Here is a 946,008-nt window from a genome sequence, read left to right on the forward strand (position 1 = left end):
CCATCTCCTGCTCCCTCTCCCATTCCATTCACATCAAGATTCATTTTAGATTATCTTTATATACAGAAGATCGATTTAGTATATATTAAGTAAAGATTTAGTATATATTAAGTAAAGATTGCACCCACACAGAAACACAGAGTATAAAATACTGTTTCAGTACTAGTTATAGCATTACTTCACATTGAACAACACATTAAGGACAGATCCCACATGAGGAGTAAGTACACAGTGACTCCTGTTGTTGACTTAACAATTTGACACTCTTGTTTATGGCGTCAGTAATCTCCCTAGGCTCTAGTCATGAATTGCCAAGGCTATGGAAGCCTTTTGAGTTCGCTGACTTCGATCTTATTCTGACAGGGTCATAGTCAAAGTGGAAGTTCTCTCCTCCCTTCAGAGAAAGGTACCTCCTTCTTTGATGGCCCCATTCTTTCCACTGGGATCTCACTTGCAGAGATCTTTCATTTAGGTCTTTTTTTTTTTTTTCCTAGAGTGTCTTGACTTTCCATGCCGAAAATACTGTCATGGGCTCTTCAGCCAGATCCGAATGCCTTAAGGACTGATTCTGAGGCCAGAGTGCTATTTAGGACATCTGCCATTCTATGAGTCTGCTGTGTATCCCGCTTCCCATGATGGATCGTTCTCTCCCTTTTTGATTCTATCAGTTAGTATTAGCAGACACTAGTCTTGTTTGTGTGATCCCTTTGACTCTAAGACCTATCAGTGTGATCAGTTGTGAACTGAAGTTGATCACTTGGACTAGTGAGATGGCAATGGTACATGCCACCTTGATGGGATTGTATTGGAATCCCCGGCACGTTTCTAACTCCACCATTTGGGGCAAGTCCAATTGAGCATGTCCCAAATTGTACATCTCCTCCCTCTCTTATTCCCACTCTTATATTTAACAGGGATCACTTTTCAGTTAAAATTTAAACACCTAAGAATAATTGTGTGTTAATTACAGAGCTCAACCAATAGTACTAGAACAAAACAAAACAAAATACTAAAAGGGATAAAGTATTACATTGTACATCAACAGACACTCATGCTTTCATTCATTCATCCATTTTCTTGAGGACCTCTTCTGGCCCAGTCACCTGGGAAATGGAAGAGAACAATCCCACAAGGTTCCTGTCCTTGGGGAGCTTGTGTTCTTGTAGGAAGGCAATGAAAATAGAAAGAGGTCATTTTAGACCTTTGTAAGTTTTACTTCAGAGAAAATAAAACCAAGCAATGCAGATAGATAGTGGGGATTGTGGGCGGGCATGGGGAATTCCTCTCCTTGAGGTGCTCACATAGGACTCCTTTCAGAAAGTGACTTTGGAGATATGTACATGATGATAATGAGTTAGTCCTTGGAAGATCCAAACAAGAACATTCCTGGGGGGACTGAAGCAGCAAGTAGCAAAGACTCAAGATAAAAACTGTCCCAAGTGTCATTTTACATGTGTTTGTGTGACTTCAGATGTCTCATCAGGGTAGGGTCTGTGTCTATTTATGTTCATCCTGGTGTCTCCAGCATCTAAAGTGCCTGGGGTGGAATAATCACTCAATAAATGCTTGGAAGGTTAAAGAAGAAGAAGGAGAAGGAGAAGAGGAGGAGGAGGAGGAGGAGGAGGAGGAGGAGGAGGAGGAGGAGGAGGAGGAGGAGGAGGAAGGGGGAAGGAAAAGAAGAAAAAGAAAAAGAAAAAGAAAAAATACTATGTATGATAGTTTTAAAGGAGGGATAATCCAATTAATTGGGTCAATCAAAAACTTAATGGAGAATATGGAAGGAGGGGAAGGGTGTTGGCAGATGGCCATGCCCCCTCATCTACTGTCCAACTTTCTGTACTCCAGGGCAGGTCCAGAGGCTCCAAGTTCCCAGACCTGGTTACGTACCAGACATTTCCACTCGAATATTCTGCAGTCTGCACAAACTTAACATGATCCAAATCCAAATTAATCAAATTGAGAGGCTGTATAAAATGGCAGTTAAGAACACTGAAGCGGGGCCAGTGTTGTGGCACAGCAGGTAAAGCCACCGACTGCAGTGCCAGCATCCCATATAGGCGCCAGTTTGCATCCCGACTGCTCCACTAATGATCCAGCTCTCTGCTATAGCCTGGGAAAGCAGTAGAAGATGGCTCAAGTCCTTGGGCCTTTGCATCTGCATGGGAAACCTGGAAGAAGCTCCTGGCTCCTGGCTTCGGATGAGCCCAGCTCTGACCATTTGGAGAGTTGAACCAGCAGATAGAAGACCTGTGTGTGTGTGTGTGTGTGTGTGTGTGTGTGTGTTTGTGTCTGCCTCTGCCTCTGCCTCTCTGTAGCTCTGCCTTTCAAATAATAAGTAAATCCTTTTAAAAATATTTATTTATTTGAAAATCAGAGTTACACAGAGAGAGAAGGAGAGGCAGAGAGAGAGAGGTCTTCCTTCCGCTACTTCACTCCCTAGAAGGCTGCAATGGCCAGAGCTGCACTGATCTGAAGCCACGAGCCAGGAGCTTCTTCCGTGTCTCCCACACAGGTGCAGGGGCCCAAGGACTTGGGCCATCTTCTTCTGCTTTCTCAGGTTGTAGCAGAGAGCTGGATCAAAAGTGGAGCAACTGGGACTTGAACTAGTGCCCATATGGGATGCCGGCACTGCAGGCAGTGGCTTTACCTGCTATGCCACAGCTCCAGCCCCATAATAAGTCAGTCTTTAAAAAAATGAAATAAATGAAAGAACACTGAAGCAGGGGCCAGCGTTGTGGTGTAGTAGATAAAACTGCTGCTTGCAACGTGAGCATCCCATACTGGCACCGGTTCATGTCCCAGCTGCTCCACTTCCCATTTAGCTCCCTGCTAATGGCCTGAGAAAAGCAGTGGAAGATGGTTCAAGTGTTTGGGCCCTGTTACCCATGTGGGGGACCCTGAAAAAGCTCCAAGCTTTGGCCTGGTCCAGCCCTAACCACTGCAGCGATCTAGGGAGTGAGCCAGCAGATGGACGATCTCTCTCCGTCTCTCTCTCTCTGTTAACTCTGACTTTCAAACAAATATATCTTAAACTGAAACAAGGATGGGTGTTTGGCACAGTAGCTTGAATCATCACTTGGGATGCCAGCATCCCATACTAGAGTGCTGATTCAAGGCTATTCTGCTTCTGATCCAGCTTCCTGCTAATGCATTCCTGGAGGCAGCAGATAACAGCTCAAGTACTTGGGCCCTTGCTACCCAAGTGGAATGTTCAGGTGTTGTTCTGGGCTCCTAGCTTGGATTTGGCCCAGCCCAGGCCTGTAGCAGGCATTTGGGGAGTAAACCAGTGGTTGGAAGAGATGTCCTACCCTCCTCCATCTCTGTCACTTTGACTTTCAAGTAGATGAAAATGAATAAATAAACATAAAAAAGAACACTGATTCCGCAACTACTGGTCTGCAGCTGTTCTTATGGTAGCAGTTGTGGCATTCCACCGTGGGAAAGAAACTGTTATACAATTAAATACCTCTGTCTTAGCAAAACAGAAAGTGGGTATATGTGTGACACACATGAGATAAAAGATTTTAAAAATTTAAATTAAAAAAAAAAAAAAAACCCAACACTGAAGCCAAATCCTGGCTCTGCCTCTTACTTGGGAGCCTGCCAAGTTCTCTGCCTTAGGTTTCTCATCTGCAAAGTAATAGTACTCACCTCATAGCATTGTTTTTCTAAAAAAAAAAAAAGTATTTTTTTAAAAGATCATTTATTTTATTTCTTTTTTTTTTTTGACAGGCAGAGTTAGACAGTGAGAGAGAGAGAGACAGAGAGAAAGGTCTTCCTTCTGTTGGTTCACCCCCCAAATGGCTGCTACAGCTAGCGCGCTATGCCAATCCGAAGCCAGGAGCCAGGTGCTTCCTCCTGCGGGTGCAGGGGCCAAGCATCTGGGCCATTCTCCACTGCCTTCCCGGACCACAGCAGAGAGCTGGACTGGAAGAGGAGCAATCGGGACAGAATCTGGCGCCCCGACCGGGACTGGAACCTGGGGTGCCAGCGCCACAGGCAGAGGATTAGCCTAGTGAGCCACAGCGCCAGCCAAGATCATTTATTTTGAAAGTCACAGTTACAGAGAAAGAGAGAGAGAGAGATCTTCCACCTGCTGGTTCTCTCCCCAAATGGCCGCAAAAGCCAAGGCTGGGCCAGGCTAAAGCCAGGAGCCAGGAGATTCTTCCAGGTTTACTACATGGGTACAGGGGCCCAAGCACTTGGACCACCTTCTGCTGCTTTCCCAAGCCATTCGCAGGGAGCTGGACTGGAAGAGGAGCAGCTGGGACATGAATCAGTGCCCACATGAGATGTTGGCATTGCAGGCAGTGGCTTTACTCACTGTGCCGGCCCTTACTTACATTTTTTCATCAACAAATTAAAAATTGCATATATTTATTATGTACAACATGCTGTTTTGAAATATGTATTCATTATGGAATGGCTAAGTAGAGCTAATTAACATATGTAGTACCTCACATACTTGTTCTTGTTATGAGAACATTCAAATCTACAATCTTAACAATTTTGAGAATACAAAGCATTGCTATTGACTATAGTCACTGTATCCTACCACATATCTCTTGAACTTATTCCTTCTATCTAATCACAAGGTTTTTTATAAGGAGTAAATTCTTAGTACATTAAAGTCAAAACAGTGCTTTAAATAGCAAAGGCTCAATAAATATTAACTATTATAGCTATTTTCTTTACCACCCTTGACACTTTTCTTCCCATTTCCTTGGCTCTGACAATGATATAACTTGTCTGCCCCTCACCTAGTTCAGAATCTTGGAGTTCATCTTTGAGTCATCCCTTATCTCAGAGGGCAGAGCTGGGTTTGAATTCTGGCACTGCCATTTATTAGTTTTGTGACCTTGGGCAATTTACTTACATTCCCTGAGCTTCACGTTCCCTATCAGTAAAATTAAATGTTATAATTATCACTGTAGAGTTGTTTCAGTAATGTGGAGATAATATTTGTAGTTGGAAGGCCGGCGCCGCGGCTCACTAGGCTAATCCTCCGCCTGCGGCGCCGGCACACCGGGTTCTAGTCCTGGTTGGGGCGCCGGATTCTGTCCTGGTTGCCCCTCTTCCAGGCCAGCTCTCTGCTGTGGCCTGGGAGTGCAGTGGAGGATGGCCCAAGTACTTGGGCCCTGCACCCGCATGGGAGACCAGGAGAAGCACCTGGCTCCTGGCTTCGGATCAGTACGATGCGCTGGCCACAGCGCGCCAGCCGCAGCAACCATTGGAGGGTGAACAAACCCTCTCTCTCTCTCTCACTGTCCACTCGCCTGTCAAAAAAAAAAAAAAAAAAAAAAAAAAGAAAACTTGTAGTTGGATGGCTTGATGCTTTGCGCTAAAGAAATGGTAGTTGCTATTATCACCATCGTGTGTATCATTAGGAACCAACACTCATGCATTTTTCTCTTTAAATGCCCTTGACTCCATCCCATCTTTTTTTTTTTTTTAAGATTTATTTATTTGAAAGTCAGAGTTACACAGAGAGAGAAGGAGAGGCAGAGAGAGAGAGAGAGAGAGAGAGGGCTTCCATCCATCGGTTCACTCTGCAGAAGGCTGCAATGGCCAGAACTGCACTGATCTGAAGCCAGGAGTCAGGAGCTTCTTCCAGTCTCCCATGCCTGTGCAGTGGCCCAAGGAATTGGGCCATCTCCCATTGCTTTCCCAGGCCACAGCAGAGAGCTGGATCGGAAGTGGAGCAGCTGGGACTTGAACCGGCGCTCATATGGGATGCTGGCACTGCAAGCGATGGCTTTACCTGCATGGCCACAGCGCCAGCCCTCATCCCATCTTTTTCTATTGCTTTCCTACCATTCTAAACTAGGCCTGCCTCACCCTCCAGAGTTACTGCAGTGGCTTTCTCCCTAACTTTGCTGCCCTATTTTATATTCCACTTTCATTGATTCACTCAAGAAATATTAATTGAACAATTTCTTTTTTCAGAGCAGCTTCTCTTTCTCAGTGCTGGAGATATAACAGGGAGAAAAACATACAACTATTTGCCCCCAAGAAGCCTATCTTCTGATAAGAGGGACAAATAATAAACAAATGAACAGGGGCCGGCGCTGTGGCTTAGTGGGTGAAGCCACTGCCTGCAGTGCTGGCATCCCATATGGGCACTGGTTCAAGTCCCAGCTGCTTCACTTTTGATCCAGCTCTTTGCTATGGCCTGAGAGAGCAGTAGAAGATGGCCCAGGTACTTGGGTCCCTGCACCTGTGTGGGAGACCTGGAAGAAGCTCCTTGCCTCTGCCTTCAGGTCAGCCCAGCTCCTGCTGTTGAGGCCATTTGGGGAGTGAACCATCGGATGGAAGACCTCGCTCCCTCTCTGTGTCTGCCTCTGCTTCTCTGTAATTCTGCCTTTCAAATAAATAAATAAATCTTTTAAAAAACCACAAGTGAACAAATAAATATTTAATATATCAGGTGGTGGTAGTGTTATGAGGAAAATTAAAGCAAGAAAAAGGGATAGAGAGTTATGGGGATGGTGCTATTTAATAAAGGGTGGTCATGAAGGGCCTCCTGCTACAGTGAACATAGAAGCAGAGATCTGTAGCAAATAATATCACTTTTTTTTTGACAGGCAGAGTGGACAGTGAGAGAGAGAGAGACAGAGAGAAAGGTCTTCCTTTTGCCGTGGGTTCACCCTCCAATGGCCGCCGCAGCCGGCGTGCTGCGGCTGGCGCACCACGCCGATCCTATGGCAGGAGCCAGGTACTTATCCTGGTCTCCCATGGGGTGCAGGGCCCAAGTACTTGGGCCATCCTCCACTGCACTCCCTGGCGACAGCAGAGAGCTGGCCTGGAAGAGGGGCAAGCGGGACAGAATCCGGCACCCCGACCGGGACTAGAACCTGGTGTGCTGACGCCGCAAGGCGGAGGATTAGCCTAGTGAGCTGCGGCGCCGGCCAATAATATCACTTTTTAAGGCCATGTCTTGGCTGAAGTGCTGTCTCCTTCAGGATTCAGTATGAGTGCCCGTGTATAACTTTCTAGATCATCCTTAATTCTAGTCAATTATGGTTTTCTTCCCACTCCCACAATGCCCCTGCTTTTGCAGACATGCTCCATGTACTTAGGCATATACATCCTTAGATAGATTCACTCATCAAATAGCCACAACAGCCAGAGCTAGACCAGGCCAAAGACAGGAGCTATTAATTCCAACCTTATCTCACATATAGGTAGCGGGGGCCCAAGTGCTTGGACTATCTTCTCCTGTTTTCCCAGGCACATCAGCAGGAAGCTGGATAAGAAGCAGAGTAGCTGGGACTCAAATTGACACTCCAATATAGGATGCCAGTGTCACAAGCAGCAGCTTCACCCACTGCCCTAGGTTGTTAGTAGCTCTCATCTCTGATAGTATTTTTTTCAAAGATTCGTTTTATTTATTATTTGAAAGACAGAGTTACAGAGAGGCAGAGGCAGAGAGAGAGAGAGAAAGAGATATTCCATTCACCGGTTCACTCCTCAGATGGCTGCAACAGTTGGAACTGTGCTGATCATAAGCCAGGAGCCAAGAGTTTCTTCCGGATCTCCCATGCAGGTGCAGGGGCCCAAGCACTTGAGCCATCTTCTGCTTTCCCAGGCCATAGCAGAGAGCTGGATCAGAAGTGGAGCAGCCGGGACTCGAAGCGACACCAGTATGTAATACTGGCACTGCAGGTGGTGGCTTTACCCACTATGCCACAGTGCTGGCCCCCTTATTTTAATCTTCATAACATGGGGCCGGTGCTGTGGTGTAGCGGGTAAAGCTGCCGCCTGCGGCGCCGGCATCCCATATGGGCGCCGGTTCGAGTCCTGCCTGCTCCTCTTCCCATCTTGCTTTCTGCTGTGGCCTGGGAAAGCAGTGGAGGATGGCCCAAGTCCTTGGGCCCCTGCACCCGCGTGGAGACCTGGAAGAAGCTCCTGGCTCCTGGCTTCTGATCGGCGCAGCTGCAGCTGTTGCAACCAGATGGGGAGTGAACCAGAAAGCCTCGCTCTTGCTCTTGCTCTCTCTGCCTATCTGTGTAACTGACTTCCAAATAAATACATACATCTTAAAAAAAAAAAACTCACTCCTAAAACTTGAATTAAAAAAAAAATCTTCATAACAACCTTACAAATAAGTAATATTATCTCCATTTTACTTACTTATTTTGAAAGATTCATTTGTTTATTTGAAAGTAACAGAAAGGGAGAGACACAGAGAGATAGAGAGAGAAATCTTTCATCCACTGGTTCACTTCCCAGATGTTCACAACATCCAGGTCTGGGCCAGGCTGAAGCCAGGACCTAGGACCCCCAGCTAGGTCTCCCACATGGATGGCAGGGGCCCAACACATGGACCATTACCCTCCACCTTCCTACTTGCATTATCAGGAAGCTGGATTAGAAGCTGAGCAGCCAGACCTCAAGCAGGCACTCCAGTATAGGATTCTGTTGTTGCAAGTGGTGGCTTAATCCACTGCACCACAATGCCAGCTCCATCTCCACTTTGCAGATGAGAAAACTGAGGCACAAAGAAGTTGCACTGATTCCTTGAATGTAGCCCTTGAAATGGCTGACACCTGATTGTAGGCTCACTTTTTTTTTTTATAAATAATTTTTTAAAAATTTATTTGACAGGTAGAGTTATATATATATAGAGAGAGGACCTCCTTCCGTTGGTTCACTCCCCAAATGGCTGCCATGGCCGGCACTGGGCCGATCTGAAGCCAGGAGCCAGGTACCTCCTCCTGGTCTCCCAAGCGGGTTCAGAAGCCCAAGCACTTGGGCCATCCTTCATTGCCTTCCTGGGCCGCAGCAGAGAGCTGGACTGGAAGAGGAGCAACTGGGACTAGAACCCGGCGCCCATATGGGAGGATTAACCAAGTAAGCCACAGCGCCGGCCCCTCACTTTTTTTTTTGACAGGCAGAGTGGACAGTGAGAGAGAGAGACAGAGAGAAAGGTCTTCCTTTGCCGTTGGTTCACCCTCCAATGGCCGCTGCGGCTGGCGCACCGCGCTGATCCGAAGCCAGGAGCCAGGTGCTTCTCCTGGTCTCCCAAGCGGGTGCAGGGCCCAAGCACTTGGGCCATCCTCCACTGCACTCCCTGGCCACAGCAGAGAGCTGGACTGGAAGAGGAGCAACCAGGACAGAATCCAGTGCCCCGACTGGGACTAGAACGCGGGGTGCTGGCGCCGCTAGGCGGAGGATTAGCCTATTTAGCCTCATTGCTGGCCCACTTTTTAAAAATGTTAATTTTTGCCTCCTGGTTTAGCTCATAGGTTCCTTGAGGGAAGAGCCCTTGTCCTTTTCTCCTCATAGTTCCCTTGCTTCTCTCTTCCCAGCTTTCCCCAGAGCACTCTGTGCTGCACCTAACGAGTGCTTCTGCAGTTGGGTCTGTTGGATGGCTGGTCCATTGTTGTTATGGCCCACTTTTCTTGCTGGTGGTGCCATCTTGACTGCTCTTGATTTGGGTCCCAACGAGGGAGATCAAGGAGATCCTGGGTGAGGGAACTGGGCTTCCACCCCAAAGGGCAGTGATTCTGCTTGTCCACTAGAGGCCGCCTTAAGCCCAGTTTTAGAGAGCCAGCAATTCAGCCCACCCCACCTCAGGGGTCATCTCCAACCCCAAGTCTATCCTAGAACCCAAGGCCTCAGAGACAGTCTGCGGTTCTTCCCACAGATCATCAGAGTCTTATACCAGAGATGAGCTCCAGAGTGAAAACAGCTGGTGGCAGCAGGATAGCATGATGTCCCGGCTGGTTCCAGCCGTCTTTCAATTTGCCAGGTCTGCAAATGGACACTGAGTGCCTTACGAAGCACCAGCTGTGTACCACACAGAGTGTTAGAGTCTGGGGAACAATGCAGACTCTGTCCCTGCTCTCCCAGCTGTCAGGATATAATGAGGTAAGCACGCCTGAAATTGTTGCATTGTGTGATAGGCTGCTGATGTGATTTCTGTTCCAGGGCTGGCTCTTGGGTTTCTCTGCACTGTGGATATCGCATGGGAAAGCTACCTGCTTGAGGGAAAGGAGGCCGTCGTCAAAGAAAAAGAAAAGAAAGAAAGAAAAAGAGAACCTTGGCCAGCTTTTGGAAAGACACTGCAGAGCTCACTCCTCTACGGATGTGGAAGGATTCCCTGTGTCTTTGGGCATCTCTGAGGCGTCTGAGGTAGAGGTGGGCACTGGAGATGAGGAAGCGCCAGGCCAACCTGATGCTGTTTTGCTGTTTTCCTTTCTTTAAGCAGCCTGGGAAACAAGCAGATACTCCAGATTTTGGGGTGTGAGTCAGTCTGCTGGCTTTCTCACTGATTTCTCTTTGCCTCTTTCTTGTCTTAGTTCCTTTTTCTCAGATCGTCCGTCAATCAACATATTCACGAAATGAATATTGTGTGAATATGAGATGAAATGTGGTATTCAGGGCATTTTTTTTTTTTCACCCAGAAGCATGTGGTCAGGGAAGTTAGAGCAGCACTGGAGAGGTAAAACAGAGAGAAGAAAGAGATGGTTACAACAAAACTGGAGAGATAAGATAGAAGGAAGAAGACAGACTCCCACGCAATGCAGCATTTTTATGAGTGCAAGTTGGTTGTTGCAGTTGCTGCTGGGCCTGATGGGTCTGGAAAGACTGCCTTCCTGAGCAAGCTGGCTGGGGCCTTCCAGAAGCTGCCCTCAACAGGCCCAGCAGTGGGTTTCTTTGCAAGGAGTATTCTCAGAGGACAGATGGACAGGCCAAAGCCCCTCCGCACCTAGCTGTCATTCTGCTGTGCCTGGACAAGGGACTCAGAGGCCTCTGAGCTCAACATTCCTGAGAAGCAGCTTCTGAGTCAGAGCCCCAGAAAGAGCTGAGGCAGCTTCAGGCTGGAGTCTTGGCTCCGCTTTCCCCCTTTCTGTCCAAAAACAACTCCCTCCCTAGCTATTTGGATGTGACCAGAAACCCAAGCAGGGTTCTAGGGTAGGAGCCTGGCTCAGCCAAAGTCCATTAAATGGATTTGGCTACTGCACCCCACTTTCGGGCTATGGCTGTCAGGTAGAGGCATGTGCCCAGTGACACCTGCAGCAGGAAGTCCAAGGGCCAGGTGCCTATAAGTCATGGCCCCCAGTGTGGCAATTGTTGGGGTGTCTCTGGGGAGGGGGGTTCAGAATTAGGACTTGGCTTGAATTAAAGACAGCAGTGTTCCCCAGGCAATCTGCCAGTGCCTCCTCACTGCCTGGGCGTGGGGCCCAGGACATGCCAGGGCAATGCCAGGGAGCTGACTCAGGGGGCGGCACGAGGGGAACAGAAAAACCCTTCCCACCCACCAGCTAAGAGAGCAGACAAAGCTACCCTGAGGTCCCTGTGACGCCCTAGTCTGGTGGTGCCAGACCACCTAGAGGCTCTGTGTGCGAGTTCCCTCTTCAGACCCCAGATCCATGCCTCATAATGCCTGGGGCCATCAGCAGAAGGTCAGGGCTCCCTCTCATTCCTGGAGTTCCCCTGTCTCTGTGAAGCCCTCCAGGTGCACAGTTCTGGGTCCCCATACCTTCCACAATTGATTCAGGGCCTGCCATTGCCACTTTCTTATGACTGACAGTAAGCAAGTCACTTACCATGGTGACACCTAGACTCCCTTTATTTCAGGGAGATGGATAAAACCTGTGTGCCCTATAGAACTGCAGCAAGGATCAAAAGAGATAATGTCTATGATGGTACCTTGCAAACCATAAAGCACAGCTGTGGTAACAGATTATTGTTGTCATGATTATGCCTCAGACAAGAATTCCAGCCTTTGGCCCTGCACCTCAGAGTCTTCGAGTCTTTTTTTTTTTTTTTTTCTTTTCTTTTTTCATCTGACAAGTTGCTCTGAAGCAGTGCTGAAATCCTAACCCAGTCCTGAGCCAGGAGTCTTGACACAGGCTCATTTGCCTGGTGCAATGGTGCCAACCCAGGGAAGCAAGCCCCACTCCCCAGCTCTGTTAAACCGGTTCTTTCTCTTCTAATCAGACTCCTCCAGTCCAGTTTGCCTGCAGTGATGGCAAAGTAACTTAAAATAGCACAGGCTCTGCAAACACCGCTCAAGACTGGGCTTGGGGCATGAGGTGCTGCTGTTACCCGCGGGCCTGTCTGGGCATCACAGCCAGGCACAGTCCTCCACCCTCCACGGTCTGGCCTGTCTTTATGCAGCACCAGAATGACAGGGCCTGCTGTCAGCACTTTGGGTGGCTGAATTGGATGACTATTTAGAAAACTGGCTTGGCTCAGGGTGCCAGGGGAGGGGGCTTTCTGTTTTTCTCGGGGCTCTCATGCCTGCACTCTTGGGATTTCTCCTTGTACCAAGAGGTCAGGTGAGCTGGGCTAAGAGTAAGCAGCTGTTGTTGTGGCCCTGAGGAGGGCTGTGGACTGGGTAGCAGACAAGTCTGATTCTGTGGACCCTGCAGCCAGCAGGCCTTGGCTTGTCGCTATAGCTACAGAACCAGTTTGGTGTGTAGCTGCTAGGGTGCCTCTCTGTGGGCTGCTGGGCTTGTCTCAGCCCTCAGACTTCCCATGGGGCCTTCATATGACTTACCCTGGTGGGAGTGGTGGCTTCCAGGACAGATGCAAATGAGGAAGCTTGCAGCAGGGAGCCATGGGTAAGAATTGCTGTTCTAGCAGGAACATTCATCATTGCTGAGTCCTTCTTGAATTCCCTTTATTTTAAGCAGTCATTTCTATTTGGCATAAGTCTCCATCCTTAGAACTTTCTCATCCAGCTTTCAAACACTTTAGTTATGTGTTCCTTTCCTGAGTGCTTGCTGTAAGAAAGACAAAGTCTTAGTTTATGTCAGCATTCCAAATTGATGGTCTATTGGCCAAATACAGCCTTCAGATTTATTTTTGTTGATATCTACAATTTCAGTTGGGAAATTTTAATATTAAATAATCTAAATTTCATGGTGAGTGTTGTGATACAGCAGGTTAGGCTGCTGCTTGGGATGCCTGCATTTCGTATTGGAGTGTCAGCTCCAGTCCTGGCTTCTCTGCTTCTGATTCAACTCCTTGCTAAAACACTTGGGAAAGCAGTGGAAAATGGTCCAAGAACTTGGGCCCCTGCCACCATATGGAGTCCCAGGCTCCTGGCTTCAGCTTGGCTCAGCCCTGGTCATGATGACAATTTGGGGAATGAACCAGCAGGTGAAAGGTCTTTCTGTCTCTCCCTCTGTATATATATCTCTGTATTCCAAAGAAATAAAATAAATCTTATAAAAATAAGGTAAGTTATCTATTTTTTAAAGATTTATTTTATTTATTTGAAAAACAGAGTTACAGAGAGAGGCAGAGAGAGGCAGAGGGAGAGAGAAGGGTCTTCCATCTGATGGTTCACTCCCCAAATGGCTGCAACTGCTGGAGCTGTGCCGATCCAAGGCCAGGGGCCAGGAGCCAGGAGCTTCCTCTGGGTCTCCCACGTGGGTGCAGGGCCCCAAGGACCTGGGCCATCCTCTACTGCCTTCCCAGGTCACAGCAGAGAGCTGGATCAGAAGAGGAACAGCCAGGACCAGAACTGGCGCCCATATGGGATGTCGGCGCTTCAGGCCAGGGCTTCAATCTGCTGTGCCATGGTGCTGGCCCAAGGGTAAGTTATCAGATAGCAAGACAGCTTAGTACTCCTGGGTTACATCAGGGAAAATGCAGAATGCGCAGCTCATAGTTATTCTGCCTGGAAGGCAAAGGTATTAGAGTATTATCAACCAAACCCATCATCCTTGTCTGGGGGCTGATACGTTGTGGGGGAGGACAGGTAACCATGGTGGAAATTCCTGGGCAACTTCTGGCCTGCTGTGCAGTAGGGAAGAGTGAGCTACAGAGGCTGGAGGAAGCTGACATTGCTAGCATATGTTATGAGAAAGGATTTAGTACAACTGGCCTTCAGTTTCAAGTTGGCAGGAATTAGTGAGAGATGAGTAACAGATGTCCTTTTAGTCAAGGCAAGAGTTTTCTGGTTTTCCATAATCCTTACCTTTCCCTACTGTCCTACACTTAGCCTGTTTCTCTGTTGATATCACCTGTCAGTCTCTCAAGTGCTTGCTTTTGTGACCCCTGGCTTACGTCTATGTATAGGCTACTCCACTCTAGCCACGAACCCCGGTGTTTCTGTTTCCAATGGTTTATTTCCTGTTCAACTTTTCATCCTGCAGGGCAGTTATTTCAGAGATTCTAAAAGATGTTGACTGATTATTTCTGTTTCTCTAGCCCTGTAATCTGAGTTATTTAATTTCCTGAGTCGCAGACCGCCTGACCTCCATGCTATTAAATCCAGTGTGTCAGAGCATGTGAGATAGATCTTCGCTGGGAGGGCTAATGAGGGAAGGTGCTAAGTCGTCTTTGCAACATCTTCAGCCTGACTGGCTTTCAGTTCCCAAGAGGCACCTTGTTCCTTTCTGCTAGGTGTTAATTCCTCTGCCTAGAAAGTCCTTTCTCCCCTTAGGACAGACTAACTCACACTCATCCTGTGGACTCAGTTTAAAAGGTTCTAGTCCCAGCTGCCCTCTTCCAATCCAGCTCTCTGCTGCGGCCTGGGAAGGTAGTAGAAGATGGCCCAAGTCCCTGGGCCCCTGCACCTGCGTGGGAGACCAGGAAGAGGCACCTGGCTCCTGGCTTTGGATCGGCACAGCTCTGGCAGTTGCAGCCATCTGGGAAGTGAACCAAGGGAGGGAAGACTTTTCTCTCTGTCTCTCCCTCTCTCTGTAATTCTACCTCTCAAATAAATAAATAAAATCCTTTTTTTTTAAAAGAGTCACTTTCTCGGGGCTGGCGCTGTGGAGTAGTGGGCTAAGCCTCCGCCTGCAGCCCTGGCAGAAGCTCCTGGCTTCGGATCGGCCCAGCTCTGGCTGTTGTGGCCATTTCGGGAGTGAACCAGCGGATGGAAGACCTTTCTCTTTGTCTCTTCCTCTCACTGTCTGTAACTCTACCTCTCAAATAAATAAATAATAGAATCTTAAAAAAAAAAATCACCTGCTCCTCATCCACTCCTTCCATTTGCACATCATCGGGATGTCCCTCGGCTGTGCATCCTCACCATGTTCTGTATGCCTGCTTAACATATTCACGGTAACTGCATACATCTTGGTTTAATTTGCATTGACACTGGAACCCCCATTATGTATGTAGTTAGCTTAAGGAAATTCATTTATTTAAGGTCACATGCCAGCCTTAAAGCCTACCATGACATCCATTGCCCTAGGGTTATAACCAAAGGCTTCTGTGCTTCTATTGGCATAGATTCTGGTCATTTGAGAGGTTTTCAAGAATAATTTTACAATCTTCTTTTTTAATTTTTAAATATTTATTTGTTTATTTGAGAGGCAGAGTTACAGACAGAGGGACAAACAGAGAGAGAGAGGTCTTCCATCCACTGGTTCACTCCTCAAATGGCCATAATGTCTGGAGCTGGGCTGATTTGAAGCCAGGAGCCAAGAGCTTCTTCCAGGTTTTGCACATGGGTGCAGAAGCCCAAGCACTTGGACCATCTTCCATTGCTTTCCCAGGTCATTAGTAGGGAGCTGGATTGGATATGGAGCAGCCATTGAACTGGCTCCCATTTGGTGCCTCAGGCGGAGGCTTAACCTGCTACACCACTGCGCTAGCTCCCATTTTGCAATCTTTATCTTCTAAACTGATCTTAGAATCTACCACTACTGCCATAAGTACTCATAAATGCGGAAGTTGGATATCCACTGTGTCATGTATCTCTCCCTCTAGACTGAAGCTGCGTGGGAATAGGTCACGCACTTCCCTCTCTCCTGAGGGGGTCTTGGGGGATTCCCCAGGATCTAGCAAAGTTCTGGACACCTAAAAAATATTCAGCAAGACTTTTTTGGAGGCATGTGTGGATGATGAGTGGTGGGTGATGGATGATAGGTGGAGGAGTGGTAATCAGAAATCCATGAGGATCAACACTGTGCAGGACAGCCCCACACACAGGTTGTTACTTAATCTGACTAAACTGCCCACCAGTGTGGAAGAGGTGCATGAATGAAATGCAGTGGTGGAACTACGTTAGTTGATTTATCTCTGTAAAAGCCTATACTTTTGTAGGAGTCCTAGGACTTGTTAAATCCCACGCTCTACTTTCCCTGAAGCCAAGATCACTGGATGAGAGCCCTAATTGAGGCAGCATGGCCACCTCTGAGTCACGCACAGCACTGCTGTATCTCCTCAGGGCTCAGACGAGCACGCCTCCTGGCTTGCATTCCCAGCCCAAACCCAAACCACACCCAACCCCCTGCCATGATCCTGCTCCTGACACCTTCCCTGTCCTTGCCCAAAACTTTGACTCCAGTGCCAACCCTGATCTTTTTTATTTAAGATATATTTTATTTATTTGAAAGGTAGAGTTATAGAGAGAGGAGGAGAAAAAGAGAAAGAGAGAGAGAGAAAGAGAGGGGAGAGAGAGAGAGAGATCTTCCATCTGTTGGTTCACTCCCCAAATGGTCACAACACCCAGCATTGGGTCAGGCTGAAGCCAAGAGCCAGGAGCTTCTTCTGAGTTTCCCACATGAATGGCCATCTTCTATTTATTTTCCAGGCACGTTAGCAGAAACCTGGATCGTAAGTGAAACAGTGGGGACTTGAACTGCTGCTCAAATGGGATGCTGGCATTGCAGATGGAGGCTTAACTCACTGCACCACAGCACTGGCTCCAGCCAATGCTGATCTTGATCACAATTGCTTTTATAGCCCTGGTGACAATCCTAGACTTGATTTTTTAAAAAAGGGGTTTTATTTATTTATTTATTTGAAAGCCCAAGTGGCAGAGCGAAAGGGAGGGAAGGAGGAGGAGAAAGAGAGAGAGAGAAAGAGGGAGAGAGAGAGGGAGAGGTAACTTCCATCTGTTGTTTGGGCCAGGCTGAAGCCAGGAGACAGGAAATACATCCTGGTCTCACATGTGGATGTCAGGGGTCCAAACACTTGGGCCATCGTCTGCTGCCTTCATAGTTGCATCAGCAGGGAGCTGGATTGAAAGCAGAACAACCAGGACTCAAACAGGCACTCCAAAATGGAATGGCAGTAAGCTTAATTTCACTGTACCACAGTGCCAGCCCCAACCCCAGCCCTGATTCTCATCTTGATCCTAACCTTAGCCAAGGCATATCCTTACTTCTGTGTTTTGTTTTTGTTTTTGTTTTGACAGGCAGAGTTAGACAGTGAGAGAGAGAGGAATAGAGAGAAAGGTCTTCCTTCCGTTGGCTCACCCCCAAAATGGCTGCTACGGCTGGTGTGCTGCAGCCAGCGTGCCGTGCAGATCCGAAGCCAGGAGCCAGGTGCTTCCTCCTGGTCTCCCATGCGGGTGCAGGACCCAAGCACTTGGGCATCCTTCACTGACTTCCCAGGCCACAGCAGAGAGCTGGACTGGAAGAAGAGCAACCGGGACAGAATCTGGCGCCCCAACCAGGACTAGAACCCGGGGTGCCAGTGCCACAGGCGGAAGATTAGCCTATTGAGCCACGGTGCTGGCTCTCTATATCCTTATTTCTAATCCCAAGTATACTATACATTTGTGCTTTTTTAAAAAAAATTTTTTTGGTTATTTTTAAAGCTTTTGTACCTATTATTATGTTGGGCGTTTACAACTCTTTGTAATTTTCCTTATTTTACAAATAAGCAAACTGAAACTCAATGTGAAAAATAACCAAGGGCACACAGCTAGTAAATGGGCAGATTCAAGTCTTCTGGCTCTAAATTCAGTCTGAGTTGTTGATGCTCCTCATATAATATTCCTTGACTTTGTTAGCAAGTGCTTTTAAACAATCAAAGATCCGAGAGTACTAATAGTGGTAATATAGGATGAGCATCCCTAACATGGAAATCTGAAATCCAAAATGTTCTAAAATCCGAAAACTTTTGAGCACTACCATAATGCCACAAGTAGAAAATTCCACCCTAACCTTATGTGATGACTTTTAGTCAAAATTCAGGTGCATTAAAAATATTGCATAAAATTATCTTTAGCCTGGGTATATATGAAATAAATGAATTTTGAGTTTAAACTTGAGTTCCATCTGCAAGCTATCTCATGTATATTGCAAATGTTCCAAAATCCAAAAAAATTTCAAAATCTGAAATACTTTCGGTTCCAAGCATTTCATATAAGAGATATTCAACCTGTAATAGTAATAACCTTAATTTACTGGGTAATTTCTTTGTGGCAAATAGAGTATACTATCCATCTAATTTCCTAAACAATGCTATTTTACAGATGAGGAAACCATGGCTCACAGAAGTTAAGTAACTTTCCGAGGTCTCACAGCTTAGTAATAGAGTAGCCAGAACTTGAACCCGAGTCTCTTGAGCCCAAATTCACTTCAGCCTGTACAGAATAATGGGATAGAGGCACAAAGAAGCAGCTGGGAGCCTGGGTCTTCCCACCATATCTTTTGAGCCACAGTGCCGAATTCCAGTGTATGTGTTTGATCACTAAAATTGGGTCAAAAATGAGTCAAGCCTTGGTAGAATTGACTCACTGTGGTGTCTTTCCACTCTAAAATGAGACAGGAAACTTCAGAGAGCAACTGCGGACTGATGACCACGGAGTGGATAAAGGTCCTAGAAGCAGTCCACCACAAGCTCTGTGGGGGTTAAACACGGGAATCCACGTGCCTGCCACAGGAAGGGTCCAGACTACAGAGTCATGTTTGAAATCAGATCTGCCAATTCCATTTCTTTCTCTATACTTGGCCCTATCCCCTAACGGTGCTTCCTTTGGGTCAGCTTCTATATTTTCATGTCTGACCCTTAGACTTCATAGTTTTACCTGTGGTCAGGTTTCTTTGTCTCCACACTGGACTCCATCCCCAGCTCGTCTCACACCTCTGAATGTCTTTGTGGCTGCCCTTTCATGTCCTGTGTCTCTGAGTCTCATTCTCAAAGCCTGGTAGATCTCTATGTAGTTGGATTCTTTTTATTTTTGTGTTGTAATTTAGAAAAGTATTGTTAACTTTGGCTCTGTGTTGGAACTGCACTTTTAAAAAAATTGGTTTATTTGAAAGGCAAAGTGACACAGAGAGATCTTCTATCTGCTGGTTCACTCCCCAGATGGAAGCAATAGCTGGGGCTGGGCCAGACTGAAGCCAGAAACCAAGAACATCACTAGGTCTCCTGTGGAGTGGCAGACTTCAAGTACTTGAGTCATCAGTTGCTGCTTCCCATGTGCGTTAGCAGGGAGCTGGATCAGAAGAGAGGTAGCTGAGACTTGAAGCAGAACTCTAACATGGGATGTGGGTACCCCAAGTGCCAACTTAACCTGCTACACCACAACACCTGCCCCTGTAATTTTTTATGGAAAAGTAGTCATAACATAATTTCATTTTAAAAATCATTTTTAAGTGTGCAGTTCAGGGCTCTTCACACTGTTGCACAATCATCACTACTGTACATTTGCAGAAATTTTTCATTGTCTCAAAACAGAAGCTCTGCACTCAAAACTAGTAACTCCCATCTTCACCTATCTTGGTAATAACTATTCTACTCTATGACCCTGAACTTACCTATTCTAGGTGCCTCATGTGCAATAGTGGTTGTGCTGGCCGGCGCCGCGGCTCAATAGGCTAATCCTCCACCTAGCGGCGCCGGCACACCGTGTTCTAGTCCTGGTCGGGGCACCGGATTCTGTCCTGGTTGCCCCTCTTCCAGGCCAGCTCTCTGCTGTGGCCTGGGAGTGCAGTGGAGGATGGCCCAGGTGCTTGGGCCCTGCACCCCATGGGAGCCCAGGAAAAGCACTTGGCTCCTGCCTTCGGATCAGTGTGATGTGCTGGCCACAGCGCACCAGCCGTGGCGGCTATTGGAGGGTGAACCAACAGCAAAAGGAAGACCTTTCTCTCTGTCTCTCTCTCTCTCTCTCACTATCCACTCTTCCTGTCCAAAAAAAAAAAAAAAAATAGTGGTTGTGCTGCCACAGAGAAATGCCAGTTCTCAGAGGTGAGGGGCTAGTGAGGTTCCTAGGGATAGAAGCAAAGACTGGGATTATGGAATACTCAGATTTCTGGAGCATGAATTTTTAAAAAAGATTTACTTATTTATTTGGAAAGTAGACCAACAGAGAAATGGAAAGAAAGAGTGAGAAAGAGATCCTCCATCTGCTAATTTACTCCCCAAATGGCCTCAATGGCCAGGTATGTGCCAGGCTGAAGCCAGGAGCCAGGAATGCCATCTTGGTTTCCCACATGGGTGCCAGGGACCCAACTACTTGGGCCATCTTCTGCTGCCTTCCCAGGCACATTAGCATGAAGCTGGATTGGAAGTGGAGCAGCAAGAATGTGAACTAACACTCTGATATGGGATTCCAGCTTTGCAAACAGCAGCTTAATCTGTTGTGCCAGCCCAAACATGGATTTTTGAAATCCATGCATTTCAATCCACTCAGTTTTTTTCATAATAGACATTTTCTATGAAATTTTTCAAGATCCCTCATATGTATGGATTTCAAATTCTCTCTCTCTGTCTTTTTTTTTTCCACCAGGATAGGCATTTGGTACAGTGGTTAAGACCCCTCTTGAGACAGCTGCATCCCATATCAGAATACCTGGGTCCACTTCCTGGCTTTGGCTCCTGCTTCACCTCCCTGCTGAGTCTGCTGGCTCCCAGCTTTCATATAGCTGAGTCCCAGCTGTTGTATTTGTGGAGCAAAAGGGAGGGAAGCTCACTTGCTGTCTCTGTCACTGCCTCTCCAATAATAAATAAATTAATATAAAGGTTGAGGGGCAGCTCTGTGGTGCAGCGGGTTAAGCCACTGCTTCCAATACCTGCATCTTGTATTGGAATGCTGGTTCAAGGCTCTGTTGCCCTGCTTACAATCCAGCTTCCTGCTAATGCATTGTGGAGGAATCAGATGATGATTCAAACGCTTGGACCCCTGCCACTCAGGTGAGAGACCCAGATGGGGGTTCCAGGCTCATGGCTTTGACTTGGCTCACTCCTGTTGCAGGCATTTGGAAAGTATATCAGTGAGTGGATGATCTCTCTCTCTCACTGACATATACACACACACATACACACACACACTTACACAGTCACTCTTTCTAGGAGTTTAAAATAAATAAATAAACAAAAAATTTTTGGATTAATACAAACTTCTTTTAATTCCATTTTCCACAAATTTTTGAAGTATCCTTGTAAGTGGAATCATATAATATGTGAACTTTTTTTTTTTTAAAGATTTATCCACTTATTTGAAAGTCAGAGTTACACAGAGAGAGAGGAGAGGTAGAGAGAGAGAAAGGTCTTCCATCCGCTGGTTCACTCCCCAGTTGGCTGCAACGGCTGGAGCTGCGCTGATCCGAAGCCAGAAACCAGGAGCTTTTTCCTGGTCTCCACGCAGGTGCAGGGGCCCAAGGACTTGTGCCATCCTCCACTGCTTTCCCAGGCCATAGCAGAGAGCTGGACCAGAAGTGGAGCAGCCAGGACTAGAATCGGTGCCCATATGGGATGCCGGCGCTTCAGGCCAGGGCGTTAACCCACTGCGCCACAGTGCCGGCCCGAATATGTGAACTTTTGTACTTAGCTTATCTTACTTGACATATGGGTTTAAGGGTCACTCATGTAGCTTGTGTCAGAACTTCCCTTTCAATACGGAATAATAGCGGCCTGGTGCTGTGGCATAGTAGGCTATTCTGATGCCTGCGGGGCTGGCATCCTGGCTATTCTTCTGATCCAGCTCTCTGCTAGTGACCTGGGAAAGCAGTGGAAGATGGCCCAAGGGTTTGAGCCCCTGCACCAGCATAGGAGAGCCTGACGAAGCTCCCAGCTCCCGGCTTTGGATCAGCCCAGCTCCAGCTGTTGCAACCATTTGGGGAATGAACTAGCGGATGGAAGACCTCTCTTTCTGTCTCTCCCTTTATGTCTGTGACTCTGCTTCTCAAATAAATAAATAAATCTTAAAAAAAGATGGAATAATAGGAGCTGGCATTGTGACATATCGAGTAAAGCTGCTGCTTGTGACACCAGCATCCCACATGGCTGCTGGTTTGAGTTTTCCAATCCAGCTCCCCACTAACGTGCCTAGGAAAGCGGCGGAGGATGGCTCAAATCCTGGACCCCTGTATCCATGGGTGAGACCCGAAAGAAGCTCCTGGCTCCTGGATTCAGTCTGGCACAGCCCTAGCTAACGGCAGGAACCCAATTACTTGGGCCATCACCGCCGCCTGCCAGGGTCTGTGTTGGCAGGAAGCTGGTGTTAAGAGCCAGATCCAGGAATCAAATCCAAGCAATCAGATGTGGGATGTGAATATCTTAACTGCTAGGCTAAATGCCACTCCCTCTGCTTAACTTTTTGAGGGTGTCCCACACCTGGCTTCTACAATGGTTGCATGGCTCTATAGTCCCACCAGTAATGCATAAGAGTTCCAATTTCTCTATATCCTCATCAACAATTGTTATTTTTCTCTTGTTTGAATAGACATCTTAAGGGGTATAAGATCCCTTTGGAACACAGTGCTCCAGAAGTCTGATATTTCCAGACGCCCAAGGTCTGCTCCTCCCCTCAGAGATTCAATAGCCGCTTCCAGCTCTGAGAACTGGCATTTTCCCGTGGCAGCAAAACAAGCCCTGCACACGAGCAGCCACTGTGCTTCTTTCTCCCTTACTCTTTTGTCTCTCTTCCAGGTTCTGAAGAGCTGCCCATGTCTCTGCCTTTTCTTATGCAGAGTTCAACTAAGAAATAAGACAGATTCCAAGAAGACTATATGTTCAACGTCTTTAGACTCACAATCTTCGGAACTTCTTTTTCCACAAACTCTTCCACATTAGAGTCAACTATGTTGACTCTATGAGAACCAGCTTGGGCTTTGACCCGCCAATGACCTCAGGACTAGAACAGTATCCACAAAATCGGGCAAAATAGTTTGCTGGTCCCACCAGGACTCTGAGGGTGAGTGAGGGGGCATCTTGCATTCTTCTGGCTACTACCCCTAAGCTATGTGAATCAGGCCTCCCTTCAGCCCCTCCTTTGCCGAGGCTCCTATTCGGTGGCTTAGGTCTCCAAGACAGACTCTGGGTGTGGTGATTCACCTCCTGCGTGATCCTCATGACTCCTCAAGGGGAACTCGGAGACCTGGAATTTTGGTCAGAATTTTCTGTTCATATTCCCAGAACCCAGGATCTCTGGGGCAACATTTGTTTATATTGTTTAATACTTACATCCTCTCTATGGGCTGCTGATGTCCACAGCAGGGCACATGAAACCTGTCTCATAGGTCCACACCAAACCTGGGCCCCTTGGGCTGCATACATCCTGAATTTGATTCAGTCCACGCTTTGCTCCTCTGATTAAAGATACTTGGAGTAAATTCCTTTTTCTTTCAGCCTCTTCTATCTTCTGCAAAAGCAGGTGGAAAAAATGTCCTTGTATATTCCACAAAAGGGAAAACAGGCTCACGGAGGGAAGTGACTCAGCCAGGTTCACAGATGGTGTCAGCAACCAAGCTAAGAGAAGTGCTCCAGTTTATGACTCTAAAACCACAATCCGCACCAAGCATTCGCCTACTTCCTCGAGAGGAAGCTTCAACTCACGCTTGGAGATGTGGCCTTTGGACTTGACAGGTGCCATGGGGATTGGCTGGTTCTTACCAGTTGAATCCATGAAGCGGGTGAACTTCAAATACGGATTTCATGATAGAGACTTTTTCTTCTAATTAAAAAAATATATATTTATTTTTTCGAAAGGCAGAGTTATAGAAGGAGAGGGAGACACAGAGAGAGGGATCTTCACTCTCCAAATGGCTGCAACAGCTGGAGCTGGGCCGGGCTGAAGCCCATGTGGGTGAGAGGAACCCAAGTAGTTGAGCCATCATCTGCTACAGGTGTCCCAAGCAGTAGCTTAACCCACTGCACCACAATGACCACCCCTAAAATTTATTTATTTATTCAAAAAGCAGAGAGACATAAACGCAGAGAGAGACAGACATAGAGATACTCCATCCACTGGCTTACTCCCCAAATGCCTACAGCAGCTGGGGTTGGACCAAGCCAGAGCCAGGAGCTCAGAACTCAGCACAGATCTCCTACTTGTGTGGCGGGGACCGAACCACTTGAGCCATCATCACCTGCTGCTTTTAAGGGCGACATTAGCAGGAAGCTGGAATCCAAAATGGAGCCAAGACTTGTACCCAGGACCTCCAATATGGGATGCAGCATCCCAAAGGTATCTTTTTTTTAATGTTTAAAGCTTTTATTTAATAAATATAAATTTATTTATATTATAAATTTAATAAATATAAATAAATTTAATAAATATAAGTTTAATAAATAAATTTCATAAGTACAACTTTTGGATTATAGCGGTTCAACCCCCCATCCCTGCCCTCCCACCCCCAAACCATCCCATCTCCTACTCCCTCTCCCACCCCATTCTTCATTAAGACTCATTTTTAATTATCTTTATTTATAGAAGATCAACTCTATAGTAAGTAAAGATTTCAACAGTTTGCACCCACAAAGACACACAAAGTATGAAGTACTGTTTGAAGACTAGTTTTACCGTTAATTCTCGTAGTAGAACACATTAAGGACAGGGGTCCTACATGGGGAGCAAGTGCACACTGACTCCTGTCTTTGATTTAACAATTGACACTCTTATTTATGATGTCAGTGATCACCCGGGGCTCATGTCAGTGATTACCCGAGGCTCTTGTCATGAGATCCAAAGGATATCTTTTTTTTTAAAAAAAAAATTATTTATTTTTATTTGAAAGTCAGAGTTACACAGGGAGAGGAGAGACAGAGAGAGAGAGAGAGGTCTTCCATCCGATGGTTCACTCCCCAATTGGCCGCAACGGCCGGAACTGCGCCGATCCGAAGCCAGAAGCCAGGAGTCCCTTCCCGGCCTCCCATGTGGGTGCAGGGTCCCAAGGACCTGGTCCATCTTCTACTGCTTTCCCAGGCCACAGCAGAGAGCTGGATTGGTAGAGGAGCAGCCGGGACTAGAATCAGAACCCATATGGGATGCTGGCACTTCAGGCCAGGGCATTAACCCACTGCGCACAGCGCCGGCCACTCAAAGGGTATCTTTAACACTGCCAGACACCCCCAAGATTTCCTCCCTTTTAAGATTGAATAATAGCCCATTGTATATATTTATCACATTTTTTAACCATTCATCTGTCGATGCACTTTTATGAGTTGCTTACATCTCTAGGCTACTATGAGTAGTTCTGTTATGAATATGAGTAGGCAAATACTTCTTGGAGACCTTGCTTTCACTTCCTTTGCATACATACTCAGAAATGGGTAGCTGGATCACTTGGTTCCCCCAATTTTTTGAGGAATTTCCGTATAGTAGTTGTACCATTTATAATCCCACAAATGGTGCACAAGGGTTCCAATTTCTCCACATCCACCAATATTTATTATTTTCTGGTTTTGTAGTTTTAATAATAGCAATTTTGTTTAAGGCTTTTTAATTGTTTTATATGATACCCTTTCTCTTCCTAATCAGATTTCAAACTTCTTCAGGCAGGAATCTTGTTCTGTTCTTTTGTGCACCCTCAGAACCCAGCACAGTGCTAAACATACCTCAGGTATTTGCAAATACTTTTTGGCTGATTGAATGAATTAATCATTTTGAATTGAGATCAATTCTTTTATTTTTAGAACTTGGGTAGAATTTTCTTTACAAATAGAATACGCTTACTGCCACTATATAGACTGAGCAAGTCTTCAGAACATAACACAATGATCAGAGTCTGCATGAAGATAAAGTTCCTGTTACTTCCTCTTTGACTAAAAATACAAGTTTTGTAGTTATTCCAGAAGGTGCTGGGTCCACTGGTACTGGGGGTTGCTCTATCCAATCTGCAAAGGCACAATATCCTGGAAATCCAACTCTATTGAGGTGGAACCAGAAAACCCCAGTAATAAAACATACCATGACTACCACCACCACCATAATGAACAAAAACTGACCTTGAAAAGCTCATTAGAGAGCCAGTACAGGGACTTTGAGGAAATATCACAGATAGAATGATATACCTGTAAGCACAAGCATTCTCAACTCTGTTTTGTTCTAACATCCACTTAGTTTCCTCTAACTTTCTGGAGATCTTAAGAGAATCATTTCCTCATCCGCAGCTGTAACATTATTCTTTACAGTCTTTTAGTTTCTATACTAAAAGTCCCTCCATTTAGCCATCCGTTTGGCATTTTTAAAATGAAGCTATCACTAGGAATCTAAAAAAAGAACAAGTACAAAAGTACTGAAGCAATTAACTTTCTGAGACTAGCTTTAATAAAATCGCCTCGGGGTGGTTAAGTTGGCACAGGCCCTCAGGTGTACATCCCCTCCCTTGATTCATCCCAGTCTGGGGAACTCTGCTCAGAGTCTGCCCTGCAGTCTGGCTCTTTCCCACCTGTGTTCTCATCTGAACTACATCTCAGAGAGTGGGGTTGGAGTAGACGCACCAGCTCACAGAAAATTTGTGGTTTATTGTGGTATTTCCTGGTGCAAAAATAAACCAACACTCCCCAGACATGCATTGGCATACTGGAAAAAGGTGACTTTGGTCATGGGTGGGGGGAGGTTGGTGATAAGAATCCCCTAGGATGTATAATAAGAATCAGATTATTGGGCACTGTCTTGGAGCTAGTGAATCAGAATTTCTAAGGAAGGAATCTGAAAATCTTTAATTTTTAATTTTTAAGCCATGTGAGTCTTAAGTTTGGAAAATATAACACTAGCGAGTATTTCTTATTTCTGTTATCTGGGAAGAGACAACTGTAGTGGTTATCAACAAGACTTTGGAGGAAGAAATCTGGGTTTAACTGGCCACGTATTGGCTGTGTGACCTTGGGTAGGTTCTTTAACTCTTTAGAGTCCTGGTTTCCTAATCTATAAAGTAAGGATGGTATATCCCTCACTAATAATTAAATAAGATAATTCATACAGAACTGTTAGCCTGAGGTGCATTAAATAAAAACATGCTCAATAAATAGGTATGGTTATTATTTCTCCACAGAAAAACCCTAGGGTGTTTTCACCATATAAATATGGGTGAACAATGGTTATGAAAAAGGAAGACTGGCACAGATGATTCCAGGGATCCACACAGATACAAAAAACTCAGCCAAAAATCCAATGATCACTTCTCTGTCTAGACTCAGTAGGTACAACTGTGGCTGGCTGTATCAATCAAAAAGAGTTTTGTTTTTTTGTTTTTGTGTTTTTTTTTTTTTTCAAACTCTGGCTCAAGTTGGGTAGGCAGGAATGCAGACATGACAGCTGGGGCTCTCCAGGGATGTCACCATGGGTTAGAAATAGGAAGATTCCCAGCTAAAAGGACAAGCATCCCCAACTTCCTGACTAAATATGATATTGGCTCAGAGACAGTTCTCCAAACCCGGGATCAACTAGTTCTTGGTGTGAGTCCTAGCTCTACCGTTTACTTAGAGCGTGGCATTGGGGAAATTGCTAAAACCCTGTAAGTCTCTGTTTTCTCATCCATAAAGTGGTGTTGTTAATGGTACCTTTTTAAAATGGTGTCATTAAGATTTTAAAAGAAAATAAGGCCGGCACCGCGGCTCACTAGGCTGATCTTCGCCTTGCGGCGCCGGCACACCGGGTTCTAGTCCCGGTCGGGGCGCCGGATTCTGTCCCGGTTGCCCTTCTTCCAGGCCAGCTCTCTGCTGTGGCCTGGGAGTGCAGTGGAGGATGGCCCAAGTGCTTGGGCCCTGCACCCCATGGGAGACCAGGAGAAGCACCTCGCTCCTGCCTTTGGATCAGCGTGGTGCGCCGGCCGCAGCGCACCAGCAGTGGCGGCCATTGGAGGGTGAACCAATGGCAAAGGAAGACCTTTCTCTCTCACTGTCCACTCTGCCTGTCAAAAAAAAAAAAAAAAAAAAAAAAAGATTTTAAAAGTAAATAAATGTCATGCAAAGAAAAGTTGGTTATTGTTATGATGATCTTTGTATTAAAATATCCTCTTGGAGAAAACAGACATCTTTTTCTTTATTTCCTACCACACTTTCGACCTTCTATGTTCCTAGGGTAAACAAGGAGCCTCCTGGCTGGCAGAACACCCCCTTACTGTTGCTCCTACTACTCTGCACACGCGTCTACCTCCAAGAGCTCTTGCTGTGACCCTGTCCCTCTTTCCACAGACATCATGCATTTAGTCCTATGGTGCCTTCTAAAAGGAGAACATATTCTCCCAAAGACGTGGCTGCCCCCAAAACCTCTCCGCTGCTTAGAGAAAAGGAGCACCTTCTGCAGGGGAGATAGGAAGACAATGAGACTGGGAGTAGGCGTGGAGGGTGGTCAGGAAGGGAGGAACTGAGGGTTCAGAATAGGAGAGACGAGGATGGAAATGTGTCATGAGGTTCTTCAAAATCTGTAAATTCTGAATCTCATCATTTTCGGTGAATGAACTCAGATGATTCACTTCCCTTCATTAGACTCTATTTTCCCCCTCTGTGGCATGCAAGGGGAAGTGTTTGCACTTGTTTAAAAGCAGAAAGCATATAGAATCCAGCTTGGGAGAGCCATGAGCATATCATGTGGCCTATGGATGTTGTCATTGGTTTTCTTCTTCTTCTTCTTCTTCTTATTTTTTAAAGATTTATTTATTTATTTGAAAGTCAGAGTTACAGAGAGAGAGAAGGAGAGGCAGAGAGAGAGAGAGAGAGAGAGGTCTTCCATCCTCTGGTTCACTCCCCAATTGGCCATGATGACTGGAGCTGGACGATCCAAGGCCAGGAGCCAGGAGCTTCTTCTGGGTCTCCCACGCAGGTGCAGGAGCCCAAGCATTTGGCCATCCTCCACTGCTTTCCCAGGCCATAGCAGAGAGATGGATCAGAAGTGGAGCAGCCAATACTTGAACAGGTGCCCATATGGGATGCTGGCACCATAGGCAGCGGCTTTACCTACTGCACCACAGCACCGGCCCCTGATTTTCTTCTTAACAGGATACTTTAGTATTTCAGCTCCTAGCTGACCATATTTCCTTAAATGTCATTGACTTCTTGGGAATTTTCAGCAACTCCACCGTTTCTGGTTTCCCATGTGATCGTTTTGTTTGGGAGCGCCTCTTAGTTTCGAGGTAAGCATGTATTGCTATGCAGCATGACAACCTGAGCATGAAGCGTAAGTTCTAGGACCGGGGTCTGACTTTGGTTACTGGTAGGGGATTCAGAATCCAGAAAATCTGGAAAGTCATGACAAACCCTCCTTTAAGGGAAAAAATTCCTGACTTAGAAAATAACTGGGTTTGGGTTAGTAACAAAGAAAAATTTGGCGATGGTTCCAAACATCCATGCAGAGGTCCGAGCTGAATGGCCTGGGAGAGGCTGGGAACGGGGCCAGTGATGGTGGTGGTGGGGTCATAGGCCGAAGCTGGAGGGACCAACAGTTGATGACAGTTTAATCTCAGGGTCTAGCCCCCGGGCTCATTGCTTTCCATTAGTAAGCAAGCAAATATGTGGTTTCCCTCCACCCCTTTCCACAGGCCACTAGGGGCCCAGCAGCTCCAGCACCACCCCTATCATGTTACAGGGCCAGACGTGGCTTTCAATGCCTGCTGCTGCCAAGCCAACTTCATCCTTAACACTAAACATTCAGGGAGAAGGGGATCCTTAAACTCAAGGGAGCCATGTTATTGGCTTCAACGTCTCCTTTCCAGAACGTCCCAGGACTCTGTCTGTCTCATGAGTAATAGGGAAGGAGAAGGGTTTCAGGCCACACAGACATAGACACAAAGAAGAGGGGGAGGCAGTGGGAGTCAGGCCTGCGGGGGCGAGCAGCACATGCAGCTGTGTGTCCCAGCTGCCTAGTTGCTGGGAATTGCTGGCCAAGGACACGGCATCCCCATTTAATTGGAATCTTGGAATGGATTCTAGCATGACCTGGTCTTCGGGACCAATACAGCCAGAAGGGAGAGCAGGCACTCAGGATAGGAATTACAAGGTTTACAAGATTCATCCTTAAATTTCTCTACCATCTAGAACTGTGCTCGACACACAGTAGGTCCATGAAAAATGCTGAATGAATTAATGAAGGAATGAATGAACACTTTCACACACAGGGGTGATCTCATTTCAATCTGCAAAGTGAGGCACAGGCATGGCAGGTGTTGCTTCACTTTGCAGGCAGGAAAAGCGGAGTCCAAAGAGTTAAGTGACTTGCTTACATCATTCATCTTGGATGTGGAAGACTCAAGGCTAGAAACTATGGCCTTTCTATAGTATCATGTTGAACATTCTTAGTATAGCAACCCAGGAATACATCCTATGACTCAACGTGAACTTCCCTTTGGTTCCCACTGATCAGAAAATAGCCCTTCAGGGGCCCAGTTTCCTGGACACAACCTCAGGTCCAGATTCAGATAAGCTGCTCCTCCCTGCACACCTGGCATTTGCCTGCTCTTTTATGAGCAGCTTCTGGAAAGGGGTCCTAATTCACATCTAACTCAACCATTCTGGACCTCTGAGACACAAGGGCAGAGAGTTGGTGGCTTCCCTCTGAGAACCAGGAAACATGATATCATATACATCCAGTTCCTTATTTTATCACCCTCAATAGAAACTGCACATAGCCTAAACCACAATAAAAGCTCCTGGATTTTAGGCATGCAAATAACTTGTGATATAGAGAGGGCATTTTAGGAGCTCAGAGCCTAAGCCCAAGCAATGTTTCTGGAAAGAGGTCTCCAAAGCCAACAGGAAGGCTTCCCTGAGCTAAGACATCTTACATCACGTGGCCCTTCTCTTTATAGCATTCTCTCTCTTTATGGAGATGGTGAAGTATAGAGCATGGGAACAAGGATCAGAAGACCTGAGTTCTAGTGCTGGCTTTGCCGGTTAGCTATGTGTCTTCTCCTCCTTCATTTTCCTGATTTGCAAAACACAAACAATATTGTCCAGTCCATATCGTAAGGTCATTTAAAGTTTCAAGCTTAATATACAGAGCACAAAAAAGTAATGTATATGAGTGAAACTGAAATTTTGAGATTTGATTATTGTTTATAGCCCTTGTCTCTGCTGTTGAGGAACAGTGGTTGTTCTACTTACTATTTGTTGAACTGTTTATTTAGTGGAGGGTTAAGCTTGTGATTACAAACTAAGTTGAAAGTATGTCATTGTAAAAATTAAAAGAAAAATAAGAAAGGAAGGAGCAGGGAGGGTGGGAGTGAGGGAGGGTAGGGTGGGAAGTATCATTATGCTCTTAAATCTGTATATATAAAATACATGAAATTTGTTCCCTTTATATAAATAAAAAAGAGCAAAGAAATAAAAAGAGTAATGGTTTGCACCAAAGTGCCTTCAAACACAAGACAAGGAACAAACACAAAAAGGAGAAGCCATTACTACTTCTTATGACAAGAAAAAAAAATGACAGGGAGGAGGGAAGCCTTCAGGCTGCTTTAAAGCTCTCTGTTCCTACTCGTTTACCGACTCATTCACAGTAAAGAACCTAAATGAACCAGGCTTGTACCAAGCACCAAGGGAGAGACAAAGCTATAGAAGATGTGACCTTTGACCTCACAGAACTAAGAGTCTAGCAGGAACGCTGCACCATAAGATGGCCACGAAGATTTCAAAGAGTGCCAAAGATCATCAAGCAGAAAAGGAAGTTCTGTGAAAAGTTGGAGGCTCCAGGATTGTTCACCCAGGTGAACAGGGGCGAGAATGTGGGGCTGCATAACGGACTCTGGGCCTCTTTGTCCAGGAGGAAATGAGGTCATCCTACTCTCAAGAATCAGCATGACAGCCTGTAGCCAAGTAATCTGGAGTCATGAGAGCTGCAGGGGGCGGGGGGAGGCAACGTGAATCACAGCAGCCTGCTGGGGATTTCCTAATACCTGCCTGAAGAGTTTCGGGGTAAGTCCTCAGGCTGCAACATCTCTGTTTACATTTTGATCACATTTATTTACAATCAATGGGTTCTCAAATCTAAATACTACTGGCCACAGATTTTAGAGGAAGTAGCAAGACTGCTTCTGAGACCTAAAGTACTTTGGACTTAGTTGTCCCTTGGGAGGCTGGCAGCTCAAGGGGCACAGAAAAACTAAGAGGATGTTGGGTCACCTACCTCCCTAAAGCAGGATGGTTGATTTGCCCTTTGCCCATTCAGATTCCAGCATCGTGAGTCCTCTGGATGGGGTGGAGCAAAGGGCCCTTCCTCCTTCCAATCCTCCTAGCTCTTTTCCTGCCTTTCTTCTGCTGCTCTCACATGCACCCAGACTCAAGGTGCAGGTTTGCAAGGCAGCAAACTGCTATAAGCTTATGAAGGGAAAGGGACCAAGCCTCAGCCCCCTAGTGAATTCCAGAGACTCAGTCTCTTCCCTATGGAGCCAGTCCTGCTGGGTGGCATCGAAGTGACCACAGGCTCTAGTTTCTGACTCTAGGGACAAGAGATGGAGGGGTAACTACATCAGAGTCCCTGCTGTGCTCCTCCAACTGTGCTTGCGGTATGTGTGTGCGTGAGTGTGAGTGTGCACAAATGAGTGTGCTCAACCTCAGGCAGGAAGGGAGCATGGAGTCACACATGGTCAGTCTTTCTGGAGGTCAATTTCATTTCATAGATAGTTGCTTTTATCTTAATGGAAACAAGGGTTCATCAGGAAGTAGAATGCTAAATACACATGCATTTAAAAATATGTAATTATCTTTTTGGATGGGTGATACAAGGATGTGTCTTTAAAACTTTAAACTGGGGCCGGCGCCACAGTTCAATAGGCTAATCCGCTGCCTGCAGCGCCGGCACACCGGGTTCTAGTTCCGGTTGGGGCGCCGGGTACTAGTCCAGGTTGCTCCTCTTCCAGTCCAGCTCTCTGCTGTGGCCCAGGAGTGCAGTGGAGAATGGCCCAAGTGCTTGGGCCCTACACCCACATGGGAGACCAGGAGAAGCACCTGGCTCCTGGCTTCAGATCATCATGGTGCAACAGCCACAGCACACTGGCTGCAGCGGCCATTGCGGGGTGAACCAATGGAAAAGGATAGACCTTCCTCTCTGTCTCTCTCTCTCACTGTCCACTCTGCCTGTCAAAAAACAAACAAAAAAAACTTTAAACTGGGACCAGTGTTGAGATGTGGCATGTTAAGTCACCGCTTGTGACATACTGGCATCTCCTGCCTGAGTGCCAGCTTGAGTTCCAGCTGCTTCACCTCCAGTCTAGCTCCCTGCTAATGTGCCTGGGAAAGCAGCCAGAGATGGCCTAAGTACCTGGGACCCTGCTACCTATGTTGGAGACCTGGATGGAGCTGCAGGCTGCTGGCTTCAACCTGGCCAAGCCCTAGCCATTGTGGCCATTTGGAAAGTGAACCAACAGTCTGAAGATCTCTTTCTCTGTCTGTCACTCTGTTTTTAAACAAATAAAATAAATATTTTTTTTAAAGCCTAAAAGGGCATACAGTGAGAAATAAATACTTTTCCTATCTTGTTCTCTAGTCCTCTTCCTACCCCTCCATAGCTTCCTGCCTGCATTTTAATAAGGTTTTACCGTTCCACTGTTTTTATTAACCAACTTTATCTTTGCCCAAGCAAATAAACAAATTGTTCATTACAAGAACTTCCCCAAAACTCATCAGCACTTCTACAGGAAGCATCTATGGCTTGCATCCTAAGTCTTTGTTCCCACAGTCCTACAATATCATACTACTACCCTCAAGCTTTCGGAAGCCCCCACTTTCAAAGACTAACCATGAACCAAACTGCAAACTCCCAGTAAAATCTGACCTTGCCTCTCCCGCTCTGACATCACTGTAACTCCTTGACCGCCGGTAAGCAATCAGCTCAGCCTGTCTTATCCACTGGTTTTATTTGTAATATCCGGGGATCTGACAGCCCCTGTTGGCAGGAATCTTTGTGTTTGTGTTAGGAAGCGGATGTTATATGCATTTTTCACGCTGACAAAGAGACAGCTGCATACTATGCCCCTATACTGGGGGTCTGAATCATTGCCTAGGCAGGTGGGGGCCGAGGGTGGAAAGGTTGGGAAGAACTGATTGCAGGACTCCTGAGAAGGCTTCAGAGTTGGGAGGGTGTTTCCTGAGTTCCTTCTCCTCGCTGCAACTCAGCGCCCCCAGCCCCGGCGCGGGCTCAGGGCCAGGTGAACGGGAAGAGAGCGGAGAATTTATACGCCTTCGGACTCGCCTCTTCTCCTCCGCTGGGGATCGTGCTCTTTGTTAAAGTTTTCGGAAGCGCACGGGGTTCTAGTCGCAGCAGTCCGCAGGGAACAGCAGGAGAGGGCGGAGAGTGCAGCCTGCGCTCGGAGCGGGGGCGGGGCCCGGGCCTGGGCGGGTCCTCATATACAGCCGGCGTCCAGCGCCAGCAGCACAAGGCGGAATCTGGAGCGCCGGATCTGGGCTGAGCGTCCACCTACACCCGCAGCGCAGGTCCGCATCCTCCTGCCGCAGCCACTGGTGAGCAAGGGTGGTCCCAAGAGCGTCGGGCGGGATGCGCAGCGGTCCCGGCTCCCGGGCGCCTGCCTTTCCTCTACCTCGGGCTGCCGGGCTGCGCAGCGGCTGCCGGCAATCCCTGCTCCCGATCCCAAGCGTTCCCAAGCGGGTGCAGGTCTAGGATTCTCTGAGTCTGCAGTCCCCAGACAAGAGAGGTGGCTGGTCCTGGGGAACCTAGTCACCGAGGGCTCGGCCCGCAGGAACCTGGGGCTCCTCCCTGTGCTGCAGTAACCCGCACTGGCGGCCTTCTCGCTCTTCTGCTTCTTACCCTGACTTCTCCTTCCCTTGCAGAGCCGCTGTATAGGGCCCCAGCCTCGCCACCATGAGAGTCCTGCTGGTATGCCTGCTTCTCTGCGCCCTGGTCGTGAGCGACTCCGAAGTGAGTGACTTTCCTGATTTGTCTTGTGTCGCAAAAGGGGGTGTGCAGGACCCCGAATAGCGCCAGGGGAAGGGGAGATTCACTTAACAGCCTTGCCAGACTCCCCTGAGAGAATAGGAAAGGTGAGGCAGTGGGGGCTTTGAGAACTATGGGGGCTTGCACTTGTGGGCAAGGGTGGAAGAACCCCCAGGACTGCCCCAGTTTGAAGGCACCTACTATGTAAAGCTCACTTCATTCAACTCATTTTTCTCTACTGGAAACCCATGATTTTCCATGTGGAGGCTTGTTAGATATAAACAGGGTGAGGGGAGAGAGAGCTGGCCAGAAGAGTGGATTTGGGAATGGTGCCAGTTTATCCACTCCCTGGAGTCCCAGGAGCATGAGACCTTCGGTGACCTGCCCCTCTCCCCCCTCTCTTCCAGGGAAGCCATGAACTTCACGGAGTGTCTGATGCTTGTGAGTATCCACCCCTTGCACAACAATTGGCTGCACAGGCATCTTGGAAAAGCCTTAGAGGGCAGCCACTCCTTGTCCCTGCTGCAGAACTGCCTCCCCTCCTCTACCGTGCTCCAGCTCCTTGTTTACCCTACCTTTGTACTTTCCAGCAAACTGCGGCTGTCTGAATGGAGGAACATGTGTGACCTACAAGTACTTCTCCAACATTTGGCGATGTAACTGCCCAAAGAAATTCCAAGGAGAGCACTGTGAGATAGGTATGGGGATCCTGACTCTAACCTGGAAGAGGAGGCACAAGAGATTGCGGGACAACGAGAGATGGGTGGGATGCAAGCAAAGGCAGGAGTTAGGAGCTGCAGGTGGGGTGGGTGACATCTTCCTTGCAATGTGGTATATACAGCCAAACATAAACACATGCACAAAGAATCTCATGAAGCAGTGGCTGCACAAATGTGAGGTGGGGTGGAAGGAGAAGCTTTGCAGTGTCTTCTGCCCTATCTGAAAGCTTATTATCTCTAAAATGCCGGTTATGCATTTCCTCCTTTACTAACATTTCTTGTCCTCGGATCATTCTGTAGATACATTGAAAACCTGCTATCATGGGGATGGTCACTCTTATCGTGGAAAGGCCAACACTGACATCATGGATCGACCCTGCCTTGCCTGGAACTCTGCCAATGTTCTTACGAAAACATACCATGCCCACAGACCTGATGCCCTTCAGCTGGGCTTGGGGAAACACAATTACTGCAGGTGAGGAAGAGGATGGTAAGGACCTGGAGTCACCCTATGGCTTCACAAAAGCCCTCATTACCAACCCCTTCTCCTACCAGAGTGCTGGCCAGAACATGAGACAAGAGAGGTTTCTGGTTGAGTCATCCCTGGAGGGGAAGGGAGGATGCAGGGAGGACAGTGTGGGTTGGAATGACATCCCCTACCACTCCATGTTGCCAGGAACCCAGACCACCAGAGAAGACCCTGGTGCTATGTGCAGGTTGGCCTAAAGCAGCTCATCCAAGAGTGCAAGGTGCATGACTGCTCTTCAGGTGAGTTTCCCTGGCCTGTTCATCACAGTGGAGTGGAAGGGGACAAACTCACGTGTCCTCTTCTTCCATCACAGAATGAGTGATGAGGGAGGCCTGCCTGAGTGGGCTATTTTATCTTACCTGCCTCCCCAAGACATTTCTCTCTTTCTCCTTTAGGAAAAAAACCTGCCCTTCCTCCAGGAAAATTGGAGTTTCAGTGTGGCCAGAAGGCTCTGAGGCCCCGTTTTAAGATTATTGGGGGAGAATTCACCATCATTGAGAACCAGCCCTGGTTTGCAGCCATCTACAGGAGGCACCGGGGAGGCTCTGTCACTTATGTGTGTGGCGGCAGCCTCATCAGTCCTTGCTGGGTGGTCAGCGCCACACATTGCTTCATGTACGTCCCTCTCTAGTCTCTCAATCTTCCTCCTCCTGCACCCCAAACACATCCCTTTCTTCTTCCCAGCAAAGTACTCCACCTCAATTCTGTCTCACTGAAACATCTGTCTCCTGGCCTTGAGGACAAGTCATGCTTGGAGGCCACTATGATGGGGAGGAGGAGCTGACAGGGTTTCATGAAGTCAGATTGTCTGACAGGTCTTACCTCCCACAGTAATCACCAAAAGAAAGAGGACTACATTGTCTACTTGGGTCGGTCAAGGCTTAACTCCATGACACCTGGGGAGATGAAGTTTGAAGTGGAGCAACTCATCTTGCATGAGGGCTATAGCGCTGACACACTGGCTCATCACAACGATATTGGTGAGTGGAAAGCCCTCACCTGCCATGATGATGATGGCTGTGGAAAGAGGAGCTAAGGAGAGAACCAAGTGGGGGCTAAGGTTGTAGAGCAACTTGAAATCCCTGCTTCGTACAACATGAGGAATGGTGGGAAGTCAGAGAGAAATATATGAAGGCCCTGGTGCTCTTCCATAGAGACCCTGAATTTCTCTCAACTGGTGCCTCTTCTGAGTGGAAATGGCTATGGGTGAATATGGCTTGTGCTGGGAATGTCCTGTTCATGCAAATTAGAAGAAGATATTCCTACTGCTGTTAGATGAAGCCTTATATAGACGCAGAATTTGGACAGTAGAATCTTGGGTTGGATTTTAGCCCAGTTCCCTCAGCCAGGGTTTTTTTTTTTTTTTCCAGGAAACAACCTGTACAGCTGTGTGCAGTATTCCTGGCTACCCACACATTTGTCAGTAGCCGGACATAGTCCTTAGGGTATAGGAGGCTTCCAAGTGACAAGCTACCAGCACACCTCTCTCTGAACCCTAGCTGACTTAGGGGTAGACAAAGTCATTTCTTCAGTGTTTGGAGGGGGAAGATGGTGACCACCTGAATGGGTAGTGATCTTTTCCCTCTGCCTACCTCCCCCTCCTCCAGCCTTGCTGAAGATACTTTCCAACAATGGCCAATGTGCTCAGCCATCCCGGTCCATACAGACTATTTGCCTGCCCCCATGGAATGCTGATCCTAATTTTGGCACAAGCTGTGAGATCACCGGCTTTGGAAAAGAGAATTCCAGTAAGTGACATCTGGGGTTGACCGAGAGGGTCTTGGGGGAGCGTTGTGACCTAGAAGTGAGCTCTGAGTGATTACGTGAAGACTGTGGAAACATAGATGGAGAACTATGGAGGCAGAAGTTGGGTCCAAGGATGGAATGGGAAGTGTTTTATGGAATGACGGGCCACAAATGCAACCAGATGGGAGCTATAGGAAGAGTGAAGGCTCAGTTTGGGTGGGAGAAGACTAAGAGCTTTTCCTGACTGGGACACAACACAAACTCCCCCGTTTCCTCCATCCAGCCGACTACTTGTATCCGGAGCAGCTGAAAATGACTGTGGTGAAGCTGGTTTCCTACCAGGAGTGTCAGCAACCCCATTACTATGGCTCTGAAGTCACCACCAAAATGCTTTGTGCCGCTGACCCACAGTGGGAAACAGATTCCTGCCAGGTGAGTATTCCAAGCATCTATGTCAGCCCCAGAACTCCTGGGTCTGTCCCTGCAAGCTGTAGGGAGTCTCTGTCAAGCCAATACCCCAAGAGGATCAGGAACTCACGTCTTTGGCGATCTAAACCAATCTTTATGCATTTCCTAAACATTTGTCATGAGCCTGGATCTGTGCTAGGTACTTCAGATTACTGTGCAAGTGTCTTCCAAGATCTTAGAAAGAGGAAATAGTAGAAGACAATATAATTCAGAGCTCAGAACACAGTGTGGATTATAAAAGATAAGATGTTTAGGAGAGAGAGGTAAATGACAACCAGATGGTCAAGGAGGGGAGGCTTTGAAGAGAATATGACCTGATAGGGATTTGAGGAGGCAGAGGGAAGGAAGGAAGTTGGTTTGGTTGAAAAACAAAATGAGCACACATACGCCAGGGTGGGGAAAAAGTAGGGTCTGGGAGTGTGGATGGAATGGTTGTAGGTGACAGAGCTTTGAAAACTGAGCAGAGGGCCGGTGCCGCGGCTCACTAGGCTAATCCTCTGCCTGTGGCGCCAGCACACCAGGTTCTAGTCCTGGTTGGGGCGCCGCATTCTGTCCTGGTTGCCTTTCTTCCAGTCCAGCTCTCTGCTGTGGCCTGGGAGTACAGTGGAGGATGGCCCAGGTCCTCGGGCCCTGCACCTGCATGGGAGACCAGGAAAAGCACCTGGCTCCTGGCTTCAGATCAGCGTGGTGCGCTGGCCGCAGTGGCCATTGGGGGGGTGAACCAACAGAAAAGGAAGACCTTTCTCTCTGTCTCTCTCTCTCTCTCACTGTCCACTCTGCCTGTCCAAAAAAAAAATAATAATAATAATAATAATAAAGAAAAGAAAAGAAAAAAGAAAACTGAGCAGAGGATTTTAAACTTGTGGTAGCAATGGGAGTCACTAAGGACTTTGGCTCTATGAACTTCTCCCTCACTTCTCAAGCATGGTCAGATGATGGGATCTGAAGACAGCCTCCCCACACTTCTCTTAGGGCTCATGTTTTGTGTCTTTGGCTTTCCAGGGAGACTCAGGAGGGCCCCTGGTCTGCTCCGTTCAAGGCCGCATGACTCTGACTGGGATTGTGAGCTGGGGCCGTGGATGTGCCTTGAAGAATAAGCCAGGTGTCTATACAAGAGTCTCACGCTTCCTGCCCTGGATCCGTAGTCACATTGGGGAAGAGAATGGCCTGGCCCTCTGAAAACTTCCAGGGAGCCAAGGAGGAAATGGGCACCACCCACTTCCATACTGACCGTCCTTTTTGCAGTAGGATCATCTCCATCAGCCACAAGGAAGAGAATACGGGGATAGGCTCTGCAAAGATGGTTTTGCTTGTGCTGCCCAGCAGGGCAAGTGACAATAGCTTCAACCTCAGACATGTGTGCCTGGGTGCTGGCCACCCAGACCCCCCTGGCCAGGTTGGAAGGGTGGTCCTGATTCAGGATGGTAGTTTGTCTTTTTCTGGACTAAAGCTTCCTGGAGTTGAACAATGGCTTCTCCTGTGCATGGGTGCGATTGCTAGCTCCCTCAACAATGGTCATTCATGAGGCCCACTCTTGGGAAATGAGTAATTTCCCACTTAGGAAGTGTAACCGTTGAAGTCTCTTGAAGGAACTTGGCTGTTGGGGGAATAGCAGTCTGGGAAGCAGTGACACTAATAACTTAAGGGAAGGGCTCTGATACTCCATGAATGTATCTACAAATACTATGTATGTGTATATATTTGTGCCCTGATGCTTGGGCTATGAGTGTTAAGTGTGAGCAAGAGCTGGTGTGTTCCTGTGACAAAAAGTCTAGATATTTCCCTAAATTTTGTGGACTGTGACACCACAAAGAGGGTCTGTCTAGAGAGGCTGTGGGTCAACTCAGGTCTCTTGGGTCTCCCACATGATGCCTGTGAATGTATCATTCTGAGGCACAACCTGTGACCAGCACTAAATGTCATGATTTCATTTCACATAGTTTCTCTTTCTTGGCCAGTTACCCTCAAACCTAGTTCATCCAATCCTCACTGGGTGGGGTGAGGACCACTCCTGTACACTAAATATTTAATAATTATATTCTACTATTTTAATTTATATCTATTTTTGTAATTCTGAACAAAAACAATCAATAAAATCTGATTTTTTGAAGATTTTGGCTTCTCCTTGGTGCTTGTAGGGGAGGGGAGGAAGGGATGACATGTTCCTCAGAGTTCCTTATGGGACTACCTCTCTGCGCTTAATGGGGCTACAAGAAGTAGAAATTAGGAGAGTTGAAGGTAAGGGCTTTTATAGCATAGAAGGTACAAAAAGGTGCCCTAAGCCACGGTCCCATGGCAGGCTGAATTCTAGTTTCCAATTGCCTCCTTAGCCTGATGACTTTGGGCAGTGTACAACTTACACAATTGTGCACAACAGTCCTCTTAAGAATTAACTTTAGAGAGGCACCAAGATGGCAAAATAAGGAAGGAGTTTACTGCTCTAGTCTAGGGGAAGATAGTTAACAAAACAAAACAAAACAAAACAAAACAATGGAGAGACTGTAATCTCAGGGGAAGAGTTAGGGAGCAAACAGAAGAGGAAACTCCATGCAAATTACAGGGATACCATGGATCTATGTGGAGTGGAGGGCACATACAGTTCAGGACTCTAGCAGCTTTGGAGAGTGAGGTGAGACCAGACTGCAGCAGCCCAAGCGATAAAGCAGCAACAAAGCTGCAGGAAGAGCCTCACATGAGTCTGCCTTGGAGCCCTGGTGGGGACAGTATACCTGCCAACCTCAAGGAAAAAAAGGGCAGCATGTTTCTCTCTCCCTGGCCACCCAACACCTGGGGTCCTATAACTAGCTGAGAGCAGGAGGGTACCATTTTGGACATACGTAACAGCTGTGCCATCTTGTGTCCACGCCTCCAGCAACCAGCGGAGAGGAGATATCTGAGTCTGGCTACGAGCACCGACAGGGGTTTGGGTGCTCCTGGTTGGGAGAGGCTTGTGTGCTGGCACTGTGAATGCACTGTGGCTGTGTGTGAGGCTGCAGTGTGTGGCTGGGTCTTTGGGAAGTCACTGTGGGTGGCTCCACATGCTTGCGGCTCCCTGATTCCCTAGTGAGGGTCATTGCTGTGGGACCTGTGCTCACACCGAGGACTGCACAGATCCTTTGTGTGGTTCTTACGGCAGTGTGGACAAATATTGTACCCACCGGGGCTAGCATCCAGGCATTGATCTCCTTGTAGGAGAGGAGGTGAGTGGGAGACTGTGCCAACAGAGCTGAACAAACATCCCCTCTGATAAAAAAAAAAAAAAAAAAAAAAAGAGGAGGTTACCAAGCTCAATTTGGGAATCACCTTGGACACTCCCCTCACCCTGGAGCACTGAACAGAGCTCCCTGGCCACATCCAGCACACTCCTTAGGGTATTCACTAAAACAGCAGATACTCCACTAATCCACAAAGGCATAGTCCAGAGATAAAAGCCATCACAGGGAAAAAAACAAAATAAACTACAAATGCCTAAAAATAAATGCAGCAATTCAAGAAACAAGAACAAGGAAGACAACATGACGCCTCCAAAGGAACACAACAACACTTTAACACTCAAAGTAATCAGAAGCAAATCCACGAACTAAGGAAATATGTACATGACATCAAAGAAAATTTTTCTCATGAAATTGAGATTTTAATGAGAAATTAAAACAGAATATTGGAAATGAGGACTTTAATAGAACACATACAAATGTGGTGGAAAGCTTTAACAACAGACTCAGTGAGGCAGAAGAAAGAATATCCAAGTTAGAAGATCTCTGGAAATTCTACTGTCAGACCAAAAAAAAAAAAAAAAAGAAACTAGAAAACTGAAAAACAGTGTTGGAGATCTATGGGATACCATCAAATGACCCAACATAGAGGTCTTAGGAGTTCCTGAAAGCATGGAAAGAGAAAGTGGATTAAAAGGACTTCCTAGTGAAATAATTACAGAAAATTTCCTTAATTTGGAGAAAGGGATGTCCAAGCACAAGAAGCACATACAACTCCTAATAGACATGACCAATTGGAGATCAGAGGATCTACAGTTAGACTCACAGCTGACTTCTCATCAGAAACCCTACAGGCTAGGAGAGAATGGCGAGATATAGTCCAAGTCTTAAGAGAAAAAAACTGTCAACCCACAATACTGTACCCTGCAAAGCCCTCATTTATGAATTAAGCTGAAATAAAGACCTTTCATAACAAAGAGAAATTCAAGGAATTTGTCACCACTCATCCAGCCTTACAAAAGATGCTTAAGGGTGTGCTACATACAGAAACACAGAAACATGGTCATCACTATGAAAGAAAGTTAAGGCAGAAAATCTCCCATTAAAGGTACAAATGAAATCCAAAGTGAGCAATAGGAATATTCATGGAAAAATGGCAGGGCCCAGTCATTACTTATCAATAGTCATCTTGAATGTAAATGACCTCAACTCTCCAGTTAAAAGATACAGAATGGTTGAATGGAAAAACAAAACAAAACCAAACCCATCTATTACCTATTTGCTGCCTAAAAGAAACACATCTTACCGACAAAGATGCATGTAGACTGAAAGTGAAAAGATGGAAAAAGATATTCCATGCTAACAGAAACTAAAAAAGAGCTGGTATAGTCATTCTAATATCAGACAAAATAGACTTCAACACACAAACTGTTAAAAGAGACAAAGAAGGCCACTGTGCAATGATTAAGGGACCAATTCAACAGGAAAATACGACTATAGTAAATGTATATGCACCTAATTACAGGGCACCTAGCTATTTAAAATAAATGATCTAAGAGAGGCTTAGATTCCCACACAATAGTAATGGGGGACTTCAGTACCCCACTTTCAGCAATGGACAGATCAACCAGACAGGAAGCTGCAAGGAAATAACAGTTAATTGAAAATATAGGCAGGCGCCGCGGCTCACTAGGCTAATCCTCCACCTGCGGCACCAGCACCCCAGGTTCTAGTCCCGGTCGGGGTGCCAGATTCTGTCCTGGTTGCTCCTGTTCCAGTCCAGCTCTCTGCTGTGGCCAGGGAGTGCAGTGGAGGATGGCCCAAGTGCTTGGGCCCTGCACCCGCATGGGAGACCAGGAGGAAGTACCTGGATCCTGGCTTCAGATCAGTGCAGCTTGCCGGCCGTAGCGGCCATGTGGGGGGTGAACCAATGGAAGGAAGACCTTTCTCTCTGTCTCTCTCTTTCTCTCTCTCACTGTGTAATTCTGCCTGTCCAAAAAAAAAAAAAGACCGAATGGACCTAGTAGATACCTACAGAACTTTTCATCCTACAGTTGCAGAATACACATTCTTCTCACCAGCGCACTCATGGAACTTTCTCTAGGATAGACCACAGGGCAGGCCATAAAGCAAGTCTCAGCACATTCGAAGGAATCAAAATCATACCGTGCGTCTTCTCTGACCACAATGGAATGAAGCTGGAGATCAACAACTTGAGAGTCCCTAGAACATATGTAAACACATGGAGACTGAACATTATGCTCCTAAATGAACAGTGGGTAATAAGAGAAATCAAAAAACCCTGGGGCCGCGCGGCGGAATCCCAGGATGTCGCTGTGGCCATGAGTTTCCTTCAGACCCCACGAGGGCACAGAAGCAGGAACGGGCTTTGCTGCGCCTCCGAGTTCCCCGACACTTCTGGATGCTCTGCTGCAGAACCTGCACGACTCTGGAGAAAAAGAAGAAACAAAATAGAAGATCAGAAAGAAAAGGGAACACAAGAAAAAATATGGGAGTACTGTAGCATCCTTGGTAGTGGAGGAAGCTCCCCTACCCGGCTCGCTCCTAAGAAGCCAGAAGAATGCCTCTAGCTTTTTCAAGGAACTCAGAGAAGAGCTGCACTGTGCTCCTGCTGTCACCTTTCCAAATACACCCTCAGGACCCTGACCCTGACCCTGACCCTAACCCTAACACCCATGAAGAAAACAAGGGATCGAGTAGAAGTGGTAGGATTTCACAGCAGACTTAAAAAAAGAAAGCTGAAACAAGAACAAGAGGAGAACACAAAGGCCAAAACTGGTGTCCTTGAGAAAGCTGTGGATGTGCAAGAATTTAATCTAGAAAAGGCTCGTTTGGAAGTACACCGGTTTGGGATCACAGGTTATGGAAAAGGAACGGAAAGAGTCCTGGGTCAGGAACGGGCCATTATGCTGGGTGCTAAACCTTCCAAAAAGAGTTATGTGAATTACAAGCTTTTGCAGGAACAAATCAAAGAAAAACAGGCAGGCCAGCGCCGCAGCTCACTAGGCTAATCCTCCGCCTGCGGTGCCGGCACACCGGGTTCTAGTCCCAGTCGGGGCGCCGGATTCTGTCCCGGTTGCCCCTCTTCCAGGCCAGCTCTCTGCTGTGGCCCGGGAGTGCAGTGGAGGATGGCCCAAGTCCTTGGGCCCTGCACCCGCATGGGAGACCAGGAAAAGCACCTGGCTTCTGGCTTCAGATCAGCGCTATGCGCCGGCTGCAGTGCGCCGGCCGCGGCGGCCATTGGAGGGTGAACCAACGGCAAAAGGAAGACCTTTCTCTCTGTGTCTCTCTCTCTCACTGTTCACTCTGCCTGTCCAAAAAAAAAAAAAAAAAAAAAAAAGAGAGAGAGAAAAGAAAAAGAGGCAGCAAAAGAAGAAGAAAAGAAAATGCCCCAGGACACAGATATTTAAAAAAAAAAAAAGAGGAAAGGGCAAGAAGAAAGAAATTCAAAAAGAAGTTGGCTCCCAGTATTTTGTCAAGTGGATGGACTGGACAAGTTGGAAAATTCAAAAATGGAACATTGATTCTGAGCCCAAGTGATACCAAGAAAATAAATTCTTCAAGAGTAGCAAAAAGAGGGGCTGGCGCTGTGGTATAGTGGGTTAAAGCTCTGGCCTGAAGCACTGGCATCCCATATGGGCACCACTTTGAGTCCTGGCTGCTCCTCTTCTGATCCAGCTCTCTGCTATGGCCTGGGAAAGCAGTAGAAGATGGCCCAAGTCTTGGGCCCCTGCACCCACGTGGGAGACCCAGAAGAAGCTCCTGGCTTCTGGCTTTGGATCAGTGTAACTCCAGCCGTTGTGGCCATCTGGAGAGTGAACCAGTGGATGGAAGACCTCTCTCTCTCTGTCTCTATCTCTCTCTGAAACTCTGTCTTTCAAATAAATAAAATAAACCTTAAAAAAAAAAAGAGTAGCCATACAAAGTACTTTATTAGATAAAAAGAGGAATGGCAACTAGCCACTGTGCTGACCTGGATGGACTATTGCAAATCTTCTAGACTACTTTTACTTCATATTTCAAAGACTGCTTTCTCCTTCTAGGGGAAAAAATCAAACAGAACTAATATTTCTAGTTGCTGAAGTGTCTGTTTTAAGGCACTGAACAATTGGACCAAGTGCAGCAGCAGTGTGAAGTGAACCCACTGAAAAACATTTGAATGTTCTCCAGCAAGTTTCACTTTTGTTTCTTGTTCATTGAAGTTTGATACATGTGATTGTAATAAGATTTTTCATAATTTTACTGTTTTTAAAATATTAGTAATTGGGGCAGGCACCGTGGCACACTAGGTTAATCCTCCACCTGTGGCGCTGGCATCCCATATGGGCACCAGTTCTAGTCCTGGTTGCCCCTCTTCCAATCCAGCTCTCTGCTGTGGCCTGGGAAGGCAGTGGAGGATGGCCCAAGAGCTTGGGCCCTGCACCCACATGGGAGACCAGGAAGAAGCACCTAACTCCTGGCTTTGGGTCGGCACAGCTCCGGCCATTGTGGCCATTTGGGTCGTGAACCAATGGAAGTAGGACCTCTCTGTCTCTCTCTCACTGTCTGTAACTCTACCTGTCAAATAAATAAATAAATCTAAAAAAAGAAAATATTAGTAATTAACATCAAATTGCCTTATAACATTAAAAAAACTATTGAGGACCAGTTTTTTTCATACTATTTGTTGAAATCTTTACTTAGAATTAATCTTCTGTGTATAAAGTTAATTGAAAATAGATCTTAGTAAAAAATAAGAATGGGAATAAGAGAGGGAGGAGGAAGAAGGTTAGGAGTGGAGGTGGGAGTGTGGGAATAGTGGGAAGAATCACTATCACTGTGTTCCTACAGTTGTATTTATGAAATACATGAAGTTTGTATAACTTTAATAAAAGGTTTCTGAGGAAAAAAAAAGAATTAAGTCTACTACTTTTTCTTCTCTTTGCCCCCTTAAACTGACTTCAGTCAAGAACATTTGTATAAGTAAAAAGTGCTGATGCAAATCCCCAGCTTGAATCTGTTACATTTAGGGAACAGAAAACATCATTTCCCATCATGTGCATGTGGGGCTGGTGCTGAGTTATCTCAGAGTGTTAAGGGATCTCATGACTGGTAATTGCTATCCCAAAGATTGGAATATAAAGCTGGATAATGTCCTAAGGATGGCTAATGAAACACGAGAGATCTTTTAAAGCTGACACAAAATGTGTCTTATGAAAAAAATATGCATTTTTACTTTTTGAACTTTCTGAAGTGCCCTCCTATTTTGAATCAAACATCTGGTTTGATTTTGGAGAACAGATACAGAAAGTAGACTGGGAGATAGAGATGGCTGCCAAAGTATTGGAATTTCCCAGTTGTGTTAATGGGTTTTGGCAGTGTTTCTTAACGAGTCACCTGAGAACATTTTAAAAATATATACACACCTTTGCCCCACCTGTAGAGATTGTGATTCAGGTCAGGCCAGTGCCAGAGCTCATGATTTTGCGAAAGCTCCCCAGGTGATTCTGATATGCCCCACTGATCAAGAACATTTTAGGACAACTGGTTAGAATACACAAAGGGCGAGCTCTCTGCATGAACAGCCAGTTTTCTGAGTGGAGTTTGGGGTACGAGGACTCACGGGTGCTGTGTTCAGAGCCTCCCTAGACTGCGGATCCCTGGAGGGAAAAACTCCGGAGCGTTCAGATTTTGATCCTCATAATCCCGGGCATTGTTTTAAACCATGTACTGCAGCAATTCATGGCATGGGTTTGGGACTTGGGTGGCCTAGACTGGAATCTCATCTGTAACATCAGCTGTGTCAGTTGGGATAGATAGTAGCTTTTCTGTGCCTCAGTCTCCTCATCTGTAAAAAAGAGATAAAATCCAGCTCACAGGGTTGTTACAAGAATTCATGAAGAGCCAGAATTGTGGTGTAGCCAGTAAAGCTACCTGCAGTGTCAGCATCCCTTGTAGGTTTCGGCTGAGTCCCAGCTGCTCCACTTCTAACCCAGCTCTCTGCTAATGCACCCGGGAAAGCAGCAGAAGATGGCCCAAGTCCTTGGGCTCTTGCACCCATATGGGAAACCCGGAAGAAGCTCCTGGCTCCTGGCTTCAGTCTGGGCAAACCCTGGCCATTGTGCCATTTGGGGAGTAAACCAGTGGACAGGAGATCTCTCTCTCTCTCTCTCTCGTCTCTTTCTCTTTTTCTGTACCTTCCTCTCTCTCTCTCTAACTCTGCCTTTCCAATTAAACAAAAAATACATGAGTTCATAAGTCTCTGAGTATAATCCTAATACCAAATAATAGCAGATAATCAAGAACTATTATAGCAGAGTTAAGTAAATTCATGTAGAATCGAATGGGAAGCCCAGCATGTCTACCACACCAGAATTGCATTGTGTGTTTCGTGGGAGCGGAGACCTGTGAGGAGAGAAAAGGCTTGATCTGAAGCTAAGGGGCCCAGCCCACGCTGTGCTGCTGCTCAGCCTCTGCACTCCTCCGCCAGGGGCCAAGAAAGTTCTTGTTCAAACTTGAACCGCCCCAGCGTTAGGGCTCAGAGGCGCTGACAACAGGAAGTCTGAGCCCCACTGGCAGGGTTGAGCAAGAGGCGCTACCAGTCTTCAGACCATTTCCTAGCCACCACCCGACCCCTAGTCAGCTGCTGTCTCTTTCCTGACTCTGAGAGCTCACTCCAGGCTGGCAGGCATCAGCCACGTCTCCAGCGACTCTTTTCATGGCTCCAGACGGAGCACCGAGCTAAGTTCATCTTTTGTTGTCTGATTTGATCCTCACGACAGTCCTCTGAGGGAGGCACTATACCTTATTTAGCCTCGTTTTACAGAAGAGAACTTGCACAAGGCAATGCAGATGCAATGCAAAGAGCCAGAATATGAACCCAGGCAGCTGGCTCCAGACTCCACACGTCCAGCACTTGTCCTGTCAGCTCTCTCTATAGGGCCCCAAGTGGTGCAAGGAGAGCAGCCCTCCTTTCATGCTCTCTACTTCAGGAATGCTGCATTGTTTGGCAAAGTGTATCAGAATTTCCCCATTCATGGAGCTGGCGCCGTGGCTCACTTGGCTAATCCTCCGCCTGCGGCTCCGGCATTACATATGGGCGCCGGGTTCTAGTCCCAGTTGCTCCTCTTCTAGCCCAGCTCTCTGCTGTGGCCCAGGAGGACAGTGGAGGTTGGCCCAAGTGCTTGGGCCCTGCACCTGCAAGGGAGACTAGGAAGAAGCATCTGACTCCTGGCTTCAGATCGGTGGTGCCCATATGGGGAGTGAACCAATGGAAGGAAGACCTTTCTCTCTGTCTCTCTCACTGTCTATAACTTTACCTGTCAAATACAAAAATAAAAAAATAAAAAAAAATAAAAATTCAACATTCTCCTGGACAACGGTTGTTTTCTCTTAAAAGATTCCCAGGTCATGTGAGGGGATCATTTGAGCCATCAGCTTCAAAGTAAAACTTCACCCTTTCAAACTAACCTCAGCCTTTTTTGCTGAAATCTGGTTTCATTGAAGTGGTTTCCGTTTTCACCAGAACCCTTCCTTCTGAAATATTCTTCAGCCTATTCTATTACCAGAACTCAACTTGATTTCCATGTATGCCCTGTCTTTCCCAAACCAACACTCCCTGCATACACCTTTTCATGCTCACCCCCACGGATTGCATCCCCCTTCTTCCCCAACATCAAGTATTTGAGTCCTCCCATTGGATCACACACTGAGAGAGGAATTACTGAGGGGTTTTTAAAATAATAATGCTACTGAAGTAAAATTCACATGTCATACATTTTGCCCATCAAAAGTGCACAGCTTGGGGGCTGGTGTTGTGGTGTAAGGGGCTAAGCTGTCACCCGTAATGCCACAATCCCCTCTGGGTGCCGGTTCCAGACCCAGCTGCTCTACTTCCGATCCAGCTCCCTGCTAATGTGCCTGGGAAAAATCAGTAGAAAATGGCCCAAGTGCTTGGGCCCCTGCCACACATGTGGTTGAATAGGATGAAGCTCCTGGCTCCTGGCTTCTGCTTGGCTCAGCCTCAGCCACTGTGGCCATCTGAGGAGTGAACCAGCAGATGGAAAATATCTATTTCTCTGTCTCTCCTTCTCTTGGTAGCTCTGCCTTTCAAATAAATTAGTCTTAAACAAAAAAGAAAAGACAATGTACAACTTGATGATTTGTTAGTCTGTTCACAGAGTTGTACAATACGATGCTATTTTAGAACATTTTCATCATGTCACAAAGAAATCCCAAATTAGCAAACACTTTTTTTCTCCAAGAAAGTTTCACTTTCAACCCTAGGCAACTCCCTAATTTCTTTTGTGTCTATGCTTTAGTTAATTCTGGACATTTCATATAAATAGAATTAAATACTATATGATCCTTTGTGAATTGCCTTTTTTGCATAGCATGAAATTTTCAAATTTCATCCATGTTGTATTATGTGTCAATATGTTGTTGAGTTTTATTTTATTTTATTTTATTTTTTAATTTTTTGACAGGCAGAGTGGACAGTTAGAGAGAGAGGCAGAGAGAAAGGTCTTCCTTTGCCGTTGGTTCACCCTCCAATGGCCGCCGCGGCCGGCGCGCTGTGGCCGGCGCACCGCGCTGATCCGATGGCAGGAGCCAGGAGCCAGGTGCTTTTCCTGGTCTCCCATGGGGTGCAGGGCCCAAGCACCTGGGCCATCCTCCACTGCACTCCCTGGCCACAGCAGAGAGCTGGCCTGGAAGAGGGGCAACCGGGACAGAATCCGGTGCCCCGACCGGGACTAGAACCCTGTGTGCCGGCGCCGCTAGGCGGAGGATTAGCCTAGTGAGCTGTGGCGCCGGCCTGTTGTTGAGTTTTAAATAACAAATTGTGAGCTGGCATCCTATACCAAAGTGTCGTTTGGTCCCGGCTGTTCCACTTTCATTCCAGCTCTCTGCTAATGTGCCTGGGAAAGCTGAGGAAGACGGGCTGAGTGCTTGGGGCCCTGCCAGCTACATGGGAGATCCAGGTGGAGTTCTGGGTTCCTGGCTCTGACCTAGCCCAGCTGTAGCCAACTGGCCATTTGGGGAGTGGACCAGTGGGCAGTAGATTTCTCTCTCTCTCTGACTGTCAAATAAATAAAATACATCTTTGAAAAACAACAAATGGGGAGAAAAGATTGTCTAGGCCCTCTTCTGTCCTTGAAGTTACACTGAGAATCATTCAACAATATTTTTTATTTTATTAGAGTATACATACACCACATATTCTTTTAAATGCTGGTGATACAAGAATAAATGAGAAAGTACTAGTCTTCAAGGAGCTCATAACTTTGCAAAGCAAACAGAATCAAGACACCGATTCCAAGTGGAAAGTGCTATCAAAAAAGTAACATAAAACACATGAAACAAAGGCAGATGTTTGACCTTATGGCTAAGATTCCGTTTAAGACACCCACATCCTACAATGGAGTGCCTGGGTTTGATATCTCGCTCCAGCTCCTGACTCCAGCTTCCTGCTAATGCAGACTCTAGGAGGCAGCAGACGATGGCTCAGATGGGTAGGTCCTTGCCATCCATATGGGAGACCTGGACTGAGTTCTCAGCTCCTGTCTTCCACCTGGCCCAGGCCAGTTCAGGCATTGTGAGCATTTGGGGAGTGAACCAGCAAATGGGAAATCTATCTCTGTCTCTCTGTACCCTTATCTCTGTCTATCTCTCTGTCTCTCTGCCTTTATAAATAAATAAATAAATAAATAAATAACTGAAAAAGACCAACCAGAAGAGGCTGATATTGGAAAAGAAACCCTCAAAAACAGAAATGTTAACAGAAGCTGTGAATGTTATGAGAGAATGTTACTTTTATATTTATATAAAACTAGTTTTATAGTTATTTTTACAAATGGATAGAAATTTATAGTTACAGAGGGGAAAAACATTTTCTCGATTTTGAGAAACAGTACTTGCAGGCAGGAGGTGATATTTAAAATATTTATCCAGCAGGATTGCCCAGTATTAGCACTTCGACCAACTGACCAACCAATCAGCAGCTAGAGGAGGGAGGGGTCTCAGAGGGCCCTGCTGTGCCAAGCATCAGCCCTGTGGTTGCTGAGTTGTGGAGAGAGGCTGTATGTCAGGGGGTCACCTAGGGGGAATCATGGAACAGGCACTATTTAGTAGTTGAGTAGAACTGGTCCCCACAGCTGAGTATTAGCCCTATCCAAGGGTTCACATCAACTGGGAAATTAATCCATGTCTCTCATACGAGTGACAAGGAGCCAACTATTTGAGCTATCACTTGTGTCTCCCAGGGTGGGCATTAGCAGGAATCTGGGACAGGAAACAGAGTTCTAGGCACTCCAGCATAGATTGTGAGAGTTCCCAAGTAGCAATTTAACCAGTGTGCTAAATGCCCACTCCTTCTACTTGGTCTTGAATATTATACTCCTCAAACTATGATCCTAAACATTCCCTTCTTCCTACCCGAAACTTTCTCTGGGAAAATCTTCTGCATATTCAGGGCTAAACTGCCACCAATAGACAGAGGAATCACAAAGGTTTCTCTCCAGCCAGACTTGTCCTTTGAGCTCCAGTCCCTATTTTCCATAATCTACTCAACACCTCTACTGGTTGTCTCACACAGGGTACCTCAAAGTCAACCTGTCCCAAACTGGCCTTGTCTTCATGCCCCAACCTGGACTTCTTCCATCTCATTCTGTCTCAAATGGTGGTACCACATCTATTCGCTTATACAAGCATTCTAGGAATCACCCTGGCACTTCTTTCCATCCACCCCATCATCCTATCCATCACCAAATCCTGGAAATTTGCCTAATGTCCATATTTAAAGAAAAGACTTATTTATTTATTTGAAAAGCAGAATTACAGAGAGGAGAGACTGAGAGGATCTTTCATTCTCTGGTTCACTCCCCAAATGGCTGCAACAGCCAGAGCTGGGCCAGGCGGAAGCCAGGAGCCAGCCAGGAGCTCCCTCCGAGTCTCCCATGTGGGTGGCAGGGGCTCAGGGACTTGGATCATCTTTTGCTGCCCTCCCAGGTACATTAGCAGAGAGCTGGATTGTAAGTGGAACAGCTGGGGCTCAAACTGGGGTCCATATGCGATGCCAGCACGGCTGGCTGCACTTAACCCACTGTATCACAGCACCAGCCCTGCCTACTGTCTCTTGAAGTCGTCCATTTTTCCTTATCTTCACCATCACCCACCATTAGTTGTGTCCAAGCCACCATCAGCTCTAGCCTGGATCACTGCAATAGCTTCCCAATTGGTTTCCCAAATTGATTTTATCACTCCTTCCATTCCCTTCCACATGACTATCAATACATTCTGTTCACCTAAAATGAAGTAATCCTTTGAAAATGCAAATGTGCTTAATAAGTCCTATTGTTCTTTAATGTTGATCTGCAGGTCTGGGCAGGGTCTGGCCCCTACCGCCTATCTTAGCCCCACCTAGTACCAAACTTCCCTAATCTCACTCTACTCAGCCTCCCTTATATGTCAGTCCCTCTCGCACTATAGGATCTTTGCAGATAATATTTCTTCTGCTTAGGACTTTCTTCCTGACTTTATTCTACAGTTAAGTTCCTCCTCATGCCTTCAGAAATCTTTTCTGAGCTGCCCGTGTCCACAGAACATCCCACTTTTTTTTTTTTTTAACTTTTATTTAATGAATATAAATTTCCAAAGTACGGCTTATGGATTACAATGGCTTCCCCCCTGTATCGTCTCTCCCACCCGCATCCCTCCCCTTTCCCACTCCCTCTCCCCTTCCATTCACATCAAGATTCATTTTCGATTCTCTTTATATACAGAAGATCAGTTTAGCATACATTAAGTAAAGATTTCAACAGTTTGCTCCCACACAAACATAAAGTGAAAAATAATAGATGATTTTTTACATGCTGATGAAATCAGATCAGACCTATTGTCATGTTTAATCCCAGTGAGAGTCAAGTTGGGAATTGATAATTTCTTTCTTTCTTTTTTTTTTTTTTTTTACAGAAGATCAGTTTAGTATACATTAAGTAAAGATTTCAACAGTTTGCACCCCCATAGAAACACAAAGCGAAATATACTGTTTGAGTACTCATTATAGCATTAAGTCTCAATGTACAGCACATTAAGGGCAGAGATCCTACATGAGGAGTAAGTCCTGTTGTTGACTTTACAAATTGACACTCCTGTTTATGGCGTCAGTAATCTCCCTATGCACCAGTCATGAGTTTCCAAGGCTATGGAAGCCTTTTGAGTTCACCGACTCTTATCTTGTTTAGACAAGGTCATAGTCAAAGTGGAGATTCTCTCCTCCCTTCAGAGAAAGGTACCTCCTTCTTTGAAGACCTGTTCTTTCCACTGGGATCTCACTCACAGAGATCTTTCATTTAGGTTTTTTTTTTTTTCCCCAGAGTGTCTTGGCTTTCCATGCCTGAAATACTCTCATGGGCTTTTCAGCCAGATCCGCATGCCTTTAGGGCTGATTCTGAGGCCAGAGTGCTGTTTAGGACATCCACCATTCTATGAGTCTGCTGAGTATCTCGCTTCCCATGTTGGATCACTCTCCCCTTTATTTATTCTATCAGTTAGTATTAGCAGGTACTAGACTTGTTTATGTGCTTCCTTTGACTCTCAGTCCTTTCATTATGATCAATTGTGAACTGAAATTGATCACTTGGACTGGTGAGATGGCATTGGTACATGCTACCTTGATGGGATTAAATTGGAGTCCCCTGGTATGTTTCTAACTCTACCATTTGGGGCTTGAGCATGTCCCAGATTGTCATCCCACTATTTTATCTACAGTTTCATTGTACCATGTACCATCTCTTTGATGTGCTTTCCACAGTTGCAATTTTACCTTTGCTACATCATTATTTGATTAATGTTAATTTTTTCCCCCACCAAATCATAACCTTCATGAAGCCAGGGACTGTGTGCTTTTAATTTTTTTTTTCTTTTCAAGATTTTAATTTTAAAGGCAGAGCTTGAGAGAGAGAAAGAGTGAAAGAGAGAGAGAATTTCATCTACTGGTTCACTCTTCAAATGGCCACAATGATTTGGGTTGGGCCAGGCCAAAACCAGGAGCCGGGAACTCCAACTGGGTCTCCCACATGGGTGGCAAGGGCCCAAGCACTTGGGCAATCTTCCACTGATTTTCCAGATGCATTAGCAGGAAGCTGGTTTGCAAGTAGAATAGCCAGATCTCAAACAGGCACTAGGATATGGAATTATGGTGTTGCAATTGGAGGCTTAACCTGCTGTGTCACAAAACTGCGCCTGATCTTTTACTTTTGATCATTATTATATCCCCAGCACCTACCATGATGTATGGAATATGGCAGGCATTTAATACGTATTTATTGAATGAACTCATTTCAATATATTTCCTTCTGTCCTTTCCTCTATCTGCTACTTTCTTACATAGTTGTATTCACATTCCACATGTGTTTCTGTATCTTGTTATTTTCCTTTGACTTTTTAGTCTTAGTCTTTTTTAGTCCTTAGTCTTTTCCTACGGTATTAGAAATCTCTTCAAGCCTTAAATGTACAGTATAGTAAAGAACAACACACATCCAAACTGCCTTCCAGGATTAAGATATCATAGATAATGTGAAAGTTCTTTGTAAATATGTGCACACTTATAAGGAAATATTATTCGCATTTCAAAGGAAATGTTGGTCACATTCGTCTCTGGTGCCTTCCCTGTTCCTACCTTTATACTTCTTTACTTTGGGAAATTTTGTGGGTTTTTTTTTTTGTCGTTGTTGTTGCCCTTGTTCTGCTTGATCACCTTGTTAAGGTCTAAAATAACTCATTAACTTTAATGTCCCACTAGTCCAAGGTTGCATTTTTTAAAAGGCCTGCTAAAAGAGGGGTAGTCTTAGACTCCATTAGTGAGGTCCGGGAGCTGGAAAAAGACTTAAACGATTAATTGATTTACTGATTCAGCCTTCATTTATTCACTTAGCAAACACTCACTCAGGTCTGGTCAAGGGCCTGACATTGTGCAGTCTACTAGGTATGGAAATGAAAGCCCTAGTCCAACCTCAGTGAGCTAAAGGTCAAATGGGGCCAGAGTCAAGTACATGAACAGCATGCAACAAAAGCATCATGATGAGGAAGATGTGCAAGAAAGGCATGCGAGGTTAGGAGAGCCAGTTAGAGAAGTAACACTCTGAGCAGAGGAAACAGCATGGGCCGAGGTAAAGAGGAAGCAGGAAGTGTGGGGCGTGAAGGGGTGCCAAGGACACAATTGGTAGAAGCCTATGGGGGAGTTTAGTTCAGGATTTTCATGTCGGAAATCCAGGGAAGAGAGAAAGGTAGAAGGGGCCTCAGGTGGGAGAGTGAGTAGGTTGATTTGGGTGGTGTACAGTTTGATGTAGGAAGAGGTTAACGTACTTTCATTAGTTTCTTGTTGCTTCCGTAAAAAATTACTACAAACGTAATAGCTTCAAAGAACAACAAATGTCTTGTCTTACATTTCTCAAGGTCAGAAATCTAAAATGCGTCCTCTGGAGGCCCTAGGGGAGAATCTATTTCATTGCCTTTTCCAGCTTCCAGGGGCTGTCTGTGTTCCTTGGCTCAAGACCTCACATCACCCTGACCTTTGCTTCTGTCATCACATCTGCTCGCCCTCGGATCCTTCTGTTTCTGTCTTACGATGATCCCCTTACACAGTATGATTACATTGATTCTGCCCAGATAATCTAGGATAATCTCCTCATCGCAAGGTCCTTAACTTAATCACATTTGCTAAGTCTCTTTTACTATGTAAGCTGACACATTCACAGATTCCAGGGATTTTCCCTCTGTCCCTCAAAGACCCACATTTATGCTCTGGCACTGTGGCATAGCAGGTAAAGCTACTTCTTGCAATGCCAGCATCCCATATGGGTGCCAATTTGAGTCCCAGCTGCTCAACTTCTGACTAGCTCTCTGCTATGGCCTGGGAAAACAGTGGAAGATGGCCCAAGTCCTTGGGCCCCTGCACCCTTGTGGGAGACCCAGAAGAAGCTCCTGGCTCCTGGCTTTGGATCGACCCAGCTCCAGCCATTGAGGCCATCTGGGGAGTGAACCAGCAGATGGAAGACCTCTCTCTCTGCCTCTCCCTCTCTGTAACTCTACCTTTCAAATAAATAAATAAATCTTTATTAAAAAAAAAAAGATTCAATTTGCCTCACATGCAAAATATACTGACTTCATCCCAACATCCCCCCAATCCCAACCCTTTCATATCATCAACTGAAAATCTAAAATATTATATAAATCTGATATAATCTCAAAAGCTCCAAATTTGGGGCTGGTCCTGTGATGCTGCGGGTTAAGTCACCGTCTGCAGCACCAGCATTCTATATGGGCACTGGTGCAGGTCCCTGCTGCTCCACTTCTGATGCTCCCTGCTAATGCTCCTGGGAAAGCAGTAGAGGATGGCCCAAGTCCTTAAGCCCCTGCACCTACATGGGAGACCCAGAAGAAACTCCTAGCTTCCTCCTGGCTCAACCCTGGCTGTTGTGGTCATTTGGAGAGTGAACCAGTGGGTGGAAGATTCCCTCTCTCTCTCTCTCTCTCTCTGTCTCTCTTCTCTCTCTGTGTCACTCTGTCTTTCAAATAAATAAATAAATCTTTAAAAAAACCTCCAAATCTCATCACATAAATAATCTGAATAAGGTATGGGTGAGGTGCTGGGTATACTCCAGCCAGTGCCACAATTCCTTTCCATCTATGAACTTGTGACACTCTTCCAAAAATTTATCAGCTCCCAGAGATAGGCATAATGTAATAAAGAAATAATGAAAAAAGAAGGAGAAGAAGATGTCAACAGTCCCAAACAATGTGAAACTCCAGCTGAGCAAATTCCTTTGGGTTCAAGGTATGGGAAAAACCCTCCTAGGCTCAAGGTTCTGTTCTCCATGGCCTTACTCCTCCACCCTTGGAGTCACTTTTCCTTTTTTTTTTGGAGGGTAGTTCCTGTTTACAGGAGACTTTTTTTTTTTGGACAGGCAGAGTGGACAGTGAGAGAGAGACGGAGAGAATACAGGTGACTAATTTTAACAGCATTACTTCCTGCCTCTAGAATTTTGAGAGTCAAGAGTCTTTTTTTTTTTTTCTTTCATCCTCTCTCTGTTTTGGCTTTCTGTCTGAGCTGGTGGTGTTTCTGCTGGTATTATATTCTTAAGAACCTTACCAGTCACTCATATATCAAAGATGTTTACTCCATTATACAAGAGGTATCTCCGCAGATCTTTCTTGCATAATTCCTTCTCTGAGATGGTGGAGGGGACCCCCTTAGTCACAGCCCAATCTCTTCTAAGAAGCCTCTACGTGATTGAATACTCTGACTTTATGATTCTTTGGAAACAACAGCAAAACATTGTCCAGCACACCCCGCTCTTCCTCTCCAGAGTATTCTTTCCTGAAACCGGGGCTTCTAATTTTAGCATTTTTTCCAATATGGATAGACTGCAAAAATTCTCAAATCCCCAAATCCTGATTGTTTTTTGTTTAAAGTTTTTCTCCTAATTTATCTTGTTTTCTCTTAAATTTCACTTTAAATATCCAGAATAAAGTACATTGCAGCTTAACACTTTGTTTGGAAATCTCTTCAGCTAACTACTCAAGTTCATTGTTTACATTTTCTATTTTCCATATAGCTGTAGGACACATGCAGCTAAGGTATCTGACACAATATAACATGGATGTGCTCCTCCTGCAGTTTCCAATAAAATGTTCCTCACTTCCTTGCAAGCTCTCACAAGCAACCTCTTTAATGTCCACATTTCTACCAACATCTTGTTTATTGCTAAGACAATATAGATGTTCTCTACTTTCCTCTTCATTTCCTTTTTTTTAAAGATTTATTTATTTATTTGAAAGCTAGAGAGAGAAGAAGAGGCAGAGAGAGAGAGAGAGAGAGAGAGAATCTTCCATCTGCTGGCTAACTCCCCAGATGGCCTCAATGGCTGGAGCTGGGTCAATCCAAAGCCAGGAGCCAGGAGCTTCTTCCTGGTCTCCCACAAGGGTGCAGGGGCCCAAGGACTTGGGCCATCTTCTGCTGCTTTCCCAGGCCAGCACAGAGCTGGATTGGAAGTGGAGCAGCTGGAATTCGAACTGGCATCTATATGGGATTCTGGCACTGCAGGCACTGGCTTTACCCGCTAAGCCACAGTGCTGGCCCCTTCACTTCTTTTAATCCATCACTAGCAGGGTTTTCAATATACACAGTTCAAGACACTTTAGACTTCTTGCTATCATGTCCCTTAAAACTCTCTCCATCCATTGCCTACTGCCCAATTCTAAAGTCACTTGGTTTTTTAGGTATTTATTATTAGCACCATATTCTATTCTTGGTATCAAAATTCATAGTAATTTTCTATTGTTGATGTCATAAATGGCCACAAACTAATGGCTTGAGACAACACAAATGTATTATCTTATGGTTCTGGAGGTCGGAGTTCAAAACGGGCCAACAAGGTTGTAGGCTCTTGGCAGAACTTGTTCCTTGTCTTTTCCAGGTTCTGAGGCTGCCCACATTTCTCAGCTCATGAGCTGTGTCACTATGACCTCTGCTCATGCTAGTCCCTCTGTTTCCCTTTCATAAGGACCCTGGTGATTACATTGGATAACCCACAATAATCCCTTCATGTCAGGATCCTTAACGTAACCACATATTCAAAGTCTTTTTTTTTTTTTGTCATGCAAGGTGACATATTCATAGGTCCCAGGGGTTAGGATGTGGACATTCTTGGGAGGACATGATTCAGTCTATCATAATTATCATAGTTTAATGGGAGTGGAAACAGTTGCTGGAGGGACGGTGAAAGTCAAGCAGAAGTGGAAATCCCCTTCCAGGGTTGGGCTGGACACCTCTAGCCAGCTCCAGGAAACCCTTGGCAGGGCTAAAAGATTTGGTGAACTTCTGAGACTGCCTTGGGATCTATGCTCAGGCCCTGGACTTTCTCCCCTACTCAGAGAAGAGAAGGGAAATAGCATTGTTACTGCGCCTAGGATTGAGGGCTTTTAATCAAGACCTCTCAGGAGGGTTTGGATTTTCCTAATGGGGTACTCGAAGATACACACCAGGATGGAGGTTCTCTGTTAGTGGAAGTGGAGGGAGAAAAGGAAAAGGTGTTAGAGAAACAAAGGAGCCCTATATTCTTGATTCTCTACCCCTCAGTGTCATCCTTGGCTAGGTACTCTGAGACACACAGAGTAGTAGGTGGTCTTAGCATCCAGGGTCAGATTGGAGTGGTCCCTGAAACCCCCCAATACTTTATGTTCAGTGGCTAACCTCCTTCCTGGGCAGGCAGATGTGTCATGTTGGGCAGCACATACCTCTCTACCTAGCACCTGTGCGATGACTCAGAATCCCAGGTAAAGCCCAACCCAGTGGGAAATGACTAAGCACTGAAGTTCTCTTCCTCTTATTGAGGAGAGAGGAGGAAGCCTGAAGTGGAGCTTGACCCTCCCCCTTGATTTCTCAAGGCAGCGAGGGAGAAGGTGGGGCTTTGCAGGAGATAGTGATCATGGCATATTCCTTAGAGCATCCTGTCCCCTCAGCGTCTGCTTTTACTTTCTCTCTCTCATCTGAGAGTAGATATGCCGCAATCTATCAATTTTCCTCTTGCTGTTGCCCCTGAACCCTGCTGTTCCAGAAGAGTGAAAATTTGTTTCCTGTTCCATTGAATCTATGATGTTGATTTGGGAAGGCAGAATTTAGGCAAGGGAGAGGACTTTTGCTGACTACCCAAACTAGAGTCAAGATAATGGGGTGGTAGCACTTAGGAAAATCCAGTAGTTAGATGACAAAGACTTCATCTAAAATGCACAGTTGGACTATTTCTGGAAGGTTGCATGAGAATGTCTAACATATTGTCTTCAGGAAAGAGAAGCTGTGTGGATGGAGGATGGGGAAGAAGCTCTACTCTTCCAAATACCCTTTGATAACTGTTAAATTTTGTTCAATTTGTAAGTACTGACTCTTCAAATGAAAATAATAACATGTCGTTCCTGGGGAAGGAGGAGAAAAAGAGAATCCTAGCAAGACAAAAACAGGGCCAGCGTCGCGGCTCAATAGGCTAATCCTCCACCTAGCGGCGCCGGCAGACCAGTTCTAGTCCCGGTCGGGGCGCCAGATTCTGTCCCGGTTGCCCCTCTTCCAGTCCAGCTCTCTGCTGTTGCCCGGGAGTGCAGTGGAGGATGGCCCAAGTACTTGGGCCCTGCACCCAATGGGAGACCAGGAGAAGCACCTGGCTCCTGCCTTTGGATTGGGGCGGTGCGCAGGCCACAGTGCGCCAGCCGTGGCGGCCATTGGAGGGTGAACCAACGGCAAAAAGGAAGACCTTTCTCTCTGTCTCTCTCTCTCACTATCCACTCTGCCTGTCAAGAAAAAAGAAAAAAAAAAAAAAAACAGAATCCTTTCTATATTAGTGCTGCAGCAGTTCATAGTTAGTCATTGACCAGACAAACATTACACAGTCAGGCACCATGCTAGGTCTGGAGATCTGGCAATGCGCAAGACAGCATTTCTCACCACATGGAGATCTCCCAGTGGGGAAAGCAATTCAGACAGACAACCAGGAAATGACCACGTAGTGTCAGAGTGTGATGATGGGAAGTACAGACACCAGGGAACTGTGAAGGAGGCTCCTTTGCCCAGATCTGGGAGAGGAAAAGCCTTCCTGGACTCAGCAGTGTCCAAGCTGAGACCTGGAGGGTGCGTAGGAGTTTCTGGGGGAAGGGAAAGAGAGTTCCAGGCAGCAGGAGCCATATGACATATGCAAAGACTGCAGGGGCCATAAAAACCTTGGCGGCCTCCCTGGAATTGCAAGCAGTCTAGAGCGTGGAGTCTGGAGGGGGTATGTGGAAAAACAAAGCCATAGAGGTAAGGTCAGCTCATGAAGTGTTTTATAAGATAGTTTAAGAGCAGCTAGTGGTCACCTTAAATGTAGGTGTGGAGCCCTGGGTAGTTAATAATATTCCACATGTACTGGGACATTCTGTCATGCTGTAATTTTTTACATGAGTTAGCATATTTAATTTTCCTAATAAGCCCTTGAGATTTTCACTATTGCTCTTCTTTATTATATGAGTGAGTAAACTGCGACTCAGGTTACATTAGTAGAAAATGTACAGGGGCACATAGGAAATATAATAGATGTCTAGGTACAGCCAGCCCAGGGTACAGCTAGGGGACTCACTCAGATATGCATTCTCTCTGCCATGTGACCTTCTCATTTGAACAGAGCAGTGTTCTCAATGAGGTGATGATTTTGCCCATCGGGAGACATTTGGCAGTGTCTGAAAACATTTTTGGTTGTTATGCACGGGACAGCTACAAACAGCAAAGAATTATTTGACTCAAAACAGCATGTTGCCAAGGCTGTAGAGGTTAAGTTGTAGAGGGCAAGCACAGAGAGGTTGTCAAGGGGTGAACATCAGAATTTTGGAAGGGATATTTTTTAGAAGATGTATTTTTTATTTCTTGATGGCAGAATGACAGAGCAAGGGAGAGAGAGAGAGAGAGAGAGAGAGAGAGAGAGAGATCTTTCATCCACTGGTTCACTTTTCAAATGGCTACAATAGCCAGATCTGGGCCAGGTTGAAGCCAGGAACTCCATCCTGGTCTGCCAATAGGTGACAGGGGCCCAAGTACTTGGACCATTACCCCACTGCCTGTTCAGATGCATTAGCAGGAAGCTGGATTGGAAATGGAACAGCTTGGATTTTAGTCATCACTCCAATATAGGATACCCAATGTCCCAAGCAGCAGCTTAACCTGCTGCACCACAATGTCGATCCATTTTTTAAAGGTCTATACATCCCATTTTTTTTTTTAGATTTTATTTATTTATTTGAGAAGTGGAGTTACAGACAGTGAGAGGGAGAGACAGAAAGAAAGGTCTTCCTTCCATTAGTTCACTACCCAAATGGCTGCAACGGCTGGAGCTGCGTGGATCTGAAGCCAGGAGCCAGGTGCTTCTTCCTGGTCTCCCATGCAGGTGCAAAGGGCCAAGCACCTGGGCCATCTTCTACTGCTTTCCCAGGCCACAGCAAGGAGCTGGATTGGAGGAGGAGCAGCTGGGACTAGAACTGGCTCCCATATGAGATGCTGGCGCCTCAGGCAGAGGATCAATCTACTGGGCCACGGTGCTGGCTCCTGGTTCTTTTTTTTTTTTTTTTTTTGAAAGATTTATTTTATTTGAAAGTCAGAGTTACACAGAGAGAGGAGAGGCAGAGAGAGAGAGAGAGAGAGAGAGAGAGAGAGAGAGAGAGAGGTCTTCCATCCGCTGGTTCACTCCCCAGTTGGCAGCATTGGCCGGAGCTGCACCGATCCAAAGCCAGGAGCCAAGAGCTTCTTACGGATCTCCCACGCAGGTGCAGGGGTCTGAGGACTTGGCCCATCTTCTACTGCTTTCCCAGGCCATAGCAGAGAGATGGGTCTGAAGTGGAGCAGCTGGGAACTCGAACCAGTGCCCATATGGGCTGCTGGCACTGGAGGCGCTATGCCACAGCACTGGCCCCTATACATCCCATTCTTAGAGTAGCAACAGAGTTCACTTACCGCAAAGCTGGGGTGGACTCAACCCAGCCTTTTTCCAATGTGTTTCTGATGCTCTCAGTGATCAGCATTAAAAGCTCAGAGGAAATGAATGAATTATCCGAGTTACCTGAAGCTAACTCTGAAAGGTTTCCTGAGACCTAGAAGATCCAAGGATGTTAAGGAATAGTAGCCAAGATAATTATCTCCTGACAAGCATAGTCTGACATGTCAGTGTGCCCAGCTCTGATTCTGCTGAGACATGATACCCAAGCCCAACATTTTTGGTCAAAGCATACTTTTAAAGAATTTTAAAGTCCAATAACTAGAAGACCAGAGAATCAAGAAACATTTTTAAAACCTTCATTGCTTGAATTTGTTCTCCTCACAAGTATCTAAATACTACGCCATTGCATGGGTCAAGAAAGGACATTAAATGGATCCCAGTTGCCTATTACTGATTTCATATACTTGTCAGGAGTGCTCAATGAGCATTCTAATTGTCAAGTCCAGAATGGGTGCAGGAAGCACACAAAAGCTCTTTTTTTTTTTTTTTTTTTTTTTTTTTTTTTTTTTTTTTTTAAGATTTGTTTATTTGAAAGGCAGAATTACAGAGAGAGGTAGAGGCAGAGAGAGAGAGGTCTTCCATCCACTGGTTCACTCCCCAGATGGCTGCAACTGCTGGAGCTACACCGATCCGAAGCCAGGAACCAGGAGCTTCCTTCGGGTCTCCCACGTGGGTGCAGGGGCCCAAGGACTCAGGCCATCTTCTATTGCTTCCCCAGGCCATAGCAGAGAGCTGGGTCAGAAGAGGAGCAGCCAGGACTAGAACTGGTGCCCACATGGGATGCCGGCGCTGCAGGCCAGGGCATTAACCTGCTGCGCCACAGCGCCGGCCCCACAGAAGCTCTTGAGATGAAGCAAAAGATTGTTTAGACCCAGGGATTCTTTGCTGTTGGGTACTTGGACTCCTCAGTTCTTGAAATCCTGCAGAGCTCCCGATTCTCATCTTTAGCTCAATTTTTAACTGTTTGGCTCCTGGTGTGGTTTGGATGTCTGGTTTGATTCTCAATATGTGTGAGTTATAGTTGGGTGTTTCGGCAAGCCATGGCCCAGATGAGCCACAAAGGTCTCGCCTCACTCATTCCTCTTCCAGCTTCTCACCTTGTCCGTGGCCTTAGACCTGAGAATGGGACAAACTGACGCTTGCACCTGGGGTCTAGGAGCTCTGAGGAAGATCTACCCTTTCCTATATCTGCAGCCTCATTTTTGGAGAGTTAAATTCTTCTAAACATCCCATTTTCCAAGTGTCCACAGGGGAATTCTGGGATATATTAAGAGATAACAAGTGGTAAAAATGTTTTGTAGCCAAATAAATTGGAGGATGCGATGTAAGGTTAGTTTCTTGTATACCACAAAACTTTCCAGAACCTTTAATATACTACGAACAGGAGGTCGGTGCTTTGGCATAGCTGGTGTAAGCTGCCTCCTGCAGCACCTACATCCCATATGGGTGCCAGTTCGAGTCCCTGCTGCTCCACTTCCAATCCAGCTCTCTGCTATGGCCTGGGAAAACAGTAGAGGATGACTCAAGCCCTTGTGCCTGTGCACTCTTGTGGGAGATCTGGAAGAAGCTCCTGGCTCCTGGCTTCGGATTGGCACAGCACCAGCTGTTGTGGCCAATTGAGGAGTGAACCAACGGATGGAAGACCTCTCTCACTCTCTACCTCTCCTTCTCTCTCTGTGTAACTCTGACTTTCAAATAAATAAATAAATAAATAAATCTTTAAAATACACACACACACACACACACACACACACTATGGACAGGTTAAACACCCATTAAAGGAATTTCCAAAGTTCAAGATACAGTATCCCAAATCCTTGGAACTAGATGTATTCACAATTCAGAGTTTTTCAAATTCTAATAAGGTAACATGGTGAGCATGCTATTTATTCTATAGCATTCATCAGAATGGGGTGGGGGCCCTGGTAATCACTTACTTCTAGAACAAAACATGGATATTCACATTAAGTCAGTTAAATGGGGAATTTAAAGAGCTACACATCAGTTCAAGTCAGGTTTTATCTCTGAGTTATACAAAAACTTTTAGTTTTCAGGGTGCTTTGGACTTTCAATACTTTGTATACAAGATGGTAGACCTCAGAAACCCCTTTTTATGGATGCTTGAGGACACCCTGAGTAATTAGCTTATAATGAGATCTTCCAAGGATAGCAACACAGTTGGGTACTCTCACATTGGCCTTAGCATCTGCCATGAAGACTAGAGGAGATGAAGATTTTGACAGTTCAAGGAGAAAGAACAGGGAGAGAGCCTGGCGCACTGAGTGGAAACAGTGGATCTGTTTGGGGAGTTTCAGTGCTGAACCTCATGTGCACATGAGTGAATGAAAGGAACCCACAGAAAAGCAACATTGTGAAAATGTAAGTAATTGTCATTTTTTAACCGGTGTTCTGCATTTTAATCATTTCCTCTAAAAATTCTTTTTTCTGGGCCAGCATTGGTGCTCAGTGGGTTAAGCCACCACCTATGATGCTGGATCCCATATCAGAGCTCCAGTTTGAGTACTGGCTGCTCTGTTTCCAATCCAGATCCCTGCTAATGCACCTAGGAGAGCAGCAGAAGATGGCTCAAGTCCTTGGACCCCTGCAGCCACATGGGAGACCTGGATTGAGTTCCTGGCTCTTGGCTTCAGCCTGGCCCAGACTGACTGTCACAGCCATTTGGGGAGTGAACCAGTTGACTGAAGATCTTTGTCTCTGCCTCTCTCTCAAATAAATAATTTATTTGAAAAGCAGAGTGACAGAGAGGTAGAGGCAAAGAGAGAGAGAGAGGTCTTCCATCCGTTGGTTCATTCCCCAGATGGTCTCAATGGCTGGAGCTGCGCCGATCCAAAGCCAGGAGCCTGGAGCTTTTCCAGGTCTCCCATGCAGGTTCAAGGGCCCAAGGACTTGAGCCATCTTCTACTGCTTTCTCAGGCCATAGCACAGAGCTGGATCGGAAGTGGAATAGCCAGGACTAGAACTGGTGCCCAAATGGGTTGCTGGTGCCGCAGGCAGCGGCTTTATCCACTATGCTGCAGTGCTGGCCTCTAAAGTAAATCCTTTTAAAAAATATTTCTACCTTGTTGTTTTCTATGACGAGAAGTTGTTGATCTTGGTGTTACTGTGGAGGGAGAAAGGCTCAGGGCTGATGCTCACCAGGAGGGAATATGACTTCCTGTTGTTCTGGCCTTGGTCAAGAGTCGAGGGGGCCAAGAGCGGGGGTGGGGGTGCGGCACAGTGCATGCTTGTGACCAATGTCCCTTGGGTTAGCAAGAGGATGTCCAATTTCTGGAAGATTTCCAGGAAGACTTCCTGCTCTGACAAGAACAATACAAACACAGGAAAAGGCGCTGGGGCCTAAAGAGAGTGGATAATGAGCCAGTGAAGAGAATTTTTTGATGGATGCTAATTTTGGGGAGCAGCTGGGCAGCAGAGAAGCTTCCTTCTTACTGTCCAGTGTTATGCCTCAAGCCAGCCCAGGCTTCTCCTCTGTGGCGGCAGGTTAGGAGCTGCATGAAGGTGTCCAGTAACTTTTGTTCCACCCCTTATTCTCCACTCCACACTTCTCTCATGGTGACCCACACTGTGGGAGGAGGGGGTGAAGAACGGGCAGTGGATTAGGTAGTATTCATATTTATGTAGAGCCTCAACGATAAGCCTTAAGTGTGTGGGGTTACGCACATATCACAGAGCTGTACTCAGCCTCACTCAGTAGTATCAGCAGAAAACATATATTCCAAACTTAATATCACTACCATTCCTACATTTTGTATTATTTTCTCAAAGCGTGTGAAATGCTCCATAATGTTGCATTATACACACACAGATGTTTGTGTATGTGACTCTTTGTGTGTATGTGTGTAGGGGTGTCATAGCTTTAATTTGCTAACTATAAACATTTGAAATACACCAGAGTTATAGCAACTTTGTTTTGTTACTAAATATATATAAATATATATATACCCATATATATATGGAGCTGTAAAAAATGGAATCAGTTACATTTTTTAAAATAATTAAAGTGGAAGTAGCTTGGCTCTGTCTGCATTTCGGAGAACGGTAAGGAGAGGTCCAAGCTGGAGACTTAGAGTGCCTGTCCTAGATGGATGCTTGTACTGAGAGCTTCCAAACGATAGGATATTACACCAGCCCCTGGGCCCTGTAGGAGCCTCTCTCGCCAATTCTGGCTTCATCTGCATCACTCTGGCGGCCTCTGCTGGGCTGGTGGTGAAAGGCAACCGTGGGTGGAGTGGGACCCAGAACCCTGGCTGGGACAGGAGAAGCTAAGTGAGATGACCTTGTGGGCAGCATGGGGTCAGAAGGGACTCAAAGAAGACAAACTCCGTTTAGCCTCAAGGTTGATCATGCCAGGCCAGGGGCCTAAGAAGTTGTTGTGATAGTGGTGCTGAAGAGGTGAAGCAAGTTCAGGTCTGAGGCAAGCACACTGAGAGAATTGTTCCATAGCTGGAATTAATGACTCACTTTTGTCTCTTTGGCTTCCTCACTCCATATGGTGACCATAAAGGGCCTGGCCTCTCCAAGCTGGGAAGCCATCCTCCTGCGTGCAGCTGGCTGGGTCATGAACTCTCAGATTCAGAGAGAGGGAACAGGAATTCTTGCTAAGGCCTCCTGCCTAAAGCTGAGCTCTCTGATCCAGTTTTTACTAAAGAACCTTATTCTGAGGACATGAAGAAATCTTAATCAGCCATTTAATAAAAATCCTTCCTCGTTGTCCATGTGGCATTTATCCCTGGGGGGTATACATGGTTGGATTCAGGCCCCCAAGCCCTTCCCTGAGCATACTGGTGACCAAGTGGGTCCCAGGGAGCTTTCAAGGTTAAAAATAACCCATGAGAGCTCACAGCTTAGTGCAGCTGCTATGGCTGGTGCCTTGACCGAAGCTTGTATCAGGTTATTGGAAAAATAGACGCTTTTAGGTCTGGTGAAGGCTCACTTCAAATGGACAGAGGTTTTAGCCATCACGAGTAAATCAGTTTATGTTACACCTTGCTTTCCCCCCTTTCACTCTGATCCTCATCCATTATTGCAAATAGAAAAGCAGTTTCTTTTCATATGCCTGAAATGACTCTGTGAAGTTTTGGGCTCTTGGGTTGCCAGTGGTAGCAGTCTCCCAAGAGTTTGTGCTTTCTCTCATTTTGTGCGTTATCCAGAGCCTCTTAGGAAGAGCCGCAGAGTTAACCCCTCAGGTTCATGAGGAAGATTCAAATGGTCCTGAAACCTGACTTCCTCCATTCTTGGCAAGTTAGCCATGGTAGACTAACTGAAGATCCTTGCCATGGTTGTAGATTCAACCACAGGAGGATGGTTGGTTTTATCAACAGGCAGCAGAGAGGGAAAGCATATTTAACATTATTGAAAATGTAATACATTATTTTTTTTTTTTTTGATAGGCAGAGTGGACAGTGAGAGAGAGAGACAGAGAGAAAGGTCTTCCTTTTGCTGTTGGTTCACCCTCTGATGGCCGCCACGGCCGGCGCGCTGCGGCCGGCGCACTGCGCTGATCCAAAGCCAGGAGCCAGGTGCTTCTCCTGGTCTCCCATGGGGTGCAGGGCCCAAGCACTTGGGCCATCCTCCACTGCCTTCCCGGGCCACAGCAGAGAGCTGCCCTGGAAGAGGGGCAACTGGGATAGAATCCGGCGCCCTGACCAGGACTAGAACTTGGTGTGCCGGCGCCGCAGGTGGAAGATTAGCCTATTGAGCTGTGGCGCCGGCTAAAATGTAATACATTTTTAAAAACCCCTTTTTGAGTTCTTCCTAGGAATCAACTTTTCTATGATTTAGGAAGAAAGCAGATTTTTTTGAAAAATGAATTTTGGTCTTGCACCAGAAAAGCAGTAGAAAAATCATGGAAGGACATGTATTTGAACATTTTAAAGATTTTTATTTAATTAATGGGGGATGCAACTGGTGCAGCAGTTAAGTTACTGCTTGTGACACCTATATCCCACATTGTTTCCTCGCTACTCCACTTCTGCTCCAGATTACTGCTAATGTGCACTCTGCCAGGCAGCAGATCATTGCCCAAGCGCTTGGGTCCCTGACATCCACCTGAGAGACCTGGATGGAGTTCTGGACTCCTGACTTCAGCTTGGCTCAAGTCTGGCTGTTGTGGGCATCTGGGTAGTGAAACAACAGATGGAATATCTCTTTTCATGTCTGCCTCTCTGCCTTTCTCTGTCTCTCAAATAAAATGACAATACATTTAAATTTTTAAAAATTGATTAATTTGAAAGCTAAACACACACACAGAGAGAGAGAGAGAGAGAGAGAGGGAGGGAGATCTCATTTACTGGTTCACTCCTCAAATGCTTGTAACAGCCAGGGCTGGGCTAGACTGAAGCCAGGAGCCAGGAATTCTACCCAGACCTACAACATGGATGCTGGGACACATGTATACAAGCCATCATCACCTTCTGTCTCCCAGGGTGCACATAAGAAAGAAGCTAGAGTCAGGAATGGAGCCAGGACTCAAACCCAGGCACTTTGATATGGGATGCAGTTGTCTCAAGTGATATCTTAACCACTATGCCAAATGCCTACCCAAAACAACACACATGTAATGTATAGCTTAGTTGATTACTAAGGTAAAACCCCGCCCAGGTTAAGAAATTAAATTTTGCCAGCCTTTCAGAAAGCTCTCCATCTGTCCCATCCTACTCATAATTCCTCCTTCCTCTCACAAACTATCATTATTCTAAAATTTGCCATCATTAAGATGGATATTTTGGGGGACAGGCTGGACAAAGCCAAACCAGCTCCTTTTAACACATAGATTAGCAAAAAGGGGTATACTTTGTTTTAAATCAGGGAGGGTGACTGGAAGTCAAGAGATTTAGCAGGGGCTGGTGCTGTGGCATAGCAGGTAAAGCTGCCGCCTGTAGTGCCATACGAGTACTGGTTCAGGTCCCAGCTGCTCCACTTCTGATCCAGCTCTCTGCTGTAGCCTGGGAAAGCAGTAGAAGATGGCCCAAGTCCTTGGGGCCCCTGCACCTGCGTGGGAAGACCTGGAGGAGGCTCCTGGCTCCAGATCGGCGCAGCTCCAGCTACTGTGGCCAATTGGGGAGTGAATCAGCAGATGGAGGTCTTCTTTCTCTCCCTCTGCCTCTCCTTCTCTCTGTGTGTAACTCTGACTTTCAAATACATAAATAAATATTTTAAAAAAGAGATTTATCTGAAGATGGAAAGCTGATTCTCAGCAAGGGAATTATATTGATTCCCTGAGAGTGAGCTCTATATGGACCTCTCTTGAAGTAGAAGATATTTGTAATGGCTAAACCTACGCAGGATTAATATCTGGAATGTACAAGAAATTCCTGCAGATCAACAAGAAAAAGACCAGAAATCCAATGGAAAAGTGAGCAATGAATAAAATAAGAAACACAGAAGGGGAATCAGAATGGCTGGCAAGTGTGTGAAGGGATTGCTCAACCTTAGAAGCACTCTAAGCAATGCAAATTAAAAAGTGATATCACTTTGTGCCAATTAAACAAGTCAGATAATTTTTTGGCAAAATTAGACAAGTCAGATAACTCCTACCAAGTGTTAGCAAGGATGTGGGGAAAAGGGAACCATTGTTGGTGGGAATACAAACTTGTGAGGCATTCTGGAAACCATCTGACTCTATTTTACGAATTTATGTATGCATATACCCAATGAGACATCAGTATCATGTCCCTAAGGGAACATAAACAAACACATTTGTTGGAGGACTGTGTGGAAGTAACTTAAATGTTGATCACTAGAAAAATGGAGGAGTAAAATGTGTGAATGCACACTTTGCAGTGCCATGTAGCTGTCAGCCACAATGAACAAGAACATAACAATCTTAAAACTATGTGTCATCCAAAAGATGAAATCTGTCTCTCTCTCCCTTTCTGTCACTCTGCTTTAAATAAATAATTTTTTAAACAAAAAACATGGGGTGGGTGTTGTGGCACCATGAGTTAAGCTGAAGCTTGGGACACCTACATCTCATGTTGGATACCTGGTTTGAGTCCTGGCTACTCTGCGCTTATCCAGTTTCCTGCTAATGCACCTGGGATGCAGCACATCATGGCCCAATGATTAGAGTTATGTGGGAGACCAGTACAGAGCCCCAGCTTCGGACTTTGCCCTGGCCTAGCCCAGGATACTGTGGGCATTTGGGGAGTGAAGCAGTGAATGGAAGGTCTCTCTCTTATCTCTCCCTCTTTGTCACCCTGCCTTCCAAAAAAAAAAAAAAAATCTTTTTTGAAAAGAGTAGAAATGCTGTAAGACCAATGGTATAATACCATTTGGGTAGATCAAAGTCACATGTACCCACTAAAGAATGCTATGTATCTTTTAGGAATGCCTATATACCCAAGGATCTACATTAAACACATTATAGTGAGGGCCTCTTACAGGGTAAAGAGAAGGATGAGGCCGGCGCCGCAGCTCACTAGGCTAATCCTCTGCCTTGCGGCGCCGGCACACCGGGTTCTAGTCCCGGTCGGGGCGCCGGATTCTGTCCCAGTTGCCCCTCCCCTGTTCCAGGCCAGCTCTCTGCTGTGGCCAGGGAGTGCAGTGGAGGATGGCCCAGGAACTTGGGCCCTGCACCCCATGGGAGACCAGGATAAGTACCTGGCTCCTGCCATTGGATCAGCGTGGTGTGCCGGCCGCAGTGCGCCGGCTGCGGCGGCCATTGGAGGGTGAACCAACAGCAAAGGAAGACCTTTCTCTCGTCTCTCTCTCTCACTATCCACTCTGCCTGTCAAAAAATAATAATAATAAAAAAAAAGAGAGAGAGAAGGATGAACGAGTGAGGAACAAATAGGAAACAAAATAAGAAAAAAAACCACTCTGCCAATTCAGAATAACTGTACCATGACTTGAAAAGGTTTGCCCAACTCTCTGACCAGAGTGGGAGAAATATCCTCCAAAAGTCTCACATAAGTGGTCAATAATAAGCAGAATAGGAGTTTCCTCTCAATGACTGGAATAGCTGCTGGCTATGTAAAATTTGGACAGGGGTGGGTGTTGTGGTGCAGCAGGTTAAACTGCTGGTTGGGACACCCGCTTCCCATAGGACAGTGCTGACTCGAGTCCCAGCTACTCTGTGCTCTGAATCAGCTTTCAGCTGGTGCACCTGGGAGTCAGTGAATGACAGCTTAAGTACTTGGGTCCCTACCACCCACATGGGAGTCCTGGATGCCGTTACTGGCTCCTGCCTTCAGCCTGGCATAGTCCTGGTTGTAGCAGATATTTGAGGAGTGACCCAGAGGACTGAAGCTATCTCTCTGTATGTGTCATTCTGCCTTTCAAACAAAAAAGTGTTTTTTAAAAAGTTGGATACGTATTTCAAAGGAAGAACCATGAAGATAATTTTTTAAATCCTTCTAATATCTTATAGGCATTTCAAGGCAGCACTGGGATTGTGTGGGTAAAAAAAGCAGATAAAAGTCTAAGCATCCAGGGGACATGCCAGGGAAACCTTGATGCTGGAATACTGTGACAGGTATAGGCAGACACACTGAAGGAAAGCCAGAACATAGTGGACTTAGTCCAGTCTTGAGAAAGCTATCTTCAAGTGAATGGACTTCCTGGCTGGAATGACCCTATTAAGAGAGGGGACAGTGAATAGGACTTATTTATCCAAGGAGACTTCACATCTAAAGGTTCCCAAAGATAGTATAAGGAGAAGCATCTAAATGGTATTAAAGCCAGGAGACAGACAAAAGGCAGGAAGGTATTCCGACCCTGCATTATTGTTATATGCGGTGAGGAAAGAAAAAACAATTTTTTTTTTTTTGACAGGCAGAGTGGACAGTGAGAGAGAGAGAGACAGAGAGAAAGGTCTTCCTTTGCCGTTGGTTCACCCTCCAATGGCTGCCGCGGCCGGCGCGCTGCGGCCGGCGCACCGCGCTGATCCGATGGCAGGAGCCAGGAGCCAGGTGCTTTTCCTGGTTTCCCATGGGGTGCAGGGCCCAAGCACCTGGGCCATCCTCCACTGCACTCCCTGGCCACAGCAGAGGGCTGGCCTGGAAGAGGGGCAACCGGGACAGAATCCGGCACCCCAACCGGGACTAGAACCCGGTGTGCCGGCGCCGCTAGGCAGAGGATTAGCCTAGTGAGCCGCGGCGCCGGCCCAGAAAAAACAATTTAAGAAACAATTGAAATTTGTAAAAACTTTTCTAAATCAAAGATGGTATCTGGAACAGAAAAAGAACATGTAAGTAAAAAAAAAAAACTGTTAGAATCTGAATAATGTCTGTAATTTAGTTAATGGTACTCTTCCAATATTAACTGCTTAATTTTGATAAATGTACCAATGTACCACAGTAAGCAATGTGTTAATAAACTTTTTAAGGATTTATTGATTTGAAAGGCAGAGTGACAGAATGAGAAGAAAAGACACAGAGAGAAAGGAAGTGCAAGAACATCCATTTACTGGTTTACTCCCCAAAATGGCCATAATGGCCAGGTCTGGGCCAAGCCAAAGCTATGAGCCAGGAACTCCATCCTGCTCTTCCATGTAGATAGCAAGGACCCAAGTATCTGGGGCATGTTCTGCTGCCTTCCTAGGCACATTAGTACGAAGCTGTATCAGAAGTGAATCTGTGGGGACTTAAACATGTACTCTGACATGGGATTCCAGTGTCAAAAGAGACGTCTTAAATTGCTGCACCACCATGCTGGCCTCTAAAGTGTTAATATTAAGGCAAACTGAATGAAGCGAATGCAGGAATGCTGTACTATCTGTATAACTCTCTTGTCAATCCAAAATTATTCCAAAAGAAAAATAAAAAATGCAAAAGCTCCTGCCCTTAGGCATATAAAATGAATGCAAACAAATATATCAACCAGAAACATTGCACATAAGATATGTGTATATATGTGTTTATTTTAAAGTTTGGAAGAATTCACCCCAAAATGCTATTATCTTTAGGTCATATTATTACTAGGATGTGGAGCTATAAGTGACTGATTCTCTTCTTCATACTTTTCTGCATTGTTTGAATATTTTACAATAAAAATATGTAAAGTTTACAATTATGAGAAAAACCTCATCTGAGCTTGCCTGAAATAACAGTGTCACGCTGTGAAGACAGCCTCCCTGAGTCTCTTGTTCAGATTCTAACTCCTGCTGGGTCTCAAGCTCATCTTCTCCCAGGAGAAGGTCTGAGCGAATCTCCTGGAGATAAGCACCTTTTCTTTCCTTGTACAAGATCCTTAAGGCAATGAAACGTGTTGACCTGCAGATACTCAGGGGAAAGCTTGTGTGCATTACTGTTTGTCAGAGAGCTATGAGCATGTTTCATGTGTCTGTTACTGTGCATGCAGTCAGCTGTGTAGTGTAGACCATGCAAGGACTATCTTTTTTCCTTTCTTTAAGATCTTTAGTACTTTTTAATTACGAAAGTAACACATATGCATTGTAGCCAATTCAGAAAGCACAGTAATGTATGAACAAAAAAGCAAAAGTCCCCCATATATGGCTCATGGACTTTTAAAATAGACTTAAACATTTTTTAATAAAAAATTTTTGTGTTTACTAAAATCCAAAATAATTATTTTATATACTCTATTTTTATTTTATAATTTTAGAAATAAACTTTGCAATTATTTTTTGAGCAGTTTTATTTCTTTAGTTTTATTTATTCGAAAGAAGAGAGACAGAACAAGACAGAGAGAGACAACAGAGAGATTTCTATCTATTGTTTGATTCCCCAAATGTCCACAACAACCATGGCTGGGCCAGGCCTAAGCCAGGACCCTAAAATTCAATCCAAGTTTCCCAAGCCAGTGGCAGGGGCCCAAATACTTGAGCCATTATCTGCTGTTTCCCAGGGTGCTAGAAATAGAAGAATACCTGGGTCTCAAACCCTGACAATCCAATATGGAATGTGGATGTCTTAACTGCTAGGCCAAACAGATGCCCCTAGACTTTATTTTTTAGAGCAGTTTTAGATTTATGGAAAAACTGAATTCACAGATTAACATACCCTGTCTCTACATAGGCATAGCCTCCACTACTATCAATGTCCCAAATCAAAGAAGTACTTTTACCACAATTGGTGAACCTATATTGATACATAATTTTCACCCGTAGTGTACATAGTTTATATTCCAATTCACTTGGTGCTGTATTAATATATTCCATGGGTTTTGGTGAATGTGTAATGACATGTATCCACCTTTATAGTATTATATGGAGTCATTTAACTCCCCTAAAAATCCTCTGTGCTTTGTCTGTTCATCCTTCCCTTCGTATTTTCATATACTAAATGTATATTTATGTCATCCTTTTAAAAATATTCATTTGTGAGGGAACAGCGCTGTGGTGGAGTAGGTTAATCCTCCGCCTGCGGCACTGGCATCCCATATGGGCGCCAGCTGCTCCTCTTCCAATCTAGCTCTCTGCTACGGCCTGGGGAAGCAGAAGAAGATGGCCCAAGTGCTTGGGCCCTGCACCCGCATGGGAGACCAGGAAGAAGCACCTGGCTCCTGGCTTTGGATCAGCCCAGCTCCGGCCGTTGCGGCCATTTGGGGAGTGAACCAATGGATGGAATGGAAAAACTTACTCTCTGTCTCTTCCTCTCACTGTCTGTAACTCTACCTCTCAAGTAAATAAAATCTTAAAAAAAAAAAAATTCGTGTGTGTGTGTGAGAGAGAGAGAGAAAGAGAGAGGGAGGGAGAGAGAGATCCCATTCCTTATTCTCTTTTTTTTTTTTTTTTTTGACAGGCAGAGTGGACAGTGAGAGAGAGAGACAGAGAGAAAGGTCTTCCTTTGCCGTTGGTTCACCCTCCAATGGCCGCCGGGGCCGGCGTGCTGTGGCTGACGCACCGCGCTGATCCGAAGGCAGGAGCCGGGTGCTTCTCCTGGTCTCCCATGGGGTGCAAGGCCCAAGCACTTGGGCCATCCTCCACTGCACTCCCGGGCCACAGCAGAGAGCTTGCCTGGAAGAGGGGCAACCGGGACAGAATCCGGCGCCCCGACCAGGACTAGAACCCGGTGTGCCGGTGCCGCAAGGCGGAGGATTAGCCTAGTGAGCCACGGCGCCGGCCTCCATTCCTTATTCATTTCCCAAATGCCCTCAATGGCCAAGGATAGAGCTGGGCTGGAGCAGAAGCTAGGATCTGGGAATGCAGTCTGGGTCTCCCAGGTGGGTATAAGAACCTAAGTGATTGAACCATCACTAATGCCTCCCAGAGTTTGCATTAGCAGGAACCTGGAGTCAGGAGCCAGAGCCAGGAAACCAGCCCAGGTAACCCAAAATGGGAAATAAGCATCTTAACCAGTAGGCTAAATGACTGACCTTACATCATTCTTTTTTTTTTCTAAGATTATTTATTTATTTGAGAAGTAGAATTACAGAGAGAGAGAGAGAGAAAGGTCTTCCTTCTGTTGGTTCACTCCCCAGATGGCTGCAACAGCCGGAGCTGTGCCGATCTGAAACCAGGAGCCAGATGCTTCTTCCCCGTCTCCCATTTGGGTGCAGGGGCCCAAGGACTTGTGCCGTCTTCTACTGCTTTCCCAGTCCATAGCAGAGAGCTGGATTGGAAGAAGGGCAGCCAGGACTAGAACTGGAGCCCATATGGGATGCTGGCACCGCAGGCAGAGGATTAACCTATTTCGCCACAGCGCCAGCCCCACATCATTCTTTTTAAATGAGGTTTTAAGAATTCAAATAAGAATTTAAGACAAAGTTCCTAGTGAAAGACATTATCACTAAACAAATAATCATACAAATCAATATATTATTGTACATGTAGTAACTGCTTTGAAGCAAAAGTACAGGGTTGGCCGGCGCCGCGGCTCACTAGGCTAATCCTCCGCCTTGCAGCACCGGCACACCGGGTTCTAGTCCCATTCGGGGTGCTGGATTCTGTCCCGGTTACCCCTCTTCCAGGCCAGCTCTCTGCTGTGGCCAGGGAGTGCAGTGGAGGATGGCCCAGGTGCTTGGGCCCTGCACCCGCATGGGAGACCAGGAGAAGCACCTGGCTCCTGGCTTCGGATCAGCGCGGTGCGCCAGTCGCAGCAGCCATTGGGGGGTGAACCAACGGAAAAAGGAAGACCTTTCTCTTTGTCTCTCTCTCTCATTGTCCACTCTGCCTGTCAAAAAATAAAAAATAAATAAATAAAAAAGTACAGGGTTGTCAGAGAATGTAGATAAAATAAATTAAGTTATATGATAGGTTCAGTGATAGCTTCCATTAAGCTGAGAAAAGGATGAATAGGTGGGGCAGGCATCATGGCACAGTGGGTTAAACTGCCACATGTGACGCCAGCATCCTATATGAGCACCATTTCCAGTCCTGGCTACTCCACTCTGATCCAGCTCCCTGCTAATGCTACCAGGAAAGCAGCTGGGGAGTGAACCAGTGGATGGAAGAGCACTCTCTGTCTCTCTCTCTCTCTTTATGCCACTCTGCCTTTCAAATAAATACATTTTAAAAAAATTGGATGAATAGGAATAGTCAAGAAAATGGGGTTGGGGGGCAGTTGCTGGGGAATGACAGAGAGCCTTCCAGATAAAGGGAAGGGCAATGTGGAGGCCCTGAGGTGGAACAGAGTGTGTTGAGTTGGAGGAACATTGTGGCAGTGCAAGGGGAGAGAATCTGGGAAGCCAGGCTGAAGAAGAAGGCTGGGCCAGGCCATGCTCCAGCCACTGGGCTGCCCATTTACTGTCTCCTCAACAGTACTTGAAGAGACTTCTACTCTGCATCTTTGAGATCCTCAACATTCAGAGGCATTTTCTTCCCTCCACTTTTTATTACTGTATGAATATTCACTGATTTTTCAACAAAAGCCTTTTTGAGAAGTGTCTAACAGCTCATGTTGAGATAGTCAAATTCAAAAAGCACATAACATTTGCTTCACGATGTTAGCTAAATTCCCTAAATCCCTGTGCATCTTAGCATATTTCTATTTTGGGACTTAAAGTATGAGAGAAATTTCCTGTTTCTGCAGGATCAATTTGTTCATGTAAAGCAAGCTGTACTTGCTCTGTTCAGCTCACGTTCTTGGATGCTCCCTGTGAGGGCACTGGATCCTGCCTTGTTTTAGCCAATGAAATACAGGTCCAGGGGGGAGGGAGAAGTCTGGGCAGCTGGCCCATTAGGTTCATGCCTTCCAATTCTGAACTCAATGCTGTGGGTGCTGTCAAACACAGGCCTTCCAGTCTGTGTCTCCTCTGAGCTCCCATAGCTTCTTGGGATAAATTTGTCATTGCAAGCCCCATAGTCATCAAGTTTTTCTTATTGGCACTCAAGTATTTATTGAACAAATATATTGTATTACCACAGGGTTAGAAAACATCTAAATTATGTAACATCTTCAATGGAATACTACGCAACTGTGGGGAGCAATCCGGACTAGACTAAGTTACTCGAATTAGGACTTATTCTATGCATCTGCTCTCCCACAATATGGCGCTGGGAGAGAAGTAGGCAGCTTCCGCACAGCTGCCTCCAGTTCAACCAATTAACTGTAGGACTTGCTCCTGATTGGAGAGCAGCGTACTCAGCCGAGTTGGGATTGGCAGAGAAGGACTATAAAGGAGGAGAGAGACGGCATGCACCAGGAACATCTATGGGGAACATCTAAGGGAACCCGTGCAGCCCCCGAGAGACCCGGCCGGCGGTGTGCCGCTCCCCTGCGGAAGTGGGGAATGTGGCCAGGGGGAACTGCCCTTCCACGGAGGTGGAAGGGATAGTAGCCAACCCGGGAAGAACCAGCAGCAAACCCGGGGAGGGCCGAGCAGACGAAAGAACAGCGCAGGGTCCTGTGTTGCTCCTCCACGAAGAGGGGGAGCGACATAATGGTGCCGTGACTCGGATATGAAGCCTAGGCAGGGTTTAGTGTCGTTCCTCCATGAAGAGGGGGAGCGACATAATGGTGCCGTGACTCGGATATGAAGCCTAGGCAGGGTTTAGTGTCGTTCCTCCATGAAGAGGGGGAGCGACATAATGGTGCCGTGACTCGGATAGGAAACTTAGGACGGATATGAAACTTAGGAGGGAAGAAACGGGAAGAACTAGGGAAAATATCGGAGAGAGAAACTAGCAAACAGCCTAGGGAAAAGCCGGACGAAAAAGGAGCCGGAAGAAGCTATTGAAAGCCTAGGCATAGACTCGGATACGGACTACGGGGGGAAGCTGGGAGAAATCTCTAAGGTCGAAAGCGAAAGTGAAAGCTAGAACAAACAGACTCGGATGCAGACTGTGGGGAGAGGCCAGGAGAAATGAGGGAGGAGTATCGTTGGAAGAAAGCTTGGGGAAACATACCGGGTAGAGAAAAATGTTAGGGAAATTGAAGCCGCGGGGGGCAGGCCGAGGCGGAAACGAAAGCCACTTTGGGGTTCTCAAGTTAGCCCGGGAATAGGGGGCGAAAAGTTGAAACTAGAAGCTGAGACGCAAGCCAGATTGGGATCCGTCTGATTAGCCCGGGGAGCAAAGGACGGGAAGCCAAATCGTGAGGCGGAGACGTACGCTGGGTTGAATTCGCCAGACTAACCCGGGGAACTTAGATTGAATCCTAGTGGTGGAGACGCAAGCTACGCTGTGTTACTCGCGGAAGCCGCCGCGTGCAGAGAGAGCACGGGGCGTGAGTAGATAGGGAACGGGGCTGGCGTAGGCCGTGGTTCAGACGCGAAAGGGTTAAGCGTGGAGACCGCGGACCGCGCAAAGCCGGGAAGCCGCGCAGATGAGGCGCGGGCTGAAGCGGCTCAGAGCCGGCGAGGCGCGGAGAAGCAGCCTCGGGGCGGAGCCCGCTGGCGGGGCGAGGCGCCGGGAAGCTGTGCGGAGCCGTGAAGCTGCCGGCAGGGCGAGGCGCCGGGAAGCCGCGGGGATAAGAGAAAACAGAAGTTTAGAAATGGAATGAGAGCGGGAAGCTGCGGGGATAAGAGAAACAGAAGTTTAGAAGTAAAAGAGAAATAGGAATGTTGGCAGACAGAAGTAAAATGGGAGAAATAGAAATGCCCGGAGATAGAGAAATAGAGAAAAATAAGGCCTCCCCTCAACATGCCAATTAGGAGGCTTGGATTCGGTCTGCCTGATTTAAGGCGGTAAGCGCCAGCAAAGCTCGACCAGAGTATGAGCTGCAGGTCACCGAAGATAGGCACGAACCAACACTAATAAGTCTCCCCCACAATACGGCAATGAGAAGGCTTGGATTCGGTTTGCCTGATAGGTTTTGTAAACACCTGCAGGCAGTTCTAGCAGAGTAGAGCATGCGCTGCAGGGCACCGAACACAGGCACGCATCAGCGCCTAAAAACCTCCTCACAATGGCAAAGAGAGGACCCGGATTCGGTTTTCCTGATTGATAGGACTTGTAAGAGCCTGTGGCAACGCTAGCAAGTGGAGCAGAGTGTGTGCCGCGGGACACCGAAGACAGGCGCGTATCAACGCTAAAAAATAAAAAGAAAGGGGGATCTGTGGGGAGCAATCCGGACTAGACTAAGTTACTCGAATTAGGACTTATTCTATGCATCTGCTCTCCCACAATATGGCGCTGGGAGAGAAGTAGGCAGCTTCCGCACAGCTGCCTCCAGTTCAACCAATTAACTGTAGGACTTGCTCCTGATTGGAGAGCAGCGTACTCAGCCGAGTTGGGATTGGCAGAGAAGGACTATAAAGGAGGAGAGAGACGGCATGCACCAGGAACATCTATGGGGAACATCTAAGGGAACCCGTGCAGCCCCCGAGAGACCCGGCCGGCGGTGTGCCGCTCCCCTGCGGAAGTGGGGAATGTGGCCAGGGGGAACTGCCCTTCCACGGAGGTGGAAGGGATAGTAGCCAACCCGGGAAGAACCAGCAGCAAACCCGGGGAGGGCCGAGCAGACGAAAGAACAGCGCAGGGTCCTGTGTTGCTCCTCCACGAAGAGGGGGAGCGACAGCAACCATTAACAATAATGAGGTGGGTCTATATTTATTGATATAGAAAGATGTCCATGAGCTATTAACTGAAAAAAAGCAAGTTACAAAACACATATAGTACAGTATTATTTTTCATCTTAAAATCATATACACACATATCACATATCTATATGGGAGATGTCTACCTTTTTATTTACTCATTTCTGCATTGTCTGAATTTGTTACAGTGCACGTATGTTACTTTTATAATGAAAATAAATGAATGAATAAATAAGGGACTTTTTAGGACTCTCAGAGGAGTGAATGGAGAAGGAAATTCAATCTCTAAGTTTCATTCTCTGACCTATTTATCAAGTCTGATACTTGTTCTTTCTTTTTTAAGATTTATTTATTTATTTGAAAGTCAGAGTTACACACAGAGAGGAGAGACAGGGGGAGAGAAAGAGAGAGAGAGAGAGAGAAAGAGAGAGAGAGAGGTCTTCCATCCATTGGTTCACTCCTCAATTGGTCGCAATGGCTGGAGCTGCATCGATCTGAAGCCAGGAGCCAGGAGCTTCTTCCGGGTCTCCCACTCGGGTGCAGGGGCCCAAGGACTTGGGCCATCCTCTACTGCTTTCCAGGCCACAGCAGAGAGCTGGATGGAAGTGGAGCAGCTGGGTCTCAAATCAGCGCCTATATGGGATGCTGGCACTGCAGGTGGCTTTACCCCCTGCACCACAGTGCCAGCACCAATACTTGTTCTTTCAAGTATATTTGAATAATTTTTAAAAAAAGATTTATTTATCATTCGAAAGTCAGAGTTACACAGAGAGAGGAGAGGCAGAGTAAGAGAAAGAGAAAAAGAGGTCTTCCATCTACTGGTTCACTCCCCAATTGGCCGTAATGGCTGGAGCTGCGCTGATCCAAAGCCAGGAGCCAGGAGCTTCTTCCAGGTCTCCCACATGGTGTAGGGACCCAAGAACTTGGACCATCTTCTAGTGCTTTCCCAGGCCATAGCAGAGAGCTGCATTGGATGTGGAGCAGCCGTGACTTGAACCGACGCCCATATGGGATGCTGGCGCTTTAGGCCAGGGCGTTAACCTGCTGTGCCATGGAGCTGGCCCCTTGAATAATAATTTTAAAAGCCATTTCCAGGGTTAGCACTGTGGTGTAGTGGGTAAAGCTGCCACCTGCAACACTAACATCCCTTATGGGCACTGGTTCTAGTCCTGGCTGATCCACTTCCAATCCAGTACCTTGCTAAAGGCCCAGGAAAAGCAGCAAAAGATGGCCCAATATTCGGGGCCCTGTCACCCATGTGGGAGATATGGATGAAGATCCTGGCTCTTAGTTTTGTCCTGGCCCGATCCTGGCTGTTGCAGCCATTTGGGGAGTGAACCAGCAGATGGAAGATCTCTCTCTCTCTTAACTCTGACTTTCAAAACAAACAAACAAACAAATAAACAAACCCAAAACATTTCCAAATAATGTTCATAATATGAAAAAGAAAAAGGAGATTCAGAGAAATATGACTCCAGTTTTGGGAGAAACACGTGCCCCCTAAAATAAATCTTTAAAAAAAATTAGTCAAGAAAACTGAGTCAAGGGGCCAGCGCCATGGCTCACTAGGTTAATCCTCTGCCTGTGGCGCTGGCATCCCATATGGGTGCCAGGTTCTAGTCTCGGTTGCTCCTCTTCCAGTCCAGCTCTCTGCTGTGGCCCGGGAGGGCAGTGAAGGATGGCCCAAGTGCTTGGGCCCCTGCACCTGCATGGGAGACCAGGAGGAAGCACCTGGCTCCTGGCTTCGGATCTGCACAGCGCCAGCCGCAGCACTGGCCGTAGCGGCCATTTGGGGAGTGAACCATCGGAAGGAAGATCTTTCTCTCTGTCTCAAGGAAGATCTTTCTCTCTGTCCACGCTGCCTGTCAAAAAAAAAAAAAAAAGGAAGTTCCTGATTCTTGGCTTTGAATAGGCCCAGCTCTGGTCATCATGGGTATTTGGGGACTGAACCAGCAGGTGGAAGATTTCTGTCTCTGCCTGTCTCTCTTTCTCTGTAACTCTGCCTTTCAAATAGTTAAATGAATCTTAAAAAGAGAGAAGAGAGAGGAGCTTAAAAGAAAAGAAAAAGAATAAGATTGACCCCACAGCAGGCTGTGACCACACTGGCCACATCTTTGGAATACCTTTGTACTAGAAGCCACAAGAGAACTTCCTTCAAGAAATATTTTCCTGGGCTGGTGCTGTGGCTTAGCGGGCCACTGCTCCCACTGTGTGGGAGACCTGGAAGAAACTCCTGGCTCCTGGCTTCGGATCAGCCCAACTCTGGCCATTGCGATCATTTGGGAAGTGAGGCAGCGGATGGACAGCCTCTCTCTCTGCCTCTGCCTCTCTGTAACTCTGCCTTTCAAACAAATAAATATATCTTTAAAAAGAGAGAGGGAGAGGGAGAAGGAGTGGGAGAGAGAGAGAGAGAAAGATCTTTTCCTAGAAAATGGCATGGATATACCCAATCTTGAAGTTGGCAGGCAACTTTTAGAAGTGATGGATGAAGCAAGAATCCTGGTACCCAGCCATTCTGGAGAACCACTTAATCCTTGCATTTAGGATTAAGTGGTTAAGACCTCTTGTTCCTACCCAAGATAACCATGCATGTAGCAGGTGCTCAGGTCCAGTATTTTATGATGCTGCAAACACTTTGGAATCAGAAAGACCTGGTTCTCACACTTAGCTAATCACTAAAATGAAAATACTGATAATTCCACGTGCTGACAATGGCATGAAGCAGCCAGAACTCTTGTATAGAGATGTTGGAAATACAAAATGGCCCAATCACTTTGTAAAACTATTTGGCAGTACAGACAATCCCTGCCTTAAGATTTTTTTACTTCTATCCTAATGTACAAGTATACTCATATAACCACTCTGCTTTTAAGTTTTAGTATAAAATTTTAAAAATTACATGAGATATTCAATACTTCATTATAAAACAGACTTTATGTTCAGTGATTTTACCCAGCTGTATGAGAATGTAAGTGTTCCAAGCATGTTTAAGGCAGGCTAGGCTAAGCCATGATTTTGATAGGTATATTATATATATTTTTGATTTAGGATATTTTCAACTTAACAATGGGTATTGGGATGTAACCCCATCACATGTTGAGGAGTTATCTGTATTTAACAAAGCTAAACATACTTTAAGCTAAGAATAACACTATTCATGACAGTGCTATTAAAACCAGCCTAAAATAAGGGACTGATATTATGGCGCAGTGGGTTAAGCTGCTGTCTATAACACCAGCTTCCCATACACGCACCAGTTCCAGTCCTGGCTAATCCATTTCCAATCCAGCTCCTGGCTAGCGTACCTAGGAAAGCAGGAGAGGATGGCCCACATCCTTGGACCCCCACCACACACATGTGTGATCTGGATGGAGTTCCAGGCTCCTGGCTTTGGTCTGGCCAGCCTCGGCCTTTGTAGCCATTTGGATCTCTCTCCATCTTTCTCTCTGTCTCTCTCTGTGACTCTGCCTTTCAAATAAATAAGTAAATAAGATTTTTAAAAGATAAAAATAGCCTAAAACTGGAAAAAAATTGAAATATTCACCAACAAGAGTATGAATAAATACTGGAATAATAAATGGAATACTATTCAATAGTGAAAAGGAACAAACTATGGACAAACAACAATGTGGACTCCAGACACTAAATGGAATGAAAGAAGCCAGGCACAAGACTGTAATTCCATTCACAGAGAGTGCAAGAATGGCTAAGATTAATCCATGAGGACAGAAGTCAGAGTATTGCTTACCTTGAGGGTTGGGGATATGGGTATTTGCAGGAAAGGGACATGAAGGAACTTTGGGAAGTGAGGGCAATGTTTTAATCTTGATCTGGGTCACTGCCACCTAAATGTATACATATCAAGAATGCATAAACAGAGAGAAATGACAGTACAATAAACATGCAAAACAGTAAAATAAACAGAGAGAAAGGAAGAAAGTCAAACAAGTCCTGGTTCTGGTTCCTAGTTACACTGCTACGTTCCTTGGACAATTTGTTTAACATTTCTGTGCCTCTTTTCTTATCTAGAAAAGGAGGATAAATAGTACCTGTCAATGGCGTGGTTCTCAGGATCTAATGAGATAGTGCACAAAAACCTCTTGGCTGAAGAGCTTGAAAAATGCTAACAATTCTACACAAGTCATTCTTACTCTTGATGCCTTACCCATCGCCTCCTCTACCAGGAACTGACCCCTGAAGCCTCACCCTGAATAAATAATAGTTGCCGCCTCCAGGTTATGTCAGATGCCCAAGCAGAACTACCAGGCCTGCATCAGCAAGTGCTGACACACTCACAGACTCTAGGAGGCTTCAGTGACTAGAAGGGAGTTTCATAGAGTTCTGAACAGGAAGCAGCAGTAGCAGCTGATAATCTGTGACCTGAATATAGCTATCCATTATCTCACTGTGGTTTCTTGTTTCCCTGACAGAGGAAACACCCACGACTTTCTTGAAGTTATTCTAAACACTCAGTTCCTTGTTTGGCTCTGGCAGGATAATGTTACCCCTGGGTGCTCCTGTGCTTTGGGCTTTGGCTTCCCTGCCAGCCTGAGGCTCAGCTTAGCAGCCAGCTTGAGGGGCAACCGTCCCTTCCACTCAGGGGGCCATGACAGGAGTAAACCAGGAAAGAGGCCACCAGTATCTGCAGTCCTTAGAAGGGAAAAAAAAAAAAAAAAAAAAAAAAAAAAAAACAAAACAACTAAATACAACATCTAGTTTTTGTTCCTCTTTAAGAAACCAGTCAGGCAGAACTGATGCACTGGGAGGGATGGGTCACCAGTTTCTTTTCATCTCTAGTTTCCATCCTCAATTGCCCCTCTTTGGGTCTGTTCTCAGGGAGGCAAATCTATCTTTCTAGTGCATCCAACCTCCAGTTGAAGAGGAGAGTCCAGGCCCCAGACTCAGGTTTGAGCAGAAAAGTCCTGTACATTTTGGCTCTTGTACAACTCAGAGTCTAGGAGGCTCTCAGCCGCACTGTAAAGTAGGAAAATCTGCCTTTTTCTTCCCTTCCTCCCCCTATCCCTGCCGCTGTTTTCTACTAAAGCACTGATGATATCATATCACTTATCACTCAACTGGGGAATCGGTCACTCATTCTGCAAAGTTAAGAATTTTATGTGTTGAGATCGTAAAGCTTGAATCCAAGGACCATATCTCTAACTGACATCTGGGGAGTTGAGCTTGGCCAGGAAGGGGAAGGCCTTTGGACTCTCTCTGGCCCCCTGGTGGCCACCTCTTCTCTGATAGTGCTTGGAATGTAGATGACACAGCGTCAGTCTGGTGTACAAGATGGTTGTTTTTGTCTTTTTCTGAAGAGGAACAGGAAGGTGAAACCCTTGCAATTTCGTCAGAACAAACTAGGGAAGCTGTAAAAGCAAGTGGCTTCCAAGCCCACGACAAGATGTGTCAATGGGCTCTTGCGTGCCACAGAGATGGTGCTCAGAATAAGAAGGCCCCGAGGGGGTCAGAGGACTAAAGGGTCGCTTGTGGATTCTGAGGCACAGGAGAAACAACAGCCTTGCAGGCCTGAAATCAGCCTTCCTAGGCCCAGCTTTGTGGTATGCCGATCAAACCCTGAGCTGTCACTTACCCTGTCCTGAGCTCTCTTTCTTCAATTAAAATATTGCAGGCAGAAAGAGTGCATGCTCAGAGGTGGACTATGGTCCTCTCTTGGGGTAGGATTATGAAAAAACGTGGTTTCTTTCTTAATGCCTGTTATCAGTGAGGGTTTCATCAGAGAAGCAGAACTACTAGTATTGACAAAGAGTAAGAGGTTCATTAAAGGGGCTTGTGTTATGCAATTTTGGGAATGGTTAAACAACTTGTGTACAACTGTTGCTTCTGCTTCTGGGGTAGGACCTGAAGTCAGGGAGAACAGACAGTGGTGAAGTATGAGAGAGTAAGAACCAACTCCAAAGGACAAGAGGGGATGGATAAGGACGAAATGGAGCTTGCATCAGTCTCTCACTGCCTCTGGAAGCTCCTACTTCTTTTTTTTGACAGGCAGAGTTAGTGAGAGAGACAGAGACAGAGAGAAAGGTCTTCCTCCATTGGTTCACCCCCCAAATGACCGCAATGGCCGGAGCTGTGCCGACCTGGGTACTTCCTCCTGGTCTCCCATGTGGGTGCAGGGCCCAAGCACTTGGGCCATCCTCCACTGCCTTCCCGGGCCGCAGCAGAGAGCTAGACTGGAAGAGGAGCAACAGGGACAGAACCGGCGCTCCAACCAGGACTAGAACCCAGGGTGCTGGCACCGCAGGCGGGGGATTAGCCTATTGAGCCACGGTGCCAGCCAAAAAGCTCCTACTTTAATTATGCAAGTGACCTGAAGAAATTGCTGGATCTTTGTCATGAAGCTAAACACATACTTGGCTCAGGAGTTGCAAAAGCTAAAGGAGGAGATCTGGTGGCAGCTGAAGGATCTGTGGGCCCAACTACTGTCCCATGGTGACAAGGTGGGCCAGGCAATATGAAACACTGAGTGATTTACAACAGTGTTTGACCTACACCAACCCTGTGAGCATAGATGAAGCTGCTTCACTTCTGCCCTTCAAACTGTGTGCAGATTTTCTTGTGGCCAATGTTAACCCAGAACCATACAGGCAAAAGAATTCTGAAAAACAGTTCCAGTTTAGTTACTTTAACAAAGTGCAAAACCACCGTGACCCTTTTCTGTTTGGGAAACCCTCTTTAATTACCATGCATTACTTTAAATAACCAGAGGGAAAAATCCTTTCAAAAGTCCCTAGTTTGGGGCCAGCACTGTGGCATAGTGGGTAAAGCAGCCACCTGCAGTGCCGGCATCCCATAGGCACACTGGTTCGAGTCCCAGCTGCTCCATTTATGATCCAGCTCTCTGCTATGGCCTGGGAAAGCAGTGGAAGATGGCCCAAGTCTTTGGGCCCCTGCACCTGTGTAGGAGATGCAGAAAAAGTTCCTGGCTCTTGGCTTTGGATTGGTTCAGCTCTGGCCATTGCAAACATTTGGGAAGTGAACCAGCAGGTGAAAGACTTTCTCTCTCTCTCTCTCTCTCTCTCTCTCTGCCTCTGCCTCTCTGTAACTCTGACTTTCAAGGTAATAAATAAAATAAAAAAATTTTTTTTAAAAGTCACTAATTTCCCGGTTGGGGCACCGGATTCTGTCCCAGTTGCCCCTTTTCCAGGCCAGCTCTCTGCTGTGGCCAGGGAGTGCAGTGGAGGATGGCCCAAGTGCTTGGGCCCTGCACCCCATGGGAGACCAGGAGAAGTACCTGGCTCCTGCCATTGGATCAGCGCGGTGTGCCGGCCGCAGCGCGCTGGCAGTGGCGGCCATTGGAGGGTGAACCAACGGCAAAGGAAGACCTTTCTCTCTGTCTCTCTCTCTCTCACTGTCCACTCTGCCTGTCAAAAAAAAAGTCACTAATTTACTGAAATGGTTAGTAAATATATGAAATGGTACTCAATTCACCAATCAGTAGGAAAAAACATGAAAAGTACAGTAGGCTATCTCTACATATCCATTAAGCAAAAAAGACAGATAACACTAAGTGTTGGTGAGGGTATGTGGTAACTGGAACTTTTACATATTGCTGGGGAGAGTGTAAATTGATACAACCACTTTGGAAAACTGTTTGATGACATCCACCAAAGCTGAAAGATATATATATATATATATATATATATATGATAAACACATTTCTAGAAATGCTTATGTTCATATACATAAAGACATGTGCAAATAGCACTATTTATGACAGATTAAAAACTAGAAACAATTCAAATGTCCATCAATGATAAAATGGGTAAATTAATTAGTGAATTCACACAATGGAGTATTATAAAATCATGGGAATAAATAATCTATAACTGTACACAATAACATAAATGAATATCACAAACATAATGTTTTTTAAAGATTTATTTATTTATTTGAAATAGTTACACAGAGAGAGGAGAGGCAGAGAGAGAGAGAGAGGTCTTTGATCCGATGGTTCACTCCCCAATTGGCCACAATGGCCAGAGCTGTGCCGATCTGAAGCCAGGAGCCAGGAGCTTCCTCCTGGTCTCCCACGCGGGTGCAGGTGCCCAAGGACTTGGGCCATCCTCCACTGCTTTCCCAGGCCAAAGCAGAGAGCTGGATGGAAGTGGAGCAGCTGGGTCTCAAACTGACACCCATATGGGATGCTGACGCTTCAGGCCAGGGCATTAACCTGCTGCACCACAGTGCTGTCCCCTACAAATATGTTAAGCAGGAAAAGCCAGACACCAAAGAGTGTATACTTATGAGTCAATTTATGAAACAGAAAAATTATGAAAAAGGAAAAATTAACCTTGCTGTTTTTCCATAGATAGGAATCAATCGCACCTGGGAGATTTGTGACTAGAAGGGTTCAAGAGGGGACTTTTAGCATATTAGTAGCGATGATCTGTTCTTTCATTTAGGCATTGCTTACATGGGGGTGTTTGCCTTTTGAACATTTATAGATATTTATGTATACTTATTATCTGTGTGCTTTCCTATAAATGTGCTATACTTTAACAAAAGAATTAGAAAAGAGAAAAAAAAACTAGTAATGTGATTTCATACAGACAATTAGGTAACAACGAGCTGGTAGATTTCCTGCAGTTTCTATTTCTAGCCTTGCACCCTAACTCCACCAGTTCCATGCCAATCCAGTACACCCTCTTAGCCATGACGCACCAGAGTCTTCTCCAGCATGAAGAGTGAGCCACTATGAGCACGTGTACAGCGATCTGTACATGGAGATGCTATAACTTTCCCAGAGGACATCATGCACACTGAACCCTGTCTAAACTCCGCCTTACCAAGCTCTACCTCATATTCAGTCAGGGCACCTTCCCTATCACCCAATAAGGCGAAATCCCTAAACTGAGAGGCTCATTCTAGCTGGCCCTCTCATGAGAAGTATCTCTCCTCATAGGGTTGCCCGTACTCATCTCTGATGAATGCTCACTTTAAGTAAATCCTACTCCCATAATTGCCCTTAACTTACATCTCTGCTTTGAATTCTTATCTTATGAGGGGATGAGAGCCTGGAATAAGACAGCTGGGGAAAATAGTCCTGCAACACACCTGTTTTAGGGAATTAATAATGATTCATTACATACAAGTTGAGGACATCAAATACAATAATGTGCCTTATAGGGCTTGGGCAAAAAAATAAACCAAGGAATATATAGGCAGAGACAAAAGGAGAGAGAATACAATGTTTAACCTGGTTTGGTATCTTCTTTAAAAGTTGTGGAATGGGGCCGGTGCCGCAGCTCAATAGGCTAATCCTCTGCCTGCGGCGCCGGCACACTGGGTTCTAGTCCCAGTCGGGGTGCCGGATTCTGTCCCGGTTGCCCCTCTTCCAGGCCAGCTCTCTGCCTTGGCCCGGGAGTGCAGTGGAGGATGGCCCAAGTGCTTGGGCCCTGCACCCACGTGGGAGACCAGGAGAAGCACCTGGCTCCTGGCTTCGGATCAGTGCGGTGCGCCAGCAGCACCGTGCCAGCTGCGGCGGCCATTAGAGGGTGAACCAACGGCAAAGGAAGACCTTTCTCTCTGTCTCTCTCTCTCACTGTCCACTCTGCCTGTCAAAAAAAAAATCGTGGGAAATATGCATAACATTTACAATTTTGTGGTATCTTTTTTTTTTTAAGAGGAATTATGTATAGCAGGGCAAGTGCTTCTTAGTAGGAGGTAGATTGGAAACACGCACTGCCTTGATGTGACAGCCATGTACTCAGCTTGCTCAGGTAAAGTTTCATGAACAAGCAGGAAAATATCACTGTTCCTTGAAGTCAGTCCCTTCGTTTGGTATAGGTGATTCTCTAGTCCTGTGAAGCCAGGCTGGCCCAGATGACAAGCTCCTATGAGCTCTGGGAGTGCCATTCAATTCAGGTTCCACTGTAGTAACTCCATTTCCCATATACTCAGGTTGCACACACACAACCTTGCCTGTGGTCATCTCTGTCCCCAGAGCCTCTCTCCTCAGACAGGATTACAAATGCGGCAAAGACTTACAGTGGCAGTCCTGGGTCAGCAATGGTAGCATGAATTTTGCTGTCCAGGATGATGACATACCTGCATTTTCTAGGTTCACTGGGGCGGAGGGTTCTTATTTAGCTCCAACATCAGCACCAGCGCCATCCAGAGAAGAAAAGGAACCCACAGCTCTTAAATATCTACAAGAGAAAAGAGGCTATGAGTCACAGAATTTCTGACACCACCACTGGAGAGCATTTATTGAGTACCTACAGTGTGCTTGGCATGACACAGCCAGCAAGATAGTTGAGCCTCTTGCAGACCCAGTAGAGCAGGACTGAGCCAAGTGTGGGTTTCTTGAAGTGGAGCTTTTTTTTTTTTAAGATCATTTTTTAAAAATTGCATTAAATTAATCCGGTAAGTATGAATGGGAAAGCATTTATCAGTTGGTTTGGGCAATAAAAGCCTCTAGCATATTGCCCGTGTGTTTCTGCAAACTCGCTTTTGCTGCTGCCTGAGATGTCTCCTTCTCTGTCAATATCAGCTCCAAATCTTCCTTCTTGATTGTGACTTCTGCGAGTTCCTTCTCCTGCCTGTTCAGATTTCTGCTCCCAGATAGTCTGTCTCCAGTGATGGACCTGGTCATCTCCAAATTGGAGCCCTCGGGGCCAGAGTTGTGGTGTAGTGGGTAAAGCTGCTACCTGCGATGCTGGCATCCCATATGGGCGCTGGCTCATGTCCCAGCTGCTCCACTTCTGATCTAGCTCCCTGCTAATGCACCTGGGAAAACAGCAGAAGATGGCCCGAGTGTTTGAGCCCCTGCTACTCATGTGGGAGACCTGGAAGAAGTTCCTGGCTGTTGGAGCCTGGCCCATCCTTGGCTGTTGCAGCAGTTAGAAGATCTCTCTCTCTCTCTCTGTAACTCTGCCTTTCAAATAAATAAATATTTAAAAAAATAAATTGGAACCCTGGATCTCCTTCTCTTCTGCATAGTCAGTGACCAGCTCCAGGTCTGTAGTTCTACTATAAGGCTTTTGTGGCTTCTGGGGAGGCCACTCTGGGCCTTTGGTCTCAGTCTCCAACTCCAACTCCATGTCCCCTTGGGTGACCCTATGTATTCCACTGCCTCTAGAGCTTTTTTTTTTTTTTTTTTTTTTTTTTTAAGATTTGTTTGTTTATTTGAAAGCCAGAATTAGAGAGGCAGAGACACGGAGAGAAGTCTTCCATCCTCTGGTTCATTCCCCAAATGGCCGCAATGGCCGGAGCTGGGCTGATCCAAAGTTAGGAGCCTGGAGCTTCTTCCAGGTCTGCCACGTGGGTGTAGGGGTCCAAGCTCTTGGGCCATCCTCCATGGCTCTCCCAGGCATATTAGCAGGGAGCTGGATCAGAAGTGGAGCAGCCAGGACACAAACCGGCACCCATGTGGGATGCTGGCACTTCAGGCAGCAGCTTTACCTGCTATGCCACAGTGCCAGTCCCAGCTCTAGAGCCTTTTAAAGGGAAGAGCAATCTGGATAAACTACATTGCATGGCATGTTCCCTCTTTCCCAAAGCCCAGCCAATTGTAGATTTTTTAAAATCAGGATAAAATAAACATCACATGTATGTGTATAAAGAAAAGACTGGGGGATGGGTCTTCGGTGCCGTGGTTAGAACGCTACTCAGGACACCCACATCCCATGTTGGAGTGCCTGGACTTGAGTCCATTCTCTGCTTCTGCCTGATAATGCGCACGCTGGGAGGCAGCAGATAATGGCTCAAGTAGGAAATCCAAATTGAGTTCTGGGCTCCTGACTTCTGCTTGGCCCCACACCAGGTGTTCCAGGATTTGGGAACTGAAACACAGGATGGGAGATCTTCCTGTATTTGTCACCTTCTCTCTATCTCTGTGTATCTCTGCCTTTCAAGTAAATTAAAACAAAAGAAAAAAATCCAAAAAACAAAAAACAACCCAGAGAGATCTGGAAGAAAAATAATCTTTGCTAGTGGAATGAAGTTGATATTTCTCCACAGCCTTTATAGAGTGACCGTTTGTTTGTTTGCTTGTTTGTTTGTTTTTAAACAGGCAGGGTGGACAGTGAGAGAGAGAGAGACAGAGAGAAGGTCTTCCTTTTGCCGTTGGTTCACTCTCCAATGGCCGCCACAGCTGGCGTGCTGTGGCCGGTGCACCGTGCTGATCCAAAGCCAGGAGCCAGGTGCTTCCTCCTGGTCTCCCATGGGGTGCAGGGCCCAAGCACTTGGGCCATCCTCCACTGCACTCCCTGGCCACAGCAGAGAGCTGTCCTGGAAGAGGGGCAACCGGGACAGAATCCGGCGCCCCGACCGGGACTAGAACCCGGTGTGCCGGCGCCACAAGGCGGAGGATTAGCCTAGTGAGCCGCAGCGCCGGCCACCATTTGGGTTTAAATTGCAGGTTAGCCATGTAGCAGATATGTGAATTTGAGCAAGCTTATATCACCTATAAGAACTTTAATTTTCTAAACTGGTGCCCGTCTCTCTTACATTACCTATAAATGGGGATAAACTACCCACTTCATAGGAATATTGGAAAGTTTGAATAAAAGGATGCACATTAAGTGCTTTAGTACAGTATCTTATGTAAAGAACTCTCCAAATTGGAGCTGTTGCTGCAACATTTCTATATTGTTTGTTTTCCAGTGTACATATATTGCTTAAGAAATAAAAACAATAAAGTTTTTTTTTTTAATGAAACCAAAGGACAGCCCTGGCGGGAACAGAGCTTGTAGAGGGCACGTGGAGTGGAGCATTGGGGTGGGGTGGGGGGGTTGTGGGTTTTGAGCAGAAGTAGGGAGGTGCTTAGCATGGTGTTGAGGTCTGAAGTGGAGTGTTAGCCTTTTTGGCTTCCAGCTGAGGAGCTGTCTCTTCTTGCTCTGGGAACTGCCCCACCCCCTCAGAGCAATTACCACAACTGCTTTACTCTGGGGACAGATCTATTTCTCAGAGAATCCCGGGGCCTACTGACTACCAGAGAGTTTCTTACTATAAGCTGTGGCCAGGGTGACCCAAGCAGCTAGCTCAGCACAAGGTTCGTATGGTTTCATATCCTGTTCTGACGACACCCTGCATCGACGCTCACTGCTGAAGTTGACCCCTCTTTGGTCCCTGCTCTGGGAGTGTGTTTTACTTTCACTAAGACATTCAGCATCATGCTTGAATGAGCCATCAAGACAACTCTAGAAAAGGGTCCTGATGAGTGTCTGCCTCCCCCCCCCCTTTCCTGTGGTTGTTCTTTCTCCTTTAAGTGGCTGCTGGCTCTGGCTCTCCCTGCCTGGCTCAGCACACACTATGTGGGTTTTGCCTTTTGTCACACTGAGCATGCCTCCTCCAACCAAGGCTGGGGCACACATTCTCCCATATTTGGGAGTAAGCCGGAGACGCAGCAGCATGTGGGTTTCTGTTTAAAATTCCAAAGCCAGCGGGGCGTATATTATCCATTTCCTCAAATCCAACCTGCTGTAAAGCATGAGTCAGAGTCGGATACGCTTCTTCCCAGGGGAAGTTGTGTCAGTGGGTTAGTGAATGTAATTAAACAAGGATAATGTTCACTGGCATTAGCTGCAGATTAATGCAGAGGGAAACAAAATCTCCATCTTGAGTTTACAGTATTCCTGCCAAGATAACATGACTTCCCTAAGGTTCCCTGATCAGCAAAGGCAGCCAAACTTCATGCCGTTTGAGGCTCACGGGAAGCCCATTCAATCAACACTCTCCACATAAATGTTAGGACCTTTAAGGGTGAAGCATGTATATTTTGATTATCCTTAAGGTACAGTATTTTTGTGACGGGGAGATGAGATGTTAGCAAACATTAGTGAAGGTTATTTTATCTGACTTAATCCATCATCACCCAGGGCCAGGTGGTGGAGAGCAGACTCTGGGGGAAGCAGATCATGGCACAGACAGGACCTGAGAAGTATGATGGAAAGCATGGTCTTTTTATGCTTTGCATACCTGTGGGCATTTAGGAGGTCGCTTCTGGAAGCCAGGAAGCAACACCAAGCCCTAGTTCCAGAAATGCTAAGGGGGTAAGGGGACCAAGAGGAAAATTAGGAAACGAGGAATGGGTCCAGAGGGCACTGGAAATCCATGACTTCCACTTCAGCCTGGATAAGCCCTTTCTACATTCATGGAAATCATAAAATAGAATGCCAAGGCTCCTGGAGGTCATTTAGTCAACTTCTCTATACAGAAGGCAAAGTGAAGGTTAAGTGAAGCCCAGAGAGGGTAAGTGATTTACCCAAGTTCACACAGCAAGTTGGTGGCAGAGCTGAACCTTGACTTAAGGTCTCTGCATCTTTTTACCAAGTCACTCTTAGGTAGTTTCAGGAGTGACAGGAGTGGACACTCAGGTTGACCCCACTGGCCTACCCTGCAAAAATCTACTTAGTTCTTCTTTTTAAATACAAGTGTGGCCTCTACTCAAGGTGTTAGAAACAATGCTAGAACACATCTGAAAAAATATATGCTGCCACTCAAGCTAGCTTTGACACACACAATTTTAAAATGTTTCTTTTCTTTTCTTTTCTTTTCTTTTTTTTTTTTTTTTTTTTTTGACAGGCAGAGTGGACAGTGAGAGAGAGAGAGAGAGAGACAGAAAGAAAGGTCTTCCTTTGCCGTTGGTTCACCCTCCAATGGCCGCCGTGGCCAGTGCGCTGTGGCCGGCGCACCGCGCTGATCCAAAGGCAGGAGCCAGGTGCTTCTCCTGGTCTCCCATGGAGTGCAGGGCCCAAGTACTTGGGCCATCCTCCACTACACTCCCTGGCCACAGCAGAGAGCTGGCCTGGAAGAGGGGCAACCGGGACAGAATCTGGCGCCCCGACCGGGACTAGAACCCGGTGTGCCGGCGCCACTAGGTGGAGGATTAGCCTATTGAGCCGCGGTGCCGGCCAAAATGTTTATTTTCTTAATTCCACTCAAAATCGCTAAATTTCATACAACTGAGATTCAAAGCTGATTGTTGATTAGAATATCTTCTGGGGTTAAAGAGCAAGGGACTCAGGAATGTTGTTTTAGCTTTCTGGTAAAATATTTCCCCATCCCCACCACCTTCCACTTCCAAGCAAAGCAGAAATAGAGTTGATTTTTCAGTGTTTCTTTGTTTTATGTTTTCAAGTGCCTGTTCTGATGTAGGTCAAGGCATTTTGTTTTTCTTAAATGTGAGATGGTATTCTTTCTGCCCAAACACGATGGAAAAGACTCTTCCAAATAAGGAAGTTTTGCTGGAGTGCGTGTGGCCCAGACAGCAGTTGCTCGAGTCCTAACTTAGTCAAGTACAGTAGCTCCACTAAGCCAGAAAGCATTTAGGGACTCATTAGCACTTCTGCACAGCTGAACCATTGTGGGTAGGAGGGGGCTGTCAGCAAGTGCTTGTGACATCCAGAGACAAGAAAAAAAATTTACGGAGAAAACCAAGTTTGGCTTTGGCACACACGTCTACTCTCTCTATTCCCTCCTCCCGGCCGATTCTTACTAGGGTCCGCTCTCTTCAGGATAGAAAGAGGATGCTCTGATTCTTTGAAATCAAATATATTTGGGTTAAAATCCCAGCTCTCCACATGCAAACCATTAAATGACCTCCAGTAAATTACTTAATTTCTTCAGTCACCTACCTTCTTTCCTTCCCTCCCTCCTTCCTTCCTTCCTTCCCTCCTTCCTTCCTTCCTTTCCTTCCCTCCCTCCCTCCCTCTCTTCCTTCCTTTCTTTGCTTGCTTCCTCGCTCTCCCTCTCTCTCTCTCTCTTGATTTATTTGTGGAGCAGGTATTGTGGCATAGTGGGTAAAGCAGCCACTTGTGATGCTGGCATCCCACATGGACACCAGTTCAAGTCCAGGCTATTCCACTTCCAATCCAGCTCCCTGCTAACGCTCCTGGAAAAAGCACTGGAATACGGCCCAAGTATGTGGGCCCCTGCTATCGTTGTGGGAGACCTGGAAGGGACTCCTGGCTCCCGGTTTCAGCCTGGCCCCAGCAGTGGCTCTTGTGGCTATCTAGGGAGTGAACCAGTGGATAGAACATCTCTCTCTCTCTCTCTCTCTCTCTCTCTCTCTCTCTCTCACTAATTCTTTCAAATAAATAAATTGTCAAAAAAAAAAAAAAGGAATCAACTGATTTTTTTTTTTGACAGGCAGAGTGGACAGTGAGAGAGAGAGAGAGACAGAGAGAGACAGAGAGACAGAGAGAAAGGTCTTCCTTTGCCATTGGTTCACCCTCCAATGGCTGCTGCGGCTGGCGCACTGCGCTGATCCGAAGCCGGGAGCCAGGTGCTTCTCCTGGTCTTCCATGTGGGTGCAGGGCCCAAGGACTTGGGCCATTCTCCACTGCACTCCCGGGCCATAGCAGAGAACTGGCCTGGAAGAGGGGCAACTGGGACAGAATCTGGTGCCCCAACCAGGACTAGAACCCCGGGGTGCAGGCGCCGCAGGCCAGGCGGAGGATTAGCCTATTGAGCCACAGCGCCGGCCTAATCAACTGATTTAAAAAAAAAAGATTTATTTATTTATTTATGCATTTGAAAGACAGAGTTAGAAAGAGAGAGAGAGAGAGATCTTTCAGCCACTGGTTCACTCCCTAAATGGCTGCAATAGCCGGGGGGGGGGGGGGCAGGCCAAATCCAGGAGCCTGAAACTCCACCCAGGTCCTCTATGTGTGTGGCGGTGTTCCTCTGCTTTCCCAGGGGGCAGTAGCAGGAAGCTGGATCTACAACAGAGCAGCAGAGACTCACTCAAACTGGTGCTCATATAGGATGCTGGTATCCCAGGTGACAACTTAACTAACTTTGCCACAGTGCTGGTGCCGTGGGTTAAGCTGTCACTTGTGACAAGGGCATCCCATATCACAGTGCCAGTTTGAGTCCTGGCTGCTCTACTTCTGATCTAGTTTCCTGCTAATGCTCCTGAGAAGGCAGTAGAAGATAGCCAAGGCCCTTGCCACCCATGTAGGAGACCAGGATGGAGTTCCTGGCTCCTGGCTTTGGCGTGGCCCAATCGTGGCCATTTGTGGAGTGAATCAACTGATGGAAAGTTTCTCTCTGCCTCTCCCTCTCTCTCTCTGTCACTCTGCCTTTCAAATAAATACATAAATCTTAAAAAAAAAAAAAGTGGCTGTGCTAAGGTGTGACTCCAGTAAAAATTTAATAGTCCATATGAACTTCTAACTTCTGTGACCAAGATTGCTATTGTAAATAAAATGAAGAATTTTCTTTCTTCCTTTTTTTAAAAATGCTGTTGAATCCTGGAATTTTCTTGTGTATAGAAGGTACTATGGATTGAATGTCTTCTCCCGTAAAATTCATGTTGACTTCATGACCCTAACAGACCCCTAGTCTGTTAGTTTTTGGAAGTGGGGCTTTTGGGAGGTAACTGGGTCTATATGAGGTTATGTGGGTGGGGCTCTCATAATGAGATTATGAGAAATCTATAATGAGATTCTCATAATGAGAAAGACCATATCTCAATCCTTTCTCCTACCCCATGTGAAGATACAGTAAGAAGGTGGCCATCTGCAAGCCAGGAAGAAAGTCCTCACCAGGGCACCCCATCAACTAGCAACTTGATGTTGAACTTCCCAGCCTCTAGAACTATAAAAACCAAATTTTTGTTGTTTAAGCCACTCAAAATATGGTATTTTGTTATGCAGCCTAAGTTGAGACAGGACGACATATTCAATGCTCTTTGGTTTATACCACTATGCATTGCTTCATTTATTCCCAAGGCCTACTTAGTTTCCTAGGGTAAGAACAGGGAAATGCTATTCAAATGTTAGAAACTGGATAAACAGTCATTTTTATCCCTTCTAGAACAAAGAATGCTAATCATTTCCAAAACTGTTGAAAAACTTACACTCTGTGAGATTGCCTAATTCAAATCATAATATAATGACACTTCATTTAATGATAGGGACATGTTCTAAGAGTTGTATTGTTAGGAGATTTTGTAGTTGTACAAATATAATAGTATACTTAGATAAATCTAATGGTATGGCCTGCTATACATCTAGGCTACATATTATATATACAAAAGTATTTCAGAAAATCTGTGGAAGAGTGAGCAGTTAAGAAACCGCTGTTCCACATCACAGTGCTTGGGTTTGATTCCTGGCTCTTTATTCCAGTTTCCAACTAATGCAGACCTGGGGAGGCAGCAGTGATGGCTCAGGTAATTGGGTTCTTGCCACCTACACGTGACACCTGATTTGAGTACCTGGCTCCTGGCTTTGCTGGCCCAGTCACAGCCTTATGAGCACTGAGGGAGTGAACCAGTGATTGGAAGTTTAGTTTCTGCTTAAAACTGTAGAAACAGAATTAAACTAATTTTGGTATAAAAATTTTTGCAGGGCCAGCACTGTCACTCAGTGGGTTAAGTGACTGCCTGCAACACTGGCATCCCATATGGACACCAGTTCAAGTCCCAGCTGTTCCACTTCCAATCCAGCTTCCTATTAATGTGCTTGAGAAAGCAGCGGAAGTACTTGGGCCTCTGTACCCATGTGGAAGACCCATATGGAGTTCCAGACTCTTGGCTTCCACCTGGCCTACTCCTGGCTGTTCAGGCCATTTGGGGACTGAAACAGTGGACATATCTTTCTTTCTGTCCTTGCTCCCCCCCTCTCTCTGTAGCTGCCTTTCAAATAAATAAATACATTAAAAACAAAGTTTGCAATTCATGTATATGAGGGGTATTCAAAATCTTCATGGAACACACATATTATGGAAAACCTACACATGGATTTAAAAACTGTTTTGAGAAGAAGGAGGGAGAATGGGAGGCAGGCTCTTAGTATATATGAAATTTGTTCCCTTTATATCAATTTAAAAAGCAAAAAATTAAAAAAAATTTACACAAAACTTATCTTCTAATTCTACTTTCCACAAACTTTTTAAGCTTCCTTCAAATAGTCTGGATAGTCTGTCGCTCATCTTTACCATGATAAAACAACATGAGTTTAATTTAACCATAAGAGAAAATTATGCAATTAAGAGATGTAGCAAATATGAGATGCATGAGGCTTCTGACAACATAACGGTTACTGTTTTGCAGCACATCTTTTATAAATAGAGGGAATTCATTCTAGGCAATTAAATACTTAAAAACTAAAATAATGTGATAGAGTATAGTAAATTAACAACCAGTGACATAGTTATTTATTATCATTATCAAGTACTATGTACTATAAATAATTGTGTGTGTTATATTTTTATATGACAGTCAGTGCAGTATAGATTTGTTTATACTAGCATTACCACAAATGCATGAGTACGGGCCTGCACAGTGGGTTGGGACCCCAGTCTGCAGTGCTGGCATCCCATATGGGCGCTGATTTGAGTTCTAGCTGCTCCACTTCTGATCCAGTTCACTGCTATGGCCTGAGAAGGCAGTGGAAGATGGCTCAAGTCCTTGGACCTCTGCACCCACAGGGGAGACCCGGAGAAAGCTCCTGGCTCTTGGCTTCGATGGGCCCAGACCCGGCCATTGCGGCCATTTGGGAGTGAACCAGCGGATGGAAGACCTCTCTCTCTCTGCCTCTGCTTCTCTTTAACTCTGCCTTTCAAATGAATAAATAAAATCTTTTAAAAAAATGCACCAGTAAAGCATGGTGCTATGATGCTGCAATGGCTATGATGTCACTAGGCAACAGGAATTTTTTTTTCTCCATTATGATGTGACAGGACTGCTGTTGTATATTGTTGATGCAGATGTCATTGACTGAAATGTTATGTGGTACATGACCGTATAGAGAGAGTTTTTCACAGAAGTGTCCTACCTGAACAGAAAAAGCATGCTCCCAAGGCCATACTCAAATAGAACATAAATTAATTCCAGACCAAGTAGATATTATATGCAGCCCTGAAGTAAAATGGTTCAGACACTTTGGAAAACAGCCTGGCAGTTCCTCTAAAAGGTTAAATGTAGAGTTAGCTCATAACTCAGCAGTCCCACTCCTGAGTGTACACCCAACAGAAATAAAAGCATCCACACAAAAACTTGCACATGAACGTTCATAACAGCATTGTTTTCAATAATCAAAAAATACAAACAACCAAATGTCCATCAACTGAAAAATGGATAAACAAACTGACATCCACACAATGAATATGAATACTATTAAGCCACAAAAAGAAATGAAGTACCAATTACATGCTACAACCTGGATAAACTTAGAAAACATTATGCAAACTGAAAAAGTATGACACAAAGGCTACATATTATAAACACTATTTATATGAAATGTTCAGAATAGGCAAATTCACAGAGGCAGAAAATAGATTAGTGGTCTCTAGGAGTTGGGGAGAAAAAAGGAGTGATAGCTAATAGGTATTGGGTTTCTGTTTGGTATGATGAAAATATTCTGAAGTTGTGGTGATGGTTATAAAACTTTGCAAATATACTAAAAACCACTGAATTGTATACTTCATGTGTTTTTAATTTAATGGTTTTAAAGTTATTTTTATTTATTTGAAAAACAGAGAGACAGACACAGATTCTCTCTTCAGTGCTTCACTCCCCAAATGCCCACATGTGGGTGATGGGAACTCAGTCTGGGTCTCCCATGAGGGTGGTAGGGACTCAAGTATTTGAGCCTTCATCTGGTGCCTCCCAGAGTATGCGATCACAGGAAGCTGGAATCAGAAATGGCAACATGACTCGAATGGAGGTACTCTGATAGGGGATGTAAGATAAGCCTTAACTGCTGCACCAAACACCCACCCTGAATTGTATACTTTATGATGGTGAATTGTACAATAGATGAACTGTATGTCAATAAAGCTGTTAGACACACACGCACACACACACACACACAGTCATCAGCATGGCATTTATTACCCTGCAGGTATTTATAAGTTGGTTAATTAAAGGCTACAGGTTTCGGCCGGTGCCGTGGCTCACTAGGCTAATCCTCCGCCTAGCGGCGCCGGCACACCGGGTTCTAGTCCCGGTTGGGGCGCCGGATTCTGTCCCGGTTGCCCCTCTTCCAGGCCAGCCCTCTGCTGTGGCCAGGGAGTGCAGTGGAGGATGGCCCAAGTCCTTGGGCCCTGCACCCCTTGGGAGACCAGGAAAAGCACCTGGCTCCTGGCTCCTGCCACCGGATCAGCGCGGTGCGCCGGCCGCAGCGCGCCGGCCGCGGCGGCCATTGGAGGGTGAACCAATGGCAAAGGAAGACCTTTCTCTCTGTCTCTCTCTCACTGTCCACTCTGCCTGTCAAAAAAAAAAAAAAAAAAAAAAAAAAGGCTACAGGTTTCTTGAAAACCAGAAAATGTATCTTTTTTAGACTTTAGTGAGTGGTTACATGTATGGGTAAGCATAAGCCAAGGCAAGGGCCTCATAAGCTCATTATTCTGTACTCCTTTTCTTTTGACCAGAAAAATTAATAAAGCAAGAAATATTAGGCCAGAAGATAATTTCTAGAGTACACTTTGTCATTTATAGTAATCCCACTGTTTCTTAAAAATGTAATTTCTTTTTATGCTCTATAAATAGAGCAAGCCTTATTCAAGAGACATCATTATTTAAGATTGGAGTCATCCAAGAAATCATGTAATTACTAATTCCAGAGGTAATAAATTAAAATGGAATGCCAAATCAGCTTACAGAAATGAGACAGGATCTTTGGCAAGATGCTAATTAACAAGTTTCTTTAGGATACAATCAAAAAGACTTTAAAGGTCAAAAAGAAATTTAGCTAGACATGTTTAGCATAACAGATCTCAATCATCAATAGAAAAATAAAAGTAACTCTTTGTAGATTGGAAAATCGAATATTGTTAGTATCTGTCTTGAGATCGGTTTTGGTAAAAACAGTACCACCATTTCATGGATCTTTTTGCCCAGGAAATTCTCTCTCCTGATTTGTAAAGTGGAAAAGAATAACTAAAGTACTATTTAGATCTTAAATCAGCAATCTCTGTTTCCTCAGTTAATCTAAAACATAGACAGCGAGGAAGCAGGGTCAAACCATTATTTTTCAGCTTAGTGTATTGTTTGATAATATAAGAAAGCATTTAAATTAGGAAACATACTCAATTGAGGTTGACTTCACACATTTTAAAATTGTCTTTAAACAATTTTTGTTTTTAAAACTGCAAAAGTAGTCAGTGCCGTGGCTCACTTGGCTAATCCTTTGCCTGCGGCGCCAGCACCCCGGGTTCTGGTTCTGGCTGGGGCGCCAGATTCTGTCCCGGCTGCTCCTCTTCCAGTCTGGCTCTCTGCTGTGGCCCGGGAAGGCGGTGGAGGATAGCCCAGGTCCTTGGGCCCTGCACCCGCATGGGAGACCGGGAGAAAGCACCTGGCTCCTGGCTTTGGATCGGCGCAGTACGCCGGCTGTAGCAGCCATTTAGGGGTGAACCAATGGAAGGAAGACCTTTCTGTCTGTCTCTCTCTCACTGTCTAACTCTGCCTGTCAAAAAAATCAATTAATGGATACAGGTATTTACCCAAGAGAAATAAAAACATCTGACCACACAAAAACAGGTATCTGTTTGTTCATAGCAACATCATTAATAATAGCCAAAAGTGTAAACCATCTACATGCCCATGGACAGGTGACTGATAAACAAAATGTGATATATTCGATAATGGAGTATTATTTGACCATAAAAAGGAACAAAGCACTGATACATGCTGTAACATGGATAAATGTTGAAAATACTTTGCTAAGTGAAAGAATGTGGTAACAAAGGACCACTCTTATATGATTCCAGTCATATGAACTGCCCAGAATAGGCAAATCTATAAACAATGAAAATAAATTAGTTATACTTGGACTGGGGGTGGAAGTGGTAGAATGACTACAAATAGGTAGGATATTTTCTTTTTGGATGATGAAAACACTCCAAAATTGATTTAAGTGATGTTTGTAAACTTTGTAAACGTAATAAAAAATATGGGGCTGAAGCTGTGGTGTAGCAGGTAGAACCACCGCCTGCAGCGCCAGCATCCCATACAGGCACTGGTTCCAGTCCCAGCAGCTCCATTTCCAATCCAGCTCTCTGCTATGGCCTGGGAAAGCAGCAGAAGATGGCCCAAGTCCTTGGGCCCCTGCACCCACGTGGGAGACCCAGAAGAAGCTCCTGGCTCCTGGTTTCAGATCGGAGCAGCACCAGCCATTGCGGCCAACTGGGGAGTGAACCAGGGAATGGAAGACCTTTCTCTCTCTCTCTGCCTCTCCTTTTCTCTCTGTGTAATTCTGACTTTCAAATAAATAAATAAATCTTAAAAAAAACTATTAAGCTGCATACTTTAAATGTCTGGATTTTATAGTATATAAATTATACCTCAAAAAAGCCATTACAATTTCAATTCATGACATTGAAAGAACCAGATTTGATTATTTCACCCAATCCTTGAAATTTAAAGAATTAATAAAAATATACAAAAACATCTTCATAAACCAAGGTAGGTAATTTGCTGCCCAGCTATAACAAGGTTCTAATGAGGCAAGAGAGTAGGTTCTTTAAAAACTACAATAAACAACCACAAAGTTGCATACTGGCTATGCAGAAGGAAGAAAAGATAACTTATGCAAGAATCTACAGCATAGCTCTTAAAAAAAAAGCTTAATCTATTTTGCTTTGATCTCTGTTTGGCATTTAAAAAACAATTTGAGAGATAGAGAGTAAGACAGACAGACAGAGGCCTCATCTTCTGGTTCACCTCCAAATGCACACAGTGGCCAGGACTAGGCTGGGCCAGGAGCCAGGAACTCAATTCAGTTCCCCCATGTGGGTGGAAGAAACTCAACCTGCTGTCTCTCAGGGTGTTTCATAAGCGAAAGCTGGAATCGAGAGCAGAGGCAGGACTCAAAACACAAGTGTTCTGATATTTGAGAATCCTTGCTAGCATCTTAACCACTAGGCCAAACAGTTGTCCCTTTATTTGGCTTTTAAAGACTACTTATTTAACATTATTTTAAAATATGTCTCTGGCAAGGAAACAAATAAATTAGTTGTGATTGTATGGTAGCTAATTTCCAAAAGTGGCTCTGAACTTGTTATACAACTTGTATTTATATTCTGTACAATTCACTCCCACATAGATTCTTTTTTTTTAGAAAACTTTTATTTAATAAATATAAATTTCAAAAGTACAACTTTTGGATTATAGCAGTTTTTCCTCACATAACCACCCTCCCACCCGCAAACCATCCCATCTCCTACTCCCTCTTCCATCTCATTCTTCATTAAGATTCATTTTTAATCATCTTTATATACAGAAGATCAACTTAGTATATACTAAGTAAAGATCTCAACAGTTTGCACCCACACAGATACACAAAGTATAAAGTACTGTTTGAAGACTATTTTTTTAATTTTTATTTTTGACAGGCAGAGTGGACAGTGAGAGAGAGAGAGACAGAGAGAAAGGTCTTCCTTTTGCCATTGGTTCACCCTCCAATGGTTGCTGCGGCTGGCGCGCTGTGGCCAGCACATCGTGCTGATCCGAAGCCAGGAGCCAGGTGCTTCTCCTGGTCTCCCATGGGGTGCAGGGCCCAAGCACTTGGGCCATCCTCCACTGCATTCCCTGGCCACAGCAGAGAGCTGGCCTTGGAAGAGGGGCAACGGGGACAGAATCCGGCGTCCCGACCAGGACTAGAACCTGGTGTGCCGGCGCAGCTAGGTGGAGGATTAGCCTATTGAGCTGCGGCACCGGCCCTGGAAGCCTCTTAAGATCAGAAACTCTGACCTTATTTAGACAAGGCCATAATCAAAGTGGAAGTTCTCTCCTCTGAAGGGAGAAAAAAAAAAGATTTATTTTGCTTATTTGAAAGACAGTTACAGAGTGAGGTAAAGGTAGAGAGGTCTTCCATCCACTGGTTTACTCCCGCGATGGTTGCAATGGCTGGAACTGCACCGATTCGAAGCCAGGAGCTTCTTCCGGGTCTCCCACATGGGTGCAGGGGCCCAAGGACTTGGACCAGGCTCTACTGCTTTCCCAGGCCATAGCAGAGAGCTAGATTGGAAGTGGAGCAGCAGGGATGAGAACCGGCCCATATGGAATGCCGGTGCTTCAGGCCAGGGCTTTAACCCACTGTGCCACAGAGCTGGCCCTGGTACCTCCTTCTTTGATGGCCTGTTCTTTCCACTGGGATCTCACTCACAGAGATCTTTCATTTAGGTCATTTTTTGCCACAATTTCTTGGCTTTCCATGCCTGAGTTATTCTCATGGTCTTTTTAGCCAGATCCAAATGAATTTAAGGGCTGATTCTGAGGCCAGAGTGCTGTTTAGGGCATTTGCCATTCTATGAGTCTGCTGTGTATCCCCCTTCCCATGTTGGATCGTTCTCTCCTTTTTAATTCTATCAATTATTATTAGCAGATACTGGTCTTACTTACCACATAGATTCTTTTTTTTTTTTTTTTTTTGACAGGCAGAGTGGATAGTGAGAGAGAGACAGAGAGAAAGGTCTTCCTTTTGCCGTTGGTTCACCCTCCAATGGCCGCCGTGGCCGGTGCGCTGCGGCCGGCGCACTGCGTTGATCCGAAGGCAGGAGCCAGGTACTTCTCCTGGTCTCCCATGGGGTGCAGGGCCCAAGCACTTGGGCCATCCTCCACTGTACTCCCTGGCCACAGCAGAGAGCTGGCCTGGAACAGGGGAGGGGCAACCGGGACAGAATCCGGTGCCCCGATTGGGACTAGAATCGGTGTGCTGGCGCCGCAAGGCAGAGGATTAGCCTAGTGAGCCGCGGCGCCGGCCCCATATAGATTCTTAATTTACCCTGTGACTTACTTTTTTAAAAATATTTATTTATTTATTTGAAAGTCAGAGTTACACAGAGAGAGGAGAGGCAGAAAGAGAGAGAAAGAGAAAGAGAGAGAGGTCTTCCATCCACTGGTTCACTCCCCAGTTGGCCGCAATGGCTGGAGCTGTGTGGATCTGAATCCAAGAGCCAGGAGCTTCTTCCGGGTCTCCCGTGTGAGTGCAGGGTCCCAAGGACTTGGGCCATCTTCTACTGCTTTCCCAGGCCATAGCAGAGAGCTGGATCAGAAGTGGAGCAGCCGGGTCTCAAACCGGCGCCCATATGTGATGCCGGCATTGCAGGACAGGGTGTTAATCCATTGCCCCATAGCGCCGGCACTGAGACTTACATTTTTATTTATTGATAATTTTATTTAGAGTTTATATGTCAAATAAAACTTTAAAGCTAGGTGGTAGGTACCTGGAAGCTTGTATATTTTTTGCATGCTTGAACATTTCCCTATGTTACTATTATTTACTGTATTTTAAGGAACAGAAAGTTTAAATGTGTAGGTTCTAAACCTAAGCTTTAAGACTAACTAACAAATTTTGGCTTTTGTACTCTTTTTTAAAAATATATTAATTATATTTATTTGAAAAGTAGAGTTACAGAAAGAGGGTGAGACAGAGAGGTCTTCCATCCACTAATCTACTCCCCAGATAGCTGCAATGGCCCTGAGTGGGCCAGGCCAAAACCAGGAGCCAGGAGCTTCTTCTGGTTCTCCCACATGGGTGGCAGGGGGACAAGCACTTGGGCCATCCTTTGCTGCTTTCTCAGGCAGGGAGCTGGATTTGAAGTGGAGCAGCCAGGACTTGAACTGATGCCCATATGGGATGCTGGCATGAGCTTTACCTGATATGTCACAATGCCAATCCCTGTACTTTATTTTTTAAAGATATATATATGTATTTATATTTGATGTATATGTCATATATATGACATATATACACACACACATATATATATATATTTGAAAGGCAGACTAACAGTAAGAGAGAGAGAGAGAGAGAGAGAGAGAAAAGATCTTCCATTCACTGGTTCACTCCTCAAGTGGCCATAACAGCCAGGTCTGTGCCAAGCTGAAGCTAGGAGCCAGGAACTCCATCCTCATCTCCTACATGGATAGCAAGGACTCAAGCACTTGGGCTGTTGATATATTATTGGAGCAATGTAAATTTCCCAATTTCTTTCTTTCTTTCTTTCTTTCTTTCTTTCTTTCTTTCTTTCTTTCTTTCTTTCTTTCTTTCTTTCTTTCTTTCTTTCTTTCTTTCTTTCTTTCTTTCTTTTGACAGGCAGAGTGGACAGTGAGAGATAGAGAGAGAGAGACAGAGAGAAAGGTCTTCCTTTGCCGTTGGTTCACCCTCCAATGGCCGCCGCGGCCGGTGCGCTGCGGCCGGCGCACTGAGCTGATCCGAAGCCAGGAGCCAGGTGCTTCCTCCTGGACTCCCATGGGGTGCAGGGCCCAAGCACTTGGGCCATCCTCCACTGCACTCCCTGGCCACAGCAGAGAGTTGGCCTGGAAGAGGGGCAACCGGGACAGAATCCAGCGCCCCGACTGAGACTAGAACCCAGTGTGCTGGCACCGCAAGGCGGAGGATTAGCCTATTGAGCTGTGGCGCCGGCCCCCAATTTCAATTGTTGTATTTTTCTACTCAGGAAATGCAAATTGACATATTAAAAGGTAAGGTAGCACCATATCTATAATTTGTTTTCAAATGATTCAGAAATACTAATTAAATTATTTAAGCAGTCTATTGTATGGCTTTTTGTTTATTTGTTTTGTAAGTTTGAACTTACTTCCAAATTAAAAGTTTTTTTTTTTTTTTTTTTTTTTTTTTTTTTTTTTAACAGACAGAGTTAGACAGTGAGAGAGAGACAGAGAGAAAGGTCTTCCTCCATTGGTTCACCCTCCCAGTGGTCACTATGGCCAGTGCACTGAGCTGATCCGAAGCCAGGAGCCAGGTGCTTCTTCCTGGTCTCCCATGCGGGTGCAGGGCCCAAGCACTTGGCCATCCTCCACTGCCTTCCCGGGCCACAGCAGAGAGCTAGATTGGAAGAGGAGCAACCGGGATAGAATCTGGCTCCCCTACCAGGACTAGAACCCAGAGTGCTGGTGCTGCAGGTGGAGGATTAGCCAAGTGAGCCATGGCGCTGGCCCCAAATTAAAAGTTTTAAGAGTCCCGGCTGCTCTGCTTCTGACCCAGCTCCCTGCTAATGGGTTGGGACTTGAGCCTGCACTCTGATATGGGATGTTGGCATCCCAGCAGTGGCTTATCTTGCTGTGCTATGATGCCTATCCTGAATCATGACTTTGATAGTTTTGAGGAGCCCAGGTCAATTACATTTGAGAATGTCCTTCAATTTGGGAGATTTGTCTGATGTTTATCATTTCTGCATTTTTACAAGAATATCATAGAATTGAGGCTGTTCTGGTTTCAAAGCGGCATATGAGTAGGCACAGGTTGTTTATTTTCCATTAATAGTGTGTTAATTTTTTATCATTTAGTTAAAATGTTGTCTGACAGGTTCTCCACTATAATTAACAATTATTTATTATTTTTTAAAAGATTTATTTATTTATTTGAAAGGCAGAACCACAGAGAGAGAGAGAGAGAGAGAGATATCTTCCATCCACTTCCATTTCCATTTCACTCCCTAAATGGCTGCAAAGACTGGAGCTGGGCCAGGCAGAAGCCAGGAGCCAGGAACTTCCTCCTACATGGATGCAGGGGCCCAAGGACCTGGACCATCCTCCACTGCTTTCCCAAGAGTGTTAACAGGGAACTGGATCAGCAGTGCAGCAGCAGGGACATGAAACTGTACCCATATGGGATGCTGGCACTACAAGCCACAGCTTAACCTGCTGTGCCACAGTGCCAGACCCAATTAATAAGTATTTTATATTAAAAATTTTTGAATAAGATCATGTCAATACTTTGTTTCTCATCAAACTTTCACTAGTTTTAGCACCCATTAATGATTCTAATCTGAATAAATTATTATTCTGATGATTATCAAGTGAGAATTTTCTATCCTATCATTATTTCTAGATTAAGAGTTGGGATAGAGCTTACTTTTCTCCTCTGTTAATTCATTAATGTCAGTATGGACTCAGGATTCCTCTTTTATTAACTGTATTACAATCTGTGATTGCATTATTTATCTTGATACTCAGGCTGGTTACTGTGTCTCATAGAATGTGCTCATCATTGAGTACTTTTTTACTTTATTTTGTATTTTCCTATCAAAAATGTTCAGAACACATCTTGGGTTTTCCCTGATCCAGCCCTAGAGTCAGTCATTTCTTTAAGGAGTCCAGGTTCCTTTTAGTGAACAATAGTATTTAGAAACCAAGATTTAAATACATGTTGCTATCAAAATGTCACTGCTTTTAGGCCCTCAGTGGACATAGCTGGAACACATATATCTGTCTATCTAATCAGACTGTGATACTGATATCTCCAAATCCTACATACCAATACAGGATATATTCCAGACTTCCCATTTTCCAAAACACTGTCACAGTGCGAACTTATTTACTTATTTATTTTCTTAACCTGGACACGATGACCTCTACCTCTCACCGGACATCAATCAAAAGTTCGGCCACAGTGGAGGGGAGGAGAAAGAAGAAAGGTTGTTTCCCTCAATGTGTCAGAAACACAAATAATATATGTTCGCAAACATTTATGTATATTCACCTATTTGGACAAAATAGCTCATAGACCATTCATTCTTAAATAATGAAAGGTACAAGCAAGGGACCAGAGTTATCTTGCAGCAGGTTAAGCTGCAGCTTATGACACTGATATCCCATATCAAAGTGCTAGTTTAAGTCCTAGCCACTCCACTTCCAATCCAGCTTCCCACTAATGCACCTGGGAAGGAAGTGGAAGATGGCCTAAATACTTCGACCCCTGCCACACATGTGGGAGATTCGAATGGAGTTTATGGCTCTTGGCTTTGGCCAGACCTGGCTATTTCAGCCAATTAGTGAGTGAACTAGCAGGTAGAAGACCTCTGTGTCTTTCTTTCCCTCTCTCTCTGTCGCTCTGCCTTTTGGATTTTTTTTCCCAAAGTACACTTAAGTTTATTGAAATGCTCCATATGTTCTCATCAACTAAGATCTTAGCAAACTGCATTTCTCAGAAAGCAGAAGAAAGATGTGAAGTTGTGAGTTAGAACAATCTGTGTTTAATTCTTTTGTTTAAAACTAGTACAGCAAGCTTGAGTAAATGTCCCAATTTCTCTGAAATGCAGTTTCCTCTTTTGTAAAATGTGGATTAATGCCAGTCATTACTGTTTTGGGGATTAAATGAGATAATGTACTCATATGTGTAATGGATTATTTTGATAAAGACTAGACTTTGAGATTTTTAAATAGAATAAACTGTTTTTAAGTCACAAAGCAGTTCCTACCTACCAAGATGTAAAGATTTGGATACACACTGAGGGTTCTCCCTCTGTCTTGGGGTGAGATACCTATTTGTGTTCCTACCAATATATATACAAAATAGCCACTCATTATTCCCAGGAGGAAAAACTGAATACAGTTAATTAATCCAAAATTTTTAAAATTCTTATTTACTTGTTTTCACCTACTTGAAAAGCAGACCAACAGAGAAAGGGTCTGGGGGCGACAAGGTGGGAGATGTATTTTCCATCCACTGGTTCACTCCCCAAATGCCTGCAACAGTCAGAGGCAGGCCAGGCCAAAGTCAGGAGCCAGGAACTCAATCTAGGCCTTTCACATGGGTGGCAGGGGCCCAAGCATTTAAACCATCATCCACTGCATCCCGGGATGTAATAGCAGGAATCCGGATTGGAAGTGGAGTAGCCAGGCCTTGAACTGGCCCTCCAATATGGGATGTGGGCAGTCAAGCTGTGCCACAATGCCTACCCCCAAATAAATGTTTGATAATGTAAATTTGGAATAACTTTCAGCAACCTTGAAGGGGAGCCTGTTCTTTATGAATTGAGGCTGTGCTCTTCTATAAATGATTGCTTGTCTTGGGGAGTTGTGGAATTTCCCCCCCAGTTATTTATGAAGGAACCCTGAGGAATACAGGAAAGGCTACAGACATGAACTTCACTTCAGGTCAGAGGGAATCCGTATGCAGTGACTGCTCTGGGCTATTGTTGCCTTTCACATGGTGCTTATAAAGACTGAAAATGAACATCTTGATGCTGAATGTATTAGTCTGGGTCTTCCAAAAGACAAAATCAAGATGTATGTAACTGACTGCATATAATTTATTAGGGAACATGTCAGTGAGAAAAAATGGAAAGGAACCAAGAGAGGCTGGGACAGTCATTTTCCATGCTGTGGGTGAAAAAATCAGGACAATTATACTACAGAGGGAAAAGAATGAAGCAGATGTCTACAGGACCAATAGGTTCTAGAAGACACGGATCAGTGTTAGCACTTGATCATATCCTCATTCTTTTTTCTTCTTCTATCTCTTACCAGGCTGGTCTACAACACCTACCCTTAGATTCTGTGAGATATTCTCTCTGTGCAATATTTTTATTTACATCGCAGTTGTCCTTTGGTATCCAAGAGAGATTTGTTTCAGAACCTCACCACAGATACCACAACCCACAGATGTTCAAGGCCCTTAAATAAAATGGTGTAACATTTACATATAACATAAGTACATTGTCCTGTACACTCTAAATTATCCCCAGCTCTTTTATAATATCTATTTATTTATTTATTTATTTATTGACAGGCAGAGTGGACAGTGAGAGAGAGAGAGAGAGAAAGGTCTTCCTTTGCTCCTTTGCTGTTGGTTCACCCTCCAATGGCCGCCGCTGCCGGCACGCTGCGGCTGGTGCACCACGCTGATCAGATGGCAGGAGCCAGGTACTTATCCTGGTCTCCCATGGGGTGCAGGGCCCAAGGACTTGGGCCATCCTCCACTGCACTCCCGGGCCACAGCAGAGAGCTGGCCTGGAAGAGGGGCAACTGGGACAGAATCTGGCGCCCCGACCGGGACTAGAACCTGGTGTGCCGGCGCCGCAAGGTGGAGGATTACCCTAGTGAGCCGCGGCGCTGGCCAACTCATTTATAATATCTAATACAACATAAATGCCATATAAATAGTTGTATTTTGTTTTGTTTTGTTTTGTTTTTTTTTTTTTTTTTTTTTTTTTTTTTTTTTTTTTTTTTTTGACAGGCAGAGTGGACAGTGAGAGAGAGAGAGACAGAGAGAAAGGTCTTCCTTTGCCGTTGGTTCACCCTCCAATGGCCGCCGCGGCCGGCGCGCTGCGGCCGGCGCACCGCACTGAGCCGATGGCAGGAGCCAGGAGCCAGGTGCTTTTCCTGGTCTCCCATGGGGTGCAGGGCCCAAGCACCTGGGCCATCCTCCACTGCACTCCCTGGCCACAGCAGAGGGCTGGCCTGGAAGAGGGGCAACCGGGACAGAATCCGGCGCCCCGACCGGGACTAGAACCCGGTGTGCCGGCGCCGCTAGGCGGAGGATTAGCCTAGTGAGCCGCGGCGCCGGCCTAAATAGTTGTATTTTTAAAAAATTTATTTTGACAGATAGAGTTAGTGAGAGAGAGAGACAGAGAGAAAGGTCTTCTTTCCATTTGTTCACCCCCCAAATGGCCGCTACGGCTGGCACTACACTGATCTGAAGCTAGGAGCCAGGTGCTTCCTCCTGGTCCTCCATGCGGGTGCAGGGCCCAAGGACCTGGGCCAATCTCCACTGCCCTCCCAGGCCACAGCAGAGAGCTGGACTGGAAGAGGAGCAACTGGGACTAGAACCCGGTGCCCATATGGGATGCCGGCACTGCTGGCGGACGATTAACCAAGTGAGCCATGGCACCGGCCCCCAATAGTTGTATTTTTTAAAGTATTATTTATTTAAAAGAGAAAGAGAGATTTTCCTTTAGCTAGTTCACTCCTCACATGCCCACCACAGTTAGGGCTGGGCCAGGCCAAACATAGGAGCCAGGAAACTCAATTGACTTTCCCCATGGGTTGCAGGGACCCAAATACTTGAGTAATCACTTGCTGTCTTCCAAGGTGTGCATTAGCACAGGAGCGAAGGGAGGACTTGAATCCAGGCACTTCAATATGGGATGCAGGTGTCCCAAGTGGCATTTTCTTTTGAAATATTTATTTGAAAGGTAGAATTACAGAGAGAAACACACATACATACACACACACACACACAGAGAGAGAGAGAGAGAGAGAGATCTACCATCTGCTGGTTCACTTCCCAAATGGCCGCAATAGACATGGCCGTGGCAGTCTGAAGCCAGGAGCCAGTAGCTTCTTCCAGGTCTCTCACATGGGTACAGGGGCCCAGGGACTTTGGCTATCTTCCGTGATTTTCCCAGGCACATTAACAGGGAGCTGGATTGTAAGTGGTACAGCCAGGAACTGAACTGGCGCCCATGTGAAAAGCCAGCCCTGCAGGACTCGGCTTAACCTGCTACACCACAGCACTGCGCACCCCCTCTCCAGCAAGTGGCATTTTAACCACTGCACCAAATGCTCACTGCATGTATTTTTTTAATTTGTATTGCTTTCATTGCTGTATTGTTATTATTTTTTTTCTGAACAGTTGCCATCCTCAGTTGGCTGAATCTGTGGTTGTGGAACCAGCAGATACCAAGGGCTGACTGTAATTTGCTATCTGACTAAAACTACCCCATGTGGGATAGAACTGCTAACGGGAAAGCAATGCCCCGTTCCCAGACACAAGAGTGTGGGTAATCTTGGAGAGAACCAGTAGAGAACAGTAATGGCCCCTGCAGTGATAATCTCATGAAGGTCCCTGACAGAGGCCACAAGATGAAGAGGCCACAGCAGCAGGGTGTTTCAGACCTATCCCTGACCCCTCGAGAGACAGCCCCCTACTACTGGATGACACTAGGAGGTGACTTCTGGCAATCTGAGTATTTGTTTCAATACTTGTGCAAAATGGGTGAAACTGTGATGCTAAACTGGTGAGGTGCAAGCACTTGGGTTTCCCAGGTAAAATGAGTCCTTGACAACAGGCCTACAGTTGGTACTATTTATCACCTACTTTCTTTTCATTTTTAAAAAAGATTTATTTATTAATTGAAAGGCAGAGCTACAGAGAGACAGAGACACAAAAAGAGAAATCTTCCAACTGCTGGTTCACTCCCCAAATGGCTGCAATGGTCAAAGCTGGGCCAATCTGTAGCCAGGAACCAGGAGCTTCTTCTAGGTCTCCCAAATGGGTGCAGAGGCCCAAGCACTTGGGCCATATTCCACTGCTTCCCAGGCTCACTAGCAGAAAGCTAGACAGGAAGTGGAACGCTGGGACTCAAACCACACCCACATGGGATGCTGGTGCACCAGGTGGCAGCTTTACCCACTGTGCCACAGTGCTGGCTTCTTCTCACCTACTTTCAAAGATTTTGTTATTCTAGAAAATATCATGCGCCATGATCACTTTATTTATTTATTTTTTTTTTTTGACAGGCAGAGTGGACAGTGAGAGAGAGAGACAGAGAGAAAGGTCTTCCTCTGCCGTTGGTTCACCCTCCAATGGCCGCCGCGGCCGGCGCGCTGCGGCCGGCGCACCGCACTGAGCCGATGGCAGGAGCCAGGAGCCAGGTGCTTTTCCTGGTCTCCCATGGGGTGCAGGGCCCAAGCACCTGGGCCATCCTCCACTGCACTCCCTGGCCACAGCAGAGGGCTGGCCTGGAAGAGGGGCAACCGGGACAGAATCCGGCGCCCCGACCGGGACTAGAACCCGGTGTGCCGGCGCCGCTAGGCGGAGGATTAGCCTAGTGAGCCGCGGCGCCGGCCCGATCACTTTATTTATGAGTCTACTCCAATTTCTGGTGCAGTCACTCCTGAGCATATGCTAATACTCCTAAGTAATGCTTAGAAGAATAAATTTCATTTTAGGAATTTTTGCTATGTGGCTTTACATTCTTTCATTGACTTTCATAAAATATCAGATCAGGGGGTTATAAAGATTATAAATATTTCAGAAATGTAATTAAATAAAAATAAACCCTCTTTTTAAAAAAACAAAAGTTTGTATGAATCACATGCTGGAGTTAAACAAGAACCTGTTTGAGGGTCAGTGCTGTGGCATAGCCAGTAAAGCCACTGCCTGCAATGCCAGCATCCCATATGGGTGTGGGTTCCAGTCCCTGCTGCTCCATTTCCCATCTAGCTCTCTGAGATGGCCTGGGAAAGCAGTGGAAGATGGCCCAAGTCCTTGGGCCTCTGCACCCACATGGGAGACCCAGAGGAAACTCCTGGCTCTTGGCTTTGGATCAGCCCAGCCTCAGCCACTGCAGCCAATTGGGGAGTGAACCAATGGATGGCAGACCTCTCTCTCTCTGCCTTTGCCTCTCTGTAACTCTGCCTTTCAAATAAATAAATAAATCTTAGAAAAAAAGTTTATGGCCGGCGCCGCGGCTCATGAGGCTAATCTGCCTGCGGTGCCGGTACCCCGGGGTTCTAGTCCCGGTTGGGGCACCAGATTCTGTCCTCTTCCAGGCCAGCTCTCTGCTGTGGCCTGGGAGTGCAGTGGAGGATGGCCCAGGTGCTTGGGCCCTGCACCCGCATGGGGGACCAGGAGGAGATGCCTGGCTTCTGGCTTCGGACCAGCGCGGTGGTGAACCAGCGGAGGAAGGACCTTTCTCTCTGTCTCTCTCTCTCACTGTCTAACTCTGCCTGTCAAAAAAAGTTTACTTATTTGGAAGGCAGAACATCAAAGAGAGAGAGAGAGAGAGAGAGAGAGAGAGAGAGAAATCTTCCATCAGTTGGTTCAGTCCCAAATGACTACAACGGCCAGGGCTGTGCCCAAACCAAAGCCAGGAGCCAGGAACTCCATCTGGGTCTCCTACACGGGCCATCATCTATTGCCTTCACAGGCTAATTAGCAGAAAGCTGATCAGAAATAGAGTGGTTGGGACACCAACAGGCACTCTGATTTGGGATGCCAACATTGCATGTAGTGGCTTAATCTGCTGTGCCACAAGGCTGACCCTGTCTTTGATGAGAGAAATGAGTAGAAGCATGGTTGTGGTGGAAAAGGATTCTCAGGTGAAGCTTTTTGGGGCATATTTCTGCAAAAAAAAAAAAAAAATTGGCCAATTTTCCCAAAACTCTCTCCTAATCAGCATTTATCATTCTTTGGCCTTCTGAAAACACAAACAAAATGCCTTGAACATCCCCCAAAATTGTTATCATGGCACTTGCTCTTTTTTATTAAAGATTTATTTATTTATTTGAAAGTCAGAGTTACACAGAGAGAGAAGGAGATGGAGGGAGGGATGGAGGGAGGAGGGAGGGGGAGAGAGAGAGAGAGAGAGAGAGAGGGAGAGAGAGAGAATCTTTCATTTGCTGGTTCACTCCCCAATTGGCCTCAGTGGCCGGAGCTGTGCTGATCCAAAGATAGGAGCCAGGAGCTTCTTCCAGGTCTTCCATGCGGATGCAGGGGCCCAAGCACTCGGGCCATCTTCTACTGCTTTCCCATGCCATGGCAGAGAGCTGGATTGGAAGTGGAGCAGCCAGGACTTGAACTGGCGCCCATATGGGATGCCAGCACTGCTAGTGGTAGCTTTTACTCACTAAGCCACAGCGCTGGCCCCCTGGCATTTGCTCTTGATAGGTCTGCTTTGGCTTTGACTGGACCACCACCACCTGGTAGCCATTGCTTTGACTGTGCTTTGTCTTCAGAATCACATGAGGAACACTATGTTTCATTTGCTGTCACAGCTCTTGAAAAAAATGCTTCAGGCTCTTGATCCCACTTGTTTAAAATTTCCATTGAGATTTTTTTTTGCTTTTGTCTGCATTGATCTGGATGCAACAGTTTGGGCACACACAGAACAGAAAGTTTGCTCCACTTCAATTTTGCAGACAAAATTATGTAAGTTGAACCAGTTGAAATGTTTATGGTGTTGGCTGTTGTTTCTGCTGCTCATCGTTGGTCCTCTTTAGTGAGGGACTGAACAAGATTGTTTCCTCACAAATTGATGTGGATGGTCCTTCACTGTGGCTTCATCTTCGATGTTGTCTTGTTCTTTTTGAAAGTGAGTTCTCCACTTGTAAACATTATTTCTTTGGGTGACTATCCCCATAAACTTTCCACAAAGCATTGATGATTTCACTATTCTTCCACCTAAGCTTTGCAATAAATTTGATGTTTGCTCTTGCTTCAATTTTAGCAGAATTCTCTTTTAAAACTGATGTCTTACCCTTCTTATGGTATGTAACTAGATCCTGTTCAGATATATTTTCATAAGTACAAGATTATTTCAGTGCAAAAGCTCTGAAATCCATGCATTTGTTTTAATAATACCCATCCTCCATGGACATTTTTTAAGACCTTAATATTTGTGTTGCTTAAAGCAGGTTCTAGTGTTAAGCATAATTAGATTCAGGGACTCAAAAAATGAGTCAAGTATTTCCTTTTTTCCCCATGACTGCACCCTGCTTTAAAAAAAAAAAAACTGGTTTGTCATGTTTTTTTCCTACTCTAGATAGACTTCTGGGAAAATTGGCTCCAACTCTCCAACTTCACATCTTTCAAGCTTAGCAACTCCAGTAGAGAATTATTCTCTCTTTTAATGCACATATAGTAATTTCAGGAAAGGATTCTGATGGGCTGTTCTAAGGTTGCTTGTCTATTCTTGAATGGCTTCCTGTACTATGACTGGCTAATTCTGGGTCATATTTATTACACTTTGGTAATGGAGGGGGAGGTGTTTTGAGAAAAAAAAATTATTATAATTAAGAGCCCCGAACGGTCCTATCAAGTAGGAGAGGAATTCTCCAAATATGTATGTGTGCTTGTACATGTTAGCAGAAGCAGGACTACAAAGAAAAAAAAAACACCCAAGTATTAAATGCTATATTAACCAGAGGGAAAAGTAAAGCTCATCCTAGAATTTTCTACCTTTGGTCTTCTCTATGCCTCAATTTCTTGGGTTAATAACTACGATTTGCTTAAATTGATGAGTTTTTTGTTAGCACAAGTCACATTATAAAATTTGAACTTAGTGCTATATTTCTAGACCCACTAATAATTGTACAAATATTATATTTAAATATAAACCTCACTGGTAAATGAATACAAATATTTTAAGATAAGACCTCTGTCTATAGTCCATTTTGTGTTATAACAAAATACCTGAGTCTGAACACTTTGTATACAGAGTTCTATTTAGCTCACAGTTTTGGAGGTTGAAGGTTCAAAACTGGGTAACACCATCTCTGGTCAGCCTCTAAGAGGGTTTTCTGGCTGTGCAATAACATGGTGAATAACATTACATGCAGGAGCATGTATGAGAGAGACTACAAGACAAGAGAGGAAGAAAGAGAATAGGGAGGGGGCAGGCTAGTTCTTACTACTGGTTCACTCTCAGTGAACTAATCCACTCCTGGGAGAGCAGACCTACTCCTGTAGACCGGCATTAGTCTCTTCATGAGGTGATCACATCTAAATCATCTCCCATAAGTCCCCACCTCTTAAAGATCTCACTGCCTTTCAATACTGTCAGACTGATGACCAAGCTTCACATGAAATTTTTTTGGGAAGAAATGACATCCAAAACAATGTCACTCCTTTGAGGCAACAAACATGAAGAAGAAAAGCCCAGTCTGGTAGAGTTAAGATTTAAAACAGCTAGAAACCCTGAAGATGGGTCAGCCGTATTGAAGTCACTCGGTGTCAATCTCAAACTATTTTATGTGAGGAAAATAAGTTCTTGTTTAAATTGTCCCATATATTTTCCATGTACTGTAGCCTTCATTTGTTTGTACAGAAATTATTTTCCTTTTGTCTTAAAGACTTATTTTAATACTTCTCATAATGCATGTCTAACAGTGACAAAGTTTTTTAGTTTTATAAACAAGTTTTCATTTTGTTCTAATTTTTGAAAGGTATTTCCCTGGACACAGAATTCCAGTTTGGGGGCCGGCATTGTGGCGTAGTGGGTAAAGCCCCCTTCCTGCAGTGCCAGCATCCCATATCGATGCCTGTTTGAGTCCTGGCTGCTCCACTTTTCATCCAGCTCCCTGCTAATATGCCTGGTATAGCAGTGGAAGATGGTTCAAATCCTTGGGCCCCTGCAACCACAGGGGAGACCAGGAAGAAGCTCCTGGCTCCTAGATTTGGATCAGTCCAGCTCTGGCAGTTGCAGCAATGTGAGGAGTAAATCAACAGATGGAAGATCTCTCTATATTTCTGCCTCTACCTCTGCCTCTCTGTAACTCTGCCTTTCAAAAAATCTTAAAAAAGATTTATTTATTTATTTGAGAGGCAGAGTTACAGACAGTGAAAGGGAGAGACAGAGAGAAAGGTCTTCCATCCGTTGGTTCACTCCCTAAATGGACACAATAGTCAGAGCTGCGCCGATCTGAAGCCAGGAGCCAGGTGCTTCCTCCCGGTCTCCCACGTGAGTGCAGGGGCCCAAGGACTTGGGCAATGTTCTACTGCTTTCCCAAGCCATAGCAGAGATCTGGATTGGAAGAGGAGCAGCCGGGATTAGAACCGGCGCCCATATGGGATGCCGGCGCAATAAATAAATCTTTTTAAAAAAAGAATTCTAGTTTGACAGTTTTGTTTTGTCTTTTTCAATCAGCACTTTAAAGATACCACTCTACTGACTTCTGGCTTTTATTATTTCCAATAAGAATTCTGCTGTTACTGTTGTCTTCTTGGCTTCCATAATCACATGAACCAGTTCTCAAACTCTCTCTCTCTCTCTCTCTGTCTCTCTCTGTGTGTAGATGTATATATAGGGAAATATATATCTCCTATTGGCTCTCTTTCTCTGGAGAACCCTGACTAATACAAGTATGCCACCTGATACCCAGGTATCACAGGATTTTCTCATTCTGGTTATTGGGAATAATGAAATATTCCCAATCCCATCTGATCTCTATGAATTGTTCTACCTGTTTCTTTCAGATGGTTCTTTGCCAGCTATAGGTGGTTTTCTCAGATACACATTCTCATTGCCAGTGAATTGAGGACACAAAGGCAAATCTTTAAAATTCTCTTTCCTTTAAAATTTCTCCTTCTTTGACTTCCTAGTCAGCAATACTTCCTCAACTCAAGGAGACTAAACTCTTTGGCTCCTCCTATCTGTACTGGCAGTAAGCCAGGGAATATTGGAGATCTTGCTTCAGAAAGGCAGTAAGGGGAGGGAGTAGAAATTGATCTTTCAACTACTCTCCAAATGCCCCCAATGGCTGGGGCTGGGTCAGGCCAGGATCGTGAAACTCCATCCAGATCTTCCATGTGAGTGTAGGGGCTCAAGGGACAAGATGAACTGCTTTCATTAACTGCACATTAGCAGAGAGCTGGATTGGAAACAGAGCAGCTGAGACTTGCACTGGTGCCCATATGGGATGCTGACATTGCAGGTGGTCACTTAACCCACTGTGCTACAATGCCAGCCCCTGATCTTAGACATTTTCTGATCTATGTAACTACAAGCATTCTTGGTGGATATTTTTGCAATTATTTAGGTAACATATATATATATATATATATAAACTAACACATAATCTTTACTGTTTAACAAAACAAAGAACAAGGAGCTGGTATTGTGGTATAGTGGGTTAGGCTGCTGTCTGTGACACCGGAACCCTATATGGAAGCTGTTTTGAGACCTGGCTGCTCTACTTCTGATCCAGTTCCCAGATAATGTGCCTGGAAAAGCAGTGGAGGATGGCTCAACAGCTTGGGCCCCTGCACCCAGGTGGGAGACCCAAAAGAAGCTCCTGACTCCTGGCTTCAGCCCCAGCCATTGCGGCCATTTGGGGAGTGAATCAATGGATGGAAGATCTTTCTCTCTGTGTCTTTCCCTCTCTCTCTGTGACTCTGGATTTCTAATAAATAAAAAATAAATCTTAAAAAAAGCCACAAAGAATGAAACCATCTTAAATAGGGCTAGGGCTGTGGCACAGAGGCTTAAGTTGACACCTGCAATACCAGCATCCCATATGAGTGCCAGTTCAAGTCCTGGCTGCTTTACTTCCCATCCAGCTCCCTGCTAATGTGCCTGGGAAAGCAAAGGATGTGCCTGGGAAAGCAGAGGAAGATGGCCCAAGTGCTTGGGCCCCTGTCACTCACATGAGAGACACCTGGATGGAGTTCCATTCTCCTGACTTTGGCCTGGCCTGACTCTGGATATGTAACCACTTGGAAAGTGAACCAGTAGATGGACTTATCTCTCAGTCTCTGTCTCTGTAACTCTGCCTTTCATATAAATATAATAAATCTTTTAAAAAAACTTGAGTGCTATAAATACTAAAATAATCAGTAAAAGAGGAGGTGACCATCATCATCCCTATATTTGACATAATCAAAGTTGTAGCTAATATAATAAGAAAATAAAACATACAGAAACAAATGTTGGAAATTAAGTGGAAAAGTAAACTTAATTTTTCAGATTATATAACTACACAATAAGAAAAACCAAGAGACTTTACCAAAAACAAACATTTATAATTAATAAGAGACTGTATCTTGAGGTAAATTTTAAGACAGCTTTTTTTAAAAAAAAAAGATTTTTTAAATTTATTTGACAGGTAGAGTTACAGACAGTGAGAGAGGGAGAGAGAGAGAGAGACAGAGACAGAGACAGAGAGAAAGGTCTTCCTTCCATTGGTTCACTCCCTAAATGGCCGCAACTGCGCCAATCTGAAGCCAGGAGCCAGGTGCTTCTTCCTGGTCTCCCATGCAGGTGCAGGGGCCCAAGCACTTGGGCCATCCTCCACTGCACTCCCGGGCCACAGTAGAGAGCTGGACTGGAAGAGGAACAACCGGGACTAGAACTGGTGCCCATATGGGATGCTGGCGCTGCAGGCGGAGGATTAACCTAGTGCGCCATGGCGCCGGCCCCAAGACAGCTTTTATTTAAATCGGAAATTACTTTCTGGAAAGGATAATTTAAAAAGTCATTTCAAGTTAGATAGGATAAATAACTTTTGTTTATAGTAACTACTTAAATACTTCAAAATATGGGAACAGGGTTGTGGTATAGGGGGCAGAGCTGCCGCCTGTGACACTGTAATCCCATATGGGCACTGGTTCATGTCCTGGCTGCTCCACTTCCAATCCGGCTCCTGGCTAAGGGCCTGGGAAAAGCGATGAAAGATGGCCCAAGTGTTTGGGTCCTGCCACCCACATGGGAGACCTGCATGCAGTTCTGGCTCCTGAATTTGGCCTGGCCCAGCCATAGCCATTGTGGTCATCTGGGGAACGAACCAGCAGATGGAAGATCTTTCTGCTTCTCCCTCTTTCTCTGTAACTCTTTCAAATAAATAAATAAATCTTGAAAAAAACTTAAAAATACTGTTAGAAAGGATTTTGAATGTTCACAACACAAATAAATAATGTCTGAGGTGACAGACATGGCAACTACTCTGATTTGATCATTATACATTGTACACATGTATTGAAATATCACACTGTACCCATAAATATGTACCATTACTATATACCAACTAAGAATAAAAAAATTGAAAAGAAAAATGCATAGATGTATAACAAACTGTTTAAATAAGCCATTTCAGTTATCAATCTACAAATATCTAGAAATAAATTTAAGAAGACAGGTGAAAAAGTACTAAAATTTTATTAAAGGAAGAAAACTCAGAACCATTAAAATAATCATAAACGAGACCCACATTTAGAAACACAATTCCCAAATATTTCTGAGGAACGGGTTCTAATGGTTTTCTCTCAAAATCCACCAAAGCACAGTCTGAAAAGAATCAGTTAGTTAGTAAATTGTGCCTGGATTGCCTAGATTTTGCTTTGGTGCCCAACCTAGCGGTGTTCAATTTGGTATTATTAGCTGTTAGCACATTTGAATGATGCCTGTAATGGGTGAAAAAATGCTAAGTTGTCAGGTCTGTGCAGAGTCAGTCTGTGCGACACATACAGTTAACAGCTTTGTTGGAAATATTGTGGTCAAGACAGAAAATGAAGATAACAGTGAGGAATTCTTAAATAATCTAGGGTAAGAGGGAATGGGAGGTTGGTGGGTGTTTTGCTTTGTGGGGATGTTTTATTAAATGTATAAATTTCAGAATTTGTTTTAAATGAATTTCTTAAAATTCTGGCATTCCTGTTCCAGCCAATGAAATTTTCTTTATAGAGGCATAGAAATCCACATTATAGCAAGAATAGTTCTGATATAACAGAAGATAAAACCGCAGATGGGGGTGGAGAGACAACTGCATGTAGTATTTATGTATACACATATATCTATGTATATAATTGCCTGTCTTCTATTGGTTTCTCTGAACAACCCTGACTAATACCCTCAGAAACAGAAAAATGCTAAGGTGACGTGTGGAGTGAGTCCGAAATCAAAGTTTCACCGAAGACCTTTCTATCTTTCCCCCTACTCTTTCTCTCCCTCTCTCCCTTCCTCCCTCCAAGGTTTACCTTCAAGTTTAAGCCCCTCATCCTGTCTCAGAGCTCCAGGCATTACCATCATGAAAGTTAATTGCCTGCAGATGCTTCCCATTTTCACATCGTACCTTGAGAAGAAAAAGAAAATTTATTTTTGGAAACTTCCATACCTGGGAGTCATTTTTTCCCCATTGGATCAAACTGGGTCAGTTCCTCATTCCTCAGTCAATCACTATGACCAGGAAAATAGGCAGTATTGATTTGCTCATGCTTTCCAAGGACCACTCCTGGAGCTGTGTTCCTAATCTACATCAGGAAAGCAAAAACTCTTCGCTTAGCTCATCGGGAACACTTTGTCAATCGGTTACCCTAGCTGTAAGGGGAGCTTGGGAAATATAACACATTTAGCTGGGTTCTAGCAGGAGGAAGGGGAAATAAACTTGAGTTGGACAACTAGCAATTGTCCTTAGGTTTGGATAGGGACCAACTTCTCTGAGCATGTTTGCCTCCTTTTACAGATCCAAATGTATTTTCCAAATGTTCTCCTTACGAGTTGACACTGACTCTGCTCCATCAAGGAGTAGGGTGTTTATTTCCTCCTCTGGAATCCAGGTAGGCCTATGTAAGACTCAGGTAGAAGTGGTTCCTGTGGCTTATAAGGCTTTGATAGACAAGATGATGCAGCTTCTGTCTAGTTCTTGATCTCTTAAGAGATGCTCCTTTGGGGGCTGGCACTGTGGTATAGTAGGTAAAGCTGCCACCTGCAAAGCCAGCATACCCTACAGGCTCCGGTTCGGGTCCCAGCTGCTCTGCTTCTGATCCAGCTCTCTGCTATGGCCTGGGAAAGCAGTGGAAGATGGCCCAAGTCCTCGGGCCCCTGCACCCACGTGGGAGACCTGGAAGAAGCTCCTGGCTTCTGGCTTTGGATTGGCCCAGCTCCAGCTGTTGCGTGCATTTGGGGAATCAATCTGCTGATGATGGAAGACCTCTCTCTCTGCCTCTGCCTTTCTGTAACTCTCTGTCTTTCAAACAAATAAATGAATATTTTTTTAAAAAAAAGAAGAGATTTTGTTTTGGAGTTCTGAACCCCTTTTAGGAAGTTCAGTTACTCAGAAGCTGCCATGCTTCAGGAAACCATATGGAAGGACTGCACAGAAACACAGACCCCCGGAAGGCTCCGACAGTCAGTGCGCTGAGTCTTTCCCGTGCAGTATCAGACAACTGAGCGAAAAAGCTTTGGAAATGACTCTAGCTGCAGTTGCCATCTGACTACCATATCATTGAGACTTTAAGCTGGAAAATCTTGCAAGCCCTTTCAAATTCCTGATTACATAAAGTATGAGAGATATACAGCATAATTGCTTTGAGGTGATTTACATGCAGCAACAGATACCTAATATATTTCACCACAATACTGGATTATTTAGGTAAGGATGAAGGAGAATGCTTACTGGTAAGCAACTAACAGTTGTTTGCCCCTCTCATAATAATAAAATGTGTTAAAACTATACTTCAGGGGACAGCATTGTGGCATAGCAGGTTAAGCCGCAGTCTGTAACACCAACATCCTATTTGGGGACCTGTAGCAGGATTTGTGTACAAAGACAAGACACCAAGGTCTTTTAACAGGAAGTAGTCTTTCATTATGCCAACATAAGGCCCAGGTGGAATTTCTTATCCAAAATCCTGAGCCCTGAACAAAGAGAGGTATTTTCTTATATATGATTTTAGCCTATTTATTTCCCTTATATGGCTACATGTGTACATTTGATTGGATATTCTAATGTTACATGGAGATCACAGGATTTGATACAATATTGCATATGCATACATAGTACTGATGCTGTTTTTTTCCATACACATACTGGACCATAAGCTGCCTGGCAAGGGTTAGTACCACTGCTCAGTACTAGCAAGCAGAACCTGAAATGGTAACACATAAGCAGATAGTAACTTCAGTTGAAGCATTCATAGATAAGCAGTTAACAACCACATTTCATTCCCAGGACAGATGCCTCCCTTTTTCTTCTTCTGACCTTGGGAAGGCTTCTACCACAACTTTAATTATGTCAGTTAGAAACGAGTTTAATTAAAGACAAAGGCCTCTAACACACACCAGTTTGAGACCTGGCTAATGCTTCTGGGAAAGTAATAGAGGATGGCACAAGTGCTTAGATCCCTGCACCCACGTGGGAGACCTTTATGAAGCTCCTGGCTTTGGCTTGGCATAGCCCTGGCCATTGCTGCCATTGGGGGAATGAACCAGTGGATGGAAGATCTCTCCCTCCCTCAGTCTCTCTCTCTCTCTCTCTCTCTCTCTCTCTCTCTCTCTCTCTGTCTCTCCCTCTCTTTCTGCAACTCTGCCTTTCAAATAAATTTTAAAAATACATCTTTTAAAAAAAACTATAACTCAGTATCTATAAGAATAAAAACTCAAGGATGTTTCTAAAAGCATTGTTTACAACAGTGAAAAGTTGGAGACAACTTAAATGCCCAACAATAGGGAGATGGTTAAATTATGGTTCTTGCACATTTGGAATGTTATATAGCTATTAAAAATCATGTTTTTAAAGAGTATTCAGTATCATGGTATATAAATTGAAAACAAAAAATACTATAAAGGGATGAATTTCATGGTATGTAAATGATATCAATAGAAAATTTTATGAGAAAAAAATTGATCAAACACATAAAAATATATATGAACAGAAAAAGGCTGAAAGAGAATATATTAAAATATTAATAGTATTCATCTATAGCAACTGCAGTTTTACACAATTTTAATAGCCTTCTTTGCAGCTTTCTCCCACAATATAAAAGACTGACATGTGATAAAATGAATATAAAATTTGCAAAATGTGTAAAGTAGAAAATGACTTAAATTCACAATGAATTTGTAAAGATCAGCCAAGACAAGACAAGAGCCATATTCTTTTCAAAGTGATGAGGGAAGCGGTTGTGGTTTTGGGTGGGGTGGGAGGTGGTGTACAACTCAGCGTTTGGGGAGAGGAAGGAAGAGCTGCTAACCAAGCCACTAAGTGGTTCTGATGTGGGGATGTGTAGGGAAAGGGTTGGTAAAGAGGTCTAGATAGACAGAAGGTACAATGTGTTGAGCTGCAGAACACAATGTGTATGTGTCTGTGCATGTAAGTTATAGATTCAGTCACTTGGGTACAACGTGGATTGGAGTATGTCTGAGAAGTAAATTCTTAGACATATAACCAATACACAGCACCCCAAGAATCACTCAGGAGAAAAACGCAAAAACCTGGAGAGAAACTGAGTATCCCAACTAAAAGCACAAGACTTAGTTTTATACTCAGTTCTATCCTTGATTAAAATTTCCACAAGTTGTACTCACAACTGACAGTTGCCATCATGTCTCTATTTCCCAATCAGTACACTAAAGAAAGTGGTACTTCTTGTTTTCTACTGACCTCAGAAAGTGTTATGGACTTAAAAGCAGCAAAAGTTTTCCATGCTGTAGAGGAGTGTGTGATATCATTGCCACCATCAAAAACACTTCCCAAACTTTTTCTAACTTAGGAATATTAAATTTGTACATATCTTACAATGTTTCCTATCATTAGTGGTCTTCAAACTAATTATATGGTGAAGAATAACGTTGAACTAGCCGCAACAAGAGCAAACACCATGTAGTCCTTAGCCTCTGTGTAGGTTATAATCTTGTGGAGACTTACATTTTCATCTTTATCTTTGAGCTGCATGAACATTGACTTCAGTCTGACTAATTTAATCACTGACCTGGAACATGCACCCATCTCCAGGCTTACTCATTCTGGAACATCAGCCCTCTTGCTTGTTCAACCAAACATACTCTTCCTTTGAGGGCTCTGTTGATTCCTTTTCGCACACCCACGATGACCTCCTCCTTCTAAGTATCTGAGCAGCACATGGTCTTTATTACAACTTTGTGATTTAGTTTTATGATGGTTTCTTAGTCTAGTGCATGCTATGAATTTACCTCTCTCTTCATGGTAACATTTTTTTTTTTTTTTGACAGGCAGAGTGGACAGTGAGAGACAGAGAGAAAGGTCTTCCTTTTTGCTGTTGGTTCACCCTCCAATGGCCGCCGCGGCCGGCACGTTGTGGCCAGCGCACCGCGCTGATCCGATGGCAGGAGCCAGGAGCCAGGTGCTTTTCCTGGTCTCCCATGGGGTGCAGGGCCCAAGCACCTGGGCCATCCTTCACTGCACTCCCTGGCCACAGCAGAGGGCTGGCCTGGAAGAGGGGCAACCGGGACAGAATCCGGCGCCCCAACTGGGACTAGAACCCCGTGTGCCGGCGCCGCTAGGCGGAGGATTAGCCTTGTGAGCCGCGGCGCCGGCCTCTGATTTAGTTTTATGATGGTTTCTTAGTCTAGTGCATGCTATGAATTTACCTCTCTCTTCATGGTAACATTTTTTGAGTCCTTACTAGATGCTAAGTCCTTTATGTTTAATAAGATTGAACACAGGATTATCCTCATTTAGAGATGAAAAAAACTAAAGCTCTATAATTTGCCAAGCATCATTTTAGAACCATGTGGCAATGTGCCCAGCTGTAAATCTGGGGTTTTATAACTGAAGATGAAGAGCAGATAACAAATTCAAGGACATCTAGTTACATTTATCAGAGATAGGAGAGAAATGTAAAATAATCATGTAATTAAAGGACAATTGTGGTAAGTTGTATGAAGTAGAAGGGATATATACAAATAGTTTATGTCAGGATTTTATAGTGGGAAGTCACAGAGAAAGGACCTGAAGTGTGTCTTCAAGGTGCTTTAATGTTTAAGTGCTATAGTGTTTAGTAAAAAATTGCCACGATCTTAGTGGCTTATAACAATAATCATTTATTATCTCACAACTGTCTACATTGGAAGTCTTACATAGTTTGTCTAAGTTCTCTGTTCAGTTCCAGAGGTTGAAATCAAAATATTCCACTAGACTGAGTTTTCTGGAGGAACTGGGAAAAAAGCTGTTCCGAACACCATTCTTCTTGCTGGCAGAATTTAGTACCTAGTAGCTGTGGGACTAAGATCCTGGTTTTGCTGCTGGTGGTCTGCCAGGGGCCAGTCTCAGGTCCCAGAGGTTGCCTACATTTTCTCCTTCCTCATCTCCTTCTCCTTCTCCAAGATTTTTATTTTATTCATTTGAAAGGCAGAGTTACAGAGAGAAGGAGAGCTTTAATTAGATCATGTTAGTAAAATCTATTATTTTCACAGTACTGAGGATTATGCAGAGTGTGTGCACCAGGGAGGGAAAATCTTGGGAAAATATTTCTTTTCCACCTAAAGTGCTTTTGATGCTTGTCTAAATTTTACCTAAGGATTTAAACATGTTTTTCCCCAAAATAAATTTATTCTTAATTCCATTTTCATATGAGCTTTTTGAAGTATCCTTGTATTTCTTAAAAATTAAAAAAAAAAGGCTAACTTGAATGCTATCTGTATATTTCTAAATTATCCAAAAATAATTGATACAGGTAGTAGGTTCATGGTCCTGGTAGAAAAAAATCATATCACAGAATTTTAATGTTGTAACTGGATTTAAAATATGTATCTAATTTACTTGAAAGTCAGAGAGATACAGAGAGGGAGGGAGGGAGAGAGGGAGAGAGAGAGACCGTGACATTAAGCTCCCACCTCCCAGTTCACTCCCCAAATGCCTGCAATGGCTGGGGAGGCTCAGCCGGGGCAAACCTGAGTTAGGCACCCTATCTAGATCTCCCATGCAAGGACCCCGTTACTTGACACATCATCTGCTGCCTCCCAGGGTGTGTCTTAACAGGAAGCTAGAATCAGGAACACAGCTGGAACTTGAATTCAGGCACTCTGATATGGTATGCAGGCATCCCAGGAGATGTCTTAAGGACTAGGTCAAATGCTTGCCCCCACTGGATTTTAGAACCACAAAAGAGGGGTCAGTGCAGGTAAAGCCACTGCCTGCAGTGCTGGAACCCCATATGGGCACCAGTGCAAGTCCTGGATGCTCTACACAAGATCCAGTTCACTGCTAATGGGCCTGGGAAAGCAGCAGAAGATGTCCCAAGTGCTTTGGCCCCTGCACCCATGTGGGAGATCCTAATGAAGCTCCTGGCTCCTGGCTTCGGCTTGATCCAGCCCTGGCTATTGCAGCCATTTTGTGGAGTGAACCAGTGGATGGAAGGTCTCTCTCTCTCTCCTTTTCTCTCTGCCTCTGCCTGTCCTTCTCTGTAACTCTGACTTCCAAATAAATAAATAACTCTATTTAAGAAAAAAAAAACCATAAAATAAAGCAAGAAAATTTGACATTATTTCTTATTTATTTTTTATTTTGCCAATAAAAAACAGGTTTAATGTAATCATTCTTCATTCGAATGAACTACTATATGAGGTTTTGGTTTCCCTGTTTATTCTTGGTTAGCTGATCACTATTTTATGTCCAAGGATAATTTTTATTAGAGCCAAGAATTTTCATGTGAAAGTAATTACTTAAAATAAAATTAATTATATGGATATGTAAAAAAATAACATAATCACATGCAATCTAGTAAGAGACAGTATTTACTAGGAGACAGAATGAAAAATCCTAAATTGAGACAATACTTTTGGTTTAATCATTAAAAAATGATTAATATATTCAGATACTGTGATTAGAGAGAACATGTGAAATGTTGGCAATAATTTCTCCTACAGTTAAAACAAATGTGTTTTAAAGAGAAAGACAGAAAAAGCTAAGTTCCTAAAATGAAAATTATAAAATAAAGCATGGGTAGAGGACTTTATTAAAAATAATATCCCTTGCTTTCTTTAAAAATTGCATTTTTAATTTAAAAATTTATTTGAAAGATGAAGTAACAGAGAAAGGGAATAACAGAGAGAGAGAGAGAGATCTTCCATCTGCTAACTTACTCCTCAAATGCCTGCAATAGCTGGGGCCGGGCCAGGCTGAAGCCTTGAGCCAATAGCTTCATCCAGGTCTCCCATGTGAGCAGCAAGGACCCGAACACTTGGGTCATCTACAGCTGGGACGCCACAAAGGATGCCTGTGTCGCAGGCAGCTGCTTAACCTGTTGTGCCACAATGCCAGCCCTCCACAACAGTAATTTTTTAAAACAAAGATATGAAACAGACTTTATTTTTTAAAAAGTTTTTTTATTTATTTATTTGAAAGACAGAGTCACAGAAAGAGGTAGAGAGAGGGAGAGAGAGGTCTTCCATCCACTATTTCACTCCCCGACGGTCACAATGACCAGGGCAGGGCCAAGCCAAAGCCAGGAAACAGGAGTTTCTTCTGGGTCTCCCATATGGGTGCAGGAGTCCAAGCATTTGGGCCGTCTTCTACTGCTTTCCCATGTGTATTAGCAGGGAACCTGATCAGAAGTGGAGGCTTTAACCCACTGTGCCACAGCACCAGCCCCTGAAATAGACTTTAGGTTGAGATGCATGTTAATATTCTGAGCTCAGTGAACTACTAGAAATAAAACTAGGTCTTTTCCATTTAACTTGGGAAATAAGTATGTTTATATTTGAAATATGAACTAGCACTTTGTTTTCATTTATAATATAAAGTGTTTTAGGAAAAGTTTACTCAGTGTTCAAAATTAAATACAACTAAATTGTATTTAATTATACAATTATAATTAAATTATAAATTGCAATGTGAAGTCTACATCCTTCTGAATTTATACATGGAGTCAAATAAAAATGTGTATAAAATATTGAAAGTTTTAAAAAAAAGTTTTATTTTGGGACAGGTGCTGCGCGTAGTGGGTAAAGCCACTGTCTGCAGTGCCGGCATCCCATATAGGTGCTGGTTCAAGTCCACTTCCAATCCAACTCCACTTCGATCCAGCTCTCTGCTATAGCCTGAGAAAGCAGTAGTAGATGGTCCAAGTCCTTGGGCCTCTGTACCCATATAGGAGACTGGAAGAAGCTCCTGGCTCCTGGCTTCAGATGGGCCCAGCTACAGTCATTGCAGCCATTTGGGGAGTGAACCAGCAGATGGAAGATCATTCTCTCTCTCCATCTGCCTTTCACTCTCTGTAAACTGCGTTCCAAATAAATAAGTTAATTTTAAAAACTTTCTGTTTGTCACCTGTATTCCTTATATATAATCTTTATTTCTTATCATTTACATAGAAATAGTATCACAATCTGATAAGGAGGTCAGAAAAATACATTTTGTCTTCTAAAACTCATCAAATAAATTTATACTCAGTCTTCTTTAACATTATCTGAAGGATCAGATAAAAAATTTAATTATTTATTTGTTTATTTTTATTTATTTGAAATGCAGAAAGACACACAGAGAGCTAGAGAGAGGGGTAAAGAAATGGAAGACAGAGCTCTCCTATCCCTGGTTCACTCTCCAAATACTGCAACTACCAGTGCCGGGCTGGGCAGAAGCCAGGAGCCCAGAATTCAATCCAGGCTTCCCACATGGGTGGCAAATATTTGAGCTACCACCTGCTATTTCCAGGGTGCACATTTAGTAGGAAGCCAGAATTGAAAGTAAACCTAGAACTTGAACCCAGGCACTAAGCGGCATCTTAGCTGCTGTACCAAACCCTGGCCCCTATCCACAAGTCTTTTATTAGTATTTATTTATTTATTTATTTGAAAGGCAGAATTAGAGAGAGAGATCTTCCATCTGCTGATTCATTCCCTAAATGGCCACAGCAGTCAGGAGCCAGGAGCCTCATCCCGGTCTCCCACGTAGTTAGAAGGAGGGTCCAAAGACCTGGGCCATCCTCTGCCACTTTCCCAGGTACATTAACAGGGAGCTGCATCAAAAGTAGAGCAGCTGGGATCTGAACTGGCACCTATATAGGATGCTGGCATTGCAGGCTGCAGCTTAACCCATTACGCTACAACGCTGACTCCATAATCCACATGTTTTGAGGCTGATGAGCCAGTGCCACTGGAAGATGATTTTATTTCACTTTTCTTTTCACATGATGAAAACTGTTGCTGCCAGCCAAATAGCATCCCACTCAACATATCCTAAAAAGGAGTAGGAGTCAGAGCAGAAGTCTCTGTATGTACTCATCAGTTATCTTTGTGGTCACAAGAAAGATGGTATAAAGGAAACTAAGATTAGGCTTTTTTTTTTTTTTTTTGACAGGCAGAGTGGATAGTGAGAGAGAGAGACAGAGAGAAAGGTCTTCCTTTGCCGTTGGTTCACCCTCCAATGGCCGCCACGGCCGGCGCGCTGCGGCCGGCGCACCGCGCTGATCCAATGGCAGGAGCCAGGAGCCAGGTGCTTTTCCTGGTCTCCCATGGGGTGCAGGGCCCAAGCACCTGGGCCATCCTCCACTGCACTCCCTGGCCACAGCAGAGGGCTGGCCTGGAAGAGGGGCAACCGGGACAGAATCCGGCGCCCCGACCGGGACTAGAACCCGGTGTGCCGGCGCCGCTAGGCGGAGGATTAGCCTAGTGAGCCGCGGCGCCGGCCTAGGATTAGGCTTTGATATTGCCAGATGCTTGATACACTGGAATGTAAAGATAACTGACCTCAGTAGGATTATCCTGGACGAACAGGACATCTTCAGCTATTCATCACCTTCTGGTTTCCAATGTCCTTTTACCAACTGCTCAAAATTCATGATAATGGTATTACCTGCAACTCGAGGCCAGCCAATAGCTATCATGACTGTCCAGCCATCTTTGTAAAAGCTATTTTCCAAGTTCTGGTTTCTTTCTTCATTCCTGCAGTCAGGAGTTGAACACATAAGAATGAATAGTCTGGGGCCTGACGCTGTGGCGTAGTGGGAAAAGCCACTGCCTGCAGTGCTGACATCCCATATGGTGCTGGTTCAAGTTCCAGCTCCTCCCCTTCCGATCTAACTTTCTGCTATGGCCTGAGAGAGCAATGGAGGATAGCCCAAGGCCTTGGGCCCCTGCACCCACGTGTGAGACCCTGAAGAAGCTCCTAGCTTCGGATTGGCACAGCTTCGGGCCATTGAGGTCATCTGGGGAGTGAACCAGTGGATGGAAGACCTCTCTCTCTCTTTCTCTCTCTGCCTCTGCCTCTCTGTAACTCTGCCTTTCAAATAAATAAATAAATCTTTAAAAAAAGAAGAATGAATAGCTTTGGGAAACTAGGTCACAAAAAGTATTAGATTAAAGATGCCAGTAACAAAACTTATATTAGTGTGGTTTATAAGAAAACTCAAAGAAGCCTATTCAAGCAATATACAGGATAAAATTCTTCCACTAGGGTTGAACATTGTGGTACACCAAATTTAGCTGCCATGAGCAACATTTGCACCCCTTATCAGAGTCACAGTTCAAGTTCCAGCTTTTCTACTTTTTTTAAAAGATTTATTTATTTGAAAGTTAGAATTACAGCGAAACACACACACACACACACACACACACACATCTACAACTTCACTCCCCATCTTCCATCTACTATTTCACTCCCCAGATTACTACAATGGAACTAGGAGCCAGGAGTTTCACCTGGGTCTTCCATGTGAATGGCAGGGCCCCAGACACATGAGCCATTCTTTGCTGCTTTCCTAGGCCATTAGCTGGTAGGTGAATTGGAAGTAGAGTGGCTGGGACATGAACCAGTGACCATATGGGATGCTGGCATCACAGGTATGGCATCACCCACTAGGCCACAATGTTGGCCCCCAGCTACTCTGCTGCTGATCCAGCTTCTGGCTAAAATGCCTGAGATGCAGTAGATAATGGTCTAAATTCTTGGGTTCCTGCCACCCATATAGGAGACCTGGATTGAGTTCCTTGTTTGTGGCTTTGGCCTGGCCCAGCTCTGGCTCTTGTGGCCATTTGGGGAGTAAATGAGTAGACAGAAGATATCTCTGTGTGTGTGTGTGTGTGTGCATGCCCAGTCATGTGCATGTGACTCTATCACTCTACCATTCAAATAAATAAATATTAAAAAAAATTCCTTGGCCAAAGCAGTGGAATACAGCAGTAAACCAGCTTGGAATAAGATTTCTCCATGCCACTCTTGTTACTGCCAGATGATGCTTCAGTACCACCATGGATGCTAGATAGTGGGCAATGTAAAAAAAAAAAAAAAAAAAAAAAAGGAACACGATGTGCAGGAAAATGCCAGGGTCAGCTCATCTCAGAGAGTCAATGAGGGGGCCAGCAGTGCTATGGTGCAGCGGGTTAGTGCCTGAAGCGCTGGCATCCCATATGGGCACCGGTTCAAGACCTGGCTGCTCCACTTCTGATCCAGCTCTCTGCTATGGCCTGGGAAAGCAGTAGAAGATGGCCCAAGTCCTTGGGACCCTGCATTTGTGTGGGAGACCTGGAAGAAGCTCCTGGCTCCTGGCTTCAGATCAGCGCAGCTCCAGCCATTGCGGCCACCTGGGGAGTGAACCAGAGGATGGAAGACCTCTCTCTCTCTCTCTCTCTCTCTCTCTCTCTCTCTCTCTGCCTCTCCTCTCTCTGTGTAACTCTGACTTTCAAATAAATAAATCTTAAAAAAAAAAAAAAACAGAGAGTCAATGAGGACAATTGGTGGATGAAGTGTCACCACCCTGTCTTAATTTCTAATTTTAAAAGATTTATTTTATTTATTTAAAAGAGAGTAACAGAGATAGAGGAAGAGACAGGGAGAGATCTTTTGTCCACAGGTTTACTCCCTAAATGGTTGCAACAGCTAGGAGTGACCAGGCTAAAGCCAGGAGCTTGGAACTCATCTGAGTCTCCTACATGGTGGCAGAGGCCCAAGTACTTTGGACTCCTTCTGCTGATTTCCTAAGCACATTAGCAGGGAGCTGGATCAGAGAAGAAGAAGCCAGAAGTCCATTTGGCGCTTTCATATATGATGTTAGCATTGGAGGTGGCAGCCTAACCTGCTGCCTGCTGTGCTACAACACTGGGCCCCAGTTCGTTTTTTTTTTTTTTTTTTTTTTTTTTTTGACAGGCAGAGTGGACAGTGAGAGAGAGAGACAGAGAGAAAGGTCTTCCTTTGCCGTTGGTTCACCCTCCAATGGCCGCCGTGGTTGGCGCGCTGCGGCCGGCGCACCACGCTGATCCAATGGCAGGAGCCAGGTGCTTCTCCTGGTCTCCCATGGGGTGCAGGGCCCAAGCACTTGGGCCATCCATCCTCCACTGCACTCCCTGGCCACAGCAGAGAGCTGGCCTGGAAGAGGGGCAACCGGAACAGAATCCGGCACCCTGACCAGGACTAGAACCCGGTGTGCCGGCGCTGCAAGGTGGAAGATTAGCCTAGTGAGCCGCGGCGCCGGCCCTGGGCCCCAGTTCTTAACAATGTTATCTTGGAGCATGTATTATAGATGGAACATCTAATAGGACCATGCATGCATTAGGACTTGCAGTCTCAGTTTATATTCAGATCTGTCTTCTGCCACCTGCCTTTGCTGGGTTTTCAGCCGCTTGCTCCCCTGTCCTCTGGCCCCCTGACCCTGCCCAGCCTCCTCCATGCTGCCCTCCTCACTGATCACTGTTGCCTTCTGCCCTCCACACCTTGTTCAGGGTCCAATGTGTACTCCCTATGGTGTCTAGGGGTGAGGCATGGGGTTGGCCATTCCTGGTCAGGGCTAACAATACAACAGCATGCTTGATGGAGGACTTGGTGGGGGGTGGGGCAGGAAGCGTTTTACCTATTCTCAATCCAGTTATTGACTGAGACCAGTGGAAACTATAACACCTTTAGAGGTCACCCATCTACTGTGCAGGAGGCAGGCCTGTGGGAAGTGGAGAAGTCTAATGTGGCTTCCTTCCCCCTTGCTGGGGAACAGAGAGAGAGGAACCCTGGGAGCCAGTGGGTTTCATGGGCCTATAAGTTCCTGTAAGGGTCTACACTTAACAAAAAATATCCCCCTGCCCAGGGTGTATGACAATAACTAGCAAATAAAAAATACCATGATGGGGGCTGCTGGTGCTGTGGCATAGTAGGTAAAGCCTCTGCCTGCAGTGCCAAAATCCCATATGGGCATCAGTTCAAGTCCCAGCTGCTCCACTTCCAATCCAGCTCTGCTATAGCCTGGGAAACCAGTGGAAGATGTCCCAAGTCCTTGGGTCCCTGCACCTATGCGGGAGACCTGGAGGAGGCCCCTGACTCCTGGCTTCAGATCGGTGCAGTTCTGGCCATTGTGGCCAACTGAGGAGTGAACTAGTGGATGGAAGACCTCTCTCTCTCTCTCTGCCTCTCCTTCTCTCTCTGTGTAACTCTGACTTCCAAATAAATAAATAAATCTTAAAGAAAAAAATACCATGACAAGTTGAGAGAGACCAGCGAGGAAATAAAGAAGCTTTTACATTTTAGTATCTTTTCATTCTTTTCCTGCATTTTGAACAAGGGACACATATGTTCATTTTGCATTGGTCCCTACAAATTGAGTAGCTGATGCTCTGTGTAATCTTAGACAAACTTCAGAGTCTTGTTTTCCTCATCTGTAAAATAGATGATAAAATAGTTTTTGCTGCATACACCTTAATCTAAATAAGGGATTATCCCAGTGCCTAGAATTTAGAAAGTACCAAATAAATATTAGCTTACAATGGAGCAATACATAAGTCAAATGACAATAGACATAAAAGCACTAAGAAAAAGTGAAGATACTGTGAGAAGGAAAAGCCCAGCATCTGGCAACAGGCACATCAGAAATGAAATATATATTACTAGACAAAACTAGCTTTAAAACTGCACAGGAACACACATAGTTTAATCTCTTGGCAAAACATGGGCCCTTGGGAAATATTTTCAGTATATTTGAGGATCTTTTGCCTGGAAGCATTAATGAGAATGTTTACCTCAGAAAGGAGACGCTTGTGCAAAAGAGAACTTGAGGTGAAGAAGACACTAAAGATGTCCTGCACAAAGCACGCCATGAGAGAAGTGGTTGATTTGGTCTCACTTCCAAAATGTAAAATGTACATATTTTTGCATTTTCACTTCACTTATAGGCATCTGTCCTAGATAAGTACAACAGAGAAAAATACAATGATGTTCACAGAGATTTTTTTTTCAGGTTTGTCAATTTTGTTGATCTTTTCAAAGAGTCAACTTAAAATTTTTTATTTATTTGAAATGTAGAAAGATGGGGAGAGATGGTAGGGAGAGAAAGAGAGAGAGAGAATCTTACATCCTCTGGTTTGCTCCCAAATGCCCAAGATAACCCAGCTGGGCCAGGCAGAAGCCAGGAGCCCCTTATTCTACCTGGGTCTCCCATGTGGGTGAAAGGAACCCTAGGTACTTGAGCCATCACCTGCTGCCTTCAGGAATCAGGAACCAGATGCTCCTATAGCAGATGCCAGCTTCCAAGTGACGCCTAAATCACGTAACAAATGCCAGCTCCCAGAATTTTATTTATTTATTTATTTATTTATTTTGACAGAGTGGACAGTGAGAGAGAGAGACAGAGAGAAAGGTCTTCCTTTGCCGTTGGTTCACCCTCCCATGGCCGCCTCGGCCAGCGCACCACGCTGATCCGATGGCAGGAGCCAGGTGCTTCTCCTGGTCTCCCATGGAGTGCAGGGCCCAAGGACTTGGGCCATCCTCCACTGCACTCCCTGGCCACAGCAGAGAGCTGGCCTGGAAGAGGAGCAACCGGGACAGAATCCGGCGCCCCGACCGGGACTAGAACCCGGTGTGCCAGCGCTGCAAGGTGGAGGATTAGCCTAGTGAGCTGCGGCGCCGGCCCAGAATTATATTTTAACAGCAAAAAATAAAATGTAACCTAAGTCCATTAACTGGAAATGGGTCATATAAATTGCTTTATTTGGGCTGGCGCTGTGGCGTAGCAGGTGCTGGCATCCAATATGGGTGCCAATTTGAGTCCCCGCTGCTCTACTTCCTAACCAGCTCTCTGCTAACAGCCTAGGAAAGCAGCTGAAGGTGGCCCTAGTGCTTGTGCCCCTGCACCCACATGGGACACCTGAAAGAAGCTCCTGGCTCCTGGCACAGCTCTAACCGTTGCAGCCATCTGGGGAGTGAACCAGCGGATGGAAGACTTCTCTGTAAACTCTGCCTCTCAAATACATAAATAAATGTTTTAAAAAGATAAATTGCTTTATTCCATGACATGGAATACATCACAGTCATTAAAAAGGAGGTTGATTTATGTGCACCAACAAAGAAAGATAATCAAGGAATTACATAATTAAGGAGAAAAATACCTAGCTGCATGCAAATGTTTAATCTCATTGACTTACAAAATATACATGTAGGGTGCTATGGTGTAGCAGGTGACGCCGCCTCCTGCAGTGCTGGCATCCCATATGGGGGCCGGTTCCAGTCCCGGCTGCTCCTCTTCTGATCCAGCTCTCTGCTATGGCCGGGAAAGTAGTGGAAGATGGCCCAGGTGCTTGGGCCCCTTCACCCGCATGGGAGACCCGAAGGAAGCTCCTGGCTCCCGGCTTCGGATCAGCGCAGGTCCAGCGGTGGAAGACCTCCCCCTCCCCTTCCCCCTCCTCTCCCCCTTCCCCTGCCCTCCCCCTCCCCTCCCCTCTCCTCTCTGTGTAACTCTGAGTTTCAAATAAATAAATAAGAATAAAAAAAACCAAAATGTACAATGCATAAAGGTCTAGAAGGTTACACATGGGATGTTAGCAGTGAGTACGTGTGAGAGCAGTGGGTGGAGTCTGTATAAATCAATGGGAGACTCGCGTTTCTAGGCGCACTTCTGTTGTTGGAATCTCTTTAACCACAAACGTTTCCCTCTACCACTGAGAGAACATGGAAGGAGTATTTTCACAGTCTCGGGTGTAGGAAAAGTTGGGGAGGGGGCGGGGTGGACCTAGGGTCTCGGCTCTCCTCAGACTCTAGAGCCGCGGGAGGTGTGGAGATTCCGCCCAGCTGAGGTGATTCTGCAGAGGGGCGGAGCTCTGCAGATCCGAGGCGGGAGGCGGCCCGGGGAGGCGGGGCCATCCGACTCGAGCCGCACGCTCCGTTCCCACCATGCCCTTATAAGGAGCGCCCGGCGTTAGGGCTCGGGAATCCGGTCTCAATCCCTGAGGCGCAACCCCAATCCCAGGCCCCTCCCTAGGGAATGGGGGCGGGGCGGGGCCTTGGCGGCGCGGTGGCAAGGGCGGAGCTTCTCGAAGAGGGACCAATAGGAGTGGCGTCCCAGGTCTGAGAGGCGCTTCCATTGGGCGCGGCGACGTGAGGGGGCGGGGCGCCCGTGAGGCTGGTTACGCTGAGGGAAGCCCCGACTCCGTAGTCGCCGCTCCGAGTCAGTCTCTCCGCCGGTTGCCGGCCCCGCCGTTCCTAGTTCTCTGTTGCCCGCGGTTCGCCGCCCCGCTCACCGCCGAGATGCCGGTGTTTCACACACGCACGATCGAGAGCATCCTGGAGCCGGTGGCGCAGCAGATCTCGCACCTGGTGATCATGCACGAGGAGGGCGAGGTGGACGGCAAAGCCATCCCTGACCTCACCGCGCCCGTGGCCGCTGTACAGGCGGCCGTCAGCAACCTCGTCCGGGTGAGCGCACTGGGCCTGGGGCGGGAGCCGGGGCGGGAGCAGCCCCTGGGGTCCCGATCCGCCTTGCTGCACCCCTCAGGCAGCTCGCGCCAGACCCCGTGGGTTCCCATGCCTGTTCCGTGCTGCGTGACCTTGAACAATCCCCCGAGCTTCTCCTGGCCTCAGTTTCCTCATCCGTAAAATGGGGGCAATTGAAATAAAGCCTGCCTTGCGGGTTTGTTGTGAGGATTCGGCAAGATATTATTTGTAGGGCGCCTAACACAGCGTATGGTTCAAAAAATACTCGTTAGGACGTCTGACTGCCCCTGGCCCTCCGCTGGCTGTCCGCTTTCTCGGTTACTACCTTGCTCTGGGCTCCTTTTTAGGCCTCCCCATTCTGGCCTGGGGGTGGGGCGGCGGGCTTGCCTATGGATTCCCTTCCGTTCCTTCCAGGGCTTCTTATTTGAGCCACGTTGCTCTGTCCCTTCTAACACTTCTCTCCGCGTCTAGCCTCTCCTCCCCTCCTTGTTTTACTGCCCACTCGTCTCCCTGCCGCCGCCTCCTCCCTGCTCCCGGGCATTTGAACTGTTCACACCTCTGGCACTCTCACCTTTATGCAGTAATTCCTGATCGGGAACCGCATTTTCCCTCTCCCTTCACCCTGCGGCCTTTCGTTTTATTCCCTCCGGCGGCGATTTCCACCTGCGTTTACCTGCTGTCAAAGCGCTTCCTCCCACCGGGGGCCTTTCCAGACTCTGGGGCCCTCCTCCGCGGGCCCCTCCTCCTGGCAGGAAGCAAGATGGAGCTGCTGGGAGAGGCCTGTGGAATCTGGGATCTGCGGGCCCCCGCCGGAGAGAGAGGGGGCTGGGGCGTCCCCTCCCCAGCCGGCAACTTTGCTGGTGGTGGAGTGGATCTGCAGACCCCGGCGATCCACAGCTGTGACTAATAACCGAAGTGATTCCTGGAGGAGGTGGGGCCCGCTTCTGAAATGGGAAAAGAGGTGCTGCGACCAGTCTGCTAACACTCCCCTGCCTAATGTCACACTTAATGTCCCCGTGGGTGACTCAGGCTGCTGCTGCTTGTTAGCAGAAACTTTGGAGAAAGTTCGTGCTGCTCCCTCTTTGCACTGTGTCAATAGTGTGAGTTCGGTGGTTGGGAGGTTGGAGGCCACTGTGGGTCTGGGTGGGGCGGGGGTTAGTTATCTGATTAGAGCACTTGGGTGCACTTAGAGACACTTCAGCAACTGAAAGTCTTCCTGAGTCTTAAGGAGCTCCGGGACTGCCTTAAGCAGTTCAGGAGGCACCACTGTCTAACTACAAGTTTATTCTGCACAGATTCAGTAAGAGTCTACACAGTAAGAATACTGTGTTCGTTCAGAATGTCTAGTTCTACATAGTTCTTGTTCTTATTATAACCAATCTTAGTCTAAAGACTCCAGAGTACATTCTTATGTAGTGTTGTCTAACATGGCTGCATTCCAGGCCTCCATTTTTCAACAAATGGGAAACAATGTAAAGAGACAAGGTAATTGTGTCCCTCCATGTAGTACTTCAGGAAATGAAATCTTAAAACCACATGTTGCACTTGGAACAGAGCTAGTGTAGTCTAGGGGTTGATATCTGGTTAGGCTATTTAGAGAAAAGTTATTTATGAGCTTCCATGCCATGAATTAATAAGCATTGAATGCTGTATAGAGAGCATTGTAATAAATCAGTTGTTCTTTGCTCAGAGCATGCCTGAGAATCACCAGTGAGGCCTTTTAGAAATAAAGATGTCCAGCTTGCAGCCCAGACTGAGGAACTCCCCAGGGGGTACAGTCAAGGCCTTTGTATTTTTTTTTTTTAAGATTTATTTGTTCATTTGAAAATCAGATTTACAGAGAGAGGGAGAGACAAAAAGGAGAGAGAGAGATCTTCTGCCTGCTGGTTCACTCTCCAGATGGCTGCAATGGCCAGAGCTGGGCCTATCCGAAGCCAAGGGCCAGGAGCTTCATCTGAGTCTCCCATGTGAGTGTGGAGGCCCAAGCACTTGGGTTATCTTCCATTGCTTTCCCAGGTGCATCAGCAGGGAGCTGGATTGGAACTGGAGCAGCTGGGGTTTGAACAGGGGCCCATATGGGATGCTGGCCCTGCAGATGGTGGTGCAACCTACTCTGCTATAGTGCTGGCCCCATGATTTTTTTTTTTTTATTTTATTTTATAGATAGAAGAGACACACAAAGAGAAAGTGGGACAGAGACAGACAATGCATTCTATTGGATCATTCCCCAAATTGCCACAATGGTTAGTACTGGGCCAGGCTGAAGCCAGGAGCCTGGAACTCCATCCAGGTCTCCCACATGGGTAGCAGGGGCCCAAATACTAGGGCCATCTTCTGCTGATTTCCCGGGTGCATTAGCAGGGAGCTAGATTGGAAGTGGAGCAACCAAGACTTGAACCAGCACCATATGGGAGGCTGGCTTTGCAGAGATGGCAGCTTAATACCCTGTGCCATAATGCTGGCCCCTACCTTTTATATTTTTCAGAAGCTCTATAAGTGATTTTGATTTATACCTTTGGATAGGAAACTGTAATAGATATTGTAAGACATATACAAGAGAAATAAGGCTAGTAATAAGCTGAAAAAATACACAGTATTGCATATTTCCCAACACATAAAAGAAGGGATGCAAGATTAGTGGTAGATATGAATTAGCAGGGAGAAAGTGGGGAGAATTATGCTGATAGTTGTGACCAAAGGTGCTTGTGAATTACCTTTCCAGATTTCAGTGGGTAGATTGTCTTGATCACAGCTGGCGAGGCAAGTTGGACAGAGTGGAGAAACTGGTACATGACATAGGGAGTTTAAGATGAAGAAAGTAGGAGTGGGAGGGTAAGGATGGTGTGTGACGAAGACTGTGTGGATTGTTTTCTGGGGAAGGCCAGAGGACCTACCCGCTGCTATGGATTCTCAGTTTCAAGTGTGGCCTTTAAACATGTAGATCCTGTGTGTGACTCAAGTTCCAGCTAGATTGTGTCTGGAGAACAGGCCTTGTTTAGTATTTCTTTGTATGCACTCCAGTTCTTACTCTCAATGTTGTCACACAAGAATGGCTTGATAAATATTGTTGAAGGAAAGTAGGAAGTATGGGAATTGAGAGAAATTAGAAGATTTAAGATTGGTTGGTTATGAAGAAATGAAGATCCAGACTTTGGGTGTGGCAGAGAAAATGGAAAAGTAATTAAATTTAAGTTTTTAAAAAAATATTTATTTACTTATTTATTTTTATTTGACAGGCAGAGAGTTAGAGAGAAGGACAGAGAGAAAAGTCTTCTTTCTGTTGGTTCACCCCCCAAATGGCCGCTATGGCCGGCGCACCGCCTGATCCGAAGCCAGGAGCCAGGTGCTTCCTCCTGGGAATGCGGGTGCAGGGCCCAAGCACTTGGGTCATCCTCCACTGCCCTCCCGGGCCACAGCAGAGAGCTGGACTGGAAGAGGAGCAACCGGGACTAGAACTGGTGCCCATATGGGATGCCGGCACCTCAGGCAGAGGATTAACCAAGTGAGCCATGGTGCCGGCCCCTAATTTTAAGTATATCAAAAGAGATAATAGAACTTGTTAGTAGAAACATGATCATAAAATAATAAAACTGATTTTTGAACAAATATTCTGGAATTTATGTAATCTGTATGTCTCCTAAGTTACCTTAGGAGGTTATGTCTTAATTCCAGGGCTTCTCTTAGGGACTTTGTTTCAGATTTTGTACATATATATGCTAAACTAGTTTTACTTTGGTCAAGAAACTGTACATTTTAACTGAAGTGGGCCTTAGCTAACTACTAAAAGACTTGTGGATATTTCCAAAATTAAAATTTAATAGATAGAAATGAAATTATTGGTTGTTGAGCACGATCGTTCACTTATGAAACAGGTGGTTATTGGGACCCCTTTGAATGTCAAAGCAGTAAGTACAGCACTGGGCAGAATGAGGGTGATATTGAATTGAAACTCCTTGACTGGGCTGGCGCCGCGGCTCACTAGGCTAATCCTCCGCCTTGTGGCGCCGGCACACCGGGTTCTAGTCCCGGTCAGGGCGCCGGATTCTGTCCCGGTTGCCCCTCTTCCAGGCCAGCTCTCTGCTGTGGCCAGGGAGTGCAGGGGAGGATGGCCCAAGTCCTTGGGTCCTGCACCCCATGGGAGACCAGGATAAGTACCTGGCTCCTGCCTTTGGATCAGCGCGGTGCGCCAGCTGCAGTGCGCTGGCTGCGGCGGCCATTGGAGGGTGAACCAATGGCAAAGGAAGACCTTTCTCTCTCTCTCTCTCTCACTGTCCACTCTGCCTGTCAAAAAAAAAAAAAAAAAAAAAGGAAACTCCTTGACTGGCATTGAGGAAGTAAAGTACTTTGGGAATTCAGAAGATGAGATTACTTTTGATGGGAGCATCAGGAAAGCTTCATGAGGAAAATAACATTTGAACTCTTTAAGATGTGGTAAGGGACAGACATATGGTGCAACACCTTAAACGTTTGGGACAACTACATCCCACTTTGGAGTACTTGGATTTGAGTCCTGGCCCTGCACCAGATTCCAGCTCCTGCTAATGTGCACCCTGGTAGGCAGCAGCGGTGGCTCAAGTTGTTGGATTCCTGCCATCCATGTGGGAGACCCAGATGCAGTTTCTAACTCCTGGCTTCTGCCTGTCCAAACGCAGGTTATTGTGGACATTTGGGGAGTGAACCAGCAGATGGAAGATTTTTTGTGTGTGTCTTTCTGCCTGTTATAAAATAAAATAAAATAAAATAAAATAAAATAAAATAATGAAAGCTGTTTCTAAAAAAGAAAATAATAAAGATGTGGTAAGAAACTATGAAGGCAAAGGCATACAATTTTCAAGAATCTGAGCACCACGTTTTGACTTAGGGCATTATTAAGGGCCCTTTGGGAGGCAGGATTTATTTAAATTTGTATATTATATTTGTATTTTTTGTATTATATATTTTTATTTGTAATTTTGTGTATAGTTGCTATGCAAAATAGTCTGGTCACTTTATGCACATAGTACACAGGTTGAATATCCCTTATCTAAAATGTTTGGGTCCAGAAATGTTAGATTTTGGATTTTTTAAAAATTTTTTGAATATTTACATATACATATCTTGGCAAGGGGACCCAAGTCTAAACATGAAATAATTTATTTTCAGATACACATTATACACATAGCCTGAAGGTAATTTTAGATAGTATTTTTAGTGCATCTGTGTTTTGACTGCTACTCACTGCATGAGATCAGGTATGGAATTTTCCACTTGTAGTGTCATGTCAGTGTTTTTGGATTTTGAAACATTTCAGATTTTTGGGTTTTTGGATTAGGGACGGTCAACCTGTTTGAATACTGAGTCATCACTTTCACTTTGCAATTAGAGAGGGAGTAGGATGCAAATATTTATTTACATGTCCTTATTTTCTACTAAAGATCCCGAACAAGGCCATTTATGTATGTATTTACTTATTTTAATTGATTTATTTCAGAAGCAGAATGAACACTCTTTTCTGCTAGTTCATTCCCCAAATACCTAAGTGGCAGGAGCTTGGCAGGACTGAAGCTGGTAGCTTAGGACTCAATCCAGGTCTCCCATGTCAGTGGGAGGAACCCAACTATCTGAACTATCACTGTTGCCTCTCAGGGTCTGGTTTTTTTTTTTTTTTCTTTTTTAAAGATTTACTTATTTACTAGAGAGGGCAGAATTACAGAGAGAGAGAGGTAGAGACAGAGAAGGAGATCTTCCATCCACTGGTTCACTCCCCAAATGGCTGCTACTGCTGGAGCTGGGATGATCCAAAGCCAGGAGCTTCTTCCAGGTCTCCCACGTGGGTGCAGGGGCCCAAACATGTGGGCCGTCCTCCACTGCTTTCCCAGGCACATTAGCAGGGAGCTGGATTAGAAGTGGAGCAGCTAGGACTCAAACTGGTAGGCATATGGGATGCCAGCAGGCTCTGCAGGCAGAGGCTTAACCTACTGTGCCACAGTGCTGGCCCCCCTAGGGTTTGTATTAATAGCAAGCTGGGGTTAGGAGCAGAACCAGATACTGAACCCAGGTACTCCAACATAGGATACAGGTATCTTAACTGCTAGACTAAATTTCTGTCCCTTACTTTTTATTAATTTAATTTGGTTTAAATTTTATTTACTTATTTATTTGAGAGGCAGAGAAACAGAACAGAACTATTTTGGTAGCAGATTTATTGATAAAAATTTACGGTTTCAAGTGTACAACTCAATATTTTTGGTATAATGACAGTGCTATGCAGCCATCACTGCAATCTAATTTTAGGACTTTTTTAACCTCTCTAAAATAAACCACATAGCCATTAGTAGTCACTATTCTCTCTCCTCACCCACATCCCCAGCACTAGCAATGGCTGGGCTACTTTCTGTGGATTTGCCTTTTCTGAACATTGCATGTAATGGTATCTTGCAGTATGTGCCTCTTTGTGTCAGGCTTCTCTCACTTAGCATCAGGTTTTCAGGGTTCATTTGTGGTATAGCATGTATTAGAACTTCGTTCCCTTTTGTTACAGAATAATATTCCATTGTATGGAATAAAGCCATTTTAAACACACAGGGCGAGTCCATTGCAGTAATGAAACAAGGGAGAGGAGGTAGGAGGAGAAGTCTGGGAAAGGAAACAGAGGAGCAGTATAAGAAATTCTAAGAATCGTGGGATTCAAAAGATAGAAGTCTTTGCCCATCTGGTAGTATGATATAAATTTTTCTTTTCCGTTGAATTGAACCATAGAAATCTGTCAGTCTTTGATGTGACTGTTATAGTCATGTCAGTTTTATTAATGGGGCTTCAGATTCTTTGCCTTCTTCATTGTGTGTGAGGGTGTATTTTGTAACCACTTCTTGGGCTCATGCAATATTTATTTTGGAATGTTTTGTGGCCTTGACTTTTATGGGCCTTAACCATATATCATATGCTCTTGGGACCAGCTCTGGAACAATTAACAGCGTTGTCCTCATTTTAAACTGATAGATGGAATAGGGTACTTTGCTTTTAAAAAGAGATGAGTAATTAATTTTGTCATTTGTAATGATCAGAATTAACATCTGAAATTATTTTTGGTTTAATTAATTTTGTTTGTTATTGTACTTACTTTAGTCAAATAACACCATCAACAAAATAAATAATGTTTGAGTATTGAGCCTGTGAGTGTTTTTTCTTAATATTTTTCTTTATTTTTTAGTTTTAAAAATTAATAGGTGATTATTATATTAAGAAAATAATAAAAGTAGATAATAAGAACATTTGTATAATTCTTTCCTTTTTTTTTAAAAAATAAACTATTTATTTATTTGAAAGGCATAGTACAGAGGGAGAGGAAGTGACAGAACAGGGAGGTTATCCTTTTTCTGGTTCATGCTTCAAATGCCCACAACAGCCAGGATTGGGATAGACTGAAGCCGCAGAGCCAGGAACTCCATCTGGGTCTCCCACAAAGGAGGCAGAAACTCAAGTACTTGAGCTATCATCTGCTACCTTTCCTGTGTGCATTAGCAGGAAGCTGGATTGGAAGCAGATGCAAGACTTGATTCCAGGCACTATGATATGGAATGCTGGCGTCCTAAGTGGTGGTTTAATCTGCAGTACCAGAATGCTCACACCCATGTTTGTATAATTTAGTTCATAAAATACTCTCCCATTTATAATCTCATAGAAATCCTTGAATAGGTTTTGCTGTTGTCCCCATTTCCCAGATGAGCGCACTATTTGTAGTTCAGAGAAGTTAAGTAAGTTGCCCATAGTGGCATAACAAGTTAGCCTGGACTCAAACTCTGATTCTCTAGTTTTTTCTACTTCACCATTCTACATCCACTTAGAGAAAAGTTGTACAGTATCAGTGGAGGTTTCCACCTAGAATCACATGTACCAAGGATGCTGTTAGTCCTAGAGTTTCCATTCACTCTGGGCCTGGCAGCAGTATCTGTTTAGAACCTGGCTTTGGCATAGCCTGCAAGAAGGGTTTAAATGAGAAGACTGATGAGAAGGTAGGTGTTTTCATAGCCATACTCAATTTCATGGCATTTCTTTTTCTTTTTTTAAAGATTTATTTATTTGAAAGCCAGAGTTACACAGAGAGTGAAGTAGAGGCAGAGATAGAGGTGGGTCTTCCATCCGCTGACTCACTCCCCAGATGGCTGCAATGGCCGGAGCTGCACCGACCTGAAGCCAGGAGCCAGGAGCTTCTTCTGGGTCTCCCTCATGGGTGCAGGGGCCCAAGGACTTGGGCCATCTTCCACTGCTTTCCCAGGCCATAGCAGAGAGCTGGATTGGAAGAGGAGCAGCTAGGACTAGAACCGGTGCCTATATGTAATGCTGGTGCCTCAGGCCAGGGCTTTAACCCGCTGCGCCACAGTGCCAGTCCTGGCATTTCTTTTTCTGATAAATAAGAGTAGATACAGATCAGCATAAAAGTATTCATGCCTGCAAAACAAATAAAGCATTTTTGTACTATATATGACTGCTTAGCTTGAAGTCTTTTTAGAACTAAATAGTATTTAAACTAAATTTGTAGCTTCTTTGAGAAATCATGAAATTTCATTTGAAAAACTGACCCCAGATCAAAAGAGATCTAATAAGATGTGAAGTTTATGTCCATAATATTTAATATATATATTAAAGATTTATTTATTTGAAAGGCAGAGTTAGAGGGGGAGAGAAAGAGACAAAGAAGTCTTCCATCCATTGGTTCACTCCCCAAATGGCTGCAATGGCTGAGGCTGAGCCAGGCCAAAGCCACGAGCCAGGAGCTTCTTTTGGGTCTCCCACCTGGGTGCAGGGATCCAAGCACTTGGGCCATCTGCTGCTGCTGTCCCAGGTGCATTAACTGGGAGCTGGATCAAAAATGGAGTAGTTGGGACTTGAACTGGTATTGCAAGTGACGGCTTAACCTGCTTCGCCACAGTGTCAGCTCGAGTAACTCTTAAATATTTACTCATGTGACTGACAGAACAGAAGATGTTTGGAGATTGTATATGTTTCTGTAACTATGTTTTTAATTTCAGTGGAGTCCCGATTTGAATGTTTGTTTGTATCTACACAGTGGAAAGTTAGGCTTTTCTGAAGCTTTTTTTTTTTTTTTAAGATTTATTTATTTATTTGAGAGTTAGAGAGAGAGAGAATGAGAGAGACAGTGAGATCTGGGTCGATCCGAAGTCAGGAGCCAGGAGCTTCCTCCAGCTCTCCCATGTGGGTGCAGGGGCCCAAGCACATGGGCTAGCTTTTGCTGCTTTCTCATGCCAATAGCAGGTAGCTGAATCAGAAGTGGAGCAGCCAGGGCAGGAACTGGAGCCCATATGGGATGTTAGGGCCGCAGGTGGCAGCTTTACCTGCTACGCCAGCCCCCTAAAGCTGTTTTAAAAGTAGCAATGGTGTAATTCCAGATGGACAAAGTAAAAGGCCTTTTTTTTTTTTTTTTTTTTGACAGGCAGAATGGACAGTGAGAGAGACAGAGAGAAAGGTCTTCCTTTGCCGTTGGTTCACCCTCCAATGGCTGCCGCGGCCAGCGCGCTGTGGCCAGCGCACCGCGCTGATCTGAAGGCAGGAGCCAGGTGCTTCTCCTGGTCTCCCATGGGGTGCAGGGCCCAAGGACTTGGGCCATCCTCCACTGCACTCCCTGGCCACAGCAGAGAGCTGGCCTGGAAGAGGGGCAACCGGAACTAGAACCCGGTGTGCCGGCGCCGCTAGGCGGAGGATTAGCCTAGTGAGCCACGACGCCAGCTGTAAAAGGCCTTTGATGCCAACAACAGTTACAGTTCTGGAGGAAGGGCAACATATTAGAGTTATATAACGGTATAACAGCTTTAGAGTAACTGCTTTGATGAGGATAGATCTCATTTGGGTTTTAATATTTCTTGTGTGTGTGTGTGTGTGTATGTATGTGTGTATATGTATTTTAAAGAAGTAGGCTGATCAGTGGCATTATTGGTATAGTCATGAGCAAAGCTACCCTCCCAAAAGTAGCCTGGTCATTTATTATACTTATTTAATTATGGCCGTAGTTGTAAAATGCTTATGCTTTATTATATCGTAATTGAGGGTGTAATATTTTAAAAGCCTTCTGATAATTCCCTCTTTCTTTACTGCATCTCAAGAAGGGAGTGGAGTGGGAACATTCTCATTATCCGCAGTCCCCATTAGCATGTGTATTTTTTTTAAAGAATTATATTTATTTGAAAGTCAGAGTTACAGAGTCAGAGAGAGAGAGACATCTTCATTCCACTGATTCACTCCCTAGCTGGCCACAACAGCCTGGGCTGGGTTAGGCAGTGACTTGACCTGCTATACAACAATGCCAGTCCCCCAGCCTGCCTATGTTCTGTTAGGACACTCATTCAGTGTTGGTCTTCTTCACTGGGTTGTAGGTTCCTTAGAGGCAGGGACTGTGCCTGTTCTGGTCATAATGCGATATTAATTTTAAAATTGACTCAACATAATGCCCAACTTTTTTTTTTTTGCTATAAAATAGGAAAATTATTGTGCAACTAGTATTTCTTATCCACAGCTTTCAGACATCTGGCACAGCCAAATTTCAGCACTCTCATTGAATTTATAATCAGCTTTGACTGAAGCAAATAGAATATATACTGAGAGGGAGGAATGAATGGCTAAATGCCCATTGTTTGAGATAACAAAAGTGTTCAGGCTATTTTGGGTTGCGGTTTCTCCGTTTCAGAGTCATTTCAACTATGCAGGCCACTTACTAAATTCATAACGTGCGATTATGTTGTCTCCTATCTGAAAGTGGCATTTGGATTTTGCATTCTCTTTTCGGGAGTGTCTTTTAAAAATTTAGTGATTTAGACCAGGTGTTGATATATTGCTTGAGTGTAACTACTGGTTACAGTGTAGTCTCATACTGTGAGTCATGAATTCTTTGTTAAAGGATCTTTCTTTCCTTGACCATATGGCAAGAGATAAAGATATCTTAAAGTTGATCTGCAGCGTTTTTGCTTTCTGGCTTTTTTGGGCCCAGCCCTTTCATTAAATCCTATGTCCTGGTCATGACAGTGATATATATATATATATATTTTTTTTTACATAATAAAACAGCATTCTGACAGTATCAAAAGAAGTAGCAGTACTTCGTGAGCAAATATCAGAGATTAGTTGATTTTTCTCTAGAGGTTCCTTCCCTAGAAGAGTGCTCTGTGCTCAGGACTCTTGATTACAGCCGGTTGGTTCTTGTTGTTGTCAGGCAGGTGTGCTGCCCTTCCTACCCCTTTGCTCTCTTTTAAGTCACATTTTCTCTCTAGAGTATAAATTTAACTATGGAGATGCACTGTTTCCTATTCTTTTTGCCATTAAAACAAAAGCAAAATCAACCATCTGTAATTTCTTGCTCATAAATTTGCAAAGAAAAGTTAGGGAACTCAGACTCTTAAAACACTCCAGAACTTTTTCTGTGGTATGCTGTTTAGAGAGCTGGGCTCTAGCTAGCTAACTGCTGTTTCACTAAGTGTGGAATGAAAACTTCTAGTCTTGACATACTTGTTAAGAGATGGGGTGGAGCTGGTGTTGTGGCACGTGCAGTAAGCCGGCATCCCATATGAGTGCCATTTTAAGTCTTAGTTGCTCCTCTTCCAATCCAGCTCCCTGCTAATGCACCTGGGAAAGCAATGAGAGATGTCCCAAGTACTTGGGCTCCTGCCACTCATGTGCGAGACCCAGATGAAGCTCCTGGCGTTAGCCTGGCCTAGCTCCAGCTCCCTTTTGGAGTAAACCAGCAAGTGGAAGATCTCTCTCTCTCTCTCTCTGTCACTCCCCCCTCCCCCTTGAACTTTGCCTTTCAAATAAATAAATCTTAAAAAAAAAAGACTTGGAGTGAAATTCCCACTGATGAAATTTGTGTAAATATATGCATTGCACGCAAAGAAGTAGAGTAAATAACTTAGACGTTGTACTAAGTTGGTTACATATTTTTGGCTTTTAGCCTTCAAAAACTTCTAAGTCAGTTTTATTGGATTGGTAAGAGTATGTGTGTGTGTGTGTATGTATGTGTGTGCAGAGACTGAGAGATGGTAAATCTTAAACTAAAAATGGTTTACAAATATCGTTAAGTTGCAGAAAATGGAGTCTTGGCCCCTAGAGAATTTCCCACTGATAACATTTCTAGTTGAATGACTTTTAAGGCAAAAGTGGCTGAATTTCACTGCAGTTCTTAACCACAGCTGGCCACAATCCAAGTCAGAGTCATTCCTTCTTTTGAAATGAGCTTGAGTTATTCCCATGAGTAAGCTTTCTGTGAAGAAAGAGTAATGGCATGTTTGTTCGTGGAGTTGAGAGTTGAAGAACCTCTATTATGTAGTTTGCCTGTGTTTCTAACCTTCTTTCTGTCCCCACCCCATCCCTGGGAAACTGGCTCATTTTTATCTATCAGGAGGACAACATGTTTTTATTCATGCTGTTAAAGTAGATAAGAATATATGAATGAGCTACTAAATATATATAGAAGAAAAAAAATCTGGACCAACCACACTTAAATTTCTCTCTACCATTCTCCCCAGACGGCAAAATTATTTATCAAACTCTAGCAATGGGGGCAGGTGTTTGGCATACTTGTTAAGATGCTTTTTGGGCTGCCTACAGCCCATGTTGGAGTGCATGGGCTTGAGTCTGCTCCCAATTATGGCTTTCTGCTAATGCATCCTCCAGGAGGCAACAGGTGAACCAGAGGATAGGAGATCTCTGTCAGTCTCTCTGCCTTTCAGACAAATGACAACTAAAACAAAACTCTAGCTATGCACTATTATTTGTATGATTATTGCTTGTTTAACATTGTTTTCCTAAGGCCAAATGTTAGCTCTGCTGTGCTAGCATCTGAATTTTTAGCATTCTTCATGAGTTCGGCACTTAGTAGGGTCTTGAGAAATATTTGTTGGGTAATCAAATGGTAAGACCATGTGCTACTGCCCTACCAAAAAGTGTTTTAAGCTTCTTTGGAAGAGTATATGTTGTGCTTAGAGTGAATCTTGGTGAAATCTAAGTGCCAGTTTGGAAGGTAGCTGTAAATCATTGTTTAGCACAGGACATGGCATGCAATAGGACTGTTAAAAGGATAACTCCTTATACGGATTAAATTTAGTAAAGTTTATTTATGCACAACAAACAAAAAATTCCATGAATCTAGGAGCTCCTACAAACTAGAACAGGTTGTGAGAATTCTAGCCAACAATGTGATGGACAACATATAGAAAAATGAATGGTGAGAAACAGAAAGTAACGGGCTACAGCTTAGTCAATTAACTGGTCAATTGGTTACAGCTTAACTAGTTAATTATTTGCAGTCTGATCAGTTAACTGACTACAGGGCCTTCTGCAGCTAGCCACGCTCAGTTTCAGTGGTTATATTCTAAGTTGATTTGGTTTGTTGGGCCCAGTGCAGGTGCCTAGTCTAATTCAGTGGCCTCTTAGAAAATTATTTAATAGAGGCTAGTGCTGCGGCTCACTAGGCTAATCCTCCGCCTTGTGGCGCCGGCACACCGGGTTCTAGTCCTGGTCGGGGCGCTGGAGTCTGTCCCGGTTGCCCCTCTTCCAGGCCAGCTCTCTGCTGTGGCCAGGGAGTGCAGTGGAGGATGGCCCAAGTGCTTGGGCCCTGCACCCCATGGGAGACCAGGAAAAGCACCTGGCTCCTGGCTCCTGCCATTGGATCAGCATGGTGCGCCAGCCACAGCGCGCCAACCGCGGCGGCCATTGGAGGGTGAACCAACGGCAAAGGAAGACCTTTCTCTCTGTCTCTCTCTCTCACTGTCCACTCTGCCTGTCAAAAAAAAAATTATTTAATAGGATTATCCATGTTTCTTGAAAGAATGAATTCTGAGTACAGTGTCCTAGGATACACATGGGGATAATCTTGCCTAGTCCAACACAGGATTCTGCAGAATATGTAAAAGTAAAAGATAAATTAGGAATTCTCTGATATTTTTGATCTATTGCAACTGAAATGAAAAACTGACTTTGTCAAAATGCTCTTATTATAAATTCACAAACGCCAAAGTCAGACTTTAAATACATATATTAGTAAATCAGCATAGAAACATAACTAGATTCTTTGTAGGCAGAAGTGTGTAATGGTTGAGAGTTAAATTCCCTGGGGCAGGCTTTTATCTAGGGCTTAAGATAGAAGTTAAGGGGCCCTTGCTGTGGCATAGCGGGTTAAGCCACTGCCTGCCGTGCCAGCATCCCATATCAATGCCATTTCGAGACATGGCAGCTCCGCTTCCGATCCAGCTCTCTGCTATGGCCTGGGAAAGCAGTAGAAGATGGCCCAAGTCCTTGGGCCCCTGTGCCCATGTGGGAAACCCAGAAGAGGCTCCTGGCTTTGAATCAGTGCAGCTCCAGCCGTTGCGTCCAACTGGGGAGTGAACCAGCGGATGGAAGACCTTTCTCTTTCTCTGCCTTTCCTTCCCTCTATATGTAACTCTGACTTTCAAATAAATAAATAAATCTTAAAAAAAAAAAAAAAGATACAAGAAGCTGATGTGCCACATCAACTTACTTGGGTTAGATACTTGACTTTAGCTTCTTGATAATGTGACCCCTGGGAGACAAGGGTAATAACTCAAGTAATTGGCTTCCTGACACTCTTGTGAGAGACATGGATGGTGTCCTGATCTACAGGCCCGGCTGTTGACTGTTGGCTGTTGGGGGCATATTAGGAGTGAACAAGTAGATGGGAACTCTGTCAAAAAAGAAAGCAAAAAAAAAAAAAAAAAAAAAGATGAGAGATTTTTTCCTTATTGTAAACCCTCTGGTAGACTTAAAAAACAACTTAAACTCCTTAAATTCAAATCTCACCATTGTCACCTTTAAAGATAGATAACACTGGGAGGTTGGTTATTTAATCCCTTATTTTTCATGGTCTTCCTCTATAAAACACAGCTAAAGATAGTACCTGAGTCATAGTATTATTGTGTCGATCAAAATAGTTTATTATAATATTTGTAACTATTCATCCTTAAGAGCCCAGTGAGTGTTGGCTATTATCATTTGTATATTTCCCCATGATCTTTAAGTCACATTTTTAAATGTTAATCTAATGAAAAGGCAGTGTAGGTTTTAAAAATGTCTAAGCATTGCTTTAACTTTCACTCAACAAGGCAAAATGCCAATGAAAGCTTTCAGTAGAATTCCATATGTTGTGGAATATGCAGTTTTACCAACTGTGGGAAAATACCACTGACAGTTTTAGATGATTGAACCTTTTATTGTTAGCTTCTTATGATTAAAGACAAACATCTACATTTTTACTTTATTAGGTTTTAAGGAATTTTTTATTTTCATTTATTTGAAAGTTGAGGGTGGGGGTAGAGAGAAAAAGAAAGAGAAATTCTTATATTCACTGGTTCATTCCTCAAATGCATGTAACACAAATGGCTATGGCTGGACCAGGCCAATGTCAGGAGCCAGGAGCATTATTGAAGTCGCCCATGTGGATAGCAAGGATCCAAGTACCTGAGCTATCACCTGCTGTCTTCCAGGGTGTGCATTAGCAGGAAGCTGGAATGGAAAGCGGAGCCAGGACTCTAATCCAGGTACTCTGTACTGGATGTAGATGGGTGGGCGCAGGTGTTCTAAGCAGTATCCTAATTCTTATGCCAAATGCCTGCCTCCTAAGTTCTTAATTGGTATTTCTTTAGTTTGGAGCAATAGCGAGATGGTAAAAGTGTATCTTTTCTTCTACCCAATTTAGAAGCAAGGATTAGGGTTTAGAATTTGGGATTTTAGCCCAAGCATTCATTGTCCTATTTTCTGGAAAAAAAATTGTTTTCTAAAAAAAAAAAAAAAAAGAAAGAAAGAAAGAAAGAAAGAAATAGCCAGCCCAGTGAGTAAAATAACAAGATGAAATCAAGCTTACAGGTAGAGTTGGGAAGTATGATGCATTTGTGAAATAGCATTGATCATATTCTGGAACAGCCGGAATACTAGCAAATATCTGACCAAATCCTAGCCAAATACAGGACTAGCTTAACATCTCTTGCCTGAAAGGAAGAATAGAATCTCTTTCGATGTTCTCTAAATGTAGGCATAATAGAGTTGAAAATGAGATACAGGAGACCATAGTTTGGAAGTTATTGTATTATACTCATTATTTCTAGTCTTTCTAGACATTTTTCCTGTGCACATTTAACTTCAAATTTTTTTAAGTTTTTTAAAAAGATGTATTTATTTGAAAGATATAGTTTCACAGAGAGAGGAGAGGCAGAGAGAGAGATGTCTTCCATCCGCTGGTTCACTTCCCAATTGGCTGCAACGGCAGGAGCTGCGCTGAATCGGAGCCAGGAGCCTCCTCCAGGTCTCCCACGTGGGTACAGGGGCCCAAGGAGTTGGGCCATCTTGTACTGCCTTCCTAGGCCATAGCAGAGAGCTGGATCAGAAGTGGAGCAGCCAGGACTCGAACTGGTGCCCACATGGGATGCTGGCACTGCAGGCGGTGGTCCCACCTGCTATGACACAGCACCGGCCCCATATTTACTTATTTGAAAGTCAGAGTTACACAGAGAGAGGAGAGGCCACAAACCTCCCCCATCCCCGCCCCCCTTTTTAAAAAGATTTATTGATTTGCTTGAAACTTGGATTTACAGAGAGTATGAGAGTTTTTCATCCACTGGTTCACTCCCCAAATGACTGCAATGGCCAGGGTTGGGTCAGGTGGAAGCCAGTATCATGGATCTTCATTTGGGTCTCCCACATGGCTTCAGGGCCTAAGCATTTGAGCCATCTTCTACCACTTTCCAAGTAGATAAGCAGGGAGCTGAGTTCGAAGTGGAGCAGCTGGAACTTGAACTGGTGCCCATATAGTATGCTAGCATTGTGGGCAGTGGTTATACCTGCTGCACCACAACACTGGCCCCTTTAAGTAAATAAATCTGTTTTTGTTTTGTTTTTTTGTTTGTTTGTTTTTGTGTGTGTGTGTTTTTTTTTTTTTTTTTTTTTTGACAGGCAGAGTGGACAGTGAGAGAGAGAGACAGAGAGAAAGGTCTTCCTTTTGCCGTTGGTTCACCCTCCAATGGCCGCCGCGGCCGGCGCGCTGTGCTGATCCGATGGCAGGAGCCAGGAGCCAGGTGCTTTTCCTGGTCTCCCATGGGGTGCAGGGCCCAAGCACCTGGGCCATCCTCCACTGCACTCCCTGGCCACAGCAGAGAGCTGGCCTGGAAGAGGGGCAACTGGGACAGAATCCGGCGCCCCGACCGGGACTAGAACCCGGTGTGCCGGTGCCGCTAGGCGGAGGATTAGCCTAGTGAGCCGCGGCGCCGGCCTAATAAATCTGTTTTTTAAAGGTTGTTGAATATCCTATTTTATTTACTTTTAGATTTGTTTATTTGAGGTGCTGGTGTTGTGGCATAGGAGGCTAAGCCTATCCTGCTGCACTGGCATCCCATATAGGCACTGGTTCAAGTCCTGGGTGCTCCACTTCCAATCCAGCTTCCTGCTAATGGCCTGGGAAAGAAGTAGAAGATGGCCCAGTTGCTTAGGCCCTTTCACCTGTATGGGAAACCTGGAAGAAGCTCCTGGCTCCTGGCTTTGGATCAGCCAGCTCCAGCTGTTGTGGCCATTTGGGGAGTGAACCAACAGATGGAAGACCTCTCTGTCTCTCCCTTTCTCTGTCTGTGACTCTGTCTCTCATATAAATAAATAATAAATAAATTTTATCTATTAGAGAGGTAGAGAGAGCAAGCGAGTGAGTGAGCTTAATCTGCTATGCCAGAACACTGACCCAGGAATCTGATTTGAAAAAAATTTTTTTATTGTAAAATATGTATAACTTATAATTTACCATTTTAACCATTTAGAAGAGTACAAATCTGTGGTAGTTAGTATGTTCACTTAATTGTGCCGTTACCCCCACATACCTCCAGAACCTTCTCATTTTCTCTGCCCAAAATTCCTCGCTTCTCCTTCCCCCCATTTCCTCGCAACCACCATTTTGTTTTCTGTCTGTTTGAATGTGACTATTCTATGTATATTATATAAGTAGAGTTAGACAGTATTTGTCCTTTTGTGATTGGCCTATTTCACTTCGCATAGTGTTTTCAGGGTTCATTTGTGTTATAGCATGTGCCAGAATTTCCTTTTTTTAAGACTGAATTATATTTCACTGTCTGTATATACCACTTTTTGTTTATCCATTCATTAATTGATGGACATTTGGCTTGTGAATCATGCTACTATTTCATTATATATTTAATGCTGTAAGAGGCCTGGACTTTGTCCTTCGGTGTATAAGCTTTTGATGGACTTGGGCTGGAACTATGAAGTTCACATCTGATGCAAGGGAGCAAACATGTAATCAGAGGCTAAAGGCCTCTAAGCAGAATGTGGTAGAAAGTCAGGGAAGGAGCCGGCGCCGTGGCTCAATAGGCTAATCCTCCACCTTGCGGCGCCGGCACACCGGGTTCGAGTCCCGGTTGGGGCGCCGGATTCTGTCCCGGTTGCCCCTCTTCCAGGCCAGCTCTCTGCTATGGCCAGGGAGTGCAGTGGAGGATGGCCCAGGTGCTTGGGCCCTGCACCCCATGGGAGACCAGGAAAAGCACCTGGCTCCTGGCTCCTGCCAGGATCAGCGCGGTGCGCCGGCTGCAGCGGCGGCCATTGGAGGGTGAACCAACGGCAAAAAGGAAGACCTTTCTCTCTCTGTCTCTCTCTCTCACTGTCCACTCTGCCTGTCAAAAAAAAAAAAAAAAAGAAAGTCAGGGAAGGAAGTTCATTCTTCTTTAGAGAAGCAATATTTGAAGTACAAGGAAGTTTTCCAGCCAGGAAAAAAAATAAGAAAACCTCCTATGCAGATTGGGAACAAGATAAGAGAGTGTGAATGTGCAGTTAGGGAAAGGGAAGCTTTAGAATGAGAACATTATGCCGGCTTGTGAAGGGACTTGCATGTCATATAAACTTGTCAGAAGAAAAAAGGAAACACTTCAATTTTTGAATAATAATTAATTCCCCTGGCTCAAAACTTGAAAAGTGAATGGTAGATAGTGGAAAATCTGCATCTTACCCTTGAACGCCAGCTCCCTAGTTTCCCTCATCATGTTTTGGCTATGCTTCTAGAGAGAGTTTATGCATATTCAGGCACTATGTAATTCCCCGACTCTACAGACAGTGACCTATTACCATGTTCTCTTCCTTGATTTTTTCCCCCCTTAATATATTTTGATGAATATTTCTGATGAGTACATGCAGAGTTTCATCATCATTTGAAAGTTACATAATAGTTCCTTGGTAGATTTCCCCTGTAGTTGAGACTCCCATGCTTCTCTTTGGAGTACCTGGGTTCTGTATCTGGCTCTGCATATGAATGCAGCTTTCTGTTATTGCAGACCCTAGGAGGCAGTGGTGATGACCCAAGTGATTGGGTTCCTGCCCCCTACATGGGTGGTTTAGATTGAGTTCCAGTTTCCCTGCCTCAGCCTAACCTAGTCCCTGACTGTTTCAGGTATTTGGGTAGTGAAACAGTGATGAGAGGTTTCTGTATCTCTTTCTGTATCTGTCTCTAAAAATAAAGCTTCTTGATGTTTGTAGCATAATTTGTTGAACTAGACCCTTATGGAAGGAATTAAGGTTATTTTTGATCTGTTGCTGTTTCAGACAATACAGCAAAGAATGATACAGGTTTGTCATTTTATGAATGGACAAGTACATTTATAGAATAATTCTTAGAAGTAGAACATATTAAGCATTGGCTGTTAGGTAACAACTATGGGCTTTTTTCGCTTTGTAACACTTGTTTATTTGAAAGGCAGTGAGACAGAAAGGAAGGGAGAGGGAAAAAGAGACTCTTCCAGCTGCTGGTTTGTTCCCCAAGTGCCCACAACAGCTGAGTCTGGGCCAGGCTGAAGCCAGGAGCAATGAACTCCATCCTGGTACCTGACATGGGTGGAAGGGTCCCAGATGATTGGGACATCTGCTGCTGCCCTCCCAGGAGCATTTACAGGAAGCTGAATCAGAAGCAGAGCTTGCCAGAACTTGAACCTGCACTCTGATATGGGATGCCAGCATTGTAACTCACCAAGCCACACCTCTGACCCCCTGTGGAGGGGTTTTAAGCTGAGATATAAGGTTTTGGTAAGGTAATCACAATAGCGCTGTGGAAGACAGATTGGAGCACTGGTGAGGCACTGGAGTTGGAGCACATCCCTTCAAACAATAGATAATAAAGGCTGCCTTCAAGCCATGGGAGGAGTACAGATAGAAAAAGGAGACAGAGTCTAAAGACAGCCTCTTAATTTCCATTGGGTTTATGGTATTCTCAGTTAAAAACTTGAGTCAGGGAAACAAATGTGTTTTTAAAATTATTCTCAAGCAACATGTTGTTATTAACCCTGTGATACTGATGAGGAAACTAAAGCTCATAAAATTTGAGTAATTTGTCCAAGTCCAGAGCAAGTAATTGAACTTAGCTTAATTATGCAAATAGGTTTAATTTAAAATGCAGAGCAGAAAACCTACAATATTAATCCGATCTAAAATATCTCAACAGTGATTTTATTGAAGCTGTATATGAAACAATTCATACCCACCCCATTTTTTTTATCTCATGTGGAAGAAGGAAACGCTGAGTATAGTTGCTGGTAGCATGGATCTACTTAGAGAGAAGCTGAAAGAAACAAAGATCAAGTTGGAATGAGAGTTCACAAGCAGAGTTTGTAAGGGAAGGCTATACCTGCCTTAAACTCAGGTCTACCAGTGGTTTTTAATCACTCCAGTATGTATTCCACGATGGCACAGTTATCCATGCTGGTAAGGTGTTAAGCTAAAAACAGTAGGGTAATATATTTAGAACGACCCTATTCTGTGTTATGCTATATCAGAAGTGGTGAATGTCTGGCCTGTGGGTCATATAAGGCCTATGAAATCATTTGGATTGCCCTGCAACCACAGGCAGGACTCAAAATTCAGTATCTATTGCAGGCTAATATTTAAGTTGATAATTTGAATGGCCTGTGAATAATGTTAGATATATCCAAATAGCCCTTGGTGGACAACATATTCCCCACCTCTGTGCTGTTAAAGCATATGGAAGAATACATACCAAAATGGCATAGAATTGAATGGTGGGAGTTCAGGTTAAAATTTTTTTTCTCACCATAATTCAGGCCTTCCAATTAATAGTGAACATGTGCTACTTCTGAAATAAGATTTTTGGGGTCTTTGCACTCTATGCCTTACCTGGAGTTACCCTTCCTATCTTATTGTAATGGGCTCAGTGTGGATGCCATGACATGAGCAGTTCTTAAGCTGCTCAGTTAAAATTAATCTCTCCCTTTGCTGTGTTTTTGTTAAGCCTTCATTTTGGGGGCTGGTGCTGTGGTATAGTGGGTAAAACTGCCACCCACATCCCATATGGGTGCCAGTTCGAGTCCTGGCTGCTCCACATCTGATCTAGCTCCCTGTAATGGCCTGGGAAAGCAGGGGAGTGAATCAGCAGATAGAAGAACTCTCTCTCTCTCTAAAAACAAAACAAAACAAAACCCCACTTCATTATGTTTCTATCAGATACAGGCATGAATTTTAAATACATGTTCTATCCCTGTTTCTATCCCTCCTTCCTCCTATTCCCACAGAGCTTCCAAATTTGAGTTCTAGAAGGAATGTATTATTCTCATAGAGTGGGATTACTTTCACAGTACTTGGAGTTTGATGTTGATTTGGGTGAATTTGCAGCACTGCAGTTTTTTTTCCCCCTCTGTGAGAGCAAGAAAGAATTTATCAGATTCTGAGTCATAGTCAGCAGAGTGACTTTAAAACTCTGAGGGTGGGGCCGGCGCCTTGGCTCACTTGGCTAATCCTCCGCCTGCGGCGCCGGCATCCCTTATGGGCGCCGGGTTCTAGTCCTGACTGTTCCTCTTCCAGGCCAGCTCTCTGCTGTGGTCGGGGAAGGCAGTGGAGGATGGCCCAAGTGCTTGGGCCCTGCACCCGCATGGGAGACCAGAAGGAAGCACCTGGCTCCTGGCTTCGGATCGGCGCAGCGCACCGGCCGTAGCGGCCAATTTTGGGGGGGTGAACCAACGGAAGGAAGACCTTTCTCTCTGTCTGTCTCTCTCACTGTCTAACTCTGCCTGTCAAATAAGTTAAATCTGTACTAGACGAATTATTTTCCTAATTTGAGAAGCCTCTGGAGTAAAAGGAGCCATCAACGTCCTCTCTGAAACCGCCACATCTGTTGCATCTCTAAAATGAAGACACGAATGCTCCTTTTTACCTGATATCAGCAGAAGACTCTGCCTTTGAGCTGGAAGCTCCTTCTTGGGTTATTGGAAAGCTTCCATTAACAACAGGTTCCTCAGCTGGTCCTATGCTGTAATCAGTCATACACTGTACTGATGGCCCTGGGGAATGAGAATGTAAAAAATCTCATTTCTCCCTCTTGTCTGGAATTGACCTCTTTTATTTATGCTGAACAGATAAATACATATTTTCCCATTTTTTTCCAAGTCATATTCGTTGACCTTTCTTACCATATTTTTTCCCCTCCTTTTCCTTCCTCATAGCTATCGGTCTAGATTAGGCTAATTATAATCTTCCAATCTCTCCCTTCCGTTTGTGACTACCTAGTAAATCTTCCTTAAGTACAGCTCTGATTTTTTAAGATTTTATTTATTTATTTGACAGGCAGAACCACAGATAATGAGAGGGAGGGACAGAGAGAAAGGTCTTCCATCCACTGGTTCACTCCCCAAGTGGCACCAATGGCTGCAACTGAGCTGATCCAAAGCCAGGAGCCAGGAACCAGGAGCTTCTCGGAGGTCTCCTGCGTGGGTACAAGGGCCCAAGTGTTTGAGGCAGGTGAGGATTAATCTACCTTGGGTCAGTGCAGACCCCCCAGCTCTGATCTTAACATCCTGCTTGGAAACCTGCTGTGACTTCTCATTGTCTTCTAGATTAATCTAATTTCCTTATTCTAGCTCTTAAAGTCTATCACACCCTTAACTCCTTTCTGATCTTACTATTTCTTCTATGGTGAGCCGGAGTTAGCAAACTACAATCTATGTGTCAAGTTTTGTACATCCCAGGAGTTAAAAATAGTGTTCACATTTTTAAAAGGTATAAATAAAAGAGCACATGACACATAAAGTTACACAAAATTGAGATTTCACTGTCTGTAAAGAAAATTTTAATGGAACACAGCTGTACTCATTCATTTACTTATTTCCTATGGCTGTTTTCACATTGCAATGAAAGAGTAGAGACATTGTGACAGAGACCATATGGTCCATAAAGCCTAAAATATTTACTGTCTGGCCCTTTATAGAAAAAAATTTGCCAACCCCTAACTTAGAGTCAGAGATTTTTAGAGTTGGAAATAGACCTCAAAGATGTTCTAATCCACTGTCTGTTTAAGATTGAGAAAACAAATTCTCAAACATAATAGTGTATCTGAAGCATGGTCCTTTGAGAGTGGAAAAGCCAAAATCAGAATCTAGTGCCGATGCTACTCCACCATCATGTCCCGTCCACGAATTCTGGACTAGCCCACTGAAACCTCTTGATGATGCAAGAACAAACTCAGTTGTGCCTCACCTCTGCTGCTTTTTTTTTTTTTTTTTTAAGGTAGACATTTATTTGGAAGGCAGAATGACACTAAGTTGCCTTTGTCTGCCTGAAAACTATACTTGTGCTTTAAGCTCAGCTCAGATTCTGACTCCCCTGATTCTAACAACTGTATCTACTCTATCTCATGACCCCTAGCACTGCTAAGTTATGCTTCCTTTTGGGCACTCAGTGGTCATTGTTGTTGTCCTGATGCTGTTCCAGGCTGTAAGCTCCCTCATTGTGCATATGTGTATCATTTGTGCAGTGCCTTATACATAAAACTTTCAGGACATAATTTAAAAAATTTATTAATTTGAAAGTGCTTGGAACTAAGAGAGACCTTAAACATCTCTAGGTTATTTCTACTAGAAAAGAAAGATGGAATGGGAGAGGGAGCGGGAGATGGGAGGGTTGCGGGTGGGAGGCAAGTTATGGGGGGGAAAAAGCCACTGTAATCTAAAAGCTGTACTTTGGAAATTTATATTTATTAAATAAAAGTTAAGCCGGCGCTGCGGCTCACTAGGCTAATCCTCCGCCTTGTGGCGCCGGCACACCAGGTTCTAGTCCCGGTCGGGGTACCGGGTTCTGTCCCGGTTGCCCCTCTTCCAGGCCAGCTCTCTGCTGTGGCCAGGGAGTGCAGTGGAGGATGGCCCAAGTGCTTGGGCCCTGCACCCCATGGGAGACCAGGAGGAAGCACCTGGCTCCTGTCTTCGGATCAGCTCAGTGCGCCGGCCGCAGCGCACCGGCCGCGGCGGCCATTGGGGGGTGAACCAATAGCAAAAGGAAGACCTTTCTCTCTGTCTCTCTCTCTCTCATTGTCCACTCTGCCTGTCAAAAAAAAAAAAAAAAAAAAAAAAAAAGTTAAAAAAAAGATGAAAAAAGTGAAAAAGAAAGGAGCCCACGTTCTGGTGTAGTGGCTTAAGCAACCACCTGCAGCACTGGCATCCCATATGGGCACTGGTTCAATTCACAGCTGCTCCACTTCCTTTCCAGCTCCCTGCTAATGCCCCTGGGAAAGCAGTGGGAGATGGCCCCGATGCTTGGGACTCTGTATCCACATAGGAGAAAACGCTCCTGGCTCCTGGCTTCAGATTGGCTCAGCACTGGCCTGCGTGGCCATTTGGGGAGCGAACCAGTGGATAGAAGATCTCTCTGTCTCTTCCTCTTTCTCCGTAACTTTGCCTTTCAAATAAAATAAAAAAATCTTAAAAAAAAAAAAAAACAGTGGGCCGGCACTGTGGCACAGCAGGTTGACGCCCTGGACTGCAGTGTGGGAGATCTGGAAGACGCTCCTGGCTCCTGGCTTAGGATCGGCACAGTTCCGGCTGTTGTATCCAATTGGGGACTGAACCAGTGGATGGAAGCCCCCTCTTTCTCTCTCTGCCTCTCCTCTGTCTGTGTAACTCTGACTTTCAAATAAATAAATCATTAAGAAAAAAAACAGAAAGGGAAAATAAGCAACAATATTTTCAGTGGACTCAATTGTTTAGGAGAATTTAGCATATCTACTTAACAATTGATAAATATGTATGCTATGAGTAGAGAACTTGGATTTGTCCTGAGGATGATTATCTATTTGTGTGATGATGATTATTTAAGACTTTAGTATATATATTGATTGCTAGACTTATAGAAATCTTTTAAGAGAGGACTTCATATTTTAAAATAAATTTCAGTGGTCAAAATGTGCCATACTCTCTTGATCTCTGGGACTCTACTGTTATATCTTCTATTTAAACTCCCAGTTTGATATGGTTTCCATTTGTGAACCAAATATAGGTTTGTGTTGTTCTTTGATGAACCATTAAGGTTGAGCTTGATATTTAGTTAGGACTGAAGATAAAAGGATTGTAGTTGAGTCTTTAGTTACATATTTTTTCAAGCTATAATATTTTGGTTTTGGGGGTCCTTTTGTTTTTTTAAGTATTTATTTATTTGAAAGTGAGAATTACAGAGTGAGAGGGGGAGAAAGAGAGAGAGAGATCCTCTGTTTGTTCACTCCCCAGGTGGCTGCAATGGCCAGGGCTGAGCCAGGCCAAAGCCAGGAGCTTGGAGCTTAGTCTGGGTTTCCCATGAGGGTGGCAGGGACCCAGACACTTGAGCCATCTTTGGCTGCATTTCTCAGGTAGCTGGGTTGGAAGTGGAGCAGCCCAGGACTCAAATTGGTGCCTCTATGGGATGCCAGCATCATGGCTTTACCACATTATGCCACAACACCGGCCTCCGTCATTAGTTTTTACTTAAAACAACAACAAAGTAGCTAAATGAGTGGACTCTCATTATAGTGTAATTCTCTCACTTTTGACTTGTTCTGTTTCTTCATTTTGCCCAACTGAGAATAAGTTATCAGAGATGACAGAGCTGGAATTCTCTAATGACTTTTGCTTTGGCAGCTGTTCAACATCTAGGCTACCACATTATTATTTTGCATTGGTAAGCAAGTGAAACAAAGGAAATATATTTATTGTTCCTATAAAAGTCTCTGTTGTTTTACACTAAGTCAGTGTCTAATCTGTTAATGTTGTATGAAGAGTAGTGGTGAAATAAAATCTACGGAAGGCATAAACACAAATAGTATTGCTGGGGGTGACTTTTTTCAATCAGTACATCTTGACCAGTTTGGAACTGCAACAGCTGTTGTCTTATTTTACTTTGTAACAAGTTTAGAACTGAGATGGTACTCAACACATATGTGATCATACTAAATTGTGTTTGCAGTAGTTGAAAAGATAGAAACATTTGGGGCTGGTGCTGTGGCTCACTTGGTTAATCCTCCGCCTGTGGCGCTGGCATCCTGTATGGGCGCCGGGTTCTAGTCCCAGCTGCTCCTCTTCCACTCCAGCCCTCTGCTGTGGCCCGGGAGGGCAGTGGGGGGTGGCCCAAGTGTTTGGTCTCCTGCACCCGCATGGGAGACCAGGAGGAGGCTCCTGGCTCCTGGCTTCGGATAGGTGCAGCGCCAGCCGTGGAGGCCATTTGAGGGGTAAACCAACGGAAGGAAGACTTTTTTTTTTTTTTTTTTTTTTTGCCAGGCAGAGTTAGACAGTGAGAGAGACAGACAGAGTTATAGACAGTGAGAGAGACAGAGAGAAAGGTAGGAAGACCTTTCTGTCTCTCTCACTCTCTGTAACTCTGTCAAATAAATTAAAAAAAAAAAAATCTAGAAGGAAAGCTGTATAGTAAAACTCTGCAAGTGTATTTAGTACAAGTACACTATTTTAATTGGGAGCACTGTCATTTGTTAAATGGAAATTGTAAAACAGAATTTCCAGGTTCAACTGCCTGTAAGAAGTGTGTTTGTAGCTTGAGCAAAGAAACAGTAATTTTGCTTATAGCCCTAATTTAATGGATGAGAGTATTTATTATGGCCTGGAGTCACATTCTATTAGTGTATTGTTGAAATGACCTCCAATTAGCTTGCAGGATGGCTCCCAATGTTAGGAAACACTTTTAAAGACTTTTACCACAGGGCTACTATTTCAGCTTTTGAGCATACCTGTAATTAGGAAACAGAAAAAAAGCAATTTGTTGGTCAGTCCTGGTTTAATCTTAGAAGCTAGCTGTGGTCAGATTGACTTAGTTGATCACACCTAAGCAAATAGCAGTTAATAAACTAAAGCCCTGGTGAGCTTAACTGATCTGGACTGTGGAAACCCTACAGCTTCTGGGAAGAAAAAATTGGCCAATTGGACATTGGTTGGCCACAGTGCATCCTAATGGTTTTTATTTGTCTGATGTGAGCTTCACTTTTTTTATTAACTTTTGAAGATTTATTTATTTTTTATTTGAAAGGCAGAATTATGGAGCAACAGAGGCAGAGAGAAAGAGAAAGAGAGGTCTTCCATCTGCTGGTTCACTGCCCAAATGGCCCAACAGCCAGAGCTGTGCTGATCCGAAGTCAGGAGCCAGGAGCTTCTTCCAGGTCTCCCACATGGGTGCAGGGGCCCAAGGTTCTGAACCATCTTCCACTGCTTTCCCAGGCCATAGCAGACAGCTGGATCAAAGTGGAACAGCGGGGACTCGAACCAGTGCCCATAGAGGATGCTAGCACTTCAGGTGACGACTTTACCCACTGTCCACAGCTGGGCCCCTTTTTTTAAAAATTTTTTTTAAAAAGATTTATTTATTTATTTGAAAGGCATAGTTACGAGGTAGAGGGGAGGAGAGACCAAAAGAGAGGTCTTCCATCTGTTGGTTCACTTCTCAAATGTCCACAATGGCCAGAGCTGGGCTGATCTGAAGCCAGGAACCAGGAGCTTCTTCTGGGTCTCCCATGTAGTTGCAGGGGCCCAAGCATTTGGGCCATCTTCAGCTGCTTTCCGAGGCCATTAGCCCAGAGGTGGATCAGAAATGACGTAGCCATGACTTGATCAGTGCCCATATGGGATGTCCAGTGCCACAGACAGTGACTTTACCCACTATTCCAGTGGTGCCAGTCTCCCCACTTTAAGGTCTTTAATGAAGCATCTATTAATTTTAATTTTGCCAGTCTCCCCACTTTAAGGTCTTTAATGAAGCATCTATTAATTTTAATTTTGCCATTTTAGTTTTGCTCTTTGTTGAAGTATACAATGTTGTTAATGATTCTCACTGCTCCCCGAAAATATTGGGAGGGCCAACACCCTAATTACATTTTAATTATTATATATAATATTTATATATATTATATATAAATATATATTTTTAATATATATTAATTATATATAATATAATTAATATATATTAATATTATATATAATAATTAAATTATTATTTAATTACTGTTTAAGACACTGCTTGGGACACCAGTATCCCTTATCACAGTGAAAAATTTGGATTATACTGTCAAGTTCTTCATACTACAGTTCTCAATCTATGACCTTGAGGAAGCATATCTTGTGTTTGTTTGAGGGAGTTGAGGATGAAGTGGGTGGTGGGGAGAAGGTCCCTGTACTGATGACCTGTTCTATTGTTAATTTGGGAGATAAGTGTAAGTAGTTACAGTGTCTGTCAAAGAATCTTGAGGGAGAGAATGTAGAATTTGCACTTTGGAAGCCTCTTTATGAAATGTTCATAAACAGGGATCTGGTGAGCAAGGCGGTTCTGCTAACACCGATCTAGCCTCAGTAAATCCCTCAGTCTCATATCAGGGGAGAAAACAGCTGCTGCCAGGGCAACTTTTTTTAAACAGCTGCTGCCAGGGCAACCTTTTTTTTAAAGATTTATTTATTTATTTATTTGAAAGGCAGAGTTACAGAGGCAGAGAGAGAAAGAGGTCTTCCATCCCTTGGTTCACTCCCCAGACAGCTACAACAGCAGGAGCTGAGCCACTTCAAAGCCAGGAGCCAAGAGCTTCTTCCTCTGACTCTCCCACATGGGTGCAGGGGCCCAAGGACTTGGGCCATCTTCTACTGCTTTCTCAGGCTACAGCAGAGAGCTGCATCGGAAGTGGAGCAGCAAGGACTTGAACTGGTGCCCATATGGGATGTCGGCACTGCAGGCGGTGGCTTTACCTGCTATGCCACAGCGCCTACCCGAGGGCAACTTTATCTCTGAGGACACCATGTGACTGTGGCTGAGGTTGCTTCACATTAGAACTTGTCACTGATGTGGTTCATCTGTTGTTTAACCCATGTGATTTTGTTCTCATTGATGTTTATTTCAGTTTTTGGCAGTTGGTCAAAATTTAAACCTTTGAGCATTTAAGATGTACACTAATTTGAAAGCAGAGTGGTGGAGAGGGCAAGAGAGATATTTGATTCTCTGGTTCACTCCCTCAAAAAGATGCAATAGATGTTGCTGGTCCAGGCTGAAGTCAGGAGCCAGGAACTCCATTCCGGTTTCCCATGAGAGTGTCAGGAACTTTAGGACTTAGTCATCATCTGCTGCTTCCCAGACACATGAGTTAGGGAAATGGGTTATGGAGAAGCTAGAACTTGAACTGCACTCTGATATGGGATGCAGGCATTCCAAATGGAGGCTTAACCTAGTGTGTCACATTGCTAGCCATGGTAGTCTCTTACTACTTTATATAAACTTAGGACATAGAACATAGGTAATATATTTTATTTATTTATTTATTTTTTGACAGGCAGAGTGGATAGTGAGAGAGAGAAACATAGTGAAAGGTCTTCCTTTTTGCCATTGGTTCACCCTCCAATGGCCGCCACGGCTGGCGCGCTGCAGCTGGCTCACTGCGCTGATCCGTAGGCAGGAGCCAGGTGCTTCTCCTGGTCTCCCATGGGGTGCAGGGCCCAAGTACTTGGGCCATCCTCCACTGCCTTCCCTGGCCACAGCAGAGAGCTGGCCTGGAAGAGGGGCAACTGGGAAAGAATCCGGCGCCCTGACTGGGACTAGAACCTGGTGTGCCGGCGCCGCTAGGCAGAGGATTAGCCTATTGAGTCACAGTGCCAGCCTTATAGGTAATATATTTTAGAACTTAGCCTTTTTTTCCTTTCTGTTTATGAAGCAAATCATACTTAATTTTTGGAAAATTTAGGAAGTGAAAAAACGTTTAGAAGAAAATAAAAGTGATCTGAGATTCTACCTCTTCTGATATATCTCCTTTTAGTCATTTTTGTTCAGCGGGGATGTATGTATTGAGGGAAAGAGGATGTTTCATCATTAGTGAAATAACTGAAGTTAGGTAAAATTTCACCTAGTATTTGTGACATCAGGGAGCTTGCCTAATGCATCGTGCTAATTAAGAGTGAATCTTGTTTGTTAAATCAAGTGGCTCCATCTCAAATCCTGCAAGGTGCCACATCAGTAAAGAGTGTATCAGGCCAGGTATAGGACACTGGGAGAATGGTGGGGACTGTGGTAAACTGGTAAAGAAAGGCCCTGACTGGGGAAGCTTATTGTTATCCTGGGGAAATAGAGTCTGGTGTTATAAGATCTTCCTAATTTTTGAGAAAATCTGAAATCTTGATTTCTTTATCTTTTTTAAAAAATATTTATTGTGAAAGTCAGAGTTACAAAGAAAGAGGAAGAGACAGAGAGGAGGAGATCTTCATCTGCTGGTTCACTCTCCAGATGGCTACAACAGCTAGGGCTGGGCCAGGCTGAAGCCAAGAGCCAGGAGCTTCTTCTGGGTCTCCCACATGCTTGCAGGGGCTCTCGCACTTGAGCCATTTTCTGCTGCTTTCTCAGGCTGTTAGCAGGGAGTTGAATTGGAAGCAGAGCAGCCAGGATATAAACCAGTGCCATCTGGGATGCCGGCATCACTGTCGGCAGTTTTACCGATTATGCCACAATGCTGGCCTCAATTTCTTTTTTTTTTTTTCTTTAAAGATTGATTTGTTTGAATGCAGAGTGATAGAGAGAGAGATAGAGATAGAGAGAGAGATAGAGGAGAAATCTTCCATCCACTAGTTTACTCCCCCAGTGGCCACAACGGGCCAAAACCAGGATCCAAGAACTCCATCAGGGTCTCCCATGTGGGTGACAGAAGCACAGAGTAGCCCAAACTCAATGCATTTCCCTATGTTGGCATCTCAAGGAGCAACTTAACCCACTGCACCGCAAATGTCCACCTTTGATTTCTTGTTAATGTGAAATTTCCCATTTAAAAACATGTTATGTTGACCAAATGAAATAGATGTGTTGTATTTGACATATACACGGCCATTTTGTTACTCTGCACATAAGCACTTCTCAGTCTTCCTCATAGCTATCACAAGAAGAATATTTGTATTAAAATGTTTAGTGAAGGATTGGATAAGGAGTTTCTAAGAGTGGCTTCAGGAACCTTTTGCTGTATATAGACACAGTGCTTAGTATAGAAATGATAAACTCAGATGCAGGGGGCAGGTGATGACATAAATAAATGGGTTTCATGTTAAAATTGTGAGTGATATAGACAATATATTCCTCTTATGGGATGCTTGAATTCCAGTAGTTTTGTTTTGTTTTTTCCTTTCTGGAATATGGGTCCAGTGTATCCAGATCTTCTGCTATTTCAAGATATGTCAGAAAATAGAATCCTTGAGAAATGTCTTGATTTTTTTATTAAACTTTTTTTTAAAAGAGATTTATTTTATTTATTTGAAAGAATTACAGAGAGAGGTAGAGACAAGGAGAAAGAGAGAGGTCTTCCATCCACTGTTTCACTCCCTAAGTGGTCACAACAGCTGGAGCTGAGCCAACCAGAAGCCAGAAGCCAGGAGCTTCTTCCAGATCTCCCATGTAGGTGCAGGAGCCCAAGGACTTGGCATCTTCTGCTGCTTTCCCAGGCGCATTAGCAGGGAGCTGGATTGGAAGCAGAGCAGCTGAGACTTGAACAGGCGCCCGTATGGGATGCTGGCACTGCAGGCCAGGGCTTTAACCCACTATGCCACAGTGCTAGCCCAAAATTTCTTGATTTCTAAGAACAATCTGTGCATTGAACAAAAGCCACTGTAGTCTCAAATTCTTCACTAAGGTCACTGATTTGCAGCTCCTGGCCTAGATCACTTTTTCCTATGTCCTACAAGTGCTAGTTGGATGACAGGTTAAAAGGTGTTGTTAAGAAGTGAAGAATTCTTGGTCAAGTGAATTTGGGAAATGGTGAGTTAAAACTGAACACATTTCCTATGTGAAAGTGATCTTAGATTGCAAATATGGTGAGAATATGGAAAAACTAGAACCTTCATGTGTTGCTGGTGAGAATGTTAAATGATGCAACTTGTTTGGAAAATAGTCTGGCAGCACCTGAAATGGTTAAACATGGAGTGATCCAGCAATTTAAAACCCAGGTGTATAACCCAGAGAAATGAAAATGTATGTCCATACAACACTTTATATGCTGACATTCATAGTAGTATATTCATAATAGTCAAAAAGTACAAAATTTCCGGATGTCCATCAACTGATGAATGGATTAACAAATTGTGGTATAGCATACAATGAAATGTTATTTGGCAATAAAAGGAAATGAAGTAGTGAAACAAGAGAGGCCAGTCTCTAAAGATCATGTTTTGGGGTTGAGTGGTGCAGCATGTTAAGTTGCTGGTTGAGATGCCAGCACCCCATGTCTGAGTACTTGGGTTCGAGTCCTGGCTCTGCTCTCCATTCCAGCTTCCTGCTTTTGTGTGCCCTGGAAGGCAGCAGGTGATGGCTGAAGTGGTTGGGTCCCTGCCATCTACATGAGAGACCTAGATTGTGTTCTAGGCTCCTGCCTTTTTCACTAGTCCAGCCTTGGCTGTGAAGGGGAGTGAACCAGTGGATAGGGGATGTTTGTCTCTCTTCTTTTCAAACAAAAAATTTTTAAAAAGGTCACATATGTAATTCCATATATATCAGAAATCCAAAATAGGCAAATCTTTGGAGAGAGCAAGTAGATTTGTGGTTGTCTAAGGCTGAGTTATGGTGTGGCAGAGAGAGGGCCAATTGGAGGTGGTGGTGACTGTTCATGGTTACTGGGTTTCTCTTTGGAGTTATGCAAATGTTAGAAAGTTGGTTGTGGTGATAATCACACAACTCTGTGAATATACTGGAAACCATTGTTACCCTCTTTCTGGCAGTTGACTCCATTGACAGTTCTTGAAACTCCTTATTCATTTGACAATTGTACCATTGCCCCTGCCCTCATCTCAAATTTCCTTCTCATCTCTTTTATTTTTTTTTCTTCTCTCTCTTTTTTTAAGATTTAGTCATCTATTTGAAAGGCAGAGGCAGTGAGAGAGAGAGAGAGAGAGGAATTCCATCCACTTGTTCACTCCTCAAATGGCCACAAAGGACAGAGCTGTGCCAATCCAGAGCCAGGAGCCAGGTGCTTCTTCCGGATCGAAGGACTTGGGCCATCTTCCACTGCTTTCCCAGGCCATAGCAGAGAGCCGGATTGGAAGAGGAGCAGCCGGGACTTGAACCGGCACCCATATGCTATGCTGGCACTGTAGGCAGAGGCTTTACCTGCTATGCCGCAGCACTGGCCCCTCTCACCTCTTTTCACCACTTGCTTATCTGTTGTTGAGTATTGATTTCATTCATTGTTCTTGGCTTTTAGAACTACCTGATTGCTTCTTCCCAGCATTCTATTTCTCCAGCCCAGGTGAATGTGCTGAAGACCCATCTGTACACAATTGCTTATTGGATATCCGTAGCTGAACATCCCAGTATTAATAGTTTCTCTCCTAGATCTGACTTTCTTCCTGTTACCTACTGACCAAATCACTTGAACCAGAAACCTTGATGTCATCCTAGATTTCTATCTGACTTGCTACATGGAATGATGTCCTATAGATGCATCTCTTGCATCTGCCTTCTTAACTCTATCTGCAGTGCTGTTGCTTTAGTTGATTTTTAGTTTATCTTTCACTAAGATCCACTTGTCTTTCTGGTATTCTTCACCTTGGTCCATTCTTGCTGTTGAATTTTTCTGTTTAAAATGCAAACCTATCAATGTCTTTTGCTTAGAACCATTAAATAATTTACAAATTGCTTAGAGGATCAAGTCTAAGTCCATTGCACTGTGTCCAAGGCCCTCCGTAATGCGACCCTTTTCTGCTTCTTCAATTTCCTATCTGTTCTCCCCAAGCCTGTATTCGAGCTATGTGTATATATATGCTCCCTGTATTACCTTTGCTTTCACATACACTGATCCACCAACTAGAAGACCCTCTCTCTGTTAAAAAAAAAAAAAATCCCAAATTCCTTTATACCTAAGAATTCTTATTTTACTTTCCCAGAAATTGTCTCTATGAAACTTGTTGTACCTCACTGATGCAGAACTGAAACTTGGGATGTGACTATCAGAGCATGCATTAAACTGCGATACCATGATTTGTTTAAGCATTTGTTTTGTCTATGAAGGCTGAGGACTGAGTCTCACTTGTGTATTTGTATCACACAATAATGTACACAGTGCCTACCACTGAGGAAGTTTTCACTAAGTGCTTGAGTAAATGAATGAGTTGGAAATCAGAGTAGCTTAAAAAGTTCTAGGTTTGCTCACACCGTTCTCTGGCCATTTGTGAGTTATGTATGAATACATGGGATGTTGGTGAGGGAATGGATGGATCTCAAGTCCATCATCAGTATAGGGAAAAGATAAGAAACTCTGCTGATGCTGGGTCACATCATTATTATGATCCTTGTTGGCCTGGCCTTGGACACAGCTACCTATCAGAAATGGCTGTTCAGTTTAGTGGAGTGATTAGCCTAACAGTTATGCCATAAAACATTGATTTGAGCCCAAGTAAGTATAGGTAAATGGGTGCACATTCCCATGTGTGGTCACAATTGCTCCCATAGGTTGGTGTACTTACTATAAAGGCTTACATTTTTATCACATTTAGCCTTTTGTCTAAACACATTAAGAAATTTCTCTGCCCTCTTTTAGTGTAATGCCTATAGTTAACTATCATTTATACTGTACAAATCATTACACAAGTCCTTCCTACTGTGTTTTGTCTGACTTTTTTTTTTTTTTTTTAAACTTAGTCTAGCTAAAGAAGACATCTATATTAACATATTTTTGTCTAGGTAGTGACTTGAACCAGCCAAGCCTTTTCTTTTGTTTCTGGACAGAGACCAAATCTCTCTACATTGCTGAACATAATTGAGTAGATTGTGGTGAAAGGAGTAATAATAACAGCAGCAGAAGACAAAAGCCTTCTTACATAGAATTTTGAACTAAAGTCACATATTGAACAAAAGATATTTAAATTAGTTGTAGAACAAAATAAGAGCTCCTCAAAAGAAACAGAGCTTCCTGCCAAGTTCCCTGAAAATGCCCCTAGGCCTCTCACTCATTCACAACCATTATTTCAGTTTATCCTTCTGTGTCTAAGGATGTTGTATTTCTTATCTCATTCTCTTCCTACCACCTAGTAGACACATAGTTGGCACTTACTGTCTGTTTTCGAATTGAATGGAATCAGGACTCAAGAGTTAAAAGCTATTCTCTGGTGAAGAAAATTAAAGAGAAATAATTTTAGCAGTGAATAGAACCAACAAATCTCAGTTTCTCTCAGCAGTGGAGGCGGTTTTGGAAGTGATAAAATGTTTGCACTGTAAAGTTAGTTAAGTACTGATTTTGAAAACCTGCTCAGAACTTATATTATACCCACAACTAATTTGTTATCTTTGCTTATTTTTTTTAACAATCTAACTTATAGATTTTTTTTTCAGAGGGAATAAGATTTATTTCAAGGGCCAGAGCTGTGGCACAGCAGGTGCCTGCGGTGCTGGCACCTCATATGAGCTCCAGTTCGAGTCTTGGCTGCTCTGCTTCCAATCTAGCTCCCTGCTAATGTGTCTGGGGAAGCAATGGTGGATGGCCCAAGTCCTTAGGGCCCTGCCACCCAAATGGGAGACCCAGAAGAAGCTCCTCGCTCCTAGCTTCAGCCTGTCCCAGACCAGACCATTGCAGCCTTTTGGGGAGAGAACCAGTAGATAGAAGATCTCTCTCCTTCTCTCTTGCTAGTAACTCTGCCTTTCAAATAAATAAATAAAATCTTTTTAAAGAATTTATGTTAGGGGCCAGCGCTGTGGCACAGTGGGTTAAGCCTACGACTGTATCCCATTTGGGTGCCAGTTTGAGTCCCAGCTGCTCCACTTCTAATCCGGCTCCCTGCTAATATGCCTGGGAAAGCAGTGGAAGATGGCCCAACTACTTGGGCCTCTGCACCCACATGGGAGACCCAGAAGAAGCTTCTGGCTCCTGGATTCTGATTGGCCCAGCTCTGGCTGTTGTGGCCATTTGGGGAGCGAACCAGTGGAAGACCTCCATCTCTCTCTCTCTCTAACTCTGCTTCTCAAATAAATAAATCTTTTAAAAAATTTATTTTAAAAAATTCAGGCATCAATATTAGTTGGATGTTATAATCACTATATATATGTGTGTGTGTATATATATGTAAACAGGATGTGGGAGATTTTAAATATTGTGTTCATTAATCATTTTATACATTGTATTATTCCAAAAAGAATTTGAAATAGTAAATGAGGATCTAAGATAGGAAAAGATAAATTTAAATGTATAGTTCCTTTATCAGAAAGCTAAAAGGGAGTTTGGTCAACCTACAGTAGATAATTAAGGAAGTACCTAGAGAGATCACATAGTAGTGGAAGAAATATTTGAATAATCAGATGAGTTATTTGAAGTCCATAGCCATCTACTAGTGGAGCTAGACAGCAAGTCACCAAATTCTAACACATGTGCCATTAACATGTGTGTGGTAAAAAACATTTGGTTTAACAAGCCAAGTGTTATTGATGACCTGGTGTTGCACTGGTTTGAAGCATGCCGGTTAAGATGGCTACTGTTGGGCCTGGTGCTGTGGCATAGTAGGTTAAGCATCCTCCTGTGGTACTGGCATCACATATGGGCACCAGTTCAAGTCCTAGCTGCTCCACTTCCCATCTACCTCGCTGCTGACAGCCTGGGAATGCAGTAGAAAAGGGCTCAAGTGCTTGGGCCCCTGCACCCGTGTGGGAGACCCAGAAGAAGCTCCTGACTCTAGGTTCCTGGCTTCGGATTCAGCTCTGGCCATTGCAACCATTTGGGGGAGTGAAGCAGCAGATGGAAGAACCCTATCTCTGTAACTATGCTTTCAAGTAATAAATAAATCTTTTTTTTTTTTTTTTTAAAAAGGAAGAAGATTGCTACTGTTGTGTTTGTTTACAAGTCGTAGCCTCTGTTGAGGATCACATAGGTTCTCGTACTAAGCTGAGCTCCACTACCACTAATGCTTTTCCACAAGCCAAGAAGATTTTTGCTAGTTAGTAACAAGGAACATTTTGTGAATTAATCTCTTTCTTAATTGTTCTGCTTCTATTTGAAAAAGATGAGTGCTGCAGAAATTTTGTTTTGCTGATGTGAGGAGACAGGAGGAAAATGCATTTCCTGTCACCTTGGTTAAGGACTGGAAGCTTTGTGGTTTTCCTAGATAGGCTTTGACACAAGAAAGGCGATGCTGTTTTTGTTCCTTGTACATCTTTAGAAATTGGCTTCTTTGGAAGTTCCTGACATGATACTTCACTGAACTGGAAAGTTCGAGAACAGAGGAAGACAACCTCTGGGTCAGGATAACGTAATCTTTGTGTTCTTTTAGCATATACAGTCTTTGCCAGGCTGGCTGAACTTTCCTTGCTAGCCTCATTTCCTTTGCCAAAGTCACACCAGCCTGACTTTCTTGTCCAGTGAACCATGTGCTTATACACAACTGACTGCCTTTTCTCATCCTCTTCTTTCTGATTGGTCCATTCAATCCTTCTCTTCTCTGCCTGGCAACTTCTATTGTTCCAGGCCTCCATCCTTTCTTCTGTGAAGAGACCACATCACAAAGGCTTAAACGGAGGTTGATCCAGTAACTGTGTGAAGAATGAGTTGCAAAGGAGGGTCTGGAGGCAAGATGACTAGTGTTGGAGGTAATGAAGGTCGGGTGGATCTGAGTTGTCCAATATGGTGGCCACTAACCAATGTCTAAATTAAAATGAATCAAAGTAAAAATTAAGTTTTCAGTTGTACTAGCCACATTTCAAGTGCTTAATAACTTTGTGCAGTTAGCAGTTACTGTATTGGGCAGTCTAGATGAAATGAAACATTTCCATTATGACAGAAAGTTCTGCCACACAGCACTTCCAAAAATCAAGTCCCTAAATAAAAATGGCATTCATCCTATAGTCAGGTTGTATGTGTTGTTCCTTAACTGAGCCATTCTTTGTACCTAACCTGATTGTAGCTGAGTGTATTGCGAATAGTATACTCATTGCAAGTGTGGATGCAATTTAAAATAATAATCAGGTTTAATGTCTGTCACTTAAGTGCTTAAAAATAACTTTTAAAGATGCTTATTTTAATTTCATTTGAAAGGTGGAAAGAGAGACAGACACTCCCCTAAATGCATGCAATCGTTGGGGCTGAGTCAGGCTGAAGCCAGGAGCATTGGAATGCAGTCCTGGTCTCCTGCATGGGTAACAAGTGCTTGAGCCTGCATCTGCTGCTTCTTAGGGTGTGTGTTAACAGGAAGCTGCACTAGCAGCCGAGGAGCTGCAACTTGAACCTGGCAGTCCAGAATGGGATGTCTTAACTGCTGCATCAAATGCCTGCTCTCAAAATAACTTTTGAATAAGCAACTCTCAGATGTATTTATTATTTATATATGTTTCCCCACCTATTTCTGCCCTTAAAGAAAAGGCTTAATTAAATACATTTATTTATTTATTTATTTTCTTGACAGGCAGAGTGGACAGTGAGAGAGAGAGAGAGAAAGGTCTTCCTTTTTGCCGTTGGTTCACCCTCCAATGGCTGCTGTGGCTGGCGTGCTGTGGCCGGCGCACTGCGCTGATCCGAAGGCAGGAGCCAGGTGCTTCTCCTGGTCTCCCGTGGGGTGCAGGGCCCAAGTACTTGGGCCATCCTCCACTGCACTCCCGGGCCACAGCAGAGAGCTGGCCTGGAAGAGGGGCACCCAGGACAGAACCCGGTGCCCCGACCGGGACTAGAACCCGGTGTGCCGGTACTGCAGGCGGAGGATTAGCCTATTGAGCCGCGGCGCCGGCCTTAAATACATTTATTTTTATTAATTACCTCTGCTGGGGCCATAAAATTTGCTGTTTGCAAACTCTTTTAATGGTTTTGCCTTGTATAGTCTTGACCTTTTGAGGATAAACCCTTGCTGTATAACAGCCTTCTGTCGTTGCTGCCTTTGAAGAATTTCATTTAATTGACTGAGAAGTCATTTTTTATATTTCTTTACTTCAGCCTACTCATCATCTCCACCCCGCCTACTATGAGTAAGCCCTAATAATAGTTCTCCAAAAGTTATCATAATTTTGGTTTTTTCTCCATTTTAATTTTCACATCTTGTTTTTTTCTTTTTCCTAAAGATATATTTGGAAGTCAGTTACAGAGAGAGAAAGATCTTCCATTCTCTGCTTCACTCCCCAGATGGCTGCAATAGCTAAGGCTGGGCCAGCCCAAAGCCACGAGCTTCATCAGGATCTCTCTCCAATGTGGGTACAGGAGTCCAAGTACTTGGGCCATCTTCTGCTGCTTCTCAGGCATATTGGCAGGGAGAGGTGAAACAGCCAGGACTCAAACCAGCACCTATGTGGGATGCTGGATCTGCAGGCCTGAGCTTAACCCACTGTGCCACAGTGCTGGCCCCCTCACATCTTGTTTTAAGTCACTACCATCTTTCCCCTGGCTGACAGAAGTAGCATCCTAATCACTCTGTTTCCCACTTAATCCCCAAAGATTACTTCCCCACATAATAAGTAAAATGAACTTTTAAAAGGAAAATCAGATACTGTCAGTCTTGTTTACAACTTTTGCTTCTTATTGTGCTTAGAAAGTATTCCAGATGCCTCAGCCTGTCCTAAAAGGCTGCTTCTGAATTGGCCTTCGTCGTCTTAGCTAAACTCATCAGCACACCATGAACCACTCTTGCCTCCTTCAGGTTCCTTTAATAAACTTGGTCTTTCCTGCCTTTTTCTTGCTACTCTCTCTGGATTACTCTTTACCAGTCCCCACCCCCCCCGCCCCAAGATCTATTTATTGAAAAGTAGGAGACACAGAGAGATATATTTTTCTTCTGCTGTTTCACTCCTTAAATGGCTGCAATGGCTGAGTCAAAAGCCAGGAGCCAGGAGCTCATCCAGGTCTCCCGAGCACTTGGGCCATCTTCCACTGCTTTCCCAGGTGCATTAGCAGGGAGTTGGATCCCAAGTGGAGCAGCCAAGACACAAACCCATGCCCATATGAGATGTTAGCATCGCAGGCAGCGGTTTAATCCCCTGTGATATGTCAGCCTCTTTACCAGTTCTTGCATGAATAGTTCCTTCTTAGCCTCAAAGTCTCAACTATAGTGTTACTTCTTCAAAGAAGATTTCATTCTCCACTCCACAATAGGTTCCTTCTGCTTCCACTGTGTTCTCGTTCTAGTATCATCCCTATCATTGTGTGGATTTCTTTTTTTCTTTGAAAGACACACACACACACACATACACACACACAGAAAGAAAGAGAGAGAATCTTCCATTCTCTGGTTCAGTCCGAGTGCCTGCAATAGCCAGGGCTAGGCCAGGCTGAAACCAGGAGCCCAGAAGTCAATTGAGATCTCGAGGTGGCAGGGATCCACGTATGTGAACCTGAGGATCATTTGCTGCCTCTGAGGTATGCATTAGGCGGAATCTGAAATCATAAGTGGACCTGGGACTCCAAGCCAGGCGCTCTGATATGCGATGTGGACATCCCAAGCAATGGCTTAGATGCTGTGCCAAACTTTGGCCCCAGTATATGGAATTCTATTTTATATACTGTGTACTCTGTCTACCCTTGTAAGAATATAAGTTCCATGAGGGTAGGAAACAGCTTTATTTTCTGCTGTATCACCTGTACCTAAAACAGTACCTGGCACATGTAGTTGTGTTCAGTAAGTGTTTAATAACACTGAAGATCTGACTGCTTCCTAAAGCATATAAAAGGAACTCACCCTTTCTCTTCTTCCCTTCATTGCTATTTTCTACTAGAGGTCTTCTGAAACTTCATAGAAAATGCATGCCATGGAAAAAACTCCATGGTTTCAAAGATTTCTTTTTTTAAAGATTTATTTTATTTATTTGAAAGACAGAATTACAGAATGAGGCAGAAACAGAGAGGTCTTCCGTCTGCTGGTTCACTCCCCAGATGGCTGCAATGTCTGGACCTGCGCCGATCTGAAGCCAGGAGCCTGGAGCTTGTTCCGGGTCTCCCACATGGGTGCAGGGGCCCAAGAACTTGGGCCATCCTCCACTGCCCTCCCAGGCCATAGCAGAGAGCTGAATCAGAAGAGGAGCAGCCGGGACACAAACCGGCGCCCATATGGGATGCCAGTGCTTCAGGCCAGGGCTTTAACCCACTGCGCCACAGCGCCGGCCCCAAGATTTTTTTTGTTTTTAAGGTTTTATTTTAGGGGCCAGTGCTGTGGCGTAGCAGGTAAAGCCTCTATCTGCAGTGCCAGCATCACTTACGTGTGCCAATTTGAGACCTGGCCGCTCTACTTCTGATCCAGCTCTCTACTAATGGCCTGGGAAAGCAGCAGAAGATGGCCCACATGCTTGGGTCCCTGCATCTACATGGGAGAACTGAAAGAGGCTCCTGGCTCCTGGCTTTGGATTGGCCAGCTCTGGCCATTTTGGCCATTTGAGGAGTGAACCAGCAGATGGAAGACCTCTCTGTAAAGATTTATTTAATTGAAATGCAGAGTGAGAGAGAGAGAGAGGGAGAGAGAGATCTTATCCCATGGATACTTCAAGTAGTGGCTTTACCCACTGTGCCACAGCACCAGCCCTTTGAAGTTTTTTTGTACGAGAATAAACTGATCTTTTAATTCTATGAACTTTTTTTTAAAGTGACACTTTATATTTTACATTTGAAAAGTAGAGAGAGGAAGAGAGAGAGGGAAGTCTCCCATTTGCTATTTCATTCCCCAAATGCTTGCAACAGCTGGGGCTGCGCTAGGCTAAAGCCAGGACCTTGGAACTCAGTCCAGGTCTGCCGTGTGGGTGACAGAGACCCAAATACTTGAGCCATCACTTGCTGTCTCAGGGCACCCATTAGAGAAAGCTGGAATTGGTAGCAGAACTGGGATTTGACTCAGGCACTCAGATGTGGGGTGTCTTAAGCAGCATCCTAACTGCTGTGTCACATGCTTCTATGAACCTTTTTTTTTTTTTTAATATATTTATTTGTGACAGAGGGAGAGGGAGGGAGAGAGAGAGAGAAAGAAGTTGGTAGATAGGTATGTCTTATATCCTCTAGCTTACTCTCCAAATAGCAGCAACAGCCAGGGCTGGCCCAGGCCAAAGCCAGGAACTCCATCCTGGTTTCCCATATGGGTGATAGGGACTCAAACACTTGGGCCCTCTTATGCTGCCTTTGCAGGAGCATTAGTGGATCAGAAACAGAGCAACTGGGACTCGAACTGGCGCTGTGATATGGGATTGCAGTATTGCAAGTGGCAGCTTAACCCACTTTGCCAGTGATACTGGACCCATCCCTGAACTTTTTGACATACTCCCAAATATGAAAGGAATCTCAGCATGTTTTAAATGTGAGTATCCTATGCCCTTTACACCAGTGACTTTGTGGCTGAATTTCATCTTTCACTTCATGATATCATGGCCCACTGCTCTTTGAATGGTTGGTTTCAGTTGGGAAATATAGTGAACAATACATCTGGAAATACTCTGTCATGTTTTGATCTGAGAAACCCTAGAGAACCAGCTGCTGATTTGAAAGGCTTTTCTTATGATACAGACAGTCTATTGTCTACAAAAGCACTAAGTGTTGCACAGTGGGGTATCTGTGTTGCTTTTCCCAAGTTATTAACTTGAGAGAAAAAAAAAAAAAACTTGTATTCATTGACTTCTGTATGACTTTTTTCCTCTGAGAATAGTTTATTGTGTTATTTTCTTTAGCTTATTTACTGTACATTTATGATTTTTCTTAATAACTTTTAAATATAATTCAAAAGTTTTAAAATGATTCAACAGTAGGATTGAGGTACTTTATATTCTAGGTTTAACAGTTTCACAGATTTCTGCATTAAAATGTGGCTTATAATTTAACACTCCTAGGTATCTTTTTATTGATAAAATGGTTGGCTTTCAGCATTCACTATTGTATTAAAGTTTTCTTCTTGTGTGTGGATATGTAGCCTATCATCCAATATTGGAGTCCCTGAATTTGCTTCTCATCTCTGGCCTGATTCTGTCTTCCTGCTAGTGTAGACCCTAGAAGGCAGTGGTGATAATTCAAGTAATTGGGTTGCTACCACCCATATGGGAGACCTGGATTGAGTTCCCAGTGGCATAGTCCTGGCAGGTGTAGGCATTTGGGGAATGAATGAGTCAACAGGCTCTTTTTGTTGTTGTGTTGTTGTTTTTCTTCTTATTATTATTATTTATTTTAAAGTCAGAGTTACACAGAGAGAGAAAGAGAAGCAGAGGGAGAGAGAGAGGTCTTCAATCCACTGGTTCACTCCCCAATTGGCTGCAATGGCCAGAGCTGTGCCAATCTGAAGCCAGGAACCAGGAGTTTCTTCCGGGTCTCTCACGCAGGTACAGAGGCTCAAGGACTTGGCCCATCTTCTGCTGCTTTCCCAGGCCATAGCAGAGAGCTGGATTGGAAGTGGAGCAGCTAGGACTTGAACCTGCGCCCACATGGGATGCCGGCACTGTACCTGCTATGCCACATTGCTGGCCCCCAGTCTCTCTTTGTTTTCCTCTCTTTCTGCCTTTAAAATTAAATAAGTAAATTTTTAAAAAAGATTTATTTATTTTACTTGAAAGTCAGAGTTACACAGAGAGAGAAGGAGAGGCAGAGAGAGAGAGGGAGAGGTCTTCCATCTGCTGGTTCACTCCCCATTTAGCCACGACAGCCGGAGCTGTGCTGATCCAAAGCCAGGAGCAAGGAGCTTCTTCCTGCGCTTCAGGCCAGGGCTTTAACCCACTAAGCCACAGCACCGGCCCCCATTACACATAATTTATTACTGAGGTTTCTAGATTCGAAGGAAATTTCTCTATTTTTTAAAAAATTGTTACAATAACTACCATAATATGCTTCCACAACAACATACTTGGGTATCAATATGGAGTACAAACATAATGTTGTATTACCCCTTCTCCAACATAACTAATTTTTCAAAAATGTTCCTTTAGTTTTTTTTATAGTTGAAAAGCAGAGCAACAGAGAGAAACAGTGAGCAAGAGAGAGAAAGAGGGAGATAATTTCCAAGCAGGTTCACTCCCTAATCAATCCCCAAATGCCTATAACAGCCAGGACTGGACCAGGCTGAAGCCAGGAGCTAGGAACTCCATCAGGGACCCCCATGTGGGTGGCAGTTGTCCAAGTACTTGAACTATCATTCACTCCTTCCCAAGATGCCTTAGTGTGAAGCTGGATAGGAAGCAGAGTAGCCAAGACTCAAGCAGGCACTCCAATATAGGATACAGGAGTCCCAGACAAGAGCTTAACCTGCTATGCCACATGTCCACTCCCAGAATAACAAATATAAATGCAACATTGGGCACAGTTGAGAAAAAAAAAAAAGAGAAATTTATCACTGAGAATACATATGTGCAACTGCCAAATCTCTAAAGGGTGTCATGAAATTCATGAATCAAGTTTTGCAAACAAAAATGTCTATACAGAAAAAAATGGAAGCTACTGAAACTGGGGAAAATATTTGAAGCAATTATGATTCCAACACTAGAAACAAAGTAGAGAGATATGCAATTTCACTAGTAATCAAAAAATTGAAAACCAAAACAACATATTTCCCTAATTATAGAGTAACATAAAAAGAAATATTATATAATGCTGAATGCAACAGGGAACAGACAATTTTATACCCTGTGGGTAGCAATGTAAACTGGCATATTCTGTTTGGAAAACCATTTGCTAGTACATGTTAGGAGACATAAAAAAAGTCATACTTAGGAGTATATTGGAATATACCCTATAAGCAATCATATAAAATACAGCAAAAATATTCAAAAAGTATTCTGTATAATGTTATTAATAACAGCTAAAACACTTTTTAAATAATTTACCCACCAAAGAGGAAAATTTAAGTAAATTAAGATATAAGGGGCCAGCGCTACAGTGTAAAACCACCCCTGCAGTGCTGGGATCCCATATGGGTGCCAGTTCAAGTCCCAGCTACTCCTGTTCCGATCTAGCTCTCTGCTATGGCCTGGGAAAGCAGTAGAAGATGGCCCAAGAGCACCCACGTGGGAAATCAGGAAGAAGCTCCTGGCTCCTGGCTTTGGATTGGCTCAGCTCCTTCCATTGCAGCCATATGGGGAGTGAACCAGTGGATGGAAGACCCCTCTCTCTCTCTCTCTCTCTCTCTCTGCCTCTCTGTAGGTCTGCCTTTCAAATAAATAAATAAATCTTTAAAAAAATTACAAGAAAGATCTATATATTTACACTGAGTATTATTGGGCCATTGAAAAAATGGTTGTAAAGAAATAGCACATTGGGAAAATGCACATGACTTTATATTTCATTTCAAAGAAAGGCTATAAATAAAAATAATGATTACAGTAAACAAAAAATCCATGTGTATAAAGCAAAAACACTAAAAAGCAAAACAATATGCTAGTGATAATTATATAAACATTTGAGAAATTTTCTAAAGTTGCATCTGCATTTGCTACTTTTTAAATTTTTTGAAAGATGACTATATGATTTTTATCATATAAAAAGTAATATTCAGGGGCTGGCATTCCAGCACAGGAGGGTAACTACTGCCTGAAATGCCAGCATTCTATACCGGAGTACCCGTTTGTGTCTGACCTGCTCTGCTTCTGATCCAGCTCCCTGTTAACGCATGTGGGAAGGTAACAGGATATGTTCCAAGTAATCAAGTCCCTGACACCCATGTGGCTTTGTGACACTCTGACTTTGGTTTTGGCCTGGCCTAGCCACTGTTGTGGCCATTTGTAGAGTGAACCAGCACATGGAAGATTTCTCTGTGTAAGTGTCTCTCCTTCTTCCTGTCATTCTGCCAAAAAAATAAATGTTTAAAAAATAAAGTATTCCTCTGAACTATAAAGGTGCAATTATTTCCTACCTAATAATTTAAATAATTATCTGTCATGTTTCATAAATCTCCCAGATAATAATGGTCAACATTTTTTAAATTATCAAAATACTAAATAACACTAACTAGATTATGCATGTGTACATGTATGGATTATGTCACAAGTAGAACACACACTCACTTTCTTCCAAAGAATTCTTTTGAAAAACTAGGATTTTCTGTCATCAGATCATGCATTATAACACGCTTTCGAAGAACAAATCTTTTTTTAAAATTTTTATTTTGGGGCCGGCATTTGTGGCATAGTGGGTAAAGCCACCACCAGCAGTGCCGGCATCCCATATGGGCACTGGTTCTCTTCTTGGCTGCTCCTTCCCATCCAGCTCTCTGCTATGACCTGGGAAAGCGGTAGAATATGCCCCAAGTCCTTGGGCCCCTGCACCTATGTGGGAGACCCAGAAGAAGCTCCTGGCTCCTGGCTTCAATTGGCACAGCTACAGCCGTTGTGGCCATCTGAGGAGTGAGCCATCTGATGGAAGACCTCTCTCTCTGTCTCTACCTCTCTCTGTAACTCTTTCAAATAAATAAAATAAATCATTTTTAAAAATTGTGTAATGGTATTTTTTTGTATATTCATAAGCAATGGTTTTTAAAAGTCTAAAAATTTATATTTGAGTTGTGAATCTTTTCTTCTTCTAGGTTGGAAAAGAGACTGTTCAAACCACTGAGGATCAGATTTTGAAGAGAGATATGCCACCAGCATTTATTAAGTGAGTAATTAAATATTCTCTAGCTAAGCAGAATAATTTTCTTTTTATGAAGAAAAGTAACTAGTTCTAGGAATAATTTCTTTTAATATAAACTCACATTGAATCTGGGAAACATCACACTTAGTGAAATAAGCCAGTCCCAAAGGGACAAATACAATATGTTCTCTCTAATTTTTGACAACAGAGCACCTAAAAGGAAACCTGTAGAAGTGAAATTGATTTTTTATTATTTTCTTTTTCTACTTAATACCATTGGTCGAGCTCTTTACTTAACGTAGAATTATTCATAGGTGTATAAATCCAATTGAAAATAGATCCGAGTAGAAAATAAGAGTGAGGATAAGAGAGGGAAGAGCTGTATAGTTCGTCACATGTTCCCACAGACTTGCCTCTGAGGGTAAAGCTAAAACTTGCCATGGGACTCCAAATCTCATTAAGCTGGGTGGTACTAATGCCATCTGAAAAGCTAAAGTGATCATATTAAGTGTGTAATTGATCATATAGATAGGATTAAATGTCAAAGGGATCACGTAAATAAGACCAAGTGTCTGGTAATAACAAGATAGAATTAAAAAGGAGAGACTGTTCCAACACGGAAGCAGTCCACACAGCAGACTCATAGAATGACAAGCACCCTAAACAGCACCCTGACCTCAGAATCAGCCCTTAAAGCATTTGGATCTGGCTGAAAAGCCCGTGAGAGCATTTTAGGCATGGAAAGTCAAGACACTGGAAAAAATGATCTACATGAAGGATCTCTATGAGGCCCCAGTGGAAAGAAGGGGCCATCAAAGGATGTACTTTTCTCTGAAGGGAGGAGAGAACTTCCACTTTGCTTAAGGCCCTGTCTAAATACTGAGGGAATTTGTGGAGTCAAAAGGCTTCCATAACCTTGGCAGCTCATGTTAAGAGCCTTGGGTATTCACTGACATCATAAATAAGAGTGCCAATTGTTAAATCAACAGCAGGAGTCAGTGTGCACTTACCATGTAGGACCTCTGTCCTTAATATATTGTACTATGAGAATTAACTATAAAACTTGTTTTCAACCAGTGCTTCATACTTTGTGTGTCTGTGTGGGTGCAAATTGTGGAAATCTTCACTTAGTATAGTGTTGGTCATCTGTATATAAAGTTAGTTAATTAAAAATGAATCTTAATGAAGAATGTGATGGGAGAGGGAATAGGAGGTGGGACAGGACTGGGGAAAGCAGGTATGGGGGGAAGAACCACTATATTCCTAAAGCTGTACCTATGAAATTTGTATTAATTAAATAAAAGCCTTCCTAAAAATATATATAAAGCTCACATCTATAATTGAAATACCAACTTTTTGACTTTGAGTATTTTCCTACTATTGATGTTAGTCACTGAAGGTAGGTATTTTTGACATACTGATTTTTAGTAAAACCCTGATTTAAGATTGCATTCCAAAATGGGAACATTCTGACAATAGCATGAGTGAATTTGAATTATATACTAAATGCCTTTGCTTGGCAATAAGGGAATATCAGTAAATATGAACTTTAATAAATCTGTTACACATTATAGTAACATTTTAAATTTAAGCTATATTTACCTATGTCTCAGTACTCCTACAAATACTTTGCAGATATTTTGTTCCATCTTGTGTAAAACAAATAGAGATACTGATTAATTAAAGCTTCTTAAGTTCTTTTCATTTCTTTTTTGTTTGAGAGGCAGACAGACAGAAGACACCCTCATCCATTGGTTCCTTCCCCAAATGCCCAAAACAACCAGGGCTGGTTCAGGCTGAAGCCATTCTGGAGCCGGAAGCCAGGAACGTCATCCAAGCCTTCCACATAGGTGGTGACTCCCAGCTACTGGTGCAATCACCTGCTGCCTCCCAGAATTTGCATTAGTAGGAAGCTGGAACCAGGAGTGGAGAAGGGACTTTAATCCAGGCACTCTGATAAGTGCTGTGGTTGTCCCAACTGGATCTTAATTGCTATACCAAATGCCTGCCTTTCAGACTTTTTTTTTTTTTTTTTTTAATTTGAGGGGTAAACAGAGGTGATATGAGAGAGAGAGACAGAAACAGAAAGAGCAAGCTTTCATCTGTTGATTCACTTCTCAAATGCCTGCCGCTGCTGGGGCTGGGCCCAGTCTAAGGCAGGGGCTAGCAACCTAGTCCAGGTCTCCCACATGGGCAGGAACCCAACTACTGGAGTCAGGATCTGCTGCTTCTCAAGGCCTGTGTTAGCAGAAAGCTGGAATTGGGAGAGGAGCCAGGACTCAAACCCAGTCACCCCCTATGAGATGTGGGTAGCCCACCTGGCATCTTAGCCACCATGCCAAATGCCTGGCCCCGCCTTTATGTTCTTATGTTGTGTTTGGTGGTTTTGTTCTAAATGGCAATTGAACCCTAAGTGAAGGTAAAAGCTGATGTACAGGATCAAAAAAAGTAGAGAAATCAGTAAGATTAAGAAAACACTATTAAAAGGGCCAGGTATTTGGTGTAGAAAGTTAAGATATTGCCTTGGAATGCCCACATCCCATATAGGAGTACCTGGGTTCCAGTCCCAGCTCCATTCCTAATAACAGCTTCCTACTAATGTGCACCCTCACAGGCAGCAGGTAGCTCAAGAAGATGAATCTCTGTCACTCAAATGGGAGACCTGGATTGAGTTCTTAACTCCTGGCTTTGGTCTGGCCCAGCCCTGGCTTTTGTGGGAATTTGGGGAGTCAATAAGTGGGCGATAGATCACTGTATGTCTACTCTTTGTCTCTTGGCCTTTCAAATAAATAAAAATAAATACATAAAAAAGTAAAACAAAAAATTTTTTTTAAAGAAAAAAAAAAGGGCCAGTGCCGTGGCTCACTTGGTTAATCTTCTGCGCGGTGTGGCATCCCATATGGGCACTGGGTTCTAGTCCCGGTTGCTCCTCTTCCAGTCCAGCTCTCTGCTGTGGCCTGGGAGGGCAGTGGAGGATGGCCCAAGTGCTTGGGCCCCTGCACCCGCATGGGAGACCAGGAAGAAGCACCTGGCTCCTGGCTCCGGATTGATGTAGCTCCAGCAGTGGCGGCCATTTTGGGGGTGAACCAATGGAAGGAAGACATCTCTCTGTCTCTCCTCTCACTGTCTAACTCTGTCAAATAAATAAATAAAAAAAAAATTTAAAAAGAAAAAAAAAAGACTATTTAAAAAAGGGAAAGAGGGTCCCCCAAAGGATTCAAATAGGTACTTCAGAAAAGAGGAAAGCCAATAAACATGAAAATGTACTCTATCTTATTAGTCATCAGGGAAGTACAAATTATTCCATTGTCAATCCCTAAATTGAGAAATCTGATAATATCAGTGGTTGAAATGGACATGGAGTAACTAGAATGCTCTTATCTTACTGTTGGGAATGTAAATTGATACAGCTGTTTTGAAAAAAAGAGTTTGGCATTAGTAAAGAAGATTGGTAACTCACTCCCAGGAACATTCTCTAGAGGTGCTCAGCCACTTACACACTAGGATCCACATACAAAAACCTTTGTATTGGCATTTTTCATGATGATTTCACTGTTCTGTCTATAGCAGAATGGATAGAAGCAGTCATAATGTCGTTGTAAACTGGAATATTAAGCAGTAATAAAAAGGAATATGAATTTTTCACTTAAAAATGATGACTTCTATTTTACATTAATTTTACCTTAGTTTTTAAGAAGAGACTAATGAATCTCAAAAATAATTGAAGAATGAGCAAAAGATAGAGAGGGGCCGGTGTTGTGGTGCAATGTGTTAAGCTATCAGTTATAACAATCACAACCCATTTTGTAGTGCTGGTTTAAGTCCTGGCATCTCTGCTCCCAATCCATCTCCCTGCTATCGTGCCCAAGAAGGCAGCAGAAGATGGCTCAAATGCTTGGGCCTCTGCAACCCATGTGGGAGACCAAATGGAATTCTTATCTTCTGCTTTGACTTGGCACAGAGGTGGCTGATGAAATCATTTGGGGGATGAACTAGAACATGAAAAATCTCTTTTTCACTCTGTCTCTCTTACTTCCTCTCTCTCTGCAATTCTGACTCTCAAATAATAAAATTAAAAAAAAATTAATTAGGACTGTCGTCGCGGCTCAATAGGCTAATCCTCCGCCTCGCGGCGCTGGCACACCAGGTTCTAGTCCCAGTCAGGGCACCGGATTCTGTCCCGATTCCTCCTCTTCCAGTCCAGCTCTCTGCTGTGGCCCGGGAGTGCAGTGGAGGATGGCTCAAGTCCTTGGGCCCTGCACCCCATGGGAGACCAGGAGAAGCACCTGGCTCCAAGCTTTGGATCAGCGCGGTGCGCCAGCTGCAGTGGCCATTGTTGGGTGAGCCAACGGCAAAGGAAGACCTTTCTCTCTGTCTCTCTCTCTCTCTCTCTCACTGTCCACTGTGCCTGTCAAAAATAAAAATAATAAGGCCGGCGCCTGGCTCACTAGGCTAGTCCTCCGCCTTGCGGCACCAGCACACTGGGTTCTAGTCCTGGTCGGGGTGCCAGATTCTGTCCCGGTTGCCCCTCTTCCAGGCCAGCTCTCTGCTGTGGCCAGGGAGTGCAGTGGAGGATGGCCCAAGTGCTTGGGCCCTGCACCCAATGGGAGACCAGGATAAGTACCTGGCTCCTGCCTTTGGATAGGCGCGGTGCGCCGGCCGCAGCACGCCGGCTGCGGTGGCCATTGGAGGGTGAACCAACGGCAAAGGAAGACCTTTCTCTCTGTCTCTCTCTCTCACTGTCCACTCTGCCTGTCAATAATAATAATAATAATAATAAAATTAATTAATTAAAAATAGTCCATTTATGTAAATTTCAGAAGCATGCATGATAATCTGTTTTAAGGATGCCTATATATGTGGTAACAAGATAAAGATGGATAAGGGAATCATTATCACCAAAGTCAAGGACTTTATACTTAAGGAGAGCCAGGCATTGACTTCTAAAGTGGTAATAATAATATTCTATTTCTTGATGCAAGTATTGAGTTTCATGGTGGTTGTTTTATAATTGTTCATTGTATTATACATGTTTTTGTGAAGTTTTCTATATGTATGTTATACATCACGATTTTAAGTCAAGCTAAAAGTGTTCATTTATTTTTATCCTCCTTATGTTCTATTATTTTCTAAACAGATGCAAAAATTTTGTTCATATTGATGTCTTCTTATTTCTGACTTACTTGAATGAGAACTTCTGCAGAAACTATGTGTCTGTTATTTCTGTAAAATTTCTTCATGCATCAGGAAGTAAGGTCACGGAAGCATCTGGTTTTTTGTAAGATCTGTTTTGTGGGAGGATCTTTTTTGTCTTTCTTTCACTAGACCTGGTCACTTCCCAGGTTTCTTTCTCTCTCTCTCTCTCTCTCTACTTTATTTATATGCCATTTCACCAGTGTGATAATATTAAGAGGAATCCTCTATTATTAAATATATGTGTTATAATTAAACTTGTATTTACCTTACATTGAAAATACAACTCTATCTTCTACCAGATTACTCCTTGCTCCCTGGAAGGTACAGAGCATGTTGAGACATTGAGCCAAATATTTCACTATCAGGCAGGGAGTTAGACTAGATGACCCTACAAAAAGTTACTTTCAAGCTTCACGTGAATATAATTTCATTGGTAAATGGATTTTTTCAGGAAATTTGTTTTGGCTCATTCCCAGAGATGAACCCTTGAAGTAAGATACATGTTCTCACAAGCTTCCTTGTAGACTTAGAAAAAGTAAAGAGAAATATGCCCTAATTGTGATACAGTTTTCAAAATAGTAGGAAACTTTAAAACAAAACTTTATTCCCTCATTCTGGTAATTGGTGATTTAGAGGAAAGAAATAAGCATTTATCCTGCCTTTCCTATACAAGCTTTCTTTCTTTTTTAAAGATTTATTTACTTGGGGGCTGGTGCTGTGGCAAAGCGGGTAAAGCTGCTGCCTGCAGTGCTGGCATCCCATATGGGCACCGGTTCAGGACCTGGCTGTTCCACTTCCAATCCAGCTCAAAACTATGGCCTGGGAAAGCAGTGGAGGATAGCACAAGTCCTTGCACAAGTCCTGGCCCCTGCACCTGCATCGGGGAACTGGAGGAGGCTCCTGGCTCCTGGCTTCAGATCAGTGCAGCTCTGGCCATTGCGGTCAATTGGGGAGTGTGCCAGCTGATGGAAGACCTCTCTCTCTCTCTGCCTCTCCATCTCTCTGTGTAACTCTGACTTTCAAATAAATAATAAAACTTAAAAAAAGATTTATTTGAAAGAGTTACAAATATATATATATATATATATATATATATATATAGGGAGAGAGAGAGAGAGAGAGAGAGAGAGAGAGTGAGTCTTCATCCTCTGGTTTGGTCTCCAGATCACTGCAACAGCCAAGGCTGGGCCAAGCTGAAGCCAGAACCCAGGAGTTTCTACCAGGTCTCCTGTGTAGGTGGCACGGTCCCAAGTACTTGGACCATCATCCACCTAGCTCCCAGGCATGTAAGCAGGGAGTTGGATGGAAGTGGACCAGCTGGGACTTGCAATGGTGTCCTTTTGGGATTCTGGTGTCTCACATGGTAGCTTTACCCACTATGTCACAATGGTAGCCCCACAAGCTTTATTTCACAGTAGCATAATAGCTCTTTATTGAACCAAAATGAGTCCATCTGCCTACATATATAAGAAGGTCAAACAAAATACTGGGGCTGGTGTTGTGGAGCAACAGATTAAGCCTCTGCTTTCAGTGCTGGCCTCCCATGTTGGAGTACCAGTTCAAGTCCAGTCTGCTTCTGATCCAGTTCCCTGCTAATGCACCTGGGAAAGCAGTGGAAAATGGCCCAAGTGCTTGGGCTCTTGCCATTCACATGGGAGACCATGATGGAGTTCTGGGCTCCTGACTTGTGCTGGGTCTTAGTCCACCCGAACAAGGATGGACTGGGTCCGAAGAAAGGTAAGTGCGCCACTCGCCTGTTCCCCAGCCTCCCAATCCCGGAGACAGACACAGCGGGCAGTCAAGTCAAGCAAGCAAGAACTCCATTTATTGCACATGTAGCAAAGCCTTTTAAAGCACAAGACCGCAGGATTACTGGGACATGGCTTAAGGACCAACCAATTACTTAAAAGGTCATTTTATGGGGTGACTTTTTACAGGACCAGCCATATGTCTGTACACTCATCATCAGTTGTCACCTCCCCTGATGCTGCACGGCCAATTAGCTTTGGTGGTAAACGACTTTGGGCACCACCCACCTTACTTCCTTTGGGCGCCATCTTTGAATTGCCACGTGTGCCTAATTTCCTTTCAGCCACCATCTTTGAATTGCCTCCTGTGCCTAATTTCCCCACAACTTGGGCCTGGTATGGCCCTAGCTGTTGTGGCCATTTGGGAAGTGAATCAGCAGACAGAAGATCTCTCTCACTGTCTCTCCTTCTCGGTCTGTCTGCTTTTCAAATAAAATTATAAAAAAAGGTTAAAATATTCAAGTTATGGTCTTTGGTGACAGAAAGTATATTACAAGGTGACCATGTTAGGAGTCCAGAGCAATGCAAAAATCTGACTGCCCGGTTGGGTCTGGGGAAAGTTTTTATGGCTTAGATAGCAGACAGCCAGTATGGAGAAACGCTTGTGAGGCAAGTTCTTCTGATTGGAGAGGCTTGGAATCAGGCCAGCATCATGCTAGCCTAATAAAGCAGAAAGTGGAAAAAATACATGGTTAGATCCATTGTTAAAGCACAAGATAGGGTAATTTGCAGGAAAAGAATGGGGAAACATAACAAGTTTTTGAATTTGGAGGGGCAGGAGGAAACCTGATAAAGGGGTAGTCTGACATCAGCCCTAGTTGATGAGGGGAATTCTAACCAATAAATTTGAAAAGAATTACAGAATTAGAAAATCATTATTGTGTAGTTTTTAAAATAAAGTATTTAGAAATTTTTTAAAGATTTATTTATGTGAAAGAGTTACAGAGAGAAAGAAGGAGAGAGGGAGAGAATTTCATCCTCTGGTTCACTCCCCAAATGGCTGCAATGGCTGCAGCTGGGCTGATCGGTAGCCAAGGGACCTCTTCCGGGTTTCCCACATGGGTGCAGGGACCCAAGTGCTTGGCCATCTTCTGCTGCCTTCCCAGGCGTATTGGCAGGGAGCTGGATCAGAGGTGGAACAGCCAGAACTCAAACTGGTGAGTATGGAATGCCCCTGCTTTGGGGCTGCACCTTAACCCTCTGTGCCACAGCGCTGGCCCCTAGAAATGTTTAAAATTGATTTTCATTTTATTTGAAAAGAAGAGAGACAGATATCTCCCATCTGCTGGTTCACTCCCCACATGTGCACAAAAGTCAACACAGCTGAAGCCAGGAGCTGAGAACTCCATCTGTCTCCCTCTTGGGTGGTAGGGATCCAAGTACTTGAGCAATTTTCTGTTGCCCTCCAGGATACCCAATTACAGGAAGCTGGAACTGGAGAGTGGAGCTGGGACTTGAACCCTGATATTTGGATATGGGATCTGGGTGCCAAATGGGATCTGTGCCAAATGCCCCTCCTCCTGCATTGCTTTTATTGAAGCAATTGGTTTACATAAGGATAATCAATGGGTGAGACCATGCAGAGTTTTAAACCTTTATTGTACCATAGGGGAAAAAACTTTGGTCTCCATGGAAATCAGGAAAAAACATTAAGTTGTAACCAAGTGAAAAATTTGCTGCACTGTTGTTAAAAATCTATATAACTTAATAGGTACACTCAGAAATGTTAATTGAGAATAACCTATAGTACAAACAACAATGTGGGTAGGGTTGGCAAACAAATTTTGGGGCAAATAAATATTGTGCAATTATAGACGCGATGGTCCTTTGTGCATTTCTTTAGAATGCAAATGAAGTAGAAAATAGTCGATGCTATGACTTTGAGGAGGAGGGGTCAGAGAGGGAAACAGATGGAAGCAATTAATGACATCCTTGGAATTGTTGAGTAGGACATTCTTTTAGGCTGTTTGGTTGATGTTTTGATGTTTCCAGGGCATGAGTGATCTAAGCTTGAGCTTCCTTTGTAGTCAACTTTTGTAAGTATTTCTAAATAGTGACTGCTTAGGCACCATTAAAGAATAAAATAAGTTTAAAAATTTATTGTTAGATCAGTTTCTACTCCTATAGAGAGTTAGGGTATCAGGGCTAGTGATAGCAAAAGATTCTTGGCCTGTAGGTAGATTTATACTTAAGCTGTCTGGTGTATAAATATTTTTCAGGGAAGGATATAATATTTTCAGTATTGAGGGGTTCAAAATAAAATCATTGGACTTTTTTGTGTGCCTGGAAGTTAAGGGCATATTGGAAAATGGTTTTAATATTATTTAAAAATTATGTATGGGTAGAGCATCCCTAATCCAAAAATCTGAAATCTGAGAAAGCAATGAAATCTGAAACTTGTGGTCCCAAGCATTTTGGATAAGAGATACTCAACTTGTATGTGAATTGTAATTGCCTTTTTGTTTTGTTAAATTATTTATGTGTTTATTTATTGAGGGGGAAAGAGTGAGTGTGTGTCAGCACTCTCAACTGCCGGTTCACTTTCCAAATGCTTGGTAGGGACTGAACCAGGAACTCGCAATGCAATCCAGGTCTCCTACATGGGTGGCAGGAACCCAAGTACTTGTGCCCTCACCACTGCCTCCCAGGGTTTGCACTGGTGTGAAGCTGAAGTCAGGAGCAAGAGCTGGGAATCAAAACCAGGCACTTCAATGTTAGATGTGGCGGCATCACAACGGTAGGCTGAACACCTATTCCCAGTGACTTGTAATTGTTGATGAGGGCCTTTTCATTACTCAAGTAATTTCTTATTGTAAAATTTGAATCATTTTAATATAGAACAAGATTTACATTGCCATGGGAAGGCTTTCTCTGAGGTACAGCTAAGTTACCTGATCCCTAACTTCACTGGCAGATAGAATTCCTAATTTACTTCTTTTGCTCAAGATTGTAACAATAGCCTTATTCTTGCTCAAGAGATACAGAATTTCCTGATGATTGTCACAGAAGTCATCATAGAAACCGTGCCCTGATTGTTACAAACTTCAGGAATTCAGTGGCCATGCTGTTCTGTACAGATATTATTTAGACTCACCCTATAAGAAGTCATTTGTTAGAGCTGTCAGCAGTGAAGCCAGCCACTATATTCTATATTTGTATTTTCTATCATCATCATCAGTCATGAAACATCATCATCATCGATAGTTGCGGCCATAATTATTATTTATATATATAATTGATTAATGAGCTAGACTTGCTTATGAGTTAACTAAGTATTTATTGATTGTCCTGTGTCTAGCATGCTAAGTGCCGTATAGAAGTTCTTACCAGTGTATAATCAGTGATTACTTTTGAGATGTATTAAATATAATTTATTAAGAGTAATAGAATGCTAAAGTTTGCTACCACTTCAGAAAAGTAAATTGATCATATTCAAGGTCACATGCATATTACTATACTTGTTATTTCTGCTCACTATTTTTTCTCTCACTGAAGTAGAATATATTCACTTTCTTTTAAGTATGCATTCTATAGTAGGAGAAAAATTACTAGAATTACAGCCATTATGGCTAGATATTGCAAAATCCCAGGTACCCATATGGAAATATTTTGTTTTTCTGTGTATCATGGAGAAACAAAGGTAGAAAGTGGTGCTGCAGAGAAAACAGTTTTGTTTTTGTTTTTGTTTTTACTAGTTGTCACATCATTTCTTTTTATTTCCTTATTTCATTTTATTTGAAAGGCAGAGAGGCGGATCTTCCAACTACTAGTTTTCTCCTCAAATGCCTACAAAGCCGGGTCTGGGCCAGATTTAAGCCAGAAGCCTGGAACTTGATTCAGATCTCCCACGTTATAGGTGGAGGGACCTAAGTACTTGAACCATTACCTGTTGGCTTCCCAGGGTTTGCATTAGCAGAAAGATGCATCTGAAGTAGAGGCAGAACTCAAACCTATGTGCTCTGATAATGGGGTGCAAGCATCATAAATGGTATCTTTAAATGCTGTGCCAACCATCTCCCCTCATCCCCCCCAAAAAATATATATACTTATTTATTTTAATAAGTTTCAAAGTAAAGAGCTGTAAGAAGGTGGATTTTATAACTGAAATTCAAAAAAAGGGCTATCATTGTAGATAGGAATAGTAGAAAGAGACTTCATGTAGGAAGTGGGACTTGGGAAGACAGATACAGGGGATAGGAAAACACTCTGGGTCCAGTGAGTGGCATGAGTAAGTCTTGGGGGCCTGTGAGGAGAGGAGTGGTCATGGTGGGGTTGCCGGGGACTAAGCTTAGATACAGAGGTCAGTGCACGTGGTGAAGGTCCTTGAAAGCCAGGCAGAGGAATCTGGACAACAGATGAGTTTTGCCAATATTGTGCAGCAGGATGACAACATAAAAGTGGTTTCTCAGGAAGATTCATAGCCAGCTACAGAATGAATCATAGGTGGTAGTGCTGTAATGGTGAATCAGCTGTACGTCAAAGCAGCCGGATTCATTTTCCGTCACTCTGAGTTTGCTTCATGTTGATTTCCTTAAAGTTGAGAAATGTCTACAGCAAATATTTTATTTGCTTTGGGAAGATGGCCTTTGTAATATACTGTGGAATTTTCATTCTTATTTCTGCAATGGAGCATAAAGGAAAAAGAAAGGCAGTTCTTGGTCCTTGTACAAGGATTTTCAGTATCTGAAAATATCCAGAGTTGCCGCTTGTGAGGTGGTCTTGTGGTGTGAACTCCTTGGAAAGGGCCTGGTTGCACATGGTCTGTTGGCAGGCAAATGACAGCTCCATTTCAGACTGCAAAGTGCTGTCACTTTCGGCCTTAGTGCTGCTCTGAAGAGTGCGCTTGAAATCATGAAAACATGGATAGATTCACCAGCCTGAACTGTGTTGGAAACATTGTAATGTCTAGGTCTACTGAATAAAAAAATTTTCATAGAATACTGTGGGGAAGGACACACTTATTATATCATTGCAATTAATCATATTTCCTAGGGAATTACCTTGTTTTAATTTTTTTAAAGATTTACTTATTTATTTGAAAGGCAGAGTTAAAAAGAGAGTGAGAGAGGAAGAGGCGGAGACAGAGGGAGAGAGATCTTCCATCCTCTAGTTCACTCCCCAAATGGCCACAACAGCTAGAGCTGCGCTGATCCCAAGCCAGAAGCCAGGAGCTTCTGACAGGTCTCCCATGTGGGTGTAGGGGCCCAAGCACTTGGGCCATCATCTGCTGGTTTTTCAGGTGCATTAGCAGGGAGCAGGATTGGAAGTGGAGCAGCTGGGACCAAACTGGCACCCATAAGGGATGCCAGCGCCATAGGCGGCGACTTTACCCACTATTGCCACAGCACCAACCCCACCTTGTTTTAATTCTTAATTGTATTTGCTCAACACAATTATAGTATACAGTTGTATGATTCTTACCATAATTTATATTTATGTACAAAGAATAAATTTGAAGTTTTAATTCATACTTATACTTAATTAAAATCTCTTTTGACCTAAAGTAACAATGTCATATTTTTAGATCACCAGCTCCTAGATTTAGCTTTTTCTTTACTTCTGCTCAAAATAATTTATGATGAAATTTGTATTTTTAAACACACTTATGGATTAAAAGTGTCCAGATGTCTTTTTTTTTTTTTTTTTTTTTTTTTTGTTATTTAACCCTATCACTCAGTGCCCTTTGCTTGTCTGGGGCATGAGTTTAACTTGTTTTTGTGTGTGTGTGTGTGTGTGTGTGTGTCTGATCATTTCCATTGCTATTTTAAGAGAAGGTTTTTGTCTCTTAATGTGTATGTCCAGGTTTTTGTGAGATAATCATTCACATCTGCCATCTGCCTTGCTGCATTTTTGACCTAGAGCAAGTAATCAAACTTTAAATAGTTTACCTCTGAACTTGGCCCATCGAGTATGGTTGGCTGCTGCTGTTTTTCACAGACATTCTCAAACAAATTGATTTGTGATTTGTTTTTAGTCTTCTCAGTAGTGAACTCTGAGTCATTTTGGTTACTTTGCCCAAGAGTTCTAAACAGCTTGATGCAAGAATTGAGCCTTTGGTTTACTTTGTATAGCCTTAAGTGATTGAGAAATAAACAAGGGTTGGCAAAGCAGTTTAAGCTGCCTCTTTGGATACACATATCCCATACTGGAGTGTCGGTTGAGCCCTGGCACGTTTGCTTCAGATCTAGCTTCCTGCTAACACACTTGGGGGCAGCAGGTGGTGGCCTTAGTACTTGGGTTCCTGACATTTGCATGGGAAAGTATGGAGTTCCTGGATTCTGGCTTTGGCCTGACCCAGCCTGGGCTGCTGTGGACATTCAGGTAGTGAATCAGCAGATGGAACATCTTTCTCTCTCTTCTTCCCTATCACTCTTCTTTCCTTTCTTCCTTTCTTTCTTTTCTTTTGACAGGCAGAGTTAGAGAGAGACAGAGAGAAGGTCTTCCTTTTTCTGTTGGTTCACCCACCAAGTGGCTGCTACAGCCAGCGTGCTGCGCTGATCCGAAGCCAGGAGCCAGGTGCTTCTCCTGATCTCCCATGTGGGTGCAGGGCCCAAGGACCTGGGCCATCCTCCACTGCCTTCCTGGGCCACAGCAGAGAGCTGGACTGGAAGAGGAGCAACCGGGACTAGAACCCGGGGTGCCGGCGCTCAGGCGGAGGATTAGCCTAGTGAGACGCGGCACCGGCCTCACTCTTCCTTTCAAATAGATCTTTTTTTGGGAAAAGAAGTAAAAATTCAAACACGTAGCACTTAAGTTTCCTTGTCTATAGAGTTACCAAAATCATTTGATTAAATAACCTCAAGGGGCAAAGGGAAGTCCACATTTATTGAATACCTATTATTAGGCAAGGTACTAACATGTTTTTATTTTCCCATGTGATTCTGAGAACACAATTTCAAGGTATTTGATATGCTTTAATTCACTCAAGTTTGCTCAGCTAGTTCAGTGCAGGACAGATGTCTTGGTGGTCTCATGACTTCAAAGTCCATGTTCTTTCTACAGTCAGTCCTTCTAGAAAGTCATCCTTCATCCTCGAGATAATACTTTGTGCCACACTCTCAGAGGATAACAATTTACACATAATGAAGAGTAAAGATGTAATTTATAATGTAGGGCATTGTCTTACAACTCTTAAATTGTAAAGTAGTTAAAGCTATGATGTTTTAAAGTTAAAAGGAATCATGATTGCTTAATGAACTTCTATTTCATTATTTTATATATGAATTAAAGTTACTGGCTGCCCAGCTCCACATGACAAACAAACAAAAACAGTAAAAGCAATTAGATGCAGATAGTCCCTTGGTTATTACTCGACTTTTCCTATGTAAGTTTAATCCCAAATTAAGAAGTTTCATGCTTAAAATTTTTTTTCTGCAGCCTTTAAAACCTTTGTTGTTCTCTTTTTAGTAGAACTTTAATACTTTATTAAAATGACTCCTTTTTAAAATTCCTTCTTTGGGCCTGCTACTTTGAGTTATGCTATTTAATTCGTTTCTTTTTGCAGATGAGTAAGTGGAGACTCAGAGAAGCTCAGTGACTTGTTGAAAGTCACATAGGTTTGGCCGGCGCCACGGCTCACTTGGCTAATCCTCTGCATGTGGCGCCGGCACCCCGGGTTCTAGTCCCGGTTGGGGCACCGGATTCTGTCCCGGTTGCTCCTCTTCCAGTCCAACTCTCTGCTGTGGCCAGGGAGTGCAGTGGAGGATGGCCCAAGTGCTTGGGCCCTGCACCCCATGGGAGACCAGGAGGAAGCACCTGGCTCCTGGCTTTGGATCAGCGCAGCGCGCTGGCCGTAGCAGCCACTTGGTGGGGTGAGCCAACAGAAAAAGGAAGACTTTTCTCTCTATTTCTCTCTCTCTCACTGTCTAACTCTGCCTGTCAAAAAAAAAAAAAAAAAAAAGAAGAAGAAGAAGAAGAAAGACAGACACATAGGTGGGATTTCTAACCTGGAACTATCTGATTCCAAGGCTGTGCTTTTTCAGTGTGCAGAGATACATTTATATCCTTCTTTACAATAATCTCTTCTTAAAATCCAGTAGATGATGTGAGGTTTAAATGAGTGAAATAATATATGTGAAAGTACCTTAATGTAAAAGGGACATGTGGTGATTATTAGTGTTCTTCCCTAGCTAGTCAGTCTTTTCTTCCCCTCAATTCTTTTCTTCAAATAAACTCAGTTATTATTATTATTTTTAAGAGTCTAGGTCGGTGCCGTGGCTCACTAGGCTAATCCTCTGCCTTGCGGCGCCGGCACACCGGGTTCTAGTCCCGGTTGGGGCGCCGGATTCTGTACCGGTTGCCCCTCCTCCAGGCTAGCTCTCTGCTGTGGCCAGGGAGTGCAGTGGAGGATGGCCCAGGTGCTTGGGCCCTGCACCCCATGGGAGACCAGGATAAGTACCTGGCTCCTGGCTCCTGCCATCGGATCAGCGTGGTGCGCCGGCTGCAGTGCGCCGGCTGTGGCGGCCATTGAGGGTGAACCAACGGCAAAAGGAAGACCTTTCTCTCTGTCTCTATCTCTCTCTCACTGTCCACTCTGCCTGTCAAAAAAAAAAAAAAAAAAAAAAAAAGAGAGTTTTATTTATTTGAAAGACACAGAGTTACAGAGGGATCTTCTATCTGCTGGTTTACTTCCCAAATCACCACAGTGGCTGGGGCTGGTCCAGGCTGAAGCCAGGAGTCTGAAACTCCATCTGAGTCTCCCATGTGAGTGGCAGGGGCTCAAGGACTCAGGCCATTTTCTGTTTTCCCAGGCACCTTAGCCAGTAGCTGGATAGGAAGTGGAGCAGCTGTGACTTGAATCCATGCTTATATGGGATGCTGGCATTACAAGCAGAGGCTTCACCTGCTACACCACAACACCAGCAGGTTTTCTTCTATATTGCTCTTTCTGTATTTATTGAGATTATCACACATTTCATCCTTTACTCTGTTAAAATAATGTATGGACTACATGGCTGGCGCCGTGGATCACTAGGCTAATCCTCTGCCTTGCGGCGCCGGCACACCGGGTTCTAGTCCCGGTTGGGGCGCCGGATTCTGTCCTGGTTGCCCCTCTTCCAGTCCAGCTCTCTGCTGTGGCCAGGGAGTGCAGTGGAGGATGGCCCAGGTGCTTGGGCCCTGCACCTCATGGTAGACCAGGATAAGTACCTGGGTCATGCCATCGGATCAGCGTGGTGCGCTGGCCGTAGTACGCCGGCTGCGGTGGCCATTGGAGGGTGAACCAATGGCAAAAGGAAGACCTTTCTCTCTGTCTCTATCTCTCTCTCACTGTCCACTCTGCCTGTCAAAAAAAAAAAAAAAGGTCTACATGATTATAGATTTTTTGATAATGAACTATGCTTGCATTTCTAGGATAAACTCTACATGATTGTGATTTAAAAATATACAGTGCTGAATTCTGCTTGCTAATATTTTATTATTTTTAAAAAGTACACTAAAATGTTTAGTCATTTTTATTTGTTTGAAAGGTAAAATGACAGAGAAGGAAGGAGAGAGGAGAGAGAAGACAGTAAGATCTTCTGTTAATTGTTTCACTCCAAATGGCCTCAACAGTCTGGGCTGGACCATTTTGAAGCCAGAAGGCAGGAACTCCATGTGGGTCTCCCACATGGGTGGCAAGGACCCAAATACTTGAGCCCTCATGTGCTGCCTCCCAGATACATGAGCAAGGAAGCTGGATCAGAAGGTGGAAGTGGCAGTTGATCCCAAGCACTCTGATGTGGGATGCGGGCATGCCAAGCATAATACCCGCCTTTACTTGCTAATATTTTTAAAGGATTTTGTTTCTTTCTTTATGAAAGACCTAGATACATAATTTTCATTTCTTTTGTTCTTGTACAGTTTTGTTATCAAGGTTATTTTTGATTCATAACATAAGGTCTTTTCCCAGTCTTTGAAACAGCTTACATAAGATAAAGATTATCTTCTTTTGAAAATTGCATCTAAAACCCTGGGTCTTGTATCTTTTGGAGGAAGAGACTAGATTACTCATTCAATTTTTTTCTTTTTTTTTTCCAAAGATTTTTTTTTTTTATGTATTTGAAAGGCAGAGTTACAGAGAGAGAGAGAGAGAGATCTTTCCAATTTTAGTATATGTGCTGCCAAAGTGAGCAGAGAGAGAGAGAGAGATCTTATATCCACTGGTACACTCCTCAAATGGCTGCAATGATCAAGACTAGGCCAGGCTGAAGCCAAGAGCTAGGAACTTCCTCCAGATCTCCCACATGGATGCAGGGGCCCAAGCACTTGGGCCATCTTCCATTGGCTTCCCAGATGCATCAACAAGGAACTTGGTCAGAGGTGGAGCAGCAGGACTTGCATCGGTGCCCATATGAGATACTGACATTGCAGGTGGAGGCTTAACCTATACCACAATGCCGGCACCACATCTGATTCTTTTCTAAGAAATTATTCATTTCATCTAAACTCCCAGATTTATTAGTATAAAATTTTTGATTATTATTATTTTTCATCCCTATTGTATTTCTAGTTATATCACCTTTTTTGTTAAGTATTATTCGTTTTTGCCTTTTGTCAAATTTTTTCCACAAGGATATATTTCATTAGATTTTCCTATCCTATCAATTATTTACTTTATTATTTGAATATCTTATTTTCAGTATTTCAACTTCATGTGCAGTCTTTATTGTTCTTATTTAAATACATATAGGACTCACTTTTGCTCTGTGTCCTACTAAAAGTTAGGATATAGCTACATGTACTTTAGGAGTATATTTTAAAGTTTTCAGGATTCTTTTACTGTCTTTTTGTTATGGTATTTCTAATTTAATTGTATTTTCCCCAAAAGAAATGGTTAGTATAATATCAATTCTTAGAAATTTATGTTTGATATTCTGTTTTGATTAGGTATGGGATTTTATTTGTATCAATTGGTTTGACATATAAATCTTATTTATCAGTGATTTTTATAACCTTACTATTTTGTCTGAACTATCAGTGTATGAATGAAGTATTTTAGAGCCTATTCTGATGTACAGTGGTCAATTTTCCTCCTGACTTTCAGTTTTAGCTTTATGTATTTCAAATTAATATTGCTGGTTGTAAGTTTGCGATCCTTCTGGGTTTTAAATTCTGTTAATGATTTATTGTTTATTGCCCTTTTTTAGAACATCTATGTGTTGATTGATGTTAGCCTCCTATTGGCTTGTATTTCCAGACTTCTTTTTTTATTTGTTGGTTGGTTTAAAAATTTTATTTATTTATTTGAGAGGCAGAGTTACAGGCAGAGAGAGGGAGGGAGGGAGAGGTAGTACGGGGAGAGAGAAAGAGAGAAAAGTTTTCTACCTGCTGGTTCACTCCTCAAATGGCTGCAACAGCTGGAGCTGGGCTGAAATGAAGCCAGGAGCTTCTTCCGAGTCTCCCAAGCACCTGGGCCATCTTCTACTGCTTTTCCAGGCCATAGCAGAGAGCTGGATGGGAAGAGGAGCAGCCAGGACATATGGGGTATTGGCATCTCAGGTGGAGGCTTAGCCCACCATTTCACAGTGCCAGCCTCTCCACACTTTTTTTTTAATCCACATCTAGCTTTGGGCAGTTTTCTTAATACAAATACCCCCTTAGTAGTATATTCCACTTTATTTTGTCTTTTGGTGCCCACATCTCTAATCCATTCTTTGCATTCTGCTGTAACTGTGATTGTCAACTTTTATCAACATAAGAATCTTGAAATAATAATGGTGAGACTTAATTATTAATGAACTAAGTTATGTATAAAACAAAAAGATATGGTGAATTAAGTAATATTTTAAAACATTTAGTTGTATTAATAACAACCACAGTGACATATGTGAAAAGTATCCATATCTGTAGAACTCACTTATTTTTGTGCTCAATCTATGTCTGCCATCACCCTGGCACAAGATGGAGAAAGGACTGTAGGTAGCAGAGTTCTCGACTGGACTTTGTTGACTCGGAATCACTCCTCGTGGCGCTGATGGCAGAGTTGGAAAGAGGGTGAAGGAAGGAGGGAGGAAGAGGGCTAGACATTCAGGCTTTAACGGACTCAAAGGTAGTGACTCATACTCTGCCTTTCGGATGTGCTGCTTACCAGGACTTCAGGAGCATACACTTAGGATCCTCATGCTTCTGGCATGCTGCTTCCCTTTCCTTATCTCTTGACTCGGGCAGAATCCTGTTTTGTTTGAAGGGGAAGGCAAAACTGACTGTATACCCTCCTAATCTCATCTAAACTGAAAGAATTTAGTGAGCCTTTGGGCATTGTGTGTGTGTGTCAGCCTTGTTATCTCAGTGTGCATGTTCTAACAAAGAAGAGTTTGGTTTTGCCCTAAAAGGGTTTTGATTTGCTTTCGGTATGACTCATTGTGGCTTTTTTTTCCTCCTAAATCCCCACCCCCACCAGCTTTGGAATATAAATGACAAGTGAAAATTGTGTATATTTAATGTGTATCATTGTGTTGTCAGTTTTAGTTTTGGTTGTACACATGCAGTGTCCTGTTCTGTCGTGTTTGACCTTGATAAGAATGAGAAGGCCACTTTGCATTGTGTTGTACTCTCAGAGAGCTGGGACAGGGAAAGGAATACTTGGTGGATGAGGTCTGTAGTATCCTTGAGTCTAGAAGCACAGGGTAGGAACAGCATGTTTTAGTATTATCACACAGTGTGCACTGGATGAGTTGGTGCCGTGCACTTGCTACTTGAAGTAGATTAAAGCATGTCATTGTACTCTGTGTTCTCTACTCCCTTCTAAAAACTGTAACTGTGCTTGTGGCTGTCACTCAGGTTTCTGGATGACTAATGGCTGAGGATCCTTGACCTTTCTCAAAATGGCAACTCCAGGAGCAAATCATTTGAGCTATTACTGGCATAGCATAGACAGTCTTAAAGTAAAATCGGTGCCAACTGGGTAGTATATACAAGAAAATTTTATTTTGTGCATCTCCCTGTCTTATGATAAATTATTTATTTGCTGCATTTTTTATAATGTAGATGAGACAATATACCTTTTATCTACTCTTCATTCCCCAAATGCCCACAACTTCCAGGGCTGAGCTAGGCGGAGCCCAGAACTCAAACTGGTTCTCCCATATGGACTGGGGGGACCCAAGTACTTGAGCCATCACCTCCTGCCTCCCTAGGTTACTGTTAGCAGGAGACTGGAATCAGAAGTGGAGCTGGTACTCAAATTCTGGCACTCAGATGTGGAATGCAGGCATCTCAAAAAGCGTCTTAACTAGCCGGTGCTGCGGCTCACTAGGCTAATCCTCTGCCTTGCGGCGCCGGCACACTGGGTTCTAGTCCCGGTCAGGGCGCCGGATTCTGTCCCGGTTGCCCCTCTTCCAGGCCAGCTCTCTGCTGTGGCCAGGGAGTGCAGTCAGTGGAGGATGGCCCAAGTGCTTGGGCCCTGCACCCCATGGGAGACCAGGAGAAGTACCTGGCTCCTGCCATCAGATCAGCGCGATGCGCCGGCTACAGCGCGCCAGCCGTGGCGGCCATTGGAGGGTGAACCAACGGCAAAGGAAGACCTTTCTCTCTGTCTCTCTCTGTCCACTCTGCCTGTCAAAAAAAAAAAAAAAAAAAAAGCGTCTTAGCTGCTATGCCAGACCCCACTCCTTACTATTTTCTGTGTCAAATTTAAATACACTAAAGGATATGAGAAAGAAATGAATTGATTATTTCCTATTCAAGGGATACTAGAATAATTGGATTAATAGGTTGCTGATGCCTGAAATTTTATTGGAGCACATTTCCTCAGATTAACAATTTAGTTCTTAAATACCTTAGGAAGGGAGAAATTTTGAGACCTTAGCAGTGATTTTTCAATTACAGGCCTTTGAAGTGGTGCCTCTAAGAAGTGGGAAAGCAGAGAGAATTTGAGGGTCTGCTCCCAACCCCCAACCCCTGGTTTCTCACTCAAGTCTTATATTGTAAAGGGACTATTTATTTGAAATAAAGCCATATATATAGTCACAGGGAAAAAGAGGGAGTCTTAAAAGAAGATGTTTATCATGCAATTACAATGATAAATGTAAGCCCTTAAATATACCATCAGTTTTATTAATTTGGTTTGGCTAAATAATTAAACTAAATAATTAATCACTAAATATGGTGGCCTTCTCAAACTTGGAAGTGTTCTGGGCCTTTCTTGATCTCTGAGAGACCCAGCCCTTACGGGAATGGAAAGAAGGTCTCAACAAAGGTCAAGAAGAGAGCAGGAATTAGCACTGGCCGAATAAATATGCCAAGGGCCAGACTGGAAGCGGCCATGAGAGAGATGCTGGTTGCAGAGGCCACAATGAAGAAAGCCTCTCTGAAGCCAATTGTACTTCTAGCTCCCTTCATTCCTCTTGTTTTCTTTCAATTTTGTGGTTGTTGCCAGCGCTTTATATGATCAGGTTTGTTGTAGTCTGACTCACTTGCTGGCTCTCTGTAGCAGAGGTCCCAAGATATAAACACTTGTTTCCTTGAGTCTGCTCCAGGGTTACTTCAACTTCTATGAAACCAGATTTTCAGGTGTTCCACTCCATTGCACTTCAGTCTTTAGCAGACAGAATGCGTTTCTTTTACTTATTTATAACCTAAGTGGCTATAATATCTAAGATCGGGTTTTTGTTTGCTGCTATTTTTTATTTATTTTTATTTTTTTTTTTTATTTTTGGACAGGCAGAGTGGACAGTGAGAGAGAGAGACAGAGAGAAAGGTCTTCCTTTGCCGTTGGTTCACCCTCCAATGGCCGCAGCGGCCAGTGCGCTGCGACCGGTGCACCGCGCTGATCCGATGACAGGAGCCAGGTGCTTCTCCTGGTCTCCCATGGGGTGCAGGGCCCAAGCACTTGGGCCATCCTCCACTGCACTCCCTGGCCACAGCAGAGAGCTGGCCTGGAAGAGGGGCAACCGGGACAGAATCCGGAGCCCTGACCGGGACTAGAACCTGGTGTGCCGACACCGCTAGGTGGAGGGTTAGCCTAGTGAGCCACGGCGCCGGCTTTGTTTGCTGCTATTAAAGCAATGAATTTGTTATAAGATAAGTTGTCTCCACCGCTCCCCAACATGCGTGTATGTATGAGTTTAATTTGTTACAGGGCATTTGAGTTTTAAATTATGGGCCAGTATGTGTTTAAATAGACTCATCAAACTGTCTCCTTTATATTATTTTGTCTAACGTTTTTCTTTCCATGGCTAAACCAGTGAACTGGGGAATAGGATTTGTACAGAAGCCACCTGATACTATTTGCTTCTTCAGGGTATGCGTTACTTGTACTTTGTGGTGGCAGACTTCCCTTTTAGTCAAACTTGATCTGTTAAATAGGTATGTCATTTTCCACAAAAAGGACTGTGTGTGTGTGTGTGTGTGTGAGAGAGAGAGAGAGAGAGAGAGAGAGAGAGAGAGAAAGAGCATGCAAGCGAGAGAATGAACCATTGGGAAAAGAAGTCAAAGAGATGCTATGAAGACAGTCATCTTTGTAAATAGCGCCAAGCTTTTGAAAGCAGGAGAAATATAGTCTTTACCTTCTATGTCACAACTTTTTTTGACCTCTAAGGTAACAATGATATTCCCGGTTTTGCAACCACAGCATGTGCTGGACATACTTCTAAATACTAATTTGAGAGTAGGCCTTTGGTGCAACAGTTAAGATGCCGTTTGATATGTCTCTTTTGCTTATCAGAGGACCAGGGGTTCAGGTCCCTGCTCCACTTCTAATTCCAGCTTCCTACTAATGTGTACCTTGGGAGGCAGCAGATGATTGCTCACGTATCTGGCTCCCTGCCACTCACCATATGGGAGACTCAGATTGAATTCCTTGCTTCTGACTTCCTCTTGGCTCAACTCTGGCTGTTGCAGCTATCTGGGGAATGAACCAGTATGTAGAAGATCTCTTTCTTTCTCTCTCTCTTTATATATATATGTATATATATTAAAAAGGTATGTCATTTTCCACAAAAAGGACTGTGTGTGTGTGTGTGTGTGTGAGAGAGAGAGAGAGAGAGAGAAAGAGCATATATATATGTATATATATACATATATATATATATATATATATTTGAAATGTAGAGTTATAGACAGTGAGAGAGAGAGAGACAAAGAAAAAGGTCTTCCTTCAGTTGGTTCACTCCCCAAATGGCCACCACGGCTAGCGTGCTGTGCCAATCCGAAGCCAGGAGCCAGGTGCTTCCTCCTGGTCTCCCATGTGGGTGTAGGGGCCCAAGCACTTGGGCCATCCTCCACTGCACTCCTGTGCTACAGCAGAGAGCTGGACTAGAAGAGGGGCAACCAGGACTAGAACCCGGCACCCATATGGGATGCTGGTTCTGCAGGCAGAGGATTAGCCTAGTGAGCCATGGTGCTGGCCCCCTTTCTCTCTTTCAAATTAAAAAAAAAAAAAAAGCTGTTTGTATATATTTGTTTATATGTCTAGCTCCTTTTGCCAAGGTAGTAATTCCTTAAAGGCAGGGACTTTTTAAACAGTCTTCCTATTTTTAGGAATCACAGCATACACTAGGTGCTCAATATATTAGATGAATAAATATGTCAAAGAGTATTCAGCTAAAGGAATTCAGGAAGAGTAACTCACTTTTCCTGGGTATGGTGTGGTCTAAAAGAACTTTAAAAAAGGACTTTTGACAGTCTTTTTCTAATATCTGAATCTGTTTCCCCTTATTTTTCTGAAATAAAAAAATGCAACTGACATTTGTTTTTCAGTGAGTGGTAATGAAAATCACGTGGAACTGAGGAATTTGGGACTTTAAATTGTCTCAAATGATATCAGGTGGCCATTCTGGGAAGCATGATTTGGGCAATGAATGATCTTTTGAAAGCTTGAGAATTTTCCAATAATTTAGGTTGAACACAAAAGCAGAGATACTTTAACATGCACTAGTTGATTGATTTTAAACTAAATCAGCATTATTAGAATGTAGTCAAGATATGAAGTTGTTTAGGAAACAGATCTTATCCATAATGTTTTCTAAAATGCTTTAAAATTCAAATTCCTGCTATAAAGTAGAAGGTCACTTTAAGAAGTCAGGCAGCTTGAACATTTAAATAAAATTCCATTTTCCACAGACAAGACAGACTTCTTCCTGTTTCTGACTGCTGGTTAGTCATAGTGGGATTTGTTTGGCTTTTATGAATGTCATTAAATTTTAATGTACAGATCAGATGTCTTATTGTAGAAGAAAATAATGCAGTGTCTGTTCTGGCCCTGTCATTTTACCACACAAGGGAGACATTAGTGGAGAATCAATTTGGTTCTTGCAAACCTTTTCCATTTTATCTATTTTATTTTTTGTTTCCTTTCTCCATAATGGTTATTCCTGTCATTTGTTTTTTGTTCCCTCCCCTCCCCCGAATTTGAATAACTTATACAGTATCTGGGTCCTTGTGAATAGGTGTCTCATAAGAATTGCATTGTGTGATGCTTATGTTTGCTATAGTTTCATCAAGGTTTAAGTTCCCCAGGGCCAGTGTCATGGCATGGCTGATTAAGCTGCTGCCTGCAACACCAGGATCCCATAGTGGCTAGTTCGAGTCCTGGTTACTCCACTTCCAGTCCAGCTCCCTGGAAAAGCAGCAGAAGAGGGCCTAAGTGCTTGGGCTCATGAGTGAGATTTGGAAAAGTTCCCAGCTTTGGCTTGGTGCAGTGCTGACTTTTGTGGCCATCTGTGGAGTGAACCAATGGATGGAATCAATCTCTCTCTTTCTCTGTAACTCTTTCAAATAAAAATTAATTTAAAAATGTTTAAGTTCCCTGAAAATAAAAGTTTGAAACTCTTCAAAGTTGATGATTTCTATGAACCAAATGATTTCATTTTGTCTCTACTTGGTAAAAATTTATTCAACAGTTATTGAACATTTCTTATGTGTCAGGCATTGTACTCTATGAATACATTAATTAAAAAGATAGACAAAAATCCATGTCCTTGATGAACTTAATCTTTTTTTTTTTTTTTTAAGATGTGTTTATTTGAAAGGCAGAGTAAAGAGAAAGAGGGCTAGAGGGAGGGAGGGAGAGAGAGATCTTCCATCTACAGCTTCACTCCCCAGATGGTCAGAATAGACAAAGCAAGGAACCAGGAACTCACGTGGGTGGTAAGGGCCCAAATACTTGTTCCATCCACAATTGCTTTCTCAGGCACGACAGCAGGGAACTGAATTTGGAAGTGGAGTGGCTGGGACTTAAACTGGTACTCAGCTATGATATGCCAGCATCACAAGTAGCAACTTAACTTGCTATACCACAATGCTGGCCCCGAATTTACAGCTTTCAAAAGAGTTAGAGACAACTAAGAAGCTATGGCAAGTCCTGTGGGAACATGGACAATTCCCCTAGATTTGGGAGACAAGTGATGGGGTTTCCTCAGGAAGAGGCATTTAAAAGTGGAGTCAAAGAACAAGTGGGGGGCTAAGAAACAAAAAGGGTAGAAGACAAATTCTTTAAAGAAAGAAGCTATCTAAACACTTCTGAAGCAGGAGGTCAGTGGTCTTTCATGAGTAGTTGGCTATCTGTAAGGGACTTTTAGAAATATTTCTCTTGTACATTTTAAAATTTTCATTTACACATTTACAGTTATAAGTTTAGGGGCTGGTGATGTGACGTGGCAGGTAAAGCTGCCACATGCACACTGGCATCCCATATGGGTGTCAGATCGTGTCCTGGCTGCTCCACTTCAGTCCAGCTCACTGCTGGTGTCTGGGAGAACAGCAGAAGATGACCCAAGTGTTTGGGCCCCTGCCACCTGCTGGGAGACCTGGGTGAAGCTCCTGGCTCTTGGCTTCAGCCTTGCCTAACCCTGGCTATGGCAGCCATCTGAGGAGTGAACCAGTGGATGGAAGATCTCTTTATCTTTGTCTCTCCCTCCCTCTGTAACTGTGGCTTTCAAATAAATAAATATATCTTAAAAAAAACCCTAACATTGTTAGTTGTAAAGTATTATTTTCTTTCATTTATACAATGTACATGACTTTCATATATTTCTACACAAATTTCACTCATTTATTTTATGGAAAATACTTGCCATAATCATTGGCAAAGCCTGTTATTGTCTAGCTAAGTTAACCATATCAAGATTACGTTTTTGACTGCACTTAAAAAATTTTTTTTTGCCTTACATATTTATAAAGAAGTCTTATATATTTACTTACATGTTATTGTTTCTAAAGCTCTTCATTCTGTATAAATCTAGATTTTCATTTGGTATCATTTATTTGTATAATCTGTTGGTAAATATAAACAACCTTGATTTATATAATATAGATGGTATGTTTTTATTCATAGCACTTCTGATACCAGAAGTGTATATTTTTTCCACACCAACAATTTGTTTTCCAAGTCACTGATTCAGCTCCTGTCTGACACTGACTATCAACAGTTAGTATCAGGCTCCAAAGGTGTATGGGCTCAGTCCCACAAGACCACTCTCACTTCAGACCCCAGTCACACTGTTTGGATGCCTGGCGTGCCCACTTCTCTCCCTGACTTGATGAAGTCAGAAGTTCCTACATCCCTTGCCCTGTTTCACATTTGATAACTTCTAGAATGGCTCACAGAACTCAGGGAAACACTTTACTTCCATGTGCTGATTATAAACTTGTGAACAGTCAAGTGGAAGAGATGCACTGGGTAAAATATGATGGACTTGGGAGTCACAAAGAGTTGCATGCAGCTTCCTTGCCATTCATGCCCTTTCCAGGTATACTAACTCCCAGCACCCACATGTAGTCACCTACCTGGAAGCTCTCCAGTCCCCACTGTGTCAGGATTTTTAATGGAGGTTTCATTACAGGGGCATGATTGATTAAACCAGTGGCCACTGGTGGTTTACTTGCAGTCCTGATCCCCTCTCCTCTCTAGAGGTCTTTATTATGTTCTCTCTCTTTTCCTTTCTCCCTTCCTTTATCTTCCTCTACTTATAATTAAAAGTGTATTTAAAAATTTTCCAAAACTGCATTTTTAAAGAAATTATAATGAAAATTATTTAGAACTGAATAACAAGAATACTGCTAGGCCAATACTGTAGCACAGTGGATTAATCTGCTGTCAGCAGTGCTGGCGTCCCATTTGGATACTGGTTCAAGTCTCGGCTGCTCCACTTCCAATCCAGCTCCCTCCTGATGGGCCATCTTTCGCTGTTTTCCCAGGTACAAGTCCTTGGGCTTTGTACCCGTTTGGGAAACCCAGAGGAAGATCCTGACTCCTGGCTTTGGCCTGGCCCAGTCCTGGCCATTGCAGCCATTTGGGGAGTGAACCAGCAGATGGAAAATCTTTCTTTCTGTCTCTTCTCTCTCTGTAACTCTGCCTTTCAAATAAATAAATAAATAAATAAATAAATGTTAGAAAAAAAAATACTACCTATCAAGACTCATGGGTCTCATAAGCATGAAAACAAACAAACCTCAGACTCATTAGTGAAAAAAAAAAAGCAAATTTATCATTCACACTGACTTTATTGGCAAATTAAAAGTTCATATGTGAGGACCAATTATGAACAATACAATCATTTTTAGAAAATAGTAAATTTGAATATATGGAGTTTCTGTAACATTATTTCTACTGTTAGATATATGATGGAACTTCACAAAATTCATGGGAAAAGGAATTAAAAGATAAATTTAAAAAGTTTTTTAGTTTGAAAAAGTTACACAGAGAGAGGGAGAGACAAAGGGAGAGAGCATAGTCTTCCATCCACTGATTCACTCCTCAGATGGCCGCAACAGCAAGGGCTGGGCCAGGCAGAAGCCAAGAGCTTCATCCAGGTCTCCAATGTGGGTGCAGGAACCCAAGCACTTGGGCCATCTTCCATTGTTGCTTTTCCAGGCCATTAACAGGGAGCTGGAATGGAAGTGGAGTAGTTAGGACACAAACTGGTGCACATATGGGATACTGATGTCACAGGTGGCAGCTTTACCTACTACACCACAATGCTGGCTCTCAGAGATAAATTTGCTTTGGCACAGAAAATTTTTTTATAATACATATTTCATGTGAACCTTCTGAAGACCCTATGGATTATCTTTACTCTGTGCATATGCACCAGAAGCCAGGACAAGAAAATTTATTACAATATTGTTTGTGTTAGCAACAGTAATACCACAATAATCTATACCACCTCTAATGTTGTAATATTGAACAAAAGAATAGTTGCTGAAGCATGCATGACAGTGTGGTTCCACTTAAGTATAGGTCTCATACAGATATAACCAAACAATATGTTGCTTAGATATATATAACTTTAAGTGGTAAAATCATAAAGACAATCAAGGAAATAGTACAACATTCACAGTAATGATTACTTCTAGAGAGTAGGAATGAAGCTTTGATTAAAGTAGGATTCAAAAGTACTGAGTATTATTTCTGAAGCATTATGGTTGGCTACATAGTATTTGAATTAAAGTTCACACAATTTGTTATGTGTGTGATTTTTTTTTTTTTTTTTTTTTTTGACAGGCAGAGTTAGACAGTGAGAGAGAGAGAGAGAAAGGTCTTCCTTTTTTCCATTGGTTCACCCCCCAAATGGCTGCTATGGCTGGTGTGCTGCGCCGATCTGAAGCCAGAAGCCAGGCGCTTCGACCTGGTCTCCATGCGGATGCAAGGCCCAAGGCAGTGGGCCATCCTCCACTGCCTTCCCGGGCCACAGCAGAGAGCTGGACTGGAAGAGGAGCAACCGGGACAGAGTCCGGCACCCCGACCAGGACTAGAACCCTGGGTGCCGGTGTCGCAAGCGGAGGATTAGCCAAGTGAGCCGTGGCACTGGCCAGTGTGATTTTATTTTGTAATTTAAAAGATATGAAAATGGGGCAGGCAGTTGGTAGACTAGTTAAGATGCTGTTAAGATGCTGGTTGGGATTCCCTTATCGCCATATTGGAGTGCCTGGGTTTGAGTCTTGGCTTCAATCCTGCAATCCTGATTCCTCCTTCCTGGTAATAGACACTCTAGGAGGCAGCAGGTGACAGCTCAAGTATTTGGGGTCTCTGTTGCCCATGTTAAACACTTGGATTGGGTTCTTTGCTTTGGCTTCAACCCAGCCTTTTTTTTTTTTTTTTTTTTTGGAATGAACTAGCAGATGGGAGATTCTCTCTCTTTGTCTTGTTCATGTCTTGGTCTTTCAAATTATATGATTAAATACTATATTGAAAAGGGGAGAGTGATCCAACATGGGAAGTGAGATACTCAGCAGACTCATAGAATGGCAGATGTCCTAAATAACACTCTGGCCTCAGAATCAGCCCTAAAGGCATTCGGATCTGGCTGAAAAGCCCATGAGAGTATTTCAGGCATGGAAAGCCAAGACACTCTGGCAAAAGACCTCTGCGAGTGAGATCCCAGTGGAAAGAACAGGTCTTTAAAGAAGGAGGTACCTTTCTCTGAAGGGAGGAGAGAACCTCCACTTTGACTATGACCTTGTCTAAACAAGATAAGAATCGGAGAACTCAGAGGGCTTCCATAGCCTTGGAAACTCATGACTGGAGCATAGGGAGATTACTGATGCCATAGACAGGAGTGTCAATTGGTAAAGTCAACAACAGGAGTCACTGTGCACTTACTCCTCATGTAGGATCTCTGTCCTTAATGTGCTGTGTATTGAGATTTAATGCTATAACGAGTACCCAACCAATATATTTCACTTTGTGTTTCTATGGGGGTGCAAACTGTTGAAATCTTTACTTAATGTATACTAAACTGATCCTCTGTAAAAAAAAAAAAAAAAAAAAAAGAAATTATCAACTCCCAACTTGACTCTCACTGGGATTAAACATGACAATAGGTCTGATCTGATTTCATCATCATTTAAAAAAAAATCATCTATTATTTTTCACTTTATGTTTCTGTGTGGGAGCAAACTGTTGAAATCCTTACTTAATGTATACTAAGCTGATCTTCTGTATATTAAGATAATCGAAAATGAATCTTGATGTGAATGGAAGGGGAGAGGGAGTGGGAAAGGGGAGGGTAGTGGGTGGGAGGGACGGTATGTGGGGGAAGCCAATCGTACTTTGGAAATTTATATTCATTAAATAAAAGTTAAAAAAAATAAATAAAAAAATAAAATGCTTACAGAATTATTAAAAAAAATAAATACTATATTGAATAACAAGACAACTTTACAGAAGAGGAGAAAATATTTTCAAACTGTACTCTGATGGGATTTTATAATAGCCCTTATAACTCAACTAAAAGACAAAAGACCAACCTGAAGATGGGCAAAGGACTTGAATATACATTTCTGAAAAAAAAAATCCACATATATGTATATATAAATGGACAATCCTTGGTCATTAAAAAATGCAAATCAATGGAGCTGGTGCTGTGGCATAGCAGGTGAAGCTGCTGCTTGCAGTGCCAACATCTCATGTAGACACTGGTTTGAGTCCCGGCTGCTCCACTTCCAATCCAGCTCTCTGCTGTGGCCTGGGAAAGCGGTAGAAGGTGACCCAAGTCCTTGGGCCTCTGCACCCACGTGGGAGAACTGGAAGAAAGTCCTGGCTCCTGACTTCAGATCAGTGCAGCTCTGTCCACTGTGGCCAGCTGGGGAGTGAACCAGCAGATGGAAGATTTCTCTCTGCCTCTCTGTAACTCTGCCTTTCAAATAAATAAATAAATCTCTAAAAATGCAAATAAAAACCATGATGAGATACCTCATCATACTCACTAGATGTCTTTAATAATAATTTAAAAATCTGGGGCCGGTGCTGTGGCACAGTAGGTTAATCCCCTGCCTGCGTTGCTGGCATCGCATATGGGCACTGGTTCTAGTTCCAGCTGCTCTGCTTCCAGTCTAGCTCTCTGCTATGGCCTGGGAAAGCAGAAGAAGATGGCTCACATGCTTGGACCCCTGCACCCATGTGGAAGACCTGGAAGAAGCTCCTGGCTCCTGGCTTCAGAGTGGTTCAGCTCCAGCCATTGCAGCCATTTAGGGAGTGAACCAGCGGATGGAAGACCTTTCTCTCTGTCTCTCCCTCTCACTGTCTGTAACTCTACCTCTCAAATAAAGTCTTTTAAAAAAAGTTAAAACCCAAATAACAAATGTTAATGATGATGTAGAGACTTAGGATCCCTCATACATTGCTGTTGACAAAATATAAAATGCTGAAGTGGTAGAAAACAGTTCAGTTGGTTCTCAAAAAGTTAAAATAGCATTACCATATGAACCAACAATTCCCCTTTTAGGTATATACCCAAGAGAAAGGAAAACATATGTCCACATAGAAACTTAGATGTGAATGTTTATAGCAGCATTTTTTAAAAAAGATTTATTTATTTATTTGAAAGGCAGAGAGACAGAGGCAGAGAGAGAGAGAGAGAAGTTTTCCACCCGCTGGTTCACTCCCCAGATGGCCTCCTGCGCCTATCCAAAGCCAGGAGCTTCCTCCGGGTCTCCCACACGGGTGCAGGGGCCCAACGACTTACCTTCTACTGCTTTCCCATGCCATAGCAGAGAGCTTTATTGGAAGTGGAGCAGCTCGGACTATGCCGGCACTATAGGTGGTGGCTTCACCTGCTATGCCACAGCACCGATCCCAGCAGCACTTTTCATACTAGTCAAAATGTAGAAGCAACCTAGATATCCTTCAGTGCATGAATGGATAAAGGAAATTGTGGCTTTTACATACAGTGGAATATTATTCAGCTGTAAAAGGGAATGAAGTTCTGGTTGATATTGGCTTCTATTTGGGTGAACCTCAGAAACATTCTAAGTGAAAGAAACCAGGCAGCAAAGGTCTCATGATACTTGAATCCATTTGTATTGATATGGGAATCCCGGGAATACACTTACACAGAACAGGCAAATCCATAGAGTCAGAAAGTAGATTAGTGGTTGTCGTGGGTTGAGAGGAGGCGACATGGGGAGTGATTACTTTGAATACTGGGTGGTTTACTGAAATGAAGATGAATATGCTAAATTTTACTGAATTGTACACGCTGAAATAGTTATTTGTATGTTATGTGAGTTTTACTTTAATTGGAAAAAAGACATTAGGGGGCAGGTATTTGGCTCAGCAGTTGAGATACCACCCGGGATTCCCATATCCCTTCTTGGAGTGCCTGGTTAGAATCCCAGCTCTACTGCCTCTCATCAAGCTTCCTGCGAATGTGTACCCTGGGAGGCAGCAGGTGATGGCTCAAGTACTTGGGTCCCTACCACTCTTCTGGAAGACTCGGATTGAGTTCTGGGCTCCTGGCTTTAACTTGGTGCATTCCTGGCTATGGTGGGCATTTGGGGAGTGAACCAGTGACGAAAGATCTGTCATTCTGTCTCTGTGCTTTTTAAATAAAATGAAAATAAGTAAAAAAAAAAGTTAAGAAACTATATTAATAATCAGTTATGGTCTTTCACTGGTGAATATCCAAAACATTAGTTACACACTGAATGGTAAATAGGTGAGAACTGTTTTGGTACTCTCATCCTTGTTGTGGGAATGTAAAATAGTATAGCTTCTGCAGACTATAATATGGAAATATTTGTTAAAATTACACCTGTCCATACCTTGAGTCCGCATGCCAATTCTAGAATATATCCTATAGATACACAGGTTAAAATTATATTTATTAAAGGTGTTTTATTGCAGCAGGCTAATAAATTATGAATGATCATATCCCTGTATGAAAGTGAGGAGTCTCTTTATATACTTTAAATAAAATATGTTGAAGTGAAAAGAGCAGAATGCAGAATGTGTATAGAATGAAACTACTTGTGGGAAAAAGGGTAGAATGTGTTATAAAGACATTTATCTACAGAGGAAATACAAAATTGGAGGAAACTCCACATTGGTAACAAGTGTGATGGAATTTGCCTGGAAGATAGTGGAGGGAAGGCATTTTTTTTACTGTATGTCCATTTAGGTTTAAATGTGTGTATGTGGTGTAGCAGGTAAAGCTGCAGCCTGCAGTGTCGGCATCCCATCTGGGCACCAGTTCAAGTCCCGGCTGCTGCACTCATTTCCGATCCAACTCTCTGCTATGGCCTGGGAAAGCAGTGGAAGATGGTCCAAGTGCTTGGGCCCCTGCATTACTGTAGGAGACCTGGAAGAAATTCCTGGCTCCTGGCTTTGGATAGGTGAAGCTTCGGCTGTTGTGGGCATCTGGGGAGTGAGCCAGTGGATGAAAGACCTCTCTCTCTGCCTTTCCTTCTCTCTCGTGTAACTCTGACTTTCAAATAAATCAATAAATCTTAAAAAAATAAATAAAGTGTATATGTGTTTGTGCAACGTATCTGAATATACACAAATATAATTTAATATTAAACTAAAATTGTAATTTAACATTTAAAAAGAACAAAACACTCCATCCTTAAAAACTGACCAGTAATTTACATACATCTGCGAATGCATTTCCTGAGAGTTGGAATGGTGCTTTTTACATCTTTATTTGCATGCATATAGTTGTCTTGACTCAGTGATTTTATGTAGTTTTAATTCATTTTGGTTTAATTCTTTTATTAGCAGTTCAACACTGCCTTATACAAATTTTTGTATTATTTCATTTGATCATCAGAACAACTCTGAAGTAGGTTTTTATTTGCATGTGACATTTTCTATATGCAAATGAGAATGCTTAATATAAGCATTTAATTTTATGCAATTTATCCCTTATCTTTATACTCAGTGATAACATGATTGATATATTGAATATGAGATTAGAGGTTATCTGTTAGGTTCTTTCCAGCTCTGTATAGGTGAGTAATTGAATGAATGACTATATTTTGTAGCATAAGAGAGTCAGGGAGAATATTTGATTTATGTATTTTGGATTCCTCTTTTAAATGAAAACATCCTGTCATCCAAATCTTTGGAATATCTGGAAGTCTGTATTAAACTATGTTAATATTAAGCTATTAATAACTGGTTCAACAATGCCAGTAGCCTTTTAATTAACAGTGTAGTTTTATAGGGCTGTTTTCAAATAATCCAGTGATTTTGTTAAACAAATCCATTTAGCTATATGAATGAGAAATTTATGCATAACTTCATTTTTATCTTTGTGTTACCTTATTCCTTTGCTTTGTCTGATTATTAAATTTCATTTAATAGAATGCTTTGGCATTTTATGAAGAGATTTTCAATCCAAAAGTGCTGTAAAGGATTTCATTCTTTGTGCAGTGACTTTTTTTTTTTTTAAGATTTTTTTTTTTATTTGAAAGAGTTACAGAGAGAGGTAGAGACAGAGAAAGAGAGAGGTCTTCCATCCCCTGGTTCACTCCCCAAATGGCCACAACAGCCAGGAGCTAGGAGCTTCCTCTAGGTCTCCCACATGGTCGCAGGGGCCAAGGACTTGGGCCATCCTTCTGCTACGTTCCCAGGCACATTAGCAGGGAGCTAGATAAGAAGTGGAGCAGCTGGGCCTCCAACCAGCACCCATATGGGATACTGGCACTGCAGGTGGCAGTTTTACCCACCATGCCACAGTGCCAACCCTTGTGCAGTGTCTTTTAATGGCAGTACAAACAAGGTGGAGAAGAATAAGGAAGTAAAGGAGTAACAGAGATGTTGCAACCTACAATAAGACACCCAAGACAATTTCTAATCATTTTTTGTTGTTGTAAGGAAGTAACAAAGAACGAGGGCTTAATGCTTTGAATGAATGAATCAATGTGCTGTCTTTAATTGTAAAATTTAAAATCTGAAAACTTAGGTCCTGTTATCAGTTGGTCTTGATTATTTTCTATGTAAGAGAAATAGATGAATTTACATTTATGTTGCATTCATAGTCTTTGTATTTGCATATGATGGTCTTCTGCTTGGTTCTGCTGTGGAGTTAACCCATGCTCCTCCCCACAGAGTTGAGAATGCTTGCACCAAGCTCGTCCAGGCAGCTCAGATGCTTCAGTCAGATCCGTACTCGGTTCCTGCTCGAGATTATCTGATCGATGGGTCGAGGGGCATCCTTTCTGGCACATCAGACCTGCTTCTTACCTTCGACGAGGCTGAGGTAGGTGATGTGGGGCCCATGCAGATCTCTCCCAGACAAAAATCCCAGGCTCAAAGATAATAATGGAGGGTTGTTGTTTGGGATGATAAAATCTTGAACAGGTAGACGTGTGCCTTATCATGTTTTCTACTTAATGTCTGCTCACTTGACTGAATACTCCAAAATATATTTCCAGGTTCGTAAAATTATTAGAGTTTGCAAAGGAATTTTGGAATATCTCACAGTGGCAGAGGTGGTGGAGACTATGGAAGATTTGGTCACTTACACAAAGAATCTTGGGCCAGGTTAGTCATATCTAATTTTTATAATGACCTTTTTTTTTTTTTATTTGAATGTCCATATTGGATCAAGGGGAAATGGTGTCAACTTACATTTTGCAAAAGGTCAGTGGTGATGCCTTGGGCTTTCAGGTGTCTTCAGCCCTATGCTTCTACTGAGGAAATGGTACTGTCTCTGAAATCTGAATCTGCTTTTAACAAAATCTGGCTCTGTCTTATAAATTATATCAGAAATCGCAAATGGTGCTAGAGAATGTAGGGAATTTTTTTTTTTTTAAGATTCATTTATTTAATTTGAAAGTTAGAGCTACAGAGAGGCAGAGAGAGAGACAGTGAGGTCTTCCATTCACTGGTTCACTCCCCAGAAGGCCGCAAAGGCTGGGGCTGCACCAATCTGAAGCCAGGAGCCAGGTGCTTCCTCCAGGTCTCCCACGTGGGTACAGGGGCCCAAGGACTTGGGCCATCTTCCACTGCCCTCCCAGGCCACAGCAGAGAGCTGGATCAGAAGTGGAGCAGCTGGGACTTGAACCAGCACCCATATGGGATGCTGGCAACTCAGGCAGCAGCTCTACCTGCTATGTCACAGTGCCAGCCCCAGGAATATTTTTCTATTACTGTGATGCTGAAGACCGTTCTGACTCCTGACCTCTCCATTCCACATTACACAGCATTCCTTCACTGTCTGCCAGCTGGCCTGTAGCTCTTTATAACCTCTTAGATTGATAATTAGCCTGCCTACTATTGTGAGTTCATGCCCTAGCCCAAGTCTGCCTAATACCGTTGGACCCAGAAGAAGAGAAGATCTGTTGTGGTTAAATCACATTTTGAAAAGATTGTTTAGGGGGCCGGTGCTATGGCGCAGCAGGTTAAAGCCCTGGCCTGAAGCGCCAGCATCCCATATGGGTGCCGGTTCTAGTCCTGGCTGCTCCCCTTCCCATCCAGCTCTCTGCTATGGCCTGGGAAAGCAGCAGAAGATGGCCCAAGTCCTTGGGCCTCCGCACCCACATGGGAGACCTGGAAAAAGCTGCCGGCTCCTGGCTTCGGATCGGCGCAGCTCTGGCCATTGTGGCCATCTGGGGAGTGAACCAGTGGATGGAAGACCTCTCTCTCTGTCTCTACCTCTCTCTGTAACTCTGTCTTTCAGATAAATAAAATAAATCTTTATAAAAAAGATTGTTTAGGTTTCTGAATACTGAATATTCAAAATATACAAACAGATACCATTTTTGATGTTACAGACTTATAACATGAACTTGAGGGTCCTAAAGGTATGAGTAAAACCTTTAACAAGACATTGATGTTTTACTTTTTAACTTGATTGATTGGCTTTAAAATTATTTTGTTTTATGTGAAATATTGATTTTGAATCAACTTAAGAAATCCTAGGAGCAATTTGAAAATCAGGACTTTAGAAAATCACATAATGCCTTTGAATTATAACCAAAGTAAACAAAAAGTGCTAGCAGGCTGATTCCAAAACGGCAGATGCTTTCAAACACTGTCATCACTGTAATTATTTTTATAATATTTCTACTTGTTTCTAATTATAAAAATAGTACATGCTTATTTTGGACGAATTGGAAAGTACAAGAAAATATAAAGATGAAAACAAAACACATCATTATCATTCTTATAACTTTTTTCAGTCACTAGATTGAGTATTAAGCTCACATGAGATTATTATATATATTCATACATGGCCAGATATGAGTCATGAAATCTGTATGGATAGTAGCCTGTCAAAATATTGTTCCTACTTGTGAATTTACTTTTTACAAATAGTTATTCATTTTGATATTATTTTATATGTGTGGACATTTATGTCAAATATGAAAATTATATTTAAGGTTTGTTTACTTTAAGCTTGGTTTGGACTTTCACAGTAATTCATGATAGGTGGAGCCTGAGAAAGTCAGACCCTGGTTTGTTTTGCTGCTTACCCTGTACAATTTCTTCTTGTGGCCCAGGAATGACTAAGATGGCCAAGATGATTGATGAGAGACAGCAGGAGTTGACTCACCAGGAGCACCGAGTGATGTTGGTGAACTCAATGAACACGGTGAAAGAGTTGCTCCCAGTTCTCATTTCAGGTATTTCCTGCCTGTACTTTATTTAAGAGAAAAAAAATGCTAACATGTTCTAAAGTACATTTCTTTATGTTGTTTTGTTGCATATCCATCAGAATGATAGAAAAGAAATCTGATTGATTTTATAAGATGGCTACAGATGATTGGCTGAAAATCAGTATTCATCTACTCTAATGCTCTCCATCTCCTGTTCTTGGTTTGAAATTGCCCTTCCTGTGGCCTACTTCTGTTCTTGCAAAGCTCTAGCAGGCTGTTATGGGAACTAGGAAACAAAAACTTGTAAAGAGGTTGTTCATGGGAAATAAGATTTTGTAGCCAGCTGTTTTAGGTAGCAGAAGTTGTGGAGACTACAGTTTCTGATTCAGATAACTCAATAAAGTGTTAATTTTTATTTAGAATATTTTAACTATTTTATGGGAAGATACTCTTTCTTCAGTTCAGTTCTCCATATTCTCCCCCACCCCTCACCCCGCTTTCTTTCTTTTGGGGCTAGAAAGACCCTGCCAGATGTTAAGAGAAATTCTAGAAGGTAAACTTGACTTTGGATCTTCTGGGATTAGAGGCAGGCAAATGCTATGTTTGCAGTGTTATTGATGGTTTTTTGTCTTGTCCCAGTATGTTTGTAGTACATAGAGTGAGTGTTAGGGCCCAGAATGATAACTGATTACATTCATTCCCTAATCAGATTGTGGTAATGTTTTATATCTGGAATTTATAAATGAAAGTTGCTGATATTGGAGCTTTACTAGCAGATTTGCAGTGTTTTTCCTATATGTTCTTCTTAAGACCTTAGAAGCCCAAAACGTATGTTCTAATTGTGGAATATCTTATGGGAATGCTGTTAACAGCAAAATTAAGTTCCAGGCTTAGTTTCTGGTCTTTTGTTTGATTTACAGCTATGAAAATTTTTGTAACAACTAAAAACTCAAAAAACCAAGGAATAGAAGAAGCTTTGAAAAATCGCAATTTTACCGTAGAAAAGATGAGTGCTGAAATCAATGAGATCATTCGTGTGTTACAGCTCACTTCTTGGGATGAAGATGCCTGGGCCAGCAAAGTAAGTGTTATTGGAGGAGAAATAAGCAAAATCCTGAATTCTGCCCTCTTCAGACTTTTGTCACCCGTCTGACATTTTATCTTGTAATCGTGTGTAGCATAAGAGTACTCAGATAGTGTAAAAGTAGTTTCTCCATCACGTATCTTTTCCTTGGCTCACTTGCTATCTTTGCAAATTTACCTTGTTCCACAGTAGAACAAATAAATAGACATGTGGGGTGAGCATAGGTTGAAGGCTGAAGTGTGTGCCCTTTTCCTCGGGTTGGAATCTCACTGGTTGGGCTGGTGGAGGAATTCTGGTAGGTATACTCTTCTTGGGTGGGAGCCCTGCCTTTTATATGGGTGGTTGCTGCCAAGGGACGAAGATAGAGACAGACTATTCTTGTAACTTTGAGCTACTCTAACTGACCTTTGGTCCAGAGAAGACCCTTGGTATATCTAGATGTGTCCATTGGTCATTCCATTTTCCCTAAGAAAAGTTTAACTAGAACAAGAGTATTCACATTTGTAGTTAGTTCAGGCAGGTCCCTTTACCCTGTCTAGGGTCTCTTCTTGGGCTCCACAGGGGTTGGCTGATAGCTTTTAGAACCGATCAGCAGTAGTTTTGTGTTGCTGCTGCCCTGGTCTGCTTCTTCCTGAATAGCAACTGAGAACACAGCTTCCAGTTCTGGGAGAAGAGAGACACTTGGATTTATGCTTTCCTTGTGGGAGCTCAAGGTGCAGGTAGTAGTGAGGACAAACTGTCTCCACAACCTGGCATTCCCACCTATGGCCCAAAGATTGTCTTCAAGGCCACCCAGCAGGCTGCTAGCAGTAGAGCTAGATTTGTCCTGCAGGAACCTATTATATAGTGAGGTCGAAGTGGGACCTGAAGTCACCAGCCTTCTTTCTTAATGTCCAGAAAGCTACGATAACCATGCAGAATAAGTAGTCAACATACCGTAACTATGGATTTTCCCATTGATGTGAAATTCTCGAGCAGGTTCTATGACTATATTTTAAATCTGTATGGTAAAATAATTTTCAGTCTTTAATATTTGATTTAATTTTGCTTTTGCATACTTGACAACTTTTACTTCCCTTTTATGACTTCCTTATGCATCTTTTTTTTTGTTCTCTTGTTTGTTTTATTCTTTTTCTCACGTTTAGAAGGTAAGCTTTCTGTTGCCTCTTAGTTTCATTTTTTGCTTAAAAAGAGAAAAAGCATGTCTGTGAGGTTTTCTTGTGCTGTGTGCCATGCCTTATTCTGTGTGCCGGTGTGTAACACTGTGCTCGAATATACGTCAGAATGTGATTTAATATGGGGCTCTGGGCTGTGCTGGGCAGACTGACTCAGCTTATGTTGAGCTATTTTGGGGGAGGGACACAAAAGAAAAGATGTTGCTATAGGATATCAGACTTTCTCTGTTTGGTGGGTACTTTGATCTCTTTGAGCAGCCTCCTGAGAATGTTTTGGCCTAGTCATTCCCACTGACAGTTTTCCCAGGTAGCTGGATGACCCCTGGATTACCTGTAAACCAGCTCATGGGAAAGGAGACTTCAGTTAATGCCATTTCTGTTTGTTTCTCCCACCAGTATTCTTTGCAGGGTCTGAAATTTTGTTTTTGCAGATGTGTCTCTGAGGTTTTAAGCTGTAATGAAAATGGGCAAGAGAGCTTAGATGAAGACCCTTCATAATAATCCTAGCTTTCAAAATCAAATGGACAAAAGAAGTAAAGTGTATCTAAAGGTTTTCTAACTTCAGTCTGTTGCTCTGTGCATGTCCTGCTGTCTGAGCTGTGAACCAGCAGAGTTCTTTCTGACCTCATATTCCCCTAACCTAATGTCTTTACTTAGCTTTTAGCATATGAGAAAGCAATAAAGTGGAATGGGCATTTAACCTTAATTTTTCTGTATTTTTGGAGGGGAGAATTTATCCATGATTTAGTGAATAAGTGTTATTGAGCTTTATTTTGTGCAAGCACCATTAAGAGCTGTGGCAATTTCTTTCTTTTTTACTATGATATTTTGAATTTTTCAAAAGTAGGTTTCCACACTTGGGGAGATACACATGGGTCTAGATCTGGTCCTCACCATGTAAGTCTTGCAGCTGTCCAAGTTTTGTGCCTGGGAGGAAGCCAGATTGTTCAGATGCTGCAAAACTAACTTGATCAGAAATGAAAATAAATTAAATTATTTCAGCCAAAAGGAGCTCAAGTTCATAATGAAATCAGAGTGAACAAGAGATGTATTTTATTTTCACCTAAGTTTGCTGTTTTTGTGCAAATTACTTGTTTCAAAAATCAAAATGCTATACAGATGTATATGAAATGCTTCACAGACATATACAAAAAGATAGACATGATAAGTCTCAGTCGCAGCCCTGTCCCCATCCACTCCACCTCTCCTTACCTCATAGGAGTAATTGTTTTTATTAGTTATAACGATACTAAGGGAGAAAAATCTTACCTTGAAAATGGAAAGTGGTAATGAGGATTTTTGGCTGTTTTTCAGTTTAGCAGTATTAAGCATCTTTCATTGCTCAGCGGTATGCAGTGAATTAATCAGACCTTGTGTCTGGCTGTGACCATAATGCTCCCAATTCTATTTACTTCATATATTGTCTTTCACCTCCTCCTGCCCCTACCACTGCATAATTAACTTTGTCTTACCATACTTGTTTCATGCTTCCCCATTGGTGCAGTATTCTTCTGGAAAGTGATGGTTCCTCTAGAAAAGTGGGGGAAGAAAGTAAGTGGAAAAAATTCTTGGTAAAATTGTGTTTGCCAAATAAGTTCAGATTTTTAAGAGGCAATGCAGTAGCTGATGGTTTTCTCTTTTATGCCTACATTCAAATTGCAGATTTATAAATTTGCAAGTAAGTTTTACTTTAAACATTTCACTTCTTTTGAAAGGAAAAATTGTCCCCTTCTTAAATCAGCAGTCATCTTAGAATGATCATTTAAAGTCAAATTAATGTGTCTGGAATCCTAGGAATACATTATGAACCAAAAGAGTTTGATTTAACACCATGTTCAGTCTACCCATTGTATATGTAGTACTCCATACTTTTTCTTGTATTTATATTGTTTAGATTTTGATGCATGCTGAGAATTAAGAGGAAATAAGAGAAAACTTGAAGAACATTTCACTCTTAAGACTTTTGAACCCTGCATGGGCATTTCTGCAGCACTGTATCTTGAGTCATTAGAGACGATTATTCAACATTCCTATTGTGGGTCTCCTCTTGCTGTGGTCCTAGACTGGTAGTGGATAAAAGTAGTGACTGACTCAGATGTCTTGCCCAGACTATCACTTAGAATATCCTGTAATACCCTTTCTACAGATCACTGGGGGTATAACAGTTGATTTTTATTTGGTTTAAAAAAATGAGATTGCTTTTTATGAGTATTTGTTTTGTTTTAATAGCTACTGTAGAATGAAAGACTTACCTCTAGGAGTTTGGGAAAAATAGTTAAGTCAGGCATTTATTTTATGCCCTCTCTCAAATATGGAGAAAATCCTAAAATGTTAAACAGTTTGGTGTTTTCCTCGTGATCTGCACTATCTTCAGCTGGTGCATCTGATTATGTGCTCATAGGTGGTTTTTAGAGCTGGGGAAGGTGTTTTTAGAGCTCATTGAGGCCCCCAGAAGATAACTTGCTTTGACATCTCAGGACTAAGCAATGTTCCCTTTTCATTTAGATGTAGTCTGTAGGATTATATCTTACTGCCCAATCTGTTCTTACCAAAATGCATTTTGTTTCGAGCATTGATTTGGAGGCAGATGGAAATGTGGTCAGACATGGAATGAAGTGGGAAGGGAGGTGTTAGTAGAAGGTAGAGGAGGATCAGGCAGTGATGGAGAGGGCCCTTATTCCCAATATTTACATTTTTACAATTTTAGAATTCTGAGATTGTATAGGACTTCAGTTTTATTTATTTATTTATTTTTTGCCAGGCAGAGTTAGACAGTGAGAGAGAGACAGAGAGAGAGTTATAGACAGTGAGAGAGAGAGAGAGAGAAAGGTCTTCCTTCCATTGGTTCTCTCCCTTAATGGCTGCTACGGCCGGGGCCGGCACTGCGCCGATCCAAAGCCAGGAGCCGGGTGCTTCCTCCCAGTCTTCCACGCGGGTGCAGGGATCCAAGCACTTGGGCCATCCTCTTCTGCCCCCCCGGGCCACAGCAGAGAGCAGGACTGGAAGAGGGGCAACTGGGACTAATACTTGGCCCTCCAACCAAGACTAGAACCCGGGGTGCTGGCGCCGCAGGCAGAGGATTAGCCAAGTGAGCCATGGCCCCGGCCAGGACTTTAGTTTTCTAACTGTACGTCATCTTGCTTGCCTGAGGGAGGATCTCATGAGGATTATTGACAGGTATTCTTGAGGCCCAGCTGAATATTAAGTTTTAGGAGTATTTAATTTCCTAGGAAAGCATGTAAAAGGGGCTTCTGTTTTAGGATTTTCTTCCACCTTTTGGTATGTGAGGGAGAGTGCCAAGGCACTGCTGTAAAAGCTTACCAAGCATGAATTTTCTGGTAAAAGGGACCATAGTGGAAGGAAATCAGATAGGTCTCTGCCAGCTCTCTCCAAAGCTGCATGACTAGAGCTGATCTTTTTACACTCTGTTAAAACAAAACAAAAACTAACATCGATTGGTGGAGACTTTTTTCTTTTCCAAATTTGAGTATTAATGGAAAAGAGCACTCAGGTGGAAGTGTAGTATTTGCTTCTGTTTCAAACCCAGATTGTACTTGAGGTACATGCCACGTTTAACAAAATGCGTTGTGTTCATAGTGTGGTTGATCACTAAGGTTATCATTATCCTTACCCTTTATAAATATGTCTCCAAATTGACTTCTAGTCCTAGTTGTCTGGGGAATTTGTTTATATTGTATCCAGTGTTAGTATTGTTCTTATGCTGCTTATGACAGAATTCAGTTAATGCCACCATAAACCCACCCTTCAAAAGAAATAAGAAATTTGTAGGAGACTAAGGTATTTGTTCCCATAAGCACGTTTTTTATAGCTATGCCGTTAAAATATATTACTTTTAAATGGTTATTTATAACCTGGTGTGTCCCAGGAAGACTTTAAAGTAACCCTTTCAGTGACTGTTTTAAGTTTCCAAAATTATTTAAAATTCATGTATTAAACATTTTGGTAACTAATTGAAATTTCCAGTTTAAAAGTGCAGCTTCATTCCAAATTTGTCATTGATTCTTTTAGGAGGGAGTATCTTGCAGTTTTAACTCTTGGTGTTGCCAGGTTTCCCACTCAGGAGTAAATTACTCACTCCTCGAGAATCACATTCTCTCCTTGTATTGTGGTGGCCATTTGAGCTTTATTAGGGAGGGAAAAGAAATGATTTTTGAGGATGCTGAGTAAAGCACAACTACTTCTCCATTGTATTTCAAGTCATCTTGGCACATTGGAGAATAGATGTAGTTATTTATTATGTCAGTGAGGATTATGAATTTAATTTCTAGAGCTTATTTTCTGTGCATAACTAATCAGAGCCAAAATTGACAAGGCAGAGGTTCGCTTACTGTTGTAGAGGGGAGTAGCATCTTTGGTTAAAAAAAAAATTCTGAAGTTTCATCTAATACAAAATAATGAAGTTATGAAGTTTGAAGTCAACAAACCTGAGATCAAACTGGGTGTATAGGAATGATTCCCTGTTACTTAATTTGCAAATGAAATTACATATAAATTTGATATTTCAGTGAGGTAATTAGGGGGAGTGGTTAAAACAATTTAATGTGCAAGAAATGCTCCACTGAAGGTAGTTTTCTAACTAGCACCCTTTACTTCCAGAATAAGCACTGCAAATTTTTTTCACTTTGAATTTAGATTTTTGGAAGGTTATAAATACCTCACTGATTTTTCTCACTGAAAACAAAAAGTGTGTTAGGGAAATGGTTATTGATAGGTTTTAAATATTTTTACATTGATATAATTCCTCTTCAGGGTTTGCACATAACTTCCTAAGTAAGAGCTTGTGATTAAAAAAAAAAGCAATCTGTACCTAAACAGCTTGTGCCATGAAGGCTATCCATGTCTCAGAGGTCAGAAGTTTTCTGGGACTGATTTTAAAGACACTGATTTGGGCCTTACTAATTTGGAATTAAGCTAAATTTGACCTTTGCATTACTTTTGAAGGCAAGCCAAAGTTACAACATAACAACCTGTATCTCTCTGTGTGGGGAAAGAAGGAATCCTAAAGCTGGGCGTCCCATCACATGAATAGGAACTTTGGAGAGGCTGAGATCAAAGCCTGCCTACAAGCTGCCAGTACTGAAATTGTGCTAGTGCTGAGTCTTGTTTGAATTGGAAGTGGGTGCCCCCGTGTGGAAAACTGGTGGTGTAACACTTTTAAGAACACTGGCACTGCAGAATTGGACTTTGAGGAAAGTTAAGCGCATAAGACATTTGCTAGAGTTTCATAGGTTAACTCTGTGCTTTGATGTGCTGACTCTTTAAGAATCAATTCTCCGTAGCCAAAAGAAGTTAGGTTGTCTTTTAGGTGCTAAATAGAGATTTAGGAGATGGTCAGTCTGTCAATTTATTGCATGGGTATTTGTCATACTGCTCTTCGTATTCTTCCCTATTAAAAATGTATTAAAGTTTATGAATATTTTTGAAGCGATTAGTCTTTTGTTTCAGCTTCTCAGGCTGTGTCCTTGGAAATGTTTTGCTAATTTATGCTTGTCCTCATAAATCAAGGTTGTAAATGATAAATACTTGGTAATTTTATCCCATCTTCTTCCAGATCAGGGATACTAAGGGAACTACGAAGAAGGAGTGGCAGAGAAGGCTATAAAATCACGTTTTTCTTATATTATATTTAGTGGTTTATTTGTAGAATTAAAGCTAAAGTGCTAGATTAACATTTTCAGTTTTGTTTCCAACCAGTAATTCCAAGTTTTCAGATGAATTAAATACAGTGAAACATCATTGAGTATGTGTGTGTATTTCAAAATACGATGTGAAAGAACTGTGATCTGTGACAGCACATACTAATGAGGCTTCCAAAGCAGGGAGGGCTTTGGCAGGCTGTAGGAGTAGATGATTGTTGACTAGTGGAAAGGCTGATAATGGGGCATGTGACAACAGGGATTTTTCCTGCTGGAGACATTAAACGTCTTTTGGCTTGAGCAATTTTACCAATTTTCACAGTTTTAGCAATAGGGATGCCAGGAAAGAGAATAGAATTAACTGAAGACTTGCATGCAAGATGCTGCATTTTGTCAGAAATATAAGAATGGTGGTGTGATGAGATTATTTTTGAGGCTGTTGTAGGACTACCCTACTTATTGTATGTTAATGCTGTAACTACTTCTCTGTCTTACTTTGTATTGTGGAATCTCAATTTCTGCAAATAAAATAACTGAGATTTCTCTTCACAAGGACACTGAAGCCATGAAGAGAGCATTGGCCTCCATAGACTCCAAACTGAATCAGGCCAAGGGTTGGCTCCGTGACCCCAGTGCCTCCCCAGGTAATTCTCTGTTTCTGCTTTTCTTTCATTACAAATGAAAGGAAGAAATTTGGGGACATACTCCATTCTTTGACAGTTTTGCTAATTGAAAAATTACTGGGCCTTAAAAGGATGAAGGGCAATAGACTAAATCACCTCTTATCCTGGAGGAATAACCAAGCTAAGCGAGGCATTTGTTGCAAAATGATTGGCTCACCGCTGAATTGGAAAGATAATTATTTTGCTAAAAGCTCTTCTCTTTGAGTTTCCACTGGGCAGACTTTTATGTTTGTCAACAAAGTATTGAAGTAAGTAGATCAAATGATGGTGCCAAAAAGGATTGGAAAGCAAAATTGACTATATAAAGAGAAGACCCAAATAGTTTACTGAGATAGGCGTTGTAGATTTTCTTCTCTAATATTCAGTTTTAGATTAATATTTGAATGAATGTGAAAGGCCTAAGGGAGGTTGGAGGTGCTAAGTACCATTAAACTGTTAGAACCTGTTTTCATTACCTGTATTCTAACCACAAGCTGCTTAGTATCACCGAGTGGATATGGTTCCAAGTATTGTTTTTAGCAGTTCTGTGGTTGAAACCTCACCCAGTGGTTGTAAGGGCACTACTTAGATGTTAGCTGTTAGATGATTGCTGTCTATTCATTGTTTTGTCTTTTAAAATCATTCATCCCTTCATGAATGAAATGACTTGTAAAGTATCCCCTGTAAATGATTAATGTGTCTACACGTAGATATTGAATATCTGTTTATTTTAGGTGATGCTGGTGAGCAGGCCATCAGGCAGATCTTAGATGAAGCTGGAAAAGTTGGTGAACTCTGTGCAGGCAAGGAACGCAGGGAGATCCTGGGAACCTGCAAAATGCTAGGGCAGATGACTGATCAAGTGGCTGACCTCCGAGCCAGGTAAATTTCCTCTACTCTTACCAGACCAGCAGTGGGTAACTTAACTCTTGGCAGAGTAATTCAGAAAGCAAATCTTTCTCCTTTTTGTCTTTGGCTAGTAGATAACTTAGGTACTGTATTCTGTTAATTCTTTTGAGATTGACATGAATTTTGCTTCACAGAACTTCTAAAATATGGAAATGGCTGATAATAAAGTAGAAATGTATTTTGTCACTGAAATTGAAATAGAAATCTGTAAAATAAGGGGTAGTGATGAAGTCTGACATAGTTAGATATCTTTTATTAAGGGTAGATAGGAAGAAACAGAAAAAGTAAAAATCACTGAATTATTTTACGTGTCATTTAAAAAATAATTTAAATCGGTTATCTTCTAAGTAGGTAATTTCTGGACTCTTGCATTTTTATTTCATCATTATTCATTTGGTTTCATGATTTTTTTCCTTCCTTGTACCCTCTTCAAGTCTTGGATTTGAGAACTTTTTCTTCATAAACTAAATACACTTCATTTATTATTGAGAAAACTTAGTATAATATAGATTTATTTGGAATTCATCCATGTAGTTAAGGAAGTTCTAAATGATCCCCATTTTAATAGAATTTTATAGTGTGAACATTAAGAAAACTTAGTGTAGATGTTTAGTTTTGCTTTGATCATGTCATATATATATAGTTTTTTTTCTTTTTTTTCAAAGATTTATTAATTTGAAAGACAGAGTTACAGAGAGATGTAGAGCAATGGCAAGAGCTGAGCTGATCTGAAGCCAGGAGCCAGGCGCTTCCTCTGGGTCTCTCACATGGGTGTAAGGGCCCAAGGTTTTGGACCATCTTCTACATCCTTCTACTCCAGACCATTGTGGAGAGCTGGATCGGAAGTGGAGTAGCCAGGACGCGAACTGGGAGCCAGTGCTGCAGGCCAGGGCTTTAACCCACTGCACCACAGCACCGTCCCCACTCAAGAAATATCTTGAGATAACTGTGATACACAGGGTCTCCATCCAAACAGGCTCAGGAACACTCCGTAATGTGTTACACACTGTTATACCTGGTCCCAAAGCATTAACACAATCGACTTAGAACATGAATCCTAAAGGAGTGTTTCTTAACCTTTTTTGGACTTTTCTAATCTGATGAATGATTCATCTCTACCTCAAAAGATGTACATGAACATGCCCATACAATATTAGGAGTCATTTCCCGAGGACGTAATTTCACTGTGGCCCTGGAAGCTGCAGGGGCTGCAGATCGAGGCTCTGTCTTGCAGGGGAGCAGAAACTGTTTAAGTAAGTGTGATCCCATCGAGCTCAGTGAGCCTGCTCTGCTGAGAAGCGGTCTCCCCTGTCATGTGCAGAACAAGAACTCTCAGAAAAGACAAAAAGGAGTTTTGTTCCCATTTGGAAAAATGCCAGTGCAGTTTGACAACATTCTTGGCTCTTCTAATTTCTCATTTCTGGCCTTTTTTGTCTGTAGCCTTTTCACAATGTGGTGGCCAGTTTTCACTTGGAGTTCTCAAATACACAAGTATATGTGCTGAGAGAGGTGAATATGAACAAGAAAATGAGGTGCTTATTGTATGGCGTAGACCATTAATCTGTGCAGAGCACAGGCTAGAACAGTGATGAGTAGCTGTGGTCCTGCTTCATGTTGGAGCCAGCAATGGCCTTTCATGATGAAAGATTTCAATGCTACTTCTCTATTATCCTTTCTTAAATATACCCAATGGTTTAACATTTTAATGCCTAAAGCACAGTAACAGTAGCTGCATTGATACACACTGGTTGCTTTGGGTTTTTAGGTTGCAAGAAAATTTTTATTTTGAGTGAAAATACTACATAGCCTATAAATATTTTTACTTTTTCACAATTGGACTCTTACGAAAAATGATTGGGGCCGGCGCCGTGGTTCACTTGGTTAATCCTCTGCCTGTGGCGCTGGCATCCCATATGGGCGCCGGTTCTAGTCCCAGTTGCTCCTCTTCCAGTCCAGCTCTCTGCTGTGGCCCAGGAGTGCAGTGGAGGATGGCCCAAGTGCTGGGGCCCCTGCACCCGCATAGGAGACCAGGAGGAAGCACCTGGCTCCTGGCTTTGGATCGGCGCAGTGCTAGCCGCAGCAGCCATTTGGGGGGTGAACCAACGGAAAGATCTTTCAATCTCTGTCTCTCTCACTGTCTATAATTCTACCTGTCAAATAAAAAAAAAAAAAGAAAAAAGAAAAAGAAAAATGATTTATTTGAGCCCTCATCATGGATAAGCCACTGCCTTTGATGCTGGCATTCCATACAGACACCAATTTGAGTCTGACTACACTGCTTTCAATCCAGCTTCCTGCTAATGCACCTAGGAAAGCAGCAGACTATGGCTCAAGCAGAATAAAGCAGCCCTAGCGACTGTGGCCATTTGGAGAATGAACCAGCTGGTGGAAGACATATCTCTCTCTCTCTTTCTGTCAAATAAATAAATCTTTTTTAAAAAAGATTTTTTTATTTGAAAGGCAGAGTGACAGAGAAGAAGAGAGAGATCTCTTCCATCTGTTGTTTCACTGCCCAAGTGGCTACAATAGCCAGGTCTGGGCCGGGCTGAAGCCAGCATCCTGGAACTCCATCCTCGTCTCCCATGTGGATAGCAGGGACCCAAGCACTTGGGCATCTTCAGCTGCTTTCCCAGGTGCATTAGGAGAAAACTGGATTGGAAGCAGAGCACCCAGATATTGAACTAGCACTACGATATGAGATCCTGACACTGCAAGTGGTGGCTTGATTGCTATTCTTTTATCATATACAAGAAAGACTTCAAGTCCAAGTAAAGGGTATTTATATGCCTTTTATATATCTGGTGGTAAATTTATGGAGTTCATTACCATAAGTGTTGTAGTTACAAAACAGATGAATTTTAAAAAGAGGATTAGACTAATGAGTAACAGGTCCATACTATTACTAAGAGAAACTGAAGTGTTCTGGAGTTCATCCAAAAATTGGAAGATGAGATTAGGATGATTATCTGTGCCATTCTACCAAATAATAAATTTGTCACACTTATCATTGTGTTTCCCAGGTTGGGGGGGAGGATGAGAGATCTTACTTTCTGACATAGAAAGTCTCTTCCCTAAGGGAAACACATTTTCACAAACTCATATTTTTTTGTAGTAGTTGCATACCATTTCTGAGGGGAAGATAGTGCAGTTAGTTCTCTATGAACTTGATGGGAAAGAATGTGCTTCAATCACCATGGGCTATTTTTTCCTCTCAGAACTAACTAGTTTTGATTAAATGACTCTTTAAAAGGATTTATTTATTTATTTATTTATTTGAAAGAGTTACAGAGAGGCAGAGGCAGAGGCAGAGAGAGAGAGAGAAGTCTTCCATCTGCTGGTTCACTCCCCAAGTGGCCGCAACGGCTGGAGCTGTACTGATCTGAAGGCAGGAGCCAGGAGCTTTTTCTGGGTCTGCACATGGGTGCAGGGGCCCAAGCAGTTGGGTCGTCATCTGCTGCTTTCCTAGGCCATTAGTAGAGTGCTGGATTGGAAGTGGAGCAGCCTGGACTCAAACTGACACCCACATAGAATGCTGGCACCACAGGCGGGGACTTTATTTGCTATGCCAGGGTTCTGGCCCCTGATTGAATGATTCTTGAGGGTGGAAACTTAGATGTTTAAGATTGTTGTGGGGCCGGCACTGTGGCATAGTGGGTAAAGCAGCCACCTGTAGTGTCGGCATCCCATATGGGTGCCGGTTGGAGTCCCGACTGCTCCATTTCGATCCAGCTCTCTTCTATAGCCTGGAAAAGCAGTAGAAGATGACTTAAGTTCTTGGGCCCCTGCACCCGTGTGGGAGACCAGGAAAAAGCTCCATGCTTCTGGCTTTCAGATAGGCACAGCTCCGATCATTGCGGCCAGTTGCGGAATGAACCAGTGGATGGAAGACCTCTCTCTCTCTCTCTGTCTCTCCTTCTTTCTCTGTGTAACTCTTTCAAATAAAATAAATAAATCTTTTTAAAAAAGATTGTTATTAGGTTCATTCTAATAATTATAAAATATATTCTATTGATGTTTGAAACCACTCCATAAAATAATGAGGGCAGTAGTATTGTTACCTGTGTTCATCTTTTAAGTTAGAAAGCTGAAGCCCGAGGAGGTTAAGCTTTTTAAACAAAGTTCTACAGGTTCCAAGAGTCAGAATTTTATCACAGATCCACTTGATCCCAGTGTGGTGCACTTTCAATAACACTGTGTGCTGCCTCTTAAAACATTCTCAATGTATACATGTCCACCAAAAAAGCAATTTAATGGGCTGTGGATTCCTAAAGCACATATTACTATGGTAGCAAAAATCTCTGTAGTTAATAAAATCCCAAGCACATTTTCCCACTGAAGTTTAGTTTTGATTATATAATCACCAGCAGGGAGAAAAATAAGTATTATCAAAATTGGCTGGCTTAGTCTTTAAGGTGCTCATGCAGTTCCATAAAGTAATGTATATTTTTAAAGGCAAAAGACCGCGGTTGATTTCAGTGTCTTCCCTATTTTCTTGTGCTTTCCCAGATTTAATAGGGAAAAGGAAAAAGATGAGCATGTTAAGGAAATGACCTGTACTGTGCTTGCTTGTTGTTGGCAGTATTTTGTTTTATTTGTGAGGGTTCAATGATGGCATCTGTCTGTTTGAGTAGAGGACAAGGAGCCTCACCAGTAGCCATGCAGAAAGCCCAGCAAGTGTCTCAGGGCCTGGATGTGCTCACCGCAAAAGTGGAAAATGCAGCTCGCAAGCTGGAAGCCATGACAAACTCAAAGCAGAGCATTGCAAAGAAAGTTGATGCTGCCCAGGTAGCGATGACGGTTTTCAGGAGGGGTGGGAAGCAAAAGAGAAAGCGAAATGTTCCATAAATATCCTGTGTCTCTTCCCTTCCCCTTTAGACCACCTCTCATTATACGCTGTGGTGTGTATTGGGTGTTTCTAAGTGGTGGCTGACTGATTCCTATCAGTTGCCAATGTTAACAGACCCCCTATTGCCATAAGCTTGGACTAATGTTTATATTTTGAAATAAGATCTTAATTTTGGATACTTCATCTGTTAAAAAAAGTACTCTGAATACCAAGAAAATCCTAGTTCCTGATAGATTATTGTACATTAAAACTTTCTTGTCTCAGAATTCACAGCTCACAGAATTGGTCATTTGGTTAAATGGTTTAAGCTTTCTAGTAGTATTCTACTGTAAAATGATTTTAAATCAGATATTGTAAAGTCTATTTCAAAGAGTTAAAAATGTTTGTGATTAATTCAAAGATGACATGAAGCTCATGAAAATATTTTATTCTAATGGCTAGGGGAAATTGCTTTTAAAGAGGTGAGGGATTAATCTAATCTTTCCTGAGCTAAGAGCTTCTATGTTAAAAAAAAAAAAAAAGAATTAGCATTCTAGAAAGTGATTACAAGTTTGCCATGTGATACCTTTAGACTATTTCTGATGGTCTTAAGTTTAATAAAATGTAGCTGATGAGTAAACTGTAGTGTGTTTCTTCTCCATGTCTTTGTGTAGAATTGGCTTGCAGATCCAAATGGTGGGCCCGAAGGAGAAGAACAGATCAGAGGAGCGTTGGCTGAAGCTCGGAAAATAGCAGAATTGTGTGATGACCCTAAAGAGAGGGATGACATCCTGCGCTCCCTTGGAGAAATATCTGCTCTGACTTCTAAATTAGCAGATTTGCGAAGACAGTACGTATTTAATCCCTTAAATTGCCCTTTAATGTCTTTCTCTTGATAATCTCTCTCCCTCTTTCCTCCTCTCTTTCCCCCATCCTCTTCCCCTCTCTCCCTCTCCCTCTCATTTTTTCCCTCTGAGACCACACACAGTTAAATGCTCTACTACATTCTCATTGGGTATGTGGCATGGGTAGGTCAGATAAGACCTCTTTCTTGAGCCAGCATTATGGCATAACAGGTTAGGCCACTGGCAGCAATGCCAGCATCACATATGGATGTTGATTTCAGTCCTTGCTGCTCCACTACTGATCCAGCTCCCTGCTAATGCACCTGGGAAAGCAGCAGAAAATGGTCCAAGGCCCTGCGCCCCTGCACCCCTGTGGGGGACCCAGAAGAAACTCCTGACTTCTGGTTTTGTCTGGCTCAGCCCTGGCCATTGCAGCCATCTGGGGAGTAAACCAGCAGATGGAAGATCTCTCTCTCTCTCTCTCATCTCTCCTTTTCTCTCTGTAACTCTACCTTTCAAATAAATATGTTTTAAAAGATTAATTAATGAATTGATTGATTTGAAAAGTAGAGCAACAGAGAGAGAGGGAGGGACAAGGACATAGCCAGATCTTCTATCTGTCAGCCTACTCCCCAGATGTTCAGAACAGCCAGGGACAGGCCAAAATGGGGAGCCAGGAATTCTATCCAGGCCTCCCACATGGGTGACAAGGGACCCAGGCTCTTGGACCACCACCCAAGCACATTAGCAGCACACTGGATGGGAAGTGGAGTAGCGGCGACTTGAACTGGCACTCTAGTATGGGATGCTGATATCATAAGCAGTGGCTTAAGCTGCTTCATAGTGCTGCCCTCTGGAGATAGGTTTAAAGGTTTTTATTGTAATGTTCAAATTTATATTTAAAGCCTATTTATTTCAAAGAGAGAGAGAGAAATCTCCCATCTGCTAGTTCACTCCCCCAAATGCCTACAACATCAGGACTGAGCCAAGCCGAGGCCAAGAGCCAAGGACTCCATCTGGGTCTTTCACAGTGATGGCAAGGATCCATGTACTTGAACTGTCCTCTACTGCATCCAAGGTGGGGTGTTAGCAGGAAGCTGGACCAGAAGCAGAGGCACGACTTGATCTTAGGCAATCTGATATGAGATGCGGCAGTCCCAAGCAGCAACATAACCCTCTGTACCATGAAGCCTGCCCCTGTATTTTAAATTTCTAAGCAGATTTTCCCTGCTATATCAGGTTTATGATGTCTATTCCTCAGATTTGTGAGGGAAATAAATTTTGTGGCTAGCTATGAAAAAATTCCTGAATGTATATGGATTGGGGAAAGGCATAAGAAAGTACTTTATTTCTTCCAGAGCGAGTTATTTCTTCAGTAGCAAATATAAAAGATCCTTAAATTACAATTCTTGGGTGATTACTCCTGTAACAACATCCTCACCACAACTTCCTTTCTTAAAGACTTTTATCACAGCTACTTTGACAATAGGAGAGATGTTGCTTCTTCTCTCTCTTCAACATGCAACACATGTTGAATGAATGCTAAGGAGGGGTGTAACATTAAAAGTAAAACTTGCAGGCTGGTGTTGTGGCATAGCAGGTAAAGTTGCTGCCTGCGATGTCGGCATCCTGTGTGGGCACTGGTTCATGCCCCAGCTGCTCCACTTTCAATCCACCTCCCTACTGAAGGTCTGGGAAAAGCAGCAGAGGGTGACCCTAGGATTTGGGCCCCTGCCACCTACATGGGAGAGGTACATGAAACTTCTGGCTTCAACCTATCCCAGTGTTGGCCATTGTGGCCATCTAGGGAGTAAATCAGCAGATGGAAGATCTCTCTGTCTGTCTCTGTCTCTCCCTGTCTGTAATTCTGACTTTCAAAATAAATAAATAAATCTTAAAAAAAAAAAAAAAGCTGGGATGGATGTATGGCATAGCAGTTAAGTCACCATTTGTGTGCCTGCTTCCCATATCTGCATGCCTGGGTTTGAGTCTTTGCTCTACTTCTGCTTCTAGCTTCCTGCTGGTGTGGATTCTGGGAGGCAGAAGGTGTTTGCTAAAATACTTAGGACCTGGCCACCCACATGGGAGACCTGGATTGAATTCTCAGCTCCAGCTTTGGCCTGGCTTACCCCTGACTGTTGAGGGCATTTGGGGAGTGAACCAGTAGATGTCTATCTTTTTCTCTGTCTCTTTGACTTTGCAATGAATGAATAAATGAGTACATTAAATTTTTTTTTTTTGTAAAATTAAAAGTTACTTTCTTTTCTGTTTCAGTCTTTCAGCTGCATTTCCCATGGATAACCATAGTCAAGTATCTTGGGATACTCTTTTTTTCAAATGAAGCTTGAGTGTTTCATTTCCTGTTCTTTCGTGGGAGAATGCCTAATTTATAGAGGGGAATAGAATCCTTTGAAGTCTTATGTTGACTAAGAGGGCAGTGCTGGCTAAGAAAAACTCCTGCCTAGCATTGAATAAGCTTGATGGGAGCAGGGTGGATATACTTCTGGTAGGAAGTTGTGGTGATAGAGATGAACTCAGGTAACAGATCGGTCACTTGGAGATCACTATTTTTTTGCCACAAATCTTGAATCATTTAGGTGATTAATATGTATAGTTTGTAAACTTTAATATGCATATTAATATTAACTCACTAATATAATTTATTTACAGTCTCTTTAAATTTACAAAATACTCAAAGGTAGGTGTTTTATTTTCTCAGAAGTTTAAGTGCGTATACGTAGACGGCACTCCTTTATGTTTCTTACTGATGGTGATGGTGATGACAGCAGACTTTCGTGTGTGGTCACTTAGGTCATTATTACTGTAACACATATATGTAACATATATAACTTCATGGCAGCAGGAGTGGCCATGAACAGAATCATGATAAATGCCTTCTTTGTCCAGCTTTATAATGGAGAAAGTTATAGAAATCAACGATCATAAAAAGAGCTTTAGAGAGAGTAGCTGAATTAGTCATTCTGGCAGGTGAGCTAATATTTCATTTCTACAGATTGAAAGATGAGATTAGTCTGAAGTTTGCTTTTCCATAACTTAGTGGATTTGAGATATAAAACGAGTCAGATTCTTTATATTTTCCTAATGGTTAGAGCCTGAAGTCTTTGAGGGGAGGTTTTAGGGGCAGTGATCGTCCTTTGTGATACACTCTGTGGTTGTCTTTTTATTGCTGTTTTGATACTCTTGTTGAGGATCTTTGTTTGCAAGGAAATAGTTCAGATGAAAAGCGGAAATTTATAGAAGCAGCAAATGGTACCCAGCTGCTAGAACCAAGGCCAGGTCTCAGGGCAGGGAAGGCTCTGCCTCCACCTCTTGGTGGCTCTGTTGTGTCCTGCATGTCTATTTCACTGTTTGTATTGACGTTACTTGCCGGTTCTTCCTCTGGCTTTGACCTATCGTACATAGCCTAGGCTTAATAGGACTTTCTAGCCTAACATTGTGCCACTGGGTGACCACATTGTGTTTGAAGTACAGACTGAAGATCACCTGGGAAGGCTGTTAAAAATGTGCATCTACGGAGCCTGTCCCAGACAAACTCTTTTGTATTTAAAAATAAAGGTAACAGGTGACTTTCATTCACATTGGGCTTTGAGAATCCCCAGAAGTTAATTGAGTTCCTTGGCTGACTGTGGGTATGTTGTCTTTGAGTTAGATAATCACCCCATTCAATTCATTATGCCAAGAATTGGGGCTTTTGTGATACAAACATAAGGAAATACATTTAGTTGCTTAAGAGTGAGGGCTCTGAAGTCACAGTGCTGGATTTGAATCCTGCCTCCATCAAAATAAATAATGGAACCTTGGGTAAGTTGTCCAGTCTAGTGCCTCAGTTTTGTTTTTTTGAATAATACTGTATGTACTGTATGGGTTGTATACTGCTTCTGGTGGGGATTAGATAATATGAGTGCTTGCAGTAGTACCTGGCAGAATTAGTATTCAAAATGTAGTATGACTACTTCTTCTGCTGTAACTACTTCTCAACAGACATGATTGCAGAGGCCCACTTAGTTCCAGAGCAAACATCGTTTTCAGAGGTGCCAGGCTCAAGGTGCAGTTTCCCTACTAAGGATTGATTGAGCTCAGCTACAACTGAACTTGATTGAGCTAGTCTCACCTGAATTTATATCAAATATTTTAAGTAGGATAACACAATTTGAATTTAAATAACTAATTTCTTAAGAGCCAAGTAAATAAAGCACTCTTTTTGTATTTGTCTCATGTTTATTTTTAAATAACTGTTTAAAAAATTTTATTTAAGGTATACAAATTTCATGTATTTCATATATACAGATTCAGGAACATAGTGATACCTCCCACTCTACTCTCCCTCCTGCCCACACTCCTACCCTTTTTACTCCTCCCTCTCCTTTTTCCACTCTTAATTTTTAAAAAGATTATTTTCAGTTTACTTTATATTCATAAAATTAACCGTGTACTAAGAGTTCAACAAATGATATGAAGAACAATGCTCCTCAACAGTTGAGACAAGGGCTGTAAACAATACTCTTTTCAAGGTTAATCTCTAGCAATTTGTCATCTTTCGCATTTGATTAGTCATCTCAATGCAGTTAATATTTGTATGTTATAAAATGTGGTTTCTTGGGCCGGCGCTGCAGCTCACTAGGCTAATCCTCCGCCTTGCGGCGCCGGCACCCTGGGTTCTAGTCCCGGTCGGGGCGCCGGATTCTGTCCCGGTTGCCCCTCTTCCAGGCCAGCTCTCTGCTGTGGCCAGGGAGTGCAGTGGAGGATGGCCCAAGTGCTTGGGCCCTGCACCCCATGGGAGACCAGGAGAAGCACCTGGCTCCTGCCTTGGGATCAGCGCGCAGTGCGCCGGCCGCAGCACGCCAGCCGCAGAGGCCATTGGAGGGTGAACCAACGGCAAAAGGAAGACCTTTCTCTCTGTCTCTCTCTCTCTCTCTCTCACTGTCCACTCTGCCTGTCAAAAAAAAAAAAAAAAAAAAAGTGGTTTCTTCTCTCTAGGGGGAAAGGAGATTCTCCAGAGGCTCGTGCATTGGCCAAACAGGTAGCCACTGCTCTACAGAACCTGCAGACCAAAACCAACAGGGCTGTGGCCAATAGCAGACCTGCCAAAGCAGCCGTTCACCTTGAAGGCAAGATTGAGCAAGCACAGCGGTGGATTGATAATCCCACAGTGGATGACCGAGGAGTTGGTAAGGGCATCAGAGCACTTAACCTTCATTAAACTAGTCTCAGTGCAAATCTGCACGTTGTTCCTAGGTGTCCTGTAACATCGGTAATTAGATGCAGAAAGGGTTTTTCAACCACTGGTAAGTCAGTCACTTTTTTTGAGCATGATTCCATTTGCAAACATAGCCAATGAAACTCCTGCGATTTAATCAATAATTATTGAAGGATGATTTTGCTGAGGGGAAATGGAAAGGTCCTCATGTTGGAGTTGAAACTTTGATCTAATTGTGATCACTCCTATGTGTATTTCCATTCAATAGTAAAACACCCAGTTAAATATCAATTTTGAAAATGAAGGCACCTGATTGCCAAGGTTACTTCAGTTGTCAGGGTATCACACAGTCACCTAGAGAATTTATAACCCCAATTTGGATTATTTTGGAGACTTTTAGAATAGCTATGTAAGAACTTAGATCATTTTATGACAGAAAGCCTGTTGAAGCTGAAAAGTCTGTTTATTCCATTTGCTATTTTCGTTGGATAAAAAGGTCGGTTTTTAAATTCGTGATACTACAATGTTGGTGATGCACTAGGGAATTGGGTAGATGTGTAATTTACTGGTGGAGGAGCAGATTGAAACAAACTTTGTGAATAAAGCTATGAAAAAGTTTATACCTGTTAATTCTGCAATTTGACTTTCAGGGATATTTTTCTTTTTCTTTTTTTTTTTTCAAGATTTTATTTATTTATTTGAGAGGTAGAGTTACAGACAGTGAGAGAGAGAGGCAGAGAGAAAGGTCTTCCATCTGCCAGTTCACTCCCTAAATGGCTGCAACAGTCAGAGCTGAGCTGATCCGGAGTCAGGAGCCAGGAGCTTCTTCTAGGTCTCCCACATGGGTGCAGGGGCCTAAGCACTTGGGCCATAGCAGAGAACTGGATTGGAAGAGGAGCAGCGGGACTTGAATTAGCACCCATTATGGGATGCTGGGCCACAAGTGTTGGCTTAACCCACTACGTCACAGTGCCAGATCCCAGGAATATTTTTCTAATAAATAATTATAGATGTTTCTGAGGAGATAGATATAAGAATGTTTATGAACAGCACAAGTGTAAAGTAATTAAATTACACAGATTTTTACAGCATGATTTTTAAAGATAAAATGCTCATGTTAAATGGAAAGAATAAAGGAATAAAAAATATGGGGCTGGCGCTGTGTTGTAGTGGGTGAAGCCACCGCCTGCAGTACTGACATCCCATATGGTAGCCAGTTCGAGTTCTAGCTGCTCTCCTTCCTATCCAGCTCTCTGTTGTGGCCTGGGAAAGCAGTAGAAGATGACCCAAGTTCTTGGGCCCCTGCATCTGCCTTGGAGACCTGGAAGAAGCTCCTGGCTCCTGGCTTTGGATCGGTGAAGCTTCGGCTGTTGCGGCCAGTTAGGAAGTGAACTGGTGAATGGAGGACCCCCCCCCCCCAATCCCTCTTTCTGTCTGTCTCTCTCTCTCTCTTCCTCTATGTGTAACTCTGACTTTCAAATAAATAAATAATCTAAAAAATAAATACATTGTATATATAGGTATATGGAATGCATTAAAAAAGACTGGAAGGAGATATTCTGGTATATTAATCGCTAAGTGATGGGATTATGGGTGCTTTGTTCTTATTGATGCTTTTCTGTGTTTCCCTCATTTTTTTTTTTTTTTTAGGGAACCCACTCCATTTCCACCAAATGTTAACTTAGTAGAATGGCGCTGCAGTTGTTTGTCTGGGTCTCTGTGAGCCTCACTGTTTTCCTCTTGGTTCAGGCCAGGCTGCCATCCGAGGGCTTGTGGCTGAAGGGCATCGTCTGGCTAATGTCATGATGGGGCCTTATCGCCAAGACCTTCTTGCCAAGTGTGACCGAGTGGACCAACTAACGGCCCAGCTGGCTGACCTGGCTGCCAGAGGTGAAGGAGAGAGTCCTCAGGCGAGAGCACTTGCGTCTCAGCTCCAAGACTCCCTGAAGGTACAACTCAGGAGCACATATTATTATTATACTTCTAATGCCTGCCATTTCCTGGAATTAGGTAAAGTGAAGAGTGTGACCAACAATAGAAGGAAGTCTGAGCTTCTTGGAGAAAAGCACATTGAAGTATGGTAGTGACTGAAGTTGTGTTTGTGAAATCTCACTCAATTGAGAGCTCTTTCAGGATTTTTGCTTTACCCACATATCACATGTACTTTCGTTTGTTAATATTTTTATTAATATGCATTCCTTTTTCAAATCTAAAACTTTATAATTATCCTGACATTATGGGTTTGAAACGTTATTTGTATTTTTTCCTCATAGCCTTCAAAAGAAACACATTATTGTTAAAATAAAAGCAATTGTCTGCTAACACTTGAAAGCATTTCAAACTTCACCAGCCAGTATCTGCCACTCACCTTGCAAAACACTGGAGGTGATGGAGACTTCTTTGTATAAATCCAGAAAACCAAAATTAGACTGTGACTGCTATGCATAAAAGCTTTTTTGTGTGACTTTTAATCCTCTTCATTAAACCTATAGTAAGAGATCAATTACATACATAAATAACTGAGTTTTTCTAGAAGCTTCATTGAAAAGTATTCCCATTTGTGACCTCTTTCCTCATAAGACAATACATTGCTTAGAAATATGGCACTGCCTCACTAAACAATCTTTAAAACTTCTGTGGTCATTGCCAGGCCCTGACACGCGAGGGATGGTGAATAACTCTGTATCTTAAGTCCTTTGGTTCAACTCCATGGTTCTCAGTTATTTCATGGAAGACACCAAGAAAAGAAGTAGATTCTTGGGTTGGTAGATTAGCCTCCAGGAACAGATGGGTCATGGCTTACTCTTTCTACTAGGCAATAATCTCTTGAGGGCCAGAGTTCACTAGGTCTGTGCTAGCTCAGTTCTTTATTGGTAGTTGACAATGAATGTTCACCTGGCTAGTTGCTCACCTGGCTTAGTTCTTTGTTGGGAATTGACAATAAGTATTCAGTGAGTGAAAGACTAAATGAATTTGTCAGTGAAGTTAGGATATTACTAAATACGCTTCTGAGCTGTTTCTGGACATTTTCATTTTTAAATAATATTTTTAAGGATCTGAAAGCCCAGATGCAAGAGGCCATGACGCAGGAGGTGTCGGATGTTTTCAGCGATACCACAACTCCCATCAAGCTGTTGGCAGTGGCGGCTACAGCCCCTCCTGATGCCCCTAACAGAGAAGAGGTGAGTAGCTGAGGTCTTCCGTTCCTTTTGTTGGCTACATACACACACACACACACACACACACACACCCATACCCAAAGGTTTTTGGTTTTGTTTTGTTTTGTTTTTAAGGTAAAATGTGATTACAGTGTATAGCAGAAGCAATGCAAGGGGGAAAACCAAGAATTTCATTTTAGAATACCTTTAATTGCTAGCAATAGAAGAACTGACCTACCATTAAATGTACTTTTTTTCTTTTAAATACCTGTCTTTATTTTGCTTTTATTTGTGATTTGATTTAAATAAATAAAAAGGTTCACACAGGTTAATTCAAAGACAGGAGCATTTGCTGCCTGGCTGAGAAATAACATGCTCTCCCCGTGTGTGCTGATCGCAGCATGAGATAGCACCTGGTAACACCACGAGGGCCTTTCTCATCACTTCCTGAGCCAGTCTTGATCAGCACTTTGCTCCCCTAATGCTCCTTTGTATCACTTATGTACGCTGCACGCAGACACAGAAAAATACAGCATTTAGTACTAAGTCATTCCTGATGCTGTGCTGCAAACATGATGTGTTATGATCCTGCTCATAGGCCTGACCTGGGTGATAAGGGCCAGAGACTGAGAAGGCCCTGATTAAACTTGCTAATCTCTCACTAACTGGAAATGAAAACGAAGTCTGCCCTGGAGTACCAGGCAGGGCAATGAGCATTCTCTCAGGAACCTACCATTGGATATTAAAACAGACAAAGTTTATTTTCATCGCATAACAAGGAACATGAAAGTAGGTAGCTCTGGCATTGGTTCAGAAAATTCATACCATGAAAGTTGGTGTCAATGTGGTTTTCTTGGCCTTTCACTCATGGTGTGGAATAGCTGTTGCACCATCACAAATGATACTCAAGGTAGAAAGAAATGAGGCATAGGAGTACTCCAGTTACAAGTGTCCATTTTATTAGGGTACTTTATTCTCCATACAGAAGTCAGGATAATTCTCTGAGATCATTTGATGTCATTCTACTCTAACCCTTCCAGTGGGTGAAGCCAGAGTCCTTACAATGAACAGCAAGGCCAGTGATATGCTCGTAAATCAACTCTCCAGAAATATAAAAAACAAAAGCCCTGATTGTACTGTCAGTTGATTTTAGTGATGTAAATCCTTCCACCCCAACTGAAAGCAGATTTGGGAATATATGGGCACAACTGGTTTTTATAAGCTCATTATTATTGTTTGTTTATGTTTGAAAGGCAGAGTTACAGGATGAGAGCGAGAGCAAGAGCGAGAGAGAGAGAGAGAGAAAGAAAGATTGGCATCTTTTATGCAATGATTCTCTCCTCAAATGGCTGCAACAGCCAGGGTTAGGCCAGGCTGAAGCCAAGAGCCTAAGACTCCATCTGGATCTCCCATGTGGGTGCAGGGGCCCAAGGACTTGGGCTATCTTCTGTTGCTTTCCCAGGCCATTAGCAGGGAGCTGGATCAGAAGTGTAGCAGCTGGGACTCAAACTGGAGCTCATGGGATGCTGGTGTCACAGGTGGCTGCTTAACGGATTAACTCTCTGCGCCCCAACGCTGGCCCCCGTGCTTCTTTATCCATATTGACCTTCTTCATTTGTACGCTTAGTGATCCTTTTACTTGTTGCCATTTCTCATCCTGGGGTCTTTGTGCTTGTTCTCTGTTCTTTGGACAGATAACTGTGTATTACTCATTTATTTTTTTTTTCTTTTTAAGATTTATTTATTTACTTATTTGAAAGGCAGATTTATAGAGAGGTAGAAGCAGAAAGAGAGAGGTCTTCCATCTGCTAGTTCACTCCCCAAATAGCTTAATGGCTGAGCTGCGTCAATCCAAAGCCAGGAGCCAGGAGCTTCTTCCAGGTATCCCACGTGGGTGCGGGGGCCCAAGCACTTGGGCCATCTTCTACTGTTTTCCCAGGCCATAGCAGAGAGCTGGGTTGGAAGAGGAACAGCTAGAACTCAAATGAGATGTTGGCACTGCAGGCGGCTGCTTTACCTGCTACACCATAGCATGGCCCCTCATTTACTTTCTTGAGCTTGAGCTCTCTACTGACCACCTAAAATAGCAGCCCTACTCCCAGGGGCTTCTTTTCTTTTTTCTTTAAGAAGTATTTCTAGCATCTTAGGAAATATAACAGGGTTTCATAGACCTTCATAGTTTTTTTTTAAGATTTATTTTATTTATTTGAAAGGCACAGCCACAGAGAGAGAGAGAGAGAGAGAGAGAGGAGAGTCTTGCATCCACTGGTTCACTCCTTAAATGGCTGCAACAGCTGGGGCTGGGCCGGACTGAAGCCAGGAGCTTCTTCTGTGTCTCTGACATGGGTACAGGGGCCCAAGGACCTGGGCCATCTTCTTTTGCTTTTCCCAGGCACATTAGGAGGGAGCTGGATTGGAAAAGGAGTGGCCAGGACTTGAACCGGTACCCATATGGGATGCCAGCACTGCAGGCGGTTGCTTTATCCATTATACCACAATGCCAGCCTTCTCAGGGGTTTCTTAATCTGCATAGCCTACTTTCCTCCTTAACATTTATCCATGTTTGACGTATTTGCCTCATTTTTTATTTATCTGAAATTAGCATGAAAGCTCCCTGCAGCAGGGACTTTGTTTTGTCATTGCTCTATTGTTGCGTCACTACTTTATTCCCAGTTCCTAGACCAATTCCTTGCGTATCTGGCGCCAGAACTTATCCAGGAAACCTTTGGCTATGTACTATTGACTAGAACTATGTCACATGGCCACCCTGGTTACCAAGGAATCTTGGAAAACAAGTATGAGTATTTGGTTTTCTAGCCTTTATAGTATTGGCAGCAAATGAGATGGGGTTAAATCAGGCCCAAGATAATGTAGAACTAGTAGGTGGAGGTTTGTGTTACTCTGATTTGCAAATGATCTTCATTTTCTTTCTCCAGTGTAGAGTACAAGGCAGTTCAGCTCATGGTCCCCCTAGGTTGGGATGATGTGCCATTTTTTTGTTGTACGTGTCTCTGAGATTCAGGCTATCCAGCTCTCCAACTGTATGCTGGACCTCTCCTACAGATGCTTCGTAGATTCCCCAGCATGTGTTGTTCTTCTGTTTTCTCTTGGAAATTTGTGAGTTGCCAGTGGCTTTTCTCTTCCCCTCATCTTCTCATACCAGTAAATAATTAAAGCATACTAATTTGGTCTTACAGGTATTTCTTGAATCCTTTCCATTTTTCATGATTGTTGGCATGGCTCTAATTCTGGTCCTTGTCCCTGCTGTCTGTCTGTCTGCATAGTTCTGACTGGTCTTTGAATCTGTCATGTGGCCACTAATAAAAGAAAAATACAAGTCTGACCCTGATATTCTCCTACTTTTAGACCTTTCTTCTTAAAATTTTTTCAAAGATTTATTTATTTTAAAGACGGAGTTATATATAGAGGGGGAGGACAGACAGCCAGAGAGAGAAAATCTCCCAGTCTTTGATTCACTCCCCAATAACCACAACAACCAGGACTGGGCCAGACAGAAGCCAGGAGCCAGGAGCTTCTTCCAGGTCTCCCACATGTGTGCAAGAGCCCAAACACTTGGGCTATCCTCTGCTGTTTCCCAGGAACATTAGCAGGGAGCTGGATCAAAAGTGGAGCACCCAAGACTCAAGCAGGAGCCCACATGGGGTGCCAGCATCACAGGTGGCAGTTTTACCTGCTATGCTACAGTGCTGGGCCCCCACTTAGACCTTTTAGTGGGCCTTCCCTTTCACATAGGATAAAGCTAGAGCTTTGTGTTCTGACTGCTAATACTCTTTCTTTACCAGTTTCCTATAAATCCTGCCTCTCAGCTCATGCTCTGGCAATACTTAAATGCTGTAGTTTCCTGCGTACTCTTTGATTTCCATGCTTTAGTTCTTTCTTTCTCTCTGCCTTATTATTTTCCCTTTCTTTTTCAACTATTTCCTCTTTTTTTTTTTTTTTTTTTTTTTTTCGACAGGCAGAGTTAGACAGTGAGAGAGAGAGAGAGAGACAGAGAGAAACGTCTTCCTTCTGTTGGTTCACCCCCCAAGTGGCTGCTATGGCCTGAAGCCAGGAGCCAGGTGCTTCTCCTGGTCTCCCATGGGGTGCAGGGCCCAAGCACTTGGGCCATCCTCCACTGCCTGCCCGGGCCACAGCAGAGAGCTGGACTGGAAGAGGAGCAACCGGGACAGAATCTGGCACCCCAATCGGGACTAGAACCCGAGGTGCTGGCACCACAGGCAGAGAATTAGCCAAGTGAGCCGCGGCGCTGGCCCAACTATTTCCTCTTAACCGCTGTTCTATTCTATGTATTGTCCCTTGCTTCCTGTATGGGTGAAGTACCTTTCCATTTGTCCCTATAATATTAGCGTGTAGTGTAGTGACTGCACATGGTGTAGTATAGTATAAATGCCTGTTTGTGGGCCCTTTGCCTGCACTAGGTTGTGAGCTCCTTGAGATGCAGATACTCATGTCTCATTCAACTTTGTATCGTCAGCGCCTGCTGCAGCATTGCTCAGTAAACTTTTGTTGAATGACAAGAAAGGCATGTTAAATAATTAATCAGAGGGCGCAGCAGCCATCGTCTGGACTTGTGATATCGACCAAAATAGGAAATAACCTGTAGGTGCAGAGTGTAGGACACCTGTTAACCAAACAAGGACTGAAGCCAGGACAAGAGGGCGAGGAGATAAGGTATTTTAGGGAGTGGTTCTGAGCATTAAATGGCAGGAACTCAGGTAGCTGAATCCAAACATGTGGCCAACATAAGGGAGAGACTTGAGAGAATACACACAGAATTCTGGCAATGAGATTGGCACGTCTAAGAAACCTTAGGGACTGTCTGCATTTTTCAGCCCTGGTGTTCACGTACAGGCAAGTGGAAGCTTGGTAGGAGGCAAAAATGGGATGAATTTGCCAGGCAGTTCCTGATGTGGTCTGGGTATATTGTAAACGTGACCCAGTGCTGTTTGATATATATTACTTTTTCAAGTATCAATTCTAATGTTATCCAATAAATGATGGAAGAGCTTTTATCATTTTAAGTAAGTTAGATAGTCCCTTTAGTGGTGTGCAACTTTGCATAATAGCCATGTCTAACCAAAAGTTAACTCTTAAGATATGAGAGTTGAATGAATTTTAAGTACATGGTTTCATATTTGGAGTTAATAAAAGTCATTCAACCAGGGCCAGTGCTGTGGTGTGGTAGGTGAAGCCCCCACCTGTGCTAGCATCCCTTATGGGAGCCAGTTAGTGTCCTGGCTGCTCCATTTCTGATCCAACTCCCTCTAATGTGTCTGGGAAAGCAGTGGAAGATGGCCCAATTGCTTGGGCCCCTGCATCCACATGGGAGACCCTGATGAAGCTCCTGACTCCTGGCTTTGGATCAGTGCAGCTCCGGCTATTGCAGACATCTGGGGGAATGAACCAGCAGATGGAAGACCTCTCTCTCTGTCTGTAATTCTGCCTCTCAAGTAAATTAATTAATCTTAAAAGAAAAAAAGTCATTCATCCTTTCCCTGTGTCAGGCCTGAGGGTGGGTGCCAGTTAGCAGTTTTCTGTGGAGGTCAAGTGTGGCGTTTTTACAGCCTTAATGGCAATGGGATGTCTGAGGGATGCTGCTCTGAGGAGGCTAGAAACCAGTAGGACTCTCTGTGGCTATTCTGGGCACACCCGGCTACCTATGGTAGAGCCCTAAGTGGGTTTGTCTGTCTTGTTCAAACTGGAGGATTAAAGCCTTTGGGGTATGGAGATTGTTCAGCCTTCCCATTCTGTGGGCTCCGTGTTTCAGAGTATGCAACACTGTGTGTCCTGACTGCACTTAATAAGCATTGGGTGAACTGAAATTCAAGGCTGTGTGTCCACGTGATGCCATGGCTCAACCTCTGAGGAGACATGTCAAGTGCAGGTTTGGTATTTGACTGTGGTTTCATTCTTAGGGTTTGGTGTCATCTTTGAAATCTTTGAGCAGTTGCTGTGTCTGCTTAAAGAGAGGCATTTTCCTGAATGGTGCATTTTATTGAAGTAAGTTTTTTTTGATGTGTTTGTTTTCTCAAGGTATTTGATGAGAGAGCAGCTAACTTTGAAAACCATTCAGGGAGACTTGGAGCCACCGCAGAGAAGGCGGCTGCTGTTGGCACTGCTAATAAATCAACCGTGGAAGGCATTCAGGCATCGGTGAAGACGGCCCGAGAACTCACACCCCAGGTTCGTTTTTGCCCACTCTGGATTTTGATGCTGATTGTGTAATATTCAGTACAGAAAGGTAATTACAGAATAGTTTTGAACATTTTTGAACACTTTTATTCAGATGGCAGTAGTAAAACCCACAAACACCTGTAGCGTCAGCCTTCCTGATCTCTAGGGTTGTGATTATAGCACGTTCTGTGTTAGGCATTTTTGTGCTTGAATTTTTTTGAACAATGATCAAATATGGGTTTTGAAAGTAGAAAAAACTAGTAAAGCACCCTCTCATCACACTCATATAATTAGGAAAATATTTGGTTAATTTTGAGAAACTGGTTTAAGTTTCTATCTTTCTTTATTATCTCTTTGATTTAACAGAAAAATCAGTTGTTTCCATAATTTATTTTATTTTTTCTAGTTAAGTGTACAACCAAGATGTATAATTAATTATATAACCAAGGTGGCCGGCGCCGCGGCTCACTAGGCTAATCCTCCGCCTAGCGGCGCCGGCACACCGGGTTCTAGTCCCGGTCGGGGCGCCGAATTCTGTCCCGGTTGCCCCTCTTCCAGGCCAGCTCTCTGCTGTGGCCAGGGAGTGCAGTGGAGGATGGCCCAGGTGCTTGGGCCCTGCACCCCATGGGAGACCAGGAAAAGCACCTGGCTCCTGGCTCCTGCCATCGGATCAGCGCGGTGCGCCAGCCGCAGCGCGCCGGCCGCGGCGGCCATTGGAGGGTGAATCAACGGCAAAGGAAGACCTTTCTCTCTGTCTCTCTCTCTCACTGTCCACTCTGCCTGTCAAAAAAATAAATAAATAAATAAAATAAAAATAAATAACCAAGGTATAACTAGTAAGTTTGGGAATAAAAGATTTGAAGCAAAGCCAGTTGGACAGGAATTAAAGCTCTATTAAGTGATTGATTTTCTTAAAAATATCAGATCAGCATCATTTACTGTGATGCTTCTGTAGTTTTTCTTCTATTCAAATTATAGGAAAATCCATTTTTTCATTGATTTATTCAGAAGATATTTCTTTAGTACTTGTGGTAACACTAGGAAATGTGATAAGCTTTACAAATATGTGAGGCTGGCTTACGTGGGGACTTACGGGGAGAAATGGAGAAAATAAGCACATCTCTTAATCAACTTTTGCCTATGTGGCGTGTTAACAGATTAACACATTAGATTCTCTTGAAAAGAGGGTTTCATCCAAATTTAAAAAATTTTTTTTCATAAAATATGAACGTGTCTAACTTTCTTTAAATATATCCATAAAACATGGGACAATAAGCACGGATTTCAGTATGAAATGGAGATTCCTAAAAAAGAATCAGAAAACTACTTATGCCACCAACTATGGAAAGAATGAGGACTTTGGAGACATACTTGGGTTTGAATCCTCTGTGACCTTAAGGCTTAGTTTCCTTATCTGTAAAATGGGCCTAATTCATTTCTAACTGATTATTTTGAGGAGTAACAGTGCATTGTGGCCGGCGCCACTGCTCACTTGGCTAATCCTCCACCTGCGGTGCCGGCACCCTGGGTTCTAGTCCCAGTTGGGGCGCTGGATTCTGTCCCGGTTGCTCCTCTTCCAGGCCAGCTCTCTGCTGTGGCCCGGGAGTGCAGTGGAGGATGGCCCAAGTGCTTGGGCCCTGCACCCACATGGGAGACCAGGAGGAAGCGCCTGACTCCTGGCTTTGGATCAGCATAGCGCACTGGCCGTAGTGGCCATTTAGAGGGTGAACCAATGGAAAAGGAAGACCTTTCTCTCTCTCTCTCTCTCTCTCTCTCTCACTCTCACTCTCACTCTCTCTCACTGTCTAACTCTGTCAAAAAACAAACAAACAAAAAAAACAGTGCATTGTATATGGCCTGCATATTAATGGGTACTCAGTAAATGTCATTTCCTTCTTCCCCAAGTGCTGTTGCTAAATTTTTTTAAGGATTTATTTGAAAGGCAAAGTTACAGAGAGGCAGAGAGAGAGATCTTCCTTCTGCTGGTTCACTCCCCAAGTGGCCATAATGGCTGAAGCTGCACTGAGCTGAAGCCAGGAGCCTGGAACTTCTTCCAGATCTCCCACTGGGGTGCAGGGGCCCAAGAACTTGGGTCATCTTCCACTATTTTCCCAGGCACTGCAGGCAGCGGCTTTACCCACTATGCCACAGCACCAGTCCCCTGCTGTTGCTAATTAGCTGGGACTTCTTGAGCAAGTCATTTAGATTTTGTGAGTCTTGTTTTTTGCATCTACAAAGTGAAGATATTGCCTGTCCTGTGTCTCTCACAGGGCTGTTGTGAGGATTCAGTAAGATAATAAATGTGGGAGGGAAAAGATAATGGATGTGAAAGCATTTTATTAACTGTCAACATGTATTTTTATTAATATTATTCCTAAATGAGTTTTGAGTAGGTTTTCCGTTTCTTTGTTAAGGGTGCCTCTTTAGATGGAAGAGTTGACATCCAAGGTTACATATATGTCAGTTTTGTACATGTTCTTCTGAAGTCTCATGTGAACATACATTCACTTTGTCACTTTTTTACCCTCTTAAAATCAAACCTTTGAGTGGAGGCCCCATTCTGAGAAGCTGTAAGAGCAAACCGAATGTGTTCAGTCTGACAAAGGCGGTTTTAGGTTTTCTGGCGCCACCTGGAGGCAAAGAGGGAGAAGTGTCTCTGAAGGTTGTATTTTGGGTGTGAGGGGTACTCGGGTGTTTAAATGTTGCGTTGTCATTGCCAGGTTGTCTCAGCGGCTCGCATCTTACTTAGGAATCCTGGAAACCAAGCAGCTTATGAACATTTTGAGACCATGAAGAACCAGTGGATTGACAATGTGGAGAAGATGACAGGTAGAGTTTTGTGTGCAGTGCTTGTTGTCTAATCCGTGAGGAATGAGTTCTGAGAAACTTGAGCAGGACCGGTTAAGTTACTCAGCTGTAGTGGGATAAAGGATCAGTCATGTGCTCAGCAGTGAACTTGGCCCTGATTAGGGCTGCCGAGCAGCCGCGGCTTCTGATTCAAGCTTTGCAACTTTGTCGGAAGAGAGACTCTTTGAGCCTTTTATTTTAATGCTGCCCTCCCAGTGTGATGTTTATGGTTACAGTTCCTATTTCTCTTTGAATAGTGTCTTTGCCCAGTCTGAGCCAGAGTTTGGTTTCAGAGGCTGGGAGTCGGTGTCTTTGGATACAGTAAGTCTCCCTGTCATTTTCAGTCGGTTCACATTTCAAGGAACCACAATAGCTACCATTTAATACAACTTGTCTCAGAGTTCCCTCCGACTTTATCGACCATGCTGTTTTTTAAAAAGGGAGAAACCAGCCACCCGCGAACCTGTGCCCGTTCGACTGAAGTGGCACCTCTGAATCTTCTTCATTCTCTGTGCAGGGAGGGATAGGCAGGAAGGGACGAAGCGCGGAATGTAGGCTCTTCCCTGCCTGTGCAGGACCTGCTGTGACAGGGGCTGTAGCAGCCAGAAATGAAAGTGGAGCTCCTGAGGAGTCTGAAGAGGTAACGGAAACCAGAGCCGCCGGTTAGGGTTCTTGGAGTTCTGCGCGTGGCTCACCTTGGGCACCACAAGCTGCCAACAAGCAACAGATGGCCGGGGAGTGAGACGAGAAGGGAGGAAATGTTATTAACAGATAACATGGTGGCGATGCGGTGCCGGTGTCAGACGCAATCCTTGCTTACTCCTGATGCTGCTGCATTGCCGGCTGTCTGTAGATGCGAGAAGGCCAGTGCCCATGGTTGGTATAAATGCTGCAAGTCCGTTTGGCTTCTGGCTGTGTCCTCACTGAATTTTTATACTGTGGTGTTCCTGGAAGTTTTTGACTGCATAGAAAAAACTTGGAGCTGAAGGAGAAAATTCTGGGTGTTACACTTTCTCAGGAGAAACCGGAGTGGACAACAGTGTTTTGGAGGCTCTGTTCTTGTAAAACAGAAACCAAATTCCATTTCTGTTCTGACAGGGCTGGTCGACGAAGCCATTGATACCAAATCTCTGCTGGATGCTTCCGAAGAAGCTATTAAAAAAGACCTGGATAAGTGTAAGGTAGCCATGGCCAACATTCAGCCGCAGATGCTGGTCGCGGGGGCAACCAGCATTGCTCGTCGGGCCAACCGAATCCTGCTGGTGGCTAAGAGAGAGGTGGAGAACTCTGAGGATCCCAAGTTCCGTGAGGCTGTGAAAGCCGCCTCTGACGAACTGAGCAAAACCATCTCCCCAATGGTGATGGACGCAAAGGCTGTGGCTGGAAACATTTCTGACCCTGGTAAGCAACAACGCATGGTGTGGTTCACCTCAGCTAGGTTAACTCAGGGAAGATGGTGAGAGAATATGTACCCTACAGCCACCAAATACAAGGCCTGTGCACAAAAACTATAGATGCCTAGTCTGTAGTCTCTGCAGTGTTGATGGGCTTGTGGTCAGCTAGTGTCTTCTGGATCATCTTCTCTTTGCTTCTTTAATGTTGTCTGGCTAAATAGCTCCTGGCCCTCTTCAGTCTTTATTTTGGAATTTTCTAAAAAGGTGCATGGCAACCAGTTTATCACCCATTTAGGTTATATAACTGGCATAATGTCTTTTATGCTATTCTCCTCTCCTTTTTCTCTTTTCTTATTTGAGAGGCAGTGTCACACACACACACACACACACAGATGGAGTGAGAAAGAGAGAGCACTCCCATATGCTAGTTCACTTCCCGAATGCACACAAAGACTGAGACTGGACTAGGCCAAAGCTGGGAGCTGGGAACTCAATCCAGTTTTCCCATGTGGGCAGCAGGAACCCAGTTTCTTGAGATATCACCATTGCCTCCCAGGGTCTGTATTGGCAAGAAGTTAGAGTCAGGAGCCACAGGTGGGCAGGTATGGAACCCAGGTACTTTGATATGGGATGGCTGTCCTAACTGCTAGGCTAAAAACCTGCTTGTTTTGGGATTTTCTTTAAATGTGTTTTCTTTGCAAACTGTTTTCTATTTCCATCCATTCTGGAAGGCTTTAGTTGACTTCTGGATCTGTTAGATCCTGCATCAAATTATCTGGATTTTCTTCAGCAGTAATTTGATCAATTTTTCCATGCTCCTAAAGCAGATATTAATTGGGGCCACTCCTTTGATTGGAATCACCTGAAATCCTTCTGGTTCCGAGCATCCAGTGTTTCTAGCCATTTCTATGAGTAGAATCCAGTCAGTTTGAAAGAGTGCTTGTCCTATTTACCCCCAACCCAAGCAGAATCTAATATCCTCAGTCTGCCATCACTAATGACAAGCTTAGTTTCCTAATTCAAGTTTCTGATGCCTTGACTAGATTCCAGAATTCCAGGCGCCTGGACTTGGCCGCCACAGCCCACTGTAAGGGTTAACATGCTGAGTGGCGAGTAGAGCCAAGGAGCAGGGAGAGAGGACTGCGAGGGACTCTCCATCCAGCCTGAAACTGACATCTCCCAGGTGCTGAGTCAGGCACACTTCCCTCTTGACTACCTCATCATAAGAGCGGGGATGGGGGCTGCCTGAGCCCCAAATGGCCACACCCCAGAGTCTCCTGAAGACTTGTTAAGCAGTAGCGCCAAGAAAACACCCGAACACGACAGGAACAGTTGGCTTGTGACACGTCCTGCCCTGCGCAGGCCCTGCCTTGCTCCCCTCCAGTCACTCCCTGTGTTCACTGGCAGCCTCACGTGCAGCTCTTGTTACTGGAAACCAGCCCTGCTGCACAGACAGTACTTCAGGGCACTGGGCTGCTCAGCTGAAAAGGAGGGTGTCTTGTTTTTAGGGCTGCAAAAGAGCTTCCTGGACTCGGGATACCGGATCCTGGGAGCCGTGGCCAAGGTCAGAGAAGCCTTCCAACCTCAGGAGCCTGACTTCCCGCCTCCCCCACCAGATCTCGAACAGCTCCGTGTAAGTCAACTCAGAGGGGTGGGGAGAACGGGGCCGCATGGTGTTGGGGCAGGAGCCAGAGAAAGATGGCCTGTATTCTAGAGCCTCGGTCGTGAGGTGGCTTGGCTCAGCCTTTACTTGGAGCCTAGTGGGAGGTGGATACGGACTTTGCATCTCAGTCTCGAGGTTTCATAATATGCATGGGTCAGTCAGTGGCTGTGGCACTGGCTTGCTGTGATGGGCAGTGAGTGACTGGAGCGGAAGAGCTGGCTTTGGTAAGTGTGGATGTGGTGAGTGATTGGTGGTGAGTGTGGTAACAGAACCTGGACAGCTTGTGGGGAGGAGACTTGGAAGTGTCCCTGGCTGATAATGGCAAAACCGAAGTGGTGAGTCTCATCCAGGTTCTTGCCTTCACTTAGCTTGTATTCTTTTTCTTTTTCTTTTCCCATGAATTAGGAAGAAGTTATTTGCAGATACAAATCCTAGAAACAAAGTACTTGTATTTGTTATATTTTGGTATTTATTCCAACTAACAGTATCAGAAATCCCTTGACTTTAGAAACAGCATATCAAGACAACCATTTGATTTACTTTCTTTGATTACTTTTCTCATACTTCGTATCAGTAGATGTTGTTTCTTAAGCTGGTAGAGGACCTAATTAGGTCTCCTGCAGGGAGCCGAGCAACAGTGCTTCCCTGCAGCCGGCACTTCCTTTCATTCTCTCCGTCTGGGCTGGTGGTGGGTGGCAGGGCCAGGGCAGAGAGCTACTCCTGGGGCATGGTTTCTCCTGTGATCAACAGATTGATGACATTTAGAATGAGGATCCTGGAGGCCATTTGGCTTAGTTTCCCTTCATTGACAGATGAGGAACCTGAGCCTAGGTTACTTGCCTTAGCGGCTGCCCTTTGATAAAACTAGAACCAGAACCCAAACTTGTATCTTGTGTGGGGATCTTTTTTGGGACCCAGTCCTGGATCCTGGTAGCGCTGCGTGTGCCTCCCTGGGCTATGAGCAAAGCAGTAGCTGCTAGCTTTTGTGGAGAAAAAAATAATGCTGCTGTTGAGCTCGAAGCAGGTGGTTCTTGTTGGTTCAGTGTGGGTGGTCTCAGATGGAGCGAATGTGGGTGGCTTTTCTAGGGATGCTTTCCAGAGGGAGAATTCTCGGGAAGGGGGTTAGAATAGTTGCTACAGCTTTTCTGACAACCCACTTTCTCTCCTTCTTAGCTAACAGATGAGCTTGCTCCTCCTAAACCACCTCTGCCTGAGGGTGAGGTCCCCCCGCCCAGGCCCCCACCGCCAGAGGAGAAGGATGAAGAGTTCCCTGAGCAGAAAGCCGGGGAGGTGATTAACCAGCCAATGATGATGGCTGCCAGGCAGCTCCATGATGAAGCTCGCAAATGGTCCAGCAAGGTAAGGAATGCGGCCTTTCTTGTTGAGAAGGGTGTTTTGTCAGAAAGGATGAATGAAGAAGCAGGCACCCAGCTAGGAAGAGGAATCCATCTGGGGACCCCTCTCTTTGGTTCCTCTTCTTAGCTGTGGTCTGGTGAGTTGTTCCTCGTGCTTGATGCGTTCTTCTTCCAGCAGCACAGGTGGAAGCTCAGAGGCCTGTGGTTAGAAGAGGGGTTCTTTTTGTCCACTGGAATGTCACCTGCTATGACCTTGGACGTGTGGGATTCTTTAGTAATTGCTTATCTTTCTTGGATTGCTGGATGCTTTTAGATGTTCCATTGCTCATTATCAGAGCTCCAGATCTGAAACTGCCTTCCGTGGCCTCTGCTACTGCTAGATGAAATGTTTGCATTTTCCTCCTCTTTTTTTTGTTAGAAGCAGGTAGATTGCTGTCTTGGAAGCCGTGTGCTTGGTCATTCCTCAGAATCGTCCTACCTCTCAACTCAAGAGAGCTCCAGGCCACCTTTAAGTCTGCAAATGTCAGTATTAATGTGGTTATTGAAAACCTGGATGCAGCAGTAGTCATGCCCCATGAATAAGTTTTGCCTATTTTTCCCCTCAGTGGTAGCTTTTCTAGATGAGAACAGAGTATTATTGCTAACCTTACAATGAAATGTAGTTTCAGTTCTCTGCTGTTTCTAATGTGACCTTGGCTCTTTATTTCCATCATCTGTTTGCCATTATTCTGTTCACATCCTCAAGTGCTTTCAAACTCCTATATTGGATGTACTTCCCAAGGGACTTCCTGCACCTGCAGTCGACCTTGGATTTTTCTCAGGCCTGGAAATTGACCTTGGTTTTTAACTTTGTTTTCCTGAACTGTTAGCTGTGAGCTCAAGTTCTAAGAAAGAATACAGACCTTACTGGTGTTAGACTTGGCCTGTGTAATTATTTCAAATGGCAGCTTTCCAACTCTGGATCCATGTCGCAGAGTCCTACTGCATGTGGGAGTGGGTGAGGGTGACAGTGAAGGTTGGTTTTACTCAAAGATTTTAAAGGAAATATAAATTTTATTGCAGTAGATCCATATATAGAATATGCATAAATTATAAAGATAAGACTCAGAAGGAGCAAACAGCCTTGACCTACCTATTTGCTCTTCTCTGTTATTTGTGGCTAGAAGTCCTGAGGTCTTCTGTGGTTTGCAGCATTAGGGGTTTGCTACCTTTGAGCTTTGTGAAGTCAGGAGCTGCTTGAACTGTGTTTGTGTTACAGCAGTGGTAGGGGTGGTGGAGAATGTTTGTCTACCTGTCAGTCTGTCTGTCCCTGGGACTTTGGAACTCTGAAACCTAGCAGCAGTAAGTTGGCTTCTCCTCTAAGAAATGGGGATGAATCTTGGTTGAGACAGAGCTTAGGCAAAAGAATTTAGATGGTACCCAAACATCTTGTTGATCCTGAATCCTTTTTCACCCTTCAGAGACGGGCTTTCTGTGAAGGATAAGGGTTTCAGGAGTGATAGCAAGTTCCAATAAAATCTCATTCAAACTCCTACTTTCCCTGTGGTTACAAATATGTAATATAAAGAATCTGTGTTTGCCATTCTCCATCTAAATTGTCTTCATTAGGGCAATTTGCTTTCCACCGTAGCCTGTTTTCAGCATCCAATAGCTCTGTCTTCTTGTGTTCTTTTAAACATGTAACTGTGGTGCTGAATTCATGTGCCTCTCCCTAAGGTTCCTGTGGCAACCGTGTTAGGCTCCTCTGAGGACTTCTCTGAGCTTAGCCTCAGACAGTTGCCAAGTCCATGTGTTATCCTGTCTGTGAACTGGGTATGTCAGATTTGAGGGTGAGTGAGACTCTCTTTTGTAACAGAAGAGAGACTGAGGTTGTATCCAAGGAGAATCTTTCTGAGTTGCTATATGTAATAAGAGACTGTGGAAGCTCTGACTCTGCGGGGGGAGAGAGAGCTGGTCTGGCATGTGGTCCCCCCCCCCACCAGGAGGTAAGAGGCTGGGCAGGGTTTACTTGTGACTACTTCAGCTGGGTGATCGTCGGGCACCTGATGTAGCCTCTTCACCCGCCGTTGTGTTTGTTTTCCTGCCTCTTTCCTCGTTTGGTATTTGGCTCCTCCAGCACGTATTTTTAAATTCTGGGACTTTTAACTGCTGAAGGAAGTAATCTTTCTGGCAGCTGTAGAGCTGACCCAACTCTGTATCCCAGAAAGACCCTGCAATCCACATGATCCAGCACGGTGTTCACACTGTTCTAGTCCGAGCAGCTTACATGAGGCTGCAAGCGTTTGCCCTCTCAGGTCCTTTTAATTATGCACTACTGTGTGGTTGTTTGGCTCCTAAAAATGTCCTGGTGTAAGAATTACTCTTGTCAAGTTTCACATTGGTAGGAAGTTTATTGAAAAAGATGCTACTTGCTTTCTTGGTATAAATATTTTTCTGTAAACCCTTGCGGCCGGCTGAGCTCCTTTTGTCACAGGGTGACTTGGGCTGAGAGTTGTCCCCTTTATGGACCTTGACTCATCTGGCTCCTGGAGAATATGCCGTTTCTTCCCCTCCCTAGGCGAGCTTTGGTTACTAAACCAGCTGAAGCTGTTTCCCAAATCCTCCTGCTCTTACTAACACTATCCCTATTTCTCGTCCTTCCCGCCATCGACAAAGCCGGGTATCCGAGCCGCTGAGGTGGGTATTGGTGGTGTAGCCGAGGCAGATGCGGCTGATGCTGTTGGGTTCCCTGTCCCCTCTGACATGGAAGACGATTACGAACCTGAGCTGCTGTTAATGCCATCCAATCAGCCGGTCAACCAGCCCATTCTGGCCGCGGCTCAGTCCTTGCATCGGGAAGCTACCAAGTGGTCTAGTAAGGTACTGCTCAGCACCCCCGGTTGGGGGCTGCTCCAAATGCATCCGGCCATGTGCAGCCTTGACACATTGCATCACTCCTGATCTGTGCGGGTCCTGTGAGTCTGAGCAGGGCGGGCATCTGTCTGTCTGCACCTTGTTGTTAGGACTGTCCTCACCACTTTGACAGGTCTGCTAATGCCAGATTGTTTGGGGGAAGTCAGTTGGGGCACTTTTTGAATGGATTCCTTAGTGACATTGTGGCCATTGTTGGAACTTTAAACCCCTTGGGAATCCTTGGATTATCTCTGAATGACTTTAAGGCTGGTAACCGTTGTCAATCATTAAAGGTCACCTGGCCTGATCATTGAGCTTTGCCTGCTCCCTGATGCCCTCTCACTGATGGCTCAGGCAGAGTTGAGCAGGGTGAGAGGTAGCTTTAGATGACAAGGTCTCTGGGGAGAACTGCTTGTTGCCTTGCACTTGGCTGTATGGCAGATGCTGGCCTTGATGGGAGCCCACAGGGAAAGGGGCTTTACCTACTGCTTGTCGGAGTATGTCAGTGGGAGGAGGCAGGAATGGGACACAGAAAGCACTCAAGGCTGCAGGACAGGCCTTGAGGGCTGAAGCAAAGCTAGTCTGGGGAGTAGGAGGTGGGGATAATCACATTACTCCCTTTAAAACCCTTTAAAAGCGGCATGTTGCAAGAAAGGCTTTGAGGAATGATGGGTAATAACTAACTCTGGCACTATGCTGTCTTCTAACCATGGTCATGAAATCCTGGAATGATCCCAGGACTGCACTGAAAGAAGTGGACCCAGCGGGCCTTGTCTAACACACCCCTCATCTCCTGACTCACTTTTGTACCTGTGTTCTCTTGGGCCTCAGTTACTGCTTGGTACCCATGGAGGTGTCTCAGAGCGCCCTGCAGTGGCATGGTTTGTGTATGCCTCACTGCATTGGGTAGAAGTTGATAAGCATGAGGGGAAAAATGAGTAGGGCCTGGCCTCTTGCATATTTTGGACATTTTCTGGTTCCCTTAAGTTTGACATTTTTTCATCCTAAAAGATGAGCCTTTGGTGGCATAAAATATCTGTGTGCTTCTTTTATTATGACCCATGAGGGTTTTAGTGAGCCAAAATCCAAATCTCAGATAAAGTGCCATTCGTTAGAGTGGGGGTTCTAAATAAGGACTTTAATTTTTCTGATTCCTCGCTTGGCAACCTGTTGCCAGAAGTTCCTTTAACTGGAGGCCCTACTAAGCTGAAGGGACTGAAGAACTGATTCTTGATCTTCCTTGTGAGAAATTCAGGTGACATATTCTTTTATGCTGAGAAGATACACAGGAGGCATTAGCAGAGGGCTGGAGCAGTTTAGATCAGAAAAAAACTTTTTTTTCCTCTCAGGCTGAGACTAGTTCCTTGGGATTTTACATTCCGGTTAAGCAGTGAGTCCTGAGCTGCTACTTGCAACAAGAGTGCAGATGAAAAGGATGATGTCAGCATCCAGAAAGGCTCCTCTCTATTTTTCCCCTCTTGCCAGCTCTACTGCTTCCCTCCCTATAAAAATGACAATGGCTGTTTAACCAACCCCTTGGCCCGGTGTCCATGTTATTGACATGATTAACCCAGGGATGCTAAGTGCTTGTTCAGTGCCGTGCCCGGGACACCCATGTTGCCCTTTCAGACTAACACCCAGGTCTTTCTTTTTCCAGTCGGAAGTCTGTGTCTGTCCTCTCACTGTTTGCCGAGGCAGTGCCCTGGCTCACTCTGTTTCTCCACTGCTCTCCGTATCACTCACGAACCGTCCTTCTATTCCCTTCTCTCCCTTCCAGGGCGCTGCTAGACTGGCAGGCTCCCTCTTCTGTTTTTCCACTTCCTTCCTTGATTTGGCCAGAGCGTGGGCAGACCTCATGCTGTATCTCTGCTTTTCCCTAGGGCAATGACATCATTGCAGCAGCCAAACGCATGGCTCTGCTGATGGCCGAGATGTCTCGGCTTGTGAGAGGAGGCAGTGGTACCAAGCGGGCACTCATTCAGTGTGCCAAGGACATCGCCAAGGCCTCGGATGAGGTGACTCGGTTGGCCAAGGAGGTTGCCAAGCAGTGCACAGATAAGCGGATTAGAACCAACCTCTTACAGGTACTTGGGAAAAGAAAAGAGGCTATGTGTGTGTAGAAGGTGTGGGAGGAAGAAAAGCAGGAAAGAAAACTGTGTGAACAGTGGTGGAAAGAAATGGCAGAAAGGGGAAATACACTAACACACTTGTGTATTTGGGGAAGACAGACTCAGGAACATTTATATCCTAATCAAATGAAAAGAATTTGAATGCTCCCTTTTTTGGATAAAGGGGACCGTACTAACCTGAGGGATAAAAACAAGTGATTTTTGCTGCTCATTTACTAAGTGGCTTCTGTATGCCAGCCACTGAGAATCCAGAGGGTGGATGGCTTGCCCTTAAGGAGGTTCAGGTAAGCCCAACATGGAAACATTCCAAACGAAACTTTCTTTTTAGGTGTGTGAACGAATCCCAACTATAAGTACCCAGCTCAAAATCCTGTCCACAGTGAAGGCTACCATGCTGGGCCGGACCAACATCAGCGACGAGGAGTCTGAGCAGGTGCGTGTCTGCTGCTTTTGGTTTCTTGCCAGCGGTGTCTTTGCCTTTTTGCAGCAATTTCATTCAGCTTTGGGAAAATTTCACCTCTGAACCACGTACTCAGTACATGGGATGGACTCAGGCTCACGCTCTAGGGGCGACACTCTGTGCTGGAGAGATGCATTGGGAATTTGGAATTGGAAAAGCAGTTGATGTGTAACGTTTTCATTGTACAGATGGGAAACGGGTGTGGGGAGGTCAGGTGTCTCCAGCGACAGTGAGGACTCTGCTCAGTTCTCTTCCCCAGGGGGAGGTTCGGGCCTCTGTCCTCACTGTTGTTTTGGCTGGAGAGTGGTTAGTGCCACAGGATGAACAGTACGGGCTTTTCAGGTGCATGTGACCGGGCCTGTGCTGAGACTGAGAGGAAAGCTCCAAGCATGTGCTTCTCTTATATTTTTTTAGTTGGGAGGTTCTCTTAAGTGATGCTTCTTCCGTATACTTTGGCAGGCACTTTAAGTTTCTCCTCTCCTGCTCCTCCCTAGAATTGTGGCCTAGGTCTTTCAGAAAACTCTCCCTTGAGCACCCCTTCCTTTCCTTACTTCTCTCTAACAGACCCTACTCAGAGCCAGATTCTTAAGGCCACCTTAGTGTAGGTAGCACATCTGCTGCTAGACTGTCCAGGCAGGGTTCATCCAGCACACACAGGGCATATCTGAGGTGTTACAGGGCTTAAAAGAATAAGAGACACCATCCCTTTCTTTAGAGAACTCTGAAGTAGTTTGGGACTCCAACTGTTTCTGATCTACAGGCACTGTAGAGGGAAAAGGAGGCTACTCTTCTTGGTTCTACTGTTGCTGTTTCACTACCACAGTCCAACGCAAGTTTGGGCACAAGGCTCTTTCCCCATGGTATGATCTTTTTTGCTCAAAGGTAGAAAAAAATGGGGAAGGAAGAATCAGACTCAGAGATTTGGTCATGATCACATAGTTAATTAATTAACCAACAGAAATGTGTTTCAGGTATGTTCACTATGTTCCATTAAATAATCCAGTAGAGAAAAGGAAGAAATTGGGGCCTGTGCTGTGCTGCAGTGGGTCAAGCCACCGCCTGCAGTGCCAGCATCCATATGGGCTTCGGTTCATGTCCTGGCTGCTCCACTTCTGACCCGGCTCCCTGCTAATGTGCCTGGTAAAGCAGCAGGGGGTGGCCCAAGTGCTTGGGCTCTTGCCACGTACTTGAGAGATCCGACGAAGCTCTTGGCTCCTGGCTTTGACTGGGCCCAGCCTTGGCTATTGTGGCCATTTGGGGAGTAAACCAGAGGATGGAAGACCTCTCTCTCATTCTCTGCCTTTCAAATAACAAAAATATAAAAAAAAAAAAAAAAGAAGAAGAAGTTGGCAGTGTGGTAGAATGGAACGCTCACATGACTGTAAGTCACAGAGCCAGAGTCCTCATCCTGTCTCTACTGTGGGAGTGAGGCTGGGAAGTCTCCAAGCCTCTCTGGGCCCCAAGTCCTTTGGTTGGCCAAGTGAAAAGATCAACTGGTTGGAAGTTGTAGCCCATATGAACAATCCGAAATTACAGGCACACATGTCATGTGTGTGGACATTTTTTTTCTGGAGAGAATCCATAGGTTTCATTAAATCCTGAAAAGATCTACAATTCAAAAACAGTTAAGAACTCCTGGGGCTAAGTTCCTTGATTTTGAAGTCTGCGGACTTTCTATGCTGGATACCAATGTGATCCCAGCCCTGTAAGTTTGTGTTTAGAAGATAAACTTACTAAGATTTTCCTGGATTTATGAGGTATCTGTTTTCTTGACTGTTCATTTGTTTCTTTTCCCAATTATTAATATTTATGAAATACCTGTTATAAACACTGGCTTTAATAGTGAACAGTTGACAAAAATCTCTGCCCTGTGAAACTTGTAGTATAGAGATAGATAAACAAAAGTAACCAAACAATTTAGGTAAAATACAGTTCATCAGTTAGTGGTGATAGGTTCTATGGAGAGAAATTGGAAGATGAGGAACACTAGGATCTGGGAAGGTAGTTTGAGGTATAAAATAATCCGAGCAGGGGAGATCTCACCAAGTTAACAATTGAGTACAGATCTGAAGGAGGTGAGGGGGTAGCCATGGGATAACTGGGAGGATTAACCAGAGTTCTGAGGGAAGAACATGTTTGAAGACCAAGGAAGTATATGGTGCAGGCTTTTGGAAGGCACAGTACACAATCAGTGATGGTCCAGTTTTGGGTTCTTTTTGGTGACCCAAGCAAGTAAGGGGGATGCCGGGCTCATGTGGGATTAACTGCAGTCTACTCCAGGCTTAACCCTATTTTGGAGGCAGGGCCGAATCAGGGAGTAGAAATAACAGAGCTCCTCTTGCCTTGCAGGCCACAGAGATGCTGGTTCACAATGCTCAGAACCTCATGCAGTCTGTGAAGGAGACTGTGCGAGAAGCAGAAGCTGCTTCAATCAAAATTCGAACAGATGCTGGATTTACACTGCGCTGGGTTAGAAAGACTCCCTGGTACCAGTAGGCACCTAACTGGACATGCTTGGCACAGAAACCCCTACTAAATAGAAGGAAAATGATCAAGGCCCAGGAGCCACCCATAGTTGCTGGGGCTTGAATGCCACAACCTGGCCTGACATCAGAAAGGAATGGAGGCCTCTTCATATTAGAAACCATTTATACTTTTTTGTCATGGACACTTTGAGATGTGTCTCCATATAAAGCCTGTATTCTCAAAACACAGTTATATTCATGCACACTCTATCCCAGTAGGCATGGGTTTCTAGCCCATGGACTTCACCTAAGCTCAGAATCCAAGTGAACACTAGCCAGACACTTCTTCTGCCCTTATTCTTTAGGGGACATTTCCCTTTCTGTTTGCATTTTACTGGTCCTCATCCTCCCATCAGGCTCCCAAGACCCAGAGCCCAGGCAATTCAGTTAAGAAGGAAATCACTGTGCCTCCAAAAATGGTTTTGGGCTTTCCGTGTTGCTGCTGACCCTACCTGCCTTTCCTGGGCTGCACTACCTGGGTCTTTGTGGAAGTGAGCTTGCTGCTCGAGAAGGTAGCCTCTGAGGAGCCCCAGCCTAGGGGTCTGGACCCATCTCTTGCCCTTCCTCAAGCTAATCCTTCTAGACTCTCACACTATCCAAACCAAATTTTACTGTCAGGAGGTACTCACAGATCACGATTCCATGTTTACTGTGCCCCTGAGCTGTCTGTGCTATGGAAACTTCCTGTCCCATATCCTGCCTCGGCCTGCCAAGGTAGCCAATCCCACAAACACACTGTGTGCTGGTGCTCTCTGCTACTGGAGGGGCAGAGGAGCCAGGGTGTGGTCCTGCCCGGCCTCCCAGTGGGGTCACTCCCAGGCTCTCCATGCTTTGTCACTGCCTGCAGAGGTTTTTGTGCTGAGGCCTTATTCATTCTTAGCTCTCAGCCGTTCTTTCTGAGCTGAAGTGCTGCATTTAATTTTTAACCAAATCATGTCTCTTACCATGACTTTTGTAGTCTTCCCTCATACCTTTCATAAATAAGATTTTAAAGTTATATAGGTGTTTATTCATCTGTAATTTTAAAAGATTCTTTTTATCTTTTCGAAATTCAGTCCTAAGAATTAGTGCATTTAATGGAAAGGAATCTTGTCCGAAGGACACTGTGTACCTAAGGGAGAGTGCCTCTGAATTCAAGGGGAAATAACTCCTGTTATTCCTGCCTCCCTTCAACCAACTACAACCAAGCCCACGGCATCCTCTCCCAAGTATGACCGTTCTAGAGTATAATGGGTATAATATTTCATTATCACTGTAGTAAGTTTCCTGTTAGACAAAGTCAGAAAGAAGGCAACTTTTCCCTTTTCGCACTTAATCACTGCTGATTGAGCATTCCCTAGCACATGAAATGGTATTTCTTCCCAAAGCCAGAACCAGGTGAGCAAAGGAATAAGAACCCTTGCTTGAATGTCCCTCCTTCCCAGTCCCAATATGTGTTCCTAATGTGGAGAACTTGTCTTAAGTTGGTCCTGTACACTCAGGCTTTCTTATTTCCTTTTAACTGATGAAGATTATTTTCAAGGTCCTCAGCATATGCGTATAGTTGCTTTCTTATATAAATGCAATATTAATGCCTTTAAAGTATGACTCTATGCCAAAGATCACCTTTTGTTTTACTAAAGATTACTTAGAGGAAATAAGAAAAGTCATGTTTGCTCTCCAGGTTCCTCCAGTGTTTGGAGACACTGGGTTACACTTTATGCCAGATGTGCTTTTCTCTAATATCAGAGCTCAAGACACAGTGAAGCAAATTAAAAAAAAATTTTTGTCTGCAATGATCATTAGAGATGTTACCACTAAAAAAACCTACATTTATAAACTAGGATTTATTATATGCAAATATTTTCTGCCTCTTCTTTTGTTCTGTTAAAGACAATAAAATGCATTTATATAAACAATGCTTTAAAGGATGACTATGTCATTTTACCAAGAGCTTTAAGGGTCAAGTTTCTCTTCTGCAGAACAGCCAATGAAACTAATCCTCAAGATCTGATAACTAAAGATTTTTATTAAATACAAATGTTGTGTCAGAAGTAGGGATTGCAGTAGTGTATATATTTAACAAGGATTTGTGTGATAAAAGACTGTTTGGGATTATGTACTAGTGGTTGGTGCTGTGATGGAGGTCAACAGTGGACAGAAAGTGGCCAGATGACATGAATACTTTCTGATTAAAGCAGTCTGTCTTTATTTTAGAAGATTCTAGCTATTTGTTTGGAGACTATCAGTCAGTGTCCCCTAAAAAGCTGAGATTGTTAAGCATGCAGGAGTACCACACACTCATTTTTTTACACTCCAAAGCCTAGTATGGGATAGTAGGTTTGCCAGAGCCACTAGGCTTTGAGGCAGAGCTAGCTTTGGGGATACATCCCTTTTTCTTGCTTGAGGAAGCACCAAAATTGTAGGGGCACATTCTAGGAATAGAGTTGGGACATCAGTGTTTTTGTCTGATTTTCTGAGGCATTTTTTTAAAGGGTAAAGATCATGAAGGGATGCTATTTGATGCTGCTAACTTAGAATAGTTTCCAATCATACAGGGAGATTCCAGCCTGCTTGAGTTAAAGGAGAATGTCCAAGACTACTGAGTTAGCTCTGCAGTCTCTAAAACGGCCATCGTTTCTCTAGCCACCACTGTGCTCACTGTGCTGCCTTCCTGCTGCTCTATAGTTGTTTTTGGAAACCAGGTGTCTCTAAGGACAATGAGACCAGCATCTTCCAAAACTTATTTGCAGCACCACTTAATGAACCCATCAAATGAACTCTCTGAATAAAATGACTGCAACTACATCTACTTCATTTGTTCTTGGGATATACTCTAAAAAAGGAATATTCTGATTAGCTGGAATTCTATGCTTGAAAACTATTCTAATACTATTAAGTATTTATGGATCTTTGATATTGGTAGGACGTGGTAGTAGGGGAGGTTATCGCTCAGTCTTCAGCCAGAAGAGGCAAACTTAAAACTATGAGTGGCTGTTAGCATACTCTGGTTAGAAGAGGAGCATCTGCAAGTGGCCTTTGCAGCTGTACTCAAATCTTAGGTGAGGATTTGTAAGAAAATCTGATCATGTTTGGCCTTGCCCATCTGAGAATGTCTGATTAAAAAAAAAAAAAAAAAATCAAGTTCTTGCTTTGATTTTTTTTTATTGACAGTATAGCCAGAGCTAGAGAAAGCAGTTATTGGATTCTATAAATTTAATAAATAATTTAATTCTAAGAGGAAAACAGTGTACTTGGATGTCTTAACAGAAATTGCTAAAGGCAAGAAACTTGGCATACATTCTGCTTGGATTCAAGAGGAGACAGTACAGGAGGAACACTGGAATATTTTGAGGTAAGAAACCTGAAGAGTTAAGACATTACAGATGAAAGGATAGGGAGCTGGGCAACTGACTTGAGGTAAAGGGAGTTATATATTTGGTAACATGTGACTTTAGCTGCCCACCTGGGATTGGTTGCCAAAAGTAGCCTTTTTATTAGATAAAGAGCAGGCTGGATGCCCTGGACAGGTAAGGACGCACTGTATAGTGGACTCCCAATACCAGCACCAACCACTAGCCTTTGACACCATAAACAGGAATGAGGTCAAGGGCTATGCTTAGCATTTTAAATGGAAGAGCCAGACGCTGAGAAGAACAAGAGAATAAAACCACAAGGAGAAGGAAACTAGTAGCATTAGTAAGAACAAGCAGGAAACAAGAAGACCAAGTACTTTCAACTTTCAACCTTTCTCTACTTCTTTATATTTAATGAGGCAAAATAACTGGGCAGGATGACCAAGCCAAGGAAGTTGAGATTGACTTTCCAACCATGCTGATCAATATGATATTGTCAGGGTTACTGAGGATTTTGTTTCTGCCTCAATGTAATATACTTCCAGGTACTTTGTTAGTACAGTGTAGACACTGAAGTACTTCAGTAAGAATTATGACAGTAGTTGCAGGAAGCAATCTATGATTACAGGCTTGGTAAATACATACTGCAATAAGAGAGTTCCCCTAAAAGACAAGGGATGCAGGCAAATTCAGCCCCTTAAAAATAACAAAAAGGATAAAAAAAGATTAATAAAATTGAGGCAGGTTCATTTTCTTCCTTTTGCTGAACGGGGGCAGGAGGCAGACTACTTCGGTTTAAGGGGTATTGGATAAGCTTTATAAAACAGGAAGATGGCAAAGGTTTTGTTTAAGTTTCTCTTTACTTTAATTTGCTTAAAACTGCAAACACTTGTGCTTGCAACAACTTCCTAAAAGGAGAAGTAGTGTTCCCTTTTATTATCTTAATAAAGCATTTGCCCCATCATACAAATGATTTTTCCTGTGCTAACAGCTGAACCAGTGGCACAAAATTGAGATGATAGTTACTGCAGCAAGGTCCCTGTAAATCAAAATCTGAGCTTTACATAAAAATCTTATTTATAAAAAATACAATACCAAGTACAGTGAGGATGGAGCATGGAGCAGCAGTGCTCCCTGCCAGGGCCATGTGGAAGTGGCTTCTGCTACAGTGCTTGCTTAATGGCACAAGTGAAAAGCTGAATAAGGCAAACACTTGAAGAGGCAGTTTCTGTAAACGTCGGGGCGTGGGGGGAGTTTCCTCTGTTGGGACAGCTACTGATTTGGGATGGCTAAGATCTGAGGCTATGATATGTAGCTACACCTGACATGTCACGTTGCAGATTAAGACAGCTCCTCCTGGACTAGAAACCAGTTCACTTGTTTTAGGAGATAGGTTATCACTGTAGCCTTCTGCCTTTACTGTCACAATGTGCAGCATCCAGCTGATACCCCCTTCCCCTGTGGAAGAAATCACCTTCAAAATCTTCCCAAGTGAAAAGATAGAAAATAAGCTAAGTTATTAGAAAAGTCTCCTTAGCTTAAAGCTCCTTAAGAACCCTACATTGAGTACTAAGCAACTTTGTTAGTGGTGTGTAGCTCTACACAAATGCTTTAACTAGAATATGTATTCCCACCCACTTGGTATCTAACAGTAATAAATTGTAATGACACTTGGAAAAGAAACTGATCTTGATTACTTCTGGCCTCTTCTCATGTCCTCACTTGGAACTTTCCAGCTTTCGTGACATATTTGACTCCTTTAAATGGCTTATATTTCTCCCCATACATGTCCAAGCGATTTACTTTCAGGCCTGTGTCAAAAAGAATGAAAGGAATAAATTACTACATCTCAGTTATACGAACCAATACTATATAGATAAAATGTGTATTTAAGCAATGAGCCTATACAGTAACTCTGACCTGAAGCAGCGTCTACTCCATCCACTATCAGGAAATGTCCCACCTACATTCACAAATTATTGAACTGTGGGGTTATGGTTTTAGTTGATTGCCATGTAGGCAGGGAATTCTACTTTCTGTGACTATGACTGACTTCTTTTCTGGTGGGTGAACGAAGGCAGGGGTTAAGGGAACTTGAGCGAAATAAATGCTCTCCACAACTGATGCCAGGGAGGCTGGCCCTACAGCACAGCCTAAAAGGCAAACTGGAGCTGTTGCTTTTTCTATAGCAGGAAATGTTTGTTACTTTTTTAACTATCCAATAACTGGGCTCAGTGAAACTTAGTTACCCTTAAACAAAGTCAAACACTTTTACCTGAAATAGCAAGTTGCTGAATCTTGAACTGTATGTTGAGGCTGGGATTCTCTTCTGGCTTAGGTGCTCCTGACTGTAAATTTACCAATCCCTTAAGACTTGGGAGCTTTTGTGGAGTAATTTTTCCCACATCCCATGTTAGTACCTTAAAAAGAAATAAAAAACAAGCATGTGACTTGAACTTGTTTTCTATTTGCAAATGAGGAACTTAAGGTTCCAGATGTCAAATTCCTTGCTTAACGCTAATAAAAGGCAAGTTGGAAGTTGACAAATCCCATCTGATTTTAAATGTTCTTTTTATTATACCATCTTCACTGCTTCTCTCTGAGCCTGTTTCTTTTTCTGTAAAGGGAGAATCATCTAAGTTGGTATTTGAAAATTTTTAGCTGTAGAAGTTCAAGTGAAATCTTAAGCATGGAAGCTCGATGCAGAAGAGAAAGCGAAGCTGTTCTGTTTGAAGCTACACTGGAAGGGCACGAGATCCGGAGCCCCCCTTTCCCAGTCCCGCGTTGTTTCTGAGGAGCTTCTTTGAATTCCTGGGATGGAGTTAGATAATGTTTAACAGTTTATGACTTTTAATTAAAAAAAAAAAATGTCTTTGGGTACCGTGAGTGGGTTCAGCTGCTAATTCCAACACCAGCATCCCATATCAAAGTGCATCAAAGGATGGAAGCTCTGTGTCACTCTGCCTTTCAAATAAATACATAAATACATCTTTTTAAAGAATATGCCTTTTTGGGGCTGGCGCTGTGGCACAGTGGGTTAAGCCACTACCTGTGGTGCAGGCATCTGATATGGGCACCAGTTCAAGTCCTGGATGCTCCATTTTCAATCCAGCTTCCTGCTAATGCACCTGAGAAAGCAATGGAAGATAACCAAAGTATTTGGGGCCCTGTAACCATGTAAAAAACCTGGAGGAAGCTCCTGGCTCCTGCCTGGCCCAGCCCTTGGAATGAACCAGTGGGTGGAAGATCTATCTCTCCCTCTATGTAACTCTGAGTTTCAAATAAATAAATACATCTTTAAAAAGCCTTTTTATCAGGCAGTTCAATGACTATGCTGTAGTTGCTTCATAATCTTCCGCTATAGGCATGTGTAAATAGGCAGAACAATGTCTCCTGTGGAAGAATATGAAATGAAGAACTTTTAAAAGGGGGCTGGCTGGCATTGTGGCCTAATGGATTAAGCCACTGCTTTTAATGCTGGCATCCCATGTGGAGTGCTGGTTTGAGTCCTGGCTGCTCTGCTTCTGATCCAGCTTGCGTATTTAATGAGGCTGGCAAGGCAGCAGAAGACGATTCAAGTCCTTGGGTCCCTCAACCATTTTTGAGACCAGGATGGAGTTCCTGGCTCCTGGTTTTGGCAGGACCTTTTGAGAAGTGAACCAGCAGGTGGAAGATCTCTCTCTACCCCCTCTCTCTGCTGTTTTGCCTTTCAAATAAATAAGTAAATAAACCTTAAAAAAAAGGAACAAAATAATGGTTGGTTTCTACAGAAAGATCTAACAATAGATTATAGTATCTTCATATATCCACAAAACACTTAAAAAAGCCTTTACTGGGGCCAGCACTGTCGCGTAGCAGGTAAAGCTGCCACCTGCAGCGCTGGCATGCCATACAGACACTGGTTCAAATCCCAGCTGCTCCACTTCCAATTCAGCTCCCTGCTATGGCCTGGGAAAGCAGTACAAGATGGCCCAAGTCCTTGGGCCCCTGCACCTACGTGGGAGACCTGGAAGAAGCTCCTGGCTCCTGGCTTCAGACTGGCCCAGGCCTGGCCATGGCAGCCATCTGGAAAGTGAATCAGCGGATGGAAGACCTCTCTGCCTTTGCCTCTCTGTAATTCTGCCTTTCAAAATAAATAAATAAATTGTTTTAAAAAAGCCTTTACATTCTTATTAGTAGAGACAGTCTTTGGGTTATCACAGATGAGTAAAGGTACTTTGAAAGAAGATAGAGTCAGTTTCACGTCTCTGTTTATCTACTCAGGGGCAGACGTGGGATTCTCTCTACAGCCAGTGGCAGAAATACAGCCTAGTATGACCTTTGTTTGGTTTGGATAGGAACTTTAGTTTTAAACAAGGTGGTAAACCTCCCCTCTACTCTTTCCCCCAAATCACAAAAGAGATTTCAGGAAACACTTGCTCACTCTTGATCTGAAGTGGCTGTACCTTGGTGACTGGATCAAAGGTATAGCTGCCTTGTGTTGGTGTCAGGTTCATATTCAGCACAACTTTTGGCATGTGAACTGTCACTGTAATTCCTTCAACAGTTTTGCCCATATTCTGCTTTGGTCCAATCGTTACATCAAATCTGCCACAGGAACTGTTCTCCTTGAAGCTGATATTATGTTTCACATACACTGGTATTGCCACTAGACTAAAAGACACAAAAGCATATACATACACAATTAATGGTTAGGATACCTTCAGAGCTGCCCTGAAAATACCAGTCCAGAGTATTCTACCCTGCGTCTACTCCACAGTAGGGATCCATATTTCTGAAACTGCGTCTTTAGCATCTGCACAAAGGAAAGCTGGGTATAGCACATTCTGGTACCACTGTGGTCTAGGAAATCTATCATTTCTCAGCAGGAGGTATACAGATCAGAACCCAACTCTGAAGCCTAATAACAGTGTAAGCAATTGAGACAAATGGTTCTAGTTTTTAAAAAGATCCCACTGAAAGGTAATTTAGAATTTAATATAAATGATGAGAGCCAAGAAACATTTCTCTGCTTTTCAGTCCTGTCTTGATGATACCACCCAAATACCCTCAGATCCTTTCAAGGAAAAAAATAGCTATATAAGCTACGATGCTGAATTGTTCCTTTGAAACTCACGGCAGCAGAGAGTGACTTGAAGTGGGCATGTTGGGCAAGTCTGCAGAGCTAAAGGTAAGGCCTGTCTCCTTCTGTTGGCCAAATGTCTACAGACTTTGATAAAATTATGGTACCAGTTCCGGGTTCTGGTTATGCATAGTCCAAAATGCTTGTTCTCAGGCATAGGCTTTGCTATGGTCTTATTTACTGCTACTATGTACTCTTAGATTCAAGGTACAGATTATTTCAGGCATGTATTCTCATCAGTTCTCTTGGGGTATCTTTTTTTTTTTTTTTTTTTTTTTTTTGACAGGCAGAGTGGACAGTGAGAGAGAGAGACAGAGAGAAAGGTCTTCCTTTGCCGTTGGTTCACCTTCCAATGGCCACCGCAGTCAGTAAGCTGCGGCCGGCGCACCGCGCTGATGCGATGGCAGGAGCCAGGTACTTCTCCTGGTCTCCCATGGGGTGCAGGGCCCAAGCACTTGGGCCATCCTCCACTGCACTCCCTGGCCACAGCAGAGAGCTGGCCTGGAAGAGGGGTATCCGGGACAGAATCCGGCGCCCTGACTGGGACTAGAACCCGGTGTGCCAGTGCCGCAAGGCGGAGGATTAGCCTAGTGAGCCGCGGCGCCGGCCTCTCTTTGGGTATCTTGTTGAGTTGTGATTAAGTCAACCATGATGAACTCAAGTAGCCAAGTGTAGAATGAAACAAGGCAAAGTAGGTTCTATTCAGTACACTGATACATGATGGAAGATTCTGGCTGACACATCAACATACTTTTGTGAGCTGACACGGTAGGATATGAGTCGGAAATTTCCATCTGGAGGAATAAATGACAAAACTCTTTCAGATTCCCAGCGTTTGAACCGGATGCAGGGATGGAAGCTGACATCATCCAGAAGCCTGGGGTTCTGCCAGGAAAACACAAGACAGCCAGGTTCATAAAGTATACCAGCTATGGTAACTCTGTTCAGTATTATGAGATATTAGTATTTTTTCTAAAGATAAAGCAGTCATGAATGAAATAAACCAGGCACAGAAAGACAAATACCACATGTTCTCACTTATATGCAGAAGCTAAAGTCGATCTCACCAAAAATTACAGTGATTACCAGAGGTAGATGGAGTAAGGTGGTGGAGAACAGAGGGAGGCTGTTAAGATGGATCTCCTAATACAGTTAGAAGGAGTAAGTTCTGCAGTTCTAGCACAGTAGGCTGACTACAGCAATTTGTGATTTATGAAGAACTAGAAGAGAGGAATATGAAAGTTCCCAATAGCAAGAATGACAAACATTTAAGAAGATAGAAATGCTAATTATACTGATTTGATCATTATACACTGTTTATGTAAATGTATTATCACGCTGTAGCCCTTAACTATGTTATTATGTGTCAAAAAGATAAAAGTCATGTGAGCATTTATTAGTTATTATGACATCCACAGAACCTTAAACGTTTCACAATTTGCAAGTATTTTATATACATTATTTGAATTTCAATAACTACCAGGGAGCAAAGATGAATAATATTAGTTCCATTGCATAGGTAAAAAAACTGAGGTTCAGGACAAATTGGTAAAAGAGCACCATAACTCAATTCTTTTCATTGTTCTTTGCAGTGTGGTATGCTAAGTCCAAAATGATAAGACAAAGTCCAGTGCCCTTTCCTGTTAGTAAAGCAGATAATTATTCAGTGAAAACTAAAGTAGAGATTTGCCAGCTAACTTTTAAGTCACTTTTAGCACATCTAAGCAAAGACTTCTCAGCCTTTTCATAAAGGCCAGGCTCATCATGTAAACTACTGTCCTGAAAGCTGCTATGCTAGCAATACTTCTCAGATGATCCTTTACACTCTTAGATACAAACTTATCTAAAGTACTTATCACCTCATTTAATATTTAGTTGTAGTACTTATCGCTTCATTGAGTATTTCATATGTATGCTATTATGAGTTGGAAATTTCCACCTGGAGGAATAAATGTAGCCCTTTGCTGCAAACAAGAAAACAAAACTTACCATGAAAGATAGGGAGAGATCGGGCATTCCTGATAGCTTAATGCAAGCATCAATGACCCCCTGAATTTCTGCAAAGACTGTAGATCCTGAAGAAAGAAAAAGATTGATAGTATCAATGGAATCTGAGTCTTTAGCAGAGCTATCACTATATCTGGAGTAATGGAGCCACCCCCTGGGTGTCAGACTTGCTGAAGCTTTGCACCTCGATTAACAGGTCAGTGGACAGGGGATATATTACACCAGTTCAGAAAGCCTTTTCATTTAGTGCCATGGTCTGTAGCTAACTCTGGTTGGAATATGATAATGCTAATGAAAATCAAACCTATCTCCTTTAGAGAGTTCACCTTCTAAGACTACTGATATGAATTTAAATTGTTACAACAGACTTGAAAAATGAGGGAAATTTATTAGGAAATGCAGCAAACTACTTCCTAACTTTTAAGAAATAGGAGCCACTTGGGATAAGCATTGTGATGTAGTGGGTAACGCTGCCACCTGCAATGCCAGCACTCCATACGTGTGCCAGGTTGTGTTCTAGCTGCTCCACTTTCCATCTGGGTCCCTGCCACCCACATGGGTGACACGATGAAGCTCCCAGCTCCTGGATTTGAGCTGACACAGTCCTGCTGTTGCAGCTATCTACAGAGTGAACCACCCTCACCACCCTAACTCTGACTTACCAAATAAATAAATAAACATTTAAAAAAAGAAAAATAGAAGCTATGATCTATTTTTCTGTAGACAGAATGCTACAGTGGAAAGAGTAATCACTGAAGAAAAGATATTGGCTAGGGGCCGGTGCTGTGGCATAGCAGGTTAACGCCCTGGCCTGAAGAACTGGCATTCCATATGGGCGCTGGTTCGAGACCCGGCTGCTCCACTTCAAACCAACTCCGTGCTATGGCCTGGGAAGGCAGTAGATGGCCCAAGTCCTAGGACACCTGCACCTGCGTGCGAGAACTGGAAGAAGCTCCTGGCTTCGGATTGGCGCAGCTCTGGCCGTTGAGGCCAACTGGGGAGTGAACCAGTGGATGGAAAAATCTCTTTCTCTGTCTCCTCTCTCTGTGTAACTCTTTCAAATAAATAAACAAATCTGTAAAAAAAGAAAAGCAAAGCTGAAAGGAAGGATTCCTTTCCCTTTATCAATTACTATTAAAAAAAAGATATTGGCTAAAATTCACTAATTATCATCACATATCAAATACAACCTTTAGTGGATCACTCAACCTTTCTAAGGCTCTTCCTTTCTTTCTTATGGCTGCAACGGCTGAGACTAAGCCAGGCCGAAGCCAGAAGTCAGGAGCCAGGAGCTTCTTCAGCATCTCCTATGTGGGTGCAGGGACCCAAAAACTTGGGCCATCTCTGCCTTCCCAGGCCATCAGCAGGGAGCTGGATCAGAAATGGAGCAGGAACTCAAACTGGCGCCTATATGGGATGCCAGTGCTGCAGGCAGATGCTTAACATACTACATTGCAGTGCCAGCCCCAGCCTCAGTTTACATATAAAATGTGATGATGGGACTAGATTTTTAAAAATACTTTATAATTTTACTAATTTTTTGATAAACATTTAATACTTGCACATTTTATGGGTATTCTTTTTTCTTTCTTTCTTTTTTTTTAAGATTAATTTATTTATTTGAAGGCTGAGTTACAGAGAGGCAGAGAGAGGGGGAGAGGGAGAGAGAGAGAGAGGTCTTCCATCTGCTGGTTAACTCCCCAGATGGCTGCAACAGCCAGAGCTACACCAATCTGAAGCCAGGAGTCAGGAGTTTCTTCTGGGTCTTTCATGCAGGTGCAGGGACCCAAGGACTTGGGCCATCTTCTATTGCTTTGGGGTATACTTTCAACATATATACAGAGCCTGGATTGATTGAGCTAGGCAACTAAGCGTTTACTTCCTTTTTTTTTTTTTTTTTTTTTTTTTTTGACAGGCAGAGTGGACAGTGAGAGAGAGACAGAGAGAAAGGTCTTCCTTTTGCCGTTGGTTCACCCTCCAATGGCCGCTGCGGCCGGTGCGCTGCGGCCGGCGCACCGCGCTGATCCAATGGCAGGAGCCAGGTGCTTCTCCTGGTCTCCCATGGGGTGCAGGGCCCAAGCACTTGGGCCATCCTCCACTGCACTCCCTGGCCACAGCAGAGAGCTGGCCTGGAAGAGGGGCAACCGGGACAGAATCCGGCGCCCCGACCGGGACTAGAACCCGGTGTGCCGGCGCTGCAAGGCGGAGGATTAGCCTAGTGAGCTGCGGCGCCGGCCTCCTTTTCGTTTTGTTTGGTGCCTATCAGCTCTTCTTTTCCAGTTCTTCATATGGTATATAATACAATTTTGTGAACTACAGTCACCCTAGTTATATTATGAATATTTTTAATAATTAAATTTTATGATTGTGATAGAGTACCATCACCTGGTCTGGCTAAAAAATAGTCAGACACAGCCCTCTGCTAGTAGTACGGCATATAAAATAGTAGTAAAAGTATGGTATATGATAGATATGCAGTAAGTGTTACAAATAAATAACAAGCAAGAGAAGTATACAGAGTAATAATTAATCTGTAAGTAAGGCATGATGATTTCTAATTTACGAATGTTTGGCAGACTTCAACTAGTGGTTATGAAAATTATATGTAACCTCTGGGCAAAATAAACAGAGTTCTAAATCCTTAGAAAATAAATGCCTTTCTACTGAAATTACACTGCCAAAGGATTTTAATTTTCTTTTCAGCCTATGTCGGCTGAATTGTTTTTTCCCTAAATTGGACCTCATGCACAAATTACCTGATTTGTCTATAATTGCATCTATTTCTTCAACGACATCAAAATAGGCTTCGTTGTTTGTGTACTTTACCCCTGCCCGGCGCCATGGGATATTGGACAGCTGCCCAGTGGGAAGTGTGTCCCCAACATTACTACTGCCTGGGAAATGTAAAAGAAGAAAGCAAAGCTGATATATAAAATGGTTATCAGAAAAGCTATCATCAGAAAACAAAATTAAAAAAAAAAAAGAAGTAAGTGGCTTCTTCAAATGCTGTGTTTTTCTCACTGAAACTGTGATGGTCTCCAGAAATGTCAAAGATGTATCTATAACCAATATGATCAAACTTCTAAAAGACAGAAACAGGCCATGTGGTTCTCTGACAAACCAGGTTAAATTCATTTACTTATCTTTTGCTTTCTGTGTGTTAATAGAAACAATAACTAATTCCAGTGGCCCAACAACAGACTCTCATCCTGCTGCCACTGATGAAAAGAGGTTGTTTGTTTCAAAATCTTTTGCTGATAAAATGTCTCCACTGAGAATACAAAGTGATAAATAGGCCCTTTGGTATTCAGCTTAATTGTATACCAGATGCTGCCAAAAAGGCCTCAGTGGAGAAACTGGATGAAGAACATGCTCTGGCCTTTTCCCATTTTCAGGTCAGCACACTGATTTAGCTGCAATATGGTTAAACTTCAATATCTAATTGCATGGTAAATCACAAACACTTGTGTGATTGTCCAAAAAAACGTGCTTTGACTTACTTAACATTTTGGTTACTTTACACTTCTAATCCAAGTACATGCTTAACTGTCCTCTGGCCAAGAAGGGAGGGGCATAGTTCATAAAGTGGTTTAAAAAAAATCTATCTTCTTACGAACAAGGTACAATTACCATTATGTTTTTAAGCATTTTCCCATGTAGGTTGCATTTACTATTTTGTTCTATTTTGTTAATTTTGTTTTGAATGCACTTGTATTCATACTGTATATACAATTTTGCAATCCATTTATGATTGGTGTTCCTGCCTCCAACCTGTTGCTTTCCAGAAGAATTTTTGAAAGCCATAGCTTTCATCATGTTGTTTTCCTGCTTAAAATCTTCCATGTTTACAATAAAAGCTAAATATTTAGCCTAACATTCAAGGACTTTCTCAGCTGTTAAAATTACTTCCCTCACTACGCATCTGAAAAACAGCTCGGCTTCTATTAAAGGGGTTAATACAACTCAAGGTTTTCACTTCATGTGTATTTTTCCTCATACCTATGGAGAATGCTTTTTTTCTAACTCTACTGATTGTCCAGGGCCCTGCCTGAAGGCTACTTATTACAGTCCAGCAAGGATTACTTCATATACTGAACTATCCTCTTGGACTTTACAATATATTGCCCTATGGATACATGTTAAATTTTTACATTCTACATAGTAACATTTTTCTAATTAAAAATATGTTTATTTTGGAAGGTTGGAAATTATGAAGCAAAAATATATTCTGTATTTCCTTAGCTTGAGATAGTTACTGTCAGCATTTTAGATTTTTGTCTTTGAGAATGTCAATATATAATTAAGAGTAGCTTTTAATGGTCTTGAGCTGTTTTTTTAACCTGTTTAATAATTTTAGAATGAGTATTTCCAGTGTTACTACATTATCTGCAAAGTATGAAACTGTTTACTAAAATCTTAGTGTTACACAGGAGTTTAAATTTTAGGCACACAGTGGCTTCATAGAGTGACTTCTTTAACACTACCTAGGATAATTTATCCAATCCTCTTACTTAGTGCATACCAGTAACTAATTCTGGCCAAATCTTACTACTTTAATAATTTGTCAGATCATAAGTACCAATAAGTTGTTTATAAAATTGTAGCTGCTAGAGGAATATGTTTTCACCTTACCTGTAATAGAATTGACAACAGAACGTAGAATTGTTGGTGGCTTAATCAGTTCTTTCAAAATGTTAGATTCAGTAGCCAGTGGAAATCCATTGTCTAACATTTCTTCCAAGAGCTCATATACTATGACCACGTTATCCTTGATTGCAGCCTCTGAACACTCACCAAAATAGTCCTAACAAAATATATAGAATATTGCACAATGAAAAGCAGAAAGGAAGATTTGCTACATACTTTTTCTCAGAATAAACTTAAAGTGAAGTAACTTACTTTTTAACATGTTGAAAATCTGTAAGCAAGAGGGAAGAAACCCCTCTAGTCCTAGCACTACTCCTCAAAATTTTTGTAATTTATTATTTATTTCAGAGACAGACAGACACACATACACAGAGAGACAGAGTTCCCACGCACTAGTTCAATCCCCAAATGCCTACAATGTCCATGGCTGGGTCAAGGTTAAGTCAAGAGCCAAGAACTCAATCCAGGTTTCTCACATGGGTTTTAGGAACTCAATTATTAAGCCATCATTGCTGCCTCCCTGGGTCTGTATTATTGGGAAGCTGAAATCGGGAGATGGAAATTAAACTCTGATGTTGAATGAAGTGTAAACTGGCATGTTAAACTGCAAATGCCTGCTCCCTAAAGTGTTTTTGGAATGAACTTGATTCCTAATACATTATACCAAAAAGTACTGAAATGTTAAACTGGGGGCCTGTGCTGTGGCATAGCAGGTTAAGCCACAGTTACAGCTCCTGTTCGAGTTCTGGCTGCTTCACTTGCAATCCAGTTCCCTGCTGGATCTCCCTGGGCAGAGAGCAGGATTGGAAGTGTAGCAGCCAGGACTCGAACTGGTGCCACAGGCCGGGACCTTCACAGCACTGGCCCCATGAATAAATCTTAAACAAAAAAGAAAGAAAAAGAAAGAAATGTTAAACTGGCATGTAAGCAAGAAACTTCACTTGTCCTGGGCAGGTGTTAAGTGCTGGAGTAGGCTGCTTAGTGCTGCTTAGGAACGCTTGCATCCTGTACCACAGTGCTGGTTCCAGCTCTGCTCCTCCATTTCCAATCCAGCTTCCTAATACCGCATGCTAGGAGGCAGAGGATAATAGCAAGTGCTTCCCTTCCTTCTACGTGGGAGACCCAGATAGAGTTCCTGGCTCCTGCCTTCAGCCTGGCCCAGCTGTAACAGGCATTTGGGGAGTGAACCAGTGGATAGAAGAAGCATGCTCGCTCTCTCTGTTGCTCTGCCTTTCAAGTAGATGAAAAAAATAAGCATTGAAAAACAACACCACAAAAACTTCATTTGTCCTGATTAACTACTCCTAAGCACACATGGATAAGTTTTAAATTATTTGGTATACACAGCAAGACAAGAAAAAATATAGATTGTAAATACAGAAGAGTTCATAATCAACAAAAATCTTGGGAATATCCAGAGAATTTTATTTGGAGGGCCCTATTATTGCCTGATGACATAATTTTTAATATACCTAAAAAACAGCAAACAGAGTAGCCGTGTGTACGCTGTACACTCTATAGAAAAAGGTTTAAGAAGTGAGAAACAAAGAGTATACACTAAAAGCTGCAAATTAATCACAAGCCCCACTTCCAGCTAACTTGTGCAACTTAAATTAGAACGGTTTTATGCATAACCAACCTGGAAAGTGTCAGCAACTCGATGCAGGAACTCAATTACAAAGAGAGGTGGCACTTCAGTCTGTATGACAGACACAAAGAAGAGCTTGTCCCGGTAGATACTGATGAGGTAATGGTGAGGTGTTGAAATGACAGGTGGCACATTTTCAACATCAGCAGCTTTCTCCTGAGCTTCAAAGAAATAATCACAGACAGACTGGCTCACAACACTCTTCCAGTGCTTCTCCAGAAATATGTCACCGGAACAGTTAATGAGAAATAGACTGTGGATCATTTTTCTGTGGGGGGGAAAAAGGTTTAATTTTATTAAATGTCACAAAGTGCCCATGTATTACCCTGATACAAAACCTTACAAAGCAATATAAGAAACTACAGACTATTTTCATTTAAGAACACTGACAGAGTGGCTGGCACTGTGGTGTAGAGTTAAGCCACCGCATGCAACACTGCCATCTCAAGTGGGCGCTGGTTCATGTCCCAGCTGTTCCACTTCTGATCCAGCACCCTGCTGATGGCCTGGGAAAAGCAGCCGAAGATGGCCCAAGTGTGTGGGCCTCTGTCATTCACATGGGAGACTGACAAGAAGTTTTTGACCCCCGCAGCCATGGGAAGTGAATCAGTGGATAGAAGACCTTTCTCTCCTTCTCTCTGTAACTCTTCCTTTCAAATAAATAAATCTTTTATTTTTTAAGGAATATTGATACAAAAATCCTGACAAAAACACTAAAAAACTGAATCTGGTAACATATTAAAAAAGGGCTACATTCCCTCACCAAGTGATATTTATTTCAAGAGGGAAAAGTTGGTTCAAATAAGCAAATCAAAGTAACATGGAATATTAATACAAGTACCAAAACAAATAGTCATTTCAAAAATTAAAGAAAAAGCATTGACAAAATCTAAGACCTTTTCATGAAAACAAAACAAGTGCTTGAACCAGGAAGATAAACTTCCCTAACCTGATAAAGACATCCACGAGAATCTCACAACTAATATCACATTTAATAGTAAAAGAACAAATATAGGCCGGCGCCGCGGCTCACTAGGCTAATCCTCCGCCTTGCGGCGCCGGCACACCGGGTTCTAGTCCTGGTCGGGGCGCTGGATTCTGTCCCGGTTGCCCCTCTTCCAGGCCAGCTCTCTGCTGTGGCCCGGGAGTGCAGTGGAGGATGGCCCAAGGGCTTGGGCCCTGCACCCCATGGGAGACCAGGAAAAGTACCTGGCTCCTGCCATCGGATCAGCACGGTGCGCCGGCCGCAGTGCACTGGCTGCGGCGGCCATTGGAGGGTGAACCAACGGCAAAGGAAGACCTTTCTCTCTGTCTCTCTCTCACTGTCCACTCTGCCTGTCAAAAAAAAAAAAAAAAAAAAAAAAAAAGAACAAATATAGATTGTCCACTCTCACCATTTTTATTCAACATGGTTCTAGCCAGGGCAATTAAGTAAGAAAAAGAAAAAAAAAAGGCTCTCAAATTGAAAAGGAAAGAGCAAAACTGTATTTGCAGAATATACAATCTTTTATATAGAAAATCCTAAGGATTAGACACAAAAAACTAGTAGAGCTAAAAGATGAGTTCAGCAAGATTGCAGAATGACAATGAATCCAAAAAAACGAACTGTATTGCTATTCATTAGCTACAAATAGCATGAAAATAAAATTAAAGAAATAATTTCAGGGTCAGGCATTTAGTCTACCAGTTAAAATGCCCAAATGAGGGGGCTGGTGCTGTGGTGTAGCGGGTAAAGCTGCCGCCTGCAGTACCAGCATCCCATAAGAGCACCAGTTTGAGTCCCAGCTGCTCCACTTCTGATCCAGCTCCCTGCCAATGTGCCTGGGAAAGCAGCAGAAGGATGGCCCAAGTCCTTGCGCCCCTACATCCACATGGGAGACTCAGAAGGAACTCCTGGATCCTGGCTTCAGATGGGCTCGGTTCTGGTGCTGTGGCCATTTGGGGAGAGAACCAACAGAGAGCAGACCTCTCTCTCTTTTGTCTCTACCTCTCTCTGTAACTTTGTCTTTCAAATAAATAAATCTTTAAAAAAATGTATACAACTCTTAGAAAAAATGCATAAATCTTCATGACCCTGGATTAGCTATTTTTTTTTTTAAGATATGACACCAAAAGCACAAGCAAGAAAAAAATAGGTCACTTGGTCTTATCAAAATTATAAGTTTTATGCTTCAAAGGACATTGTGAAGAAAGTAAAGACAACCCACAGAATGAAAGAACTCATTTGAAACCATATAACTGGTAAGGGCATATTACCTATAGATAAAGAACTTTGATAACAACCGACAATTAAAAAATGGGCAAAGAATTTGAGGACATTCATCCAAAGAAAATATACATATGAATGGCCAGTCATTCATGAAATACAAATCAAAATTACAAGGAGGTAACATTTCACACACACTAGGCTAGCTGTAATAAAGGCAGAGAATAACAAGGGTTGGCAAAATGCAGAGAAATTAGAACCCAGGCACACAGCTGGTAGGAATGAGAAAATGGAAAAGTTTGAGTTCTTCAAAAAGTTGGAGTTATGTGACCGCGTGATTCTACTGCAAATGATACACATTTTGTACATGAATGTTCACATCAGCATGATTCATTAAAAGCCAAACCAAATGTCAATTAACTGATGAATGAAAAAACAAAATGTAAATATTAGCTATAAAAAGGAATTAAGTACTTAAATACACAGCATCGATGAACCATGAAAGAATCCAGACAAAAGGCCACCTAATATATGATTCTATTTGTATGAAATACCCAGAATAGGTATATCTGTAGAAACAAAGTAGATTAGTGGTTACAGGCAGAGAGTCTAGTCAAAGAGGCAGGAACAGGGAGTTACTGATAAAGGAGTTGGAATTTCTTCTTAAAGTGATAAAAATGTTCTGGAATTAGAGCTGATTGTGGCAAAACTATGTAAATATACTGAAAACTATTAAATAGTACACTTTAAAATGATGTCTTTTTAGTATGTGAATTATATCTCAATTTCAAAAAATGTACTCTTCATGTCTTGTGACACAATCTACTCCTAGGCAGATTCCAAAGACATGTGTACAAATGTGCAGCAAAAAACATGTATTAAAAATACATTTTTAACAGCAAGCACCTGCAACAACTCAAATGTTTATTCACACAATGGAAAAATTATAGCATTTTATAAAATATTATACAGCAATGAAAATGATTAATTGCCGCAGAAAACAAACATGGATATATCTTAGAAATAAGCCAGATACCAAATATGCATAGCAATATCCATACATATGATGTTCTAGAACAGGCAAAGCTAATCTGGGGCATCAGAATCTCCTGGTGTTCTTTATGGAGGAGCAGGAGTAGTGACGGACAGGGGCAGGAAGCTGGTCTTCTAAGGTGCTGGTAATGTTTACTCTTGATCTGAATGATGTTTACAAGTTGTGTTCACTTTGTGCTAATTTACTGGGCTTTACATTATCATTCATATGCTTTTCTGGATATTATGCTTCAAAAAAAAAAGCTTATTGTCAATATGGGAGACTGGAAACATGCATACCTAATTTTTGTCTTTTACATGGAAAAGCATCATTATCAAACATTTGGCTTAACATGGTGGGGGTGGTGTTGTGGCACAGTGGGTTAAGCCACCCCTTGCAATGCCAGCATCCCATATAAGCCCCAGTTCGAGTCCTGGCTGCTACACTTCCTTTCCAGCCCCCTGCTAATGAACCTGGGAAGGCAGCAGCAGATGACCCAAGTGCTTGGGCCCCTGCCTCCTACCCAGATGGAACGTCTTTGGTCTAGCCAGCCCTGGCTATTGCAGCCATTTGGGGAGTGAGCCAGAGGATGAAAGATCTTCCTCTCTGTCTCTGCCTTTCAAATTGAAATTAATTAATTAATTAATTCTTAATTAAAAAATAAAAGAGAATGAGGCCCACGCTGTGGTCTGATAGGTTAAGCCTTTACCTGTAATGCTGGCATCCCATATGGGCGCCAGTTCGAGTCCTGGCTACTCCACTTCCCATCTAGCTTTCTGCTGTTGCTTGGGAAAGCAGTAGAAGATGGCCCAAATCCTTGGGCCCCTGTACCTGTGTGGGAGACCTGGAAGAAACTCCTGGCTCCTGGCTTCAGATTGGCCCAGCTCCAGCTATTGTGGCCATTTGGGAAGTGAACCAGTGGATAGAAGACCTTTCACTATGTCTCTTCCTCTCTCTATCTGTAACTCTACATCTCAGATAAATATTTTTTTAAAAAAGAATTTAAAATCCATGAATACAGATTCTATGCAATAAGATAAATTTCAAAATTTATAAATTTTATATGTGGAAAAGAAGCCTTTTCAGAATTGACTCATTCAGCTCTGTTGACACATAAAACAATGACATCACACTGACCCATTCTTTTCAGAGGAAATCATTTATTTTATGAAAGCAGCTGACATTTAAAGACCATCTAGTAATGATTTCCTCTTCCCATTTGGTATGTGTTCAATAGTTACCAAGTAAATAACACCAATTTCTAAGGCATGTTTTAGTATTACTATATTAATGAAAAATGAATAGTTAATGATTTAGAGATCTTTTCATTAGAAACAAAAATGTTTCTTTTTTCAAGGCTATCTCTATAAGCAATCAACTTGATCTGGTAAACTGTGACACCTCAGGCTTAGGACCTGCTAAATTTTTCTACATTATCTAATCAGATGGTTTGCTTGGTAGACCTGCTTGGTGTCAGCCTTGTATTTCTATCTGGACTTTACTACAATTGCCCCTGAATACACAGACAGCTATATAGAATCTGTTGACTTTATAACCTCAACTGTTAAACTCTGAAAAAAATGGAACAGGAATATCCAATGATGAGATCTGAACTAAATTTTTATTTAATAATGTGTTTTATTTAATATGCCTTTTTCTTAGGACAAAATCTTTACGTGAAATATGAAGTGTGAACCAAGATTTGAGTGAAAGCCAGCTATGGAACATGACATCCTTTACAAAAATAAATCTTCCAGGCCCACTCAAATTGTTTTTTTTTTTTTTTTAAACAGATTTATTTATTTATTTATTGAGAAGTAGAGTTACAGACAGAGAGTAGAGATAGATAGAAAGGTCTTCCATCTGCTGGTTCATTCTCCAAATGGCTGCAATGGCCGGAGCTGGGCCAATCTGAAGCCAGGAGCCACTTCTGGGTGTCCCACGTGGGTGCAGGGGCCACCTTCTACTGCTTTCACAGGCCATAGCAGAGAGCCGGATCAGAAGTGGAGCAGCTGAGACATGAACTAGCATCCATAAGGGATGCCAACACCACAGGCAGCAGATTAGCACCGGCCCCTCAACGTGTTTTATACATTAAAGATAAATGAATTAAAAACATCTAAAATGTAAATACTTGCTGTGGGCCAGACTCTACATTGGGCACTTTACCTATGTTTTCATTTAATCTTCCCAATACTGTTAGAAACTGCTTTTATCTCTGTTTTATAGATAAGGCAAAACAGTCTCAGAAAAGGTAAGTCACTTACCTAAAATCACACTGTAAGTATCAGAGCTAGGAATGAAATCTAGGTCCAGATGAATCCTAAGCCACTGCTCATACCTGCTTCTTAGAGATGTATAAACGCATTATTATGCAGCACTATCCAACAAAGTTTTCTGCAATGATGGAAATATCCTTTAGTTGTGTTGTCCAATATGCGGTTCACTAGATACATGTGGCTACTTAGCATGTGAAACATGGCTAATGCAACTGATATACTTAAATATTAATTAAGTTAAAGTTTAAAAACTGGTAGTCAGTGCAGTGAATGTGCTGTTTTAACTTATGCTTCAACTCTTCCTCTTAAATCATATGCTTCTTGTTTACTTAGAAACCAAAATATGGTCTAGTTTTTATGCTGAGGAAGTTTAATCAATTATTTAGAGGAGTAATTATGATTAGAAGAGCTGACAACTATCACCCTACAGAAAGTATGTCGTTCACATGGACCTAAGTATTCACTGCCACAACATACCCTAAAAGACTTGCTAGTTCTTGAAGCAAGTCACTTTGGAGTTACTTTATTTTAGGGCCAGATCTCTATTCATCCTCTTAAGCTGGTAAATTCTTTCCAGGAAAGTTTCCATTAAAGTTGTTTTTACTGGCAGTAGTTCAGGTTTCAGAAGAATACAGTAAGTTAAACCAGCCTGCTGAATTTATTGTTGTTATCCTCAGTGCTGAGATAAAGGACAACACTTGCAGGCCTCAAAAGTACTTAGCTTTAAAACCCATCTGAACCTTCTCTAACAGGAAAAGGGGTTTTTTGGTTTGTTTGTTTTTTGACAGGCAGAGTGGACAGTGAGAGAGACAGAGAGTCTTCCTTTTGCCATTGGTTCACCCTCCAATGGCCACCACGGCTGGTGCACCGCGCTGAGCCGAAGCCAGGTGCTTATCCTGGTCTCCCATGGGGTGCAGGGCCCAAGCACTTGGGCCATCCTCCACTGCACTCCCGGGCCACAGCAGAGAGCTGGCCTGGAAGAGGGGCAATCGGGACAGAATCCGGCGCCCCGACCGGGACTAGAACCTGGTGTGCCGGTGCCGCTAGGTGGAGGATTAGCCTATTGAGCCGTGGCGCCGGCCCTAGGAAAAGGGTTTATTTCTCCTATGCATATTATCACGAAGGGCCTAATGCATATAACAATAATATATGTGGCAGCATAATCACTCCGTTCCTTAGCAACACATCATCCTTTTAATAGGTGGAATTACTTCTTTTATTATTTTAATAAGCTTCAGGGAAAGCTACACAGTCACTATCACCACAACCATCTTTGTGCTCCTGGTGACTTTTGAGTCATAAAACAGAATTCTTCCAGTGTATTCTCAAGAGAAAAACTGGGTTCAGAGGTCATTTCATCACATTTTTGACTGCTGCTAAAATACTCTATAAATCCCATGGATTAAATGCTGTACATCCTCCTGGTGTTTTACAAGCAATAAAATTACAATAGTCAAAATATAACTGGAACATAGTATCTAAAGGAGAAAATGTATTGATTCTCCATATTTAAAAAATAGAGGCAGCGAAGAGCCTATATCCAAAATGAGAGAATGACTCCAGAAAAGTATCTAGCTCCTCTGAACAATATTGTAATCACTTGTTCATTTCAATAAACAGCTCCAAATACATCTTATATACTAGGCAGTTCTGGATACAAGGTAGAGTGAAACAGTTCCCATAAGCACAGCATGTGGATTTCAGCAGATAAGATAAATGATAAATGTGTTAGAATTTCTTCTTCCTCTTTTTTTTTTTTTTTTTTTTTTTTCTGACAGGCAGAGTGGACAGTGAGAGACAGACAGAGAGAAAGGTCTTCCTTTTTGCTGTTGGTTCACCCTCCAATGGCCGCCACAGCCGGCAAGATCCGAAGGCAGGAGCCAGGTGCTTCTCCTGGTCTCCCATGCGGGTGCAGGGCCCAAGCACTTGGGCCATCCTCCACTGCACTCCCGGGCCTGGAAGAGGGGCAACCGGGACAGAATCCGGTGCCCCGACCGGGACTAGAACCCGGTGTGCCGGCGCTGCGAGGCGGAGGATTAGCCTATTGAGCCACAGTGCCGGCTCAGAATTTCTTGATAGGGGAAATATGGTGTGTTATGAGAATCTACAAGGCCTGGAGGTGAGAGCACACACACACAAGTCAGTATAAACTTAGCTACTCTGGCAGGTACAGGACAGTGGTGCAATGAGAGGTAAGAACAAGGTAGACAGTGATTCATAGGGCAATGCAACCCTCATTAAGGAGTTTGAGCCTTATTCTCATGCAGTGTAAACTCAGGCAATCTGACCTTCATGTTTGGAAAGATAACATTAATCACACTGAAGAAACGGGATAACTGGGCACTGAACATGGTTGCACTAGTTGAGACACAAATGATGGTCATGGCCTAGAGTAAGATGCTGACAATTGGGATAGAGTAAAATGAAAGGATAAACATTTGTTTTAAAATTTATTTTATTTACTTTGAAAGTCAGAGTGAACTAAATATTGTTAGATTCCACTTACCCACAGACTGCCAATCAAATCTCACCGCTAAAAAACTTTTTAAAAAAAATTTTTTTAAATTGAAATTGACAATTGTATTTATACATATGCAGAATGTGATGTTATAATTTATGAATAAAATGTGGAATGACTGAGTTAATTAACAAACCCAGAAAAATCTGATACCTCAGAATACTTTGTTTATCATCCATTAGTACATAAACTTATCTATGCTGTAATTGCAGGAACTCTATCTTGTTCCTCCTTATATCTGCAAGTGTCTAGTATACAAAATGTATTCAAAACTATTTGTTGAATGAGAATAAGAGGAATATAATGTTCTTTGTCTCACAAGACACAATTTTTTCTCACATGGAGATGCATTTTTAATACATAGAGGACACTGGTGATCTTGGTAAAAGGGGTTTTAGTGGTAGTTCAGTGGAAAACTGGAATAAAGGCATTGCAGTGTCCTGAGAAATAAATAGCAAATAGGAAAAAAGAGAGATGAATAAATTCTAAAGATACAGCTGTAAAGGGAATTGAAAAACAGGAAAATAAAGGGCTGTCACCGTGGTGCAGTGGGTTAAGCTGCCACCTGCAATGCTGACAACCTGTATGAGCACCAGTTCGAGTCCAGCCTGCTCCATTTCCAATCCAGTTCCCTGCTAATGTGCCTAGGAAAGCAGAAAAAGATGGTGAAGTACTTGGGCTTCTGCTATCCAGAAGCAGCCTCGTGGCTTTGGCCTGGCGCAGCCATGGTCATCGTGGTCATTTGGGGGAGTGAATCAGTAGATGGAAGCTAGCATTCTCTCTCTGCCTTTCAAGTAAATACATAAATCTTTCAGAAGAAAAGGAAGACAGGAAAAAAAATGGAGTAGATCCTGAAAGGTAAGAAGAATATTTCTCAAGGTTTAAAGGATGGTATGGACAGAGAGGGAAAAGCTGACGCAGGAGTGAGGGAATAAATGAAAGAAACGCCTTGAGGACACGGGAGAGGATGGCATTGGGAGTCAATGTGATTTAAAGAGAAGGGACCCTTTTAACTCTTCAAATAGAAGAGAAGAAAGTTTGTATTTGGTTTCAAGAAAATGATGACTTCTGTTTTCTCTGCATAATGCAATGGAAAGCCTCTTTTCCAAAAATACCATTTACGGGGCCAGTGCTGTGATATAGCAGGTAAAGCCACCGCCTGCAGTGCCGGCATCCCATATGGGCACCGGTTTGAGTCCCAGCTTTTCCACTTCTGATCCAGCTCTCTGCTGTGGCCTGGGAAAGCAACAGAAGATGGCCCGATTGCTTGGGCCCTGCACCCGTGTGGGAGACCCAGAGGAAGCACCTGGCTCCTGGCTTCAGATCGGCGCAGCTCTTGACAATTGTGGCCAATTGGAGAGTGAACCAGCGGATTGAGGGCCTCTCTCTGCCTCTCCTCTTTCTATGTAACTCTGACTTTCAAATAGATAAATAAATAAATCTTAAAGAAAAGAAAAAATAGAGAATTAAAAAAAATACCATTTGCTACTCATGAATTGAGATAAAACAGAGCTACTTAAAAATATCTAGTATATTGTTGAAAAGTCAGAAACACTGTAAAAATCACAAGGTTTATAAGAAAGGCTTGATAAGAAAAACGATCCTTATTGTAGAGAGCTCCCCTACTGATGATGTGTAAGTTTCAGGTAATTCTTCCTTTGCTCCACTTTTCCTATGGTCTGACTTGAAAACGTCTGGGGCTGGCACTGTGGTGTAGCCAGTAGATAAAGCCGCTGCCGGCAGTGCCGGCATCCCATATGGGCGCCGATTCGAGTCCTGGCTGCTCCACTTCCCATCCAGCTCTCTGCTATGGCCTGGGAAAGCAGAAGATGGCCCAGGTCCTTGGGACCCTGCACCCGCGTGGGAGACTTGGAGGAAGCTCCTGGCTTCGGATCGGTTCTGGCAGTTGTGGCCAATTGGGGAGTGAACCAACAGATGGAAGACCTTTCTCTATCTGTCTGTGTAACTTTGACTTTCAAATAAATAAATAAATCTGTAAAAAAAAAGTTCCTTTTCTTTCCAAAATTAATTCACCCACTGGTACCATATCATCCTCTTCCTTCTCATCCGGCATTTTCTCTTCTCTTTCTAGAACCCTTAATCTAGCACACTGATTATTTGCTTTCTACTCCCAAACACATGTCTTGTATTCGAAACAATCAAATTCAAACTTTTCATCTCACCACTCTGAGTAATCGGGCTTCATGCCCCAAATGATGAAGGATTAGTCTACACTGCATTATTAAAGCAGCTCTCTCAAACGGCCCAAAGATTCTCTAGCCTTCAACACTTTACTACTTACTCTTCGATTTCAGCTTCCTGCTTGGGCTCTTGCAGCATTTCATGTCTGATAACCTTCCTGAACACACCACAAAGGCTTCTTATCATACTCTACGGAATGTCATGGTTTTGTTTCTCACCCTGAAACTTAATTCCCAGTTTAGTTCTCAGAGGTCGCCCCTCCGCACACAAAATTAATCTCTGCTAATCTCCACCTAAAACATTCTTTCCAATTCGATAAATCCCACAACTCCACACAACCCCTTCTCCTTTTGTGATGGCTCCCAATTTTATACTGACATCACCTTCTTCATCAAATAGGCTGTAAATTCAGGTGCAAACGAATCTAAAGCCAACATGCCACATTGCCCACTTTTCCACAGTCACCTTTCTTCGGAACAACGGCAACATCCTCCTAGTATTCTCCACCCTCTAACAGGATGTCCGCTCAGGGCCATTAGGAGTTTTGTCATCCAAAAAGGAACCCTGGGGCTAATTCGAATAGTCAGAACTCCAGCTCCCTGAGGCAACAAGACCCTTTTCCCGTCCGGGAGCACGGAGAAGGACGCCTACAAGCAGGACCTTGTGCCTGGGAACACTGCCCTGCAGGTGCATCTTTCTCTTCCGGCCCAGCTGGCAGGAAAGCCCGGAAGGCCGGGAGCCGGAGAGAGGTGCGGCTCCAGGTCGCAGCAACAGAGACGCTCCTGGGGCCCAGAGCCTCAGCCATTCAGCCTACTACCCAGCTGTCCCCTGTCTGCAGACTCCCCAGTCTCCGCACTCACCCGGACACCCAGGCCAGTCAGTCTGATTCGGCGCCGGGTCCTCTCCGGACCAAAGCTGAGGCAGCAGAGAAAGCCGTGAGGACCCCGCAGTTGGAGTGCCCAGAAGATCGCCTGACTAACAGCTTCAAAGACTCAAACTCGGTCTCCCGAATTAGAAAGATTAAATAGCAAGATAGGCGTTAGGTGAGAGAAAAGAAATTTCTTAATGTTTGGGATTTAAGTCTGCTAGTTCATCTAGGATCTAGGAAAAGGGCGGGATTCCGCACCGTTTGGACTCAGGCGCTCATCTGCAGCCTAACTCAGTCTCGGGTCCCCTACAGTGGAGTGGGTGGGGCCATGAGGGGGCGGGGCAATACAGGGGTAGAGCCAATGGTGGTGGGTGAGAGAGTCATGGAATGGGCGGTGTTTCGGAGGGCGGGGTTTGGAGAAAAAAGGCGGTGATGCGTGGAGGGGGCGGGCTCAGAGGGCCGAGGGGGTGGGGCGGTCGGTGGAGCCCAAGTAGGGTGGGAGCGCGAAGATGGCAGCTGCTGAGGAAGAGCCAAAGCCCAAAAAACTGAAGGTGGAGGCGCCGCGAGCGCTGAGGTGAGCGCTGCCCGAAGTGGGGAGGAGGGTGACGGCGCCTTCAGCAAGCTAGGGCCCACGTGGGGTTGCGCAGCCCCGGCGTTCGGTGGTGTCCGGCTGCCTGCCTGCATGGGGCCAGCACGCCCGACCTGTCACTCAGGGAGCTGCTCGCGTGGCCGCGACCCCTCGCCCGTCCCCATCTAAGTTTACTTGACTGGTCGTCCGCTCCAGTGCAGCTCCGGTTCTGGCAGCTCTCCGCTAGTCAGGGCGGCCGGCGGTGGTTGGTGGTAGTGGGGGGAACTGAAGCCGATTGCAGGCACCACGTGCGTCCCGCGCTGCTGGACTGGTGCGACCCTGGAGGACCGGTCCGGAGCAGCGTCCGTAGGCAGCCACCTTCGCTTCCCAGAGGGAAAGCGGGGAGAAGGCCTGTGTCTGTCCAGCTCCGGGACAAACAGAATTCTTGGGAATTTTTTGACAAATGTCGAGGAAGGATGCCTTGACCTAAGGCATACGCACTTTGAAAACTGGCACCTTTGGAGACCTTCTGTCGGGGACCCATACCCCACCTGGGAGGCTTTGCAGGCCGAGTGGATGGGAAGGGCTGGTTTTCTTTTTTATTTGCATTTTTTTTGGCTGCAGTTTAGAATTTCTTTCCCCAACACCAGTCTCATGTATGATTGATGTTGCAACTTTAACTTACAAAAAGTCGTTTGTTAAAAACTGCCTTCCTAGCAAGTATAAAGTGCAGCGGCACAGTCTTTGATGATTTTGAAGTGTTCGTTGGAAGGCGGGGATTTTTTTAAATCTAAAAATAAACTTTCAAACTAATTTAAAGCTATTGAAACACTACTGATTATACAAATTCCATTTCTTCCAACTCTTCTTCGCTTCCAGAAGATTGATTTCATTCCTAATTGAAAACGTCATTTAGGGACATGGTAGTGTGTTCATACTGTTTTGAAAGGAGAGAGAGACTAAATCCCTGCCAGTGCTTCTTTTTTTTTTTTTTTTTTAAGATTTATTTATTTATTTGAAAGGCAGAGTTACAGAGAGGCTGAGGGGGAGAGAGAGAGAGAGAGAGAGAAATAAAGTAAGTCTTCCACACACTGGTCCACTCCCAAGATGACCGCAACGGTCGCAACCACGCAGATCCAAAGCCAGGAGCCAGGAGCTTCTTCCAGGTCTCTCACATGGGTGAGGGGCCCAAGGGCTTTAGCCATCTTCCACTACTTTCCTAGGCCACAGCAGAGAGCTGGATTGACAGTGGAGCATCCAGGACTCAAACCACTGCCCACATGGGATGCCGGCACTGCAGGCTTCACCTGCCATGCCACAGCGCCGGGCCTCCTGCCAGTGCTTTTAATGTATCCCCACTAACTTTGAAAGATTAATGTGCCTACCTTATACCAAGAGTATAAACAAAAATAATAATTCCGTATGTCTTTTTTTATTTAAACATTTTCAGACTAGGATGGCACTTCAACAAGTTTTGGAAAAATGGAATTAAAAGATAATTATCATTTTCTTGACCTTTTTGAAGTATCCTTGTATATGCAGATTAAAACAAGGACTTTTGAAACACACCTACCTGAGTTCAAGGTGTACGGTTTCCCTACTTGTCCCTTTATTATTTCCTTGAAAGTCTCCTTCACTGATTTTCCCCACCAAATTGGGAGACAGATGGAACTCTTCCCTACTGTCATGGAACTCTTAAGATCTTCCATTAATAAAATAAATCTTTATAGATGAGGCTGATCAATTTTCACAGTGCTTTCCTGTTACCTGTCCTGTTGGACAGCTCAAAGATTTAAGAAAGACAAGAATTACTCCTGTTTTACAGATGAGGATATTGAAGCCCAAATGAAACAATTAGTTAAGGAACAGAAATATAAACCCAGGGCATCTGAATACAAATTTATTATTTTACTGCATTGTAGGCATATAAAAGTATTTGCCTGCTTTTATACCACTACGCAATATAGGCTTTTCTTTGCTTATGCATCCTTAAACATGATGATAAATATTGTTTTATACTTACATATGTAGGTGCCAGGTACTGTTTAAACACTGTATATATTTTAACTGAACTCCATAACAACCCTATTAAGTTAATTACCTACATTTTACCAACAAGGAAACAGGCATATATCTATCTATTTCTGTTGCTATATCTATACGTTTTATATGTCGCTAGTGTCTATTTAAAACTCGTAAAATTCCTTAGCAGCTAATACAGTGCAACCTGTAGACAAGAAGTTAAGATATTAGACCCTTTGAGAATACTGAGACAGATAAAATTTTGAATGGAGACCTGTTGGGATTGGTTCTTTTATTATACTGTATTACTTTGGCTTTCCAGGTTGTAGCATGATACTTCCTTGAGTTACACTGAATTTTTGATAACTTGCTTTACAATTAAGGTATAATTACCAATTTTGGTTGATTGTTAAGGAGAATGGCTTATAAAGTCTAAGTGTAAATGTGTAGGGTCAGTCAGTGGGGAACAAAGATATTTTCAGATGTCAGAGAAAGAATTTAGGGCTCTGTGAGAATTCCAGTTAGCTCTAGGGCAGTATTTCTCAACCAGGGGAAATTCCCATCTCAGGGATATTTGGTAAAGTTTGGAGACGTTTTTGGTAGGGAGTGCTCCTGGATGCTGGTGTGTAGTTTAAGGATCCTGCTGAACATTCCACAATGCACAGTACATCCTCCTATAATAAAAAATTGGCCAAAATTGTCAGTAGTGTAGAGGCTGAGAAACTGCTCAAAGGAAGGCATCTGGCAGAGCTAGCCTCCCTTTCTCACACATCTGTTTTGTTTTTTGTTTTCTAGGCTAGGTTGGTATTCGGGATATAGTAGTTACTAAAGTTGCAGAGAAAGAATGAGGCTCTAATGTTTTCAGAAGGAGTTGAGGAAGGGAAGGAAATGTAATTGGATGCCAGACTTTAGAGCAGGTGCTTGCTCTATACTCACATATGCTATCTCAGTAATCCTCCCCGTGACCTGTGAGGTAGAAGTAATGACCCCTGTGTAACACAGGAGGTATTCAGACCTGAGAGAATCAAGAAACATCTTTGGGAACTGCTCCTAGATTAAGAGGTTCTGTGATGATTATATTTAGGACTACTTGGTTTTCTTTTCTTTGGCAATGTCAGCCAAGTTCATTTCTTCAGCGGTCACCTCTAAGGGGATACAGAGCCTTCCACAGCTTGTTGAGCACATGCCAAGTCTGCTGTTTCAGTCTGTCTTTCAAGTGCGTGCTATTTTAGGCATGCTGCTAAAAACTGCGTATGTATACACAAAGAGGTAGGACCCAGGTACTGTCCTTCTGTTAGCTAAGTAGGCTTTGGGAAAAAGACATCTGAGCATTCTGGAAGAAGACCCAAGTATGAAGTGGGTGTCTGTCTTTACAGAAAAATGTTTATTTTTTAGAGTCAGGGCTGGGGTAGCTACCTCTGCTGGGGAATTACGGGTGGCTTTGTGTGACTGAAGCACTGGATATAGGGATCCAGACTTTATATTGCACACTTTCACATGTGATTTTTCTATTTCTCTGTTAGCTCTTAGAACTCAGTTTCAACTCTCTGTTGAGTATCTTCTTGTGAATAACTAGTTGACTCTTTAGAGCCGTGTTTATCAAACTAAATTCATCTATTGTCCTAAATCTGCGCCATCTCTCGTGGTTCCTGCATCTGTTAATGGTATCAAAATGTAGACCGAGTTTTGCTTAGATTTTTTTTTTTTTTTTTTTTGACAGGCAGAGTGGACAGTGGGAGAGAGAGACAGAGAGAAAGGTCTTCCTTTGCCGTTGGTTCACCCTCCAATGGCCGCCGCGGCTGGCGCGCTGCGGCCGGCGCACCACGCCAGTCCGAAGGCAGGAGCCAGGTACTTCTCCTGGTCTCCCATGGGGTGCAGGGCCCAAGCACTTGGGCCATCCTCCACTGCACTCCCGGGCCACAGCAGAGAGCTGGCCTGGAAGAGGGGCAACCGGGACAGAATCCAGCGCCCCGACCGGGACTAGAACCCGGTGTGCCGGCGCCGCAGGGCGGAGGATTAGCCTAGTGAGCTGCGGCGCCGGCCTAGTTTTGCTTAGATTTTATAAAGGCTTCCAGACTAGTCGGTACATCAACAGTTTGAACTTTTGCTTATCTTCCTGAGGCATAGCTCCACTTACTCATTGTAGCAAATATAAGATGTTGATGTTAGGAAGAGTTGAATTCACAGGGCCCACATCAAAACTACTTAGACGTTATGGTTAGGGATTGTTCAGGGTCATGACTTTTAATAAAAAGGAAACAAATTGCAATTCTTCAGTACTGAGTTTTCCCCAAGTATTGCTTCCTAACCAATTTAATTCCTTCCCTCCATCTCCTTTCTCACTGCTAACCCTGTATTTTCAAATTACGTAGAAAACTCAGGGAGACAGTACCTTTGGTGACTAAGCAACAGCTTCAGTAATTCCTTCTTCTGAAACACATTTTTTTTCTCTCTTTCAGAAAACTTTCTGGAAGTTTATTTTATTTTTATAAACTGAGCACATTGTTCTGGAATGGTCTGCAGTTAGGATTACAAGAGGAACATGTTAGTATATGCAGACTAGAAGAGAAAAAGGATGATCATGTGTCCCTAGGGTGTTACACAGTACCTGGTCCTTAGGAGTTATCCAATTAATGTTTGTTTCATAGAGTGGAACTGGTATCTTTACTAGACCCCGTACATTTTTTTTTTTAAAGATTTATTTATTTTAAAGGCAGAGTTACAGAGAGACAGAGGCAGAGAGAGAGAAGTTCTTCATCTTCTGGTTCACTTTCCAGATGGCCGCAACAGCCTGAGCTGTGCCTATCTGAAGCCAGGAGCTTCTTCTCGGTCTCACATGTGAGTGCAGAGACCCAAGGACTTGGACCATCCTCTACTGCTTTCCCAGGCCATAGCAGAGAGCTGGATCAGAAGTGGAGCAGCCAGGACTGGCGCCCATATGGGATGCTGGCACAGCAGGTGGTGGCTTTACCCGCTAAGCCACAGCGCTGGCCCCAACCCTATACATTTAATAATGCAGCCTAAAATTGAATTTGCTTGTTTTGGGATGATAATGCATGCCTTTCACTTGCATTTATAAATTTAATTCTTTAAGATTAAGGCTTTTGGATATGATGGAAAGGAAAACAGAAGTTCCCTGAAGTGCTTTGCATGAATGTCTTTTTTTTTTTTTTAATATTTATTTATTTATTTGAAAGAGTTATACAGAGAGAGGATGAAAAGCAGGGAGATAGAGGTCTCCCATCTGCTGGCTCACTCCCCAATTTGCTGTCATGGATGGAACTGTGCCGTTCTGAAGCTAGGAGCCAGGAGCTTCTTCCAGGTCTCGCACGTGGGTGTAGGGGCCCAAGGAGTTGGGCCATCTTCCACTGCTTTCCCGGGCCATAGCAGAGAGCTGGATCGGAAGTGGAGCAGCCAGGACTTGAACCAACACCCATATGGGATGCCGGCACCACAGGCGGCGGCTTTACTCGCTATGCCACAGCACCGGCTCCTTGCACGAATGTCTTGATAAGATCCTTTTCTGGGCATTTTGTACCAGGGCAAAGTAGAAGTGGTAGAGGGAGAGTGAGCCAGAGGGCAAGCAAGGAAGTGCTTGAAACTCAATAATGTGGGAAGGACTCTGGGGAAAAGATGAGCATTAAAAACTATGTTTCTGATTTTAGGTATAGGCCTACACTGAATAACACTAAATAAAACATGAGGGTAATAAGCTTCTTTATAAACCCAGAAAATGGCTCCACTTTTAAAATTCTGTCTGTGTGCAAGATGTTTGCAGGTAAGTGGAAAAAAAGAGGGAAAATCAAAATTATAAAGAGCTGTTTGGTCAGGATGGAAGGCAGTAGAGCAGTGGTTAAGAGCCTGGTTACTAGAATCAGATACATGGTTTGACTCTTGGTCCTTATTAGCTGGTGATCTTTGGATGTTTGCCCACTTGCCCCATGGCTCTGCGTTCTCACCTATGAAATGTATGAGAAGTAATACTACCCACTTTTTTTTTTTAAGATTTATTTATTTATTTGAAAAGCAGTGTTACCGAGAGAGGCAGAGGCAGAGAGGAAAGAGGTCTTCCTTTCACTGGTTCACTCTCCAAATGGCTGCAATGCCTGGAGCTGGGCCGATCTGAAGCCAATAGCCAGGAGCTTCTTCCTGGTCTCCCACATGGGTGCAGGGGCCCATGGACTTGGGCCATCTTCTGTTGCTTTCCCAGGCCAAAGCAGAGAGCTGGATCAGAAGTGGAGCCTGCACCCATATGGGATGCCTGCACTTTAGACGGCAGCCTTATTCGATATGCCACAGCACCAGCCCCACTACCTTCTTCTTAAGACAGTTGAGAAGGATTTTATAAGAAAATTCATGTAAAACTAGCCTATAACAAGTCTTCAATAAATGTTAGCAATTATTATTATTGTAGGACTGTCTATCCTTCTTGGCTCACGACTCTGCTCCACATGCAACAATTACAAATTTAAAACAAAAGAGGAAGCGTGTAGATACACTCATAAACAAGGTACACATCTCTAGGAACTAGGAACAGAGAGGAAACATGCAGTTACACTCTAGATTCCGACACTGGGGGAAATAACTCTGCAGGGGAAATCTGTAGTGAGACACCCTGATGAGACCAGGAGCAGGGCTGGGTCTGAGTGAAGGAAGGCTGAACTCATCTGCTCCCAGCTGTTGCTTTAAAAAGCTGTGGACCTTAAGTGAACACACAGACACAGCCAGGCTGCCAGATGGCTTAGTGTCAGGAACTGTAATTTCCCCACTATCACCTAATACAAGGGCACCAAGCTTGGAGGTCATGGGCTGTGGAAGGGGGATGGCTTGCTTCAGAACCACTGGGAAAAGAGGGGGAGGGTCTGAGCTTGTGAAAATATGAGGAAGAGCATTACTTAGAATATAAACAAAGCCACTGGGAGATCAGTTCACTCACGTCTAATGGAAATACTAGGGCCATTTAAAAATGACTAAGTCATTTTAAAGATTTTTTAAAAAGGGTATGAGAAATAATGATCATCAAAAATGTTATTAATAAAAATAGGTAGATATGAAATAGATGGCTATTAAATAAAAAAGTTAGTGAAATTAAAACAAAACTAAAATAGGTTAAACTCTAGATTAGACATTTTTGAAGGGAAAATTAATGAATTGAAAGAAAGTAGAGAAATTCACTCAGCTGAATCACAGAGACATAAGGAGAAATTAAGACATATGAATATAAATCAAGAAGCACCAGTATTTCCAAAAAGAGGAAGATGAAGTCAAATTGGAAGAGTTGACAACGGAGAATTTTCCTGAAGTTAACGACAAGCAAAGTTCTCAGGTTGAAAGGGCCTTCCACCTTGTTAGATGGAAACAAAAATCCAAAGTGAAACAATAGCTATTAAAAAATTATTTTTAAAACATTTGAGAGGTGGAGAGAGAGATAAGAGATAAGAAACAGGGCTTCCTTCAAATGCCTGCAGTGGCTGGAGCAGGGATGAGCAAGTAGGTGGGGAGCAGTCCCGGTCAGCCAAGTCGGAAGTGGGAACTCAGTTATTTCAGCCGTCACTGCTAACTCCCAGGATCTACATTAGGAGGAATCTGGGATCAGGAGACAGAGCCAGGCTTTGCACCCAGGTACTCCACTGTTGGATGTGGGTGGCTTAACCACTAGGCTATGTGCCCACTCTAAACCTGTAGATTTTTATCCTAATTATATTGTCATATAAAGACTCTGGAAATTTAGACACCAACACTTTAATAATGTTTATAGGAGTGTGTCTTTCGCATTTGTTGTCATCTGGATTAGATTTTTCCTACAGTTTATTTCAGTGTAACAAGAAAAATTGCATTTCTCACCTCCAAGCCAAAATGTCATGAGCCCAGAGGAAGAGATTTAATATGTGTGTGTGTCAGTTTTGGGAGAACTCTAGTTCTACCTGGGTTTCATACCACTAATGAACCAAGTACTGTAGTAGAGGTGAGTTTTAGCCAGTTTTCAATGCCTGCCCATGTAGTGTTTGTGTGTGCAAGTGGTACTGATATACGTGGGCAGCCCAGGAGTATAGGCAGTGTTGAAGGGGAAGGATGGGAGGGTAGTGTGCTGAGGATGTAGATGGATGTTGAGGAGGGGTTGGTAATTAACTCCAGGACCTGAGGGAGGCAGGAGGTGGTGTTCCTTCAGCAAGAGAAGAATCCACTCTAGAATGTATAGAAAATATTGACTGAAACAAACAACCACCCTTCTCTCCCTCTCAGAAAACCAGCTTCGTTCTTTGTCACCTAGCTAAAGCCTATCTTCTCTGTAGAACTCCTCATCATCCAGCCTGGAAATTGCTCCTTTCCTGACTGTACTTTGAACTTTGCATTGTGCATGTTTTATCTTGTCTATTGCTATTCTAAGTCAGGAAATTTGTTGCGTAACTCTTTAGTGCCTCATAATTGATCACTTCATTGCAATATAACAAGCTTTACATTTTTGTTGGATTAGTGAATTTAAAGATACTTGAGTCTGTGTGCAGCATTCTGATATAAAATGGTTTTATAAATTCTTTTTTTTTTTTTTTTTTTTTTTGACAGGCAGAGTGGATAGTGAGAGAGAGAGACAGAGAGAAAGGTCTTCCTTTGCCATTGGTTCACCCTCCAATGGTCGCCACGGCTGGCACGCTGCGGCCGGTGCACCACGCTGATCCGAAGGCAGGAGCCAGGTGCTTCTCCTGGTCTCCCATGGGGTGCAGGGCCCAAGCACTTGGGCCATCCTCCACTGCACTCCCTGGCCACAGCAGAGAGCTGGCCTGGAAGAGGGGCAACCGGGACAGAATCTGGCGCCCCGACCGAGACTAGAACCCGGTGTGCCGGCGCCGCTAGGTGGAGGACTAGCCTAGTGAGCCGCGGTGCCGGCCCGGTTTTATAAATTCTTTTCTATTCATGAGAGTTGATAGAGAGAACCTTTAACTGAAAATACTTTTTGGTTCTTTGACTTTAATTTTTCTTATTACATGGAGTGAACCTGCATGCAAAATCAATTTGGATCACAGTAGAGGCAAGAAATGTACTCCTAGATGGCATTTCTGTCTTTTTGGTGACTGTAGTGAGCTTGACCATGATTAATCACTTTTCTTATATTTTTCCACAGGGAAAATTCCCCTAGAATAAATATATATCTCCTATATCAACAGTAATATTTTATTAAGGCCTTCTGATTAGTGTTTTCTTTTTTCATTAATTACTTTTGTTTTTAATCATTTTATTTAGTGGAAACATGTGGAGACATACACACACATACACGCACGCACACACACACCAACAAGAGATCTTTATCCAATGGTTCACTCTTCAAAAGTCCACAGTAGCCAGGACTGGACCAGGCTGAAGTAAGAAGCCAGGGACTCAACCTGGGTCTCACATGTCTGTGACAGGGACTCAAGTACTTGAACCATTACCTGTTCACACCTAAGTTATGCATTAGCAGAAAGTTGGAATTGGAAACAGAGCTGGGACTCAAACCTAGGCACTCCCATATTGGATGTGAGAGTCTTAACTGCTGCACTTTATCTTTTTTAATGTAGTAGAATAGCTTATTTGGTAGAAGAGTGGATTTTCTGAAAGAGTGAATATCCAAAGGTCTCAGACACTTCAGAATGCTGCATCTCTTTCCTCTGGATGAGCAAGTCCTTAATTATTAGGCTTTTGGCAATGTAATCAGAATCCTCAGACTCTGAAGATCAGCACTACTGTTCTATTTAACCAATAGATAATATACCACAAAATGGTGTTGTAAGAAGTTTGTCTCTCTTGACTTGTCCAAGAGGGGTGAGTTGAATGCAAAGGAATCAAATTCACATATCTCAGATTTTTTTCAGATTCCATTAAACTTTACATAGTAAGATAAACTTTTTTATTTTTGAGCTCAGAATTGAACTCTGAAAGACCATCTAAATAATTAAGCAAATTGAAATACAAGAATATTATCACTTTCATAATCATTTCACATATGTTGTCTTTAAGAGATTTGAACATTTTCTTGTTCTATAGCCTTGACTGAGGAAGTCTGTTCCCTCCTAAAATAGAGTGTTCCAAAATTCCAAAACTGTTTTTCCTCAACAGAGCTGAGATCTTAGTTATCACTCCTAGTTCTTCGTTTTGTTGAAAATTTAAGACATTAGGCTATAGATGTGATAGGCTTACATTCTTGGTTATGTCTGTTCTCATACATTTAGGATGAACTAATTATATTATATTTAAGCATGGAACAGCTTGTTAAGGCACTTTAAAATATGCTGACAAAATTCTACTTTGTGTTTGTTTTACTTAGCACTTTCTTAACCAAATGTGTAGAATTAGATTGTTTTAGATATTTAATAAACTATGGTTATTTTATTAAATTCAGTAAGTAGTACTAGATATTTAATATTAAAATAGTATTTTAGTTAAAACTCAAAGGGAAAGATTTATCTTTTTTGGTATGTGATATAGGTTATTTTCTACATGGCAGATTTGACTTCCTGGGTTGTATGCATCCCCCTTTTTAAAAATGCTAATGGTGGGGCCAGTGCTGTGGTGTAGCTGGTAAAGGGACCACCTGCAGAGCCGGCATCACATGGGTGCCAGTTCAAGACCTGGCTGCTGCATTTCTGATCCAGCTCCCTGCTAATGTACCTGGGAAAGCAGCAAAGGATGGCCTAGGTGCTTCAGCCCCTGTACCCACATATGAGAGTTGGAAGAAGTTCCTGGCTCCTGCCTTTGGACCCACCCAGCTCTGGCTGTTGTGCCCATTTGAGGAGTGAACCAGTGGAAGGAACTGTCTCTACCTCTCTCTCCGTAACTTTGCCTTTCAAATAAAATAAACAATTCTTAGGGGAAAAAAATACAAAGGGTGTTTTGTAGAGAATATATAAATTTCTAGACCTAGGCTCATGGGTCTTTATCTTTGTTTAGCTTTCCCTTCTTTTCTTTCTTTCTTTCTTTTTTTTTTAATACTTATATATTTATTTGAAAGGCAGAGTTATAGAGAGAGGAGAGAGAGGTCTTCCACCAGATGCTGGAAGGTTCACACCCCAAACAGCAGTGTTGGTTGGAGTTGAGCCAATCTGAAGCCAGGAACCAGGAGCTTCTTCCAGGTCTACCATGCAGATGCAGGGCTTCAAGGACTTGGGCCATCTCTGCTGTTTGCTCTGCAGGCAGCAGCTAAATCCACTATGCCATAGCGCCAGCCCCAGAAGTCCCTTCTTTAGCAGTAATTTTTCTCTGTTTCTTTCTTTCTTTCTTTTCTTTCTTTTTTCTTTTCTTTTTTTTGACAGGCAGAGTGGACAGTGAGAGAGAGACAGAGAGAAAGGTCTTCCTTTTGCCATTGGTTCACCCTCCAATGGCTGCCGCGGCCGGCGCACCACGCTGATCCAAAGCCAGGAGCCAGGTACTTCTCCTGGTCTCCCATGGGGTGCAGGGCCCAAGCACTTGGGCCATCCTCCACTGCACTCCCGAGCCACAGCAGAGAGCTGGCCTGGAAGAGGGGCAACCGGGACAGAATCCGGCGCCCCGACCGGGACTAGAACCCGGTGTGCCGGCGCTGCAAGGCAGAGGATTAGCCTAGTGAGCCGCGGCGCCGGCCTAATTTTTCTCTCTTTCTATAGTGTTTCTCTCCTTTGGTGCAAATAAGCAAAGAAGAATACATTTTTCCACCAGTGGGAAAAACACCACATTAGTGACATTTGACCTCAGTTCTTTTTGTGAAGCTTGAATAAACTGCATTCGTAAGAATCTGGTTAGTATCTTGTATTTATCAAGTCAGATCAAGAAGTCTTTAAATTTTTTCATGCTGGCCAAGATAGTGCTTCATAAAACAGGTTAAAGCAGGTTCTCTCAGTCTTGTCTCTGAGAAACTACTTTGGCATTTCCAAAGATGCTTGGGAATGTTAGGGGTCATAATTGTAGGAGCAGCATGTGGGAGGAGATGATTAGCATACAGATTACCAAAAAAGGTGGGAAATTTTCCTTCCTGGAGCTGGGATTTCCTACAAATCCCAGAGTAGGGTTGGAAAGCTGTAAATAGATCTCATTATCAGCCAGATGTCCTTTGAAATGGTTCTGGGCCGGCGCTATGGCGTATCCAGTAAAGCTGCTGTGTGCAGTGCTGGCATCCCATATGGGTGCCGGTTTGAGTCCCAGTTGCTCCACTTCCAATACAGCTCTCTGCTATGTCCTGGGAAAGCAATAGAAGATGGCCCAAGTCCTTGGGCCCCTGCACCTTCGTGGGACACACGGAAGCTCCTGGCTCCTGGCTTCGGATCAGTGCAGCTCTGGCCATTGTGGCCATCTGGGGAGTGAACCAGCAAATGGAAGACCTCTCTCTCTCTCTCTGTGGCCATCTGGGAAGTGAACCAGCAGATGGAAGACCTCTCTCTCTCTCCCTCTCTCTCTGCCTCTGCCTCTCTGTAACTCTGCCTTTAAAATAAATAAATAAATCTTAAAAAAAAGAGAGAGAGAAATGGTGGTTCATAGATTCTTGAGATGTCTATTTTGTCAGAGAGACAGAGATCTCCTATCTGCTGGTTCACTCCTGTATGTCTGCAACAGCTGAAGCTGGGACAGGCCAAAGCCAGAAGACCAGATCTCTATTTGGGTCTTCCAGGTGGGTGGCAGGGACCCAACTACTTGAGCCATCACTGCTGCCTTCCAGGGCGTGCATCTACAGGAAGCTGGAATTGGGAGCAGATCCAGGACTTAAATTTTGGTATTTGTTCCACTGCTCTCCCAGGCCATTAACAGGGAGTTGGGTTGGAAGTGGATCAGCCGGGACTCAAGCTGGCACTCATATGGGTTGCTGGTGCTGCAGGTGGAGACTTAGCCTACTATGCCACAGCGTGGCTCCCCGCAAATGGGTTCTTAACTACTGTAGCAAATGTCTATAACCCTTGTGATTTTTGAAAATTCTTTGAACATGTTTTAGACTCTTTGGATTGTTAGTGTTTAATGAGATACTTAAAATCTGAGTCTAATATTTATATTGTAAAGTTGAGAGAATTGAAACTCAAAGAGGTTAAACTGTATCAGTACCTACTTAAAACTATACAGTATCAATGTTCTTTGGAGTTTTTAATTTTTAAGGTTAAGAATAACATTTTTTTTTTAAATTTTTTGACAGGCAGAGTTAGTGAGAGAGAGAGATACTGAGAGAGAGTTATAGACAGTGAGAGAGAGACAGAGAGAAAGGTCTTCCTTCCATTGGTTCACTCCCCTAATGGCCGCTATGGCTGGCACTGCGCAGATCTGAAGACAGGAGCCGGGTGCTTCCTCCCGGTCTCCCATGCGCGTGCAGGGACCCAAGCACTTGGGCCATCCCCGCTGCCCTCCTGGGCCACAGCAGAGAGCTGGACTGGAAGAGGAGCAACCAGGACTAGTACCTGGCGCCCCAACCGGGACTAGAACCTGGGGTGCTGGTGCCACAGGCAGAGGATTAGCCTAGTGAGCCACGGTGCCGGCCAAGAATAATATATTTAAAGAAAACATCAGAGTCTTTTATTTTTTAAAAAAAGATTTATTCCTTTGAGAGGCAGAGTTACAGAGAGAGAGGAGGAGAGACACAAAGAGATCTTTTGGTTCATTCCTCAGATGGCTGCAATGGTTGGGGCTGGGCTAGGCCGAAGCCAGGAGCCAGGAGCTTCATCCCACATGGGTGGCAGGACCCCAAGTACTTGGTCTATCTTCCACTGCTTTCCCAGGTGCATTAGAAGTGGATCAGAAGTGAAGCAGCTGGGAGTTGAACTGGCATCCATATGGGATACAAGTGCTGCAGGTGACAACTTTTCCTTCTATGGGTCCCTAATTTTTAAAAATTGATTTTTACAAGGATGATGCCAGGTAACATGTCTTTAGCCAAGGAAATAGATTCTGAGAAGTTAAGAGTCCCTAAATAGTGAGTATTCAGGACTTCTGACTCATATTCTTGCTGTTTATATTATTCAATAACGATACAAATTGAGAAGTTGTCACAGTGATTTCTGTATGTTAGATAAGCACACTATTTAAAGAAATTCTGTGGGAAACTGTTTTGTAATCTTTTTTAGGCTTATTTTTATTTGAAGTTCTCTCATTCACACATAATGTAGTTTTTATCCCAGGAATAAATGTTCTCTTATGGGATATATTTAATGGTATGCTTTACAAATAGATTAACTTGTTGAACTTGGATTTTGAACAGGTTGTGTTTTCTAATTAAAACCTTGGGCAAACCAATTTTGCTTATGTTTAAAAGTTCCAGCTAAGAGAATGATTTTAAATAAGTTTTTGAAAAATGTGTAGTTTTCCTTGATGTTAACGATTTGAATCTTATGACTTCAGTGTTATTATTATAATATAGGCTAACCATTACTCTGTTGCAGATGAACAAACTCAGGTTTAGAATTTAATAATATGCCCAAGATCACACAATGTCAGAGAATTCAAACCTGAATCTATTTTAATATTTTTAGTGATTATCTGAATTTTTCTGGTACTGCATAAAAAACAACAGCAGTCAGTAATGATTTAAACAGGAATAAAAAAAAAAAACTCAGGCTCTTAGCTTCACTCCAATTTTAGTGTATGTGCTGCCAAAGCAAGCACAGACCCTTAGTTTCAAAAAGTATTCCAAGGGCCAGTGTGTGGCGCAGTGGGTCAAGCTGGTGCTTTTAATTTTGGATCACATAATAGAGTGTAGGTTCGAGTGCTGGATGTTCCACTTCTGATCCATTTGTCTGCTAATGGGCCTGGGAAAGCAACGGAAGGTGCCCCAATATTTGGGCCTCTGCCACCCAAATAGGAGACCCTGATGGAGTTCATGGCTTGTGGCTTTGGCCTGGCCCAGCCCTGGCGTTTTTAGCCATTTGGGGAATGAACCAGTGGATGGAAGATCTCTTTCTTTTCCTGCCTATGTTACTCTGTCTTTAAATATATGTATATATTTAATAGTTTATTCCTTTTTATTTTATTTATTTGAAAGGCAGAGTGATATAGAGTCAGGGAGAGCTAGTGAGAGAGATCTTCCATCTGCTGGTTTACTCACTAAATGACCGCAACAGCTGGGGCTGGACCAGGCTGAAGCCAGAAGCTTCATCCAGTTCTCCTACATGAGAGTAGAGACCCCAGTACTTGGACCATTTTCCACTGCTCTCCCAGGCGCATTAGCAGGGAGCTGGATTGGAAGTAGAGCAGCTGGAACTCGAACTGATGCCCATATGGGATGCCAGCATTGCAGGCAGCAGTTACCAACCCCAGTAAATCTTTTTAAATAAAGTGTTCTGTATTATACATGAAACAATTAGTGATAATCTTCTAAAAAGCAATTAGCCTTTTAATACTGTTAATAATTTTAAAGTCCTGTAAAAATGTTCTACCAGATCTGAGATGGTAGCGATGAGGTCTTTTTCATTAGAAATGACCCACAATGGGGCAGGTGTTTGGCCTAGTGGTTGAGACACCTCCTGTCCCATGTCAAAGCACTTGGATTTGATTCTGATCCTGGTAGGCAGTGGGTGAAGACTCAAGTAGCTGGGTCCCTGTCACCCAGGATTGACTTCATGGCTTTAACCCCAGCCCAGTCCCAGCCATTGTGGCATTTGGGAAGTGAAAAAACAAATGGCAGGGGATGGGGGGTGTCTGTCTTTGTCTCTCAAATAAATTAAAAGAAAGAAAAATGACCCAAAGTAACAATACAAAAATTAAAATAAAAACCTTTTTAAGGAAATGATGAAATGTTCAGTTAGCCTATTTTTAAAAGTAGGACCACAACATTTTATTAGATACAACTGATAATATTGAAGAACCTCACTTTCTTAATGTTTGATAAGCATAGGGAAAAGGAATTTAGAGGGAAATACAGCTATGAACTGGGAAGAGGGAGGAGAAACACAGAAGCCAGAAAAGGAGAAGTTTCAGTTCCTCTTAACTATTTCTGAGCTCTCGTGATCTTCAGTGTAGCTTTTCCTTCTGCTCTGAGGTATGTAAGTGAGTTTGGTGAGAAACTTCTGGTTATGAACTGTGATACCTGTTTTAGCATTGTGCAAGGAAAAAAGTATTGGATTAGTAATTAAAACACCTGAGTCCTGTTAAGGCTTCTGTATTTTATTTGCATCTGTATTGTGAATAGCATATGCTAACATGGTTTTCAAACTGGATTGTGAACTAATGTGAGTGTTAAACAAGTAGTAGTTTATAAAAGATAGAATAAAAAATATCAGGGCCAGCATTGTGGCTTAGCAGTTTAAGCCTCCTCCTGCTACACCGACATCTCATGTGGGTGCTGGTTCAAGACCCGGCTGCTCCACTTCCCATATAGTCCCCTGCTAATGTACCTGGGAAAGCAGTGGAAAATGGCCCAAGTGCTTGAGCCCCTGCACCCATGTGGGGTGAAGCTCTTGGCTTTGGCCTGGCCCAGCTTCAGCCCTTGCAGCCAGTTGGGAAGTAAACCAGCGGATGGAAGATCTCACTCTGTCTGTAACTTTTTCAAATAAATAAAAATAAATCTTTTTTAAAAATAAAAACAAATCAGTGGAATAGTCAATATTGGGAGGAAGCACACAGCTTAGAGTTTGACTCCCTATCTCCCACGGCAGAATACCTGGTTTCATGCCTGGTTCTCTTGGCTCTTGATTCCAGCTTCTTGCCAATGCAGAATCTGGGAAGCAGCTGATGTTGGCTCAAGAAGTTTGATCCTTGCCATCCATGTGGGAGACCTGGATTCTCCTGTTCTTGCCCAGCCCTGGCTTTTGATGACAGTTGGGGAGTGAGCTAGTGGATGGAAGCTCTATTTGTCCATCTCTGTCTTTGCATCTCAAAAATAGAAAAAATTTAAAGTAAATGTTGCTTTATGGAACATTGTTTTAGTTATGTATATATAGTGAATTGCAATGAAGTCTGTACTTTTTTTTTAACAGTGATTTTGGTTTTCTATCCCCTAGTTTAGTATCTTTTATTAAGTTTCATGATTTTGTGGGTAAGGAATTCATACATGGCTTGTTGATTGTTCTGTTTCCTGTGTGTTTTTTTCTTTTTCTTTTTTTTTTTTAGAGGCAGAGTTAGATAGTGAGAGAGAGTGAGACAGAGAGAAAGGTCTTCCCTCCATTGGTTCACCCCCCAAATGGCCGCTACAGCCGGTGCATGGCAGCTGTTGCACTGTGTCAATCCGAAGCCAGCTTCCTCCTGGTCTCCCATGTGGGTGCAGGGCCCAAGCACTTGGGACATCACCCACTGCCTTTCTGGGCCACAGCAGAGAGTTGGACTGGAAGAGGAGCAACTGGGACAGAATCCGGCGCCCCAACCGGGATTAGAACCCAGGGTGCCGGCGCCGCAGGTGGAGGATTAACCAAGTGAGCCGTGGCGCTGGCCTCCTGTGGTTTTGAATAGGATCACTTGGAGGCAGTTAGCAGATAACAGGTCTGGTCTGGAGGGTCCTCCTTGTCTATACTGACTTACCTCATGCCTTGATGAGGATAACTGGAAGTCTGGGCTCAGCTGGGCTTCTGTGCCTCTTGGGAAGTTTGAGAGACTCTCTTTGTGGTTTCTTCAGCTGGGAAATTACTTATGTGGTAGCTGACGGCCTCAGGACACCAGGACAGGAGCTGGCAGTCCTCCTAAATGCTAGCCTGAAGTCTGGCATAGGATCACTTCCACTGGATGTGATTGGTCAAAGCACCACCTGGCCAGCCCAGATTCAAGGGGACAGGACAGAGTCTTGTCTCCAAGAAATTGTAGACATTTTTTTAATTGGCCAAAATTAAGGTAACATAATTTTGGTAAAAGATGACTGAATTATCTATACAATTTTTAAATTCTGTTACTGTTCTTTGAAAGATGATTATTTTTAATAGTGTTTTCTCTACCATGTTGGGATATATATATATTATTATTTCAAAGTTCAGTTTAAATATTACTTTTCCAGGGACTACTGGGAGTTTTATTTGTTTGAGAGGCAGACACAAACACACAGAGAGATAGAGACAAAGAGAGAACTTTGATTTACTTTGCAAATGCCTGCAAGCACCTGAAATATACTTACTGTGACAGTACCCAATTACTTGAGCCATCACACTGTCTCTTAGGGTCTGCATCAGTCGGAACCTGGAGTCAGTAGCTGGAGCTGGGAATCAAGCCAGTTACTCCAGCATAAGACACAGGTGTCTTAACTGGCATTTTAACCCCTAGTCCAAACACCCATTCTGCGAGTTTTATGTTTTTAAAATAAATTCTTTAATATTTTAAAATATCTATGGTGTCTTGTTTGCTACCTGCCACTACCTTAAAAGTCTGTTTGGCATACAGAAGCAGCCACCTTCCTACAATGCCAAAGACTACATTTGGATTTAGTCCCTCTCTCCTTTCACATACAGTCTGTTTAAAGCTGTTGGAGCCCATGTTGTGGCACAGCTGGTGAAGCCTCTGACTGTGGTGTTGGCATCACAAATGAGCACCTATTGGAGTCCTGGCTGCTCCACTTCCTACCCAGCTCCCTGTTAATGAGACTGGGAAGGCAGCAGAGGATGGCCCAAGTGCTTGGGCCCTTGCCACCCATTTGGGAAACCTGGGTAAAGTTCCAGGTTTCTGGCTTCACTTGGGCCAATTTGGGGAGCAAACCAATGGATGGAAGATCTCTCTGTGTCTGTCTGTCTCTTTTTCTAACTATGCCTTTCAAATAAGTCAATCTTTGTGGTAAAAAAGGAAAATCTGAGGCTGTTAAATTTTTGCTGAGACCTCTATGAGAAATCTGCTTCTGAGCTGCACCCTTCTTCATCCCTTCCTTCAGTAAAGACAACAGAAAGGTTGAACAAAGAAAACTTTTAGATACCAGTTCTGTCATTTAGAAGGCAATCATGGGCCGGCGCCGTGGCTCAGTAGGCTAATTCTCCGCCTTGCGGCGCCAGCACATGGGGTTCTAGTCCCGGTCGGGGCGCCGGATTCTGTCCCGGTTGCCCCTCTTCCAGGCCAGCTCTCTGCTGTGGCCCGGGAGTGCAGTGGAGGATGGCCCAAGTGCTTGGGCCCTGCACCCCATGGGAGACCAGGAGAAGTACCTGGCTCCTGCCTCAGCACGCCAGCTGTGGCAGCGGCCATTGGAGGGTGAACCAACGGCAAAGGAAGACCTTTCTCTCTGTCTCTCTCTCTCACTGTCCACTCTGCCTGTCAAAAAAAAAAAAAAAAAAAAAAAAAAAGGAAGGCAATCATGTAGAGGTGATTTCTTGGTGCTGGTGCTGTGGCGCAGTGGGTTAAAGCCCTGACCTCAGCACTGGCATCCCATATGGTTGCGTGGTTTCGGGTCCCGGCTGTTCTACTTCTGAGCCGGCTCCCTGCTAATGTACCTGGGAAAGCAGTAGAAGATGGCCAAAGTCGTTGGGCCTCTGCACCCATGTGGGAGACCCAAAAGAAGCTCCTGGCTCCTGGCTTTAGATCAGCTCAGCTCTGGCCATTGCAGCCATCTTGGGGAGTGACCCAGTGGATGGAAGACCTCTTTCTCTCTCTCTACTTCTACCCTTCTACCTGTAACTCTGTCTTTCAAATAAATAAAAAAAAAGGAAGTGATTTCTTTGGGATAGATAAGTTTGAGACTGCATTAATTTTTACCAATATATGGAAAATGGTAAGCACTAGGAGTTAGGGTTTTACAGAGGAAACTTTTGTGAACATTGGTGGTCTCTACTTGTGAATCTTGAAAGATTTTGATATGAAATAATTTATAATTTTACTGAAGGCTAAATTTTACTTGCACAGCTGAATGACTGGAATAGAGGACTTAATAGTAAATTTTCTACTCTCTTTTTTTAAGACTTATTTATTTGAGAGGTAGAATTACAGACAATTAGAGGGAGAGGCAAAAGGAAAAGTCTTCCATCTGCTGGTTTGCTCTCCAAATAGTGCAATGGCCGGAGCTGGGCAGATCTGAAGCCAGGAGCCACAAGCTTCTTCTGGATCTCCCACACAGGTGCAGGGGCCCAAGGATTTGGGCCATCTTTGACTGTTTCCCCAGGCCATAGAAGAGAGATGGATTGGAAGAGAAGCAGCCAGGACAAGAACTGGTGCCCATATGGGTTGCCAGTGCCTCAGGTAGAGGATTAACATACTGCGCCACAGCACTGGCCCCCAAATTCTCTGCTTGTTATGTGCCCCTAAATTCTTGCAAAAGTGAAAAAAATGTTTATTTGTCAAAAATTACTCTTGATTGTGACAGCAAATTGTGGTTAAAATTTTGAAAGCTAGGTCTAAGGTGACATTTAGGAGTGTTTGGCTGTAGTTAAGAACAAATGGCCAATTGATTGGCTATTAATATTTAATCTATGCGTGAGCAGTTATGGATGTAAAAGAAGCAGCTTCTGAAAGTATTTCGTATGGTGCTCCATTTAATCCGAAGGCTGTGACTGGATCACTGCACCTTAAGTGTGAACTCTCAGAGTGTGAAATTTGAGTATTTATAAAAGTCTCAGACTTAACGTGAGAATGTCTTAGGCTTACGGCAGTGACACTCTGTTGTCTAGTTGTAATTAGCTCCCATTTTGGAGTCAGACTGCTGAGGTTTGTATTTCTGTTTTGTAAAATGTGGTTTTAGGCAAGCTATTTAACCTCTTTGAGTTTGAATTTCTTTATCTCTAAGATGATGATAATAAAATAACTCCTGTCATGGTTGTTGTAAATTCAAATTTCTAAGTTTTTTTTTTAAGATTTATTTATTTATTTGAAAGATGAGTTACAGAGAGAGAGAGAGAGAGAGAGGTCTTCCACCTGCTGGTTCACTCCCCAGTTGGCCGCAACAGCTGGAGCTGCTTCCGGATCTCCCACATGGGTGCAAGGGCTCAAGGACTTGGGCCATCTTCTACTGCTTTCCCAGGCCATAGGAGAGAGCTGGATTGGAAGTAGAGCAGCCGGGATTTGAACCGGCACCCATATGGGATGCTGGCATTGCAGGCGGCAGCTTTACCTGCTATACCATAGCCAGCCCCATGTAATAGTTCTTGAAATATATACAGTTAGCACGGTGCCTGGCACATTATGTCTCATGGTACTATATATAGGACACTTATGAAGACTTAAATGGAGCAATTGTTATACCACTTATGGCAACTGTGAAATAAATTTTATGTCATTGAAATATCTGGAGAATTGAAAACTTTGGATTTACCTTCACTTTAACTTATGTATACACCTATGGCTGCTAGTAGATGCCAAGATAGTAGAATTGCTCCCCTGCTAGGGCATTGTCCAAATGAAGCTGCATATAAAATTCTAGATGTTTATTTTCTATTCTAACAGAGGTAACAGTAGGCATTGCAGAGAAACAAGCAATAGAAAAAAACATTTGTTTTCCTAATCTTTTTTTTTTAATTTATTTATGGGGGCTAATGCTGTGGCATAGTGGGTTAAGGCCCTGCCTGCAGTGCTGGTATCTCATATGAACGCTGGCATCCCATATGAGTCCCAGCAGCTCCACTTCCAATCCAGCTCCCTGCTGGTGGCCTGGGAAAGCGGCAGAAGATGGCCCAAGTGCTTGGGTCCCTGCATTTAAGTCGGGGACCTGGATGAAGCTCCTGGGTACAGGCTTCAGATCCGCCCAGCTCCAACCGTTGTAGCCATTTGGGGAGTGAACCAGTGGATGGAAGGTCTGTCTCTTCCTCTGTCTGTAACTCTTTCAAATATACGAATAAATTTTTTTATGATTCTTTATTTATTTGAGAGGCAAAGTTACAGACAGAGGAAGAGTGAGAGCGAGAGAGAATGAGAGAGACAGAGGCTAGTCCAAAGCTAGGAGTCAGAAGTTTCTTCCAGATTTCCCACATAGGTGCAGGGGCTCCGTGTGCTTGGGCCATCCTCTGCTGCTTTCCCAGGCACATTAGCAGGAAGCTGGATCAGAAGTGGAGCAGCCGGGTCTCAAACTGATACCCATATGGGAATACAGGCAGCGGCTTTACTCACTGTGCCACAGTGTTGACCCGTTTTCCTAATACTGCTGTCTCCATCTCTGACCTCTTCGTCCCTGTCTTTCTCAGTAAAGAGTAGCACCATTTGCTGGTTTCTCAAGTCCCAAATCCAGAGAGTTACCTTTCTTATCCTTAGTACTTCAAACCTGTCCTTCATCAGGTCCTGCCAGTCTGTCTCTGTAATGTGTCCTGGATCCATCTACTTCTCTCCGTGTCCACCACTGTCTTTGTGGTTATGTGCCATCTGGATCACTATATTAATCTTCTAACTTTATCTCCCTATTTTTGTACTCCTAAGTCCATTCTCTACGCTTCAATCAGGGTGATTTTTTAAAAAACGAGATTATGTTATTCCTCTGTTAAAACTTGATTATCATGCCTTCCTGTCCTGCTCTTAATAAAATCAAAACTTAATAGCCTTATTATGTCAGAAATGATCTGTTTGCTCTGACCACTGCAGATTTGTACTTGCCCTTGACTTTTTACACTGGCCCGCTAGTTCTGATTTTATGGGTCTATTCTCACTGCAATCCTCTTTTCCTCCTGCCAGCTCTTTCTTGTCACTCAGTTATCTCGTGGTAGAGAGAGAACTTCCCTGTCCACGGCCATACCATCCTGAATGCACCCCGTCTCATCTGATCTCTGAAGCTAAGCAGGGTCAGGTCTGGTTAATACTTGAATGGAGAGAAAACTTCCCTGACTACTCAGTGTGAAGGAGCCCTTCATTTTGTTGATAAACTGATTTTAATTCTCTGCAAAGCACTTACGATAATTTGATGTTGTTCTTGTGACCTGTCTGTATCCCCTTAGGATGCAAGTTCAATGTAAGTTCTATAAGGGCAGCACATATTCTTGGTCTTTGTTGAATCTCTAGAACCTGGTATAGTAGAGTAGATGCTCAATACTTAACTGTTGAGTGATGAATGAATGAACCACCCCTAAAAACTTATCCTTTAGATATATGGTAAAACAATAAAAATAAGGAAATTTTTTTATATAGAAAATACATTTTGGGGCCAGTGCTGTAGCACAGTGGGTTAATGCCCTGGCTTGAAACGCCAGCATCCCATATGGGCACCTGTTCTAGTCCTGGCTGCTCTACTTCCTGTCCAGCTCTCTGCTATGGCCTGGAAAAGCAGTAGAAGATGGCCAAAGTCCTTGGGTCCCTCACCCATGTGGGAGACCCGGAAGAAGCTCCTAGCTCCTGGCTCCTGGCTTCGGATTGGCCCAGCTCCAGTCATTGCGGCCACTTGGGGAGTGAACCAGCAGATGGAAGACATCTCTCTCTCTGTCTCTCTCTCTGCCTCTCCTCTCTCTGTGTAACTGACTTTTTAAAAATATATTTTATAGTCTTACTAACAGCCCATTGAGAAGGAATCTTTTTTATTTTTATTTTATTTACTTTTCATTTTTTTAAAGATTTATTTATTTATTTATTTGACAGGTGGAGTTACAGACAGTGAGAGAGAGACAGAGAGGAAGGTCTTCCATCCGGTGGTTCACTCCCCAAATGGCCGCTATGGCTGGAACTACGCCGATCCGAAGCCAGGAGCCAGGTGCCTCTTCCTGGTCTCCCATGCGGGTGCAGGGCCCAAGCACTTGGGCCATCTTCCACTGCCTTCCCAGGCCACAGCAGAGAGCTGGACTGGAAGAGGAGCAACCAGGACTAGAACTGGCGCCCATATGGGAATGTCAGTGCTGCAGGCGGAGGATTAACCAAGTGTGCCATGGCGCCAGCCCTTTTTTAAAGGTTTATTTTATTTATCCAAGAAGGAGAGTAACGCAGAGAGGGAGAGATAGACCAAGAGAGATGGACCTTCCATCTGCTCTTTTGCTCCCCATATGCCTCCAACAGCCAGAGCTAGGCCAGACCTAAGGCAGAACTCTATCCTGGTCTTCCACGTGGGTGGCAAGGGCCCAGGCATTCACTGCCTTCCCAGATACACCAGCAGGAAGCTGAAGGTAAGCAGAGCAGCGGAGACCCAAAGGACAATTCTGGTTTGGGAATAGCTGTCTTTGTTTTTGTACATTTTTGTATTACTATTCCCTTTCTCTTATGAAGTGATAATGACATTCAAATGTAAAGCTTTAAGTAAATTCTGGGGCTTGTGCTTTGGCATAACAGCTTAAGCTGCTGCCTGCCAGGCCAGCATCCCAAATGGGCACTGGTTCAATGCCAGGCTGCTCCACTTCCAACTCCATTCCCTGCTAATGACGGGTAAAACAGCTGAGGTTGGCCTAGTGCTCAGGTTCTTGTACCCACGTGGGAGACCCAGATGAAATACCTGGTTACTGGTCTGGCCCAGCTCTGGCTATCGTGGCCATTTGTGGAATGAACCAGAGGATGCAAGATTATTCCACGTCTCCCTCTCTCTCTCTCTCTAACTCTGCCTTTCAAATAAAAAAAATCTTAAAGAAAAAAAAAAAAAACAAATAGGACACAATAGGAGATTTAAAAACACAGACTATGAAATGAGTATCTATAAGAAAAATGATTAAAAAAATAAGTTATTTGAGGCCGGCGCCGCGGCTCACTAGGATAATCCTCCGCCTAGCGGCCGGCACACCGGATTCTAGTCCCGGTCGGGGCGCCGGATTCTGTCCCGGTTGCCCCTCTTCCAGGCCAGCCCTCTGCTGTGGCCAGGGAGTGCAGTGGAGGATGGCCCAGGTGCTTGGGCCCTGCACCCCATGGGAGACCAGGAAAAGCACCTGGCTCCTGGCTCCTGCCATCGGATCAGCACGGTGCATCGGCCGCAGCGCGCCGGCCGCGGCGGCCATTGGAGGGTGAACCAACGGCAAAAGGAAGACCTTTCTCTCTGTCTCTCTCTCTCACTGTCCACTCTGCCTGTCAAAAAAAAAAAAAAAAAAAAAATAAGTTATTTGCAGCAGAAATAATTGGGAAAACACTTTTGTCCTGTGCATTGGAAGTTTTCTTTGACTTTCAGAGATTTGTATCTCACTGAAAATGAAGAAGTACTATGTGGGTGTGTGCTTGGGAGGGAATTTTGCTAAGAATTCTTACTAAATAAAGTTCAATCAATCAAATGTTATGTACTCTTCAAATTCTCTAGGGAAATAGATCGTCAGATTCCATTTAAAGGTTGTATTCTGTTAGAATATGTGATGTTAAATTGAATGTGACATAAAATCTACAGATAAAAGGAAATAATAGACTTATTATAATATCTTTTAGAGGAGAGAGTAAGGCATTTAGCTGTGTTCCTTTGAATAACTTTGTCCATAGTGAGAACTGACTAAAATTGATCAGCTCTTTAAAAATCAACCCACCTTGTATTGAGATACAAGTAGAGCTTTTTTCTTTGATTGTTTAATAAGAACTGAAAAGTTCCTGAGATGTCAGCTGTAGCAAATTCCTTTATGCTTCTGATAAGGACACTGATGGTCAAAGACTATGCAGTGATTGGTAGGTCCAGGATCAGAAATTCCCTCTCCATATTCCCAGGTTCCTGAATTTTATACTGTGGCACACTGCTTATTTTAGACTTTTTTTTTAAAGATTTATTTATTTATTTGAAAGTCAGAGTTAGACAGAGAGAGAGAGGCAGAGACAGAGAGGTCTTCCATCCAATGGTTCACTCCCCAATTGGCTGCATTTGAAGCCAGGAGCCAGGAGCTTCTGGGTCTCCCACGCAGGTGCAGGGGCCCAAGGACTTGTGCCATTTTCAACTGTTTTCCCAGGCCATAGCAGAGAGCTAGATAAGCAGAGCAGCCGGGACTAGAACCGGCACCCATAAGGGACGCTGGCGCTCCAGGCCTAGGGCGTTAACCCGCTGTAGCACAATGCCAGCCCCTAGACTCAAGTTTTAAGCAGTTCTATTTTTGCTATAGATAGATAGCTTTTAAAATATTATTTTAGGGGCTGGCATTGTGGTGTAGCAGGTTAAGCCTCCACCTGCAATGCTGGCAACCCATCTGGGAGCCAGTTCGAGTTCCAGCTGTACTACTTCCAATCCAGCTCCCTACTAATGGTCTGGGAAAGCAGTGAAAGATGTCCCAAGTGCTTGGGGCCCCTGTACCCATGTGGGAGATCCGGAAGAGGTGCTAGATTTCTGGCTTCAACATGGCCCAGTCCTGGCCCCTGTGGCAATTTCGGAAGTGAACAAGAAGATGGAAGGTCCCTGTCTCTCCCTTTCTCTGTAACTGACTTTCAAATAATTAAAATAATTTTTAAAAATTGTATTTTTTTATTTTAAAAAGTACAAAAACTGCTTTAGAGCTTTGCTGTATTTTTTTTTGAAGACAGTTGAAATCAAACATTCTTTTTGTTTTGGTTTTTTCATTTCTATCATGAGTATTTTCCTGCATCCTTAAGATGTCTGTGGAAATATTTTGTAATAACTCCACACTATTCTTCTGTAACTTATTTAATGGATGTCTTATATCTGGCTGTGTAGGATATTACAAAGTTTTGCTATTGTTAATAATGCTGATATGAATAACTTAAAATCTTGGTTCTCATTACACTTTTTCTTTATAGTTTCCTGAAAAATGGAATTACACATATTTCTAGAAAGCTTTTTGGCAATGTACTAATTTATCCTCCCACTGATAATGTATAAGAGTGCTTGTTTTATTGTATCTCTAACAGCAAACTGATTGTGTTTAAAGAACATTGTTATTATTTTGGGACTTGAAGCATTTGTTCAAAAGATTAGTAGGTGGTTCCACATCTTTGTTATGCCATACAAAGGTACTTAGCTTTGTGGGGTTAACTATCTATTTGCTTTTATTGTAGAGACTAACCTAAGATTATTAAAGTAGAATCACTTATTACTTTTACCAAGAGCAAACTATTCTGACCACTTTTCTTAACTATTTAAATTGTAAGAAGGTTGATGAAAGTGAAAGATTTCAGGCTATCAGGCCTTACAGAAAAGAATAGGGTTGAAATAAATTGCTTAGAAATTGATAAAAAGTAGTATGTACTCAATAGCTGTGTGTAGGTGTATACTCAGGCTAGGTTTGAGGGGGATAGGGAAAGATTAGAAAAACAGCACTGAAAGGCTGAGGAAGGGAAGCTGCTATAAATAAAAGGACTTCTGCCTGTACCTGGAAAATCTACCTTTACTTATGTCCCTACCTAACTGACTCTGAAAGAACAATGACACAAGAATTCTGTTTGTTACAATATTTTTGTGTTTATACCTGCTGAAATGAGTGATACCTGAATATATTTTAAGACGATAAATTTTTTGTAGGTAGTGTTGACTGGAAAAACATACAAAGTTCTGGCCGGCGCTGTGGCTCAACAGGCTAATCCTCCGCCTTGCGGCGCCGGCACACTGGGTTCTAGTCCCGGTCGGGGCGCCGGATTCTGTCCCGGTAGCCCCTCTTCCAGGCCAGCTCTCTGCTGTGGCCAGGGAGTGCAGTGGAGGATGGCCCAGGTGCTTGGGCCCTGCACCCCATGGGAGACCAGGAAAAGCACCTGGCTCCTGGCTTCAGATCAGCGCAATGCTCCAGCCGCAGCGCGCCGGCCGCGGCGGCCATTGGAGGGTGAACCAACGGCAAAGGAAGACCTTTCTCTCTGTCTCTCTCTCTCACTGTCCACTCTGCCTGTCAAAAAAAAAAAAAAAGAAAAAGAAAAACATACAAAGTTCTGAATAAGTCAAATGCATTTCCAAAATGAATTTTTTAAAATAATATCTTTATGGTGTGGCTTTGAGTATTTGAATATTGCAAACCCATATTTTCCCTTAATAACAAAATTTGGTATATTTGTTAAAAATTACTAAAGTTTCAAGTCTAGCTGTTTTGTTACAAAAATTAGGTCTTAAAAAGTTGTTTTCTTATTTATTTGAAAGGCAGAGTTACAGAGACAGAAGGAGAGACAGAGATCATCCGCTGGTTCTTTCCCCAAGTGGCTGCAATGGCCAGGGCTGGGCCAGGCCAAAGCCAGGAGCCAGGAGCTTCATCTGGGTCTCCCATTATGGGTGCAGGAATCCAAGTACTTTGGCCATCTTCTACTGCTTTCCCAGGCGCATTAGCAGGGAGCTGGATCGCAAGTGAGCAGCTGGGACTTGAACTGGCACCCATTTGGGATCCCGGCATGAAAGGTGGTGGCCTAACCCACTGTGCCACAGCGCCAGCCCAGTGCTGTTTTATTAAATGAATTATTTTATATAATATGAACATTGGTATAATTACAATTGTAAAAAGAATGTTTACAAGGATTGACTGATTTTCAGATTTCCAAATCACTCAACTGTTCATTTACACAGAAATGTCTTTTTATAAAGCCCAAAAGGACAGCACAAAAATAAATGTTTCTGTAACCCCTGTATTTTTGCTGATCAACAGTTTGTTAGAAAAGCAGCAGCAGGTTTGTTACCTAGGGTCTGAGACAGAAGAGTCAGAGGTGTCACGAATGTACCTGTAAGCAGGTTTATGCCTGAACATCAGCCAATTCTGGAAGTGGAATCTTAGGATGCTTGCTTTTAAGGTGTTGCTTGAAGGGCTTAGGGTCTGGCATTTGTGTTCTACAGGCACTGCAGGTATATATCAAGGTGGCCGTGGCAGCAGCCTTTTGGTCATGTCCTCGTTTCTTTCGCACAGCTTGCTTTTTGGCATTGTTTGCTGAGACCGAATCTTCTTCCCCATGAGCCAAATCCAGGACAGTCTTGAGAGACTGTGCAGTGCCAGAGGGCCAGGGCAAGGGCAGGTTGCAGAGTGGAGAGGGGGGAGCATTCCCAGCACCGCTTGGGCCTCCTCCACCCACCGCGAGGAAGGAGTCATTTGATTTTTCAAAGAGCCAAGTTCATGTTAGCGTTAATATCATGTTTCCCAGAGATGTAATTTTTACTAGTGTGGTGACAATAATAAAGCAGTAGTTAGGCTATGTGCTAAGAACTCTATTAGACACTTTACTAAACTAAATTTTAAACTTCATAATGCCTCGAGAAGCAAGTAATGGGTGAACTGAGAGACCGCCAGGTTAGAATCAGCTCAAGGTCACACAGCTAATAGGAAATCAAGCAGGAGCTCCAAACTAGATCTGCCTTGTTACCTTTACCTTCTTACTGCTCAGCCTGGTCCACAGAACAAAAGCAATAGGTGAGATTTAGGAATGTACAGAAATGCAAAATCTTAGCCACTAAGAAAATAGTTAAACTTACACTTTTAGCAAGATCCCCAAGAGATCCTTATGCATGTTGAGAAGCACCGCTACCCCATACTATGTTCAGTATTCAAAGCATTACATTGAAGTTTTGAAATCTTCAGGATTATTCTTAGTTTGGTTTTTAGTCCATGTGCATTATCTGTTAACATTTTCCACAAGAGGAGGAGGGAAACTCTTCAAATTACTGTCCAGCTGCTTTGGATCCTGTGTATAATCCAGAGGAACAACTGACTAATTCCACTTGTGGACATTCGGTCAAAGTCTAACCAAACCAAGGGAAGCTTTTAACAGCTTTTACTCATGGACTGAACACATCAGATTTACAGTCCACAGCTTCATTCTGGATGAGCATTTCCCAAATTAAAAGAACAATGCTAAAAATAGCATTTTCTAAGGAAACTTGAAATCTTCTGGAGTATCTGATGTTTTAGATGGTTAGCAAGGAAACAGATTTGTATAAACTGGCTTCCTTGCTAATTTCATTTTGTGAATGCTATTATTCTGTCACAAGGGCAATGACAGATGAGACTGCCTTAGACTGCAGAACAGCACTCAATGTCCTTTATATAATGGAAGACATAGTTTTAAATTCCCTGGTAGCCACATTAGAAAAATAAGAACTAGTTTAATCTTAATATATTTTATCTAACTCATATCAAAAATTTTATTTTAACATATAATATAAAATATTACTGATATATTTTTTGTGCTGTCTTGAAAAATCTGGTATGTAGTCTACACTGTCTTAATTTGGCTATTAACTTTTCAATGGTTAAGAAATGAAATGTAGTGCAAATGAAATTGTTTTAAAATATTTTCTATTGTTTTAAAATTTAAACAAAATAAAAATTCAGTCTCCAGTCCTATCAGCGACATTCAGTATCACATGATGTTGTGTTGTTTCTGATATAACTGATTACTGACCTGTGAAACTGATCCCCATCGTGTACGGTCAATAAAGAATGCCAATGGATATTGTAGTCTGTGAATGTGAATATCGTACAGAGAATAAAAGCATAAAAAGATTTTGATCATAAGACATTTACTGATTTCCCCTCCCTCATCTCCGGCACCCTTCCCACAGTTGGAATTAATTTACCTGCCACATTCGTGGTTCACCTTGAGTTGCTTTACCCTTTAGCCGCGCTAAATTTTAAGGTTAGAGTTAAGGTGCCCCCCTCTTTCCCCCTATATCCTTAGATGCTTGTTTTATATAAGCCTGCGTACTTTTCAGGAAAGTGGGGGTCATCTGTTAGGCATGGCTACTAGGATAGCCCGCGTGGGGCCCGTTTGGCCCAGAGGTGGTAAAACTTTATATGTACCTGAATCACCTGGGAATAGGCTAAAAGTATCCGTGTCCCGGCCTCACCCTTCTAGATTCTGACACTCTGAGGGTAAACCCCGGACGCGTCCACATTAAATGCGGTGTTCTGAGTGTTTCTGAAGTTAAAGAATGTTCGGGACCATCGCACTGCTGTCAGCAGATGACTCTGAGGCTGCGAACTGGAATTCATGACGTTCTGCTGCTGCCGCCGAGCGTTCGAGCTCCTCCGGGCTGGGGTTTCCTTCTGCACAAGGGTTTCGCAGGCTGTTAAACCCTTCCGCGGAGATGGGCAATGACAGCGTCCCCTCCCGAGGAGCTGTTAAAGAGACCTGAGCTTGCCGAGGTAGACGGTGGCCATGTGACTCCCAAACCAGTTGCCAGCGGCGCGGCCATTTTTGAGGCGGGCACCCAACCTCGTGCCCCGGGAGCCGGGAGCGGGGGCGAGGGCGGCTGTTACCAGGACTCAAGATGGCCACCGTGCCTGCTAGCCAGCCCGCTAGCCCGCGCGCCAGCGAGGCGGCACGAGACGCGCGGGCGGCTCGCCTCAGCCCGCCGCGCAGGGGGACGATCTGCAGCCCGCGGCCCGGGGCGGAGCGTCCGCCCTCCCTCCTGCCGCGGCCAATCAGTGCGCGGGGCCGGCTCGCCTGGGGCCGCCCGCGCGCGGGGTGTGTGAGGACGCGCTCGCGGTCGCTGAGTGCCTGAGCGGAGGAGCAGTTGCTGTGGTACCTGCTGCTGCCGGAGCGGACGCAGAGCATCGGACGCGGGCGAGGCGGCTTGGGGCTGGAAGGTGGAAGCATGACGTCCGTCAGGTAATGGGAGGGAGGCCGCTAAAGTGCTCTTCGGCTGGGCGTTAGCCTCCCGGCAGCCCGAGCACTGTCGCACGCTTCTCGTGGGTGGTCCGGAGCCTCCCTTTGCTGCCGGTCCCGCTCGTGTTGCGGGTTCTCCCCGCACTTTTCAGCTGGACATTTCTGCGTTCCTCAGAAGTTTTTGGGTCTGTGGCACCTGGCGGAGCTTTTTTTTTGTCGCCGCTTCGTCGAGGGGACCCTCGCCCGGATTGCAGGGTTTGAAGCTTTCTTGTGTGTATAGTAAATATCTCATGAGAAAATGTGGCCACCCCCTTCCCCCTCCCTGTGACCCAGGGCTGGAGGGAAGGTGACGTGCACAACGTGTGTCCATGCCTGCAGGGCATGCCTTTTGATGGAACTTCGCTGTTGGCCGGAGCCAACCTGCCAAGCTGGCCCTCCCCCCATTCAGGTAGATGGCCCCCAGTTGTGTGCCTAAAGGGCTTGCTTAAGACTGAATTAGTATTCTGGTTCTCGAAGGTACCGTGTGTTTACCTGCTTATCGGAGAGTCACAAGTGAAGTGAATTTTATAAGAGTCGCGCGCAACCAAAGGGATAAAACTGGAGACTCTCCCAGTTGCTCTTGCTGAGTTTTGAAGATCTTTTTTTGGTTCATGGCTTTAGGGTGATGGGCTTGTCCACTTCGCGCTGATGGCCTCTACTGATGGTTTGTTAGGCTAATTCAACAATTGATAAAAAGAAATTGCGCTGTTCACACAGTGTTGTGATCTAGTACATTTAAAGTAGACCTTGGCCTTCAGTGGTCCCAGCAAAAAAGAGATCTTAGCAAAGATGTGAAGAGAAATGAGTTAATCTTTGGTTTGTGAGCTTCCAGGGGTCCAAGTCCTGGCGATTTAACGGCTTCTCAGTGGTCATTCTGACTACCCCGTATTTAAGAGCAGCTTTAGAACCTAACTGGTCAGCTTAAATAAGGTAAAATGTAACTGCTGACTTGCACACAGTCTCTCTTAAATTGCATAATTCTGTATTGAGTGCTTGTGTCGCTTTGCAGAATGAGAAATTCAGGAACTGAAATGCAGAGACCACATGGAATGCTTTTACAGTAAATTGTATTGGGGTGTGTAAATCTAGCTTTTAAAGCTAACAGGGTTTAAGAGGAATTAGCATATGCTGTTGTACCAAGCACCAATTCCCTCTTTTTTCCATTCTCACTTCGATCCCTGCCATAGCAGACTGCTGCTAATTAGGTGTAGGTAGAATCTTTTCTGTATTGCAAATTAGCTCTTCATGTCACTTCAGTTTTAGTGGACTGTCATCTTCCTGGCTGTCCTTCCTAGAGGAATATCCACATCTGAAGCTTCGGCTTTCCAGCGAGTGACAGCAGGATGCATCTTTTAATGTAGAAATTGAATGCTTGTTGTTTTCGAAAGACATTTTTAAATTGACACCAACTTCGATGTATTTTGACACGGTAGTTAACTGATAATCACATTTACTTATGCTTATTTCCTTATATGCTGGTCTTCATTTTACTGTTTGTAGTCTTGAACTAGATGTTACCTCAGCTAAGTAATTACATTTTACACACAAGGGAACTGAGACCAAGAAAACTTTGTGGAAAGTCAGTGGCAAAGTTAGGAATTAAATCAAATTCTCCACGACCTAGTGCTGTGCATGATGCCTTTATAAAAACAATAAGCTGCTGAAATTTCCCGAAAAAGCCATTTCTGAGGACCAGAACTGTGAAGTACAATCACGCGATGATGGACTGCATATTCAATAGTGGTTCCATAAAATTATAATGGACCTGAAAAATTCCTATTGCCTAGAGGCGTGCTAGCCACCATCATGTCATAGTGCCACCCATCACTCAGCAAGTTTGTGATGATGCTGTGTGAACAAACCTACTGTGTTGCCATTTGTATAAAAGTAACCCATAAAATTAGGTACAATATATAATATGTGATAAGCCACTATGTTACTGGTTTATGTATTTTATTATATATATATATATGTACTGTTAATCATTATTTTAGAGGATATTCCTTTTACTTAGAAAAAATTATTACTGTAAAATAGTACACATATTAGGCTGGCAGCTGCCTTATCCACCTCCTGTTTACCACATGTCCTTTTGATTGTGTGAAGAGGCCATGTTGGGTGATTGACCTGTGCCCCTTAGGTTTGTGTAAGTACATTCTGTGATGTTCACACAGCTTCTGAATTACCCAATACACACTTCTCTTTTTTTTTTTTTAATTTTTTTTTGTTTTTTTTGAAAGGCAGAGTGGACAGTGAGAGAGAGAGACAGAGATAAAGGTCTTCCTTTGCCGTTGGTTCACCCACCAATGGCTGCTGCAGCCGGCGCACTGCAGCTGGCACACCGCGCTGATCCGAAGCCAGGAGCCAGGTACTTCTCCTGGTCTCCCATGGGGTGCAGGGCCCAAGTACTTGGGCCATCCTCCACTGCACTTCCTGGCCACAGCAGAGAGCTGGCCTGGAAGAGGAGCACCTGGGACAGAATCCGGCGCCCCGACCGGGACTAGAACCCGGTGTGCCGGCACCGCAAGGCGGAGGATTAGCCTAGTGAGCCATGGCGCCGGCCCCCAATACACACTTCTCTTAATGTATCCTAGTTATTAGTTGATATAAGATGTATTGTGAGGCGGCTATAGTAACTGTTGCACTCCTTGGTTTAGCCTTATAACTTGATAATGTAAGTTCAGGGATGGGCAGGAAGACTACCAAAGTGAAGAGGTTGTATATGGTGATGGTTTTGAATGAGTTGGTAATCCTACACATACCAGCCAGTTCTCAATGAGGTTATGTCATTCTTCAGTTTTTACAATTGTGACATTAAGTGTGTTCCTATTTTGTACTTAGTCTAGTAGATTCAAAGATTTTTTTTAACCCTTTTTACTGGTAAGAAGAATAATCACGAGTTATCAATCTACTTGATGTCTGATGTTCTTGTTTGTATACCACATTTCAAATAATTGTTGTAAATATTGTATGTGATATTTATTTGCTAAATGTTGTATCAATATGTGACTTTGCAGTGACTGTAAAAGAATACGGGATTGGAAATCAGTGAGGACCAGTGGTCATTATACCAGGGCCACGAGGGCCTCTCTCTGGGTTGTGGATCTTCAGTTTCTCTCTAGTGATCTGGACTTTTGTGTGTGTGTGTGTGTGTGTGTGTGTGAAATAAATCAGAGTATTGATTCTAATATATATCCTGTGGTGTGTTGGGTATGTTAAGAGTGCTTTTACATTTTAAGGCTTTTTATAAATGAACTATGTTTTTCTTGTTAAAAGCATTGAGTTCCCTAGACAGTGGGATCATCTGAAAATAAATGTTTAATCTTAATTAAAAAAAAAAAAGATTTGTTTTATTTATTTGAAAGGCTGAAGTTACACAGAGAGAGGGAGAGAGAAAGAGAGAGACATGTTCCATCTGGTGGCTGGTTTACTCCTTAAATGACTGCAGTGACCAGGGCTGGGCCAGGCTGAAGCCAAGAGCTTCATCCAGGTCTCCTATATGGATAACAGGGGCCCAAGTCCATAGGCCATCTTCTACGGCTTTTCCCAGGCCATTAGCAGGTAACTGGATTGGAAGTGGAGCAGTTGGGGATTCAAACCCATGCCCATAAGGGATGCTGATGTTGGAGGTGGATGCTTTACCTACTACACCCCAATGCTGACTCCTGAATCTTAAATCATTAAACAGAAAACAAACTTACCTATTTTTTCTCATTTTACAGTAGAAGCTAAAGCCCAAAGATACTATAACTTAAGTTCCCATAAATACTTTCATGTCTTGATCTAGAACCCAGATCTCTTAGGTATATTTGCTCAATGCCCTTTCTAGTGTAGCTTCAGCTGATTTTTTTTTTTTTTTTTTTTTTTTTTTTTTTTTTTTGACAGGCAGAGTGGACAGTGAGAGAGAGACAGAGAGAGAAAGGTCTTCCTTTGCCGTTGGTTCACCCTCCAATGGCCGCCGCTGCAGCCGGCGCACCGCGCTGATCCTGGCAGGAGCCAGGAGCCAGGTGCTTTTCCTGGTCTCCCATGGGGTGCAGGGCCCAAGCACCTGGGCCATCCTCCACTGCACTCCCTGGCCATAGCAGAGAGCTGGCCTGGAAGAGGGGCAACCGGGACAGAATCCGGCGCCCCAACCGGGACTAGAACCCGGTGTGCCGGCGCCGCAAGGTGGAGGATTAGCCTATTGAGCCACGGCGCCGGCCTTCAGCTGATTTTAAATACAAACTTTTTTTAAAAAAACTTCATTTCTTTGAAAAAAAGTTTGCCTAGGGACAGCAATTCTGCTCTCCTGCATCATTACTGATGAAGGGTCTAAATTTACAGCCTCTGAAACTGCTTATCCTTGGATAACAGCTTATATCCTTTGTTTTTTATATTTATATATCATTTCAGATGGGATTTTGGGAAATGATAGAACGTACTTGAATTAATGTTATTGTCATTTGTACTTGGCCTAATAGAGAAATTGATGGGACAGGAAAGTATAGGATATCAGGACTCAAATAGAATCTTAGAACATTTTACTTTTTTTCTGTTTTGTATATTATATCCAAAGTAAAGTTATATTTTCTATTTAGACTCTGGTGAGTGAGCCTAAGACAGAATTCAGGTCTTCTGACCACTACTTTATATACTTTTCACTGAGCAATACTATTTCAAAATACTGCTCTGAGTGTTGCTTTGTTTTCCTTACATTAATGTCCAGTCTACTTTTGGGCATCACTTTTAAGTTTGGGTTTGTGCCAGGGAAGACTGGGGAAATGAGTTGGGGGAGACAAGGAGTGTGTTTGCTGTAGAGCGTGAGAAGCCCTGTTCTTTGGTCTGTCCAGACAGGTCAAGTTTACTCAGACTATTCTGGGACTCTGGACATAACTGTACCCTACTTGATGATTCTGGAACCACTTCTGTGAGTTAGGCCTACACTGGAAAATTTATGTGGGCTGTGGGTGGGGTCCCAGTATATTTTTCTTCTAACACTCAAGACTTCTTGAGGTACATCCAGTAGACTGTGCCAAGCCTCTCAGATGGAGAACATTCATATGGAGACTAAAATCTGGCTAAGACTGAAACTATCTTTCTTTGTTGGCTTGGTTTCTTTAGAGTCTTTAAACAGAATTTTCAGACTCAATTCAAGACCTGTGTTTTTTATAAGAATTGTAAAATTCAGATTACTGCACAAACTTTTATGCTGTGGGATTTCTTGTGAGCCTCTAAAACAGTGAAATTGTTTCATTTAGGAAATATTTTAAAGCACCAAAATAGAAATCTTTCACTTATATGCAGTGCTGTCAGTTGCTAATGTTCATATTTATAAATAGGTCATCTTTGTTTGAAAAGAGCATACAAGGTTTTCTAACTCCAAATCTTTCCAGCCACAGTATTGCTACATTAAGCAGAACTGTCAGATAAAACCGGAAGGAACCAAAATGATTGTCTAGACTCTATGTTCACACTTCCCTGAAAAATTAACAACTGTGTCCCTTTACCTCTGCATACTTCCTTGGTTTTAAAATGGTATTTAGAAAACATTGTAATAAAGCAAAGGTATGGATTTTTATTTTTTAAATAGCAAAGCTACCATATAAATATGATGACCAGACTAGCATTGTGCTGTAGCGGGTAAAGCTACCACTTGCTATGGCAGCATCCCTTTTGGATGCCGGTTCATGTTCTGGCTTCTCTGTTTTTGACCCAGCTCCCTACTGAAGGCCTGGGAAAAGCAGCAGAAGATGGTTCAAATGCTTGGGCCCCGGCTTACCATCTGGGAGACCTGAAATGAGCTCCTGGTTCCTGGATTTGGCCTGGCCTAACCTTGGCCATTACAACCATCTGGGGAGTGAACCAGCAGATGGAACATTCTCTCTCTCTCTCTCTCTCTCTCGTCTCTCTCGTCTCTCTCGTCTCTCTCGTCTCTCTTTAACTTTGACTTTCAAATAATTAATAAATAAATCTTAAAAATAAAATAAGATGACTTTATGTCTCAGTTTGCCCAAGACAGTCCTGGATCATGTCTATTATCCTGGCATAATTATTAGCAACTTATGGTTTATTCTCAAAAGTGCCCATTTGGACAATGAATTATCTGGTTATATATTTATATAGTATAATTATATTGTTATGGTGAGTTTTTGTTATTGAAATGATATTTGAAATAGGATCATAAGACATGGAGCATTAGCTTATTTTGATTATTTTGGATGCTTTTTCATTGGTCAAACTTTTTTTTTTTTTAAGATTTATTTACTTATTTGAAAGAGTTGTAGTGAGAGAGAGGCAAAGAGAGAGAGAGAAAGGAAGGAATCTTCCATCCACTTGTTCATTCCCCAAATGGCTGCAAGGGGCAGAGCTGGGCCATTGCAAAACCAAGAGCCAGGAGCTTCTTCCCTGTCTCTCACGTAGATACAGGGGCCAAAGGACTTGGGCCATCTTAGGCTTCTTTCCCAGGCACATTAGCAAGGTGCTGGCTTGGAAACAGCAGTTGGGACTCGAACCGGTACCCATGTGGGATGCCAGTATTGCAGGTTGTGGTTTTACCTGCTATACCACAATGTCAGCTCCAAGACTTTTTTTTTTTTTTTTTTTTTTGACAGGCAGAGTTAGACAGAGAGACAGAGAGAAAGGTCTTCCTTTCATTGGTTCACCCCCAAAATGACTGCTACGTCCGGCGCGCTGTGCTGATCTGAAGCCAGGAGCCAGGTGCTTCTTCCTGGTCTTCCATGCGGTGCAGGGCCCAAGCACTTGGTCCATCCTCCACTGCCTTCCTGGGCCACAGCAGAGAGCTGGACTGGAAGAGGAGCAACCGGGACAGAATCCGGTGCCCCAACTGGGACTAGAACCCGGGGTGCCGGCGCCGCAGGTAGAGGATTAGCCAAGTGATCCGTGGCGCCCGCCCCAAGACTTTTTTTTAAAAAAAATATCTGACAGAGCACCCATCCATTGATTCACTCCCCTAAATGGTTGCAATATCTAGAGCTAGGCCCAGGCATGGCCAGGGCTAACGCCTGAAGCTGGAAACAAAACTCAGATATTCCACAAAGATGGCAGAAACCCAATTATTTGAGTTATCACTCCTGCTTCCCAGCACCTGCATTAGTCAGGAGCTGGAGCTGGGAATCAAACCCAGATGTAAGCATCTGAACTGCTAGGTTAAATGCTTACTGCAAGACATTTTTATTGTATTCGGGGAGATTTCTGAGTGCCTAAATGTAGTACATCAAACAAGAAAGCATATGTATGATATGAAGTTGGGAATCATTTATTTGTTGTTTACCTTTTGTCAGGTTCTGTCACCTTGCTGAACCTAGTTTACTCCTCTATTCAACAGATAAAATAGCAATACCTCCCCTACTATGGGTATTGTGAGGATTTAAAAGGATAAGGTATGCAAAAATGCCTGGCAAGGTGAAAATTGCCATGTCATTATGTCATACATGCATTCTTGAAAAATTGAATTGAAAATGAACAATGAATAATTATTTATTTATTGTTTCTTCTTTTTTTTTTTCCTCCTCATAAACCCTTGTGTAGAGGACTGACTTTCAATAGATCACAATGAGGGAGCTGCTCTGCTACGTACAAAACCCCGACCCAGAAGCAGGTCGTCTATGAATGGTTTAGCGCCAGGTTCCCTCCAGGTTCCCCACGAACGTGCAGTGCATTGATGGGCAAGAGGGCGGCCCCCTTTTAAAATGAACAATTTCATCTAGTTTAGGGGACCTTGCTGTTTATTGAAGTATTTACAGCTTTTTTGAAGAGTTGTATAAACCATACTTATGATTCTGATCTTTTCCTGGGCTAGCAATAAGGGGTATGCTACTTTATTTTGATCCTGGGTAGCAGCAGGAAATTGTAGCTCCTAGTCAGCTACATGATCAGGAGGGTAAACAACCAGTACTCTCTACTTGACTGTGTGGCTAGGCTAGCTTGTTGGGTAGATCAGGTTTGTTCAATGTGTTTTCATCTGGGTAGGGTAGGTATACTAAGTGAATTGGCAGGGAAATAAAAGTAGTTGGAAATTTATGATGGATTGAAGTTTTTATGAGGGGAGGGCTGAGATTTCAACATGTGTATACTGTAAAGGAAAGATTGAGTAGGAATTGAAACAATCCATAGCCATGCCACCTGAATGTGCCTGGTCTTGTCTGATCTTGGAAGCTAAGCACGGTCGGGCCTGGTTATTACTTGGATGGGAGGAACTGAGACAATAAATGATGCTTGGCAGAGGGAAGAGATCAGTGTCTTTGACTATGCAAGAAGGGGTGGGATCCAGAATTCAGATGGTAGGATTGACCTTATGTAGCCAAAAAGCTAGTCTGCTTGCTTTTTTAAAACATGAGAACCAAAATTCATGTACAGTGAAGTCAGACCTAGCTCACTGAATTTTGAATATATTTATTTATACACACACATACTTAGGTGAACAGTACCCAGATTGAGGTATAGAACATTTTCATCTCAGAAAGTTCTCTTTGCCTCTTTTTAGACAAGACTGGGCGTGTTCAGGGTGGTATGGCCGTAGACTCTTTGCCTCTTTTTAGTTAATACAACACCCCCTCGCACTCAGGAAACCACTTTCTGACTTCTATTACTATTGATTAGTTTTGTCTATTCTAGAACTTCCTTGTCAATGGAATTATATGGTAAAGACTGTTTATGTCAGGTTGCCTTTGTTCAATATTGTAATTTTGAGAGTCACTCATTGTGAAGTGCGTATCAGTGGTTTGTGCCCTTTGACTGCCGAGTAACATTCTGTTCATAAGTATGTAGTAATAGTTCTCTAATTGATGAACTTTGGGTTGTTTACAGTTTTTGGTTATCACGAGTAAAGCTGCTTTGAACATTTTTGTGTAAGTTTTGTGTGGACTTGGGCAGATATCTAGGAGTAGTATTATTCTGTCCTAGGGCAGATTTCTGTTTAACGTTAATCATTAAATTTTTCCAAAATGGAAAATTAAACATATGTTATGTTCCCACCAGTGGTGTTAGGAGAGTTCCAGTTTTTTGACATTGTTTAAAATGTTTAATGTTTTCTGTTTTGTCATTCTGGTGAACGTGTAGTTGCTTTTCATTTGATTTTAATTTCTGTATCCTGGATAGCTAATGAGGTGATTGTTGGCCATTTGTATTTTCTTTTAAGTGTTAGTTCAAGCCTTACCTATACAGGTGAATCCTGACTTAACAATGGTTTGACTGTTGACTTTACAGAATACATTCATTAGAAACCATGCATCAAATTTTCATCTTTTTCCAGACTAGCAGTAAGGGAAATAATACCTTATTTTCATCCTGAGCAGCAACAGGAGGCTGTAGCTCCCAGTCAGTCACATGATGAGGAGGGTAAACTCTGTTGAACTGTGTGGCTAAGCTGTCGTGTTGGGTAGGTTAGATGTACTCAGTGTATTTTCAGCATATGATATTTTCAATTTAATGGGTGTCCCTCTATTGTAAGATTGACGAACATCTGTATTTTGATTGGATTTTCATTTTGTCCCTGATTTGCAGGAGTTCTTTTTATATTCTGGAAACAGATTATTTGTCAGAAATGTCAGATTTTATATGCACACACAGAAACACACACAGAAGGTGTTTTCTTCTGGTCTGAATTTGCCTTTTTGTTTTCTTAACAAGGTCTTTTAAGAGCAGAAGTTTTAAATTTGGACAAGTTTAATTTTTTTAATTTTAGTGTTTTAATTTTTCAAGATTTATTTATTTGAAAGGCAGAGTTACAGAGAGAGAGGGAAGGAGAGAGAGATATTTTCCATGTGCTTGTTCGCTCCTCAGATGTCTGAGTGGCTGAGGCTTGTCCAGGCTGAAGCCAGGAGCCAGAAGTGTCTTCCAGATTCTTACATGGGTGACAGGGCCCCAAGCACTTGGGCCATCATCTCTTACTTTCCTAGGTGCATTAGCGGGGAGCTGGATCTGAAGTGGAGCAGCCAGGACGCAAACATCAGCATATTGGATGCTGATTTTGTTTGAAAGGCAAAGAGAGTAGGAGAGACAGAGACAGAGAGAAAGAGAGATGTCAGTCTTCCATCTGCTGTTGTTTACTACCCAGTGACTGTAACAGCCAGGCGGAAGCCAGGAGCCAGTAACTGCATCTGGGTCCCCCACATGGGTGGCAGGGGCCCCCAGATACTTGGGCCACTTTCTGTTGCTTTCCCAGGCACGTTAGCAAGGAGCTGGATTGAAAGCCGAGCATCTGGGACTCGGACCAGCGCTCCGACATGGGATGTTGGTGCTGCAACCTGCTGCACCATAATGCTGGCCCTGACATTTTATGGTTATTTCCTTTTGTGTCTTAAGAAATCTTACCTTACTCTTATGCCAGGCTTGTGAAACTGCCTTCTTAGGCTTTCTTCTAGAAGCTTTATTATTATTATTATTTTAATTACTGTATTTGAAAGGTTGAGCTCCAGAGAGAGGCAGAAAAAGAGAGAGAGATCTTCTATTTGCTGCCTCTTTCTCCAAACCGCCCCAGTGGCCACAGCAGCCAGGGCTGGGCCAGTCTGAAGCCAGGACTTTCTTCTGGGTGTCCTACATGGGTACAAGGGCCCAAGAACTTGGATCATCTTCCACTGCTTTCCAAGGCACATTACTGGGGGAAGCTTTATAATTTTACTTTTCACATTTAGGTCTGTGATTCATCTTAAACTAATTTTTTTGCTGTTAATGTGCAATTTTCTGAAAAGCGTTCTCAGTTAATTGACTAGTTAGGTGTGGTCTTTTACTGGACTCACTATTCTCCATTTATATATTTGTGTATCCTTAGGCCACACTGTCTTGATTATTGTAGTTTTGTAAGATTGATATTGTTACTTTAAATTTTTGGTAGGATTAAGTAGTGAAGTCATCTGGGCCTGGAATGTTTTGGGAGGGGAAGGGAAAGGATAGAAGGTTTTAAATTATGAATTTATTTTCTCCTACATGGATGGCAGGAATCCAAGTGCTTGGACCATCATCTGCTGCCTCTAAGACTCATTAATAGGAAGCTGGATTGGAAGCAAAGGCAGAACTTTATCCCAGGCACTCTGTTACTGGATAGAGGCATTCAAGCCGTGGTTTTGTTTTGTTTTGACAGGCAGAGTGGACAGTGAGAGAGAGAGAGACAGAGAGAAAGGTCTTCCTCTGCTGTTGGTTCACCTTCCAATGGCCGCCGCGGTTGGCGCACCGTGCTGATCTGAAGGCAGGAGCCAGGTGCTTCTCCTGGTCTCCCGTGGGGTGCAGGGCCCAAGCACTTGGGCCATCCTCCACTGCCTTCCTGGCCACAGCAGAGAGCTGGCCTGGAAGAGGGGCAACCGGGACAGAATCCGGTGCCCCAGCCAGGACTAGAACCCAGTGTGCTGGCGCTGCAGGTGGAGGATTAGCCTACTGAGCCGCGGCACTGGCCTCAAGCCGTGGTTTTAACCTGTTGAGCCTCCAAGGCCCATTTCCGCTGTCTTTTTATTTTCTTCTACTCTTTTGGATTTAATTTGTTCTCTTTTTTTTTTAAGTTAGAAGTTTTTTCATTGATTTTGAATCTCTCTTTTCTAATATGTGCAGTTCCTATGTAAAACATTTCCATCTATGTATTCCTTTAATTGTACCATAACTTGATATATTGTGTTTGGTTCACATTACTTTATAATTTCCATTGTAATTTATCCACGGGTCATTTAAAAGTTTATTGTTTAATTTCTTAATATTTGGGAGTGCTCTAGTTATTTTTAAAAATTGCTTTTCGAGCCGGCGCCCTGGCTCAATAGGCTAATCCTCCACCTTGCGGCGCCGGCACACCGGGTTCTAGTCCCGGTTGGGGCGCCGGATTCTGTCCCGGTTGCCCCTCTTCCAGGCCAGCTCTCTGCTATGGCCAGGGAGTGCAGTGGAGGATGGCCCAGGTGCTTGGGCCCTGCACCCCATGGGAGACCAGGAAAAGCACCTGGATCCTGGCTCCTGCCATCGGATCAGCGCGGTGCGCCGGCTGCAGCGGCGGCCATTGGAGGGTGAACCAACGGCAAAAGGAAGACCTTTCTCTCTCTGTCTCTCTCTCTCACTGTCCACTCTGCCTGTCAAAAAAAAAAAAAAAAAAAAAAAAAAAATTTAAAAAATTGCTTTTCAATTTCTTTATATTAACAGAATGTATTTCTTAAATATTATAAACAAATATGTATTACAGAAACAGGTAACACACTGCTTATGATTTCAGGCCTTTGGTACCTGCTGAGGTTAGTTTTCTGTCCTGGCCTATGGTCTGTTTTGGTGAATATTATTGTTGTAGGAAAGCTGGTGAGATGAGTCTGGGTTCATGTCCTGGTGACATTGACAATTTATAAGACTGGACACAATGTGAGGATAGAAGAAGCAAAGTTTTATTTAAGTAAGAAAAAGAGGAACTCTGAACAGACAGAGGGACTGCTAGAAAGACCAAGCTGCTGAGGTCTCTCAGTCTAGGGATATTTGTATGTTTTTATCACATCATCTCCAAAGAGCTAATGTAGCAGTTATGCATTAGCTATTGTGAAGGTGGGGACAGTCTAAATGGAGCCTTTTCTAAGTTATTTCTGTCGAAACCTAAATCTTGTTTGTTGGCAAATATGTTACAATGGACTTCCATCCTGGTGGTTTAGCCTGTATGTATGTTCAGGTAAGGAGTTGCAGGATGGAGCCAGTCTGGCCTGTTGTAGTCTCAGGGCTCCCTCATTGTTACGTGTTTTTGAAATCTTTTAATTGCTTTTATCAGTATTTTTGGGTTTTTGGTATAGATGTTTTGCATAGTTTTCATTAGATATGGTGTATTCTGTAGTTGTTTAGTCATCCATAAATATCAATTTTGTCACATTATTTTATTTAATTATTATGATTTTTCATTATTATTATTCACCATTTTAAACTGAACAGCTCAAGGTGAACATTTGGCGCAGCATTTAAGGTGCTGCTTGGGATGCCTCCATCCCATATTGGAGTGACTGGATCCAAGTCCTGCCTTTGCTTCTGGTTCCAGCTTCCTGCTAGTGTGCACCCTGAGAAGCAGCAGGTCATGGCTCAAGTAGTTGGTTCTCTGCCACCTATGTGGGAGACCTAAATTGAGCCCCCAGCTCCTGGCTTCAGCCTGGCCCAGCCCTGGTAGCCTGGTCATTTGGAGAGCGAACCAGTGGGTAGATCTCTTTCTATTTTTCTCTTACCCTCTGCCTTTGAAATATGATGCAGAAAACAAACAAAAAAACCTAAAAAAGAACTCTGTAGTTTTTCATATATTTATAAGGTTGCACAAATATCCACCACTATCATGTACTTTCAGAACATTTTCATTACTCAGGAACAAAACCTCATACTTGTCAGCTCTACTTTACCATTCCCCAGCCTGTCTCCTGACAACCACTAATTCACCTCCTATCTCTACAAATATGCCTCTTCTGGACATTTTATGATTGGAAGCATGTAATATTTGATCTTTTGTGTCAGGATTTTATTTCACTGAGTATAATGTTTTCAAAGTTCATGTTGTAGCATGTATCAGTGTTTTATTCCTTCTTGTTGACTGAATACTATTTCACTGAGTAGTTATACTACATTTTATTTATTCATGGATAATTGGATTATTTTCAGTTTTTGGCTGTTATAAGTAAAATTTGTGTGCAAGTTTTTGTATTGTCATATGTTTTCGTTTTTCCTAGGAGTTAAGGTGCTGGGGTCATATGGTAATGTTATGCTGATGTTTTTGAGCAACATCCATACTTTTCCCAAGTGACTGCATCATTTTACATCCCAACAGCAATGCATGAGGATTCCAGTTTCTCTGCATTCTTGCTAGTACTTGTTATTGTTGCCCAGTTTTTGCCTAGAGGCTCCCTGTGCTTGTTGGGACATACTCTTGACAGCCAGGCTTCTAGCTTCTCCATAGGCTTCTCTGTGCCTGTGAGCAGCTTCCTGACCAGAGGGATTGCTTAAGGTCTTCCGTCTTCAGATCTTTCTTGAGCTCTCCCATAGCCCTGAGCACATGTGCATGGCCATCCGACTAGATTCTGAGGAATAAACAGAACTTTTTAAAACCATCTATGGACATTTCAATCCCCCACTTTGCTTTCTTATATTTTTTTGGTTAGGTTGTTTGCTCCAGCTGCTTCAGGCAGCTGAGATGCTAAACAATTGCAGCTGGTTGTTTTTGACAAATACCCTTGGGGGAAAAGGCTGTTAGCACTGGGCAAGCTCTGAATCAGGTCAAATCACAGGAAGCCTTGGGAGTGGGTTTTTCAGGGAACTGCCAGTCAGCTGAAATAATCTCAGTTCTCTTGAAAATGGAGCTTTGAAAGAGCTCTAACCCTGTTCTTCCCTCCAGTGGCTGCTAGGCTTGTGATTCCAGTGTGTTTGAGGGCTGTTGCTTTTCCAGGCTACCCTTGAGCTGGGGAGCTGTGGAGGGGAGCAGGGCCAGTTAAAATGCTACAAAGTGTGCTTTTTAAATGCGTTTCAGCCTTTCTTAGTCTATTCATATTGGAAGTTTATTATGATTTATTTATATAAAGTGAGGAGTAAAATTTTATAACATAAAAATACCATTACAGCCTTGTTAACTTTAATAAACTATACATAAAAGATAATGATGCTTATAAGTGCATTTGTTAAACTATGTGTCAGGTCAGCTCTCTGCAGAGGGACTTCCCAGCATGACCTCATTCATCTGTGGGGACACAGAGCGATTCCTCTTTAGATGTACACATTCATCTAATTATCAAGCATGGTCAATCCTCTGCTTTTTTGATTTCTTCCTGCTGTATGAATATGTGTGTCAGTTCTTTGAGCAAACATTTATCTTCCTCATCCACCAGCCATTGAATGAGAACTCAAGCCATACTGATGATTGATTCCGCCCATTGTTTTGGGAGGGTTTCCTCGTGCCCCTGTTCTGTCATCATATCTGGAATCATGTGACTTTCTGTAGCCTCTCTTTTTCTTGCACATCTTGCTGAGGCAGGATTTTGAAAAACAGCCACAAACTTGTCTGTACCCAGAAGAATCCATTATCAAAAATAATATGCATGGGGACTGTGGCTGTCCAGCACTTGACAAGATATAAACCATCTTGTCTCCGATTCCCTGCTTTGAGCAACTCTCAGCTGGTTTTTTTTTTTTTTTTTTTTTTTTTTAATTATTTATTTGTGAAGCAGAGTTACAGACAGAGGCAGGGAGGGAGGGAGGGAGGTAGGGAGGTCTTCCCTCCTCTGATTTACTCCCCAAATGGCTGCAACAGCTGGAGCTGAGCTAAACAGAAGCCAGGAGCTTCTTCCGGGTCTCCCATGTGAGTGCAGGGGCCAGCACTTGGGCCATCTTTCACTGCTTTCCCAGGCTACTTGTAGGAAGCTGGATCAGAAGTGGAGCAGCTGGGACTCAAACTGGCGCACATTTGGGATGTTGGCATTGCAGGCAGAGGCTTAATGCCACAGTGCCAGCCCCTCTACTGTCTTTTTTGAGTAAGTGGTCCTCAGATTGTTGCAAGTCTTTGGTTACTATTTAGAGTTCTGGAAAAGTTCATTTTGATTTTTCTTTATGCTTTTTTTTTTTATGCCTTGTTCTTTATGCTTTTAAGAGAGGCATTTTGGAAGTCCATAATTTGCCTTCCCCAGTGATGTCACCATGATTTTTTTAGACACTTTTGTATCTATTTTTATATCCTTTTACCCCCTTTTGAAATATTTTATGGCTCACAAAACGTTGCGAAAATAGTACAGAGTTCCACATTATTTACTCAACTTCCCCTGATGATATAGGGTATTACCCAAAGCAGGAAGTTGGTACAATACTGGTAAGTTTACTATAGACCTTATTAGAATTTCATGAGTTTTTGTCCCTCTTTTTAATTTAGGTGGTGGTGATATATATACAAATTTATCATGTCCAGATTTGTGTAACTATTGCCACAATCAGGGTACCAAAACTGGTTATCTCAAACAAATATTACCCCTGTAGACATGCTCTCTTGCAAAAACTTCATCCCCTGACATCTACTGATCTGTCCTATATCACTGTAATTACATCACTTTGAGAGTGTTAGTAAATGGAATTACACAATATGTAACCCATGGATTTTTTTTTTTCTCCCATTCAGCACAGTGGCTTTGAAATCTACCCAAACTGTTATATCATAATCTGTTTCTTTTACTGCTGAATAGTTGTCTTTATTTGTGTGTACCAGTTTACGTGTTCACTTGGGTAATTTCTAGCTTTTTGCTATTAGAAATACTTTGTAACTTGTTATGAACATTTATATACATATTTCTGTGAATTTTTCATTTTTCTAGGAGAGATATCCAGTAGTGTGATTCCTTTTTTCCTTCTGTTTTACTAAAGGAGGAATGTTAAAATTAACTGATATTGTGGAATGAGGTATTATGATGGAATTATGTATTAAATGTATTAAATATATATGTATTAAAATAGTGAGAGACAAGGGTAAAGAGTTAAAGTATTTCAGTGATTTTAATATGCACATTTATTAGTATTTTAACATCTCTGAAATTGGTACACATCTTCCAACTGATTGTCCTGTACCACCATCTGAAATTGCAGTTATTTTATGGCCAGTGGCATCTGGTGAAAGATCAATATCTTTTTTTTAAAAGATTTATTTCATTTATTTGAAACAAAGAGTTACAGAGAGAGATAGAGACAGAGGGAGAAAGGTCTTCCACCCACTGGTTCGCTCCCCAGATGGCCGCAATGGCTGGAACTGCGCCAGTCTGAAGCCAGGAGCCAGAAGCTTCTTCCGGATCTCCCATGCAGGTGAAGGGGCCCAAGGATTTGGGCCATCTTTTGCTGCTATCCCAGGCCACAGCAGAGAGCTGGATTGGAAGAGGAGCAGCCGGGACTAGAACTGGTGCCCATATGGGATGCCGGCGTTTTAGGCCAGGGTTTTAATCCGCTGTGCCTCAGCACCGGCCCCGAAAGATTGGTATCTTTTATGTTGTGCTTTTGGATTTCATCCTACATTTAATTAGAATCTAGGTAGACTTTAAATAGAAAAATATGATAGATTTGTTTTAAATAATGTAATTCTCATAATACTGTATGGGGTTTATTATGAGCTAAAAGTTTTTTTTTAAGATTTATTTATTTGAAAGGCAGAGTTACAGAGAGAGGTAGAGACAGAGAGAGGTCTTCCATCTGCTGGTTCACTCCCAGATGGCTGCAATGGCCAGAGTTGTGCCATTCCAAAGCCAGGAGCCAGGAGCTTCTTCTGGGTCTCTCACGTGGGTGCAGGGGCCCAAGGATTTGGGCCATCTTCTACTGCTATCCGAGGCCATAGCAGAGAGCTGGATCAGAAGAGGAGCAGCCGGGACTAGAACCGGAGACCATACGGGATGCCAGCGCTTCAGGCCAGGGCTTTAACCCGCTGCGCTACAGTACTGGCTCCGAGCTAAAACAATTTTTAACAATGTGGTTCAGGCAAGAGCTGTAGAGGGCCTAGTGCCAATGGAGATAGTGTGGGAGTTCCTGTTACAAGAAGTGTTTGACAAAACCAAGAAAATATGGTTACTAGTAAGATGTTACTAGTTGATAGAGAAGAATCATATCTAAAGTTGAATTTCTGAATTTAAAGAGATGATTGACTTCTGTATATTAAGATAATCGAAAATGAATCTTGATGTGAATGGAAGGGGAGAGGGAGTGGGAAAGGGGAGGGTTGTGGGTGGGAGGGACGGTATGGGGGGGGAAGCCATTGTAACACATGAGTCGTACTTTGGAAATTTATATTCATTAAATAAAAGATTAAAAAAAAAAAGGAAAAAAAAAATAAAGAGATGATTGAAAGATGTAACAGTTAATGGCACTCATTATTAGTATTGATTCTGACACCACAGAATAAGTAAACATTTTTGTTGATCATAGGATCTAATAAACATTAAAACATTAGAGAAAGGCATTTGGTGTAATGGTTCACGGCTCTTAGTGTGCCCTCATTCCACATTGGAGTGCCTAAGTTTGGTCCCCAGCTCCATCTCCTGACTCCAGCTTCTTGCTGATGGCAAAACTTGCCAGGCAACAGTCATGACTCAAGTAGTTGGGTTCCTGTTACTAGGAAGGAAGATGTTCTATAACTGAGCATTCCTAGACAAAATCTTGGATTAATTGTATTTGACTGGTGTTTGTTACATGCACATCTTTGAAGTGATCACCAAGCCTAGAGAAATAATCTTGCAGATTGAGTTATGCTTTCGTATGGCTCCAGGGTTAAACCAATTAGATTCTTATTCTCCATGAACTGAGGTGATCAATTCGACCTAAGTATCTTACATGAGGACATTTGGGATGAGAGAATGAAGAAGACAAGGAACAGATGATAAGCACACAGTTCTAGTGTATTATGAAAATAGCTTCAAATGATCTTAACTGCATTGTAAATTATTTGGCAACAGTAAGCCAAACGTTATTAGCATCATTTATGTATTTTATTAACAATAATAAGGGAACAATTTACCAGTTACTCTTTCCCAGTCATATTTTTTTTTCTTTTAAAGATTTATTTTATTTACTGGAAAGGCAGAGTGATAGGGAGAAACAAAGAGGAAGAGATTTTCCATCTCCTGGTTCACTCCGCAAATGACACAGTGGTCAGGACTGGGCCAGCATAAGCCAGGAGCCAGTAACTCCATCTGGGTCTCCCAAAAGTGGCAGGTACTCAAGTACTTGGGCCTTCTTACACTGCTTTTCCAGGCACATTAGCAGGGAGTTGGATCTGAAGCAGAATAGCCAGGATTAGAACTGACACTCTGATATGGGATGCTTGCGTCTCAGGCAGCTTAAACTGCTGTACCACAAACAACTGTCCCACAGCACCAACCCCATCAATCATCATTCTTTTTTTTTTTTTTTAATAATTATTTATTTGAAAGTCAGTTACACAGAGAGAGAGGGAAAGAGGTCTTCCATCTGATGGTTCACTCCCCAGATGGCCGCAATGGCCGGAGCTGTGCTGATCAGAAGCCAGAAGCCAGGAGCTTCTTCCCTGTCTCCCACGTGGGTGCAGGGGCCCAAGGATTTGGGCCATCTTCCACTGCTTTCCCGGGCGATAGCAGAGAGCTGGATTGGTGTTGAACCGGCGCCCATATGGGATGCCAGCACTTCAGGCCAGGGCGTTAACCCACTGTGCCACAGCGCCGGCCCCAATCATCATTCTTTTGTTTAATAATTTTTTTTTAAATTTTATTTGAAAAAGAGAGAAGGGAAGAGAAAGATCTTTATCTGCAGGTTTACTCCTCGAACAGCCACAGCCACCCTTGTGGTTGGCTGGGCCAGGCCAAAGGGAGGAACTCCATCTGAGTCTCCCTCATGGGTGACAGGCACCCACATACTTGAGCCGTCTTCTGCTGGTCTCACAGATGCATCAGCAAGAAGCTGGATTGGAAGCGGAACAGCCATGACTTGAATCTATGCTCAAGTGGGATGCTGGTGTTGCAATGACCCAATGTACTGTTATACAACACCAGTCTCCAATCATTATTCTTAATTAAAAAATAAAAAAATCGGCCAGCGCCGCGGCTCACTAGGCTAATCCTCTGCCTGTGGCATCGGCAACCTGGGTTCTATTCTCGGTTGGGGCACCGGTTCTGTCCCAGTTGCTCCTCTTCCAGTCCAGCTCTCTGCTGTGGCCCGGGAAGGCAGTGGAGGATGGCCCAAGTGCTTAGGCCCTGCACCTGCATGGGAGACCAGGAGGAAGGACCTAGCTCCTGGCTTTGTATTGGTGCAGCACGCTGGCTGTCGCAGCCATGTGGGGGGTGAACCAATGGAAGGAAGACCTTTCTCTCTGTCTCTGTCTCTGTCTCTCTAACTCTGCCTGTCCAAAAAAAATCATTTTCCATTCTTAAAACAAGAAGCAGATTTCTGTTTTTTAGTGTAAATGTATTTTTGCCAATTTATGTTTAGGTAAAACATTTTTCTGGAAGATAAGCTTAGAAATATAATAATGCATTATTCTCATCTTTCTTCACACTTTTTTGTCCTTTGAATTGTTAGGCCCAGAGATCTTGCTTGGTTTCCTTAAATTTTGACTCTTAAAGAACTGAGGTAGACATGAATTATTCTCCCTCATGTTTTACTTTCATGTTTTAGTTCTTAGCTGTTAGGATTAAATTCTTTGGCTATGTATAATATTATCTTTATTAAATTATCATTATAGAATGCACAGTTTGTTGCCTGCAAGAGAGGTTCAAAAAAAGAGTGTCACAATTACATTCCTTAAAAATGAGAGGAGAGACTGGCACTGTGCCTTAGCTGGTAAAGTCACTGCCTGCAGTGCAGGCATCCCTTATGGGCACTGGTTCAAGTCCTGGCTGCTCCACTTCCTGTACAGCTCTCTGCTATGACCTGGGAAAGCAGTAGAAGATGGCCCAAGTCTTTGGGCCCCTGGACGCGTGTGGGAGAACCGGGAGAAGCTCCTGGCTTCAGATCAGTGCATCCCTGGCCGTTTTGGCCATGTGGGGAGTGAACCAGCAGATGGAAGACCTCTCTTGCTCTCTGCTTCTCCCTCTCTGTAACTCTGCCTTTCAAATAAATAAAAAAAAACTTTAAAAAAAAATTAAAAAACAAAAAAAAACAAGAGCGGACCAAATGAGAGCTGGCGCTGTAAGTGGCGGCTTTACTCGCCACACCACAGCGCTGGCCCCCAGAATACTTTTGTCACAAGGGAAGTATTCCATTTTTTTGATTCTGACAGTGATTATATGACAGTGTACATTGAACTGGATGTTAAAAAGGGTGAATGGACCAGCGCTGCGGCTCACTAGGCTAATCCTCCGCCTAGCGGCGCCGGCACACCGGGTTCTAGTTCCCGTCGGGGCGCCGGATTCTGTCCCGGTTGCCCCTCTTCCAGGCCAGCTCTCTGCTGTGGCCAGGGAGTGCAATGGAGGATGGCCCAGGTCCTTGGGCCCTGCACCCCATGGGAGACCAGGAAAAGTACCTGGCTCCTGCCATCACGCGGTACACCGGCCGCCGCGGCCATTGGAGGGTGAACCAACGGCAAAAGGAAGACCTTTCTCTCTGACTCTCTCTCTCTCTCTCTCTCTCACTGTCCACTCTGCCTATCAAAAAATTAAAAAAAAAGGGGGGGGGGTGAATGAACAGAGAAAATTAAGCATCCCAGGGACCGTTTCTCTATACTTTTTTTTTTTTAAATAACAAGTTCTAGGAGTTTTACTTGAATATGAATACATCACGTAGATTGGTCCCTAATGAAATGATCAAATTTTATTGCCTGTTGATTCTTCATTTTCCTGGCACTTGAGAAATTTCATTTTATGGGGCCAGTGCTGTGGCTTAGAAGGTTAAGCTGCGGCCGGCGCTGTGGTGTCCTGCAGCACTGGCATTCCATATGGGCACTGATTATAGTCCTGGATGCTCCTCTTCCAATCTGGCTCTCTGCTATGGCCTGGGATAGCAGTAGAAGATGGCCCAAGTGCTTGGGCCCTTGCACCCACATGGGAGACCCAGAAGAAGCTCCTGGCTCCTGGCTTCGGATCGGCCCTGCTTTGGCCATTGTGGCCTTCTGGGGAGTGAACCAGCGGGTGAAAGACCTTTCTTTCTCTGTCTCTACATCTCTCTGTAACTCTTTAAAATGAATAAAATAAATATTAAAAAAAAAAAAAAGGTTAAGCCTCCGCTTGCAATGTCAGCATCCCATATGGGTGCCAGTTCGAGTCCTCGTTGCTCCTCTTCCAATCCAGCGCCCTTCTAATGTGCCTGGGAAAACAGTGGAAGATGGCCAAGTACTTGAACCACTGTACCTATGTGGGAGGCCTGGATGAAGCTACTGACTCCTGTCTTCGTCTGGCCCATCCCTGGTTTTTGCAGCCATTTGGGTAGTGAATGGCAGGTGGAAGACCTCTCTTTCTCCTTTTCTCTCTGTGTCTCTTCCTTTCAACTAAATAAATAAATATTTTAAAAATTTATTTTTATGATATATTTTTATTTTGATTACAAATTCGAGTGTGAATAAATGCATTACGTTTTAACTTTTACTCTGCTTTCTTTAAGTAGAAAAAGGATGGATTGTCTCTTTACTGATTATTCAGCCATAGTTTCCCAACTTGTGGTATTAATAAGACACTGTAATTTTGTTTTCTAAAATCATTACAGGCTCTAATTGTAGGCTATATATCTCATCCTCCTATTGAAACCTAGGGCATTGTTTCCACTGATATTACTGATAATCTGTAAAACTAAAAGTGAGGGTGGTAACTGGTTTTGCAGCAGCTGGAAGGTATCTGCAGCAAACTGGAGAACAGTGGGAAATAACACAGAAGCAAGTCTTACTGAATAAACTGCTTGTCTCCCATTGAGACTGACCAAGCTATGGTCACTGATTGATTTCTTGCTGCCAGTCAGGCTTCTTTTTAAGGCATCACTTGTGGTAGGGTTCTTTCTTTTCCTTGAACTTGAGCCATACTGTGATCAGTTATGGAGAACAGACAGTGTTAACAAAGTCTGTTAAATGTAATTGAAAATTACAGCATTTCTGATACTGCAAGGCCTCTTCACAGCCATTCACTGTTCAGCGTAGGGTCCTTGTTTGGACTGTTGCAGGACTTGGTGTGTGTTCTCTAATTACTCTGAGTAGTTGACTATCTTACTAGCTAGAGAGAGTTAATTATCAGTCATGTTTATTGAATCAGTAGCTTTGTTTTAACAGTCTTTTTCTAAAAAAAGAACACTGAAATGAATTAGCTTTAATCATTAACTGTTGGCTATTATGAAAAAAATCACATGACCTGCTTTTGTTTTATTTTATTCTCTTTAAAAGTCATCAGATTTTTTTCTAAATGCCTTTGTACCTCCTTTATTGTTATTATTATTATTAAGATTTATTGATTGATTGATTTGAAAGGCAGAGTAACAGAGATAAATGGATAAGAAGAAAGAGATCTTTTATCTGCTAGTTCACTCCCCAGAATGGCCATGGTGGTTGGGGCTAGGCCAGGTGAAAAAGCCAGAAGCTAGGAACTCAAGTTAATCTCCTTCGTGGGTGGCAGGAGCCGTGTACTTGGGCCATCATCTGCTGCCTTCCCACTAATATTAGCAGGGAACGGCATTGGAAGTGGGGCAGTGGGGACTGAAACAGCTTAACCTGCTCACACATGCTAATTCAACTACCTGTAAACTGTTGTCCTTAATTTAATAGGAAATTAAAGGTTTAATTAAGCTAGTATGTTTGGTTTATTTTCAGAATGAAGGAAAGTTTATATTTGTGTACATTTTACATAACAGCTTACTTTCAGAAGTATTTCTAACTTGAGATTTTTTTTTTTTTTTTTTTAGTGAAAATATTCTCTTCGGAATGGGAAATCCTCTTCTTGATATCTCTGCTGTAGTGGACAAAAATTTCCTTGATAAGTGAGTATTAAACTCTTTCCATATACAATGTGAAATTTTATCTCTGAAGGAAAACTTATGAAAACCTAGCATTGAATTCACCATTTAACACCTTCAGTTTGAGGAAAACACAGGACATTCAAATGTTTTACCAGAAAGTATCATTATTAAGTAGTTTATCACAATTTTGCCAGGAAGAAACATACTTTTATTTTATCTGTTGTTATTTTCACATAAATTTCTTGTTTATAATTTAGAAGGAAGACGCATATTTGATTTCCCTAATGGTTGAACTCCCCAGTTTTTTTTTTTTTTTTTTTTTTTAAGATTTATTGTATTTATTTGAAAGAGCTACTTGGAGAGGGAGAGACAGAGAGCAATATCTTCCATCTGTTTGTGTTACTCCCTAGATGGCCTAAAGTCCAGGACTGAGCCAGGCCAAAGACATGCCAATTATACATCAAGAAAGCTATAATACACAAAACAGGGTAAAATCAGTTGAACATCTATGCATGGGTATAAAATTATATCTCCTTTGTTGGCTTGGCATGTGATGGTTTCCCAGAAATTTAAGTAATTCATGGTCATAACTTTTTAAGAAATCAAATGATATTTATAGGTTTGTCTTTTATTCTTTTTTTTTTTTTTTAATTTAACAGATAGAGTTAGAGAGACAGACAGAGAGAAAGGTCTTCCTTCCATTGGTTTAATCCCCAAATGGCTGCTATAGCTGGAGCTATGCCGATCTGAAGCCAGGAGCCAAGTGCCTCTTCCTGGTCTCCCATGTAGGTGCAGGGGCCCAAGCACTTGGGCCATCCACTGCTTTCCCGGGCCACAGCAGAGAGCTGGACTGGAAGAAGAGCAACCGGGTCTAGAACCCGGTGCCCACACGGGATGCCAGCGCTGCAGGCAGAGGATTAACCTAGTGAGCCACGGCTCCGGCCCCCAAATGATATTTAAAAATACAAATATTAAGTTAAAATTTCATTTATTTTTAAAAAGATTTATTTGATTATTTGAAAAGCATTGTGACAGACACAGAGGGATCGAGGGAACAAGGGAAACAGCTAGAGATATATTTTCCATCTGCTGGCTTACTCCCCAAATGGCCACTATAGCCAGGTCTGAGCAATGCCAAAGCTATGAGCCAGGAGTTCCCATCTGGATCTCCCATGTGGGTGGCAGGGGCCCAAGTGTTTGGGCCATTTTCCACAGCTTTTCTAGGCATAGTACAGGGAGCTGGAGTGGAAGCCAGAGTAACCAGGACTTCTACCAGCGCTCTGACCTGATTTGGCAGGCTCTTGTGACAAGTGGTGGCTTAAATTGCTGTGCCACAATGCTGGAGCCCAACATTTTCAATTTTATTACATAATAACTAGTGTTACTATTTTAGTGAACATTTCTCTAGACATCTGTTAAGCATATACAGAGAATTTTCAGAAAGTTTGAGGAAAATGTATATTATGGAAAAACTGCATGAAGTTCAAAATTATTTGAAACTAAAAGATTAATTCCATTTTCCATGGCTTTTTTAAGAACATTCATAAAACTTAGAGGTGTGTGTTTATAGGCTTATACTGTTTGTAATTTTTTTTTAAGATTTATTTATTTATTTGAGAGGTAGAGTTACAGACAGAAAGAGGGAGAGACAGAAAAAAAGGTCTTCCATCTGCTGGTTCACTCCCCAAATGGCTGCAATGGCCAGAACTGGGCTGATCTGAACCCAGGAGCCAAGAGCCAAGAGCTTCTTCCTTGTCTCCAACATGGGTGCAGGGGCCTAAGCACTTGGGCCGTCTTCCACTGCTTTCCTGGGCAATCAGCAGAAAGCTGGATGGGAAGTGGAACAGCTGGGACTCAAACTGGTGCTCACTAAGCAACAGCGCCAGCCCCTACTGTTTGTAATCTCAGGTAATTTGCTTTGTTTAAAATTCTGCTCAACACTGTTTTTAGTCTCTATTTTTAAAAATTCAGGCAGTATGGTCAGAATGATAATGACTTGGCAGCTGAGAATGACATTACTGAGAGCTCCACTAACTTCTCTTTCTTACTAGCAGCTGATGGTTTATTTTACTTTTGGGGGAGTGTTTTAATCTTTAACTTTGAGTTTGAAGTCAGTGCTTAGAGATAAAAAGCAAATGTTCAGACCCTAACCATAAAAGGTGGTTTTATGTTATAGTTATATCCCTGTCCATTTCTTCTACCGTACATTTGAGAGTGTTCCTTATGATTTTAATAGACTACATTTAGCTTATACTTTAGCCGTGTTTAGTATTTTACATTTGAACTGTGTAAATAAATTAATCAGGAATACTTTACTAGCTGTATACTGCTGTGATTTGACTAATGATGGCCATTCCAAAATTTATGTTGAGGGGCCGTCGCCATGGTGGCGCAGTAGGTTTATCCTCCATCTGTGGCGCCAGCATCCTATATGGGTGCTGGTTCTAGTCCCGGCTGCTCCACTTCCAATCCAGCTCTCTGGTATGGCCTGGTTAAGCAGTAGAAGATAACTCAAGTGCTTGGGCCCCTGGACCCACATGGGAGGCTGGGAAGAATCTTCTGGCTCCTTGCTTTGGATCTGTGCAGCTCCAGCTGTTGTGGCCATTTGGGGAGTGAACCAAAGGAAGGAAGACCTTTCTTTCTGTCTCTCCCTCTTACTGCCTGTAACCCTACCTCTCAAATAGATAAATAAATCAATCTTTTAAAAAAATTTATGTTGAATATTTTTTAAAAATTAAAAAAAAATTGATGAGCAAGTGTGCACTCTCCATGTGCCTATTCACTCTACAGTACCCACAGTGGCTGATGATTGGGGCTGAAGCTGGGGGCCTGTAACTTAATCAGGGTCTCTGACATGGGTGACAGAAGCTCAGTTGCTTGAGCCATTACTGCTGCTTGCTAAGGTCTGCATTAGCTGGAAGCTAGAGTCAGGAGCAGAGTGGGGAATCAAACCCAGGCACCTGTGATATGGGATGTCGGCATCTCTGAAAGGCAGAGTTGGAGAGAAAGAGAGAGAGGGAGAGAAATCTTTCATCTGCTGGTTTACTCCCCAAATGGCTGCAATGGCCAGGGCTGAGTCAGCCAGGAGCCAGAAGCCAGGAGTTTGTTCTGGGTCTCCCACGTGTGTGCAGGGGCCCAGGGACTTGGCTTTCTCAGGCGCATTAGCAGAGGACTAGGTCTGAAGTGGAGTTGCTGGAACTTGAATTGAAGCTGTACTCAGATGCCGGCACAGGCAGCAGTTTAATCCACTATGCTGCAACATAGGCCCCAGCTTAAGTGATTTTAATAAGGCTGAGTCTCAGGTTGACAGTTTGACAGCAGTCTCATGAGAGACCTTGAGCGAAAGTCACTTGACTAAGCCACTCCTGGATTCCTGATCCTTCTGAATTGATGTGAAATGACTGTGCGTTATTTTAAACTGCTGTGTTTTGGATGAATTTTTTACATAAGAGCACTAAAAATTAAAGCAAAGTGTTTTGTTTTTTTCCCCATTAGAACCTGTTTGGAAAGTTGGTATGCAGGTTTTTGTTGTCTTCATTGATGGGACTTAATTTTGCCTTGATTTGTTAAAAGCCTACTTTAGTTTTTTGGGTGGAGGTGACCCCTAAAATCAGTAACCTTTTCTGTGAATCTATTCATTTTTTAAAAAAGATTTTTGAAGAGTTAGGAGGAGGAGGATGAAAGAGAGAGAGAAAGAGAGAAAATCAGAGAATGAGAATATCTTCCATCTGTTGGTTCTCTCCCCAAATGGCTGCAGTGGCCAGGGCTGGGCCAGCACAAAGCCACGAGCTTCTTCCGGGTCTCCCACATGAGTGTGACTTGGTCCATCTTCTACTGCTTTCTCAGGTTAGGGATCAGAAGTGGAGCAGCTGGCTCTCAAACAAGTGCACGTATGGGATGCTGGCACTGCAGGCATAGGCTTAACCTGCTAACCCACAATGCTTGCCCCAAGTCTGTTCATTTTCTTCACAAAAAAGTCTTCCAGTTTCCTTTCTGAAATGTAAGCTGTGTTGCTTTCTTCTTAGAGTTGGGTAGTAAAAAGCACTAGAGGTATTATAGTTAAGTAGGCTATTTTATCTGTCCCTCCCTATCTCTTTTTTCTTAGTTCAGAACTGCTTCTGTTTGATTTCTGCAGAGAATAAATCTCTAATTAATTTTAAGAATTTTAAGAAGTGATAGTCATATGGTAGTTCTCCTTTTTTAATTCCGTACCTTTTTTACGTTCCCTGAGGTACTTGCTTATCTCCCTGCACTGAGACTTTGGGCTTCTTTCTGCTGGTGGACAAGGCTTGCAAATCACCTGTAGCTTCTTTCTGTTGCATGTGAGAGTTTAGTTTTCCATCAGCTCTGCTAAAGTTATTATTCCCCATCCACTTCCTTTTTCTAAAAATGTTTGGATACGTATTGACAATTGATGCTTACATTAGTTTTTTTTAATCCTATAGATGTGTACCTTTAAAGATAATTTTATTATCATTTTAGAGAAACCTTAGAAAGGAGAGTAGGTAGTTTTTTTATGTTTACATCAAAGTCAAAGGGTGTGAGTGTGTTTCACGGTTATTATGTATTATGGCAGGATAGATGTAACTACAGACTTGGACTGTTGAGGTAATTTGGACATAATTTAATCCTCTTTACTCATTTTACTCCAGAGGAAACAGGCATAGGGAAGTTAAATACTTTGCCCGTTGATGATAGTGACCAATACAGTCCTGAATCTAGTCCTAGAATTTGTACCTCTTGACCCTCATTTGTTCCTCTTCCACTATGCCATACTAACTGCCTTTATTTCTTAACTACATGTTTAAATCGCTGGTAGTTAAAACAGATTGTGCAAATGTTTATTACTAACTAGTACCAAACTTTTGAGATTCAAAGCAAGTAAACCTGGTTTCTTCCTTATAGAGCAATTTCTGGATAAAGAATTATCTTGAGCCGGCGCCGTGGCTCAATAGGCTAATCCTCCACCTTGCGGCGCCGGCACACCGGGTTCTAGTCCCGGTTGGGGCGCCGGATTCTGTCCCGGTTGCCCCTCTTCCAGGCCAGCTCTCTGCTATGGCCAGGGAGTGCAGTGGAGGATGGCCCAGGTGCTTGGGCCCTGCACCCCATGGGAGACCAGGAAAAGCACCTGGCTCCTGGCTCCTGCCAGGATCAGCGCGGTGCGCCGGCTGCAGCGGCGGCCATTGGAGGGTGAACCAACGGCAAAGGAAGACCTTTCTCTCTCTGTCTCTCTCTCTCACTGTCCACTCTGCCTGTCAAAAAAAAAAAAAAAAAAAGAATTATCTTGACTTTATTTCACATCTTCTGTTGATTAGTGGCCTCATTGTTAATTTTAAGTAATTTATGTGATAACCTTAACTTAAAATTTCTCAAGCAAGCCATATTTTTTATAAAACAGGTTTTTTAAAATTAGTGTTTATGATCTCCTTTGGGTTTCTTGGCTTTCATTGTCTTTTCTGTTGACTCATAATCTCTTGTGCAATATTGTTTACTAGATTTATAATTATATGCATAGAATAAGCTTTGCAAGTAGTATTTATAACATTTTATGGGGAGAGAAAATTAGGAAAAGTGTTTTGATAATTTTGGAAAATCGTTTATATACATAATAAACTATTGGTTTTAGGGAATTACATTGTAGTTTTGACTCCTAGCGTAGTGCTTTGGTACATGTTTGGTGGGTAACAGTAAATTATGCCTGCAGAAAACAATGTTTAAGGAAAATTTTCTTTTAAAGATTTGTTTTTTATGTATTTGAAAGCCAGAGTTAAACAGAGAGAAGGAGAGCAAGAGAGAGCGAGAGAGCTTCCATCCTCTGGCCCACTCCCCAAATTGCCCCAATGTCCAGGGCTGGGCCAAGCCAAAGCCAGGAGCCAGGAGCTTCTTCTGAGTCTCCCACATGGTTGCAGGGGCCCAAGTACCTGGGCCATCCTCCATTGCTCTCCCAGGTACATCAGCAGGGAACTAGATCAGAATTGGAGCAGTTGGCCTTAAATCAGCACCCATAGCAGATGTTGGTGTTGCAAATGGCACCTTAACCTGCTGTACCACAACACTGGCCCATAAGGAAAGATTTTTAAAAATAGAATTTTAAATGTTCAAAATTGCTAAGAAGTTGATGTTCTTTTTTCGCTTTTTAAAATATTTTTTAAAGATTTATTGATTGATTTGAAAGGCAGAGTAAAAGAGAGGCAGAGAGTGAGAGAGAAAGAGAAGAAGAGATGTTTCATCTGCTGGTTCACTTCCCAAATAGCCGCAACGGCCAGGACTAAGCCATGCTGAAGCCATGAGCCAGTAGATTCTTCCAGGTCTATCAAATGGGTGCAGATGGCACTTGGGCCGTCTTCTTGGACTTTCCCAGGCACATTAGCAGGGAGCTTGGTGCCTGGCCCTTGTTTTGCACTTCTATATATATTTTTCATGTGCTAAATTTTAGTTTTACACAACAGTTTTCTTCTAAAAAATAAGAGCCATCATATGCAAATGGCCTTTGCAAAGTAGAATGGTGATAAATGATTGAATCTGAAGATCATGGAAAATCAATATGAAAAAATTTTTAAAGGTTTATTTATTTATTTGAAAGAGTTACAGAGAGGCAGAAGCAGAGAGAGCAACAGAGGTCTTCCATCTGCTGGTTCACTCTTCAAATGGCTGTGATGGTCGGAGCTGGACCAATCTGAAGCCAGGAGCCAGGATCTTCTTCCTTGGTTGCTGGGGCCCAAGGACTTGGGCCATCTTCAACTGCTTTCACAGGCCATTGCAGGGAACTGGATGACATGGAGTAACTGGAACTGGCATCTAATGGGTTACTGGCACTGCAGGCAGCAGCTTTATCCACTGTGCCACAGGACAGCCCCTGAAAAACTTTTTAGGAACAAAGCAAGGGGCCACTGCTGTGGCATAGCAGGTTAAGCTGCAGCCTGCAGTGCTGGCATCCCATATGGGTGCTGGTTTGACTGCTGGTTGCTCCAGTTCAATCTAGCTCCCTGCTGATGGCCTGGGAAAGCAGTGATGGCCCAAGTCCCTGGGACCCTGCTACCCACATAGGAGACCCAGAGGAAGCACCAGGCTCCTGGCTTTGGCCTGGCCCAGCCTGTCATTGTGGCCATTTGGGGAGTGAACCAGCGGATTGAAGATCTCCCTCTGTGTCTCTCTCTAATTTTTTTTTTTTTTTTTTTTTTTTTTTTTTTTTTTTTTGACAGGCAGAGTGGACAGTGAGAGAGAGAGACAGAGAGAAAGGTCTTCCTTTGCCGTTGGTTCACCCTCCAATGGCCGCCGCGGCCGGCGCACTGCGGCCGGCGCACCGCGCTGATCCGAGGGCAGGAGCCAGGTACTTCTCCTGGTCTCCCATGGGGTGCAGGGCCCAAGGACCTGGGCCATCCTCCACTGCACTCCCTGGCCACAGCAGAGAGCTGGGCTGGAAGAGGGGAAACCGGGACAGAATCCGGCGCCCCGACTGGGACTAGAACCTGGTGTGCTGGCGCCGCAAGGCGGAGGATTAGCCTAGTGAGCCGCGGCGCCGGCCTATCTCTAATTCTTTAAAAAAAAAAAAAAAAAAGAGAAAAAAATGAGTGTATAAAAATTGTATGCAATTATTATCTGATAATTATTACCATTACTTGCTATTTATTGAGCATATCTGAGGTAACCTCAAAAAGTCCCTGAAAAATATAATGAAGAGTTTTTTGGTGCAAAAAAAATTGAAATCTACACTTATGAGGGTTTCTTCAAAGAGTTTGGAAGAAATGTGGCTTATGAAAAAACTATGGATTTCAATTTTTGTTTCTGCACTAAGATGAATTGTAAAACACCCTGTTCCATGAACTTTTTGAGGTATCCTCATATTAGGTATGTTTCAGTTCAGTTCTTGTGCCAACTTTATGATCTGAGAATCCTCATAAAGCATATCTTACAGTGTAAGAGATTTGTTCATGGCTGCCAGCTGCATTGGTAATAGTACAGAGATTTGAAAACTCGTTTGTTTTCATTGTGAAACCTATAATCCTTATTTTCTGCTATCAAAGTTTGAAAGTAGAAAACATTTGTATACCCAGGTTCATTTGACATAAATTATGGTAGACATATAAAGGTTGATAAACTTGATGAAATTCAATTTTCCTTCAATTATAGGTTTAGTGTAGGCAAAAAAAAAATTGTATTTAACTGGGTGCAAAAATTTTTACTGTTAAGTTTTAGTGTTAGAGCTGGCACCGTGGCTCACTAGGCTGATCCTTCGTCTGTGGTGCCAGCACCCCAGGTTCTAGTCCAGGTTGGGGTGCCAGATTCTGTCCCGGTTGCTCCTCTTCCAGTCCAGCACTCTGCTGTGGCCTGGGAAGGCAGTGGAGGATGGTCAAGTGCTTGGGCCGTGCACTCACGTGGGAGACCAGGAGGAAGCACCTGGCTCCTGGCTTTGGATTGGCGCAGCGCGCCGGCCGTAGTGGCCATTTGGGGGGTGAACCAACGGAAGGAAGACCTTTCTCTCTGTCTCTCTTTCTCTCTCTCACTAACTTTGCCTGTCCAAAAAAAAAAAAAAAAAGTTTTAGTGTTAGAGTGATCAAAGTGACTGAACAGTTTTCTTGTTTAAATTTTCAAAACTATACAGTTCTTGTATTGGGAAGTTGGTAGGTTGCCTATAGGTGACTTGTTTTTAGAATACAGCAAACATTGTCATGGTTTAGGAATATTAATTAGATATTCATGTTCTTAGATTTCCAAAAATTTCTTTTCTTCTAGAATATCCGTTTGTGTTTATTTGAGCTTTGTGAAGCTGGTTTTTCCCTGGAATATGAACAATGAATCTTTATCTAATTAAAAGAAAAGCAGAATTTTGTTAGTTGGTTTTGATGCACTCAGTTTGGCAAAATACACTAACTGAAAATTAGTAGTAACATTTGTGGCAGGAAGTAGGCTATTGAAAAGCATCTTTTCTAGCATACTGAAGAAATACAAGTGGGTGTGAGGAGGGAAGGAAATGTGGAACATATGAATACTTCCAGATGAGCAATGCTGTAATTATGGAGAGAAAAGGAAGAAGTCTGTTTTAATAGGCGTGGAGAAGGGAGGGAAGCAATGTGTAAGACAAGTTTCCCTGGTTTTTTCCTGACATTAGACAGATACCACAGAAGAAGAGTGGGGTAATTGAAAAAAAATTATAATTAGAAATGAAAATTCTCAGTTTTTTGATGGGAAGCTACAATAGTTGAGGAAACATGCTGTTCTGATAGATGTAAATCTTTAATAACGTTAGCACAAAAACCTTAGGTAAGTCTTAATTACTGTAAGTATAAATGAAATAGTTATTGTTTATTCTAAAAATGTTTAAAACCGCCAGGTGTTTGGTTCAGAAGCTAAGCTGCCTGTGGCTTGAGACAAATGCATCTCATTTTGGAGTGCCTAGGTTTAAGTCTTGGCTCTACTCTCTATTCCAGCTTCCTTTTGGTGGGCATCCTGGGAGGCAGCAGTTTTTGACTCAAATACTTGGCTCCCAGTCACTCATGTAGGAAACCTGGCTGGAGTTCTTGGTTCCTGGCTTTGGCCTGGTCCAGCTCTGGCTGTGGTGGGCATTTGGGAAATGATACAGGAGATGGAAGAGCTGTCTGTTTTCCTGTCTCTTTGCCTTTTCAATAAAATAAAATTTAAAAGTGCTTAAAGTAATAAGTTGCTCATAAATTTCCCTGATTAGTCATTGCTAATAATTATAAGTGAATTATCTGTATAAACAAAGATGAATTATTTCTATAAATGGGTGTATGTTAGATTTCGATTGTCAAATGGGGCTCCCTATGTAAGGTTAAAAACTTTAATGCTTTGCTTTAAAACACTGTGAAGTGTTCTGACACTTTCATAGCTAAATCTTTATTAAGCTATTTTGCTTAAAATACAATGGAATAGATTTGTGAACTTGTTCCCTTGCAAAAAGGCTGTAATAAGTATATGAGGCTACCTAATGGTGAAAAATTAAAGTTTAAAAGGTAATTATTATTGGTGCTGCAAAAACAGAAAGTTAATTGCAACAATCAAGCAATAACCAGACTTTCAAATGAGCAGCATATACTTAGAAAATTTGTAGACCACAGGCTCTTTACAGATACATGTGCAGTGAGTATTTTGAAGATCATAGAAGTGAAAATGCAGATGAAAAATAGAAGAAATATCTGCTAGAACAGGTGTTGTATAGCACTTGTGTTAAGCTGCTGCTTGGGATGCCTGCATTCCAGATCAGCATGCCTAGCATGGAGTCCTACTTCCAATTCCAAAGCACCTGGGAGGTGATGATGGCTTAGCCTTGGCTGTTGTGGGCATTTGGGAAATGAACCAGGTAATGAAAGAACATGTGTGCACACGTGCTCTTTAACTCTGTCTTCAGCCCTGTCACTCTGTCTTTCAAATACATAAATCTTGAAAGAAATCTGTGCTAATAATTCAGTTATGTATTCCTTCTGCTCCTTCATACATAGTACAAAGCTTGCGTCTTTTTCTGAAAATGGAAAGAATTTGATGAGCTCAGTGACCTTCTGAACCAGAGACATGTGCTGATACAGAGGTTCTCTAATGTTATCAAACTAATGAAATGGTGAACTGTTGTTGATTAGGGATTTAGACTTCCTATATTTACCAGTAAGTGAAATGTAGAGTAAGTAGTGCATCCTTTGCTTAAAGGATGGCACTTATTCTCACTTAAAAAAAAATAAAAGATATATAATTCATGCCTCTGTTGGATCCAGAAATTCTAGAACTTACTTGCTTTTTTATGTATTAAGGACTTGGAAAAAGCACTGTACTGTATAGACATGTACTTTTGAAGGTTTGGTGAACTTTGCAGAAGAAAATGGGTTTCAGTTAAAGCTGTAGACCATAATTATAGATTTGGAATTGGGTGCAACCAAGGCCTCTAAAGCTTAATTTGAAAGTGTTAGCAAGAAAATTGTAATTTTTTCATTCAGCCTTTACATTTGGTGGAAAATTCAGGCAAGTGGGTAAAACACACAACATGGCAGTAGTGAAAACTTAGACTAAAAATGTGTCATTTGTCTACACTGCCATTCCTTCTAGCTGATGAAATCCAACTCTGCTCTAGCATTAGAAGAATAAAAATCACACCTGTACCACAGTGACAATTTTAAATGCAACTTTACAAGTCTACATGGTATGTAAAGCATAGTAAGACTGCTATTGCCCTGCTAAGTACTTCCAGTCCTTATCTAGGTCCTATTGAAAAACTGGTGATCTCATTTTTATGAAAATTAATCAGGTTGTTTAAAAATTAAACATTTAAGAAGACATCAACATGTCTCAGATTCAAATCCTATCTATTTAAATGAGTTACATTTGCTTCCCATAAAAAGCTTATTTCACTCAAACTAGAGCAGTAAATATTCTATATTTAGGTTTCATCCTTGACCAACAATTCAAATGAAAAAGCCCAATATGATTAATAAAGAAAAGAGTGGGAATTAACACACCCTCTTAAACTTGTTTTACATTATGTTTGATGTTTAAAAAGTCTGAACGTTTGTAATTTGTAGTAGGAAAACATTGAGTGATGGACATCTGCCTACCCTAATGGCGAACAACTGCAGAAGGCTTCAATCACCTGTGTTTGGGGCAGAGCAGAGTGAGGACTGTCTTTAAAGCACCGAGCTCTCTTGATGAGAGGCTCAGAGGTACACTAGTCTGTATTATCCTAACATCCGTCAGGCCATCTAGGTTGCTGTTCTCTAAGCAAGGTCTTTATTTGTCAAGAAGCAAGGTCTTTATTTGTCAAGAAGTCTATGCTTGACCTCTAAATTTGCCCAATTTAATGGTGAGATACATAACCTTTGGGTTGCTCTGATGTTTGGTATATATTTGCTGGGTTCTGATCCACATCCTGAAGGCCACCATGACTTCTACATCCTAAACTAAGAACCTCTAGATCACTAAGAATTTCACCGAACTTGGCCATTCTCCTCCAGTAAAATTACCAAGCATTCCCCTAAGGGAGGCACCGGGAAAATAGCCATGTGGAGCTCCTGAGTGTCCTGGGAATTCTCCTGTCCTCAATCTGATTCCTACTCCTTTATTTTCCTTTTTTTTTTTTTTAAGATTTATTTATCTTTTTAAGAGGCTGAATTACAGACAGAGGGAGAGACAGAAAGGTCTTCCATCTCCTGGTTCACTTCCCAAATGGCTACAAGGGCTGGAACTGGGCTGATCTGAAGCCAGGAACTTCTTCTGTGTCTCCCACATGGGTGCAGGGTCCAAAGCACTTGGGCCAGGTTCCACTGGTTTCCCAGGCCGTAAGCACAGAGCTGGATTGGAAGAGGAGGAGCTGGGACACGAACTGGCACCCAAGTGGGATGCTGGCACTGAAGGCAGAGGCTTAACCGACTATGCCACAGCGCTGGCCCCTACCCATTCTTTTTCTTTGGTCTCTCATTCTTCATGTTTTCACTTATACTTCCAACATTCTGGAGTTCTCTGGTGCCTGAATTGAACTTTCAGCATTATATTAGAATCTTCATTATAATCTGTTTTACAGGCATGGCCAAGATCATGGCTTGCTTTTACCAGTGGCCCAGTAGCCTGTGTGTCTTCACTTGTTACTTGTAAGGCTGAGCTGAATCAAGATTTGTTTCTAGGGCCCTTTCACATCCTTGAATGACAGCATTTGGGTTTTGTGATTTGGTGGAGACACTGGCTCTCCCAGCATACAGTGTGGCTGAGTGGGGGTTCAGATTGATGCCATTTATGAACAAGATGTGGAGGTTACCCTGAGGCACCTGATGGTCCTGAAAATTCCTAGCTAAGAGCAATAAAAAATTCCCAGCTCCACCCAGAAGGGCAGATTACTTAATTTGTAGAACCTGTTGGATCACAAGAAACGCACCTAACTATAAGGAGGCTGCTGTTACAGGTATACCCCCTAGAGTTAGAGTCCGTGTTGCAGCAGTCAGCCCCTGGCTGGGCTGCTTGCTGTCTGCTCCCTTGCGGTTTGTTCTATAAGTCTGCTCTGACTATTTACCATAGTCACTATTTACCATAGTCAGAGGGCAAATCTATAGAACATGTACTTTTGTACTTTTGAAGATTTGGTGAACTTTGCAGAAGAAAATGGGTTTCAATTAAATCTCTAGACCATAATTATAGATTTGGAAGTGGGTGCAACCAAGGCTTCTAAAAGCTAATTTGAAAGTGCTAGCCTTGCCGGCCTTAATTGGTCACTTACCGCCCCATAAGAGAGTGGCTTTCTGTAATTCACTGTCACTTAGGGCTTCAGTGGCAACTGCTGTGTTATAATTTGCGTGATCCATTATCTTTTGGGTTATTTTCACATCTAATTCTACATTTCTACATTTCCGGAGCTATGGCAATCCGAAGCCAGGAGCCAAGTGCTTCCTCCTGGTCTCCCATGTGGGTGCAGGGGCCCCAAGCACTTGGGCTATCTTCCACTGCCTTCCCAGGCCACAGCAGAGAGCTGGACTGGAAGAGGAGCAGCCGGGACTAGAACCCAGTACCCATATGGGATGCTGGCACCACAGGCAGAGGATTAACCAAGTGAGCCACGGCACCAAGCCCCGAGTCATCACCTTCTGCCACCCAGGGTAAACATTATCAAGAAGCTGGAATGGAGAGTGGATCTGGGTTTTAAGCCTAGCCATTTCCTGTATGTAGTAGAGAATGAGATACAGATATTCCATGTCGGTTCCATTCCTTTTTTTTTTTTTTTTTTTAATATATATTTACTTTATTTTGAAGTCAGAGTTAGAGGCAGAAAGACGGAGAGAAGAAAGGGCTTCTTCCATCCTTTGATTCACTTCCCAGATGGCTGTAACTGCTAGGGCTGGGCCATACTGAAGCCGGGCGCCAGGAGCATGGGATCATTTTTAACAGTTTGTTTTAGCTCAACAGAAATTTTTATGGAGTACATGCTTTGTGGTCAGCATTTTGACAGATACTTGGAATACAATGTTAAAATAATTATTTTTTGCCTCAAGGCAGATAGTAATTTAATTGAGGAGACATTTGGGAAGAAATCACTTATTTACAGTGACTTGACAGAATGGAGATTGCGAGTTTGCTTGGAAGCTGCTTATGGCTGTGTGATCTTGTTGATGTTGCTTAATCTATGGAAGTTCCATTTCTTTGTGAATAAAATAGAATTATTAAGATTAAATGCGATAGTTTGTGTTTAGCATATGTGGGTTACTATTTGACTACAGAGGAGCTTGAACTGTCTCTTCCTTTCCTCTTTTGGACAATGGAGAACACTCGAGGGATTTAAACGGGACTGACATGGTATAATTCACATTTTAGCATTATGGAGTGCTGGTGCTGTGGTGGCGCAGTGTGTTAGGCTGCTGGCTGCAGTGCCAGCATCCCATGTGGTTGACCATTTGTGTCCTAGCTGCTCCACTTCCAATCCAGCTCCCTGTTAATGCACCTGGAAAAGCAGCACAGGCTGGCCCAAGTGCTTGGGTCCCTGCACCCATATGGGAAACCTGGAAGAAGCTCCTGTCTTCTGGTTTTGGCCTGGTCCATACATCTGGTCATTGCGGCCACTTGGGGAGTGAACCAGAGGATGGAAGATCCTGCTTCCTCCCTCATTCCTTCTCCCCTCTTCTTTATGTAATTCTGTCAAAGTTAATAAATCTTTAAAAAAAAAAAGTTATGGAAATCACTGTGTCTGCACTGCATTAGTAGAAGAGGCTAGAGTGGTAAACCTGCTGGAAGATTATGAGCTGATTATGGTAGTTGCAGTGGAAGGATTGGGGAAAGTACAGTAACACTGTTAACACTCTCATGATTAATTTAATGAAGATAGCAAAAGAGTTAGGGATAGCATTCCTAATTTTGCTTTTGGTGACTGAGTAGATGGCAGTATTTACATCTGAGCTATGAAGTACGAGAGGTAGACATAGTAGAGGGCCTAGAGAGGTTGAGTTTAGGTTTGTTACTTCTTGAAATGACTATGTGATGTCCAAGTGAGCATATTTAGGAGACAGTTTTACTTATGTTTTTAGTAGATAGAGAATTCATGACTAGAACAATTTATAGTAAGTATATTTAATTTTTCATTATTTGGCATACAAATGATAGTTTTGTTACCATTATATATTGATGATATTTAAGGCAACCACTAGATGAACCTTAGCAAGTGAGTTGTAAAGTTGGAATTTAGTGGATGGATGGATAAATAATAATTATGAAAAGAGACTTACAGGGGCCAGTGCTGTGGTGCAGCAGGTTAACGCCTTGACCTGAAGCGCCAGCAACCCATATGAGCACCAGTTTGAGACCCGGCTGCTCCACTTTCAATCTAGCTCTCTGCTATGGCTTGGGAAAGCAGTAGAGGATGGCCGAAGTCCTTGGGCCCCTGCACCCACATGGGAGACCCAGAAGAAGCTCCTGGCTTCGGATCAGCGCAGCTCTGTCTGTTGTGGCCAATTGGGAAATGAACCATCGGATAGAAGACCTCTCTCTCTCTTTCTCTCTGCCTTCCCTCTCTCTGTGTAACTCTGACTTTCAAATACATAAATAAATCTTAAAAAAAAAAAAAAGATTTAGAAGAAATGGTCAACTTAGCAGGAGAACCAAGACACAGTCTCACAAAATGTAGTGAGTTTATATGATGAGTGGTCAATTATAACAGATGCAACAAAGATGTCTAATAAAATAAGGCCTAGAAATTCCAGTGTATTGGACAATAAGATGCTAGTGGTTACTTAGGTAAATTGCAGTGGGGTTGTGGGAACAGAAGTGAAAATAAAAATGTGTTATGAATATGTGATAAGTCTGCTATAAGATAAGCCACTTTTATTGTTGCTATCCAAGAGCTAAGCAGTGACATCTTCCAAGTACCAAATTTTTACAACTTCTTTTAATGAAAATCAGTTCCTGGTCATTTTGAGTAATTACAAATTACTTTATAAAAATAAAAAGCATTTAAAGAAAAAATAGTATGAAGAATATATTCTATTTTATGAATTTAGATTTAAAACTTTTAATTCTTCAGCTTTGTCTAATTGAGTCTTAATTCTCATCTACTTTGCTAATGAGAATTAAAAATATTACTTTCTTAAACCTTGTAACTTTTTGCTATTATTTTTTTCTAACCCAGTGATTTATTCTTAATCTGTTTGTGTATAAGCCTCTTAAATTTGATTCCAGCTTCAATCTCAAACATTGTGCTGATTAACACTTCTGATCCCCATTATTTATTTTCTTATATATTTTAATCAACCTTTACTTTTTATTTATTTATTTTTAAAGATTTATTTATTTATTTTAAATGCAAAGTTTAGAGAGGTAGAAGCAGAGAGAGAGAGGTCTTCATCTGCTGATTCACTCCCCAGATGGCCGCAACGGCCGGAGCTGCGCCGATCTGAAGCCAGGAGCCAGGCGCTTCTTCCTGGTCTCCCACATCGGTGCAGGGGCCCAAGGACTTTTGCCATCTTCTACTGGAAGAGCTGGATTGGAAGTAGAGCAGCTGGGACTCAACTGCTACCCATACGGGATGCTGGTATTGCAGGTGGAGGCTTCACTTGCTGTGCCACAGTGCTGGCTCCAATTTTTAGCATAAGGTTTTAATTTATTTTATTTAAAAAGCAGAAGAGGAGGAGGAGGAGGATGTGGAAGAGGAGGAGAAGAGGAAGAGGAGGGAGGAGAGGAGGAGGCAGAGAAGAGAAGAAAGGAGGAGGAGGAGAGGAGAAGAGGAGGGGGAGAGGAGGAAGAGGAGGAGAGGAGAAAAGAGGAAGAAGAGGAAGACAGAAGAGGAGGAGGAGAGGAGAGGAGGAGGGGGAGAGAGGGAGGGAGAGAGAGAGAGTGAGTGAGTTTTCCCATCTTCTGGTTCATTTCCCAAATGCTCACAAAGCTAGGCACTAGGCTAGGCCTGAAGCCAGTAGCTGGAAACCCAGTCTGTTTCCAGTGTGGGTGGCTGGAACTTTATACTTTATTCATCACCTGCTGCCTCCCAGACTGCCTCTTCTGAATAGTAGCTGGAAGCTGGAATTAGGAGTGGAACTGGGACTTAAACCCACACACTCCTAATATGGAATATAGGCTGCTTCACTGCCATCTTAACCTCTACCCCAAACCACCAAACCTCAACCTTTATTTTGTGGTTGAAAGAGGTAACTGAAGGAGCCAGCCGTGGTGTAGTAGGTTATGAATCCAGTTGCAGCTCTGGGATCCCATATGTGTGCCAGTTTGAGTCCTGACTGCTCCTCTTCTGATCCAGCTCTCTGCTAATGGCCTAGGAAGACAGTAGAAGACCTGGAGGAAGCTCCTGTCTCCTGGCTTTTGATTGGCCCGATTCCGGCCTTTGCTGCCATTTGGGGAGTGGACCAGTGGATGAAGACCTCTCTCTCTGTCTCTCCCTCTTTCTATCTGAAACTCTGCCTCTCAAATACCATTAAATAATTTTTTTTTAAGAGAGGTAACTGAAGCACAGTAATTTTTAAAAATATTACCGTATTCACACTGTCTATCTTATTGGGTCTGTCAATTCTGTAAAGGTTTGCAGTGATATTGTTGTCATTCTTTGGATGGACTATGTGGTAATATTTGTGCAGCTCTGTGTATTTTTACTTAAATTTTAAGGGTGGTTTTAGTTCCAAGTAATTGGAGAATATTATATTTTCTTCCTGCTATCTACCAAGTCTTTGCTTGACATAATTTATGTGAGGTTGGGCCCAGCATCTTGCTTACAGATAGGCTACTTCTGGACATTAGTGTCTCCACAGAGACCTTTCATGGCCTTCAATTTTATGGTAGGCTAATCTTCAGGGAAAGAGCACTTGAGAATAAAAAATGTTTGTTTCATTTCTTTATAAAAGCAGTGAATGTTGCTGTTCTTGAGCTAATGGCATTGTTTGTTTATACAGTTAGAGGTATTCTGGTAAGAGGGCAGGGAGAGATACTTAATAAGTGTTAAGTTGGGTGCTGGCCAGTTTCTGTGTATGTTACTCGATCAGAATAGCAACCCTGTGACATGGTTCTAGTATCATTAGAGAAATTAAGTGACCTGCCCACTTAATTTAATGACAAAATCAGGCTGAGAATGTAGGTCTTTTGACCTTTGACCTTTTGACTCTTAATCTACTTAGAAGTTCTCTTTGTGGAAGCTGGAGATCTGATAAAAAAAAAAAAAGGACCCTTTCTACTGCTCTCTCTCGTTTCCACATCCTTTACTCTTTGGTATGTGTGTCATTTTCCTCTACTAAGTTAGCCAAAAACAAACAAAAAAACCTGAGAAATAGACTACCACTGTACCATTTTGTTATCTCTTATTTTTGGGAATTGAGTTCAATTTGAATCTTTAAAATGATTGTAAAAGCAGAATGCCCACAAAATCATGTCATTCGGAAGCAAAGCACAACCAAAAATAGACCATGCTTTGCATTATTCTGGGAAAGATATGGTGGGAAATTCTGTTAAGTTGACTTTTTCCTTTGACATTTACTGATTTAGAACATTAACATTATTCTACCCTACAACACATTGTATATGTTCTGTTTTGTCAACAGCAGTTAGATTGACAAAACAGGACATACCAAGTTAAGAACTCTGTATAGTTAAAAACACACTAAACAAACTTCACTGTATGTTTCAGTGGGAAATACCTATAGTTAATCAGTAAGGATTGTGGTCCTGATGGCATATTTGTTTTACATTTGCTTTTTTTTTTCTTTTTTTAACAGGCAGAGTGGACAGTGAGAGAGAGAGAAAAAGGTCTTCCTCTGCTGTTGGTTCACCCTCCAGTGGCCGCCGTGTTTGGCATGTTGCGGCCGGCGCACTGCGCTGATAAGAAGGCAGGAGCCAGGTGCTTCTCCTGGTCTCCCATGGGGTGCAGGGCCCAAGCACTTGGGCCATCCTCCACTGCACTCCCTGGCCACAGCAGAGAGCTGGCCTGGAAGAGGGGCAACCGGGACAGAATCCGGCGCCCCGAACAGGACTAGAACCTGGTGTGCCTGAGCCGCAGGCAGAGGATTAGCCTATTGAGCTGCGGTGCCAGCCACATTGCTTTTTTATTTTTTATTTTTTAATTTTTAAAAATTTTTTTGACAGGCAGAGTTAAACAGTGAGAGAGGGAGACAGAGAGAAAGGTCTTCCTTTTGTTGATTCACCCCCTACATGGCCACTACCGCAGGCGCACTGTGCCGATCCAAAGCCAGGAGCCAGGTGCTTCCTCTTGGTCTCCCATGCGGGTGCAGAGCCCAAGGACTTGGGCCATCCTCCACTGCCTTCCTGGGCCAGAGCAGAGAGCTGGACTGGAAGAGGAGCAACCGGGTCAGAATCTGGAGCCCCAACTGCCACTAGAACCCAGGGTATTGGCGTCGCAGGCAGAGGATTAGCCAAGTGAGCCGCGGTGCTGACCTTATTTTTTTTGAAGGTTTATTAATTTTTTTTTGAGAGGCAGAGTTACAGGCAGAGAGAGGGAAAGACAGAGTCTTCCATCTGCTGGTTTACTTTCCACATGACGCCAACAGCTGGAGCTGGGCTGATCCAAAGCTGGAAACTAGAAACTTCCTCTGGGTCTCTCATGTGAGTGCAGGAGCCCAAGCACTTTGGTCATTTTCCACTGCTCTCCCAGACCATTAGCAGGAAGCCTGATCAGAAGTGGAGCTGCTGGGACTCAAACTGGTGCCCATATGGGATGCCGATGCCTCAGGCGGAGGCTTAACCTACTATGCCACAGTGCCAGCCCTGCATTTACTTATATAGTTTACACTTTCTCTTTTTTCAAAATGAGTTTAAGACATTTTTAGTTTATATGCACTATCTTTGGTGTATTTTTTAAAGGTGTTTTATGAAGATTTTTTTCTTTACAAATGACTATGTATTGTCCGGCGCCACGGCTCACTAGGCTAATCTTCCACCTTGCGGCGCCGGCACACCGGGTTCTAGTCCCGGTCGGGGCGCTGGATTCTGTCCCAGTTGCCCCTCTTCCAGGCCAGCTCTCTGCTGTGGCCAGGGAGTGCGGTGGAGGATGGCCCAGGTGCTTGGGCCCTGCACCCCATGGGAGACCAGGATAAGCACCTGGCTCCTGCCATCGGATCAGCGCGGTGCGCCGGCTGCAGCGCACCGGCCGCGGCGGCCATTGGAGGGTGAACCAAGGGCAAAGGAAGACCTTTCTCTCTGTCTCTCTCTCTCACTGTCCACTCTGCCTGTCAACAAAACAAAACAAAACAAAACAAATAACTCTGTATTAATGTGGAGCTTGATTATAGTTGATGAACTTTGGAAATGTCTTTAAGATGCCTGGAGAAACAGATCACCTGTAAGACTGACCTTTTTCTAATTTGCAAGCCAAGTCAGTGTTCCAGTTTTAAAGGTTAGAAGATTATTCTTTTAGGCAGCAGGATATATTATTAATAACTATAGGTTATTTTATTTTTTTTTAGATTTTATTTATTTATTTGAAAGGCAGAGCTACAGAGAGGCAGAGAGAGAGAGAGAGAGAGAGAGAGAGAGAGAGAGAGGGAGAGATCTTCCATCCACTGGTTCACTCCCCAGATGAGCCCAACGGCCGGAGCTGAACCGATCTGAAACCAGGAGCTTTCTCCAGGTCTCCTGCTTGGGTGCATGGATCCAAAGACTTGGGCCATCTTCTACTGCTTTCCCAGGCCACAGTAGAAAGCTGGATTGGAACTGGAGCAGCCAGGTTCTTGAACTGGCACCCATATGGAATGCCGGCACTGCAGGTACGGCTTTAAGTGTTATGCCACAGCGCTGACTCCACTATAGGTTATTTTAGTGGTGTTTCAAATGGTTATTAACCTAAGGTTGGATAAAGTAGATATCAGTAGTGGCCAGCGCTGTGGCATAGCGGGCAAAGCCACTGCCTGCAGTGCCAGCATCCCATATGGGCGCTGGTTGGAGACCCGACTGCTTCACTTCCGATTTGATGACCCAAATCCTGAGGAGGCTTCTGGCTCCTGGCTTCACATCAGCTCAGTTCTGGCCGTTGCGGCCATCTGGGGAGTGCACCACTAGTGGAAGATCTCTTTCTCTCTGCTTCTCTGTAACTCTGCTTTCCAAATAAATAAATAAATCTTTAAAAAAAATAAGTAGATATCAATAAAGGAGATTTCTATGAGACATGCTGATCTGGAGTCAGAAGTTTATAAATGAATCTATATAAATATCAGTATATTTATAGACATATAAACAAACATGTACAAGGTACATGTGTGCTAAAGAATTTGGCCTTGCTCAAAGAGAGGTCCATCTGGGTAGTAATTGACACCATAATTGATAAAAGTATCTTTGTTTATAGCCGGGGCCGGCCAAAGTGTTACCAAAAAGTCAGCCATGAGACTTAAAGTCAGGACTTTTCTTATGGTGTCAGTCCTTCTGGAGGCTGAGTTCAGCCATATGGACGGTTTACCAGTCAATCATGCCTACATAATGAAGCTTCAATAAAATCTCTATAGACACTGAAGCTGCCCTGGTTGGCATTACTCTGTGCCACATTGTCACATACTGATCCTGAGAGGGAAATTTGTCTTAACTTCACTGGAAACAGAACAAGGAGAGACTCATTCATATATAACCCTCCCAGACACTGCCCTAGGTTTTTCTTCTCTTGGCTTATTTTGGCCCGTGTCTTTTCCTTTACTGAAACTGAGCATTCAGTAGCTTTAAGTGAGTTCGGTGAATCCTTCTGAATTTATTGAACCTGAGGGTAGTTGCAACTTGTAGCTACTTTGGGAAAGAAAGCAGTTGTGGGTATTATGTCCTCAAACTTTGTAGTTTGGCCAATACCAGGTACTATATATGTATAAGATTCTTAGATAGCAGTGTGGAAGAGTCAAGAAAAAAATGAAAATAAAATTAAGAAAAAAAAAGCAAAGATATGAATAAAAGTTACTGGAATCTGAGAAGTCAAATCAGAGAAAGGAATACTTTAGGAAGACTGACTGCTTTAAAGCGTATTTGAGAGTAGATCACTAATTTGCTTGGAGGACAGTTCAGAATGGATCATGGAAATTCACTGTTAAAGACATGAAAATTGGGAGAGTAAAGTTTCCCCTTGGGCATTTTGATCAAAATCAAGCTGTTCTTGCCTCCCCTGTTCTTGCCTGTTATGGACCCTTTCTTCTGGCCCCTTTTCTTAGGCCCTTCAGATTCTTATCCTGAGAATTTAAAAGGGAAAGTTGTTTTGGGGGAAGGAGCAAGAAGACACAGAAGATGGGAAAGGAGGAGAAAGTTGGGAAACAGATAAAAGCTGACCTCCCTTTTTTTTTTTTTTTTTAATTTTTTGATAGGCAGAGTGGACAGTGAGAGAGAGAGAGAGACAGGTCTTCCCTTGCCGTTGGTTCACCCTCCAATGGCCGCCGCTGCAGCCGGCGCAGCGCGCTGATCCGATGGCAGGAGCCAGGAGCCAGGTGCTTTTTCCTGGTCTCCCATGGGGTGCAGGGCCCAAGCACCTGGGCCATCCTCCACTGCACTCCCTGGCCATAGCAGAGAGCTGGCCTGGAAGAGGGGCAACCGGGACAGAATCCGGCGCCCCGACCGGGACTAGAACCCGGTGTGCCGGCGCCGCAAGGTGGAGGATTAGCCTATTGAGCCACGGCGCCGGCTCCTGACCTCCCTTTTTTTTGAATCTTGTAGATTTACTCTCCTCTACAAACTTTATTTTGTGTTGTTACCATTATACATTGTACTATTTAGCTTTATTGTAACTCTCATATTCTGAGTAGTTATTTTATTCTGATTTGCTAATGAACTGTGAGGTCTTTCAGATAAGAAATGCATGTTTTTATTTTTATTTTTATTTTTTTGACAGGCTGAGTGGACAGTGAGAGAGACAGAGAGAAAGGTCTTCCTTCTGCCGTTGGTTCACCCTCCAGTGGCTGCCGCGGCCGGCGTACCGTGCTGATCCGATGGCAGGAGCCAGGTGCTTCTCCTGGTCTCCCATGGGGTGCAGGGCCCAAGCACTTGGGCCATCCTCCACTGCACTCCCTGGCCACAGCAGAGAGCTGGCCTGGAAGAGGGGCAACCGGGACAGAATCCAGCGCCCCGACTGGGACTAGAACCCGGTGTGCCGGCACCGCAAGGCGGAGGATTAGCCTAGTGAGCCGCGGCGCCGGCCGGTGTTTTTTTTAAAGATTGATTTATTTATTTGAAAGAGTTACACAGAAAGAGGAGAGAAAAAGAGAGAGAGAGAGAGGTCTTTCATCTGTTGGATCACTCCCCAATTGGCTGCAACGGCCGGAGCTGCGCCGATCCAAAGCCAGGAGCTTCTTCCAGGTCAGGTCTCCCACGTGGGTGCAAGGGCCAAAGACTTGGGCCATCTTCTACTGCTTTCCCAGGCCATAGCAGAGAGCTGGATAGGAAGTGGAGCAGCCTGGTCTTAAACCGGCGCCCATATGGGATGCCTGTGCTGCAAGCCAAGGCGTTAACCCGCTGTGCCACACAACTGAGCCCAAAATGTGTTTTCATGTTTCACTTTCACAAGCCAGACAGAAAAGTAGCATTAGTTAAGTTCCCCTTATGTATGTACCAAGCACTTTGTTAAAACATGGATGTTGGGGATGTTGGCCAGTGCTGCGGCTCACTTGGCTAGTCCTCCGCCTGTGGCACTGGCACCCCAGGTTCTAGTCCCGGTTGGGGCGCCGGATTCTGTCCCGGTTGCTCCTCTTCCAGTCCAGCTCTCTGCTGTGGCCCGGGAAGGCAGTGGAGAATGGCCCAGGTGCTTGGGCCCTGCACCTGCATGGGAGACCAGGAGGAAGCACCTGGCTCCTGGCTTTGGATTGGCGCAGTGCACCGGCCGTAGCGGCCATTTGGGGGGTGAACCAGTGGAAGGAAGACCTTTCTCTTTGTCTTCCTCTCTCACTGTCTAACTCTGCCTGTCAAAAAAAAAAAAGGATATCATCAAATCCAGTGGTTTCAAATTTTTAAACTTTCGTGTTCCATAAGTGTATTTTGATAAATAAGTACTTCACATATTAATGTATATGACTTTTTTTTCTTGCCTTTTTTTTTTTTAAATTTATTTGACAGGTAGAGTTATAGACATAGACATAGACATAGACATAGAGAGAGAGAGAGAGAGAGAGAGAGAGAGAGAAAGGTCTTCCTTCCATTGGTTCACTCCCCAAATGGCTGCCACGGCCGGCGTGCTGCACCGTTCTAAAGCCAGGAGCCAGGTGCTTCCTCCTGGTCTCCCATGTGGACGCAGGGGCCCAAGCACTTGGGCCATCCTCCACTGCTTTCCTAGGCCACCTCAGAGAACTGGACTGGAAGAGGAGCAGCTGGGATTAGAACCTGGCGCCCATATAGGATGCTGGTGCTGCAGGCGGAGGATTAACCAAGTGAGCCACAGCACTGGCCCCTCTTCTTCCTTTTTTAAATTTATTTTTTATTTATTTGAAAGGAAGAGTTGGAAAAGAGAGAAGAGAGAGAGGAAGGGAGGGAGGAAGGGAGGGAGGAAGATCTTGTATCCACTAGTTCACTCCCCAAGTGGCCACACCACCAGGGCTGGGCCAGACGGAAGACAGAGCCAGAAGCTTCATAAGGGTCTCCCACGTGGGTGCAGGCCCAGGCACGTGGACCATCTTCCACTGCTATCCCAGGCATGAGAGCAGGGAGCTAGATCGGAAGTAGAGCCGCTGGGACTTGAACCAGCACTCATATGGAATGCTGGCACTGCAGGCTTTGGCTTAGCCTGCTACATCACAGCGCTGACCCCAATGTATATGGTTTTTGTAACTTTAAATAAAACTAATAATTCATCCTTTTTAATAGACTCTTAATACCATAGTGATTTCATATCCACTATCCTTCAGAAAAATAAACAAGTTTTATTTTTTAAAGATGTATTTATTATTTATTTGTAAAACAGAGTTAGAGATTGATATTCCATCCCTTGTTTCACTAACAAAATGACAGCAACAATGGGGTTGGGCCAGATTGAACCAGGAGCCAGGAATTCCATCTGGTTCTTCTTTTTAGGTGGCAAGGGCCAGTCTTGGGCCAACTTCTTCTGCTTTCCCAAGCACATTAGCAGGGAGCTGATTTGGAAGTGCAGCAACTGAGACTTGAACTCGCATTTGTATGGATGCGGGCGTCACAGGTGGCAGCTTAGCTTGCTGTGCCATGTCAGCTCCAACTTTTTTAGCATTAAAAAACTTTGTATCCCCCCCCCCCAAATTTGTACTTCTTTTGCACTTTTCCTCACCAGATTTTAAAAAATTTTTAAAATTTTAAAAAATATTTATTTGAAAGAATTACAGAGAGAAGTAGACACACACACACACACACACACACAGAGCAAGAGAGAGAGAGATCTTCCATGCTTGCAAACAGAACATACTCTCAGAAGTCCCAGTTTCTGATTTTTAGCTTAATTCTTTATAGAAATGATGTTTAAAACAGGAAGCCCTGTAATTAGTTTGTCATTCTTTAAAGACGGCGTTGCAGACAAAATTTCATGGATCATTCCTCGTTGAACACTGCAGGGCATACAGTTCACTTCCATTAAGGATGGGTGAAAGATAGGCTGTTTATAAAGTGAGCAAAGAGATTTGTGAGAGAGCACACAGAGAAGGGAAGCTGACATGGTCTTTTCACCTGGACCTTTGAACCATGGTCAGGCAGATTAGTTTTATAAAAGCCTGGAACAAATAGAAACCCAAGGCCTGGAAATTATTATTATTGTTGTTTATCTGTTTCCATATGCCTCTCAGAAAGTATTTACCCTCAGTGGTACAAATATACAGTACTATGAAATGTTCTTGATTTAATATTTACAGCAACCTCTGTTTTATAGACTTAAAGAAGGGAAGCACTTGGGCCACGCTGTGGCACAGTGAGTTAAAGCCCTGGCTATATATAGGTGCCAGTTAGAGTCCCAGCTGCTCTACTTCCAGTCCAGCTCCCTGATAATGCACCTGGGAAAGCAGTAGAGGATGGGTGGTCCAACTGCTTGGGCTCCTGCACCCACATGGGAGACCCGGAAAAAGCTCCGGCTCCTGGCTTTGGCCTGCTCAAGCCCCAGCTGTTGCAGCCATTTGAGAGTGAACCAGTGGATGGAAGATCTCTCTCTCTATATATATCTACCTCTCTCTGTAACTCTGCCTTTCAAATAAATAAAAAATAAATCTTAAAAAAAAAAAAAAAAAGAAACTGAAGCACTTGGTCCTTGTTCATTAAGATGGTACATGACTGAGTCAGAAACTTCAAAATTAGTTCTTCCTCATGTATCTCACTATTTAATACATAACCTGATACAAAGTAGTAACTGCATTTTTTTTTTGGACAGGCAGAGTGGACAGTGAGAGAGAGAGACAGAGAGAAATGTCTTCCTTTGCCGTTGGTTCACCCTCCAATGGCCGCCATGGCCAGCGCGCTGCGGCTGGCGCACTGCGCCTATCCGAAGCCAGGAGCCAGGTGCTTCTCCTGGTCTCCCATGGGGTGCAGGGCCCAAGGACTTGGGCCATCCTCCACTGCACTCCCTGGCCACAGCAGAGAGCTGGCCTGGAAGAGGGGCAACCAGGACAGAATCCGGCGCCCCAACCGGGACTAGAACCCAGTGTGCCGGCGCCGCAAGGCAGAGGATTAGCCTACTGAGCCGCGGTGCCGGCCTGCATGTTGTTTTATCAGTTCTTTTTATTTTTAAAAAATATTCTATTTATTTATTGTAAAATCAGAGTTAGATATATTTTCCATCGGTTGGTTCATTTTTGAAATGGCTGCAATGGCCATGAATGGGCCAAGTCTGAAACCAGGAGTAGGTGGCAGTGACCTGAGTACTTTGGGCCATCTTCTGCTGCTTTCCCAGGCACATTAGGAAGGACGTGGATCCGAAGTGGAGCAGTATAGACTGGCACCTGCACTCATAAGATGCTAGTGTTAAGGTGGCAGCTGAATGAGCCACAGTGCTGTCCCCTTGTGAGTTCTTAAATACCTCACATTGTAGTTGTTTCTTGGGATGTTGAACGGCTGGATGAGAGTAGTATTACAGATGATTCACCATAGAACAGTGTAGTGAAGATATCTTGCATTTTTGAAGCACTGTCAGTGGAAGTGACTAATTGAATAGCAAAGAACCATCTGCTTTGACATTCTTGGTGTTTTATCAGTTAAATCAGAGATCTGTAACAGTGTAGTAGTGCTTGTTTGGTAGGGATCAACTAAGTGTTGTTGATAATCATATGTCTGTGAGGCAAATATATTTCTTTGTTTAACTGACCAGTGTATTTTTGTTTCTATATGATAGGTATTCTCTGAAGCCAAATGACCAAATTTTGGCTGAAGACAAGCACAAGGAACTGTAAGTTCATTAAACCATAGGTTGTATATAGTTAACTCTAAGAACTAGATGTCTGTAAACAATCTGGTTTTTAAAACTATATAAAATGTCTCTCTGTCTCTCTCTCTCTCACTGTCCACTCTGCCTATCAAAAAAGAAAAAAAAAAAGAAAAAAAAACTATATAAAATGTAAAGGTATAATTAAAACACTGTGGCCTTCAGCCTAATAGGATTGGGATAATTTATGTCACATAAAGTTAACATAGGAATTGTTCCTTATAAATATCAAAATATGTAGTATTGTTTTTTCATCTAGATTACAGAAGTTTTGGGAAATATGTCACTTCATTTTTTTTGTCGAGATAAAAATAATAAATTGTCATTGTTGGTTTTTGGGTCTGTCTTAAGGTGCCTCCTCCATTCCCATGCTGAAGATGGAGAAATACAATTTTTTTTGTTGCCTTATAAAAAAGTAAATCCATACCTATGGTTTAGCATAAGATAAAACTTTAAATGTTAAGTCTGAAGTGTGAATAAAATTTTGTTGCCTTTAAAAATTTTAATGTATTTCTTTTGTGCCTCTTTCAAAAAGTAACTGTATTTAGGATTCCTGGATATTTGCATTGCTGTTCTTCTCCCCTGTTGTAGTACTTAAAAGATTGGTACCTCACAAGAGCCTAGGGATTTTAGTTAAAAAGGAAAAGTTTGGGAATTTTTAAATTTATCTGAATCTTTTGAGTTTCTTAAGATTAAGCAAAAAGAGGGAACTTTAAAAAACTTTTATATGCTTCTACATTCTAGCTAGTTTACCTTCTTCCCCATTGTATAGTATGAAAATGATAATGTTAATTATTACATAAACACTGAAAGTCAATTAATACTGTAGCCTGTTTATTAAGTATATTGATGGACTTTACAAACTTCTTTGGGAGTTTCCCTAATGTTTAACACTCTGATGTTAAAAACATTGTTTTTAAACATCTAACTCGAATTTCTCTTGGTTTACTTTAATATAATCTTAATTTTTACTTGCCTTTGCGGACAATAACTTCTTTGATAGAGTATTCCAACACTTATTAGTTCTTCAAGTTACTGATTTTTCTAAGTACTTTTAAATGCTTTTTTTTAAAAGTTCTTCCCTGAGCCTTTTCCAAATTGTTTCCTTTCTTCTCTCTTACTGAAGAGATCATACTAAGTGTTAATTGTAAAATGCTAGGACCAGTGTGTGGAGAGGTAGTTTTTTAAAAGAGTTCTTAAAGATTATATACCCATTTTGTGCTAGCTTTTAACAATATTTGTATATTCTAGCCTCATTTGATTATAGTAACCATTTTGGGTTCTCACGTGTATTATCAAGAAATTTTGTGTATTTTCTTTCTTTTTTGCCAAATCTGGTCGGTAATGGAAGGTGACTATCACTGTACCCTTGGTTAGTTACTTGTTATTTGTAGATCTGGTAACAGAGCTGTTTTGGTTTGGGAATTAAGTACTCAGTCAACCTAGACTTTTGTAGACTGTAATAAGTACAATATCTTTATTTAAAGGATTTATTTATGTTATCCAAAAAAATTCATGTTAGTGTGTTCATTCATTTAAAATTTTTTTTTCTTTTTTCAGCTGTCCAAGTTATAATTCTTTCCCATGGGTAGAGTTTAGGTAATTGATATTTTTTCTTAGATTTTCTGATAAATTTTGAACGTAGAATACTCACATCTATACACCCATATCCTTACCACCTAGATTTTATTATTCTCATTTTACTGTATTTGCTTTATCACCTGTCCATTCTTCTATACATCCATTAATTTGACAGGGTTTTTTTATTTTTTTGATGGGTTTTGAAGTAAATTGCTTTCCCTTAACATGTCAACGCATTTATCCTTAATTATCAAGTTTAGTATTTTGGATTTCTTTTTAAAATTTTGCCTTTTCTAGAATGTGTTATATATGGAATCATATGACAGCCTGTTTTTTGTGTTTTTCTTTTTGAAAAGGTGATTTTTTTTTCCTTTATTGGTGCTGAAAGGAAGGATGGATAACATGGAGAAAATAAAACTGTGAGGCTCGAGGCCCATGTTCTGTACTTATTTGAGTGTCAACTTGAGGCCCATCCCTGCTCTGACTGCAGACCCTGGACCTGGGCAGGCTGGGGCAGGCTGTGGGGGCATTGTTGTGAGCGGACAGCTTTTCTTGCTTTCAGCTCCTGGATGGGCATAGCCCAGAAAAGCTAGGCCTCCAGGCCACCTTTTGTTCATTCTTTTGCTTGGCATCTCCTGTTTCCTCCAAAAATTGGGAGCCCAGCTGCAAAAGGGCTACTTGTATGTGTAGGAAAAACGGTGATGGCCACCCTTCTACCTGAGACTTCCAAGGGGGAGGTAGAGGCCCTCTCACACAGGGGGACCTGTGGGAAGGGGCTGCGCCTACCGCTCCTTGTTTTGTGGGTTGCTTTCCTGGCCTGTACCTCAGTGACTACCTCAGGACAGCCTCTCCACAGTGAGGTCTTGGGTCCTGTCAGAGTCTTCAAGACCTGGGACCCGTATGTTCCCAGGGAGCAGGCATGTGAGGAAGGCTCCTGCCATCAGTATTGCCCAACTGAAAGAGCTGTGTGGACAGCCCCACTTGTTCACCCCAGGGAGACCCTTGTGCTTCTAGGGTGGGAGGCAAGGGACATTACCTTGGAACTTTGTCAGCACCATAAACATGGTGGTCTCCTGGCCCTTCCATGCTCCAGATTCAGTCACCAGCCCTTAGTGCTGGCCACCCTGAAGCCAGCAGCCTGCAGTACAAAGGTACAGAAGTGGAAGACAGGCTGGGTATCTGAGGGAGTGGTCAATATTCCACTTGGGGTATCCACATCCCTTTATTAGAGTCTGCTTCCAATTCCCATTTTCCTTATGCTCATACACACCCTTTGAGGCAGCAGGTGATGGGTCAAAAACTTGGGTCTCTGCCTGTCATGAGGGAGACTCTCATGGCCTTGGCCTGTCCCAACCCTGGCTGTTGTGGACATTTGAGGAATGAACAAACAAATGGAAGATTGATCTCTCTCTGCCTTTCAAATAAAAAAAAAATCAGTTTTTTAAAAAAGACAATGTGGGACTGGCCAGCCTGTTTTTTATGTAGAAGTCTCTTTCACTGAGACCTTAATCTTTCTTAATTCCAATCTTTTAAGGTAGACTTGATTCATCATATTAAAAAATATAGTCTACCAGCACTTTGGCATGCTTTTTTTAAAAAAAAAATATATATATTTAATGTATTTGAAAGGCAGAGCTACAGAAAGAGGGCAAGACGTAAGAGAGAGATCTTACTGCTGCTGGTTTACTCATCAAATGGCCACAACAGCTGGGGCTGGGTCAAATTGAAGCCAGGAGCCAGAAACTTCTGGGTCTCCCATGTGAGTACAGTGGCCCAAGCACATGGACCATCCTCTGCTGCTTTCGCAGGTGCATTAGCAGGGAGCTGGATCAGAAGTAAGGCAGGCAGGACTCAACCAGAGCCCATGTGGGATGCTGGCATTGCAGGCAGGGACTTAACTCTTTGCACCACAGTGCCGGCCCCTTTGGCATGCTTTTTAAAAGTGTACCCTGTGGGGCTGGCACTGTGGCGTAGCGGGTAAAGCTGCCACCTGCAGTGCCAGCATCCTATATGGGCGCTGGTTTGAGTCCTGGCTGCTCTGCTTCCAATCCAGCTCTCTGCTGTGACCTGGGAAAGCAGTATAAGATGGCCCAAGTCCTTGGGCCCCTGCACCCATTTGGGAAACCTGGAAGAAGCTACTGGCTCCTGGCTTCAGATTGGTGCAGCTCTGGCCATTGCAGCCATCTGGGGAGTGAACCAGTGGATGGAAGACCTCTCTCTCTGCCTCTGCCTCTCTGTAACTCTGCCTTTCAAATAAATAAATATTAAAAAAAAAAAAGTGTACTCTAATTCTGTATACAGTAAGAGAATATAATTGTAACTTTATCTTGAATTGATTTATATTGAAAATATTAACTATGTTTTCATTTAAAATATTCTTAGTTCCTGAAATCTGGTGATTCAGATACCATATACACTTAGTCACTCATGCCTCACAAGTGTATTCATTATTCTGTCTGGGAAAGACAGGCATGCGACAAAACAGGGAAAACTTGGTGAGTAATGGTACTTGTTTCTTTTAGCAGAATGGTTTCTCTCAGATTCCTGGTTTTCATTATTCTACATACTGAACACTCTCTGGGATGATTTTAACTAGGTAAAGCTGAACATTTGAAATTGTGATGCGATTATTCCAAAACTGGGATTTATGCTTTGCTGTATGCACGATTGAATGTTGAACTGTTTTCATTGGTCTTCTTTAGATTTTTTCAATCTGTCATACTTGTAATTTTGTAAATAATGAGAGAGATATCATTATTTTATTCAGTAAATATTTTTTACCTTGTCAGTTAGTGTCCTAGGCACTGTTTAAAGCAAAGGTATTGTATAGCTTTGTGTATGCCAGTCATATCTCAGTTAAGTGGTTTAAAGGATAGTGACTTCATTTATAAATGGAGGCTTCTTTGCCAGTAATGGTTTTTCTAACTGTTGGATACATCTGTAGTTATAGAAAATAGATCCATTTTGTTTTTATGAGCATCTATTCATTATGAATATATAAATTCTATATTACCTTGATTAGAATATCAAGATCTGATCATAAGTATCCAGATGAGAAAGATTAAAACTTAGGAGCAGATGCCAAGGGCAAATATAAATATATTCAGAAGTATCCATACGACTTAACATAGACAGTGTTAAGTAGTTGATGGTAACTTCATAGCTGCAGATTTTTTCTGTTATCTGTTCCTTTTGAAAAGAGATTTATTTTTAAATTATATACTTGACTACAAAGTAGGTAAGGTAAAGGGTAAACTTTTACAAGCAATGTATGTTATTCTAAATTTGGAGTATTATCCCCTCTAATATTGAATGCTCTTTAATGACATGTCAAAAATTAAAATCGTTTTCTTAGAATTACTGATTAAAATGTGTCCTGTAAAAATTAGTTGTGTTTTATTTAGCCTTGCACTGCTTTAGTATTACAATGAAATAGGGAAAAATAAATTATGTGAGAGGCAAGAAAAAAGGGTATTGGAAAGGAACGTGTTAGATCTGATCTTTGGTATTTTGTGAACACGTAATTTCTTAGGAAATGGTGCTCTGTTTCTAAACCAGCTAGGGGAAATTTGTGACTATTTAAGTGACATATTTAAGAATATGTTCAAGGCTGTTGGAAACAATCAGTAATATCCACTGTGACCTTAATGCAGTATTATTGATATTGTGACTTTGCAATTCTTTGAAAACATCGATTATTTTGGTAAGAGTGATCTAAGAGCTGGTTGCCTAAGTGAATGGATTTTGTTCACGACGAAATATATTTGCTTAATGTGAAAGAGAAATCCTTTGGCAAGAAAAAGTTAATTGAAATATAGAACAGTTAGGATCAACAATGCTAAATACTTAATATTTCTTTGTTTTTTATAAATAAGGTGCAGTTTTTAAAGTAAGAACATTTTTATGGTCCCTTTCTTAGGTACCACATTCATATATTTTATAGTGTAGTACTTTACATTAGAAATGAATCTTGTAACTATAATATCCATATTTTATCTTGAATATGGTGAGATTCACATTGATGGAGCTGTTGCATGTTACATTTGTTTTTAATGTTAACACTGGACCCGGATCCAAGTCCCTTGATTTGTATTTAAGAGCTTTTTCTTGTCACACAGAGCAGCTCTGTAATAATATACAGTAATTTTTTTAAAAAAATATTTATATATTTCAAAAATAGAGTTACAGAGAGAGAGAGAGAGAGAGAGAGAGAAGAGGTATCTTCCATCCACTGCTTCACTCCCCAAGTGGCTGCAATGACAGGGACTAGGCCAGGCCAAGCAGAAGGCAGGAGCTTCATCTGGATCTCCCACATGGGTGGCAGGGGCCCAGATTCTTGGGCCATCCTCCTCTGCTTTCCCAGGCACATGAGCCAGGAACTGGATGGGAAGTGGTAGACAGGACTCAAACCAGTGCCCGTATGTTGGAATGCTGGCGTAGCAGGCAACGGCTTAACTTACTGCACCACAATGTGGCATCTTTTTTTTTTTTTAAAGATTTATTTATTTATTTGAAAGTCAGTGTTACACAGAAAGAGGAGTGGCAGAGAGAGAGAGAGAGAGAGAGAGAGAGAGAGGTCTTCCATCCGATGGTTCACTCCCCGATTGGCCACGGTGGCCAGAGCTGCACCCATCTGAAGCCAGGAGCCAGGAGCTTCTTCCGGGTCTCCCACGTGGGTGCAGGGATCCAAGGACTTCAGCCATCTTGTATGCTTTCCCAGGCCACAGCAGAGAGCTGGATTGGAAGTGGAGCAGCCGGAACTAGAAGCGGCACCCATATGGGATGCCAGCAATTCAGGCCACGGCATTAACCTGCTGCACCACAGCGCCAGCCCCAATGTAGCATCTTAAAAGGGATTAGTATCTGATTCAAGACTCAGTAACTGATCATAATGCAATCAGTGGTGATTGAATTAATTTCATGATACTGTGACTTTAGAAATGACCATTGGTGAATATTAAGTGAGTTGAGGAGAGTCAATCAGGTATTACATATGCCTGATTTCCTGACACAAGAAGATAAAAAGCTTTTTTTGTTAAACTTGATACAGAAAGCCTTATGTTTATGAAATAAGCCAAATTTATATTTTCATTTGCATTATACATTTTACAAACACATATTACATGACATAACTAAACCTTTTCCCATTTTTCTCATGTACTTAGTCTTTTTTTGTTTTTTACAGATTCATTATTTTAGTTAAAAGCCAGAGTCACAAAGAGGGAGAGAGAGAAACAGAGAGAGAGTGAGAGAAATAGAGGGAGAGGAAGAGAGAGATCCTCCATCCACTGGTTCATTCTCCAAATGGCTGCAACATCTGGGACTTGGCCATGCTGAAGCCAGGAGCCTGGAAATCCATCAGTCTTGCATATTGGTGCAAGGGTCCTAGCACTAGGGCCATTCTCTGCTACTTTTCCAGGCACATTGGCAGAGAGCTGGATCAGAAGTGGATCAGGGGCCAGCGCTGTGGCATAGCAGGTAAAGCCACTGCCTGCAGCGCTAGCATCCCATATGGATGCTGGTTCAAGACCTGGCTGCTCTACTTCTGATCCAGCTCTCTGCTATGGCCTGGGAAAGCAGTGGAAGATGGCGTGAGTCCTTGGGACCCTGCACCCATGTAGGAGACCCAGAAGAAGCTCTTGGCTCCTGGCTTCAGATCACCGCAGCTCTGGCTGTTGTGGCCAATTGCGGAATGAACCAGCGGATGGAAGACATCTCTCTCTCTCTGTGCCTTTCCTTCTCTCTATGTAATTCTGACTTTCAAATAAATAAATAAATCTTTATAAAAAAAAAAAAAAAAAGAAGTGGAGCATCCAGGATTCAAAATGGCATCTACATGGGATCCCCACATTGCAGGCAGCAGCTTAACCCACTAGGCTACCATGCTGGCCCCTTATTGAGCATCTTCATCAACATTTTTTCTGTACTGGAGCTCTTTTCTCTAGAGCACATCTGTCCTCATCCATCATAATTGATTTATTCAATTATGATGATTAAGAATTTGTTTATTTGCTTGAAAGGCAGAAAGTCAGATCTGCCATCCACTATTAACTCCCAAAAACCAACAACATCTGGGGCTGAGCCAGGCTGAAGGCAGAAGCTGGGAACTCAATCCACGGCTCCTACATGGATGGAGGGACCCGACTGTTTGGGCCATCACCTATTGCTGCCTTAGGTGCAAGAGTGCACATTAGCAAAAAGCTGGAATTAGAAGCAGAGCTGGGGCTTGAACTTAGATACTCCAATTCGGGATTGGAGTGGCAATCCCAAGTGGCATTTTAACTGTTACACTAAATACCCTCTCCTCAATTGTGATAATTTCATTGGAAGTTTTGCCCTAAGCTACTAATACCTTTTACATAAAATAATTTTTAAGTTGATTTTTGTCTATAGTCATAATCTTGTAAGGTAACCATTTATTGTATTACTTTTAAGTTAATGTTTAAACTCTTTATAATAGCATTCACTATGTGTGCTTATGAGGCTGTGCCTCCAGTATTAAGTACTAAATCTGATTCAAGTTTCTTTGTTCCTTATTTTACTGGTATCACCAGGTGCTTTCTATAAGAAGTCCAGGCTAGCATTCATTAAAGTTAATTTATGCTTATATATATATACCCAACAAGTGGTTCTTCTTCTTCCTCCTTCTTCTTCTTCTTTTTTTTTTTTTTTTTTAATACTTATTTGAAAGAACTACAGAGAGAGGGGAGAGATGGAGAGAGAGAGAGAGAGAGAAAGAAAGAGAGAGGTCTTCCATCTACTAGTTCACTCCCCAGATGGCTGTAACAGCTGGGGCTGGGCCAAACTGAAACCAGGAGCCAGGAGTTTCTTTCAGATCTCTCATGTAGGTGGCAGGGGCCCACACACTTGGGCCATCTTCCGCTGGTTTTCCCAGGCCATTAGCTGGGAGCTTGTCGCTCCCCCTCTTCATGGAGGAACGACACAAAACCCTGCCTAGGCTTCATATCCGAGTCACGGCACCATTATGTCGCTCCCCGTCTTCGTGGAGGAACGACACAGGACCCTGCGCTGTTCTTTCGTCTGCTCGGCCCTCCCCGGGTTTGCTGCTGGTTCTTCCCGGGTTGGCTGCCGTCCCTTCCACCTCCGTGGAAGGGTGGTTCCCCCTGGCCACTTTCCCCACTTCCGCAGGGAAGTGGCACACCGCCGGCCGGCTCTCTCGGGGGCTGCACAGGTGTTCCCCTTAGATGTTCCTGGTGCATGCCGTCTCTCTCCTCCTATATAGTCCTTTTCCACCAATCCCAACTCGGCTGCCCACACGCCGAGCACGCTGCTCTCCTCCAATCAGGAGCAAGTCCTACAGTTCATTGGCTGAACTGGAGGCAGCTGTGTAGAAGCTGTTTTCTTCTCTCCCAGCGCCATATTGTGGGAGAGCAGATGCATAGAATAAGTCTTAATTCCAGTAACAGTATAGTCCGAGTTGCTCCCCACAGGAGCTGGTTTGGAAGTGGTGCCCATATGGGATGCTGGCCTCCAACAAATGGTTTTCAACCAGATGAAACCAGATTGAAACCAGAGTTCACCCCATTTGATGATTATAATCTCACTTTAAAATTCTAGTATTTCATAACTGCTTCTATGAAATTGTTACACCTAGATTTTTAAGCTCTGTATTAATAATATCTGTATTATTAAATATTTTGTTTTAAAAAATTGACTAATAAAGGAAGGCAGTTTGTTACAAGGGATAATTTTGTGTTTAAACTTGGGCTGATATTCATGCATGTATGATAGGTAAATGGAAAATGTCTATCATTAGGGGCACACTTTAAAAACCCTGAAAGGATTAATCTAAATTACCATTGTTTTGCTTTTGAAGATGTGTGATGATGTGAGTTTAGCATTAGAAGAACTTAATTTATCTGAATTTTGGTTCAAGCTATAGCCTTGAAGTTTCAATTAGGATTCAATGCCACCATCAATATTAAGGAATTTGCTGTAGGAATTAAATGTTACTCAGTTGTGGGGAAAACTAAGGAAGTAATGGTCCAACAACAGATCAGAGAAAAGTCACCAAGGAGGCTTGATGTAGGTTAATGAGTTGGACTCTTCTGGAAACAGATGGATGTGTCTGACTGCTGTATTGAAACTCTGATGATGCTTCGCACCTGCCACCTTAGTTTTCCGAGAAGTATTTGGTGATAGGCTTTGGCCTGGTTGATCAAGAAGGTGACATGGAGTGGGTCTAAGTAGGGGCAGATTGGAATGCGGCCCCTATGTTGTGTCCTTTCTGCCTGCTTCACTGTGACCCCTGATTCTTACACAAATTTCTATTGTGACTAAATCTGAAACCATATGGGGTGGGGATTCTGGGAAATGGCAGTTCTGGTTGACAGAGTTCAAAGCCTTAACTGGGTTAATCATCTAGCCTTTCTGCACTTTATGTCTTTATTTGTAAAATGGTGACAATTTCATTTTATAAGGTGTAATAAGGATTAGATGAAATTATATATGTGAAAACAATTTGAACTATGATAAACCATATAAAGGTTGCTGTGTGCAGGTTTTTGTGACTGTGATGATGCTTATGAACACGCAGTTGAACTGGCATCTACTCGTGGAGAAGTTCTGTCTCAAATATCATTTTGGATTAAGATTGTTGCTTTGCCATTTTATTACTGTGACTTTTTAAGGGAAAGGGTGAAGTGTTTCCTAGAAACTCTGTCTAGGACTTGTGTAGTCCAGGTGTAGTTCTTACTTGGCAATGGTCACTATGTGATAGCAATGGGATGAATTTTCATTGTGATCAACATAGAATGCAGGGAGCAAAAACTGATGGAATGAGGAGTTGTTTTTCTCCGTTATCTACAACAAATAGGAATGTTGTGAGAATGAAGCTATGCCTGAAAAATAATATAAGGATTATGCCTATTTTCCTTTAAGGATTTTGGGGATACGTTAATATCTCTCAACAGTTAATCTAATCATTGAAAAATTTTCTCCATTAGCTATAGTTATTAATTTCTTTTTGGAAACAATTAATATACTAAAGAGCAAGGAAGGGGGCATTTAAAAATAATTTTTATGATCTAATTTAATCCTCATAACTATCCCTTGGAGAGACTATAACTTGTGTAAAAGCAGGAAAAGTTAGAACTGTTGTTTGATTTCAGATATGTTTGCTTTCTACTTTGCTTAGGAAACTTATATGAGTTTTTCTTTTTTTCTTAGAGGAATAATATTATTTACAATGAACATCTACTTAAAAATGTTTAAAAGTATTTGTTATGGATATTACATTTGATAAGTTTTAATATGGCTCACTAAAAATTTCACTTTTCAGGTAATACTGTCTCATTTTGAGTTGGCTCATCATTAAGGTAAAATAGAATAAGCTCAGGTTGGTGCATGGAAATGCATTATTTTCAATAGTGGTTATTTTCTTGAAGTTTGATATATTACAGCTTTATTCCTTGTGGTGCTGGCTCCCTCTGTAGAACTTGTTGAATATTGCAACTTCACTTTTTCAGTAACTTGACAAAATGATTGCAGTGTTATCTAGAATAGATGACATTTTCTTGTAGAAGTTTACAAACTTACTTACTTTTTATTAGAAAGGCATAGAGAAGGCAAGATTTTCTATCTGTTTCACTCCCCAAATGTCCACAGTAGCTGGAGCTGGGCCAGGCTGAATCCAGGAGTCCAGAACTTACTCAGGGTTTCTCATGTGGGTGACTTTTAGAGATCCAAGTAGTTAAGCCATCTTCCCAAGAGTGTACATTAGCAGCGAGATAGACTGGAAACTGAAGCTGGTGCTTGAACTCAGACACTTTGATAGATGTGGGCATAGTAAACAGCATTTTAACTGCTATGCCCAATGCCTGCCCTCAATCCCCAGTGATTTTTTTTGTCCTACAAATGTTACCTTTATAAAAATGTTTCATTTTGAATATACTGTGTTTAATAGCTTATGCACAATTAAACAGTCTTAATCAACCTTTGCTGTACTTTAATGCATATTTTGGGAATATTAGTAAGAATTGTGATTTCTAGATCTGTAGGTCTGTATTAGGTAGGATCAGAGTACATAGAAAAATTTTGTTGAAAAAGATGGCAGAAAAGTTTTGGAGTTTATCTGTATCCTGTATAATATACTTGAAATTTTTTCAGTTTTTCTATTGTTGAATTGTGTGGTAAGATGTTTAAGAGATTTTTTTTTTTTGCCTTGAAGAAAAAGGAAAAAGATAATTTCTACATAATAGAAGGGGCAAAGAGAAATATTTTAGCAGGATCCCAAAATTCACAAAGACATGTGGAAATAATGCTTAATATGTGATTTCCATTAATTTGTGTTCTTACAATAAAATCAAGTTGTATTACCAATCTCCCTGTGTAGGAATGTGAATATATCCTTTACCACCACTTTCTTCCCCCCCCAAACCATTTTATATTAAATAATAAATTGTATAATTAGTTCTTCAAAGGTGTCTTGCTAACTGTAATGTAAACTCCCTGAAGACAGAGGAAATATGATTGACTTCCAATCTGGAACTTAAAAAATTAGCCAGCTGATGGTATCCATGAAGGCAGGGACTAAAGCACAATAATGAGGGTAGGAAAGGACTGAAGTCCATATGTGCCCCCCCCCTTTTTTTTTAAAGATTTTATTTATTTGAGCGGTAGTTAGAGATAGAGACAGAAAGGTCTTTCGTCTGCTGGTTCCCTCCCCAATTGGCTGCAATGGCCAGACCTGGGCCAATCAGGAGTCAGGAGTGTTTTCCTGGTGTCCCATGTGGGTGCAGGGGCCCAAACAGTTGGACCATCTTCTACTGCTTTCCCAGGTCTTAGCAGAGAGCTGGATCTGAGGAGGAGCAGCCTGGACTAGAACTGGTACCCATATGGGATGCCAGTGCCACAGGAGGAGGGTTAGCCTACACCATAGCACCACTGAATGCTTTTTTTTTTTTTTTTTTTCCACTGAATGCTTCTGATTTATAAAAGTTTAGCTATTGGGACCGGCACCATGGCTCACTTGGTTAATCCTCTGCCTGCGGCATTGGCATCCCATGTGGGCACCGGTTCTAGTCCCAGTTGCTCCTCTTCCAGTCCAGCTCTCTGCTGGGGGTGGGGCGGTGGAAGATGGCCCAAGTGCTTGGGCCCCTGCACACACGTGGGAGACCGGGAGGAGGCACCTGGCTCTTGGCTTTGGATCGGCATAACTCCGGCTGTTGTGGCCATTTGGGGAGTGAACATGCAGAGGGAAGACCTTTCTCTCTGTCTCTCTCTCTCTCTCAATGTCTACCTGTCAAATAAAAAAAAAAAAGTTTAACTATCTTCTTAGTAGACTGAAGGACATTATTAGGAGCGTCTGTGAGTAGGTTTTTAAACAATTTTATAGGGTAATTATCTTTGAACCTTTTGTTAGTATTAAATATCTTCATTATTGTGTTAACATATGATATAGCTTATTCCAACAGACATGCATTATGGGGGCATAAGGAAATTCAAGGATGATTCTTAACTCTTTATGTTTGTTGATATTGACTGGATTTAATGTCACAAAATTGTTGGCAAGAATAGACTTTATTAATATAAAACAATTCATCTTTTGTTATGTATATATTATACCCTTGAAATAATATATTGTTTTCTTATATTAGTAAAAAGTCTATGCTGTTGTTTAAATATTTTGCTAGGATTTCTTCCAGTGTTTAATTTCTTAATCAATGACTTTTCCACAGTCCTGAAAGGTAACTAACCCATCTGCTTCCCATTTGACTCTGGGAAAAATCTGCAGTATATTTTTTTAATCTGCAGTATTTTCTTAAATAATTAATTTTATAAAATTTTATGAAATGCAAATTTCATAAGAACAACTTGAGGAATATAGTTATTTTACCCACCATATCCACCCTCCAATCCACACTCCCACCCCTCTTCCTCCTCCCTCTCCCCTTCCCATTCCCATTTTCCATTAAGATTCATTTTCGATTAACTTTCTACACAGAAGACCAACTATAATAAGTATTTGAACAATTTGTGCACACATGCACACCAAAAAAAAAAAAAAACTGAGAATTAGTTTTACAGTTAACTCTCATAATACAGCTCATTGAGGACAGAGGTCCTGCATGGGGAGTTAGTGCACAGTGACTCCTATAGTTAATTTATCAGTTAACATTCTTATGTAAGATGGCAGTGACCACCCGAGGCTCTTGATATTAGCTGCCTAGGGTATGGAAGCCTTTTGAGTCCATAAACTCTGTCAGTATTTGGACAAGGCCATAAGCAAAGTGGAAGTTCTCATCTCCTTTTATGGAATAGTACATCCTTCTTTGATAGCCTCCTCTTTCTGCTGGGGTCTCACTCACAGAGATCCTTCATGTAGATCATTTTTGCCACAGTGTCTTGGCTTTTCATGCCTGAAATGCTCTCAAGGGCTTTTCAGCCAGACTAGGAAGCCTTAAGGGCTGATTCTGAGATCAGTGTTTGCAGTATACTTTCCTTTACATTATTGAGGAATATATAAATTCATTTCGCTGTGAGCTTGATTTAACCTATGTATCTCATGGAGTAAGTACTTTCTATATTACTTATTTAAATTTTCTTTTATATTAACTTAAAAGTGTCTTATCTTGTCATATCTGTATAATCCTGGGTTTTATATATTAATTTTTTAAAGGTTTATTTACTTTACTTAAAAGTCACAGTTACACAGAGAGAGAAGGAGACACAGAGACAGAGAGAAATCGGTCTTCCATCCACTGGTTCACTCCCCAGTTGGCTGCAATGGCCAGAGCTGCGCCAATCTGAAGCCAGGAGCCAGGAGCCTCTTTCAGGTCTCCCATGCAGGTGCAGAGGCCCAAAAACTTGGGCCATATTCAGTTGCTTTCCCAAGCCATAGCAGAGAGCTGGATTGGAAGTGGAGCAGCCGGGTCTTGAACCCGTACCCATATGGGATGCTGGCACTGCAGGCGGCATCTTTACCCGCTACGCCACAGCGCCGGACCCTTTATATATTAATTTAAATATAAAACTATTAAAAGTATTTATTAAACTAATGTCAAATACAGATTGATGTCATATACTTCCTGATGTAATGAACTGAGAAGCTCAGACCATCACATATGTGGTATTCCTACAAAAATAATTGTATGAATCTAATTGTGAAGAAACAGCTGAGCCAAAATTGAACAAAAAAAAACACTGGCCTGAGTTAAAAGCATCACTCTTAAGAAAGACAAAGAAAAACAAAAGGCTTAGTAACTTTTCCAGATTAAGAGAAACTTAAGAAACATAATAACTATATGTAATATGTGATTTTGGATTGTATACCATGAGGGAAAAAGGGATTTTGTAGAGAACATCATTAGAATAGTTGGCAAAACTGAATATGCATTGTATGATAAGTGATAGAACTGTATCAATGTTAAATTTCCTGAATTTCATAGTAGCCAGTGGCTATGGAAGACAGTAGTCTTATTTTTAGGAAGTAGCATACTTAGGTATTTTGGGGTAAAGGGGTGTTGATGTTTATGATGCATGTTATGTGGTTCAGCAGTTCTTGTGGATACTGATAAATAGTGGTATGTAATGAGAGAAATAAGTCAAATTGTATATAATTTTCATAATTGGTAAATGTAGATGGAAGGGTATGTGAGAATTATTTGTATAATTCTTGAAGCTTTGTAATTGTGAAATGTTTGGAAAGGTGACATTAAGAAGCTTCTTAGTATGATGCTCTTAGTATGCTATGGGAATCACATGACCCTCTGGGTCAGCATTCCCTCTGGCTGTGGGAAGTATTTTTATAGAGGCAAATATTTTAACGAAGAATACTGTGGTATTTCCTTTACCCCACTTGATTAACTCTTATTTGCCCTTTTAAGACTTTCCTTAGTGGTTAATTCCCCAAGGTAGCTTTTTCTGTTGTATACCCTTTGGGTGTTCTAGGATATTAGGTGTAAACCATTAGGCAGACCAGAATTAGAACTCTGGTTTTGATACTTAATACTTGTGTGACCTTGAAATAGTTACTTACTCCTTTAAATGTTTCCACATTTAAATTTGAGAGTGAGAACCTCATAGAATTATTATGAGGGTTAAATAATGGGTGTAGACAATTTAATATTGCTTACCAAGTGAATGACTGTTATGTCTTTTCTCTACAGTTTATTTTATAGTAATAGAACATAAAATTTACTATCTTGGGCATTTTTTAGCATGTATATAGTTGGACTGGTTAAGGTCCATTCATAATGTTGTGCATATCACCACCATCCATCCTCAGAACTCCTTGTCAAAATGAAAATGGTGTATGTATTAAACAGTAAGTCCAGCCCTTGGATACCATTATTCCATTTTCTGTCTTGATGATTTTGGACTTCATGTATGTGGAATCATGTACTGTTTGTTTCTTTGTGAATTTCTTATTTCTCTTAGCACAGTTTCTTTAGGGTTCATCCATGTTGTAGCATATGTCAGAAATTAGAAGCAGCTGTTGGGATAGTAGAAGTCAGATACAGGGGGAGAGAGGTCTTTCATGCACTGGTTCATTCTCCAAACGGCTGCAATGACCAGACCTGGACTAATCTGAAGCCAGGAGTTTTTTCCTGGTCTCCCACATGGGTTCAGGGACCCAAGTACTTGGCCCATCCTCTGTTTCCCAGGCCACAGCAGAGAGCTGGATTGGAAGTGGAGTAGCTGGGACTTGAACTGGCTACACCACAGCACTGGCCGAATAATATTGTTTATTGATCATCATTCTCTTTCTGTTTCTCATTTTTTTTTGTTTATTTAGACATTGGGTGTAGCAATTTTAGAATTGGTTATAATCAAATATATTTTTTACATGTTAAATTTGGTTATAATAAAAATATTGATTATCAACACATATTCCATAACTATAAATTGTTACTTTTTAAGAAAAGTTTTTGTTTATTAATTTGAAAGGCAGAGTTAGAGAGAAAGAGAGAAAGAGAGTCTTCCATTCGCTCATTCACTCCCCAGATGGCCACGATGGCCAGAGCTTTGCCAATCTGAAGCCAGGAGCCAGGAGCTTCTTTTGGGTCTCCTACATGATTGCAGGGGCCCAATTATCTGGGCCGTCTTCTACTGCTTTCCCAGACCATAGCAGAGAGCTAGATCAGAAATGGAGCAGCTGGGACTCAAACCAGTGTCCATATGGGATGCCAGCTGCTGCAGGCAGCTGCTTTACCCGATGTGCCACACCGTCAGCCCTCTCACTTAGTATTTTATGCGTACATAGTTTTCATGACCTGTTTGAATACCCCTTATATTAAAAGGTGATTGTTTATTTTATTTAGTTATATTTGAATCAAGTTATGATGATCAAACCACAAATATTTGATTTTTTTAATTTATTTTTTAATTTTTTTTTTGACAGGCATAGTGGACAGTGAAAGAGAGAGACAGAGAGGAAGGTCTTCCTTTGCTGTTGGTTCACCCTCCAATGGCTGCCGTGGCCGGCACGCCACGCTGATCCGAAGGCAGGAGCCAGGTGCTTCTCCTGGTCTCCCATGGGGTGCAGGGCCCAAGTACTTGGGCCATCCTCCACCACACTCCCAGGCCACAGCAGAGAGCTGGCCTGGAAGAGAGGCAACCGGTACAGAATCCAGCGCCCCGACGGGGACTAGAACCCGGTGTGCCAGCGCCGCAAGGTGGAGGATTAGCCTATTGAGCCGCTGCGCCGGCCTGATTTGTTTTTTATGTGAAAAACTTTTTAAACATAAAGTTCTGCTTTAATTTTCAATGTTAGTATGTGTATTTATGCTTTTCCTGTTTCTACTTAGCCCTTTTCTGGTTGAGATGTGAGTCTTGGAAAGTAATAGTAATAAGACTTTTTTAAAATAAGGTTTATTTACTTATTTGAAAGTCAGTTATACAGAGAGGAGAGGCAGAGAGAGAGAGAGAGAGAGGGAGAGGTCTTCCATCCTATGGTTCAGTCCCCAGATAGCTGCAATGGCTGGAGCTGTGCCGATCTGAACCCAGGAGCCAGGAGCTTCTTCCAGGTCTCCCAAGTGGGTGCTGGGGCCCAAGGACTTGGGCCATCTTCTACTGCTTTCCCATGCCACAACAGAGAGCTGGATTGGAAGAGGAGCAGCTGGGACTAGAACCGGCATTGCTTCTAGTCAGAGCATTAGCCCACTGCACCACAGCGCTGGCCCCATAATACTGTTTTTCCTTGAAAATTAATGTCCTATCTAAATGTTCCTGAAAAGTATGTTTTTTAAAATCATTTCCTGTCATTTTTAACTTATTTTTATGCTTAGCATCTTATTATTTGTCTCCTTTCTTGGTACTAGCTGTGCCCTTTAGGAGTTAACATAGTATAAAATTATGTTTTCTAAAGTATAGTATCAAATATTTAGAAATGAATAAAATTAGAAATTGTTATTTATATTCTTGGGACTTAGTACATCCTTATAGTTGACTGGTTTTATTGCAAACTTGAAAATGGGTAATAATGTGTGACTATATTTCATTAGTTGTTTTTATTATTGAAGGAATTTTTTTTTAAGATTTATTTATTTATTTGAAGGGCTGAATTATAGAGAGGCAGAGGCAGAGAGAGAGAGAGAAGTCTTCCATCCGCTGGTTCACTCCCCAGGTGGCTGCAATGGCCGTAGCTGTGCTGATCCAAAGCCAGGAACCAGGAGTTTCTTCCGGGTTTCCCACTCTAGTGCAAGGTCTTAAGAACTTGGGCCATTTTCTACTGCTTTCGCAGGCCATAGCAGAGAGCTGGATCAGAAGTGGATAAGCTGCGACTCGAACCAGTGGCCAAATGGGATGTCAGCCTTGCAGGCAGTGGTTATACCTGCTACACCACAATGCAGGTATAGGAAGGAATTTTTTTTATTGCTATAACCTAAAGACTCCTAAAGATTTGTGTTCTGTAAAATGTATTCTACAACTATATATAGTTTTTCATAATTGTTTTATCTGAAGCTCATAACAGGTGTGTTTATTTTGAAGCTGTACTACTAACCTTTTAACTTCACTGTCGATACAGGAAGTGTATGCTCTGATGCACTGCATTTTGTTGCTAGTTTCAGGCTGGGAAAAATAGGTCTGTTAAACCTCGTTTTGGAAGTCTGTGCTGTTATGTCGCGGCTTAAGCTGCTGCCTGTGACACTGGCATCCCACATGATTGGAGTCCCAGCTGCTCTACTGATCCAGCTCCTTGCTAATGTGCCTGGGAAAGCAGTGGAAGATGGACCAAGTCCTTGGGCTACTGCACCCCCATGGGAGACTGGATTAAATTCTTTGCTTCTGGCTTCAACCTGGCCCAGCCTGGCCCATTCTGCCAGTGTGGTCATTTGGGAATTTAACCAGTGGATGGAAAATTTCTTTCTCAGTCTGTCCCTCTCTCTATAACTCTGCCTTTCAAACAAATAAATAATTTTTTAAGCATAGTTGTTCAGGGTCACAGAGTATATGTCCATGGTGAATTGAGAACACTCTGAAATCAGTTGTGAGTAGCTTTTATATTGTTAATGTAAGGTAATTCTCATGAATTATACAGCTAGTTCTTGTTTATGGGGACATTCGAATATGCCCATCATTCATGTTTGTCCTAGTACAAATTTTTTAAAATATTTTATTTATTTATTTGAAAAAGTTACAGATAGGGAGAGGGAGAGACAGAAAGAAAGGTCTTCTATCCACTGCTTCACTCCTCAAATGGCTGCAATGGCCAGAGCTGGGCTGATCTGAAGCCAGGAGCCAGGAACTTCCTCCAGGTCTTCCACGTGAGTATAGGGGCCAGAGCACTCTGGCTACACCAACTTGAGAGTTTTCTTGCTGAAAACAGACTAGGTGATCTGCATCACTCAGGGATGTCTGAGGATAAGGACATTTGATCTGATATTGAGGGTAAGGGATTTTCACTCAACTTGATTAGCAGTGTTCTTGCTTTAACTAGGATTTTCAGGACAAGGCCCAAGGATGGCGCTTAGTTGAAAAAGAGCTATAAGTAGTCTAGAGTTTGGCCAAGAGCATCTTTACTAGTTCTAATATGTTTTATAAAACACAGAGCAGATATTCTCAGAGTGTGGTTTTTGGAATATCATTACCTGGCAACTTGTTAGAGATACAAATTCTTCAGCCCAAGCAAGAAGCTGAATATGCAGTTCTGGGGTGAAAGACAACATTTTATGTTTTAACAAGCTCTGGCATTTATTCTGATGCATACTAGAGTTAAAGAAGTCACAGACAGTAAAGGGACAACATGAAAATGATAATCATGTAGTATATTCTATGAAACTGTGTCTTATGTTTTGTTAACTATTCTCAACAAGGTAAATTCTCTACTGTCTATCTTAGAAGGCTTTGCCTAATTTAGCAATATGATCTCTTTTAGTGTAGAAATTTGAAGTTGTTTTGTATATTGCAGGAACTTTGTAAGTCTACAAAGTCTCAGATGTTAAAGTTGAAGAGCACAATTTAAATTGTAGACTCTAGGGCAGAAACCTAGAGTTTTGTAATTGAATTTTATGATTTGATATTTTAAGGAACTGAGCCCTGTGTAAGTTACTAAAATGCCCAGGGACACATTGCTGGATAATGGAAGGAATCTAGGTCTCCTTTTTTATAGACTAGAATGCTATTTCTGTCAATATGTGTGCTTGATCTAAATATACCTTATTTGTTAGTACCTTGAAAGCCTCACCTCCCTTGAACATAGAAAAGAACCTCCAAAGTGGACATGAAAACATCCTCTCTCAAAGACCTTCTCTCTCTTTCTCTCTCTCTCTTTTTTAAGATTTATTTATTTATTTATTTGAAAGTCAGGGTTACAGGGGGAGAGAGAGAGATTTTTCCATTCGCTGGTTTGTTCTCTAAGTGCCTGCAATGTCCAGGGCTGAGCCAAGCTGAATCCAGGAACTTCGTCTGGGTCTCACACATGGATGGATGGCTTGGGCCCAAGTACTTGGGCCATCTTCTGTTAATTTTCCCAGGCTGTTAGCAAGCAGCTGGATGGGAAGTGAACAGATAGGACTAGGACTCAAACTGGTCCCCATATGGGGTATTGGCATCACAGGAGGCTTTACTTGCTGTACCACAATGCCGGCTCTCAAAGGCCTTTTTCCATTGTGAATTATTTTATGTTTCCAAGAAGTGTAGGACAAAATACCACTATCAGTCTTAAGAAATAAAATATTAAATCAGCAAAATGAAGAGACAACCGATAGAATGGGAGGAAATATTTGCAAACTATATACAACTGATAAAGGATCAATAACCAGAATATATAAAGAGATCAAGAAAACAACAACAAAACAAACAACCCAGTGAAGAAATGGGCAAAGGGCTTAAACAGATACTTTTCAAAAGAGAAAATCCAATGGCCAACAAACATATGAAAAAATGATCAGGATCACTAGCTGTCAGAGAAATGCAAATCAAAATCACAGTAAGGTTTCACCTCACCCCTGTTAGAATAGCTTTCATAAAGAAATTAACAAAAAACAAATGGTGGTGAGGATGTGGGGAGAAGGGTACCCTGATTCACTGTTGGTGGGAATGTAAACTGGTACAGGCACTGTGGAAGACAGTATAGAGTTACCTCAGAAGTCTGAATATAGACCTACCATATGACCCAACCATGCCACTCTTGGGAATTTACCCAAGGGAAATAAAATCAGAATATGAAAGAGCTATCTGTACCTCTATTTTTATTGCAGCTCAATTCACAATAGCAAAGACATGGAATCAACCTGAATGTCCATCAACTGCAGACTGGTTAAAGAAATTATGGGATATGTACATAATGGAATACTCACAGCAGTTTTAAAAATAAAATCTGGTCATTTGCAACAAAATGGATTAATTTGGAAAACATCATACTTAGTGAAATAAGCTGGTTCCAAAGGGACAAATACCATTTGTTTTCCCTGACCTGTGATAACTAATAGGGCACCTAAAAGGTAACCTGTAGAAGTGAAATTGACAGCTTGAGCAGCAATGACATTGAATAGCCCATACCTTGACAATTGAGGAACAGTTTTGTTTTTTGTATTTTTTTATTTTTTTAAAGATTTATTTATTTATTTGAAAGTTGGAGTTACCCAGAAAGAGGAGAGGCAGAGAGTGGGGGGGAGCAGGGGGAGAGAAGGAGGTCTTCCATCTGCTGATTCACTCCCCAGTTGGCCACAACAGCTAGAGCTGCACCCATCTGAAGCCAGGAGCCAGGAGCTTCTTCTGGGTCTCCCACATGGGTGCATGGGCCGTCTTCTACTGCTTTCCCAGGCCATAGCAGAGAGCTGGATTGGAAGTGGAGCAGCTGGGACTCGAACCGATGTCCATATGGGATGCCGGCACTGCAGGCGGTAGCTTAACCTGCTATGCCACAGCAGCAGCCTATTTTTCATTTTTTCCTCCTTTCTTTTCATTCGTTTTATCTTATTTACCATTTTTTTCCTTTCATACTAATCGTTGAACTGTATAAAGCTAAATGAAAATGGATCTTAGTTAAAAATAAGAGTCACAATAAGAGAGGAGGGAGGAAGGGGGGCCAGGCACGGAGGGAAGAGTCACTGTGACCCTAAAGTTGTAATTGTGAAATGTATGAAGTTTGTAACTGTAAAGCGGTATAGTTCTGCATACATTCCTACTTCTAAGGGTACAGCTTAAAAACATGCCATGGGACCCCAAATCCCCTTAAGCTGGGTGGTAAAAATAACATTCTAAGTGTTATAGAGATCATAAGGATAGAATCAAGTGTTAAAGCAATCATATACATAGGATAAGTATTTGGTAATAATAATAGAATTAAAAAGGAGTGAATGCTCCAACATGGGAAGCAGTCTTTACAGCAGTGACATTTGCTTTAAGTAGCACTTTGACCTCAGAATCAACCCTTAAAACATTCTGGTTTAGCGGAAAAGCTCAGAGGAGCATTCCAGGCATGGAAAGCCAAGGCACTGTGGCGAACGATGATCTGCATGAAGGACCTCTGTGGGTGAGACCCCAGTGGAAAGGAGCAGCCACCAGAGAAGTATGTACTTTCTTCTGAAGGGAGGAGAGAGCTTCCACTTTGCTTATGGCCTTGTCCAAATACTGAAGGAATTTGTGGATCCAAAAGGCTTCCATAACCTAGTCTGCTTTTGTCAAGTGCCTTGGGTGATCGCTGACGTCATACATAAGAGTGTTAAATAAGCAACAAGAGTCAGTGTGCACTAACTCCCCAAAGTGCTGTATTATAAGACTTAATAGTAAAACTTGTTCTCAAAGAATTAGGTCGTTCTAGTGTATGAAGGGGAGGAATTTCTTTTTTTTATTTGACAGATAGAGTTACAGACAGTGAGAGAGAGAGACAGAGAGAAAGGTCTTCCATTGGTTCACTCTCCAAATGGCCGCAATGGCCAGAGCTGCGCCAATCCAAAGGCAGGAGCCAGGAGCTTCTTCTGGGTCTCCCAAGTGGGTGCTGGGGCCCAAGCACTTGGCCCATTCTCCACTGCTATCCCAGGCCACAGCAGAGAGCTGGACTGGAAGAGGAGCAGCCGGGACTAGAACCTGGCACCCATATGGGATGCCTGCATCGTAGGCAGAGGATTAACCTAGTGTGCCATGCTGCTGGCCCCGGGGAGGATATTTTTATGTCACACAAATTGCAGTTGTTTGCCGGTGCCGCGGCTCAATAGGCTAATCCTCCGCCTTGCGGCGCCGGCACACCGGGTTCTAGTCCCGGTCGGGGCGCCGGATTCTGTCCTGGTTGCCCCTCTTCCAGGCCAGCTCTCTGCTGTGGCCAGGGAGTGCAGTGGAGGATGGCCCAAGTGCTTGGGCCCTGCACCCCATGGGAGACCAGGAGAAGCACCTGGCTCCTGCCTTTGGATCAGTGCGGTGCGCCGGCCACAGTGCGCCAGCCATGGCGGCCATTGGAGAGTGAACCAACGGCAAAAGGAAGACCTGTCTGTCTGTCTCTCTCACTGTCCACTCTGCCTGTCAAAAAATAAATAAATAAATAAAAATAAAACAAAAAACAAAAAATTGCAGTTGTGTCTGAGTGCTCACAAAAAATGTATCATTTTTGTGTTCCTCTTTAAAGACAGTCAAGTTGCAAAAAAAAAAAAAAAATTGCAATCAACATCCAGAGACTTTGAACAGCCCTTGTCTAGACTGTTGAAGAACAGTTTTTGTTCTTTTTTAGTTTTTGTTTTTAGTTTTTATTTGTTTTGATCTTTTTCTTTTTCTCCCTCATACAAAATACTGAACTCTTTATCTAGAATAGTTAGTCTTGAGGAAGAGAGGTGGGAGTGTAGGTGGGAGGGCGGGACCAGTGAGAAGAGTTCCCAAAGTTGTATTTATGAAATGTATGCAAATAAAAAAATTACAAATATAATTAAAGATTATTTCCTGTTTTTTTTTTACACTAAGTACAACTATATAAATTGGTGTTTCCATTTCTATGTCTGTCCTTATGTATTTATTATGTGTGTTTGTGTCTTTAAATACTGTGTAGTATTGCTTTGCAATCTTCAACACTACTTAAATGGTATTCTGTACATGACTGTCATCTTCCTTTTTGTTCAAAATCATTTTTTCAGATTTTTCACTTGACAGAATCAGTCTAGTGTATTCATGCATACTTTGTATAAGGTATCATTATATGATTATATCTTAGTGTATGCATTCTCCTATTGAGAGCTTATTCCTAATTATTATTCTGTTATTTTGATTATATTTTTTATTTATTTAAAAGGGAAAATTATAGAAATTCCCTCTCTCTCCCTTTCTCTCTCTCTCTCTCTCTCTCTCTACCTCTCTCCCCCTTTCTGTCTCTGTCTCCCTGTCTCTCTTTCTACTGATCAATTTCCCAAATGGCTGCAACAGCCAGGGTAGGGCCAGGCCCAAGTCAGGAGATGTGAGCTTCATCTGGGTTTTTCATGTGGACGGCCGGGAATCAAGCACGTGAGCTGTCATCCATTGTTCCCTAGGTGCATTAGCAGGGAGCTGGATCTGAGGTGGATTATCCTGGACTTGAAATGGCATTCAGGTATGGGATACAGCATCCCAAGCAGCAGCTTAACCTGCAGCACCACAGCACCACTCCTGTACTGTATTTCCTTACTTATTTATTTTTAAAAAGGACTTATTTATTTATTTGAAAGATGGAGAGAGAGAGAGAGATCTTCCATTTGCGGGTTCACTCGCCCAGATTTCCCCAGTGGCAAAGACTGGGCCAAGCCAAAGCCAGGAGCCCAGTTGCTTCTTCCAGGTCTGCCACATGGGTGGTACATCCCTAAGTACTTGGGCCATTTTCTGCTGCTTTTCCCAGGCACATTAGTGGGGAGCTGCATTGGAAGTGGAGCAGCTGGGACTTGAACCATCGCCCACATGGGATGCTTGAGCTACAGGCGTGACTTCACCCACTTTGCCACAACACTAGCCCTTATACTTTGTTTTTCAAAACTTTTCTTCTGCTTTTTTCTTTGGTTCTGTTCCACGTAATTCCCTTATTTTGTTTGCTTGTTTTGATCTTTAGCTTTCCCATTAGAGGCTTCTCTCAAATGTCAAATGATTCTTGGTTATTCTTTTATATTCAAGAAAGTGAGGAATTAAGAATCGGACTGATTGCTCTGTGTGTGTGGTCCATATTTGTCAGTGGAAGGGCTTTCCATAAAGTGGTTTTGTTTAAATTCGTCTTTTCCTTTGGTTAGCTCTGGATGTCAGTGCATCTATAGGCCTTATTTTTCTTGGCCTAGTTAGAATTCTGTAATATTCTACCTATTATGTCTAAGCTTGTCTACCAGCATGCTAAGGACCAAGACGGGTCAGGGAGGGTGGCTGTGTGTGTGGGGGGGGGGGAGAGGGAATGAACAATGAGGTTTATTTTATCATTCATTGTGCAGACTTTTATTTAATGTCTTTTTTTTTTTTTTTGACAGGCAGAGTGGACAGTGAGAGAGAGAGACAGAGAGAAAGGTCTTCCTTTTGCCGTTGGTTAAAGGAGTATGTGGTTACTCAATAGTTACTAGAAAAATATATTTATTTTTATACTTATTTTAAAGGTGATGGGAGGGAGGGAGAGGGAAAAAGGGAGGAAGAAAGATATGGAAGATGTTTGATCTTCTGATTCACTTCCCATATACCTGCAACTGCCAGGGTCTCCCACATGGATAGTAGAAAGTAAAGTACTTGGTTCATCACCTTCTGCCTCCCATGGAGTACATTAGCAGGGAGCTGGAATCCAGGGACTCTGATATGGGATGCAGGTGTCCTGAGTGGCAGCTTTAACTTCTGAGCCCAACACCAAACCTGCAAATTTATTTTTAGATAATTTAAAATATATCTAAATGGTACTGGCATTATGATGATAGAGCAGGGTAAGATTCCGCCTATGATGCTGGCATCCCATAAGCTAGCATTGGTTCAATCCCTTGGTACTGTGCTTAGGAAAGCATTGGAATACTATTCAAGGGCTTGGGAACCTACCATCTGTGTGGGAGACTAGAATGGATTTCCTGGCTCCTGGCTTCAGCTTGGCCCAGCCCTGGCCATGTGTCCATTTGGAAAGTGAACTAGCTGACAGATCTCCTCTTTTCTCTTTCTGTCTTGGTCTCTGTCTCTGTCTGTAACTTCCTTTCAAATCAATACACACACACACAGATTTATTTATTTATTTGAAAGGAAGAGTTAGAGGCAGAGGCAGAAAGAAGTCTTCCATCTGCTGGTTCACTCCACAAATGGCCACAACGGCCAGAGCTGGACCCATCCAAAGCCAGGAGCCAGGAGCTTCTTCCCTGTCTCCCACATGGGTTCAGGAGTCCAAGCACTTGGGCCATCTTCTACTGCTTTTTCAGGCCACAGCAGAGAGCTGGATCGGAAGTGGAGCAGCCAGGTCTCAAACTGGTGCCCATATAGGATGCTGGCACTGCAGGCGGTGGCTTTACCTGCTAGGCCACAGCGCTGGTCCCCTCAACATGTATATTTTTAAAGTATGTCTGGGAAAAATGTTGCCTCTTTGTTTAGCTTTGGTATTTTGATCCTGCTATTCTTCGTTTCACCTTCAAAAGCCTGGGATACATGGTAAAATAAGTAATACTGCCTTCTTTCTGATTTTGTTTTCAGCTTATTTATATTCCTTTCCATAGGCGTTATAAGTCTGTTTTACCTCATATAATCTTGACCATTTATGTTTTTACCATTATCCAGCACACTGTTAGTCCTTAGGAAACTTTTAGTGTTTAAAAACATTGAGATAAGCCTTACTAGTCTGAGTAGTTCTTTCAGACATACCTATTAAAAAGAAATGTCAACACTAAAATAAATGTAAATAACAGATAACATCTTTCGTGAATACTGTTATATTTGCATCACAATCTGCCTGTTACCTTATGCGTATATTATATAAAAATACAAATTTTTCATGTTAAAAGGTTCTTTTTTAAAAAGTGAAGATAGCAGTTAAGTTCTGAGGAGATTGTAGACCTAATGCAATTACAGTTGAGAAAAATTGAAAAATAAAACAGCGCTGCAGTTAATTCAGTTTTCAAGTTTCTTTTATCCTGGTAATTAAGCTACTTTTCATTGTTCATTTGTAGTACTTTTTAGTGCTACATTATGTAATTTTTAAAGGAGTATTAATAAGCTAACTGACCATAATTTAGAAAATTATTTTCAAACTAAGGTGATACCCACCAGATGGTGCTATTTCATCTGTTTTATCTGTGACAAGAAGCAGGATAGATGAATACATAATTTTTCAAAAAGTGTATAGAAGATGTGGAAATATTTGGGCACAATATTTTGAGGTAGATAAACACAGTGAAAAGAAGTATTCAGTTGATGTATATGGTACTGCATGTTTGTCTTAATGAAAGTCAAAGACTAACTCCAGAGTTAATATGATGGTAAACCTTCTATTTAGACTAAACATATTAAGTAGATGTTCATTTAAAATTTGATATATATATATATGAATCCTATAACTAATGCATTGTATATGCATGAAAAATGAGGTTATTTTTTGAAGGAGATGTGTGTTATCAATATATATGTTTCAAGATTTTTTTGCATTTTCAGAAAGGTTAAGAACATTACCGTCTCACATGAGTTACATATTTACTTACAAATTAAGGGAAACATTTTGATTGTTTGTATGTTCTTGATTTATTAAAAGAGAGAAATTAGGCTTGAATACATTATTTTTACAATTTAAAATGGTGAATTAATATAATTAATTTGAACATTAGATAGAAAATATCTTACAATATTAAGTTAAAAGAAGCTATTGAATGACAAACTATCCAATGACTTGTTACTGAAATATACTGTTCAGGGAAGTTGGAAAGATTTAACCAGTTCTTAAAACTATTTGTAGCATTTTAGTGTAGTATTTTCCTCCCCCACAATGTAATTATTATTCTGTATTTTTGTCTGGTCGTGAGATTGAAGCATAAAGCCATGTGTGTACTGTTAAAAGTATTTGCCAAAATCGTTGTTGTCTATGCCAACAGTGATTCTGTTGGCATGTGAAATTACAGATTAGTTAAATCTTGCCTTTGATTCCTCGGGAAAGGTATGGGAATACCTTTGAATTCAGTGTTCAGTTATTCATAACAGAGTGAAACATGTTTCTTTGGGCGAGTAAGTACAGATACAGATTGAATATATCCCTAATGTAGAAATTGAAATATTTTTAATATTTTTAACATATTTCTTTATTTATTTGAAAGGTAGAGTTACAGAGAGGCAGGGAGAAAGAGAGAGAGACAGAGACAGAGAGGTCTCTCATCCACTGGTTCACTCCCTAAATGGCCACAACAGCCACTGCTCGTTGACCTGAAGGGAGGAGCCAGGAGCTTCTTCTGGATCTCCCATGGACTTGGGCCATCTTCTACTGTTTTCCCAGGCCATAGCAGAGAGCTAGATTGGAATTGGAGCAGCCGGGGCTCGATCTAGTGACCCTATGAGATTTCGGTACTTCTGGCGGGAGCCTTACCTGTTACGCCACACTGCTGTCCCTAAGAAATCTGAATATTTGGAGTCAATCATGATTATCCCACTTTTTTTGCAGATATTACTTAAGACATGGCAGTAGGATTCATATCTGGGCACTAACTCATATGTGAGCAATGAGACATAAAAGGAGGCTTGGAGAGTGCTCCTGGGAAAAGCTCCCCCCTCACCCCTGTTTCTGTTTGTTATCATTTAGATGGGTGCTCTGATTCGTGGATCTTTCTTGTTACCGTATCAGGGCTAGTTCAGGGTAAGACCAAAACATGAGATGGCAGAGTTAAAATGAAAAGATGGAGAGGACTTGGATTCTTAATGATCTTGTTGAGGTTTTAAATTTCCCAGTCCTAAAGCTACACTGCCTCAAGACTAATTTTTACGTGAAGATTGTGTGAAGAAAATTTACTGGGCTAGTATGAGTTGGATTTTAAAAGTTGTTTTTTTAAATTTTTTACCAATGCAAGAAACCTAACTGGATTCTAATATGTTTATTTAGTACAAAGCTATAATAGGGCCTGCAGTACTGTTGAGACACAATTAAAACAGGAATAGACGACAATGTTAGTTGCAGTTTAATCGGGATAGAATTGGAGGTGATCCTGCTCTAGAAAATGGAAGTACATGTTAAAAGTTAGCAAAATGTTATTGAGGAAAAGAGTCTTATTATTCTGATGATATCTGTAAGTAAAAAGAATAAAAGCTAGGTCTTCAAATTAGGGTAGGGGTACAAATGGATTTTCTTTGTAGTTGACTAACTTCATTTTCAGGGTCCCTAATTTACACAGACCCTTCCAAGGCTTTGAGAAGATCACAAGGAATGTGATCACACAGCTGTAAATTTTTTGGTAAGTTTGTGAAAGTTAGGTATTTTCATTATTTAAAACTGTTATCCCTGGGACTGGAGCTGTGGCACAGCAGGTTAAAGCCCTGGCCTGAAGCGCCAGCATCCCATATGGGTGCCGGTTCTAGTCCTGGCTGCTCCTCTTCCCATCCAGCTCTCTACCATGGCCTGGGAAGCAGCAGAAGATGGCCCAAATCCTTGGACCCCTGCACCCGCATGGGAAACCCAGAAGAAGCTGCCGGCTCCTGGCTTCAGATTGGCACATCTCTGGCTGTTGCGGCCATCTGGGGAGTGAATCAGTGGATGGAAGACCTCTTTCTCTGTCTCTCTCTACCTCTCCTCTCTCTCTGTAACTCTTTGAAATAAATAAATAAATCTTAAAAAAAAAACCAAAAAACTGTTATCCCTTTTCACTTGGATTGTCCCTCTACCGTACCCTCAAGTCAGATGGCATTATGAAGGCCAGAGGCATTTTCAGGATCTGGCTGAGGGGAAGTTGAATAGGGGATACATGTATGTGAAGAGTGTGTGGTTTGCTCTTGTCTGTGTGTATAATTGTTACTGGCTATTCTGGCATATATATGGTTTCTAGGAATACTCTTACTGTCCACTTTGCTGCTTCCCTGGCTTTGTGATACAGTGATGTAGACCCGGGGTTCCTAGTATGTTCTTTGTGTCTGGTATCAGAAGTATATGGTTTAAGAGAAAAAACATGGTGTAAGTATATGGAGTTAGCAATTAGTCTGGAGTTTTTTTCTAAACCTTAGAACTCATATGTGAAAGAAACTTGATAGTAGTTTTTCTAAATTTGATAATATTCCTAAGAATGTGCCTGGCATTATCAGTAATAAGTAGTAAATCTGAAGTAAGCTTCTCTGAACTGTTAATAGTAAATATTGATCAAACTTCCTGTGATTGAACTGTTAATAGTAAATATTGATCAAATAAAAAGAATTATCTTTCTATTTCTTAATATTACAAAATTGTTACATAAAGAGACATTCAAAAATATGTAGCCAGAAATGTGGGAAAATAAGACCATTATGGAAGTTGATCAAGTGATTAGTAAAAAGATGCCTTTCTTTTTGGAATTTATAAGGTTAGTTGCATTTGTTAACTTATGCATTCATTCACCTATTTATGTATTTGAGGGACAGGGAAAAAGAGAGCTGCCATGTGCAGGTTCACTCCCAAATGCTTACAATAGTCAGGGATTGGCCTGGCTAAAGACTGGGGCTTGGGACCCAATCCAGGTCTCCCATGTGGGTGACAGGGATCCAGCTACTTAAACTATTACCTGCTGTCTCTCAAGGTATACATTAATAGGAAACTGGAATCAGGAGCAGAACCAAGACTTGAACTCAAGCACAGATATGGGATTTAGATGATATCTTAATGGCTAGGCAAAATGCCCACCCCTATTTGTGGGTTTTTTAAAGTTTGTAATTTGTTTTATTTTGTCATTCTGAATAAATGTTTAGTTTATACCACATTTTTGTATTCTTTTCTCTAAAGACAGCTCCCCAAATTGTGTTAAGATTTTGATTGACAAATACTGTGTTCGTTTCTCATAGGAAACAACAAGTAAAGTTTGTGTTGTGTAAGTGTTGAAATACATCATCAAATGACAGCTAAGCTGGTACCATATTTTTAGTATTGCGGTTGAAGGTAGTAAGGTAAAAAGTTTGAAATAAACAGAAAGGATCGGGGAATTTTAGTAGCTGCAATGAATTAGAGTAATAGTATCTTCCCTTAGTATTTTATCAGATATTTCTGGGACATGGATCTGAAAATCTTAATGATACGTCCTTCATTAATTTTCTTCAGGAATTGGAATGGAAGAGATTTGGTTAGCGGAAAGGTTTCTAATGTGTTTCATTGAATGAAGAACATTTACCCTTGGTTCATGGTACGGAGCAACTAAAACCCTTCAATTTTCCCCAGGAGATGGAAGTGTCTTTTAATTCATGAGCATCTTGGGTTATTATGCTAGAGGAGTGATCATGTGGATCACTAGAAATCTTCAGGATAAGGGCTGGTCACCCTGGAAGACCAAAGCATGTGATCAGAGGGTTGGGACTTTGAGCTGGCCCATCCTCTGGGGAGGGAGAGATTTAGTCTGCTGGCCAATGGTTTAATCAGTTGTGCCTGTGTAATAGATACCAAGAAAAACTCTGGACATGGAAGCTCAATGGAGCTTCCTGGTTAGTGAATACAGCAGCCCCTCACCCCCCACCCCCCATCCACTGGATGTCCCTTCAAGTCTTCCAGTGAATGCCTGAAACCAGATAGTACTGAACCTTACATATACTATGTTTTTCTATACATATATATGATAAAATTTAATTAATAAATTAGGCACAGGAAGAGATTAACAACAATAATAAAATAATGCATTGTAATAAAAGTCATGTGAATGTGCTCTGTCTCTCATAATGTCTTATTGTACTCAAGCTTCTTGTGATGATGTGAGAAGGTACAGTGCCTGTGTGATGTGATGACATGAAGTGAATGTTGTAGGCTTTTTGATGTAGCTCTAGGTTACTATGTTAGAGTTACTTGAACAAAAACACAGAGGTACCATGACAGTTGATAAAATAACTGAGATGGCTGTTAAGTGTCAGTGAGTGGATAGCATGTTTGGTGTGGATATCCTGATGATTCCTGTTTGGGTGGAATGAAATGGGATGGCACAAAATCTCATCAAGCTGCTCATAATGATGAACAGTTTAAAACTAATGAATTATTTCTGGAATTTTCCATTTAATGATTTGTACTGCGGTTGAGTGTCAATAACCAAGATCACAGAAAGCAAAACCACAACCAAGGCGGGACTGCTGCACAGCAGTTTTCCAGGAGAGAAACGTCCTGATTCCACGAGGAGCTAGCATGAAAGCTCTGTATTCTATACCATTCTAAGACCTTACCTTGTTTATTTCCTTGTTTGGTTGTTTCTGAGTTGTGTCCTTTATAATAACATTATAATTGTAAGCATAGCCCTTTGCCGAGTTAGGTGCCAGTCAGAGTATGGGTTGCCTAGGGACACTTGATATCCAAGGTAGAGAGTCAAGCTTTGCATATGTCCTTCAACTTATGGAGTCTCTGCTAACTTAGAGTAGCCAGAATTGAATTGCAGGACACCAGTCAAGGTTGGAAGAGAATAACTCCAAAAGAACAAATTTTAAAACTAAGTGCCAGAATACTGAACACAATTTAGGACTTGGTAGTTTGCAGCAACAACTACACGGAAAATGATTGAATTTGAGCAGGATAGAAAGTTGCAGCCTTGTAGGAAATATTCTGTTTCTAAGAGAGATTAAGCCATAAGGAGAAAGAACAGTACTCCTTAGAGACATAGAGCTGAAAGGGAAGAAGGAAATAAAATGAGGAAATTAAAGGTTCTACAGAAATGAAACCCCTTTCTTCCAACTGTATCACCCATAAAACAAACTGCACAGAAGAGGGCACTCTTGAATTAGGAACTTTGTCCACAGAGTGAGTAGGAACAAAGGAAAGCTGAAAAGCTGAATGCATTATTGAGAGTTATCATAAGCAAAATAGAAAAAGTAAGGTATATCAGATGAGAGTTTGCCTCTAAAACCCAGCCACCAGATTGATTCCATGAACTCAGTTCAGCATCCTTAAAGAAGTATTTTAAAATGTTAACTACTTTTAGTAAGAGAAAATTTGAGAAGAGAAAATAAATCTTTCAAAATTGGTACTGTCGGTGAGGATTTAGCCTAGCAGTTAAGACAGGAACTAAGATGCTTTCATCCCATTTTAAAGTACCTGGATTGGCTGGCGCCGTGGCTCCCTAGGCTAATCCTCCGCCTTGTGGCGCCGGCACACCAGGTTCTAGTCCCAGTTGGGGCGCCAGATTCTGTCCCGGTTGCCCCCCTTCCAGGCCAGCTCTCTGCTGTGGCCAGGGAGTGCAGTGGAAGATGGCCCAAGTGCTTGGGCCCTGCACCCCATGGGAGACCAGGAGAAGTACCTGGCTCCTGCCATCGGATCAGCGTGGTGCGCCGGCCGCAGCGCGCCGGCCGCGGCAGTCATTGGAGGGTAAACCAACGGCAAAAGGAAGACCTTTCTCTCTGTCTCTCTCTCTCACTGTCCACTCTGCCTGTCAAAAAAAAAAAAAAAAAAAAGTACCTGGATTGGATACCTGACTCCAGGTTCCTGCCAATGCATACCCTGGGAAGGAGCAGAGATAGCTTAAGTAACTGAGTTCTTTCTACCCATGTGGAAGACTCCCAGCTTTGGCCTGGCCTAAACCTGGCAGTTATAAGCATTTGGGAAGTGAACCAGCAGGGGAGACCTCTGTCCATATGTTCTCTCTGTCTCTGTCTCTTCCTCTGTGTGTCTCTTTACCTTTCAAATCAATAAATATTTTTTAAAAGATTTATTTGCTTATTTGAGGAGTAAGAGGGAGAGTCTCCCCTGCACCTTCCGTTTTGAAGATATCTTTTGAGCCTGAATCAAGTACATTGATCTATCAGGTGAACCAGGTATCTTTGCATCTTTAGGAGAGTGGAGCTGCAGGATGGGAAGCAGGTCCTTTTTCTTTTTAAAAGATTACTTACTTATTTGAAAGTTAGAGTTACAGAGACAGAAACTTGTAGCTGCTGGTTCATTCCCCTAATGACTGCAGTGACTTGATCAGGAGCCTGGAATTCCATCCAGATTTCCCACATGGGTGGCAGAGGCTCAAGCACTTGGGCCATCTTCTGCTGCTTTCTCAGGCACATTAGCAGGGACTTGAACCAGCACTCATAAGGAATGCCAGCAGCACAGGTGGCAGCTTAACCTGCTGCTCTGCAATGCTGGCCCCAATATATATATTTTTTAAAGTTGGCAAGAAATGTGGTAAGAGTTGATTGAATTCAGGAAAAAAAAAGAGACAAAGTAATATCAGAAATGAAGACTACATTGTGTCTAAGGGAAAGTAAATTCAAAGGAAAAAGTGAAAAAGGGACACTGAAAAAGACATGAAATACAACATAGAGAATGAACATGTTATAAAGAAGTAAAATAAGAAAGTGGCTGAAATAGAAGAAATGCCAAGGAAGTCCAACATACATGCAGTTGGAGCCCCTGAAAAAGAAAAAAACAGAATTTATATGTAAAGCCCCAAATAAACACTGTGGAAATGAAAGGATCCACACATTGGAAGGACTGAGTGGGTACCTTGGGAAAATTAACCTGAAAAGAGCATTTCTGAGACTAGTAAAATATTAAACACTTTAAAGGTAGTGTCAAGAACCCCAGGTATAAAGATATAAGAGTAGGAGAATTAGACTTGCATCAGACTTACTATGAGACTCCAACATAAAGTGTGATTCAAGGATTTTATATCCAGCCAAACTGTCTTTCAAGTATTAAGACTATTGAATAAAGTTTTGAGTGTGTATTCAAGGAACGCTGTGTACCTTTGTTTTTCCTGAGGGATTTACTAGATAATAGTCCTGGCTAATGTCTCCTAGATGGTGAATATTTTGTGTTTTATGAGCCAAAAAGTAAAATCAAGGGTAATATTGTGCACTGTGCAGCCAGTTACAATGTAATTAAAATGTTAAAATCTTTCTTAGCTCAGACTATAAATGTGTCAGATGTGGAGGTTGGCTGCATTTGGCTCTTGTACTAGAGGCTGAGTTTAATTTCATCATAGGGTAACTGGGGAAGCTTCAGTGAAGAAAGTGATGATGGGCGTGTCTTGTATTTAACTGAAGAGGTGAGACTGAAGATGGTAGGGGATATTAGTTGAAGAACAGTAGTAAACACTGGAAAGACAAAAAGGTCGGAAAGGAAGAAGTGAAAAATGGAATAAAGTCAGGATGCTATTTAATGTTCATTGCTTGGTTTGATCAGTTTATACTGTATACATGTGTGGAAATGTTACATAGTACTTTGAAAAACGTTTTATGTGCTAATAAAAAAAAGTTGTGGCACAGTTGGTTACCAGCATCACATGATGGAATGCCAATTTGAGTCCTTCCAATCCAGTTCCCTGCTAATGCATCTGGAAAGGCAGTGGAAGATGGCTCTGGCAAGCCCCTGCCACCCACGTTGTAGACTCAGATGGAGTTCCTGGCTCCTAGCTTTGGCTTTGGCTTGTTTCAGCCACAGCCATTGATGCCATTTGGAGAATGAACCAGTAGATGGAAGATATTCTCTCTTTCTCTGACTGCCTTTCAAATAAATAAAATCTTTAACAACAACAAAAACAACAAAACTCTACTATTTAAAACTGACTGACTGGCGCCGTGGCTCAATAGGCTAATCCTCCACCTAGCGACGCTGGCACACGGGGTTCTAGTCCCGGTCGGGGTGCCGGATTCTGTCCTGGTTGCCCCTCTTCCAGGCCAGCTCTCTGCTGTGGCCCGGGAGAGTGGATGGCCCAAGTGCTTGGGCCCTGCACCCCATGGGAGACCAGGAGAAGCACCTGGCTCCTGCCATCGGATCAGCGTGGTGCGTCGGCTGCAGCGCGCCGGCCACGGCGGCCATTGGAGGGTGAACCACCGGCAAAAATGGAAGACCTTTCTCTCTGTCTCTTTCACTGTCCACTCTGCCTGTCAAAAAAAAAAAAAAAAAAAAAAAAAAGATTAAAACTGACAAACCAGATAGTAAACAATTATTAAAAGATTAACACCTATAAGATGTATTGATTCAAAGACAACTTCAGTAATAAAAATGCTCTTAAATACTTGAAGAAAAAATTTCAAAAGCAAAGAGGAAAAAAGTGGGAACTAATGGAATTAGAGAACAGAATAAACAAATCAACTTTTTTGGGGGGGAAAACAATAAAATAGAGAAATCACTAGCAAAATCAATAAAGAAAAGGTAGAAATACAAATATATAATGTAAGAGTTGATGAGGGAGAAGTAACTATGGAGAGGATAATTTAAGATCCTATGAGATTATTTTCCACAGCTTTATGCAGATAAAATTGAAAATCTCTATTAAATGAAAACACAGTGTACTGAAAGTAACGCTAGTCAAAAGAACATGCTTAGACTAAATTTCATAGAAGAAGTAAATGAAGTTCTCAAGGAACTCGCTCACACAAATCACCAGACCCATATGGTTTCTCAGGAGAAAAAGACCAAACATTGAAAGACCACATAAATCCAATATGTAAATATAAATTGTTTCAGATTATAAAGAGTTAAGGAAAGCCTCTATGTACCATTGACATTTTTAAAAAATATATGTATATATAAGGACTTGGAGCTAGGAATCTAGGAATCAAACCTAGGCACTCTGATATGGAACAAGGGTGTCTTTTTTTTTTTTTTAATTTGTTGATTTATTTGAAAGTCAAAGTTATACACAGAAAGAGAGAGAGGTCTTCAATCATTGGTTCACTCCCCAGTTGGCCGCAACAGCCAGATATGGGCCCATTGAAGCCAGGAGCCAGGAGCTTCCTCCCAGTCTTCCTACATGGGTGCATGGGCCCAAGGACTTGGACCATCTTCTACTGCTTTCCCAGGCCATAGCAGAGAGCTGGATTGGAAGTGGAACAGCCGGGACTTGAACCTGTGCCCAAATGGGATGCCTGCACTGCAGGTGGCGGCCTTACCTGCTACGCCATAGCCCTGGCCCTGACCATTGACATTTAACCCTGATAAAGGCAGCACAAAATAAAAATTACAGACCAACATCATTTAAGTAATACTATATTAAATCTTTAACAAAATATTATCAGAAGACTGACACCATACTAAGCAAATAATAAAACATCACCACATGGGGTTTATCCCAGGAATTCAAAAATGGTTCTGTGTTCAGAAGTCTTAATATAATCTACATGAATATATCTGAGGGGAAAAATTAAATGGTTATCTTGATATGTTGAAAGTAATTCTGATAATATGCAATACCCATTCCTACTAAAAAACCCTCTTGAGACTAGGAATGGTTAGATACTTCCCTAATATTATAAAATGTGTTTACTTCAGTTCTGAAGTAAACATTTCACAGGAAGACAGTAGATACATTCTTAGAATCAGGAACTATTTAAAGATGTCTGCTATCTCCTCTACCATTTAACTAAACCCAGTGTAATTTGATGAGAGAAAACAGACATAAGTACTGGGAAATAAACTCTGTTTGCAGGTGGCACAATTTTGAACTTGATAACTTTAGGGAGTCAAAAATAAAAACTTAGTACAAGAATTCAGAAAAGTAACCAAGAATAAAATTAACATGCAGAAATAATAAGTAGCCTTTGTGTGAGATAATGTCTCAAAAACTTTATTTAAAAAGTGAGGGAAAAAGGTAAAAGTAAAGTGCTTTGGTATAAACCTACCAACACGTGTTTAAAACCTGTACGGAAATAACTATTAAACACCTACAGGAAACAAAGGGTGTGGACATTTAGCCTAGTGGTAAAGATGCTAGTTAGGCCACCCATATTCCACAACAGAATGCTTGGGTTCGATTCTTCTAATACAGACTCAAGAAGGCAGCAGTAATGAGTCAAGTAATCGGGTCACTGGCATTCATGTAGGAGACCCAGATTGAGTGCCCTGCTCATAATCTTTGGCGTAGCCCAGCCCTGCTGTTATGGACATTTGGGGATTGACCAAGCAGATGGGAGATATTCATTCTCTCTCTCTCTCTCTCTCTCTCTCTTCCTGTGTGTGTATGTCTACCCCTCAAAAAAATTTTTTTTTGAAAATACATCAAAGATTTGAACAGATATATAGACATGATTTGTTCCAATCTCTGAATAAAATATTTCAGAAAGGCATCCCGTGAGCTTTCTTTCATTATAGGAACATTTTGTCAAATTTCTGTGGTAAGGCTTTATTGTATAAAACAGTGATCCCAACCAACTCTATTTTACTAGCCTGCTAATTTTTATGAGTAGTTCTGGAGGTAGGCTTTTGGCTCAGTGAGTGAGATGTCATTTGGAACACTTGCATCCCATGCTGGACTGCCTGGGTTTGCATCCCAGCTCCACTCAATTCCAGCCTTCTTCTCATGTACACTCTGGGAAGCTGCAGGTGATGACTCAAGTACTTGGGTCTTTGCCAGTCACAAAGCAGAGACCTGGAATGAGTTCCCAGCTTCTGGCTTTGGCCTGGCCAGGCCCTTCCTGTTGTGGGCATTTGGGGAATAAACCTGTGGTTGGGAGTTCTCTTTGTCCCTGTCTTTCTCCACTTCTCTGTCTCTGCCTGTCAAATAAAATAAGTAAAAATGTTCTTATAAAAAGAGTAATTGTGTTCTTGTTTTCCCATTGATACAATACTTATTGCTCCCTCACTTATAATTATTGTAATTTTTAGTTTAATTTATAGTTCTCATCAATGTACTTATAAATCTTTGAGTATATAATTCCAGATAATGATATATCCATAATTAAACTAGCTATATGAGAAGTTAATACTTACAGAAGGTACAAGCATTTGACCATGTGGTTGGGATACCAGTTAGGATGCCTTCATCCCATGTTGGGTACCTAGGTTTGATTTCAGCTTCCTGCTAATGCAGACCTTGGGAGGCAAGGCAGCAGTGATGGCTCAAGTTGTTGGATGCCTGCCTCACATGTAGGAGATGTGGACTGAGTTCCTGGCATTTGGGGGAATGAACCAGAAATAGGGTCTCTCTCTCCCTGCCTCCTCCTCTTTCTCTCCATATGTCTTTTCTGCTCAAATAAATAATTTTAAGGGAATAAAATTTCTATAAAAAATGATACATTAAATGGTCTTTTCACATGTATCTGATATAAATGGAAAGAATTCCTATCAAGTTGTGTCATGGAATTTATGCTGTACTAAAACTGAGTGATGAATACTGTTTCTTGATACTCTGTAGTAGTACAGATTTTGTGTAATAGTTTATCACTGGCATGAAATGTATTTTTAAGTTTATCAGCTCTTTTATTATTATAAAAAGATTCTTAAATAAAAATGGATTTTATGCACATACTAAATGTAAAAAAATGTTCAGAGACTTTGTGAGTCATTTTCTTTTGCTGTGTGTTAGACAGCTAAATAATGATAACAAGAATAGCTAAGAATTGTACTGGTAACTTTGTCCTTTTTCGTTTTATGAAAATATTGCAGGAATGTAGACCATGCTGCTTTTCCAAGCATAAAAAGTTTCAATATTTCACTTAGAAATAGCATTCTGAATAATACTTGGGGATTATCATTTTCTTTTTGCACAATATTTTTCTTAGTATTATAAAAATATATTTACTCTTCCACATCCAGTAACTTTACCTCTCAATCTTTTCCACTTCATTTTTCCATCTAAAAACAGAACCATATATTTTAATGTCAGTTGTTTTCATTTAACTAGAATATTTCATGTTAAAGTTGTTTTTGAAAAATTATTCTGTAATGTACTTCAAAAAATACCTGTAACCAAAACATAGTTAACATTTTTATGGCCAGTGGCTAATAATTATCCCAACTTTTTTTACTAATTACAAAGAATTAGGTTATAGTAAAATTAAGTAATTCTGCTACTATGGTGATGGGTAAAGTGAACATTAATGTTGGAAAATCAGATCAGCAGAATATTGAACACCTGTTTTTGTCTAGCATGTGTATTGATGACAGTATCTCCTGGCATCTGAGTTGAATAATAAAAATTTGGGGATTGAATAAAGAAAAATCAACTTTTTATTATGTAAGTTTAAGTTAATTTTGTCAGAATTTTTGCCAACAATTTGACTCCAGCAATTAAAATGATTGAGCAAACTTAATTTTGAATTATATCTCCATGGACAGTCAAGACAGTTATTCTTTATTTAGCCAACATATGACTTTCCTTTGTATGATTCATTTGTCACTATGATAAACTAGAAATTTTTCTAAGCATATATTTATTAGTAAATGTTACACAGTAGGGGTTCAAAGGTCAATAATAGTTGATGCTTGTAAATGAATGGTCATAGTGGAGATGTGGAATCAGTGTTGAGGGGGTACAGAACTCCTTGTTGTGGTATTCAGAGTCTCAGGGTCAGAGTGACACAGAGAGAGGGAGGGGCAGGGAGAGATCTTTCATCCTCTGGTTCACTCCTTAGAGGGCCACAATGGCCAGTGCTGGGCCAGGCTGAAGTCAGGAGCCAGGAGCTTGATCTGGGTCTCCCACATGGTTGGCTGGAACCCATACACTTGGGCCATCTTCCACTGCTTTTCTTAGGCCATTAGTGGGGAGCTGAATTGGAAGTGGAGCAGCCAGGACAGAAACTGGCACCCATATGGGAAGCTGGCATTGCAGGCAGCACTTTATCTGCTTCACCACAGTGTCGACCTCCTCCTTGAAGCATTTTGTAAATTGTGTTTTTGTGAAATTTGAAATGAATTGGAATGTTTTGAAATTTGAAATGCTACTTCTAACAACTTCATGAACACTGTCTGAGCCTACTTAGGAAGATATTGTGTTGAAAATTTATCTTTCGAAATTTTAAAGATGTAAACATTTTGCAGGTAATTGTGCTGAGATATGAGCAGAGGTAAAATAGTTTTTTGAAGCAGAATATTTAGTTACCAGTACAGGACTGCCCAGAACCTATTTCCATCTACTGCGGTGATTGGCAGAATTTGAGATGGTGATTGCTCCATGATGTTGAGTACTGAAATGAAAAGACATGGAGTCCTCAGATGACCCGGATGAACAGCTTGTGTGAGAGAAGGACTTGATTGTTTTAAGGCACTGAGATTTTGCAGTTCTTTCTTGATAAATGTGCTTGAATCTTACCTAATATATGTTTATTCATACAATTTGTATCTTAAAACAGTTGTAGCTTGGAAGTAAAATTATTTTAGAAGGAGTCATGTAGAAGTATAAAACAATATAAAATGTTACCTATCTCATTTAGAGAAATTGAAATCACAACAATTCAGGTATAGTAATGTGAAAGTTTTTATAATATGTAAACTATAAAGTGAGTTATTGCAACAAAAATAGTCATTTGAAAGAGATTAAAATGATCTAGTCTTAGTTCAATATATATAACAAGTGTAAAAATATCCATTAAAAACTGAATAAAAGTGGAAGACAACTTCAGTTTTATAGGTTACATAATCTATTTATTTATATTTTGTTCAAAGTTCCAAAGTAATCTGTGGTGCTACTAATACTTGAAACATATGAGTTAGTAATTTGTAACTTACTGACATCAATACAGCCTATTATTTTGTAATTTAATTTAGAATAATCATATACATAGATGCCTTCATCTATGAGACATCCTTATGATTTGATTGTTATAACTAATTATGAAGAATGAGTAAAAGTTAAATATATATAAACCAATATATGCTGAAGATTATTATTATCTACTGATTATAATTAGATTTCCACACTAAATGATTTCTGTTTATTCAGGCTATAAAATTAAACTATAGAAAAATATGCAGTGTAACTTGTACTGTAAATAAAGTATTAGCAATGAGCATCACCATGAGAGCTGATAGTATATGAATTATTCACTGCAAACTTATTATCTCTGTGTCATTAGCATGTAAGATAATGAACCTAATTACCATGGCTTTAAACTCAGGGGAGTTAACAATTGATGTGTGGAACTTTCTGGGCTGCAGTTACCACCCACAAGGGGACTGAGAGAACTGCAGACACTACTTCTATGCATTGTTGCTGAGATGCTCTTTCTCCTCACTCCTTTCTTTGTTGATGAATTAGTTTTTATTTATTTTTAGAATTAGAGCTATAGAATTTTCTCTTGTAGAAATACCTTTTTAAAAGGCCTTTTAGAAATAATTAGGTATTTGAATTTGTTCTCTGTTTAGGAATTTAGTGTTGGAGATAGACAAATATTATTGGTATGAGTTCTTTAATTCACTTACATGAGTTAGCATTGCCTGTTGAAGTAGATTACCATTAATAGTGTAATTACTTGAAAAATCTAGGCTAAAAGGTTAATAATCAATTTTCCCTTCTAAAAGGATTTAGACTAAAATGATTTATTTTCAAAGTACTTACTATTAGCATATAGCCCCTTCTAATCTTCACTATTATGTCCCTGATCTTAATTTAAGGTTTTGATGAACTTCTTCTATTTTATATTATATTATAGTATAAATTATCGGTAATAAGCCATCCTAATTAAAGTTGATAAATCTACAACTGCTTCAATTATACACTAATCAATTTTGCACTAATTTAATTCTGCTTAGCGGGATACAGTACATCATTAATCGGTTTTAGACTTAATACAACAGATTTAAAAGTAATCAAAATGTGAAGCATATTATTAAATGGAAAAAATGAAAGATCATAATAACTAGTAATTCACATATCAGTTCTAATAAACTAAGAGGTTCACTGCAGAAAAAATGGAGTGCAGCTGTTTATTGTGTTTGTTGAGTGCCATGGAGTAAAGTGATGATTATACAGCTATATCTATATAACAATATAATACAATTTTGTATTTTAACTTTTTCTTTAAATTTTATGATTATGTTACTTAATGATTGTTTTCTAATATAAGTTAGAAATAAGCATTAGATTTTTGCTTTTTTGTTGTAGCTAAAGTGTTAAATTTTAAGTATGCAATTTGCAAATAGAAGACATTTTAAATGTTAATTAAGACATATAATAAATATTTTTCAATGCTTAATTACTTTTTAACCTTTTCCTTGTCATAGTGCACAGAGACTGTTAGTAGTTTACTTTGAACTTGTAAGCATGTGCAAAGAGATAACATTTTTTCAGAATTAAGTTAGAGATATAGAGTGATTAAATGTAATTAAGTTGAAAATCTTTAGTGAAGACATCTTCACTAAAAGTTATGATTTTTTCAGGTGGTGGTGACTTTAGTTTGCCTCAGATTTCTTTTTTTTTTTTTTTTTAAGATTTATTTGAATGAGTTACATGGAGAGTCAGAGGGAGAGAGAAAGAAAGATCAAGATCTACACCTGCTGGTTCATGTTTTTTTAAGATTATTTATTTAGTTATTTGAAAGTCAGAGTTAACACAGAGAGAAATTTTCCATCCACTGGTTCACTCCCCAGTTGTCTGCAACAGCCAGAGCTGTGCCGATCCAAAGCCAGGAGTCAGGAGCTTCTTTCTGGTCTCCCACGTGGGTACAGGGGCCCAAGGACTTGGGCCATCTTCCACTGCTATCCCAGGCCACAGCAGAGAGCTGGATGGGAAGTGGAGCAGCCAGGTCTCAAAGCAGCGCCCATATTGGATGCTGACACTGCAGGCTGTGGTTTTTACCCGCTACGCCACAGTGCAGACCCCAGCTGGTTCACTTTCCAGATGGCTACAATGGCCAGGACTGGGCCAGGCCGAAACCAGTAGCCAGGAGTTTTTTCCTGGTCTGTGTGGGTGGCAGGGGTCCAAATACTTGGGCCATCTTTTTTTGCTTTTACCAGGTGCATTAGCAGGAAACTGGATGAAAAGTGGAGCAGCTGGGACTTGAACTGGAGCCTACAGGCGGCAGCTTAACCCTCTACTTCACAGTGCTGGCCCCTTGCCTCAGATTTCTTAGGAGTGAGTTCTAAACTTAGTGTAGCCATTTTTTCTCAGTTATCTGTTCATTGAATTAAATGATTCAGGTTGGGTTTCACTATATTGTTTTATACATGTTCCTATTTTGGGGAGCACTCCTTGCTCTGCCCAGATTTTTTCCAAAGCTAATGCATCTTGTATTTCTTTGTAAGAATGTTCTAGATGGAGATTTTCTACATTTTGAGAAGTTTTGGTAATAGTTTTCAACAAACCTCATGGGCCTTTGATCCCTCATATCTCAGGGCCACTCTTTAAAACATAAAGGTAGTATATGCACTTGGATAAAAGTAGAACAGATGGTCTTTAGTAAAAAATAAGAGAAATCCTGCCACACATTTCTCTAGCCTCACTTCTCCAAAGGCAGCCACTTTTAACTAATTCTGTTTTAACTAATTCTGAGTGCTTTTTATGATTGTCTCAGTCTATAGTAAGATTGTATATTATTGCTTGGTGTTTCTGTTCTTATATGTTCTATGATTAGATGAATCTTTATCTCACATCACCTCTACTTTTTCTGAATCCTTTCCAGTTTTGATCACTGTGTTAGTTCCTATGTTGGTTACTTTATAATTTCAAATAATACCAGGAAACTTACTATTTCATGTTTTATTGGCTGTGTTCTCTACATACTGTTTCTCAGTTTCTATTCATCTTAACATCATCAAAGTTGAGTACTGAGAACTTTTTGTATTAAAGTAATTCTTACACATGACTAAAGAACTGATTAGTGGTGAAAGGTTTAAAACGAAAAATAGTAGTCTCCTGCTCCTGTGCAAGAAGTAGTGCTTAAAATACTATTAGCTTGTTCCTTTTCATGCTGCCTTATTTCTAAATAATTTGCTTTTTCTGGATTTTTGTGATTAGCCAACTTTTTGTGTGTAGACTTGAAATACAGAACATATAGCACCTAATCCTTCAGTTCTGTCTGAGCAATTCTATAATAATCTTTGTTAAACCTATAGGCAGTCCATTACATTATATTCACTATATAAGTATTAAGTGAGATACTTTAGTATATTATATTCACTTCCTTAACCAAATCTTTGGTTTCCCCCCTCCCTGGTGTCCTGTTGTTTATTACCTTCTTTATTCATTTCCTTGGTTGCCTGTGGGCTAATTTGCCAGTGTTTCTCTCAGTGTGTAACCAAGTCCCTCAGGCACCCCTCATTAATTTTTTCAAATGTTTATCAGATTAAAAAGCTCAGTGTTTTTCCTTTCCTGAAGATATGTCTCCTTCAACCCTCTTTTCTACTTTGTTTTTTAAAGATTGATTCATTTGTTCATTTGAAAGGCAGAATGACAGAGAATAAGAGGGAGAGGGAGAGAGAGAGAGATACTGAGAGATCTCTTTCATCCTCTGGTTCACTCTCCAAGTGCCTGCAACAGTCGAGATTTGGGCAGGCCAAAGCCAAGACTCTGGAACTGCATCCTGGTCTCTCACATAAGTGGCAAGAACTTAAGTATTTGGGTCATCATCTGCTCCCTCAATTGCATGTGGAGTTGTATGTTGAAAATAATTTTTCCTCACAATGTGAAGGCCTTATTCTGTTAGCAACCAGTACTCCCTTTGAGAAGTCTTACGCCATGCTGATTTCCCATCCTTTATATGTGACCTGCATTTTCTTTTTGGACACTCTTAGAATCTTCTCTTTTCTTTGGTATTATGAAATTTATTTTTTTTAAATACTTATTTTACTTATTTGAAAGGCAGGTCACAGAGAGAGAGAGTGAGCTTCCATCCACTGGTTCACTCACTCCCCAAATGGCTGCAGCATCCAGGGCTGGGTCAGACTGAAGCAAGGGCCAGAGCTTATCTTTTTTATTTTTTTTAAAGATTTATTTTACTTATTTGAAAGACAGAGTTACAAAAAGAGGTAGAGACAGAGAGAGAGGTCTTCCATCCGCTGGTTCACTCCCCCGATGGCCGCAATGGCCAGCGCTGCGCCAATCCAAAGCCAGGAGTCAGGAGTTTCTTCCGGGTCTTTCACATGGGTGCAGCGTTCCAAGGACTTGGGCCATCTTCTACTGCTCTCCCAGGCCATAGCAGAGAGCTGGATCGGAATAGGAGCAGCTGGGACTAGAACCGGTGCCCATATGGGATGCCAGTGCTTCAGGCCAGGGCTTTAACCTGCTGTGCCACAGTGCTGGCCCCAAGGACCAGAGCTTTATCCAGGTTTCTCGCATGGGTGGCAGGGCCCAACCACTTGGGCCATCTTTTGCTGCTTTCCCAGGTGCATTAGCAGGGAGCTGGATAGGAAGTAGAGCAGCTGGGACTCGAGCTGGCATCCCATATGGGATGCTGGTATTGCAGGCAGCAGTTTTACAAACTGTTATGCCACAACACTGGCCTCAGTATTCTGAAATTTCTTGATGAAATTTTTCTCAGTATGGCTCTTCTACTTTTTTTTTTTTTTCATTTTTCTGGGCATTAATGGGCCCATGTAATACAGAATTAAATATCCTTTTAGCCATTTTCATTTTATAGTTTTGGTAATTTTCTCTGGAACTATGGATCATTGTTATTAATCAGTTTTGTATTAAATGATACTGTCAGTGTTTCTAGTTTTTGACTACCAGAAACACTTACATTTATCTTTTTGCATGTACTTTTTCTTCCTTTCTTTTTTTAAGTTAAGGTGTGTCAGTTTAACAATTAGATTCCAGAGATCCATCCCAGATATGCTAGATCAGAATCTCAGAGAATAAATTCCTAGAATTTGTATTTTAAACATGTAAAACATGTCTTATCCATACCATGTTATTTATTATTTTTTTTACCTAGAAACCTTTTATTTAATAAATACAAACATCATGCATTTCATATATACAAATTTAGGAACATAGTGATTCTTCTCACCCTTCCCTCCCTCCTGCCCACACTTGTATTCGTTTTATATTTTGCATGTACTTTTCCAAAATTGTGCCAATTTTCCTGTTATATATAACTAAAAAGAATGCACATTTGAGAGATGCCAAATTGTCTTTCATAGAAGTAGCATCATCTACTAATGATTCATAGGTATGTTAGTGCTTATTTATACATGCCACCAATGTGACAGGTGGAAATGTGACATTTAAAAGTTCTAATAAGCTTTTCTTTGTGATTGCTGGTGAGGTTGAGAACATTAAATTTTTTAATTGACAGGTGAAATTGTATATATTTGTTATACACAGTGTGATATTTTAAAGTATATGTGCATTGTGGAATAACCAAATCTAGCTAATTAACATATTTTATTTCACAGTTATCGTTTTTGTGGTGAGAACATTCACTCTCTTAGAATTTTTCCTGAATGCAGTATTAATTATAATCATCATTGTGAACTTATTCCTCCTATGTAACTGATATTTTATATTCTCATGTCTTCCCAAACTGTCCCCATTCTGCTCTACCTCCTAGAAGTACCCATTGCTCTACTCTACTTCTCCAAGATCATCTTTTTAAGATCCATGAAAGAGGGAGAACATGCAGTACTTGTCTTTGTGTGCCTGACTCATTTTAGTTAACATGTCTTCCAGGTTCATTCATGTCACAAGTAACAGATTTCCTTCCTTTCTTGTGGCTGAATAGTACTCTGCTGCAGATCTATAGCACATTTTCCTTATCCAGTCATCTGTTGATGTACACTTAGGTTGAGATTCCCTACCTTGGCTATTGTGTCTAGCACTGCAAGGAACACAAAAGTGCAAATATCTCTATGTCATACTTCTTTTTTTCTTCTTCTTTTTTTTTTAAATATTTATTTGAAAGCTAAAAAGACAGAGATCCGGAGTGAGACATATACATACATACATACATACATACACACACACACACATATATATATATATATATATAGAGAGAGAGAGAGAGAGAGAGAGAGATCTCCCCCATCTGCTGGTTAACTCCTCAGATGCCTGCAGCAGCCAGAGCTGTGCCTTTCGGTACCTAGGAACCTGGAACTTAATCTGCGTCTTCTCTGTAGGTACTAGAGATTCAGCTACCCAAGCCATCACCAGCTGCCTCCCAGTTTGTGCATCAACAAGAAGCTGGAATCCAGAGAGGATCTGGGACTCAAGCGTTTATACTCTGATATGGATGTGGACGTCCTCAGCAGTGTCTTAACTGCTACACCAAACATCCACCCCAGATTTCATTCCTTGTTTTCGTGGAACTTACAGTCCTAGGGGCTTAGTACCACTCTAATTGATAAAACATGTAATAGTGCTTCTGAACAATAGAAGATTGACTAATTCAAGAAGACTTTTAATTTGGAGACAGGCTTTCTTCAGATGGAATGTATTGCTTGCTTGTTTTTATTTTCAAGAACACGTTGTTAGCCTTTGATTTTTAAAACAGAGAGAGTGTAGTGTCTTGTTTGGCAAAAAGACCCAATATATGATCCTGTGAGTTCTTCAATTGTTGAAAAACATAAACATTTAATAAGGAGTTCAGCAAAGTGGATTAAATGTTATTTAAAACATATGTTACAGTTGACCTCATGGCTAAGTGGCCTGATTCTGGAATCCATGAAATATCCCAGGGGTAATAGCTAAGTTTTTTTTTTTTTTTTTTTTTTTTTCACACAAAATACTTTATTTCCAGAAATACTGCACTGGGGAGTTGAATAAGACGTCAAAAAGTTAAAGAAAAAGAGAACTCTTGCTTTTTTTTTTTTTTTTTTTTTTTGCCTTTACTGGGAAGTTGAAAACAATTTTAGTGACAGGCTATGCGTCATCATGAAAATACAGTTTGATATTTTAGGCCTTCACAAATTTGATTTCATTGTACTTCATGATGGATGTTATTAAGCTGTGTGTGATGGGGCAGAAATTAAAGAATAAACAAGGACTCTGCTGCTTGGCAGTGGCTGTGTTCTCGTTTGTAGCATAGATTTTCTTGTTTTTAATTTTCCCTTGTGAATTATTTTAAGTGTATAGAAAATTTAATAGTACTAAAACAAGTACCCACATACTCATTGTCTGAGCATTGTGAAATTTATTGAAGATTTGGGTGCGGTAAGTTCTCTCTCCTATCCTAAAGGTGACTGGTATTCCAGTTTGTTGGTTGTATACGTGTGTATCTCTAAACATTATGAAAGGTTGAGTTACAGGTTCCAAAACATTATGTAAGTGCTGTTTTACTGTGCCTTTGACCTTTTTTCTGTAGTATTAAGTTTTTGAGATTTTCTGTGTCCATAAATAGAATCTATAGTTAATTTTCTCCTCTTTGGTATTATAAGAATATGTCACTATTCTTTTTTTTAAAGAATTATTTATTTGAAAGGTAAAGTTACAGAGAGGCAGAGGCAGAGGCAGAGAGAGAGGTCTTCTATCCGCTGGTTCACTCCCAAAATGGCCGCAACGGCCAGAGCTGAGCTAATCCAAAGCCAGGATCCAGGAGCTTCTTCCGGGTCTCCTATGAGGGTGCAGGGTCCCAAGCACTTGAGCCATCTTCTGCTCTCCCAGGCCATAGCAGAGAGCTGGATTGGAAGTGGAGCAGCCAGGACTCAAACTAGCGCCCATATGGGATGCTGATGCCACAGACGGATGCTTAGCCCACTAGCCACAGTCCTGGCCCATTGTTTATTCTTTGCTTAAGGACTTGCAGGTTTTCCCAGTATTAATAACACTGCTTGATTAAGTTTCTTGTATTTATGTGTTTATGTATATGTAGAAGATTGTCTAGGGCTGTCTTGTCTAATACTATACATGTGGATATTTAAATTTTCATTAATTAAAATCAAATGAAATTAATTCATTTCCTCAGTGGCACTAGCAACATTTCAGATACTCAGTAGTCACTGGTAACCAGTGGCTAATGTGTTGGGTGTTGTAGATACAGATGATTCCATTACTACAGAAAGTTCTACAGGATAGTGCTGCTTGGGGTTTATAATTGTGGAATTGTTGGATCATGATATATACACATCTTGTTCTTAACTAGATATGGCTGAATTTTTATTGCCAGCAGTATCTTAGGGAGCCCTTTCTCAGCTATTTGCTGTAGCTATTGGTGTGAACAGAAGTTGTAATTTCTGTTTTGGTAGGTGGGAAATATGTTACATTATGGTTTTAAAATGTCCAGTGAAGGTGACTGCGTTTGGTTAGGCATATTTTCTGATATGTTTGTTTGTCTTTTTTGGTTTTCGTTTTGTGCTTTCCTATCAGTATTCTTTGCTCAGTTTTTTTCCTTTTGGAATATTTTGAATTAGTGATTTGAAGGAGTTCTTTGCATTTTTATGGATAGTAATTCTTTGTTTGTGTTGCATGTATCTGTTTGTAGCGTATGACTTTTTTTTTTTTTATTTGACAGATAGAGAAAGGTCTTCCTTCCATTGGTTCACCCCCCAAATGGCCACTACGGCCGGAGCTATGCCGATCCGAAGCCAGGAGCCAGGTGCTTCTTCCTGGTCTCCCATGCAGGTGCAGGGGCCCAAGCACCTGGGCCATCCTCTACTGGCTTCCCGGGCCACAACAGAGAGCTGGACTGGAAGAGGAGCAACCGGGACTAGAACCCAGCGCCCATGTGGGATGCCGGCGCCGCAGGTGGAGATTTAGCCTAGTAAGCCATGGCGCTGACCCCTGACTTGTTTTTTTTTTTTGACAGGCAGAGTGGACAGAGAGAGAGAGACAGAGAGAAAGGTCTTCCTTTTGCCGTTGGTTCACCCTCCAATGGCCGCCGTGGCCGGAGCGCTGCAGCCGGCGCACCACGCTGATCTGAAGGCAGGAGCCAGGTGCTTCTCCTGGTCTCCCATGGGGTGCATGGCCCAAGCACTTGGGCCATCCTCCACTGCACTCCCTGGCCACAGCAGAGAGCTGGCCTGGAAGAGGGGCATCCGGGACATGATCCGGCGCCCCGACCGGGCCTAGAACCTGGTGTGCCAGTGCCGCAGGCGGAGGATTAGCCTATTGAGCCGCAGCGCAGGCCCTGACTTGTTTTTAACTTTGTGGTGTCTTCTCACAATCTTTAAAATTCAATGTAATCAAATTTATCCTTTTCTTTTGTGCTTTATGCCTGTATGTCTTGTTTAAAAATATCGTGTTCTTGAAATATAGCTACATTAATCTGTTATCGTTGTATTAATAAACAAATAACTGGGGGCCAGTACTGTGGTTTAGTGGGTGAAGCTGCCACCTGTAGCACCAGCATCTCATCTGGGTGCCAGTTAGAGACTGGCTGCTCCACTTCCAATTCAGCTTCCTGCTGATGTACCTGGGAAAGCAGCAGAGGGTGGTCCTGGCTTGAGATTGGCTCAACTCCAGCCACTGTGGCACTTTGAGGAGTGAGCCAACAGATGGAAGATCCATCTCTCTTTCTGCCCCAACCCCCTGTAACTAGCCCTTTCAAGTATATGAATAAATTAAAAAAAAGAAAAGGAAAAAATTTTTTTCAACCTTAAGGTCAGAGATTTGCCTCTTTGGGCCCTACAGAACTTAATAATCTTTCATCCAGTTTAATATTTGTATAGTGTGACGTAGAATTAGAGACTGATTTTTCTTTTTTTTGAGTGTTGTCATGGGTTTAGTTTCTGAGTTCTAATTTTGTTCCATTGATCTGCTTATCGCTGTATTGATATTTTATTTGAATTTTCTTAACAAAATAATTGGTGGTTAGGTCTAATCTCTTTTGTCAAAACTGATTTAACTGGTGATAAGCTTGAAGATTGTAATTTGTAATAAAAAATTTTAGAAAATGATGTTAGTGCATCCAACAAAAGTAACCCAAAATGTTTTCACTGTGTTGGTATTTGAAAAAAGCTCAGCTTAATAAACCAAAAGTGGAAAAAAAGCAAAATAATTTTTGAAAGATCTTTTAGACACTTTCCAGTGGCGAACTGAATCTGATTTTTTAAAATCTAATTTTCACTTTAACTGCCATTTATAATAGTTATAATAGATCCATTTACTACCAGTTTTAGAAATTAGATTTGTGGTTTGGCCATAGTATGAAAAGAAGAAATGTTTAAAAAGCAGCATGCCATAGGGGTAGTAATTAAGAAAATGGGTTTCGGAGTCACACTGCCTGTCCAGTGATCTGTAATCTATGGCGTATGAATGAGATACTTAACAGTATTAACTTCATAAAGTGCTTTTGATGGTAATATAGATTGAGTACCAGCTACCTAGCAAAGATTAGGGGCATGCTAAATAGTTGTTAGCTAAGTTGACACTTAAAGAGAGAAGGGTAAGAGGAGACAGGACGATGTGTATATGTATATGAGAATGAGAAATGACTTTTGGAAGAATTCTTCATGAAAGACTAACACTAAGACTAGACTGCATCCTTCAGTTGCAGAGGAAGTTTAAGGCAGAAAATCATATAATGACCAATATAGAGCACTAGGTGGTGCCGTTAGCTCAGACTGCTGGTTTGAAAATTCAGGCGGCTGAATAACTTCAGGGTAGAAAAGATAGAAGAGCTGACACAAATTGCGGGGTTAGCCAGGGATTGCTTATATATTAAATGTGAATTGTCTTATTGGTTATGTTTCAAAGTAGTACTATTCTTGATATTTTCTCCTGTAGTGATCGTGTTGAAAAATTTCTCTTGAGATTGATGTTTTAAAGCATTTGTCTACCAAATAAAATGATTTTATGTATTTGTTTGAAAGAGTGAAAGAGAGGGAGGAACAGAAAAAGAAAGATCTTCATTCTGCTGGTTCACTACACAAATGCCCACAGTTGTCTGGTCTGAGATAGGCCGAGCTGAAGCCAGGAATTCACCCTGGTCTCTCTCCAACATGGGAGTCAGGAGCTGAAGCACTTGGGCTATCATTTGTTGCCTCCTAGGTATGTTAGCAGGAAGATGAATCAAAATGACAGTAGCCAGGAGTCAAACTCAGTGCTCAGGTAAGAGATGCAGGAATCAAGTGGTGGCTTAACTCGCTGCCCCATGATGCTTGACCCTCTTCTAGTTTAAATTGAAAATTATGTATAAAGTGAATTTTCATTTAGAACTCACATTGAAACAAGATAACGGGCTTTCATATTGAATCGATTTAATCAGAAGAAAGTTGGTGTTTCAATAAGCTTTGATGGCCTTCTGCCAGGTCAGTGTACTGTTCCAATTACCTTTCTGAAAATGATTCCTTTATTCCTGTTACTGTTTTTAAGACCCCAGATTGGAAGTAACTAAATGCCGTATTTGATTTCTGGATATGATTTATACTGTAAAATTTTCAACTCTGGAGATTTATTAGATCACATAACCAAAAAGATTGTGGTGTGACTGACTTAAGGTAAACTTTGATGGAGTGGCTCCAATGACTTTATTTGCACCCTCTTTAATTGTTAGCCTTGTTTTCCTTGGTATTGGCTCTGTTTGAAAACAGACTTTCATCTGGAGGCTGGGGTAGCTGCTGTCAGTTAATAGGCTTATATCCATCATACTTTTGGTTTATTTATTATTATTTTGCATCTGCATCTTCTCCAGTGTCTCCAATAACAAGTGTATCATATTAGATCAGTTTGGCTTGGCTTGGGATCGATACCTACTACTTCAAACGAGGATGGAGTTCAAGATGTTGGAAGTTTAATGGATTAAGAGTGCTATAGTGATGGTTCCCCAAAGCAACTTTGGATTTGTTATGGTAATAAAGAATACTTATAAAGTGGTGGTTATTTCTTTAATAAAGTATTCTTAAAAATGTTTCACTTGAGTATTATTTCATCAGAACTTTTTGTACTTTGAGCTTTTAGAAAAATTATTTATTTCAAGAGGCAGAGACAGAGCAGGAGAATTCTCATCCGCAGGTTAACCTCCAATATACCTGTAATGACTGAGACTGGGCTGGGGTCAAAGTGAAGAACCAGAAGCTAAGTGTAGTCTTCCACATGGGTGGAAGGAACCCATTTAGTTGAGCCATCACCACTGCTTCCCAGGGTCTACACTGGCAAGAAGGTAGAATCAGGAGTCTTGAGCCGAAGCTAGTGGTCTGTCCTATGTGGGTTATGAGCATCTTTACTACTAGGCTAAATACCTGCTCTCTGTTTATACTTTAATGTCATCTCTGCTGCTTAGTGGTTATGGGTGAGCCCTCAAAGTCCATCTCCTCATTGGCAAATTTGAGGATATGACACCTGTTGATATCATTATTGTGATGATAAAGTAAGATAATATATGTGAAATACTTATTCTACTGGCTGACATATATTAATGATTCCAGACATGTTAATTCATTTGTAAACATGATTATTATTTTGGATTTTATTAGCCCTTGCTAAATGCCTTAAATTAGTCTGTAATCTGTGAATATCACAGTATAGTAAGGGTATAATGACCAATTTGAAGATTATCAATTTATTGATTACCACATTGAGTGCTTAAAATGACATTTGGAGGCCGGCGCCGCGGCTCACTAGGCTAATCCTCCGCCTAGCGGCGCCGGCACACCGGGTTCTAGTCCCGGTCGGGGCGCCGGATTCTGTCCCGGTTGCCCCTCTTCCAGGCCAGCCCTCTGCTGTGGCCCGGGAGTGCAGTGGAGGATGGCCCAGGTGCTTGGGCCCTGCACCCCATGGGAGACCAGGAAAAGCACCTGGCTCCTGGCTCCTGCCATCGGATCAGCGCGGTGCGCCGGCCGCAGCGCGCCGGCCGCGGCGGCCATTGGAGGGTGAACCAACGGCAAAGGAAGACCTTTCTCTCTGTCTCTCTCTCTCACTGTCCACTCTGCCTGTCAAAAAATAAAAAAAAAAAATAAATAAAAAAAAAATGACATTTGGTAGATACTATCCTATTCATGATTTAACCTGTATTTCTGTACTTGTGTTGAAAGTGCAGATTTAGCTTCTGTAATATTTTTCTAATTAATCTATGTTGGGAAATATAAATTATCTGTAAGGACTAGCAATAAATATAGTGAAATTGTGATAAATGGTTTTATTGTTTGGGGAAATAATATAAACTACTTCATGTGTTTGAAGAATAGAAGGAAGTTGGCAGCAAGTGAAAAAGATGAATGATTAAGTGTGATTTAAACTTGTTTTTTAATTAAAGTGCTTCAGTGCTGTGTACCGTATTCAGAAATGTATTTTAAATGTAACATTAATTTTTCAATTACCATTCATCTTTATTAGAAAATATTGCTTGTATTTATCATAATTTTTCCATTTAGGTTACTAGTGTGAAGTCTCAAGAATAGAGCCTCCATAATGGTTTTTAAAATTTAGATTTAGAAACACACATTGACAATAAACATGAAACTCATGATAGTGCTGGAATAGAAGTAATTTTTTATAAAATAATACAGTAAGTACATCATTATTTGACTTATGGCATATTTAAATCCAATTAGTTGTAAACTGTGTTTTACCAGTATCTTTTATTCAGAATTGAAAAGTATCAATGTTAAAACCATGAAAGTCCCTTTTACAGGCCCAATGCTGTGGTATAACAGATAAAGCCACCACCTACAGTGCTGGCATCCTATATGTGCCGGTTCAGGTCCCAGCTGCTCCACGTCCCATCTAGCTCTCTGCTATGGCCTGGGAAAGGAGTGGAAGATGGGCCAAGTCCTTGGGTCCCTGCATCCTCATGGGAGACCCAGAAGAAGCTCCTGGCTCCTGGCTCCTGGCTTCAGATCAGCCCAGGTCCATCCATTATGGCCATTTGGGGAGTAAACCAGTGGATGGACAACCTCTCCTTTTTCTTTTTCTTTTTCTTTTTCTTTTTCTTTTTCTTTTTCTTTTTCTTTTTCTTTTTCTTTTTCTTTTTCTTTTCTTTCTCTCTCTCTTCCTCTGCTTTTCTGTAACTCTGCCTTTCAAATAAAGAAATCTTTTAAAAATTGTCCCTTTCACTATATAACATTTTATAGATACTTGAGACCAAAAGATGCTGTCAACTGACATGACTAAGCATTTTATTGTTGTTGTGTTCATTATTCTGTACTATATTTGCTTTGTTTTGTGGTTCCAATTTATTTTTAAGAATGTTATGTGTCGCTCCCCCTCTTCATGGAGAAACGACACTAAACCCTGCCTAGGCTTCATATCCGAGTCACGGCACCATTATGTCGCTCCCCGTCTTCGTGGAGGAACGACACAGGACCCTGCGCTGTTCTTTTATCTGCTCGGCCCTCCCCGGGTTTGCTGCTGGTTCTTCCCGGGGTTGGCTACCGTCCCTTCCACCTCCGTGGAAGGGCGGTTCCCCCTGCCACTTTCCCCACTTCCGCGGGGGAGCGGCACACCGCCGGCCGGCTCTCTCGGGGGCTGCTCAGATGTTATTCGGATAGATGTTCCTGGTGCATGTTGTCTCTCTCCTCCTTTATAGTCCTTTTCCACCAATCCCAACTCTGCTATCCACATGCCAAGCACGCTGCTCTCCTCCAATCAGGAGCAGGTCCTACAGTTTATTGGTTGAACTGGAGGCAGCTGTGTAGAAGCTGTTTCCCTTCTCAGCGCCATATTGTGGGAGAGCAGATGCACAGAATAAGTCTTAATTCCAGTAACTTAGTCTAGTCCGAGTTGCTCCCCACAGTTATGTTATTGAGTTATAAAGTAGAAGGAATGTGAAACACTAATGAGGCAGAGAGATCAATCTTATGGTAATTGAAATAAAAATTTATAATATTAAATGGTGAAAACAAGATCTGTTTAATAAATAAGAATTATTTTTTAAAGGTTTATTTATCTGAAAGAGATCAATCTTCCATCACTGGTTCACTCCTCAGATGTCTGCTATGACAGGGCTGGGCCAAACTCAAGCCAGGAGTCAAAGCTTCCTCCAGATCTCCCACGTGGGTGCAGGGGCCCAAGGACTTGGGCCATCGTCTGCTTCTTTCCCAAGCCGTTAACAGGGAGCTGGATCAGAAGTGGAGCAGCTAGAACAGGAACTAGCACCCATATGGGATGCTGGTGGTGCTTTTACACACCACAATGTTGGCCCCAATAATTATTTTTATCTTGTAAAGAGATTATAAATGGGATAAATTATTTCTCATCACCAGTTTTTAGGGTGGACTAATAAAATATTTCAGAGAAAAAGCCCAGTAGAACACATGTAGCAATTGTTAAGAGTAGAGGTGCTGGCACTGTGGCATAGTGGGTAAAGCCGCCACCTGCAGTGCCAGTGTCCCCGTGTCAGTTCAAGTCTTGGCTGCTCCACTTTTGATCCAGCTCCCTGCTAGTGTGTCTGGGAAAGCAGCAGAGGGTGACCCAAGTCCTTGGGCCCCTGCACTCATGTGGGGGACCCAGAAGGGGCTCCAGGCTTCCTGGCTTCAGATCAGCTCAGTTCTGGTTGTTGTGGTCATTTAGGGAGTGAACCAGCAGATCGAAGACCTCTCTCTCTCTCTCTCTCTCTGTGCCTCTGCCTCTGCCTCTGCCTCTGCCTCTGCCTCTGCCTCTGCCTCTGCCTCTGCCTCTTTGTAACTCTGCCTTTCAAATAAATAAATAAATCTTTAAAAAAAGAAAAAAGAAAAAAAAATCTTGTAAGCCTACAAAACTGTCTTTGGCTGTGACAAGTTTGATCAACAACACCTACACACTATACAACAAGATAACAATGTTGTCTTGTATTTAGCAGCCATATATATTTGGATTGGTCATTTTAGATTAAGGAATAAATAGAACTTATCCTACTCATAAATAAGGGCTTTCTGTATTGGGAATTTTTCTTAGTTTAACATATAAGCAAGTGATTAAATATGTGATAAGCAGTATGCCAGTGCCCCAAAGAGCTTTTGCTTAGTGGGTTATATCTGTTGGTAGTTACCATATCAGAAATAAATGGAGACAGTAGAAAATATTTAATACATTTAAAGATAAGTATAATAAATATATAAAACATGTTAAGATAAGCACATTTGTGAAAAATAATATTTTCTGAAACAAAAAAAATGTAAAATGAGTACTATTATTTTACACTTTTGCAAATCTCTTTAATGGCTGACCTAATTGAAGACAGCTGGATTCTCATCTGCTTTTGCATTCAGTATGTTGCGATTTATTGCTTTATTATGTTTTGGTTGAAGTATATAAATGAAATATGGTCTCATACAGATACATAGATTTTGGTATTGCTAGTAGAGCACAGTAGATAAATGAAGAACAAAACTGGGTTAATCTCTGAAAGCAAATTAATACCCTAGATCTGTTACCTTAAAGAATTCTTAAAAAACCAAGAATATGTATGCATCCATTCTATTAGCCATCAGAGTGATATCATCTCATGTTACTTGCCCTCTGGGAAACATCACTGTATAGTTGTGCAAGAATAAAAATAAAGGCAAGCAACTTGTTTTAACACTGTGGATTCTCTGAAAGGCTTTGGGGGACCATACTTTGAGCATTGCTGGCCAGTACAATTGAAGGCAATCAGTAAGAGTTACTGGTGGAAGTTCTTTTGAATTTATAGTACATCAGTATCAGATGTCTGTTGATTTTATGTTGAAAGACCCTACAAGTCTGAGAATTTAAAGGCTAAAGCAGTGTGTAGGTACTGTTGATCAAACTTGTCACAGCCAGAGATAGTTTTGTAGGCTTAAGGCCCTTTAAATCCAGGTAATATCCAAGTAAGTGGTAGGGTAGCAATTGTGGATACCATGGTTGTTAACAGGATTCTTATGGTACTTGTGTAGAGATCATAAAGAAGAGAGGGATTATTTCTCACAACCAATTTTTAGTGTGGACAGACTCGAGTATTTCAGAGAAAAAAAAAGCTGATAGAATACATAAAGCAGTAAGTTAGGAACAGATGCAGGGGAGGGGAACCTTTTTTCTGCCCAGGACCATTTGAATATTTGTATTATTCACAGGCCATACAAAATTATCAGTATAAAAATTGACCTGTTAGACATTTATTGAATTTTGAGTCCTGCCTGCAACTGCCTTAGCAGGGCCAGACCAAAGGATTTCCCTGGGCTTATACGATCTGCAGGCTGGACGTTCCTTACCCCTGGTAGAGGATAATGTATATAGTTTTCTGTATGGCAGTATGTATATAGGCATTGGTCACTTTATATTAAGGAATAAGTAGAACCTAATTGACTCATAACTAGGGGCTTTGATATTGAGAATTTTTCTTAGCTTAATATATATTTACCTTGGTATCAAGTCATGGGGTATTTTTTATAACTCTAGTCTGGAATTGGTCATCTGAAGCTTGACTATAGGACAGACTTTGGTTAGTATTAATCCGTGATTAAGTAGAAATTCTCATGCTAGACAATTCAGTCTTAACACTATTAATTAAGCACTTACACCATTTGTATTTTCATGCTTAGAGATTACATTTTACTCAGGTATATTTTAAAGTGGTTTTTGTTTTAATATAATTTTTTCAAATAATGTTTATCAAAATTGTGGTTATTTGATGTGAAAAGGCCATGTGATATTTACCTATTAGTTGGAACTTCTCATTGATGTGTCAGGCAAGTAAACACTTTTTTTTCTGAGCATAAACCAATTGCATTGCAAATCCATTGATAGTAAATTATTTGCAGGGATTTAACATGTAGGGAAACCTTAATTATTCTGAATATACTTATGTGATGATGTGTAAATGACTTGTTTACTCTCTTCAGTGTGACTCAGTCAAAATATATGTAGTTATTTGCATAAAGGGAAAGTGTTGCTAATATCTTTTGCATTACTGAATGTTACATATAAAACTAATTTTCCTTGTAAGGGGTATGAGAAAGTTTTGCACTAATTTTTATTTCTTCTCATCAATTTCTATGAAAATGTCGATTTAATCTTTTTCATAGTATAAGATCAGTGAACCACATGATAGAAAGCAGCATTGGTTGCTGGCAAGATCAGAAGGTGTTTACTGAGCTGCTCCAAGTCTCAGTCATTTATGTGACTCTCTAACAGTAAACAACAGATTAAGTAGAAGGAAGGATGATTGATCATAACTTGACATTTTGACCTCACATAAGGCACCTTTGCTCATGGCTTTTCACTAGTGATGGTCTTTGTTGCTGTTAACAAATACTTATTCTTACATTGGGACCTTTGTGTTTTCTCTTTCCAATTTCTGAATTGTTCTTAACTGTGGTTCTTTTTCAGTGTACATTCTTCAGTGTGCCAGACTCAAATGATAGCTTCTTATAGCACTTGCCACTGTCTGAAATGACTTTGTTTCATTTTTTATTATTGTCTCCTGTTAAGTTCTTTGAAGGTTGGAGCATTGGAGCCCTGTCCTGTCCCCCTTGTATATACAGCCCCTAGTAAGTGGCTGGCACACAGAAGGAATTCAAACGCTGTATGAAGGAAGTAAAGAAAAAGAGTACTTTTAAACACTATATGAGCAAAACATTATAAATATACTTTTCTTATTCTGATTATAATTTAAAAGATAGCATTATAAATGCTTAATTTTATAGCAGTACAATGATACTGTATAATTTGTTTCAGTATATAAATTATAATGTATTTAACTCTTGTTAGAAAGTCTTCTACTTGTACAAGTTTGTTTTGAGATCATTTTGTCAGTTATTCTCATCGTATTAGCTTTGACAAGCACTTTACAAAGCAACATTGATCAATAAGGCTTCTTATGGCTGTGAGTGGGCGCCTTCCACCCCTATTAACTTCTGTCTGCCCCTGGTCTGTGATGTACCTCTCTCTCTCTCTCTCTCTCTCTCTCTCTCTCTTAAAGATTTATTTATTTATTTGAAAGGCATAGTTACAGAGAGGCAAAGAGAGAAAGAGAGGTCTTCCATCCTCTGGTTCACTCCCCAGATGACAGCAAATGTGGGAGCTGTGCTGATCCGAAACCAAGAGTCAGGAGCTTCTTCTTGGTCTCCCATGCAGGTGCAGGGGCACAAGGACTTGGGCCATCTTCTCCTGCTTTTCCAGACCATAACAGAGAGCTGGATTGAAAGTGGAGCAACCAAGACTCAAACCGGTGCCCATATGGGATGCCACAGTGCCGGCCCCTGTGCTGTATCTCTTGCAAGGTCTTCATGGTGCAGATCCTTTGTGCTACAGATACTTGGGCTTTTGCTTTAGGCATGCTACTGTAATTAGAAATGAAAAAGAAGAGAAGGAAGTAAAGTAAAAGAGAAGCAATGGTGTTCAAATGCATGAAAAGGGATTTTTTTTAAAGGTTTATTTATTTGAAATTCAGAGTTACACAGAGAGAGGAGAGACAGAGAGAGAGAGAGGTCTTCCATCTAACTGTTCACTCCCCAATTAGCTGCAACAGCTGGAACTGCACCAGCTGGAGCTGGGAACTTCCTCTGGGTCTCCCACCTGGGTGCAGGGGCCCAAGGACTTGGGCCATCTTCCACTACTTTCCCAGGCCATAGCAGAAAGCTGAATGGGAAGAGGAGCAGCCGGGACTAGAACCAGCGTCCATATGAGATGCCATCGCTTTAGGTCAGGGTGTTAACCCGCTGAGCCACAGCGCTGGCCTGAGGGATTCTTAATAATGAGATTGTGTTAATCACAGAGACATGCAGCCTGATCCTCCTTCAAGGAATTTTTGCCCAGGTTTGGGGATGCTGCAGAAAACCATCAGGTGGCTTTGAGTCCAACTCAGTTGTAAGAATCTCTCTGCATGAGCTCTTGCCCTTCCCAGGGTAGTTCTCATCTTGCAGTAAGGCAAGGCAAGGGTGTAAAGGTCTAGTCTTTTATTCACTTCTTCTTTTTTTTTTTTTTTTTATCTAATGAATATAAATTTCCAAAGTATGACTCATGGGTTACAATGGCTCTTTTATTCACTTCTGAGATGGCCCTAGTAAGTAGTGTACCTTCAGAAATCCCTGCTAGGTTGCCCTAAGCTTTTCTGTGCCTGTAGTATAATTTTACTTTTCTCCCAGATTAATCCAACTTTCTCTCTGGTTTTTTTTCATAGTGGTTTAGTATAAATAAATATCTTGTACCCTAAATAAATGCTTCTTTGTTGCAAGCTGGATTCTCTGAAAAAAAGATATTGTAGATGTACATTTTATTATTATTTATTTGAAAAGCAGAGTTTCAGAGAGAGAGAGGGAAAGGAGAGAGAAAGGGAGAAGGAGAGAGAGATCTTCCATCTACTGGTTCACTCCCCAGATTTGCCATGCTGGGGCTGTGCCATGCTGAAGCCAGGAGCCTAAAGCCTCTTCTGGGTCTCCCATGAGGTTGTAGGGGCCCAAACACTTGGGCCTTCCTCTCCTGATTTCCCAGGTGCATTAGCAGGGAGCTGGATCAGAAATGGAACAGCTGGGTCTTAAACCGTTGCCCATACGGGATGCTGGAGTCACAGACCGTGGCTTAATCCCATATGCCATAGCGCCAGCCCTGTGGCTATGCATTTTTTCTGAGATCACGTATGGTTTTCATCATCTTCCTTAAGATATTCCAGGGAAGCTGAAAAATTCCTATTGCCTAGTAAGCTTGTAGCTCCAGAAGAGGAAAGAGAAAAGGAAACTGTAGGAATAGAAAAAGAAGAACCTACAAGAAAATTCACTGTGACGTGTTTAGCAGAAACTTTGCAGACCTCAAGAAGCTCCTTAAAAAGTTTGAAGACATGGCCCCAAACACCAGAAGGTTTTCATTAATAGAGAGGAATGTTCATGGTACATTATCTTCTTAAAAGCAACTTTATGATGAGAAAAAGAAGCCAAGCAAACCACTATGGACGTATTTCTGGAAGGAGTGACACTTCCTCAAGAAGAGCCTCAGGCAGGTCCTTCAGAGGTGTCCAGAAGGGCTTTGTTATCATAAGAGGTGACAGCTCCATGCCTGTTACTGCCTCTGAAGACCCTGCAGTGAGACTAGAGGTGGAGGTGAAAGACAGTTTTACTGATGATCCTGATTCTGTATAGGCTCAGGCAGATGTGTGTGTTTGTGTCTTAGTTTTGTATGGAAAAAAACTTTTACAATAACGGATGTAAAGAAATAATTTTTGTGCAGCTGTACAGTGTGCTTGTTTCTGGCTAAGTGCTAGTACACAAGAATTTAAAAAATTAAAATCTTTATAAAGTAGAAGGTTTACAGTCAGCAAAGATTAATTTATTATTGGAGGAAGAAAAATATTTCTTGTGAATTTAGTGTAACTTGGGGCCAGCACTGCAGTATGGTAGGTTAGGCCTCTTCTTGTGGCGCTGGCATCCCATATGGTTAAGTTCAGAGTACTAATAAAGCTTGTCATAAGTCAGAGTTACAGGCTGGCACTGTGGCTCACTTGGCTAATCCTCCGCCTGCAGCGCCGGTACCCTGGGTTCTAGTCCCAGTTGGGGCACCAGGTACTAGTTCTGGTTGCTCCTCTTCTAGTCCAGCTCTCTGCTGTGGCCCAAGAGGGCAATGGAGGATGGCCCAAGTGCTTGGGTCCCTGAACCCGCATGGGAGACTGGGAGGAAGCACCTGGCTCCTGGCTTCAGATCGGTGCAGCACCAGCCATGGCGGCCATTAGGGGAGTGAACCAACAGAAAGAAGACCTTTCTCTGTCTCTCTCTCTCTTACTGTCTATAACTCTTGTCTCTCTCTCACTGTCTAACTCTGCCTGTCAAAAAAAATTAATTTAAAAAAAATAAGAGTTACAGAGAGATAGGGAGAGACACAGAGTGATCTTCTAACCAGTGGTTCCCTCCCCAAATGGCCACAACACTCAGTGCTGGGTCAGGAACCAGAAGCTTCATCTGGATCTCTTACATGGGTGGCAGGGACCCAAATGCTTGACTCCATCTTCTGCTACTTTTCCCAGACCATTAGCAGGGAGCTAGATTGGAAGTGGAGCAGCTGAGACAGGAACCAGCACCCATATGGGATGCTGACATCACAGGCGGCCACTTTGCCCTCTATGCCCTGACGCTGGCCCCTCTTAAAATATACTAAACAACAAAACATATGGAAAAGGATTTAAAAAACCTAGCATTGCAGATTTCTCCATAGCTTTTGAACACTGACCACCAATAAATTACATAAATAAGAAATAATTAACATTTTTGAATATGTATGATCATATAATGACATGGGATATAGGGATTTCTATATCCAATAAGTAAAGGAAATGTGTTTTTATCAGATGAAAGATTCCCTGATCAAAAGCCAGCAACCCAATGAGGTTGGGTTCTAGAACTGCAACTAACTCAATTCAGCCAGCACCTTGTATGAGCTTGGAATTATTTGCCTCTTGAAAGGAACAGTACTGCCAACATCTTGATTTCAGGCTTGGTAAACCTGAAACAGAGAATCAGCTGAGTGAGACACACTGTACCAGACTTCTGACCCACAGAATTTTGATATTATAATAGGGCATTGTTTTAAAGTTGATAAATTTGTAGCAATGTGTGGAGGTAACAAAAAACTAATATACTCACATTACTTAGGACAGTTAAGTGCTGCTGTCTAGCCTCTACTAGTTCAAGATTCAGACATGTTCCTTGTTACTACAGAGCAAGTTTTACAAAAACCATTTTCTACCATCAGCCACCATCTACAGTAAACAGCATTAAGCTCCCCTATCATATTCCTTATCACTTTTGGATTAACTGTCTTTCAGACATCCCACCCCAGGAACATCCATGCGTTTTTTGGCCTTGTTTACTCGATTCATTATAGCACATCACTTCTCTGGGCCTTCTGATTCCTGGCTCCCTTTACTGCCCAGCAGCTCAGACCTCCCTACATCACTGCCTACGGCCATCACTTTTTTCAAATTTCCATGAGCCGTTACAGTGGTACTTAAGAAGTAGCTCCAAGAGCTCTGCCAGGATATTCATTGCCATGTCCTTGGAGAATGTTCCCTCCATTATCATTAAAGCTTTAATTTAGCTGTCAGTCAAAATCAAAGTTCACAACATGACTCCTTACTTAATGACAGGGATACTTTTGAGAAATGCATCCTTAGCCAATTTTATTGTTGTGCGAATATCGTAGAATGTACTTACACAAACTTAGATGGGATAGTTGACTGAACACCTAGGCTTTATGGGATAGCCTGTTGCTCCCAGGCTACAAACCTGGGCAGCATGCTGTTATACTGAATATTGTGGACAATGTTAACACAACAGTAATTATTGTGTCTCTAAAAATATCTAAACATAAAAAGGTATAGTGGAAATACAACAAAAAAAAGAGGTTAAAAATGGGTTAAGCTGCTGCTTGAGCCACTGGTATCACACACTGGAGTGCAGGTTCCAGGCCCAGCTGCTCCACTTCCAATGCAGTTTCTGTTACTGAGTTTAGGAAAGTAGCAAAGGTTAGTCTAACTACATGAGCTCTTGCCACCAACATGGGGCACCCAGATTGAGTGCCAGGGCCTTGGCTTTGGCCTGAAGAAGCACCCATGTCATTACAACCATTTGGAGAATGAGGAAGCTGATGGAAGATCTGTGTCTCTTTTGCATTTCTTATCCTACTAAGCCATAGCACTAGCACCTATGTAGTGACCATGTCTAGCCTAGTAGATACCTTTTGAAAATTTTTTTTTTGACAGGCAGAGTGGACAGTGAGAGAGAGAGAGAGAGAGAAAGAGAGAGAAAGGTCTTCCTTTGCCATTGGTTCATCCCCCAAAGGCCGCTGCGGCCAGCGCACTGCGCTGATCCGAAGCCAGGAGCCAGGTGCTTCTCCTGGTCTCCCATGTGGGTTCAGGGCCCAAGGACTTGGGCCATCCTCCACTGCACTCCCGGGACACAGCAGAGAGCTGGACTGGAAGGGGAGCAACCGGGACAGAATCCAGCGCCCTGACGGCAACTAGAACCCAGGGTGCCGGCGCCATAGGCGGAGGATTAGCCTATTGAGCCATGGTGCCGGCCTGAAGTTTTTCTGATAATAATTGTTGTTAATCTTTTTGTAATTTTCCCCATTGACATTCATTTAGTTGTAAGTAAAGTTAAGTCGCTTTTAAAAAAAGATTTTTATTCAATTATTAGGAAAAGAAAGTGGAGTGAAAACACATACAGTGAGAGAGAGAGATGGAGATCTTTTCATCTGCTGATTCACTACCCAAATGACCCCAATGTCAAAGCCAGGATCCCAGATCTCTATTCCTGTCACCTTTGTAGGTGTCAGGAGCCTGCTTGGACCATGCTCCATTGCTTTCCTAGACACATTAGCAGGGAAGGGAACTGGATCTGAAGCAGAGCTGCAGGCACTCAAACCATCCTATATGGGATGCGGGCATTGGGTGCAGACAGCAACCTGTACTCTAGCTCTCACTCTAGTAACAGTTTTTTCTTTTGGTTAACATTTTACCAATATGTCCTTTTCTTCTACTTTGCCTTTGATGTGTCTTTTATAGCAGCTGTTAGTTCCTTATTTTCTTTTATCTTAAAATTTTTACCTTTTAACATAATTGTGAATGTTGATTTTTTTAGTCCCTTCTTTTCTTTTTTCTCTTTCCTTGCCCTTTTTATAAAAAAAAGTAGAGTGCCTTTTACCTAGAATACCTTGTCTTGCTAACTGAGTTGTCTAACTTCTGATTTTTTTTTTTCTTTGCTTGCTTGCTTGGTTGCTAAATAATGAATGGTGTTTTAGCTTACCTCTAATTTCCTTCTTTTAAGTGAGTGAAGTTGAGGATCTTGTTTTAAAACATTTACTTTTTTCTGTGAACTGTCTGCTTCTATCTTATCATCTGTACCAGTTTCCTTTTGTGGAGACTGTTGACTCTTTAGTGATTTTTGGGAACTTTTTATTCACTAGGAACATAAACCCTTTGTGTTATGAATTGCAAGTATTTCCGTAAGATTAAACTTGAATTCGGTTTGCTAATTTTGTCAGATAGTTTTTATTGTTATGTAATTGAATTTATTGTTCTGAGGCTTTTAAATTCACTTTTTCTTCTTAAATGTTTGACCCATTTATAATTTATCCTCAAACATAGTCTGAGTTGTGGATCCTGCTTTATTTTTGATAGCTGGGTATTCTGTACTGCTTATTTAGTACTCCATCTCTTCCTTATTATTCTAGATACCACTTTTACCAATTATTGATATCTGTATTTCCATGTTTGTCTTGGTTTACATATAGACCTTTTACACTACACTGAATTGGTATGACTTTATTCACAGGAAAGTTCATTATTAGAGTAATATAACAGTTTTTTTCTGAATTGAACTATTCTATTCGATTCTTTAATTTTTTCCAGTTTCCTATTTTAGCATTGTTTATTTTTCATCGTATTGTCTCACCTATACCACCCACCCTACAAAAACAGACAAACCCTGAAATCTGTTGCTTTTGTAAGGAGATTATGTTAAAGTTAGTGATTAGCCCAAGGTGATTGACATCTTGGTAGTGAATCCTGCTAATCAAGAGCATGAAATATCCTTTCATTGTTTCTGTTTCCAGTCTTCTGTTAAGTGTTTACAATTTGTTTTCATATAGGAGTTACACATTTTTGAAGTGATCTTTTTACTGGCTTTATGAATCAAGATATTTATTAATGGTGTTATGGTTTGGATGTTGGTTTGAGTATCCCCCAAAACCCATGTATTGGGAGCTTAGTCCCTAAGTCTTATATTAATACATTAGTATTAATAGGTTAAAAGTAGATATTTGATTTAATTATGGCATCCAGGAAGTCTTTATGTCATTGAGAGTGGGCCCTGGGAATGTACTTCTTCACGGAGGGTCAATTATAAAAGCTGAATTAAGTCCAGCTGCCCTCTACTCTGCTGTGTGATCTTTCCTCCACTCCTGGTCCACCATCCTCCACTCGCATTTAGTTATGGATTGAGAACCTCCAAAACTGTAAAATGAAACAAACTTTTCGTAAGTAGCTTCTTTCAGGTGTTTTAATTAATGTAATGAAAAGCTTTTCTTGTTTTATATAAGTTACTGAATTATATACTAATTATATACCTATCTCCATTGCTACATTCTCTTAGTCTCCATAGTAGCTTTTCAGGTAATCGTTTTAGAATTTTTTTAAAGCTTTGCAATAAGAGTTTCAAGTAATGATGGATTTATCTCTTGATTCCCAATATTTATACCTCTAATTGCCTTCAAATGATGTTGGATGCTATTCCAGTATAATGTTAAATAATAATGGTGATAGTGGCATCCTTATCCTACTAACTTGGCAAGTTAGTTGTTTAGTTCTCACTCTCAGAAAGTATATTTTAATTCTTCTTAGTGAATTTTTGATATGACCTTCCTGCCACATTTTGTGCTTTTCTTCTCCTGAAGGCAGCTGCTTTTGATAGATATTAAGCTTTCATTTGTAGTTGTTTTGTACTATAAATGACTATTCCATCTTTTCTTTGGTAATTTGTAATACTTGCTAACTATATTTGTCTCCTAATTTTAACTGAAAATTCGATGGTATTTTTGTTATCTTTCATCTTGCATGTTTTCAAGTTGGAAGAAAATGTTCTTTGAATGTAAGTTCTTGTTGCAGATTTCAAAAATGAGAGATGGGAGAATCTTGAATTAAGCCACAGTTCCAGTTTTCTCTTCTTTCCTCTTTTTTAATTTTTTTTTTTAAGATTTATTTCTTTATTTGAAAGGCAGAGTTACGGAGAGGGGGAGAGAGACAGACAGAGAGATCTTCCACCAACTCGTCCATTCCCCAAATGACGGGAGCTGAGCTGATCCAAAACCAGGTGCCAGGAGCCAGGAGCCTCCTCCAGGTCCCCTACGTGGGTCCAGGGGCCCAAGCAGTTGGGCCTTCTTCTCTGCCTTCCTTTTTCCTCTTAAATGTTTGACCCATTTATAATTTATCCTCAAACATAGTCTGAGTTGTGGATCCTGCTTTATTTTTGATAGCTGTACTGCTTATTTAGTACTCCATCTCTTCCTTAATACTCTAGATACCACTTTTACCATGTACTGATATCTGCATTTCCATGTTTGTTTTGATTTACATTCCCAGGCACATTAACAAGGAGCTGGATGGGAAGTGGAGCAGCTGGGACTTGAACCAGTGCCCACCTGAGATGTAGGTTCTGCAGATATTGGTTTCACCTGCTACACCACAGCGTGGACCCCTTTCCTGCTCTCTCTGTCTTTTGGTCGCCTGTATAGAATTGAAGCACTTGATGTTCACATCGAATGATCTTAACTTCCTTCTTTAGGGTGTGGGTTTTGTTAAAATCAGCTTAATTATTATGGTCATTTCAGCAAAGCTGCTCTAAGTTTCTGTAGTGTGTTTCATTTTTCTTTTTATACAAAAGTTTGCCTTTGCAAATCATTGTCAAAGACATCATTGTCTTCTAGACATTAGTGTTGTTAACAGTGAAGTCTGATGCCATTCTGTTTCTTGATCCTTTGTTGGGAACTTACTTTTTTGGCAGAAAGCTTTTAGGAGACCCTCTATGCTGATGATGTCTTGGGATGGATCTCTTCATCCGCTGGGCAAGGCACATTGGTGGCAGTTTCTTTTGACATAGAGTATCACATTCTTCAGTTCTAAGGAATTTTGTTCTCTTATTGATTTGATTTCTTGCTGTTTTCTTGTTTCTCTGTTTTAGAACTCCAACTATTTGGGTGTTGGACATCTCAGATTGGTCTTCTATTTTTTTCCTCTCCTAACTTCATTCTGCTTTCTGAGATTTTTTTGTTTTTGCTGTAATTTTTAACATTCAAAGGATTCTTACGTATTCCTTAATACTTTTTAAAAGTAACATATGTTTGTGTCTCTTAAAGGTACTGTCTTCTCTGATTTCTTTTAGGAAAGTAACGGTGGATAGGATTCTTTATTCAACTTTTTTCCCATTGCATGTCTTCTTTTTTAGCAAGTTATCATTTAAAATTACTTGTTTATTTTGATATCTGTCTTACACAGAAGCTTTTAAAACTATTTAATGATCCTTGCCTCTTTGCCTTTTTTTAGAGTGGGAAACAAAGACAATAACTGTGTAAATAAGACTCGGCAATGATTTGAGTCACCATTAAATGATCTGATTGGGTTGCTTTGTAGCAGAGTTCCTTCATATTGTTGATATTAGCTTGTTTCTTGGACCAGATTGGTAATAGGAAGGTGCCATTTCCTACTTCCTATCTTTGGGAGTTTTAAAAAAGGAAAATAAGATTGGAAGTCACGAAGTTTGGTATATCAGCCTTCTATTAACCCTCAGAGTCGCAATATATTTTTCACTCTATTTTATGTGTCTTCTGTAGAAACTGACCTTTCACACTTTTGCTGGAAGAGAGAGAAGGGCCTTTACCCTGATGAACCAAGTACAGAGGGGAACTCTTAAGTCCAGCTGCTTTTTACACTTTTGTGCCCTGCCTGCATTCCCATTCCTAGAGAATCTCCAGTGACACCTTTTAGGGATATGACAGTATAAATTTATTTTCTTCCCAACTTTCTTTTGTTCTCCATTGCCATTTAGGATTCAAATTTTTGGGGTTTGTGTAGTTTCACGGTTCCTCAGTTTGCTTTCCAGTTTATGAATTTTTGTCATCATTGTTTCATTTGCTGCTCTTTTTTGTCTTTGAGAGTAGTTTTAGTAGGGTGTCAAGAGGAATTGGAGTTTTGTGCATGTATTGATTCCTTTGATTTGATTTAGAAGTTGGCTTGTAGTTTGAATTATGGCTTTTATTTTATCTTAATTTGAATTAACAATTTTCTAATGAGATACATATTCAGTTAAACAGAACTGAGATATTAAAAGTTAGAAAAAAAGTTTGCCACATTGGGCATTTGAAACTTGTCAAGTGTTGTGACATAACTGGTTAAACCACTGCTTGCAACACCATCATCCCATATTGGAGTGCCAGTTCAAGTCCTGGCTGCTCTGCTTCTGATCTAGCTCCCTGCTAATGGATCTGCTCAGCCACATATGTAGGAGACCTGGATAGAGCTCCAAGCTCCTGCTTTTGAACTGGCTTAGTCCTGGCTGTTATGGCTGTTTGGGGAGTGAACCAGCAGATGGAAAATACCTGTCTCTCTAGCTCTGCCTTTCAAGCAAATAAATATTATTTAAAAAAAGAGAAAAATATGGTTTTGGCATTGTGGCAGAGTAAGTAGGTGAAGCCTCTCTGCCTGTGATGCTGGCATCTCAGGTGGATGCTAGTTTGAGTCCTGGTTGTTCCACTTCCAATCTGTTTCCCTGCTACTGTGCCTGGGAAGACAGCAGAAGATGGCCCAAGTGCTTGGGCCTCTGCACCCACGTGGGAGACCCAGCAAACTTGCTCTGGCTTCCATCTTGCCCAGCACTGACTGTTGCAGCTACTTGGTGAGTGAACCAGCAGGTGGAAGATCTGTGTCTTTCCCTCTCTCTGTAACTCTGTGTTACATACTGTCTGTATGCTTTGTGTGAAGATAGTTTGATTTGATATTTTACCTTTGATAATACTGCTTTGATATCTCAGTTTTAACCGTGTATTAGATAAACATGTGCTTTACGGAATTTTAGTTCTTCTTTATGTTCAGGGGGTAAATCTGAATTAATCCAGCCAATCTTGATTATTTCATTCCCTTTGCCAATGATCTAGTAACGAGTGGTCAGTAAGATCTGAGAGGAAATTTATTCAGAATGTTTTCCTCTTTCTTTTGTTTCTTTTCTCCCTCCCCCCCACTCCCTTCCCTCCTCCTTACCTCCCTCCCTCCCTCCCTCTTTCCCTTCCTTCCTTCCTTCCTTCCTTTTTTGCAAAGAGACATATGCAGGGAGAAAGCAGTCTCTATTCTGATCTCTAGACATTTACTAAAGCGATACTTTTGCGATACTTGTATTGAATGTGGCTATTTTGAAACCCTTCGGGGGGCCGGCGCCATGGCTCACTTGGCTAATCCTCCACCTGCGGCGCCAGAATCCCATATGGGCACCGGGTTCTAGTCCCGGCTGCCCCTCTTCCAGTCCAGCTCTCTGCTGTAGCCTGGGAAGGCAGTGGAGGATGGCCCAAGTGCTTGGGCCCTGCACCCGCATGGGAGACCAGGAGGAAGCACCTGGCTCCTGGCTTCCGATTGGTGTAGCTCCGGCCGTAGCAGCCATTTGGGGGGTGAACCAACAGAAGGAAGACCTTTCTCTCTGTCTCTCCCTCTCACTGTCTGTAACTCTACCTGTCAAATAAATAAATAATCTTTAAAAAAAAAAAAAAAAAAGAAAGAAACCCTTCGGGGAGGTAAGTCATTGCACGAAAGATGGGAAAATACAGAAAGAACGTAGGTCGATAATGATGAAGTTGAGCCATAAATTAACCAGCCTGGGAACTGCTCAAAGCTCTGGATTTTTTGTTGTGTGAGATAATAATTACTTTGATTGATTTAGTTAACCAATTTTAAGAAAACTTACTACTTGTGGTTAGTTAAAAAAGAAATATTGAGTAAATAAATCTTGTAAGATTGAAATGACATAAATATGTGGTTCAAGACTGCCAAGAATTTGAAAAGTTGGTGATTATTGTTTTTCACGAAAATAAGCTGAAATGGGAATTTATATTATATTTATTCCTTATTGTTTTTGTCCATAACTTTGTGTGAACCTGACATTTTAGTTGTTTGGTAAAACTGGTAATTTTAATCTTTTGTTTTGGTATGATTCAGTTTGACCTGACATTTTAATAACGCTGGCTCCTAAGAATGATTAAAGAAACATTTTATTTGTTAAAATATGCACATTTTCTTCATGAGACTGGTTTCCTGACTTGTCCTGCCAGATCGTATGAAGCACGTGTTTTTGATACTGGTGTTACATTTTTAATTAATATTTTAAATGCAAAAGGTGACATTTTAAAAGATTGTTTTGTTAGTGGGTTATCCTTAAAAGCAAGTGGCATTTGGTTTTATTTTACAATAGAATTTAATCTTACATGTTTTTTGTTAAACTAATGTTACCAAAAAAATCTCTTATTGAACTATTTGTGGTGAGCTTTTTAAGGATGTTTAAGATTTCACATGCAGTTTAACTGATCACAGATGAAGTTGTAAATTAATACCTCATGAGCGTATTTGACTGCAGGGCATTGTTTGTGAATCAGAACTGCTTTGTTCCTGTAAACTGTGAAAAGGCTTAAGCATATGGATTAAAATTGCATGGTGATACCAGACTATTCATGAAAAGACACTGTAGTTGGATCATTTAAAATGTACTAAAATATTATGAATAACCATAAAATGTAAAAATTCCCTTAAGCTTTTTAGAGTTGAAAGACTTAGTTTTATTCCTTTGTTGGATTTAACCACCTTAATAAGAAGTTGTTTTGTTGCTTTTAAAACTGTGCGTAGTAATAAGAATAAACATTGATGTACAGTGATGAGAACGGCTACAATTTCCCAGAAAACATACATGATTTATAGAAGTTCATACTTATATCAGATTTATATATAAAGTTTTTTCTCATTTTCATTTGAGTCATTCTCTTACCAGAATTTTTAAAATGGCCACTGGTACATTCTATATGATTTTTAAATGAGCAGTGCTTACTGTAAAATCAGATTTTGTTTGGTATTATTTATGTTTTACAGCATGGAAATTACCTGATGTAGAATGTACTCTTCTGTCCTTGACAGACTGTTAAGTGTCTATTGAAAAAATACGAGTGAACGATCAAGGACTTGTCTGGAAGAGAGTCGTCAGTTCTAACTTACTGAAGCGGAAGTAAGTTTCAGTTAGCCAGTTCAGTCAATAAACCAACAGTGTAGGTCAGGCAAAGTAAAGATTGTTGAGGAGCTTTTGGAGTTTGATCTTTGTCCCCTTTCAGACTCCTCCAAGTTCTCTGAAAGCTTTGGTATCAAGTTTTCTAAACGTTGCATTTTCTTCTGTCCTCTTATTGGTTCCTATGCAGATGGTATTTCTAGCACGAGTTCACATTTCCTTGATTTCCTCCTTTATACTACCTTTACCTCCATCCTTTTTGTGTTACCCTCTGTTGTGGCCATATTCTAAACATAGTTACTGCTCAGAATTGCTTTAAAAAATTTTTTTTTGGACTGGCATTTGGCCTAGTGATTAAGATGCTGGACTCACACATCAGAGTCTTGGGTGTGATTCCCACCTTTGCCTCCCTCTGACTCCAATTTTCTGCTGATACAGCCCTTGGAAGGCCGTGGTGATGGCTCATCCGTATAGGAGACCTGGATTGATTGTCCCGCTGTGGCCCTGGCCCAACTCTGGGTGTTGTAGGTATTTAGGGAGTGAACCAACAGAAGGTAACTGTCTCTGTGTCTCTGTCATTGTCTTCCGTGCCTTTTTCCCACCCCCCATCCTCCATCAGATTAAAAAAGTCTATATCTACTTATTACTTAGCTCCTTCCTAGTTTCACTTTACTATCTGTCTTTTCTTTTTTTAGATTTTTTAAAATGTATTTATTTGAGAGGTAGGGTTAAAGACAGTGAGATGGAGAGACAAAGAGAAAGATCTTCCATCTGCTGGTTCACTCCCCAGATGGCTGGAGCTGAAGCGATCTGAAGCCAGGAGCCAGGATCTTCTTCCGGGTCTCCCATGCAGGTGCATGGGCCCAAGCACTTGGGCCATCTTCCACTGCTTTCCCAGGTCATAGTAGAGAGCTGGATCGGAAGAGGAGCAGCAGGGACTAGAACCAGCACCCATATGGGATGCAGGCACCTCAGGAGGAGGATTAACCTACTGTACCACAGTGCTGGCCCTTTTACTCTCTTTATCCAGCTTGAGTGACATGGTCAGATATTTCTATTTTTGAGAGAGAGAGAGAGAGGGCTGCCATCTGCTGGTTCACTCCCCAAATGGCTATAACATTCAGGGCCAGACGGGAGCCTGGAGCTTCTTCCAGTTCTCCCATGTGGGTGCCGTGGCCCAAGTACTTGGGCCATCTTCCTCAGCTTTCCCAGGCACATTAGCAGGGAGCTGGATTGGAAGTGGAGCAGCCATGGTTCAAACTGGCACCCAGATGGGATGCTGGTGTCACAGGCATAAGCCTAACCCACTATGCCACAATGCTGGCTCCCAGATATTTCAACTACATCTTACTATGACTCTCAAATTCTTTTCGTTTGACTCTGCCAGTTTCTAAACCTGAGTCAATCTGTTTGCCTTGTTTCTTGACTTGTTTTTGCAATTAAATGATTTTGTCAAGCTTGACATTTTCAGCCATCTTTGATCCCTACCCCTCTGACTTTTGGTGTGGTTGTTCACCAGCTCTTACCACTGTCTGAAGTGGCTCTCACATCTCACCTCTCTTTTCTGCTTTCATGGTTGGTGCCCTTGTTTTCCTCTCTTGCATGAAGTGCTGTATCGCTCTGCTCTCTGGCTCCATTGCTCAGAGGCTCTCTCTGCAGCTTTCTGTCCCAATGACTCACAAGAGATTAGGTTCTCTTCTACCTACCACCTCCTACCCAACTACCACGTAAACTAGCAGAAGCTCCCTTCAGTAGTCATTCTCAACTGAAGTGGCAAATCTTCTGAGTCATGTAGTGCTTACCTGGTTATTCAGATACCCCAGAGGTGGGCATTTCTTTAAAAAAAAGATTGATTTTTATTTATTTGAAAGAGTTACACACAGTGAGAAGGAGAGACAGAGAGAGGTCTTCCATCCGCTGGTTTACTCCCCAATAGGCCACAACTGCCGGAGCTGTGCTGATCCGGAGCCAGCAGGCAGGAGCTTCTTGCCGGTCTCCCACATGAGTGCAGGGGCCCAAGGACCTGGGCCATCATCCACTGCTTTCCCAGTCCATAGCAGAGAGCTGGATCAGAAGTGAAGCAGCCGGGACTAGAACTGGTGCCTATATGGGATGCCAGCACTACAGGCGGCAGCTTTACTCACTACGCCACAGCACCAGCCCCAGCCATTTTTTTTTTAAAGGTTTATTTATTTATTATTTGAAAGACAGAATTATAGAGAAGCAGAGGCAGAGAGAGAGAGAAAGGTCTTCCATCTGCTGGTTTATTCCCTAAATGGCTGCAACGGCCAGAGCTGGCAGATCTGAAGCCAGGAGCCAGGAGCTTCTTCTAGGTCTCCCAAGTGGGTGCAGGAGCACAAGGATTTGAGCCATCTACTGCTTTTCTAGGCCATAGCAGAGAGTTGGACCAGAAGTGGAGCATCCGGGACTCCAAATGGTGCCCATATCAGATGCCAGCATGCAGGAGGCGGCTTCACAATATGACACAGCACCGCGCCCCCTGACATGGGCATTTTGACACAGATTGTTAAGTCACTGCTTGGAAAGACTGGAGTGTCTAGTTTGAATCTGGGCTATTCCATACTTGCCATCCAGCTTTCTGCTAATACATCTGGGAGACAGTGGATGATGGCCCAAGTACTTGAGTTCCTGTCACCCAATAAGAGGCTTGGGTGGAGTTCCTGTCTTCTGGCCTGGACTCGCCCTGGTATTGTGGGCATTTGAAGACTAAACCTGCAGATGGAAATCCCTCTCCCTTTCTGTGTCACTCTGCCTTTCAAAAATTTAAAAAAAAAAAAAAAAAATTGGCCGGCGCCGCGGCTCACTAGGCTAATCCTCCACCTTGTGGCGCCGGCACACCAGGTTCTAGTCCCAGTCGGTGCACCAGATTCTGTCCCGGTTGCCTCTCTTCCAGGCCAGCTCTCTGCTGTGGCCAGGGAGTGCAGTGGAGGATGGCCCAAGTCTTTGGGCCCTGCACCCCATGGGAGACCAGGATAAGTACCTGGCTCCTGCCATCGGATCAGCGCGGTACACCGGCCACAGCGCGCTGGCCGCGGCAGCCATTGGAGGGTGAACCAAGGGCAAAGGAAGACCTTTCTCTCTGTCTCTCTCTCTCACTGTCCACTCTGCCTGTCAAAAAAAAATAAAAATAAAAAAAAAACCTTAAATAAATAAAATACCCCAAAAATAATTTTTCCTTTCCTTTTGAGATCCAAAAGGATCTTTTGCAGATACTCCTTAAATCTGTCCTCTGCATGCTGAAGGAGTTATCTTTCTCAATCATGAATTTATTCATTTTGCCAGCGTATAACAACTCGGTTGTTGCTAAATATTAAGTAGGTAGGGGAGCTAGAAGGATGAATATTAACATGCTTGCTATGGAGAAAAATGGTACTGTGCAGCTATCATTTATTGGCACTTTCATTAAGTGCTAGCCATTCATATATTTAAGTTTAAAACCTTTTTTTCAGTATAGATATTATGAAACACTGTAATGTTGAACAAAGTTTTCAGAGTTATGAGTAATCACATAGTGATATTAAGCAGGTGATAAATGCTGTGATAAATACTTGAAAGGGACCTCTAAGATAGCTACTTTAAGGTTGGCAGACTAACAGAATAGGTTTCATAGAAAACATGATACCGTAAGCTAAGTATTTGTTTATATTATGTTTATTTGAGAGGCAGAGGGAGACCTTCTGTCATCTACTTTACTTCCCAAATGCTTGCAATAGCCACTGCTAGACCATGCTAAAGCCGGGAACTAAGAACCCAGCCCAGGTCTCCCACATAAGTGGCAGAGACCCAATCCCTTGGGGCATCACTTGCCTGCCAGAGTGCACATTAACAGGAAGCTGTAATGGAGAGAGGAGCCAGTACTCTAACCCAGGCACTTTAATTCGGAATGCAGCGGTGCTTAACTGCTGTGCAAGATGCTTACCCCAAGTTGAATATTTAAAGACAACTAGGAATTCAAAGTAATAGACCAATATGAATAGTCTGCAAAAATACGGAGACTGCAGAAAGTATTTTATGAAAACACCTCAGTATGACTGAAGCATGATGCCTGAGTTGGTGAACTGAGAGTTAGTTTGGACTAGATTTTTCGAAGAAAGCATTAAAACAGGTTGTATTTCATATATACATATATGCATAGCAAGTGTGTGTGTGTATCTGTTTTTACACAGTAGTAAAAAATTTAGAGTTTTTAGTAGATGATGTGAGCATTTTACATAAGACAGACCTACTACACTCTTCAGATAACTGTAAAATTAATGAAGTTCTGAAATGTGGCAATGAGATCAAGAGGTGAGAGGAAGATTTGAAGACTTTCTTGAAGGTGAAATCAACAGATGTAGCCACATGAGTGAGAGGAACGATATCCCATTTTATAATTGGCGTGTAATGGTGGTTGTGTCACCTAGGGATAAAGCATATTAATGATAATACTTGGAACATGATGTAGGGTATCCTTAAGGCCCTAATAGACTCTCTGAATAAATATTTGTGTGAACTGCTTTTCCTAAATAATCTCCCAGTGAATGTGTCCTTTAAACTTTTTTTTTTTTTTTTTTTTTTTTGACAGAGTGGATAGTGAGAGAGAGAACAGAGAGAAACGTCTCCTTTTGCCGTTGGTTCACCCTCCAATGGCCGCCACAGGTGGCGCACTGCGGCTGGCGCACCGCACTGATCCGAAGGCAGTAGCCAGGTGCTTCTCCTGATCTCCCATGGGTTGCAGGACCCAAGCACTTGGGCCATCCTCCACTCCCTTCCTGGGCCACAGCAGAGAGCTGGCCTGGAAGAGGGGCAACCGGGACAGAATCCGGCGCCCCGACCGGGACTAGAACCCGGTGTGCCAGCGCCGCTAGGTGGAGGATTACCTATTGAGCCGTGGCGCCGGCCAAAGTTAATTTTATTTTTATTTTTGGAGTATTTAATTTTTTTTCTTTTTTTTTTTGACAGGCAGAGTGGACAGTGAGAGAGAGAGACAGAGAGAAAGGTCTTCCTTTTTCCATTGGTTCACCCTCCAAGTGGTTGTAATGGCCGGCGCACCGCGCCTATCCGAAGCCAGGAGCCAGGTGCTTCTCCTGGTCTCCCATGGGGTGCAGGGCCCAAGCACTTGGGCCATCCTCCACTGTACTCCCGGGCCACAGCAGAGAGCTGGCCTGGAAGAGGGGCAACCAGGACAGAATCCGGTGCCCCCACCGGGACTAGAACCTGGTGTGCCAGCGCCACAAGGCAGAGGATTAGCCTGTTAAGCCACGGCGCCGGCGTCCTTTAAACATTTAACCTGTCTGAGAGCTTTGAGACCTTTTTAATTTTTGAAGACTTTACTGAAGCCTTGAGGGCCTGGGGACTATCTACCTAGTTGAATCTTTGGATTTTAAATATTCCTGATTTCACATTTTCCACAATTAAATACAAGATGATAATTTTACTAAACAGAGCAGGTTCTTAAGAAAGAAATTATTCTGGTTTGAGTTCAATGCTAAGTTGCCAACGAAGTTAACCTGCCCAAGAACAGGAGTATGAATTGTAATGTAGGCCAAGACCAGTGAACTCCACACCTCACAGCTACCATGAAGTCCTGTGGCAAGTGATTTGCTTGTATTACCACATTTAATGCTCAAAAATATCAATATGAAGTAATTACTGTTATGATCAGTGCTTTATAGATGAGAAAAGGGAGGCACAGGGTCTTGCTAATAGTCACAGAACTAGGATTGAAAAGACAAGATTTGAATCTAAGTGGCCCAATTTATCTCGAAGCTCAAGATAGAAATTTCATCTAGAGTACATATTTATGAATTTTTACAGATACAAGGGAGTAAGTGAATATGATCTCTCAAGATAAATAGTTTAGTTAAAGAGTAAAGCTACAGTTGTTTTTTTTTTTTTTTTTTTTTTTATTTTTTTTGACAGGCAGAGTGGACAGTGAGAGAGAGAGACAGAGAGAAAGGTCTTCCTTTGCCGTTGGTTCACCCTCCAATGGCTGCCGCGGCCGGCGCGCTGCGGCCGGCACACCGCGCTGATCCGATGGCAGGAGCCAGGATCCAGGTGCTTTTCCTGGTCTCCCATGGGGTGCAGGGCCCAAGCACCTGGGCCATCCTCCACTGCACTCCCTGGCCACAGCAGAGGGCTGGCCTGGAAGAGGGGCAACCGGGACAGAATCCGGTGCCCCAACCGGGACTAGAACCCGGTGTGCCGGCGCTGCTAGGTGGAGGATTAGCCTAGTGAGCCGCGGCGCCGGCGAAGAGTAAAGCTACAGTTTAAGGCAATCTCCATTAATGGACTGGTGAGCAGAATACAAGAAGAATTAGGAAGTAATCATGAGAGAGGAGGAGGTTGTGCCCCGTTGACTAAGATATGGATTTAAATGGAAGATGAATAGGTGTCATTGAATGAAAAATTAAAAATATATTTACAGGAACCGGCTCTGTGGTGCACTAGGTTAATGCTCCACCTGCGGCACTGGCATCCCATATGGGCACCGGTTCTAGTCTTGGCTGCCCCTCTTCCAATCCAGTTTTCTGCTATGGCTTGGGAAAGCAGTAGAAGATGGCCCAAGTGCTTGGGCCCTGCACCTGTGTGGGAGACTGGGAAGAAGCACCTGGCTCCTGGCTTTGGATCAGCGCAACTCCAGCTGTAGTGGCCATCTGGGGAGTGAACCAATGGAAGGAAAACCTTTCTCTCTGTCTCTCCCTCTCAGTATCTGTAACTTTACCTCTCAAATAAATAAATAAAATCTTTAAAAAATATATATATTTACATACTATATGACAATTACAATGAGAGTTGTTTGATTTTGATTAGAAATATGTAAGTTTTATTGAGAACTCTTCAAATACATGTTGTATACAAAGACACTATGACTGTGTTAGGAATTATTAGATGTAATATGTCATATATAGACGTGTCAGATATGTACACATTGAACATATTTGAAATGTTTGTAGTTAACAGAGAATTAGATTTACCATGATAAATTTTGGGGGGAATAATCTTATAAAATTCAGTGCTGAAATCATTGTATTGACCTGTCGTACAAGGAAACACGACTGGTAGAAAATGTAGGAAGATGGGGCAAGATGGTTGCTTATTGGAGTCTTAAGTATTTTTAGTGGAAGTTACTTAAATACGTTCTGTGGGTTTTTATAAATTTATCTTTTAATAAATTTATCTTTTAATAAATTTATAGATTTATTTATTTGAAAGGCAGAGACAGAGTTATCTTCCATCTACTGGTTCACTCCCCAAATGGCTGCAATGGCCAGGGCTCGGCCAGCCAAAGCCAGGAGCTTCAGTTGGGTCTCCCACATGGGTGCAGGAGCCCAAGTGCTTGGACTGTGTTCTGCCGCTTTCACTGGTGCATTAGCAGGGTGCTGAATTGGAAATGGAACAGTCGGGACTTGAACTGGAGTCCATATGTGGCATTGACTTTGCAGCATTACCCATCTAACCTGCTATACCTCAATGCAGGCTGCTATGGCTAATTTTTTTTTAAGATTATTTATTTATTTATTTGACAGAGTTACAGACAGTGAGAGGGAGAGACAGAGAGAAAGGTTTTCCTTCCATTGGTTCACCCCCCAAATGGCTGCTGCAGACGGAGCCACGCCAATCCGAAGCAAGGATCCAGGTGCTTCTTCCTGGTCTCCCATGTGGGTACAGGTGCCCAAGCACTTGGGCCATCCTCCATTGCCCTCCCGGCCCACAGCAGAGAGCTGGACTGGAAGAGGAGCAGCCGGGACTAGAACCCGGTGCCCATATGGGATTCTGGCGCCACAGGCGGAGGATTAGCCAAGTGAGCTAAGTGAGCGGGCCCCATTATGGTTATTTTTAAAAAGTGATTATAACACATAAAAGACAACTTCCTTAACCTCTGTATGCAGTCATTTTACTTCTTTTACTTTTTTTCTACAAAAACTATTAAAATATTTCAGTGAAATTGATTTATCTATTTTTTATGGAGTAGAAGTTTGAGAATTATTTGATATAGTAGAAAATAGGATCTAAAAGGGTGACATCATTACTTCATTTTTCTATGGAAGAATTTTGTCCTAAATTATTTTAAGAGATTATTTAAATGAAAAGTGGGTGATATTTTATAAGCTTGCATTGCAACTGATTGGAGGGAGGTGTTTGATACTTTGAAGATAATGTCAGCATGAAGGGAATGAAAATGTTAGCATGAAGTAGCTTACACATTTCAGAGTTTATTCTCGGTATTGTAGTATTGAGCCATAATACTGTTGCCTAAAGCCTGTATTAAGTTTTATTGCAACTCAAACATCACACCAAAAAGCATTTTTCCTCCTACACCACATAAACACATTCAGAGAAGTCTCTCTGATGGCTTCTTCCAAGAATTACACTTTTGACATGACATTCTGCCTTAAACATAGCAAGTTCTTCACAAATATTTGCTGAATTGGAATAAATAGCATTTCACTTCTCAAAAATTCTGTGAAGATTTGGCCTATGCAATGATTTCCTTTGAACTGTTATTAAAATTAAAATTACTGAAAATGTATCCTTATTTTAAAAGTAACATGTTTCTTTTTTGTATTGACTGTTGTTTTTGTTGAGAATTTGGAAAGTATATAAAAGTGAAAAATAGAAAGATTATGAGGAATTGCATGATGAATATAGTACTCTAATCATATTTTGTATTCCCTCCAATTAATTTTTCTTTTAAAAATGCTACGTTCTTTTTAGAGAGATGATTATTTAGAGGAATGCTGCTGTCAGTTTCCTTTTTTTTTTAAAGATTTATTTTTATTTATTTGAAGGAGTTACAGAGAGAGGAAAAGCAGAGAGAGAGAGGTCTTCCATCTCACTGGTTCACTTCCCAGATGGCCGCAACGGCCAGAGCTGTGCTGATCCGGAGCCAGGAGCCTCTTCTGGGTCTCCCATGCAGGTGCAAGGGCCCAAGAACTTGGGCTATCTTCCACTGCTATCCCAGGCCATAGCAGAGAGCTGGATCAGAAGAGGAGCAGCTGAGTCTAGAACTGGCTCCCATGTGGGATTCCGGCATTTCAGGCCAGGGCATTAACCTACTGTGCCCCAGTGCCGGCCCCATCAGTTTACTTTCTTAAAGTGATACTTTTAAAAAGTTGGCTTTGAAGTGAATTCTGTTTTGTTAGTTTTGTCTTTTTGTAGGGACCAAAAAAAAAAAAAAAAGTATTCTTCTTTATGGAAGAAAAAAAGATGGAATGTATGATGTCATAGTTGCTTTGTCTTCAGTTATTTGCTCTTTCTATGAGAATTAGCTTCACTTTGTTAGATAGCCTTTTTTTTTTTTTTTTGACAGAGTTATAGACAGAGAGAGAGACAAAGAAAAAGGTCTTCCTTCCATTGGTTCACCTCCAAAATGGCCACTACAGCCAGAGCTGTGCCGATCCGAAGCCAGGAGCCAGGTGCTTCCTCCCAGTCTCCCATGTGGGTGCGGGAGCCCAAGCATTTGGGCTATCCTCCACTGCCTTCCCAGGCCACAGCAGAGAGCTTGACTGGAAGAGGAGCAACTGGGACTGGAACCTGGTGCCCATATGGGATAACAGCACCTCAGGCAGAGGATTAACCAAGGGAGCCTCGGTGCTGGCCCTAGATGGCTTTTTAAAACTCTTCCCATCTGTCTGTTCACTCCCCAAATAGCCACAACAGCCAGGGCTGGGCCAGCCTGAAACCAGGAACCTCAAACTCCATCCTGGTCTCCCACATAGGTGGCAGGTGCCCAAGTACTTGGACCATCTTCAGTGGCTTTCCCAGGCACGTTAGCAGGAAGCTGGGTTGGAAGTGGAACAGGTGGAACTCAGCCCATGCTCTGATATGGGATGCCAGCATTGTAAGCAGAGGCTTAACCTGCTGTGCCACAACGCTGGGCCCAACCCTTCTCTTTTTTTAGCTTTGATTTATTGTGTTTGTAATGATACTTGTGTTAGCTTTTTTTATTGCTCATCTGAGAAAACATGTACTGTTGATTAACTGGTAATTTCAGATACTGCTTTTATATTTTATATGCAAAATTAATATTGAGGAAAAGTAGATTTAGTATGTTTGTTAATGGGGCTGGAGCTGTGGTACAGTAGTTAAACTTCCACCCGCAGCACTGGCATCCCATATAGACACAGGTTCAAGTCCTGGCTGCTCCATTTCTGATAGAGCTCCCTGTTAATGGCCTGGGAAAGCACTGAAATATGGGCCAAGTGCTTGGGCTGCTGCACCTTTGTGGGAGACCCAGAGGAAGCTCCTGGCTCCTGTCTTCAGATTGGCCCAGCTCTGGTTGATGTGGCCATTTGGGGAGTGAACCAGCAGAGAATGGAAGATATCTATCTCTCTCTCTAACTCTGTCTCTCTCTCAAAAAAAAAAAAAAAAAAAAAAAACTTTAAATATAAATATATATATGTATTTTTTTAAGATTTATGGTATTTCTGTTCCTCGAAGTCGCGATTGCAAGGGAAATAACTGTGACTGGATTTTCATTTGTTTAATGGTCAAACAAATCAAATCAAATCTTTTAGTGCACTAAGGATCAGTAGACAATTTTTGGCATTTGTGAATGGTGTTGATATATTAGGATGTTAATTGTTTTTATAAAAATGACAAGAATGAGGGGGATTTTTTTTTAAAGATTTATTCATTTATTTGAAAGTCATAGTTACACAAGAGAGGAGAGGCAGAGAGGTCTTCCATCCGATGGTTCACTCCTCAGTTGGCCACAATGGCCAGAGCTATGCCAATCCGAAGCCAGGAGCCAGGAGCTTCTTCTGGGTCTCCCACGTGCGTGCAGGAGCCCAAGGACTTGAGTCATCTTCTGCTGCTTTCCCAGGCCAAGGCAGAGGGCTGGATTGGAAGTGGAGTAGCCAGGACTAGAACCGGTACCCATATGGCATGCCAGCGCTTCAAGCCAGGGCGTTAATCTGCTGCACCACAGCGCCGGCCCCAGAGGGGAATTTTTGTATCTGTAAATGTGTGTGTGATTTATGTTTGCTCCTTTTTTGCTGAATGATTAAAAAATACTTTGTTGTTGCAGGTTTTTTTTCTTCCCAGTCACCTATTATGCTAAATGTGTTTTGTTAAGGTGACCCTTTAAGATGATTCTTACAGACTAAAGAGAGGCACTCAATTTTCTAATGTTGTAAAGGAGGTTATATTTAGCTGTTGGTATTTCAAGTTGGAACACTTCATTCTACTGTGCCTTTAGTTAATGAGTCATCTGGAGAAAATGGGCTGCTTCTTGCTTTTAGGAAGAGTCTGTAGCAAATAATAATAATAAGTTAAGCGCTGTGGGAGATTTTCTGCCAAATAACAAACTTAAAATGGAAAATGTTTTGTAATACATTTTATTGCCCATATGTAAAATATATACTAAGGATATAGAAGCATTTTTCTCATTACTGTCTTGAACTGATAAAATGAAAAAAAAAAAAAAAAGAAACAAAACCCTGATGTTGCATTTAACAAAAAGAAAACATTTTCTGCTACATCGTTATATATATTATTATGAACTATAGGAAGCCAACATAAGTCATATGGTTTTTTTAAAAAGATTTATTTATTTATTTGAGAGACAGGGTTACAGAGAGAGAGAGAGAGAGAGAGGGAGAGATATAGAGAAATTGAGATCTTTCATCTTCTGGTTCATTCCCCATGGGCCGATCCAAAGCCAGGAGCCAGGAACTTTTTCTGGGTCTCCCACTTGGATGTAGGGGCCCAAGCATTTGGACCATTCTCTGCCATTTTCCCAGCCGCATAAATTAGTAGGGAGCTGGATCAGAAGAAGAGCAGCCAGGACTCAAACTGGTGTTCATATGGGATGCCGGCTCTGCAGGGGGCGCCTTTACTCACTGCACCACAACGCCAACCCCTGAGAAATTCTTTCATATACAAGATGTACAGCAGTCACCACCTCTTAATGATAATGGTCATTACGTGTGAAAAATATTATGGTTATTGAAGTATTAATCTTTTTTCAAATACTTTTATATTACATGAGCTAATTTTTTAAAAAGGATTTATTTATTATTTTGAAAGTCAGAGTTACATAGAGAGGCGAGGCAGAGAGAGAGAGAGAGGTCTTCCATCCGATGGTTTGCTCCCCACTTGGCCGCAATGGCCAGAGCTTTGCTGATCCGAAGCCAGGAACCAGGATCTTCATCTGGGTCTTCCACGTTGGCACAGGGGCCCAAGGACTTGGGCCATCTTCCATTGCCTTCTCAAGCCATAGCAGAGAGCTGAATCAGAAGTGGAGCAGCAGCGACCAGAACCAGCGCCCATATGGGATTATGGCATTGCAGGAGGTGGCTTTACCTGCTAGCCACAGCATATATGTTTGTATGATACCTTTACAATTTTGGGAATTTTTTTGAGAGGGAGACATCTGCCAAAGGGTGGAGGCAGGAATACTGATTGTAAATTTGATGATCATTATATTTATGCCAAAATGATTGCATGCTTCCGTTTTCTTATCTGTGCCAGATTTTATTCCTTGTAGCTTCAAGTATTTCATACTGGAAAACAGGAAGTTGTAAGGCCTTAGAGTTCATATTTGAAATCCAAAATGTCTTTTTTGAAATAAACTTGCTACATCTCCCCTGGGGCATAGAATGACTATACCACTAAAGTCATGAACTGTGGGTGGATTTTTCTTTTTCTCAGACTTAACATCTGTATATCTGTCATGAAACTGTTGTGAACTCAGTATTGTCTGCTATAATAAAAATACTGGTCCTTTATTCATTTTGAACATTTACAACAATCATATGGAATATACCAGAGTAGAATCTGGATCTTTGGTTCTGCCTTAGAAGAAAATGCATTTTGTTTGTCCCTTCACATAGCTGTCAGTGTATATAGCTCAGTTTCTGCCATGGGGAGATGGGACCTATTGTCAGATCTCTGTCCATTTTGTATGTCAAGGGATCATTTGTTTGTAGTGAAGTAACATGTTTTCTGTGGTGTAGCCTTCTGTGTCCTTAATTATAGCAATATTGGAATATTGGAGAGTAGGTCATGTTTGAGAGGGTAATTGATTTGTTCTTTAAGCATTTCTTTAATGAATGTGCTTATGTTTTCAATATCCTAAACTCAATGCGTTCAAAACTGAACTTCTGATCTTTCCCCTTCAAACCGTTCTACGTGCAGCCTTCTGCATTTTACTTGATGGAAACTATCTTTCTTGTTGTTCAGAATAAAAACTTTAGAGGTCTCCTTGATTCCTCTCATCTCCCATATCCAGTCCTTCATCAAATCCTACTTTTGAAATCTAATTGGTTGTACCATCTGAACAGGTAAAGTCATCTGTCCCACCCCACCTCATCTTTAGTGCCACCATCATCCTTAGATTATTGCAATAGCCTTTATTTATTTTTAAAAAAATTTTATTTATTTGAGAAGTAGAGTTGCAGACAGAAGGAGAGAGAGAGACAGGTTTTCCATCCGCTGGTTCACTCCCCAAATATGGCCGCAACTGCTGGAGCTGAGCCTATCCAAAGCCAGGAGCCAGGAACTTCTTCCGGGTCTCCCATGTGGGTGCAGGGACCCAAGCGCTTGGGACATCTTCTACTGTTTTACCAGGCCATAGCAGAGAGCTGGATCGGAAGAAGAGCAGCCAGGACTAGAACTAGTGCCCATATTGGTTGCTGGCACTGCAGGTAGAGGATTAACTTACTGCACCACAGCACCGGCCCCACAGTAGCGTTTAAATTGCTTCTTTCCTTCCACCCTTCTTGTCTTCATTACGTTCTCAGCTAGCACATAAGTTGTTTTTAAAAAGGTATATCAGATAATGTCATTGTTTGATAAAAATGAATAAGGAATAAAAATGGTAAAGAAATAAAATGTTATTTGCAGGTGAAATAATTGTATTTTTGTAAAACAAAAAATAACAATTCAAAAATAATTAGAAGCAGGAACATTTACACAGTGGGTGGTTATAGGATTAATACACAAAATATGTTTTAATAGTTTTCTTTATACAAAAAGCCACAAGGTATAAATTAACAGCAATGTAAACAAAATACATCAAGAGACTAGTACCGGTAGAACTTATTCCAAAATGAAAGGATTGTTCAAAATTAAGGTATTTTTAAATATTATTTACTATGCTGTTCCACTTGCTTCCTGTAGGGTTTCTGTTATTTGCTCAGCACTGGCAGAACAGCTAGACCAGTGTACTGGTAGGTGAACTACACCTTCTCCAATGAAGTCTGATTCATATTAAGTTTGTTTTCTTTATCTGGTACTTTTTAGTCATCCCTAAGGTACCATATAGAATTTTCAAATATCTCAGTTACTCTTTCATTGTAATTAATTTTTTATTTAAACCTCCCCTGCTTTTAACTTCCATTTATCCATTTTTTAAAAAGATTTTTTAAAAAGATTTATTTTATTTATTTGAAAGACGGAGTTAGAGAGGTAGAGACAGAGAGGTCTTCCATCTGCTGGTTCACTCCCCATATGACTGCAACAGCTGGAGCTGCGCCGATCTGAAGCCAGAAGCCAGAAGCTTCTTCCTGGTTTCCCAAGTGAGTGCAGGGGCCCAAGGTCTTGGGCCATCTTCTACTGCTTTCCCAGGTTGTAGCAGAGAGCTGGATCAGAAGTAGAGCAAATATTTGAAGAAATTTTATGTTATGATTTTGATAGTTGCTAGAAAATCATTTGGCTAGATTCAAGATTAATTCTTGTTAACTTTTTATGAATTGAAGTATAACACACAGAAAGGTATACAGATCTTAAGTGTGCAGCTGAAAGAATTACCTCAAAATAAACATACTGTTTGACTACCATCCAGTTCTAGAAATGGGACTTGGCCAGCAGCCCAGAAGCACCCCTGAGCCCTTTTCCTTCTTCCCCCAAAGTATCTTCTATCCTGACATTTACCACCAGAGATTAGCTTTGCTGTTTTTCAGCTTTAAATAAATGTATTGTAGAGTGTATATTTTTTTGTGTCTGGCTTTTTTGGCTTGTCATTGTGCAATTTATCTACATTGTTGCATGTAGCATTGCCTTGTTCTCTGTGTCCTATTCCACTGTTTCAATTCATCTCTATTTTTATAATTTAGTGTTAGTGGTTATTTGGGTTGTTTCTAGTTTGGATGTATTGCAGATAATGCTGGTACATGAACATTCTTGTATGTTTTTTTTTTTTCTTCGACAGGCAGAGTGGACAGAGAGAGAGAGAGAGAGAGAGAGAGAGAGAAAGGTCTTCCTTTGCCGTTGGTTCACCCTCCAATGGCCGCCGCGGCCAGCGCACTGCAGCCGGCGCACCGCACTGATCTGAAGGCAGGAGCCAGGTGCTTCTCCTGGTCTCCCATGGGGTGCAGGGCCCAAGCACTCGGGCCATCCTCCACTGCACTCCCTGGCCACAGCAGAGAGCTGGCCTGGAAGAGGGGCAACCGGGACAGAATCCGGCGCCCCGACCGGGACTAGAACCCGGTGTGCAGGCGCCGCAAGGCGGAGGATTAGCCTATTGAGCTGCGGTGCCGGCCAAATGTTCTTATATGTTTCTTTGTGCAATTATGTACACATTTCTTTTGGAAATATATTCAGGAAATACTGTGTCACCTAGGTATGCTTGACTGAAATGATGCAGGATACTATCAAGATACTCCCATCAGCCAAATTTATAGTTCCAGCTGTTATGTTACTATTGCTTTCAGTCTTTAAAAAAAGAAACTTTTAGCCATTATGTTGAGTAGTTGTGGTTGAGTAGAAATGTGTAATAGTATCTCCTTGTAATTTTTGGAAGATATATTCATTTGTGTATTCAAAAGGCAGAGAGAGTGTGAAAGAGATCTCTTCCATCTGCTGGTTCACTCCCCAAAAGGCTGCTACAGCTGCAGCGTGGCCAGGCCTAGGCCAGGATCCTGGAACTCCATCCATGTGTGCAGGGGCCAAGCACTTGGACTATCTACTACTACTTTCCCAGGCATGTTAGCAGGGAGCTAAATCATAAGTAGAGCAGCCAGGATTCAAACCAACATTCATATGGAGTGCAAGCATTACAGGAGGCAGCTTAACCCACTGTACCATAACACTGGCCCTCCCTCATAATTTTAATTGCATTTCCCTTTTTATGACCACTAATGAAGTTACACATTTCCTTACTTGTTTATTGACTGTTTGGATAAATTTCTTTGTGAAATTTTTTAAAAATTCTTTTCCCTTATTTTCTATTATGTATGTAATAATCTTTGATCCACTAATAGGAAATCTCTATGGTCAGATCATCACCCTTTTTGGTTGGCACATGCCATCTCTGACTTCTGTTTCCATTTTCTTAATGGTATATATCTACACAAATTATTGTTTACTTTATTTTACTTGACAGGCCAAGAGACAGTCAGAGATCTCCCATCTACTGGTTCTCTTCTCAAATGCCCACAATAGCTGAGGCTTTGCCAGGTTGAAGCCTAGAACCAGGAACTCATTTTGGTTCTCCTGTGCGAGTGGAAGGACTAATTGAGCAATGACTTGCTGCCTCCCAGAGTGCACATTAGCAGGAAGTTAGGATTGGGACTGATGCAGGGACTTGAACAAGCATCTGAAGCAATATCTTTTTTTTTGTGTGTGTGTGTGTGTGTCTCCATTCTGCCTTTTATTGGTCAGTCACCACCAACCCAAGTATTCTCTTTTTTGTTTGTTTGTTTTGTTTTGTTTCCATAGAAACCTTTTATTTAAGGAATACAAACTTCATGCACTTCGTTAGTACAACTTTAGGAATATAGTGATTTTCCCACCATACCATACCACCCTCCTACCCACTCTCTCACCTTTCCTCCTCTTCTCTCTCCCATTCCAAGATCTATTCTCTACTAAGATCTATTTTCAATTAACTTTATACACAGAAGACTAACTCTGTACTAAGTAAAGAGTTCAACAATTTGCACGAAAAAAAGTATTCCTCAACAGTCAAGACAAGGGTTGTTCAAAGTCATTGCATCTCAAAGTTAATTTCACTTCTTTTTTTTTTTTTTTTTTTTTTGGAAACTTAATTAACTTTAAAGAAGCACCCAAGAATGATACATCTTTTGTTAGCCTTTAGACATAACTATAACTTATGAGACATAAGAATATCTTGCACTTAATACATTAAAAGAAAACATATCTTTTACAACAAGTTTTATCATTAATTAAGGAAGCACCTAAGGGAACAAGCAAAGGATTTGGACACTTAGACATAACTAAAACTTATAAGTTGTAAGAATATCTCCCACTTAATACATTAAAATGAAATAAATCTTTGAGAATAAGTTTTACTGATAACTCTAAAATACGACTCTTTGAGGACAGAGGTCCTTTCATGGGAAGTTAGTGCATGGTGACTCCTGTTGTTAATTTAACAGTTAACATTCTTATGCAGGCGTCTCTGATCACCTGAGGCCCTTGACAAGAGCTGCCTAGGCTATGGAAGCCTTTTGAATCCACAAACTCTGTCAGTATTTAGACAAGGCCATGAGCAAAATGAAAGTTCTCTCCTCCCTTTAGAGAAAAGTACATCCTTCTTTGATGACCACTTCTTTCCACTGGGGTTTCACCTACCAGAGTCCTTCATGTTGGACATTTTTGACCATATCTTGGCTTTCTGTGTCTGAAATGCTCTCGTGGACTTTTCAGCCAGACCAGAATGCCTTAAGGGCTGATCCTGAGATCAGAGTGCTACTTAAAGTGATTGACATTCTGTGAGTCTGCTGTGTAGACTGCTTCCCGTGTTGGAGCATTCACTCCTTTTTAATTCTATCTATTATTATTACCAAAAATTGCCCTGTGTACCAAAACTGTTTCACCACTTCTTTTTTAAAAAAGATTTTCAAAGTTGAAATATGTAAAATCATTATAGATCATTTTTTTGTTTCATAGTATGCAGGCTTCACTTTATTTCAGGAACTCATGAATAACAGATATACATTCCAAATAGTGGTACAAATTATGCCACCTAAACAGAAAAAAAGCTCTAAAATGAGATAATAAAATAGTACTTTTCATGAAAACTAAATGCAAAAGATTAGAAGCTAGACAAAATTTCCAAATGCAATGTTAGTATAAGCTAGCACATATATGTAATTAACAATTACAGGTCATGTTTCCTATTTACAAGTGCTCTTTTCTACACTATTCATTGTGCATTAGTAAGGCAAGATTGGGCACAAATGGACAAGTTAACTGTCTATACCATTAGAATTCCCATATTTCTATAGTGTGAATATAATTTTTCTGTGTTTTTTATTAATATAAATAGGACAGATTTCATGCATTCCCTAGGTACAGTTCCAAGAAGACAACCACACTTCCCACAGTCCTCCTCTTCCTCCCTTTCTCTCCCTCCTCCCCCCATCTTCCTTTAATCAGTTTTTGCAAAGCCATAATTTTAATTCACTCTGTAATCACAGACTTAATTCTCCACTTATCATAATATTCTACAAGTAAAAAGTGGGAAGACCACAGTTCCACAGGAGTGTAAACAAGGGCTAAAAATGATAATCATATCATGGAATATTCATTTCATTCCTATACATTTTTCGTATCTTGTATTAACTACTGCATATCAGAGAAAACAGTTGCTGTTTGTCTTTTTGAGACTGGCTTATTTCACTAAGCATAATTGTTTTCTGATGCATCCATTTTGTTGGAAAAGACAGGATTTTATTCTTTTTGTGGCTGAATAGTATTCTATAGTGTTTATATACCACATTTTCTTTAATTATAAGTTGATGTACATCTGGGTAGATTCCATATCTTAGCTGTTGTGAATTGGGCTGTAATAAACATGGAGGTACTAATAACTCTTTCATATGCTGATTTCCTTTCATTTCAGTAAATTCCCAGGAGTGGAATGGCTGGGTCATGTGGTAAGATATATTATCAGATTCCTAGAAGTCTCAATACTGTCTTCCCTAATAGTTTTAGTAGTTTACATTCCCACCAACAGTGAATTAGGATACCTTTTCCCCTACATCCTTGCCAGCATTTATTATATTTTGATTTTTGGATGATAGCCATTCTGACTGGGTGAAGTGAAACCACATTATGGTTTTGATTTGCATTTTCCTGATGGCTAGTGATACTGAACATTTTTTCACCTATTGTCTATTTGTACTTCATCCTTTGAAAAATGCCTGTTCAAGTCCTTGCCCATTTAACTAGATTGCTCTGTTGTTGAGTTTCCTAAGCTCTTTTAGATTCTGAATATTGATCCTTTGTCAGTTACATAGTTTGCAAATGTTTTCTTCCATTCAGTCCATTGTCTCCTCATTTCATTGAATATTTCCTTTGTAGTGCAGAAACTTCTTAGCTTGTTGTAATCCTGTTTGTCAATTTTGTTATTGTTGCCTGTTCTACTGGGTCTTTCCAAGAAGTCTTCACCTATGCTAATGTCTTACAGAGTTTCCTCGATGTTTTCTTCTATTAATTTGATAGTATCAGGTTGTAGATTTAGATCCTTAACCCATTGTGAGTTGATTCTTATATAAAGTGTAAAGTAGTGGTCTTGTTTCATACTTTTGCGTGTGTAGATCCAATTTTCCCAACACCATTTGTTGAAGATAATGTCTTTTTTCTAGGGATTGAGTTTAGCTCATTTGCCAAAGATTAGTTGTTTGTAGATTCTTGTGGATTAATTTCTTGGATTTCTTTTCTGTTCCATTGTTTGCATGTCTATTTTTGTGCCAGTACTTTGCTGTTTGATTATAACTGCCATGTAGTATGTCTTGAAATCTGGTATTGTGATGCTTATGGCTTTGTTTTTGTTGTTAAAGGTTGCTTCAACTATCCTGGGTCACTTGTGTTTCCATATGATTTTTAGCATCATTTTTTCTAGATCTGAAAATATATGTCCTTGATATTTTGATTGGGATCACATTGGGTCTGTAAATAGATTTGAGTAATGTGGACATTTTGATGATACTAACTCTCCAATCCATGAACATGAAAGATGTTCTCTCTTTTGTGTGTCATCTTCTGTTTCTTTTTTTAATGTTTTATAATTTTCATTGTAGAGATATTTCATATCCTTGATTGAAATTAGTCCAAGGTATTTAATTTTTTTGTAGTTATTGTGGATGAGACTTATTTTACAAGTTCTTTCTCAGCCCTGGCATTGTTTGTGTTTATAAAGACTATTGATTTTTTGTGTTGATTTTATATCCTCTAGGTTACCAAACTCTCCTATGAGTTCCAATAGTTTCTTAGTGGAGTCTTTTGGTTCCCCTATATATAGTATTATGTTATCTGCAAATAGGGATAGTTTGACTTCTTCCTTTCCAGTTTGTATCCCTTTGATACCTTATTCTTGCCTAATGGCTCTGGCTAAATCTTCCAGAACTCCATTGAATAGCAGTGGTAAAAGTGGGCATCCTTATCTGGTTCCAGATCTTAGTGGAAACGCTTTGAGCTTGTCCCCATTCAATATGATGCTGATTATGAGTTTGTCATATATTGCCATGATTGTGTTGAGGAATGTTCCTTCTATGCCCAATTTGCTTAAGGTTTTTTTTTTTTTTTAATCATGAAAGGATTTTGTATTTTAATGCTTTCTCTGCATCTATTGATAATCATATGGTTTTTCGTTTTCAACTTGTTAATATGATGTGATTACATTTATTGATTTGCATATGTTGAACCATCCCTGCATACTAGGGTTAAATCCTACTTGGTCTGGTTGAGTGATCTTTCTTGATATGTTGTTGTATTCAATTGGCTGGTATTTTGTTGAGGATTTTTGAAGTCTCCACTCACCTCTCTATGAGAAAATTGCATCTCCTCAAGTCCCTGACTATTGGAGTCACGGATGGTGTCCCTGCTTAGTGCTGTATGTTTGTACTGTTCTTTCTGCTCCCTGGTATCTCTCTTATATCTGTAGGATTTCTACTGCATACTCCCGTTTTCTTCCTGTGGTCAGAATCGGCATCTCTTCTTGCTATTCAACCATCTTTGATTCTCCTAGATTATTGTTAACAAATGTATATTTGCAATCAGTTTTAATGGTGAGAAATACTAAGTTTGAATACCACATAAGGGAAATATTTTGTCTTTTCTTATATTTTGTAGGTAGTGGAATAATAACCCTTTATCAACAAACCCTAAAATATTTACCACCTTGCTTTTTATAGAAAAAATTGTCTGACCCCCCCTCTCCTGAAAGAATAATTTGAAGTCATTTACACCATAGGTCTATTTTCCTTTATTCTCAAGTAGAATTATTGTGTTTAGAAAATAGTAAAAGTGTTTAGATTTGAAGAGGTTTATTCCTTCCATACTGTAACTTAAATCTTTGGAATGTTGGAAAGGAGATTCAGCTACAAATTATATGTCAGTAGAGTATATTCCATTGAATATCCTGATCCTGTAACATTTCTCTGCTGTGGTTGCTGAATAACTTCGGAATTTGGGGTTTTACATATTTTACCTTTTATTAGCTTGTTTTTGCTTTCAAAAGGACTACTAGTGGTTTACTTGAAGTCTTCATTTTACTTTTGAACTCTGTATTCCTTCTTGTACTGAGCCCAGTTTTGGCTATTGTTTTATAAAACAAAACAGATATTTTCTTTTTTTTTTATTTTTTGACAGGCGGAATTAGACAGTGAGAGAGAGAGACAGAGAGAAAGGTCTTCCTTCCGTTGGTTCACTCCCCAAATGGCTGTTACGGCCAGCACTGCATCAATACCAATCCAAAGCCAGGAGCCAGGTGCTTCCTCCTGGTCTCCCAAGCAGGTGCAGGGCTCAAGCACTTGGGCCATCCTCCACTGCCCTCCCAGGCCACAGCAGAGAGCTGGACTGGAAGAGGAGCAACTGGGACAGAATCTGGCGCCCCGAACGGGACTAGAACCCAGTGTGCTGACGCCGCAGGTGGAGGATTAGCCTAGTGAGCTGTGGCGCCGGCCAAAATAGGTATTTTCTTTATAAGTTTAGTGATCAGCTTTATTTTAAGTTTTGTGGGAAATAATTTTAAGATCTTATATACCATTCCTTGTTACATTTTTGTATTATACATTTTGGTAAATAATGTTTTTAATCAAACAAAATTTAGTATTCATACTATCTTCATGCATGTGCAAGATGTTTCTTCAGGATGTTTTTAAACATAATTACCACTTATTTCTTACAACAGGCTTCTGAGAATTTATTATGCCTTGAGAATTTACACCTGGGGACATCTTTCACAAACGAATGTGTTTTTGTTTAGAGGTCATGTAGCATAATAATTAAATGATCACCTTTGAACTTATCACCCAGTATCCTTGAATTAGAAAAAGGATGATTGTGATTACTTTATGATTGCTAATATTATCTCAGTAAAAACATATTCTCATGATTAATTTATTACTGAGCTCTAGTCTTTACTTTTAAAGTTTACTTTTATGTAGTAATTTTGTCATCTAGTTCTTTACTTCTTAATTGTAGTCTCCCCACTCCCCACCCCCAGGCCCTTATTGGGAAAAAAAGCCTGTTTCAATGGGATTAAAAACACACTTCTAGTTTTAGAGTAGGTTTATCATCTACCCTTCAGGCTGTTCTTTAATATAGAACTCTTAAGAATGAATATCTTAAGATATTCCCCAGATGTTTTAAACTTTGGAAAACTTATGGTTTTCTTTATTGGAATCTTTTGTAGTATTTAGAAGATGAAACAGAATATATCCTCAGTATATAAACACTTTTCATATTGGTTTTTTAATATCTTGCTGCAGAGGCATGCATAAGATAAAACCTCTGCACTGATAACATTTTCAAAATATCGGCTTTTAAGATAATATCACAATTGTATTAACAGTAATGTGAACATAATATTGTGGATTGTATATATGTACATTTTGGAATTGTACATTGTTTGGTGATAAGTTTTTGTTTTGTATAGCTGTCAGATTGGCTTAATTTTTTTAACTTATTTAATTCTTTTTAATCTGCATACTTCAGCCATCATCTGCTGCCTCCCAAGTCGTGTTATTGCAGGAAACTGGAATGGAGAGTAGACAGGGGACTCGAACCCAGGCAGTCCATTTTAGGATGTGGACATTCTAAGTGGCACCATAGGTGGCATCTCAACTGCTGTGCAAAATGTCTATCCCTGGTTAATTGTTTAATGGATTATCTAATAGATTTTATTCCTCATTACTTATGATCTCAATGGAGTTTTTTGAGATTATTTTTACATCATATATCTTTATTTTCTATTTATTTATTTGACAGGTAGAGTTATAGACAGACAGAGAGAGAGAGAGAGAGAGAGAGAGAGAGAGAGAGGTCTTCTTTCTGTTGGTTCACTCCCCAAATGGCCACTATGGCCGGCGCTGCGCAAATCCGAAACCAGGAGCCAGGTGCTTCTTCCTGGTCTCCCATGCGGGTGCAGGGGCAAGGACTTGGGCCCTCATCCATTGCCCTCCCGGACCACAGCAGAGAGCTGGACTGGAAGAGGGGCAGCCAGGACTAGAACCCGGTGCCCATATGGGATGCCAGCACTGCAGCCGGAGGTTTAGCCTAGTGAGCCATGGTGCCTGCCCCTACATCATATGTCTTTAAAAATATTAGGAAGTTTAATTATTTTTGAAGATGTCAGTTATTGAGTTTTTTTTTTTTTTTTAAGGTGAGAGCCTAACTGAAAATTCTGTGCTAAATCAGCACCTAAGTTTTTCTTTCACTGTTATAAAAATAGTGGGCAACATTTTTTAAGTGTTTAGGAGCGTGTAATAATGTACTCCCTCATTCCCCCTTCAACATACACACAGAGGAGGCAAGTAGGAACACCTTATTTGATCACAGTTGTTTAGAAATATTGTATCTTTGTGTTAACCTAAAATTTTATTGCTTACTATCAAATTTTTCTAAAAACAGCATTCCACAGTCTTATTTTCCTCAATTCTTAGTTTTCTGTATAGTGTACAGTAGATATATATTTTTTTTTTGACAGACAGAGTGGACAGTGAGAGAGAGAGACAGAGAGAAAGGTCTTCCTTTGCCGTTGGTTCACCCTCCAATGGCCGCCGCGGCCGGCGCGCTGCGGCCGGCGCACCGCGCTGATCCGATGGCAGGAGCCAGGAGCCAGGTGCTTTTCCTGGTCTCCCATGGGGTGCAGGGCCCAAGCACCTGGGCCATCCTCCACTGCACTCCCTGGCCACAGCAGAGGGCTGGCCTGGAAGAGGGGCAACCGGGACAGAATCCGGCGCCCCGACCGGGACTAGAACCCGGTGTGCCGGCGCTGCTAGGTGGAGGATTAGCCTAGTGAGCCGCGGCGCCGGCCTGTATAGTGTACAGTAGATATTTGAGACATAGACAAAAACCAAAACAGTGTTAAGTTATTTTAAAAATAATCGAGAGGTGTGGACATTTAGCCTAGCAGTTAAGATGCTGATAAAGATACCGATGTCCACATTGTAGTACCAGAATTAAAAACTTGACACTGGCTCCTGACTCCAGCTTCCTGTTAATGTTGACCTTGGGCAGTGGCCCTGATACCTCAGGGTTACTGCCACCCAAATGGGAGACCTAGACTAAGTTTCTGGCTTCTGGCTCCTGTCCTGGCACAGCCCCTGCTGTTGTGAGCATCAGAGGAGTAAACCAGATGAGAGCTATTTGAGGGAAACCTATTTTTGTAAAATTTGTACAGGTGTAATATAATTTCTTAAAAAATTGACATCAGCAGCAAGAAGATTCATTTAATTCTCCCGTAGTTTGTCCATTAGATATTTACTGATTTTTTTCAGGGTTTTTGTGTTGTTTTCTTATTGATTATCTAGTGGCTGTCTGGCACTCTTCTGAGATATTGTGGAATTTGGGAAGGCTGAGCTGCTATTTGAAATGCCAGCATTCTATATTTGAGTGTGGCATTTAAGTTCCGCCTTCACTTCTCCTGCAGCCAGCTGTTGTGCGCATGTCCGGAGGCAGCAGATGATGGCTGTACTAGGCTACCTACTACCTCTATGGGAGACTCATATGAAGTTTTGGGTTCTTGGCTTTAGCCTGGCCCAGCCCTGGCTGTTGAGGCATTTGAGGAATGAATCAGAATATGGAAGATCTCTCCCTTTCTTTTACTCTCATTCTCACTCACTTCTTTTTTAAAGTGAAGGCTTTGACTTAGATACTTATTTTTATTTTTTTAAATAATTGTTTATTTGAAAGAGTTACAGAGATAATTAAAGCCAGAAAGAGAGGTCTTCCATTCCACTGGTACACTCCCCAAGTGACCGCAATGGCCAGAGATGAGCTGATCCAAAGCCAGGAGCCAGGAGCTTCTTTCAGGTCTTCCACATGAGTGCAGAGGCCCAAGGACTTGGGCCATCTTCCACTGTTTTCCCAGGCCATAGCAGAGAGCTGGATCGGAAGTGGAGTAGCCGGGACTTGACGCTGCAGGCTGGGGCTTTAACTCACTGTGCCACAGTGCCGGCCCCCTCACTCACTTTCACTCTCTCTCCCCTTCCTCTTTGCCTCTACCCCTTTTGACCTTCTCCCTCTCCCTTTGTTTTTATGCCTTTCAAATGAGTAAAATTTTAAATAGATAGTCCTTAATGCTATGAAACGTAATCTTAGAGTATTCAGATTACTTGCCCCATATCAAAGAGTTAGATGAATGTGAAATTAAATCCAAGACTGTCTGTCACCAGTGCCTTTGTCTTTCACTGTTGAGGAATGCTGCTTTCTCTTATGACTTTGTTATGAAATCATAAATGATTATCAAATTGGTCTTAGAAATCCTTGGTAAGGAATTTGGCCATTTAGGGCCTCCTTCTTCCTCCTTCCCTTCCTTTTGTGAGATCTCAGCCTCTGCTCTTTGCTGGAATACTCACTTCATCAGTATTGGTACCCCCTATTCTACTCCCAAGGTTCTTGTGTTTCAGTGCATGGAATTTTTTTTTCTCTTTGGTTACACAGAGCTTCTTGAATCTGTAAGAGTATGTCTTCAATCAGTTTTTGAAATTTTTAAGCCCAAAGCGCACTGAAGTTTTTCCGTCCTTTGAATAATTCACAGGACACAAATGTTAGATCTTTTAGTGCTATCTTATCATAGGTCTGAGTCTTTTTTTTACTTTCTGAAAATCATTATTCCTTTTTTCATGTTGGAAATTTTTACTAATTTATCTTTAAGTACATTCACTTTAAATGTATTCTCCATTTTGCTCGTGAGCCCATTTAGCGAATTTTAAAATTTGTTAGTAAATTTTTAAATTCTAAGCTTTTTATGTTTTGTGCTTCTTTTTGGAGTCTTTCATTATTTTCCATGCGTTTTGAGAGTCCTAGTACTTTGTGGTTCTCCTTTTTGGTTCTCTGGCTAGAGAAAGGAGTCTTCATTTTCCCAGTGGAGCAGCTAGGAATCACACTGGCAGCTTGATATGGGATGATGGTGTTGCAGGCAGCTGCGTTTTAAACAACTGTGCCACACACTGGCTCATCCAACTTATTCTTGATGCTTTGAGCTCACATGCCTTCAAAATTTGGTTAATGTCACCAGAGGGAATCTGCTCTTTAGTATAGGCCCTTCATTTCCAATTTTATTACTTTGGCCTTACATAATTCCAAAATCCCAATGTTTTTCTCTCTTATCCTCTGCTTTACCCTTGTGTTCTACTAAACCCAAAGTCTGGGTGTTCAGATTCTGGATGTAACCAGTATAGATAGGTGCTTTTCCCTACAACCCAAAGAAGTACATATGGATCTTTAGTTTCTATGTTCCTCTCCTTCTTAGACTTTTACTGCTTTCGTATTGTGTTTTTAGTTCTTCTGCTGGCCTGTCTTTTGTTTTGTAAGCACTGCCAGACTGGGAGGATTTTCTGCTTTTGAGATGATTTTGGTTAACCACCTTAGCATGCCATTCAGTTTCAGAATTCAGCAAGCGTGCTATGGGGCAAACCAGCTGTGTATTTGAAGTTTGGGAAATGTCAAGTTTTGTCCCTATTACCTCATATATTACTGGTTCCACATCTGGGCAGGTGGGACAAAAGAGTTGCCAATTCTGGGTGACCCTCTATAATAGTTCTCACCTCCCTCGAAATTTATCCACCTTGTCCTTGTTGCATCTGTAGCTCTTTGGTACCTTTGACAATAGGACTTAAGATTTATGTGGCTTTTCTAGTTGTTGTCAGTAGGAATGTTGACTGTTATGCACTGTATGCTACTCTGAATCGGAAGTTCCATATGTGATGTTTTGATAAAAGTTTTAAATATTTGGGTGTTTCTGATGAGTGATTTTTTTTAAGTTGAGTAGAGAGAAATAATTAGTGACTGCTTGACTACTTTCTCTCCATATCTGTTACATATGTTTCTAGAAATTTTCTAGGATCAGAGAAACTCAGGCCCCATTATAAACCATGGACTCTCTGATAGAAATAACAGCTGAAAGCAAATCAATAAGGGGTTGGGGGTGGTGGTAGTACAATTTGTGTTTTAGAGCTGTCTGTGAACATGTGGCCAACACTCATGGTTAACCAGGAGACTACACATTCTCATTTTGAGAACCGTTGTCTGTAATATTTTCTTTTTTCTGAAATCCTTGTGTGGTTTAAACTTGAATGTCAAACTATTCACTATTTAATGACAGGTATACATTGCTTTAGTGAAATTTTGTTGTGTGCTTTTAGCAGTAAGCTTGAATCAGAAGCAGAGCTGAGACTTGAACCCAGGCACTCAGTTTGCTTTTAAAAGGGTAGAAACCTAATGCATATCATTCTTCTAAATTTAGGAATAATTCACTTTAGTTTAATCATCATTGCTTAGATACAAAGTGCTTTTCCACAATATATGTGATAATTTTATGTGCCAAAAACTTCATCTTTAGAGTTATAAATAGGAATAATTAAATCTTTAAACGTTTTAGAATTGAGTAAGGACTTATCTAAACAACACATGCTTATCAAAGAAAATAAAATTACAGGTTAGAGAAATACCTTTAAATTACGATCCTTATGAACTAATAGCTGAACTTCAGTTTTGAATGAGTGTTACTTTTTCCATCTCTTCAAAATATGCTTAAATATAAACACATGTGGGAAATGTTCTTTTGGCTTTTATCAAACTGACGTTTAAGTGATTTTTTTCAACCTCACTAAACATTTGTGGTTAAAGATTTCAAAGCTTTGAATCTTTTAATTTGCCTATGGATTTCTCCCCATGTTATTCTATTAACATTTGGTCTTAATAAGTGTAACCTGTTTAGAATTATTGATGTTTTTCATTTATTATTTGGTTAGATGAGAAGTTGACGAAAGAACTTGATCAAAAATTCACTTGGCAGTTACGAGTGCTTTCTTAAGGAAGTTAAACTTTTGGGGTTGTACTGAAGAGATTTTAATTAAATGTCTTACCTCTCATGTCTGTCCTTATAAGACGCATAAAGCTATTGATGTTTGCTTCTGTGCTGTAGTGATGTTGGTACAACATGAGGTCTTCTTTTATCTTCTGATAATATGCAGTGCTTTTGTGCACTCTAGCCATCTAACTAGATGTCCATCCATTCTGTCCGTCCATCCATCCACCCATCCATCTCTGTTTTCTTGCCCCTGAGTTTGGGATAACACAGTGGTTTTAGTTTCTATGACTAGAAATTGTGAGGCACAGTTTTGTAGACATTTTCCACTTCATGCTTATTGAATCTTAAGTGATTTTTTAATACAGAATTGGCATTGTGTTATAGGGGTATAATCATAAAATACCTTTTAATTTCAAGTAGTATTTTTTTCATGTAAAATAAATAGAAGGATTAAACATAAAAAATTAAGGAGCTATTTTGGTTCTGTAATTTCTTCTTTCCCTATTATCTTCCTATTATTCTTAGAAAATACCCACTGAGGTACTATAAGTGCTAAAAGTACGTGATATTTTAACCTACTCCAAAGGAATTTGTAAAAAGCAACTAAGTATGTAGCATTAGAGAAGAAGATACAACATATAAAATGTTAAAAATTGATGTCTCCTGGACTGGTGCTGTGGCATAGTGGGTAAAGCCAGCATCCCATATGGGCTCTGGTTCTACATCTGGCTGTTCCATTTCCGATCCAGCTCTCTGTTTATGGCCTGGGAAAACAGTGGAAGATGGCCCAAGTCCTTGGGCCCCTGTAACCACACAGGAGACTCAGAAGTGGCTTCTGGCTCCTGGCTTCAGACTGGCCCAGCTCTGGTCATTGCAGCTTATCTAACCAGCAGATAAGGCCTCTCCCTGCCTCTGCTTCTGACTCTGTAACTCTGCCTTAATAAAGTCTTTAAAAAAAATCTATGAATCCTTTGAAAGATGTATAGGTGTTGATTGTATTATTGTAAGGGGGAGGTCTTCAGACAATTCATGAAAATACTTATTCTGAAAAACTATGCATGAATATAAAGTGGAATTTTACGCACCAAAATAAACTTGTTTTTAAATTCTATTTCCACACATTTTTGAAATACCCTCATATTGTGGGTGTTTGTGTATGTGTGTATGTCTCTCTGTGTGTGTGTGCTTTAAAAACAATTTGTTTGAAAGATAAAGTGAGAGAAAGATACCTTCCATCTGCAGGTTCATTCTCCAAATGTCCACAGTAGCCAGGGCTGGACCCGGACAAAGCCAGGAATTGCATCTGGGTCCCCTAAATGGGCAGCAGAAACCCAATTACTTGAGCCATCATCCACTGCATCTTCAAACTCATTAGCAGGGAGCTGGATCAGAAGCAGAGTAGCCAGCACTTGAACTAGCACTTATGGGCTGTTGGTGTCAACAAGTGGCAGGTTAACTAACTGTGCCACAGCTCTGGTCCCTGTGCTTTTATCTTTCTGCCTTTCCACAAGGTCAAAACTATTTCAAAGGCAGAAGTTTAAAAAATACCTCTCTAAAATTCTATTTAGAAAATTGGAATAATGGTTTTATCTCAGAAGATTAATTTGCACTTCATATGTGCATCATTGTGGCTCTGTGTTCTTGTGTGTATTTCTTTCTGTATATGTAAGCCGCTATGTATGTACATAGTGTATAATATATAACATAACTCAGATGTATCAATACATCTGAAATTTGGAATTTCCTCGATTGATTACCTAGCTTATATATATTTTTAAAAGTCAAATTTATTAAGATACCTTGAAACATTTTATACATTAAAATTTACCATTTTGCATACGAAATTCTATGAGTTTTGATAAAAATAGTTGTATAACCATCAACGAAATAGAAAATCTCCATTGTCCCCAAAGTTGATAATTCTGCATCTTTTCTATCTTCAGCACCTGGCAGCCACTGCTGTGATTTTTATCTTACCGTTTTATCTTATCCAGAATGTCAGATAAATGGGATCATATTATATAAAGCTCTTTTGTGTCTGGCTTCTTCAATATAGCTAATGTTTTTGAGACTTATCCATGTTGTTGAAAGTATAGTTGTTCATTTCTAGTTTTGCTTAGTAATGTCTTATAAGGATGTGTCAGAATTTCTTTACTCATTTAGTAGTTAATAGACATTTGAGTTGTTTCAGGTAATTAACAAGGCTGCTAAAAATATTTGTGTACCTGACTTGTCTAGTAAATATATGCTTAATTTTTTAAAAAGTTTCCAAATTGTCTTCCAAAGGGGCTGTATCATTGTGTATTTTCATCAGCAATGTATGAGAGTTCTAGTTAGTTTGCAACCTTGTCAGCACTTAGCCTTGTCAGTACTTAGCATTCTCAGGTTTTCTTCAGCCATTCTAATAGATGTTTATGTTTGTGATTTTGATGTTGATTACCATAGTGACTCATGATGTTGAGATCTGTGCTTACTTGCTATCTTGGCTGTATCTTTTCTTCATTAAATTTTTTGGCCCCTTTTTATTGGGTTGTTTTCTCAATGAGTTTTGGGATTTTCTTTTAATATTTTTTGGATAGTGTAACCTTTCCAAAGCTAGTCTTTATAGTAATTATTATTAAACAGTCTATCTATAATAATATATTTTTCAAATAGTTGATCAGTTATGCTTAAATCAGAAATTAGGAATAATGCTTTAGTGCCAGTAGTGGCTAGACTGTTGCTATGCATGTACTCAGGCTGAGCACAGAGTGTCAGACTTGTCAGGGATTAAATTCATGTAATATGAAATACTGTACTTTGGTTAGCCTCTTAGTTCTTTCAGAAAATAAAGGTTTATATTTATAAAGCTTCCTACTAAATATTTCACATTAATGTAACTTTGCTGTTTTCTTGCCAACTTAAATTATTTGTTGAATACTTTAGGGTTAAAATTGGGATAATTTGGGAAGCAATTTTTACAATAAAAATCAAGTAAAGAAAAAGAACTTGAGGGGCTGGTGTTATAGCACAGTGGGTTAAGCTGCTGCCTGTTACACTAGTGTCCCATATGATTGCCAGTTTGAGTCCTGGCTACTTCACTTCTGATCCTGTTCCCTGCTAATAAGCCAAGAAACGCAACAGATGACGACCAACGTATTTGTTCCCCTGAAACTCAAATGGGAGATCCAGTTAAAGTTCCAGACTCCTGGCTTTGGCCTGGCCCAGCCCCAGCCATTGTGGCCATTTGGGAAGTGAACCAGTGGATACAATCTCTCTCTCTGTCTCTCTGTCTCTCTGTCTCTCTCTCTTTCTGTAACTCTGACTTTCAAATAAATAAATAAATTTTAAAGGAAAAAAATAAAGAACATAATCTCTGATTTTTTTTTAGTATCATAAATGCTATCTGCTTTATTAATTTGGACTTTGGAAATAGGTTGGTTTAGGAAAATGGATTAGGAACTGTCCTTTTAATTCTTCTGGCTTTTTGGTTGAGGTGTTGGGATGTCCACTCCATTCAGAAAGAGAGATTCAAGTAAGATGAATGTATAAAGTACTTACCCTGCCATATATCACTTGCTATATAAAAAGCCACATAAGGAAACTATGTAGACATTACCCAAAAAATATAAGGCTATCATAAACTTTTTCATCTTTAAATACCTTAGAAAATAGTTAAAATTTTTGTGTAATTATTTCCCTATGATGTTATAGTTTTGAGGTTCATTAATGTTTTAGCCTGAATTTTTTTAGTTTCATTAGAGATATACAATTCTTCATCTTTTCTTTGACATTTTTCAGTATTCGTACAGAAGAAACAACAAAAAATTGGTGTCAACCAAAAACAAAATACAGAGAAAACCAGTATATAACACAGATGCCCAGTCTTTCCATGAGATTAAAGGCAACAAATCTTGCCATAGTACACTCAATTCCTTGCTATTTTATTCAGCTGTTTAATAGTTCTGTTAGTTCCTTATGATTTTCTTATCTTCTTTCCTAGCGCCATCCAACTGGTCATCCAAACTCTATACCTTAGAATTACCATCCCTTTTCTCAGTCTTCCTCTGGCAATTATTTTTGATATCCTTTGCCTTCAGCCTTAGAATAGTTCTTTACTTTGGTCACTTCTCTATGCCTGTGGTTCTGGTTCTCATCCTCTGGTATGAACTGTAGTCTCAAGGCAGATCTGCTTTTTACTGCACCTGTTCTACAGACGGTGCTGTCATCGTTTTTATAGGAATCTGTTTCATACTTCTTAATATGCAGATTTTAATAATTCTAAGTAATCTTCAGAATAATATCTTCGTTTATTAGCCAGAGAGTTCCCTTTGTCAGTTTTTACTACTGTGATTTTGACCTACATTTCAGTAGGTGTTTAACCTGTTTTTCTGAATAGATCATGTTCTTTGTTTTATCCTCAGACAGGAATATTTTTTCTCTCTGTCAAATTTCAGATCAGATGTTAACGTTTCTCTGACTCATTCATTCAGAATCACTTTGTTCTGTGTTTTTCATTTGTCTTTGTTCTAGATATAGTTTTTGAGATAACTGTAGAAAAAATTGTTCTCCCATTGTAAAATGAGGTTGATTTTTAAATATTTATTTGAGAGAAAGAGAAAGACAGACTCTCAGAGAGAGAGGGCTCCCATTGGCTGGTTTACTCCTCAGATATTTGTAGCCCTTGAGACTGGTTGGACTGAGCCTAACCCAGGAGCCAGAACTCAATCCAGTTCTCCTGTATGGGTGGCAGGAAGCTGGTTACCTGCGCCATCACTTGCTGTTTCTTATGGTCTGCATTAGCAGGAAACTGGACTCAAGAGGTGTACTCAGAGATCAAACCTAGGTACTCTGATGTGGGATGTGGGTATCCTAACCTACATCTTTTTAAAAGATTTATTTAGTTTGAAATTTAGAGTTACAGAGAGGGAGAGACAGATCTCCCATTCGCTGGTTCACTTTCCAGATGGCCACAATGGCCAGCACTGGGCCAGACCAAAGCCAGGAGCCAGGAATTTCATCCAGGTTTCCCATTTGGGTAGCAGGGGCCCAAACATTTGGGTCATCCTCCACTCCTTTTACCAGGCCATTGTCAGGGAGCTTGAGCAGAAGTGGAGAGCTGGAACACAAACTGGTGCCCATATGGGATGCTGGCATTGCAGGCAGCGGCTTTACCTGCTACTCCACAACTCTGCCCTCCTAATGTACATATTAATTTCAAAGCCTAATACCTGCCCCTGATGTTGATTATTTTGTTTTTTTTTTTTTCATTACTTAACAGTTTAATACTTATTGGGTAACCAATAAGTATATAAAACAAATGTATAACAAATATACATTTGTTATATGTGTATATATATTTGTATTGTATATATATTTGTATAGCATATATACAGATGTATAAAATACTCATAATTGCCTCTGATTTGGAGATAACCACTGCTAATAACTTGTTTATGTTCTTCCAGGTCCTTCTTAGTACACATGTATTTGGGTTGTTTAGTTTATAAATAAAAAGATATTGTGCCTATATTTTTGTGACAGTATTTCTAAACTGAAGCAACATGGAAAATATCAGTAGATAAGAATATATAACATTAAAAACTTTTTAGTGGAAGCAGTGCATACATAAAGCAAAAATAAATCAGAATGGGCTAAGCATTTGCCCTAGTGGTTTTGCCTTGTGTTAGAACACCCACATCCCCTATCTCTTGAGATTCAGACCCATCTTTGTGATTCCAGCTTCCTGCTGAGGTACACTCTGGAAGGCAACAGGTGATGTTGCGACTGATCAGGTTCCTGCCACCTACCTGGGGAACCTGGAGTGACACTCCCACATCTGTCTTCAGCCCCTAGCTTGGAGCATTGAGGGCATTTGGGGAGTTAACCAGTGGATGGGGGTGAGGGGAGCGTGCTCTCTATCTCCTTCTCCCTCTCTCCCTCTGTCTCTTTCCTCTTTCTCCTTCCTCTCCCCTTGCTGCTGGAATAAAAAATTAAAATTTTTAAAAATAAAGATGAAAAATTAGACATTTCTAAGATTTCTGATTTTGGGAAATGGAACTATCCTGCAATTCATCAAGATGTATCAGTCTTAAATTCAGAATAAAACTGAATTTGGCCATTATTTTTCACTGCTATTTAAGAAGTCCTGGTTTCTTTACCCAGGCAAGAAAAGGGTAAGAAAAAATGTCATTTTTCACAAAGGATGATTATGTACAGAAATATTTGGAGCTAATTAGAGATGTTAGAAACATGGATATAAAATTTGACACAGAAAATTGTGCTTTTTAAATTCCAGAAACCAAAATTAAGTTTAAATAAACAGCATTTACGTTACTTCAAATGTGTAGGAAGTATTAAGCAGTGACTCTAATAAAAGATGTGCAGGACTTACGCCAAACATTATGAAACATTATTGAGAGATTTTAAAGAAATTCCAAATAAATAGATTGAGGAATGTACTATGATCATGGATTGGATAATGTAATATTGGCTAGATATCATTTTTCCCTGTTTAGATAAATTGAATTAGTACAATCCCAGTCAAAAATTCTGACAAGCTGTGTTTCTGTGTTTGGCAGCTATTGTAAATTGATCCTGAAGCCTCGTCAAGCACTCATGAAGAAACAAGACACTTGTCCTTTATTAAGACTTACAGTTTGTTAGTCGTTAAGACACCATGAAATCTGTATATGGATAGATGTGTCAGAATAAATAGCCCAGGCATAATTGGGCATGTGTGTGTGTGTTCTATAGGGCATTGGTGCTTTGAATCATGCCAGTGTCCTTTTTTGTTCTCTTTTCTAAAAATTTTAAATTTTTTAAAAATTATTTGACAGGAAGAAAAAGAGAAAGGCAGAGATTATCCATCTGCTGGTTCACTCTGCAGATGCTTGCAACAGACAGGGCTGGATTAGGCTGAAGCCAGTCCGAGTCTCTCACATGAGTGATAAAGACCTAAATACTTGACTTATCACCTGCTGCCTCACAGGGTGTGCATTAGCAGGAATAGAATCAGAATTGGAGCTGGGACCCAAACATACTCTGATATAGGATGCTGGTATCAATTAAGTGGCATTTTAATCACGGAGCAAAATGTCTGCTCCATTCTTTTTCTTATTCTAGCTAGTTGGCTCCAAAGATATTTGTGTTTTTAAAATTGTATGTTTATTTTACATAACCTCAAGAAATTTATAAAAAAAAAGAAACTCAAAATATTATAAATAAAAATTACTTCCCTCTGTGTCTGCTCCAAAGCAGTTCAAATACTGTTCACAGTTACTGTTTTTATTTTGGAGTGTGAATCCAAATAATGTGTTTATGCCATATTTCGTAATCATTTATTTACTTCAGATAAAGACAAGGGACCAGCATTGTGGCACAACAGATTACTTTGCATGCAAAGCCAGTATCCCATGGTAGAACGCCGATTCAGGTCCCTGCTGTTCCACTTTTGATCCAGCTCCCTGCTAATATACCTGGGAAAACAGGAGAATATGACCCAAGTGCTTGGGACTCTGCCACCAGTGTGGGAGACCTAGAATTCCTGACTCCTGGCTTAGACTCAGCCCAGTCAGGTCTCCTTTGTGGGTGGCAGGGATTTGACTATGTGCGGCATCACTGTTGTCTCCAAGGAGTACATTTGCAGGTCACTTGGAGGCAAGAGGCATATCTGGGGCATGAACTCAGGTACTCTGATAAGGGATGCAGTCATCCCAAAGTAGCATCTTAACCACTTGCTTATCCCCTATTTCTTTCTTTCATTTTTTTTTTTTTTGAAAGATTTATTTATTTACTTGAGAGGTAGAGATAGAGAGGGAGAGACAATAAGTTCTTCCATCCCCTGGTGTACTCACCAAGTGGCCACAACGGCTGGAGCCGGGCCAATCTGAAGCCAGGAGCTTCTAGCAGGCCTCCCCCATGGGTGTAAGAGCTCAAGCATTTGGGCCATCCTCCCCTGCTTTCCCAGGCCATAGCGGAGAGCTGGATCAGAAGAGGAGCAGTAGGGACATGAACCCTGCACCACAAGTGGAAGCTTAGCCCAGTACTCCCACAACTCTGCCTCCCCCTTCTTGAATAAACAATTTTATACAGTGGAATTACTGATTGAAGTCACAGCTCCACTAATTTTGTTTTGTTTTAAGGATTTATTTTATTTATTTGAAAGCCAGAGTTATAGAGAGACAGAGACAGAGACAGAGAGAGACATAGAAAGGCCTTCCACCCATTGGTTCATTCCTCAGATGGCTGCAATGGCCAGACCTGCACCAATCTGAGGCCAGGAGCCAGGAGCTTCCTCCAGGTCTCCCATACAGGTATAAAGGCCCAAGGACTTGGGCCATCTTCTACTGCTTTCCCAGGCCAAAGCAGAGGGTTGGATGAGAAGTGGAGCAGCTAGGACTCGAACCGGCCCCATGGGATGCCAGCACTACAGGTGGTGGCTTCACCTGCTATGTCACAGCATCAGGCCCCCAACTCCACATCTGAACCAGCTTCCTGCCCATGTGCCTGGGAAAGCAGCAGAGGATGGCTTAAATACTTTGGTCCCTCCCACCCACGTGAGAGACCCAGATGGAGTTCTGGGCTTCTGACTTCTCTCTGGAGCAGCCCCAGCCTTTGTGGCCTTTTGTGAAGTGAACCAGCAGATGGAAGGTTTATCTGTCTCTGTCATTCATCTGTCATTCAGCATTTAAAATAAATAAAATATTTTTTAAAAAAAGATTTTATTTATTTGAGAGGCAAAGACACAGAGGGAGAGACAGAGAAATCTTCCATCCACTGGTTCACTCCACAAATGGCCACAAGAGCTGGAGCTGGGCCTATCCAAAGCCAGGAGACAGGAGCTTCTTTGGGTTCTCACACTTGGATGCAGGAGCCCAAGCACTTGGGCCATTTTCCATTGCTTTCTCAGGCCATAAGCAGAGAGCTGGATCAGAAGAGTAGCACCCGGGACACTAACCTGCACACATAGGGGATGCTGGCACTGCAGGCAGAAGCTTAGCCTACTCCTCCATGGCGCTGGCACCATAAATAAATCTTTTTTAATAATGCATACTGTTAGTTAACTGTATTGGAGAATGAAGAATACAGTGCAAATTAACACTCTCAGTTCATTTACTTTCCTCATCTTCTTTAATTTTTATATATTTTAGTTGTAATGATTGACTTTATGACACAATATCTTTAAAACCTCTTTTTAAAAGCATTGATTATTAACATTTGAAATGCTCATGGGCTCTTCTCCATGAAAGGGAAGGGAACTAGTATTTTTCACTTTGATCTTTTCTTTTTTCAATCTTCTAAGTTATATGTAATTTTTAAAATATTCTGTTTTGTAACTATAATTATGTATCTTGTGTTTCATCTCTACATTGATTCTAGGTTCTGAACACCAGTAAAACATCATTACTGAATAATTAGATAAATATTATCCCCTGTAGAACCAAGTAATGTGTTTGAATTCACAAAAGTGAACATAAAGTCTTTTATTATTAAAAATTTTCTATTAAGTAGAATTCTACATGTAATAAGATGTAATGAACACTTTTAACTTATGGCTTCTTTTATTTTCAGATTTGTATTGTATACTCATTCTTTTTTAAACATGTTTTATTTATCGCCATACCTCCTCCTCAGTAATTCTTTTTCACATCCTTTAACAAATTGAAAAACAATGTTTTTCCAGTTATTAAGTTAATAATTGTTATAGACAGATGTTCAGTTCTACTTTCAAAATCTTTTTTTCTTCTTAGCATACACTACGTTATTCCATTATCTTTTTGCATTCTGTATTCCTTAAGAAGTTTGGTATTCAATTTTTTATCCCTTTTTAAGTGATAAATGTTCTTGACTTTAGATGCTTTTAAAAAGTTATCTCTTAATTTGGCCGGCACTGTGGCTCAATAGGCTAATCTTCCGCCTTGCAGCGCTGGCACACCGGGTTCTAGTCCCGGTCAGGGCACCGGATTCTGTCCTGACTGCCCCTCTTCCAGGCCAGCTCTGTGCTATGGCCGGGGAGTGTAGTGGAGGATGGCCCAGGTGCTTGGGCCCTACACTCGCATGGGAGACCAGGAGAAGCACCTGGCTCCTGCCTTCGGATCAGTGCGATGCGCTGGCCGCAGTGCGCCGGCAGCGGCGGCCATTGGAGGGTGAACCAACGGCAAAAGGAAGACCTTTCTCTCTGTCTCTCTATCTCACTGTCCACTCTGCCTGTCAAAAATTAAAAAAAAAAAAAGTTATCTCTTAATTTAAGAGATTTAATAAGATGTGTCCAAGTATGGGTCCCAGACCACCCTTTCTGGTAAGCTGCTTGGCGTTAGGAGAAATTTGATGATTACATTTTTCTTTTTCTTTTTTAAAAAAAATTTTCCCCCTAGCATTTCTTCTTCTCCTTTTTTTAAATTTATCTGTCTATCTATCTATCTATCCATCCATCCATCCATCCATCCATCCATCGATCCGAAAGTCAGAGTTACACAGAGAGAGGAGAGGCAGAGAGAGAGAGAAAGTCTTCCATCTGATGGTTCACTCTCCAATTGGCCACAACAGCTGGAGCTGTGCTGATCCGAAGCCAGGAGCCAGGAGCTTCTTCCAGGTCTCCCATGTGGGTGCAGGGGCCCAAGGCCCTGGGCCATCTTCTACTGCTTTCCCAGGCCATAGCAGGGAGCTGGATTGGAAGTAGAGCAGCTGGGTCTCAAACGGGTGCCCATAGGGATGTCGGCGCTTCAGGCCAGGCCGTTAAACCGTTGTGCCACAGCACCACACGCCCCCCCCCCCCCCCCCAGCATTTCTTTTTTAGCTTTGCTATCCCTGTTCTCCCATTCTGTAATTGCTTTTAATTGGGTCTTGACCTACCTGATCATTCTTTATCTATTTTAATTTTTCTTTCATATTTTGTTTTGCCTATATTTTCTATCTTCTTTCTTGGCATTTTCCTTAATTTTGGCTTTTCTATTTTTGTATTCGCTTTTGTTCATGTCTATTCTTATTATTTGGATCACCCATCCAAATACTGATTTCTTTTAAAGAAAACTATGTGGTAAAGTAAATTTATATCAATCTGCTGTTGTCTAGTTGTTCCTTTTCAGATAATTAAACAGACAAGGTTCTCTCTACTATCTGTAGTATCTACCTTTAAGGCAGATAATCAATAATAGTATGGATGTTCTTCAAAAAGTTAAATAAGGAGTTACCTTTTTTAATTTTAAAAACTATTTGCTGGTTTATTTGAAAGAGCAACAGAGAAAGAGGGAGAGACGGGGTGAGGTTGGGGGAGAAGATGTCTTCTATATACTGTTTCACTACCTAAATGCCCACAGTAGCTGGGTCTGGGTCAGGCTAAAGCCTAGAGTCAGGAACCCAATCCTGATCTCCCACATGGGTGGCAGCCATGTCCCATTGTTTTCCCAAGCACATCAGCATGAAGCTGTGTTGGAAGCAGAATAGCTGGGACTTGAACTGGCATAGCAGTGCCTTAATCTGGTGTACTACAATGCTGACCCAAGGACCTTTTGATCCAGCAATTCTACTTCTGAAAATATATTTTCAAGAAAAATGAAAACATATGTGGCCGGCGCCGCGCCTCACTAGGCTAATCCTCCACCTTGTGGTGCCGGCACACCAGGTTCTAGTCCCGGTCGGGGCGCCGGATTCTGTCCTGGTTGCCCCTCTTCCAGGCCAGCTCTCTGCTGTGGCCCGGGAGTGCAGTGGAGGATGGCCCAAGTGCTTGGGCCCTGCACCCCATGGGAGACCAGGAAAAGCACCTGGCTCCTGCCTTCGGATCAGTGCGATGCGCTGGCCGCAGTGCGCCGGCCGCGGCGGCCCTTGGAGGGTGAACCAACGGCAAAGGAAGACCTTTCTCTCTGTCTCTCTCTCTCACTGTCCACTCTGCCTGTCAAAAAAAAAAAAAAAAAAAAAAACATACGTACAGAAATTTGTACATGAATGCTCATAGCAACATTACACACAGTATACAAAAGTTGGAAGCAACCTAGCTGTCCATTGACTGATGAATGGGCAAACAAAATGTGATATATCCATACAATGCAGTATGTTTGACCATAAAAAGAAATGAGGTACTACTGATAAATGGATATGTACAATGTGTGAAAATATTATGCTAAGTGAAATAATCCAGTCACAAAGACTACATCTTGTATGATTTCATTTATACTGAATTGTCCAGAATAAGCAAAAAATATGAAGAAAGTATATTAGCGGTTGTTTAGGGTGGGATGGAGCGGCTGATGGGGAGATGACTTTGATAGCTAGAGGGTACAAGGTTTTGTTTTTGTTTAAAATTGCGGTGATGGTGGCCGGCGCCGTGGCTCACTAGGCTAATCCTCCGCCTAGCGGCGCCGGCACACCGGGTTCTAGTCCCGGTCGGGGCGCCGGATTCTGTCCCGGTTGCCCCTCTTCCAGGCCAGCCCTCTGCTGTGGCCAGGGAGTGCAGTGGAGGATGGCCCAGGTGCTTGGGCCCTGCACCCCATGGGAGACCAGGAAAAGCACCTGGCTCCTGGCTCCTGCCATCGGATCAGCGCGGTGCGCCGGCCGCAGCGCGCCGGCCGCGGCGGCCATTGGAGGGTGAACCAACGGCAAAGGAAGACCTTTCTCTCTCTCTCTCTCTCTCACTGTCCACTCTGCCTGTCAAAAAAAAAATAAATAAATAAATAAATAAATAAAAAAAATAAAAAAAAATTGCGGTGATGGTTGTACAACATTTGAATATAGTTGAAACAGTTGGGTTGTACACTCTAAATGGATGAATTGTATGACATTAATTATATCTTAATAAAGCTGTTACTAAAGGTGGGGGGCCAAAAAAAAATGGAAGTAGAGAAGAGGAAAAGGCAGGATCGTGAGGGGAAGATGGGGAGAGAGAGAAACTAGGAAGCTAGTTGCCAAAGGAAGACTTTACCATGACAGATGGGCACACTTAAATTTTACTCCTGTGGTTAAGGTGGAAGTGGTTGGGTAATTACTCTGGTTTTCCAAATACAGTCTTTAAAGTAATTACCCTTCCTCTATTGTGTCTCCTGCCACTGCTTTGTGAATTCTGTTAGATTTGCTTTCTGATAATCTAGAATGTGTAATTTCTCAATTTTGTGGTCTGTTTGTATCATCTTTCCTTGCCTTGTGGTGATGTTTTAATTTTTTCATTTTTAAACATATAAAATGTGGTTTTGATATTCAATAAGACAAGAAAGAGGAAGCAAAACATGCTTCATCATTCATCTTGAAGTGAAGGGCCCTATAATTTTCATACCTCTTCAACTTATTCCAAAAGTAACATTTTTAAGTAAAATTTTGGTTTCTGTAAAAAACTGACTCAGTAGTCTGGAATAAAGAGAAATACGCACTGACTTCTGTATGTTTGCAGATAACAAGTAATCGCAAGACTTTGATTCTGATTTTGATTCACTGATTTACCATATAGGGCCTTCGTTTTTGCTTATTTGTGAATTTTTAATTTTTATTTTTAATTTAAAAAATTTCTTTATATGAGGTGAACAAATTTCATGTATTTAATATATACAAATAAGTTTAGGATCATAATGATACTTCCCACGCTACCCTCTCTCCTGCCCACACTCTCACACTTCCTCCTCCTTCCTTTCTTATTCTTTTAAGCTTGACAATGACATACTTTTAAATTTTATTTACATTATACGAGTTTCATGTATTTCATATATACAGATTTAGGAACATAGTGTGTTTTAATGTACTTCTAGTCAGATCCTTAAGTGTGTTTTAATGTACTCCTAGTCAGAAATATTTGCATTAGGACAATGATAGATGCTAACATTTTTCTCCTGTGATTTCTTTATAGGTTTGATGAACTTGTAAAAAAATTCAAAGTCGAGTATCATGCTGGCGGCTCTACCCAAAATTCAATTAAAGTGGCTCAGGTTGGTTAATTGTTTTAAAACAAAAATATTCAAAATATGATCTTGCATAATTGTTCTCAAATTTCTTGTAGCATAGTTTTCATTTTGAATTGGAATTTAATAGTGTTACCCACCCAGTAAACAAAAATTAATTTAATTGCTGTTTCTTTGGTTAGTAGTAAGCTTGATTATCTTTTATTTAGCTTGATTATCTTTAACATTTGTTCATTGATTTCTTTCTTAATTACTTGTATCCTTTCACTATTTTATAATTTTTCATGTATTGATTTGTTGAAAATCTTTGTACATATGGATAGTATTCCTTTTTACTCTATAAACATATTCTTATTTGTTGTTATTTGTCTCTGTTTATATACTATAAATGTATTAAATTGTTCTTAACCCATTAAGTCCCAGGTTTTTAATTTTGTAAATATTTCAGTGACATATTTACTTCAATGTTACCATAAGTGGCATATTGTTCAATTTAAATCTTTATAGGTTTTTAAATAAGAGGACAATGGGACATAATGGGTTAATATAACTTTGTGTTTTTAGTGTAATTAAACTCTGTGGCTTCTGCATTTTATGTATTTCTTAGGACAGTCCTATTACATTATAATACACATTCCTCTGTTATATATATATAATATATATATATATATATATTTTTTTTTTAACAAAGCACATTCTGTTACCTCCTCAGACTTTTCTCCTCCCAGATCTGTGTGGCTATTAGTTATTCACTAATGAATTCTTTTCCTTTTTTTGGGATCGTTATCAATTTCCACCTAATTAAACTTTATTGTATAGTTAATATGAAGTCCTTCACATTTGTGCCTGATGCTACTCTCTTAGTAAAAGTCTGTGCCTACTGTTACTCTTTTATATTTTTCACAATATTTCATGTGTGTTATAACAATGTATTCTAGCAATGGTCTATTCCAGTTTTTATTAAGGCAAAAAAGGAATTTTTAAGTTGTGGGTAACTCATCCAATATTTTAATTTTGTTGTTAGTGTGTGTTTGGAAAGCCTATCCTGATTCTCAGACTAATGAATATTATTTTGTACTGTGTAAAGAGCAGCTCAATTAATTCAGCCAACATTTACTGATAGGTATAAAATACTCTGTGCTCTATTATAGACATATCAGTGAATAAGAAATATTCTTGCTTATAAAATTCATGCTTATTTTGGGAATCTTACTATTTTGCTTATCTTTAAACAGTGTAGTAAACACTTTGAAAAGGTAAACAAAATTACAGGAGCCAGAATAAAAATTCTTTAATACTCATCTTTGAGTGCTCATATTTTTCCTGAAAGCTTAAAGACAAAACTATATATCTCCCCAAGTAAAACTCCAAAATGCTTTTTAATTTCTAATTGAAACATGACAATTTCCATTTTTCCATGAGGATTTTTTTATTGCATGTCTTAGATTTATGAGAACTTTTATTTTGAACTAGGAAAACAGATACCCACAAAAAACTTTTTTTCCTTTACCCGTCCCTTCAGTATAAGAATTGCTTGTCAATCTGTTTTCTAAGATTCTTTGCTAACTGGTTAGTGGAGCCTGTCACGGGAATTCCAATGAAAGGGGCAACGATGATGCTGGGTTCCAGGTCTGTTACTCTAAAATAACAACTTTATTTTATCTTTCTTGTGTATTAGTGTCAATTCAGGATTTAATTCTTTTTTTTTTTTTTTTTTTTTTTTTTTTTTGACAGGCAGAGTTAGAGAGAGAGAGAGAGAGAAAGGTCTTCCTTTTCCGTTGGTTCACCCCCCAAATGGCCGCTATGGCCAGTGCCCTGCGCCAATCCGAAGCCAGGAGCCAGGTGCCTCCTCCTGGTCTCCCATGCAGGTGCAGGGCCCAAGCACTTGGGCCATCCTCCACTGCCTTCCTGGGTCACAGCAGAGAGCTGGCCTGGAAGAGGAGCAACTGGGACAGAATCCGGCACCCCGACCGGGACTAGAACCTGGTGTGCCGGCGCTGCAGGGGGAGGAGTAGTCTAGTGAGCCACAGCGCTGGCAGTTTAATTATTTTAAAAGATACACTTCCTAGGGCTGGTGTTGTGGTATGGTGGTTTAGTTGCTGCCTGTGATGCCGGCATCCCATGTGGGTGCCGGTTCACGTCCCTGCTGTACCACTTCCTGTCCAGCTCCCTGCAGATATGCCTGGGAGGGCAGCAGAGGATGGCCCAGCTTCCTGGGCCCCTTCACCCACGTGGGAGACGTGGAGGAAGCTCCAGACTCCTGGCTTCAGCCTGGCGCAGTCCTGATGTTTGCAGCCTTTTGGGGAGTAAACCAGCAGGTGGAAGATCTTGCTCTCTGTCCATCTCTCCCTCTGTCTGTGTAACTTTACCTTTCAAACAAAAATAGTTTGGAGGTAAAAACTTATTTTTATCTCATACCAGCTAAGAGAATTAACTACCAAAGAAAGCAGAAGATAAGAATTGTTGGTGAAGGTATATGGAGAAAGTCAAAACCTTGTGCACTGTAGGTAGGAAATGTGATGGGGCAGGTGCTATGGAAAACAAGATGATGGTTCCTCACAGTATAAAAAATAGAATTACCACCTGAGCCAGGAATTCCTTTTCTGAGCACACTATGGACTGAATGTTTGTGTTTTCTAGTCCTTCCTATTGGCAGTCCGAACCCTCAGCATGATGGTTTGTGTAGGTGGGAGCGTCAGCTGGTAATTAGGGTAAGATGTTATGAGAGTGTGATCATGATTGAATTAGCGCCTTTGTAAAAAGTTCAGAGAGCTTGATCTCTCCTTGTGAGGACCTGGTAACAAAGCAGCTTTCTGCGAGCTGGGAAGTGAGCCTTGACCAGGAACACAATCTGTTGGTTCCTTGAACTTGAATTTTGTAGCCTTGCAAACTGTCAGAAATAAATTTCTGTTGTTTGAGTAACATAATCTATAATATGTTGTTGTGACAGTCCAAACAAGACTATAGTAGGTATACATACACAAAAGAAATGAAAGCAGGGTATCAAAGAAATACTTGTATGCTGTGTTCCATACAGAATTATTTACAATAGCCAAAAGGTGGAACAAGTATCTTGTCAGTGGGTAAATGGGAAAGCAAGATGTGGTATATACAAACAGTGGAATATTATTTATCCTTAAAAAGGAAGTATTTTGACACATGCTAGAACATAGATGAACCCTGAGGACATTATGTTCTTAAACCAATCGTTAAAGGATAAATACTGTATGATTCCATTTATATGAATTATCTAGAATAGTCAATCATAGAAACAGAAAGTGAAATGGTGGCTGCAAGAGGCTGCAGGGAGGGAGATGGAGAGTTATTGTTTAATAGGCACAGAGTTTTGCAAAATGAAAAAAGTTCTGGGATGGCAATATTAGTTGTATAACAATATAAATGCATTACGTGCTGCTAAAATATGTAGTTTAAAATAGCTAAGATGGTAAATTTTATTAAGGACAATGTATCATCATTAATGCATATTGAAAAATAAATCTAGAATTGCCTCAGTAGGGAATATTAACATAATTCAAGTTGCAGCTTTAATTTGCTTATTCTGTAATTAATGAGCCAGTACAACAGGTCAAGAGCATGGTTCTTTCCTTGGGAAAAACTGTAGTGGCTATAAAGTCATGAGCATGTATTCAAATTTTTGGGAATTTTTGTCTGCAAATGGGAGGTTAAAGATGACATCAGTTAGAAATTGTAAGGATTACAGTTGGTAATGAATATTTTAAAAATTATAGTATTGTTTAAATGACAATTTGGAAAATACTGGTGTTTGAGGTCTTCTCATCACCTCCCCCCTACCTCATCTTCACAAAATGAAGGTGTTGTTTATCTATTAGTAGAGCAACCAGATAGTATTTTGCTTGGCTTTTCAGTTCCCCAGAGATTTTTCAAACTACTTTTCCATTCTGAGTGATGATTTAGTTAAATTGTAAAATTGTAATTTCTTCCTTGAATAACAGTATAGTTTTTTTTTTTAAAGATTTATTTATTTATTTGAAAAGGAGAGTTACAGAGAGAGTGAGAGAGACAGAGAGAGAAAAGATATTCCATCTGCTGGTTCACTCCCTAAATGGCTGTAATGGTCAGGGATGGACCAGACTGAAGCCAGGAGTCACAAGTTTATTCCAGGTCTCCCAAGCAGTTGGCCATCTTCCACTACTTTCCTCCTCTTGGAGAGAGTGTAGTTGTGCTGCTTCCCTATGCCAGGTCAGATGAAGGCGGCATTTCTGAGTCCTATCATGGAGTGTGGTAAATGTTCAAAAGTACAATTAAAAAAAAAAAAAGATTGATTTATTTATTTGTTTGGAAGTCGGAATTACACAGAGAGAGGAGAGGCAGAGAGAGAGAGAGAGAGAGGGAGAGAGAGAGGTCTTCCATCCTATGGTTCACTCCCCAGTTGGCCACAACGGCTGGAGCTACGCCCATCTGAAGCCAGGAGCCAGGAGCTTCTTCCAGGTCTCCCACGTGGGTGCAGGGGCCCAAGGACTTGGGCCATCCTCCACTGTTTTCCCAGGCCATAGCAGAGAGCTGGATCAGAAGAGGAGCAGCCAGGACTCGAACTGGCACCCCTATGGGATGCCTGCCACACAGGCATAGGATTAACCTGTGCCACTGCGCCGACCCCTAAAGGAATGTTTTTCAAAACTGTACTTTTGAGGCTGGTGCTATGGTACAGTGGGTTAATGCCCTGGCCTGAAGTGCCAGCATCCCATGTGGGTGCCAGTTCGAGTCCTGGCTACTCCTCTTCTGATCCAGCTCTCTGCTATGGCCTGGGAAAGGAGTAGAAGATGATCCAAGTCCTTGGGCCTCTGCACCCATGTGGGAGACCAGGAAGAAGCTCCTGGCTCCTGGCTTTGGATCGGTGCAGCTCTGGTGTTGCAGCCATTTGGAGAGTGAACCAATGAAAGGAAGACCTTTCTCTCTGTTTCTCTCTCTCACTGTTTGTAACTCTACCTGTCCAATAAATAAACAAAATCTTTGAAAAAGAAGAAAAAGAAAAACATTCCTTTTAAAATAATTTCTCAGATTTCCTTAGGCAATTGTTTATAGTAAGCACTGGTCCTTTGTACATGGTATAAATATTTATTTTACATCTAGTAAATGCTAGTCATTGTGCTAAGTAGTAGCTGGTAATTTAAGCTATGTTGTCTAAACATTAAATTTAATCTGAAAAAATACTTAGAGTCTATTATCCTGATAATAACTCTGAATATATCCTATGGGTTGAATGAATAAAGAAGTACAGGTTAGGTGTAAAGCTGTCTAAAAGTCCAGGTTAATTCAATAGAAAAAAGATGACCATGACTGCCTACTAGGGAAAGTGGGGTGTGTTGTGTGTGTATTTGGTTTGGTTTGGGCTGTTGGCTTACAAATTTGAACTGTCCTTCAACATCGAAAACAACTGGATTCTACTTCTCATTTTCTGTATCACTGAAGAATGTAGTTAAGAAATGATGGAGTTGTAACTTACGGCCAAATTTGATCCACTGGTGGCCTAACCTGTACATTGTTTTAAAAGGTTTAGGGGCCTTTGGCTTAGTAGGCTGCCTCTGCCTGTGGTGCTAGGAAATATGGGCACCAGTTTGTGTCCTAGCTGCTCTTCTGTTCCAGCTCTCTGCTATGGTCTGGGAAGGCAGTGGAAAATGGCGCCTGCACCCATGTCAGAGACCCGGAAGAAGTTCCTGGTTCCTGGCTTTGGATTGACTCAGCTTTGGCCATTGCAGCCATTTGAGTAAATCAGCAGTTGGAAGACCTTTCTGTCTTTCCTTCTCTCTGTATCTCTATCTGTTAAATAAATAAATAAGTGAAAGGAAAAAAATACAGCATTAAACAGAGTTTTAAAAGATTGCCAACAGTTGATTCTCATGACATGTAAGTTATATAAAAACAGGATTTTTTGCTTCTGTTTTGAGGCCTGTCAGGACCCAAATTTCTAAATAAAATCTTCACTTGGACTGAGGAGGTAGTTCCACTTTGATTAGGTCTTGTTTTCTAGTTTGGTACATACTATATACCTCTTTATTATTCTTTCAAGAGGGAAGGGTGACCAGCCATCCTTACTTGCCCATGTCTGTCTCATTTTTAGCAATGAAAACTGTATATTCTGGGAAACCCATCTCTGTGAAAAAGACTTATTATTTTGATGATAGATACAGGAGTTGGAAAAGTAAGATGGTCAACAAAATAAGTGCTAAATGCAATACAGATTTTAGTGTCAAATCAGTGTGGCTTAAGTTACCCACCTTCTGTTCGTTCCTTTGACCACTGAGACTGGTAATGGTCATGCATTGTCCTATCACTGAGAGTGAAGTGAATTAGGTCTGTGTGCTAGGCAGGAAAACAGCCTTCAGAGATGCCCACGTCTTAAATCCTGGAACTTATAAATAAGCCATATATAGCATCATTACCATGCATATTTGGTTAAGATTATGTTTCCTGAAATGTGGAGATTATTCTCTCAGGTTGGAATCAACCTAATTATGCATAGACATAAAAGTACATGAGAAAGGAAGGCAAATGGATCCAAAAAGCTTAAAGCGTGAGATAGGATAACTACTAAATTTGAAGATGGAAGAAGGAAGCCCTATGCCCAGGCATGAGAGTGGTGTCTTAGTAACTGGGACAGCCCTCAGATGACAGTAAGAAAATGGGGAGGAGCATCAGAATTAGTACTGCCAAGAGCTTACTTTTGGCTGCAGCCTGAATGAGCAAGTAACAGGTTCTCCCTTTAAATCTCCAGAGAGGATTGCAACCCTGCTGACACCTTGAGTGACACTTGTGTCACACTTTTGACTCTGTTAATACAATAAATTTGTGTTGTCTAAGCAGGTGAGTTTTTAGTGATAAACTTCGACAGCAGTAGAAAACTATAGTATAGTGTGCAACTTAATGGTGCAATTGTAAGTGTTAAAAGTTAATCCTTGTCACATAGTTGTGTACTTGTACTGAGATGAGTAATTTAATTTTTCACATTCTGAATATTCTAACTATGTTTAGTAAGAGTTAGATGAGTAATTTAATTTTTCACATTCTGAATATTCTAACTATGTTTGGTAGGAGTTAGATAATAAATGGAAAAAGATTATAATACTAGCACCACCATGGCCCAAAAAGAAGCCTAAATGACTATGATGTTTTAATGATTAAAACACATGTAACTTGATTTAGGAACTAAGAAACCAGATAGAGCCTACTGTACAATATGCAGAAAATGATTTTGTAGTGGACATGATAGAGAAGGGAATGCAAAAGCAAATATGAGGATTGACAGATGATTTCTCTTCAGTTAGTCAGTAGTTAACTCAGTTTCCAAAAAAGATACTGATGTTCATTTGAAAATGGTGATGTCTGAATTCACCAAGACATTCCACACAAATGTATGTACATTATTATATTATGATATTATATTATTATTATACATTATTATATTGGACCTTTGATTGCTCAATGAAACAGAATGAGGTTATATTTCCTGAATCAAAAGTTTCACCTCTAAAGACTTGTGGGAGAAACAAAGGGTACATTTTGGTAATGATTATGTAGGCCCTGTACAATGTGGAGCTTATTCTGTCAGATCTTAGCAGTCATACTATCATATGTCATTCCATATGATAAATCATGTCAACAAAATGATATTTCCAAAGCTTTCAGGGTATTTTGATTATGAAATCATGTTCTTGGGAATTTTAGTGAAACCACAAGCAACATAAAACAAAATATTGTTGATGTCTTGTGAAAAGGTTTTCTAGACTTACATACCTTAATATTTGATGAGCAAACAAATATAATTTTTTAATTTAAGGTATAAAAAGTTCATGTATTTCATATATACTGATTTAGAAGCATTGATATAAAGTTTTACACAATCTATTGTATACTTTCTACTAATGAAAATGAAAAGATATTATCTGCTAAATATCTTGCATTCCTTGTATTTAACAAGGAATGTGATTTGCTTCCCTATGATTCTGATGCTTTTGTTATGAACACTTTGGGTCACTTCAGTTTTTCAAAATACATAGAAGGACTTAATGTGATTTCTGGCTTGAAAGAAACAAATGAAAATGACCACCATGGATATGTACCTAAGATGACTATGATTGTTGCTGTGCCTAGAAAAGAATCTTTGCAGGAAAATATTATCAAAATGTGAAAGAAAAGTAATGTCCTCTAAGTTGCCAAAACACTGAGGATGAGAATGGGAAATAAGACTGCAGTAAAACAAATAAGCATTTTATACGCCATTTTTCATAAAATGTTTGATGATAATTGAAGAGGTCATAAGGAAGCTATAAGAAACTCACAAGTTAAACAAATTGATCAGTTTAGTGTGGTAAGGTTGCTTCAAAACTCAGCATGGAAAAAGTCACCAGAAATGGGCACCCAAGAGTTAAATAGAACTTTCTCATTTTCCTTGCTGAAACTCTAATTTGTTTGGAATTTAACATTAGCTCCACAAATTCAAATAACTTTTGTACCAATGCAAATATATAAATGCAGGGGATTTTGTTTTTGAATTGCGAACTAATTTCTGTAGTAAAATCTAAATAGCTGCTGTTGCTAATAAGTAAAGTATCAAATATTCCATATGCACATGCTTTTGTTGAGAGAATATTGAGCACAGTGTCATTGTACTGGACTGACATTAAGAATGTGAGCTTGATACTCAGAGCTGCTAAGTCAAAGTGGGTTTTTCATTTTACTCTGTTTTGTTTTAATACACACTAGAAAGGATAATACAGTTCAAAGTAATGTTACTGGAAATTAAACACAAATGTGGAATATTGTTGCATTGTATCATTGTTTTCATTAAATATTACTTAAATTTGTTTAAAAATTGTTTTTAATTTGCTTTTCTGAGAGCCAGAGAGATAAAAAGAGAAATAGACAAAACAAAAAAAATGCTCTCAACTGCTGGTTCACTCCCCAGATAACATGCAATTCCCAGGGCTGGGCCTGGCCAAAACCAAAAGCTGAGAATTTAATCCAGGTCTGTCAAGTAGTGGACAGAATCCCTGTTGCTTGAGCCATCATCAGTACTTTCCAGGTTTTAGGAGGAAACTAGCAGGAGGAGACAGATCTGGGTACCAAACTCAGGTACTCTGATGTGAGACCTACTCTGGCATCTTTTATTTTTTTTTTTTTAAAGATTTATTTATTTATTTGGAAGGCAGAGTTACAGAGAAGCAGAGACAGAGAGAGAGGTCTTCCATCTGCTGGTTCACTCCCCTAAATGGCCCATAAGGGCCAGAGCTGGGCCAGGAGCCTCTTTCAGGTCTCCCACGTGGGTGCAGAGGCCCAAGGACTTGGGGCATTTTCTACTGCTTTCCCAGGCCATAGCAGAGAACTAGATCCGAAGTAGAACAGCTGGGTCTCAAACTGGTGCCCATATGGGATGTTGGCACTACAGGCAGTGGCTTTACCTGCTATGCCACAGTGCCGGTTCCTACTCTGGCATCTTAATAAATAGGCCATTTACCTGCCCAACACTTTTTTTTTTTTTTTTTTTTTTGAAAGGCAGAGTGGATAGTGAGAGAGAGAGACAGAAAGGTCTTCCTTTGCCATTGGTTCACTCTCCAATGGCCACCACAGCCGGCGCACCGCGCTAATCCAAAGGCAGGAGCCAGGTACTTCTCCTGGTCTCCCATGGGGTGCAGGGCCCAAGCACTTGGGCCATCCTCCACTGCACTCCCTGGCCACAGCAGAGAGCTGGCCTGGAAGAGGGGCAACTGGGACAGAATCCGGCGCCCCGACCGGGACTAGAACCCAGTGTGCCGGCTCTGCAGGCGGAGGATTAGCCTATTGAGCTGTGGTGCTGGCCCCAACACTCTTTTGACAGGCAGAGTGGACAGTGAGAGAGAGAGACAGAGAGAAAGGTCTTCCTTTGCCGTTGGTTCACCACCACCCCCAAATGGCCGCTGCGGCCGGCATGTTGCAGCCAGCGCACTGCACTGATCCGAAGCCAGAAGCCAGGTGCTTCCCCTGGTCTCCCATGCAGGTGCAGGGCCCAAGCACTTGGGCCATCCTCCACTGCACTCCCGGGCCACAGCAGAGAGCTGGACTGTAAGAGGGACATCCAGGACAGAATCCAGCGCTCTGACCAGGACTAGAACCCAGGGTGCCGGCACCGCAGGCAGAGGATTACCCTGTTGAGCCGCGGTGCCAGCCATCAACACTCTTCTTAAAAATCTTAAGACATGCTTTTTAAGAATACACAATAAGGCCGATAAAACATAATTTTCTAATAAAAAGTTAAGAACAGTTTAAATAAATATTATCTTTTCTCACATATTTACTCTTAATTATTGCTGACACTATTAACTAATTCTGTAGTTTTGGGTTTTTTTTAAAGATTTATTTATTTGAAAGTCAGAGTTACACAGAGAGAGGAGAGGCAGAGAAGAGAGAGAGAGAGAGAGAGAGAGAGAGAGCTCTTCCATCTGATGTTTCACTCCCCAGTTGGCTGCAACAGCCAGAGCTGCACTGATACAAAGCCAGGAGCCAGGAACTTCTTCCAGGTTTCCCACGTGGGTGCAGGGACCCAAGCACTTGGGTCATCTTCTCCTGCTTTCCAGATTATAGCAGAGAGCTGGATCTGAAGTGGAGTCTTGAACCAGCGCCCATATGAGATGCTGGCACTTCAGGCCAGGGTGTTAACCTGCTGTGCCACAGAGTTGGCCCCATAGTTTCATTTTTAAAATGGCATTTATATAATGCAAAAGTAGTTAATACAGAGTAGTTTATAAATAAAGTTATGTTATTAGTTTGCTAGAGCTATAATAACGTAATTCCAGATGCTAGACAGCTTTAATTACAGATTTTTTTTCTCACTATTTTGGAGATTACAAGTCCGATGTCAAGGTTTTGACAGCTTGGATTTCTGCATGAGGGCTCTCTCACTGGCCTGCAAATGGCCTCCCTCTTATTGCCTCTTCACATGGTTGTCCCTCTGTGCATATGTACCCCTGATATCTCTCTCTGTCCCAATTTCCTCTTCTGATAAGGGTACCATCAGATTAGATTAAGCCCTATTGCAATGGATTCACTGGTTTAATTACTTTGTTAAATGTCCTGTCTCCAAATATGAAGGTACTTGGAGAAGTTCATGTGAAATCGAATTAAAAAGCTAGTTTATTTTGTTGCCCCCTCAAAAAAATTAAAATCCATACATGATTTTTTTCATAATTGCACATTCTCCATGAATTAAAAAAAAAAAAAACTTTATATATTTGAAGGGCAAAGTGATAGGGAGAGATGAAGGGAGGCATGTTCTACCCACTATTTAACTGCAAATGCCAAGTTCGGACTGGGCCAAGTCAAAGCCAGATACCAGGCACTCCATCTGGGTCTCCCATATGGATATAGCAGGGACCTAGGTACATGGGCCATCATCTGTTGCGCATTAGCAGAAAGCTGGATCAGAAACAGAGGCAGGACTTGATCTCAGGCACTCTGATATGGGATTCAAGTGTCCCAAGTGGTGGCTTAACCTGCTACATCGCAACTCCTGCCACTAAATTAACTTTTTAAAGACCCTGTATTCCCTGATTCCACTTTTTCTGCACAAAAATAAGCTTAGTTTTTATTTCCATTTTCTACAAACCTTTTGAAGTACTCTTGTACAGGCACATTCTAAAGTACTGAGGATTAGTGCTTCACATATAAATATTGGTGGTGGTGGTGGTGATGTCACAATTCATCTAGTAGTAATTGCCTATTTTAAATTTCTATTTGAAAGTTATAAAGCATGGATAATTCTTAATTTTATGTAGTTGATTTTTTGTAGTGTACTATTTTTATTTCCATCTTCATTTTCCTTTCTTGTATGTGTGTTTTTTAAAAAGACTTATTTATTTGAAGTGCAGAGTAACAGAGAGAGACAGGGAGAAACAGAGAGATAGAGGTCTTCCATCTGCTGGTTCACTTCTCAAATGACCACAATGACCAGGACTGAGCCAGGCCAAAGCCAGGAACCAGAAGCTTCTTCTCTGTCTCCCACATGGGTACAGGAGCTGGAGGACTTGGGCTATCCTTTGCTGCTTTCTCAGGTGCATTACCAGGGAGCCGGATTGGAAGTGGAACAGCCAGAACTCAAACTGGTGCCCATATGGGATGCCAGTGCTCCATGTGGCGGTTTAACCCACTTCGGTACAACGCTGGCCCCCATGTATTTGTTATTGTCAGTGTTTACCCTAATATCCCTAACAACCTAGTTTGAATAATATCATCTTAGTATCTGTCTCCATCCTCTTACATTATTATCATCAATTTCATCTTGAGCATTTATTGTATACTTATTAAATAAGTCAGTTAACTATTTTACTCCTGAGACGTTTATATCTTATAGGATTAAAAGAAGAATTGCAAACTTCAGTAACTGGTATTTAAATTTTACCAGGGATATTTCTTTCTTCTTATGGCTTCTAGTTACTATGTAGGATCACTTCATTTTAGCCTAGATACATGTTAGCATTCTTGTAGAGTAGGTTTACTATTAAAAAGACATCTTTAGCTTTTGTTTATCTGGGAATTTCTTGATTTCTTTTTTATTTTATTTTTTAAAGATTTATCCACTTTATTTGAAAGGCTGAGTTTCAGAGAGGCAGAGGCAGAGAGACAGGTCTTCCATCCAATGGTTCACTCCCCAGATGGCCACAATGGCTGGAGCTGTGCCGATCTGAAGTCAGGAGCCAGGGGCTTCTTCTGGGTCTCCTACACAGGTGCAGGGGCCCAAAGATTTGGGCCATCTTCTACTGCTTTCGCAGGCCATAGCAGAGACCTGGATGGGAAGTGGAGCAGCCGGGACTAGAACTGGTGCCCACACGGAATGCCAGCACTGCAGGGAGCAGCTTTACCTGCTTTACCACAGTGCCAGCCCCTCTCTTTTATTTTTGAAGGATAGTTTTGCTGAATATAGAATTCATGATTGACTTTTTTTTTTCTCACTTAGTACATTAAATATGTCAACTGACTTAATTCTGGCCTCCGTGGCTTCTTAGGAAAATTAGCTCTTAAGGACCTTTTTTGTGACAATTTACTTTTTTCTTGCTGTTTTCAGGATTCTTTGTTTCAACAGTTTATTATATATTTTAGTGTAGATCTCTTTGAGTTTATCATACTTGGAGTTCATTGGGCTACTTTGATGTGTAGACTGATATTTTTCATCAGATTTGGGAAATTTGAGATCATTATGTCTTCAAATATTTTTTCTGTTCTCTCTTTATTTTTCCCCCCACAATGAATATGTTGGTATGCTTGATTTTTTTTCTTTATTGTTTCTTTGGTGTGTTATTTGGTGCTGCCTACTTCACCAGTGTGCTTCGTAATTATCTATTATAGCTAATTACCTAATTACTGATTTTTTTTTTATCCTGTATGGGTAATTCTAAAAAACTCGTAATCTTTTCTAAGAAGTTGATCACTCTATGTTAAGACCATTGTTTTCTATTGTCTTCGTTGGCTCTGTTGATTTTGTTAACTCATCTACTTTACTTACTTATATTATCTATTTCAACTCTTATTTTATACTGTTGTATAGCTTCTTGCTCTTTAGATCTTAACAATAGCTCTTGAGGAAGAAGAGGTGATCTTCATTTCATTTATTTCTTTCATTTTGTTTGAAGGAGAAACATCTTCCATTTCCTGCTTCACTCCCCAAATGCCCATGGTAGCCATGGAAGGCCAGGCTAGAGTAAGGAACCTGATGCTACATCTGGGTTTCCCACATGGATGGCAAGGACCCAAGTCCTTAAGCCATCACTGCTGCTTCTTGGAAGGTGCTTCAGCAGGCAACCAAGTCTGAAACAGAGTAGTAAGAACCTGAACCAGGATCTCTATTTGGAATGTGGCCATCCCAAACAGTGACTTAAGTACTGTGCCAAATGCCTTCTCTGATCTTCATTTTTAATAATAAGGGTTCTGATTAAGTAAGGTAAACAAAATAATAAGATGGGTAAAGAAGCAAAATTAGAATCCTAGTGGTGTCCACTTGTTCTTGCTGGAGATTTTTCTATCCTTAAGTACTTCAATTTTGGCTTTTCTACATCTCAGCAATTTTGAGTAGTGTTTCACACACCCTTTCCACTTCTAGTCTTAAGTTTTTCAAGAACTGAAGGTTTTCAGAGTGAAGTATCCATCATTTTAAATATAGTTCTCAGCAAATGGATTATTTCATGCTTTTTCAGGAAAATGGTTTTCCTTGATAGAAATCTTCTTTATTCCTTGGAGATGCATGGTATTAACTGACTTGCTGAATTTTTAAGAAACCTAATGAACAACATGGGGTATTTCTGTATTGCTTTAACTTCTGTAAATTTACTTATTTTTAAGCTTCCTGCAAATTGAATTATTGGTTTTTCTAATGTTTTATATTTGTTTTTAACATGTTGCTTTTCTTTATATTTGGTCAGTTGGTCAAATCTTTTAGTACCCTCTTATCTTTGTTAATTGTAATGTAAGAAGATAATCATTGGAATAAATTATTTATTCTCCCTGTCAGCTTTACAACATTGAAGTTATATGAATTTTTATGACTGTTCAATAATAAAGAACAAACATTTTCCTATCTCATTTATAACTACCATATTTTCAAATACAGTGAATTTTTCCTTTTGTTTAAGCAAGGATCTCTGAATAAAATAATACATTGTTAATTATAGGGAATAATTTTATTTAAATAACCAAATTTATATACTTCCTTGCCAAATAGCACTATTTCTTCTGTTTTCCTTTTGGTAATAGAGCTGACATTAGGTTTCTAATTATGGATTTTCTTCCTAATCATGATTATAAAACTATCAGTAGTGGCTTTGAATTTTTTTCACATAAGCATTAAAGTTTAACTTGATCTCTTTCAATGACTGGATCTTTATTTCTAAATCATAATTTCTAACCTAGTTTTCTGATCTTTGAGTTTTTTCATATTCTAATTTCTTATTTCTCTCCTAGGTAGCTTAGCCTCCATATTTATGTTTAATTTTAGCAGTGTTTCTGTTTGTTTTTAGTTAAATTTTGAGAGAACTGCCTAAATGCCAGTATGTTTATTTTTTAATACAGGATTGCATCTGGAGGAGAGGGGATGCTTTAAAATTTTTTACTCAGAATATTATGTAACTAACCAATTTTCAGAATTGTGTTTTACTGCATTTCCAAACCTCATGTACAGGGAGTTTCTAAACATTTAACAGAAAATAAGCTTAAGGAGTTAACGTTTAAATGAAAGGGAAACATAATGAACAAAAATTATAGAGCTCACATGTCAATAACCGTGTAGCATTTTTCACTTATAGTATTTAGAAGACAGAATGATTTAAGTCAAAAGCCTCATATTGGTTTTCTATTTGGAGATTGTTTTTTTGAAGAAAGGTTAATCTCTGGTTTTATTGTATTTAAAAATATTTCTCATTATCTCTTTTGTGGCCTATTTCACCTAGAAAAACTAGTTAGAGGTTAAAAGGCTTTTTTACAAACACAGTACATCTGAGAATCTGAGAGCAGTCCAGACTACTTAGATTTTAAAAGAGAAGATGACATTGGACTGATCAAAGAGAATTCTCTGTTTTAATGTCCTACACCTGCAGCATTTGTAAAAATATCAGTACCACAACTATTTTTATAACAACAGAGCAGGATGTAGCAGATGGTGATAACAGCACAGTCTTGTTAAACCTCCCTATCATTAACAAGGAGGTACCCATTAATGCCAATTTTAGCATTACTGAATAATTTCTTATATAAAGTTGGCTATTCAAATTGTGATTTCTTTTTATTTATTCTTTAAAATTTTAATTTACATTTTATTTGAAAGGCAGAGAGATCTTCTATCCACTGGTTGACTCCACAAATGTCTGCAACAGTCATAGAAGGGCCAGGCTGAAGCAGGGAGCCCATAGTTCAGGAAGGGACTCCCAAGTGGGTGGTAATAGGGACCTGTGTACATGAGGCATCCTCTGCTGCCTCCCAGGTTACATTATCAGGAATTAGGATCTGAAGTGGATCCTGAAATCCAGCCAGGCAGTCCGATGTGGTATGTGTATGTCCAAAGCAGTGTCTGAGCCACTGCACCAAATGTTAGCCCTTTGGCGGCTTCTTTTAATTTTTATTTAATTTAATTTAATTTTTAAGTATTTTGTTCATTTATTTGAGAGAGAGAGTTACAGACAGTGAGAAGGCGAGACAGAAATATCTCCCATCCGCTGATTCACTCCCTAGATGGCCACAGTGGTAGGAGCTGTGCCTATTTGTAGACAGGAGCCAGGAGCTTCTTCCAGGTCTCCCACATGGGCGCAGGGGCCCAAGCATCTGGGCCATCTTCTACTGCTTTCCCAGGCCATAGCTGAGAGCTGGATCGGAAGAAGAGCAGCCGAGACTAGAACCAGTGCCCTTATGGGATGCCTGCGCCGCAGGTGGAAGATTAAGCCACTGAGTCACAGCACCGGCCCTTAACCTTTTTTGTTAATTTATTTTCATTTTATTTTATTTTATTTTTTTATTTTTTGACAGGCAGAGTTAGAGACAGAAAGGTCTTCCTTATGTTGGTTCACCCCCAAAATGGCCGCCACGGCTGGCTGCACCGATCCGAAGCCAGGAGCCATTGCCTCCTCCTGGTCTCCCACACAGGTGCAGCGCCCAAGGAATTGGGCCATCCTCCACTGCCTTCCCAGGCCACAGCAGAAAGCTGGACTGGAAGAGGAGCAACCAGGACAGAACTGGCGCCCCAACTGGGACTAGAACCTAGGGTGCTGGCACTGCAGGTGGAGGATTAGCCTAGTGAGCCATGGCGCTGGCCTATTTTCATTTTATTTGAAAAGCAGAGGAAAGAAAACCGACTGGGAGATGTCTTCCGTTTGCCGATTTACATCCAAATACCCACAACAGCCAGGCTGAAGGCAAGAGCTCCAATTTCAATACAGGTTTACCACTTGGGTGGCCTGAACTCAAACATATGAGCCTTCACCTGCAGGCTTCCAGAGTGCCCAACAGCAGGAAGTGAAACTGGAAGCAGATTGGCTGGAACTTGAGCTCACACTCCAGTACGGGATGCAGGCTTCCCAAATGGCAACTTAACTACTGCACCACGCACCCCTAGTCCTCTTCTCCCCCTGGTGTGTGTTTGTTTGTTTTATTTGACAGGTAGAGTTATAGACAGTGAGAGACAGAGAGAAAGGTCTTCCTTCCTTTGGTTCACTCCCCTAATGGCCGCTACAGTGGGCGCTGCTGCGATCTGAAGCCAGGAGCCAGGTGCGTCCTCCCGGCCTCCCATGCGGGTGCAGGGCCCAAGCACTTGGGTCATCCTCTGCTGCCATCCCAGGCCACAGCATAGAGCTGGACTGGAAGAGGAGCAACCAGGACTAGTACCCGGTGCCCCAACTGGGACTAGAACCCAGGGTGCCAGCACTGCAGGTGGAGGATTAGCCGAGTGAGCCACGGCGCTGACCCTCCCCCTGGTTTAATGAAGAGAATATACAGGGCAGGCCAGGCCGGCATCTAAGCAATAACTGATTGCCTCACCACTAGTTTTTGAAATTTGAATAAAATAATGAAAGCATATCTTCTTTAGTCATGTTTTTTCTTGTTGAATTATATTGAGGGGTTTTAATTGTTCACCTAAATAAAGCAATGTTTTATTGTTTTGAGTGTTATTTTAATGTTTCTGTGAAATTTTTCTAATTTATATCACACTTTTTTTTAAAGATTTATTTATTTTGTTGTTTGAAAGGCAGAGTTACAGCGAGAAAGAGGGAGATACAGAGAGCTCTTCCATCTACTACTTCACTCCCCAAATGGCCAGAGCTGGGCCATTCCACATCCAGGAGCTAGCAGCTTCCTCTGGGTCTCCCACATGGGTGTAGGGGCCCAAGTACTTGGGCCATCTTACACTGCTTTCCCAAAAGCATTACCTGGGAACCCGATTGGAAATGGAGCTACCGGGACTCAAACTGGTGCCAATATGGGATGCCAGCACCACATGCAATGGTTTTGCCCCTTATATCACAGTTTTGTGTCTTTCTGGCTTCCCTCTCTCCCTTTATCCTGTTTTTCTTTTTAAAATTTTTTTAGTTTTTTGTCTTTTAGACAGTGTTTTGTACTTTGTATTAAAAGATTATTTTACCACTTAGTGAAAATATGCTTTTAGTTCTGTCTCAATGATTGTTGTGCTATGAGATTGCCTAGTATAAATCTACACATAGATTTCATAGTTATTTACTTTGTAAAAGAAAGACATACCTCTACCTTTATGGGTCAACACTATGATGCAGTGTCTGGATATGGCATTAAGCACGGGAACAGTCTTTTGTTGCATTTGCCCTTGCTAAGAAAAAAAGAGAGCTTCGGCCGGCACCGCGGCTCACTAGGCTAATCCTCCGCCTTGCAGTGCCGGCACACCGGGTTCCAGTTCCGGTCGGGGCGCCTGATTCTGTCCCGGTTGCCCCTCTTCCAGGCCAGCTCTCTGCTGTGGCCAGGGAGTGCAGTGGAGGATGGCCCAAGTGCTTGGGCCCTGCATCCCATGGGAGACCAGGATAAGTACCTGGCTCCTGCCATCGGATCAGCGCAGTGCGCCGGCCGCAGCACGCCAGCCGCAGCGGCCATTGGAGGGTAAACCAACGGCAAAGGAAGACCTTTCTCTCTGTCTCTCTCTCTCTCACTGTCCACTCTGCCTGTCAAAAAAAAAAAAAAAAAAAAAAGCTTCAGTAAGTATTTCTTACAGCACATAATGGGCCACAAATGATTGTGGGACCAAAATTGTTGCCAGGGTCCTCTTTTTTTAACTCTGTTTTGGAATTAGGATTCAGGAACTTTTGCCTCCACACCCCCATACATCATATATTCATTTATTTGAACTGAAAATTAAACTTAACTTTTTTTTGAAAAGCCATCTCATTTGTTAATTAGTTGGGTAAAGATGTCTTCACTAATTAAATTATATGATAGTTCTATAGGCTGTAATGTTTTTAAAGCTTTTCTAGCACATTTCTGTGTTTCTTGATGTCACTGATACTTGAGATAACAATGTAGAAAAACCAAGAAATCTAATTTGTAGCATAGTCCAGTGCCATGCAGTTTAAACAACCTGGGCAAGACACTTAAATTTTTCAAGTTTCAGTTTCTTGTGTTATAAGATGATAATAATCATAGAACTTTCCTGAGCTAATTTTTAAAAAAGGATAGAATTCTGACTCTCACAGATATAAACACTTGTCAGATATTTTATTTAACTCATAATTAATGCTTGAATCGATGAGATATTATTCTTAATGTAATGGGAAATTCAGACAAATAGGATTACGTTAAGCTGAGAAGCTTCTGTTCTGCAAAGGAAACACTCAGCACAGTGAAGAGGCAATCAACAGAATGGGAAAAAATACTTGCAAGCTATGCAACAAATAAAGGAGTAATATCCAGAACCTATAAAGAACTCAAGAAATCAATAGCAACGAAAGGACTTGCACAGGAATTTTTCTAAAGAGGATATTCACATGGCCAACAGATACATGAAAAAATGCTCAGGATCACTTAGTCATCAGGGAAATGCAAATCAAAACTATAATGAGGTTTTACCTCATCTTGGTTAGAATGGCTTTCATATACAAACCAACAAACAATAAATACTGATGAGGATGTGGTGGAAAAGGTACCAATCTGCTGTTGGTTGGAATGTAAACTAATACAGCTATTGTGGAAGAACAGTATGGGAGATACCTCAGAAAGCTGAAAATAGATACACAGATCGCATGCCTGGGAATTTATCCAGAAGAAATGAAATCAGCATATGAAAGAGTTATCTGTATCCCCATATTTATTGCAGCTCAGTCCAGGATACCTAAGATATAGAATCAACTTAGATGTCCAGTCAACTGATAACTAGATAAAGAAATTATGGTGTATATACTCAGCCATAAAAAAAATGAAATCCTGTCTTTTGCAACAAAATGGATACAACTGGAAATGATTATACTTAATGAAATAAGCCAGTCCCACAAAGACAGATACCATATACTTTCCATGATCTTTGGTAACTAATATAGAATACCAAAAATGTAATATATAGGAGTGAAATGGACATTTTAAGATTTGATGTTTGGGGGCCAGCGCCATGGCTCACTTGGTTAATCCTCTACCTGTGATGCCGGCATCCCATATGAGGTTCTAGTCCCGATTGCTCCTCTTCCAGTCCAGCTATCTGCTGAGGCCCGGGAGGGCAGTGGAGGATGGCCCAAGTGCTTGGGCCCCTGCACCCGTGTGGGAGACCAGGAAGAAGCACCTGGCTCCTGGCTTTGGATCAGTGCAGCGCCGGCCATAGCGGCCATTAGGGGAGTGAACCAACCGATGGAAGACCTTTCTCTCTGTCTCTCTCTCTCTCTCATTGTCTACAACTCTACCCATCAAATTAATAAATTTAAAAAAAATTCGATGATTCTTTATATAGCCCTGTTTCTATGGTTGAGGAACAGTGTTTTTTTCTTCTTACTATTTGTTGGACTCTCTATTCAGTGTAGGGTTAATCTTATTAGCGTAAAGTAAACTGAAAGTAGATCATGGTAAAAATTGATAGAGAATAAAAGAGGAAAGAGGAGGAAGTATTGGAGCATGGGCAAGAGAGAAGGTAGGATGGGAAGTATCACTGTTCCTAAATCTATATATATGAAATACATGAAATTTGTATACCTTAAATAAAATTTAAAAAAGAAACTAATTCCTGAAGGTGAAATAAACACATGAGATGCAGAAAAATAAATAAAGGTGAATTCAGAGACATAAGTATTCCATGAAATGAATCAGTAGACATTATAAAACTGACTTTTTGGGTATGGGTCCAATTTCAAATGCCCCTATACTGGGTCAAAATTTTTTTGTTGGTGTATAGATAATTATTGCTATAGGAAGTGGTATTGTTGCACAGCGGTTTAAGCTGCCACTGAAATGCTGACATACAATATGGGCAACAGTTCATGTCCCAGTTTCTCACTTCCAATTCAGCTCACTGCTAATACACCTGGGAAAGGAGAGGAAGGTGGTCAAAGTCCTTGGGCCCCTGCCCCCCATGTGGGAGATCCAGATGTAATTCTAGGCTCTTGACTCCAGCCTGGCCCAGTGCTGGCCATTGCAGCCATTTGGGGAGTGAACTAACAGATCTTTCTCTGTGTCTCTCCCTCTTTTTCTGTAACTGTGTTTGAAATAAATAAATAAATCCATAAAAAATGCTATAAGTAATGAATAAATTTTTTAAAGATTTATTTATTTATTTGAAAGAGTTACTCAGAGAAAGAGAGGCAGAGAGAGAGAGAAGGAGGGAGGGAGGGAAGGAGGAAAAGAGAAGTCTTTCATCCGCTGGTTCACTCCCCAATTGGCTGCAATGGGCGGAGCTGTGCCCAGTCTGAAGCCAGAAGCTTCCTCCGAGTCTTCCCATGTGGTTGTAGCGGCCTAAGGACTTGGGTCATCTTCTACTGCTTTCTCAGGCCATAGCAGAGAGCTGGATCAGAAGTGGAGCAGTTGGGATTTAAACTGTTGCCCATATGGGATGCCAGCACTGCAGGTGGCGGCTTTACCCTCCATGCCCGAGCGCCGGCCCCGTGAATAACTTTTAAACTCATGGTATAGCTCAGTGCTGAGAAAAGATGTAAACCCCTGCTACCAGAGCATTCGGAATAGTGTGCTCTGAACAGTACATAAATTTCCACTGATGACATCGACATTCTTTTACATTTTAAGATCTTTCATCATTTTTGACAGTCTGTACCTCAGTGTGGCATGTTGTTAGAATTTAATGACATATGTAATGAACAGTGCACTTTTTCCAGTACTTATACATAATGAGAGTTCAGTAAATTGTAGCTGCTGTTACATTATCAAAAATATGTATAGCAAATATTTTCCATTAATTTAATTTTATAATTCCAGAAACTGAATGATAGTGTATGAAGCAGTAAAATATATCATACACTCCTTTCCTTAGAACTGTACCTCAAAACTTGTTCTCTTAGAAAAAGTAAAAGTAAGTAAAGGCCTACTATAAACCAGCAGAAGAATTCTTATGGACACTATGAGGTAAAATAATTTTTAATCCAGCTTGAGGTTCTTGAATATTTGATTAGCTTGTTTTGGTCAGGGACTTTGAAGTAGGGTGTTGTCAACTCTCAGATTTATTGGTTGTCTGGAGTCAATAAGTGTTAGTCATTGATAGTTATTTGAATACAAAATAAAATACACAAATCAATCTTGTTTTATGTAAATTTGAATTTATATACTTGTAGGTAGCATATAATTGACATTTTTTGTAGTTTACATACAGATTTTTTTGAGTAATTAAGTGTTCCTATGTTTTTTTAAAGAAGCTTAAAATAAATTTCTTTGGAAATAACACTTTAAAAAAAGATTTATTTATTTACTTAAAAGTCAGTTATAGAAAGAGAGAGGGAGAGAGAGTTGGGGGTGGGTCTTCCATCCGCTAGTTTACTCCCCAACTGGCCGTAATGGCCAGAGCTGTGCTGATCCGAAGTCAGAAGCCAGGAGCTTCTTATGGGTCTCCCACGTGGGTGCAGGGGCCCAAGGACTTGAGCCATCTTCCACTGCTTTGCTAAGCCTTAGCAGAGAGCTGGAATCGAACCAGCACCCATATGGGATGCCGGCATTGCAGGCAGCAGCTTTACCTGCTATGCCACAGCACTGGCCCCATAACACTGTTTTTTAAAAGGAGTCAATGAGCAATCTCTATTAACTTAGCACAGTTAAATGTTTATCTTGTACACCCTAGTCCTAACTTTAGAGGATGTCTTCTGTCATTTTTGTCATGTTTCTTCTTAGGTTTTCCTTTTAGCCTTTAATTTGAAAAACATGATGGAAATCCCAGAACTTGTCAAAATTGTTGGTTGATCCTGCCAAAAGATCTAATTACAACTAATTTAATGTGAAGATTCTTTTAAGAGCTATTTATTTGCAAGGAAGAACAATGGAGGGAGGAGACAGAGATCTTCTATGAGCTGATTCACTCCTAGAATAGCCATTATAAACTAGATTAGGCGAGGCTGAAACCAGGAGCCAAAAACTCCATCCTAGTCTCACACATGGCTGGTAGGGGCCGAAATACTTGTACCATTGTTCAGTGCCTTCCCATGCACATTAGCAGGAAGCTGGAATGGAAGCAGAATAGCTGGGAGTGGAATTGGCATTCTGATAAGGGATGACAACATCACAAGCAAGAACTTAGTTGGCTATGCTACAGTGCTGGTCCTTAATTTGAAGATCTTAATTGGGCCCCCCCCCTTTTTTTTTTTTTTTGCAATTCTAGAACTGATAACACTTGATTTCTTTTTTTTATATTTATTTGTTTATTTGAAAGAGTTACACAGAGAGTGAAGGAGAGGCAGAGAGAGAGAGAGGTCTTCCATCTGCTGGTTCACTCCCCAGTTGGCCACAACGGCCAGAGCTATGACAATCCAAAGCCAGGAGTCATGTGTTTCTTCTGGGGTCTCCCATGCAGGTGCAGGGTCCCAAAGACTTGGGCCATCTTCCACTGCTTTCCCAAGCCATAACAGAGAGCTGGATCGAAAGTGGAGCAGCCAGGACTTGAACCGGCACCCATATGGAGTGCCGGCACTATAGGCTGTGGCTTTACCTGCTATGCCACAATGCTGGCCCTACACTTGATTTCATAAAATAGAATACATGTTCCTAGTGAACTGAGCAGAAGAGGATGGTTTTATATCAGAAATAGACAGAAGAAAGCACTAATAGAAAAAAATAAAGACTGGTTGTTTCAAAGTTATTTTCCTTATAAGACTGGGCCAGAGAGAGAGAATGACGGAGAAATAAATGATTGAAATTACATCCTGTACCTTCAGGTTGCCTTTGTTTTCATAAGGATTGAAATAGGGGAGTGGTATAAGCAAAACAACACACAGCAACTGTTTCACTGGAATGTTTGAAACACTTGTCAGAGTGGAGTGAGGATGTAACAGATCAGAACAAACATGGAAATACTTGATAAACTCATAAAGAAGGGAAGTTTGTAGCTTGTCTCTGGAGATCAACCCTGAACCAGGAAGTATCTCACTCAGTGGGGAGAATGTAAGCAGGAGGAGCTCAGCATTGTTCGCCTACAGTGTGAGCACCTGAAGTGTTCCCTTAGAGAGAAGCCTGCTGCCCTCACTGGCCAGGAACACATTTTGAGAAGCTGCTGAGTTACCCCATTGCTGCACTTCTGAGTGGGAGGACAACCCACAAGAGCAGAAGTCAGTGAAATATAGACAAAAATCTATATGGAGGATCAATGAAGGAAGAGTTGTTTTGTTGAAAAAGTACACAAAATTGATGAAGTTTTGACTACAGTAACCATGAAAAAGAGAACTCATAAAATCAGAGATGAAGAAGGAGACATAACTGATAAATACAGAGGTTGGTAAGGACTGGTGTGAACTTTATTGCAGCAAATTGGAAAACCTTGAAGATATGGGTAAATTTTTAGATACTTAGAAGCTACTAAAATTGAACTATGGTCATAGAAAACCTGAACAGACCAATAGGAAGTAATGAAATGAGTCAATTTAAAAGAAAAACAAAACAAAACACGTCTCCAAAAAGGAAATCCCAAGAACAAAGGATTTCACTACTGAGTTTTAACACTTATTTTAAAAGTTGTATTTATTTATTTGAAGGGCAGAGTTATGGGGGAAGGAGAAGCATAGTGGAGATGGAGCTGTCATATTGTAGTGTTCAGCAAATAATGACGAAGGAGGTCTGCATGAAATATTTGCAATTTGTAATTGGTTGAATCCTCAGATTCTGAACCCACCAAAAGGTGTGCCAAGTGTATATTCTAAGTATTGTGTAGTGTGCTGTCATTCTTATGCTTTGCTTGTATTTCTACTGCACTGAAATGACACTGCTTTTTTTTTTAAGGTTTTATTTCTTTATTTGAGAGGTAGAGTTATAGACAGTGAAAGGGAGAGACAAAAGAAAGGTCTTCCATCCACAAATGGCCACAATGACTGGAGCTGGGCCCATCTGTAACCAGGAGCCAGGAGCTTCTTACGGGTCTCTCACGTGGGTACAGGGTCTATCTTCCGCTGCTTTCCCAGGTCAACAGCAGGGAGCTGTATCATAAGTGGAACAGCTACGACTTGAACTGGTGCCCATAAAGAATGCCAGCACCCCTGGTGATGGCTTGACCAGTCCACCATAGCAGTGGCCCCCATAATATGCATTTTTCATGAACTTTTTGGAGTTTCCTCATTATATTTTTGATTATCATATAACTGAAAGTTGATACATTCAAATGTATAGTTCAGTGGCATAATGATTATACCATCTAATTAATGTGGGTCCTGATACAATATCCTTTTTTACCTTGGTATTCAGGATATTTACATTCTGTTGAATCTTGAGATATTCAACATACCCGGAAATATAATGATTAAGTTAGTTTCTAAGAGCAATGCACAAATTAGCTGACTATTGAGGATTAAATTATATCTTGGAATTTAGCTTAACATTTCATGCAGTATAAATTAAAAACTCAATAGCATTTCTAAGGTTAATCATTTACGATGCTCCATTAAAACACTGAATTCAATATGATAGTATACAGGCCAATGAAGTTTTTTTTTTTTTTTTTTTTGAAAGATTTATTTATTTGAAAGGTAGCATTACAGAGAGGAGAGAGAGGTCTTCTATCTATTGATTCACTCCCCAAATGGCCACAACGGCTGGAGCTGGGCTAGACTGAAGCCAGAAGCTTCTTCCGGGTCTCCCATGTGGTACAAGGGCCCAAGGACTTGTGACATCTTCTACTGCTTTCCCAAGCCCAAGCCATAGCAGAGAGGTAGATCGGGAGTGGAACAGCCAGGACTCAAACCTGTGTCATATGGGATGCCGGCACTGTAGGCGGCAGATTTACCCACTACGTCACAGTACCAGCCCCAGGATTTTTATTTTGACAGAGCCTTATGATCAGGCTTTTGAACATGATAGCTTATTGATTAAAAAATTTACTGAATTAGTAAATGACATATATCTTTTAAAATGCAAATAATGTGTATTAAATGATAGGAAATTCCATGTTATACTTCATAAGTATAGTCTGGGTACTTTAGTAATAGAGCATCAAATTTTGCAATTCCTGTGGTTTGCGTGACCCCAAAGGATTTATGTGTTGAAATGTAATTGCCATTTTGAGATAAAAGGTGGAAAGTATTCCAGCCGTGATGCTTAGAGATAGGACCTATGGGACATGATTGGCATTGGATAAGATCATTAGGATCAAACCTCTATTATTTATTAAATCCTGGTGGCTTTAATAAGCAGAGAGAAAGAGACCAGACAGGGCCAGTGCTGTGGCTCACTTGGCTAATCCTCTGCCTGCGGCACCAGCACCCCGGGTTCTAGTCCCGGTTGGGGCGCCGGGTACTAGTCCAGGCTGCTCCTCTTCCAGTCCAGCTCTCTGCTGTGGCCCACGAAGGCAGTGGAGGATGGCCCAAGTGCTTGGGCCCCTGCACCCGTGTGGGAGACCAGGAAGAAGCTCCTGGCTCCTGGCTTCAGATCGGCGTAGCACCGGCCGTGGCGGCCATTTGGGGAGTGAACCAACGGAAGACCTTTCTCTCTGTCTCTCTGTCTAACTCTGCCTGTCAAAAAAAAAAAAAAAAAAAAGAAGAAGAAGAAGAAAGAGACCAGACACACACATACATATCTTCTACTGCTTTCCCGGGCCACAGAAGAGAGCTGGATAGGAAGTGGAGCAGCCAGGTCTTGAACCAGCACCCATATGGGATGCTGGCACTGCAGGTGGCAGCTTTACCTGCTCTGCCATAGCACTGGCCCCACTTACATACTTTTTTTTTTTTTTTTTTTTTTTTTTTTTGGACAGGCAGAGTTAGGCAGTGGGAGAGAGAGACAGACAGAAAGATCTTCCTTCCATTGGGTCACCCCCCAAATGGCCACTATGGCTGGCACGCTGCGCCAATCTGAAGCCAGGAGCCAGGTGCTTCCTCCTGGTCTCCCAAGCGGGTGCAGGGCCCAAGGACTTGCGCCATCCTTCACTGCACTCCCAGGCCACAGCAGAGAGCTGGACTGGAAGAGGAGCAACCGGGACAGAACCAGCACCCCAACTGGGACTAGAACCCAGGGTGCCGGTGCTGCAGGTGGAGGATTAGCCTAGTGAGCCGCAGTGCCCGCCACTTACATACTTTTAACTGAAAAAATGAGCCAGAACATTGGTTTCCTTGTGCATTGCTGCTTAGGTGTGACCAATAGCTCAGTACACCTAAGTTTTTTTTTTTGTTTTTGTTTTTGTTTTTGTTTTTGTTTTTCCTATTTTTCCTTTTACCTCCTCAGAGCCTTTGTTTCCCTCCATTTAGACTGTTGGCATCCTGTTTTCTAATTTTACTCTTTTGCCAGTCAGGAGTCCCATTTCATTATTAGCATTGTCAAGAGAATGGATTCATATTGATTTATAGACTTACTTGAATATGTACCTACTTAATCTTTCTGTTGTGATGAAAGGCCTGTTTTTTTAAAATGAAATTAGAAATATTTAAAAAGCAAAATAGAATGAGTCCTTTTTTTTCTCTAGTCTTTTTGCATTAAACTGTGGGTATGCTGTTTGGCCCCAAAGATAAAACCTGGGTGTATGTAGAGGTGTTGGTGAGGTAAGATGAAAAATTGTCATGGAACCCTTAATCATTCTTCTCACCTTCTTGAATGCCTCCCATATAAAACATTTGCATTCCACTCTGTAGTTGTAAATAAGGGTAGGCATCACTGTTTACCCCATGAGGGACCAAAAATTTTTTCTGGTTCAAAATTCTTTCTATGGATATTGGCAGCTATGCTGTGGAATTTTTCAAATAAAAGAGAAGATTGATTAGCTCAGTGAATGTAGCTCACTTCTGAGAGCTCTGCTTTTGGAGTCATAGGTAAAGAATTTTGTCATGGGGCTGGTGCTGTGCTATAGCAGGCAAAGCCAAAGCTTATGTCACTGGCAGGCATCCCATATGGGCTCCAGTTTGAGCCCCTGCTGCTCCACTTCCAATCCAGCTCCCTGCTAATACGCCTGGAAAAGCAACAGAAGATGACCAAAACACTTGGGCCCCTGCACCCACATGAGAAACCCAGAAGAAGCTTATTACTCCTAGCTTCAGAGTGGCCCAGCCCTGGCAGTTTTGGAGGTGAAAGATCTCTTTGTCTCTCCCTCATTTGCTTTCTCTGTAACTCACCTTTCAAATAAATAAATAAATAAATCTTAAAAAGCAAAAGAATTTGTGGTTTGTTTACATACTTAAGAGGTGATCTAACAACACATAACAAAATTATAAACATTTTAAAAAATTTTAGAAATTGGAGATCTGTCAAAATAAAAATATTCACTTAATTTTATAAAAGTAGTACTAATTTCATTCTTTATGCAGATGGCATACTCCTCATGCAAAAATGGATTATTTAATATCATTAAATAGATTAGATTACTGTCCAGTTCTATTATAAATGATAATTCATATTTATTGATTATTATGGATTTGTGCTTTATTATTGAGTGCAGAAAAGATTTGTAGACAAATGTTTTTCAAAATCCTAGTGAACTGTTCTGTAAATAAAGTAACACGGGAAACTACTATTGGAAATATGTGAGGCATTAAAACTGAGAAACTGAAAAGTGATTATCTAAGAATTTGTGTAGCTATATCTTGTGTTTTACAGTGATGAAAATTTGAATAGACAGTAATTCTTCATTTAAAATAGGCCATTTTCCCTTCCCAAAACAGATTTCTTCCTAGCTTGGGAAAAATTTTGCTAAATGTTAAAGATCGTAATCACTAGTGCTAGTGTAGTTAAGTGTTGCAGGTTTTTAAGCAGGAACCATCAGTTCTTGACCATCTCCTTTAGGTTCCTGGGATAAATCTTAATTTTATAGCCACAATGGCTACAACTAATGTAAAGAGTTTGATCTGTGTCTAACCCTTCTGAATTAACAGGGCTTGTGCTAAGCCTTTTAGAGTGACTTTATTGTTGGTGGAGCAGCAGACTCTGCTGTTGGACTTTCTACGAGTAATTAAACCCAACATCTCAGAAACTGTGACAGATTTATGCTTTTTCCTCATATTACCATGTCTGTGTGATCCCTTAGGAGATTTAAAAATTATTTTAATTCTTAAATGTATAGCAAGAAGAAAATAGAGAAGCAGAGAAAGGGAAAATACTAACATTTTTATTTTCCTCGAGTTGTATATGAGTCTGTGTGTGTGCTTACATTGTGATACATGGAAGAAAAGCATTTTGTTTTGTATTTTGATGTAATCTTAGTTTGTGTTGTATAGTCAGTCTTACAGAGCCATGGAACACAGACTTGGAGAAAATAATTTAAGAATAGTGTTTCAAATCCTGTGAACAGCTGGAACCTAATTACTTGAGCCATTATTACTGTCTCCCAGGCTCCGCATTAGAAGGAAGCTGGAGTCAGAAGTTGAAGCCTGAGCTCAGAACCCAGGTACTTTGATTTGAGACACAAATGTCTTAATCAGTAGCTTAGCCGGTAGGCTAGGTTAAATGCCTGCTCTTGTGTAATTCTTTTTAATGGCTGTAGTAGTCCATTATGTCATAGTATTATAATTTGTTTAACAAATCTGTTGTTGGTTATTTAAATGTTTATGTAGATGCTTCAGTGAATACCTCAGTATATATGTCATTTTTTCATCTGTGTAAGCGTATCTCTATAATGTATTCCTAAAGTAGAATTACAGGTACAAGAACAATGGCATAGTAAACTTTTATAGATGTTGACTGACTTCTCTGTGTAAACATTTTTACCAATTTTATTTCCTCTATGACTAAGTGCACGTGTTTGTTTTACTATATCTCCAACAATTCTGAGATTTTTTAGTGTTTTTTTTACAAGTATCATGTGTGGAAAATAATATTTCATTGAAAGATTGCACTTACATTTTTCTGGATGAATTGAGCTACTTTTTGCCTAGAGAAGTAAATTGCCAAAATTTACACTCCAGAACCAACGGCAAAGGAAGACCTTTCTCTCTGTCTCTCTCTCTCACTGTCCACTCTGCCTGTCCAAAAAAAAAAAAAAAAAATTTACACTCCAAAAATAGAGAAAATGTGGAAGGATTAAAACACATAGAAACAGAGCAAGTTGTCAAATAACTTTCTCTTCACGAGAGGACTTTTAGTCCTAACTGACATCACTAGGAAAATGTTCAGATCTCTAAGAAGCAAATAATTGAAAACCAAAGCAAAGCATAGGAGGAAAGTATCTTCTAAATTCTTTTTCGTGAAGCTATGCTCTCACCAATACCACAATCCAAAAAAGAACAGAAGAGAGCATAGTACTTAAATCAAACTATTGCTGTTTATAACCATTGTAAAAAAGTTTCAAAGCAAATATTTGGAAATAGAATGTAGTATCACATTATTAATAGTCAGGTAACCAGTTGAGAAATTTGGAATTACAGGAAGGCAAGGATGGCATTTCTAATACTGTTTAAGTATTAGAAAATCTGTTATTTTAGTCACATATGAATAAAAGGAAAGAGAAAATAGAATTTTCTCTATTTTTTTAAAAAACCTCCATTTAAGGTAATACATATATGCTTCATTACCATTTTAGAGTCTCTGAACTCCAGTAATAACATTATACATTATAGCTAACATTGAAATATTCTTACTAAAGTCAGGAATAAGTCAAATATTGTTGCCATTATTCATTATACTGATGTTACTAGTCAGCTCACATGAATTAGATATAAAATCTAAAAATGAACAATAAATGTAAAGCTAACTACTAGACACTAAGAATCAATAAAGTCACTGGATTTAGAAATTGAAACACTTAAATCAATAGACTGTATACACGAACATTAAACTTAGTTTATAGTAGCAAACAAGAAGATAAAATTCATTTCAGATAGACATTGTTTTAATCCCTGCTTTATGTGGTCTCTGCTTCTTCCCATCCTCAATTTATTTTTCCTTTTTGTTTTTTTCAAGAGCTTGTATTTCATGTTTCTATTTGATCTTCGTTTTCTTCTCCTCTTAATTCTGTTTCTTTCTTTTATACATTATATGAGGTATCCAGATTTATAAAGTAAATTGAAAGTATGTTATTGCAAAATAAATTAAAGCGGAAAGAGGAGGGAGAATGGGAGGGAGGAAAGGTAGAGTGGGAAGTGTCATGTTCTTAAAACTGTATATGAAATACATGAAATTTGTTGTCTTTATATAAATAAAAAGATTTTTTAAAATAATAATAATACCAGAGCTAGGGGCTGACATGTGGTGCAGGGTTAAGCTAGTGGTTATAACACCGGCATCCTGTTTCAAGTGCCATTTTGAGTCCCTGCTACCCTGCTTGTCATTCAGCTTCCTGCCAATGCACCTAGAAAGAATGGCCCAAGTACTTAGGTCTCTGCCACTCATGTGGGAGACTTTCATAGAATTCTTGGCTCCTGGCTTTGGCCTTGCCCAGATCTGGCTGTTGCCACAATTTGGAGATTGAACTGGTAGATGGAAGATCCATCAAGTGATATTTCTCTCTCACCTTTCCACTCCCTCTCCTTCTCCCCATTTTCCCTTCACCTGTCTCCCACCCCGTCTCTGCTTCTGTCTCCCCTTTTTTCTTTGTGCCTTTCAAATAAATAAATATTTTTAAAAAAATAATGCCAGAGGTAATACAAATAATGTTTTAGACAATGGTCAGTTGATCCTAAGAGTACAAAAAGTAAACTACTCTTTGGCTATGATTTGCTTTTTAAGGATGCAAGGAAGTGCCTAAAATTTAATTATTTAAAGGTTTATTTTGTTTATTTGAAAGGCAGAGTTGCACAGAGAGAAAGGTCTTCCATCCGCCAGTTCACTCCCTAAATGGCTCCAACAGCCAGGGTTGGACCAGCCAAAACCAGGAGGCAGGAGGTTCATCCAGGTCTCCCATGTGGGTGCAGGGACCCAAGCACTTGAATCATCTTCCTCTGCTTTCCCAAGTGCATTAGCGGGACCCCGATCAGAAGAGGAGCAGTCCAGTCTCAAACCAGTGTCCATATGGGATGCAGATGTTGCAGGTGGTGGCTTTACCCACTATGCTACAACACTGGCCACTAAAATTTAATTTTATATGCCACAGTATGTTTTAGAAATTTTGAGGGGCTGATGCTGTGGCGTAGGGGGCTAAGCCTTTGCCTGCAGCGCTTGCATCCCATATGGGCGCTGGTTCTAGTCCTGGCTGCTCCTCCTCTGATCCTGCTCTCTGCTATGGCATGGGAAAGCAGCAGAAGATGGCCCAAGTGTTTGGGCCCCTGAACCCACGTAGGAGACCTGGAAGAAGCTTCTCGCTCCTGGCTTCAGATCGGCAAAATTCTGGCCATTGCAGCCATTTCAGGAATGAACCAGCAGATAGAAAACCTCTCTGGCTGGCACCGTGGCTCACTAGCTAATCCTCCGCCTTGCGGCGCTGGCACACCGGGTTCTAGTCTCGGTCGGGGTGCCGGATTCTGTCCCGGTTGCCCCTCTCCCAGGCCAGCTCTCTGCTGTGGCCCGGGGGTGCAGTGGAGGATGGCCCAAGTCCTTGGGCCCTGCACCCCATGGGAGACCAGGAGAAGCACCTGGCTCCTGCCTTCGGATCAGCGTGATGCGCCAGCCGTGGTGGCCATTGGAGGGTGAACCAACGGCAAAAGGAAGACCTTTCTCTCTGTCTCTCTCTCTCTCACTGTCCACTCTGCCTGTCAAAAAAAAAAAAAAAGAAAAGAAAAGAAAAGAAAACCTCTCTCTCTGTCTACCTCTCAAGTAAATAAATATTTTTAAAAAAAGAAATTTTGGGGGCCGGCGCCGCGGCTCACTAGGCTAATCCTCCGCCTAGCGGCGCCGGCACACCGGGTTCTAGTCCTGGTCGGGGCGCCGGATTCTGTCCCGGTTGCCCCTCTTCCAGGCCAGCCCTCTGCTGTGGCCAGGGAGTGCAGTGGAGGATGGCCCAGGTGCTTGGGCCCTGCACCCCATGGGAGACCAGGAAAAGCACCTGGCTCCTGGCTCCTGCCATCGGATCAGCGCGGTGCGCCAGCCGCAGCGCGCCGGCCGCGGCGGCCATTGGAGGGTGAACCAAGGGCAAAGGAAGACCTTTCTCTCTGTCTCTCTCTCTCACTGTCCACTCTGCCTGTCAAAAAAATAAATAAATAAATAAATAAATAAATAAAAATAAAAAAAGAAATTTTGAATAATGCTGCTAATTTTGAAAACCCCTTTTGATTTATTTCTCACAAATTTCACAGTGATTTATGATTAATGATTAATTGATTTATGATTAATTCACAAGTAGTAATGATTATGCAAGTCATTTTATCTCAATTGACATAGCAAGATCACAATGATGTTTCTTAGAAGAATGAAAAGATGAATCAGTGGCAATACTATATAACATTAGCTTATATTACTAATTCTTTACCTTTATATCATTTGCTATCATTATTTGGGACATATTCCTTGAATTTTACTTTGATAATAATGTATTTTGCTAATAAAAAATCATTGTATATTTGGTTATGAATGGTGTACACTATCAAGCTGATGGTCTCTTGAAAACTGTTATTGATAAGAACATGAGATCAGTGGTGTATATAGTTATGAAAGGCCCTGACACAATGGTGTGTCTTTTTGTTTAAGTAAAAAGTTTATTCACATTGTTTGTATCACCAGTCTTTTTTTTTATGACATAGCACAAAAAATTGTATTTTGATGGTGAGACCATGAGAAGGTAAATTTGTGGATAGCTTCCAGATCTGTTCTAGAATTTATTACCATCTGGTCTCTTTGGAGACTATTATAATTATTCATGGGAATGTTTTCAACACAAAAAAGCATGGTTTGTGTATTGGCAGAAAGTAAGAAATACCAGTGGTTTAAACCATATGTAGTTTTCATAGAGTTAGGCAAGGAAAATGAACTGAAGAACTAATTGAGAGTCATCACTAGTGATGTGGTTTGTGTCAATTTTGTTGGAGTCTGTTCATTATGAACAAAATATTTCACAATAAGAAAAACTGAGGATATTAGAAATACAGCAGTAACTGCATTTGAAGTATTATTTGATCTTCATTTAAACACATGAAATGTAATGCAGTCTTGGATAAATTTTGGTGTCAACCTCAGAAACTAAAGAATATGTGCCAAATTTTGAGGATGTTAAAAAGTAGAAATATATTAAAATAATTCTAGATTTGCGCAATGGTAGAGTGTCTTTGTTAAAGATATGCTGTAAGTTTTTAAAAAATCTATTATTTTAAGTAACTTTTATGCATCATAGCCTTATTTCTATCCTTAAGAAGTTCAAAATGTTTCTGAAATTCATTTAATAGCAAAAGGATAAACAATCAAATATTTTCATTTTGCCATTCTGAGAGTTAGTTGGAAGAGATCTACAAAAAAATGAGATGACAAATTTAAAAATTGAAATCATATTTTTTTCCAGGTGTTTTAAAAGAAAAATGTCTAGTGGGCTGGGAATATACAGGAAATTTAAATTTGTGATTGAGAGTAAGAAATGCATTTGTGGTTTTAAAAAAGAAATACCAGCATGTCACATGAAAATTATGGTATCTACAGTGTTGTACAGTTAACAGGAAAATGTATTACATTAGGGGGTATGTTGCACTTTAGAGCACTGGTGTGGGGACACGAATGAAGAGTGTAATGCCATAGAAGGCATGAGCATTAATAATCCAGTCAGAGAGGAAGGATTTTGCTGTCTCCCATGTAACGTAAAACAGATGTTCCATTCTTTTTAAAACCTTCTTACTAAAATGAGTATTTAGATCACTGGTCAATAGGAAAACATGAATAACGGCAATTTAATAATTTTGAGGATTTGTCCTGTTTATGAGTTAATATTGGTTGGTGGTGGGGAGAGTGAAAGAATGCCTGCCAAATGTTTTTTGAATATCTTAGTTTATAGAGCTGAAAGCCAAGGGTAAACTATACTAATTTTTAGTTATTGTATTCTATAAATTCAATTTATTCCTCAAAAACTTGTTAAAAAAAGTAAAGATTTGGAAACTGTAAATCTTGATGACTTTGAATAGACGTTTAAGTATATTTAAGAATATAATCAACTTTACATGGAAGCTGTGAATGTAAAGTAGTTGGCAACTGAATGTAGATTTGTTCAGAAAGGGACTCCAGGGATGTGACTGTAGGAACTTATATCTTTCTTTTTTTCTTTTCTTTTTCTTTTTCTTTTTTTTTTTTTTTACAATTTCTTTGTTCTATGTTTAAAGTTAAGCTGTAATTGACACACAATTTTAGTAAAATTTGTGGTGTAGAATTCTCCAAGCTTTGATATATGCACATAGTCCTGCAACCACTATTAGAAACATCTAATATAATTGCATCACCCTGAAACTTTCCCTGTGCTTATTTTGTAGTCATCCTCATCAGCACCACCACCACCACCAGCTGGCCCCACCCAGCCTTAGTTCTTGGCAACCCCTGCCACGTTTTTGTTGACAGAGACAGTTCTACTTGCTTGAGATGCCAGGTCTTTAAGGCTCTGTCTGCTCTTTTTGTTGGGGGGTATTTTCTCCGAGTTGCTTATTCAGCTGGTCAATCTGCAACATCTCTCCCCAGCAATAAGAGCAAACATGTTACTGCTTGCTATAGAATTGGTGGATTTATTAAGCTGAGTATTCCTCCGCTGCTAGCACAAACCCACCACACGCATGTGTCTGAGCCATACTACATCCCTTCAATAGGACACTAAGTGAGGAGAACTAGTGCACATGTCCTCATGTTCTTTTGCTTTGCTATAAGTCATAAACTTGTTTTTTCTTTAATCCAGGAGTCTTGGGTCTTCTGCCTTTGTGCAAGAATTAGTGACAAGCTTTCTGTTTGCTTTCAAATAAAATGAAATACCATATGCTGTAGTTTTCTGGTTGCCTGGTTTCGCCTTTTGCATTGTTTCAGAAAGATGACTACTATACCTGGTCAAAAAGCTAGGTGTCATTTTTCTAGGCCCTGTCATAGGCATTTTCAAAGGTTTTGCCTGGGAGGCTTTGTGGGAATAAGGTTGCTTGAGGCATGCATCTTGCTGTCTCTGAAGCAGGTTCAGTAAGGGACCCAGGTCTTCTGTGCTGTTTATCTGCAGCCCTGACCTACCACTTTGTGGAGATGTCTTTGCTGAGGACTTCTTCAGGTGCTTCTGTGAAGAACCTACTGGGCAAAGGAGTGGGACCTTTAATGACACTTTGTCCAGTATGACTTGGTACTTTTCTACTCCTAACCCTTCCCTTTCTAGGTTTTAACCTGTCCCCCAGGCCATTAAAACTGCAGAAGCCTTTTGTGGGGGATTTTCTTTACAGTGACACAACTCCCACGTGTCTACAGATCACCAGACTGAATCTTGACCAGTGCCCCATTCCATGGGGAAAGTGAAAGAACGGTGCAGCTGGTGCTTTCTGCAGCTTAGAGTTTTTCTTACTCCATTAAAGTAATTGATTAAAGATGTTACTAATACTTACGTCGTAACTGTCGTAATACCCTGTGTGGAAACCTGGCAGCTCAGCTCCCTCCAGCTCTCCTGAGTTCCTTGACACAAGCAATGAAATCCCATAGTGCAGTCTTTGAATCTCCCCTCCTTCAGCTGACACAAGTGTATCTTAGAAACAGCTGCTTTTTTGTATATTAGTGGTTTTTTTTTTTAAATGACTGAATAATTTTCCATTCATTCATATGGAAAAGATTTTTATTTGGGTCATAGTTCTGGAAGATGGGAAATCCAAAGTTAGGTGGCCATATCTGCATAGTTTTTAGTGAGGACCTTTTGCTTCTTTAAGCCATGGTGGAAGACAAGCATGGTCATGTGAAAAAGATAAACATGAGGGATAGCCTTGGTTTTTTACCATCTACTCCAATGATTGTTAATCATTTCTGCAATAGCAAGAATTCATTCTTGATGACTCATTCTCCATAAGATAAACACCTCCCGGACTAGTACTTTTTTTTAGACATGCAAGTCCTTTATCAGATGATTTCCAATTATTTTCTTTATTGGCTTGGTTTTATATTTCCTAACAGTGCCTTTCATTGAGTAGAAATGTTTGTATTTCACACCTAAGAACTTTTTGCCTAATCTGTGATCAGAAAGATATTCTCCTATATTTTCTTTTAGAAATGTAATGTTTTCTATTTTCCATTTGGGTCTGCAATCCGTTTTTTGTGTATATATGGTGAGCTGTAGTACAAGTTCCCTTTTTTTTTTTTTTTTTTTTTGCTTTGGCACTTAGATATCCAGTTGTTATAGTACCCAAACATGAAGCCTTTTAAAATTTCTTTAATTGCCTTTGTGCTTTTTTAAAAATGTGTATTTGATTGATTGGTGGATTGATGAATTTATTGGAAAAGCACAGAGCAGGGGTGGGGAGCATCTGGCCCATGAGCTGTATAAGGCCCATGAAATCATTTGGTCTGGCTCTTCCAAGGCAGGAGCAAATGTGATTCAAGATTCAATAAATCTATCGAAGTCTAATTTTTAAGTTGATAATTTTTGTTCAGCCCATGAATGATGTTATAAATATCCAAATGGCCCTTGGTGGAAAAAGGGATCCCCATCCCTGGAGAGAGATAGAGACAGAGTCAGAGCCAGAGAGAAAGACAGAAAATATGGATCTCCCATCTGCCAGTTAACTCCCCAAGTACTCACAACATCCTGGGCAGGGCCAGGACAAAGCTGGGAGCTAAGAACTCAATTCACATCTCTATTGTGGGTGGCAAGACCTAGCCATCACTCTAGGGTGCATATTAGTAGGAAGATGGAATTGGGAACAGAACAAGAACTCAAAACACTTGTATTTGAGATGCAGGTGTCCCAAGCAGTGTCTTATCCACTGTGCCAAACACTCACCCTCCCCTTTGTACTTTTTCTGAAAATCAGTTATATGGTTGTATTTTTGCACAGATCACTGTCTATTCCAGTGATCTGTACATCTCTTCTTTCTGCAGTATCATGTTGCCCTAGATATTGCAGTTTGATGTGATTGTTTTTTGTGGTCTGTAATCATGTTAAGTTGACTCTGGAAGTTGAAATTTTGCCAGTTGAAATTTCTTATTTGTACTTGTAAACATATATGATTTTCCACTATTACTGAATTTTAATTAGAATACATGTTAGAAATTATATTTTCAATATACTGAGGAAGATATCATTAATTTACAGTAGGAGAGAGTTTTAAAATGGTGACTAATATGTAGACAAATAGGTATGGAAAGGAAAATATATACATCTTATTTACTGTCACTACCTTTTTCTTCTACATAATTTTATTTTTAATGAGAGTAATTTTGTTGTGGCAAGTGGTTTAATTTATACAGATTTTCCCAGCAGTAGAACCTGGGTAGCAGTTGGTAGGTCTCTGTCTCAAGATTTTAGAACAAGGACTATTTAGACTATTTGGGAAATGTAGATTGCACTGGCAAGGATGGCAGGGCATGATTCGAGAAAACAAGTTATTAACCTGAGACAGGCATTGTGGAACAGCAGGGTAATCTGCCTCTTCCTAGGCCCCACTCACCTTGGATCGCCTGGTTCAGGTTCCAGCTACTCCATGCTTCAGATCTCATCTTCCTGCTTATGTCCCTAGGAGGCAGCAGATAATGGGCTAACTACTTGGGCTACCCTTGTGGAAGACCAAGATGGAGTTCCTGATTCCTGGCTTCAGCCTGGCCATGCCTTGGCTGTTGCATTCATTGGGAATTAAACCAGAGCATGAAAGAGATCTTACCCATCTCTCCGCACTGCCTCCCTGCCACACTGTCTTCTCCCCCTATTCTCTTCCACCTGTCTTCTTGTCACTCTACCCCTCTGCCTTTCAGATTATCAAGGCTTGGGGCTGGCGCTGTGGTGCAGCGGGTTAAAGCCCTGGCCTGAAACGCCAGCATCCCATATGGGCCCCGGTTCTAATCCTGGCTGCTCCTCTTCTGATCCAGCTCTCTGCTATGGCCTGGGAAAGCAGTAGTGATGGCCCAAGTCCTTGGGCCCCTGCACCCACGTGAGAGACCTGGAGGAAGCTTCTGGCTCCTGGCTTCAGATCAGTGCAGCTCCGGCCATTGGGGCCATCTGAGGAGTGAGCCAGCAGATGGAAGACCTCTCTCTGTCTCTACTTCTCTCTGTAACTCTTTTAAATAAATAAAATAAATCTTTAAAAAAATAAATAATCAAGGCTCTTTTTTTAAAAAAATAAAGATTTGGCACCAGTGTTGCAACGTAGCAGGTAAAACTGCCACTGGCGATGCCAGCATCCCATATAGATAGCAGTTCCAGTCCTGGCTGCCCCTTTTTCAATCCAGCCTCCTGCTAATGCACCTGGGAAAGCAGCGAAGGCCAGCTCAAGCACTTGCGCCCCTGTACCCCATGGGAGACCCTGAGGAAACTCCTGGCTCCTGGCTTTGGCCTAGCACAGCCCAGCCCATTGGGGACATTTAGGTAGTGAACCAGCAGGCAGGGGAGATTTCTCTCCCTCACTCTCTGTAACTTTTTAAAATAAATAAAAAAAGAATCTTTTTTTTTCCTTAAGTAAAGATTTATTAACCAAATTCCCTAGGTTTCTGGATACTGTATCAAAATTGCTTTCCAAATACACTCACACTCTAACACTTCAGGTGAGTTAACTTGCTGTTAGGACTGTTATCTGAGGACTGGGCAGATAACCTCCTGCTGTTGCGGACAAATCATCTTCCAACAGGTCAGGGGGAAGGCCTTCAGGCTGTTGCAGGTGATCTGGAATAAGAAGGAATGGTGGCCAGCGCTGCGGCTCACTAAGCTAATCCTCCGCCTTGTGGCCCCGGGACACCGGGTTCTAGTCCCCGTCGGGGCGCCGGATTCTGTCCTGGTTGCCCCTCTTCCAGGCCAGCTCTCTGCTGTGGCCAGGGAGTGCAGTGGAGGATGGCCCAAGTCCTTGGGCCCTGCACCCCATGGGAGACCAGGATAAGTACCTGGCTCCTGCCATCGGATCAGCGTGGTGCGCCAGCTGCAGCGCACCAGCCGCGGTGGCCATTGGAGGGTGAACCAACGGCAAAGGAAGACCTTTCTCTCCGTCTCTCTCTCTCTCTCACTGTCCACTCTGCCTGTCCAAAAAAAAAAAAAAAAAAAAGGAATGGTAAGGTTCAAAGGATGTAGGAGGGGTACTTACACTAATCTGATTTGTGTTCTTTGACTTTTTTTTTTTTTTTAAGATTTCTTTATTTATTTGAAAGTCAGAGTTACACAGAGAGGAGGAGAGACAGAAAGAGAGGTCTTCCATCCACTGGTTCACTCCCCAATTGGTCACAATGGCCGGAGCTGTGCCAATCCGAAGCAAGGAGCCAGGAGCTTCTTCCAGGTCTCCAAGTGAATACAGGGGCCCAAGGACTTAGGCCATCTTCCACTGCTTTCCCAGGCCATAGCAGAGAGCTAGATCGGAAGTGGAGCAGCTGGAGTCTCGAACTGGCACCCATATGGGATGCTGGCACTGCAGGTGGTGGCTTTACCCACTACGCCACAGTGCTGGCCCCTGTGACTTTAAAGTGCCTTTTCCGAGTTTTCATAGCAAATAGTAGTTTAAGCCAGAATTGTCTATATAGTGGTATTTTATAAGTAAATTAGATTGATAGTTAATATTTTGTTTGCCTCTAATTTTTTCACATAGCTAACTTACTTAGCTTTTTGTATATTTATCCCTGATTTTTAATATCTAATTACCTCTAAGAGCTTACTAACTTCAGTCCTATAGATTTTATCTATCCCCTCTTCAGATCATGTATTTTAAAATGTTAAAAGATAAAAGAGGGCTTATAAAAGGACAAATAAGCCAAATAAAATATTTTAAATATTATTAGCCTTTAGGGAAGTGCAAATTGAAACCACAGATACTATTGCACAGGTATTTGAAAAACTAAAATAAAAATTTACAATAATAAGTGCTGGTGAGAATGCAGAATAATTGGATCTTTCATACATTGCTGGGGGGGCAAACGTAAAATGACACAACTACTCCAAGAAACAGTTTAGCATTTCTTAGAATTATTAAACATATGTTTTCCATATGACTCAGCAGTCACATTCCTGGGTAGTTATAGAGAAATGATTTAAATCCATGCAAAAACCTGTTGTACAAATATTTACAACAGCTTTATTTATAATTGCCCAAAACTGGAAACAATCCATATAGTCTCCAACAGGTGAATAGATAAACAAACTGTGATATATTTATATAATGCAGTACTTGCACTACTCAGGTTTATAAAGAAATAAAGTACTGATAAAATTTCTATTGATCTCAAGGGCTTCATACTAAGTGAAAAAAGCCAATCTCAAAAGATTCAATGCTGTATGATTCCAATTATATAGCATTCTTGAAATGAAAACAGTTGTAGTCTTGGAAAATAGACCGGTTGTTGCCAGGAGTTGGAGATAATGAGGGAGAGAGGGAACAGACATGAATATAAAGGAATTGTATGAGAAGACTTCTTTGTGGTGATCAATAGTTTTGTTTTGTTTTTTTTTGGGGGGGGGATCCCTATCTTCATTGTGGTGGTGATTATGGAAATCTATACAAGTGGTAGAATTTCACAGAACTATATAGACACATAAATAAGAGTGCATGTAAAAACTAGGGAATTTTAATAGGGTCTGCAGTTTAGTACTATACCATGTCAATTTTCTGGATTTGATAATGAACTATGGATACATAATATAATACATTAATGAAAGTTTGGTAAAAGCCACATGAGAGCTTTGTTTACTGTTGGTACAACTTGTGAATCTTAAAATTAGTATTTGATCATTCAGTAAGTCTAATTTATTCATATCCGTTGTCCCAGATCTCAACTAATATAAATGCTTTTTGTCTTCATAACAGAATAATCCCATGATACACATTTTCTAAAAGTCCTTTTGAGCATAAAAATAAGTATCTTTAACTGTTGAAGTCCCAGGATTATAAGCATTAGTAAAATAGGCTTTGTTTTCAAAATGATGTGTGTTATGGACTATGTTCATGATTTCCCCAGAGTTTTCTGCTATAAATAGAAACTTTTGATGGTTGCCCATCTCATTGACATAAGCATAGGATCTCGTCTGCATGCAATATTCTTTGCCTTCACTTGCACAGGACCCATCTGTGCCCACTTCATATGTCCCTGCTGAACTATAGCTGTCTTCTGGCATTCTTACCTTTGACGTACCTCTTTCCTTCTTCTACACTGCCATACCAAGCTGGATTCATTTTACAGATGCAAGCAAAAATGACCAAATAAAGTACAAGCTAATCACCCAAGTGCAACTATGACATTGGGTGTACTGCTTCAGGATAAATCCTAAATGTACATATAAATTATTCAAAACAAGAGACCACCCAACCTATAATAGTAATATTTAACAGAGATATATTTGTAACTAGTAGAAGAAGAATCACTCCCTAGATATAAGATCAATTGCTGTTCATTTTATTCACCTGAAAATAAATCACTTTCACAGATTTTGCAGACTTCTCTTTTTCCTGGGAAAATGATTTATTAACGTGGAGCTTTCTTTACTATATCAATGCTGACTTTTTCCCTTTATAATGCTTCTATATTGAAGGAACTCAGAGGCCAAAAATGGTCTTGTCTGTGCTGCTCTTTATTTCATTGTTATTTTTAAACCATTTGATGAAATTCCTGTCCATTCTGAAGGGCTATTTTTCACCTATATATGAGAAGATTTAAGCTATTTGAGTTGATATTAATGTATTCTATTACTGGAAATTGTTTTTAATTTGATAAAAAGTAGTATATTGGTTAACATTCATTTGGTATAGGATTCAACACTATTGGTAAGAAAAATAGTCCTTTTTGATGGGTGTCAGGGAAAGAAAAAGGTATAAAATACCAGTTAAAATAGTAATTGTGTTCAGTATTTTATCATATGTCTGTGCATTGAGCTATTTATATTATCAGAAAAACTTGATCATTTCCCTAAATTCCCATACAGTTTTTGATAGTTTGAGTAGTGTGGTAGTCTTGATTTATGTACTTTTTACTTTTGTAATATATTATAAACCAGATTTCAGATAATATATTCTGATGCCTAGATTATAAACTTTGAAAGTTACTATTCAAGACTGTAAGCAAATATATCTTAGGTGAAAATGAAGGCATAGGTAGTATTTTAATAGAGATCTAGACTTCTCTGGAAAATCTAGGTTATTTATATTTCAGTGTGTATTTATTAGCTGTGTACATAGATGAACAGATCAAGGAATCAGGATAAAGTCAAGAAATAAATAGAAATAGGAATGGAAATTCAAAAATGCATATTAAACAGCAGAGGAAAGTGGGAGGATTGCTGCTTGTGGGAGACTTGTTTTCTGCTCATTACTGTTTTGTGCTCTTAATCATCTTTGTAGCATTCTGTGAATTACAAATTTTAAATAAATAATTTTTTTTTTAACAGGCAGGGTTAGACAGTGAGAGAGAGAGATAGAGAGAAAGGTCTTCCTTTTCCGTTGATTCACCCCCCAAATGGCCGCCATGGCCAGCACGTTGCACCGATCCGAAGCCAGGAGGCAGGTGCTTCTTTCTGGTCTCCCATGCGGATGCAGGGCCCAAGGACCTGGGCCATCCTTCACTGCCTTCCCGGGCCACAGCAGAGCTGGACGGGAAGAGGAGCAACCAGGACAGAATCTGGTGCCCCAACCGGGACTAGAACGTGGGGTGCCAGCGCCACAGACAGAGGATTAGCCAAATGAGCCACGGCGCCAGCCCAATAAATAAATTTTTGAAGATTTATTTATTTGAAAGGCAGGGCAATATATAGAGAGAGAGATTTCCTCCATCAGCTAGTTCACTTCACAAGTGCTGGTTTTGGTCCAGGCTGATATGAGATCTGCCATACAGTGGCAGGGGCACAAGCACTTGGGCTATCATCCAGTGTTTCCCAGTCTCAGTAGTGGGGAGTTGGATGGGAAGTGGAGCAGCTGGGCCTGGGACTGGCAATCCATTATGAGATGCTAGAGTTTCAACTGACAGCTTAACCTGGTGTGCCACAGTTCTGGTCCTTAAATAGATTATTATTTTTTTTAATTTATTTATTTGACAGAGTTAGACAGTGAGAGAGAGACAGAGAGAAAGGTCTTCCTTCCGTTGGTTCACCCCCTAAATGGCTGCTACGGCCAGAGCTACACCGATTTGAACCCAGGAGCCAGGTGCTTTCTCCTGGTCTCCCACGCAGGTACAGGTGCCCAAGCACTTGGGCCATCTTCCACTGCCTTCCCGGGCCACAACAGAGCTGGACTGGAAGAGGAGCAGCTGGGACTAGAACCCGATGCCCATATGGGATGCTGGCACCACAGGCGGAAGATTAGCCAAGTGAGCCACGGTGCCAGCCCAAATAGATAATTTTTAGAGATTAACATGGCTAGAAAATTTATATTGAAGTTACTTTTTAACAAAATGTTTATTGTCAACTACTTGAAACAACAGAGCAAGGGGCGGGGGTGAGCGAAAGTGGCTGGTGGGCTTCTATTCACAGGTTCATTCCCCAAATACCTGCAATAGCCAGAGCTGGGTCATGCAGGAGGCAGGAGCCCAGAACTGCATCTGGGTATCCCAGTCAGGTGTCAGGGGCCCTAACACTTGAGCCATTACCTGCTACCTCCCAGAGTACATTAGCAGGAAGCTGGATCAAAAGTAGAGTACCAAAACTTTTACCAGCACTCTGATTTGCCACATTTGTGTCTCAAGTGACTTACTGCTGTGCCACAACACCTACCCCAGAAGAGACTTTGAAAATCAGTGTTTCAGGGGCTGGCGCTGTCGGGTAGCAGGTAAAGCCGCCACCTGCAGTGCCAGCATCCCATGTGGGCACCGGCTGCTCCACTTCTGATCCAGCTCTCTGCTATGGCTTGGGAAAGCAGTGGAGGATGCCCTAAATCTTTGGGACCCTGCACCCACATGGGAAGACCCAGGGGAAGCTCCTGGCTCCTGGCTTCAGGTTGGCGCAGTTCTGGCTTTGCATCCAGTTGGGGAGTGAACCAGTGGATGGAAGATTCTCTCTCTCTCTCTCTCTCTCTGCCTCTCTCTCTCTCTCTGCCTCTCCTTCTCTGTGTAACTCTGACTTTCAAATAAATAAATAAATCTTTAAAAACAACAACAAAAAAAGAAAATCAGTGCTTCATATTGGCCATTTGCAAAATATGTTTATGTTGGGAATAGTACAGTGAGGAGAACACTGGAACACTGTCTCTAATATTTTTCAATCATAAAATTTATTCTCTACAGAATGATTTTAGTAATTATAAAATTAACTACTAATTAGACATCTACTGTTATATTTTATGTCAGAAATATAGAATAAAATTTAATGACTAACTTCATTGAAGAACCCTTCTTCTGTTTTATTGTGCTAAGGCAACATAAAAAGTTATCATTTTTTGTTCAGTTTCTTCTCCTTGATGATATACTATGGCACATATACTTCAAAGTGATCTCCTAGATTTGTTATTTAACATTTTGAGTTGCATTCTTGTTGTGCTTATGACAAGGTTTCTTATATTTGCTATAGTATATCTTATACATTGAAAGGATTTTTACAAAAATTATTCTTCTTGCTGTCCTTGATTTTGTTGGTTTTCTTTTGCTGTCCGTCTTGACTTCTTCAAGTGTTCTAATATGTTTGAACTTCCTTAATCCAAAATCCACTGTTGTTTAGCTCTCATAATTCCCCATGTCATATAGTTGTTTACAAAATACAAATAGCTGTTCTTGGTGTTTTGTGTACTTATCTGCATTGTATCAAAATTTGTCTTAACAATTTTTATTTATGAGCTTTCCTATAACAGAGACATGTAATAACAGAAAGTTTGCTCAGGTTTTGTGCTCTTCTGGTTATATTTTGCTGTTTTTGTGTTTTCAGATTGTTAAAGACTTAGAGAATAGTAAAAAGTGCACTTAGGTGACATCACTTCTTGTCACTTTTCACGACTTTTCCTCTGCTAAAGTAAATCATTTTGGCTTTTTTTATTTGAATGCTACTTAAACAAATAGCTTTTTTTTTTTTTTAAATAAAACCCAACTTAACTTTTTATTTAAAAAGTATGTATTCATTTGTTTATTATTGAAAGGCAGAGTTAGAGAGAGAGAGATATGTTCCATCCACTGGTTCACTCTTGAAATGGCCACAACAGCCAAGTCTAGTCCAAGCTGAAGCCAGGATCTTGGAACTCCATCTTAAGTCTCCTGCTTGGGTGGCAGGGGCCCAGGCACCGGGGCCATCCTCTGCTGCTTTCTCAGCACATTAATAGAGAATTAGATAGAAAGTGGAGCAGCTGGAAGTTGAATTGATGAGGATCATATAGGATGCTGGCATTGCAGGTGGTGGCTCATCTTGCATTACAGTGTCAACCCCTGCAAATAACATTATTAATTCACATACTATACAGTTTGTCTACTTACAGGGTACAGTCCGGGGCAGGTGTTATACGGTAGGTTAAACCACTGCCTGGGACACCCACTTCTAATATTGGTTTGTACTCTGCTTGCAGTCTGACTTCCTGTGCATGCATCCTAGGAGACAGCAGATGACATTCAAATGATTGCCTCTGCCACTCACATGGGAGACCTGAAAGGGAGTTATGAACTCCTGGCTTCAGTCTGGTGTAACCCTAGCTGTTGTGTGCTTTGGAGAGTAAACCAGCCTATGGGATCTCTCTCTCTCTTTCCCATTGTTCCCCACCTTTCCAGTAGATTAAAACAAATAAACATTTTTCAAGAGATTTTTTTTTTCAGATTTTTTTTTTAAAGCAGCCATATGCATTAAAAAGGTTAAAATTTGGGGACAGTGCTATGGCAGAGCTGGTAAAGCCGCCGTTTGCATTGCCAGCATCCTTTATGGATGCTGGTTTGTGTCCCAGCTGCTGTACTTCTGATCCAGCTCTCTGCTATGGCCTGGGAAAGCAGTGTAAGATGGCCCAGGTCCTTGGGCGTCTGTACCCACATCGGAGACCCGGAGGAAGCTCCTGGCTCCTGGCTTCAAATCGGCGCAGCTCTGGCCATTGTCGCCAATTGGGGAATGAACAAGCAGATGGAAGACCTCTCTCTCTCTCTCTCTCTCTCTCTCTCTCTCTGCCTCTCCTTCTCTCTCTGTGTACTCTTTCAAATAAATAAATATTTTTAAAACAAAGTAGGACATGGCCAGCGCTGCGGCTCAATAGGCTAATCCTCCGCCTGCGGCGCCGGCACCCGGGGTTCTAGTCCTGGTCGGGGCACCAGATTCTGTCCCTGTTGCTCCTCTTCCTGTCCAGCTCTCTGCTGTGGCCCAGGAAGGCAGTGGAAGATGGCCCAAATGCTTGGGCCCTGCACCCATGTGGGAGACCAGGAGAAGCACCTGGCTCCTGGTTTCGGATCAGCGTGGTGCACCAGCCACAGCGGCCATTGGGGGGTGAACCAACGGAAAAGGAAGACCTTTCTCTCTGTCTCTCTCACTGTCCACTCTGCCTGTCAAAAACAAAAACAAAAAACAAAAACAAAAAAAATAGGGCACAGTTCTATAGTTTTTGTTACATTTGCTGTCACCACCACAAGCAATTTTTATGTTTTTGGTACCTCGTGAAGGAAACTTATCAGCTTTATCTGTCATCCTCCCGCCATCCTGTCCTGCCTCCTTGACTATTCTGAGTCCCTTGGAATTCCAGATGAGTTTTATAATAAACTTGGAAATTTATGCAATGAATACAGCTGGGATTCTGATAGGGACTGGTGTTGAATCTGTAGATCAGTGTGGATATTGCCATCCTAACAGAATTTTCTGATGAGACATGACCAAGGGATATTTTTCCATTTGTCTAAATCCTCTTAGTATAACATTTTGTACTTGTAAGAAAGTTTATTGCTAAGTACTTTTTCTTTTTGAAACTATTATAGAGTGAGATTGTTTTCTTAATTTTATATTCAGATTGTCCATTTCAATGGACAAATTTCTAAAAATGTTAATCTGTGTCATACAGCCTTTCTAAGCTCATTTATTAGTTCTCTTATTTTGTAGTAGATTCTACATGTTTTACTATATACAAAACTGTGTTATCTGAATAGAGATAGTTTTCTTTGCTAATTTGGAAGCCTTCATTTCTTTTCTTATCTATTTGCCTAACTAGTTCTTCTGGTATAATGTTGAATGGAAGTGGTAAGAGCAGACATCCTTGTCTTGTTCCTTAGATTGCAGGGAAGCATCTTGTCCTTCACCTGGAAGTCACATATTTGCTTTGCAGTTTCCTTAGATGCCGTTTGTAATATTTATTAAGTTTCTTCTCTTCCTAGATATTTTGGTGTTTTTGTCTGAAAACAATTTTAGATTTTTCCAGATGTTTATTTTCATGCTTTTTAGTGTTCATTGAGATGATCATGTGAGTTTAGTCTAATGATATGGTGTATTACATTGACTTTCAGATCTTAAACTAGCCTTGCATTACTGGAATAATCCCACTTTGTCATGTTATGTAAGTCTTTTCCTATGTTGCTGGATTTATTTTACTATTATTTTAGTAAGCGTTTTTCCAACTTAAGAGATGATGGCCTGTAGTTTTATGTGCGTGTGTGTGGTGTTATGTGGTTTTCTTTGTGTGGTTTTGATATCACAGTAAAATTGGCTTCATAAAGTGAGTTGAAATGTGGTTCTGTCTTCTAAATTTTAGAAGACTTTGTGATAAATTGGTATTGATTCTTCTTTAACTGATTGTTAGAATTTAACAGTGAAGCTATTTGAGCCTTGGCTTTTCTTTGTGGGTCATTTTTTGATGACTATGTCAATCGCTTCACTTGTTACATAAATTCATTCACTTACTATATATAAATTCATTACCTGTTTGTTGTAGGGTCAGTTTCCATAGTTTCTGTCTTTCTAAGAATTTGTCCATTTCATCTAAAAAGTAATCTGATTTGTTTAATTTTTTTTAATGTTAATACATTCTTGACACGTTTCTTATTGGTCTCACGTTTCTTTTTCCACTGTTTTCTTGCAATCTCCTTGCACATTTGAACCTCTTGTATGCAAACATAAATGTATTTTAAGTATAAATAGCAGAGCTTTTGATATGAAAACGCAGATTCTGTTCCACTGCCTTATTTGTATGAAATAATTAGAATATTTCATAAAATGTATTTTAATCTTCAGACCACTTGATTTTACTAAGGTTTTTTAGAAAAACATTTGAATAAGCTTAATTTTCATTGCATTTAAAATTTTTGTTATACAATTAGTCATAAGTTTATGTTTATTTCTCTTATTTTCACAAAAACAGTTCAGATTTTGATTTTTGGTTCAGTGACCATTGTGGATTTTAATCTTACTAGTGTAATGGCTATAATAGTTATACATTATGAAGTTATCGTCTGACAAGGAGAAATATACATTAAGTACAATCACAACAGTATTTGATTTAAGTACATGTGTTACATAGATTTTTCTTCTTATAGGTGTGCTAATGCTTTATTGTGATTTAAAATTTCACTCCACTTGTGACATTTGTCAGGGCTTTACAGTTAAAATAGAATGTGGTTATAATGTGGGTAGGCTTCATCCAAAGTGATTAAATAATTAGCTTGTAATTAATGCAAACTAGTCCAAATTTTCACTAATTTCCAGCTTCTAATCACTTTCATTTTTTATAGTTTTTTCCTCCGAAAAAAATTCTTCAAAACTAAAAAGAGAACACCAAAATGATTTCAAATGCGAGTTAAAAGGGTTTCATTACATTAAAAAAAAAAAAAAGGCAGTCTTGTTTTTGAAATGTTCAGTGGATTTGATTTAGCGTATGGAATTCCTTAGGGATTTAAAGAATGCTTTTCTGAATTGTAAAAAAATAAAACTTCGTAGCATAGAAACATAGCTTTAAAATGCTCTAAATCATTCTGCATTAAGAAAAATGATTTCATTGTCAAATAAAACATCAATTTAAAACAGCATTAAAATATATATTCAACAAATTGGTGTGTGAATTGTAATACAAGCAACTAAATCACTGGCTTTGGTTAGACTTTCTACTGATTACTGCTGCTGAAGAGAAGCTGCATAAGAGAAGAGGAGAAAATTTAGTGCATTCTCTTTGGCATCTGAAATAAGTTCTTGCCAGTTGCAAGATATAGTAATTTTGATCTTCTTATCAGTATAGCAAATCCTTTGCTCCTCTTATATGAATCACACGCCACAGCCTCGTTGACTGTCACAGATTTATTCCATTATCTGTGTATTTTTTTGCTGGAGAAATGGAAATATTCCCCTTACACTATTCCTCCATATACAGGAGAAATATCACAATAAAACATTTCTTTCAACATTTGTATTCCTTGATAGCTGTCCATGAATTTATTAAGTAGGTAGTGGAACAATTATTTTTGAATGAATATCAACTCTAGAATATGCTGAAGAAAAACGTGGTAAATTTCAATTCTTTTATGGTTATTTTGAGCTCATCTGTTTATGTTTGTTAGGGAAAACTTTGTAAACATTTTAAAGGATAGTTAAAGTCATAACATGTGGTCACCTGGTATGATGGGAACTCATGCTGTAGAAGATCTTCATTCTCCAACACCAAGTACGTTAATGATCTTGGGCAACTGATGCAACTTCTGTATCTGTTACATGATTATTTTAGTATAATGTATAAGGTCTAATTAAATAAAACTCCAAACTTTAATGAAGTCTTCTTGTGTTTAATTATTTTGTTATCTGTGTTATAAAAAAATACCTTATCTGATTCATAGAGAAAAATAAATTAGCATTTAAATTAAATTTGCGTTGGTAGATAACTTACTTGTTCTCACTTTCACTCAATGCATCCAGTGTTTGGAATTATGGTTATTGGAGCCATATGCACTTATAATGCTGTAAGTCCTAGCAGAGGATTGTGGTAAATTAGTGAAACTTCATTACAAGTATTTATTTGTTCCATAGATTTGGTTATACTAGGGTCAGGTTTTTGCTTTAAAAAAAAAATAGGTTATCTTGAGCTTGCTGTTTGGCCAGCTCCACATGGCTAGATATCATGATAAGGTTAAGGATTCAAACCCAGCTTTCCTGACCAAATACATTCTTTTATGATCTTGTACCTATTAGTGAAAGTATTTGCTTTCTTATCAGATCAGTTCTTGAAATTGTTAATATAGTGTTTATAAGTCCCCCTTTTTAAAAAACTTTCTGTCGCTTGGAGGGAATAATAAAATGACCTGGAGGGATAGAAGAAAAGCCTTTTAAATAATATACAAAGTATATTCTTAGCCATATACAATCAAGAATTAATGATGCCACTTTTGGAATAAGGTTTGATTTTGTTTGTTAAAACCATGTTAAGGACAGTGGCATTTTATCTTATTTAATGTTTAGCATATTATTAAAAATATAGGCTGTGGCAGTCATATGAGTTGGTAAAGATTTACTGTTAGAATTTTCCAAAATGTAACAGAGAAGCGTTTTGTCATTAGAGCGATTTTAAGTGTCCAACTTTCTTATTAAGATAGTTATCCCTTCTCATTTCAGGTAATTTATATTTTTTGTTAGTTTAGTGTATGCCTGCTCTCTGTGGTCAGTTGAAATATGAAGAGCTGGATGCTTTTCTAACTATCATTATGTTTAAAATTTGATTTCCTCTGCTTAACTTGTGTAAGTTTGCAATCATTAGGTACTACTTTGGTTTTTAAAGGTTTATTTATTTATTTGAAAGGCAGATAAATTGGGGTTGAATGGGGGAAGATCATCCCTCCACTGTTTCATTCTCCAAATGGCCACAATAGCTGGAGCTTGGCCCATGTGATGTCAGGATACAGGAGCTTCTTCTAGGTCTCCCACATGGGTGTAGAGTCCTAAGTACTTGGGTCATCTTCCATTGCTTTCCCGGGAGCGTTAACAGGGAGCTGGATTGCAAGTGGAGCAGCCGCTTGAACTGGCACCCAGATGAGTTACCGGCACTGCAAGTGGCAGCTTTACCTGCTACACTACAGTGCCAGCTCTAGGTACTGTTTTTAAATTTGTGATTTTTTAATATAGTACTCCTTATCTATCTTATCACATAATGGAATTAATGTATCTGTCAATCAATCCACACCAAAATATAAACTTTACATAGTTATCAAAGTTGTCTTTGTGTAAATATAGGTGACTGAAAAGTTTCACCCTGTTAAGTCATACCATTAGGACTTTTAGTGCACTTTGATATTTTACTCTGTTTTGTTAGATTTTAAAATAATGATGTAAACAATTACAATTAACATCTTCAACTAGTACATCACACTTGAAAATCATTGTGAAAGAGTATAATTGGCTTAATTGGGGGTTTTCTTTATTCTGTTTGAATAGTGGATGTCATTAGATTTTTGGATAAAGTACCCATTTTACAGGGTGACTTATATGTTGTTATAATTAGTGGGTTGTTTGCCCCCTTCATTTTGTACTGAGTGAATCAGAAGACTTCTGTTGAGTATATACATTGTAAACCTATAATACCTCCTCCTATCTCAAGTAATTTCAGTTTAATGCTTCAATATAACTTCAGTGTGTTCATTATCATCCCTGTTTACAGATAGGGGACTGACTGTTGGACAAGAGTTCATGGATATCTCGTGTTGTTGCTGTATACTTCAGGTCCTCTGAACAAAGGCGTTTACAGTGCCAATGTTTGTATATGGAGAAATTCCAGGATAGTAAACCTAGTGACATGTTCCTCTCTTGAGGCATCACAAGGCAGTGAGAGTGAAAGACCTCTTCTTCCTAGCTCCAGAGAATATTTGCTCACATTATAAGTAGTGAGCAGAGCAACCCAATAGAGAAGATTAGAGTTCTTTACATTGGGTGTTCCTCCTCTGATGCTGTCCACTGTATGAACTGAAAGTGTGCAGCCTTTGCTTGCATTGCCCAATGGTGATTGAGTATACTGTTATGGTTTATGCTTTGCCGATGAGTAGTAAATCATCTTTGTCTCTCATCCCGAGTTCATGTTTCCTTCTATTATTGTGTGTTTGTGGAACGAGAAGACAGACGGAAAGACAGCAGGTAGACAGGCTGTGGCTGACTAATTTGTTAGCTTGCAAGTGCAGTTGACTGTCACATCCGTCCTGGGTTCTGACCTAACAATGATTTATAGATGTTTAGATACCATATTGTTAGTTAGTAGCAAAACCACATTTGAACTTGAATATATTCGTAAACCTCGCTTCCTAAGCTTCGTTCTTTACATAAAACAACTAGTATAAAACAACTAGTAAAGATGATGCTAATTTTTTTTTTTTTTTTTTTTTTGACAGGCAGAGTGGACAGTGAGAGAGAGAGACAGAGAGAAAGGTCTTCCTTTGCCGTTGGTTCACCCTCCAATGGCCGCCGCGGCCGGCGCGCTGCGGCCGGCGCACCGCACCGATCCGATGGCAGGAGCCAGGAGCCAGGTGCTTTTCCTGGTCTCCCATGGGGTGCAGGGCCCAAGCACCTGGGCCATCCTCCACTGCACTCCCTGGCCACAGCAGAGGGCTGGCCTGGAAGAGGGGCAACCGGGACAGAATCCGGCGCCCCGACCGGGACTAGAACCCGGTGTGCCGGCGCCGCTAGGCGGAGGATTAGCCTAGTGAGCCGCGGCGCCGGCCTCATATGCATATATTTCAAAATTTATTAAAATAAAAAGTTGAATGGTTTTGACAAAAATAGTTCATTAAAAGACTCAATTTAATAATATCCACTGCTCAGAAAGATATATAGAATTTTTTTAAAGATTTATTTTATTTATTTGGAAGGCAAAGTTTCAGAGAGAAGGGGAGATCTTCCACCTGCTGGTTTACTCCCCAAATGGCTGCAACAGCCCGGGGCTGGGCCAGACCGAAGCTGGGAGCCAGGAACTTTTTCCAGGTCTCCCTTGTGGGTGCAGGAGCCCAAGTAGTTGGGCCTTCTGCTGCTGCTTTCCCAGGTGCATTAGCTGGATCTGAAGTGGAACAACTAGGACTTGGGGCCTACATGGGATGCCAGCACTGCACTATGTCATAATGCAACCCCTAGAATTTTTTAATGTAATTTTTTTTCTCAATGCTTAGGATTGTAATATAAGTTTAAAAACTAGACTGAATTCATATTTTTATAATCAAAAAATTTTAAAATACATTCTAAATTTATCTCATAATAGTGACAGGTGCAAAATTGGAGCCTGTCTTTATGCTTTTGAAACTGCCTTTTATCCATAAATATTTACTTCAAATGACAGTGCAGGATGATGATCTGAGTATTATTAAAATTGTGTGTTTTGAAGGATAATTTATAATGTAAGTTAACTTTATGGAACACTGAAGAGAAATTCCTTAATTTAGCATTAATATACTAGTCTCATCTATTGATGTAAAACAGTTGGCTTAGTATTATGTCGCTCATACAAAACTGATCCATTTATTTCATTTTTTTAAAAAAAAGATTTATTCATTTATTTGAAAGGCAGAATTAGAGGCAGAAGCAAGGAGAGAGAGAGAGAGAGTTCTTCCATCCACTGGTTCACTCCCTCAATGGCCACAACAGCCAGAGCCGGGCCGATCCAGTGTCAGGAGCCAGGAGTTTATTCTAGGACTCCCCCGTGGATGCAGGAGCCCAAGGACTTGGGTCATCTTCTACTGCTTTCCCAGGCCATTAGCAGGGAGCTGGATCAAAAGTGAAACAGCCAGTACTTGAACTGCCACCCAAATGGGATGCCAGCACTGCAGGTGGCAGCTTTACCCACTACTTTATTTATTTATTTGAAAGACAGTTGAGTTACAGAAAAAGAGAGGGCGAGACAGAGAGAGAGAGATTCTCGAATCCCCAAGTGCCTGCAAAGGCCAGGGCTGAGCAGGACCAAATCCGGGAGCCTGGAACTCCATCCAGGTATTATTGTTTTAAAGAAAATATCATCAACAAATATTTATTACATCTTTACACATCCATTCATAACTAGAACCACATTTTTGAAGTAATTTGGAACTCTATAATGTAACTAATAGAAAAAAATTTACCAACATGTGTAATTTGTAAATACCAACTAGTTTTCTTTTTTATGGTGCTCTGAATCATACTTATTTCAAACTCTCTGTAGAACCAGAAGCAAGTAGCGTGATGGAAGAATAAATGATGGATAGAAACTCTACTTACATAAAATCATGCTGTTCAGTATAGAGATAAAATAATGTTTTCTACACTAAGTTGAGCCCTCATCCTTCTTTACTCTTCTTTCATTTTGGGGGGTCAAGTTTTTTTCTTATTTTTAAAAAAATTTAATAATTTATTGCTATCCTCAAATCCCTCCTCAACTGTCTAGCCCTCTCCCAGGAGATAATTTTTCAACTTTTCCTAGTAAGCAATCATTTGAGTCATTATGAAATATTCTCAGTGTCTAATACATAGCCACACATAATTGCGTTAACACGTGTATTTCTTGTTTTTATCCAATATCTGAGGAAGAGGTATTTTCCTTTCTTTTTTTTCCCCTGTATTTTAAACCCTTCATTTATGTTTTCTTCTCGTAGTTTGAGTCTACGCTCAAATCTTATCCCCTCCGTGATCTTCACTTTGTTATAAATGTGCTTCTCTTTCAATTTAAAATTTTAAAAAATCTCTTAAACATTTGCTTCATCTGTCCTCTCTCCTTTTCAGCTGAAATTTTTGAAAATGCTGTTCACATTTTATCTCTTATCCTGTCTACTTCTCTCACCACTTCTCTGAAACAGCTGGCAGGAATCACCCGTGACCTTTCCCTTGCCAAATCCACTGAACGCTTCTCAGTTCCTAACTCATTTGACTTATCTGTTACTTACCAGTACTGACCTTACCTCTACTTCAAAACTTTTCCTCTCCTGGTTGCTTAGTTTCTGTGATACCTCACACTTTTCCCCTCCTCTTCCGACTTCTTTCCCTCCTTTCCATGGCTGACAATTCCTATTTTCCTGTTTTTATAGCACTTCTGGCATTTGTTTTCACCTTCAGATCTTAAGCCAAAGCTGTCACGTGTTTTGGGGGATTCTTATAGCCTTTTTACAAATGAACTCCCACTCTCTTTCTGGTGGATTATAGCGCTAAGCTGAAGTATCACAGGTACTGTTTATAATTTCTTTTTTATCTTCCTAGGAGTTTTATAAGATCTATTCCAGATATACTATTTTCTACTAATGTTCTCTAACATGTTTTTCTCTGTTGCTCCAATTTATTCACTTCTCTTCTATATTACAGAATAATTTTCCTTTGTTCTCCCTGTAGCCAATTTGGCTTCTTGCCAATGTGTCTTTCACGTGGTGCTGAAAACCCTACTAAAAGACAAATTTTGTCATATTATTCCCTTAGGATGCTTTAGTGGCTAACATTAACATTTAGGATAAAAGCAGCCTTATTGTTCTTTTTTATATTTTTAATCGAGGTTAAATTCATATAATATGAAATTATTCATTTTAGAGTGTACAATGCAGTAACATTTGTTGCATTCACAATGCTATGTAACCATAACCTAGTTCTAAAACATTTTCAGTACTCCAAAGGGAAATGCCATACCTATTAAGCAGTCATTTCCCCTTCTCCTCTCAGTCCCTGGTGACCACTTGTCAGCTCTCTGCCTCTACAGATTTACTTATTCTGGAGGTTTCATGTACATGAAATCATTACAATATGTGACCTTTTCTGTCTGGCTTCTTTGATTTAGAATGTTTTGGAGATTCTTCCATGTTGCATCACTTCTTTTTGTGGTTGAATAATATTCTGTTATATGGATATACCACATTTGGTACCCATTCATCAATTGATGAATGCTAGGGTTGCTTTCACCCTTTGAATACCTTCTATTTTAGGGGAGGGCAGTGTTTCTATCTGGGAGTATAATTACTGGGTCATATGGAAATCTACATAAAGCGTTTGAAAGAACTGTGGCTATGAAATTTTACATATTCACCGTAAACTATAAGAGTTCAAATTTGTGTACTTCCTTATTGATACTGTTTTCCATCTTTAAAGATTATATCTGACTTCAAGGGTGTAAAATGCTTTTGATTTACATTCCCCCAATGACTAATGACATTGTTTATCTTTTCATATGGTTGTTGACTGTATATCTTTCCTGAAGATATATAGATTCAACTTACTTGCATATTTTAATTTGATTATTGTTTTTAGCCCAGAAATATCTTTTAAGTGGTCATTTAAAACCTTGATAGGTCTAATGATTAGCAAAGTAAAGCCACATTTAGATCTTTGAAGTTCTCTGTTAAGATAGATGTGTTTTTCATAATTCCTTGAGCATTATCAGCCTCTGTAGACCCTCTGTATTTAAAATGTAAATTCTTTTTTATCTTTGTACTGAAACATCTAATATATTTAAAAAATTTTAATATATCACATTACATTTAGCAGTTCTTCATGCTCTGTATTAAAAAAGGGTATTTCCTTTACCAATTAAGTAACTTTTATGGTTAATAGTGAGCAAATTGTTGAAAGTTGTTTTCTCTGTTGTCCACTTTTTTCTTTTTTAAAAAATATTCCTTGTTTTTTTTTTAATACTTCTCAAACATTTGGAGCTCACATTGTGGTGCAGCAGGTGAAGCTACCACCTGTGACACTGGCATCCCATATATGTACCAATTCATGACTTCTGATCTAGTTCCCTGCTAATGGCCTGGGGAAAACAGCAGAGATGACCCAAGTGTTTGGGCCCCTGCCACCTACGTGGGAGACCCAAATGAAGCTCCTGGCTCCTGGCTAAGTTCCTAAACATTTGCCAGGTTAATATATTAGTTGAAAAGCATTGTTTTTGAGGAAACTTTTTTTGAGACTGAAGAGATACTGGATTATAATCAACATTTTTAGATACTTCATATGTGTAAAACGAAATAAAATAATAAAGCTGGTTTAAATACCAATGTGCTTTGAAACCTCACATTTTATATATTCATATACCAAAAGTGGAGCGTTTAAAGAAGCAAAAAGAGCTCTCTAAATTAGTTTATATCTTGCATTTCTGCTTATGTTCTGTAAATTTTTTAAAATAGTTCTCTGCAAGAGAAATTTGCTCTACAAAGCATGAAAAATGCAAATGCATTTGTTCTCTGGGAGACTGTACCTTCTGTCTAGTTGGTAAACCCTAATCATCGTGGCACTCTGCATTCAGAAAGCATAAGCTCTTCCTGCCAGTGTGCACACTGTGAAGCAGCAGTTGATTGCTCAAGTAATTGGGTCCCTGCCAGCTACCTGAGAGACCCATGTTGAGTTCAGGCTACTTGCTTCAGCCCTGCCCAGTCCTGAGTGTTGCAGGTATTTGGGGATTGAACCGCTGAATGTTTGGGGAACAAACCTCTGGAACCACCTCTCTCTCTCTCTCTCTCTCTCTGACTCTCTGTTGTTTTTCCTCTCTGCCTTTCAATCAAATTAATAAATATTTTTTTAAAAAAAGTAATCACATATTTGATACTTTCGGTATAACTATGAGGTTTAGTAGGTTTAATGTTTACATCTTCCAGTGATACTAGAATTTACTAGTCTACTTCAAATTTCTGTCTGACAGCTCTTCATTTGGTCTTTTGAACTACATTTTGATTTGAAATGTTGATAACCATTTAGATTGAGTTTAGTCATTTTACCTAAGTCTGATAATCAATTGATGCAAAATTCAAAGTGTTGTTAAACAAGGTGAATTGTGTATTTGCATAGTTGACTGTATCACCTATTCAAATTTTTTGTTTCTTATAACTACAAGAATTTAGGGCTCCTTAGTTTTGACAAAATAACAAGTACTGGCTTTACCCTCCACTAGAAATAATAATTAAATAGGAGTCATATGTCCATCTCTACAGATGGAGAAAAAATATTTGCTAATTTACAACACTCATTCCTCATAAAAATCACCATGCAAAGTGAAAATAAACAGGAACCTCCTCAACCTGATAATTAACATCTATGAGGAACCAGCAGTAGTATTATATTTAGTGTGAAAAAGACTAAAAGATTTCCTACTAAGATCAGGAGTAATATAAGAATGTCTGTTTTTACCACTACTGTTCAGTATTGTACTAAAGGTTCTAGTCATTTATATAAGTTGAAAAAAGGAAAGCATCTAGATTAGAAAAGCAGAAGTGAATTTGTCATTGTTCCTCAGTGATATGATGGTTTGTATAACATTGTTTCATAGAACCTACAGAAAGGCACTGTGATTTATAAAGCAGGTTAGCATACTTGCAGAATCAAGGATCCGTAATTTAAAAATCAGTTTTCTAAACCAACAACAAAAACGTGAAATAAAAATTGAATATAAAAAAATGCTTCCCATAATTTCAATAATATAAATACATAGGGACAAATCTGACTAAAGATATAGAAGACCATTACTCGGAAAAGTGTGAAGCAGGGGCCTACGTTGTGGCACACTGGGTAAGCTGCTGCTTGGGATGCCCACATCTCATATCAGAGTGCCCTTTTGAGCCTTGACTCCTCTGCTTAATATCTGGCTTCCCTGGGAGGCAGATGATGTCTCAAGCACTTGGACCCCTGCCACTCACTTAGGAGATCCGTGCTCCTGACTTTGGCCCGGCTCTGCTGTGGCTGTTACAGGTTTTTAAGGAATGAACCAGCAGTTGAAGACCTTGATCTCTATCTGTCTCTCACCAGCAGATGGAAAGAAGTCTCACTCTTGTCTTTTTTCCTCTCGCTCTGCTTTTCAAGTTGAAACAAATAAACTTTTTCTAAAATGTTAATGTTAGTTCTAAATCTCCTTTGTTAAATTTTTTGTTAAATAGTTTATTCCTTTTATGGATACATAGATGGAATTGTTTTGTACTTTGATTTTCAATTTTGTCCATTGATTTGACATAGAAATTTAGTTGATTTTTCTATTGTGATACCGTATCTGGCAACCGTGCAAAATTTATTATTTTTAATAACTTTTAAGGGACTCCAGGTTTTTTTTTGTGAATTCAGTTGACTGATTATAGCCACAATAGTCTTGAAGAAGAGCAGAGTTTTAGGCTAACATTTCCTAATTTAAAAACTTACTGCTAAGCTGCAGTAATCAGTACATTATGATATTGGCATAATGTTAGATATATTGATCAATATATCTATGTGAGTTTAGATATAAATCTTTCCATGTATGCAAATAAATTTTCACATATATGACTTAAAAACAAAAAAGGCTTACTTGTTTATTTGAAAGGTAGAGTTACAAAGTGGCAGAGAGAGAAAGAGAGGTCTTCCATCTGCTGGTTCACTCCCCAGGTGGCCGCAATGGCCAGAACTGTGCTGATCCAAAGTCAGGAGCCAGGAAACTCCTCTGGGTTTTCCACACGGGTTCAAGGGCCCAAGGACTTGGGCCATCTTCTACTGTTTACGCAGGCCACAGCAGAGAGCTGGATCAGACGTGGAGCAGCCAGGACTCAAACCGGCGCCCAAATGGGATGCCAGCGCCACAGGGGGTGGCCACTAAGCCACAGCACCAGTCTCTACATAAATGACTTTTATTAAGAGTGTCATGGGAAAAATAATGACCTTTTAGCAGAGGGTGCTAGGACATCTGAGTATTCACTTACAAAAGAATAAAGATGGACCTTTATATCCCATATACAAAAAATAAATCCAAATAGATGAAAAACTTAAGGGCTAAAACTGTAAGTCTTAGAAGAAGACCTGTGGTTTTGGAAAAGATTCTTAGATATGAAACTAGAAGGAATGAGGCAATAAAAGAAAAAATAGATTGAACTTCATTAAAATTAAAAAAAAAATTTTGTGCTTCAAGGAGCCAACAAGGAAGTGACAAGACAACCCTCAGGATGGGTTCAATTTTTTGGATTCGTATCTCTTTTGTCTTGAGTATGTAAAGAATTATTATGATGCAATCAAAAGACAACACAGTCTTTTAAAGGTACAAAGGCTCTGAATAGACATTTCCCCAAGATATACAGATGACTGATGAGCACATGAAAAGATGTCCAACAACACTAGCTATCAGGGAAACAGACTTCAAAAGTACAGTAAGATACCATTTTATACATGATAGGATGGATGTAAGAAAAAAAAAAACGTTTTGCAAGGGTGTGGAAAAATGGGAATCCTCAAGTGCTGCTGCTGGCAATGTGAAATGCTGCAACCTCTTTGGATGAGAATCTGACAGTCCCTCAAATGTTGACCATGGAGTAGCTACATTATCTCCTCTTTCTCCACAAGAAATAAAAAACAAGTATTTTTACAAAAAATAGTACACAAATGTTCCTTGCATACTTTCTTCGTGACAGCCTAAGTGGACACAGTCCCTGTGTCCGTCTATAGATGAGTGAATAAACAGAGTGGAGGAATCCTTATGATAGAATATTATTTACTAATGCCCAGGTATGTACTGTAGCATGGGCCATTTTTTAAAACACCATACTAAATGAAAGAAACGTGCGGTGAAACTACATGTATTTTATGATTGCATGTCTATGAAATATCCTCAATAAACATATTTTTGGAATCAAAATAATCTAAATTTGCCTAGGGTTTCTGGCAATGAATATTTGGGGTTGTGGTAACTAAGTAGTGTGGAAGAGTTTCTTTTTGAGGTAATAAAAAATTCATGTGGTGATTCTTGCACAGCTATGACTATGCTAAGCATCAGTGAATTTTAACTTTCAAATGGTTACTTTATGTGGTGTGTGCACTATATCAACTAAACTGTTAAGTAAAAAATCTATTGGTTTGTTTAATTTTTTGGAGTGGATATTCTTCCTGTGACTTCTAAGACATTAATTGTTCACACCTGCTGAGAGGCAGACCAAGCAGAAGACTGTCTGTATTTATTTTCAAGATTTTTTTTTTTTAGTTATTTTGAAAGTCATAGTTACAGGGGTAGGGATAGGGGGAGAGAGAGAGATCTTCCATCTGCTGGTTCTCTCCCCAGATGGCTGCAACAGCCAACACTGGGCTAGGCCCAAGCCAGGAACCAGGAGCTTCTTCCAGGTCTCCCATGTGAGTGGAAGGGGACTTGGGTATGTGGGTCATCATCTGCTGCTTTCCCAGGCTGTGAGCAGAGAGATGTGTAGAAGTGAAGCAGCCAGAATGTCACCCTTGCAGGTGGAAACTTTACCTGCTATGCCATAATGCAGGCCCAGTTTTTTTTTTTTTTTTTTTTTTAACCACGATGTATCAGTCATTGCAAAGTTTTCATCATTAAAATATGCAGTTCTTGGCAAATGTTCTAAAATGTCTCATTTGTCATTATGAATACCAATCTCAAGAAAATAGTCTTTAAGTATTGGTAATCTCACCATGGTAGATATGAGTTTTACACAATTATAATTTTCAGTTGAAAGCTCAAATTTTATTATTAGCAATAAATCCTGACAGTTTTTAATGACAATCTTGCTTTTTTCATTTTCAAGAAAATGTCTTCCAAATATCTAAGTCTCAATAACTGTCATTTGTCTGTCATCATTTCAAATAAAAATAATTTTCCATGAAAAAAAGCAGCTATTTCCATGTAGAAATTCAGCCGCACAAGTCCTTTTCCTCAGGGAACCATTGTACTTCCTTCATACTTACCATTTTCTCACACATTATTAAAAATGTGTATTGGGAGGTTAGTATTTAATAAAAATCAATGGATTTTTTTACTTTACAGAATTAGTATCTCTTTAATACAAGTGCAGGGTTGTGAAGAATTCACTGAGTGCTACTATAGCTTGATTCCATTATCTTTATTGTTTCTTAGGACCAGCAGTTTTACCCACCATTGAATCTGCACCATTAAAATAAATGTCAATACAGTGAAAAAAATAAAAGTAGTATTTTAGTATTATTTTGAAAATTGAGTTGACCATATGGTTCCCCTGTCAAGTTCTCAGGGTCTCTCAGGGGTCCACAGATCCTTGTTTTAGAATCCCTATTTCCAAGTGCTTTTTCTGTATTTCTGACCCCTATCTGGATCTAGAAACTCCTATTCCATTGTTGGTGTAGAAATCTCTACATGAATATCCTTATAATTTCTTACATTTAAACTCCTCTCACCTCACTCTGGTGTTTCACATTGCCCTCGTTCCTCTTTTGTATTCTCTTTCTTTGTTAATGACAGAACTGTCAGTTATGCAATTAGAGACATTATAGCATATTCAACTTTCACTTTGCCTGCACACCTATTCAGGCCCAGAACTTGTCATTTTTGCTTCTAAAAACATGTTTATTAATTCTATTTCCTCCTTTCTGTGGAATCCTTTGGATAAAGATCCTTGTCTCTTTCCTATAATGCTGTACAGTCTGGTAATCATTCTTTCTGTGTCCTGTCTTGCCTTTCTCTTCTTTTGTCAAGAGCTCTAAAATACCTTGGATTTTGCCCTACTTGCAAAATAGCCTGCCAGTGTCATAGGTACTGACAGAACACAAAAATCTTCTGTGTTAGAGGCAAATAAATTCGTTATTCCAAGCATAGCACACAGCGTAGACTTCATTACCCTACTGCTTCTGGTTGCCTTTGTTGTCACCAAGAGGCAAAGTGGAGGTGAACCCAGGTGGAAACAGTGATCCCAAGGGGTTTGTAGTTTGCATCACAACTGAGGAATCCTGACCTTAGAAAGCCCCCGTATTTTAATAGAGTTCTTGGAAAACTTCCCAACCTTTACTCAGATAGACACTTTCTTCTAAGTGTTTTTTTTTTTTTTTTTTTCCCTGCAGAAAACATCCTTAATATAGGCCATAAAGGGGGCTAGCATTGTAGCATAGCAGGTTAAGCTGTTGCCTGTGATGCCAGGATCCCATGTAGGTGCTGGTTTGAGTATAGACTGCTTCGCTTCCAATCCAGCTCCCTGCTAATGCACCTCGAAATCAGCAGTAGATGGCCCAAGTTGTTGTTCCCTGCTACCCACGTGGGAGACACAGGTGGAGTTCCAGGTTCCTGACTTCATCCTGGATCAGTCACAGCCATTACAACCATTTGTGGAGTGAACCACAAAATGGAAAATTGATCTTTTTCTTTTTCTTTCTCTCCCCCTTCTGTCTCTCCTTCTCTCTCTGCCACTCTACCTTTGAAATAAAAATAAATAAATCTTTCACATGTGTGTGTTTATATATATAAAGAGTGTGTATATATAGACAGTGTATAAAGAGTATGTGTATATATAAATATATAATATATATTTATACTATTATATAATATTATGTTTATAATTTAAATATATAATTTATATATTTTATATGAAAATAAATTTATATAAAATTTACATATTTAAAATATATAGATAAGTGAATATTTAATATATTTAATATATTGTGTAATATATATATATAAATATATATATACAGAGAGAGTCTAGAAAAAGTCTGATAAAAGAAATGAGAAACCCATGAATCATCTCCCAGCACTCCTTGGTTATGTTTCAGTGCATTGTTGCCAAATTGCCTTTTGAAATACAGATTTACCCTGTATATCTCTGATTTCTGCCTACTTTTCGGTGTCATGCACCGCTAGTCCTTTGTGAAATAGGCTTTTCTGCACCTCATATTCTACTAATTTCTGAGTAAGCCATGATTGTGGTATCCCTCTGTAGTTTTCACTTTAATGTTTCTCTGTGTATAATTTATCTTAGTTTATTTTTTCTTATTTTTGGTCTGTTGAAATCTTCAGTCTTCAAGAACTGGCATAGGGATTGGCATGGTGGCATAATAGGTACAGCCTCCATGAGATGTCAGCATCTCATTTGGGTGCCAAATCAAAGTCCCAGCTGCTGCACTTCAGATCCAGCTCCCTACTCATGGGCCTGGGAAAGCAGTAGAAGATGGTCCAAGAGCTTGGGCCCTTGTACCCACGTGGGAGACATGGATGAAGCTCCTGGCTCCTGGCTTTGGCATGGCCCAGTCCCAGCTGTGTGGCCAACTGCGGAGCAAACCAGTGGTTGGAAGATCTCTTTTTCTCTGTGTCTGTCCCTCTCTCTGTGTAACTCTGACTTTCAAATAAGTAAATTTTAAAGAAAAAAAAAAAAAAAAGAACCAGCATATCTGTCATTTTCTCTTTGACCTTTACATTACTCTCCTGATCCTGGGTACTTTCAGAATACATTGTCCATACCTGTGTTACAGCACTTTATATATTTTTATTGTTTCCATGCTTTTCTACTAGACTGTAAATTTCTTCAGGTTTTATTCATGCTATATTCCTTCACAAAGTACTTTAAATAGAGGAAGAGTTTAGTAGAAGTCTATTGGAGTAACAAATATTCAATTCCGTGGTGGATGGCCATTAACATTTTCATTTTGATGATTTTTGAAGTATTAGATGTTTCTTAAACTTTGTACTTATAAGCCTTTTTCCTGAAAGCTATGCATTTTTATCTGATAAAAAACTGAATTTCTGTCATTATTTGAAGTTGTTTGTTGCCAGATTAAAAGATGTTATTATCCCCATAGCTGATAATGTCGTTCTTTATTTCATGAAAAAATGGCATCTTTGCCTGTCATTAAAAAAATTGGCTTACTATGTTGACTTGCATTTCTTCAGTTACCTTGTAGAGTGCATTGTTCATTGTCCATTGTTCCTGTTAATTATGGTTTTCCAAAAATAGGTAGTTTTACATGCCTAAGTGAGGATTTTATAGAGAAGAGGGCATGATTGGGAAATTGTCCTGTGCTTCACCTGTCCTTGTAATCAGCACTCTGGATTGTGACGCTGTTGTTAATACTCATTTACAGCTGTTGGATAGGTATACTCAAGACTAGTCTCTTCATAGAATTAGTGAGGAAGATTGGTACATCAAAAATTAAAATCTAAGTGTAGTCTTCTCATAATACACGTTTCCAAGAATTTTTTCAAGGTATTCCTCTGTATGCATGGATTTCTAAGTTGTTCTCACACAAAAATAAATTTACCCTTTGATACTACTTTCCACAAACTTTAAAAAAAAATTTCTATTTGAAAGCACAGCAATAGAGAGAGGAGAGATGGTGAGAAAGAATCTCCCATCTGCTGGTTCACTCCCCAAATGACCACAACAGCCAGGGCTGAGCCAGGATGAAGTTATAGGCCAGGGTCTACATCCAGATCTCCTACATGGTTGGCCGGGGCCCAAGCACTTAGGCCATCATCTGCTGCTTTCTCAGGCACATTCACAGGGAGCTGAATCAGAAGTGGAGCAACTGGGACTTGAACTGTTGCTCCTGTGGGATGCCAGCATCACAAGCAGCAGCTTACCCTGCTGTGTCGTAGTACTTGCCTCCCATGAATGTTTTGAAGTATTTTTGTGTGTACACGTATCGTTCCTGTGTTTCTGGACATTCCTCCATAAACCATGACCTTCCTGTGTCAGCCTTGCAAATCTCTCACTGATGTTTATTTTAAAGATTTATTGATTTATTTGTGAGGTAGAATTACAGACACACACAGAGAGAGGTCTTCCATCCTCTAGTTCACTCCCCAAATGGCCACAGTGGCCAGAGTTGGGCCAGTCCGAAGCCAGGAGCCAGGAGCTTATTCCAGGTCTCTCTTGCTGGTGCAGGGATCCAATCATGTGGGGTATCTTCCACTGCTTTCCTAGGACATTAGCAGAGAGCTGGATCAGAAGCAGAACAGCCAGGACAGGAACTGGTACCCATGTGGGATACCGACACTGCAGGCAGAGGCTTACCCCACTATGCCCCAGCACCGGCCTGTTCTCACTGATTTTTAAAAGTCATCCATCCATTAAGGATACTTATGTTTCCCCTCCCTCCATAGACAAACACACATACATTTCTTTTTTCTGTATGGTGATTTTGTTGTTGTTTTTATTTTATTTATTTATTTATTAGAGAGGGAGAGACAGAAAAATCTTTCATCTGCTGGCTCATTCCCCAAATGGCTGCAATGACCAGAGCTTGGCAAATCTGAAGCCAGGAGCCAGGAACTGCTTCTGGGTCTCCCACACAATGTGCAGGGGCCCAAGTACTTGGGCCATCTTCTACTGCTTTCCCAGGCCATAACGGAGAGCTGGATCAATAGAGAAGTAGCCAGGATACGAAACAGTGCCTGCCCATATGGGATGCCAGTGCCACAGGTAGAGGTTTAGCCCACTGTGCCACAGCACTGGTCCTCTGTGTGGTGATGTTAAGTTCTTGTAAAAGGTGTCAGTATTTTTACTTTTAAAGTATATGGTAGTCATGCCATAGTTAGGAAATCTTTTTGTTTTAGAGTTAAAAAAAATCAGTAGCTGAATTTTCTACTACTTTCCTAGTTTTTTGCTTTTTACTTTTTTGGGTGGTGTGAAGGGATATGTATTTATCCCAGCTTTGTGTACTAAATAATTTCCTCTTTGCCATTTCATCTTTATCCTATGCTGTATTGCCATAGGTACTTTGGCTTTGTGCTTGAACTCTTTTTTTTTTTTCCTCTTGATCATTTTAGTATTAAGTAGTTTCAATAACAGTTGCCAAATAAAGTATTTTAACACCAGATAATAAAATCTACACTGTAACCATTATTATTACTCTTCTTTTTCAAAATGTTTATTTTTATAATCCTTCCAGGTGGATTTAGAATCACATAGATGTTTTGAAAATATCACATTGGAATTTTTAGGTTCTTTGGGGAAAATTATCATTTTTATCTTAATTTTTAGGGTAAATTGGATTATTGGTTTACTTTCTTACACCTTTTTAGTGTAGAAAATTTCATACTGGTAGGAAAGTAAAAAGAGAATAGGATAATGAATCTCAAGTACCCATTATTTAGTCATCTGGCTTCAGTAACTACCCATGTCTTGCCAAACTTGACATGTATTGGCCTTATTAAGCAAGTGCAGGTATCTTGTCTTTTCATCAATACATGCTTTAGATTGCATAAGAATGACACTTAAATAAAAAAAAAAAAAACCACACCACTCTATTATCTTAAATGTTAATTTCTTGCTGTTCTTTAATACTAGTTTATGGGTAGGTATTGTGGTTCAGTAGGTTAAGCCACCACTTGGGATGCCCACATCCTATTTGAAGTGCCAGGTTTGAGTCCGAGCTACTCTGTGCTTCCAATCCGGCTAATGCACTGGAGAGGCAGTGTATCATGGCTCAGGTACTTGGGTTCCTGCCACTGACATGGGAGGTGCGAGTAGAGTTCCATGCTTCTAGCTTTGGCCTGGCCCAGCCTCAGCTGTTATGGACATTTGAGGAGTGGATCAGCAGGTGGGAAATCTCTCCTCTTTCTTTCTTCTTCTCTCTCCATCTTTCTCTTCCTCTCTCTCTGCCTTTCAAATAATCTATTTTTTAAATGGTAGGTTTCTTCCTTGCCCCCTCTCATCACCCTCAGCTCTTTGTTTTTTCCTTCATAGAATTCCTTAACAATTCTTTTTTTGTGTTTTGTGTAGAATCTCCATGCCGTAGGGACCATGACTGACTTGTTAAAAATTTCCTTCCCGTGACAGTATAGTGTCTGGCTCATAGAATTATTTTTAAAATAAATACCATTAGGTTGACTTGACTGACTAAATTAGTGGACAAATGAACAAACACAGTATTTGCATTATATGCTGGAGTAGCAGTTTCTGATGATTTACGTAACTTATGTTTCACTTCAGCCTTGTTGCTTTGATACTCTTTTCTCGCGTGATTCTCTTGCGCTAATATATTGCTTCATTGAAATTCATTTACTTGTTAATATCTAGGCAAATCCTTAAGTTTTAGACAGTAACCATACTCATACAGTCATTTACCTGTCAAGGAGATAAGTCAGAGGAATTGTGCAACAATAGCTTTAAAGATGTCCCCTATCCCCACCCCATTTTCCCCTTGAAGCTATTATCCTCAAAGGAAGAAAGAGAAATCTATGGTGTGAGTTCAGGTTTACTACTGTAAGTGTTTAAGAACAGGCTCTGTTACCATGACAACAAATGCATGAATTTCAAGTGGAAAATTTTCAGCATATGGGACTGATAAAATTGTAGCATCCCTATTCTCTCCGGTATAGAATTGTTCTTTGTCAAGTTAAAAAATAAAAACTGCTGTAAAATTAATTTTTAGATCTCTATAATATTACTTTCAAATCATTTATTAAAACTTAAAATTCTAGCCAAAACAATGTACTTTCATAAATCTGCCTTTTAGAAAGTTAAGCATTTAATTTGACATTAAAAATTACTTTTTAATATGTACTAGATCTTTGCTAAATGTTAAATAACATGGTAAATAGTTTAATGTATTAGGAGTTCCTGCAGTAGAAAATTACCTACCACTTTATAGATTTCTTTGCCTTAAATGCTTTTCTAACTCCAGTAGAGGAAAGCTGTTAAGCTTTAAGTGCTCTGTCATATTTGCAGGCTTTTACAGTAGAAGAGAACAGCAGTCAGCAATGATGATGGAAAACGATGGCAGGTAGACTTAAAACACCATAAAGCACAGACGATTGTGTGTAATGCTTTGAATTGAATCCTTTTTGAATGAAATGATCAGCCATATGTGCCACTCTTATGGACCCTGTAAGAAGAAGAGAAGAAATGTGCCCTAATGCTAACTGTGCATGAAATTGCAGTGTTAGGAGATATTGACCAGATGTTTCAATCTCAACAAATAGCTTGTTATGTGACTGAGTGAAAATATCTTTGCTGCTTTGATCACATACACCTTGAAGGAAGGGGTAATTTAATAGAGGCTGTCATAGTTCATCATTGTCAATAAACTTTGACTTGACCTTTGCCTTATGTTTTTGATGTTGCTGCTGATAGGTGTTGATGGGCAGATGTTTACTGCCTTGAGGGATTTTGTTTTTTATAAAGTGTATGATAGAAATAGAAGAGAAGAATTTTTCTCAGTTCTTTTCTTAGTCTTTGGCTATTAGTCTGTGTGCTTCTCTGCAGCTTTTGTGGAATTTCTGTGCAAATACATGTGAGTGACATTCTTACTTCTAATGACCATTGTGATTTTTCCTTTCCTCACCTTTCTGTCCCAGTTTTAATTTCCACAATGAATTTCTAAGGTGTTTTTGTTCTTATTTTATATGCAATATATTCTTCTGCATTGTTCACAGCCAGAAGAGATAGGCCTCTTAGAACATTAGAGTTAATTTTCTGGCTTTCACAGTTAAGGACAGTGATAACTAGAGAGATTAAGTTATTTATACAAGCCACATAGTTATATGCTCCTTCCATTGTGCTTTTCTTTACTTGGATTCCGTTCCTCACATATAGAGTAATGATTAAGATTTTACCTGCTAAAATCAGACTTGCTCTGTCACTGACCTCTCCTCTCTGACTTTTCTCCTATAAAATTGGAATAAGAAGAGTGCCTACTTTATGTTTGGTAGTTCAGATTAAATAACACAGGATATAAAGCACTAGCATAATATTCACCATACAGTAAGTACTCAGTAATTTTAAGTCTTAACTATTATTGTTTCTAACTCAACTTTAGCTAATATTAGTGTTTTCCAGCTGAAACTTTAGTTTATATTTGGTTTTTAGTACAATTTTTCTTAAGTTACCAGGGGGGATGTATTTGTAATATATGGGAGAAATGATAATGTTTTAAAAATTATGATGAATATATGGATGAGTAAAACATCTTTTAAACTCCAGAGCAGTGATTGCTACCATCTCTATTAATCTGAAATTTCTTGAGTGTACTATCAAATATATTTAAAACATTATTTCACCATGTAAAGGAATTTGACTATTTTAATTAGTGTTGAGGGGATGCTCTTTGAATTATGAATCTGAAGACATTTCTAAAAGATTTTTAAAAATCTGATTTCTCTTTAAAAGGTTCTTGTTTATTCCAAACTAAAAGAAAGACTTACTTCATTATGCATAATGAGGAAACTAAAAGCAAAGATAGTCATGATTTTTTAAATCCTGGGAGAGCATAGACTACATGCTGTCGATTTCATAGAAATCATGCTGCCTAAAGGCTTCTGGTGAATGTCAGGTTGGATAAAAATTTGAACTTTATTGTAATATCATACTAGATGCTTCGGTTTTGGAGACCTTTGGAGATAAACGCAGGCTATTTTGTTCATTTTAAGAAATTAATTCCTGAAAGTTTCAGATAATATAGGCTCTGACTATGCCTTAATGTGAAATGGATGTTTCTAGAAGTGCTTCAGAATTCAGATTTTTGGGGGATTTGGAATATTTACTTATACATAATGAGATATCTTGGGAATAGGACCCGAGTCTAAGCACATAATTCATTCTTGTTTCAGGCTTATACATACAGCCTAAAAATGATTTTATACAATATTTTTTTGTGTACCTGCATTTGTACTACAACCTGTCACAAAAGATCAGGTGTGAAAGTTTTCCATTTTCTGTCATGTCAGTGCTCAAAAATTTCTGATTTTAGAGCATTTAAATTTGTATTTATTTGGATTCAGAATATTCAGGCACTGTCAGTTCTTTTTCAAAATGATATGCGTTATTTTAAAATTTGGATAAATGTCTTTGGATTAAAATATTTTGTTGTTTAATCTGAAAGACTTCCTCACTGACCATATGTGTCTTCTGCCTACACTACCTCCCCCACTCCTTTGGTGTGGGTGGCCCAGAACCTTTTAGTAAGCTGATGAAGTCTATGAATTTTCTCCTAAAGATAAATGAAATTTTTCTTTGAATTTTGGAAAGTTTGGTGATTTTTCTCTTCTCCTTTTACACATGCTCTGGTACAATCAGAGCCCATGAACTTTAGGCAGGATACAAATTTTAGAAAATAAAATTCAGACCTTTCTCTCTCTGTCTCTCTCTCTCACTGTCCACTCTGCCTGTCAAAAAAAAAATAATAATAAATAAATAAATAAATAAAAATAAAATTCAGACTTATTCTCAGTATTCTAGATATTTAACAATTTACCTCAGAATAGAAAAAAAGAAATCATATTAGTGATGTTGATAAATATAAATAGTACTGATCATAATAATTAAAATTAATTTTGTGTCAGATTTCTGTACTGAACTTTTAACTTTTGTTAATGAGTATATTGTTGATCTCTCCCAGTAGAATATATTCACTGTACTTTTATGTATATTTTAGAAAGCACTGTGTCTTTATTTTTTTAAAGATTTTATTTATTTATTTGAGAGAGAGAGTTACAGACAGTGAGAGGGAGAGACAGAGAGAAAGGTCTTTCTTCCGTTGGTTCACTGCCCAAATGGCCACAATGGCCAGAGCTATGCCAATCAGAAACCAGAAGCCAGTGTTTCTTCCAGGTGTCCCATGTGGGTGCAGGGACCCAAGGACTTAGGCCATCTTCTACTGCTTTCCCAGGCTATAGTGAGAGCTGAATCAGAAGAGGAGCAGCCGGGACTAGAACCGGTACCCATATGGGATGCAGGCGCCGGCCGCAGCATTGTGTCTTTAGAATACAGACTTAAATAAGAAATTATAAGCATGTTGATTTTAAGACATTTATTATTCATCTAAAGCATATATTCTTTTGGAATACTGAATGTTTAGAAAATATTTTATTTAGCCGGCGCCGTGGCTCAATAGGCTAATCCTCCACCTTGCGGCGCCGGCACACCGGGTTCTAGTCCCGGTTGGGGCGCCGGATTCTGTCCCGGTTGCCCCTCTTCCAGGCCAGCTCTCTGCTATGGCCAGGGAGTGCAGTGGAGGATGGCCCAGGTGCTTGGGCCCTGCACCCCATGGGAGACCAGGAAAAGCACCTGGCTCCTGGCTCCTGCCAGGATCAGCGCGGTGCGCCGGCTGCAGCGGCGGCCATTGGAGGGTGAATCAGCGGCAAAGGAAGACCTTTCTCTCTCTGTCTCTCTCTCTCACTGTCCACTCTGCCTGTCAAAAAAAAAAAAAAAAAAAAAAAAATATTTTATTTATTTATTTATTTATTTTGAAAGAGTTACAAAAAGCGAGAGAGGATCTTCCATCCACTGGTTCACTCCCAAGATGTCTTCAGTGGCCAGCACTGGGCCAGGCCAAAGCCAGGTGCTTCTTTCAGGTCTCTCATGTGGATACAAGGGCCAAGCACTTGGGCCATCTTCCACTGCCTTTCCCAGGTCATTAGTAGGGAGCTGAATTGGATATAGGATAGCTGGGAGAGGTATCTATATGGGATGCTGGCGTTGTAGGCAGCTGCTTTACCTACTATGCACCAACACTGGCCCCTGTAATAGAGAATTTACTTTTAATTCCCTAGTTTTATCAGTCTGTCTGTTTCATTCTCCTGCAAGCTTGCATGCTCTCTCTTTTTTCTAGGTCTTTCTGTCAGCTTTCTTTGAAAAGTTAACTGTCAGCCGGCGCCGCGGCTCACTAGGCTAATCCTCCGCCTAGCGGCGCCGGCACACCGGGTTCTAGTCCCGGTTGGGGCGCCGGATTCTGTCCCGGTTGCCCCTCTTCCAGGCCAGCTCTCTGCTGTGGCCAGGGAGTGCAGTGGAGGATGGCCCAGGTGCTTGGGCCCTGCACCCCATGGGAGACCAGGAAAAGCACCTGGCTCCTGGCTCCTGCCATCGGATCAGCGTGATGCGCCAGCCGCAGTGCGCTGGCCGTGGCGGCCATTGGAGGGTGAACCAACGGCAAAGGAAGACCTTTCTCTCTGTCTCTCTCTCTCACTGTCCACTCTGCCTGTCAAAAAAAAAAAAAAAAAAAAAAAGTTAACTGTCTCATCCAAGATCCACATTCCTACCTGTATTGATGGGAAGAAAACACTTTTTTTCTGTGTTCTTAGCTCAGTTCTCTGTAACAAAAGACAATTAACACAATAAATATGTACCAATTAAAAGTTATACAAATGTGGAGTTTTCTTAAGGAAATGAAGATCGGAAGTGCCAGTAAACTTAAGTGCCTTTGTAGTAGATTTGATGAAGAGAAGAGGGTGTGGGGAATTTTGATTGGACAAAAGGGATGTGAGCTGAGAGTAAACTGGGAGAAACTTAAGGCCTTTGTTCAGGTTCCTTTCAGTGTTCCTTTTCTTCAGAGGTGATGTCTCTCTTTCTTCCAGATATAGGGTGTACGCCTCTAATATGAGGGTCTTAAAACCTGCTTTCGGGGTAGATTACAAAGTTCTTTCTTATCCTGTTCAGCTTAAAGTATTCAATGTGCGAGTTACCATATTTTGGGGGAGAGTAGCCTAATCTCTGCCATAGTTAAGTGTGAGCAAGTCTTTTTGGTTACTGTCCAAAGTCTGAGTTAAGTGTTGTTTCCATATGCCATGATAGCTCCTGCTATATGTTTACATTTCTTGTAATAAGCTATAATGTTCATTTATTTATTATTTTATATACCCCTATAATGTAAGCTTTACAAAGGGACAACTGTTGCTTTCCTATTCATTTGTTTATTTGGCAAATATTTATTAAGTGCACAAAATATAGCAGGTACTCTTCTAGATTTGGAAACGTATCCTACAACTGTTTCAAGGAAGCCAAGAAATCATTCTGTGTGCAGAGTGGTACAGTTTGCTATGGCAACATAAAACATCAATGTACAGTCTAGTGTTCAGGAAAAGCTTGCCTAAGTGAGGCCCAAAACCCAGGTGAGAAGCTCAGAAGAGCACGAGGCAGAATAAAGTACTGGGCGTTATATTTGAGAGCATTAATGCCTTAGGATGAACTTGAAGAGATAGTGAATGGTTCAATTATGAACTTTTTTATGTTTGAATTTTGCTGAAGAGTTTTGGGTAAATGTTGAAGGACATTTTAGGAAGATCACTCAAAGTAAAGTCAATTAGAAAATGGAACTCTCGGTGGGGAGATGACTTAAACTATTGCAAATGCTTGTGGTTATAGGGATAGAATGGGGAGTGACTGCTAATAGGTACAGATTTATTTTTGAAATCATGAAAATGTCTTGGTGTTAGATAGTGGTGATGGTTGCACAGCCTTATGAATGTACAGGAAACAACTGAAATGTACGTGTAAAGGTGGAGAGTATTATGTATATGAATGTGTTTCAGTAAAAGAATTTGTTAAAGGGAGCTTTTTCAGTACTCTAATTTAGAGATGATGGCATCCTGCACTAAAGTAGGATAACAGACAGAAATAGAAATGTGGTGATTTCATAAACAAAATAGGATTCAGTGGGTGTTTGGATATCCAGGTCAGTCATCTGAAAAGCATGTCTAAGCTAAAAACAGAGGTGAAGGGTCTCAGCATACAGGTGGTAATTGATACCATGGGAATATATTAGAACATAACCCAAATGTGCATAGGGTGAGAGAAACAGGTAATTTTTGTATCCGGGCCTGAGGAACACCAATGGAGAAAAGAGAAGAAGCCCAGAAATAATATAAAAGCTGCGTTATCAATTATTTTTTCTTTTTTAATTAATTAATTTTTAAGGAATACAAATTTCATATGCACAACTTTAGAAATATAGTTATTCTTCCTACCACCCCCCTTCTTCTCCTCCCTTTCCCCTTCCCAGTTCCATTCTCCATTAAGATTCATTTTCAATTAACTTTCTACACAGAACACCAACTCTGTACTAAGTAAAGATTTCAACAATTTACACACACACACACACAAAACTGAGAACAAGTATCACAACTAACTCTCATGATACAACTCATTGAGGACAGAGGTCTTGCATGGGGAGTTAGAGCACAGAGACTCTTGTTGTTAATTTAACAGTTAACACTTATTTTTGAAGAAAACTTTTAATTAATACAAATTTCATAGGTACAGCTTTAGGAATATAGTGGTTCTTCCCCATACACTCACCCTCCCACCCCCACCCCACCTTCTACTCCCTTACCTATCCCACTCTTCATTATGATTTGGGTTTTTGTTTGTTTGTGAAATTCACTTCTAGGTCCAATGTTTTTTTTTTTTTTTTTTAAGATTTATTTATTTATTTGAATGTTAGAGTTACAAAGTGGCTTTAGCAGTCTATAGTCTCACCAACAATGTGTTAGGGTGCCTTTTTCCCTACATTCTTATAGGAATTTGTTGTTTGTTGATTTCTAAATGAAAACCATTCTAATTGGGGTGAGATGAAACCTCATGGTTTTGATTTGCATTTCCCTGACAGCTAGTGATCATGAACATTTTTTCTTGTGTCTGTTGGCCATTAGGATTTCCTCTTTTGAGGAATTTCTATTTAAGTCCTTTGCCCATTTCTTGACTGGGTTGTTTTGTTGTTGTTGAGTTTCTTGATCATTTTATATATTCTGGTAATTAATCCTTTATCAGTTGCATAGTTTGCAGATAATTTTACCCTTTCTGTTGGTTGCCTCTTCACTTTCCTGAGTGTTTCTTCTGAAGTGCAGAAACTTCTCAATTTGATGTAATCTCAATTTTTAGTTTTGGCTTTGATTGCCTATGCCTCTGGGGTATTTTCCAAATACTCTTTGCCTATGCCAATGTCTTGCAGGTTTTCCCCAATATTCTCTAATAATTTGATGGTATCATGTCATAGATTTAGGTCTTTAATCCATGATGAATGGATTTTTGTGAAAGGTGTAAGGTAGGGGTCTCGCTCCATATTTCTGCACGTGGAAATCCAGTTTTCCCAGAACCATTTCTTGAAGGGAATGTCCTTGCTCCAGGGAATGGTTTTAGCTTCTTGGTCAAATATAAGTTGGTTGTGGGTGCTTGGATTGATTTCTGGCAATTCTTTTCTGTTTCTTTGGTTATTCATCTGTTTTTGTACCATCACCAGGCTCTTTTGATTATGATTACCTTGTGGTTATGTCTTGAATTCAGGTATTGTGAGGCCTCCAGCTTTGCTTTTGTTGTATATGATTACTTTAGCTATCCAAGGTCTCCTGTGTTTCCCTATAAACTCAGCATAATTTTTTTTTCTATATCTGAGAACAATGTCTTTGGTATTTTGATTGGTTTCACATTGATTCTGTAAACTGCTTTTGGAAGAATGGACATTTTGATGATATTTATTCTTCCAATCCATGAACATCGAAGGTTTTTCCATTTTTTGGTATCTTCTATTTCTTTCTTTAAAGTTTTGTGATTCCCATTGTAGAGATCTTTGACATCCTTGGTTCAATTAATTTGATTTTTTGGTAGCTATTGCAAATGGGATTGATCTTAGAAGTTCAATCTCAGCCTTGGCCTTGTCTGTGTATACAAAGATTATTGATTTTTTGTGTATTGATTTTCTATCCTGCTACTTTACCAAACTCTTCTATGAGTTCCAGTAGTCTCTTGGTAGAGTCTTTTGGATCCCCTATACATAAAATTATGTCATTTGCTAATAGGGATAGTTTGACTTCCTCCTTCCCAATTTGTAACCCTTTGATTTCTTGTTATTGCCTAATGGCTCTGGCTAATACATCCAGGACTATATTGAATAGCAATGGTGAGAGTGGGCAACCTTGTCTGGTACTGGATATCAGTGGGAATGCTTCCTAGTTCTCCCCGTTCAATAGGATACTGGCCATGGGTTGTTATAAATTGCCTTGATTGTGTTGAAGAATGTTCCTTCTATACCCAGTTTGCTTGGAGTTTTCATCATGAAAGGTTGTTTATTTTATCAAATGGTTTCTCTGTTGAGATAAGCATATAGTTTTTGTTCTGCAGTTTGTTAATGTGGTGTATCAAATTGATTGATTTGAGTGTTGAACCATCCCTGCATACCAAGGACAAATCCCATTTGATCTGGATGGATGATCTTCCTGATGTGTTGTTGGATTCAATTGGCTAGAATTTTGTTGAGGAGCGTCTATGTTCAAAGGGAAATTGATCTATAATTCTCTTTCTCTATTGTATCTATTTCAGGTTTATGAATTAAGGTGATGCTGGCTTCATAGAAAGAATACTCTTTTAATTTTTTGAATAGTGAGAAGAATTAGAGTTACTTCTTTAAATGTCTGATAAAATTCAGCAGTGAAGCCATCTGCTCCTGGGCTTTTCTTTGTTGGGAGGGTCTTTATTACTGATTCAGTTTCCATCTTGGTTATGGGTCTGTTTAGATTTTCTATGTCTTCATGGCTTAATTTAGGTAGGCTGTATGTGTCCAGGAATCTATCCATTTCTGCTAGGTTTCCCAGTTTGTTGGCATACAACTCTTTGTTGTAATTACTGATGATTCTTTTTATTTCTATGGTGTCTGTTGTTAAATTTCCTTTTTCATCTCTAATTTTATTTATTTGAATCTTCTCTCTCCTTTGGTTAGTTGGGTCAATGGTGTGTCAATTACAGCTCTTCATCTTGCTGATCTTTTGTATTTTTTATTCAATTTTGTTGATTTCTTCTCATTTTAATTATTTCTTTTCTCCTACTAATTTAGGATTTCATTTGCTGTTTTTATCCAGGTCCTTGAAATGCATCGACAGCTAATTTATTTGGTGCCTTTCCAATTTCTTGTAGGCACCAATTGCTATAAACTTTCTTCTTAACACTGCTTTTGCTTTATTCCTTAGGTTTTGATATGTTGTATTGTCTTCCTTTGTTTCCATAAATTTTTTGATTTCCATTTTGATTTCTTCTATGACCCACTGTTCATTCAGGAGCATGTTGTTCAGTCTCCATGTATTTGCATATGTTCTAGAGATTCCTGAGTTGTTGATTTCCAGCTTCATTCCATTGTGGTCCAAGAAGATGCATGGTATGATTTTGATTTTTTTGAATTTGCTAAGACTTTCTTTATGACCTCACATGTGGTCAGTCCTAGAGAAAGATCCATGCACTGCTGAGAAGAATGTGTATTCTGCAACTGTAGGATGAAAAGTTCTGTAGATATCTGTTAGGTCCATTTGGTCTATAGTGTCAATTAACTCTACTATTTCCTTGTTGATTTTCTGTCTTGTTGATCTGTCCATTGCTAAAAGTGGGATATTGAAGTCTCCCATTACTATTGTATTGGAGTCTATGTCTTCCTTTAGCTCTCTTACCATTTCTTTTAAATAGCCAGGTGCCCTGTAATTAGGTGCATATACGTTTATAATAGTTACGTCTTCCTGTTGAATTGATTCCTTAGTCATTACATAGTGCCCTTCTTTGTCTCAATTAACAGTTTTTGTGTTAAAATCTATTTTTTCTGATATTAGGATTGCTACACAAGCTCTTTTTTGTTTATTGTTGGCATGATATATCTTTTTCCATCCTTTCACCTTCAGTCTGTGTGCCTCTTTGTTGATGAGATGTATTCTTGTAGGCAACAAGTAGATGGGTTTCTCAAAATCTGTTTTGAGAAAAAGATATTAACAGGTTTTTACCAGTTGAAAATTAACACAGGACCATTGTTGGCAATAATATCAATATTATTAGAAATCAGTTTTTATTAATAGGATCCTTTCCAGGAGGAGAAATGGAGCAGTTTATCAGGAGGGAGGCATATAATGCATTAGTTGATGAGTAAGAATGGATTCTTAATATTTATGAACATTTCGTGTTTTACTCTGTCTCACTTGGTGGTATTGCAATCATCTCAATCCTTTAAGCTATTTGATATGTGCTATTTTCCTAATCAGTGTACTTCAGTTTTGATTTCCTCATCACCCTTTGCAGTTAGCTTGTTGCTCTTTCCCAGTTTTGACATTTAATTTCTCATAGTTATGCCTTACAGTTTTCCTCAAATGCCTCATTGAATTCTCTCGTATAAAATTTCCTGTCTGACTTATCTTGCAACTATTTTAGTATCTAGGTGTCATCCTTCATCATTCAATTAGGAAATGAACTAAAGTGTATTGCATTATTTTAGAAGTGCCTGGCTCTAAGACATCATTGTCAGGTTTATTGCCCTAAATATTACATTTAAGTGATAAAGAGGAAATTTACTTGGAAGCTGAGTCAATATTAATAGAAATCTTTCCTTCTGTTGTTAAAGATTCTTAATGTAAAGCTAATATGTTGCTTATTCAGCTCTCATTTAAATTCAGTTGTAAATTTTCTCCTGGCTCTTTGCTGTGTTGAAACATTATCCTCTCACTCTTTAATATACTCTTTATTGAAACTTTATTTATTTATTTGAAAGGCAGAGTTGCAGAAAGAAAGGGAGAGACAGAAAGTGAGATCTTCCATCTTCTGGTTCACTTCCCAAGTGACTGCAACAGCCAGGGCTGGACCAGGCCAGAGTCAGGAGCCTGGAACTCCATTCAGGTCTTCCACATGGATGGCAGGGACCCGAGTATTTGGGCCATCATCTGCTGCTTTCCCAAGCACGTTAGCAGGGAGCTGGATCTGAAGTGGAGCTGCTTGGACTTGAACCAATGCCCATATGGGATGCTGGTGTTGTAGGCAGTGGTTTAACTCCCTGTCCACAATGCCAGCCCGTAGACATCATTTCTTCTGTGTCACTCCTTTGCTAAGAAATCTTAATGTACTCTCCTCCACCTACAGAATGCTGCCTAAACTTCTTGAAGTGACAGTGATCTGTCCTAGGTCTACCTTTCCCTTTAGTCTCTTCCCACATATGTGGTTGCTCTGTCATTATATTCCTAGTAGTCCTCTCTTTTCTCTGCTTTCTTTTTTTTCTCTTTTTTTGTTTCCCAAACTGTGCACTCCTATGGCCCTTGGGCTGCTGTACAAGTAAGCACGGCAACATCTGTGAGACACAGTGTGAACAACTAGTTCCACATATTTGTTTTAACACTGAATTACAGCAGACATTTCACTGGCATTTTACTTTCTGCAAAACTGGATTTGGATGGTTTTTGTGATTAAGAGCAAGTACTGCATGAAAATAAATGTGAAACCAGAAATGATGACCAGACTGATTCCAAGATGTGGGAATTTTACAGTGGAATGCTAAATTATTAGAAAACAAATGCTTTTGGTTGGAACTAATCAATTAACAATGCTTCTTTTTTCTTAGGGGCAGTATGATAAAATTCTTAAATTAAAAAGGAGGCATGTGCTGTGCTATATATCTTTTAAAAAAAATTTTATTTATTTGAAAGAGTTACAGAGAGAAGTAGAGGCAGAGAGAGAAAGAGGTCTCCCAGCCACTTGTTCACTCCCCAAATGGTCACAATGCCCAGAGCTGAGCTGATCCAAAGCCAGGAGCTTCTTCGGGTCTCCCACATGGGTGCAGGGACCCAAAGGACTTAAGCCATCCTCTGCTGCTTTCCCAGGCAAATTAGCAGGGAACTGGATCAGAAGTGGAGTAGCTGGAACTCAAACCATCGCCCATATCGGACGGCAGTGCTGCAGGCTGGGACTTTATCCTGCTGTGCCCCAGCTCTGACCCCTATTTTTTAATTCATAACTGTTTTTAAAATCATACTGATCCTCAAAAACAAATCTCTGGAATCTGATCCCCTCAGCTACAAGTAATCTTTCCTGGGCTTTTTCTAGTATACTTCTGCCTTTACCATTCATATGTAAGTTGAATTAAACTAATTCAACTATTTACATGAAGTTACCAATGATGATTGTAGTTTTCCTCTTCTCCCATTAGATGTAATTACAGTATAGCAAGAATTCTTTCATTTTGTGTGTAAAAGTTATCTAAATGTAATAAATAGATAATACTTAACTGAGGTTCACATCTTCTTAGTCTAACTCTGATTCTTAGCCAAATCAAGAGATCAAAGGTTTTGTTGCCTATATTTTACTTCTGAAGAAACTGGGGAGTGACAGTATTGATTTCTCTCACAGTTGACAATCTTCTAAGTTTGCGCTCTCCTAATTTCTTTTGCTATTAATTAGATAAATTATTAATTGTGTATATCAGCTGTTCTTGATATACTTAGAAGTCCTGTTGAGATTTCAGGTGGGATTGCACTGAATCTGTCACTGAGTGTAGGGAGGATTGTGCACATCCCTACCATTTAGGGATTAAATTTGTCCCTATGTGTTTTAATTTTTGATGTTTCTATAAGTGCTTTTTAAATTTTTCTGTGCTTTTTTTTTTAAAATATGTATTTCATTTGTTTGAAAGGCAGAGTGACAGGAAGAGAGAGAAAAAAATAGATCTTTGATCTGCTGGTTAACTCTCTAAATGGCCTCAATGGCCAGGGCTGGGCCAGGCTGAAACCAGGAGCTTAAAATTCCATCTAATTCTTCCATGTGCATAACAGAGGCCCAAGTATTTGGGCCATCAGCTGCTGCCTCCCGAGTGCATTAGCATAGTAGGGAAGCTGGAACTGGAACCAGCATTCTGATAAGGGATTCTGGCATGGCAGCTGGTAGCTTAACCTGCCGCATCACAACACAGGCCCCTAACTTTAGTTTTCAGTTGTGCCTTGATGGGTAACAGAAGTAGATTTGAATTTTGTATATTAATTTTGCATCCTTAGACTTTGGTTAACTTTTATTCTAGAACATTTATGTAGAATAGCTCTATAGATTTTAGATCCTTCTCTGAAATTTGTTTTTTACAATTTTTCATCTCTTGCCTCTCCTTGCACACTTTTGTCTCTGTCCCTTCATTTCAGAGAAAGCTCCAGGCTCTCTTAGAGTTCTTCTCTGCAAGGTGTTCTGGAAATTCCTTTCTGGCAGAGACATGCATGATGTCAGAGCTCACCTTGCTTCTTTTCTATCAGAAATCACAGTCCTTGTGCTTAAGCCACCACCTGCAATGTTGGCATCCTGTTTGAGCACCAGTTCAAGTCCCAGCTGTTCCACTTTCGACTCAGCTCCCTGTTAATGTATCTGGGAAAGCAGCAGAAGATAGCCCAGGTACTGGGGCCTCTGCACCCACGTGGGAGACCCGGAAGAAGCTCCTGGTTCCTGACTTTAGACTAGCCCAGCCCAGCCCTTAGCATTGTGACCATTTGGGGAGTGAACCAGCTGATGGAAGATCTCTCCTTCTCTTTCTGTGTAACTCTGACTTTCAAATAAATAAATAAAATCTTTTTAAAAAAATTTGCTATTATAATTTATTTTTAAAAAGTAGAAAGAATCTAAAGATGTAGCAATTGGGGCTTTGTAGTAGGAGCCCCATTATTTTTACCTTTTTAATCTGCAAACAAATGTACATTTTTCTAAAGATTTATTTATTTATTTGAAAGTCAGAGTTACACAGAAAGAGGAGGAGAGGCAGAGAGCGAGAGAGGTCTTCTATCCGCTGGTTCACTCCCCAATTGGCCACAACGGCCGGAGCTGCGCCAATCCAAAGCCAGGAGCCAGGAGCCAGGAGCTTCCTCTGGGTCTGCCATGTGGATGCAGGACCCCAAGGACTTGGGCCATCTTCTACTGCTTTCCCAGGCCAGAGCAGAGAGCTGGATTGGAAGTGGCACAGCTAGGACACGAACCAGTGCCTGTATGGGATGCTGGCACTTCAGGCGGCGGCTTCACCCGCCACACCACAGCGCCGGCCCCACAGATGTACACTAAATGTTAATTGATGAAATGTAAAAATGGTGGGAAATGTAATGACTACATGTTGATTACACATTATGTTTGAGGCAAAGTTAGAGATTTACTGAAATTTTAGTAAGTCTTAGCAAATTAATTTGTAAAATTTTTACTGCCATTCTCCTTTGTAACATCTTTATTTTATTTTTTTTACTCATCTAGATAATTGTTTTGAAGTATGAGTATGTCCTCTATTTCTCTTAGGTATCTAAAATACTCTGATTTTTTTTTTTTTTTTTTTTTTTTTTGCCTTACTGCAGTGTGATTTTAGATTTGTTGATTTTTGCATGGGAATTACTGATCACAAATAAAGTTCTCACATTGTCAGTGTCCTGTATTGGAAATAACAATAGAGGGGTGAGTGTTTAGTTTGTCAGTTAAGATGCTTGCATCCCATGATAGCTGGGTTTGATAAACACCTCTGGCTCCTGACTCCAGCTTCCTGCTAATGCAGGTCCTGGGAAGGTAGCAGTGATAGCTCAGATAGCTGGGTCCTTGCCACCTATGTAGAAGATCTGGATGGTGTTTCCAGCTCTCAACTGACCCCAATCCAGCACTGGCCATTGTGGGCATGGAGAGTGAACCAGTAGATAAGAGCCTCTCTTTCCTTCTGTCTGTCTCTCAGAAATACACACAAACCCACTGTTTAAAAAACAAAATAGGAAGCCGGCGCCACGGCCATTGGAGGGTGAACCAACGGCAAAAGGAAGACCTTTCTCTCTGTCTCTCTCTCTCACTGTCCACTCTCTGCCTGTCCCCCCCACCCCCAAAAAAAAAAAAAAAACAACCAGGAACTGGTACTGTGGCTTAGTAAGTTAAGCATATGCCTGGCTGCTCCACTTCCAATATAGCTCCCTGCTAATGGCCTGGGAAAGCAGTGGAAGATGGCCCAAGTGCTTGGGCTCCTGTCCCCACAAGGGAGACCTAGAAGAAGCTCTTGGCTCTCCACTTTGGATCTGCCCAGCTCCAGATGGCTACAGCCATCTGGGGAGTGAACCAGTGGATGGAAGACCCCTTTCTGTAACTATGTCTGTCAAGTAAATAAGTAAATCTTTAAAAAAAAAAATGAAATGAAATAGAGTCAGTTGCTTTCATGTGCATTAGTAAAGATATTACAAAAACTAGTAATATTTCTAGTATTTATCCATTATTATGTTGCACATTCAAGCAATGTTGATTTGTCACAGGAACTTTTAAACTCATTTAAATCCTGATTACAGAGTAGTTAATCAGGTTTTAAAATGGCATTGAGTAATAATAGTCCTTTTTTCAGACTATAGTTTAGACAAATACTTATTACAATTTGGTGAATTGCTTTATAATGACTTCATATTCACTGAGCAAAGTTTTATTTTATTTTGATGACATTATTTAACCTTTGTAAAAGTTGCTACTGAGCTCATTTATGTATTTTGCTGCAGTACTTTAACTCATTTGTAGTATGTTCCAAGACCTCCACATACACACACACACACACACACTGTTTTTTACCCTATATTTACATACCTGTCATCAAGTTTGATTTATAAATCAAGCACAAGGCCAGCACTGTGATGCAGCAGGGAAAGCTACAGCCTGTGGTACCAACATCCCCTATGGGTCTGATTCACATTCCAGCTACTCTGCTTCTGTTCCAACTCCCTGCTAATGCGCCTGAAAAAAGCAGAAAATGGTCCAAGTACTTAGGCCCCTGCTCCCACATGGGAGACCCAAAATAAGCTCTTGGCTCCTGGCTTTGGATCAGCCTAGCTCCAGCCATTGCAGCCGTTTGGGGAGTGAACCAGCAGGTGGAAGATCTCTGTCTGTCTGTCTGTCTCTCTCTCTGCCTTTCAAATAAATAAGTAAATCTTTAAAAAAAAAAAAAAAGGTAAATCAGGCACATGAGAAGTTACCTACGATAGCAATAAAATACCACTATTGGGGCCGACACTGTGGCGTAGCAGGAAAAGCTGCTGCCTGCAGTGCCAGCATTGCATATGGGTGCTAGCAGTCCTGGCTGCTCCACTTCTGATCTAGCTCTTTTCGATGGCCTGGGAAAGCAGTAGAAGATGGCCCCAGTCCTTGGGCTCCTGCACCCTCATGAGAGATCGGGAGGAAGCTCCTGGCTCCTGGCTTCCGATCAGCGCAGCTCTGGGCATTGAGGCCATCTGGGGAGTGAACCAGCAGAGGGAAGACCTCTCTCTCTCTCTCTGCTTCTGGCCCTCTCTACTCTGCCTTTCAAATAAACAAATATTTTTTAATTTAATAAAATAAAATACCACTATTATGGTAAATACTATAATAAAATTGCCACCTCTACAATGCTGCCCTTTGGGGCCATTGTATTAAGTAAAATAGGTTAATTGAACACAAGCACTGTCATATAACAACTCTCTGATTACTAGGGTGGCTACTAAGTAACTAATGGCAGGTATACTATATTCAGTATGGCTGCACTAGACAAAGGGATGCCTTACATCCTGTTCAGAGTGCAAAGGTACAAGATTTCATCACACTGTTTACTACTCGCTGGCTTGGAGTTTTAAAATGTAGGACTTGTTCACATAGTCTAGCAGCAGATCTCTAGAACTTGTTTATGTTGCAACATTTAAACTGTACTAAACATTAAATTCCTTCCCCTACCCCCAGTGTTTGCTAACCATGTTTCTTGTTTCTCCTTTGTGATGAGAGAGAGAGAGAGAGAGAGAGATGGAGATGTTCTATCCACTTACTCACTCCCCAGTTAGCCTCAGTTGCCAGCCCTGGGCCAGGCTGAAGCCAGGAGCTAGGATCTTTATCTAGGTCTCCCATGTGGGTGGCAAGGGCCCAAGTAGTTGGGCCATCTCCTGCTGCTTTTCCCCAGCTGTTAGCAGGTAGCTGGATCAAAAATGGAGCAGCTGGGGTACAAACCTGTGCCCATATTGGATGCCAGGGTCACAGGAGGCAGCTTTACCTGCTACACCACAGTGCCGACCCCTGTGTCACATTTCTTTATCCACGTAATTATTAATGGACATTTAAGTTGCTTCTACCTTTTGGTTATTGTGAACGTGGATGTGCAAGAATCTATTATGAACGTGTAAATACCTTCAAGATCCTTCCTTGAGTACGTTAGAATATATATACCTGGAAGTGGGATTCCTTAATCATAAGCTAATTTTATCTACAATTTTTTTGAGGAACCTCCTATGCTGTTTTGCATAGCGGTGTACCACTTTCCATTCCCACCAACACTGAAAATGGATTGTAACTTCTCCACATCTTCACTAACCTTTTGAAGCAGCAATCCTTTTCTCATTTTTTGACTGGTTAATTTTGTTGTTGTTGAGTTTCAGAAGTTCCATAATGCTCTAGTTCCTAACTTTGCTTCCACTAAATGATGTGGAAGAAATTGCTTTTTCACTCTATTGATTATTTTCTTTGACATGCGGAAGTTCTTAAGTTTTATATACTCCCATTTATTGATTTTTTTGCTTTTGTTCTTTGTGATTTTGGTGTCATATCTAAGAAATCATTGCCAGACCCAATGTCCTGAAGCTTTCCCCTTTTGCTTTGAAAGAATATATAGGTTCTTAATTTTTATTGTTTCTCAAGCAAAGTATCTTTGAACTTCTTTTTTTAACTTCACAGTATCCTTGAAATTACTCCATATGGATAGGTTGTTCTAAAGAGCTTTTTCTTGTTTTGTTCAATTTTTTTTGATGACTGTTGAGTGCTTTTAATCATAGTTTATTCTACCAGTCTTCTGTGGGTTTACTTTTATATTGCTTCTACCATTTTGCCATTACAAATCATGTCTCACTGAATACTACTGCCTGTGTTGTTTTGGGTTTATAGCCATGGGTCTTCAATGGAAATACCTGGGAGTGGAGTTGCCAGGTTTCAGGGAGTCCTTGTATCATACCCCTGTAATTTTCTCTTTGTTACTTCTTTCTTTGTTCTCTCATTCATTTACCACTTTGGTATATATGCATTTCTTTTATACCCCAATATTTTTATTTTTTTATTTTTATTTTTTTGACAGAGTGGGCAGTGAGAGAGAGAGACAGAGAGAAAGGTCTTCCTTTGCCGTTGGTTCACCCTCCGGTGGCTGCGCTGATCCGATGGCAGGAGCCAGGTACTTATCCTGGTCTCCCATGGGGTGCAGGGCCCAAAGACTTGGGCCATCCTCCACTGCACTCCCTGGCCACAGCAGAGAGCTGGCCTGGAAGAGGGGCAACCGGGACAGAATCCAGCGCCCCGACCGGGACTAGAACCCGGTGTGCCGGCACCGCAAGGCAGAGGTTTAGCCTAGTGAGCCGTGGCGCCGGCCTCCAATATTTTTAAAGATAAATTTTGCCGAATCTTTCTTGATATCGTTTGACTTTGAATAGTTAACCAAGCATAAGTATTTAAAAAAAAAATAAGTGAAAACTTTAGAATTGCTTGTTAAGTATTAGAACCCTTAGCAATTTGGTCTTGTTATGAGATATAATTATTCAAGTCAGTAAAAAGAACGCATTTTAAAAGAAATCTAGTGCCTTTTTTACCAAAATATTCATTTCTGAGATCATTTTAATGAAACAAAATGTTTGCAATTAGAATTTTTAACACTATTGAGTTTTTAAAAGAATTCATTAGACATAAGCATATCTTAACTTTATTTATGAATTACTTACAAGTGCAGCAATAATAGTGACAAACACAATTAACATTAAGTATTTATGTGCTGGATACTATCCTCAGTGATAAATTAAATCAACTTAAATTATTTCAGTTAAAATCCTCAACAACCTACTAATCTGTATTTATAATTGTATCCCTATTTTAAAGATGAGGAATAGAGATGTTAAGTGACATATTCTTATTAAATAAGTGGCAGAAGCAGGATTTGAATCTGGCTTTCAAGTTAGATTCTGAGCTTTTTATAATAATGCCGTACAACTTACATTGGGAGTTACTATTATTGTGCCATCTAAGCAAGCATTTCACTTAAGATCTATGTTAGTGGCCAGCACCGCGGCTCAAAAGGTTAATCCTCTGCCTTGTGGTGCTGGCACACCGGGTTCTAGTCCTGGTCGGGGCGCGGGATTCTGTCCCAGTTGCCCCTCTTCCAGGCCAGCTCTCTGCTGTGGCCAGGGAGTGCAGTGGAGGATGGCCCAAGTGCTTGGGCCCTGCACCCCATGGGAGACCAGGAGAAGCACCTGGCTCCTGGCTTTGGATCAGCGCGGTGCGCTAGCCACAGCGCGCTGGCCGCGGCGGCCATTGGAGGGTGAACCAACGCCAAAGGAAGACCTTTCTCTTTGTCTCTCTCTCTCTCTCTCTCTCTCACTGTCCACTCTGCCTGTCAATAAATAAATAAATAAATAAAATTTTAAAAAAAGATCTATGTTAGTTTTCTTTCAGAATCCTTAATCTATATGCCTCTTTTCTCTCACCCAATGTAGTATAAGATTTTACATGGTTGTTACATCATGTGTGTTACAAATACTAGTACAGAATTGAAATTCCATTCATACTAACTATAGTTTCTCACAAGGCATCCTTTTCATGACACTATCCATGGCAGAATCCTGAATGATGTGTACCATTTTATGACCCATTAAATAATGTATGTTCTTATTTTTCAGTGGATGATTCAACAGCCACACAAAGCAGCTACATTTTTTGGATGCATTGGGATAGATAAATTTGGGGAGATTCTGAAGAGAAAAGCTGCTGAAGCCCATGTGGATGCTCATTACTATGAGCAGAATGAGCAGCCAACAGGCACTTGCGCTGCATGCATCACTGGTGACAACAGGTCAGTGTGATTCCAGGACGAGTACTGACACTAACACAGTTCTAATTGGCTGCATAAAACACTGCTAAAATCTCAAGTCCAGTTTGAATTTGGAATTGTTACCTCATGTTTATCATTGCTTTTAGTGTTCAATAACCCTTTTTCCTTATACAATTTTTTTCTTTTTTGTTTTAAAATTTACTTTTGTTGAACCTGCTGTTGAATTTGTAAGGCATAATAGAATGAAAGTGAATTTATCTAGTCCATCTCTACTTTTTATACTTAGAAAAGGAAAATGTTTTGCTTAATTTCTTGTTCTAGGTTGTTGTCGAAGTTGGAATAGAAAGAATTTTTCTTTTACCATATTCTGAGAATGAAATATGAATTTTCATGAATGTGTATTTATCTGTTTTGTGTTTAATCTGAAAGGCAGAGTTATAGGGCAGGGGGAGGCAGAGAGAGACATAGACCTTCCATCAGTTGGTTCATTCACCAATGGCTGCAACAGCCAGGACTAGGACAGGCCAAAACCACAAGTCAGAAGCTTCATCTGGGCCTGCCATATGGGTGCAGGGGCGCAAGGACTTGGGCTACCCTTCGTGCTTTTCCAGGTGCATTAGCAGGGAGCTGGATTGGAAGTGGAGCAGCTGGGACTCGAACTGGCGCCCGCATAGAAAGACAGTGCTGCAGGCAACTGCTTAACTCACTGTACCACAATATCTTTAAATCAGTTTATTTTTATTTGAAAGATAAAAACACAGGGACAAAGAATGATCTTCAGAAGCCCAAAACTCAGTCTCACACACCAACATGGGTCAGAGGGACTCAAGCACCTGAGCCATCATCTTTTGCCTCCTGCATTATCAGGGCAATGGAATTGGAAACAGAGCTGGCACTTGAACCCAGCCACTCCAGTATGGGACATGGACATACAACGTAGCAGCTCAAGCGCTATGCCAAATATCTACCCCCATGTGTACATATTCTACATACTTACAGTGCTACATAATATCCAATCTCATGAATTAGGTCATCTAAAACATTTCTAAGAAACAGTCATCTATTTATTAATCAGCTTTAGTTTTGGGTAATGTACCACCCAAGAAACAACCTAGTATGTTTCTGTATAACTACTTACTAGAAAATTCTTCATCTAAACTTGGAATCTGTCTCTTGTGGCCTTACTTGCATTGGTTATGTTTGTTCTTTTGTAGCTATATGGAGGTATTCCTTTAGTATATTCATTCATTACTAACATTAATATTGTAACAGAGTGGACTTTTTCCTTTTTTGCAAAAGAAAGATAAAATAACTTTCCTAGTTATTATTAGAATCATTCAAAATTATTTCATTTTAAATAATGACTCACCAAAATTTTGCGTTTCTTTGGGTTTATTTTTTGTTTAATTTAAAAAGCTGAGTGACAGAAATGGAGAGGGAGACAGAGACAGAGAGATAGGTATCTTCTTTTTTTTTTTTTTTTTAATTTCTTTGACAGGCAGAGTGGACAGTGAGAGAGAGAGACAGAGAGAAAGGTCTTCCTTTGCCGTTGGTTCACCCTCCAATGGCCGCCGCGGCTGGCGCGCTGCGGCTGGCGCACCGCACTGATCTGATGGCAGGAGCCAGGTGCTTCTCCTGGTCTCCCATGGGGTGCAGGGCCCAAGCACTTGGGCCATCCTCCACTGCACTCCCTGGCCACAGCAGAGAGCTGGCCTGGAAGAGGGGCAGCCGGGACAGAATCTGGTGCCCCGACCGGGACTAGAACCCGGTGTGCCGGCACCGCAAGGCAGAGGATTAGCCTAGTGAGCCGCGGCGCCGGCCGAGATAGGTATCTTCTATTCACTGGTTCACTCTACAAATAATCACAACAGCCTGCTCTGGGCCTTTCTGAAGCCAGGAGCCAGGAATTCTATCCTGGCTTCCCATATGGGTGGCAGGGTCCAAAGAACCTGGGCCATCCTCTGCTGCTTTCCCAGGTACATTAGCAGGAAGCTGGATCAGAAATGGAGCAGCTGGGACTTGAACCAGCACTCCAATATGAGATGCCTGCAGCACAAGCTGGGGCTTCACCTTCTGTACCACACCGCCAGCCCCAACTTTATCATCTCTCCTTCCATTTTCTGTCTCCTTCCCATTCCCTTCTTCCTCACCTTTATTTCTGCCTTTATCCTCCTTTCTGTTTCTTCCCTTCTCTCCCCTGTCATTTGTTAATTCCCTTTCCTCATTCTGTTTGTTTTGGCTCACTGATTGTCCTCCAACAGAGTGTATTCTGGATACTCAGAATCAGTATGGACAGTAATTATTAAATAACTAAACTAAAACTTTAAAGCATAGTTAGAGAAGGTCTTGGACCCACTTAGGGAGGTATGTGTTATTGGCCAGATGCTACAAGGTTTTACGAGTTGTGGATGAATGACGAAGTGGAACATGGCAGATGTAAACATAGTAAACAATATCAGAAAGTAGTAAATGACTTTGGGAAAGGAAGTACAGTGGAGAAATCCTTAGTTGTTAGCCAAGGTGAACAGCTCTGTGAAAAGTGGCTGGAACCTGGAAACAGCTCTGCTGTTCATTGAAAAACAGTGTCATCAGTGCTGTCAAGAATTTTGATGCAGAAGAAAGGGAAATTGATGATATTTTGTTAAATACCACTGGGTTAGCAAATGCTCATATGGTGGCTTCTGTGTTTTGGGTTGATGCTGAATTAAGGAGTGATATTTCTCTCGATGGTATGCAATGGGAATTCAAAATCTGGATTAACACATTCAGGAGAAGAAAAATCTAATGGCTTTATTGATGAAACCACTTGGCAACTTTATTTGGCAGATATTATTTTCATCAATAAAACAAATTTGGTTCCAAAAGAGGATTTACACAAATTAAGAATCATTAATTATATTAGTAAATGAACCAGGAAAATGTTTAGAAACACAAAGACAAGAGTTGATCTCTCTCATCTATTAGATCTTGTTGCCTTTGACAGTTTCTGTAGGGTATGTTAGCAGAAAACCCTTCAACAAGTGCCAGAAATACAACTTCACTTTGATCTGATAGTTATAATCACATTGTTTAAAAGAAGAGAATCTAAATTACATATTCAGAATCTCCTATAGTAAAAGAATGTGAAAAATAAGGAGAATCCCAGCATGGAGGTCATCTGGCTGAAAAGGCTAGTGTCCATCAAAAGGAGATGCAGTATGTGATTGTCCAAGGTGTCCATGAGGGCTGTGATCTGGAAGACTCCAGTGAGCTGGAAAGATGACACTGAGAGAACAAAGGAATTTGTCCTTATTGGCAGGAATTTGGATTAGAATATCCCTAAATAACTATTTATATTAATTTGCTAGAAACAGACAATGGGCAGTACATTTCAAAATACAAAGATAAAGATTGTCTGGAACACTAGAAGTATTTCTTATCAAAAGGATTCATTAAACAAAATAAGTTTCCTCCTGGGTGAGTTCATACATCTATTCTTTAAATTATTTGTTATGAATTTGAATGTACTTTAAAATAGTATTTATCTTATAGGATATGTAAAATATAGTAAATCACTAATATAAAACATTGGACATTCATGTAGTAAAATATAATTACTGTGAAATTTTTTTAACTTTTATTTAATAGATATAAATTTGCAAAGTACAACTTTTGGATTATAGCAGCTTTTTACCCCATAACCACCCTCATGCCTGCAATCATCCAGAGACCAAAAATGTTTAAAAATTGGTTTGAGAGTTTACATATGCTTAATTTCTTATTATATATTTATTTATATATTTATATTAGATATTTATTTATATAGTTATTTATAATAATGATGATAAAACTTTCATCAATATTGTCATTGCCTTTAGAATTTCAGCTGATTGCAAAGACAGAATGATTATATTATATTGCCAGAAATTTTTAAAACCAAATAGTGTCACTATTTTTATTAAATTAAATAAGAGTTTTGCGTGCCAGGGGATTCCAATTCAATCCCATCAAGGTAGCAAGTACCAGTGTCATCTCACTAGTCAAAGTGATCAATTGATCATAATGATAGGATTAAGAGTCAAAGGGATCACATAAACAAGACTGGTGTCTGCTAATACTAACTGATAGAATTAAAAAGGAGAGAATGATCCAACATGGGAAGCAGGATACACAGCAGACTCATGGAATAGCAGATGTCCTAAACAGCACTCTGGCCTCAGAATCAGCCCTTAAGGCATTTGGATCTGGCTGAAGAGCCCATGAGAGTATTTTAGGCATGGAAAGCCAAGACACTCTGGCAAAAAAATAAAATAAAATAAACCTAAATGGAAGATCTCTGTGAGATCTCAGTGGAAAGAACAGGCCATTAATGAAGGCAGTACCTTTCTCTGAAGGGAGGAGAGAACTTCCGCTCTGACTATGACCTTATCTAAATAAGATTGGAGTCGGCGAACTCAAAAGGCTTCCATAGCCTTGGCAACTCATGACAAGAACCTAGGGAGATTACTGACGCCATAAAGAAGAGTGTCAATTTGTTAAGTCAACAACAGGAGTCACTGTGCACTTACTCCTCATGTAGGATCTCTGTCCTTAATGTGTTGTACAATGTGAATTAATGTTATAACTAGTACTCAAACAGTACTTTACACTTTGTGTATCTGGGTGCAAACTGTTGAAATCTTTACCTAATATATACTAAATTAATCTTCTGTATATAAAGATAATTGAAAATGAATCTTGATGTGAATGGATTGGGAGAGGGAGTGGGAGATGGGAGGGTTGCGGGTAGGAGGGAAGTTATTGGGGGGGGGGGAATACTGTCATCCATAAGCTGTACTTTGGAAATTTATATTTGTTAAATAAAAGTTTTTAAAAAAGATATTTTAGAGGATCAGAAAAAAATGAATTTTGGTGTCCTTAGAGACTTATAAAGTATAGAAAAAATAATTAGTATATCAAAGTCATTTTCAGATCCTTCCTTTAGCTTCATTTTTTGTGTATAATATTATTTTAAGATTTCAATAAATAAAAACATTCATTATTTAAACATTGAAATATGCTGATTGAGGCCTCTGCCATTTTCAGTTTCTTAAAACTGATTTTAATCTGGAAGTGCAAAGTTTTCCAGTTAATGAAATATGGGTCAAGAATTGCCTGTGATACTACTCAGGCTTGAGTAAAGTTGCTGAATTGTTTTGGTATGCCAAATTCCTATTTTAAACAGCAGTTATGATAATATTATGTATACTAGTATTATGATTATGGTGATCAGGATGGTTCAGATGACATTAGAAGTCAGAAACTAGAGAATAACTCTCAATTACTCATCGTCCAAATTCTGAAAGCTTGTGGAGTTGGATAAATTGTTTTAGTTAAGAGCTATTAACCATTGCTACCTTTGCTACCACCATCTGAAACTTAAAAATCAAAATGGTTAATGCAGTATCCTTGATCCAGGTTCTTAGTCTTCAAACTCAGCATCAGATACACTGGGATAGTAAAAATGTCTGAGTTTTTTCTTTTGAACAAACTATAGTTTACTACCAAAAGTAATTATTTTCAAAACAAAGGGTATGAGCACTTAGAAAAGCTGTTAAGACACCACTTGGGATGTCAGCATCCTATGTTAGAGTGCCTGGTTCAAATCCTGGCTCCTGTACTTCTTAATCCAGTTTCCTGCCAATGTGCACTGTGGGATGGCTCAACTACTGGGGCCCTGACAACCATGTAGAAGACCTAGATTAAGTTCCCTGCTCCTGGCTTTGGCCTGGTCCAGCCCTTGCAGTTGGGTGTACTTGGGGAGTAAACCAGGATGTCGAAGATCTCTGTCATCTCTGTTTCAAATACAGTGAAAGTAAACTAAAAATTAACCACAAAGTTTAATAGCTAGTACCAGAAGTTTTGCTTTTATTTAGTGACCATTTTAATCAAGATTTTCCTGAAGTTATGATTACTAAAATATTTTCAAAACAGGACTTTCTTAAATTTATAGTGTACTTATTTTGCACATGAATGTATTTTTTTTAAGATTTATTTATTTATTTGAAAGAATTACACACAGAGAGAAGGAGAGACAGAGAGAGAGAGAGTTCTTCCATCCGCTGGTGCCCTCCCCAATTGGCCTCAATGGCCAGAGCTGCACCAAACTGAAGTCAGGAGCCAGGACCTTCTTCGGGGTCTTCCATGCAGGTGAAGGGGCCCAAGGAATTGGGCCATCTTCTGCTGCTTTCCTAGGCCATAGCAGAGAGCTGGTTAGGAAGTGGGGCAGCCAGGACTCGAACCGGTGCCCATTTGTTATGCCGGTGCGGCAGGCGGCTTTACCTGCTATACAACAGCACTGGCCCCGCACATGGATGTATAGTTTCCTTCATTTAATTGAACATAAATACATATCCTTCAGTGGTAAATTGGCATATAAATAAATGGAAATAAGTTTTTGAAAATATTTTCTTATTTTTTAACAGGAATTAAACATTATCAAAAAAACATTATCAATGTCTCAAAATGATGACGTGACTTTTTAAAATAAGCTATAACTGTTACCATTTAATTAAAAAAATTGACAATTAGTTTTATAAACTGAGGAAGAAATTATCAATTTATATGAAATATAAATAATTATTAAGTATAATTATTGATCTACATGGCATTCATAACAGAATTTTGAATGTAGTGTCCTGCTTAGATTTTCTAGCTATAAAACTGGACCAGCCCAGGGAGTTTTCAACTATAGAAACTAATATCTAATTGACTCCAGTCCTTAAAATGTAATGGCTTGCAAATTAATTCTTCATAGCAAATATGGTCTATGCTTATATGTGTGTTTTACAAAATTACTCCCATACTTGACTTCCAAAGCATTAGATTAAATAGTCAATTAGTGTATGTTGATACTTATTTTTATGAAGATATTTTTTCACTATACCAAATAATTGTTTATTTGCAAAAATTTCCTTCTGCAGAATGACTTAATAGCTTTATTTGTTAACTATTTTGAACTATTAAAATATGATACCTTATGTTTTAAAATATAAGGTATCTTATATTTCAATTGTATTTAAAATAAATATTTAAATTTAATAAATGTAGGTTATGCTTAAAATAAAACTTAAATTCCTTTTTCTCAAAATACCAGTTGGTGGTTTTTTTGTTTGTGAGAGCCGGAGTTAGACAGTGAGAGAGAGAGACAGAGAGAAAGGTCTTCCTTCCGTTGGTTCACCCCCCAAATGGTTGCTACGGCTGGCAAGCTGCACCGATCCAAAGCCAGGAGCCAGGTGCTTCCTCCTGGTCTCCCATGCAGGTGTAGGGCCCAAGCACTTGGGCCATCCTCCACTGCCTTCCCTGGCCACAGCAGAGAGCTGGACTGGAAGAGGAGCAACCGGGACAGAATCCAGCACCCCAACTGGGACTAGAACCCAGGTACCAGTGCCGCGGGTGGAGAATTAGCCTAGTGAGCCATGGCGCTGGCCAACCAGCTGCTGTTTTGAATACAGAAAGTATTCAAAGTATTTTTAAGATTTATTTATTTATTTGAAATACAGAAAGTATTTAAAACAAAACTAATATTATTTACATTCATTTAAAAGTAGCATCAGTTTTGAAAAATCAATAATTAACATGTAAATGAAAATTACAAAAGACATTGCCAATTAACTAATATATAAAAAAATATATGACAGAGTAAGCCAAAAAAGGAGTAAAATCTTTTTGTTTTTTCTTTGGTTGGTTTAGGTCCCTTATAGCTAATCTTGCTGCTGCCAATTGTTATAAAAAGGAAAAACATCTTGACCTGGAGAAAAACTGGATGTTGGTAGAAAAAGCAAGAGTTTGTTATATAGCCGTAAGTATTTAATTCAGATTTCCTGGTATGCCTTAATATCATAGGTTATAGTTGTTTGCTGATAAACATTTTTAAATAATTGTCTCTTGTTTACCTATCTCAAAACATGTTATATTCACTATTATAAATACAGAACAGAAATATGATCTCTACATGAATCAAAATTTGTGTTATTTACCTTCAACTCTACCTCTTTGAATACTTTATACATAGGTGCTTCTCAACCAAGCACAGAATTCTGTGCTATTAAATCAGTTTCTTAATGTCTTTAGAATTATTTTTAGGTAACATATTGTGAATGATGCATGCATTCTGTGAAAAATATTAATAGTTTAAATATTCACTGCAAAATGTTTGAGCTTATTTGCCTAAAAGAACTCTTAATTGCTATTTATTCCATAGTAATTACCATGACACCTTTTAATTTAATATTTCAGAAACATTGATTGTGACAAATCTCTTAAATCTGCGAGGAAGGGCAGCATGTAATTTGAATTATTAAGTCTTCTGACATAAAAATAATTAGTTAAGAATTCATTTCTAAAATAGGACTGTATTAAAAATTCCCCTGAATTAATCACCCCATGATTACCTTGTTTTTATTTAATATGAGTTAAATGTGGCTGCTCACAAATAAGTAGATACCTATGAAAAATTAAAAGCCCCTCATATGCATATAATATGTGGTTTTGGTATAACAGCTGCTTCCATTCCACTACCTGTGCTATTGAAACAGCTGGTAAGACATGTAAAAAATTGATTATCCAATTCGAACATGTTTATTGAAAATATAATTATTTCTTTCAGCCTAGTGTTAATGTCTCCTACAGGAAGTTTATGGGCACTGCTGTAGGCTTCACAACACTGTTATTGATTCCTCTGTATAGCAAATCCTACCCCTTTATAACTGTCAAATAAATGCTTGCAATGAGAAGATTACATAGTGGAAAGCTATGCTATCTCTTCTGCCAGTATTTGAGAAAAACATTTCAACAGTTCATGTTTTTTCCCCCTTATGTTCTTTCCATTTTCTTTTATTTCTCAAAACTGTCAAATTTTTCATTAAAATCCTGGTATAGTGCATATTCATAACATGATTTATTGGGGGGATTTATGTACTGTTTCAAACCATCTTAAGTTTGCAAGTCTGATTTTCAGAGGGCATGTGGTTTAATATTTGGCATGATTTATGGAAGTTTTCCATGTTAACTGTGAGAGATGATATATTATGATGAAAAAATATTTTTAATTTGATAATTACAACTAGCTGCACTTCAGAACAAACTAGTTTGCTCCAGAATTATATGCCTACCTGAAAACAATTCATAGATTTAATGATTATATAATGTAAAAGCCAACTTCAGATCAATGGAATTTTTATAGAACCATACATCCAAGTTACAAACAACTTCATGGTTTTACTAATTATGTGCTGTTACCTATTTGGACATAGTGAGTACATGGTATTTTTATAATTGGATTAAGTATTGAATTTTAAAAGTCTAATTTTTGTGTAAAGCATAGATTGATCAGTTTGGTCAGATTAGTAAGGAAAATTGGATTATTTTTGAAATTTGTGTGGTGTAATCACCCAGAAGTAACAAAATAGATTCCAGCTGATATCTCTGATGATGATGAATAGCTCTTAGCTTTAGAGCAATTTATATATTCAACAATTTTATGAAAAGAATCCTTCTTCACAGTGCCAACTCAATCTACCCTGTCAGTGCTTAAGTTATTTCAAAATAGTTCTGAAAATAGTAAGTTCATATTGGATACCTAGGATACTGTGTGCATATTCTTGTGAATAAGCAACAGATACTTATTTGGCTAAAAACTGGGAGTATAATTCTTTATTTTTCAAGATTTGTTTATTTATTTATTTGAAAGGCAAAGTTACAGAGAGGCACAGAGAGAGAGAGAGAGAGAGATCTTCCATCTGATGGTTCATTCCCCAGGTGGTTGCAATGGCTGGAGCTGGGTCATTCCGAAGCCAGGATCCAGGAGCTTCTGGATCTCCCACTCTGATGCAATGACCTAATGACTTGGGCCATCCTTCTGCTGCTTTCCCAGGCCATAGCAGAGAGCTGGATTGGAAGTGGAGCAGCTGGTTCTCCAACTGGCACCCATACTGGATGCTAGTGCTGCAGACGGCAATTTTACCCGCTACACCACAGTGTCAGCCCTAAGAATATAATTCTTAATCATTAAAATCTGTGACTCTTCTCTGAAATGTAGTGTTATTTCCACAAAAATATTTTCTAGTTCTTGTAAATGTATAATTCTTTGGTTCAGAATATTTAGAAATGAGATGCATCTGGCCTTGTCTGAGTATATGTTCAAACTATGAAATCAGGCTGGGGAGCCGGTGCTGTGGCCTGCAGCACCCATAGGGCCAGCATCCCATATGGGTGCTGGTTCAAGTCCTGACTACTCCACTTAGCATTCATTTCACCACTAATGGCTCCTGGCTTCCGATCAGCTTGGCTGTAGCTGTTGGGATCATTTGAGGAGTGAACCAGTGGATGGACAGACTCCCCACCCCCACCCCTATCTCTATCTGTCTCTCTAACTCTCTTTCAAATAAATAAAATAAATCTCTGGAAAATAAGCAAATAAAATAAGCAGCCAACAAAAACAAACCATGAATCAGGTGGGATTCTGCATTCTTTCAAGGATTGTAGGATTGGTAATCTTCCATTATCATTGCAGATTAGTGAGGTCAAACAAGTTGAAATTCTGGCAGCTCTTCATGTCTAAAAAATTGCTGATCTAAGGAAACAACTCATTTTATTTAACGAAGTCCATAATTAAGATATCTGTCTGCATTACATAAAATCAGCTAGCTCAATATATTCAGCTATATTTCTTCCCACCACTAGTAATGATCAGCAGCATTAAGAAAATTGAAAACGTTAATCATTTTCTTCACAATGAATAAATAGTACAGTGAATAAATTCACGTCAGAAACTCTCCCATAAAAAACTGAAATTGAATATAATAGGAACATTCTGTTAATTTAAATAAAATACTGAAGTTTATGGTTTTTTGGTTTTTTTTTTGTATTTCCAAGCAAGTGTGCCATTTATGCTTTGTAAACTCAGTTTTTTTCGTGTTTAGACTAGATTGTCAAATTCTTTGTTAGCAGGTGATTAGGAATTACTGGTGAGGGTGTCTAATTATGTTTTTGAAAACATCATTCTCAGATGCCCTTCACCTTAGAATCAGATTGCCTTGTATCTGTTTCTTCTCAAGAAGTGATGTTTCCTAAACTAAAATTCTAAGACTATGGTATTTAGAAAAGGCTTATGAAAAAAGATTAGAATATTGGAGCCATTACTTTTTCGCAACTATGAATTTCTTTATAAGCACTGTTAATCTGCTAAGAAATTCGACAAAACTTACTTATAATGTTTCTTTAAAAATTTGATTTTAAGATATACAATTTTCATGTATTCCATATATACAGATTTAGGAACATAGTGATTCTTCCCTCCCTATTCTCCTTCCCTTCCATGCTTCCACCCTTCTTCCTCCTTCCTCTCTTACTCCCACTCTTAATTTTTACAAAGATCTATTTTCAGTTTACTTTATACCCATAAGAGTAACCCTACACTAAGTAAAGGCTTCCACAAATAGTATGAAGAACAAAGCACTGTTCCTCAACAGTAGAGACAAGAGCTATCAACAATCATCAGATCTTTACAATGTTTCATCCCACCTTTTGATGTTGGTAAATTTTTACTATATTTTTTACATTTCTAGTGTTTGCATTTTGTTCTATAGCCATATTTCTTAAGTTTTAATTCCATATTTAAATGAGGGATGCTTTCCACCAATGATTTTATCACAGCTTTCTCATTTCTTTGTTTTATTTTAATTATACATTAATTGGCTGCATTTTATCATTAAACTTTTTTTTTCTTTCAATAGGAACGACTCAGTGCCTCCCTTCTTGAGCTTTTTTATTTACCTCCTATGGCTTTTAAATAAACGGCAGCTCGTTTGGCTTAATATTTTGCAAAACAAAATATTTTATGGATATTATTTCTTAGACTTCTGGCACACTTTTTATAAGAAATCTAAGGCCAGGTTGATCTTAGTTTTCGTTCTTTATATTTCCTTTTTAGGTATGACTTAAAAAAAACTAGATACTTAGTAATATAAATTTCTAAGTATTGAATTAGCTGCATCTCGGATTATTTCAGGGGACTTAGATGTCCATTGTTCAATTTCTAGATATTGGGATTTTCTGGAGTTTTTGTCTTTGTCTATGATTGTGGATTTGTATATTCCTCTGTGACATTCTAACAATTTTACTTCATTAAGATTCAAACTCTGCTGTTAAGTGCATAAAGTGTAGGATTGATTATTTGATCCATTTATTAATTTATTTCAGACATTATACTGTGTCCTGAAGTTTACTGTATCTGATATTAATATAGCCAATCCAGCTTTCTTTTGGTTATTGGTATCATTGTATATGTTTTTCCTTCCTTTCTCTTCTGACTTATGTCTGTTTTTAAAGTATATGTCTTTTATCATTGGTACAACCTGACAAAGTCTGCCTTTTTTAGTGGAATGTTTATGCCATTTCTATTTAATATAGTTGTCAATTTGGTAATATTTGAATTCATCTTCTTCATATTAGTTTTCTCTTTGTCTTTTCTATTCTTCATACTCTTTTTTCTTTTTCCTGCTCTCTTTTGGGTTTATATAGTATTTTTATTGTGTTATGGTTTGTACAACACTTCCTTCACTCATCACAGTTTTCCTTGATGTAATACTATGTGACTTCAAATATATTTAAGAACTTTATGTAGTAATGTGCTTCCACTTCATCCTCCCTTATGATGTTATTGCTATTTTTTTGGGTTTTTTTTGGGGGGGGTGTGTGAGAGAGAGAGAGTGTGTGTGTGTGTGTGTGTGTGTGTGTGTGTTGTGAGTCAGGGAGAAGGGAGAAACAGAGAAAGAGAGAATTCTCCTGTCTGCTGATTCATTCCACAAATGCCCACAACAGCTCAGGGTGAGAAGGACTGAAATTGACATCCAGGTCTCCTGCATAAATGGAAGAGACCCAATTTCTTGAGCCATCACCTGCTGCCTCCCAGGGTAAACATTAGCTGGAAGCTGCATCAGTAGCAGCACTCATATTTAAGCCTAGGCAGGGGCAATATTGAATTCAGGTATCCCAAGCACTGTCTTAAACACTAGGCAAAATACCCTCTCCTTAAATTTTTTCATTGTGTGCTTTTTAAAGATAACTTTGTTATATAATTCGTATAACATACAACACAAAACAGTTTACTTGTACAACTGATGTGTTATAAACACTATAAACATTGTTATCATTTTTGTTTAAATTGCCAACTATCTTTTTTCAAGAGATTTAAATAATAAGGAAAAAAAAAGAATGTTTTACTCAGGTAATTGCCTTCTCCATACTCTTCATTCCTTTTGTTTAGGCTCAGAACTCCATCTGGTATCAGTTTCCTTCTGCCTAAAGGACATTTTTAAACATTTCTTGTATTTGGATCTGCTAGTAATGAATTCTTTCAGCTTTCATATGTTTGAAAACATCTTTATTTCATCTTCATTTCTGAAAAATATTTTTGCCAGATATATAGTTCTAGTTTAACAGTTGGCTTCTTTATTACATCAAGGATACTGCCCTACTGTCTGCCCTACTGTCTACATGCTTGCAATGGTTTTTTTTTTTTTTTACTTTATTTGTTGATTTTTATTTATTTGAAAGGTAGAGCAACACAAAGAAAAATCTTCTGTCTGCTTGTTCTCTCCCCAGATGCCCAAATAGGGGCCATTCCAAAGTCAAGAGTCAGGAACTCCATTCAGGTCTCCCATGTGGGTGGAAGGGACCCAAGCACTGGAGCCATGATTATCCCTTGCATTGTTCTTGATGAGAATTTTTTTAAATAATTAAGATATCATAAAATTTTCATTTCTTTATTTATTTGAAAGGCAGAGTGGCAGAGAGAGGTGGAGAGATAGAAATCCATCCACTGGTTCACTCTCCAAATAGCTGCAACAGCTGAGGCTGGCCCAGGTCAGAGCCAGGAGCGAGGAACATCGTGATCTCCCACACAGGTGCAGGAGCCCAAGCACTTGGGCCATCTTCTGCAGCTTTCCCAAGCACATTAGCAGGGAGTTGGATCAGAAGCAGAGTAGCCAGTACTTAAATTGGCACTCCCAGTATGTGATTTTGGTGAGGCAAATGGCAGCTTCACCTGCTTTGCCAAGAGAGGGCCCCTTGGTAAGAAATTTGGCATACTTCCTTTTGTTCTGTGTTTAGCATCTCCTTCCTACCCTCCAAACTTTGCTGCTTTTAAAATTCCTGTTTGGGGCTGGCATTGTGGCATAGCCAATAAAGCAGCCACCTATGATTCTAGCATCCCATATGGGCACCAGCTCCCTGCTAACGGCCTAGGAAAGCAGTGGAAGATGGCCCAAGTGTTTGGAACCCATGTGGAATACCTGAATGAAGCTCCTGGCTTCTGGCTTTGGTCTGACTCAGCCCTGGCCCTTGCAGCCACTTCGGAAGTGAACCAGCAGATGGAAGATATCCCTTTGTGTGTGTGTGTTTGTGTGTGTCTCCCGCTATGACTCAAATAAATAAGTAAATCTTTTTTTAAAAAAATTCCTATTTATTACTGGTTCTGATCAGTTTGATTATGGTGTGACTTGGTATAGTCTGACTTTTTTGTGCTTGAATTTTAACTGATCTATGGATTTGTAGTATTTATTATGTTTAAATTGTCTTCAAGCATTTCTTTTTTTCAAAGTTACCTTTTGGCCTCTTTAGGCTACTTGGTCTTGTCTCATAGCTCACTGATGCCATATGTTTTCTTTTTTTTCTTTTTAAGATTTATTTATTTGAAAGAAACCAAGAGAGAGAGGAGGGAGGGGAGATATCTTCCATTTACTGGTTCACTCCCCTGGCCTGGAATTCTGAGTGGATTTTTCACATGGGTGGCAGGGGCCAAGTACTTGGCCCATCTTATTTGGCTTTTCCAGGCACATCAGCAGGGAGCTAGATGGAAAATGGTGCAGCCAAGACTTGAGTGAGCACTAAAATGAGATGCCAGTGTCACAGACAAAAGCCTAACCAGCTGCACCACAATGCTGACCCCTCATGCTCTGTATTTTCCTCTTCTTCTTCTTCATCTCAGTCTTCAGCTTCTTTTAATTGTTGTTAATTCTCACCATGTTCTATTTTGCGAACTTTCTTCTGCTGTGCCTTTTAGTCCCCTAATATTTTCTTAATTGATATCTGAACTATGCCATTAATCCTGCTTAATGTGTTTTTCATCTCAGTGTTGCTGTTTCATTCTTCAAGAATTGTATTGGGACATTTTTCTGTTTCCTGTTTCTACCTAACTTTTTTTTTTTCCAGACAGAGTTAGACAGAGAGAGAGAGAGAGAGTGAGTGAGAGTTATAGGCAGTGAGAGAGACACAGAGAGAAAGGTCTTCCTTCCATTGGTTCACTCCCCAAATGGCCGCTACAGCTGGTGCTGCACTGATCCAAAGCCAGGAGTCAGGTACTTCCTCCCGGTCTCCCATGCAGGTACAGGGACCCAAGCTCTTAGGCCATCCTCCACTGCCCTCCCGGGCCACAGCAGAGAGCTGGACTGGAAGAGGAGCAACCGGGACAGAATCCAGCGCCTCAACTGGGACTAGAACCCAGGGTGCTGGTGCCGCAGGCGGAGGATTATCCAAGTGAGCCACAGCGCCGGCCTCTACTTAACTTTAGAACATATAAAACCCAGTTAAAGTAACTTTTAAATACCTCACTTTTAATTTCACCATAGTAGTATGTTAGTATATGCCAGTTATGAAGTGATTTGGAGTGTTTGCCTGTCCTCCTCAGTAGAAGTTGTATTTTTCTGCCTGTTTATATGCTTAGTGGTCTTTGGCTGTCATATATCATGAATTTTACTTTTTAGGTGCAGGATATTTTTGTATTACTGTAAATCATCTTGGGGTTTATTCCAGTGAAGTTACATAGAGTAAATATGATACAAAAATTTTGGTTCTTGCTCTTATGACTTGTTAGGTGGGCCCATAGTAGTGCTTCATCTATGGTAGGAGTCTTAAATTGTGGACACTATTACCCCTTAGGAACATTTAGCAAACTCCAGAGACATTTCTAATTATGGTGACTCTAGACTGTTGAAACTGGTAGATAAAGGGCAGGGATGTTACTAAGCATCTTTTTTTAAAAAAAAAATTTTTTATTTTGAAAGGCAGAGTTACAGAGAGAGAGAGAGAGAGAGAGAGAAACAGAATTCTTCCGTCCGTTGGTTCATTCCTCAAATAGCCACTACGGCCAATGCTGAGTCAGGTCGAAGCCAGGAGCCAAGAGCTTCTTCTGGGTCTCCTACATGGGTAAAGGGCATTTGGGACATCTGCTGCTGCTTTCCCAGATGCAATTGCAGGGATCTGAATCAGAAGTAGAGCAGCTGGGACTCAAACTGGTGCCCATAGTGGATGTCCAACACTGCAGGTGGTGGCTTAACCCTCTACACCACAGCACTGTCCTCACTAAGCATCTTACAAAGCATTGAGAAAGCACCCCACAACAAATAATTCTGCATTTCAGATTATCTGTGGAGCCAATGTTCAGCAACTCCAGTGTAACTCTAATTATTCCCTACTCCTACTGAGATAATTCCCCTAAAACAAAGAACTTTTCTGTTGTAGTGATGGGAAAAGTCACCATTCCCAGGTATGTGTGTACCCCAGGACTCTCTCCTCTGATCCTTTTCCCCTCTTAAAACTTTTGGGTATTTTCTTTTCTTTTTTCCTTTTCATTGACCTGATGAATCCCCATGGAGGAACCTCTGCAGAATTCCAAGTTTCTCTATAAAACTTTATCTCCTCTGATATTCTGACCTCTGAGCTCTAATTGCTCTGACACCCCTAAACCCTCAGTCTTATTTCCTGAACTCTGAACTCCACTACTGTTCCCCTCCTTGCGCCATTAAATATAGGAAAAACAAACTATTTTTTTCTTCTGCCCTCACCTCACAACAATCAACACAAAAGACTTAAGTAATCCCAAAATGAGTTTTTCTCCCTACCAACCAGCAAACAAGCAGTTCTGCAGTAGTGAACACCAGCTGGGTGTCCCTACCTAATTCATTTCAGTTCTGATTCTGTCTATCTGGGGATACTATCAGATCCCACAGGTGCTCACAGTTCTCCTTCTCCCACTTGAGATCACTTGCAAGCCCCACATTGTTTTGTTACCAGAGAAATTGCAGGGTTCTTGTCTTCACGCAAGAAAGAATTCAGGCCTGAGACAGAGAGTAGTGGGAGGCAAAATAGCAAGGTTTATTAGGGAAGGGACATCCGTAAGGATGGATGGGATGGATGGGCACCTCTCCAGACAGAGCCTGAGAGGGTGCCCAGTCGCTCGGACTTGGCGGGGGGGGGGGGGGGGGGGCGAGGTTACATGGTTGAGTGGAGAGGTTACACCTGGCCAGACCAGGCAGGCAACTCAGCAGAGAGGCAGAGGGCTGAGCTCACAGTCTGGTTGAGGCCAGGGGTTTTTAAGGAGATGGGTCTTGCTTCCCCACCTCTGCTTCTCTTGGAACAAAGGGCTTTTTGGATGTAAATAGAAAAACTTCTACCTGAGTTTTCCCTTGAAGGTATATTTCCTCCTGAAACAAAGGACTCTATGGATGCAAATGTTATCAGACAGGAGAAAGGGTGAGCAGGACCCCCTAGAGAATTGGGATGTGGAGCAGGGTGTTTGAAATGCAGATACTGGGCTGCACCTGGGAGATTGTGGAAGATTTGTCAGGCAGAAGGGGTGGGGACCCCCCCCCCCCACCTGGCAGGTTATCAGGTAGAAGGGGGCAGGGCAGGGCAGGATGTGAATACCAGGCTGTCCCTGAAACACCATCAGGATGACTTTGAGATGCAGATGCATATGCTGGACATAGATGTCTTCTCTTTAGGCCTTTGTCACACACACATAAGCTCATAACTGACTTCCTACCTAACAGTTTCACCTGTGCTTTTGACCAGCAGTTATAAATCAGAGCTCCCATAACCCCCCTTCTTAGATTCCATTGGCATGCTCAAGAGACGTTTTAGAACTTAGTGAAACACATTGGCCAGTTTATTATATAAGGCATTTGAAGTGTTGCAGAGAAGCGATGCATAGGGTATAGGAAGGGGAATGGAGCTTTTGTGTCCTCTCTGAGCGCACCACCCTCCCGGAACATACACATATTGAGCTACCTGCAAGGCCTACAAAGCTTGTTTGGTTTTTTGTGGAGGCTTCATTATATAGCACAGATGATTCCCTTAACCTTAAGCCCCTCTGTCCTCCCCAGAAGTGGGGTTGGGGTGGGGCTGAAAGTCCCAACTCTGTAATCCTTCCTTGGTCTTTTCTAGTGTAACCAGCTCCCAACCTGAAGCTGCAGAGTGGCTGCCAGTCATCAGTAAGTTACTAGAAACAGAAAGATACTCACTACTTTAGAGATTGCAAAGATTTTTGGAATTTTATGTCAAGAAAGAGGGATGAAAAACGAATTCCATATTTTTCAGTTACTCTCCCAGTCCTAGTCTGGAAACTCTTGAGGCAGTAATCTGCTGTTATCACAGGGCTCATCTGGATTGTTTCCCACTTTTTCATGCATCATATCTGGGGTTATCTTGTTGTTTCATTCTGAAATATAAATTTAACCCATTTCTTTACTGCATTCTGCTTTGCATTATATGTGAAAGAACAAACACTTCATTCTTATCATTGATCCTCCTAACCTAGTATGTCTTTTTTTGCTTTCAAGTCCTTTTAAGATTTTCTCTGATTTTAATCAATTTTATGATGATGTTCTATGATACAATTTTTTAAATCTTTTCTTTAAAAAAGATTTTTTATTTATTTGAAAGGCAGAGTCACTGAGAGAGAAAGAGAGAGAGAGAGAGAGAGAGAGATCTTCTATCTACTAGTTCACTCCCCAGATGGCCGCAACAACTTAGGTTGGGCCAGGCCAGAGCCAGGAGCTTCCTCTGGGTCTCCCACATGAGTACAGGGACCCAAGAACTTGGCCAACTGTCAGGGAGCTGGATCAGAAGTGGAGCAGCCAGGACTCCTACCAGTGCCCGTATGGGATGCTGGCACCGCAGACAGCTTTACCCGTTATGCCACAGTGCCAGTCCCCTCTCTATCAATTTTTAGCCTTAAATTATGATAAGCTCTTGAAATCTTTTTTTTTTAAAGATTTATTTATTTCAAAGTTGGAGTTACACAGAAAGAGAAGGAGAGGCAGAGAGAGAGGTCTTCCATCCTCTGGTTCACTCTCCAGATGGCCCCAATGGCTGGAGCTGCGCTGATCTGAAGCCAAAAGCCAGGAGCCAGGAGCTTCTTCCAGGTCTCCCACGCAGGTGCAGGGGCCCAAGGGCCTGGGCCGTCTTCTGCTGCTTTCCCAGGCCATAGCAGAGAGCTGGATGAGAAGTGGAGCATCAGCCAGTGCCATGGCTCACTAGGCTAATCCTCCGCCTTGCGGCGCCGGCACCCCAGGTTCTAGTCCCAGTCGGGGTGCTGGATTCTGTCCCGGTTGCCCCTCTTCCAGTCCAGCTCTCTGCTATGGCCTGGGAGTGCAGTGGAGGATGGCCCAAGTGCTTGGGCCCTGCACCTGCATGGGAGACCAGGAGAAGCACTTGGCTTCTGGCTTCGGATCAGCGTGGTGCACCCACAGCAGTGCGCCGGCCAGGGCGGCCATTTGAGGGTGAACCAACGGCAAAAGAAGACCTTTCTCTCTCTCTCTCTCTCTCTCTCTCTCTCTCTCTCTCTCTTTCACTGTCCACTCTGCCTGTCAAAAAATTAAAAAATAAAAAAAAAATAAAAAAAGAAGTGGAGCATCTAGGTCTCCAGATAAAGCTGCGGCTTTACCTGTGATGCCACATCGCCAGCCCCAAATACTTTTCTCTTTAATCTCTACTCCATACTCCCCTGTAACAAGTCTCTCCAAACTCTAATTTCTGCCCAGTTTCTGAAACATTTTCTTTTTTCAAAAAAATTATTTATTTCTTTGAAAGTCATGGTTACAGAGAGAGAAAAGGAGAGATAGAGAGAGAGGTTTTCCATACACTGGTTGGCCACAATGGTTGGAGCTGCGCAGATCCAAAGCCAAGAAACAGGAGCTTCTTCTGGGTTTCCTACATGGGTACAGGGGCCCAACCACCTGGGCCATCTTCTACTGCTTTCCCAGGTCGTAGCAGAGAGCTGGATCGGAAGTGGAGCAGCTGGGACTTGAACCGGTGTCCATATTGGGAAGCCGGCACTGAGGGCGGCAGCTTTATCTTCTATGCCACAATGTGGGCCCCTCCTTTTCAACTCTGCTGTCTTAATTACTCATTTTGTATATCCATCCATTGCAGTGTTTATGTCTTCATTGCATAAAGAATTTAACTACCCTATATTACTATGTTAACCTTAAGGAACATGATAGAAACAGTAGCAAAGCATCAAATGAAGAATAACTCAATGGAGTAGAGAGTAAAGGCTCTGCCTGTGACACTGACATTGACATCCCACATGGATACCAGTTTCTGTCCCATTTTGTGTGCTAATTGCCTAGGGAAAGCAGTGGAAGATGGCTCTTGCCATCTTGTGGGAGACCTAGATATAGCTTCTGCCTCCTGACTTTGGGGGTATGGCTAACTGGGGAGTGAACCAGTAGATGGAAGATCTCTTTCTCTTCATCTCTCTTTCTCTAACTCTGACTTTCAAATAAATAAATAAGTCTTAAAAAAAAGTATCCAAAAAATTTTTGTTCATATTTTCCAGAAAGATGCATAAAATTAAAGTTAAGAAACAGCCTATATGCTCAGTTATTTGTCCTCAGTAGCTTTCCGCAGATGTGTAACTTCCTCTGAACTTAATATTTATTTACCTTGAAGTCTAAAAGGAACTAAGTGGAATCCTTATTATTTTACCTACAAACATGAGCTAGCATTTCTTGGGTAGGTTGATATGCTTTATTTGGTGGCTTCTACTGTTTTCTGAATTTTGAACTCTATTTGAAAAACTTTCCTGATTGTGAATAAATATTTGCCTTCTTAGATCAACCAGAAACTGGTTTTTTTAAAAAAAATATTTAAGCAAGAAATCAGACTCAGTGGGGAAATCGTGTGGCTTAGTGCCAGCAGTAAACAGAATTCTTTTAAAAGCACTTAAATATCTGTAGTTCTTTAAAAAAAAAAACATATATTGTAGCTACCTGAATATAATCAAAGACTTGTTCATTTTTATCACTCCTTTAATAATGTTCCCTAATTTCAGTATTATTTCAGCCTGTCATATGGTGATTGTGATATTTAAACATAGATTGTAGTATTTTCAGTATTTTCACATCCTCACATGAGCTGAATTGGGACTAGACTTTGTAGGAAGTTTGTTATACTGTGTGTAGACATTGGAAAGAATCAGAAATGTCCACTGGCTTATTAGTTTCACAGATGTTTCCATAATACTTAGTGTACTCTTGGGTATATTAAATTATCATATCTTGACAGCAATCCTGAAACATGCCAGTCTTATAAAGCCATATTTCTAAGATCTCACACAAGGCATCAGTGAACCATATCTGACACACCATGTTAATTTCCATAACTATCATTACTGGGGGTGGTAGTATTTCTAAGGCATAGAGAATCTCAATAGGTCTACCCAGTTTTAAAAAAATAGCAAAATATTTTACCTTCTCACTGAATTTCCAATCATGAGGCTTGATTTCCTTCAGTCCCACTTGAATCATTTCAAAAATGATAACCTTCTTTTTCCCTTTTTATGGATTATTAAATATTTATTTAAGTGTATAATATATCAAAACACAATGTTTTCAATTATTCTATTTTCTTAGCCCCTGGTGTTCATGTTGTGAATGAAAACCTCATTCTGCCATCTCAGACCAAATATACATATACAAATACTTTTGCTTTAAGTAGAAGAGAAACAGTTGACAGATAAAGAGGTTAATTCTGTGATTCTTTTGTGTCCTAAAAGCTGTTTTAGAGAAAAAGAATTTGTCAAGCAACATTTTAGGGACATTGGCCTTTTGTACTCTTTCCGAAATAAACAGAAACTTGTACACACTCAAGAATGAAATATTTCTTTGTAAATTCTCACCTGAAAATTAATAGTAATAGAAGGAACACTTTTTTAATCCTTAGAGTCCCCTTCCCCCCAACACAGCTTTTAGATTGTAGATAAACTTCCCAGCTCAGTAATTAACTGAGCTCAGTCATTGCACTCTGTATCATGTGATTTTTTTTCCAGTGGAATACATTATTAGAGCACTTACACAGCCAGTCTAGCTGCAGCAGCCCAGGCGGCAACAGCAGTGCCATTTTTCACAAAGAAAATGTTGAACAGGAGCCAAATGTTTGGTGGCAGTCTGTTGCTAGGAAATCAAGGTCCTGAGGCGATTAATGACAAAGCAAGCAATAACAAGAAGGCAGAATTACAGATTTAAAAGAGAAAAAAGTGGTTGGTGTTATAATTACCCAAAGAAATCCGCACTCATTAAATTGGCTGTTTTTATGATTGACTTTAATTGGAGGTTAGCTCAGATATTTAGCTCCTTTCCCACCCCTTTAAACACACACAGGCACATAATCTGTAGAACTGCAGACTTGTTTTTCTAAGCATTGAGAGGAGCTTGCCCTGTAATTTGATCCCCACTGACAGATGCATTTTCTATGCTGCCATTTTGAATTAACCTATTGTAGAACAATTTTCTTCAGCCCTGTTGAATAAAACATCCAGTCTGATTACCTCCGATGGATTTGATAGAGTAAAAGAATGTACTTCTCATTGAAGTAGATTGTTTGCATGGACTCTACTGATTTTGAACTCTGCCAATAAGCACAATCATTTGTAATAAATTTTCAAAGAAATTTGTCGGGGAAAGGTAATGAGAGTCACCCTTTTATACTTTAATGTTTGGAGACGTTCATCACAGTAATATTATTCTTATGAGGCAATTTTTTCCCCAGTAAGATTTTTCACATGAGTTTAGGAAAAAAATTCCAGATCTTCATTTAGTCTATTGATATTTCTAAGAATAGAGTCCTGTATTTGTACACTCTGAATGATCATTCTTGCTTACCCACCAACAGTGTTCAAATCCAGGTCTCAATAAAACTCGAAGTACTCTATTGCAAGAATATTTTTGTTATATGAAATTTTGAACCAAAATTATTTTGATAGTGGCCTATTTTAATCTTTCTGGTAGTTTTTCCAAAAAAAAAAAATCCTTTATTTAAATGTTCAAGGATTTAATAAGGCTTGTTATTAGAAAAACATCGATCAGTCTTTTAGGTATAATACCAGAGGAAGCATCACAGCGTATTTACCTTTCAGAAGCTTTCAGAATAAAGTTACATGATGCGACTGCTCTCCAGATTTCTAATCAAACCCCGGAACAAAAGAGCCAAGCACATTCTATCTGACAATACACACACTGCTAATCAGATGCCAATGCCAAGCTGTCTGCTTTGTTAAATACTTAGCTTCCTAGAGGCAGGAAGACAGCTGCTATAACTATGATGAAATTTGGTAGTTCAATCTATTTTTGCTACCCTTGGGCTATGAAGATACAGTTAATTTAGACCACCCCAATTGGTATACTTTGGGGATTTTTTTAAAGAGTTTGTAATTAAAATGATAAAACATCATTATTACACTGAAGACCTTCTGTAAGTTTTGAATTTGGCAGATACCTACTGAGATAACCCCAGCATGTAATTCACAGTGATGTAATGGTTGTAATTGTAATTGCATTTTGGAGAAAAAAGAGATGAGGCAAATGCTTTCATTGGAAGAGTTTTGAAATCTGCTTCTTCTTTCATGTAAATCTACTTCTCTTCCAAAGTTGCCTACCTATAATTGACTGTAGAGCCGTAAACCTCAAAGTGGTAGCCAAATATTTTTTTCAAGTTATCGACCCAGACACTACCACCAGGGGGAGAAAGTTTAAAAATGTAAAGTCCTTGACTGGTGATACAACTGCTAGCAAGTAGATTGTACTGCTTAGAACTACATAGTTATCCATTTCCCCCAGATGACGCTGCTTTTTGAGGTATGATTCTTCTATTGTATATGAATCCTGTAGACTTAACCTACTACTAAATACAAACAGGGGATGGGTGTTTAGCACACAGGTTAAGATGCTGTTTGGGATGCCCACATCCCATAGCAGAGTGCCTGGATCTGAGTCCTGACTCTTCTTCAGATTCCAGCTTCTTACTGATTTGCACCCTGGGAGGCAGCAAGTGATAACTCAAGCACATAGGTTCCTGCCATCTACCCAGGTTGAGTTCTTGGCTCCTGGCTTCTACCTGGTCCAGCCCTGAATATTACAGGCATTTGGCGAGTAAGCCAATAGATAGAACATCTCTCTGTCTCTGTCTCTGTCTCTGTGCCTTTCAAATAAAATGAAAATAAATTTTAATTTCAAGAACTTGAAATAGAACCTTGCATTTAATTGTACTTTGAGGAAAAAATTGGGGGTAGTGCAATTAAGCTGTCCAAAGTTTTTGTTGTTGTTGTTGTTTTTATTCTTACCTGTCAGTCTATTTGAGCTATCCTGAAATTGAATGTTTTAAATCTGTGAAACAGAGCAGCTGTCATAGCGTGTATAATATGACCTAATGATCTTATTGAATGGCCTCTAAGGAAGTTTTCTATCTTTTGTTGCTACAATGTGGTTTTGTTCTAAATATTTCTCTAGTAAACAACTAAAACTTTAAGCCCAGACATTTTCCTGAGCAATACTTGCAGGTTCCTTCTTTGGAAAATGCTTTTATAAATGTAGAAAAAAAGTGCTTAGGACCCAACTCTGTTGATTATGAACATCATCCAAATTGATCTCATAATCTTGCATGTTGCATGTTGGAAAAGCTAATTAAGGGACTTAGGTGTTTGCTGTCTAGTCTGTAACTCTACATTAATAGCTTGTAAGCCCTCAATGCTAATAACTTTTGAGCAGTAACTCTCCCTACAACTTGACTTTTAAATAGGTTTTATTCTGTGAAGGATCATGAATTTTAATTTTTGCATTCACATTTCTTAATCACTTCAGATACTAAAATTACAAATGATGGGGAAGGAGAGAGGATGACCACAAAAGGATGATGATTCTGTTCTCAAAGATTCTAAACTGGTGGATGCATGCATGTTTCTGTGTGTTTGATGAAGCCCATAGAATTGTGTATCACAGGAGTTAACAATAATGCATGCAATGTTTTAAAATAGGATCCCAGGATTGATTTAATGTTGTGACAAATGAATCAAATTGTATTACAAATGTATAATCTAACCTAGCTGAAGGGATTTGGGGAAAAAGAAGTGCCCTAAGTAACTTTGGAAAATGGTGTTTTGACTGGAAAATGTAAAGTTAAAGACAAAGGAGCACCATAGAAACAGTGTATTCTAGTTGGTCAGTTTCTTTCTCAGAAGAATATCAGTTAACAACTCTGAACCTACTTTGTGGATATGCTGGGTTGTACAAACAAGTAAATGGGTAATGGATGGTGGGAGCTAAGTATCTAACTATTAAAAAAGGATGACTTGAGGGCCGGCTCAGCAGCTCACTAGGTTAATCCTCCGCCTGCAGCGCTGGCACCCCGGGTTCTAATCCCGGTTGGGGTGCCGGATTCTGTCCTGGTTGCCCCTCTTCCAGTCCAGCTCTCTGCTGTGGCCCGGGAAGGCAGTGGAGGATGGCCCAAATGCTTGGGCCCTGCACCTGCATGGGAGACCAGAAGGAAGCGCCTGGCTTCTGGCTTCAGATCGGCGCAGCACGCCGGCCATAGCAGCCATTTGGGGGCTGAACCAATGGCAAAAAGGAAGACCTTTCTCTCTGTCTCTCTCTCACTGTCTAACTCTGCCTGTCCAAAAAAAAAAAAGACTTGGATGGGGGATGTTTGGCCTGAGGTGTATCAAGCCTGAGTAATAGTTTGGTGTGGTCCTGCCAAGACATTAACAGGTGGGACTTGAAACACAGTAAATCTATAGCAGGCTGATTATTTTTTAAAGATTTATTTTCTTAACTTGAAAGACAGAGTTAGAGAGATGCCATCTATCAGCTGGTTTACTCCTCAAATGACCACAACGGCTGGGGCTGGGCCAGGCCACAACCAGGAGCTTCTTTTGGGTCTCCCATGAGGGTGCAGGGGCCCAAGTACTTGGGCCATCTTTCACTGCTTTTCTGGACACATTAGCAGGGAATTAGATTGGAAATAGAGCAGCTGGGACTTCAACCAGCTCCCATATGGAATGCTGGCGTTGCAGGCAGCAGCTTAACCCATTATTCCACAATGCCAGCCCCAGACTTATTTTTAAATTAATGATTTTTGCATGGCCCATAATTGATATTATATATATCCAGTTATCAGAAGAAAGGTTCACCACCCATGGATAAACAAAATAAGCAGGGCTGGCACTGTGGCGCAGCAGGTTAATGCCCTGGCCTGAGTGCCGGCATCCCATATGGGTGCCAATTCTATCCTGGCTGCTCCTCTTCCGATCCAGCTCTCTCTCTTTTTTTTTTACATATATATTTTTTATTTATTTATTTATTTTGATATTTATTTATTTATTTAAACTTTTATTTAATGAATATAAATTTCCAAAGTACAGCTCTCTGCTATGGCCTGGGAAAGCAGTAGAAGACAGCCCAGGTCTTTGGGCCCCTGCACCCATGTGGGAGACCCAGAGGAAGCTCCTGGCTCCTGGCTTCAAATAGGCTTAGCTCCAGCTGTTACGGCCATCTGGGGAGTAAACCAGCGGATGGAAGATCATTCTCTCTGTCTCTACCTCTCTGTAAATCTGTCTTTCAGATAAATAAAATAAATCTTTAAAAAAAAATAGAGGCTGGCACTGGTTCAGGATCTGGCTGCTCCACTTCCAGTCCAACTCTCTACTATGGCCTGGGAAAGCAATACAAGATGGCCCAAGTCCTTGGGCCCCTGCACCCACATAGGAGAACTAGAGGAGGCTCCTGGCTCCTGGCTTCGGATCAGCGTAGCTCCGACGGTTGCAGCCAACTGGGGAGTGAACCATCTGATGGAAGACCTCGCCCTCGCCCTCGCCCTAGCCCTCGCCCTCTCCCCTTCGCCCTGGCCCTTGCCCGCCCTCTCTCTCTCTCTCTCTCTCCCTCTCCCTCTCCCTCTCCCTTTCTCCCTCTCTCCCCTCCTCTCCCTCTCTCCCTTTCTCCCTCTCTCCCTCTCTCCCTCTCTCTTCTCTGTGTAACTCTGACTTTCAAATAAATAAATAAATCTTTAAAAAAAATAAGCAAGACAGGAGCGCTAGCATCTACCATTTAGTACTGGATCCAAGTTGGAGATATAAATATGAACTCATGTGTCCCTAATACACACATATAGACAGACTGATTAAAAAATAATTATATTGTATATACATGGGTTAGTACACATATATATTTTATAACTCTGGCCATTGAGAGTTTCTAGAAGTAGTGACATCCCAGTGGCAGTAAACAACCCAATACTCAGATCCTAGTTTTTTAATCCCATTCTCCAATTAGAAATGACTGACTCTGCGGCTGGTGCCATGGCTCACTAGGCTAATCCTCTGCCTTGCGGCGCTGGCACACCGGGTTCTAGTCCCGGTCAGGGCGCCGGATTCTGTCCCGGTTGCCCCTCTTCCAGGCCAGCTCTCTGCTGTGGCCAGGGAGTGCAGTGGAGGATGGCCCAAGTGCTTGGGCCCTGCACCCCATGGGAGACCAGGATAAGTACCTGGCTCCTGCCATCGGATCAGCGCGGTGCGCTGGCTGCAGCACGCTGGCTGCGGCGGCCATTTGAGGGTGAACCAACGGCAAAAGGAAGACCTTTCTCTCTGTCTCTCTATTTCTCACTATCCACTCTGCCTGTCAAAAAAATAAAAATTAAAAAAAAATTAATTAATTAAAAAAAAAAAAAAAGAAATGACTGACTCTAGGGCCAGCACTGTGGCACAACGGGTTAAAGCCCTGGTCTGCAGTGCTGGCATCCCATATCGGTGCAGGTTCAAGTCCTGGATATTCCACTTCTGATCCACCTCAAATCTAATGTGCCTGGGAAAGAAGCAGAAGACAACCCAAGCCCTTGGGCCCCTGTACCCACATAGGGGGCCCCTGCACCCACATGGGAGACCCCAAAGAAGCTCTTGGTACCTGACTTTGGATTGGCCTAGCTTCAGGCATTGTGGCCATTTGGGGAGTGAATCAGCAGATGGAAGACCTCTCTCTGTCTCTACCTTTCTCTGTAATTCTGCTTTTCAAAAAATAAAAATAAATCTTTAAAAATTAAAAAAAAAAGAAAGAAATGAAATGACTCTCTCTGGGAATGGGGCAGGGAAGGTGCAGCATGAGCATGGAGTATCTTACAGTGCCAGAGGTTAAGAGAATACTTAAGAAAAAGAAGATAGAGTGCCAGAAGGGACATGTGAGCCAACATGAAAGATTCCCAGGCCAAAGCTAGAATAATTTGAGCAACAAAATAAAACATGTTACCTTGGATTAAGGACAAATTATGGTTGACCGGTGCCGTGGCTCACTAGGCTAATCCTCCGCCTTGCGGCGCTGGCACACCGGGTTCTAGTCCCGGTCGGGGCGCCGGATTCTGTCCCGGTTGCCCCTCTTCCAGGCCAGCTCCCTGCTGTGGCCCGGGAAGGCAGTGGAGGATGGCCCAATTGCTTGGGCCCTGCACCCCATGGGAGACCAGGATAAGCACCTGTCTCCTGCCTTCGGATCAGCACGGTGCACTGGCTGCAGCGGCCATTGGAGGGTGAACCAACGGCAAAGGAAGACCTTTCTCTCTGTCTCTCTCTTTCTCACTGTCCACTCTGCCTGTCAAAAAAAAAAAAAAAAAAAAAAAAGACAAATTATGGGCTGGCACTGCGGCTCAATGGGCTAATCCTCTGCCTTGCGACACCAGCACACCAGGTTCTGGTCCCAGTCAGGGCACTGGATTCTGTCCCGGTTGCCCCTCTTCCAGTCCAGCTCTCTGCTGTGGCCCGGGAGTGCAGTGGAGGATGGCCCAAGTGCTTGGGTCCTGCACCCCATGGGAGACCAGGAGAAGCACCTGGCTCCTGGCTTTGGATCAGCGTGGTACGCCAGCTGCAGCGGCCATTTGAGGGTGAACCAACGGCAAACGGAAGACCTTTCTCTCTGTCTGTCTCTCTCTCACTGTCCACTCTGCCTGTCAAAAAAAAAAAAAAGGACAAATTATGAAATATGTGAGTTCATAGTGATATAAATTGTTTAAGTAAATGAGGAAAAAGAGGTAAATTTCTCACAGAAGAATTCTTTTTTTTTTTTTTTTTTTTTTTAGATTTATTTATTTATTTGAAAGAGTTACACAGAGAGAGAGAGAGGTCTTCCATCCAATGGTTCACTCTCCAGTTGGCCACAATGGCCGGAGCTGCACTGACCGAAGCCAGAAGCCAGGAGCTTTCTGTGGGTCTCCCACATGGGTGCAGGGGCCCAAGGACCTGGGCCGTCTTCTACTGCTTTCCCAGGCCATAGCAGAGAGATGGATCGGAAGTGAAGCAGCTGGGTCTCGAACCTGCACCCATAGGGGACACCAGTGCTTCAGGCCAGGGTGTTAACCTGCTGTACCATAGCACCGGCCCCGTCACAGAAGAATTCTAACTAACTTATTTCCCCCCCAGAAAATGGATCTTTTCACTTCCCCTTGTGCATATAGGCTGCTTTCAGTGACTTACATTCAAAGAATTTAACTTGGGAAAAGAGAAAATACTAGTTTAACTTCCCATTGAGGAAACATGACCCACAACCATGTTAACCAAGTGATCAAGGTTAACATCACCAAGGAGAAGGCACATTGATTGTGAGGGGGGGATTTCACCTCTCTCTGATAGTCATCCCCCAAATCCCTGACTTTAATGTAATTATGAGAACATAAACTGATGGACATCCTACAAAAAACCCTTAAGACTACTCAAAACTGTCAAGCTCATGAAAAACAGTTAAAGACTAAGAACTTGTCATTGACAAGAGGAAACTGTAGCGACATGACAACTGAATGGGGTATGGTTTCCTGAATTGGATCCAGACTTCAAAATAGGATATTAGTTTAAAAACTGGTATTCTAAATATGGAAAGTCTTGACTTTGGCCCTTAGTACACCATTGCTTTTCTTAGCTTAGACATACGTAACATGGTAATTTATTAACATTAGAGTGAACTGATTGAGAGATATATGGCAACTCAGTATATTACATTTGTAATTTTTCTGGATATCTAAAACTGCTTCCAAATTAAATCTTTACTTAAGAAAAAAAAAAAAAAAAAAAAAAGAGCCGGCTCTGTGGCACAGCGGCTTATCGCCCTGGCCTGAAGCGCCGATATCCCATATGGGTGCCGGTTCTAGTCCCGGCTGCTTCTCTGCAATCCAGCTCTCTGCTATGGCCTGGGATAGCAGTAAAGATGGCCCAAGTGCTTGGGGCCCTGCACCCACATGGGAGACCCAGAAGAAGCTCCTGGCTCCTGGCTTCGGATCGTCGCAGCTCCAGCCATTGTGGCCAATTGGGGAGTGAACCATCAGATGGAAAACTTCTCTCTCTCTGCCTCTCCTCTCTCTGTGTGTAATTCTGACTTTCAAATAAATAAATAAATCTTTAAAAAGATAAAGAAGAAAAACAGAAAACACTATGTACCCACCATCCTTCTGAAGAAATAAAACATTGCCAGAATCTGTGAATTTCTATGTGCCCCTTATGGCTCCATGATTCTCTTTTCACTAAAAGTAACCATTATCCTGAAATTATGGTTAGCATTTCCATGCTTTTCTGTACAGCTTAACTGCATCTTTTAACCTTTTATTCAGTTTCCCTTTCTTTGTATGTTTGCTATGTTCTGGATAGAATCTCCACATCTATAAGTTGATGTAGCTAGTTGTGTCTTTAGTAGTGTCTGTTATTCTGTTTTACCCATCCATTGAGTTTTAATACCTCTGATTTCATTTTCATTTCTTTCTCTCAAATCACTTTCTTCATCCTTTTGATGAAGCTCACTTCCTGTAATTTTATTTCTTTAAACTTATTTTCTGTTTGAACCCAGCCTAATGTTTAAAACTTAAGCAGTTCTGATTTCTGGTGTCTGTTGTTTCCGCTGGCTTTTACTCAAACTGCCTTATTTTCCTGTATTTTAGCTCATATTCACTATTTGTGGTAATTTCTGAGGCTGAAATGAAGACATGTTTCCAAAGAGACTATTTGCATTTGAATCTGCCAGAAGCCTGGGGATACTGTCAACCTGGGAACACATTCAAATAAATTTTGGGCTCAAAGTTTTGTGGGTTGCATAGGTAACATGAGTTCCACATCCATAAACTTTCATGAGGGTGGGCTTGTGGTTAAATTTTCAGAGAAGATATTTTTACCTCCACCCAGCATTAAGTTTAAAACAGGCTAATTTCCTTGCTCATTCCTTCTGTGGTGTAGGCATAATTCGATTTCTCTCTGAATGAAGAATTGTAGTTCTTTAGGATCCCAACTTTAAGTGGAGATGTCTAATTATGCTCCCTGTCTTCATTAAACCCTAGGATTTACCTCTTAAACCTTGAGCTCAGTAGTATGCTGGTAAATATTTTAAAAACTGGCTGTCCTAAAGAAAAAAAGTCCTGAGTTGTCACGTTTTCCAGTTTTGTACTATGACTGATTACAAGCTACCAACATGAAGTTACTGAATTTGAAGTTGGGAAGAGATATGTACAGTTAGCTTTCTTGAGTTGGCTCTTGCACACCACTGCCAGTTCTGGGCATGGCTGTGAAAACTGAAGTGCAATTCACGGGATTTGGCATATCCCCCAGAATGAAAGATATTTGAGTGTTTGCCTGCTTTCCTGGATTTTCATTTTTACTTTTCTTTAGCCTTCTAAGTATTCTGTATCTACTCATCAATATATTTCCAAAAAAATTAATTTTCTTTTTATTTTAAACTCAGCATTTGTTGTTTTTAGCAACAGAGCTATCTTAGGATACCTGGTCAATTTTATTCGCAGAAATTAAAGTCCTCCTTATTGTTTGCAAGTATAATTTATTGCATTCATTTTTGAGAAATATGGAAAACTACAAAGAATATAAAAAATTACCCATAATTCCATCATACTTTTTTTGCATATGTCAATGTTTCTCCTTTTTTAAGTTTTATTTTATTTAATTTGAAAGGCAGCGTGGCAGAGAGCGGGAGACACACAGAGAGAAAGAGAGATCTCGCATCTGCTGGTTCACTCTCCAAATGGCTGCAATGAGCAGGACTGGTCCAGGTCAGAACTAGGAGCCCAGAACTCCATTTGAGTCTCCAGTGTGGGCGACAGGAGGCCACGACTTGGGCCATCCTCCACTACTTTCCCATATGCAGGGAGTCAGGAAGCAGAACAGGGGTGACTCAGACTGTCACTCTGGTAGAGGATGCCAGTGTGACAAGTGGTGGTTTAGCTCTCTATACCACAGCACCAACCCCATCTTTGCAGTGTTTATTATTTCATAACATAATTTTGTTCCTTAATATTAAGTAAATATGGTCATGTTCCTCTACAGCTCCTCTTCCCAGTCACCTTATGAATGTAAACATAAAACCATACAAATATGAATTAGTAAAATTCAGGAATCCAATCCTTTTGGCATTGGAAAATAATTTTGCTGAGATTATTCATTGCAGCTTTATTAGTAGTTATTAATTAAATATTAGAAACTGTATTAGTGACTTGTCATAGAGTGATTGAACGAACTGGAACATAAACACAATGGAGTTTTAAGGTTATTAAAAAGCTACCTACTTTTCTAAACAAATACAGAGTGATTTCCAAAAAATACCACCGAAGGGAATTAGGGAAGAATATATTTAGTGTAACTGTTGTCCAAGAGGCAGAATAAAACATGCCTATAACACAGGAGGGATAAGACTGGAAACCATAAAATTAATTACAAAAGATAGAAAGAATACTGGAAAGTGATACTTCTTGTAGTAATTATTTTTGCTATTGTTTAAAGTTTTGAAAGGATGTTAACATCCTACAGACTCAAATGGCTATATTAAAATAATATTATTAAGGCGGGGGAAACTAAAACTCCAAGAAAACTGAAACAAATGAAATTAATTGAAAAGTAAAAAATATGAAAATTATACTAAAGGAAGATGAAAAGATAAGCAAAGGGAGAACTGATCCAAGTAATTCATACACATGTCATTGACTGTATATCCTTTTTTTTTTTTTTTTTTTAAAGATTTTGTTTATTTATTTGAGAGGTAGAGTTACAGACAGTGAGAGGGAGAGACAGAGAGAAAAGGAGAAGCAAGGAGCTTCCTATGGGTCTCTCAGATGGGTGCAGGGGCCTAAGTACTTGGACCATCTTCTACTGCTTTCCCAGGCCATAGCAGAGAGCTGGACTGGAAGAGGAGCAGCCAGGACTAGAACTGGTGCCCGTATGGGATGCCGGCACTGTAGGCAGGGGATGAATCCACTGCACCACAGCTCTGGCCTGTATATCCTCTTTAGGATAGTGGGAGAGGACAGAAGAACTGCAAGCAAATCCTGAACTTTTTTCTTATAGCTTTTTTATTATTTTAATGATTTGGATAAACTATTTTTTAAAGATTTATTTTACTTGAAAGATCTATATAGAGAGGGAGGGAGAGAGAGATCTTCCATCCTTTGGTTCACTTCCCAGATGGCTGCAATGGCCATGGCTGGTCCAGGCCAAAGCCAGGAGCCAGGAGCTTCATCCGGGTTTCCCATGTGCAAACAGGGGCCCAAACACTTGGACCATCTTCCACTGCTTTTCCCAGGGAGTTAGATGGGAGGTGGAGCAATGAGAACATGAATTTGTGCCCATATGAGATGCTGACATCACAGATGGAGGCTTTACCCACTATGCCACAATGACAGCCCATATTTATTTATTATTTTACTTATTTGAGGGGTAGAGTTACAGAGAGTAAGGGAGGGATGGGAGAGAAAGAGACCTTCCACCTGCTGGTTCACTCCCCAGATGGATGGCTGCAATGGTCCAAGCCAAAGCTTGGGGCCTAGAAGTCCATCTGGTTCTCCCATGTGGTTACAAGGGCCCAAGTTCTTGAGCCGTCTTCCACTGCTTTCCCAGGTGCATTAGCAGGTTGCTGGATTGAGAATGTAGCAGCAGAATGTAGGATTTGAATTCACACTCAGATGGGTTACCAGCATTATAGGCGATTGCTTAAACTGCTGTGCTACAACACCTGCTCCTTGGAGACTATTTTGAGCAAAGGAGCTGATATTATTAGGAGCTTGCATTGACCCTATGAAGGAAGGACCATGCAGATAAATAATGGGAAAAAACAGTGTGTAGATGGATGAGATTGAAAGCATGTAAATAAGTATTTACGTTTAAGTGTATGTATATATTGATGCACGAGTGTGTATTTGTATGTGTGCATAAATATACGTACGTGATCATACATTCTTGTGTTTAAAGCTCTGTTGCTGAAAGTGTGAAGGACCAGAGTCACTTGAGTAGTCATGACACACTCACAGCTTTTCCCACTGTGTTAGTTTTCTGGGGCTGCCATGACAAGTTACCACCAACTTAACACAACAAAAATTCACTCAAAATTCAAGGCCAGAAGTCCAAACGCCAGGTGTTGGGCAGGGTTAATTTCTTTCTGGGGATAGACATGGGGTGGAATCTTCCTACCTCTTTCCTAGTTTGTGATAGTTGCCTACAGTCCTCAGAGTTTCTTGATTTTTGGCAGCCTGTCTCCAATCTCAGCCTCTCTTTTCACACGATGTTCTCACTGTGTGTTTGTCCACATTTTATTCTTATTCAGGGCACTGTCCACTGGATTAGGACCGATTCTTGCCCAATGTGACCTCATCTTAACTTGATTACACTTGTAGAGACACTGTTTCTGTATGAACTCACATTCATATATAACCAGGGACTAGAACTTGAACGCGTTTGTTTTCAATTAGGTAGTTTAACACTAATGCTTTCTAAAACTAGAGTTCCTTTATGGAAATGGCTGGCTCCAGGCCTGGGAAAAGGAAGGTATGAGATGATATTGATATGTCTTGTAATGCTGGAAATGAGAAAACTTTGTTGTGAGGGGCCATCTTTGTGGCATAGTGGGTGAAGCTACTTTACTTCCAATCCAGCTCCCTGCTAATGCACCAGGGAAAGTGCTTGGGCCCCTGCATACACATGGGAGACACACAAGAAGCTCCTGGCTTTGGGCTAGCACAGCCCATACCACTGTGGCCATTTGCTGGAATGAACCAGCAAATGGAAGATCTCTCTTCTGCCCTTCCCTTTCTCCTCCCACCCCATTTCTCTGTGACTCTTTCAAATAAATAAATCAATTAAAAAAAAAAAAAAAAAAAAAAAAAAACAGAGATCCAATGTGTGCTTTACCAAGTTTCTCCCAAAGGTAACATCTTGCAAATCTCTAGAAAAATATCGTAACCATTATACTAACATTGATGTAGTCAAGATAATAAATACATGTAACTATCACCATAATGATGATTTAAGTTGCGTATCTACTTCTCTCTGCATCAGTCCCCTCCTGTACACTTGTAACTGCTGATCTCTTCCCCATTTATATTATTTTGCCATTTAAAGAGTATTATGTGAATGGAATCATCCAGTCTGTCATCTTTTGGGGTTGATTGGGTTTTGTTCAGTGTAATCATCTAGAGATTCATCTAGGTAGTTGTGATTGTTGCAGTAGTCTGTTCCTATTTATCGATAAGTAGCAGCCCTTTGTATGGACATGCCACAATTTCCTTAACTGTTCACCTCTTGAAGGACATCTTGATTGGCTAGAGTTTGGAGCTGTTACAAATAAGGCTACTGTGATTGTTTGTGTAGAAGCTTTAGATGATATTGAGAAAAGGCCTTAAAGAAATGAAGAAAAAAGCCACATAGCCGTTTGGAAAAAGCACCTTTCAAGCAAAGAAAGGAACTGGGTACAGATGCCTCATAGTGGAATATGCGTGAAGTATCTGAGACACAGGCAGGAGGGCACTGAGATACATAGCAAGGAAAGTACGAGGAGATAGGCTCTAAAAGGCAGCTAGGAGACACATTTGTAAGAAATATGGAATACAGTAAGGCTTTAGATTCTCCCAATGTGAAGCACGCAACCACCAAAGAGTTGGAATAAAAGAGTAGCATATTCTAAACTGTATTTTTAAATCATTGTGGCTGCTGTATAGAAAATAAATGATAATGGATCAAGGGTTAAAGCAAGGAGGACAGTTAGAAAGCTGTTACAGTGATCAGTGAGAAGTAGCAATTGCTTAAATCGGTGATGGAGATACTGCCATGGGTCCATTGCTAGATGTGCTTTGAAGATCTCACATGGGTTTTTTTTGGACTGGCTTTTGTATACAAGAGCTTAGGAAGCAGGAATGACTCAGTTTACCAAGTTTGAGGGAATGGATAACAATAAGTTGCTGTATTCACTTAGAGTAGAAAATATAATTGTTAGATGTATTCAAATGTTTGTAACTGCTTAATCTGTATATTTTGTATTCTGTACACAGGCATACATTGGAATGTAAATATTTCCTGTGTGGTGAACATAGAATCAAGATAAGGGGACTTGAATAAATTAACCTTTAATATGATACTTTTATCTTAACATGGGCCTAAAATATAAAATCGATAGACAAAGGCTTCTGAACCCTTCTTGAGCAGGTAGTGTTAACATTTGCTTTTATCCTTTCTTTTATAATGTAGCAACACCAATACCACCCCAACCCCCAACATAATCCTTCTCTAGCTTTTTAAATTTCAAACAGGCCATATTATATATCCTCTCTTTGTGGTTTTATAGTTGACTAAAAGAAAGTATAAACATATCCTTTATTTCCATGATATTTAAGGATGCCTCACATTGCATCTTTGTATTGGCAAAAGTAACAAATGATTATAGACATGTTGTAGAGTTTTACCCCGTTTGGTTAAATTTATCTATGTTAATAGTATTATTAAATATTAATAGTATTATTAAAACTTAGCTTAATAATACATCATTTATCCAGAATTGTTGAGGGTAGAAGTAAAATGTTCTTAAAATTTTACTCTTTTGGCCTGCGCCGCGACTCAATAGGCTAATCCTCCGCCTAGCGGTGCCGGCACACCGGGTTCTAGTCCCGGTCGGGGCGCTGGATTCTGTCCCGGTTGCCCCTCTTCCAGGCCAGCTCTCTGCTGTGGCCAGGGAGTGCAGTGGAGGATGGCCCAAGTGCTTGGGTCCTGCACCCCATGGGAGACCAGGAGAAGCACCTGGCTCCTGCCTTCAGATCAGCGCGGTGCGCTGGCCGCAGCGCACTAGCCGCAGTGGGTGAACCAACAGCAAAGGAAGACCTTTCTCTCTGTCTCTCTCACTGTCCACTCTGCCTGTCAAAAAAAAATTTTTTTTACTCTTCTGATATAAATTTTAACTATTCAGAAAATATTTCTAGTTAATAATCTTTGTCCATCATTTCCATGTATATAATTCAGTTCTCTTCATGACTCAGGTTCATCATCTAAAATATCTGTAATTTATTTGACTATTCCATGGGTCTCTGCAAGTATGCATGCTTACTTTTTTTTTATTTTAAAGATTTATTTATTTATTTGAAAGAGTTAGAGACAGGAAGAGACAAAGAGATACAGGGATCTTCCATCTGCTGGTTCACTCCCAACTTGGCCAGGCTGGCTAGGCTAAGCCCAGAAACTTCTGGTTTCTCACATGTGTGGCAGGGGCCCAAGCACTTGGGCCATCTTCCATTGTTTTTCCCAGGCTGTTAGCCGGGAGCTGGATGGGAAGTGGAGCAGCCAGGACTTGAACCGGCCCATGGGAGATCCCTGAGTCACAGACCACGGCTTTACCCACTGTGCCACAATGCCAGTCCCTATTTGCTTTTATTTGAAGTAACTCCAAACTGTTAAATATCTTGAGTCTTTATATGTACTTTTTAATAATTTTACAGTGTCTGGGGCTTGTAATCTGTCACCCTCAAATGATCTTCTTGTTTATTGTTTCTAATTTCCTTGGGTGTAAAAAAATCTAATTAGGTAGAATTTTTAGAAAAGAGTAAATAAATGGGGGCTAAATATATAGATCTTTGCGTATTGGGGCCATTTTTCAACCTGATTTCTGTTTTATGCTCTGCATTCCTGAGGTTTCCTTTCATTGAGTAAGTGTAAGGCTTCACTGTACAAGACGACTCAGCAGTAACTCTGTATCTTTTAGTTGGAAATTCCTTTGGCTGCATGCAGGCAAACACTGCCCATTAATTAGCAGCCCAACATAGAATCGTCTGTTAATGACAAAATTACCAAAATGGATCATCCATAAGTGTTTATACTGCAAACATCGTATCAGAAATGTCATAATCTCATTTCATTAAGGAATTTACATACACACCAGATTTTAGAGTACTCATTCATGATGAACATCTACTTCCACACTGTTTGTGTTTGGAAACATTCAATAGCCAGTCTTGAATTTAAAAATTAATTGAATGCTTAAAGAATTACAAGTGTTCCTTTCCTTAGCTCTAATGCTCATCAGAGTGGTTTTTTCAACTGCTAAGAATGGACTGAAGATTCTGCTGAGGGCTGAAGATACTTATCTGCCTAATTGAGCCTTCATTTGTTGACATAAAGAAAACCATGTGACCTGCTTTAATGCATTTTGCAGGAACAGCAGGAGGCTAGGCTGTAGTTCATCCAAGAGTAAAACCAGCAACAATTTTATTAGACATATGAAAATAGTATTGGTTAGAGAATGGTTTTAGTAAAAAGCATAGTAATATAAAACTATATAATTATGATATAAACATTTGAGTGTCTTTTGTTAAAATTATTGGAATCTAGATATTTTAGTCATTTACGTCAGTCAGCCATTCATTCAGTAGCTATTTAGTGATCCATGTGATTGCTAGGTATATTAAGGACAGTTTTTAAGAAATCTGTTAATGTATAAAAATTGTATATATTTATCAGAACCACATAATATTTTGATATATGCATACATTGTATAATGTCCATTGAGAGTAAACATATTTGTCTCCTTAAAAATTTAACATCCTTATGTTTAAAATATCCAAATTCTGTCTTCTAGGTTTAAAAAAAAAAGTAGAGAAACATATAACACAGTAACATTTATCTGTAGTTGTTAGACCCTCAGAGTGAGGATGCTAACACGTCGAGAGGCACACCCCAAAGACTCAGAGTCCAGACCAGCTGATGCAAAAGCAAGAGGATTTATTCGGCGTCTGCGCAGACGGGCCTCCTGAACTCGGGAGTCCAGAGAGCGCCCCCAGCACAAAGCCACACGGTTTATATACCCGCAGTGACCAATCAAAAGCACTATAGTGTCCATGCACACAGCAGTCCAATCCATGAGCTGATCATGTGAAAGGCATGCGTCTTCTATCCAGTCAGCTACGGGATCACATGGGAGGCATGCACCTCATCGCCATTTTGTTGTTTACTTCTTTAGCAGTTCCTTTCCCTGTCAGCGTCATCTTGTTCACCCTGAGGGGGACGACCTCTCGCTCCCTTCATTCCCCTGGAGGGAGAGCAGCGTCCCGCTTCCCACACCGTTATTTGAGTATTAGGAGGCATACAAACTGGGTTAGGTCTTAGCACAGCCAGGTACAAGTGTCGCAGCTAGCTAAGCATAGGGTCCCTTATTTTTATAGCTGCACCTAATTTTAGCTTTGGGGAAAAAGTTTAGAGCTATAATTTTTAAGCTTTAATTTTATTTGGGGCAAAGTGACTTCTTGTTTTTAATAGTGTTAGCTTAAGTCACTCCATCTTGGTTTGATTTTTAAGGTTCTTCATAGTCATCCTACAACCCCAGAATGTCTTTCCCTTACCTAACTGTGACTTGGTACCTTTAATCAACATGTTCCCACATCACCCTCCGCACATCCTTCCCTAGGCTTTGGTAACCACTGTTATACTTTTAGCTTCTCTGAGATCATGTCTCTTATAGATTCCACTTCATGAATGATGTCTGATGCAACACTTCTCATTCTGTGCTTGGCTTATTTCACTTAGCATAATGATGTCCAGTTCCATCCAAGTTGTTTCAAATGACAAGATTTCATCCTTTTTATGCCTGAGTGGCATTCTATTGTATATATGTACCACATTTTCTTTATCCATTAAGCAATGGTAGAAACTTAGATTGTTTCATTTCTTGACTATTGTGAATGGAAGTGTAAATTTCCTATGGGTATCATCCTAGTAATACAATTGCTGAGTCAAACAGTGATTCTAGTTTCAGTTTTTTGAGGACCTTCCATACAGTTTTCCACAGTGCCTGTACTAGTTTACTTTCTACCAACAGTGTGCCAGGATTCCCTTTTCTCCACATTCGCACCATTTGTTCTCTTGTAGCTTTTTTATAATAGCCAATCTAACTGGAATGAAAAGGCATCTCAGTAAGATTTGATTTATGTTTCCCCTGGCAGTTAGTATTGTTGAGCATTTTTTAATGTACCTGTTAGCCATTTGTCTGTCTTCCTTTTAGAAATCTTTATTTAGACCTACTGTCCATGTTTTAATGTATTATTTGGGTTTTGCTTTTGAGTTGTTTGAATTCCCAATTCTGGTTATTAACCCTTTGTCACATATATATTTTTATATTAAGTATAAAATATATATGGAAATATTTTCTCTCATTCTGTAGGTTGTTTCTTCACTCTGATCATGTCCTTTGCTGTGCAGAAGTTCTTTAGTTTGTCGAAATTCCATTCCTCTATTTTTGCTTTTCTTTGCTCTGCTTTTCAGATCTAATACAAATTAAAAAAAAAAATCATTGCCTGGTCTAATATGCTAAAACATTTTGCCTGTGTAACTGTTTCAAAGTTTCAGACCTTGAATTTAGGCATTTAATCCATATTTAGGTCATTTTTTAAATTGAACTTCAATAAAGATTTATTTGTTTGAAAGGCAAAGTTATAGAGAGAGGAAGAGAGAGATCAATATTCCACCTGCTGATTCACTCCCCATGTAACCACAGTGGCCAGAGCTGGGTCAGGACAAAGCCAGGAGTCAAGAACTCCATCTGGTTCTCGCACAAGGGTTCAGGGATCTAAGGCTTCTTTCTCAGGCACATTAGCAGGAATCTGGATCTGAAGCAGAGTAGCTAGGACCTGCACCTGCACTCTGATATGGGTGGCTGGTATCATAAGCAGTGTCCTAACCTGCTTTACCACAAAGCTGGCCCCTTGAGTTGTTTTTTTGTTTGTTTTTGTTTTTTAGGGTTGTTTTTTTTTTTTTTTTTTTTTTGTACATACTATAAGAAAGGGATCTAGTTTCATTCTTCTTTATGTGGATATCAAATTTTCCTAGCATTATTAATTGAATTTATTTATTACATGGGTTGATTTCTTAGGTCTGTATTATCTTTAATTGGTCTATGTATCTGGTTTTATGCCAATATTCTGCTGTTTTAATTATCATAGCTTTGTATTTTATCTTGAAGTTACATAGTGTAATGCCTCCTGCTTTGTTCTTTTTACTCAAGATTGTTTTGGCTATTTGGAGTATTTTGTGGTTCCATACAAATTTTTGTACTGATATTTCCAATTCTGTCAAAAGTGTCATTGATATTTTGACAGGTATTGCATTGAATCTATAAATCACTTTGATTAGTATGGACATTTTAATGATATTTTTGTAAAGATATATATTTAATATATATATTTTAATTTGGGCAGACTGGCAGAAAGAGAGAGATCTTCCATCCTCTGCCATACTTCCCAAATGGCTGCAACAGCCAGGGAAGGCTAGGCTGAAGCCAGGAGCCAGGAACTCCATGTTGCTCTCCTGCATGGTTGGTGGCAGGAAACCAATTACCTGGTCCATCATCCACTGCCTTCCCAGCCATATTACCAGGGAGGTGGATGACAAGTGGAGCAGCTGGAACTCCAACAAGCACCGTGATATGAGACATGAGCCTTTTTTTTTTTTTTTAAGACTTATTTTATTTATCTGAAAGAGTTACAGAGAGAGAGGGAAAGGGGAAGAGAGAGAGAGATCTATCATCCATCCTCTGGTTTACTCCCCAGATAGCTGCAACAGCTAGTGCTGGGCCAGGCCAAAGCTAGGAGCCAAGAGCTTCATCCAAGTCTCACATATGAGTGGCAGGAGCCCACACACTTGGGCCATTTTTCACCACTTTTCCCAGTTCATTAGCAGGGAGCTAGATCAGAAGTGGAGCAGCCAGGACACAAACTGGTACCCATTTGAGATGCCATCATCTCAGACAGCAGCTTTACCTGTTAAGACACAGCACTGGCCCCCTAGATGCCAGCCTTGAGAGCAGCGGTTTTATCCACTGTCCCGCAGTACAGGTCCTCAATTCAGTGATACTGAATCTTCTAGTCCAGGAACATGGAATGTCTTTCAATATCTTTGTGTCCTCTTGAATTTCTTTTATCAATGATTTATAATTTTCTTCGTAGAGATATTTGATCTCTACTGTGGGGAGCAATCCGGACTAGACTAAGTTACTCGAATTAAGACTTATTCTGTGCATCTGCTCTCCCACAATATGGCGCTGGGAGAGAAGTAAACAGCTTCCGCACAGCTGCCTCCAGTTCAACCAATTAACTGTAGGACTTGCTCCTGATTGGAGAGCAGCGTACTCAGCCGAGTTGGGATTGGCAGAGGAGGACTATAAAGGAGGAGAGAGACGGCATGCACCAGGAACATCTATGGGGAACATCTAGCTGAAGGAACACCCGTGCAGCCCCCGAGAGACCCGGCCGGCGGTGTGCCGCTCCCCTGCGGAAGTGGGGAATGCGGCCAGGGGGAACTGCCCTTCCACGGAGGTGGAAGGGATAGTAGCCAACCCGGGAAGAACCAGCAGCAAACCCGGGGAGGGCCGAGCAGACGAAAGAACAGCGCAGGGTCCTGTGTCGTTCCCCCATGAAGACGGGGAGCGACATAATGGTGCCGTGACTCGGATTAGGAAACCTAGGAGGGAAGAAATGACTCGGATAGGAAACTTAGGACGGATATGAAACTTAGGAGGGAAGAAACGGGAAGAACTAGGGAAAATATCGGAGAGAGAAACTAGCAAACAGCCTAGGGAAAAGCCGGACGAAAAAGGAGCCGGAAGAAGCTATTGAAAGCCTAGGCATAGACTCAGATACGGACTACGGGGGGAAGCTGGGAGAAATCTCTAAGGTCGAAAGCGAAAGTGAAAGCTAGAACAAACAGACTCGGACGCGGACTGTGGGGAGAGGCCAGGAGAAATGAGGGAGGAATATCGTTGGAGGAAAGCTTGGGGAAACATACCGGGTAGAGAAAAATGTTAGGGAAATTGAAGCCGCGGGGGGCAGGCCGAGGCGGAAACGAAAGCCACTTTGGGGTTCTCAAGTTAGCCTGGGAATAGGGGGCGAAAAGTTGAAACCAGAAGCTGAGACGTAAGCCAGATTGGGATCCGTCTGATTAGCCCGGGGAGCAAAGGACGGGAAGCCAAACCGTGGGGCGGAGACGTACGCTGGGTTGAATTCGCCAGGCTAGCCCGGGGAACTTAGATTGAATCCTAATGGCGGAGACGCAAGCTACGCTGTGTTACTCGCGGAAGCCGCCGCGTGCAGAGAGAGCACGGGGCGTGAATAGATAGGGAACGCTGGCGTAGGCCGTGGTTCAGACGCGAAAGGGTTAAGCGTGGAGACCGCGGACCGCGCAAAGCCGGGAAGCCGCGCAGAGAGGCGCGCGGGCTGAAGCGGCGCAGAGCCGGGAACCCGCCGGCGGGGCGAGGTGCCGGAAAGCTGCGGGGATAAGAGAAACAGAAGTTTAGAAGTAAAAGAGAAATAGGAATGTTGGCAGACAGAAGTAAAATGGGAGAAATAGAAATGCCCGGAGATAGAGAAATAGAGAAAAATAAGGCCTCCCCTCAACATGCCAATTAGAAGGCTTGGATTCGGTCTGCCTGATTTAAGGCGGTAAGCGCCAGCAAAGCTCGACCAGAGTATGAGCTGCAGGTCACCGAAGATAGGCACAAACCAACACTAATAAGTCTCCCCCACAATACGGCAATGAGAAGGCTTGGATTCGGTTTGCCTGATAGGTTTTGTAAACACCTGCAGGCAGTTCTAGCAGAGCAGAGTATGCGCTGCAGGGCACCGAACACAGGCACGCATCAGCGCCTAAAAACCTCCTCACAACATGGCGAAGAGAGGACCCGGATTCGGTTTGCCTGATGGATAGGACTTGTAAGAGCCTGTGGCAACTCTAGTGTGTGCCGCGGGACACCGAAGACAGGCGCGTATCAACGCCAAAAATAAAAAGAAAGGGGGATCTGTGGGGAGCAATCCGGACTAGACTAAGTTACTCGAATTAAGACTTATTCTGTGCATCTGCTCTCCCACAATATGGCGCTGGGAGAGAAGTAAACAGCTTCCGCACAGCTGCCTCCAGTTCAACCAATTAACTGTAGGACTTGCTCCTGATTGGAGAGCAGCGTACTCAGCCGAGTTGGGATTGGCAGAGGAGGACTATAAAGGAGGAGAGAGACGGCATGCACCAGGAACATCTATGGGGAACATCTAGCTGAAGGAACACCCGTGCAGCCCCCGAGAGACCCGGCCGGCGGTGTGCCGCTCCCCTGCGGAAGTGGGGAATGCGGCCAGGGGGAACTGCCCTTCCACGGAGGTGGAAGGGATAGTAGCCAACCCGGGAAGAACCAGCAGCAAACCCGGGGAGGGCCGAGCAGACGAAAGAACAGCGCAGGGTCCTGTGTCGTTCCCCCATGAAGACGGGGAGCGACATCTACAGTTATGTTTATTCCTAGATTTTGGTATGGATATTTTTGTTTAGTAGCTGTTAGAAATGGGATTGCCTTCTTGATTGCTTTTTCAGATAATTCTGAAATCTGATATTCTAGTGTGTAGCAATGCTGTTGATTTTTGCATTAAGACCTTGTATCCTGAAACTATGCTAAACTTGTTTATTAGCTTTCTGGTGAATTCTTTAGGATTTTCTATATATAAGATGTCATCTGCCAACAATGACAATTTGACTTTCTCCTTTGCAGTTTGGATGCCCTTTATTTCATTTTGTTACCCAATTACTAGGACTTCAGCACTATGTTGAGTAAAAGTGATGAAAGCAGGGACAGGCATTATGGTGCAAGGCACTGATTTAGGTGCCAGTTCCAGTCCTTGTTGCTCTGTGCTTCCAATCCATGCCTGGGAGATAGCAGATGTTGGCCCTAGTGATTGGGTTCCTGTTACCACCTGTGTGGGAGACCTGGATGAAGTTGCTGCTTCTGGGCTTCAGCCTGGCCAAACTGTAGCTATTACAGGCATTTAGGGAGAGAACCAGAAGATAGAAGTGTGTGCTCGCTTTCTCTCTCTCTTCCTCTCTGTATCATTTTTTTTTAATTTATTTATTTATTTGAAAGAGTTACACAGAGAGAGGAGAGGCAGAGAGAGAGAGAGAGATCTTCCATCTGCTGGTTTACTCCCCAGATGGCAGCAATGGACAGGGCTGCACTGATCTGAAGTCAGGAGCCAGGAGCTTCTTCTGGGTCTCCCACGTGGGTGCAGGAGCCCAAGTACTTGGGCTGTCTTCTGCTGCTTTCCCAGGCCACAGCAGAGAGCTGGATTGGAAGTGGAGCAGCCAGGACTAGAACCGGCGCCAATATGGGATGCTGGCGCCTCAGGCCAGGGCATTAACCTGCTGTGCCACAGCACCAGCCCCTCCCTCTCTGTCATTAAAAGGTGATGAAAGTGAACATCCTTGATATTGCAGTGAAAACCTTTTACATTTAGCTAGATTAGATTTTATCATAAAGGGATGTTGAATTTTTTTAAAAGACTTATTTATTTATTTGATAGAGTTACAGAGAGGCAGAGAGAGGTCTTCCATCTGCTGGTTCACTCCCCAAATGGCTGCAACAGCTGTAGCTGGGCTCATTTGAAGCCAGGAGCCAGAAGCCTATTCCAGGTCTCCCACATGAGTACAGGGGCCCAAGGATTTGGGCCACCTTCCACTGCTTTCCCCAGCTCATTAGCAGGGAACTGGATCAGAACTGGAGCAGGAGCCAGCACTGTGGCATAACAGGTAAAGCCACTGCCTGCAGTGCCGACATCTCTTTGGGTGCTGATTCAAGTCCGGGCTATTCCACTTCTGGTCCAGCTCTCTGCTATGGCCTGGGAAAGCAGTAGAAGATGGCCCAAGTCTTTGGGCTCCTGCACTGAGGTGGGAAGACCCGGAGGAAGCTCCTGGCTCCTGGCTTCGGATCGACGCAGCTCTAGCCATTGTGGCAAATTGGGAAGTGAACCAGCAGATGGAAGACCTCTCTGCCTCTCCTTCTCTCTCTGTGTAACTCTTTCAAATAAATAAATAGTAAAATAATAATAATAATAAAGAAGAAGAAGAAGTGAAACAGCCATGACTCAAACTGGAACCCATATCGGATGCCAGCACTCCAGGCAGTGGCTCTACCTGCTACACCACAGGGCCAGCCCTGGGATGTTGAATTTTATCAGATGACTTCTCTGCACTTTTTGAGATAATCATATTTTTTTAACATTTTGAAAATTTATTTTCATTTTACTTGAAAGGCGAGTCTGATTTACTCCCCAAGTGCAGCGACCAGGGCTGGATGAGACTAAAATCTGGAGCCTAGAACTAAAACTGGGTCTCTCATGTGGTCAGCAGAGACCCACACACTTGAACCAAACTTTGGTGCGCATTAAAAGAAAAATAGAATCAGAAACTGAGCTGAAAGGCCACATACCCCAATGTGGAATGTAAGCATCAGGAAACAGCATCTTAACCAATGTCCTAATAGACTACTCTGATCTTATGCCTTCATTCTATTGATAGAATATATTAATTTGTGGAATTGTGTATATTCAAGCATTCTCGTACTCCTGAGATGAATTCACTTGATCATGGTGAGTACTCTCTTCATGTACTATTTTATTTAGTTTGCTAGTATTTTGTTGAGGTTTTTACATCTATTTTCATCAGGGATATTGACCTATAGCTTTTTGTTTTGTGTGTCTTTATCTGCTGTTAGAATCAAAATAATGCTGGCTCTGTCGAAAGAGTTTGGAATAATTTCCTCTTCTATTTTTTGGCAAAATTTGAGAAAAATTGGTGTTAATGCTTTAAATGTTTGGGAGAATTCAGCAATGAAGCCATCTGGTCGTGGGTTTTTCTTTGATGAGATATTATTGCTGATTCAACGTCACTTCTCTTTACTGGTCTGTTTAAGTATCTTGTTTCTTCATGACTCAGTCTTAGTAAGGTGCATGTGTTCAGGAATTTGTAAGTTTCTTCTAGGTTATCAAGTTTATTACTATATAATTGTTCATAGTAATCTCTAACAATCCTTCTTTGTCAGTTGTAGTGTCTCCCTTTTTCATCTGATTTTATGTATTTGAATCTTCTATTTTTTTTAGTCTAAGAGTTTGTTAATTTTATTTATATTTTCAAAGAAATGGCTTTCACTTTCATTTTTGTATTTTTATGTATTGTGTGTGTGTATGTGTGTACACCCAGGCTCTGAGTTTTATTTTTTCTTTCTTTCTACTAATTTTGGGTTTGATTTGCCCTTTTTCTGCATCCTTGAGATGCAGCAGTAATTTGTTTGATTCAGATCTTCCTGTATTTTTGTTGTAGGCATTGATTGCTATCAACTTCCTCTTAGTACTGCTTTTGTTGTATCTCATATGTTTTGGAATGTTGTGTTTCCATTTTCATTCATCTGAGTACATTCTCAGACTTCTGTCTTAATTTCTCCTTGATCCATTGGTTGTTCAGTGGTAAGTTTTTTTTATCTCCTTGTATTTTTGGGGTTTCCAAAGTTTTGTTTTTTTTTTTTTTGTATATTTATTTGATTTATGTAAAAGGCAGAGCTTCAGAGAGAAAGAAATCTTCCTTCTGCTGGTACACTCCCCAGATGGCCACAATGGCCAGACCAAAGCCAGGAGCCAGAGGCTTCTTTTGGATCTCCCACATGGATGCAGAGGCCCCCAAGCACTTGGGCCATCATCTGCTGCTGTCTCAGGCACTTTAGCAGAGAGTTGGATCACAAGTGGAGCAGCCGGGACTTGAACTGGTGCCCACATGGGATGCTGGCTTCACAGGCAGCAACCTTACAAGCTACGCCACAGTGTCAGCACTGCAGTTTTCCTTGTTATTCGTTGCTAGTTTTTGGTCAGAAAAGAGGCTTGATAAGATTGCTATTTTTGTTTGTTTGTTTGTTTAAGATTTCTTATCTGAAAGGCAGAGCAAGAAGGAGTATGAAGGAGAGATGGAGAAAAAGAGAGATGTTCACCTCACAAATGGTCACAGCAGGAAGGACAGGCAGAAGCAAGGAGCCAGGAACTCCATCTTGAACCCCCATATGGGTAGCAGAGATCCAAGCGTTGGGGCTAGTTTCTACTGCCTTCCTAGGTCCATCAGCAGGAAGCTGAATCATAAGTGAAGTAGCAGAACTCAACCAGCACTCATTTTAACTGTCATCAGCACAAGTAGAATAACCTGCTACATCACAATAAATACCCCCTGATTCCCTATTTTTTTTTTTAATTTGTTGGGACTTCTTTTGTAACATACTATATGATCTACCCCACACAAAGTTATTAAAAAGAATGTGTATTCTGAAGCTGTTCAGTGCAATGTTCTGTAAATGTCTGTTAGATATGGGCTGCAATTGATAAACAGTGCAATTCAACCCTGCTGGTGTTTTATTTCTGTATGATCTGTCCGTTTGTGAAAGTGGGGTATTATAATTGCCTACTTTTATTTTATTGAAGTCTGTCCCCTTAGACTATTAATATTTGCTTTGTGCTTGTATTCTGCTATTGGGTACAAATATATTTACAGTTGATATTTCCTCTGTCTGGAATGAGCCCTTTACCGTTATATTAAGACCCTCCTTGGGGCCGGCGCTATGGTGCAGTGGGTTAAAGCCCTTTCTTGAAGTGCCGGCATCCCATATAGGCACTGGTTCTAGTCCCGGCTGCTCCCCTTCCAATCTAGCTCTCTGCTATGGCCTGGGATAGCAGTAGTGGATGGCCCAAGTCCTTGGGCCCCTGCATCCATGTTGGAGACCTGGAGGAAGCGCCTGGCTCCCGGCTTCGGATTGGCACAGCTCTGGCCATTGTGGCCATCTGGGGAGTGAACCAGCAGATGGAAGACCTCTCTCTCTCTGTCTCTACCTCTCTCTGTAACTCTGTCTTTCAAATAAATAAAATTTTAAAAAAGACCCTCCTTGTCATTTTTTACTGCTTTTAATTTAAAGTCTATTTTATCTGATGCAGATATTGGTACTTCTGCTTTTTTGGGGGTACTACTTGTATGGAATATCTTTTCCATTCATGCATGTCCTTGGAAGTGAAAAGAGTTTCTTTTATTTATTTATTGACAGGCAGAGTGGACAATGAGAGAGAGAGACAGAGAGTAAGGTCTTCCTTTGCCGTTGGTTCACCCCCTAGTAGCCGCTGTGGCCGGCATGCTGCGGCTGGCGCACCACGCTGATCCAGCGCCAGGAGCCAGGTGCTTTTCCTGGTCTCCCATGGGGTGCAGGGCCCAAGCACTTGGGCCATCCTCCACTGCACTTCCTGGCCACAGCAGAGAGCTGGACTGGAAGGGTGCAACTGGGACAGAATCCAGTGCCCCGACCGGGCCTAGAACCTGGTGTGCCTGCGCCGCAGGCGGAGGATTAGCCTAGTGAGCCGTGGCGCCGGCCAGTGAAATGAGTTTCTTAAAAGCGGCATGTATTTAGATCTTGGCTCTTTTATTTACTCCATTTTGGTTACTTTGTATCTTTTACTTAGAATTTTTAATCCAATTAAATTTAAGATAATTATTGATAGAGATCAATAATTAATTGTCAGTAATGATTGATAAAATCTTACTGCCATTTTGATGTTTGTTTTCTAGTTTTATTGCAATTTCCTTCTACCTTTTTTTTTTTAGTTTTGTTTGTTTGTTTGTTTGAGAGGCAGAGTTAGAGAGAGAAAGGATTCCATCTGCTGTTTCACTCTCCAGATGGCTGCAATGGCAGGAGCTGGGCCAATCCAAAGTCAGGAGCTTCTTCCGGATCTCCTGCCTGGGTGCAGGGGCCCAAGCACTTGGGCCATCCTCCACTGCTTTCCCAGCCCATAAGCAGAGAGCTGGATCTGAAGAGGAGCAACTGGGATACAAACCGGCGCCCATATGGTTGCTGGTGCCACAGGTGGATGCTTAGCCCACTGTGTCACAGCGCTGGCCCTCTTTTCTCACTTTCTTACAGTCTTCCTTTGTGCTTAAGTGATTTGCTTTCATAGTGTGTTTTGATACCTTGCTTATTAATTTTGTTACAGAATTTTGCTTTTTGGTTACCATGAGACTTAGAAAGAAGTGTTTTTGGTTATTACAAGATATTTTAAAATCATGTTTACTTAACATTGATTATGAAGATAAGGAAGGAAACAAAAAAAGAAGATAAATACTGACAAAAAACTCTACATTTGTATTCCATTCCTCCTCACATTTTGAAGTTTTGATGTCCATTTTCTCTCTATGTTACCCTTCTGTTGACATTTTAATGTTTTAATTGTTTTGACTTTTAGTTTTTACACTAAAGATACAAATGGTTTACCCAGTATATTTATAATGCTAGAACATTCTAAATTTGTCTGTATATTCTTACCATTAAGTTTTCTTACCTTTTTATATTTTCTTCTTAAAAATTAGCATCTTTATGAGTTTGAAGATCTCTCTTTAGTATTTTTTATAAGACAGCTCTTGTGGTGATTAATTTTCTCAGCTTTTGTTGAATGGTAATGTCTTTATTTCCCTCATATCTGATGGATAGCTTTGCTGGTTATAATATTTTTTAAAGATTTATTAAAGATTTATTTTATTTATTTGAAAGGCAGAGTTAGATTCTGTCCGATGATTCACTCCCTAAATGACCAGAGGCCGTGGCTGGGCCAGACCAAAGCCAGTAGCCTGGAATTCCATACACATCTCTCACGTGGGCTGTAAGGGCCCAAGCACTCAGGTTGTCTTCTGATATTTTCCCAGGCACATTAGCAGGAAGCTGGATTGGAAGTGGAACAGCCAGGAATTGAACCAGTGCCCGTATCGTATACCAGCATAGCAGGCGGCAGCGACCTCTAAAGTATTCTTTCCCAGCATTTTTTTCCCTTCAGAACTGTTGAAAGTTTCATCCTACTTCCTCCTGCCCTGTAAGATTTCTGCTGAGAAGTCTACAGTCAACTGAATTGGGACCCCTTTATGTATTATATCATTTTTTTTCTCTTGCACAAGCTTTGGGAATACTCTTTAAATGTTGGGGAGCTGGATTAAAATATCTTGGGATAGACATGAGTTTGGTTGAATCTGATTGGTAACTTTAGACCTTCTCCCTGTAACTGGATAATTGTATCTTCAGGTTTGACATATTTTCTGTTACTATCACTTTAATGTGCTTTCTTCCTCTCTGATATTCTCAAGTCCCTTTTGAACACCAGTAACTGAAATATTCGCTCTTTCCATGCTTTGCAAAGTTCCTGTAAGCTTTCTTCATTCTTCTTGGTTCTTTTTTATCCTCTAGCTCACTGATTCTTCATTTTTTGTTTTGTTTTGTTTTTGTTTTTGTTTTTTTACAAGCAGAGTGGACAGTGAGAGAGAGAGAGAGAGAGACAGAGAGAAAGGTCTTCCTTTGCCGTTGGTTCACCCTCCAATGGCTGCCGCGGCCAGCGCACCGCACTGATCCGAAGGCAGGAGCCAGGTGCTTATCCTGGTCTCCCATGGGGTCTGTTCTGCTATGGATGCCTTCTATCATGGTTTTTATTTGGCTTCATGTGCTTTTCAGTTGAAGGATTTCTCTTTGATTTGTTTTAATAACTCCCACATCTCTTTCAAGTCTTCCTGTTAGTGTTAAATCATTTTTGTTTGTTCGCTTGAAGTTCATAGACTCTCCTCAATATATGGCTATTTTGAAATTTTCATCTCAGCACTTGGAAGTTTTAGTTCTTAGGTGTTTGGTTTCTGGCACCTTCTTTTGCTCCTTAGGTAAAGTCTTGAATCCCTGGGTACTTCTTAGTGTTTATGTCATCTCTACACTGAAGGATTGTTGTGGGCTTTATTTATGGTTGCTTCTAGAAATTCCAAGCAGTCAATTTCTTTGAACCTGTGAACTACTTCTGCAGTTTTAGCACTAGATGGCACCATATGTCTAAGTTTGCCACTGGTCTGCAGTTGGTATGTTTTCACTGTTTCAGTCCTACAGTATTCTCCAAGCTCAGATTTGTCCCAAATCCACAGTTTATATATTGTTAAGAATGAAGTGGGAAAGTCTTTTCCTATAAGCCACTTTCTGGGGCTACTGTAGGGCCAGACAGCTACTTCTAGGGCCACCAAAACCAATGCTAGATCACAATCAAAGTGATCAGTCCACTGAGACCAGCGCAGTCTGTGGGTAGGACCTGAGCCCACCCTGCTATGGTTTGTGTGCTGCTAAGATAGACTCCCTATCTAGTGTCACTCCTACCAGCTACTGGTGGTGTTGGCTCAGGAATAATATCAATCAACTAGTGCCATAGAACTTTGCTTGGCACCAAAGCAGGTGCAGAGGCTCCTTCTGTGGCACTGACCTGAAGACAGAGACCATTAGAATAGGCTCAATATTGGATTTTATCAGCCTGGCACTGAGTCTCAATACTGTCTTATGGATCCTTGTTGTATGTCCAAGATTGGAAAAGGCATAACAGTGGCAGTCTATCAGCTGCCCAAACAACAGTAGCTGGATTTCAGTCATCAGTTGCTGAGCAGTATTGAAGATGCTTGCCACTGACACTAGGGCTGGTCTTACAGTCACTGGCCCTAGAAAGTATTAGAGGTACACACAGACCACTTGAGGCTGGAAGTGATTAATGGTGAAGTAGGTCCGTCCTATTGGGGAGCCACTCCATCTGAGGCCGAGGTATGTCTAGCAGCTCCATTCATGAGCCCTGGCCTGGGGAATAGAATCCTTTGGGCTTTATCAGCTGCTGGGTGTCATGGTAGTGGTCCTGATGTGAGCTCCAAGGCAAGGTTCTAAACCTCTCCTGCCACATTCCTCTGTGGCTGCAGTCTTGCACTGCTTTCTTCAGAAGGTTGGGGGAGGAATAGCAGAACTGCTTCTGTGCTTGGCTATGGAGGGTTCATATAATCAGTCCTCTGCAGGTATGTGCCTAGGGGGTAGGGACTGTGGGTCCCTATCTAGCTTTATTACAGTGTGCTGTGAATTGGGATTGAAGTCTAAAGAACGGACTTTATTCCCTCTTCCTCCCCTAAGGAGAAGATACCTCTCTCTACACTGTACTACTTACAGTTAGGAGAGGCATGATATGGGCAACTCTTCCTGCTTTCTCTTACCTGCCTAACATTTTTCTTAATCTGCGTTATATCTCATTGATTTTTCCTTGAACATTCAAGCTCTTTTCCTTCTGAAGTCCTTCACTCCTTTTCCTTCTTACTAGAATATTCTTGACCAAGTTTACTAAGGACTGACTCTTTTATAACCTTCAGCTTTCAATTCAGATGTCATCCTCTTAGAGAGTCGTTTTCTGACTGGGGCTGGTGCTGTGGCATAGCAGGTAAAGCCACAGTCTACAGTGCTGGCATCCCCTATAGCTGCTCCAGTTCTGATCCAACTCCCAGCAGATGTGCCTGAGAAAACAGAAGATGGTCCAAATCCTTGGAACCCTGTACCCACATGGGAGACCCAGAAGCTCTTTACTCCTGGCTTCAGCCTGGCCCAGCGCTGTTGGTTGTGGCCATTTGGGGAGTGAACAAGTGTATGGAAGATATCTCTCTGTCTGTCTCTGTCTCTGTCTCTCTCTCTTTTTCTGGATCAGAAAAAGAACAGCAGGACATGAGCCAGTACCCATTTGGGATGCTGGTGCCACAGGCAAAAGCCTAGTCAAATTTGGCCTGGTAATTAACATGTTTAATCCATCCTAGAATGCTGCTAATGAGAAGTTAAACTCCTTGCTGCCCCCCGCCCTTTAAGATTTATTTATTTATTTGAAAGGCAGAGTGACAGAGACTAGAAGACACATAAAGAGATCTTCCATCCCGTGGTTCATGCCCCAAACGGCGGAAGCCAGGAGCCCAAAACTCCATTTGGGTCTCCCACATGGATGGCAGTGATCCATGTACTAGGGCCGTCTTCCACTGCTTTCCCCAGGTACATTATCAGAGACTTGGAACAGAAGCAGAGCAGACAGACTTGAACCTACACTCCAGTATAGGATACTGGCTTCATAATTAGTGGCTTAACCACCTCTATCACAACACCATCCCAGTCCTTGAACTGTCTTAATAACCACATTACCTCTGGCAGGTAGAATAGTACCTTGTATTTAATGTATGCTCAGTGTGCATTTATTAAATCTGTTATCTCTTTTGTATTCCACAAGATGAATACACTGTAAGCAGCCCAGTATATATAAATTGATAAATGTTCTATTTCTCTTGATTTTCTTTGTTATTTTCATTGTGGGCCCATTTTTTTCTTTATCTCCTCTTTGTAAGTTTTATAATTTGTGTTATTGAATTCATTTTAATTTCTTATGGGTATGTTCCAGTGCATACATACAAGCCAGTAGTCTTTCTTTTTCATTATGTATCTTCTATAAATCATTTTTGGTATCATGATCACCATTTTTAAAACTTTTATATATTCCAGTTAATGCCTCTTATTTCTCTATGTTGTATTAAACTGTCTAGTAAAGTGTCATCTGGCATTCCTGCCTTTGATCCTCGTTCTGAGCCAAAATTTAATTCTAGAGCTTGTGGTCAGCGTTTTCAAACATGTTAAACTGTAATCCTTCATAAAATGTCATATGTAAAATAGTGAGCAATTTTGTGTGTACTAAAATGTGAGAAAGTTATTGCTTTAGCTTTCATCAAGGAGACTTAAAGAAAGTTTATCAAGAAGGATTTTAGAAAGAACAGATTTATAGCAACTGTTTGATATATGACCAGAATCCCCATGTTCAACTAAAACAGACTTGCCCCAGGCTTTCTGGAGCATAATGCCCTCAGCAAGTAGCTTTCAACAGCTTTTTCAGGAAGCAATATTTTCCTTCAGTAAAAGGGTCACTGTACTGTTTTTCTTTTTCCTTCTCCTGTCTTATCTTTTGAGTTCAGGAAGTACTTTAAATTTACAGGCAGCTTTGAAGGCATGAAGCAAGTTCAGCCCCAGAAGTATTTCCTGTTATGGCATTAATCTAATTCCATGAAAGTAGAACTGATTTTTCATCTGTAAAGTAGATAAAGTGCCTAGAGCAGCCGACCATTATTCTGGGTTATCATGATAAAGAGGCTTAGTTTTGACACGAAAGAGTTTATCAGCCTAACCAGTGGAAGATTTCATCCTTTTTGTTGAAAGATATATTAATGGATTATAATCTATCTTGGCTTCCAAAAGAAAGTTCACCTTCATGTTGAAAATGTTTACTGAAATCAGCAATTGTATTTTCATATTTATAAAATTTATAGTGTACAATACAATCAACATACTGCCATTGTCATATAAATTAAATGTCTGAAGTTGAACCTTTTTATGTTCATTTTAATGTTTAACTTATGGTACCATTCAAGATAATCATTTTGTCTTTATGAACCAACTTGATTTAATTTCAATATAAGGAATGCATAATTTCCTATATAGATATTTGTTTGATATTATTAGCCTATATTTTAGGTCATATAATTTGTACTAACAATTTATAATGTATATTTTCTTCTAGTGAGGGTGTTCCGTTGATAGTCATTGATTAAAGTTGTTTGGTTATTTTTTATTTACTTACTTTGAATATATAGTACCTGCAAATAATACATAATTCTAAAGGAGCAAGTTTATCTTTTCCCCTCCCTGTCTCCTAGTTCTCTACCAAGATTAGGCAGTTAGATTAATCCTGATAGCCTGGTATTGGCTACATATTTTTTTAATTTGGAAATTTATTCCATGTTGGACATAGGTACAGTTTTTCTGTGAATAATAAATTACTTTCATATTACATACTATATCTTGGTACATGATGAATTTAGTCCTCTCAATAACTCTCTAAGTTGAATTGTTACCTGTTTGAAAAGTGTAAAACGGGAGCTCAGAGGTTAAATCATTGACTCAAGCTCAGCTGACTCATAAATGATAGATTTGGCCTGGAACTCAGGCCTCCTGGAGCCCATATTCATAAACCATACTATAGAGTCATAGAAATAAAGTTATATTCAGCTTATGCTTATGCTTGAGAAGAACCTAACCTTTATATTTGAGAAGAATGAAAGACTTTTCTTGATGGCTATTTGACAGTTAATAAGTAAGTTATTTATGCTTTACCATATCTACGTGAGACAATATGTAGTTATTTGTTTTGTTTGAAGTAAATGAACTACAATTTATGTTAGTAAGCCAAAATAAAGATGTTATTTTATTATAGATGCCAGTTTTTTAAAACTTGGATCATCTGAACATGAGAAATCTCTAGGCTAATCAAACGCATATTGAGAACTAAATTTGGGGTTAGAAAATTTGGAGTTTTGTTATGGCCCCAATAATTCAGAGTAAAATGTGTGTATAATCATTTTTCAAAAGGGATCTGAATAGTGTCAGTCCGTTCTATCTTAGAGAAGCATTATGGAAGGTAATATAAAGTTAGATGTTAAATTTATTCATTGACCATCATTTATTGAGTGTGTGTCTACTGTGTGTATCCTGGGAAGCAGTGTGATGGTACAAATGAAGAAAACATGACTGCTGTCTTTCTTGAGCTACCACTCCTTTAGGAGGAAAAAGATCTATATATTTATATAAAAAGTACATGTTTATAACATAATAGCCAAAAAGTAGAACTGATGTCTTAAATACTTGAATGTCTGCCACCTACATAGGATACCTAAATTGAGATTTTTATTGTTGTTGTTAAGATTTATTTTATTTATTTGAGAGGCAGGGTTACAAAGAGACAGAGATCGTCCATCCCTACATGAGTGCAGGGGCCCAGGGAACTGGGTCATCTTGCACTGCTTTCCCAGTCCATTAGCGGGGAGCTGAATGGAAAGTGGAGCAGCCAGCGTCCATATGAGATGCTGGTTTTGGCAGGAGGCAGCTTTACTCACTACACCACAACACCTACCTGCTAGATTGAGTTTTCTACTCCGGGCTTTTGTACCCCCACCCCAAGCATTGTGGGCATTTGGGGATTAAGCTAGTAGATGAAGCATTCTCTCCTCTCCTTCTCCCCCTCACCCTGCATTTCAAATACAGTGAAAAAAAAATGAACAAAATTACCATTTAAAAAAGTCACATGAAGAAAAATGAACCCTTATACGCCATTTGTGGGAATGTAAATTGGTACAGCCACTATGGAAAACTGTATGGAAATTCCTTAAAAATTAAAACTAGAATTACCTAATGATCCAACAAGATTACTACTAGGTATATTGCCAAAGAAAATTAAATCATTACCAGAATTTTATAGTCACCAGTTCTGTTGCTTGCCTCTCAAGTATATGCAATTGACCTGATTGTTATGATGTTTATCTATTTGGCACTTCATTAGTGTGCCCCGAAATGAGCAGTTTGACCAAAATCTATTTGTAGTTTAGCTAAATGAGTTTCCCCAGCTGGCGCTGTGGCTCACTTGGTTAATCCTCCGTCTGTAGCCCTGGCATCCCATATGGGTATCGGTTCTAGGCCTTGTTGCTACTCTTCCAGTCCAGCTCTCTGCTGTGGCCTGGGAAGGCAGTGGAGGATGGCCCAAGTGCTTGGGCACCTGCACCTGCATGGGAGACCAGGAAGAGGCACCTGGCTCCTGGCTTCGGATTGGCGCAGCTCTGGCCATTGTGGCCATTTGGGGAGTGAACCAACAGAAGAAGACCTTTCTCTCTGTCTCTCTCTCTCACTATCTGTAGCTCTACCTGTCAAATAAATTAAAAAAAAAAAAAAAAAAAAAAGAGTTTCCCCCCAGAAATTAATTGTCTCTATAAATGCTACTTAATTTCATACATTATTCCAAAATGAAGACAGCAGATGATGGCCTAGCTACTTGGGCCCCTGACACCTTTTGTGGGAGACCTATATGGAGTTCCTGGTTCCTGGCTTCTGCCTGGCCTAGACCTGACAGCCATCTGGGGAGTGAACCAACAGATGGAAGATCTGTCAATCTCTCTCTCTCTCCCTCTCTCTCTCTCTGTCCCTGTCTCCCTCTTTCTCTGTCACTCTGCGTCTCAGATGAATAAGTAAATAAGCCTTTTTAAAAATGGGGCAGACTTGTCTGTTTTGTGAAAAATACATACTTGGGAGTTGTTAGACTTGCTTATCTCCTGATTGATTCTCCTCGTATAACTGATTTGAACTTTGTTGTTTGAAGAATAAATATCTTTAATTGTTTTCCAGGCTTTTCTGTTAAAAATTATATGATTCCTTTTGGCGTGTTTAGAAATATTTATTAAAATAAGCACAGTCACTATTTTGTAGCAAATGCTTGTGGGATATACTCTAAGGCAGCTTCTTCCTCTGACAACATCTCTGTTCTATGACTACCATAAATGTATAATTTATAAGGTGGAAAAAGAGGGCTTGGTCTTTGAAAGAAACCATTCCTTTTTATTTCAGAGTTGAGGGGTTTAAATTCTTTCTCTTCAGCATCCAGCAGTGAGTTCAGGGGTGATGGTCATTAATATCTTGATCTATTACTTTTCAGAAAAGATAAGACTTTTTTCCCGTAATGGTTCATTTGTCTGACTGCTTTATTTCCCACCAGAAATCACAAAATCCATTTCCTGTGACAGTATAATAATTTTCACAACATCTGATTACAGTGGCACATACATACAGAAGATTGAGGATATAGGTTAGAAAAGAGGCAGCAAGAAGACATGGAGAATAAACTTGGTAGAATTTATTTTTTTAATGTCGTAATGACTGACTTAAAAAAACAAGTACAAACAGTGAGTTGTAAATAGCCTTTTTCAATGTTTTCATAAAGAATTCATTACATGCATGTATAGAAACATTGCCTGGAACCCCATAAATATGTAGCATTTTTATGTCAGTTAAAAATTAAAAAATTCTAAATGACAATGAATCATAGGCATGTGTATTTTTTACTTCCTTGCTCCAATGTTTTTATAAAAAATACTTTCCTTATTCTGAAATTTGCACATTTTTTACAGCCTCTGTTGAAAAAAAACCTTCTGTTAGAATCACCTTCCCCTAGCCAGACTTACTTGAGTTACTACTGATTAACATGTTAATAGTTAAGTGTGAATGTCATTAATATGTCTGTAATTAATTTCAGTATTAACACCTTATGTTTGTTATTCATTCCTCAAATGAGGGATTATCCAGTTCCTAGCTAAGTGGCAATTATTCTTTAATTTTTATTTAATGAAGTAATAAATTGTTACTGATGATATTAATCGTCATCTCTGCATTTGTTTATAACATACTTTGATACCCAGTCTGTTACATTTCTTTACTGTTATTCAGTAATTTTAAAGTGTCTTTGAGTGAAGAAAAGTGCTTGAAATATAAAAGAAGCTGCTTGGAATGTCTGTATTATCACATGTCGTGTTATGTTTACACCTGCTTGAAGGAAAGAGTAAATTATTTCCTGAGAACCCTGCAGTTACACAGCTAGTTCAACCTCTGATCTGCTCCAAGACATTTAACCTCTCTTAACCTTGGTTTCCTTATTTAAAGGAAGTGACTGTTGAGCCTTAGCTAAATCATAAAGTGAGTGCAAGTAATTGTTTACTGAGAATTCTAAAAGAGGCTAATGGAAACCGTCAAGCCTAAAGGAAAGAGTTATAACTTCTCTCCTCTCTCAGGGAAATTGCAATTCACACATTGAACTTGTGTTATGACTCTACCTTTTTCAAAAAGAATCTTTCAAATATAAATACTTAAATGAATAAAAAATAATTTTATTTGAGTCTCTTTAATAATGATTTAAAATTAACTGAAGCATGTGTCTTAAACATTTTTTATTTTGTTTAAATAATTACAAAAATAATGATTGGATAGTCAAGTATAATTTTTACAATTAGGAATATATTCTGCCACGAGAATGCTGAGATGAATGATATATACTTTAAGAGCTTTAACTTTTTTTTTTCTGATAATGTATCTCCTTATTGTTCTAATTACTCAGTCTGTTTTGTTTTGTTTTGGATTGAAGAGGCAGTCTGTTTGCTATTTATTCAACCCTAATTTATTTTGCCCACTTTCTCAGGAATCCATCTGATGCTTATTTTGAATTTCCAAGAGGGAGAGATGATGTGTGGCTTTTACAAATCCATTTCCCAGTCAAGCCATTTTTCAAAGGGAACTTAATAAACCACTCCTGTGAATCAGTAAGTGAAATACTAAGCTAGGTCCCATGTGAAAGACTGCAGGGAGATGATCTTAGGAAAGTAGAGCTCACATTTAGGAGTTGATGCTATAAGCAGTTCGAAACTAAAACGTCCTTTAAAGAAGTAGTGTGCTACAAGACTGTGGTATGGAAGAATACTCATGAGAAGGTGAAGGGTGGTGGTGCATTGGCATTTATTTATGCTAATTGTTCCCAGATACCTACAGAAAATGAAATAGAGAAGATAAATATCTTCAACTATTTAGTTTCTTGTTGCTTTCAGAGCTTGGAATTAAATTAAATGAAAGGTATACTAGCTTCATTGTTTGTATTTGTGCTAATTGATAGTAGTACAATGATTTTGAGCAATCTTACAAACTAATTTTTATAACCAAAATATGTGTTGTTAGTTTATAGAGTGCCATTTGTTCCTCACACATTAATTTTCACTTAAGGAGCTTTGGGATTTTTCTTTAACACTATCTAAAGTGGTTCACATCTTCCATTGCTCTAATAATAAGTTCTATCAAATATCTTCTTTGACATCTACATGCCACTTGTTGTTGGATTAGTAACTGTACTATTTGCCATGTTAGTTAACATCTGCACATTACACCATCCTCCCATAACAGGATAGAGTGAGTACTCTTAGAGAAGATAAACTTTTCCTCTGCCCTCTTAGGTTCAGTAGTTTGGGCCCTGAATTAAACTGGCTTTGGATTGGCGCAGCTCCAGCTATTGCAGCCATCTTGGGAGTGAACCAACAGAAGGAAGACCTTTCTGTCTCTCCATCTCACTGTCTGTAACTCTGCCTCTCAAATAAATAAATAAAATCTTAAAAAAAAAAAAAAGCTAACAGAAAATTAGTAGATGCAAAGGTTTATTTTGTGTGCACACAGGATCCTCACGGAAAAAAAGTAAAAGCCCCCAAAAGGCCGTTAGATCTAGGGGCTTATATACCATTTAAACAAAAAGTTATAAAGTATGGAGAAGTGACTAGATAAAAGGTGAGTTGAGGCTTCTTGTGGGATGGAATAAGGGATTCTAGCAAGGTGATAAGCAAAGGAATGATAAGTAAGAGTTTTTTAGTAAAGCTGGTTATGCTGACTCAAGTGAGGAGATTTCTTTGTCTCTTGGTTATACTGAAGACAAAGGCTACTTTACAAATGTAAATTTACTTTTCAGAAGAAAAAATTGATTTTCTGCTTTTAGACAGAAAGGGAAATGGCAGAGAGTTCATCCTGTGTTTGCTATGTCTTACTCGCCTCCAGTTCAAAGTAATTCTTACACCAATGTATTGAATTCTAGGTGTCATATTTTTTTTAAGATTTATCTATTTGAAAGACAGAGTTACAGATAATCAGAGACAGAGAGAGAGAGAAATCTTCCATCTACTGGTTTACTCCCCAGATGGCTACAATGGCTGGAGTTGTGCCAGTCTGAAGCCAGGAGCTTGGAGCTTCTTCCAGGTCTCCCACGTGGGTGCAAGGGCCCAAGGAATGGGTCCATCTTTTACTGCTTTCCCAGGCCATAGCAGAGAGCTGGATGGGAAGTGGAGCAGTGGGGTCTTGAACTGGCAGCACTGCCGGCAGCGGAGTTACCCACTATGCCACAGCCACAGCCCTCTGAAGTATCATTTTCTGAACTCTTTCATTACCAATTCCATGGTGGTAAATTAAGCTGATTCTGGAGTCATGGTTAATACCTTAACCCTCTGTGTCAGTTTCCCATTGTAGTTTCTTCATCCTTAAAATGGAGAACATGACAGCACTTTTCACAAAAGTTAATAAAAACATACAAGATTACTTAATAAAGGATTCTAGTAATAGTAAATGCTCACTGATTAATTCGTATCAAGAGGGAATCATTTCCTTCTGAACTGTAGTACAGAAGAAAATGTTGGCTCGTTCTGGTTAGATAGCTTGTGTTCAAATTCTGATTATGCCATCTGTTAGCTGTGTGACCTTGGTCAGCTGTAAGCCTCGTATTTCCCAGCTGTGAAATCGGAATAAATCTAACCTCATTAGAGGATTCATTGAGACAGTTTGTATAGTGTCTGCTATATGATAAATATTCATTACATGCTATTTCCTCTTCTCTATAGACTTTCTAGGCTCCCATCTTGCCCCAGGGTGTTAAATAACTTTGACATAAAACCATGTCCTCTTTTTCTTTTATGACCCTTCTCAGTGCCTATTAAAGTGTACTTTGCATGGAGAAAACAAAGTTTATACTGACAGATTATTAATAACTGGGACCATTTAATTAAAAGTTGAAGTTTAGGCCAAGAATTGTTTGGAATCCCTATTGAGTTTTTATTATTATTATTATTATTATTATTATAATTTTAAAGATTTATTTATTTGAAAGGCAGAGTGGCACACAGCTTGTTCATTTCCCTAAATGGCCACAATGGCCAGGGCTGTGCCAAGCCTAAGCCTGAAGCCAGGAACTCCATCCGAGTCTCCCAAGTCCTTGAGCCGTGTTGTTCTGCTTTCCCAGGCCCATTAGCAGTGAGCTGAATAGGAACACCTGGGTCTGGAACTGGCCCCATGATATGGGATTTCAAAGTTGCAAGCAGCAGTTTAACTACTTTGCCACAACTTCAGTCCCCACATTGAGTTTTATACTTGTTCTTGCAGTAACTACATTCAAAGTTCTGTTTACATTTTACTTTATATAAACATACAATAGTAGATACTGACTTAATAAAATTCCCACTTTTCCAGTTAAAGAGCAGAAACACATTATTTGAACATGTATTAGTATAATTATATAATTTGGAATAATGAGGATAATCAGGTTTAAGAGAAGCAAAGCCAGTAGGAGATGTCTATGTAAAGAGAGATGGAGGGGCTCAGGCTGAGGCACATTGGGCTAAGCCTCTGCCTGAAGTGCCAGAATCCACATGAGTGCCGGTTCGAGTCTCGGCTGCTCCTTTTCCGATCCAGCTTTCTGCTATGGCCTGGGAAAGCAGTGGAGGATGGCCCAAGTCTTTGGGCCCCTGCACCTACATGGGAGACCCAGAAGAAGATCCTGGCTCCTGGCTTCGGATTGGCTCAGCTCTGGCCGTTGCAGCCATCTGGGGAGTGAACCAGTGGATGGAAGACCTTTCTCTCTGTCTCTCCCTCTCTAACTCTACCTCTCAAATAAATCTTTAAAAGAGAGAGATAAATCTTTACAAGAGTGATAGAGATGGAGTGATAAATTGACTAATTTTCAAGAAACTTGCTTGCATCATTGTGAAGACTGGCTAAACAATCCAAAAACCAAAGGGTAGGAAAAGGTTCTACCTGCAGGCTAGAATTATCTTTGACAGAGCAGAAACCTGAAGCTGTGGTTCATAGGTGGAATTCCTCAACTTTGCTTTTGAGGGCTTTATAATGATTCAGTCAGACCCCTCCATATTTTATGTAGAATCCTGGTTGCTAGTGTCAACTGATTGGGGATTATAATTACATCACAAAAAACTTTCATAGCAACAGCTAATTAGCATTTGATTGAATAATAAGTCTGTACCCAGTCAAGTTGTCACACAAAAAAGCTATCTCATAATGAATTTGTTCAAAATAGTAAATTCCAGAGTTAGGTAGTTGTTTTTTTTCTGTTTTTTGGTAGAGATTTTTTATTTTTGTTTTTAGGTTTTTGGGGGAATCTAAATACCTCGTGTTTTGCTACTATTTATAATAGAAGCACAAATATCAAAAGTTTTTTGATATCTTGCAATTCATTTAAATCCTTTTTCCTGAAATCATTAAGAATTGATAGAAGAGCTGGAATTTGAAAGATAAATATCATTTAGATTGATAGAAGGAGCGATCTGTTACAGTGTGTTAGGCATAGACTAGGATGGGAATATGTGTGGTAACTGAAAGGATAAAAGAATGATAATGCTAAGAGTATGCCTCGACTTTCTCAAAGGTATGTATGATTTATCCTTTATTCCCATTGCTTGGCATAACACCCGTAAAAGTGTTCAAGTGTTGAAGTGAATTAAGTAATAAAGCATAAAACCTATCTGTGTTGAAATGTGTTTCATCACATACACTCAGATCTGAGTGTACTTGGAATCAAAAGCACCATATCTAAATTAGTATTAATCAACGTAGGGGCTGGTGTCATAGTAAAAGCCACGGCCTGTGATGCTGGCATCCCATATGGGCGCCAGTAGCTCTGCCTTTCAAATAAATAAATAAATCATTAATGAATAAATAACCTTTAAAAAAAAAAGAATCAATACAGGAGCAAACAAAATTAAAAAAAAAAAAAAAACTGCAGTTCCCATTCCTCAACTGGAGAAACTCATTTTCTTTTTTTAGGATTTATTTATGGCCAGCGTGTGGCACAACAGGTTAGCCCACTGCCTGCAATGCTGACATTCCATATGAGTAGCTGGTTAGAGTCCTGGCTGCTCCACTTCCCTGCTAATGCACCTGGAAAAGCAGCGAAGGTGGCCCAAGTGCTTTGGCCACCACCCATGTGGGAAACCCAAATGGAGTTCTGCACTCCTAGCTTTGTTGCGGCCCTTTGGGGAGAGTGACAGACACGCAGAAAGAGATCTTTTATCTCTGTATTCATTCCCCAAATGGGCACAATGGGCAGAGCCAGCTTAAAGCCAGGAGCCAGGAATTCCATCCAGGTTTCCCACGTGAGTGGCAGTTTTTGGGCCTTCATCGGGTCTCCCAGCGCATTAGCAGGAAACCCAAACCAGCACTGGGTTTGGAATGCAGATATTCCAAGCAGCAGCTTAATCTATTGTGCCAAAATGCCTGCCCCAAGAAAGTCGTTTTCTGCCAAAGACACCTCCCTCCCTCCACAAGAATGTAAATGTTTTAAGAGTGAAAATTATGCACAATTTTTGCTATACTTCAATGCCTTATTTTTTGCATTGAAGGGTACTTAGGGGTAGAGATTTAGGCAGTTAAGACATCTGCGTCCAACATCAGAGTGCCTGAGTTCAATTCCTGGCATCAGCTCTTGACTTCGTGATGGCTCGGGTGATTGGATTCCTGCTACCCACTTGGGAGACCTGGGTTGAGTTCCCAGCTCCTGGTTTTTTGGAGTGATTCTGATCCAGCAGAACTCAGTGGCAGTAGATGATGGCCCAGATAATTGAGTCCTTGCCACCCATGTGGGAGAACCAGATGGAGTTTCCAGCTGCTACCTTCAACCTTGCATAGTGTTAGTTCTAGCATACTTTGAAGAGTGAACTAGAGGATGGAAGATTTCTCTTCTATTGTTCCCCTTCTGTCTTTCAAATAAATAAATACATCTTTAAAAATAATCAAAGGAAAACCAGTGGACTTTGTTTCTCTTTTCCATGCTTGTTTCTCTGTTAAATAAATTTTGCCTGGGGTTTTGTGAAAAGAGAAAAATAATAGTTCTACTTATTTCCTTTTCATTTTATACTGGTTTGATAACATTTATTTAACTAATTATGTGCAGAGATTTCATTGTAAATAAAGAGAAGAAGCAGAGTGTTTTTCTATGATGACTTTTTAGTGATTTTATTACTAGAAAGATAAACGTTGCTTTATTGTTTATGTTAGTCTGAAAAATAGGTAACAAAATGTAAAGAGGTGTATTTGCTTTGACACTTTTTCCCAAAGAGACAATTAAAGCCAAGTTCTAGTCGAACAGTTTGCTAACTGAATTCTTTCCTGGGGAGCACTAATAGCCTTTATCAGAGGATTATAGATATGGTTGAAAAGTGCTAATGATGAAAGAAAAGTATAATTTCTACTCTTTGAAATATGACTAAAAAGTTATAAGTGAAACCAATTTCTCTGAGGTGACATTCAGATTTGTGGTTCATTTTCATCAGATGATCTGATCTACTTTTGTTGGCAATTCAGAAAAGAAGGTGGGGGTTGGAAGGCTAATATGTAACAAAGCTACTGAAGTGACTATTTGAGTATTTCATTCCATCTGTCATAGATTCACTGGGATTAAGAAGTTGGCACAAATGGATGTAATATAGTTTCTTTTTTCAAGGAAGTAAATGAAAATAAAATGTAAAACGAAAGGATAATATACTAGAAAGTGTAAAAGGAAAAAATATATATAATATTTTTAACATCAGTGACACTAAATGTAAAAATAATAACTTTATTAATGATTATTTCCTTGCTTTTTGCAGTATTTAGTATTTCCAAAAGGGTGCTTGAACGAACAAGACCCAATTTCTTTATTAAATATTTCAGTTGCACGTTCTACTTGCTCATAATGGACCAGTTGTCATTACTCAGAGTATAGACGTGATGTGTTATAAAAAATTAAGCTACATATAATAATACAGGAATTAAAAAGGAAATACCCTACTTGAACAAATAATAGTTATCCATGTGTATTTACAACAAAGAAAACTCAAAACAGAAAGATATATTTTAAACAGGTATGTGGTGGTGGCCTAGAGTTTTGTCTGCATTTGTATTATGTCATTGACAGGAATATGGAAATAGGCTTTCATTTCTAGTCATCCGCAGCCTCTGAAGTACTAAATTTATGGTATGAAGCCCACCTTTTCCTGGACCCTGAATGATATGCTGTTTCTCACAGAATTTTTGAAGTCAGTCTCTAATTGATCGACACACATGAATATAATAGTGGAAAGAAATGAAATTAGGCACACAAGATTTCTTTTTTTATTAAACACTATAAAACCATAAATTTATAGACATAGGAATACAATTCTTTATATCAGAAAATCTGTAAATAAAAACTACATTTTGCTACAGAAATGTTAACAGTAAGATTATACTGAGGTGTTTTTAAAGCATTCTTTCATAACAAGTTGATTCTGGGTGAACATTTCTATATCAGATTACTGTATATTCTTAGTGATTATAATTGGAATAGCTCTTACAGGATTTATTATGAACCAGTATGAGACAAATATTTGGTTTGCTTCATGCCATAGACTGTTAATGCTTTTTTCTTGTGTTACTAAAATCTCTTACATTTTCAACTATGGTTAGTGGTAGTCCCCTCACAAAAAGGGAAATGAATAGGCTTTACTATAATAAAAATTAGAATATCTGTGAATTTCATGTTTTAGATGTGTATTGGTACTTAATAAAGTGTACTAATTTTTAAATTGTTCTCATTTTGTAATAATTTCACTCTCTGCTTATTTGATCAACTCATGGTTTAACATTTGGGCACGTGATTAGTCTCATGGTAATAGAGATATGTTTAACTAAAATTCAAACAAATCCTTATAAATCTTTCTGAAAATCTCACAAATGAGATGATTTCTTCAAGGGTTAAGAATTTATTAGGTTTTAAAAAGTATACACACCTGGTACATCCAGATTTTTTTTTAGAATTCTTTTCAACAAAAGTCCAACCAGCAAATGTCTAGTATCCTGAACATTTAAGACAAAGATGCATTTCTACAGGACTAGGAACGTGCATCCCATCTCCTAACAATGTCTCTAATTACCTCAGCTTGGACTGATCAATATTTGATCTTTTTCCCACCATGCAAACATGTTACTTTGACTTTGTCTCTTTCTCTTCCTTTTCAATAATTTGCAGCCATATGAGAATGGTTCTTTTTGTTTGTTCTTTCTGGCTTGCGGCCAGGGGTCTCTTATTAGTATAATGCAGTTCATTGATGTGAATTTGTTGATCTCCTGGGTAGTTTTTCACAAATTTAAGGCAATTAAAAGCTTTTATATGGCATTTCACTCGGAGTTATTAGTGGTCTTTCAGTGATTTTGCTTTTAAAAATTACTTCATCGTTTTATGATTATTTCCTTTCCCTCCTTTTTATCTCCTCTCCCCAACTTATAAAAATGCTATTGAAAAGGATTGAAACAACCTTTCCATTGATCAATTTCATAAAAAGTAACAACTCGTAAACTTGTAATCCAGTAACTCTTAATAATATTTTAATTAACACAGTTTTTATGGACTAATTAAATTTTTGTTTTTGAGTTTTATGAGTCGCTTTGTTTTGAGTTTATGGACATTCATGATTGAAACCATAGTTAATATGGAGAATATTGACAAGAATTAAATCTAAAAAATATTTAATTATTTTTAAAAAAAAAAACACATACTTTAAGCTTGTGGGGGGGGCAGAACTCTTTAAATTGGAGCTTTATTAATAATTTAAAATTTTCTTATAGCTAATATCATGTCCATAATATTTTTGGTTCCTTTTTTGGTGGATTGACCTTTCTCTAGCACATCAGAAGTAAGAATGCCAAATAAAGGTCACCTAAGTCTTTGAGAAAACTATAGCAGTGATCAAATAAAATATTTTTTCACTTGATTTATGAGTGTTAGAAGTCATTGATATCATTTCTTTGTTCCCCAATTTAAAAATTATTTCGGGAGTTGTAATTTAGCAAAGTGGTTAAAATGCCACTTGAGGCACCAACATCCCATATTGGAGTTACTGGGTTTGAGTACCAGCACCACTTTGAATTCCATCTTCCTGTTAATGTACATCCCGGGAGACAGCAGGTGATGACTTAAGTAGTTGGGTCCTTATCATCCAAGTGGAAGACCCAAACTGAGTTCTGGGATTCTGGGTTCAACCTGGCCCACCCCAAGTGTTTCTGGCATTTGATGAAACATCCAGAAGATAGACAGGTGCTCTTGGAAGTTGTGTCCCTGGTGTTTGTCACTGTTTTCTTAGAGGTTTTGTGAGTAATAGCCAGTCATGTAGAAACACGATAGGGTAAGAGGATGAGGATGTGTGTAAACTGGGAAAACGTAGAAGGCCTGTTGGATTCCTCTCTGTTACTTCATCTGCAGAGTTAAGGATGTTCCTTTACAGGGAGAGCAGCTCTCACATGAGGTCTTACAGCCTCCATAAGAGGGGGGTCAAAAAATAGGTCACAGGTTTTATGTCCAGCATCTTATGTCCAGGAAAAGACTCCTGGAAGATCAAAAAGACCTTTGTACTTTCCCAAATTCCTTCACCTTCAAAGAATCGATATGTGAAGGTGCCATATTTGAGGATGTTATATCCTGAGCCCATCAATAGAGATGATGATAATAATACCTACCTCCTTCAAATAAACTGTGATATATTCATATGTAGATTGTATAGAACAGTGCATGGCTACAAGAAATACTCACTAAAAGTTTGCTTTAAAGGTATTTTTAGGGATGGGCATTTGGCCTGACATTTGAGATGCCTGTGTCCCATGTCATGATGCCCTGCTTAGATGCACACTTCTGGCTCCCAACTCCAGCTTCATGCTAATTCAAACTCTAGGTGGCAGCAGTGATGGCTCATTCATAGAGTTCTGGCCACTCATCGTGGAGATCTAGATTGAGTTCCTGGCTCCTGGCATCAGCCTTGGCCCAGCCTCTTCCATTGCAGGCATTTGTGGAGTGAACCAGCAGATTCATATTCTCTCTCTCTCTCTCTCTCTCTCTCTGTGTGTGTGTGTGTATGTGTGTGTGTATGTATCTGCCTCTCAATTAATTAGAAAGAACAAAGGGGATAAAGAAGAAAAAAGTTGAGGCCAGAACTGTGGCATAGTGGGTACAGATGCTGTCTGCAGTGCCAGTATCCCATGTAGGCTCCAGTTTGAGTCCTGGCTACTCTACATCTGATCCAGCTCCCTGCTAATGTGCCTGGGAAAGCAGCAGAGGACGGCCCAAGTCCTTGAGCCCCTGCACCCATGTGGGAGACTTGGAAGAACTCCAGGCTTCTGGCTTCGGATTGGCACAGTTCCAGCTGTTACTACCATTTGGGGAGTGAATCAGCAGATGGAAGACCTCTCTCTCTCTCTCTCTGCCTCTGCCACTGCCTCACTGTAACTCTGCCTTTCAAATAAATAAATAAATAAAAATCTTTAAAAAAAAAGTTAAAATGAAATTAAATTATGTACCAATCTCTATGTTACATTATGTAGATTTGTAGGAAATGTTTGTTCTGAAGTGTATTTCCCCTCAATAAGTTTGTATATTTAAAGTTAAGGGAATTCCAAAAGACAGTTCGGACTCCAAATGAAATGAAAATCTGTACCTAATAATAATAGTAACATATTTGACAAATAGCTTATTTTGATATAAGAATGAAGAAAATTCTATTTTTAAAAATTTATTGTTGGCTGGCACCACGGCTCAATAGGCTAACTGTCCGCCTGCGGCGCCGGCCACTAGGTTCTAGTCCCGATTGGGGCGCCGGATTCTGTCCCGGTTGCTCCTCTTCCAGTCCAGCTCTCTGCTGTGGCCCAAGAAGGCAGTGGAGGATGGCCCAAGTGCTTGGGCCCTGCACCTGCATGGGAGACCAGGAAAGGCACCTGGCTCCTGGCTTCAGATCAGCGCGCTGCAGCACACCGGCCGCAGCAGCCATTGGAGGGCGAACCAACAGTAAAGGAAGACCTTTCTCTCTGTCTCTGTCTCTGTCTCTCACACTGTCCACTCTGCCTGTCAAAAAAAAAATATTTTTTTAATTTATTGTTTATTTGAAAGGCAGAATTCCAGAGAGAGAGGGAGAGTCAGGGAGATCTTCCATCCACTGCTTTACTCCCCATATGGCTGCAATAGCCAGGGCTGGGCTGGGCTAGACCAAAACCAGGAGTTTCATCTGGGTCTCTCACATGGACACAGAGTGGGCCATCTTCCCCTGCTTTCCCAGGTACATTAGCAGAGAGCTGGATCAGAAGTAGAGCAGCTGGGACTCAAAACTAGCATCCATGTTGGATGTTGGTATCTCAGGCTGCAGCTTAACCCACTGCACCACAGTGTCAGCCCCATGAAGAAAAAATTCATTGTATTTCTTCTTTCTTTTTTTTTTTTTTTTTTAAGATTTGTTTATTTTACTTAAAAATCACGGTTACACAGAGAGAGAAGGAGAGGTCTTCTATCCACTCGGTCACTCCCCAACTGGCTGCAGCTGCCGGAGCTGCGCCGATCTGGAGCCAGGAGCTTCTTCCAGGTCTCCTTCATAGGTGCCGGGGCCCAAGGCTTGGGCCATCTTCTGCTGCTTTCCCAGGCCACAAGCAGGCACTGCAGGTGGTGGCTTTACCCGCTGAGCCACAGCACCGGCCCCCATTGTATTTCTTTAGAATAGACCCGTGTTCGAGGCAATGTTCTAATTTAGAAGAGGTGATTAGTTAGCCCTGGTATTTTAGTTGAGTTTAATTTAGTATTGCTTGTCTTTTTATGAATAGCTTAGAAAGCTGACATTCTCACTGATATAAGAAGTAATGTGATTTGTTAATTTCACTGATAGGATCTGAAGCACTGGGTTTGATTTCCTTACTCCTAAATTGCTTTCATTTATGTTACATAGAAAATACTTGCCTCATCTGAATTAAACGAGTATTTCTGAAAAAAATTTTTGTTGTCGTAAGACACTGAGATAGCCATTCTTTGCCTCTTCCTTTAGATACATCTTTGAAGGTGAATTTAAAGATATTTTTGGCTTCTAAACAGATCTTTTCTACCTGCCTTTGTTTCAGCTTGAATTTCTTAGTGGTCTTCACACAATGCTTTCTGAGTTTGACAACACTGACCACCCTTCAGGTTTTAGTCTTCTCTGCTTGGCCAGCTCTCTTACCTTCCCACATCCCTTTACTTTGGTAACTCTGTGGTTCCATCAGATTTTGCTTCAGTTATCACTTCCTGACTTGGTCAATTCCACTCATGTTCCATTCACAGATTCAACAACCAATATTTGCTGAGTTTGTACTATACACCTGATGCCGGTTACACCACAGGAACAAAAAGTCCCTGCAGCATTCATGTCTGTTCTGTCATATCAGTAAGGAAGACATAGAGTTCCCACCAGTCTTGCAGGAACCTTTCATCTTGGGTAACAAGAGGATGGTGTAGGATGTAATAAACAAACACATAGCATGTCAGGTAGCAGTTCAGTACTTCCATAGAAGGGTAAACCAGGGAAATCTGTTAGAGGATGACTGGCAGAGATTGGTGGCAATACTCTTTTTGAAAGGGCGCTCATAGAAGATCTCTTTCAAGAAGGGTCTGTTGACAGAGACAGAAATTAAGGGTGACAGCAAGTCATTTTTGTATCTTTGATACCAGTTTCCAGAAAGAGGAAATACAGAGTGCAACATGCTTGAGTTTTCTGAGATAAAAAATAAAATATGTTGCTTGATGAGAGGAGTGGGTATGTGCAAAGGAGAGAATGTTTGTGGCCCTCTAGCCATTGGTTAGCATATAATGTGATAACTAAGTCCTTGTTGAATGACTGATTAAATAGAAACATTGCCAAGATCGTTGGATTATTTTCCTGGTTTAAAAAAAAAAAAAGCACAGGGCAGGTGTTTAGCACAGCATTCAGACACACTTGGGGAAAGATCTAAAGATACCACCTAGGATACCTGCAGCCCACGTGTGGGGGGTTGGGTCCTGATTTCACTTCTGATTCCAGCTTCCTTCCAGTGTGTACCCTACTAATGCACAGATTATGGTCCAACTATTTGGGATTCTGCCACCCACTTGGGAGACCCAGATTTGTTCCAGGTGTCTGGCGTCAGTCTGGTCCAACTCTGGCTATTACAGGTGTTTAGGGAGTGAACCAATGGATGAAAGATCTCTCTTTCTGCCTTTCAAATAAAAGAAATTAAAAGACTTGACCTAAGCCTCTGCCTTTCAGACCATCTTAAAGATATCAGAGGTATTTCATGTCATCATGAATATAAAATTAGAGGTTAAGTAATAGATAACCAAGAAATTTTAACTTAAGATTATCCGTTGGAGCCCTCATGTTTACCACCACCACCTAGTTTCAAGTTACTTCTCTTTTCTGTCATTCAGGTATGGGTACTCTGAGGTTACCTTAAAAAAAAAAAAAAAAAGTGATATGTTGTAATTCCATTTGGCTTCAGAAATTCTTTTATTGCCCTCTAGTTCTACAAAAGTAAGGCTAATCCAGTTTGCTATAAACCATTCTTTATTCCATATCTATACTACCAATTTCCCACATGTCTCATCTTCCCCAAACAAAAATAAATTGCTTTCTTTTCCATACCAATTCTTTATGCAATACTTATCTGCTTAAATTTTAGAATTAGCCCACATGCCCACCAGCAGTTTTTTCTTGACTGGAAAGTTCTTTTGCTCTGCTAAGGCTTAATATGGGAATAAAAAACGAGAAACGGTTAACCAAAACTTGATTAAAATATTTATTTGGGTGCCAGTGTTGAAGCATAGCAGATTAAGCCTCTGCTTGCAGTGCTGACATACCATATGGTAGTGCCAGTTCAAATCCCAGCTATTCCACTTCTGATCCAGTTCCCTGCTACTGTGTCCTGGAAGGAAACGGAGAGTGGTCCAATTCCCCTGATACCCATTTGGGCATCCCAGATGGAGTTCTAGGTTCCTGGCTTCAGCCTGGCCCAGCTCTGGCTGTTGCTACCATTTGAGGAGTGAGTCTGGGAATGGAAGATGGGTAGATTATCTCTCTCCTCACTTCCATCCTTCCCTCTCTCTCACTCTTACAAATAAATAAATAAATCTTAAAAACATTTATTTAAACATAATCATGTATCTTGACATATGATAAAAAGCAATGTTTTCTAAGTTATATTCTATAAAATGCTTGATTTTCAAATCAATTGGAAAATGTAAGATAGGCAAAATTTGCAGTTTTCTTTACTATGGGATAAAACTTTTTTATCCAGAACATCTTTTTATATTTCAAGGCATACTAGAATTCAGCTAGACACTGTTTGGGAATTACTAAAACAATAACAACAAAAAATTTCTACCTGAAATTCAAATATTTTCAATGCTAAATTAGGCATTTCCCCTCCTTAATTGCCATACAACTTTTATTGATTCTTTCTTTTCTTCCAGTGATTTTTAAAAAGAGGAAAAGTATCCAAATATGTTTCAGCCCCACCCACCCTGTGAGCACGTCTTTGTTTTTAGCTCCCCTCTAAGTCTATTTTTCCCCATAATTGTACTTAAGAAATAGAAGCCACTCTATTTTCAAAGTTCAGATTAGAAAGAGACTTGGGTTTAGAGGCTTGTTTCTGTCTCTGGCTATCTAACTGTTCCTCCACCCCAAGGGGAAAATACTGTGAAAGAACACCTGCTATGAGCACTCTTTGAGCATTATTCTCCCAAGCTTATCCCATATAAAGCAGTTTTTGATAGAAAAACAAAACACTCCTTGTTGTGATACCTCTGTGTACCAAAAGGACCTCTTGACATATACTGTGTGATATTAATTCACACTTACACAGACATACAAATTATTTTGATTGTGTGGGAAGGGGAATGGAGCATATTTTGGTGGCTTTACTTACTTAAAGTCTATTGTTCTGTGACTATGAAATATCAGATATTTTTATATTCAATTTGTGGGTTTGATACTCTTTTTTTCTTACATGTAAACTAGGAGTTGTACAGTAATGTTTAAAAGGAATCGCATGAATGTAAAAAGATTATAGTTTTACAGATATTAATAAATGTCATTAGATTTTTTAGTAATTTGAATGGTGGGAAAATCCTTATTGAAGTATATTTATTTTTCCTACAATTTCAGCTATGATTTTATATTCAGTGTAAGTGGTTTTATCTGAGTGCCAGATTATCGTATTAACCTTTGCCTCCCATCATGTACAATTTAGACACTAAATTGTGCTGTAGACAACTGTAGTATAAGCAAAATTGTCGCTAACCAACATGAAATCTGTAAGGTTTTGTTTTTTGTTTCTTTATCTCTGTGAGTTTTCCCTTTAGGATGATAGGATATGATGTGGATGTCCTAGTAAAGTGTTTCTTTTATTCCATGAATTACAAATAGCTTAAGAAAATATTTAAAATAAAACTATAATTATTAGTCCAGATAGTCTCTATTTTAGTGAGAATGTCAGAAATTATGTCATCACAATGGACTGTTAGCCAGGAAGTTCTGTCTAGCAGATGAATGAATTAGGAGTACTGAGTTTCTAATAAAAGAAGCTATTGTAATACTGAAATACTACTGATGGGGGTTGCCAATTTTCTGTCTTTAAATTTACAGAACATCTTCTGTGATTAAAGTAAGGAATACTTAGAGTAAATCCTTAGCATAAACCAACTATAAACTTGAGAAACCAGAAATGGAAGATGATAACTTCCTTTTAACAATGCCATTTGAATTCCCAGCTTCTCTTAGTTCTGCTGCTAGACACTTACTCCTTTGTCTCAAAAACTGTTAGCAAAAAATGATAAATATACTTCTTGCTTTACTCAGCTAACATCTGTACATTGTTTCTATTTTCAGACTTCCCATCTTCCTAGTCTGCATGACTATGATGACCCTATTTTGTTAGAATCCTCAAAGACTGGTTATTTTGACAAGAAAAAGATCTATTTGTAATATATTTGCATTTCAGTGTTTTCGTTCTGACTTAAAATGTGGGCTATCCTTTAGCTATCTTGTCCTTGCATTTAACTAAATTTTTTTTAGTTTCTTTTACAATAGGATGAACTCTTGTCAAGATATATTCCATTTATAGCTGACATAGAGCTTTACACATAGTAGGCATTCATTATAATTGATGATTTGGAATTCGTACATCTTGTGGGCTAAATATAACTTTCCTGCTGTTTCGTATATTTCCTTACCTAAACAGGTACTGGATTTTATACAGTTAACAGTAAATTCAGTATATCTTTCATAAAAACATGGAAAACTTAGACAAATATTTTTGTAATATTGTTATTCAAGTCTTAGCTTCTTAACTAACAATAAAATAACTTATCTGTATAGGGTTTTATTGTACAATAAGAACAGCATTTTCATGTGCTTCATCATAGCCAGTTAACTAAAAATAAATGAGTATTTAAAATGGAAAATGAAATTATCCTGTTGCCTGAAATATCTTAACTCAGGTTTTATTACAAGTTGCATATGGTATCTGTTAGAACTTTGAATCTCTGTTGGTTGTTGAATTATTATGTGGATTAACTGTTGCATTTGAACGTTTTTGACTTTAAAAGCTTGTGTCTGTTTTAAATCTTACACAAATTCCTTACAGGTTTTGAGGATAGTCTAATCCCTTTCTTGTATCTCTTTTTTTTTGTTTTGTTTTTATACCACAGCACCAAGTCCTAATTTAGTACATTGATTTGATAGCTTTATGTTATTATTAATGGATCTTTTAAAATTATATAAAGTCTAAATCTGGACTAGGGAACCTTTTTTCTACCAAGGTCCATTTATAACATCATTCACAGGCCATACGGAATTATCAGTTTAACAATTAGCTTGTAGATTTACCGAATTTCAAGTCTCGCCTGCAGTTGCTTTAGTGGGGCCAGACCAAATCATTTCACGGGCCTTTATTTGGATCATGGGCTATACATTGTCCACCCCTGCATTGTTACCCTATTTTAGAGAGCATGGGAAAAATGAATAATTGGGGAAAATTAGAGCATATACAGCATATTAAGAAAAAAGATTTTGGGGCTGGCACTGTGGTGCAGTAGGCTAATCCTCCTCCTGCAGCGCTGGCATCCCATATGGGCGCTGGTTCTAGTCCCAGCTGCTCCTTTTCCAATCTAGCTCTCTCCTGTGGCCTGGGAAAGCAGTAGAAGATGGCCCAAGTGCTTGAGCCCCTGCACCCACATGGGAAACCAGGAAAAAGCTTCTGGCTTCAGATAGGCCCCGCTCTGGCCGTTGCAGCCATTTGGGGAGTGAACCAACAGAAGGAAGACCTTTCTCTCTGTCTCTCCCCTCTCAGGTTTTTGTGTTGTTTTTTTGTTTTTGTTTTTGTTTTTTTTCTGACAAGCAGAGTTAGAGAGAGAGACAGAGAGAAAGGTCTTCCTTTTTCTGTTGGTTCACCCCCCAAATGGCCACTATGGTCAGTGCGCTGTGCCAATCTGAAGCCAGGAGCCAGGTGCATCCTCCTGGTCTCCCATGTGGGTGCAGGGCCCAAGCACTTGGGCCATCCTCCACTGCCCTCCTGGGCCACAGCAGATAGCTGGACTGAAAGAGGAGCAACCGGGACAGAATCCAGCACCCCAACCGAGACTAGAACCGGAGTGCCGGTGCCGCAGGTGGAGGATTAGCCAAGTGAGCTGTGGTGCCAGCCTCCCTCTCACTGTCTAACTCTACCTCTCAAACAAATAAATAAAAAATCTTTAAAAAAAAGAAAAAAGATTTTTAACTTGATAATCCCAGGAAAGCTAAAACTTCTTTGTAAGAGAATAGTACCTTCTCAGAGCTTCTCTTAAATTCTGTATATCATTTTCAGGAAAAAAAGATTTTTTTCTTAAATATAGACCACATTTGCTTCCAGAAACTATTATTAAAGTTACTTCAAGTAATTCAATAAGTTACATATGTTTCGTATCTGATCTTTGAAAGATTTATTTATTTACTTGAAAGTCAGAATTAGAGGAAGAGGTTTCATGCAAGTGAGAGATCATCCATCTGCTGGTTCATTCCCCAAATGGCCTTAGTGGCCAGAGCTGGGCCAGGCCAAACCCAGAGCCAGAATCTTCATCTGGGTCTCCCATTTGGGTTGCAGGGACCCAATGACTTGGGCAGTCTGCCTTCCCAGGTACATTAGCAGATAGCTGGGTTGGAAGTGGAGCAGCCAGCTCTGAAAACAGCTCCCATATCTGAATTTTTAAATCCAAATATTTTGACTGACAGGTAGAGTCTTCTAGTTTAGTCACAGTGGAATTATCAGCTTCAAAATGAAAGAATAGGATAATACATTGACATTCACAAATTTAGCATTCATAGTTCAACTGATGTTTGCTGTGATCTGACATAGGGAATGAGTTAACTGTCTAGCATCCTGTGTAGCATACTTTGGTTATTATGTACAGCATATTAAATATACAAGTACCCTTCTGAAATAAGTTTATTTATCATAAAAACCTCAAGTCCTTTACATGAAGAGAGAAAACGATAATGAGGATAGAGTATTAAGTTTAGAGATGCAAAAAAGGAAAGATGACTCTCACATAATATTAAGTATAAAAATGTAAGTTTTAGTATCTCCATAATTGATGGATTGAAGAATTTTGAAAATCTCACAGCAGCCTTATGTAATTCTGAAACCATGATCGTTCATCAATAAATGTGGAAAACAAAAAGTCTTCAGCCATTTTGATCTATTAAGTGAATATGTTCTCTTTGTATAGTTTTTAAAGAAGTATTATTTACCAAATTTCCCAGCCTTTTGTACAATTTTAGTTTTGTCACCATATTTCATTTTTCCCGTTAGCTGTCAGAAAGCTAAAAGCAAAGCTGTGTTGTATAGATTATAGCATGCATTTTTATGTTTATTCTGCTTTCTTCTTTACCACCAAGTACTTGTCATGATATCTTGTCTTTTTTACATCCTTATAAACCACCTCAATCCTTGTCTGCAACCAGGCAATGGATACATAAAATTATTTATAAGATTCAGGGAAATGTTCTTTAAAAAATTAGATTGTTATTTGAAACCATAGAGCCCAAGTATATTGTAAGAGACATATCATAAACAAAACTTTTTTAAGATTTATTTATTTTTAAGACAGAGTTACAGGGAGGGAGAGGCAGAGGAAGAGAGAGGCGTTGTGGGGGGAAGATGGGGAGAGGGAGAAAGAGATATCTTCCATCCATTAGTTCACTCCACAAATGGCCACAATGGCCAGGGCTGAGCCAGGTTGAAGCCAGGAGTTTCATCCTGTTCTTCCAGTTTGGTTGCAGGGGCCCAAGCACTGGGGCCATTTTGTGCTGCTTCCCCAAGCTCATTAGCAGAGAGCTGGTTCAGAAATGGAGCAGCCAGGACTCGAACTGGCACCCATTTGGAATGACAGCATCCCAAGGGGCAGCTTTACCCATGGTGGCTTTACCTACTTTGCCACTTCCCCAGCCACATACAAAAGTTCTTAATAGGAGGTTTACTGAATTAGAAATTACTATTGCTTTAATAATTAATCTGAATTGATATATTCTTCTATATATTCAAAAATTCCTTTACATAGGTGTTATTTATGCGTTCCCCAAATTATATGTGTAAAGTATTGTACAAAGGAAAAAGAGACCACTAAAAAACATTTTTTAAAAAATTTTATTTTTTGGAGCCGGTGCTACCTACTACACCACAGTGCCAGTCCCCGCTAAGAACATACTTAACACAATGAGAGAACTTGAAAAGGTTTGCGGAAAGCAGAATTAAAAGATATGTTTATTTGGTACTAAAAAATGTTAAAATCTACATATAGGAGAGGGTCTTCAAAAAGTTTGTGGGAAATATGATGAAGAAATTTGATATAGGGGCTGGCACTATGGTGCAGTGGCTGAAGCCACCATCTGCAGTGCCAGCATCCCATATGGACGCCATTTTGAGTTCTGGCTGCTCCACTTCCACTCCAGCTCCCTGCTAATGCACCTGAGAAAGCAGCAGAAGGTGGTCCAAGCTTGGGCCTCTGCACCCAGGGGGATCCCTGCACCTAAAAGAAGCTCATAGTTCCTGGCTTTGGCTTGGCCCAGCCCTGGCCATTGTGGTGATCTGGGGAGTGAACCAGCAGATGGAAGATCTCTCTGTCTCCTCCTCTCTCTCTCTCTAACTCTGCCTTTCAAGCAAATAAATAAATATTAAAAGAAGAAGAAGAAGAAACTTGCTCTGGATTTCAAAAATTTTTCCACCAAAGCACGCTTACAATATAATTCCATTTTCCATGAATTTTTAAAGAACCTTCATACATACCAAATACACTTTATACATGCTGTTCAACTTTTCCCATGTCCTTGGTGTTCCAGTTTTGTTTGGACATGGTAATCTTTGTGAAAACAGCATGTGGGTGTATTCTTGGTTTGTTAAAATAAGAATATGTAAGAAATTCATGGAATAAAATTATTTTTGAGTTTTTGCTGTGTATTTTTCTACCATACGAGAAAAAATATTTCATACGCTTTTTAATTAATTTTATTCCAAAGATACATAAGCAAAAGTTCAAAAGATACTTTACTTTTGGAAATGTACTTAAATTTACATTCTGTTTTACATAATTAATTCACTTACTAAATGCCTGCCACTTTTTTTTTTTTTTTTTTTTTAAGGTTTATTTGTTTGTTTGAAAGGCAGAGTTACAGAGAGGCAGAGAGAGGTCTTCCATCTACTGGTTCACACTCCAGATGGCCACAATGGCCAGAGGTGCACTGATCCAAAGCCAGGAGCCAGGAGCTTCTTCCAGATCTCCCATGCGGATACAGAAGCCCAAGCACTTGGGACATCTTCTACTGCTTTCCCAGGCCATAGCAGAGAGCTGGATCAGAAGTAGAGCTGCTGGGACTAGAACTGGAGCCCATATGGGATGCCAGCACTGCAGGCGGTGGCTTTACCCACCACACCACTGCCCCCTGCCACTTTTTTTTTTTTTTTTTTTTGCTTGGTCAATAAGTTTATTGTCTTTATCAGAAAAATCTTCATAGAAAATTGTTTGGTTTAGCTCTCAGCAGCCCGCTCCTGAGCTCTGAGGAAGCTTGCTTTCTTTTGAGCTACCCGATCTTTCTTCTGGGCAAGGGACATTTTGGGACGGTTCCACCTCTTCTTTTTAACTTCTCTCTTGGGCTTCTTCTCGTACACTGGATTCTCTCGTATAGCTGCGTGGGCTTTCTTGTACATCTCCTCCATCATGTCTGGAGTCACATTGTTCTTTATGTACTGAGAGAACTGCTTCTTGTAAGCATCTTCATCTTCTTCCATTAGGTAATGCATGTAATCTGCAACATTCTGCCCCATAATGTGCTTCCGATGTACTTCTGCATTAAACTCCTTGCTTTCAGAATCGTAACCAGGGAATCGTTTGGTACTGTGAGGGATGGACAAGCCTCCATCCACAGCTCCCTTCAGGGCTCCAAAAACTTTATTGCCAGTAGTAGTTCTGGCAAGGCCTGCATCTAAATAGCAGGTGAAGGCACCAGGCTGACCATCAATGCTTTCCACATTGTATTCATCTCCAGTCACCTCCACTTGGCCTTCATAGATCTTGTCCATGCCAAACCTATTGAGAAGCCTGCGAGCCAGCAGCAGGCCAGTACAATATGCTGCAGCATAATTGGTCAGGCCAACTTTGACACCGTATTTTGGCAGTTTGTGTGCATAAGCTGCACAGACTATCATATCCCCTTCTATACGGGCATAAGCAATCTGACAAATGATATCTCTATTAGTTACAGGAACTATCATCCTGTATTTGGGTGTGTTGTACTTATTTTTATCCTGGATCACCAAGCGTTTCCGAGCATAGTAATCAGTTTTACCCTCTCGCCGTCTTCGAAACTTCACTTGGTATCTCTTAAAGTAGGCCTTGTTCTTGACAACTTTAACAAACCCCATCCTGCGGAACAGAGACCCGCAACCGCGGCTCGACACAGACCTGCAGGCCCAGCAGCGCTACAGGGGGGGAAAAGCCCCCTGCCACTTTTGTAGATGCTGAAAATATAGCAGTGACAAAAGCAAATATAAATTACTGCCCTTAAGGTGCTCACCTATTAAATATTAGTTCTTTAAACAAAATATTTAGTATATTAGATGGCTATTGTGAACTATGGAGAAAAATAAACCATAAAGAGGAAAAGAGTGCTCAGACTTCAAGAGGAAAGTTGCACGTTTAAATAGAATCAGTAAGGAAAGTTGCTTCTACAAAGATGATATCTGAATACAGATTGCAATAATTTAAGTCATGCAGATATTAAAAGCAATCTAGACATAGGAATAAAAAACATGTACAAAGCATAGATGCCAGAAGCATGGAACTTGTTAAGAAACAGGAGAATAATAGGCCTGGAGTAGAATGAGCATGGGAAAAGTAGTAGTAGATGTAGTTGTAGAGTGAAAGAATGAAACAAAGAGGCTGGCGCCGTGGCTCACCAGGCTAATCCTCTGCCTGCAGCGCCGGCACCCCAGGTTCTAATCCCGGTCGGGGCACTGGATTCTGTCCTGGTTGCTCCTCTTCCAGTCCAGCTCTCTGCTGTGGCCCAGGAAAGCAGAGGAGGATGGTCCAAGTGCTTGGGCCCTGCACCTGCATGGGAGACCAGGAGAAGCACCTGGCTCCTGGCTTCGGATCAGTGCAGTGGCCATTGGAGGGTGAACCAACGGAAAAAGGAAGACCTTTCTCTTTGTCTCTCTCTCACTGTCTAACTCTGCCTGTCAAAAAAAAAAAAAAAAAAAAAAAAAGAATGAAGCAAAAAAGAGCCTTTGGAGAGAGTTTTGTTTAGAAGAGAAGAAACATAACCTGATTTGTATTTCTGTTGGTTTACTCTGGCTGCTATGTACGCATACAAGGACCTAAATGGGACAAAGATAAACATAGGGAGATCAATTTGGAGGTTGTTCCAGTAATGTAAATGAGAAATATGATTGCTTGGACTAGAGTATTAGCAATGGACTTAGTGAGAAGCAATCAGGTTCTGAATATACTGTGCAGGTACATATAGTAGAATTTGCTGTTGGAAGTAGTTAATTAGAGAAAGAAGGAGTTAGTGAGAGAAAGAAATAAGACAAGGATGGAACTTCCATTAACTGAGATGGGGCAAATGGGGATAATTTGATCTAGTTTTGTATAAATTAAGGAAAGCTTGAGTCTTGCAGACCAGTATTGCTTAGCTAAAATAGTTCCTGTTCATCGTGGATTAGAAATAGGTATTATTAACTAATTTAATATTTTTGTCTAAGGCTTGATTTAGAGTTAGTCTTTGATAAACTCCTATGTTTGTAATACATGAATTTATTTCATTTTGAACTCATTGATTTTGTTGTATATATTTTATAGAATGTTCTAAAGCACATTAATGGAAACACAAGTTAAAATTCCTTTCTTGCCTTACTAATATTAAAAAAAAACCCACACATACATAAAGTTTTTTGTCTCACCTAACATATTTATACTCCCTTCCCCCTTTTTGGCAAACTTGTTTGAAAGTGTAGTGTTTCACATTATGTCATGGGTATACTAGAGCACATGTGTTCAATCCAGTTCATAAATGGAAGCAGCTGGTTTCCTGTGCAGTTAAGAGAAGGCATGCACACAGCTGAGTTCCTCAAACTTGGGAACTCATTGGATTCCCTTTCTATCCTCTGTAAGCATGCTGTGATTTCAATTAGTGCCAATGTGTAACGAGCTACTTTAATGGCTTAAAAAATTATTGTATTTCAATAGTTGGACTGCTAAATCTGATTAATTCCTGCCCCCAACCCCCAGTCCCTGCGCACTCATGCTACACCTTGAAATGGAACATTACACCTATAGCCTTAGTTTTATACTCAAATCTGAAAAGGCCTTGGCAAGGGGGAAAAAAGTTATCATCTCAAAGGGAAAAGCTGAATTCATACACAGGAACTGCAGGATTACTTTGACGTTTTACTAGTCCCTTGTAACACTAGCAAGTCCCATAAATACCTAATGGAAAAACAGCAGAAAATGAGATCTGCAGCAGCCTTTTGAGATCGAATTTATGTTGCTGAACATTTTTTTGAGGTTGAGTGTAAAGGTCAAAAGAAAGTGGATAGATTAAAGTTGCTGATTTTTGCAAACTTAAGGACACTTTTAAAGGTTTCTCTTTCTGTAGCAAGAAAATTTCAAGACAAATGGCTTTGCTTCATTAGCTAAAATGTCATGTATTCATTTAATATCTGTTACCTGGGACATTTAGTCATGTAGTCTTATTTACATGCAATAAATAAAATCCTCAATCCACTTTAACAGATCTGGGTAAATAATTTATGAAATTGCAGATCTTTTCAAGAACAGAAAAATGATAAGTAAATCTGTATCTACACATGTATTTTTATTACAGTATATATACATATTTTATATGATTCACTTTAGGTAATTTGGATATTATAGAAGGAAAAAATTAATAATTTGCCTTTTTAAGTGTAAGTTATTGATCCTGCATTGTAATAACAGCCTTCTTCTTTTTCCATTTTTTATCTATTGTATTGAAGGTAAATGACTTCAAAGAAAGGACAGTCGTATCTTTTAGCATGGATGCTTTTACTGTTGTGTCTACCTTTTCAACAACCTTTTAACATTGGGTCACTGTTGTAACAATGTCTTGAAGAAACTGTGAGTTACTCCGATACTTCAAATTTAGTGCAGTGATAAACAATGACCTGCCGTTTCTGGACACCACTATCTTGAGTTGATAGTACAGAAAGCCACAACATGTGTTAACCTGAAGTTATAGATTATTTATATCTCCAGGGCTTTCCTTCTGACTTTGATTTCACAGTCCAGATTGCCTAGTCATTAATACTTAGAATCCAAAAGAAATAGATAAAATTTTGTGACATTACCTCCATGACTACATTATAATAAAAGATTTTTTATAGAAATTACCCAGGTAATTTCATTGTAGAACAATAATATATGAAACTCTTTATTTTTTATGGTAGTTGACAATTAATAGTGAAACCATTCATTTTATCTCTAGAGAGTGAGATTATCAAAGACTTATGTATTTTTTTAAATTTTACATGAAAAATTTATGAGGAAAATACTTTCATTATTCGTTTTTGCTTAAAGCTATATATTAAACATGAACTGATCTTTTCTTGTCCTTAAATCACAATGAACACAAATTATCATTTTTGTAAATGGTTGATTTTGCAGTTTTAATTAAATATGGTAACTATCATTTTTATGAAACTAGGTGGACAGAGAGGTCACATATCTCATTAGTCATTAACAACCAGTTCTCAAACCCAGGTACCCTGTCTTTTCCCCTTTTTACCACATTTCCTCATTAGTTCTCACTACTCTATATAGGCAATTTCCTCCTCTTAACTTTTTGTATTTTATGACCCTGTTAAAGTACAACTATGCTTCTCTTCTCAAGTGCCCTTTTCCATTCAGTGCTGTTTCTGCTCAAGGGTCCCGGGTGGGCTGTGATTCTGACTGGGGAAGAGGGAGATGATGATGTTGCAGCTAGTGGTATTAAAAAGCCCTTAAAAAGATAAGGTATATGGAAGTGTGGTTATGTTTCTTAGAGAGAGCCTCCCTGCTACCTTCCTCCTCAAGACAAAGGCTATGTTTTTGCTGACTTTATTATTGTTTTTACATTTGAGGCTGCACCTTATGGGTGTCTTTGGATTGTTTTTGATGTTGAGGTGAGAAACTCAAATAAAAATAAACGGAAACTCCTTTACAGTTAAGAAAATCATTCTCTGTAAAACTTCATAAGTAATATATGTAATCCTTTCAAATATGACTTGATATGTCAGTTACTCAAAATTGTTAACTGATTTTTTAGTGTTTTAGCAAGCCTTAGCAAGATTTATGTATATTCTGTGATCACTAATAGAGCTTTTATGACACAGTTAATATTATGTACTGAATAAAGCATTAGGTGGCAGATTAGGACTCAAGTATTTTTAGGCATGGTTTTACCATTAGAAAATATAATGTGCAAATTTAATAAACTCTCTGAACCTATAGCTCTTGTTTTCTAAAATGGCAAGATGAATAGGATTATCTTTATAGCCTATTTGATCTCTAAAACTAAGACTATTTTTTAACATTTTACTTAAAATTTTAAATCATGCATAAAAATTGAAATCATATACAAAATTAGATAGAATAAAAATAAGTAGCATAATGAACCCCTATGTACCCAATATACATTTTCATGTTATCAGTATTAACAGCAATTACTTAGTACTTTCTGTATGTAATCCAAATTAAAATTTCCTCATCATCTCAGTAATAATCATTTATAAGCGCTTTGTTGTGATTTTGTCCAGATCATAATCTATACAAGATGTAAACGTGTGTGTGTGTATGCATATAATCTAGTTTTGTTTTTTGAAATTGTGATCACATAAAATTTACCATCTTAGCCATTTTTTTAGGTTTAAAGTGCAGTAGTGTTAACTCTGCGTATTGTTGTACAGCAGGTCTCTCATTGCTCAAACATCTTGCAAAACAGGAGTTCTATCTATTGAACAGCAGCTCTATTTTTCCTTCTTCATGCAGCCCCTGGCAGTCACTGTTCTACTTTTTGATTCTATTAGCTACCTCACCTAAGTGGAATCATACTGTATTTGTCTTTTTGCACTAAAGTGGACTCAACTTTTAGTTCCATTTGCCATGAACTTTTCAAAGTACTCTCATATGGCCCCTCGTATGGGGGCCAGCGCCGTGGCTCACTTGGTTAATCCTCTGCCTGGGGTGCCGGCATCCCATGTGGGCTCCAGGTTCTAGTCCCAGTCCAGCTCTCTGCTGTGGCCCGGGAAGGCAGTGGAGGATGGCCCAAGTACTTGGGCCCTGCACCTGCATGGGAGACCAGGAAGAAGCACCTGGGTCCTGGCTTCGGATTGGCGCAGCTCCGGCCATGGCGACCATTTGGGGAGTGAACCAACAGAAGGAAGACCTCTCTCTCACTGTCTATAACTCTACCTGTCAAATAAATAAAAAATTTTAATTAATAAAAGTACTCTCATATGATTTGAAATCAGAAAGTATGAAAGCTCCAAGAAGATTATTTTGACTCTTCAGGGTTCTTAGAAATTCCATATGAATATTAGGATAGCTTTTTCTATTAATGCAAATAAAATGGAAATTTTTATAGGAATTGCATTGAATGTGCACATTGCTTTGGGTAATAGGGACATTTTAAGAATATTATGTCTTCATATTCGTGAACTTAGGATATCTTTTGATTTATTTGTGCCATCTTTAGTTTCTTTTAGCAACATTTTGTGATTTTCAGTATACAAGTCCCTCACCTCTTAAGTTTATTCCAAAGGGGTTTTTTTTTCCTGTTAATACTATTGTAAATGCAGGTGTTTTCCTAATTTCTATTTCGTGTTGCTCATTCTTATTGTGTGAAATGACAATTGATTTATTTTGTGTTGATTTTGTATCCTGCAAGTTTACTAAATTTTTCATTCCTGATACAGTTTCTTCGGTACAGTCTTCAGCGTTTGCTATTTATAAGATCTTGTCATCTATAATTAAAGATAATTTTACTTCTTCCTTTCCGATTTGGATGACTTTCTCTTTCTTTTCTTTCTCCTTTTGCTTGATTGCTCTGGCTAGGACTTCTAGCACTGTATGGAATGAAAATTGGAGAAGTGAGCATCCTTGATTTATTCTTAATGTTACAGGAAAAGCTTTCAGTTTTTCATTAATGGTTATGATACTAGCTTAGGGCTTTTCCTTACTCATTTTTATCCTGTTGAGGTAGTTTCTTTCTATGCTTAGTTTAGTGTTTTTGTTACTAATTGTGAAAAGGTATAGAATTTTGTTAAGTCCTTTTTCTGCATCAGTTGAGATGTCATCTAGTTTTGATGTCTCATAAGATTCTTCTCTCTGTAAACAATCTTTTCCTTCCCTTTCTCTCACCCCTTGCCCTTCTTTTGCATTCCATTGATTTGTCAGAGAAGCCAGGTTATTTGTCCTACAAAATACTCCATAAGACTCCATGCCTCTTTGCAATATTGTTCCTCTATCACCTGTTTATGCTAATAAAACCTAGAAGTACACTGTTCATCTTGATAATCACTAGCTACATATAGCTATTTACCTTTAAACGTTTAAAAATTTAGTTAAAAATCAAATTTCTCAGCTTCAGTTAACCACATATCAAGTACTCAGTAGCCACATTGTGGCCAACAGCTACTGTATTCATGAAAATGAACATTTCTGTCATTGCAAAAGGAGGTCTAATGGAAAGAACTAATATGACAGCGTCTTCTACTGTGTATTCCCTATTGTCTTTTCCTATATTCTGCCTATCTGAACACCATTATGGATTATCTCAGACCTTGTAATTTTAGCCAATTCTTTTTGTGTTTCATTGTGGATGCTTTTCTTCAGTGCTTTGAAATAATTTTAGATTTACAGAAGAGTTCAGCTAGTACAGAAAGGTTCCATACACTCCTTGCCTAGGTTTTCCTAATGTTAACATCTTATATAACTACATAATCTTTGTCAAAACTCAGTTAACATTAGTACAACACTGTTAACTGCAGACTTCTACATACTTGATTTTTAAAGTAATGTCCTATTTCAGTTCCAGGATTCTTTTAAGTACTTTGATCTTTTTGCTGGTTTCACCAAATGATTTATTTTTAAGTTTTCCATTCCTGAGTCTTTTCTAGGATGTGTCTTGGTTGTAACTACTATGTGTCAATGTTGTGCTCTTTCCAACTACAGATTTAGGTGTTATTTCTAGAAAGTTTTCTCGCATATGTCTTTATATCAGGATTGCAGCTTCTGTGTTCTTACTGTTCCCCCTGGCCTGGTTTTATCTTTCTTTATCCCTTTTAGCCGCTTTGAATCACTAGGTTTTAATGTTTCTTTGCCATACAGCTCAAAACTCCGTTTTGCTTCCAAAGGCAATATGGATATAGTTTTAATGAGTCACTGATAGATTTGACCTTGACTCTGTCATGTTATTCTGTATTAGAATTACTGAATGAACTATGCATGTACTGTTCTCTGCCTGGGCTGTGTTCTCTTTGTTATTCTAAATTTTTTTTATTCTGGTGTTTTGTGAACTTTATATTTCTTTTCTCATAATTAATAGTGGCCTTAATCCATTTTTTCTTATATTTAATTATCTACTCTGTTTTTAAGACACTTTTGTTTATTTGAAAGGCAGAGTGACAGAAAGAGAGAGGGAAAGCCAGAGAGAGATACCTTCCATGCACTCGTTCACTCCCCAAATGACCACAACAGCCAGGGTGTGGCCACGGCAACGTCAGAAGCCAAAAACTCTTTCCTGGTCTCCCACAGGGTAACAGGGACCCTAGCACTTGAGCCATCTTCCACTGCCTTCCCATGTGCATTAACAGGGTGAAAGTAGGCAGTCAGGACTCAGACTGGTTCTCCTATAGGATGCCAGCTTTGCAAGTGGTGGCTGCACCACGGTGCTGGTCCCTATTCTATCATTTTCGAATGGTTTCCTTTGATCCCACTTAGGACCTACGTAACATTGATTTTATTGTATATTTTTTTTTCTCCCTTTGCTCAATTTTTAAGTTGTATTACTTCTGTTTTGTCAGAATATATGATTTTTACAAACCATTCTTTCCATCCTTTAATTTATAATTATTGCTCTTAGGGCAGATGTTTAGTCTAGTGGTTAAGATGCCCACATCTCCTATCTGTATGCCTGGGTTTGATACTAGGCTCTGGTTCCTGACTCCAGCTTCCTGCTAAAGCAGGCCCTGGGAGGAAGCAGTAATGGCTCATGATGCCATGTGGGAGACCTGGATTGAGTTCCTGGCTTCCAGCTTCAACCCCAGTTCAGCCGTGGCCACTGTGGACATTTGAGGAGTAAATCAGATGAGAGCTCTGACTCTCTGTCTCTTCTATCTCCATCTCTCTGCCTCTCAAATAGATAAATTCGCTCAATAAAAAAAATCTTAAAAATCAACATCTAAAAATTAAGTTCATTTTGGTGCAGAAATATTTTTAAATTATTATAGTTTTTCATAATGTGCATTTTCCATCAGTTTTCTGAAGATCATTTGTACTCCTAGATTTAAACGTTTCCTTTCACCAAAAATTTTGAAGTACCCTTATATTGGATCTTCTTTGCCTGTGTTCCATTTCTCTCTCTCTCTCTCTCTCTCTCTCCCTCTCTCCCCCTCTCTCTCTCTCTGTTTCTTTATCTCACCTTCATTCTCATGTTTGTTCGCCTTTATTTTTATCTTGTTCCATATTGGAGCACTTAGTAATTTGCTTATGTTTCAGATATTTTTGTTGTTGCTGTTAATCTTTTGATTGCATCTCTTGCCTGAATTCTCTGTAATGCTGAAGCCATGATTGTTTTCCTTGTGTTTTATTGGGTGGGGGGTGAATACCAAGAAGAATGTGATTTCAGGGAATTAATTTTGTCTCCAAGTAGATTTTAACTCTTTTCTGGTGCCACTAATTTATTACCCTAATTTAGAGACATCATTTATGTTGCCTGAGACTTACTGTTTCTTTTGTTTGTATCATTTTCCCACTGATTTATTACATTGCTTTCATTTGTTCAGTTATCATTTCATTTTTATGATTGTCTTTTCTCAGTTTCTCTGATGGTTTTATTTTTGTGTTATGATACTCTGAACCCAGCTTTGAAATGCCTGCTTAACTGGGTTCAATTTTGTCTATACTTTGGCTATAATTCTTTTTTATTATTATTTTTATTTTTTAAGGTTGATTGATTTGAAAGGCATAGTGACAGAAAGATCATCTATCTGCTAGTTTATTTACCAAATGCCCACAGTAACCTGGGCTGGCCTGAAACTTCATCCAGCTCTCTCATATTGGTGGCAAGGACCCAGATACTTGAGCCATCATCTGCTGCCTTCATAGGTGCAATAGCAAGAAGCCTAGTCAGGAGCAAAGTAGTCAGGACTTGAACCAGCACTGTGATATGTGATGCAGGTGTCCTACATGGCAGCTTGACCTGCTGTCCCACAACACCTGCCCTGTTGGTAATAATTCTTGATTGTTCCTTGCTGTGTATTTCTTTTAAACATCCTTTATAGAACTTTTTTTTCTTCTTTTCTTGTACAGATTCTGTGCTGCTTCCTTTTAGATTTCTCATCTTTGTCTGAGGTGTTTTTTTTTTTTTTTTCTATTTTAGAGTATGTTCAAATAAGGAAGGGGTTAAAACTGTGTTTCATACTAGCAAGAATTTTCTTTATTTTCAGTTAGTATTTTTGCTTATTTTTCTTCTGTGTTGTCTTTTTCATACTGATTCTAGGAATTCTTTATAGATATTAATTATTTCCTGGTTATTAATGTTATACATATCTTCTCCTCAGTGGTTTGCCATTTTATCTTTCAAGGGTGTCTTTTGATAAGTGGAGGTTCTTAATTTTAATGTAGCACAAGTTATCAGCCTTTGTACTCTCCAAAGTTAGTTCTCCATTCTAGAATTTCTCCTATTTTAATTTTCACATTTAGATCTATAATTCACCTGATATTGATTTCTTTATTATACCTAGATATCCTATTGCTGCCCTGTATTCATAAAGAAGTCTTGCAAACAGTGATAATCTTAGCATTATGAAATCTCCCAAATAATTTCTTTTTTTTTTTTTTAAGATTTATCTATTTATTTGAAAGGCAGAGTTATGCAGAGGCAGAAGTAGAGAGAGGTCTTCCATTCGCTGGTTCACTCCTCAGATGGCTACAATGGCCAGAGCTAGCCCGTCCAAAGCCAGGAGTCAGGAGCTTCTTCCAGGTCTCCCACATGGGTGCAGTAGCCCAAGTACTTGGCCATCTTCTACTGATTTCCCAGGCCATAGCAGAGAGCTGGATAGGAATTGGAGCAGCCCAGTCTTGAACTGGCGCTCATATGGGGTGCTGGCACTGCAGATGTTGGCTTGACCCCCTATACCACAGCACCAACCCTTTACTGTTTAAGAAATAATACAAAGTTAGCTTAAGTATTTTATAGTAAACATTTTTGTAGTAAACTGGTTAGAACATAATTTTTGTCCATGCTAATAATAATATTTTCTTTCAAGAATTTTGGTTTTGTGTGGATTGGTACTTCAGAATGAATGGTTGCTAGAAAAAAACTAATAATACCACAGTCAGCTCTGCATATCCACAAGTTATACATCTATTGATTCAACAACTGAAGATCAAAAACATTTGAAGAAAGAAAAATTATAATGAGCATATACAGACTCTTTTCCTTGTCATTATTCCTTAAATGATACAGTATGACAACTATTTATATAGTATTTGCATTGTATCACGTGTAAGTAACCTACAGATGACTTAAAGTGAAATACATAGAAATGTGCAAATACTGTACAACTTTCTGTAGGTGACTTGAACACCTGTCGATTTTGGTGTCTGCTGAGAAGTCCTAGAACCAGTCCTCCCTGGATACCACAGAACAGATATATAGCACTTAAATTAAAATATTTTTATTATGCAGAAGAATTCTTAAGTGATTAAAATGGATTACATTCCTAAAATCATAATTATGGTGAAATACTTCATTTTGGTTTTTTCCTGGGTGCTTTAAAATTAGGGAGAGATGTCAGACTAGGCTAGTTTCTTTTGGCTATTGCCACAAATTTTTAATGTATCTTATTATAGCTAATTAATTAGTACTTTCCTTAGAATCCTGAAATTGTATATGACCTATAAAAATTTCCATTGAATATTTATTATTATTTCCAAAAACCACATTAAAAATAAGACAGATTAGTCACATACCTTCTTATAAAAGTAAAGTATTGTATTTAGTTTTTCATCAGACCTTTAGGGGAAGACCATATATTGTTGTACACTGCCCCAAAATATGAATTGTCATGCTTTAAATAATGAAAGTAAGGATAGATTAGTAGAAAATTATAAGAGATACTAGATTGGTTAAAAGAGTATGTTAAACCTTACATGGATAATTGTCTTTCACGTTCAGCATATATGTTTTTTGGCTTACCTAAAAGTCCAATATTTTCAACCAGCCAGAGCTTAGTCATTAAATTTAATCATTTTAAAAAGGAGCCATAAGGCAGGACTTTGGCCTGGCTATTAAGATGCCTATATTCCACACAGGAGTGCCTGGGTTTGAATCCCAGCTCTGGGTCCAATCCCAGCTTCTGCTAATGCAGACCCTGGGAGGCAGTAGGCAATGGCTCAAGTGGTCGAGTCTCTTCTCTTGAGATCCTGGTTCCTGGCTTCACGTCCACCCAGTATTTGGGGAGTCAGCCACTGAATGGGAGTGTACTGTGCTTGGTATGTCTGTTGTCTGTCTGTCTCTCTTTTTCTTTCTTTCCCCACCCCCATTTCTCTTCAAATAACAGTTTAACAAAAGAAAAAAAAAAAAGACTTAATCCACCCTTCATCAAATAATTCAGTGTAGTATTGTAACTGTTATTGACTTATTTACTGCAAATGGCATGCAGTGAAAAGTACCAAAAATTGTATACTTTCTTGCCTAAAATATGTAACTTGAATGTAATCATATGGAAAATATCAGACGGATCTTGATTGTGGAATATTCAGCGGCCTAGAATATTCAAAAAATGCCACTGTCATGAGAGACAGACTAAAGTGGGTGGGAGGAGACTGTATCAGATTAAGGGAGAATAAACTTGACAAGCAAATGTGATCCTAGATCTTTGACTTGAACTGCATCTGATGTTTAAAATTTCTTTTGGAAGACAGAGTGGAAGACAGATGGAAAGAGATCTCCCATCTGCTGATTCACTCTCCAAATGCCCACAATAGCCAGGACTCTTGAGTATGGGGTGTGCATGTCCCAAGTGGCCACTTCACTGCTGCACCACACGCTCACTGCCAAAAAGTGTTAAACAGAAGAAAAGAACGGTCTTCAAAGAACATTTTCTGAGATAGTTGAGAAATGTTAGATATGTTCTATATATTTGATAATATCTTTATATGACAGTCTTATTTATGTAGGAAAATGCCAGTGGTCCTAGGAAATGAATACAGAATGTGTCATGATGAGGCTTGATGTCTACAAATAATTTTCTAGGGATTTGAGGGTAGAGGGATGATGAGAGTGTGTATAAAATATGTTTCAGTTAATAAAGTGGATAAATGGTCTAAGAATGTCTGTCACAACATTCTCTCAATTTCTCTAAGTTTGGTATGTTTTGAAATGAAAAGTTGAAGAAAAACTTGTAGGTAAAAAAATTTTTTTTCTTAAGTTTTATTTATGAGTGTTTGTTTGAAAGGCAAAGCAACAGAGAAAGAGGCAGAATTCTTCCATCTGCCGGTTTATTCCCCATATTCCTGCAACAGTTAGGATAGTGTCATAGCAAAGCTGGGAGCCAGGGATCTGGGTACCTGAGTGATTGCTTGCTGCAGCCCAAAGTACACAGAAGCAATAAGCTGGATTGGAAGAGGAGGCAGAACTTGACCCCAGGCAGTCTGATTTGGATAGGGCCCGGCACCCACTTGGGAGATCCAGAAGAAGCTCCTGACTCCTGGCTTTGGCCTGGCCCCAGTCTTGGCTCTTGCAGCCATTTGGGAAGTGAACCAGCAGATGGAAGAACTCTGTCTCACCTCTCTGTCTATAACGCTGCCTTTCAAATAAATAAATAAATTTTTTCTCCAAATTTCTGATTTTGAAAATGGAGGCATCCAAACAATTGTTTCCATTTCCTGTCTAAATGTTACTGAAAATGGAGTATTAGGACATTAAAGTTGTTAAATTGACCTAGTGGGCTTGGGGTTCTATTCTTAGCATTATTCCACACATATGTATTGAACATTTAGTTGCTGAGGTAGAAGAATAGCCAGTCTCGGAAGTTCTCTAGTGAGATTGTTCACATTCAAACCCTGACTTCCATCATTTGCCAGCCATGTGATGTTGGATATGCCATTTTACATATCTAAGCTTCTTTCCCACCTGGCCCCAGACATCAGATAGGATGCTAGTAATACCTGTCACTTGGGGGTTTTAGTAATGATTGAGTTAATATATTTGGAACGCTTAGGGAAGAGCCTGGCACATAATCCTGTTCTTATTTTATTTTATTTTATTTTATTTATTTTTTTGACAGGCAGAGTGGACAGAGAGAGAGACAGAGAGAAAGGTCTTCCTTTTCCGTTGGTTCACCCCCCAATGGCTACTGCGGCCAGCGCGCTGCGGCGATCCAAAGCCAGGAACCAGGTGCTTCCTCCTGGTCTCCCATGCGGGTGCAGGGCCCAAGCACTTGGGCCATCCTCCACTGCCTTCCCAGGCCACAGCAGAGAGCTGGACTAGAAGAGGAGCGACTGGGACAGAATCTGGCGCCCTGACTGGGACTAGAAGCCGGTGTGCCGGCACCACAGGCAGAGGATTAGCCTGTTGAGCCACGGCGCCGGCTCATAATCCTGTTCTATAAACGTTATATAGCTGCTATTATTATTATTATTACCTGATTCTTTGCTGAGGAAAGATTAGGAAAAATGTAAGACTGAACAGCCTCAGAAGAGTTCACAGGGTGGTAGTTTACCTCCCAGACATTGTCATTACACATTTTATATTACTAGAAAATTCATGTTGAAAACATTGCATATATGCTTAGTCACCTTTTCAGTCAGATATCATGTAATCCAAAGGAAAAACATTTTGTGAGGGGTGACAGTGTGGTACAGTATGTTAAACTGCCACTTGTGACACTGACATCCCCTATCAGAGTGCCAGATCCAGTCCTGGATGCCCTGCTTCCAATCTGACGTCCTGCTAATGTTCCTGGGAAGGAAGCAGAAGATGACCCAAGTACCTGGACCCTTCCACCCTCGTGGAAGACCAGGGTGGAATTCCTAGCTCCTGATTCCACCCTGGCCCAGCCCTGGCCACTGAAGCTATTTCAGGAGTGAACCCACAGAAGGAAGATTTCTCTAAATCTCTCCCTCTCTTCCTATTGCTCTGCCTTTCAAATAAATAAAGTTATTTGTTAAAAATTTATGTGCACTGAAGAAACATAAGACAGTTTATGTGATGGATGTCACCCATCATGAGTACCCAGAGAAATTCAGAAAATTTAGATAAAGGAAGTTCACATATTTTGGATAGAGTTTAGAGAAGTGAGAAAAAGAGATTTTATTACCAGCTTGGATAATGGCTTAAATGACCTGGAGTACATCTACTAGAGTATAGAACACAGGGAGAGAGAAGGAAAAAGTCTGTTCACTGTTTAGCTTTCAGTTAAATTCTGATTTTAAGATTTCATTTTCTGGCTGGCGCCACGGCTCATAAGGCTAATCCTCCGTCTGTGGCACTGGCACCCCGGGTTCTAGTCTCAGTCAGGGCGCCGGATTCTGTCCCGGTTGCTCCTCTCCCAGTACAGCTCTCTGCTGTGGCCCGGGAAGGCAGTGGAGGATGGCCCAAGTGTTTGGGCCCTGTACCCACATGGGAGACCAGGAGAAGCACCTGGCTCCTGGCTTTGGATCGGCTGTAGTGGCCATTTGGGGGGTGAACCAATGGAAGGAAGACTTTTCTCTCTGTCTCTCTCTCTCACTGTTTAACTCTGCCTGTCAAAAAAAAATTTCATTTTCCCCTCTGCATCCTATTTTTGGTGGCATTGTGTTTCCTAAGCATTCTTCGAAACAGGGATACGCCTCATCCTGAAAGTGCTGCTGTTACTGTTCTAGACACTGAGTAGAAAGGGATCATTTTTTGATTATCCCAAATGGATCACAGTGTGATGGCTTAACCTAAGTTCTCTGAAAAACTATTAAATGGTAATTAAACCAGTTTCTGTTTTCTGCAGTTAAAATGGCACTTGCAGGGTTTTCTTGGAAATTTTGTCTTACTTTTTTTCAAGATCTAAGATTCACCAAATGTCAGGGAGAAAATAAGTCTTCTGTAAGTAGTAATCCTTTCTTAAAAGATTCTTTAAAATCCTATAAAATAATTCATTGTAAGGAATTTTTTTAAATCACCAATAGCCCATGTCAGTATTATCTTTAATAATGTTTGAGCCCATATAAAAGCATTAGAGCATTTATATAATATTTCAGAGAATGAATCATAGTGCCCCTCATAATCTGTATACTTTTTTTAAAGATTTATTTACTTAAAAGTCAGAGTTACAGACAGACAGAAGGGGAAAGAGAGGGCAAGGTCTTCCATCTACTGGTTCACTCTCCAAATGGCCGCAAGAGCTGGAGCTGGGCCAGCTGAAGCCATGAGCCAAGAGCTTCTTCCAGGTGTCCTATGCAGGTGCAGGGGCCCAAGGGTTTGGGCAGTCTTCCACTGCTTTCCCAAGCCATAGCAGAGAGCTGGATTGGAAGAGGAGCAGCTGAGACTTGAACTGGCACCCATATGGGATGCCCGCACTTTAGGCCGTGGCGTTACCCCCTACCCCACAGCGCTGGTCCATAATCTATATTCTTTAAAATTCATTGTCTTTATTTCTTTTGCAATTCATGGCATTTGAATTTCAGTGCATAAGAAAATAAGCTTGTTTTTAAAAATGTTTTAGAAAAGATTTCCCAAATTAGATTTTAAAAATCTGAGGAAATAAAACCTTCTGTGTGCATTCATTGCAGTTCCGGATTTTATCAACATATTTCTGTGAAAATACCTATATACTAACCTTGACTACGTTTAACATATGGTATGTTTTATATAATTAGTGAGAGTGTGGAACTATCTTAACCCACAAAATGTTGCCTGGGATTTACTAACAACCACAAATTTAATTATATACACAGAAAATTGTAGTTAAAATTGTAATCTTTTGGGACTAGAGTTGTGGCACAATGGGTTGAGTTGCTGCCTATAATGCTGATGTCCCATATGGGCACTGGTTTGAGTCCTGGCTGTTGCAATTCTGATCCAGGTGCCTGCTAATGCACCTGGGAAAGCAGCAGAAGATGGTCCAAGTGCTTGGGACCTGCAATCATGTACGATACCAGGATGGAGTTTCAGGCTCCTGACTTCTACCTGGTGCAGCCCTGGCTGTTGCAACCATTTAGGGGAGTGGATTAGGGAATGGAAGATCTCTCTCTCTCTCTCTCTCTCTCTCTCTCTCTCTCTCTCTCTCTCTGTCTTTGTCTCTCTCTTTGGCTTTTTCTCTCTCTCTCTGACTTTGCCTTTCAAATAAAAAAAAATTGCAATCTTTTGTCTCTATACAGTGTCTTTATATATAGATGGCATCAGAGATACTTTATCTCTTGTGTAATATATATTCTCCTGGAAATATATTGCCACAATTAGAACAGTTTTGGAGCCTAACTTAAGCTTTAAGAGTTATTTCCATAGTGCTAGAAAATAAGAGAAAAAAATGATTCATGTTTCAGACCAGATCTCCTAATGCAAATGAGCCCAGTATCTGAATACCACTCACTGCTACCTAATAACAGAGTTGCTGTTGTTTTTATAGTTGTTTTTATGCTTGAACATATCAGTTAATAGATCCCTATTTTAGTTTTCCTTCCAGTGGGTTTGAACAAGTTGTCTGCAGTAGTCTCTTCCACCTTGAATATCCTGTTGCTTTTTCTTCTCTTTCTCACTTCCTCTCTTTTTTTCTCTCTTCATTACTCTGCCTTTCAAATAAATAAATATTTGAAGATTTGTTTATTTATCCCTGTGAAAACCAGAGCTATAAATAGAGACTGAGATTTTCTGTCCACCGCTTCACTTCCCGAGTGACTGCAACAGCCAGGTCTGGGCCAGGCTGAAGCCAGGAGCCGGAAACGAGTCTGGTCTCCCACACGTGTGGCAGGGGCCCAACCTCTTGGACCATGTTCAGCTGTCTTCCTAAGAGCCTTAACAAGAAGCAAAGTAGCTGAGACTCGAACCTGCACTCTGATGGAGGATGCCAGTGTCACAGGCAGAGGCTTCACCCACTGCACCACAGACATGGGCACCAATAAACATTTTCTTTAAAAATGGTTTTTCTTGGCCAGCGCTGCGGCTCACTAGGCTAATCCTCCGCCTTGCGGCGCCGGCACACCGGGTTCTAGTCCCAGTCAGGGCGCCAGGTTCTGTCCTGGTTGCCCCTCTTCCAGGCCAGCTCTCTGCTGTGGCCAGGGAGTGCAGTGGAGGATGGCCCAAGTGCTTGGGCCCTGCACCCCATGGGAGACCAGGAGAAGCACCTGACTCCTGCCTTCGGATCAGCGCGGTGCACCGGCCGCAGCGCGCCGGCCATGGCGGCCATTGGAGGGTGAACCAACGGCAAAGGAAGACCTTTCTCTCTGTCTCTCTCTCTCACTGACCACTCTGCCTGTCAAAAAATTTTTAAAAAATTTAAAAAAAGGTTTTTCTTTTTACATCCCATTTCCTTAAATTCCCATTTTATTTTATTATAAAAGCTTTCAAACATATACAATATTCCAAAAATTATATAATGAATCTTCATCTACTCATTACTGAGTTGGAAAAATTACTGAGATTTTGAGACTTGCTTTATCCAGCCAAAGAAGAAAAACAAAAACAAAAAACAGTTCTCAATGAAATATTTGCTTTAAAATTGTTGGCCTCTGATTTTTAACTCTGTATACTCTGTATTGTAAAGAAAGTAGTAGTAATTTGCAAAATAATCTAAACCATGACAAGTTAAATCTTGTTAGAGTTTCATAATAATTTACTATATTTTGGTTTATCTTATAAATTATCTGATGAATGACCTTTTATTTACAACTTATTTGTTGTAACTAAATAGATAAGTAGAGTTGTTTTAGTTTTAAAATATTCATTCATTCATTCTAGAGTCAAAAAAGAGAATAGGAAAGACAGACTCAGGGAGAAATAACCTGCTGGTTCACTCCTCAAATGCCCACAGTGGCCAAGGGTGGATCCAGGGCCAGATCCATGAACAGAGAACTCAGTCCAGGTCTCTTCTTGTAGTAGCAGAAACCTGTTACTGAGCCACCTCTGATTCCCATGTTAATGTCTTCATTAACAGGAAGCTGGAGGGACCAACACAATGGTGTAGTAGGTTAAGCCACTACCTGCAGTGCCCACATCCCAAATGGGCACCGGTTTAAGTCCAGGCTACCCCACTTCCAACACCCTGATAATGGTCTGGGAAAGCTGTAGAAGATGGCCCAAGTCCTGGGGCCTCTGCACCCATGTGGGAGACCCAGAAGAAGCTCCTGGCTCCTGGCTTCTGCCTGGCATATCCTGACCATTGCAGCCATTTAGGGAGTGAACCAGAGGATGGAATATCTCACTCTCGCTCTCGCTCTCACTCTCTACCTACCTACCTACCTACCTACCTATCTCTCCTTCTCTCTGTATCTCTGCCTTTCAAGTGAAAAAAAAAAATAGATGCTGGAGTTAAGTGCTGCAGACTTGAACCCAGATATTCTTGTGTGGCACAGGGACGTTTTAACTGCTGAGCTGAATGCCTGCCCAGTTTTTAATTGTTTATTTGAAAATTTCACACCTTTAGAAAAATCACAGAAATAGTTAAATGAATTCCCATCTGTTAATAATTTATCACATTTAATGTATCATACATGTAGTTTTCTTCCTTGAACCATTTGAGAATGAAGAATTATTCTCTCTTTAACCCTAAATACTTCAGTGTGTGATTGGCAAAAATAGTTATTTTGTTACATAGCCACAGTGTAAGTATAAAAAACAGGAAATTAACATTGATTAAAGTGGTAAAGTGTTTTATCTAGAGACCTCATTCAGATTTTTTCCCACTTATGCCATTAATGTCCTTTATCACTGAAGAAAAATTATTCTTATCAGTCCAAGATCACTTGTTAAATTTGTCATGTCTCTTTAGAGCCCTTTAATCTGACTTTGTCTTTTATGACTTTGATAATTTTAAAAACTATAAGCTATTTATTTGGTAGAATGTACCTTATCTTATGTTTGTTCATCATTAAGCTTGGGTTATACATTTGGTAGACTACCAATGATATGATGTATCCTTCATGTATAATATTGAGAGGTACTTAATATCTACTTTGTCCTATTGTTGATGATGTTACCTTTGATCATAAGATATTTTATACCAGAAAATTAATGTTTTCTGTTTATAATAAATATCTTATGGTAAGACACTATGAGACTATATAAATATTCTGTTCCCTTTTTTTAAGATTATTTATTTATTTGAAAGGCAGAATCATAGAAGAGGGAAGAGATGGAGAGAAAAATCTTCTGCCAATGGTTCACTTCCCAAATGGCCACAAAGGCCAGGACTGGTCCAGGCTTAATCCAGGAGCCTGGAACTCCTTCCAGATCTCCCATGAGGGTGGCAGAGGCCATGTAATTGGGCTGTCTTCCACTGCTTGCCCAAAGGGAGCTAGATAGCAAGTAGAGCAGCCAAGACTTGAACCCATACTCATGGGATGCCAGCATTCCAGGCAGTGGCTTAATCTGCTGCGTCACAACACCAGCCCTAAATATACTATTTGTCATCATATATTCTTATGGTAGTTTTGACAGCTATTGATAATTGTTGAGGAAACAGTTGTTACTATGGAGGTCACCAAAAGGCGATTTTTTTTTTACTCCACCATTTTTTCTGCTTTTGTTAGTAAACATTCATCTGCAATTTTTATATCTGTAAAATGAACCTAATCAATATAAAATGAAGATAATGCCCAATTAGTATATTATATAATATGTTTGCTTAGCACATAATTGTGCTTATGATAAATTTTATTATGAAAGTACTTACTTGACAAGTAAAGGTAGATTTTTTTGAAGATGTATTTATTTTTATTTGAAAGGCAAAGTTACAGAGAGGGAGAGGGAGAGGCAGAGAGAGAGATAGATCTTCCATCAACTGGTTCACTCCCCAAATGGCTGTAGTTGCTGGGGCTGGGGCAGACTGAAGCCAGGAGCCAGAAGCTTCATCGAGGTCTCCCACGTGAGTGCAGGCCCAAGGACTTTAACCATTTTCTGCTACTTTCACAGGCACATCAGCAGGGACCTGGATCAGTATTTGTGCAGCCAGGTCTGAATCCGGTACCCCTATGGGATGCCAGTGCTGCAGACAGCAGTTTAACCCACTATGCCACAACACTGGCCCTTTGACTTTTGCTTTGATTGGACTGTTTTCACCTCTTGGTGGCCATTTCTTTTAATTTTCTTTGTCTTTGTTGTTGAGATTCATTGATTCATTCATTCATTCAATCATTCATTTGAAAGAGTGACAGAGAGAGAAAAAGAGCTTCCATCTACTGGCTCACTCCACAAATAGCCGCAAAACCCAAGGCTGGGCCAGGCCAGAGCTAGAAGCTAGTAACTCCATCATGGTCTCACATACAGTAGCAGGAGCCCAAGTGCTTGGACCACCTTCCACTGGCACATCTTTCACCAGCACTTCCAGGCATATTAACAGTAAGCTTGATTGCTTGCACAGTATCTGGGATTTAAACTGATACTCTAGTATGGGATGCTGGCATCACAAGTAGTGGCTTAACCCATTACACCAAAATACCAGCCCCTATGCTTTATCTTTGGATCACACTAAGAATGCCATATTTTATCCCTTGTTACAGTTCTTTGAAGAAATGCTTCATGATTTTGATTTCATGTGTCTAAAATTTCCACTGAAAGCTCTGCTTTTGTGTTTAACTGGTTTGTGTGCAATACTTTTGGCACGCATCGAGTGGAAAGTTTACTTTAATTTTTCAGACAGAATTGTGTAAGCTGATCCAGTTGAGATGTCTATGGTGTTGGGTATTATTTCTGCTATTAACTTTTAGTCCTTTCCAATTAGGGCAAGAACAAGATTAATTTATTCCTTGCACATTAATATGGATAGTCTGCCACTGCATTCTTCATCCTTAATGTTGTCTTATGTCTTTTTAGAACTTGTTATACATTTGCAAACTGATTTCTTTGGGGCATTTTACCCATGAACTTTTCATAAATCACTATTGACTTCACTATTCTTCTACCCAGGCTTTGCCATAAATTTGATATTTGTGCTTCAGTTTTTACCAGAATTCATGTAGCTCATATCAGGGCTCTTTTCAAACTGACTAGATCCTGTGGAGACATGTTATAACAAGTTAATGCAATTTGTTTTGGTGAAAAAAAAATGAAACCGCTGTATAATATGTTTTCATATGAACTTTTTAAATGTATTTTGAGAGGGGAAAGAGTGATAGAGACAAAGAGAGAGTCTCCCCATCTCTTGGTTCACTCACCATATACCTGCAATAATAGCCCAGGCAAGGCCAGGCCAAAGCTGGGAATCTTTAACTCAATCCAGGTCTCCCAAAAGGGTAGTAGGAACTCAGTTACTTCAACCATCACCACTGCCTTCCAGGGTGTGCATTTTTTGGAAGCTGGAATCAATAGCTGGAGCTAGGAATCCAACCCAAATATTCAAGTGTGGGATATGGGTTTCCTAACCAGCCTTAAACCTCTAGACCAAATGCCAGCTCCTCCACAGACTTTTTGAAGACTTTTCTTAGATACCTGATCCCACTCTTTTTTGTATTTTTTAGAATTTTATGGCTGAATCAACTTGTTTCTTGTAGACGTATGTATGTGTGTATGTATAACTGATATATATATATATATATATATATTCTGCTAATCTAGTTACCTCTTTACATATTTTGTGCCTTTAGATACTTTAATTCAGGAGTGTAAATATCTTTAGGTTTTATTCATTAAGGAGTTTGATTTAAATTTCTCATTATTTGAGGTACTTTTTGAAAGAATGTACAGAAATGTTTATACTTTGACATTAAAATGTTGTCTTAATACTAATTCTACCTTTTTCATTTATCTATCATTAAAATCTACCAGCTCTTTTTTTAAAGGATTTATGTATTCATTTATTTATTTGAAAGGCAGATCGACAGAGGAAAATCGATCTTCCACCTCCTGGTTCACTCCCCAAATGGTTACAATAGTTAGGGCTGGACTAGGCTGAAGCCAGGAGCCAGGGACTCCATCTGGGTCTCTCATATTAGTAGCAGGGACCCCAAGTAATTGGGCTATCATTGGCTGCCTTCCCACGGGTATTAGCAGGAAGCTAGACAGATATGAAGTAGCTGGAAAGAAAGAAAGAGAGAAAGAGAGAAAGAGAGAAAGAGAGAAAGAGAGAGAGAGAGAGAGAAAGAGAGAGAGAGAGAGAGAGAAAGGGAGAAAGGGAGAAAGGGAGAGGGAGGGAGGAAAGGAAGGGAAGGAAGGGAAGGAGTGAAGTAGCTAGGCCTTGAACTGGCACTTCCATATGGGATGTTGATGTTGCAAATCATGGCTTACCACAGTGTACCACAATGCCAGCCCTTTTCAGTTGTTGGAAATCTCTGTAATGATGCTGTCCTTAATCTCTAACTTTTAAATTAAATAATTTAATTCAGTTAAGTAAGTGTGTCAGAATTAATATTTTGTGAACTGAGATGTGTAATCTTACAATCAAAGTGAAAGAATGACATAACTTTAAGCAATATCACTAGAATAACAATGACCTACATTAGCTATGGTCCAAAACTAATAACTTACTTCATATCCATAAACATTTACTTATCACCTGCTGTTTGTCAGGTGTTTGATTGTTTTCTGAGCCTCCTTGAAGAAAAATGCTTTTAAAATGCTATCCCTCAGTTTATTCATCAACTTTGTCTTTGAAAATCACTATTTTGGGGGCTGTTGTTGTGGCATAGTGGGTTAAGCTGCTGCCCGCAGGACCGGCATCCCATATGAGTGCCTGTTCATGTCCTAGCTGTTCCACTTTCAATCCAGCTTCGCACTAATGCACCTGGAAAAGCAGTGAAGAATGGCCCAAGTGCTTGGGCCCCTGCACCTACATGGGAGATCCAGAAGAAGCTCTTGGCTCATGGCTTTGACCTGGCCCAGCTCCAGCCATTGCAGTCATTTGGGGAGTGAACCAGCAGATGGAAGACCTCTTTCTCTCTCTGTCTCTCCCTCTTCTGTAACTCTGCCTTTCAAATAAATATTTTTTAAAAGAAAATCACTATTTTGTTTTTAAGTTTAAAAAACCATTTTGATCCAGTGTTGTGGTACAGTGGGTTAAGCTGCTGCTTTCAATGCTGACATCCCAATTTGGAGTACTAAGTCAAGTCCTTTTTACTCCCCTTCTGATGCAGCTCCTAGCTAATATGCCTGGGAAGTCAGTGGAAGGTGGCACACATTCTTAGACTGTGCCATCCATGTGGAAGACTAGGATGGAGGCCAGTGCCACGGCTCAATAGGCTAATCCTCTGCCTGCGGCACTGGCACCCCAGGTTCTAGTCCCAGTTGGGGCACCAGATTCTGTCCCGGTTGCCCCTCTTCCAGGCCAGCTCTCTGCTGTGGCCCGGGAAGGCAGTGGAGGATGGCCCAGGTCCTTGGGCCCTACACCCACATGGGAGACCAGGAGAAGCACCTGGCTCCTGGCTTCGGATCAGCGTAGCGCGCCAGCCGCAGCACGCTGGCCGTAGCGGCCACTTGGGGAGTGAACCAACAGAGAAGGGAAGACCTTTCTCTCTGTCTCTCACTCTCTCTCTCTCACTGTCTAACTCTGCCTGTCAAGAAAAGAAAAGAAAAAAAAAAGAAAACCAGGATGGAGTTCCTGACTTCTGGTTTTTGCCTGGCCCAGACCTGGCCATTGTGTGCACTTAGAGAGTGAACCAATGGGTAGAAGATCTTGAGTGTGTGTGTCTATCTCCTGCTGTGCCTTTCAAATAAATAAATAAATATTTTTAAAATTATTTATGTGTATTTCATAAAGAAGTTTTGTTTTATGGATTTATACTTATGCATTTTTGTTAAGTTCCCTGTTTTTTTTGTTTGTTTGTTTTGTTTTTTTGTTTTTGAAAGGCAGAGAGATACAGTAAGACATATGCAGGTATACAAAGATCAAAACCACTTCCCACATGCTGCAGCAGCCAGAGCTTGGCCAGGCAGAAGCCAGGAGCCAGGAATTCACTCTGGGTATTCCATGTAGGTAGTAGAGACCCAACTACTTGAGTTATCAATCTGCTGCCTCCCAGGATGCACATCAGCAGGAAGGTGAAATTGGGAGCACAGCCAGGACTTGAATCCAGGCATGCTCATAGGTCATACAGGCATTCCAGACAACGTCGTTAATGGTACACCAAGCACCCACTTCAGCTTTTCGTATTATTATTCATTTGAGGGAGAGGGAGAGGGAGATTTCCTACACTCCTGTCCATTGGTTCACTCCAAATGCTGACAACAGCTAGGAGAGTGGAAGCCAGGAACCAGGAACTCAATCCAGGTCTCCCACAGGAACCCACTTACTTGAACCACCACCACTGACCTTGCAGAGCTTGCGTTAGCAGGAAACGAGCCAGGGGCCAAAAGGAGCTATCAAATCCTGGCAATACAGTATGGTATGTGGATTTCCTAACTGGAAGCTCAACTGATAGGCCAAATACCTGCCTGCTCTGTTATTTTATTTAACCTCATTCAATATAGTTTCTGTTTTGGTTGATATTGTTCAATATGATGCCTATAGAATAGTCTAGGAGCTTGTTCTGTTTCCTTCTCCCCCTCTCACATCCTCTCTTTTCAGTTACATTGTTACTAATGTACAATATTTATATTGGTTTCCCCAGGGCTTTATGTAGTGTGGGATTCGTACATGAATCTTGCCCTAGGATTTGGTGACTTTTCTCTCTTCAGGAGCAGGGAATATCTGGCCCATGGGCCAGACAAGACCTTCAATATTGTTTGGTCCCACCCTACCAAGGCAATTGCAGGTGGAACTGAAAATTAGTAAATCTACAGCAGGTTAATATTTAAGTTGATAATTTTATATGGCCATGAATGATGTTTTAAATATCCAAATGGCTCTTGGCAGAAAAAAGGCTCCCCACCCCAACATATGGTTGGTTATCTTTGCATCTTCATGTTGTGCTGAAGGTGTGGCATTTTTATAGGTGTATTTTTCTGTCCTTGTTCTATGTTGTTTTGGAGGGAGACGGAATGTAGGTGACAACTATTGCTTCAACTCAACAGAATTATTCAGCTTAATTTGTTATAATTTTTAAAACTATCTTTTCTTTATTTCCACTCTGGGTGAACTCATTTATTCAATAAATGTTTAATGAGTACTTTCAGCCGGCGCCGCGGCTCACTAGGCTAATCCTCCACCTTGCGGCGCCGGCACACCGGGTTCTAGTCCTCGACGGGGCGCCGGATTCTGACCCAGTTGCCCCTCTTCCAGGCCAGCTCTCTGCTGTGGCCCGAAAAGGCAGTGGAGGATGGCCCAAGTCCTTGGGCCCTGCACCCCATGGGAGACCAGGATAAGTACCTTGCTCCTGCCATCGGATCAGCGCGGTGCGCCAGCCGCAGCACACCAGCTGCCGCGGCCATTGGAGGGTGAACCAATGGCAAAGGAAGACCTTTCTCTCTGTCTCTCTCACTGTCCACTCTGCCTGTCAAAAAAAAAAAAAAAAAAAAAAAAAAAAGAGTGCTTTCTTTATGTAGACATTGTTCTAGAGATCCAATAATGAACGAAACTGATATCTTGGCCCTCATAGATACTACACTCTAATATCTTTGTCCAGAAACAAAGAATAAATAGGTGACTATATAATATATTGTTTAGTAGCAGTGCATTCTATGTGTTAAGAAATCATAAAGCCAGCTGGCGCCATGGCTCAATAGGCTAATCCTCTGCCTTCAGCGCCAGCACACCAGGTTCTAGTCTTGGTCAAGGCGCTGGAATCTGTCTCCGTTGCCCCTCTTCCAGGCCAGCTCTCTGCTGTGGCCCAGGAGTGCAGTGGAGGATGGCCCAAGTCCTTGGGCAGCTGGGCCCTGCACCTGCATGGGAGACCAGGAGAAGCACCTGGCTCTTGGCTTCAGATCAGCGCAGTGCGCTGGCCGCAGTGGCCACTGGGGGGTGAAACAACCGAAAAGGAAGACCTTTCTCTCTGTCTCTCTCTCTCTCATTGTCCACTCTGCCTGTCAAAAAAAAAAATCATAAAGCCAGATAAAAATTAGGTTGAAGAGATTTCAGCACTACCTATAATAGTTAGGAAGACCTTTGAAGAAATGTTGTTTGAGCAACTTGTATAATGGGACAGTAACATTTCTTATATTAGTATTTAATTTATGAAAATTATAGGTTTGTCACTGAACAGATATCCACAATAAATTGATTAATTCTAAGACCTCTACAGTAGAGCTGGAAGCATACTGTTTTGAATGCATACCAAATGAGAAGACTTTTGTAGAGACACAATCTTCTACATGGATTGGTATTGACAGAAGATATTTGAGTAACATATAGTCTTTCCTTTCCTGTGGAAACTCCACATTTTATGCTTGAGCCTTCAGAAACCTTTTTACCTGGTCTTTACCGCCACCTGCATTGCTTTCACTTAGTTGTTCTTACATGGAGGTCTTAATCTTTCATTGAAGAACACAGTAAACTGAATTTGCAGCTGAGAAGTTGTTGTGGACAACATAGTCTTCTGTATTAATTAGTGTTCAATATGTTAAGCACATATGACAAGTTTATTTTCGAACCAACCAAATGTTTCTCACAAGAAGTGGCATTTTTTTCATCTCTTCAAGAATGAAAGCTCAGGAACTGGACATATCTTACTTTCTGCCTTGGCTGTCAAGTGCCTTAGAACCAAAGTCAAAGCTAATTCAAGATACCTATGCTACTTACTTCTTTTTTTTCTCCAGTATTATCCTATTCTAAGTTATGTTTATCCTAATAATTTTTAAAAAGTTCTCTCATTAATTGTGAAACAGATAGAGATGTGTATAAATGAATAAGATGACAAGTTAGCACAATGGAATCCTGTTGTATCCTCATATCATTGGTTGTATGACCTTGGCCAAGTGGTACAATCTTTCTGGGCTTTAATTTCTCCTGCAAAGTGACAGGGCTTGTAGAGCAAATATTTTTTGCTGCAGAATACTGTTTTATGAGCAATAACTTCAAAGCTCACTATATAAACCAAATTATGGAAGAACTGCTCTGGTCAGGCCGGTACCATAGTTATATGGAAACTAAGTTTGTCTTTTTTAAAAAATATATTTTAGAGGCCGGCACCATGGCTCATTTGGTTAATCCTCTGCCTGTGGCGCCAGCATCCCATATGAGCGCCGAGTTCTAGTCCCGGTTGCTCCTCTCCCAGTCCAGCTCTCTGCTGTGGCCCAGAAAGGCAGTGGAGGATGGCCCAAGTGATTGGGCCCCTGCACCCACATGGGAGACCAGGAAGAAATACTTGGCTCCTGGCTTCGGATCGGTGCAACGCCAGCCGTTGTGGCCATTTGGGGAGTGAACCAATGCAAGGAAGACCTTTCTCTCTGTCTCTCTCTCTCACTGTCTAACTCTATCTGTCAAATAAAGAAAGAAAAAATAAAAAGTACATTTTATTTATTGGCAAGGAAAGGGGGGCGGGAGGGATGGAGGAGAGAGAGAGAGAGAGAGAGAGAGAGAGAGAGAGAGAGAAAAGAGAGAAGGAATTTATCTTATATTCACTGATTCATTCCCCAAATGCCTGCAATAGCTAAGACTGGACCAGGCCAAAGCCAGGAGCCAGGAACTCTGCCTTATTCTCTCTCTTGGGTTGGGAGAACTCAACTACTTGAGCCTTTACTTGCTCCCTTCCTGGGATAACATTAGGAAAAAACTGAATTGGCAAAAGAGCAGCTGGGACTCAAACCAGGCACTCCAATATGGGATGTGGGCATTCCAGACAGCATTTTACCCCAACAGCACCACAACACCCTCCACTGTAAGTAAACGAAGTCTCATTTTTGATTGAGATAAAATTAGAGTTGCCGTTTTCAACAAAGAAGTATAACCTGCACTATACTACTTTTCCCTCTACTACAACCAAATTTTATATTTTATAGTGGCCTTCTTTTTGCCATCTTCATGAGATTTTGAATTTTTTGTAATGTCTCAAGGATAATGAGTGGACATTTCCATATTTTTAATCAGTGGTTGAAAATTTGTGGGAAGGTCTTGTGAAAACACAGATTGCTGTACCTAACCCATAGGAGTTTCTGGTTCAGTAGGTTTGGGTGGGACCAATAAGTTGGAATTTTTGCACGTCTCGAGGTGACTCTGGAATTTGATTTGAGAACTATCCTAATCAGTATTAAAACTGCATTGAGGGCCGGCGCCGTGGCTCAATAGGCTAATCCTCCACCTTGCGGCGCCGGCACACCGGGTTCTAGTCCCGGTCGGGGCGCCAGATTCTGTCCTGGTTGCCCCTCTTCCAGGCCAGCTCTCTGCTATGGCCAGGGAGTGCAGTGGAGGATGGCCCAGGTGCTTGGGCCCTGCACCCCATGGGAGACCAGGAAAAGCACCTGGATCCTGGCTCCTGCCATCGGATCAGCGCGGTGCGCCGGCTGCAGCGGCGGCCATTGGAGGGTGAACCAATGGCAAAGGAAGACCTTTCTCTCTCTGTCTCTCTCTCTCACTGTCCACTCTGCCTGTCAAAAATAAAAAAAATAAAAAAAAAAAAAAACTGCATTGAGACACTTAACTTAAAAATTGTATCAAATCACATAACTTAGCAATATTCAGGAGATAATTAATGTCTAAGTAACACTATGATATCTGAAAAATATTTAATTGACAAAAAGCTCCTAGTATCATTAGATAAAATAAATTCTTAAAAAGCGGAAGTGTTTCCTGTGTGACATCAAGGCCTGTCTTTACCATCTTTGACTTTTTGTACTACAGTTGTGAATGGATACATGCTAATCCAGCAGTAATCAGGATTTGTTTCAGCAATAAAGAAATTATTTCTAAAAGCAGTCTTTTCCTTTTGAGAAGCTGGCAGCACCTAAGAAGAAAATGTCAGGGTCAATAGAAGTGCATTCACTGACAGTTTAGCTCTTTCTTGTGTTACAGAAAGTGATTTGAAATTTGGCTTTTATCAAAAACAGAAACCCAGGCCACTTAAAATGATAAAACAATAGCTTTCAGCTTAGTCATTTTCCATTTACAAAGTGATAGTTTCATAAAATAAGCAAAGCAAACTTCAGAAAGCCAAAACAATTACCTAGAGAAATGGTTGCATTATGGTCATTTTTGAACTCAGATTTAAAACAACTAAGTCTAATAGTAACTGGAGAGAAACTGCTTGTTTGTATTCATTTATTAGGTAAGACTAAAGATAACTTCACAATAAAATGTGGCCAGAAAGTACAGTCATCTCCGTGTAGTTACTTCAAAATTTCTTGTAGCTGCTTTAGGATCACTTGTGTTCTCTGTTACCCTGTTTCAAAGCATTAATTATAACAGAAGTTATAACTAGTTTTATTTCTAGCTCACTGTGATTTGTCAATTTCTGGGTAAAAGATACTCCCTCTTCAGAATCCCTTCAAATTTTTTTAATGTGCACCCATGATGTGTACATGGTTTTGTGTTATGTATTGCTTCTGAAAATATTGTGCAAAGCTAACCAATTATGGGGACAACTTACGTGTGAATAAGCAGAAAGATGGGTAAATATATCATTGTATAGCCTTATAATACAATATTACTTTTCCATAAAAAGGAATAAAGTATTGATGTGTTACGATATGATTGATTCTCAAATTATGTAAATGAAAGAAGCCAGATGCAGAATGTTATGAATTGTATGATTCCATTTACATGAAATATCCAGAACAGGTAAATCCATTAGAGCAGAAAGCATATTGGTGGTTTTCAAGGTCTGGAAGGGAAGTGAGGAATGGAGACTGGGGAAGTAACTTTTTTAATGTGAAGATGATAAAATGGGGATGATGAAAATGTTTTGGAACTAGGTGATGGTTTATAACATGAATGTTATATGAACTTTATAAATAAAATTTTATATGATTTTCACTTTGGCATTTTAAAGAAAGCAGGTAATTAAAAACACCTGACTTTTGGCCAGCTCTCTGCTGTGGCCAGGGAGTGCAGTGGAGGATGGCCCAACTACTTGGGCCCTACACCCCATGGGAGACCAGGATAAGTACCTGGCTCCTGCCATCAGATCAGCGCGGTGCGCCGGCTGCAGCGCACTGGCCACCGCGGCCATTGGAGGGTGAACCAACGGCAAAGGAAGACCTTTCTCTCTGTCTCTCTCTCTCACTGTCCACTCTGCCTGTCAAAAGAAAAAAAACTGACTTTTAATATTTTCTAATTGACAGTGACTGTCAAGGCCATTCAACATAGTCTGTTATTTACAGGTGAAGATACTGACACTCATCAAGAGTAAATAAATACACATTTGTGTCACATAGTAGTTATTGTAAAACCCAGCCAGAATGTAAATATGAATTTCTAGCCCAGTGATTTCTGTAACTAGTGTATCATTTGCTGCTTTATTATCTCTTTCTGTAATTTTTGTACTTCAGGTGAACATACTACTTCAGGTGTTGATTTTATAAAACAATAAAGACAAAGAAACAGCTTCATTTGTGCTTAGAAAAAAAAAAAAAAGCCAGACTTTGAATTAGAAGAGACTTAATCTACAACAGCTCAGCAAAGGAAGCACCTTATATTTTAAATCTAATTCATACGTGCCTGTTCTTTTTTTGTTTGTTTTTGGTTTTATTTATTTGACAGGTAGAGTTATAGACAGTAAGCGAGAGAGACAGAGAGAAAGGTCTTCCTTCCATTGGTTCACTCCCCAAATGGCCACTACAGATGACGCTGTGCTGATCCGAAGCCAGGAGCCAGGTGCTTCTTCCTGGTCCCCTATGCTGATGCAGGGCCCAAGCACTTGGGCCATCCTCCACTGCCCTCTCGGGCCACAGCAAAGAGCTGGACTGGGAGAGGAGCAACTGGGACTAGAACCTGGCACCGATATGGGATGCTGACACTGCAGGCAGAGGATTAACCAAGTGAGCCACGGCGCCGGCCCCTGTGCCTGGTTTTTGAACCCTAAACTTCTGCCATAATTTTGATTTTTTAAATTAAGGAGTTGCTTCCAAAAATTGGTTACCACATTCCACTACTTGACATTTTTTTTGGTTTTTCCAGTAGACAAGAACACTCAGAGTGTATAAAGATTATATAAATGACCCTGTCCTGCTTGTGAAAGCTGAAAGGTCTGTTTTCAGCAACGTTGTCCTCAGGCATCCAGGGACAAGCACTGAATCATATTGAGGACTGGAGATGAAGAGCCGTAGCCAAATAAAGCAAGTAGGGCTGTCAGAAAAGTGGGTGTTACACTCAAATTTAAAGGACTAGTGTTGACTTACTGCTGAGCTAAGAAAATAGTCAGATGTCTTCATTTCAGGAGAGCACATTAGGAAATGTAATTATATTATTTCTCTCTTTCTGAATTCACTTTAATTTTCAGTTTCTTTATTCTCTTTATTACTAAGAATTAGATACACTATAACGCTCTAACGTGATTTCCTATTAATATATCTCTCCAACATTCCTTTTATCTGTTACTTTTTCATTTCTACTTAGTATGTATTTCCTTCTTTTTTCTTTTAGTTCAGAGGTCACCAAAAGCTGTTTTTATGAATAAGGATTTTTTGGAACTCGCCCATGCTTATTCTTTTACATTTGTCTATTGCTGCTTTCATGCTGCAGTGGCAGAGCTGAGTAGAGAGATCACGTGGTCTGCAAATCTAAAATATTTATTGGACCTTTTACAGAAAGCATTTGCCAGCCCCTTTTGTTGATGAAGTATACAGTGAATAAATACCACCAGCAAAGAAAAGTATATAGAAAGATACAGGATTTGTGCTTAGGCTAGCTAAAAGCCTGTATGGTTAGAGTATAAATTCCGTGAATGCACATCACCAGACATAAAATAGGTAAGAAAGAGTGCTGTTAGATTTAAGGGATTTTTAATGCCATTTAAGGAACATGAACAGTATTTTTATTAAATAAGTCATTTAAAGTTTTTGTCAGGGCCGGCACTGTGGCACAGCAGGTTAAAGCCCCGGCCTACAGTGCCAGCATCCCATATGGGTGCTGGTTCAAGTGCCAGCTGCTCCAGTTTCAATTCCGCTCCCTGCTAATATGCCTGGGAAAGCACCCGCGTAGGAGAACCTGAAATAAGTTCCTGGCTACTGGCTTCAGATCGGCTCAACTCCAGCCTTTGTGGCCATTTGGGGAGTGAACCAGCAGATGGAAGACACCTCTTCTCTCTCTCTCTCTCTCTCTCTCTCTTCCTCTCTCTCTCTCCCTACCCCTCTCTGTAACTTGTATTTCAAATAAATAATATAAATTTTTAAAAAAATGTTTTTTAACAGTGGAGTTTTTCCAAAGCAAGAAACTGTTGCAATAGTATTCACAAACTAATGAGTTATCAACTAAAGTTGTATTAATGGAAAAGGTAGCCTAGTTATGAGAGTTGCTATACAGTTACCATTGATAGGGCATTAGTGAATTTGGTGGCAAAGATATAACAATTCTTAGATTCAAACTTTATTGTGCAGAAAAATGCAAAATTATTTAGACATATTAGGAAAGTGAAGAGCTAATTTTTATGGAAGTTTTAAGTTAATGGAGGATTATGATACTACATAGGATTGGAAACAAAACTGATGACTAGGTATTAGCGTTACTAAAGTTGTTAGGTCATCCCAGCCATAGGATCCATCTTGTATAAAATTTCTTACTTCACTGTCCAGAGATGCCACCCTCACACACAGATTTATTTAAGTTATCTCATACACAGGTAATTACTTTCATTTTCTAAATGTTCGGAGCCATGCCCAAGAAAGGCTGTCACTCTCTCAAATATAAAGAGTGTGTTTCAAAGTATCTTCTCCAGATAGAGCCACAGTTGCCAAAACTGGGCACTCAGATACTCTAGGTTATGGCAGCAAACTCACAAGAGTGCTACAGGACATTTTATATCAGTTTCAGCATTAGATTTGCTGCATTCCTTCAAGATGATGTCATACTTGGGAATGATTAAAAAAATCTAATACTTTCTGAAAATCAATTCAGGACAGGAAGCAAGGGTAGCAATAGAATCTAAGGCTTGAAGACTAATGCAGTGCTCTATAAACGCACACATTCTGATAGTATTGTGGTAATTTCTGAATGAAATGAAACTCATTTTTAATTTGTATGTGACTTTTTTCAAACTGGATATTAAGTTGTAAAGGTAGTACTTAATGAAGTTGTTCAGTCTAGCAGTTAGATCTGTTAAGTCTCTGTTAAAGCAGCATGAAAAAAATGACAAAAACAGTAAAGGTTCTATGAACTGAGAAACTTCAGGTCCTCCAAACTAGAGAGAATTGTCCAGTTCTAAACTGCATGTCCTCCCTGTCCCATAGGCTTCTGAAAATGCAACAGTCTCCTCCATTTAAAATAACATTTCAGGGACACGAGAGTTTATAAAGAATCTCAATAAAAATTTCATTATTCATTATTCAGATATTTTGAAATTTTTTTAAAAGATTTATTTATTTATTTGAAAGAATTGCACAGAGAGAGAAGGAGAGGCAGGGGGAGAGAGAGAGGTTTTCCATCCGCTGGTTCAATCCCCAAAATAGCCAAAGCAGCCGGAGCTATGTGGATCCGAAGCCAGGAGCCAGGAGCTTCTTCCAGGTCTCCCACGTGGATTCAGGGGCCCAAGCGCTTGGGCCATCTTGTACTGCTTTCCCAGGCCATAGCAGAGAGCTGGATTGGAAGTGGAGCAGCCTGGACGAACCGGCGTCCATATGGGATTATGGGATACCGGTGCTGCAGGTGGCAGCTTTACCTGCTACGCCTCAGCGCCGGGCCCTATATTTTGAAATTTTCTGTGCTTTGTTCTTTGTGCTATACCAACCCCCACACACACAAAAAATGTAATCCTTAAGATTACAAAAAGTAAGGGTGGTAAGACAAATGCAGGTTACATATATTAAGAGAAATACCCTCAGTTATTTATTTCATAATATTACATGTTATAGAGATTCAAAGAAGAATGAATCAGCAGTAATGGGTCCCTGACACCTTCATGGGAGATCAGAATTGAGTTCCTGGTTCCTGCTTACAGCCTGGCCAAGCAGTAGCTGTTGTGGACATTTGGAGAGTGAAACAGTGAATGGGAGATGTCTGTCTGCCTTATGGATCAGTTGAAAAATAGTTAAAAAAAAAAAAAAAAAGAATGAGTAAATCTTTTGGTGGAAATGAAGAAAGGCTTTGAGGGCTGGAAGTAAGATTTTATATAGGCCTTGACAGAGTGGTAAAATTCTAGCAGGTACAGGTACTGCATATTTCAGATAGAAGGAACAAAATAAAGACTTGAAAGATTTATTTTGGGAAAAGCAAAAGTCATTCTGTATGATTGAAGCAAGGACATATGTTGTGGAGTAATAGAGGTTACAGCTGGTTTACTATGTGAGTTGGAGTACTATTGTGGAGAGCTTTGAATGCTGGGGTGTGAGGCATTTGGATTTAATTTACTAGGAAAAGAAGAGTGATTAGGGTGATTAATCTGTCAGCAGGATATAGGATGATTAAATCAAGGAGAAAGGAGGTAGGGGAAGCTTTTGAAAGAGAATGATGGATTTTGTTTTATGTATTTGTATTTCAAAGGAAATATCCAACTGTAGATGGAAGTTAAAGAGAGTATACTTTTGTTCAGTGTTGTTCCTAACAGCTGTAACTTAGAACTTGCCATTCCTGTAGGAGGAGGAAGGCTTTCTAATGTTCTTGATATTTCTATGGTAACAGTATTAATGAAATACAACACTTATGGAATGTATACTGCATGTCAGGCTCTGTATTAAGCATTCCTTTAATTTTGACAACTACTTTAAAAGATTTCTTTATTCTCATTTTATAGATGAGAATAATAAGGCCTGGGAAGCTATTGCCCAAAGTCACATAGTTGAAGTAGACAGATTAGCAAAATTGTTGAAAATAAGTGTACTAGCTTGTTTAAACTGCAGAGAATTGAGTTAATCCTTCTCCTCAGATCTTATCAGGCTGTCATCATTCGATTTAGGCACAACTCCTCTGATTTTATTATTCCTATTTTTCCTGATCCCTAATCCATTTCCCTTCCTGACCATAAGTATGCTAGTGTGCTGTTAGATGTGTGTCTTTGTGTTCATATGTATCCTTGAAAATTATATGGTGGTGTTATTGATGTGTGCAAATCAAATGTGTTTACATTGTACATGATATAGAAAAGTATGAACTTTGTATCTTGGCCTAGTTGATGTATATATTCCTACCTCTTGCTTTTAATCTCTACATAATAATATACCTTCACCACATTCTCCTTGTCTTTTACCTTAGAAGTAGACTTCTAGGATGCTTTAGGTTTCCTTTTCCTTGCAGCAAAACTTTGATAATAGTCATCCTCTGGGTCCCCCCAAACTCCATATTCTTTCCACTATTCCATTGTGCCTTTCTGTCCATGCTTTTTTTTTTTTTTTTTTTTTTTTTGAGGGAGTTATATGGAAAAGAAGAAAACTGACTTCATTCATGGTATACTTAACGCTGTAGGTATTTTAATCTTTAAAAAGGTTAAAACGTTATATAGAAATAGGTGATTTTATTTATGTTACCAAAAGGAACTACATAGGTGCAGTGGTGACATAAACTTTATAGCATACACTAGTATATTTGTTCTAGCTTTCTTCTTTTAGTGACTCTTTGCTGTCACTCATGAAGTACTGCATATCATAACATTGTAATTGAAAACAATTTATACATTATCTTAATGGATGTCAAAGTCAGTATTTTCCTTCCAGCAGGTAGAAGCTATGCTTTGTCATAATTCATATTTGATCTTCCTGTTGCCAAACAACAATGCGAATTGGTTGGAGGAGGCATTGCTGTAGAATCCCCAACCTGGGTCCACTCACCCAGCGTGTAGAAAATCAGTCATTGACATCAGGGTGGTGGAAGAAAGTAGATGTTTATTGCAAAGCACAAAGCAAGGAGCCAGGCAGCTGTTGCTTAATGCCTGGACTTTCCTAGGTGTTAGGGGTGAAGGTTCTTAAGATTGAAACTGGGGCTGAGAGGTGGGTGAGCAGCTCATGTCCAGGTTCCTGGTTGGGCAGTAATACTCATGATATTCCTTTGGTCAATGATGCCATGCCCTCAGGGAATTTATGGTGGTCAAGTGGGCTCCAGTTGGCCTGGGGGTTACATGAAGGTGGCAGCCACAGTCTGCCCGGAACTGGAATTCCCCTACACAAATCACCCCAGGACAACACTGGCCATCAAAGTTCTTATCTATTGTAGAAGCAAATAACTCCTTGACTCTGATGACTAGAGCCTTGCAGAGCCAGGATGTCATTCCCTCAAGTCAGTGAATTCCTTTTGACAAAGGGCAGGCAAGGACAAGGGGGATGGACAAGAGGCTGGGTCCTACTTTTACATTATATAAGGGTTTGGTTTCACTCCCAGTACTAAAAGGGAATATTTTTTACACTCTGGGAGGTTCACCAAACATGTAGAACCCGTTAACAGGAAGAAAACATGCTGTTATGATTGTTGTATTAGTTGTTTTTGATTTTTCATTTAATGCATCCTCTCTACCCTCTCCTCTGATCTTGTTTCTCTGGCACCTTAGTCATGGCATGGGAAACAGGCTAATTATCTTCTTTAAAGAGAACAGACAACAGTGGGACATCTTAAGACGAAAGCATCTGGTGCTCTTAGCCCTTTCCTGGTTAGCACTAGTCTAGGCTTGGTGGAACTTTCTGATTGTCCAAGAATTTTTCTTTTATCACACAGCATTCTTAAATTTTCCACTATAAATAGTGTTTATCCTTACAGGAGTTAGAACTCTCATATTTAATTTGTTCCTTTTTGAGCCTTCTGTCTACTCAAAGAAGTTATGTGGGCGGTATCAGTCGTTGATCTGTCCTTACTCTTGTTTGTTGAACTAAGCTTCTCACCATTTACAAACATCTCCTGCTTGGGCAGACTTACCTCAAGTAAACAAAATGCTTTTAAACAATTTTTATCACAATAATATAACCATATCTCCAAATTTTGAAAAATAAGGAAAGTATTGGAATTATCTACAGTTTTTCTATCCAAATTTAACCATTTTTACTTTTGATATATTCCATTAGTTTTTTTTTACTATTGATATAATGTATGTTATTCCACTGTGTTTGCATTGTTTATATGTCTCATTGAATGTTCATATATGAAAAACATTTTCTACTTTAGTACTTAATTTTTGTCATCATCAGTTGTAATGTGCTTAAAATTGTCTCTAGAGCGGCACTTTTCAGTAGAAGCGCAACACAAGCCATATATATAATTAAAAATTTTCTAGTCCCCATAAAAGAAGTAAGAAGAAGCAGGTTAACACTATTTTTAAATCTATCCCAATATATTGGAATGCTTTTATTTCAATGTGCAAAAATTATATGTTGTATATGAAACATTCTTTTTTCCATATTGTTTTTGAAATGTACCTTTTCTATTTATAGCATAGTCTATTCAGTCACTAAACTTTTTATTAAATTTTTTTTTGTTTTTATTTATTTGAAAGTCCAAAAGAGAGATCTTCTATCCACTAGTTCACTCCCCAAATGCTCCCAACATCCAGGACAGGGCCAGTCTGAAGCCAGAAGTCTGAAACTCAGTCTGGGTCTCTCACTTGGGTGGCAGAGACACTCTTACCTGGGCCATGACCTGCTGTCTTCCAGAGTGCACATTAGGAGGAGGCTGGAATGGGAAGCTGAGCCAGAACTCAACCCCAGGCACTCTGATACGGGACTCACATGTCCCAAATGATCTCTTAATCGCAGCCCTGAATGTGCACTCCTAGCCACTGAACTTTGAGTAGTCAAAATGAAATGTAAATGTTTTATTGAAAACAACAAAATTTAGGCAAAAAAATATTTAAATTACTTCCATGTTAAAATTTATATTATTGAAATTTAATAAAAAATTAATTTCCACAGTTGTACAAGCCATATTACATATGCTTCTCCTCTATATAACTTCATTTAAATTCAGATTTAAAGTTTATGTTATTTGTTGCACCAGTCACATTTTAAGTGATCAGTAGGTAACTTCACAGTATATATGTCAATTCTTACCTATTTATTCCTCTTATTAAATGTTTCCAGGCTTCAGTGAAATAAATAGCATGCTGATATTTTCATGAATGTTTCCCATGTTTTGGATTATTTCCTTAAAGTAGACTCTCCGAAGTGTAATTATTGGCCTATAGTTTTTTCTTTATGGTTCCTCATGTGTATTTGCAGGTTACTTCCTGAGGAACTCTGCATTGTCTTCAGCAGTATTAGTGTGCTCTTTTCACCAACCCTTCTCCATCTTCAAGTATTATTGTGTTATTTCTTTCATTGCTAGAGAAGAATATTTATCTTAGAGAAGAATATTTAAGTTATTTAAAGACTAAAAAATTAACCCTTTGTTACAGTTTCCCTATTTTTCCAATGCTTTCTTTCCCCTTGTTGGGTTTGGAAGAGAGCCAACTGAAGGTTTTAATTTTTCTGTAGCAGTAATATTTGCTATCTGGCTTGAAAGTCATTGCCAATCCAGAAATTTGATTTTTACTTCTTTTATTATAGATTTCTAATATATTTTCCTTTAAGAAGGAAGCTTTAATCAAATGAATTTATGCAGTTATGTAATTATGAGAAGAGAAACTAAATTACAAGTTCTTAAACATTCAAATCCATTGCCTACTTCTTTTTTTTTAAGATTTATTTATTTGAAAGTCAGAGTTACACAGAGAGACAAGGAAAAGCAGAGAGAGAGAGAGAGAGAGAGAGAAAGGAGGGAGAGAGGCCTTCCATCTGCTGGTTCACTCCCCAATAGGCCGCAACAGCCATTCTGGGCTGATCCAGAGCCAGGAGCCAGGAGCTTCTTCTGGGTCTCCCACGTGGATTCAGGGGCCCAAAGACTTGGGCCATTTTGTGCTGCTTTCCCAGGCCATAGCAGAGAGCAGGATTGGAAGTGGATCAGCTGGGACTAGAACCAGCGCTCACCACAGCGCTGGCCCTAATTGCTTACTTCTTATTTATAAATGAGCTTCAAGGGGAACTTCTCTACTATCACTACACTTTCATGTATATGGATAGTTAGATTTGGGGTAGATTAACTCACATAGGTTAAAATCTACTGGTCTGAATATTTGAAAATAATTCTATTTCTGCCCTCTTATATTCTGGTCTGACAGTTTTTCTAAAAGTGGAAGTCTTTTTTACTCTTTTATATCTTTATGTATCCACAATGAGAGTTAAATTCATGAGTTTATAGCTTTATTCCCTTTTGAATCCGTATAGACTTAGAATTTCAGGAATTTAAACCAATTTCAAGAATTTAAACCCCTGAAAATTATCACACATTCACGTGCATCAATTCTTCAGAGAATTGTTAATGAAAATAAAAAGTTTGTTCTTAGATAAGAACAATTAAAAAGAACTCCCAAATCATTACCATGAATTAAGATAGACACTGATGAATAGCAAAAGGAGTGATTTCTTTCTTTTTTCTTTTAATGTATTAAATGATGTTTGTGTCTAGACTACCCTGTGCTTAAACTACCCTGAGGAATCCTTAAAGGGCTTGAGATTTCTGACCATTAAGTCCTTCTCCACCAGAATGGCTCTTTGGCTCAACAGTCTTTCCCTATCCCTGCTACTTGTTCTGTTTTGCTTCCTACTGTAGTGAGTAAAAAGTCCCACTTCACTTTCTGTTCTCATCTGTATTATCTAGCCTGCAAGTATTAGAATCTACTTTGTTTTAGATTTCTTACTAGGACAAGGACTAACAGAGTTAACTGTTGTGTCGACTAAAACTCCTAATTAGAAAAGTCCAGGATTTTGTTGGTTACATATTTTTCTCAATTACAATTAAAGGAACTGTTCGCTTTTTTTTTTTTTTTTTTTTGCAAACCTAAAACTCATGAAAAAAATTATTTTTTGTAATTGCACTGTTTTTGTTTTTGGTGATACTGTAGTATGGAACATGTGGTCTACCAAAGGTTATAAATCTAGGAAGAAAAATTATGGTTGGCATACATTTTAACAGTCTTTACAATCTAGCAGAGCACAAATCCCAAATTGTTTAAATAGTAAATATTTACTTAAGAAAAACAAGAGAACATTTAAAAATAGAGTTAATTTAAGTTGTGAATTTGACTCATTTAAAAGTTGACTTTTTTGGGATATCCTTTATAAAACTGGCAAAATCGACATGTACTGGCAACATCACAATACTCTCGTGTTATATTTTAAAGTGAAACACATACAACATACATACATTTGGATGGAGGCCAAATTTAGACCCAGGGGCATACTGCTCTGTACGTTAAATTACTATCAGATGTATTTTAGCACAGATCAAATTTTCAGTCTGAAGTTGGTGAGAAGCCTAATTATTTGACCAGGTTACTATTTATGTAGACCATTCTATGGCTGTCTGTGGTTAATCCACAGCTGGCAGAATGCTAACTTTGGAAGGTTTTTATTTCATGCTGGAACAGTTTGGAGAGAAATAGGGGGGAAAAGCTTTAAACTCTTCTCATTAAATGAAAAGCAAGTACATACATATTACTATGGAGACAAGATGCTATATAAACTGTTCATTTTAATTCTCCAAGTGACAGAAATAGCAAAAAAACAGCTTGGATGCTCATAGTATGCAAGTGACATGGTTATTTGGTTAAAGAAAAAAGGTGAAAACGTTTTTCAAAAGTAACACTTAAGACCTGCTTACCTTTTAGAACAGTTGAATATCAGTGGGTTGTAATTATCACAGGAAAGCATAATTTTATTAGAATTTCATTAGTAATACTGATAGTACACAATTGAGGGGAGAATTAATAATTTTCCTTATCCATTGTAAGATTCATGGCTGATCACTATAACAAAGATAGATTAACAAGAGAAAAACCTAACAAATTTATTTAACAAAGTTTTATGATAAGGGAGTCTCAGAAATAAAAGACTCAAAGACTCAGGGGAAAATGAATATTTTTATGTTTGTCCGATGAAAAAAAAATGAACAGCTATGGAGAAACATGATTGAATGAAAAGGATATGATCTAATGGTAATAAACTAGGTTGGGGGGGTTGGATTCTTCTTAGCCTCCAGGTGTACAGCAGGACTCCTCTGAAATACTTACCTTATAGCCTGCTTCAGACTTAGGTGGGTTAAATAATTCTGTTAGGCCCAACTTTCTTTTTTTTTTTTTTTAAAGATTTATTTTCTTTATTTGAAAGAGTTACAGAGAGAGGTAGAGACAGAGAGAGAGGGAGGTCTTCCATCTGCTGGTTCACTCCCCAATTGGCCGCAACGGCCGGAGCTGCACCAATCCAAAGCCAGGAGCCAGGAGCTTCTTCTGGGTCTCCCACATGGGTGCAGGGGCCCAAGGACTAGGGCCATCTTCTACTGCTATCCCAGGCCATAACAGAGAGCTGGATCGTAAGAGGAGCAGCCAGGACTAGAACCAGCACCCATATGGGATGCTGATGCTTCAGGCTAAGGCTTTAACCTGCTGCGCCACAGCGCTGGCCCCCCAACTTTCACACAGAAAGGCAAAAGATCCGAGTGACCTTACTTCAGCAGTTTTCCCAATTGCCAAAGTGCCATATTTGGGATATCTTAATCTGAGCCCTGATACAATTGTAACAAAATTCTCTTTCAATATTTAAGAATATGTAACAGTAGTAAATCCCCCTTTCAAATATGGATCCTGATACACATAACCCGTGCACAGACTTAAAGTTTGCATGATGAAACTGGTCAGTCCCTTAGTTGAAGTGAATAGTTCAGTAGCATTTTGGTAACTTTGAAGAAGTTCTTTCATGTTTTCTAGATTATTCACTGAATTTATTAGCTGGGTCTTCTCCGCTTCCACTTTGCAGTACCATCACTTCCTCTGGTTCTTTGATTTAATTATCCTCCCTCCCTTGGTTCTTCATATTTCTATTTCTTCCCAAGATCTTTCTCTCTGAAAAAGCTAAAATGTTCAAACTTCCCCTGTCCTTAAAAACAGCTCTTTTGTTCCATCAATAAAAAGCCTTTCTGCCCTTTTCTTTACCTATTACCTACTGAAAGAAGTTATTTGAATCCAGGCTCCATTCCATAGAAACTGTGGGGACATTTCTTAACTTCTGTCTTGTTTGTTTTATTTATGAAATAAGACTAATAATGATGGTATATACTGTGTAAGTTTGAGGTAAGGGGGAAAAAGCTAATAATACTGTATGTGTGTATACATATTCACATTCAGATTACTATCATTCACTGATAAAGGTCCCAAAATATTTTAGAACACTACCCTTACTTTCACACCTTTCCTTCTCCAGTAGCTGCTTGTTTTTACCTTCATGGTAAGTGCTTCCTCCTAATCATCAAATCCTGTACCTTTCCCTCAGTCCTGTGTTTCTCTGCCACTCAACAACATGGAGCACTTGAAGCCCCTTCTTGAAGTTACTCTGGGTGGAGTTCTCTTTCATCATCACTTATACTGTCTCTTCTCTCCTTTTTCCTCTCCTCTGTCCTTTCTTTTTTTTTTTTTTTTTTATTGTTTTCCATTCTATGTTGTGTCCTCTGCTCGTCCTGTGTTCTCTTCCTTGATAATTACAACCTGAATAATTATAACCCCTCTTTTACCTCAACTCCTAACATAATCTTCCTTGTGAGTCACTCGGCACCTCAACTGCAGGGTGACCACAGCTAAATACTCTCTCTTTATCATCTAAACCATATAGTATTCTAGATTTTTCAGTTTCTATTAATGGTAGAACGAAATTTAAAAATCCCTTTCATCTTTGGACTCTTCTCCTTTGCCTTGTACATTTTATTTTTTAAAAGATTGATTGATTGATTTGAAAGGCAAAGTTATAGAGAGGCAGAGGCAGAAAGAAAAAGAGAGAGAGGTCTTCCATCCGCTGGTTCACTCCCCAAGTGGCTGCAATGGCTGGAACTGGGCAGATTAGGAGCCAGGAGCCAGGAGCCAGGAGCTTCTTCCCTGTCTCCCATGTGAGTGCACTTGGTCCATCTTCTGCTTTCCCGGCCATAGCAGAGAGCTGGATCAGAAGTGGAACAGCTGGGACTCGAACCAGTGCCCATATGGGATGCTGGCACTGCAGGCAGTGGCTTTACCTGCTATGCCACAGCGCCAGCCCCACCTTATACACTTTAAACAATCATCAGATTCTGTATGTAGTCATCCTTGTATGGCTTCCTTGTACACAGCCAAATGCAGACTTTTATTAACTTTTGCTAGATTATTGCTATCTAGGTTAAGTTTTCTTTATATTTTCCTTTTTTTTTTTTTTTTTTTTTTTTTTTTTTTTGACAGGCAGAGTGGACAGTGAGAGAGAGGAGAGACAGAGAGAAAGGTCTTCCTTTTGCCGCTGATCCGATGGCAGGAGCCAGGTACTTATCCTGGTCTCCCATGGGGTGCAGGGCCCAAGTACTTGGGCCATCCTCCACTGCACTCCTGGGCCATAGCAGAGAGCTGGCCTGGAAGAGGGGCAACCGGGACAGAATCCGGCACCCCGACAGGGACTAGAACCCGGTGTACCGGTGCTGCAAGGCAGAGGATTAGCCTAGTGAGCCGTGGTGCCGGCCTCTTTATATTTTCTTTAAGCTTGTTACTCATTTCTTTCAAGGAAAACTTCACTGCCCATAATCCTTCCTCACTCTCTCCCATATTACTTGCCAAATAGACTCCTAACCTGCCACCCAAGGTCCTTTGCATTCTTAGCTGGTCTTCCATGTTCATCTTTATATTATTGCCATTTGTGTGTTCCTTTACACACTTGTCTATGATCTATACCAACTTATGTATCTTACCTCTTTATATTTCAAATAGAAAGTATGAATACATTTTCATAATACTTTTATTATTAAAGACATAAGTAAATAGCATTGTAAAGTATAGCTTTTTGACATGTTAATAAAATTTTTTATTATATTACTAGATTATTTTCTCATTAGTTAAAAATTCTAATTCAGAACCTTCAAAAATTCCATTTCAGGTGTTTCTTAGGTAATCAAAGCTATCATGTTAATTAAACAGATTATTTTAGTCCCTTAAAGAATCCAGACTGTTCATAAAGTGCTAGAAGGATCCAATCTGCCTTCATTACTGTTTCTCTAATTTATATGTAATAGCTACCTTGACTGAAATCTCTCCAATATATTTTTCTTTTGTAGATTCTCAGGCTTCTTTCAGTTTCGAGCATATAATGAAATAAGCACTGTTTATTCTCTGAAGTAATGGCATATAGTGTTCATGTGACAAATGTTTCTCCCAGTCGAATACTGCTGTTTTTTGCCTTGTGTTCTATAATGATATTTTATGTGGACTTTTTTATTTTGTATTGGTTTATTATTCTCACTTAGAGTAACTATGTGGGGATGGCATTCTTAATTTTCCTTCCTTTTTTTCTTTAACCAGGGCTTTTTTCTTACCGTATCACCGGAGTCAGTATTAAAAGTGGCTCAACATGCTTCTGAAAACAACAGGATTTTCACTTTAAATCTGTCTGCACCATTTATTAGCCAGTTCTATAAGGAATCACTGATGAAAGTTATGCCGTATGTTGACATCCTTTTCGGAAATGAGACGGTAAGTTACGTTTTCTTTAGTAAAACAAAATTACCTGGTTTGTTGTTTGTTTCTGATTCGTGTATGTGTTTAGAAATATATAAATAAGGGGCCAGCACTGTGGCACAGCGGGTTAACCCCAGGCCTGAAGCGCCAGCATCCCATTTGGGCGCCGGGTTCGAGACCCGGCTGCTCCACTCCCAGTCCAGCGCTCTGGTATGGCCTGGGAAAGCAGTAGAAAACAGCCCAAGTCCTTGGGCCCCTGCACCCACGTAGGAGACCTGGAAGAAGCTCCTAGCTCCTGGCTTCGGATCTGCACAGCTCTGGCAGTTGCGGCCAATTGGGGAGTGAACCATCAAATGGAAGACCTTCCTCCCTCCCTCCCTCCCTCCCTCTCTCTTTCTCTCTCTCTCTCTCTCTCTCTCTCTGCCTCTCCTCTCTCTGGGTAACTCCACCTTTCAAATAAATAAATAAATCTTTCAAAAAAATAGAAATATATAAATAAAAGGGGCTGGCACTGTGGTATAGTGGGTTAAGCCACTGCCTGCGATGCCGGCACCCTATATGGGTGCCAGTTTGATTCCTGGCTGTTCCACTTCTGATTCAGCTCCCTGACAATGCGCCTAGGTAAGCAATAGAAGAGGACCCAAGTCTTTGGACAGGGCCCTGTACCCATGTGGGAGACCAAGAAGCTCCTGACCCCCAGCTTCAGATCAGCTCAGCTCTGACAGTTGCAGCCATTTGGGGAGTGAATCGGTGGATGGAAGACCTCTCTCTATAACTCTATCTTTTGAATAAATAAATCTTTTTCAAAATCTATAAAAAGCAGAAGAAAGTAGGAGGCCTTCAGTGTATCCTCAAGGGATCTTAACCACTGAACTTTTCTGACTTGCAAGAGTTTTACATGTGAAATTAAGATAGTGTCTTAAATCTTCCCAGAAGTGCGTTCTGATTCTAATTTTATGGTTCTAAAATAGATTGAGTGTATTGATTGATTTTATATCTAAATAACATAACTGTTCTGTCTCCCTAGAATAACATAAAAATTGATCTAGAAATAATTCTGAGATCATGTGGGTAAAGATTTGTAGAAATAATGTCACAGTGTCAGTAACTGCAAATGCAGTCACCTCTGGAAGGAAATGCTATATCCTTGACAATTAACACAATGACATAATGGCAAGGAATAGTGGTAAAAGCTTTGAATTGCTTTTGTGTATAGCTCCAGGAAGTCTCATTTGACTAAAATCTACCTTTTAGATTTTCCCTATTAAGTTCTATTTTCTAAAAGGTAAAGGAAGTAACTAGAAAAAAATGCTTCTGTAGCCCTGAATAACTTTACAGAATTGATTATCAGATAGCAGTTTGAGAATCATTGGGAGAAACTGACACCTGCTTACAGTGTGCTTTGTGTAGTCAGGAAAAATCAGACTGGTAGCACTTAAATGTGTGCTCTAGACTTTAAGAAGGCAAATTTTATAACTTCACAAGATAATGATGATTTTCAAGGTATGAGACTTTTGAAATAAAGATGGCTTGAGAGGACTGAATACCACCAAAAATACATTTGGACATTATAGTCACCATTGATGTTAATTAGGAAGAGAATGGGGAAGGGGAGAAGCTTTTTTGAAAAATCATTGCAGAGCATACAGAACACTCTAACAATAATCAGTATTTGTAAAAGATGTAAGAGGGGCCTGCTTTGTGGTGCAGCACATTAAGCCACTGCTTGGGACACCAGCTTCCCATATGGGTTCATGTCCCAGTTTCTCCACTTCAGATCCAGCTCCCTGGTAATGGCCTGGGAGAGCAGTGAAACATGTCCCAAGTGCTTGGGCCCCTGCCACCCACATGGGAAACCTGGAAGAAGCTCCTGGCTCCTGGCTTCAGCGTGGCCCAGCTCCAGGCACTGCAGCCATTTAAGGGCTGATCCAGCAGATGAAAGCTCTCTTTCTCTCTCTACCTCTTCCTCCCTCTCTGTGACTCTGTCTTTCAAATAAAAATAAATAAATATTTAATTAAAAAAACGTAAAACAGAGAAAGAGAGATTAAAACCATATATGACACTCAGTAATGATGCTAAAAGTTTGTTAGAGAATTAGATCAAAAAAGAATAGGCCCAAAATGATTTAGGTTAATAGAAAATGTTGATGACATAAAAATGGTCTTCACTTAAAAAAATTCAAAGCACAAATAACAAATGAAACAACAGATAAGTTGAACATCACTGGGGCCAGTGCTGTGGTGTAGTAGCCTCCAACTGTGGTGCCAGCATCCCATATGGGTGCTAGTTTGTGTCCTGTCTGCTCCTCTTCCAATCCAGCTCTCTGACTTCTGGCTTTGGATCAGCCCAGCTCTGGCCATTGCTGCCATTTGGGGAGTGAGCCGGCAGATGGAGGATCTTTCTCCCTGTCTCTCCCTCTCTCTGTCTGTAACTCTGCCTCAAATAAACAAACAAACAAAAGTTTAAAGATTTATTTTATTTATTTGAAAGGTGGAGTTAGAGAGAAAGAGTGAGAGAGACACACAGAGAGAGATCTTCCATCTGCTCATTCACTCTCCAAATGCCTGCAACAGTCAGAGCTGTGCTGGGCCAAAGCCAGGAACCAAGAGCTTCATCCAGGTCTCTCACATGGGTGCAAGAGCCCAAGGACTTGGGCCATCTTCCACTGTTCTTCCAAGCACATTAGCAGGGAGCGAGATAAGAAGTGGAGCAGGGTCCAGCGCCGTGGCATAACAGGGGAAGCCACTGCCTGCAGTGCTGGCATCCCATATGGGCATCAGTTCTAGTCCTGGCTGCTGCACTTCCAATCCCACTCTCTGCAATGGCCTGGGAAAGCAGTACAAAATGGCCCAAGTCCTTGGGCCTCTGTACCCATGTGGGAGACCCAGAAGAAGCTCCTGGCTTATGGCTTCGGATTGGTGCATCTCTGGCTGTTGTGGCCAACTGGGGAGTGAACCAGTGGATGGAAGACCTCTCTCTCTGTCTCTCTCTGCTTCTCCTCTCCCTGTGTAACTCTGACTTCAAATAACTTTTATCTATCAAAGAGTACTATCAATGGGAGATAATATTTACAAATCATATATGTTATAAGGGGTTAATATGCAAATGCACAACTCAATGACAACTCACCAACAAGAAAACTAGCATCCAAAATCAAAAATGGGCAAAAGATTTAAAGGAACATTTCTCTAAAAAAAAGTCATATAAATACCAATAAACATATGAAAAACTGTTTAACATCTCTATTCAATTAAAAAAATGCAAATTAAACTAAAATTAGACACTGCCTCACTCCCATTAGGAAGACTATTGTAAAAAATAAATGAGGCCAGCGCCGCGGCTCACTAGGCTAATCCTCCGCCTTGCAGCGCCAGCACACAGGGTTCTAGTCCCAGTCGGGGCGCCGGATTCTGTCCTGGTTGCCCCTCTTCCAGGCCAGCTCTCTGCTGTGGCCCGGGAGTGCAGTGGAGGATGGCCCAAGTACTTGGGCCCTGCACCCCATGGGAGACCAGGAGAAGCACCTGGCTCCTGCCATCGGATCAGCGCGGTGCGCCAGCCACAGTGTGCCGGCCACAGCGCGCCGGCGCGCCGGCCATTGGAGAGTGAACCAATGGCAAAGGAAGACCTTTCTCTCTGTCTCTCTTTCTCACTGTCCACTATGCCTGTCAAAAATAAATAAAAATAAAAAATAAATAAAAATTAATGAAAGATCAGGTATTGATGAGAAGGTAGAAAATTGGAACCCTTTTGTATAGATGGTGGGAATGTAAAATGATGCTGCTACCAGAAGACATTCCACATTTGTACATATAATGAAATATTCTTGAGCCCTCAGAAATGAAATTCTAACGCATGCTATAAAATGAATTAATCTTGAAAATATTATGTTAAGTAAAATAAACCAGATACATCAGACAACTGTTGGATTTTCCTTTAAGAATCCCCCTTTATATGACGTACCTAGAATAAGTTAAGTCATAAAAACAGAGAGTAAATTAATGGTTACCAAGGGCCAGGGTGAAGGTAGAGAAATGGGTTTTTTTTTTAATCAGTACAGTTTCTGTTGGGAAGATGAAAAAATTCTAGAGATGGGCAGCGGTAGCAGTTGTACAACATTGTGAATGTATATAATGCCGCTGAATTGAATACTAAAATTACTCAAATGGTACATTTTCTTATATGTATGTTTACTACAATTTATTTTAAAGGGCTTAATCCACAAACCAGTAAACTTAAAGTTTCATGAGATCTTAGCATAGGTCATTAAAGAAATTATTTTTCCCCACCCATAAGAGGAAGTGGTAAAACTATATACTGCTACATGACTCCAAGTCAGGTCATAAGAATGTTTTTCTCTGTTGAGGTGAATACTGTTCATTTGAATTCAGCAGATACATATGTATTACCTATTAGAGCAGGCCAATAAACAGTGGATGCATAATATATTTGAGAAGATCTGTCATGCTGTGAATTAATAATGAAGATTAGCTATAGGTCAATTGGATGTATTTGGTGTTTTATTGAACTTGTCTCAAAAGGTTTGCTGAGGCAGGCATTTGGCCTGGTTGTTAAGACGCCAGTTAAGAAGCCTGCGTTTCTTGCAGAGTGTGTGGGTTCAATACCTGTCTCCAGTTCTTGACTCTGCTTCCAACTGATGCAGGAAGAGCAGTGACAGATCACCATAATTGGGTCCCTGCCACTTATGCGGAAGGCCTGGCTCGAATTCCCACCTCCTGGCTTTAGCATGGCTTAGCCTAAACTGTTGAAGGCGTTTAGGATGAATCAGTATATGAGGCCTCTCTCTCCTTCTCTCTGGCTCTCTATCTGCCTCTCATTTGAAATTAAAAAAAAAAAAAAATAGAAAAAGTCTATTGATAAATTAAAATATTTCTAATGGAATTCCTCAGTACCTTGAGCTTCGCCAAGTAACCTGCCATTGATTCTGATAAAAACTCTATTTGCATATAATACAAATGCAAATATTTCAGATCCTTAATAAATGTCAAATTAAGTTGAATGTCAAAATCAGATTTTTTAAAATGCTAATGGACTGGAAATATCAATTGAGTTATGAAACTTAATAGGAATAATAAAAATGATACTGTATTTGATTATAAAAAAGCAAGTGGAGTAATATAACTTTTATCTCTTTAATTTCATACCCATTGTTCTTCTTGAATACTATGGTAATAATAAGCTATTTTTAGATCTCGAGGAAAAAGACATTTTAGTTATAAATGGGAGAAAGTGTAAAATATATTTCTCAGAACCTATATATCGAGTTGTTTTATCTTCCCCTTCCCTATCATAAACAAAAAAGCTATGTTAATATACATTTTCTTTTAAAAAAATATTTATTTTTATTTGAAAGGCAGAGTTACAGAGAGATCTTCCATCTGCTGATTCACCCTCCAAAAGGTCACAATGGCCATTGCTGGACCAGGCCAAAGCTGTGAATCAGTAGCTTCATATGAATCTCCCACATGGGTGCAAGGACCCAGGTATTTGGGCCATCTTTTGCCCTTTCCTAGGTTCATTAGCTAAGAGCTGGATTGGAAATGAAGCAGCTGGGACTCGAGGCTGCAGTCACCAGCTTAACCAACAATGCCACAGCACTAGCCCTAGTAAAAAATTTCTGTAAACTAAGTGTAAACACTTAGCTACAACCAAACACACTGGCCTTTATTTTCTACCTGATGTTCAGCGTCCCTTTTTCAGAGGACTATATATTTGTAATAATGGCTTAATTGTCTTGGTATTTAAAGGAACACCTGTCTCCAAGACTGTCTTTTCATGATCAGTGATCTTTGCAAAACAAGAAAGAAATAAGGTAGACCCTATGATTGCTTCAGCTAATTACTTGGAGAGCAATGCGAAACCACAACTCAAAGAGGATAGCCTAAATAGAGCCTGTTATCTCTTTGAATAAAAGAGATGGAGCTAGAAGTTCAGAGAATATGAGACAGCTAGTCCTTTCAAGTCAAGGGTACCAGAGAATAAAGAGTTGCCTAGAGAATACAAGAAATTTGCAGAGTTCCACATGCACCTCACTTGTGTATTATTCATCACGTATTTGTGAGGAAGCTAATAAAGGATAAGAACTATCTGAAGAGATGAGAGAAAATTCTTTGAGTACTCATGGAGCCTGAAGCCATTCCTGTTCCACTAGTGTTAGTGGATAACCTCTTAATTCATGGAGCTACAGAGTATCCAGAAGTGGACCCACTTTACTCCATGAGATCAACATTGCTTTGATACCCGAACCAGAAAAAAGCATTAAAAGAAAGCAAAGCTACAGACCAGTATTCCTCATAAACGTAGATACAGGGATCAGCGTTGTAGCACAGCAGGTTAAGTCACAGTCTGCAGTGCTGGCTGCTCTGCTTCCCATCTAGCTCCCTGCTAATGCACCTGGGAAAGCAGCAGAGGATGACCCAAGTACTTAGGCCCCTGCCACCCACCTAGGAGATCAGGATGGAGTTCCTGGCTCATGACTTCAGCCTGGCCCACCGTCAGCTACTGCAGCCATTTGGGGAGTGAACCAGCAGATGAAAGATCTCTTTCTCTATCATTCCACTTTTCAAATAAGTAAAATAAAAACTTTTTAGAGAAAACTTCTCTTTTTTAAAAAAATACTGATACAAAAGTAATTTTATCAAGTCATATTCAACAGTATATTTAAAAATAATTTATCATAACAAGGAGTATAGAATTGGTTTACCATTTTAAAAATTCATCAATATAAATCAAACTCAAAAAAGACAAAGATTGTGATCATCTTCATAGACACAGAAAAGCATTTGACAAAGCCCAAAATTCCATTACTGGCAAAAGAAAATCCCTAAAATACTCAGTGGAAGGAAACTTTTTCAACTCTAAAAAGAACATCCATGGAAATGTACAGCTATCATTGTATTTAACGAGGAAACATTTGTGTGCCCTTAAAATGAGAACAAATCAAGTCTGTTCACTCTCCCCTTCTGTTCATCATTGTGCTGCAGATTCAGGGTTAATAAGGCATAAAAAAAATCCAGATCAGAAATGAAGAAATATAACTGTCTCTTATGAAACACAATTATCATCTTTGTAGAAAATCTGATGGAATCTTCAAAGAGCTACAAGAACTAAAAATGATTTCAATAAGACTATGGGATACAGAATAAAAAGTTAGAAACCAAGAACATTTCTATTTAACTAAGAATGGAAATTTCCAGTCCCCTCAGAAATATGACATACTCTGAAGATATGTAAGCTGCATAGTACAGAAAGTCATTGAGAAAAATTAAGACCTAAATGAGAGATATTTTGTGTTCATAGATTTGAGGCTGTGTTTTTAAGATAACTGTACTCCTCAAAATGATCTGTAGATTCAACATCATCCAATCAAATTCCTGGCAGTTTTTGTTTTTTTGTAGCAGTAAACAAGCTAAATTGCTTTGGAAAAGCACTGGAGTAGAAGAGCCAAACCAACTTTGATTAAAAAAAAACAAAAAGGAGAGGGTCACCAGCGCTGTGTGTAAGATAAGCCTCCGCCTGTGGTACCAGCATGCCGTATGGACACAAGTGTCTCAGCTGCTCCTCTTCCAGTGCAACTCTTTGCTTATGGCCTGGGAAAGCAGTGGAAGATGGCCCCAAATGCCTGGGCACCGCACCCATGTGGGAGACACAGAAGAGGTTCATGGCTCTTGGCTTTGGGTCAGCCCAGCTTTAGCCGTTGTGGCCTATTGGGGAATTTACCAGCAGATGGAAGACCTTTCTCTCCTATCTCTCCCTCTCTGTGCCTACAATTCTACCTCTCAAAAAAAAAAAAAAATAAAATAAAATCTTAAAAAAAAAAAAAATAGAGCCAGGCATTGTGGCACAGCAGGTTAAGCTGCCACATGGGATTCCTATTTTCTATACCAGAGTATAGTTTCAAGTCCCAGCTTCTCTGCTTGTGATCCAGGTACTTGCTAATCTGCCCATTAAGCAGCAGAATATGGAAGATTCTTTCTCTCTCCCCCTCCCCCCCTTTCAAATAAATAAATCTTTTTTAAAAATCAGATGACTTGCTATGTGATTGCAAGAGTCATTGTAAAACTGCAATTGTCAAGATTATGTCAAAATAAATATGTCAAAAGTCAATGGGACAGAAGGAAGAGTCCAAAAACAGACTTAAAATTGATTTTCCAACAAACTTTCAGAAGCAGTTTTGTGAAGAAAGAATAGTCTGTTTAATAAATCATTCTGGAGCAGTTGGATTTCTGTATCCAAAACAAAGAAAACTTAAAGCCAGTCCTGGCCATTGCAGCCATTTGGGAAGTGAACCAGTGAATGGAAGATCCCTATCCCTCCCCCTCTCTCTGTAGCTCTGCCTTTCAAATAAATAAAAATAAATCTTCAAGAAAAAAAAAAAAAAAAAGAAACTCCAGGATGTCAGTCAGCAGAAACTCAAAAGTCTTTACACTGTTTTAAGTATCAGCAAATAATGTACTTTATATCTTGAAATGAAGAATTTAGTTTTGAAAATAATTTCTGTTCTCGACTTAATCATCTTTCTGGTTCATTCCCCAAATGATGGTAGCCAGGAACTCATCCAGATGTCCTATTTGAGTGGCAGGAACCCAGTTGCTTAAGCCATCACTACTGCCTATCAAGTCTGTATTAGTAGGAAGCTGGAGTCAAGAGCCAATGCAAGGAATTTAATTCATGTCTCAGATATATGAACATGGATATCTTCATTGGCAACTTAACCACGAGGCTAAACACTTGCCCTTAATTAAGTTCTTTTTTATTTTAGTACAGGCACAAGTATAATGCTTTTTAAGTGGAATTTTTCCTATTTCTTAGCTTACTATTCCTTTTCTATTTTATTTGCCCAGGGGAAAAGATATTCTTCTCCAAAGAATATCTGAAAATACTTGGTTGGGCACATCCTGAGACTAAATAGAAGTATCCCCAGAAATACCATAGCTATACGATGACATAATGAAGCATAATTAATTTTACTTTTTATTGTTAAAAAGTATATAAAATCGGCCACTTCAACCATTTTTAAGTATATGATTCATTGGCATTAGGTGTATTCACAGCATTGTTCACCCTGCACCACTATTCATTTCCAAAACTTTTTCATCATCCCAATCTGATGCTCTGTGCTCATTCAGCAATAACTCCCCATGTGTCTTTCCCCTTCCCTGCCCCTGGCCTCAGGTGGCCACTGTTTTACTGTTTGTCTCTATGAATTTGCCTATTCTAAGTATCTCATAAAGTAGGATCACATAGCAGTTAATGTGTCTGACTTATTTCATCTAATGTTTTCAAGGTTCACCCATGCTTTTTTTTTAATTAATTAATTTTTTTTATTTTTGATAGGCAGATTTAGACAGTGAGAGAGAGAGAGACAGAGAGGAAGGTCTTCCTTCCATTGGTTCACCCTCCAAGTGGCCACTACGGCCGGCGCATTGCGGCCGGCGCGCCCTGCCAATCTGAAGCCAGGAGCCAGGTGCTTCCTCCTGGTCTCCCATGCGGGTGCAGGGCCCAAGGACTTGGGCCATCCTCCACTGCACTCCCGGCCACAGCAGAGAGCTGGCCTGGAAGAGGAGCAACCAGGACAGAATCCGGTGCCCCAACTGGGACTAGAATCCGGGGTGCTGGCGCAGCAGGCAGAGGATTAGCCTAGTGAGCCGCGGCACCAGCAGTTCACCCATGTTTACCACACATTCAAATTTCATTATTTTTAAAACTAAATATATATTATATAAATATGAATTTTTAATCCCTTCATCTGTTGCTGAACAGTTAGTTTCCACCTTTGACTATTGTGAATAACGCTGAACCTATCTAGATGTGGAATTGCTGGATGATCTATTTGGTAATAACTCTGTTTAACTTTCTGAGGAACCCCCAAATTGTTTCCCACAGGAGTTATACCATTTTACACTTCCATCAGCAATACATCAGATCTCAGTGTCTCCACATCCTCACCAACACTTATATTTTCCATTTTTTTAATGAATCCTAATGGGCATGTGATAACATCTCATTGTGGTTTTGATTTGTGTGGTTTACTTTTAATTAAGGCTCGATAATGCAGAGACAAATTTCTGTTTCCTCAATTGAAAATTGGTAACCTGTTATATTGCACTTTGTACTTTTAAATTATTCATCGGCATCGATTGGTTATACTTTTTAAAGTCCTTTTGAAACTGCTCTAGTATATAAACTTTTGTATGTTACACTGTGTTTTAATTTGTTTTCAACAACCTCAAATTTAAAATGCTTCACTTCAGCAACAACAGTTTGCTAGCTAGACTCACGGAAATCAGCTTAATGAAGAACATTCTACATGAGGATAATTATATCCATTGATGCCTTCTAATGCAAGCTGCTTTGTAGTCATTATCTAGCAGTACATGACTAAAGAACTTGATAATTCTTCTTGTTTTTCACTTTTATTAAATTAAGAAGTTTTTTTAATAGTGTCATTTTGCAAATGGTTCTTAAGAGTAGTACCTTTCAGGGCTCCATAATCATTAGATAATTAACCTGCCAGGATTAAGTATACTCAACTTTGCCTCAGGATGCTTATCTCTCAAATAAGGTCAATTATCTCTTGATAATAACTGCTTTGTCAAGAGTTATCACTTAATTCCACAGTGAAACTGTACAATGCACTTTAAAATCATTTAAATAATAAAATGCATTTTAAAATTGGGCAGAAGAATTCAGTTGAATCATTTCAAATTGATTAAGAATGATACGTTTTAGATAAAGCTCTCCCTCATACACTTAGTGCGTTGAATCTCACAGATGATTTCAATTTATAAAGATAATTTATTGCTCTGCTTCATCAGTCCTCTTGCTGGCAATATTCCCACATTGCACATTTCCTTACAGAGAAACCCATTTTAAACCTGTTGACCTCAACGAGGGTTCCGTATATCAAACTTTTCTACTATAGGCCAGGAAGATTGAAATTATTCTTTGTTTCCTCCCAGGTATTCTAACTTTTAAAAAAATATCCAGTTCATCAGCAAATAAATTACAAACAGTGGACAAAATTCTAGTTGTGGTTGTTTTGTTGCTGAGTAGCTGTTCAGTCATGTTTAGAAAGCGATGTGGTTCAAGAAGCAGTTCTTTAAATTATAAATAACTTAAATACAGATATCTAAAGTAATTTTTTAGTTTCTATACATCTGTACATACATTGAAGACATTTGCTATTTCAATATGAAAATCTGTGTAAGTCTATAATTTGTTTTATTATGCACACCAAATGTGATAAGTACTACACATGCATGTATCTTCATCCGGGTATTCTCTTGTTGTTCAGGAGAGTTTTTGTAAAGGTGCTATTTTTAATTTTTAATACTTTCCTCTGTCAAATCTATGTTTTATCCCTCTGAGAATTCCTTTTTCAATTTTTACATCTTGTTTTGTCAATGCCTTGTTTGTTTGTAATGCTTTAAAGTGTATTATTTCCAGGGACTCAAGATTCAGGATTTTTCTTAGATCCGTATTCTGCCACTAGAAGTGAGAAGTGCTCTGTCTTTTCCTGAATCAGGGTGTTCCCAACATGAATGTGAGGAATAAGATTCTACCTAAAATGGTAATTCTGCTCTGTAATATAAACAAAAGTTCCTTGTGTCCTAGGACAGATGGAAGTCAGCTTTCTGAAACCATTTATGTAGACATCTCTCCATTCCTTTTATTTTGCTATGAACAGTGAGAGGATCCTGATATAACAGAATCTAAAGCTGTTGTAAGATCGATCAAGGGGCCAGACACCGCATTGCAGCAAGTTAAGCCACTACTTAGGATCCCTTCATCCCTTTTTCTCAGTGTCAGTAACTCTGTGCTTTTTTTTTTTTTTAATAGTTATATATTTGAAAGGCAGAGTTACAGAGAGGCAGAGAGAGTGAGAGGTCTTCCATCTGCTGGTTCACTCCCCAGATGGCTGCAATGGCCAGAGCTATGCCAATCGCAAAGCCAGGAGCCAGTAGATTCTTCCAGGTTTCCCATGCGGGTGCAGGGGCCCAGGAACTTGGACTATCTTCTGCTGCTTTCCCAGGCCATAGCAGAGAACTGGATCAGAAGTGGAGCAGCAAGGACTTGAACTGGTTCCCATATGGGATGCCAGCACTGCAGGCAGTGGCTTTACCCACTATGCCACAGCGCCAGCCTCCAACTCTGCTCTTCTGATACAGCTTTCTGCACACCCTGGGAGGCAGCAGATAATGGCCCAAGTACTTAGGCTCCTGGGAGACCTGATTGGAGTTCCGGGTTTCTGGCCTCCGCCTGGCCAAATCCTGGCTGTTGTGGGCATTTGTGGAGTGAACTAGCCAGTGGAGGCACTCTCTTTCACTTTCCCTCTGTTTCTCACTCTCCCTCTGTCATTCCTTTAACAAATACCATGTCATGCCTTTAACAAATAAATAACTTTTTAAAGATTAATTAAGGAAGATGAGAACCAGTGTTTTCAGAGAATATACATGACATACATAACATAACTCCTTCAAACCAAAATGAGGAGCTGGCATTGGGTTATACCTGGTGAAGCTGCCACCTACAACACCAACATCCCATATGGGCACTGGTTCAAGTCCCAGCTCTTCCACTTCTGATTGGGCCCCCTGCTGATGGCCTGGGAGACCAGCAGAAGGTGGCCCAAGTACTTAGGCCCTGACACCCTTGTGGGAGACCAGGATGAAGCTCCTGGCTCCTGGCTTCAATCTAGCTTAGCCCTGGCCATTGTAGCTACTTGGGGAGTGAACCAGTGGATGGAAGATCTGTCTTGTCTCTCCTTCTCTCTAACTCTGACCTTCAAATAAATAATTAAGTCTTAAACAAAAATATCCATGTAACCTTTAAAAAAAAAAAAAACAAAATGAAAACTTCCAGTGCTTTTATGAAGTTTTGGAATATTTTTGGTTTCTGATGACAAAAATTTCAGTTAACAGAGGTCTTATAGCATCGTAAATTGCTGCTTAGCACCTGGATTTAACTTGCTCCTTAGGGTCTTCCTGGTAATGTATTTTACTAATCTCAAACAAACAAAAAAAAAGTAACACAAGGAGGCTTCTAATGTCAGTGGCATGTTGTGAAGTTGTGCTGTGGGAAGGATTTGGAAAGCACCAAAGGGCATTCAGCTCTGTGCTTCACATCTCCCTTATTTCTACTCCCTGTCTCCTTTCTCTCCCATCCTCACCAACATTGCCTTGTTTTCCTGCTGCTTTTGTCTCCCTCTTCCTTACAACTACATTGCCTTTTCGAAGATGTAAAATGCCTTCAACTATCCCCGTCTACTATCCATCATTGGTAAAAAGCCTTATACTTTGAAATAGTTTGAATTGCTTGGAGACAATCATATTTTATGTGGTAATCCCTTTCTGTGTTATTTAAAATTTCAATTCATCTTTTTATTTGTTTTATTTCAGTTATGGTATTACAAATTTGCAAGCAGTTATTTTATTTAGTATTATTTATAGCAGTATGTACACATGAGTTAATATCTAAAGTTCTCATTTAATGCCTTTTAAAAGTTGTTTATTGATTGGATTAAGATAGCAGAGTAGGGAGGGAGCTTGCTGCTCTAGTCTAGAAGATAGTTTTTTTTTTTTTTTTTTCTTGACAGGTAGAGTTAGACAGAGAGAGACAGAGAGAAAGGTCTTCCTTTTTTTTCCATTGGTTCACCCCCCCAATGGCTGCTGCGGCTGTCGCACCACACTGATCTGAAGCCAGGAGCCAGGTGCTTCCTCCTGCTCTCCCATGCGGGTGCAGGGCCCAAGGACTTAGGCCATCCTCCATTGCACTCCAAGGCCACACCAGAGAGCTGGACAGGAAGAGGAGCGACTGGGAAAGAATCCAACGCCCTGACCATGACTAGAACCCGGTGTACCGGCGCTGCAGGCGGAGGATTAGCCTAGTGAGCCGCAGTGCCAGCCAAGAAAAGATAGTTTTTAAAAAGTGGAAAGATTGGCCGGCGCCGTGGCTCACTAGTCTAATCCTCTGCCTAGCGGCGCCGGCACACCGGGTTCTAGTCCCGGTTGGGGCGCCGGATTCTGTCCCGGTTGCCCCTCTTCCAGGCCAGCTCTCTGCTGTGGCCAGGGAGTGCAGTGGAGGATGGCCCAGGTGCTTGGGCCCTGCACCCCCTGGGAGACCAGGAAAAAGCACCTGGCTCCTGGCTCCTGCCATCGGATCAGCGCGGTGCGCCGGCCGCGGCGGCCATTGGAGGGTGAACCAACGGCAAAGGAAGACCTTTCTCTCTGTCTCTCTCTCTCACCACTGTCCACTCTGCCTGTCAAAAAAAAAAAAAAAAAGTGGAAAGATTATAGTTTCAAGGACAAATTAGGGAGAAAACAGCAGAGGAAACTACGCAAATTGGATGGACGCAGTGGACCTGTGTGGACGGCAAGGACACATACAACTCAGGACCTTAGCAGCCAAGAGCCTCCAAACCAGCTTTGGAGAGTGAGGAGAGACCAGACTGTAACAGCCCAAGCCACTGGCAAAAAAGATGCAGGAAGAACCTGGAGGGAATCCAGCTTGGAGCTCCATGGGGGATAGTGTACCTGCCAGACTAGAGGAGAAAAAACAAGGGGGAGGGGGGCACGTTTTCTCTATCCCCGATCACCGTGCAACAGCATCTTGTTACAAGCTGATAGAACGCAGGCACCATTTTGGACATATGTCACAGCTGTGCCAGCTGTGTCTGCACCTAGCAACTAGCCAAGTGGAGACTTCTGAGTCTGGTGGGGAGAACAGACAGGGTGCTGGGTGCTCGTGACTGTGGGAAGCTTGTGTGTTGGGACTGTGAAAACACTGAGGCTTTGTGAGAAGACTCCAGGTGTGACTGGGACTTTGGACAGTCACCATGGGAAGCTCCACATGATCAGGGCTCCCTGGTTACCTGGCGAGGGACATTACTGGGGAATCTGAACTGCACAGATCCTTTGTTTGGTGCTTGTGGCAGAGTGAACAAATAATATACCCACTGGGGCCAGCGCCCAGACACTGGTCTCCTTTGCAGAGAGGAGCTCAGCTGAGTCTATGCCAACAGACAAGAACAGACCTCCTCTCTGATTTAAAAAAAAAAAAAAAGGATATTTACTACATCAAACATGGGTGTGTCACCTAAGACACACCCTTCACCCTGGAGCACTGAACAGAGGAGCTCTTTGACCACACCCACCACATAGCTCTAGGTATTCCCTGAAAGCAGACACTCCACTAATCCACTCACAGTCTAAAGATAAAAGCTGCCACAGTTGGGGGGGGAGGGGGAGGTGGCGGAGAAACCACCGAATATCTCCACAAATGTACAAATGGTGCTTAGACAACTGGATTTCCACATGTGGAAGTATGAAGCAGGACCCCTACCATACACCTTTCACAAAATCCATTCAACATGGATTAAAGACTTAAATCTATGACCTGATACCATCAGATTATGAGAGAACATTGAGGAAACCCTGCAAAATATTGGCATAGGCAAAGAATTCTTTGGGAAAAACCCCAAAGGCACAGGTAATCAAAGCCAAAATTAATAAATGAGATTATATCAATTTGAGAAGCTTCTGTACTTCAAAAGAGACACTCAGAAAAGTGAAGAGGAAACTGACAGAATCAGATAAATCATTTGCAAACTATGCAATTGATAAAGGATTAATAACCAGAATATATAAAATGATCAAGACATTCACCAAACAAACTGAACAAAACAAACCAGTTAAGAAACAGGAAAAGGACTTAAACAGACACTTTTCAAAAGAGGAAATCCAAATGGCCAACAGACACATGAAAAGGTGTTTAGGATCACTAGCCAGCAGGGAAATGCAAATCAAAACCATAATGAGGTTTCACCTCACCCCAGTTAGAATGGCTTTCACGTAGAAATCAACAAACAACAAATGCTGGTGAGGATGTGGAGAAAAAAGGTACCCTAATCCACTGTTGGTGGGAATGTAAACTGGTAAAACCACTATGGAAGACATTATGGAGATACATCAGAAATCTGAATATAGCCCTACCATACGACCCAGCCATCCCACTCCTCAGAATTTACCCAAGGAAAATTAAATCAGCAAATAAACAAGTTATCTGCACCCCCATGTTTATTGCAGCTCAATTTACAATAACTAAGCCATGGAATCAACCTAAATGCCCATCAACTGAAGACTGGATAAAGAAATTATGGGATATGTACTCTATGGTTACCAAAAAAAAAAAAAACAAAAAACTGAAATCTGGTCATTTGCAAAAAAATGGATGAATCTGGAAAACATCATACTCAGGAAATAAGCCAATCCCTAAGGGAAAAATACCATATGTTCTCCCTGATCTGTGATAACTAATGGAGCACCTAAAAGGAAACCTGTAGAAGTGAAATTGACACTTTGAGAAGCAACGACTTGAACAGCCCTTGTCTTGACTGTCAAAGAACAGGTTTTTTTTTTTTTTTTCTCTCCATGCTGTTTGTTGAACCGCTTACTTAACATAGAATTAATCATATGTGTATAAAGTCAATTGAAAAATAGATCTCAGTAAAAAATAACAGTGGGACTATGAGAGGGAGGAGGAAGCTTATAACTATAAAGCTGTATAGTTCTGTAAACACTCCTATGGACTTACTTCTAAGGGTATAGTTTAAAAATGTGCCATGGGTCCCCAACTCCCATTGAGCTGGGTGGTAAAAATACCATCTTAAGTGTTAAAGTGACCATCTTAAGTGTTAAAGTGATCATATAGATAAGACTAAATGTTAAAAGGATCATATAAATAAGATCAAGTGTCTGGTAAAAATAATAGAATTTAAAAGCAAAGAATGTTCCAACATGGGAAGCAATCCACATAGCAGACTCGTAGAAAGACAATTGCTTTAAATAGCACTCTGACCTCAGAATCAGCCCTTAAGGCATTCTGGTCTGGCTGAAAAGCCCATGAGAGCTCAGGCATGGAAAGCCAAGACACTGTGGCAAAAAATATTCTACATGAAGGATCTCTGTGAGAGAGAGACCCAGTGCAAAGAAGTGGCCATGAAAGAAGGATGTACTTTTCTTTGAAGAAAGGAGAGAACTTCTACTTTGCTATGGCCTTGTCTAAATACTGATGGAGACTGTGGATTTAAAAGGCTTCCATAACCTTGGCAGCTCATATCAAGAGCCTTGGGTGATCATTGATGTCATACATAACATAAGAGTGTTAATTGTTAAATTAACAACAGGAGTCACTGTGCACTTACTCTCCATGCAGGACCTCTGTCCTCAATGAACTGTATTATGAAAATTAACGGTAAAACTTGTTCTCAAATAGTGTGTGTGTGTGTGCGCGCAAATTGTTGAAAACTTTACTTAGTATAGAGTTGGTCTTCTGTATATAAAATTATTGAAAATGAATCTTAATGGAGAATGGGACTGGGAATGGGAGAAGGAAGAGGGAGTGGGGTGCAAGTGGGGATGAGGGAGCTGGTATGTTGGGAAGAATCACTATATTCCTAAAGTTGTACTTATGAAATATGCACTCATTAAATAAAAGGCTTCTTTGGGAGAAAAAACAAACAGCTAATGATTGATATTCATGGGAAAAAACGGGGTGAACTTTGAGACAGTTGTAAGGATTCTCAAGACCTTTCAGGTTGATACAAAGATCAAATTGTAAGAGATGTAGATAATTCCAGAGTTTATTCACTGAAACTTTGAACACCAATGGAGAAGAAAATGGAAGGGATTGACAAGAGCTTTTGAAGCTATTTTTACCACCATAATCAGGCAGCCAATTATATCTGTAAATCTTGGCATATGCCAGAATGTTCAGTCACAATAAAAATATCTGGTAGAAACCATCAAAAAAAGTTACTTATTGCTTGTTATTATTTAATTAAATTGATTTATCCATATAAACAAAATCTGTAAATTTATATTAAAATAGATAAAACATTTTTCCAAAATTAAAAAACCTAGGTTTTATAGGGAAGTGGAAATTCCAATTACCCTGATTTGATGAGTACACGCTATGTACCTGTTTTGAAATATCACACTATACCCCATAAATATGTACAGTTAGCACATATTATTCAAGGATTAAATAAAATAAGAAAGCAAACCTTTTTTTGAATTAGCTCTTGAGTTTTTCTGCACATTTGGAGGGGCCAAGAAGAAAATTTTTGAATATATGGGAGATGATTGGCAATATTTAAATAGGTCTTATAGATTAGTTAATAGTATTTTATCAAAATTAATTTCTTAATTTTGATAATTTTGTTATACTCACATATAAAAAATCCCAATATCCTTTTTTTAAGCCAGGATCCCATATTGCATTTTGTTATCTTGTTTCCTTAATCTGTTTAATCTGATAGCAAGTCCTCAGTCTTCCTTTATGTTTTATGACCATGATAATTTTGCCTAGTACTGGCTATGTATAGAATGTGTAGAATGTCCTTCAGTGTAGGGTTGATTAATATTCCCTCATGACTAATGCATTTTTTTAAAAAACACCATTGAAATGCTGTTCTATCTTTTTCATGCATATATCAAGATTTCAGTTATGCCTCACTACTCATGATACTAATTTTGATCACTTGGTTAAGGAAGATGTTGGCCGAGCTTATCCATTTTAATTTTTCTCTTTCTGTTTTTAATAAGTATATTGTGGAGAAATATTTGAAACTAAAAATAGATTTTGATTATACTTTCACCCACTACTTTGAGCATCCATACATACTGCAGTTTTTACTGTGGCATTTGTCAAATGATGATTTTTCTCAGAATTCTGTATAAACAGGAGCTCTCCTTTTGTCCAACTTATGTATTACTTTTTTATCAGTATAATGTATGGATATTTGTTTGATGGGTTATAGTCCATTATAATAATTATTGTTCGAATTGTTCTAGATTTGGCTGTTGAAAGCTCCTCAAATTGGCCTTCTTCTTTGGATCATCCTCTATCATTTTGTGAGGAACTTCCTTACTTTCTGGCATCACAGATTGTTCCAGCTTCATCTTGTGTTTTCTGTCTTAGTCCTGGAATCACCCATTATATCATCCCCTTCTTCTCCATGGCTCTCCCTGCTTCATCAACCCTACCCCCTTAGGAAATTTCATTGGCTTCTGACTCACATTCCTAAATTTCTTTCAGCACAAATTAGCACCTAAATGTATCTTTGTTACATGAAAGGTAGCACACTATAGATCCTGATTGCACTTAGCTGCTTTTATTAATAAGTGCATCTTGAAAATCATGCTGTAACAGTCCATAGAGATCTTCATTTTTTTTAAAGATTTAGTTTATTTAATTTAAATGCAGATATATAGACAGATGTTCCATTAGCTGGCTCATTCCCCAACAACAGCTAGTTCTGGGCAAGGCCAAAACCAGGAACCTAGAACTCCATCCAGGCCTCCCATGTGAGTGGAAAGAGCCTGAGCACTTGGGCCATCCTTTGCTGCTTTTCCAGGCTCCTTAGCAGGGAGCTGATTCAGAAGTACAGCAGCTGGGACTCACACCAGGCGTAACCTAGTGCATCACAGTGCTGGCCCCATCACAGCAATGACTTTCTTTACTATATTTTCACTGCCTGACAAGATTAACTGTATAATAAATGAATTTTTTTGCTGGAAGATTTTGAATCTTTACAAATTTTAGGGAATAGTTGTGTTTATAAATATGATTATCTCTGGTTAATCACTTTTCTTCTTAAGATTCGATCTTGACCCTTATTCTATCAAACTAAATTTTATAACTACTCTAGATTAAATTGGTAAATTTGAAATATCTTAAGTGGTGAAATACTGACCCTTATTTGGATAGTCTTATATATTATGTATAGCATAATAATACAAAACTGAATTTTTAGTTAGCTAAATAAATTGTTCACTGGTGACTTTTTTCTTTCTTGTTTTTTTTTTTTTTTTTTTTTTTTTTTTTTTTTTTTGACAGAGTGGACAGTGAGAGAGAGAGACAGAGAGAGAAAGGTCTTCCTTTGCCGTTGGTTCACCCTCCAATGGCCGCCGCTGCAGCCGGCGCACCGCGCTGATCCTGGCAGGAGCCAGGAGCCAGGTGCTTTTCCTGGTCTCCCATGGGGTGCAGGGCCCAAGCACCTGGGCCATCCTCCACTGCACTCCCTGGCCATAGCAGAGAGCTGGCCTGGAAGAGGGGCAACCGGGACAGAATCCGGCGCCCCAACCGGGACTAGAACCCGGTGTGCCGGCGCCGCAAGGTGGAGGATTAGCCTATTGAGCCACGGCGCCGGCTCTCTTTCTTTATAAAGTAGGAAGTTGTACATTAGATGAGCTGTTGTATTGGCAGATACAAGATAGCAGATAGAAGATTCTCTCTCTCTCTTTTCCCCTCTCTCCTGCCTTCCTCTTCTCTCCCTCCCTTCCCTTCTCCCTTTTTCTCTTTCACTCTGTCAAACAAATCTTTAAAAAAAAAAAAAAACAAACAAAAATAGGAATACCATTTTATGGATCTTGAGTCTCTTCAGAAGTTAGTGGTTTTCCACTTTTTATCTGATCAATCAGACGTCTGAGGCTTCCCTTACAGAAGCTCCCAGGCAAAAAGAATATAGAACCCATGTAACCTACAAATTCTGAAAGCCACAATTCATTCTCTCTACAGCAAATGTGACTTACAGCCATCAGTTATTTTACCACTAAACCAGCAGCTTTTGCCAGTGACTTTTCAGCCACCACAGACCAATAAATCAAGTACTGTGTCATAACACAAACTAGCCATTGGTACTCCGAAGTCAGATGCTTTCTCACCACACAGACACCCTGGTACTCAAGGACTCCACACTGAAGTGCTCTCTGAGAACACAAGACCAATCTGGTTAGGCCAGCGCTGTGGCTTAGCAGATAAAATCAGTGCAGACATCCCACACGGGCACCAGTTCATTTCTGGCTGCTCTACTTCCAGTCCAGCTCTCTGCTATGGCCTGCACCCACGTGGGAGGCTTGGAAGAAGCTCCTGGCTCCTGGCTTCAGATCGGTGCAGCTTCAGCTGTTGTGGCCATTTGGGGAGTGAACCAGCAGATGGAAGATAGATCGCTCACTCGCTCTCTCTCTCTCTGCCTCTGCCTCTGCCTCTCTGTAATTCTGCCTTTCAGATAAATGAATAAATCTTTAAAAAAGACTAACCTGATAACCACAAAGCCAAAAAGACTGAGTGGAGGAACTCAGTGCCAAAAGAGCAGAAGGCAGGAATCTTGCGTAAGAGCAGCTTAGAATCCCCTGGGCTCAGGGAAGACAGTGAACTTCAGAGGAGTTGGTGGTGCGGCTCTGGCATCTCTCAAGGGGTCTGAGGAGTTATCAGCAGACTCTTTGGGGTCCCTTTGTGGTTGCCAAATCTGTCAAATGGCAGAATTCCAACAATTCAATTTAACAATCTTAATTGGCTTTCTTTTTGTTTCTGGAATTGAGCAGTACTTTATTCCCTGAAATGAACTAAGTATTCTGCTATGCCAAGGAAAGGAAGTTGATTTTATAGACAAAGAAGAAGACAGAATCAAAAGCAAATTAGGGACAGAAAGACAAGAAACAGAATAATAGAAAAATAACTGATGGGTTAACGCCATCTTACTTCAGGTTGTCTTTTTTGTAAAGATTAAGACAGGTAATTTCATTATTATGCCAATTGAAATCAGCCTGTTGGGGAAATCTGGCTTTCTAATCCTTACTTCTCAGAAAGTCACATAAATAGCTTAGTTTCAGCTTGATTTCATGGAAATTTAGCTTAAGTAACCCCATTTTTATTTTTGGCCTGATCTGTTCAGGGCTAGTAAGGAGCTTAGTCCAAAACAATGCTCCCTGTAATTTTTATTTAATAATCTTCTTGGTAAAATGGCACACAGGATGATTACTCTTTGTGGTAAGAATTTTTACATTTTGTTTAGTTGAAGCCTTTTTGAAATAAGGGTATGGTAATGTAGGGCATCTGGGGCTTGCTCATTTACATTTAACCTGATTTCAACCGTGGATAGTAGATTTCCCAGTTTTTATCTTTTCCATCCAACGTATTCCCCAAGAGTGAATGGTATAGCTGCACATAAATGCTTTGTCTCCCTGCCAGATGTACTCTGCAGTGTGATGCAGTTATTAGAATGCTGACCTGGGAGTCATGGGACCTCTGATTTGTTAGCAGATTTAGCTATGTGGGGATGACAAGTCCATTTAACTTTCCTAGCTCTTAATTTTCTCTTTTGAGAAACGGCAGTAAGCAAAATACTCTGTTTTGTTGGTATTAAGTAAAATATGTGAATATGATTTCAGAAGTACAAAGGGCTATGTAAAAAACAAGGCAGTGATGTGATACTTTAATTTTTATTTTAATTTTCTGTCATTGCACCAAGGAAAGTAGAATCTGTATGATCCTGAGTACAGACATAAATATGAAACAAGAAATATCCTTCACAATTTTAGCAAGCCCCAAATTGTGTAAAGTGATAATTATAGAAATAGAATTACTGGGTTATAGATTTTTCAGAAGAATAGTTAAAAGTTTATTTCAGCTTGTTCCTTTTAGGCACTGTTGGAGATCAGATGTACTTAAATTTGATCACAGTTTATTGAGAGCATATTTTGTGCCAAACACTGTGCTTAGCATGAAGTATTGAGAAAACTCTAGGAGTGTTATTAGTCTGTGGTTACATAGTCAGTTACTCATCACATTCTTTTTGCTCTCAGCTTTTTCCAAAATGGGAATCTGTAGTGTGTTTTCATAAATGGAGTTCAGGTCAGGCTTTTTGTTCACGTCAAGTGCCATTTGTATAAATACTTTTTTTTTTTTTTTTTTTGACAAGTAGAGTTAGACAGTGAGAGAGAGAGACAGAGAGAAAGGTCTTCCTTCCATTGGTTCACCCCCGAAATGGTTGCTACGGCTGGCGCGCTGCGCCGATCCAAAGCCAGGAACCAGGTGCTTCCTCCTGGTCTCCCATGTGGGTGCAGGGCCCAAGCACTGCCTTCCTCGGGCCACAGCAGAGAGCTGGAATGGAAGAGGGGCAACCGGGATAGAATCCGGGGTGCCGGCGCCACAGGCGGAGGATTAGCCTAGTGTGCCGGGTTGCCGGCCTAAATACTTTTTTTAAAATATGTATTTATTTATTTATTTGAGAGGTAGAGTTACAAGGAGAAGGAGAGACAGAGAGAAAGGTCTTCTATCTGATGGTTCAGTCTCCTAATGGCTGCAGCAACCCAAGCTGGACTGATCCAAAGCTGGGAGCCAGGAGCTTCTTCTGGGTCTCCAATGTTGGTCGAGGGGCCCAAGCACTTGGGGCATCTTCTACTGCTTTCCCAGGCCATAGCAGAGAGCTGGATGGGAAGTGGAGCAGTTGGGACTCGAACCAGCTTCCATATGGGATGCCAGCATTGCAGGCGGTGGTTTTACTTGCTGCACCACAGCTCCAGCTCCTGTGTAAATAGTTTTAAGAGCTTCAATTTGTGGAACCCCTACACTACTTTAACAAGCCCAGAGACTCTGGTTTCCACTAAAAACATAATCCTGTCTGTTTTCAGTCTGGAGTATGAAGAAGGGAAACCAGGGGGCTTCAGTCTCATACTGTCAAATTTTGCTGTGAAATATAAGACTTCAATATGTCATTTTTTTCCTGTATTATGAAATTGACTCCTTCTCTAACTCCTTTCCCTTAGAAGGGTTTTTGAATTGTCACTCAAAAATATGACTTCTCATAGGATTTGTTTAAAATATTTTCAGGTGAAATGGATATGATGTACCCTTTACTATTTTATCATTAAACTGCAGTCCATTTGAGCTATAATGAAGAATTCATTTTGATAGGCAATGTATGTTTTTGGTAATTTGTCTGAATAAAAATAAGTATTGAACATGAGCAATTAATAGAATCAGTATTAGCACTAATTTGTCTAGTTAAAACAATCCTAAATTTGATGCATAAAATCCTGTTATACAGCATCAGTCCAAGTTGGATTGATAGTCTGTAGAAAACAATTTTTCACATGAGGAAAAATGGATTTTCTTTCTTTTAGCATGTATTAATGCAAAAATGACCTCTTCTTTTCCTCCCATCTTCCAGAATGAAAATGCTGGGTAGGAGGTGAATTCAATTTACTCCTTCATAATCAAACTTCACATCTGTTATGCTGAAGTCAGAGTTTATCTCACTTCTTATGTGGAACCTCAAAATACATCACAAGGAATACTGTAAAATAAATTAACAATTTTTCCTTGTTACTGAGAAGAAGTTACAAAATGGGTGCAAAACATATAAACTTAACCAAAGAATGTTGTCATAACTAAATGATATTTATTATTTTTCAAATTACAAATGGAAAAAGTGGAAGATTTACGAGACTGGATTGACTTTTAAATTTCAGTGAACTAAATTACTATGTAGCAAATGCATGCAGGAGGTAGGACTTAACTAGAAATATTCTCATCCATTTTTCTTTAGTTGTTCTCACTTATATTATCTGAACTCTGGGTTTCATTTCTTTTACTTTTACTCTTTATCAGTGAGAAAATACTCCAAGATACCATTGATTTAGTTATTAAATTTCCTTTATCTTTGTCACTAGCAGGTAATATGAGTACACTAAATATTTCTGGAAAGTGTTACAGAACCCCAAATCATGGGTTTGCTCGCCCAATGTATAGTGACCTAATCACTGACATCAGAGTGTGGAAGGAAATAGGTATTTATTAGCAGGGTGCAGAGCAAGAAGTTGGGCAGTTATCTCTTTGTTACCAGCTTCTAGAGACGTTAAGTAAAGGATCTTGTAGACTGAAGTTCAGTTTCAGAGGTGCAGGTCTCTGCTTGGCTCACAGTGCTCATGGCCCTCCCTTGATTTATTAGTGATACTGTGTTTTCTTGGCAATTCTGATGATAGCAAAGTGGGCTGTATTCAGCCTGGGGGCTACATGCAGGTGATAGTTACTCTGCTCTGGATCTGGGGTTTCTGGAACTCTCAAGACAAAACCAAACATCAAGATGTCGTCTCTTATAGAGAGGATAAATAACCTCAGTCTTGTGATCTGGGGTGCTGTGGAGTCAGCTGTACCACTCCCTCAACTTAGTGAATTAATTTTAGTAAGAAATTTATTTGCTGGTTGGCGCCACGGCTTACTAGGCTAATCCTCAGCCTGTGGCACTGGCACCTCAGGTTCTAGTCCCGGTCAGAGTGCCGGATTCTGTCCCGGTTGCTCCTCTTCCAGGCCAGCTCTCTGCTGTGGCCTGGAAGTGCAGTGGAGGATGGCCCAAGTGCTTGGGCCCTGCACCTGCATGGGAGACCCAGAAGAAGCACCTGGCTCCTGGCTTCAGATCAGCCCAATGCGCCAGCCGCAGCACGCCAGCCGTAGTGGCCATTTGGGGGGTGAACCAACAGAAGGAAGACCTTTCTCTCTGTCTCTCTCTCTCTCTCACTGTCTAACTCTGCCTGTCAAAAAAAAAAAAAAAAAAGAAAGAAAGAAAAGAAAATAAAAGAAATTTATTTGCAATCTTAGGACAAAGAAACTAAAAGCTAAGGGAGGGAGACTGAGAGACTGTGGGAGACTTGGGCCTGGTAGTTCTAGTATTGGCATCATAGGCACTGTGTAGAGGCTGGATTTCAAAAGTTGGCTCCTACCTGGATAAATTTCAAGTTAGATCACTTAAAAATTACTTTTAATATAATCCTATAGGATGTCCTGTATCATAGGGTAGTTGCATATTTTTGGAACCTCTCATTCTTAGGAAAATAGTTGGACATATAGGCAATTGGTAAAAAAAAAAAAGGTGAGAAAAATTATTTATTTTTATATTTTAAAATTGCTTTATTTTATTTGAAAGGCAGAGTTACGGGGAAAGAAGGAGAGACAGAGAGAGATCTTCCATCCACTGGCTTATTCCCCAAATGGCTGCAATTGCCAGAGCTGGGCCAGGCTAAAGCCAGGAGCTAGGTCTTCTGAGTCTCCCAAGTGTTTTCAGGGGTCATTTTCTGCTGTTTTCTCAGGCCATTAGCAGGGAGCTGGATCAGAAGTGGAGCAGCTAGGACACAAACCAGAACCCATATAGAATGCTGGCATTGCAGTTGGGAGCTTAACCTGCTACTCTACAGCACCAGCCTGGAGAAGAATTTTTTATAATAATCAGTAAAATGTTTTCTTATTCTGGAGGTTTATAAGACATTAAAATAGGTAAATTTGCCAAATTAAACATCTATGGATTATGGATTATATATTTCATCAAAGTACCTTCAAGTTATTAAACATTTTTTCAACCTTAATAATGTTCATTGTAGAAAATAAAAAATACAGAAACATGCAAAGAAAAAATTAAAATCAGCATTCACCATATAATTAAACATTACTTACTCTCAAATTTTTTCATGTGTATCCTTTCACAGTTTTTTCCACACCTGTCTTAAAACTTTTTATTTTGGCCGGTGCCGCGGCTCACTAGGCTAATCCTCCGCCTTGCGACGCCTGCACACCGGGTTCTAGTCCCGGTCAGGGCGCCAAATTCTGTCCCGGTTGCCCCTCTTCCAGGCCAGCTCTCTGCTATGCCCCAGGAGTGCAGTGGAGGATGGCCCAAGTCCTTGGGCCCTGCACCCCATGGGAGACCAGGAGAAGCACCTGGCTCCTGCCATCAGATCAGCACGGTGCGCCGGCCACAGCGCGCTGGCCGCGACGACCATTGGAGGGAGAACCAACAGCAAAGGAAGAAGACCTTTCTCTCTGTCTCTCTCACTGTCCACTTTGCCTGTCCAAAAAAAAAAAAAAAAACCTTTTTATTTTGAAGTGATTTCCAACCTGAAGAGAAGTGGATAATTCTCTCTCATTCTGTTTAAGTATATTTGCCTAACTACATACATTATTCAAATTTTTCTAGTTCTCTTAAGAATGTATTTTCTAGTTACTTTGTTCCTCAGGATTCAATCCAGAATTAGGCAGTGCCTTTACTTGTCATGTATGTTTGATATTCTTTTTTTTTTTTTTTTAAAGATTTACTTATTTATTTGAAAGTCAGAGTTACAAAGAGAGGCAAAGAGAGAGAGGTCTTCCATCCACTGGTTCACTCCCCAGATGGCCACAACGGCCGGAGCTACACCGATCAAGAGCCAGGAGCTCCTTCCAGGTCTCCCATGCAGGTGCAGGGGCACAAGGACTTTGGTCATCTTCTACTGCTTTCCAGCAGAGAGCTGGACAGGAAGTGGAGCAGCCGGGACTCGAACCGGCGCCCATATGGGATGCCGGCACTGCAAGCAGCAGCTTTACCTGCTACCCTTTCTTTAATCTGGAACATGTCCTTAGTCTTTATTTCTCTTTCATGACATGGGTAGTTTTTTAAAGAGTACATCCAACTGTTCTTTAAATGCAAATTTTTAATAAGTTGAAAGTATTTCTAATACTATAATTTTACATCCTTTTCCCACTTAATGTTATATTTTCAGCATTTTCCAGTGTCTTTAATTATTCTGTCAATTATCATTTTGGATGGCTGTATGCCATCATTTATTTTCATTAGTCTATTGTTGTACATTTTTACTATTTCTATTTTTTTTTTCAGTATTACAAATACAGTTGGGAAGAGCATCTTTGTAAATAAATCTTCACTGTAATTTTAGTCTCTGAATCCACTTATGAAGTATTTCAAGTCCTTGAAACAGGAAACAACAAAACAAAAATCCTACATGAGAGGATAATTAAAGGTTTTGTTTTTGTTTTTTTTTTTTTTTTTTTTACAGGCAGAGTGGATAGTGAGAGAGAGAGACAGAGAGAGAGAGAAAGGTCTTCCTTTTGCCGTTGGTTCACCCTCCAATGGCTGCCACGGCTGGCGCGCTGCGGCCGGCGCACCGCGCTGATCCGATGGCAGGAGCCAGGAGCCAGGTGCTTTTCCTGGTCTCCCATGGGGTGCAGGGCCCAAGCACCTGGGCCATCCTCCACTGCACTTCCGGGCCACAGCAGAGAGCTGGCCTGGAAGAGGGACAACTGGGACAGAATCCGGCGCCCCAACCGGGACTAGAACCCTGTGTGCCTGCGCCGCTAGGCAGAGGATTAGCCTAGTGAGCCGCGGCACCGGCCGATAATTAAATGTTAATCTCTATGATTCTGAATGTAATTAGAAAACAAATTTGGGAAAGGAAGAAATTGTCAGATGATGAAATTGTCCAGTTAAATTTGAGTTTTATATGGGACATACAATAATTGGGACATACTTATACTAATAAAATTATTTCATGTCAAATTCAAATTTAACTGGACATTTTATATTTTATCTAGCAGTCTATCAAAAGTTTGAGTATTCTTGTAGTCTTTGTGCAGTGGTGATGAAAGAATGCAAAGGATATGTTTTGCACAGATAGAATGGCTTGAGATTGCCACTAAAGCAGGAATGAAAGCAAATTTGTGGAAAGAATGTTCTGTAACTCCAAATGCTTTGTGTCCCATTTGCTACTGTCTCCTAAATCTCTTAAACAGTATCTGTGAACTATAATCACTAATGTTTGTAGAATGAATAAATGATTTTGTATTCTAGAAAAAAAAACAGTCTTTTTGGAACAAATGTTATTTCTTGTAAATAAGTAGGTAACGATCAAATTTCCATTAACCTGGGAAACCTTCCAAGAGGATTTGGGTTTCTTACCTTCCTTTATTCTTTATTTCATGATAATTTTTTAAGTTTCTTCTATGTTTCAGATGCGGGGGATCCTTTTGTAAACAAAAACAGAAGTAGTGCCTACCATCATGGATTTTACAGTCTGTGGGAGAGGCAGACATTATTCAATTAAGACATTGAATTTATAATTATAAACATCTGAGTATTGTGAGGGAAAAATCACTTTGTTCTGAAATAATACAAAATGAACTTGACCAAGTTAAGAGCAAGGTTGTATTGTGTCTTGTGGGATGGATTAATCTCTTTTATGAAATCTTGATTCATTCATTTATAACTTTTCCCCTGTACATTATTGATCATTAGGGAATACAAATTAATAACACAGGGAGATACCATTGCTCATCTACTTTGTAAGGATGCAGAACAATAGAGATTCTGTTCTTTGCTGGTGGGACCATATACTGATACCACAGATTTGGAATATTTTATGGTAGTATTTTTTTCTTTAATAATATTAACCATACATCTACTTCTTGACTTAAAAGTCATTTACCCAAGGAGAATGAAAGCATACACACCCCCCCCCCCAAAAAAAAGAGCTTGTGCAGGAAGATTCATCATAAAGAACAGATATGTCCATCAAAATGGCAGTTTTTTTTTCAGCAAATGGTGGTGTATTCATTCAGTAGTGAATTGTTAGTAAAAAATGAATAAACCACTGATATGCTAGGAGCATCATTTTGAGCAAGAAGAGTCAGGCACAAAAGAGTGTTTGTATTTTGTATTATGCCATTCCAAAGGACAAAAGTGATCTAGTTTAGAAATCAGTAGTTTCCTCTTTGTTAGGTGATGTAGGAGTTGACTGATGAAAGACATTAGAGAAAGTACTGGGATGATAGGAGTATATCTTGTTTTGAATGATCATTTAAGATCTGTACATCGTATTTTATGTAAATTATACATCAGGAAGACACAGAATGCTATATATAATAGTCAGTTGCAAGCCAACTCAGCATATTTACTAATAAATCTCACTCATTTTTATCTTTTTTAAAAGATTTATTTAATTATTTGAAAGGCAGAGTGAGGCAGAGGCAGAGACAGAAGTCTTCCATCCCCTGGTGCACTCCCCAAATGGCTGCAACGACTGGAGCTGAGCCAATCTGAAGCCAGGAGCTAAGAGCTTCTTCCAGGTCTCCCACGTGTGTTCAGAGGCCCAAGGACTTGGGCCATCTTCCACTGCTTTCCCAGGCCATAGTAGAGAGCTGAATTGGAAGTGGAGCAGCCAGGACTCAAACCAGCATCCTTATGGAATACCAGCACTGCACGCGGAGGCTTAGCCCACTACACCTTTTTAAAAAAGATTTATTTCTTAGAGCTGGTGCTATGGTGCAGCGGGTTAATGCCCTGACCTGAAGCGCCGGCATCCCATAAGGGCCCCTGCACCCATGTGGGAGACCCGGGAGAAGCTCCTGGCTCCTGGCTTCGGATCGGCGCAGCTCTGGCCGTTGCAGACAATTGGGGAGTGAACCAGTGGATGGAAGACCTCTCTCTCTCTCTGCCTCTCTTCTCTCTGTGTAACTCTCTGACTTTCAAATAAATAAATAAAATCTTAATAAAAAAAGATCTATTTCTTGGTGCTAGCATTCCAATATGGGCACTGATTTGTGTCCCAAGTGTGCTCCTCTTCTGATCCAGCAGAGAGCTAATGGCCTGGGAAAGCAGTGGAGGAGCCGGCGCCACAGCTCACTAGGCTAATCCTCCGCCTTGTGGCACCGGCACACCGGGTTCTAGTCCCAGTCGGGGCACCGGATTCTGTCCCGGTTGCCCCTCTTCCAGGCCAGCTCTCTGCTGTGGCCAGGGAGTGCAGTGGAGGATGGCCCAAGTGCTTGGGCCCTGCACCCCATGGGAGACGAGGATAAGTACCTGGCTCCTGCCATCTGATCAGCGCAGTGCGCCGGCTGCAGCGCACTGGCCATGGCGGCCATTGGAGGGTGAACCAAAGGCAAAAAGGAAGACCTTTCTCTCTGTCTCTCTCTCTCACTGTCCACTCTGCCTGTCAAAAAAAAAAAAAAAAAAAGAAAGCAGTGGAGGATGGTCCAAGTGCTTGGGCCCCTGAACCAATGTGGGAGACCTGGAAAAAGCTCTTGGATCCAGGCTTCAGATCAGTTCAGCTCTGACCTTTGAGGCCATTTGGGGAGTGAACCAGATTATGGAAGACCTCTCCCTCACTCTCTCCCTGTCTCCCTGTAACTGCCCCTCAGCTAACTCTGCCTCCATATGTTGGTTTACTCCTCAAATGGCCACAACATCCAGGGCTTAGCGAGGCCAAAGTGAGGATTCTGGAACTCTATCCAGGTCTCCAGTGTAGGTGGCAGGGTCCCAAGTACTTGGGACATCTGCTGCTGCTTTCCCAGGCACGTTAGCAGAGAGCTGGATCAGGAGTGGCAAGCATATGGGATGCAAGAGTTGCATATGGCAGCTTAACCTGCTGTGCCACAACGCCAGCCTCTGCCTCACCCATTTTTAAAAAGAACAGTAAATCCTACCTGTTTCTAGAAAAAGAAAATGTTAGAATTTTATTTAATGCCATTTAACATATGCTTATGTAAACATATGTCATATATGACATACAAATTTTGAAAAGATTATCTTAAAAAGTGACTGAAGAAGCTCCCTAAGAAAGATCAGTCTTGCCTTACTGTATATGTTTTTATGTTGAGTAAGACAAAGGTGCTTTCCCACAGTAGCTCCTTGTCCTTTTCTTACTCTTTCTTATGGTAAAATGGAAACCGTGATGTTCTGCCCTTGGAAGGGTAAATGTGTATCGAAGTACTCTCTTTCTTCTGCCTTCTATTATGGAATATTTAATATATATCAAAGAATATGTATGACATACATATGTTACAAAGCATATGCCTCTGCCTCCCTCATTTGAAGCTCCTGCCAGTCCCCTGCAGAGCTAATGTGTATTCTGACTTTTGTGTTTTTGTTTTCTTGTCATTTACACATATAAATATGTGTGTACTCTCTGTATATATAGCCCTGATCCATATGTGAATATATGTATATATATACACACATTTTTGTATTTGTGCATATATCCTTATATTGCACATTATTTAGTTGTATTTATATAACTTTTTTGTAGATAAGGTACAATCTAGTCTCCTGAGTTTTGCTCTTTTCAATTATTATATTTCTAAGATTCACCCATATTGTTGTACACAGCTAAAGCTTATTAATTAACATTGTCACATACTATTCTGTTATTGACATATACCTTTTTTTTTTTTTTTTTTTGGTTATTTCTCCTGTGCCCTCCTCTCATCCTATTCCCACCTATAGCAGTAGTTAAATAAGCATAATGGTTAGTGGCTTTCACTGGTATGTAATATTGTTAACAAAGAGTTGAAATTATGACTTGAAAATGTAGATGCCATTAGAAATCCCTTCTATTTCTATAACCATATTAAGCTATGTGATTTGTGATTTGCATATTTATAGTAGGCTAGGAATTACATGGTTTTAACGACATCTGCAGAGTGGAAAGTTTTAACACACTAGAATGAAATGTATTTTGGAGACATTCTTGGTATCTGAAGATCAGCAAGCTCCATATGGTGCCACTGAGCCAATGAGTTTGAAGAAAATGTTCCTCTTGCTGAAACAGCACAAAGTATACATTGCCTTTTTGTACACAAAAACAAATTTATAGTCTTTCCAGCTTTCTACATAGTTGTATGTGTAAGGTATGATGATTGTTCAGTATAACCTGCTTTATTTAATGTGTAATTTTCCTCCCAGTTCCAATAAAATGATAATATATTTTGTAAATTAGAGAAGTATTACAATAAAAAATTTCCAGGTCAGTATTAATACTAAGTTATAAGAATGGTAAAGATTAGAATATTAGCTTTTACTATAAATAACAGCCATAATTTTAGTTTGTTTTTTATTTTCAACAATCCATTTTGATATTAATATTTATTGGAAGTGACACAGTATTTTATTTCCCCACAGAATATGGTTCACTGTGAGATAAAAACACTCAAAATATTTGTTGTGATTTTGTGTACCTGCATATTAGCTATGTAACCATGGTGTGATATATTCATTGTGGTAGCAGCTCAGTTAATGTGACCACAGGCTTCAGGTAATACTTCACTTGGTATAGATTTTTAGCTTTTTAAAAACAGTTTGTGTTAAGGGCTTATTTTTCTCTCTCTCTCTCTTTTTTTTTTTTTTTTTTTTTTTTTTTTTGAAATTCATATATCTGTTCTTTTTTTTTTTTTTTTTTTTTTTTTTTTTTTTTTTTTAAACTTTTATTTAATGAATATAAATTTCCAAAGTACAGCTTATGGATTACAATGTCTTGCCCCCCATAACGTCCCTCCCACCCGCAACCCTCCCCTTTCCCACTCCCTTTCCCCTTCCATTCACATCAAGATTCATTTTCGATTCTCTTTATATACAGAAGATCAGTTTAGCATACATTAAGTAAAGATTTCAACAGTTTGCTCCCACACAGAAACATAAAGTGAAAAATACTATTTGAGTACTAGTTATAGCATTAAATCTCAAAGCACAGCCCACTAAGGACAAAGATCCTACATGAGGAGTAAGTACACAGTGACTCCTGTTGTTGACTTAACAAATTGACACTCTTGTTTATGGCATCAGTAATCACCCTAGGCTCTTGTCATGAGTTTCCAAGGCTATGGAAGCCCCCTGAGTTCACTGACTCTGATAATATTTAGACAAGGCCATGGTCAAAGTGGAAGTTCTCTCCTCCCTTCAGAGAAAGGTACCTCCTTCTTTGATGACCCGTTCTTTCCACTGGGATCTCACTCGTGGAGATCTTTCATTTTTTTTTTCCCCCAGAGTGTCTTGGCTTTCCATGCCTGAAATACTCTCATGGGCTTTTCAGCTGGATCCGCATGCCTTAAGGGCTGATTCTGAGGCCAGAGTGCTGTTTAGGACATCTGCCATTCTATGGGTCTGCTGTGTATCTCACTTCCCATGTTGGATCATTCTCTCCCTTTTTGATTCTATCAGCTAGTATTTGCAGACACTATTCTTGTTTATGTGATCCCTTTGGTTCTTAGTCCTATCATTATGATCAATTGTGCACAGAAATTGATCACTGGGACTAGTGAGATGGCATTGGTACATGCCACCTTGATGGGATTGAATTGGAATCCCCTGGTATGTTTCTAACTCTACCGTTTGAGGTAAGTCAGCTTGAGCATGTCCCGAATTGCACATCTCTTCTAATGAAGAACTGGATTAAGGATTCCTCTGGGTTGCCTTTAGAAATCTCTCTTTTTTTTTAAATAATAGGTAAAATCCAACAATTTTATGTAGTACAAGCAAGTGGTGTTTATCCCACTTAAGCAAGGCTGTCAGCATTTTAAAAAATCAATAAATTGGACATACTACACAAACTGCAAAAATGTTAAATGGTTACATCAACTTTTGTAAAAGATATTTGGCATAAAAAAACTGAGCAAACAAGAAACAGAAGAGAAATTCCTCATCTAGATAAAGAATATCTACCAAAACCAACTTTAATAGTGAAATTGGACAGTTTTCCCTCAAGTTGGGGAAAGGGGGAAGTGTCTTTTTCTCACCACTACTTTTCAATATTATGGTGGAATTACTAGACAGTGCAGTAACACAAAGAAAGGATACAAAATGCATACATATTGGGAAGGAAGACATAAAACTGCTAGCAAATGTCATTATTGCATGTATAGAAAATTCAAAAGTACATCATAAGTACCCCTGGAACAATGTTAGTGTAGCAAAGTGGCGAATTACATGTACAATTTAATTGTTGTTCCATGTATGGGTAAGAGCTAGGATTTGAAATTTAAAAACAAAATTAAGCATCATTTAAAATTGCATCAGGTTAAAAAGCAAATCCCAATCGGTGTCTTTTAACTGGACAGTTCAGGCCATTAACGTTCAATGTGACTAATGAAAAGTGGTAACTTTGCCCTGCCATTTGCCAAAGATAAGTTCTAATATATGCTTTGAATTCCCTGTGATCTTTTGCTGTGAGGTTTCCTTCCTTTATCTTCTTTCATACTGATGACCGTGTTTCTGTGTTTCTGTGTGTAACACATCTTTAAGCATCTGTTGCAGGGCTGGACGAGTGGCGACAAATTCTTTCAATTTCTGTTTGTTATGAAACGTCTTTATTTCACCTTCATTCACAAATGATAGCTTTGCAGGATATAATATTCTGGGCTGGCAGTTTTTCTCTCTTAGTACCTGGGCTATATCTCGCCATTCCCTTCTAGCTTGTAGAGTTTCTGATGAGAAGTCAGCAGTGAGTCTGATTGGCGATCCTCTGAAAGTAATCTGACGTTTCTCTCTTGCACATTTTAGGATCTTTTCTTTATGTTTCACTGTGGAGAGTTTAATTACAACGTGTCGTGGTGAGGATCTCTTTTGGTCGTGTTTATTAGGGGTTCTGTGAGCTTCCTGTACTAGGATTTCTCTGTCCTTCTCCAAACCTGGGAAATTTTCTGCTAATATCTCACTAAAAAGGCCTTCTAATCCTTTCTCCCTCTCCATGCCTTCAGGAACTCCTAGAACCCGAATGTTGGGTTTTTTAATAGTATCCTGAAGATTCCTGACAATATGTTTTAGATTTCTAATTTCCTCTTCTTTTCTTTGATCTGACTGTATCCTTTCCTGTTCTCTCTCTTCTAAGTCCGATATTCTCTCTTCTGCTTCACCCATTCTGTTTGTAAGGCTCTCTATTGTGTTTTTCATTTGATCTATTGAATTCTTCACTTCAGTCACTATCACAGTTTCCTGTTGTACTAATTGTTTCGTTTCATTTTGATTCCTCCTTAATATTTCATTTTCATGAGAGAGATTTTCTATCTTGTCCATTAAGGCTTTATGTAGTTCAAGAATTTGTTTTTGAGAACTTCTTAATGTTCTTATCAATTTTTTGAGATCTGCTTCTTGCATTTCTTCTATGTCATCATCTTCATAATCTTGAATTGGGGTGTCTTTTTCATTTGAGGGCGTCATGGTGACTTCCTTGTTTTTATTACCTCGGTTTTTGCATTTGTTATTTGGCATATTGGAGATATTTGGTTTCTTCACTGTGGTGCTTTTTCTTGTTATACTATGACTCTAGATTAAGTGGACTATCTGTTTTTGATGGAGCCTTAGGGCTTGAGATGGGTGTGGCCTGAGAGCTCTGTTTGGTGTCCCAAAGGTGACACTCCCAGGTTAGGAGTGGTAAATCTCTCTTTCTCTCTCTTTCTTTTTTTGATTCAAAAGGGAAGTAATTCCGCACAGCTGAACGAAGTTGGAGGTAGTTAGCAGGCAAATGATTTATTTATTAAATGATTTATTTATTTATTTGAAGGTAGAGTGGGCCAGGATGAAGGCTGGAGCCAGGAACTCCATCTTGGTCTCCCATGTGGGTGGCAGGAACTCAACTGCTTAAGACATCATCAGCTGTTTCCCAGGCACATTATCAGGGAACTGGATCAGAAGTGGAGTGTATGGTCTCAAACAGGCACTCTCATATAGGATACAGGCATCAAAAAAGTATCAGCTTAACACACTTTGCCACAAGCCATGCCCCTTTATTTATTTTTAACACACTCAACTCATTAACTCTTTTAAAAAGTCATTGGTGTCAGATCCAATTAACTATCCCATAAGCCAGAATTATAGATGAAAAAAGAGGAAGAAAATTGAGAAACTTGTAAAGATTTCTATCCTAAGTGGTGTCATACAGAAAGTTTAAAATTAAGTAAACACAGTCCTCAACTTACTATGATTGGGCTCAGAATTTTTCAACTTTCAGTGGTACCACAACGATATGCATTCAGTAGAAACCATGCTTCTAATTTTGAATTTTGGTCTTTTCCTGGACTTTCAGTATGTAGTATGATAGTCTCAAAGTACTAGGCAGCGGCAGTGAGCCTCAGCGTCTGTTCACTGTTGTGACCACAAAGGGAGCAACGGATACTCTACTTTAAACTGTGTTGCTCAGCTATGATGTTAGGCAAGATTACTATGTGAATTTTTTGACTTAATTTTTCCAGTTTTCAGTGGACTTAACATAGGAACTATTGTAAGGATGTCTTTGAAGTGCAGGACAATCAGAGCCTATCTAGAAGCAGTCAAAAATGATTGTGTCTTGGGTAGATCTTTTTCTCAGTGTTCTGCTCTGAAAGCACTGAGAAGGTTAAGGTAACTGTAGGGCCGAATCAGAGACTTTCTGTCCATCATCAACCTTAAAATTTGACTACATTGGTCTTAACAGATGCAAACCCCTAGAGTGGTATAGGCGAGCGCTTTCCCAGTGGCCAAGGCTGAGACTAACGTTTAGCCTTACGTCACCCAGGACATTGCTCATACTTTTTAGATTTCTGTTAGTAACAGTGATTCTCTTAAGAAGCAACCAAAATGCTGGAATAAAAGACACTCTGAATTTGTTTCCTTGAATGCGGAAGGCATTAAGGGGGCTGAAGGTTTATTAACCTCATTTAAAAAAATAGTAGATTTTTATTCTAATAAGTCATACCTCAATGAAATTTAAGTTATTGCAGCTTCAGGCAACAATTACTTATATATTGACAACTTAGACATGTTTTACATGCCCGTTTGCTCTCCTGTTCACTACTGAAATGTAGTTACCATAGCAATGAGCACATCACATGGTTCTTGTGCTAGTTCTAAAATAGAGAACAGCAATATGCCGTATGAGCTCTGCTTATTTTCTGTGTCAGGACTGCATATACAACTTGAGGCTATTCCATACCCTTCTCAGTGCAGATAGCTTATCATTGACTTAGAAAGCTTTCAAAGCAAAAAGCAATTGGCAGGAGTATATATCAAGTCACTGGCTTCCCTTCTGCTATATGGTGTGTGTTCTTTGCCACTGGAGCTAAAAGAACAGCTTCACTAACTTGACCAGCAGGGATTCTGCTACTGTATATTTAACCAAATATTTTCTGTTGCTTATCAGTGCCACTTAGAAGATTTGGTGGGAGAGATGTATATAATTCATAATAACATTTTCTCAGTTGCGTTGACCAATCCTCAACCAATCTTAGCTTTCTCCTGCTGTCTACCATTATGTGTGAAGTTAAAAAAACACAGAAGTCTTTTTTAGGGTTTGAAGAAAGGAAGACGCCAGGCATAGCTGGAGACGTGGGACCATTATTGCTCTGTAAGATTGAAGTGTAAGTTCTACAGCTGTGTATCTATGGAAAAGTCCTTAGATTTCTGTGATTGGTGCTATCAGGCCCCACTCATGCCTTACTCTTGATCCTTTAGAGTATGTATTGGCTGTCAGACCTCAAGAAATAAAGAGCACACCCCGTCAGTGTGGATTTTAGCAGATCTTTGAAACAATCTAAATACTATGGCATAGTAGGGAATGGTGCTGCTGTATAACCCTTTCTAGCAATGAATAAATAAGCAAGACGAATTTCAACTCGAGCTATTGGCTCCACTATAACTATAAACTGTAGCTATAGATTTAATATTTTAAATATTCTTTAGTGAAACTACTAGAAACAGCTGTGCTGCGTGTATAGTGGAGGAACTCCGTGCTTTGTTCTCTCATTGCTCTCTTGACTAAAAAGAAAAGTGGTAGAAGTTTTTTGAAGTTATAAGTTATGGTGCTGTCTTCAAACCTCTCATGATCTAGCTTGGAAAATTAAGCATAAGTATGTCAAAAATTAAATAATAAAAAAATATTACCCAACAATGCATAGAGACCCCCTCCCTAAACCAAAAGAAAACAGAAAAATTTGGCATTCTCTTCTGTAGCAGTATTATCTGCTAAGGAAATGTTACTGGTGGCAGAGCTTTGGTAGAGCTTTTGCATTTCTAGCATGCAAAATGAAGAAATCATCAAAAAATAAAGCAAAGTATTCAGTTTACAGATGGGTGAGTGGTCATCTGTGAGTTTGTCCATTTAAAGGTGATGAGTGTACTTACTGTCTTGCTAGTTGTACCATTTGCCAGTTACTCTTCTGTTGAAGGCTTTCACCCTTATTGGAGAGAAGTAATCCCTGGATATTTTAACATACCAAAGGTTGTCAAATCTTAATACCACAGAGTAAATAAATTTAAGATCCTTTTGTCATGTCAGTTTTGGATAGGCAAGAAGAGAGACAATGAGACTAGTAGTCTCCATCAGGGAGACAGTGAAGAATACGAATCAAGAGACAGGGCATCAGAAAAAACTGTTGCATACCTTAGTGTCATGTGAATATAGATTTCATCTGTCGAATATGGGTGTTTTTAATCCCCGCATATACTTACTTCATTGAAATTGACAAGTGTTTTCAATGGGAGCAGTTAAAATATTTTAAGATGTTCACTGTTTATAATTTATCTTTATATGAGTCATAGTTAAACCAAAGAAGCAGAACCAGTAGAAAACATAAACAGAGGGTTTGTTGGAAGGACTTAAGTTATGCGATTGTGGAGGCTGAGTCAGCTATCGCAGAGTCCAGTCAGGAAAGGAAAATCATTAGCAGCCTGGAACCCGATGGTTATAAACTCAGCTCTCTTTTAAAGGGCTAGCCTAAATAGATCAGGAGCACTTAAGATTATCTCCCTGTTGATTAATTTAAATCAGCTGGTTAGGAGTTCTGCAAAATTCCATCAGAGGAACAACTAGATTAGTGCCTGATTGAGTGACTGAGGAGGGTTGTTCAACCTAGTTAACATGACATATCAAAAAAAAATTACTTTTCCGCCTACAAATAGTAACCCCATGAATCACTTGTAGTTAATCAAGTGCCACTGACCCCAGCCATATTCAGAAAATATGCTTTGTCACAGATTGCATAATGGGCCTTAGAATTGGACCAGTTTCCTTAAGAGGCCTTCTAAATCAATCCCTTCATTTTACAGGTACTAAATCTGAGCCCAGAAATGTTGTGAAATTTATTTTTATGATGTCAAAGGAAGGATCTCACTTGGAATGTTCACCTAGTCTTTCACTTAATGCTCTGTAAGGTTTAGCTAAAATAGTAGTTAGAACCCTGAAAGTACTCCGTTTTTACTTTAAACTAGTTACCACATTTTATTGCTATTATATATGCAAGGTTCTGATCTGTAGGAATATTTCTCTGTGTACAAAGAATACGTAGATTAAAAAACTGAAAATCTGAACACTTAATGAAATTTTGTAGAGGCATTTTTATCAAAAGATTTGCCTTCTGGGGGATTGAAAACATATTCTAAGAGGTCTCATAAAATTTAGTGACACCATTTTACTGTTTCCCCATTGCCTTTTCTCCTAATTTGCTTTGTAATTTTTTAAAATGGATTCCTACAGTTTGCCCTCTGATGTGATATTCTTAGAGATCAGTGTTTTATCTTTTTAAAAGATTTATTTATTTATTTGAAAGACAGAGAGAGAGGGAAAAAGAGAGACAGAGAGAGAGATCTTCCATCCACTGGTTCATGCCCCGAATGGCCACATGGCCTGAGTTGAGCAGGTCCAAAGCCAGAAGCCAGGAGCTTCTTCCAGGTCTCCCACATGGGTTCAGGGGCACAGGGATTGAGCCATCCTTTGTTGCTTTCCCAGATACATTAACAGGGAGCTGAATCGGAAGTGCAGCAGTGGGGCTCGGACTGATGCACATTCGGATGCCAGTGTTACAGGCGGTGGCTTTAACCACTGTGCCACCATGCCAACTCCTAGAGATAAGTTTTAGTGAAATTGGTTGTGAGATTGAATTGTTCTTAATTCTTTACATCTGTTGCTCTTGAGCACTTGTACAAGTTTCTCACCCTCTCTGGATCCCTTAAAGCCATTTCTTAATTTTAAAAAAAAATTTGAATGTTTGCTATATACCAAGCACTTTTCTTGATACAGTGTTGAACACAATCTAGTAGGAAAGTGAGACAGGGAAACACCAGCATTAATTGTAGGAAGTAGTGTTACTGGAAATTTTAAGGACATTTTTCATGTTGTATGAATGCCTGACATTGGCCCATTGCCTAATACATAGTAAGTGTTTTTAAAATGCTTTTTGAATAAATGAGGCCTATCTGACATTTTCAAGGAGCTGGTTAAAGATCAGTGAATGTTCTGATTTGGGGTTGGATTCAGGGACTTAAGTATATTGGAATGGGTGCAAACACACTTTAATTGGTTAGCAGTTTGCACCATTTCCTTCAGCAATAGTCTTGCTCTCCTCATCCTTGACCTTTAATCTTTGTTTGAAATTAGTGCGTCAGTTTGTACTAGTTGAAATTGCTGGTGACCTAGTGACATCACATATCTGTAGAAGAACAGGGACATCGAGTCCTTTTTATGTTGCTGCATCGCTAACCAGGCTTCCAGCTATATTGCAGAATATAAAGTAGATCCCTTATCAAATCTGGCACATAAAATTTTGGGATCCTTTTTAATACACTACATGTGCTTTCAATAAATGCCTGCTTTGGTAATAAATTAAATGAATGTTTTTTGTGTCAAGAACATTTGCATTATATTTTATTCTCTGTAACTTTGAACCTGTTCTTGTGAACCAGGTCAGGGGGAAATTGAATTTGATTTCTATATATATATATTTTAATTTATTTGACAGGCAGAGGTAGAAAGTGAGAGAGAGAGACAAAGGTCTTCCTTCCATTGGTTCACCCCCAAAATGGCCGCTACGGCCAGCATGCAGTGGCCAGCACGCTGCGCCAATCCGAAGCCAGGAGCCAGGTGTTTCCTCCTGGTCTCCCATGCGAGTGCAGGGCCCAAGGAGTTGGGCCATCCTTCCCTGCACTCTTGGGCCACAGCAGAGAGCTGGACTGAAAGAGGAGCAACCGGGATAGAACTGGCGCCCCAACCGGGACTAGAACCCGGGATGCTGGCACCGCAGGCAGAGGATTAGCTAGTGAGCCAAGGTGCCAGCCTATATTTGGTTTTACATTCAGTTAATATTTTTTCTTTGATTGTGTTGTGTTGTGGATATTTATTTTATTTTGTGTTTTTGATTTTGTTACTTAGAACGAAGTTGAGAATCCCTGGTACTTTCCCTTAACTGTTCTCTAGCCACACTGGTCTACTTAGTTTTTAAAACACTTGAGATCTTTATCCTGCCCTCTCAGCTTCCTTGTACGTACTCTTCCCCTCCACCTTCACCTATCTTTAACCGATTGTTCAGTGTTACTCCTCCAGCTATCCCTTATTCATCCTTTAGCTGTCAACTTAAATAACATTCTCAGAGTATCCTTATATGTCCCTACCTACCAGATATTAATTTGGTCTCTCAGTCTCTCCTGTAGTGCTGGTTCCTAGCACAGAACCTGACACGTGGTGGATGTTTAGAAAGTGAAAGGATAGATTGACATATTGAACATTTACGTTCTAGTCACTGTAGAATGCTCTCAAACTTTCCTAAGTTTGATTTCCAAAGACTGTGTTATTTTATAAATAATATTCTTACTTTCACTTTAGGAACAATGCAGTATTTTTTTAATAAAATAGAATAAAAATGTAAGAGTGCATTATATAAATACATATAAACTTAATTCTGTGTATGGCAAGTTGCAAAGTAAAATGAATATTTTACCACAATTTCTGTTATACACCTTGAAAGCCTCCACTTTAGTGAATAGTGTTGTATAATAATTTCCCCACAAGTGTGTCTACAAAACAACCTGTTTGACCTCTCAATTTCCGCAAGCCTGAATCTGGTATCTGCAGTCTATGGCTTTTTTTTTTTTTTTTTTTTTTTTTTGTTTTTTGTTTTTTTTTTTGACAGGCAGAGTGGACAGTGAGAGAGAGAGACAGAGAGAGAAAGGTCTTCCTTTGCCGCTGGTTCACCCTCCAATGGCCGCCGCTGCAGCCGGCGCACCGCGCTGATCCTGGCAGGAGCCAGGAGCCAGGTGCTTTTCCTGGTCTCCCATGGGGTGCAGGGCCCAAGCACCTGGGCCATCCTCCACTGCACTCCCTGGCCATAGCAGAGAGCTGGCCTGGAAGAGGGGCAACCGGGACAGAATCCGGCGCCCCAACCGGGACTAGAACCCGGTGTGCCGGCGCCGCAAGGTGGAGGATTAGCCTATTGAGCCACGGCGCCGGCCAAGTCTATGGCTTTTTTAAGAGTCTCTTGCTTAGAGTCAAAAGCCAGAGTCAACACCTCCCAGAAAGACCATTTAAGTTAAATGAGCCCATCAAGATTTGGGGAAATGCTGCTTGAAAAGAGAAAAATCCATATCGCATTCTGCCTTTAACTTTCAAAATCCAAAAACTTTTCTCACGCCCAGGAAAACTAATGGTATTTCCTTTTTTCCCTTTAATGACTCATGAGCCCCAGCCCTGTGATTTTCTTAGTTTCCTATATTGCATTTTACTTTTATGCTTATACTGTTTCTTCCCAGAATTCTGTTTAAGTCCAATACAGAAATCCTTATGCTCCTCAAACCAATCCTGACTAACCCTGTTCCATTTTTAAGAAATGCTTTTAAATTTCTTACCATTTCGACATATATTTGTCAACATTTTTATACAGCATTACCAGACACATGATCACTATTTTGTATTAGAAGCAGATTTTTTGTATTTGTTTTGGTTTTTTAATTTCTCTTCTGTCTTGCGACCACATTGGCTATTTTGAGACACCTGCTATTAAACTGTATGAATGCTTAGGTTCACTGGCTCTGCTGCTTCCTAGGACATGGGTATCATGGCCAAGGCTAGTAGGAGCTTGTAGGATTCTAAATCATTTAAAGGATGATTTTAAAACCAATGGGAGCCAAGAGGTTTGATAAAAACAAAAAGCATTCAGAAAGGAGGAGTTGGGACACAGAAAGTAGAATCACACGTCTTAGAAGTCAGCCTGGCTCCAGCAATACTCCTGAAACATAACTGTATCCTTAGCATGTGTGTGTTGATAAAACAGTGTTCCCTTAACAACTGAATGAAGAACTTAAAGGTTTTAACAATTCAGAATTTCTTTCTGTGATACCAGTGATTTTTAAACAACTGGTCCTATCAGGAAAAATTATAAACCTTGTTTTAGGAAGTGATAAACCCCCCCTTGCCATGCTGTTTTTCACATTAATTACTATGATTAAAATTAAGAAAGAATAAAAATTTTGAAGACAGTTAAGTAAATCCAAATTGGTTGTGGAATAAAGGCCAAAATGTTATTTTCAGTCATGTGGTACATATTTCCATATGTTCTAAAATTCCTTAAGAAGTTGGCACAAAGTTTGGCTGAAACAATTTCTGCCTTTCAACTGACAGGTGCCTCTTTTTTTATTGTAGTATTAATTCAAATTAATAGTGTGTAGTATTAGTAAAATTAGAAAATGTGTAATACAGACAATAAATTTGTTCAGTATCTGCCCCCGACTTGAGCCGCACAGTCCTCACTGCAGTGTATTCCCTCGCAGCCTGTGTCTGTGTTCCTCCTCCCCTTTGCCTTCTGGCCTCCTTATGTCTTTATTTTCTCCTTTTCATTTTAACCACAATCACTTCTCTATCAGATGGTTCTTGTTTCTACTTCTGAATACATTTAAATGCCATTTATAAAGTCAGAAATTCTTATTGAATTTGGTTTTAAACCTAATGGGATTCAGAAGTAGTTTGGAACTGCAATGTAATTATTAAATGTAGGTTTTAATACCAGTGATGATTCACATTTTCCAACTTCTATAATTTTACACTTTGTTTTTCTTGGCATGACTTTGTTTTAAGTATCCGTTAAATGAGGAGAAAAATTTCTTGGATTTTGACTTCTTGAAAGAAATAATGAATCTTTTCCTGTCACCTTTTAAAAATATTCTTTACCTTTTACAGAAAGGTATGAGCAGTAGAAAATGAGAGATTTTTAAATCTGCTTGCTGATTTAGGTCAATCATTTCTTAATAGGATTGCTGGGATTTTTTGTTTAGTGGGGTCCTCCCTAGTTGTATTCTGTCTGTGGCTGTTAGGTAGCTCTCAAAAATCATTTTTATGGTTGAACTTTTTGAGTTAGAAAGATTTCAGGAAATGTGAAAAGCCTCTCGTTTTTGAGATTAAGAATCTTAGAAAGAGTTTGTATCTTGCCTATAGTTAGCCTAGGGTTAAAGTTAGAGGCAAAAGAAGGACTAGAAACAAGTGTCTTGATTTCCTGCCCAGGACTTTTTTTTTTTAAAGGTTCATTTATTTATTTGAAAGGCAGAGTGACAGAGAGATCGTCCATCTACTGACTCACTCCCCAAATGGGTGCAGCAGCTATGGCTGGCCCACACTGAAGCCAAGAGCCAGGAACTCCATCCAAGTCTCACACATGGGTGGCAAGAAACAAGTCCTTGAGCCATCATCTGCTGCCTCACAGGTGGATTAGCAGGAATCTGGGTCAGAATATCAGAGTAGCTAAACCAGCTACTCTAAGCTAAAGTGACTTAAACCAGGCACTTTGATATGGAATGCAGGCATCCCAAGTGGCAACTTAATCCTGTGTACAACAATGCCCACTATGTAAAATATGGAAGGCCACCTGGTTTGCCTAAAGTCTATTATATTGTTTATATCTTGGAATTTATCATTCATGTGCTTCACTATTTGAATTGAAATATTTTGTGTTTATCATGTTTTGTGATCTACCATCTCAGAATTTTTATCTCTTTCTTTTTGCATCTAGTCTTATATACTCTTTCTTATTTGTTAAGGTAAAATAATCTTTCTATAAAATAGTTCTATTTTTGTACCTACTCAAAAACCTTAATGTCTCACACTCCCACTGTCTATCTCCCACATAGTAAATGAATTAAGTCCTGGAGCTTCTTCCAGGTCTCCTTCTTGGGTGCAGGGGGCCCAAGCACTTGGGCCATCTTCTACTGCTTTGCCAGGCCGTAACAGAGAGCTGGATCGGAAACGGAACAGCTGGGACTCAAACCAATGCCCATATGGGATGCTGGCACTGCAGATGGCGCTTAATCCACTACGGACAGTGCCTGTCCCTAAATCTAACTTTCAAGTCTTAGTGCTTTTCACTCCTATGCTCTGGACCATTTGCCATTTTCAAGACATGTTTCTGTTTTTCTGTACTGCTTTGTCCTTCTTTGCATACACTTTCACTGAAAATGTTACCCATCTTTTCATATTGAGGTCAGCTTCTATTTCTGCCATAAATAAAGCCTTTTCTCTTCTTCTCTTTCCTTTAATTTCAGTTTTACATATTATATTCTGTCTTTAACTTTTGTTTTCTTCTGATTTTGCTTACCTTATTTTTGTTTAACTATATAAGTCCAAGTACTACAACACTATAGAAATGTATCTAATATGTTTGTTGGTTACTAAAATCCTTTTTTAGCTTTTATTTATTGATTTTCCTTTTATTTGAAAGGCAGAGAGACAGAGATGTTCCATCCTCTGATTCACTCTCCAAATGCCTTTATAGCTAGAGCAGGAAGCCAGAAGCCTGGAATTCAGTCTGGGTCTCACATGGGGGTGGTAGGCACCCTTGTACTTAAGCCATCCCTACTACTTCCCAAGGTGTACATTAGAAGGAAACTGAATCGGAAACAGAGGCCCTGGGACCTGAACCAGACATTCTGATATGGAGTACAGGTGTCCAAGCTGTGACAAGTACTGTGCCAAACATCTACCCCTATGAAAATTCTAAAAGTAGACAGAATACAGTTATTGTTACTCTACTTTATTCATATAGCAAATAATCAAATTGTTGTCCATATTATCATAGCCAAGTGCCTAGCTAGCACTAAGTAGTTACATGGAACCTACCCCTATAACATCTCGGTCCTAAATCCAGGTTCCTTTCCTTTACCCCTGCTACTGCTAACCCAGTACTCCCTAATTACTGGGATCCACTTGATAGGAAAGCGTATCTCAGACCTCTGTTGTGTCTAAATCATTTTTCATCTGTTAAGCTAATCAAGAATCCATTTTCCTGTTTGTGAGGTGTAGTTCATGTTCATTAGAGATGTAACTCATATCATTCCTTTCACAACAAGATTTTTGGGATTGTTACCATCACTCTGATTCAGACTCTTGTCTTTGTAATGTTTACACATAAGGTCAATTGACTGTGTGTAACCTCTTTTGCAATAACACTGATGTGTGTGTGTGTGTGTGTGTGTGTGTGTTTGACTTATTTGAAAGGCAGAATTAGAAAAAGAGATCTTCTATCAGTTGGTTCACTCCCAGAATGGCTGCAATGGCCAGGGCTAGGCCAGGCCAAAGCCAGGAGCCAGAAAATTCATCTAGTTCTTCTATTTGGGTGGCAGGGGCCCAAGTACATAGACCATCTTCTCCTGCTTTCCCAGATGCATTAACAGGGAACTGGATCAGAAGTGAAGCAGCTGGGACTTGAACTGGTGCTTGTACAGGATGCCTGCATCACAGGCGATGGGTTAACCCACTGTGCCACAACACTAGCCCCAAAGTGGCATCACCTTAAAATTTAAAAATATATCCCAATTGTTATAAGCTTATTTAGACTTATGTTTCTAGCATACATGCTGTAAATTTTCTAGTTATATTGCATATCAGCAAATAAAATAGAAGCTTGACATAAAGTTGCTGTCTGTTGATAACTTACCAGTTGTTCAGTTTGGGACTTAATTATCCCTGTTATTTTATCTGTATGTAGAGTTTGTTCTGTAGCTTTTGTTTTTAGTTTGTTTTTCCTATTTCTCCTACTTTGGTAGCAAACCTTTTGGCATTTTGTTATTCTAGTTTCCTGTGCTCTTTGATATCTTATATCTGCAAATAAATATATGGATTGCATATATCTTTAAAAATATATAATCATAATTAAGAATTCAGAATGAAATATTTTCTTTAGAAAAAATCCATTTTCCTGACTTTTGGTGTGATATGAGATGAGACAAATGCCAAAATCCTTTAGCACAGCTTCCTAGAGAAGGACAGCTGCAGATACGATACAAAATGCATTAATACTTTTTGCAGAACACATAAGACCAGCAGCTCCCCAAGGTTTTAGTCAAATCTTAGATGCCATCCTTGAAAATCTAAATACATATAGGTAGAAAGATCATTTTTACCTTTTAAAGTTAAAAATTCTATTGAGTTAATCAACTTGTTCTGATACAAACTTATTTAATGTGAGATAAAGTTCTAGGATGTGAAACAAAACTGTGTTCTGAAAAAGCTGATAAACTAGATGAGGAAACAGACTAAGTTATAATGTAGCATAAGAAATGTGACAGAGGAATATACAGTGCATTAAAGTCAGTCGACTCTGATCCCCAGGATAAAGTGTGAACTGAAAGAAATCAGTCAGTGTCAATCTACTGCAGAAGTAGTTGAGGGCTTCTCTTCTTTGCTTAGTGAAGGTGAGTGCTTTGGGTACTGTTATTTGGTAAACCAGTTAAGGATTTATTATCTTTTCTGTGCAGAGCAAAACTTCAGATGTTTTGAGAATAAAAGGTGAAAAAGTTTCTGCACTAAGAATTTATAATCTAGTAGGGGAGATAAGTTATCTATACATAAAACTTAGATTTGCAGTCTGCACATAATTGTCATAAGAGAAGCTTTACAAGTTGAGCAAAATTCTTGTGCAATGCAGAAAGTCACTTCTGGAAGTAGAGAAAGGAGAGACCATGAACAATTCAAGAAGGCTTCCATTAAGTGAAAGATGGCTGAACTAACCCCGGAGGGATGGGTAGGATTTTGACAAGAGTGGTTGAAGATATTCTAATTCATTTAGTGCCTACATGTGCAAGGTAGCATGAAGGCAAAAAAGCCTGGGGCATGTTCAGAGAATAGCAAGTATTCTAGTTTGAGTGGCATCTGGTACATGTATAAGGGAATAGTGAAAGATCAGGCTAGAAAGGAAAAGTAGGGACACATTGTGGAGGATCTTTGAAAGTCAGATTATTAAACTGGGACTTTTATGAGATAGGTAAATAGTAGGTAATTTAAGCAAAGGCTCATCTGATTTGATATTTTGAAAAGATGAGTCTAATGTATGCAACGATGCATTCAAACTGGGTGAGACCAGTCTTAGAGACTGGTTAAGAAACTATAGAAGTAACTTATGCAAGAGGTAGTACAGGCTTGACCTAGTTTTAAGTCAGTAGGATTGGAAATAAGGGTGTAAATATTATAGGTGCTGTGGTTACAAAATGGATTTGGCAGAACTTGGTCCTTATCAAATGTAAAGAGAAAGAAAAGTGTCAAAAGAACTCAAGAAGAGAGGCAGGATATCTGCTGATCATGTCAAATGAAAGGAATAAAGGAAATTACCCTCGAAGAAATGTAGAGAGAGAAAAGATTGGAAGACTGAAAAATGAATTTCTAGGAAAAGACAACATGTTGGGAATTTAGGAAATGAGGAGGAAGATAAGCAACAAAAAAGGTGAGAGCAGAGGGAAAAATATATGCAACAGAAAAATCGGTAGTTTCTAGGAGAGGGTGGAAAAATTCTAAAGCAGAAATAAGATCTCATTTTTCACCTTTTAAGTTGTCCCTAGGGATTGGAAGATCCAAACAATAGAGCTTGAATGTGCCAAGCGTATGGGGGGAGTTGTCATAAACTGAAAGAATTGAGGGAAATGAGTATTCATTTTCTTAAATAATCCTAAGTGTTACACAATGCAGAAATCCTTCCCTCAAAAACAGATCACACCTTATCCCAAACAGCCACGAGGAAAGATTTAGACAGGTGACCTCTTAGAAAAGAGCTCCTGAGATGGGTATAGATAGAAGTCAATTTGTAATACTGTGTACAAAAAGTCGACATGATTGTTAAAAATAATCCTGCATCTCATCTGTTAGCCCAGTCATTTTATAATGTTTCATACAGTAAAAATTGCTGTGCTTTTCTTAACTACTACTGTACTGCATTATCTTCAGTTGTTGATAGCCAAGTAAAACTCATCCTTTGTCACAGAGATTATGAAATACCTAAAGCGAGCAATAGTGTTTGATAATATGTTGTCACATATTCTGACAAGAGGATCTGGAGGGTGGAAAAAGATACATTTCTTGATTCCATAGATTTGATTAATGCCTCTCATTTCATTATCAAATGGAATATGAGCTTTCCATAAATATTCTGTATTTCTTAAAATAGATTTTTTTTATACAGCAAGGGTGACTCATGCCAGTACTGTGGCATAGTAGGTAAAGCCACTACCTACAGCACCAGCATCCCATATGGGCACTAGTTCAAGTCCCAGCTGCTCCACTTCCAACCCAGTTCTCTGCTATGGCCTGGGAAAGCAGCAGAAAATGGTCCAAGTATCTGAGCCCCTGCACCCATGTGAGAGACCTGGAAGAAGCTCCTGGCTCCTGGCTTTGGATCTTCTCAGCTTTGGCCATTGTGGGCATTTGGGGTGTAAACCAGCAGATGGAAGACTTCTCTCTCTCTCTCTCTCTCTCTCTCTCTCTCTCTCTCTCTCTCTCTCTCTTTGCCTCTGCCTCTATGTAACTCTGCTTTTCAAATAAATAAATAAATCTTAAAATAGTTTACCTTGTACCTTTGACTGATTTGTTTTCTGTGCACATTAGGTTTTTGTTTGTTTCTGATTTCTTGTAGTTGTGGGGATTTTTTTCTTTTGTTCTGCTTTTTTACTTCAGAGGCTTGTAATTGATTATTTCCATGGTTGTCATTGCTACTTCTCACTGGCCATTGTGTAAATTTTATGAAGATTGTTTTTAAGACAGCATCATCATAATACACTTTGTATATAATTTATTTGAGTCATCTGGCAGTAAAGAACAAACACTATTATTGGTGATATTTGGATATGATTTATAGATACATGCATCCATATGTAAAAATTCTGATAAGGGGAGTTTATTTTTCACTAAGACAAAGAGAATAGATGCTTCTCTTTTTTTACTATGTTTTGTTATGTTGATAAAATAGGATATAGTTCTATAATTTTTTTTCTAATCCAGTGCTGTTTTAGACCATGAATATTACTTGTATTCTTGATCCTGTTCCCTCTTCTTTCTCCAAAAACCAAGACTCAAATAGTGGAGCTTTTGTAATTGATTCTATGCTTAGAGTCAAAATAGCTGGGAACTAGTTTTCTCATTTTAAAATTTATTTGAGAGAGAAAGAGATCGATCTTCCATCTGCTGGTTCACTCCACAAATGGCCACAACAGTCAGGACTGTGCCAAGCTGAAGCCTGGAATTCCATCTTGGACTCCCATGTGGGTAGCAGTGGCCCAAGAACTTGGGCCATCTTCTGCTACTTTCCTAGGCACATTAGCAGGGAACTGATATTCCTAGTATGTTCCTCTAAAATCCATATTAACATTCCACACCTTACCCTTGCCTCTTTGTACTTGTCCTTTTCTGAGTTTTATAGAATGTGGCTTTGTCTCTTGTTTTCACCTTATTTTCTAGGAATTAATTTTGTAAAACTTCCAGACTAGAATAAGTTAAGGCCATTAGAGTAGCCTTGGAGGGTGGGGTTTATATGGCAATGGTGATCACACCTTGACAAATTGGGAAGGCTCATGGAATGTGGAAAACCTATAGGGTATGGGTGCACATTTGAACTGTGAGACAGTGATGATTCAAAAGACACTTAACATAGATGCTGATCTCTCCCTGTCTGAGGTCTTCTCTTCTTTTTACCTAAGCTTAAACTCTGATCAATGAAGTCTTTATCATTGTCTGACATAAACATGTACCCAAACTTATGTGGATTGGCTATTTATCTTTTTTAAAAAAAAAAGATTTATTTATTTATTTGAAAGAGTTACACACATAGAGAAGGAAAGGCAAGGAGAGGGAGAGAGAGTAAGAGAGGTCTTCCATCTGATAGTTCACTCCCCAGTTGGCCACAAGGGCTGGAACTCTGTTGGTCTGAAGCCAGGAGCCAGGCGCTTCTTCTGGGTCTCTCACACAGATGCAAAGGTCCAAGGACTCAGGCTGTCTTCCACTGCCTTCCCAGGCCATAGCAGAGAGCTGGATCAGAAGTGGAGCAGCCAGGACTCAAATGGGCAACCAAATGGGATAGCAGCTCTGCAGGCAGTGACTTCACCCGCTACACCACAGTGCCAGCCCCTGGCTATTTATCTTGTCTTTTACTGCCTTTGAATTAATATGAATGATTTGGTTTTTAGATTCTTTTGGCAGTAAATGATGGAAATAAGGCCTGTCATAAAATACATATTACTGATCTAACGGCTGATAACAGGCTAGAGTCTACTCTCTGTAAAACTTTCATTTCTTCACTGGTAAATCTATGAAGAAGAGTCTGTTTTGAAACTTACATATATTTAACTTATAGCATAATGCAAGGATCAGCAAAATCTTTCTGCAGAAGTTTACGTGATACAGTTTCTGTCAAACTACTCAACTTTACCTCTGTTGCAGTAGCATAAAAGCACCTATAGATAATATGTAAACAAATAGGCATTTCTGTGTTCCAATAAAACTTTATTTGTAAAGAGAAGTGAAAAGCTACAGGTTTTTGACCCACGCATAATGTACTGATAATACTTTATGGTGGAACCTTCTGTTGGTTTTGAGAGAAGACCAGGAAAGAAAATGTAAAGATGGTGATATCTGTATGGAGTTTCAAAGTTTTCTAGTTGGTAAGACAAAAAGCAAAAATATGACAGTATTATGGAATAGGGAAAGAAAAGGACATTTCAGAACTGAATAGATTTATTCATTAAATGTAGATTACAAGTTAAGTAGAACACTAATGTTTATTAGTATAGCAGCTATAAGTAAAGGAATTACATCATTTGTACAATAAGATGTAAAGAAAAGTGTATGAGATATTTAAATTATCTGGTGAATCTGTCCTATCTTTGGCCTAATATGCTTCTTAAGCCAATAAAATTGAAGAATATAGGTTTATTGAATATGCCAGGATCCTTTAGGTTCTATACCATAAGATGAATCAGCTGCTGGAAGTAATGGAGTTAGAGGGGCCACATGTATCCTTCCTACTTAAACTAGGCATATATAAAACTTAATATGTAAAACAACGATTTTTAGACATTAGGCAACAGGCAACACATTACATGGATCCCTGAGGCAAAGGGAATAAACAAGGAATGGCTGCCAGTTGCTTAGCATTCTTCCAGGATGGTTTGTAGTCTGCAGTGCAGGAAGGGGATCCCAAACAGAACCCAGTGGTCCCCCTGCATTGAGGCAGAGCTTAAAATTTAAGTAAGTCAAGGTGATTAGAGTTTGTAAAAGACAAGGCCAGCGCCATGGCTCAACAGGCTAATCCTCCACCTTGTGGCATCAGCACACCAGGTTCTAGTCTCGGTCGGGGCGCTGGATTCTGTCCCGGTTGCCCCTCTTCCAGGCCAGCTCTCTGCTATGGCCAGGGAGTGCAGTGGAGGATGGCCCAAGTGCTTGGGCCCTGCACCCCATGATAGACCAGGAGAAGCACCTGGCTCCTGCCATCAGATCAGCGCGGTGCACCGGCCGCGGCGGCCATTGGAGGGTGAACCAACGGCAAAGGAAGACCTTTCTCTCTGTCTCTCTCTCTCACTGTCCACTCTGCCTGTCAAAAAAATTAAAAAAAAAAAAAAAAAAAAAAAAAAAAAAAAAGAGCCAGAGGAGAAGAAGCTGCACAGAGAGAGAGCACACACACTATCCACAGAAGGATCCCCTGAGTTTTCAGCTGAATACCGATCAGCTTAAGGCCAGGGTTACAACTACTGGAAAGAAACAGAACATTCTTTAAACTCACTTAAGGCTGATATAGTTTATGTCCCCAGTGGCAAGCGTGGAAAACCTCTAGCAAATGGAACATCTTGTTTAGTACTCCAAAGGATATTGCATCAGTAGAAGACTAGATTAGCTCTAGATTAAAAGTTGCCCTCAGCTCACCCACCAAAGCCTAAAAATAAGAATGGAGGAGCAGGCATCATGGCACAGTTGTTAAACTGCTGCTTGGGATGCCTGTATCCTATATAGGAATGCCTAGGTTCAAGTCCTACTTCTGCTTCCAGTCCCGCTTCTTGATAATGTGTACTCTGGGAGGCAACAAATGATGTTTCCAGTATTTGGGTCCTGCCACCCACACAGGAGACCTGGATGGAATTCCAGGCTCCTGGCTTTGGCCTAGCCTAGCCTTTTCTGGTGTGGGCATTTGGAAAATAAACCAGCGGAGGAAAGATCAGTCCGTGTGTGTATGTGTGTGTGTCTCTGTCCCCTCACCTCCCTCTTTCTCTGTCACTCTTTCAAATACATCTTTTTAATAAATAAAATGATACAGATGTTGATGAAAAGGACATTAAAACAGCTTTTCAAAACCATCCTGTTTTAATAAAGAAAAATGTAAGAATATTGAGAGAGATACAGAAAAAATATATAAAAAATATAATTACTAGAGAGGATAAATACTATACCAGAGATGAAGAATATATTGGATAAGATCAGACACTGTACACAAAAACAGAGCTCTGGGGATTAGCATTTAGCACAATGGTTAAGACGCTGCTTGACATGCACACATCACTAGGTTCAAGTCCCAGCTCTTCTGATTCCAGCTTCCTGCTACTGTGCATATTGTAAGGAAGCAATTGTTGATGCAAGTATTTGAGTCCCTGCCATCTACATGAGAGACCCAGATTGAGTTCCTGGCTCCTTGCTTCAGCCTGGCCCAACCTTCATTGTTGCAGGCATTTGGGAAGTGAACCAGCAAATAGAAAATCAATCAATCAATCTCTCTCTCTCTCTCTCTCTCTCTCTCTCTGTCTCCCTCTCCCTCTCCCTCTCCCTCCCTCTCATCTTCCCCCCCTCCCTCTCCCCACCCTTCTCCCCCCTCTTTCCTCCCCTACCTCTACCTTTAAAATAAAATGAAAATAAACAATTTTAAGAAAGATTGGTGATCCTGAAGACAAAGCACTGGAAGCTATTCAAAATGAAACATTTTAAGAAAAGACTAGAAAAGTAATAAGCAGTGTAGCTGTGAGCCCAAGTGACTTAATACATATATATGGGGACCAGGGGAAGACAGAAAATATATTTGAAGACATAAAGGCTGGGACTGGTATTCTGGTATTATGGCACAGCAGGTTAAGCCTCTGTCTGCAACATCAGCATCCCATATGGGCACCAGTTTGAGACCTGGCTGCTCCACTTAAAATCCAGCTCCCTGCTAATAGGCCTGGGAAAGCAGGAGAAGGTGGCCCAAGTCCTTGAGCCCCTGCACCCACATGGGAGACCAGGAGAAGCACCTGGCTCCTGGCTTCGGATCAGCGTGGTGCACCGGCCGCAGCACGCCGGCCATAGCAGCCATTGGGGGGTGAACCAATGGAAAAGGAAGACCTCTCTCTCTCTCTCTCTCCACTCTGCCTGTCAAAAAATAAATAAATAAAGAAAGAAAGATAAGGATGACAGCTGTCTTCTCATCAGGAACAATACATACAAACTAGAACTTGGAGTATAGAAAGAAAAATAGGATCAATCTAGAATTCATTTTTTAAGTGAGAAGGATCTACTTTTGTAAAGAAAGTTTTTAATTTATTTTTTATTTATTTGAAAAACAGAACTTCCATTTACTGGTCACTCCCCAAATGCCTGCAACAGTCAGGGGTTAGCCAGGCCAAAGCCAAGAGATAGAAATTCTATCCATGTCTCCCATATAGTTGGCAGGGACCCAACTACTTGAGCCATCACCTTTTGCCTCCAAGGGTGTGCATTAGCAAGAATTTGAATCAGATACAGCTGGAACTTGATAAGGGATGCCCCTCAACGTAGATTTCTATACCCCATAAAAAATGCAGAATGCAACACTAAACACCTGCTCCTTAACCTAGAAAATATACATCACGAAAATACCTTTTAAAAACAAAAGCAAAATAAAGACTTCTTCAGATGTGTAAAACTGGAAAGACTTCAATAGTAACAGTCCATCCATTTAAAAAGCTTCAGATCCAAAAGCTGTAATTATCTTCTATATGGTCTTTCACATACATTAATCTCTTGAATCTTTATATTATCATCTGTAAAATGAGAATAGTACCTATTTTAGGACATTTTTGAGGATCAAGTGAGAAAAAGCAAGAGTTGGCATTCTTTGAGTCTCTTATGCCAAGCATGCTTTCTCATTGAAAATAAAAATAAAATACCCCAAAGGGGAATCCTACCCTGAGAATCTTATGATGCCATCCTCTCTTACCCTTCTTTGATAACCAAAAAGTTGCGCTGTTCTAGAAGTTAGTATATGTAGCTGATTGATCTTAAATTGTAATGAGTCGCTTTCCTATTTAATTTTTCCTTCAGTTACCACCTTTAAATATGCTTGAAAGTGGGATTGAATAGCTCTCCTTGCTAAAATAGGACAGCTAATAAATCATTTGTGAAAAGGTTAAGTCTCTTATTAACTGAATTTTATCTTTTAGGCCTGTGTTTTGGCTGCTTAATTTTTTTTTCAGGTACATTTTCCCTTCCTTCCTTCCTTCCTTCCTTCCTTCCTTCCTTCCTTCCTTCCTTCCTTCCTTCCTTCCTTTCCCTCCCTCCCTCCCTTCCTTCCTTCCTTCCTTCCTTCCTTCCTTCCTTCCTTCCTTCCTTTCTTTCCCTTCCTTCCGTCCGTCCTTCCTTCCTTCCTTCCTTCCTTGTTTCTTTTCTTTCTTTCTTCTCTTTCTTCTCTTTCCTTTCTTTTTGACAGAGTTAGACAGTGAGAGAGAGAGAGACAGAGAGAAAGGTCTTCCTTCCATTGGTTCACTCCCCAAATGGCAGCTACGGCTGATCCGAAGCCAGGAGCCAGGTGCTTTCTCCTGGTCTCCCATGCGGGTGAAGGGCCCAAGCACTTGGGCCATCCTCCACTGTCTTCCTGGGCCACAGCAGAGAGCTGGACTGTTAGAGGAGCAACCGGGACTAGAACCCGGCACCAATATGGGATGCTGATGCCACGGGCGGAAGATTAACCAAGTAAGCCACGGCGCCGGCCCCAGGTACATTTTCTGAAGTTTAATTTATATACTATCTAATTTTTATTGTACACTTATTGGATAGAGGCATGACTGTCTTTGTAGCTGTATATTGCCCCATGGATTTTTTGGCACTCAATAAATGTTAAATAATATTTCCATTCAGCATTCTGCAGACAGAAAGTGCACGGTAATAAATGTCAGAGCACAGGTTGAAAATTTCCAAAAAGTTGTATGTTCTAATCTTGGAAAAAGCTAGTATAGATATTTTTGTGAATGAAATTTTAAAGAGGGATTCCCAGGCTCAAATTTTACTTTTTCCCCAGCCTTCATTTAACTTTGTTTACAAATTAATGTTTTCATCAGAAATAATATAAAATTTGAATTCATATTAACATGAATACAGTCTCATAAGGAAGTATATTAGTGATTTTATAGATAGCATAAAATAAAGATAGCTCACAATCTAAAGGACAGCATGAGAAAATATTTATTGTCTTAGCCAACATAAGTCTGTGTTTTGATATACTAGCATTTTATGGAAAAAAAAATCAGGTAGTTCTTTATCATTAAATTTCAGCATGATTTGGAGGTATATCTGCTACAGCTATTGCATACCTTATATTAGTATTATATTTTTCTCAATATTTTTCTCACCTGAGGATTCCAGCACTACTTAAAAATCTTATTCTAGTCCCAATAAGGTAATCACTGCTTCAGAATAATAAAAGAGATTACAAATTGGAACTAAACTTGATGTCACAAATTGAATTTTATGCAAAATTAATTAACCTGTGTAAAAGAAATTATTAACTCTAATCAGCTATACAATACCACTTAAATCACATGAATCTATATTTTCCCAGAGTTTACTCACCTTGTAATTGTTCTGTTGACCACAGTTGCTTTAATATTTTTATTACTGTAATTTAAATAGAAATTAATTTTCATTGTTATTTAGCATCTAAGGTTTAGGTTCCTCATACATAAAATGAAAATGAGATCCAGGCACAGTTTGGATTGGTGCCTCTGATCTAGGGTCTCTCATTGGATTAATCAAGGGATCAAACATAGGTATGGTCATTTTACTGCTCAACAGGAATAGTATCCACTGCCTCCGAACCTCTTTGATCATTGGCCATGCAGCTCTCCATGGAGATATTCACACAATAGCAGCTTATTTCCCCTAGAGTAAGGGCTCAAAGAAGGCAAGAGATCAAGAGGATGAACAAAGTATTCGATGGTTTTGTCACACATTTGTTGTCACCTGTTTGTGAGAAGTAAGTCACTAGGTCCAGCCCACACTTAAGGGAAGGAGATTCTTTAAGAGTTTGAATACCAGGATTAGGATCATGGGTAGTCATTTTAGTAGCTGCCCAGTATATATTTGATGTACAGATAAGTCAAATCATTGAATATATTCTAAATGTTGTGGTACTCATCTGTTTATGCCATAATCTTATGAAGAACTTCAATAGGTAAAATGATTTTACATTCACATAATGTATCTCATTTATTCCTATAATAATCCCATGAAATAGGTATTGTTAAATCCACTTGTATTGATAAATTGGTATCCTAAGCAACTTGTTCAAGATTACATAGCAAATTAGCTGTAAAACTAGCATGTTATTCTAAGCTCTGTGCTCTTTCCATGTGGCTGTAACTCACTTTTTTTAAAAAATATATATTTATTTTATTTGAAAGTCAGAGTTACACAGAGATAAGAGACACAGAGACAGAGAGAGGTCTTCCATCCAATGGTTCACTGCCCGATTGGCTGCAACGGCCGGAGCTGTGCCAATCCGAAGCCAGGAGCCAGGAGCTTCTTCCAGGTCTCCCACATGGGTGCAGGGGCCCAAGGACTTGGGCCATCTTCTACTGCTTTCCCAGGCCATAACAGAGAGCTGGATCGGAAGTGGAGCAGCTAGGTCTCGAACCAGCACCCATATGGGATGCTGGCGCTTCAAGCCAGGGCATTAACCTGCTGCGCCACAGTGCTGACCCTATAACTGACTTCTAAGCAATACAAAGTGGCTTTTGAAGACATTCAAAGAGAGACTTGTACCTCTAAATTTAGGCACAAATAGAGAAGAATTGTTAAAGGGACCCTATCATCTCATAAACTTCATACTACACCATTTAGAATTTATACTATTATTAGTTCAATGAAAGTCTAATACTATTTTAAGGTCTGAAACAGCTGTACCAGCGATATACTTCTAGTCAAGGCTAATAGTATCTGTTAGTCTAAAATTATATTTAGAGAGTAAATATTTGTTGGAAGGAAAGATGGAAAGATGAACAAAGAAACAGAACTGGTCTGGTGACCCTGTTCTCTTTTGGCTTTTCCCAAAGTGCTGGATTGTTACAACTTGAATGAATACAGTGGGGACTCCCAGTGAGAACTATACCTCCATACTCTAGGATCCACTTCTTCCTTGCTTTGGAGCAACACGTAGTCTGTTTTGGATGGAATGGCTGCTTTCTGTGGGTGGCTAATAGTCTCTTCATCTAGCTCTAAGTTGAACTTGTCTTCCTTTTTATTTCAGCCTGTGAAATTTCAGCCTATACCCAGGACCATGTCTGAGATCAGAAAGCTAGGCAGTAACAAAAGCATATAGATAATACTTCTAAACTAGGTTTAGTGCTTTGAAGTATAGAGCAGGAAGTGAGAGGTCAAGAGTTATGAGCTATGTTAGTCGTAGTAGTAGTAGATAGTCATACTCTCCTCATCACTCAAGGAAAGAAGTAAATTTTTTTAAAGGCTTTTGTAAACATCTCAAAATAACTTGTGGTATGGTCAGTAGAAATACGGAAAACTGTCTTTCTTCACATAAATGATTCACATAGTGATCTGTGTAGGCAGCCCTAAGTAATTTCGAAAAAGTTCCTGCAACGAGTAAGTGAATTTGGCAGTTTCATGATACAGCATTGAATACAGGAATCCTTGTGTATCTGTATGACTAGTAATAATTGAAATTGAAATAAGAACATGGACAAGTTATGTTTTTAATGTTGGTTACAGATAATCCTAGTTTCCTAGTTTATAAATAAGAACTTGGGTGTTACCAGACAAAATGCAGAAAAATCATTTTCTATTTAATTGAATATAATGGAAACAGTCTTTTATACATGCAAATTTCCACTTGAGTTTTTCTTTCCTTTCCTGTATGATCTGAGGCTTGTGCTTTTTGATAGTGACTTGCAAATCCCTTTAAATAGCTTTTAATGTTAAGTATTCGATAGTTTCATTAACTTTACATTTCAGTCTTTTTTTTTTTTTTAATCTCAGTTTAAAAAATGGTATCTGATTGTTGTTCCACCAGCAGCACCCTTTTAACCTGATGGATGAGGTAGTAAGCCTACTGTAAATCCTAAGTGGCATGGTATAGATGAGAGTCTAAGACTTTAATTATATGTCATTTTATTCACAACACTCAATTCCAGGAAGGGAAAAAATGACTCTGTTGCTATAAAAGACATATTATGTGAGGATCATTCATTGTAAACCAAAAATGATACTGCATTATAGCATAGGCAACAATGGGAACTGATTCTGAAAATGTGACCTGTCTCAGAAACAGAATAATAGCGAAAGTTATCAAAATGGAAAGAAGTGTTAATGTGAAATCCAGCCTTCTCAGAAATACTCTTTCCTGGCCTGTTTGGTTTTGCTTTTGTTGCTTGTCATGCATGAATGAAAGTGCCTTACTCTCAGGGGAGCAGGAAAGCCTCTGTGTCAGTTGTTTATTTCCTTAATCCCTCCTCCTCTGTGATTTTTGATGTCAGATCTAAAATGGAAAGCCTGTAAATATAATGATTATCACATGGATAATCACCTGCATTAGGAACCGCCCTGCTTCTCGATTCTAGCCCTAGCTGTTCTCCACATGTCACATCTACTCTGCAGTTGGATTTTAACCTGACTGCTTCATTAGATTTGTGAAACTCAGTACGAGGCGCCCTGGGGCAGCACAGATGGGGACTTGCTTGTTTTCCTTTCTCACTTTCACTGCGATGGCACACTAAAAAGTCCTCTTCAATTTAGAGTGATCAGTTTGCTTGGAATTACTCCTGATACTTGGAACCTGCCTTTCTTACTCTTCCACCCACCATCTATGCCCATTCTTCTTCCCTGATTCCTGACCTGATTCCTTGTCTTTCTGTCCTTCTATGCAGTGACACTGAAAACTAAAGTTCCGCTTAAAATTTTTACTGGGTCAAACTGTTCTCCCGTGTTGTTTTATTTGTTTTGCTGAGAGGGAAAAATAAATGTTGTTCTATCATTGTAACTGCAAACACATTCAGATCAGAGGTTAGCTGTGGGAAAGTCTGTAGTGATGTGAGCCAGCTGCCTCCTGTAATGGAGTGACTTGGGGCACCAGCCCAAGATCAAAGGAAGGTGGGAGGAAGTTGGAAGATAAGATCATTTTAAACCACAGAACAAGTGCTTAGCTTTTCTAGTGATAGGGCACAGCTCAGCAAACCTGTGTGAGGGGGCACTAAGATGGAAAATAGAGTTGACTTTTCTCAACTGCACCCTTCCTCAGTCAAAAATATGTTGATCTTTGGAACTGTTTATAGATTTGGAGGTATCCTAGGACCCAATGTCCTTATAAATAATAATTTGATATTTATATTTGTGTCTTCTTTCAGTTAGTCAGTTGCCCTATACTGCAATAGATAACACTTAGTCCTTATTCCATTTATAGGAGGAAATATGAACATTAAAAATAATTTAACTATTATATGTGAATTTTCCTTCTTTATGTCTTAGTACAATTTTACTCCTAAAGATTCTTCATTTTAACTTTCTTTTCCAGTCCTCCAGGGTTCTTTTGTGGCTCTGTTAAAATGTTCAATATGAACAAGTAGTTCTAGCAGAGCTTTTTCACTTGTCTTTTTCATGTAAGAATTAGCTTGGTTAATTATGACAGCTCAGAAAACACTACTTGGATATCTTCTGAACCTTTTCCTTGTTATTCCAGCCATCAAAAATTGTTAAGTATGTGGTATACAAAATTCTGTTGTAAGTAAATTGTCAAGAAGCTAACCTTGCTTGTGCCAACTGTCAAGTTCATAACTCAGTTTTGTCTTGTTTTTTTTTGTTGTTGTTGTTGTTTGTTTGTTTTTCTTCCCTGTAGAGGATGCCTGCACCAGCTTAAGCTAACTTGCTCAGCCTTATGTTTCATTAGTTAATGGCCCAAGGACTTCTGCTTTCAGCTAATCATTTTATTCTGTTAACCTCATATTCATCTGTAATCACAGATTTTAACCTTTCTAAACCCCTCAAAATAGTTTTCTAACTCTATATTCTGAGTATATTGGTCCTTAAGTACATACATGTATTTTTTTTCCTTGGTATTTTTTTTCAACATGTAGGTAGTGCCCAAATTTGTGCTGGAGACACTGACTGCACTTTCTGCCTTACATGGTTTGGTGCAGCAGTCGTTTTAGTTGAGTTGGATCTGTTCACTACTCAGGCTCAAATCCCATCCTTCTATTAATATCTCTTGGCAAAGATAATTTTGGAGGAATGTAAGTTAAGATGTAGAGGCTCTTGACAGTTGTCTGCACTCTTTTTTATTTTCAAGAGGGAAGTAGAATTGAAAAGTAATATTTCCTCCATCTTCTACAATCCTAAAATTAAAATCTATGAACAAAACAAAGAATAAAGAAAGGGCAAGGATTTGGTTACACAGATGTTTAATTTGTCATTTGATAACCTGCTATAAAGGCATTAGGATAATACTAATGTTCATCCAATTGTACTCAAGGTGTTGAAAACCTAGAAAGACTTTCTTTTTAAAAAATTTTAACAGTAGTTTTTAGTGTTCAACTTTTATTACCTTGTGATATTAAAAAGAAATTGGGAATTTTTTAATGAAAAATTTGAAGCAGACAAAATAAGTAGAGAAACCAAACCCATATGTACTATATACTTCTGGATTTAACAGTTGCTAACATTTTACCAATTTTGCTTCACTTTAACTTTTTATGAAGTATTTTTATGTTATCAGTAATTTAATTAGATTCTTCCTATAAAATTCAGAACATCAATTTGTGAGGATAAATTCTACTCATTAGAGCAAAAGCAGATCTCAGGTAGCCCTGGAGCTGAGGAACAGCCTTAATTTTTGGTAATATTTGTGAATCTGTAACTTTCTGATCAACCTTGCACAGCTCTGTAATCTCTTATTTCTCTTTCTCTGTGTCAAAGATCTTACCTTCCTGTTGTCTGGGCTTCCTCGGTTGCTTCTTCAAACAAGCATCAGTGGAGCCCAATAGGAATGATCAGAATGGTCCCAGGCGTGATGCTAGTTTCCTCACACCCAGACTGAAGGGTCTTTTTTTTTAAATTATTATTATTATTATTTTTATTTTTATTTTTTACTGAAGAGCTTTTTGCCTTGGCTGAATAGCTTTCGAGGCACGTCTTCAGTGGGATAATATCTAGGCATTTTGCAATGCTTAACCACCATGGTGCCACAATTCTTATCACCACGAACTGGTTTCATGACAGTAGCAAGAACCTTCTCTCTCTCTCTCTCTTTTTTTTTTTTTTTTTTTTTTTTCCAATCCTGGATTTAGGAGCCAAGTATTTCCTCTTGTTCATGGCCTTCCTGGAATACTTGACAAACCAGGGATATCTGCCAGTCCCTCTCATGAGGAGAGAGTTTCTGCTGCAGTGGGGTTTCCCCTTCTTGAGCTTTTTATCCTTAAGGTTCCTCTTTTTAACTTTGTCACTGGCTTTGGAGCTAGAGCATTTTCACCCACCGTGAAAGATGGGAACTTATGAAGCATTCTGAAGTAAATTACCTGTTCTATGACATTTCCTCCTTAAGTACTTCAGCATGTATCTCTGAAAATAAAAGACAGGCATTTTTTTCTAGCAGTGAGGATACCCACCTCCCATACTGGAATACTTTGATTCATTTCCCAGCTCCAAACTTGTGGTTCTAGCTTCCTGCTTACGTGGACCCTGGGAGGCAAAGGTGATTGTTCAAGTAATTGGGTTTTACCCATGCAGGGAGACCTGGATTGAGTTCCTAACTCCCAGCTTCTGCTCTGCCCATTCTCATCCATTGCAGGCATTGGGCAGTGAACCAGAAGATAGGATCGTGTGCCCGACATGCTCTTTCTCTGTCTCCCAAATAAACAAATGAAAAATTTTTAACAAATTAAGAGCATTTTCCTTTCAACTGATGATTTCTAGTGTTATCTAATTCCCATTTTGTATTCAGATTGCTTTGGTTGTCCCAAAAATGTCTTTTATAGCTGGTTTGTTCAAACACAGGATCCAGTTAAGGTCAATACATTGTTCTTAGTCACTTTCCCTTTCCCACTTTATTATAATACTGACTTGTTAAAGAGGCTGAGTTAGTTGTCTCATACATGTTCTACCTTATGGATTTGTCCCATTACTTTCTCATTGTGCTCTTTGATTTGTTTCTCCCTCCTCTGTATTTCTGGTAGACTCAAGGTTATTGAACTAAAGTTTTACTAATTCATGTTAAAATTTTTTTAGTCAGGAAACTATGGGTAATGCTGTGAAATTCATAATCTATCCTAACAGCACAGAATATGTGGTGATCGCACTATTAATGATACAAAGTGATAGGATCAGTCGTTGGAACAAAGTGATGATAGTTTTATCCTTCCAGTAGCAGTTATCTTCTATTAAAACCTGCTCCTTGTCATCAGCATAGAATCAATGATACTCTGATTCCACAGAAATACCTAGTTCCCATCATTCTTTCACCCCATTAATTTAACATCCATTGATGATGTTGTCTATATAAATTTCAGTATGAGGGTTATAAAATGGTAATTTTTTTTGAATATCTACACTTATTAGCAGGCATTCTCTACTGAAGAGCTTTCTGAAAGTTGTTGCTTTAATTACAAACCTAACCATTAGCTTGCTCCTTAGGTTTCAAATAATTTTCCTTCTTTGCTCAGGTCAGAACACCTAAACTCACAGTGGCAGCTACAGTAAAAACATGCACTACAGCTCCTTTATCGCAATATATGAAATGTGTTGACACTGTGCTGCCATTATTATTATTACTATTCTAAGACAAAAGAGAAATCTTTTTTGGTGTAAGAATAAAAATTGTACTATGTAGGTATATTGAGATAATTGTGTAAAAAGAAGACTGAATGAGTTTCAGATGGATTATTTCTTCATTACCTAACACTTTATAATTAACTGTTCTTTTTTTTTTATTTCAGGAAGCTGCCACTTTTGCTAGAGAGCAAGGCTTTGAGGTGAGTTAACCCGCAATTGCACACTAAACAGATCCTAAAGGTTTTTTCTAGCTGATAATGAAGTTCTTTTGGACAGTGATTGATGTGCTATTATACTCTCAGAGCCTCGCAGCAGTTGCCATGGAAACTTGGCAGTCGTCATGGTTTCTTTGTTCTGCCAGCACAGTGTTATGACGCACTCTGCTAGGTCTGCACCCAACATCGCCTACAGATGTTATTTATTGAATTTTGAAAAGCCTCTTGGGAAGCCAAGAGGTTGGGCACGGTTTCAAGCTGCCTCTGCAGATATGGGGCCTGTCAGTTTGTTCAGTTAAAAAGCTACCTCATTAGCTGCATTACATTTCATAAGGATTCACTGCTAAAGCAGTGGTGGAGCAAGACTAAATAGTGAAATATAATGTCGTTTAAATAATTTCAGCCCTATCACATGTAGATTATCATTATGCAAATTAATTTTCAAAAGGTTGTACTTAACAGTTGTTAGGAAATGATAAATTTAAATCCTGCTCATATAAATTTCCTGTTTGAATCTTTTTCCCCTTTCTCTCTCTTCCCCTTGCCCTCTCTCTCTTAGATAGCATAAAATATGCATAAGTTTTCTGAAAGAAAATATCAGTAATTGGCTTTAATTTTCAGATCTTGATTCTGTTTTTTTCCTAATAGAAGTATTATCCTGTCAAGAATCAAAACTCCATGTGGTTGTTGTTAGTAGAATTAAGATAACAGTCAAGACCATGTTTTTATTTGTATAATATCCATCTTCCAATTGATTGTTAGGAAACACTGACTTCAATCTGAACCCGGGTTAATTGACAGAGAATTAACTGGGTTTATGAGTCTTTTATGATCATGATATTTATTGAGCCAGAACTGTGTAAAATGCTTTGTTCTGTACGGCAATATGAAATGTACCATGATTGTAATTTTTAAAATTTAATCTGACTATGACTAGAAGTAGAAATTCTCTCCTATTTGAATATTCAGCTTGTCTACCATCTAGAGAGCTGTGAGCATTGATTGGATAGTATCAGTAAATTCACTTTGAACTCTTTAAAGAAAGGTGTTACATTAATTTCTGATGAAAGTTATTATTTACATGTACTAAAGTCAGATTCATTATTGAGCCATGAAATAATACATGTGTATGTTGTCCATGTCGTAGGACTTCACATACCAGACACGGAGTTTCCTCTTAGTAGAAGAAGACAAAGAGGAGCCGGCGCCGTGGCTCACTAGGCTAATCCTCCGCCTTGCGGCGCTGGCACACCGAGTTCTAGTCCCTATCAGGGCACCTGATTCTGTCCTGGTTGCCCCTCTTCCAGGCCAGCTCTCTGCTGTGGCCAGGGAGTGCAGTGGAGGATGGCCCAAGTGCTTGGGCCCTGCACCCCATGGGAGACCAGGATAAGTACCTGGCTCCTGCCATCAGATCAGCGCGGTGCGCCGGCCGCAGCGCTGGCCGCGGCGGCCATTGGAGGGTGAACCAACGGCAAAAGGAAGACCTTTCTTTCTCTGTCTCTCTCTCTCACTGTCCACTCTGCCTGTCAAAAAAAAAAAAAAAATGACAAAGAGCATGTAGTATAAATATTTTCATGGAAGTATATAGTAAATGCACAGTTAAGTCACATGTACACAAAGGTATTTCCAAGTATTTTTCTTCTAATTTTTAAGATTTATGTATTTACTTGTTTATTTGCAAGGCAAAGCAACAGAAACAGAGAAGTAGGAGTAGGGAGGGATGGAGCTTTCATCTACTGGTTCACTCTCCACATAGATGCAGTAACAGCCAGATCTGGGCCAGGCCAAAGTCAAGAGGCAGGAACTCCATCCTGATCTTCCATATGGGTGGCAGGGGCCCAAGCACTTGGACCATCTTCTGCTGTCTTCCCAGGCACGTTAGCAGGAACTTGGATGAGAAACAGAGCAGGGTCCAGGGCTGTGGCATAGCAGATTAAGTCACTGCCTGCAGTGCCAGCATCCCATATGGGCACCAATTCAAGTCCTGGCTGCTCCAGTTCTTATCCAGCTCTCTGCTACAGCCTGGGAAAGCAGTAGAAGATGGCCCAAGTCCTTGTACCCCTGTACCCTGTGGGAGACCCACAGAGAACTCCTGGCCCCTGGCATTGGATTGGTGCAGCTCCGGCCATTGCAACCGTTTGGGGAGTAAATCAGCAGATGGAAGACCTCTCTCTGTCTCTCTACCTATGCCTCATTTTTATGCTGCCTTTCAAATAAATAAATAACTCTTAAAAAAAAAAAAGAAAGAAAGAAAGAAACAGAGCAACCAGGACTCGAACCAATATTCTAAATTGGGATGCTGGCATCATAATTGGCAGCTTAACCCACTCTGCCGTAGTGTCAGCCTCTTTTTCTAATTTTCTAAAAGAAAAAATATATTTTTTAAGATTTATTTATTTGTGTGAATAAAAGTCAGAGTTACACAGAGAGAGGGAGAGAGAGGCCTTCACTGGTTCACTCCCCAGATGCTGCAGTTGCCAAGGTTGTGCCAGGCTGAATTAAAGAGCCAGGAGCTTTTTTCAGATCTCCCACGTGGGTGCAACGACAAAAACACTTGGGCTATCTTCTGATGCTTTTCCCAGGCCATCAGCAGGGAGCTGGATTGGAAGTGGAACAGACTGGACTTGAACCGGCACCCACATGGGATGCCAGCATTGCAGGCAGTGGCTTAGCACACTACACTACAGCACCAGGTTCCTCCAGAAAAATTTTTAAGATTTTTTTTCTTGCAACAGCAAGAAAAGGAGAGAAAGAGGATAACAAATAAGAGATCCTTCTACTGGTTAAATTCCCAAACCTGCAACAGCCAAGGCTTGGGCTGGCCAAAGCCAGGAGCCAGGAACTTGATCCTGGTCTCCCACACTGTGGCATGAACCCAAGCACTGGGCCATCACATGCTTCCTCCCAGGCCCATTAGCAGGGAGCTGATCAGATGCATAGAGTTAGCAGGGACTTGAATCAGGCACTTTGATAAAAGATGCAGGCACTCCAAGTAGGGGCTTAGTCAGTTACACAGTACCCACCCCCTTTATTTTCTAATTTAAGTTTCACTTTGTATTTTCCCAAACGAGCAATTGATAAAACAAAAATTTAATCAGAGGGTATTCAATTTAAAAGGCAAATGTTTTGGGGCCTGTGTTATGGCATAGCGGGTAAAGCTGCCACCTGCAATGCCAGCATCCCATATGGGCCCTGATTCTAGACCTGGCTGCTCCTCTTCTGATCCTGCTCCTCCCTGCTAATGTGCCTGGGAAAGCAGCAGAGTATAGCCAAGAGCTTGGGCCTCTGAACTCACATGGGAGACAGGTAAGAGGCTTCTGACTTCTTCCTGGCCCAACCCATTGTGGCTATTTGGGGAATGAACCTGCAAATGAAATATTTCTTTCTCTCTCTCTCTCCCTCTCTCCTTAACTCTGCATTTCAAACAAATAAATTTTTTTAAAAGTAAAATGTTTTGTTCATTAGAATATGAATAAATGTTTTCAGTCATTAAAGTTTTACTGACATTAAGGGATTTTCAGCTTTTTTTTTCCTTCATTTTATTTGAAAGGTAGAAAGACTGAAAGAGAAAGAGATAGAATCTTTTCTGGTTCACTCCTTAAATGCCAGCAACAGCCAGGCCTGCACCTAGCCAAAGCCAGGAGTCAGGATTTCGATCCAAATCTCCCATAGATAGGGGGATTCAACCGTATGAACCATCATCTGCTGCCTCCCCGAGTGTGCATTAGCAGGAAACTAGAATCAAAAAGAGAGCCAAGATTTGAACCCAGGCACTCCAATATTATAAGCAGGTATCCTAAATCTCATGTTAAGCAGTGTACTGAATGCCTGCCCCAATATTAAATTTTAATATTAAAAATTGAATTTAAGGCCGGCGCCACGGCTCAATAAGCTAATCCTCCACCTGCGGCGCTGGCACATCAAGTTCTAGTCCCAGTCGGGGCGCCGGATTCTGTCCCAGTTGCTCCTCTTCCAGGCCAGCTCTCTGCTGTGGCCCGGGAAGGCAGTGGAGGATGGCCCAAGTACTTGGGCCCTGCACCCGCCTGAGAGACCAGGAGAAGCACCTGGCTCCTGGCTTTGGATCAGCGCTGTGCGCCGGCTGCAGCGCATCAGCCACAACGGCCATTGTGGGGTGAACCAATGGAAAAGGAATACCTTTCTCTCTCTCTCTCTCTCACTGTCCACTGTGCCTGTCCAAAAAAAAAAAAAAAATTTGAATTTAATAAATCCAAATTCTCTACAGATAAAAGCTTGTAGAATATAAATGTGTAGGGGCTGGCACTGTGGCACAGCAAGGTTAAAGCCTTGGCCTGAAGTGCTGGCATCCCATATGGGTACCTATTCAAGTCTCAACTACTCCACTTCCAATCCGGCTCTCTGCTATGGCCTGGGAAAGCAGCAAAAGATGAGCCCCTACACCCACGTGTGAGACCTAGAAGAAGTTCCTGGCTCCTGGCTGCAGGCTTCAGATTGGCTCAGCTCCAGCTGTTGCAGCCATTTGGGGAGTGAACCAGTGGGTGGAAGATTTCTCTCTCTGTCTCTGCCTCTCTCTGTAACTGCCTTTCAAATAAATTTTTAAAAATCTTTAAGAATATAAATGTGTATAGCCGGCGCCGTGGCTCAATAGGCTAATCCTCCACCTTGCGGCGCCGGCACACCGGGTTCTAGTCCCGGTTGGGGCGCCGGATTCTGTCCCGGTTGCCCCTCTTCCAGGCCAGCTCTCTGCTATGGCCAGGGAGTGCAGTGGAGGATGGCCCAGGTGCTTGGGCCCTGCACCCCATGGGAGACCAGGAAAAAGCACCTGGCTCCTGGCTCCTGCCAGGATCAGCGCGGTGCGCCGGCTGCAGCGGCGGCCATTGGAGGGTGAACCAGCGGCAAAGGAAGACCTTTCTCTCTCTGTCTCTCTCTCTCACTGTCCACTCTGCCTGTCAAAAAAAAAAAAAAAAAAAAGAATATAAATGTGTATCCTTTCAGTTTACTGTGTTACCATAAAAGTGTATTTTCGTACTATACCCAGTTTTGCAGATAATTAGAAATGTATATGTTGCATAACAAATGATCATGACCCTGTAGAACCTACGTAATTGTTTAAAAAAATTATTAGGCCTAACTAATTCATACTTTTGTCCCCTTGAACTACTTGCTCTGAATATGCCTGGTTTACGTTTAGTTTTAGCAACAAGCTGTGTTTTCTATTTTCTACTGACCAACACTATATTAACCTTTCCATTAGTTTTTACTCAGTGATTCCAGAATTGTTTCTTTTTGCTATAAATCTGCCACAATTGATTATAGCCTATATGAAAAGTGATGATGATTATAATTGCCTACCTTATTACCTCCTGACATAGCAAAACTGCTCTGTCAGTGATGTTGACAGTGAAATGTTAGATTGGGTAAAGCAAATAATGTCTTAACATATTCCTTCGTGGGCTCCCAAAGATATTAAAAACCATGAGTAGGATAAATTCAAGAAAGCATTGTAAATAAAATATGATCCATGTGTAGAATGCTATCTAGAGAAGTTCAGTGATTTTATAACGTAATTAAATGTTTCCTCAGTTCATTAGACAGATACGCAAAAGCATAAGTTTGGAATTTGGTATTCCTAAGAAAACAAATATGATTCACTTTACATCAGCATTTTTCTGTCTATAGAAATGTGTTAATGTTCTCAAGTCTAGTGTGACAAACTAGACAGAAATCTGCATTTTTATCCTTTTCAATTTAATATTGCCTCTAAATTTGGAGCATGAATGAAAAAACAGAACTGAGAAGATTATTAAAAGAATGGAAAGGTGAGCAGTTTTTTCTTCCCACCAATGTGCCTGTCCTCATTTCCTGTTACAAATCCCAATCAGTTCCCAAAGCCATGGAGTGCTGCCCCTAGTGATCTGTCTGCTGACAGACCAATCCAGATATCTCTAAAAATAACCAGTGTTTATTCATCAGGAGATATTCTTAGTGGCATTGTTTATGATATTTTGGTTAGCTTCTCTGCAAATTTTAGATAATCTTTATTTTAAAAAAAATCTTTAATCTTTAAAATGAATTGGGCAATTTTCAGTGAGAAGCAGCAGCTTAGGAGGGCACTGGAGAATGAGATAAAAACTGGAGCCGGGCAGAGCACAAAGCAGAAGAGAGCAGGTTTTTATATATATATGTGATGGAAAATTGCATAGTGCCTGATTTAAATGACAGCCCTGCTAAGAATTTAAAATGACAATTCTTGGGGTAAAAAGTTTCATAAGGCCTTTTATTATTCTGGAAAAACCGTTCCGACTGCAGTGTGTTTTTAAATCTGCCTTATCCTAAGCTGAAGCGATTAAAGGTTTGTATTTTTAGAACCTAAATAAAAATAAGGTGCTTCATGTTTCATTGTGAAGCCTTTTTAAAACTATTGAAAATTGATTTAAGTTAAATATAAATTGAAGAAAATACCTCCAAAATGTAAGTAGATATTATCCTCTGTTTTCATTGTCTCTGCAACAGAGAATATATACCAAGTAGTGAAGATAATTCATACCTTCTTCATAGTCTCTTTTTTTTTTTTTTTTTTTTTTTTTTTTTTTTTTTTTTTTGACAGGCAGAGTGGACAGTGAGAGAGAGAGACAGAGAGAAAGGTCTTCCTTTGCCGTTGGTTCACCCTCCAATGGCCGCCGCGGCCGGCGCGCTGCGGCCGGCGCACCGCGCTGATGCGATGCGATGGCAGGAGCCAGGAGCCAGGTGCTTTTCCTGGTCTCCCATGGGGTGCAGGGCCCAAGCACCTGGGCCATCCTCCACTGCACTCCCTGGCCACAGCAGAGAGCTGGCCTGGAAGAGGGGCAACCAGGACAGAATCCGGCGCCCCAACCGGGACTAGAACCCGGTGTGCCGGCGCCGCTAGGCGGAGGATTAGCCTAGTGAGCCGCGGCGCCGGCCATACCTTCTTTATTGGATCAATTATTCAGTTTTACTTCAAGTAGCAAGTTTTAATTTCCTTATAAAGCTTTCTAAGACACAGTACTTCTTTCCATAGAGAGATGAAGTCTTCTTTTCCTACCTCCCACCTAGCCTTTGAGAGGCTCCCAGACTTGGGATCCTTCTCTGACCAGTAGGTAGTCTGTCATCTTACCCCACTGAGAGAGAAATGTATGAAACTGCTACCAGTGCAACCTTCAATAAGTACATGCAGCTATTTCAGATTAATTAAGATTAAATAAATTTGAAATTTGGTCCCTTAATTGGACTAGGAACATTTCAAGCTAATGACCACTTTGTTGGACTGTTCAGATACAGATATACACATCCTCACAGAAAGTTACATTGATTAGCCCTGGATAGAAAGTCTACGGAGAATAATCAGGAGATGTTGATTCCCAGAGAATTCTCCAGGATGATTCTAAGGTCCTGTTTTCTTTTTAAAGGCAGAGAATTGAATGAACAATCACCCAGCATTTCTGAAAATCAGATACTAAGTCAGGTCCTGCTGGCAAAGAGAATGTCATGCTGCTTTTCTAGATGACTGATCCCCAAAAAGGAAAATTTTACAACAGTTAGATTATGAGTAAGAGATAAGATAATCTTCTATTTCTGTTTACTTAATAATTGATTCATTCAACAAATATTTACTGAGCCCTTACAATGTGCCTAAGACTCTGGCAGACCTGAAGACAAGGTAGAAATGACCAGAGGGTGTATTGTGAAATCGAGAGTGTGGGAGGGCTTCCTATTTATTTATGATGGCCATGGAATGGTTCTCTGAGAAAGTAAAACTTGAAAATACAAATATCTAGAGGCTGGTGTTGTGGCATAGTGGGTAGAGCCGTTGCCTGTGACACCAGCATCCCATTGGGGCACTGGTTCAAGTCCCAGTTGTTCCACTTCCTGCTCAGCTCCCTGCTATATATCCTGGGAAAGCAGCAGAGTATGGCCCAAGTGCTTGGGCCCCCTGCAGCCATGTGGGAGACTCAGAAGAAGCTCCTGGCTTCAGACCAGACCAGCCCAGCTCTATCCACTGTGGCCATCTGGGGAGTGAACTAGCAGATGGAAGATCTCTCTGCCTCTCCCTCTCTTCTGTAACTCTGCCTTTCAAATAAATAAATAGGTCATTTTAAAAAAATGATTATAACCTTCTTAAAAAATAAAAAGAAAATACATATATCTAACAATGAGAGCAAAAAAGCCAAACAGGGAAACAGTTCTCAAGGAGAATAGGAACACAAAGGCCCTGAAATAAGAAAGAGCATAATGTACTGTGAACTCCAGGAACTGACGGAAGGCCAAGGTGACTGGATTAGAGTGAGAGAGCAAATGCGGTCAGGCCGGCGACCGACTCGTCATAGGAACACCATCACTGTGATAGGAGTTTGTATTGTTAATGGTGTGGTTAAACCAGACAATGTGTGGGAACACAACAATTGGCATTCTGCAGGAGTAGGTAGATTCTGACAGGGTTTTTTTGTTTGTTTTTGTTTTTATTTTTTATTTTTATTTAATTTTTTGACAAATAGAGAGAAAGACATAGAGAAATGTCTTCCTTTCGATAGTCAACCCCCAAATGGCCACTACGGCCGGAACTATGCCGATCCGAAGCCAGGAGCCAGGTGCTTCCTCCTGGTCTCCCACGCGGGTGCAGGTGGCCAAGCACTTGGGCCATCCTCCACTGCCCTCCAGGGCCACAGCAGAGAGCTAGACTGGAAGAGGAGCAGCCGGGACTAGAACTTGGCACCCATATGGGAAGGCGGTGCTGCAGGTGTAAGATTAGCCAAATGAGCTACGGCACTGGCCCCTTGTTTTTGTTTTTAGCATTTGTGTCCCCAGCTTGTTAAAAATGGAATGAAGAGAATATATTCTTTAATTAAAAATACTGCTATATAAGGTGTGTGATCACCAGTGACAGCATTTTTTTTTAAGTTTTCAGATAACAATTTTACATTTATAAAATGCTTCACAGCTTGTTAAACCTTTTCTAATATATAGCTAATACATTTAATGCTCACACAAACCTTAGGAGGTGTGCAAGGCATGTGTTTGATGTATCCGGTCAGCCGACAGAGAGAAAGCTCCTATATGACTTGCTGAAGGTCTCATAGCTTGCTACATAATGGCACCTGTATCAGAGTGTAGCTAAGTGTTGTACTCTTGAGTCTAAACGGCACTACTCTCTCTCTTACATCTAACAGATTAGAAGAGGAGATTAGATTTCAAAATGACCTTGATAAATGAGAAACACCTTGAACTCAAAAATTGAAAGTTATTGGGATAAAATACAAAATAGAAAAATTAAGAAAAAATAGCAAATATAAGAGCAGGATCAGGAACAACTTGTCAATATGGCAAATAAATTAGTTAAGCATATTATAGTTTTGTCTTAAAAACAACAAAAAGCACTTTGCTAGAATTGAAGAATCTGAATAGCATGAAATAGTGGTTAATAGTACTATTAATCCCTAGAATCAGACTTCGTAGATACTGGCCCAGGTTTTACTACTTGATATTTGTAACCTTAGGCAAATTACGTAACTTCCCTGTGACTCGCTTTCTTGATCTAGAAACTAAGATGTATAACAGTACCTACTGCCTAAAGCAGCTAAGAGTTAATGACCACTTTAGAGCTGTGTACATGACTCACAGCTCAGTTGTATGAGCTTCCTTCTATTCACCTCCCTCTTTTCATCTTTCTCCTCCCTTATTAGATATTATAATGGAATTCTTAGAACTCACAACTCTTGAGGCCCTTCCTTGAGATTTTGGAGCAACCTAAGGACTTGGCAGTTTAAGGAGTATTAAAATGAAAATCATTTGAGGAAAGAAATGAATATTTATTAAGTTTTCACTAAATATTGCGTTTAGCTCTTTCACTTATCTTCTTTTATCATCACTGCAACCATTTTCAACTTTTTATTTTAAAATAATTGTATTCTTCAAAATAATTGTAAAAGCAAGAACAGAATTTCCATGTGTCCTTCACCCATTTCTCCCAATGCTAGTATTTTGTATTGCCACAGTGTAATGACCAAAAACAAGAAATTAACATTGATTGATACATTAGAATAACTGTACTTCAGATTGTGTTCTGATTTCCCCAGTTTTTACTCTAAATTCCTTTCTCTAATTTAGGATCCCACATTGCATTTGTCTCCTTTGTTTCTTCCATCTGTGAGATTCTCACTCTTTCCTGTTGTTCATGACCTTGAAACTTTTGAGGAGTCCTGATCAGTTGTTTTGTGGAATGTTCCTCAGTTTGAATTTGTCTAATGTTGTCTCATAATTAAGTTGATATTATGCATTTTTGGCAGTAAAACCATGGAAGTGAGGTGCCCTTCTCAGTACGTCCTGTCATAATGTCTGATTGTTGGTAGTGTTAACCTTAACAGCTAGGTGAAAATGATGTTTCCAATTTATCCTCTGAAAAGTAACTACTTCTTTTAATTAATAAATGTTTTGGAGCAGGTATTTTCAGTTTTGCTAGTTTTGAGTATCGCTAAATTGATGACTGTGTTAGGGTGATATTTGTCAACTTTCTCTACTCCAGCATTGCTGTTTTTCCTTTTGTAATGAACACCTTAGGGGGAGACTTTTTTTTTTTTTTTTTTTTTAAGATTTATTTATTTGGCTCCAGACTATGGTGTAGCAGGTAAAACCGCCACCTGCAGTGCTGACATCCCATATGGGTACCAGTTTGAGTCCCAGCTGCTCTACTCCCTGCTAGGCTTGGGAAAGCAGTGGAAGATGGCCCAAGTGCTTGGACCCCTGCACCCAGATAGAAGACTGGGAAGAAGCTCCTGGCTGCTGATTTCAGATCCGTGCAGCTCTGGCCACTGTGGCCATCTGTAGAGTGAACCAACACATGGAAGACCTACCTCTCTCTCTCTACCCCCCCCCCCAACCTCTCTGAAGCTCTTTAAAATAAATAAGTAAATCTTAAAAAATCTTAAATCTTTTACTGCTTTCTGGCCATCTTCTGCTTTCCCAGGCCATAGCTGAGAGCTGGATCAGAAGTGGAGCAGCCAGGACTCAAACCAGTGCCTATATGGGATGCCAGCACTGCAGGTGGTGGCTTTACCTGCTACACCACAGCACCCTCCCCAGGGGGAGATATTTTGAAATTCTTTAAAGACCTAGTTTCTCTTCAACTATTTGCAGATGAGGAAATGGAAGAAATGGAGCCTTAACAAAGTTTATTAAACTGCACAAATCCTAAGTCACACAAATACTAAATACGGGTCTACTGTATTCTTCAGTTTCTTGTTAATTTCATTGTTCTGCTAAGATGTGTGAGCATATGTGTAAGGGAGAAGAACCTGTAGAGAAACAGAAATACTGTAGAACTAGAAACATGTAGCTTTGGGAAAATAAAATTGAGGTTTTTGAGGAAAATTTTTATACTAGATGGGAATCAACTATTGTGTGGAAGCAAAGACTCCTCAAGGCATTGTGAGAAATTTAGATTAGGTACTTACTGACAGTGATGCCAGAGTGAGTGACAAAGGGATTTTATATCAACTGTGGATGTGGATACAAATAGAATAAAGTTTACATAAATCTGGGAAGATTTATGTTTTGTATTTCGAAAGTTTATTTCAATCTTGAATTGCTGTTTTTATGAGATTTAATCTGAAACAAAGATTTTCTTGATTAAATTACTAGATTCCCGTAAGGATTGGTAGAAAGCAACCATGAATTTGTATTCTTAATTTATTCTTTATACTACCTTGAAGAAAGACTCCCTTAAAAAAATCTAATACGTGCATAATATTCTGCTCCCAAGATGAAGTGAATCTGTTTGCCTTTTACCTTTATTAAACTGATCTATACTTAATCATCAACAAAAATTCTAGTAGTAACACTGTTTATACTAAAGAGGTTGGCATAATATCTGTAGGTCATTTTCATTGAATGTAGGAACTTTGTTTAAGAGACTGTAGACAGTGTTATTTTATAGCATTCTGTGATCCTTTCAACTGTTACCAGTCATTCTGATAGTGTTTCTAAAAACTTAGGAAATTTCTTTTCTCATCAGAATTCAGGCTTAGTTCTGCTCTAAAATAAGTAACCAAAACCAAAGTAGTCAGCATGTTTGAAAGGTCAGCAATATTGTCCTATCACAAGTGGGTATTCTTTTCAGAAATAACAGTTATCTGAAAATCATTACATTAGGTGTATTAGAATCTAAGCTTCATATATTATCTGGAATTTATTTAGTTAAATAACAACATAAAATATTTCACTGCAGATTGTTATACCTTTAAAAATGTCATAATTTCTGACATTTTAACTGTTATAAACCATTATGATTTATCTGCTTGCTTACCTCAGTTTTTCTCTGGCACATATCCCATTTTTTTTTCTCTCCAGTATGTGCTATATGTTTCCTTTGTTTCATATATATATATATATATATGGAATATATATATGATATGATTGTGTTTGTTTCTATGATATGATATGTGTTTGTTTCTCCATAACCATTTGAAATTTTGTGTGATAACAGAGTAAACTACCATGAAAACCCAAACCGTGGGTAGTTTTAGAGGTCTGCTGAATACAGACATGGATTTTCACAAGATCTAAAATGGTCAAAAACACATTCTAAAAATTGTGCCTTTAGCTCAATAGTGAGATTTCAAGTTGGAATATTCATGATGTAAAATTTCATGGCCCATATAGTATGAAAAACAGCATCGTGGTTTTGGGAATTAATCTAATTCTCTAAAACTTTTTCATTTTTAAACAAAGTATGTCTTTAGCACTTCTTTAAATTTAATTTTTTCTTTTTTGTCAGAATATAATTGTACAAGGTGTTAGCTTTTCCTTGTTTCATTCAGTCCTTTGAAAAATTTGGCATTATAGCAGCAATATTATTTCCAAAGTCAGCATACTTACATCCTATAAATCTCTAAAACAATTAGATATTTTTAAACAATATCTCTTTAGTTGGAAATGTGAATACTCACTGCATATTAGCCTATTTGAATGAATTACTTTTTTTAAATATAACAAAAGTTATATGGTTATATTTAATTTTCTTTCAGAAAAACATTTATAGATGAAATAATATAGTACCAGGACCAGTACTATGGCATGGTGGGTAAAGCCACCACCTGTAATGGCGGCATCCCATGTGGGCACTGGTTCATGTCCTGGCTGCTCCACTTCCAATCCAGACCCCTGCTAATGGCCCGGGAAAAGTAGTGAAGGATGCCCCAAGTGCTAGGGCCCTTGTACCCACATGGGAGACCCAGACAAAGCTCCTAGCTCCTGGCCTCAGCCTGGCCCAGCCCTGGCTATTTCAGCCATTTGGGAAGTGAATGAGCAGAAAGAAGATTCTCTCTCTCTCTCTCTCTCTCTCTCTCTCTCTCTCTTCTCTGTAACTCTGACTTTCAAATAAATAAATAAGTACATCTTTTTTAAAAATTATACAGCATATAGGATTCGCATCATAAGAATTTTGAAAGGCTGATAGATGACCTTATAGAGGAAATAAGATACCTCATAAATTTAAAATTTTGGCACATTGACAATGAGTTTCTTAGAAGTCATACTATTCTGTTTTCTTTTGTATATTGTTAATTTTAAAAAAATTAGCTCTTAACAGAAATTTGGGTGTCTTATTTGATGATCAGATCAGAAGCAAAATTGTTTACCTGCTAGTGAAGTTTTGTTTTGCTCTACTGGTTACTAGAATTTCTTTCCTCTCTTCTATTAATAGACTAAAGACATTAAAGAGATAGCCAAGAAGACACAAGCTCTGCCAAAGGTGAACTCAAAGAGGCAGCGAATTGTGATCTTCACCCAAGGGAAAGAGGACACTATCATGGCTACAGGTATGTGTGGTAACTGTGTGAGAAATACAGTATGGTGGAGATTAATCATTTACAACAAAATTCTGTATTCTTTCTATTATAATAAAGCAGTGTACCTAAATTTTTTATCTTAATATTTCTATGTTCTATCTCAGTAGAAAAAATTCATTGTCAGAAAGATAATTTATTAAAATTCAGTTGAATAAACCACTTGGATATACTTTACTTGCCTTGAAATTTTAGAGATTTTGTTAGTCTAGAAATGTCTTTCCTAAATAAGAAAGAATATAATTAACTTGTAAAATACTGCACCAGAATAAATTTACTCAGTTATGAACAAATAAAATCCAAAAATAATTTCCTTCTTCAGTTTTTCCTTCAGAAAGAAAATCTCAGTTCTGGTATTACTCAATGTCGTCTATTTTATAGCACTCATAGAAATGAAAGGAATTTCATCAGTAAACAAATATGTTATTGATTAAAATTATTAATATTGTCAACATGATGGTACCTACTGTAAAGTTAAAATATAAACCTTTTAATTCTGCTTGAACCATTCAGATTGAAACCAATTGATTAAGCAATGGTCACTATAAATAGTAGCAATTATTACTTTGTGTTTGTTCAGTACTCAACTGAAGACTGAAATGTTAAGATATAAACTTTAAAGATCTGATTGGGGAATAAATTAATACACATAAAATGTGAGTGCAGAATGAAGTATAATTATAGTTACTATTTATTGGCACAAACTCTATGGATTGTGTTGGCTCAGAGAAAGGGATCAGTAAATCGAAGAAAGATGTTATAGAGAATATAAAGTAAATTTTTGTCAAATTAAATTTATAGAGCTTGGAAAGAGTCAAAGATGAAATCATTGTTAAATTTTGGGAGGAAAGAACCCTAAAAATAATTAATTCCAACTTTCTTATTTTAGGGTTGTCTGAAGGAACATTCAGAGATTTTCTTCAGAGTAATTCAGTGAGTGGTAGACAGTGAAGTGGGAGTATTGACGAAGTGAAATTAGTCATGAGTTAATAGTTGAATTTGGGCAAAGGATATATAAGGGATCATTTTGCTGTTTTCTCCACTTGCATATATGTTTGAAATTTTTCATAAACAAAGCTTTAAAAAAGAAAAAAGTTTAAAAGATTTTTAAGTAAGATTGAGATGCTAAATGACTTTCCCAGAATTCATTGATATCTTGCCAAATGTTGAATTCTAGGAAAGCTTTAAAGAAAGAAGGGCAATCTGGTCAAAGAGGATCATCAAAGGAAAGGCACCTGATACTGTCTTGTCTTCTATTGAATAGTAGGAAAAGCCATGCTGGTAATTTGTGAAAAAAGGAAAACAAACCATGAAAAGGACATCTCTGCCTTGGGATATGCTATGCTCTACTGGCCTATTCCTGTCTTAGCACTGAACTACAGACTTCTTATAGGAACTGTAGTACTACCTTTGGATTTGTCTAGTCCTGTTTGGTTGCTCACTATGGAGAATACATTTTAAGGCTTTATATATATAATACACATACACACTTATATATCACAAGTATCTTCCTCATTGTGCATTTGTACAATTTGCCCAAAATTGAAAATTAGCCTTCACACCTTGTGACTGAATTTCCTTGTGAACTTATTTTATTCTTTATTAGATCTATTAAATCATGCTTAGGAATGCTTACAAGCAGGAATTTATTTGAGGAAAGACACTGGTTAATCTTTGCTGTTCCTACCATATGAAAATGAACTTAAATTAGAGGATGCATGATATCTGCAGTGCATGATAAATACAAGATGGATAGAGAATCTGTTCAGTGGTGTCAGCTACAAAAGCAAACATGATAAATGTTAATGCAGTTTTGAGCCCTGGGATAAGCTATTCAGTGCACAAGCATAGCCGAATCTCTTTGCTATGTTGTTATTCATGGCAGCCAAATAAATGTCAATAATAAAAGAGAATTAAAGATTTTCATTTCCCAGAGGCAGTCCTCTAATACGGCTTGATCTTTCATTTCATTTGTAATTCGTTCTCATGTCAGGATGCAATCATTCGCCAGGCTCTGGGTGTCATGTTAAGTCATTTAATAATGATTAAGAACATAAAAATGCTTGGCCTGTGGGGCAATTCACAGAAGAGATGCCAATTTGTTATTGTTTTCCCTCCTTTCCTCTTGAATATGGATCAGCTTTTTCCCACCTCCTAGCATTAAAATACTAATGGAAGATAGGGAGAAAAGTGTCCCTTAATTTACCATAAGTGACATTCCGGAATGGCACAAGGCAGTGCTAACATACTTCTAAAAACACTAATTAGGAATCATTGTGCCTTAAACCTCACACTGTAGAGTATTTTTAAATGATCACACTGTTAAGTTTGTAACATTTAGCAATAATATAGCAAAATCAGTTTCCTTGATATTTTATTCTAGAGACCTGACTCCTTTTGAGATATGGTATCTATAAACCACTTTCTCTTGTTTTAGAAATTAATTCTTTAAATTGCTTGTGACTCTCAAGTCTTTTCTATTCACCCTGTTGTGTTAGTTCACTTTCAGATTCAGTTTTTACCCAGCCCAGAAGTTCTGTCTCATATTAGTCACTGTTGCAGTGCTTGCAAGCTAATTGAGTTCTAAAAAATTTCTTGAGGGAGGTCTGGGGCCCTGGAGAGTATTCAGAGTAATAGACTGGGCAATTGTACATCTGAGTGTGTGTCCAAAGGAGTTGAAAGTAGGCACTTCAACAGTTAAGTGCATACCATGTTTATAGCAGCATTATTCACAAGAACCTAAAGAGGGAAGCAACCTATGTATACAATGACAGGTGAATGAATAAAAAAGTAGAGAGAGATGTAGATGTGGATACAGACAGATAATGGAATATTATTCAGCCTTGAAAAGAGGGGTGCTCTTTTTTTGTGGTGGGTTTTTTTTTGTTTGTTTTGTTTTTTTGTTTTTTTGTTTTTTGTTTTTTGTTTTTTTTGTGGGTTGGTTTGTTGTCTTTTTGTATTTAAAAGCAGGATTTATTTAAGTCAGAGACCTCCAGGTGGAGTAGGTGGGAGAGGGCCTCCAAGAGAGGCAAAACCTGAAGGGGCTGGTGGTAGTTTTTTTTTTTTTTTTTTTTTTTGACAGGCAGAGTGGACAGTGAGAGAGAGAGACAGAGAGAAAGGTCCTCCTTTTTCCGTTGGTTCACCCACCAATGGCCGCCGTGGCCGGCGCGCAGCACTGATCCGAAGCCAGGAGCCAGGTGCTTCTCCTGGTCTCCCATGGGGTGCAGGGCCCAAGCACTTGGGCCATCCTCCACTGCACTCCCTGGCCACAGCAGAGAGCTGGCCTGGAAGAGGGGCAACTGGGACAGAATCCGGCACCCCGACTGGGACAAGAACTCAGTGTGCTGGTGCTGCAGGCAGAGGATTAGCCTATTGAGCCATGGCGTGGGCTGATAGTGGGATTTTTAAGCACATTTTTGGGGAAGAAGATCTTGACATTCAGTTACAAGGCAAAGACAAAACCCATCAAAAGGCCTGATCTGTAACCTTTATTTGCCTAGAGGATAGGTAACTTGTTTTTACAGTAAACTGTGAGCTCAGAAAAATGGAATTGCTACTCCCTTTCTATTCTCATAATAAAATTGGAAGCACCAAAGGCGTGGGCCAGGCACTTTAGACCTGACCTTGCTAAAGGTAACTTTTGGGGGAAGCAAGTATTTTGCACAGTTTCCACCAGGATCAACCTGACTGCCTGTTAACCAGTGTGACTCCTCACATTGCCTCCACCAGAAGAATGGACCCTAACTTCTGTTAGGGCATGTGGAATGATGACCACTCTGGCTTCTTCAAGCTGAGTAGGGGTGGAGTAGGAAATGGAACTCAAGTCAGGGTTCCAGGGAAGAGAGATGTTCTGACACATGCTATTATTCTTTATAAACCTTGATGACAGTATGCTAAGTGAAAAAAATGAGACACAGAAGGATACATACTATGTGATTCTTCTTATATGAAATATTTAAGAATAGTAAAATTCATATAGACATAAAGTCAAATGGTGATTGCCAGGGACTGGAAGAGGGGTGAATAGGAAATTATTGTTTAATGAGTGTAGAGCTGCGGTTTTGTTGGATGAAAAAAGTTACAGAGTTGGATGGTGGCAATGGTTATGCAGCAAAATGTATTTAGTGGAACTGAACTGTCCTCACACACTCAAACATAGTTAAAATGGTAAATTGTATGTTAAATGAGTTCTACCACAGTTTTAAAAATATAAACATATGAATAAAATAAGCAAAAGGCAAGAGACTAGGCCTGAAAGAGAAAAGATGAGTCTGTCAGTTTTGAACCTTTATTAAAGGTTGAGTGGGGCCAGTGCTGGGGCGCAGTGGGTTAAAACCCTGGCCTGAAGCCCTGGCATCCCATATGGGCACCGGTTCTAGTCCCAGCTGCTCCTCTTCTGATCCAGCTCTCTGCTATGACCTGGGATAGCAGCAGAGGATGGCCCAGGTCTTTGGGCCCCTGCACCTACATGGGAAACCCAGAGGAAGCTCCTGGCTCCTGGCTTCAGATCGGTGCAACTCCAGCCATTGCGGCCATCTGGGGAGTGAACCAGTGGATGGAAGAACTCTGTCTCTACCTCTCTCTGTAGCTCTGTCTTATAATAAACAAAATAAATCTTTTTAAAAAAATAAAGGATGAGTGAATCTGTGTAGTGACAAGGGAATCATGTGTATCGTAAACTTATTTTAAAAAACTGAACTATAGATATTCTTTACTACTTGACAGCAGCTACTAATGAGGTGTGCTGTTAGTACCGTGTTATATTAAGGATTAAAGTAAAAAATTAATATGTATATATAAAGCTTTTTGGAAAGTTTGTATTTCTCTAAGTTTCTGAACTAAATATACACTAATAATTGGAAAAAGCAACTGGACTTTCATTCTGATTTGAAAACTGCATTTCACACAGTGGCTCTTAGAAAACAATCAAATATATCCACTGAAGAATAGATTGTAAATTTTTCTTTTCTGAATTCCCCCATAATTCTTTCTAGTTTTGAAATGTAGTTCTTTCTAGTTTGTAATTCTTTCTAGTTTGAAATGTAGTTTTATGCAGAGGGAGAAAATATATTTATCAGAGGTTTCTTAACTAGAAGACAGGTGCTGTCATATCAAAATCCCCTACTGAGCTTAAGGTAAATATAGACCTGTCTACTTAAAAGCAACTTCCCCTCAATCTGATCTATTCCTATGAGGAATATTAGAAAATACATCCTCAAGGTAGGGGTGTGAGAATGCAGGTGATAGGGTCTAGAGGGAGGGAGTATAGAGCTGTATATTTATTGAAAAAGTCCCTTTAAGTGATATGGCAGTGCTGTCTACCTCTCTGAGAATCATTGGATTAGGTGATATGATAATGTTGCCTCAAATTCTGTGATCTATGGCATGATGGAAACAGAACATTTTAACAGCTAAGCATCTGCTTCTTCAATAAGTCAGGCCTAGGTAAATCCTTCTCTTCCATGATCCATCAAAAAGTATCAAGGACCATCCACTCTTATAGGCAGTCTATAGATTACTTTAAATAGCCTCCTGCCTTTGAGGTGCTTATAATTTAAGATAGTAGCATCATAATGCCCTTTATCATTTCATTCTAAGGAAATGGAGGTATTGAAGTAACTTGTCTTCATGTTCCTAGTCCTTAAAGAAATTCGTTACCTCATCTGGTGGTTAAGTTTTCATCTCTGTGAAAGCACTCAGTGCTGTCCATTACTCTATAAGAAAAGGTCAGTGTGATTTGCAATTCTGGTAGACATAAAGCACAGTAAGTATGCAAACCCTAGAGGAAAACAGTCTCAATAGTATGAAGAATAATGTCAGCACATCATCCCAACTCCTACTGATACAAAATATTAATATAAATCATTTGAAAATGTTACCTGTACTATAGTGAAACCAGGTTGAAGTGATGATCTTGTTGGATTATATTGGTAGTGCTAAATATAGAACAAATTGTTTTAGAATATCTATGTATGGCATTCATAGAAAAAATTCTTACTGGGTGGGATTTTAAAGAAAATATATTTCTTATCTATGAATATAAACAACCAAGTTATTAGCTCATGTTCCAGATTTAGATTTTTGTAACTGCAAAAGATGGAGTCCTTGAATTAGCTAAGAGTATTTAGAATAGCATATGTGAAACTGTCAAAATTGTATACAAAATTGCATCTTTGGGACATGGTTCATATGACTGAATGATTTCAGACATGAAGAAATGAAATTTATTTTAGCTCCTACCACTCTATCAAGTAGGATTTTGCTAGAAGGCAAAATAGGAGATAGCATACAGTAAGCAAATGTGAGCACTACTGTAATGTTGCTTTGTGAAAGAATCTTTAAGTCAGATTTATTGAGATATAGTTTACATATAGTAAAATGCATGCATATTTGACCAGTATGTAATGGTAGCTACAAATATAGAAAACTTTTCATTAGATAGATATACCTGTGTAGCTACCACTATATCAAGAAATACATCACTTCTTGCATTGTTTTTATATATTTATATATTTATTTTTGAACAGCAGAGCAACAGAGAGAGTGGGAGATAGAGAGATCTTCATTCTATTGGTTCATTCCCCCAAATGATGGCAGGTTTGGGCCAGGATGAAGCTAGAAGCCAGGAAATGGGAACTCCATCCTGGTCTCCCACATAGGAGACAGAGGCTCAGGTACTTGGCCATCTTCTGCTGTTTTCCCCAACACATCTGCAGTGAGCTGTATTGGAAGCAGAATAGCAGGGACTCAAATCAGCACTCTGATATGGGATGCCGCTGTCACAAGCAGCAGCTTAACCCACCGTATCACACTGCTGGCCCCACCTCTTGCATTCTGGGATCCACTCTCACCATCAAAGGTAACTACTACTTTGGTTTCTCCTGCTTGCCTTTAGTTTTATCTGGTTACTAAATGGAATTCCCCAGTATGTCACATTTTTGTATGGCTCTTTCCCCATTCTTTTTTGTGGACTCTTAATTATTGACAGTGTAAGATTTTCTAGTCTTATGCTGTATTCTCTGCCTCAAAGTTCTGAAATCAACTACTTCTCCAAGGAACCCTGGTTCCTTTTACTAAAAAATTGTATTTGGAAATCCAGGTGTGGACACTAGATATGCTCTTTGCTCTTCAAGTGTTATTGTTCCTAGGGCCTCTTGGCAAACAGAGCTTAGCAATATATGTATGCATAAAATCTATATGTATACATCCTTCTGTATTTCTGTGTCTTTATGCCTGTTTATATATTTACAAACCATAAGTTTATACTGATGTCGAACTACACAGGTTTATTTATGCCTTTACTCTTTTCTTATTTATAAATTCTTCCTCTGACATTGAAAATTCTGGCTCTCTTTTTATAAAATATACTTACTTATTTGTTCCATCCTAAAGTAATTTTTAATTTAGTAGGGAGTTAGGATCAAAAGTGGAGCAGCCGGGACTCAAACCAGCGCCCATATAGGATACCATCACCACAGGCAGAGGCTTAACCTGCTATGCCACAACATGCTGGCCCCAACTTAGCTCTTTTGTTGTATCAGCTTTAGTATGGTTATAGTATTTATTTTTAATATAAGTAAGACCATTTCGTAGGCTTTGTTTCCCAGTCTGGTTTCCTTTCACATTCTGATTGTGTTTCTTCAATACATAAAAATCATTCTTTGTGTTATATTCTGTGGGTTTTGACAAATGCATATCTTGTAACTACCACTATAGTTATGATGCAGAAGAGTTCCATTTTTCAATTTAAGATTCCCGAAGGGTCATGCCAGTGTAGACTCCTACCAGCATTGTATGGGACAACAGTAATTGTTTCATATCTTCACCAGCCTTTGCTACTTACCCATGTTTTTAATTTTGCCATTTTGATGAATGTGTAATGGTATCTCACTCTGATTTTGATTTGAGTTTTCCTGATGTGTAGTGAGGAGAGGCACCTTTTTATCTTCTTATTAGTATTAAGTATCTTCTTATGTAACTGTTGAACTCTTTTGCCTGTACTGAGTTGTCTGATTGATGTATAGTTCTTTGTACAGGCTGTATACAATTCTTTAAAAAAAAAAAAGATTTATTTGAAAGGCATAGTTAGAGAGAGAGGCAGGGGCAGAGAGAGAGAGGTCTTCCATCTGCTGGTTCACTCCCCAAAGGCCACAACAGCCGAAGCTGGGCCGGACGGAAGCCAGGAGTCAGGAGCTTCTTCCGGGTCTCCCACATGGGTGCAGGGTCCTAAGCACTTGGGCTCTCTTCTGCTACTTTCCCAGGTGCATTAGCTATCAGAAGTGGAGCAGGGGCTTGCACTGTGGTTTAGCGGGTAAAGCTGCTGCCTGCAGTGCCAGCAACCTATATGGGCGCCTATTCAAGTCCTGGTTGCTCCTCTCCAATCCAGTTCTTTGCTATGGCCTGGGAAAGCTGTGGAAGATGGCCTAAGTTCTTGGGCCCCTGCACTTGCATGGGAGACGTGGAAGAAGCTCCTGTCTCCTGTCTTCGGATCAGTGCAGCTCCTGCCTTTGTGGCCATTTGGGGAGTGAACCAGTGGATGGAAGACCTCCCTCTCTGCCTCTGCCTCTCTGTAACTCTGCCTTTCAAATAAACAAATAAATCTTAAAAAATAAATTAAAATAAATTATTTATTATTTATTTTATTTTAATTTATTTTTTAAGATTTATTTGTTCACTCCCCAAATGGCCTTAATAGTTTGCTAACAGGTTTTTCTTTTCTATCTAAGACATTTCAGTTTGTGGATTAGTGTCAATTTTTTTTTAAGATTTCTTATTTATTTGAAAGGCAAAGTTACAGAGAGACAGGGAGAGAGCAGGAGAGACAGAGAGAGATGCTCTGTCTGCTGGTTCACTCCCTCAGCAGATCTAGCCATGAGTCAATTATGTTCCACACAGCAGACCTGCGAGGCCCATTTTCATGGCTATCACAAAGTTTGTCTCTTCTATTAGTCTTAAAGAGAAACAATTCTACCTTTATTGATTTTCTCTATTGTATATTTGTTTTCCACATTATGTTCATTTCCACATTTCTAGCATTTACTGTTTTCCTCTATTTTCAGTGTTTTTAATTCGGCAAATTTTGTTGTCTTATTTTCATTTTTAGTTCAGAATAATTTGTAATTCCTCTTGCTTTCTTCTCTAATCTGTAAGTTATTTGGAAAGTTCTACTTCCAAATAAATAGCAATTTTCTAATTCTCTCTTTATTGATTATTCATTTAATTAATTTGTTACCACTGAATATATGCTAAGTTATTTGAGTTCTTTAAAATTTGTTGATGAGTCTGGCACTGTGGCTTAATAGGCTAAGCATAGGTGCCAGCATCCCATGTCAGCACCGATTCATGTCCCAGCTGCTCCTCTCCTGAGTCAGCTCTCTGCTTATGGCCTGGGAAAGCAGTAGAGATGACTCAAATGCATGGGCCCCTGCACCCACATGAGAGACCCAGAAGTTCCTGGCTCCTGGCTTCCAATCGGCCCTGCTCCGGCTGTTACAGCCATTTGGAGAATGAACCAGTAGGTAGAAGAACTCTCCGTCTCTCCCTCTCTCTGTAACTCTACCTCTCAAATAAATAAATAAAATTTAAAAAAAAAATTTGTTGGTGGGGCCGGCGCCGTGGCGCATTAGGTTAATCCTCCACCTGTGGCACCGGCATCCCATGTAGGCACCGGGTTCTAGTCCCGGTTGCTCCTCTTCCAGTTCAGCTCTCGGCTGTGGCCCGAGAGGGCAGTGGAGGATGGCCCAAGTGCTTGGGCCTCTGCACCTGCATGGGGGACCAGGAAGAGGCATCTGGCTCCTGGCTTCGGATCGCCGTAGCTCAGAACGTTGAGGCCATTTGGGGGGTGAACCATCAGGTGGAAGACCTGTCTCTCTCTCTCTCACTGTAACTCTACCTCTCAAATAAATAAATAAAAAATCTTTAAAAAAAATTTGTTGGTAAAAGGTGAGCATTTGGCTTAGTGGTTAAGGTACTACTTGGGACCACCTCATTCACATTAGAGTTTGAGTCCTGGCTCTGGGGCTCGCTTACATCTACCTGCTAATTTTACAGACTAGCAGATAGTAAGTGATAGCTCAAGTGATCGGGTCCCTGTCACCTGCTTGGGAGACATCAATTGAGTTCCTACCTCTTGGCTTCAGCTCAGCCCTGCTTCAGCCACTGTGGTTTTTAAGGAGTGAACCCCAAGATTGGAATGCTCAGTTTCCCTCTCTCAGTCTCTCCTCCCACCCACCATGTGTCTGTCCTTCAAAATAAAAATAAAATTTGTTGATTAATAAAATTTGTTGAAATTTTTGTTTTATAGTCCAGCAAATAATCAGATCGTGTTTTTCACATTTGAAAAAATGTATATTCTGCCATTGTCAAATATGATCTTGTAAAATATACATGTGTATATGTGTGTGTGTGTGTGTATATACACACACATACATTTGCGCATCAGCTGTCTACTGATAAGCACTCTTAGGAGGAAGCAGCAGGTGATGGAAAAAGTAGTTGGGTCACTGCTGCCTCTAGGGAAGATCCAGAATAAATTCTCTTCTCCCAGCTTTGATCTGGCCCAGCCCAGACCCTTTCACGCATTTGGTGAGTGAACCAGCACTTGAAGGATATCTCTCTCCCTCTGTCTCCCCTCCCACAGCGTGTGTGTGTGTTGTGTGTGTGTGCCTCTCAAATAATTTTTAAATGTTTTTAGTCTTTTGAATATGTAGCTAAATATTTATTTATTTATTTGACAGGGGGGGGGAGAGAGAGAGAGAGAGAGAGAGAGAAAGAGAGAGAGAGAGAAACACTCTTGTCTTCTGGCCCTTCTCCACAAATGCCCAGAATGGCTGGGGAGCCAAAGCTGGGAGCCAGGATCTCAGACCAGGCTTCCCACAGGTGGCATGAACCCAACAATTTGAGCTGTTGTTGCTGCCTCCCAGGGTCTGCACCAGCAGTAAGCTAGAACCGGACGCCAAAGCTGGGAGTCAAACCCTGACACTCTCGTGTAGGATGCTGACTTCCCAACTGACATCTTACCTGCTTTGCCAAACACCACTTCTGTGCTTTGATTTCAGTTGTCACAGTTTTCAACTCCTAAACTATTTGATAGTCTCTTATTGAGCCCAGCTCTGTAGTATAATCCTCTACCTTGTCATCTGTGTTTTAAGGTATTAATCATGGTAGTAATAATTCCATATATGAAAAATGCCATATTTCTGTCATATGTAAGTCTGTGTCTTTTGTCCTTTTTTTTTTTTTGTCATCTTTTCTTTGTGACTTGCCTGATAATTATTTATCAGGTGTTATATATTGTCCACAATAAATTATAGAGTTTTTGTTAGTGCCACTCTCTTCCTATGGATGGAAACTAGAGAAAAGATAGACCAAAGACTAAGCCAACTCAAGGTAGGGTTGTAAGGGCAGGCATTGTGGCACACTGGACTAAACCACCACTTGTGATACCCACAGCCTGTATCACAGTGCCGATTCGAGTCCCGTCCACTTCTGATCCAGCTTCCTGCTAATGCATTCTTGACTTCCTCCTAATGCATACTCAAGTGCTTGGGCCCCTGCCACCCATATGGGAGCCCCAGATGGAGTTTGGACTTCTGGTGTGAGCCTGGCCTAACCCTGGCTATTGTGAGCATTTGGAGAATAACCCAGTAAATAGAAGATATCTCTGTCTCTATTTCTCTCTCTCTCTCTCTCTCTCTCTCCTTCCCGGCCTCTCTCTCCCTTTCTCACTCTGGTGTTCTGCCTTTCAAGTAGATGAAGATAAATACAAAACAAAGCTGACAACAGCAAACTCTTTTAGAAAAAATGATGGAATTATAGTTTTTGTAAGGTTCATTCTACCTCTAATTTGCTCCCACTCTTATGCCATACGCCTTCTGGTATCCCAACTGAAGTTTTGGGGTATTTGCAAGTCTCTACTCTTTAGTGGATGCTGGACCTCGGCTTTTATCACTTTGCACTGTACAACTACCAAAAGCACCACTTTGCTATTTCAAATTCTTTTGCTTTATGTGTTGACCTCTTCTTGTCCTGCTACCTGACGTGTTAGCAAATGCCTTAAGGAGAAAACCCCTGAGGATCAGGCATGCTTCACTGTTTCCCTCTCCTGCCTTCAATCTGACAGCATTGGCAGTACCCTAATATTTATGTTATCACCCCCCATTTGTGTTATCACTACCCAAATCTCTGTTTGCTTCTGTGCCTGTTATTAAGTAGCCCATTTGCAAAATTCTCAACCACTCACCCAACGCCAGAATTTTGTTAAATTCTCCGAGAGGAAGAAATAACTTTTAGGCTGTCAGCTCTTTACTTAAAATTCTCTTCTTTTTCAGGTCTTGTTCTGTCAAGTCTTGGCTACCTTGGAGGCTCTCTATTACTTGAAGTTTTTAAATTTTCTAATATTTTCTACATGTTCATGATGTAGGGATTGATTTCTACCAAGCTATGGCACTAGAACCCAAATTATACATTTACATTCAATTTTTAAATTTTAAATGGAAAAATAAACAGCTCAAGAAATTTAAATGGGCTCACCTGTTCTTCTTATATAAGGTCCTTGAGTGATTACCAGTACTACCCTTAAACCCTGTTTTAAGAAACCTTGAATTTAGATCATTTCTCTAAGAAACCAGTACTAGAGACAAAGGCAGCTGGGTTAGAAGCCAGCCCCTTGAATCCCACTCTGGCCTAATCTGTTCTATACCAGACTCCCTCATTTGCATATAACCATGGTTTCTATCTGATCTTTTCTTCTCCTCACTTTTGATTGTGACAATTGGCTGGGGTCAAGGCATTGGGGTTCCACTGGCAACTAGTAGGTAGAGGCTAAGAATGCAGCTACACTTTCTGTAATGCACAGGACAGCCACCCACAATATAGGAATTATCTGGCCCAAAATATTATTTGCACCAAGGCTAGAACATCCCTAACTTAACAGTATACCTTGGAATTTATACTGAATTTAGAAGATCACTGGCTGCTTCCACTTTATAGTTCATCGTAAGGTCATTTCCAGTAGATATTAGTGAGATAAAACTTCTTATAGAGATCTGTCTGGAGACGCCTTGACTCAAAAAAGTCCATGTACCATCTAGTCCATCCTTCCTTAACTGTGTTTCTCAAGAGTTTCTGTCAAATGAGTTCCAACTTTGAGATTTCTCTTTAATTAGAATTTGTTAGAAGTAGAAAACTTTCTGATGTGGAGTTGAGTGTGCATATCTTATAAAAGCATTTTGTATGTGTGAACAGATATCTAGAAGATAGTGACATTTATCTACACATTTATAGATATATATTTATATGTACTAACTTAAATAATTTTAGAGAACATACCTATATTCTTTTAAAACTACAAATCATCTGTTTCTATAATCAGCAGTTCTTGAAACTATAACACAAATGGGCATTTAATTAAATGGGTATATTACCAAGTATTTTTCAGAATAATTATTGTTAGCACCCAATGAGTGTTTCTTTTGAAATTCAGTTAGACTCTCAAATTCATTTTTTTAGGGTATTACAACTTGGTGGCAAAATTTTCTTTTGGCTGAAATACTGCTTGCAAGATTTTGGCCCAGATAAAAATCTTTGGAGGTGTAGCAGAGAAGTCTGATTTAGATAACAGAATAGCTAAAATTTTTGTCAGTTAAAAGGAATGAAATGATTACATATGGAATGTTAAAAACTGTAGTTAAAGACTTAACTGTTGCTATACTTCTTTTAAATCTTCATTCTAGTTAATTTACTTTAGAAGCTCAAGATATTTTTGATTCATTGAATTTTTTTTAAAGTAGCCCCCCAGTGGGTGCAGATGTTCCTGAGGTTCCCCTTGCTTTTGCCTAGTCTTGGAAGAAAGCTTATTTGTCTTTTTTCTACTATTAATTTTATACTTGATGTGAGCCAAAAGGTCAAGAAGTGATTATTTTATTATTTTTAAATTCTTGTGTCCAGTACCTTTCTTGCTTAATAAACAATTAGCAAGACTGAAGAAAATGCACAGATTTTGTTAAATTTGCACTTAGCGACCTGTTCCATATATTTATTGTTGATAAATTTAGCCTGTATTTTGTTTCCCTTAGTCCTCAGCCTCCACTGATTATCCACCCTTAATGAAGGAGAAATTCTTAAATTTTTTTTAAATAGGCAATTCGCTTGTTCAGAATGCAAAACATACAATTAGTAGAGAAGTCTAAGAGTCTCTAACCTCTAGCAGCCCAACTTGAGGAGATAAGACAGAAAAAGCAGTGAAGTACCAGCACAAGTAAATTCAGTGCAGTATGATTTTATTGAGCACCTGCTATGTGTAAGAATTATGGGCCGGCGCCGCGGCTCACTAGGCTAATCCTCCGCCTAGCGGCGCCGACACACCGGGTTCTAGTCCCCGTCGGGGTGCCGGATTTTGTCCTGGTTGCCCCTCTTCCAGGCCAGCTCTCTGCTGTGGCCAGGGAGTGCAGTGGAGGATGGCCCAGGTGCTTGGGCCCTGCACCCCATGGGAGACCAGGAAAAGCACCTGGCTCCTGGCTCCTGCCATCGGATCAGCGCGGTGCGCCGGCTGCAGCGCGCCGGCCGCGGCGGCCATTGGAGAGTGAACCAACGGCAAAGGAAGACCTTTCTCTCTCTCTCTCTCACTGTCCACTCTGCCTGTCAAAAAAAAAAAAAAAAGAATTATGGTTATTAAGATAAATAAGAGAAAAACTCCTTTACTTGGAATCTAGAAGGAGAGATACAGTCTACTTCTACAGTATGAGAGGTAGTATGCACCTCTTCTAAACTAATTTCTTTAAAAGTCAACAACAGGAGTCACTGTGTACTTACTCCTCATATGGGATCTCTGTCCTTAATGTGTTGTCCAATGTGAATTAATGCTATAACTAGTACTGAAACAGTATTTTACACTTTATGTTCTGTGTGGGTACAAACTGATGAAATCTTTACTTAATATATACTAAATCGATCTTCTGTATATAAAGATAACTGAAAATGAATCTTGATGTGAATGGAATGGGAGAGGGAACAGGAGATGGGAGGGGTGCGAGTGGGAGGAAAGTTATGGGGGGGAAGCCATTGTAATCCATAAACTGTACTTTGAAAATTTATATTTACTAAATAAAAGTTCAAAAAAAAAAGATTTATTTATTTATTTGAAAGAATTACACAGAGAGAAGGAGAAGTGGGGGGGGGGGTCTTCCATCCGCTGGTTCACTCCCTGATTATCTGCAATGGCCAGAGCTGCACAGATCCAAAGTCAACAGCCAGGAGTTTCTTTTGGGTCTCCTATGTGGTGCAGGGGCGCAAGGACTTGGGCCATCTTCTACTGCTTTCCCAGGCCATAGCAGAGAGCTGGATTGGAAGTGGAGCAGCCAGGTCTCAAACAGGTGCCCAAATGGGATGGTGGCCTGTGGGCAGCAGCTTAACCTACTATGCCACAGCGCCGGCCCCTAAACTAATTTTATAAGGGCAGAGGGGCCGGCGCTGTGACATAGCAGGTAAAGCTGCCACCTGCAGTACCGGCATCCCATATGGGCTCTAGTTCGATTCCCAGCTGCTCCACTTCTGATCCAGCTCTCTGCTATGGCCTGGGAAAGCAGTAGAAGATGGCCCAAGTGCTCGGGCCCCTGTACTCACAAAGAATACCTGGGAGAAGCTCCTGGTTCCTGACTTTGGCCTGGCCAATCCCATTTATTTTGGCCTTTTGGGGAGTAAACCAGCAGATGGAAGATTTTTCTCTCTCTCTCTCTCCTCTCTCTCTGTAACTCTGCCTTTCAAATAAATAAATAAACCTTTTAAAAAAGAAAGAAATGAAGTGGAGGTTGAGTAATCATGAAATAGTAAATTGTGATGGGCCTTTGTGCCAAACAATACATAATTAAATTCTTTTTTATTATTTTTATTTTTTTTTATTTTTTATTTTTTGACAGGCAGAGTGGACAGTGAGAGAGAGAGAGACAGGGAGAAAGGTCTTCCTTTTGCCGTTGGTTCACCCTCCAATGGCCGCCGCAGCCGGCGCGCTGCAGCTGGCGCACCGCGCTGATCCGATGGCAGGAGCCAGGAGCCAGGTGCTTTTCCTGGTCTCCCATGGGGTGCAGGGCCCAAGCACCTGGGCCATCCTCCACTGCACTCCCTGGCCACAGCAGAGAGCTGGCCTGGAAGAGGGACAACTGGGACAGAATCCGGCGCCCCAGCCGGGACTAGAACCCGGTGTGCCGGCGCCGCTAGGCGGAGGATTAGCCTAGTGAGCCACGGCGCCGGCCCATAATTAAATTCTTGAAATTCATACAGAGGCCGGCGCCACGGCTCACTAGGCTAATCCTCCGCCTTGTGGCGCCGGCGCCGGCACACCGGGTTCTAGTCCCAGACAGGGTGTCAGATTCTGTCCCGGTTGCCCCTCTTCCAGGCCAGCTCTCTGCTGTGGCCAGGGAGTGCAGTGAAGCATGGCCCAAGTGCTTGGGCCCTGAACCCTATGGGAGACCAGGAGAAGTACCTGGCTCCTGCCTTCGGATCAGCGCAGTGTGCCGGCCGCAGCGCGCCGGCTGTGGCGGCCATTGGGGGTTGAACCAACGGCAAAAAGGAGGACCTTTCTCTCTGTCTCTCTTTCTCACTGTCCACTCTGCCTGTCAAAAAATAAAAAAATAAATAAAAATAAAAATAAAAAGATAAAATTCATACAGAGAAGGAAGAGATCCTTTGGGCCAAGCAACATTTTGTGATCTGTTTATCATAATTCCATAAGAGAAAGGAACTGTACTTTTTTTGTTTATAAAACTGTTTCACAGGAATCAACAAATGCCAAAGATGAAAATCATTTTCTAAATTAAATGCTAAAGAATAAAAGCTGCAATAATCCCACTAAAAAGTGTTAGTGATGAACAATCCCATGGGGTTAGAGTGAGACAAATGCGATAGGGTTAGAAAAATTGGGGTAAAAGCACAAGGGAAAATGCCTTAGAAAATTAATAAAGATTGGCTTGGTTTAAAGATGATAAACAAAGACTAATGCAAAAAGCTAATGAATTCAGTTACAGAAAAAGTTTATATGAAAGTACTTGCTAAAAGTATTGCTATAAATGGGATTTAAAAAAAAAAAAAAGATTGATTTGTTTATTTGAAAGTCTGAGGGCCAGAGAGAGACAAACGGATATTCTATCTCTTATTCTCTTCTATCAATACCCACAGCAGCCAGGCTGGACCAGGCCAAAGGTAGGAGCCACATGTCTCCATGTGGGTGGAAGGAACCCAGGCAGTTGAGTCATTATTCAGTGCCTCCCAGGATCCATTAGCAGGAAGCTGGATCACACACAGAGCAGTTAAGACTCTGATCAGCCCTCATGTAAGGGATGTAGGATCAAAAGTGGCAGCTTTATCTGCAGGGCCATAATACTCAGCCCACATAGATGGAATTTTGTTAAGCATTCTTTTTCTTTAAGGAAAAATAGTGAATAACCTATTAATAAAACTTGCAGTTGATACTGTATTAGGAAATATTGTAGCTGCTAATCAAATTACAGAAATTATGATATTAGATCCTTGAAGTCAGAAACAGAGATTTGAAATAGTATTTATTTTTTATTTATTTTTTTAGAAAGTTTTTATTTAATGAATACAAATTTCATAAGTACAGATTTAGGATTACAGCAGTTCTTCCTCCCATACCCACCCTCCCACCCCCACTCCCGTCCCACCTCGTACTCCCTCTCCCATCCCATTCTTCATTAAGATTCATTTTTACTTATCTTTATATACAGAAGACCAACTCAGTATATACTAAGTAAAGATTTCAACAGTTTGCACCCACACAGACACACAAAGTATAAAGTACTGTTTGAAGACTAGTTTTACCATTAATTCTCATAGTACAACTCATTCAGGACAGAGGTCCTACATGGGGGGGGGGGGGGGGGGCCGTGCACAGTGACTCCTGTTGTTGCTTTAACAATTGACACTCATGACATCAGTGATCACCCAAGGCTCTTGTCATGAGTTCCCAAGGCTATGTAAGCCTTTTGAGTCCCTAAACTCCGTCAGTATTTAGACAGGGCCATAAGCAAAGTGGAAGTTCTCTCCTCCCCTCAGAGAAAAATATATCCTCCTTTGATGGCCCCTTCTGAAACAGTATTTAAAAGAAAAGTTGTACATACCCCATTTTTAAAGCCACAGAATATGTGAATAGAGTTAACAACAGTTAACATTAGAAAAATATCTTAACTTCTAGGAAATGTTCCGTATTAAGGATTAAATGGATAATGGTGGGCTGCCATCGTTAACACGGCAGGTTGGGCCACTACTTGATGTCCATATCCCATATCAGAGCATCTGGGGTCAAGTCTCTGCTGTTCTGCTTCTGATCCAGCTTCCTGCAAATGTGACTGGAAGGCAGCAGATAGTGCCTCAAGTATTTGGGTCTCTGCCACCAATCTAGGAGACCCAGGTGGAGTTCCAACCTCCTGCCTTCAGCCTGTCCCAGACTCAGCCATTGCAACCATTTGGGAAGTGAAGCAGTGCATGGAAGACCTCTCTTGCTCTCTGTCTCTCCTTCTGTCTCTGTCACTCTGCCTTTCAAATAAGCAGACAAAAAAAATAAATCTTTAAAAACAACAACAGAAAAGAAACAGGTAGTAAAATAACTTCATTTGTAGAACATCAGAAATATGTCTTCAGGGACTGGTATGATAGCATAGTGGATTAAGCTGCTGCCACGAGGGTGGCATCCCACTTCAGAATGCCAGTTTGAGTCCCAGCTGCTTCATTGCTGATCCATCTCACTGCTAATGTGCCTGGGAAGTAGCAGATAATGGCTTGAATACTTTAATTCCTGCTATCCGCATGGGAGATGGAGTTACTGGCTCCTGGCTTTGCCATCTGCCAGTCCCAGCTGTTGCAGCCATTTGTGGAGTGAACCAGTGGGTAGAAGATCAGTGTCTGTCTCTCTCTCTCTCTCTCTCTCTCTCTCTCTTTCCTTTTTGCCCTTTATCTTTCACTTTCCTTTCAAATAAATAACAAATGAGTGAATCTTTTTAGGAAATATGTCTTTACTAAAGAGTCTACATTTAGTTATATAATGTGATTATATTCTGATTCTATTAACAAAATTGTTTTTGTTGAAAATTTTAGCTAAATCATTGTGATTGAGTAGTCTATAGAACTTTAATTCTTCTGTGAGTCATATTTTAATGAAGGAATTATTTGAAACTTATGTTTTTCTCTTTGCTATTTAAGAATGTAGAGGGTATCTCTGTATTAGGAGCAATGGCTGGAAGGCTAGAGAACAGGGGCTAGCTCCCTGGAACAGCTATATGGATCCCTAACAAAATCCATATCTCCTTCTATACTTCTGGTTGAGCTGCTGTGCCCATAAGTTCTGAAACATAAGCCTTGGCCTTGACTTTCTGTGTCTTGCATTAGGATTTACCATTTTATTTCTACCATGAATTAGGGCTGATTACATGCTTACTGTAAAAGACCAACCTTGCTACTCATTATGATCAAATAAACAGTATTTTTGCAGTCCTTTGTTCTGGGATCTGTTAAAGCATTTAGATTTTAAGCCCTCATAGCAAATCTATATATATTAAAGCTCTTACCACTTTGACAAGTTAACCCACAGGGTAATCAAAGAGGCTTTCTTTTGCAATGGCCTCAGGTTTATCAGCTTCTATCTTAACATTGCTCTACATATTCCAATTTGTTTCATTTGGTATTTTTTTTAAAGTACAAAGAACAGCTTTCAGAAAAGATAAATTCATAATTTTTAAACTGAATAGTTCGCATTAAGCCTTTAGAAGTGTGCTTGTTGATATTTGAGCATAGGAAATGGATCATAAAGGGGGTCATTTTATTTCATTAACAAGTGATAATGAGAACCCAACTCTGCATGCCACTTGTAAGCTTATCTGTAAAGCATAGAGGCATGTGTCGCCATTGACAGTCCTGACATTTAATCTGGGATCTGTTTGCAACTCTGCTTTCCATGTATTGTTGCTTACTATGTGTGTGGTAGTCTCAACTCAGCTTCTTTTTCTTTCTAGTTATTTTGCATTTAACCTAATAGAGCAAAAATAGGAATATCTAATTACTATTGGTTAATAATTTTTCTCTAGATGAGTCATACAAACCGTGTTTCTGGGTATTGAACTCTTATGCTGTCTCTGTAGTTCACAAGCCAAAGCTATGATAAATTAGATTATAGTAAGTTATATTAGTGGTCTAGGAAAAAAGCAATGGTTCAGCTCAGTAGGAAAGCCAGAGCCAGCAGGGCCTGAAGAAAACTTAGCACAGGTAAGGCAAGGTTGAGATAAGATATTCTGGATACTGGGTTTGTAGCAAATCTGTCATTGAGTCAGTACAGACAAAAGTACAGTGTAGCTACAACTCCTGTATCTTATCTCAACCTTGCCTTACTTGGGCTAGGTTTTCTTCAGGCCCTACTAGTTCTACTTTCCTGACTTTCCCATTTAACAAACTACAATGCCTCCTTCCTGGACCATTTATCTAATTCCTTATCAATTCTAGTGTGAACACCACCAAGATATTCTATGAGCTAGGAGTGATTAAAGAAAAGGAGACAGAGATCTTTCCTGGGAGGTAATCAGTGTCATTCGGAAAGGTCTATGTTGATCTTAAAAGAAAGGTAGTGGGGCCAGTATTGTGGCACAGAAGGTAAAGCCACCGCCTGTGATGCCAGCGTCCCAAATGGGCACCGATTCAGGAGTCCCAGCTGCTCCACTTCCAATCCAGCTCCCTGCTACTGGCCTGGGAAAAGCGGCAGAAGATGGGCCAAGTGCTTGGGCCCTACCACCCACGTGGAAGACCTGGATGAAGCTCCTGGTTCCTGACTTCAACCTGGCCCAGCCCTGACAGTTGCAGCCATCTGAGGGAAGTGAACCAGCAGATAGAAAATCTCTTTTTCTCTCTGTGTAGCTCTGACTTTCAGATAAATAAATAAATCTTTTAGAGAGAGACAAACAGAGACAGAGACAGAGATAGGAGCTGGCAAGAACTAATATGCTTAACAAACACCTTGGAATTAGAAACTGGAAAGTAGAGTGTTAGGAAGGATAATCAGAGCTAAAGATTGGGAATCTAGACTAAAAGCTCATCCAACCTCCCAGAATTGACTAGTGCAGCACATAATTTACCAAGGTAGAACAGAAGCTTTTCAGTCACTCCGGGCCACCACATTTTATATCTGGATGTTTTGAAGTAATTACACATCCTACTCCTGAATCGTATCCTGCCCTTGTTGGAACTAGCTTAGCACTTGTACCCAACTCAGTAAGTGAAGACCTGGGAAAGATAAAAACAGAGTAAAATGAGGAGCTCATACAAGCAAAATTAAGACTTGAAATGTCAGCAGATAATGTATCTGAACATGTCTATGGCAGGAAACCAATTGTAACTGGTTTATTGCAAATACCAAACTAAGCTGCTATGTATAACATGTGTGTGATTTACTGAAAATATACTGCAGAAATAATTCATACATGAACTCACTTCACTGTAATGATTAGAGAAATATATTTTAGAAGCTTAAAACCACACTTTATGTATGGGGCCGACATTGTGGTGTAGTGGGTTAAGCTGCTGCTATGAAGCCAGCATACCGTATGGGTGTCCCTCTAAGTCCTGGCTGCTCCACTTCCGACCCAGCTCCCTGCTAACACACCTGGGAGAGCAACAAGGATGACCCAAGTGCTTGGGCCCCTGCGCATACATGGGATACTCAAAAAAAGCTCATGGCTCCTGGCTTTGGCCCAGCCTAATCCCAACCATTGTGGCCATTTGGGGAGTGACCCAGCAGATGGAAGATCTCTCTCTCTGTCTCTCCTCTTCTCTCTCCCTCCTCCTCTCTTTGTAACTCTGCCTCTCAAATAAGTAAATCTTTAGAAAGTAAACCAGCAGATCTAAGACCCTTCATTTTGTCTGTAACTATACCTCTCAAATAAATAATAACATCTTTTAAAAAAGTTCATGGAAAATGGAATTAAAAGATAAATTTATCTTGGTCCAGAATACTTTTGAAGTCCATACATATTAGAGGCCTGCAAAAATTAATGAAATTTCAAAAATTTTTTACAACAAAGTGAATATCTCTTAATTCCATTTTCCACAAGCTTTTTGAAGTTTGCTCTTATATCTTAGAAATTGTTCCGTATTTTTTTATTTTATTTTATTTATTTTTTATTTTTGACAGGCAGAGTGGACAGAGAGAGAGAGACAGAGAGAAATGTCTTCCTTTGCCGTTGGTTCACCCTCCAATGGCCGGCGCACTGTGGCCGGCGCACCGCGCTGATCCGATGGCAGGAGCCAGGTACTTATCCTGGTCTCCCATGGGGTGCAGGGCCCAAGCACTTGGGCCATCCTCCACTGCACTCCCGGGCCACAGCACAGAGCTGGCCTGGAAGAGGGGCAACCGGGACAGAATCCGGCGCCCCGACCAGGACCAGAACCTGGTGTGCCGGCACCGCAAGGCGGAGGATTAGCCTAGTGAGCCGCGGCTCCGGCCCAGTTGTTCCAAATTTTTATGGCTAACTAATTTTCTGTTTTAGTGATATATTGTAATTTATTTTACTAATCATCTTCTGAGGTACATGTTAATATTTCTATTCTTTTGCTATGTAACACTATTTGTACTGACTACAATAATTGTATGAATTAGCAGACTTTAATCCTTTAAAGTCATTTACTCCAAGATGTACAAGAAAGTATGCTCATAATGAATGCTCATTTAGAAAATCTCATCAGAGAAATAGAAACTGAAAAAAAGGGTAAGGGGTAGGCGTTTGTTGTAGTTAAGTTGCCAGTTGAGACATCCACATCCTATATCAGAGCCCCTGGGTTTGAGCCCTTTCCCTACTTCCAGTCTACTGTCCCATTAGTGAATACCCTGAGGTGCAGCAAACATTTGGGTCCTTGCCACCCATGTGGGACCCCCAGATTGAATTCTAGTTTCCTGAGTTCAGCTTGGTTCACTCCCAGCTGTTGTGGACATTTGGAGAGTAAGCTAGTGGATAGAAGGTGTCAATCTCTCACTTTCTCTCAGTCTCCCTTCTTTTCAAATAATGTTTAAAAGATGATTAAGATGGTAAATTCTTTCAAGGAATAAATTTAAAAATGGAAATTCTAGAATTGGAAAACAAAATTTTCAATACAAAAAATTACTATGTGTTTTTAACAATTTAAAGATGATAAAAGAGCAAGAAAACTTGAATCTAGAGCTTTAGAAAATAGCAAGTGTGAAGAATAGAGGGGGAATCTGTTGAAGCAAAATGGACAGAGCCGTTTATCCTGTAATATGTGTAGTTTGAGTGCCGGAGGAAAGGAGCTAGAGGATAGGGCAGGAGAAATATTTCATGAAATAATGGCTGAAAGTTTCTCAAATCTGGTGAAAGATTTAGTCAGTTACAGATTTGGGAAGCATTGTGAACTGCAAGCCAAAAATAAATATAGAGAAAAACCACACTTAAACATAATTAGACTACCAAAATGGTAAAGAAAAGATATTGAAGAATGAAAGAACATTACATGCAAGAGGAAATTATTTGAATAATTGCAGATTTCTCATCAAAAACTATTAAAGCTAAAAGAGAATGGAATACCATCTTTAAAGTGCTAAAAGAAAAGTCCCAACCCAGAATTTTCTATGTAGCAAAAATTTTCCGTCAAAGATAAAAGTGTTAGAAAAAAACATTTTCCTAAAATGTGACTATGTGACTCTGTATAAAGTCCATGGAGATAGAAATCAGATTATCTTCAGATGGGAGTGCTTGGGTCCTTACAATCCATTTGGGAGGCCCTGATTGGTCTGGCTTTGGCTTGACTTAGCCCTGGCTATTGACGGCCTTTACAGTGGTATGTGAGTGCACATGCATGTATATACCAGCAAATGGAAGGTCTTTTCCTGTCCCTCCCACTCTCTTTGGCTTTCAAATAAATTTTAAAAACTTAACAACAACAAAAATAGAGGACCTATGTAATTGACACAAGGAGTATTTTGTGGAACCAACTCACCCCACAAATTTATGACCTGAAATAAAAGCAGTTTTAGAGCAGGGATTATGGCACAACTGGTCAAGCAACCACCTGAGGTGCTGGCATCGTGCATTGCAGAACACCACTTCAAGTCCTGACTGCTCTACTTCCTCTCTAACTCCCTGCTAATGCTCCTGGGAAAGCAACAGAAGATGGTCCAAGTACTTGGTCCCATGCTGCCCAGCTTGGGAGATCTGGATGGAGTTCTGAGCACCTGTGTTCAGCCTGACGCATCCCCAGCCATTGTGGGCATCTGGGGAGTGAACCAGCAGATGGAGGATCTCTTTCTCTATTTCTCTCTCTCTTTCTCTGTCATTCTGCCTTTCAAATGAATACAATGAATAAAAAAAGTAGCAGTTTTATATTCTCATGATTCTGCAGTCAAGACTGTGTTCAGCTTGACAGTGTGCTGGTCTTGCCAATAGTCAGTCACTTGTATGTCTACATTCAGCTAGTGTGTTAGCTATGGGCTGGACTCATTAGGAATGATTAGGACTCTGTGTCCATTAGTCTAAGGATCAGTATTTCCAGTTTTTACACTTCTCTTTATAAATGTTACACTTCATTAGAAAGCCTATTTTTTCCTAAGGGTATGTAAACAATACAGAATTCATTTTTAAAGAATGGTATAATATAAACTAGAGACTACAAAATGTTCCAGAACATAAAAGTATTTCCACCTCACTAGTGTGGAATTACTTAGGGTGTGATAGTAGTTGATAAAGTAAAAAGGTAACTCAGAGATAGATTGTGGTGAGATTGGAGTGCTTGGCTGAAGAACTGGGTCTTATTTGAAAGCATTTGGGATACTATTAAAGGATTTTGATCAGAAGAAAAATATATTCAAAATAGTAATTTAGGAGACATAATTTGATGCTGGTACACAAACTAGACTACAGGAGAGGTTATAATCAGACTAATTTAGTACCAATGATTTATATATACATGAATAAGAATTTGAATTAGAATGATGGGACATTAATGTGAAAAAAAGTAATAGAGTTTATTTATTCCATCTACGGAGACTGGGGGTCTACTTTATTCTAGATATTATGAGAGGTAGTTTATACATTTGGTCTTTACATTCAAGCAAATCAAAATATATAAAAGAGAAAATATAAATAAATATACTTATTTATATATATAAATTTATATTTTGTATTATATATTTTTATATAATATAAATTTGTAAATATATAATTTATATAAATATATTTTTATATAAATATATAATATAAAGAAATAAATATAATTCATTTTAATAAGAGCTTTAATAAATGAATGTTTAAGGTATTAAAGATCCAAAAGGAAGGAGGCCTTAATATTATGGAGGAGTCTAAGAAGTGCTTTGTGTGAGATTTAGCAGATGGGTAAAGTTTGCCAAACTCATGCAAAGATGGAAGAAAAAGTGTGTGTGCAGCCATAGTGAAAGAGGAGTATGGCATTGGGCTCTGGGGGCATAGTTAAGTAAGTTTGCATGTGCAGGCTAAGCCTGGCTACAAGCAGCCAGAAAGATAAAGATGGAACACATCACTGAAGGCAAAAGACAACATCAAAGAAGATTTAACAGGATTTAGTGATTATATAAGATGACAAAGATGATGTTAAGTGAATCTGAATTTAAGTGATTGTAGGAATAATGATTCAAAGTAATAGGAGGTCAGTGTTAAGAATTACATAGCTTATAGACATGCTTCATCTGAACAGACATGTGAGTCTTTTTGTATGTATGAGAAGAATAACACTGGAAGTGTTTTACCAATAGAATTCTGAATTTCATGTGCTCCGCATAGGTTCCTGAGGCCAACCAGGCAACCTAGAATTGGTTATTGACCATTGGTACAGATTTTTCAAAATTATCAACTGTAAAAGAAAAAAATCACCCTAGTGAATGTTTTTCTTAACTCAGAGAAAAAGAATCTTTAAATATATATAACATAACTGAAAAATAAACATAATTTCTATGTATATTCCAAATGCCTGGTTCTAAATAATCAAATTAGTTCCTCTTTGATTTGTCTTAAAATATGTTGTTCTAAGAGCCACCAATCATTGGCTAATGCTTGAGGTCTGTAATTATGTGCTAATACATGGCAAGGCTGTCAGTCTCCGCAGAAGACTGGTACTTTGCAGAATGCTTGAAGCTGCTGTTGGTTCAGTGAATCTGCGGCTCAGTAATTTTCCTAGAAAGTAACCTGTGTTGTTCAAATTATATATCCATTTATGGAGACAAAACCCACTGGGTACAGGCAGTATTACCTGAATCCTTAATACAAAGCAAACTTTGATACTGTAAGCCTAGATGAAAGGCTACCTAGAGACTGGGGGGTGGGAAGGAGCATAAGGAAACATTTAGAAATGATGGATGTGTTTGTTATTTTAGTTGTAGTGATGATATCATGGGTATATACATATTCAAATTTATCACTTTAAATACATGCCATTTATTATATGACAATCATGCCACAAAAAAAGATGCTAATATAAGAAATGAACTTCATCTTAGAATGGTCAGATATAATATTTTAAGTCCTGTACCATTATCTATATTAAAAAGTTGGCCATCTAATAAATATATATACACACAAAACTTGAAGCAAACTAAGCTACATGATTTCTAAGGAAGTATAACTTTTTAAAACATATTTATTTATTTATTTGAAAGGCACAGGGACAGAAAAAGAGAGATAAAAGATCTTCCATCCACTGGTTTATTCCTCACACGGCTGCATTAGCTGGGGCTGGGCCAGGCTAAAGCCAGAAACCAAAGAGCTACATCTGATTTCCCGTGTTGGCAGCAGGAACTCAAGTACTTGAGTCATCATTGCTGCTTCCCAGATACATTAACAAGAAGCTGGATCAGAATGTGGATAGCCAATTCCTGAACTCTTGAACCAGCAATGCAGTATAAAATGCAGATGTCCCAAGCCACAGCTTAATGTGCTGCACCTGAATGCCTGCCCTGAGAGTCATAATTTTTAGCTAGTCTTAAAGTAGTGCAGTATACTTTATTAAGATACAGATTTGTCTAATTGTGAATTTATGCTGATTCTGGATGACCATTTTTCTTGAGTTTCTATCTATGGAATGAATGTTACACTATCTTTTTTTTTTTTTTTTTTTTTGACAGGCAGAGTGGACAGTGAGAGAGACAGGGAGAAAGGTCTTCTTTTGCCGTTGGTTCACCCTCCAATGGCCACTGCGGCCGGTGCGCTGTGGCCGATGCACTGCGCTGATCCTATGGCAGGAGCCAGGTGCTTTTCCTGGTCTCCCATGGGGTGCAGGGCCCAAGCACCTGGGCCATCCTCCACTGCACTCCCTGGCCACAGCAGAGGGCTGGCCTGGAAGAGGGGCAACCGGGACAGAATCTGGCGCCGCGACCGGGACTAGAACCTGGTGTGCCGGCGCCGCAAGGCAGAGGATTAGCCTAGTGAGCCGCGGCACCGGCCTGAATGTTACACTAGCGTTTAAGCACGTCTCACAATACATAGACACCATACCAGTTTGAATTTTTGGTTGTGAGAAGTGCAGAAAGATCATTGTCTCAGGTATTCCATATCATAACAAATAGTTTTAATAAGACTTTTTTTTAAAGATTTATTTATTTATTTGAAAGTCAGAGTTACACAGAGAAGAGGAGAGGGAGAGGGAGAAAGAGAAAAAGAGGTCTTCCATCTGCTGGTTCACTACCCAATTGGCTACAACCGCCGGAGCAGCGCTGATCTGAAGCCAGGAGCCAGGAGCTTCTTCTGGATCTCCCACGCCGGTGCAGGAGGCCTAAGGACTCAGGCCATTTCCTACTGCTTTCCCAGGCCATAGCAGAGAGCTGGATTGGAAGTAGAGCAGGCAGATCTTGAACCAGGGCCCACATGGGATGCTGGCGCTTCAGGCCAGAGCATTAACCCACTGAGCCACAGCGCCAGCCCCATCAATAAAACCTTTTAAACGTTGTATCTTTTGCTTTTATTAATGAATTTTACTTTTAGAATCAAGCCAATTAATGGCTTTTTAGAAATGTCATCCTAGCCGGCGCCGCGGCTCACTAGGCTAATCCTCCGCCTAGCGGCGCCGGCACACCAGGTTCTAGTCCCGGTCGCGGCGCCAGATTCTGTCCCGGTTGCCCCTCTTCCAGGCCAGCCCTCTGCTGTGGCCAGGGAGTGCAGTGGAGGATGGCCCAGGTGCTTGGGCCCTGCACCCCATGGGAGACCAGGAAAAGCACCTGGCTCCTGGCTCCTGCCATCGGATCAGCGCGATGCGCCGGCCGCAGCGCGCCAGCCACGGCGGCCATTGGAGGGTGAACCAACGGCAAAAGGAAGAGCTTTCTCTCTGTCTCTCTCTCTCTCACTGTCCACTCTGCCTGTCAACATTTAAAAAAAAAAAAAAAAAGAAATGTCATCCTAGCTACAGTTGAGACTAATGTGAACTCCAATGTTGAAAACTAATTCTATAGATTCAACCTAGACATAGGGATTTTCATAAAGAAATTCAAATTGGGGTTCTGGCGCTGTGGCGCCCTGGCCTGAAGCACCGGCATCCCATATGGGCACCAGTTCTAGTCCCGGCTGCTCCTCTTCTAATCCAGTTCTCTGCTATGGCCTGGGAAAGTAGTATAAGATGGCACAGGTCCTTGGACCCCTGCACCCACGTGGGAGACCTGGAAGAAGCTCCTGGCTCCTGGCTTCGGATCGGCACAGCTCCAGCTGTTGCGGCCAATTGGGGAGTGAACCATCGGATGGAAGACCTCTTTCTCTCTGCCTCTCCTCTCTCTGTGTAACTCTGACTTTCAAATAAATAAATAAATCTTTAAAAAAAGAAAAATTAAAATTGGAATATGCGAGGTAGATAGGAAACTCTTCTGAAGGAATTGCTATTTGGTGCTTGGGATGTATATATGGAAAAAATGCTGTTAAAATATTGCTAGATTATAAATTGATAAAACTATTCATGCCATTTTATACAGTAATTTCATCTTGAATGATCAAATGAGAGCATCTACATGTGGAAACATTCATGCCATTTTTGTATAGCAGTGAAAAATATGAAAGCAATCTAATGTGTAAACTGTTACTTATTTGGTTCCATCATTAAAAAGAATGCAGCAGCTTGAGACTTAATATGTATTATGTTAGATGGAAAATAAGCCAACACAGTGGGTTCATTCACTTTATGAAAGTTTCTCAGTGCAGGCACAGTGGCGTAGTAGGTAAAGCTGTTGTCTGCTGTGCCAGTATCCCATGTGTGATGGTTCGAGTCCCAGCTACTTCATTTCCAATCCAGCTCCATGCTAATGCTCCTGGGAAAGCAGCAAAGGATAGCCCAAGTACTTGGGCCCTTGTACCCACGTGGGAGACCCAGATGAAGAATCCTGACTTTCAATCAGTCCAGCTCTGGCCATTGTGGCCACTTGGGGAGTGAACCAACAGATGGAAGCTCTCTCTGTTTCTCTTTCTCTCTCTCTAACTCTTCTTTTCAAATAAATAAATCTTAAAAAATAGGAAAACAAGTTTGTCACTTAGGATTTGTTCATATATATATGTATATAATTGACTGCTATTATAGTCAAAATATCAAGAGTGGGACTCTGATCCAGACTATTTCTGGTGCTGGCTTGGCTCCATGAAGTAAATGGCATGTATTTGCCACCAGCAACAATGGTCCTCAAAACCCAGCACCACAACCTCGGGCTATTAGCCGAGCTCATACACCCCAGCCATTGCTCTTCCACCTGCCCTGTAGAGAAGGAAATACAAGCAAGTCAAGTCCAGCCAGCCTCTGGCCTCCAAGCCGGAAAAGCGCAGCACTGAGAAGTGAGGCCAGGACAGGCCATGTAAGCAGCCTCTGAAGGAGCCCAGCAAAGTGCCAACACCCAAGATACGTATAAGTCCAACCAAGGGGGAGCAAAAACAAGGCTGTTGCCAAGACCCAGAAAACCACTACAACTCCAGCAAAGAAGCCAAGGGCACACCTAAAAACCAAGAGAAGGAGGATGAGGAGGGCATCTTGCGGAAGTCCTTTGTGGAGGAGCAGTGACCGTGTGCTGCTGCCTGCTTCATCATCCAAAGAGCTGCTTTCCTCTGGGACTGGACAGCTGTGCTCCAATCCTACTGCCCCCACACCCTCCTGGGCACCCCCCAATTGTCTCCCCAGCACCCCCACCTGCATCCTCATTACTGTATACTACATAGCATATATCAGCCTCAGTAGGGCACCTGTGGTCCAGAGGGGAGCAGCTTTCTTCTGTCCTCAGTTCCCAGACACCCTCTTGCACACACAAATGCCCCTTCTGGACAAGTTAACTTCCCACTCGGCAGCATCTTGCACCTGCTTCATTACTGCTCCCTTGCTGGTGGGGACATTGCTCTCTGGGCTCTTGATTAGGGGGCCTTTTCTGTGGCCCACTGTTCCTTCTGGCTTCCCAAAGAGGGGCCTAGGAGGACCCTCTTGGCCTTAAAAGGGAATCAGTCCCTGTCTCATTCTGACTTGCACCTCTCCACTACCCTGGCAGCAGGCAGGTGTGGCCAGTGGAGGTAGATGCCTAGCCTCCGAGGCATCCCCAAAAAACCAGTGTCAACAGGCGGAAATCTGCACCCATTCTATTCCTTCCCCCTCCTTTCCTGGTCCTTGTATTGGGTTGAACAATCCCCTTTGGGGTACAGAAAGGAAGGCAGGTGTTTGAGCCCTCTACTCGCTCTTCACAGGGGCCCCCTGTCCATCATGCCCTTACCCTGGGATCTGAGTATATATTGCAGTAATAGACATGCAGCAGGATCACTTGTTGTCCAGGTGAAGCCCACAATTCCATGCAGGAGCCACCGAAGGTGAGCTGAGGCTGCCATCCCCCTCCCCCAAGCCTTCCTGTTCCTGCTGGAGGCCTGCTTCCTCCTTGTCACACAAAACACTAATAACAAGAAGCCAGCCTTGTCTACTCCCACCCTTCCTGCTCCTCTCAAACCTCCAAGGTTCTGGCTCCATCTTAGACAGCCCTCACCACTGCTGTAAATGCCAAATGCTCATTGCCTCCCTCTGTTCTGCCTGCATCCCCTCTCCCAGACTGGGTTACTAATGCCCAGTCTACTCCTGGGGAAGTTAGGTCCTCACCCCTTGGGTGCTACAGCAGAATGAGGAGGGAGGGCCATGTTGATCATTGAGGGTGGAAGGGCCACCTTCACCTGTTCTGTTGGGGAATGGGTAGCCATTTTATGTCCAGTGTGGGGGTCCTCCTTTGGTTTCCTATTTGCTGTTATTTGAACTGTACATGTCTGTGTGTGTATTATTTTCTGGAAAAAATCAAGAATAATTATGTCAAGGTGGTAAGATGATAAATACTAGGTGTATATTTTCCATATCTTATTTTCATTTTTTAAAAAACATATCAATTAGTTCTAAAAGAATGTACTCCTTTTAATTACAAATATACATATTTAGCTACCCTAAGTAACATACACTACTACTGACTAAAGCTCTTGGGTTTCATTAGTACAGTGATGACTTAATTAACGAATCATCTATGAACAAAACCTCTTTACCCAAGACTGGCCTTGGTGCAGCAGGCATAGGGGAAGGATCAATTTTCTCAGAGCTAGATTGGTGGCAGCAGGGACTAATGAGGCAAGGCCTTGAAAGTGACTCTCTCTCAGATCTAACTCCTCAGGGGTTGGCTCGAGCTGAAGCTGAGGGCACTGCTGTGCTCCTGGGACTTACACAGCCTGGTTACCCAGGTGTTGAAAAAACAATTTCTGTGCCAAGACCATATGTGGCTTTTAAGAGACTCGGCAGGACTCTTGCTTTAGGCAGAGCATTCTTCGTGTGGAATGAGCAGGCTAGAAAATAGCAAAGAGGGAATCCCATGTGCCAGTAAGCTTCCATTTGTCTTTTGTGTGCTCAGTGTACTGCCTTTTCAATTCTCTGGGCCTTATTTTACTCAACTATAAAATGAAATGACTTGCTATAAAATCTCTACTGTATCTTTTCTTCTAATAGACTAAATAGCTGGATTAGGAGTCGACAAACTTTCTGTAAAGTACAAAATAGTAAATATTTCCTGCTTTGCAGGGCATATGATCTCTGTTGCACATTCTCATTTCTGCCTCTGTAACATGAAAATAACCATATGTAACAATATATAAACAGATGGGTATGGCAGTGTTCCAATAAAACTTTATTTACAAAAATAGACTGCTAGCCAGATTTGGCCTACAGGCCATAGTTTAACAAACCCTAATCTCAAAATTAAGGTACTGGGAATATCATATTAAAAGAATTCTTTGGAGGATACCGTGTAAACCTTTTATCAGAGAGACCATTCTGTCAGACTTTTTATTTTTTATAGATTAGTCAAATACACAATGTTGTTTCATTGTTATGTTTTTAACACTATGGGGAAAAGGATAAAAGTACCCTAACTGTATTACCAAACTGTTGTAAATTCTATACAACAGAGAGGTTTCTGTGGCGTTGCAATTAAGGAAGAAAATGGTGCCTGCAACACTTGTGATTGGGTTCTTCTAAATATTCAGGACCTTTGAGCCTAGTAGAAAGCCTGAAGAGCTTGTTGGTTTTCATTCTGTTAAAATGGGGGCTACATTGTGCCTTTAACAGTGGAGTGTGGGCTGTGCTTTTCGGGGGCAGGTGGTGTCCACATAGGGGCAGCTGCAATGCTCGGGGGTTTCCCATATCCGTCTGTCTTGGGTTGGGATTATATCCTAGTCTTAACTTACCAGTACTCTAACGCAGACTTGTCTTCCCTTTGTAGATAGCCATTAGATCTCCCATGACAGGGCTCAGCTAGTTGTTTGTTTAACACTTTTACCTCTGTTTGCATCAGTGAAAAAGCGATTAAAGATTGGGATAATTATAAAGGGATCAACACTGCAGTACTTTATCTGCCTAGAGAAGTCTAAAATATACATATTGGCTAATTTGCTTTCTGCTAACACTCTTTGGGATCTTTATTTTCCAAATGCTGAGAATGAGTTCCTTATTGTTCTATCCCATCAGCCATTATGAGCACAGCAGATCCTAATAATTCCTAATTATTCCTAATAATTCCTAATAATTACATACCTAATAATTACAGCTTGTCCCAAGTGAACAGGGCCACCTTCCTAGCATGGTGACAGCTTTAGCCCTCACTCTAATGCAGCAGTTCTCAACATGTGGGTAGCATCAGGGTCTCTGAGATTCTTTCAAGGAGTCTTTTCTGTGAAATCAAAACTGTTTCACAATCATTCAAGGATACTATGTGCCTTTTGACTCTCAGTTGCAGTAGAGATTTCCAGAGACTACATAATGTGTGATATCACAACAGATTGACTACTCAAGAAAGTATGAGAATCCAGCTGTCTTCTTTTAAACCAGACATTGAAGAGATTAGCAAAAATGTAAATACCACGCTCCCTTTTTTAAGATTGATTTATTTGAAAGGAAGAGCAACAGGGAGGGAGAGAGAGATCTCATCCACCTGCTTGTTCCCTCCCCAAATGACTGCAACAACCAGGTCTGAACTGGGCCAAAGCTAGAAGCTAGGAACTCAATCTGGGTCTCCCACATGGGTGGCAGAGGCCGAAATACTTGAATCATCTACCACTGCCTTCCCACGTACATTACCAGGAAGTTGGATCGGAAATGAAGCAGCCAAGACTTGAACCGTCTAATTCTGTTGTTTAAGTTTCTTGCTTGCCTCCTTATATAACTCATAAGTCATGTCTTTAAGATGCTGCACCACAACACCAGCCCCCACACTCTTCACTGATATTTTTATTCAGGATAAATAGTTATCTTTCATAAAGATATGCTAAAAATATAATACATTCATTAATAAAATTCTCTTTTAATTTCTAATATATTAACTTAATATATACAGCTCTCATAAACAAAAGCTGTAATGGGTCCTTAGTAATTTGTAAAGATTTTACAACCAAGAAGTCTAAGAACCCCTACTGTAATGTAACATACCGAGTTGCAGTGCTCTGATCTCATCCCCAGCCTACTCACTTACATAAAATATCAACTAAAAGTCCCACAGAGATAACAGATGTTAACAATTTAGTGATTATCCTTCTAGACATCTTTCTTCTGAGTGCTCATACAAACACATATTACGTAATTTTACATATTTGAGATTATGCTGTGCTCTTCCAAACTTTTTCTACTGAGACACTTTAATTTTTCTTCTGTTCACTCTGAATTCTTATAAAATCCTATGGTCTTAAAGTTAAAAAGGAAATAGGGATCATCTTATCTTGTTTCTGACTCAATTAAGCAATACTCTGAAACACAACCCAAGAGATCCATTCATTTCAGTTTTATAAACTCTTAAGTTGTTAGAAACTTCTTCCTGCTGTGGACAGAAGGTTTTCTTCTTTGTAACTTCCTTCCTTTGGTCCTAGATCTGCTTTTGGGATGTAGAAATACATCTTAGCCATCTTTAGCATGCTTCAGTCTAGATATTTTCTTCTGATCTATCTTCCAGTTCAATAATCTTTTTTTTTTTTTTTTTTTTTTTGGACAGGCAGAGTTAGACAGTGAGAGAGAGAGACCGAGAAAGGTCTTTCCGTTGGTTCACCCACCAAATGGCTGCTTCGGCCGGCGCACTGTGGTGATCTGAAGCCAGGAGCCAGGTGCTTCTTCCTGGTCTCCCATGTGGGTGCAGGACCCAAACACTTGAGCCATCCTCCACTGCCTTCCCGGGCCACAGCAGAGAGCTGGACTGGAAGAGGAGCAACCGGGACAGAATCTGGTGCCCCAACCAGAACTAGAACCCGGGGTGCCAGTGCCACAGGCGGAGGATTAGCCAAGTGAGCCATGGCGCTGGCCAATAATCATTTTCTAAGTTTTATCTAAGCTTCTGTTAAACCTATCCATTTAATTAGTATTTTCAATTTCCATTCAAACTTATCTAGTTATTAATTTCCATTTCCATTTTATAGTCCTGCAATTGCCTATTTTTTAAAAATACATGATCAGTAAGCACACTTATTTCAGAGTTTCTATTTGAGGGCCAGTGTTGAGGTGTAGTGGGGAAAGCTACTGCTTGCAACACTGGCATCCCATATGGGTGCCACTTTGTGTCCCTGCTGCTCCCCTTTCGTCAGCTCCCTGTTAGTGGCCTGGGAAAGCAGCAGGTGATGGTCTTTGTACTTGGGCCCCTGCCACCCACATGGGAGACCCAGATGAAGCTCCTGGCTCCTGGCTCCGGCCTGTCCCTACCTGTTGTAGGCACTTGGGGAATGAACCAGTGTATGGAAGACTTCCGTCTGGATGTTTCTCCCCTCTTTCTCTCTCTCTCTCTCTGTAACTCTGACTTTCAAATACATAAAATAAATCTATTTTAAAAAATAGTCTTTTTGGTAAGTTCATTAACATGCTTTGAGCTAGTTTTTATTGTCTAATTCTGCTGTTTAAGTTTCTTGCTTGCCTCCTTATATAACTCTTTATTTTCTGTTATGGATGATATGTTATATGTGCAGAATTGTTTGTAGTAATAATTTGAGTCATAGGTTAATTAATGTTTGCTTTTAGCAGGCATGGGAACACTCCCACACTGGAATCATTGTAATAAAGGTTTAGGACTTCAGGTGATTATAAGCTATAGTCCTTTGCCTAGGCCTTTTTACTACCTGTTCCCCCACCCTTAATCTTTTCAGCACCCAAGTTCAAATGAGGAGATTTTGTCAGGGCCATTTCTCATGACAGTCTAAATGCCAAACTGGATCCTCCTAGAAGCCTCAGATACCAGACTCAACTCTCTGTATCCTAGCCCTGATAACTCTTCATTCTTTTCTTAGGCCTTCAGTGACTTCAAGAAGATTTTTTTTTTTTTTTTTTTGACAGGCAGAGTGGACAGTGTGAGAGAGAGACAGAGAGAAAGGTCTTCCTTTTTGCCGTTGGTTCACCCTCCAATGGCCGCCGCTGCAGCCGGCGCACCGCGCTGATCCGATGGCAGGAGCCAGGATCCAGGTGCTTTTCCTGGTCTCCCATGGGGTGCAGGGCCCAAGCACCTGGGCCATCCTCCACTGCACTCCCTGGCCATAGCAGAGAGCTGGCCTGGAAGAGGGGCAACCGGGACAGAATCCGGCGCCCTGACCGGGACTAGAACCCGGTGTGCCGGCGCCGCAAGGCGGAGGATTAGCCTATTGAGCCACGGCGCCGGCTTCAAGAAGATTTTTATTTGTTTTATTTTATTTTATTTGAGAGGCATAGAGAGAAAAAAACAACTCCCATCCATTGGGTTTTTCTCCAAATACCCACAACAGTTGTGGCTGGGCCATGGCTGAAACCAGAAACAGGAACTCAGTGTCTCCCATGTGTCTGGCAGGAATCCAGCCACTGGAACCATCACCACCTTCTCTCAGGATTTGCATTAATAGGAATTTAGAACCAGGAGCCTAAGCTAAGAATCGAATCCTGGTACTTCAGGGTGAGATGTGTCTTAACTACTAGGCTAAATGCCCCCTATCTACTTTTGTGTTTTATTTATTTGAAAGAGAAAAAGTCAAGGGAATTTTTTTAAATTTTTTTTTTATTTTTTGACAGGCAGAGTGGACAGTGAGAGAGTGACAGAGAGAAAGGTCTTCCTTTTGCCGTTGGTTCACCCTCCAATGGCCGCCGCAGCCAGCGCGCTGCGGCCGGCGCACCGCGCTGATCAGATGGCAGGAGCCAGGTACTTATCCTGGTCTCCCATGGGGTGCAGGGCCCAAGCACTTGGGCCATTCTCCACTGCACTCCCGGGCCACAGCAGAGAGCTGGCCTGGAAGAGGGGCAACCAGGAAAGAATCCGGCGCCCCAACCGGGACTAGAACCTGGTGTGCTGGCACCGCAAGGCGGAGGATTAGCCTAGTGAGCCGCGGCGCCGGCTTTCAAGGGAATTTTTAAAAATTTTTTTAAAGTTATTTATTTAATTGCAAAGCAGAGTTACACAGAGAGAGAGGGAGAGACAGAGAGATCTTCCATCTTCTGGTTTCATTCCCCAAATGGCCGCAATGGCCAGGACTGGGCCAGACAGAAGCCAGGAGCCCAGAGTTTCATCCAGGTCTCCCACATGGATGCAAGAGCCCAAGCACTTAGGCCATCTGCCACTGCTTTCCCAGGTGCATTCGCAGGGAGCTGGATCGGAAATGGAACAGTTAAGACTCAAACTGTCACCCGTATAGGATGCTGGCACCACAGGCAGCAGCAGCTTTGCTCACTACACCACAGTGCTGGCCCCCAGTGGATTTTTTAAACGTATATTTTGTTCCGATGCTCTACTTGTTCTTGATGAGTTAATTGGTCTAAATTACTTAGGTTGCCATTATTAAAAGTCTCTAAAACCTTACTTAAATTCATATTAATATTTCTCTGTCTCTCTGGGATATTTAGGAAGCCATCAGAACAGGGAAGACCCCGCGCAGAGGATCCTAGTAGGCACAGTTTCTCCTCTGCACCACATTTACACAGACACTCCGACAAGCACCTCTTGAATGTTTAGTCTGATATTATGTTTTATTTCAGACTAATTGAGGTCATTGGCAAATTCAAATAAGCCATTACTATATATACCCTTCATCTTCATCATTTTTAATTGTGATCATTTAAAAACTCCATGCTGCCCTTGTTGTATGTTTATTAATGAAGTTAGGCTAATGTAACAACTCTCAAATGGTAATGATTACAATAATAGATATTTTTCTTTTACCTTCTTGCCTCTCATGGGTTAGTTGAGGCTCTACTCCATGTTTTCTTCATTCTAGGACCAGTGCTGAAAGGCAGCCTCTGTCAGTAACATGCTGGCTGTGACAAAGGGAAAAAGCATGGATGAGAAACTAAGCAGTAGTTTATAAAACTCTCGCGTCACTGCCACTCACGTTTCATTAGCTGAAGCAAGTCATATGACTCAGCCTGACAGTAATTTGATAGGAAATACAGTACTTAGGAACAGAGTATAATCCTCCCACAGTGATCAGCTCTGTTAAGGAGAGGCAATGCATACTATGTACAGTGGCCCCAGCTTTATTCAGGGTTATAGTCTAGTCTCAAGTGCTCTAAATGAAAGATTTCTCTTTAATTTAGTATTTAAACCAACTGAAAAAGAATAACCTATTGTTGTTTAAACCTTGATTTAAGATAAAGAGTTGAGTATTTTCATTTTTTTATTGTTTACTTTTATTTGGAAGAGAGAGCTCTTCCATCTGTTGCTTCGCTCCCCGAATGCCTACAACAACTAGGGCTACATCAGGCCAAAGCCAGGAACCCAGAACTCACTCTGGGTCTGCTGCATGGATGGCAGGAACACAGCAACTTGAGCCATCACCTACCGCCTCCCAGAATGCACGTTAGTAGGATGCTGGAATCAGAAGCAGAGCCAGGACTGGAACCCATGCACTCCAATACAGAATGTGAGCATCCCAAACAGTAGCTTAACTGTTATGCCAAATGCCTACCCCAATAATTGAGTTTATTTTAAAACTACTTTTGTTGTCCTTCTTTAAAATATTAATTCTGTGTATACCCAGTTTATTTTGTCTGATGCTTCTCAAAATTCCTTTATCCAACTATGCATTTGGGAATTTGTTCTTTGAGAAGTTAAATATTTATTACTGACTTGTAGGCCATACAGGGCATCTCATTTGTGTTTCCTATTTTATTTTGTATATTTATTTATTTAAAGGTTTATTTTATATATTTGAAAGGTAGAATTACAAAGAGAGAGAGGGAGAGATAGAGAGAGATCTTCATCTGCTGGTTCATGGCCACAATGGCCAGATCTGGGCCAGGCCGAAGTCGGGAGCCAAGAGGCTCCTTTGTGGGTGCAGAGGCCCAAGTACTTGGGCCATCGTCTGCTGCTTTCCCAGGCCATTAGCAGGGAGCTGAATCAGAAGTGGAGCAGCCTCTTGAGCTACAACACCAGCCCCTGTGTTTCCTGTTTTATATTACACTTTCATTAGCGCAAAGTTTTCTTGGTCAGATTTGTTTAGGAGTTTTGTTTCAAAATTGCATTATTCTCATTAGTTTACAATTGTTCTTTCTTGTCCAATTATTTGTCTACCCTTCCAAAAGTACATGTGCTAGCTTTTATCTTTCTGTGAAGTATATATGCCCATAAATTCTAAACTCAGATTCCCAGTTCTCCTTTGCACTTACGATATTTTTCTAGTTGTTCTCCTGTTGCTGTTCAATATGTTTTTGGAAGTTATTTTGCTTTCTTCAGTGTTTCAGAGGTTCTCTAGTGTATCATTTTGTTTTCATGCATCAGAGAAGTTCCTGCTATCCTCACATTGAGCCTCTTACATGATGATTCTCTTTTCATAAGTACAGTATTATACTGAGTAACAATGAAGCTTTTATTATCTGTTAATCTAAATTATAATATTTATTTAGTAAGGTGGAAATACAGGTTTTTGTGAAATGGAGAAAGCTGTTTCTCTAAATATTACACCTATGACAAAAAGCTGCCAAGTGCTGCCACTGTTCTGTGACCTCTGAATGATTTCTGCTGTCTTTACACTTGCTCTAATAGCAATTGAACCAAAAAAAAAAAAAATCACAGAATTCCCAATTGTTAGCTTTGTAAATGCGTTGATGAGTACCTTGTTTGATGAGATAAAAGCTTCAGTAAATGATATTCCCACCTGTGTAGTGCATTTCAAAATATTGTTTGTGTGATACATTGTTGTCAGTGACAACTGAACAGGAACTTTTAGGAGCAGTTGGCTGTCCAATAATGGCAAATTTCAAGGCTATGCAAATTGTGGCAGTTCAGCCCAGCTCTTTTCTCTATTATCATATCAATTGAGTCAGTTCATAGTAGACAAAGCAAGGTTATGGGAACCACCTAGAGCAGCATGCACCATTTAACATCAATGCAGCATACATGAACATCTGCAACTTCAGTCTTATTAACAGAGGGTAGAACGGAAGGCAATAAACAGCTTTCTTCATCATTTAATTGCAAAATGGTATTTCCTAATGCTTGCATTGTTTATCAACAGGAACTTCATCAATAATTGTATAATTATGGTTGCCTAGATTACAGTGCCCTCATGCATCTTGTTATTTATTACAGAGTGGTCTAAATTTAATCTGAATTTGAACACATTCAAGGCTGATAATATAAATCCCTTGAAATGTGAGCTGCATAATGTGTATATTTTGTATAGAAAAAGAATGGCAGTTTATGATTCTTCAGTCACTTTGGGGGATTAAGTTAACACAGGGAAAAGAAAGACAGTATAAAATGAAGGGAAGCCACTAGTTAGATTCACACATAGACCCATAGAAGATGAGAGTAGGTTATGCTCTTCAGAATCAATCATGAGTAATTAGATGTTTGCCTTAGACCAAAACTGGGCTGGATTACAACAGGATTATTATGCTAAGGTCTTATCCTCAGTCTCTATTTTTAAGGAGAGAAAATGGCAGAAAGGTACAGATATAAAGAGGAATAAAATATATTGTCCCAAGTTAGAAAATCCACATGCAGAGGAAAGGCTTGATGTATCTGCTCATCCTTTACTGCTGTTGCTTTTTTTTTTTTTTTTTTATCTGAAAAACAGTTACAGAGATGTCTTCCATCTGCTGGTTCACTCCCCAAATGGCCACAATGGCTAGAGCTGGGCCCATCCAAAGCCAGGAGCCAGAGCTTCTGGATTCTCCCACACGGGTGCAGGGACCCAAGAACTTAGGCCATCCACTACTGCCTCCCCAGGCCATAGCAGAAAGCTGGATCGGAAGTGGAGCATCCAGGACTCCCAGTGCCCATATGGGATGTCAGTGCTGCAGTCAGGGGCTTTAACACACTGCGCCATAGCACAGGCCCCGCTGTTGTTTTTGAAGCCTGATAATGTTAGTGCTTATAGAAGCAGCTAAGTGTGGTCTTCAGGCCCTGGCAGCAGAGTATCTTTTGGCATACAGTGCAAGATAAAAAGAGAAGCAGTGGAAGATCACATTTATATTAGTGTCGTCAGTGGAGTTATCTCACAAGAGAGGAGGAAAAGAAAAATGGTAGATACGACCAAGCATGTAAGCATGTAAGCATAGGGGCTGGTCTGAAAAGTTTGTCTGTCTTAAACATGATAAACTCAGTTTTACTTAAAGCTGTTTTGTATTTTTAAACAATCTAAGCCCTAAAATGAAATTACATGTGAAATAGATTCCCCCACCACTAACAAAAAAACCTAAAAGACATTATGGTTTTAACAGGATTGGGGACCTGAACTCATGTACATGTTTAAAACCCAAGGTCATAAGTTAATAGTACAGAAAAGGGTGGAAACTTAATCCAATTATGGTAATTAGAGGTGGGCCTATAGGGAGGTCCTTAGGTCATGAGAGGCATGCCCTCAGAAGGTAATTCTCACGAGACAGTTGGTTATTTAAGCCTGAGCCATTCTCAGCTCACCGTGTGATCAGTCCTGCACACACACATACCTCCTATTCGAGGCATTTGGGGAATAAGTAAAAAGATGGCCTATCTCTCTGTCTCTGTACTTTCAAATAAATAAATTAATAAATTTTTTAAATGCTTTTAATCAGGGCCAGCACTGTGGCATAGTAGGCTAAGCCTCCGCCTATGGAGTGCTGGTTCATGTCCCAGCTGCTCCTGTCCATTCCAACTTTCTGCTTATGGTGTGGGAAAGCAGTGTAAAATGGCCCAAGTGCTCAGGCCTCTGTGTGGGAGACCCAGAAGAAGCTCCTGACTCCTGGTTTCAGATCTGCCAGGCTCCAGCTGTTGGGGCCACTTGGGGAGTGAACCAGTGGATCGAAGACCTGTATCTCTCTCTCTCTCTCTGTAACTCTACCTCTCAATAAAGTCTTAAAAAATGCTTTTAATCTACTTCCATACATATATATATGAGTATATATAAATATGTGGGAATATATATAAATATGTATGTATGTGTACATATATAAAATCTCCATCCCCTTCCTTCATTAAGTAGCTTATCTTAGGCATTTAGTTCAACTGATGAAAAATGTGACTAATACAAAAAGTATTCAATTTTGTGCTGAAAGATAGGCATTTGGCATAGTAGTTAAGATGACACTTGGGATGCCCACATCTCTTAAGAGAATGCCTGAGTTCAAGTCCCTGTTCCAGCTTCCAGGCTTCCAATTCCAGCTTCCTGGTAGTGAATGCTTTGAGAGGCAGCAGGTCATGACTCAAGTAGGTGGGTTTCTGCCAACCATGTGAGAGACCCATGTTGAGTTTCCAGCTCCTGACTTCAGCCTGGCCCAGCCACAGGTGTTGCAAGCATTTGGAGAGTGAATCATTAGATCTGTCTCTGTGTCTCTGCCTTTCAGATAAATAAAAGTAAAAATAAATAAATAAGCTGTGCATTGAATGAGCTTCATTTGGCCTGTCCAACCAGTGAAAGTAGTCATTTCCAGAAACAACCTCTCAAGTTAGAATGTTTTTCTCCCTAATTAGTCTGTATTTTTGCCTTTAATAACTGTTTTCTAGCAGCAAATGTTTTTTCTCAGATTTCCTTTTTTTTTTTTTTTTTTTTTTTTACAGGCAGAGTGGACAGTGAGAGAGAGAGAGAGAGAGAAAGGTCTTCCTTTGCCATTGGTTCACCCTCCAATGGCTGCCGCGGCCAGCACGCTGCAGCCGGCACACCGCGCTGATCCGATGGCAGGAGCCAGGTACTTCTCCTGGTCTCCCATGGGGTGCAGGGCCCAAGCACTTGGGCCATCCTCCACTGCACTCCCAGGGCATAGCAGAGAGCTGGCCTGGAAGAGGGGCAACCGGGACAGAACCCGGTGTGCCGGCGCCACTAGGTGGAGGATTAGCCTAGTGAGCCGCAGCGCCGGCCCAGATTTCCTTTTAAGAAGGAAAGAAAAAAAAAAAGATAACTGCCCTGGTAAAGTATATAGAATAGAGGAAGACAAAGAGCTTTACCCCCTTTCTTGTGGTTCTTGGGTGTAAGACAAAGAAGAAGTTTTGTTAATGTGATAATGAATCTATCATTGCCTCCATCCGGGCAGCTCTATCCAGGTCTCCTGCTTGTGTGCCAGGGTCTAAAGCACTTGAACCATTTTCTGCTCTTCCCAGGGTGCATTAGCAGGAAGCCAGACTGGAAGTAGAGCAGCTGGGACTTGAACTAGTATTCCAATGTAGAATGTGGGCATCCTCAGCAACAGCTTAACTTACTGTGCCACAACACCTGCCCCAATATTTTTTTAAAGATTTCTTTGTTTGTTTGTTTAAAAGACAGAGTTATATACAGAGAGATCTTCCATCCTCTGGTTCACTCCCCAAATGGCCACAACAGCTGGGGCTGGGCCAGACCAAAGCCAGGAGCCATGAACCAGGAACTCCATCTAGGTCTACCATGTAGGTGGCAGGGACTGAAGCACTTAGGCCATCTTCCGCTCCTTTCCCAGGTGCATTAGCAAGGAGCTGGATCAAAAGTGGAGCAGCCAGGACTCAAACTGGCACTCATATAGGGTGCCAGGTTAACCCACTGCACCACAACGCCACCTCCCCCAGTAATTAATTTTTTAACAAAAGCAGTAAGTGGCAGGCATTGTGGCACAAAAGGCTTAGCCATTGGCTTGGGGCAGCCGCATCAATCAGAGGGATGGTTTTGAGTCACAGCTACCCTATCCACAGCTAATGCACATCCTAGGAAAGCAGTGGATAATGGCTCAGGTGCTTGGGACTCTGCCACCCGTGGGGAGACCCAGGTGGAGTTCCTGTCTCCTGGCTTCACCCCAGCCTGGCCCAGCCCTGGCTGTTGTGGGCATTTGTGGAGTCAACCAGTAGGTGGAGGGTATCTCTCTCTCCTTTCTCTCTCTCTCCTTCCTTTCTCGCCTCCTCCATCCCTTGCTCTGTCACTGTGCCTTTCAAGTAGATGAAAATAAACATTGTTTCAAAAATCTTTTAGTGAAATGGTAATACAGCATCTACTATAAACATGACTTCATCCTGGTGTGGCCCAGCCCTGGCTGTTGTAAGCATTTGTGGATTGAACCAGTAGGTGGAAGATTTCTCTCTCTCTCTCTCTCTCTCTCTCTCTCTGCTTCCCATCTTACCTCCTCCCTGCTTCCCTCTGTCAGCGTGCCTTTAAAGTATATGAATATGAACATTTTTTCAAAAATCTTTTAGTAAAATGATAATACAGCATTTACTATTAACTTGAAAAGATTCTAGCTCTGTGCAGAATGAGGGTGGATGTGTTATACACATACACACTTAGATGTGCCTCTTACCTGAACTCCTCAGTGAGCACATGTCTCCAGACTGGAGTTGCATACATATTTTTTACAGTAAATACTGTATACTACCAACTCTGACACATGTATATTTCTCCTTTAAAAAACTTGTATACAGGCAGGCGCCACGGCTTAACAGGCTAATCCTCAGCCTGCAGCACCAGAACACCGGGTTCTAGTCCCGGTCGGGGCACCGGATTCTGTCCCGGTTGCCCCTCTTCCAGGCCAGCTCTCTGCTATGCCCCAGGAGTGCAGTGGAGGATGGCCCAAGTGCTTGGGCCCTGCACCCCATGGGAGACCAGGAGAAGCACCTGGCTCCTGCCTTCGGATGGGCGTGGTGCGGCGGCCATTGGAGGGTGAATCAACAGCAAAGGAAGACCTTTCTCTCTGTCTCTCTCTCTCACTGTCCACTCTGCCTGTCAAAAAAAAAAAAAAAACTTGTATGCAAACATTATTCAGGTACCTTTTCTAGGAGCTATTTATCAAAGCTGCTATGATAATAACTTTGTCCTAATGAGTCCTAGTCTCTGTTTAGGGAGTAATCGATAAAGTACAAATTAATGTTCCATAATTCACATTACAATGCACATGTAATTATTTTGAGATGAGGCAAACCCTATGCATTTAATTTACAACTGTAATTAAGTAAACTCATTTGATACTAATTAGGTGAGCCTAAAAGGATCATAGGTTTGTATATTTAATTATCAAAATACAATCAGCAGCTAATTTCTGAAAAGCTTCCCTATCTTGAGTTTAACACTGATCTTTATCTGCTCTACAATTTTATCTTCTTGGGCCATCAATAAATTAAAATGCATTATAAAATGTGAAGAGTTGGCTTCTTTGTAGCTATGTATTTATGTAATTTGCCATGTGAAAAAACTGGACGTTAGAATACAGGATTTCTAAAGTTGGTGAAACTGTCCTTCAGAATGGACAAGAAATCAAGATATTTACAAATAAAAACTAATAGACCTGTTCCATAAGAAATGCTGAGGGGAGTGCTTCAGACTGAAGAGAAAGAACACTAAATAGTAATCCACTAAATTTTTTAATGTACAGTCAAGAAATGGTTATTTGTTGTCCAGAATGACTTCCTCATCTATGTATATGACAGATTAAATACTCTTGCTTTCTGATGTCCCAGACACATTCATGATCTAAAAAATGGAAAGTGAGGCTGGCAGCATGGTGTAGCAGGTTAAGCCATGGCCTACAATGCTGGCATCCTGTATGGGCACCAATTCTATTCCCAGCTGCTCCATTTCTTTTTATTTTCCTTAAATAAAGCAGAGATTTTAAGCCATTTTAAAGCAGAGATTGAAAATACAATTGTTGGGGCCAATACTGTGGCTCAGTGGGTTAAAGCCACTGCCTACAGTGCTGGCAACCCATATGGACGCCAGATCAGGTTCTGGCTGCTCTACTTCCAATCCAACTCCCTGCTAATGTGTCTGGAGAAGCAGTGGAATATGACCCAAATCCTTGAGCCCCTGCACTCATGTGCTTGATGTGAATGAAGCTCCTGGCCCCTGGCTTTAGCCTGGACCAGTCCCGACTATTGTGGCCATTTGGGGAGTGAACCAAAAGATAGAAGATCAACCTCTTATCTATCTATCGATCTCAAAATAAAAAGTAATTTGAAAGTAAAAAATGGAAAAGTTTGTGCCCATGACTTCCCCTGAAAAGCCTGAGAGATGGGAAAGCAGTGGAAGATGGCCCAAGTGCTTGGGCCCTTGCGCCTGTGTGGGAGACCTGGAAGAAGCTCCTGACTCCTGGCTTCAGATCAGCTCAGCTCTGGACATTGAGGCCATTTGGAGAGTGAACCAGTGGATGGAAGACCTCTCTCTCTGTGTCTCTCCCTCTCACTGTGACTCTCAAATAAATAAATCTTTAAAAAAAAAAAGGGGGGGGGGGGCAAAAAGAAACCAAGAGACTTGATGTGATGAATTGAGGGCACCTGTGTGGTCCATTCTCTTCACCCTCAGAGTATTTAGAGGATGCCACTACCAACAGAAAATGTGAACCTTAACCCTCATGCACTCAAATTTTAGACTTTCAGAATGAGCTCAGCAAAACATGATGTTCCTTTTGCCTTCTGTTGAGCAGCCACTATGGTAAAATAGGAATTTATTGCTAATACTTATGTTGTGCTTGTAGCTCACATAGAACATTTACTCATGCTCTCTAAAGCCCTAAAGTGAGGTATGAAAACAGATTAACAAATTGAGATCCGCACTGTGAGGCAGTTGTTACTTCTTTGAGGCCTAGCACAGTATGTCAGTATGTTAAAAATAGAGACTTGTTTTTGGCATTACTTTGTTTTTTCCAAGAATATACAAGTGCAGCACAAATTTCTTCGGTATTTAGCCAATATTGAGACTTCACCTACTACATAATTAATGATACCAGCCTTGCAATACTGACTCCTTAGCCTGGTCATTTGTGTATGATGTCTGGGTCATCTGAGGAAGTATAAATATGTCTGTAGGCAGACCAAGTCTAGCAGATTCCATTTGCATAGCCTAGAGTATAAACAGTGTCCTCTGAAGCTGTATGACCTCATAATGCTAAATTGAATTAGCACCCGACTTCCTCTAGATTTAGAAACAAAAATACTGATTCTTGTTTTGTTTGATGGGAAAACTGTCAGTAGTTCAACATAACTAGCAAAATATAAAGGTGACACTAACTGCCTTCTATTTCCTCTGAGGGTGAGAATTAGTTGGTGGCTTAAAAGACCTTTAGAATGATTTTTGGGGAACTAAGTGGAAGTACCATCAAGGTTAATTGATGGATCCAGTTCTGAGAGAACTTGACAGGAATTGGCACACTATTGGACAACAAACATTGGCCTGTTGTGACACAAGGTCTTCATTTTTCTTTTAATAGAGTTATGTTGTTCTTGTTAATCTTCTGATAGGCATTGGCAAGCCTGAATTATGGAAAATATGTTTACCTAGTGGCATCCCATGCATTATAGGAGAAACATTTCCCTCTTTAGCATTTGTTTAAAGATTTATTTTTTTGAAAAGCAGAGTTGCAGAAGGAGAGGAAGAGACAAAGAGGGGAGAGAGAAATCGACCTTTCATCCACTGGTTCACTCCCCAAATGGCCACAAAGGCTAGGGCTGGGCCAGGCAGAAACCAGGAGCCTGGAACTCCATTTGGGTCTCCCAAATGAGTGGCAGGGGCCCAAGTATTTGGGCTATTTTCTACTGCTTTCCCAGGTTGATTAGCAGGGACCTGGATCATTAGCAGAGCAGCTGGAAATCAAACCAGAATTCTAATATGGCATGCCAGCGTTGCAGACAGTAGTTTATCCTTGCCACAACACCAGCCCCCAATTTTTTTTTTTATTTTAAATGATGTGTGTGTCTGTGTGTCTGTGTATAACTGATATAAGCAACAACATGGATGAATGTCAAAAACAGGATGTTAAAAAAAGTACTGAAGTAAGAAGCCAAATATTAAAAAAAAAACCTGTATATTTCATTTTTCATATTTAGAAGAGGTGATATTAGTAGTGATAGAAATCAGAACAATGGCTTTTTTGATTTTGTGGGTTTTTTTTAATGAGGAGTTTGGCTGTGAATGAACATGAAAGAATTTTCTGAGATGATGAGAATATTTATAATTGTATCCTCCAATAAAACTTTGTGCAGTGATTAATGTGTTGTTTATCTTTGTTGTCCAGTATGATAGTCACTAGCCACGTGTAGCTATTGAACACTTGAAATGTAGCCAGTGCAAACAAGGAGCTGGATTTTAAATTTTATTTAACATTAATGAATTTTAATTTAACTAGTTGCATGTTGCTAGTGGCTTGATAGGAATGTGGGCTATACAAGTTCATGTATTTGTCAAAGCTCATCAAACTGTATATTTAAGAATGCACTTTTGGTATGTAAATTGAACACCAATAAAGAAATAAGATAAATGGAAAAGTTTGATTGTAACCACTTAAAACAACAGCAAAAACTTTTGTGGTGAGAACAGAGAATGAAACAACCACTTCCCTAGGTCTCGTGGCCAGAAATTCCAACCATGAATCTCATTAAAGTTTATTAGAGCTGTTAAAATAGAAACAAAAATATATAGCATTCCCAATCCAGTTGGGCCCACTGTCTCTTAGAACAGCAGATTTGATCTCTGATGGAAATGACAACAGATTTAAGATTATCTAGACTTCTCTAAGATTATCTTCTCATCATAGGGTTTTCTATATCAGAATTTTACAAATCAAGTATACTTCATTTGGGAGAACTGACTGGGAGACAAAGGGGAATGGTGATTTACTTTTCAGTATATATTGTTAAGGAATTTTGTTACTGCTCATTTCTGGGACAGAAATACTGAACAGCCTCAATGTAACAAATGTATTTTCTTTTTTAAAAGATTTATTTATTTGAAAGGCAGAGTCACAGAGAGAGGACAAAGAGAGAGAGAGATCCCTCATCCACCAGTTCACTCCCTCAAATGGCCACAACAGCCAGGACTGGGCCAGGCGAAAGCCAGGAGCCAGTTTTCTCTGGGTCTCCCATGTGGGTGCAGGGGCCCAAGTGCTTGAACCATCTTCTGCTACTTTCCCAGGCACATTAGCAGGAAGCTGGATCAGAAATGGAGCAGCCAGGACATGAACTGGCACCCGTATAGGATGCTAACACTGCAGGCCACAGCTTTAACCTGTGGAGCCATAGCACTAGCCCCCATTAGTGTATTTCCAATCTCCGCTTTAAGGAAAAATAAAAAGACAAATAGCAATTTAAGATTGCATAGTAGTAAAGGTGAAACCAGTCAGTGGTGTGCTGGTATATTTTTAACAAACAGCTCATAACAAACAAACCCTGCTTTGTTGTGTTTTCTAATTTCCGTGGTATAAATACTCCCACTGTGACTCACCATGTCAATCCAAAGTGAAGACACTGAATGCAAAGTTGGGAAGAGAAACGAACCCAGTTTCTGAACTGCTCCCACCACTCTGTGTCATCAAGGGACTGAATTTTCTTAGTTTTACTTTTCTGAATTAAATGATCTTTTCCAGAAGTTTATCTTTGCCCAGAGACTTTATTGAACTTCAAATAAGTCTGGCTAGACTGTAACCGAATTCTAGATTCTTTAACAGAAGGCAGACCATGAGTTATGATCCTTAAGCTGTTTCTGCAACATTTTTAAACCTGATGCTGCAGCTTCCATTTGTAAAGTATGAACAAGCTTTAGAAGCAGTGTAAAGCATTGTACTTGAGAGGTGCTTTTTTGTTTTTTACAGATAATTAATGGTATGTTTACACATTTTAATCTACCTTTTAAATGCAAAAGAAATTGGCAAGTGACTCAATAAAGATAAGTGTTCTCTTTAAATTGTATAACATGGTTGTTCACTGTCGTTTATCACTGTATTCCAACTAGACACGTGATCTATGCATCTAATTGAGTTTATTGGGCAATAAATAGTACTGAGAATTTTTATCAGTGTTTGATTATGAGGGTAACCATTGAAATTGACCCCATGCTTTGAGGAACTTTAATTTTATTGTATTGTATAGAATGTTTAAAAAGTCTTTACTATAGGGGCCAGCGCTGTGGCGAAGTGGGTTAAAGCCCTAGCCTGAAGTGCCAGTATCCCATCTAGTCCCGGCTGCTCCTCTTCCTATCCAGCTGTCTGCTGTGGCCTAGGATAGCAGTAGAGGATGGCCCAAGTCCTTGGGCCCCTGCGCCTGCATGGGAGACCCAGAGGAAGTTCCTGGCTCCTGGCTTTGGAACGGCGCAGCTCCAGCCATTGCAGCCATCTGGGGAGTGAACCACCAGATGGAAGGCCTCTCTCTCTCTGCCTCTCCTTCTCTCTGTGTAACTCTGACTTTCAAATAAATAAAATAAATCTTTAAAAAAAAAAAGTCTTTCATATAAACTTATGATATTACTTTGTGGCATTTTCATCCCTGCAAACCAGATTGCACTAAACACCAGTGACATGTCAGCAGCTTTCTTTCTTTTTAACTTCTTTTCAGTAAACATGGGTAAGCATTTGGCTTGACAGCTATGAAATCATTTGGGACATCCACATCCCATATTGCAGTGCCTGGAATTGAGTCTTACCATGTCTTCCACTTCCAGCTTCCTGCTAATGTGCACCCTGGAAAACAGCAGGTGATGGCTCAAGTAATTGGGTCCCTACACCCATGTGGTAGATATGGATAGGTTCCCAGCTTCTCACTTTGGCCTGGCCCAGCCCCAGCTATTGCAGGCATTTGGGGAATAGACCAGCAGATGGGAGATTTCCCTCTCTCTCTCTCTCTCTGTTTTACTTTCTCCCTCCCCACCCTCCTTTCCCACCTCCCTCTGCCTTTTACATGAATTAATAAAAATTATTAGAAAGATTTCTCCATAAAGAAAAGAGGATCATGGATCCCTTCATATCTAATGCAGCTTTTCCTATGTAAGCTTTGCAAATAACTAGTTTTGCATATCACTAGCATTCATTTGATTGCCTCAGTTTGATCTGATCCAAGCATTAATTCAAAGTCCCTATAAACAGGATATGAACCTTAGTTCTTTAGTCATAAATATGTCCTTTTTTTTTTTTTTTTTTTTTTTTGAGGGAGATGGCAGGAGGCCAGGCAGGACTTGAGATTCTGCAAGAGAGAGAACTCCTGTTGCTGTTTCACTCCCCAGGAGCTTGGAATTTAATCCAGATCTCCCATGTGGATAGCAGAAACCCAAGTACTTGGGCTGCTGTCTCCCAGGCTCATCAGCAGAAAGCTGGATCAGAATCAGAGGCAGGACTCAGTCTTAGACACTCCAGTACAGGATGCGGGCGTCCCAAGCAGTGACTTAATCTGCTGCACCACACTGCCCACCACTGGTTTATACTCTTAACCACAATGCAGTGTCACGTGTGCTCTCTGTGTAGTGTTGATCAGTTTTATTTGGATGTGGTTTAAGGGAGTTCACATTTCAGTTGACTACCATATGCTGCTTCATCACAACCTGCTTTGTGGGGCAGGCATTGTGATGTAGCAGGTGAAGCTGCCACTTAGGACACGTCCTGCCCATATCAGAGTGCCTGGGATTGAGTCCCTCCTCATCTCTGCTGCAGCTTCCGCTTCCTGGTAGTTTGTCTGAAAGATAGCAGCTGGTGGCTCAAGGACTGATCCCTGCTGCCCACGTGGTAGACCCACATGTAGTTCCTGTTTCCTAGCTTGAGCTTGGCCCAGCCCTGGTTGCTATGGCATTTGGGGAGTGAACCAGCAGATGAGAGATCTCTCTCTGTCTCTCCTACTTTCTCTGTGGCTCTGCCTTTCAAATGAATAAATATCTAAACACACACACACACACACACACCACACACACACAAAGAATGACAACTTTGAAATCACCTTTTACTACTTTTTTCTCTCATTCACCTTCTCCCAAATTTCTGCCTTTGCCATGGATCCCTGAGCACTTGACAAGCTGAACATCAGTGTGTTCATTTATAAAACCATTTCAGTAATACCTAATTCATTTGATTACAGTGAGAATTGCCTGAGATAAAGAATATAAAGCACCTGGTGCAATGCTGTTTTATTCAAGAAACTGTAGCTGTGTTCCTGATGCATCAAATCTAAACTTCCATCTGGCTTTCACAATCTCTAGCAGCAACTTCACCCTACCCATCCTATTTTATTTCTTGCCTTACCTAACATGAAAACTTTCTTCTTTCTGCTTCCTGGGACATACATCCTTTTCTTTTCCTCTCTTCATGATCCACGTCTCTAAGTCCTATCTTAAGTTTAGTCTTCTCCATGAAACCATCTCCAGTTAATTAAAGTCAAATGTGTTGTTACTTTCCTTCTTTGAAGTCTTCTTGCATTTACAATAGGTATTATATCATATGATTCTTCAAAAATTCTATGACATTGATTTATCTTTCCATCTAGAGTCTTAACTCTTTGGGGAAAAAAAATCATGTTGAATATTTCTCATAGGGGTTGGCGCTGTGGCACAGCAGGTTAAAGCCCTGGCCTGAAGCACCAGCATCCCATATGGGCGCCAGTTCTAGTCCCAGCTGCTCCTCTTCCATTCAAGCTCTCTGCTGTGGCCTGAGAAAGCAGAAGATGGACCAAGTCCTTGGGCCCCTGCACCCGTGTGGGAGACCAGGAGGAGGCTCCTGGCTTTGGATCAGCACAGCTCTGGCCATTGCAGCCATCTGGGGAGTGAACCAGCAGATGAAAGACCTCTAATCTGTCTCTCCCTCTCTCTGTAACTCTTTCTTTCATATAAATAAAATAAAAATAAATCTTTAAAAAATATTTCTCATATACCTCCCTCAACACATCCAGAAAAATATGAGGAATTCATACTTAATGTTCAATAAATAGTGCCTGTTTGAATAAAGTAAGCTCCTAAGATACCATATAAAATTGTATTGACCTTTATATTTAACACCGTGTTTTAGTAATATTGTTAGTAATTAATCCATGTAACAGTCATAGAAACTAAGTAGGAAAAGTATTACCCACATTTTTAAAGTAGTAAATTTGAATTAAAGTTACATTGTGAATTGCCCAAGGAAAGTTTCCTGGCAAGTAGAACCTTTGACCCTACCTCTAGACCCATCCGTTCAGTCTGTTTTCTATAAAGTTGCCAAAGAATCTTTAAATCAAAGATGGGATCATGTCATTTCCCTTTTTAAACACTTCTCATGGTTTCTTGTTGTATATGGAATGAAATCCCATACAATCCCACCTTTACTATACTGTAGGTATGGTGACATTCTCCATATTAAACAGGCTTAGTTCACCAAGCTCATGGCTAGCCCAGTTCTCATATTTTTCTGCACTTGAATGTTCTACCTCTGAATCTTCAGATGGCATGCTCCTCCCTGCCACTGAAGTCTCGATTCAAACATCAATCTGTTTTATTTCTCAGTGGCATCTATTAATATCTCAAATTACTTTGCTTATTTGTTACCTGTGTATTGTCTATCTTCACTAGAATGTAGGCTCCATAAACAAAGGATTTTTATTTATTTTATTTATTTATTTATTTATTTTTATTTATTTATTTATTCTATTAACATCTGTATCCCCAGTCCCTCACATGTGATAGGCTCTTTAAATATATTGTGAATAGGGGCCAGCATTGTGGCAAAATGGGTAAAGCTGCCATCTGCAACAGTGACATCCCATATGGGCACCAGTTTGTATCCTGGTTACTCCACTTCTGATACAGCTCCCTACTAATGTCCTGGGTAAGTAGTGGAAGATGGCTCAAGTGTTTGGGCCCCTGCTACCCATATGGGAGACCTAGATGAAACTCCGGGCTCCCGGATTCGGCCTGGCCCAGCTTTGGCCATTGCAGCCATCTGGGGAGTGAACCAGCAGATACAGAATCTCTCTGATCTCTCTCTCTCTCTCTCTGTTTCCCTCTTTGTCTCTGTAACTCTGACTTTCAAATAAATACATAAATCTTTTAAAATATGTTGTTCTTTTTTTTATTTGACAGATACAGTTAGACAGTGAGAGAGAGAGATACAGAGAGAAAGGTCTTTATTCCATTGGTTCACCCCCAAAATGGCCACTGCGGCCGGAGCTACACCAATCCACAGCCAGGAGCCAGGTGCTTCCTCCTGGTCTCTCATGCGGATGCAGGCACCCAAGCACTTGGGCCATCCTCCACTGCCTTCTGGGCCACAGCAGAAAGCTGGACTGGAAGAGGAACAACCTGGATTAGAACCCAGTAGTTCTTAAACAGAGTATCTGAATCAAACTCACAGGTTTTTGACTCCTAATCCCTTATATGTCCCGCTACTTTGTTTATTCTGCTTCTCACAACACTCATACTTTCGGAACTACAATAGAATTGATATTTAGGATGATGACATTAAGATGTGCTGTGGAATTCTCTGTTATCAAAGAAAAATTTCATTCAGTTCATTACAGTAAATTAATTAAAGCAAAGATGTCATGGTATATTATCATATTATATTAATATATTTAGAAAGATCTCCAACTATAAAGATTTTTACTTTTTCTTTAGTTAACCAGAAAATTAAATTAACCCAGGGCTTTTCATTCCCCCAAAGTCCTTGTTAATTAGGATTGTTCTATAAATCTCTATTATTAGCAGAGTTTGTCATCTGTTTCATTACCCTGTTTATTAGGGCTGTCTGAGCAGGGTGTCTTTTCTCAGATCCTGGTATGGTGTCCTAGTGAAAAGAAAACCATTTCCTGGATTCTAATTTTTTTTCTTATTCTTTGGTTATAGGCATATTGTTAGTACAACTTAGTTTCCTTGTGTTAGCTCCCTGTACAAAGTAGAAGTAATATTTATTGACTTCATCTTAAGTAATTAAATTTAAGGTCTATTTAAAATAAAAGCATTAGTGATTTGCAACATTGTTTATGTTAACAAAAGATTGAAAATAACCTTAAAGCCTATCAGTAAAGGACAGATTAAATAAACTATAGTATATCCATAAAATGAACTGTGTGGGCTCATAAAAAAGGAGAACATTTCCTGTTTACCAACTTAGATCTCCAAATGAAAAAAATGTCCACGGCAACCCGAAAAGGGTACTTAAAAAAAGGGAGAGATTTAATGAGATATAATTCACATAGGATACAATATACCCATTTAAAGTGTGCAATCCAATGGTGTTTAGTATGTTCAGAGTTGTACAGCCATTACCTTAATCAATTATAGAATATGTTCATCACCAAAGAAACTCCGTAAACCTTAGCATTCATTCCCAGTTTCTTTAAAAATACACACACATACACACATACATATATAACATCCCCTCTACCCAGCCCTTTGGCCCCAGGCTACCACTGGTCTACTTTCTGTCTAGATTTGGTATAGATATATGCATACAGATTTACCTATTCTAGACTTTTTTATTTCCCTTGTCTAACTGTAATTATATATCCTTTGACTAACATGTCCCTATTTCTCTCACCACCTAACCTCCCTAGCCTCTGGAAACTGCTATTCTACTCTGTTGTTTTATGAAATCAGCTTTTCTATACCCCACATGAATGAGGTCATATGGTGTATGTCTTTCTGTGCCAAGCTTATTTCTAATGTAATGTTCTGCAGGTTCATCCATGTTGTGGATAGATAGTATTCCATTGTGCATAATTATCACCTTATCTATATCCATTCTTCTGTTTGGTTTTTTTTGTTTGTTTGTTTAAGATTTATTTATTTATTTGGAAGTCAGAGAGTTACACAGAGAGAGAAGGAGAGGCAGAGAGGGAGAGAGAGAGAAAGAGAGAGGGAGAGGGAGAGGGAGAAGGAGAGGGGGAGAGAGAGAGAGAGAGAGAGAGAGAGAGAGAGAGAGGTCTTCCATCCGCTGGTTCACTCCCCAGTTGGCTGCATCGGCCAGAGCTACAGCAATCCGAAGCCAGAAGCCAGGAGTTTCCTCCAAGTCTCCCATGCAGGTACAGGGGCCCAAGGACTTGCGCCATCTTCTACTGCTATCCCAGGCCATAGCAGAGAGCTGGATAGGAAGTGGAGCAGCCAGGACTCGAACCGGTGCTCTTATGGAATGCCAGCACTGCAGGCAGCAGCTTTATTCGCCATGCCACCACACCGGCCCCCATTCATCTGTTGATGGACACCAACATTTGAGTCCATGTCTTTTTTTAAATTAATTAATTAATTTAAAAGGTAGAGTTACATAGAGAGAGATGGGGAGAGAGAGAGAGATAAATCTTCTGTTTGCTGGTTCACTCCCCAGATGGCTGCAACAGCAGGAGCTGGGCCTATCTGACATCAGGAAGCAGAAGCTTCTTCTGGGTTTCCCATGGGTGCAGGGCCCAAACACTTGGGCCATCTTCCACTGCTTTCCCAGGTGCATTAGCAGTGAGCTGGATCAAAAGAGGAGCAGCTGGGACTCAATCCGGTGCCCATATGGGATGCTAGCACTGCCAGCGGTGGCTTTACCCACTACACCATAGTGCCGGCCCCTGAGTCCACATCTTAAAAATTGTGAATAGTGCTGCAATACACTTGCAAGTGCAAATATGTCTTTGAAACACCAATTTCAGGGGCTGTCGTGGCATTCTGAGTAAAGCCACCACTTACAACACTGGCATCCTATGTAGGTGCAGGTTCACATCCTGGCTGCTTCACTTTCCAGTCCAACTCCCTGCTAATGGCCTTGGAAAAGCAGCAGAAGATGGCCCAAGTGCGCCCCTGCCACCTATGTGGGAGACCCTGATGAATCTCCTGGCTCTGGCCTGGCTCAACCCTGTCTGTTGTAGCAACTTGGGGAGTGAGCCAGCAGATGAACATTCTCTGTCTCTCCCTCTTTCTGTAACTCTGATTTTCAAATAAATAAGTGAGGGGCCAGCACTGTGGCATAACGGGTTATGCTGCCGCCTGCAGTGCCGGCATCCCATATGGGTGCCGGTTCAAGTCCCGGCTGCTCCACTTCCAATATAGCTCTCTGCTATGACCTGGGATAGCAGTAGAAGATGGCGCAAGTCCTTGGGCCCCTGTACCCGCATGGGAGACTTGGAGGAAACTCCTGGCTTCTGGCTTCGGATTGCTGTAGCTCTGGCCGATGCAGCCAACTGGGGAGTGAACCAGCGGATGGAAGACCTCTCTCTCTCTCTCTCTCTCTCTCTCTCTCTCTCTCTGCCTCTCCTTCTCTCTGTGTGTAACTCTGACTTTCAAACAGATAAATAAATCTTTAAAATAAATAGATAAGTGAATCTTTAAAAAAAAGAAAAGAAGACTTATTTCCATTTCTTTGGATATATACCTAGTAGAATTGTTGAATCAAATGGTAGCTCTAGTTTTAATATTTTAAGGACTCTCCATACTGTTTTCCATGTGGCTGTACTATTTTTTTTAAAGACTTATATATTTATTTGAAAGTCAGAGAGAGAGAGAGAGAGAGAGAGGGAGGTCTTCCATCCGCTTGTTTACTTCCCAAATGGCCACAACAGATGGAGCTGGGCCGATCCAAAGCCAGGAGCTAGGAGCTTCTTCCAGGTCTCCTGTGTGGGTGGGTTCAAGAGTCCAAGGACTTGGGCCATCTTCTACTGCCTTCCCAAGCCATACCTGAGAGCTGGATCAGAAGTGGAGCATCTGGGTCTCAAACCAGTGCCTATATAGGATGTCGGCACTGCAGGTGGCAGCTTTACCCGCTATGCCACAGCACTGGCCCCATGGCTGTACTAATTTACATTTTTACCAATGGTGTGTAAATATTCCCGTATCTACACATCCTTACCAACTCTTAGTATCTCTTTGATAATATCCTTTTCTAACAGGTATGAGGTAAAATCTCATGATTTTGATTTGCATTGAGAAATATCTATTCTGGTCTTCACATTTTTTTAAACATTTATTTATTTACTTGAAAGGCAGTATTGCAGAAAAAGAGAGGGAGAGACAGAGATAGAGAAAGGTCTTCCATCTGCTGATTTCAGTCCCCAAATGACCGCAACAGCTGGAGCTGAGCCAAGCCAAAACCAGGAGCCAGGAGCTTCTTCCAGGTCTCCTGTGTGGGTGTAGGGGCCCGAGCACTTGGACCATCCTCCGCTGCTTTCCCAGGTGCATTAGCAGGGAGCTGGATCAGAAGTGGAGCAGCAGGACTCAAACCAGCACCCATATGGGATACCGGCATCACAGGTGTTGGCTTAACCCACTATACCATAATGCTGGCCCCTGCACATTTCTTAATAAAGTGTTTTGTTTTGTTGCTATTGAATTCTTTAAGTTCTTTGTATATTTGGATATTAAGGATATTTGGATATCCTTTTCAGATGTATAGTTTGCATGTATTTTCTCCTGTTTCTAAGTTGTCTCTTTACTGTGTTGATTGTTCCCTTTGCGGTGCAGCAGCTTTTTAGTTTGGTGTAATCCCATTCATTTTTTTTTGCTTTTGCTGTTTGCTTTGAGGTTTTATCCTGCCCAGACAGATGTCATATAGTCTTTCTCCAGTTGTTTTGGGTGATACATTTTTTTATTTCAAAGAAAAAATAGCAGGCAATGGGCATTTGGCTCAGCAATTAAGAAATCCAGTATTGGAGTGCTTGTGTTATGGGCTGGATTTGGCCTAAATTAATTTTCCAGACTCGCCTTTTACTTAGAGATGGATTCTAAATACGGGCCTAAACACAGCATGCAGTGTGATAAACTTTATTTATAAAGTAAGAAAAATACGCAAGCTCTGTCTCTTTGTTAAGGGAGAATGAGCCAAAGAAGAGGAATTATCATACCCTCCTGTGTCCACGAGGAGGAGAGACCACTTTAATCTTCCTAGATTTTTTATGAGCTTAGAAAAACAAAGTGTTTACGTGATAACCACCATCACATCCTGGATAAGAGGAGGTACTTCCTGGGGAGGGGCCTCCTGATTGATAAGTAGATAGACATGGCAACACAGAACAAAGGAGGTGCCACTTCCAGCTCATGAATGTAAAATTATCTATCTAAGCTGTCCCACAACACTTGTATTCAAGTCCTGCCCCCACTTCACATCCAGCTTCCACTAATGCACATCCTGGGAGGTAAGAGATGACATCTCAAGTACCTGGGTCCTTGCTGCCCACAGGAGAGACCCATATGGAATCCCTGGCTTGATTTCAGCCTGAGCCAGGCCTTGCTGTTGTGAGCAATTAGGTAGTGAACCAGCAGATGGAAAATCTTTCTCACGTTCTCTCTCTCACTCACTCTTGCTCTCTCACTCTTTCTCTGTCAGTCTGTTTCTCCCTCACCCCCCCCCTTTTCTCTCTCTTTTACTCTGTCTTTCAAATAAATAAAGAAACATTTTTTAAAAGAAGGAAACCAGCTGAATCAGAAAGAGTAGGTGAAGGAAATTTTAACAGCATGCCTCTTCATATATGTTTATACTTTGAAGTATATGAATATATTACTATTCAAAAAGTTAAATTGAAAACAAATAAAAATAACTAAAAACAGTGTGTGATTCTGTACTGAATCCTGTACTGGATGAAAAAAAACTATAAAAGACATTAGAACTATTAACAAAATTGGAACTTGAACTTATAGATCCATTAAATTATTTTTTCTAGATTTATCAGTTATTGGGGCCAGCACTATGGCATAGGGTAAAAGCTGCTGCCTGCAGTGCCAGCATCCCACATGGGCACCAATTAGAAACCCAACTGCTTCACTTCCGATCCAGCTTTCTGCTATGGCCTGGGAAAGCAGAAGATGGCCCAAGTCCTTGGGCCCCTGTACCCGCATGGGAGACCTGGAAGAAGCTCCTGGCTCCTGGCTTCGGACCGGCTCAGCTCCAGGCATTTCGGCCATCTGCGGAGTGAATGAGCGGTTGGAAGACCTCTCTCTCTGTCTTTGCCTCTGCCTTTCTCTGTAACTCTGCTTTCAAATAAATAAATAAATCTTTAAAAAATAATAAATGTATCAGTTACTTCCTGATAACATAATATCCTATTCTTAGGAAATACACATTGAAGTAGTAAAGGGTAAAGGCATAATAATTATATTCAAAGAAAAAATGATAATATATATGTATATACATATGAAATAAATGTAAAAGCAAATGTGGCAAAATGTTTAAAAACTGAGTAGACATTATATGGTGAGTTCTCTGTATTTTTCTTGGAATTTTTCTGTCACTTTAAAATTATTTCCAAATAAAAGGTTAAAGAAACAATGAAACAAAAGCATTAGTACCCTGGAAATTACCTGATTATAATGAATGGCCAAGATGTAGATAAAAATCATTAAGTGTTCCAATTTTTACCTACTCATATTTTTCACTTTCCTGTGAAGTTTTTGCCGTCACTTTTCTTTCTCTCCCAAGCCTCCTGATGCTGGGTCAGAGGTAATAGCAGACTACAGTTCACCTTGAAGTTGAAAAACATGTGCCAACTTACCTTTCAACCTTTTGTGACTCTTCTTCTTCAGTTATGTATTCCCTGATATTTGGGGGGACATTAAACAGTGATAAATCATGGCATTGAAAAATATCTGAAGAAAATTTGGGAGGATTTTAATTTTCAAGAGGTTGTGTGTATAAAGTGCTAAAATATACAAATTTAGTAGAAATTAGGCTGCAGAAACATTTAATTGACACTGGCAAAATTGTTATTATTTTTCAATTACATATTATGCCATTTGTACAAAAAACTATCTCTGCTGTAATTGACTTGCATTATGGATGCCTGAAGATGTTCTTATTCTAGTTAAACTGGCCTCTTAAGTGATTAGATGGTGAAGTTAGTATCTCCGTCAAGTGACAAGTAAATTATTTGTTTGCCAAACTGTCTAGAGAATGTCTAAAATTTGTTATTTTGTATTTTAAGTAAGTTAAATTTCATTGTTTGGGAAGAAGATACCCTGAGGGTCTCATCTAATAAAAGACATGAAACAACTCTGAAATCAACCAAATTGTCTACTTAAAGAGGTTATGATTTAGTGGTTTTGTAGAAGTCTAGGAAATAGGAATAATAATTATTCTCAATCATTTTGCCTCTTACTACAAAAAAGTTTTGGCAGAATTGAGAAATAATTGCTACGACTTATCTTAAGCTCTTAAGTAGAAGTACTTAATAAGAACGAACAATGTCATTTTTCTATAATTAGGCAGAAAGCTACTTTTTGCTGCTACTCAAACCTACAGATACTCTAGGCCCATCTCATTCCTAAGAAAACCAGGTCTCAGTGAGAGTTATATGAGTGTTTTAGGCTTCATAGACTGAATAATGCCCATGTCTATAAATAAGTCTTCAGATTATGTAAACACAGTTTCCAGGATAGCCATCTGGAATGGCTATGATAAAATCATACTGATAAATAGTGTTTAGTTAGTTGTGTGATTTTTTTAATTAAAAAATATTTGTTTATTTTATTTGAAAGGACGAAGGAGAAAAAGACATCTCCTATCCATTGGCTCATTCTCCAAATGCCCACAATAGTAATGGCTGGGCCAGACCATAGCCAGGAGCCAGAAACTTAATCTAGATCTCCCAGAGGGAGAGCAGGGACCCAAGTACTTGAGCTATAACCATTGCCTCCCAGGGTGTTCATTAGCATGAAGTTCTGATGGAGAGTGATCTGGGATGCAGACCCAGGCACTCTGATACATGCTGCAAGCATCTCAAACAGTGAATTAACCATTGCACCAAACACTTGCCCCTTGCTATTTTGCATTCTAACAGCTCTGCAAACCAAATTAGATCATTCAATAAGAATAAGAATAATAAGAATGTACAAAAGTTTTCATTGAACTTAAATATTATTAAACATTTTCAAGCCTTATGTGATTCAGGACAGGACACGTTTCAGGATCTCACAATATTCAGGGTCATTATTTTTAAAGAAGTTCTCTACATATAGAAAAAAGGCTGGGGGCCGGTGCTGTGGCACAGCAGGTTAACGCCCTGGCCTGAAGCACCGGCATCCCATATGGGCGCCGGTTCTAGTCCCGGCTGCTCTTCCTGTCCAGGTCTCTGCTGTGGCCTGGGAAAGCAGTAGAAGATGGCCTAAGTCCTTGGGTCCCTGCACCCACATGGGAGACCTGGAAGAAGCTCCTGGCTCCTGGCTTAGGATCGGCGCAGCTCTGGCCATTGCGGCCAGCTGGGGAGTGAACCATCAAATGGAAGACCTCTCTCTCTCTCTCTCTATGCCTCACCTCTCTCTGTGTAACTCTGACTTTCAAATAAATAAATAAATCTTTAAAAAAAAAAAAATAGGCCGGCGCCACAGCTCACTAAGTTTTGTTTTTTGTTTTTTGTTTTTTTTTTTTTGACAGGCAGAGTGGACAGTGAGAGAGAGAGAGACAGAGAGAAAGGTCTTCCTTTTGCCGTTGGTTCACCCTCCAATGGCCGCCGCAGCCGGCGCGCGGCCACAGCTCACTAAGTTAATCCTCCACCTGCGGCACCGGCACCCCGGGTTCTAGTCCCAGTTGGGGCGCCGGATTCTGTCCCAGTTGCTCCTCTTCCAGTCCAGCTCTCTGCTGTGGCCCGGGAGGACAGTGGAGGATGGCCCAAGTGCTTGGGCCCTGCATCCGCCTGGGATACCAGGAGGAAGCACCTGGCTCCTGGCTTCGGATCAGCGCAGCGCACCGGCCGTAGCAGCCACTTGGGGGGGTGAACCAACGGAAAAAGGAAGACCTTTCTCTCTTTCTCTCTCACTGTCTAACTCTGCCTGTCAAAAAAAATAAAAATTAAAAAAAGAAAAAGGCTGTACTGAATTTGTAACATATCTTTTACATCTGTGACTTTCTTATATACTTATTTGTACTATTAAGTATAGAAGGTGGAAAATGATTCTACTTTATATTTTAAGAAATTAATTTTCATATGATAGCTAAAGATAAATTGTCTTAACCTACATACTTACATAAAGAAACAAAAGTATAGTACTTAGCCCAATAGTCTTGAATTTTTTTTTTTTAAGATTTATTTATTTATTTGAAAGGCAAAGCCACAGAGAAGTCTTCCATCCACTGGTTCACTCCCCAAATGGCTGTACCAGACAGGGCTGAGGCAGGCCAAAGCCAGGAGTTTCATCAGGGTTTTCCATGTGGGTGCAGGGACCCAAGCACCTGGGCCATCCTCTGCTGCTTTTCTAGGCACATTAGCAGGGAGCTGGATTGGAAATGGAGCAGCCAGGACTTGAACCGACACCCATATGGGATGCCAGTGCTGTAGGAGGCAGCTTAACCCACTACACTACAGCACCAGCCCCAGAGTACAAAATAATCTTTTCCAATGTTAAGTAGGTTTTATTTGTAAATAAAGATTTATAAAAAATAATGAACAACTTTGGGCAAGCATTTGTCACAGCAGTTAGATGCTGTTTGGGACTCCCAGCTCCCTTATTTGAGTGCCTAAATTCAAGTCCCAGCTCCACTTCAGATTCTAGCTTCTTGATAGTACATACCCTAGGAGGCAGCAGTGATAGGCAAGTACTTGGGTCCCTGACACCCACATCGGAGACCTGGACTGAGTTCCTTGCTGCTGGCTTTGGTCTGCCCCAGCATCAGTTGTTGTGGACTTCTGGAGAGTGAACCACAAGATGGAAGAGAGATCTACCCAAATCCATCTAGCTAGCTGGCTCGCTGTCTTTCTCTCTCTCTCTCTTTCTACCCCCCTTTCAAATAAATAAAAATCAAATAAAATTTTTAAATTAACTTTTTTTAGCAATGAACTTAGAGGATTATATCTAAGTATGGTTTACTTATCATTTATCTATAATTATTTTTAGATCTGTAAATCCAGTAATTGTATTACCTAAAATGGTTTATAGACACGTTATATTTTTAAATACTGTAACCCTATTATAAATTGTAATGGTGTCATTAATTTAGCTCATTTTACTTATTTAGTGCTTGTTTGTTCTTAGTTTATAGTTGTTAGTTCTGTTTATAGGATGACTTGTACTTGGAAGTAATAAAACCAGATTTCTTTATAAATATTTATGGTACAGACATTTTCCTAAATCAGACTGCAGCCCTTTCCCAATTAATTCTAATAAAGTCCACTTACATTTTTCTCCTTTTTTTAGCCTGTGTAGCACTGTGTTCAATATAATTTAATCTCAGATATTTATACCATAATTTCCAGTTAATCAAAATTTTGTTAACTTAAATGTAACAAAGTGTTGGAAGTTTAGTTATCAAAAGAGTTCAGACAGATGCTTCTGGTGTGGGGTCTTCTCAGAGTGTGTAATCACAGGATCAGAAGGGATCACTAAGTAAATGAACACTCTTCTTGACTATTAACCTTTCCAGGAGGGTCTGTTTTTATTAACGAATCTGAATTTGTCTCTTGTTGATAGTATGCATTAATAACCAGTAGCAAAAGGCAGGCAGAATACGGCTTGTTAATATTCTTAATGTTCATTCTTAAGATCTCTGTTAAGATTCCCAAGATCTCCTTCTTGAACTTTGTTGAAAATGAAGTCTATGTGTCTTTAGCCTGTCTATCACTGTAAGAGATGCAAATTTGTTATTTCATTTCCAGCCCTCAATAAAAAACACAATCCAATCATTTGTAGACTTCCTCTAAGCCAGATTTCATCACAAATATTCATTCCACTGCCGTATTCCAAGTTTGAAGTAGTATATTTGGTTACTCTGTAGTCAAAACAACCCAAGCCTGTTCCAGACTACTCTAGGACAAGAGCCCATTGAACTGTCTTTTTTATTCAGTGGTAGCTGTCCTTTTTACTGGTTGGCAGATAGTAACTCCTTTGCACAAAGTAACCAGATTAGGTTATTTGTAATAAGCCAAGTAAAATCAATAATCTTTGACATTAACATGAAGTATTGTAACAGAATAGGAGTGATCTTTTTATTGTGCCTTGTGACTTTCTGAAGAGAAACACACAACACTCATTATTTGTATTTTTTAAATTTACAGCTCTCTAACTGTATCCAAGATTTTACTGCCAGGAATTCAGTCAGGCTTGAAGCTTTATTAGAGACCATGATTCAATCCATACAAACACATCCTGTAGCTCTTAGTTTCTGTTCAGTCATTTGTACTGTCCAAAAAGTTATTGGTACCATTTGTAATTATTCTCCCAAAATGTGAACTACCTTGCTATATCTATATTCTGAACGTTACAAAAGGTATTGCGTACAGATGACTTTGTATCTTTATTCCCTGGTGTTCAGGTATAGTATATGGAGCTCATGTCCTGTTTCCCTCTGAATGATGAGTAATGAAGGAACTTAATACTTTACTGAGTAAGCTTGGATGTTGAGTATTACAAAAAAAAAGTCACTCTGACTTTTCTTTGGCTCTTATTGCAGAAGGTGAAGTCACTGCTTTTGCTGTCTTGGATCAAGACCAGAAAGAAATCATTGACACCAACGGAGCTGGAGATGCATTTGTTGGAGGTACACACTATTTATTTCAACTTACTTATAAGTTAAGCATTTTAACCCTTATCGTTACCATCTAGGCAAGGTTAATTAATTTAGCAACTTTAGTTTCTTCTTTTAAGCAATCAGCTCATAATGTTTTTTTGTATGCCACTATCACTGTATTATAAGGGGATTTTACTATAGGAAAAATATGTGTTTCACAAAGATAATTTGCTATTATGTTATACCCCAGTCATTTTCACAAGATTAATTGTATCTGTCAGAATATTGCATAAACAAGTTGCATCAAGTACAGTAGATAGAATATGCATAGCCCTTCAGGCTTAAATGTTAACACATTATTGTTCTTTAAAACAAGTTGTGGTGAATATTAAATAGCGTGTTAACAATGAAAGACGAGGTCTTTGGATTATATCCTTGATTTAAATATCTGTTTCTAACACAACAGTGTGTAGTGTTTATTATTCTAGGAAGAGTTAAATTTTTTACCGGATTCTGGCTCAGTAAGAACTGACAAAATTTTGTAAGAATTAAATCTTTTTGAGAATGAGTACTAAAAACAAGATCAACACAGATTTCTGATTTAAAGACTTAAATTGATCTGAAGTCTAGTTTAAAGGTTCTTTGATGGGTCCGAATTCCTTCTAGTTAAGTGTGGTTAACATAAGTTGTAGTCTCTAGAATGGTTTAGATTCCAAAAGATCTCTGTTTCTTTTTTATAATAACAACAAGAAAAGCAAGGTAAAAATGGTAAACTGAACTGACCACCTCCCCCCCTTCCCTGAAGGATAATTTCAAGGGATACTTAAGTTTGTGTGGTGATTTTAACTTAATGTTGTTTTTTATTTTTTATTTTTAAAAATTTATTTATTTGAAAGATCAACATAAAGAGAGAGAGAGAGAGAGAGCACATGCAGGCACATGCTCACCAGATCGTTCGATCTTCCATCTACTGCTTCACTCACCAGATGACCACAATGGCCAGATCTGGGCCAGGCAAAGTCAGGGGCCAGGAGCTCCATCTTGGTCTCTCTCACATGGATGGTTGGGGCCCAGGTATTTGGACTATCTTCCACAGCCTCCCCAGGAGCATTAGCAGGAAGCTGGATTGGAAGGGGAACAGCCAGGACTTGAATTGGCACTCTCATATAGGATGCAGGCATCACAAGCAGCAGCTTAACCCACTGTACCTGAATTTTTTTAAAATGAGTGCTAGTGGACTTGTTTTTATTTTTTTAGATTTATTTTATATTTGAAAAACAGTTACAGAGAGAGGTAGAGAGAGAGGTAGAGAGAGAGGTCTTCCATCCGATGGTTCATTCCCCAGATGGCCGCAACGGCCGGAGCCAATCCGAAGCCAGGAGCCAGTAGCTTCTTCCGGGTCTCCCATGTGGGTGCAGGGGCCCAAGGATTAGGCCATCTTCTACTGCTTTCCCAGGCCATAGCAGAGAGCTGAGTCAGAAGAGGAGCAGCTGGGACTAGAACCAGTGCCCATATGGATGCTAGCGCTGCAGGTGGAGGATTAACCTGCGCCACAGCACTAGCCCCAACCCACTGTACCTTAACACCAGCGCCCAGTATTATTTTTTTAATGGTCTTTCCTCCAACATAAATTTTTCATTTTTCTTTCTCTGAAACTATTTACGACCATTCTTAAATGAATAGTTATGATGCCTCATGCCCTACATTCTTTGGAAAGAGTACATACTACATATAACACTCTACTGTCATGCTTGCATTTTATTTCCTAGCTCTGAAAGCCTTCATTGTTCTTAATGTTAGAGTATTTTGCAGCTAATTTTACTATTTTATCCTCTTCAGAGAAAAATATTTTATTCAGAATTAGGCCATATTCTGTAATACATTAAGGAAACACTGGCAATTTCCTTGTTAGAAATTGTTTAAACCAAAAATCTTAGTTCAGAAACTTTTAAACATGTTCCCTGTATTTGCATTACATGAGTCCTGTGATTCCTGTAAGCTGTATAAAACAGTATAAGTGTTCTGTGTCTTTGACACACAGCAAGACAGACAATAAGACTAACATAGGTAGGATGGTGACCTAGTGAACCCCCACCTCTCACTCTAGAGTTCTGGGCTTCCTGGCCCTACAAAAACAAATCCCCTTGTAGCCACCAAGTATTTCTACCAGTAATCAGTCAGAACACACAGACTTTGTGATCGAGAGAGAGGCCATTCTGAGGATACTGAATTAGAAACATGTAGCCACTGTTTATATTCTGGTTAGAGTGATAAATGAACTATATATATCCAAACAGTTGGAATTTCTGTTACAGGATTTTCAGCCTCTTTTTAATCCCACTCCACTTATCAAGCCTAATTTTATTTATTGTTGTGGAACATTTAGTAGGGGGAACAAAAAAAAGAAAGTGTAGAACAGGTGTCCACAACCATTTTTAAATAAAGGACCAGAAAATGAATAATTTTGCACAGCAGGTTAACACCCTGGCCTGAAGCGCCAGCATCCCATATGGGCGGCGGTTCTAGTACTGGCTGCTCCTCTTCCGATCCAGCTCTCTGCTATGGCCTGGGATAGCAATAGAAGATGGTTCAAGTCCTGGGGCCCCTGCACCCACGTGGGAGACCCGGAAGAAGCTCCTGGCTCCTGGCTTCGGATCAGCACACCTGTGGCCGTTGGCAGCCAATTGGAGAGTGAACCATCGAATGGAAGACCTCTCTCTCTCTCTGCCTCTCCTCTCTCTGTTTATAATCTTGACTTTCAAATAAATAAATAAATCTTAAAAAAAAAGAAAATTAATAATTTAGGCTTTGTAAGACACGTACAGGCTGTATTTCATGTCTTGTTTGCTTGCTTGTGTTTTTTTTTTTATATATAACATTTTTTAAATGTAGCAATCTTTCTTGGCTCTCCAACTGTACAAAAACAATCTACAGACCAGACTTGGTCCACAAACGATCATTTGCTGACCCTTTGTGTTAGCACTGATGGCATCCTCATCTTTATTCATCTCTAACATACCCAGGCTCCAAACACTAGATTTCACTACATGTTGTTGAAATCAACATAGAGAAAATCAGGGTGAAACTAGGCAGGCATTCATTGGTAAGACATCAATTTGATAGCCATTTTTCATACTTCAAATCTACTCTGGTCTGTTCTAGGATATCGTATCATGAAACACTAGATGTTATAATGAGGTGAACACGCTAATGTCAGTTTTTGATGGGATTCTTAAATTGTCATATTCAGCACATTCTGTGTGTGTGAGTCAAGGTAGACAGTACTAGCAATAAATAACCCTTATATATAGCACCTACTGCCCATTGGTGCTGTAACCACTTTACATGTATTAAGTAATTTGATAGCCACAAAAGCTCCTTGAGGTAAATTATTTTTAAGTGTATTTTACTGATGAAAAACTGCAGTAAAAGAGGTTAGATAACATGTCCACAGTCTCATACCTAGGTATAGCAGAGCCAGGATTCAAAACCAAGCAGTCTGGCTCTAGAATCAATGTTCTTACTGCACTACACTTTAAACATTAAGGGAAATCTTGGCATTAGAACTGAGAACCACAGACTAGCCTTTCTGACAAAAGCTTATTTTGCCGAAGAGAAACTTCCTGTTGTCTGAATAGATGACTTCATATTTTGAAGAGAGGCTTTTGTTACCTGATAGGGTTCTGCAGACCATAAGCTAGGATTGTTGTATTAAAGAAAGAGAAACTGGAGGAAAAATAAGTGAAGGGCTGTAGTCCCTGGTGAGTTTGAACCAAGAGCCTTTCAATACGTAATAGAAAAAAAATTGCACTATGGAGAAACAGGAAACCAGATAGTAGATTGGCTTGGTTAATCCAAATGAGGGGAGTAACATACATCAACCATTTAATAGCATCAGTCTAAAATCCATCCACCTGTTGGATTCATCCTCCACTACAGATGTCTAGTAGGAAATAATAAAAAAAATCGACTGGTTAAAGCCTCTGCTCATAGGCCGGCGCCGCGGCTCACTAGGCTAATCCTCCGCCTAGCGGCGCCAGCACACCGGGTTCTAGTCCCGGTTGGGGCGCCGGATTCTGTCCCGGTTGCCCCTCTTCCAGGCCAGCTCTCTGCTGTGGCCAGGGAGTGCAGTGGAGGATGGCTCAGGTGCTTGGGCCCTGCACCCCATGGGAGACCAGGAAAAGCACCTGGCTCCTGGCTCCTGCCACCAGATCAGCTCGGTGCGCCGGCCGTAGCGCGCCGGCCGCAGCGGCCATTGGAGGGTGAACCAACGGCAAAGGAAGACCTTTCTCTCTGTCTCTCTCACTGTCCACTCTGCCTGTCAAAAAAAAAAAAAAAAAAAAAAAAAAAAAAAAACCTCTGCTCACATCTCATAGCGCTTTAGTTATTCTATTGGGATTGAAAATAACTCCATGGGCTAGCATTGTGGCACAGCAGTGCTTAAGCCAGGGCTTGAAACACCTGCATCCCATACTGGAGTGGCAGTTCAAGTCTGGCTGCTCCACTTCTGATCCATCTTCCTGCCAATGTATCCTGGGAGGCAGTGGATGATGGCCCAAGTGTTTAAGTTCCAGCCACCCACATGGGTGGAGTTCCAGACTCCTGGCTTTGGCCTGACCCAGCCCAACCCTGGCTGTTGGAGATATTTGGGGGAGTGAACCAGTGGATGGAAGACCTCTCCTCCTTCCCTCTTTGTGTCTCTCTCCCTCTTTGTCTCTGTCTCTGTCTCTCTTTTTCTGTGTGTGTGTGTGAGAGAGAGAGAGAGAGACTGCCTTTCAAGTAAATAAAAATAAACTTTTAAAAAAAATAAATAAATCCAGCTGTTAAGAACTTTATCTACTTTGGGTGTGAATACAGAGGCACTGGCAACTTTTACATATACTGTGTGGTTTCTTTTTCTTTGCTTCCTTGCCTGTTTAACATATATGCTTTCTGAATGACACATTCTATTTTTAGATAGCTAATATATTCATCCTGTTGCTTTCAAGTTTTGCTAAACTAAGAGTAGTTCTATCTTTTGTGACTTTGCATATCTATATTCCAATCTACTTTGTGGTGATTTAACTTTCTGAAGCATAATAATTGTCTTTCCATAAATTTCAAATTTTAGGATAAAACATTGTTCCAGCTTCCATATGTTAGTTACATATCACAGTACTGATGTCATGTGTTCCTTTTAGCTAATTAAAAAGTATTTGGGAGGGAAAAGTGGAGTAGCATAGTGGTTAAGATGACTGTGTACCCCATGAGAACATTTCAGGCATGGAAAGCCAAGACATAGTGGCAAAAACAGTTCTGCATGAAGGATCTCTGTGAGTGAAACCCCAGTGGAAAGAAGGGGCCATCAAAGAAAGATGTACTTTTCTCTGAAGGGAGGAGAGAACTTCCACTTTGCTTATGGCCCTGTCTAAAAGCGGACGGAGTTTGTGAGCTCAGAAGGCTTCCAAGCCTTGGCAGCTCTTGTCAAGAGCCTTGGATGATCACTGACATCATAAATAAAGAGTGTCAGTTGTTCAATCAACGACAGGAGTCCCTGTGCGCTTGCTCCCCATGCTGGACCTCTGTCCCTAATGAGTTGTACTATGAGAATTAACGGTAAAACTTGTCTTCAAACTGTACTTTATACTTTGTGTGTCTGTGTGAGTACAAATAGTTGAAATCTCTACTTAATAAAGAGTTGGTCTTCTGTATATAAAGTCAATTAAAAACGAATCTTAATGGAAAATGGAATGGGAGTGGGGGTTGGAGGGCAGAAGAAAGACTATATCCCTAAAAGCTGTACTTAAGAAACTAGTATTCAGTAAATAAAAGCCTTCAAAAAAAAAAAAAAAGATGACTGTGTACCATATCCGAGAACCTGGGTTCAGTACCAATCTCCAGCATCCTGCTAATACAAACCTTGGGGCAGCAGTGATGGCTCAAGTACTTGGGTGCCTGACACCCGCCTGCAATACCTAAAGTGAATTCCTAGGTCCAGACTTTGGCCTCAGCTAGAGACCACAGTTGTGGGTGTTTAGGAAGTAAACCAGTAGATAGGACCTAATTTTCTCTCTCTCTGTCTCTGTCTCTCTCTCTTGCCCTCTCAAATAAAAATAATAAATAACATTTTCTAAAAGGTTATTTATTTGAAAGAGTTACACAGAGAGAGAAGAGGCAGAGAGAGAAAGAGGTCTTTCATCTGTTGATTCATTCCCCAGTTGACCACAGCTTCCGGAGCTGCGCCAATCCATAGCCAAGAGCCAGAAGCTTCTTCCAGGTCTCCCATGCGGGTACAGGGGCCCAAGGACTTGGGCCACCCTGCACTGCTTTCCCAGGCCATAGCAGAGAGCTGGATCAGAAGTGGAGCAGTTGGGAATCGAACTGGCACCCATATGGGATACCAGCAACTGCAGGCAGTGGCTTCATCTTCTGTGCCACAGCACCAGCCCCAATAAACTTATAAAAACATTTTTAAATGGAAATACATCATGGATTTTCATATATAATTTTAAAATGAGTATCCCGAAAATACATAAATTTGTAGTTCCATCTTAAGACTTTATTAACAATGACAAATCTTCCTTAGCCCCTTTGTTCTGTTTGGAGGTCTTAAGTACTTTGTAACATTGTTCTGTATTTGTCCACTGACCAGCAATGATAGAACTATTCTTTGCGCATTCTTTCTCAAAAACCCATGTACTAGGATTGTACCTTTGGAAATGGAGACAATTCTGTAATCTCTAAGTATGATTTCCTAATTTCCCAGGTCAGGAGAAAATTTCTTCTGTTGTCCTGCTGTGCTTTGTCACAGCAGGTCTGCCTTTTCATTTGGAACCCTCTTTGTCACTGTCATAGTAACAAATGGAAACATTGAGAACATTGTGTGACAGGCACTGTCATTGTTCCCAGTGAAATCTCTTCCCTTGTGTCTTCCCAGTAAATGAAACAGAAGAAAAATCGTAACAAATAACATGAAAAGGGACCTAATCAATGTTCCCACCTGGCTGTCAATACCAGCCTATAGTAATCTAAAGTGATTTAAGCACATGTTTTATGGCATCTGAAGGAATATGGACTAGACTTACAAATCATTTTTAGACTGAAAGTGAGTATACCTTTGACAGATTATGTCCAGGCGTGTATATATAACCTACAGGTAAAAGATCTCAACCATGGACCAACATTCTTAGTATAGAAAAGCCTCATTAAGAGTAATTAAAAGCCAACTCTAGCTTAGAACTTTTTTTTTTTTTTGAGTGATAATAAAATAACTGTGCTACCTGCTTTAGTGGGGAAAATATATTGCCCTAAAATAAGGATTACCTGTGATGTGCGAATGACTCTTGAATCTACTTAGCAATCACAGTGTAAATAGTTATCCTATTTCCCATCTATTAAAAAGGGGCATTAATATCACTCTAATTCATGTTGAATAAGGAATTTGATTTTTAAAAAATTGTTTCCAGAATAAGAATGTTGCTACTTCTTCATTTAGCATCTGTGTGTACTTTTGAGAGCCATATAAATTCTCTAATTATCTTTATATTTGCTATACTCACCTTCTTTGTTCCCAAACATTTGTAGCTTCCTCCCTCATTCTTTCTTTCTTTCTTTCTTTCTTTTTTTTTTTTTTTTTTTTTTTTTTTTTTTTTTTTTTTTGACAGATAGAGTTAGACAGTGAGAGAAACAGAGAGAAAGGTCTTCCTTCTGTTGGTTCACCCTCCAAATGGCCCGCTACAGCCGGAGGTACGCTAATCCAAAGCCAGGAGCCAGGTGCTTCCTCCTGGTCTCCCATGCAGGTGCAGGGCCCAAGCACTTGGGCCATCCTCCACTGCCCTCCCGGGCCACTGGCAGAGAGCTGGACTGGAAGAGGAGCAACCAGGACTAGAACCCGGCACCCATATGGGATGCCAACGCCGCAGGCAGAGGATTAACCAAGTGAGCCGGCCCCCTCCCTCATTCTTAATTGCTGCTTCATTGTACTACACAAAGAAACAGTATAGAGTTCTTGTGCTTTTGTTGTTTTCTTCACCGCCCCTTTCATTGGCTCTCCAACTTAGATGACTAGAAAATAATTTGGTGAGGGTTAAATATCTTGTTTCTCACACTTCCTCACTGAAAACCTAAAACCGTCATATGATCCACCATCTTCTGGGGATTTTCTTGATGGTAACTCAGATGACAGCTACCCACAGCTAAACCACCATATATCAATACCGTCTCTCCTTGTCTCTCTACTTCTAGTAGAACGTCTTCTGTGTTTTATTTCATAAACAGAATTTGTCCTTCAAACCATCAAGGGAAGTATGTATTGATGAGGTCATCAGGAATATAAAACATTCACCACAGATAACATTTCAAGTTCACACAAGAGAAGGGAAAATATATTCATCCTTGCACAGACATAAGATGCTTCATTTCATGCTTTGTTGGGATCACACATCCAGAGACATAGATAAACTGAAGCTGGACCAAGACCAAATTTCAGAAAATCTGCCTGCAATTATTTGAGTCTTCATTAGTTAAAAGGGGTAAAGATTATCCTTTCCCAGCCATGACAAAAAAAATCACTTTGTTTTTTATGAAATACAGGATGGTTTTAGAGTGAAGTCTCGAATTTCTCATAAACACAAATGTTCTCTCAAAGATCTGATATGCTGGTTGGCCTCTACCTAGAAACATCTGTAAATACGTATTGGAATTCAAAGTGCTTTATCTTCTAGGGATTTGGATAAGACAGAAATGACTTGAGCCACATAGGCTAGCAGACCCCAAAGTTCAGATGTGAGCTTTAGGTATTGTATACTTGAAGATTATTGAGAAATGTTATTGTAAGAAAATGATGTTAATATGAAAAGATTTTATTTAGTGGTAGAGGGCCAGGAGAAAAGTCGTAAGTAAAATTTCTGAAGTTCATTTTCTTAAAATTGTGACATATGTTTGTTAGTTTCCTGACCAAGAATATTAGTCAGCCAACTGAAACAAATTTGAATCCTGTAATGGTCTTAGCTGCCATTAAATGGATCTGCTTAGTTTTACCCACCTTATCTATCTGATTCATACATATTCATACATCATGCATCAGTTAACCCTTTATGCTCCACTAATCACCTCCAGAATATAGTAACCTAAAACTACAATCCATTTATTTAGCTTCTGTGGACTGGCAGCTGGATCTGGGCTTTGCTAGATAGTTCCTGTAGCCTTGAAGTTTTGAGAAAGTAAATAGTTTGTCAATGTCACGTTAAAAGCCAGGATTCAAACTCAGAATCTGAGTTCTTACCCCTAACCATTTTATTCTTAACTCTCATACATTACTGTATCACCTTGTCTTCCTCTCCAAGTTGGGAGAAATACCCAAAAGGGTTTTCTAAAAACTGGTCTGTAGACAGGTGCCAGTCAATGAATTAACAGTTTTCATCAGCTAGTGTCAAAATTAAAAAGGAAATGGTGAAAAGTAAATTTTAAAAAGCCAAATGTAGACCAGCCTCACAGCTCACTAGGCTAATCCCCTGCCTGCAGCACTGGTACCCCGGGTTCTAGTCCCGGTTGGGGCGCCGGATTCTGTCCCAGTTGTTCCTCTTCCCGTCCAGCTCTCTGCCGTGGCCCAGGAAGGCAGTGGAGGACAGTCCAAGTCCTTGGGCCCTACACCTGAAGGGAGACCAGGAGGAAGCACCTGGCTCCTGGCTTCGGATCGGCGCAGCGCACCAGCCGTAGCAGCCACTTGGGGGGTGAACCAACAGAAAAAGGAAGACCTTTCTCTCTCACTAACTCTGCTTGTCAAAAAAAAAAAAAAAAGCCAAATGTAGCAAATTTTAATTCTCATTATTCCTGTTTTTGGAGACTTAAACTGTCCTATGTTTATGAATAACATTGGTAATAATGTGGGTTTTTTTAATGTGCTTTCCTAAATTAATGTTTGACAGCCCTATGTTTATCCCTAAAATCTTTTGGGGAAGTTTCAACCTTCTGTGACATCCAAAACTCTGGAATTCACTGATCAACCTTATTTGTTAATTCTACAAAATCATGTAACTAGTTTTTTTATAGCATTAATATAAAGATAGTGAAGGTACATTGAGATACAGGGACTTAAGCAGTCACTTGGGACACCTGCATGCCAAATCAGAGTGCTTGGGACTGAGCCCTGCTCTACAACCTCTGCTGTTACACACAGCAATTGATGGTTGGAGTACTTGGGTCCCTACCACCTATGTCGGAGACTCCACTTGTCGCTCCCCCTCTTCATGGGGGAACGACACAGGACCCTGCGTTGTTCTTTCGTCTGCTCGGCCCTCCGCGGGTTTGCTGCTGGTTCTTCCCGGGTTGGCTACCGACCCTTCCACCTCCGTGGAAGGGCGGTTCCCCCTGCCACATTCCCCACTTCCGTGGGGGAGCGGCACACTGCCGGCCGGCTCTCTCGGGGGCTGCACAGGTGTTCCTTCAGATAGATGTTCCCCTTAGATGTTCCTGGTGCATGCCGTCTCTCTCCTCCTTTATAGTCCTCCTCCGCCAATCCCAACTCGGCTGCCCACACGCCGAGTACACTGCTCTCCTCCAATCAGGAGCAGGTCCTGCTGCTTATTGGTTGAACTGGAGGCAGCTGTGTAGAAGCTGTTTTCTCCTCTCCCAGCGCCATATTGTGGGAGAGCAGATGCATAGAATAAGTCTTAATTCCAGTAACTTAGTCTAGTCCGAGTTGCTCCCCACAGATCCCCCTTTCTTTTTATTTTTGGCGTTGATACGCGCCTGTCTTCGGTGCCCCGCAGCACACACTCTGCTCTGCTTGCTAGAGTTGCCCACAGGTGCTTGCAAGCCTACCAATCAGGCAAACCGAATCCGGGTCCTCTCTTCGCCATGTTGTGAGGAGGTTTTTAGGCGCTGATGCGTGCCTGTGTTCGGTGCCCTGCAGCTCATGCTCTGCTCTGCTAGAACTGCCTGCAGGTGCTTACAAGTCCTATCAGGCAAACCGAACCCAAGCCTTCTCATTGCCATATTGTGGGGAGACTTATTGGTGTTAATTCGTGCCTGTCTTCGGTGACCTGCGGCGCATAAGCTGCTAGCCGCCCGCAGGTGCTTATCATCCTAATCAGGCAGACCGAATCCAAGCTCTCTCATTGCTGTGTTGTGGGGAGGCCTTTCTCTATTTCTCTATCTCCGGGCATTCCTATTTCTCCTATTTTACTTCTATCTGCCAGCATTCCTATTTCTCTCATTTTACTTCTAAACTTCTGTTTCTCTTATCCCTGCGGCTTCCTGGCACCCGCCCCGAGACTGCTTCTCAGCACCTCGCCCCGCGGCAGCTTCACGGCTCTGCACGGCTTCCCGGCGCCTTGCCCCGCCGGCGGGTTCCCGGCTCTGCTCGCACGCTCCACGGTCTCCACGCCCTTCGCGCCCGCACCACGGCCTCGCGCCAGCCCCGCGTTCCCTATCTATTCACGCCCCGTGCTCTCTCTGCATGCGGCGGCTTCTGCGAATGTTTCCGCCACCACCGGTATTCAGTCCAAGTTCCCTGGACTAACCTGGCGAATTCCAACCTGGCGGCCCACGTCTCTGCCTCTGGTTCCAGATTTTCGCCTTTTGCTCCCCGGGCTGACTTGAAGAATTCCAAGCTGGCTTAAGTCTTCGCCTCGGCCTGCACTCGTGGCTTCATCCTCCCTAACATTTTTCTCTACCCGGTATGTTTCCCTAAGTTTTCTTCCAACAATATTCCTCCCTCATTTCTCCTGGCCTCTCCCCACAGTCCGTATCCAAGTCTAAGTTTCTTATAGGTTTCACTTTCACTTTCAACCTGCAGTCCGTATCTGAGTCTAAGTTTCTTCTTGCTTTCACTTTAAATCCTTACTTTTTTCCCACAGTCCGTATCCGAGTCTATGCCTAGGCTTTCAATAGCTTCTTCCGGCACCTTTTCCGTCCGGCTTTCCCCTAGGCTCTTCTAGTCTTTCTCTCCGGTATTTTCCTGCTTCTTCCCTCCTAGGTTTCCTATCCGAGTCACGGCACCATTATGTCGCTCCCCCTCTTCGTGGAGTAACGACACAGGACCCTGCACTGTTCTTTTGTCTGCTCGGCCCTCCCCGGGTTTGCTGCTGGTTCTTCCCGGGTTGGCTACCGTCCCTTCCACCTCCGTGGAAGGGCGGTTCCCCCTGCCACATTCCCCACTTCCGCGGGGGAGCGGCACACCGCCGGCTGGCTCTCTCGGGGGCTGCACAGGTGTTCCTTCAGATAGATGTTCCTCTTAGATGTTCCTGGTGCATGTTGTCTCTCTCCTCCTTTATAGTCCTCTTCCACCAATCCCAACTCTGCTACCCAAACGCCGAGTACGCTGCTCTCCTCCAATCAGGAGCAAGATCAGCTCCTGCAGCTCAGTCAATCAAGTTGGCGAGAGGCAGCTGCATAGAAGTTGTTGCTCCCTTCTCAGCGCCATATTGTGGGAGAGCAGATGCATAGAATAAGTCTTAATTCCAGTAACTTAGTCTAGTCCGAGTTGCTCCCCACACCACTGGAGTTCTTGGTTCCTGGCTGCAGCCTGTCACAGCCCCAACTGTTGTGGAATTTAAGTAGTGAACCAGTGAATGGAAGATGTTTCTCTAACTGTCTAGCTAGCTCTTTTTCTCTATCTCACTCTTTCTGTTACTCTGGGTTTCAAATAAATAAATAAATAAATAAAATGTTTAAAAGAAATAAAGATCAACGGTGAGGCCAGTGCTGTGGCATAGTAGGTTAAGCCACTGCCTGCAGGGCCAGCATCCCATTTGGCAACAGTTCAAGTCCTGGCTGTTCCACTTTTGATCCAGCTCCCTGATAATGCACCAGGGAGAGCAGCAGAAAATGGCCCAAGTGCTTGGGTGCCTGCTTCCATGTGGGAGACCCAGAAAAAGCTTCTGGCTCCTGGCTTCAGCCTGGCCTGGCTCCAGCCATTGCAGCCATTTGGGGAGTGAAGCAGCAGATGGAAGATGTCTCTCACTCTCTCTCTCTCTCACTCACTCACTTTTTCTCTAACTCTGCCTTTCAAATAAAATAAAATAAATATTTTTTTAAAAATCAGTGGAGACTTGAGTTTCTGGTTAACTTGGGGCTTATCTAGTATCTACTTCATTTCTGAGTATAAAATCTTCAAGGTGACATCTTGATAAATGGGAATAAAAAAGTTCATGAAACAATAAGTATGAGATGCCATCTATATTTTGTTAAAATGGCCTTATGTGTGTATGTTGTGTTTTTACTTATAAATGTCCCAAAAAGAAGCACACCAAACAGTTAACAGTAGATATACTGGAAGGTAAGTGATTGACATGATCACTTTTTACTCTGTATGTCTTAATGATACTTCAGTCTTTTTATGGTGTGCCTTTAGTGGCTTTGTCATTCTTGTACTTTCTAAGTGAATAAAAGCACTAATCAGTAGTACTGATGTAGAACCTGGTCAGCCTTGCAACCTAATAGAAGTGTTGGTCATGGTAAATAAGTCATTAGAAATCCCAACGTATATGATAATTTCTATGAAATGTAACCTCTGATATTGTCAGGTTATTTAATATCGGCTAAGGTCTGAATAAAGCAAACAAAAACTAGCAGTATGATTATCAAATTAAAAGTTACTCGAGGCAGGTGTTAATGGCACAGCAAATTAAGCCACCATTTGGGGCACCCACATGCCATTTGGAGTGCTGGTTTGTGTCCCACACTTCTGCTTCCAAACTAGCTCTTTGCTAATGCATCCTGGGAGGCAGCAAGTGATGGCTCAAGTGATTGAGGCCATGCTGCCCACTTATTAGACCCAGATTGAGTTCTAAGCTCCTGGCTTTGTCCTGGTTCTGCCTTGGCTGCTACTGGCATTTGGAAAGTGAACCAATGGATGGAATATCTCCTCTCCCCTCCCCTCCCCTCCCCTCTCTTCTCCTTTCCTCTCCTCATCTCTCCTCACCTCTCCTCTCCAAACCTCTTCTCCCCTCCCCTCCCCTCTCCTCCCCTCCCCTCCCTTCCTTTCCTCTCCTCTCTCTCCCTTTCCGTCTGTTACTGTGCCTTTCAAGTAGATGAAAATATATAAATAAGCTCTTTTTTTTTTTTTTAAATTACTCTCCCAGGGCCTGTGTTGTGGCATGGTGGGTTAAGCCACTGCCTGTGATACTGTCATCCCATATGGGTGCCAGTTCGAGTCCCAGCTACTCCACTTCCAATCCAGCTTTCTATTGGCCTGAGAAAAGCAATGGAAGATGGCCTGAATGTTTTTGGCCCTTGCAATCCGTGTGGGAGACCTGGAAGAAGCTCCTGGCTCCTAACTTTGGCCTGGCCCAGCCTCAGCCATTGTGGTCATCTGGGGCAGTAAACAGCAAACAAAGGATCTCTCTCTCTCTCTTTTTCTATGTCTGTGTCTCCTCCTCTCTCTATCTAACTGACTTTCAAATAAATAAATCTTAAAAAAAATTACTCTCACTTCAGCTACTATATAAACACAGCCTTTTAATTTATTTTCATTTAACTATCCAGCTAACATTGATATTTTATGGAGTTTATATATTTATTTATTTATTTATTTATTTCTAGCCTAGGAAATAAATGGCCAATTAAAATTTTGTTTCCATCATCAAATGGCCTTAAAATTTTAGAACCATTCTGCTCTAAGAAATTGTTGCTTGATCAAATGCAGTTGATAACAAAATTAGTTTTACTGCTTATGAATTAGGACATAAGCTCAGCCTCACATAAGTAAGCTTGCTATCATCTCCTTACTTCAACAGTTATGACTATGTCCCAAGAAATTTTCTTGTCTTTAACTGCATTGCTTTAGAGTGTTAGTACTGAAGAAATATTTTTTAAATCACATTTTATGGTTTTCAAACTATTTTCATGAATAAAACTCTTTACAAATGAGGTCATTTCTAAATCAGAATGAAATGAGATTAAACAAAATCCCATTTGGCTCTGTCCATATTTTTGGTAGCATTCAGAGTGTCTTGGCTTTCCATGCCTAAAATACTCTCATGGGCTCTTCAGCCAGATCCAAATGCCTTAGGGGCTAATTCTGAGGCCAGAGTGCTGTTTAGGGCATCTGCCATTCTATGAGTCTGCTGTGTATCCCGCTTCCCATGCTGGATCATTCTCTCCTTAATTCTATCAGATAGTATTAGCAGACACTAGTTTTTTGTTTATGTGATCCCTTTGACTCTTAGACCTATCATTATGATCAATTGTGAACTGAAATTGATCACTTGGACTAGTGAGATGACATTGGTACATCCTTGATGGGATTGGATTGGAATGCCCTGGCACATTTCTAACTCTACTGTTTGGGGCAAGTCAGTTTGAGCATGTCCCAAATTGTATATCTCCTCCCTCTCTTATTCCCACTCTTATTTATTTATTTAAGAGGCAGAATTACAGAGAAATACAGAGAGAGAGAGAGAGAGAGAGAGAGAGAGATCTTCCATCTGCTGGTTCACTCCCTAAATGGCCACAACAGCCAGAGCCATGCAGATCTGAAGCCAGGAGTCAGGAATTTCATCAGGCCTTCCATGTAGGTTCAGGAGCCAAGCACTTGGGCCATCAGCAGGGAGCTGGATTGGAAGAGGAGCAGCCAGGACTCTTACCCAGGGCCCATATGGGATGCTGGCACCACAGGCAGAGGCTTAACCTACTAAGCCACAGTGTGCCAGCCCCTCAAAGCAGTATTTTGAAAAGGGTTGGGTGAAAGGACATCTTTTCTGTATGGTGTTTCTTCCCTTAATTAGGGGCATTTTTATGCTGAGGGTTGTCTTTGTTTTTGGTTCAGATGCAATATCCCATGCTATGTTAATAGAATTTCACAAACTTCCACTTTCATCCTTCACAAAGAGAGTACGTTTGGGAATAATAGTTACTCTCATGGTTTTAGCCCTGACCACTTATCCATATACTGTACGTTACTCCTCAGCTGCTCGCTTGATGTTGAGAATGTTGTGCCAAGCTATCTGTTCTAAAGGAACCTTTACTCCGAACTGACTTCTTGTACAGGTCAGGCACGGTACCATCTGACACCACTTAAGCTATGGTTTTTCATTATGTGGATACTTTCTAGGTTAGACCTTGTACTGACAGGAACAGTAGCTTTTAAGTTATTTTAAAATTTAATGCTTGTTGGTTTCCTTTTCCCAGAAAAATCTGTGTTTTCTAACATAAGGGTCACAAGTTGTTGAGTTGGTAGTCAATATGAAGTCAAAACAAAACAGAATTTTACTGACTAGACTACATAGGAAATAAAGGGAAAAAAAAGTTTACATCTGAGCACTTTTCAACAAGGGGAAACCATTACTTTGTCACATCTGGGTAGGCTAAGCTAGCCAAAGTGAAGTGGGAATTTCCTGCCAGATGTTAGTTCTTTGAGCAACCTGTGAACATCTAAGCAAGAGTATATGAGACCTTGTTCTGTAGAGCTACACCCTCTGTGGAGGCTTAACCCCACTGGGTCTGCTCCCGATTAGGAACAGACATTTTATATGTCCCCCCAGTCAGGAGGTTGTGCAGCCTGTGTAACAATATTTGCTCTTGTTAAATGCCAAGAACATGGAAGGCCTAATTGTGAAAGTACATCAGCCTCACAGATATTATAGCAAGAGTGTATGTTTCATTGAAGTGACCTCCCAAATGTAGATGATGAAAGCTTTATTTCATAAATGAAAAAAAAGTAAGACTGAGCCACCACAGGTATTCGTCGAACTTGGATAAGGTCATTTTAAGAAGTCAGAGAAGACCAAAATGTGTCTCTAACTATGAAGGAACATAAAAAATCTAACATGGCTTGAAAAAATATCCAGTGTTTATATCAACTTCCTGCTCCAGATACATGTGGGAATTAGGAAGTGAAATTTTCATTCCAAGGAGTTGTGCACATAAAATAGAAATGCTTTATCCAATGGAAACAAGAAACATTTATAAGGGGGGAGAGAGACTTTCCACATGATCTCTCTGTTTTTGTCATCCTCTGTAAGGGAAAATATTGACATTTACCAGACTGTTTGCTCCAGCTTTCTGATCTCCTGCAGTTTATTTTTATAACAACCTTATCGATGGGCCTCTTACCCAGCTCTCTAGGTTTAACTGAGTTGAGTCGATTTGTTACCACAGCTTCAAGTAGCTGTTACAGAACAAGCAAGACATCCTAATAAAGCTGTAAACGTGTTTCCTCAAACAGAGCATTGATTTTACGTGGAGAGGGAGAGGCTGGTGCTTAGCACAGTGTCAGGGCGGATGAATTTCATTGCAGTTTTCATTGTCATCTGTCATGGCTGTGAAATACTAGGTAAAGCCATCAGAGGATAATTAGGAGGACCAGAAATTTAACCCCTAAAATCGGTTAACCACTTGGGTCTTCTGTAGCTTAATTAGCTTTTATTAAATTTTTCCCCTAGTAATAATAGCTAGGCACTTTTAATGGTGTTTTCGGTTAGAGTGAGATTTCAAGGTTGTGACTTGTTAAATATATGAATTTAATGGCCAAGAGTTTTTCAGACATTTTCTCATTCTAGTACTTGGGTTACCACTAGAACACAATAGAGCCAAAACCAATGTAAAGAGACAGTGATCCATAATTATACCAGCAAAAGAAATGCATGAGATTTTTGAAGAAATCAATTTTTGAGAAATAGTGAAGTAATTATAAAATAATTTAAGCCAAGTATTTGTATAAAGCAGTATCTAGTTAGTATCTTTATGTCACTTAAATATTTTTTGTTGTACAACATGTCCTAGACACATAAAACTGTCAGTGTCACTCACTTACAAATAATTTCTTTTTTTTAAAGATTTTATTTTATTTATTTGAAAGGAGAGAGGCAGAGGCAGAGAGAGAGAGAGGTTTTCCATCCACTGGTTCACTTCCCAGGTGGCCGCAACAGCCAGAGCTGTCCCAATCAGAAGCCAGGAGCCAGGAGCTTCTTCCAGGTCTCCCACATGGGATTAGGGGCCCAAGGTCTTGGGCTATCTTCTACTGCTTTCCCAGGCCATAGCAGGGAGCTGGATTGGAAGTGGAGCAGCCAGAACTCAAAAACTGGCGCCCATATGAGATGCTGGCACTGCAGGAAGTGGCTTTATCCACTACACCACAGTGCCAGTCCCAAATAATTTCATTAAAGAAGATTCTAGTATATTTTACTTCACTTTAAGGTAGTCATCTTTTTTTTTTTTTTTTTTGAAGGAAGACAGAGATCTTTCATCCACGAGTTCATTCCATAAATGCCCACAACAGCCAGGACTGGGCCAGACTGAAGTCAAGAGCCTAGAATTCCCATCTCGATTGCCCACATAAAGGACAAGGACTCATACTGCTTTCACCATCTGCTGTTTCCCAGAATGTGCCTTAGCAGGAAGATGAATAGGAAGCAGAGTAGCCAGAATTCAAACCAGGCCCTCCAATATAGGATACAGGTATCCCAAACTACATCTCAACTGCTAATGCAAACACCCACTCCCAAGTTATAATGATGAACATTGGATGCCCAGAGCAGAAGACAAACATCTTGCCACCTATAGAAACTGCCTTAGTTACTATGCTGAGTAAAACGTATTCATACAAACACTCAGCCTGCCTTCTTGTAAATGCCTAGATTGAAGTATTTCAAGACAGAAGTAAAAGGATGTCGATTTATGATTAATATATCATCATATATTTTATATATCCATTTCAAAAGACCCCTACAGGAATTTTTTTTTCATTCTTTTCTGTTTTCTTTAGATGCATAACTGTGTGAGGGAGCTTGTTGGCACAGAGAGAACACAGAATGTTCTCTTAGCTTCAGGGCACTGTTTAATCTGATTTTTTTGATTAAAATGAAAAGAAACCCATTTTACTTATGTCAGGTTGAGGAAGCTTTGTGGGTTGTGTGTGTGTGTGTGTGTGTGTGTAAGGAACATACACATTAAAGAAGACATTATAACATAGTGGTTAAGACATTCAGTTAAAAGATGTGAGTTTGAAACCTGTATCACCATTAAATAATCCTGGGTTTATTGTGATTTGAATGTGTCCCCCTCAGAAATTCTGATGGTGTCAAGCCGGCGCCGCGGCTCACTAGGCTAATCCTCCGCCTTGCGGCGCCGGCACACCGGGTTCTAGTCCTGGTCGGGGCGCCGGATTCTGTCCCGGTTGCCCCTCTTCCAGGCCAGCCCTCTGCTGTGGCCAGGGAGTGCAGTGGAGGATGGCCCAAGTCCTTGGGCCCTGCACCCCATGGGAGACCAGGAAAAGCACCTGGCTCCTGGCTCCTGCCATCGGATCAGCGCGGTGCGCCGGCCGCGGCGGCCATTGGAGGGTGAACCAACGGCAAAGGAAGACCTTTCTCTCTGTCTCTCTCTCTCTCACTGTCCACTCTGCCTGTCAAAAAAAAAAAAAGAAAAAAGAAAGAAATTCTGATAGTGACAATGTGATGGTATGAAGAGGCGGGGCCTTTAAGAGCCGGGAGGCTATGAGCATTCCTCCCTGAATGAGGGTAAGGCTCTTAAAAGGGTTTCACCTGCTTCTTGCCATCATCAGGAGGAAAGAACATGGTCTCAGCAGGGCAGAGTAGATTGTATATGAGTAGCTTAATAAATTGTGCAGGAAGTTATTTGAAAAGGTGGGGGGGGGGTGCAGTGCTGGGTATCTTCCCCTTCTGTCTCATTAGCCCTCTGGCTCTGTTGATGCAGGAAGATGACCCTTCCAGACATCTAACATTGGTCTCTTGATCCTGGACCCTGCAGCCTCTAGAACTGTGACAAAATAATTTTCTGTTCTTTATAAATTACCCAGTCTCAACACAAAGCATTGAAGACAGGTGCTATGGACAAGTTACTGAGCATCTCTCTAAGCTTCAATCCCCTCATCTATAAAAGTGAAGATAGTGAGTAACGACTTCACTTCAGTTATTGTGAAAGTTAAACGAGATAATTTTTACAAAGCACAATCCCTGACACACACTAAGGATTCATTAAGTGTTCCCTATTTTAAGAGGCATCTCAAAGAAATTTCAAACAAGAGCCAGAACGGGACAAGTTTCCACTGAGCGTAGAGCCAGATCAGGTGATTGCAGACCCCAGTCAGCTCTAGAGACTCAGACACAGACCTTCATGGAGTGTCACTCCAGAGCTTCACTCGCCAGTGTTACTCACCTGCTTTGCTTGTCTGCTTCTTCTGATCTCTGGAGCAGCTTCCTAGCCTGTACATGCTTTCCATTTTGGCTCCTGGACGAGAAAAAACACTAGGTTAGCTCCATGTCCTTTTGTGTGTACTGTCATAAATAAGACACTGGGAGAACCATAAGTTGTTTACCCTTGGGTCAGATGCCTACCCTCTGGTCCAGTTAATAGTAAATGTTGATTTAAATGCACAAAATATCTCCACTGACCTCCTCAACAGTGGTGGGTATAAAGTGATGTTTCTTCAAAAGATAAAGGGTGGGTGGGCTGTCTAAACATGTATGTGTGTACGCCTTATCTACATCCTTCTTCCCACCCTTACAGGTCTTTTTTTAAAAGATTTATTCATTTATTTATGTATTCAAAAGAGGTACACAGAGAGAGGGAGAGACAGAGATCTTTTATCTGCTAGATCACTCCCCAGATGGCAACAGCCGGTGCTGGACCAGGCCAAAACCAGAAGCCAGGAGCTGGTTTCCTTCCTTGGGGTGGCAGGGACCCAAACACCTAGGCCACCTTCCACTGATTTTCCCAGAACACTAACAGGGAGCTGCATTGGAAGTGGAACAGCTGGAACTCAAACCAATACGGGATGCCAATACGGGATGCCAGAGTTGCAGGCAGCTGCTTTACCTGCCACGCCATAATGTTGACCCACACCCTCACGGTTCCGAAATGTTTCCTACTATTCCACCTATCACAGAATACACGGAACACCACAAGCTTTGCCCACAAAATCTGGTCCTAGGCCAGGCTGAAACCTAGACCAGGAACTCAGTTTGGGTCTCCCACATGGGTAACAGGGACCCAACTACTTGAGGCATATTCTGCTGCTTCCCCAGGTGCACATTAGGTAGAAACTGGAATTAGGAGCAGAGCCAGAACTCAAGCTTAGTCACTGTGATTTGGGATTCAGACAGCCCAGGCAATATCTCTTTTTTTTATTTTATTTTTTTTTAAGATTTTTATTTATTTATTTGAGAGGTAGAGTAGCAAACAGAGAGAGGGAGAGACAAGAGAGAAAGGTCTTCTATCCGCTGGTTCACTCCCCAGGTGGCCGCAATGGCTGGAGCTGAGCCAAACCAAAGGCAGGAGCCAGGAGCCAAATTCCTCCAGGTCTGCCATGTTCGTGCAGGAGCCTAAGCGCTTAGACAGGCAGTGTCTTAAACTCTAGAACAAACAGCCACACCCTGTGAGTTGTTTTGTTTTTTAGGTTTTTTGTGGTTTTTGTTTTTTGTTTTTTTTTTTTTGAGATTTATTTTATTTGAAAGGCAGATTGAGAGAAAGAGAAATCCATCTCCCATGTACTGATTCACTGCCCCCCCCCCCCCAATGGCCGCAACAGCTTTGGCTGGACTACACTAAAGCCAGGAGCCAGGAACTCCATCTGGTTCTCCCATATGGGTGGCAGGAACTCAACTAAGTACTTGAACCATTATCCTCTGCTTCCCAGATGCATTAACCACGGAGCTGGAGCAGAAAGAGAGTGGCCCAAACTCAAACCGGCACTCTGAGGTGGAATGCTGGCAGCCCCATCCACTGTACTACATCACTCACCTCTCAGTGGGTTCTTTGATGTGATTTTAAGGATGTATCTCAAGTCCTCATATCTCAGATTCATTTACTTCTGTTTCTCTGACATGACTTTAGCTCAGGGCTATTTTCCATGTCCTCCAATAGTTTCCTAATTGATCTCTAGGCTTTCACTCTTTCTGACAGTCCTTCTATTTTCTACACAGTAGCTAAAATAATCACTTTTGGAAGAGATTAAATTTTTTCATTCCCCTGCTTAAAATCCTGCAATGCCTTCTCATTGCAGATAGACTGAAAATGTAAGCTCCTATTGTGATCGAAAGGATTTACATGATCTCTAGCCCTACGTCTTTATGTCACGCCTCTTTCACCTTTGCCTGCATACTCTAGCTATCCTGGTCTTTCACACCTGACACTCTGCACATACAGTTCACTTTGCCTGGAATGATCTTGCTCTGCTCTTTAAGTCATCTCTTCTCTAATCACTTATACATAGTCTGTTCACTACTATTCTGTATTGCTACACAAGCTTTTTTCTTTTCTGGTTTTTTAAAAGATGTTGTATGTATGTATTTGAAAGTCAGAGTTATACAGAGAGAGAGATAGAGACAGAAAGAGAGAGATCTTCCATCTGCTATTTCACTCCCCAGATGGTCACAACAGCCCAGGACTGTACCAGGCTGAAGCCAGGAGGTGGCAGGCACCTAGGCACTTGTGCCATCTTCTTCTGCTTTTCCTAGGCCATTTAGCAGGGAGATGGATCGGAAGTGGGGCAACCAGGATGCAAACCAACACCCATATGGTCTGCTGGTGTCACAGGCAGCAGTTATACCCATGGCACCACAATGTCGGCCCCAGTCCTTTTTATTAACAGCACTTAACACTCTGGAATCACCATATCATTTATCTACTTGTTTTTGTCTGTCTCTCCCCTTAAAATATAAATTTCAGGAGAACAGGAACTATCAATGTTTTATTCACTATATTTCCTGAACCCAGCATGGTGCCTGGCAAGAAGTAGGTACTCGGTAAATATTAGTTAAATAAATGAACATATTAGTCACATGCACAGCTGCAAACAAACTTCCCCCTACCATCAAATAAAAACCATCTAGGCAGTGTATTTAGGAATGGGGTTGTTGAAGGATGTTGTCAGAAGGGGTGGAGTGAGTCAGGAAATAGCAAGGTAGGCCAAACTTTGATACCAGGTCACCTTGATTTAAGATTAACCCATACTACTTTGTGTCTCTGACTTATCCAGTAACAGAGGGAATGATGGCTTATAGCTACCTTTTCTTTACTGTTATTTAAAATTCAGGCAACTATTAAAAGAACACATGTGCTGGCAAGGAAGGAAGCATCTAATACCAGTCTTTCTATGTAGTTGCAGAACAAATATAAAAAACTGGTTGTCAGGATAGTGGCGTATAGGTCATAGACTTCAGTCATAATTTCACAGAATATATTGAAGTTTTCCAGTAGATCTTGAAATTGATTCCTGACATTATTCTTAGTACCCTTAGCACACACACGCCCAGTCTTCAATGTGGTTTGCTGAACTTCCAAGTGGAGGGTCCCACATATCAAATATCAGAACCTGGGGCCGACACTGTGGTGTAGCAGGTAAAGCTGCTGCCTGCAGTCCCGGCATCCCATATGGGCTCCAGTTCAAGTCCTGGCACTCCACTTCCAATCCAGCTCCCTGCTATGGCCTGGGAAAGCAGTAGAAGATGGCCCATGTCCTTGGGCCCCTGCACCCACATGGCAGACCCAGAAGAAGCTCCTGGATCCTGGCTTCGGATTGGCACAGCTCCAGCCATTGCAGCCAACTGGAGAGTGAACCAGCAGACGATGGAAGACCTCTCTCTCTCTGACTCTCCTTCTCTCTCTGTGTATCTGTGTAACTCTGACTTCCACACACACACACACACACCTTTGTCCTGTCCTACATGGGATCTTTGCTGCCATTGCTCTGCTTACAAGTGGGAGTGGGCCAAAAGTAGCAGCACTTCCATAAAGAAGGCAGGGAGAATCTCCAAGGAAGCCTGTTGATATGAACTTAGTCTAGGACATATACTGTGCTTCATTTTCTATGTATTTTCCTTAGCTTTAAACCACAGAATTGTTCTGAACTCTAACTTTTGTCACCACCCCCATCAAATCACTGGGTTTGTTTGTTCTCTTTCGTACCATTATTATCTATCAACTAGAATAGTGGTTCTCAAATTTCAACATGCAGCAGAATCACCAGGGGGACTTGTTAAGAGACGAATTGCTGAATCCTATCCAAGAGTTTCTGATTCATTACGTCTGTGGTGGAGCTGAGGTGCTGCTGTACCAGAGACCATATTTTGAGAACCACTTCTAGGATGTTGTGGTAGACCCCTCTGTGATCTCTTTGCTACCAGAGTCTGTCCTATCAGTTCATACTCCCCACTTCTGCCAGGGTTAGCTGCCTAGCAGCAATGTGATTCTATGCTGCCTTTGCCCAAAGACTTTGGTTGTGTCTGTGTTGACTACAGTATACTGTCCATATCACATCATACAACATTTTTTACCTTAATGCCCATTTGCCTCTGCTTCCATTTCTTCTTCTCATCTAACTTGAACTGTTTTCCACAATGCCCTTTGTCCTATCATCAGAACTTGTTTTTTTTTTCTGCTTATAATGTCCATCTCCTCTATAAAATGTTATTCATTACAGGCTCAGCTCATATCATCTTCCACAAGTGATATATTTTGATGCCCCCAAACTAAATTATGTGCCTTAGTTTTTCTTTTTCTATATCCAAGACTGGATGCTTTTTAGAGAAAAGAGTTTTATTTAGGTCGTGGTTTTAGAGGCTGGAAACATGAAGATTAGACAGGCATATCTGTTAAGGGGATCATGCTACATCATAGCATCGGAAAAAAAAAGAAAAGGAAACATGGAAGAACAAGGTGGCAGGAGCAGAAGAGGAAGGGACCCTTTGTAGCCAGCTACTCTGGAAGTGACCCAGTCTCACAGGAACTGCATTAAACCCCTTTGAGGACCATGACGCAAACACATCTTAAAGACCCCACCACGTCTTTTAATTGGTAGTTAAATTTAAACATGAGTTTTAACGAAGCAGACTGCATCCAAACTTTGGCAATGACTTTTGAGAAAATCCAAAACTTTGGATACAGTGAAAAAAGATCAGTGGTTGCCATGGACTACAATTTGCAGAGGGCTTGAGGGGTGGTGAGAAAACAGAGATAAACAGATGAGGCACTGAGCAATTTTAAAGCAATGAAACTGTTCTGTATGATATTTTTAATGGTATGCCCATTGTACATTGGTCATGTCCCATAGGATATACAATACAAAAAGTGACCCCTAATGTAAACTGTATAATTAGTAAATAATAATGTTTTAGGGCAAATATTCAGGCAAAGCAGTTAAGCCACCACTGGTAACACCCAGTGCCTGGGTCCATTGCTGTTTCCTGCTGATGAGGCACATCCTGGGAGCCAACAATTGATAGCTCAAGTACTTGGATCCCTACCACCCTTGTGGGAGACCTGCAATGAACTCTGGGCCTCTGGATTCAACCTGGCCCAGCCTTAGCTGTTGCAGCCATTTGGGGAGTGAAGCAGTGGATGGGAGATCTCTTCTCTATGTCTGTCTCTCTCTTTCTCTCTCCTTCCTTCTCCCTCTCCCTCTCCCTTCTGCACTCTCTCTCTCTCTCTCTCTCTCTCTCTCTCTCTCTCTCTGTCTCTTTCTCCCATCTTTTTCTGTCTTTCAGATAAATAATTTTTAAAAGTAGTATAATTTGTCAAATTAAAAACTAATAATAGTGATAGTGTATCAGTATTGGTTTTAACTTGTAACAAATATCTCACACTAATGCAGGATGTTAAAAATAGGGGAAACTAGTGGCCCAGGAGATGATGAGGTACATGGGAACTCTGTACTTTCTGCCCAATTTTTCTATAAACCTAAAACTGCTTAAAAAAAAAAGTCTTGGCCGGCGCCAGGCTCAATAGGCTAATCCTCTGCCTGTGGCACCGGCACCCCGGGTTCTAGCCCTGGTCGTGGCGCCGGATTCTTTCCCAGTTGCTCCTCTTCCAGTCCAGCTCTCTGCTGTGGCCCGGGAGTACAGTGGAGGATGGCCCAAGTGCTTGGGCCCTGCATCCACATGGGAGACCAGGAGAAGCACCTGGCTCCTGGCTTTGGATCAGCGCGGTGTGCCGGCCACAGCGGCCATTGGGGGGTGAACCAATGGAAAAGGAAGACCTTTCTCTCTGTCTCTCTCTCACTGTCTACTCTGCCTGTCAAAAAAAAAAAAAAAAGTCTTAATTTTTTTAAAAATGTAACTCCAAGTAGAATAATTTTCCTTCTACCTGTTTCCTTTTGGCAACATTTTTGGTTTGTGTGTGTGATCTGTGTTTCCAACTTCATTTATTGGGTGGTCCTCAGATACTAAGGTTTAAATTTATATCCTGTGGTCTCACAGTTTTCTCCAAAATGCTTATTTTCTTTTTTTTACACAAACATCTTTATTTAATAAATATAAATTTTATAGGTACAACTTTTGGATTATAGCAGTTCTTCCCCCCAAGCCCACCCTCCCACCCGCAAACCATCCCACCTCCTACTCCCTCTCCCATCCCATTCTTCATTAAGATTCATTTTTAATTATCTTTATATACAGAAGATCAGCTCTATACTAAGTAAAGATTCAACAGTTTGCACCCACACAGACAAAATATAAAGTACTGTTTGAAGACTAGTTTTACCGTTAATTCTCATAGTACAACTCATTAAGAACAGAGCTACTACATGGGGAGCAAGTGCACGAGGACTCCTGTTGTTGCTTTAACAATTGACACTCTTATTTATGACGTCGGTGATCAACTGAGGCTCTTGTCCTGAGCTGCCAAGGCTATGGAAGCCTCTTGAGTCCACAAACTCCGACATTCAAAATGCTTATTTTCACTGATAACAAATGATAGCCACTCTGTCCACGCGCAGTGGTCTTTTCTGCTTAATTCTGTCAGGAATTCTCTTAGCAGTCCCTGCTCGGGAAGCATTAGTCCTTAAATTTCCATTTGTAAAGATGCCTGCCAGTTTACTTGTCATGCCGCTTCTGCAGATAAGATTTCATTTGGGGGAGTGAGGGGTGAAAGTTGTGCTAAGGGTCCCTCAGAAACTTTCTAAGTCCCTTCTCCAAAACTGCCAGTATTCCCTTAAACCTAAGAGGAGAATACAGAAAATAGTTAAGGCCTTTATGCGCTTGAGGAATCTTCTGAGAAGAGTGGCCAATTTCACTGTGCTTGTATTGATTTACTTCGTGGAAGGCTGTGTCCCAAGTGGTTACAATTATTAATGAACTTCAAGGGCATGAGTAGAGAACTGTTACAGTAAAACACCACTTAGCTAAAACCCTGGAATGGGTTGTTCTTAATTTTTCTGAGTAGATAAATGTTCTGTGGCTTTTAAAGAAATATTTGTTGACATCTTTTGATTATAAAAGTAATATTACTTATTTTAGAGTTTTTAGAAGATAGGAAAAGCAAGCAGAAGACAGTAAAACTCTTTCAACTCTGGAAACATCTTTTCATATACTCACTGTTTGTTTTTTTAAAAAAACTGTTTTGAGTAAACATGATTCTAAAATGTGTTTTATCAATTTCACCAAAGTCTAAAAATGGAAGGAAACGCATATAGGAATTTAATAAAGTCAGGATTTAAAATCAATAGGTACAAGAAGGAGTACTCTATCCTCTTTGCAATTCTTTTGTAAATCTAAAATTATTTCAAAATAAAATAGCCTTAAAACAATAGGAATGGGGCCAGCGCTGTGGCGTAGGAGCTAAAGCCCCCTGCCTGTGATGTCGGCATCCCATATGGGCACTAGTTTGTGTCTGGTTGCTTCACTTCCAATCCAGCGCCCTGCTAAAGGCCTGGGAAAAGTAGCAGAAGATGGCCCAAGTGCTTGGACTCCTGCCACCCTTGTGGGAGACCCAGAAAAATCTCCTGCCTCCTGGCTTTGGCATGGCCTAGTGCTCTAACAAATTAATCAATAAATTGAAACAAGATTCTGCCTATGCCTTTCAGATTATCCAGCAGAATTTTTTTTTTAAAAAAAGGTGTATTATTTATTTATTTACTTGAGAGGCAGAGTTACAGAGAGAGGGAGAAATAAACAGAGAGGACTTCCATCTGCTGGTTCACTCCCCAAATGACCTCAGTGGCCAGAGCTGGCCAATCCAAAGCCAGGAGCCAGCAGCTTCTTTTGGGTCTCCCATGCGGATGGAGGGGCCAAATCTCTTGGATCATCTTCTACTGCTTTCCCAAGCCATCAGCTGGGATGCTAGATCAGAAGTGGAGCAGCCAGCACCCATATGGAATGCCTGCACCGCAGGCAAATGCTTAACCTACTACACCACAGCGCCAGCCCCTCCAACAGAATTTTTTTAATGGCAAGAGCACTATTCGTGGTATACATCAATCTTCAAGAGAAGTTTTTTACAATATGGACATAAATCCTTGAAATATTAAAATTACCCTTAAAGAAATTACTCCTAAGGAAATTAGATATGTGCACAATGAGTAGTGTCATAAAAATAAGTTATTCATCACAGTTATTTATGGGGTAAAAATTTTTAAAGCAACATAAATATCCTATAATAGGATTAAATAAATGATGTTATAACCACATTTAAAAGCATGGTCTTTAAGAATATTTAAAGATATGGGGAAGTTATCCTAATATTCTTTTTACTTCAAGAGTAATATCTGTAAGTAATAGCAAATACAAAAAGGGTGTGTGTGTTTATGTTTGTATATCTATGTATAAAATAAAGATAAATATGACTCCTACTCCAATCCTCTATTTCCTCTAAGACAGTTTTGCTTGCTAATTTCTGTTGAATCCATCCTTAAATATTTTACACTTGTACAAGCTTGTGTATAAATATAGATTCCAGTCTTTCATCAAATAGCAGTAGTATACTATGCTTGCTGTTCTTTATCTTTTTTAAAGATTTATTTATTTATGTGAAAGTCAGGGTCACAGAGAGGCAGAGGCAGAGATATCGTCCATCTGCTGGTTCACTCCCCAAATGGCTGCGATGGCAGGAGCTGGGACCATCCAAAGCCCAGTGCCTGGAGCTTCTTCTGGCATTCCCACACAGGTGCAAGGGCTCAAGTACTTAGGCAATCTTCTGCTGCTTTTCCAGGCACATTAGCAGGGAGCTGGATTGGAACTGGAGCAGTTGGAAATTGAACCAGCACCCAAATGGGATGCTGGCACTGCAGGCAGTGGCTTTAGCCACTTTACCCACAGCACCAGCCCCGTGCTTACTCTTCTATACTCTTGATTTTTCACATATTCCTGTCTTGAAAATTGTTCCATAGTTGCACATGCTGATTTACTCCTTTCTGCTTAAGTGCTTTATATTATTCTTTTTTTTTTTTTTTTTTTTTTTTTTTGACAGGCAGAATGGACAGTAAGAGAGAGAGACAGAGAGAAAGGTCTTCCTTTTGCCGTTGGTTCACCCTCCAATGGCCGCCGCGGCCGGCGTGCTGCGGCCGGCGCACTGCGCTGATCCGATGGCAGGAGCCAGGTGCTTCTCCTGGTCTCCGATGGGGTGCAGGGCCCAAGCACTTGGGCCATCCTCCACTGCACTCCCTGGCTACAGCAGAGAGCTGGCCTGGAAGAGGGGCAACCGGGACAGAATCCGGCACCCCAACCGGGACTAGAACCCTGGTGTGCCGGCACCGCAAGGCGGAGGATTAGCCTAGTGAGCCGCGGCGCCGGCCAATATATTATTCTATCATGTATTTAACTGTCTCCCTACTGACCTTGGCAGATTTCTTTGTTTGAGTTAAATAAATTATATGACTTCATAAGGAAAAATGTGGTAGACATAACCCAACCGAATGATCAAATGGGGCAAAGCAACACCAGCTGCCTCCTGATGGGACACCCAGAAGACTCTTTTGCAATATTCTTAGCAAAAATGTTAAACCCAGTCTAGGGGCAGGTGTCTGGCACAGCAGTTAGGCCCTTGCTTGGGAGGCTCGCATCCCATATCAGAGCTACCTTGGCTCAAGTCCCAGCTTCGCTCTCCCCTCCAGCTTCCTGCTAATGTGCACTGTGAGACGCAGCAGGTGATGACTCCAATACTTGAGTTCCTTCCACCCATATGGGAGACCAGAATTGAGTTCTGAATTCCTGACTTCCTGCTAGCCCATCCTGACTTTTGCAGGCCTTTGGGGAGTAAATCAGCAAATGCAAAGTCTCTGTCTTATCTGTCTTTCTGTACCTCTGTCTCTCTGCATTAATTACTTTGAAAATTTCAAGTCTGAGTCTAATTATTAGGAAATATCAGAAGAACCTGAATTAAGTGACACTCTACAAAACAGTTTACCAGACTTTCCAAAAATTTGGGAGGCCAGCATCACAAGCAGCAGCTTGACTCTCAGCACCACAACACCAGCCCCTTATTATGGCTTTAACTTGAGTTTTCCTTCACTGCTAGTGAAGTTGAACTACTTGTTTTTCTTCATAATGAAATGCCTAAAGTGTTTGTTTTTCTATTGGGCTTTTTCTTTTCTTTAAGATTTATTTATTTATTTGAAAGGCAGAGTTACAGAGAGGCAGAGGCAGAGAAATTGAGGTCTTCCATCTGCTGGTTCACTCCCCAAATGGCTGTGGCTGGAGCTGGGTGGATCTGAAGCCAGGAGCCAGGAGTTTCTTCCACATCTCCCACGTGGGTGCAGGGGCCCAAGCACTTGGGCCGTCTTTTACTGCTTTCCCAGGACATAGCAGAGAGCTGGATTGGAAGTGGAGCAGCCAGGACTCAAACCCACGCCATATGGGGTGCTGGCACTGCAGGCAGCAGCTTTACCTGCTACACCACAGTGCTGGCCAGGGGTTTTTCTTAAGTACAGAATTTCTTAATATATTCTAAGTGCTAATCCTTTGTTAGCATTCACAGAAAAAAACCTGGTATTTTTCCCCTCTTTTTTTTTTAAAAAAGATTTATTTATTTGAAAGGCAAAGTTATAGAGAAAGAAGGAGACACACAAAGAGAAAGAGATCTCCCATCCACTGGTTCACTCCCCAAATGGCCGCAACAGCCTGGGCTGGGCCAGGCTGAAGTCAGGAACTGGAAGCTTCATCCAAGTCTTCCATGTGGGGCAGGAGCCCAAGTACTTGGGCCATCTTCTGCTGCTTTCCCAGGAGCATTAGCAGGAAGCTGGATCAGAGGCAGATGCCAGTGCCACAGGCTGTGGCTTTACCTGCTATGCCACAGCACTGGCCCCTCAAAAGATACTTTTACAGAGAAGAAAAGGTGCCAGCATTGTGGTATAGTGGTAAACCACCTCCTTTGCAGTCATCTGGGGAGTGAACCAGCAGATGGAAGATACCTGCCTATCTCTCTCCCTCTCTATAATCTTTAAAAAAAAAAAAAGTACCTTTTGAGGGATGTTTGGCCTAGAGGTAGACACTCACATCTCATACCAGAGTGTCTGGGTTTAATACCTGCCTCTGACTTCTAACTACAACTTGATTTTTTTTTTTTTTTTTTTTTTTTGACAGGCAGAGTGGACAGTGAGAGAGAGAGACAGAGAGAAAGGTCTTCCTTTTGCCGTTGGTTCACCCTCCAATGGCCGCCGCGGCCGGCGCACCGCGCTGATCCGATGGCAGGAGCCAGGAGCCAGGTGCTTCTCCTGGTCTCCCATGGGGTGCAGGGCCCAAGCACTTGGGCCATCCTCCACTGCACTCCCTGGCCACAGCAGAGAGCTGGCCTGGAAGAGGGGCAACCGGGACAGGATCCGGTGCCCCAACCGGGACTAGAACCCGGTGTGCCGGTGCCGCTAGGCGGAGGATTAGCCTAGTGAGCCGCGGCGCCGGCCTACAACTTGATTCTAAGACGGACTCTAAGAGGCAGTAGACCCTGCCACCATCCTAAAAGACCTGAATTGAGTTCCCAGCTTTGCCCAGCCCTGTCCCAGTTCTTGAAGACAGCCAGTAAATGGGAGCTGTCTCTCTCTCTCTTTCTCTTTGCCTCTCAAATAGCTAAGTAACTAATTAAAAAAAAAAAAAATAGTGGGTATTCTGGTGCAGTAGCACTACCCTGCAAATCAAGCTGCTGCTTGATACACACAGCCCATATGGGAGTGCTAGTTTGAGCCCACTGCTCCACTTCTGATTCAGCTTCCTGCTGATGCATCTTGAAAAGCAGCTGGTGATGGCTCAACTGGCTGTGCCCCCCGCCAACCATGTGGGAGACCCAGATGGAGTTCCCGGCTTCTGATTTCAGCCTGGCTCAGCACTGGCTGTTTAAGACATTCGGGGCATCTCCATCTCTCCCCCCTCCCCCTGCTTCTCAGGTAAATAAAATAAACATTTTTTAAAAACTTTCATTTAGGCAAAATAAATGAAAGTATCTTTTGAAAAACAGAAGTTCTCGTTTTAGCCTAGTTGATTATTCCAGTCCTTTGCTTTATGCTTTGTGGTTTTTTTGTTTGTTTGTTTGTTTCTTATTTAAGAACTTGTTCCTACTACTAGATCATAAAGATACTAATACTCATTATTTTCTTCTAAAAGTTTTAATAGTTTTGTCATTCACAGTTCCTCAGTGCATCTGGAATTGGTTTTTAATATGTGGAATGAAGTAATTTTATTTTTCCAAATTGAAAACTTGTTGCCTGAACACTGTTTTTGCCAATAAGTCATTGTTTCTACATGGATTCACAGTGGCGACTCAGTTGTAGCTCAGGTTTCACATTTGTGTAGGTCTCCTTGCACTGTTTGTCTGCATCTATGACAATAAAAACTGAGTTTATTACTAAAGGGTCATGTGTGTGTTGACTCTGACAAGGCAAGTCCCACCTATGTTGTTTCCCCTCAGGAGTGTCTGGTTGTTCTTGATCCTTTGGTTTTTCATAAATTTTATTTTGTTAAGATTTATTTATTTGTTTGAAAGGTAGAACAACCGAGGGAGAGACAAAGAAAGAGATCTTCCATCCTCTGGTTCACTCCCCAGATGTCTACAACACCCAGGACTGGGCCAGGCTGAAGCCTTGAGGCAGAACTCCATCCTGGTCTCTTATGTGGGTGTCAACAGCCCAAGTGCTTGGACCATCTTCAGCTGCTTTCCCAGGCACATTAGCAGGGAGCTGGATGCAAAATGGAGCAGCTGGGACACACCAACACCCATATGGGATTCCAGCATTACAGGTGGCGGCTTAATCTGCTATGCCACAATGCCAGCCCCTTAAAGCTCTTGTTGGGACTTCCATGCCATGTGATTAGAACTGATTATTCTTTTTTTATCTATTTATTTATTTATTTGAGAGGTAGAGTTACAGACAGAGGAAGAAACAGAGAGAGAGGTCTTCCATCCACTGGTTCATTCCCCAAATGGCCACAGTGGCTGGAGTGGGACTAATCCGAAGCCAGGAGCTTCTTCGGAGTCTTTCACATGGATGCAGGGGCCCAAGCACTTGGGCCATCTTCTGCTGCTTTCCCAGACCATAGCAGAGAGCTGAATCGGAAGAGGAGCAGCCAGAACACGAACCCAGTGCCTATATGGAATTCTGGCACTGCAGGCAGAGGCTTATCCTACTAAGCCACAGTGTTAGCCCCTGATTATTCTTTTAAATGGAACTATGTTTGTGTTTTACTTATTTCCTAATTCTACTGGGGTTTTGTTGCACACTTTCTGTAGTTACTGGGCATTATTTCTGCAATCCAAAAATAGTTTCCACTTTCCTTCTTAAACATCAACTGTGTAGGCTCTTTGTGAAAGCTGAAGGGTCATTATGGGTGTAACACGGATGTCCAGGAAAGCTGTTATGGCTTTAGGTTTTATATATATGAGATATTACTCTGTCTATTTCACAGTATTAGTTTTCTCTGACCTTTAAATTATATGGCTTAAAATGCATTTTCAACACATATGCATTTATATATATTGCCAGGTAAACAAAGTACTATATTACCTAGATATGTAATAATTTAAATTTAGCATAAAATGAGGATTTTAGAACAAAGTGTGTGTGTGTGTATATATATATTCCCAAGAGTTCCTTGAAATATTTTAACTCTATAAATACATATTATGCCCTATTGTTTATTACAGGTATCTGGGAATATGTGAGAAGATATTGTCACTGACATGTATTCATACAGTATCTTTGGTGAAACAATTTTAGAATAATACAAGATAGTAATGCTTGTAAAAAGTGAATTATTAAAATATTTTTCATCCAAATTTATATTTAAAAACAGAAGTGTGGCACAGCTTGTTATGTGCTGACAACCAGAAGTGCTAATTCATCCTTTTTGCTACTGAATATGGAGTGAACAGAGATGGAGTCTACTTGAGTTCCAGCCACTGTCAAACTGTTAGAGAGGGAACTATGTGTGGCAAGGAAAAGTTTGACTTATAAACATCATTCATTTTCTTGTAAAATAGTCCTAGCACTATTGAGTGTCTCTATTAAGGCTTCCATACCCACTAACATATTTCTCAATTGCCTGTATATGCCACTGTGAAAATTACAGATATTGCATCTCTTCTACAATAACCTCATGGAATGGGCAGCTTAAATTAAAAAAATCTACTGCCTTTTGCCCACAACTGCAGTCTTACCTCTCTGTGACTTGAGGAACCTCACTTGGCATCTCCTCTCTTTATACAATTTAAAAACATGTTTCAGGCCTCCTCATTTCAGATGCTAGATAGAACTGGACTAAAATTATCCATTCTTTATTGTCAGTGAAAGAAAAGTCCAAATAAAATCAAACAAGATAATCAGCTGTACCTGTTGTTAATGAGCCAGCCAACAGTAACTGCAGGAACCAAATTCAGTATGAGTGGAAGGCTCTCATTGATCTTACACCTCAACAGCTAGGGGATGTGGGGTCTGTAACATGGCCTAAAGCTGGGCAAAGCTTGAGGCCCTGAAATAGGCTGGATGTAAAAGGACCAAGGTAGAAAGGCAACGACAACTCCTTCAGCATACGAGCTCCTGATGTGGAAATTTGTATAAATGTTCAGTGGCCTCCCCTGTCATGCCTCCTCTTTCTGTTCCTGTGGCTATGTTGAAAAGCATTGATACAGAGCCTTACCCATCATTTTTATAAAAAGATATGTTGGTATGTTTATTTGTAAGGCAGAGTGGCAAAGAGAGAAGGAAAGACAGAGATACTCCATCCACTGGTTCACTCCCCATTTGTCCACAACAGCCAGGGTTGGGCCAGCCTGAAGTCAGAAACTGCATCTGGGTCTCCTACATAGATGAAAGGGATTCGAGTACCCAAGCCATCATGTGCTGCCTCCCAGGCACATGAGCAGGAAGCTGGATTGGAAGCAGAAAGCCTGGGACTTGAACAATGCATTCAGATATGGGATATGGACATCCCAGTAAGTGGTTTAACCCACTGTGCCACAGTGCCCTTCATTTTAAGATGATTTACTAATAAGGACATAAGCTAATGACACCAACAAAAAGGGCTCCTAAGAAACCTTCATACTGACATATATTCCACATCAGTTTTTGGATGCTAGGTAAGTCCAACATCTTTACTTGAAAGAGTAAATCAGGGTAGGATTTGGCCTACCAGTTAGCACACCAGTTCAGATGCCCACATCCCATATAAGAGTGCCAGGGTTCAAGTCCCAGCTCTGTTCCTAATTCCAGCACACTGGGAGGCAGCTACTGATGGCTCAAAATTAGCTCCCTGCCACCCATATGGGCAAGCTGGACCAACCTCCTGACCCAACTCTGACCATTGCCAGCATTTAGAAAGTATATCAGGATGAGAGTCTTTCTCTCCTTTTTTAAAAAATTTCGGTCTACAACCCATGTTTGCTTACTAGTGTTTACCAACCACACTCAGAGACCCAGTGGTGTATGTCAGTTATTGAAATATGAATAAGGCCGGCGCCGCAGCTCACTAGGCTAATCCTCCGCCTGCGGCACGGACACACCGGGTTCTAGTCCTGGTCAGGGCGCCGGATTCTGTCCCAGTTGCCCCTCTTCCAGGCCAGCTCTCTGCTGTGGCCAGGGAGTGCAGTGGAGGATGGCCCAAGTCCTTGGGCCCTGCACCCCATGGGAGACCAGGAGAAGCACCTGGCTCCTGCCTTCGGATCAGCGTGGTGCGCTGGCTGCGGCGGCCATTGGAGGGTGAACCAATGGCAAAGGAAGACCTTTCTCTCTCTGTCTCTCTCTCTCTCTCACTGTCCACTCTACCTGTCAAAAACAACAACAACAACAAAAAGAAATATGAGTAAGCATTGGGTTTACTTGATACAATATTTATACATATTACTATCACATTGTTGGCATTTTTTTCTGAAAAACACATTATTGGAATAATATCCCTAATAAGATATAAAGAACTTCTAAAACAGAAGGGAGGGTGTCTAGCTTTGTGGTGCAGTGGGTTAAACCACTGCATGCGACTCTAGCATCCTATATCGGAGTGCCGGTTTGGGTCCCAACTACTCTACATTCCATCTGGCTTCCTGCTAATGTGCCTAGAAGGCAGTAGATAAATGACCCAAGTTCTTGGGCTCCTGCACCCATCTTAGAGACCTGGATGGAATTCCCAGTTCCTGGCTTTGTTGGGGCCATCTGGGGAGTGATTCTCTCTCTCTGTCTCTCTCTCTCTCTCTCTCTCTGTGTCACCATGCTTTGCAAACAAACAAATGAATGAATCTTAAGATATAGGGAAGGAAAATTTTCACAGATTTGTTTCTTAGATATATAAAAAGATATTCAGCTTTTTGTAATGAAAAAATGCAAATCAAAACTACACTGAAGTAATATTTCTGATGCATTGGACTGGCAAAAATTCAAAGGTGGACAATGTAGTTTATTGGTAAGATTGTTGGAAAACAGGCATTTTTATATAATAGTGGAAATGCTGAATGGTTCAACTTCTATGGAGAAGAATTTGCCAATATCTGAAAAAAAAAACACTATAAATTTACTCCTCAGACTAAAGTTCCACTTCTGGAAATTTATCTCAGGAATATACTCCTAATAACACAAAAATACACGTGGAAGTGGTTACTTATTGCAGCATTGCTTATAATTGCAAAACATTAGAAACAAGGGTATGTCCACACATTGAGGTATTGAGGAGCTGTAAAAAACAATGAGTGACATATCTGTGAATACGGAGTGATTTACAGGAGGTAATTTTCAGTAAGAAAAAAAAAGTCAAACAAGCGTATATTGCTACCTCCTTCTGTGTAAAAAATGAATAAGTAGGAAAATGTACTTTACCTACCTTTGCAAAAAGAATACAGGAAGATAAAACGCGAAACCTATAGAGGTGGGATGGTGGCATAGGGTAAAACAAAGTGGCATTCTTTGTGTACATCTTTTATAGAGTTGTTACTTTAAGAAGCATGTTAATATTATACATATTTTTTTAAAAATAGCATTCAGTCAACAAGGATAGTACAGAGAAGGACTCTGACAAGAAACTAAAACACATGAACTCAACTTTTTTTTCCAATCTCTTATTAAGTAAAAGGAGTTCTCCTGTAGTGAAATGAGAGATAGAGACCTAATCTGGGGTAGGTGTTGTGGTGCAGTTCATTAAGCCACCATTTGGGATGTCCACATTCCATACTGGAGTGCCAGTTGAAATCCCAGCTCCTTGCTTCTTCTGATGCAGCTTCCTGCTAATGTACCTAGGAAGGCAGGCCCCAGTCCTGGGGTCCCAGGTTCTGGCATGGGAGACCCAGATGGAGTTCCTGTCTCCTGGCTTCTGCCTGGCCCAGTCCTGGGGAGGGAGGCAGATCTTTCTCCCTCCCACTCTCTCCTCCTTTGTGTATGTGTATGTGTTTCTCTGTCTCTCCCTCTCTGTTACTCTCTGTTACTTTCAAACAAATAAATAAATCTTTTTTTAAGAAAAAAACTAATATAAATAGTATACTGAGTATTTAGCTAGATAGGAGGACAGAAAACTAATCCTGAACTCCTTTTAGTAAGTTTAAGGTTGTGTGTGTGTGTGTGTGTGTGTGTGTGTGTGTATTTTGTAGAAGGGTTGAAATAATTCTGAAGCTATTTTAGATACATTACAAAGTAAGTAAATATGTTGATACTTGGGAGTTAGGGTTTTCACTGAAGAAGGAACATGCAAATAATAGAATGGGGAAAGGCAAGGTTGAACTCAACACGAATGGGCTGGAATTAGAATGTTGGTGTCCACTAAATTTCTGAAATAGGTCTGTTGTACATGTGTGTATATGCATTTGTGAATCCAGGTGTATAAGTGCTTGTGAGTGTATATACATGCATACTTTCTAGTTCTGTCCAATAATAGGGCCTAAAAGCAAATAATATACCCACCACCCAGACCTTGATCTCTTATAATATTTCCACACTATAGAAAACAAGAGTCCTTGGAGAAATGACTGAGCCCAGAGTATTATACCAGCAAGTAAAGAAATGCTCAAAAATAACATGAAGGCATGACCAGGGACACAAGGGCTGGCTGAAGGGGTTCCCTTTGGCAAAAACTGGGACATTTAGAGAAACTAGTTAAGGGATGTAAAGAATTATAAACCACTGATAGTCAAAGAATCTGTGCATCCTTTTTGGTAATAGATAATAAATAAATGGGAAAAGAAGTAGTAGACTCTTACTTACAGTAGAGTTCCAAGGGCTGGCAAATGTGAAAGGCATGCTGAAGATGGAAGATCATCACAGTAGTAGTTGCTTTACCCAGGAACCATAGACACCACGTCAGGGTGAGGGCTGAGGACTTATGCTAAGAAGCAGTATATGTGTGTGGTCTTCAAATGTCTGTCTACAGACTGCTTGTTAGTTGCAAGGGAAGTAATAGTTTCTATTCCAATGAAAGAAATATGTCCATGTGGGTCAGGTGATCAACAATGAATATCACCAGTGAATAACAGATGGATATGATGTACCTTTAAATGTGACACTCTGAGACAGACACTACATGTATTCTGACTAGGAATGCGTAATCTGGTTTAATCATGAGGAAACATCAGACAACCCCCAAATGAGAAATTAGAGTATTAAAAAGAGGCTAAGGAACTGACTGTATTTTTCAAAAATGTCCATGTCACGAAAGTCAAAGACTGAGGAAATGTTCCAAGTTGAAGATGACTAAAATGACATACTAGTTAAATCCTCGACTAGATCGGTTCTGGAGGGAAAAGTCGCTGTAAAGGACATCACTGAGTAATTGACAAAATTGGAATATGAACGTGAGATTAACAGAGTTGATACCCAGATTGTGGCTGGGAAGGGAATATCTTTATTCTCAGGAAAGACACACTGAAGTATTTGGAGGAGGAAAGCCATGATAAATGTAACTTGCTCTCCAGTAGCTCACAGAAAAAGAACGCTTGCAAGTGAAGCAAAATGTTAACAGTAAGTGCATCTGGTAAAGGATATGCAGGTGCCTTTCGTACTATTTTTATTCCTGTAACATTTGTCTAAATTTGAAATTCTTTTCAAATAACATTTTTTTAAAGTACACTTTAGGCATGCTGATAATTGAAAAATCTAAACATATTGGGAAGCATTGTGCTACGTGAAATAAACCAGACACGAAGGGACAAATCTAGTATGATCTTGCTTAAGAGGGGTCCCAAAATAGGCAAATTCATAGAGACAAAAACTAGAATAGCAGTTACCAGACGCTGAGATAAAGAGCAATGGGGAGTTTTTGTCTAATGAGTACAGTGTTTTTGTCAGGGTGATGAATGAGTTCTGAAAACATTTGAGGGTGATAGTTGTATAACACTGCAAATGTGCTTAATACCATGAATTTACTTTTAAAAATCGCTAAAGTTTTAAATGTTATGTGTATTTTATACAATAAAACTATCTTGGGTGGGTTTATTTGTATCATAAAAGGATTCTCCACAGCTCTTTAAATATAAACTGTTTATTTAAACAATTTTATGCAAGTTTTAAGATTCACATTAGCTACGTTTTGAAGGTTCCACTTATAACTGATTATGAAATAGCTGTAATTCATATTAGTTGGTTTTTAAAATAAATTATTGAAAAAGTGGTATTCCTCTGGGGCAGAGATCTTCGCTGTTTCAGCAGCCAGGTTTCCCCTTGTCAAAGCAGATGACACTTCAGGGCACTTCACTTCGTTCGTCAGCTGCACTTCTCTCGGAAGGAGGATGCTGCTACTTAGGCTTCGCAAAAATATTTCATAAACATAAGCTTTTCTCTTTCTCACAAAGATCATACCAAGAGGAACGAGGAAAACAGATGTTGCTTGTAAGGCTCCTAATAGACGTGTTTCCACTGTAAGCTGATCTGACTCTGAATTTGGCATCTGCCCCATTCGCTGTGTGGGCTGAGCATTTTAGACGCACAGTTTGGCACAAAGTTAATAATGACCTTTGACTGTTACCTGAAAACCCAATGATAAAATACTTTCACTAAACCTCCTGAGAGAGTGATTTCACAGTCTAAGCAAATGTCTTCGAAATACATCATTCTGGTAACTGAATTGATTTTATTCTTTGGTCGGGAATACTTATTTTGTCTAATACAGAGCAGTCCCCAAATCTGACTGGGAAAAGTCTGTGTGGTCAGAATGGTAGAAAAGGAAGGACATAAATCTCTTGTAATGTTCTCTCAGGTCATCCTACTACAGCTTCTCAATTAACCTTCACCTCCCCTCCCTCCAGGCCAGGCTGCCCAGGGCCTAGGGGAATGCCCGGATGTCTAGCTGCAGGACAGTCTCTCCTTGAGTCCTGCTGCTGCGGCAGCTCCAGGTCCCTCTCAGGGGAAAGGAGCCCAGGTTCATCTGTTCTTCACTTACCTTATTTGTAGCTACACTTTTTTTTTTTTTTACAGTTTTATTGTGATGTAGTTGACATGCAATAAACTGTACTTTTTCTAGAGATGTATTTACTTGGAAGGCAGAGCATCAGAAAGAATAGAAGAGACACACATAGAGACACAGAGAGAGAGTGAGATCTTGTAGCTGCTAGTTCACTCCCCAAACTCCCGCCACAGCCAGGCTGGGCCATGCTGAAGCCAAGAGCCAGGAACTCCATCTGGTTCTCCCACATTAGTGGCAGGGACCAAGCACTTGGGCCATCATCCACTGCTTTCACAGGCACAATAGCAGGAAGTTGGATCAGAAGCAGAGCAGCCAAGACTCTGACTGGCACTTGGATTTGGGAAGCCAATGTCATGAGCAGTGACTTAACCCACTGCACCATAATGCCAGACACATATTCCAAGAGTAAAACTTAATGAATTTTGGCATATGTGTGTACCCATGAAAGCATCACCATGTACATATCACTACTCTCATGCCCTTTTGTAATCTTGTCTTTCTGCCCCATGTCATCCACTTGGAGTATTTCCACTTTTGGGTTCTCATAGATAAAGCTACTGTGGCATTGATTTACAAGTTTTTATATGAGTGTATGGTTTTCATTTACCTTGAGTAAATACCTACAAATAGAATGACTGGGTCATATGGTAAGTATAAGTTTACCTTTTTAAGACACTGACAAATGGCTTTTACAAAGCGCTCTTATTTTATTTTCCTTCAGTTACTGTAGGAGAGTTCAAGTTGATACACATTCTTGGGAACACTTAGTATGGTCAGTGTTTTCAATTTTAGCCATTCTGATGGGTATGTGGTGGTATCTTATTTTAATTTTCATTAACAAATAATTATGTTGAATATCATGTTCTTATTTGGCATCCATTTATTTTTATTTATTTTTAAAAGATGTATTTTATTTATTTGAAGGACAGAGTTACAGAAAGAGAAAGGGATACAAAGTTACCAAGAGAAGGAGTTCCATCTGCTGGTTCACTCCCCAGAAGGCTACAATGGCCAGGGCTAAGTCAAGCTGAAGCCTTGAGCCAGGAGCTTCTTCCAAGTCTCCCATGTGGGTGCAGGGGCCCAAATACTTGAGCCATCTTCTACTGCTTTCCCTGGTGTATCAGCAGGGAGCTGATCAGAGTTGGAAGTGGAGCAGCCAGGAATCAAACCATGCTCACATTGGGATGTCAGAGTCACAGGTGACAGCTTTACCCATCATGCCACAACACTGGCCCCTTTACATACATTGATCTTCTTGGCTAAACTGTTAATTATTTTTGCAAATTTTTTAAACTTTGTTTATTATTTTCATCTTATTTAGAGACACAGAGAGGCAGACAGAGATCTTCTGTCCATTGGTTGACTCCCCAAATGCCAGCTATAGCCAGGACTAGGCCATACCAAAGCAAATAGCCTGGAGCTCAGTCCAAGTCTCCTACATGGGTTGCGTGGATCCCAGTACTTGAGCCATCATCTGTCGCCTCCTGGGGTATGCATTAACAGAAAGCTGGACTGGAAGCAGAGTGCCCAGAACTTGAAGGAAGACTCCAGTATGGAATGCAGGTTTCTAAACTGGCGTCATAACCATTGTTTCTGACATCCATTCCACTTTTGCCCACTTTTTTATTAAATTGTTTTAATAAAAGATTTATTTCTTATTTCTTTATTTCCATAAAATTTTGTACCTTTAATGTTTTACTCAATGAGCTTTTCTCTTGGTGACTAAGATTTTCTCCTATGTTTTTTCTCATTTTTGTAGATTTTTTTTAGAATTATGAATGATTTTTATTTTTTGCTTATTTGTATTTACCTTTTTCAGTAGACATGTACTTCATATGCAATAGAATTATATTTTTCCCCAGAAATATTTTATTTAAGGTATACAAACTTACTCATTTTTATATAGGTGTATGATTCATTTTTTAAAAAATATTTATTTATTTATTTGAAAGAGTTAGAGAGAGAGATCTTCCATCTCTCAGCTGCTTTTCTCCCCAAATGGCCACAATGACCAGGGCTAAGTCAGGCCAAAGCCAGGAGCCAGGAGCTTCCTCTAGGTCTCCCACAGGGTACAGGGACCCAGGGACCTGGGCCATCTTCTTCCACCTTCCAAGGCACAGCAGCAGGGAGCTGGATCAGAAGTGAAGCAGCCAGGTCTCAAACCGTCATCCATATGGGATGCTGGCACTGTACGCGGCAGTTCAACCCAAAATGCCACAGCGCCAGCCCTGTTATGATTCATTTTAAGTGAATTTTTGCAGATGGTATAAGGTAAAGGTTGAAGTGGAGTTTGTTTTTTTTTTTACATACAACACCCAATTCGTCTACTATAGTTTGTTTATAATTTTTCCCTTTCTCCATAGAATTTCTTTGACAGTTTTGTCAGAAATCAGTTGTCTGTATAGAAATGGGTTTATTTCATATTTATTTTATAGAAATGGGCTCTATTCAGTTCCATTTATCTGTTTGTCTTTATGCCAACACCATAGTGTCTTGATTATTGTACTTCTATAATAAGTTTTAAAATTAGGTAATGTATGTCTTCTGGCTTTTACTTATTTAATCAATGTGTGTTTTAGTTATCTACATCCATTGCATTTCTCTTTAAATTTTAGAAGCAAGGATGGGCATGTAACACAGTGGTTAAGACACTGCTTGGGACCGGAGTGCATAGTTCAAGTCCCAGCTTCTGCTAATGTGTATCTGATTCAGTTTCCTCACTGGGAGGCAGCAGTGAGGGCTCACGTACTTGATCCCTACCACCCATATGGGAGACCCAGATTGAGTTCCTGGCTCCTGGCTTCTGCCTGGACCAGCAGTGGCAGTTGTGGGCATTTGGAGAGTGAACCAGCAGATGGAAGATCTTATCCCACTTGTTTGCTCTCTGCCTTTCAAATAAAATGAAAATAAATTTAAATTTGAAAAAATTTTTAGAAGTATTTTCTATATGAAAGCATATTAAAATGCTTATTATTGCATTGAATTGACAAAATTTTCTGCAGAGCCAATAGTAGTACTGAATCGCCTGACCTCTGAACATACTATATCTCTCCTTATATTTTTATTTCTCTCATTGTCATTTTTTAGTATGCAGTATTTTACAGCTTTACTCAATGTCTCCAGACATTGTCACGTGTCCCCTAGGGTCAAAATCACCTACTCTTGAAAGCCAAAGACATGGACAGTCATCAACAGTTTTACTTCTTTTTCCATCTCAATCCCTTTTTTTTTTAAACAAACTTTTTTTTAAAGATTTTTATTTGAAAGACAGAGTTACACAGAGAGGGAGAGACAGAGGTGTCTTCCATTCGTTTGTTCACTCCCCAAATGGCCATAACAGCCAGAGCTGAGCTGATCTGAAGCCAGGAGCCAGGAGCTTCTTCCATGCCTCCCACACGGGTGCAGGGGCCCAAGGACTTGGGTCATCCTCTGGTGCTTTCCCAGGTGTATTAGCAGGGAGCTGGATTGGAAATGGAGCAGCTGGAACTTGAACTGGTGCCCATATAGGATGCTGGCACTGCAAGCTGGGATTTTAACCCATTGTGCCACAGCACCAGCCCCTCTCAATGGTTTCATTGCTCTTGTTTTCCTTATTGCATTGCCTAGAGTTTCCAGGATATAGTTTAAGAACAAACACTTACCTTGTTTTTGTTCATTTATTTTCATTCATTTGGAAGGTAGAAAGACAGAGATAGATAGCCTTCACCTACTAGTTAACTCACCAAATGCCTGCAACAGCCAATGCTGGGCCAGGCTGATGCCAGGATCTCAATCCAGGTCTCGCACCTCAGAGACAGGGACCTAATTACTTGAGCCATTACCTCCTACCTCCCAGGGTTTGCATTATCAGGAAGGTAGAACCAGAAGCAGAGCTGGTACTTGAACTAGGTACTCTGATGTGAGATGTATGTACTCATGCAGCATTTTAACCGCTATGCCAAATGCTAGCCCTGTTTTTGCTTTTAAATGATTTTCTAACACTCTTGGGTTTTTTTTTTATTATTTTTATTTATGTATTTATTTATTTGAGAGACAGAGAGCACCCATCCACTGTTTCACTCCCCAAAACTGAGAGCTTGGAGCATCTAACTAGGTCTTCCATGTGATGGCAGGAACCCAACTGCCTGAGCCATCCATCACCACTGCCTCTCAGTCTACACCAGCAGGAACCTGAAATCAGGAGCCTTAGTGGATACCAAACTCAAGCACTCTAATGTGGGACATGAAGTTTTAACTAGTATGTTAACCACTAGGCCAAATGCCTGCCGCTCTTGGCCTTGTTCTTGATCTTAAGGGGAAAACATTCCATTCACCATTAAGAATGATACTGGTTGGCCGGTGCCGTGGCTCAAAAGGCTAATCCTCCGCCTGCTGCGCCAGCACACCGGGTTCTAATCCCGGTCGGGGCGCCGGATTCTGTCTCGGTTGCCCCTCTTCCAGGCCAGCTCTCTGCTGTGGCCAGGGAGTGCAGAGGAGGATGGCGCAAGTACTTGGGCCCTGCACTCCATGGGAGACCAGGATAAGCACCTGGCTCCTGCCAGATCAGTGCGGCAGCCATTGGAGGGTGAACCAACGGCAAAGGAAGACCTTTCTCTCTGTCTCTCTCTCTCTCTCTCACTATCCACTCTGCCTGTTTAAAAAAAAAAAGAATGATACTAGTTATAAGTTTTTCTTAAGAACCTTTGTCAAATTGAGAAAGTTCCTTTTTATTCCTGATTTGCTGAAAGCGTTAATTAGGGATGGACTTTGGATTTTGTGAAATACCTTTTCTGCATCTATTAAGATCATCTAAGGAAAGAAAAAAATTGGAGCTGCACTGTGGCACAGCAGGTTAAGCCATCTGCAGTGCGTCTCGTTTCATGTGGGTGCCAGTTCAAGTCCTGGCTGCTCCATTTCCAATCCAACTCCCTGCTAATGAGCCTGGGAAAGCAGTGGAAGATGACTCAAGTGTTTGGGCGCCTGCACCCACATGGGAGACCCAGAGGAAGTACCTGGTCTGGCCCAGCCTTGACCGTTACAGCCATTTGAAGAGAGAACCAGCAGATGGAAAATCTCTCTTTATGTCTCCTTCTCTCTTTCTCTGTAACTCTGCCTTTCAAATAAATAAATCTTTTCTTTGAAAAAAAAAGATAATGTTACCATTTTCTTAGGTAGTCTGGTAAAGTACATTGGTTGCTTTTTTAATCTTAAACTTGCATTCCTGGGATAAATTTCACTTTATCATGATTTGTTATGTTTTTATGTGTATTACTACATTTGATTTGCTGAAATTTTCCTTAGGTCTGTAGTCTTCTTTTCTAGGATTAGGGTAATACTGTCCTCAAAGAATGAATTGAAATGCATTCCTTCTTTTCAGTTTTCACGAGAGTTAATGTAGCATCGTTATTTTTTTTCTTAAATGTTTAGAACTCACCAGATACCAAATCTGAACCTGTAGTTTTCTTTATGGAAAGCTTTTTAAAAAAAAGATTTATTTATTTATTTGAAAGGTAGAGTTACAGAGAGGCGCAGAGAGAGAGAGAGATCTTACATCCACTGGTTCCCTCCCCAGATAGCCACAACAGCTGGAGCTGCACTGATTGGAAACCGGGAACTAGGAGCTTCTTCTGGGTCTTCTATGGGGGTTCAGGGGCCCAAGGACATGGGCCATCTTCTATTGCTTTCCCAGGCCATAGCTGGATTGGAAAATGGAGCAGAGCTGGATTGAAAGTGGAGCAACCAAGGACTTGAACTGGCGCCCATATGAGCTGCCGGCACTGTGGGCAGCAGCTTTAACCACTATGCCACAGTGCCAGCCCCTATGGAAAGCTTTTCAATACAAAACCAATATAACAGGGCTAGTTAAGTTATTTAAGTGAGTTTTGATAGTTTGTATTTTTCAAGAAATTTATCCTGTTCATCTAACTTGGTAACTGTATCAGGTTTAAGTTGTTAGTATTTCCCAATTATCTTTTTAATTTATGTATTAAATGTAGCTCCACTTAAAATAAATTTAAATTAATAAATGTAACCTAAATTTAATATATACTTAATGTAATTAATGCTTTGAATTTTCCTTTAGATATGTATTATTACATGTGGTATGTTAAGATATGTATAATTAATATTTACTATGGACTTGACAATGATACCACCTCTGACATTCCTGATGCTCATCATTCCTGTTCTCTTGCTCGTTCACCTGCTTGCTCTCCCCCTCTCTAGTGTCTTTTGTCAGTCTACCTAGAGATTTGTCGATTTTGACCAATTTGTACTTAGATTTCCAACTTCTTAACTCAGATTCTTGGGATCTGCCCTCAGCATCTCAGGGTGTGGTGTGGCCTGGTATGTTTCTCAAGGCCACACCACACCCAGAGCAATTTTGTGTTTTGCTTCATTTTTCCCATGAGTCTTTTGTAGCAGATGTACAATATCTGAAAACTTGATTTTACATATTTTGGATTTGTGTTATATGTTTTTGAACAAAAAATAAAAATGGTTCTTTTTAGCCCATCTTGGGCAGACACAGAAGTCCTTAGGACTTTTCCGCCCTGATTTACTGTGTTGAACTGATCCGTGGTGCTTAACTACAGAAATGATTTCCCTGTTACTCTGGGAATGAAAGGGCAATGCCATGCCTCCAGAACTTTCCATCTCTCAAAGATGTACTCAGATGACGGAATTTTGTCCAAATGGCAGAACACTGGGTATGACAACAGCACAGAAGGAATCTCACGGGAAGGGAAGCGAGATAACTCGTAACTGCTCAGTTGTAAAGATCCAAGGTAGTATTATTCAGCCAGTATTCCTTACACTCTTTTAGTCTCAAAGTGAAATGACAACTTGTGAGGTTAGGCTTAGAAAGACCAGATTGACTTGATGGCAGGTTGTCATGTCCCTACTGAAGTCTTTGGAAGAAACATTAAGGGAGGGCCTGGTGGTGGGAGGATAACCTCTCCAGCCCTGGAGACTTGGCACTTCTGTCAGGGCTGGAGAGAGTGGTAGGTGCTTAGACTATTTTGCTGTGACTCAGCATGACATTTCTGATGCTGGTACGCAATACTCATGTTCTTCCTTTTTGTCTGTTTTCCAGGTTTTCTGTCTCAGCTGGTCTCTGATAAGCCTCTGACCGAATGCATCCGTGCTGGCCACTATGCAGCGAGCGTCATAATCAGGCGGACTGGCTGCACCTTTCCTGAGAAGCCAGATTTTCACTAATGGAAGAGCAAAAAGCCTAAGCCCCCCCGGAGTACGACACTGCCCTCATTGCTTCCTGAGAATTCCCACATTAATAAAGGAGAAAATTATCTGCCATATTTCCTACTATAATAATGTTCACTCTTAATTTAGAGGGTACAGTAATGCTCATAGAATCTTTAGTCTCTCAGTAACCTACAAAATGATGTTAATTTCCATAGTTTGCTAGTGCCTCCTAAATGTCAATTAGACAGGAATATAACATTTCAATACAAATTTTCATTTCATTTTCAATTACTTTGTAAATTCATGTATGGTATTTAGTAAATTGATCTTTTTTTTACATTTCTGCTTTGAATGCAGATGCAATTTAATATGATAGATTTTTTAAGGGAATTAATCCTCACACATCAGTCTTTAGCTTTTTATATAAATATATTTAATTTAGGAGTATGTGTGAATACACACAGGTACATACATACATACATATATGTACCTCAAATAAATATATGATAAATGTTCAAATAAGGTACAGAAATACTTCTATTGCCAAGCTATTCCAAATAATCTCTTCAATGTATACTCAAATATGTAATAAACTTTGGATAATTAAATAATCTGCCAAATTTTAAGTTATAATATTCAAATCCTAATCTTATTGTACTCTGTGATTTGATACAAATAAAAACTTGTCATATAGGAATTTTTTGTCTTTGGCCTGTGCTCAAAAATCTAAGGAAGAAAGATCATTATTTAATACTGGACACTAAAATGATATCTACTTTGTTGACAGAGTTACAGAGAACAGCATAATACATTTTTAAAACAAATATGGGAAACCATTAAGTCACTCTTTAAAAGAAAATAAAGCAGTATAATAGCACCTCTGGAGTCAGACTTATTTACATTTATATGACCTTAGACAAATCTCTGAGTCTCCGTTTCCTCTCTAAAAAATGGGATAATAGGAGTCAGCTGTGGCATAGCGGGTAAAGCCACTGCCTGTAGCCACAGCATCCTATATGGGCCCCAGTTCGAGCCCCCACTACTCCACTTCCAAACCAGCTCCCTGTTAACGTGCCTGGGAAAGAATCAGAAGATGGCTTACGTTCTTGGGTCCCTGCACCCATGTAGAAGACCAGAAGAAGCTCCTGGCTCCTGGCTTCAACCTGGCTTAGCCCTAGACATTGCTGCCATTTGGAGAGTGAGCCAGCAGATGGAAGATTCTCTCTCTCTCCCTCTCCCTCTCCCTCTCCCTCTCCCTCTCCCTCCCTCCTTCCCTCCCTCCCTCCTTCCCTCCCTCTCCTCTCTAACTCTGCCTTTCAAATAAATAAATAAATCTTTAAAAAAAAAGGGGGGGGGCGGTGGAGAGAGGGATGATATCCCTTATAAAGATCACTGAGAGACAGAACCAATAGGATATATGTATGGACATTTATTTTATTTTTATTTTTTTATTTGAAAGGCAGAGGGAGAGACAGAGATCTTGCATCTGCTGGTTTACTCCCCAAATGGCCACAATGGCCAGAGCTGAGCCAGTCCAGAGCCAGGAGCCAGGAGCTTCTTCTGAGTCTCCCACCTTGAGTGCAGGGGCCCAAGCACTTGGGCCATCTCCCGCTGCTTTCCCTGGCACATTAGCAGGGAGCTAGATAGGAAGTGGAGCAGTCAGGACTCAAACCGGCACCCATAAGGGATGCTGGTGCCACAGGTGGCAGCGTTACCCACTACTCAACAGCACTGGCCCCTGTGTATGGACATTTGAAAGACGATTCTTTAGAGTATTGGCTCACAAGACTATGCATGCTGAGAAGTCCCCCGGCAGGCCGTCTGCAGGCTGGAGTCCCAGGTGCTACTAGTATGTCTCAGTCCAAGTCCAGAAGCCTGAGAACTTGAGCTGTTAATATAAGTCCTAGAGTCCCCAGGCTGCAGAGCTGGAGTTGTGATGTCCAGGAGCAGAAGGAGAGTTCGTGACTCAAGGAAGGGGGGACAGAGACGATGGTCCTTTTCTCTCCTTGTCTGTCTGAGCCCTGCCCACATGGAGGGCAGAACTTCTCCTCCCTCCCACTGATTCACCTGCCAGGCACTGTACCACACCCTGGTAAAGTAACACATTATCAGGTCTCTAGGTATTGCTTAATAAATCACTCTAACACCTTAAGTTAACCATCACAATACCAAATGTAAAATACTTGCTTACTTGATACAGTGCTTAATAAGCAGCTGCTATTTTTATCATTATGATTTTGTTAGGAAATAACATAATGTGTATAAAGCTGAATTCAAACTAGAAAAAGTTTTCTCTTTCTGCTGCCCTGTAATTAGGTTAACTCTAAGGTCTCTTATGCTTCCTTTTTGTTTCTTTGAGACGAATTACCAAAAAATTGACCATTTTAAAGCCTACAATTTAGTCATTTTTAGTGTATTCACAAAACTGTGCAACCATCAACATTATCTAAGTCAAGAACATTGTCAGGGCCTGCAGTCATGGCTCAGCAGGTTAAGCCACCACCTGAGACACCAGCATCCCAAATGGGCTCCTGGCTTGAGTCCCAGCTGCCCCAGTTCCCATCCAACTTCTTGCTAATTCGCCTGGGAAAGCAGCAGAAGATGGCCCAAGTAGTTGGGCCCCTGCACCCACGTAGGAGACCCTGTTGGAGTTCCAGGCTCCTGGCTTCAGCTTGGGCCAGCCCTGACTATTGCAGTCATTTGAGGAGTGAACTAATGGATAAAAAAGCTCTCTTTCTCTATATATATATAACTGCCTTTCAAATAAAATAAATCTTTAAGAAAATAATAAAAATAAAAAAAAATTTTTCATCACTCCAAAGAGAAACCCTGTCCCAATTCACCTATCTACCCAGGCTGCAGTACCTACTGCTGTGTCTTCTATCTATAGATTTGCCTGTTCTGGTCATTCATAAATATGGAATCAAATACTATTTGCTCTTTGGTGACTGGCTTCTTTCACTTACTGTGATGCTTTCCATGTTTTTCCATCTTGCAGCAGTATCAGTACCTCATTTTCATCCTTTTTCCAAATAGCCCATGATATGCATGTATCACATTATATTGATGCACTGGTTGATGAACACTTGGGTTGTTCTCACTTTTGAATTTGTATATGACGCTGCTGAGAACACTCATGTACAAGTTTTTTGTTTAGATATGTTTGCAAGTCTTGGGATATACTCACATCTCAGAATTGCTGCATTATAGGGTAACCCTATGTTTTACTTTTTGAGAAACTGTAAATTTTTTTCCAAGGAATTACACCATTTTGCATTTAGGGTTGTGGTTTTTTCATATCCTTGGTAACACTTGCTACTATCCAATTGATTACTGCCATCTTAGTGTTTAACAAAGTGATATCTCATTGTGGATTTGCATTCCCTGAGGACTAATGATGTTGAGCATCTCTTCATGTGACATTTATACATTTCTTTTGGAGAAAAATCTATTCAGATTATTTGCTAATTTTTAATTGGGTGGTTTGTCTTTATATTGTTAAGTTTAATAGTCCTTTTTTTCTTAATTTCTTATAGCTTTTTTTTTTTTATTTGACAGGCAGAGTTAGACAGTGAGAGAGAGAGACAGAGAGAAAGGTCTTCCTTCTGTTGGTTCACTCCCCAAATGGCCGCCACGGCCGGCGCTTTGCCGATCTGAAGCCAGGAGCCAGATGCTTCCTCCTGGTCTCCTATGCAGGTGCAGGGCCCAAACACTTGGACCATTCTCCACTGCCCTCCTGGGCCAAAGCAGAGAGCTGGATCAGAAGTGGAGCAGCCAGGACTAGAACCGGTGCCCATATAGGATGCTGGCTCTGCAGGCTGAGGATTAACCAAGTGAGCCATGGCGCCAGCCCCCAGTTTAATAGTTCTTTATATATTTTGGCTGAAAGTTCTTTTCAGATGTGTGACTTGCAAATATTTCTTCCATTCTGTGTGCTTTGTTTCACTTTCTTGATGATGTCTTTGAAGCATAAGTGTTTTGAGTTTTGATGAAGTTCAAGTTATTTGTTTTTCTTTTCTCAGTTGTGCTTTTGATTTCACTTCTGTAACCACTGCCTAATCCAATGGCACAAAGATTTATGCTTGAGTTCTGTTGTAAAAGTTTCATAGTTTTTGCTTGGACAGTTAAGTCTTTGATTCATTTTGAGTTTACTTTTTTATATGATGTGAGGTAAGGGGTATAAATTCATTCTCTTACATGTGGATAGCCATCTGTCCCAGGATCTGAGTGAGAATGTTGTTCTCTCCATTATTCAATTGTCTTTGCACCCTTGTGAGAAATCAGTTGACCATAAATGTAAAGTTTTATTTCTAGGCTCTCGGTTTTATTCCTTTGCTGTATATTTCTATCCTTATTCTGTCCAGACCAGGAAGTATAAATCCTCTACTTCCTCCAGCTTTCTTCCTGCAGAGTAATTAGTTTGAACACGAGGGTATCTTTACCATGTTAACCTGCTACAGAAGGTCTTCCTCTTCGATTAACAGGAGGTGTACTGACAAACCTGGACAATTTTTTAGATGAGAATATCTCTTACTCCAAGAATATTGATTAAGCTCCCGTCACCAGCTAGGCTTTTCTGACAGTAACTATTTTAAAGGAGGTTTTAAAAAAAAAATGCTGTTTGGTAATACTTAACATGCATGCATATTACATATAACTTCCTTGTAATAAAACTAGTCCTTAGAATGTGGTTATTTTGTCCTCCAATAGTAGCATGCTTTTTAGGGGTTTAGGGGAGCAGAAAAAGAGAGAGGGCTCCCACCATCTGATTAAATCAGCAAATGCTGGGAGCCAGGAACTAAATCCAAGTTTCCTACATGGTGGCAAGACCTCAGTTACTTGAAGCATCTCTGCCGCCCGCCTCCAGAGTCTGCATTAGCAGGAAGCTGAAGTCAGGTGTTAGAGCCAGGTATCCAATCCAGGCATTCTTTGCAACACTGTCTTTTTTTTTTTTTTTTTTTTTTTTTTTTTTTTTTTTTTTTGAAAGAGTTAACACACAGAGAGAAGGAGAGACAGAGAGATCTTCCATCTGCTGATTCTCTCCCCAGATGGCTGCAACAACTAGGGCCGGGCCAGGCTAAAGCCAGGAGCCAGGAGCTTCCTCCAGGTCTCCCACGTGGGTGCAGGGGCCCCACCCATGTGGGAGACTCAGATGGGGTTCCTGGCTCCTGGCTTTGGCCTGGCCTGGCCTGGCCTGAGCTGTTGCTGCCATCTGGGGAATGAACCAGTGGATACGGTGTTTTCTCTCTCTCTCTCTCTCTCTCTCTCTCTCTCTGTCTCTCTCTCTCTCTCTCTCTCTCCATCTGCCTTTCAAATAAATAAGTAAGGCCGGCGCCGTGGCTCAATAGGCTAATCCTCCACCTTGCGGCGCCGGCACACCAGGTTCTAGTCCCGGTCGGGGCGCCGGATTCTGTCCCGGTTGCCCCTCTTCCAGGCCAGCTCTCTGCTATGGCCAGGGAATGCAGTGGAGGATGGCCCAGGTGCTTGGGCCCTGCACCCCATGGGAGACCAGGAAAAGCACCTGGATCCTGGCTCCTGCCATCGGATCAGCGCGGTGCGCCAGCTGCAGCGGCGGCCATTGGAGGGTGATCGGATCAGCGCGGTGCGCCGGCTGCAGCGGCGGCCATTGGAGGGTGAACCAACGGCAAAAGGAAGACCTTTCTCTCTCTGTCTCTCTCTCTCACTGTCCACTCTGCCTGTCAAAAAAAAAATAAATAAAAAATAAAATAAAATAAAAATAAAAATTCAAATAAATAAGTAAATCTTGAGAAAAAAAAAAAAAGGTCCTGTGTTTATGAAGTTCTAGGAGTAAAACCAACACACAATGAAAGAAGAACAGTGGCCGCCGTTCTCAGGGAGGAGGGTATTGGGTGCTGGAACGAGGGGCCTTGGGAGGGGATGTGAGGGGCCTTTCTGATCTTCCACATCGTACTGGGGTTCTGCGGGTGTGTGTGTGTGTGTGTGTGTGTGTGTGTCAGTATTCAGGAAATGGCCTACTTCAGTTGTGTGATTTCACTGTTTCAATTTTATCTCACACATGCAAAAGGACCTCAAGCAAATATTGAATTCCAGTTAAATGATATCCTTGCCGATAGCCGTGAGGTGTACTGAGGACTTCAGCTTACAGTAAAGTGCATAGAGAAAGATGAGTGGGAATCAATAGCTGAGTAGATAAGTGATAAGGCAAAGATAGCAGAATGTTCACTGTAGAGTCTAAATGGTAGACAGATGGATATTTGCTATCTAATACTTTTCAACACTTTAGGGTTGAGATTTTTTCTAATAAAATGTTGGGAGAAGAGACAGCATTGCGGCGTAGTGGGTTAAGTCACCACCTGCGTCCTATCTGGGTTCTGGTTTGAGTCGCAGCTGCCGTACTTCCAATCCGGTTCCTTGCTAACGTGCCTGGGAAAGCAGTGGAAGATGACCCAAGTGCTTGGACCCCTGTACCCCCATGGGAGACCTGGAGGAGGCTCCAGCCCCAGACATTCTGGCCCTTTGGAGAGTGAACCAGCGGATGGAAGATTTTCTCTCTCTCTCCCTCACTGTCTCTTCCTCTGTCTCTGTAACTCTGTTTTCAAATAGATAAATCTTTAAAAAAAAAAAAAATAAACTGCCCGGCTAGCTCAGTCGGTAGAGCATGGGACTCTTAATCCCAGGGTCGTGGGTTCGAGCCCCACATTGGGCGGTTCAATGTTCTTTGGCCGGCGCCGCGGCTCACTAGGCTAATCCTCCGCCTAGCGGCGCCGGCACACCGGGTTCTAGTCCCGGTCGGGGCGCCGGATTCTGTCCCGGTTGCCCCTCTTCCAGGCCAGCCCTCTGCTGTGGCCCGGGAGTGCAGTGGAGGATGGCCCAGGTGCTTGGGCCCTGCGCCCCATGGGAGACCAGGAAAAGCACCTGGCTCCTGGCTCCTGCCATCGGATCAGCGCGGTGCGCCGGTCGCATCGCGCTGGCCGCGGCGGCCATTGGAGGGTGAACCAACGGCAAAGGAAGACCTTTCTCTCTGTCTCTCTCTCTCTCACTGTCCACTCTGCCTGTCAAAAAAAAAAAAAAAAAAAAAAGTAAAATGCTGGGAGAAATAAAGCAGTTAAGCCGGTGCCGCGGCTCACTAGGCTAATCCTCCACCTTGCGGCGCCGGCACACCGGGTTCTAGTCCCGGTCGGGGCGCCAGATTCTGTCCCGGTTGCCCCTCTTCCAGGCCAGCTCTCTGCTGTGGCCAGGGAAGGCAGTGGAGGATGGCCCAAGTATTGGGTCCTGCACCCCATGGGAGACCAGGAGAAGCACCTGGCTCCTGCCATCGGATCAGCGCGGTGCACCGGCCGCAGTACGCTGGCCGCGGCAGCCATTGGAGGGTGAACCAACGGCAAAAGGAAGACCTTTCTCTCTCTCTCTCTCTCTCTCACTGTCCACTCTGCCTGTCAAAAAAAAAAAAAAAAAAAAAAAGAAAAGAAATAAAGCAGTTAAATAAGAAAACTTGTTAAACTTGATCGATAGTAGCAGCTCACAAATCAGAGAAGGCAGCATAAAATGACGTTCAGAATGTAATTTTTATATGAATTTCATGACAAAATCAGCCAGTGTTGGACTGCTGCAAAGTTTCTTGAGCTGTTACCATACCCACGGCATCTCTCCTGAGTGTGGACTGCCCTCTCCTCTCCGAGTCCAGCTGACCCCAGCCCTGTTGCTCAGCCCTCTGCAACCTGCTCTCTGCTTAGAAGCATCCCTTCCTCAGAGCACTAGGAAGTTCCGAATTTCAGTTCTTCCCCCGTTATCTGTTCTCAGCACCTGCCATGGGGGAGCCACACTTTCTTGAGGCTCATTCCCTAGGCTTTCACACGGCCACCTTTCCCTCCTTCTCTCCCCTCCTTGTTAGTCTGCTTTGGAAACAGCCATTGCTACGCTTAAGGTTAAGAAACCTCCACACCCACAAGCTTTTGTCATTAGCTCCTCACTGGTAACTAACTTTATTCCCACTCGTTCCTCTGCCACCCAGTCACTCTCAAATCTCTGCCTAATCCTGGTCTTTCCCAGCTTTAAGACCTGGGATATTCTGCAGACACATTGACCATCACAACAGAACTTACTTCTCTTGAATACCCAGGCCCAGTCTGTTCTTCCTCCTTTTCCAGTGTCCATTAGCAGAAATAATTCTTCCTGACTTTCTTTCTTCATTACCCATATATCTAACTGATCACCAAGGTCTGTCAGCTGTACCTCTCTTAAATCTGTTCCTCACGTCTCCATCCCCTTAGGTTTAGTTTAGACTGTGCCCATGTCTAGCTAATTTCCCCAACTCTGGTTTTTCCCCTTCATTTGTCCTCTCTCCCCATGGGGCATGCTTTACTGTAGCAGAAACACAATCTATTCCCTGGTTGGTTTAAGTTCCTTGACTGACTTCTCTTGACCACTTTAACAGCTTTCTGCAGCCACCCTCCTCATAATCCTCCACTCCAGCCTGACCTTCTAACCATGCTCAGGCCTCCAGCTCAACTCCTGTTCTCCCTCTACAAATACTCATAGCTAAAGATCCACTTCGAAAGTCAAGTGCTTTGTAAATTTCTTAAGCTCCCAAGCAATAAGTGGCTGTTTCATGGTTTATGGTCTCAAAGTACCTTGCATATTGCCTTATCATAGTTTATGGAATCCTATTGTGCCACGTAATTCCTTGTTGGTATATGTCTTCTAAGGCAAAACTGTGCCCTACCACACAGTAAGTGCTGAATAAATGTTTGCTTAGTGGAGGCCTTTCTCACTTCCCCAGATCTCTGCAGTGAGTGAAAGACTTGGTGTTACCAAGGTCACCAAAGATTTTAGCTGCCACATCCACACACTGCACAGTAGAATCCTTCCTTCTTCCCTATTTAGTGTTGGTTTTAGAAGTCAGTCCTCTGGGCAAGAGAAAAGGGCCCACAGGTTGCCACAACTAAACCGTTCTCCTTCGCTATCTCCAATCGCATAGTCCACACAAATGAGGTGTGATTGGCATGTGGTAAGCATTGACCATTATACCTCTGATCCCTTCTCATGTAAGAAAACAAGTCTAGTAGAAGGGACCTGGAATTGGAGAACTCGCACTCTAACCACTGCACTAACCAGCTAATAACTGAGCAAAGGATCCCCCCATTCTGAGCATCACTTTCTTCTCTATGCAGTGAGTCGATGTGAGACATTTGTGAAGACCCAACACAGCGTCTGGACATGCATTCCTCTGCAACACCCACCTACTGCTTTCTCAGTGTCAAATGAAGAGATCTTGAAAACGTTTCTGCTAAATAAGTGTTGTAAGTATTATGAGAAAAGTATCCTTGGATTCTGCACCAAAATAAGCTTTTGCTAACTTGTTCTATCTGTAGGGTCTAGTTTGAGGCACTAAGAAAAATGAGAAATCAGTTAGAAAGGAGCCCCTGTGGTAGGCATTGTGCTTCTGATCCAGCTTCCTGCTAATGCCCCTGGGAAGGCAGCGGAAGATGAGCAAGACACTTGGGCCCTGCACCCATGTGGGGGACGCAGATGAGTGCTAGAGTCCTGGCTTTGGCCTGGCCTAGCCCTGGCTGTTCTGAGCATTTAGGCAGTGAGCCAGCCTACGGAAAGTTCCTTCTCCCTCTCTCTCACTCTCTCCCCCTTTCCCTCCCCCTCCCCCTCCCTTTCTCTCTGTCTCTCTCTCTCTCTCTCTCCCCTTTCTCTCTCAGTCACTCTATCTTTCAAATAAACTAATAATTAAATCTTTTTTTAAAAGCCTCTATCAGAACAACATGGATTCTGCTAAAGTGAAAGTAAGAACAAATATCAAACTGGGGTTGAAGCTTGAGTGCAGGAGTGGTGAAACTATTAATGCTTTACAAAAACTTTGTGGGGACAATGCTCCAAACGGATCAACAGCTTGCAAGTGGAGCTCTCATTTTAAGATGGAACAAGACAGTGCTGACGGTGAGGCCCACAGCAGCAGACCATCCACGTCGATTTGCAGAGAAAGATTGCATCTCGTTCATTCTTTAATTGAAGAACAACAATGAAAGGCAAAAGCAATAGCCAACAACAGAGACATCTTAAATGGTTCACTTTACTTAATTCTGACTGAAAAGCTGAAGTAGACCAAATTCTTGATAGGTACCAAAACTGTTGTGCACAAATAAACTGCATATAAAAGGAGAGCTTTCAGTGGAAATTTTAAACAAGTAGTATCAAAATCCTGAAGCATTTATTCAAAGAATTATAGTAAGAGATGAAACATGACTGTACCAGTACAATGCTGAAGACAATGCATAATCAAAGCAATGGCTACCAGGGCCAGAGTTGTGGCATAGTGGGTAAAACCTCCACCCTTGACACCAACATCACGTATAGGCACCAATTTGTGGTCCCAGCTGCTTTATTTCTGATTCATCTCCCTGCTAATGCCCTGGGAAAAACAACGTAAGATGGCCCAAGTGTTTGGTACCCATGTAGGAGACCCAAATGAAGCTCTGGCTCCTGGCTTCAGCCTGGCCTGGCCCTGCACCGGCTATTGTGGGGGTGAACCAGAAAATGTAAGATTGTCTCTCTCTCTCTCTCTGTATGTGTATGTATGTGGTCTTGATCTATAACCCTGACTTTCAAATAAAGAAATAAATCTTAAAAAGAAAAGGCTACCAAGAGGTGGAAGTAGTCCAGTAAAAGCAAAAGACCATCAACAGCAAAAGTCATAGCAGTCGTTTTTTAAGATCAAGGCATTTTTCTTGTTGATTTATCCAGCATGCCTGAGAGTGATAACATCTGCTTATTAGGCGAGGGTTTGAGAATGTTAACCAAAGCTTTAGCAGAAAAATTCCCAGGAAATCTTCTCCAGAGAGTCCTTCTCAGTCATGACAATGCCCTTGCTCATTTCTCTCACCAAAAAAGGTCGGTTGTGCAAGTTTCAGTGGGAAACCATTAGGCATCCACCTTACAGTCCTAATCTGTCTCCTTCTGACATACTTTCTTTTTTTTTCTTTTTTTTTAAGATTTAGTTAGTTGAAATGGAGAGTTAAAGAGGCAGAGGGAGAAAGAGAAGTCCTCTATCCGCTGGTTCACTCTCCAAACGGCCACAGTGGCCAGAGTTGAGCCAATCCAAGCCAGAAGCCAAGAGCTTCTTCCAGGTTTCCCATGTGGGTGCAGGGGCCCAAGGACTTGGGCCATCTTCTACTGCTTTCCCAGGCCACAGCAGAGAGCTAGATCAGAAGTGGAGCAGCCGGGACTTGAACCAGTGCCCATATGGGGTGCTGGCACTTCAGGCAGCAGCTTTACTGGCTACACCACAGCACCGGCCACTTTTTCTTAATCCTAAACATCTTATTTAAAGGGAACCCATTTTTCTTCAGTTAATAGTGTGAAAAATCCTTTATTAATGTGGTTACTTTCTCAGGAGCCTCGGTTCTTTAGAGGTGGACTAAATGGATAGCATCAACACTTACAAAAGTATCTTGACTTGGTGGGGATTATGTTGATAAATAATTTAATATTTTATCTTTTCATTTCATTTTCCCATCAACCTCTTGAAGTTTACTTTGTATTAAAGAAATTGAATTTGTGGGTCCGATGCTGTGGCTTAGTGGGTAAAGCCACCACCTGAAGTGCTGGCATCCCATATGGGTGCTGATTCGAGTCCTGACTGCTCCACGTCTTATCCAGCTCTCTGCTATGGCCTGGGGAAGCAGTAGAAGATGGCTCAAGTCCTTGGGCCCCTGTACTTGCATGGGAAACCCAAAAGAAGCTCCTGGCTCCTGGCTTTGGATTGGCACAGCTCCAGCCATTGCAGCCAACTGGGGAGTGAACCAGAGGATGGAAGACCTCTCTCTCTCTCTCTGCTTCTCCTTCTCTCTCTGTGTAACTCTGACTTTCAAGTAAGATAAAGTAAATCTTAAAATAAATAAATAAATAAATTGAATTTGTGCTAGAAATCTACAAAAAAAAAAAAACTTCAGACCCATATGACTTTACTTATGAATCCTAACAAACATTTAAGGAAGAAAGAATTGCAATTCTACATATATTTTTTCAGAGGAAAAAAAAACATTAAAACACCAGATTTCTTCCCCTACTCATTCTATGAGGCTAGTACCAAAACTAGACAAGGCATTAGAAGAAAATAACAAACCAATACCCCTCTGGACATAGGTGAAAAATTCAAAAATATTTTCACCATGTTGAAGCAAGCAATGTATTGAAAGGTTTATATATCATAAACAAGCAGAATTTATCACAGAAATACAAGGTTAATTCAATATTGAAAATCAATCATTGTAGTTTACTATATTAAGACATTTTTAAAAAGAGAACTATATATTACCATCTTAGTAGACATAGAAAAATCATTTGTCGGGCCGGCGCCGCGGCTCACTAGGCTAATCCTCCGCCTTGCGGCGCTGCCCCGTTCGGGGCACCGGATTCTGTCCCGGTTGCCCCTCTTCCAGGCCAGCTCTCTGCTGTGGCCCGAAAAGGCAGTGGAGGATGGCCCAAGTGCTTGGGCCCTGCACCCCATGGGAGACCAGGAGAAGTACCTGGCTCCTGCCATCGGATCAGCGCGGTGCGCCGGCCGCAGCGCGCCGGCTGCGGTGGCCATTGGAGGGTGAACCAACGGCAAAGGAAGACCTTTCTCTCTGTCTCTCTCTCTCTCACTGTCCACTCTGCGTGTCAAAAAAAAAAAAAAATGAAAAAAGAAAGAAATAAAAAGAAAAATCATTTGACAAAATCAAATATCCACCCCTGATTTTAAAAATATATATATCAACAAGCTGGGGAGAGAAAGGAATAAGCTCCGCATGATGGTAGACATCTACCAGAACCATTCAGCTGGCATGGTACTCGGTGGTGAAAGCAAATATTCTCCTTAGGTCAGGAACAAGACGGAGATGTCTGCGCTCTCCATTTCTACTCAACATTACTGGAGGCTCTGGGCACTGCAGCCAGGTTTTTTAAGAAAAAGAAGGGGGTGTGAAGAGCAGTCAGATTGGAAAAGAAGATGTGAATCCGCCTCTATTTGCAGACAATACATTTGTGTGTGTAGAAATCCAATGGAACTGAGGAAAAAGTAACTAGAACTATAAGTTGAGCAAGTTTGAAGGATATGAAAGTTAATTGCATTTTTATTTGCTAAAAGTGACAATCAGAAATTAAAATTAAAAAATGATGTGAAATACCTAATAAACCTGGTAAACGAAGTGAAAGTTTGCTACACTGGAAACTACATAACATTATTGAGACACGTTAAAGAAGACCTAAATATAGAGATGCACCTTGCTTGTGGGTCAGGAGGCTGAACAACATGAAGATACAGGTTGTCTCAAACTTGATGAACAAGATGGTATGCAATCACAATCCAAATTCCAGCAGGTTTTTTTGGGAAACTGACAAACTGGCTGTGAAAGTTATACGGAAATACACAGGATAAAGAACCAAAACAATTCAAAAAAGAAGAAGACAGTCAGAGGATTTTCATGACCTGATTCAAGATATTTTATAAGGCCACAGAAATCAAAACAGCGTGTCACTGACATAGTAATAGACAAGCAGGTAAGTAGAACTGGGTTCAGAACTAGAGTTCTGAAATAGTCTGCATATAGGTGGGCAATTGATTCCTCCAAGATTTATGAGCTATAGCTTACAAACCATACTCCTCTGCTTTATATATCAACAGATTTCATTATTTGGATTTTCACATAAATGGAAGCCTGCAATGTTTGGTCTTCTCTGACTGACATCATTCATCTAGCATAAATGTTTCAAGGCTCATCTGTATGGCTGCAGGTATCAATACCTGATTCCTTTCAAATGCCAAATAATATGCCATTGTAAGGATGTATCACATTTTATTTTATTTATCTGTTTATCAATTGGTAGACACAAGGGTTATTCCCACCTTGGGCTATTATCAATAATATTGCCACGGATATTTGTGTACAAGTCTTCGTGTGAATGTATGTTCTCATTTTTCTTGGGTAGATATGTGGGAATGGAATTTCTGGGTTGTGTGTAAATTCTATGCCTTACTTAAAAAAAAAAAAAAAGATTTGGGAGCTGGTGCTACGGCATAGTGGGCTAAGCCTTTGCCTGTGGCGCCAGCATCCCTTGTGGGTGCCAGTTCATGTCCCGGCTTCTCCTCTTTTGATTCAGCTCTCTGCTCTGGGAAAGCAGTAGAAGATGGCCCAAGTCCTTGGGCCCCTTCACGCGCTTGGGAGACTCAGAAGAGGCTCCTGGCTCCTGGCTCCTGGCTTCAGATCAACCCAGTTCCAGCCGTTGTAGCCATTTGGGGAGTGAACCAGTGGACGGAAGACCTTTCTGTCTCTCTCTCTCTCTCTGTCTGTAACTCTACCTCTCAGATAAATAAACAATTTTTTTCCTGGGCCATAGCAGAGAGTTGGATCAGAAGAGTAGCAGCTGGGACTAGAACTGGTGCCCAAATGGGATGCCAGCGCCACAGGCAGAGGATTAACCTACTGCGCCACAGCGCAGGCCTCTAAATAAATTTTTAGGAAGATTTATTTACTTGAAAATCAGAGTTACAGAGGGAGGGAGAGACAGAGGGAAAGGGAAAGAGCTCTTCCATCTGTTGGTTCACTCCCCACGTGGCCACAGCAGCCAGGACTGGGCCAGCTGAAGCTGGGAGCCAGGAGCTTCATCAGGGTCTCCCACATAGGTGGCAGGAACCCAAGCACTTGGGCCATCCTCCACTGCTTTTCCCAGGCCATTAGCAGCGAGCTAGATCGGAGGTGGAGCAGCCAGGACTAGACGTGTTGCCCATATAGGATGCCGGTGTTGCAGAGGGTGGCTTTACTCACTATGCCACAACACGGACCTCTGTGTTTTACTTTTTAAGGGACTGCAAAGCTGTTTTCCAAAAAAGCTACAAATCTTCCATTCCCATCAAGAGTGTGTCAAGGTTCTAATTGGTCAACACTTACTTCTTGTTGTTTTTAGTATAGCTGTCTTAATGAGTATGAAGTAGTATCTCATTAATCTCATTAGATTTTCTTTTTTTAGTGTAGTAAAATATACATGTCATAAAATATGCCCTTTTAATTATTTTGAATGTGTGATTTCACGGCATTAATTATATTCACAATGTTTTGCAACTATCACTATAGAGAATTTTCTAATTCTCTATACCTATTAAATAATAACTCCACCTTTCTTCTCACTCTCCAGTCTCTGATAACTTCTAATCTGATTTCTGTTGCTATAAATTTGTCTATCCTAGATATTTCTTATAAGTGGAATAATATATTAGCCTTTTTGTGCCTTGTTTAATTCACTTAGCATAAGGTTTTCAAGATTCGTCCATGTTAGAACATGTTCAGAGCTCATTCATTTTTACGGCTGAATACTATTCCACTGTTTGTATATAGCACATTTGTTCATCCACTCATCTATTAGTGGGTTCTTGGGATATTGCCACTATTTGGCTTTTATGACTAACACCACGGTGTTCACTGGCATACAAGTATCTAGTCTCTGCTTTTAATTCTTTCGGGGATATACCTAGGAATGGAATTGCAGGGCCATGTGGTAATTCTGTATTTAACTTCTTGAGAAATTGTGTTTTGAACAGTTGTAGCATATTGAAATAAATATATTTAGCCTCACAAGGTAAATTCTTTGGATGACAAACCTCATTTAGATGTAAATGTTCAATTAAAATATGTGCTGCTTTTTCTATGGTGTAGTTTTATAGCCATTTGCTACATGTTCCACCTTAGACTACTCATAGTCTCTCCTTCGTTCCACAGATACCCCCTTGTGCAACCACAACCCACGCTAGTCCTCGACACCGGCTCCATAGAGACCAAGACCTTGGGCCTGCGGCTGTGCTCACCACACGCGTGGGGCTCAGAGAGCCCTTGCTCAACTCTCCCTGGCCCCTCCGTCAGTTCCTAGTGCTCTGCACACCCCCGGCAGCCCTGGCCTTGAGGAGGCTCTGAGCTCATGCCTGCCACATCCCCGACTACGAGCCTCCACCACTGCCGCGCGGTTCTCGATCTCACCTCCCTCACCTAGGAAGTGAGAGTGTCAGAGAGATGACTTCCATGTTTTCTTTTCCTTTTGAATTTTTGTTTTTTTGAGAGACGGAGAGTTCCCTGTGCTGGTTCACTCCACAAATCCCTGCAATGGCCCAAGGTACACCGAGGCCAAAGCTGACAGCTGGGAACACAACCCAGGTTTCCCACATGGGTGGCAGAGACTCAATTACTTGGAGGCTCACAACTGTCTCCCAGTGTCGGCATTATCAGGAAACTGGAGTTAGGAGCTGCAGGCAGGTGTCAAACCCAGGCACTCCACACTATGGGGCTCAGACTTATTCACTGGCATCTTGACTACTTAACCACCAGGCGGAATGCCTACCTCCCCCCCCTCTTTTTTTTTTTTTTTTTTTTAATTTTTTGACAGCCAGAGTGGACAGTGAGAGAGAGAGAGACAGAGAGAAAGGTCTTCCTTTTTGCCGTTGGTTCACCCTCCAATGGCCGCCGCGGCCGGCGCGCTGCGGCCGGCGCACTGCGCTGATCCGATGGCAGGAGCCAGGTGCTTCTCCTGGTCTCCCATGGGGTGCAGGGCCCAAGCACTTGGGCCATCCTCCACTGCACTTCCCTGGCCACAGCAGGGAGCTGGCCTGGAAGAGGGGCAACCAAGACAGAACCCGGCGCCCTGACCAGGACTAGAACCCGGTGTGCCAGCGCCGCAAGGCGGAGGATTAGCCTAGTGAGCCGCGGCGCAGCTCCCTTTTCTTCTTTTTTATAGTACAAACAGAAGGAGATTATTAGTGACCTGGTACACACACACACACACACAACTAGAAGACATGTTCACAAATGCCAAGGCCACTCCCAACTCGGAAATGTCTGTGATTCTAGTGGGAAAAGGTCTAGCAAGGAGACAAAAGCCCCAGTTGATAAAGGCTGCTGGCTGTACAGGATCTTGGGAACTGACCTCACCTCGTCAGACCTGTCTAAAATCAGGCTCCTGGTTTAGAAATCCCTCCATTTCTCAAATTCTGTTTTGTGATAATCCAGGCCCAGCCGCTCTGCTATGTTAAGCCCCAGGAGCCAGGCACTTTGCAGACCCAGGGACTGCAACAGAGCATGGCTCAGACTCTGCTGTCTCAGGCCCAGCCTCTTTCTGGGTGAGATGGCGAGGAAAGCAGAGGGATGCCACTGAGTGTGCTCCTCGCCTGCGCTTGAAGGCCTTGGTAGAAGGCCTTGTTCTCTGCCTGTCGCCTGTCGATCGGGGCCTCTGCCATTTCTGTAGGCTGGTAAATGGGCAGTGACTCTACCAGGAGTCGCCAAACATATTTTCACAATATTTCTATTTTCTGCCCTAAAGGAAAGGGGCTCGTCCGAAGGGGGTGCTACAGCCTGTAAATGGGGCAAGAGTCGGCTTCTGGCTAGCTCTGAAAATAAGGACATTGGTCATAAAGGACCAAGGCAGAATACAAAATATAGCTAATTGCTGAATTAATCATTAAAATCTAAATGTTGTGTTCTGGCCCTCCCTCTTCGACCCTGTGAGTTGTTTACTTTTATCAGTTAGTTTTTTTTAAAAGCAATGTTATGCAAAACACAATTATATTTCTAGTGACTCAAGAATGTTTCCTTGTTTCAGACCAATATTCCTAGCTCTTGGGTCACTTTCTTTTAGAAGCTCCTCTGTGAATTGTCAGCTCAGAGCTCCCACTGCCCAACAAGGCCAACTGCCAGTGCAGAAAGAACCCTCCGAGCCAATCAAGTTCATTTCTCATGCCAAACACAGCTTTGAAACACAGATAGCTGCAGTATAGTGAATAACTGTTTCAACAGGACCAGCCTTTCAAGGACCTAAAGAGTCAGGGGCCTGCACTGTGGCATAGCGGGATAAGCTGCAACCTGTGATACAGGCACCTGATGTGGGTGCCAGTCGAGTCCTTCCTGCTCCAGTTCTGGTCAAGCTCCCTGCTAATGCGCCTAGAAAAGCAGCAGATAATAGATCAGGTGCTTAGGCCCCTGCACCCACCTGGGAGACTGTGATGAAGCTCCAGGCTCCTGGCTTCAGCCTGTCCCAGCCCTCACTGTTCTGCCATTTGGAGAGTGAACCTGCTGATGGAAGAGATCTCTCTCTCTCTCTCTCTCTCTCTCTCTCTCTCTCTCTTTCTGTAACTCTGCCTTTCAAATAAATAAAATAAATCTTAAAAAAAAGAAATAGGAACTTTATGAAAACAGGAACTTTTTTTCTCTGAAGAGATTTATTTGAAAGGCAGAGTTACAGTGAGGGACACACACACACACACACACACACAATCTTCCATCTACTGGTGCACTACCCAAACAGTTGCAATAGCTATGGATGGGCTAAGACTGAAGTCAGGAGCTTGGAACTCCATTTGGGTCTCCCACATGGATGGCAGGGGCACAAGTACTTGGGCCGTCTTCCACTGCTTTCCCAGGCCGTTACTAGGGAGCTGGATCAGAAGTGGAGCAGCCATGACTCCAAACAGTGCCCATATGGGATGCTAGTGTTGCAGCAACGACTTAACCCACTGTGCCACAATGCCAGTCCAGGAAGTTAATTTTTTTAAAGATTTATTTATTTATTTGAAAGGCAGTTACAGAGAGAGGGAGCAAGAGAAAGAGAGGTTTTCCATCTGCTGGTTCATTTCCCAAATGGCCACAATGGCCAGAGAGCCGGGCCAGTCCCAAGCCAGGAGCCAGGAGCTTCTTCCGAGTCTCCCACATGGGTACAGGGGCCCAAGGACTTGGGCCATCTTCTACTGCTTTTCCAGGCATTGGCAGAAATTTGGATCAGAAGTGGAGCAGCTGGGACTTGAACTGATGCTCATTTTGGATGAGAGAGAGAGACAGAGACAGAGACAGAGAGAGAAAGAGGCCTTTTATCTGCTGGTTCACTCCTCAAATGAGCAAAACAGCCAGGGCTGGGCCAGGCCAAAGCCAGGAGCCAGGAGCCAGGAGCTTTTTCTAGGTCTCCCACGTGGGTATAGGGTCCCAAGAACTTGGACCATCTTTTGCTGCTTTCCCAAGAGCATTAGCAGGGAGCTGGACCAGAAGTGGAGCAGCCAGGATATGGGATGCCGGCACTGCAGGTGGCAGCTTACCCTGCCACACACAGTGCCAGTCTCAAAGCTCACACTTCACGAGGCAAGACAGAGAGTAAACCAGTACACCCATGCACCGCGTCATGACTTTCAGCAAAAGACTGCATGTGTGCCGATCGTCCCTTAAGACATAGTAACAATTTCGTAAATCATCTGGTGACCTCATAACCAGCCTAGTGATGTATAACCAGGCACTACTCACCTGTTGGTGGTCGTGTCAGTGTCGGTGAACCTCCTGTGCTGCCAGCCCCATTATGTACAGAACATACTTGATCATGATAACTAATGACTGCTTTTGTTTTAAAGTTTTTTATTTGAGAGGTAGAGTTACAGGCAGAGAGAGGCACTTGGGCCATCTTCTACTGTTTTCCCAGGCCATAGCAGAGAGCTGGAGTGGAAGAGGAGCAGCCAAGACTTGAACCAGCACCCACATGGGATCCTGGTGCCGCAGGCAGAGGCTTAGTCCACTCTGCCACAGCGCAGGCCCAACAAACGACTATGATACTATACTTTCAAATCATTATGTTATTTACTTTTAATTTCTTTTTCATTTTATTTGAAGGACAAAGAGACAGAGAAACAGATGGAGAGAGATTTTTCCATCTGCTGGTTTATAATACCCACAACAACCAGGGCTGGTCCAGGTCAAAGCCAGGAGGCTGGAACTCAATTCAGGAGTCCACATGCAAGTCCGGGACCCAAGTATGTGAGCCATCACTGGCTGCCTCCCGTGGTGCACATCAGCAGGAAGCTTGAGGCAGAAGCAGGCACCCCAATATGGGACGCAGATGTTCCAAGCAGTGTCCTAACTGCTGGCATAACGCCACCCTCATTTTTATGATTGCTTTGGAGTGCCTTCCTTCTACTTAAAAAATAAAAATTTTCCTGTAAACTAGTGCACTGCGGTATGCCAGTGTAGTCTGGTACATCTCTCGACTGCACTGTTTTCACTTGTGTTTGACTTAATCTTGAGTTGTCTTGTTGGTCATGGCCCTAGAGCAGTAGGCAATACCATATACATATGGGACGCACACATGCCCATGCACACCCCCTGTAGCCCCATCTGGGTTTGTGTGAGGACACCCCAGGACGTTCTCACGAAGAGAACATCCAGTGACACGCTTCACAGAACGTGTCCTCGCTGTCGAGCCTCGCGTGATTAACGACAGTGACTGTCAGTTGGTGCGCAGGGCGGGGAAGGAAGACCAGTCAGGGCCAGGGGTCAGAGGCTGTCCTCCTCCTTCTGCGCAGAGCCTCCTGTGACAAGAGCACATTAGAACGAAGAAACAGGGGCTGACCCTATGGCGCAGTCGGTTAAGCCTCCAACTGTGGCACCAGCATCCTATATTTATACCGGTTTCTGTCCCAGCTGCTCCTCTTCTCATCCAGCTCTCTGCTAACAGCCTGGGAAAACAGTAGATGACCCAAGTCCTTGGGCCCCTGCACCGTGTGGGAGACCTAGAAGAAGCTCCTGGCCTCCAAACGGCCATGGCCATTTGGGGAGTGAACTAGTGGATGGAAGGCCTTTCTCAGTGGCTCTCCCTCTCTCTCTCTGTAACTCTGCCTCTCAAATAAATAAATCTTTTTAAAAAACCAAATAAATAAAATAAAGATAAAATAGAATAAAGAAAGAGACGGAGCCAGGCACATTTCTGAGGAGAGATAGCAGGTGAAACACACATACAAAAGCCTTGGTTTGGGGGACACTTGGTCCGTTTGAAAATTCACAGTGGACAAGGGGGGAGGAGGAGCTGCCTGTGAAGAGGCTGGTAGTGACCTCTCCCTGTGACCTGCCTAGGACAGGGACCCCCATTGTCCCATCCTGCCCCAGCCTCCTCAGCACGAGTTCTTTAGAGAGAACTGAACCTGCTGAAATCAAAGCTGCCGCGCAAGCATAGCCATAGCAGGCTGGAAACGAGAGACGAGTGGTCTTAAACGTGTTTCCGGGGTGTGTGTTTGGCCTTACAGTAAAGATGCCACACGGGATGCCCACATTCCATATTGGAGAGCCTGCATAGAAAGAGATCTTCCAGCCACTGTCTCACTCCTGAAATGCCCACAGCAGTGGCGAGTGGGCCAGGCTGAAACTAGGTGCCTGGAACTCAATCAGGGTCTCCCACATGAGTGCCAGAAACCAAAGTACTCACACCATCATCTGCTGCCTCCTGGGCACATTAGCAGGGAACTGGATCAGAAGCAGGGGTGGCAGGACTTGAGCTGGGATACAAGTGGTGACTTAGCCAACTATGCCACAGTGCTCACCCTACCTTATTACTATTAAGCCAAATCTGTGCGTCCACACTAGTGCAGCTGATGTAATGGACAATCACAAGAATTTGCATATATCTCCACTAATCTTTCCCAAGGTGCATATCCTATTGATGAGATCTTTCTGAATCCTGTATTGTGATTTTTTTTTTTTTTTTTTTTTTTTTTGGATTCCTTCCACTTTCACTTCACCTGTGATGACTTGGGGAAATGTCTGTCAACAAGGTCTTAAAAAAATCAAATATCCACAGAAGCCAAGGAATAACATAAGTGAATTAATGGAGCTGTGTGTGCGTGCACCTGCTGTGGGTAGGGTAACCTGGGAACAGAGGAGTGAAAGCCCCCCGCCCCCCGCCCTGCTCCAGGCCAGGGCGGGCACTGTTACCTGCGGTTGGCTGTTGCTCTGCTGGACGGCGAATGCACTGTTGCCCTATCTGCAGCTTCTGCAAGGGAATCTTGTGTGCACTAGCAGGAAGCTGGAGTTAGGAGCCACAGTCAGGCATTGAACAAAGGCACTTTGATATGGGAAGTAGTCATTGTCACTACATCTTAGCCATGTCAGGGCATGTCATATACATGGGGATTAGTCTTCCAACCAGTTATTAACCCACCTGCATGGGTTGACATCCAACTTCCCACCGAGCGTTTCACCCAGAAGCACTGGGGACCGATTTCTACAAAAGCACCTTGCCTCGGGAAGGGGTGGAATGCAGGAGGAAATAGCGGAAGCGCTGGACTCAGCCAGTGCTGGGCTCTCATCTTCTGTCTGCCATTCCTGGCTGTGGCGCTCCTCCTCTTTCAAATGGGAATAATCATAGTATCTACTCCATAGGGTTGATGCAAGGATTTCACAAAATCATGTATGCAGAGTTCTTAGCTCAGGACTTCGAGCTAAGCACTTCCTTAATAAATTTTATCTACCCTTACTCTTTTTGTGATTCTTGTCACTACCTAGGTCCTACTATTAAGAATCAGGTTGGCCGGCGCCGCGGCTCACTAGGCTAATCCTCCACCTTGCGGTGCCGGCACACCGGGTTCTAGTCCAGGTCGGGGCGCCGGATTCTGTCCCGGTTGCCCCTCTTCCAGCCCAGCTCTCTGCTGTGGCCAGGGAGTGCAGTGGAGGATGGCCCAAGTGCTTGGGCCCTGCACCCCATGGGAGACCAGGAGAAGTACCTGGCTCCTGCCATCGGATCAGCGTGGTGCGCCGACCGCAGCGCACTGGCCGCGGCGGCCATTGGAGGGTGAACCAGCGGCAAAGGAAGACCTTTCTCTCTGTCTCTCTCTCTCACTGTCCACTCTGCCTGTCAAAAAATAAAAATAATAATAATAAAAGAATCAGGTTGTCGTCTCTGACATCTATGGCAGTTGGTATGGCAGATGCAAAGCTCTTGGAAACAGGCACGATCCTTCCCCTGGCTTGGCTCGCGGTCCCTGCCTGGTGCAGGAGTGCACTGCTCACCCCCTAGGGAAGACACCTCCAGCAGGGAGAGCGCAGTTTTGCTTTCGGGAGGCACTCAGCTGATCAAACGCTTTCAGTCAGGTCCCTTGGACCTTGCAAAATGGCGTTTGTCTGAGGTCTCCCCCTAGGCGGCCTCTGCCGACATCCCCGGGTCGTCTGACCCCATCCAGGGGCCCCCGTCCTTCCACACCCCCGGCTTGCCCTGGGCCCCCACACCCATTTGTCCTTCAAAACCTTGGGAAGTGAGGGCCGCTGTGAGCATTTTCTTTCTGTCGTGGTGGGGCTAGGAAGCTGCAGGAGAAAGACTGGTCTTGGTGTGTTCTGTGTCTCGCGTCTGAGCACACACGCGCACGTGCATACGCACACGTGCACACGCACGCACGCAGGCACCCCACCCCCATCACATAGCACAAGGCTGAGAACACAGAGAATGCTCAATAAAGAAACATTTTTGGCCTGAATGAATGGCCTAAAGGACTGTTCCTTTCAACAATTACAGCCCAATAAATTACAGCAGCCTTGCCTCCTGGAGAGAAAGGCCAGGCTGTGGCTCCTACAGATGGGGAAACTGCGCTGTCGGCCAAAACCCAGACGCAGGGCAGCCCCGGCCTGTTGGTCTTGTCTACCTGAATCTGGATTTAACAACCTGGCCTGCAGTTTTACAGCCTGAATCACCAGGCTCAGCACAGCAGCGTGAGTTCTTTGTCCTCATGCTGGTGCCAGGTGTTGAGGGAGCTGGCTGCTGTGACCTACCCAGCCCGGGGAGACTCGCGGGCGGGGAGCGTGCACCCCAAGCCGGGAGGCCGGGCTGCACAAGAACCCCTGTCTGCACTCTGAACAGGAGAAAAGAAGTGATGAAAGTTGATAGCCTGAGGTTCCAGGGCTGGATGCTTCCGTGGGATGTGCAGGAACCAAGGGCAGGGAGAGTGGGGGGTGTGGAAGGGGAGTGGGAGAGAGGAAAGAGAACCTTCAAGGTCATGCCTGAACCGGGCAGATCTGCAAGAGAGGGCCTACACCCCACCACGTTTTATGTCCATGACTGTAACTGTTGTGGGGTCCTAGGAAGAACCCAGGAATCCATCAAATTTAAGACTTTTGAGCTGGAGATAACAAATCTTAAGAGCCAAAGAAACGCCATCTCCAAATGAGTGTTATAAAAGTTGACACCTCCTGTGAGCAGAGGTGAGAAGGGGCTCTGGTTATGTGAACATTCCCTTTTTGGGTTATGGAGTTGTTGACGCGAAAACCAACTCTAAATAGAGTTCATGGCAGTGGTGTGCTGGTTATGGTTTAGCAACCAGTCTCAAAAAAAAAAAAAAAAAAAAAAAAAACAACTTGTAGCATTCGTGGATCTCTATGGTGTAAATACATTCACCAAGACTGATTTCAGACTCCTCAGACGTAGGCGCACAGGGCTGACTTAGAAGAAGTTGCATAGCCAGCCCTGGTGCACCTGCGTGATGAGCTACCTCACAGTCTAAGTCACGGTCAGCCAGAATCCTCTCAGCAGCTCATTTCTCTGGTAGCTTTGCAACCTCAAATAAGTCAGTGAGGTGACCTCAAAATTATAGAGAAGACAGTTCCAACAATTGGGTGACAGAATACAAGAAAACTTCAAAAAGTTCATGAATATTTGAATTACAAAGGAAGATTTTGGAACAAAACATTCGCATCCATGCCTAATTTTTTCACAAAATGTGTTTTCTCACTAACTTTTTGAAGAATCCTTGTGTTACTATTCCTTATTGGATAAATAGCTTTCAAACCTTGTACAACTGAGAATTAAGCATGGAAAGAAAGAAAACTGATAGAAAATTAGCATGAAAGGAAAGAAAACTCATAGCGCTAAAACTCATAGCACTGTGTTAAAATATTTGCATGTATTTGTAAGTTTAGGTCCTTCTAATGCTTAAAAGCCTGTTAGCATAAAACACCTCAGCCTGGCAGTTTCCACTCTGAGTGTGTCTTCAAGCTTCTCACCTTTCTCTTCTTTCCTTCTTTGCTTCCGTCAGTCCTAGAGTTATTGGGTGAGGATAGCAAAACAGATACAGTTGATCTTCATTATTTGCAGGCTCTATATTTGCTGACTTGGTAGCATTTTTTTTTTTTTTAACAGGCAGAGTGGACAGTGAGAGAGAGAGAGAGACAGAGAGAAAGGTCTTCCTTTTGCCGTTGGTTCACCCTCCAATGGCCGCCATGGCCGGCGCACTGCAGCCAGCGCACCGTGCTGATCCGATGGCAGGAGCCAGGTGCTTCTCCTGGTTTCCCATGGGGTGCAGGGCCCAAGCACTTGGGCCATCCTCCACTGCACTCCCGGGCCACAGCAGAGAGCTGGCCTGGAAGAGGGGCAACTGGGACAGAATCCGGCACCCCGACCGGGACTAGAACGCGGTATGCCGGCGCCGCAAGGCGAAGTATTAGCCTAGTGAGCCGAGGCGCCAGCCGGTAGCATTTATTTGTAACCCCCCAAAATCAGTCCTCATGATGCTTTTGTGGTAGCCCAACCAAATATGTACCGAGCTGGAAGAATTTGAGCTGGCCAATAGGTGTCTTTCCGTCTGAGGTTGCACAAGGCAATGACCTGTCTTCCTGTTCCAGCTGTCCTCCTCCTCCTCCTCTGCCCAGCCTCTTTGCTGCCGTGGTTTTCACATTGCTGTCCTGCGCATTAGGATCCCGCTGTTGGAAACGGCCCTGTGTGCAGCACTGCACTACTGTTGTGCACGAGGCTGCGCTGTGTCTCTTGTGAAAACCGTGTGTGTGCCACAAGCTTTGTGCAGGGGAGAGCTGCAATGCTTTTCACTGTGAATTCAGTGTTACTGCATCGGTAATATATATTAATAGGATCTCTCATTCTCTGTCTCTCCTTCTCTCTCTCTGTCACTCTGCCTTCAAGATAGATAATAAATAAATAAATAAATCTGCTTTTTAAGAAAGTGAAGTTTATAGTGTAGAAAACTATCAAACAACACATTAATCAAATGATCTAAGTGAACATCACTAGTAGTGAGAAAAACAGAAACCACACAGCAATCAATACAATGCAACAAGAACAGAGGTTCACTTCTGTAATATTTCTGGCCGAGATATATAAAATGAATTTAATCATGAGGATCAGACATACCCAAACCAAGGAATATTTCAAAAATAATTGGCTTATAACATTCAAAAATGTCAAGGACATGAGGCTGAGGAACTATTCCAGACTGAAAGAGAATGAAGGGATAGGATAGCTGAAAGTAGCACGCGATTGTGACCTGCAGGTGTCTGCTTGCTCTAGGGGTCAGTGTTAGGATAATTGGCAAAACTTGGATGGGCACTGAGGCTTTAATGGCCGTAACATGCAGTGCTAATCTTCTGGTTTTAATGGCTATGAGAATGTCCTTGTTCGCCAAAAGCACACCTCGAACGTTCGAAGGTGACAGAGTCTTGGTAAACTGGCTACTTACTCTGGCACGGCTCAGACAGCAAGTTCTTTGTCCTGAATTTTCAAGTGTTCTCTAAGTTTGTGTTTGTTTCAAAAACATGTAATCAAGTAATTGATTGAGATTTACAGCTTTTAAGTAGTAACCTTACTAAGTTTATATACCATGGTGAAACGTTTAAGAGAAATTCTGTTCACTATGTCTATATGTTTAATTTATTAGATTTATAAAAATTGCTTAGCTACATGGGAGGGCCTGTGAGTTAGACAATTAAAGTACTTTTAAAAGGAAATATACTATATTACATTTATAAAATGCAGTTTTAAATGGTTGAAGGCATTTAACCGAATGTGTAAATGGGACCAAATTATTATTTTAAAACTTAAAAGTAATTGCTGACATTATCTAGACTTATAAATAGAATAGGGTTTTTCAGTGGAACTTCAAAGTCTAGTGAATATTAATGTTTTAAAACCAGAGAAAATGCAAGCAGATTTTTTTCTGAGTAATATAGATTACACAATTAACTAGCATTGCCGTAGCACTAATTTTGTGCCTAGAGCTACCAGGATAGAAAAAAAAAATGTAAAATGCAACCTCTGACCAGTTAAGAAGATCAGAGCTAATCAGTGCCATGAGATTAACACACAGGAGACAATAAGGACAGAAACAGCGTGTCAAGTGTCCACCAGGGACATGAGGTGGCAGAGCCTTATCTGTAGCCCTAGAAGGCAGAATGCCAGTCGGGAGCAAAACAAATGGAGACAGTAGTAATATTCAGCTTAAAAATGTTTTTTAAAGTTTTATTTGTTTATTGATTTATTTATGAGAGAGAGAGAGGGAGAGGGAGAGGGAGAGGGAGAGAGAGAGAGAGAGAGAGAGAGAATGTGTGTGTTCCCATGCACTAGCTCATTCTCCCAATGCCGCTACTGGCTGAGTCTGGGCTAGGCTGGGTTGAGTCTAAGCCAAGAGCCAGAAACAGAATCCACATCTTCTACACGGGAGGCAGGAATGCAATTGCTTGAGCCATCATGGCTACCTCCTACAATGCACGTAGCAAGGAGCTGGAGTCAGGAGCCAGAGCCAGGAATCAAACCTATGTGTTCTTATGAGTTGCAGAAGCTCTCTTAGGCCAAATGCCCACCCCAATATTCAGCCTTTACTAGGGTGGGATAGTCTATACAGCAAGAACAAAGCTTGAACTCTCAGAGGTTTCACATGGAATTGTGTCAATAGTTAAACATGGGTTGGGCACATGGGACAATGGTTAAAGGTGCTGTTTGGGAAGCCCACATCCCATGTTGGAGTGCCTGGGTTCAAGTCCTGGCTCCATATCTCATTCCAGTTTCCTGTTGATGTGTACCCTTGGAGGCAGTGGATGATTTTGTTCCAGGCTCCTGGCCTTGTCCTGGCCCAGTCAGCTATTGTGGGCATTTGGGCACTGAACCAGCAAGTGGAAGATATCTGATATCTGGAAGACTATTTACCATGTGGTGACTCAGAGATCCAGGTACCGATCATCTTGTAACCCCACCGTCTCAAACCATCGCTTCAAGGGAAGTAGGAAAGCTAGGGACCAGCTCACATCTACTCTTTTTTTTTTTTTTTTTTTTTTTTTTGACAGGCAGAGTGGACAGTGAGAGAGAGAGAGAGACAGAGAGAAAGGTCTTCCTTTTGCCATTGGTTCACCCTCCAATGGCCGCCGTGGCCAGTGCGCTGCGGCCGGCACACTGTGCTGCGGCCGGCACACTGCGCTGATCCGATGGCAGGAGCCAGGTACTTCTCCTGGTCTCCCATGGGGTGCAGGGCCCAAGCACTTGGGCCATCCTCAACTGCACTCCCTGGCCACAGCAGAGAGCTGGCCTGGAAGAGGGGCAACCGGGACAGAATCCGGCGCCCTGACCGGGACTAGAACCTGGTGTGCCGGCGCCGCAAGGTGGAGGATTAGCCTAGTGAGCCTCGGTGCTGGCCATGGTGTGCTTCATTTTAACAAATAGTGCTGGGATAACTCAATATCCACTTGTTAGGGTCCGGCGTCGGGGTATAGCTTATCAGTCACCGCCTGTGATGCTGGCATCCCTTATGGGTGCTTGTTCTAGGCCCCACTGCTCCACTCCTGATCCAGCTCCCTGCCAATACACCTGGGAAAGCAGTGGAGAATGGGCCAAGTGTTTGGGCACTTGCACCCATGAAGGAGACCTGGAGGAAGCTCCTGGCTCCTGGCTTCTGTCTGGCCCAGACCCGGCCACTCTGGGGAGTGAACCAGCAAATGGAAGACCCTCCCCCTCCCCTGTCCCTCTCTCTTCTCTGTAGCTTTGCCTTTCAAATAAATAAAATAAATCTTTTTTAAAAATCCACTTAACAAAAATTGAAGTTGACCAATTTCTCACATGTATCGTAAGCAAAAATTAAAAATGGATCAAGACTTAAATTTTATAATTAAAACTCTTAGGTCTCTGATAAGGGTCCAGGATCCAGAATGTATAAAGACCCCTTAACAACGCAGTAACAAAAAAAAAATTCAACATTAAAATGGGCAAAGGATCTGAATATACATTTCTCCAAAGAAGATATTTAAATGTTGAACAAACACACCTGAAAAATTGTCAATATCATGAATCAGTAGGGAGATGCAAGTTAAAACCACAATGGGTTACTACTTCACACCTGCTAAGATGTCCTTAATAAAACACACACACACACACACTAACAAGTGTTGATGAGAACATGGAGAGATTACAGACCTTCAAACACTGCCGATAGAACTGCGGCCATTTTAGAAAACAATTATCAGTTCCTCAGAAAGTAAAATATAATGTTACCATAAATAACCCAGCAGAAATGAAAACATATGCCCACTCAAAAACTTATACATGAAAGTAACATTATTCATTAAACCCAAAAAAATGTGAACAATCCAAATGCCCATCCATTGATGAGTGAATAAATGAAATATGATATACCTGTACAATGGAAAATAATTGAGCCATATAAAGGAATAAAATAGTGATAAGAGAATGAACCCTAAAAAGCAAAATGAGAGAAGAAGGTCTCAACAGATCACATATATGGGTCCATTTATATGGAATGTTCAGAACTGACAAATCTATGGAAATAGAAGACAGATGAGTGCTTGCCTTTAAAGGGAGGAATTGCAAGGATAAGGAGGGATGACTGGTAATGGTCAATTGTTTCTTTCTGGAGTGATGAAAACATTGTAAAATGGATTGCGGTTATATTTGTACTACTTGTGATATACTAAATATCATTGAATCATATACTATAAAATGGTAAACTGTATGGTGTGTAAATTATATTTTGAACACTTCTACTAAAAAAAATATTACAGGTACGGGGGCAGTCATTTGGCCTAGTGATTAGCACACCAGTTAGGATACCCAGGTCCTGTATTGGGTGCCTGGATTTGATTCCCGCCTCTGATTCCTGACTCCTGCTCTCTACTAATGCACACGCTGGGAGGCAACTGTGATGGCACCAGGATGTGGGTTCCTGCCACCGGTGGGAGACCCAAACTGAGTTCCTGGTTCCCACCTTCAGCCTGGTTCAGCCTCAGCTATTGTGGACATTAGGTGAGCCCACAGATGGAAGTAGTCTCTCTCAAATAAATAAATTTTAAAAATGCTTAGGGGCAGGCACTGTGTTCAAGCCCCAGATACTTCACTTCCATTCTGGCTTCCTGTTAATGTGCCTGGGAGGCAGCAGATGATGGCTCAGTACTTGAGTCCCTGCCTCCCATGAGGGAGACCTGGAGATGGAGTTCTTGGCCTGGCCTAAACTTGGCTGCTGCAAGCAATTAGGAAGTGAACCTGTAGATGAACGATTTCTCTCTCTTTCTATCAGTCTGCCTTTCATATAAGTAATCTTTTTAAAGATAATAAAATTTTTTAAAAATGTGTTCTACCCATTTCTAAAAAAAAAAAAAAGTTTTCATTACAAAACACATACCTGAGAAAGGACTTGTATCCAAAATATACAAAGAACTCTGAACCTCAACAATAAGAAAATAATCCGAGATCGGTGCTGTGGTATAGTAGGTAAAGCCTCCACCTGCGACCCTGGTATCCCATATGGGCTACAGTTCTTGTCCCGGCTGCTCCTCTTCCGATCCAGCTCTCTGCTTATGGCCTGGGAAAGCAGTGGAAGATGTCACAAGCACTTGGGCCCCTGCACTCACATGAGAGACCCAGAAGAAGCTCCTGGCTCCTGGCTTTGGATCACAGCTCTGACCATTGCAGCTTTTTGGGGAGTGAACCAGTAGATAGAAAACCTTTCTCTCTGTCTCTCCCTTTCTCTGTCTATAACTCTACCTCTCAAATAAATAAACAAAATCTTTTAAAAAAAATAAAAAAGAAAATAATCCAATTTTAAAAGGGCAAAAGATCTGAACTGACACCTCTACAAAAGGAATTATGGGCCAGCGCCGCGGCTCACTAGGCTAATCCTCCGCCTTGCGGCGCCGGCATACCAGGTTCTAGTCCCGGTCGGGGCGCCGGATTCTGTCCCGGTTGCCCCTCTTCCAGGCCAGCTCTCTGCTGTGGCCAGGGAAGTGCAGTGGAGGATGGCCCAAGTACTTGGGCCCTGCACCCCATGGGAGACCAGGAGAAGCACCTGGCTCCTGCCATTGGATCAGCGCAGTGCACCGGCTGCAGGACGCCGGCCGCGGTGGCCATTGGAGGGTGAACCAACGGCAAAGGAAGACCTTTCTCTCTGTCTCTCTCTCTCTCACTGTCCACTCTGCCTGTCAAAAAAAAGGGGGGGGGGATTATGCAGGTAGCTATTAAGCACATGAACATATGTTCAGCATCACATATCAAGAAATAATTGGCCGGTGCCGCGGCTCAATAGGCTAATCATCCGCCTGCAGCACCGGCACCCCGGGTTCTAGACCCAGTTGGGGCGCCGGATTCTGTCCCAGTTGCTCCTCTTCCAGTCTAGCTCTCTGCTGTGGCCCGAGATGGCAGTGGAGGATGGCCCAAGTCCTTGGGCCCTGTACCTGCATGGGAGACCAGGAGAAAGCACCTGGATCCTGGCTTCAGATCAGCACGGTGCGCCGGCTGCAGCGGCCATTGGGGAGTGAATCAACAAAAAAGGAAGACCTTTCTCTCCCTCTCTCACTGTCCACTCTGCCTCACTGTCCACTCTCCCTGTTAAAAAAAAAAAAAGAAAAGAAAAATAATTACAAGTTAAAACAACTACACACTTGTTAGTTTGGCTAAAATTTAAAATTTGACAATATCAAGAGCTTACAAAGATATAAAGTAGTAAGAACTCTGATTCTTTGCTGGTAGGAATGCAAAATCACATATACAGTTTATTCTTTTTTAAAAAAAGATTAATTATTTGAAAGACAGAGTGACAGAGAGAGGGAGACACAAAGATCTTCCATCTGCTGGTTCATTCCCCAAATGGCTGCAACAGCCAGGGCTGGGCCAGGCTGAGGCCAGGAGCCAGGAAGTCCATCTGGGTCTCCCACATGGGTGACAGGGGTCCAAGTACTTGGGCCATCTTCAAGGCCTTCCCAGGCACATTAACAGGGAGCTGGATAGGAATGTGAGTGCCCAAGACTCAAACAGATGCTCTGATATGGGAGCACCTGTTGCAGGTGGTGGCTTACACTGCTGTGCCACAACACCTGCTTTGAAAGATGGTTTAGCCGTTTGTTACAAAGCTAAACATAGTCCTACCTTACAGTCCAACATTGTGCACCTAGGTATTTACTCAAAGCAGTAAAGCATTTATCTGTACATAAACCTGCACGTGAATGTATACTGAAGCTTTATTGATAAATGCTAAAAAACAGAGGAATAATCAAAGTTGCACTTCCAAAAGTAAATGGATAAACAATCCATCCAAGGGGATATCATTCAGCCAGCAAAATAAATGAGCTATCAAGCCACAAAGAGACATGGAGGAACCGTAAGTGCATATTGTGTAGCAACAGTAGTCCGTCAGAGGCGCCTACAGAAAATTCCAACTCTACAACGTTCTAGAAAAGGCAAAACTGTAGCGACAGTGAAAGGTCGGTGGTAGCAGGGGCTCAGGGGGAGGGGGAAGGCTGAACAGGCAGAGCACAGGAACATTTTAGGGCCATGAAACTGTGCTGTGTGACAGGATGATGGCGCCACATGACATGGTCATCTGCCAAAACCCACAGAACTAGGCAGTCCCAAGCTTGAACCCTCATGCTGTCTGTGGACTTGACATCAGTTTTGACAAGGATGCCACACTAAGGCAAGATGTTATGAATAGGGGAAATTGTGTGTATCAAGGGCATACGGGAACTCTCCATACTATCTGCTCAATTTAGTGTAAGCCTAAAACTACTCTAAAAATGGTCTGTTTATTAAAAAAAGAGCTAAGGAAAACAATATGCCAAGCAAAGCAAGATAAAAAAGTAGCTCAGACTTGGAGCAGATGTCATGGCACAGTGGGTTAAGCAGCTGCTTGGGAAGCCCGCACCACATCAGGGGGCCTGGGATTGAGGCCCAGCTCTGCTCTGCTCTGACCCAGCTTCCTGCTCACAGGCCTGGGAGGCAGCAGATGACGGCTTAAGTATTCGAGTCCCTGTGACACACATGGGAGACTCAGGTAGACTTCCTGGCGTTGGCCTGGCTGCTTGCAGACATCTGAGAAATGAACTAGCAGGTGAAAGATCTCTCTCTCTCTCTCTCTCTCTCTCTCTCTCCTGCTTGCTCTGCCTTTCAAATAATTTAAAATAAATAGTTGAACTTTTTTAAAAAAAAAAAAAAGTAGGTACGACTATAACAGAAATCAGACAAAAATTATGAAAAAATGTTACACTCTAAATGAAACGAGTTAGACATATTTAAAAAGGGTCTCTGTGCTTGCCAACTATGGAACCATCCTCTCTTAAAAAGATCAAACTGGCATGACACTGTTCCCTTTTTGCTATTCCAGTGGGCAGAACAAGACCAATGCCACCACAGGTGTCAAACACACTCCTAGGAGAGAGCCATAGGGAGCCACAGACACTTCCGCTCTGGAAATTTCCTTAGGAGGAAAAATGTCCACTTCCACTCCAAATTTCATAAGCACTAAAGAGTGTTCGCTATCACTTTGATTTGTGTTATTTTTTAATTTAATTTTTTATTTGAAAGGCAGAGAGATAGACAGAGCTCCCTTCCTCTGATTCACTCCCCAAATGCTTGCTGGATGGAACTGGGCCAGGGCCAAAGCCAAAAGCTCAGTCCAGGTTTCTCATGTGGGAGGTAGGAACCCAAGGGCTTGAGCCAGCATGGGTGCTTCCTAGGCCATGGGCAACTCCGAAATAGGACATGGCCATCTTCTCTGGCCTTTGTGTTCGTTTGGGGCCTGCATCCAAGGTATGAGCACTCAGCAAAGCAGGTGTGAGCTCCCAAAGAATCAGCTCCGGGGGCAGGTTTTTGATGCAGTGGTAAGACTCCGACTGGAGCTCCCATGTCCATGTCAGGGTGCCTGGGTTCAAGTCCTGCCTCTGCTCCCAATTCCAGCTTCCTGCTAATGCACAGCCTGGGAAGCAGCAGGTGGTGGCTCAAGTTCTTCAGTCCCTGCCCCCGAAATGGGAGAACTGAATTCAGTTCCTGGCTCCTGGCTTCAGCCTGGTCCAGCCCCAGCTACTGCAGCCACTTGGGGAGGAACCAGCCAATGGGAGATCTGTTTCTCTTATTTCTCTCTTTCAAATAATTATAATAAATTATAATAGAGAAATGAGAAGTTTTTTTTTTTTAAAGTCATCTCCATTTCGTTGCTCTATCAAGGCTGGAGAAAGATAGTGTCCCTGATTGGCAGGCATAGACTAGAAACTGCTTGGCCACCTGTCTCAAATTGAGAGAAGAGAAGGAACTACACACAACACCAAGAAATGGGGAGATACAGGGTGGTGGGTTTCTTTTTTTTTTTTTTTTTTTTTTTGACAGGAAGAGTGGACAGTGAGAGAGAGAGAGAGACAGAGAGAAAGGTCTTCCTTTTGCCGGTGGTTCACCCTCCAATGGCCGCCGCGGCCCGCATGCTGCAGCCGGTGCACTGCGCTGATCCAATGGCAGGAGCCAGGTGCTTCTCCTGGTCTCCCATGGGGTGCAGGGCCCAAGCACTTGGGCCATCCTCTCCTGCACTCCCTGGCCACAGCAGAGAGCTGGCCTGGAAGAGGGGCAACCAGGACAGAATCCGGCGCCCCAACCGGGACTAGAACCTGGCGTGCCGGCACCCCCCATGGCAGGTGCTGAGAACAGATAACGGGGGAAGAACTGAAATTCGGAACTTCCTAGTGCTCTGAGGAAGGGATGCTTCTAAGCAGAGAGCAGGTTGCAGAGGGCTGAGCAACAGGGCTGGGGTCAGCTGGACTCGGAGAGGAGAGGGCAGTCCACACTCAGGAGAGATGCCGTGGGTATGGTAACAGCTCAAGAAACTTTGCAGCAGTCCAACACTGGCTGATTTTGTCATGAAATTCATATAAAAATTACATTCTGAACGTCATTTTATGCTGCCTTCTCTGATTTGTGAGCTGCTACTATCGATCAAGTTTAACAAGTTTTCTTATTTAACTGCTTTATTTCTTTTCTTTTTTTTTTTTTTTTTTTTTTTTGACAGGCAGAGTGGACAGTGAGAGAGAGAGAGAGAGAAAGGTCTTCCTTTGCTGTTGGTTCACCCTCTAATGGCCGCCGCGGCCAGCGCACTGCGGCCGGTGCACCGTGCTGATCCGATGGCAGGAGCCAGGTACTTATCCTGGTCTCCCATGGGGTGCAGGACCCAATACTTGGGCCATCCTCCACTGCCTTCCCTGGCCACAGCAGAGAGCTGGCCTGGAAGAGGGGCAACCGGGACAGAATCCGGCGCCCCGACCGGGACTAGAACCCGGTGTGCCGGCGCCGCAAGGCGGAGGATTAGCCTAGTGAGCCGCGGTGCCGGGGGGACCACCAGCATCCGGGGACCCCATCAAGCTCTCTGGCCCCTGGGCCCCACCCTGTTGATTCATTCAAGTATTTATTAAGCATCTTGTTAGTGTCAGACACTGTTGTTTTTACTTGAGATACAAGACTGACAAAAATAGACAAACTTCCCTTTTTTGATGGGGCTCATATTCTAGAGGAGAGAAGGAAACAAGACACACAGCAAGCTTGGAAAAGTGCCGGTGTTTTCTAAGAAAGTGAGGGCTACGGAGGAAAGGTGTGGGACAAGAGAACCGGAGAGGGGTGGGCAGGACCCAAGGCTGGGGCGTCAGCCCAGGCAGAGGGAGCCGCGTTCCAGGCTGAGCCAACAAGGCCTGCTCTGTCTTAGGATCTGCAAGAACCGCCCTTGGCTGGAACCCAGGTGCGTGTGCTCTGTGCTGATGGCTCTCACCAGCTCCCCTCCTGGGGTTGGAGAGGTGGATTCGTGACCACTAGGAGTGCTTCTAACTTGAAACCCATGGCAGGTTGGTGTAGAGACGAGAAAGATGAAAGATTGGAGGGTGACAGCATTTGAAACTCTGCTGCTTTTATCAAAGTGAGTGACCATGGAAACCAGGAGCCCGAGGTGGCAGCGGAACGAGCAGCTGCTGGAGTGCGTGTGCGATGGCAGAGGCCGCTTCAGTTGCAGGAGGACTCAACATAAGTGTGGTCCCTTTAAATAAGCCTGATTTGTTTATTCAGTAAGGATGGACAGCACACTGATTTCACACAGGTTAATTTTCTCTAAAATGTGTGATATCAATGTGCATGTATTTTCAGCCATTGTTTAAAGAGAAGCCTATTGTTTGGGGGCATTTTATTTACAAAGCTAATGGAAATGGAACACCAGCTAATTATTTATAAATGCATGCATTCTTGAAATATAAAAGGTGCAAACAGAGGTAGACATTTGACCTACCAGTTAAGACAACCCACATCAGTGTTCCTGGGTTCGATGCCTGATTCAGGTTCCTGCTACTGCAGACCCTAGCCAGCAGCAGGTGATGGCTCAAGAATTTGGGTCCCTGCCAGCAATGTAGGAGACCTGGATCGTGCTCCTGGCTCCCAGCTTTGGCCTGGCCCAGTCCTGGCCATGGCAGGCATTTTGGGAGTGGACCAGTGGATGGGAGCTCTGTCTCTGACTCTGTGCCTCTCAAACCACACCAGCAGCAAAAGGGTGTTAACCAGAGCTTCCTTTCACACATGTAGGGTGCTAGAGAGCACAAGTCATGTTACAGACCCCGCCCTCAGTGGTTTATAGCAACACAGGTTTGTTCCTCACCCAGACTCTGTGTGTATCGGCAGTTGGCTGCAGCCGCTGTGTCATGTCTCCTCATTCTGGGACCCAGGCTGGGGAAGCAGCTGTCATCTCAGACGTTGCCAGTCGCCATGGCAAAGGAAAAGAGACCTCGTAAGGGTCTTGCATGCACAATGAAATACTTCAACCTAGTCCCACATGGCACTGTCGGCCTTCTGTAACCATGGGAGACTGGTTCTGAGACCCCCTATGGATACCAAAAGTCTTGCATGCCCAAGTCCCTTATGTAAAATAGCACAGTATTTACATATAACTGGTGCACATTCTTCTGTGTATCTTAAATCATTTCTACATTGCTTGTAATACCTAATAGAATATAAATGTCATGTACACAGTTATGAGACTATATTGTCTAGGAAACAATGACAAGGAAAAAAGTCTGTACATGTTCAGAACACATTTTTTAAAAAACATCTTCAATTCATAGTTGATTGAATCCACAGATTTGAGCCCAGTGATAGCAGGACTCATCTGCCAGAAGGAGTTACGCAGCCCCACCCAGCCACAAGAGGGCCAAAAATGCAATCCTGCCATTTACCAGGAAGGCAGGGAGCTGGAGGAGGAGTGACTACCAGAGCCCACTGAGGTTCAGACAACTGGCTGCAACAAATTCAGCCAATCGGAGCTCCACTCACAATCCCCCAGGCTATGGTAATGCCAGCTCTGCAAAGTTACTGCTCTTTAATTTTATTTATTTATTTGAGAGGCAGAGTGAGCAAGCTCTCATCCCCCGTTTCATGCCTCAAATACCTTAAGTGACCAAGGCTGGGGGGGGTGGGGGGCAGGAGACCAAGCTAGGAGCTGGAAACACAACTGAAATCTACCGTGTGGGTGGCAGGAACCCCACTGCTTGAGCCAGCACGGCTGCCTCCCAGGATCTGTGTTAGCAGGAAGCTGGGGTCAGGACCTGGAGTAAGTACCGAGCCCACATATTCCAATGTGGGATGCGAGCATCTTAAATACTAGGCCAAACGCCTGTCTCCTAAGTTATTTCTTGATAATCAAGCATGGTTTTTTCATGATAACATTTTCCACAAACTTTTCAAAGACCTCTTGTATGTACAGATTTCAAATTTTTTTACACCAAAATAAACTTGCATTTTAATTCCTTTGTCCATGAACATTTTGAGGTACTCCCAAAGTGTGATAGAAGCTGTGCCTGAACAGAGACACATAATCAAAGAGTGTGGTTGTATTTGTTACAGAAGAATACTGTAAGTGGGAGAGAACATGACAAGGGTGGACTTTCTTCTGGGTTCTGTAAAAAGACAAAAGCAAAGCACACCTGCTTTCTGCCTGATTTGAGACTAAGGCCTCTGGCACATAACCATCATTAGCCGGCTCTCCCAGGAGCAGAGAAACTCGGGAGAAAAATGCAGCGTTCTGTTTCAGATGAGGCATGATTTTCAGGAAAAGAGCCGAATCTGAGTCTGGACCCAGCTGGCGGTGAGGAACGTACCCCCGGGCCCTGGGCGAGAAGATTGACACGATGAGGAGTCGTCTGCACCCAGGGGAGAGCAGCAGGAAGACGAGGGAGGAAGGTCAAGGACAAAGCCTTGATGATGCCTGTCAGAACGAGGAGGGCCTGAGAGCCAAGAGAACGCCTTGGTCCATCCACTGGTTCACTCCCCAAGTGGCTGCAATAGCTGGGCTGGGCTAGGCCAGGCTGAAGTCATGAGCCTGGAACTCCATCCCAGTCTCCCCGTGGGTGGCAGGCACCCAAGTACTTGGGCCATCTTGCACTGCTTTCCCAGGCACATTAGCAGGGAGCTGGGTTGGAACTGAAGCAGCCGGGACTCAAAGAACGTGGGTCTCTACCATCCACGTGGGATACCTGGATTGAGTTCCGGAAGATCTTCCTCTGTCTCTCTGCCTTTCAAATAAAATGAAGATGGGGCAAGCGTTGTGGTGTAGTGGATAAAGCCACTGCCTGTGATGGTGACACTCCATATGGACTTCGGTTCATGTCCCAGGTGCTTCATTTCTGATCCAGATCCTGCTAATGTGCCTGGGAAAGCAGCGAAAGATTGTCCAAGGGTTTGGGTACCTTCCACCCTCGTGGGAGACCCAGATGAAGCTCCCAGCTCCTGGCTTTGGCCTGGCCCAGCTCTGGCCATTGCTGCCAATTGGGGAGTGGACCAGAGGATAAACGCCCTCTTTCTCCCTCTCTCCCTCTCTCTCTCTCTCTGTCTCTCTTTCTCTCTCTCTCCCTCCCTCCCTCCCTCTGGGTATCTCCCTTCATCTCTGTAACTCTGACTTTTTTTTTAAGATTTATTTATTTTACTTGAAAGTCAGAGTTACACAGAGAGAGGAGAGGCAGAGAGAGAGGGGTCTTCCACCACTGGTTCACTCCCCAGTTGGCTGCAATGGCTGGAGCTGGGCCAGTCCAAAGCCAGGAGCCAGGAGCTTCTTTCAGGTCTCCCAAGTGGGTGCAGGAGTCCAAGGGTTTGGGCCACTGCTTGCCCAGGCCATAGCAGAGAGCTGGATAGGAAGCGGAGCAGCTGGGACTCAAACCGGCACCCATATGGGATGCCGGCACTGCAGGCGGTGGCTTTACCCACTACGCCACAGCGCTGGCCCCTATAACTCTGATTTTCAAATAAACAAATCTTAAAAAAAAAAAAAAGGTGAAAAGTAAAATATAGATCTGCAGTTGAAGACAAGGAGAGGTTTTCCAGGTGGATGAAACAGAACGAACCAGCCATCTCAACACCAGCACTGCAGCCCTTCAAGTGGGGAGAGGCAGGGTCACCAGTGTGTTCCCAGGAGGAGCACGACTTCTTCAGAGGAATTACCCCTGTGTGAACAGCAAACCCTGAGCGCGTGGGAATGACTGAGTCAGGGCAGCGCTGTGGCTGTCCCTGCGCTGTCGCAGAGCTGCTCAGGACAAATGCAGCAAAAGGTGTCAAGCTGTGCCTTCCTCCCCCTTCACACCCACTCGAGCAGATCTAGAGAGAAAGGCAGCGAAACTGCTGGAGCCCTGAAGAGAAACTTCTGGCTAATATTCGTTCAGAGAGTCCAGCTGGAAGTTTTAACCTTTTCATTTCAAAATTAGTGATCGTGTGTGTGTGTGTGTGTGTGTGTGTGTGTGTGTGTTTCTGCCTTAGTCACTTCTCAGTTGCTGGCTACTCAGATTAGCTGGAGAACCTGTCCCTGGCAGTAGGGCCCCTACAGTTCTTCTAGCCAAAACCTGCAGAGGCAAGGACCAAAGATGGGGGAGGTTTGGGGGGGGTGTGGCCATGCCAGGGCGGGGGTGCTGCCCCACAGCTGGGGAGCAGGGCGGAGCCCCCCAGGTAGACCATGCCCTGCTGCCCCCCCCTCCACCCCGGCCCGGGCACTTGCAGTTCTGTCCTCCATGTTCTGGAAGCAGCAGCGCCTTCCGGTGTCCAGCAGCACTTGTCCAGGGGAAGGAAGGCACAAGTTCTCTGTTTTTCCCCCGCACAGCAGCTGTCTATAGGGATGGCAAGAGGCAGGACCACAAGGTCTCTTATTGTCTCCACAAGTGGATCAGAACCCTCTCCTGAATCCAAATAAAGTGACTATGCACGCTTTCACTTAACTTAGAGGTTGTGCACCCAGTTCAGTAAGCTCCCTGCCAAAGGCAAGCTTTATGGAAACTGCAGCAGAGCCCTGAGCTCTGATGATGGAAATCACAAGTTGGCCTCAGTGATGTCAGTGTGAAATGTGTTTTACAGGAAAGACCCCTTCAGCATGTTTCTCTGAGCTCTGTGTGCGGTAACAAGACACTCATCCTGAGTTAATTGGAGACAGTTATATCGTGTAGAATAATGATGGGTTTTTTCCTTCCTGGTGGGTCTGAATATTTTCTTGGATCCGTATCCTCATCTTTCTGATAATCAGGTTTATAAATCATAAGAAGCTAATACCTTGGGGTGAGCGTTTGGCACAGGAGTTAGGTGCTGCTTGGGGTGTGCACAAGCTACATCGCAGTCACTGGGTTCAAGCCCTGAGCTCTGTTCCTGACTCCACACTTCTTGCCACTGCACACACTGGGTGGCAGCAGGTGACGGTTCAAGAACTCGGGTCCCTGCCACCCACATGGGAGACCTGGATTGAGTTCTGAGGTCTTGATTTTGGCCTGGTCTAGTCTTGGCTGTTAGGAGCACTTGGAGAGTGAGCTAGTAGATAGAAAAGCTCTCTCTCTCTCTCTCTCTCTCTCACTCTGGCTTTCAGATAAATGAAAATAAGTATATATATATGTAAATATGATAATATGTATGTATATATGATAATATATACGACAATAAGACTATATATATACACACACATATACATATATGCATGTTAAACTAATTAAAACAAAAATCTAACACCTTGTGCTCAGAAGTAGGCCATACTGGTCTCATTATTTCCTGAAACAAAATAGGAGCCCCCACAGGTCAGGCTCAAGGGCAGCAAAATGCATACCTGCACATCAAAGCCTCATGTGCTGTCCTTAGATGACTTCAAATAAGTTCACGTTAAAGGAACTCCAAGAAATTTCATTTTCCTTAGAACACAGCATTTCAGCCCTTTTAAAGGAAAGGACAGGGAAAATTAGAAAGTCCTGTGCCCAGGAAATGACCAACATATGGAATGAAAAAAGTGCTGTATGAGAAGTAGTGTTTCCCAAAATATAGTTCCCAGGACCATTTCATAAAGTGGGTACGGTGGGGATATACAAATAATATTATTATCATGTTATTTATTGTATATATTTGAGAGAGTGAGAAAGACAAAGACAAAGCTCCCATCTGCTGGTTCACTCCCCAGATGTCTGCAATAGCCAGGGACAGGCCAGGCTCAACCAGGAGCCCAGAACCCAATCCAGGTTTACCACATGGGTAGCAGCGACCCAAGTACTTGAGCCATCATCATCTGCTTCCCTCCTGGGTGTGCATTAGTAAGAAGCTGCATTGGAAGGGGAGTAGCTGGCACTCCAGTATGGGATACAGGTGTCCCAAATGGTATCTCAACTGCTCTATCGCATACCTGTGCCAGGTGGGAAATTCTGACACACGATGAACTTTGAGGACATTATGCTGAGTGAAGTAAGCTGGTCACAAAAAGCCCAGTGTGCACTGTATGATCCTACTTATGTGAGGTACCTGGAGTAATTAAATTCATGAGAGAGAAAGTGGAATGGAGGGGGATTGGGTACTCAGTGATTAACGAGTAGGGTGTTTCTATAGGAAAATGAAGAGCTTCTAGAGAGCATGATGGTGACAGAAGCATGACACTCTGCACATGCTGGCCCTGGCTCCTGGCCCCTGGCTTTGGCCTGGCCCAACCCTGGCTGTTAGAATCATTTGGGGAATTGGCCGGCGCCACGGCTCACTTGGTTAATCCTCCGCCTGTGGCGCCGGTACCCTGGGTTCTAGTCCCGGCTGGGGCACCAGATTCTGTCCCGGTTGCTCCTCTTCCAGTCCAGCTCTCTGCTGTGGCCCAGGAAGGCAGTGGAGGATGGTCCAAGTGCTTGGGCCCTGCACCCCATGAGAGACCAGGAGAAGCACCTGGCTCCTGGCTTCGGATGGGCCCAGCCATTTGGGGGACTGAACCAACGGCAAAAGAAGAGGAAGACCTTTCTCTCTGTCTCTCTCTCTCACTGTCCACTCTGCCTGTCAAAAAAAAAAAAAAAAAAAAGAATCATTTGGGGAATGAACCAGTGGATAGAAGATACCTGTCTGTCTCTCCCTCTCTCTGTGTAACCCTAACTTTTTTTTTTTTTTTTTTTTTTTTGACAGGCAGAGTGGACAGTGAGAGAGAGAGAGACAGAGAAAGGTCTTCCTTTTGCTGTTGGTTCACCCTCCAATGGCCGCCACAGCTGGTGCGCTGTGGCCGGCGCACCGCGCTGATCCGATGGCAGGAGCCAGGTGCTTCTCCTGGTCTCCCATGGTAACCCTGACTTTCAAATGAATAAATAAATCATTTTTAAAAAGTTGTTTAGAAATAGACAATTCAGTGATAATAACTGAAGGCTTCAAGTTCCCATTCTCATTAATGGAGAGAATTGCCAGGTAGAAAATCAACAAGGAAACAGAAAAACTGAACAAAAGCAGAAATCAATGAGTAGACATCTCTGAAATATTCCAACAGTGGGATAGACTTTCTCCTCAGGCACACATCAAACACTTCCCAGAATAAGTCATGTTAGGCCTTAAATTTTTTTGATAAATTTAAAGACATTAAAATCATATATTGGCCGGCGCCGCGGCTCAATAGGCTAATCCTCCGCCTTGCGGCACTGGCACACCGGGTTCTAGTCCCGGTTGGGGCACCGGATTCTGTGCCAGTTGCCCCTCTTCCAGGCCAGCTCTCCGCTGTGGCCAGGGAGTGCAGTGGAGGATGGCCCAAGTCCTTGGGCCCTGCACCCCATGGGAGACCAGGAGAAGCACCTGGCTCCTGGCTTTGGATCAGCGTGGTGCGCCAGCGGCGGCCATTGGAGGGTGAACCAACAGCAAAAGGAAGACCTTTCTCTGTCTCTCTCTCTCTCACTGTCCACTCTGCCTGTCAAAAAAAAAAAATCATATAAACATTCTTCTGATCAAAATGACATCAAAGTAGAAACCTATAACAGAATAAAATTTAGGAAATTCACAAGTGTGTAGAAATAAAATGTCTTTTTAAAAAAGATTTGTTTATTTATTTGAAAGTCAGAGTTACAGAGAGGAGGAGAGACAGAGAGAGATCTTCCATCTGTTGGTTCATTCCCCAAATGGCTGCAATGGCCAGCGCTAGGCTGACTTGAAGCCAGGCCAGAAGCTTCTTCTGGGTCTCCCAGGTGGGTGCAAGGACCCAAGGACTTGGGCCACCTTCTACTGCTTTCCCAGGCCACAGCAGAGAGCTGGATCGGAAGTGAAACAGCTGGAACTCAAACTGGCACCAATATGGGATGCTGGCACCACAGGCAGAGGCTTAACCTACTCACTACAACGCCAGCCCCTATTTCTTTCTTTTAAGTGATGAAATATTTCAAGATTTCTCAAAGAATAGAAGACTATAAAATTGATACATCTGCTCAGCTTTGTCAAATTTTATGATTCTGTCGTATTTGTTTCCCTTCTAATTCTGAAGACAAAGCATGACCAATCTGTTACAATCTGTCCCACTAACCCATAAAACCAGAGGAATTCACTATCCTAAATTTAGCACTCTCCTCTTATGTCTCTATACTTTAGCTATATGTGTCTGTACATATAAACAAGATATAGCATTGTTTTATGTCTTAAAACTTCGTATATAGATGATGTCATTCTGTAAACACTCCTTGGCAACATGATTTTATTGGGTAACATTATGACTCCTTCGTGATGTTTGGGAAAATCAGTGAACAAAACAGACAAAAACCCCAGCCCTCACAGGACTTATGGCCAGCGTAAGGGTGAGATGTGAGTTATGCCATACCTTTTAAAGGAGGATGTGCTAGACAGACGGAGAGACAGGTGGGCTGTGGACTGCCAAGAGGAGGAGAACTTGGGATTGCAAATTAGGTGTGTCCCAAGTAAGGTCTGAAAACAGTGCAAGGGCTTGGAGAGTTCGGGGAGCTTCTTGGGAGGATTTTGTGAAATGGGCAGCTACTGGGGGCTTTTGAGCAGAGAAGAGGTGTGATCCAACATGATGAGATGCTCACACACGCTCTCCAGCTCATTAATTGTAACTTTTGCATAAAGTTTTGTTGTAGGCTTATACATTCCAGTATTTTTTTCATTCACCTATTAGTGGACATGTAAGTCATTTCCATTCTATTACACACAATGCCTCAGTGGACATGTTTTCATTTGTCCCTTGGATCACATATGGGAGAGTCCTGCTGGAAGGGGAACTGCTGGGTTGTGGATATTTGCCTCTCTAATGTTGTTAGGATTGCTAAACTGCCCTGCAAAAGGGCGTCCCACTTTGCATCTGCACCTGCTTTCAGACAAGTTTCATTTGCTACACAGCCTCATTAACCCTTAAAATATCTGTGATTTTAGTTTGCATTTTCCCCACATTTGGTGAAGTTGAACACCTTTTCTAATGTTTATTTGTGGTTTGAGCTTCTCCTCTGACTTCCTGTTCATGTCCTTCAGTCATTATTATATGGAGATATATCTGCCTTAATTTTTTTTTCAATTTGAAAGAGAGAGAGAGATGTTATCGTCTTGTCTGGTTTACTCCCCTAGACGCCTGCAATGGCTGGCCAGGCTGGGCCAATGCCAAGCCAGCAGCCAGGAACTCAGTCCAGGTCTCCCACATCAGTAGCCGGGTCTTGGTAACTTGAGCCATCACCTGCTGCCTCCCAGGATCTGCATTATCGGGAAGCTGAACAGGAGTCAGAGGTGAGTATTGAGCCCCAGACGTGGCAAA

At 41.4% G+C, this 946,008-nt stretch overlaps 6 protein-coding genes, 2 non-coding genes and 2 pseudogenes across 13 annotated transcripts; 6 read left to right on the forward strand and 4 right to left on the reverse strand.

The window, feature by feature from the left end:
- Positions 1-3,380: 3,380 nt before the first annotated feature.
- LOC127484275 (small nucleolar RNA SNORA41) lies at positions 3,381-3,513 on the forward strand. The gene has a single exon (XR_007911156.1). It is a non-coding gene; the product is annotated as a small nucleolar RNA SNORA41 (small nucleolar RNA).
- Positions 3,514-34,222: 30,709 nt separating this feature from the next.
- On the forward strand, positions 34,223-40,325 carry PLAU (plasminogen activator, urokinase). 2 transcript variants are annotated; one of them, XM_008269903.4, is made up of 11 exons: positions 34,223-34,296; positions 34,651-34,738; positions 35,161-35,194; positions 35,344-35,451; positions 35,773-35,947; positions 36,149-36,240; positions 36,397-36,616; positions 36,833-36,981; positions 37,609-37,749; positions 38,031-38,179; positions 39,218-40,325. In XM_008269903.4, the coding sequence occupies exons 2-11, from the start codon at positions 34,682-34,684 to the stop codon at positions 39,392-39,394; spliced, it is 1,302 nt and encodes a 433-aa protein (XP_008268125.2). In that variant the 5' UTR covers positions 34,223-34,296; positions 34,651-34,681; the 3' UTR covers positions 39,395-40,325.
- A 91-nt stretch (positions 40,326-40,416) lies between these two features.
- On the forward strand, positions 40,417-45,099 carry LOC100357255 (uncharacterized protein C1orf131-like; annotated as a pseudogene).
- A 46,206-nt stretch (positions 45,100-91,305) lies between these two features.
- On the reverse strand, positions 91,306-98,541 carry LOC100357001 (huntingtin-interacting protein K-like). The gene is made up of 3 exons (XM_070057147.1): positions 98,408-98,541; positions 91,834-91,973; positions 91,306-91,526 (listed from the first exon to the last, which is right to left on the reverse strand). Exons 1-3 carry the CDS (start codon positions 98,539-98,541, stop codon positions 91,306-91,308), a joined length of 495 nt encoding a protein of 164 aa, XP_069913248.1.
- Positions 98,542-132,845: 34,304 nt separating this feature from the next.
- On the reverse strand, positions 132,846-133,782 carry LOC100356739 (trimeric intracellular cation channel type B pseudogene; annotated as a pseudogene).
- A 6,085-nt stretch (positions 133,783-139,867) lies between these two features.
- VCL (vinculin) lies at positions 139,868-271,333 on the forward strand. Of its 2 annotated transcripts, XM_002718405.5 has the most exons (22): positions 139,868-140,412; positions 187,149-187,219; positions 221,951-222,101; positions 222,277-222,385; positions 224,347-224,469; positions 225,363-225,523; positions 232,912-233,002; positions 233,755-233,902; positions 238,561-238,714; positions 239,429-239,604; positions 244,598-244,788; positions 246,567-246,766; positions 247,871-247,999; positions 254,030-254,179; positions 256,891-256,999; positions 258,116-258,418; positions 259,920-260,044; positions 261,248-261,433; positions 264,085-264,288; positions 266,202-266,405; positions 266,779-266,883; positions 269,260-271,333. In XM_002718405.5, the coding sequence occupies exons 1-22, from the start codon at positions 140,245-140,247 to the stop codon at positions 269,404-269,406; spliced, it is 3,405 nt and encodes a 1,134-aa protein (XP_002718451.3). In that variant the 5' UTR covers positions 139,868-140,244; the 3' UTR covers positions 269,407-271,333. The 2 variants fall into 2 exon arrangements, with proteins under 2 accessions (XP_002718451.3, XP_002718452.3); XM_002718406.5 differs by lacking the exon at positions 264,085-264,288.
- A 90-nt stretch (positions 271,334-271,423) lies between these two features.
- Positions 271,424-297,618, reverse strand: AP3M1 (adaptor related protein complex 3 subunit mu 1). Of its 3 annotated transcripts, XM_017348696.3 has the most exons (10): positions 297,293-297,583; positions 291,701-291,830; positions 286,186-286,462; positions 284,532-284,703; positions 282,656-282,793; positions 279,882-279,967; positions 278,644-278,777; positions 277,216-277,423; positions 275,046-275,190; positions 271,424-274,581 (listed from the first exon to the last, which is right to left on the reverse strand). In XM_017348696.3, exons 3-10 carry the CDS (start codon positions 286,456-286,458, stop codon positions 274,481-274,483), a joined length of 1,257 nt encoding a protein of 418 aa, XP_017204185.1. In that variant the 5' UTR covers positions 286,459-286,462; positions 291,701-291,830; positions 297,293-297,583; the 3' UTR covers positions 271,424-274,480. The 3 variants fall into 3 exon arrangements, with proteins under 3 accessions (XP_017204185.1, XP_008268160.1, XP_069913964.1); XM_008269938.4 differs by lacking the exon at positions 291,701-291,830 and having other exon boundaries at positions 297,293-297,618; XM_070057863.1 differs by lacking the exons at positions 282,656-282,793; positions 291,701-291,830 and having other exon boundaries at positions 297,293-297,613.
- A 97-nt stretch (positions 297,619-297,715) lies between these two features.
- ADK (adenosine kinase) lies at positions 297,716-901,857 on the forward strand. 2 transcript variants are annotated; one of them, XM_008269935.4, is made up of 11 exons: positions 297,716-297,874; positions 352,391-352,465; positions 379,650-379,703; positions 495,013-495,091; positions 583,786-583,958; positions 591,648-591,756; positions 709,779-709,949; positions 774,569-774,604; positions 788,313-788,427; positions 853,420-853,506; positions 901,051-901,857. In XM_008269935.4, the coding sequence occupies exons 1-11, from the start codon at positions 297,810-297,812 to the stop codon at positions 901,173-901,175; spliced, it is 1,089 nt and encodes a 362-aa protein (XP_008268157.1). In that variant the 5' UTR covers positions 297,716-297,809; the 3' UTR covers positions 901,176-901,857. The 2 variants fall into 2 exon arrangements, with proteins under 2 accessions (XP_008268157.1, XP_008268158.1); XM_008269936.4 differs by lacking the exon at positions 297,716-297,874 and adding an exon at positions 328,913-329,077.
- LOC100356224 (large ribosomal subunit protein uL18-like) lies at positions 664,153-666,289 on the reverse strand. Its single transcript, XM_070057864.1, has one exon. It carries the CDS (start codon positions 665,453-665,455, stop codon positions 664,562-664,564), a length of 894 nt encoding a protein of 297 aa, XP_069913965.1. The 5' UTR covers positions 665,456-666,289; the 3' UTR covers positions 664,153-664,561.
- Positions 901,858-907,775: 5,918 nt separating the features above from the next.
- On the forward strand, positions 907,776-907,848 carry TRNAK-CUU (transfer RNA lysine (anticodon CUU)). Its single transcript has one exon. It is a non-coding gene; the product is annotated as a tRNA-Lys (tRNA).
- The last annotated feature ends 38,160 nt before the right edge of the window (positions 907,849-946,008 follow it).

The sequence above is a fragment of the Oryctolagus cuniculus genome, chromosome 15 (genome assembly GCF_964237555.1).
Source record: "Oryctolagus cuniculus chromosome 15, mOryCun1.1, whole genome shotgun sequence".
NCBI classification, from domain to species: domain Eukaryota; kingdom Metazoa; phylum Chordata; class Mammalia; order Lagomorpha; family Leporidae; genus Oryctolagus; species Oryctolagus cuniculus.

What these genes read in the sequence shown, in the direction of transcription:
- PLAU (XM_008269903.4), top strand. Translation starts at nt 34,682, where the DNA reads ATGAGAGTCCTGCTGGTATGCCTGCTTCTCTGCGCCCTGGTCGTGAGC. An exon ending in TCACGGAGTGTCTGATGCTT is followed by an intron (nt 35,195 to 35,343) that starts GTGAGTATCCAC and finishes TGTACTTTCCAG; the next exon opens with CAAACTGCGGCTGTCTGAAT. An exon ending in GGTGCATGACTGCTCTTCAG is followed by an intron (nt 36,241 to 36,396) that starts GTGAGTTTCCCT and finishes TTTCTCCTTTAG; the next exon opens with GAAAAAAACCTGCCCTTCCT.
- LOC100356224 (XM_070057864.1), bottom strand. Translation starts at nt 665,455, where the DNA reads ATGGGGTTTGTTAAAGTTGTCAAGAACAAGGCCTACTTTAAGAGATAC.
- ADK (XM_008269935.4), top strand. Translation starts at nt 297,810, where the DNA reads ATGGCAGCTGCTGAGGAAGAGCCAAAGCCCAAAAAACTGAAGGTGGAG. An exon ending in TGCATCACTGGTGACAACAG is followed by an intron (nt 583,959 to 591,647) that starts GTCAGTGTGATT and finishes TGGTTGGTTTAG; the next exon opens with GTCCCTTATAGCTAATCTTG. An exon ending in TCCTTTTCGGAAATGAGACG is followed by an intron (nt 709,950 to 774,568) that starts GTAAGTTACGTT and finishes TTTTTATTTCAG; the next exon opens with GAAGCTGCCACTTTTGCTAG.
- VCL (XM_002718405.5), top strand. Translation starts at nt 140,245, where the DNA reads ATGCCGGTGTTTCACACACGCACGATCGAGAGCATCCTGGAGCCGGTG. An exon ending in AGCTCCAAGACTCCCTGAAG is followed by an intron (nt 246,767 to 247,870) that starts GTACAACTCAGG and finishes AATATTTTTAAG; the next exon opens with GATCTGAAAGCCCAGATGCA. An exon ending in CAGATCTCGAACAGCTCCGT is followed by an intron (nt 260,045 to 261,247) that starts GTAAGTCAACTC and finishes TCTCCTTCTTAG; the next exon opens with CTAACAGATGAGCTTGCTCC.
- AP3M1 (XM_008269938.4), bottom strand. Translation starts at nt 286,458, where the DNA reads ATGATCCACAGTCTATTTCTCATTAACTGTTCCGGTGACATATTTCTG. An exon ending in TGCAATTATAGACAAATCAG is followed by an intron (nt 279,968 to 282,655) that starts GTAATTTGTGCA and finishes TTCTTTCTTCAG; the next exon opens with GATCTACAGTCTTTGCAGAA. An exon ending in CCTTTGATCCAGTCACCAAG is followed by an intron (nt 275,191 to 277,215) that starts GTACAGCCACTT and finishes TTTCTTTTTAAG; the next exon opens with GTACTAACATGGGATGTGGG.
- LOC100357001 (XM_070057147.1), bottom strand. Translation starts at nt 98,541, where the DNA reads ATGTCGTCCTGTCTCAACTTAGGCTGCATAACAAAATACCATATTTTG. An exon ending in CTAGTTGATGGGGTGCCCTG is followed by an intron (nt 91,974 to 98,407) that starts GTGAGGACTTTC and finishes TGGAATACATAG; the next exon opens with GGTCACCCAAGGGGACATGG. An exon ending in TGCAGAAGAGAAGGAGATCC is followed by an intron (nt 91,527 to 91,833) that starts AGGGTTCCAATT and finishes ACTCTGGCCCCG; the next exon opens with AGGGCTCCAATTTGGAGATG.